The 1,061,916-nt window shown below is 39.9% G+C and overlaps 4 protein-coding genes, 1 long non-coding RNA gene and 2 pseudogenes across 9 annotated transcripts; 1 reads left to right on the top strand and 6 right to left on the bottom strand.

Annotated features, from left to right (window-relative positions):
* Positions 1-91,900: 91,900 nt before the first annotated feature.
* CHSY1 (chondroitin sulfate synthase 1) lies at positions 91,901-171,703 on the bottom strand. Its single transcript, XM_082385154.1, has 3 exons — positions 170,848-171,703; positions 156,579-157,074; positions 91,901-94,921 (listed from the first exon to the last, which is right to left on the bottom strand). The coding sequence occupies exons 1-3, from the start codon at positions 171,168-171,170 to the stop codon at positions 93,329-93,331; spliced, it is 2,412 nt and encodes an 803-aa protein (XP_082241280.1). The 5' UTR covers positions 171,171-171,703; the 3' UTR covers positions 91,901-93,328.
* A 35,560-nt stretch (positions 171,704-207,263) lies between these two features.
* On the bottom strand, positions 207,264-216,934 carry SELENOS (selenoprotein S). 3 transcript variants are annotated; one of them, XM_082385170.1, is made up of 7 exons: positions 216,666-216,934; positions 215,842-215,976; positions 213,453-213,559; positions 210,124-210,213; positions 209,976-210,020; positions 209,607-209,685; positions 207,264-207,870 (listed from the first exon to the last, which is right to left on the bottom strand). In XM_082385170.1, the coding sequence occupies exons 1-7, from the start codon at positions 216,739-216,741 to the stop codon at positions 207,791-207,793; spliced, it is 612 nt and encodes a 203-aa protein (XP_082241296.1). In that variant the 5' UTR covers positions 216,742-216,934; the 3' UTR covers positions 207,264-207,790. The 3 variants fall into 3 exon arrangements, with proteins under 3 accessions (XP_082241296.1, XP_082241298.1, XP_082241297.1); XM_082385172.1 differs by having other exon boundaries at positions 216,601-216,737; XM_082385171.1 differs by lacking the exon at positions 209,976-210,020 and having other exon boundaries at positions 216,666-216,905.
* A 33,540-nt stretch (positions 216,935-250,474) lies between these two features.
* LOC309625533 (E3 ISG15--protein ligase HERC5 pseudogene) lies at positions 250,475-257,347 on the top strand (annotated as a pseudogene). The gene has a single exon. The product of its transcript is annotated as an E3 ISG15--protein ligase HERC5 pseudogene (transcript).
* Positions 257,348-299,151: 41,804 nt separating this feature from the next.
* Positions 299,152-871,317, bottom strand: GABRG3 (gamma-aminobutyric acid type A receptor subunit gamma3). The gene is made up of 9 exons (XM_082385169.1): positions 871,311-871,317; positions 815,195-815,262; positions 423,517-423,737; positions 421,402-421,484; positions 322,228-322,365; positions 308,161-308,313; positions 305,389-305,585; positions 305,043-305,102; positions 299,152-302,227 (listed from the first exon to the last, which is right to left on the bottom strand). The coding sequence occupies exons 2-9, from the start codon at positions 815,195-815,197 to the stop codon at positions 301,946-301,948; spliced, it is 1,137 nt and encodes a 378-aa protein (XP_082241295.1). The 5' UTR covers positions 815,198-815,262; positions 871,311-871,317; the 3' UTR covers positions 299,152-301,945.
* Positions 616,686-633,805, bottom strand: LOC309625550. The gene is made up of 2 exons (XR_014242589.1): positions 631,764-633,805; positions 616,686-617,135 (listed from the first exon to the last, which is right to left on the bottom strand). It is a non-coding gene; the product is annotated as an uncharacterized lncRNA (long non-coding RNA).
* LOC309625544 (glutaredoxin-related protein 5, mitochondrial pseudogene) lies at positions 754,431-761,266 on the bottom strand (annotated as a pseudogene). Its single transcript has one exon. The product of its transcript is annotated as a glutaredoxin-related protein 5, mitochondrial pseudogene (transcript).
* Positions 871,318-887,776: 16,459 nt separating the features above from the next.
* GABRA5 (gamma-aminobutyric acid type A receptor subunit alpha5) lies at positions 887,777-989,494 on the bottom strand. The gene is made up of 12 exons (XM_082385155.1): positions 989,220-989,494; positions 987,556-987,615; positions 987,022-987,181; positions 973,716-973,837; positions 972,829-972,896; positions 972,503-972,723; positions 929,585-929,667; positions 910,971-911,114; positions 908,247-908,399; positions 905,327-905,538; positions 889,296-895,102; positions 887,777-888,975 (listed from the first exon to the last, which is right to left on the bottom strand). Exons 3-11 carry the CDS (start codon positions 987,105-987,107, stop codon positions 894,803-894,805), a joined length of 1,389 nt encoding a protein of 462 aa, XP_082241281.1. The 5' UTR covers positions 987,108-987,181; positions 987,556-987,615; positions 989,220-989,494; the 3' UTR covers positions 887,777-888,975; positions 889,296-894,802.
* Between the last annotated feature and the right edge of the window lie 72,422 nt (positions 989,495-1,061,916).

Raw genomic sequence — 1,061,916 nt, 5'->3', positions numbered from 1 at the left:
AGGGACCCTACCTCAACATAAAAAAGGCCATATACGGCAAACCCACAACCAACATCATTCTCAATGGTGAAAAATTGAAAGCATTTCCTCTAAGATCAGGAACAAGACAAGGATGTCCACTCTCACCGCTCTTATTCAACATAGTTTTGGAAGTCCTAGACACAGCAATCAGAGAAGAAAAAGAAATGAAAGGAATCCAAATTAGAAAAGAAGTAAAACTGTCACTGTTTGCAGATGACATGATACTATACATAGAAAAGAAGATGCCACCAGAAAACTACTAGAGCTAATCAGTGAATTTGGTAAAGTTGCAGGATACAAAATTAATGCACAGAAAACTCTCACATTCTTATACACTAACAACAAAAGATCAGAAACAGGAATTAATGAAACAATCCCATTTACTATTGCAACAAAAAAATAAAATATCTAGGAATAAACCTACCTAAGGTGGCAAAAGACCTGTACTCAGAAAACTGTAAAACACTGATGAAAAAAAATCAAAGATGACACAAACAGATGGAGAAATATACCATGTTCTTGGATTGGAAGAATCAACATTGTGAAAATGACTCTACTACCCAAAGCAATCTACAGATTCAATGCAATCACTATCAAATTACCAATGGCATTCTTCACAGAATTAGAACAAAAATTTTACAATTTGTATGGAAACACAAAAGACCCTGACTAGCCAAAGCAATCTTGAGAAAGAAAAATGGAGCTGGAGGAATCAGGCTCCCTGACTTCAGACTATACTACAAAGCTCAGTAATCAAGATAGTATGATACTAGCACAAAGACAGAAATACAGATCAGTGGAACAGGATAGAAAGCCCACAGATAAACCCACACACCTATGGTCACCTAATCTGTGACAAAGGAAGCAAAAATATACATGGAGAAAGGACAGCCTCTTCAATAAGCAGTGCTGGAAAAACTGGACAGCTACATGTAGAAGAATGAAATTAGAACACTCCCTAACACCATACACAAAAATAAACTCAAAATGGATTAAGGACCTAAATGTAAGTCTGGACACTATAAAACTCTTAGAGGAAAACATAGGCAGAACACTCTTTGACATAAACCACAGCAAAATCTTTTTTGACCCACCTCCTAGAGTAATGAAAATAAAAACAATAATAAACAAATGGGACCTAATTAAACTTAAAAGCTTTTTGCACAGCAAAGGAAACCATAAACAAGACAAAAAGACAATGCTCAGAATGGGAGAAAATATTTGCAAATGAAGCAACAGACAAATGATTAATCTGCAAAATATACAAACAGCTCATGGAGCTGAATATCAAAAAAACAAATAACCCAATCAAAAAATGGGTGGAAGACCTAAAAAGACATTTCTCCAAAGAAGACATACAGGTGGCCAAGAGGCACATTAAAAGTTGTTCAACATCACTAATTATTAGAGAAATGCAAATCAAAACTACAATGAGGTATCACCTCACACCAGTCTGAATGGCGATCATCAAAAAATCTACAAACAATAAATGCTGGAGAAGATGTGAAGAAAAGGGAACACTCTTGCACTGTTGGTGGGAATGTAAGTTGATACAGCCACTGTGGAGAACAGTATGGAGGTTCCTTAAAAAACTAAAAATAGAACTACCATATGACCCAGCAATCCCACTACTGGGCATATACCCTGAGAAAACCATAATTCAAAAAGACACATGCACCTCAATGTTCATTGCAGCACTATTTACAATAGCCAGGTCATGGAAACAACCTAAATGTCCAACAACAGATGAATGGATAAAGAAGATGTGGTATATATATACAATGGAATATTACTTAGCCATTAAAAGGAAAAAAACTGGGTCATTTGTAGAGATGTGGATGGACCTAGAGTCTGTCATACAGAGTGAAGTAAGTCAGAAAGAGAAAAACAAATATTGTATATTAACGCATATATGTGGAATCTAGAAAAAAATGGTACAGATGAACCTATTTCCAGGGCAGGAATAGAGACACAGATGTAGAGAGTGGACATGTGGACACAGAGGGGGAAGGGGAGGGTGGGACGAATTGGGAGATTAGGATAGACATATATACACTACCATGTTTAAAATAGCTAGTGGGAATCTGCTGTATAGCACAGGGAGCTCAGCTCAGTGCTCTGTGATGAGTTAGATGGGTGGGAAGGGGGCAGGGGTGCTGGAAGGAGGTCCAGGAGGGAGGGGATATATGTATACATATAGCTGATTCACTTCGTTGTACAGCAGAAACTAACACAACATTGTAAAGCAATTATACTTCAATTTAAAAAAAAGATAAAAGAAATAAGCCAGATGCAGAAAGACAAATACTGCATGATCTCACTTACTTATGGAATCTAAAAAAGTCAAACTCATAGCAACAGAGCATAGAATGGTAGTTAACCGGTGCTGGGAGTGGGGAGGGGGAAATGGGGAGTTGTTGGTCAAAAGATACAAATTTCCAGTTATAAGATGAATAAGTTCTGGAGACCTAATGTACAGCATGGTGACTACAGTTAGTAAGAATGTATTGTGTACTTGAAATTTGCTAAGAGATCTTAAGTGTTCTCACCACACCAAAAAAAGTGGTAACTGTATGAGGTGATGGCTATGTTAATTAGCTTCTGTTAATCGTTTCATAATATACACATGTATCCAAACACCATGTTGTACACCTAAATATGTACAATTTTTGTCAATCCCACTTCAATAAAGCTGGGAAGAAAAATAACATGGATGTGGCAGGGCAGGGCATGTTTCAAATCCAGGAGGTGCTTCTCCGAGTGCCCTGGAGAGCCTTGTCTTGCCTCTGGCCTGCAAGCACACACAGGTCCCTTATGAGAATCCTAAACAACTCTGCACGGTGGCCTGGTTTCCACTGCACAGGGACACAGGGACGAGGAGCTAGCTTCTCACTTCCTCTGTGCTACACAGAACAAGGTGACATCTTTCCCACCCACCTAGAACAGATCCTCATCTTCAAGTCCAGGGCTGGTGTGAGACTAGGAACTAGTTCCTTCCTTCTAGAAGGAACTAGAAAAGACCTCCACCTCTGAAATAGCTGGGTCAGGTCACTGAAGCTTCAAACCAAGTGCAGCTGGAAAAGTGAAAATAAATTAGCCTTTAATCTGGATTGTATTTATAACAATGGCTTAAATTTGATCCAACATAACAATGGCTTAAATTTGATCCAACGTACACTACATGTTTGCCGCCTTCAGTGGAGCCTGGAGAGCAGAAAATGGGCTCAAACTCAACCTACTCCTCAGTGAGGGTGACGTTCCTCCCCAGGAGGCTGCTGGGTGGGGACCTAGGGCCTTTGCCATCTCAGGAACCAGGGGCTGGACCCCTTCCAGCAGCCAGTATGCCCATCCCCCAACCTCCTGCCCTTTAAGCTTAGAACTAGCAGTTTCCTTTTCATTCACTTTCATTTCCTGGGATTGGAACTGAGAGAACATTGAACTAGTGCGATGTGGTGAGCAGCAGCTAGGGCGAGAGTCAGAAAACCAACCAGGCCTTCTACCACCTTATGGCAGGGTGGCCCCCACAGCCCCTCTCCTGGGACCTCCAACCACTCCATCCTGCCCACCTCCCCAGTACTAACAAAGAACCCATGGCATGTGCTCAGTAAAACACTGAGCCCAGCATGAGGAGGCTAGAGGGGTCCTTAGGACAGAAAGACCACCCCCTGAGCACAGGGCAGGGGTGGCCAAGAACAGGGTCTCTGCCTGGCCCTAAGGTCGGCCTCTCTAAACCCCAAAAGCCAATGCCCAGGGCTTTCATCCCAAACCTCCCTTTCAGGGTTGCTGAGGACTAAGGGGGTCTCTGTTCCCCAGTGTGGTGGCTACGGTGGGTCTGGAGATGCAGGGAGACCCAGGTTCAAATCCCGCTTCTGCTGACTGCCCTGATAGCCCAGCGTGGGCTTCTCAGGCTCTTAGGTCCTGCGTCCTCCTTCACAGAGGGCAGTGACTTAGTTCTAGGCTCACAACAGGGGTAGGTTAAAGGGAAGGTCTCTGTGTCCCAGCAGTGTGTGTGTGTGTGTGTGTGTGTGTGTGTGTGTGTGTGTGTGTGTGTGTGTGTTCTGGGCAGTGTTCACACAGGCCTGGAACAGCAGGTTGTAAGGATGTGTCCGTAGGCTGACCTTCTGCTGTGGAGAGGACAGCATGGGAGTGAAAACCCTCAGGAGACAACACCCCTCGAGGATGGGGTTAGGGGAGGTGCCGCAGGCCCCACCCTGGTCCCAGTGCGCAGGCCAGGTGCCAGCTGGAGGCCTCTGAGCCTTTCCTGTTGATGCTTCTTGGGTGACATCCACAGAACATAGCTGAAAATCCCTATCTCTTTCTCTCTCACACACACACACACACACACACACACACACTCGCGCATGAGCTTGTACACCTTTCCTCATGTTGGCACCACTGGGGCCAAGGGTGGTGTCAGTCTCTGGTGGGAAAGCCTGTCTGTCTTTCTGTCTACTTCTGCTCATGCCAGGGAGGAGACCGGGCGCAGAGACATGGCTGTGGGTATGCTCCTCTTCAGCTCCTGCCCATGGCTGTCCATGATACAGGGATGAGAGCTGAGGGGCCCAGTTCTCCAGGCAACAAGGCCCTAAAGAAGAATTCCAATCGCTTGAAGCAGGGCAGGCTGTATACAAAATCATGACAGGGCATCCCCTTCCTCATCCCCTCCTGGTCCTCAGGAACGGGTTACATCAAGGTCAGCAGCTGCGCTTGGAGGACCTACGTTATGGGGAGACAGCTGGGTAAACCCTGAGCCAGGGGAACATGGAGGTTGAGGTACAGATATCCCTCTCGGAAAGCCACTCCTCTCCAGCCATCTTTAGTCCCTGGATGGAGATTGTGGCACCCTTGGGTAAGGCCCAGGGCTGGGCCCTGCCTCTCCCACAGTGGAGAAAGAACTTGGCCAACCATGGTAGCCAGCAGCCTGGGGCTTGGCCAAAAAGACATGCGGTTTCCCAAAATACAAGAACTCCTCTCCCTGTCTGAGCCCAGGAAAGGAGGGGAGTTGCAGAGGGTCTCTCCAGTGTCCTGCAATTTCACTAGATTGGCAGGAGAAGTTCCCTGACCCATGGCCAGAGGGCGCCCCGCTCCAACAGACCCAGCCCCTGCCCTCCTGCACGTCTGCCTGCCTGGCCCAGCCTCCATGGGCTGCAGAGAAATGGATGGCCCGCTGAGAAGAGTTTGTGGGCTTGATGAGTTTACTTTACCAAGTATTCCCAAGTATGATCCCATCTGGGGAAGAAGGAACCCTTGTGGCTGTGTGTGGACGTATGTAAATACAGACACTGAAGCTGCTGGGGCAGGCAGAGGCCCAAAGGAGCCCTGGTGTGCCTGGGGGGCCAGCTGGAGGGGAGTCAGGGCAAACTTTCTTCTCTGAACTTCTTGGAACTTTCTAATCGACATTTTGCGTTCCTTGTGTTCTAGAAAAATTTTTAAATGTAACTTGGCTTTTCTGCATATGCCACAGGCTTGTGAAGAGTATTTCCTGTGTGTGTGTATGTGTGGGTGTGGGTGGTATGTGTGTGGTGTGGGTATGTATGGTGTCAGTGTGCATGTGCATGTGGGAATGTGTGTGTGTGTGTGTGTGCATGTGGCTGGGTAGGTGTGGGGGCATATGTGGCGTGTGGTATGGCTATGTGTGTGGGTGCCTGTGTATGCATGGGGTGGGGTGGTGTGCACGTGTGTGTGTGGTGTGGGGGTGTGGTATGTGTCGTGTGGGTTTGTATGTGTGAGTGTGCTCATATGCTTTGCTTTCATTTCTAGCATGTGGCCCAGGTGCAGGCCCAAGTAGGGCCCTGTGTCCACTCTGGGGATTTGCACGGGGTGAGGGTCAGCAGCACATCAGGAGCAGGCCAAAGAGTGGAGGGGAAGTCTGGAAACCCAAAATCTTTTCCTGTGAGAGTCTCTCGATACAAGCAGCTTCTGGAACTGTGAAGTCACAGCCCTCACAGCTGGGACCTACTAATCCTTGCACTATTCTCAGCTAAACATCTCAGAGCTTCTCAGCCACCAAAAGGCTGCAGGGAGCACATCTGCAGTTCACCCCCACAAACACAGTTCCATAAAGAACAGCCTGCCCCCTACATGACAGCCACCGAGGAATCTCGGGGCCACTGGGGGCTCTTGGGACCCCAGGCTCTGCTTGGCTTCCCTCATGCCAGAGCTGTAGGTTGAGAGCCAAGAAACACAAGACCCAAAGCCATATGAATTGCTGTGGATTCTGAGGGAGGCAGGTAGGTGCAGGCAGCCAGGGATCCTCCATAGAACCAACTGGCCCTCTGAACTCCACTTAACCCTGAACGCACCTCTTTAGCCCAGCCACAGTGGGAAAGGCAGGGGCCTCCCCATGCCATGTGGTCTGGCCCACTGGTGGGCCTGTGAGGACCTGCCCCACAGAAGTGAGGAAAGGAAGAAGGCACTGGAGAGGCCTGGCCAAGGCTGTCTGCATAGTTAGACTGTGGCTGGGACAGAGTGGGAAGGAAAGCCAATGAGTGGTGTGTCCCACTGTGTTTTCCAAAGATCGACGGTATCTCCCATCTCTGTGCTTTACTGCAATTGGCCTTGACATTCTTCTTATCAAGGTGGGGTGGGGTATGCCCAACTCCCTTGAATCTGGGGAGCCTGTGACTTGCTTGTAACCAATGGGATGATATCGTGTGACCTCCAAATCTCACAGTGTGAAGCTGCGCATTCACCTCTGGAGCCCTGAGCCACCAGGTAAGCGTCTGGCTATGATGCGTCCACCTTGTTGTAAGGAAGCCCAAGCCCCACGGAGATGCCATGTGTATGCTCTCTGACCAACAGCCCCAGCCAAGGTCCCAGTCAACAATCAGCATCATGTGAGGGAAACAAGAGGGAGGTTGCCTTCAGATGATTCCAGCTGTCTGGTCATCCTCAGTCGTCACCTGAGGCCTCAGACATTACAGGGTGGAGGCAAGCCAGCCTGCTGTGCCCTGTCCAAATTCTGGACCATAGAACTATGAGTATAGGAAGCTGGTTGTATGCTACTAAGTGTGGGGTGACTTGGTATGCAACAATAGAAACAATACAGTTGGCCAAGGAAAGTGTCCTGAAAGCTGTGTCAACCACCCCTCCTCCCCTTTCCCTTTCACGGATGCTGCCAGGACCTGAGAGGCCACCAGTCCTTTGGAGAGCTGGCCCCTCTTTAGCAGATAATGACCCAGGCTCAGGGCCATGAGAGCTGCCTCCTACAGGGCAGCTTTACTGTGAGTGCCCATGGCCCAGGGAACCAGAGTGAGCAGGCCCTGCCAGGCAGAGCTGGCCTGCATCTTCCCAAGCCCAAGGAAGGCACTGGTGGCTGAGAGCTGGCTGTTCCCACTGGCTGAGTTCCAGGACTGGATTTGCTGGCCTGTGCTCAGTGTTTCTGAGCCTGATGCATGAATGGAGCTCAAGTCACAAGTTACTGCAGCAACCAAGTCCTCAGGATGGGTGGGAGCAAATCACTGCTGCTGTGGAAAGGTGAAGTGGGAGGGGGAGCAGGCATTCTCTTTGCCCCTTGTTCCTGGCCTGGGCTCGGCTCTCCTCTCCAGACTGCTTGGGAGTGGATGGATGGGCGGAGGTTTCCAGGAAATTGTAGGACAGCAGGTCCCTGTGGTTGTAGAGGTGGGACTGGGCAGCAGGCTGGACAGCCTGGACAAGCACTCTTAGGCCCGGCGGCCAAGGGGTCAGCAGCAAACAGGGCCCTGGGCGGTCAGCAGCCACCATCGTTTGCCATCAGATGATCTGCTCCCAGGCAAGAGGCCCTGGGAATCCTGCAACACAGATGGCTCTATTCTTCCTGCTGTAATGCCCGCCAGGGGGCTAAGAGCAAGAGAGAGGCCCTGAGGTATGGGTTTGGCCTCCCAGAAAGTGCAGCCGGAAACAAGTTTGACCTTCTCCAACCCCATTGTGCACCTGGGAAACAAAGACCCAGAGGAGCGGCCAACCCAAAATGTGTTGTCACCAGGGGCAACCTGGCCACAGTTCTCCCAAGCCTGAGAAAAGTTGTTGTTCATCACAGTGGGGGTCGGTGTTTGTTTTGTTTTGATTTTTTTAAAGCCTGAACCAAATCAGCTTTTTAAAATGCTGCTCCAGGACTCAGCGCTACTTAGAGACGGCCTGAAGGGGCAGCTCTAGGCAGAGTCGACAGCATTCTGGCAGAAACCCTTGTAGCTGTCCAGACACCCTTCCCGAGACCAAGGCATTCTGTGGGTATTTGTCTATTTTGTTCAATCAGCAACTCTCATGGAGGAATGAAGCTAAAAGATCAGGTTTTTTGCCCATGATGTGACGTAGTTCTCCTCTCTGAAAAGTTAGAAATCTTAACATGGAGGGGGTCATTTTTCATGATTTCATGTTGTCACACACATTCAATTAATTGTCACATTAGACCAAAAAGCAACACTAATCCAGCTATGTGGGACATGATTCCAGACTTCTTTGTAAGGAATGGAGATAATTATGGCAGAATTCCAGCCTCCCTTATTTCAAAATAATCAAGCCAGCAGAGGCTTGGCCGGAGGTTCCTTCCACTCATTAGTCCTGAGCATCTAGATGGGGCAAACCAACCAGGGATTACCACCTTCTTTTAACTCCCGAGTGCCCACTGTGGCACTGGGCATAGGCAGCTATCTCCCCAGGCCCTCACCCACCCTCAGGGGGCTGCACTGCCTTCCTCAGACCCCACGTTTCTTCCTGTTGCATATTGTGCAAACAAGAAAACTGAAGCCCACAGAACACTCTGTGACATAAATCACAGCAATATTTTTCTGAATCTGTCTCCTAGAGTAATGGAAATAAAAATAAAAATAAAAACAAAAATAAACAAATGGGACCTAATTAAACTTAAAAGCTTTTGCACAGCAAAGGTAACCATGAACAAAACGAAAACACAACCTATGGACTGGGAGAAAATATTTGCAAATGATGCTACCAACAAGAAATTAATTTCCAAAATATAAAAACAGCTCATTCAGCTTAATATTAAAAAATAAGCAACCCACTCAAAAAATGGGCAGAAGACCTAAGTATACATTTCTCCAAAGAACACATACAGATGGCCAATAGGCACATGAAAAGATGCTCAATATCACTAATTATTAGATAAATACAAATCAAAACTACAATGAGGTATCACCTCACACCAGTCAGAATGGCCATTACTAAAAAGTCTACAAATAATAAATGCTGGAGAGGGTGTGGAGAAAAGGGAAACCTCATGCACTGTTGCTGAGAATGTAAATTGGTGCAGCCACGATGGAGAACAGTATCTCCATACTCCTTAAAAAACTAAAAATAGAGTTACCATGTGATGCTACAATCCCACTCCTGGGCGTGTATCCAGAGGAAACGCTAATGCAAAAAGATACATGCACCCCAATGTTCATAGCAGCACTATTTACAATAGCCAAGACATGGAAGCAACCTAAATGTCCATCAACAGATGAACGGATAAAGAAGCTGTGGTGTGTGTGTGTGTGTGTGTATATATATATATATGTATATATACATACATATACACACAATGGAATACTACTCGGCCATAAAAAAGAGTGAAATAATGCCATTTGCAGCAACGTGGATGGATGTAGAGATTATCATATTAAGTGAAATAAGTCAGACATAAAAAGACAAATATCATATGATATCTCTTATTTGTCCAATCTAAAAAAATTATACAAATGATCTTATTTACAAAACAAATATACTCACAGACATAGAAAACAAACTTATGGTTACCAAAGGTGTGGGGTAAACAACAAGGACATACTGTATAGCACAGGGAACTATACTCAATATCTTATAATAGCCTATAATGTAAAAGAATCTGAAAAAGAATATGTGTGTATGTATATGTATAACTGAATCACTTTGCTGTACATTTGAAACTAACACAACATTGTAAATTAACTACACTTCAGTTAAAAAATAAAGTAAATAAAAGAAAGAAAGAAAGAATGCCAAAGCCCAGAGAGGTTGGGTGGCTTGCCTGTGATCACACAAGGAGTGGTAGGCTCCAAGTCCAGGCCTCTCTCCAAATTCTGCTGGAAGAGAATCCACATGAGAACAGGAATCCTACATTCAGGGCTGAAGGCAAAGGGTCTTTCTCTTGGGATTCAGTGAAGTGATTCAATAAACCTGATTTGGCTGGAACTTCCAAGAAGAAAACTAGCCTCTTTCTCCCAGTCATGCGGATCCCTGACTGTGCGAAGACCCTTTCTAAGAGGATGTCATCAGAAACTGCAGACTCTCCCTCAGCTGGGACTTGGCATGGCTTCCCCTGCTGGGCAGAGAGAGCAGCTGGGCAGCTGGAAAACTTAGCCACTCTTGGGTCGGGACGCCACTGTCCCCTCAGACTAAACGGTCACACTTCTCAAGAGGACAGCCGGGGTCCACTCGACTTGCACTGGGGCTGACATAGGCTCCGAGGGTGTGGGTGGTTGTCGCAGCCTCTCCTCACCAGGGGAAGCTGTCTGGCATGGACCAAGGCTCCTGGCTCAGCTGGGTCACACCACCAAGGCTGGCTCTGGAGCTCGGCTCCATCCTGATGGCCACGGGCCTCAGTGCCAAAGGGAAGTGGGACAGATGCAAACCCTCAGGTCCTCAGGAGTGGGGCCAGAATTGGCAGCTGCCCTGAGATGAGTATTTATGGGATGCGAGCTCATTCATTCCAGGGCAGGGTACTGCTGAGGCACAAGGGCAGAAAGTGGGATCAGGAAGTGCTCTGGGGGCCCCTCCTCCTGCTCCCAGACTGCCCAGAACTGGCCTGCTCCAGCTGGAACAGCTCTTGGTTGAAGTGCTGAGAGCCCAGTCCATCTGAATATTGCACACATTTCCTCTGAAGCACATAGATTCTACATTTCAGCTGAAGCTCTGAAGGCACCTAAACTCACCCACACTGCGGTTGTAAAGTATCAGAGGTAGCTGGGATGCAGAGAATTTTGGAAAGAGCCACTGATGTCCTTTGAGTCTTCTCTCTACTCCCCAAAGGGGAAGAAGAGCAGAGGGTGCTTCACCCTTCACCTCAAATCTCATGAGCAGAGCCCTGAGAGGACCCAGTAGAATCTTCTTATTGTCCCCCTGCAATGTAGAGCATACAGTGAGTCAGTGTCCACGTGATAGGACCAGCACGTTGCTCTGATGGCAGAGTGAGGGCCAGCACAGACTGCACTCCAAAGCCACTCCAAAGGTTAAGTACCGTGGGCCAAAATGCTAGAGAAAAGCTGGAGGTTCCAGCCCTCTGGAAATGTGCTCACCCAGGTCAAGAGCCCTCAGCAGAGCCTTCCCCAGTGAATGTGGGGTGGGGTCCCTGAAGAACTCAGTGCCCAGAAAAAAGAGTCCTTTAAAAAATGCTGCCTTTTTTTTTTTTTCTTAGATTCCATATATATGTGTTAGCATACGGTATTTGTTTTTCTCTTTCTGACTTACTTCACTCTGTATGACAGACTCTGACTCCATCCACCTCACTACAAATAACTCAATTTCGTTTCTTTTTATGGCTGAGTAATATTCCATTGTATATATGTGCCACATCTTCTTTATCCATTCATCCGATGACGGACACTTAGGTTGCTTCCATGTCCTGGCTATTGTCAATAGAGCTGCAATGAACATTTTGGTATATGACTCTTTTTGAATTATGGTTTTCTCAGGGTATATGCCCAGTAGTGGGATTGCTGGTCATGAAGAACCTAGTGGCAAGATGAGAATAAAGAAGCAGACCTACTAGAGAATGGACTTGAGGATATGGGGAGGGGGAAGGGTAAGTTGTGACAAAGTGAGAGAGTGGCATGGACATATATACACTACCAAACGTAAAATAGATAGCTAGTGGGAAGCAACCGCATAGCACAGGGAGATCAGCTCGGTGCTTTGTGACCACCCAGAGGGGTGGGATTGGGAGGGTGGGAGGGAGGGAGATGCAAGAGGGAAGAGATATGGGAACATATGTATATGTATAACTGATTCACTTTGTTATAAAGCAGAAACTAACACACCATTGTAAAGCAATTATACTCCAATAAAGATGTTAAAAAAAAAAAATGCTGCCCATGTGAGATCACAATGGTGGTATGTCCAAGCAATATCTTCGTGGCTGCCCTGCCCTCTTCTCCCTCTCTGCTCTTGGACCAGGAACTCAGGGCCTGAGCAAGTTCGGGGGGAGGGGAGAGAAAACACCAATGACACCCCTTCCTCTGCTCTGGGTTTCCTGTGAACACCACCAGGAACAGGTGATGCATCACCCAACGCAGAGAGAGAGGGAGACACCTGGGACGACCAAGGACATCTGGGCAGAGGACGTGGAAAGGGCTGAGGGCTTGGCTCGTGTCAGGACTTTGGGTGTCCAAGGAAGTGGGACTCTGCTCTAGATGGGGGTTATCAGGAAGCGGGAACCATTCTGCAACTGGGTGTCTGAGAAATGATAAATGCTGTGTGCAGGGGTGCAGCCTAGATGGAGGTGAGGAAGCAGCAGTCGCTGATTTGAACCCAGAGAGAAGGACATGTGCTGTTCTGTGGTTTGCAGCTCAACTTTGTGTCTATGCTTAGACAAGATTTTCAAGTGGCCTCAGTCTGTTACACTTCATCATGGCCTCGGGGACATCTCGCCTGGTGTTGGTGCCCCATGAGGTTGTTTGTGTCTGTGGGACACCTGGACCAAGCTGGAGCAACAGGCCAGCTCCCACCAACACTCCAAGGGCCAGACCAGCTCCTGGACTCCAGGTGCTATGTTTCTCTTTCTTGGTGAAGACATCAGTTCTCAGCACCGTCTGCACTGATATAGCTCATCTCTGCTCCAGCCACACCGACCTTCCTGTGCCTTGGACACACCTCCCCCCTCCCCGCCTACCTATCTTCCACAACTCAGTTGTCACTCCTCCAAGTCTCCAGGATAAGTTGTCCAACACCATGCCTGTCTCCTACCACTGGTGCCACTGTGCATTTATTCCTGTGGGCCTCTCACCATACCTGTCCCCTCTTAGACTATAAACTCCACCAGAGATGGAACTTTTTCTCTTTTGCTTCACCATTGTATTCCCAGCACTATGTCAGTGCCTGGCACTTAGTAACTCCTGGAGCCATCATCTTCAAACCATAAAGCCCAGAACATTCTTCCCAGTAGGACACAGAGAAGCTGGACTCCAGAGTGATATTCCCCATCCCCACAAGTTATGTTTGAACATTTGAAAGATCCTCTGATAAATTTAAAGCATGCACTGCCATTATTTTACAAAAGAGGTTTGAAATTGAAAATCCAGGCCAATTATGCCAGAACAGGAGGTTTTGCTTGGAAATGGCTGTCTGCTTTGAACACTAATTAGGATATTGATTTCTTGGCCAGCATTAAGGAATTGTTTAAGCTCTATTCAAAGCCCCACATGCTAATAGGAACTGAGGAGACATGCTCAATCAATTCCAAATTAAAGGCAGCTTCACTTTCAATCCCTTTTGGGGTTGCCAACAAATATCAAAACCCAGTGAGCAAGTGGCAACATGGCAACACTCCACCCCTTAGCACATGTACTTGCAAGGGTGGCTCCCTTTCAAGGTTTCAGGAAACCAACATTGTAGTTATCATAAAAGTAGAAGAGGATGTGCAGATATCCCAACCTTTTGAAAACATGTAGTTTTTTCCTATTATAATCCAGAAGGCCTGGGTTATCCATCCGTATTCTGGCTTTATTTCCAGAATCTGTGCCTGCAGAGTAGCCTTGTGTACAAGCTCAGGACTCACTCCCTCAATACCCAGAATCAAATAGCAGTCCCTGGTGGAGTGGCACACATCTCCCTACCAGAGCCGGTTGAGCAGGCATCCAAGCTTCAAAGGGAAAAACCCTCCTCTGAGGTGGCCTCCACCACCCCGTTCTCAGACGCCTAGTTGTGGAAACTCTTTTAAAGCTCCAGATACACCAGAAAGTATCCCTTAAGACCCACTCCAAAGATCAGACAGATACCCCAGGGGGCAACCAAGCATCCTGAGAGAAGAGCTGTGACATTCGGGCTTGGGTGATAAGGTACATTTCCTCATGGGCAGAGTCTCTCCTGGAGAGCACCCCTTACCACACAAACCCCTAAAGAGTCAACTGCCACCACCTTTGACCTTCACTAGGTGGGGCCCCTCCCCTGAGGGTAGCTGACAGACCCTCCTGCCAGAGGCTGGCTGGTTGGTGGTTTGCCTGAAGCCAGGTGGCTTGTGCCAAAGTATCCCACTCTTGAGCAACTAATGTTTGTTGTCTATCATCTGATTCCACTTTGATGAAAGTCAGCAAGGGGCGGTGACACTTGCTGTTTTCACCAGGAAGCCCTAGAGTAGCATTCCACAGAAATGTCCCATGTTCTTGGCTGGCTCAGCATCGTGTTCATATGTCACAGCTGGACGACTCGGGGAAGCCAACTCATGTAATCACAGATTCATGAACTGCCAAATGATTCCTTCACACTGAGGGGTGCTCTTTTCAAGGGGTTGAAATTAGTTGATTCCCCAGAAGGATTTCTGGCTGGAATTCCCAGAAAGCCAAGTCATAGGAATGGCGCCTGGTGTGCATGTGTGCTGTGAGCACAGGGGTGGGGAGTCGTGAGGGGTCCTGCCTCCAGACAAAGGTAGGGCCCTGAGAAGGTTGGGGCCCAATCAAGCAACACCCCCTTGGACCTGATGGATAAATCCAGACAAGTACTCACTCCCTCCACTTCCTCCTTCCAAGTTTGTGTTTGGTACTGACCCTCCCCCTTAAATAAAATATGATATATAACAATAATACATACAACAGACAAAAGCAGTGGTTTCTAGGTATAAATGTATTTTATGTATTTAGATGTATAACTGTGATGAGACAGGATGAAAATTATTAACCCCCCAGGGGTTGCACAACATTTATGCTCCCCAACTTTCACACAAGGGCCAAATCCAAGAAGGTAGATTTTCAAAATAGAAGAAAAAGAAAGCAATGAGGGTGGGAGGATGTGCTCCACAGAGGATGCCACTTGTCAGGGGACCTTGATGTGGCCGGAGTTCACAGTGAAGGGAGAGATAGGGAAGGGACCGAGGTGGGGGCATGAGGAGCTGGGAAAGCAGGAGTTTCCCTGGGATCTCAGAGTGTTAGCAAGTGAGAATGCTTGTGGAAATTTGAGCCAAAATCACCATGGACCAAATACTTAAATGTTTTGGAAAGATGTAAATAACATTGGATATTACCAAATGCATTGTGTTTCTTAAAGTATGACACAGCTTTGGGCCTGGATGCAGTTAAAAACTGAAGGTTATGGTTGATGGTTTTTTAGGGGATTTTTTTCGGATTATATAGACTATTAAGGAAATTCTGATTCACAAAGACAATTAGTTGCAAATGGTGATCGACATTAATAAGTGGGTCACAAGAGATGAGAAAAGTTTTACTTTAAGGTTTACACTAAATCAAGTTAGCCTACCAGCACAGTCAATGTGTTGGTGGGCACTGATGTGTAAGCAGTTGGTCATATTGAATAAATGTGTGTGAGTGTGTGATGAAGAGAGAGAGAGAGGTGGGAGGTTTTCAGGACAATTTGCAAATAGCTAGAAATAAATGAAATTCCAGTCAAACATTTGGGAACTCTCTCACAGATCTTCATACCTGCAACCATGTCTCGCAGGCTGCTGCTCCTTCCACCAAACCTTCACCTCCTCCTCCTAACTCATCATCCTTTCCCCATATTGCCTCCTGCAGCTGAAACGGCTGATCTCAAACTGATAGACAAAGCTGGAGTTCACATCAATTTAATCACCCACACCTGGTTTGCAGATTTTAATAATACAATTTTCAAGGACTGTATTAATTTCCTGGGGCTGCCACAATAATTGCTACAATAAAGCTGGATAGCTTAAAACAGTAGGAATTTATTCTGTCAGTTCCGGAGCCAGAAGTCCCACCTCGAGGGGTTGCAGGGCCATGTTCACCTCTGGAGGTTCTAGGGGAGATCTTGTTCCTTGCCTCTTCCCGTTCTGGTGGCTTCATGGCCCCCATCTCTACCTCCATGACCATGTGAGCTTCTCCTCTGTGTGTCTGGGTCTCCTTTTCTGTCTCTTATATGGACACTTGTCATTGATTTAGGGCCTGTCCAGGTAATCCAGGATGATTTCATCTCAAGATCCTTAACCTAATTACATCTACGAAGACCTTTTTCCCAAATAAGACAACACTCATAGGTTTCTAGGGATTTGGATGTGGACATATATTTGGGGAGCCACCATTCAACTCAGTACAGGGGACAACCTTTCTCCCCTTCATTACCACATGTGTGAGAAGCAATTCACACATTTCCTGGCACTCAAGAAGTACTCAATCAAAAGTGGCTAATATTAGGGAGGGTGGGAGGGAGGGAGATGCAAGAGGGAAGAGATATGGGGACATATATATATGTATAACTGATTCACTTTGTTATAAAGCAGAAACTAACAAACACACCATTGTAAAGCTATTATACTCCAATAAAGATGTTAAAAAAAAAAAAAGTGGCTAATATTACTTGTACCCCCAGCACCCCATCCCCCACCACCTCCACCCCTCCTCCCACCACCCTCACCCCACCCTAACCCCTCCCCAGTGTTGCTTTACTCTCACTCCTTCATATCTTCAACATGGGCCAAAACGTATTCAGGAAGTTGATTGCCTTCTGGTTGGCTGACTACACTTTAGCACATGGCTATTTTTCAAGACCAGTCTCATCACTTAATGTCAATTGCCAGCTGGCTAATTGCTAAATATCAATATTAGCCAAATGACATTGTCATTGTCCATTTGCAGACACTCGGTCTGACATCTCAACATCAGAACTCCCTTCCCTCGATACACATCAGACTTGTGCCAGAACCAGACTCGGGAGCCATGAACCTATCGTGCTGCCTTTTCTGACTCTGCCCCTTTGGAAATGCTGGGCCCCTGCTGGGGCAGCATGACTGGAGGAAACAGCTTGGAGGCTGGGCACGGAACCTCCTCCCTGGCCTTCTCAAGGCCTCTCCTCCTCTGATACTAGGAAGGAAAATATTCATGACATAACTTTTTTTTTAAGATTTTTTGATGACAATTTTTTAAAGTCTTCATTGAATTTGTTAAAATATTGCTTCCGTTTTATGTTTTGGTTTTTTGGCCGTCAGGCATGTGGGATCCCAGCTCCCTGACCAGAGATTGAACCCTCACCCCTTGCATTGGAAGGTGAAGTCTTAAACACTGGACCACCAGGGAAGTCCCATGACATATTTTTTTACAAGAAAGAAGCACACCCATGTTCACAGCAGCATTATTCACAATAGCTAAAAAGTAGAAACAATCCAAGTGTCCATTGACAAATGAAAGAATAAAAAAATGTAATATATTCGTACAATGGAATATGATTCAGTCTTAAAAAGGAAGGAAATGCTGACACATGCTGCAACATGGATGAACCCCATCCCCCTCTCCTCTCATAGACAACAGGCTCAGAACACAGAGGAATCCCCTCAGATCTGACCCATCCAAGAGAAAGTAGCAAAGATGAAGCTGGGGCCCCAGATGTGCTGCCAAGATGGAGGCCCCAAACCCTGCTCCCAACCTCTGGTCCAGCACCAGCCTCTGGTCCTCTTTCCCTGCCCCTGCTGCCAGTGGACCCTGACGCCCACCCTTACTAGATGTTGCACTGCCCTCCCTCCCAGCCCCCACAGGTATAGGAGCTATACACCCTGCACAGGGCTCTGACTTCACAACTGGGAGCTGAAAGAAGCTTCTTCACTTCCCCCAGAGCAAGAAGCCTGTGAGGAAGTATCCACCATACCCCAAGGGATGTGGGTGCCCTGTCTCTGTGAGTTCCAGGGAACTGAGCCAATTCAGAGGAGGCCCCTGGGATGTTTGTTTATATTCCAGGCTCCAGCCAACCATCAGTGACCTGCAGTAGGGACTAAAGGCAGTGTGGGGACAGCCAGGCCTGTCCTGGAAGAGAAGCCCACTGTGCCCTGTTTGTGGGGACTGCTCAGACTTTCTTCCAGTTGGGACAAAAGTGTATGGGCAGGGCTTCCCTGGTGGCACAGTGGTTGAGAGTCTGCCTGCCAATGCAGGGGACACGGGTTCGAGCCCTGGTCTGGGAGGATCCCACATGCCGTGGGGCAACTGGGCCCGTGGGCAACAACTACTGAGCCTGTGTGTCTGGAGCCTGTGCTCCACAACAAGAGAGGCCGCACACTGCGATGAAGAGTGGCCCCCGCTTGCCACAACTAGAGAAAGCCCTCGCACAGAAACGAAGACCCAACACAGCCAAAAAATAAATAATAAATAAAATTAAAAAAAAAAAAGTGTATGGGCCCAGGGGAAGAGCCCACCTAAAGCCCTGGCCCCAGGGCCCAGAATCCCCATCCAACTATCAAGGGTCTGCACAAGCCTCTTGCTGGCCCGTCCTCTCTAGGGAGGCCACACCACTGATGGTGTATGCTCAGGGCACACACAGGAGCTGGACTGATCCTGATCCTATAGACTCGGGGCTGCTCACAGTGTCAGGTGGAACCTGGGGTATAAGGAGAGCAGGACAGGCTAGAGCTGGGCAGCAGGGCTCTCCTCACCACCACATTCTCCTGCAGAACTTATAATGCAGTAAAATTCTTAATTTGAACCAACCCTTTCATGTCATTGCAAAAATATATTTACTAAGGTAAGAGGGGAAAAAATGTTAGAAATAGCATAAGTTACAATTTGTAAATATTTTTGCATATCTTTTGTGGGTGTCCCTTTCTGCCCTTGCCTTGGGGTCCAAATATATTAGGGGCAGGCTCAGGGGAGCCCAGGTCACCGGGGGGAGGACGCAATGTGGAGTGAGCATCTCACTGCAGAACCAGCTCCAACTTTGTTCTGGTGACCGTGGGCATGTCATCAACACTCTTGGTGGCTCAGGTTTGTCATCTGGAGATCTTCAAGGCTGTTGGGAGAACTCAGTGGGATAAAACAAATTCAAGAGTCATTTATTCAGAGCCATGGGGTGAGATGGTAGAGAGAGAGGCAAAGGGCTGGGGGCCTGAGTGGCAGGCTGGCCATCATTCCAGGAAGTGGTGGGGGGCTACAGAGAAAGGGTAGGGGTGTCAGCTGAATCTGGAGACAGTGGGTTTGTAGAGGCCAGACAAGGGCAGTTGGAAAATAAACGGTGGTGATCTGCTCAAAAGTCATATGGGCAGTAAGGAGGGCCAGAGATAAAGGAGGCTAGACCACAGGGGTCTGGGCAGAGAGGGAGCCTGGAGGGAAAAATGAGAGCAGGAGGGGGCCTGGGGACACTGCTCTTGTACAGGATTAACGCAGTGGCTCCAGGGGCTTTTGCTGTGGAGCAAAGTGGCCTCATGGGGGGGGGGGGTCCAACAAGGCTTTACAACAAGCTGCCCTCTACTCCCCTTTCCCCCATCCCCGACTGGGATCCCAGGCCCTACCTTCCTGCCTGGGTCCATTCAGGAGGCATTGATCTGGCTGCAGGGCCCCAGATCTACCTTCCCTCCCTTCCTTCCACCTCTACCTCTGCAGCTCTGGAAAGATCACTCTGTGACCTTTGTTGTCTTCAAGAGTCCCTGGCAAGGCAGATGTGGAGGAAGTGGAGCCTCCCAAGCCTTCTGGGAAGAGGCAGAGGGGAGCCTGGGCCTGCTTAAGGCCCAGACTGACGCCATCAGGTGTCTGCAAAATTCTAAACAAGATCCCTGGAAGCCTGTGGATTGCCCAATCTAATCTATTTTACAAGCAAGTGCTTCTGGCCCTTAGGGTCCTGCACAGCACCTGACGTGGGTACCATATTTGGAGCAATTCCCAACTTGGGTGAACTCGCTGGGGCATTTTCCCTTCTAAGTAATGAATCCTGCTGGGGCAGCTGCGGGGTGTGCAGCCTGGTGCTGTCTTGGAAGGATGGAGGGAAAAAAGGGGTGTGCACCCCACGGTGGGATCCTGCCCCTCCCCAAGCCCATCCTCTCACGGGCTGTCATTATGGAGTTCATCAGCATCCCCATGACCCACACTCTAATTCTGAAGAAAAGAGAATTTCAGCCTGTCCAGCTGTGAGGGCTGGGGGTAAGTTTCCCACTTCAAACTTTCAAATATCCCCTGCATTCCTTGCAATATTTCCAGTTTTTGTTCATGTCATATTATTCTTTGTGTGGTTTTCTTGACTGAATAACAAACCATACTTTAATTTGGTGCCTTTATGAAACTTTTCATATTAATATATCAATTCACAAATCAGAAAAAATGCTTTGTCAGATAAGGATGTCATTTATTTGTTCTGAAAACTTGACCTCTTTTCTCCTCTCTCTCTCTCCATACACACACACACACACAAACACACACACACACACACATTTACACATGATGAGTGTGGTAAGTTATCCTGCCTCCATTTTAAATTCTGATCTGGGGTTTTCTGTTACCCACAATACTTCTCTCCCATCCATTCCCCCAAAAGAGATTGATCCCAGCTAGTGAGTGCTGAAAGAATGGAACCACTCCAGCAAGAGCCTGCATGAGCTGACAAAGGACAGTATCCTCTCTGGGGGAGTTAGTGAGTTGGACAGAGGGAGGGGCCTGGCAGCGGCACAGCCTGGGCAGAGAAAGGCACAGAGGTGTGGCTGACTTAGAGCACCCTGCACATGAGTGTGTGTGTGTGTTGATGTGGGGAGGGATTACAAGCTCTTTGGTGTTATTAGAGAGTAAAATGTAAGAAATAACTAGTGGAAAATGAGCAACTAATTGCTAGAAGTCAGGCCACGCCAGGGCACATGGACGTCCTCTTGAAGTGCTGCTGTCACCATCATTCTGCACACAGATCACCTGGGGAGTGAGGCCAAGATGTCAGTCCCCAGGCCCGGCTCTCAGACCCAGAGTGACACAGGAGTGTGCTTGTTTAAAAGCACCCAGATGACTCTGAAACAGAGGTCTGGCTGGAGGCAGGAGGCCAGGTGCTGGAGGCTTCTAGATCAGGGTCTAACCAAACTATTGGTTGGAGTTGAAAGTTGGGGTGGATTCAGACTGGGTTTTTTTAAATTAACTTTTTGTTAAATTGAGGTAAAACATGCATATAGTAAAATGCATATATGGAAATAGAAGACACATTTGCAAGGTCTTGGTGAGGGATTTGGGTACATGTATGTTGGGGAGTTGGTGGGGTGATTGAGAAGCTAACTTCCAGGTTGAATGCTGGAACTACTGGAGTCTGAACAGACTCTGGGTGAAGACATGGTTCCCTCTGATTGGGGCAATTTGAGTTTGAGATGCCTGGGGGTCACTGGAGTGAAGATAGCCAGTCGTCCCCATCTCAGTGAGGGGTGCACACTGCCTTATGGTTTGGTCCATTCCAGAACCTGCTGGACTCCAAAGTACCTTCCTAGAGCATCTGCACCAGCGTTGTGCAAGGCCTGCCTGCTGGTGTGAATCAAGTTTGGGATACAATTCTTGAATAAAATATTATAGGAAGAAGACGGTCCTCAGTGCTGTATGCTGGGTAGAGGCCACTCAGCATTGTGCTTAAGAAGCCCTGAAAATGTCTTTTCTGCTTTACCCAGTGACTCCAGTCTAAGAAGTTCATCATAAGGAAATACTCCAGATTTTTTTAAAAAGTCACATGCAGGGAGAGGTTCACTGGAGTGTTATCTATGCCAGGCAAAACTGGAAACCATGAAATGTCTAGCAACAATAGATAGTAAAGTAAACATGATGTATCAGTTTGAGGTCACAATGAGGAAAAGCACAAAATGGAAGCATAGAAAAATGGAAACAGTGGTATGGGAATATTGGTATTACGGTTGCTTTTTTTCCTTCTTTCAATGTTTACTGAACAAGTGTCATTATGACAAAGACAAAAATGTTTGAGTCACTTATTATCTTCATGACACACTGTGACATTGCTTATGGAATTTTTAGAAATTGTTGCAGTGCTTTCAGCCAGAGAAAGTCAGGAGTCAAGACACTAGTTGCCTTAGTCCCAGAAAATAGTATTGGTGGTAACAACACAGGACCTATTGCTTCATAAAATAGCAAGAAGAGTCCAACCACCTGCTGAAAAGCATGTTGGAAATCACAGTGACAACACACCAACATCTAAGGAGGCTTGAAGAGAGTTTTTGTTTGTTTGTTTGTTTTTTATAAATTTAATTAATTAATTTTTTTGGCTGCATTGGGTCTTCATTGCTGCACATGGACTTTTTCTAGTTGCTGCAAGCAGGAGCTACTCTTCATTGCGGTACACGGGGTTCTCACTGCAGTGGCTTCTCTTGTCGCAGAGCACAGGCTCTAGGCGTGCAGTCTTCAGTAGTTGTGGCACATGGGTTCAGTAGCTGTGGCTTGCAGGCTCCAGACAGCAGGCTCAGTAGTTGTGGCGCACATGCCCAGTTGCTCCACGGCATGTGGGATCCTCCCAGACCAGGGCTCGAACCCCTGCACTGGCAGGCGGACTCTTAACCACTGCGCCACCAGGGAAGTCCCACTGGAGACAGTTTTAAACTTGCCCTTCCTTCCTTCCTTCCTCCCTCCCTTCCTCCCTCCCTCCTTCCCTCTCTCTCTCTCTCTTTCTTTCTTTTTCTTCTCTCATTTTCTCTCTGCCTCCCTCCTTCCCTTCCTTCCTCCCTTCTTTCATTTTTTCTTTCCTTCTAACCAGGACTTTCCAAAATTCCTCTCACAAAAATAATCCACCGAGACCTTCAAGATGGCAGAGGAGTAAGACATGGATCACCTTCCTCCCCATAAATACATCAAAAATACGTCTACATGTGGAACAACTCCTACAGAACACCTACTATGCTGGCAGAAGATCTCAGACTTCCCAAAAGGCAAGAAAATCCCCATGTACCTGGGTAGGGCAAAAGAAAAAAGAAAAAACAGAGACAAAAGAATAGGGATGGGACCTGCACCTCTGGAAGGGAGCTGTGAAGGAGGAAAAGTTTTCACACACTAGGAAGCCCCTTCACTGGCGGAGATGGGAGGTGGGCAGGAGGGAAGCTTCAGAGCCACGAAGGAGAGCACAGCAACAGGGGTGCAGAGGGCAAAGCAGCGAGATTCCTGCACAGAGGATCAGTGCCAACCATCACTCACCAGCCTGAGACACTTGTCTGCTCACCCACCAGGACACGGGTGGGGGCTGGGAGCTGAGGCTCAGGCTTCAGTGGTCAGACCCCAGGGAGAGGACTGGGGTTGGCTGGGTGAACACAGCCTGAAGGGGGCTAGTGTGCCACAGCTAGCCGGGAGAGAGTCCGGGAAAAAGTCTGGACCGGCTGGAGAGGCAAGAGACCTTTGTTTTGGGGTGCATGAGGAGAGGGGATTCCTTCCCAGTGTGCCCACAGAAGGCAGAGCACCACCCAAGTGAGCTCCAGAGACAGGCATGAGCCACAGCTATCAGCTCAGACACCAGAGGCGGGCATGAAGCGCTAACGCTGCGGCCGCTGCCACCAAGAATCCTGTGTGCAAGCACAGGTCACTATCCACACCCCACCCCGGGAGCCTGTACAGCATGCCACTGCCAGGATCCTGTGATCCAGGAACAACTTCCCCGGGAGAACACACGGCACACCTAGGCTGTTGCAACGTTATGCCAGCCTCTGCCACTGCAGGCTCGCCCCACATTCCAATTATGACAACTGTACCCCTCCTTCCCCCCCGCCTGAGTGAGCAAGAGAGCCCTGATCAGCTGCTGCTTTAACCCCCTCCTGTCTGGGTGGGGAACATACTCCTGAGGGCGGCCTACACACAGAGGCAGGGCCAAAACCAAAGCTGAAACCCAGGAGCTGTGTGAACAAAGAAGAGAAAGGGAAATTTCTCCATGCAGCCTCAAGAACAGCAGATTAAATCCCCACAATCAACTTGATAAATCCTGCATCTGAAGAATACCTGAATAGACAATGAATGTTCCCAAAATTGAGGCAGTGGACTTTGGGAGCAACTGTAGACTTGGGGTTTGCTTTCTGCATCTAATTTGTTTCTGGTTTTATGTTTATCTTAGTTTAGTATTTAGAACTTATTATCACTGGTGGATTTGTTTATTGGTTTGGTTGCTTTCTTCCTTCATATATATATAAATATATATATAAATAAATAAATATATATATATATATACATATATATATATATACTTTTTTTTTTCCTTTTTCTCTTTTTGTAAGTGTGTATGTGTAGGCTTCTTGGTGTGATATTGTCTGTATAGGTTTACTTTTACCATTTGTCCTAGAGTTTTGTCCTAGAGTTTTGTCTCTCCTTTTTTTTTTTTTTTTCCTTAATTTTTCTTCCTTTTCTTCTGAGCCATGTGGCTGACAGGGTCTTGGTGCTCCGGCTGGGTGTTGGGCCTGAGCCTCCGAGGTGGGAGAGCTGAATCCAGGACATTGGATCACCAGAGACCTCCCGGCCCCACGTAATATCAATCAGCGAGAGGTCTCCCAAAGATTTCCGTCTCAACACTAAGACCCAGCTCCACCCAATGGCCAGCAAGCTCCAGTGCTGTAAGTCCCATGCCAAACAACTAGCAAGACAGGAACACAACCCCACCCACTAGCAGAGAGGCTGTTTAAAGTCATACTAAGTTCACTGACACTCCAAAACACACCACCCGACATGGCCCTGCCCACCAGAAAGACAAGATACAGCCCCACCCACCAGAACACAGGCACCAGTCCCCTCCACCAGGAAGTCTACACAAGCCACTGCACCAACCTCACCCACAGGGGCCAGACACCAAAAATAATGGGAACTACGAACCTGCAGTCTGCGAAAAGGAGACCCCAAACACAGTAATTTAAACAAAATGAGAAGACAGAGAAATATGCAGCAGATGATGGAGCAAGGTAAGAACCCACCAGATCAAACAAATGAAGAGGAAACAGGCAGTCTACCTGAAAAACAATTCAAAGTAATGATAGTAAAAATGATCCAAAATCTTGAAATAAAATGGAGAAAATACAAGAAACGTTTAACAAGGACCTAGAGGAACTAAAGAGCAAACAAACAATGATGAACAACACAATAAATGAAATTAAAAATTCTCTAGAAGGAATCAATAGCAGAATAACTGAGGTAGAAGAACGGGCAAGTGACCTGGAAGATAAAATTGTGGAAATAAGTGCCACAGAGCAGAATAAAGAGAAAAGAATGAGAAGAATTGAGGACAGTCTCAGAGACCTCTGGGACAACATTAAACACACCAACATTCGAATTATAGGGGTCCCAGAAGAAGAAGAGAAAAAGAAAAGGACAGAGAAAATATTTGAAGCGATTAGAGTTGAAAACTTCCCTAACATGGGAAAGGAAATAGTGAATCAAGTCCAGGGAGCACAGAGAGTCCCATACAGGATAAATCCAAGGAGAAACATGTCAAGACAAATATTAGTCAAACTATCAAAAGTTAAATTCAAAGAAAAAGTATTAAAAGCAGCAGGGGAAAAGCAACAAATAACATACAAGGGAATCCCCATAAGGTTAACAGCTGATCATTCAGCAGAAACTCTGCAAGCCAGAAGGGAGTGGCAGGACATATTTAAAGTAATGAAAGGGGAAAACCTACAACCAAGATTACTCAGCAAGGATCTCATTCACGTTCAATGGCGAAATTAAAACTTTACAGGCAAGGAAAAGTTAAGAGAATTCAGCACCACCAAACCAGCTTTACAACAAATGCTAAAGGAAATTCTCAAGGCAGGAAACACAAGAGAAGGAAAAGATCTACAACAACAAACCCAAAACAATTAAGAAAATGGTAATAGGAACATGCATATCGATAATTACCTTTAATGTAAACGGATTAAATGCTCCAAACAAAAGACACAGATTGGCTGAATGGGTACAAAAACAAGACCCATATATATGCTGTCTACAAGAGACCCACTTCAGACCTAGGAACACATACAGACTGAAAGTGAGAGGATGGAAAAAGATATTCCACGCAAATGGAAATCAAAAGAAAGCTGGAGTAACAATTCTCATATCAGACAAAATAGACTTTAAAATAAAGACTGTTACAAGAGATAAGGAAGGCCACTACAAAATGATCAAAGGATCAATCCAAGAAGAAGGTGTCACAAAAAAAGAAAACTAAAGGCCAATATCACTGATGAACATAGATGTGAAAATCCTCAACAAAATACTAGCAAACAGAATCCAACAGCACATTAAAAGGATCGTACACCATGATCAAGTGGGGTTTATCCCAGGAATGCAAGGATTCTTCAATATACACAAATCAACCAATGTGATATATCATATTAGCAAATTGAAGGATAACAACCATATGATAAACTCAATAGATGCAGAAAAAACTTTTGACAAAATTCAACACTCATTTATGATAAAAGCTCTCAAGAAAGTGGGCATAGAGGGCAACTACCTAAACATAAAAAGGCCATATATGACAAAACCCACAGCCAACATCATTCTCAATGGTGAAAAATTGAAACCATTTCCTCTAAGATCAGGAACAAGACAAGGTTGCCCACTCTCACGGTTATTATTCAATTAGTTTTGGACGTTTTAGCTACAGCAATCAGAGAAGAAAAAGAAATAAAAGGAATCCAAATCAGAAAAGAAGAAGTAAAACTGTAACTGTTTGCAGATGACATGATACTATACATAGAGATTCCTAAAGATGCTACCAGAAAACTACTAGAGCTAAACAATGAATTTGGTAAAGTAGCAGGATACAAAATTAATGCACAGAAATCTCTTGCATTCTTATACACGAACAACAAAAAATCTGAAAGAGAAATTAAGGAAACACTCCCTTTTACCATTGCAACAAAAAGAATAAAATACCTAGGAATAAACCTACCTAAGGAGGTAAAAGACCTGTTCTCAGAAAACTATAAGACACTGATGAAAGAAATTAAAGATGATACAAACAGATGGAGAGATATACCATGTTCTTGGATTGGAAGAATCAACATTGTGAAAATGACTCTACTACCCAAAGCAATCTACAGATTCAATGCAATCCCTATCAAACTACCAATGGCATTTTTTACAAAACTAGAACAAATCATCTTAAAATTTGTATGGAGACACAAAAGACCCCGAATAGCCAAAGCAGTCTTGAGGGAAAAAAACAGAGCTGGAGGAATCAGACTCCCTGACTTCAGACTATACTACAAAGCTACAGTAATCAAGACAATATGGTACTGGCACCAAAACAGAAACATAGATCAATGGAACAAGATAGAAAGCCCAGAGATAAACCCACACACCTATGGTCACCTAATCTATGACAAAGGAGGCAAGAATATACAATGGAGAAAAGACAGCCTCTTCAATAAGAGGTGCTGGAAAAACTGGACAGCTACATGTAAAAGAATGAAATTAGAACACTCCCTAACACTATATGCAAAAATAAACTCAAAATGGATTAAATACCTAAATGTAAGGCCAGACACTATAAAACTCTTAGAGGAAAACATAGGCAGAACAAGCTATGACATAAATCACAGCAAGATCCTTTTTGACCCACCTCCTAGAGAAATGAAAATAAAAACAAAAATAAACAAATGAGACCTAATGAAACTTAAAAGCTTTTGCGCAGCAAAGGAAACCTAAACAAGACAAAAAAGACAACCCTCAGAATGGGAGAAAACATTTGCAAATGAAGCAACTGACAAAGGGTTAATCTCCAAAATATACAAGTGGCTCCTGCACCTCAATATCAAAAAAACAAACAACCCAATCCAAAAATGGGCAGAAGACCTAAATAGACATTTCACCAAAGAAGACATACAGATTGCCAACAAACACATGAAAGGATGCTCAACATCACTAATCATTAGGGAAATGTAAATCAAAACCACAATGAGGTATCACCTCACACCAGTCAGAATGGCCATCATCAAAAAATCTAGAGACAATAAATACTGGAGAGGGTGTGGAGAAAAGGGAACCCTCTTGCAGTGCTGGTGGGAATGTAAGTTGATACAGCCACTATGGAGAACAGTATGGAGGTTCCTTAAAAAACTAAAAATAGAACTACCATACAACCCAGCAATCCCACTACTGGGCATATACCCTAAGAAAACCATAATTCAAAAAGAGTCATGTACCAAAATGTTCATTACAGCTCTATTTACAATAGCCAGGACATGGAAGCAACCTAAGTGTCCATTGACAGATGAATGGATAAAGAAGATGTGGCACATATGTACAATGGAATATTAATCACCCATAAAAATAAACGAAATTGAGTTATTTGTAGTGAGGTGGATGGACCTAGAGACTGTCATACAGAGTGAAGTCAGAAAGAGAAAAACAAATACCATATGCTAACACATATATATGGAATCTAAGAAAAAAAAAAAGATTCTGACAGGAATAAAGACACAGACGTAGAGAATGGGCTTGAGGACACAGGGAGGGGGAAGGGTAAGCTGGGACGAAATGAGAGAGTGGCATTGACATATATACACTACCAAATGTAAAATAGCTAGTGGGAAGCAGCTGCAACGCACAGGGAGATAGCTCAGGGCTTTGTGATCACCTAGAGGGGTGGGGTAGGGAGGGTGGGAGGGAGGTTCAAGAGGGAGGGTATATGGGGATATATGTATACATATAGCTGATTCATGTTGTTGTACAGCAGAAATTAACACAACATTGTAAAGCAATTATACTCCAGTAAAGATGTTTAAAAAAAACCCAAAAAAACCATGTGGGTCATGACACTTGGTGTGAATAGCACAGGGCTGCAGGACACAGGGGTGCCTGGAAGCAGCTGACATCAACTGGGTGGTCAGGAGACTGGAGGAAGTGGAATAAACCCAGCATGTTTACTGGAAAAGTTGGGATTTTACTTGGAGCAGACGCCCCAAATCCAAGGAGGACTATCCAAGGAGGCCAAGACTTAGCCAGGCCAGACTCCCTACTTTCAGGGTGTCCAAGGGCGGGCCTGCTCTCCTGGGTAGGTCAAGGCTGCCCAAAGAAGGCCCAGGAGACACATAGGAACAGCTAAGAAAAGTTTTAGGGGAGACAGCACATGAAGGCAGCAGAGCCCTGCAGGAAGGGAGTGGGCGAGGCCTTGGGGTCAAATAAGCCTGAGTTGTAATCCTGGCTCACTCAGCACAAGTTAACTCAACCTCTGTGACCCTCAGTTTCTTATCTGTAAAATGAATGGGTGGAGACTTGGTCCAGACTTGTCTCGAGGATTGAATGAGATAATGTAGGTAAAATGCCTGGCATAGTGCCTGCTCCCTGTGACGCAGTGTAAATGTGTTTCACACCTTATCACACAGTAAAGACAGCCCAGGATTGGAGCCAGCAGACACTGGCATGACCTGCAGCCCAACTCCTAACCCCTCCTGGTTTGGGGAACCTCGGTTTCCCTGTCTGTAAAATGAGGAGATGCATGATCTAACCTCTGTGGTGGATCAGAGCATCCCCCAGACCGGGCCTGCCTCCCACAGTGTGTTGAGTCTGGGGCTGGATAGGGCCCCATGGTCGCAGAGAAAACCTGCATCCCCACTGGTGGTCTTTTTGTTGACAAGAAAGCCGTTATTGCAGAAATAACACTTTCATGCCCAACGGTGTGAGTGCAGAGGCCACCCCAAGACGTGGTTTTAGCAGAGTGCCTCTAGCCTGAATTTCTCCAGGGTCCTGATGTCTCAACTCCCAGAGCCAATGTTTATCAGTGAACTCAACAGCCAGCAGCAGCAGTGACGGTGAGGTGACTGAGGGAAGCAGTCTGGCAACCGCAGGAAGTAACATTTCTGAAAAGCCCTCAACCCTGGGGGGCGTCCATGTCAACCTCCATGGGGGCCTGGCTTCTGCTCTGCCTGCAACACTCTGAGATCAGTGCTCTAGAGAGACCTGGAATCCTGGAGTCAGGTGGGGAGGACCTCCGATAGACTTGCCCTCTCCTTCTAGTTTGCACAAAGCTCACACAGGGGCCCTCTCCTCTCCATATGCTCTCTCTACTCCCAGAGCATCTCACAAGAAGAGCCTCATCTCTTTGGAGGGCCAGAGGGAGAGCGGCAGGTTGTGCTCTTCCAAAGCCCCTCCCACTCCCACCCTCAGTGCCCTGCCCTGCCCTGCCCCAGCAGGGCCCTAGAGCCACACAAACACATCATAGGCTTCCCAAATGAGGCTCTGGCTCCTTGCAAAGGCGAGGACAGGTGTCCCTCAGTCTCACTCCAACCGCCCCCTCCCCAGGATGGAGAAGAGTCCCATTGTGGGAATAGGTGGCTGGGACACACCTCTTCCCCTACCCAACCCCCAAATGCCTAAGTTATCTCATTGCTAGAATGAAAGCTGGAAGGTTGGGGCTCTGGGGTCTGGTGGCCAGGCATGCAGGGCTCCACTGGGGAAGGAAGAAGAGGCCAGACACCAGGGAGTGGGTCTGGGGGGGCAGCCTAGGCCAAGGGCCATAGGCTTGAGGACTCCCAACCAGGCACGAATCCTGAAACAACTTTGTGGCCAAGGAAGCTGGGCCAAGGGCCTCTGCTGGCCTGCTGTGTACTGGGCCCCCAACAAGGCTGGCAACCAAGGTCCCTGTGGGTTGCTCCCCATGGAGGCCATCATGGCAAAGGGAGGTCCCACTGAGCTGAGGTTCTGGAGGTGCTGCCTGCTCAATGTTTCATCCAGGATGCTGAGAATGGGTCCCCCATTGCAGGGTTCCCTAGGGTAAGAGCCAGAGTCACAGACCTGGGCCCAAGGTGCTGAACCCCTACCAGTCCTGCTGTCAGTGAGGGTCATGGGCCATGCCACAGGGGTGGGGGCACTTCACACAAACTCTCCGACCCATTCAAGGCCAGGTAGTCTTCCAGTGGGGCAGTCACAGACTCTGCACCTCTGAGCACGTGGTCCCCCAGCCCTCTGCTCAGAGCCTCTCAGGCAGCTGTCTTCTACTTCCCAGAGGGACATAAGAAGCCCACAAAAGCTAGCCACCCTGATAGCTGCACAGGATCCCAGGCTCTGAGCCTCCACCATCTCCTGGGTCCCAGGCCTTCAAGTTCATCCAGGTCAGCCTTTTGCAAACTTTCAATGAAAACACTTTTTCCTTAAAATCTGACCTGCACATTGAATCAATCAGTCAAACATTAGGAAGGGCAAGAGTGGGCTTGGTGCCCCAAGCCCTGCCCATCCTGTTCTGAGACCTTCACCCTCAGCAGAGTCCCAGAGGTCTGAGGAAGGGAAGGAAACCCTCTGATTTAGTTTTAGTCCAGAGTACAGGTGCCCGGCCCTACGAGTGAGGAAACTGAGGCCACGGAGGCAGAGTATGTGGCGAGGCTGCTCAGCAGAGAGGCAGACGTGGGCTGTCCCCCCACTGTCTACCCCCCACTCTCTGGCTCACCCACTTCTGCAGCCTGCAGACCGCACTCTCCCTGGCTCCTACTGGAACCTTGATGCATCCCATGTTTCTGGTCTGACAGCCAGTAAAACTCAGCCTTCCTTCTTGTAATCGCCAATTCATTTCCCGTTGGAGGAGCTGACTTTGAACTTGCAGAGAACAAAGACCCCTTTGTGAGTTGCTTTTGGGAAGGGAAATGGGGGAGAATTGCATAAATAATATGAGAAGCAGCAATCCCAATTATACTTTGTAACCTCTCTGGTGAATATGAAATAAAAACCACTTTATCTGGAAAGCTACAGTGGAGCCAACTTTCTCCAGCCTGGACATGGAGGCCCAGGGCCCAGGGCTGGCCAGCGGGGCAATCGCGGTACTATCGCAGGCAGCCAGGCCAGCCTGTCCCTGCTCAGTCCAGGCATCATACAACATGGCATTAATATACTTTTTTCCAGCTGCAGGAAGTCCAGCTTGTGCAGGAGGAAAGTCATTTCTTTACCATTTGGAGCTGGAAAGAAAATGGCTTTATCCCCTCCTTTCCCCGCTGCTCTCAACCATGCGTGTCTTCCCAAGTTTCCCTGCAGTATCTTCCTGCCAACACTCCAGGCAGGGACAGAGTGAGAAGGTCTAGCCCTGGGGCCCCTGCAGGGGCCTGGGTCGGGGCTGCAGCTGTCTCCCAGCCACTCCCGCCCTCCCCCTGCACAGGGAAGGCAGGGCTGCCAGCTCCTTGCTTGCGGTTTCTTCACACACTCCATATTCTGTCAGCTGCTTGGCCTGTGCCCACATGCTCTCTTCTCTCTCAAACAAAACCCTGTCCTTCCCTCAAGTTCAAGGCACATGCCACCTCCTCTGGGAAGCCCTCTCTGAGTTAGTTGCTCCCCTAATCAAACTTCTCCTAATACTCAGCACAGGGCAGCTTGGATTTGTCTCAAGTCTGCCCCCTCAGTTGGCTGAGGCCCTAACGGAGGATGTAATTTATCCTGGTGCCCCCAGCGCCGGTCCCAGGGCCTGACACAGCCATAGCCTGTGAATGGATGGATGAGCATGTCCACGTGCTTCTTAATCCATAATGGTACTTAGAGTGGTTAAGATGCTTTCACCTGGAAACCACCTTCTGTAAGAAAAATGAGGGGGTGGTGCTAGTGGGAAGCGAGGTTCATGTAACTGAGATGTCTGGGTGGATGACTTCAGGCAGAGCTTGATCCAGGGTCTTTGTCTTCATCTCTCCATCTCTGCCTTATCACAGGCAGGCCTCCCCATTGTGAGGGGAGATAGAAATATACATCCCAACTTAGCAACCTCCTAGAAGGATAGACCCTCTGTCCTCATGGCTTGGCAAAATAAATGCTCTGTTCCCATCAAGCACAGGGGTTCTGAAGACAGGCTCTTTCCTCAGAAAGTAAAAGCTCTGGAAGCTCCTGTAAAGCAGAGATTTGAAGGTTCAGGTTCAGGAGACATGGGATACTGTACCCCACAGCTCACTGTGTTGCCCAGGATGACACTGGGCATGAAAAGGCTAGTAGAATATTTTGTATCTCTTTTATTAATAATTGACACATCATTTACTTCCAAAAGAGACCTGAGGCCACAGTGTAACTTTGGCCTTCCTTTGGCCTTCCAAACGGCTTTCATGTAGCCATAGCTTCCACTGGGTACCCTCTGTGAGGCACTGAGACCAGGAGAAGTGGTCTGGTGGACTGGTTGAGGGCCACCAACAAGTGGGACCTCCTGACTGAGCTGTACCATCCCTTGACCAGGAGACACCTCCTAAAGTCCAAGAGCAGCTTTTCTTTCAGTGCTCCCAGATGAAACCAGAGCATGTGGAATGAAAGTGCGTCTGCACTCTGCCAGGCTTCCTGCCCATGACTGCGCTCTCCAGCACACTCCCTACTGGAGTCACAGACTCTGGTCTTCCGGTGAGGCAAGTCCTGGTGCCCCAGGCACCTGGAGAGAAGCTCGTGGTTATTATTGTTGCTGTTGTTTTCAGCTTGCTCATAAAATTATATCTACATCCATACACACATGTATATATGCATATACATATATATGACAGATCCATGAAGGTGGGCTAGAATCTAATGCAGAGGATCCATTTCATCTCGTGGAATCCACACATGGACGCATTTCACAGATTAGGAGATAGTTCCCCAAGAGGTCAATTGACAAACCCAAAGACAATCAGCTAGTAAATGGAGAGGCTGTGAATAGAAGGCCCGAGAGAAAAGGGTCTCACACTTCCTAGTAGCCCCTTTCAGTCTGAGAGGAGGCTGGACATGGCAACCAAGAACAGAGACCAAGCAAGTTCCATCCCTTGGTGTGAGGCTCATCCCTGAAAGTCAGCATCCTAACCTGTCAGTCATTCTTGGGTTGGGGCTGGGAAGCCCTTCCCTGTCTGGCAGTCCTTTCTTAGAGCCTGGAACCCTGCTGTCCTGACCTTCATTCTCAGAGGCCCAGGGGCTGGTCAGGGACATTGAGGACCTAGCAGGACCTCCAAGACTGGTAGCAGCCAGTGGCACGGCTCACCCACTCCCAGGGGTCCAGGCCAGGCAATGCCCATGGGGAACCTGCAGAGCAGGCTTGGGTGCTGCTCTTCCCTGGGACAAAGGACAGGGGTGTCATTCTAACTTCACCCACTCACATGTGGCTGCAGGTTAGAGGCCACAAGATTTTCCTGTCACCTTCATTCTGGGCAAAGGATTTCCTGGCCTCTCTCCTGCTCCAAGCCCAGGACTCCCCATTCCACTCAGGCACCGACCCCTGCTCCAGTGCTGCCCCCACACCTCCCTGACCAGCACCCTATGCCTTTGGGGCTCTGCTTAGCAACCAGGACACAGGCCCTGACTTCACCCCAGTGTTCCATCTTGTGGATTGGGTCAGGGTGGGTGAGTACTTTCATGTCCTCAATATGTGGGGGCCCAAATGACACCACCGTGTGACATGCACCAAACAGGCCTCATAGGTCAAGTAAAGACAGTGGGTAGACCCTGCAACCCCAGTGGGCTCTGAAGCAGTCACACTCTTAGAGCAAGGGGGACTCACATCAGCAAAACTGTGTCACCCTCCTCACAAGGTTAAGGCTGTTCATTGGAATCTCTTTCTTCTTGTTTTATTTGTAATTTGTGAATGGTCTTGGTGGTATGGTTCTGTAACAGCTATAAACATAGGGGGTTATGCCTACTTTCATGTTTTTATGTACTTAAGTGACATTATAATGAAAATAAATTGTCAATACTAGGGAATCAAGACAATTTTTCCCTCCAAAATGGGTATTTAAGAAACACTGTGATAAAATAATCAATCCTCTCTGAGGTGTTAAATAGCCAATAAATGACTTAAGGAAGAGGTGGCCCGGAAGAGGGTCAAAAACTCAGACAGTCTGGATTTGAACCCACATTCCGTTATGAACTCAGACCTGGGGAAAGGGTCTTAGAATCTCTGAGCCAGTTTTCACATCTGAAAGGCAGAAGCCCAGTAATGGTTAGTAGGTCTCTCTCCTCCGGGCATCATCCTTCCCAAGATGGGCCTCCTGTACTCAAACTCCCATGCAGCAGAACCTTCAGCCAAGAAAAGCCCTTCTCCAGTGGGAATGCCAGGCCACTGACATGCAGGATAGGAAAGGGTTTGGCTGAGACCTGAGGGGCAGTGACCTCTAAGACCTAGCAGGGCCAGCTGCCCTCCACTGTGGGGCAAGGATCCCACTGCCCGGCTCTCTCAAATCCAAACCAAAGGGTAAACTCAGCATCACCCACACCCTCCAACACTAGTAGGAAGAGGAGCTGTGGCCCCTCACCCCTGGGGCTAGCTTGGAACAAGCAGGAAGGCTCAGCAGGTGTGTCTCCTAGAGCAGCCGGGACTTCCTGACCTGGGCTGAGGGCAGGGAGGTCAGCAGTGCCCACATGAGACCCAGGCCCCCAGTCTTGGCCAACAGCTTGCCGGCCTCTGAAGGGCCCAGCTTGAGGCAGGTGAGCTGGGCCAGGTCCCGGAGGCCAGGGTAGATGGGCTGCAGTCTTCTCAGTGAGGACCTGTGGTCACCCACCAGCCTGGCTCCCTTCAGGGCCCCCCAGTTCACTGGCGTTGCTGCTCACCCTGGACATTTGGGGCCCTGCGTCCAGGGTCCACCTTGCAGGGGCTGGTAAGCTTGACTGACAAGGCCAGGATCTGATTATTTTTTCTTTTCAGGGTTGCCCCCACCAAAATGAAGCCCTCTGTTTAACCAGTGGCCACTAAAAATAAATATTTAAACACCACCTTTGTGCAACTGAGCCAGGTCACGCCTTAGAGACACGCCATCTCCCTCAGTTGCCCAGGCCCAATGACACCCTCGTGCTTCCAGTGCTGGCCCAGTAGGAAGACAAACTCTGTGATGTCCATACACATCCATATTCCCCAGTGTCTGGGAGAGCAGTAACTGGTTAGAGAAGGTCAGAAGGAGGCCAAGAAAGGGAGCCCCTCTCCAGAGCATTCTCCCCACACTGGGATGTGAGCAGCCCCCAAGAAACACCCTGACCTTCCACAGTGTCCTGGGTTTGCTCCAGCCATGCAGGTCCCACCAGGACACCAGATACTACTGCCCTGGCTGCAGCTCAAGGCCAGAAACTACACATGGCATGTGGTCCTGGGGCAGGGACTGCTGGGCCCTCCAGGTGGGAGAGAACCAGCCTGGAGAGAAGAAAGTCCCCATCCCGCCAGTGACCTTCTGCTTTTTACCAGCCCTGAGACGTTCAACTGCAGCTTTACTGCTAGGAGGTCAGGCAGTGGGAGTGGGAAGGCCCCATTTTAGCATCTGGAGTAATAGAGAGAGAGAATCAGGAGAGAAACAAAGAGACAGAGAGAAGGGAGATGAAGAAAAACACAGAGAGCAGAAAGAGAGACAGAGGTAGAAAGAGATGAGAGAGAGGAGAACTCTCTGATTTCTCTCAAATGGGATGAGGGTAGCTGGGGAGCAGAGCAAGGTAACCCGCTGGGCCCCGGAGCTGCCCTCCTGCAGGATGGGCTCCCCCGACCCCGGCCCATGAGGGAACAGAGCTACCAAAGCCCCACTTCCCTTGGCTGACCGTGCTCAGTAGGGCTTGCTGGGGGACCTTCTCTCCAAATGAAGTTGGACCTAGATGGTGGGATGGAAAGAAGCTGCTGCTTGCCAGGTACCTGTAACCTTGGGTTGCACCATGAAATAGGTTTTCAGTAGGTCCGTGTTGTAAATAGCACAAATTATTTCCACTGTATTCTTGTGGATTAAATCACTCTCACTTTGTGAATACGTTGAAAATACATCTCAATACTTGCAATCATGTTTTGTCTGTCTCCTATTTCTTTTCTTTTACTTTTTCTTTTTTTTTTTCCTCATATATTTAAAGTCTCAAAAAATAAAGTGGCCAGGAATTGCCCACCTGAGGTCACCTCGTGGGCTAGTATAGCTCTGTAAGTGCTCGGGCTCAGAGCATGACAGGGTTCCTGTGGACCTTGGCACAGGCCTCAGGACCAAGAGCAGCCTCGGGGGCAAGTCCTGCACCCCTCAATGCTCAGACCCTCAAATCCTCTTGCCCCTTAGGAGTCACTGCAACTAAGACCCTGAAAACCAGGGTGACCTGGGGGAGCCAGCTGGCTATGGCACTTGGGAGGACCACATACCTGGGGCTGAGCAGCCAGGAAGAAATGGGCTCAGCCCACCTGGGAGGACTGGCCCAGGCTCCCGAGGCAGCACCAACTTTGGGCAGCAGGTGTTTGTAGTGGTGAGACTTAGTGGGGATGTGGCATCCCTAAGGCTTGTCCCTGCCCCTGACTTAGCTGGGTGTTATTACTGAAGGGGTTTCTTTTTTGTCTTCTCCCACCCTCTAGAAACACCTTGAAAGAATCACAGTGATGAAAAATAATAGTTCACCTTGTTATCATCCCATAATATAACATATTGACATATTTTATCCCACCTGACGTTCACAACAGCCCCACCTTCTCTCCCATCACACTTTTCTCTGTGCTGTTCTTCAAACACACAAAACACTTTTCTGCCCCAGGCCTTTGCACATGCTTTTCTTCCTGCTTTAAATATTCTTCCCCATGCTGCATCCCTTCACTTCATTCAGGTCTCTATCAAATTTTCCCTCCTCTGTAAAGACTTACTTCACAATCTTGTGTAATCCATGTGTAATCCAGGAGAATTTTCTTTTTCTTAAGAGATATACACTGGTGTGTTTAGAGATTGTTGTGAATTTAAAATGGCAGATTTTTAAAGATTCTTTGCAGTTCTTCCATCAAAAGTTATAATCTATTTCCTCACCCTTCTGCTCTGGGCCAACTTGTGACTTGCTTTGACCAATACAGTGTGGTACAGTGATGCCGTCTGACTCAAAGCTAGAACTCAAGAGACCTTGCAGCTTCCACTCTCATTCCTTTGGAACACAGGTGCTTGTGAGGAAACCCAAGCCAGTCTGCTGGAGAGGCATATGGAGGAGAACCAAGGTGCCAGACCAACAGCCCCACCAGAGGTAGTGAGTGAGACCACCCGGTGGCTTGTTAGGAATATCTAACTAAAACAAGAGGGAAGAGTCAAGGTTTGCAACTTAAATTTTTTGAAATAAGAAATTATTTTTAAATTTTTCAAAATAAGAAAGGAAGGACAAACAGAAATAAAATATCAGATAGCTACATCTCTGGTCAATTGATTTTCACCAAAGGTGCCAAGAGAAGTCGATAGAGGAAAGGATAGTCTTTTCCAAAAAATGATGTTGGAACAACTGGATATGCACCAACAGAAGAATGAAATTGGACCCCTAACTCCCACCATATAAAAAATTAACTCAAAATGGATCAAAGACCCAAATGTGAAAGATATAACTGAAATATTCTTAGAAGCAAACATAGGCATAAATCTTCTTGATCTTGCATTAGGCAGTGATTTCTTAGATATGATACCACAAGCAATAAAAGAAAAAATAAATCAATTGGTCATCGTAAAAATTAAACACTTTTGTGTTTCAAAAGAAAGCGAAAAGACAGCACAAAGAATGGGAAAAATATTTGCAGATCATATGTCTGATAAGAGATTCACTTCTAGAATATATAAAGAATTCTAAAAACTCAGTAATAATGCAAATAGCTTGATTTTAAAATGGGCAAAGTATTTAATAGACATTTCTCCAAAGAAGATGACCAATGAGCATTTGTATGAAAAGATGTACAAAAAGATGCTAAACATGATTAGTGATTAGGGAAATGAAAATCAAAACCACAATGAGATTCCACTTCATAAACAGTAGAATTACTATAATAATTTTTTAAAAGGCAGACAATAAGTATTGACAATGATGTGAAAAAATGGGAACACTTATACACTGCTGGTGGGAATGTAAAAATATTCAACCACTTTGGAAAACTGTTTGGTGGTTCCTCAGTAAGTTAAACATAAAGTTACCATATGATCCAAAAATCCCACTCCTAGGTATATATCCAAGAATTAAAAACATATGTTCATACAAAATCTTGTGCATGAATCTTTACAGCAGCATTATTCATAATAGCCATAATAGCCAAAAGGTAGAAACAACCCAAATATCCACCAATTAATGAATGGATAAACAAAGTGTGTTATATCCATAGGTGGAAAATTATCCAGCCATAAAAAGGAGGAAAGTACTGTTAAATGCTACAACATGGATCGCTCTTGAATATATTTTGGTAAGTGAAAGAAGTCAGACACAAAAAGTCACATATTATATGATTCTATTTATATAAAATGCCCCAAATAGGCAAAACCATAGACACATAGATTAATGGTTTTCAGGGACTCGGGAGAGGGGGGAAATGAGAAGTGACTGCTAATGATATGCAGTTTATTTTTCCAGTAATAAAAATGTTCTAGAATTAGATAACGGTGATGGTTATACAAACTTGTCAATATACTATCACTGAATTTTATACTTCAAAATGCTGAACTTGGGCTTCCCTGGTGGTGCAGTGGTTAAGAATCTGCCTGCCAATGCAGGGGACATGGGTTTGAGCCCTGATCTGGGAAGATCCCACATCCTGCAGAGCAGCTAAGCCCGTGTGCCACAACTACTGAGCCTGCACTCTAGAGCCCACGAGCCACAACTACTGAAGCCCACACACCTAGAGCCCATGCTCTGCAACGAGAAGCCACTACAATGAGAAGCCTGTGCACCACTATGAAGAGTATCCCCCACTCACAGCAACTAGAGAAAGCCCATGTGCAGCAACAAATACACAACGCAGCCAAAAATAAATAAATAAATAAATAAATTTTTTTAATGGTGAACTTTATGGTATGTGAGTTAAAAAACCCAAAACGTCTGAAAAAGATAAAACTTGGGCAACTACTAAAATTTCTGTAAATTTAATTTTCTTGATTTGTTCTTTGGTTTTATTTCTTCCTTCCCAAACTGTATACATTTTATTTCCTTTTCTTGTGTTGTTGCATTAGCTAGTACTTCCCATATGATGTTGAAAAAGTGTGGTGAACACACCTACAGTCAATTAATCTTCAACAAAGGAGGCAAGAATATACAATGGGAAAAAGACAGTCTCTTCAGCAAAGGGTGTTGGGAAAGTTGGACAGCCACATGTAAATCAATGAAGTTAGAACACACCCTCACACCATACATAAAAATAAACTCAAAATGGATTAAAGACTTAAACGTAAGACATGACACCGTAAAACTCCTAGAAGAGAACATAGGCAAAACATTCTCTGACATAAATTGTACCAATGTTTTCTTAGGTCAGTCTCCCAAGGCAATAGAAACAAAAGCAGAAATAAACAAAACTGAGGTCTAATCAAGTTACAAACTTTTGCAACAGCAAAGGAAACTATAAACAAAACTAAAAGACCACCTACAGACTGGGAGAAAATATTTGCAAATGATGTGACTGACAAGCGCTTAACTTCCAAAGTATACAAACAGCTCTTGCAACTCAACGACAAAAAAACAAACAACCTAATTGAAAACTGGGCAGAAGAACTAAATAGACATTCTCCAAAGAAGACATACAGATGGGCAACAGGCACATGAAAAGATACTCAACATCACTATTTATTAGAGAAATGCAAATCAAAACTACAGTGTGATACCACCTCACACCAGTCAGAATGGCCATCATTAAGAAGTCTACAAATAACAAATGCTGGAGAGGATGTGAAGAAAAGGAAACCCTCCTATGCTATTGGTGTGAATGTAAGTTGGTGCAGCCTCTGTGGGAGAAAAGCATGGAGATTCCTCAAAAAGCTAAAAATAGAGTTGCCATATGACCTAGCAATCCCACTCCTGGGCATATACCTGGACAAAAATATGATTTAAAAAGATACATGCACCCCAATATTCATAGCAGTACTATTCACAGTAGCCAAGGCATGGAAGCAACCTAAATGTCCATAGACAGATGAATAGATAAAGAAGATGTGTTACATATATACAATGGAATACTACTCAACCATAAAAAAGAACAAAATAATGCCATTTGTGGCAACATGGATGGACCTAGAGATTATCATACTAAGTGAAATAAGTCAGAAAGAGAAAGACAAATACCATATGATGTAACTTATATGTGAAATCTAAAATATGACACAAATGAACTTTTATGAAACAGAAACAGACTCACAGACATAGAGAACAGACTTGTGGTTGCCAAGTGGGATGGAGTTGGGAGAGGGATGTAGTGCTAGTTTGGGGTTAGCAGATACAAACTATTATATATTGATAAAATGGATAAACAACAAGGTCCTACTATATAGCATAGGGAACTATATTCAATATTCTGTGATTAAACCATAATGGAAAAGAATATTAAAAAATGAAGACTGTATATATATATATACACATCTGAATCACTTTGCTGTACAGCAGAAATAACACAACATTGTAAATCAACTATATTTCAATAAAATTTTTTTTTAAAAAAGGAAAAGTGTGGTGAGAGGGGACTTCCTTGCCTTGTTCCTGATCTTAGTGGGAAAGATTCTAGTTTCTCACCATTAAGTATAATGTTACTGTGGGGTTTTTGTAGATTTTTTTTATCAAGGTGAGGAAGTTCCCTTCTATTCATGTTTACTGAGAGTTTTTATCATGAATGGAAATTTTATCAAATGCTTTTTCTGCACTTACTGATATGATCAAGTAATTTTCCTTTTTAACCTGTTGGCATGATTACATTAACTGATTCTTTTAATATTGAACCAGCCTTGCATACCTGGGATAAATCCCACTTGGTCATGCTGTATAATTCTTTTTATACATTGTTGGGTTAATTTGCTAATATTTTGTTGAAGATTTTTGTATCTCTATTCATGAGACATATTGGTCTGTAGTTTTCTTTCTTGTGCTTGATGGGCTTGGTTTTAGGGTAATGCTGGTCTCATAGAATGAACTAGGAAGTATTTCCTCTGCTTCCATCCTCTGAAAGAGATTATAGAGAATTGATGTAATTTCTTCCTTACATGTTTGGTTGACTTCATCAGTGAACTCAGGCCACTTGCTTTCTGTTTTAGAAGATTATTAATTATTGATTCATTTTCTCTAATAGGTATGCCTATGCCTATTCAGCTTATCTATTTCTTCTTGTGTGAGTTTTGGCAAATTATGTCTTTCAAGAAATTGGTGCATTTCATCTAAGTTCTTATACCAAATTTACAGGCATAGAGTTGTTCAAAGTATTCCTTTATTATCCTTTTAATGTCCATAGGACTTGTAGTGATGTCCACTCTTTCATTTATTAGTAGTCCCTTCTATTTTTTTCTTAATTAACCTGGCTAGACACATGAATTTTATTGATCATTTCAAAGAACCAGATTTTGATTCCATTTATTTTTTCTATTAATTTCCTGTTTTCAGTTTCATAGATTTCTGCTCTAGTTCTTATTATTTCTTTTCTTCTGATTAGATTTAGTTTACTCTTCCTAGTTTCTTAAGATGAAAACTTAGACTATTGATTTTAGATCTTTCTTCTTTTCTTGTATAAGCATTCAATGCTATAAATTTCCCTCTGAGCACTGCTTTTGCTGTATCCCACAAATTTTGATAAGTTCTGTTTTCATTTTCATTTAGTTCAAAACGATTTTTAAATTTCTCTTGAGATTTCTTATCTGACCCATGTGATATTTAGGAGTATATCATTTAATCTTCAAATATTTTAGGAGTTTCCAGTTATTTTTCAGTTATTGATTTCTAGTTTAATTCAATTGTAGTCTAAGAGCAGACATTGCATGATTTCTACTTTCAAATGTGTTAAGATGTGTTTTATTGCCCAGAATGTGGTCTGCCTTGGTGAATGTTCCATGTGAACTTGAGAAGAATGTGTATTCTGTTGTTGTTGGACAAAGTGAGCATACAGACATTGATTATATTCAGTTGATTGATGGTTGATTATATTCAGTTGGTTGATTATATTCAGTTGGTTGCTGAGTTCAACTATGTCCTTCCTGATTTTCTGCCTGCTGGATCTGTCCTTATCTGATAGAGGGATGTTCCAACTACCATAGTGGAATCATCTATTTCTCCTTGCAGTGCTATTAGTTTTTGTCTCACATGGTTTGATGCTCTGTGGTTAGGAGCATACACATTAAGAATTGTTGTTTTCTAGGAGAACTGATCCCTTTATTATTATGTAATGCCCTTCTTTCTTCCTAATAATTTTCCTTCATTTGAAGTATTCTCTGTCTCTAATTAATATAACTACTCCTGCTATCTTTTGATTAGTGTTAGCATGGTGTATTTTTTCCATTCATTTACTTTTTACCTTTAAGAGTTTTTACATTTAAAGTGGGCTTCGTTAGACAACATAAAGTTGGGTCTTGTTTTTTGATCCACTCTTACAATCTCTGTCTTTTAATTGGTACATTTAGACCATTGATATTCAAGGTGATTATTGATAAAGTTGGATAAATATCTACCATATTTGTTACACTTTCTGTTTGTAGTCTTTATTCTTTGTATTTTTGTCTGCCTTTTGTGGTTTTAACTCTTTTTCTGCTTTTTGTGGTTTTCACTGAATATTTTATATGATTTTATTTTATTTATCAGTTATACTTCTTTTCTTCTTTTTTTGCTTTTTAAAGTGGTTACCCTAAATTTGCAATATACATTTACAGCTATTCCAAGTCCATTTTAAAATAACACTATACCACTTCACAGGTAGTCAGTACCTCCTAATAACAATCTTAGTTCCTTTTTCCTGTCCCTTGTATCATTGCTGTCGTTCATTGAACTTATGTATAAGCTTACATAAATAATTTATTTTTATAATTTAAATTTTTTAATTAAAAAATTTATAATTTTTATACTTATAATACAAATATATAACACACTCAAGTATACATAATCGAACATATTGTTGGTATTATTATCTTGAACAAACTGTTATCTGTTAAATCAATTAAAAATAAGAAAAATAAAAATTTTTATTTTACCTTCACTTACTTCTTCTTCAATGCTCTTCCCTGCTTTATGTAGCTCTGAGTTTCTAACCTATATAATTTTTCTTCTCTTAAGAAATTCTTATACATTTCTTATAAGGCTGATCTAATGGCAACAAATTCCCTCAAATTTTGTTTATCTAAGAAAGTCAAACATTCTCCTTCACTCCTTATTTGTCCTTCAGTTTTGAAGGATCATTATGCAGAGTACAGAATTCTAGGCTGTAGAATATTTTCCCCTTAATACTTTAAATATTTCACTCACTCTCTTCTTACTTACATGGTTTCTGAGGAGAAGTTGGATATAATTCTTATCTTTGTTCCTCTATAGGTATGTTGGGTTTTTTTTTCCTCTGACTTCTTTTAGAATTTTATTCTTTATCTTTGATTTTCTGTAGTTTGAAAATGATATGCCGTAGGTGTAGTTTTTTTGTTTGGTTGGTTGGGTTTTTTGACATTTATCCTGCTTGGTGTTCTCTGAACTTCCTGGATCTGTGGTTTGATGTCTGACATTCATTTGGGGAAATTCTCAGTCATTATTATTTCAAATATTTCTTCCTTTCCTTTCTCTCTTGCTTCTCCTTCTGGTATTCTCATCACATGTATATTACATCTTGTGTAGCTGTCCCACAGTGTTTGGATATTCTGTTTTCATTTTTTTTTAAGTCTTTGTTCTCTTTGCTTTTCAGGTTTCAAGGTTTCTACTGATATATTCTAGAGTTCAGAGGTTCTTCCCTCAGTCATGCAGTCTACTAGTAAGCCCTTCAAAGGCAGTCTGCTACAGTGTTTTTGATCTCCAGCACTTCCTTTTGGTCTTTCCTTAGTATTTCCATCCCTCTGCTTACATTGCTCATTTGTTTTTGCGTACTGTCTACTTTATCCATTAGAGCCCTTAGTATATTATTCATAGTTGTTTTAAATTCCTTGTCTGATTATTCCAACACCCCTGTAATGTCTGGTTCTGATGTTTGCTCTGTCTCTCCAAATTGTATTTTTTGTCTTTTAGTATGCCTTGTAATTTTTCTTGATAGCTGGGCATGATGTATTGGGTAAAAGGAACTGCTGTAAACATGCCTTAGTAACGTGGTGGTGAGGTGTTGGGGGAGGGGAAGCGTTCTAAGTCCTATGATCAGATCTCGGCTTTTTAGTGGGCCTGTGCCTCTGGACTGTGAACTTCACAAGTGTTTCTCAGTTTTTTTCTCCCCCTTTTGGTGGGACAGGATGGCTGAAGTGGCCTGGAGTTGGGTATTTCCCTTCCCCTGGGTCAGTTAGGCTCTAATAATACCCCCAGCAGGCTAGCCTCTGGTTAACTAGTTTCCCCTGAAGGCAGGTTTTGTTAAGAAGAACACAATGCTCTGGGCATATTTCAGAATGGTTCCTTTCCCCCTCCCCCTGTCAGAAGTATGAGGGGTTTTTTCTCCTCTGATACTTACTGTGAGAACCTGGTCAACTCCTGGAGGTCAGTCTCAGTACCATGGGGGCCCCTGTATGATGGGTCTGCTGGAGTTATTAATTCTCAGACTTGTCCACACTGGGCCTCCAGCAATTCATCAGTTACAGCTCAGATTTTCTACCCTGGCGCTGGACATGGTGGTTTCTGGCCGTGAGTCTCTGCCCTGGGAAGCTGTGGCTCCATGTGTTCACCTCTGTCTCTCCAATCTTGGGGGCAGCAGTTGGCCTTATGTCTTCCCCTCTCTTACAAATCCAAGAAGAGTTGTTGACTTTTCAGTTTGCTCAGCTTTTTACTTGTTAGGACAGAGTGGCAACTTCCAAACTCCTGACTTGTGGAACCCTATTAGTTTCCAATTAATAATTTTAAAAGAATATGTTCCAATATTAAAGATGTTATTCGAATTTAGTAAAGTATTTTGTATATGAACTAAAAATTGCACTCACCTTGCAGTTTGTGCTGTTATACTGCTTTAAATTTTAAAAGCAAATAAAAACTTCAGTGGTCACATAGAATGGCAGAATTGAAGTAAATCAAATTCTGGATCTTCATCTTTCCAATCACTGTATTATTGTCATTTTGTTAAATCTGCAGTTTAAATGAAGGAATTCACAGTACCCCAGGGTTAGAGACAAGAGTCATGCCCCAAATGGCTTCTGATCTCTGACAACTTACTTTGGACAGCACATTTCTGGGCCAACTGTATACATGGGAATCCTCCAAATTAACTTTCATGTAGAATACAAAGTTTATTAAAGGATAAGAAATAAAATCATGCTACTCTGTAGCATATATATATATATATATATATATATATATATATATATATATACATACTCACAGTAACCCTAGCAACTGTTTAAAATTTAGACCAACAAAATATTTTCCCAAGAGGAGTAGAGTATTTTATCACACAAAGTGATTAAAAAAAACAACAACACAAAACAGCAGTCTGACTTGGCAGATTTCACTATTGTTCATTTCTCTACAGACTGCACCCTTTTATTGCCCAAACCCAGGAAGACGGCTCCCAACACCCTGTCCTTGGTTCACCACCTATACTTTCTGTTCCCCTAATGCTTTGTAGTTTTTATTTTAGTCAGTTCTCAGGAGAATCTTATGAGGTTAGAGATTATAATGCTTATTTTACAAATGAGGAAAGAGGCCCAGAGAGGTGAATGGCTTGTCCAAGGGCTAGTCAGAGGGGACAGAGCTTAAAAGCAAGGTCTGCTAGACCCCAGTTCTCAGCTACTTTGGTTCAGGGCCCAGCTCCCCACCCATGGGACCCCATCTAGACTGGCCTCTCTTAATAGTGCCATGGGTCGACCCCCTACCACCTTCCTGCTGACAGGTTCACCCCAGCCATGCTCCCAGGAAACTGTCCTCAGCCCAGTGACTACTGTCAGCCTAGAAAAAACCTGGAAATTCATGCACACTAAGGTGCCCAGAGCTGATACAGGTCCCTTTCTCAGGAGGTATTTGCATCAGGCCTCCTCACTAGGCTGCCAGGATCATCTGTACATACCTCCCTCTTTCTCCACATCACCTCAGGAGTAGTTTGCTCCCCAAAGACGAATCCTGCTTGAGGGTGAATCAAGAGAGAGACCCCAAAGTCAAGTCAGCCTCAAAGTGCATTTAGAGTAACAATTAAATTACTCATTCTCTTGACTTGTGTCTGGTTATAAGAAGCTAAGAAAATCTAGCTTGTCCCCAAGTGGTACTGCATCCAACAGCTTAGCCTCTGCCTCAGGAGTGCAGACAGCCTCAGCAGGGCTTGGAAGAAGATGCTGTGAGATGGCAGAATCTCACAAACTCTAGAAGTGGGTCTTGTCCTTCTCAGTGTATTCAGATGCTTCCCTCCAGAGTTACTGGATTTACCAAGCTTAATAAGGGCCAATGTAATCATTTTTGTCCTCCAGGACCTCACAACTCATTAAAATCCTTCTGCACAAACAGATTAGGGAACAGGCCTGAGAAAAATGTATATCTGCTTTAAGAAAAAAATTGTTCAGATTCCAATTTATATCAGCCAGGATCTAGTTACAGGAAACAGAAACCACTCTAACAATTTTAAGCAAAAAGGGGTTTAGACAGGAAATTAGGGGCTTTCGATTTTACTGAGAGGACTAGAGGAGAAGACGTGGACAAGGTCTATTGGATTGACGCCCAGGACAATGTCTGGGGACCAGCTGCCTCAGCCCCACCAGCCAGGTGGAGGTCAGGGGATCACTGCTGCTGTCGCTACACCTGCCTCTCAACTACACAAAGGAACTGAACGGACATTGGAATGCCACTGCAGGAGAAACAACTACCACAACTTTGCTTGCCTGCAGGAACAGCCAAATGCAGCAGGAGGATGCTGTTGACCTCAAATCATAGTGACATGCAACTAACTGGCAGAACTGGGCATGTGCTGGAGCCAGCTCACCCCAGCTCCACATTCAGTGACATCATGTAAATATCCTGAAATTGACCGTGGTGTGAGTACTTATACCAGGGAAATCAGTAGACACTACAAGCCAGGGTGCACTATTTTTTTCAGTTGGAGAGCTGGTTGTTAAATATTTACCAGCACACCACTGGGCAGAACCCAGTTCACATCTAGAACTCTAGCTTCAAGGGAAGCAGGAAATTTATTTGTTCACCTTCCAGCCTTTGAAGGAACACTAAAAGGAAGGTGAAAAGGATGCTAGATGCCAAACCACCAACCATTACACACACTTCTGGGAACGTATCCTACAGTAAATTTACATTTGTGTAAAATGATGTATGACTGATGATGTTGCAGGGTTATTAGTAATTGTGTTGAAGCAAAATTTCTTAACACAAATTTCTCTTGAGCTTATGTTGAAGTTTATTAACCCTCCAGCAAGGGAATTGGCAAGGTGACAAAATAGTATATTGGTTCAAAGAGGGTTTGGAAGTTGTTGATGTGTATGTACAGCGGGGAAAGAATGCTTGCATAAGCAGCTCATTTAAAAAAGAGGCCGATAATAAGGTCAAGATTACGGTTTCATTTAACATGGTCATTAAAACATCATTTCTGTTTCCGTTTCAACAAATGAGTTTTTAGGCACAAAAATCTTGGAGACAATTTCTGGAGAGGCCAACTAACTGTTCAGCAGAAATAACAAGAAACACATCCAAGACACGCTACATCTGTGGCTATTAATTAGACATACAAAGTTACACTGTTTGATGTCCCAGCAGAGCTGGACAAGGGCCAGTCAGCCCCAAGGCAGCAAGTGTGTCAAGTGAAGGTCAGACCAGAGAGCCAAGCAACCAGGTCCTGCTTTGTCTCCATGGCCAGAATGAGCTTCTGGTTGAAAGGTGCTAAATCCTTGGTCACCAAATCCTTGGCTTTGTTTTTTATTTAACAATAGGCTAAAGTGGAAATGAGATGTTACATACTGAATTGTGTTCCCCCCAAAATTCTTATGTTAAAATTCTAACCCCCATTGTGACTGTATGAGGAGATGGGGCCTTTAAGGAAGTAATTATGGTTAAAAGAGGTCATAAGGGTGAGACCCTCATCATAGGACTAGTGTCCTTTTAAGAAGAAAAGACAAACTCATTCTATGAGGCCACCATCACTCTGATACCAAAACCAGACAAAAATGTCACAAAGACAGAAAACTACAGGCCAATATCACTGATGAACATAGATGCAAAAATCCTCAACAAAATACTAGCAAACAGAATCCAACAGCACATTAAAAGGATCATACATTATGATCAAGTGAGGTTTATCCAAGGAATGCAAGGATTCTTCAGTATATGCAAATAAATCAATGTGATACACCATATTAACAAACTGAAGGAGAAAAACCATATTATCATCTCAATAGATGCAGAGAAAGCTTTCGACAAAATTCAACACCAATTTATGATAAAAACCCTCTGGAAAGTAGGCATAGAGGGAACTTTCCTCAACATAATAAAGGCCATATATGACAAACCCACAGCCAACATCATCCTCAATGGTGAAAAACTGAAACCATTTCCACTAAGATCAGGAACAAGACAAGGTTGCCCACTCTCACCACTATTATTCAACATAGTTTTGGAAGTTTTAGCCACAGCAATCAGAGAAGAAAAAGAAATAAAAGGAAGCCAAATTGGAAAAGAAGAAGTAAAACTGTCACTGTTTGCAGATGACATGATACTATACATAGAGAATCCTAAAGATGCTACCAGAAAACTATTAGAGTTAATCAACGAATTTGGTAAAGTAGCAGGATACAAAATTAATGCACAGAAATCTCTTGCATTCCTCTACACTAATGATGAAAAATCTGAAAGTGAAATTAAGAAAACACTCCCATTTGCCATTGCAACAGAAAGAGTAAAATATCTAGGAATAAACCTACCTAAGGAGACAAAAGACCTGTATGCAGAAAATTATAAGACACTGATGAAAGAAATTAAAGATGATACAAATAGATGGAGAGATATACCATGTTCTTGGATTGGAAGAATCAACATTGTGAAAATGACTCTACTACCCAAAGCAATCTACAGATTCAATGCAATCCCTGTCAAACAACCACTGGCATTTTTCACAGAACTAGAACAAAAAATTTCACAATTTGTATGGAAACACAAAAGACCCTGAATAGCCAAAGCAATCTTGAGAAAGAAAAACGGAGCTGGAGGAATCAGTCTCTCTGACTTCTGACTATACTACAAAGCTACAGTAATCAAGACAGTATGGTACTGGCACAAAAACAGAAATATAGATCGATGGAACAGGATAGAAAGCCCAGAGATAAACCCACGCACATATGGTGACCTTATCTTTGATAAAGGAGGCAAGCATATAGAGTGGAGAAAAGACAGCCTCTTCAATAAGTGGTGCTGGGAAAACTGGACAGCTACATGTAAAAGAATGAAATTAGAACACTCCCTAACACCATACACAAAAATAAACTCAAAATGGATTAAGGACCTAAATGTAAAGCCAGACACCATCAAACTCTTAGAGGAAAACATAGGCAGAACACTCTATGACACAAATCACAGCAAGATCATTTTTGACCCACTTCCTAGGGAAATAGCAATAAAAACAAAAATAAACAAATGGGACCTAATGGAACTTAAAAGCTTTTGCACAGCAAAGGAAACCATAAACAAGACGAAAAGACAACCCTCAGAATGTGAGAAAATATTTGCAAATGAAGCAACTGACAAAGGATTAATCTCCAAAATTTACAAGCAACTCATGCAGCTCAATATCAAAAAAACAAACAACCTAATCCAAAGATGGGCAGAAGACCTAAATAGACATTTCTCCAAAGAAGATATACAGATTGCCAACAAACACAGGAAAGAATGCTCCACATCCTTAATCATTAAAGAAATGCAAATCAAAACTGCAATGAGATATCATCTCATACCGGTCAGAATGGCCAACATCAAAAAATCTACAAACAATAAATGCTGGAGAGGGTGTGGAGAAAAGGGAACCCTCTTGCACTGTTGGTGGGAATGTAAATTGATACAGCCACTATGGAGAACAGTATGGAGGTTCCTTAAAATCTAAAAATAGAACTACCATACGACCCAGCAATCCCACTACTGGGCATATACCCTGAGAAAACCATAATTCAAAAACAGTCATGTACCAAAATGTTCATTGCAGCTCTATTTACAATAGCCAGGACATGGAAGCAACCTAAGTGTCCATTGACAGATGAATGGATAAAGAAGATGTGGCACATATATACAATGGAATATTACTCAGCCATAAAAAGGAATGAAAGTGAGTTATTTGTAGTGAGGTGGATGGACCTAGAGACTGTCATACAGAGTGAAGTAAGTCAGAAAGAGAAAAACAAATACCATATGCTAATACATATATACGGAATTTAAAAAAGAAAAAAGAAAATGGTCAGAAGAACCTAGGGGCAAGATGGGAATAAAGATGCAGACCTACTAGAGAATGGACTTGAGGATATGGGGAGGGGGAAGGGTAAGCTGAGACAAAGTGAGAGAGTGGCATGGACATATATACACTACCAAACGTAAAATAGCTAGTGGGAAGGAGCCACATAGCACAGGGAGATCAGCTCGGTGCATTGTGACCACCCAGAGGGGTGGGATAGAGAGGGTGGGAGGGAGGGAGATGCAAGAGGGATGAGATATGGGGACATATGTATATGTATAACTGATTCACTTTGTTATAAAGCAGAAACTGACTCACCACTGTAAAGCAATTATACTCTAATAAAGATGTTTAAAAAAAAAAAAAAAAAAGAGAGAAAGAGATGTAGAGCTTGCTTACTCTCTCTGCCATGTGAAGAAGACCCAGCAAGAAGGCAGCTGTCTGTAAGCCAGGAAGAGAGCTCTCATAAGAAACCACCCCTGAGGGCACCTTGATCTCAGGCTTTTAGCCTCCAGAACTGTGAGAAAATAAGTGTCTGTTGTTTAAGCCACCCAGTCTGTGGCATTTTGTTATGGCAGCCTGAGCTGGCTGCACAAGCTACATGTCCCTTAATAGTGTTAACTGGTTAAATAAATTATAGTATAACTATTCAGGGCCACGTCAAATACCACATGAGAGGTACCCCAGAGTTATTCAAACAGCAATGTGGACTCCTACAACGAAATGCAGTGCAACCATTAAAACGAAAGAGGTAGCTCAAATAAGCACAAAGAATAACCTCCATAGTACGTTAAATGAAAAAAAGGAAGGTACAAATCTATATATATAGTATGCTGTTCTACAGGCTAAAAATGATCAAAGGAATCTTTACAGATGTATTTGCTCAACTAAATAAAACTATCTCTAGAAAGATACCCGAGAAAATGGTAGTCTCCAGAGAAGAGTAGCTGGAAGCAGGGGTAGGGAAGAAGATTTTTACCATATGCCTTTTTGCGCATTCTGAATTTTGTACCAGTGTGCAATTAGTGGCAATTCAAAAATGTTTAATTTAAAAAAAAAAATGTTTGCAGGAATAATACTACACTGTTCATGGAAATGTGGTGCTTGGCCCTGGAAGAGCAAGGATTGGGCTGGAGGAATCAGAACACCGCCTTAAGTGCCTGCTTTCCTGCAGGAGCTAACCCTGGACTTCACAGGGGGTTGGGGCCCTGGTCTGACCTTGGGCAAGTCACTCACCCCTGTGGCCTCAGTATCTTCATAAAAGACCGCCCTTCCTGGGAGACAGACATCACCTATGCTTGTCTACACAAACCAGGTGTGAGGTGAGTTCTTTTCCTATGTGGGGCGGGGTTTCATTCAGGGATTCATTGCTATGTAGCCCAGATCAGACCCCAAACCAGACACATCTATTAAACCCTGACCCCAGGCATCCACAAGAAGGCCACTTCCATGTTCAGTGTGGAGGAGGACAATCGGGCCAGTGGTACCAGTGGTCAATAAGAATGGTGGCAAATGTGGGCTCTGGAATCCCTGCCTGGCCTGCGTCCTGGCCCATCCCTCATTACCCTGCCCACATCTAACCTTGACCTGAGAGACAGCCCTGGTCCACTCTGAGTGGTGCTGTGGGGACTGGAGGGAACATGGCCTGTGGTGTGAGTGGCATGGGTTACACAGAGAGACTTGTAAATGCTGCCCAGGGCTATTTCCTCAGGTCGAGCTCTGGCCAGGAGAGGCTATCACAGCTGCTTCCTGTGACTAAAACATACAAACCTAAAGACTTGTTCAAAGGAATAGATGGCTTAACAACGAGGTGTGGGCAGGTTCTCTTTGAAGTGTATATGTAGATGCCCTTGGCTGGCCCTCCTGGGCCCAGTTATGGAAGCAGGCCAGGCCAGCCCACCCCTGCCTGTCCCTCCCCAGCACCAGGGCAAGCCGTGGTTGGCCAGCAGCAATTCTTCATTTATTCATGAAACGGTCTCCATTTTCTCTTGAAAAAGTCTCTGTGCTCATTGACATTTCTCTCCCTGACCTCTGACCCTCCTCTTCCCCAGCCCCAAGCTCCTGCATTAGGGTTCAGAGCTTGGCAGGACCCCAGCATCCCAGGGCCTGGATCTGACCCGGCCACAGCTGCCGGCTACCTCTGACACCCCCCCTTTCTGCCAGGGCCCCTCAGCTGTGTGTTTCTAATTCCCTGATGCTCAGGCTGAGAGGTGGGAGGGGGCAAACTGTCGGATCCCAGGCAGCCTTGATGGGCATGGGGAGGGGCTGCCCACTCAGGCCTGGCCTGCCCTGGGACCTCCAGATGCCAAGGTGTCAGAGACGCGCAGAGAGCAGGGAGTTGCCAGGTGGGCCAGGCTGAAAGGGGACGCTCTAGCCTGGATGTTTCTGGAATCTGGCCTTGAAGGTCCCGACAGAATTTTTCCTCAGAGATGGACTTTCTTGGGGTTCCTTTAAGCAAATCAAAATGACAAGGTAATTTCCCAGGAGCCTGGGAGATAGAACCAGGCCCAGGGGCTCAGCATTTAACCTGGGCTCCTTTGTGAGTGTAATTCTTTCCTTCTTTGCTCTCACCTGCAGCCTCCTCGATCCGCGGTATCTGTACAAAAGATGGTTATCGACTGGCACAGCCTGACAGGTGATCAAATGGCAAGCTGTGCCCTTCAGGTTGAATTATTTCTTAATCGATTTATTGAGGTAAAGTCACCTGTTCACCTCTTCCAGGAAGAGCTCACTCTCACTCTCATTCCTCTGAACCCCTAGGGCCAACATCTCCTGAACAGTGACGGTGGGCAATGATTGTGGGGGCAGAGACCAAGGCCGGGGCATCTGGGGAGTAGCGAGCAGCTATCTTGGCTGGCAGCAGGCAGAGCGAATAGGAATGCTCTCAGGAGAGAGGAGATGGAGTGGGAAGGACTGCGCTGCCCGGACGACCTGAGTTCATTCTGGGCCAGTTGAGAGGTGTTGAAGGTCAAGAACGAGAGGTGATGTGATCAGGGATCTGGGCAGCAGTGCAGGGGCTGGGCGAAGGGATCAAGGTGTGGAAGGAATGTGGGTTCAGGAGAAGCTGCTCTCGGCCATTGTACCTTAGACAAGTCCCCAGGGCTCTCTGAGCCTCATTTTTCTTCTCTGTGAGTTGAGCTGATAGTAACAAGCCTGCCTGCGACTGAGGAGAGCTGGGGGTCAAGTGGCCCATGGGTATGATGTGCTGTGTAACCAGGTCATCACAATTGCACTAGTGGGTGTGGAAGGGGACACAGCAACACCGAGGCAGCTCCATGGCTTCCTGAACGGGAATGTGATGGGGCCTGATCAGGGCAGACATCTGACATCCTGGTGTCTTCATATGCCTCCCCACCAGCCACACCTGTCTGAATAGACTAAGTGATGGGATTGCAAAAAGTACCAAAAAATACCCAAACAGAAATACCTCAATATGTTGAAGTACTATTCTGCTACAAACAGAAATAGCTCCCTGTGTATTGAAAACAACCCTTATCCTTATTTTGTTAATGAGGTAGAAACTTCTTGGCCAAAAGATATTTGGATCCCATGGGGGACAGGTGGGAAGGGCACCTCTGCAGTGGGGTGAGCCCAGCTCGAAGGCGGTAGTCCCTTTGATGTCTTTTAGGGCTTACTCCTCAAAACAGAAGCCAGCTTGAGCCATGCCCCCACCCCCACCCCCGTGCACACTCCACCTACTGACATTCTTGGTTGGCTTGATGTTTTCACTCACTCCCTTTCAAGTCTGTCAAAGAATAACATTTCCATTTGTCCCTTGTTGGGCCCTGGAGGCTATGCGGGTTACAAGAGAAAGGGGAGCACATGGATTTCTTCATTGACCATCATGAGTTCAATGTATTGTGGCCATAAAAGCTGGGGTTCTGTATGTAGCTGCAGGAGCCCCATGGAGGTCTTGGAGGGTGCAGGGAGTGATGTATTTTTTCCCTAGAGCAGTGGGTATGCAGGGGGCTGGGGCTGCCAGATTGTGACACACATTTGTGAGGTAGTGCCCAGACCTAGACAGTCCCCAAAGTCGGTGTAGGTCCTTCCCCATTCAGGGTGGCCCCTCCCTCCAACCTCAGGGTCCAGGCACTTCAGGGCTATGTCTGTTAGTGGAATCTGTCTTGGGAACACCTGAACCCTTAAAGTGAACTCCTCAGGGTACTAGTTCTTAGCTATCTAAGAGATCTAAATCTTGACATATAGGAATGAATGGTGGAATTTTAGGCATCACTAGTGGGTGGGCAGCTAAGGACGCTGACAAGGCCTCCCTTGGGCAAACCATGGGCTTCAGGACATACACATACACCTAGAAATGACCTACGTGGAAACTTCCCCCACTCCAAAGAGCCTGAGCAGAGAGCTGGGAGTCTTGGAGTTCAGTCTCCATTCTGCCACAGACCAAACAGGCAAGCACACACACACACAACCACCACCACCACCACTACCACACCACCACCCCCTGCTCCCTCCCCACCAGCAGTAGCTGAGTAGGCTTCATCCTTCCTGTTCTTCTATGCTTAGCATACAAATGCTTAGCACCCAGAGTGGGGTGTGTGCTTGTGTGTGTATGTGTGAATGGTTTCTTAGCACATGTGCTTATCCAACTTGTTTTTGTCACTTAGCACCAGGACTTGGGGGGACCTCACTCCCACCGGCCATCAGAAAGTCTTCCGTGGGCAGTGCTGAATGTCACAGAGCCACCAGCTGCTAAGCGGTGTTTGGGTTATCTTGGACCTCACTCAAGACAAAGAAATGCTGGGGGAAAATAGAGACAGATTTCGGAAGTGTGTTTATTTCATAAGCTCTCCAGAGTTGACAGGGATGTTGTTCCAGGTGAGGAGACCGAGAGGCCCAGAGGCCGCCCCAAGGCCACCTCCCAACCCGACCCCGAGGACAGAGTCAGACCGCCAGGGACCTGCCCGGTGCCCCCGAGAGAAGCATCTCTGCTCAGAGGAAGGTGTCTCTCAGGGATCCGGTCCCAATGACCTGGATTGCTCCTGCCCACTCCCACCCCTGGCCATATGAGTGACCAGACTCACTGCCCTCCACTCCTGAGACCAAGAGAGGGGCCTGGAAGGCTGGGGCAGAAAGAGTGCTAGATCTCTCCCCAAAGGGCTTTTCTAACTCTTGCAATAGCCAAGTTATCCGAAGGGTGATGCTTCATGCCCTGTGAATATCCCAGCCCCCAGGAACCTGGGGTTTTATCCTCCATGATGGTCCTGGCCTGAATCAGTCCCTCACTGAGGGCTGCAGATCAGTGGCTTCTGATTCTCTCCTTCTTTCCACATTGACATTCTTCTGTGAAGAAGAGCTTCCCTCACCCCCTGGGATGAACAAGTACTTCTACAAAGATGTCATGCTTACCTACAATGGTGGGAAATGGGCTTCTCTCTCTCTTTCTCTTTCTTTCTTCCTTTCTTTCCTTTTTTTTCATTCTTTGTCTTTTTCTTTTCTTTTTTTGATGATCACAATGAGCCATGGATTTGTATGTATTGTTCTTTGTGCTCAATTATAGTCATTATGCTCTTTAATGCTCCAGTTGTCCCAGAAACCTTTGAGCACTTCTTTCTTTCTGGCACAAGATGTCCCAGGCCCACCTTATTCTGTTCCTGCCCCAGACTTAGGACCAGTCAGTCTCCCAGAAAACCATGGGTCCTTGGCATGGGAATGGGATTTAGAACCCAGGATCTGGCTCTCAGGGTATTTACTGCCACAGAGGTGATCCACTACCTTGTGCAGAAGAAAGATCTGACACCAGAGAGTGGCTGGGGATCAGCCAGGTCCCCTAGGCACCTGTGGCAGAATGGAGACTGAACTCCAAGACTCCCAGCTCTCTGCTCAGGCTCTTTGGAGTGGGGGAAGTTTCCACGTAGGTCATTTCTAGGTGTATGTGTATGTCCTGAAGCCCATGGTTTGCCCAAGGGAGGCCTTGTCAGCGTCCTTAGCTGCCCACCCACTAGTGATGCCTAAAATTCCACCATTCATTCCTATATGTCAAGATTTAGATCTCTTAGATAGCTAAGAACTAGTACCCTGAGGAGTTCACTTTAAGGGTTCAGGTGTTCCCAAGACAGATTCCACTAACAGACATAGCCCTGAAGTGCCTGGACCCTGAGGTTGGAGGGAGGGGCCACCCTGAATGGGGAAGGACCTACACCGACTTTGGGGACTGTCTAGGCCTGGGCACTACCTCACAAATGTGTGTCACAATCTGGCAGCCCCAGCCCCCTGCATACCCACTGCTCTAGGGAAAAAATACATCACTCCCTGCACCCTCCAAGACCTCCATGGGGCTCCTGCAGCTACATACAGAACCCCAGCTTTTATGGCCACAATACATTGAACTCATGATGGTCAATGAAGAAATCCATGTGCTCCCCTTTCTCTTGTAACCCGCATAGCCTCCAGGGCCCAACAAGGGACAAATGGAAATGTTATTCTTTGACAGACTTGAAAGGGAGTGAGTGAAAACATCAAGCCAACCAAGAATGTCAGTAGGTGGAGTGTGCACGGGGGTGGGGGTGGGGGCATGGCTCAAGCTGGCTTCTGTTTTGAGGAGTAAGCCCTAAAAGACATCAAAGGGACTACCGCCTTCGAGCTGGGCTCACCCCACTGCAGAGGTGCCCTTCCCACCTGTCCCCCATGGGATCCAAATATCTTTTGGCCAAGAAGTTTCTACCTCATTAACAAAATAAGGATAAGGGTTGTTTTCAATACACAGGGAGCTATTTCTGTTTGTAGCAGAATAGTACTTCAACATTTTGAGGTATTTCTGTTTGGGTATTTTTTGGTACTTTTTGCAATCCCATCACTTAGTCCATTCAGACAGGGGGTTATTTTAGACTGGCTGACCTCAGGGTTGGGTCACCCAGTGGGGAACAGAGCACACACATGCAGGATTTTGACTTCCAATGCAGGCTGCTGAGACTTGGGGAAGAGAAGGATGGTAGGAACCAAGGCTTCACATTGCAAAAGCCAGGTTCTTCAAAAGAGAAAGTTTTGGTTTTGTGTTTTGGTTTTGGTCCTCAAAGGCCCAGAGGGCAATAGACAGCAAGGTAAAAAAAAGGATGTGTGCAGAACCAGTGCTCCACTCGAGGAAATGGAGGGTGTCCAGGACGGTGAGCGGTGGGGAGAGGGGGTGGGCGTGGCCTCAGCCCTGGCCAAGACCGTGCAAACGTGGAAGAACATCAGAGCCTGATGGAGTCCAGGAGAGGACAGTTATGTAAGCCTCTTCCACCAGGGTTTCTCACCATGGTAGGTGAGATAGTTATGCTTAAACGTGGTGCCCAGGCCACCTCCAGCTTTCCCTTCTGCTGTCCCTGGGGTGTTCTTGGTCCTCAGGACTAGAGATGAAGCTTTAGCCATCATATCCATGCTTCATGCAGCAGGATGGAGGAAAGGGGAAGGAGGGCAAAGGCCGTCCCGCAGACCTGTCTTCAAGTTATTTCCCATTTGCCGTACTTCTGCCTTTTGGTCAGAACAAATAACAGCTGGCCCAGCCTGCCAGAGCAGTGCTGCTCCCAACAGTCATCCAATACTCATCTGTGGCTGTTGAAATATAAATTTAAATTAATAAAATTATTATTTGGTGCTTAACATCACTAATCATCAGGGAAATGCAAGTCAAAACCCCAATGAGATATCATCTCACACCTATTAGAATGGCTATCATCAAAAAAGAAAGAGATAACAAGTGATGATGAGGATGTGGAGAAAAGGGACCCCTGTAAACTGTTGGTGGGAATGTGAATTGGTGCAACCACTGTGGAAAACAGTATGGAGGTTCCCAAAAAAATTAACAATAGAACTACCATATTTTCCAACAATTCCACTTCTGAGTATATATCTTAGTGTGTGTGTGTGTATGTGTGTGTGTGTGTGTGAGTGTATATATATATATATATATATATATATATATACTGACTTGAAAAGTTATCTGCACACCCTGCCATGTTCACTTCAGCATTATTTACAATGGCCAAGACATGGAAGCAACCTGTGTCCACTGATGAATGAATGTATTTTTTTAAAATGTGGTGTATATATACAATGGATATTAAGGAAATCTTGTCATTTGCAACAATATTGATGGAACATAAGGGCATTCTGTAGAGTGAAATAAGTCAGACAGAGAAAGACAAATATCATATGATCTTATATGCGGAATCTAAAAAACAAAATATTAAACTCATAGAACAGAACAGATTGGTACTTGCCAGAGGGGAGGAGATTGGGTGTGGGCAAAAAGGATGAAGGCGGTCAAAAGGTACAAACTCCCAGCTATAAAATAAGTCCTGGGGCTGTAATGTACAGTGTGGTGACTATAGTTCATAATACTGTGCTGTATATATTTGAAAGTCGCTAAGAGAATAGATCTTAGAAGTTCTCATTGCAAGAAAACAAAATTTGTAACTATGTGTGGTAAAGGATGTTAACTACACTTATTGTGCTGATCGTTTCACAATATATACAAATATCGAATCATTACTTTGTACACCCAAAGTTAACAGTTATGTGTCAATTATATCTCAATAAAAATAAATAACAACAAAAAAATAAAAGTCAGCTCCTCTGTCACACTAGCATTTTAACATTTTAAGTGTTTGATAGCCACATTGGAGCTAGTGCCTACCATACTGGACAGCACAGACATAGAACAGTCATGGAAGAAAGTTCTCTTGGCAACACTGCCCAGAGGGGTGAAGGACTAGAGTCTACAAACTTCCACTTTTGGGTCCCTTTCAGTGCTCCTGCTTCTTCCCTCACCACAATCCCTACCTCTGGTGACCAGTGCCACATACTGGCCTCATCATACCGACCAATGCCTGATGCCAGGCCCCAAAGGCCAGCCAAGTCAAGTGGTCTCAGTATGGGAGGAGAGACCAAAAGGGACAAGAAGGAAGATGAGGAACTTAGGGCAAGGAGGACTGGGGTGCTGTCAGCCCATGTGGCAGCTGACTGGGCAAATGGAGGCAAAACTCCTCCCTCAACTTTCTCATCCATCCACTCACCCATCTACCCACCCACCATCTATCCACCCACCCACCCACTCATCCACCTATCCATCCATCCATCCATCTACCCATCTATCCATCTATTCTGCACTCTTGCTTTCCAGGAATTGTGGGTACAAAACAAATGAGCCACAATCTCCCACCTCAATAGGAAGACAACTAGCATAGTAATAATAATAATATCAGCAACAGCAGCAGCAATACCAATCAGCATAGTGGTGTGATAGATGCGCTGACAAATGTGGAGGGATGCCTGCTGGAGACACAGTTAACGGTAAATACTGACTAAATGCTGAGGAGCTGTCCAAGCCTCCTCCCCCTCTAAGGAGCCCATGCTTCCCAAGGTGGGCTAAGGCTGTCAGTCCACATGCCGGCACCTACCCAAACTCCTTGAGGGAGGATTGTAGGGTGTTGAGTGACCCCCCACCCAGGACCTGTTCTGGCCAGGCCACTCAGCCAAGGTGGGGTCCAGGCCAGCCCCCTACCTGCCCGCCCTGTGGCCCCACATTCCTAGGCTGCCAAGTCTCTGCTCCTGCAAGATGAACAAACCCAGGAACCCCCAAAGTGTGGCCTTGCCTGCAGAGGATCCCGGCTGAAGCTGCCTTTGTGACTTTGGCTTCCTTTCAGAAGAGTTGGAAAATGTGCTCTCAGAGCCTGGCCATGGTCCCAGCTCTTCTGCCCTGGAGCTGTGTGGCTGCTCAGAGCTTTGGGGGCCCTGTCTGTAACACGCAGACCCATTCATCTTGCAGAGTTGTATGAGGATTGGAGACAATGTGAATAAAGGCCTAGCTGGGGGCTGTCATACAGCTGGTGCCTAATAAATGTTACACATGGTTACAAGGTGAGGAGGGTTCCCTTCCCACTCTCACAAACTCTAATGCTATAAACTAGAGATTTCAGGCACACAGCATTATTCCTATAAGTTCACAAGCCTGAACAAAACCATCCTGTGCATGGGCTCTGGTTTGTACTCAAAGGGAAAGGACAACAGGCCATAAATCAAAACACCTTGACCTGTCTGGGGAATCTACTACCCTGCACACTTCACCTGAGTCTTTGGAGAATTTTCATCACGTATGTCAACATGCCGGCCAGCCAGGAGGTCTGAGGCCTCCAGGGAACTACCTTTTACAAGCATGCACAGGGCCACAGAGCCTGGATTCATGGCAGGTGGTCAACAGGGCATTGCATACCTGAGGGTGAGCTGGTTGGCTGCATTTCACTGGTGGTTATGAAAAAGTTCAAGATCAGATCAATTAGTTGTAAATGCAGCTTTAGAGCTGAGTGGGCCATGGGTTTACAAAACTATTTCTCCCCCACAGGAACATATCCTACAGGCAATATTTGCCTGAGTGTTCAAGAGAGATGAAGCAACAAAGATTTTTGGAACACGAGGTGTTGGGGTATGTTTGAGGGAGAGACAGATAAGTCATTCAAACAACATTTATTTATTTAGTGCCTACTCTTCAGGTACTCTGCTAGTCAGTGAATAAGACAAGGTGGTCCCTGCCTTCATGGGCCTGGTATTCAAGTTGAGGAGCAGATAAGGAAATAGTCAAACAAAATGATTACAATTGTTCAAGTGCTGTGAAGAAAATAAAGGACTGAGATAATAATAACAATGGATGATCAGAGCCCTCCTTGATAGCATGACATTTAAACTGAGATCAGAAGGATGGAGAATGAGCCAGTCATGGGGAGAGTGCAAGGAAAAACATTACAAACAGGGAGTAGTATGTACAAATGCCCTGGGGCCATGCTCAACCCTCTGAAAGACTGAAGCAAAGTCAGGGAGGCAGGAACAGAATGACATGGACCACATAAGCCATAATAGAGAGTATGAATTTTATTTTTTTAGTTAAATGTAGAGCTATTGGAAATTGCCCCAGAAAAGCTATGTGCTTAAGAAATACCACTCTTCTGTTGCTGCATGGAGAACAGACTAGAAGAAACTAAAAGTGGAGGCAGAGAGATCTATTAGCAGGCCTTGGAGCAATCCAGGTGAAAACTGATGATTACTTGAATGAGAGTAATGGTAGTAGGACAGGGAAAAGTGGGGAGAATTCAAAATATATTTTGGATATAGAACCCGCTACAACTTGCTGCTAGGTTGGATTTCAGGTTGGAAGGAAAGAAGGAGAATCAAGAGTATCTCATGTATTCCTGGCTTTAAAATGCTGGTACCAGATGCTGAGATTAGTACACTGATTGAGGGTGGGTAGATATATTAAAAAGGGAAATCAGGAGTTCTGTGTTGGACCTATGATGTTTAAGATGCCTATGGAACTACCAAATACGAGTGATCTAAGGGCATTAGGAACTCAGAGGAGATATCTGACCTAGAGATAGAAATGTGAGGCCATCAATTCACAGATGAAATCACCTAGGTGGAGCAGGACTCCTCAGACTTAGAAGCTTGGAAGAGGAGGAAGAGTAAGCTGAGAAGACACAGAAGGGGCACAGGAGGAGGAGGAGGAAACCTAGGAGAAAGTGGGGCTGTGGAAAGCAAGAGAGAAGTCTTTTAAGAAGAAGGAAGTCAACATGTCATCTGCTGAAAAGTTAGATGAGCACCAAGACCTGCCTGGGGATGGCTGGGGAGGCCACTGGGGACTGACCAGAGCAGATCCATTGTGGCTGTGGAACAGGAGGCAGTGGGTGTGGAATGAAAAATGAAGGAGAGATGAGAAAGTGGAAATTGCAGGTGGGGTTACACCTGTCATGTTTGCTGGCTGCCCCACAGCATGAGAACACTCTGGCTCTGTTTGGGGGCCCTTCCCACCTTGAGAGTCCTGTGTCCCTGAACAGAATGGAGAAAACTCTCTTCCTGGTCTCCTTTGCACCCAGGGCTCAGGCATGTGACCTAGGATCCTCCAATCAGATTCAACCTCATGAGACATCAAAATCCCTTCCCAGCCTCCTTTGCAGCCAAGGCACAGGCTCCACCAATCAGATTCAATCTCATGAGATGTCAACCCCTTTTTTTTATTTCCCAGCTTCTTTTGTAGCCAGGGCTTAGGCATGTGACCTGACCCCGCCAATCAGATTTGCCTCATAAGGCATCTATCCAGGGGGAAGCTTCAGAGGGTAGGAGTGGCTGAGCTCCAAGCACTAGAGGGACACTGGTGGTGGCAGCAGTGCCATGGCAGTGAGGTCAAACTCCAGGCAACAGACCCACTGTAGCATCTGGTGCTCCATGGGGCAATGGCAGTGGTTTCCTCTCTGGCTAGTCCTGTGATGTTATAGTGTGGGAAGTTGATCCTTGGGACTTTTAGTTTCCAGCTTGCTACTTCAGCCTTCCCCAAAATTCCTTTTAATAAACTCGTCTTTTGTTTAATCTTCTTGACACAACTTCTGTTGCACAAATGAAGAACTGTGCCTGATTTAGTATGATAGAAAAAACAGAAAAAGCAGAACAGGAAACAAGGAAGAGCCTGAGTGCCCTGAAACCCCTGGATGCTGGACCAGCCCAGGACTACCTCAGACTTCCTGTTGTATGAGACCAATAAATCCCTCCCCATTATTCAGATTTTCTTGCAGCCAAGTGCACTCCTAACTGAGCCAAAATCTGGTGGCTGGCAGTGGAGCACTGCAGGAATGTGCTGAGGGAGGAGGAAGGGGCAGATAATGAGAAACCCAACTTTGCAGAACAGCCATGCAGTGGCAAAACATTTAGCCAAATGGTCCCCTGCTTCATGGTGGGACACAGATCATACACCAACTGAGGCTGTAGAGTTAGGGAAATGTTAGGAAAAATCCAGAGCAGAGCTGTTATTGGCTACTTTGGACAATGTTCTACAAGAGAGGAATGGATTGAGACCAGAGACAGCCAGATGTCAGGCAGTGATGGGAGGGAATGTGACGGTTCTGAGAGAAGCTTCCTCTCTCAGTGGCCTGCAAGCTGAATGGAGTGAAATTTCCAGAAAGTTCCAGAAAAGTCTTGCAGGATTTTGCACACACACACACACACACACACAGTTTCTTTACCCCAGACTGAAATTCTTGCTTGCAAATGACAGCCATAGTAGGAGATAAAATTGGGACACAAGGTCTTTCTCCAGAATCTTCTCTTAAGAATTCCATCTAACAGAGAGGCCCCCAGGAAAGAGTGTATGAAGGGGCATCTCCCACGAGGCCATTGTTTTGAATGCAGTAACAAATCAGTTAGGATGAGGGCAAGTAGGTAAATCATTGGAATTGTTGTGTAAGACAGGCTAGGGGAGATCTCTGGCTACGGTTCCTCTCAAACGGAATGACCCCACACACACACACACACACACACACACACACAAAAGACCAAAAGCCTACCAAGTTTTTGAGTAAAATTATTACCTGAAATAATTCAATGGGTAACTGCCAATCCCCGACCCTTAGGACCCCAAATTCACTCCAACTGGAAGCTGTGTGGCCCCAGGGATGGCATGCCCCCTACAGCCTGCTTCATGTGTGGCCATGGAGAGTAATGGACAGGGAGGACCTCTGCGGAGGGCAGAACCAAGTCCACAGCGGGCAATGGCTACAGCAGATGCTCCCAGGAACAGAGCAGGGAGCCAGATGGCCACGCAACAAACAGGGTGTCCTCATAGGGCAGGACCTTTCCTGCATGTACCAGTGACTGCTGCCTATGTTGGAGCAGTAGTTTAAAGGTCGTAGGACCACAAGGAGCGTTATGGAGAAGACTGGCCTGGGTGTAGAGATATGAGACTTCCACTGTCTACTGTGGGAGACAGTGACATTTCCTGCGTGTGGGGGAAGGGTGGGATGAGTGCTGGACAGCAGAGAGGCAGACTGTGCACAGTTACTGCCTGCTGCCTGTTCAGTATCCACCCCTCCTTTCTTCTTTACTAACAGAGGCCTGGTTTGGGAGGGGGTATATAAGTGCCCTTCTAAAATGCTCATCTTCTCAGTCACATGGGAACAGTGCCATCAGTGATATTCATTCTCCCAATCTCTTTAAGTGGAGTCAAAAAATAATACTGAAATCTAAATCAGCATTAAATTTTTATGGTATTAATAAATATTTCAGTCTTGCTTTGGCCAGTTGGCTGACTTTCCAATAGAATAGGGAGGTCAAGAAGAGTATGTTCGCAGACGGGCCTTTTTGGGATTCAGAGGTGAATATGGAAGGAGAATCTGATGACTGAATGGGGGCATGTGCCCCAGGCTTACAGACTGGCTAGTCACCAAGGGCCATCCAATGGAAGGATGGAACAGAGAGCAGGACATCAGGCAGCTAAACCACAGATCCTTCTGGTTGTCAGGAAAGTGTTGGGAAAGCATAGTTTCACAGTTTCTTAGAGGCCATCCACAGAGCGTGGCCTTGTGTGGTGAAGCCTTACATTGCATACATTTGTCTCTTCCTAGAGCTCTGTGTGGCAGGATGCATAGACTCATCACTGAGTGTAGATGCTGACCCTGCACCCAGGACAGTTAGGGGACCTTTGGAGACCATATAAAAAGGAAGAGAACTTGGCCAGGAGCCCACATTTCCTAGGTATCTACCAAGGCTATGGTGCTGTACATATACAGAGATGTGATCTCATTTTAATCCTCACAGCCCCCCTGTGAAGTAGGGATTATACTCCCATTTTACAGATAAAGTAACTGAGGATAAGAGAAATTGGGTAATTAGCCAAAGTTGCCTAGTTGGAAGCCACGGTGCTGGAATGCAGCCCAGGTCTGTGCTTGGAGTTGTAGCTCTGCCCCCAGATCCAGTTGCTGGCAGTTTCTTTAGATGCGTGAGCATTTGTTATCTTGCAACACTGAAGAGCCATACAGTGCAGTGAGTAAACTCACAGGCTCCACAGCCAGACAGCCTTGGTTTGATTCCCAATTCCCCTACTCACTGGCTGTGTGACCCAGGGCAAGTTTCCTAAACGCTCTGTGCTTCAGTTTCTGCATCTGTAAAATGGGAATAATGAGAGCAGCATCTACCACATAGTTAGACCATGTAAAACCCTTAGAATAGTAGCTGGCACATGAGAAGCCCCGAGTAAGTATCAGCTATCATTATTTTATTGTTGTTGTTGATGATGACACTGGCATGGGTGAAGGAGCCTGTGAAACTGCATGGCTGAGGTAGTAATGCGGGAAGGAGTCCTGAACTCCACCGACGCTGAAAGCCCCAAAAGTCCACTTCAGCAGTGGCAGGCGTGGAGGATGGGCTCCAACTGCCTGGCACTGCCCCCACCAAGAAGTGGTTTTGGTTTTGTCTGTTTGGTCTGAGTGTTCAGACTCAGGTCTCCTTGGATTTCTGTCCCCACAGAGCTTCCCACCCTACTGACCGAGTAAACATGCCCATGGTCATGTCCTGGGCAGACCCCTTCCAAGGCCTTGGGCTCCCTCAGGGGTGGTCAGAAGAGTGGGCTTGCATTCCCAACAGGCGCCTGTGGAAAGGTCAGACACTTCTGCTGGAGGATGCATGCAAGTCTGTGGCCCAGCCAGTATGGGGACACTTGCCCATCATTTCTGAGCCATGGGTCCTTGTCTGTCCCTGGGAAGGCCCAGCGTCCAGAGGGGAAAGCTTTGGCTGGAAGGCAGGGGCATCCCTGTACCACTTATCTGTTCTCTGGGCATTAATGCTGCCTGGACCCTTCTACTGGTACCCAGGGGGCCCTACTCTGCCTGAACTGAGCCCAGCACAGCTCTAACCCTCAGGGCCCAGCCACCCTACCTGGGCCGCTGGCCTGAGGGCCCAGACCCTCTCAGGGTACTCTGGGCCTGGCCAAAATCACCCAGGCCTTTACCTTCTTGAGAGGGCAATGCAAGAGCACTGGGTAAGCAAGTCTGCCTGACCCTGTTTGGTAATCCCCTCAGATGTGTCACTCCCCACCTAAAGTGTGAGCTTTGAAAGGGTGAGAATGGAGTCTCTACAAACAGAGCCTGTCACCCCTCACCAGGTTCCCCAGGCTGGAACCCTACACAGCAGGTACTTAAACTGGCTGCAAACAGTCCCCAAATACCTTTATCAGTCCAGATAGCCATAAAGCTTCCTGAGTGCTGCAACCTGATCTCACAAAAATAGAGCTGCTGATTAGAACCTTACAGAAACACTAAAGCCAGAGTCCTCCAAGGTACTGGAGGAACATTCTGGTGAGCTTTTCCTGCCCCATTTTACCTTTGAAAAATTGCAAGAAATTTATTTTGGGTTTTACAAATTAGCACAACATCTTTGAAAAGATATCTACCACTATCTTTAAAAAGCAATAAAAATATCCATCCCCTTTTACCCAGAAATCTCATTTCTGAGAATGTAGCTTAAGGAAATAATTGAAAGGAAGAAAAAGGAAATAATGGTTAAAGCTTCCCACTACAGGTTTGTCTAAAACATCTAAGCTGACTCTGGAAATGGCCTCATGTCTGTCCAACATCGGAAGGATGGCTATGTTCGTGCACGTCTATCAACTCAATGGTGTCCTGTACGGCTGTTTAAAATTATGTCTGTTTCACAAGGATAAACATATAAGTGACAAAGAAATAGTAAGTGCACCAACTGACATGTGCCTGCATGTGACCAGAAGGAGGTGTGTGGGGGGCATTGAGATTGTGGATGACCCTCCCTTCCTCCTTCCTTCCTTCCTTTCTTCTTTTCTTTCACTCTCTCTTCCTTCCTTTAACTGAGGCCATGGGGTTTACTCTTCAAGACACGAGGATGAGAGCCCCCAGGAGAGAGGAAGAAGTGCCCTCAGACTGCTTTCCAGCTTTCCTTGTTGAATCCAAATCTTTATTCTTCTTCTCAGGCCCTGTGGAATCCAAATAGCAACAAAATAGCATCATTATCACCATTGTCATTGTCATCAAAAGAAGAGTCACACTAAACACCCTCCCTGATGAATCCACATTTTCCCTGAAGTCCCTGCCTTGACACTCCAGCTCCAGAGAGATCTGCCCTGGAAGGCGCCAGGTGGCAGTCCCTTCGTACATGCGTCCTGGAGCCCTAATGTCCTGAGGACAAGTCATACGCAAGCATTCCAGCCAGTCCTGCTATGGGGAAGCGCGTTAGGTGGAATAATAAAATTCCAGGCCTGAAGGTGGAGCAGATGACAGTGTGTGAGGGTGGTTAGCAGGCTGGACCTGAGGGATCCTGGGCAGCATCAGAGCCCAGGTGTCTTTGGGCTCACTCTGGCCTTGGGAGACCAAACTTGTGTGGGCAAATCCTTAAGAGGAGCCGACTGGGCTGGAACCTGGGCACCAGGTTACCAAAGCATCTGAAGCACTGTCTGCTCCTGTGTAGAGCAGGGATGGAGACCTCAGCCTAAGAAGCCTTCCAAGCAAGAAACAAAAAAGTACCAACCATATGGGAAAAATTGATTCATTAGACCATTATGTTTCATTATGAATCATTATCAAAAGACATAATGAGGAAAGTAAAGACAAGTCACACACAGACAGTATTTGCAACATTTATAACCAACAAAGAGTTAGTATTCAAAGTATGAAAGAACTCCTCCAATCTGACATGGAAAAGATAAGCAGTCCAATGGAAAAATGAGCAAAAGACACACAGAGGCATTTGTAAACAAGGAATCTCAAATTACAAAGAAAGGAAATGTTACTTAACCTCAAATGCACAAGAAAGCCAAGGTAAAAATGTGTAGCCATGGGAACCATTTGCTTATGGGAGTGTGATTCGGCACAACCGCTCTGGGAGCATCTAATGAGGGACCTGGCAGCACCTAATGAGGGGATATGTACCTGCCCTATAACAGAGCAAAGCCACTGTTTGTTAGGTGTAAGTCAGCGAGGAAACTCGTGCACAGGCAGTCTAGGGGCCAGGCAATAGTCACACCCCATCCTCCAAAACACAGAACCCTGGCAACAGTGCAAATAACCCTCAAAAGTAGACTACTTACTATTTAAATATGGTCTATTCATTTATTAACCACATAAATCTCAAAATCATGTTTTGAGCAAAACTTGGGAGAGTCACAGAATTTAAAAAGAATATCTTTGATCTTATTTCTAGAAAGTACAAAAATAAGGAAAACTATCAAATACGTTAATTTGAGATGCACACATACAAAGGTGCTAACGTTACCGAACCAAGCTCAGGTCTGCTCACCTGTGTGTGGTAAAGATAATCTACTGACACCTGGTTGTAGCAAAGGAAAAGCAGTGTTTATTGCAGGAGCCAAGCAAGGAGTCCAGGCAGCTAGTGCTCAAAAGACCTGAACCCTCCAAAGGCTTTCAGGGAAAGGTTTCTAAAGACAGGCTGAGGGAAGGGGATTGTGGGGTGTGTGATCAGCTCGTGGACATTCTCCTGATTGGTTAGTGATGAGGTAATTGGGAGTCAACATCATCAACCTTCTGGTTCCAACCAGTCTGGGGTCTACGTGCTTGTGGGCAGCATACAGTTAACTTCTTCCACCAGGTAGGGGTTTCAGTATCCGCAAAACAGCTCAAAGGACCTGGCTCAGAATATTCTCTATAGCCCTTGAGGAGGAACTAAAGTTCCTTGACTTTGTTTAATGGCTAAACTATCAAATATTATTTTGTCTTGCTTGACTGTTTTCATTTCTTTTGTATTTTCTCACTACTCTGATTAAATTTATTCTTTGACTAAAGTTTTTCTACAGACAAAAGGCAGGTGGAGGACACTGTTGGGGGGGTTCTGTTCTGGGAAGGCCCCATAGGGTCCTGCTCGGTTACACTAAGAGCCTAAGACTTCATTTTACTACTGCTATCTACTTAAGATGTACCTAAAATGACATTTGTACAATATGATTCATTGCACTGCTGTTTGTAACAGCAAAAGATTGAAACAACTCGTGTCCATCAGTAGGGACTGGTTCAATAGATTAAGGTTCACCAAGTGTCACTGTGCAAAAAAACACCTAAAGCAGGCTGTCTGTATAACCAGATCACTGTGATATATTGCTAAGTGGGAGAAATAAAGCCAAGGTATAGAACAAGCTGTGGGCATGCCTTCCTTTTGTGTAGAAAATGAAAAAAAAATAAGAAAACATTTTTGTTTGTTTGTCTTCGCCTGCTCTTGCTCACAAAAACCAGGTGACCATCTGTTCCCATCCTAGTTTGTGCCTGCTGTTCTGGCATAATTTAATCACAGCTTTCCCCATTGGTAAGGCCCTGGTTTGACCAAGAAGTTACCTGTGTCACCCTAATCCAAATTCATTTCTTCTTTTTCCTGAGAACAAAGCTAGACTACATTTCTCAGTCTCTCCCACCATTAGGTTTGGCCGTGAGAGTGAGTTCTAGGAAGTGGAATTTAAGTGGAAGTTAAGTCATGACTTTCAGGTCTGGCCTGTAAAACTGCCATGTGAGATCATTTTCCTTCCAGCTAGCTGGGTGTCAATGTCAAGGGCAACCTCAGAAACCCTGAGCTGAAGCTAGAGCAGCCCCTGGCAGCCTGGATCCCTGAGTGACCATGTGGAGAACAGCTGCCCACCCTCCTCTCCCTGCCTCTTTTGCCCTGCTCTGGTGAGTAGAAAGAAACTTCCATGGGTTTTAGTCATTAGGCATTTGAGGGTTTATTTGTTACAGTAGTCACCCTAACTAAGGCAATTAATTTCTTATTAAAAAGCAAAATAAGTGTACAAATATACATTACATGCTTCTTTATTTGTAGGATATATTTTACAGGGAAACATATTTAAAATAGAGATCCTTAACCTACAGGATTACTATGAAGATTAAAAAAATAATGTATATAAAGCCTTCCTCAGTGACTAAACCAGAGTTGGTGCTCTAAAATGTGTAACATCCATTAATTATCTCTTTACCAATTGTTAAATTGAGGCCATTGTCAGGGCTGAACACTGACTGTCCCATCACCAAGGCTGTTCCCTCTCTCTTTTCTGGATGAAGAGGCCCCACCCTCCTGGTGGCACCTCCAGCAGGTACCTGAGCTTACTTAGCTCTGCAGGAAGCGTTGGCAAACCTCTCGGGGTCAGGACTGGAAGGTCAGTGAGGGCCTTCCCTGTTCCTGGGAGCACAACTGCTCCTCACCTCCAACCACCCAGGCCCTCGGTGGGAGGAGGAGGACTCTGGGCAATTAACTCCATATTCCCTCACTTTTTATCTTCTTTTAAATTCTTAAAGTGCCCTTCTCTCCCCCTCCAATCATGAAAGTAATAAGTGTTCTTTGTAGGGAATTGGGAAAACATATTAAGGCTCAAGGAAGAACATTAAGATGTCCATAGTCCCACTCACCAGAAATAATCTGGGGGCTTCCTGGTGAGATGAAGCACTGAGGAGCAGGGCCAAGCTCAAAGTGTGTGTGTGTGTGTGTGTGTGTGTGTGTATGAAACTATACATACACAAAATTTATCACCATTTTCAAGTGCACAGTTCAGTGGAATAAGTACATTCACATTATTGTACAACCATTACCACCTTTCATCTCCAGAACTTTTCCATCTTCCTAAAGTGAAACTCTATACCTATTAAACAATAACTCCCCTTTCTCCCCTCCCCCAGCCCCTGGCAACCACCATTCTAATTTCTGTCTCTATGAATTTGACTCCACTCATGTAAGTGGGATCATACAAGATTTGTCCTTTTTGTGACTGGCTTATTTCACTCAGCATAATGTCCTCAATGTTCATCCCTGTTGTACCATGTGTCAGAATATCCTTCCTTTTTAAGGCTGAATAATATTACATTGTATGGATAGACCACATTTGTTTATCCATTTGCCCAAATGCAGAGGTCTCGTCTGAGTGTTCTGTGAACTCTCCTCCCCTCTAATACTTACTGGGACCTGGAAGGCCATTTTCCCCTCTCAGTTCACAACAAAGTCTCAAAGAAGGTGCAAGAGCAGATTCAGATTATGGGCCTGTGGGGCCAGGAAAGCAGGGACTCTGAGACCAGGAGAAGGGAGAGGCGAAGGTCAGCTAGAATCATTGGGGGAGAGGGTGGAGGTGGACAGGGCACTCTCCTGTGACCTGGGCCTGCTGCCCAACAGTCCTGGACCCTTAGGGGCCTGGGGCTAAGGAAAAGACCCTGCCCCTAACAAGGGGACAGGAGCTGAACCACAGAATGTCTCAGGAATCTTCCTAAGAAAGACAGTGGTGGACATATGACCTCTCTTCAATTTGCACAGATCTACGGCCGAAACCCTCCTACTGGCTGTGAGTGGGTTAATTGAAAAAGACGGTTAATGTGGGCAGTCATGAAGTAAAACCACTCACAATTTAAAGCTTCTAACCGAAAACATACTTAATAACTACACTTTTTTTAATATAAATTTATTTATTTATTTATGGCTGCATTGGGTTTTCATTGCTGCGCACAGGCTTTCTCTAGTAGCAGCGAGTGGGGGCTACTCTTTGTTGCGGTGCGTGGGCTTCTCACTGCAGTGGCTTCTCTTGTTGTGGAGCACAGGCTCTAGGCTCATGGGCTTCAGTAGTTGCAGCAGCAGGCTCAGTAGTTGTGGCTCGTGGGCTCTAGAGCTCAGGCTCAGTAGTTGTGGTGCCGGGCTTAGTTGCTCGGCGGCATGTAGGATCTTCCCAGACCAGGGCTCAAACCCGTGTCCCCTGCCCTGGCAGGTGGATTCTTAACCACTGCGCCACCAGGGAAGTCCGGCTTCACCACTTTTGAGTATTTCTCACCAGCTGTGAGCAACTCACACAGCAGAAGCAGGACTCTAAGAGTACAACTGGGGAAATGAACTTGGTGTGAGCATAAAACAATCCTTCCAAACAGCACTAGCAAAATTAGTGCAAGGCACACGTGATCCATGGACATGATAATGTATAGCACAGAACTTGCTCCACAATACCTGGGTTCAAGAAACATTTCTTTATTTTTCAAATAAAAATTTCTAAACAAACAAACAAAAAGTTGTCTTTGAGCAAGTCGCCCCAGAACACATTCCAGAGGTGCAAGCCCAGCACCAGGCACCAGCCTCTACCCCAGTCCCTCCAAGGTCCAGCTCTGGGCCCCAGGACTGAACCATAAGACCAGAGGCTCCCTGTGGGGATGGTCCAGCCATTTCCAACACCTGGGGGCAGTTTCCCCTTCCTGGTCTGGTGGGTGGGAAACCCTCCAGGGAGAACACAGCTGCAAAAAGAAAAAGCCACACACTCAAAACCCACAACAAGGAGACACATGGTCATGTTTTCAGCAATTACTCACCTTTCACACCCTCCCTCCCTATGTCCCTGCAGACCCTGTGTTCCTCTGTTCCTAGGCTGGGGCTGAACTTCTGCCCAAGGCTGCCCCAAGGTGTGGGTGGGGGAGGTGGGGATGCTGGATGTTTCCCTCGCAAGCCCACACCAGCCACCACAGGATTATTTTTCTCATAAAGACTCACCCTGTTACACAAGTTACAGACAGTGATTGTATAATGAGAAGGTCTTAAGGGACAGGGCAGGCAGAGGGTTGGAAAGCAGAACACTTGGAAAGCTGTCTCCCCACTCACTGACTACCGGAGATCCCTAGAGGGAACAGCCCTTCCGGCCAGGCATAAAAGGCAGAAGAGTGGGTAGATGGATGCATGGAGGGACAGATAAAAGAACTGGGAAGTGGGGAGGTGGGGGTTACATTAGTCAGAACTTCTTCCGTTACCAGTGACAGAAACTGAATTCAGGCCAGCTTAGGCAAAAGGGAATCTATTGGCTTATGTACCTGAAATATCCAGGGGGGGATCTACTTTTAGATATGGATGGATCCAGGGACTCAAACAATAATATCATTCTCTCTTCACTTTCCTTGTCTTGACTCATTTTACATTTGTGTGTTGACCTTTTCTTTCTCCCTGCAGATGGGCTATGCTGTCAAGGAAGAAGCCAGTAGCCCAGGCTTATATCATCCCAGCTTGGCAAGCCAACCAGAAAGAGACATTCTCTAATAGCCACATAGATTGGCTTGGATCGCATGTCCACCCCTGAGCCAATCCCTGATACCATGGTGATGGGAGCACTAGGATTGGGCAGGCCTGGGTCATGCGCAATCAATGTGTCCAAGACAGGGTGGGGACATAGTCCACCAGAACTATTTTGATAGAAGATGGAGGAGGGTGGTCCTTGTGTAGATAAGAAAAAGCCTTTCTGCTACAGCTGTGTACGTTGTTGGAAGGGTATAAATAAAGGCCAGAACATGGGAACATAGAGCTAGGAAAAAATCATTGTGGGAGAAGCAGAAAATGAGATGGAAGGTGGGTCAGGACCCCCTCACAGAGGGCCCTTGACACCCCATGAAGGGCTCATCTTCTCAATCCATTTTGCCGTCTATCAAAACTACCTGTGGATACAACTCAACAAAAAAACAACCCAATTTAAAAATGAGCAAAGGACTTGAACAGACATTCGAAGAAGTTATATGAATGGCCAATAAGCACATGAAAAGTTGTTCAGCATCACTCATTAGAGAAATACAAATCAAAACCACAGTCACCTCACACCCATTAGGATGGCTACTACTGGAAAAAAAACACAGAAAATAACAATGTTGGTGAGGATATGGAGAAACTGGAACCCTTGTGCACTGTTGGTAGGAATGTAAAATGGCACAGTCACTGTGGAAAACAATATGGCAGCTCCTGAAAAAATTAAAAATAGAATTACCAAATGATCCAGCCATTCCATTTCTGGGTTATACCCAAAAGAATTGCAGACAAGGTCTCAAAGAGATCTCTGTAAGTTCATAGTAGCATGATTCACAATAGCCAAAATGTAGAAACAACCCAAGTGTCCATTGACAGATGAATGGATAAACAAAATGTGGCCTATATATGTACAATGGAATATTATTCCATTAAAAAGGAAAGAGATTCTGACACATGCTACAACACGGATGAATCTTGAGGACATTATGTTGAGTGAAATAAGCCAGACACAACAGGACAAATAGTATATGATTGCCCTTACATGACATACCTAGAATAGTCAAGTTCAGAGAGACAGAAAGTAGAATGGGGGTTTCCAGGGGCTGGGGAAGGGGGAATGGGGAGTTAGTGTTTAATGGATGCAGAGTTTGAGTTTGGGAAGACAAAGAGCTCTGTGGATGGATGGTGGTGATGGCTGCAAAACAATGTGAGTGTACCTGTCAGTTGGCTCAGGCTACTATAACAGAATACCACAGGCTTGGTGGCTTAAACAACAGACATTTATTTTCTCACAGTTCTGGAGGCTGGAAGCCCAAGATCATGGTGTCAGCCTGGTCAGGTTCTAATGAGAGCCCTCTTCCTTGCTGCGCACTCATATATCCTTTACTCAGAGGGTGCTCATGGAGAGAGGGATCTCTCTTCCTCTTCTTATAAGGGCACAAATTCCATCATGAGATCCCCACCCTTATGACCTTATCTAAACCTGATCACCTCTCAAAGACCCACCTCTATATATCATCAAAATAGAGATTGGGGCTTCAACATATGGACTTGGGTGGGAGGACACAAAAATTCAGTCCATAATAGTACTTAGTGCCACTGAACTGTATACTTAAAAATGGTTAAAATGGTAAATTTTATGTTATATGTATTTTACTACAATATATTTTTAAAATTATACTAGTAAAAAAAATCTTGTGTAGTGAGTTAAAGACTCTGGTCTTTGGGCACCACCACAGATGATCTGATTGCTGGAGCTGTGATGGGACCCAGGAAGCACTGATCTTTTGTGAGCTACAGGCACATCTGAGGCACACCACAGTTTGAGGAGCACCAATCTAGGTGATAAGGAGCCATGAAATATTTCAGAGCAGGGTTGTGCAGAATGCAAGTGGAAGGTTAGGTCCCAGTGTGCAGAAAGAAGTTCCAGAGCCATCCTGCACTTATGGATAAGGGGGGAAGTAGGAAGGGAGGGAGAGGAGCAAAGCCGTGAGGAGACAAGATGAATAATCTCCAGAACAGGGTGAATGATCTCCAAAGTACTGAACATACTGAACAGAAAACACTGACCACATGGCCATTTCCAGCCTGGCCAGTAGCCCCTCTCAAAGGAAGGGTAACTTCCACTCCCTGCAGCTCCCTCTCCCAGAGCCGCCTGACCGAGGTGGCTTGCAATGGGACCGTCGGCAGACACAGAAAGAGCAGCTTCTTCCACTGGAAGAAACCAGCCAGCATCTCTGGGGCCTCGCCAGGGACAGAATCCAAGCTCCGGAGCGACGCAGGGACAAAGGCATCTGTGCTGTCCTGGCCAACACCTGCCAGGAGAGAAATGCGAAACCCTTGCTGGGAGCCCAGAGGCTCAGCTTCGACTTGACGCTTTGGCCACAGACGACCGCTTATCGTTCAAGGGGACAATCCTGGCGTGGAGATAGTCCTGAGGCCAACCTCGCACTGGCCATTTCCGCTGCCACTGGAGCAGAGAGGCCCTTCTTGTTTGGAGACACTGCAGCAGCTGGAGGAGGATGGCTGAGATGAGGTCTTTGCCAGGCAAGATCAGCAATGCACTGCTCACAGTGCCTCTTTCTGCTCTCCCAGGGCTTTTCAAGGCCCAAACCCAGCTCTACCCAGAATAACAGAGAGGTGTGGGAACCCCGAGCCCCAAGCATTGGTTCCTTCCTTCCCCTCCAAGGGCGGTCCAGCCAAGTGGCCATGGGATTTCACCAGAGAAAGGTCAAGCAGGAGGGGGACAAGGTGAGGGTCTTCCTCTGTCCCACAAAAGAAGACCCCTTGGTAGTGCAAGGGGCAAATGGGTTTTTTATGTTAGTTCTTAGATCCTGCTGCTAACAAAGTGATCACTTGGAAGAATATTTTCAGAAGGTCACTGTCCCTGCACTTGGTGCTGATTTTTGGCCTCAGACGTGCTCCCCTGGGTCACAGCCTCCAGAAGGCCTTTCCCAGCACAGCACATTGTCAGAGTTTTTATGATTTATCTTGCAGAGAATCTCAGATTTCCTTCCACCCCATACCGCCCCCACCACCACCAATTATACATATTTTTTGTGTGTGAAAACTTAAACAATAATGTATGGGTTGAATGATATCCCCTCCCCTAAAATTCATTTGATGGGAGTCCTAACCCCCAGTACCTCAGAAAGTGACCATATTTGGAAATGGGTCACTGCAGGTTTAAGTTAGGATAAGCTCATACTGGAGTAGGGTGGCCGCTAATCCAGTATGACCATGGCCGCTAATCCAGTATGACCAATGTCCTTATAAAAGGGGAAATTTGGACACAGAGATACATACACAGAGGGAAGACCACATGAAGACACAGGGAGAAAGCTACCTACAAACCAAGGAGAGAGGCCTGGAACAGATCTTTCCCGCCTAGCCCTCAGAAGGAACTGACCCTTCTGATGCCTTGATCTTGCCTCCAGAGTTGTGAAACAATATATTTCTGTTGTTTAAACCACCCAGCCTATAGTATTTTGCTACAGCAGCCCTAGCATTAAATACAGAAAGGTGTAAAGTACAAAGGGAAAGCTGACTCTCACAGGCACCTCCCTTCCAATCCCCCTCCAGAGTAACCCCCATGGGTGGCGTGCTGGGGCCACAATGTTCTTAACTCCATTCACCCGATTTTGTACACCTGGGTTCTGCACATGAATTAGTTTCACCAGTGAGAGACATTCATATGTAATTTGGAAAGTGGGATTGAGGGAGAAGCCAGCCTGTGCCTGCTCCTCCTGCTGGTGTGGGGCTGTGGCTGTCTGTGGCCCACGTCAACATATCACAGCATCTCAAGATGTTTCACAGGTGTGAGAGGTGTGTATGGCAGTGGCAGCTGGGGCAGCAATGACCTCTGAATCAAAGCCACATGGTGTACCCTCCCACAAATCAGCCTCTGGCTCCCCTAGCCTTCCAACAGCACAGCAGGCACCTATTCCCCTCTATTAAATGCCTTTCCTGGAAATGCCTTGAGAGGCTCCCATTTCCCACAATGGATCCTGATAGATAGAAATTATTTGATAAGTCTTCTTATTCCAGACTTTTCTGCAGAGAATTTTATAACATTTATTGATGTCCTAATGAAAACTAGAAAATTAACATCTATTCGTTAAAACTTTGGAATTACTTAAGAGTATACAAGAGAAAAGAATCACTTTTAACATTTTTGAAGTTTTTCCATTCAATCTTTTCACTGTGAATATGTCCGTTCCCCTCTAACCTGGGCATATAATGTGCATACAGTTTTGTAACTTGCTTTTTCTTTTTTTTTTTTTTTTAATTTTAGCTATTGCATAAAAATGTTTTTAATACAGAAGACATTAACTCATTAGATGGGGCCAAAAATGAAACATGGATAAAGTTAAATATCATACATTTCACATAATATCTTACATTTTAATTTAAAAAAACAAAAACAAAAAAACCCGGTCTCTAAACAGCCAGTGAGGGCCATCTCCTCCAGGAAGCTGATTAAGTGAACTATAATTATTTATTCTCCATGCAATGAACAAAACAATAAAAACAATTTTAAAAACTGAGTCCAATAAAACTCTTAAATACCACAAAATGGGGAGGGTGGAGGATGACTTCTTATCTCTAATTTCACACTACTAGAGAGGGGGCCTCTTAAGATTTTCAGGACCATACCTGGCATAGAGAAGAAATTAACTAAAAGTCACAAAGATAATAATCTCAGATTTTTATCAGATCGAAGGACCTAGTGAATATCATGGGGCCTTCCTCTTTTCACATTCTTCTATCTCCTAAGTCATCTGAAAGTGAACATGCCTTCTCAGAGTCAAAGGGAATAATAATTTTAAACACCAGATTTTATCACTGTATTCCTCCTTCCTCAGTGATGTAACTTGCTTTTTATTCTTATTAATATGTGGACAATTTCCCATGTTGCACAGTTGTCATCAGGAAGATGAGTTTTAATGGAAATATAGGGCCATTTTTTGTTTTAACTCACTTCTCTTGTGAGATAACTACTAAATATAAAAGAGGCCATTAACATATACAGTTTAAATAGTAATTATAACATGAACACTCAGGTAAGGAAACAGAACATTTACTGTACCCCAGAAACCCTTCCCCTACCACTATCCTGACTTTATGATAATTTTTTCCCTGCTTTCTTAGTAGTAGTTTTACTGTTTTTGGATTCATCTCTAGACAACATTGTTTAGTTTGGCTGTTTTTTAATGGAAACTTACAATGTCTTCTGCTGGCTTCTTTTTTTGTCTGTAGATTCATCTATTGTTGCATGTAACAATAATTTGTTATTTTTCATTGCTATATAGTATTTCTTGTATAAATATATGCTTACCTTTATTTATTCATCCACTTATGTTGTTTGTGGACCTTTGGGTTGTTTCCAATGTTTTATCATGAACAATGCTATTAGGAACATACTTTTATATGAATCCTAGTGTTCATGCCATGCATTTCTGCTGGGTAAACACTCATGAGTGGAATTGCTCCTAAGACAAACTATATGTGGCATCAACCTGATTAGGTAATGACGAACTTGTTTCCAACGTGTCTACACCAGTACACATTTCCATCAACAGTGGATGAGTTCTCATTTCTCTACAACCTCAGCAACACTAGGGACCATCAGACTTTAACATTTTTACTAGTCAAGTGGTATGTGAGCATATTTCATTGTGGTTTTAATTTTCATGCTCCTGATGACTAATAAAATTGAGTATCCTTTCATGTCGATTGGCCATTTTGAGTTCCATCATTGTGGAATTCTTGTTGAGATCTTTTGCCTTTTGCCAAGACAGAAAGTCTTTTCCTATGGGCCATCTCTCTTGTTCTTATTGGCTTATAGGAATGCTTTATATATTCTAAATATAAGTCCTTTGTCAGATGTATGTGCTGCAAATATTTCCTCCTGATCTATTGCTTGTCTTTTTGTTCCCTTTATACATTTTGATGTGCATGAATTTATTACTCTTTGCCTTTATAGTTAGTACACTTTTGGGGTTTAATTTAAGAAACCCTTCCTGGACTTCCTTGGTGATGCAATGGTTAAGAATCCGCCTACCAATGCAGGGGACACGGGTTCGGGCCCTGGTCTGGGAAGATCCCACATGCCGCAGAACAACTAAGCCCGTGTGCCACAATTACTGAGCCTGTGCTCTAGAGCCCACACACCACAACTACTGAAGCCCACATGCTGCAACTACTGAAGCCTGGGCACCTAGAGCCCACTCTCTGCAACAAAGAGAAGCCACCGCAATGAGAAGCCAGCACACCACAATGAAGTGTAGCCCCCACTTGCCACAACTAGAGAAAGCCCACGCGCAGCAACGAAGACCCAACGCAGCCAAAAATTAAAATTAAAGTTAAAAAAATAATAATAAATAAAAAAGAAAGGTAATATAATTCTATTTTAAAAAAAAGAAAAGAAAAAAAAAAACCCTTCCTAACCCCAAGATCAAGAAGGTATTCTATTATGTTCCTTTCTGAAAGTTGTATTGTCTTGTCTTTAACATTCAGGTCTTTAATCCGCCTGTTTATTTATTTATTTATTGGTATAAGGTAGTGACCTAATTCTCCCCACTTGTCCCAGCACCATTATTGAAAAGTCAATCCTCTCCCACAGATCTGTAACATTTGGTATCCACGTATGCACAGACCTGTTTTTGAACTCTCTAGTCTGTCCCATGGGTCTGTTTCTCTGCCTGCTCCAGTATTTATTTAAGAGACCCTTATTACAGAACTGTGTGGCAGAATCACCTTTTGAAAACAAATGTTTCTTCCACCCCACAACTTCCATGTTGTCCCCTCATTCACCCAGCTGGCCTATTTCTTATTTCCATTTCCTCAGGGATGATTGTTGTAGCAGAACACAGATAGTAAATAGGCAAGTTCTTGACTTTTGAATTTCAAAAAGATACAGATAAGTCAGAGCTAGTATCTTACATAAGATGAGATAAAGATCCCTTGGATGAAGAGGAGGAGAAGCAAGGGGCAGAGAGGACTTGGGGCAGGTTTTCTGTCTCTGGGCCATCTCTCTTGATGCCTCGGGTTATTGGAAATCTAAAAGCAGAAGGAACAGGTGCTCTCAACCTGAGTAGGACTGGGGATATTAACAAAACTCCAGATCTACCCTTGTGCCTGGCAGTGTTGGAGCAGCAAAGCAGAAGAGACCCAGAAGGTGACAAATGTTTCCTGAATGTCAAGGGACACTACTGAAACTGAGAAAGGGTGCCCCTGTAGAGAGGTTTTGCGATGGAGTAGGAGGAGATGAACGTAACCTGTGGGGCCCGTGGACAGAGTCCTACATCCAGGACACCTCAGCAGACACTCCCCTCTGCATACCAATGCTGAATGAAACAGTGAATCCTTGTTTCCAAGGGTGGGGTAAAGTGCTCAATACTTCATCATTAAGCATAATGCCAGCACTCAGGTTATTCTGTAAATGGCCTTTATCAGACTGAAGAAGTTCCCTCTATTCCTAGTTTGCTGAATTGATATCATGGATAAGTGTTGAATTTTTTTTTTTTTTTTATAGCTACTTTTATTTTTATTTATTTATTTATTTTTGGCTGTGCTGGGTCTTCGGTTCGTGTGAGGGCTTTCTCTAGTTGCGGCAAGTGGGGGCCACTCTTCATCGCGGTGCGGGGACCGCTCTTCATCGCGGTGCGCGGGCCTTTCACTATCGCGGCCCCTCCCGTTGCGGGGCACAGGCTCCAGACACGCAGGCTCAGTAGTTGTGGCTCACGGGCCCAGCTGCTCCGTGGCATGTGGGCTCTTCCCAGACCAGGGCTCGAACCCGTGTCCCCTGCATTAGCAGGCAGATTCTCAACCACTGCGCCACCAGGGAAGCCCTAAGTGTTGAATTTTATCAAGTACTTTTTCGGCATATATAAGATGATTATATGGTTTTCTACTTTATTCTATAATGTGATCAATTCTAGTGACTGATCTTTGAATGCTATAACAGCCCTACATTCCCTACACAACCACCACACGTTGCTTGACTCAGTTTGCTAATAAATATTTTGTAAAGGATCTTTGTGTTGATAAGAGATATTGGTCTTTTCCTGTGATATCTTTCTCAGGTTTTGTACTGGGGTTATGCTGGCCTTAAAAATGAAATTGAGATGTGTTCCCTCCTCCTCCATTTCATAACAGAGTTTCTATGAAATTGATATCATTTCTTCATTAAATATTGATATAATTAACCAGTGAAGCCATCTGGGTCTGGAGTTTTTTTCTCTGGCCAGGTTTTTCTTTACAAATTTAATTTTTTATTATATGTAGGGCTATTCAGATTATCTGTTTCACCTTGCATCAATTTTGTTAAGTCGTGTTTTTAAATGTGCCCATTTCATCTTTGTTATTGAAGTCATTGGCATAAAGTTATCTTATTACTCTTTTAATAGCTTCAAGATCTGTAGTGATATCCTCTTTTTTAATTCTGATATTCGTAATTTGTGTTTTGTCTTTTGTTCCCCTTGATCAATCTTTGCAGGGTTTTGCTAATTTCTTTCATCTTTAAGCAAAAAAAAAAAAGACTTTTTTGAACTTTTCAATATGCCATTAAGTCCATCTAGTGAATTTTTCATTTCAGATATTGTATTTTTCAGAATACAAATGAAGTCCTCTTTATTATTTTCTATTTCTCTTAAAGATTCCCCAGATAGTCACTTCTTGGCTATTTTATAATAGCTATTTCAAATACCTTGCCTGAAAATTTGAACTCCTGACTCATCTCAAGATCTGTTTCTATTGCCTGAATTTTCTCTTGACTATAGGTCAATTTCCCTGTATCTTCACATGTCTACTAATCAAAAATTACTAGTCTGGTGTGGCAGCCAATCACAGATCTTGACAAGAAGCCCCCATGTAAGTGCTAGAATTTAACAGGGCATAGTGCAAAGAGGGTCCAGGATCAGAATGGGGAGCCAGGAGTAAAACTCTGCTCAAAGCACTAAGAAAGGCTTGGCTGAGGAGGAAATTCTGGATATCTGTTTTACAAACTATGGATTCTGTTATCTTCCTCTGAAAGGTGTTGATTTTTGTGAAATTTCTGACCGTTAAATTCCTGGCTGATCATCTCGATTTTATGGAGTCTTGTTTTTCACACTTATTAGAGGAAGTCTGTTTGGATTTTGCCATTGGTTTTAAGATAAATCTGAGACATAGTCTTTTCTCCTAATATGTAGCCCATTTGGAGTTTCAATGGACATCCCAAGGTGTTTGGGAAGCTCCTCTAACCTAGTAGTATTCTAAACTCCAAACTCTGACTTCCCTGCAATGGGAAGCAGCTGAAATTTTGGACTAGCTTTTTCAGTTATTTCTTTCCACTATGTTCCTATGAGTCTCCCCCATGCAACCACAGTTCAGGAGTAACTGAAGTAGGAAGGGAGTTGATATGCAGATTTTGAAGTTCCCCGCCTCCATGTCTCCCTGCTTCCTAGGATTTCCCTTTTTCATTTCCAGCTCAGCTCTAAATTCCATCCTCAGATGCCTCAAGCCAATAATAATGGAACTTTCGTAGTCCTAATCCCCCAGTGCTCTGTGGCCTGGAGAGTGGCCTCCAGGAAAGAGCTAGGTAACTAATATGCATGATTATAATAATATGCAGTTCTCTTTTTCAAGGGTCAAATCTCCCCCAGCATCTGCCTGATTTTGGTCACTCTCCAGTGTTTCAAATAATTTTTTTCTTTTGGTGGTTTTTTTTTGCTACTTTGTCCATTAAAGTTTATTGTCGCTATCTGTGGGAGGGTTAGTCTGATACAGGATACTCCACTGTTACAGGAACTAAAACTCTTCTCAGTGCTGTGTGTTTTTTAAAAAAAGTTTTTACTGCATCTATATTGAATTGCATGTTTTGGAATCTTAAAAAATTATTCCGCCTTTTAAAAAGGTAGAAAAATTTTAAATGATAGTATTTATGAGTTCTGCCATTCTCCTCTGGTTATGAAAACATCCCGTTCAGTGGGCTCCCATTTTCTGGTAATCTGTGAGCGTTTTAAAATTGAGCACCTAAATCTCCCTGACAAGTAGATGTACCGTTTTCCCCCCACCCCGCCCCAACATGAATTTTGGAAAAAGGCTGATCTGGTGTGAATTTTGGATTTGCCATTTATTAGCTCTGTGACTTTAACCATGTCACCTAAGCTCTCTGAGCTTCCATTCCTCCCCTGTAAACTGAGGTCAAGCATACTGATCCCACAGGGATTAAGTAAATGAAGTAACATATAAAGTGCCTGGCACTTAGTAACTATTCCATAAATGTTAGTTTCATGATTCTAGAGAGAAAGCATTTCATGTCTCTGAAGTAAGATTCTTGTTCTTACACAGAAAACTATTTGATTATTTTCAACTTAAAACTGGATGTCCCAGTCTGTCTGTATAGATATATTTTATCTTAGTTGTTATTTTCCCTTGGCAAATAACCCACCAAGACCCTAGAATAGAAGTAAAGAGAAACTAACATTGGCTGCACACCATGACCTGCCAGGCCTCTGGTGGGTGACAAAGGTGAGTGAGCCTTAGTCAGGGCCAGTCTGGTGTAGTGGCCAGGGACCCAGCAAATGAAGGCAAGAAACCTCCAGTGAGGAGCTGAAACTTACAAGGGCGAGTGGAAAGGGGCCTGGTTGGGGTGAGGAGGCTTGACAAAACTCCATCTAAGTGCCCAGGAAGGCCAGAGTGAAGGGGTAATATGCCATAGAATCTGCATGTTTGCTCAGGGAGAGAGGAGGTGGGCATTCCAGGGCCAGGATGCTATGTGGACCAAAGCTTGGAGTTTTAAGAGAGATTTCCTGTCTCTTAGTGGGGAGGTGTGGTGATGGGGGCAGGGGTTAGAGCTCAGAGTCTGGAAAAGGCAGGTGGAGGTGGGGCCAAGCAGAGCCTTAGGGCAGTCAGGCCACGACTTCTGGGCTTGAACGGTGTCCTGTCCAAGCAGAAGAGTCCAGATAAGGTTTGCTTCTTTAGGAAGAAGAGTGTGAAGACCCAGAAGAGGCTGACCTGCAGGAGCAGGAAATGGGCAGGATATTTCCTGTACATCAGATTTGTGGGGAGACATTGGGGTAGGAGGAGGGGCCATCCTGGTGACTGCATCCAGGAGGGGTTTGAGAGATTTGATGACTCACTGGATATGAGTCTAGAAGGAGTCTTGAGCAACTGAGATGTCTAGGTGGGGAGGTGGTGTGGGGGTGACACATTAACTGAAACAGTGACAGGAGGCACACCAGGTCCTATGAATTCTCTCATCAGTCTTGGGAGGTAATCATAACTGTGCCCACTTCAGGGGAGGAAGTCGAGCTCTGCTGAAGGTAACTCATCCGAGGTCACACAGCTGGACTGGCACAGGGCCTGTCCCATCGTCTGTGGAGTTGATCCAAACTAGTGCAAACCAGTGCTGTGCTGGTAAATCCAATCCCCACCCCCCAAAAAAAGCCTGATTTGAAGCATTTGCCATTTCCTGTGGTGTAAATATTCCTCCCACCTCGGCCAATTTCAGGCCACCAGCGTGATGTCACTGAACATGGAGTTTGGAAGGGCTGTGCACAAGCCATCGTGAGTGGGTACTAGCCAGTACTAACTGGTACTAGCCAGCTCACCACTGACACAACCCAGGTCTGCCTGGTACTTGAGGCCCCTTCTCCCTCCACAGTGACAAACCAAACACCTCACAGCTAACTCAGATCTTTGTATTTTCAGTCACTGTCCTTCACCCCGACCTCTCCTGGGTTTATCTCCCCACAGATTGGTGTAGCGAATGGGTTATAGGGAAATACCTATCACTGAGCTAGGTCACTCTCCCCCATTCTGTGCCCAGCCTCCCGGCCCTGCGGTTTCAGGATGTCCAGCGTAGTGAATTCTCCTGGAGTTGTATTCCAGCGGCAAATCTCACACAGGGCCTTTCTGCTGAGTGCGCGCAGGAAGCATTCCAGCTGGCACACGGCTTGTGTCTGGAGGACATGGAGGAGCCAGGCAGCACTCCTGGACCAGCAGGATCGGATATCTGATCACCATTCAGAACTCAACAGAGTGGTTTCCTGTCCCAAGTAGGAATGGTGCTTCTGGTGTCACAATCTGAAAGTGGATTCAATTTGCACAGCAACTGTCTTCAGAGTTGACAACGCTACATCCTCATGGACAATTCACTTTAAAAGAATCTGCAGCATTTTAGTACCAAACCTATGAAGATCCTCTCGTGTCACATTTTCTCTCCAATCTTGTTGTTTGTGGATATTTTCCTTCTAACTTGGGACTGACTGCTATGCAAGCCGAAGAAAGGAAAACACGCCAAGCAAGGAATTAGGGCAAGTGGAACCCCACTGACTGTGCACGTCTGTGGGTGAAGAAGGGATGGGGATTTAGGTGAAACAACGTGATTCTGTGATGGACTCATCTCCCAAAGCAACTTGGGGGCAGCAGGCTGTTGCAGTAGCCACTCTGAGGTAAAGGGCAGTGTCAAGCCCTCAGCCGGGAGGCGAAGGTAATGGCACTGCAAGGCCTGAGCTAACGGGAGGTCCCCAGGGGGTGAAGTGGTGTCACGTGTCCTCCCAGCTTGGGGGACACCTGGCAGCCAAGCCCCAGGCCCTGGGCAGGCACAGTGGCCAGGCCGCCCCCTGACTCCCTGCAGAACCGTGGGCCCCTGGCTGGGGCTGGACAGGGCTTCCTATCCCTCTGAGCTGGCCAGCACAAGCGTCACATCCTCCCGGGTACACGGCTCATGGGGGACTGCTGACAATCTGCCTCAGAGAGACTGGGCCTGGTGAGCTTTTGCTGGAAGGCACGTCATTTGGAAGAAGGAAAGGCCCATGCCCAAATCTAATTTTAAAGGCCTGTGAATCATAACCCAAACTGCTCATTACCCAGGGACTGCGTGGTGACTGACTTGGACCTTCAGCTCCAGCACAGAAGTCGGGAAGGCACCCGTTAACCATGGTTCTCCTGATCCCAAGACTCCCTCAGAGACCTCCAGCTCATCGAGGTCCAACAGGGGTCTCTAGATGCCCTTTTCTAGCACAAGACGCCCTGTATCTTCCCGTCACAGCTGCTCCTATTGAAAAAGGATCATTCCCAGAGGCCCCAAAGCCCCACGCTCCAAATACTGCTTTGAAATCTAGTCACGGGCTTTAGCTCCCAGGTAGCGCAGAAGCCAAGTAACAGTAAATTGTAATTAATATATATTTTATATGATATTATCTAAGATATATAATGAAACCTCAAAACCTGCCTACAACATAAGTAAGGGGTCAGTGGTTTCATCTCTGAAGACTGAAACTAATTCCCATTTGTGTTCAAATGTACACTTTTCTCTCTGGAAAATGCACTCGCTTCTGGTTGCATGGAGCCTGGTGTCTCTGGGCATGTCCACACCCTCCCAGACATCCACCACCTCTCAAAGTCTGGGAAGCGCCCCTCTTATCTTGAGCTGCCACTTCTGTACCTCGCCCTGTGCTTTGATCTGGGACAAATATCTGTGACCTGGGAGTGGAGAAATGTACCTCATTCCCAAACAAGCCATCTGTCTGCAACTTGCCTCTCCTCAACCCTTGAGTCATCAGTAAATCTTTCTGACTTTTTTCTCACTTTGCAGTGACTCAAGTTTTGCAGCAACAGAGTTGGGTTTGTGGTTTCCATTTCCACAGGATGATGTAACCAGGACACTGGGTGCAATATTCCCATAGTATTTCTTGAAGGTCATTTAGTTGTTCAGGTTTATTTTTAAAAGGTTTTATTAGAATGGCTAGTAGGTACAAAATGCCAACGTTGACCGAGTAAAATACCAAATGACTTAACGTTAGGTCAGAAACGGCCAAACACTAAGGCCCCTAGAAGTGGATGACCTACTTCTGGAAATCTATCCAATGATCCAAAGTATGAAGAGGGCTTTGTGCAAAAGACTTCATCTGTGCTGTTATCCAAGATGGAACAGGACACTCAAGGTGGCCAACAGCAGGGAAATTCTCAACTCTAAGAGACACGAGGGCCTTTAAAGACAATTTTAGAGAATTAATGTATTTTAAGTGGGGGAGGGGGAGCAAGATGCCAAATTGTATATACGCGTACATCAAACTATAAAGACGTTACAAAAACCCCAGAGGAAGTTACCAAAGTGGGAACAGGGTGGTGCAAGAGGAAGGTACTGTAGGTCATTCCTTTTCCTTCTCTACTTCCCAATAAATCTATGTTTGCATTGTGATGACAATGTTATTTACAATGGAAGAGACATGCTTCATCTAAAAATCCGAAGTGTTTCCTTCACAGCACGAATGTGATCACTTGAACGTGCAGTTTTAGAAACAGTACATTTCTAGTTTGCATTTTGAGCACGTGAATGAGATCTCTCCTTTAGTTATGTAACAGGAAGTGTTTGCCCAAAGAAAGACCTAAACTTAATTCAGAATTAATAAATTTGAAGGTCATTCTGAGGTTTGACTAGAAGTGCTTTCTTTTCTGCAATGGGAATGTGTACTGAGCTAGGCATGCGGGGGGCTGGGGCCTGACATGGGGTGATGGGTTGAGGCAAATGAGTAAAAGGATAGAGGAGGTAGCAGCCCAGAGACATCACTGACTTAACTGTGGTAGACTGCTTAATGGAGAGAAATTCAATATAGATGCATCAGCTTTGTTTAAGCAGATTCCAGATATGGCCTGATTTGCACTATTAAAAGAGTTAATCAATTTATTATATTTTCTCATTAGAAATCAGCCAGGCATAATGGATAACTCTTACCATTTTAAAGGAAATGTAGTTAGAATATTCATAAAGGAAAAAATTTTGTTTTTGTCTACAATAGTAAAAAAAGAAGACCCTCATAACTGGAATATAATGAATGGTAAATTGAATGCATTAAAAAAATATCTGACAACAGGGCCTTAAGTGGTTTAACTGCACTGATGACAAGCCAGCCCCAAATCTGGTTGGTCCTGTGGTTTCCTGTGAACATCTTACACCCATCCCCTCTTCCACACATACATCCCTGTAGAAAAAACAAACAAAACCCTGAAGCATAGCAACACTAACATGAGTTTTTGGTTTTTTCCTACTGAAAGTCACACAAAATGAGTTGCTGTTATTTGATCCATTGCGTTGTAACATTTACATTTTCATTGTATTTATAACAAATAAGACTAAGCAGATTTGGTGTGAGCTGCCTTTTCCTTCAAGCAGAACAGGGACAACCTTCGAGGGCTTGGAAAGCACAGTGGGACCCATCGAGGCAGGTACAGCCATGTACAGCCACTTCAACAGACAGATCCCTCGCTGGCCCCCAGTCACTGTGGCAATAAGCTCCTTTGCAGCTGAGATTACATGCAGTAATGCAGCCTAACCCCCCCAGGGAGGGCTGGCACCTGCTTCCTTCCATGACAAGGAAGCACAAGGGGAGACCTTGGAAGTCTGGGGCCAGGGCGTAGCCCCTCAGCCACCGGCAAGCCGTCCAGTGGGTAGGCAGCCCCAAAGGTGTGTCATCTTCCTGGAGAACAGGAAGTTTCTGTAAGGCAAGAAAAGCTTCTGTAAATCCACTGTTCTCTTAACCTGACCACTATCCTTGGGAGGTGGTGTGCAGACTGTGGCTCAACTGGCACCCCACGGCACATATCCTACCCCATGGACACACTGAGTAGTGAACAGAGATGACTGCAGATAACACCTGAACCTCCAGGTGACCCTTCAAAGCCCAAGGATTGAGGCAAAAAGTGACTGTCACTTAGCCTGGTCACACATCAAGGAGGCGAGGACAGACTCGCCTGTGGAGATCAAGAATCTGACTGGCTGAACTGATGGTGTTTGGGGCAGTGGGACAAAGACCAGCTGGGAGGGTCAGAGCTCCTTCTGTGTCTGGGCTCGGGAAGGGCCCCGCCGAGAGCTCACCAGCACCACCCAGCCCTTCTGCTCTCAGACTCTGAAACGGATGGCAACGCCCTCACACCAAGAGGACCATCACATGACCTACATTGTGTGACACGTGGCCTGTCTCCAACCATCAAAGTCCCACACGCTCGGGTCTCTGTGTGTGTTCTCACGCTGGCCCAGAGTTAAGTGTTCAGAAAGTGATGCCACCTTCAAGAAGTGAGGTGCCTGCGCTGTCTGCCCTGCGAGACAAGGCTCTCCAGCCTCCACTTGGGCAGGGCTCCCACACATGCAACCACAATGCCTAGGAAGCCCACCCGGCCTGCTCTCAGAACACAAGTCCGTAAGTCTGTCCTGTGGCAACAAAGGCTGGCACAGATCCATGTGCCCAAGCAAGCACGTACCCCCTCATCTGTGTAAATGAATTTTTTAAATGCTACTGATGCTAGCCTATATACAATTCATCCCACCTTCCACACCAGAACCCCACAAACCTGGTGGTTCTTTGCAGGAAGGGCCTGAGGGCTGGATGGTTGGAGGAAGGAGAGGTCATTCACACCTTTGTGCATTGTGATTCCCACCCCCCTTCACCACCTTCACATATTATCCTTAATTTTTAATTATTAACAGGAGTTATCTGGCTTGGGGGTTATGGGCCATCTCGTTTTCTTAATACTTTTCTGTAAAGTAATGAAAGCTAAGAGAAAGTCTAAAGTAACAAACGAAGCAAAGAGGTCTAACCAGAAAGCATTCCAAGTTTAAGGGAAGAAGGAATCATCTTAGGTCAGGAGTGTGGGGGCCACAGGGTCACAGGCCATGCAGTTCCCGGTGGGAGCAGTGGGCAGGTAGGACGGAGGGCATTCTGCTGGGAGGAGCGCATGGCGGGGAACGGAGCACTGATGGAGGGGCCGGGGTAGCGTGAGGCACTGCCGGCCGTTCCAGACACGAGGGCCCAGCATGCTGGATCACCACCCAGAAAAGAGACCCAGGCCTGCAGTCCAATGAGACTGTCCACTTGTGTCACATCCACACTGGAAGGGTCTGAAATGACACCAGGGTGGACCATGGGGGAGTTTCAACGGGCTCCTGGAAGATGAGTCCAGGTGGCCAGTGGAGTGAGGTGGTGAGAGAGCTCCAGACAGAGGGAAAGCACAGGCAGGAGAGAGACTGATGTCCTCACAAACGAAGAGCCCAGTTCGGCTGGTAGCGGTACGCTGAAGGGTGTCCTACAGAATCCACTCTCTGGGCAGCAGGAGGGCACCAGAGCTGCTGATTTGGAGAGGTGCTTTAGGAAGAGGGAGTGGCCAGGTGGAGAATGAGCCCACAGGCCAGTGGGCACAGAATCCAGGCATGGCACTACCAGGGGAGAGGGCCAGAGTGAAGGGGTCCAACGGCATTTCTGGAGATGGAGTCTTGATGAAGGGAGGTCGACACCTCCATCAACATTAACAGTGATGTCAGGGAAAAGGAAGAGACATGGGCAAGAGTGGGATTAGGGAAGGAAATGGCCAGTGTTAACAAAGTGTCACCAGGACATCTGATGGAAGTTGAAGCTCAATAAAGTAATTGCTCACACCCTGTCCTACAGTTCCTTATTACGGTAAAGAGAGACAATTTAAGTGACTTTGTCATCAAGATGTATATTATGTTCTTCCTTACTGAGGAATAAAAATGTCTTTGTTCTTTTCCAAGGAAAAACTAAACACTCCCACAAAGCAAATGGCAATTAAGATGAATGACAGCAATTCGTACTGTGAGCACAGTGTCATTATACTGGATCTTCACTGTCATTACATGGTAAATACCTGTCCTGGGAGTGTAATTCGCATCCACAAAGCTCGCTACCTTGGCATTAAGATCTTACTTTTTTGATTCTTGGATTATATGCCAACTGTAGGCAACTTATCCTGTAGCTAGATCCATCCTAAAACCCTAAGCACATTCGTGCACACAGGATCACGTGGGCACTTATTAAAATGCAGATTTTAACTGGCCTGGCAGGTGCACTAAGGGGGCCTGGAAGGTACATTTGTACCAAGAAGCCAGATGGGGCTTGGACCTGGTTTGAAGACCTTTGTTCTATAAAACACAAGATTCAGCAAGTTCTTTAAGAGGAAACAAAAGATGACAAGTACATTCTAAGGAAAAAATAGAGGAAGAGGCACTTGAAAGTTTCATTTCATTCCCGAACTGCACACAAATATTCCCCTCAAATAACTTGAAAAACCTTATGAATCAGTGTTTAAGTTTTTTACTCTCCAAATGTAATACAATTCTTCAGCTAAAACAGGAGTAATGAGACAAAATGGTTCTGAAAAATACAATAGAAAAATACTGTCCACTGGTTTATTTTTCCAAATGAGCAATAGGCTATTTACAAATAAGCAGATCTCCAATGATGTATATTAAAATGGCAAATCTATTACTGTTTGAAATCTAAATGAAAAAAAATTTAAGGCACGTTTGTTCTGTGAATTTAAAACAAACTTTCTGCTTTAATGACAGATTCATTTCACTTTTGTCCCCAAAACACATGAGCACCAAGATTATCAAAGAACACTTAATATTTAGTAAAACAGTAAGGAATGTAAAAATTAAGGAGGGGGAAAAGAGTTTTCAAAAGGAAATCTTTGGAGATCAGTTTACTGCAAATAAAATATACTAAACATTCCTAATACACATAAATACTAATAACTAACAGGTACTTGGGAAATGGCAGAGTTCTAAACAATGGATATTAAATAAATTAAAGGTATTTCAGATACAAAGGATAAAACAAAACAGTAATTAAAGAATGAGACACCCATCTCCACCAACATAACACGGACAGGATGAAGTGAACAAAATCAGATACATTTCCCCCCAATGCTTTCATTAGGGTTGGGTTTTTTTGTTTGTTTTTGTCTTTGTCTTTTAGTTTGCATACATTAGATTTATGACAATAATTCTTATTTGCCATTCTAAATATTAATATTTTACCCTTTAAAAAGAAGGGTCTGGAGAAGAGAAAATGCCAGACCCCTCTTGAAATGTAATGCCAGATCCATTAGGCCACACTAATTACAACAAGAACAGCCATCTATCTTTTACTGTGCTTTCCCTGCTCCCCTTGCTTTGAAAAACCTTCAAAAATGAGACAAGATTGGGGGAAACAATCACCTTTGGAAAGCTCTCTTGAAGATGATGATACAGCTACTATCACATTTCCTTATTTGACAACGGCAACATAAAATGGCTTAAAAAAATTGCTGTAAAAAAAAGACAAAAGGTAGAATCTGTGCAAAGTTAACAGTTACAACAAAACATTTACCAGAGTTACAGTGTTTTGTTACAATAATACTTTGCAGGAACGTTCATGTTTTCTGCCATAGGACTATAGCAAAGAGGTCTGAAAAAAATATTAAAAAAAAAGAAAGTTTTGTTCATCACGTACATTTCAAGTCATAATTTAGCAGGTCTGCTACATAACGTTCAGCAAGAAAATGTGTTCAAAAGGCAAACATGATCGCATTTTTGTTCAAAAAACTCAATCTTCAAGGAGTCCTTTGTAAGAAAATCATGTGTAAAATATATCCTTGTATGGACTTCAAAAACTGATCATACAAAAAAATTTTGAAAAATAAATTAGGTAATTAAAAATGTCTTTTCCAGCAAAGCTGGACATTAGGCTGTCCTCACTGAACCATTATTATTGCTGCTTTTACTGTAATTTGGGTCATTTTTTTCTAGCCACATTTCAGCCAACTGCTGTGTGGACCCATATGTTGATGCTTTGGACCCCAAGCACATTTTGTACTGTTTGGGATCAAGGTTGGGATCACAAAAGACAGGATGGTGGACGTGGACTACTCCTACTTCTTGGCTCCTAAATGTCTTCAAACCTGCCTGGACAACCTTGTTGAAAAGGTCGACATCCTCGAGCCCCCAGCCTTGGATAGAAACATCAAAGCCACCTACTTGGACGAGATCTCCCTTATAAATACAAGTAATGCCAAACCCATAGTTTCTCCAGAAGCCAGTTTTTTGAGTAAAGGCAAAATGATTGTCACTGGGAACCTTCCCACTATAAACAATCTTAGGATCGTACTGGCTAAAGATGATTGGAAAATATATTTGTTGGCCCAGAATTGTATTTGCTCGACATCGCTGAAGAAATTCTGTAGTAAATACAAGGTCAACGTCACAGAAGAAGAGCAAAGATTCATTATTAAATTGGGAAGATCCCACTTCTAGGGCCAGAGCTCTTGAAAATTCTCCAGACACGGGCAAAATCTGCATGTCAGCTTTCGGGTACTTAATGCGGTAATCTCTCATGAGTTCAACTTGCTTGGCCTTGTCGGGGTTGGAGTCAGAATTGAAGAGCAGAACAACGAGCCTGACATTCTGATTTGGAATGAGACACGTCTTCTCAAAGTTCCCCATGAATCTCACAAACATGTCAAAACGTCCAGACAAAGGAATCAATATATTGATCTTTTTCTCTTTGGGTTCTTTGTGCTCATCCTTGGACCCAGGGAGCTGAAAGGGAACAAGCTTCTTCAGGGAATTCGAGAGAAAGGACAAGGATCCGGATTCTTGATTGATTTTTTTGGCCAGTTCCTTTGCATCCAGCTCCTCGTGTTCCACAAACTGGATCTTGCTGAAGGTCTGCTGTAAATACGCATGCCTCCGCACAGGCACTGTCATTTTCTTTCCTTTGTGTTTTTTGTACAGAAGCAGCAGGTCCAGAATGTACTCGGCCCCGTACATGGGATTCACTCGGCGATAGCCATACTGTATCTCCTTAAAATCAATAATGCGCCCTCTGGTCTTGGCGTTGGCATTGATCATTTCCATGACCTGCATGACAATGTCATCCAAGGCCTCCCTCTGCGCGGAGTCCATCCCTCTTCGAGGGGGCTGGCTGTCAGCAGCCGAATACAAATATTTCCCAGTCAGAAACTCCCACTCCAGAATCTCCTCTCGCTGGCGGGGCTGAAACCTCATGAAGGAAGGAGGAATTCCCAGCTGGAGGTCTTCTTTATGAATCTCGGTGTTGCTATATTTGCTCATCAGGACAATCTCTCGGTGCAGCTGGATGGTGCGGTGTCGAAGCTCAGCAATCTTGCGGCTGAGCATGTAGCTGTGGAGCCTATACTGGTAGGGTGGGTTTTTGTTAGGGTGCAGTGTGATGGCTCGGTGAATTTTACTGTTATGGAGATCTCTAATGTACCCCTTCTTGTTCTGTTCATAATTCTCATAAAAAAGCTGCTGCATCTGTTAAGAAACAAAAAAAAGATTGCTATTAGTGTTACATGACTGAGTGTCCCTCTATTCCTATATTTCCTTATAGACCTGCATACTCTAAAAAAAAAAAAAAATCTAAATATTAGAAATCTTTCTAAATGAGTCAGAGCATATCTAAGGTCCTAGGTAAAGCCCGATCTACAGCAGTCCAATGAGAGCAGAAGAATTATAAACCACTTAAAGAAACAAGACTTCATCAATAACCAGAGTTCGCCAATACAATTCTGTAGGCAAACAGAATTATGAAAAGGTTTTCCCATGAAGTAAAAGTGTAATCCTGAGCTCAGAGCACACCAACTCAGCATACCTGGAAGAGAATGCCACTGCTGGTCCCCACCAAGCCGGTGAAGGGGACCTAAGAGCCAAGGTCCCCTCCCTGAAGACTGGCACCCAAAAGGAGCTGCCATCTGAACAGGAATAAACTGCATCAGTGGAGTGAAAAGGAGAACTCCAGGAGGATGACCTGAGCACAGGATTAATGCTGCTTCCAGGGAGCTGAACAGAAGGAAAGCCATCCAGCCACATGCAGGAAGAGGCCTGCCACTGGGAAGGGCATGCTGTAGGTAAAACCAAGGGTCTGTGAGGTTACTGGGAGCACATTTGGAGAATCCTTTAAACATCTCTGTGTTCCTGTGCAGGCAGGAACGGGCCTGCTTGCTAAGCGCCAAGTCTCAACCACCAGCAGAGGCAGCGCATGGGGGCTCAGAGTGTGGAGCTGAAGGGCAGGAAAGGCAAGGGGACTCATTATCCCACCCCACTCTCCCTCTGTTCTAGGACACTGACTGGGAGAAACAAAAGTTTGAGGTCCATCAGCCAAAACTGGGTCTGTTCCCTCAAGCTAGATAGGGAATATACTTAATTCTCCAGTACATTCAAGCAACAGGATGATGAGCTCTACAAAGCCTTCTAGAGTAAAGAATAAAAATTTGCAAAAAAAGTTTAGTAAAAATAACACTTGTGGGAATTCCCTGGCAGTCCAGTGGTTGGGACTTTGCCTTCCAATGCAGGGGGTGCAGGTTCGATCCCTGGTAGGGGAGTTGGGATCCCACATGCCTAGCTGCCAAAAACCCAAAACACAAAACAGAAGCAATACTGTAACAAATTCAATAAAGACTTTAAAAATGGTCCATGTCAAAAAAAATCTCAAAAAAACCCCCAAAAATAACATTTGCGGTCGGTATCTGATAAACTAGTCCTATTTTATTTGTGGCTCAACTTTGTTTTTTTTGTTCATATTATTAAATACTAACTCTTGATAAGGGTGCATGGATTTGAATCAAGTAGGCCTTTGGACAGTCGTATTTTTGACTTTTTTTTCCCTTGAGCCACTAAAGTTATAATAATAGAAAAATACAGATTAGCATTTTTACACTCCATTTTCTTTTTCTATACAATTACTACAAGCTACCAATAAATGAAGCTAATAAGAGCAAAAAGAAGGGAAATGCTTCCGAAGAATGGCTTAAAAGAAAAAAAAAGAGCACACAAGTAATGCTGCCGGTGCTGAGCAGGGGCTGCATGTGCACCCACTCACTCACTCAATTCCCTGGAGCCGTGGGTCTGCTGAACGCTGACCACCTGTGTTTTGTCCTCAGAGGAGCAACTAGCCTGGAACTGCAACACCTCCTCGCAAGTGCCCTCACCATTTCCGACTTTGCTTTGCACATCATCTACAATCAACAAACGAGGTATGTGCATACACAGAATTATCCGCTGAAATGATTTCCAAAAGTTACAATTACTTAGATAAGACAGTCAAGTAAAAAAGAAAGAAAGAAAAGGAAAGGAAAGGAAGCAGAGTGTCTCTAACCTCGGAGAGAGCACCACCTTTCTCAAGCGTGCAGCGGGCACCCCCCACACGCGTGCAAGTGTCCGCTCACTGTTTCTCTCAGCACGAGCGGCACTTAGTTAACTCAAATTCTCGACTTAATACATGGACCAAAAAAAAGCAGTTTGGGATTTGCTGAGAGAGGGCTTGAAGCAACTGATGCCCGAACTCCTCCAACCCTGGATAGACAGGCCACAGAATGATGACCAAGAAAAATGACAAGGTAATCAAATCATAAGGACCATAAGAATTTATCTTTCTTTTAATTTCACTCCTCAGATGGGTCACAACAAAAGAGGTTTAATGAAAATCCTATCGAAAGTGTTTTCACTGTTCATTTTCTAGCTGGGTTGATTCCTGGGTACAAACTGCATGGCTGCAAGGTGACAAGTGAGTGTCATCTGAGGATTCAAGACCATGAAGAAACACTGAGGAAAATTCTTTGCAGGTGCTAAAACAAATGCTGTCATTTCCTTCCTCTGACCCTTACCCCTGTATGCCCCAACAACTTGAGGCCATTTTTCCAGTTTTAACGTTAGCCTTTACAACATGCATCAAATAGCTGGGCAAGCCACCTGACTCCATGACTCCATCTGAGGACACCACTATGTAAGGAGAGCCACTCAAAGGTTGGCAACATGCCCACCACAGCAAAGAACTCAGCAACAACCCAATGCTCCATGGTCGGGGACTACTACAGTCACTACCGTAAGCTATATGATGGAAGGCTTCCTAACAATTCTGGCAGAGATTTTAAATATTTGTTATAATTACACATTACTTCCATTTTGTCTGCTTATAATTTCAAAATTTTTAACAATGAGCATGAAAAACAATGACTTTTTTTGAAAGGTCCCTTTATGTTTCCAAGAATGCAGGCACACTGAGCCATCAGTCTGGCCTTATAAGCTGCTTTCCAAAACTAAGAGTACTCTGAAGCAGGTGGTGCTCCTTCCTCTCCCCGTGCTGCCAATCCCATCTCCCCGGGTATTTCAGACCCCGCTCTGCTCCTGTCCTGCTGGGTGATGTCTCAGTCTCCCAATGGGTCTCCTTGCAGAACTGTTCTTTCCTCAATTCTGCATAGTAGCAAAACCAGTCTTCTTAAGAATATGAGTGGTAGAACCCACATGATTCTCTCTTCCCAAATACTCTTAAAAGAGAATAAAGAATGCAAAAGGAATAAACCCGTAAGGACCAAGAGAATGGGGGAGGAGACACAGACACAGTAGAGAAGAGATGTCCCAAAATTCTAAGAAAATGGAGAGTGAAGGAAGATGAAACCCAACAGACTGCTCTGAAGAGTAAGCCAATTTATTTAATCCTGAGAACCCTGAGGAAAGATACCAGTGTTGCAAGGCGGGTGGAGGCTGGGGCTGAACACAGAGAGATTGGAGGAACTGGAAATATGGAGCAGTGAGAGCCCCACAGTTCCTCCCCACATACCACCATGGTGGGTGGTGGGGAGAGAAGGAGGGTGGTGGGAGATGCCCAGCAACTTCAAAAACACGCTCCCAGTTATTCCGGCATTTAGATGATGGGTCTGTTGCCAGAATTCACGTAGGGTTGCCTATCAATTGTTGCAACTAAACTAGGACTGGTGAGTAGTAAATATTGGCGGTTTCTTGACACATTCATCTTTTTTAAAAAAATAATTAATTAATATGGGGCTGTGTTGAGTCTTCACTGCTGCGTGCGGGCCCTCTCTAGCTGCAGCGAGTGTGGGCCGCTCCTTGCTGCAGTGCACGGGCTTCCCATTGCGGTGGCTTCTCCTGTTGCAAAGCACGGGCTCTAGGCGCGCGGGCTTCAGCAGTTGCAGCACGCAGGCTCAGTAGTTGTGGCTCACAGGCTCCAGAGCGCAGGCTCAGTAGTTGTGGCATGCGGGCTCACTTGCTCTGCGGCACGTGGGATCTTCCCGGACTAGGGCTCGAACCCGTGTCCCCTGCCTTGGCAGGCAGATTCTTAACCACTGTGCCACCAGGGAAGCCCCAACACATTCATCATTTACAGTAGTTATTCCTGAATGTCACTGTCTATAGGTTATTTTCCCTTACTCCTCTGGGTTTACTTCATTGATAAGCACATAAGCCTGAAGTTCAATCTGTCCGCAAATGAAATCTGAACACCTAGAGAGGGATGCGTTCAAGGCTGACAGTAGAGGGGAAATGAAAGTCTAAACAGTAGGACTCCCCCCCAGTCCTCTTCTCCCAAATGGCTCTCAGAACACTGGTCCCCCACTTCTCATTCCAAGTAGGAGGCTGGAAGCATCTTTTCTGTATCAACTAAATAGCCCCATAGGTATCTACAGTCCTCCAACAAAAAACATCACCCAAAAGTTGATCACTACAGCAAGGATACTAGTTTAAAAAAATCTTGCCTATAGAGCTTCCAGTTAGTTTTTCAATGCTTCAGGCTTAAATGACAATTGACAGCCAAGGATCATCAGGCAGTTGAACGAGGGTTCCAATGGGAAAGATGGAGACAAAACAAAGAAACAAAAAGCTTGGTGGAAATAGAAACAATGCAGTGACTAGAAGAAAAACTCAACAACAAAAAAAACAAAAATTATAAGGTATTCAAAGAGAAGCTACTGTATCTGTGCAACAAAAATGGAATACTATAAAAAAGATAATCAGAAAACAAAAAAAGCTCTTGAAATTAAACATAAAATAGCAAAACAAAAAGAGTAGAGATCGAAGATAAAGTTGAAGAATATTCCAGAAAATAGAAAAACAACAAAAATACACAACAGGAGAGAAGAGTATTCATTCCAGAAAGAGAAAGCACATGGGGAAGAAAATACAAAAAATGGGTCCAAAATTACTCAGGTGCCTGGATTGAACCCTAAGTGCCCAGAATAAAGAGTACAAATTGGGAACACTACAGATAAAACTATTAAAAACTTGCATAGAGGAGAAAAAAGGCCATATACAAATAATTCAGAAATTGCAGTGGCACTAAACACAGACAAAACTATAGAACAATACATTCAAAAGTGGGAGGAGTGAAAATTATTCTCCACATAGAATTCTCTTCCCAACCAAACTATCCATCAAGTAAAAGGGGAGAACAAACAGCTTCAGATATTCAAGGACTCAAATTTTACCTTGCATTCATTCTTTCCCAGGAAGCTATTAGAGGATGTGCCCATCTAGAATGAGGGGTTAAATCTGGAAAGATGACATAGGATCCCAGAAACAAGGGGTACAACACAGAAGGAAGAAAAGAGAGCCCCAGAATGACAGTGCAAGGAAATCCTACAAAAACAGTACTATGGACTGCGTATTTGTGTCTCCCCAGATTCGTGTGTTGAAAAACTCTAATCCCCAATGTGGCAGTATTAGGAGGTGGGGCCTTTGGGAGGTGACTGAGTTTAGATGAGGCCACGAGTGTGGGGCCCCCATGATGAGATCGGGGCCCTTATAAGGGGATGAAGCACCAGAGTGCTGTCTCCCCACCATGAGAGGACACAGCAGGAAAGCAACCATCTGTAAACCAGGCAGAGAGTCCTACCTGAACCCTACCATGCTGACACTTTGATCTTGGACTTCCAGCCTCCTGAGTGTTTAAGCCACTCAGTCTACAGTATTTTTGTTCTAGCAGCTGGAACAGACTACGACAAAGAGCTTTGCAGCAGGGAACCAGTGCACACGGTAAAAGGCACAGATGTTCACTGCTTGCATCTCCAGAATCCAGATCAGTGCCTGACACAATGCAAGATACTCAACAAAGAGCTGATGAATTAATGATTAACAGCAGTCTTAATGCATACTAAGTATCAAGAAACTGGAAGATCTCAGTGCAGAACACGGCTGATGTGGATAGACACAATACAATATACTTGTGTTCCTGTGACCAGGATACATGTTAAAATGTAAAAATCAGCAGCACATTTTGAAAAAGAATACACACCCTTCCACCAAAGGATATAGCTGTCATTTGTTTTTTACTCCCCAGAACACCAGTATATAAGTGTACATTTTATTCTTAGCTATCAAAACCCTGCACGAGGGGAGCGAGGTCCATCGGGAGTCCTCTATGAAAGCAGGTCTTCCGTGCATGACTGATTATTTCTTACAGACTCGATAGGACAACATGCCCCCAAACATTTTCAGGAATACATTTCTCAAAACATTTTAGAAGCTGCCTGTGGTCATTAGTTTCATAGTGACTGAAGTCTAGGTAAGCTTTATCTGAAACACAGAGTGTGTGTGCTAAAGGCATAAATACAGAGAAGAGAAAAATATTGACTGGCAGGCTTCTGAAAGGCTTAAAATCCCCTGGAACCACTGTAGACTGAGAATTTTAAGCTACAGTAAAGTTGTTGTAGGCACCTTCTGGCTAAAGTCTGGCTGAAAGGAATGTTGTGTGACATTCTTTTTCTCTTTTTAGAAAGAAGAAATCTGTTGCAAGACAAAAGTGTGTGTGCATGTGTGTGTGTTTGGGGGAGGCAGCACTTATTTTATTAAAAATAAGGCCAACTTGGGGCTTCCCTGGTGGCGCAGTGGTTGAGAGTCTGCCTGCCAATGCAGGGAACATGGGTTCGAGCCCTGGTCTGGGAGGATCCCACATGCCGCGGAGCGGCTGGGCCCGTGAGCCACAGTTACTGAGCCTGCGCGTCTGGAGCCTGTGCTCCGCAACAAGAGAGGCCGCGATAATGAGAGGCCCAGCGCACCGCGATGAAGAGTGGCCCTCACTTGCCGCAACTGGAGAAAGCCCTCACACAGAAACGAAGACCCCACACAGCCATAAATAAATAAATAAAATAAATAAAATAGTGTTTAAAAAAAAAAAAATAAGGCCAACTCTATGTCCAGATTAGCTGGTGCCCCCTCATGTCACCCCAAAAGATTTAGTCTACTAATATTGCTACAAAATAAATGTTTTAGACAAAGAAGCCACTCACTTGGCAGACTAGATGGAGTACATACCTGCAATGATCTTTAGAAAAATCTAAATAAATGCCAGTGAAATAGTTCCCCTTCTAAAAGGGCAAATGAGGGTATAAGTACTTCACAGATGATTAGATAGAATGTAACAGGTGAGGACATGCACTTCCACATAAGGATATTAATGGTAATACTCAGACCCTGCCCAAATCGGCTTCCAGTGGCACCTTTTGGTCCTTTAGCACATTTAGCAATCTCCCTCAACTTCTATACAAAGTCTTATTATAAATGACTTTGGTGTAGAGGTAAGGAACCATTTTCTTTTCACCCTCAATGTGTTGCAATAGGAGAGGAAGAGGGAAAATTCAGATTTCAGGGAAACTTTTTCGGAGAAGAGAAATACATGTTACAAATCAACTTCAAAATTAAGAACAGGAATATAAAGTATAATTCAAAGTAAAAATTTCAATGAGATATTAAGGCCAGGTTAGGGAAGAACGATCCAGAAATCATCTGTAATCCTGAAAAGGAGCCGGGCGGCTGGAGGGAAGTACTGGAGAAGCAACCCAGTGCTTAGGCTCTGCCCTCTCCCAACCCCACCTGCCCAGACCTCCAGGGCCAGCCCCCGGCTGAGTGCACAGCGCCCCACCCACTGTCATCTACCAGCTTTGCACTTTAATCCCAGGTCACACTGTCCACTGTTCACATGAAGCCATCTTAGTACTCTCGGGTCTCATTTTTGCCTTTGTAGTATTTCTGGCATTTGCATTTGATTTTGGAATCCCTGGCAAAGTTCTCAAGTTATCTTTGTTTTCACCTTGACTAGTTTCTCTGCTGTTATTTGGGTTTTTCCTACCTTTTGTTTTTCTTTGAAGGTGCCTGGTTGCATTTAAGAAGGCATGCCGTGGGTGGGATGAAATTGAACCATTTTGCTCTTAGGCACTTGAATGAGAAATAGTTGGATCGTTCAGCTGAACATCTATATCTTCTATCCATTGTCCCTCTTTCCCTCATGTTATAGCTAATTCCGCTGCTTACTACAATGTTCCCCATTAAGCAGTGTCTAAGAGGAATAATCATATGACTAAGGGAAGTGTTTAGCAATTTTCTAGTAACAGAAATGAAACTATTATTTATCTGGAAGAAAGTTTAGAATATAACAATTTAAAGAACAAAGGTTAAGATATAAGGCTGCATAGAGACATTTACTGCTTTTATGCTACCAATAAGTTATAAGACTTGGACAAGTCATTTGAATTTGTTGGGTCTCAAGTTTTCTCATTTATAAAATGACGGTATAGAGGTTCCTTCTAGGTGAAGAATTCTAAGATCTTATGTGCTAATTTTAGAAGCAGTCTCATATAATTCTAAAGTCATGCCCTGATGTTCTTCAACCCATCCATCCTGATATGGTTTAAGGTGTAACATCAGAATGTTACAGGATTCTACCTTCACCGAATCAAACTGTATTAAAGGGTAACAACACATCCCAATGAACTGTTTCCATCCCATAAAAACAAACCTCCAATTCTGCTACAAATGAAAATAGTTAAGAATATGAGATTCTTAACAGTTCATTTTAGTAACTCTAGGGGTAACAAATATGTAACTTTTTGGTAATAAAGAATATGTATTTTGAATAGTACCAAATTTAGAACAAGGACTTTGTTACTAAAAAGTATTTCAATAATCTATTACTTGGCACAGTCTTTGGAAGAATATTATAAAATGGAAAGTTAAAAAGTACTGCAGAAGAAAACACAAATCAATGCACATAGGTTATTTAATAATCACAAGGAATACCTTGTTTCAAACACACTAAAGAAGCCTTTTTAAGATGCATGGAATACCACTGATGGTTTAATTTCCAGTGTCCATAAAACAGCCCTTAATCTTTGTTCTAAAAAGTACCCCCATAATCTTGGGTTCCAGCAAACCCATCTCCCTTACTGTGAGGTGTTTCAGGACTCTGAGCCAGTCTACAGTAAATCTGAAAGGGGCTAATAAATATCAAGGTCACGCAATTCCCAGGAACTTCTAGCCAGCTGGGAATAACCATTAACTACCCATGCCTAATCTTCAGTTAACAAATACCTCTAGGGTCTTCATTAGCAAATGTCCTTCTTCTCCTCTGCAATGAAGGCCAACATTCTCATTAAGTTAAGGCTCTTCCCATTAACTGTTTACATTAATGTCACCATAAAGTACATATTTCAGCCATATCAACAGACTGTCACTGTTCCAGATGGATAGCTATTTCTAATTCTGATTTATACAGTGTTTTAATTCACTGCAGAGAATTTGTTTTCTTACCCTTTTGTTCTGAGAATTGATTCAAAGAAAATATGGGTTGTCTAAATGTCAGGAGACCATAACTGGTGGTAGTTTCAAAATAACCATATTCACAATTTTTAAATATTTAAATTAACAATGTCATATACCTGCAGGTTTCCAGATAATTTATTGTCTGAAGCAGGATCTTCGGAGATGAAAGAGGAAATCTGTTAATAATTAGGCCAAGATCACTGGTATAAACTGGGCCTGTCCCCAGCTCTCAAGACATATGGTTACCCTACATGTCCCTATTAGGTCTCCTCTAATTAGTTGTGTGTAGGCTTTGCCAATTTTCATCCAATTAAGTTCAAGTATTAGGTGCTTAGTATTTTAAAGACTCTATTCAAGAAAGTAAGTTTTTCATGGGAATTAAGCTGGGTCTCTAATGGTAAAAAACGAGAACTATGTGTGTGTGTGTGTGTGTGTGTCTTGAATGGTTACTGTCAAATTCTGAAATCTAAATAGCTTTTAAAGAAGCCTGACACATTTCAAAATAGTTGAGAATTAAGCTTGGCAAAGTAAACAAAAACTGTTGGTAGTAATTTAAGACTTCTACTGATACATAAAACAATATAAGTGATCAAGAGCTGAAATCAATAGAGTTTGCAAGTGAACATTCCATGGTCTGAATAGTCAGCACGGACAGTGGACAGGGGAGAGAGCCCTTATCTGCAGTCAGAACACTGTATCTAAACTTACAGCTCAGGTCTTTACTCATGTCTGACCTTGTGGGAGTCACTTAAAGCTTTTCAAGCATCACCTTTTTTTTTCCATAAAGCAGCAAACTTGGCAGGATTATGCAGAATGAATGTATGCAGAACTACCTTTAAATGACCAAAGTCTTATGCAAATGCAGAACCAAATACTTAACTAAACATTCACATTAAAGGCATTGTACCAGGCAAGGAAATCGTCACAAGGCCACATACAAAGAAAGGATAAGTGTGTGCGTACACACACACATACACACACGTGTGCGCACACGTATGCGAGACAGAGCACGGCACTGGGCAGACTGACACGGGACATCAACGAAGGGCTCGCTCTAAAACTCAACTCACAGCTGGTACTTGGGTCCAGTCTCGACTGGCCTCTGCTGACACATCACTCACAAGGCTGTTCACTAACTCCAGTCAACATGTGACACACCAGCTCTCACACTTGACCAAAAGTCTGTATGATAAACTGAGTTAACTAAGCTGTGGTCTAGGGGATCACCAAAAAACAAACCAAAACAAAAATAAAACTAAAGACACACAGGGGCAACGTGAGAGAAGTGCACCAGGCTGGGGAGTCAGGAGAGCAGGACATACAGGAATACAGCGCAGTGAGGTCCAATTTTTAAAGAGAAGTTAGAAATCTGGCTATTTTGTGTAGAGTCTCCTAACTTTTAAAAGTCAGCAACCAGAGCTCTACCCACCACCAGTCCTTCCCATCAAGCCTCTTAGATAGCCTCATCCACCAGAGGGCAGACAGCAGAAGCAAGAAGAACTACAATCCTGCAGCCTGTGGAACAAAAACCACATTCACAGAAAGATAGACAAGATGAAAAGGCAGAGGGCTACATACCAGATGAAGGAACAAGATAAAACCCCAGAAAAACAACTAAATGAAGTAGAGATAGGCAACCTGCCAGAAAAAGAATTCAGAATAATGATAGTGAAGATGATCCAGGACCTCGGAAAAAGAATGGAGGCAAAGATCAAGAAGATGCAAGAAATGTTTAACAAAGACCTAGAAGAATGAAAGAACAACAAACAGAGAGGAACAATACAATAACTGAAATGAAAACTACACCAGAAGGAATCAATAGCAGAATAACTGAGGCAGAAGAACGGATAAGTGACCTGGAAGACAGAATGGTGGAATTCACTGCTGCGGAACAGACTAAAGAAAAAAGAATGAAAAGAAATGAAGACAGCCTAAGAGACCTCTGGGACAGCATTAAATGCAACAACATTCGCATTATAGGGGTTCCAGAAGGAGAAGAGAGAGAGAAAGGACCAGAGAAAATATTTGAAGAGATTATAGTCAAAAATTTCCCTAACATGGGAAAGGAAATAGCCACCTAAGTCCAGGAAGCGCAGCGAGTCCCATACAGGATAAACCTGAGGAGAAACACGCCAAGACATACAGCAATCAAATTGGCAAAAATTAAAGACAAAGAAAAATTATTGAAAGCAGTGAGGGAAAAATGACAAATAACATACAAGGGAACTCCCATAAGGTTAACAGCTGATTTCTCAGCAGAAACTCTACAAGCCAGAAGGGAGTGGCATGATATACTTAAAGTGATGAAACGGAAGAACCTACAAACAAGATTACTCTACCAGGTAAGGATCTCATTCAGATTTGGTGGAGAAATCAAAAGCTTTACAGACAAGCAAAAGCTAAGAGAATTCAGCACCGCCAAACCAGCTCTACAACAAATGCTAAAGGAACTTTTCTAAGTGGGAAACACAAAAGACCTACAAAAACAAACCCAAAACAATTCAGAAAATGGTCATAGGAACATACATATCGATAATTACCTTAAACGTGAATGGATTAAATACTCCAACCAAAAGACACAGGCTTGCTGAATGGATACAAAAACAAGACCCATATATATGCTGTCTACAAGAGACCCACTTCAGACCTAGGGACACATACAGACTGAAAGTGAGGGGATGGAAAAAGATATTCCATGCAAATGGTAATCAAAAGAAAGCTGGAGTAGCTATACTCATATCAGATAAAATAGACTTTAAAATAAAGAATGTTACAAGAGACAAGGAAGGACACTACATAATGATCAAGGGATCAATCCAAGAAGAAGATATAACCATTATAAATATATATGCACCCAACACAGGAGCACCTCAATACATAAGGCAACTGCTAACAGCTATAAAAGAGGAAATCGACAGTAACACAATAATAGTGGAGGGGGCTTCCCTGGTGGTGCAGCGGTTGAGAATCTGCCTGCTAATGCAGGGAACACGGTTTCGAGCCCTGGTCTGGGAAGATCCCACATGTTGCAGAGCGACTAGGCCCGTGAGCCGCAACTACTGAGCCTGCGCGTCAGGAGCCTGTGCTCCCAACAAGAGAGGCCGCGACAGTGAGAGGCCCACGCACTGCGATGAAGAGTGGCCGCTCACCGCAACTAGAGAAAGCCCACGCATAGAAACGAAGACCCAACACAGCCAAAAATTTAAAAAAAAGATGGGAAAATTAATAATAATAATAATAATAATAATAGTGGGGGACTTTAACACCTCACTTACACCAATGGACAGATCATCCAAAATGAAAATAAATAAGGAAACAGAAGTTTTAAATGACACAATAGACCAGATAGATTTAATTGATATATATAGGACATTCCATCCAAAAACAGCAGATTACAGTTTCTTCTCAAGTGCGCACGGAACATTCTCCAGGATAGATCACATCTTGGGTCACAAATCAAGCCTCAGTAAACTTAAGAAAATTGAAATCATATCAAGCATCTTTTCTGACCACAACGCTATGAGATTAGAAATGAATTACAGGGAAAAAACCGTAAAAAACACAAACACATGGAGGCTAAACAATATGTCACTAAATAACCAAGAGATCACTGAAGAAATCAAAGAGGAAATCAAAAAATACCTAGAGACAAATGACAATGAAAACACGACGATCCAAAACCTATGGGATGCAGCAAAAGCAGTTCTAAGAGGGAAGTTTATAGCTATACACGCCTACCTCAAGAAACAAGAAAAATCTCAAGTAAACAATCTAACCTTACACCTAAAGGAACTAGAGAAAGAAGAACAAACGAAACCCAAAGTTAGCAGAAGGAAAGAAATCATAAAGATCAGAGCAGACATAAATGAAATAGAAACAAAACAATAACAAAGATCAATAAAACTAAAAGCTGGTTCTTTGAGAAGATAAACAAGATTGATAAACCATTAGCTAGACTCATCAAGAAAAAGAAGGAGAGGACTCAAATCAATAAAATTAGAAATGAAAAAGGAGAAGTTACAACAGACACCACAGAAATACAAAGCATCCTAAGAGACTACTACAAGCAAGTCTATGCCAATAAAATGGACAACCTGGAAGAAATGGACAAATTCTTAGAAAGGTATAGCCTTCCAAGACTGAACCAGGAAGAAACAGAAAATATGAACAGACCAATCACAAGTAATGAAATTGAAACTGTGATTAAAAATCTTCCAACAAACAAAGTCCAGGACCAGATGGCTTCACAGGTGAATTGTATCAAACATTTAGAGAAGAGCTAACACCCATCCTTCTCAAACTCTTCCAAAAAATTGCAGAGGAAGGAACACTCCCAAACTCATTCTATGAGGCCACCACCACCCTGATACCAAAACCAACAAAGATACTACAAAAATAGAAAATTACAGACCAATATCACTGATGAATATAGATGCAAAAATCCTCAACAAAATACTAGCAAACAGAATCCAACAACACATTAAAAGGATCATACACCACGATCAAGTGGGATTTATCCCAGGGATGCAAGGATTCTTCAATATACGCAAATCAATCAATGTGATACACCATATTAACAAATTGAAGAAGAAAAACCATATGATCATCTCAATAGATGCAGAAAAAGCTTTTGACAAAATTCAACACCCATTTATGATAAAAACTCTCCAGAAAGTGGGCATAGAGGGAACCTACCTCAACATAATAAAGGCCATATATGACAAACCCATAGCAAACATCATTCTCAATGGTGAGAAACTGAAAGCATTTCCTCTAAGATCAGGAACGAGACAAGGATGTCCACTCTCACCACTATTATTCAACATAGCTTTGGAAGTCCTAGCCATGGCATTCAGAGAAGAAAAAGAAATAAAAGGAATACAAACTGGAAAAGAAGAAGTAAAATTGTCACTGTTTGCAGATGACATGATACTATACATAGAGAATCCTAAAACTGCCACCAGAAAACTAGGAGAGCTAATCAATGAATTTGGTAAAGTTGCAGGATACAAAATTAATGCACAGAAATCTCTTGAATTCCTATACACTAATGATGAAAAATCTGAAAGTGAAACTATGGAAACACTCCCATTTACCACTGCAACAAAAAGAATAAAATACCTAGGAATAAACCTACCTAAGGAGACAAAAGACCTGTAGGCAGAAAACTATGACATTGATGAAAGAAATTAAAGATGATACCAACAGATGGAGAGATATACCATGTTCTTGGATTGGAAGAATCAATACTGTGAAAATGACTCTACTACCCAAAGCAATCTACAGATTCAATGCAATCCCTATCAAATTACCAATGGCATTTTTTGCGGAACTAGAACAAATCATCTTAAAATTTGTATGGAGACACAAAAGACCCCGAATAGGCAAAGCAGTCTTGAGGCAAAAAAATGGAGCTGGAGGAATCAGACTCCCTGACTTCAGACTATACTACAAAGCTACAGTAATCAAGACAATATGGTACTGGCACAAAAACAGAAACATAGATCAGTGGAACAAGATTGAAAGCCCAGAGATAAACCCATGCACCTATGGTCAACTAATCTATGACAAAGGAGGCAAAGATATACAATGGAGAAAAGACAGTCTCTTCAATACGTGGTGCTGGGAAAACTGGACAGCTACATGTAAAAGAATGAAATTAGAACACTCTCTAACACCATACACAAAAATAAACTCAAAATGGATTCGAGACCTAAATGTAAGACTGGACACTATAAAACTCTTGGAGGAAAACATAGAAGAACACTCTTTGACATAAATCACAGCAAGATCTTTTTTGATCCACCTCCTAGAGTAATGGAAATAAAAACAAAAATAAACAAATGGGACCTAATGAAACTTCAAAGCTTTTGCACAGCAAAGGAAACCATAAACAAGACAAAAAGACAACCCTCAGAATGGGAGAAAATATTTGCAAACGAATCAACGGACAAAGGATTAATCTCCAAAATATATAAACAGCTCATGCAGCTCAATATTAAAGAAACAAACAACCCAATCCAAAAATGGGCAGAAGACCTAAATAGACATTTCTCCAAAGAAGATATACAGATTGCCAAGAAGCACATGAAAAGCTGCTCAGAATCACTAATTATTAGAGAAATGCAAATCAAAACTACAATGAGTTGTCACCTCACACCAGTTAGAACGGGCATCATCAGAAAATCTACAAACAACAAATGCTGGAGAGGGTGTGGAGAAAAGGGAACCCTCTTGCACTGTTGGTGGGAATGTAAATTGATACAGCCACTATGGAGAACAGTATGGAGGTTCCTTAAAAAACTAAAAATAGAATTACCATATGATCCAGCAATCCCACTACTGGGCATATACCCAGAGAAAACCATAATTCAAAAAGACACATGCACCCCAATGTTCATTGCAGCACTATTTACAATAGCCAGGTCATGGAAGCAACCTAAATGCCCATCGACAGACAAATGGATAAAGAAGTTGTGGTACATACATACAATGGAATATTACTCAGCCATAAAAAGGAACGAAATTGAGTCATTTGTTGAGACGCGGATGGATCTAGAGACTGTCATACAGAGTGAAGTAAGTCAGAAAGAGAAAAGCAAATATCATATATTAACGCATGTATGTGGAACCTAGAAAAATGGTACAGATGAACCGGTTTGCAGGGCAGAAGTTGAGACACAGATGTAGAGAACAAACGTAGGGACACCAAGGGGGGAAAACCGCGGTGGGGTGGGGATGGTGGTGTGCTGAATTGGGCGATTGGGATTGACATGTATACACTGATCTGTACAAAATTGATAACTAATAAGAACCTGCAGTCTATTAAAAAAAAAAAGTCAGCAACCAGTTTAAATTAGAAAAAGACAGAGAGAGAAACACAAAATGAGTCTGTGGGTCAAATATGGCCTACAAGTTCATTTCCTTCTAGGATTTTTTAAAAATCTCTTCCTGATTTGTTATGGAATCTCACTCTATCTAAAGACATTTTGTACCATTTTAACTTACCATATTTATCAAGTAATATCTTACCGAAACCCCCCTAAAGATTCAAGTAGCCTTTAAATGATGAAAGCCTAATCAGTGACGGGAGTTGCTGTCACAAGACAAGGCCACCAGGAGAAGGCAGCAAGCAAACTGGGGGTTGGGGAGAAGAGCACAGCTCAACTACCCTGCACTCAAGTCTTGTAAAGCACAGCTACCACTTTAGAACCCAATGGTGCGTATCACAGCTTTGTTTCACACATTAAAGTCAGTATTTCAGCCAGGTACACAGCGCTGAGGAATCTACAGTGGGGGTGGGGGATAAACAGCAGGTTTGGGATGCCCAGGCTTAATGAACTCTGTGGGGTTAAGGCAACCTGTGTAAATCTGAGAAGGGATTTCTCACTACACAACTATCACACAAAGCCCTGAGTTCTTAAAGTTTTCTTTCACAAAAGATCATAAGAAAACTTTGCTGGAGAGGAGAATGAGAAGGAAAGGGAGTGTTTCTGCGGGAGAGAGAAAGGCTATTAAAGCTTTAAATCCCACAGTGTCAAATTTCTAGAGAAGTGATACAAATAAACATTTTCAAAACACAGGCAACCAACAAAAGAGCAAAAGGCAATACAATGGAGCAAAGATAAGTCTTTTCAAAAAATGGTGCTGAACAGCTGGACATCCACATGCGAAAAAAAAACAACAACAACCTGGACGCAGACTTTAAACTCTTCATAAAAATTAACTCCAAGTAGATCACAGACCTAAATGTAAAACACAAAACTATAAAACTTCTGGAAAATAATAAGAGAAAACCCAGACAACCTTGGGTATGGAGACAACTTTTTAGCTATAAAACCAAAGGCACAATCCATGAAAGAGATAACTGATAAGCTGAACTTCATTAAAATTAAAAACTTCTACTCTATGAAAGACAATGTCAAGAAAATGAGAAGATAAATCACAGAGAGGGAGAAAATATTTCTAAAAGACACATTTAATAAAGGTCTATTAAAACTCAACTATAAGAAAATGAACAACCTGATTTAAAAAGGGGCAAAGACCTTATATACCTCACCAAAGAAGAAATACAGGTGGCAAATAAGCACATGAAAAGACATCCAACATCATATGCCATTAGAGAAATGCAAATTAAAGCAATGAGATACCACTACACACATATTAAAATGTCCAAAATACAAAATACTGAAAACACCAATCACTGGTCAGGATGTAGAGTAATAGGAACTCTCATTTGTTGCTGGTAGGAATGCAAAATGGTACAGCCACTTTGGAAGACATTCTGGCAATTTCTTACAAAATACATTCTTACTGCAAGATCTAACAATTGCACTTCTTGGTATTTACCAAACTGAACTGAAAACTTGTGTCTACACAAAAACCTGCACGTGAATGATTATAACAGTTTTATTCATAATTGCCAAAACTTGGAATCAGTAGGTGAATGGATAGACTGTGGTACGTCCAGAAAATGGAATATTATTCAGAACTAAAAAGAAATGAGCGGGAATTCCCTGGTGGTCCAGTGGTTAAGAATCCACCTTCCAATGCAGGGGACGTGGGTTCGATCCCTGGTGGGGGAACTAAGATCCCACATGCCACAGGGCAACTAAGCCTGTGCGCCACAACTACTGAGCCTGTGCGCCACAACTAGAGACCCGATGTGCCGGAGCCTGCACACCACAACTAGAGTGAAGCCCTCATGATGCACTAAGACCCGACACAGCCATACATATATACATACGTACATATTTTTTGAAAAAAAAAGAAAAAAAAAGAAATGAGCTATCAAGCCATGAAAAAACATGGAGGAACTTTAAATGTATATTATTAAGCGAAAGAAGCCAACCTGAAAAAGCTACATACTATACAATTCCAACTATGTCACATTCTGGAAAAGGCAAAACTATGGAGACAATAAAAAGATCAGTGGTTGCTAGGGGTAGGAGAGAAGGATGAACAGGTCAAGCACAGAGGATTTTAGGGCAGTGAAACTACTCTGAATGATACTACAATGGTAGATACATGACATTATGCACTTTTCAAAACCCAGGGACTATTCCCAAGAGGGAACCCTAATGTGAACTACGGACTTTGGGTAATTATGATGTGTCAATGTAGGTTCATAGATTGTAATAAATGTACCACTTTGTGAGGGATGTTGACAGTGGGGGTGGTTTTGTGTGGCAGGTGGCGGGGGGAGGGCTGGGGTATATGGGAACTCTGCACATTTTGCTTTGAACCTGAAACTACAAAAAAACAGAGTTTATTAATTTAAAAAAAACCACACAGGCCACCCATTAGGAAAAAAATCCTCGAAATATTTATGTTAATTAGATTCTAGGAAAACAGTAAATCTTTTTCTCTGGCTTGTTATTTATAATCAAGTCTTTCATTCTTTCCTTCATTCATCCATCCACTCACTGCTCTAGGCAAAACAAAACCTTTAGATAAATATATAAAATACTCTAAACTTCAGATCCTTTGTGGAAAGAGGTAGGTGAAAATAAAATGCAAGCGATTAACTATACACAATGAGTACAATCTTTTGTTCTTGAAGACAGTAATTTAAACTAAAAAGACTTTACAGAAGGAGAACTATTTTTTGAGTGAGAAGCCAAGCTTTTCTCCCTCTGATTCTCTCCACAAACGCACATTCTTCACAACGCACAACCCCTTGAGGGAAAAACCTATTTTTATTCATAAGTCATTGCCCAATCAATACTTGCTGAATAAATGAACAGGATTATTTCTCCCATTTTACAAATGAGGACAGAAAGACTGATCACTGAACAATAAGTGGCTCCAGACAATATTTAAACATAACAAGGAAAGAGCAGGACCAGGCTCTTCAACAGAGGGGCTAACCCTTAGAAAAGAAAACATGCATTCAGACCACCACATCTGCCTGCCTCACCTCCCCTCACAGACCCCAGACAGCCTGTGGGGGTGTGGTAGGCAGACCAGTCAAAGGCAAGACATTGGCACCCTGTCGACCTCCATTCCCTCCCCAACTCCCAACAGATATGGCAACAAGAGCTGAGAGGACAGGACTGTAAAATATGGATAATCCGTGTCACCAGCAAAATGCCAGAGGAAAAGAAAAGCATCCTTAAAAGAGGATCAGTTAGAATTCTCACAAATTACACTAACTATCCCTATTTGTTCCACTAGACTAAGGTCCCTTGAAGGCAGGCCTCAACTGTTATTTCTGTGCCCCAGCATGTCGCTGAGCCTGGCATATAACAGATTCCCTTAAGAAACATTTACCCAAAGGATAAAATGCTAATAACTGAGAGTTTCAGTGCACTAAGCAGAGCATGATCTACTCAATGTCCCTAATTATCAGAGAAATGCAAATCAAAACTACAATGAGGTATCATCTCACACCAGTCAGATAAATGCTGGAGAGGGTGTGGAGAAAAGGGAACCCTCCTACACTGTTGGTGGGAATGTAAATTGGTGCAGCCACTATATAGAATAGTATGGAGGTTCCTTAAAAAACTAAAAATAAAGTTACCATATGATCCAGCAATCCCACTCCTGAGCATATATCTGGAGAGTACTCTAATTTGAAAAGATACATGCACCCCAATGTTCACAGGAGCACTATTTACAATAGCCAGGACATGGAAGCAACCTAAATGTCCATCAACAGAGGAGTGGATAAAGAAGATGTGGTGTGTGTACACACACACACACACACACACACACACACACACACACACACACACACAGTGGAGTATTACTCAGCCACCAAAAAGAATAAAATAATGCCATTTGGAGCAACATGGATGGACCTAGAGACTATCATACTAAGTGAAGTCCGAGAAAGACAAATATCATATGATATCACTTATATGTGCAATCTAAAATATGATACAAATGAACTTATTTACAAAACAGAAACAGACTCACAGAGAGAGAACAAACTTATGGTTACCAAAGGGGAAAGTGGTGGGTGGGGGGGGGATGAATAAATTAGGAGTTTGGGATTAAAAGATACAAACTATTATATATAAAATAAACAACAAGGACCTACTGTGTAAGCGCAGGAAACTACATTTAATATCTTGTAATAACCTATAAAGGAAAAAAAGATGAAAAAGAATATATATACACATATATAAATAACTGAATCTCTTTGCTGTACACCAAAAACTAACACAACATTGTAAGTCAACTATACTTCAATAAAGTAAATTAAAAAAAAACAAAAAAAACCCCAGCATCATCCTACACTTCCAGAACAACCTACCTCCCTCATACAACCATCCAACAGAACCCTCTGTTAGTTACATGTAAGAATGCAGGGCTTTTCCTTTGAAAAGTTCTTCAGAGGCACTGGACTTTATAACAAAGGTTTATTTACCCGCAGTCCGTAATGGAAGGTAAGCACTAATAAGTGGCATCTCTGGGAGGCTCTGCGGAGCACTCAGCATGGGCTCACTCATGGAAGGCTATGACAGGTCCTGCTGCTCGGCACATCTCACACACCAGGGGCTGGAGCTGGCGATCAGCAGCTGCTCCGGGCTCCCAGGGCGGAGCGGCCCCTGCTCTCAGGGAGCTCACCGTCCAGGGCCAGGACAGGCAGTTTACAAAGACCAGGTGAAACAGGAGACAGAGAAACAGAAAGCAGGGAGACCAGAGAGAGGGGAGCTTTGCAGACTCAGGAAGGGAAGGGGGAAATCTGAGCCAAGACCTGACAGAAGCAATTGGGGAGGGAAGTGTTCCCGAAGGCACCACAGGTCAGACTAGAGAAGATGCTATACTCCCCAGAACTGTCTGTCATCTCTTCTGCGAATCCGCTCACCTACTCTGTGCCAGGAGCAGGCCTGAGGCTGGACCCCCTGAGCACCATGGCCAAAGCAGCCATCCTCCTTCCAGCCCACACGTCCTACTACAGTCCCTCCAGGCCAGCTCATGGCGAGGCTCATTCACATGTGCAGTGGGGCCAATGATGAGCTGGGGTTAGATAATGGAGTGTGTGTGTATGTTTCTGTGTAGGGAGAGAGAGAATTTTAACAGCATAATCAATATGAAAGGTTTAAAAACTGGAAATGACTTCCCCAAACTTTCTGAATAAGTGTATATATGTATAAACCGTGGGATCAAATTTTGGTCAGACACAGCAGAAGAAGTGGAGAAGCCCCTTTTTAATGTGTGCACAACACAAACATTCCTGGCACCGAGGAAGAAGATGTGGGGCCAGCACCAATCTCCCACACTGCGGGAATCGGAACCATCACCCTCTCGGCGATGGGGAGCACAGTGGGATCATTCTCACTGGTGAGCAGGTGGGGGCACTGAGTCTCAACAATTGGGTGGGGGTGCTGGGAGAGGAAGGGCCACTCTAGGGACAGTGCCACTTGCACCCAGCACAGATCCTCACACCTCCCTCTCCACCCACTTCTTTCTTCCTCACAATTGCTTACAGGCAGCCACAACCGCCAGCCCTGGCCCAACACCAGAACCAAGTGGGATCCAAGGGCCAGCCCAGTTGTCTTTTAAAGTAGAAGTGACTCAAAAGTATTGAGCAACTTTCCCCCAGTGCCCTCTGGATGGAGTGACTGAGTCTTGGGCAGAAAGCCATTACTAGTAATAGTAGTTAAGTAATCTTTAAATTAGAAACATGAAAAGAAAACTGATCCTAAAAATAAGAATGGGTAACTTCTATTTTATCACTAACATTTATTTACACATGGGCCTCGAGTACTCTAAACTGAAAGGAAACAGAATGAAAAAGTTCATTCCTGGTAAAGTTATCTCCACTAGTTAAAAGGGTCTACCCTCCTGTTTCTTAGCCTGTTCACACACCAACACATTTTACATGGGGACCTCAGCTGAGAAACAGTTAAGCAGGCTAGGTAACACTTTAAAGTATTTCAAAATGATATGTTTTAATGACTGCATTTTAAATGATAACTTCTAAATTAATTTTCCTCTGAATTCTGCGGCCAATGCAACTCTCTAGCCATCAATTTTGCCCTCATGTCCCTGTTTCCTAATTAATATTCTGCACCTTTAAATATAACTAATAATCAAGCACTAGAAAAAGAATGGGAGAACTGCTTCTAAACACCAAATGCAGTAGTATTTAATCACACCCAGAACTTTCTGCTCCTACAATAGAACCACTGCACATACATGGTCTCCAAGTCCCTGCACACCCTACTTTCTAATCTTGCCTCTATTTCTAAATTACATCACAATCTCCGACAGCGTGTGTGCATGTGTTTGGTTGAGGGAAAGGGGAGACAGTGAGAGCCATGAAGGGAGGGCTGGGAGGATAACCACTGGGGTCTTTAAAAAGTCAAAATTCAATTTCAAGAGTATACTTCTGAAAAGAGGCCAAAAAAATACATCATCTACTTCTTTGCCCAAAGTTTTGAACAGATTCCACAATGCGTGTCTTATTAAAGACCGACTACAATGAAATAAAGGGGGATTTCATGAATGAAGTGTAGTCTTACACAGCATTTCAAAAACCTGCACTGTAAGCCAGGTGATTCTTAAAATGCCATCTTGTAGAAATACTTAACTCACTTATGATTACTGACTATTTTTAAACCTTTTAAAATTATTATTAATATACATCCATTACTAAATACAGAAAACCACTTATCCTACTCCACTGACATTTGAAATATATTCATTTTAATACACACATATGAATATCTTTATTCACGTATAAGGTAATGACACCGAGCAGCGGGGGCTCCTGGGCACCAAAGCCTTTCTGTGTCCCCCATTCCTTTGATTACAGGAAATAGGCTTCACTCGGCCTCCATGACCTGCCCTGAGTTCCAACAGGCAGATTCAAGCAGTTGTTAATTAGGGAAGGGAGGGGATGTAAGACAAGGGAGAAACAAACAGTCAAGAAAAGCAATAGTGCAACCTTGGGGCAAGGTCCTGGTTCTCCATCAAGGGATACACACAACAATATCTTTGAGCTGTTTTGCAGATACTGAAACCCCCACCAGATGGGAGAAGTTAACGGTTAACCATGGTATGCTGCCCACAAGCATGCAGACCTCAGATGGTGGGAATCAGAAGGTCGATGATGCTGACTCCCACTTACCTCACCACCAGCCAATCAGAAGAATGTCCCTGAACTGATCACGCCCTCTTTGAACCATTACTATAAAACTTCTCACTACCCCCTCCAAGGCGGGGGTGGGGTGCGTGTGGGAAGCAGGGAGACACACAGTTTTGAGGGCATAAATAAGCCTGCTATGGCCCCCTTTGCCTGGCAAAGCAATAAAGCTATTCTTTCCTACTTCACCCAAAACTCTGTCTCCGAGATTTAATTTGGTGTCGGGTACAGAAGCCGAATTCGGCTTCAGTAACGAAACCAAATTATACTTGGTACACTATACAGTGCGTATATAAGTATACCATACCTGCGTAAAAATTCTACTTTTGACCATCTTATTTTCCTGAAATAGTTAACAACACTGACTGCTAAATAAAATCAAGCTATCAGGACTTTAACTAAAGAAAGAGATACTAAAATTATAAGCTACAAGAAGAGCAAAAATTTCATAGAAGTGAGAAAGCTTAAAGGCTAAAAGTGAAGGAATAAGTCATATGTCAAGCAAAGGCTAGAAGTACAAATTTCTTTCATAAAAAAAACTTCGAGGCTGGGGGGGAAGGGGAGGGGGGAGTACCAAGAGAAGAGAATTTCATATAGATTTAGAATCAAATTCAAGTTACATATTATCTTGACCCAAGTTAGTCAACACAAATTATATATAAATATACAAAGTAGATGTATATGTAAAATAAGCATACTCTAATTAAACAATGTAATACCCATAAAACTCATAAATATGAGTTTTACTAGAAGAAATGAAAACCTCTTTCCCAGCCTCTTGGCCAGGCATTTTCTTGAGTCCCATACTGATGTTAAGTCCAAGTGTCAGATGGTACTGTGTCATTCCAAAAAAAAAAAAAGGAGAGAGGAGAGGTTTATTATACAAAACCCATGTTCACTGGCAGAAACCAAGAAAACTCAGAGAGGTAAAAAGAAACATGAGCTCTATTCTTACTACCCAGCAATAACCAATGTTACTGTCTTAGAGTCCAACTAATATCAAAATAACTGAGAAAAGCCACAAGACCAAAATGTTACCAAGTAGTATTACATGCTGAGATCCATGACTATGACTGGAAACTATAGAACAATTAGCCAATGTGAGCAGTAAAAGCCGTAATTTAAATGTGAATACTCTGGTTTCTTTTCAAATGCATTAGTCTAAAGTGCTAAAATGTTACACTGAGTGTATGTGAGCCTAGCAATTCACAATGAACTACAGGCATATTCCTAGAATACAAAGGAGCAATGCACATTTAGTTTTAATTACTTTAGTCTTTGTTTTACCTTACTCACAAGTACAATATATCTACGCAAATACTTAAGAATCACAGACTTTGCTTTATTGCTCCCCAAAGGTGGTGTTAATTCAATTTATTTTCCCTCAAATTATTGATAAATTTGACTGCAAGCCCATTAATTATATTCTTTCTTTAAACATCAGATTAAGCTTTGATAATAATAATAAAGCATTTCCATGCTCCCCAAATGCAAGTTTAATCACAAATGCATTCATTCCCAGTCTCACTGCTATGGTAGGGGTAAAGTTAAAAGCCACATAATATAAATTTAAAAGGAGACACCCTAAGAGAAACTTTCTCATCTGGACTGATTTGCTAGTTTCATACTATGTTTTGAGAATATTCCTAAGTCTTTATATTATATCCTACTATTACAGCCAGAATGTTTTTCCATGAGAGAAAAATTTGGGTGAAGTATCTAAGGACACCCTAAATTATGGTATTTATATAAAGTTAAATTTTAAGTAGATCATACAATACAGCAAACATAAAACCAAAACTACAAATGAAACCGAGTCCCCCTAGAACCTAGTTCCCCTACCAAGTTTATGATTAACCTTTCTATCCGAAACTGTATTCCCTTTCCTGTCCCTCCCCTGTTCCCCTCAGGACTGAGGAGTATCAAAGAAAAGGGGGTACTGAAACCAAGCAGGACCCTGCCAAGCCCTCCCTGGTACAAAAGCCCCTCCAGGTCCCCTGTTTCTTGTTTGTAGAAAAAAGTCTTTAGTCTCCTAAGGCCTTCCCTGACTTACAGAGAGCAGACTCAATCAGTAAGTAGTTAGGAAAGTGAGAGACTGCAGAAAACAAAGGAAAAGCAGTCAAGCAAGAAAAGTAATGATAGCTTAAACAATAGTTAGTGATAACACAGAGTCCTCAAGGGATATACAGAACAATCTGATGCAAATCTTTGAGTTGTTCTGCAGAAACTAAAACCCCCCCCACCCAGGTGGACGATGGTGACTATACCTTACCACAAAAGCTATAGGATTAGAAATCCATTACAGGGAAAAAATGTAAAAAATACAAACACATGGAGGCTAAACAATACGTTACTAAATAACCAAGAGATCACTGAAGAAATCAAAGAGGAAATCAAAAAATACCTAGAGACAAATGACAATGAAAACACAACGACCCAAAACCTATGGGATGCAGCAAAAGCAGTTCTAAGAGGGAAGTTTATAGCTATACAAGCCTACCTAAAGAAATAAGAAAAAGCTCAAGTAAACAATCTAACCTTACACTTAAAGAAACTAGAGAAAGAATAACAAACAAAACCCAAAGTTAGCAGAAGGAAAGAAATCATAAAGATCAGAGCGGAAATAAATGAAATAGAAACAAAGAAAACAATAGCAAAGATCAATAAAACTAAAAGTTGGTTCTTTGAGAAGATAAACAAAATTGAGAAGCCATTAGCCAGACTCATCAAGAAAAAGAGGGAGAGGACTCAAATCAATAAAATCAGAAATGAAAAAGGAGAAGTTACAACAGACACTGCAGAAATACAAAGCATCCTAAGAGACTACTACAAGCAACTTTATGCCAATAAAATGGACAACCTGGAAGAAATGGACAAATTCTTAGAAAGGTATAACCTTCCAAGACTGAACCAGGAAGAAATAGAAAATATGAACAGACCAATCACAAGTAATGAAATTGAAACTGTGATTAAAAATCTTCCAACAAACAAAAGTCCAGGACCAGATGGCTTCACAGGTGAATTCTATCAAACATTTAGAGAAGAGCTAACACCCATCCTTCTCAAACTCTTCCAAAAAATTGCAGAGGAAGGAACACTCCCAAACTCATTCTATGAGGCCACCATCACCCTGATACCAAAACCAGACAAAGACACTACAAAAAAAGAAAATTACAGACCAATATCACTGATGAATATAGATGCAAAAATCCTCAACAAAATACTAGCAAACAGAATCCAACAACACATTAAAAGGATCATACACCACGATCAAGTGGGATTTATCCCAGGGATGCAAGGATTCTTCAATATACGCAAATCAATCAATGTGATACACCATATTAACAAATTGAAGAAGAAAAACCATATGATCATCTCAATAGATGCAGAAAAAGCTTTTGACAAAATTCAACACCCATTTATGATAAAAACTCTCCAGAAAGTGGGCATAGAGGGAACCTACCTCAACATAATAAAGGCCATATATGACAAACCCACAGCAAACATCATTCTCAATGGTGAAAAACTGAAAGCATTTCCTCTAAGATCAGGAATGAGACAAGGATGTCCACTCTCACCACTATTATTCAACATAGTTCTGGAAGTCCTAGCCACGGCAATCAGAGAAGAAAAAGAAATAAAAGGAATACAAATTGGAAAAGAAGAAGTAAAACTGTCACTGTTTGCGGATGACATGATACTATACATAGAGAATCCTAAAACTGCCACCAGAAAACTGCTAGAGCTAATGAATGAATATGGTAAAGTTGCAGGATACAAAATGAATGCACAGAAATCTCTTGCATTCCTATACACTAATGATGAAAAATCTGAAAGAGAAATTATGGAAACACTCCCATTTACCATTGCAACAAAAAGAATAAAACACCTAGGAATAAACCTACCTAGGGAGACAAAAGACCTGTATGCAGAAAACTATAAGACACTGATGAAACAAATTAAAGATGATACCAACAGATGGAGAGATATACCATGTTCTTGGATTGGAAGAATCAACGTTGTGAAAATGACTCTACTACCCAAAGCAATCTACAGATTCAATGCAATCCCTATCAAATTACCAATGGCATTTTTTACGGAGCTAGAACAAATCATCTTAAAATTTGTATGGAGACACAAAAGACCCCGAATAGGCAAAGCAGTCTTGAGGCAAAAAAATGGAGCTGGAGGAATCAGACTCCCTGACTTCAGACTATACTACAAAGCTACAGTAATCAAGACAATATGGTACTGGCACAAAAACAGAAACATAGATCAATGGAACAAGATAGAAAGCCCAGACATTAACCCACGCACCTATGGTCAACTAATCTATGACAAAGGAGGCAAAGATATACAATGCAGAAAAGACAGTCTCTTCAATAAGTGGTGCTGGGAAAACTGGACAGCTACATGTAAAAGAATGAAATTAGAATACTCCCTAACACCATACACAAAAATAAACTCAAAATGGATTAGAGACCTAAATATAAGACTGGACACTATAAAACTCTTAGAGGAAAACATAGGAAGAACACTCTTTGACATAAATCACAGCAAGATCTTTTTTGATCCACCTCCTAGAGTAATGGAAATAAAAACAAAAATAAACAAGTGGGACCTAATGAAACTTCAAAGCTTTTGCACAGCAAAGGAAACCATAAACAAGACGAAAAGACAACCCGCAGAATGGGAGAAAATATTTGCAAATGAATCAACGGACAAAGGATTAATCTCCAAAATATATAAACAGCTCATTCAGCTCAATATCAAAGAAACAAACACCCCAATCCAAAAATGGGCAGAAGACCTAAATAGACATTTCTCCAAAGAAGACATACAGATGGCCACGAAGCACATGAAAAGATGCTCAACATCACTAATTATTAGAGAAATGCAAATCAAAACTACAATGAGGTATCACCTCACACCAGTTAGAATGGGCATCATCAGAAAATCTACAAACAACAAATGCTGGAGAGGGTGTGGTGAAAAGGGAACCCTCTTGCACTGTTGGTGGGAATGTAAATTGATACAGCCACTATGGAGAACAATATGGAGGTTCCTTAGAAAACTAAAAATAGAATTACCATATGACCCAGCAATCCCACTACTGGGCATATACCCAGAGAAAACCGTAATTCAAAAAGACACATGCACCCGAATGTTCATTGCAGCACTATTTACAATAGCCAGGTCATGGAAGCAACCTAAATGCCCATCAACAGACGAATGGATAAAGAAGATGTGGTACATATATACAATGGAATATTACTCAACCATAAAAAGGAACGAAATTGAGTCATTTGTTGAGACGTGGATGGATCTAGAGACTGTCATACAGAGTGAAGTAAGTCAGAAAGAGAAAAACAAGTATCGTATATTAACGCATGTATGCGGAACCTAGAAAAATGGTACAGATGAGCCAGTTTGCAGGGCAGAAGTTGAGACACAGATGTAGAGAATGGACATATGGACACCAAGGGGGAAAAACTGCGGTGGGGTGGGGATGGTGGTGTGCTGAATTGGGCGATTGGGATTGACATGTATACACTGATGTGTATAAAACTGATGCCTAATAAGAACCTGCAGTATAAAAAAACAAACAAAACAACTAATACTAAACTTTCATTGGGTTATTTGTATGGAAATATGTTAATATAAATGTTTCAGACATTACATGAAATTTCTAAAAATCTTATATTTGTATTTGTATGGAAATATGTATGGAAATATGTTAATATAAATGTTTCAGACATTACATGAAATTTCTAAAAATCATATTTGTATTTGTATGGAAATATGTATGGAAATATGTTAATATAAATGTTTCAGACATTACATGAAATTTCTAAAAATCTTATAGTTGTACTTGTATGGAAATATGTATGGAAATATGTTAATATAAATGTTTCAGACATTACATGAAATTTCTAAAAATCTTATATGTTCTGGTATAATGTTATAAGTAATAATCCTAGTTATTACTTTAAAATGTATATCTCAGAAATAACTAATTTTCTTGTCAACTGCATTATTATGAACTGTCATCAAATCTTTAACCGTGGTCATTTTTAAGTCTTTTGTCATTTACAGACAGTTCTGGGTGTACTCTGATGATTTTGCAAATATGTTCCTATAAAAGGGTTTCATCTTCAAGAAATACATGGAAAAGACTCTGATAAGTACAGGTTTCTGGTAACGGACTGTACTGCTGAACTGAATGAATAAGCATTTTCAGAACTCTAATGAAAAACTGATGAACTCATAAAAGTGCTAACAAAAGATCAAGATGAAAAAAAAAAAATTAATTACATGGGACTGAGTGAACTGATGAGGATGAGTATAATTTTTGTGACTTTCTGTCTGAATTAAAAAAAAAAAAAAATTCCACAAGGACTCAGAGGCAAAGAATATACAAATCAATTTTCACTGCAAAGTAAAGGAGCTGTTACAGTGGAGGATTACTGGACTGAATGTCAATACTATGACATAGTATGAGTGTGTTTCATGTTTGGTAATTGCAATCATTGTTGCTTTTGTTGTGGTCATCCATGTACAATGCTTGGTGTCAGTCGATTTATCTCTTGTAAAAATAAAATACAGTGTGTGTGTGTGAAAAAAAAAAAAAAAAAAAAAAAGACCCCAGACTGGTTGGAACCAGAAGGTTCATGATTAAGATTACCAAAACACCACCCTGTTACCTCACCACCAACCCATCAGAAGAAATTCATGCCCCCTGCACCTCTCACTCCAAATGCTGCCTTTAAAAGCCCTTCCCTGAAAGCCATCGGGGAGTTCGGGTCTTTTGAGTTCCCCTTGCTTGGCACCCTGCAAATAAATGCTGCACTTTTCTTCATCACAACCTGGTGTCAGTAGATTGGGTTTGCCACTCATGGACCCAAGTTTGGTTCAGTAACAGAACTACAATAAACTGATGATCAGTTCCTAACAGGCAATGATTCTTGCCAATGGGAAATGCTTGATAGAAACCTATTTCCTATTTGGATTTCATATTAGGAGCTTTTTAACCTTTTAAAGTAAATTAAATGACATTGTGCTATTGTACTTCTTAAACATCTGACCTTGGTACACTGCCATGATTTCCAAAAGTGATACCCAGATGCCTTACACTTGCAACTGAGAAACAAAAATCCAATCCCCCAAAGAGAGGAAACGCTGCTCTGGATTCACTACAGGATGTAACGATTTCTTTGGGTCATGTGGCACAGACCTGAGGTCCGAGAATCTGTCCTCCCTTCCTCCATGGTAAGACTGGGCCTGGCTCTGGCTGCCTGCCCCCCATTCAGTTAGCTGTGACCACACACGCCAAGTTCTCCCCAGTGAGCTGGGAGTGGAAGTGATGTGCTCCCCTGCCGGCCGGTGTCTCCTCAAGGCCTGGCTCTGATCACCTCCTATGGCTATAGCCAGAGCACCATAACCACGCGGCTGAGGACGAGGCCACAGGCAATGCAGAGAAACAAAACTACATTTATTTAGTCTAACTACATTTAGAAATTAACGTCCATCTCCACTGCATTCCTCAGGTGGCTGGTATGGTGTTTAGCCCTCTTCTAAGTCACATGTGTTATATATTTGCCTACTATATTAAACATGTGAGGCAATGAATAGATTACAATTTAAATGCAACTTTGAGGATGACACCTCACAAAAATTACAGCAGCAACTATTTTCTGAGCAGCATTTTACATATTTCATATAATCTCATACCAGCCCTAGGGACTATTCCCATTTAATAGAAGAGGACAAAAAGAGCTTCGAGAAACTGGCTAAGTTGACAAGGAAACAGTGAGTAATGGCAGAGTCAAGACCTAAACCACTCACGTCTTTAACTAGAGCAGACGCCAGCAAACTGTGGCCCACGGGCTGAAATCCGAAATCGGCCTGCTGTTTGTGAAAAGTTCTGCTGGAACACAGCCATGGTCGTTTGTTTAGCTGTTGTCTATGGCTGCTTTTCTTGGGACACAGAAGTTATGGCCCACAAAGCCTAAAATATTTACTGTCTGGCCCTTGACAGAAAAAGCCCACTGACCCCTGATCTAGAGCCACACACCATCACAGTGCCTCTGTTCACCGGATGCAAGCGAGGCACGTACAGACTGTGCCCAATGTGGTATTCTCCCCATATGGCTCACCTTCCCATCTACAGCCCATGTCTTCTTGCTCTCTGTTCCTGCCCCTGAACCCACCACCACTCTTGACCAGTACCAGGTTGCGTCCCCCTCACACAAGACACACTGTTACATCCACAGAAGTCACATCTCTGGCTTCCTACCTTCTCAGTGCTACATAGCTCCTTCAAAAAGGATTCAAACTAAATTAAAAACCTGAAAGCAATAACACCAGAAGCAGAAAACACAATGCATCAAATTCTGCATACCTTATACTTTGTGGTATACATTTATTCTACTTCGGTTTTGTGCATAAAAGGCAGTTTCAAGACACAAAAAACTAACATAACACTCCCCGAAATAGAACCCTCAAAGACCACGAACAGCCGAGTTATGTTCATTTTATCCCTGTTTCTAACCAGCATTAGAGCTGCATGATCAACTGGATATGAGTGAGTCACAAAAGCTCTCAGAAGAATCATTCTGAATAAGGTACAAGAAAAAAGGCCTTCCTTTACACAATTCATTTCACAACAAATGAAAATATTTGTTTTCCACAACAAATATTTTCTGAATACCCAATATATGCCAGGCACAGCTGTACAGGCACCTAATACTCTACAGCATGAAGTAAATATTTTTTAATTACAAGTACTCATCATCTAGGTGACAATCTAGATTGAATAAGATAACATCCAATCACCATCTATAGTCATTTCATGAGCCAGTTTACTTCTAGAATTTTATTTTCATTTTTATGAGTTTCAAGGTAAAAAATAAGCGTTTTTACCCCCCCCACCCCACCCCAAATTACCAGCTATGAACAAAATTATTAGGGTTTGCTGTGCTGTAACATCTAATATGACTGGTACATATGCTGCAAAGAGGAGGCTGAGATGCCGGAGCCTGTTTTGCTTCTCATAGGCTATGTGTCCTCAAACAAGTCTCAGTTTAATTGTGAAATAAGGGGGCTAAACATGAAAGTCCCTTCCAGGGTTACAATTCAGGGCAAATTAATAGTATGAACAAGATTAGGGGGATCATTCGAAGACTGCTCTCCAGGACAATAAAAACAGGCACTGACAAGGATGCCTGGCTTCCCCCTGCCTCCCACCTGCACCCCCTAAATTGGTCAGTCACCAAACTGGGCAATACAGTCCAAGTCTTTCCAACATGTCCCCTCTTCTGCATGCAGCCCACCAGCAAGTGTCCCGGTTAGCTCTGACCCTCGTCATTTCTCACCTGGCTGCAGCAGAAACCTCTTCTGTCTTCCCTGCCCTCAGCCTTACCTTCCTCTAAACCTGTCAGGATGATCTTTCAAATATGTAGCTGGTCATGCTGCTGGCTTGCTGGGAATAATCAAATCTGCCCAAAAGAACTACTCCACATAATCCCTAGGTCCCCTCACATTCCAGCCACCTCCACCAGGCCCAATTCTGAGGCAGCTCTGTGGCTGGGCTGGCAGCCTCCCCCTCTCCATATGTGTCAATCTCCTGGCTTGGTGGGACTCCTGGGTAAACCCTGTCCACTTGGGACTCAGTCCTTTCCTGAGCCAAAATCTGTGGGTCCAGCGGACTTGGGCACACGACATCTCACTGCCTGTTTCTCAGCTCTCCCTTACAGGATCTCCCAGGGTGTGCCCACAGGTGTGTGAGTGTGTGTATGTGGGGGCGGGGGGTGGGGCTTGAGGAGAGACAGAAGGTAAATCTCCTTTAATTCTTCTTACAGAGCAGTGATTCTCCATAAGAAGCACATGGCAGAATCATCTGAGATTCTGATGCATGTCTTTGGCAAAACTCACTCCGTAAAGAATATAACGAGGCTGGTGTTTAGAGAAAGGAACCCCAGAAAGGGTTGCCTATTACCCCACATGTGCTCCTTTCATGAATATCAACATGAAGACACTCTGGCAGGAAGGATCATCTCTCAAATCCTATGGAACAAGCTGAGGGACAAATGAGTAAGCTAGAAAAGATTTCATAAGAAAGATGCCAAAAAAAAGGGTAGGACGTTGGTTAGCAATCCCCATCTCACTCCTCTGTGTCTTCATGGGGCTAATCTGCTGCATTTAATGGGTGGAGTTGTGGGCTCTTCTTCCAGCAGGATGCTGGGCAGGCAGGCAGAAGGCACCAAGTCAAAGGAGCTAAATCTTAAATGAGGACTGCAGCTGTGAGTCACTGAATGGAGAGGTGACAAGAAGTTAGAAGTGGCAGGGAAGAAATGCAGACAGGCGTTCCCTGGCAGCTCTGGTGGCCCTGGGCTGGTAGGGGCTGCCCTCCTATTTTTATTCCAGGGATGTGTTCTCAGGGAGACCAGGCTAACCAGAAGGAAGGAAAGATTGTCACCTTCCACCTTTCCTGAATTAAGCCCAAGAGAGCACTGGAGGCTGCCTTCATGCCCTCCCAGCAGTGACAGGACGGGTTAGAAGTGATCTCCAGTCAGCAGCACATGAGCCAGGGCCATCACCATAGCTGGAGACAACCCTCAGCCCTCTGCACCATAGCTTTCAATCTGAGCTAATGTGATGGGTCAGACTGCATTCCATGAGCTTTAGCAACTTCAGAGGCTGCTGTGACAAGCTCTCATCCTACCCAGACTGCCAGGGAGGGAGGAGGGGGCAGGGCTGGAAGGGGATCTGGGGCTTAGGAACAAAGTACATTGGAGGACCAGGGCATTTGTGACAGCTGGCAGCACTCACTGGTAGGACAAGGTGACCCCAATTTAGGGTGTTGGTTTTTTTCTTTTTCTTTACTTTAAAAAGGCTGACTTATAAATAGTTTGCATGTTTAGAAATTTTGGAAAGGTGGTTAAGACTGAAGGATAAAGATCACAAGGAAAATACACAAGGAAAAAAAAGCCCCAAATATTGGTGAGATAAATTGTTTTTGTGTTTTAGATGGATTTTTCCCTACCAGCCTGAACCAACTATAATCTGGGGGGAAATGCCATGATCTTTGGGCTTATATCATATGTAGACCCAGATTCCTTTTTTTTTTTTTTTCCAAATCGATTTTGCCCTGCTATAGAAAGGTCACTTGTTTCTAGAAGAAAACATTAATAGCATCAGTTAACATATATTTTTTTTAAATGCGATAACAGGATTCAGTAACAGCTATCTCCAATTAAATGAAACAAGACCACCACAGATCATTTTTATTAAGAATTGTTTACACCTAAAACCAAGTTTTAAAGTGGAATATGCTGGGTTCCAGAAGCCACAATCCTCTGAAAGGTGAAGTGAGGGGATGTAGAATACATAAGACAGTGCAGGCCCCCAGAAAGCACTCAGTAGGTCCTGTCCAGAATCCTCACAGGCCACACACTTTCTCCCTTTGGGCCACCCACTGCACAAGTCAAGGCTAACATCCAAGAGTACAAGATGACAGAGGACACTATTTAATTTCAACACAAAGACTTCCCATATTTAGTCACTCAAACTACTTCTAAGAATGTAAACAACTACCAAAAAGCCCTGTTATAAAGCTGCCAGGCATAAAAATCAGCATCTGGTAGAGTTAAGAATATCATCATTTGACAAACATCAGAGTAATTAATTAATTCAGATAAGAATCATGAACAGATGCTAAAATTAGTAAATGGCAGTAGAGGAGGAATAGGATAGCTCATGGTCTCAAAACATTTCCGTATAAAATAAGTTTGTATTACGAAGGGAAAAACAGTAATTTTACAGTGGAGACTTGGCAACCAATCAGAATTAACCCTGCCCGTTGGGGGTCACATTGACATCATGTGCCCCCATTATGTCCTTGTTCTTAGAAAATACATTTAGGGGCGAAAAAGAATATTACGTCTGCAACTTACTCTCAAATGGTTCAGGAAAAAATATATACATATAGAGAATGATAAAGGTGATGTGGTAAACATTAACCACCAGGGAATCTGGATGAAGGCGATATGAGAGTTCCTTTGCACTATTCTTGAAATTGTTCTAAGTCTAAAATTACTTCAAAATTTAAAAAATTTACCAAAAAGAAAGGTTAAAAACAACAGTGATTTTTTTTTTTGTAATACTCCATTCATCAACAAAGAAATCATGAATGATAGGTAAGATCTTTCTAAAAGGTTCTTCAGCTGTTCAAAGAGCTTTTCAGAAGTATAAAGCAAGACGCTTTTGATCTGTAATTGGTTTTATTAAACCTAAGGTTTCAATATTTTATCTTTTGGATCTTTTTTTCTCTTTTTCTTTTCTTTTCTTTTTTTTTAAGTAATCAACATGGCAATACCTCCTTATATTCTTTGTGGTTTCCTGGACAAAAACCTGTTACTATTTCTGTCTCTAATTCATCCTTTTTGCCTGCTGTGCTGTGGGCATGACATCGACTTATTATAACCAATAATTTACAGTGCCTCCTAGTCACTAAATTACCACCATACACACTGATGATTCAGAGAACCAGCATATTCATCAGTTAAGAAAAAGCTTGGTCTTTATATTCCCTTAACTTAAACAAAGTAGCCATCAATCTGTATAGATTCTACAGAACTTGCTGATAACTAGAGAAGATATGCAGCTCTACCAGATTTTTACAGCGACTTGCTGAAAGATACATACTCAAACCTAAATGGTATTATAACAAAACTATTATGAATCCAACATTTCAACTGATGACTATTAGTACTAGCCATTCTGACATTTAGACACACAAACCCACACACACTTATACGGCTCAAAGTGGAAAACATTAATTTTGAAGATGGTTTAATAATTTGCTCTACCTCCCATGCTCCTGGTATGGTACGGTTTTCTATTTCAAGTGTCTATAGTTAGTGAAACATTCCATCCTTAAAATAATAGGATTTAAGGGGATTTGAGTTTTGATGAATGTTACATAGTGTTTGTATGACTAAATGAGAAGTTTAATTTCAAACCCAAACCCAAGCCTGCACTCCTTTCTCTTCCTGCCAGAGCAGTCTGAGCAAAGAGGTAGGATCTAGGAAACAGACTGAGGCCACATGGGCATGATCAGGCTCTCGAGCTAGGTGTGAGGTTACACAAAGCAGCAGGAGAACCAATTCCCAAGTGTTCGTTTTTAAAGAGTCATATGATCCATTAAAGAAAGCAACTAAGCCTCTGAGACAGGGTTGGGGACAGGGAGAAGCAGCTCATCAGCTGGTTTATGAATTCAAGGGGCTCTGAAGATGGCAGTATGCTACAGTCACAGTCGAGATTTGTTTCTTGTGAAAGTGGTTTGGAACAGAAGCATTTATGTGGGCTAACTTCATACAAGTTAACACTTGAGAAAATAAACAAACAGATATCAAATTATTCATTGAAAGAATACGGTGATCTATAGAAAGTTAGTAAACTGGGGAAGCTAGAAAAGAGAGCGCTGTTAGACAACAATAAATTGGTTACAGAAAAGAAGGGGTAAAGAGACTATATAACCTATGAGAAAACAAATTTTTTTTTCATTTTTTTGCACACACAAGTATCTTAATGGCAGAGAAGAATGGATGAGTATTCTTGCAGTTTGGGGGGCATAGCCTAAAGCAGTCCTCCAATAAATATTAAATTCTTTTCTCACTTTCAATCTTAAACATTCACACAAATTTGCTTTATACTCTATGATATCCATGTTTGTATCATTGTAAAAATGTCTCTCCCTCTCCCAAACCTGATATAAAATTAACATTCTGGGAACTTAAGCCATGGTTATCCTCTGGCTACTCAGTACCCCCCTAACATATCAGCACACACCTGGAAACCCTTTTGGAGAAATCCGGTTCTAAAACTAAAATTTTATTTAAGAGAAACAAGACCAGACAAAAGAAAACAAAACCAACAGCAAAGAAACAAAACTTAAAGGGGGAAAATCCTAGTGGGATATCTGAAACATATCTTGTTTAGTCAGAAATAGTCTGCTCATGACAAATGTTTTTTATATTAACATAGCATTTACAGTCAAAAAAAGAAAAAAGAAGAAAGAAAAGAAAAAGAAACCACTCAGTACCTAAAATGGGAATAAAAAGGCTTTTCTTCTATACCTCATTTTTGGAAACAAAAGATCTTTGGCTAAGAGGAAAGAGTTACACCCATATAAAACTTCAGCATGGGAAGAATTAGTATCACCAAGTGCTTCTCAACTTTGCCAACCAACAAACGTATTTTAAAAATTATTCATTCCAATTTTCAGAGTACAACTCATGATGCTGGCTGGCTGTCAACAGCTGTATACTCTAGTACTTTATATAATATTTTATTTCAATGTTAACAGACCATTTTTCTTAAATCTCAAGGTACCTTTATCATATTCCCTATATATGCTAATTTATCAAACACATAAAGTGCCTCATATGTTAGCCTCTAAGAGGAATACATAAATGGTTAAGACAATGCCCAATTTACCAGGAAAAAAAACAAAGTCAGAAACTTGACACAGTCACACCCAGAGAAAGTAGATCAAAAGAACATGCTATCAAAACAAATACTGTTTTGCTGAATTTACCAATAGGATCTTGAGAGGAGGGCTATGTTGCTATGTGACGTGGTCAGGTATTACCTAGAATCAAGTAACTAAAATTACAAAAGCCTATTTCAAGATGGATTTAGGCTTCCTGTTCACCCTACACCTTTTTCCTGAAGTAAAGCCACCAATGAGGTCAAGCAAGGTAAGGTCCCTAACAGGAGACAGACGGCACCCAGGGTGGGGAGTCAGAGCCTGAGCAGAGTAAGAAAGGTATCTATACAATGGTGTTGCAGCAATAGGAGATTAATCACATACAATGGAAATTTACCCAGTAAATAAGTATATGTGAGGATAATGGGAGCTAGATTCCTCAACTGTCAGAGAAAGGAGATACAAATATGGAAAGGGAAAAAATGAGAATGAATCCTTTAGTGTTGAAATGGGATTCTGGGTACCAATGTAAACTCATGGATACAACACACACACACACACACACACACACACACACACACACACACACACACACACACACACACACACACACACACACAGTGGTTCAGTTCACTGAACGGGCCTGAGAGTAGCAATACCCCAATAGCAATGAGCACATCTAGAGCCTTGATCTTGGCTTCTAAATATTTCCCATTAAAATGAACCAGTGTCTCTTTGAAATATGGCAGATTGCAGAGCTGCAGCAGGGAAAAAAATAAGAGCCTGGAACATCTTGTGCCAGAAAGCAAGAAACTACTCAAAGAATGACAGACACAAGTCAAAAAGACACAGAAGCCAGCAAGAAAGGGCTGCCACTGGACAAATCTGGGATGATTTAAACACAGAAAAATATAATAGTAAAAGATTAGGGACTTCCCTGGTGGCGCAGTGGATAAGAATCCGCCTGCCAATGCAGGGGACACAGGTTCAAGTCCTGGTCCAGGAAGATCCCACATGCCGCAAAATAACTAAGCCCATGTGCCACAACTACTGAGCCTCCGCTCTAGAGCCGCAAGCCACAACTACTGAGCCTGCGTGCCACAACTACTGAAGCCCGCACACCTAGAGCCTGTGCTCCGCAACAAGAGAAGCCACCGCAATGAGAAGCCCACAGACCACAATGAGGAGCAGTCCCCACTCGCCACAACTGGAGAAAGTCCACGCGCAGCAACGAACACCCAATGCAGCCAAAAATAAATAAAATAAAATAAAAAAAAGATTATCACCCACTGAATAAAACAAATAGAAGAGTCCATCCTCATACAATCACATACATGAATAAATAGATGGGAAAAACAAGCTTTACCCTACTTTTAACTAATCAAGGTAGAACGAATGATTGGAATTAGAAAAACACCATTTGGCAATCATCTGTAATAATTTATTCAGCCAAAAAACATCGATGGCTGCTAAAACTAGTGGATATGAGTTTCAAAAGGAACAGGATATTTACAGAGCCCGAAACTACCTCTCCACAATGACACTTATTAATTATAAAGAGTCATGCACCCCAATGTTCATAGTGGTACTATTTACAGTAACCAAGACATGGATGCAACCTATGTATCCATCGACAGATGAATGGATAAAGATGCGGTGTATATATAAATATCTATATATACACACAATGGAATATTACTCAGCTATAAAAAAATGAAATAATGTCATTTGCAGCAACAAGGATAGACCTAGAGATTATGATACTGAGTGAAGTCAGACAGAGAAAGACAAATATATGATATCACTTATATGTGGAATCTAAAAAATAATACAAACAAACTTATTTACAAAACAGAAACAGACTTACAGGCATAGAAAACAAACTTATGGTTACCAAAGGCGAAAGGCGTCGGTGGGGGGATAAATTAGGAGTATGGGATTAGCAGATACACACTACTATATATAAAATAAACAACAAGGATTTACTGGGTAGCACAGGAAATTATATTCAATATCTTGTAATAACCTATAATGGAAAAGAATCTGAAAAAGAAGGTCTATGTATCTATATATAACTGAATCACTTTGCTATGCACCTGAAACTAACACAATATTGTAAAGCAACTATGCTTCAATAAAAAAAAATTTTTTTAATTAAAAAAAGAGAGTAACTTTACAGTGAACAACACCTTGATCAAGTGATCAATGTTAATACCTCCAATAACAGAACAAATCAAAACCATGCACTATTAGAATACAAGAACACAGCATCGATTCTGTCATATTCCTGTCCCAAATGCATAACTTTAATCAAATCAGGAGGAAACAGCAAGTCCAAACTGATGAACATTTCACCAGCCTATAATCTCCAAAAGCATCAAGGTCTAAAAATCAAGGAAAGACTGAGGACCTATTTCAGACTGAAGGGACACAACACTCAGAGCATTTAAAATGCTACCCATTTTAGGACTTGAGGACGCAGGGAGGGGGAAGGGTAAGCTGGGACGAAGTGAGAGAGTGGCAGGGACATATATACACTACTAAACGTAAAACAGATACCTAGTGGGAAGCAGCCGCATAGCACAGGGAGATAAGCTCGGTGCTTTGTGACCACCTAGAGGGGTGGGATAGGGAGGATGGGAGGGAGACGCAAGAGGGAGGCGATATGTGGATATATGTATATGTATAGCTGATTCACTTTGTTATAAAGCAGAAACTAACACACCATTGTAAAGCAATTACACTCCAATAAAAATGTTAAAAAAAATGCTACCCATTTTAATAAAATTTCAATTTATACAGATTTACAGAAAAATGACAAAGAGATGTATACCTGTATGCCATGAACTTTTTCTGTTTTAAGGAAAAAGGGTTAAGTAAAAACCTTTATCACTGATACGTAAGAGTGGAAACTGTTATACAAATTCAAAGTTCCATAGGAAAAAAAACCTGCTAAACAAAAATCACAGTCAGTTGCTATGCAGCAATAATGAGGTATGTTTGCATGAAGTCAACAAAGGAGGAGAAAAGGCAGTAAAAATGAATCTTTCTGTATTTTCTATGTTAAATTTCCAGTATAGGATACACAAACAGTCAAGTCAGAAACTGCTCCCATAGAGGTATTCGCTTAGGCATGCTTCAGTTTATTGGGAGGGAGTGGCTATAACAGTATGTTAAAGACAAGTCTACTGGCATGTGATTGACCTATATTAAAAGATAATTAAAATAGCAAGTTCAATATAGAAAGTATAAAAACTGCCTCCAACTTTGTAATTTAGACCCTTTAAGATCATTACAGAGTACTGTTAAAATACCGATCAAAATTCTCCAAGTCCTTGTCTTCGACTTTCAGTCCAGTATCTCTCTTACCACCTACTCACTAACCCTGGTAAAACTTTCCGAATGCTTCAAGTAAAAAGCATGGAAAGGAAAAAAATAAAGCTCAAAAGATCTCTTTTTAACCTTGGTACAAGATTTGATTGTAATTTACTCATTGCACAGTTTGAGATTAGATAGTACCTTAAAATTGGTCAGGTTTTTTACACACTTGGCCACAGGAAGTTAAGGTTAAGAGGTAGAGTTTATGATCCTCCTGTCTTGGAGCAGAAGTAGCTCAGTAAACATCTTCAATAAGACAACAAGCTTTTCAACTACACTAAAACACACTTTATTCTGCACCGACTTCGCCCACATAGTTTTGTAACTGTCAGGATCATGAGGAAAATTTAGAGTCCTTCCTTCTGTCACACCGTGGGATGATATGATTTGCACAAGTTCCCTTGGATGTATCAGGCAATGTAAACTCGGCATGTACAGCTCCCTTTGAATAAATAAACTGTGGAAATCTTTAATCTCTTCATTGTAATTACTTTATTTGTTACACAAAGCTCAGCTTTTCCATACAAAGGTCTGTTAGTTTACTTGTTAGCTAATCAGGTAAAAGATTTTTTTGTTGAAATATCAAGGCAGTCGGCAAAGAACAGGCTGCATGTTGGATACCCTTACCCCCTAAAATAAAATCTAACCACTTTAGCTCATCCATCTTTCCAGTCTAATTTCCTACCACTCCAATCATACTAAGCCACATGTAGTTTTCACAGCAGGTCAGACTATCCCATATCCTTCATACTTACTGCTCCCTTTGACAGGATGCCCCACCCCTGTGACTGGGTAACAGTTCTGCCCATGTGAACTTCTCCCTGCCACCCAACTCCTCCACCCCGAACAGTCAGTTTCTGGTTTCCTAGAACACCCCGTTCCTAGCTCTGTCAGCACTCCCCACTGAGATGTGTGATTATATGATCTCTCCCCTGCAGGACCACAGGCTCCTTGAAAGCAGGATTCTGTCTTACTCATCTTTAAACCTCCGCCTGGCTAAAATGAAGGATGATCCTTATATCAGTCTGTACTATTTCTATCAGACAGCAAAAATATCATCTAAAAAAATCCAGTCTCTACAAGACGTGCATTCAGTTATATCACTGGCACTTTATTTGCCTGTGAGGGGAAGGGAATGGGATGTGAAGCATAAAAACCATCTCTGTTGGGGGAAAATATCAAAAAGAGAGTTGATTCATGTACATTCCCTGGCTCTATCATGTGACTACCCTCAACCTGGCCACCTTCCAATTGGTTACATGGCTCACCTCACCCCCTCCCCACCTGAATCTGGGGAACTTGTACTCACCCTTTAGACACCTCTCCCAGAGCCCCATCAGGTATGCCTGCCCCACATGCACACAGCTCTCTCTCTGTACTGTCTGCACAGGGGCACCATCATTGCAGTTAATCAAATAGAGCCCTCGCAAAGATGCATACTCCAGAGGACAGGACCTCCGGGATACCACAGGGGTAACTGTGCCTCACTGAGTGCCAGGAGCATAGCAAACACACAAATATTTTAAAGTGTCAATTGTGCTGAGTATTGAATGAATCACAAAAGTTTATATATCATCTGTCTCTACCATTAGAAAAATTCCGCAACAACAAGGATGGGTACATATTTACTCCCCTCAGAACCCCTGCCAGTCGTACAGCACCACTATCTCTTGGTTGGCATTTAATGATTACTGCTGAATGAACAAATAATGAACAACTCCTGTATGTCTCTTCAAAATCGCTCTCACCTTATTAACAGTTACCCAGGTATGAAACATGGAATGTGATTATCTCCTGTAAGTTGCTCAGACTTGTTCTAAAAACTTTTGCCCATTACCATTAAGGTTAAGTGCTCTGTATTAATATTCTAAATGCCTAAGGCACATGAACAAACAGTGAAAAAAGGGGGGGGGGAAATCAAACCCAACCTCAGAGATCAATTCAACAATCTTCCATATCCTCATTAAAGTCATGCATAAACCTGTCCAACCTTAATATTATAAAAGTACAAAAATGGAAAGAGCTACTTGCCCAAATTACAAACAGAAATACAGTACCAAACAAAAGCACATCAGCCTGGACTAATCCATAAATAGGGTACTAAAAATTTCTTCTGAAACAACGGTGAGACATTGTGACACACCTAAACTCCAAATCACTGACAATACCAACTGCTGGAGAGGAAGAGAGCAACAGGAACTCTCCTTCATTGTTGGTGAGAATGAAAAATGGGCCAGCCACTTTGGAAGACAGTTTGGCAGTTTCTTACAAAGCTAAACATATTCTTACCATAGAATCCAGCAATCACACTTCTAGATATTTACCCAACTGATTTAAGAACTTATGTCTACACAAAGTCATGCACACAAAAGTTTTAGAGCCACTTTGTTCATAATCGCCCAAACTAAAAGCAATCAAAATGTCCTTCAATAGATGGCTAGATTAACTATGGTACATCCAGACAATGAAATATTACTCAGCAATAAAAAGAAATGAAAAAATAAAAAATAAAAAAAATAGAAAGAAATGAGCTATCAAGCCACAAAAAGACATGGATGAATCTTAAATACATACTCCAAAGTGAAGAAGCCAGTGTGAAAAAGCTACACAACAGTATATGATTCCAATTATATGACATTCTGGAAAAAGTAAAACTATACAGTTGGTAAAAAGATCAGTGGTTGCCAAGGGCTTAGAGGGTGCAGGGAGGGAGGGAGGAGCATTGGACAGGTGAAGCACAGGGATTTTTGAGGGCAGGGAAACTACTCTATATGGTAATATGATACTGTAATGATGGACACATGACACTACGTATCTGTCAAAACCCATGGAACTTTACAGCATTTAAAGTCATTTAAGAGGTCAAGGGAGGGAACTGAGCAATTAAGCAAAGGGATGGTGGATGGTGAGAGCCAGGTTTCTCACTGCTGTAGTGGGAAGGTTACAGTTAAGCAGAGAGAGGAGGCTAGAGTGATTCATGTGGTGCTGATTCCAGCTGGAGATATCAGTATCAACTCATGTTTAGTTTAATATAGATACAGGTTGTTACATACAGAAATATTTATAGACATGTGTATGTACATGTGGGTCAGTATATACACATAGATATCCTTGCTCTGTCTGTATGAAGGGAGGGCCTAGGAGCAAATGATACCCCAACAGCAACAAGCACACCCAGCATCCAGATCTTGGTTTCTAACACCATTCCCCAATAGAAGGAGCCTAGGCTCCCTGAAGAAATGGCTGATTCTAAGGCTGGGACAGAAAATTTACAAGATGAGCCTGCAGCATCTTCTAGTGCCAGAAAGTAAGAAAGTACTTGGGAGATAGGCAGGGAATCCAATTGAAAGAACTCCCAATGGCCAAACCTGGAACAATTTTAGCAACCAAATCAAGTAGTATATAACCCAAAATATAAATATCCATGAGTCCTTAGGGGATAAAAAAAATAACTGAATAAATAAATGGGAGAAAAGAGACAAATCTGTGCAGAATTCTAAATAATATATGTAGATACTCCAAGCTCAGGACGGGGGGAGCATAACCCCTCACTCCTTAAGAGTGGGGCTGTGCTTACTGACTTCCTTCCAAAGAGCACAGTGTGGAAATGGGAGAAAAGAATTTTTACAGTGGAAAAACCTAACACTCTGTCAGCCAGGTGATCAAGGTCAACATCGACTGTGATAAATCATGTGATGATATGTGATGAGAGTGGCACTTTACCTCCGTGGTCTTCCTTTAAATAACTCCAGGACTTCCCTGGTGGCGCAGTGGTTAAGAATCCGACTGCCAATGCAGGGGATACACGTTCGAGCCCTGGTCTTTGAAGATCCCACATGCCGCAAAACAACTAAGCCCGTGCGCCACAACTACTGAGCCTCCACTCTAGAGCCCACAAACCACAACTACTGAGCCCGTGTGCCACAACTACTGAAGCCCGCGCACCTAGAGCCCATGCTCCGCAACAAGAGAAGCCACTGCAATGAGAAGCCCGCACACCACAACAAAGAGTAGCCCCCGCTCGCCACAACAAGAGAAACCCCACAACGAAGACCCAATGCAGCCAAAAATAAAATATAAAATAAATAAATTAATTAAAAAACAAAAACAAAAAACAAAAAAGCAAAACTCTAACTTCAGCCTAATCATGAGAAAAACATCAGATATATTCTAATCGAGGGGCATTTTCAAAATATCTGACTCAAAACTGTCAAGATCAAAAAGGAAGGCTTGAGAAACTGCCATAGAGCAGAGGAGTATAAGGAGAGATGATGACAGAAAAAAGACAATAAGTAAAAAACTAGGACATCTGAATAAAGTATGGCATTTTCTTTGTAATTTTCCTGTAAATCCAAAACTGTCCTAAAGTCAAAAACTTATTTTAAAACAAAATGAAACAAACAAACAAAAATCTTTCTACTCACACCAAACCTTACACCAGTGGTTGTCAAAGTGTGGTCCCTGGACCAGCAGCATCAGAATCACCTGGAAACTTGTTAGAAATGTGAATTCTCCTGCCCCACCCTAGCTAGGCCTGCTGATTCCGGTCAGGGGATGGGGTTCAGCAATTTAAAATAGCCCCTCAGGTGACTCTGATACACACTAAAGTTTGCACGGTGGCTCTGATTTCTGATACAGGAAGTGGGTGGGACTTGAGAACCAGGTGATGCTCAGGCTGCTGGTCTGGGGACCCCATTTTTGAAAATCTCTGCTTTACAAAAACCAAGCAATACGAGTGGCCATTACTGTGTGCAAGTACTTACCACAACACACCTGTGAGAAAGGTTTCATCACACCCACATTAGAGAAAGACAGTGCTTCTCCTTGGCCACACAGTCACATGATGGTACTGTGGAGCCTTTGTCCTGCCCTCTCCAGGGGCAGCATTTCTGGGCAACACACTGCATTGGTCTCCTAGGCTGCTGTAACAAATGACCACAAACTGGGTAGCTTAACACAACAAGGACAGTTCTGGAGGCTAGAAGTCCAAAATTTAGCAGGGCTGTGCACCCTCTGGGGAAGACTCTGCCCTTACCTCTTCTGGCTTCTGGTGGCTGCTGGAATTCTGGGCTCCTGGCCACACGGTTCCAATCTCTGCCTGTCTTCTCTATGTGTCTGTGTTATTTCCCTTTGCTTCTTTCCTATAAAAACACTTGTGATGGCATTTAGGACCCACCTGGATAATCCAGGGTAATCTCCTTATCTCAAAATCCTTAGCTTAAATACATCTGCAAAGACCCTTTTTCCAAATAAGGTAATATTTACCAATTTGAGGGATTGGGACTTGATGCCTTTGGGTGGCCTACTACACATATTGTAAATCAGGATGCTAATCTAATGGATTCTCCTACAAAATTATAGCAGAGAATGAAGATTTCTTACCAAGGATCTGTCAGCTTTTTTCTTTCTATAGGGATGACCACAGTATACCATACAAATTCAACTGCAAATGCGAAATATTGCCATCTTTTAAACTTTCTAAAATTCAACTTACAGTTAATAAACACCTTCATCAAGGCCACAGAATTCAGAGGACTTGTTTTGGAAGATCCTGACCAGCATCTTTAAAGAGACTTTTGAGAAATTTTAGGACTATCTTAAAGATTTCTCAAGAAACTGATCCAGGAATGTTTGCTCTGCTGCTTTTACATTGAAAATTTCCTAAGAATAAATCTAGGGATTGGAAATCAAACTCCTCTTTAGTTTGTTCTTATGTTGAGGTCCGCCACTTTAAACCCATTACACCACTGCTTTAAACCATTTACACTGGCTTGGCAAGAGTCTCAAAGAAAAGTAACAGAGTACTCTGAGGTCTAACTGCTATCCATTAAACATTGTTTTAGTATTACATGAGTATACTAAAAATATCCTACCAATTAAAGAAATGTAAGAACCACAAAAATTTTCCCCTTGTCTAAGATACCTGACAACTGAACTTTATTGGTTCTTTTCAAATGAATACTGGCAATACTTACAATAAAAAGGTAAAGTGCAGTGCATTATACAGAAAAAGAAAACGTAATTCCATCCGAGTTAGAAATGCAGGATCTGCAGTTAGACTGCCTGGATTCAAATTCTGAATTGAGCACTTTACCATCTGTATGACCCTGGATGAGTTAACTAACCCTGTTTCACTGACGAGGAAACAGTCTTGGAGACCAGAGTTTAAAGCATAAAATATCCTTTAAACCTCACTCCCCTCCAAAAACAAATTATTTATTACAGTGGCTTAACTGAATCAATGTTCAATTAAAACTCTCTCCTGAAATTAATAGTGATTTCTGCCTTATAAGTTAAGTGCCCACTAGGAAACATTACTGATCTACCATAACTATTACAACTTAGATCACTTGGTGATCATCCAGCTTTCCATTGATTAGCAAGTTTTATTAGCCAAAAATTATAACAGAAAGGCTGAGCCCCTAATTGATTTCTCTATCAATTAGCAAAGGTTGTGCAGAGATTCCCTGATGATGCATGCAATACTATGGAGTGGATTATCTTTTTAAAAATAAGCAAAACCATGCAGTTTTAAATCAATGTAAGTGAATGTCAAATTTCATGATAAATAAAACCTCTGTAACATAGGGACACAAGCCCCAGAGCTTACTACTCCAAGCAAACAATGCTCTGGCTTCTGTCCGGGTGTTGACCACCAGCCATCTGTGATCCACTGGTTCTCAGGCTGCCCCTGAGGTTTATTAGTTTCAAGAAGTATTCCCGCACATCAGTCACCAGCTGATAAAAAAGTTCCTCATCGTTGTGCCAGCACACCTCCCATATCAGGAAATTCTCTTTTTAAAGAAGACAATGTTCACTTTTGATAAAAACCTCCCATATCACCACCTTTCAAGCCAACTATAACAAGTACCTAAATGGTGGGTGTTCAAACATTGCAGGTTCAAACTAAGTAAACATCAATCAAAGGTAAGATTTTCCTCTTATTTCACTGGCCTCCCCTGCTCAGTCTCCTTTGCTGGATCCTCTCCATCTCTGACTGCTAACCCCTGGCAACCCCAGGGCTCAGCCCTAGGGCCCTTCTTCTATCTCCACTAACTCCCTAGGAGATGTCATTTGTCCTCTGGCTTTAAATAATGGCTAGATGCAAATGACTCACATTGGTATTTCTAGCTTGAACTTCTCCAGTCTTTCCCATCACCTTAACTCTATCCCTCCACCTGCTCAGGCAACTATTTTCTCTCCCCACATCTCATCCCTCAACAAGTCCTATCAGTGCTACCTTCAAAAATTCATCCACAATCTAACCACTTCTCCCCACTCCTACTGCTACCACCCTGGGCCAAGCTATCCTTCCCTCTTCTCTGGGTTGCCAGACATGCCTGCTCACCAATCTCCCTGCTCCCACTCTTGCTGCCCACAAACCAGGAGTTCTTTCGAAACATTAACTCCTTGCACTCCTCTGCCCCCACCCCTCAGTGCCTTCCCAGATCACTCAGTATGGAACCCAGAGCCCTAAACATGGACAGGCCTTACAGGATCTGGTCCTTCTCACTCATGCGCTCCAGCCACCTGGCCCCCTTGTCCTAATCACACACACATTCTCTGCCCCAGGGCTTTGCATGACCCATTCCTTTGCATGCCCCATTCCTTCTACTGAAGATGACCCTCCCTGGATATAACAAGGTTCGCTTCTTACGTTCTCAGCTGGACTAGCATTCTCCTGCCCCTCCATCACTCTATCCCCTTATCGTGCTTGTATTTCTTCAGAGGGCTTAGCACGACCTGACAGTATACATCTGTCTCCTTATTCGCTGATGTCCCCAAAGAGAAGTAAATGTGTCACGAGAGCACGCTTTACTATACTCATTGCTGCATCCCCATCATCTAGAACAGGGCCTGCCACATAGAAGGCATGTAGATACTTTTTTCAATGAATTAACCATTAAGAAAAATTTAAGTATGCTTGCATCATCTGGGATCTCATACCCACCTGACCCTAATAAAACAACCAGAATTCTAAATTATTACAGAATCAATTTATAAAAACCTAAAAAGCAAACAAGTGTTCCTTCCATGGTAAAAAAGAATTAAGAATGGACTCATCTTTCTGTCTTAAATAAACCACATTGTTGTAAATAAAAATAGCCTCATGTCTTTAAACAAGTGTTCCTGTTGAAGAGAAATGCACAGATGTTAACATATACGAAAGGAAAAGTAGTACCTACAGTATTTTTCAAAAGAAAAATTGTTTGAAAATAAATGCCAGACATCAAAGAAAATAACTGTACTGATTTATCCCTGCAAGGGTTCACAAAGAGAAAACACAGACACAGAACACTACAGGGTTAACCATGATGATATAAGCAAGGATGCTAGCATTAAATTGCTGAGTGAATGCTGAAAGATTCTTTTTAGCCAGGGAAAATTTTTGCTGTAATGGTACCATTACAAATTTCTTACAGTAATAACACGGTACATTATAAGCTTGCTCAAATGATAAGCTCTTTATGAGGGTTAAAAGTCTGCAGCCCTCTCAAACAAAGGCCTTTCTGTCTTGGATTTCCTAGAAGTCAATAAGCTAAAAATCACATCCTGCACGATATTCACTTAGACTCACAGAAGATCTAGTCTTCTATGGCTTCACCCTGTTCCCCAGGGCACTGAGCAGTCAATGCGACACAGTGGCAGAGATGGCAACCTCACTTCTGTGTCCAATTAGATCATCTCTGGGTTCAAACTGCTTTTGATTTTGAAATAATTTCAGAATTACAGCAGAGTTGTAAAGGCAGTAGAGAGAGTTCCCATCTCTTCACCCTGCTTCCTCTAATGTTAGCATCCTATATAACTATGCAACACATATCAAAATGAAGAAAGTAACATTAATACAACCCTATTAACTAAACTATAGGCCTTATTCAGATTTCATTCGTTTTTCCACCAATGTGGAAGAGAAAAGGTCTTCCAAGACCTTCCTTCCTTTCTCTTCCAACCCAGGACCCCACAATGCATTCAGTCATCATGTCTCCTTGGTCCCTTCCATTTTGGGACAGCTCTTCAGTCTTTCCTTGCTTTTCACAACCATGGCACTTTTGAAGATATTTTTACAGGTATTTTACAGTATGTCTCTCAACTTGGTCTGTCTGATGTTTTCTCCTGACTAGACTGGAGGTATGGCTTTAGGGGAGGACTAAGGTAGAGGTGAAGAGCCTTCTCATCCCATCCCATCCCTGGTGTCTGCCAGGTTTTTCTACTATAAAGTTACTATTTTTCCCATTCCCCTACTCCATTCATTTAAAAATGAGTCACCAAGTCCAGCCCACATTCAAGGGGAGGGAAATTAAGCTCCACTACCAGGAGGGAAGATTATCATATAATTTGTGACTGTTAAAACCACCACAGTGATTAATAAATACTTTGCAACTACTTTTTTCAAACTGAAATTTGTCTGATAAACAAACCTCAAGTTATGGTTCATGGCAACTAACAAAAGTTGTGGCTTAAAATAGAAAAAAAAAGAAGAAGAAGAAGAAAAAAGAAAGCTGAGGCTTGAGAAAGATTTATAACCAGAACACATAAACAGACATTTGTGAAATCAGCAATTGCAGAGACAAAAAATGATATTTTAAAATATCATTTACTTTTAGCTTTAAAGTGTTTGTCAGTTTAATCTCTGGCCAAAAGTTCTTTGTTTTCATCATTGCATCTAATAGAGCTTTCTTCCCTTTCATTACTCAGGATTTACTGCTGACCAGCACTCATCATCATTGACTTTTATCTGGCTACACAAATTGCAATTAACATGGCTTAGAGAGGGGAAGAAGGGAAAAATATACATAAAGCATTAGCCTGCCAAACATAAATGATGAGGGGATACTATGTGCCAAGTTTGGCTTCCCTACCAACTGGACTCTAAGTTCCTTACTGGTAAGACAAAGGTCTAAACTCCTTTTCTGTGTTCTCCACTACCCAGGATGAAGCTCTGCACAGGACAGGGGCTAAATGTGATGATGCCAATTAACTAAAACAACTGTGGTCTCTACTTAGTTCCAAAACATGGATCATGAGAAATGTTTTAAGGGTAAATAAATGGCACTGATGGTTCTTAAACATGAGCAAGGAGAAGAATCACCAGAGAAGCCTGTAAACAGTGCAGATCATCAGGCCACACCAGCAAGAGGCTGTTTCTGGGTTTGGGCCTGGAAATGTGCTTTGTAACAAACACCTCAAGTGATTCTCTTGTAGATGGCTTCTCTTTAAGAAAGAGCAACCTGATATAAGAACTACACGCAATGCTACTGCTTGAAGCACACACACACACACAACACACATGCATGCACACACACACATGCACACAGACTCACATGTGTGTGCGTGCAGACACACACACAGACACACATATGAACATAAACATGCAGAGATCCAGAATTTTCCCACTGAAAAAAGGTCCCACTTCACTCAAGTTTGAGAAAGACTGATCTACAACATAGTCCTAAACCTTAGCAGCTGCACCTCTGACATCAGGCTCATTCTTGCCTTTGTTCATCACTTGTCACTTTTTGGAGACCAGAAAGTCTCATCAGTTCGAAAAGATAATATTGGAATTAAAAACTTCAAAAAGCTTTGCTGTTGCCATCCTGAGACCTCATACAAATGTGACAGGACACTATCCTGATTGTTCATAACAGTCTAGAAATCCAGCCACCTTTAGAAAAGGAGGTGACCCAGACAACACAAGCTTCCTCCACACTGACCCCCAATTCATCCTGCCCCGCTCTAACTGTTCCACAGGCCCTCCACACTTTCCTGTATAGCTTATATTATTTTGCCCTGGTTTATTGTTGGTTTACTATTATTAGGTAGTGAGGTATTTTTCATATAGATTAGTCCATTTTCACATAGTGATAGTAAGTTTTAGAGCTCATTTTATTCTTGTTATCTCAAAATGGTTTGTACAGCACTTTGAATACTTAGATACGACTTAGACAGTAGATTGTTGGTTTATTACAGAATTGGGGTGATGACATCTGTGATCTCAATCTTCTCAACTATACAGGAAATGTTCTTCTGCTATATTTTAAGATAAAGAAAAGGATATATGGATCCCATCTCCTGATAATGTGGCTAAGAGCCCTTTTCTGTCAACTAAACATAAGTTAAATATGCCTCATTATGAGCTTCCAGTAAGAAAGGTGGTTAATATATAAAGCCTAGAATATCTTTAAGATATTCCTACCCAACTTGAACATAATGAAGACGTATCTATTTGCCTTTAGATCCACACCTCACAACCACAAGACTCTGATATATTAAACAGTGAAACCGTTTCAGAGGTGTTTATGTACCTATGGAAGGTTTTGTCTTGCCACTAAAATAATTACAGGTCCAAAGCAACTGACTTCTCCATTTCAGGTAAACTTTGATTTGTTCTGTCAGAATAGTCTTCTCAGAACTGTAAAAGCAAACAGAGATTCCAAGACCACACTGTTACTACAAATCATATTCAAGTATTTGTTGATATAGGTCAAAATCTATGCAAAGTGCTCAGGGAATGAGTTCTGAAAGGCTTAGTTTTTCAGACACTTGAGGATATCCCCCAATAGCATTTCCCGAGCCTTCCCTCTGTGCCAAAGCACTACCTATGATAATATGCATCATCTCAATTAATCCTTGAAACTATCTTACATGGTAGGCAATTTCTTATCCCATTTTTAAAGGAAATTAAGGTCCAGTGAAGGCAGGGAACCCGCTGTCCAAGATCATGCACCTGGCGAAGAATGAAGCCAAATCAATTGTGATTCAAACGTAGGCCTCTTGTGCCCTAAAAAATGTCCTCAACACTCACTACCTTGTTTCCCCCAGCACTTGTGCCACTTGGCCTCATCCTTCACCTCTTTCCTCTTGCTTACGCCATTGGGGCAACAGCGGTCCCCTCGCTCGTCTTAAACACGCCATACACACTCTGGCCCTCACCGTCTCTCTCTCTACACCTGGTGCAGCCCACTAGAACGGAAGAGAGCAGGGCCTTCGCCTTCTGCACTGCTGCCTCCATCAAGAACAGTCTCTTGGTCATAGCAGGCGTTCAAACTTAATCTGAAAAATGAATGTGTGTGAATACTGTAACTGATGGGTTGGAAGTCTTCCTAATTTTTAGGATACAATTTCCTGACTTCTTCAGTGAGGGTAAGAGGATACTCAGTGATTTATCTGATTGTGAACAAGCAAAATTTAAGCTGTGAAGCTAAGGCCCCATAATGAACAGTCTTAGGTGACATCAATGAAAGTGGTGGAGTAAAGAACTCCAAAACTTCTCTCCTTTACAAAAGCAAAGACATCATGGGCAAAAATTGTTTCAGGCAACCTTTTCAGGACTCTGGATATTAGTCAAAGGTAATCCAGGAAGCATTTATGCAAGAATAACAGCGAAATTTTGGTAAGAACCGTGAGTTTTGTGACATTTTAACTTGCCCTATTTCCATTCCCAGATCCCTAGCAATGTGGTAAGTTTGAAAATCAACAGTCCACAGTCACGGTGGAAACCAGCAGCCATGGAAGGGAGCAGAATGGGGCTGGTGATCCTTCAAAACCCCACTCCCAGAGAACTGTCATTATCTGATCTGTCTAGTGGTTCCCTAGAAGACCTCACTTGCAAGGCTGTCTTTATTTGACCTGACCCAGAGTTCTCCCATTGCAAACAGCCTCTTGGTGGGGAAGGGGGGAGATATTTGTTAAAAACAATCACAGGTAATTGTTGAACATCATGCTGCCTGAGGAAGTGGCTAACAGGACAAAACAGGCTAACCAAAAAGCTTAAAGAGAAAAGCTGGGGTATGAGATGTCCATAAGGGGCTTTGAAAAGCTTTAACATATTTCTGGGAATCCAGAAGGCCATGCACATGCATGGGGCTGTGTGCATGCCCAGGGAAGACCTGAGAAGGCCCTAAGCACTCATCTCTGGTTGACCTTGAGGTTCTGCACAAGCAGGAAGCAGCTAAGGAAGAGCTGAAAACTGTCAGGTGAGTGTTGAAGGCAAACATGAACAGATACACAGAACCCCTGAGCAAAGACTGGGAAACTTATTCGTTCCAGCGCCTAAGGAAATCTCCATGCAATCAGTAGCTGACCACTAAGCAAACCAAGCAGAGATTTTAGTGGCCACAAACACAAAAAGAATACAGACCTTACAGAATAAGTTCTAAAAAGTCACTAAACAAACAACAGCAACATCATCAAACCATGGAGAGAGGGCAGAATCTGATTTCCAAAGTGGTTTATATTATTTAAAAGATCCAATTTCCAACTAGAAATTATGAGACATGCATAGAAACAAGGAAGTATTGCTCATAAAAAGGGGGAAAAGGCAGCCAATAAAGAAAGAGAAATTATAAAAAAGAGTCAAACAGAAATTCTGTAGTTGGAAAGTATAATAACTGGAATGAAAAATTCACAACAGATTTGAACAGGTAAAAGAAGGAATCAGCAAACTTGAAGGTAAATCAATTGAGATTATCCAATCTGAGGAGTAGAAAGAAAAAAGAATAAAGAAAAATAAACAGAGCCTGAGCATATGCATAATGGCAGTCCCAGAAAAGAGCAGGAAAGAGAAAGGGGCAGAAAGATTACTGGAAGAAATAATGGCTGAAAACTTCCCAAATTTGATGAAAAACAATCCACACACCCAAGAAACTCAATAAACTCCAAGTATGGTAAACTCAGAAAGAGCCACATGCAGACAAATAATCAAACTCCTGAAAACCAGAGGGAATCTCAAAGCGACTTATGACATAGGAAGGATCCTCAGTAAGATTAACAACTGATTTCTCATCAGAAACCATGGATACCGGAAAGCCTCCATTCAGAATGTTGAGAAAGACTCAACCAAGAATTCTGTATCAACAGAAGCATCTTTCAAAAGTGAAGGAGAAATTAGGACATTCCCAGACAAACAAAAACTGAGAGAATTTGTCACTAGCAAACCTGCCACATGAGAAATATTGAAGTCTTTCAAACTAAAATGAAAAGACACTAGGCAGTAACTCAAATACACAGGAATAAAAAGTCCAATAAGAGTAACTATACAGGTAAAAAGACAATTTATATTGTCTTTTGTAAAAAGACAATATAAATGTATTTTTTAAATTTGTATTGATAAGTCTTTTTTTCTCTAATCTGGTTTAAAAGACAACCTCATAAAGCACTAATTATAAATCTACGTTGATTGGCATACAATGTAGAAAGATATAATCTGTATGACAATAACAGCATTAAGGACTGAGGGGAGAATTAGCTATACAGGAGCAAAGATTTCATATACTATTGTTATTAAGTTGGTATTAATTTGAACTAGGTTGTTATCAGTTAATATGTTAATTGTAATACTCAGGGTGACCTCTAAGAAAATAACAAAAAATAAAGTAAAAGAAATGACAAGAGAGTGAAAATGTATAGAGAATATGTATTTAACACAAAAGAAAGCAACATGGAGGAACAAAAAAGACATGACATAGAAAACACATAGCAAAATGAGAGACATAAATCCTACCCTATCAGTAATGATATTAAATGTAAATAGATTAAACATTCCAATTAAAAGGCAGAACTGGCAGAATGGATTAAAAATGATCCAACTATATGCTTTCTACAAGAGACACACTTTAGATTCAAAGACACAAATAGGCTGAAAGTGAAAGGATGGAAAAAGACATGCCATGCCAACAGTAACCAAAAGAGAACTGGAGTGGTTGTACTAATATCAGACAAAATTGACTTTAAGACAAAAATTGTTACTAAAGATGAAAGAAGAAATTTTGTAATGATAAAAGGAGTCAGCCATCAGGAAGATCTAACAGTTATAAGCATATATGCACCTAACAACAGAGCCCCAAAATGTATGAAGCAAAAACAGATATAATAAAATGGAGAAATAGACAATTCAACAATAATATTGGAGATTTCAATATCCAACTTTTAATAATGGATAGAACAACTAGCCAGACAAACAAGGAAAGAGAAGACTTGATCAACATAAAAATCAACTAGACTTAGACAACAGTCCACACAACAAGAGCACAATACACACTCTTCTCCAGTACATATGGAACATTCTCCAGGGTACACCATATGTGATGCCATAAAAAAGACTCAATAAATTTTTAAAAATTGGAAATAATACAAAGTATGTTCTCCAACCATATGGAATGAAATTAGATAGAAATCAGTAACACAGTGATTGGTCTTAGACTGCTGTGCTGTTCACAGCCGCCTTACTTTCTCTTATTTTTCACTTCCCTTCATGCCTTTCCCACTCACTGCTGACACAGTCCTTACATAGTAGCCTCCTTTTGGGGGTGCTAATTTGCCCTTCTAATCTATCAGGGGCTTGGAAATTGAACCACCAAACTGCCAGAACAAAAGAATAAGGCTCAGTATAAGACCATGAAGGGCTCTGCCTCGAAGAAACAGGCTGCATTAGTGCTCAGTACTTGAGCATCTATTCTAGCCATTTAGAGGCCTGCCTGGTTCTTGGCCAGGTAAGGTTAATGGGCAGCCTAAAGGAATGAGGAAGGCACCCCTATAACACAAACCAGCTCTAAGACAACTAGCAGTTAAGAAACATTATTTCTTCTATGATTAAAGAAAAAAATCTCAGGCTTCTGATGTAAGGATGTTCAGTATTCCTTTAAAAGCCAGTCAGACTAATAAGGAAGAACTTCTCTTTTCACATATTTTGCTCTAAACTCCAATTCCCCTTGGTGATATGCCTTCCTATAAAAAGAACATCATAGGGACATCACTGGTGGCACAGTGGTTAAGAATCCGTCTGCCAGTGCAGGGGACATGTGTTCCAGCCCTGGTCCGGGAAGATCCCACATGCCGCGGAGCAACTAAGCCTGTGCACCACAACTACTGAGCCTGTTCTCTAGAGCCTCTGAGCCACAACTACTGAGCCCACGCGCCACAACTACTGAAGCCCGCGCACCTTAGAGCCCATGCTCCGCAACAAGAGAAACCACTGCAATGAGAAGCACGCACACAGCAACAAAGAGTAGCCCCCACAATTAGAGAAAGCCTGTGCGCACAGAAAAGACACAATGCAGCTAAAAAATAAATAAATTTTAAAAAAAAAGAGCATCATAGATCTTACCCTTCTGTTTTATATTTAAAATCAGCATCACAAGGTTTTACACCTTTAAGTTTTTTTTCAACTATTTCATGAACATATATGTTTTTGTCTCCTCAACTTGACTAAAGCCTTTGAGGGAGAAAAAGGCCATTCATCTTTCATTCTTCTTTTGCAATTTCCTACCAGTTTGGAGGGCAGTACTGGGGCCATTAATGACCCCTTAATAAATACTAACTGGTTAACTCAGACATCACAACTGGTGTGTCTTGGTGTACTGGTGTATCCCAAACAGTTCTAGATGTGCCAAATAACAATCCCTTTGGGTCTGCAGAGGGCGGGTAGAGTGGTTAGGGGATGGGGTAGCAGGAGCCCTCTCGAAGCAGTTGCCTCAACATGTGTGCCATGATGTAAAAAAGACTGGGAAACATTAGGATAAATGACTGGTTAGAAACACTGCTGAATAGAACTGGAAATAGCCTGAATATCCATTAAAAAAAGATGAAGCTCTTTATGTACCGAAAGGAAAATCTTCCAAGACATGTAAGTGAAAACCAGCAAGATGTGCATAGTATATAAAACATGCTAACATTCATATAAAAGGGGAAAGATATACAAACTTAATTGCTTATATACACATAGGGTGTATCTGTAAAGGTGCACTATGGTGGCTGACTCACGAGGGGAACCCAGTGGTTGGAGATAGAGGTGGGAGGACTTATCCTTGTAAACCCTTTGCACTTTTGAATTCTGAACCATGTGACAGCATTAGCTATTAAAAAGATAAACTTTTTTTTAAGTTGCCAAATCTATCTATGCTTGTTGCAAACTTTCATTAGTAATGATTATTTTCTACCTAGTCAAACATTGAGTTAAAATAATAAAAGCAAGATCTGGATGCTGGTTACATAGCTGTGTCCAGTTTGTGAAAATCCATTGAGCTCTATACTAATTTATGATCTGTGCACTTTTCCAAAGGTATGATATATATATACTTCAGTAAGAAAAGAAAAATAAAGTGAATAGATTACTTAGGTCAACTTTCTTTTTGTCCCCTCCTATTAAAAGAGTAGTATAATATTTCATAGATTTGCCTAAATAAAATAAATTACTGTTTCAAATTGTTCAATAATGTTTCTCAAAAAAAGAAAAAAACTGGTATAACTTGAGTTAGTGATGTTGACCCCATGTGACAAAGGGGAGTCAGGCCTGCCAGCTCCTCCTACCTGTTTTCCACCAGTATTAACAGTCTCAAGGCCCACACTCTCTCTGCTGCTGGGTCCTCACAGTGGGAGATTTTAATAAGCCTTGACAAGCATTACTAAAAACCACCTAATGGGTTACCATATTGCAGTCCCATTTTTTCATTATGAAAATGAAATTTTTAAAGTCACTTATCAAAAATGCCAAGGTCATAAAAGACAAAGAAAGAGGCTGTGCAAACATCCTAGATTAAAGAGACATGACAATCAAATGCAAGACCCCAGGCTAGAGCCTGTAATGGAGAAGGAAGAGCTGTTACCAGGACTTTACTGAGTCTAGAGACAACATTATGTTAAATTTACTTAAGCTGTACTGTAGTGGTATAAGAGAATTTCTCTATTTGTACTCAAAATACATTGACATTATTTAAAGTAAAGGGCCACAAAGAAAGCTACCCATAAATGGTGGTTAGGTAAGTCTATGTCTCTGTACTGGAAGAGGGTGGAGGGGCAGTCAAGCAAATGACAGCACAAATGGAGTAAAACGATAACAGGTTACTCTGGGTATAGGTATATGGATGTTCCTTGTACTTTTTTTTTTCCTGTAATGTTCCTGTGAAATGAAAATGATTTCCAAATAAAGTTTTTAAAGTCATGTATTTATAATTAGCCACCAATAATAGTCAAAACAGGCACTTCCCTGGTGGTCCAGTGGTTAAGACTGTGCTTCAAATGCAGGGGGCATAGGTTTAATCCCTGGTTGGGGAACTAGGATCCCACATGATGTGTGGTGCGGCCAAAAACAAAAAAAATAGTCAAAACAAGCTTAGAAATGAATCTGGATTTTGATTATGACAGTTGTTCCTGAGGAGCCACTTTAATTATGTAAGTGTAATCCCAAGACATTATCTGGGACTTGCAAAAAAAAAAATTACACCTTCTAGCTAGGTTTATAATAGAGTTAAATAAGTACCTTCCAAGACCCAAAGCTTAACATAATTGTCTTTAACATAAGATTCCACCTCAATAATTTCTCATAATGTGAGCCTTAATGGAGAAACTACATTTACAGAAAGTTTAATAAAAGTTCCTCAACCACATGAGGGTATTAATCTCGCCTGAGTGGTGAACACAATGATAAATCCTAATGATGACTTAGGTTAGAACCTCTTAAGCCTTTTTTGTTAGAACAAAAAAGGAAACGGAAAAGAAATCAAAGGTCTAATAAAATGATAAATGTCCCAATAGAATTCTTAAAAATGATAAGGATGAACTCCATGTGAAAGGCAAAACTAAATTTATAGAAAAATGTATAGAAAGTTCCTGTGACCCAAGGAAGGGAAGAATTTCTTAAGACATGAAAAGCACAAACCACACAGGAAAAGAATGATAAATTAGACTACACTTAAACTCACAATTTGCATATAATAAAAATACCACATTTGCAAGCCACACTCTGGGAAAAGATATTCTCCCACAAGAGGAGAGTCATCTGGTACAAGCCCTGTGGAGATCAAGCCAGCAGTATCTAGAAAAAACTGTGTCATCAGGCATTTAGAGAAATGCAAAGCAGTAGCGACAGCATCTGAAGCTGACTCAGGAGATCCTGGGCAAGGACAGGGAGTGACCCAGGGAAGGAGCTTCCTCCCCCACCAGATCCTTTTAGCTAATAAGGTCATTTACCAGATGCGTCAAGTCTAACCGGCAGTTCCAAGTGTACAGACAGGATGATTCCCAGCACCCTCACTTCAGGCCTTAGAAAACTTTGGCGATTACATCATAATAAAGGGAAATAGCCCCAAAACTGTCTCCCAACCCCTACACCCTCAGGACAATACTTTCTCACTCTATCTTGGCACTAATGTTAGGTCAGAGTTCTTGATAAACTCAAGGTACTGACTCTGTTGGCGTCCATCTATCAGCGTGTAAGATCTAACAGCATGACAACACTAAAACAGATTTTTAAAAATTCTCTCTCAAAGGTAGGCCTATCCTCTGCAGTTCTAGCAGGAAGGCTAGCTTCTCAGAGATCAGGGGCAGCATAAAGCACTCCAAAATACACAAGGCATTACACATTTTAAGAATAATGAAACTTGTTAAGGTTATAACTACTTAATTAAGGATGGGAAAAATGCAGGAATACTGCCAGCTGTATCGTGCTTAAAACTGCACGAAATCTCCAAACAGCTTTCCTAGCAGCAAAAATCCATGAAAACAGAATCCCCCTAGATCCAGTGAGCAATGGCCCATGCATGGGGAGGCGGGGGAGGTACACAAAGAGATTAGAGTGTTCACTCAGATCACATTTGGGATTTAAAATGTTTCTTTTATAACTGGAAACTATATGAAGACTACTTCCTGTATACTCGAAAATGTCCACTTCCCTAGAAGTTCAAACTAAAGAAATAGTGTGATTAGGAGACATTTAAAAAGAAGTCTAGGAGAAAGGCAAGTACAGGCAAGAATACCATTTCTTCACACAAGCACTTTAGAAAATTAACTCAGAAGACAAGCTAACAGTTTACATCTGAAAATGCATTTCTTTTTCTTGGGCAAAGGTCTAGCAATTCCCTTTGCTCCTCACAACTATCAATAGTGTATCAATCTAAACACAACACAACCTAAATCATTTTTTCCATTCTGACTAATATCACATCCTGCAACTGTAGGCAAGAGGTGCACATCTGCCAATAAAAACAAAGAAAAGTCAAAAGCTAACTCATATTCTCCAGAACTATTAAAGAGAAAACATCCCCAAGTAGGTTTCCTTCAAAAAATTGCACCGATGTATCAATATAAGTTGGAAACTGCCTATTCTGAAAGGAACAACTATATTGCAAACTCACAGATCATAACAACTGTAAAAAAGTCAAGGTTTAATATAAATGCAAAGCCAAATACTATTGGCTGTTTTACATCATTACTCATTTTATGAATTTAAAACATGTAAGTTTCTAAACTGTGTCGGTCAACGTGACCTGATGAGAGAAGTCAGACCTTTGGGAGAAAAGGGACACTCTTATAATCACATCTGCAAAATCAGAAGTCAGATTAGATAAATCTTCTGGAAAATCATGAAAGTATCACTGTGACCTGTATTAACCCTTTTCTTTGGGTCCCAAATGCCATTATTAACTAAGATTTTAGGACAAAAGTACATAAGGTATGTTCTAAAAACCAAGAGAAAAAGTAATAAGAGAGAATTCAAATTAAAAGAACTAAGGTAAAAATGTATAACTTAATATGAATTTTTAAGCCTTAAAGAGGACATTATCACTAATAGTTTCCTATGACTGGTCCAGAACTAGTAACAAAATCAACAGATTTTCTTCTGTTCTTACCTCATAAGACCAGACGCACTGCACCCCTGCAAACCTCCGGACACACCTTCCCACCTCAACATCCTCGTGGGTTGTGTACATTTCCCGGAGGCACTTGCCGATGTGTGGTACCATTCTCCGGAGAACTTCCCGGCTCATGATCACACCAGGGCCCCCCATGCAGAAGTTCTCACCAGGTTCCAGAGCAAGTTTCCCCATTTCTTCCGTGGTGCCCAGTCCTGTCTGCCCAAGAAAGAGGGGTTCACTACTATTCAAACTCCTCAGAAAATTCTCCAGACGGTCTCCTTTGATGTAAACATCATCGTCTGCTCTCATAAACCATTCATACTTGTCCAAGTAGTGGTCATGCATGTACTTGAGCATCATAAAAGACTTCTTCTGGGGTGGGTAGGAGTCGTCCACTCCCCGTAGTGGCACTATTGGAACTGGGATCGATGTGTCTGAACCCTCACTAGAGAAGAATTCGACTTTCCCAGGAATTGTCTTGGACCATGTTCTGGAATTAAAATAAACATCAGTGAGGGAACAGTTTATTCCAGGCTTCCCATTTCCATAAATTCCCATATCTTGATTCATGTTGAATCACTTTGAATGTACATTCAAAAGGATGATAAAAAGCTTCCCCTTAACGGAAGCCCACACTACCGGATATTGCAAAGTCCTAACTCATTTTCAAAAGAATCCCAATGAAAAAGAATGATGAAGTATTAAAATATTTCCCGGATAACTATGTTTTAGCTATGGCTGAAAACCAAATTGCCAAGGCACCAAGTCTAGATATTCAGGTTAATTCTCTGATACTACCAACTCCCTACCTACAAACTCCTCCGCCCTCTAAAACAAAAAATTTAAAAAAAAAAAAATTGTTCATTCAACACATTTTCTTGGAATGCTCATCAAGTGCCAAGTATGCATCAGGCCACAGGGATGCAGCGGTGAGCAAAACACAGACCCTGCAGCTGATGTGGAGTCGACATGAGGCCAGACGTACATTTATCCAAGAAAGGTGAGCAAACAAAGGACACCAACCACACACGGAGCGGGGAATGCTTCCCTGAGGCTGGTGACATCAAGGATGAGAAGCAGACCCAGAGTGTGTGTGGGGGGGGGGGGGGCTGTCTTGATGGGGGAAAACTGCAAGGCCTAGCAACCCTCCAGAGATGTGGGCCTTTATGCTTTAAAGCAGCAGGAAGCCACTGCAGGAGCAAGTCTATCGGCGCCATTTTTCCAACAGCATTTGCTCACTTCATGTCTCTGTCACAATTTTAACTCTCACAATATTTCAAACTTTTCATTACTACTATGTCTGTTATGGTGATCTTTGATGTTCCTACTGCAAAAAGAGGCTGATGGTAGGCTCTGTAGGCTCAGCTAATGGTTAGTATTTTTAGAAATAAACTTTTTTTTTTTTTTTTTTTTGGTGGCTCGCTTTTCCCTGTTCTCTGGATACTAACCGAGCCGGAGTCCCCCCAACCCGCCAGGATCAGGTGACCACGAAGGTCTCAGCTTCTCTTAGGGAGCGGGAGCCACGTTCTCCATACCCAGCCGGGAGCGCCTCGCTGCCTTCCCATTGGCCCAGCAGATCCTAGCACCTTCTGCCATTGGTTGCCGGTTCCTTGATCCCCATTGGCCAGTGCTCACTGTGACCTCACGGACCCATGTGGGAGCGCCACAGGCAGATTGGCTGCTGCACCCAGCCAACCACCACGGAGAAAGGAATTTCCAGAGTAGCTGGGGTCGTGAGGCTGACTTAAGGTGGTCTGAGCAATCCCGGGTCCCAGGTCTGCTTCTCAGCTTTTTCCTGGTTTCAGGACTTAATGAAACTCAGGTTCTTGACGTCTCATCGCAGAAAGAATTCAGTGAGAGACAAAGTGATAGGTAGGAAGTGAATTTATTTAGAGAGAAACACACTCCACAGACAGAATGTGGGCCATCTCAGAAGGTGAGAAAGGTCTAGAAATAAAGTATTTTAAAATTAACATATGTACATTGCTTTTTAAACATAATGCTATTGCACCTTAACAGACCACAGTCTGTTAAGCATAAACATAATTTTAATATACACTGGGAAGCCAAAAAAAAAATTGTGACTCGCTTTATTGGGATATTTGCTTCATTGCAGCACTCTGGAACTTCCACAGTATCTCCGAGGTATGCCTGTATAGCCAATCATAATCACATGATGAGAGCAACTGTAAAATGCATCCTCACTTCAGAGATGTTAAAATGTGAAAAAAAAAAGTGCATCTTAGAATGGATGTAATACAGTAGTTGTAATTTTTTTTTCCTTAATGCCTATGGATTTTAAATGGACCTACATGTCTTATGCCATTTACAGAACCCTTAACAAAGAATTCGGCATAATGAAACCTGATGGGACTACAGATGCTATACCAGGTACTGTACTTCATTTTTACAAAGGATTTGCTCCTGAAAAAAAGGATGTAAACATAGTAGGAACGAGGCAATTAATTTAAAGAGAAATCAACCCCTCCTGTAAAGAGAAAAGTCCATTTTAAAATGGGAATGAACCCCAACCTACATAAAATATAACTTAAATGCACTCTTCTGACATAGCACCATCATCAGGAGGGAGACAATTTCCCAGTCTGGGGAAGTCAGTGATAACGAAGTTATACCAAGAAGATCCCCCATCCAAGTCAAGAAGCCCCTTATTCCTCCCTTCATGTAGAAATGATTTTTGTTTGGCAGAACAATTCTTCAAAAACATAAATAATTTCAGTCCTTGGCATGTAATAGAGTTCAATAAATACTGCTCACTCGTGTGAAATAAGGGACTTAAAGATGCCGTGCATATATATGAGCGTGCGCACGCAAAAGGGCAAGAAACCAGTTGTCTCTTATCTTTGAGAAATTTCCAGGTGAGGCACACTAACATTCCTACGTGCAGAAAGAAAGCAACTTAATCAAAACACAACCAGAATATAATTATTAAGAGGTAAAATCCACAGACATGCTGGAGTTGAAATATACTACCGTTCATGGTACTTCTGAAATAATTGTAAACAAAATAGTCTGTAGTATCTTACAACTGATTTTAAAAGGGTAGTGAATAAAATCAACTTAGCTTTAGCTTCTACCCAACTGCTTCTGTGATTAATAATACATACCACATTCAAAGTAGTACTAAAGTAAGTCAACTCCAGAAGCCATTAAAATCCTAAAGCATCATGGGGTTATTTGGAATACGGGGTCGGTAAGACAATGCTTACATTCAGAGGAAAAACCTGTTCTTGACACACAATACAGTGTGTGATGGTTAAGAGCATGGACTCTGGAATCAGGCTATTGGGGTGAAAATCCTGGCTTCACTTTGGGCAAGTTACTCTGTGACTCACTTTCCTTATCTGTAAACTGGGGATAATAATAGTACCTGCCTTATAGGGTTGTGGTGAGGGTTAAATGGATTATTACATCTAAAAGTGCTTAGAAGTCAGCCTGGCATGAGGTAAGCATTACATAAGTGTGACTTATTAGGGAAGACAAGAGTTTGCAAATAAAATAAGGTACTGAAAGAAAAATGAGGGAGACAGGAAAGTGTGGGCTGAACTTGGAATAGTCAGTCTCAAGATCACACACCAGAGTGAAGGCATTGTGAAGAATGCTGCTTCTCTTATTTCTGGCTAAAAACCTGACACTCAAGCTATATAACAGAGTTCTATCATACTATCAATCTCAAGACAATGTCAGGGTAGAAGTCTAAAAAGACTTTAAACTTTAAAAGCGTTCTCACTTAAAACACCAGAATCTTTCATATTAGACTGAGGATCAAAATTCATTTTGTCTGGCTCTGCTTCCTATATGCCACCCCAGATAGAATATAGCGATGGAAGCACTAGCAGTACAACCATCAGTGATGTGATTAATACTTGAACTATAACTTGAAATGGTGTAATTTGTCCAGGAAGAGCAACCAGTTAATTTTAAAAACAGACAATCTAACCTCAAACCATCTTTAAAAGCCTCTCTACAATTTTAAGGTAACTCCACTGATTATTATCTTTTCCTTTTCAGGTAACCCAAGGAAAAACCTCATGTTGCCTTTTTCTGTTCTTAAATGACTGCTGATTTGAGGGAAGTCTCTTAATATGGAGCTTTTGTAAATCCTTCAATCTTGACAAATTATGATCTTTTTACTTAGGGTACCTTTAGCTTAAATAGCTCCATAAACAGTTCTGGAACATAAATCATGATTCACCACCCTGGGGAAGCCAGGGGGAGGACATCAATAATTTCAAATAAATGAGGGAACTGGTACTGAAGAAGCAAACTGGCCCCCCTTCTGAGACAGAACAGGTCAGCCTCCTTAATTTTCATAAGCAAATGTCAACTTTGCCATCAACACGTTTACAACTGGGAGCAAAGAGCTCTCACTTAATTGAAACCACAGAACATTTGCAAGGGCCCCTGCCGGAAAGCTCACTTTTCAATGGACTGATAACCAACTCTTGCTAAAGCACAGATAAAAACAACTGAAATCTGAGAGCGCCAAGCTAATAACCTTCCTTTCCTCCAGGCTTCTAAACACTGACCCTATACCAAGCTAAATCACAGTTAAGTCATGCAGCTGGACATGAGCTTCGCTGAGGATTGCCTTTGCTGAGTTAGGATTTAATAACAGTCTCCATTTCTATTCATGTCATTTTAAGAAAAACTACATAAAATACATTTCTGTACGAAACCACATCTACAGCATGACTGTTGTCCTGGGTACACATTCATAATATACAGGTAAATTTTAAAGGCAGACAATAGAATACTTGTGATATGGATTAATAAGGGAACAAAAGTACACATACAAAATAAAATAAAGTACAACTCTACACCAAAGTGTTTACTATGGTTATTTTTGGATAGAGGATCAGAAGGGATTTACTTTTCTTCATGTTTTCTACAACAAATAGAGTTAGGGAAAAAAAAATTTTTTAATCCAGGAGAAAGGTTTAAACTAAAAACCATCCAAAGAAATAAAAATATTTAACAGATAATTTTACTTGTGTAATAAAAATATTTTTTTTACTCTAATCAATGGAAAAAACTAAAAGAAAAATGGAGTAAGATTGAGTACTTTCTTTCACATTTTCTAAACTTTAATAGTTACAATAAGCTTTATAAATAAGAAGGGGAGATTTTCTGTGAGTCCCCTCAAATCACTATTACATATGTGGTCTGATGGTTACAGTGGTTAAGTTTGAAAAGACTCATATGATCAAATCACCTCAGAATTTGTAGTCAAGGAAGGAAGGGAGAATATAGTTTTCCCCTGCAGAACTGATAGATAACAGAAATTAAATGTATACATTTATATTATTCCCTATTACAGAAAGGATTTAAGACAACTTAACCAAAATGCACACAGGATGAAAAGAATAAACAAGAAAATTAAGCGAAAGAAAAACAAAAGTTGGAAAGTTGGAGCAAGGCATGAAGGTGGTGCCTGTAGCAGGGAGGGCAAAATCAGGGTAGGGGCTGCCCACCCACCTCTACACCCACGGCCAGGCAGAGCCAGTGAGCTGGGGGACGGCGGGGGGGGGGGGGGGAACCTATCTGTTGTCACGTGGCCTCTATGTCTGTTAACACGGGGCCAAATTCAGTTATAAGCCTTCCAGCAGACAACCAAGAGAAGTCACAAGACTGTGTCTCACTGTTCAGGGTTAAGTGACATAATGATTCCAGATACTAAGACCTCAGGGAAGTTTCTCCCCTGCATCTGTGGTAGAGAAACGGAGCAAATGTATTGAGTACCCTTATAGGAGGCACCATGTGACGGAGCAGTAATCTTAGCTCATCCTCCCAAAAAAGTACACGCAGGACAGTTCTATACTGCCAGTCAGAGCAGCCACGGGCCTGGGAGAACTGAGGTCTTCCCAGACAGTCTACCCAGTGAGGACTCAAGGCCTTTCCTGGAACTGAAGGAATGCCCCCGGCAGGATATACAAGCCTTATTCAGCCCATTAGCTCCAGGAGCACTGCAGTCAGGGTACTTAGCTGCAGGTTCCCCCTTCCGTGTATGTGGTTTCCGGATATGTGGCTTCCTCTTTTAAAATTTTTAACTGTCTCACTGGATATGACCTTATGATATGAGCAATCTCAAATTCTTTTTAGAAGTAGGTGGGGAAATATATAACGGGGATCATAAATGTTGGGAAAAATCAAATTAGACTCCTTACCATTAATCCTGAAAACTAGACTTAACGTAAAAGCAAGCATTAAAGAGCCTTCCTGCCCCCTTCCCCCAGTAAAGATGTTGGAGGGTGGATTACAGCTTCCCACCTCAACAACGGCCTGGGCACTAGCCCAGGAGGCAGTTCCAAGGTATTAACAGCTAAGAGCAACCTGCCCTTTGAGCCTAGGTTCACAGCAAACAATAGAAATACTCATCAACAAAGAGACCACAAATACGCTCTCTTTGAAACACAAGAATTAAAATTTGGAGCGTTAGCGGCAGAAGGCAAATTCTGATCTTGTGGTCCATTTCCAAAGCTTCAAGTCTTAGAGAGCTACTTTGCATACACTGATAGTTTATATTTTGCTGCTGTACACTTAAAAGCGTAAATACACAACTAATTCTTAATCATGCATAAACAAAATTAGTTTTCAAATATAATTCTAAGAAAAAAAAATCAGTGTTGTTTAATGTAAACAATAAAACCACCCTGAACCCACACAGCCAACTCCTGTGCAAGCCAGTCTTCTTCCTCTGTTGAGGTGTTCCCTGGCATCAAGGCAGCTTCCCAATCACCAACACCCAAAAGGAGTCATGGCGTGCAGGGCAGTGTGTTGAGGGCATCAGACTCAACCTTATGACAACTCCACAAGGTGTGAGAGGCACCGATACCCACGTTTTACAGATAAGAAGACTGAGGCTCAGAGCCAGGTAAGTAATTTGCCCGAGATCACAAGGCTAACAGATGTGGAAACCAGGACGCAAGTGGGGTCTGACTCCAACACCTCCACTGGCCAGCCTACTGGCTTGTTCATCCCCACACCTGTCTGCCCACATTTGTTCTGCAGTCCCACCTCTACTGCTAAGGCTGAGAAAACAGTCGTCAGAGATAATAAGAGAAGGCTTACACCCACTTCAGCCACCTCCTCCCACTCTGTCTGCCTGGCTGAGACCTGCCTGTCAAGGACACCTTCAGAGTTTGGGCTGGTTTCGAAGGCCAGAAGACTTCATTCAAACGTTACTTTCTGAAACCCTCATTCCATGTGTGGGTCCCTCTGCCACTCTAAATCCTGCCCAATTATTTTCTGGTATTAGGTTGGAAACACACAGAACAAAGTTTAACAGAAAATCAGCACCTAGGTTCAATTTACAAGACAATCATTTTAATGGCATTAGTATCTACATTTTCAATAATTCTCGGGTTTTGCAAGCCCAGAGTTCACATCAAATCAGAGCAGTCTACACCTTATTTTTAATCATTCACAGAAAAATGTACTCAACTACAGAAAAAATATAGCAGCCCTGAACGCTTCAGGAAATGACACTGAATTAAGGTGAGACGAACAGTTTCACTACTTTTACACTGTAACTTAGTTTCTTGTTCCTCCAATTCTATCCAGAACCAGAAGCCAAAAAGACACTGACAATAATAGATGAAGGCACTGAATACTTATATGAATATACAAAAATCCTCACATTAAAAACGCTGTCGGGCTTCCCTGGTGGCACAGTGGTTGAGAATCTGCCTGCCAATGCAGGGGACGCGGGTTCGAGCCCTGGTCTGGGAGGATCCCACATGCCGCGGAGCGACAGGGCCCGTGAGCCACAACTACTGAGCCTGCGCGTCTGGAGCCTGTGCTCTGCGGCAACAGGGGCTGCGACAGTGAGAGGCCCGTGCACCGCGATGGAGAGTGGCCCCCGCTTGCCACAGCTGGAGAGGGCCCTCGCACAGAAACGAAGACCCAACACAGCCATAAATAAATAAATAAATTAATTAAAAAAAAAAAAAACAAAACGCTGTCACCTGATTCTCCCAAGTATCATCTGGAAGGGTGAAGTTACAGTAACTGAGGAAATACAGTTACAATAACCAAATACATGTGTTAACCCTACATTTTGGGGCAGGAGTAACTGTCATTTACTGAAACAAGAATGACCGTGACTTGAAACCCCAGGGAACCCAGGGCCAACATGCCATCTATGCTCAGCAGTCTTGCAGGTACTTACAATTTAACACGCTCAAAACTTCACTCACATTTCCTCCCAAGAGCTGTCACCTCCTTTTTCTTTTTTAACTGTAGTTATGTAGCTTTATTACAAAGCGTTCACTGTAGAAAAACTCAAAAATACAAGAAAGTGCCAATATGAAAAATCATTCAGCATCGTGGTATGTATATTCTTTTACATTTTCTTTTCTATGTCACACAAACACAAACATTTATTTCATTTGATTTTTAAAATGGTCTCATACTGGGCATACAATTTTAAAACCTACTCTCACTTGGATATGTTATGAACCTCCCTTCATTCCAATAAACACATTTCAGCCACATCTTTTTTTTTTTCCTCTTTTTTTTTAATATTGGAGTATAGTTGCTTTACAGTGTTGTGGCCACATCATTTTTTAAGGTTAGAGAAGTAGATCACAGTATGGACAAATTAGTGAAATCAACTATGGTCCATAGCTCCTAATGCAGGACACCAAAGACACTTGCAATTTCCACTTCATAACATACATCCTTGAACACATCTTTAAATTCCTTTGGAAAAGTTTCTAATGGAATTACTAGCTCTCAGATCCCAGCCCTTTCTCATCATCCCTTCACTACTTCCTGCTATTCCACATTTCCAGGAACCTGTTGTCATCTCTGCCTCAAAAACTCCTGCTCATCCTTCAAGACTATGCAAGGGAAGAGGGGTAAGAATGTGAGTGAGACCCACCTCGATCCCCTTCACAAGTCAGTGCAGGCCTCTTTCTTCTGTACCCACACAGTAATTAGTCCAGGCACCCTGTGAGCCCTATCACTCAATAGTATTGTTTGTTTCCTTCCCTAGATGATGAACTCTGCAGGAATGGAATTATTAATCTATTTTCAAAAACTGCAGCTTAATTAATGGATGGGGAAAAGTGAAATTGCCAATGCAATAAAAACACAATCATGTATACTCTTCTATTGACAACTACAACTATCCTTGGAATACTCTGTTTGAGACCATCAGGATCTGGAACCATGACATATAATACTAAAGTCATTTTCAGGACCACAATTTTCACCAGTTTTCTTATACAGGTAATTTATAACATGAAATGGGTTGTGCCCCAAAAGTTCACTTACAGGTTGATTATTTGGATTATAGAAGCCTTTCAGTAATTTTTTTGCCAACCTGAATTCTATCTGAGAAAGCAAGCCTTGCTCTAAACTGGTTCAAGATAAACATGGTTTACTGAGTTCAAGAAAGAAGGAACTCTGAGATCTGCTCATTAAGGTTGGTAAAAGGAACAGTCTACCTTTATTTAAAGCATTAGGAAGAGGCCATTAACTGATAAAAACAACATTTTGCAATAAGATTCCTATATCTAAAGCTAGTGTTTCTCAAATTTTCTTCCCACAGTTCCCTATAGACTGATGCTAATCTTTAATAGCGCCCTTTATCACTCCTGGGGCAAAGAAGGGGAACCATCACCTCTTTCTCCTGAGAAAGAACAAAACAGTTTCCCGTCTTCAGCGCAAGGGAAGCGAGAATCAAGATAAATAAAAGGTGTTGGATTAGCTTAGTGTTCTGGGCACAAAAATGGACTAAAGAGCTAAATATGAATGCTTTTTCTTTTTTATCAAACCATTAATTTAAAAAAAAAAATCTAGCACCAAAACTCTCCTAGCAAGAACAGGTAAGTATAGCCAAGAAATGTTTGAAACAGAAGAGTAACAAAGGAGAACTTGTGTACCGGATATTAAAATATTATTCAACCTCCAATAACTTCAACAGGTAGTACTGGCACAAGAAAAGACAGAAAGATCAATGAAACAAAAGAGCAGGTCCAAAAACATACCCAGGAATTTTGAGTATGATGAAGATGGCATTTCAAATTGGTAGGGAAATGGGAGCTTATTCAACAGATGGTGCTGAGACAATGTAACATTTGGGGTAAAAATGAGGTTGAGGTGATTTGTACCCCTTCTAGAATCAGAAACATGTTACTTAAAAAAAAAAACTTCTCCAGGGCAATAAACTATCTGAGCTTATGGGGAGAACAACCCTAAAACCAGAAAGGAAAAGACTGAACTACATGGACATCTAACTTCTGTATATCAAACGATGTAACTAAGAAAAAAGAAAAAATATGGAAAAAATACAAATTGCAGCTAATAACAAAAGACACAAGGAACCCAGCCAGGGATTCTGATGAACTTGTCATTAACCAGCATAATAACTTTGGAGGAATCACTGTACCATTTTAAAGTGAAATTACCTAGAACACAAATACTTTGTGGATGAGTTAAAAAAAAAAAATCTTATATGTTTATTTGTAGAACACCACCCTACCCAGAACCCTAAGGGAATTTTAGTTTAAGACAATCTCAGAGCTCCCACACTGTAATCACTTCAGATATAAATCTTTTCTCAATTCTTTTTAAAATTCATTGCATTTATAAAGCTAAGGATACATCCACCTGTTCCTGTGCAAAACCAGATCTCTGCTGACTTAACCTCTTTCCCCCTAAATCTATTCCTCCTCTAGTTTTTCCCATCTCAGTAAATGACACCAACACCCACCCTTTCTTTCAAGGCAAAATCCTAGAAGTCATCCTTGATTCCTCTCTGCCTCAACCCTCACAAGCATTCTGTGAACACATCTTCAACTCTGGCTCCAGCATATATCCTGGAACCATCCTCTTCTCTCCATCCCCATTAATACCACTCTAGGCCCAACCATGCTCATCTCCACCTGGACCATCTCCTAACATCTCCTTACTCCCCTACAATCTATTCTCCACACAATAGCAAGAATTAACTTTTCAGAATATAATGCAAGCCCTCCCTTTCCCATCTAAATCCTCCAAAGCATTTCTAATTCACTTAGAGTAAAATTCCATAAGACCAGACACTATCGGCCTCATCCTCTTTTTATTGACCTTCTTCAAGTTCCTTTCCAAACTGGTTCCTGCCTTGTAATTTACCAACTCTTCCCTCTGCCTAGCACGCTCATCAATGACATTCCCACAAAGGCTCCTCATTATCAGATCTTGGCCCAAACACCACACTCTCGGAGGCCTTCCCCAACAACCTAACAGAGAGAGACACCACCCCACCCTGCCCTTACCCTGCTCTATTTTCTTCACAGCACCCATCACTAGCTGAAACCCTCTTTTTAGTGTCTGTCCCTCCCACTAGAGCAGAAGCTCCATGAGAACAAGCATCTTCACTCTTGTGTTTCCCAACACTCAGAGTCCAGACCCAAGGGGCCATGCATGTATTTGCTGAACAAAGGGACAAACCCTAAGTGTATGGGAACATTCTGATGAACCAGGATCACTCCTGTCAATTTAACAGCTATGGTATCTGCTCAGTGCCTATGAGAGAGTTACCCTTGGCCTGTCTCTGATGGGCTACACTTTGAGTTTTGTTTTGCCTGCTTGTTAAAATCTGTTTCTTGCCTGCTTTCAGCTGTCACTGCGCTGCTAACATCTCTTGGTGATCCCTCTCCCCCACTGTAAGCATATGGCAGGTCTAAAAAGTAAAAGTCAGTAATGATGGGGCTCTTCGATCATTAAAGTGCACCAACTTTAGTGCAGACAAGTGTATCTCCTTGAATTTTTCGAAGGCTTTAGCTCCTTTCTGGATCTCAGACAGTTTCTAGTCCCTAGATCTGAATTCTGACATTTTCAATATCCTAGCATAAAAGTACATCATAGTACCATCTTACTAAAAACACTGCCATCCCCTTCAACCCACAAGCCAAACAATAATTTAACTTTAATAAACAAAAACAAAAAACACTGAGGTTTTTTTCTAAGCTAAAGAATGAATTTGCCTTTCAGGGGAGATGTAAAACTCAGTGCCAAACTAGAGATCTACCTTGTGCTAGAAGATTCAAGCCAATTTGTATACTGCATGAAATTACCAATTTAAGAGCTGAGTGTGGACTTTTTGGCCCAGGCTGCAAAGCACAGCGAAGCCATAATCATAAGTTACATCCTATAACCTCCATCCCAATTCTGGCCTTCCCCAAAAGTTCCTGAAGTCTAAAATTGTCTTGTGCCATCCCTGCAGCCAGTCTAAACACAGGGTTGACAGGCTGAGAAGCAGAGGACCTTAACCAGCAAAGCAGGTCCACCCCCAGGCTCCAACTAATATGACTCCTTAAGATCAGAGAGATACAGGAAAAGGTATGCAGGAAAGCTGACAGAATTACTAAATAGTATACACCATTTCCTGGTAAGGGTTTTATCAAAAAGGCAGAGTTGCCACAAAGAAGGGTCAGAGGGCAAATTGTGTTTCTACTTTTCCCTAACTGCCTTAAAGAAAATAAACAATGAGATAAAATCCTACCTCCAAAAAAGATGAGGTAGGAGATTTGGAAAGGAGGCCAAGAGTAGAGCCTCAAGCATGGGCTTTGGGAAAAGATCATCCCGAGGTGTTAAATAGTAAGTCCAGTTTGCCATACATTTTCTGAGTATTGCTGGTGTACCAGGACCCCTACTAGTCTGTATATATTGATTTGGTATCTATGAACATGTATTTGTTTGGGGGGCAGGGAATCACACCGTTTACTATCTGAACAAACTACTTTGGTAACTGTCCCAAAGTTGTGATTTCAAAGGACTTGTCACCAAACTGGAGTCATGTAGATTTACTTTCAAAATCATGCTGTCAACAGCTCATCCTCATTTTCTGATGTAGACATTTCTTTTTTCAAAAAGCACATGTACACCTGAAACACTGTAAAACAACTATACTTCAATGCAAAAAAAACAAAAAAAACACAATTCGTATAAAATTCCAGATAATTCATGATAGATCTGGGAGAAAACCTTGATCTGCGGGTTCCCAAATCACGATCTTAGTCAAATTTATGCTACCTTTTCAGGCACTCAGGACCCTCGCTGGCAGAACCTGGGCTCTGAACTTAAACAAGATCCTAATGGAAACACACAGGAATGAGGAATCAATGCACTGAAAGGGCAGACATTCTCTACTGCTCTTTCATCTTCCTTTTCAGTCCTTTACTTCCCCCCTTAAAGGAAGGGAGATCCATATATGCTTTTCCCCTCACAACATCTAATGCCCGAAAATTTAGACCAGAACTAGAGTTAAAAGCTGAAGTTATAAAGAAGATATTGGTTATAAATTAAGAACCAACAGCAACCAGCTTGGCCTTGCTCAGCAATGACTGCTCTAAGAGTCCATTCCCAGATGACCTCCCGCGCATTGGTTTGCTCTGTGGCTGGATGAATCCCAAATCTTATCTGTAGAGTAAGCATTTCTGTACTTCACACATATAAGGTTTCCATTAAATCCCTTTATTGAATCTACATCCCTCTTCTACCTCAAGTTCATTCCAATACAAATCTGCCATTCCAAAATCATCTCTCTTTCTCGCTTCTAAAGATTACTTTGGCTAATCCCTTTGTTAATCCTGAACGTGATTCCAGCCACTTTTCTGACTCATATGGCCAACCAGAGCCCAGATACCGGATAACACACACATCACTCAACTGGGCTAGTTAACACCAAATCTACCATGGGCCAGTAACTGCTTTTCCCAAAGGTTCTCTTTCCAATTATTCAACAGACTGGTGGGGTTGAGAGTGCAATGGGTACCCGCTTCCATTTACCGAAATGATTCCAACAGTGAAACCTACAAGTGGAAGGACTCTAACTAGATTCATTTAACATCGGCTCTAGTTCTACAAAGCTAAAGGTGAAGATTTCAAAGGCTCAAATAGTAATCCCCACTGCCATCACTATCACAAGAACTGTGCTAAGTTTTCCCAACAACCTTACGAGGGAAATGTTCATTCGGGCTCATTTAACAAAGGCGAGGACTCGGACAAGAAAAGATGAAGTCCCTTGCAGAAAGTCAGGGTGAGGACCACACCCAGAGGGGCCACCCTGGTCCGTCTGACCCCAAAGCCCTTCCTTCTGAGCGTTGCGCTCACCATCCCGCCTCTGACCTCTGCTGCCAATGCCCGACATCGCCCGCGGGGCACCCCGATCCCACGGGCCACAGGTGGACCCGCTGGGCAGTCCGCTGGGATGCTGGATGCAGGAGGCGGTGCCCGGAGACCAGGGGCTCACCTGTAGGCAGCCACCGCGCGGGTCTGCAGGTATTTCTGGGCGGTCATGACTCCCACGAAGAGAAAGTTGCTGTCGTGCGGGCCGCCATCCTGGGCCCTGCCGTGCGGCCAGAGCTGCTCCCCGCGCGCATCCCCGCGCGCCCCGCCGGCATGGGAAGCCGCGGCCGCCTGCCCAGGTCGGCAGCCCTCGGGACTGGCGCGGAGCCGTGGGCCCGCTCGCTTCAACTCGGAGGCGCGGGGCAGGACGAGCCGCGAGGCCAGCACGAAACCCAGCACGAGCCCGAGCAGCACGCTGAGCCAGGCGCGCCGGCCGCGCACTGCCATGCCCGCGCCGCTCCGCCCGCCGGGCCGCCGCCGCCGCCGCCGCCGCCGCCGCAGGCTCCGCGCGCCCTCAGCCCGCCGCCCCCGCCCGCAGAGGCCAGCCCGCCCTAGCGCCTCGAGGCCCGGCCCGGGCAGCGCCGAGGCCGCCGCGGGCCCGCCGTGCCCATCGCAGCCCTCGAGCAGCCCGCAGGCCCCGCGCCGGCGCTTTGTTCCGCACGCCCACCCCCACAGCCGCGGCCTGTGCCTTTAAGAAGGGACCATGCCCGGCGCGCGCCGGCGGCGGCTCGGGCGCGAGACGGCGGCGGCTCCTCCCGCTCGCGCTCCGGGTCAAGTGGCCAGCGCGACGGCGACAGCAGTGGCAGCCGAGTCCAGGCCCCCGTCCCGCCCAGCCCTCGTCCCCCAGCTGGTTCGGCTCCGCTGGCGCTGCGCCCGCCCCGGTCCTCTTCGTGGCCGGCGCCTCCGCAGCACATCCTCCGGCTTAGCTCGCCATTGCAACAGGAGTGCCTCACGTCACGCACGGCGCGTTATGAAGCGGCCCCGGCGGCGGCGGAGCCTGGCCCCTCTCGGGATCCGTCCGCGTCGCCCGATTGGCGCAAAAGTGAATGGAGGGCGGTTCACGTGGCCAAAGTTTGACCAAAAAAAAAAAAAAATCAACCCTTTGGGCGGGCGCGGAGCCCGCGCCGCGGCGCGCCGCCCCGCCCCGCCCGGCCGCGCCCGCGCGGTCTGCGGCCAGGCCGCCCGGGTGGAGGGGGCGTGGGGCCGGGTTCGGCGCCGGCGGGGGCTTGGACCGCGGCGCCCGGCAGCCCGTTAGCCTCTCGGCGACCACACAGCCGCCGGCCAGCTCTCGGACTCCCAGCAGCGGCGCCCAGCACCGGCCCGAGGGTATCCCCTCGGAGGGGCCGTGCCTGCCGGCTGTCCCGTTCTGCAAGATGCCTCGGTAGCGTGAATCTTAGGAGGGATTTTTAAGAAGGGACTTCTTGGTCCGCAAACTCTCCACGAACCACTCGTTCCTCCTGCATAGACTGTCTTCAGATAAACCCCACTCCCCATGCCCAGCCCTCAGCCAGGCGGACCTCACCGGCTACCTTGCCTGCGTCTGCCCAATTCACACTGTATCTTTGTTCGCGCCGCTGTGTGGGTAGGAGCGAGCACGTATAGAATAAACAGTTCAGGAGCCGTTTGAGACGTGCACGCTTGGAGAATGAACCGTGAATTCAGTTACCTTGTTCCCTGCCACTAGTTTCTAACCTGAAAAAAAAGCTATACTTAATGTCCAAGCTCCTAACACTACCCGCATTTAATGTATGTTGAAGAAATAGTAGGTAATGTTAATGCTCTTGTATTTACAGTCTATGTGGACAGTCAGTATCTCTAATCTGAATCTTTGTCAATATTTTAACATAGTCTGTCCGTAAAAGTGCCATGGATTTCTAAAGACAGGTTTTGAGAACCGGATTCTCTATGATGGATTTTAAATTTTACACATATCCTCTTATTTTTAAAAATAAATTTATTTATTTTATTTATTTTTGGCTGCGTTGGGTCTTCTTTGCTGCCGGGCGGGCTTTCTCTAGTTGCGGCGAGTGGGGGCTACTCTTCGATGCGGTGTGTGGGCGCTACTCTTCTTTGTGGCGTGCGGGCTTCTCAGTGCGATGGCTTCTCTTGTTGTGGAGCACGGGCTCTAGGCGCTTGGGCTTCAGTAGTTGTGGCTCGCGGGCTCTAGAGCACAGGTTCAGTAGTTGCGGTGCATGGGCTTAGTTGCTCCCTGGCACGTGGGATCTTCCCAGGGCTTGAATCTGTGTCCCTTGCACTGGCAGGCGGATTCTTAACCACTGCGCCACCAGGGAAGCTCCACATTTCCTCTTTAAAAAACAAAAACAAACAAAACGCAGCTAAGGTAACAAAAGCTGATGAAGTGCCCATACAACAAATGTTTGTGTAAATATTAGTGTTATTACTTTGTCACCAGTGTATTGGGGTTTTTTAATGAAACTCCCAGAGAGCAAAGTATTTTCCTGGGCCTGACAGCTTCCCTTCATTTAATCAAATGAACCCATGAATTAGGGACAGAAAATAAGCATGCTTGGGGTAAACTTTGGATCTTTCTTCATTGCTAAGATGACCAAAAGATTGAAATATTACACAATTTAAAGTGCCACCTTGTGAGAGAGATATCATCTCTGCAATTGAATGGTGGTCACTCTTGTTTATTCTTTGGATATCAGCACTTTCTTTGGCACTTGTGATTTATGTCAGAAATAGTTCATTACCCACGTTCCCACAGGCTCCCTCCCTAGGAGGTGATCCACATCTAAAAATAAAATACTCGTTATTCAGTGAACACAGGATTCCAACAGTGGTCTTGAGAAAAATACAGAACACGTAACCATTAATTACAGACTTGAAAATCACCCAAAGAGGTTTCCAGTAAGACCATAAGCCACAAATGCCGAATAGTCACCAGATCCCCCAAATTCAGCAACAGCTCCATAATTCACAGTGATTTCTATAAAGCACAAATCTAGCAAGATACAGATGTTCAATTTCATGACATAATGATTTCAATATTTGCTAACCTGCTTTAAACTTCTCTATTTCCTCATCTAGACTAAAATCTAATAAAAAGTACATAAATGTGTGATGGCAATTAAATGTTTTGTCCTCCTCCATTTCCTGGCTCCTAGGTGTCCCTCAGTTCCTAGGTCAGCAGCCTCACCTGCATACCTGCAGTCTCAGTGGGAGTGTGTCTTTCATAATGTAGAGAGGATACCCTATTTTCCATAATGACTGGACCTGAAGGTTTAGAGCACCTGGGTCAAGGAGACTATGACACAGGTGAAGTCATCCCATGAAAAGTAGGGGATGTCAGGCTAGGGGAGGGCAAGAGGAGAAGAGGGAGGGCAGGGTCCTGTAGAAGTTGGCCAGGGGCTCCAGGAGCCTTCACAATGGGGCTGGGGCAGCTTCCCAAGTACAGCGTGGGGAGATGGAGGGGAAATTCCTGCACAGCTGGATGGTCTAGCTGAGGCAGTTCTCCTGGAGAGGGATCCACAAGCGTCCCAGCAAGGGCCCCCTCAGAGGCCTGGATCAGGAGGCAGAACTCTCCTACATGGGGGGATTTCACAGCTGGAGGCAAATGCCCAGAACCAAGGACTTCGGTGACAGCCAGAGGCCCAAAGGGCCAGACAAGAAAGCCCAGCGTGGAGGTCCATCCAGAGGCCGGCCCCACCTGCCCAGACACAGCTAACACCAGCAAGGATCTGGGAAGAGGGCGTGCATCTGAGACCCCTGCCTCCAGTGCACACACACATGCACCCTCCCCAGAACCCCCTCAAGGCCGAGGCAGGTCCTCACTCCCCATGTCTTCCTCTCCTTTATTTATTTGTAAAGGTGAGAAGTCTGGTTGATCAGATTCTATAGGCATTTCACCTGAGGAAACTGAGGAAAGAACTTTCCTCCATGGAGCCCTCTCTGTTAAGTTGAGGGAGTCATTAACCATCTTTCTCATTTAAAAAAGGAGTGGTGTTAACCATAATCAGATAGAGTTATTCAATGAGGAAGACTCCTAAAGGCACACCCCCCCCAGGGGGCCTGGGCTGGATCAGGGACTCCCACCAAGTGTGGGATCTGGGCTTCCTTCTGCACTGAGGGAGTCCTCCCTGGACAAGCTGCAGACCCCTCAGGGTCTTAGTTTCCTTGTCTCTAAATGGGTCTTTCCACTAGATCAGCGGCCCCCAACATTTTTGGCACCAGGGACCAGTTTTGTGGAAGACAATTTTTCCACAGATGGCAGGGGGTGTGGGGGGTTCAGACAGTAATGTGAGCGATGGGGAGCGATGGGGAGCGGCAGATGAAGCTTCGCTCGCCCGCCGCTCACCTCCTGCTGTGCAGCCTGGTTCCTAACAGGCTGCAGACAGGTACCGGTCCGTGGCCCAGGGTTTGGGGACCCCTGCACTATATCATGCTAGAAGTTTCTCCTCAGTGATTCTAGACAGATGATGAGAAATTTGGCCAGAAGTGCCACATCATCTAACTTCCTTTCTGTTTTCATGCATGAACCTACATTACTGAACACTTTCTCGCAAATTGCAACTCTGCTCCCACATGAGTTACATTTTTTTTTCCTGTTCTTAATATATTGAACGCCTGTTACAGGTATAACATTTCATATAATTTGCAGCAATTTCTTGGAAACCCTTGGTAAATACCTCAATTGTTTGTTGGCAGCAAGCCTTGAACAACTGACAGAGTTCCCTGTAAGGGCTTCTTTAAAGACACAGCTCCTGGACTCCTGCCTTAAACAGGGGGCCCTGCAAAAAATGTTCACAATTTTTAAAAACCTTTAGAAATGGCTCTTTTAAGAATCAGTGAATGCGGAGGAGGGAGTTATAATCCATGCTTTCAGAGGGCTCTGTTCATTGCCTGCAAAGAAGAAAATCTATAATGACCATTTTACTAATATTACCACTTAACCTCTATTAACCCAATAAAATTTTACTTTATTATTAATGCTGCTATTAAACTGACATTTAAGGTCCTCATTAGCTAATGAATTTTGCTCAATGTTTCCTTCTATTTGCAGCATTTCCAGCCAGATGCAGGAAAGGGCAAGTGATATGGCTTATGTTCTGGCTTCCAGACACTAGTAGATGTGACGCTGGTTGTGCTAGAATGTTCTTCATGCTTCCTTGGTCTGCTTATCAGCTCTGTCCATTCTTTCTGTCAGATATTGAGTCAGTATGTGTGTGTTTCTCACACAAGTGCATGTGTTTCTGTGTATGGGAGAGAGACACAGAGAAGAAATTTAGCACCACTCTGTGTGCTGGCCGGATGGGATGTAATCTTACTAACTAGAAAACGTTGGCTGCCGCCAGCACGGGCACTATTGGGAAACTGCCTGAATGTTCTCTGGGAGATAACCTCACTGCAGAGGCTGGGGACAGTTTGCTTCTAGTCTAACACTTAATCCTTGTGTAGCAGAGAAGTTTGTCTTTCCCATCCGTTGCCAAGAAATGCCATTAATCTTTAAGGCGGTGTCAGAGTTTCCACAGCTGGAGCATTTGCACAAAGACAAAGCTTCCATTTCTCAGGAGGGAAGGAGTGCCCCCCCCACCACCACCAGGCGCTGGTCAGCTAGCCCGCAGCATTGCCACCTGAGGGCTGCACACAGTGGTGATCAGGCCTGGGGGCCTCGTGGAAATGCTCCAGAGGTGCAACTCAAACTCTCTTTGTTTTACTCGCAGTCTAGTTAGTGAAGCATAAAATTGCATGGGGGGAAAATTCAAGCTGCAGAAGAAGGTTTAAGCTATAAACTGAGGCAGCAGAAATTCAGATCCATAAACACATAAAGTGCAATGCAAGGATCAGAAAACATTAACACCATAAAACCTGATAAATGACCCCACTACATTAATCATTCACACACCTTGTTATTACGCTATCACGCCTGGGCTAGGGTCATAAACACTTCTATCACCTAGTGATGGGTGATAAGGATTGTTATCAGACACGGTAGTAAGGCCTCCACAGGAGTTTAAAATAAACACAGTGGGATGAGACATTCTCCTGGGGAGTCTGGAGAAAGAGGCTCTGAAACAGGCTGGGAGGAGAGCCAAGTCCTGCAACCTGTTTGGAGGGCAATTTCATCACAATTGCAACTTACAAATGCATTTACTTTTGACCCAGCAACCCCACTTCTGAGAATTTTTCCTCCAGTCATACCAGTACAGAATGACACTTGTACTGGGTTATTCTCTGCCACATTGTTTGTGATAGTAAAAGATTAGACCTGTGTCCATTTAGAGGGGAGTGGAGAAGTAAACAACGCTGTATCCATCAGAGAATGAGATACTCTGCAGATGTAAAACAGGGCGAGGAAACCCTCTCCCTTCTGAGATGGAGAGAGTGCCACTAGGTGTAGGACAGAAAGCAGAGAGAATAAGAATTTTGCTAGTTTTGTTTTTGTTTTTTTAATAACAAAACACTAGAAGAATGCACAAGAAATAAAAGTGAAACCTGGGGGGTGGGGGTGGGGTCTGGTTGAAAGGAGAGACATGAGCCAGAGTTCCCAATGGACACTTTTGAATATCTACCTGATTTTTTATTATGTGACTGTATTATCTATCTAACCCTCCAAAAAAGCTACCAATTTCCCACAAGTTGAAGCCCTAAAATGCTATTAGTAGGGCATTGACCGCTAAGACCATAGATTCTCCCTGACAGCTTATTTGGTGCAACTGCTCTTGTTTAATGGAAGTGGAAACTGGAGCCCATTAACCACATCGTGAGTGTTGCCACCAAGCCAATTAGCCAACATCCTGGCCCAGAATGTCTCGGACTGTAAGCAAGAATCCACCAAGTATTTTCTTTCAACTGGTTAAAATGAAAATTTCCAAGTTCTAATTGAACTTTTACTTCCAGTTTCCTTAGCATATCATTATAAATGTTCTTCCAACATGGAAATATTAAGAGCCTTCTCAAAGCATCAAAATAGACATGCCTATATTCCTTTCAGAATCTCTTTCTCCACTTGTTTTGTACTGGCTCCTCCTTGAACTTAATTTTTGGATCTTCCATAATCTTAGGGCCTCGTGCCATGTCTTTCCCCCCACCCCAAACATATTTTTTTAAAAATCATTCTTTCAAAATTTTCTTAGGCTATTATAGCACCAAACAAGAAAACCAAGAGCAGCTCTAGAACTTTGTGACAATGGCGCCCTCTTGTGATATGGAGTTATTTCTGTTACCTGAAAGTCTATAATCTTGGACTCAAAAGAGAATAATGGTCAGATATTTTATTTTATGGTAACACTTTTACCAGCATTTTCCAAAGTGATATCCTGGCCTTTGATTTGTGGCTAACTAGCTGGTGACACTGTAAAATGATAGGAATTGAACTAAATGGTCAGCTAGAATCTACCCCTTGCATTTTGAAACTGAGTGAGATACTCTGGGGGAATGTAGGTTTAGCCCCACTTTCCCCCTCATGATTCTGATACCCAAACAGTTTTGAGATCCATGGATATCTGCTTTCTTGCGGGAAATTGGTCAATTTCCCCAACAGATGAAAAGTATCAGCCAGTGTAAATTGATTGTATATGGGAGTAGATGTCCTCCTTCATCTGCCCAGGTTCACAGCTGCAGAGGGGTTCACACTGGAGAGGCTGTCTGCAGACCCTGGAGGTCCAAATGTTTTCTTTGCAATTCTCCTCAAAAAGCCACCTTCAATCCTTTTGCACACATATGAACTGTTGGTGGTGTGGTCATCTGCACACGTTTGCCTTGGTTGTGTCCCCCCAAGAAAGGTTCCCACCTACCCCTGAATTCAGAGGGTGCTCTGAAGGTGTGGCCTCCTGCCTAGCAAATGCAACAGAAATTTCATAGATAACGTTCTTTCATTACCAAAACTGAAAGTGACCTTCAGCTACAATTGGCCCTGCTGCAGGACATTTCAATGATGTTGAAGTTAACAGAAGGAAATTAACTGAACTAGTATAATTTGTTTTCTGCTGTATATTTTCTGGGTTTTGTGACATTTTCCAATCAATGCTTCATTTGGTTTAATGAGAAATGAACATTTATGCCATTGCAAATACACTTTATTTCTAAATATTTCGTTGTAATGAAGCCAAGTTTCAAGAGGGTAAACATCAGAAGCAAGGATGAGAAGATGTGTTACTTAGGCTCAGACATGGGAGCTGTGCATGACACTTGCCTGGAACATACGCCAGGCCCAAACCACCTCTGCTTTACTCCTTTGTCAAATTTTGTGATGTCAAGAAAGCAAAACTGAAAAAGACTCAAAGATCCCACAGAGAGCTCTGATCCCTTACCAGAACCACCTGTGCCATCAGGGTCTAGTCAGGGGACAGAAACCTTGCCAGTCATTTGAACAGAGAGAATTTTTTTTTTAAGTTTTATTGAGATCTAATTGATATACAATAAACTGCATGTGTTTCAAATGTACAATTTGTTAAGTTTTTATACACCTATGAAAACACCACCACTGCTGTGATCTGAATGTTTGTGTCCCCCGCCAAATCCTTATGGTAAAATCCTAACCTCCAAGGTGAAGGTATTAGGAGGTAGGACCTTCGGGAGGTTATTCAGTCATGATGGTGGAGCCCTTGTGAATGGGACCCCATAGAACTCCCTAGCCCCTTCCACCAGGTGAGGACGCAATGAGAAGTCTGAGACTCGGAAGATGGCCCTCACCCAACCATGCTGACACCCTGATCTCAGACTTCCAGACTGCAGAACTGTGAGAAATACATTTCTGTTGTTTATAAGCCACCTGTCTGTGGTATTTTGTTATAGCAATCTGAACAGAGACAACCATGATCAAGATAGTGAACTTATCTGTCATTCCCAAAAGTTACTCCTTCCCTGCCCCCAACCTCCATCTCAGGCAGCCACTGATCACTATAGATTAGTGTGCATTTTCTATAGTTTTGTATAAATGGAATCATACAGTATGTACTTTTTAAAATCTGGTTTCTTTCATGCACATTAAATTATTTTGAAGTCCACCCACGTTGTTGCATGGATCAATAGTTCATTCCACTTTACTGCTGAGTAGCACTGCATTCTGTGAACATACCAGCATTTATCCATTCACCTGCTGATGGACATTTGCACTGATTTTGACTTAGGCTGTTACCTGCAAAGCTGCTATGAACATTCATGTGGAAGTCTTTATATGGACACATGCTTTCATTCCCCTTAGGCAAATACCTATGAGAGGAACAACAGGATCATACAGTAGTGTGATTTAACTTTTTAAGGAACTGCCAAACCTTTTCCCATTTTTTCTCCTACTAGCAGTGTGTGAGAATTCCACCTCTTTCACATCCTCACCAGCAACTGGAATAGTGAGTCATTTTAGCCTTTTTAATAAGTATGTAGCAGAACCTCATGGTAGTTTTAATTTGCTTTTTCCTAATGACTAATGATGCTGAGGATCTTTTCATTGTATACCCATCTACATGTCTTCCTGGTAAACTATCTGTTCAATGCTTTCGCCCACTTAAAAAAAATAGAACCATAATGGAAAAGAATATATATAAAAAAAGAATGTATATATGTATAACTGAGTCACTTTGCTGTACAGCAGGAATTAACACAGCATTATAAATCAACTATACTTCAATTTTTAAAGAAAGGTAGGAAATCCTGTCACAGGCTACAGTACAGATGAACCTTGAGGAACCTTGCTAAGTGAAATGAGCCAGTCACAAAAGGACAAAAACTGTGTGATTCCACTTATATGAGGTTCCTAGAGTAGTCACATTCATAGAGGCAGAAAGTAGAAGGGTGGGTGCCAGCAGGTGGGGGAGAGGAATGGAAAATAGTTGTTGAATGGATAGAGTTTCTGTTTTGAAAGACAAAATAGTTCTAGAGATCTGTTGTACAACAATGTGAATATACTTAACACTGCTGAATTGTACACTCAAAAATAAGGTGGTTAAAAAAAAAGAAAAATATAAATCATGTGAAGTGTTAAGGTGTAAATAATTAAAGACTTTTAAAAATTAAAAAATGGGTTGTTTATTTTCTTATTCTTGAATTTTGAGAGTTCTTTATATAATCCGAATAAAAGTCCTTTACCATATATATGATTTACAAATATAGTCTCTCAGTCTGTGGATTTTCCTTTTATCCCCTTAAGCAGTATCTTTCAAAGTGCAGAAATTTATAGATTGTGCTTTTCGTGTTGCAGCTAAGAAATCTTTGCCTAACTCAAGATTTACAAAGATTTTTCTTTCCCATTTTCTTCCAGAAGTTTTATAGTTTTAAGGTTTGTATTTAAGTCTATGAACTATTTTGAGTTAATTTTTATATGAGATCTGGACCAAAGTTTATTTTTCCCCCATACAGATATCAAGTTTTCCCAGTACCATTTATTGAAAAAAGACCATCTTTTCTCCACTGAATTGCAGATTTTTTCTAGATTTTTTTACTCTGTTCCATTGATCTGTTTATTCATCTTGAGGCCAATTACACTGTCTTGGTTAATGTAGCTTTATAAGTCTTGAAATCAGGTAATGTTAAACCTCCAACTTAGTTCTTTTTTGAAGTTGACTATTCTGAATACTTTACACATCCTATGTGAATTTTAGAATCACCTTGTCAAATTCTACGAAAATGCCTGCTGAAATTCTGATTGATACTGCATGGACTCTTTAGATCAATTTGGGGGAAAATGTTGTCTTAATATGAAATCTTCTGACCCATGAACATAAACTATCTATCTATTTATGTCTTGTTTAATTTCCCTCAGCAAAGTTTTATAGTTTTCAACATACAGATCTTTTACATATTTTTTCAGATTTAAATATTTCTTGGCTTTGGTGATAATGAGAATATCATTTTAAAATTTCAGTTTCCTGTTGTTTATAGCTAGTATATAGAAATACAATTGAAATCTGCATACTGATCAATCATGCAACCATGCTAAATTCAAAAATTCTAATAACATTTTGTAAATTCCATCAGATTTTCTACATAGATGATCAGATCATCTGCACATAATGACAGTTTTACTTCTTCCTTCCCTATATGGATACAATTGATTTCCTATACTTGTTTCATTGCACTGGTTAGAACCTCCAGTACAGCGTTGAGTGGGAATGTCTGATCTTGGAGGGAAAGCTTTCAATCTTTTTCCATTAAGTATGGTGTTAGCTGTTGGTTTTTGGTAGATGCCTTTTATCAAGCTGAAGAAGTTCCTTTCTATTCCTAGTTTACCGAGTTTTATTAGGAACTGGTGTTAAGTTTTGTTAAGTGCTTTTTCTCTGCCTATTGAGAAGATCATATGGTTTTTCTTTCTTAGTTTTTTAATGTGGTGAATTATACTGACTGGTTTTCAATGTGAAACAACCCACACTTGGTCATTATGTCATGGACTCTCTATTCTTTTCATAAATTATAGGACTTTGTAAAGCTCAACTTCATAAAATTTCATTTAGAATTTCTGCATCTATGTTCATGGGGGATATCTTGGGGAATGTTAATTTATAGTTTCTTTTTTTGTAATATGTTTGTGTGATTTTCATATCAGGGTAATGCTATCCTTACAGAATGAGTTGGAAAGTTACCTCCTCTTCGATTTTCTGCAAGAGTTTGTGTAGAATTTGTATTATTTCTTTCTTACATGTTTGGTAGAATGTACCAGGGAAGCCATCTGAGACTGGAATTTTCCTTGTGGGAAAGTTTTAAACTATGGATTCAATTTCCTTAATAGATGTAGGGCTATTCGGGTTATCTATTTCTTCTTGAATAATCTTTGGTAGTTTGTGTCTTCCAAGAAATTTATTCATTTCCTCTAAATTGTCAACTTTATTGGCATAAAGTTGTTTATAATATTTCCCCTTTATCCTTTTAATATCTACAGAATGTATAGTGATATTATCTTCCTCATTCCTGATATTGATAATTAATTTCTTTTTCCCCCATATTAGTCTAGTTAGAGATTTTTCAATTTTATTGATTTTTTCAAAGAAACAGCTTTTGGTTTTATTGATTTTCTCTATTGTTTTCTTTTTCAGTAATTTCTACTCTGATCATTATTAATGGGTTGGCCAAAAAGTTCGTTCAGGTTAATGGACAAACCTGAACAAACTTTTTGGCCAACCCAATAATTCCTTTGTTCTAGATACTTTGGTGTAATCTGCTCTTATTTTTCTAGTTTTTTGAGATAGGAGAAGAGGTAACTGATTTGAGACCTTTTTCTTTTCTAATACAGGTGTTTAATGCTATAAATTTTCCAACAAGTACTATGTTAGCAGTACCCCACAATTTGAATGTTGTATTTTTATATTCATTTAGTTGAAAATGCTGTCTAATTTCCCCTTTGGTTTATTTTTTGACTCATGGATTATTTAGATGTTTCCAAATATCTGAGAAATGGATTTTCCCAATATCTTTCTCTTATTGATTTCTAATTTAATTCCATGGCAGTCAGAAAATATGTTCTATGACTTGAATCTTTAAACATTTTCTGAGACTTATCTTATGGCCAGAATATTGTCTACCTTGGGAAATGTTCTATGTGCACATCTATGTGTGTGTGAGAAAAGAATGTATATTCTGCTGATTTAGGGTGGAGTGTTCTGTAAGTGTCAGATCAAGTTGATTGATAGTGCTGTCTAAAATATCCTTACTGATTTTACTTTTTCTATCAGTATTGAGAGAGGAGTATTGACAGCTATGATTACAGTTATGAATTTGTCCATTTCTCTTTGCAATTCTATCAGGTTCCAGTAAAACTTTGTTATTAGGTACATAAACAATCATAAATGACTGTTGCGTCCTCTTGATGAACTGACCCCTTTACACTTTTGCTTTGTTTATGACAATAAACCTACTGTCGTCCCTGTTCTTTTGTATGTACTGTCTTTTTTTTCTCTGGCTGCTTTAAAGATTTTCCCTTTTTATTTTATCTTTATCACTGGCTTTCAGCAATTTGTTTATGATGTGTGTCTGTATAGTTTTCTTTATGTTTCTTGAAAGATATGTGACTTTTACAGTCTTCATAAAATTTTAGAAAATTTTGGCAATTATTCCTTCAAATCTTTTTTCTCCACCTCCTCCTCCACTCCACCACCCCTGGACTCCAATTGTCCATATTAATATTGCTACTCTAAGTTGCCCTACAGCTCTGATGCCATTTTCTTTTCTTTTCTTTTTTTTTTAATTCTTTTCTTCTCTCTGGGTTTCATTTTAGATTGTTTCTATGGCCCTGCCTTCAAGTTCACTAGCTTTTCTTCTGCAATGTCTAATCCCATGCAGTGTTAATGCCACCCAGTATATGTTTCTACTCAGACATTGTGGTTTTCATCTCTAGAAGTTCTATTTGAGCCTTTTAAAAATATATCTTCCATGTCTCTACTTAACTTTATGAACATATGAAATACAGTTATAATAACTGTTTCGATGTTCTTCTCTGCTAATTCTAACATCTCTGTCAATTGTGAATCAGTTTCAACTGTTTCCACCTCATTATGGGTCATATTTTTGTGTCTTTTTGCATGTCTGGTAATCTTTGGATGCCAGAGATTATTAATTTTACCTCATTTGGTGCTGGATATTCTGTATTCCTTTGAATCTTGAGTTTTGGTCTGGGATGCAGTTAATTTCCCAGGAAGCAGTTTAATCCTTTTGGGTCTTGCTTTTACAGTTTGTTAGGCAGGGCTAGGGTGGTGCTCAGTGCAGGACCAATTATCCTGTCACTGAGGTAAGACTTTCCTGCGTACTTTACCCAACATCCTGTTAATTACTAGGCTTTCCAGTCTGGCTGGTGGGAACAGGAACTATTCCTAGACCTATGTGAGTGCCAGATACTGTTGCTTCAAGTTCTTTTGGGGGTTCTTTTCCCAGCCTCACATAACTTTCTCACATGCATCTGTGGAGAGTACTTTGCTAATGTTTGAAGGGGACCCTCTGCAGTTCTCCAGAGTTCTGTCTATAGTTCTTTTTTTTCTGGTACTCTGTCTTGCAAACTCTAGCCACCTGGGTCTCTCCCAACTTTCAGCTCTGTCTTTTCAGTGCTGGGAGTGAGGTTCCACTGGAGTTTACTCTTCCTATACCGTGTCCTGGAAACTCTTTGAAGGCAGTAAACTGGAGCAACAATGTAGCCACTGTGCTTATCCCCCTCTTTCTAGGATCACTGTCTTTCATTATCTGATGACTAGTATGTTGAAACTCTTATCTATTTTATTTGGTTGTTTCAGGTGGGTGGGTAAAACCAGTCACAGCTATCCTATCTTGGCTGGAAGTGGAAATCCAAAAAGAGAGGACTTAATATAAAGAATTGTTGGGAGTTCCCTAGTGGTCTAGTGGTTAGAATTTGGTGCTTTCACTGTGGTGGCCCAGGTTCAATCCCTGGTTGGGGAACTGAGATCCCGCAAGCCACGTGGTGCAGCCAAAAATAAAAAATAAAATAAATAAATAAGATTTTAAAATCAGGTGACTTCCCTGGTGGCGCAGTGGTTAAAAATCCACTTGCCAATGCAGGGGACATGGGTTCAATCCCTAGCCCAGGAAGATCCTACATGCCGTGGAGCAACAAAGCCCATGTGTCACAACTACTGAGCCAGTGCTCTAGAGCCCACGTGCCACAACTACTGAAGCCCAAGCACCTAGAGCCCCTGCTCCGCAACAACAGAAGCCACTGCAATGAGAAGCCCGTGCACTGCATTGAAGAGTAGCCCCCGCTCACGACAACTAGAGAAAGCCCACACGCAGCAACGAAGACCTAGCACAGCCAAAAATTAAAAAGAAATAATTTAAAAAAAATTTTTTAAGTTAAAAAGAATTGTTAACTAGTTAACTAAAGAGAAAACACTAAGATATCATGGAAGTTCCCACCCTTGGCAGGCCCCAGATTCAGACAATGTTCTCTAGTCTTGAGGGGCCAGCCTCTCAGACATCTCTTATAGACTGACAAATGTCCCAGGACAAAAAAAGATACTAGAGTTTTGTACATCTTTCTATGTTCCCATACTTTCTTCCCACATCTAGGCCTAATAAATGCATGATGTAAAAAAAATGTTCAGGGCTTCCCTGGTGGCGCAGTGGTTGAGAATCTGCCTGCCAGTGCAGGGAACACGGGTTCGAGCCTTGGTCTGGGAGGATCCCACATGCCGCGGAGCGGCTAAGCCTGTGAGCCACAACTACTGAGCCTGCGCGACTGGAGCCTGTGCTTCACAACAAGAGAGGCCGCGATAGTGAGAGGCCTGCGCACCGCGATGAAGAATGGCCCCTGCTTGCCACAACTAGAGAAAGCCCTCGCACAGAAACGAGGACCCAACACAGCCAGAAATAAATAAATAAATAAATAAAAATTTTAAAAAAAAATCTATAAAAAAAAAATGTTCAAACTATCTTGTACAGCTTTGAGAAGTTCTTTTCAGAAAGAAAGCTAGCCTGAATTACCCAGTCTTCTATTACAGGAACATGTAGGAAAAGACAGAGGATGACCAAACTGCCAGACTCTCGTCTCAGGATCCCCGCCCCCCACTTGAGGGTCACAGCAGCAGATGTCAGTTGTGAGGCTTGTACAATGTAAAATTTTTTTTCTTTCTTTGAATTTTGTTCTGCCACTTATGAGCAAGCAACTTTGCTTTTCTGAATCTCAGTTTTCTCATGGATCATATGGGGGGAGTAATCTATTTCACAGGGCTAAACCACATGAGGGATGTAAAATCACTTTGTGAGTTGTGAGGTACTAGATGTTAGTTTTTACTTACTGGTGCAGATAGAACAAGAGTAACAAGGTCATTCCTAGGTCTCCTCCTTTTGTCTCCTCTCTGTGGTTTTACCCCAGCCCACCTGGGGCAGCAGGGTTCAGGGAAGCCTGTTGGCATGCCAGCATTCTTCTCCCTTAGGGCAAATCCCCTTTCCTTCTAGAACCAGTTTCCTCATTTGTCAAATGGGTGTAATAATTCTGACCCTGTCTCTCTCTCTGGGCCAGTAAATGAAAGGCTGTGAAGTGCTCTGAAATCTATGAAGCACCTGACAAATGCAAAGGCTTCCTGTTATGATCATTAATATTATTTTGGCATTTTCCAAAAGTAGTTTTGTCTTTCACTAGTAATAGCCAAGCTCTAGAAGTTTGTAAGTGGTTGAAACATATTTTTCAAATAAATATGTTTACTAATAATACTCAAGCTCTTGAAATTTGTGAATGGGTTAAATCTATATTTAAAATATTGTTTAAGGGACTTCCCTGGTGGTCCAGTGGTTAAGACTCCATGCTCCCAATGCAGGGGGCCCGGGTTCAATCCCTGATCAGGGAACTAGATCCCACATGCATGCCACAACTAAGAGTTCACATGCCACAACAGAAGATCCTGCACGCGACAACAAAGATCTGCATGCCGCAACTAAGACCCAGCACAACCAAATAAATAAATATTAAAAACTAAAATAAAATAAAAAATAAACTGAATAATGTTGAAAATCTAATGTAAAAGATAAAAAAAACCCAAAATATTGTTTGGGGCCCTTGGTTACTTGGATGTAATCACCTTGTGAAAATTCATTGAGCTGCACACTTATTATGTGTGCACCTTTCTGTATGTATTTTTATATTTCAATAAGGTGTTTAAAAACTAAAAATTTACATTTTTTGTTTAAATGGGTAATGTATGCACATGGGGATAAAATTAAAAAGATAGAAAGGATGAAAAGGGTGAAAAGGTAGAAAGGGGTGGAAATGTTGTCTTTCTTCTCATTCTGCTCTTCAACCTTTCAGCTTTCTTCCCCAGAAGCACACACCTCAGTCGGTTTCCTTTGTACTGATCTAGAGATTAGTCTATGCGTATCCAAACACATGTGTGTATGTGTGTGTGTGTATCCCCCCTTTTAAACTCAATGTCAGCATCCTATACAAACTGTTTTGCAACCCACTTTCTTCACTTAATATAACGCTTTCTATGGCCATACTTAGCTCATTCACAGTCACAGGTACTTAGCACTCTGCTGTACAGATATTCCATGATTGTATAATGATATTAGGTATAGCAATCTTTTGTACTATGTACCCAAGAATATTCTTTTACACACCTTCTGTGTGAATGCATTCATCTTAGGATACGTTTCTAGAAGAAGAAATAATGAGTTAAAGAGTTTAAAATTCTGATATATTCAATTTGCTTTCTGTACAGGTTGTACTAACATGCACTCTCATCAACAATGTATGAGATTTAAGAGTGTCTGGTTTCCCACACCCTTGCCAATATATATTATTAAACTTTTTTTACATTTTCCAGTTTGATAGGGGGAAAAAAGGAATTTCAAAGATATCTCATTGTTTTCCATTTATATATGGGTAAGGTTGAACATCATTTCATATCTTTAGAAACCATTTGAATTTTCTTTTCCATGAAGCACACTATTTGTGTTCTTAATATATTTTTCTATTGACTTGTTAGTCTTCTTTTTTATTGGTTCATGATTTGCCAATTTGTTGTTCAACTTTGTGGTTGTTGTGGTCAGGCAGAAATGTTTTATTCTTATGTGGTCATATTTATCAATTATGCCCTTAGACATAAAGAGTTTATAGTATAAAAATGCTGATTCTCACAGAATTACTTTTAAAAGGTCAATATAAATGCAATAAAAATATTAATGGTATTTCTTGGGGGGAAAACTAGACAAGCTGTTCCTAAAGATCATACAGAAAAATAAAAAATAAACAAATAATTAGAAAAATTCCATAAAAGAGCAATGAAGGATGACAGTCCCCATTTCACACTAAAGAATATTAAAACCTCATTAATTAATTAAAATTAAGGTATGGTGTTGATTCATTTTATTAGTTTTCTAAGGCTTCCATAACAAACTGGGTGTCTTAAAACCAGATAAATTTCTCCTCTCCCAGTTGTGCAGGCTAGAAGTCTAAAATCAAGGTCCCTCTGAGACACTGTGTGGAATCCTTCCCTGCCTCCTCCTAGCTTCTCGGTGGTGACCATCAATCCTTGGCTTGCAGCTGCGTCACTCCAACCTCCACCTATTTTCACATGGGGCTCTCCCTGTGTGTCTCGTGTCTGTATCCAAATTTCTCTCTTATGAGGACACCTGTCATTTGGATTAGGGCCCACCCTACTCCAGTATGACCCCATCTTAACTAACAAACACCCTATTTCTAAATAAGCTCACATTCTGAGGTTCTGGGGGTTACAACTCTAACATACCTTTGGGTGGGGACACAATGCATGCATATATAGAGATCAATACAACAGAATAGAGACCAAAGTAAATCTAAATATATCTGGAGATTTGGTATAAAAGTGAAGGAAAGATGAACAACTGTGTGGCAATTGGGAAAAAAACAAGTTAGATCTCTTTTTCATCTTTATATCAAAGTAACTTCCAGAGGGATCAAAAGTTTCAACAACTAGGTACTGGTAGAATGGGATAATCTTGGAGTAGACAAAGCCTTTATAAACATGACATAAAACACAGAACCTATAAATTTACTTACTTGTAAAAATGTAAATTAAAATAGATATGAGGTTATCCCTACTGTGACATCACTTCCATTCACTTGTGGTTTCTGCGAGTGGAGAAAGTGTGTAGTTATAGCCACTCTGCTGGGAACTGTGGGTAAACCTGGGGATTTTCATGGACATAGGGAGAGATATGCTGAAGTGAGGGCAGGAGTGATTGAAAATCTCTGTATAAAAGGGTAAGCTATCCATCCACTCTGTTGGGTAGCATAGATTCTTTCCTAAGCTGAATTTGATCACTGGCCCATGTCAGCTTGCCCAGGGCTGGGTTATTTCCTCTATGCATATCTCCACACCCCAGTCCACTGGTTGTGGTAGCATCTAATCATTGTCCTCTGAACCAGGCAATTCTCCACACACAACTCCAGCAGCTACTACCTATCAATAAGATGAAGCCTACTGGTTGTCCTATCCAGTTATGACCAATCACAAATATTGTCTCCACTGCAGTGTACATTCAAGTTACATCTTCACAAGAAAGACCAGCGTTCTTGGTTCGTTTGTATTGAAAACCATGTTTGAATTTGCCATAAACCTGTTCTTGAGGACACTGACTATTCTTTCTAGCATCTGTTTCTCTTCATTTAAATTTTTATGTCTGAAATTTGTTTTAAAATTTAATACCAGAATAAACTTTCTTCCAGCAAAGGGTGTGACATCTTTCTTTTTTTTAGTAATGAGAAGCAAAAAATTTGTGTTTCCCTTTTGGCCTTGGCTGCTAAGAAACTCGGAAGCATGTTAAATACTCATTAACAGGAGCTGCCTGAGGCCTTTGCCCTCCTTTCTTTGCCCTCAGTATACATTGCTCTTGTATTAATACCATTTAGTGTAAGCCACCCCAAGGCAGAGCATTTGTAGGACGTGGTACAGTGCTCTGTGATCCCTCTGCTCAGGGCTCCAGTTCTACTCGCCCCATTGCTGCCTCTGGCCTAGTGGTGGTAATGTCTCCCTCAGGTTGCCGGCTACCACACCCTCCCTTCTTCACATCCCAACACCCTGCCCACTCCTTTGTAAGCAGTCCCTTTATTAGGATCTTCTCAATTACCCAGTTTGTGTGTGCCATCTGTTTCTACCCAGGACCCCATCTCATACATACAAAGGATGTGCCAGGAGTGGGCCTTGGAAACAGACCCTCAAAATGGGATTCGGGAACTGGTTGCTCACATATCTAAGGAGTGAGCAGTGGGACATTGGTAACCCACCATAGGCGTTCACTGGTGATGGCACAGGAGGGGAGAGCAAGGCAATGGGAGAGCAAAGGGCTGTAAGACAGTCACAAGGGCAACGAGAGGGATTAGAAAGACTGTGGGGTCAGCAGGCTGCTTCTGATGGCCCTTGAGTGCATACCCAGAGAAAAGGACAAATTGAAGGCAGTTACAGTCAATGCAGAGCCCAGCTGGAAATCAGAACGCTCTGATGGAATCCCCCATCCTCTGTAGCTGCAGGAGAGAAATGGTGGAAGCCAGTCCAGGGCCTGACTGCAAAGGCTGCAGAGCTGCATTGCCAATTAAATGCATAGCCCTGTCTGGTCTCTTATGCTGAGGGAACTGATGGGAGAGAAGGGGACCCTGAGATGTGGGTTGACAAAAGGCTGCGAATTTTGTCTTTCCCTGCACCCCAGCCCCTAGCCAGCCTCCCCTGCATCTATATCTTTCAATGAACACTCCTGGGGGAGTGCCTCTCTGGCTGATGCCTATTACCCTCAGGATTTGCTCCCATCACCCCTCAGTGCCTCCAGGCCCATAGGACGAGTTTGATTCCAACATGTCTCAGATGAACAAATATGAGGTCTGCCATGGAGAGCAGAGCTAAACACTGAAAGTGAAGCAGGGTGCTCGCTTCGGCAGCACATATACTAAAATTGGAACTATACAGAGATTAGCACGGCCCCTCTGCAAGGATGACACGCAAATTCGTGAAGCGTTCCATATTTTTTTGTTATAAAGCAGAAACTAACACACCATTGTAAAGCAATTATACTCCAATAAAGATGTTAAAAAAAAAAAAAAGTGAAGCAGGGCCTCAGGCATCTGTGCTGGCAGGAGTCTGGAAGAACCATGGTAGTGGACTCCAAGGATATCAGAAGAAGGCTTGAGGGAGCTAAATTTCTCAAAATGAAATTCAGGGTTTAATGTGTTGGCTGGAGCACCTGGGAATGATGTTCAACTCTATTAGACTTCTTACTCGAAGCCTGTAGTCAAGTGGCCTAGAGTCTACACTCCCAGAGGTTAGCTTGAATAAACTAAATATATGAGCTGTCTGTAGCTTGTACAGGTCAGCCTCTTGGGGCAAGAATGGGGTGGAGAGTGGATATTGAAGGGCAAATGAAAAATATCCACTATTCTCGAGTCCTTTTGAACACCACCAGTGCAATTCAAGAATGCTGGTGCTCCCCCCTTAACAGCACCTTTTTTAATGCTTTGATGGTGGATCTTCTGGGCCACCGCTGGAGGGTATCATTAGGGTGTGCACAGAGTAGATCCACACAACATTTGTGTCTCTTGAAACATCCTCTGTTAAATGTCTGGGAAATTCCAACATTTCGACCATGTTGACTATGGCTTCCTTTGGCTGCTATAACAAGTTAGAACAAACTGGATGGCCTACAACAACAGAATTTTTTTCTCTCATGGTTCTAGAGGCTAGAAGTCCAAAATTCAGGTGCTGGCACAGACATGTTCCCTCTGAAGCCTCTAGGGGAGGATCTTTCCTTGCCTTTTTCAGCTTCTGGTAGCTCCAGGTATCCCCTGGTTTGTGGCTAAATCACTCGGTCTCTGCCTCCGTCTTCACATGGCTTTCTTCTCTCTGAGTCTGTGTCTCTTCTCCTCTTCTTATAAGGATGCCAACTATTATGAGCTGAACTGTGTTCCCCCCAAATTTATATGCTGAAGCCTTAACCTCTAGTACCTCAGAATGTGACTGCATTTGGAGATAGGGTCTTTATAGATAGAGGTAATTATTTTAAAATGAGGCCTTTAGGGAGGGCTTTGATCCAATTTGACAGGTATTCTTAGAAAAGGAGATTAGGACACACAGAAACAAGACAGATGAGCGCCCACAGAAAAAAGACCATGTGAAGAGGCAGCAAGAGGGCGGCTGTCTTGCAATCCAAGGGGTGAGGCCTCAGAGGAGAGCAAGCCTGCTGACGCCATCTTCAACTTCCAGTCTCCAGAACTGAGAGAGAATACAACTCTGTGGCTTAAGCAACCTTATCTGGGGTACTTTGTTACGGCTGCCCTAGCAGACTAACACACTAGTCACATTGGATTAGGGCCCACCCCAATCCTAAACATGACCTTGTATGACCTCATCTTAACTTGGTCATAACTGCAAAGACCCTATTTCCAAATAAGGTCACACATTCCCAGGGTTAGGACTTCAGCATACCTTTTGGGGGTACACAATTTAACTACTAACAGCCACCTTGAGTCCGATCATCAGTAAACCAGCTTAGCAGATATTAACGCCATCCCCAGGGGCTCCAGCTCAGCTAAGGAGAGGCACTGGTGGGTGAGAGAAGAGTGGGGTCACAGTATGTATTCCAGCTCCTTCTGGCTGGGTCACTGCGAGTTGACTGTCTGTGCAGATTCTGGTAACTGTTCTCTTTGCAGACCTTTGGTTTGCTAGGTGGGGAGAGGGCAAAGGAGAGGAGACTATCAATGGCTCCCCAGTGTTGCTAGCTGTGCCCATCCCTTGTTGGTTTTGTAAGCAGATTAGGTAGAAAGAAAGAGAACCAGGCATGGCTTTCTTAACATCAGAAGCCATTTTTGACCTAAGCCATTTTGTGATCTAAGCCTGGCCACAAAGCTCGCCCTTGAACGTGTCTCAGTAATTAATGATCTTAAGAGAACAAAAGAACGCAGAAACGACTGTTATCAGGCAAGAGAAGTAACAACAGCAAAGATAATATATCAGGTGTAAACACTCCCAGTTCTGTTTCAATGGTAAAGATTAGCCTGAAGTACTCAACCACCAGATCAACTGGAGCCTAAGGGATGATGATGTTGATGTTTTCTGACTTCAAACAGCTAAAGCTTGGACTCTGTCAACTGCCCAAACCTCTTCATGAATATGCAGGTATGCTTAGCTTAAAACTTCCCCAGTTTTGCTATTCTAGGAGACACCACTTCGGGGATGATCCCCAGTGTTCTCCTTACTTGCTGCAAGTAATAAATCCTTCCTTCTCCTGATCTTTGGCTTGGTTGTATCTTTTGGTTCGACACCTACCAAGAGTTGAAGCCAGTTTTTGGGTAAGTTTCTCTAAACCCCATCCACACATTTGCAAATAGCTCCTTTATTGACCACTCCTCAGTCACCCAGTCTGAATGTGCCATGTTCCCTGCTGGAGCCCTGACTCATGCAGGCCATCATCTAGGCTCCTTTTGGGATTGGGGTGTGTACTTGTCAGAGCAGGATTCTTCATGTGTGCTAAACAATTCTCTTGATTGTAAATCTTGGGAATGGTCCTCAAGGACTGGGTTGGGGCAGCTTTGCTCCAGACTGGAGAAATTTCAGAGACTAAAATGTGGATGTTACAAGACCCATGAGGATTTACACCACTATTGCAAAGGGCTAGTTTCTTCCCCTTGCTGCATCTCTACCCTTGCACAGTGGCTTGATGGCTCCTCCCATCAAGAGGTGGAGTCTTCCCCCATCCTTTGCAACAGAACTAGCCTTAAAATTGCTTTGGTCAAGGAGATGGTAGCAACATGTGAAGCAAACGGAAACTTGAAATGCTTTGGCACTGCTCTTGGAATTGAACCACAATGTGGACAAGCCCGAGTAGCCTGCTAGAGATCAAGAAACACCTGTTGCTCCAGCAGATAGCTAGCCAACTGCCAGACATGAGTGAGGCCATTTGGGTCCAGCTAGTCTCTAGCTGACCCACAAGCTGACCCACAGATGCATAGTGAGTGCAGCCAAGATCAACTGCGCCAAGCCCAGCAGAATCGTAGGGATATGTGGTTGTTTCAACTCACCAAGTCCAGAGTGGTTTGGGACACTGAAGAAGCTAAGGACTACATCTTCCAAATCAGAGGTTGCACTGGCAAGCTCGCTTCTCTTGCATTTTTTTAATTACAAGTCCTATTTTTATCATGGGGTTTACAAATTGTTTTGATTATGGTGAGGAGAGGTCTGGAATAAACTGAAAGGAGGTTTGGAATAAATATTTTAAAATGAAGGGGGCTTACCCTATATCAACATTTGCAGAAATTTACTCCTGAAGCTGGTCTCATGGTATTGTATTACTTCCTCCTGTGATGCTAAAAAGGCAGTGAGGGGCCAATAAATTTCCCTAAGACATTTGTTAAGGTCTGTGTTTTCACATTACCATTAGATCCCCAAGGAGGACTTTCTACTGAGAAGCAGGTCAGGAACAAGTACTAACACTGAAAACTAGAAAGACTCTCCTGGTTTGCGGTGAAGTTATTTCATCTCTAAATTACTTCCTAATGTTTGCAACTCTTACATTTCACAAAAGTGGAATCCGTGGCTACAGAGTATAGGTAAGTTAGGCCCCCCCAAGTCAGATCATTTCTCATTGTGATATGTATTTTCCATTTGTAGCCCTCATCACAGTACAGTCTTTTTTTTTTTACTTTTATTTTATATTGGAGCATAATTGATTAATAATGTTCTGTTAGTTTCAGGTGTACATCAAAGTGATTCAGTTATGCCTGTACACATATCTATTCTTTTTCAACTTCTTTTCCCATTTAGATTATTACAGAATATTGAGCAGAGTTCCCTGTGTCTGGCATGCAGACTCCTAGTTGCGGCATGTGAACTCTTAGTTGTGGCAGGCATGCAGGATCTAGTTCCCTGACCAGGAATTGAACCAGGGCCCCCTGCATTGGGAGCATGGAGTCTTAACCCACTGGACCATCAGGGAAGTTCCGGTCGGGTTTTGATATCAGGGTATTGGTGGCCTCATAGAATGAGTTTGGGAGTATTCCTTCCTCTGCAATTCTTTGGAATAGTTTGAGGATAGGTGTTACCTCTTCTCTAATGTTTGATAGAATTCACCTGTGAAGCCATCTGGTCCTGGACTTTTGTTTGGTGGGAGTTTTTAATCACAGTTTCAATTTCAGTACTTGGGATTATTCTGTTCATATTTTCTATTTCTTCCTGATTCAGTCTTGGGAGATTGCACCTTTCTAAGAATTTGTCCATTTCTTCCAGGTTGTCCATTTTTTTGGCATATAGTTGTCTGTAGTGATCTCTTATGATCCTTTGTATTTCTGTGATGTAGGTGTAACTTCTCCTTTTTCATTTTTAATTTTATTGACTTTAGCCCTCTCCCTTTTTTACATGATGAGTCTGGCTAAAGGTTTATCAATTTTGTTTATCTTTTCAAAGAACCAGCTTTGGTGGGGACCTCGATGCCCAAGGAGATGGGAGGACCCCCAAGTGAACTGCCACCCCACATGGCTTGCAGGATCTTGGTTCACGAGCCAGGGGTTGGGCCAAAGCTCCTGCAGTGGGACCCCTGAGTCTGAACCACTGAACTAACAGAGAACCTCAGACCCCAGGTAATATTCATCAGAGTGAGGTCTCCTGGAGGTCCTCATCTCAGCACCAAGACCCAGCTCTACCCAACAGCCTACAAACTCCAGTGTTGGAAGCCTCATGCCAAACAACCAGTAAGACAGGAGGAACACAATCCCACCCATCAAAAAAAAAAAAAATGAGACGGCAAAAAAATATGTCACAGATGAAGGAGCAAGGTAAAAACCTATAACACCAAATAAATGAAGAGGAAATAGGCAACCTACCTGAAAGAGAATTCAGAGTAATGATAGTAAAGATGATTCAGAATCTCGGAAACAGAATGGAGGCACGGATTGAGAAAATACAAGAAATGTTTAACAAAGATATAGAAGAACTAAATAACAAACCGAGATGAACAACAAAACAATAACTGAAATGACAAACACACTACAAGGAATCAATAAGAGAATAACTGAGGCAGAAGAACGAATAAGTGAGCTGGAAGACAGAAAGGTGGAAATAACTACCGAGGAGCAGAATAAAGAAAAATGAATGAAAAGAACTGAAGACAGGGACTTCCCTGGTGGCGCAGTGGTTGAGAATCTGCCTGCCAATGCAGGGGACACGGGTTCGAGCCCTGGTCTGGGAGGATCCCACATGCCGTGGAGCAACTAGGCCCGTGAGCCACAAGTACTGAGCCTGCGCGTTTGGAGCCTGTGCTCTGCAATGAGAGAGGCTGCGACAATGAGAGGCCCGTGCACCACGATGAAGAGTGGCCCCCACTGGCCGCAGCTAGAGAAAGCCCTCACGCAGAAATGAAGACCCAACACAGCCATAAATAAATAAATAAAGTGCAAAAATTTTTTAAAAAAAAGAACTGAAGACAACCTCAGAGACCTCTGTGACAACAACGCACCAACATTCAAATTATAGGTGTCCCAGAAGAAGAAGAGAAAAAGTAAGGGTCTGAGAAAATATTTGAAGAAATTATAGTCAAAAACTTCCCTAAAGTGGGAAAGGAAATAGTCACGCAAGTCCAGGAAGTGCAGAGTCCTGAGGGATAAACCCTAGGAGAAAAACACCAAGACACGTACTAATCAAACTAACAAAAACTAAATTCAAAGAAAAAATACTAAAAGCAGCAAGGGAAAAATAAAAAATAACATACAAAGGAATCCCCATAAAGTTATCAGCTGATTGTTCAGCAGAAACTCTTCAGGCCAGAAGGGAGTGGCAGGATATACTTAAAGTGATGAAAGAGAAAAACCTACAACCAAGATTACTCTACCCAGCAAGGATCTCATTCAGATTCGACAGAGAAATCAAAAGCTTTTCAGACAAGCGAAAGCAAAGAGAATTCAGCACCACCAAACCAGCTTTACAACAAATGCTAAAGAAACTTTTCTAGGCAGAAAACACAAGAGAAGGAAAAGACCCACAATAACAAACCCAAAACAACTAAGAAAAAGGTAACAGGAACATGCATATCGATAATAACCTTGAATGTGAATGTATTAAATGCCCCAACCAAAAGACACAGACTGGCTGAATGGATACAAAAACAAGATCCATATATATGCTGTCTACAAGAGACCCTCTTCAGACCTAGGGACACATACAGACTGAAAGTGAAGAGATGGAAGAAGATATTCCATGAAAATGGAAATCAAAAGAAAGCTGGAGTAGCAATATTTGTATCAGACAAAATAGACTTTAAAATAAAGACTGTTACAAGAGATAAGGACACTATAAAACGATCAAGGGATCAATCCAAGAAGATATAACAATCATAAATATTTATGCACCCAACATAGGAGCACCTCAATACATAAGGCAAATGCTAACAACCATGAAAGGGGAAATCAACAGTAACACAATAGTAGGGGGCTTTAACACCCCACTTACACCAATGGACAGACCATCCAAACAGGAAATAAATAAGGAAAAACAAACTTTAAATGACACAATAGACCAGATAGATTTAATTGTTATTTATAGAACATTCCACCCTAAAGCAGCAGAATACACTTTCTTCTCAAGTGCACACCGAAACATTCTCCAGGATAGATCACATCTTGGGTCACAAATCAAGCCTTGGAAAATTTAAGAAAATTGAAATCCTATCAAGCATCTTTTCTGACCACAACGCTATGAGATTGGAAATCAATTACAGGGAAAAAACTGTAAAAAACACAAATACATGGAGGCTAAACATTGTGCTACTAAATAACCAAGAGGTCACTGAAGAAATCAAAGAAGAAATTTAAAAATACATAGAAACAAATGACAATGAAAACACGATATCCCAAAACCTATGGGATGCAGGAAAAGCAGTTCTAAGAGGGAAGTTTATAGCAATTCAATCTCACCTCAAGAAACAAGAAAAATCTCAAATAAACAATCTAATGCTACACCTAAGGCAACTAGAGAAAGAACAAAGAAAACCCAAAGTCAGTAGAAGGAAAGAAATCATAAAGATCAGAGCAGAAATAAATGAAATAGAAATGAGGAAAACAATAGCAAAGATCAATAAACCTAAAAGCTGGTCCTTTGAGAAGATAAAAAAAAATTGATAAACCCTTAGCCAGACTCATCAAGAAAAAAAGGGAGAGGACGCAAATCAATAAAATTAGAAATGAAAGAGGAGAAATCACAACTGACACCACAGAAATACAAAGGATTATAAGAGACTACTACAAACAACTATATGCCAATAAAATGGACAACCACAATGAAATGGACAAATTGTTGGAAAGGTACAATTTTCCAAGACTGAACCAGGAAGAATTAGAAAATATAAACAGACCTATCACAAGTAATGAAACTGAAAGTGTAATTAAAAAGCCTCCAACAAACAGAAGTCCAGGACCACATGGCTTCACAGGCGAATTCTATCAAACATTTAGAGAAGAGCTAACACCTATCCTTCTCAAACTCTTCCAAAAAATCGCAGAGGGAGGAACACTCCCAAGTTCATTGTACAAAGCCACCATCACCCTGATAGCAAAACAAGAAAAAGATATCACAAAAAAAGAAAAGTATAGACCAATATCACTGATGAACATAGATGCAAAAATCCTCAACAAAATACTAGCAAACGGAATCCAACAACATATTAAAAGGATCATACGCCATGACCAAGTGGGATTTATCCCAGGGATGCAAGGATTCTTCAATATACGCAAATCAATCAATGTGACACACCATATTAACAAATTAAGGAATAAAAACCATATGATCATCTCAATAGATGCAGAAAAAGTTTTTGATAAAATTCAACACAATTTATGATAAAAACTCTCCAGAAAATGGGCATAGAGGGAACCTACCTCAACATAATAAAGGCCATGTATGACAAATCCACAGCAAACATCATTCTCAATGGTGAAAAACTGAAAGCATTTCCACTAAGATCAGGAACAAGACAAGGACGTCCACTCTTGCCACTCTTATTCAACATAGTTTTGGAAGTCCTAGCCACAGCAATCAGAGAAGAAAAAGAAACAAAAGGAATACAAATTGGAAAAGAAGAAGTAAAACTGTCACTGTTTTCAGATGACATGATACTATACATAGAAAATCCTAAAGATGCCACCAGAAAACTACTAGAACACTACCTAACACCATACACAAAAGTAAACTCAAAATGGATTAAAGACCTAAATGTAAGACCAGACACTATAAAACTCTTAGAGAAAAACATAGGAAAAACACTCTTTGACATAAACCACAGCAAGATCTTTTTTGACCCACCTCCTAGAGTAATGAAAATAAAAACAAAAATAAACAAATGGGACCTAATTAAACTGAAAAGCTTTTGCATAACAAAGGAAACCATAAGCAAGATAAAAAGACAACATTCAGAATGGGAGAAAATATTTGTACATGAAACAACAGACAAAGGATTAATCTCCAAAATATACAAACAGTTCATGGAGCTCAATATCAAAAAAACAAAAAACCCAATTAAAAAATGGGTGGAAGACCTAAATAGACATTTCACCAAAGAAGACATACAGATGGCCAACAAACACATGAAAAGATGCTCAACATTACTAATTATTAGAGAAATGCAAATCAAAACTACAATGAGGTATTACCTCACATGGGTCAGAATGGCCATTATCAAAAAATCTAGGAACAATAATTGCTGGAAAGGGTGTGGGGAAAAGGGAACCCTCCTGCTTGTTGGTGGGAATGTAAATTGATACAACCACTATGGAGAACAGTATGGAGGTTCCTTAAAAAACTAAAAATAGAACTACTATATGACTTAGCCATCCCACTACTGGGCATATACCCTAAGAAAACCATAATTCAAAAAGAGATATGTGCTACAATGTTCATTGCAGCACTATTTACAATAGCCAGGACATAGAAACAACCTAAATGTCCATTGACAGATGAATGGATAAAAAAGATGTGGCACATATATACAATGGAATATTACTCAGCCATAAAAAGAAATGAAACTGAGTTATTTGTAGTGAGGTGGATGTACCTAGAGTCTGTCATACAGAGTGAAGTAAGTCAGAAAGAGAAAAACAAATACCATAGGCTAATGCATGTATATGGAATCTAAAAAAAAAAAAAAAAAAAGGTACTGATGAACTTAGTGGCAGGGCAGGAATAAAGATGTAGACGTTGAGAATGGACTTGAGGACACGGGGTGGGGAGGGGGAACCTGGGGTGAAGTGAGAGTAGCATCCACATATATACACTACCAAATGTAAAATAGATAGCTAGTGGGAAGCAGCAGCATAGCACAGGGAGATCAGCTCGGTACTTTGTGACAACCTAGAGGGGTGGGATAAGGAGGGTGGGAGGGTGATTCAAGAGGGAGGGATACGGGGATATATGTATTCACTTTGTTGTACAACAGAAACTAACACAGCATTGTGAAGCAATTATACTCCAATAAAGATGTGTTAAATAAAACAAACAAACAAACAAAAACCCCAAAAAACAAAGAACCAGCTTTTAGTTTCATTGATATTTTCTATTGTTTTCTTCATTTCTATTTCATTTATTTCTACTCTGATCTTTATGCTCTCTTTCCTTCTACTAACTTAGGGTTTTGTTTGTTCTTCTTTCTCTAGTTGCTTGAGGTATAAGGTTATTTGTGATTTTTGTTTCCTGAGGTAAGATTTTATTGCTATAAAATTCCCTCTTAGAACTGCTTTTGCCACGTCCCATAGGTTTTGGATCGTGTGCTTTCATTTTCATGTCTCTAGGTATTTTTTGATTTCCTCTTTGATTTCTTCAGTGATCCATTGGTTGTTTAGTAGGATATTGTTTAGCCTCCATGTGTTTGTGTTTTTTACAGTTTTTTTCTTGTAACTGATTTCTAACCTCATAGCATTGTGGTTGGAAAAGATGCTTAATATGATTTCAATTTTCTTAAATTTACTGAGGCTCATTTTGTGCCCAGCATGCAGTCAATCCTGGAGAATGTTCCGTGTGCACTTGAGAAGAATGTGTATTCTGCTGCTTTTGGATGGAATGCTCTATAAATATCAATTAAGTCTATCTGGTCTAATGTGTCATTTAAGGCCTGTGTTTCCTTATCAACCTTCTGTCTGGATGATCTGTCCAGTGATGAAAGTGGGGTGTTGAAAGTCCCCACTATTATTTTGTTACTGTTGATTTCTCCTTTTATGGCTGTTAGTATTTGCCTTATATATTGGGGGTCCTCTTATGTTGGATGCATATATATTTACAATTGATATATCTTCTTCTTGGTTTGATCCCTTTATCATTATGTAGTGTCCTTCCTTATCTCTTTTAACAGTCTATTTTAAAGTCGATTTTGTTGGGACTTCCCTGGTGGCGCAGTGGTTCAGGATCCAGGGGGCACGGGTCAAGCGCTGGTCTGGGAGGATCCCACATGCCGTGGAGCAACTAAGCCCATGCGTCACAACTACTGAGCCTGTGCTCTGGAGCCCAGGAGCCACAACTACTGAAGCCCGCGTGCCTGGAGTCTGTGCTCCACAACGAGAGAAGGCATCATAATGAGAGGCCCACGCACCACAACAAAAAGTAGCCCCCGCTCTCCAAACTAGGGAAAGCCAGCGCACAGCAACAAAGACCCAACACAGCCAAAAATAAAAAAATAAATAAATTTAAACATTTATAAAAAAAAATAAAGTCTATTTTATCTGATATGAGTATTGCCACTCCAGCTTTCTCTTGGTTTCCATTTGCATGGAATACCTTTTTCCATCCCCTCACTTTGTCTGTATGTGTCCCTCAATCTGAAGTGGGTCTCTTGTAGATAGCATATATATGGGTCTTATTTTTGTATCCATTCAGCCAGTCTGTGTCTTTTGGTTGGAGCCTTTAATCCATTTACATTTAAGGTAGTTATCAATATGTATGTTCCTATTTTCATTTTCTTAACTGTTTTGGATTTGGTTTTGTAGGTCTTTTATCTTCCTTTCCTCTTTTGTTCTATTCTCTTGTGATTTGATGACTAACTTTGGTGTTGTGTTTGGATTCGTTTGTGTGTGTGTATCTATTGTAGTTTTTTGGTTTGCAGTTACCATGAGGGTTTGATATAGCAGTCTATATATAAACAAGATTGTTTTAAGTTGCTGGTCTTTTAATTTCAAACACATTTCCAATATCCTGCATTTGTGCTCTCCTCTTCTCACAATTGCTGGTTTTGATATTTATGTGCAGATGATTTCCTACACTTACTTTATGTTTGTCTTTACTTGTGAACTTTTCCATTTGTACTTTTGTTTCTAGTAGTGGCCTTTTCTTTTCTGCTTAGAGAAATTCCTTTAGCATTTGTTGCAAAGCTGGTCTGGTGGTGCTGAATTCTCTTAGCTTTTGCTTGTCTGTAAAGCTTTTGATTTTTCCATGGAATCTGACTGAGAGCCTTGCTGGGGAGAGTTTTCTTGGCTGTAGGTTCTTCCCTTTCATCTCTTTAAATATATCATGCCACTCCCTTCTGGCCTGCAGAGTTTCTGCTGAGAAATCAGCTGAAAACCTTATGGGAGTTCCCTTGTATGTTATTTGTTGCTTTTCATATTTTTTTGTCTTTAATTTTTGTCAACTTGATTACCATGTGTCTCAGCATGTTCCTCGTTGGGTTTATCTTGCCTGGAACTCTCTGTGCTTCCTGGACTTGGGTAACCATTTCCTTTCCAGTGTTAGGGAAGTTTTCAGCTATTATCTCTTCAAATATTTCCTCAGGTCCTTTCTCTCTCTTCTCCTTCTGGGACCCCTAACATGCAATAGTTGGTGTGTTTAACGTTGTCCCAGAGGTCTCTTAGACTGTCTTTATTTCTTTTCATTCTTTTTTCTTTATTCTGTTCCATGGCAGTGATTTCCATCATTCTGTCTTCCAGGTCACGTATCCATTCTTCTGCCTCAGTTACTCTGCTATTCATTCCTTCTAGTGTAGTTTTTACTTGTTATTGTATTGTTCACCTCTGTTTGTTCTTTATTTCTTCTAGGTCTTTGTTGAACATTTCTTGTATCTTCTCAATCTGTGCCTCCAATTCTTTTTCTGAGATCTTGGATCATCTTCACTATCATTACTCTGAATTCTTTTTCCAGTAGATTGCCTATCTCCACTTCACTGAGTTGTTCTTCTGGGGTTTTATCTTGTTCCTTCACCTGGGACATATTCCTCTGCCGTCTCATCTTGTCTAACTTTCTGTGATTGTGGTTTCTGATCTACAGGCTTGCAGGGTTGCATTTCTACTTGATTCTGCTGTCTGCCCTCTGGTGGATGAGGCAGGCTAAGAGGGCTTGTGCAGGCTTCCTGGTGGGAGGGCCTGGTTCCTGCCCTATGGTGGGTGGAGCTGGGTCTTGTCCCTTTGGTGGGCAGGGCTATGCTCAGAAAGACTTCAAGCAGCCTGTCTCCTGATGGGTGGGGCTGTGCTCCAGCCCTGTTGGTTGTTTGGCTTGAGGAGCCTGGAGACTGTTAGGTGGGGCTAGGTCTTGGGGGGGAAATGGCAGCCTCCTGGAGGGTTCACACCAATGAGTACTCACCAGAGCTGCCACTGCCAATGTCTTTGTCGCCACAGCCGTCCCCTACCTCTGCTGGAGACCCTCCAATACTATCAGGTAGGTCTAGCCCAGTCTCTTATGCAGTCACTGCTTTTTCCCCTAGGTCCTGGTGTGCACTAAACCTTGTGTGTGCCCTCCAAGAGTGGAGTTTGTTTCCCCCAGTCCTATGGAATTCCTGAGATCACACCCCACTGACCTTCAAAAGTCAGATTCTCTGGGGGTTCCTCCTCCCATTGCCAGACCCCCAGGTTAGTGGGGTTCAGGACTTTCACTCCTGTGGGAGAACTTCTGTATTATAATTATTTTCCAACTTGTGGGTTGTCCACCTGGTGGGTATGGGATTTGATTTTATTGCGATTGTGCCCCTCCTACCATCTCGTTGTGGCTTCTTCTTTGTCTTTGGGTATAGGGTATCTTTTTTTGGTAAGTTCCAGCATTTTTTTTTTGTTGATGGTTGCTCAGCAGTTAGTTGTGATTTCAGTGTAAAGAAGGGATGAGCTCACGCCTTTCTACTCTGCCACCCTTTGCTATCTCCAGTCATTTATTTTTGTTAACTGTGTGATACTCATCTTCCCCAAACACATCACATGGCCCACGAGGGCAGGGCACGTGTCTGTGCTGTTTACAGCATCTTCTTCATCACCAGACTGACTCTGAGTCTTCAGTTTCCCAGAGCACAGCATCATTTTCTAAGTTCTTTTGAGATACAGTATTTGAATTGGGGTACAATATGCTGACATTTTACTTCAAGGTGCATATACCAATTTGCCTCATCACGACATCATACATTTGTGGTTTCTCCAATGCCACTCACATCGAGTGGCATTACAGTGATGCTTATACCTTTTTGCCTTTTCTAACTCCTTTTGTAACTTTCTTTAACTTCAGCATTTACAGGTCAGGAAGATCAGGAAAAGCAGCAAGAGACTGATCAGAAAGGCAGGAGAAAACCAGACAAGTGCAGAGTCCCAGAAGTCAAGAGAATAGTGTTTTTCAAGGAGTGCTCAATTACTGCAAATGATGAGTGCCGAGAATGAGCCATCAGACACATCAACTTAAGAAGAGCTTTTGTGGAACAGATATAACAGCAAATGGAGGAAGAGAAATTGGAGAGAGAATACAGGAACTTGTTCAAGAAGACTAGAAGCGCTGGGCAGGGCAGGCACAGGAGAGAGGTGTGGGCTGTCTTGGGAGTAAAGACCCAGAGTGTGGTGTTATGGAAGGCAAGAGAAGGGAGCGCTGCAAGGAGGGTCAAGTGCTGGCAGGTCAAATAAGACGAAACCGAAAACTCCACTGGGGCGTGAAAGAGAATTATCCAGGAAGAGCATCTTCAGCATTAAGCAGCATTAATCTGTTCCTGATGAGTGGAGACAACTCAAAGCTCACTCTAGAGCACCAGAGGGAACCAGGGCTTTGGGTATGTGATGTGGCTTTGTTCTTATGAGAAAGACTTGATGGCATGGTGGAGAGGAGGAAGCGAGGGATGAGTGGTCCTTGAGAAGGAGGGAATAGTTCCTTTCTCCTCCTGCAGAGGCAGGTGCATTTGGCCAAGGACACAACTCTAGCAACCAGAAAGTTTCAGCTGAAGGTCTGTGCATATTTTGCCCCACATTTACTAATGTTGCTCCATGACCAGGATGGACTGGGTCACGCATTCATCATTTAAACCTTAATAGCTCTCAAGTGTCTACTGCATCAGTTTCAAGCTGCTGGCAGTCTATACTGGGTTTATGCTGTGAATCCAGCTGCAGCCCCTCCATTGAAGCATGAGGCAGTGTTCTGCCGGTTTGACACAGCTCTGACCCATCCCTTCTTCCCCATGGGCCTCAGGTTCTAGCCCCACTTCCTCATTCTTTCAATATCAGCAGAGGACCTATCTCTTCTGGAAAGAGATATCTCCTACCTCTTCTGGTCCACCCTTCTGGAATGCTTACTGCCCTAGACTTGTAGCACACAATTTTCACCCAAGTATTCACTATTCCACATGGTAACTGTTTCATTAGCTAAATCAAGCTCCCATCTTGGTTATCTATGGCCCTTGGCTATTAGGAACACAAGGACAAAGTAGACTATAGTGATCAGGGCCTTGGACCAGTTGACCCTCTAAGCTTCAGTTTCTGAAAACCAAGGTTAATTAGAAGTACCTACCTCACAGGATTGTAGTGAGGATTAACTATAAATGTATGTGCCTGGCACACAGCCAGTGCTCTTCAAATGCTAACTATTACACAAATTAGTTTCCTTCTCCCCTTTATTATCTCCCAATCAATTCTCCACATTGCACCACCCCCTCCACCACCACCTCATGGTGCCAGATTCAAGGTGGGTACACAGAGCTCATTGTTTCTTCCTATGTGTCCCTGACTTGATAATTCCTAAATTTATGGGAACAAAATGAGGTTTGAGGGAAAAGTCACAGCTAATAGTGTACTGAAACATGCCCTTCCACTTCTAAAATGAATAGTTGAGAGCTGCTTAACATAAGTTTTCAGCTACAGAAAATATATTAAAGGAAGAATTCTTTAAAAGTTCCTTTAAATCCTACAGGGAATCTCTCTATATGTAAATAACAAACCTGGGTAAAATATTTTAACCCAAGTCTAAAACTTCCCATGTTGTGAGTCTTCCATGCTGGTGGAAAGCCAATCTGGGTAAAAACTGGTAATTCAGATAAAGATTCAAGGGCTTTCCTAACCCTCAGGAGACCCACCCTGGTTTTCAATGACCCTCTCTTCTGCCAGGAACTCCCACATTCCTCCACTCAAAATTTCACTCAAATGTCTCCAGACCCAAACACTTGATTTTGACTACTCCAGCCCATTTGTTTGCAATCACACTGTCTTCAAAGTCCTGTTTTCACTCCCTCCAGCCTTCCCCAAGAGATTTTAAGCCCCCTAAGACCAGACTATATTTTTCCTTTATATATATCAAGAGACAACTACAGAGTATTTCACATACTCAACATATGTTGATTAATTTATATGAGACCTTTCTGGAATACTTTCCCAGCTAATCATCACTATTCTGCAGGTTAATTTTGTTCCTTCTTACAATCTTGACGTAAAGCAGGGATCAGCAAACTATAGCAGGCAGGACAAATCCAACCCAGGAGCTAAGAATTTTTAAATGTTTTTAACAATCCTTTAAAAATGTAAAAAAATAAAGACTATGCAACTGCAAAGTCTAAAATATTTACTATCAGGCCCTTTATAGCATACTTGACAGAGGTTCTAGACAGGGACATAAGAAATGAGTGCAAGAGGGATGACCCACAGGGCTCCAAGAAACCTCATTGGCCCCTGAGGTACCTCTAGGCAAGATGTTTCTTTATCCTCTTAATTCAGAAACTCAACTCCAAGTGCCTGATTTTGTGGATAAACCCAAGGAGCCTGCCAACTCTGAAAATCACTACAGCTGTCTGCCACTTGCCATGCTCATTGCAGGTGAGGAATGAGAAGGGAAAATAAGTAATATTAGTGGGAGGTTATGAATAACAAAAAGCTGTGTAATATTAGATAGACAAATTCAAGTTCATAATGAAATCTCCTTAAATTTGATAAAGATGCTGAAAATGTTCCTTGCAATCATTTTTTTTTAATATTTACAGTTTTGTTTTTTTTTTTTTTTAACAAAGCTCTGTACATAAAAATAAATATACAGAAACAACCCCATCAACTCTCTACATCAGTAATCCTCGCTGGTGGGCTCACCATTTACAAGGAAGACATCATTCAATGCAACCTGTCACAGAGACTGTCCTACCAGCAAGGACCTGTTAACTTTAAGGATCATTGCCAGGTCTCTTTTATCAAGATCGCCAATCACTTGGAGGCCTTTAGCTATCAACTAGCAATGACCCATGAAATCAGTGAACACAGTCACTGGCTTCAGTGCAGTGTGACCAACTGCAACTACTGCCTAGTGGCCACATCCACACTCCATGCTGCCTTCAACCCTTGAAGACACAGGTGCAGTTAAGAACAGAAAGAAAGCCCCCTCCCCCTGGGTAGTCACTGTGAAAAGCGTGCATAAGGCAATTGAGTCGAGGGTTAAGGATTCATCTTGCTAGTGTCAAAAGCAACACTAACAAGATTCTTAGCCTCATCCACCAGGCGATGGACCTCTGCGTTCAGGTCTCCAGGAGCAGGTTCCACCTCCTTCACCAGACAAAGGGTTGTAACCTGTGAAAAGAGAAAGGAAGCAGAACAGTGCTGGAAATGTTCTGTATCAAACATAAAATTGTGAGCCTGATGTGCAAAGCACTGCAAAGATATGGATTCTAGTCTCACAACATTTTCATAAAACTTTCAGCTACCATTATGACAAAAAAAGTTTACATAGTCATTGCAGTTTGAACTGACTTTCTGGTGGGAATAAAACAAGCCATTCAGCTTCTCTGTTTTAACTCTCCAAACACGAAAAACTACCCAAAACACACAAAAAAATTTGCCCAAAAAACCTCTCAAGATGGCTGGATTTAAGTATATAAAGGCTTCTAACTGCAGTGCTTAATAAAATGTATACACTGAAATAAGAACTGCTCAACCTACAGAAAATGAATTTAAAAAAACAAAATCAAAAAGAATGGAACTTGTTACTTCCACCAGTCAGAACTGGATAATCCACATGCCCCAGTCCCCAACCCCATCCCTGCCCACTCATTAGCTTCCTAAAGTTAATGGACATTTAGCAACCAGGTTGACTGATCAGGCTTTAGCGCCAGCAAGACGTTAAATGGGGTGGCTTTGCTCCTTACTTACTATAGAATCTTTGGTCACTAACTCCCTGTGCCTCAGTTTCCTTATTTGTAAAGCCAGGCCAGACAAAGCCCCTAGCCCCAGATGCATTCCATTTTCTACAATTCTCCCCTAAATACCACCACTCTTTGCTCTGAAAAATAGTCTTGGAAGACTATTCCTTGCTTGGAACAAGAAAAAGATTTAAAAGAGCATTTCCTTTTCAGACACACCATTTCCCTACAGCAAGCCAGCTTTGGGTTTCGTCGGAGCCCAGCCTTGATGGGCAGCCCAGCTTGTGTCCAGTCTGCACAGAGCCCAGGTTCCAGACTCCTGACAGTCCTCCAATAGGCCAGCCAGGCTTCCACACCTCTGCCTCTGCAGCACCTCCCCACAGAAAACCCCTCTCCCGGACGGAGGATAGTCTTTGGCCTAAAACTGGTTCCTACACAAAGTATTTTAATGCCTTTGCCCTCCCCTCTCTCAGGATTAACGGGGAACTCCTGGCAGATCACAAAGGTTACTTATTTTCATTTGTGTGGGAGTCCTGTCTTCCCAAAAGGACGTGTAAGTCCTTAAGGATGGGGTAAGGACAGACTGCTATGGTTAGAGGGCTCAAGGATGTTGCATGCAGCAGCTCTCTGAATGAACATCTGTCCATGCCTCCTTGAGAAAGTTATTTGTAAGAAACAAGGCGGCCCTGGTTGGAAAGACCAAAACCCCTGTCTCCTAGCCCCTTGACAAACTTATTTGCAATATGTGCAAACTATTCCTCGCCCCACTTACCACTCCCCTTACAGGACTGTGTGGGATCAAGTGAGAATACTAAAATACAAATGCAACCATCCCAATTATTCCCTGAGGGCCTTGAGTGACCTCCTTTTTCAACTGCCAATCAAATGCTGACTTCTGTGAGGCCAAGGAGGTTATAGGCCTCCTGGAAACAGGACTTGAGCCCACATCACTGCCCAAGGCCCACTGGGCAACAGCAGGGCTCAGCAGGTTGGTGACTTCCAGCCACTGAGGGTTGCTCTGCATCTGTTTCTTTTATTTAATCTTCATAATCCTAAACTTAGGAATTAGTCTCAATTTATGGACAATGAAACAAGGAAAAAGAATCTTGTTTTTAAAGGTAAGTGTATCCTGTAATTGTTCAGAATGCTTTGATGTTTGGTACTTACCTCCTCGCCGCAAGGGCTTTCTGTCAGATTTTCGTTTTGGGATGACTGATGAAGTAGAAGGCCCAGGACTGTCTTCTTCCTGTGTGAACATACACAGGCTTAAGAATCTAGTTAAAAACATTCTACTCCAGGGACTTCCTTGGTGGTGCAGTAGTTAAGAATCCACCTGCCAATGAAGGGGACACGGGTTTGAGCCCTGGTCCAGGAAGATCCCACATGCCGTGGAGCAACAAAGCCCACGAGCTACAACTACTGAGCCCACGTGCCACAACTACTGAAACCCATGCGTCTAGAGCCCGTGCTCCACAACAAGAGAAGCCACTGCAATGAGAAGCCCACACACCGCAACGAAGAGTAGCCCCAGCTCACCGCAACCAGAGAAAGCCCGCGCGCAGCAACAAAGACCCAACGCAGCTAAAAATAAACGGATAGATTTATTAAAAAAAAAAAACAAAATACGTTCTACTCCAGGAATCTTCTACTTGAAAAAAATCCACTAGGCCGAAGGCTACATCACCTGAGGCTTTCTTGTATTTCCTTTGTAACTTTTTCCTTCTTGCATGCTATCCCACATTTCAATCTTCTGTCTCCTTTTTTCTTCTTCAAGCTGAGGAAGAATCACACGTTGTACAGAATGAATTCATAAGCTACCATCTTTCTCAAAGAAAATGTAATTTTAATAATTTTTAATTTAAACGTCCTTCAAAACACACCTTCACCTGCACTTTCTTCAGTTAATAAAACAGTTGTCATCTAGTGGTGTGAGTTTAACTCACCAACAGAACCTTTTGTTTTTGTACACTATTAAAGAAAGCAAAAACTGTCACGGAGAAAAGAATACCGACTCTTCTTCTAAACTGGACATTTTTGGTAACGTAGAATAACGCTGACCTGGAAAGGGTGAACGTGGCTGGCAGGCCTGCTTTGTTGCTACCTGGTTGTGTCACCTGAGGAAAGTCACTTAACCCCTCTACTTCAAAGGCTATGAGGATCCAATGAGAGCAGATCTGAAAGTTCTTTGAAAGTCAAATACTACGGAAGCGTAAGGGAAAACTAATCTCAGCAGAAAACTATGTCCAACAATGAGCACCTGAGAAAGCTTATACAGTAATTATGCAGTAAGCAGGAGGGAAACACAGTGCCCTGGGTCTTTGAACTCTGCTTCCTCCTCCTTGAAGAAGAACTGGGTACTGCAACTTACACAAAAGTCACTAACTCTCTCATTCCCAGTAGAATCCAGACCCAAACTTTAGTTCATTCTGGTTCCAATTAAACTGTGATATCGCAAAGATATGCAAGAAGATGCCTTAGAAAGCACATATTCAGAAATTTCTTGATGGATTTCAGGGTTCATCACTGCTAAATCCACATGTCTGTCCCTTCATGCTTCCACTGTCTGCAAGTACAGGAGGTCAAAGAGGAAACAGTCTCTTGATCTGAAGGTTGTTTTATGCTCATAGCTAACATGGAAAACACCAGAATGGAACACTGCTGACAAATCCTGAGACCACAAACAAGACAGCTGACTGAACTGTGAGTCAGGCAGATTCTGTTTGTTAAGTTTGTTAAATACACAGAACCACAACTTTAAAACTGAACATAGGCTTCTATCCTCTCCAATTTTAGGAGGCGCACATTACAATTTTTAAAAATAATCTTTTAGGGTTTCCCTGGTGGTGCAGTGGTTGAGAATCTGCCTGCCAATGCAGGGGACACGGGTTCGAGCCCTGGTCCGGGAAGATCCCACATGCCGTGGAGCAACTAGGCCCGTGAGCCACAACTACTGAGCCTGCGCGTCTGGAGCCTGTGCTCCGCAACAAGAGAGGCCACGACAGTGAAAGGCCCACGCACCGCGATGAAGACTGGCCCCCGCTTGCCGCGACTAGAGAAAGCCCTCGCACAGAAACGAAGACCCAACGCAGCCAAAAATAAAGTAATTAATTAATTAATTTTTTAAAAAATCTTTTAAAAGCTTTTTTTCAGAGCTACATCAACAAATTGGATAAATGATCAGGCTGTTTTACTTATGCAAAAAACTCAGACCCTCAAGTCATTAATTTTGACATGTAGAAGGAATTCAACTTACTCTATGGCTCCAGAAACAAAACAAATGGTTGGAAATCAGCAAAGGAAAAAACTAAAATAAAACTGCTTAAAAATGGCATCTATGTATACTATGCTGCCATTTCTATGTAAAAATGATACATGTATGTGTTTATATATGGATAAAATGTTTCTGGAAAAATATCTAAAAAGCTTACCATGGAATGCTTGGGCAGCAGTAGGTAGGGGAGCAAGGAAGGCAGAGACTTAATTTTCATAGTACAGATTTTTGTATCATGAATTTGTTTTAACGTCATGTGATTTAGAAAACTACATAAATAATAGCAATGTGCTAATACATTTTAGGTTAGTGACTATTTAAGTGGAAGATGGGCAACCCACTGAACACTGAAGAAGGCTGCTGAGAAAGGTGACCAAGAGGGCCGAATGTGTGTAGTAGGTGTTGTCTTATTCTGTCCTTTCCCTCTGGGCTCCAGCCAAGCTGTGGAGACCAGCCATGTATTGGATGACCATGCAGACCCAGCACTGGCAGAAAGGCACTCCATACTGGAAACACCAGAGACACATGCCAAGACCAGGAGGAAGACCAACTTCTCTGGCTTCCTTCTGAGGAGAAAAAGAGGGTCCCAGAAACATCTGCACTGAAACTAGAAAGCAGAGACTACACTTAGTTGTTTCACTTACAGAGAATGGGTCCAACCTGGTGGGTGACCTTACTCCTGTGAAGAGCAGCACAACCCACCTGGCTGCTCACATCACTTCAATAGCAGCCTTTGGTTCTTCCTCCCCCCGCCCCCCAAAACCTTTTACCACCCCTACAACCAAACCATGTGTCTTTAAACAAATCTTTCAAAACTCCATCTCCTGCTCTCCATCTTGACCCTGGGTTGAGCCCATCGCCACCCTCCCCTGGCTCTCCTTCAATCCACTGAAGAGCGGCCCCACCAAGCCAGGTCATATGACATGCACGGCTTGAAACCAACCATGGAGCAAGAGGCTGAATGTGTGTTCTGTGTGTCTGGTGGTACAGCTCCTGTACACAGCAAACAGTTTTGTTGGGTGAAATGCTGCTGTGAGGGAACCACTTAAAAGTAAAAACATAAATACAAGACACCTTTCTTTAAGAGTATTTCCCCCCTAGGACGTCCCTGGTGGTGCAGTGGTTGAGAATCTGCCTGCCAATGCAGGGGACATGGGTTCGAGCCCTGGTCTGGGAAGATCCCACATGCCGTGGAGCAACTAGGCCCGTGAGCCACAACTACTGAGCCTGCGCGTCAAAAGAGGCCGCGAGGGGCTTCCCTGGTGGCGCAGTGGTTGAGAGTCTGCCTGCCAATGCAGGGGACAGGGGTTCGAGCCCTGGTCTGGGAGGATCCCACATGCCGCGGGGCGACTAGGCCCGTGAGCCACAATTGCTGAGCCTGCGCGTCTGGAGCCTTGTGCTCCGCTACAAGAGAGGCCGCGATAGTGAGAGGCCCGTGCACCGCGATGAAGAGTGGCCCCCGCTCGCCGCAACTGGAGAAAGCCCTCGCACAGAAACGAAGACCCAACACAGCCAAAAATAAATAAATAAATAAATAATTTTTTTAAAAAAAAGGTATTTCCCCCCTAAACAGTAAGAAATTGCACAAGGAAAACATGCTGAGCAATACTTAGCTAAGTGGAAATGATTCGGCCTGAAATAGTTATTCTCTGTATCCACCCTAATGCGCAGGCACACGCGCACACACACTTTTACCCACTAAACCTCAAATACCACGTATTCAAACTAAAACCAGTTCATACCTGTCTTAGTTTCTCCTTATGCTTTTCAACTTGTGCATTTAATTCATCTTGCATTTTCAAACGAGCAGCTGCTAAAGCCTCCTGTCGTTTAACAACAATATCAGGTTCTAAAATGTCAGAAAAAATTTGGGATAAAGCACCTTGTGTAATATAAAATGGAAACTCTTGAGGTCTATATTATTAGAAGTGTACAGAAGTCAGGCAATGCAAGAATATACTTTTACATGAATAAGTCTATTCTTCTGCATATATTTTACTGCTTGGGGGGGGGGCAGCGGACTATCCCATCGCCACAGTTCATAGGCCTTGTTAAATATCCAAAGCATCAGAAATCTCTGTTCAAAACAGATTTCTGGGCTCCCTGAGCAATTCCAATTCAGAGAGTCTGGCATGGGCTCCGAGACTGAAATATAAGTGGTCTGACAGCCAGTGAGATTCCATTCCACAACCTGGATACCTCCTAACACCCAGTCTCTAGGTTGACCAGAACTCTAGAAGACAACCAACGAAAGATAAAGTTTTCTGATCATTAGCCATCACCTAATTAGCCCAGGTCTATACCAGAAAAAGGTAAAGATCTTTAGGTATTTTATCCTTGTTTTTACAGGAAAAAAAAAAAGAGAAAAATCCTTCCAGCTAGCATTAATAGAAATGACCACCCCAGGTATCTGTTTTTATCTGGCTTAGAAAACAAAGCAAATTATATAAATACACAATCAAGTTCTCTATTTTACTCAGACCACTGTGTTTAAGGAGCACTAACGGGAACTATGCAGTGCTTTGACTAATTTTGTAAACAAGGAAACAAACTAGAACTTATATGTTCACATCAGTATCATCCAAAGGATATGCGATCATCATTACTTACAGATAGTTAGCAGTGGAAACAGGTCACCTAACTGAATCCACATAAAACAGGGGCCAAAATAGCACAGGGGTGTGTCTGTGATGACAGAGATGACTAGACCTTTATCTTTAAAAACAAAATTATAGGGGCTTCCCTGGTGGCGCAGTGGTTGAGAATCTGCCTGCCAATGCAGGGGACACGGGTTCGAGCCCTGGTCTGGGAGGATCCCACATGCCGTGGAGCAACTGGGCCCATGAGCCACAATTACTGAGCCTGCGCGTCTGGAGCCTGTGCTCCGCAACGGGAGAGGCCGCAATAATGAGAGGCCCGCGCACTGCGATGAAGAGTGGCCCCCACTTGCCACAACTGGAGAAAGCCCTCGCACAGAAACGAAGACCCAAGACAGCCATAAATTACTTACTTAATTAATTAATTAATTTAAAAACTTTAAAAAAAAAATTATAGTTCCACTTTATAGAAATGTGAATTGTGGTAACATTTGGAACTGTTGGATCATTCTTACAATAAAATTAATGTGTGGATTTTTTTAACCTAATTTTTCTAACAAAATTGTACAACACAAGGTAACACCTTTCACTGCACATATACTTTTTGCAGTGCTTCATTAGAACAAACTCCTCTTCTGAGATGCCCATCCCATTATCTTATAAATCTACTCTTCAGTTGTCGGCAGGTCTCACAGAGCCAGGGATGGCTGTACCAAGTGACTGTTCCCTAACACCAGTCATCCACTTCACAAAATCCTGGAACTTAAGCAAGATTTACTTTGTACTTTGTAGTTTTTATTGGATATATACAGCCAACAACCAAAAATGCTGAGATAATGGCAGGACCACAGGGTTTCATGGGAGAGGAGAGTGAAGGAATTTTCTAAGTCTTTCTGCTAATGACTACTTTTGTGTTATGTTTGCTTTCCTCCCCAGCCTCAGTAACTGTGGTGGCTCAGATGACTAATGATTTGTATTTATTTAATTATACTGCTATTCTCAAGACACTTAACATTTCTTTTAGATATGTCCTCAGAAACTGGAGCTTCTAACTAGTTAAAAAGCTACTGTTTTAGAGGGAATGAGTTTTTGAAACAGCCAGGCGTAATCTGATATCAGGTCTGATGAGTAAGTTGTGAAAATTAAAATGCGGTGGATGTGAAGAACTAAGGCTGAGTTTGTCATTCACGATGGTTCTAGAGATAAATGAGACTTAGTAGGCAGACCCACAAGTATGGAGCAGCTGTGAAGTCTTCATTTTAATCTCTCCTGTAAATGAAAAACCATGCAACACGATATGCAGTGAGTGCTCTACACACCATCAAGCAGGTTTTTCATCCCATCAAAAACTCTGAAATTAAAACAAAACAAAACAACACTATTGCAAATCACCAAAACCAACTTCCTAAACATAAAATAGTTTTCTTCCCACACAGATCAGAAACGTACTTCTTACTCTTAACAACAGACTAACTTTTAAATACTAAAACAAGTAGGCGTAAAGCCATGCCTTCATTTGTTATCAGGCACTAACCCAGAGCAGCGGCAGCTCGATCCAGCTGCCTCTGCCTCAAGGCCCTCAGCCGGGTGGAGAGCTTCTGAAAGACCACGTAGAGAAGAATGCAGCTGAAGACGATGTACCAGCCATAGGTAGCCAGCAGGGAGCCCACTGAAAAGAAGAAAATAGTTTTCAAGAAACTAAAAATGATACTACACTGGACTTTTCTATAAAATTAAACAAAAGCAAAATAAGCGTAGCTCCTGTCCTCAAAACCTTCACGGTGTAGCTGAAGACCTAAGTAGGCAGTTAAAATAGCGAGAAATACAACAATTCAGGGATCACTGAGAAGGGGCTTCTCAGCTACCTGGGGAATAGGAGGGGCAAGTCCGGAGGACGTGGGGCACGCCAGCTGGGTTTTGAGGGGTGAAGGGAAGTGTATCCGACTCAGGAGGGCAAAGGCCTTTCAGATCCAGACTACGTATAGAAAGGGGTGCCCATGGAGGGCTGATACAGCGCCGGATTTTGGGGGCGTGCGTGGGGGTACGGAGTCGAGGGGCTGAGGCTTGAAGGCAAACGCCAAGGGCGGAGTGACCCCAGTAACCGCAAACCCGGAAGGCTTGCTTCGCATAAAGTAAAGGACTCGCGCAAAAAAGGGCCGACCGCAACGTCCGAGGAAGCACCGCTCTGGGAGGGCCTCCACGCGCGCTTCGGGACACCGCCCGGGCCTGCGTGCAGCGCCAACATCCGGCTCTCGGCCAGGTCCGGCCCAGAGGGCAGAGGAGAACGACTCACCGAACATGGCGGCGCGCCGAAGGTGGCGGCGCAAACCCGCTACCCTGCGGCCCGCGCCGACTCACCCGTGACGTGAAGGAAGCGCAGCCCCTCGGTCTCTAGGGCTGGCCGCGTGGACAGCTGATCCCCGTCCCGCTCCATGGTCGCCGTCGCCTGGCCTGGCCCGGCCAAACCCGGCTGCGTCAGCTCCAGCCTTAGCCTTCCGGCCGGCCCTTACGTACACGTGGCACGTCTGGGGCCGGCGTCCCGTCGTCCCGGCCAATCGCGTCGCGACCCGGCCCAGATACTCGGCCTATCGCCGCGAGGGCGTGGCCGAAAGGGGGGGCAGTGAGCGATCCGGGAAGGGCAGGGCGAGCTGTGCCCTGAGGGGAGCCCCACCGCCCGCTGCGCACTGGGTGGTCTGGCGGCTACCTGACTGACTTCCCAGCCGACTCCGAATCGAATGTTTACCTTTGCACTGATTGCACACCGAGGTCGCAGGAGGTTGGGGCCGCCGAGAAATAGGATTTGCGCCCAGGCCCTTGCTCCGGGCACATTGGGCAACAGAACTCGGCCGATTGGCGATTCCCAGCAGTTGGGGGTTGCAGCCAAGGTCTGCCCCACCAAGCTGTAAAGAGCCTTCTCCTGCCGCTGCCGGTGTTACCTTTCAGGCTAAGAAAGTCCCCGCCGACCCCCGCGGTTCTCTCCTCGGGAATCAAAACCTCTTGGGAAAGAATTATCATAACAATGGCTCCAACACGCACTGAATCTTACTGAGTAGTATCACAAGACGTCACAGTTATTTATAATAATGTCCTGGCTGTTTTCCCTGCCTGCGATGCCCTCCTCTACCCCCTTCCACTCCTCACCCGTCAACGCCTCTCTGAGCCCTACCTTAACCACCCTATTTGAAATTTGACCTTGAGGCATTTTTGGAGAAGGATTTAAAGTGAACATACCCAGCTGTGTCTCAAAAGAAGGGCTGAGAATTAGGAAGAGAAAATAATGAGCAGGCGATGACTTCAGAGCGCGCCGCCATCGCCACCGCCTTCACGAGCACCAACGCGACGCTGAGGTACCACTGGGGCTTCCACCGCCGGTTTGCCTAGAAGTTCTTCAAAGGGATCAGCTCCTGGAACCGCACAACGACATCTTCAGCGGTGTGTCAGAAAGCAATAAAAGAGGAGATTCTTATAGAAGGTCTTGCGTTCATGGGCCATGGCAAATAGAAGACTGAAAGCTCTTCTTCATCTTGAAAATGGGCTTCTCAAATCGGGATTGAGGACTCTGGATTTTATCAATTAAGACTGAAGACCCATTGATTTGATGAGTTTAGAAGGAGGAATTTTATTCCTCCACCACCACCCACACCCCCACCCCCAAGTTTCTGAAGATGATGAACTCTTTGCTTTGAGGTGGCTTCTCACTTGCCCTGGCATCTTGCAGGAACTCAATGTGCTAAAACTGAACGACTTCTTGGGATTACAGTTGCAATACTGGATCTGGGATCAGCTTAAAATATACCTTGTATGTAAATACTGATGAACTACTCAGGATGACTAGGGTTACCTGACCTCGTTGTTTATACTCTGGACAGTAGGTACACTGTACTGGGGTCACTGTTCATGGAAACAGCTGGTTAGGACCTCTCTATCAGGGAGTGAGTGCTCAGAAAAAGGATCTGGCACAACAGTTTCAGTCAATGCTTGGAGTGTCAACTAAAAAATTATTCACAACCTGGAAGTTGAGAATTATGTTTTATTTGGTGGAAATTTTTTAGGACTTCAAGCCAGGGAGGCAGCATTTCAAGTAACCCTGAGGAGGTGAGGGGGGAGCTTAGGATATATAGGAGTTTGCAACAAAGGGCAGGTAGTCGGAACATCAAAGATTACTGTTAACTAAAGAAAACAAGAAATCCCAAATTAAGGAGTTTAGCGCTTTCCTCTGCATGGGAAGATGCAAGAGGCTGGGCTCACTGAAATCATTCCTTTGATATGAACCTAAGCTATCTGGGGCCAGTATCCAGTGTTTTCACATCCTGAGTTTCCTCAGGGCTCACCTTAGGGAGTGGCTGCAGTCTGATGGCTGCTAAATGGCAGATATTCTTTGTTTCCCTCCTGAGTTCCCTCAGGGGTCATCAGCTCACCTTCCTTGGTGGCCCCTTGGCTGCAATCACTGATGACTGTGACATCCTTTGTTTACTGATATGGCAGGCAATATTCCATTTATTAGGAGCAGTTTACTTTTATATAGTAACTTAGTGGTTAAGATTGCTGGTGGTCGGGCTTCCCTGGTGGCGCAGTGGTTGAGAGTCTGCCTGCCAATGCAGGGGACACGGGTTCGAGTCCTGGTCTGGGAGGATCCCACATGCCGCGGAGCAACTGGGCCCGTGAGCCACAATTACTGAGCCTGCGCGTCTGGAGCCTGTGCTCCGCAACAAGAGAGGCCGCGATGAAGAGTGGCCCCCACTTGCCGCAACTAGAGAAAGCCCTCGCACAGAAACGAAGACCCAGCACAGCCATAAATAAATAAATAAAAAGCCAGACCCTTAGGAAAAAAAAAAAAAAGATTGCTGGTGCCTTGGGTTAGCTAAGAAGACAGTCTTTAAGACAGTTCCCTGCCTTAATAAGAGGTGTCAGATTAAGATGTGAAAGCTTCAAGAGTGTTTCAGTGAATATCATTTCTGAGTTCACAGTGTAGTTCAGGAATTAACTTGGAGTAGCTATAGAGGAAGATCCCACATTTCAAAGTTTGCTGTTGCTGGATTTCAAAATAAGTCAATGAGCCATCAATGAATTAAGACAACCTGCATATCATAAAAATGTCAAAATGCTGCATCTGGTTAAATAGGAGAAAAGAGATTGCTTTATTTGCCTTGTTTACCCACCTTGCCTGTAATGTTTGTAATCATGAAGATGGAATAAATTTGTAACATTTAGTTTCTACCATATAAACAAAAATAGTGAACAATTCCTGTCACTCAGGACTTTGTGATATAAAATAGAAACCAGCACAACACTCATGAAAATAATGTACACTTTAAACATATACAAAGTATACTATTGTAAACTTCAGTGTATTTGTGTGTATACATATGTATACATGTATAATGATGAGGAGCATATTCAACAGAAATTTAAGAAATTTTGAATGATTTTAGGACATGGATGATTGGCTTTCATTTCAGTTCCTAGCACATTGCTGTTCTTGTGGTCTCACTGATAGAGGTTACTCATTCTTCCTAGCCAGGCTTATGTGTTAATCTTTGTCCCTTTAATCAGTGTATAATCTCACCTAGCTTGTCTAGAACCATAAAGTTATTTCAGCAAACACTTTGCTCAATATAACTGCTCAGGTGTTATTAGCAAAAACAGGGCAAAGGTAGTATCCAGGACTCCCTACTAGTCACTGACAATGGTAGACTAAATGATTGACCCCAATCCATTACTCCTTCTTGCAACTATACCCTTGCCATAGTCTCAAGGTGGGAGGAGTGTATTTCCCCATCCTTTGACTTTGAACTTGGTTAGGCTGCTTGCTTTGGTTAATGAAAGTTAGTGCAAGTTCATGTGCCCAAGGCACAATGAGGCCAAACACACCAAAACGGAGTTTGGAGCAGAGAAATGTTTATTGCAGGGCCACACAAGGAGACAGGTGGCGTATGCCCTAAAAAGCCCTGAGCTCCTGGAAGGGTTTCGGCAAAGTATTTTTAAAAGCCACGTACAATCTCACTACGGGGCATATACCCTGAGAAAACTGTAATTCAAAAAGATACAGGTACCACAGTGTTCACTGTAGCACTATTTACAATAGCCAGGACATGGAAGCAACCTAAATGACCATCGACAAATGAATGGATAAAGAAGATATGTCACATATATACAATGGAATATTACTCAACCAGAAAAAGGAATGAAATTGAGTTATTTGTAGTGAGGTGGTTGGACCTAGAGTCTGTCATACAGAGCGAAGTAAGTCAGAGAAAAACAAATACCTTATGCTAACACATATATATGGAATCTAAAAAAATGGTACTGATAAACCTAGTGGCAGGGGAGGAATAAAGATGCAGACGTAGAGAATGGACTTGAGGACACGGGGGGAAGGGGAAGCTGGGATGAAATGAGAGAGTAGCATCGACATATATACACTACCAAATGTAAAATAGATAGCTAGTGGGAAGCTGCTGCATAGCACAAGGAGATCAGGTCGATGCTTTGTGATGACCTAGAGGGGTGGGATAGGGAGAGTGGGAGGGAGGCTCAAGAGGGAGGGGATATGGGGATATATGTATACATATAGCTGATTCACTTTGTTGTACAGCAGAAACTAACACAACATTGTAAAGCAAGTATACTCCAATAAAGATGTTAAAAAGAAAAAAAAAGCCAGGTGAAGGAGGGGGGGTTGCAGGGTATGTGATCAGCTCGTGCATAATTTTCTGATTGGCTGATGGTGAGGTAACAGGGTGGTGTCACAGGGGTTAACATTATCAGTCCTTAGGCTCCAGGAGGTCTGGGACTATGTGCTCATGGTCATCAAGTAGTTAACATCTTCCATTTCGTGGTGGTTGTTGGGGGGGGGCGGTTCACATCTGTAAAACAACTTAGGAAATGTGCATCAAATACTGTTATCCAGGTACTTCAGAGAGGAGCTAAAGCAGATGATTATGGGGGAAGTACTGTCCCAGGAAGGCCCCATAGGGTCCTGCTTGGTTACAGTAGCATTGTGTCAGTTTTGAGTGTAGGCCTTAAGAAGATTCTACTGTTTCCTTTTTGTGCCTTTGCCTGGTTAACTGACTTGTCCAAGGAGAATGAAATACGTAAAACTGAGCCACCCTAGTTAATCTATAGACCTGAAGTGAAAAACAGAGCCAGCTATGAGAATAAATGGTGACTGTTGCTTAAAATAAGTTTTGGGGTGGTTTGCTATGCAGCATTTGTAAAAAAATTTATTTTATTGAGGTATAGTTGATTTACAATGTTGTGTTAATTTCTGCTGTACAACAAAGTGATTCAGATATACATATATATACATATATATATATACATATATATATATATATATGTATATATATATATACATCTTTTTCATATTCTTTTCCATTATGGTTTATTACAGGATATCGAATATAATTCCCTGTGCTATACAGTAGGACCTTGTTGTTTCTCCATTCTATATATAATAGTTTGCATCTGCTAATCCCCAACTCCCAATCCATCCCTCCTCTACCCGCACCCCATCCACCGCAACCACAAGTCTGTTCTGTATATCTACGAGTCTGTTTCTATTTCATAGATAAGTTCATTTGTGTCATATTTTAGATTGCACATATAAGAGATATCATATGATATTTGTCTTTCTCTTTCTGATTTACTTGAATTGGTATGATAACCTCTAGGTTGCTGCAAATGGCATTATTTCATTCTATTTTTTATGGCTGAGTAGTATTCCATTGTATATATATATATATACCACATCTTCTTTATCCATTCATCTGTTGATGGACATTTAGCTTGTTTCCATGTCTTGGCTACTATAAATAGTGCTGCTATGAACATAGGGGTATGCAACATTATTGTGGCAATAGCTAACTGGTAAATTGCCAAACCTCAGCTTTTCACAAAAGTGTATGCAGCAAAACAGGATTAAAGGTATTTGTAACTAAGGAGATTACAGAGACAGCAATCAAACAATGGTGTTTCTCGGAGATAGGTTCAAGATGGCAGAGTACAAGGACGTGCTCTCACTCCCTCTTGCAAGAACACCAGAATCACAACTAACTGCTGAACGATCATTGACAGGAAGACACTAGAGCTCACCAAAAAAGATACCCCACATCCAAAGACAAAGGAGAAGCCACAAAAAGATGGTAGGAGGGGCGCAATCACAATAAAATCAAATCCCATAACTGCTGGGTGGGTGACCCACAAACTGCAGAACACTTATACCACAGAAGTCCGCCCACTGGAGTGCAGCTTCTGAGTCCCATGTCAGGCTTCCAAACCTAGGGGTCCGGCAACGGGAGGAGGAATTCCTAGAGAATCAGACTTTGAAGGCTAGCAGGATTTGACAGGACTGGGGGAAACAGAGACTCCAATCTTGGAGGGCACACACAAAATAGTGTGCACATCGGGACCCAGGGGAAGGAGCAGTGACCCCATAGAGACTGAACATCTTTATTGGAGTATACTTGCTTTACAATGTTGTGTTAGTTTCTGCTGTACAACAAAGTGAATCAGCTATATGTATACATATATCCCCATATCCCCTCCCTCTTGAGCCTCCCTCCCACTCTCCCTATCCCACCCCTCTAGGTCATACCTGCTAGTGTTGGAGGGTCTCCTGCAGAGGTGGGGGTGGCTCTGTCTCACCATGAAGACAAGGACACTGGCAGCAGAAGTTCTGGGAAGTACTCCTTGGCATGAGCCCTCCCAGAGTCCAACATTAGCCCCATCAAAGAGCCCGGGTAGGCTCCAGTGTTGGCTCGCCTCAGGCCAAACAACCAACAGGGAGGGGACCCAACCCCACCATCAGCAGACAAGTGAATGAAAGTTTTACTGAGCTCTGCCCACCAGAGCAACAGCCAGCTCTACCCACCACCAGTCCTTCCCATCAGGAAACTTGCACAAGCCTCTTAGATAGCCTCATCCACCAGAGGGCAGACAGCAGAAGCAAGAAGAACTACAATCCTGCAGCCTGTGGAACAAAACCACATTCACAGAAAGATAGACAAGATGTAAAGGCAGAGGGCTATGTACCAGATGAAGGAACAAGATAAAACCCCAGAAAAACAACTAAATGAAGTGGAGATAGGCAACCTGCCAGAAAAAGAATTCAGAATAATGATAGTGAAGATGATCCAGGACCTCGGGGAAAGAATGGAGGCAAAGATCGAGAAGATGCAAGAAATGTTTAACAAAGACCTAGAAGAATGAAAGAACAACAAACAGAGATGAACCATACAATAACTGAAATGAAAACTATACTAGAAGGAATCAATAGCAGAATAACTGAGGCAGAAGAACGGATAAGTGACCTGGAAGACAGAATGGTGGAATTCACTGCTGCGGAACAGACTAAAGAAAAAAGAATGAAAAGAAATGAAGACAGCCTAAGAGATCTCTGGGACAACATTAAACACAACAACATTTGCATTATAGGGGTCCCAGAAGCAGAAGAGAGAGAGAAAGGACCAGAGAAAATATTTGAAGAGATTATAGTCGAAAACTTCCCTAACATGGGAAAGGAAATAGCCACCCAAGTCCAGGAAGCTCAGAGAGTCCCATACAGGATAAACTCAAGGAGAAACATGCCGAGACACATAGTAATCAAAGTGGCAAAAATTAAAGACAAAGAAAAATTATTGAAAGCAGCAAGGGAAAAACGACAAATAACATACAAGGGAACTCCCATAAGGTTAACAGCTGATTTCTCAGCAGAAACTCTACAAGCCAGAAGGGAGTGGCATGATATACTTAAAGTGATGGAAGGGAAGGACTTACAACCAAGATTACTCTACCAGGCAAGGATCTCATTTAGATTTGATGGAGAAATCAGAAGCTTTACAGACAAGCAAAAGCTAAGAGAATTCAGCACCACCAAACCACCTCTACAAAAACTCCTAATGGAACTTCTCTAAGTGGGAAACACAAGAGAAGAAAAGGACCTACAAAAATAAACCCAAAACAATTAAGAAAATGGTCATAGGAACATACATATCGATAATTACCTTAAACATGAATGGATTAAATGCTCCAACCAAAAGACACAGGCTTGCTGAATGGATACAAAAACAAGACCCATATATATGCTGTCTACCAGAGACCCACTTTAGACCTAGGGACACATACACACTGAAAGTGAGGGGATGGAAAAAGATATTACATGCAAATGGAAATCAAAAGAAAGCTGGAGTAGCTATACTCATATCAGATAAAATAGACTTTAAAATAAAGAATGTTACAAGAGACAAGGAAGGACACTACATAATGATCAAGGGATCAATCCAAGAAGAAGATATAACCATTATAAATATATATGCACCCAACATAGGAGCACCTCAATACATAAGGCAACTGCTAACAGCTATAAAAGAGGAAATTGACAGTAACACAGTCATAGTGGGGGACTTTAACACCTCACTTACACCAAAGGACAGATCATCCAAAATGAAAATAAATAAGGAAACAGAAGCGTTAAATGACACAATAGACCAGATAGATTTAATTGATATTTATACGACATTCCATCCCAAAACAGCAGATTACACGTTCTTCTCAAGTGCGCACGGAACATTCTCCAGGATAGATCACATCTTGGGTCACAAATCAAGCCTCAGTAAATTTAAGAAAATTGAAATCATATCAAGCATCTTTTCTCACCACAATGCTATGAGATTAGAAATGAATTACAGGGAAAAAAACGTAAAAAACACAAACACATGGAGGCTAAACAATACGTTACTAAATAACGAAGAGATCACTGAAGAAATCAAAGAGGAAATCAAAAAATACCTAGAGACAAATGACAATGAAAACACGATGACCCAAAACCTATGGGATGCAGCAAAAGCAGTTCTAAGAGGGAAGTTTATAGCTATACAAGCCTACCTAAAGAAACAAGAAAAATCTCAAGTAAACAATCTAACCTTACACCTAAAGAAACTAGAGAAAGAATAACAAACAAAACCCAAAGTTAGTAGAAGGAAAGAAATCATAAAGATCAGAGCGGAAATAAATGAAATAGAAACAAAGAAAACAATAGCAAAGATCAACAAAACTAAAAGTTGGTTCTTTGAGAAGATAAACAAAATTGAGAAGCCATTAGCCAGACTCATCAAGAAAAAGAGGGAGAGGACTCAAATCAATAAAATCAGAAATGAAAAAGGAGAAGTTACAACAGACACCGCAGAAATACAAAGCATCCTAAGAGACTACTACAAGCAACTTTATGCCAATGAAATGGACAACCTGGAAGAAATGGACAAATTCTTAGAAAGGTATAACCTTCCAAGACTGAACCAGGAAGAAACAGAAAATATGAACAGACCAATCACAAGTAATGAAATTGAAACTGTGATTAAAAATCTTCCAACAAACAAAAGTCCAGGACCAGATGGCTTCACAGGTGAATTGTATCAAACATTTAGAGAAGAGCTAACACCTATCCTTCTCAAAACTCTTCCAAAAAATTACAGAGGAAGGAACACTCCCAAACTCATTCTATGAGACCACCATCACCCTGACACCAAAACCAGACAAAGACACTACAAAAAAAGAAAATTACAGACCAATATCACTGATGAATATAGATGCAAAAATCCTCAACAAAATACAAACAAACAGAATCCAACAATACATTAAAAGGATCATACACCATGGTCAAGTGGGATTTATCCCAGGGATGCAAGGATTCTTCAATATATGCAAATCAATCAATGTGATACACCATATTAACAAATTGAAAAATAAAAACCTTGTGATCATCTCAATAGATGCAGAAAAAGCTTTTGCCAAAATTCAACACCCATTTATGATAAAAACTCTCCAGAAAGTGGGCATAGAGGGAACCTACCTCAACATAATAAAGGCCATATATGACAAACCCACAGCAAACATCATTCTCAATGGTGAAAAACTGAAAGCATTTCCTCTAAGATCAGGAACGAGACAAGGATGTCCACTCTCACCACTATTATTCAACATAGTTCTGGAAGTCCTAGCCACAGCAATCAGAGAAGAAAAAGAAATAAAAGGAATACAAGTTGGAAAAGAAGAAGTAAAACTGTCACTGTTTGCAGATGACATGATACTATACATAGAGAATCCTAAAACTGCCACCAGAAAACTGCTAGAGCTAATCAATGAATTTGGTAAAGTTGCAGGATACAAAATTAATGCACAGAAATCTCTTGCATTCCTATACACTAATGATGAAATATCTGAAAGAGAAATTAAGGAAAAAATCCCATTTACCATTGCAACAAAAAGAATAAAATACCTAGGAATAAACCTATCTAGGTAGAAAAAAGACCTGTATGCTGAAAACTATAAGACACTGATGAAAGAAATTAAAGATGATACAAACAGGTGGAGAGATATACCGTGTTCTTGTATTGGAAGAATCAATATTGTGAAAATGACTATATTACCCAAAGCAATCTACATATTCAATGCAATCCCTATCAAGTTACCAACGGCATTTTTTACAGAACTAGAACAAAAAACTCTTAAATTTGTATGGAGACACAAAAGACCCTGAATAGCCAAAGCAGTCTTGAAGGAAAAAAACGGAGCTGGAGAAATCAGACTCCCTGACTTCAGACTATACTACAAAGCTACAGTAATCAAGACAACATGGTACTTGCACAAAAACAGAAATATAGATCAATGGAACAGGATAGAAAGCCCAGTGATAAACCCACACACCTATGGTCAACTAAGATATGACAAAGGAGGCAAGGACATACAATGGAGAAAAGACAGCCTCTTCAATAAATGGTTCTGGGAAAACTGGACAACGACATGTAAAAGAATGAAATTAGAACACTCCCTAACACCATAAACAAAAATAAACTCAAAATGGATTAGAGACATAAATGTAAGAGAAGACACTGCAAAACTCTTAGAGGAAAACATAGAGAGAACACTCTTTGACATAAATCACAGCAAGATCTTTTTTGATCCACCTCCTAGAGTAATGGAAATAAAAACAAAAATAAACAAATGGGACTTAATGAAACTTCAAAGCTTTTACACAGCAAAGGAAACCATAAACAAGACGAAAAGACAACCCTCAAAATGGGAGAAAATACTTGCAAACGAATCAACGGACAAAAGATCAATATATATATCTCCAAAATATAAAAACAGCTCATGCAGCTCAATATTAAAAAACCAAAAACCCAATCCAAAAATGGGCAGAAGACCCAACTAGACATTTCTCCAAAGAAGACATACAGATGGCCACTACTACAAGCAACTTTATGCCAATGAAATGGACAACCTGGAAGAAATGGACAAATTCTTAGAAAGGTATAACCTTCCAAGACTGAACCAGGAAGAAACAGAAAATATGAACAGACCAATCACAAAGCAAAATGAAAATCTGCTCTACATCACTAGTTATTAGAGAAATGCAAATCAACACTACAATAAGGTATCACCTCACACCAGTTAGAATGGGCATCATCAGAAAATCTACAAACAACAAATGCTGGAGAAGGTGTGGAGAAAAAGGAACCCTCTTGCACTGTTGGTGGGAATGTAAATTGATACAGCCACTATGGAGAACAATATGGAGGTTCCTTAAAAAACTAAAAATAGAATTACCATATGACCCAGCAATCCCACTACTGGGCATATACCCAGAGAAAACCATAATTTAAAAAGACACATGCACCCCAATGTTCATTGCAGCACTATTTACAATAGCCAGGTCATGGAAGCAACCTAAATGCCCATCGACAGATGAATGGATAATGAAGATGTGGTACATATAGACAATGGAATATTAGCCACAAAAAGGAACAAAATTGGGTCATTTGTAGAGACGTGGATGGATCTAGAGACTGTCATACAGAGTGAAGTAAGTCAGAAAGAGAAAAACAAATGTCGTATATTAATGCATGTATGTGGAACCTCGAAAAATGGTACAGATAAACCGGTTTACAGAGCAGAAATTGAAACAGATGTAGAGAACAAACGTATGTACACCAAGTGGGAAAAGCGGTGGGGGATGGGGGTGGTGGTGTGGTGAATTCGGAGATTGGTATTGACATGTATACACTAATGTGTATAAAATGGATAACTAATAAGAACCTGCTGTATAAAAAAATAAAATTCAAAAATTCAAAAAAACCTTAACAACAAAAAACCAATCTGATTCAAAATGAGCATAAGACTTGAATAGATATTTCTCCAAAGAAGAGATACAAATGGCCAATAAGCACCTGAAAAGATGCTCAACATCACCAATCAGTAGGGAAATGCAAATCAAAACTGCAACGAGATACCACCTTACACCCATTAGGATGGCTACTATCAAAAAAATAGAATATGAGTGTTTGCAAGGACATGGAGAAATTGGGACCCTGGTGTACTACTGGTGGAAATTGTTACAGTCACTATGGAAAACAGTATGGTGTTACCTCAAGTAATTAAAGATAGAATTACTATATGATCCAGCAATTCCACTTCTGCACATATACCCCAAAGAATTGAAAGTAAAATCTCAAAGAGATATTTGTACACCCATGTTCATAGCAGCATTATTCGTAATAACTAAACCATGGAAGCAACTCAAGTGTTCATCAGTGGATGAACAGATAAGCAAAATGTGGATACACATGCAATGGAATATTGTTCAGTCTTAAAAAGAAAGGAGATTCTGCAGTATGTTTACAACATGGATGAACCTTGGGGACATTATGCTAAATGAAATTAGCCCGTCAGAGAAAGATACATACTGTATGATCCCACTTATATGAAGTACTTAGAATAGTCAAAATCATAAAGACAGAAAGTAGATTGCTGGTTACCAGGGGCTGGGGGCAAGGAATAACGGGGGATGATTGTTTAACGGGTATAGAGCTTCAGTTTCACAAGATGAAAACAGTTATGGGGGTGGACAGAGGTGATTTTTGCACAACGATGTGAACGTATTTGATACCGCTGAACTGTACACTTAAAAAATGGTTAAGATGGAAAAAAATTGTTTATCATGAAGTATATCAAATACAAAGTGTAAATAAAATACGTATGTACAATTTAAAGAATAAAAAAAGAAACAATAGTGTTTCTCAAACTTGAATAATACAAAGACCTCTTTCAATGACATTCTTGTAGATCCTCAAATGTGGCCTTTAAATTATGTTAAATATGTACATATATAAAACTGGATATATATCTCTTAAAGTTATATTTCTTACACCCTCAAAACCAGGGCAGTTACTGATTGTATACAAATACTACAAAGCTAATATTAAAATCAACATTTTAATGTAGTTCCACAGAAGCAAACTTCTTTTGAGTGTTGCATGACTTTGTCACTGGTATAAAAGTTTCCACTAGAACATGATTCCAGTTAACCTGAATGAACCCCATGTTCTGAAAAATTGCACACTGAAAATACTGGGCTTCTGGGAAAAAATGGGTTCAAGGTAAGCCGTAGGTCCCAAGACACAGTGATGGAGGTTGAGCTCTGAGCACAGGAGCCCTCACTTTCCTCTGGTCAAATTGATGCAAAAACTTCATCTGGGACAATAGCATAAATAATGTTACAAGGTCCCCTTTTTGCTTTTTTCTTACCAGCCCTCAAATTATCAATCATGTGTCATTAAACTGATACCGAAGTAATCCTGTTCAGTCCAGATCAATTCAGGGAATGAACTCATGTTATTGTTAAGTGCTGCACAACGGTCAAAGCCAGAACCCAAAGAAAGCTACTCCTTAGAGGTAAGGAAAGTGATCAGAAAAAAGTTAACAGTTAACTGCAGCTAACTTGTTATTTCTGAGGCTATTGACCAGAGCCCCAGAGTTCCACTCAATGAGGTGGCTCACAATTGATGGGAGCAGGAAGCCTCTTGAATATGGTGGAGATAGCATCTCTGGATCTTAAATGTGGAAAAGAAAACCTGAACCATTTTAGCTGTCCTATCAGAAGCAGAAGCAACAGGTAAACGTGCATTAACAGGAAGGCTGTATGAAAGTAGAAAAGGCAGCCTCACTGGTGTGTGTCGTGAAAGAAGTGGGAGCTAAATTCTAATCCAGCCCCAAAGAAATAGATCTTAAGACACCTCCCCACCCCCCAGTCCTGTTCTGACTTATGCTCACGTAGCAACATTATAATCCCAATGGGAACCTTGGTGAGGGGATGGGTAGAGCCTGCATTGCAGACACTGAAGAAGTTACTTCCCCTGAAATTAAATTAATATTAAGATTTAAGTTTATAAACCCATGTTTGGTTTACTTCCTGGGTGTCTAAATATCTAAGGACTCTATGTAAAAAAGCATCCAGGGCTAATCTGAACTAGGAGGAAGGCCAGGGTGTCTAGATTAAGAATACATGTAGTAACTCATTTTATCCTCAAAAGAATTTTGGGTGTGCTTGTATTTGGGTGTTGCAAGGTTGCTTTTAAAAATTTTTATTGGAGTATAGTTGCTTTACAATATTGTGTTAGTTTCTACTCTACAGCAAAGTGAATCAGAAATATGTATACATATATCCCCTCTTTTTGGATTTCCTTCCCATTTAGGTCACACAGAGCATCGAGTAGAGTTCCCTGTGCCATACAATAGCTTCTCATTAGTTATCTATTTTGTATATAGTATCAATAGTGTATATATGTCAATCCCAATTTCCCATTCCATCGCCCCCTTCCCCCTTGGTATCCATATGTTTGTTCTCTAGGTCTGTGTCTCTATATCTGCCTTGTAAATAAGATCGTCTATACCAATTTTTTTCAGAATCCACATATATGCGTCAATATACAATATTTGTTTTTCTCTTTCTGAGTTCACCCTGTATGACAATCTCTAGGTCAATCCATGTCTCTACAAATGACCCAATTTTGTTTCTTTTTATGGCTGAGTAATATTCCATTATATATATGTACCACATCTTTACCCATTCCTCTGTTGATGGACATTTAGGTTGCTTCCGTGTCCTGGCTATTGTAAATAGTGCTGCAATGAACACTGAGGTGCATGTGTCTTTTTGAATTATGGTTTTCTCAGGGTATATGTCCAGTAGTGGGATTGATGGGTCATATGGTAGTTCTATTTTTAGTTTTTTAAGGAATCTCCACACTGTTCTCCATAGTGGCTGTATCAATTTACATTCCCATCAACAATGCATGAGGGTTCCCTTTTCTCCACACGCTCTTCAGCATTTATTGTTTGTGGATTGTTTGATGATGGCCCTTCTGATCGGTGTGAGGTGATACCTCATTGTAGTTTTGATTTGCATTTCTCTAGTAATTGATGATGTTGGCATCTTTTCATGTGTTTGTTGGCCATCTGTATGTCTTCTTTGCAGAATGTCTATTAGGTCTTCTGCCCATTTTTCGTTTGGGTTGTTTGTTGTTTTGATGTTGAGCTGCATGAGCTGCTTGTACATTTTGGAGATTAATCCTTTGTCAGTTGCTTCATTTGCAAATATTTTCTCCCATTCTGAGTGTTGTCTTTTTGTCTTGTTTATGGTTTCCTTTGCTGTGCAAAAGCTTTTTTTGTTTTGTTTTGTTTATTCAAGACCCATTTATTCTCTAGTTCTGCCCACATGGAGACACCCTCCTTGAAAAGGGGTTGAATCCTTCTGTTCACTTTAACACCCTGTGCTGAAAACATGTCTTCCGAGGTTTCAACTATGAGATCCACATTCTTAAAGCACTAATTCTTAAATCTCACCTAGATTTCTCCCCTTGGATGGGGGGAGATGACCCAAACACAGCGAAGAACAGCTCAGGACTGTGGGCTCTGCTCGCCCAGAAGACCTTGCAGCTCCCCTGACCAGCCGGCTGGAGCCAGGATTAGGACCCTGAGATGAGGGGCACCTGCTGGGCTGCCCCCCTCCCCCCGCGCCTAACTCCTGTCCTCTTCACTAGGCTGGCTGTCACCTTTAGTTTCCCTGGAGTCTGGGGATTCCAGTCGGTCTCTGCTCACACTTCTTCTGTATCACGCCTGCTGCCTCAGCACTGCTGATCCACACCAAGGGGGAAAAGTATACAGAACTGCTTTTCAACACACCAACGTTCCACACAAAAGTTATTTTATAATCCCGCAGGTTCTTTTTCATCAGAGGACATTCCCAAGGCCATGATTTCCCCCGGCTCCCCACTACCCTTGCCAGCAGACTGGATGTGCGTGGCCACCGTGCTGAGTCAGGCACACCCCTCTGGCTCCACTCCGGGGCACTCTCCTGGAGGACTGAGGACAGTGCCCTGGGCTCATCAGCAGGATCTGCAGACAGAAAACCGAGATGACCCACTAGCTGCGCCTCCCAGTGCTGGACGGACTGGACCACAGTCAAGCCTCCTTAGCAGAGCTACTGGCGTCTGTCCTGAAGCCAGTCCTAGAGTGACAAGAGCCATACCTGCAGGTCTATTCCACTGACCAGACGCACAGGACCAACTGGGCCCACGGACCTTGGTCTGGACTCTGTCGGCTGGTCATTCTTGCCTAGGTTCACAGGCCAACAGCCGCTGTCCTTCCTTTCCTGTTCATCACTGCACCAGCGGGTCACTCCTACCTGCTGCCATCACACACCTGGCAACCTCGTGTTCCGGGGCCAGCCAAGAACTGAGACCCCAGCAGGCCCCTATTTCCCAGCAGGCAAACTCCCCATTAGACTACTGCTGCCTAGCCGTGTTCTCGAGGCTTCAGAGCCGGGAAAGTGCAGAGAGCATAGCAATCCGCGGCGCCCCCAGCTCTGCGAAGGCGCCAGAACCTCACCGCACCCACCCCCACCAACACAAGGGACCTCTGCGCCCGCCTGACCCGCGGACCCGGGCGCACATCCGACCACCGTGACCCACAATGGAGACGTCGGGGGCAGGGCTCGGCCGGCGGCGGGCGCTGGGGCGGGCGGGGACCCGGGCTCTGGCCCCGAGGCCGCGCGGACCCAGCAGGCCGCCCTCCCTCCCTGCCGCCCGGAAAGCTGTGCAAAAGCTTTTAAGTTTAATTAGGTCCCATTTGTTTATTTTTGTTTTTATTCTCATTACTCTAGGAGGTGGGTCAAAAAAGATCTCACTGCAATTTATGTCCAAGAGTGTTCTGCCTATGTTTTCCTCTAAGAGTTTTATAGTATCTGGCCTTATATTTAGGGCTTTAATCCGTTTTGAGTTTATTTTTGTGTGTGGTGTTAGGGAGTGTTCTAATTTCAGTCTTTTACATGTAAGACTCCAAGCTTCCAATGCAGGGGGCATGAGTTCAGTCCCTGGTAAGGGAAGTAAGATCCCACATCCTGCGTGGCCAATAAATAAATAAATAAATAAATAAATAAATAAATAAATAAATATAAAATAAAATAAAATATTTTCCTTAATAAGGAAGGGAAAGCAAAGAAGGGCAAAGTAATTTGTCCATTGTCACAAAACTAGAACTTGGTGATACGGGGATCCCACCACTCTGAGTCCCATGTTCCTCAGTTTCTAACAGCAGAATGACAAACCTTAGTTGTGGAGGTTATATCAAGGGGTTAAGTCTGGCAAACATAGCAATACGACCAGGTTTTCAGTGAAGTGCTCAATAAGGATGGCTGAATTTCAATGGACCTGGGACTCATGAGGTGGATGGGACTTCCCTCACCCTATTGGTAGGTCCTCATAGCTCTTGCACAGGCTTCATGAGTGACTTTGAATTGCCAGACTTTAATAGATTTCAGGCCATCAGAGACTTTATGACTGAGAATGAAGAATTTGGTGAAGTACTGGGCCCTCTGCAAAAAAAGTCCAAGTCTCCCAGCCTGATACCTGGCTGTTTGGAATGGCCTATCCAGCTCCCAATACCCTGCACCCCATGCACCAGATGGCTTACCCTCCGCCAACATGCCTGAGCTTTACTGTTCCCACATTTCACCCTTCTTGCCCCCCATCTAGAATGCCTGTCTGCCCCATTTCTGTCTCCTCAGACAGAGAGCTTACCTAGGTGACCCCACACTTGTTAGAGAGAAGCTGTGTGTCTACTTTGTGATGAAGTCCCAGGTCAGTTCTGATCTGTTCCTCATCCCAGTGCTCATGAGAGGGAGAGACTCAGTGTGTGCCTGTTTGCCCTACTAGATTAGAGGCTGGGATCATGAATTTTTTCTGTCCTACACACTGTCAGCTCTGAAAGGAGGAAGCAATGAGAATCTTGCTTGAGGCCATTTTTAAAAAAAAATTTTTTTGATGTGGACCATTTTTTTAAAGTCTTTATTGAGTTTGTTACAATATTGCTTCTGTTTTTTATGTTTTGGTTTTTTGGCCACGAGGCATGTGGGATCTAGCTCCCTGACCAGGGATCAAACCTGCACCCCCTGCATTGGAAGGAGAGGTCTTAACCACTGGACCACCCGGGAAGTGCTGAGGCCATAATTTCTTTTAGAAAAAAGAGTCACACTGTTAAACAGTCCTGATGTAGAAACTTTACCACCTTTGTCAGTAACACAAAGTTTTGTTCTTTAGTCAAACTAAGTGCTTCTTAATATACAACTCCCCAGGGCTGCTCCTAACCATGGATAGTGAAATCATAATTGAGTAAAGTTTGATCAACAGAACTTTTAATCAATATTAGTTTTGGTCTTTTTCCCAGGGAAGTGAAATAGACTTGAGACTTCATTGCTCAGCCCAGGTACCATGCCATGAGTAGACAGTGGATTGCCATCCTATCACATTGCAGGGGACAAGTGTTGGGTAGTTTGGGGCTTCTCTTCAGGGGACAGGCATGCTGGAAAGGCCTTGGAACAGATGTTGGAGGCCAGTGTCAGCTCTCCACACATGTCTGCAGACTCTGGGTAAACTCCGATTAACCATGACCTGGTTTTAATATTTTGAGCATGACGAGTCTGGAGTTGTTGATCAGGGCCTGCAGCAGAAGCTATCTAGACCTGGCCCAGCTAAGATGCAGGAAAGTAGGATAGAATTAGAGCAGATGGACTTGCAGGAAGGGACAGCTTGTTTCTTTTATTTTCATAGGCTGTTGAAAAGCTTCCCGGAAGATATGAATTGTGGAAGAAAGGAACTGGACCAAGACTTCTGAGAACATGAGGGTGGCTGGAAGGATATAAAGTTGTCTCCCAGAGCTGGGAAACTACAGTGTTTGGAACAGAGATGAACACAGTCCAGACCAGTGCTCAATGTCCATGGACAAATCATGGCTAACTGGTAAGCTTCCCAGCAGAAGGTAGAGAAGAGTAATAGTGGTGGGAGGGAGGGATTAGACAGTATAGGCCCTTAAGGGGAAGGAGTTGGTGGCACAGAAAGCTTGTGGTGAGCAATGGGCAGATTAAGCAAAACTAAACCCTACCTTGGAGGGCATAGGGCCTGCAGACTGAGATAGTGACGGTGTCTCAAATGGGAAATGGAGGCCTCAGCTAGCAGAACTAGAGTTTGTTTTCAGGAAAAATAGAGGCATCCAGTTAGAAGGAGAAGGACACAAGGGTTTGGATGTCCCATAGCCAGGCTGGTGGGGGATGGAGGTATGCCTCTTGTTCTCCTGGACAGAAGCACTCCCAAGGTATGGAATGTGGAGGAAGGGAGAGAATAGGAAAGGGGAAACCTGAGACATCTTAGGGAACACAGGGAAACCTTAGGGTACTTTGTTCTGATGTTCAGCCGCAGGGTAGATTCAAACAGGATACTTTATTTGTTGACTGGTTTAGGCACTAGTTTTGATGGTCTGCAGCAGCTTCCTCTCCTGTGGCTTGTGATCATGATGTGAGAAAAGGTGATGAGCACAAGGTTGGTGTGATGATCCACACAGAGAATGAATCCTAAAATTCAGAGAGCAAGTCAGGCCAGGCAGCACATTCCAAGATGCCCACTGTGTAGTCTTTATGACATAAATACAGTGTCAGTTTGTTTCTAAATGGTGATGTGTCTTTTTTAATAACATTTAAAAATTTATTTATTTATTTATTTATTTATTTATTTATTTATTTTGGTTGTGCCGGGTCTTAGCTGCAGCATGCAGGATCTTCGTTGCAGCATTTGGACTTCTTAGCTGAAACATGCAGACTCTTAGTTGCAGCATGCAAGTAGGTTTTAGTTTCCCAATCAGGGATCGAACCAGGGCCCCCTGCGTTGAGTGCACAGAGTCTTACACACTGGACCACCTGGGAAGTCCCAGTGCCTGTGTCTTGACTTGAGAATCTAGAAAATGATGTACAAATATCTGGAAGCTTTCTTAGAGATCCCAATCTCCACTTAAATTCTCTCTCTCTCTTTTTTTAGGCAACCTGCATGGCATGCAGGATCCCCAACCAGGGATCGAACCCATACCCCTTGCATTGGGAGTGTGGAGTCTTAACTACTGGACCGCCAGGGAAGTCCTGAGATCACAATCTAATTTGCCCATTTTATGGAGAATTTGAAGCTCAAAGCCACCGTGGCTAATATGGAGAAGACATTAGTCATACAATGAACGGAGGAATGAATGAATAAGGGTCAGAAATGGGACACAAACTACATTTCCTCTGTGGAAATGGTTTTGATTTTGGAGTACTTTAACTGAAGAGACTGTTTTCTTAAGCTAATGTTTCAAACTAACAACACCATTAATTCTGAGATGTCTACTTTCTCAAAATTTTCAGTGCCATGCTATCATAAACTAAACTTATAATTGTTCAGATAGAATCCCATTACACATTACTGCCCTCAATTGTATCTCACAATGGTTGGTCGAATGTACAGGTATTTAATAGCCTTGAATTCCCTTCTGATCACTGAGCTGCATGGGTTATTTCTACCTAAATATATAGCACCAATGGAAAGATAAGCTCTGAGCCTAAGTGAAGAGTGTGAACTCTGGGCCTCTGATACCTGACATCCAGGTATTGTAGACTTGCACTTACACACGTGTATGACAAGCTCTCCCCAGTTGTGTGGCCATCAGGGGTTTGCTCATGTCTGCTCCCTCAGAGCTTTCTACATGGTGGCTGACCCTATCCCTAACCCTAACCCTAACCCTGACCTTAACCCTAACCCTAATTCCAACTTTAACCCTAATCCCATAATTAAGGAATAGAATATTATACTCGATAGCTTTTGTATTTAACTATCTACATCAATTATTTAGGATTATAATTGAGAAAAACTTTTCTTTCCACAGTATTTTTCTATTAATTCATTTATGAATCCAGCAAATTATGAAATAGTTAATACATTTATGAAATAACGTTCCATTCCATATGCTCAGAGAGATGCTGGATCTTCACATCTGTGCCTAGTATGGTGTCTGATGCCCAGTAAATTTGTGAATGAATATGACCTAAAATATATGCTATGAAGGAGGGCGTACACAGTGAGCACAAGTGGCAGAAGAGATTTCAGGCAGAGGAAAGAGCAAGGTAAAATGTCACAAGGAAGGAACATGCTTGGCTTGTTTGAGGAGAGTTGGGAATGCTGTTTGGTTGAAGTGAGCAAGGGAGAGAACCCTGGGGGATGTGAACAGATTTGTCAGTCGTGGACTTTGGCTTTAACTCTGTGTGAAATGAAGAGCCAGGGGAGGGTTTTAAGAAGTGGAGGGACGTTATTTTACTTACTCTGGTTGCTGTGCTACAAATTGACTGAAGGGGCAAGGACAGAAGCAGGGAGGTCAGTTAAGAGATGACTGTAGTTACCTAGGTGGTAGCTCAGGCCTGGTTACTAAGAGTGGAGATGGAACAAGTGGTCAGATATTAGATGTGTTTTTGCATATAGAACCAAGAACTGCTTCACAGATGTGATATCAGAAAAGGTCCTTCACTTAGAAAAACCCATGTTTGGTTTCTTGCTCTGCTATAGCCATCTTGAAATAATTTTTCCCAGCTTTATTGAGGTGTAATTGATATAACTTTAAGTTTAAGGTGTGTGATGATTTGAAGGACATATATATTGTGAAATAAATACAACAGTGAGTTTAGTTACACCTCCATGATCTCACATAATTACCACTTTTTCTTTGTGGTGAGAACATTTCAGTTCCACTCTCTTTGCATCTTTCAATTATATAATGCAGTATTGTTAACTATAATCACATGCTGTACATTAGATTCCCTAGAACTTATTACCTTATAACTGGAAGTTTTCTTCTTTTGACCAAAATCTCATATCCTGGCAAGCATCATCCTACTTTGTTTCTATGATTTTTTTTAGATATCATATAAAAATGTGGAATTTTTATTTCAGCTTTTTTAGATTCCACATGTAAGTGATATCATAAAATATTTGTCAGCTTTGTCTGGTTATCTCATAAGCATAGCATCCTCAAGGTCCATCCTTATTGTCACAAACGTCAGGATTTCCTTGTTTATTATGGCTGAATAATTATATAATATGTAAATATATATTATATAATCTTTTTTGTCCATTAATCTATTGATGGACACTTAAGCTGTTTCCATGTTTTGGCTATTGTGAATAATGCTGCTATGAACATGAGAGTGCAGATATCTCTTTAATATCATGCCATCAATTTTTTTGGTATATACCCAAAATGGGATTGCTAGATTTTATGGTAGTTCTGCTTTTAATTTTTTAAGGTGTACAATGTGTTGATTCATTAATTTTTATATCACAATATGATTACCACCATAGTTTTAACTAATATCTCCATCTTGCCACATTTTTTGTTGTTGTTGTTGTGAGATCTAAACTCAACAATTTTGAAGTATTATAATTTTGTCTATAATCAGGGTGCTGTGCATTAGATCTCCAGAACATATTCATTTTCTAGCTGACAATATGTACCCTGTAATGACATCTCCCCAATTCCCCCACCCCGCAGTCCCTGGGAATCACCATTGTATTCTCTCTTTCTACAAGTTAGCTTTTCTAGATTTTGGTTATAACAATATCATACAATATTTGTATTTCTCTGTCTAGCTTATTTCACTAAGCATAATGCCCTCAAGGTCCAACTTCTCTCTCTCTCTCTATGTATATGTATATGTATGTGTGTGTGTGTGTGTGTGTGTGTGTGTATACACACACACACACAGACATACTACCCCTGCTTTATTGATTCATCCATTTGTGGACAAGTACATTGTTTTCATATCTTGGCAATTGTCAATAATGCTGCAATAAACATGTGGATGCAGATATCTTTTTCATGTTTTGTTTTCATTGACTTTGGCTATATAACAGGAAATGGGATTACTGGAGCATATGGCAGTTCTATTTTTACATTATTTGCAGAGCCTCACATTGTTTTCCATAGTGGCTGACTCAATTTACATCCACATCAACAGTGTACAAAGTTTGCTTTTTCTCCACATACTTGCCAACACTTATATCTTGTCTTCTTGATGATAGCCAACCTAACAAGTGGAAGGTAATATATCACATTGTGGCTTTGATGTGTATTTCTCTAATGATTTTGAGCATATTTTCATGTACTTGTTGGCCATTGTATGTCTTTTAGGAAAAAAAGTTTATCCAATCCTTCAGCCCATATTTTAATCAGATAGTTTGGGGTTGTTTGCTATTGAGTTGTATGAGTTCTGTATATGTTTTATATATTAAACCCTTATCGAATACATAGTTTACAGATATTTCCTCCCATTCCATAGACTGCCTTTACATTTTGATTGTTTCTTTTGCTGTACAGAATCTTTCTATGTTGATGTAGTCTCAACTGTAGATTTTTAAATTTTTTTTATTTTATTTTATATAAAAAACCATTTATTTATTTGTTTATTTATTTTTGGCTGTGTTGGGTCTTAGTTGTGGCTTGCAGGATCTTTTGTTGCAGTGCACAGGCTTCTCTCTAGTTGTGGCGGGAGGGCTCCAGAGCACATGGGCTCTGTGGTTGCAGCACACAGGCTCTCTAGTTGTGGCATGTGGGCATAGTTGCCTCGTGGCATGTGGGATCTTAGTTCCCCACCCAGAGATTGAACCCACATCCCCTGCATTGGAAGGCGGATTCTTAACCACTGTACCACCAGGGAAGTCCTCCAGTTGTCGATTTTTGCATTTGTAGATTATGCTTTTGGTAGTATAGCCAAAAAAAATTATTGCCAATACTGATGTCAAGGAGTTTGTTTTCTTCAAGGAGTTTTACTATATGATATGTTTAATTCTTTAATCCATTTTGAGGTAATTTTTGTAATAAGTTAGGGGTCCGATTTCATTTTCCTGCAAGTGGTTAACCAATTTTTCCGCCACCATTTGTTGAAAATGGTAGCCTTTTCCCATTCAGAGTAACACCACAACAATAAAATACTTATAAACAAATTTGACCAAGAGAGGGAAGGAACTGCACAATGAAAAATATAAGACTTTGATGAAAGAAATTAGGACAAAATAAATGGAAAGATCTTCTCTGTTCATGGATCAGAATAATTAATGTTCAAATGTCCCTGCTACCCAAAGCAATCCATAGATTCAATGCAATCTCTATCAAAATCCAATGGCAGTTTTTACACATATAGAAAAAAACCTAAAATTTGCATGGAATCACAAACAACCAGGAATAGCCAAAGTTATTCTGAGAAAAACAAATCTGGAGACATCACAGTTTCTAATTTCAAACTATATTACAAAGCTATTATACTTAAGACAATATGGTACTGGAATAAAAATAGACACAGGTACCAATGGAACAGAATAGAGAGGTTAGAATTAAACCCTGCAAATAAGGTCAACTAATATTTGGGAAGGGAGCCAAGAACACTTGATGGGGAAAGAATTGTCACATCAGCAAATGGTGCTGGGACAACTGGATAACTCCTTTTAATTTTTTGAGGAACTGCTGTACTAGCCACATAGTGGCTGTAATAATTTACATTCCCACCAACAGTGCACAAGGATTTTCATTTCTTTACATCCTTGCCAACACTTATCTGTTGTCTTATCAACTCAGATTACATGTTTTTATGCTACTAAATTTATGGATTATTTATATACTTTGGTAATTATCCCTTATCAGAAGATGGTTTGCTAATATTTTCTCTCATTCTGTATGTTGCTTTTTTATTGTTTCTTTTGCTGTGCAGAAAGTTTTTAGATCGATATAGTCCCACTTGTTTATTTTTACTTTTATTGCCTATGTTTTTGGGATCATATCTAAAAAAATCATTGCCAGGACTTCCCTCGTGGTACAGTGGTTAAGAATCTGCCTGCCAGTGCAGGGGACATGGGTTTGATCCCTGGTTGGGGAAAATCCCATATGCCAGAGAGCAACTAAAAGTCCGTGCACCACAACTAACGAGCCTGCGTTCTAGAGCTCATGAGCAACAACTACTGAGCCCACACGCCACAACTACTGAAGTCCATGCTCACTCTACGGCTTGCGTGCCACAACTACTGAGCCCGTGCTCTGCAACAAGAGAAACCACCGCAATGAGAAACCCAGACACTGCAACAAAGAGTAGCCCCCACTCGCTGCAACTAGAGAAAGCCCATGCACAGCAACGAAGACTCAACACAGTCAAAAAAAAAAATTTTCCATGACCAACGTCCAGGAGATTTTCCTCTGTTTTCTTTTAAGAGTGTTATGGTTTCCAGTCATTCATTTAAGTTCTTAATTCACTTTGAGTTTATTTTTGTGACTGGTGTAAGATAGGGGTCCAATTTAATTGTTTTGCATGTTATTATTCAGTTTTCTCAACACCATTTATTTATTTATTTTTAATCAGTCATCAATTTTATACACATCAGTGTATACATGTCAATCCCAATCGCCCAATTCAGCACACCACCATCCCCACGCCACCGTGGTTTTCCCCCCTTGGTGTCCATACGTTTGTTCTCTACATCTGTGTCTCAACTTCTGCCCTGCAAACCAGTTCATCTGTACCATTTTTCTAGGTTCCACGTACATGCGTTAATATATGATATTTGCTTTTATCTTTCTGACTTACTTCACTCTGTATGACAGTCTCTACATCCATCCACGTCTCAACAAATGACTCAATTTCGTTCCTTTTTATGGCTGAGTAATATTCCATTGTATATATGACCCACAACTTCTTTCTCCATTCGTCTGTCGATGGGCATTTAGGTTGTTTCCATGATCTGCCTATTGTAAATAGTGCTGCAATGAACATTGGGGTGCATGTGTCTTTTTAAATTATGGTTTTTCTGGGTATATGCCCAGTAGTGGGATTGCTGGGTCATATGGTAATTCTATTTTTAGTTTTTTAAGGAACCTCCATATTGTTCTCCATAGTGGCTGTATCAATTTACATTCCCACCAACAGTGCAAGAGGGTTCCCTTTTCTCCACACCGTCTCCAACATTTGTTGTTTGTAGATTTTCTGATGATGCCCATTCTAACTGGTGTGAGGTGATACCTCATTGTAGTTTGGAATTACATTTCTCTAATAATTAGTGATGTTGAGCATCTTTTCTTGTGCTTCTTGGCCATCTGTATGTCTTCTTTGGAGAAATGTCTAGGTCTTCTGCCCATTTTTGGATTGGGTTTTTGGTTTTTTAATATTGAGCTGCATGAGCTGTTTATGGATTTTGGAGATTAATCCTTTGTCCGTTGATTCATTTGCAAATATTTTCTCCCATTCTGAGGGTTGTCTTTTCGTCTTGTTTATGGTTTCCTTTGTTGTGCAAAACCTTTGAAGTTTCATTAGGTCCCATTTGTTTATTTTTGTTTTTATTTCCATTACTCTAGGAGGTGGCTGTGATTTATGTCAAAGTGTGTGATTTATGTCAAAGTGTGTTCTTCCTATGTTTTCCTCTAGGAGTTTTATAGTGTCCGGTATTATATTTAGGTCTTGAATTCATTTTGAGTTTATTTTAGTGTATGGTGTTATGAAGTATTCTAATTTCATTTTTCTACATGTAGCTGTCCAGTTTTCTCAGCACCACTTATTGAAAAGACTGTCTTTTCTCCATTGTATATACTTGCCTCCTTTGTCATAGATTAGTTGACCATAGGTGCGTGGGTTTATCTCTGGGCTTTCTATCTTGTTGCACTGATCTATGTTTCTGTTTTTGTGCCAACACCATATTGTCCTGATTACTGTAGCTTTGTAGTATAGTCTGAAGTCAGGGAGTCTGATTTCTCCAGCTCCGTTTTTTTCCTTCAAGACTGCTTTGGCTATTCAGGGTCTTTTGTGTCTCCATACAAATTTTAAGATGATTTGTTCTAGTTCTGTAAAAAATGCCATTGTTAATTTGATAGGGATTGCATTGAATCTGTAGATTGCTTTGGGTAGTATAGTCATTTTCACAATATTGATTCTTCCAATACAAGAACATGGTATATCTCTCCATCTGTTGGTATCACCTTTAATTTCTTTCATCAGTGTCTTATAATTTTCTGCATACAGGTCTTTTGTCACCTTAGGTAGGTTTACTCCTAGATATTTTATTCTTTTTGTTGCAATGGTAAACGGGAGTGTTTTCTTATTTTCACTTTCAGATTTTTCATCATTAGTGTATAGGAATGCAAGAGATTTCTGTGCATTAATTTTGTATCCTGCTACTTTACCAGATTCATTGATTAGCTCTAGTAGTTTCCTGGTGACATCTTTAGGATACTCTATATAGAGTATCATGTCATCTGCAAACAGTGACACTTTTACTTCTTCTTTTCCAGTATGTATTCCTTTTATTTCTTTTTCTTCTCTGATTGCTGTGGCTAGGACTTCCAAAATTATGTTGAATAATAATGGTGAGAGAGGATATCCTTGTCTTGTTCCTGATCTTAGAGGAAATGCTTTCAGTTTTTCACCTTTGAGAATGACGTTTCCTGTGGGTTTGTCAAATATGGCCTTTATTATATTGAGGTAGGTTCCCTCTATGCCCACTTTCTGGAGAGTTTTTATCATAAATGGGTGTTGAATTTTGGCAAAAGCTTTTTCTGCATCTATTGAGATGATCATATGGTTTTTATTCTTCAATTTGTTAATATGGTGTATCACATTGATTGATTTGTGTATATTGAAGAATCCTTGCATCCCTGGGATAAATCCCACTTGATCATGGTGTATGATCCTTTTAATGTGTTGTTGGATTTTGTTTGCTAGTATTTTGTTGAGGATTTTTGCATCTATATTCATCAATGATCTTGGTCTGTAATTTTCTTTTTTTGTAGTATCTTTTTCTCGTTTTGGCACAGGGTGATGGTGGCCTCATAGAATGAGTTTGGGAGTGTTCCTTCCTCTGCAATTTTTTGGAAGAGTTTGAGAAGGATGGGTGTTAGCTCTTCTCTAAATATTTGATACAATTCACCCGTGAAGCCATCTGGTCCTGGACTTTTGTTTGTTGGAAGATTTTTTAATCACAGTTTCAATTTCATTACTTGTGATTGGTCTGTTCATATTTTCTGTTTCTTCCTGGTTCAGTCTTGGAAGGCTATACCTTTCTAAGAATTTGTCCATTTCTTCCAGGTTCTCCATTTTATTGGCATAGAGTTGCTTGTAGTAGTCTCCTAGGATGCTTTGTATATCTGTGGTGTCTGTTGTAACTTCCCCTTTTTCATTTCTGATTTTATTGATTTGATTCCTCTCCATCTTTTTCTTGATGAGTCTGGCTAATGGCTTGTCAATTTTGTTTATCTTCTCAAAAACCAGCTTTTAGTTTTGTTGATCTTTGCTATTGTTTTCTTTGTTTCTATTTCATTTATTTCTGCTCTGATCTTTATGATTTCTTTCTTTCTGCTAACTTTGGGTTTTGTTTGTTCTTCTTTCTCTAATTCCTTTAGGTGTAAGGTTAGAGCATTTGAAATTTTTCTTGTTTCTTGAGGTATGCTTGTATAGCTATAAACTTCCCTCTTAGAACTGCTTTTGCTGCATCCCATAGGTTTTGATCATCGTGTTTTCATTGTCATTTGTTTCTAGGTATTTTTTGATTTCCTCTTTGATTTCTTCAGTGATCTCTTGATTATTGAGTAACGTATTGTTTAGCCTCCATGTGTTTGTGTTTCTTACGTTTTATTCTCTGTAATTGATTTCTAATCTCATAGCATTGTGGTCGGAAAAGATGCTGGATATGATTTCAATTTTCTTAAATTTACTGAGGCTTGATTTGTGACCCAAGATATAATCTGTCCTGGAGAATGTTCTGTGCACACTTGAGAAGAAAGTGTAATCTGCTCTTTTGGATGGAATGTCCTATAAATATCAATTAAATGTATCTGGTCTATTGTGTCATTTAAAGCTTCTGTTTTCTTATTTATTTTTATTTTGGATGATCTGTCCTTTGGTGTAAGTGAGTTGTTAAAGTCCCCCACTATTATTATGTTACTGTCGCTTTCCTCTTTTATAGCTGTTAGCAGTTGACTTATGTATTGAGGTGCTCCTATGTTGGGTGCACATATATTTATAATTGTTATATCTTCTTCTTGGATTGATCCTTTGATCATTATGTAGTGTCCTTCCTTGTCTCCTGTAACAGTCTTTAAAGTCTATTTTATCTGATAGATATATATATATATAGCTACTACAGCTCTCTTTTGATTTCCATTTGCATGGAATATCTTTTTCCATCCCCTCACTTTCAGTCTTTCAGTCTGTATGTGTCCCTAGGTCTGAAGTGGGTCTCTTGTAGACAGCATATATATGGGTCTTGTTTTTGTATCCATTCAGCAAGCCTGTGTCTTTTGGTTGGAGCATTTAATCCATTCACGTTTAAGGTAATTATCGATATGTATGTTCCTATGACCATTTTCTTAATGTTTTGGGTTTGTTTTTGTAGGTCCTTTTCTTCTCTTGTGTTTCTCACTTAGAGAAGTTCCTTTAGCGTTTGTTGTAGAGCTGGTTTGGTGGTGCTGAATTCTCTTCGCTTTTGCTTGTCTGTAAAGCTTTTGATTTCTCCATCAAATCTAAATGAGATCCTTGCCTGGTAGAGTAATCTTGGTTGTATGTTCTTCCCTTTCATCACTTTAAGTATATCATGCCACTCCCTTCTGTCTTGTAGAGTTTCTGCTGAGAAATCAGCTGTTAACCTTATGGGAGTTCCCTTGTATGTTATTTGTCGTTTTTCCCTTGCTGCTTTCAATAATTTTTCGTCTTTAATTTTGACAATTTGATTACTATGTGTCTCAGCGTGTTTCTCCTTGGGTTTATCTTGTGTGGGACTCTCTGAGCTTCCTGGATTTGGGTGGCTATTCCTTTCCCATGTTAGAAACTTTTTCGACTATAATCTCTTCAAATATTTTCTCTGGTCCTTTCTCTCTCTCTTCTGCTTCTGGGACCCCTATAATGCAAATGTTGTTGTGTTTAATGTTGTCCCAGAGGTCTCTTAGGCTGTCTTCATTTCTTTTCATTCTTTTTTCTTTATTCTTTTCTGCAGCAGTGAATTCCACCATTCTGTCTTCCAGGTCACTTATCCATTCTTCTGCCTCAGTTATTCTGCTATTGTGTCCTTCTAGTGTAGTTTTCACTTCAGTTATTGTGTTCATCTCTGTTTGTTCTTTAATTCTGCTAGGTCTTTGTTAAACATTTCTTGCATCTTCTCGATCTTTGCCTCCATTCTTTTTCTGAGGTCCTGGATCATCTTCTCTATCATTATTTTGAATTCTTTTTTTGGAATGTTGCTTATCTCCACTTCATTTATTTGTTTTTCTGGGGTTTCATCTTGTTCATTCATCTGGTATATAGCCCTCTGCCTTTTCATCTTGTCTATCTTTCTGTGAATGTGGTTTTTGTCCCACAGGCTGCAGGATTATAGTTCCTCTTGCTTCTTCTGTCTGCACTCTGGTGGTTGAGGCTATCTAACACCATTTATTATCTTTCCCATAAAGTAGTATTCTTGGCGCCCTGTGAAAGATTAGTTCACCGTGTATTTGTGGGTTTGGTTATGAGCTCTCAGTTGTATTCCATGTATCTCTGTTGGTCCATGTGCCTGTTTTTTTGCCAGTACAATGCTATTTTTTTAAACTGAAGTATAATTGACTTAAAATATATTAGTTTCAAGTATACTACATAGTGATTCAAAAGGTTTATGCCTTAACAGAAAGGTAACTATGATTAGTCTTGTTACCATCTTTCACCATATAAAGTTATTACAATATTAATGACTATATTTCTTATGCTATTCATTACATCCCCATGATTTATTTATGCTATAGCTGAACGTTTGTACCTCTTAAGCTTCTTAACCTAGTTTCTTTATCCCTTCACCACCCCCCCCATATCTCTGCCAACCACCAGTTTGTTTTCTGTATATATGAGTCTGTTTTTCTTTTGTTATGTTTGTTCATTTGTTTTAGTTTTTAGATTCCATATATAAGTGAAATTGCATGGTATTTGTCTTTCTTTCTTTGACTTATTTTACTTAGCATAATACCCCCTAGGTCCATTGGTGTTGTCACAAAAGATTTCATTATTTTTATGCCTGAGTAATATTCTGTGTGTGTGTATAGTCTTCTTTATCCATTCGTCTATTTATGGGCACTGAGGTTGCTTGCTTTCATATAGTTGTTACTGTAAATAGATCCCTAATGAATATAAGGTTACATATCCCTTTTTTTGAATTAGTGATTTTTTTCTTTATATAAATACTGGATCAATCATATGGCAGTGCTATTTCTAATTTTTTGAGGAACCTCTATACTGTTTTCCATAATGGCTGTACCAATTTACATTCCCACCAACCGTGCTTTAAAAGATTCACTTTTTCCCCACATTCTCACCAACACTTATTTGCTATGTTTTTTAAAAAATTTTTTATTGGAGTATACTTGATTTATAATGTTGTGCTAGTTTTTGGTGTACAGCAAAGTGAATCAATTATACATATACATATATCCATTCTTTTTTATATATTTTTTTAAAAATAAATTTATTGATTTATTTATTTTTGGCTGTGTTGGGTCTTCGCTGCTGCGTGTGGGCTTTCTTTAGTTGCGGCAAGAGGGGGCTACTCTTTGTTGCGGTGGGCGAACTTCTCATTGTGGTGGTTTCTCTTGTTGCACAGCATGGGCTCTAAGCATGCGGGCTTCAGTAGTTGTGGCTCACGGGCTCTAGGGTGCAGGCTCAGTAGTTGTGGTGCACGGGCTTAGTTGCTCCATGGCATATGGGGTCTTCCTGGAGCAGGGCTTGAATCTGTGTCCCCTGCATTGGCAGGTGGATTCTTAACCACTGCACCACCAGGGAAGCCCTCTTTTTTAGATTCTTTTCCCATTAGGTCATTACAGAGTAGAGTTCCCTGTGCTATACTATTTTCTGTCTTTTGATGAGAGTCATTCTGACAGGTGTGAGGTGGTATCTCATTGTTTTGATTTTCATTTCTCTGATTATTAGTGATGGTACATGGGCTTCAGTAGTTGTGGCACGTGGGCTCAGTAGTTGTGGCTCACATGCTCTAGAGTGTACGTTCAGTAGTTGTGGTACACGGGCTTAGTTTCTCTGTGGCATGTGGGATATTCCTGGTCCAGGGCTTGAACCTGTGTCCCCTGCATGGGCAGGCAGATTCTTAACCACTGCACCACGAATGAAGTCCCTTATTTTATTCATTTATTAGTTCTAATATTTTGGGTGGTATCTTTAGGATTTTCTATATATAGTATCATGTCATCTTCAAGCAGTGAAAGTTTTCCTTCTTCCTTTCCAGTTTTGATTCCTTTTATTTCTTTTTCTTGTCTGATTGCTGTAGCTAGGACTCCCAATACTATGTTGAATAAAAGTGGCTAGAGTGGTCAATGAGTATTTCTCAGACATTAAAAAAATATATTGCCATTTGCAACTTCACAGATTGTCCTAGAGGTTATTATGCTGTGTTATAAATCAGACAGAAAAAGACAAATACTGTATTATTTCATTATTATATGTGGAGTCTAAAAAACAAAAGGAAAAAGACTAATAAAAGAGAAACACAATCATATATACAGAGAACCAACAAGTGGCTGCCAGAGGGGAGGGGCTGGAGAGAAGAGAGAAATAGATGAGGGAGATTAAGAGGCACTAAATTTCAGATACAAAATAACTGTTCAGTATGACATGTACAGTGTGTGGAATATAGTCAATAATTATATAATATTTTGTGTGGTGACCGATTGTAACTTGACTTATGGTGATCATGTTGTGTACCAGGAACTAAACATAGTGTTGTAGGTCAATTATATTTCAAAAACAAACAAACAAAACAAACTCATTGAAAATGAGATATTTCTGGTTACCAAAGGTGGGGGTTCGGGAGAGGGAGAATTAGATAAAGGTAGTCAAAGGTACAAACTTCCAGATATAAAACAAATAAGAACTATGGATATAATGTACACCATGATAAATACAATGAACTCTGCTCTGGGTTATATATAAAAGTTGCTAAGAGAGTAAATTCTAAGACTTCTCATCACACACAAAAAATGTTAAAATATATTTTTCTATTTCTTTAATGAGATGATAAATGTCACTAAAATTATTGTGATAATCATTTCATGATATTCATAAGTTAAATTGTTATGCTGTACACCTTAAACTTATACAGTGCTGTGTGTTAATTATATCTCAATAAAATTTGAAGAAAGCATAAAAAATAAATTAAAAAAAGTAATACAGTGAGGGCTGTTTTGCCGGAGGGTTTTTCTCAATGTTTCCTCCACTCACATCTTTAGAACTTCCTTTAATACGTTCATCCCAGAGAGTTCTCTCTCCATGTCCTTGTCCCTCTGCCAACAGTAGACTGCCATCACTTGTTGGCAAGCGAGTCTACTACGCGATGCTAGTTAGGTTGGTTGGAGAAAAGTGCATTCTGTGTTCTAATACAGCTGTACTTTTAGGCAGATTCTGTGTACAGGGGTCTTTGAGGGGTGGGCCTCTAAGAGATTCTGCCTCCATCTGAGCTATGAAAGACCTCTAGTTGTCTAGGCTTAGAACCCATATCTGATTCTCCCCCAGGTTAGAGGGTGTCTTTCTGTTTCCTTTTCCAAGATGAAATGGGTCTTGACCAGTGTCCTAAAGATAACAAGGTTTCTGACCTCTCAGCAGCTTTAGGCTTTTGTTCCATAGAGGAGATAGAAAAGAGCTTCATGACTGTCCCATAGTGTTTGTTGCACACTTGGCAGAAAGCTTTGTCATTCTCCTGGAGCACAGGGAAATGGGACGCTTATTGTTAGGAGCTGCTATGAGAATACTTTTCACTCCCCTGAGAAAATTCTCATCATCTTCTGTTTTCTGATGAGTAATGAGGTTTTCAGTCCAGCTTCCTTCATATTAGAGCTACAGAATGTAAAACTGCTTAACCATAGCCTAGAATTGACAAAAGGAACAGGGTGCCCCTCGCTCACATTGCACTCAACAGCCCCTGTGGTCTTCTTGTAGGTTTTGTTAACTGAAAAAAAGGGCACAAGATGAGAGTGGCAAGTTAAGTTTTGTTTGGGCAAAATGAGCACTATAGCCAGGGAGACAGCATTTCAGATAGCTTTGAGAAACTACTCCAAAGAGGTAGGGGGGAAGGACAGTGTTATATAAGATTTTAGTGAAGAAGGTACATGCAGTCAAACACACATTTTGCAAAGGCTTGCTGCTAGTCATGAGGGGCAGATATTACCGTTAATGATTTTAAGGCTTTTATAGATATGAGATGTAAGAATTAGGCTCATAAAATCTTCTGAAAATATCTATCTGAAGCCCTGTTCTGCCAGTTTTTTATGAGCACAGAGTGTCTCATTCCTCATGTCCACCCTGAACTCCTTTCAGAGGTTGTTAAACATCAGCAGCTTCAGCACCTCATGATTTAATCTTTGTAGAGGTAGATGGCAAGTGCCAATTTGTAGTTGGCACAGCTCTCTCATGGTCACAAATTTGACCAAGGTTTGGGAGGCATTTCATGACAATTTTGTCTCACCAGAGCTATGAATTCTCATTCCCAGGTCAGGTGAGGATTTTGTTAGGTGACTCAATGTGCTATTACTGGACTAAGCCTTATTAACAGTAGCCAAAAGTCTCTGGACCACCTGTTTTACTAGTCTGTTATGGTAATTTCATTTAGAATAAAATTCTTAAGGGACAACCAATTAGAGCCTGTATGGAGAAATATACCAAACTAACCCAGAAGAACTAGACACAGCTAATTGGCCACAACCCCACAATTGGAATGATTTTTAAAACCAGCATGGAAAGATTTGATTGCCTGTTAGTAAATGTATGTGTTTGTCACAGCTACAGGAAAGAACTTTCAGGAAATGTTTTCTTTCCAAGGAACTTACCATAAGTGGTTGAAGTGGGTAGCGTTTCTCTCACAGACAGATGACAACGGTGATTGTATAGCAAACTTCATTGTGTCTTTAAAGCGGTACCCAGCCGACAGTACAAAAACAGCCCATTTAACCCCGATAGTATTAACCTAAAGATTTTTACCACTTTCTGAAAAAGTAGTTTTCCTCATAGTGATATTTTTCTGGAAGGGAAGCTATATCTTGCATGTGATCTGACTAGTGAAGTTTTCCAGAATCTTGTTAAACAAGCCTGTGTATTCTGATGTGCTGTTGAGCTACTAAAGGTGTTCATAAGGCACTTAGAAGTAAAGCCTTTCACAAGCAACAGTTCTAAGGCACCACGTGGCCCATGACATCTTATGGGAAGACACAATCAGCCCTGTTTCTCAAGAGGGCGGAAGATACCCTGGAAGTGTCAGGAATGTAGGTGGTTATTTACCACCCCCATAAAGCTGTGCAGTGAAGAAGAGCTTCAAACCTTCCCTGCCTTCTCTGTTCCAAGGGGAATCAAAGGAGATGGCTTTCCCTGGTCAGCTATGTCTTGTAATGACAAGCTGAGGGAAGGTCTGCTTTCAACAGAGAGAATCAGGCGAGTACGTTCTTTGCACTGCTCGGAACAGCTCCTTTCCCTTGAGTAAACTTGTGCATTTCTAGCAAGTTTCAGGAAAGCACATTTAGGCAGTGGGTTTTTGAGATAAACGTAGGTGTGCAGGCAGCGTTTTATAAAACAGATTCATCACGCAAGCGTGTGTGAAGGCCAACTCCCCTGAGTCTGCCAACAGATACTTAGGTGCCAGTGGAAACAAGGGCCGTTTCCTTCCCATACACAGTGAAGTTTCCCATACTAACCGGAAAAATCTTTCCACCAAGCCCTCGTCAGGAAATTGCCCTTTCTCGGGGAAGGGAATTATACCGTGTGTGTGAGCTGAGAAGGCAACCCCTGTGGAATCTTGGAACCCTGGCAAGGGTGTTTCTAGACCTTATGGAGCTAGATAAGCTGTGTTTAAGCCCATGGAGATAAAAACTCTCGCAAGCCTTCCCAGTTGAAGGTACTTCTCCGGAAGGAGTGCAGCCAATTGGTTCTTATGGAGAAAATAACACCTCTGCGGCCGTGTGTTCTTTCAGTGAGTGAAAGACGCCTTTAAAGTGTGGGGCAGGCAGTGTCTTGTTTAAGATCCCGGTGTTGCCACTCTAATCCAAAGGTGATAAAGTGGCCATGCAGTCGGTGTTTGAAGACTGATTGGGAAAGGATGCCTCTGTGTTGTAGGCTAATTGCTTCTCTCCATAGAGAGGGAAATACGAACCTGATTCGTACGACCCAGATGAATGAACAATTTTTGCGAGTGTACAGTCAAGGTCGCAACACTGATCCTTAGCGAGCTTTTGGGCAATGCGTTTGTTCCCAAGTGCCTGAAGCACCGAGACTTTTCTATCACAAACAGGTAACGAGACTTTTTTATAGGCTAAATTGGTCGAGTCCTTTATGCAGAGACCTAGCGATTCTTAGAGAGAAAGTGCCCATTGTCTCCCATACACAAGAGAGGGTTTCCCACCCTAACTGCGATAGCTTTTTCGAGGCTGCCGACAGGAAATGCTGTTCAGAGCCGTTTTTTTCAAGGAAGAGAATTCCTGCCTGTTATCTTAGCAATGCATTACTGTAGATACCCGTAGAACTCAGCAAGTGCCTTAATATGTGTTGTGGAGCCAGAAAAGCTATGCCTATGACTCTTGAGGGAAAAGCCTTTCCCAAAGCACCGTTCAACATACTCTGCACGGGAGGTAGGGAGGCCGTGGTTCCTCGATGCCGCAGCGCGTTCCGCCCTCTCCGGCTCTGCCCCTCGACGGTCGGGGGCAGTTAGCGTTCTCTGAGCGGCCGTCTCCCTCTCTCCTTGCCTCGCCGCAACTCGGCCTCTTCCGCAGGTCCGGAGAGCTGAGGCAGGCCGTGGAGCCCGTGAAAAAGGCGATGGAGCGTAGGTCACAGAAGAGGTCACGGAGCGGCACGTGCTTGGTCCCTGTGTCCCGGCCCGCGGAGCCGCGTGGCGCAGAGCTCTGGCTCTTCCCCCATCGCCTCCGGGCTCCGCAGCGCGCTGTCCCGGAGGACCAAGGCAACGCGCCGGAGGTGCTGCATGCGCAACTCCTGGCGGTGCTGGAGCGCGATGGGGCCGACGTCGAGGCCCACTAGCTGCCAGTGGGGAGCGATGGAGCCGGGAAGCCGAAGTGCATTGTTAGGGAAAAAAATGATGATACATTCTGTGGATCATAATGCAGAGCACATGCTGGCTGTATCCTCAGATGGAAAACCATATAGAACCCTGTTCTATAGCATAGAACATGCAAGGTTTCAGTGCATTTTACAAGAAAAAAATATAATTCAGATCACATGTGGAGATTATCATCCTCTTGTACTTTCAAAACGTGGTGAGCTTTTTGCATGAGGACAGAACTTAGACCGTCAGCTTGGAGTTGGAAGAATATTTGCTTCAACCCCCACACCACAGATTGTGGAGCACCTCTAATGGTCCCCTTGGTTCAGATTTCTGCAGGAGAAGCCCATAGCATGGCCTTATCCATTACTGGAAACGTTTACTCATGGGGAAAAATATTATTGTGGACAGCTGGGCCTGGGCCACAAATACAATAAAGATTCTCCTTCCCATATTGAAGTGTTGGACAATCAGAACGTTGAATTCCTCGCTTGTGGAGGCTCTCACACTGCCCTGCTCACAAAGAGTTTACTTTTGGTGATGGAAAGTATGGGCAGCTCGGTCACAATTCAACACAGAATGAGTTAAGGCCCTCTTTGGTAACTGGGCTCTTTGGGACTAGAGTGACCCAGATAGCATATGGAAGGCAGCACACACTTGCTTATGTTTCTGATTTGGGGAAGGTCTTTCTTTTGGTTCTGGAAAAGAGGGACAACTGGGAAACGGTGGAACACATAATCAACTGCTACCATGTCCCATGAAATTGCCATCAAATGAAGAACTCAAATTTGAAAGCCGTACCTCAGAAAAGGAGTTAATGATTGCTGGAGGGGATCAAAGCATTTTGCTTTGAATGGAAAAAAAGAATTCCTATGATGTTAATCTGAGGAGGAAAATTCCTACCTTGAATGAAGGCACTACATGTAAAGAGGTGGATTGCTGATGTGGGGACTAAACAGTGGCAAAATACAAAAAGGGAAATTAGAGTAATATTTTCATCTCTTTCATGTCTGGCTGGAAGTTTTTTAAGCTAACGAATAGCTGGAGAAACGATGTCTATTCATTTGGACTTAAATACAGCAAGGGACACCTTTAAGGAGTTAACCCAAAAGGACTGGATTACTAACATGATAACCACGTCTCAGGGTTACTCTGCTCAAAAATCTTCCATTTCATTCTCCATATCAGGAAGCTTTAGAAATTTTCTTCCTTCTCCCAGAATGTCCTGTGATGCATGATTATAACTGGGACAGTTTGGTGGTTCCGTTTGCAGAAGCTGTTTATAAAATAAGTGACCAGTCATCAGAGGTTCTGGAGGAATACTGGGCATCTCTGTAAGAATCTGCTTTCATCAAATTGGTCCAGGTGTAAAACAGCCATCGTTTCTCAACTGAATTATTGGACTGGATGTACTGAGCATAACTATCACATTAAAACTCTCCTAGAAATGTTGGAAAAGCTGCACAGGGTAAACCAGACTACATGTCAACTGCCTGAAAATATCTTCAAAGTAAATGAACTCACACGCTTGATTTTTATGAAGATGCATACAGAGGTCCTCCTGGAAAATGAACTCAGACACTTCAATGGACATCCAGTATCCTGTCATATTCAGTAATTTTCCATTTATCTCTAATATTCTGTCGAAAATTAATCTACATTATGCAGTCTCACTTTTAAAAATACAGAAGAAATTTTGAGCTTCTATGCGGATGGCTTGCATTGTGGCACAAGAAGTGTCTGAATTAGCTTTACGGCTCACCTTGAGTCTAACAGTCAGAAGGAGTCACTTGGTTGAGGATGTTTTGAATCAGCTAAATCAATATGAGATTGAAGATCTGAGGAAAGAGTTACTGGTTTCATTTAGTGGAGAAATTGGATATGACTTTGGAGGAGTCAGGGCAGTTTTTCCAGTTTCTCTTGGAAGAAATGACCCGGCTGGAATATGGGATGTTCACATATCCTGAAGAGGTTTCCTACATGTGGTTTCTTGTTAAGCCTAAATTTGAGAAGTTATTTCTTCTTTGGGGTTCTGTGTGGATTCAATTGCAATGTTGCTTACATCCCTTTCCCACACTCTCTCTTTAAGAAACTTTTGGACCAAATGCCATCATTAGAAGACTTGATAGAACTCAATCCTGTTTTGGCAAAGAGTTTGCCAACACTTCTAGATGATGAAGGTGATGACTTTGGAGAAGTATTTCACATCCATTTTAATGTGCGTTGGGACAAAAATGATGTAGACAATTCTTAACGGAAGTCACGTAACTGACCACCAGACTAACAAGAGAGACTATGTTTCTAAATATGTCAATTAGATCCTCAACATCTCTGTAAAGGCGGTTTATGAAGAGTTTCAGAGAGGATTTCACAAAGTGTGTGACAAGGAGATTATTGAATTTTTCCATCTTGAAGAACTCAAGGATGTGATTATTGGAAAATTACGACTGGGAAATATTTGAAAGAATGCACATTATGAACAAGGATACGACAATTCACATCCCACCAAAGGTTTATACAAATTGACTTTGGAGGAAAAGAAAAAATTCCTCTTGTTTCTTACACTTGTAGGAACTGACAGAATTCAAGTGAAAGGTTTAAAGAACATGAAAATAACATTTCGCTGTACTGAAAATTTGAATGAAAAAGATCCCATAAGAACACAGACATGTTTTGGTGTCCTCTACCACCCTAAATATTCTACCTTTAGAATTCTATTCTTTACCACTTTTGGTAAATATTTTCAAAAATAAAATTAACTCAAAAACAAAACAAAACCATACTCTGCACAGCACCTTGTGGCCCACGATGTCTTACGGGAGGAGACAATCGGCCCTGTGTTTCCATGAGGGCTGAAGATACCCTGGAATTGTCAGGTGTTTAAGATCTCCGTTATGCTGTCCAGTGAAGAAGAGCTTAAAAACTTTCCTGCCATCTGTGTTGCAAAGGGGAATCAGAGGAGATGGCTTTCCATGGTCGTATACGTCTTGTTTCCCTTTGTAATGATGTAGCTCTGTCTTAAAAGCTAGGACATCGGTCTTTGAATAACTGTATTCAACCAGGGCATTGAATATTTTTCCAGCGTTTGGAGAAGATAAGGCAAAGGGAGAGAAACATCAACCCCTCCTGGTGATTACCTCGAATAACAAGTTGAGGGGATATCGGCTTTCAACGGAATCAGGCGAGTACGTTCTTTGCAAAGCTCGCAGCAGCTCATTTCCCTGTGAGTAACCGTGGGCGTTTCTACCACGTTCGTGGAAAGCACCTTTCGACAGTGGGTTCTTGTTGGGAATAAACGTAGCTGAACAGGTAGGGTTTTCCATCACAGACCGGTCACCCGTGTGTATATATTTAGGCAGGATGCCTCACTGCTTCAGGCTAATTGCTTCTTCCTAAAGAGACGGAAACATGAACCACATTATAGTTTTAATTTGTGTTTTTCTAATAATTAGCAATAATGAGCATCTTTTCATGTACCTGATGGACATTTGTCTTCTCTGGAGAAATGTCTTTTTAGGTCTTCTTTCCTTTTTTGATTGGTTTGTTGGTTTTTTTTGATTTTGAGCTATTTGTATATTTTGGAAATTAATCCATTTTCTTTTCCATCATTTGTAAATGACTTACAAAACTATGTCTGTTGAATGAAAATGACGAGAGTGGACATTCTTGTTTTTATCCTGATCTTCATCATTGATAGTGGCATGTAATTTTCTTTTTTGTGTGATATCTTTGTGTGGCTTTGGTGGCATCACCACCAAATGATGATGGTGGCATCATCACCATTCATGATGGTGGCATCATGGAATTAATTGGAAAGTGTTCTTTCTTCTGCAAGTTTTTGGAATGGTTTCAGAATGGTAGGTAATAATTCTTCTCTGAATGTTTGGTAGAATTCACCTGTGAAGCCATCTGGTCTTGGACTTTTCGCTTTTTGGAAATTTTTAAATTACTGATTTTATTTCTATACTGGTAATTGGTCTGTTCATATTTTCTATTTCTTCCTGCTGAAGCAGGTACAATCTCTTTGGAGATTGTACCTTTCTAAAAAATTTTTCCATTTCTTCTAAGTTGTCCATTTTTTTTGGTGTATGGGCTCTACATTTATTTCCTTGTTTCTTCTCTTCCTAAACCAGGGTGACTATGTCACCCCAGTCAAACAAATATTTTCAATTTGTCTCTTACTTGTCATTTCTTCTTAATCCTATAAAGGCTTCTTGCCTTCCTTCCTGTTTGGCACTACTCCAAAAGAACACTATCTGCTTCATGAAGTGAAAAAGTTTGAAAAGTTTGAAAAAGTTATTACCTTAAACAGCTGTAGGGAAGTTAAAATTAATTGAAATCCTTGCTAAATTCTGGTAGATACCAAGTCTACACTTTCTACTTTAAACACACTCACTCCAGAGCTTGAAAAAAGGTTGCTAGGAAAACTGGCAGAAGCCAGCAAAGGCTGAGAAATCTTACCAGAGTCAGCTCTGCGGTGAACTGGAACAAGAAAGAAAGGTAAAATCTCATGCTGTCTCGCCCTTTTCAAGTACAGAATCTTGTGAATTTGGTTTTGGGAGTACCCATTGGCTGGATACCTTTCAATCCTTTCTCTCCCAGCAACACCTATAGCCTCTTGTTTGTCTCATTTGTGTCCTGAAAACTTGGCTTGGCTTCTGCCTGCTTGGGACATGAAGGTTGTCAGTTTTCTTGATGCAGAAAACTCAGTCATCATGTTCTGAGCCCCAAAATATGGCTGGACAGAAATGTGGGTTGCACTCTATTTGCAGCGGAGGTTCTACTTACTTTTGACAGCTCTCAGAGGAACTGTCTGTCTTTATTTCTTTTGGCTATGTTTGGGGGTGGTTCTGAATCTTGGGAGTGTAGTACTCTTGTCACCGTCCTTGGGGCCTCTTGTGTCTATGGGGTCATTTAATATCACTGGGAATATTTACCGTCTCAACTAAAGAATGTCACGTCATCGAGCCCTACAAGGATTGAGTCATTAATCACTGCAGTTGCTGACCTTCAACACACCCTGAAATCAGTTCAGAGTGCAGATCAGAATGAAGCACACTGTGCTCTAGGAAAAAGGCTTTCAGACAGTTATTTTCAGAAGAAAATTTTATGCATCCAAATTTTTGTATTTTTTTCCCCATGCTTAAAAAGACTAAAATCAAATGTATCTGTTTTCCATTACTAACAGCAACTTTTTACTGAGACGTGTTGTTGATTGCAGGTATCATTTTGCCAAATTCACATATATACTGACCTCCTTCATTACTGTTTTGGAAGAGTTCCTCAGAGCTATCTGCGAGGCTGTCTCCAGGGATACAGTCCTCACTAAGGCACTGAAAAAAAACTTGACTCACAGCTCTTACATTGTGCATTTTTTCCCCTGTCAACAGTTTTGGTGACCCATGAAGGTACCACAGGGAAGACTTCCTTCTTCTTCCTGAGCTCTATGAGGGTCTGGAGCCGTGGTGTCAGTTAAGGGCCCCCTGTGCCCACCCACCTCCTTGATGAGTCCAGATGAATTCGGCCGAGTTTCTCATGGTACAGCATATCTAACTCTTGATTGAAGATCCTGAGTTTATTCAGAAGCTGTTAAATTCCTCTTTATGAATAGGCTATCACTGAACTTAGGTTCAAGAAAAGGTGCCTGTATTTGCTCAGTTGAGAGACACTGAGGTTACCTCCAGTTGAGAAAGAGCTGGATAATTTTGTTTAGATTGGATGATTACGTAGGAGACTGACCTGATGTCAACTTGGCTGTCTTAACTGAATTTTTTTTTAGGATAAGACCAAAAGTATCACAAAAGAGCTCAGCTTTGAAGGAAAGGGAGATGTGCCCTCCCAGTCAGTTACAGATCTCTGAGGCAACTGAGAAATTTACAGGAATGGTGGAGGGAGAGTCCTCACACTGTGCAGCAGCCACATAGGGAAAGTTATTAATTAATTAAAAACTTGCTGCTCCAGGGACCACATGTAAGAGCGGCTGCTCAGTGTTCTGAGTACCCATGGCAGTTTTAGACTGCCTGGGGAGAAACCAAGACCTATAAAAAGAGCTGAAATGATTTTGGGGTGACATTTAGAGTAGTTAAGCTCACAAGGAGCACACCAGCCCACTGTGCAATTTTATTAATAAATTTTATCCCAAATAAATTCAACTTGAAATTGGGAGATAGGATTTCTAAGAAAGATAAATGAAGGGTGTCAGAAAGTGAATCTTTAACACCAAAGCCAGATTCATGTACAATACATATGGCACTTATATTTGCAAGTACCTACTTAACTGAGGAAATTATACTAAAAGAGATCTCAACCCTAAATGGCCAAATTAGGGTTCTTTTGATACTCCAAAATTGATGTTTTTTGCATATGCAACTAGAAAAAGCTGGCCATAAGATCAAAACAGACTGAATAGAATGTTTACTTTTGTATCTAGAAGCCTCTAAAAGAAGAAATGATAAAATAACTTCTTTGCAGGCAACCAAGAAGAAATTGCTTGAACTCTATCAAAATTTTAAAATGCTGCTAGCACTGACACTGTCTCTTTCACTGCTCCTCCATGAGATCATCTTCTATTTGAACAGCTGCTTCAGAAGCTATCTCTCTTTCTCATCCTTTTCTCTGCCTCTTGCTGCACCCTCTCCTCTGGTAAAGGAATCAGAGGTAGTTATGTCCCTTTTCAGGAGAAACTTATTACAGGAATAGGCTAACCAACCTTGGTGCATTCTTGGACCCAAGCAGAACTTAGAGTTTTAGGTAAGGATTTTCCCTGTCCTAGTCAAGACCCATTGGGATTTGTTAAGGAATTTAACTATCCGAGTTTATGAGTCTAGATTATCAGACCTGTATCAACTGATACAGCTGTTTCTGAATTATTCATAATTCTCCAACCACTGAAATGATCCTTACTTAACTTTGCCTTTTTAGAAGAAGAACTGGCTACTCTAATCAAATTAAGTTGGTCCACATTACAGGCAAACACTCTTATCAAACTGGTCAACCATCTTTTCAAAACCATTAAAAAGAAAGAAAAACCTATACTTATAAAAATTACAAACCTTTAATTGTAGCAATTTACTGTCAGCTGAGAGTTAACCAACCTCCACAATGACAGGAAAATATGGATTTTTTTCTTTTACTGTGGAGAGCCCGAACATTAAAATTGTTTGTATTTAGAAAGTAATCTAAAAGGTAAACTGGATTTTACACATGAATTTCAAGTTAAATAACAATAAGGCTGCTCTGAGGGAACACTAAGACACTTTCATCTTTTCTTCACCAACACCATGGGAGAAGTAGAAATGATTATACAAGGAGAAACAAAGGCCTAATAGATACAGGAGCCACCTTTTCAATCTTACCAAAATTAAAGCCTCCCTCCCTCAGAGTAATACTTCAACGCAAATGATGGTGGTTTCTAAAGCACCTCTTAAAGCTCTTGAATCATTACCTTTAGAATTTTACTTAGAAGAACTTAAAGGAAGGCATTCCTTTTCCCTAGTAGCAAGTGCTCCGATTCACCTGATAGGTAGAGATATATTAGAAGTCTATGAAGCCCACATTTTTTTCACTCATAAAGGGGGAATTTTTCATACCAGAAGGATTAATCAGACTTCCTTCACATATCATGTTTGTGACCCATGATGAAAGTGATGCTGAACAAGTTACTACATTTAGTACCTAAAGAAGTATGAGCATTTGAACCTCTTTGCTGGGGAATAGAATATTCTGAAGCTATAAAAGACCCTTAAATATCTCCTGGCTTAGACATTGCGGCATTGGGGTACATGTAATTTACCATTCTCCCTCTTTGTTCATGTAAACAAGGGGACTGCAATAAGAGTATAATTCAGCAGTATGTCCCTTACTACTAGACAGTCGGATATTATAGCCAACAGATATTATAGCCAACAGATTCAGTAGATTCAGTCTTCCCCCTTGTTTCTGGGTTATCACAGCAATAGCTGGGCTGTAGAAGAGAAAATCATATCACCCTCTCACTTTCTTTGTTCCCCACTCTGTGAAAGCCTTACTAATCTCTCATCACACACAACATTACTCAGCAGGCCCATTAATCGCCCATGAAATTACATTTCTTTCACCAAATATAACTCTTCACAGGTGTAATAAGCTTAATCCAGATACCCTACTACCAGAGGAAACAGAAGTCAATGATGAAAAACATGACGGCATTGTTTTAACTGACAATCATATCTCCCAGGAGATTTCACAAAAGCCCTATGGATAACCCTGATTTTATATTATTCACTCACAGTTCATACCTGTGAGGACATCATGGAAAATACCAGGCTGGTTTTGCCATCATTTGTCCACTGCCAATCTTTGAAAATGCTGCCTTACCTAATATCTCCTCTGCAAAACATGAATGAATAGCACTAAAAAGAGCCTGCCAGTTGGCAACAGAAAATCCGCTAATATTTACAGAGTCACTATGCTTTTGGGGTGGTGCATGATTTTGGTATGCTTTGGACTCAAAAGGGATATTTAACAACCTCAGGACAGCCTATTAAAATTGGGAAACAAGTAGCAGAATTATTTGATGCTATTCCGCTGCTAAGTGCATTACCTTTTATTAAGGTATCGAGTCATGCAAAGGCTGGCATTGCAGAAGCAAAAGGGAGCTCTTTACCTGATCGTCTTGCCAAGACAGCAGCTCTGCAAAATGAAAACAACTAATGGCACTATTTCTTTTCATCCTCCCAGGAACGTTACTGACACCTTGTTAAAATTTCAGGGATTGGTGCCAGAGAGACAAAACGACATGTGGAAACAAAGAGGAGGGAGATTCAACTCCGATAAAGGGCTCTGGATAGGCCCAAAGGGGAAATCTATCCTTCCCATTGGGGCTCAATATCCTATTTTACAATATATTTATGAGCTAACTCGTTTGAATTCAAATAAGAAGGTATTGTGGGACAAACACTATTTTTGGAAGTCTTCCTTTATTACAGTTCAGAGGTTTACTCAAGGTGCACCAATTGCCCAAAATATAACCCAGGGAAACAATTACACTGTTCTCAAGGATATTTTTCCATTGCTTTCATGTCCCTTTAAAGTTTGGCTGATTGTTTTTAACCAAATGCTTCCTTCTCAAGGTTACCAAAACATGCTTCTTATGATTTGTATGTTTTCACATTGGATTGAAGCATTCCCCTGCAGAAGTGCCACTTCACAATCAGTAGGAACATTGATTTTTAAAGAGGGTGATCCCCATTTGAGGAGTTTCCTCAGAAATACACAGTGATAGAAGAACTTATTTTACTGGATAAATATAGCAATGTGCAAGATTTGGTTGATTATCCAGCATTTCCATTGTGTTTATCACCCCCAGTCTTCTGGCTTAGTAGGAAGACCAAATGGAACAATTAAAATCCAACTGGCTAAAATACTTATTCCTTAGCCTGACCAAAAGCCTTTCCATTGGCACTCCTTAACCTCAGATCTACCCCTTTTGGCAAACGTCATTTGTCTACCTCTGAAATTATCACGGGAAGCCAACATGAACCAATATAGGTTAAAAGGGGATATGTCACATTATTGCAAAAATTTCAGTTACTAAAATGAAATTCTAGGGCTTCCTTGGTGGTGCAGTTGTTAAGAATCTGCCTGCCAATGTAGGGGACAGGTGTTCAATCCCTGTCCTGGGAAGAATCCACATACCGCGGAGCAACTAAGCCAATGCTCCACAACTACTGAATCTGTGCTCTAGAGCCCATGAGCCACAACTACTGTGTGCCACAACTACTGAATCCCGTGCACCTAGAGCCCATGCTCTGCAAAAAAAGAAGCCAGGACAATGAGAAACCCGCGCATTGCAATGAAGAGTAGCCGCCGCTTGCCGCAACTAGAGAAGGCTTGCACACAGCAACGAAGGCCAACACAGCCAACAAATAAATACATAAATAAATTTCTTTTAAAAAAATGACATTCTAAGCTTGTTTCTGAAGCTTATCACAGTGATCTACTTTTGAGTGAAGATCAGCTTTGGTGAGGATCATGACCTAGAAGCAGGAGATTATGTATACTGGAAAAGATATCATTTGAAGGACTTTCTTCAACCTAGATGCAAAAGCTCTTACCAGGTACGACTAACTACTCATGTGCAGCAAAACTAAAGGGACTGACACTTGGATTCATATTTCCCTCTTAAAAAGGGACCCCCACCAGTCTTGTCTATGGAGAGGATTGCTGATCTCAAAATCACCTTAAAACAATGCTCAAATGGTGAAGAAAAGACACCATCACCAAGAAAAAAAGAAGACATCAGGAGTAAACAGCTGTCCCAGGATGCCAGATCTGACGCGTATGATCATTTATAGTGTTTTCTTAATTTACTGGACTTCTGCATATGAATCAAATGTTTTTCTATCATGGGTATGATCTTATGCAGATTTTAGAAATCAATCCAATTGTTGGGTTTGTGGTCAATTACCTACATCCAATACTTCTGGTTTACCTTCGTGGATTTCTCCCCTCCAAGGCTCTAATTGAGGGGCTCTCAGAAATTTCATTTTAGAAGAAAGAAGTTATAGTTCTATTAAGGCCACTATTTTTATTACTAGATGGGACTTGGTAAATCAAAAATACCTCTTCTGACCCTAACCATAAACATAAATTTTACTGAAAGTTTACTCATGCTCAATCAAACAATGAACTAAATATCAGTCAAAAACCATAACTTCCACTTTGTAGGAGGAAACCTCCTGCAATCATGGAATGGATTTATAAGGTTAACCAAATTATAGTCATTTAAATTTAACAGCCCTCAATTAAACCATAATAAGAATAATTATTATTCTTATAATGGGCTCAGTGCCTTTTGAAAAAAGTCAGTATATCATTAACCTTAAAGATAGTGATTGGTATGGGACAGATTGGGTTAGGTGACTGAAGATATTCTGGGTAACTCCTTTTATTTTTTTAAATAAATAAATTAATTAATTAACTTATTTTTGGCTGTGTTGGGTGTCTGTTGCTGTGCGTGGGCTTTCTCTAGTTGAGGTGAGCAGGGGTTATTCTTCGTTGTAGTGTGTGGGCTCTAGGTGTGTGGCCTTCAGTAGTTGCGGCACGTGAGCTCAGTAGTTGTGGCCCGCGGGCTCTAGAGCACAGGCTTAGTAGTTGTGGCACAGCGGCTTAGTTGCTCTGAGGCATGTGGAATCTTCCAGTACCAGCCAGGGCTTGAGTCCGTGTGCCCTGCATTGGCAGGTGGATTCTTTACCACTGCGCCACCAGGGAAGCCCTATACTGGGTCACTCCTAATGTAACTCAGTGGATTTGTGGTACCAATTTTTGGCCTTAGATTCTTCCACGATGAATAAGGAAGATGGATTTCCTTAGACCAAATTAGATATAGCTTTCACAAATTTATCATTGGTATGAGCCTGATGGGTCAATAGATCAGTATTTCATTGGTATGACCATTTGGCAGACATTTTTGCATCTTCAGTAGGATTGGAAAATGTAACTCACCATATTGAAGCCTTAACAAAATTCATTCAATGGGTTTTTAAAATATTACTTACTTAATTAATTTATTTTTGGCTGTGTTGGGTCTGCGTTTCTGTGCGAGGGCTTTCTCAAGTTGTGGCGAGCAGGGGCCACTCTTCATCGCGGTGCGTGGGCCTTTCACTGTCGCGGCCTCTCTTGTTGTGGAGCACAGGCTCCAGACGCGCAGGCTCAGTAGTCGTGGCTCACGGGCCCAGTTGCTCCGTGGCATGTGGGATCCTCCCATACCAGGGCTCGAACCTGTGTCCCCTACATTGGCAGGCAGATAACCACTGCACCACCAGGGAAGCGCCATTCAATGGGTTTTAAATGACAGTAATCAAGCTATTAGCTTACTGAATTCTGAGGTCTCTGTGATGAAAAACGCAGTATTACAATAATCACATGGCCCTTAATAACCTTACTGCATCTCGGGAAGGCACCTGTAGCATAATTCAAACTGAATGCTACATTTTCATACCAGATGAATCCTCTAATATAACACATTTAATGACCCACATAAAAAGTCAGATTTCTGCCCTAAGCAATCCACTCCGCAGTGTTGGTGACCTCTTAAAAAAATGATTTGGTGCTGGAATCTCTTGGCTTAAATATTTACTTGTCACCTTCTTAATGCTTCTAGCTCTATTGCTTGTAGTCTGCCTATTTTACAAAATTATTGTTTCTTGCATCACCAAATGTGTGACTAAGACTCTGATAAAAATCTTAATGACTAGGTGACTTGAAACACTTGACCAAATATAGTTCTGTATGAAGTCAGTGATTGTAATAGTTTAACTGTAGATATGGGAAGAAGAAACAAGAGAGAATATTTTCCTGGATCAAAAGAGAACAGTAAGACAGATTGTCAGAGACTTTTGGCTACTGGTAATAGGGCCTAATCTAGTTATAGCACATTGGCCTATCAACAAAATTCTGGCCTGACCTAAAAATGAGCATTCCTGGCACCATGGGACAAAATGGTCATGAAATGCCTCCCAAATCTTAGTCAAATTTATGACCATGAGGGGGCACTGTTAACAAAGAATATCTCTCACTATCTGGCTCTACAAGAATTGAGTCTTTAGCCACTGTAGTTGTTGACATTTAAACACCCCCTGAAAGAAATTTAGGGTGGACATCAGGAACAAAGCACCCTGAGCTCTGAGAAAACTGGCACAACAGGCTTACAGATAGATATTTTCAGGAAAAAAATTTATGCACCCAAATTCTTGCATCTTCCCATACTTAATAACTAAAATCATTAACTAAGATATCTGTTTCTCATTCCTAGCATCAACCGTCTACTGAGATGTGTGTCAGATTAAAAGTATCCCTTTGTCAAACTCACATATGTATGGAACTCCTCCCTTATTTCTTTGGAACAGTTTCTCAGAGCTATCTGAGGGGCTGTCTCCGGGGATAAGTCCTCAGTAAGACACAGAATAAACAATTCATAGCTTTTACATCATTGTGTGCTTTTTTTTTCCTGTCAACAAATGTTTGCCCTGGGTGAACCCTGACAAGATAGTTGAAAAGATTACTTTTTAAAGTAGCTTTGTGGGCAGAAGTTGGCCAAATTGAAAGCTGATATTCAGAGCCTGATTGATTGATAGAAAACTTTTTATTTAGCCCTTCATCCTTAAAGTAAACTTGTACCCAAAAGGAAAGAAATACCTTTCAAAGACAAACAGATCTACATCTAGAATGTAGGAATCTTTTGATTTGTATTTTTTAAAGGTCCTTTTTTGTATATAGAAGTAAGGCAGGAGATAGATGGGCTGCAGGCTAGACATTTACAACTAGCTTCCTGTTTACACCTCCGGATAGAAATAACAACAGGAACAACACCCCATAATAGGTGATGCCAGGCCTCACACAGACCTCTGGGCTGGAATCCGTCTTGGAAAAAAAATGTGCACGCATATTGGGGAGTCTCCTAGGGCGGGTCAGGTGTGGGAAAGAAACCAAGATAATTCGCCAAGGTAAAGAAAGACCCAGAAAAAATGCCTTATATAAATGATGTCACTCCCTCTTTACTGCGCTCCTCTTTATTAGGGAGGATGCCCACACCCTTTTATCTGTGGATGTGTATCTTTGCCTTACTTCTTCTCTCTTATATTAAAAAAAAAATGTTTCTCTGTGTGCACTTCCAATTATTGTGCTATGTCTCTAATAATAAATTTAGTACTGGTTTTTACAGTTTTTGCCTCTTTGAAACTTTCTTCTTTTCAAGAGGGGCAAGAGACGGGGAAACTTTGCTTCTATCCTCTAGCCTTTGGTGGACATAAGCCACCCACGTTCAATTCTTGAGCAGGGAACTAGGATCTTGCTTCAAGCCACTGCTCACTGCTTGTCGCCTCAAGATCAGAAGCAAAATGAAGATAATGTAGTTGTATGGGTGGGTTAGTGCCTTGATATATTCAGGTTGAAACTCTTTGAAGAATTAAAAACAACTTTCCTACAAATTAATGACAATTTGTACAGTTTGACTTATGAATTTTTTACACAAACAGAAAAAGATCACCTATTATTTTTTACCAAACCCCAAACCTCCCTATTCATCTTAAAAGGCTTGCAGGTATTGTAAATACTCTGGTCTAAGGAAACAAAAGTTCTACGTGCAGGAATTTGCATTCTTTCTCTATGCTTTTGGGATGTAAAAGTTCTCCTTGGTCTCTAGAAACCCAAGTAATTCTTATCAGAAGGAAAGAAAGAAAGAAAGAATATTTGAAAACTAAGCAAAATTAAAATCTCAAAACTTCGTCCCCTTCACAAATATTAATGAAAAGTTTAAGCCATCCGGGTAGGCAAACTATTCTGCCAGGAAAACAATTTGGATTCTAATATTCTTTTATAAACTAGTGGGTTTTGCATTATCATACTCAGGCTAAATTTTTAAAACAAAGGCATAAGATCTCCATGTCCGTTTTTGTATGTCTATGTACGTATGTTTTATATGTGTGAGATGCTGTCTACCTCCAGACAGCAATGCCAAAATTAGCATATAAATAGCTCTATTTAATTGACTTAAAGAAAATTAAACATTTCTATAAATCAAGTTACTACCTTAGGAAACAAAAAAAAGAAGGGCAAATTAATTCCAAGAAACCAAAAAAAAAAAAGAAATAATAAGAATTAGAGCCGAAATCAATGAAACTGAAAACAAGAAGTCAGCAAAGAAAATCAATGAAACCAAAAACTAGTTGTCTGACAGACTGATTAAAAAGGATTAACCTCTACCCATGCTGACTTAAGAATAAAGTGAGAAGACAAAAATTACTTATATCAGAAATGAAAGAGGGGATATCACCATAGATATTAAAGGTTAATATTGGATAGTATGAACAGGATTATGCCTACAAATTAGATAACGTAGATGATATAGACCCATTCCTTCAAGGACACAACTACTAAAACTCACACAAGACTAAGTAGACTGTCTGAATAGGCCCAAATATATTACAGACTTTGAACTTATGGTAAATAATATTTCAAAACAAAAAGCACCTAACCCAGATGAGTCCACGGGTGAATTCACCAAACATTTAAGGAAGTATTAAAGTATTATGCCTATTCACTACAATTTATTTTAGAAGTTAGAAGCAGAGGAAATACTGTATAACTTACAAAGCCAGCTTTACCATAATAACCAAATCAGACAAAGATATAACAGGGGAACAAAAGCTATGTACCACTATCTAGCTCTCATGAAGATAGATACAAAAATCTTCATGAAAATATTTAGAAATGGAATCCAACAATGTGTAAAAATAATTATAGACCACAACAAAGTATGGTTTATCTCAGGTATGTAGCATTAAAAAAATCAATTAATGTTTTTCATCACATCAATAGGCTGAAAATATATGATTTCGCCAATGATGCAAGAAAGAGTATTTGACAAAATTCTACACTGATTTATGATAAAATTCCTTAGTAAAATAAAAATAGAGAAGTTTCTCAACTTAAATAATATCTACAAAAAACTACAGCTGAGGGGAGGGGCAAAATAAGGTAGGAGATTAAGAGATACAAAATACTATGTTTTAAATATATAAGCTACAAGGATACAGGGACCATAACAAAAATTTTATAATAACTTAAAATTTTTGATTCATTCAAACTACCTGGAAACTGACATAAGGACTCCTCAAAGCTGTAATAAATATATACACGTTTTTGAGTATGAAGGGAAGATGATAAGTGATCAGGTTGGGACTGGTGCTTTTGGAAAAGGACTCAGAGGAAAAGGGAGATTGCACCAGTGGCAGGTGCCTTGGGGAGTGAGCAGGATAAGCCCTAGACTGCGTATCGTAGTATGAGTTCTGTGTGGAGCAGATGTCCCCCCTTGCCTGGTTAGAGGACCACTGGGACAGATAGAAAGGCTGAAGAAACCTGAACTCCACTCAGGAAAGGAACACACGCACTGGCTATCCCGGAAAGCAGGGAGGAGGGAGGTCCACCTTAGCAGCTGCTGGATTTCCCACTATTGCCTTGTGAGTCTCAGATGGACCCAATGAATGCTCTGGCCCTGCTCACTTCATACCACAACAGGGCACTGGATATGGAGAAAAGAATAGAGCTTAGAATGCAGAGGTGACTCCCAAAGCTACTCAGATTTGTGGTAGTAGCCTTCTCTCCACTGTTAACTACCCCCATACACGAAGAGAAAGCAAATGGGCCCTGCTTCCCCTGTGGAGTGGTTCCATAATAGGGTGGAAGTGTCAGAGGTTGCGGTTAGTAACCAGCTTGAGAGACAAAGCTTCTTGACCTCAGGCAGGTCAGAGAAAGGTCTGCTCTAGTGACTGCCAAGTTTCCTGTAACCACTTTGCCACGTGCCACACCAAAGCCAAGCAAGCACTCCAGCCCCACTCAGTCTGTGCCACTAGATATGGGGCAGACATGGCTTGGGAAAGGGCTGGATAATGAGTGGCATCTGAGTGGACCCACAGACACATACACAGGCAGTGTATTGGACCACTGTATGTGCACAGACCCCACTTGCTTCAGCTCTCCCCACCTCTGGGGGAAAAGTCTCTGAGTCGGGAGAGGGAAAAACACACACTCAGAAGGAATGGGACCAACTTGAGCCTGAGCCACAGGGCTTCTGCTCAAGAACTTGGGATCAAACCCCACCCCTGACAGGGTGGTGACGACCACTGAGCAGAGAGGAAAGACCTGCCTCACACCTGGTGCTGGCTGTTACTCCTCCATCTCTATTCTCACTCTCTATTAAGGTGAGAGGAGCCAGCACACCCTGAAGAAAGACATGACTGGCATCCACATCATATCCAGCCCTGCCATTAAGGACATTGGGTACACACAGTCTGCATAAGGCTCTCACATAAGAACACACCTTCAAGACCATAATACATAACAGTTATGCCTAAATTCAAGGAAACAAAGTTAAGCATAATGCAAAAGCAGAGAAACTACGTTCCATTGGAAGAGCAAGAGATCTTCTGCCCATTTATTGATTTGGTTATTTGATATTGAGTGGTATGAGCTGTTGTATTGTTTGCATTTTCTCCAATTCCATAATTTATCTTTTCATTTTTTTTAATGGTTTCCTTTGTGGTGCAAAACCTTTTAAGTTTAATGAGGTCCCATTAGTTTATTTTTATTATTTCCATTACTCTAGGAGATGGAGCCGAAACAATATTGCTGTGATTTGTGTCAAAGAATGTTCTGCTTTTTTACTCTAGGAATTCTATAGTATCTGATCTTACATTTAGGTATTTAATGCATTTTGAGTTTATTTTTGAATTATGGTGTTACAGAATGTTCTAATTTCTTTCTTTTACATGTAGCTGTCAACTCTTCCCACAACCTCTTATGGAAGAGACTTTTTGTCCATTGTATATTCTTGCCACATTTGTCATAGATTAATCACAAATGTATGGATTTATTTTTAGGCTTTCTATGCTGTTCCATTTATCTATGTATTTGTTTTTGTGCCAGTGCCATAAATGGGAGAGGTTAAAGAATTTTAGGGAAAGAATTCTAAAGGCAGCAAGAGAAAAACAGAAGTCATATACAGGACTTCCCTGGTGGTGCAGTGATTAGGACTCCACCTGCCAATGCAGTGGACACAGGTTTGAGCCTTGGTGTGGGAAGATCCTACGTGTTGCGGAGCAACTAAGCCCATGCGCCACAACCACTGAAACCCACGTGCCTAGAGCCCATGCTCTGCAACAAGAGAAACCACTGCATTGACAAACCCACACACCGTGATGAAGAGTAGCCCCACTCCCCGCCACTAGAGAAAGCCCACGCACACCAATGAAGACCCAATGCAGCCAGAAATAAATATATATTAATTTTTAAAAAGTCATATACAAAGAATAAGCTATCAGCTGATTGCAGGAATTTTACAGGCTAGAAAAGAGTAACATAATATATTCAGAGTCCTGAAAGGGAAAAACCTTCAACCTAAGATACACTACCAGCAAGATTAACATTTAGAAGGAGAGATAAAAAAGACAAACAAAAACTAAAAGAATTCATCAATACCAAACATAACCTAAAAGAAATGTTAAAGGGTCTTCTCTAAATGGAAAAAGGGGAAAAGGAAAAGGAAACGAAAAAGAAGAAAGGGAAAGGGAAAGGAGGAAAGGAAAAATCCCATTAGGAAAAGTAAATATATAGTAAGTATTGAAGATCACTTAAATAATTCAGTACATAGATTAAAAGACAAAAAATAGTGTAAAATCAAAACTGCAATAAACATTTAAGGGATTAGCATGAAATCACAAACACAAAGTATGGGGAAGGGAAGTAAATTATGTAGATATTTCAGAAAGTGTTTGAACTGTAAATGACTACCAGTTTAAAACAAGTAAAAATAGTCATAGGTCAATACATAACCCCATGGTAACTACAATTCAAAAAACTACAATAGATACACAAAAACTAAAAGGAAAGGAAAAGAAACATACTACTAAAGAAAATCATCAAACCACAAGGGAAAGAAAAGAAGAAATGAAAAGAGAACTACAAGAGCAAACAGGTGATTAAATGGCAATAAGTCCACACTTATCAATAATTATTGTAAAGGTCAATGGAATAAATGCTCCAGTCAAAAGACAGAGGATGACTTATTGGAATAAAAAACAATACCCTTCAATATGCTGCCTGCAGTAGACTCACTTAAGGCTAAAAATACACACAACCTGAAAGTGAGAGGATGGAAAAGATATTTCTTGCAAACAGAAATGACTAGTAAGTGGGGGGTAGCATACTCAGACAAAATAGACTTTAAAACAAATGCTCTAAAAACTTTAAAACTAACAACAAAGAAGGGTATTATATAATGATAAAGGGGATATAACAGTCATTAACATTTAAACACCCAATATGATGGCAACAAAGTATATAAAGCAAATAGAGAGAAATTGGAGATGATACAATAGAGGTGGGGTCTTTAACATTCCATGCTACCCAAACCAATCTACAGAGTTAATGCCTTCCCTATCAAAATACCTGTGACATTTTCCACAGATCTAGAACAAATGATTCTAAAATTTGTATGGAACTACAAAGACCCCAAGTAGCCAAAGCAATGTTGAGAAATAATAACAAAGTTGGAGGTTTCATGTATTGTGACTTCAGACTATTCTACAATGCTACAGTAATCAAAAGAGCATGGTACTGGCACAGAAGCACATAGATCGATGGAACAGAATAGAAAGCCCAGAAAAAAATCCACACTCTTATGGTCAATTAATCTGAGACAAATGAGGCAAAAGAATACAATCGAAAAAGTCTCTTCAAGTGGTGTTGGGAAAACTGAACCGCTACATGTAAAACAATGAGATTACAACATTACCTGTGAAAAAAGAAAACGCTAATTCTGAAAGATACATGCATACCAATGTTCATAGCAGCACTATTTATAATGGTCAAGATGTGGAAGCAACCCAAATACCCATCAACACACAAATGGATAAAGAACATATGAAATATATATTACTCAGCCATAGAAAGAATGAAATTCTGTCATTTGCACCAATGTGGATAACCTAGAGAATATTATGCTTAGTGACATGTCAGAGAAAGGTAAATACTATACAACTACGTGGATGTGGAGCAACAGTAAGTCTCATTCATTGCTGTTGGGAATGCGGAATGATCCAGCCACTTCGAAAAACAGTTCAGTTGTTTCCTACAAAGTTAAACATATTCTTACAAAGCTAAACATATTCATACAAATCTGAAATTGCACTTCTTTGTATTTACCCAGATGAATTACAAATGTTTGTCCACAAAACAAAGCGGCTTACAAGTATTTATTTTCAGCTTTATTCATAATTTCCAAAACTTAGAAGCAACCAAGATGTCCTTGAGTAGGTAAATGGATAAATAGAGGCACAGCCATACACTGGAATATTTTTGTGTGAAATGAAGAATGAGCAATTAAGCCATGAAAAGATTTAGAAGGACCTTAAATGCATATTACTATTGAAAAAAGACAGTCTTGAAAGTCTACCTAATATATAACTCCAAACATATGTGATTTTGAAAAAGGCAAAACTATAGAATAGCCAAGAGTGATTTCCAACTTTCGATCAGAGGATGAAGGTGCAGCACAGCAACTTTTAAGGCAATGAAACTACTCTGTATGATACTGAAATTGTGGACACATGTTTTTATACTTTTGCCAAATCCCACAAGAGTGCACAAAACCAAGTGTATTGTAAACTGTGGAACTTTTCTCTTCCCTGGTTCTCTGCTCCAGACTTGTTTTTCACTGTCATTGTTACCAACCCTTTCAAGTCGAGCCCAAAATGGACCCACCTGCCCAATGTCATTTGGGTCAATAGAACGACTGACCTTGATTCAGAATAAAAGAAAGTTTTATTCTTTGATCAAAGAATAGAAAGGTTGCACTTTAAAGTACATGCTCTCCCCTACAGGCTGTCAGATGGGCAGTGGGCTTTGCTGGTGACATCATGGGAGTGATATTCTCGCATCCATTTGTATTAAATGAGAATTTTTTATGTGCTGAGAACCATGGTAGGCTCTAAAGATACTCCTGGTTAGGAGGTCAGTGAGTGTGGGAGAAATTGGCAAATTTGGCATTTGGGCCTGTAGTGGTCCTGGGCTTTAGGAACAATATAAGTTAAGCAACTGTTTTCTATATTGTCAATTCCACCTGGCCAGAAGTCTATCTTGAAATACGTTAGTAATGAAGTCTGCCTTTGTCATCTCTTTTTCTATATTTTCCTTAAAAGTTTCGAAAAAGTGTACAAGTATCCTGCATTTGCTTTGCAAATAGAATCACACACATTCATCCTCAGCAAATGCCATGATAAAAAAGTTCTGATGGAGCCATAATCCAAGAATAAGTTATCATCCAAGACGTACTTTGCCTTTCATTTTTTCTTTAATGGTGTCAATAACAGAAGTGTGTCCTGGATCCTATCTTAGACAACATTCTGGGAATTCTCTCCAATAGACAAACATCCATTCTGATATGCCCTTTGCAAATCAGAGCTAAAAATAAAACTAATTACCAGAAATTGACAGTTATAGCCGAGAAGAGTTTGAGGGTTTCAGTGGTTTCATAATCATTGTTAAATATTTAAAATTCTGTTTTGATAATAAATTCTTCTAATCAAAGAAAGCAGTGTGTTCCCAGATTGTTTTATTTATTTGAGTCTTGCATTATCAAAAACATGTAACAGTCGGTGAGGGGTTAGTAAGGACTTTGCTAAAGTTTTGTAATATCGTTGTAAAAGACTTGATATCCAGTCCCAGCTTCTGAGACCTCAGTGTGTGCATTATATTTTATTCTCTGTATAAAATTTGGTTAAAAGATAATAAAATAATTGTTAAACGACTACATGTATGTAAATACAGGAAAGAGAGGAAAATACTGTGGTCACACAGCCCCAAATGAATGCATTTCTCTGTCAATTATTGTCTAGAACTTTGTTATAGTGGAGAAAATAGATTCCCTTTCTAGTCAAGATTTCTCCTAATCAACTGATTGGTGTGAAGTTTTATTAGGATTTTGATAAGAAAAATATGTTGCACCATTAAAGGGCTCGTAGCTAAGGAGACATACAATGCAGTTTATTAAGAGGGCTTGACCTTGTGATTTGGATTGAGGGATTTTTCTCTGCATAAAACTCTAAGGGCATCTACTACCATTTCTAGCTAAAACATGCTTAACCACGCTACTCAAAGATATTACTACTAGCTCATTCAGAGCCATGAGATTTAAGTAAAGGAATAGAGTTCAACTTGGTTTTAAAGGAAGGTAAAGCTCCATGGGAACAAAGAAAGAGAACTACTTGTTTTTCTAACGATAAACGATCTTACTGTCACGTAGATGTAAAATATCTCACTATTAACCAAATGGCAATAAGAATACACATATTAATAATTACTTTAAATGTAAACAGACGAAATGCTCCAACCAAAACATATAGACTTGCTGAATGGATAGAAAAACAAAACCTGTATATATGTTGCCCACAAGAGATCCACTTCAGATCTAGGGACACATAGAGACCGAAATTGAAGGGATGGAAAAAGGTACTCCAATGCAATGGAAAATCAAAAGAAAGCTGGAGTAGCAATACTCATATAAGACAAAAGAGACTTTAAAATAAAGACAGTTACCAGAGACAAGGACACTACATAAAGATCAATAATGATCAATCCAAGAAAAAGATATAACAATTATAAATACATATGCACCCAACATAGGAGCACATTAAAACATAAGGCAAATGTTAACAGTTATAAAAGAGGAAATCAACAGTAACACAATATTAGAGGGGGACTTAATCACCTCACTTACACCAATGGACAAATCATCCAGACAGATCATTAATAAGGAAAAAAGCTTAAAATGACTCAATAGACCAGACAGATTAAATTTTTGTAGGACATTCCATTCAAAACAGCAGATTACAATTTCTTCTCAAGTGCACATGGAACATTCTACAGGATAGATCACATCTTGGGTCACAAACCAAGCCTTGGAATATTGAAATGACACCAAGCATCCTTTCTGACCAGAAAGCTATGAGATTAGAAATAGATTACAAGGGGAAAAAAGTAAATAACACAAGCACATGGAGGCTAAACAATACGTTACTAAATAACCAGGAGATCACTGAAGAAATCAGAGGAAATCAAAAAACTACTAGAGAAAAATGACAACGAAAACACGACAATCCAAAACTTACAGGAAGCAGTAAAAGCAGTTATAAGATGGAACTATACAGCAATACAATACTATCTCAAGAAACAAGAAAAATCTCAAATAAACAATTTGACTTTACACCTAAAGGAACTACAGAAAGAACAAACAAAACCAAAAAGTAGTAGAAGGAAAGAAATCATAAAGACCAGAGCAGAAATAAATGAAATAGAAACAGAACATTAGCAAAGATCAATACAACTAAAAGCTGGTTGAGAAGATAAACAAAACTGATATACCAGATTCATCAAGATTCAATCAAGAAAAAGAGGGAGAGGACTCAAATCAATAAAATTAGAAATGAAAAAGAAGTTACAATGGACACCATAGAAATACAAAGCATCCTGAGACTACTACAAGCAACTCTATGCCAGTAAAATGGACAATCTGCAAGAAATGGACACATTAGAAAGGAATAACCTTCTAAGACTGAACTAGGAAGAAATAGAAAAAGAAATAGAAAATCCAAGTAATGAAATTGAAACTGTGATTAAAATTTTCCAACAAAAAAAGCCCAGGACCAGATGACTTCACACGTGAATTTTATCAAACATTTAGAGAGGAGCCAACACCCGTCCTTCTCAAACTCTTCCAAAAAATTGCAGAGAAAGGAATACTCCCAAACTCATTATATGAGGCCACCATCACCCTGATACCAAAACCAGACAAAGATACTAAAAAAGAAGAAAATTACACACCAATATCACTGATGAATAGAGATGCAAAAGTCCTCAACAAAATACTAGCAAACAGAATCCAACAACACATTAAAAGGATCATACACCATGACCAAGTGGGATTTATCCCAGAGAGGCAAGGATTCTTCAATATACTCAATCAATCAATGTGATACACCATATTAACAAATTGCAGAATAAAAACCATATGATCATCTCAATAGATGCAGAAAAATGCAAAATTCAACACTCATTTATGATAAAAACTCTCCAGAAAGTGGGCATAGATGGAACGTACCTCAACATAATAAAGGCCATATATGACAAACCCACAGCAAACATCATTCTCAATGGTGAAAATCTGAAAACATTTCATCATATCAGGAAGAAGACAGGTATATCTACACCCCGCCACTATTATTCAACATAGTTTTGGAAGTTCTAGCTACGACAGAGAAGAAAAAAAATAAAAGGAATCCAAACTGGAAAAGATTTTAAACTATCACTTTTTGCTGATGAACTGATACTATACATAGAGAATCCTAAAGATGCCACCTCATACATGCTAGCGCTAATCAATGATTTTGTTAAAGTCACAGGATACAAAATTAATATGCAGAAACCTGATGCACTTCTATACACTAATAATGAAACATCTGAAAGAGAAATTTAGGAAAGAGTCCCATTTACCATCATAAAAAAGATAAAATACCTAGACATAAACTTACCTAAGGAGGTAAAAGACCTGTACTCAGAAAACTACATGATACTGACGAGAGAGGCTTGTCTGCTCACCCGCCGGGACGGGCGTGGGCTGGGAGCTGAAGCTCGGGCTTCGGTCGAATCGCAGGGAGAGGACTGAGGTTGGCGACATAAACACAGCCGGAAGGGATTAGTGCAGCACAGCTAGCCAGGAGGGAGTACAGGAAAAGGCCTGGACCTGCCGAAGAGGCAGGAGACTTTTTCTTGCCTCTTTGTTTCCTGGTGCGCGAGGAGAGGGGATGAAGAGCGCTGCTTCATGGGGCTCCAGACACGGGCGCGAGTCGCGGCTATCAGCATGGTCCCCAGAGACGGGCATGAGACGCTAAGGCTGCTGCTGCCGCCACCAAGAAAATTGTGTGCAAGCACAGGTCACTATCCACACCGCCCCTCCCGGGAGCCTGTGAAGCCCGCCACTGCCAGGGTCTCGTGATCCAGGAACAACTTGCCGGGAAGAATGCACGGTGCACCTCAGGCTGGTGCAATGTCACGCTGGGCTCTGCCACTGCAGGCACGCCACGCATGCGTACCCCTCCCTCCCACCGGCCTGAGTGAACCAGAGCCCCCAAAGCAGCTGCACCTTTAACCGCATACTGTCTGAGGGAAGAACAGACGCCCTCAGGTGACCTACAGGCAGAGGCGGGTCCTATTCCAAAGCTGAACCCCAGGAGCTGTGCGAACAAAGAAGAGAAAGGGAAATTTCTCCCAGCAGCCTCAGAAGCAGCGGATTAAAGCTCCACAATCAATTTGATGTACCTGCACCTGGGGAATACGTGAATAGACAAGGAATCATCCCAAATTGAGGAGGTGGACTTTGGGAGCAAGATATTTTATTTTTTCCCATTCTCCTACTTTTGTGAGTGTGTATGTGTATGCTTCTGTGTGAGATTTTGTCTGTATAGCTTTGCTTTCACCATTTGTCCTAGGGGTCTGTCCTTCCGTTTTCTTTTTACTTAAAAATTTTTTTCTTAATAATTATTTTTTTATTTTAATAAATATCTTATCTCACTTTATTTTTTTTATCCTCTTTCATTTTTTCTCCCTTTATTTCTGAGCCATATGGATGAAAAACTCTTGGTGCTCCAGCCAGGCAACAAGGTTGAGCCTCTGAGGAGGGGGTGACAACTTCAGGACACTGGTCCACAAGAGACCTCCCAGCTCCACGTAATACCAAACGGCGAAAATCTCACAGAGATCTCCATCTCCACAACAAGACCCAGCTTCACTCGACAACCAGAAAGCTACAGCGCTGGACACCCTATGGCAAACGACTGGCAAGACAGGAACACAGCCACATCCATTAGCAGAGAGGCTGCCTAAAATCATAGTAAGGCCACAGACACTCCAAAACACACCACCAGACGTGGACCTGCCCACCAGAAAGACAAGATCCAGCCTCATCTACCAGAATCCAGGTACTAGTCCCCTCCACCAGGAAGCCTACACAACCCACTGAACCAACTTTAGCCCCTGGGGACAGACACCAAAAACAACGAGAACTACGAACCTGTGAAAAGGAGACCCCAAACACAGTCAGATAAGCAAAATGAGAAGACAGGAAAACACACAGCAGATGAAGGAGCAAGGTAAAAACACACCAGACCTAACAAATGAAGAGGAAAGAGACAGTCTACCTGAAAAAGAACTCAGAATAATGATAGTAGAGATGATCCAAAATCGTGGAAATAGAATAGACAAAATGCAAGAAACATTTAACATCGACCTAGAAGAACTAAAGAGCAAACAAGCAATGATGAACAACACAATAATGAAATTTAAAATACTTTAGAAGGGCGCAGTAGCAGAATAACAGAGGCAGAAGAACGGATAAGTGACCTGGAAGATAAAATAGTGGAAATAACTACTGCAGAGCAGAATAAAGAAAAAAAAGAACGAAAAGAACTGAGGACAGTCTCAGAGACCTCTGGGACAACATTAAACGCACCAACGTACTAATTATAAGGGTCCAGAAGAAGAAGAGAAAAAGAAAGGGAATGAGAAAATATTTGAAGAGATTACAGTTGAAAACTTCCCTAATATGGGACAAGAAATGTTAAGTCCTGGAAGCACAGAGAGTCCCATACAGGATAAATCCAAGAAGAAACACGCCACGACACATATTAATAAAACTATCAAAAATTAAATACAAAGAAAATATATTAAAAGCAGCAAGGGCAAAACAACAAATAACACACAAGGGAATCCCCATAAGGTTAACAGCTGATCTTTCAGCAGAAACTCTGCAAGCCAGAAGGGAGTGGCAAGGCATATTTAAAGTGACGAAGGAGAAAAACCTACAACCAAGATTACTCTACCCAGCAAGGAAAGAAATGAAAGACGATACAAATATTTGGAGAGATATACGATGTTCTTGTATTGGAAGTAGCAACATTGTGAAAAAGACTCTACTACACAAAGCAATCTACAGAATCCATGCAATCACTATCAAACTACGACTGGCATTTTAAACAGAACTAAAACAAAAATTCCACAGTTTGTTAGGAAACACAAAATACCCTGAATAGCCAAAGCAATCTTGAGAACGAAAAATGGAGCTGGAGGATTCAGGCTCCCGAACTTCAGACTGTACTACTAAGGTACAGTGTGGTACTGGCACAAAAACAGAAACATAGATCAATGGAACAGGATAGAAAGCTCAGAGATAGACCCACGCATATATGGTCACCTTATCTTTGATAAAAGAGTCAAGCATATACAGTCGAGAAAAGACAGCCTTTTCAATAAGTGGTGCTGGGAAAACTGGACAGCGACATGTAAAAGTATGAAATTAGAACACTCCCTGACACCATACACAAAAATAAACTCAAAATGGATTAAAGACCTAAATGTAAGGCCAGACACTATCAAACTCTTAGAAGAAAACATGAGCAGAACACTTTATGATATAAATCACAGTAAGATCCTTTTTGACCAGCTCCTAGAGAAATGGAAATAAAAAGAAAAATAAACAAATGGGACCTAATGAAACTTAAAAGCTTTTGTACAGCAAGGAAACCATAAACAAGACCAAAAGGCCACCCTCAGAATGGGAGAAAATATTTGCAAATGAAGCAACTGACAAAGGATTAATCTCCTAAATTTACAAGCAGCTCATGCAGCTCAATAAAAAAACAAACAACCCAATCCAAAAATGGGCAGAAGACCTAAATACACATTTCTCCAATAAGATATACAAATTGCCAACAAACACATGAAAGAATGCTCAACATCATTAATCATTAGAGAAATGCAAATCAAAACTACAATGAGATATCATCTCACACCGGTCAGAATTGTCATAATCAAAAAATCTAGAAACAATAAATGCTGGAGAGGGTGTGGAGAAATGGGAACACTGTTGCACTGTTGGTGGGAATGTAAATTGATACAGCCACTATGGAGAACAGTATTGAGGTTCCTTAAAAAACTAAAAATAGAACTACCATACGACCCAGAAATCCCACTACTGAGCATATATCCTGAGAAAACCATAATTGAAAAAGAGTCATGTACCAAAATATTCATTGCAGCTCTATTTACAATAGACAGGACATGGAAGCAACCTGTGTCCATCATCGGATGAATGGATAAAGAAGATGTGGCACATACATACAATGGAATATTAGCCATAAAAAGAAACGAAATTTAGTTATTTGTAGTAAAGTGGATGGAGATAGAGTCTGTCATACAGAGTGAAGTAAGTCAGAAAGAGAAAAACAAATACAGTATGCTAACACATATATATGGTATCTAAGGGCAAAAAAAAGGTCATGAAGAACCTAGTGGTAAGACGAAAATAATGAAAGAGACATACTAGAGAATGGACTTGAGGATATGGGGAGGGGAAGGTAAGCTGGGACTTAGTGAGAGAGTGGCATGGACATATATACACTATCAAACGTAAAATAGATAGCTAGTGGTAAGCTGCCACATAGCACAGGGAGATCAGCTCGGTGCTTTGTGATCACCTAGAGGGATGGGTTAGGGAGGGTGGGAGGGAGGGAGATGCAAGAGGCAAGAGATATGGGAACATATTTATATGTATAACTGATTCACTTTGTTATAAAGGAGAAACTAACACACCATTGTAAAGCTATACTCCAATCAAGATGTTAAAAAAAAAAAGACACTAATGAAAGAAATCAAAGTTGACACAAACGGATTGATTTACCATGTTCATGGATTGGACGAATCTATAATGTGCAAATGACCCAAAGCAAAGTACAGATTCGATGCAATACCTTTCAAATTACCAATGGCATTCTTTTCAGAACTAGAACAAAAAATCTTAAAATTTGCATGGAGACAGAAAAGACCCCAAAGAGCCCCAGCAATCTTCAGGGAAGAAAAGAGCAGTAGGAATCAGACTCCCTGACTTCACACTATACTGCAAAGCTACAGTCATCAAAACATTTTGGCACAGGCTCAGAAACAGACATAGAGATCTATGGAACAAGATTGAAAGCCCAGAGATAAACCCACGCACCTATGGTCAACTAATCTTTGACAAAAGAGGCAAGGATATACAATGGAGAAAAGACAGTTTCAATAAGTGGTGTTGGGAAAACTGGACAGGTACATGTAAAAGTATGAAATCAAAATACTTCCTAACACCATACACAGAAATAAACTCAAAATGGATTAATAACCTAAATGTAAGGCCAGACACTATGAAACTCTTTGAGCCAAACATAGGCAGAACACTCTTTGACATAAATCACAGCAAGATCTTTTTTGACCCACCTCCTACAGTGGGTCATATAAAAACTAAAAATAAAAACCAAAATAAACAAATGAGAGGTAAAGAAATTTAAAAGCTTTTGCACAGCAAGAGAAACTTTAAACAAGACGAAAAGACTACCCTCAAAAATGGTAGAAAGTAAGAATCAAAGGACAAAGCATTAATCTACAAAATATATAAACAGCTCATGCAGCTCATTATTAAAAAAACAAACAACCCAATCAGAAAACGGGCTGAAGAACTAAATAGACTTTTCTCCACAGAAGGCATACAGATGGCCAAGAGGCACATGGAAGGATGCTTTACATCACTAATCATTAGAGAAATGCAAATAAAAACTACAAAATGAAGTATCACCTCACAATGGTCAGAATGGCCATCATCAAAAAATGTAGAAACAATAAATGCTGGGAAGGGTGTGGAGAAAAAGCAACCCCCTTGCACTGTTGGTGGGAATGTAAATTGGTATATCCAGTATGGGGAACAGTAAGGAGGTTCTTGAAAAACCTAAAATATGGAAATAGTTTACACGCCAACAATCCCACTCTTCAATATATATCTGGATAAAGCCTTATTTACAAAAGATACATGCACACCCATATTAATTCAGCAGTATTAACAATAGGCAAGAGATGGAAGATATCTGAAAACCAATCAACCGAGTAAAGGACAGATAAGATTGGGCAAATATTGATTTTTAATTTTTATTGGAGTATAGTTGACCTACCATGTTGTGTTAGTTTCTGCTGTACAACAGTGAATCAGTTACACATATACTTATATAAATTGTTTTTTAGATTCTTTTCCAATGTAATTTATTTCACAGTATTGAGTCGAGTTCCTTTTGCAATAAAGTCTTTATTACTTTTCTATTTTACATATAGCAGTGTGTATATGTCAATCACAATCTCCCAATTTATCCTTCCCCCATATTTCCCTTAAGCATGTTTGTTTTCTATGTGACCCTATTTCTGTTTTGTAAATAAGTACATTTGTACAAGTTTTTAAGAGTCCACATATAAGATATTGCTGCGAATTATGTTAGAGTGTTCTCCCTTTTTTCTGTTTATTGTACCCTGCCTTACATTTAGGGCTTTGATCTAATTTGTGTTTATTTTTGTGTAGGATGGTAGAGAGTGTTCTAATTTCATTCCTTTACATGTAGCTGTCCAGTCTTCCCAGTAGCAGTTTTTGACAATACTGTCTTTTCTCCATTGTGTATTCTTGGCCCCTTGACTAGAGATTAGTTGACATTAGTTATTTAGTAACTTTGTTTATGCGTTTGGGTTTTTTTTTACAGCTTTCCCCTGTCATTTATATCTAATCTCTTAGTGCTGTGGTCAGAAAAGATACTAGATATGATTTCAATTTTCATAACTTTACTGAGGCTTGATTTGTGTCCCAAGCTATCTATCTTGGAGAATGTTCCATGTGCACTTGAGAAGAAAGTGTATTCTGCTGCTTTCAGATGGAATGCCCTATAAATATCAATTAAGTTCGTCTGGTCTAATGTGTCATTTAAGGCTGTTTTCTTATTGTTTTTCTGTTCGGGTGTTTTGTCCTCTGGTTTATGTTAACTTCCCTGGCTGTTATTGTGTTACTATCGATTTCCTTTTTTATGGCTTTTAGTATTTGTCTTATATATTGAGGTGTTTCTATGTTGAGTGCATATATATTTACAATTGTTTTATTTTCTTCTTGGATTTATCCCTTGAACATTTTGTTGTGTCTTTCCTCGTCTCTTATAAAAGTCATTATTTAAAGTATATTTTGTTTGATATTAGTATTGTTACTCCAGCTTTCTTTTCATTTCCATTTGCATGGAATATCTGTTTCCATATCTTCATTTTAGTCTGTGTGTATATCCCTAGGTCTAAAGTGGGTCTGTTGTAGACAGCATATGTATGGGTCCTCTTTTTGTGTCCATTCAGGCAGTTTATGTATTTTGGTTGGAGCATTTAATCTATTTACAATTAATGTTATTATGATGTATGTTCCTATTGCTGTTCTCTTAATTGTTTTGGATTTGTTTGTAGCAGTCTTCTTTCTTGTTATGTTCTCTTCTTGTGGTTTGATGACTATCCTTAGTGTTGTGTTTGAGTTGCTTTTTCTTTTTTGGGTATGTATCTATTGTAGACATTTGGTCTGTAGTTCCCATGAGGTTTTGAGATAACAGTCTGTATACGTACAATGTTGTTTTATGTTGCTGGTCTTTTAATTTCAAATAAAATTCTCATTTCCTGTACGCTCCTCACGGTTGTTGGTTTTGATATCGTATTTGTTTTTGGATTTTTTTCCTACTACTAGTTTATATTTGCCTTGACCAGTGTGTTAGCCACTTGTGATTTTCTTGTTTGTAGTTGTGACCTTTTTTCTTTTTTCCGTCCTCTTAGAGAAGTATTTGTCATAAGGCTGGTTTGTTGGTGCTGAATTCTCTTAGCTCCCTGTGCTATGTGGCTGCTTCCCACTAGCTATTTTAAGTTTGGTATTGTATATAAGTCAATGTCACTCTCTCACTTTGTCTGTTTACCTTTCCGCCTCCCCGTGTCCTCAAGTCCATTCTCTACATCTGCGTCTTTTTTCCTGTCCTTTCCCTAGGTTCTTCAGAACTTTTTTTTTTGAGATTCCATATACATATGGTAGCATACGTACGGTATTAGTTTTTCTCTTTCTGACCACTCCGTATGACTATCCCTAGGTCCATCCACCTCACTACAAATGACCCAATTTCATTCCTTTTTATGGCTGAATAATAATTCATTGTATATATGTGCCACATCGTCTTTATCCATTCATCTGTCAAGGGACACTAGGCTGCTTCCATGTCGTGCCTATTGTAAATAGTGCTTCAATGAACATTGTGGTACATGATTATTTTAGAATTATGGTTTTCCCCAGGAGTGGGAGTGGGATTGCTCTATCATATGGTACTGCTATTTTTAACTTTTAAGGACCTTCCACACAGTTCTCCACAGTGTTTTGTCCAATTTACCCTCCACCAACAGTGCAAGAGGGTTCCCTTTTCGCTCCACTGTCCTCAGCATTTATTGCTTGTAGATTTTTTGATGATAGCAATTCTGACAGGTGTGAGTTGATACATCACTGTACTTTAATTTTCATTTCTCTAATGATGAGTGATGTTGAGCATCTTTTCATGAGTTTATATCTTATATAAATTTGTATATCTGTAGGCAAACTGTATATCTTTGTAGAAATGTCTGTTGAAGTCTTCTGCCCATTTTGGATTGGGTTGATTGTTTTTTTTGATATTGAGCTGCATGCTCTGCTTGTGTATTTTGGAGATTAATACTTTGTCAGTTCCTTCGTTTGCAAATATTTTCTCCAAATCTGAGGGCTGTCTTTTGATCTTGTTTATGGATTCCTTTGTGGTGCAAAAGCTTTCAAATTTCATTAGGTCCCATAATTTTTTTGTTTTTATTTCCATTTCTTAGGAGGCAGGTCAAAAAGGATCTTGCTGTGATTTCTCTCAGAGAGTGTTTTATGTTTACCTCTAAGAGTTGTATAATGTCTGGCTTTACATTTGGGTCTTTAATCCATTTCGACTATATTTTTGTGTATGGTGTTAGGGAGTGTTCTAATTTCATTCTTTTACGTGTAGCCGAACAGTTTTCCTAACACCAGTTAATTAAGAGGCTGTCTTTTCTCCATTGTGTATCTTGCCTCCTTTATCAAAGATAAGGTGACGACATGTGCATGGGTTTATCTCTGGGCTTTCTATCCTGTTCCATTGATCTATATTTCTGTTTTTGTGCCAGTACAATACTGTCTTGATTACTGTAGCTTTGTAGTATAGTCTGAAGGAGTCTGATCCTCCAGCTCCGTTTTTTTTTCTGAAGATTGCTTTGGCTATCCGGGGTCTTTTGTGTTTCCATAAAAATTGTGAAATTTTTTGTTCTAGTTCTGGGAAAAATGCCAGTGGGAGTTTGATAAGGATTGCATTGAACTGTAGATTGCTTTGGGTAGTATAGTCATTTTCACAATGTTGATTCTCCAATCTAAGAACATGATATATCTCTCCGTTTGTATCATTTTAATTTCTTTCCTCTTTGTCTACAGTTTTCTGCTACGTCTTGTGTCTCCTTAGGTAGGTTTATTCCTAGGCATTTTATTGTTTTTGTTGCAATGGTAAATGGGAGGTTTCCTTAATTTCTCTTTCTGATTTTTCCTCATTAGTGTATAGGAATGCAAGAGATTTATGAGCCTTAACTGTGTATCCTGCTACTTTACCAAATTCATTGATAAGCTCTAGTAGTTTTCTGGTAGCATCGTAGGAATCTCTATGTATAGCATCATGTCATCGGCAACCAGTGAAAGTTTTACTTATTTCTCTATTTGGATTTTTAAAATTTCTTCTTCCTCTCTGATTGCTGTGGCTAAAACTTCCAAAATATTTTGAATAACAGTGGTGAGAGAGGACTACCTTGTCTTGTTCCTGATCTTAGTGGAAATGCTTTCAGTTTTTCACCAAGTACGTGGGTATTTTCTTGCCTTTTGGGAAGACTGAGGTCTTCTGCCAGCGTTCAGTAGGTGTTTTGCAGGAGTTGTTCCGCATGTAGATATATTTTTCATGTATTTGTAGGGAGGAAGGTAATCTCCCTGTCTACTCCTCCACCATCTTGAAGATCCTCTTCAAATGGTGTTTTAAATGTACTTGTGAGTTGAGTTTGCTTAAAGTGCCATAACATATCTATATAAACGTGTTTTACTCCTTGATTTTTCAATTTTATAATTTGGAGGCAAAAAGAATAGGTTTGAGCCTTGATCCTACTACTGTTTGAACATGCCTGGGCAAGCGATGCACAAAAATGAGAGTCATCATGGATTCAACACATATTTTTGGGGCCAAACCTGCAAGAAAGAATGTGGGAGGTCCTCAGGGGACAGTAGACGCACAAGAAATAATTGTGCTCCCAAGCACTTAGCCTATAGAACAGTGAATGCAGGGTGACAGCACTCAACACTTCGTTGGGTGCGCAGAGGTCTAGGTGGACACTGGTTGAGAGAAGACTGACTTCTGACCACACTTAAAGCAGAGGAAACAGTGTCAGGACTGAGGCAATGTGTGCTGCTCCCTGCCCTTGAGGAAGAATCGTGCTTTTAGGAGAGCTGCATGAAGATGAGAGAGATATTTCGTCCTTGCTTTCTAACCTAATCCAAGTTGGTGTGTGGAACAAACAAGCAGGGAAGAATTTTTGGGTTTTTTGCCTTTTAAAAAAATGCAATAAAATATAAGTAACATAAAATTTACCATTTTTATGTGTACAGTTCACGACTATTAATATATTCACACTGTTGTGCTCCTGCTTTCTTATAATTGACAGGTGTTGCCAACCTCTCCTTCCCTTTTTGCAGTGTGATTATCTCCATGCTTGGCCCCCAACTCTCCCTAGCTGTCCACCTCCTTTCACCAAGCTGCACAGGTGTCCGTGGACCCACCCTGACCATATCTTTCTCTATGAGCAGAGTCCTCCTCAGAAGGCTTCTCAATCCTAAATCTTCATACCAGGTTTTACAAAAGAAAAATGTTGCCTGCTATGTCTGTAAACAAGGTATGCTGCAGCCAGCAAGCCATCACTTTACAGTGCCCCCCAATGGTGCAACCAAAGGGGACTCAAAATGGATGAAAACAGGATACTGGCCCCAGATAGCTGAGGTGCCTATCAAAGGAATGATTTCAATGAACCCAGATGCTTGCATCTTCCCATAAATAGAAAGTGCTAAATTCCTTAACTTGAGATGTCTTGTTTTCTTTAATTAACAGTAATCTTTTAATATTCTGACTAATCATTGTTGCAAACACTGCTATATATCCTGGCTGTTCACTTACGTCTTGGGAGCGGTAAGCCTCACAGGTATCTTACAGGATTTCTCGAAGTCCTCAGAAAGTCTACAGAAAAAACATAACTAAATCTCAACTTTTAGTTGTGCTTTGTTTTTCAGTTGACACTTCTCAGAGAAACAGAATCCTGATAGCCTGAGACCAAATAGTTTCCAAGTTTCAAAGACATTACACACTGTCTTTAAAGGGTTACTTATCAGCTTTTAAAAAGGAACATATCTGACTAAATTGTCAGATATTACATAGAAAATATGTATTGCTGCACAAATTCTACATTGTTTTTCTGGCCAGTGAGAAGCCTCTGGAATTGTATCCTGTACAATAAGATAGTTTATTTTAGACACACTAGGATTAAAACTAACTTTTTTCAAGTCCAGTAAACACAGTTCTTTTGTAAGAACAGACTTTAATTTTTTCTAATTTTATTTCCATTTTAAAACAAGATTTGTTTCAATATGAAAATTGTCTAGAGCAAAAAGTTGAAATATGACACATTAGTGATGATTTTAAGTTAGATTTGTCAAAGACAAACACTAGCTAAGGCAGGGAGTATAGACTTCATGATAACTACTGCAGAAGGGAAGAAAGTCCATCATGAACTGAACGCCAATTTACTGAAACAAAGCCAGAAGACTTTCTAAGGCTGAAGTGTGCTGAGAATTACTGAGAGGTGTGAAGGAGGCTTTTGGTCCATGTGCGTTAATTAATTACAGGTTAATTAGGGTTTATTAATTGATATTTATCCAGAGGATAAGCAAAATTCTCTTATCTTTATGAAGGGAGGCAGTAGTTCAGGTTGAGGCAGAGGGCTAGCTAAGTTAGTCCCTTATCCTCTTCCAGGGGTTGGGAGCCAAAAAAAAGAACCTTCTGGAATGTTCAAAGACAGCTCTCAGGTCCTTGAGGGTTCAGTTCTGTGTAGGGGAAATTTACATCTCAAAAGGCAGAGAAGGGATTTACAACTTCAAGCCTTCTAAACTAACTGCTCTAAGGGGGGTACTGGGGCCTATTACCAGGTTTTGGCGTGTACAAATATATTTGGCTAAATCAAATAAATTCTGGCAGTGTTAAGCTTTCTCAGGTAGGCATTTTAGGTGGTGCTGGGATCATCCTAAGGACATGGCCTTAAACCTCCAGAAGCCATGCTAGATTTTGGTCAAATCTCTTAGTTCAGGGATTGGAGTCATTACATGCCCAGAGCTCTTTTGCAGTTCTCATGTTTCACTTGTTTGCATTCTCCCGCTGAGTCAAGTTGAAAGCAAAAAGAAAAAAGATTTCTTCCTAAGCCTAGAGGCTGGATGTGTATGTGTGCTTGCGTATACCCCTCACATGCCCAAGCATACACGTACGTAATTGTATACCTGCGTGTGTGTTTTCTTTTACAGGACTTTATAGAATATCTCAGTGAGTGAATGAATTCTGTATTTCCAAATTCTTGGTCTGGTAATTTTACCTAGTTGTCTTAGTTTGGTCCAATCTTTAAATTTGGAGAAAAAAATGAAATGAATGTTTTACAACAGTCTATAGTACCAAGGGCCTCCATATATGCCCCTTGCAGCCATACTATTGGAAGAAGGTGCCTTTTCTCTAGAATGCTGCATAGTAGCATGGACACAAATTCCACACTCAGCGTGAGGCCCTGTTCTACGGACTCGACACTCATTACCTCATTCCATCTGGGGAATTTACTGTGTTACCTTCTCCATTCATCACATTGGTAAACTGAGGGATACAGGCAGACTCAGGTTTTCACACAGTGTTTTTTTGCGTTTTCCAATCTTAAAGGAAACCTGATGTGCAAAACCTTCTCAGAGCCTCTCTGGCTGAGGTGACTGGCTCAGAAGCCAGATTCCCTGCTGCTCCCCCCCACACTCCCAGGACTTGACGGAGCACAGTTTGGAAAATAGAAAACTTAATTCTTGGCATCATTTCATCCTTTATATATTATATGTCTAATTATCTATGCCTATTTATTAGAGAAATCCTAATCTCTTGTTTACACAAAGTGGAGCTAAAATTTCACCAGTGATATAGCCATTATAAAGTCATTCTGCGGGAAACCTCTCCCGTCCCCTCCAATAAAACTGAACCATAATTAAAGGAAAATGATCCAAAGGGGCATGTGCCTCTATGTACATGGCTTTTGTAATGTCTCAGTTGAGATTAGTGAATCTGCTTCTCATTGCCAATGTAGCACCCATGCTAAGGTGACATATTTGAGCTCAATAATATGGCATGTTAGGTGTATTCTAAATGCAATAGGATTTTTGCTCATATTTCTAGAGAACTTGGAAGCATATTTGAAATCCCCAAGTCTAAGTCTTTTGCTTTGTTGAGGCCCTTGGATTTCTAATATGGGTTTCCATTCTTTTCCTACTTACGTGTTCATTTTCCTGGTATTTTACAAAGTAAGAAGAAAGCACTGAGAATCATAAAAATAAGTATATTAAAATGGGTAATAAAGCTGAAAATTATTCTTACCTGTCGTACCTACATGTTCACTGCCCTTGTGGGACTTCTCTCTACCCTGTTTTTGAAGGGCGAATGACAATATCCAAAGTAGTGAAATTTCGTTTTATTTAGAGAACGTTTGTACTTTAAGACCAATATAACCTGTTTGGGGAAAGCATTTGAAGTACCAAAATATCTTTCTGTTATCTTCTGGGATGATTCCTCCACTATTCCTCCTGTGGAATAGGTTCCTCTGTGGAACCCCCAATCTTTGCCTTGTACTTGTGGCAGAGTTTGCCAGTGATCTTTTCATTGGACAGATGGAAGGGATTTTGTCTAAAAATACAGAATGCTGTCAACGGCCACCCAGCAGTGAAAGATCACATCCTCTCTCACAAGTGTTCAGATCTTTCTGTAACCCTGGGCTTTTGTCCAGTGGCTCATCAATGTAGCAGTTGTTGCTTGGTGTGGGTGTTGTTATTGGTGTGGGTGAATGAAGTGCTGGTAATTGATCTGAATTTTATCTAACATGGTCTCAAATATCTATAGATTAGGGCCATTTTGTGTGAATTCTGATGTTTAAGTACCTTGGTGAACTTATACGACTTTAAAGATAATTCTTAGGACTCAGAACTCTAGAAATATATAAGAATGAACACGTTTGAATTTGAAAGGTGTATCCTGACACACACGAAACAATTATTTTAATTGCTGTTTAATTTGAGATGATGTGCGTGGCGATATCTGAGAAAGTTTAATTGAATTGAATTTCTCATTTCCAAGTTATCTTAAAGTTACTATAAGATTAAACTATTTGGAGACAATTTTGAATTGGCAAGAGCAGCCAGTGTGTCCCATAGTTTAAAGTGCGTTTAAATGCAGATTTATTTCAGTATGTCTGTGATGGACACTACGCAGTCTGCGTTTCTAAATAATCGTCCCAGTGCTGTGGCTGCTGCTGGCCATGCGGAACCACGTACTGCACTTGCTCGTCAGCCACAGGGCTGCTTTCTGACATTTGAACCACAAGGGTTCCCGTTTTTGCTCCTGTTCACTTGGCTCTCCTTCAGTAATATCCATGTTCCCGTTCATCTTCATGGACACTTCCTAGCCGCCTGTGCATTCAGATAGGAGTTGCCATGCTCCTTGGCTATGCCTAACAGAATGCGTGCTGCTTTAACATCTTCTACCTATGAGACTCACTCTCTCTTATCCATCTGCTGGAAAAGTGGAAAAGAAGAGTTAGAGCCACGCAAGAGAAAAATGTTGGGTGGAGCTAGAGCCCGCTGCTCACTTTTCCAGGCTGGGATGTGAGAAAGTTCTGATTATGAGAAACAGCTGAGAGTTTAGAGTTTTTTGTATTAGTCTCCTTTGGTGAATACAGCATCTGAAACCAAACTGCTTAATTCCAGGACCATTTTGCTTGCAGAGAAGATTTGCTACTTTAGTTTCAAAATAGCTGCAAAAGTTATGGAAATGAGAAATTTGGCAAAATAGGCTTTGAGATGGAAGAAAGCATGGTTGGAAGATGACCTTTTTTTTTAAACCTTCCATCCTTAACAAGGCCTTTATTTTGTGGGAAATTATTCTCCTCAGCCTTGGATTTTTCTGCCTTGTTTGGTTTATTCTTTTCACCAGAGAAAAATGTGTAGAAGTTAAATTCTTTTAGAATTACTTTCTGTCAGCAGGTGATCTGTACTATTTTGCATCTTGCTTTTAAAATGGCAAATGCTGCTTCTCAGGTCAGGTGTATGCAGTTTGCTGATGGCCCATGTTTACCGATTCACCCAGTTGTGTGGTTTTTCTGTTATGTATTGTATCTGTAAGGTAAGGAGATTTAGTCTTTATTCAAAGTGTGGCTGAAGAACTTGAGACTGACAAATCAAAGATGAGTGTCCAGCCTTCTTTTTCATGCTCAATTATTATTTGTTTTTTTCCTCTTTTATTTCTATTCCATTGGTCCTCAATGAATTAGAGCCAGACATTTTTAAAATGTGACTTATCTGGCTGGAGTCTTGTGAGGTGTTTGCACACCATTGATTATATCATACTATTATACCACTACTATTAAAACATTCACCACCAATAAAAAGCACTGATTTCTAGACCATTAAAATCTATGAGACTTTCTGAAGTTCTGGCAAGTTGAATTGGCCTGAAAAGCAGAGGTAATATTGTGTGAGCCATCATGGCAATGATTAAGGAATGTAATATGAATGGCCATGCTGACAGGAAATGCAAATGGACATCTGAAAACTTATATATTCCAAAGAAGAGGAAGAACACACGCTGCCAACTCAAGGATGCAAGGCTTTGCAGTAATGAACCTGTCAGTATCCCTAAGGAAATGGTGGCACATTGAGAAATAGAGTTGGCTCCCTTTGGTAGCAGATGGGTGCTCATTAGTGGCAAATCAGTTTTGGTGAGGGAAAGTCCACTTTGTTGAGCTCATGGATGTCCTGTATCTGTGCTGTTATGGTTATTTTGCATGTGGACTTGATGCCATGAAAATCTGCATCCCTTACTCATGCAAAAGCTTATAATTTTCAGCCCTACTCAGGCTTGGTGTATAGAATCTCCATTCATGATGGATATATCAGGCCACATCTCTTTAATAGCAACCCACAATCTATAGGCACAGTAGGACGCCAAGAATCTATGAGACTGGAGAATGGTTGTGAACACATGTTTCTGTTTCAAAACTCAGGATGTCTGCTTGGGTATTCTCCCACTACAACTTGTCAGAGAAGCCATCCCTATTTGAACAGATACTTTAAGTACCATTGGCTCTGCTGGGTCACATTGCACTTCAGGCTCTGTAATAAAGCACCTAAGGTGCTTACTTCTGCCACGCAGAAGAACTAACCCAATGCCCCACAGGCTATCAAGATGATTAGAGTCCCTCCAGGCTAGATATATTATGACAGAAAACACATGAGTTTACCGAATCCAGGTATGAGTCAAAGAGAAATCCAATTAGTCTTTTGCGTTCCTGGAAGACGAACATAGGTAAACAGACTCTTACTCCCTGACTTCCATATCTCCCTCTGACCTTAGACCCTGTCATTTGTGTATCCAGGGAATTTTGAAAATTCTAGCCAGAATGGAATTACTCCAGAAATTTTGATTATTTTCCTTTCCTCTGGGCACAGTCACCATGGTGAATAGCTCCTTTCCTCTGGGAAAGACGGAGGGAGAATTGCAGTATAGACAAGGCCATGATGCTGGGCTTCTTTCAAAGGGACCTGCTCAACAAAGGGGCTATGAATCTATGTACTCTTAAACCTGTGGCCAAAATAAGAGTCCATAAGCCCCCATTATGTCAACATGTACTACAACACTCTGGCCCTAGTTCTTCCCCGAATTATATAATCTGGTATATATTACCAAGCAGAGCCTTCATAGGCTTTGCATCTGTGTCATTGTTACAGACCTTGGGATCAATTAGCCTTTTTCTCAGATGCTGTGGATCAAATTGCTCTGATTTATCTTCCATTCCTAGGGCTTACCGTGGCCATGGAACCTACTGCCTTAGTAAGTTAAGTTATGCCACTTGGCCATGATACTCCTAGAGTTAAGGTCCTTTGCGGCATCTCCCACCATTGTTTGCAGTCTCCACTGAGTTTCCATAGATGCTGGAAGTCTGTCACTGAGACTTTTCTAGTCTCTTGGTGAGGGCAATATCCTTGAGCGTCCCTGCTTGTGGCTAGATGGTGAATGGATTAGTTACACATGGACCCATTCCAACATTTCCACCTCTTAAATATTTGGGCCTTTCTGGTTTATCAGGGAAGTGCCAGCATCTCAATGTCTTTGGCTGAAGACTAGTATGAATCCAGATTTCAAGTCATTTTACTCAAATAGTTTCATTGTTAAGCTTTATAACAAATTTCTCGTACTGTTTAATCCATTTATAAATTGCAGTCAGCCCAGTCTTTGTAGGTCCTTTCTGGTTCTAATAGCCTTAAAGTAATCCCCTGAAAGCTTCACAGACTCCTGTGACTACAAATGTTCAAGTAGCTGCAGTCTTTCAAGTGCAAACTCACTGAAGTTCTCCTTCTGGGCTGTGCTTGGATGTGACTTTGTATTGGGCACGAAACAATGAGAAAAGCATCACTAGAGGGTCTACTGGCCCAGGCTGAGTCTTTGAGCAGTTTTTAGAGAAGAGAAGCTAGTTTGCTCTGAGGTTGGAGATTCAAACATGCCACTCCAAGCCTTAGGGTCCCAAATCACGAGACTTTATGAAGGTTCTCTTTTACTTAGAATTCCCGCTCTGTAGCCAGTACATTCAGGGTCTGTGCATAAACTCTGTTTTTAATTTACAAGTAACTCCTAGTCTATCCCTCTACCCCACCTTTCACCACAGTAACAATAAATTCATTCTCGAAGTCTGTGATTCTGCTTCTGTTTAGTAAATAAATTCATTTGTATTATTTTTTTAGATTTCACATATAAGCAATATCATATGATAGTGGTATTTGTCTGGTTTACTTCACTTAGTACGATAATCTCCTGATCTATCGCTATTGCTGCAAATGTCATTATTGCATTCTTCTTAATGGCTTATTCCCTTTATATATGTACCACATCTTTATCCATTTATCTGTTGATGGACATTAGAGTTGTTTCCATGTCTTGGTTATTGTAAACAGTGCTGAAATGAACATTGGGGTGCATGTATCCTTTTGAACCATTTTTCGCCAGATATATTACCAGGAGTGGGATTGCTGGATCATATGTTAGCTCTTAGTTTCTTAAGGAAACTAAAAGTTCTCTATAGTAGCTGTACCAATGTACATTCCATGACCTCCTGCAAAAAATATTCTTTTCCAAACAAAAGTATGTTTAAATTAATAAAAAGTAAATGTAGGCCATAGTAAAAATAATTGTCTCAAAAATTCACTCCATAGGGTCAAGGTTTTCAAGACACTGGCGAAAGTAGTGGCTAAGCACACAAGTTCTGAAGTGTTTAAAGCCATATTTCCAGCATTTAAAATATTTTTCTTCATTATTCCTAGATCTCTAACATTGGACAAGCCTCAGCTTTCTTATCAGTAAAAAGGCGACAAAAGTACCTCCTTCACAGAGAAGTATTGACTGATACAGCACACGCAAAGTTCTTAGCACTTAGTCCTCCATAAAGGACAGCTGCTATTGTAATTTATCTGCGACGGGGCCTGCAACTTTGGTGATAGACCAGGGAAAACTTGACAATTCTGGTAAGAGGAAGGGATTAATGAACTTGAAATGTTTACCGGCATTCAAGCATACATCGAAGTAATCCAAGAAGTAATTGTTGAGAGTATCAAAACAGATACTTCTGAGCAGTCCAATTGACATCTGAAAACCTAATGCAAAGTTCAGAAGCCTACGTTAAGTCTTGGAGCAGAAGTAGAAGCTGGCAGAGGTAGAAGAATACGTCTCATAGCCGACCCTACCCATCATTCCTCCAGTACCTATCCAGGAGCAAACGGTTTGCCTTGTTGAAGTCATAATAGATTAGCTAGGGAAACTGATGTTTGTTTTCAATAAAATGTTCTCAGTTCAAATTGACCTAAGCAGAATATAAAATCTGTCTGTCCTTGGTAGTAGCAGTTGCCATTGGTACGCAGTCCAGTTGGCGAAGGCAGGCTTTTACTTTAGTGTGGGGCTGCAGTCCTTTCTGAGAGCGGCTATTCAGACTTTGCAGGTAGTCAGTTCTCCCTTCCCCTTCCATGGATGGTGTAGGAGCAGTGAACGGGAACGCTGCCCACACTCTAACCCACGCCTGAACTGCAGGTGAAGCCCTGGAGGCTGGCACCTCCTTCCTTGGCTTGGCTGGAGTAGGATTTCATGCTTTCTATGGGTGCGGGAGGGGTGGCTTGTTCGGAGTGGGGTGTCTATTTCTGGGCTCTAGCAGGAGTGGAGGAGAAGAGCACCTACCTTGGACATAAGCCACTTGCACCATTCCCTCTCTTAACCTTTGCAGAATCTTCCTCTGGGTAGGGCTAGCACAGGGGTGAGCCTCTGAGAGGGGCAGTTGGTGTTATAACGCACCTGGTGTGCAGGGCCCTCCATGTGGACCTGAAAGGGTCTTAACAGTCCCTTTTCCAGGCCTCCTGTTTGGTAACCCACAACCAGAAAGACATCTACTTCTGGCTCAAATATTTCTGCCAACATGTACATTTATTTGTATTAGAAGTACAAATGTAGGAATCCAAATACAAATACAGAGGGCGGCCCAGCCTGCCCAGAGCAGGGCACAGCGGGGATCAGACCGGTGAAGCGGGAGGCAGCGCCGCCTGTGTCGCCAAGGCACATTAGGCACAGTGTGCCTTCTTTTCACTAGGACACCACGAGCTGCGCATTTAACAGGGAGTCACCTCCTTGATAGAGAGGAGGAGGACAGAAGGACCCGGGACCAAGAGTTAAAACCTCCAGTTCCTCACAGGACGACAGTAGAGCAAGGACCGTTGGAAGCCACTTGATGAGGGCGGGGACCCTGGCCTGGCCCTCAGCCCACTTGCCTAGAAAGGGACCAGCACACATTTGTACAGGACGGCTCCCCTCCCTGGGCCAGGCTCCTCTATACTGAGCACTCAATGCAGATTCCTAGAGGTTCAGATTCAGAAATCCATCTTCTTTACCTGCCACTTGGAGGAGATGAATTCACTAGCAGGAAGGATTCCATCCAGGCAGAGAGCAGACGTGCATCTTCTCTTCCTTTCTGCCCGAGGCATCTCCTAGGGCCCTTGACCATTTTCCATTAAACACAAGATTCAAAATAGAAGACTGTACACTATGGCTCTTACACGTAGAACAGTTCACCCTAGACCTGGTGCTTTTTCACATTATACGTGAAAGCTGTGTCCTAAACAAGCGCTACAGTGGCTATATGCAACCTACATCTCGAAGAACTACTTTTGGCTACTCAGTATAGACCACAATGCACAAATGACCAAAGAATCACTCAGGTGCACCCTAGTGAAAAAGTGATGATCTGATCCTCTCAGTAGGAGGCAGATTTGTTTGGACTCCAAAACAACTTTTGATCAGGCATTAAACTTGATTTTCTTTTTAAAGAAAAATGTGGTCCCACTCTTCCAAAAAATCTGTTGTCAGTTCCTCTGTCTCTCTTTTTTCCTTAAAATGGTTAAGAAGCTAATATGCTATTATTAGGAAACTGTGCTCCTCTTTGTTTCAACTATATTTGGGGTCATACAATTAAAGTGATACACATGCTAAGAAGTTGTTCCAGTTTTATCACTGTAATGGGGACACAAATACACACATCACTGCATTTAAACACAAGGTGGCCTCTTACTCTTCACAAAACAACCAGGGCCAATCCCTAAAATTGTTGCTGTCTTAGAATCTTCCAGAGAGAATGCATTTGTGAAGAATGAATATTTCATTTAATCCAGGAGTTGCTTGTAAAGAAAAACATATCATGTAGTTGCACATACATATATGTGTAAACATTGTTCACTAGTACAAAATTAGTCATTTTGAAGATCAAGAATGAAAGTATCCTTTTAAATGTTTTAAGAGTTATTCTAAACAGCCAAAGTATAATAAACCCTGAAAATTTCATCAATATATTTTACCTGTGTCTAATTCTATCCAAAAGTAAAAATCCCAAGACATATATCAGAAAGGTTGGACCTAAACTGTGTAATAAGAAGCATATTGATATTACTCTTGGGCTAACAAAATCTGAGGTGTACACAGGAGCATTTTTTCTAGGGAAAAGAGCTCTCAGGCAATTTAAATTTAACTTCATGAGAACAATTAAAAAGGCAAATGCAGTAAAAGCAGCAACAAAAAACAAAACAAAAAAGCCCAAAAGCAACCAAAAAACAATTAAGTGGAATATATTCTTGAGGAAAAATTTTAAATTCTGATTGAGGCAGTGTAGACAGTGCTTCTAGGACAAAGAGACTCTCAGGAAATGTTATAGGCGAGCAAAAATTTGAACTATGATCTGCATATTTTATATTTAGGGTGAAATCAAACTTTTCCATTTTTAAGTTATAATTTGGTTATTGTTTAGAAAAGACATTAAATCTTTCTGTTGAATGAATAGTTAAGACTAGCATGGAACATGAAAAAGGACATAGATGATGATGTTGATGGTGTTGGTTGTGGTGGTGGTGATGATTATGATGATAATGCTGATGTAGCATATATTTCTTCTAAAATCCTATCATATTCTGCTGTCAACTTTAAAATGTAGTCAGCAAAATTATATATTTTCTTTCAATATTTATCTTTTAATTACATTGGCAGTGGCTTCAAACTGAAGCTTTTTCTCTTTTCTTTTTTTTAAAGTCTCTGTAAGCTTCGCGGGCCAGCCTTCTCTACCCAGGGCACGGACTCAATGAATGGGGCAAGTTAGCTGATTGGTGGACGGGTTGACTGTTACTGTTAAGTGATAGGGTGGTCTGATCCCATCGAAGTGACTGAAGTGCAGTTCTGTGTATTGAGGGTCTTTCCTGTCCCATTACCTGAATGGTACATTCATATAGTGTGGCTTTATTTCTGTGAGTGTGTATGCTTCTGTCTTTTGTCTTCCTAATTATTTTCTTGTTCATGTTCCTGTATAATACAATTTTAAAAACCAACTTGGTTAACTCAGAACATTGAAGATTTAGTGGGTGTTCAGCTACTTTCTTAGCACTGATATAAAAATATTTTGTGCTTATGTGAGCAGAGTAATAAGATGTTTTATTGACATTAAAAAACAAAGCATCATTTAACTAGAGGATATTTTGAAAAAAAGTAGGAAACATTCTCCGTTTCGACCTGAATAGAACTATGTCAGGCATATATCCTGGAATTGCTAACGCAATCACAAGATATTGTAAAAGGAGTGGAAATGCCCTAATGTCTAGTCTTCAAAGATTATCAGACATTTTATTAAAACCCATAGTTTTATATTTCCAGAACTATGACTGGCTGAGGTGTTTCCTTATTTTCTCAACATATACATGTTTTCTCCCCATAGTAATAGAAAACTTTTTTTGTAGTAAAACATAAATCACCAAGGAATATAAGAAGGGTTCTGTCATTTAGCCCGAACTCTTATTTTTTTGGCTCTTCGGATGTTATTATTCAATGCAGTGGTATTGCTAAACTGTGTGAACCTGAAGGTCTCCTACAGGCAAATTTGAGAAAAACATGTACAGATTACACACTTCCTCAGTTTTGGGCAATGAGAAGTGGGCTTCAATAGAAAATTGTGAATTTTACATTTACAGTGTGTTCAAAATCTGGTACTTTCCCTCTTATTTACATACACTTTCCTGAATATTTCTAATGTAATCAGGTTCTCCAGTCTAATGGTAAACATTTCCATGTACATTTACATCCAATTATGCTTATCCTAAGTCATTCACTTTTTTTTTTTACAGAAAGAAATTGAAGATGAAATGTCATACGTATATATGTATATAAACACTAGATTGAAAGTTTTCATAATTGTTAGAAGTTATAAATTGGGAACTGTGTTTGAAGAACAGCCTTGGGCTGTCCTCCTTGAGTGGAACACCTCCAGAGACCCTCCCTGTGGGTGAGTATGAGGTTGAAGTATTAGGGACGGAGTGAGACTGCTAGCAGGTGAAATTCTCCAATTGAGGAGAAATTTCATTTAGACCAATAGGTTCAAAGTGTTTCTCTACAAATACTCATTGTTATTTTATGTTTTAAATTGGATTCTCTAAATAAAAGCCAATTGGCTTGTGGCCTATGTAGCAACTAAAAACTCAAATGACAGGAAGGAAGTTGACGGGAAGAAACTCATTATCTCACATTATATATATATATCCTTGAAAACTGCGTGATAAAGATCAGTATATCTGCATTCACTTGATACTAAGAGTAATATATCCAAATACATAAAATAAAATGTGATTTCCAATAAAACAAATACAATTTCCGGGTGAGAAAGATGAAAAACACAATTAGTGCGAAAATTTTAATAATGCTAACAGATGTTTACCTGTTAACTTACCGGTAGGACTTTTTCTTTTCCTATCAACGGTGGAAAGCTTCTGAAGAGTAATGTGAAGTACATAATAGCATCCTGTTATAACAAAAAACTAACATCAAGAAGCAAGTTGGTTTTGTGTTATAAAAATATCAAAAGAGTAATAATTTCAAGGTTTTTCTTTCTTTGGAAACTTGCTACATATCCATATTTCAAAGTATAAAATATAATTTTTTCTTCAAAATATACCATTGATGATAGCCATTACCCATGTTTTTTGCATCTAAAGTTGATTTGACTTGAAAGTTAATATTCACTAAGAAAGTTTTGTAAAAATTCTATCTATATTTCTTTCACACTCTAGAAAACAATTTCAAAACAACGGCTTGTGAATGCTGTATACCCATCTTTGCAAGATAATGATTGAACCCGTAATAGCATATACTCTGGGGTTCACCTTGGTTTAGTAAAACAGAATTCAAGATAAAATGTTGAACTACTGGTGTTTAAAGATAATAAACATCTTTGACTTTAACCACATGAGAATTTTGAAAATTAGAATTTTTTTCCTCTACTGAAAACTTGTGGATGATGCATATACACCATTCCCAAGCCTTAGGGTGAGGTTATTAGATAAAAGAATGCAAACCAGTGAAGGTGGCACCAGAGCAAAGAGGCCACAGAGAGAGGAAACTGGGTGGTAACTCACTGCAGTTCACACTTGAACTCAGACTGCCTGGGCGCTGAGATCAGTAGAGTGTATCTTGGCCAGCAGTGACTTCGCATAGCTGGACACTGGTGCTGCCAAGCGTTGCAAGTAAAAGATACAGAAAGGGTCGGGGCCTTAATAGAGCTTCTCAGATATTTACTTGTAGGTTTCACAGATTTCTTCACAAGGAAATTGGCATCTGCTTCCAATATCCAAAAAATATATCACCACGTTACAGATTCAGTAAAGATTAGCAAGACTATCACTTTAAAACTGAATTAACCTGTTTGTGTGCTCTCATGTGTGTGGGAGTCTGAAATACATAATAGAAATATTTGCCACATACTCCTACGTTGCTCAAAGGTATTACATAATTTCAGATAAACTGAGTAGTATCTTTCCTTGTTACTCCAATTGATAACTATTGGTCTGGGTAGGGCCAAATTTTAGAAGGAAACCTAACACTCTTCACTTATCACCAGGAGGAATACTTAGAGATACAGGTATCCCACCCAATAGACCAAGTTGAAGAGCAGGAACGATGTAGGGAAAAAGACCCGAGAATATGAGTCCAGTTCCAAGATGTCTATGTGAATACGCCCTTTTCTCCAAGATCCTGATTTGCATTCTTCATAGCAGCAGAAGAAGCTCTGACAGTCTTTGCCATCCAGACACTCATAGACACAGGTATCTTCAAATTCCTGCCAGTATATGGAATTGTTTAGGGTAACCATTGCCGGTGGTGGTGGACTCATATCAAGGAGAGAATAGTTCTGCTGGCAACAAGAACAAACCAAAAATCATCATGAGATGAATCAAGAACAGCCCGAGGTGAATCAAGCAATAAGTACAGTTTATGTCTGTTCACTAAATAAAGAGGACAGTGCCCTGCCCTATGCCCACCCCCATTCCTGCTCTGAAGAGTTCAAATCTTTGCCAATCTAATGAGAGAAAAAGTACAGTGCAATTTGCAATTCTTGTATTTCTTGAGTTAATGATAAGGGAGAATAAGCGTATTTTCAAATGTGTATTTGCCATTTCAAGTCACTGTTCTGCCTACTACTCTTCTGATTTGGGTATATATACACACATATATATATAATTCCTCAAATATTAAAAAATACATATAATAAAGTGTGGAGTGGTAAAAAGTTCTTTCTTTTTCTATTTATTAAACAGTTTTTTTTTTAAAGTGTATAGGGATGATGAGAGAATATCTCTGTTCCATGCAATTCAGGTGAAAAATGAGTTTTCAATGTGTGGATACCAGACATTGCTTGTCCTCTCTAGATAGCCAGACAATATGGTACTGGCACAAAAACAAAACCAGATCAATGGAACAGTATAGAAATCTCAAAGATGAACTCATGCCCACGTGGTCACCTTATCTTTGATAAAGGAGGCAAGAATATACAATGGAGAAAAGACAGCCTCTTAAGTGGTGCTGAGAAAACTAGACAGCTACAAGTAAAAGAATGAAATTAGAGCACTTCTTAACAACATACACAAAAATAAACTCAAAATCGATTATAGACATAAATATAAGGCTTGACACTATAAAATTCTTAGAGGAAAATAAAAGAGATATTTTAATTAACGAGTCTCCAAAGTCATCTTCTGCCCAGCCTGGTTCTTTCCCAACTCACTCCTGTTTCACCTCTTTGTATATTGCATCAATGTGACTTCCTCAGATCCGCTGTGCTTCCTGGCCGCATGTACTACTGCACTCTCAAAGTGGACTAGCCTTGCAGATTATGGGTTGGGAAACCGAGGCACAGAGTTGTTTGGACAACTTGTCTCTAAGCAATGTATGGTCATCGGTAGAGTCAGCTGCTGACCTTCAAAGCCGAGAGGCTGCTCATCTCTGCGTTTCCTTTTTGGAGATAGTGGCCACTGAACTCTAACATGTGGATCTTTCAGAATAGAGTTGAAGACATTATCATCCAACTCCCCCTTCCTCTTTCTTCTGAACTTCTGTTGACGTTCTCTCTGTGTCTTTGCACATGGCCTGGAGCTCTTTACCTATGTGAATTGTTTTCCTATGTACTTCAGAGTCATTTCACTTTCCGCTTAAGAAAAATAAATTCTTCTAGCTTCGTAGCTATTCCTTTCGTCAGTATCATTTCTACACCAATGATGTCAATATTTCTTTCTCCACTCCCAGCACTATGTGAAGGCTGAGAGTGGCGGAAGATATAATGTGCTCTCCAGCCTCAGGCTATTCGTTCTGATTTGTGTCTGTTATTCAGCATCACCCACTCCCACCCGTTCGCATTACCTTTCAGTGCGTTGTTATTTGGCAGCATTTGCTGGCCGAAACTATAAGTTCACTGTGTAAAAATGGCCTCATCTTCTGTCAGAACTACAATGATACACACTTGAAGAGGATGTATAACTACAGTTCCTGATGAAAATTGGTTGAAATGCACTGAACATAAGGTGCTGATCAGCAGTTAGAAAACAACCTGTGGTGTACGGGTGGGCATATATTATTCATTCAATTTGTGAGTTCACATGTGTAAAAGAATACAGTTATATGTAAAAATTGTTATATGATAAAAGCGATAGCTCACTTTAATAATTTAAAGACATATTTTTCCATTTTTCAATAAATTCTTACATTTCATACACTCAAAATTCAAGCACATTAATAATTAAATATAACAATTTTTTTAAAAAAAAATCGTGGTCTTAATCAATATTTAACAGGCCTTGGGTTTTCAACGTCTCGGCGTCCTTTCAGTAGAATGGGAGTTGTGAGGATAAATGAGTTGAAATATGAACTGGTGGAATGCATTTTGGCAAAACCTATGCAATCTTTGGTCTAGCCCTTCTGTTTCTAGGAATTTATACTAAGTAAATAATTACAAGTATGTACAGAACTGTAATGATAAAAATATGTTTGAAAGTGAAAAGGTGTGGATTAGCCCCGTGTCCTGCCAAGATTGTGCATCAATCATGAACATATGATGCAATTATTAAAATGATCCTATAAATTAATATTTTGACCCAGAAATGTATTCATAATTAATTTTCTTTTTTTAAAAAATTATTTATTTATTTATATTTTTGGCTGTGTTGGGTCTTCGTTTCTGTGCGAGGGCTTTCTCTAGTTGTGGCGAGTGGGGGCCACTCTTCATCACGGTGCGCGGGCCTCTCACTGTCACGGCCTCTCTTGTTGCGGAGCACAAGCTCCAGACGCGCAGGCTCAGTACTTGTGGCTCACGGGCCCAGTCGCTCCGCGGCATGTGGGATCCTCCCAGACCAGGGCTCGAACCCGTGTCCCCTGCATTGGCAGGCAGATTCTCAACCACTGCACCACCAGGGAAGCCCCATAATTAATTTTCTGTTACAGAAATATATACGCTATACATTTTTACCCAGGGGTGGGTAGAAGGAGTGCTTCTTTTCCTTTTATTTTCCAAATGTTCTGAATTGGACATATTTTAAAGAATTAAATAACTTTTGGAAGGGAGTACATGCATTATTCATTGGCCTCCAACAGGTGCATATGTAAACAATAGTATTTTTCAATTGTAGTTTATTCAGAGTTCTCAGAAATATTTGCACTTGCAATACTATACGTACGGAGGGGACTTGTAGGTTTATGCGTTCTTGAATCCATCTTGAGGAATCTGGATATAGTAACTACAAGGAAATCGGAAAAAGAATTTAGAAAACTACTATGGAAATCTGCATCAGAAATCACTGGTAAAGAGTAATCTTTAAGGTATGATTACATCAGTCCATGCCACTGGTAGGTGAAGCTGAAGAGTGCTTGAATGTCACATTCATATCTTCGGAATACCCGTGTTGTTTTTTAAAAAGACTTCTTAAACTATATCATGTTGTATAAGATATTATGAATAAGAATCATTTACCTCAAATTATCCTCCCACTACCCTCCCAGAACATCGTTGCTACTGGATCTCACCGATGTCTTTTTCTTAGTGGTAGCTGGTTTTCTACAACTTGAATAGTAGTTGAGGGTAGCATACTCCATCAAAGCAGCAAAGACAAATAAGAAGCAAACGGTCACGAAGAGGTCCATGGCTGTCACATAGGAAACACGAGGCAAGGACTTCCTGGCTATGGTGCTGAGTGTGGTCATGGTCAGCACTGTGGTTATGCCTGCACAGGAGACACATACCAAGTTGTGAAAGGGACCTCACAGAATCCCTCCATTCCAACACAGTGTTTTATTTTTATGTGATTACTTCTTGACATTGCATAAAGAGAATATATTTAAATGTAATTGTTTAATTTTGTAAGCAATATTTCCATAAAATTATTACAGTCTTCACAGTAACGTAAAAATATCTGAATTAATTTGCTATCTTTCAGTTTATTCAGTTATTCTCCTACTGTTTGACATTTTGCCTCTTAAATATATTTTTAATGAAAATACAGTTTGCAGTCACCTATACTTTCCATCAATTTCCCATCTCACACTTTTCTTCTGCCCAGGTAAACCATTTTCTGTCTTACTTCTCCTTCTCTATGCAATTTGTAAACTCTTTTTCTTGAAGACTCAGCTGTATACCACTTTTTCTGAGGCAAACGGCTTTGTAGTACCCCAGGCAGATGTGATAAGATGTACAGCTTCATTATTCCTGTACCTTCTATGTACCTCACTTTTTTGCTTTTCACAGAGAATTGCATATGTCTTTGCAGTCTGTCTCCCTGAACAGACTGTGTGATCTTTAAGAGAAAGACTGTATCTTGCTCATCTTGCTTGCCTATTACCTAACATTGTGCCTAGCACTCTAGGCATTTCAATAAGTGCTTTGCATAAGTTTATTGATTCGTTGATTAATCAGTTAACTAATCACACTCGATTTAATCTATTTCATATATGTCGGCCAACACTAAAAATTTAATCAAAGACTGTGGGGAAAAAATTAGGAGTCATACATGTGACGGATAGTTTAGAAAGAAATACAAGAAAAGGGAATGGAGTCTACTAAAATAAAGAGTGAAATGACTGGATGATTATCATGTTAAAAATTTAAGGCTATCTCTCCCCTAGATGAGCCCGCAGGAAATTAGAACATGCTAGTGCTGTCACACAGGCAGGAAGTACTATAAAATACCTGCCCAGCAATACTAATCAGGGATCAGGTATAAGTGACAGATGCACATATATTAGGTACCACCTTTGCAGTTTGCATCCCAGCTCCAGTTTAGTGCCTCCCTGGCTTGGCAATCAGCAAGGGCCAGTTGTAGAATGAGTCAAACAGCACAGCATAAACAGCTTGACCAGGTGGACAGGATAATGAACTAGAAATCAACGCCTTGCTCCGTGCCTTCTCAACATTTGGTCATATGAAGTTACCTCGTTTGTATCAGTTTCTTTGATCGGTTCAGTGAAAATAGAATGCCAGGCTCTCCTTTTTGTAGGTGAGCAATTTGTGATACTTTTTGTAAAAATGCATTGTAAATTTGAAAAGTCTACACTATTGACAAGTTTTTTTATGAAAGAAGATTTTGTAATATATCTCCAATTTAACTTTTTTAAAAAAGTGATGACCATGTCATGTTTACAGAATCTGTAGATAGGTATTTTTCACTAAATTTGGGTACTTTTCCCTAATTTCTTCAAAACTTCTTAAATCTCATTTTTTCATTTTGGAACACCAGTTGCAGTTGTGTTATACATCTTCATATTGTCCCAAAGATCACTGAGGCTCTGTTCATTCTTTTGAATCTTTGTAATCCCTCTCTTCTTCTATTAGATAAATTTTATATGATGGTCTTCAGTTATCCATGACCATTTTTCCCCTGCCATTTTCAATCTGCTCTTAAGCTCATCTAGTGATTTTTTTCCAATTCAACTACTATACATTTTATTCTAGAATTTCTTTTTTAATCTATTACATCGGCTCTTATCCATCTGGTCATCTGGTAATTCATTATTTTATTTTAAATCCTTGAACATTGTAATCATAGAGACTTTAAAGCCCATGTCTGCTGATTCAACATCAGAGTTGCATTTTGATGGTGACTTTTTTCTTTGATCGAGTCACATTTACCTAATTCTTAGAAAGTCTAGTAATTTTTTTACTGTATACACAATATTGTAAATGATACATTATAGAGAGCATTGACAGTTATCTTTTTAAAAAGAACGTTGAATGCTTTCTTATATTTGATTTACTGGTGGTTCTCTTTGATCTTGTCATAGGATGATTTAAGCTTTATCTAAAGTAGGCACAGCCATTCTGCTGTATCTTTGTCCTCTTAATGCCACAATGGCGACACTTTGAAAGGACATTCATAGTCTCAAGTTGTGAGCTAATCATTAAAGTCATTCTCAGTATGACACCCGAATTTGTAATTGTAAGGTCATAACCTCAAGAATAGTTACTAAATTTGTGCTATGCTTTTGCCAGCTGATTTACCAATTCTATCATGTATTTTCTGATCAGCATGCAAAACTAATATTGGCAGAGGATACTAAAGGCTAATTTTTTTCAAAAAGTACTTTGTTGTTAAACAAAGATTTTTAAAAACCAACAGAAAATGTTCAATGTAATATAGGAGACAGGAGAACAGTCTAACTTGTCTACCTAAAAGCTAGCATGAATCAAGTAGCCTTCAAAGTAGATCAGTTACATTTGAGCTAGGCCTTTTATTGAAAGTGTTTTAATGAATACTTCTAAGTTAAAATTAAACAATATGGTAGCAAAGGTGTTTTGGAACTCACCTAATGCTGTTCTTGCTGGTGTAGCATCTTTTTTGATCCAAAATGATACCCAGGATAAAACCACAGTCAGTATACAAGGAATGTACGTTTGAATAGTGAAGTATCCCATTCTTCTACTCAATTCAAAATATATAGTCATGACAACATAATCACCTGTAATAAAGTATTGTCAAAATTAACACAACTATTGTGTGTTAAAATAATTCAAAGAAATAATTATTATAGCTTATTTCGTTAAATGAATAACGGATAAATTTATTCAAGTACAACATTCGTCAAACGGGAAAGAGTCAAAATTCTGGTGTTCTTAAACTTAATTTTTAATATATCCATGGTCGTGTGAGGCGTTTTACTGTAAAAGGCGCAAAAGATACATATTAATTAGAGGTGATAGATATGCACATTTATTCAACAGATCATTATCCAATATTCAGCTGTATGTTGCATGCTTAAAACCAAGGGGAAGAAAAATCTCAACCCTCAAGTAAATCCACTGTCATTTTGCTTTTTCAATAGTAACAGAGTTATACATAAACTTTCAAATCTAAACTCCTGTAACAAATTTATATTTTTATTTTTGTAGTATGAATTGAAGCTTATGAATCTTTATGTTTAATATTTTTATATTTATCTTATGCTTTCATGACTAGGTACTTGGGCTGTGCCAACACAGAAATACAGAAGAAATCCATTTATGACATTCCTCTCTAGTCTTACTGAAGCAAAGCCACAATATGAAAAGGTTGGGATCAATAGAAATGTTATTAGAAATTTCATAAGTTTCCATGAGGGATTGAGAAAGGGTGCATGTTTAATACATCATACATTTTATTCCAACGTCGTCTATATTCATATCTTTTCTAAGTGACCTGCTGAAATTGTGTCTTCCCCCCTCCTCCAACTTGACTTCCGTCCTTCAGCCCGCTGGATTCAACCTTCCGGCAACTGAAATTCATGATGATCATAGTGAACTATCATCATTTCTGTCACACCGATACCTTCTTTTAATTTAGGTCCTCCTTTCACGTATTCAAGTTGAGAACCCAGAAACCATCTCTGACTCCTTTTTTTCTTCTTCTTCCTGCATCAAGTGCTCTTCTTCTTAGCCCAGGTACTATCATAGCCCCCAGCTTCTCTTCTAACAACCTTCTCCACTCCAGACCATTATATGTCCTGCCTACAAAAGGATATTTCTAGAACACAGCATCTTGCTACCCCTGTAAATTTTCAAAACTTTATTATGGTCTATTTGGGACCCAGGGTAGGCCACACAAAAATGTGTCTCAATGGCATATTGATTATTTCGAATTAAAGTTAAGAAATGCCAACACAAGAGGGACACTCTGACCCTCCTCTCTGTCTCTGAAAGCAGGAAAAAATCTCTCATGTGAAAGGGGTAAGACTTCCTAATCACAAAGAAGCCTGTATAAACAAACCTTGTCACGTGTCATTTTTGCTGTTAGTCCAGCCACAAGTACTCAAGAGAGGTAGAGGGGGGAATTTCTCCTTCCCCAACAGTCTACACCATTCTGCATGAAATGCCGCTTGCGCCCATTTTCTTTGCACTCCTGGAATCCCCAGGTCTTCAGATTTGCCAAGATCCTTCCCCAATTGTTGCTGCATCCCTTCCTTACTGCCTAGGATGCTTCTCTTTTCCTATCACGTGCATCCAGATAGTTCTAAGTCAACTTTGAAACACAGCTTAGAAATCATTTAGTCCACCAGGAAGCACTCCCTACCTGCTCCTAACAACTGCAATAAAGTTATTTCTATAATTACTGATAAAAACAATCTTGCCTTAAAAACAGTAAATTAGTTGGGTTATAGAATATATGTCTTGTTACTTGGTAAGCAATCAACTGGTATTTGTTTAATGAAGAGATCATACTGAAAGTCCCATTTTTACTAAAAAATATTGACAGGGAGACCATATTAAGCCCGTATAAATTTATTCCTCTCAATAAATTAGAATATTTATTGAGGGATGTGTTGTTCTGTTATAGCAACATTCAAGATGGCTGATAGAACACCAATTTTGAGATCATTTCCCAAGAAACATTTAAATTTTTTAGTGAATTAGCATTCCAGTATAAAGGAATCAGAATGATTAACCTGAAGTGATTTAAAAAAAACCCACAAAAATATTTTTCTAAGTAATATGAAAGTCAAGTTACATTATTTCCTTGGGAAATATTATTGAATTATATATGATATATAAATGTTTATTAATTTACAGAAAACAAACAGTAGACAAAAAGCAAAACCTAATAAATCACTCTAACACTTTTGAACACAACCCAAGTGGAATATACAAAGAGTTGAATCATTTCTTCAACCACCATTGCCATTTCCTCAGTAAGATAAACAAAAGGACAACTCCCGAGTAGCACATAATTCATTTTAGCAAATACCTTCACTTTGCCCCAACCTGAATTGAACAGGGACCCCAAATCTTGGGTTTGGAAGTCTTTGTCTAACTCAGAGGTCTGCCTGAAAGTCCCACTGTCAGGTGTGAAACTGAGAAGGGACTTGTCAGGGCTAAATTTTTGGAACCAGATACTTTTTTTAAAAAATAACTTCTTCTTTCTTCTTTCTTTCTCTTTCTTCCTTTCTTTCTCTTCTTTCTCTTTCTTCTTTTTTCTTCTCTTCCTTTCTCTTTCTTTTTTTCTTTCTTTTTCTTTCTTTCTTTTTCTTTCTTCTTTCATTTTTGGCTGTGTTGGGTCTTAATTGCTTCACGCATGCTTTCTCTAGTTGCAGCGAGCGGTTGCTACATTTCATTGCAGTGCACGGACTTCTCATTGTGGTGTCTTCTCTTGTTGTGGAGCACTGCAACTAGGTGTGCGGGTTTCAGTAGTTGTGGCAATGCAGGCTAAGTAATTGTGGATCACTCTCTAGAACACAGGCTCAGTAGTTGTGGACCACAGGCTTGGTTGCTCCACAGCATGTGGAATCTTCCTTGACCATGGCTCAAACCCGTGTCTCCTGCATTTTCAGGAGGATTCTTAACTATTACATCAAAAGGGAAGTCTTGGCTCTTGGTGAGGTTCTGGGACACACCACAGAGAGTTGTTCCAGAGAACCCAGGTTTCCTATTTTCCAGCTTCGACTTGGAGAAGAGGGGGAAGAAGGAATTGTGATTTCCAACTTCACTGTCCCCTACAAGAAGACCAACACAAAGCCAACGTGCCACTCATTCCAAATTGGAAGGAAGAGGCCACGGGATTTTCATTCATATCATCATATTTTTCTATACATATTTAACATGGTTATGTAAGCCTGAGGTAAAACGTCTTCATAGGAGGCAAAACCTCTTCCTTTGCTTCTGAAAACATGTGCATGGAAAGTTTCTCAGGCCAGATACATTCGTAGCTACATTTGCTATTAGTTCTAGGACTCGATGAAAAAGAGATGTTCCTTCTATGTGCGTCCCCTTCTGCAAATGTACACATACCTGCACAACCTCCATATATAAGCAAGCTCATGGCTCAGCCCTGGGATTTGTCTTCTATTTTATTTTCCAGAGGATGTCATCTAATTTCAGAGGTTTAAATATTATCAATGTTTCACACAGACTTGGCCATTTTCTGGAACCACTGATATCTTATCCTAATATCAACTCAATATGGTCACACAAATGTCTAAGTGGCATTTAAAACCATGACTCCTTCTTCCCTTGTGTCCTACTCTGGAACAAGGGGCTCTGTCCATAGTAGATCCAGATCAGCAACGGTCAACTCTCAGATTTAAAACTTGAGTCACCCTTGATCCTTCTCTTCACATCACACTATATATTCAAGCCACTAAGAAAATCATTAATATATATTCAGTTTCCAACCACACCTTACCAACAAATGCATATGACTATCCCACCTGATTATTATAATAGCTGCCCAATTTGCCACTCTGCAGACTCCTTCCAGCAGCCAACGCAATTCTTTTACAATAGGGAGCATACTGAACCTTGGCCAAGTTCCAACGAGTAACTTCCCATCTCATCCAGATTTAGACTAAGATCTTGGATTAGATAACAAAGTCCTCCATAGTTGGAGCTCCGTCTCTATTACTGACCCCCCAACTCCTGCCACACTGACCCTCATGCTATTTTTAAACACTCCAATTTTGTCCCTCTAGTCTTGCATTTCCAGTTCCCAAATCATTCTTCTCACAGATCTCTGTATTGCTTACCTTCTCACTACCTTCAGATTTTGCCCAAATAATATTAGATCCCTATTAGCCTGTATAAAATAAGAACGGTTTGCCACAAACTATAGAAATCCATTTTCTTCTTGTTTTATTTCTTTCTCTAGCTTTTATCACTATCAAGTGTATGAGATTTGTTTATTTGTTTACCATCTATTTGCCTTGGCACCTAGAGTGCAAGTTCCATGAGAACAAACACTGCCCCTTTTCTTTGCTTTCTGAGACTGTGTAGGCTCTCAATGAATTCTTATTGAATGAGCAATCAATCTTTTCACCATTGTGCATTGCCTGATTTTTCACTGAGCAGGATATTAGTGGGGACTTTAAAAAGATCTTTGTAAGACATAGGGCTAGGGCCAATGATTTAGAGTTTTCTTTTCCATGATTAGTAACAGCATGGATGATCTATATTTTTACTTACATGGCAATTGTCTGTCCCATGGAACTGTATCTGTCTCTATGATGCATTCTTCAGCGTCACCTCCTCTCTCACTCTCAGTGTAGACCTTATTCAGTGGTTCTCCTCTAGATTGCTACCCCCTCACCCAAACAGCATTGGGCCAAGTCAGAAGTTTCTGGAAGGGTCAATTTTTGCAAAACTCTGGAAATTCTTAGAAAAGAATTGTAGATATGCTTTCCACGTTTTCTTTTAATTTCATAACTATTTCACTATAGCTTCTTTTCTTAGTGGTACCAGCAGATTTCACATTACATCTTTCTTTTGATGATTTTTTCTTTTTTTTGTTTTTTGCATTCCATTGATTCCAAAGAGGACTATATAGTAAAAATATTTTTAATCTCTCACACTATGTCATTTTTAAAAGGAAAATCACAAACATATTTCTATTTAAATAAATACTTGTGTTCATATCCATATCCTTACCATCCAGTATTTATATCACAAAAATAAAATGTCTCTATTACATATTTTACCACAGAAATGTGATTTTTAATTAGATCAGATTTTACTTCATGTCCTTAGGCAATGTTTAATTATAAAGTCATGGACATTTTTTTAGAACAAGCAAGTTTTGGGAAATATGGTGTATACTAATTCTGTGAAAAGTTAGTTAATATAACTGTAAATGAAGGGCTAGAGGGACCTTATGGTCTATATATGGTCCTAATCATATATGCATGATTATTTTAAGTTCTTGAAACCTTAATGTGAATGAAATGCAAGAACCCTGATATTTATTCTCTCCCCCAGTTACTGTTTTTTTACATTATATTTTACACATTTTTCTTTTGTGTATCCGTTAGGTACTTAGGGCGGATACAGAGGAATTACTACCTTTATATTTGCCTTTACCAATGAGATTTTTCATATTTCTAGTCGTGATTTTTTTTCCCTTCTAGAAGGCCCATTAACATTTCTTATAAAGCTGATTTGGTGGTTCTGAACAAGTAGCTTCTTGTTCTCTGTAATATTTTCAATATCCGCATCAAATCTGAATGAAAGCATTACTGAGTGGAGTATTGTTAGTTGTAAGTTTTCCCTTTAATCACTTAAAATATATCAGGCAACTCCCTTTTTGGTGCAGAGTTTCTGCTTAAAAGTAAGCTAATACACTTATGGGAGTTCCCTTTTACATAACTTGTTCCTTTTCCTTTATTTCTTTTCATTTTCCCTAGATTTCATTTTCGCCATTTTCATTACAATGGTGTGGTCTTTGGGTGATCCTGTTTAGGACTTTCTATGCTTCCTGGTCCTAGATGTAGCACATGATAACTAGGCAGGCCAGCCAATAAATGAATAAATATCCACTTTCCGCTTTAGGCTAAACCAAATGGATTACTAGGTAAAGGAAGATATTACACAGGTAGGAATTTCAGTGGGCTCACTCTTCTGGTCATAGTCTCAACACCTGCCAATTTTCTGATATGCTTTGTAGACTCAAATACAATAGTTTTATTCTCTGTGCTTATCAGAATTGCTGGCATATTTCTCATCCATTATCAGAACTCTTATTTTGTAAAGAAGCAGAATAGCACAATATTTAAGGGCACAGCTGTAGAAACTGTACTATCTGTATTTCACCTCGGGTGGTTCATCTTTTTGTGCCTATCTTCCTCATCTGAAACAAGAATAATACTGACATTTATCAATAAGTATCCATATAGATGTAGATATATAGATATATCTTCTGGTTGTTGAGAAGATTAAACAAATTAATAAACGTAAAACCCTCAGAACAAATGCTAGCAGAAGAAGGCTGTCAGCACGTCAGCTGTGTTTAAAGCATGCTAACGTTGTAGATACTATGTGCATCTTTGGTGTTTTTAGGAATGACAGAGATTCATAGTTTGTATTTAATTTCTTAAATAAGAGTTACAAGCTAAATTAATGTTTATGCTCATAGTTTATCAAATATTTTCCAAAGCCTTATTACTTCTTATATGGAAAATAAACATTTCCATTAAAACAATAGCTATATATCAAAGGGAATTGGTTTTTGAATCATAATAGAGTTGAATATTTTTCTATCTGACTGTAACTCTCATTAATGACTGGGTTGTTTACAGCCAGGAATTTGACTCTAGATTTATAACTATTGTTTCAGTAATGGAGGATTTTAATGGGAAAAAATGGGCATTCAGAAGCCAATCTCCTCTGTGGACTATATCTTTTTCCTGAGACTCCTGGGTAATTTTCTGCCTGAAATCAACTAGTGATTAGCAACCATTTCATCAAATCTGGGTTTTAAATATTCTGGAGTCATCTTACATCTTTTTATAAAATTAAATCCTGAAAATTCTAAGAACTGTGATAATGTGCAACTGTAAATATGAAAAAGTATAACTGGAGCAATATGAGTTAGTTACCTTGGGATGGTGAAAGCATTGTGTACCACTTTTACCAACCAGGTTTATTTGATAAGAAAGTCCTAATGGGCGGATATCTTTTTCCTAAATTATAACCAAAAGCTAGACTAAGCCCAGCCATAGCTCAGAAAAGTGTAGCTTATCATATTAGTCAGTAGTCAAGCCATGTAGAAATTCACAGTGATTACCATGAACATTGTAAAGCTTCCGTCTTTCAGATTTGGCATATGTTTTCAAGGGGAAAGTATTGGCCTCAAATTTCTCTAAACAACAGTCAGTGATAAAAGAAAATAGAACAATGTGTACAAAGTTCTGAAGGAAAGAAATTGTGACTCAGCCAAGATACAATGAAAGAATAAAGAGACTATTCTTAAATCACGTGAAAGAAATCAGTGAATACAGCACTCTTGGATCGTTCATGAAAGAAAGAACTTTCTGTCATGAATTGTTGGCTCAAATTAAGAACTCAAAGAGTAAGGGAATATTACATCAGGAAGCCTGGAAACCATGGAATCCACTCCTATATCAAACTAATGCAAAACAAATTTGGAAGATACCATTCAAGGAAGTACTTTGAAATTTATAGGATCTAACAATGTAAAAAAAAAATCACAAAGGATATTAATGAAAGGATGTGTTAGAATAATGGTGTCTCTTAGAAAGGGAAGCAACAGTGATATCGGGGCCTGGCCTAATACTACTGGCCAAGGCTCTGTGTTGCTGGGTGTGGGCTTGACATTCACAGATAAGCAGGTAGTAGCAACCAAAATCAGAACGAAGAAGCAGAACACAGTCACTATTCTCTCCAACAGGAAGACTACACAACCCACGGAACCAAACTTAGCTACTGGGACAGACACCAAAAACAACGGGAACAACCAACCTGTAGCCTGCGAAAAGGAGACCACAAACACAGTAAGTTAAGCAAAATGAGAAAACAGAGAAACACACAGCAGATGAAGGAGAAAGGCAAAGACCTAGAAGATGTAACAAATGAGGAGGAAATAGGCAGTCTACCTGAAAAAAATTCAGAATAATGAGAGTAAAGATGATCCAAAATCCGACAAATAGAATGGAGAAAATACAAGAAACGTTTAACAAAGAAATAGTAGAACCAAAATGCAAAAAAAGTGATGAATAACACAATATATGAAATTTAAAATACTCTAGAAGCGATCAATAGCAGAATAACTGAGGCAGAAAAACGGATAATTTACCTGGAAGATAAAACAGTGGAAATAACTAGAACAGAGCAGAATAAAGAAAAAAGAATAAAAAGAATTGAGGACAGTCTCAGGGACATCTGAGACAACATTAAACGCACCAACATTCGAATTATAAGGGTCCCAGAAGAAGAAAAGAAAAAGAAAGGGACTGAGAAAATATTTAATGGGATTATAGCTGAAAACTTCCTTAATATGGGAAAGGAAATACTTAAATCCAGGAAGAACAGAGAGTCCGTTACAGGATAAATCCAAGGAGAAACACAAGACACATATTAATCAAACTATCAAAAGTAATAAAAAAAAACATTAGAAGCAGAGAGGGAAAAACAACAAATAACACACAAGGGAATCCCCATAAGATTAACAGCTGATCTTTCAGCATAAACATTGCAAGCCAGAAGGGAGTGGCAGCACTTATTTAAAGTGATGGAAGCGAAAAACCTACAAACAAGATTACCCTACCAAGCATGGATCTCATTCAGATTTGCCAGAGAAAAAACTTTACAGAAAAGCAAAAGCTAAGAGAATTCAGCACCACCAAAAGAGCTTTACCACAAATGCTAAGGAACGTCTCTAGGCAGGAAACACAAATGAAGGAAAAGAATACTATAAGAAACCCAAACAATTAAGAAAATGGGAATAGGAACATACATATCGATAATTACCTTAAAAGTAAATGGATTAAATGCTCCAACCAAAAGACATAGACTGGCTGAATGGATACAAATACAAGACCCATATGTATGCTGTGAACAAAGGACCCACTTCAGACCTAGGGATACTAAAGAATGAAAGAGAGGGGATGAAAAAAAAAAAAAAGGCGATGGAAAAGATACTCCATGCAAATGGAAATCAAAAGGCACCTGGAGAAGAAATTCTCACACAAAATAGGTTTTAAAACAAAGACTTTTACAAGAAATAAGAAGACCATTACATAATGATCAAGGGATCAATCCAAGAAGAAGATATAAAAATGGTAAATATATATGTATGTAACATAGGAGCACCTTAATAAATAAGGCAAATACTAACAGCCATAAAAGGGGAAATCAACAGTAACAAATCATAATAGGGGACATCAACACCCCAATATCACGAATGGACAAATCAGTAAAAATGAAAATTAATAAGGAAACACAAGCTTTAAGATACATTAAACAAGGTGGAATTAATAGATAATTATAGGACTTTCCATAAAAAACAACAGAACACATTCCTTTCTAGTGCTCATGCAACATTCTCCAGGAGAGATCATATCTTCAGTCACAAATCAAGCCTTGGTAAATTTAAGAAAACTGAAATCGTATCAAGTATCTTTTCCGACCACAACGCTATGACACTAAATATAAATTACAGGGAAAAATCTGTAAAAAATACAAATGCATGGAAGCTAAACAATACAATACTTAATAACCAAGAGAACACTGAGGAAAAAATCTAAAAGGAAATAAAAAAATACCTAGAAACAAATGAGAATGAAAATTAGACGACTCAAAACTTATGGGATGCTGCAAAAGCAGTTCTAAAGGGAAGTTTTTAGCAATACAATCCTAATTAAGAAACAAGAAACGTCTAAAATAAACATTCTAACTTTACACCTAAAGCTATTAGAGAAAGAAGAACAAAATAACCCCAAAGTTAGCAGAAGGAAAGAAATCATACAAATCAGATCAGAAAGAAATGAAGGAAACGAGAGCAAAGCTCAATAAAACTAAAAGCTAGTTCTTCGAGAAGATAAACAAAATTGATAAACCCTTAGCCATATCATCAAGATAAAAAGGGAGGACACAAATCAATAGAATTAGAAATCAATAAGGAGAAGTAACAACTGACATTGCAGAAATACAAAGGCTCATGAGCGATTACTACAAGCAAATATGTCAATAAAAAGGACAACGTGGAAAAAATGGACAAATTCTTAGAAATGCACAACCTACTGAGACTTAACAAGGAAGAAATAGAAAATACCTATCCTTCTCAAACTCTTCCAAAATACAGCAGAAAGGGTGACACACCCCAAACTCATTCTACATGGCCACCACCACCCTGATACCAAAAACTGATAAAGATGTCACAAAGAAAGGAACTGACAAGCCAATATCACTGATGAACATAGATGCAAAACTCCTCAACAAAATACTAGCAAACAGAATCCAACAGCACATTAAAAGGATCATATGCAAGAATGCAAGAATTCTTCAATATACGCGTCATACACCATACTAACAAGGGGAAGGAGGAAAAACCATAGGATCATCTCAATAGTTGCAGAGAAAGCTTTCGACAAAATTCAACACCCATTTTTGATAAAAGCCCTGCGGAAAGTAGGCATAGAGGGAACTTTCCTCAACATAATAAAGGCCATATATGACAAACCCGCAGCCAACATTGTCTTCGATGGTGAAAAACTGAAACCATTTCCACTAATATCAGGAACAAGACAAGTTTGCCCACTTTCACCACTATTATTCAACATAGTTTTGGAAGCGTTAGCCACAGCAAACAAAGAAAAAGAAATAAAAGGAATCCAAATCGGAAAAGAAGAAGTAAAGCTCTCACTATTTGCAGATGATATGATACTAAACATAGGGAATCCTAAAGATGCTACCAGAAAACTCCTAGAGCTAATCAATGAATTTGGTAAAGTAGCAAGATGCAAAAATAATGCACAGAAATCTCTGGCATTCATATATACTAATGATGAAAAATCTGAAAGTGAAATTTAAAAATACTCCCATTTACCATTACAACAAAAAGAATAAAATATCTACGAATATACCTACCTAAGGAGGCAAAAGACCTTTATGAAGAAAATTATGACACTGATCAAAGAAATTAAAGATGATACAAATAGATGGAGATATATTCCATGTTCTTGTATTGGAAGAATAAACATTATGAAAATGACTCTACTACCCAAAGCAATCTACAGATTCAATGCAATCCGTATCAAACTACCACTGGCATTTTTCACAGAACTAGAACAAAATATTTCACAATTTGTATGGAAACACAAAAGTCCCCGAATAGCCAAAGCGATCTTGAGAACGACAAATGGAGCTGGAGGAATCAGGCTCACTGATTTCACACAAAGTTACAGTACAAAGTTACAGTAATCAAGACGGTATGGTACTGGCACAAAAACAGAAATATAAATCAATGGAACAGGAAAGAAAGCCCAGAGATAAACCCACGCACATATGGTCACCTTATCTTTGATAAAAGAAGCAAGAATATACAATGGAGAAAAGACAGCCTCTTCAATAAGTGGTGCTGGGAAAACTGGACAAGTACATGTAAAAGTGTGAAATTAGAACACTCCCTAACACCATACACAAAAATAAACTCAAAATGGAATAAAGACCTAAATGTAAGGCCAGAAACTATCGAAGTCTTCGAGGAAAACAGGCAGAACACTCTATGACATAAATCACAGCCGGATCGTTTTTGACACCCGTCTTAGAGAAATGGAAATAAAAACAAAAATAAATGGGACGTAATGAATCTTAAAAGCTTTTGCACAGCAATGGAAACCATAAACAAGGTGAAAAGACAAACCCTCAGAATAAATCAAAAAAACAAACATTCCAATCCAAATATGGGCAGAAGACCTAAATAGACATTTCTCCAAAGAAGATATACAGATTGCCAACAAACCCATGATAGAATGCTCAATATCATTTATCATTAGAGAAATGCAAATCAAAACTACGATGAGATATCATCCTACACCTTTCGGAATGGCCATTATATAAACATCTACAGACAATAAATGCTGGAGAGGGTGTGGAGAAAAGGGAACCCTCCTGCACGGTTGCTGGGAATAAAAATTGGTACCGCCACTATGGAGAAGAGTATGGAGGTTCCTTAAAGAAATAACAATAGAACTACCATACGACTCAGCAGTCCCTCTACTGGGCATATACCCTGAGAAAACCATAATTCAAAAAGAATTATATACCAAAATATTTTTTGCAACTCTAATACAATAGCCCGGACATGGAAGAAACCTAAGTGCCCATCAACCGATGAATGGATAAAGAAGATTTGGCACACATATAGAATGGTATATTACTCACCCATACAAAGTAACGAAATTGAGTTATTTGTAGTGGGGTGGATGGAGTTAGAGTCTGTCACAGAGAGTGAAATAAGTCAGAAAGAGAAAAACAAATACCATATGCTTACACACATATATGGAATTTTAAAAGTTCTGAAGAACCTAGGGACAAGAGGCGAATAAAGACAAAGACCTACTAGAGAATGGACTTGAGGATACGGGGAGGGGGAAGGGTAAGCTGAGACAAAGTGAGAAGTTGGCATGGATATATATACACTACCAAATGAAAAATAGCTAGGGGTAAGCAACAGCATAGCACAGGGAAACCAGCTCAGTGATTGTGACTACCTAGAGGAGTGGGATAAGGAGGGTGGAGTGAGGGAGATCAAGAGAGGAGAGATATGGGGATATATGTGTATGTATACATAAATAGGAGAAAGCTAGCTAAGAGTACCAGATGGAGAACATCCTTTTATCAATGCCAATACATTCTATTGACTTCATGCAATGACTCGCTTTGCCATGAGTGAGAAAAAGAATTTCAGGGAGACATTTCCTATTCATAAATAACTAAAAAATTTTAAAAAGACATTTCCTACTCATAATAAAGAATTTCAAGAAGACATTTCCTATTCATAAAAAACTGTCCTAGAATTTCCCTGGTTGGGCAGGGGTTCGGAATCCTCCTGCCAATGCAGGGGAAACGTGTTCGAGCCCTGGTGCTGTTTAAACTGTGTTGTTCAGGGGTCAACTATTTACATGGCATTCATATTTTATTTACAAGTATTTAGCATTTACTTTGTATTAGGTATTATAAGTAATTTAGAGATGATTTAAAGTATACAGGAGGATGTAAGTTAAATGTAAATACTATGCCATTTTATGTAATCAGCTTGAGCAACCGGGGTTTTGATATCTTTAGGGGTCCTGGAACGAATCCCCATGGATATCAAGGGGCAACAGTAGTTCTCTATTTAGAATTCTATCAAGAATTCAGACTGCTCTTTAAAGATAGTTACACTAATTATTAAAATTTACACTTAACGTAGTCGCATGGTGCAAAATATTATGGAGTTTTAAAAGGCAATAAATTATTCATATTAACAAATAACTAGATCAGCCGAAAGGCCGACTTGAAACCAATCTACTTCCCAAGCCCTGTCAGAAAAAAACTAATTACAAAATAGTGGACCATAGATTCCTATTGTGGAAATTACCAAAAACCAACCAAACAAAAGCCATAAAACAAAAATATATTTAAAGATATTAATAATTAAAACATCTCTTTATATCTATTTACATGTGTTATAGCACATCACTTAATAAGATCAGATTTATGGATATAGTTCAATATATTTAAAGAGAAAGTTTAAGACACTGTTTAAAGGAAAGGGAGAAGCTAGAAATTAAAACTGAAGGACATTTCACACTAACTTCTTTTATTTGTGCATTATAATACCTGCTGTTTATTTTGTATATGTTAAGTTGTAGAACTCTCTTAGGAAATTGGTTTATATAAATCTGGTCAGGGATGAGAATCTTAGGCTTATGGACATAAAGTCAACATAGTCTCGATTTAAAGATATAAGACAATCTGGTCACCCTTTCCCCAATCCCAGTTAAAACATTATTTTTGAGTTTTGAATCAGCTGTTTTGCCTCAGATATCACTTAGGAATAATGGTTGTCCGAATAGAATTAGTTTAAAACATACACAGGAAGAAATTCTACATGAAAGGGAAAGGGAAACTCCTACCTGCAGATGTTTTCACAATTTCTGTGGTGTTTCTGAGGCCCATGAAGTCAAACTGATAAAGCCGCCAAGATTTCTGATCAGCTGCCTCAACCGAATTTTTTCTCCATCTATAAATCATTTCTTCTTTGGGGTAGCCATCTGAAAATGCAGAAAAAAATGTTAACACTTGAAGATGTAGGTTTGTAAAGCACTAATGTCAAAATTATTATTCTGAACATTTAATAGGAGTTGAAATTTTAGTCATTTAATCTCTAAATTTTCCTATGTATTGAAACTCCAAAAATGAATGGGCAAAGACCACCTAACTCTGAAGGTTTCTCATGTAGATCTTTACAATCAGCTAGATGTTCCCAGCCACAAGACTTTCCATCGTCTGTATGGACATAACATACATCTTTCACTGTGGAAGGCTTGATTATAGATGACCTTCAAAGAATGGACTTGAAAGAACTGGTCAGAGTCTCATTAGTTCCTAAACAGTAGGATCTAACAACCTGGCCAACACCCACCCGACCTTCCACTATTTTCCTGAACTTTGTCCAGATCTCAGGAAAGGTGAATCTAATTTTTTCTTTATAAACTTTTATTATAAATAGCTTTTATTATTTCTAACAGATTTATTTTTTATTATTGAAGTGTAGTTGATCTACAATATGTCATAAGTGTACAGTATAATGGTTCACAATTTTTAAATGTGATAGTTATAAGCTACATTTACAGTTATAAGATACTGGCTATATTTCCTGTGCTGTACAATATATCCTTGTAACATGTACAAAACAGTTTATACCATTTGATTCCCTAACTTCTAGTGCCCTCATTTCTTTCTCCCCACTGGTAACCACTAGTGTGTTCTCTAATCTGTGTCTGCTTCTCTTCTGTTCTATTCACTAGTTTGTTGTATTTTTTAAATTCCACACTTAAGTGATATCTTTCATGCACTGTTTGTCTTTCTCTCTCTGACTTATTTCACTTAGCATAATACCTTTAAGAAAGACAAAGTTAATAAGGATTTGAGAGCTCCACTGACTCTTAGTTATGCTCTGATTTGAGTCTCAAGTTCTGATCAGTTTATTTTCCTGAGACCATTACCCAACTTGTTAGTTACTCCAGAAAGCAAGATGTTTTGGTGCTCTAGGCTCACTGTGGGCAAAATGCCCAGAACTGTGTGTCTTGGATAAGGGTTCTACTCCATTTTTACTGGTACAGTTACCAGGGGTCTCCTTGCTCCCTAAGCCCAAGCCAGAGATTGGCCCGATGCCATTTTTCAACTCCTAGATCCCCTTTCTGATCAGCACTTGGGACCACACCTTTAATTCTCTGGAACTCTCTGGTGTAATAGAGCACAAGTATGCTTCCTGCTTTCTAATTGTGGATTGCTCTGTGAAATTATTGTCAACATTGCAAGGATACTTGCTTGCTCTCCCCTAATGGGACAAAGCTGACATCAAGGCACTTAGCCTGAAGTAAGCAAACATTTTACTTGGTCATTAGCCACTGTCTCAATAGCTTTATCTCCTCATTAAACTATCAAATTATAAAAAGTATTTTATGGTATAATTCTTTCTTTTTTGCTTTGTTTGGTTAAACAGCTTTATTGAACTATAAAACACACATTTAACATACAAGTTCGGTGTTTTTTAGTATACTCTCAGAGTGGTGCAACTGTCATATTAATCTAAATTTAGACTATTTTTGTCATCCCAAAATGTAACCCTAGTCATTAGCATTCACTCCTCTCTCCACCTCCTTACACATACGCATCTCATCCAGACTAGACAACCACTAATACATATTCTGTCCATAGGTTTGTCTATTCTGGGCATTTCATATAAATTGTGTCATACAACATGTTATCTTTTATACCTTTACTTAACATAATGTATTAAAAGTTCCCTCACATCGTAGCACATGTCAGTACTTCATTCCTATTTATTGTTCAATATATTCTGCTGTATGGATATGCAATTTTTAAATTTGTCATGCTGTTAGGAACATTGTGTACAAGATTTTGTGTCAATATGTTTTGTTTTCTTCAGTATATACCTAAGAGTGGAACTGTTGGTCATGGGTTAAAACTATATTTAATATTTCTCCAACAGTCATAGAGGTGTCAGGTTGTCACTTATTGTTTAATTTGCATTTCCCAAATGACTGTTGTTATTGAGGATCTTTCCATGGATTTATTGGTCATATGTTTGCCGGGTTATGTTCAATTCTTTTGCTCATTTTAAAATTGGGTTACTGCGAAGTTTGGAAAAATATAGACTACTCTGGGTATAGAGTTCTTAACAGTGTCCTGAAAGAGGTCCATTAGTTATGTTCACTCTGAGCATGCAGCCCTTTCACAGATACCATGGCACTGAGCTGGGAAGAAAAAAACCTAATAACCCAAGTTGACATGCACAGGCTTCATTGTCTTTCTGAGGGTCAGAAGTTTTCCTTAGGCAGGTCTTTTTGATGATAGCCATTTGACTGGTGTGAGGTGTCTCATTGTGGTTTTGATTTGCACTTCTCTGCTGATTAGCTACGTTGAACGTCTTCTCGTGAGACTGTTGGCCATCTTTGCCTGTGTGTCTTCTTTGGAAAAATATTCATGTCTATTTTCCACTTTTAATCATGCTGTAGGATTTTTCACTTCGAGTTCTATGAGTTATTTTTTTGGATATTGATCCCTTATCCATCAAGTCATATCACTTACAAATAAGTTCTCCAGTATGCTGTCTTTTCATTTTTTTAATAGGTTCCTTTGCTGTACAAAAGGTTACTAGTTTAATTAGATCCAATTTATATTTGCTTTTGCTTTATTTGCCTTAGGGGACAGATCTGAAGAAATATTGCTGCAATTTTTGGCAGTGTTCTGCCTGTGTATTTTCCTAGGAGTTTTATGGTTTCCCATCTGCAATTTGGATCTTTATTGCATTTTGAGTTTATTTTTGAATGTGGTGTGAGAATATATTCTAATTTCATTTTTTTCCTTGTAGCTGTCCTGTCCTCCCAGCACTACTTATTGAAGAAACTTTTTCTCCGTTATAGATTATTACTTCTTTTGTTGTCAATTAATTGACCATAAGCTCATACGTGTATTTCTGGACTCTCTATTCTGTTCCATTAATCTTGTGTCGGTCTTTGTGCCAATACCATCCTGTTTTGATTACTGCAGCTTTGTAGTATAGTCTGAAGTCACAGATCATGAAACCTTTAGCTCAGTAATTCTTTCGCAAGAATGTTTTGCTTATTCAGCTTCTTTTCAGTTTCCATACAATTTTCAAAGTTGTTTGTTCCAGTTCTGTGAAAAATGCCATTGCTATTTTGTAAGGATTTCATTGAATCTGTAGATTGCCTTGGCTAGTAAAGTCATATTAAAGTATAAATACTTCTAATCCATGAACACGGTGCATCTTTCCATTTTTTTGTGTCATCATCAAATTTTTTAATTAGTTTACGGAGTACAGATCATTTACTTCTTTAGTTAGATCTATCTTAGGTATTTTATTCCTTATTATGCAAGTGTCAATGTGATTTTAAACTTCTCTTTCTGAGTTCATTGTTAGTGTACAATAGATTTCTGCATACTAATTTTGTATCCTGCAACTTTACCAAATCCACTGATGAGAACTCGTAGTCTTTTGGTGCTGTATTTAGAATTTTCGATGTATAGTATCATATCACCTGCAAACACTGTTTTACTAGTTTATTTCCATTTTTGATGCCTTTTATTTCTTTTTTCTCTCTGATTACCATGGGTAAATCTTCCAAAAAATTTATTGTAGAAAAATGGTGAGAGTAGTACTCCTTGTCATCTTCCTGATCTTAGAGGAAATGCTTTCAGGTTTTCACTGTTGAATATGAGGTGAGCTTGTCATATATTACCTTATTATGTTGTGATATGCATTCCCTCTCTACCAACTTTGATGAGATTTTCTATTATGAATGGAGGTTGAATTTTGTCAAACACTTTTTCTGCATCTATTGAGATGATCTTATGATTTTTATTCTTCAGTTTGTTAATGTGGTGTATAACATTGATTAACTTGCAGATATTGAACCATCCCTGCGTGCCTGGGATAAATTTCACTAGATCATGGTGTATGATCCTTTTAGTGTATCACTAGATTTACTTATGGTGGGTTTTTTTGCTTTTTTAAATATTTTGAATATATATTTACACAGAATGTACATACGTATGTATACATATTTCTGTTATATTTGTTACTTTTTAAAACATATTTATTGTATTATAATTGCTTTACATTGTTTTGTTAGTTTCTGCTGTATAACAAACTCAATCAGCGATATGTATACATATATCCACATATCCACTGCCTCTCGCGTCTTCCTCCCACCCTCACTAACCCACCCGTCTGGTTTGTCACCAAACACAGAGCTGATCTCCTTGTGCTATGTGGCTTCTTCTCACTAGCTATATAATTTATATTTGATAGTGTATATATGTCAAAGTACTCTCTCACTTAACTCCAGCTTACACTTCTCTCTCCACGTGTCCTCAAGTGCATCATCTATGACTGCGTCTTCATTCCTGCCTTGGCCCTACGTTCTTCAGAAATATTTTCTTTATTCCATATATGTGTGTTAGCATATGGCATTTGTTTTGCTCTTTCTGATTTACTTCCCTCTGTATGACAGACTAGGTCTCTCCACCTCACTACAGATAACTCAGTTTCTTTTGTTTTTATGGCTAATATTCCATTGCATGTATGTGCCCCATCTTCTTTATCCAATCATCCGTTGATGGACATTTAGATTGCTTCCATGTTCTGGTTATTGTAAATAGTGCTACAATGAACATTGTGGTAAGTGTACCTATCAGAATTCTGGTTTTCTCAGGGTATATGCCAGGAGTGGGATAGCTGTTCATATCGTAGTTTTATTATTAGTTTTTTAAGGAACCTCCTTATTGTTCTCCATAGTGGCTGTATCAATTTACATTCCCACCAACAGTAGGTTTCCCTTTTCTCCATGCCCTCGCCAGCATTTTTGTGTGTAGATTTTTTGATGATGGCCATTCTGCATGGTGTGAGGTAATTTCTCCCATTCTGAAAGTTCTTTTTCACCTTGTTTAATATTTCCTTTGCTGTGCAAAGCTTCTGAGTTTCATTAGTTTCCATTTTTTATTTTTCTTTTCATTTCCATTTCCCTAGGGGGTGGGTCAAAAAGTGTTTGCTGTGATTTATATCATAGAGTGTTCTGCCTATGTTTTCCTCTAAGAGTTTGATAGTGTCTGGCCTTACATTTAGGTCTTTAATACATTTTGAGTTTAATTTTGTGTATAGTATTAGGGAGTGTTCTAATTTCTTTCTTTTACTTGTAGCTGACCAGTATTACCTGCACCATTTGTTGAAGATGTCTTTTCTATATTGTATATTCTTGCCTCCTTATCAAAGATAACGTGACCATATGTGCCTGGATTTATCTCTGGGCCTTCTATCCTGTTCCATTCATCTGTATTTTTGTTTTTGTGCCAGTATCATACTGGCTTAATTACTGTAGCTTTGTAGTATAGTCTAAAGTTCGGGAGCCTGATTCCTCCAGCTCCGTTTTTCTTTTTCAAGATTGTTTTGGCTAGTCGAGGTTTTTAGTGTTTACAAATTGTGAAATTTTTTTTGTTCCTATTCTGTGAAAAATGACTTTGGTAGTTTGATTGGGATTGCATTGAATCTGTAGATTGCTTTGGTAGTATAGTCATTTTTACAATGTTGGTTCTTCATTTCCAAGAATATCCTATAGCTCTCCATCTGTTTGTATCATCTTTAATTTCTTTTATCGGTGTCATACTTTTCTGCATACAGGTCTTCTGTCTCCTTAGGTAGGTATTTTATTCTTTTTGTTGCTATGGTAAATGGGAGTGTTTCCTTAATTTCTCTTAAGATTTTTCATTATTAGTTTATAGGAATGCAAGAGATTGCTGTGCATTAATTTTGTACCTTGGTACCTTATCAAATTCATTGTTTAGCTGTAGTAGTTTCTGGTAACATCTTTAGGTTTCTCTATGTATAGTATCATGTCACCTGCAAACAGTGACAGCTTTATTTCTTCTTTTCCGATTTGGATTATTTTTATTTCTTTTTCTTCTCTGATTGCTGTGGCTAAAACTTCTAAATCTATGTTGACGAATAGTGGTGAGAGTCGGCAACCTTGTCTTGCTCTTGATCTTAGTGAAATAGTTTCAGTTTTTCACCTTTGAGAATGATGTTAGCTGTTGGTTTGTCATATATGGCCTTTATTATGTTGAGGTTAGTTCCCACTATGCTTAATTTCTGAGGCGTTTTCTCTCCAGAGATACAGCTTTTCTAAGAATTTGTCTATTTCTTCCAGGTTGCCCATTTTATTGGCATAAAGTTGATCGTAGTAGTCTCTCATTATCCTTTGTATTTTTCAGTGTCAGTTGTTACTTCTTTTTCCTTTCTAATTCTGTTGACGTAAGCCTTCTCCCTTTTTTTCTTGATGAATTTGTCTAATGATTTATCAGTTGTGTTTATCTTCTCAAAGTACCAGGTTTTAGCTACATTGATCTTTGCTGCCATTTTCTTCATTTCTTTTTCATTTATTTCTGATCTGATCTTTATGAATTCTTTCCTTCTGCTAACTTGAGTGTTTATTTTGTTCTTTCTAATTGCTTCAGGTATAAGATTAGGTTGTGAGATTTTTCATGTTTCTTGAGGTAGGATTGTATTGCTATAAGCGTCCCTCCTAGAACTGATTTTGCTACTTACCATAAGTTTTGGGCAGTCGAGTTTTCATTGTCATTTGTTTCTAGATAATTTTTGTTTCCTCTATTTTTCAGCGATCTCCTGGTTACTTAGTAGTGTATTGTTTAGCCTTGATGTGTTTGGAGGATTATTTTACCGTTTTTTTCCTGTTGTGGTTTGAAAAGATACTTGATGCAATTTCAGTTTACTTAAATGTACCAAGACTTGAACTGTGCCCCAAGATATGTTCTACCCTGACGAATGTTCCATGTACACTTGAGAAGAAAGTGTATTATGTTGTTTTTTGGAATGACCCACAAATATCATTTAAGTACAACTTGTTTAATGTGTCAAATAAGCTGTGTTTCCTTATTTATTTTAAGTTCATCAGGCTATTGTTGAAAGTAGCGGGTTAAAGTCCCCTACTATTATTGTGCTACAGTCGATTTCCCCTTTTATGGCTGTTAGCATTAGCTATATTAATTGAGGTACATAGATATTTACCATTGTTATATCTTCTTCTTGGATTGATCCCTTGATCATTATGGAGTGTCCTTCTTTGTCTCTTGTAATAGTTTTTATTTCAAAGTCTAGTTTGTCTGAAATGAGAATTCCTACTCCAGCTTTCTTTTGAGTACTATATGCATGGAATATCTTTTTCCATCCCCTCACTTTCAGTATGTATGTGCCCCTAGGTCTGAAGTGGGTCTCTTGTAGACAGCATATATATGGGTTCGTTTTTATATTTATTCAGCCAGTCTCTGTCTTTTGGTTGGAGCATTTAATCCATTTACATTTAAGGTAATTATCTATATGTATATTCCTATTACCATTTCCTAAATTGTTTTGGGTTTCTTATTGTAGGTCTATTCCTTCTCTTGTGTTTCCTGCTTAGAGAATTCCTTTACCATTTGTTGTAAAGATGGTTTGGTGGTGCTGAACTCGCCTACCTTTTGCTTGTCTGTAAAGATTTTTTACTTCTCTGTAAATCTGAATGAGATCCTTGCTGGGTAAGATAATCTTTTTCTGTAGGTTGTTCTCTTTCATAACTTTAAATATGTTCTACCACACCCTTGTGACTGACAGAGCTTCTGCTGAAAAATCAGCTGTTGACCTTATGGGGATTCCATTGTATGTTATTTGTGGCTTTTCCCTTGCTGCTTTTAATATTTTCTATTTCTATTTAATTTTTGATAGTTTGATTAATATGTGTCTTGGCGTGTTTCTCCTAGGGTTTATCCTGTATGGGACTCTCTGTGCTTCCTGGAGTTGATTATTTCCTTTCCCATATTAGTGAAGTTTTCAACTATAATTTCTTCAAGTATTTTCTCAGTCCTTTTTCTCTGCTTATTCAGGGACCCTATAATTGGAAAGTTAGTGTGTTTAATGTTGTCCCAGAAGTCTCTGAGAGTGTCCTTAAATCTTTTATTTCTTTTTTCTTTATTCTGCTCTGTGGTAATTTCCACTATTTTATTTTCCAGGTCACTTATCCTTTCTTCTGCCTCAGTTATTTGGGTATTTATTCCTTCTGGAGAATTTTTACTTTCATTTATCGTGTTTTTCATCATTGTTTGCTCTTATTTCTTCTAGGTCCTTGTTAAACGTTTCTTGCATTTTCTCCATTCTATTTTTTCCAAGATTTTGTATTATCTTTAATATCATTACTCTGAATTCTTTTTCTGATAGACTACCTATTTCCTCTTCATTAGTTTGGTCTGGTGGGTTTTTACCATGCTCCTTCATCTGCTTTTTGTTTCTCTGTGTTCTCATTTTACTCAACTTTACAGTGTTAGGGGTCTCCTTTTTGCATGCTGCAGATTCGTAGTTCCCATCGTTTTTGGTATCTGCCCCCAGTGGGTAAGATTGGTTCCGTGGGTTGTGTAGGCTTCCTGTTGGATGGGAGTGTTGCCTGTGTTCTGGTGGATGAGGCTGGATCTTGTCTTTCTGGTGAGCAGGACTGCGTTCAGTGGTGTGTTTTGGGGTGTCTGTGGTCTTATGGTTTTTGGCAGCCTCTCTGCTGCCAAAACTGTGGGACTGTGTTCCTGTTATGCTAGTTTTTGGCATAGGGTTTCCAGCACTCTAGGTTGCTAGTCATTAAGTGGAGCTGGGTCTTTGTGTTGAGATAAAAAATTCCCGGGAGACCTCTAGCCAATTGATTTTATGTGGGGCCTAGAATTCTCTGGTGGTCCAATGTCCTGAACTCGGCTCTCCCACTTCCAAGGGTATGGCCTGACTGACACCTGGCAGGAGCACCAAGACCCTGTCAGCCACATGGCTCAGAAGAAAAGGGAGAACAAGAAAGAAAGAAAAATAAATTAAAATAAATAAAATAAAAATAGTAATTAAAAAAAAGAAGGGAAAAAACCAAACCAATAAACAAATTCACCAATGATAGCAACAGCTAAAAACTAAACTAAGATAAACACATAAATCAAGAACTGGTCAATCGCATTCAGAAAACCTCAATCTACAGTTCCTGCCAAAGTCCTAGCCTCAATTTTGAGAGGATTTGTTTTCTATTTAAGTATTACACTGATGCAGGATACAAGTTGATTGTAGAGATTTAATCTGCTGCTCCTGAGGCTGCAGGGAGAAATTTCCTTCTTTTCTTTGCACAGCCCCTGGGTTTCAGCTTTGGATTTGTCCCGGCCTCTGCGTGTTGTTTGCCCTCTGGCGTCTGACAGGAGGTGGCTATGGCTCACTCAGCCCGAGGGGATGGAATGGTACAGAATGAGGAGTGAGCCTGCGGCGGCAGAAGCCAGTTTGATCTTACCATGTGTTCTCTCAGAAAAGTGGTCACTGGATCATGGGACCCTGGCAGTGGTGTGTTACACAGGCACCCAGGAGGGGCGGAGTGGACGGTAACCTGTGCTTGCACACAGGAGTCTTGTTGGCTGCAGTAGCAGCCTTGGCATTTCATGCCTGTCTCTTCAGTTCACACTGATAGCCGTGGTTCGTACCAATATCTGAAGGTCATTTAGGCAGTGCTCTGAATCCCTTCTCATCACCCACCCCAAACAATTGTCTCTTGTCTCAGGCAGGTCTAGACTTTTCCCTGGACTCCCTCCCAGGTAGCTGTGGCGAACTATCCCCCTTCAGGCTATGTTCACACAGTCAACCCCAGTCATCTTCCTGGGGTCTGAACTCCAATTCCTGAGCCTCAGTTCCCAGCCCCCACCTGCTCCTGCGCTTGAACAGACAAGCCTCTCAGGCTGGTGAGCGCTGGTCAGCACCGACCGTCTGTGTGGGAATCTCTCCGCTTTGCCTTCTGCACACCTGTTGCTGAGCTCTCCTCTGTGGCTCCCAAGAATACTCCTGCTCACACTCTGTCTCCACCAGTGAAAGGGCTTCCTAGTGTGTGGAAACGTTTCCTCCTTCAGAGCTCCCTCCCTGAGGTGCAGGTGTCATCCTATCCTTTTGTCTCTGTTTTCTTTTTCTTTTGCCCTACCCAGGTACATGGGGATTTTATTGCCTTTTGGGAATTCTGAGGTCTTCTGTCAGCATTCGGTAGGTGTACTGTAGGAGTTGTTTCACTTGTAGATGTATATTTGATGTATTTGTGGGGAGGAAGGTGATCTCTATGTCTTACACTTCCGCCAACTTGAAGGTCCTCCTGGATTTAGTTTGGTAATATTTTATTGAGGACTTTTGCATCTATGTTCATCAGTGATATCCGCCTGTAATTTTCTATTGTTTTGTATCGTTCTCTGGTTTTGTTTTCAAGGTGACGCTGGCCACATAGAATGAGTTTGGGAGCAATCCTTCCTCTGCAAATTGTTTTTAATAATTTCAGAAGGATTTCTGTTAACTCCTCTCTAAATATTTGGTAATATTCACCTAATAATCCATGTAGTACTGGACTTTTGTTTGTTGGAGTTTTTAAATTACTGATTCAATTTCATTACTGGTCCTTTCAAACTTTTTGTTTTTTGCTGGTGCATTCTTGGGAGATTGTAGATCGCTAAGAATTTGTGTCTTTCTGCTAGGTTCTCCATTTTATTGGAGTATAGTTTTTCAATGTAGTCTTATTATCTTTGTTATTTCTGTGGTGTCGGTTGTAACTTCTTCATTTCTGATTTTATTGACTTGGGTCCCGTCTCTCTTTTCTCGATGAGTCTAGCTAAAGGTTTTCTGTTTTTTAAAAAATCTTTTCCAAAACCTACAAGTAGTTTCGTTGAGCTTTTCTATTTTTCTAGTCTCTATTTCATATATTTCTGCTCTAATCTTTATGATTTCATTTATTTTACTACTTTCGTGTTTCCTTTGTGTTAGGTTGTTTATTTGAGATTTTTCTTATTTCCAGGGGTAAACTTGTATAAATAAATTTTCAGTTTTTTCTTTTCTTGTAGTTGATTTCTAGTCTCATAGTGTTGTGTTTCGAAAAGATGAGATATATATATGTAGCAACGCATTATAAAAAATATCGTAACACCCAGTGACAAAGTGGGGGAAAAGAGGCCACTTGCACACTCTTAATTCATATTAAATCATGGCATGAAATGTGACACTATTTGTTGAAGTAATAAATGTTCATAAATTTTGACTTGTGAATTTGACAGAAATACAGTGCAAGCAAAAAATAAAAATAATAGTAATAAATAAAAACAAAATAGGCACACATAAATGTTTATTGACATGCCATCTTTAGACAACTTGAATAGTAGAAGTTATTATAGGTCATCTGCATTCTTTATTACTACACAACCATTAAAAAATTGAAGTAGCACTATATGTATTGCATTGGAAGGATCCCTACAGCCCTTTAAAAATGCAAGATTCTGAATGACATGTTGAGTATGAGTTTATCTTAGTTAAAAAACAAAACGTGTACCTGTGTATATGTGTGTACTTATGTTTGCCCTAGCAAACATAAATGTATTGGACAAGTACAACGTGTGCCCCCCTGGCTCAGCATTGAGCAAGGATGTAGGTGCCATGAGGAGGAGTTTATTGCTTTTCCTTTACTCTAGACATTTTTTTAGATTATTGCAGCATGCAACTTATCACCAAAAAGTCACCTCGAAATACTGTTTTTGTCTGTCTAATATGAAAAACTAGAAACTAAAAATACATAAAATGAAACGTTCTGAGGAAACTGTGGGCAAAATATTAGCAAAGGTAATATATTTAAGACTTTATTGATTATACTAATATTACAGTATATAATACTCAAATTTATCCAATACTATTATAATAACTAAATTAGCCGAAAAGTCAGTGTTTAGGGCTTCCCTGGTGGTGCAGTGGTTGAGAATCTGCCTGCTGATGCAGGGGACACGGGTTCGAGCCCTGGTCTGGGAAGATCCCACATGCCGAGGAGCTACTGGGCCCCTGAGCCACAACTACTGAGCCTGCGCGTCTGGAGCCTGTGCTCCGCTACAAGAGAGGCCGCGATAGTGAGAGGCCCACTCACCGCGATGAAGAGTGGCCCCCGCTTGCCACAACTAGAGAAAGCCCTCGCACAGAAACGAAGACCCAACACAGCCAAAAATAAATAAATAAATACATAATCTAACCTAGCCCATTTCTGCTGTCTTAAAAAAAAAGTCAGTGTTTAGTTAGTAAGCTCAAATCTTCTTGTATATAGCTGCCACTCCACAGGTATGGTCTCTATTAAGTGATTTTGGGGATCCTTGAGATTCAGCCAGCCGTAGTCATATTTCTGTCACTCCCCACAAATCAGAAATAGCCAATTAGAAATAAATGTAGAAACATGCAAGTGTTTTGTTGTCAGTCTTTGATAATGAAAAATTACACTTACATAGCACGAAATGAGAGAGAAAAACTGAAAAAAGAAAATGCATATGAGTCTGAGAAATTTAATGTTAAATTCAGGGAACATTAATTCTATGCAATTGCAAAGGACTTCCAGAGAGCAATGTTCAAACCATCACCTTAAGTTTTCAAGTTTTATTAAGCTAATTGTAATTTGTTTTATAGTTTCTTTTTTGGAGGATGAAATCTTTTGTTTGACAACACTTTTTGAAGGGGTTTTCCCTTCTTTTTGGAAAGCCCCCACGTTGTCACATGTGTTACATGAAGCACACAGTCTGTCCTTGGCTCACAGATCACATGTGCTCACTTTGATGTTCCAGGAATTCAGCAGATATGACGTTGTGAGACTGGGGCAAAAGGAGAGCAGCCGCTACTCTTTGCGGACTGGCTCTGAAAGTGTCTTTGTCTCACTGAGAGAACAGTATTTTCTGAAAGAAAATGGTTCCCTTTCATATTTTCATATTGATACATTTTCAAAGGCCAATCCATATTACATCTAAAAATTGTTGAAACAGAGAGTAAGGAACAAGAACTTTTGAGGTTCATGAATGTGTGCTTAGAAGGGTGTATGATTGGCACAGAAGGAAAAGAAGCTTTATAGGAGTGGATATGGGTGGACTCGAGCAACGAGAGTGTGGAGAGGATGATATGGGCAATGGGACCAGAAGGGAGGGATAGAAACATTGCGGAGATGGGAGAGTCAAACAAAACGAAGTTCTGGGAAGGTGACACTCACTGCTCTTTCCTGGAGAGCCACTGTCCCATGCTTGAGTGTCTCATGAATCAAAAGCTCCTCTAAAAGACTGTGGGCAGCCTAGATTCTCATCATTGCATACTCTGCTATAGGTTGTATGCAATAATTTGCATCCATTTAACTCACATAGAAATACCTTCTGAGAAAAACAAATACCATATGATCTCACTTACATGTGGAATCTGAAAAACAGAACAAAACCTAGCTAATAGATACAGAGAATGGATTGGTGGCTGCCAGAGGCAGAGAGTAAAGAGTGGAAGAAATGGGTGAAGGGGGTCAAAAACTAAGAAGAAAAAAAAAGAAAGAACTTTTAGGAAATAAGGAAATAAGCTTGGATTATTTTTCTTTTGGTAATTTTTTTTTTTGTCAGATCATAAGAGAGACAGTCCTGCTCAGTTCACACGGACTCCCCTGAGAGGCACATTTTATTGCCACCCTACTTCTGATGTTGATTGCTTCTCAGTCAGATAATGAGATGGTGTTTGCATTTTCTCAAATCATGAGACAGCTGTGAACATCTCTCAAGTCTTGATAAGGATGTGAATGGGAATACAATTTCAGGGAAAGATGATTACATTCCCAGTAACCAAGGCTGTATTAAATCAATTTCCACAATTTCCATTTCAATCAGGGTGAGAATTGGTTACACAAATGCATGTCACTGTCGAAAAGTACTATTATTAAGTGGCCCTGTTGTGCTTTCCTCCAAATTGTAATGGAGATAAACAGCATGAATGTCAATGTGATTCAGGAGGATGAAATATGATCAAATTATGGGCCATTTAGTTGCATTTGAAGAATCGGAGAGGCATCTTTCTTAAAAGCTGCCTTCCAGCGGACTGGCCATGATCTGCATTTTTTTGTCCTTAGGATGATGTCTAGGTCATGTAGACACTTCGGGTACCTCAAGCCAGTGTCTAGCATTTGCCAGCAAAAGATCTGTGACGAAGCACCCATGCTCTTGGAAGTCATTGGTCTTGATGGATACTGGAATGACTTTTTGAAGACTCAGGTGCTCTGCCAGTAGGTAGGTGGCAATACTTTTCAGGGTTAAAGCAAGGTTCTCCAGGAGGTTGCATATACTTTGAATCATCATCCAGAGAGTACGGTGTTTCTCTGATGGTGAGGATTTATAGCTTCAGGAATCAAAGGATGGAGATGGGAGTGGTACCTCATTATTACCCTTAGTTACCCACTAGTGAAATTTTTGCTTCTCATGACTTTATGTTCTGCAGGCCTAGAGATCTTAGTTCTACCAGGAGACACCTATGATTTCATTGAATTGGAGGTTTAGATTAGCCACCCAGCCACTTTGTGTTACCCATGCTTCTGAATCAACAGGCAAGGGAGGAGTTACTGTGGTGGCTGGAGTAATTGATTCTGACTCCTGAGGGGATATTGGATGATATCACTTCAAAGCAGAGTTAAGGAAGTGTATGACGGGAATACAAGACTATGTATGTCAGATCCCTTAGGACATCTCAGTAGTACCATGGTCTGTGGTAGAAGTCAATGGAAAACTGAAACAATCCAACTTAGGTAGGGCTACTAATGTCCCACACACTTCAAGAGAGAAGTCTTGGGTAACCCCACCATCTAAAGAACAGTAACCATATTAAGTACTTGCTGATGGCCGAGGGTATGTGGAATATGCAGTGGAAGAAGGTAGTTATAAATATCAGCTGTCATTACAATTACAGAAAAGAGGGCTGTAATTGTCATGAATATTCGTCCTTATTTTGTTATGTTTGTGTGTGTGAAGCAAATATTTTTCCTTCTCTTATTCCCTTATGTAACATAAGATATATTAACTTTATATCATAGTATTTAAGAGTTAGTAATTTTACATTATAGTACTTAAGTTACCGGACCTCAAGGAGAAGAGTAAAATTATTCAAGGATTTTCTTCGGGGGAAGGAATTATTGTGTTTTCTGTTGTACACAGGATAGTTTTTTCATCTTAGGCAGAATTCTGCCCTTATTATTTTCTTTATTTGGAGATAGTATGTTGAAAGTGGTATGTATATTTCTCAAGTTGTCAAGGGGAAGATTTGTGATGGTTAATATTATGTCAACTTGACTGGGCTAATGCAGGCCCAGAAAGTTGATAAAACATTTCTGGGTGTGTTTATGTTTTTAGATGAGAGAATTTGAATCAGTGGACTCAGTAAAGAAGGTTGCCTTCCTAATAGTGGTGGACAATATCCAATCCCATGAGAGAATGAATAAAATCAAAAAGCAGAGGAAAGCGGAATTTGTTCTTTTTGTGCCTCACTGAATGATCTAGGACATGTCATCTCACCTTCTCCTGCCCTTAAACCAGTTTTGCATCATCAGCTCACCTGGTTCTCAGGCCTTGACTCAGGCTGAATTACACCACCAGTTTTCCTCGATCTTCAACTTGCAGATGGCAGATCATAGGACTTTGCAGCCTCCATAATCACATGAGCTAATATCTATAATAAGTCTCCCTTTTTTTCAATTGACTCTGTTTTCCTAGAGAATTCTGCTTAATACAGACAGAGACTGAGATATAGAGATGTATCATGCGGCAAGAACACTGAAGTGGGGATTTGGGTATAGTTTCTGCACTTTTTTTGCAAGTTCATGAGAGAGGAAAAAGTACCTTGTCACCAGCCTTGCTCCTGCCTCCTCTACCAGGCTGCAACCAATAATGTCGCATGAAGGAGCCCCAGAGCCCCAAATCTTGAAAGCTTTGTGTAATGGTGTAGAATCAAGTTACAGAGCACCTTCAGATTAGGTTAATAGGCACACTCACGCACACGCAGACATACACTGTGCACACTCTCATAGGTGTACCACCCATCCATACACACACACACACACACACCAGATACATACTCTCAAGCATACACAACACATATACATAAAAGAATCTGCTGTAGCTACTTACACTGATTTACTTCTCTAGACTGTCAGCTCTTCATTCTGCCAGCCCAGATAATGGTGATAAACAAAAATATTAGCAGCTTATCACCTATAAGGCCTTTAAAATTAAAATTCTTGTAAGGAAGAATAGCTCCAATGAAAAGCAAATTCTCTTTAGACAGTCTCAGGCTTCAGGCAGAGAGCATTAGTAAATTGATAAAGGAAAATATTTACTGAGCAACCTTAAGATGCTGCAGTAAATGGGAATGATGTCTATGTTTATTGAAGTTAAAGAAGGCACATAAGGGCTAGCTGCTTGCAGGGAGAAAGGAAAGATAAATAATGACCATGTAACATTGCAGGTATTATGGTTTATGTAAGATGTAATATAGAACTGGGTGAACTCATTATTGCTTCCTGCAGGGGTTACTTTTTGCAATTATCCACTTCATCAATATATGTATATGTTTATACCAAAGTTGTTTTGCAAGGACAAAAATGCACGTTTCCAAATGTAAACAAAGATGGTTTGCTAACGACTGACTCACATAAATAGAGGCATGTAATACAGATTGTAACATGACAACCCCTTTGCCACCATGGTCTGAGTGCTCCAGATAAATTAATAACAGAGTCAGAAGTGCGGGTTTCACCTTTCTGTGTTTCCCAACATGAAAGATACACATTTACATCAGCAGCACTGGGTCTTTGCATGGAGGTATCATTATTGAGCCACCAGTAACCTCGTACCCTTGGATCATGTCATTCCCTCTGCTTGAGAAATATTAACACGACTATCACCAATGTGATCAATTACCATTCCACAAAATTCTTCACTTTAAAAGCAAAGTTATTAGAAATACATTACTCAAATATTCTGTATCTTAATACCTGGTATAAACATCCCCAGGAAAGCGTTGCAAATATCTAGGTAAGGCATGTGCTTATGATGCAACATGATATTTCTCTCATTTCTGTACAGGCACAGGGACATATCACAGAATATGTTTATGTGCATGTCATCCCACACATACTAACTTTTCCAAAGTGGTGTGTCATTCTAGTGAAAACATTAAAGGCATAGCCAAAATCCCATCTTAAAGAGAAACACACACTGGAGCTGCATAAGCTAAGGTACATGCCCAAATTGACCCTGTGCAGAATCTTTTTCTTCACACTTGTGTATGAGCTTGTTCATAATGGCAGAGCCACTGTGGAACTATCACTTTCAATGTAGACTTTGAAACAGACTGAAGAACTCGAGCCTAACACAGGACTACAGAGGATAGCACATAGACATATGCAAGAAACAGATGGCACAGTGTAGAAGGAAGAATAGAAAAAAACAGGGATGCAGGCCAAGGGAAGGTGTGGGAAAGGCTAAGGATAAGATCGGTGTTTTTCAAAAAAGGAAATCCAATTTTGTGCTAGAAACGCTTTCTGAAAGTGCTGGATTCGAGAGCTATGAACCCATTAAACTAGAATAAATGCAAAGGAAAAGGGAAAAAGAGTCCCTGGAACTGAAGCCAAAATATCTTCAAGGCTTGCCTGTACACTATTTAATGAGTTTGGACATAAGCAAACACTTGTGAAAGTTATCATCATGATCAAGATGGTGGAGTAGAAAGACATGAGCTCAACTCCTCTCATGAAAACACAGGATCACAATTAACTACTGAACAACTGTTGACCAAAAAGATGCCAAGACCTGGACCACCCAACAGCCCGTAGGCTCCAATGCTGGGACACCTCAGGCCAAACAACCAACAGGGTAAGAACCCAGCCCCACCCATCAGCAGACAGGATATTTAAAGCCTTCCTGAGCCCAAAGCTCCCTCTAAACACAGCCTTTGACACGATCAGACACACGAGAGGGATAAGACCCAGCTCCACTCAACAGTGGGCAGACACCAGTCCCACCAACAAGGAAGACTGCACAAGCCTCTTAGACCAGCTTCGCCTACTGCGGAGCAGAGTTCTACAGCACTACAGCCTGCAGAAAGGAAAACACACAGAAGTTTAGACAAAATGACGTGGCAGAGCTATATGTCTCAGATGAAGGAACAAGATAAAACTCCAGAAGAACAACTAAGTGAAGTGGAGATAGGGAATCTACCTGAAAAAGAATTCAGAGTAATGATAGTAAATATGATCCAAGATCTCGAAAAAAGAATGGAGGCACAGAATGAGATGATACAAGAAATATTTACGATATAGAACTAAAGAACAGAGATGAACAATACAATAAATGAAATGACAGATACACTGGAAGGAATCAATAGAAGAATAACTGAACAGAGGAACTGGTAAGTGACCGGGAAGACAGAATGGTGGAAATCACTGCCACAGAACAGAATAAAGAAAAAATATAATGAAAAGGAGTGACGATAGATTAAGAGACCTCTGGGAAAACATTAAATGCACCAACATTAACATTATAGTGGTTCCAGAAGGAGAAAACAAAGTGAAAGGACCTGAGAAAATATTTGAAGAGATAATAGCTGAAAACTTCCCTAACATGGGAAAGGAAACAGTCACCCAAGTCATGTTCAGACAGTCCCAGGCACATAGTAATCACACTGACAAAAATTAGACACAAGGAAAAAATATTAAAAGCAAAAAGGGAAAAGCAACAAATAACATACAAAGGAATCACCATGAGGTGATCAGCTGATTTCTCAGCAGAAACTCCTCAGGCCAGAAGGGAGTGGCACTACATATTTAAAGTGATGAAAGGGAGAACTTACTTACAAGCAAGAACACTCTACCCAGCATATGTCTCATTCAGATTTGACAGAGAAATCAAGTCTTTACAGACAGGCAAAAGCATAAAGAATTCAGCACCACTGGACCAGCTTTGCCGCAACGGCTGAAGGAATATGTATAGGTGAAAAAGCCCACAACTAGAAATAAAATTATGAATGGAAAAGCTTAGCAGTAAAGGCAAACATACAGTAAAAGTACGAAATAATCTGCACACAAATGATATCAAAACAAGCAATTGTGAGATAAGGAGAAGACAAATGTAGGATATTGGAAAAGCATCTGAAATTAAAAGACCAGCAACTTAAAACCATATATTTTGTTTACAGACTGCTATATCAAAACCTCATGGTAACCACAAACCAAAACTCTACAATAGATACACACACAAAAAAGAAAAAGGAACCCAAACACAACACTAAAGTTAGTTATCAAGTCACAGAAGAACAAAAGAGGGAGGGAAGAAAAACCACCTGCAAATACAAATCCAAAACAATTAAACTAGCAAGAAGAACATACATATTGATAATTACCTTAAATGAAAATGGATTAAATATCCAACCAAAAGATGGCTGAATGGATACAAAAACAAGACCCATATAAATTTTGCCAACAAGAGACCCAATTCCTATCTAGGGAAGAATACAGACTGAAAGATAGGGGACGGAAAATATTCCATGCAAATTAAAATTAAAAAAATCTGTAGTAGCAATACTCACAAAATAAACTTTAAAATAAAGACTGTTACAAAAGACAATGAAGAACATTACATAATGATCAAGGGATCAATACAAGAAGATAAAACAATTGTGAATATATCTTCACCGAAAAAGAGCACCTCAATATATAAAGCAAAATGTAACAGCAATAAAAGAAGAAATCGACAGTAACACAACAGTAGTAGGGGACTTTAACAACCCACACTCATCAATGGACAGATCATCCAGACAGAAAATCAATAAGGAAACACAGGCCGTAAATGACACATTAGACCAGATGGACTTTATTGATATCGTAAAGCATTCCATCTGAAAGAAGCAGAATACACATTGTTTTCAAATGCATTTGGAACATTCTCGGATAAATCACATGCTGTGCCATTAAGAAAGCCTCACTAAATTTAAGAAAACTGAAATCATATCAAGCATCTTTTCCAACCATACTGCTGTGAGAATAGACATTAACTACAAGAAAAAAACCTGTAAAAAACAAACCAATCAGATGGAGACTAAACAATAGGCTAGAAAATAACAAATGGATCACTGAAGAAATCAAATAGGAAATCCAAAAATACCTAAAGATAAATAAAAACGATAATACAGTGATCCAAAACCTATGGGACGGAGCAAAAACAGTTTTAAGAGAGAAGTTTATAGCAATACAGTGTTAGGAAACAAGAAAACTCCCAAGTAATCAAGCTAACCTTATACCTAAAGCAACTACAGAAAGAACAAAAGAAACCCAGAGTTAGCTGAAAGAAATAATTCATAAGGATCAGAGCCGAAATAAATGAAATAGAGACAAAGCAAACAATAGAAATGGCAAAGGAAGCTAAAAGTTGGTTCTTTGAAAAAAACAAAATTGAACTATACCTCAATATAATAAGGGCCATATATGAAAAACCCACTGGTAACATCACAATCAAAAGTGAAAAGCTGAAAGCATTACCTCTAAAATCAGGAACAAACAAGGAACAGATCTCCAATCTGGCCACTATAATTCAACACAGTTTTTGAAGTCCTAGCCATGGCTATCAGAAAAGAAAAAGAAAGGTGATCATCTTGGAAAAGAAGTAAAACTGTCACTTTTTGCAGATAACATGATATTATACATAGAAAATACTAAAGATGCTAACAGGAAATTACTAGAGCGCATCGATGAATTCGGTAAAGTTGTAGGATTCAAAATTAATACACAGAAATCTGTTGCATATCTATACATTTACACTGAAAGAGCAGTAATAAAAAGTAAGAAACCAATTTCATTTACCATAACATCAAAAAGAATAAAATATCTAGGAATATCCTACCTAAGGAGAAAAAAAGACCTGTACTCCAAAAACGATGACACTAATGAAACTGGAGATGACACAGATGGAAAAATATACCACGTTCTTGGATTGGAAGAATCAATATTGTCAAAATGAGTATACTACCCAAGGTAATCTTCAGAATCAGTGCATTCCTTATCAAATTACCAAAGGCATTTTTTTTTTGCAGATCAAGAAGAAACAAACAAAATCCTAAAATTTGTATGGAAACACAAAAGACCTGAATAACCAAAGCACTCTTGAGAAAGAAATATGGAGTGGGAGGTATTAGGTTCTCTGACTTCAAATTACACTATAAAGCTACAGTAATCAAAATAGTATGGTACTGGCACAAAGACAGAGCTATAGATCAGTGGAGCAATATAGAAAGCAGAGATATAAACCCACACACCTATGGTCAATTAATCAATGACAAAAGTGACAAGATAAAATGGAGAAAAGACAATCTCTTCAATAAATGGTGCAGCTACATGTAAGAAAATAAAATTAACTTTCTTTAACACCATACATAAAAATAAATTCAAAATGGATTTAAGACCTGAATATAAGACGAGATACTATAAAATTCCTAGAGGAAAACATAATCATAGCATTCTGACATAAATCACAGCAACATCTTCTGGGCTCCACCTCCTAAAGTAATGAAAATAACATCAAAAATAAACAAATCGGACCTAATTAAACTTAAAAGCTTTTGCACAGCAAAGGAAACCACAAACAAAACTAGAAGACAACACACAGAATGGGAGAAAATACTTGCAAATGATGAAACCAACTAGGGATTAATCTCCAAAATACACAAACAGCTCTTGTAGCTCAATATCAAAAAAAGAAAATAATCCAGTCAAAAACTGGGCAGAAGATCTATAAAGATTTCTCTAAAGAAGACATACAGATGGCCAACAAGCACATGAAAAGTTGCTCAATATGTTAATTATTAGAGAAAAGCAAATCAAACTAAAATGAGGTATCACCTTACACCGGTCAGAATGGCCATTATTAAAAAGTCTACAAAAAGATGATAAAAGAGGGTGTGGAGAAAAGGGAACCTTTCTACACTGTTCATGATAAATGTAATTGCTACAACCAATATGGAGAACAGTATGGAAGTTCCTTTAGAAACTAAAAATAGTGTTGCCATATGATCCAGCAATCCCAGTCTCGGGCATATATTGAGAGAAAGAAAACCATAATTAGAAAAGATACATGGACCCCAATACATATTGCAGCATTATTTACAATTGTCAAGATATGGAAGTAACCTCCATCAACAGAAAACTGGATAAAAAGTCTGTGGTATATATATTTATACAATGGAATACAACTCAGCCATACAAGAATTGAAATTGTGCCACTAGCAACAACATGGATGGACTTGGAGGGCATTATGCTACGAGAAATAAGCCAGATAAAGACAAATATTGTATGATATTACTTACATGTAGAATATAAAAAAGTCAAATTCATAGATGCAAGAGTAGAATGGTGGTTACTAGAGGCTGTTTGGTGGAAATGAGGAGGTTTTGGTCAAAGTGTACAAATTTGCAAAAATAAAAAATTTTGCATCTAAAATGGTTTGAATAATTTTGTGAAATTTCAAACGTTACTGATACGATTATCTATGTTCTACTCTGATGTAAATGAGTAACATACATTTTAATATTTTGAGGCAGTATTATGCAGTGGATTAAAAATTAAGAGAATAACAGGACAGAAAGTTGCAAAAGATACGTTTTTAGTCCAATCTATGAAAATACACTCCCAAATGTATTTGCCAGGAAATAACATGTTCTTGTAGAATAGGTAGAATTTTTCCAGACTCTCCGTTTATGAACCAGCTATCCATTCAGGTTATCTCCACCGGAAAATGCCTGACAGCAGCTTGCAAAATCATGTTTCAAATGTTTTGAGTATTTTAAAGAGACTACATGCAGATAAAGAAAATTACCAAATCATAGCCACCAGCACCTTAAACACGTCAGGAGAGCACCTCACTTTCTACTAAAAGAATCTGGCCAACCTTTGAGGGCATTCAATTCTTTGAACTTTACACAAACTTCAACTTGAGTTGATGATTACAAAGTGACTCCACTAATGCAGGTGTTAAATATTCTGAGTCAACCCCTATATTCATAACCCATGAGACATCGTGTTAGGGGACCTTTTCCCTTACAACTCACACAAATAACCTATCCTCCTAAAGTAGGAGCCCATATAATCCATTATATATATCTCATTTTGTTGTTCAACATTTTAAACCACATAATCTGATTCACCTTGGGGAAAATATAGGAAGCTCAATATAACAAAATTATTTTCTTTCTATCTAAAAACCAGAAAATGTAAACATTTCTAAATTTTTCTATTTTCATGCGATTTACTGTCTTAACTTTTAAAAATTTAATTTTTTAAAAAATACTTTAGATTTCATTATTAAAACCTTGTAGGATGTCTTGGTCCAAATGGGATAAAGTGATAAAGACGTCTTCTGCAGAGCTGCGCTTTATTGCTTGAATTCTGTGTGTTCCTCTAGCTCTCCCCTGAATTACCTGAGGTAAGGAAAGATGCTGAGGAGGTGCCTGGAAGCAGGAGGAGGGCTCCTGCCCCCGAGGTTGAGCATGTCTGGAAGCTGTAGTATTTCCATACGTCTGCAAAGGCAGAGCTTTGTTTGAAAATTAGAGCTCACCACTTGCAGGAGTTCAGGATGAAGCTGAGAGATTAGCATGAAAAGGAAGACGACTGCGTGTCTCACAGATATATTTTGGACAGGGTTCACGTTCCCGCCCTCTTAGAGATGATGACTATATTAGAGGCTCTAAAAGATTAGTATGAAACAAAAGTACTGGATTTTGTTATTCAGGGGTTTCCTGAGTCTATTTGAATTATGAAATAAACATAATTTGAGAAACTGCTGGCCTAAACCTTACATCAGAGTAGCTTCTTTAAGAGAATTCTTATTTGTTTTCTAATAACTTTGTAAGAGTGTGTGCATGAGTACACGTGTGTGTGTGTGTTAGTGTGTGTGTGTGTGTGTGTGTGTGTGTGTGTGTGTGTGTGTGCAGGCACAGGATGCCTATAAGAAGTCTTACCTTTTCTGAAGTTCTGCAGGCTCTTTGAGGTAAATAATTTCAAACAACTAGTGTTTTCTAAATACCACAGTAGAAATTGACCACAGAATAAGAAATGAGAAGAAAAAACTCACATGGAGACTGAACAACATGCTACTAAAAAACGGGTCAAAAATAAAATCAAATTAAAAATTTAAAAAATACTTTGAGGCAAATGACAATGAAAGCACAACCATACAAAGTCTATAAAAATGCAGCAAATCCAGCTCTGAGAGGGACGTTCATAGCAATACAGGCCTTCCTTAAGAAACTAAAAAAAATCTCAAATAAACAACTTAACACACCACTTAAAATAATTAGAATAATAAACAAAACCTAAAGTCAGCAGAAGGAAGAAGATAAACGATCAGAAAAGAAACAAATAAAATAGAGTTAAAAAATTAGGGAAAAAAATCAATGAAACCAATAGCTTGTTCTTTGAAAGGGTAAACAAAATTGACAAACCTGTGGCCAGGTTCAGCAAGTAGAAAATACAGAAGACCCAAATAAATAAAACAAGAAATGAAAGAGAACTCATAACTGACACAGCAGAAATACAAAAAACCGTAAGAGAATACGGTGAACAATTATATGCTAACTAATTTGACCACGTAGAAGAAATGAACAACTTTCTAGAAACACACAGCCCATGAAAACTGAATCAAAATAAAATCTTGAATAGACTGATCAGTAGAAGTGAAATAGAATCTGTAATTAAAGAGAAAAAGAAACAAAAAAACTCCTTACAAACAAAAGTCCAGGGCTGATGGCTTCACAGGCAAATTTTACCAAACATACAAAAAAGAACTTATATCGATCCTTCTGAAACTCTTTCAAAAGACTAAAGAAGAAGGAACACTCCCAAAGTCATTCTATGAAGCCACCATCACCCTGATACTAAAACCAGACAAAGGTACTACCAGAAAAGAAAATTACAGGCCAATATCTTTGATGAATACAGATGTAGAAATTCTCAACAAAATACTAGCAAACTGAATCCAACACATAAAAAAAGAATCATACACCACTACCAATTGGATTCATCCCAGGGTGACGAGGATGGTTCAACATACACAAATCAATCGATGTGTTAAAACACATCCACAAAAAAAAAAAGACAAAAACGACATGATCACATCTCAATAGATGCAGAAAAAGCATTCAATAAAATTCAACATCCATTCATGAAAAAAACGATTACCAAGGTGGGTATAGATAGAACATATCTCAACATAATAAAAGCTATTTATGACAAATGCATAGCCAACACAGCACTCAATGGTGAAAAGCTGAAACACTTCCAGTCAAAATCTGGAATAAGACAAGGATGCCCACTCTCACTACTTCTTCTCAACATACTGGAAGTCCTAGCCACAGCAATCAGACAAGAAAAGGAAATAAAGTGTATTCAAATTGGTAGGGAAGAGGTAAAATTGTATTATATGCAGATGACATGATACTATATATATAGAAAACCCTAAAGACTACAGACGCAAAATACTAGAACTGATAAATGAATGCAGCAAGGCAGAATGAAATAATATTATCATATAGATATTAGTTGTATTCCTCTACAATTACAATGAAATATAAGTAAGGGAAAGTAAACAAAAATCACATAAAAAATAGAATTCTTAAGAATTAACCTGACCAAGGAGGTGAAAGATTTATATTCTGAGAACTACAAAACATTAATAGAGGAAACTGAAGATGATTCAAAGAAATGGAAAGATATCCTAAGCTCTTGGATTGGAAGAATTCCTATTGTTAAAATGGCCATATTACCCAAAGCACCTACATATTTAATGCGATCCTTATCAAATTATCCATGACATTTTCCACAGAACTAGAACAAATAATCCTAAAATTTGTATGGAACCATGAAAGACCCAGAATTGCCAAAGTAATCCTTAGGAAAAAGAACAAAGCAGGAGGCATAACCCTCCCAGACTTCAGACAATACTACAAAGCTACAATAATAAAAACAGCGTGGTATTGGCACAAAAACAGACATATGGTTCAGTGGAACAGAATAGAGAGCCCTGAAATAAACCCCAAATCCTATGATCAATTAATATTCAACAAAGGAGGTGAGAATATGCAATGGGTAAAAGGCAGTCTCTTCAAAAATGGGTGCTGGAGAAGTTAGAGAGCTGCATGTAAATCAATGACGTTAGAACACACCCTCACACCATACACAAAAATAAACTCAAAGTGACTTTAAGACTTAAATATAAGGCATGAAAACTCCTAGAAAAGGACATAAGCAAACCATTCTCTGACATAAATTGTACCAATATTTTCTTAGGTCAGTCTCCCAAGGCAATAGAAATAAAGGCAAAAATAAATGAATGGTACCTAGTCAAACTTATAAGCTTTTGCACAGCAAAGGAAATGAGAAACAAAATGAAAATTCAACCTACGGGCTGGGAGAAAATATTTGCAAATCATGCGACTGACAAGGGCTTACTTTCCAAAATATACGAAGAACTCACAACTCAACAAAAAGACAGACAAACCAATTGGAAAACGGGCAGAAGGCCTAAATAAACATTTCTTCAAAGAAGTCATACAGATGGCCAATAAGTACATGAAAAGATACTCATCATTGCTAATTATTAGAGAAAAGCGAAACAAAATTACAAGGAGGTACGATCTCACACAAACCAGAATGACCATCATGGTCTACAAACAATAAATGTTGGAGAGAAAAGGTAACTCTCCTACACTGTTGGTTGGAATGTAAATTGGTGCAGCCACTATGGAAAAGAGTACGAATTTTCCTGAAAAAACTAAAAATAAACTTACCATATGATCTAGAAATGCCACTCTTATGCATATACCCAGATAAAGCGATAATTTAAAAAGATGCATACCTCCCGATGAGCAAAGCAGCACTATTTACAATAGTAAACAGGCCTGGAAGAGCCTAACAGTCCATTTAGAGATGAAGATAGATATCTAATCTGATATCAGTTTAAACTGAAAGCAGTTTAGATGGATATCTAAACTGTCCATTTAGATAAAGAAGATATGATACACACACACACACACACACACACACACACACACACACACACACACACACACACAAACAAACACAATGGAATATTACTCAGCCATGAAAAATAATGAAATAACACCATCTGCAGCAACATGATGGACCTAGAGATTAACATACTATGTGAAGTAAGTCAAAACGAGGAAGACAAATGCCATATGACATCACTTATATGTGGAATCTAAACTATGACACAAATAAAAATACCTATGAAACAGAAACTGACCGACATAGAAAACAGTCTTTTGGTTGCCAAGGGGGAAGGGGGTGGGGAAGGGAATGATTGGGAGTCTGGGATTAACAAACGAAAACTACTTTATCCATCCATAGGATGGATAAACAACAAGATCCTACTGTATAGCACAGGGAACTATATTCAATATCCTGTGATAAACCATAACCGAAAAGAATATGAAAAAGAATATATATATATAAACTGAATCACTTTGCTGTATAGCAGAACATAACACAACTTTGTAAGTCAACTACAATAAAATATTTTTGAAATTAAAATAAAAGGACTTCCCAATCATGAGGAGAGGCTTGGCTATTCAAGTTCATGAAACTATAAATCGCCTTAAAATTTCAATCCAAAATAGTCTTCTCTTAGATAAATTATAAAAACACAGAGTATTTTAAAAGGAGTAGAAAATAAACATCCTTTTATACAAGGGAAACTCCATAAGGCTGTCAGTGGCTATCTCAGCAGAAAACTTGAAGGCCAGGAGAGAGTGATGAAAGAAAAAACTGCCAACCAAGAATACTTTAACTGACAAAGTTGTCCTTCAGAAATGGTGATATACTTTCCTAAACCAACCGAAGGGAGTTCATCACTGCTAGACCTGCCTTACAAGACATGGTGAAAGTTTTTCGAGCTGAAACGAAAGGACACTAATTAGTAACATAAAAATATACAACACACTGGTAATACTCTAGAATAATACTGGAAATGGTGGTGTGTTAACTATTTAATTCTAGTGTAAAGTTTAAAGGACAAAAGTATTAAAATAGATATAGATACAATAATTTGTTAATGAATAAACAATATAAAAGAAATAAATTGTGACCTGAAAAACATAAAATATGGGGGGATAAAAGTTGTTATCAGCTTATAATTGACTGTTATATGTATATGATATTTTAGTAAACCTCAATGTAACCTCAAAGCAAAAACCTAAGTAGATACATAGAAGAGATAGGGAAGAGAATCATATTATACCACTAAGTGCTCCAATAAAACGGCACAGAGTTGAGTGGATTAAAAAATACCCAGTGATATGCCAACTAGAACAGACTCATTTCGGTGTCAAGGACACACATAGACACAAAGTGAAGTGATGGGGAAACGTACTGCATGCAAATGGAACCAAAGGAGATCATGGGTAGCTACCTATATCAGATAAAATAGACTTTAAGTCAAAACTGTACTAAGAGACAAGAAAGGTCAATTCATCAAAGTGATATAAAAATTGTGAATATACACGTACCCAAAATGGAGCACCTAAATATATTGACCAAACACCGTCCTGATTCAAACTATATAACAGAGCGAACATAATCAAAATATTATGATGCTGGTATAAAAACAAACACATAGAACAATGAAATAGATTACAAAGAATAGAGTGAACTAATATTTGATAAGAGAGCCAAGAATACTCAATGTTTGGAAAAAATTGACCCGTAAATAAGTGGTGCTGGGGAAAATAAGTGGTGTTGCAACAAAAAAAAAATGTAACTTGGCCCCTATCTTATATCACTCACAAAAATTTAATTTACAATTGATTCAGGACTTAAATGTAAGACGTGTAACCATAAAACGCTTAGAAAGTAACTTAAGGAAAAAATCTCTTTGACATGGGTCTTGGCAATGATTTTTTGGCTGTGACACCAAAAGCACAAATGCCAAAAGCAAAAATCAACGTGTGACTATATCAAACTAGAAGCTTCTCTACAGCAAAAGAAATACTCTAGAAAATTAAAAGCAGCCTATGGAATGGGAGAAAATATTTGCAAGCCCTCTATCTGACAAGGGGTTAATATCCAAACTGTATAAAACTCATACAACTTAATGACAATAAATTCCCTGATAATATGACTAAAATTGGGTAAAACATGCACTTATGGTCTATTTGTGACAAGGAGGCAAAAATGCACAATGGAGAAAAGACAGTATCTTTGGTGTTTGGAAAACTGCACAGCAGCATGGAAAAGAATGAAATTAGAAAAATCTTTAACACCATATACAAAAAATAAACTCAAAATGGACTAAAACCAAATGTAAGACCTGAAACCATAAAACTCCTAGAAGAAAACATAGGTAGATCACACTTTTACGTAAATCATGGCAATATTGGTTTTGGATCAGTCCCTTAAAGCAAAGGAAATAAAAGTAAAAAGAAACAAATGAGACGTAATTAAACTTAGTAGATTTTGCACAGCAAAGGAAACTATCGACAAGACGAAAGGACAACCTACTGAATGGGAGAAGATATTTGCAAATGACATGACGGATAAGCGGTTAATATCCAAAATATATAAAGAGCTAATATAACTCAACATTAAAAAAAAAACCTCATTTTAGAAAGGCAGAAGACCTGAATAGACATTTTTACAAAGAAGACATACAGCTGGCTAACAGGCACATGAAAAGATGCTCAACATCATTAATCATTAGAGACATGCAAATTAAAAACACAAGGAGATGTTACCTCACACCCATCAGAATGGTTATCATTAAAATGACCACAAATAACAAGGGATGGCGAAGATGTGGAGAAAAGGGTACTCTTGTACTCTGTTGGTAGGAATTGTTAGTTGGTGGGACCACTGTGGAAACGTGGAGGTTTCTCAAAAAACTAAAAATAGATCTACCATATACCACAGCAATTTGACTCTTGGGTATATCTCTTAAAAAATAAAATAATAATTCAAAGAGATACATGCACTTCAATGTTCATAGCAGCACTATTTACATAAGCCATGATAGGAAAGCAACCTAAATGTCCATCAACAGATGAATAGATAAAGAAGTGTTGGTATATCTGTATATACATATATATGTGTGTATATATAAATATATATAATATATATTTATATAAAATACTACTCAAACATAAAAACAAATTTTGCCATTTGCAACAACATGGATGAACTTGGACGCTATTATGCTAAGTGAAATAAGTCAGACAGAAAAAGACAGATACTGTATGATCTCATTTATATGTGTAATTTGAAAATAAACAGAGATTAAACTGATATTTACAAGGCAGGGTGGGGGAAGTGGGGAGATGTTGATCAAAGAGTACAAACTTTCTGATATAAGATGAATTAATTTTGGGAAGCTGAAGTACAGTATGCTGATTATAGGTCACAATACTGTGTTACATACTTGAAATCCTGTGAATGTAGATTTTAAATGTTCTCACAATAAGAAAAAAAATGGTAATTATGTGAAGGATGTGTCACCTAACCTTATTATGGAAGCATTTTGCAATATATACATTGTATAACTTAAACTTACAAAATACTATATGTTAATTACATTTCAATTAAGGTAGGAAATGAAGTTTGAGAAACTTGCTCCAGGGTTAATAAATACTACCCATGCACACATCACACAGACCTTTTACCCTAACATTCCTCTTGGTTGTGTACCCAAATACACTAATGAGTATGATAAGAAGCTAATCCTAGAGAACACAGCTTTGCTCACATGATGAGACACTTCACAGATCATACCTTGCCACCCAAGAATTTTCATATGAAACACTTGGTGATTTGCAACAACTGGTGATATGTGGAAAGCAGTAATCTTCTGCTCCCAGCAGGGCTGCTTTCACTCACTGGCAAAATCTGTAACTCACACGTAATTATTTTAGGGGCACCAAGAGGTATGCCCCTTTCCTCTACCCCAAATCTTCCTTCAAAAAAAAAGTTCTTTACACTAAGACAGAAATAACTAATCTCAGGCCCTCACTATGGTAAAATCTATTATTTACTCCAAAGTTATACTATTAACATTGTCACTTATCTTCCATTTTTGATAGCTTCAAGTAATTGGATAGTTAGATAAATCAGATTATTATGGTCTATTTTTAACCATGTTAGATTTATATTTCCTTTAAGGAGTAATTCTAGGTCCACCTCTTGGACAAAATGATAACTCTCATCTCTGCTTCCTTAACGGTAAAATGGAGACTAAATATTAAAAATACCTACTTATTGTGTCTGGTGTGTTGTGTGCTTTATAGTGTCTGGCACAGGAAAAGCTCTGACCAACATCAGTTTTTTTTTTTTAAAGTCTTACTCATATTTATATTTTATTTATTTATTTATTTTAAACATCTTTATTGAAGTATAATTGCCTTACAATGGTGTGTTAGCGTCTGCTTTATAACAAAGTGAATCAGTTATACATATACAATATGTTCCCATTTCTCTTCCCTCTTGCATCTCCTTCCCTCCCACCCTCCCCATCCCACCCCTCTAGGTGGTCACAAAGCACCGAGCTGATCTCCCTGTGCTATGCGGCTGCTTCCCACTAGTTATCTATTTTACATTTGGTAGTGTATATATGTCCATGACACTCTCTTACCCTGTCACATCTCACCCCACCCCCTCCCCATATCCTCAAGTCCATTCTCTAGTAGGTCTGTGTCTTTATTCCCGTCTTGCCACTAGGTTCTTCATGGCCTTTTTTTTTTCAACATCAATTTTTATATTAACACAGATTAACCTGGGTTGTTAATATGCAGCAAAGAGAAGTGACACCGGCAGGTGGATTTTGATACTCCTGATGGAATCAAGTACCTTACAGTGCAAGTGGCATAGCTAGGGATGAGTATTGCTGAAAAGGAATCATTTTTTAGCCAGAAGGCAAGAACTGTTCACCAATATTTCCAGCTTGGTGGAGAAAAAATCCATGCACTAATGAAAACCTCAAAAGTACACACGTGAATACCAGAGGCCATAAAAATATTGCCTAGACAGGTACAGATTCTTGAAAACAAAGGACCAAAATGGCTGAAAAATATCTTCCACTACTTATTTATTGCTATTTATAATGCTGAAAGGTGTTTCGGGCTTCGTTTTTCAGAAGAGACATTGTATTACCCTTCCAGGGAAAGCCAAAAGATCTTGAGAGATTGTAGGACATGGGAAAAAGGATGGGCAGAGCAAGTGTCTGAAAAGAACTGCAGTTTGAAGCACTACAGCATGCCGATGACCAGGATGGGGTGAGGATTCTGAGAAAAGTGCAGGGAGGAGACACTTCAGTTACAAAGTTCACTATTTAGTGATGTGCACACAGACCACAGACATGGGTAATTCATATATAGCCAAAATTTCACATGTATGCTATCACCACACAGGGGGAAATGTAAAAATGTGGGATATGAAATAAGGTCCCTGGTGTCAATTGTTATCAATTTGGAAATAAGATTATGCCCTGGTCGTTAAACCGGTGCAATGTACACCTAAATGATGAGATTTATCTCCTGAAGAAATAACCCAGTGATCAGTCTGTAACTAATAACTAAGAGACTCCGACCCAGACTGCAATCTGGGAGAAGAATGGAATGGGATGGCAACTATGGAGCCTGAGAACGTGTTGTGTGTTGCCTACTCGTTTAGGAAGACAAGCTGAAACTTTACAGTCGGTGGAAGGTCTGGGTCCTAGATCCTCTGCCTTTGCCCACTCAGCACTGCCCAGCCTCTGAGATAATCATAAGCCACAAGTCTGAGCATCTAGCTCAGCGGTAATCACCATTTTATCATAAAAACACATTATTCTGGTATACACAGACCAGAAATACTGTCTGGAATGCTGTGAGAGTAGTGTTTGGCTCAGTGGGAGAGGTTATATACTTCAATTTGTAGTTAGATGATCTACATTTGAATTTCTTATTTCAAACTGTACATCATCTACTGGAAAACAACAGTGTATTCTTTAGCCAAATTTAATCACATAACAGTGTTTTCAATCATACTTTACCACCACCAACCTGCCCTCATCTGTTCCTTGTCTAGCTTTACTTAACTACAAATGCAATTTTCTTCTGACTGTCACGAGCCTGTCCTCTCTATCCGCTTCACACCCTGCGGACCCTGATAAGAACAGGATTTTGCTTCATCCATCCCCTATTTGAATGCACCTGTGTTAGAACCTAGATCAGTTGAGAGGAAATGGAAACAGCAATGGCTGGTACTGACCGTGGAGGAGGCCACTTTATTGGGTGGTGCTGGGAAGAGGAGAGAGTTGATAAGTATAAATGAAGCTTTTCGTGTTTGCCTTCTCCTCCAGTGTGTTTGATCTTCCAGGGTGTCCTGTCACTTCCTCAATGTGTCCTGGGCACTCAGCTGGCGACTGCAGTGTGGGTGGCCACCAGAGAGAAGACACAGGAATGCTGCTGGGTGAACTGAGCTATCTAGAAGCCTTGTTGTGTGTCATGGTCGACTAGTTATAGAAAACTAACAGGATAATGATAATTTTTAAAGTTCCGTAGTGAATATCTTGAAGATATATGTAAGTTTCTGCATTCTATGGTGATTCATCTTCTGAATGTTGCTCATCAGGCAGTAAAATGTATTTCCAAGGCACCGGACCACTTGGAGTGAGCAGGAGATGGCTCCTTTGGTAGACTCCTGCTCCAAGGATGACTTTCTTGTGTAAGGAGACGTGTCTTCACGAATGTGGACCTTGGGCAGGCGGTGGTGCTCCATGTGCATTCTACCAGAGGCGCAGGGTGATTGCTCCAAAGTTGAACACATTTCATTGGATTCCCTTGTACTTTGAAGTAGGCAATGCCAGCCTTAAACATTGTCTTTAGAAAGTAAGTTCCAGACTTCAAAGTATTGTTTTATAAAACGTCTTCATATAAATGTGAAATACAATTAATATTATTAAAAAGCAGCTTTACATTTAGCTAAGCTATTGAGTGCATAGTTCTCTGGTGAGTGAATAATAAGGAAATGAAATAACGTTTACTAAAAGTAAACACTCAAATGTCACTTAAACAACCACACCATTATCTTCAGGTCATAGAATCTGGATAGCTTTTGAACTAAGGTACTGAGGGCAAAATGTCCTTTTAGTGCATGAGGGTTGTCTCCTTCAGCTGTCCATCTTGGATCCACGGAACTACTCCCTCCTTGCTCCTCTGACCCAGTGGACACGCCCACCGCAGACACATCAGCACTCAGACTTATTTCCTGCTCTTCTCTCAGATTGTGCCACTTCCAAAGAGACATCCCCTAAGGCCAATTTCCTAAGGCAGAGCCTCAGTTTGAATGTAGCATGTGCACCCTGCTCTGTTAGGCATGCATACCGTTTTCATTTCTGTTTTCCCTTCAGGACAGCAAGCTTCACTGGGAGTCAGCCACATCTGCTTTTCTTCACTGCATGTCAAGTTTTTGTTAAGGGCTTAGACAGAGTGGGTGCTCTATATGTATTAGGAGAACGATTGAATGAGTGGAAGAAAATACCTACACTCGAGTTAAATCTAGGTTGGAATAGAGGGCAGTTGAAAGTAGGAAAAGATAGGCAAAAAAAGCCACTTTTCCATTCTTGGTCAGGTAGAATTCAAACTAAATTATTTCCCAGATAATAAATAAAATTTCTGTTTCTGCTAAAACTCCAATATGAAACACATTCAGTTATATTCCTTTTATTAACCAAAAACACAGAGTTTCTCTGTTCAGTAACTCTAAAACAAAATGTTTCGCCTTATATGCTGCATAAAATACACCCTGTTGGAAGATCAGCCTGAAGAATTTTGATCCTTTTTTCATTCTTCCTAAGCAGCTGCAATTTTTAGATCTGTCTGGCATGTGTGTGACAAATTAAAAATGTTTGATGATAATAAGAATTATAAGCAAATACAAAGTGGAAATGAATAAGTATCATTGCTAATGTTTTGTGAGGTTGTGGGCTGCTCCCTGACTTTTCCTTGCAACTCCCTGGGTGATCTCCATTTGCTTTGCATTTCTTTTCCCTTTCTAGCCAGTAAATGCTAGGAACCCAGCCCTCCATCCTGAACCCTAATATCTACACTTTTTCTCTAGGTGGCTGTATTCAGTACCATGGTGTTAAATACCAAGGACCTGTGAAGGACTGTCATATTTTTATCTCTCATCTAGACTTTACTGTCCTAAAATCACATCTTCCAAGTGAGTTACTCAGAATCTCCACTTGTAAGTCTAACAGGAATCATAATCACATCGTTCCATCTCCAACATACTTCAGATAGCCCTCAAACCTATTCCCTATATCAGTGAATGGTAAACTTACTGGCCCAGCGTTTTAGGTATTTTATACCTAGAAACAATGACAATGAAAGCACTACGACTCAAAACTTTTGGGATGCAAGAAAAGCAGTTCTAAAGTGACGTTTATAACAATACAATCCTAACTCAAGAAACAAGAAACATCAATCTTACACCTAAAGCAGAGAAAAAAAGAAGACCCAAAAATCCACCACAGTTAGCAAAAGGGAAGAAACCATAAAGATCAGATCAGAAGTAAATGATAAAGAAATAATAGCAAAGATCATTAAAACGAAAAGCTGAATCTTTGAGAAGATAAACAAAATTGGTAAACCCTTAGCCAGACTCATCAAGAAAAAATGGAGAAAACTCAAATCAATAGACTTCGAAATGAAAAAGGAGAAATAACAGCTGACCCTTCAGAAATACAAAGGATCATGAGAGATAAATACGAGCAGCTATACGCTAATAAAATGGGCAACTGGGAAGAAATGGGCAAATTCTTAGAAAAGCACAACCGTCTGAGTCTGAACCAGGTAGAAATAAAAAATATAAACAGACCAATTGCAGGCACTGAAATTGAGACTGTGATTAAAAATTTTCCAACACACAGAAACCCAAGACCAGATGGCATCACAGGAGAATTCTATCAAACATTTACAGAAGTCCTAACCTAACCTTCTCAAACTCTTCCAAACTCTAGCAGACGAAGGAACACTCTGAAACTCATTCCACGAGGCCACCGTCACCCTGATACGAAAACCAGACAAAGATGTCACAAAGAAAGAAAACTACAGGCCAGTATCACTGAAGAACATAGATGCAAAAATCCTGAACAAAATACTAGTAAAACAGAATCAAACAGCACATTAAAAGGATGATAAACCATGATCAAGTGGGGTTTACCTCAGGAATGCAAGGATTCTTCAATATATGCAAATCAATCAATCAATGGAATAAACCATACAAACAAATTAGAGAAAATATGAAAAATCTCAATAGATGCCAAAAAAGTTTTTAACAAAATTCAACACCCATTTATGATACTACCCAGAAAGTGGGCATAGAGGGAACTTACCTCAACATAATAAAGGCCATACATGACAAACCCACAACCAGTATGATAATGGTGAAAAACTGAAAGCATTTCTTCTAAGATCAGGAACAAGAAAAGGATACCCACTCTTGCCACTCTTATTCAACATAATTTTGGAATTTTTAGCCACAGCAATCAGAAAAGAAAAAGAAATAAAAGGAATACAAAGTGTAAAGAAGACATAAAACTGTCACTGTTTGCAGATGATATGATACCATACATAGAAAATCCTAAAGATGCCACCAGAAAACTACTAACTAATCAATGAATTTGATATGGTTGCAGGATTCAAAAATGAATGGAATTCTCTGGAATTCCTATACATCAACAACGAAAAATCAGGAAGAGAAATTAAGATAACACGCATTCACCACTGCAACAAAAAGAGTAAAATACCTAAGAATAAATCTGGCTAAGGAGTTGAAAGGGTACTCAAAAAGCTATAAAATACCGATGAAAGAACTCTAAGATGATATACACAGGTGCAGAAATATACCATATTCTTTGATTGGAAGAATCAATATTGTGAAAACGACTACACTACCCAAAGCAATCTACAGATAAAAAGCAATCCATATTAATTACCAATGGCATTCTTCACATAATTAGGACAAAATATTTAAATATTCATATGGGAACACAAAAGACCCTGAATAGCCAAAGCAATCTTGAGAAAGAAAAACGGAGTTGGAGGAATCAAGCTGGGATAACTGGACAGTTACATGTGAAAGAAAGAAATTAGAACACTCCCTAACACCATACACAAAAATAAACTCTAAATGGATTAAACACTTAAATGTAAGATCAGACAATGTAAAATTCTTTCTTTTTATAGAAAAACATAGGAAAAACACTCTTTGACATAAACCACAGCAAGATCCTTTTTGACCACCTCCTAGAGTAACGGAAATATAACAAGTATAAACCAAAGGGAACTAATTAAACTTAAAAGCTTTTGCACAACAAAGGAAACCATAAACATGACAAAAAGACAACATTCAGAATGGGAGAAAATATTTGCACATGAAACAACAGAGGACTAATCTCCAAAATATACAAACAGCTAATGGAGTACAATATCAAAAAAGCAAATAATCTAGTTAAAAAAATGGGCAGAAGACCTAAATAGACATTTCACTAAAGATGACATACAGATGACAAAGAGGCACGTGAAAAGATGCTCAACAGCACAAATTATCACAGAAGTGAATTCAAAACTACAATGAGGTGTCACCTCACACCAGTCAGAATGGCCATCATCAGAAAATGTACAAACAATAAATGCTGGAGAAGGTGTGGAGAAAAGGGAACCCTCTTGCACTGTTGGTGGGAATGCAAATTGGTACAACCAATATGGAAAACAGTATGGAAGTTCCTTAAAAAACTAAAACTAGACCCACCATACGACCCAGCAATCCCACTACTGGGCATATACTGTGAGAATCATGTACCACAATATACACTGCAGCACTAGTACAATAACCAGTACATGGAACCAACCTAAATGTCCATCGACAGACGAACGGATAAAGAATATTTGGCAAATATATACAGTGGAATATTACTCAGCCATAGAAAGAAACGAAATTGAGTTATTTGTAGTGAGATGGATGGACCTAGTGTCTGTCATACAGAGTGAAGTAAGTCAGAAAGAAAAAACAAATACAGTATGCTAACATATATATATGGAATCTAAAAAAAAAATGTACTGATGAACGTAGGGGCAGGACAGGAATAAAGACGAAGACGTTTAGAACGGCTTTGGGGACACAGGGAGGGGCAAGGGTAAGCTGGGACAAAGTGAGAGAGTAGCATTGACATATATACTCTACCAAATATAAAATAGCTTGTGGGAAGGAGCCACATAGCACACAGACATCAGCTTGGTGCTTTGTGACCTTCTGGAGGGGTGGGATAAGGAAGGTGGGAGGGAGACACAAGAGGGATGAGATACGGGGATATGGGGATATATGTATATGTATAGCTGATTCACTTTATTATACAGCAGAAAACAACACAACATTGTAAAGCAATTATACGTCAATAAAAATGTTTATATATATATAGCTCATACAATTTAATATCAAAAAAATTATTATTTATTTTTGACTGTGTTGGGTCTTCGTTTCTGTGCGAGGGCTTTCTCTAGTTGTGGCAAGCGGGGGCCACTCTTCATCGCGGTGCGCGGGCCTCTCACTGTCGCGGCCTCTCTTGTTGCGGAGCACAGGCTCCAGATGCGCAGGCTCAGTAGTTGTGGCTCATGGGTCTAGTTGCTCCGCGGCATGTGGGATCTTCCCAGACCAGGGCTCGAACCCGTGTCCCCTGCATTAGCAGGCAGATTCTCAACCACTGCGCCACCAGGGAAGCCCGGAAAAAAACATAATTTTTTTAAATGAGCAGAAGACCTGAATAGAAGTTTTTACCAAGAAGAGATACAGATAACGAGCATAAGAAAATGCTCAACATCACTAATCATCAGAGAAATGCAAATGAAAAACCACAGTGAGATATCATCTGACAGCTGCCACAATGGCTATTACCAAAAAGATCACAAATAAATTTTGGTGAGTATGTGGAGTAAAGGGAACACTTGTACACTATTGTTAGGAATGTAAATTGGTGCAGTCACTGTGGAAAACAGTAGACCGTTTCTTCAAAAAACTAAAAATAGAACTACCATATATCCAGCAATTCCATTATTGAGCATATATTCAAAGAAAATTAAAACAATAGTTCTAGAAGAAACATGCACTCCAAGGGCGACATGTTCACATTTAGAGTGGAAACTGGGAGACAGCAAACAGAGCAGGGTATTGAAATACAGAATTGAGTCCACCTATTGGTTGACAGAACATTGTCCATCACAGCTTAGCAAAGATCATAATACCAACTAGGGATCATTGATTGCTGCCATTCCTGAGGTCACTATTGTATTTCAAAATTGAGGAAGACGTTAACCTGCTCTGACAACATTTGGAGAGGAAGGGTTATGGCACCAGAAGACAATGGCAGACAGCCTTCAAACCATGATAACCTCGTCACATTACCAAGGTAGCTAGGTCAAAGGGCATAGTTTTAAAGTTGGGGTAAAAGTCACAGAATTGTGGAGTTTGTAGCTATCATAAGGTAATCTAAAATATGGAAGTAAAAAATCAGATTAACAAATTATTTGCTTGTAATACAGGTTTATTTGTTTTTAATTTGTCTTGACTCAATTTTAGCTAGAGGCTCGTCAGTTCCTTCTCTTGAGCAGCTGATTAAGTCCATACTACAACTCGCTTATCAGAATCTCACACTCAGAGCACTATGCACCAGCCGTCATTGTCCTCAGGTACCAGACAACTGAGGACAGCGTCTATGAGAGCAGAAGTAATTACTCAGCCAATCTACAGGGAGCCCATGATACCAAGCTAACCCCAGCCCACTTGCCATGCGCAAGCTGCCCCCTAGAGCTCCAGCTTGCTGTGACCCTGCCCCAGTTGTAACCCCTCATTTGAGCATGCGAGGCAGCCTTCTCTTGTCTGGGACTGCAAGTTATAAAAATGTTCTCTCTTCCTACTGTCACTGTGCTGCGTCCCACAATCAAAAGAATCTTTAAAACTATAAAATGTGGGCAATAATTGAAAACATGATGGGGGCTCTTCAAGAGTGTTCACACTTAAGGAGAGAAGAGCCCCCAGCTGGGGCACCAGCAGCTCCAGGAGAGGAAGAGAAAGAAGCTAAGAAGGATACACTGAAGCAGTACGTGCAGTGGGTGACAGACAACACAGAGAGTTGATCTGGAAGCCAAGAAAAAAAAATTAGAAGATGGGGAGAGTGAATTTTGCCTGATGTTGCAGACAGAAAGAATGTTTGGGGAGGCTGATTTGGAAAAGTTCTTATTTTGTGGAAATTCATTTAATTGTCTTAATATTTTAAAAGTGGTTTCTGAAAAGCTGTATAACATATTGCACAAGACGATTTATGGAACCTTAAAATATATTAAAACTTGACCATGGGGGGAAAAATCATTGCACAACTCAAGGTCTCAAAGTGCATTACCAAAACAAGTTAAAAAGAAAACAATGATTCCAACTGCCTGTTTGAGTTGAGTATCTTATTCTATGTGGAGGTAAATAGACTTCATGACATCTGAAAGTCAGAAAGCAATTAGAGCCCAGCAGGTACTATGATGAGGAGAAATGCCCTCTGCAGCCATCCGGGAGTAGAATAACACCATACCGGAATTGTAGGAAACAGTAAAATATGTGGCAAGCACTGTGGCTTTCACAGCTGTGACTGCTTCATTTTGTACCTTCCCATCTGCCTTGGCTAAATCTTTGGTCCAACACCAAAGATTGGTCCAATTATCAATTCTGCAGTTACTTAGCCAGCCCTGAGATCAAATACATCGTCTCCGCTTACTGCTTACAAAACACAACTTCTCTACAATAAATGCACATTGAACAAACCGTAGAATGAAGTAAAAGACAATACTATCGAAATTTAGGGAAAAAGTTTTCTTTAAGCCAGATGGTTTCTTCTCAGTCTTATAAGCTCATCTTGGACTTGGAACACTCCAAGTGCAACTATTTTGAAAGAGAACAAAATCTGCACATTCTTATCTAATGTTGAGGAATAATGGCGTTATAAAGTTACTTAGAATTCTGGATTTGTTTGACCCACATTGTTTAGTTCTAGGAAAATCAAGTGCTTCCTTAATTAACATTTAAAACAAGTAAACCAACATGTGAATGGAAGGAAAATAAAGTGAAAGGAACTAATCAATTATTATTATACAAAAATATAAAATATATTATCTCAGCAATGTATAAGGAAGGCAACATTATTTGTTACTTTAAGACAGTATTTTAAAGGAGACAAATTAATTGGAAAAAATCCTAAATCATTGCAGAATATTTGGCGAAAAAAAATACAAATGGGAAGTATGTTAAAAAATCTTAAATAGGAAAATCAAAATAAACGTATGTGTTTCCATTATATAGTTTAAGGCGGAAGATCTGAATTTTTAAAAAAATATGATGAGACATATTTGCTTTTAAAAATTGTTTGATGACAAAATGGTAAATTATCTAAATTTATTTGTAACTTTGAAAATATGAAATAAAAATAAAAATAAGCATGCAATAAACATAGGTTTTAATTATGTATACTATAATATATATGTAACTGCTTAAACTTCACCTGGAAGCAAGACCAAATATTTCTCTTCTTTGCATGAGTACTCAAAGTGCATGTTAGCAAAATGGAGATATTTAACTTCTGACTCAGCTCTGACCTTTTCTGTCTTTGTGTGAAGATCTGGGTCTACTGTCATCTCTCAGGAAATAACTTTAATAGTCTTGAGGCAGAAAATTGAAGACATTTTAACAAAATGGACTAGACTCTCAGAGTCAGCTATTCAAGTAACAAGCACATATGTTTTAAGTTGAATCTAAAATAAAATACTCTCCCCCACTAAGGGTCCTGAGGTCAAGCACAGGAGTGAGTCTCTAGAAAAAATACTTCCAAGTCAAAGGTTTTTACAAATGTCATAACTTAAGCCTTTTGATATACTAATTGAAAATGCCCTAGGGTTAGAACAAAGGTTACTAGGTATGTCTAGGGGAAGAAAAGGGATTACAAAGAAACCGTTGCTCTGTAGCTAAATAAGAAACTTGAATATTGATAACTGCAGGATTGGAAGCCATCATTAAACATCTTAAGCACAGGTTTGAGTACAGCAAAAGAGCATTTTTTTCCACCCAGGCAGCAATTAGAGGGCCCTTTCTCTCCTGTTTCAATGTACAGTACTGACACCCTGTTCATAGGTCCATTTTTGGCCTAAACCTACTCACAATGCAGAAAACAGATTCCTGCCCTGCCTCCCTGTGTCCAAACGTGCCCCACACTTGCATTCTAACCACATTTTTATTTTGTATTATATACAATGGTCCTTCAAGATAATTGGTTCCAGGACCCTTCGCAGATACCAAAATTCATGGATGCTCTAGTCCCTTACATAAAATGGCCTAAGGGACCATTTTGGCCATCTGTATCTGCAAATGTGGGAATCCGCCGATATCGAGGGCAGACTCTACTACTTTCCCTGCTTGAATTGCCTTTCCTGTGTACAGATAAAATACAGATTTTATCTGTAGTTCAAGGACTACTTTGTTCTATCATCTGAAAAAATATCATTATATAGTTGGGTCCTTGCTGGCTTCTCAGCAAGACTTTTTCTGAACTCAAGATGATTTAGTTATACAATGCCTTCCATTGTGTTGTGATCAGGTTTTGTGTGTGTGTGTGTGTGTGTGTGTGTGTGTGTGTGTGTGTGTGTGTGTGGTGTGTGTGTGTGAATATTTTTCATTTCCTAGAAGTGGGAATGCTCATAATAATGTGGTAGGTGCATGTATAGCTTTATGTAAACCAATAAACTTTTCTAAGGGAGCTGTAACCATGTTGTTTTCCAGAGGAAATGCATGTGTTCTCGTTGCTCTACATTCTCACCAGCACTTTGTATGTCATTTTATAAAACGATAATTTACAAGATACGTAACCATATTTCAATGTAATTTTAATTTAAAATTTTCTAAAGATTAATGATGTAGAACATCTTTCACATGCATATTTGAAGCATATACCTTTATAAGGTGAAGTGTTTGTTTTAAATACTTTACTTATTTTTATTGGGTTTTTTGTTTTCCTATTGTTGACTTTTGAGTGTTCTTCATACATTCTGGATATCAACCCTTTGTTCAGATGTAATTTGAAAATATTTTCTCTCCGTTTGTGGCTTGTCTTACTCTCTTAGCAGTGTCCAAGTGCAGAGTAAAATGTTTTAAATTTAATAATTCAAATTTGTCAAATTTAAAAAATTTTACAGGTTATGTTTTTGATGTAATAGCTAAGAAACTCTTGGCTAACCCCAAATAAAGGAAAAGTTCTCCATGTTTTCTTTTAGAAATACTCAAATTTTATATTTTACATTTATGTCAGTAACCTATTTTAGTTACTTTTTGTGTAAGGTGTTAGGTGTGTGTCTAGGTTCATCTTCTTGCCTATGGATGACCAATTTTTCCAGCACTATTTATTGAAAATATTAGTTTTTCTCTTATACTTTTGTCAAAATTCAGTTGGCTATGTTAATGTGGGTTTATTTCTAGAGTGTCAATTATGTAGATCTGTGTAGATATTTCTCACAATAGCATTGTTGGCTGCTTTAACTTTATAGTCACGTATGATATGAGGTAACGTAAGTTTTCAAACTTTTCTTTTTTTCCAAAATGGTTTAGATATTATTGTTACTTTCCTTTCCCATCTAAATTTTAAAATTAGCTTATAAATATCTACAATCCCTTAAGTTTCACCAAATATAGAATAACAATAAAGGAATGGAAATTACATATACGAACCAAGTAAACGTTCTGGGATAGAAAAGTACAATAAGTAAAACAAAAAATATACAAAGCGTGTTCAACAGCAGGTTTGAGCTGAAAAAGGAAAGAGCCAGGAAACTTTAGGATAGGTCAATTGAGATTATTCAGTCTGAGGAGCTGAAAAGAAAAAGAATGAAGAGAAATGAACAGAGCCTCAGAGATGATATGCCATCAGTGTGTCAATATTTGTGTAATGGAAGCTCCAGAAGGAAAGGGGAGAGAGAAAGGAACAAAAAGCTAATTTGAAGAAATACTTTCCGCAGATTCCCCAAATATAATGTAAAATATTAAGCTCTCTATATAAGAAGCTCAATAAATTCCAAGCAGACTAAACAATGATTTTCCACACCTAAATTCATCATAGTCAAACGTACAAGGGATCAACAAGAGTAAAGCTGACTTCTCATGAGAATTAATGGACGTCAGAACGCACTGGGACGACATATTTGACATTGTCATAGGAAATATATTGTCAACCAACAACTCTATAGTAAGCAAAACTCTCCTTCAAGAATTAAGAAGAAACAAAGATATTCCAAGATTTTAAAAATTGAGAGGATCAGTCATTAGCACACCTACCTCTCAGGAAATTCCAAAGGGCTTTCAGGCTGAAATGAAAAGACAAAGTAACAACAAGCCAAACAAACAAGTAAAGCGCCATGGTAAATGTAACTATATAGGTAAATGTAAATGAGAATATCAATGTATTTTCATAAAATCTGTCAACTCCCTTATGATTTGAAAAAGAGCTACATAAATCAAAAGTTATTAAATTGTGTTCATGAGCTTATAATGAATAAAGATGACAATAATTATATAATAATAATAATGAGGGGGAAAGAAAGGAGCTTTATATTACAGAAACTGCGATGTAAAATTTCTGTAAAGGATTTAAATTAAGTTAGTATTAATTTAAACTAGATTGTTAGTTAAGATGCTAACTGTATAATAATTTCCAGGAAAACACTAACATTTAACACTGCCTTTTAAAATGCAGAAAAGAGGGGAATTAGAGTGATACACTAGAATATGCATATTTAAAACAAAAGATGGCAGTATGGAGAAACAGGAAAAAAATGACATTATATGTATAGGAAAAAAGTAGAAAATGCCAGTTGTAAATCTTACCAAATTTACCTTATTTAATTACATTATTAAAACTGTACCTTATTTAATTACATCAAATGTAAAATCAATTAAAGTTCCAGTTAAAAGGCAAATATTGGCAGAATGAGAGAGGGGGAAAATAATCCAACAATTTGCTGTCTATAAGAGTCACACGGGTTTCACTGGGCTGAAATCAAGGTATGGCTAGGGCTCTATCTATTCCATCTTCCTAGACAGAAGACCTCCTACCTCGATGTATACCCAACAGAAAAAAATGCATTTATGAACAAAAGGATATTCAAGAAGGTGATGTAGCTTTATTGGTAATATCCATAAGTTGGAAATAATTCAACTGTACATAAAAATATAGTGAATTAAAATATTATAGTATATTTACATTGTAATCTTTAACAGCAATAAAAAAATGAACAACTTGTACACAATGGATGAATCTCATACACAAAATGGTGAATGAGACCAAATATCAGAAACGGTTACATACAAAAATGACACAATTTATAGGAACTTTAAAAAGAAGTAAAGGGGGCTTCCCTGGTGGCGCAGTGGTTGAGAATCTGCCTGCTAATGCAGGGGACACGGGTTCGAGCCCTGGTCTGGGAAGATCCCACATGCCGCGGAGCAACTGGGCCCGTGAGCCACAATTACTGAGCCTGCGCATCTGGAGCCTGTGCTCCGCAACGAGAGGCCACGATGGTGAGAGGCCCGCGCACCGCGATGAAGAGTGGCCCCCGCTTGCCACAACTAGAGAAAGCCCTCGCACAGAAACGAAGACCCAACACAGCCATAAATAAATAAAAATAAATAAATTAAAAAAAAAAAAGAAGTAAAAATAATCAGCAAAAATAGAATTCAGAGGGCCAGTTACTTTTGTTTGAAGGTTGGTGTGCAAATGGACAGCATTGACTGGAAAAGGTACAATGGAGCCCTCTGGAATGCTGGAAGGGCTTTACATGTTGATCTGAGTGGCAGTTACGTGGGTGAATATATGATGGAAATTCATTAACTTTTCACTTTACTGTATTGTGCCTCAATATAACATTTTAATATTAAAAAATGTACTCAGACTCTCATCTATTCTTTCACTTTTAGTGAATCAAATGTGGTTTCGGTTTGCTTTGTTAATAACTGCCTTAGGGCTTCCCTGGTGGTGCAGTGGTTAAGAATCCGCCTGCCAGTGCAGGGGACATGGGTTCAATCCCTGCTCCGGGCAGATCCCACATGCCGCGGAGCAACTAAGCTCGTGTGCCACAACTACTGAGCCTGTGCTCTATAGCCCGTGAGCCACAACTACTGAGCCCGCGTGCCGCAACTACTGAAGCCCACGCGCCTAGAGCCCATGCTCCACAATGAGAGAAGCCACTGCAATGAGAAGCCCACACACCACAACGAAGAGTAGCCCCAGCTCGCCGCAACTAGAGAAAGCCCGCGTGCAGCAACGAACACCCAACACAGCCAAAAATAAATAAATAAATTAAATAATTTTTTTTTAAAAAAGCGCTAAATTCTTAAAAAGAAAAAAAAACTGCCTTACATTCACATCTCTTCATCAGTGTTGAATTTTTATTTCAAAAACACACAAAAAGAAAGCTACTGAGCGGAGTAAGTTAAAATTATCCTTCTTATAGTAGCTGGCGTTAGTCAAGGAAGAGTCCTAGGAATCCAGACCAAGCCTGTATGCTATAGAAGTGGATCTTGTAAAATTAAAAAATCTGCATACTATTTTAGAAAACATTCTTTCTGTTTCCATGAAAATGGCTGATATAATATTTGGAAAACTATTTGGCAACAGATTAAAATACATTCATTGGTCAGTATATGTTGCTTTACTTAGGAAACATTGCCCAAGGTTTTGAGAAACAGTTATTAGAACAAATTTCTCTGTGGGAGCTTTGCCCCGCAGTTGCATGATAATACAGCTTTCAGCTCATGATATTTTCAAGCTATTTTTTGAGAACCACAAAATAAAATGGGCATCTGAGAAGAAATGTACTCAGCAAATTACATTCTTATCATAAGGAAAATTTGATACAATTTCTACATGGCGTTACATGTAGTATAACATGGGAAATTCATTTGTACAACAGTTTTAAAAGTTGTTGAAGCCACAGTTATACAAAGTATTAGAAGAAGTCAACTCTGTGGTTAGCCCTCTGAAACTTAAACAGTAATAGAAATTTAAAATACTTGCATTGAGATGAAAGGTAAACAGTAAAACCCTGATTTTTTAATGTGTTGTACATTTTTATTGAAACAAAAGACATTCCTTGGATCACATTTGTATGCTATCTAAAAGATCTTTCCAGTGAATACTACTTGTTCATACATTACTTTCTGAAGTTATTTAACTTTTTATAATTTGCATAATCAGTACACACTTTTTTGTGTCTGGCTTCTTAATGACTTAATGTCTGAGAGCTTCATCATGTTGGTGCATATGTCAATAGTTTAGTCTTTGTTTTATTTCTGAGAGGTATTTAATTATATAAAGGTAACACAGTTGATGGACATTTGGGAATTTTATAAGCCAAGCTGCAGTGCATATCCTTGAACTTTCTTGGTGAGTATTTGCATTCATTTCTCTTGAATATATGCCACGAGTGAAATTGCTGGATGATAGGGTAGTTTTATATTTAAATTTAGGAGATTGTGTCAGTTTCCTAATATAGTTGAGATATTCAGTTGTATTAGAGCCACTGACAGCAAAACTAAAATTCAAATTGTTCAAATGAATTTTAGGCCAAACATAGGAAACTTAAATGCTTTCAATAAAACTCCTCAGTTGGTACGCTCCAGAAGTATGGTTAATGAACATGAAAGTCAGCACAACTTCAATCCAGCCCAGTGATATATTCTGAAGCCTAAGCAAGAGTTTCTCCCTGTCTCTTAATTTTATATCTCAACAAATCTATGTATCTCTATCCTTAATTTTGGAGAATTATAATCATGCATGCCGAAAATAATGTTTTCCTGTATTAATTTACGTTAATTCTTCTAAATAGTTTATCAGTTTTGGTTTTTGCTGTTGTTGTTTGATACACAGTAATGCAAAATTCTTCAGACCTAAAGAGGCATGTCAAACAGTACTCCTTGTAAAACTAATGTCATCGTTCCAGGAAGACAAGTCATGTTATAAGAGTGGTTTAGGGCATTTTATGTGTGGAACCCCATTACCTTTTTTATTGACAAACAAAACACGATAGTTACAAACCTAAAATATTTCATTAAACATTAGGTTCTCCCTTGGGTGATTAGTTTTTTGATCCTGTGCCCCACCACAGCCCCCGCCCCTGCAATACATCCCCCAACTCTAGAGATCCCAGAAATTTAGACAGAAAAATCACACGACAGGGGTGTCATATGCTGGGGATAACATCTTCCCAGAGAAAAGTAAGAAAATCCAGGCCACTCATTGCTTCATTTTACCCTATGGTGTATTCTCCATAGACATATCCATATGTCTAGACGTCTCCATAGTCCATATCCATGGACTAATAAAATAGTTTTCTCCTTAAAAAATAGAAAGAAATGAAACAAACACATCTGGTTATGGTCCTAAACACACATATAATAGAAGAAATCTGCAGTTTTGTCGCATTTGAAACAATATTCACATTTGAAACACACTATCATGCTAGCTTCTATTTTTCTGACTGAATATCATTGAATTGTTTTTAACTCTCTGTTTTTAATAAGTGTAAAAATATGAAAAATAAAAATCAAGGCTATCTTTCTGTAGGAAAGTCCCATCAAAGTTTAGTCTTTTTATTTACTCTGAGCAACACTTTTTTTTCTGTGTAAAACTATTAGGGGTATTTGAGGTGTGTGTGATGGGAGAGAATATAGAGAAAAGTTTCAGTTGCTTGGAGAGCAGCAAAAGGACATCTCCATCTCACTCTCTGCCCAGCCACATTTCCCCAGTTAAAAGGCCAGCCCATTAAATGCCCCATCTGAAGAAGGGCTGTGTCTACAATTGCCCATCTCAGGGACCTTCTTATAGTGGCTGGTGTCCACATTCTTACCCAGGGTTAGCACAAGAAATGTGCACATCTCCCTCCCCCTTTACATACCCATGGAGACGAAGTGTCTTTTGGGAATGTGAATATATTCTGGCCAAATATATTAATGTACTAATATGAAAATTCATTCCAGGCATCTTTGTTTTAAACATGATGGCTCTGGGTTTAATCAAACTAGGAGGTATGTACCAAGTCACTGTTTAAAACATGTCTTTTCTAAACACCACCTCCCTATCAGACACCTAAAATGATACAGGTTAAAGTCCTTCTTATTGGCCCGGCTAATGAAAGGAGCATGTTTAATCATGTATCTCCTTTTATCTTGTCTTTTGATTGATGCACAGTATTCATGCAGAAAATGAATGCAGTGTTATCTTCTGTCATCTATTTGTTGGTGGTGGTCATTAACATGCCTGTCCTCATCCAGCTGTGGAGCATGCAGTTTAGAGGCAGTTTGCATGGGGATTGAGAGTAAAGACCCTAGAGCTATATAAATACAATTTTTACTTCAAAAACAAACCCTGTAACATAAGGAAATTACTTTACCTTAAATATTAAGGGTTGTGCTCCAATATATAAAGAACTTGTAATTTTTCACTTCAGGTCATACAACAGGAAAAAGCAGGACTAACTGAAAAATGTTTGGATTCATGCAAGGACTAAAATTGCTAGGCAAACCACCACCCTGAAATCTGGAGAGACAGGTACATCCAGGATAAACAGCTAAGTTTACCTGGAGCAGAAGTTGCTAGAACCATAGGTGGTAGGAACACTTAAATAGGTGATTTTGATGAAGTGCTGGAAGCTGAGTCTAGATTATAATGAGTCATGGAGCCGACCATAAGGGGATTCCCACACTTTGTAGGGTTTACCTAAATGACCCTGCAAGCTTTTCACAAGTGAAGATCCAAGAAAGGTCCCCTCTAGGCTTTGGGACAGAGAGTATGGAGTCAGGGGTAAAGTAGTGTGTAGTAATGACTGTGAAATTTGCTCAGTCTTCTTCATAACAAAAAGACCAACTCTACAGGGCAAAAGGTGTTGCCAGAGCCTTATCCTGGTTGGGGAAAGGGAATACCTCCCACTCTAGCTACCTCTAGCTCTCTTGTCAGAAGACATGGAAGACAGTCAACAAGGTCAGGGCTTCAGGGAGTAGATGGGGAACACTGTTGCTGAGGAGGGAATGTGATGAGATGGCAAAAAGTCTATTCCAACATTTGTGAATGTCACAGTCCTGAGTCACAGACCCACTGAAATGCCAAGATTTAGTCAGAAGAGTATGAAGCCTTCTTCACCCACATTGTGCCACCTCACAAAAATAACTCTAGTGTAACAAGAGTGGATTCAGCTGCAAGAAACAGACTGTCTCTCAGGAGCAGTAATTAGGGGAGCCCAGAGTCAATACAAGGGGTAAATAAGACTGATTCAGGGATTTGCTTCTGGCCCCTGTAGCTACAATAGCACTAAACACAGCCCAGCTTGTAGTGGGAGTAACAAAGAAGTCATACCAAAGCATAGTTAGCCCTGTGCCTATGAGCCCATACAACATGTTCGGCGTTCCAAAAAAATTTTACAAGGCAAGCCAAAGGGCAAGAAAGAAAGAAAATCTGAAGAGAAAAAGAGCATCTCAACCAGATTCAGATATGACAGATGTTGGAATCATCAGACATGAAATTTAAAGTAACTATAATTAATATGTTAAGGCATCTAACTTTTAAAAACTAGAAAACATGTAAGAACAGATGGGTAATATTAGTAAAGAGATGGAAACCCTAAGAAAGTATCCAAAGGAATGCTAGAAGTCAAAACCATTGTAACATAAATGAAGAATGCCTTCTTTGTGTTCATCAGTAAAAAAAGAATCAGTAAGCTTGAAGGTAAGTCAATAGACACTTGTCAAACTGAAATGCAAAGAGCAAAAAGAATTTAAATATAAACATAAGAGAACATCCAAGAGCTATGAGACAATTTCAAAAGGTCTTAGATGTAACTGCAGTATACTAGGAAAAGATGAGAGGACAAAGCAGAAGATATACTTGAAGTGATAATGGCTGAGAACTTTCTATTTATTGAGAGATAAAAAAACAATAGATTCAGGAAACTCAGACGATATAGTGGAGGATAAATATTGTAAAAATCAAAAACAGAAAGGAAACCCCACCATATTCAAACTGCAGATAATCAAAGTAAGAGAGAAAATCTTGAAAGAAGCTTGGGGTGTGGGGACATTTTACCTACAGAGGAACAAGGAGAATATTTACAGCAGATAAGCTATGCAAACAATGACAGTGGAGAAAAATAAACTATTAGAAGAAAAAGCAACTTAGAATTCTATGTACAGAGAAATTATCTCTCATAATTGAAGAATAAATGAAGATTTTTCTCAGATGAACAAAAACCAAGGGATTTCATCACCATAAGACCTGGTTTGCAAGAAATATATTTTAAAAGTTCTTCAGGGAGAAGGAAACTCGGTAGAGGTCAGAAACATGGATCTACAAAGTGGAAAAGAAGAGCATTTGTGTAAGAATAAATGAAAGTAATATAAAATATTTTTTTCCTTATTCTTAACATTCTAAAAGTTTGTACAGTAATAATAGTAACTATTCACTGGGTGGTTATAATGTATAGATAAGTGAGGTGAATGAGAGCCATCTCAAACGGATGAAACTGTAACACGCGCTTGAAACAGTGTACGTTTATTTGAAGGTGTATTTAGTTTAGTTAAAATTGTACATTGCCATTAGAATTTTTAGAGGTATAATGGTATACAAAGAGAACAGATTAATATGGACTCATATAAATTGCTAAATTAAAGCCAGAAGTAGAAAATGAGGATGGGAGAGTAAAAAAAATACATGCATTGAAAACAGAACTGTTACAATGTTTTAAATATTAATCAAACTATATCAATAATCACTTTATCAGTGAGTGGTCTAAATGCATCAAATATAGAGACTGTCAGAGTAGAAAAAGAAACGTACTTTGAATATAAAGATTCAGGTTAAAAGCAAAGGGATGCGGCAATATATAACATGATAAGAGTAACAAAAAAAAGAGTAACAAAAAAAATATATTTATATTTACTGATATCAGAAAAATCATATTTCAGAAGAAATTGACAGCAATAGAGAGGCTTTACATAGTGATAAAGAGATGAATTCTCCAATAAAACATGAGTATCCTAAACATGATGCACCTTCAAAGAGAGCATCAAGTTACACGAGGCAAAAACTGCTGGAAATGAAAGAAGAAATAGAAATATCTTCTAATATATTTGGTGACTTTAAAACCCCCTCTATTAGTAATTGATAGATCAGGCATGCTACCAGCACTTAAACTTTTATAGCAGCTTAATCATAATTGCCCCAAACTGGAAACAACCAAGATATCTTTCAGTAGTTTAATCATTAAAAAATGGTACATCCATACTGTAGAATATTTTCAGTGACAGAATGAACTATCAAGCCTCAAAAAGGCATAGATGAATCTTAAATGCATACTGCTAAATCAAAGCTCATCTAAAAAAAAGGTAACTTACTGAGAAATTCCATTTTATAAGACATTCCGGAAAAAGAACAGACTATAGAGATGTAAAGAGGTTCAGTGATTGCCAAATGTTCAGGGGGAATGAGGAGTTAAATAAGTGAAGGGCAGGTTATTATCCTGGGAGGTGAAACTATCCTGTATGATACTGTAGAATCGATACATAATAATATGTGTCTGATAACCCATAGAACTTTATAATTATAAATAAACCTTAACGTCTACAAATTTTTTAAACTTAGGAAGTTAGGGGATCCCAGAAAAGAACATAGAATGTGACAAAAGAATCTGTCTTACAAGTGTATAAAATAACCTCACTGAAGGGGATGGGGGATAAATGTGTTGACTTAAGAAACATTTGAAATGATTGGAGTCTGTAAGTCTAAAAGAAAAAGGAACTGCACGTGAGTACTGTACTCTAGTTAATAAAGTTTCCATGTAGGTATAAGTTATCAATTCTGAAACCACTATACCTGTGCACTGGAATTGAATAATTAAGCAGCTGAATGGTGGATTAATTAAACAAATAGAAGCCAGGATTTTAACTACTGAAATGAGAGTTTACAGATAAGCAAGGGGAAAATGCTAGAATGATGCATGTTTTAATTGATTAGAACTGGAGACGTCAATAAGGACTCTTGTTTAGCCATGTACATTTACAGTTACATAGTTATATATATATAAATATGCATAGATATGTGTATTACATTCTCCAGAGTGTCATAAAATGGAATCACAAAATTTGTAGATGAACTTCACAGACTTAGTAATATGCATTTGAAATGCATCTAATCATCTGATTATCATACATACTTTTTTTGTTTTGTTTTGTCATCTGAGAGGACTTAGAAATGACACTTTAGTAGAAATGACTGTACCTCATACCCAGATCTTGATTTCTCTAATGAAAGTGGAACAATGGTTAGTTCTAGGACTGGGGCAATAAATATACAAAATGAGCCTGGACTATCTTGTAGTATCAGAGAGTAAGAAAGAGTTTTAAAAAAATAATAATATTGCATATGTCAAAGGGACAAAAGAGATAACTGAAAGAAATCTCAATGGCCAAAGCTTGAAAAATTTAAGTAGCAAAGTAAAGTAGATTTGGGTAATAAACCAAAGTATAAAATAAATATTCATAAATTTATGCTGATGTAAATGAATTAATAAATATCAGGAAGAATAGACAAATATCCATTTAGGAGAATTCCAGATAATTTACATAGATACTCTGCCCTCAAGGAAGTATAGCTTAACTTCATACTCTTTATGTGTGAGCTGTACACGGTGACTTCCTCCCAGAGAACAAGGTACTGTATAAAAAGTGGGTAAAATAACTTCACAATGGAGAACGTTACCTACAGTGGAGGGCCCCACCTCAGCCAGGTGATCAAGGTTAACATTAACAGTGAAAAGCCATGTTGAAAATATGATGATGATGGGAATTGTACTTTACCTCTGTGGTCTTACTCTTAAAAACCCATAATCCCAGTCTAATTGTGAGAAAAACATACAGTTCCCAAATGAGAACATTCAAAAAAATAACCAATACTCCTCCAAAATGTAAAGATCATCAAAAACAAAGTCTGAGAAATCTGTCATAGCCGAGAGGAACTTAAGGAGACATGACAACTATATGTAATATGGTGTTCTAGATGGACTCATAGAACAGAGCGAATAGTAGGTGGGTAAAAACTAAGGAAATGTTGAGTAAAGCTTGGACATTAGTTAATAAAAATATATCAATATTGGTTTGTTAATTTTGATATATGTGTAATGTTAATAGTAGGGACACTGGGGGCTGGGTATGTGGGGACTCTACTATTTTATTTTCACAATTTTTCCTATAAATATTAAGCTATCTCAAAATAAGAAGCTTATTTTAAAGAAATCAAAAGACAATGGTTACTGCTTATGCAGTGGTACTGGAAATTAATTGTTATACCAGATTTCAACATATATTTTCATCTGAGCTTCTATTGTTATGTGGATCAAATACTTGGACAATGTTTGTCCCTTGCCTGTTCTTTACTTGGGTTCGTTCTGGTCTAGCTACATGGTTAATGAACAACACAGCCAAGTGAATGGGCTGAGATTGTATCAACACATTTTAAACAAAGATTTTAAAACAATGCCTGTGTGCATGAAAAGGGGCCCATTTTTCTCTTTTTCAAAGGCTCCTGAGAAGACGTGTAACTATTTGGTCTCCACTCTGTGTTAAGTGTAGTTTGCTACCTGAGGAAGAATACCGAGAAGTGGTCAGAGTATCCCTCAAACAGACACTAAAGTCCTGACAAAAGATTTCTTTCACAATTCTTCTTGGCTTAGCTAGAGTGGACCACTAGTTGTGACCAGACTCACTGTGGGACACCAACAGTGATGAGCAGGGACAGAGTACAGACACAGGTGTCTCTGGGTCACCAGGGCTCACTGAGGCCAGCACAAGACCATGAGGAGGAGACTCCTCTCCTTAGCTGGTCCATGAACTTTATTTGTATTTGGGGCCCTGTGGATTTATTTGGACACTGTAGTGTGTAACATGCTAATAAATACTAATCTAGTAAACTCATGTTTATGACATCAAAACAAGTAAAATCATGAAAACAGTTTGAAGTCTAGTCTTTCAAAAGAGAAAAACTACCAATTTTACTTTTTGGTTTGTTCATTCTTAACTTGTATCAATAGATTATAAATTACAACGTGTTCACAGTTTCTAATCAATTTCTAGTCAAGTCAGATCTAATTTTCACAGAGCAAGTAATGGGAACAATACACAATAGTGGGTTTTTCTCCCAGTTTCAGTGGGGTAGCATATCAAAGAAATGAAACCAACTTGAGGTTTTATTAAAGAATTTACTGCTCAAGTTTTCTACCTGATTTTACCACAAAGTATATTTGATTTTTTAAAGGTTAAAGCATAAAAATAGCAAAAACCTCATTTGGAAAATTATCTGAAATTTATAGCTCTAACATTGACATTTACATTTTTATACATTCTTTAGCTGATTTCCAGCACACAATTAGCATAAGACGAGCGATAGGTTACATTATTTGTATTTGACTATTATCTATTTCCTTAACTTTATGAACATTTTTGCACCCTCCTAGCAGGAAGATACATTACAACATGTTCTTTAAGTTTCTTAAAATGTTTGCTAAAGGAAAAGAGGGAAACTAAATATTTGTTTGTTAAGCATTTTAGCAAAGTAAATTTGATTTTTTTAGCTTGAGAGATCATTTGAACAACTTGCTCTGTGTAGGTGTGATTGGTAAGTTTTCTATAGTTTGCCATTATAATCCGTATATTTTACCAATCAGAGTTAGATTGTGCGCTGGATTGCAAGCAAGAAGACATCACTTTAAAAGGTTAGAAATATCTGTTAAGTGATGAAATGTAGGCAGTGGACACCACTGTTCTGAGGAAAAAAATTACACCAACACTACATATTATTTATCAATATTATCCACGTGTCTTGAAACCATTTGACCTCAGTTAGTGTTTTCACTGGCAAAAATTTAGCTGAATGAGCTTTTAACTTATATGAGCATCTGTTCTGTTCTCTGTGGTACAAGGAGTATTCTCCCACTTAGAAGTGAGATTGCAGGTTTAAATAAAACTTGCATTGAATGCCAAGTTACTTTCAAGATGACTGTGTTGATTTGTGTTATTATAAAACTGCCTGTTTCCACACACTGGTGGACACTTTCAAGGGTTTAATTTTTGCTAATCTCATAGTTTAAACTGGTAACACATTGTTTTCATTTATACTTTCTCTTTTAGTGATATGGAACTTATTTTTGTGTTAAATTTCTATTTCCAACTTTTTTCTGTATGAATTTCCTTTTTGTATTATAGGCAAATCTTCCTGTTGCTTGTGTGTTTTATTTATTTATCTGAAAAAAATCTTTGCTGGAGTATAATTGCTTTATAATATTGTGTTAGTTTCTGCGGTGAAACACAGTGAATCAGCTATATGCATATGTATATCCCCATCCCCTCCGTCTTGTGTATCCTTCCCACAGTCCTTATCCTACCCCTATAGGTGGTCGCAAACAACCGAGCTGATCTCCCTGTGCTATGCGGCTTTTTCCCACTAGCTACCAATTTTACATTTTACCTATTTTACATTTAGTAGTGTATATATGTCAAAGTTACTCTCTCACTTTGTCCCAGCTTACCCTTCCCTTTCCCTGTGTCCTCTCTACCTCTGTGCATTTATTCCTTTCCTGCCCCCAATTCATCAGAACCATGTTTTAAATTCCATATATATGTGTTAGCATATGGTACTTGTTTTTCTCTTTCTGACTTACTTCACTCTGTATGACAGTCTCTAAGTCCATCCACTTCACTACACATAAATCAATTTCTTTTCTTTTTATGTCTGAGTAATATTCCATTGTATATATATGCCCCATCTTCTTTATCCATTCATCTGCTGTTGGACAGTTAGGTTGATTCCATCTCCTGGCTATTGTAAATAGAGCTGCAGTGACTATTGTGGTACATGACTCTTTTTGAATTATAATTTTCTCAGGGTATCTGCCTAGTAGTGGAACTGCTGGGCCATATGGCAGTTCTATTTATAGTTTTTTAAGCAACCTCCATACTGTTCTCCATAGTGGCCGTATCAATTTACATTCCCACCAACAGTGCAAGAGGGTTCCCTTTTCTCCACACCCTCTCTAGCATTTATTGTTTGTAGATTTTTGGATGATGGCCATTCTGAGTGGTGTGAGGGGATACCTCATTGTAACGTTGATTTGCATTTCCCTAATGATTAGTGATGCTGAACATCTTTTCATGTGTTTGTTGGCAATCTGCGTATCTACTTTCGAGAAATGTCCATTTAGGTATCCTGCTCGTTTTTAGATTGAGTTTTTTGGTTTTTTTTGATACCGAGCTGCATGAGCTCTTTGTGTATTTTGGAGATTAATCCTTTGTCAGTTGCTTCATTTGCAAATATTTTCTCCCATTCTGAGGGTTGTCTTTTACTCTTGTTTATGGTTTCCTTTGCTGTGCAAAAGCTTTTCAGTTTAATTAGGTTCCATTTATATATTTTTGTTCTTAATTCCATTTCTCTAGGAGGTGGGTCAAAAAGGATCTTGCTCTGATTTATGTCATAGAATGTTCTGTCTGTTATCCTGTAAGAATTTAACAGTGTCTGGCCTTACATTTACGTGTTTAATCCATTTTGAGTTTATTTTTGTGTATGGTGTCAGGGAATGTTCTAAATTCGTTCTTTTACATGTACCTGTCCAGTTTTCCCAGAACCACTTATAAACAGGCTGCTACTTCTCTATTGCATACTCTTGTCTCCTTTATCAAAGCCAAGGTGACCATATTTGCATGGGTTAATATCGGGGCTTTCTATCCTGTTCCATTTATCTATATTTCTGTTTTTGTGCCAGTACCATACTGACTTGATCACTGTAGCTTTGTAATATAGTCTGAAGTTAGGGAGCCCGATTCCCCCAGCTGCATTTTTCGTTCTCAAGATTGCTTTGGCTATTCGAGGTCTTTTGTGTTTCCATACAAATTGTGAAATTTTTTGTTCTAGTTCTGTGAAAAATGCCAGTGGTAGTTTGATAGGGATTGCATTGAATCTGTACATTGCTTTGGGTAGTATAATCTTTTCACAATGTTGATTCCTGCAATCCAAGACCATGGTATATCTCTCTGTTTGTATCATCTTTAATTTCTTTCATCAGTGTGTCATAGTTTTCTGCATATAGGTCTTTTGTCTCCCTAGGTAGATTTATTCCTATTTTATTCTTTTCGTTGCAATGGTAAATGGGGGTGTTTCCTTAATTTCACTTTCAGTTTTTCATCATTGGTGTATAAGAATGCAAGAGATTTCTGTGCATTAATTTTGTATCCGGTTACTTTACCAAATTAATTGATTAGTTCTAGTAGTTTTCAGGTGGCATCTTTATGATTCTCTATGAATAGTATCATGTCTTCTGCAAATAGTGACTGCTTTACTTCTTTTCCAATTTAGATTCCTTTTATTTCTTATTCTTCTCTGATTGCTGTGGCTAAAACTTCCAGAACTATGTAGAAAAATAGTGGTGAGAGTGGACAACCTTGTCTTGTTCCGGATCTTGGTGGAAATGCTTTCAGTTTTTCACCATTGAGGATGATGTTGGCTATGGGTTTGTCATATATGGCCTTTATTATGTTGAGGTAAGTTCCCTCTAACCCTACTTTCTGGGAGGTTTTTATCATAAATGGGTGTTGGATTTTGTGAAAAGCTTTTTCTGCATCTACTGAGATGATCATATGGTTTTTCTCCTTCAATTTGTTAATATCATTTATCACATTGATTGATTTGCATAAATGAAGAATCCTTGCATTCCTGGGAGAAACCTCACTTGATCATAATGTATGATCCTTTTAACGTGCTGTTGGATTCTGTTTGCTAGCATTTTGTTGAAGATTTTTGCATCTATGTTCATCACTGATATTGGCCTAAAGTTTTCTTTCTCTGTGACATCTTTTACTGGTTTTGGTATCAGGGTGATGGTGGCCTTGTAGAATGAGTTTGGGAGTTTTCCTCCCTCTGCAATATTTTGGAAGGGTCTGAAAAGGGTAGGTTTCAGCTTTCTTTAAATGTTTGAGAGAATTCACCTGTGAATCCATCTAATCCTGGGCTTTGTTCATGGAAGGTGTTTAATCACAGTTTCAATTTCAGTGCTTGTGATTGGTCTGATTATATTTTCTATTTTTCCTGGTTCAGTCTCTGAAGGTTGTGCTTTTCTTAGTATTTGTCCATTTCTTGCAGGTTGTCCATTGTATTGGCATATAGTTGCCTGTAGTAATGTCTCATGATCCTTTGTATTTCTGCAGTGTCAGTCGTTACTTCTCCTTTTTCATTTCTAATTCTATTGATCTGAGTCTTCTCCCTTTTTTTCTTGATGAGTTTGGCAAATGGTTTACCAATTATGTTTATCTTCTCAACGAAGCAGCTGTTAGTTTTATTGATCTTTGCTATTGTTTTCTTCATTACTTTTTCCTTTATTTCTGATCTGTTCTTTATGATTTCTTTCCTTCTGCTAACTTTGGGGTTTTTTAGTTCCTCTTTCTCTAATTGTTTAGGTGTAAGTTTAGGTTGTTTATTTGAGATGTTTCTTGTTTCCTGAGGTAGGATTGTATTGCTATAAACGTCCCTCTTAGAACTGCTTTTCCTCCATCTCATAGGTTTTGCGTCATCGTGTTTCATTGTTATTTGTTTCTAGGTATTATTTGATTTCCTCTTTGATTTCTTCAGTGAGCTCTTGCTTGTTTACTAGTGTATTCTTCAGCTTGGGTGTGTTTTTATTTATTTTCCTGTAATTGATATATAGTTTCATAATATTGTCGTCGGAAAAGATACGTTATGTGATTTCAATTTTCTGAAATTTACCAAGGCTTGATTTGTGACCCAAGTTATAATCTATCCTGGAGAATATTCCATGAGCACTTGATAATAAAGTACATTCTCTTGTTTTGCGTGGAATATCCTATCTATCAACATCTTATCTAATGGGTCATTTAAAGCTTGTGTTTCCTCATTTATTTTCATTTTGGATGCTCTGTCCTTGGGTGAAAGTGGGGTGTCAAAGTCCCCTATCATGATTGTGTTACTGTCGATTTTCCCTTTAATGGCTGTTAGCATTTGCCTTATGTATTGAGGTACTCCTATGTTGGGTGCATAAATATTTACAACTGTTATATCTTCTTCTTGGATTGATCCTTGATCATTACGTAGTGTCCTTCTTTGTTTCTTGTAATAGTCTTTACAGTCTATTTTGTCTGATATGAGAATTGTCACTCCCGCTTTATTTTGATTTCCATTTGCATGCAATATCTTTTTCCATCCCCTCACTTTCAGTCTGTATATGTCCCTAGGTCTGAAGTTGGGCTCCTGTAGACAGCATATATATGGGTCTTTTTTTTGTATCCATTCGGCTACTCTAAGTCTTTTGGTTGGTGTGCTTAATCCATTTATATTTAATGTAATTATTGATATGTATATTCCTATTACCATTTTCTTCATTGTTTTGTGTTGGGTGTAGTAGTTGTTTTCCTTCTCTTGTCTTTCCTGCCTAGATAATTTCCTTTAGCATTTGTTGTAAAGCTCTTTTGGTTATGCTGAATTCTCCTAGCTTTTGATTGTCTGTAAACCTTTGGACTTCTCCATCGAAACTTCATGAGATCCTTGCTGGGTAATCTTGGTTGTAGTGTTTTCCCTTTCATCACTTAAATATGTCCTGCCTCTCCCTTCTGGCTTGTAGAGTTTCTGCTGCAAGATCAGCTGTTTACCTTATGGGGATTCCCTTGAATGGTATTTGTTGCTTTTCCTTTGTTGCTTTTAATATTTTTCTTTGTGTTTAATTTTTGATAGTTTGATTAATATGTGTTTTGGCATGTTTCTCTTTGGATTTATGCAGTATGGGACTCTCTGCACTTCCTGGACTTGATTATTTCCTTTTCCATATTAGTGAAGTTTTCAACTATAATGTCTTCAAATATTTTCTCAGGGCCTTTCTTTTTCTCTTCTTCTGGGACCCCTATAATTCGAATGTTGATGCATTTACAATTGTCCCAGAGGTGTCTAACACTGTCCTCAATTATTTTCTTCTTTTTTATTCTCTGCAGTAGTTACGTCCACTATTTTGCCTTCAGTGTCACATATCCGTTCTTCTGCCTCAATTATTCTGCTATTGATTCCTTGTAGAGAATTTTAAATTTCATTTTTGTGTTGTTCATTATTGTTTGTTTGCTCTTTAATTCTTCTAGGTCCTTTTTAAATGTTTCTTGTATTTTTTCCATTCTATTTCAAAGATTTTGTATCATCTTTACTATCATTACTCTGAATTCTCTTTAGGTAAACTACCTATTTCCTCTTCATTTGTTAGGTCTGGTGGGTTTTTACCTTGCTCCTTCAACTGCTGTATTGTCCTCTGTCTTCTCATTTTGCTTAACTTAATGTGTTTGGGGTCTCCTTTTCACAGGCTGCAAGTTCGTAGTTCCCCTTGTTTTTGGTATCTGCCCCCAGTGACTAAGGTTGGTTCAGTGGGTTGTGTAGGTTTCCTGGTGGAGGAGACTGGTGCCTGTGTTCTGGTGGATGTGGCTGGATCTTGTCTTTCTGGTGGCAGGACCGCATCCAGTGTTGTGTATCGGGGTGTCTGTGACTTTTTATGATTTTAGGCAACCTCTCTGCTAATGCGTGGGGTTGTGTTCCTGTTTTGCTAGTTGTTTGGCATAGGGTGTCCAGGACTGTATCTTACTGGTTGTTCAGTGGAGCTGGATCTTATTGTTGATATGGAGATATCTGGGAGAGCTTTTGTCGTTTGATGTTACATGGATCCAGGAGATCTCTGATGGACCAGTATCCTGAATTCGGCCTTCCCACCTTAGAAGCACAGGCCTGACCCCCGGCCGGAGCACTAAAACCCTATCAGCCACACGGCTCAGAAGAAAAGGGAGAAGAAAAGGAAAGAAAAAATAAAATAATTACAGTAAAAAATAATTATTAACATAAAAATATAAAAAGTTAAAAAAAGGAAAAAAAGAAAAAGAGAAACCGAACTAGAAAACACCTCTTGATGTCTATTCAAGAATGAAGGGTACATGTCCCTCCCTTCCCTGCTTTTTCTTTGACTATAAAAGTGTAGCCCACTAAGTTCTTGGGTGGTAAACCTTTGCCCACTTACTTTCGTCCTATTCTAATCACTTCTTATCTATCACTTTGCCTCTGGCTAATTCTTTCTGCACTGAACCATAAAGAACCTGAGCTTCTCAGAGCCTCCTGAGACACATTTCTGCAGTTTCACTTTTACCATTGTTACCTTGCTGAACACACTTGGGTTATCTAGAATTTTCTGCTAATTGCTACTCTTCACTTCTAGTGTAATGCTGCCTGATGTGAGATAAAATGACCTCTGAGGCTTTATAAAATTTAGAAAACCTTTGAATCATCAATATAAAGTTAAGTTGTTCAGTGCACTTTTAGTATTATGCAAAAGTAAGGTAAAATACAATTAAAATACAAAAATACTACAGGGGCTATCAAACTTATTAAACCTTTCAAAATAATGAAAGAAAAAAATGTGAATTAAAGTCAAGTCTTAGAAAACGTAAATAATTTATTATCTGAACCTTGCAAACCTATTCAAGATCATTTCAAGATGTTGGGCTCCTTCAACTTTGCACTTCATCAGTAGAGACCTTAGTTCCCCAAATATCAAGGCTTTCCTTCGTGCTGGCTTTGGTAATGTCCTTCTTTCCCTTCCTTTTCCCCTACTGCCTTTCCTCTGTTGACTGAAAAAAATGCACAACCTAAAAGTTGAGAATAATGTTTAATCAGCAGACTGAGGACTTAAACCCAGGAGGCAGCCTCTCAGATAGCTCTGAGGGACTGCCCTGAAGAGGTAAGGAAGGAGGTAGGATTATATGAGTTTTGGAAAACAAACAAGCAAAAACAGCTGGTCGGAACATCAAAACATTAATGTTAATTAAAGAAAAATCAGATATCTCAAGTTATTGACTTCAGCACTTTTCTTTGTATGGGAAGATGCAACAGTCTGGGCAGTCTCCCTCCTGAATCCCCTCAGGGTACACCACTGTGGCTGCTGGCTTGATGGCTGGAATATCCTTTGTTTACTGAAATGACAGGCAGCATTCTTCGTCCACACCTCCTGTAACCTTCAAGTCTCCATTTACTGTGTCTCTACTGTCTCTCAGACTCCTAAGCAGATGTATATGTTCCTTCTCCAGTGTTTCTATTCCTCATTTTCAGTAACTGAGTGGGTATGTGTCAGTTTCAGAGTGTGCCTGAGTTTAACCCCCTATGTCCTGCGGTGAGTAACTGTACATCCTGAGTTACAGCCTACATGCCTGCCTTGGCATCCTGTAAAATTGGAGGTATTGATAACAGAATTGATAACATATGTGCTGTGAGTGGTAAATGAGGCACTGTGGTACAGCATGAAGGCAGTGACCTCAGGACAGTGTCAGTGACACTATGCACATCAGGTAAGATTACTATTATTGTTATTGATATATGTGTTTTCCAGGAGAGACAGTAGGTAGTATGAGGTCACTCCCATGTCCTTTTTCTTATTCTTCATATCTAGACCTAACATATGCCAACATTTTTGACCAACTACCTTAGCATAATGTCTGTGTTGTGTGTGTGTGTGTGTGTGTGTGTGTGTGTGTGTGTGTGTGTGTGTGTGTGTGTGTGCGCGTGTGTGTGTATTTGTCCATGAACTTTGGCCCTCACAGCTCCATAAGGTTTTCTGGTGGTAAGTCCTAAGAATGAGTTTACAACCTAGACCAAAATGTTTGTCCTGGTCTCAGTTCCTTGAAACTCACAATATAGTCTTAGGCATTAAATTTTGAACTTCTTCCACTGTGGAAAGAACTAAAAGAAGAAAAGAAAGAGTACTTCTCTCAAAGACCTAAAGCTGAGTTGTCTATCCCATTTCTGACCATTCCAGAGCCTCATGAGGTGGTAGGGTTCCCAATCTAAAAGTACCCACATGACAGCAGAAATGACAGCATGCTCAGAAAAGGGATAGAGAGACATCTAAGAGAAGGACCTGCATTCTCCCTGATCTCTTTCCACTTCTTCTGTGAAAACTTTCCTTATTACATGGGTCTGATTCTGCTTATCCTACACCTGGAATCCTTTTCCTGGGTAAACAAAAAGTAGGGCAACCCATGAAGGTTAATCAGTGAGGAGAGTATGGCATAGAGTAGGTATTGCAATTAATGCATGATCAGGTGACTAAATACACTTTTCCCTTCAATTTATGCTTTCTATCATAGTAGACTGTAATTTGTCATGATACCTGTTTCTGTACCCCCAGCAGAATATATGACTTGGAAAAGTTACACAGCTTCTGAGCCTCTGATTTTTTATTTTTAATGAGAGTAAGAATTTCATCCTCACAGAAATATTTTGCAGACAGCCTACATAGGAATAATTAATTACGGAGAGAAAAATAGCTTTATAGCAAGCAAATCTGGTGACCTGTCTTAAAAAGTAATCAAAGTGAACCTAACTAGTTAGGGACAGGGGACACAATGCCAACGCCTCTTTTGTGGTGCACCTGCCCAAATGCATAACACAACTTTAACCACAAAGAGCACACATACCCCAATGAACGGAGGTTCTGCAAAATGACTTGTCCACCTGTTACAGTAATGCCACTGTCTTAAGAAGGCTGAATAACCAGCCCAGATTAAAGGAGACTAAAATGACAAAAAGGGAAAATACAGCTTGTTATCATAGACTGAGTCTTGAACTGCGAGGAAGGAAGGTTAGTGTGTGTGTGTGTGTGTGTGTGTGTGTGTGTGTGTGTGTGTGTGTGTGTGTGTGTGTGTTCTTTAGCTATAAATATCATTATTAGGAGAACTGATGAAATTTAAACAAAGTTTGTAAATTAGATAGTAGTATTGTATCAATGCAATGCCCTGATTATTATAAATGTAATCTGATTATATAAAAGTATATCTCGGTGTTTAGGAACTACATTTTAACTTATTTAGGGGTAAAAAGGCAATATACCTGTAACTAGATCTCAAATGGATCGGCAAAAGAAAACAAAACAAAACAAAACAAAAAGTTGTCTGTGTTTATAGAAAAAGAGACAGAATAAATAAATGTGGTAAATTTTCAACATTTGGGGAATGTAACTGAAGAGTATCAAAAATTATTTTTCCAATTCTTGCAACTTTCCTGTAATACTGAAATTATTTCAAAATAAAAAGGCAAAGAAGGTGATAATATATATGTAATTTGTAGCAATACTGCATATCATATTTCATGCTATTTGCATTACTATGTAATGGTTACCTTCAAGTAGATTGGTAAAGAGTCTGGATATGTGCTACAAGATCATGATGTAGCCAAGTTATAAAGAAGTTTTTTTTTTTTTTAACAATGTTTTCTAAGCCGATCATACTCCAGGAAAACTGACAAAAAAAATAGTTCTGGGAAAGGCCATACTCTCCTCCCATCCACTGCTGTCTGGGAACTTCTAAGGAAAGAATTTTCAGTGTCACTGTAGAACAGCACGCTCATCTACTCACAGCAGTAATGTGTGTGCACCTTTCTCTTAGCTAAGCCAGGCCTCTCCAATGATACTTGGACAGTATCTCCATTGACAGCCACATCACAAGGTGCCACACCTGCTAGATCCTCCATGAACAAACACTTTTTCCTCCTGTGATTGAAGCACTTTGTAGGGTCGCAAAACTTGCCACCCCAAAATGTCTCTGGCATTTGAATTATTTTAAACTGAAAGCAATGAAGTCCTAAACACTCAGGAAAAACCAACGAGCCTCCCTGTAACTGCCTGGAGAATTTAGATAGAGAGCCTCTTACAAGAATAGAGTGATTAACAGAGATGTCTGCAAAGAATATGGGCTATACTGGCAGGGAAACTCTCTGAGATCAGAGTCCACTCTGTGTCCCACTGTCTCTGCTGGCCCAGCAAACATTTATTTACCAAACATTTGCTTTTCTATCTTCATCTGAATTGCCTGACTTCCCTTTGAAGTCCCAAACCTCTATTCCCAATATCTTCTTTTGTCTTTAGCTGAATTAAGGTGAGGATTTCAGCCATTTGGGGAGTTACTCTGTTTTGCTGGGTCTTGCTCATGCATACATGCTATTAAACTTTGTTTGATTTTCTTCTGCTAATCTGTTTCATGTCATTTGAATTCTTAGACCAGCCAGAAGAAGTTGGAAGGGTAGAGGAACATTTTTTCCTCCCAGACAACCTGTTGTCCAGGCAACATCATAGTTCCCATTATTACTCAGATGCAAACTGTGGCTGCCTCCAGACATATAGAGGTACAACCTGCCTTAGGAGATCATATCAATACCCAAAAAGGCACATCCACATGGTGCCTGCATATAATTGAGCCATGTGACTGCCACACAAACTGAATACTAGAGACAACAGCAGATCCCTATAATTAGAAGCAGACTATTTAGTTTTTCTCTTGAAATGTATAAAACCAAAAGGAGCTTTTCATAATACAAACAATGTAATGACAGAAATCCAGTTCTTTAAATGTTTCCTGAGGTCCCTCTGAATATGGTTTTCATACACACTGATGTGCCCACACCAAGGTACCTGTGCTTAGGTAGTGACCATTCTGTGTCATTACTCCTTTCTTTTTGGTACAAACATTAGTTCCTTGCTCTTCTAAAGGAAGGTTCATTTTGGTCATTTAGACCCAATACATGTACACATCAGATCCCACAGCCATGTGCCCAAATAGAAAGGCTCCAGAACACAGGCTGACCATCGGGTCAGCCCATGTGGTCAGTCTTCTGGTGAGATTTTCAGTCACCATGGCAGCCATGTTGGCCTCCTCTCCATTTTCTCTCATCTGAAACTTCACAGGTTGTTCAAATCCTTTCATGTAAGTCTAAGTCAGAGCTTTTTTTTTTTTTTTAATTAATTAATTTATTTATTTATTTTTGGCTCTGTTGGGTCTTCATTTCTGTGTGAGGGCTTTCTCTAGTTGGGGCGAGCGGGGTCCACTCTTCATCGCGATGCATGGGCCTCTCACTATCGCGGCCTCTCTTGTTGCGGGGTACAGGCTCCAAGACGTGCAGGCTCAGTAGTTATGGCTCACGAGCCTTGTTGCTCCGCGGCAAGTGAGATCTTCCCAGACCAGGGCTCGAACCCGTGTTCCCTGCATGGCAGGCAGACTCTCAACCACTGCGCCACCAGAGAAGGCCCTAAGTCAGAGCTTTAATAGCTGAAATCCTTTACAAGAACGAATGATAACACATATTGTAACTGGTTTGATTGTTGGCTAAGTCCATAAATGGCAGAGGGGGAGGAGTAAATGCCCGTCATTGTGGGAAATCAGTGGAGAAAAGGAAAATGCAATGCTTCACTGATCGATTGTGGGGGTAAGTCAGACAGAGAAGGAGGTTGCCACTGATCATGAACTTGTCCTCAAAAGACACAGTCCCTATTGTGTGGCCAGGCTCTAACTGATGTGTCCAGCAATGAGAGGCAGTCTCGCTTCAGGGAAGAGAGGCAGGTGTATGCCTTCCTCACCTTGGCACAGAGGAGGCAGCTGCCCTCTAATGGACGACAGACACTGGCTCAGACTTCTGAAAGAACAAACTCAAGTCTTCAGACCTGTTTAGGTCTCCAAGACCAAGTCCTGGAGGGTCAGAAAATGATGTAAAAAATTATTTTACTTCTGATGTGCATCTTGTCTCCAGAGCCCTCCCCCTCTCCAGGCTTTCATGAAATGTCATTTTGGCTTCCTTACTACCTCCCTCGGGTCTCAATCCCCACTCGATACTGCCCTCACAGCATTGTTGCAGAAAACCTCGTTGGCTAGAAAAATGCCCACTAGCGTTACGTTTCCAATTCTTCTTCATTACTGAACAAACTGCAAAAAGAGCACATGACACATCATTGCTTTAGTGATGCCCAACCTCACATTTGCAACCCCAGCCTTTTTTTTTTTTGTCCCTTTGTCTCTAGAGTAAGCCCATAACCTACTTCTCTCCTTGTTTGGGTATCTCTGCTTTTATCCTACAACTTCTTCAAAGTACCGTCCTCATCTGCACCTTAAGTGTCTGCAGTCATTCTCAAAGATACACATTAAAGGCTTCCTAAAATCCCAGATGGAGACTGGGTCCTTATGGGACCCCCCCCGTGAGTAACAATGCTGGCTGCCCTTGGCCATCTTTGATCCAGTTTCCTCCCCTGATTAGACCATCTGCTTCCTCAGAGCCAGTGCCCATAAGGAAAATGGTCCTCCCCCAGGCCCCATCCCAGTCATTACCTTTTGGATCAGCTGATATAGATAAGTAGTCATAGGCCCTAAGAGCAAAGAATGAGCAAGACCTGTGAGTGGCCATCCCTCTCGCACAGACCTGCTTAAGATAAAGGAAATTATATGTGGTGGTACCCAGAGTAAGAACCTAGATCCATCAGTTTAGAGAACATTTATCCCAATTTTACTTGGCTAGTGAGTTTTTTCCTCAGGCAGAACTAGCTCCCTTAAGGTCACCCAACAACTGAGCCAATGATCCTCCATCCAGTGACCTGACAATTTGTCCTATCTCGTCCAGCCCTATAATCTGGAACACTCATCCCCGCGTCTTCACAGAGGTCTTGCTTTCCTAACTCTCAGGTCAGCTCACTTGTCACCCCTCAAAGAAGGCTCCCCTGATTACCAAGTCTTGCACACGCCCACAGAAGACACTATCTAAATTTCTTCAGAAAATTTTTCCTGAAATTTTAATTTTTCTAAACCAATTTTCTCCTGTTTGTCTGATTTCTGGAAGTCTGCCTCCCCTCCCTGGACGGCTGTGATGGTGAGATCACGTTCTGCATCAGCCACACTCACCTCAGCTCCCCCTTGCTGAGAACCTCGATGAATGCATAGCCAGCACTTAACTTTTGTGTGCAGAGAGAGTCCACCCATGTCCTTCATACTGTCTCATCACAGCTTCCACAGTAGATACTTTGTTGCTCCATCCTAGAGCTCTTCAGGATAGATCCACAGGAAGTTCAGCTGCTGAGAATGTCAGATCACAGTTATGCCCCCTCCTCGGGGTCTCCATAGCCAAGACTTGGCCACGTTGCCTCAACTTTGGACCCTTCTGAAGGGCTGTTACAACTCCAGAGTTCACAGTGGCAAACCCAGTATGAGTCAGGTTTTCCCTCCTCCTAATCCCGCTTTCTCTCTTCTTTAAGGGCTAACTGCAGAGAGCATTCCTCAGTTGCTTTTTGTATGGAACTCCCCAGCTCTGACTATTTTCAGGGAACTCAGTGTAACGCAACCCTTTCCCTTTGGTGTACGCTCTTTTTTGCTTCTATTTTTGATCCTGGTAAGTTCTATTTGTCTTATACTCTAGTTTTAAGATTTGGGTGATGTCTTGTGCTCAGCTGGACCTGGAATCCTATTGGGGAGGACTTCCTGGTGGAGGGGACCAGCTTTCCTCCACATTTTCACCTCTTAATATATAGAAATCTTATCAAAGTATATACCAGGAGAAATTCAGGGTACTCTTGCTGATTTCATCGTGCAGGAGGAGGAGATTCCTTCATGCTAGATTGAAATGTGAAGGAAGTCGGAAATGTGGAGATGTGGGGTCCTCTTCCCTCAAATAGAGACAGCCTATGGTGGTTGCCAGAAAGAGTATAAAAAAACTGAAAAGAACACAAAATTTAATGAATTATGTACTAGTTTAGAAGCCATTAAAACTGGAGTTGCTGCAAATGTTTTTATATCTGTAGTAATATACAATTTCATATTATTTTCATAAGGTGAAGCTTATCAAAAATAATTACTTGTTTTACTCTTATGTACTTGCTAGTCCCTGGAAATACAGAAGAACAAAGTGTTATGTTTGGCAGTTTAACAGCTTCTGACACATGATTATTTTGGAGAGATGGTCATTTGAAATACCAATATCTGGCTCTCACATCTGAGATAGAATGGTTAGCCCAAGCTAATTGGAACAGCAACAACAACCTGGAGAAGAACATGATGTTGACATTAATGAAAGTCATCTACTTGAATGTCAAGGCATACAGAGCAATATCCTTTTGTTAAAACTTCCATTTCCTTTACATGGTGAAATCACACAAAGGGAAATATGCTCACCATGAGTCTATTTTTTGTACTTGAAAATAATGGATATAAATGCTGCATCAAAAGGCTCTTAATGTATATTGAAAAATAAAACGACAAAAATGTGACAATTGAAATAGGTATTATTCAGTTTTTACTACTTCTTTGCGAAAACCCAGTCCTTTGAAAACCTCTACTTTTACAGTTATAAGGTCACAACATTTTTAATTTTCATTCTTGATTTCTTTCAGAGAACACCTCAAACTTAAACACCATCTTTAATTTTATGATTTAAACTCATGGATAAATCCTGTTGGGGCACGGGCTGTGTGCAAAAATTCTCTCTTGATGGAACTCACCATCTAGATTTTACATTTTAACCTAATTCTCTCACTGAAGTGAAACCAGCTCGTGGTATTCTTGATAAAGAGCAAGACAGAAAGGTGATAGTAAAAGGTGTCAGTTTGCCACTTATGCTCCTGTGCTTTTTAATATTCTATAAGTACTTTTAATTGAGCCAATCTGAACTCTTCAAAGAAATTCAATAGCTTGGAAGAGCAGCCAATCTAACACTAAATACATGTGATCAAAGAGCAAATCATTTTGCATGATTAACATCTGTGGTCATCATCATTAAATACAAGGAGTCCAAAGCTAGGAAAATGATCTAAGTGTGTGTGTGTCTGTGTGTGTGTAAAATACACATGTGTATATTAATTTTTTAACTTGGTATTTTCTCAAAAGTTAATAAAGTGGGGGTTATAGGAATATCCTCAAAGGGGCTACTGAACGTCAGCTAAATAAATCCTAGTCTTTAAGATGCAAGATAACAATCATTTTGGAAATGTTGAAATAACAGATTGAATGCGAAATTTTGTAATTTGACTTAATTGACACATCGTCTTCAGTTACCGGTCTCCGGCTGATAGCTAGTTTCAGAAACATGACAGAAAGCAAGTAACATTTATATAAGAACAGATTAGCCCGGAAGAGCTGACCTCCCTCTCATCCTTACAGTCTGTTGACCCCTCACACTCATTAAAGGCTAGTGTGCTATGGGAAAATCCCCGCGGACTCTCCACGGGAAGGAGAGGTCTCCTGTCTTCTCCTGCATGAGAGTTAATGAGGGTGAAAAGCAAACCAAACAACTCAGTCCTCTGGTGGTCGCTAAATTCAATTTCATGGAAGTTTACCCAAGGTGCTGAAGGGCAAAGCTTTTCTCATGAAATAGCATTTTTACTTGTAAGAACAACTGGCAGAAAAATGGTGACTTGAGTGTTTGGTACATATTTTCTTGAAAATGATTGAACGGAGTCTGTCACTTCTAGGAAAACAATTGACAATATTTGTTTACAGTACTAAAATTTGAGATTTCAAAGTGGACATTTGAATTTTGGAAAACTTGTATCCAACATCATGAGCCTGACAGTTTCCCAATACTTAAAATAGTATTCTAATGAGATTGGTGAGACTATTAACACAAGTGATCTGTGGGATATTGTGTCAACATTTGGATGATCTGCATAACTCTGTGAACGAATATTTCCCAAAGGACCAATGCATGATGTACAAAAGCACACATGGGTAAAATGTATATTCCAAGTACAATATAGGACTTCTGAATGCAAGGGTAATTTTTACATTGGAGAATATCTCTGTGGAATCCCTTTGAAGTCTAGAAAACTGGATTAATGTTCCACTCTTGAGGATAATTTACTTTTTATAACCTTATGAAAATTTCAAATGTACAAAAAAGTTGACAATATTTTATAATGAATACCCATATATCCATCTAGATTCTACAATTAACATAGCCCTATACTTGCTTATAGACCAATGGAGTGCAAGGTAACAGAGTATGAATAGTTCATTGATACAGTATCAGTTTCCACATTATATTGAAACTCTAATAAATTACAACATGTTAAATTTTATGTGATATCAAAGAAGAATATCCATGATTATCTGAAAAGTCTAACAAAATATTGATCTATTTTTGAACTACAAATCGGTCTTAGCTGGATTATTTTCAATCAGATTTACATGTGACAAAAGATTGAATGCAGGAGCAGATATAAAAATCATCTGCCTTTCATTAAGCCAAACATTATAGAGATTTGCAAAAGTGTAAATCTGTGTCCCTAAATTTCACAAAATCCTTGAATTTTGAATAATATAGATTTTTTAAAATTTGACAATATTTTATAATGAATACCCATATATCCATTAAGATTCTACAATTAACATAGCCTTATACTTGCTTTCACACTTATCTGTATAGATCAAATAAATCCACGTGTTTATAAGGGCTCTGCTGTGGTCCAACTGCATTTCTCAGTCAATAATATATTAGGAAATTCCTTCCACGTCAGTGAATATAAATCCTCAGTATCATGTTCAAACTCTGCAGCCTGTTCTTATATGGACATAACGGAATTTATTTATCTCAGATTATTGAATATCGGGGTTGATTAGACCCTACCTATTTGAGAAAAGTTGAAATGGACACGTTTTTCTATAACAATGATCCTTACTTCCTTTGATAAAGTCCAAGAATTAGTATTCTTCAGTGAATGAACATACACTATTCCAGGGTTTATTGTGTGTATTGTGGCAAGTTATGTCAACATGATTTTTGTTTTGCAAGTTGAGTCCATACACAGATGTTGAAGAAAAGGTAGAGTTTAGTTCGAAGACAAGAAGGATTGAGGGAGCAACTCTAGGTCCTTTCAGATATCCTGCCTCATAGTAGATCCTCAATAAATGGCAAAGAAATGAATAACTAAATGATGAAGCACATTGGGAGCAGATTTATCTCTGGAATCTCTGACTGGAAGAATGAGAATCACAGATAGAGCTGCCGAGAGGTCAAATTTAGTTGCATATTGGGACTTCCCTCCCCACTTCTACTCCCCCACCTAAGTCTTCCCTACTCTCCAGCTACGGACATCTTTTTCAAATTGTCACAGAAATCAAAAGTAAAATATAATTTATTATATAACCGTAAAATTCATTATGGTTAATACTGTTTATAAATCACCGAAATTCTTTTTTAAAAAAACTAACAGCTTTATCAAGCTAAAATTCATATAACATAAAGATTATCCTTTAAGAGTGGACGATTCAGTGGTTTTTAGTATATTCACAAATTGATTACCAATGCATTGGTTATCAATATCTAATTCTAGATCATTTTTTTCACTCCAGTAAGAAACACCTTCTATGCTTTTCAGCTATCACGCATCATTCCTCCCTACCCCCAGCCCCTGGCGTTCACTAAGATACTTTTTGTATCCATGAATTTGTCTATTCTAGGTAATTCATATAAGTGGAATCATACAAATATTTGTCTTTTGTTCCTAGTTTCACTTAGTAAAATGTTTTCGTTTCATTCATATTGTATCGATAGCATACCTCTAGTACTCCATTCCATTTTATTGCTGAATAATAGTCCATTGTGTGGATAAACACATCTTTTATCATCCATTCATCAGTTGGTGAATATTTGGTTTTTTTTCACTTTTTGTATATTATGGATAACTGCTATGAGCATTCATGTGTAAATTTTTGGGTGAACATATATTTTCATTTCTCTTGGATATATACTTAGGAATGGAAATGATGAATCATTTGGTGACTCTATGTTTAGCTGTTTGAGGAACTGCCATACTGTTTTGCAGAGCAGATGCACCATTTTACCTTCTCACCAGCAATGTACAAGGGTTCTAATTTCTCTATATCATTACCAACAGTTGTTATGATATCTTTTGTGATATAGCCACCCTGGTGGGTATGAGGTGGTATCTCATTGTGGTTTTGATTTGCAGTTCCCTAATGATATTAAGCATGTTTTCCTGTACTGATTGGCTATTCGTATATCTTCTGTAGAGAAATGTTTATTCTGTTCCTTTGCTCATCTTTAATTGACCAATTTGTCTTTTAATTGTTGAGTTGTACATGCTCCTAGTCTCATGGTCTTTTCCTTTACACACAGGACACAGACACTACCCCAGGTTACAGACTGACGTTCACTAAGTAGCTGCCATCTGGGGGCAGATTTTGAGACACAAAGAGAGTAGGAGACAAATATGCTAAAACTCACAATGGACATTAATGGAGAGAGATATTCCTTGTTGAAATGGAACCCTGAATACCCTGAATTTTCCTGGCACAGCACAATTCAGTCTTGTTTTTCTCTCAGAATTATCAACAATGCCCTTTCCCTCCCCAAACTGTTCCCATTAGAACAAATCACATAACATACAAGTCTTGGGTATGAACAGAGCTATCAATCAGCAAAAGTGCATTTTAAAAACTCTGTAATATGGGTTGTGCATTACTCGAGCTGCATGCAAGACATGTGGTACTGAAAATATCAGGTGCAGCCACTGACTTCTGGGAGTTTTTATCTAGTCAAAGTCTTCCATAACACCTTGGTAGATATTGAGATTGTGGGAATGGAATCATGTTTAATTTTTTGTGTGTGAGTCAATATTTTTATAGACTGCACTCCACTTAAAGTTGTTACATAATAGTGGCTATATTTCCCTATGCTGCACAATATAGTATAACCTTGCTACATATCTATTTCATGCACAGTAGTTTGTCCCTCTTACTCCCCTTCCCCTGTACTGCCCCTCTCTCCATCACTCTCCCCACTGGTAACCACTAGTTTGTTCTCTCTGTGAGTCTGCTTCTATTTTGTTATATTCATTCGTTTTATTTTTTTAGATTCCACATGTAAGTGATAACATAGACTATTTGTCATTGTCTGACTTACTTCACTAAGCATAATACTCTCTAGGTCCATGCACGTTGTTGTAAATGGCATTATTTCATTCTTTTTTGTAGCTGAGTAATCATGTTTTAAATACATGTGAGACACCCATGTAATGGAACTCTGCAGTGAACCTTAATTAAATGTGAAGTTTCTACAGTAGATTCTTTGGTGGGGCATACTGCTACCATAACCCACAAAATATGAGAAAGTACATCAGCGTTCCTGAAAGTGTCCTCCTGGTGCTTCCCCGCACAGCTAACATCCCTTCCTTCCTCTGGCCTTTGACGAGAGCTGGGCTCTCAGGAACCCCATCCACACACAGGCAGCACCACCCATCGTTAAAGAGTTCTTATCAGGAGTGGGAGGTGTCATCGTGGTTCCACCGAAGTGTGAGGTGTGGCCCAAGACACAATCATTAATCTCAGCCAAAATACTGGAGAAGGATACGCTACTGTTAATTAGAAAAAATTCATGGTCATGGTGATGGTGGCCCTCCACTGAAGTCTAGCCTGCTCTTCTGGGAAGGATGCCAACAGGGACTTGTAAGATTCCTGGGGTGAATAAACTGCAAATGATAACTGGCACCTGCTGTCAGTTTTGTTGTCGCTAGGAGCTAGGCTCACCATTCTACACAAGCTACCTAATTTATCCTCCTATTATTACCTTAATTTTTTGGGCTATGAAACTAAAACTTAGAAATACACAGTAATTGTCCTACATCATCCAGATTAACAGTGCATACTTGGATTTGAGCCAAAATGATCTGACTGCAGAGCTAGCCAGCTACCTCACTTACCATTTCTTCCTTCTTTCCAAAGCACTTTGAGCCCTTCCAAGTACCAGGCACTGACCTAGGACCTAGAGGTGCAGGAGGAGAGACAACAAACTCCTGTGCTCACGGAGTTCACTGAGGTGGGAGAGGCAGTGGACACAGAAACAGGGACACACACATGGTATCTCCGAGAAAATGAAGAGAATTTGAGAGTGTGGCCCTGTTCTGTTATACACGGGGGAATCTGGGAAGGCTCCTTGAATGCAGTGAGCTTTCATACCAACAGCTGAAGAAAGTGAGAAGAAAGTATGCACATGTGTGTGGGCAGAGGCTTCTGCTCGGAGAGAAGAGCTGACGCAGGGCTCTGAGGCGGGCGTGCCCAGTGTTTGCAGGACACAGGTATCTGTTACGGCTGAGCTCCCAGGGCGGCCAGCAGAGTGGCTGGCTGGGAAGTGGAGGAGCTGGGAGCATGGGGAAGACTTGGCCCTTATTCTGAGTGAGGGAGACAGCGAATGCTAGGACACAGCTGACACTTGTGGCTGCTCTGATGAGATGGAGTGTCAGTGCCCAGGTGGTGGCAAGAATCATCTGCCAGTGTCCACAGAGAGACCACCACTGAGCCGGGTGGAAGCTGAGAGTGGATGTAGACACATGGAGGCTGCAGCAGCTGGGTGACAGGGTGAGACAGAATTCAAGGACAACTCTGAGGAATGCAAAGACAGAGTTTTAATTTAATAAATAGGGAAAAGAACTGAAAGGGACACATTGAGGGTGGTTTGTAGATGTTACATTCAGATACCTGAGGGACACCCAACCAGCAGAACACCCACCCCCTTTCAATGCCTCTTTGTCAACAATAGCAAAATTAAACAAGATAATACAGATATCAGTTACTTAATGATCATGTGTGGGGCCCTTCCTGGGTGCGTTACAGAAGAGGTTTCCTTTATTTCATCCCCATGATCCTGTGGGTGAGTTGTTGCTATCTCCATGACTTCTTTGGGCATGGTACTCCACCTGCTTCCATGTCAAGCCTGGGCCAGCAGAGAGGCACAGAGATTTTGCTTGGCCTTGACCCTCAAGCTCAACTATAATGATTAAGGGTTGAAAGCCGATGCTAATGTGTGGCCTTTGGCCTTGAGCAAGTCGCCCTCATCACCTGCTTCCCTGTTGGCCATGCGGAATGACATGACCTCTTGCTTCAGCTCAGTGAAAATAACGTCGGACAGTTCCTGGCCCACAGTGTGCTGTCACTTGTATTCTCCTTCTTAGACTTGTATGTATGACAATATTTTTAGTTCTAATTTGAAGAATATCAATCTGCTCAATTTGTCTTGGATTTATGTCTTGTGCGATTCCCTGGGCCATTTTTTCTAGTTTCAGGAAATGTACAAGAGAAATTAGTACCTCCCCCTTTGAAGTGTATGAGACTAACCACACTCTTCCCTGGTCCTCTCCGCTCACTATCTGGATCGATTTAGAAGGTGAGGGGTGACAGCGAGATGGAGATTAAATGGCTGAGTGGTTTGGCAGAGTCTCCATATGCCATGTAGTCTTAAAAGGATCTAAGATGAAGGAAAGAGCAAAAAAAAAAAAAAACTCACAAGGAAGGACACCTGACTTGTCTAGACCTGTGCATTTCAGCTGCAGAGAAATGTGCAGACGGGTCCTGTGGAAACCTGTTGGGCTCCTGTGTCTTCTCTCTCACTACTCACAAGAGCCCAGCCCAGTTTGTCTGCCAGCTCTAAGGCTCACTTTCTCTACCAACAGGGCTTCTGGGGCTTCCTCCCTGGGCTTTCCTCCCTCTGCTGGGTGGTCACCCCTAGGCTGTCCCTAGTGGTCTGAGCAAACGCCCCAAAACAGGGTAATGTTTTACGTATTTTCATGTCAACCTATATTTAATATTTCTATTTTTATTTATCAATCACTTAGTTTTCAAAAAAGACAAATGCAGGTTGTTGAACTAATTTTGGACTTTACCTCTTGTAATTCGTCCCAACACTGTGTAAAGAAAAGACCACTAGACTAGAAGTCAGAAGCCGTGGTTTCCCATCTTGTATCCACTAAAGGCCAACTGTGCCTGTCAGAAGCACAGCTAATCTCTCTGGGCCTTGTTTCCTCATGAATGGAATGGAAGTCTCAGATGGGATTATCTGTAAAATACCTTCAAGCTGGAAATTTTAAATGCCTCTAATGTAAATGCCTCTAGGATTTCTGGAGAGAAACAGCTGGGTATGTGACTCAGAGAGAAGAAACAACTTGTGACAAGAGTGGTGATTTCTCCAGAGTTTGTTGTTTGTACAAAGGGGAAAATTGCAAACCCAACACACTAACCCTCTGGCTATTGCTTAAATTGCCAAAATTAAGTACTGAAGGGAAATGATTTTTGTTATTGTCACTAAAAGTAAAAAAATTCAAGCAGTAAAGGATGCAGTCAGGTAAGAAGAAAAGAATAAACATGGTCTGTAAGTCATTAGGAAGCCTGAAATTGTATTTCTAGGAGAAAGAATGCAGCTCAGTCTTCCCATTAAAATTCTTTTTACCCCAAAAAGCACCAAGTTCTAAAGGTCTCGCTGTTCTCTCCTCTAATAATCTGATAAATTGTTGGCTGTGGAAAACTTTTCACAAGGATCAGAAAGTGGGAAATATTTTGTTACTCCAGTCAAACGGTAAAGAAATACCCTTAGAAGGGCTGCAAGGAGAGAAAAACAGACCCAGTGTTTGGTCGACGTTTTCCAAAGCTGGAAGATTTCAAAGGTTAACCTCGACAATTTTGTGATGTCCTAGTGGGAGTGGAAGGTGAGGACACAATCCTTTGTTATTTCTACTGTTCCCTTTGAGTTAAATTCTCCTTAGATATTATACTTAATAGAAGTATGTCTCTTCCGAAGAAATGACAGAGCCCTCTTCTGAGGGAGTTACCACAGACAAAACTCCCCTTTTTTCTCTGGCTATTAGAAAATTCGCCCCGCGAACGTTCAAGCCCAGATAATTATAACAACCCAGAAAGCTGGAGTATTTGAGGGATTCTCCTCTAATGGCTCCAATTTCACTTAAAATTCATATTTTCACATATATTACATATATGTGTGTGTATGTGTGTATATATATATATAATATATATATGCACATATATATAAAATTTGGTGTTTAGCAAACTATGGCATCACTATCGAGGTACACAAATGTCAAATGCTAGAGTCATTTCTGATTCCTCCCTTTCCCTGACTGCACACCCCAAACCTCAGGCATCCTCATCAGTCCTGACATTCTGCCCCTTCCCACCTCACAACGCTGCATCCCTTCCCTCTCTCTTCAGCTCTCCCTGTTCTCTGCTACACATTGATTTTCTTCAAACACCTGGGTGACCCTGTCATTTGTTTAATTCAAAAGCTCTAATTCAGAAAACAGTTCAGGACTTCCCTGGTAGTGCAGTGGCTAAGAATCCACCTGCTAATGCAGGGGACACGGATTCGAGCCTTTGTCTGGGAAGATCCTACATGCCAAAGAGCAACAAATCCCGTGCATCACAACTACTAAGCTCTAGAGCCCGTGAGCTACAACTACTAAGCCCAAATGCCATAACTACTGAAGTCTATGTGCCTAGAGCCCCTGTTCCACAACAAGAGACCACCGCAATGGGAAGCCCACACATCGCAACGAAGAGTAGCCCCTGCTCGCTGCAACTAGGGAAAGCCTGCGTGCAGCAATGAAGACCCAACGCAGCCAAATATAAATAAATAAACAAATTTATTTTTAAAAAAAAGAAAGAAGAGTTCAGCTCTCCCAGTCTGATGTTTCATTCCAGGCATCTGTCCCTCTTTTTCACGGAACATTGTTTATGAGTCCCTGGGCCTGACCACCATTTTTTCTGTACCCCAAACTTCTCCTACCACAAGAGCTTGTTAAATCTTAACTTTAACAACTTAAAATGATAACTCTTCCCTGATTTCCTATGGAGGAGTAAGTCCCCTAACTCTGCTACCATGAAATGTCAGAGGAAATTTTACTGCCCTTATTACTGTTTGCCTTATTATGAATTCGTATCAGTATATTATCTGCATATAATTGTTACAGAGAGGTAAAGCACAGTGGTTAAGAGCATGAGATCTGGGGCTTGTTTAAGACTCTTGAGTCATGTGAATTTGAGCAAGTTACTTAAGCATCTTGGGCCTCAGTGTCCTTATCTGGAAAATGAGGAGAACAATGGTATGTATCACATTGGGTTTTCTTAGGGGTTTAATTAATTAATTAATATAGGAATATAGCCGTTAAAACAGTATCTCATACATAGTAGGTGCTCAGTAAATGCTAGCTACTATTTATATCTCCTGGTTAGATACATAACTCTCTCAACATCCTTGAAGACAAGGACCAAGAACACTGAATGCTTCAAGGCAGCAGCATTGAGATTCTCACTGATTCCAACAGTAAATGGAACATATGACATTTATTTAGCTTTGCAATCTTTCATTTCAAATTTCAAAGAGCATATGAAGGGATTCTCAGATTCAGTTCCAACATGAAAAGAGTTTGGAAGTCGTCACATCCATCTTTACCATGAGAAAAGCCTGGACTAACTGAAAGTCACTGACTAGTCTTGGCCCCATTAGAGAACTGATGTCTCAGGGCAATCACCACCCAGAAATCTGCAGAGACAAGGAAACATGGAGAGTCAAGGTGGAGACTGTTTATCTGGAGAAGTTGCTGAAGCCCAAAACTGGCAAAAACACTTAAATAATAAATTTGGTTATTGCTGAAGGCTGTACGAGCTAATATGAGACCAAAAAAACTTGGGCGGCAACTACCTCAAGGGGCCTCCAACACTTTCATGGGCTTTAACCTCCATGAGTCCTGTAAGGCGGTCAAAGTGAAGATCCAAAAAAATCTCTTTTTTTCTCTGGCAGGGGAAGACTAATCATTGTGAAATACACGCTAACATTTGCTAAAACAAAGATCTACTCTAGAAGGGAAAGACTTTACCAGAGCCTTATCCCGTAAGAGAGAAGGGCATCCTTGCACTCCAACCCTCTAGTCTTCCTGTCTCACCTCAGGGGGTAGGACAGAGTCAAGAGGGACTAGCACTTCAAGGAAATAGATTAGGAGAACGGCAGCGGGGCAGGGACTAGGAGTTAGAAGAATACCTATTCCACTGGAGAAAAACTTGGGAACTCACAGCGCAGAAACACAGGTCCACATGAAGACTGAGGTATAATCATAAGTTTATAGAAAGCTCCCCATCCACAACACCTCACTCCAAACCAACAGGGCTCCAGTATAAGAACAGTGAGTTACAGCCAAAGAGCTACAAGACCCAGACCCTCTCCGAGGAGGCATACTCAGGAAGCCCAAATCAAAAAAGAGAAGCAAATGCAAGCCCACTGCAGGAATTTTTAGCCTCTAGAACCTACAACTGCAGCAAACATTACACACAACCCAACTCCAAGCCAGATTAACATAAAGTCTCATTAGAAAAGTGTATTTACAAGAACCTATTAACCAATACAACTGGCCTGGATTTCAACAAAAAAAGCGTAAGGCATGCCAAAAGGCAACAAACAAACACAAAACCATTTGGAGAGGCAAAGTCCTCAAAAGAACTATACTCACAGATGCCACAGATGTTGGAATTACCACACAAGAATTTTTAAATGACTATGATTAATATGTTCATGGTTCTAATGGAAAAAGTGCCACTTTACCTCAATTAACTTCCTTGTTCTCAGGCCAGCTCTGTCTGAAGTTAAATACCTATTCTTTCCTTTGATTAGTGTTAGTATATCTTTCTTCATTCCTTTGATATTAACTTGTGTAAGTCTTTATATTTAAAGTGGGTTTCTCGTAGATGACATACGGGTCTTTTTTAATCCATGCTGACATGTACAGGCGTTAATTCCGCAAGAAGACGAAGCAATCCTAGATCAGTATGTACCTAACAAAAAACATCAGAATATATGAGGAAAGACTACAAGAACTGAAAAATAAATCCACAATTATAGTTAGGGACCTCAACACCCCTTAGTAAATAAAGAAATTTACTTAGCTATTAAATGGCAGATGTAAGAACCAAAATCTAAATAAAAAATGTTTTATCAATTGGTAATTTCTCAATAAATAAACCTATGATCAAAGAAAGCACCAGTTTGTGGCTTGATATTTCCTAATAAATGTTTATGGAATTTTATATAGTGTTCAAAATAAAAATGGTATTGTCTTTCAAAGATCAACAGTATTTAATTCAGCTAAATTGAGAAACTGTTTCAGATACTCAATTCTCTCCTATATTAGCTTTTCACAATGGGGCTTCTTTAACGAAACTTCTTTAGAAAGACCAGTAATGGAATGAGAGCTGTAAGAGAAACACTAAATAGCAAAGCACATCTGTATTGATGCTCAAGGTCTGCATCAGACTTATAAGAATTAAAAGCAAAGCACCACTTCACATTAAGGTATTAAGAAGACTAAGATTTGAAATCCCTCATCTAAACCAGACCTGAGAGTCGGCCCCCATGGCTCCATTACCCCAAGTACACTAACACAAAAATATGCATTATATCAGAACAAGCCTAACAGGTGGAGAGCAGAGTGATGTTCCTCTTTCCCAGTACCCTCCGAATAGATCACATGTTTACAGGTGATGACCTAAAATCCCAGCACGCTAAGTTCAGGGGAAATATGCCACTTGATGTAAGCTATGTGTCAAAAAAAGAACCCTGAAAAGAGGTACTTCCCATTCTCCACAACTATTTTCCTAATTCAAGTTCAAAAAATATGCATTGTCCTCAAAGCTACAAACTCTGCCTGGCTGGCATGGCTCCAATAAAAGGGAAGAAATATATAGTTATCCGATTTTCTCCAGCTCTTAGTCATCCAAGGAGAGGAAATGTATCTAAAAGTAAAGAATGAAAGTCACCTGGCACATTTTAACATTACCCAAGTCGCTCTTTCATGTTTCCACAAAGAATAACTGGATTGTTTTGGCTCTGTTCCCAGATAATGAAAATCAATTAAGAATGTACCAGAACTTTCCTTCCTTCCTTCCTTCCTTCCTTCCTTCCTTCCTTCCTCCTTCCCTCCCTCCCTCTTTCTCCGCCTTCTGATGAGGTGCCACACACCTGCTCCAACAAGCTCCTGTTGTAAATCTTGGGAAGAGGCACTGCTTCCACTTTGCTTCTTCGTTGGAGACTCTCCCTCGGCCCTTGGTTGTTTATATACAGACGTTATTTTTTGGAACAGTTTTAGGTTCACAGCAAAATTGAGCAGAAATTATAGAGATTTCCCATGCCTCTTTTTCTTTGATGGTGTGACTTTGTTGATGGACAAAGTTTTTGACTAGGAACAGCATATGTTCTCATTAATGAACTAATCACCTACTTAGTCAAATGGCATCCCCCAAATGAGGAATTACATGGGCTGCATCATCCTGAGCTATTAACACACATGGTTTGTCTTGGGCAGTCACCTACACAGAATAAAGATCTATTAAGCACCTAATGTGAACAGGTGTGAATAGCTCATAGAAGACATGCTCCCTAAACTACAAAAATCAACAAAACCGAACTTTTTTGAAAATATTGACGAAGTGTATGGAAAGAACACCTTATAACCAAAATGCATTGATAGACTTTCTCTCCAGTTACATTATGGCTTCCCTGGTTCAGCAGGAGAAATTATTTGGTTTACAGATTTCTTTCATCTTTTCCTGCTGTTAAAGCCACAATAAAGCACATATCCCAGACACTTCTGGTTTCATCACTGAAGACAATGATTTTCCTAATAAACAGGTACATCGGTAGACAAGTGGGATGAAGCACAGGCATCTTCTCATAAATATTGGAAAAGCTAAGCTCTCAGACCCCATTTCTCCCTCCTTTTTCATATCAGATAAGCCAGTTACACCAAGCAATACTGCTGTTGGGCAGCTGAGAGGGACAGGGGAGCTCAAAGGGGAAAAGAGACAACTTTTACAGTAGACAAGCAGGGTCTTCAAAATACTTTTGGTAGAAATTCTATGTTCACAGACAATTATTTGTGGTTTATCTATTCGGTGGTTGCTTGTTGAGTGCACCCACATGGACATTGCTCAAATAGTCCTGGAATGGTTCCCACACTCTTGCTGAGATGTGCTCTAACCCTGAATAGAGTGGGGAAAAACGTGAAGCTTCCTAAGAGCCCAGATGACAGGCCAGAAGCAGATGAGTCAGGAGAGTTGTTCTATGTCCAGGGCTTACCTGATTCAGGCAGAAGCCTCTGAATCAGGATCCAGGAGGCAGTCTCCCCTCTCTTGCTTGGTTCACTTAGTGGAAAGGGCAAAGCACTGGGGAGAGATGCTCCAAGAATTCCTAGCATTATATACTAAGCTGGCTCTGAACATGTCCACAATGCTTTGATAAAGAATGTGCCAGGTTTTCTCCCCTGAAAGATGGATGCTTCCCTTAGGAATCCCCCGAGAATTGTAATTTCCATATTCTTTTTGGGGGAGGGAAGCATTAGCTCTGTCATGTCTTGCATGCAGGTACATGTTTTTCAATCATTGATCGAGGAGGCAGTGGTCAGAATACAGATGGAAGTGATATAGAAAAAATATTTCTAGAATGCCGTACAGGGGTTCATTTGCTTTGACATTGGGTCTCTTTAGCTAATAACAGCCCAGATAAAGCCTGGTGTGGTAGAGAAGACCCTGGACTTTTGGAGAAGCAAAAGTGCACCAGTTGTGTGAACTTACACTGCAATCTTTCTCTAAGACTCAGTTTTCTCATCTGTGAAAGGGGCAGGTGGGAATGGAGGGCAGAATGTGCTACATTGCACATTGACAGGAAACACAATCATAAAAGAGAGATGTCACTGTTCTCTGGCCACCCTTCGTGCATCAGCCAGAGAGAATACCAGATGTGTCCTTGGGACTGCTATAACTATGTGGGGGCAGGGTCAACATACGCTGACACAAAGATTTGCTATTATGTTGGGAAAAAGGAGCATTGCCTTTTAAAACCCTGAAAATCAACCAACTTTCTCGGATATTCCAGCATCACTGTAATAGCACAGACATTTTCCTAATAATTTCTCTAGCTCAAGTACAGTTACAGCTGGCACGGGTGTCAAAGATAAAGCGCATAAACGTGGGGGAGCACGTGGCAGAGGAGTAAGACTTCCTCCCCATAAATACATCAAAAATACATCTACACGTGGAACAACTCCTACAGAACACCTACTGAACGCTGGCAGAAGACACAGACTTCCCAAAAGGCAAGAAACTCCCCACGTACCTGGGTAGGGCAAAAGAAAAAAGTAAACACAGAGACAAAAGAATAGGGACGGGAACTGCACCTCTGGGAGGGAGCTATGAAGGAGGAAAAGTTTCCACACACTAGGAAGCCACTTCACTAGAGGAGAGAGGGGTGGGTGGTGGGGGAATCTTTGGAGTGATGGAAATGCAGCAACAGGGGTGGAGAAGACAAAGCGGAGAGATTCCCACACAGAGTATCAGTGCCAACCAGCACTCACCAGCCTGAGAGAATTGTCTGCTCACCCGCCTGGGTGGGTGGGCGCTGGGAGCCGAGGCATGGGCTTCGGAGCTCAGATCCCAGGGAGAGGACTGGGGTTGGCTACGTGAGCACAGCCTGAAGGGGGCTAGTGTGCCACAGCTAGCGAGGAGGGAGTCCGGAAAATAGTCTGGAACTGCCTAAGAGGCAAGAGACCATTGTTTCAGGGTGTGTAAGGAGAGGAGATTCAGAGCAATGCCTAAACGAGTACCAGAGACTGGCATGAGCTGCAGCTGTCATTGCAGATACCAGAGACGGGCATGAAATGCTAAGGCTGCTGCTGCAGCGATCAAGAAGCCTGTGTGCAAGCACAGGTCACTATCCACACCTCCCGTCCTGGGAGCCTGTTCCGCCTGCCACTGCCAGGGTCCCTGATCCAGGGACATCGTCCCCAGAAAAACACATGGCACGCCTCAGGCTGTAGCAATATCAGGCTGGTCTCTGCCTGCAATGTTCACCCTGCATTCTGTACTCCTCCCTCCCACCAGCCTGAGTGAGCCAGAGTCCACAATCAGCAACTCCTTTAACCCCCTCTTGTCTGGGTGAAGAGCAGATGCCAGAGGGCAACCTACACGCACAGGCAGAGCCAAATCCAAAGCTGAACCCCAGGATCTGTGCGCACAAAGACGAGAAAGGGAAATTTCTCCATGTGGCCTCAGGAGAACTGGATTAAATCTCCACAATGAACTGTACCATGTACCGTGCATCTGTGGAATACTTGAATAGACAATGAATCATCCCAAAATTGAGGTGGTGGTTTTTGGAGCAACTGTAGACTTAGGGTTTGCTGTATCTGACTAGTTTCTGATTTTCATGTGTGTCTTAGTATAGTTTTTAGCGCCAGTTGTCATTGGTGGATTTGTTTATTGGTTTGGTTGCTCTCTTCTATTTTTTTATTACATTTTCAATATTTCTATTTTAATAATATTTTTACTTTTTATTTTAATAACTTTGTATTTTACTTTATTTTGTTACTTTTTTTTTCTCCTTTTCTCTGAGCCGTGTGGCTGACAGGGTCTTGGTGCTCCAGCCTGGTGTCAGGTCTGAGCGTCTGGGGTGGGAGAGCTGAGTTCAAGGCATTGGACCATCAGAGGACTCCTGGACACAAGTAATATCAATCAGCGAAAGATCTACCAGAGAACTATGTCTCAATGCAAAGACCCAGCTCTAATCAACGACCAGTAAACTCTAGTGCTTGACACCCTATGCCAAACAACTAGCAAGACAGGAACACAACAATGCTCATTAGCAGAGAGGCTACCTAAAATCATAATAAGGTCACAGATACCCCAAAACGCACCACTGGACGTGGTCCTGTCCCCCAGAAAGACATGATCCAGCCTCATTGACTAGAACACTGGCAGCAGTCCCTCCACCAGGGAGCCTACATAATGCACAGAGGCAACCTTATCCAGTGGGAGCAGACACCAAAAACAACGGGAACTACGAACCAGCAGACTGTGAAAAGGAGACACCAAACACAGCAAGTTAAGCAAATTGAAGACAGAGAAATATGCAGTAGATGAAGGAGTAAAGTAAAAACCCACCAGACCTTACAAATGAAGAGGAAATAGGCAGTCTACCTGAAAAAGAATTCAGAGTAATGATAGTAAACATGATCCCAAATCTTGGAAATAGAATGGAAAAAAAGAAGACAAGAAAAAAAGGACCTAGAAGAACTAAAGAGCAAAAAAAGAATGAGGAACAACAAAATAAATGAAATTTAAAATTCTCGAGAAGGAATCAATAGCAGAAGAACAGAGGCAGAAGAACTAGATAAGTGACCTGGAAGATAAAATAGTGGAACTAACTACCACAGAGCAGAATAAAGAAAAAAAAAAGGAGGACAGTCTCAGAGACATCTAGGGACAAGATTAAACGCACCAACATTCTAATTATAGGGGTCCCAGAAGAAGAGAAAAAGAAAGGGTCTGAGAAAATATTTGAAGAGATTTTAGTTGAAAATTTCCCTAACACGGGAAAGGAAATAGTCAAGTCCATGAAAGGCAGAGGTCCCGTACAGGATAAATCAAAGGAGAAAGAAACTACAGAAGCTACAGCCAAAATTACTTTACCCAGCAAGGATTTCACTTAGATTCACAGAGAAGTTAAAAGGTTTACAGACAAGAAAAAGGTAAGAGAATTCAGCAAAACCAAACCAGCTTTACAACAAATGCTAAAGGGACTTCTCTAGGCAGGAAACAAAAGAGAAGGAAAAGACCTACAAAAAAATCAAAATAATTAAGAAAATGGTAATAGGAACATACATATCGATAATTACCTTAAATGTAAATGGATCAACTGCTCAAACCAAAAAACATAGACTGGCTAAGAGGATACAAAAAAAAACCTGTATATACGCTGTCTACAACAGATGCACTTCAGACCTAGGGACACATAGAGACTGAAAGTGAGGGGATGGAAAAAGATATTCCATGCAAATGGAAATCAAAAGAAAGCTGGAGTAGCAATTCTCATATCAGACAAAATAGACTTTAAAATAAAGACTATTACAAGAGACAAAGAAGGACACTGTATAATGATCAAGGGATAAATCCAAGAAGAAGAAATAACAATTGTAAATATTTATGCACCCAACATAGGAGCACCTCAATACATAAGGCAAATACTAACAGCCATAAAAGGGGAAATCAATGGTATCACAATCATAGTAGGAGAATTTAACACCCCACTTTCACCAAAGGACAGATATCCAAAATGAAAATAAATAAGGAAATACAAGCTTTAAATGATACATTAAACAAGAGGGACTTAAATGATATTTATAAGACATCCCATCCAAAAACAACAGAATAAACTTTCTTCTCATGGAACATTCACCAGGTTTGATCATATCTTGGGTAACAAATCGGGCTTTGTTAAATTTAAGAAAATTGAAATTGTATCAAGTATCTTTTCTGACCACAATGCTATGAGACTACATATTAATTACAGGAAAAAAATGTATAAAATACAAACACATGGAGGGTAAACAACACACTACTAAATGACCAAGAGATCACTGAAGAAATCAAAGAGGAAATCAAAAAATACCAAGAAACGAATGACAATGAAAACACGATGTCCCAAAACCTATGGGATGCAGCAAAAGCAGTCCTAAGAGAGAAGTGTATAGCAATACATTCCTACCTCAAGAAACAAGAAAAACCTCAAATAAACAACCTAACCTTACACTTAAACAATTAGACAAAGAAGAACAAAACCCCCCTAAAGTTAGCAGAAGGAAAGAAATCATAAAGATCAGAAATAAATGAAAAAGAAATGAAGGAAATATCAATAAAACTAAAAGCTGGTTCTTTGAGAAGAGAAACAAAATTGATAAAACAGCCAGACAAATAAGAGAAAAAGGGAGAAGACTCAAATCAACAGAATTAGAAATGAAAAAGGAGAGGTAACAACTGACACTGCAGAAATACAAAGGATCATGAGACATTACTACAAGCAACTATATGCCAATAAAATAGACAACCTGGAAGAAATGGGAATATTCTTAGAAAAGCACAACCTTGCGAGACTGAACCAGGAAGAAATAGAAAATATAAACAGACCAATCACAACCACTGAAATTTAAACTGTGATTAAAAAATCTTCCAACAAACAAAGTCCAGGATAAGATGGATTCACAGGTGAATTCTATCAAACTTTTAGAGACGAGTTAACACCTATCATTCTCAAACTCTTTCAAAATATAGCAGAGTGAAGAACACTCCCAAACTAGTTCTAGGGGGGAACAATAAACCAGATACCAAAGCAGACATAGATGCCAGAAAAAAAGAAAACCATAGGCCAATATCTCTGATGAACATAGATGCCAAAATCCTCAAAAAAATTCTAGTGAACAGAATCTAACAGAACATTAAAAATATCATACACCATGACCAAGTGGGGTTAATCCCAGGAATGCCAGGATTCTCCAATATACGCAAATCAATCAACGTGATAAACCATATTAACAAATTGAGGGAGAAAAACCATATGATCATCTCAATAGATGCGAAAAGGCTTTCGAAAAAATTCAACACCCATTTATGATGAAAACCCTCCAGAAAGTTGGCATAGAGAGAACTTACTTCAACATAATAAAGGCCATATATGACAAACCCAGAGCCAATATCGTCCTCAATGGTGAAAAACTGAAACAATCTCCTCTAAGATCAGGAACAAGACAAGGTTGCCCACTCTCACCACTATTATTCAACATAGTTTTGGAAGTTTTAGCCACAGCAATCAGAGAAGAAAAAGAAACAAAAGGAATCCAAATCTGAAAAGAAGTAAAGCTGTCACTGTTTGCAGATGACATGATACTATACATAGAGAAACATAAAGATGCTACCAGAAAACTACTACAGATAATAAATGAATTTGGTAAATTTGCAGGATACAAAATTAATGCACAGAAATCTCGTTTCCCACACACTAATGATGAAAAATCTGGACGAGAAATTAAGGAAACACTCCCATTTACCATTGCAACAGAAAGAATAAAATACCTAGGAATAAACCTACCTAAGGAGACAAGAGACCTGTATGCGGAAAACTATGACACTGAAGAAAGAAATTAAAGAGGATACAAATAGATGGAGAGATATACTGTGTTCTTGGATTGGAAGAATCAACTTTGTGAAAATGACTCTACTACCCAAAGCAATCTGCAGATTCAATGTAATCCCTATGAAACTACCAATGGCATTTTTCACAGAACTAAAATAATTTCACAATTTGTATGGAAACAGAAAAGAACCCCAATAGCCAATTGTAAGGAAACACAAAAGAGCCCCAATAGCCAAAGCAATCTTTTCCTTTTTATTTTTAAACATCTTTCTTGGCCTATAATTGCTTTACAATGGTGTGTTAGTTTCTTCTTTATAACAAAGTGAATCAGCTGTACATGTACATATATCTCATTATCTCCTCCCTTTTATGTCTCTCTCCCACCCTAGCTATCCCAACCCTCTAAGGGCTCACAGAGCACTGAGCTGATCTCCCGGTTCTATGTGAGTACTTTCCACTATCTATTTTACATTTGGTAGTGTATATATGTCCATTCCCCTCTCTCAAGTCGTCCCAACTTACTTTCCCCTCCCCGTGTCCTCAAGTCCATTCTCTACATGTACATATTTATTCTTGTCGTGGCCCTAGGTTCTTCAGAACATTTTTTTTATTCCATATATATGTGTTAGCGTACGGTATTTGTTTTTCTCTTTCTGACTTATTTCACTGTTTGACAGACTCTAGGTCCACCCACCTCACTACAAGTAATTTCATTTCTTTTAATGGCTGAATAATATTCCAAAGCATATATGTGCCACATCTTCTGTATTCATTCATCCATCGATGAAAACTTAGATTGCCTACATCTCCTGGCTTTGTAAATAGAGCTGCAATGAATATCGTGAAACATGACTCTTTTTGAATTATGGTTTTCTCAGGGTATACGCCCAGTAGTGGGATTGCTGGGTTGTATGGTAGTTTTATATTTAGTTTGAAGAAACCTCCATACTGTTCTCCATAGTGGCTGTATCAACTGACATTCCCACCAACAGTGGAACACGGTTCACTTTTCTCCACACCCTATCAAGCATTTATTGTTTGTAGAGTTTTTGATGATATGGCCATTCGGACTAGTGTGAGGTGATACCACTTTTTCTTTTGATATGATTTTCTCTAATGATTAGTGATGTTCAGAATCCTTTCACGTGTTTGTTGGCAATATGTATATCTTCCTTGGAGAAATGTCTGTTTAGGTCTTCTGCCCATTTTTGGATAGGGTTGTTTGTTTCTTTGATATTGAGCTGCATGAGCTGCTTGTAAATTTTGGAGATTAATCCTTTGTCAGTTGCTTCCTTTGCAAATATTTTCTCCCATTCTGAGGGTTGTCTTTTCGTCCTGTTTATTGTTTCCTTTGTTGTACAAAAGCTTTTAACTTTCGTTAGGTCCCATTTGTTTATTTTTGTTTTTATTTCCATTTCTCTAGGAGGTGGGTCAAAAAGGATCTTGCTGTGATTTATGTCATAGAGTGTTCTGCATATGTTTTCCTCAAGAGTTTTATAGTTTCCTCGAGTTTTATAGTTTCCCAGAAGTCTGAGACTCTCTTCCATTCTTTTCATTTTCTTTTTCTTTATTCTGCTCGGTTATTTCCACTATTTTATCTGCCAGGTCACTTATCCATTCTTCTGCCTGTTATTCTGCTATTGAGTCTTTCTAGAGCATATTTAATTTCATTTATTTTGTTGTTCATCATTGTTTGCTCTTTAGTTCTTCCTCGTCCTTGTTAAACGTTTCTTGTATTTTCTCCATTCTATTTAGAAGATTTGGATCATCTTTACTATCAGTACTCTGAATTCTGTTTCAGGTAGACTGCCTATTATCTTTTCATTTGTTTGTTCTGGCGGGTTTTTACCTTGCTCCTTCATTTGCTCTGTGTTTCTCTGTCTTATTTTGCTCAGCTTACTGTTTTTGCGGTGTCCTTTTCACATGCTGCAGGTTCGTAGTTCTCGTTGTTTTTTGTGTCTGCCCTTAGTGTGTAAGCTTGGTTTAGTGAGTTGTGTAGGCTCTCTGTTGGAGGGAACTGGTGCTTAGTTCTGGTGGATGAGGTTGGATCATGGCTTTCTGGCAGAACTGTGTCAGTGGTTCTTTTTGGGGGTGTCTGTGACCTTATTATGATTTTATGCAGCCTCTCTGCTAATGGGTTGGGTTGTGTTCCTGTTCTGCCAGTTTTTTGGCATAGGGTGTCCAGCACTGTAACTTGCAGGTCTTTGAGTGGAGTTTGGTCTTAGCATTGAGATTGAGATCTATGGGTGAGCTTTCACTGTTTGATATTATTTTGAGCCAGGAAGTCTCTGGTGGACCACTGTCCTGAACTCAGCTCTCCTACCTTAGAGGTACATGCCTGAAACATGGCCAGAGTACTAAGACTGTCAGCCACACAACGCAAACTTAGAGAAAGAAAATATTATAAATTTAATTTATTAAAATAAAATTTTAAAATAATTATTAAGAAAAAAATTTTTAAATAATAAAAAAGTTAAAGAAAGAAGAGAGCAGGGCTTCCCTGGTGGCGCAGTGGTTGAGAATCTGCCTGCCAATGCAGGGGACAAGGGTTCGAGCCCTGGTCTGGGAAGATCCCACATGCCACGGAGCAACTGGGCCCGTGAGCCACAATTACTGAGCCTGCGCGTCTGGAGCCTGTGCTCCGCAACAAGAGAGGCCGCGATGGTGAGAGGCCCGCGCACCGCGATGAAGAGTGGTCCCCACTTGCCGCAACTAGAGAAAGCCCTCACGCAGAAACGAAGACTCAACACAGCCATAAATAAATAAATAAAAGAACGTGAATTTCTTAAAAAAAAAAAAGGAACAACCAAACCAAAAAACCAATCCACCTATGATAACATGCACTAAAATATATACTAAAAAACACAAAACTAAACGAAAAGAACGGACAGACAGAACCCTAGGACAAATGGCAAAAGCAAAGCTATAGAGACAAAATCACACAAAGAAGCATACCCTTATACACTCACAAGAAGAGAAAGAGGAAATAAAAAAATATCTTTTGGGAAGTCTGAGGTCTTTGCCAGCATTCAGTAGTGTTCTGTAGGAGTTGTTCCATATGTAGATGTATTTCTGATGTAATTGTGGTGAGGAAGGTGATTTCCACGTCTGAGTCCTCCACCATCTTGAAGTTTTCTTTATTAAAAAATTGTTACTCTTAAGACCTAGCCATGATTCTTCAAGTCAGTCTCCTCTGCTGAAAAGGCTTTGTGCAAATGATCGAAGTAATGAGTATATAAAAAAATAATGAAAAGGCTATAATCATATTAATGAAACGAAGAAAGGAGGATTTAGCCAGAACGTCGCCCAGGTTTTGAGTAACCACCCAGTGTCATTAACACTAACTCCCAAAGCAATCTTGAGAAAGAAAAACACACAAAAAACAGAAATATAGATCAATGGAACAGTATAGAAAGCCCAGAGATAAACCCATGCACATATGGTGACCTTATATTTGATAAAGGAGACAAGAATATACAATGGAGAAAAAGCCTCTTCAATAAGTTGTGCTGCTAAAACTAGGCCACTACATGTAAAAGAATGAAATTAAAACACTCCCTAGCACCATACAGAAAAATAAACTCAAAATTGATTAAAGACCTAAATGTAAGGCCAGACACTATAAAACTGTTAGAGGAAAACATAAGCAGAACACTCTATGACATAAATCACAGAAAGGTCTTTTTTGACCCACCTCCTAGAGAAATGGAAATAAAAACAAATATAACAAATGGGACCTAATGACACTTAAAAGCTTTTGTACAGCAAAGGAAACAATAAACAAGATGAAAAGACAACCCCCAGAATAGGAAAAAATATTTGCAAATGAAGAAACTGACAAAGGATTTATCTCCAAAATTTACAAGCAGCTCAATATAAAAAACAAGAAACCCGTCCAAGAATAGGCAGAAAACCGAAACAGACATTTCTCCAAGGAAGATATACAGATTGCCAACAAACACATGAAAGGATTCTCAACATCACTAATCATTAGAGAAATACAAATAGAAACTACAGTGAGGTATCTCCTCATACCAGGCAGAATGGCCATCATCAAGAAACTACAAACAAATGCTGGAGAGGGTGTGGAGAAAAGGTTATTCTGTTGCACTTTTGGTAGGAATGTAAATTGATACAAGCACTATGGAGAACAGTATGGAGGTTCTTTAAAAAACTATGACTAGAACTACCATATGACCAGCAATGCCATTACTGGGCCTATACCCTGAGAAAACCATAGTTCAGAAAGAGTCATGTACCACAATGTTCATTGCAGCACTATTTACAATAGCCAGGACATGGAACCAACCTAAGTGTTCATTGACAGAAGAATGAGTTAAGATGTGCAACATATATACAATGGAATATGACTCAGCCATAAAATTAAAAGAAATGGAGTTATTTGTAGTGAGGTGGATGGACCTAGAGTCTGTCATACAGAGTGAAGTAAGTCAGAAAGAGAAAAACAAATACCATTTGCTAACCCATATATATGGAATCTAAAAAATAATGGTTCTGAAGAACATAGGGGCAGGACAGGCATAAGACGCAGACGTAGAGAATGGTGTTGAGGACACGGAGAGGGGAAAGGGTAAGCTGGGATGAAGTGATAGTGTGGCATTGACATATATACTCTACCAAATGTAAAATAGATAGCTAGTGGAAAGCAGCTGCATAGCACAGGGAGATCAGCTTCATGCTTTGTGACTACCTAAAAGGGTGGATAGGGAGTGTGGGAGGGAGACGCAAGAGGGATGGAATATGAGATATATGTATACGTATAGCTGATTCACTTTGTTGTACAGCAGAAACTAACACAACATTGTAAAGCAGTTATACTCCAATAAAGATGTTAAAAGAAAGAGTATAAGTGTGCTTGCTCTGTTGGTTTTCTCACCCTAAATTTTTACTGGGGATAGAGCAAAATTCGTCTCATACCTTGAGGTCTATCTCATTTTGCTCCATCTGCCCTCTTGCAATAGCAATAAAAGTAATAGTGATAGCGCAGACTCAATAGCCATTCTAATTCATTCAAACCCAATTGCCCTTGCTCTCCAAGGGGATGCGGGCAGATGACTTCACTGCCCCATGCTGGGTTTACTTGACTGTGGAAGGCATTGAGAAAAAAAGGGCCTCCCAGGGTCATTATATGTATCAAATGAGCTGATGATTGTAGTTGCTCAGAGCAGTGCCCGGAGCGTAGTAAATGAACCTACTCAAGTTAGAGGGAAAGTGAGGATTCCCAGTTTCCAGCATCAAGCTCTGTGCTCAACACTGAGCCCGATGCCCCCATGCCAGCCTGTAAGTCCAAGCAGGCTGGAGGCTGGCCCAGAGCTTCCTTGACACTCAGTATGGTTCACATGTTTATCATCTTTCAAAAAGCTTTTTAAATTTTATTTTTGTGAATACATGCCTCATATAAAACAGCAGAAACACCAGAGATGCTAGAGATTTCATTATTACTCCCTAAATAATGTTTACTATCAAGACTTTGAGTGGGGGAAACTTTTTAAAGGCAAATAAGATTTTTTTCACGAAATAATGAAAGTGACCATTAAATGTCTCCCCCCATCCCCACCCTATTACTAAGATTAAATTTCCTCTGCAAAGCCACATATAAAAACAGAAACCCTGATCTGTACAGTAAATAGTCAATAGAGTTGTTAACCTAGGCAGTATTTCAGTAAATTAAGCTATTGTTTAGGCATTTTAAAGCTTTCCTCTTCCTTTCTCAATAAAGTGTTCCAGCCATTCTGCTCCCTTTTCCCTTCAAAAACACATCCCAGAGCAGAAATGTTTATATCTCTGAGTCCTCTGAGTCTGTTCCTATGAACTAATTTTCAAAATGAAAATACTGCACAAAGATATGTAACAGAACTATGAAAGACGTAGGGACGGACTCTTCATAGCTAAGGTAGTCTTTGCTTTGCATTGTTTCTTTTGTATACTCTTCAGGGTTTGTATGTCTGCTGCATGAGTAAAACGACACGTGTGGGATTATGTTGGGAAGGGGCACCCTCCTTCCCCCCCAAGGTGTGAGTGTCTACAGCAGTGAGATGGCAGGGACAAGGAAGAGCTGGAGAGGCCAGAGATCCAGGAACATGTGGGAAGATGACCTGGCTAGCAGGGGAAGGGCGAGCACTTAAAGGAGAATGGGGCAGGCAAAGAGACAAGATGGCAAAATCCCCCTCACCCCCTGCACTGGTCTGTCTGGCATGGTCCCTGATCCAGAACCTGCTTCCCAGGGCACTGCCTTGATTCTCACTCTCAGCTCCAGGCTGCTGGACTTTGCCATGTCTCCTGGACATGCCAAAAAACTCCCTTTGGTTACATCCAAAGCAGGTGAACTCAAGTGAAAACAGGAATATTTTGGGAACTTTGGAGTCCACATATTTTTTAGGCTGGAAGTGTGGGAACTTCCCTCCCTGTATTAGGGTTCCCCAAAGAAGCAGAACCAAGAGGATAAATGTTGATGCAGGGATAGATAGAGATAAATATATAAGAGGACATATATTACAGAAATTTGTTCATCAGATTATGGAAGACAAGAAGTTCTACAATCTGTCATCTGCAAGCTGAAGACCCAGGAAAGCTGGTGGTGTAATTCAGTCTGAGTCCAAAGGCCTGAGAATTAAGAGACTGAGGTTTTAAGTCCTGGTCCAAGTCTGAGGCCTGGGAACAAGGAGCATTGATATCTGAGAGCAGAAGATGCACATCCCAGTTCAATCAAAGAGCAAATTCCACCTTTTCTTCTACAGGCAGACCTTGGAGTTATTGCAGCTTCAGTTCCAGTCCATCACAATAAAGCAAACATCAAACAAAGCAAGTCACACAAATTTTTTGGTTTCCCAGAGCATATAAATGTTATGCTTACTCTATGCTACAGCCTATTATTGATAAGTATGCAGTAGCATTACATCTAAAAAACAATGTAAATACCTTAACTAAAAAACAATGCTGTTTGGGAAGGGATGCCATAACTCTCAATTTGTAAAACAAAATGCAGTATCTGTGAAGCACAATAAAGTGAGAGAAGATAAAAGGAAGTATGCCTGTATTTTGTCCCTCAAAAGACTGGATGACGCCCACACACCTTGGTGAGAGCGATCTTCCTTATTCAGGCTACTGACTCAAATGCTGATCTCTCCTGTAGACACCCTCACAGAAACATTCAAAAGTAATGTTTTACGAGCTATCCAGGCATTCCTTAGACCAGGGGCCCCCAACCCCCGGGCCGCGGACTGGTATTGGACCGTGGCCTGTTAGGAACTAGGCCGCACAGCAAGAGGTGAGTAGCAGGTAAGCCAGCCAGCGAAGCTTCATCTTCCTCTCCCCATCGCTTCCATTACCGCCTGAACCCTCTCTCCCCACCCTCTTCCATGGAAAAATTGTCTTCCACGAAACCAGGCCCTGGTGCCAAAAAGTTTGGGGACCTCTGCCTTAGACCAGTCAAGTGATACATAAAATGAACAGTTGCTCTCCCTTTGGAAGAAGGGCTTCCTTTTGGAAGTTTTGTACCTGAGCATTTGCTTCAAAGGACACAGGACCACTGCTGGCATTTCACAGCATCTGCTATTTGGTGATTAACTCATCCAAAAGAGAAAGGACTTTAAAGGAGCTGTGTGTTTTCTTTCCTGCCAAAGCAAAGGTCCCACTTGCCAGGACAGTCCACCTGGCAGAGGGTCCACCTCTTTAATGCACCCGGGAAGCAGGGAGGGAATGGGCAATTTTGTCTCAGTTTATTTTGACACACACCAGTTATGCAGCATTTGGATGAGCCATGAATACTTGGTTCCCTCTTCAGGTCTAAACCCAAGAAGGGTTTAGAATGAAATACATTTGGCTGCAATCTGCATGCTGCACACGGGAAGAAAGGAGGTATTTGTGGCTTCTAAAAATAAACCTTTCTGGTTTGTTCTTCTGCAAGTCCAATCAGATGCTGCTGGAGCTTGATAATGATGAGGCTGAGCTCAGCCTATCTTTCCTACTCAGCCTGCCCTCCTGCCTTAAGGGGATAAAACAACTGACCAAGAGATGCAGATGGTGCCCTCCTTCTAGTCGTATACCTTTTTGAGTTAATGTTTTCATTTTCTTTGGATAAATACACGAAAGTAGAATCGCTGGATCATAAGACAATATTATTTTAAATTTTTTGAGGAATCTCCATATTTTTTTACACAATGGCTGCACCAATTTACATTCCCACCAACAGTTCCAAAGGTTTTCCTTTTCTCCACATCCTCATAAATATTTGTTGTCTTTTGATGACAGCCATTCTGACAGGTGTGAGATGATATCTCATTGTTGTTTTGATTTGCATTTCCCCGATGACTAATGATGTTTAACATCTTTCCATCTACCTGTTGGCCATCTGCATGTCTTCTTTGGAAAAAATATCTTTTTAGATCTTCTGACCATTTTATAATCAAAAAAATTTATCCCTAGGTGAAATTTTGCTTTCTATCTTGTCTTTATTTGAATTTAAAATGAACTGTAAAATGTGTTTATCCAATTTTTCATTTTTGTCTTTTCACTCTAATGTATAGTGAAGAAAGCCACAAAACCTTCTGCCTGAGACTTCATCACATTTGTCATATCCATATGCAATTTTAAAGATAGTCAATGAAGTTAGTTGAATTCTTATGAGTCATACTTAAGTAGTTGTGGTCAATATATTTTAAATGAACCATCATAAATTCTACAGATATATTTCTATATTGACCTTTACTTTAAAACTTTATAAGCAAATAAATTTGATATTTCCTTTTATTTGTAGCCTTGTACTTAGCATTAGATATTATCTTTAAGAATTTGTAAATGATTACTTGTTAGCTCTAGTATCAATCCTATGTAAAATATTGGAAAATGAAATACTATGAAAAATTACATCCTATTATAGTGTAATGAGACAAATATAAATATATTTAAGTAAAAAGTTTATCTTTTTATTATGTAAACAGATCACCTGACTTGAAGATGATCTTAAGCATAAAATTATTGCAAATGAATTCTGTATATGTCCAAATAATTAGCATAAGTGTCTTTGGTAAGTCAACTGTTCATCAATTTCTGTGTTCTTTAATATTATAACAAAATGGTTAAGTTGTTCAAGGATTTATCAAAGCTACCTATTTTATAACATGGGTCATATGTAACAAAGTCTGGAGTGACTATACCCAGGTGGCCAAGACCAAAACCGTTATCCATTTTCTCTGGTTGTATAGTGATGCTATAATCGATCATGTGACTCTTTGCTAGAAATCAGCATAGGCTAGACATTTACACAACAGTTATACCCCAAGTCAGTACTCACAGCTGGAGAATATCAGCGGGCAGGAGTGCTCATCCATGGGGAAGTTGTGCAGCTGCAGCTGGCATTCTGCATTTATGGTGAGCCTGTGGGGGAGCCAAGCATCACTCTTGTGGCCAGCCAGCGACAATCCAACAAAGGCCCTAAGCAAGGGCAGGGGCTGTCACGTTACTACCATGTGGGGAGGAGGGGCTTGGAGTGGCCACATGGAGCTCACTCTTAGTAGGGGACCATCCTTTCAGTATACCATTTGGGTTTTTTTGTGTTGTGTTACTTTGTTTTACTAACTATCAGAAGCAGAGGAAGTTTCCATAAGTAAAATTCCTGACTGTGTCAAGAAATATAAGCCAAGTAAGAGAGGAAACAAATCAAAACAATATGTCCTTGTTTTCATAGGTCTTTGTTTCTTATGTCCTGGTTTTTAATCTGTTTGACTGAATTAATTCTTTCCTCCATTTTTAAAATGGTATATTTGCCTAAATAGGTATAATACCAAGTTCATCCACTTGTAGGGAAGAGTTCATATTTGGCCAACTCCCCTACTTGACTAGGCAGGTGGTGGCTGCACTAAATGTGTGTATTGCATCTTTTCAAAGCAGACATTCCTTGGGTCAGAGTTTCTATAAAGGATCGCAGGACTGGCCATGTCTCTATGCTGGTTTGCTGAAGCTCACCTTCATTTCAGAGTCTCATTTATATTCCTTTAAGAATTGATGAGGAAATAGCTATTACAAACTCCTGTTCTCCAAATGTAACTAACTCATCAGCAGAGTTCCCTGTTGTGGCTTTTATTGTTGTTGCTGTTCCCAAGCTGTCATTATTATTTCCATGAAACTTTAAAATCTTTCATCTTCTGCTTATTTTGATATTAATCTGTGCCTTTGTGCTAAAAATACGTGTTTACCATATGAATTACAGATTTCTCCTTATGGGCACAAATCATTTGCAATTAAAAGCTCCTGATACTGGATGTGGGAGGAGGCAGGTGTGTTCAGGGGCTGGCGGTGGTATTCACTGAGCCAGGAGGACACAGGGGCCTGGTCAGAGGTATTAGAGAAATGACATTCCCCTGCAGCATGCTGAATCAAAATGCCTTTTAGGCTTTCAGGAGGAGATACACACAGTCAGGTGGCTCCTAGAATCTGGTGCCCAGAAGGGAAGTTTGGGGTTGGAAATGAATGTGGGAATGAATCCTCAGCGTGTATATGGCTTTTAAAGTCTTAGGAATGGATGAGCTAAGTCAGCAGGAAAGTGGAAAGAGGGTAAAGTGAGGGGGAATTCCTAAGGCAGGAGGAGCAGAATGAGGACAGGCTGTGTCAGGAGGTGGACAGGAGGTGCAGGAAGCAGCTGTAAAGCAGCAAAGCCAATGAGACAGAGATAATCAGCACAAGGCACTCAGTCCAGTGTTCTGGAGAGGGTTCAGATGCTGGGAGAGCAGGGTCCAGACGTCACTGTCCTGATCCCAACGCTGGGTGGGCAGAAAGACTGGCTTAGGTGGAGGGCTTTCTATGGAATGTTTCAACCATGTGTTCAGTTAGACTCAGATCACCCTAGCGGAGAGACTCTTGAGAGATACAGACCCAGGTTCAAACCCGGGTAACACTAGTTCCCGATGGAGACTTTGGGCAGGCAGGTCTATTCACATCTTTCAAACGCAGCCCCTCTTACTTTGCTGGGTTTCTGTGAGGACAGCCTGGCCCCCAGGAGGACTCATTACAAGGTAGCTGCCTCTTCCATTAGGGATGCATTAGGGAACACCCTCTGTACTCTTTTGTTCCTTGTGGTCTCAAATTTGGCTATAATTACATTTGTCAATTAGTACACCAAGACATCTTTATTTTCTTAGCTGAATGGTCCTGTAGGTTAAACATATTAAAGATAATTTCCACAGCCCACTTACAGCGGAAATGGATTCTGATGAAGGAAGGATTTTATATTCATTGCAGATCATTTGTATTTCTTTATTTTTACACAACATGGGATTAGGAAAAACTTCTTCAAGACCCAGTAGCATGTTGAACATGAGAAGTGATAGAATTTAGCAATGAAAAATAGGGTCCCATTCCTACAGTGATCTAAATTAAAGCCCCCAATATCAGATCATCAGTAGCATCTCACCTTAAAGTGTAAAGGATTTTCCCATCATTCCAAATTCTGAGGAGCTGATTGGGGGTGGTGATCCAGTGAGCCTCTGCAGTTTTGGAATTGCGGAATATCGTATCTGGAATCCATATTAACCCCACCATGTTGCTGTTCAGAGTAAGAATTTTCATTGTGCTGTTGAATCGAAGGCGACTGTCGGTCCAGGTCTGGGCAAAAAATATATCAATTTGGTATTCCTGAAACAGAGCAAAAGGAGGGGCAAGACATTTCTATTAGTGGCTTTTCTGCAGGCTTTGTTTTCTTTCTCAGGAGTATAGTTCTCCTTATGTGTGCATCCTCACCTGCCCACACCTTTCTGTTAGTGCCTAACACTGTGTCTGGATCAACGTGATGGACATTCAATAAAGGTAACTGATATTATTTGTCAACAGTGTGATAACATATGTGAAAATATTCTGTAAATAATAAATTGTAATAAACACATAGAGTGTGGTGCGGGGCCAAGAGGTAGTAGAATACAATTCAGAACATAGATGCAGACCCTCCTATATTCTTAAGCCAAGCTCTGGAAGGTAGCAAAATCTACCATTCTCTAATCTGTAAAGTGAGTAGAATAATAGCGCCTACATCCTAAAGGGGCTATAAGGAAGGAAATAAATAGTTAAATAAAAAGCTCTACTGCCTTCTCAAATAACACAACACAAATCAAAAAGTAAAAAATAAGCAATAACAACAAAAAAAATAGAGCTGATAGACACCCAAGCCGAATGCTGATTCCAAAAAGAGGGCTGATGGCACTCAAATTACTTCTGTAACTGGAAGCAACCCCAGTATTCACAGCATTTAGATACAGGATGAGGCTGATGTCACTGTGAGACGAGAAATGTCTCGAGCCTGGACCACCGCAGAGGCTCCTCCCATAATCACAGTTTAAAGGATTAGTTTTAGGTCCATAGTAAGGAGGATCTAGAGGCAGATTGTTAGTGATTTTAATATCTTTCATAGTTTCTTTACATATTAGATATTAAAAAATGAATTACTTTTACACAGTTCAGTAATTCTCAACAAATCCCATATTTATCCTTTTCACTGAGTTTCTGGTTTAAAGAACTTTTCTGACACAGGTACTTCAACAGACCATATCCAGCCTTTTATTAACTTATCCCCTCATTCATCATCTCTTTGTTGCACAGACTATGTCAGGCCCTGAAAACCATCGAAGGGCCAGAAGTGTGCCAACAGGAAAAACCCATGCCTTCACGGGGCTTATATTCCAGTCAGGGAAAACAGGCCTTAAACAGACAATTAAGGTGAAAAAAACATGACATGTCTGACGTATTGAGTGCTAGTGACTATGCTTGGTAAGTTAACACAAGAAAGAAATTATCTCAGAGGATAATTGGCCAGTTTGAAAGCAGTTATGAAAGTATGAACAGGGACTGTTGCCTGCCATTCCAGTAAGCAAAGAATGTTGCCCCAATTTCCAGTTCTACAAGGACCAAGCCATCAACCCCTGCAGTGGTGTGCCCTGAGGGGAATTCAGGATGGAGAAAAACAGGAAGTATTTTGTGCTTTGGAAACTGACCCTAGATAGTTAAAATGCATATCTAAGGAATAATGTCAATGAACCTAGATTCTTACATACTTAGAAACGCACCAAAATCATTAACTTGAGATATCTGTTCTGTGTAACTAACAGCGATCTTTTGATGTTTGACTACATTTTTTCCAGCAAAAATCTGTGTATCCTGGCTTCTCCCTTAACTCTTCAGAGCAGTTCATCAGAGCTATCTGAGAGGCTGTCTCCCAGGCTTAAGTCCTCAGTAAGATTCCCAAATAATAACTTGCAACTTTTAGTTTGTGTGTTTTTCTTTAGTTGACAAAAGAGAAAGATAAAACAAACACTGATTCTTGTAGGAATGGAAGAAGCAAATGCTTCTCACCCTATCAGTAAATCAAAGACTCAAGAAATGCTTTGACTGTTAAAAGCCTATTGAAACTCACCTTTGCAGAAATAATCTGACCCATTGCTTAAAACCTCTAAATGGGTTGTCATGATGCAAAATCTTTGTGCAAATATGGCTCCAAGGACAAGCGACTAATATATGACTCTTCCACTGAAGACTGATGGGACCAAGGTGTCTGTACTTAATTTAAGAGAAAAAGTAAAGGTGAGAGTGAAAGCAAAGGGTTGGGTAGAGGCAGTGGCATTAAAAACAAAGACATATCATGGATCTTGGAATCGTGTTGACACACGATCTATGCACCTGTTAAACTGGCCTATAAGGTAAGAGGCTGGCTAGGTTTTGAGGGAGTTCTACTGCCAAAGGAACCTCGTCAGGAAAAAATGTCTGTGACTATTTGAGACTTAGATATACTCTTGCATTTCTTTCTGTAATGGGTAGATCGTGGCCTGGAAAAGCTGACTGGACCCCAAAGGAGGCTTATTCTCCAATGTTAACTTTCCCATGGCCAGAACAGTTAATGGAAAAGGAAAACTCCCAGACAATGGAGTCAAGAGCCAACGAGGAGTCCTTGGGAGCCCAACTCTGGGAGGAGAATTAAAACTTAAAAACACTCTCTTCCCAGGGAAAAGAGCCCACTCAGGATCTGCCCACTGGGGTCTCAGAATTGCTGCAAACTAGTGGGTTGATTTTGATTATCCTGGGCTTCTTCATCCTTGTAGCTATACTGTATATGTGGGTGTGGGTTAGACAGCTTTTCTTTTCAGTTTAGAGGTTGGTGGATCAAGGAAAACCATGTGCAAACGATGTGAAGACTAATACACATACAGGTAACCATGACGTAGGGGATGGGACGCGGTGGACCTTTGGGGTTACCTCAATTGAAGAAGTGAGGAGTGTGTCTGTCCTGATGAGGGAGAGACAAACAAAACATTTGGCAGCTAAAGACAGATCATGATGGTCATTGGTACTATTCACCAAGTATTGCAGCATCCCTCCTTGTGGGCACATGATAGATTCACATGCTCCCTTTTTGGGACCTGAGAAACTGTGCCCACATGATCAGTGTCCACATGATTCACACCAGACATGTATTGTAGGTGCAAAAGGTAGAGAGAGTGGGATGCAGGGGCGGGGGCTGCGATCCTCACTGAGAAGGTGACTTAGAACAAGACCTCAGTGAGGTACAAGAGTGAGCTGGGCAGATAGCTGCCTCCCTTGCCAGGGTCCTGAACACAGGAAGTAGGAATGTCAAAGACACTCTTGAGAAGCAGGAACAATGCTGTGGTACAGAGTCAGCCGAATGGGGCAGGGGAGCAGACCCCTCACCTCCTTGGAGGCAAGATTTTAGCCAGTGATGAATGCTGACTATGAAAAAAACTATATTTGCACAGAGAACATGAGAACACACTCAAAACTTTAAATAAATTCAAGATGCGAGAACAGCCGGGACGGCACATATAAGTACCCTTACGAATTACTTCCTTTTTCCCTTTAACATGGTTTACTGGGTAAAGGAATAAGGAGAGAAGATAAAGATGTTCTCCTCAACAGGGTCAAGGCCCACCAATCATGTGGGCAATGATAGCCAGTAAAGACTGTTCTTTGTAAAGGCCCCAAGTGTATTTTGGAAAGATTCTAAAGCCAACCAGATTTTTAAAATCCCTTTATTATATCAGGGATATTGAAACTCAGAAAACTTCAAAAATTTTGCCAAAGTTACCAAAGGACTCCAAGTAAAAATTTCCAAGTGGGTCTTTTTATTGTTTAAAAATGACAAATCAAAAAGTCTCCTGATGACCAAATAGTCCTCCTCTTTACACCCTTTCCCTACTTATCTTCTCTGCTTTCCATCCCCATTTATGTCCCTTCACAGTACGTTTTAAAATGCAGCTCTGAGATGGGTAAATCGTATAGCAAGCTAGGCAGCATTACCTAAAGTCACTCGCACGAGGCACAGATGTTTTTGTACCCACCAGGCACTGACTATTGAGACAGTGGTAATAATGATTTTCTGCTAGGGGGTAAAATAAGGCCTGAGAACTTAAGTAACTTTCATCAAGTCACACAGCTGCTAAGTACCAATTGTGCCAAACTATATAGTCAAAATCTTCTTCCCAGGAAAAAAGGGAATCCTCCTACACTGTTGGTGGGTATGTAAATTGGTGCAGCCACTATGGGGAACAGTATGGAGATTCGTTAAAAATATAAAAATAGAACTACCATTTGATCCAGCAATCCCACTCCTGGGCATGTATCTGGAGAAAACCATAATTCAAAAAGATACATACACCCCAGTGTTCACTGCAGCACTATTTACAATAGACAAGACGTGGAAATAACTTATATATCCAGTGACAAGAGAATGGATAAAGAAGATGTGATGTATGTATACACACACACACACACACACACACACACACACACACACACACACACACACACAAAATGGAATATTACTCAGCCATAAAAAAGAATGAAATAATGCCATTTACAGTAACATAGATGGACCTAGAAACTATCACACTAAGTGAAATAAGCCAGACAGAGAAACACAAATATCATATCATAGCACTTATATGTGGAACCCAAAATGGATACAAATGAACTTATTTACAAAGCAGAAGAGACTCACAGACATAGTGAACAAACATGGTTACCAAAGCAGGCGTGGGGAAGGGATAAATTAGGAGGTTGAGATTAACGTACACACACTACTACATATAAAATAATAAAAAACAAGGACCTACTTTATAACACAGGGAATTATACTCAATATCTTGTAATAACCAATAATGGAAGAGAATGTAAAAAAGAGCATATATATATACACACACATATATATATATACATATATATGTAGCCAAATCACTTTGCCGTACATCTGAAACTAACACAACACTGTCAAAAAAGTTTTTAAAAATCTGCTTTCCTTGATGTGAGTGAGAACAGCTGCAGCAGCTGCAATCTACTTATCAGATATAGGAACCAACACCAGGACGTGCAGAAAGAACCCCAGTGTGGGCATCCAATCCACTTTTGCCCTGTTTACCAACTGTGTGAGATTATTCATCTTCCTTGGCCTTTGATTCTTCCTCTGTAAAATGGGAGAGTTGGGTTAAGTTAAATATAAGAACGCTTCCACCACTAACATTTTATATTTCCGCATCCTTGCTTGGAGTTAGCTTTTCAGTGCTGAAAGTAATTTTTCTGTAAGGGAACTATTTTTCTGTAAGGAAAGGGATCACACCATGATGCCCTGAGGAAGGGTCTGCAGGGTTTGGAGGGATTATCTCTTTATTCTGAAGTCCTGCCAGAAACTCCAACTCAAGAGGGCAGAATGCGGATGGTGCGCGTGGTGCCTGGTGTGGATGTTTTATTGTGTCTACATTTGAGTAAATGTTGGAGAAACACTTCCCACCCACAAAGTAATATTTTTATGTCTCTCATAAACTTTCTTTGTAACTGCATTAATCATCTTTCCTGCAGAGGAAAAAAAATTCATTCTTACAATGTCTATCTAAAACAACATATTATATAATTCATAAATAGCTGTGAAATTAATGTGTCTGAAATACTAATAAATGCAACAGTGAAAAATGTGCAACATTCCCAACTTCATGTTGTGGAGAGCCTATGCCGATAATTTGTTTTAATAATTGGAGGGCTCGATGATTCCTAAAAAGGCCAGCAGCATGTGGAGTATTTTAACAAAACAAAAGAAAAATTATGATTCTTCATTCTATCCCTCCGTAATTTCTAAAACATTAGAAAGTTATTTTCTAAGACTTTTCTCCTTTCCTTTACTAAAGAAGATGGCCATGTGGAAAGATGATAGATTAATAAAGGACAGGGACTTGGAGCCAGGTGGATACAGGAGACAAACACTCCGGGGCACAGGCACTCTCCCTCTGTCCCAGCACGTCAGGACATCGCCTGGAACGTGACAGAAAAATCTTTTAGTATCAGAAGTCACTGGCAGTTTTCTTTATAAAATGGAAATTACAGACCCATGCCGATTAGACTTTGTTCAAATGCGTTAGTTAAAAATGTATAATATGTAATGATAATTAGAATAAAATGATTTTTATTTCTTCATGATCTGGTATAGAAGCATAACAAATATATATTTTTGGTGTTACTTCCTCAAATTCATCATAGGAAACAAGGCTTTACAGCTGGCCTCCATTTCTCCCCCAGAAACCTGCTCTAGCCCTCCCTCAGATCTGCAGTCTCCAGGGGCTGCACCTGCCCTTTTTGCACCCCTGAGTTCCCTGAACATCCTTCCCACCAACCCCAGGCTCCTCCAGTCTTTAGAAGCCTTTCACCGACTCCAACATGTAAGCCCTACTCTGTGCTGGGTATGAGGCTAGGTTTATATAAAGCCAGATGCAATATCCTTGCCTGCAGGAGCTTGGGCCCACAGACTGTGGAGACGGTGTGATGCCCCACCTGGCACCCAGGCAATATGAGCGCAGCTTCCAGGAAGCCAGAGAGGCCCACCCGGGTGGTGCAGAGGGCTCTGCAGGGACCAGGCCTCCCATCTGGTCCTGGAACCACTGGGCAGTATCCATCAGGGAGGACTGTATCAAACCTGAGAGGAGTGAGACCAGTTCAGATAGGGTGGGTTGTGAAAAGTATTTGTTACAAGGATCACACGTAGGAACATCAGAAAACCAGGTAACCTCAAGATGCAAGAGGGAAACATGGTGCCCTCCTGAGCAGGTGCAGGACTTGTCACCTGATACTAATGTAACCTAGGGCCCTTTTTAAGAAAAGGATATATAAATATAAATATAATATTAAATAAAATATATACATTTATTTTGAATGAGAAAATACATAAATACTCAAAAATCGCAAATGCCACAAAAATAACAAAATATGGGAAAAATAGATTTTATTTTTATTTGCTAACTGGCCCACTTTCATCATACAAGTCATATATCTTTTGCTTGCTTGCTCTCTGGTCAAACATTTCTATGACAATGTTTTGTGATGTTAGTTTTTTAGAACGAGAGAATAAAAATTATTACTTACTCTGGTATAATGAAACAAAATGTTTTATTATTAATAGCTTTTTAAAAGTTTACTTCAACTCACAATTCATTATTGGAAATATCATGTGCATATTTGGGATTCTACTAAATGGGGAAAAGCCTCAAGTTTCTTTTATATAAAGTTTGGGGATTCTGCCTTTGAACTTGGGCTCTAGGATTTTCCTCCAAGCCACCCATACTTCGGGAGTCTTGGACTTTGAGAAACAATCACTCTGGGATAGAACTTGGGTCTTGCTCATCCCGTGAACATCACAGTATATGGAAGTTGCAGGGAACCCTAACCCATTAAACACAGCTTGAAAGCTTCCCCAGCCCCACCTCCCCTTAGGGACCACAAGTACCTGCACCCAACAAGAGGAATTTGTAATGGGGGAATCAGAGGAGAAAGAGATAGCAGTATTTAAAATGCTTTGCATTTGCAAATATCACACACTACTATGACCTTCCCTGGGGCCTGGGAAGGAGCTTCTGCAAGGGAGGAGCTCTGCAGCTTAAATTTTGCAAGCATGATGCAAGTTGGGAAGACCCAATGGACCACATGGTGTTCATGGATCTTGGCCAGGATTCGCTTGTGGATGTCAGATGGACACAATCCAGGATGAGCAAGGGTATGGAGGAGACACAGCTGCTGTTGGAGATGATGCTAGCAGTCAAAAGAATAGGAGGGAAATCTCCCTCCCTTCTGTCCTTATCTCCCAAGTGTCTCAGGTTGGCTGAACCCAGCAGGAGGCCAGGTGAACAGGGACCTGGAAAGGCAGGCTTTGGAGTCAGCCCCCTGTGATGGGGAGCAGTGCAGGGGACAGTGGGAAATGGATGGAAGACTAGCAGGGGCATAAGTGGGGTGGAAAGGGCACCCATCGGGAAGCAGGCTTTCCTCTTACACCCTGTGGACATTTTCCACATCCGCCTGCTCGCCTTTTCAACATTCCCTCTCTTGAATAGCTGTCCTTCCTCTGGAATTCAGCTATATATTTACTGCTTTCAGATTAAACTTGTCTTTCAGATTAAAGCATTCCATTGGATGTTATATTCTCCAACTACCACTGCTACTCAAAAGCATACAATGGCTACTCTAAGTCTAAGAATTGAGTTTAAACTCCTTTGCATGATACTTAGGGCTCTTTTCTTTATAACCCAAGCTGACCATCTGATTCCTTGTAAACACACCGCTTACCATAGACATCTGTTCCCGATGTGACGAGATACTCTGCACACACCCTCATCTTCCCCGTTCCACCCGTGCTGTCCCCAAACCTGGAAGCCCTCATCTCATCTCTCCGTCCTCCCATTTCCCAACTCCCTGAGGCATGGCTCCTTAGCTTTATACGTTTGGCTGTAGCCTGCCTTTCTTCATAATATTACTTTCTTCTCCTGATGTGAATGCCTTGTTTCTTTGATTGGAATAGCTCACAGTTGTCTGCATGTTGAGCACATAACACTGTCACGTGGTCCCTCGATCCTTGTCCATAGCACCAAAACTCCCTCCCCGCACCGAGAAAGCAGTATCATTTAAGAGCACTTTCTTGACTACCAGAGAGTTCCACCAATCAGCAAAGATCCGAGGCCTTAATTATAAAGCTGCCAGTTGAAACATGACTATAATTCTGTAGTCTGGGCTCGGAGCTACTGCCACTCACCACATGGAAGAGTGATGTGCTGCCTGCCTGCTGTGTGCTTTTAAGTATGATGTGGTGACTTGTATCTGGGGGCTCAGCCTCCAAATGCCTGTACCCTTTCAGTGAGTGTCCATTCCAAGGGAACCTAGTGGGTTCCCAAATAGAGAAAGGGCCCTGCTCTCCCTCCCCTCTCCAGGGTGGCCACAAAGCACTGCCTGACCAACGTGCCCCAGGACACCTGCTGAGCATATCCTTCTCAGCAGACCAGGTCACACCCAGCCCCTGAGACACAGCAGTCTCCCGGGACCCCATTCCTTCTCTGCTCCAGCCGATGTGCCCACTTTGGATAGCAAATCTTCTTGTCCTCCCTCCTCTGCAGGGTAGGAGGCAACAGAGAACATTATTTCTGCTTCACCCACACTGTTGAAGTCTAGGTCCTTGTGTGCTCACTCATTCTAAGGGAAAAACCCATGTTCCTGGTTCCTTTCCAAAAAGGCAGGAGCCCATCACAGAGGTGTGTGAAGAGGTGGCTTTAGAAAATTCAAGGAGACTATTATGGGCTGAATTGTGTTCCCGTCAAATCTGTGTATTAAAGTCCTAACCCCCAGTGCCCCAGAATATGACTGTACTTGGACACAGGGCCTTTCAAGAGATGATTACATTAAAATGAGGCAATATGGGTGGGCCCTAATCCAATTTGACTGGTGTATTTTTGAGAAGAGAGAGACACACAGAAGGAAAATTATGTGGGGATAAAGGGAGAAGGCGGCCGTCTGCCAGCCAAGGAGAGGGCCTCAAGATAAACCAACCTGCCAACACCTGGATCTTAGACTTTTAGCCCCCAGACAATGAGAATATATATTTCTTTTCTTTAAGCCACTGGGTCTGTGGTACTTTTTCTTATAAACATCTTTACTGGAGTATATTTGCATTACAATGTTGTGTTACTTTCTGCTGTATAACAAAGTGAATCTGCTATATGCATACATATATCCCCATATCTCCCCCCTCTTGCGTCTCCCTCCCACCCTCCCTAACACACCCCTCTAGGTGGTCACAAAGCACGGAGCCGATCTCCCAGTAATATGCGGCTGCTTCCCACTAGCTATCTATTTTACATTTGGTAAAGTATATGTGTCAATGCCAGTCTCTCATTTCGTCCCAGCTTACCCTTCGCCCTCCCTGTGTCCTCAAGTCAATTCTCTACATCTACGTCTTTATTCCTGTCTTGCCCCTAGGTTCTTTAGAACCATTTTTTTTCTCCATATATTTGTTAGCATACGGTATCTGTTTTTCTCTTTCTGACTTACTTCACTCTGTATGACACACTCTAGATCCATCTATCTCAATACATACAACTCAATTTTGTTTCTTTTTATGGCTAATATTCCATTGTGTATATGTGCCACATCTTCTTTACCCATTCATCTGTCGATGGACACTTAGGTTGCTTCCATGTCCTGGCTATTGTAAATAGTGCTTCAATGAACATTGTGGTACATAACTCTTTTTGAATTATGGTTTTCTCAGGGTATAGGCCCAGTAGTGGGCTTGCTGGGTCGTATGGTAGTTCTAGTTTTAGTTTTCTAAGGAACCTCCATACTGTTCTCCATAGTGGCTGTATCAACTTACATTCCCACCAACACTGCAACAGGGTTCCGTTTTCTCCAGACTCTCTCCAGCATTTATTTTTTGTAGATTTTTTTTTATTGATATGGCCATTCTGAGTGGTGTGAGGTGATACCACATTGCAGTTTTGATTTGCATTTCTCTAATGATTAGTAATGTTCAACATCTTTTCATGTGTTTGTTGGCAATCTGTATATCTTCTTTGGAGAAATGTCTATTTACGTCTTCTGCCCATTTTTGGATTGCACTGTTTGGATTTTGATATTGAGCTGCATGAACTGCTTGTATATTTTGGAGATTAATCCTTTGTCAGTTGCTTCCTTTGCAAATATTTTCTCCCATTCTGAAGGTTGTCTTTTCGTCTTGTTTATAGTTTCCTTTGTTGTGCAGAAGCTTTTGTTTCCTTAGGTCCCATTTTTAAAATTTTCTTATTTCCATTTCTCTGGGAAGTGGGTCAAAAAGGATCTTTCTGTGATTTACGTCATAGAGTGTTCTGCTTATGTTTTCCTCTAAGAGTTTTATAATGTCTGGCCTTACATTTAAGTCTTTAATCCAGTTTGTGTTATTTTTGTGTATGGTGTTAGAGACCGTTCTAATTTCATTCTTTTAAATGTAGCTGTCCAGTTTTCCCAGCACCACATATTGAAGAGGCTGTCTTTTCTCCATTGTATATTCTTGCCTCTTTTATCACAAATAAAGTGACCATATGTACGTGGGTTTATCTCTGGGCTTTCTGTCCTTTTCCATTGATCTATAGTTCTGTTTTTTTGTCAGTACCATACTGTCTTGATTACTGTGGCTTTGTAGTATAGTCTGAAGTCTGGGAGCCTGGTTCCTCCAGGTCCATTTTTCTTTCTCAAGATTGCTTTTGCTATTCGGGGTCATTTGTGTTTCCATATAAATTGTGAATTTTTTTGTTCTAGTTCTGTGAAAAATTCCAGTGGTAGTTTGATAGGGATTGCATTGAATCTGTAGATTGCTTTTGGTCATATAGTCATTTTCACAATGTTGATTCTTCCAATCCAAGAAATTGTATATCTCTCTCACTGATTGTATGGTCCTTAATTACTCTCATCAGTGTCTTATAGTTTTCTGCATACAGGTTTCTGTCTCTGTACGTAGGTTTTTTTCTTAGGTATTTTATTCTTTTTGTTACAACGGTAAAAGGGAAAGTTTCCTTAGTTTCTCTTTCAGATTTTTCATCATTAGTGTGTAGGAAGCCATTGATTTCTGTGCATTAATTTTGTATCCTGCTACTTTACAAAATTCTTTTATGAGCTCTAGTAGTTTTCCGATAGCATCTTTAGGATTCACTATGTATAGTATCATGTCATGTGCAAACAGTGACAGCTTTACTTCTTCTTTTCTGATTTGGGTTCCTTTTATTTCTTTTTCTTCTCTGATTGTTGTGGCTAAAACTTCCAAAACTATGTTGAAAAACAGTGGTGAGAGTGGACAGTCTTGTCAGTTCCTGATCTTATGGAAAAGGTTCCAGTTTTTCACCATTGAGAACAATGTTGGCTGTTGGTTTGTCATATATTGCCTTTATTATGTTGAGGTAAGTTCCCTCTCTACCTACTTTCTGGGTGTTGAATTTTGTCAAAAGCTTTTTCTGCATCTTTTGAGATGATCTTAGGTTTTTTTCTCCATCAGTTTGTTAACATGGTGTATCACGTTGATTGATTTGCGTATACTGAAGAATCCTTGCATTCCTGTGAAAAACCCTACTTGATCATGGTGTATGATCCTTTTAATGTGTTGTTGGATTCTGTTTGCTAGTATTTTGTTGAGGATTTTTACATCTATTTTCACCAGTGATATTGGCCTGCATTTTTCTTTGTTACATCTTTGTCTGGTTTTGGTACAGGGTGATGGTGCCTTCACAGAATGAGTTTGGGTGTGTTCCTCCCTCTGCTATATTTTGGAAAAGTTTGAGAATGATAGGTGTTAGCTCGTCTCTAAATGATTGATAGAATTCGCCTGTGAAGCCATATGATCCTGGGCTTTTGTTTGTGTGAAGATTTTTAATCACAGTCTCAATTTCAGTGCGTGTGATTGGCCTGTTTATATTTTCTCTTTCTTCCTTGTTCAGTCTTGGAAGGTTGTGCTTTTCTAAGAGTTTTTCAATTTCTTCCATGGTGTCCTTTAACTGGCATAGAGTTGCTTGTAGTAATCTCATGATCTTTTGTATTTCTGCAGTGTCAGTGGTTACTTCTCCTTTTTCATTTCTAATTCTATTGATTTCAGTCTTCTCCCTTATTTTCTTGATGAGTGTGGCTAATGGTTTATCACTTTTGTTTATCTTCTCAAAGAACCAGCTTTTAGTTTTATTAAGATTTTTGCTATTGTTTCCTTCACTACTTTTTCATTTATTTCTGATCTGATCCCTATGATTTCTTTCCTGTGTTAACTTTGGCTTTTTTCTTCTTCTTCTTTCTCTAATTGCTTTTGGTGTAAGGTCACATTGTTTATTTGAGATGCGTCTTGTTTCTTGAGGTAGGCTTGTATTGCTATAAACTTTCATCTTAGAACTGCTTTTGCTGCATCCCATAGGTTTTGCATCACTGTGTTTTCATTGTCATTTGTTTCTAGGTATTTTTGATTTCCTCTTAGTTATTAAGTAGGGTATTGTTTAGCCTCCATGTGTTTGTATTTTTTACAGATTTTTTTCCTGAAATTGATATCTAGTCTCAAAGCATTGTGGTCAGAAAGCATACTTGATATGATTGCAATTTTCTTAAGTTTACCAAATCTTGATTTGTGACCCAAGATATGATCTATCCTGGAGAATGTTACATGAGAGAGGAAGCACAGCCTCAGAGGAACAGGGATGCTTTCTGGCTGTGTCATCTTCTCTCTCCATTGTTGAATGTTACATGAGCACTTGAGAAGCAAGTGTATTCTGTTGTTTTGGATGGGATGTCTTATCCATCCAAAACTTATCGAGTCCATCTTGTTTAATGTATCATTTAAAGCTTGTGTTTGCTTATTTATTTTCATTTTGTAGGTTCTGTCTATTGGTGAAAGTGGGGTGTTAAAATTCCCTACTATTATTGTGTTACTGTCAATTTCCCCTTTTATGGTTGTTAACATTTGCCTTATGTATTGAGGTACTCCTGTGTTGGTTGCATAAATATTTACAATTGTTATATCTTCTTCTTCCCTTGGTCCTTATGTAGTGTCGTTCTTTGTCTCTTGTAATTGTCTTTATTTTAAAGTCTATTTTTTCTGAATGAGAATTGCTACTCTATGTTTCTTTTAATTTCCATGTCTTTTGGTTGTAGCATTTATCCATTTACATTTAATGTTCTTATCAATATGTATGTTCCTATTACCATTTTCTTAATTGTTTTGGGTTTGTTATTGTAGGTCTTTTCCTTCTCCTGTGTTTCCTGCCTAGAGAAGTTCCTTTGGCATTTGTTGTAAAGCTGGTTTTGTGGTGCTGATTTCTCTTACCTTTTGCTTGTATGTAAAGGTTTTGATTTCTTTGTCGAATCTGAACGAGATCCTTTCTGGGTAGAGTAATCGTGGTTGTAGGTTTTCCCTTTCATCACTTTAAATATGTTCTGCCACTCGCTTCTGGCTTACAGAGTTTCTGCTGAAGTATCAGCTGTTAACCTTAAGGGGATTCCCTTGGATGTTATTTGGTTTTTTTCCCTTGCTGCTTTTAATATTTTTTTCCTTGTATTTAATTTTTGATAGTTTGATTAATAAGTGTCTTTGTGTATTTCTCCTTGGATTTATCCTGTATGGGACACTCTGTGCTTCCTGACTTGATTGACAATTTCCTTTCCCATATTAGGGAAGTTTTCAACTGTAATCTCTTCAAATATTTCTCAGTCCCTTTCTTTTCTCTTCTTCTGGGACCCCTATAATTCAAATGTTTGTGTGTTTAATATTGTCCCAGATGTCTCTAAGACTGTTCTCAATTTTTTTCATTCTTTTTTCTTCCTTCTGCTCTGCAGTAGTTATTTCCACTATTTTATATTCCACGACCCATATCCGTTCTTCTGCCTCAGTTATTCTGCTATTGATTCCTTCTAGAGAATTTTTAATTTCATTTATTTTGTTGTTCATTATTGTTTGCTCTTTAGTTCTTGTAGGTCCTTGTTAAATGTTTCTTGCATTTTTCTCCATTCTATTTCCAAGATTATGGATCATCGTTACTATCATTATTCTCAATTCTTTTTCAGGTAGACTGCCTATTTCCTCCTCATTTGTTTGGTCTGGTGGGTTTTTACCGTGCTCCTTCATCTGCTGCATATTTCTGTCTTCTCCTTTTGTTTAACTTTCTGTGTTTACGGTCTCCTTTTTGCAATCTGCAGGTTCGTAGTTTCTGGTTTCTTTTGGTGTCTTCCCCCACTGCGTAAGGTTGGTTCAATGTGTTGCATAGAGTTCCTGGTGGAGGGGACTGGTGTTCCTGTGTTCTGGTGGATGAGGTTGGATATCTTCTTTCTGGTGAGCAAGACTGAGCCTGGTGGTGTCTTTTGGGGTTTCTGTGAACTTCTTATTATGATTTTAGACAGCCTCTCTGCTAATGGGTGGGGTTGTGTTCCGGTCTTGCTGGTTGTTTGGAATTGGGAATCCAGCACTGGAGCTTGCTGGTAGTTGGGTGGAGCTGTGTCTTAGCGTTGAGACAGAGATCTCTGGAAGAGCTGTCACTGATTTATATTATGTGGGCCTGGGAGGTTCTTGGTGGTCCAATGTCCTGAGGCTCTCCCACCTCAGAGGCTCAGGCCTGACACCAGGCCAGAGCACCAAGACACTGTTAGCCACACCGCCAGGTACCTGGTTCTTGCCTTTTGGGAAGTCTGGGGTCCTCTGCCAGCATTCAGCAGGTGCTCTGTAAGAGTTATTTTTGACGTATTTGTGAGAAGGAAGGTGATCTCCACGTCTTACTCCTCTGCCATCTTGAAGGTCCCCTATGGTATTTTCTTATGACAGCCCTAGGAAACTAATGTACAGACCAAATGAAGTCTAAGAAAATAAGTACTCACTTTGAGATAAAAGGCCTTAAATGAGTTGAAAGTGTCCAAGGTAAAAAACAATTATCCAAATGTGTTTTTAGCATTTGCTCTTAAATAGTTTCTGCCACTTGCAAGTTTTTCACTTAAAATACACCTATTTCCTATTTTTTCACTGTCTGAATAGTCACTTTAAAAGTTCACAACCATTTTTATCCAAATTTACTATCAAGTGGAAAACCTGCTACAGTAAGTCCCCTATCTACAAATGAATTCCATTCTGAGAACACGTTCATAAGTCCAATTTATTCATAAGTCCAACAAAGTTAGCCCAGGTACCCACCTAACACAATCGGCTATATAGTACTGTACTGTAGTAAGTTTATAATATTTTCACACATAAAATACATTAAAAAAAGAAAACATTTTTAATCTTGAAAAGTACAACACCTGGCATACAAGGGCTGGCATCGAGTGAACAGGTAAGAAGAATTACTGAGTGGAGGAGGGAGAGGAGGTGGGAGATGGTAGAGCTGAAGGATTATCAGCAGCAGGAGACAGAGGGCAAGCTGCAATTTCACTCACACCTGATGTTTATGGCACAGGTTCTGGTTCCTTGCTGGATTCAATTCTATCTACCCTCTTGAAAAAACGATCCAGTGATGTCTGGGTAATATCTCTTTTTTTCTCATCATAGATGACACGGTAGCACTGGATTGCATTCTGAACAGCTTCTGCAACTTTTGTGCACAGTTCTACATTTGAGTCCTGTGCCTCAAAAACTAACAGTGCCTCCTCAAAAAGAAAATCCCCTTGCTATTTCCTGCATCGTGAATCTCTTCTTAGCAGTACCAGCTACATCACAACTGCTTTTACGCTTGCTTCCAGACATGCTGGGATTGAAATAAAGATACTGTACTACTGTATGCTATACAGTACTGTACAGTAAAGTACACAAAATCACAATCATTTAGAGTATGCAAGCAAGTGAGAAGGTACGCCAGACACATGAACTAACTTACTTGTTTGGATATGCAAATGCACGTTTGCATCATTGAAAGTTCAAAACTCCTCTTACTTTGTCCATGGCGATGGCCAGCGCCTCCCACACTGATTCTGGACTTGGCCATGTGTCTTACAGCAAATGTAGTAGCAGCAGAGACATGGAAAAAGCTTGAGTGCAGAGGCTGGCCTGTCTTGCTGCTTTTTGGGAACCCTGAAACAACCATCAAATGGATGAGACCAGGCCAGCCTGCTGGGAATTATATAAATGCCAGGCTCACAGCCCCAGCTCACGTCAAGCCAACCACCTCAGAGGTAAGGGACACCATCCTCATCTCACCAGCGCCAGACCACTATCCCATGGAAGAACCATGAGGAACACAGGCATATCTGCTTTCATAGAGCTTCACTTGATTGTTCTTTTACAGACTGAAAGTCTGTGGCACCCCTGCATTTTCAATTGATGGTTAGCATTTTTAGCAATAAACTACTTTTAGTTAAATTTACACATTGCTTTTTTTCGACATAATGTTATTTTAAACTTACTAGACTACAATATGGTACAAACATGAACTAGAAAACCAAGAAGTTCATATAGCTGGCTTTATTTCAATATTTGCTTCATTGTGGTGGCCTGGAACTGAACCTTCAGTATCTCCCAAGTACATCTGTATGAAAAAACACTAGATTTGGGATGGTTTGTTTTACAGCAAGCTTACTGGTAGGTACTTATTTTACACTTGTGTGTCATGATTATCATCTTCCCCTCCCTTTCTTGGAGGGTTTAGCCCCTAATGGTTTGTGAATTTTACTTCTTCAAACCTGTCAAACATTGCAAAACTGGGTCCAATATTATTTTATATTTTTATTATTTTTTTAGACTCTGTTTTTAAATGTTATTAATTATTTTTGGCTGCATTGGGTCTTTGTTGCTGCGTGCCAGCTTTCTCTAGTCGTGGTGAGGGGGGCTGCTCTTTGTTGTGGTGCACGGGCTTCTCATTGCAGTGGCTTTTCTTGTTGTGGAGCACGGGCTCTAGGCACGTGGACCTCAGTAGTTGTGGCACACCGGCTTGGTTGCTCCGTGGCATGTGGGATCTTCCTGGACCAGGGTTCGAACCCATGTCCCCTGCATTGGCAGGTGAATTCTTAACCACTGCTCCACCAGGGAAGTCCAAAACTGGCTCTAAGTTTAGATGGTATCTTTAACATCTTTTAAACATTACATCATTATTCATTTACATTGTAACATGTTTTCTTTGCAGTGTGGAAGGAAGTTATAATTCATAACCAGTATAGTACTCAGATATCCTTGTCGGGTTGTTATATAGGAGTTTAAGAGTATTTTGTTGGCATTTGGGGAAATTGTTTGGAATTTCTATCTGGACTGGAAATACATCAATAGTTATTCCCATTTGAAAATGGAATATAGGCTTCCATATCCAAAAATTGCTATTCATTTTTTTCAGGAAATTATATTCAAATGATGAAAATAGCATTGTAGTAGAATCCAAGGTGGAGAAGTTGGAGATATGGTGAAAACAGGGCTAAAAGAACCCCAGTCCCAAGTGAAAATTATAAATATATCTTCACTGAATAAAACACAGACATCCTATAAAAAGAATACCAAAGTCATTTTGCACATCTTAAATAAGAGAGATTGTTGCACAGTTTCCATTTACCATTTGTTGATGACTAGATACCTATCAGAAACTCTTATCTTTGAGACTTTAAAAATGCTTTACAAATTTTATTTTATTCCATTATATATAATACAAGAAATGTGTGTTAATAATTATCATAGTTTTGTGACTCTAGTCCTCAAAAGGAGTATTGAATGCCTTCCCAGTGGGACCACTGGGCGTTTCTCTGAGATCTCACTGAGCCTGGAGACACAGGACAATTTGAAAGTGGAGAAGGTACCTTTCAAAGCTGCTTCCCTGTCTATACACAGGTTTCTAAAAGTTTGGGCTCATCCCAAGCAATTTCATGATTAGGAACGCCAGGAACCAGGAGAGATCCTGGCCCAGGTCTAGTCTTCGACATAAGAGTTATGTATTTGTTCCTAAAGTAAGAGCTGCAAAGCCCACTGCACTTGTCTCTCCTTCCACTTCTAATCCCAGTGTGTCATGAGGGAAGCACAGCCTGGAGCTAAGCTGCCTGGGTTTAAATCCCAACTCACCACTCATGGGCCATGAAAATTTGGGCAAGTTTTAAAACCTCTTTACACCAAAGAAAATTGGGAAAATAATTATTCATATATCACTTCTAATTTCCCTGTGAAATATATTGTTTACACTCAAGACTTTAGGGCCATCTATTCTTAAGAAATTATTTATTCATCTTCAAATAATTTAAAGAACTACTTGAGAGGTTATTACATGTATGTGTATACATACATACACATATATGTGGATATATATCTGTATTATACAAATGTATATTAAATATATGTAACGATTAAACGTAGTAAAGAATTATATCTATATACTAACTTATGGAAAAGCATGAGTGGCCATGGATGGAGTGAGAATGTGAAGTAATACCATCTTTTACAAATATCATATTAGCATGGCTCTCGTTCACCGCATTGTACATCAGCAAAGACTCATAAAAACTCATGCAAATATAGAGAATATTGAGAGGCGGAAAGTAGTCACAATGCTGCAAGCTAGTCTCTATTTCATTAGTGCTTTGCAATTTAGCAAGGCAAGTTTTATTGTCCATTTTGAAAAGTAATGTAAATGATACGCTTTCTCGCTGTAAGGTACCCTTCACAGACAGATGTGTAAAGAACAGCAGGGTGAGTGCAGGTGACTTGGATGCTTGGCCCAGGTTCTGAGGCAGCCCGGAAAGCCCCTGCATTAGATGGCTGCAAATACTTAATCTGTGTTCTTCACCCTTTAACATTAGTGCCCATGGGACTCGAGGCAGGACCTTTCAGGGGTGACTTCACAGCCTCTTGGAACTGCCTCAACCTTCAGGAAAGTCAGAGAAGGCTAAGAATGGCTTTGTTAATTGTTTAAATATCAAAGTTCGGAAAGATTTCACCTTTAATGTATGGTTTCACACCTTCTATAAGAAGGTTCTGCACACGACTTTCTTTTTTATTAATGTCAGATGACTTTGTTCAATATTCTGTAATAACCTATATGGGAAAAGAATCTGAAAAAGAACGAATATGTGTATATGTATAACTGAATCACTTTGCTGAACACCTGAAACTAACACAACATGGTAGATCAACTATACTCCAATAAAATTTTTTTAAAAGTGACTCTGTTAACATGAATTTCTTCTAGAAAAACTGTTCATCACTTTCCTAGTGTATCTTCTTTCCAGATAAAACCCTTTCTTGGGGCTTCCCTGGTGGCGCAGTGGTTGAGAATCTGCCTGCCAATGCAGGGCACACGGGTTCGAGCCCTGGTCTGGGAAGATCCCACATGCCGCGGAGCAACTAGGCCCGTGAGCCACAGCTACTGAGCCTGCGCGACTGGAGCCTGTGCTCCGCAACAAGAGAGGCCGCTATAGTGAGAGACCCGCGCACCGCGATGAAGAGAGTGGCCCCCCGCTTGCCACAACTAGAGAAAGCCCTCGCACAGAAACGAAGACCCAACACAGCCAATAAATAAATAAATAAATAAATAAATAAATAAATAAATAAATAATAAAAGTGTTTTTTAAAAAAAACCCTTTCTTGTGCTATTATTTGTAATGAAATATGAGTTTTAGGAAGTTCTAGGAAGTTAAATGTCAGTAGCAAATGATATTTCTATTTTCTTCTCTCCAATCAAAAGGCTGGACATCACTTATTCCCCAAAGAGTCATGAATATTCCTCTGGAAGGGTTTCTTCCAGCGGTGCTGTCTCATCTACACAGGGATAACTTCCCAGTGCAGAAAGTTGTCAGCATTCACTAATGCCAGGACAGGTCTGACAGGTCCCTGCCATAGTGAAGACAGACGTCATCACCATGTTGCCTGTGTCCGAAGAAAGTGGGTTCTGTCCTACTAATATACTGACACTGGCTACAAATTGCTAGGACTCCGTTCATGTCTAAGGGGCCGGGGAGTAATCCACCCAATCAGTGACCGAGCTTTGCTGAAGCCCACGTTGGTTTCAAATGTTTTTTTCACAACTGCGCTCAGCAATAATGAGAGGCACACTTCAGGCTCCCAGACCCTCAGACAGGAGGCTGGAGGTGGGACGTGTGCTTTTGGTGTTGGCTCCCATTCCAGTAAGTTATTTTCCGACAGGCAAGCTAAATTCGTGATGAAAGGATACATTCAACAGATCTGAAGTCCCTCTCGGTAAATTAACATTAAATGAACTGAATCACAATTTGACTTGACAGTCAGCAGCATTCCCCAGGCATCATCATGGAAGGGACCAACAGGAATTTCTGACCTGAATAAGAAGAAACCTTCTTAGCTCCTGAGACCTCATCCATGATTTAGAGAATCCACATAATGTTCCAGGTAGCTGCCCAAAAAGGAGGTGGGGCTTACAGCATTTTTCCTCTCTTTTCCAGCAGAGTACATCTGTTACCCTAGGGGACCTTCAGCATTAAAGATGAGTTTAAAGAAGTAAATCTCCTTTTTGGGACATTTCTTTACAAGAGGCTCTATAAGCTGACAGTGGAAGGTGAAAAAAAGTAATGTGGCTTTCCTGTGCCTGAAGAAAACTATTGAAATTCTGTACTGAGTTACATTTAAAATTAAATATTTTAGAAGACAGGTGTCCAGGAGACCCCTGCTTTGCGTTTTCTCTCAGAATAATAGACTACTTTCCATTTAAGCATTGCTCAGAAGTACTTGCCACCACCCAAAAGGGAATCACGAGAATGTTAGAATGTAAAATGGTTTAGTAATACTTTGCAGTGGAGGCTGTATCAGGTGCTTATGTAAGCAAAGGTTTTATTTTGTGTTATTTGGTTTTTACCTTTGAAGAACTGGCTTGGGCTGTTTATCCTATCAGAAACCTTAAAAATAAGGATGCCAGATTTCATAGTGTTTTTTTACATTGTATGAGCAAAGGGTGTGGTGAAGCCTCTTTTCCCCTCAGACTTATTGAGATACAATTGACATGCAACATTGTATAAGTTTAAGGTGTACAATGTGTTGATTTGTTGTATTTACATATTGTAAATGATCACCACCATAACATCAGCTGACACCCCCATTCCATCACATAATTACCGTTTCATTTTGTGGTAAGAACATTTAATTCCTTTCTTGTCTTAGTCTTTAATTCAGGAAAAAGATGCCGTATCTGCTATTTAATGAAGAGACTTCTTAGGTTTTTTTTTCTTTTTGGCTCAAAAATGATCTTTTCACGAGAAAATGATTTAAATTTATACAATATGCTTTGCCATATGACCGATCTCAGCCTGAAGCTGGTACAATTGGTGACCATTCCTGGTCCAAGTTTACTGCCAAATCACATTCTATCTTCAGACTGTTTTCCTTTCTTAATTTTTAGGCAGACAATAACAAGTCCTTAGTGCTGCCAGACCTCTAATACCCTTGTGCTTGGTTCCCTCCAGGATCACACAGCATCTGTGAAGGAAACCCGGAGGAGTCTGGACTAACAAAGAAACTGAGAGGCATGGCATCCGAAACAGAAAAGGATAAGAGTGGACTCTCACTTTGGTGTCCGCCGAGGCCAGTGTTGGCCTGAGCTAGTCATCCAGGTGAGGAGCTTCTGCTGACACCCCTTCCAGATCAGAAGAGGCCCTCACAGTGGGACTGGAGGGCAGCACAGAAGCTCACAAGCATGCTGACAGAAGCTCCTCGGACACCACGGGGAGAGGGGCAGAGGTGCCAAGTTACAACCCAGTGCAGAGGGTAGACCCAGGAAGAATGTGAGGTTGCACTCACTGAGAGGAAGAAGGAATGCAAAATACAAGAAAGGACCTGGAAAACAGTCATAAAGGTGGAGAGGCTCTGAAACTTGCCAGAATTTAGAATCTCTGGCCTAGAAAGATGAAGTATACCAAGAGAGCACAAACTTTATCAATTCAAGGATTAGGGTTCACAGAGGAGAGAATGTCTTTCTAGATAGAGAGTACTTTGTGACACTAAAAGAAGAAATTTCCGAGACCTTGGTAATCTAAGTTAAAAATATCATATTCCCCACAAATATTTAAATAGGGCCTTAATTTGGAGACTAGGATGAAAAAAAAATAGTATGTTGGAATTCACCACTTTCTCATATGAAACTGGTAGAGATGGAGTCTTGCCTCATAACACTCTCTACTAGCTTGAGGGCTACAGCCCTGATGGAAATCCGACATGATGGAAAGTCTATCCTGAAAAGTGAACTAAATTCCTCATCATTCGGGGGAATTTCTCTCGCGTGAGAAATATACATAAATTAAAAATATTAAGTAAAACATTGGATTAAAATCTCACGCATTCTAAAGCATCAGTGAGCAGTTCAGTTCGCTAGCTATGTGCCAGGCATTATCATCATTTGACAAATATTATTTCTTTAATCTGCCCAAAATGAGGTAGAGTTCATGACTTCTTCCATTTTCTATCCAAAGACGGTGTCAACAAAAAGATGTACTTTCTTTTCAACTAGAAGGCAGTCGAACCATTTTCACATTTCTTTTGCTGAAAATAGCAATGGATTAGAAAGCAGAATAAGTGAATATAATTTATCATTACAAGGAAAATATCATTCAAAGTTGTCAAGGTGCAGTAGACAAACATTTTCAAAAAGAAATCATCATAGGTAATGTTGAGTTAAAATAATTAAATTAAATTAAAATTTCTCTAACCTTTGTGTATGTGTGTGTGCGTGTATATGTGGTATATATATATATATATTCACAAGAATAGGTTTATACTATAAATATACATTTTAGTAAGCTTCCCCTGCCCTCGACTAAATATTTGGCTATGGCCTGCCTTCCTTCCATGTCAACAAATTGGAAGTACAGTTATGATTTTTATTGATTGCAGCATATCCAATTGTTTGAAATTACTATATAGTTTACTTCACCAATCTTTTACTGGGGGACAGGTTATTTCTGGGTTATTTTCTCTGGCATAAACAACCACAATAAACATCTTCGGAAATCAAGTGAAGTAGTCTGAACTACAAAAACAGGAGTGGATACTGAAAAACTTCAGAAGTCAAATGAAATATACACTTATATAGTCTACTTATAGACTTCATTGGAAATTGTCAGATAGATCTAAGATCCTTTTAATTATTTGAAAAATTTTAACATTTGTGTAATGAATGCGCTTTATAAAAATGGTCAGTATTTCCAAGGTTATTTTAAAGCACGAAATTTCATAGGATAAACGGATTTCTGTGCATAAAAGTAATATTGCTTATATCTGTCACTATAAAAGGAAGAGAAAGAATGCTTTTGATGAGAATGAGGAACTGGATTTTATTAAAATTAAGAATGTCTTATAAAAAAGAATTAAGAAGGTAAAAGCAAACTACAGAGTAAGCGAAGTTATATGCAACATCTGTGACTAACAGAAATCAGCATGCCAGAGGAAACAAATTAATAAACTATTTCAAAATAGTGCCAAGTGCTTACTTTACAATGTCTAGATGAATCTTCAGTACCTTTAGCACAAAGAGAAGTCAGAACACTTCTGAACAGGTTAAAGTATATCTTTTGAGTACAGAACTACAGACCTGGGAGACTCATTGCTGTTTTTGAAGTATTTTTCATGCACAAGTAACTACTGCTGTAAGACAATCTGGGTCTAAAATATATTGGTGTGTTTGGAGACATTTCAGAAAAATTTATTACACAGAGCTATTCCTATTAGTGGTCTAGTCTTGGGTGACAGGTAAATTGTAACAGTCTCATCAAAACACATGTATGTATTTGTTTAATTATCAACATAATCAGGACACAGAACAGTTCCATCACCTCCGCCCCAAACTTTTCTTCTATCCTTTTGTAGTCACCTTCTCCCCACTCATAACTCCTGATCAGTTCTCCATCCCTGTAATTTTGTTCTGCTGAGAATGTCATATAAATGGAATCATACAGTATGTAACCTTTTGAGTCCAGCTTCCTTCACTTTAAGCATAGTGTCTTTCACAAAGTTGTTACGTGATTCAAAAGTTCATTCCTTCCTATAAATATTTTTCCATCGTAGAAATGTACCATAGTTTGTTTATCCATTCCTCAACTAAAAGACATTTGGGTAGTTTCTAGTTTTTAACAACTACGAATAAAACTGCTATAACTATTAATGTACAGGTTTTTATGTGAAAATAATAAAATTTCACCACTCTAGCATGAATATCCAGAAGTCATCTGCTGGGTCATATTATATGAACATGTTTAAATTTATAAGAAACTGCTAAACTTTCCTAAAATTGCTGTACAATTTTGCATTTCCACCAGCAGTTTCCAAAGGTTCCTATTGCTTCACATTCTCCACAGTCCTTACTATGTTAAGCATTTTTAAAATATAACCATTCTATAGTTAAAATAGTTTAAAAAGGTTTGTAGCAGTATCTTATCATGGTTTTAATTTAATTTACCTAGTACTTAACGATGATGAACATCTTTTAATGCATCTATTTGCCATCTTTATATCCTCTTTGGTGAAGTGTCAGTTCACATTTTTACCCATTAAAAAAATATTTTTCTTACTCTTGAGTTTGAAGAATTCTTTACACACAGTGAGTACAAGTCTTTTGTCAGGTGGGTGATTTGCAAATACTCTCTCCCAGCCTGTAGCTTGTTTTTTCATTTGTTCTTTTATGTGCCATACTTCGGGTACCATGTTTAACAACTCAGCTCCAAACCCTAGACCTTGTAGGTTTTCTCTTGTATTTTCTTTAAAAGTTTTATAGTTTTTGTTTCACATGATGATCTATGACCCAATTTGCGCTATTTTATGTTTATATTTGTTTCAACGTCCACCTTTTGTTTATGAATATGTAGTTGTTCCAACACCACTATTCTTTCTCCATCAAATTGCTCTTGCACACTTGACGATAAACATTTGGCCACATTTGCGTAAACTGTATGCTGTTCCTTGGAACCCTTTCTCTATCCCTTTGCTACTGCCACACTACACTGATTAGTATTGTAGTAAGCCTTAAAATTAGGTAATCTGAGTACTGAAACTTTATCTGTCTTTTTCATAGTTGTTTTGGATAGTCTATTTCCTCTGCCTTTCCAAATAAATTGTAGAATCACTTGTCCATGTCTACAAAAATACCTCTGGTTTTTGTGCCAGTACCATACTGTCTTGATTACTGTAGCTTCATAGTATAGTCTGAAGTCAGGGAGCCTGATTCCTCCAGCTCTGTTTTCCTTCTCAAGATTGCTTTGGCTATTTGGGGTCTTTTGTGTTTCCATACAAATTCTAAAATTTTTTGTTCTAATTCTGAGAAAAATGTCATTGGTAATTTGATAGGGATTGCACTGAATCTGTGGATTGCTTTGGGTGGTATAGTCACTTTCACAATATTGATTCTTCCAAAACAAGAACATGGTACGTCTCTCTCCATCTGTTTGTGTCGTCCTTGATTTCTTTCATCAGTATCCTATAGTTTCCTGAGTGCAGGTCTTTAGTCTCCTTAGGTATGTTTATTCCTAGGTATTTTATTCTTTTTGTTGCAGTGATAAATGGGATTGTTTCCTTAATTTCTCTTTATGATACAGAGCATTGAGTAAAGTTCCCTGTGCTACACAGAAAGTTCTCATTGATTATTCATTTTATACATAGTGGTGTATATGTCAATCCGAATCTCCCAATTTCCAGCCCACTCCCCCTCCTTCCCACTTGGTTTCAATTAATCTGATTTCTACACACGTGTCTCTATTTCTGCTTTGCAAATAAGTTCATCTGTACCATTTTTCTAGATTCCACATATAAATGATATATACGATATTTGTTTTCCTCTTTCTGACTTACTTCACTCTGTATGACAGTCTCTAGGTCTAGCCAGGTCTCTGCAAATGGCACTATTTCATTCCTTTTTTATGGCTGAGTGATATTCCATTGTCTATATGTACCACATCTTCTTTATCCATTCCTCTGTTGATGGACATTACTGATTCATTTTGCTGTACAGCAGAAATTAACACAACATTGTAAAGCAACTGTACTTCAATAAAAATTAATTTTAAAAAATACCTCTGGGATTTGAATTTGTTTGCATTAAATCTATGTAGCAATTTTTGGAGCCTTTACATGTTTACTTATTTGAATCTTCCACTCCGTGAACACAGTGTGACTTTCCATTTCTTTATACCCTTTTGATTTCTTTTATCAAGATTTTTAGTTTTCTACAAACTGACACTGTACATATTTTACTACTTTTATTTCTAAGTATTTCAAATTTTGGAGTTATTTTAAACGGTTTTTTTTTAAACTTTTCTCTTTTCCAATGTACATTTATATGAAATGTATATATAGAAATACACTTGATTCATATGCGTTGTTCTTGTATCCTGTTATTTTCTGACACTGCTTCCCACTTCTAGGAGAAATTTTCGTAGAGTCCTCGTGATTTTTATGTAGACTATCAAGTGTTCTGCAAGTGGAGTATTTTATTTCTTCCACTCCAACGTTCATGCTTTTAGCTTTTTTCTTGCCTTTTGCACTGACTAAAGCTTCTTACTATGGTGTTCAACAGAAGTGTTGAAAGCTTGTTCCTAAGCTCAAGGAGAAGGCATTCAGTCTTTCACAATTAAGTATGATCCCACCTGTAGATTTTTCCTAGGTGCCATTTTCTGAGTTAAGGAAGTTCCCTTCTATCAATCATAGTTTGCTGTGAGTTTTTACCATGAATGGAGGCTGTATTTTCTCAAATCTTTTTCTGCATGAATTGCTATGATCATGTAGCTTTTCTTCTTTAGATCATTAATATGGTTATGTCAATTAATTTCAGAATATTAAACCAGTCTTGCATTTGTAGTGTAACTATTACTTGATGCTTTATATTATTCTTTTTATATATTGCTGGAATCAATTTTCTAATATTTCAGTATTTTTTATATATGTCTATAAATGATAATATGTGGTTTTCTTTTTTTGCCACGTTTTGGTATTGGATTAATGCTGGTTTCATAAAGTGAGTTACTTCAATTTTCTGGCAGACATTGTACAGAATGAGTATAATTTCTTCTTAAATGTTTGGTAGAATTCACCAGTTAAAACATTTAGGCTTAGAGATTTCTTATTTATTTATTTATTTTTTGCATTAAAAAAAAACCTATGAAATCAATTTCTTTAATGGATATAAGACAACTCTTGTTTCACCTTGGGTAAGTTTTGATAGTTTGTGTTTTTAGAAGAATTAGTCCATTACATCTAAGTTGTTAAAGTTATAACCATAGTACTGTTTCTAATATTCACTTATTCTCCAGGGCGCAAATGCAGTCCCCATTTCAATTCCTGATATTGGTAATTTGTGTCTTCACTCATTTTTACTTTGTTATTCTTGCTGAAGTTTTGTGAATTTTAATAATGTCTTCAAAGAATCAGCATTGATTTTATTGATTTATTTTCTGTTTTCTGTTGTCAGTTTTGTTGATTACTCTTACCTTTATCATTTCCTTCATTTGGCTTTATTTGGGTGTGTTTTGCTCTTTGCTTTCTTGTTCTTAAAATGGAAGCTTAGGTAATGATTTGATACATTTCTTCTTTTCTAATATAAATAATATAAAGCTATAAATGTCCCTCTAAACATTGTTTTAGCTGATCCCCCAAATTTTGATATGTTGTATTTTTATTTTTACTCAGATTAAAAATTTCTTATTTCTCTTGAGACTTTCTTTTTCGTCTGTTGCATATTTAAAGGTATTCTGTTTAATTTCCGAAACTTTGGGAGATTTTCCTGTTATCTTTCTAGTTTATTGCATTATAATCTGAGAAGATACTTTGAATAATTCAAAAGTTTTAAACTATTGCTCTTCCTTTATTCTTGATATTTCAAGTTTCCTTCTGGTATAATTCCCTTTCCATCTTAACAGTCTCTTTTAGTAACTTTTTAAAGAGAAATTCTGTTGGCAACAAATTCTTAGTTTTCCTTCATCTAAAAATGTCTTTATTTCTGAAGGATATTCTCACTGGATGTAGAATTCTAGCTTGACAATACTTTTCTTTCAACACTTGAAAAATAAATGTCAGCCTCCTTTGGTGTCCTCCATGGTTTCTGATTAGAAACTCACTGACATTAAATCACTGTTCCCCTATAGGTAATATCTTATTTTTATCTGTATGCTTTGTATTTGTCTTTAATGTTTAGCAGTTTGATATTGATGTAGTTGCATGAATTTCTTTGGTGATACCCAGTTAAGGTTTGGTCAGCTTCTTAAATCTTCAGGTTTATATCATTTGTCAAAGTTTGGAAGTTTTTAGCCATTATTTCTTCAATTAAAAAAAATTATTTATTTATTTATTTGGCTGCACCTGGTCTTAGTTGCAGTACATAGGATCTTCTTTGCTACGTGCAGGATCTTCGCTGAGGCATATGGACTCTTAGTTGCAGCATGCTGGATATAGTTCCCTGACCAGGCCCCCTGCTTGGGAACACGGAGTCTTAAACACTGGACCACTAGGGAAGTCTCTCCTCAATTGTTTATTTATTTATTTGAATTTTATTTTACTTTTTTTTTATACAGCAGGTTCTTATTAGTTATCTATTTTATACATATTAGTGTATACATGACAGTCCCAATCGCTCCCAATCTCCCAATTCATCCCACCCCCTACCTCCACCCCGCTTTCGCCCTTGCTGTCCATACATTTGTTCTCAACATCTGTGTCTCTATTTCTGCCTTGCAAGCCAGTTCATCTGTACCATTTTTCTAGATTCCACATATGTGCTTTAATATACGATATTTGTTTTTCTCTCTCTGACTTACTTCACTCTGTATGATAGTCTCTAGATCCATCCACATCTCTACAAATGACCCAATTTCGTTCCTTTTTATGGCTGAGTAATATTCTATTGTATATATGTACCACCTCTTCTTTATCCATTTGTCTGTTGATGGACATTTAGATTGCTTCCATGACCTGGCTATTGAAAATAGTGCGGCAATGAACATTGGGGTGCATGTGTCTTTTTTTTTTTAAACATTGCTTTACAATGTTGTGTTAGTTTCTGCTGTATAACAAAGTGAATCAACTATATGTATACATATGTTCCCATATCTCTTCCTTCTTGCATCTCCCTCCCTCCCATCCTCCCTATCTCACCCCTCTAGGTGGTCACAAAGCACCAAGCTGATCTCCCAGTAATATGCGGCTGCTTCCCACTAGCTATCTATTTTACATTTGGTAGTGTATATATGTCCATGCCACTCTCTCACCCTGTCACATCTTACTCCTCCCCCTCCCCATATCCTCAAGTCCATTCGCTAGTAGGTCTGTGTCTTTATTCCCGTCTTACCACTAGGTTCTTCATGACCTTTTTTATTTCCCCCTTAGATTCCATATATATGTGTTAGCATACTGTATTTGTTTTTCCCTTTCTGACTTACTTCACTCTGTATGACAGACTCTAACTCCATCCACCTCATTACAAATACCTCCATTTCATTTCTTTTTATGGCTGAGTAATATTCCATTGTATATATGTGCCACATCTTCTTTATCCATTCATCCGATGATGGACACTTAGGTTGCTTCCATGTCCTGGCTATTGTAAATAGAGCTGCAATGAACATTTTGGTACAGGACTCTTTTTGAATTATGGTTTTCTCAGGGTATATGCCCAGTAGTGGGATTGCTGGGTCGTATGGTAGTTCTATTTTTAGTTTTTTAAGGAACATCCATACTGTTCTCCATAGTGGCTGTATCAATTTACATTCCCACCAACAGTGCAAGAGGGTTCCCTTTTCTCCACACCCTCTCCAGCATTAATTGTTTGTAGATTTTTTGATGATGGCCATTCTGACTGGTGTGAGGTGATAGCTCACCGTAGTTTTGACTTGCATTTCTTTAATAATGAGTGATGTTGAGCATCTTTACATGTGTTTGTTCAGCCCTTGCTTCTCCACACCCTCTCCAGCATTTATTGTTTGCAGATTTTTTGATGATTTACAATGCAATTACAATGTAATTACAATGTAATTGACACAGATTATTATCTAGGACAATCCGTAATGACATACTCCAAAATAGTATCTGACATATAGTAGAGGCACATGAATAAATAAATATGCACATGAATGAATGCCTTTTAACACTTTATTTGCAAATTGAGCATGCATAACCCTAAAGTGCCTTACAGCACTCCAGTCTCTCTCCTTTTACTCCCAGTGAGCACACTCTGGTTGCTGCATCAATTGTACTTCTCTTTTTTATCAGATCTTTGTTATGAAATGTTGCAAGTTTTTTCAGATTCCCTTCACACATTCTAAATCTAATTCCAATTATATCACTTCTCTAATGTCAACTTATTCTATATCTTGCATCCATCCCCCTGACACAGTCTTTAGTACAAATAGATTAAAAGAATTTTCTCTGAATTTTGCAGCAAAAAAAAAAAAAAAAGGTAACATTAGTAGCAGTCAGTAATCCCTTCACCTCAGTAAGTGTCAGCCATCCAATTCACAGCATTACCTCTGGACCTTAGTGACATTTTCAATGAATGTAGTTTCCATGTCTTGTGCTTTAAACCATTAGTCCAGGATCAGAGTTTGCTGTTTGTACTCCTGTAAAGTTATTAATGACTACTGTCAACATTATTAGCTAGAAAAAAATATAATCCACCTACATCAGTAAATCTCTCTGTTGCTATGGAAGTAGCCCCGATTTCTTTTCCCTTGCTCCCTTGTCTGAAAGCACTTCTGTTTGCTGCTGTTATAGAAAAAGCCTGCATCCTGGTAGCTATAGTAACAGCTTGCAGAAAGTTGATTTTCACATTGTTGCTTCTCTCCAGTCTCTGCACACCAGGACACAGTCCTTAATTCAGCTAATTGACGTGGATTATTATCTAGGAAACAATTAGGGTCAGATAACCTATCCTAATATCAGTGTACAAATACCTCAAAGACATTTGAAGTGTCAGATACATGGGGAGGCACTACCACACCAATCTCTTTCTCCATCTCACATACTTACAAGGAGGACCAATGCAAAAGGAAGAGTGTGGGTTCTTCTCTCTAACGGAAGACTGCCCCTCAGTGCATGGATACATTTGCGTGTAGTAGAATGAACTCAGGTCACAATTTCAACTCTGCCCCCAGACATACATTTGTTTGTTCTTCAATTCACCTTAAGAGAGTTCAATAATTTTGACAAAATTTGGAATACTACAAAAGGACACAATAGTCTTTTTCTACAGAATGTTTTCATTAACTAAAAAACTTCTGGAATGAACTGCATAATTCAATTTTTTATCTTGTAGTTAAATGAAAACTGATAATTTAAAATGAGCCCATCTGCTGCCATGTTGATTGGTTTCACTAGGATTCAATTATATTGTAGAAATCATAGAAGGGAATGATTTTAATGATTGATCTTGAACACAAAAGCCAAGATTAAGCTAATATATCATCCAGTCATAGCACAAATATTAATATACAAAGCGTTAAGATTCATAAATACATATAGTAAAGTTAACATAACATCCTAAAAATATGAATAATGTCTAAAGTTACTTGGAAAGCCTTATTTATCCTGGAATCCAAAGCTATTAGCCATCGACCTGCTTTCATAAGACTGGGTTATGTCTAACTTTAGAATAGTCAGAATGCTGTTACAGGAGGTTGCCAAAAATCCTGGGAATTTTAGTACAAACAGCTTGGCAACAAATACAGAACACACAAACACACATGTGTGTGTGCATGTGTGTATATATATTTCTGGAACATGTATAAAATTTTCTTAATAATTACTATATTTACTGAGAAAGGTGCTATAAGAAAATGGAACTTCTGTTGTTATTGGGGCACCTATAATTCATTGTGCAATTCAACAAACTGTAAATATATTTTCTCATTTTTCTTAATAAGGTTTAAGGGCAGTTTTAGATTTACTAAAAAATTGCAAAGGTAGTACAGTGTTCTCATACGCTCCTTACTCGGTTTTTCTTATTATTAACATCTTACATTAGTATGACATATTAGTTACAATTAATGGACCAAGAGTGATACTTTATTGTTTTGTTTTTTTTTTAATTTTTAATTTTTATTTATTTTATTTATGGCTCTGTTGGGTCTTCGTTTCTGTGCGAGGGCTTTCTCTAATTGCGGCAAGTGTGGGCCACTCTTCATCGCGGTGCGCGGGCCTCTCACTATCGCGGCCTCCCGCTGCGGAGCACAGGCTCCAGACGCGCAGGCTCAGCAATTGTGGCTCACGGGCCCACTTGCTCCGAGGCATGTGGGATCCTCCCAGACCAGGGCCCGAACCCGTGTCGCCTGCACTGGCAGGCAGACTCTCAACCACTGCGCCACCAGGGAAGCCCCGATACTTTATTGTTGACTAAAGTCCATATTTGATTCATCTTTCCTTAGTTTTTCCCTAGTATCCTTTTCTTATTCCAGGATCCCACCCAGGGTACTACATCACTTTTAGTTGTCATGCTTTCTTAGACTCCTCTTGGTTTTGATAGTTTCAGACTTCCTTTGCTTCTGGTGACCCTGACATTTTTGAGGAGTACTAGTTAGGAATGGTGTAGAATATCCTACAATTGTGATTTGTCTTTTGTTTTTCTCATGACTAGATTTGGGTTATGGTTTTGGGGAGGAAGACCACAGAGGTATAATGCCATGCTCAATATATCATATCAAAGCATATGCTATCAACATGACTTACCACTGCTGATGTTGACCTTGGTCACCTGGATGAGGTCATGTTTGTCAGGTCTCTCCACTGTAAAGTTATTTTTTTTGCCCTCTTTCACTATTCTATTTTTTGGAAGAAAGTCATTAAGCCTATTTCACACTCAAGTAGGAGGAGAAGTGTTAAGCTCTACCCCCTATTGAGGAGTATCTCCGTAAATTATTTGGAATTCTTCTGAAAGAAATATTTGCCTTTTCTCCATATTTATTTTATACTTTGGTTTATAATCCAATTCTACTGTATCAGGTTTTTGCTCAAATTCTTCCAGCACTGGCCATGGGGAGCGCTTTCATTTGGCTCATGTGCGCTATGATGCTATGACATACCTCCATCAATGTGTGATATTTCTTAAGAACTTCCTTGTTTTCTGATACTACAAAGTATTCCAGACTCATTTTATATATTTCCTTATCCAGTCCTAGAATCAGCCATTTCTTTAAGAAACCCTGGTTTAGAGTCCTTTCATTAGAGATTGGTATTAGAAACCAATATCTGAGTACCAGTTACTCTCATTGCTACATCATTTCTTCTAGGCACTCTTAGTTGAAAGAACGAGGAAATATATGTATATGTATTCTATTCTAGGTATACACACTTATTTACAAATATTCCTATATGTAACCATCGGTATCTATGCAAAACTAAACATTAGTTCATACTGAGCTAAATCATCACCACCGTATATCATTCTAGCTTCCTCCTCTTGCTTCTCTGTAAATTGTCATTCCGACCATGAGACACTTGACTCCCACCATTTGTTATCCACTTACTTAACTGTTCAATTCTATTATCATATATAGTGGTATCAAAATTTTAAACCATACCCATTTAAGACACAATTTTGCCAACTAGAGCACAGTGCTTATGTATTTTTTTGTCTTCAGTTTTTGTTTTCTTTTTTTTTTGTCTTACAGACTCCACTCGTTTAGAAAGTTAGTTAGGTGAGTATGTTTTCCCCTGCACCTTTTGTTTCATATATTTGTAATAGTTAGAATATTTTTCATATTCTTCATTCAATATGGAATAATATAAAGGACAGAAGAAAGTAACAGTGAACTCAAATACAGTTATCCAGATTGAAGTATAAATAAATAAAAATTAAAATGTACAAAGACTTAGGGACTTGTTAGATTGCAACATTTTTGCAATTGAAGTCTCAGAAAAAAAAAAGAAAAGAGAGGTAGGATGGGCAGAAAAATATTTGAAGAAATAATGTTCAGGTAGTCAAACTAGACAAAAGAAAAAATTATATATTTAAGATGCACGGGAATCTCCAAGCATAATAAACATAAAGGTTTTGTCTAGGTACCTTGGAATCAAACCAGTAAAAGCTAGAGATGAAGAAAAAATCTTGAACACACAGAAAAAAATAAAAGGCATATTATATACAGCAGAATGATTTCACTGAATGCTGATTTCACCTCAAAACTATGGAAGTAAGAGGATAGTGAAACATATTTCAAGTGCTGAAACACAACTATTGACTAAGAATTCTATGTAAAAGAATGTATTCTTAATTAATTAATGTAAAATAAAGACATTTTAAACAAAGAAACCTAAAAGGGTTCACTGCCAAAATACTGGCACTAAAATAAATGGTAATAGACATTCTTCAGGTGCAAGAGAAATCATATTATATGAAAACTTGGAAGAGGATAACAATTTTTTTATCTATGTGAATAAAAATACTGATGTTTTGCATTTTCCTCTTAATTTCTTTATAAAATATATGACAGTTTGAGCAAAAATTATACCTTCCCATGTATAGTACACATACATATAACAACTGTAGCATAAAGTACAGGGGAGAGGTGTAAATGACTTATACAATTTTAAGATTTCTACATTTTGTGTGAAGTAGTATAATATTAATTATAAATAGATTGTGAAAACTTAAGGATTTTTAATTCCTAGAACAAACACTAAAATACACTTCAAAATACTATACATGAAACAACTTTAAAAATAAAGTTGTCTAATACTATAATTAAGACAATCAAAAAAATGTAGGAAAGGAGGAACAAAGTCAGAAGGAGTAACAAGAAAAAAGTAATACAACTGTAGACCCGGGCTTCCCTGGTGGGGAAGTGGTTAGGAGTCTGCCTGCCAATGCAGGGGACACGGGTTCACGCCCTGGTCAGGGAATATCCCACATGCCGCGGAGCAGCTGGGCCCGTGTGCCACAACTACTGGGCCTGTGCTCTGGAGACCGCAAGCCACAACTGCTGAAGCCCGTGCGCCTAGAGCCCATGCCCTGAAACGGGAGAGGCCACTGCGGTGAGAGGGCCACGCATTGTGGTGGGGAGCAGCCCCAGTTCGTCACAACTGGAGAGGGCCCGTGCGCAGCAACAAAGACCCAACGCAGCCCAAAATAAATAAATTAATTAAACAACAACAATAACAACAAAAAACCCTGTAGACCCAAATTCAATCCTATCCATGATCTTCAAAGTCACTATCATCAGGGAAGATGAAAGCCAAACTACTTACTAGAACAGCTACAATTAACAAGACTGACAAGGATAAGTGTTGCTGAAAATGCAGAGCACCTAGAAACCTTCTGTATTGCTGGAAGGAATCCATAATGGCGTAGTCACTTTGAAAAATAACTTGTTAGTATCTTATAAACTTAGGCATACACTTACCATCCAAATCAAGCAGGCTTATTCCTTGGAATTTACCACAAAGAAATGAAGACATATGTCTACATAAAGACTTGTATGTAAATGTTCAGAGTGGCATTATTCATAATATCCAAAAGTGGAAACAACCCAAATGTACATCAAGTGGTGAATGGATAAACAAATTATAGTATGCCTACACTATAAAATATTAATTAGAACAAGAAAGAAAAAACTATTGACATACACAACAACATGGATGAATCTTGAAAACATGACATAAAGTAAAAGCTGTCAACTATAAACGAGTACTTATTGTATCATTCCATTTCTATAAAATTCCAGGCTAGGCAAAACCGTTGTGACAAAAAGCACATCAGTGACTGGGGCTAGGGATCAATGGAGAAGATGGATTGCAGGGGAGCACAAGGAAACTTTCTGGGGTTATGAAAATTTCAATATCTTGCTTGGTGACTATGTACAATTGTTAAATATGATTAAACTGAATACCAAAATTAGCAAAGTTTATTGTATGTAAGTTATACCTGAATAAAGCTAGGGAAAAAGGGACACGACAAAAATTAAAACAGAACCTGGATAAAACTGAAATAACTTCGAGAGGACTGATTTAAAAAGAAAAACAGAGCAAGAATAAAAAATACTAGAAAAAGGAAGTGTGTTATATGTTTTAAAAATAACAAAAGAAGGGACTTCTTTGGCAGTCCAGTGATTAAAGACTTCGCCTTCCAATGCAGGGGGTGTGGGTTCAATCCCTGGTTGGGGAACTAAGACCCACATTCCTCAAAAAACCAAAACATAAAACACAAGCAATATTGTAACAAATTCAATTAAGACTTTAAAAATGGTCCACGTTGAAAAAAAATCTTAAAAAAAAATAACAAAAGAATACTACAAACAAACTAGTGTGAGTAAATTAAAATTTTAGATGAAACAGAAAATTATAAACTTTTCAACTATCAAAATTGACATAAGAATAAACTGAAAACATGAAGTCACCATTTGCAAATAAGGGCACCAAAATTGTTGGAAAACATTTTGCCCATTTCTTCCCCCAATCTTCATCTAAACAATAAACACACGTGGTCCAGGTAGTTTCAAAGACATTCTTTATCAAATTTTGAAAGAATGGATGGTTTCTATCTCTTATCAAACTGATTCAGAGAATAAAAATCTCAGGAAGCTATTTAGCTGGTTTTATGAAGCAAATATAACTTTGGCAACAAACAAAGCAAATACAAGAAAAATACCAATTACAATTTAAGATACTGTATTCGTTTCTTATTGCCGGTGTAGCAAATTACCACAAACATAGTGGTACAAACTACACATCGTACAGTTCAAGTGGTTAGAAATCTAAAATTGGTGGGTAGAGCTGCATCCCTTTGTGGAGGCTCTAGGGAGAATCTTCCTTGTTTTTCCAGTTTCTAGAGGCTGCAGCATTCATTGGCTCTTGTCTGGCATCACTTTGATCACTGCTTCCTTGTCAAGTCTCCTTCTTTGACTCTGGTGTTCCCTCTTGTGAGAACACTTGTGATTAGATTGGCCATACTAGATACCAGAATAATCTCCCATCTCAAAATCCTTAACTATCACAACTACAAAGTCCCTTTTTAAAATGTAAGGTAACACATTCACAGGTTCTGGGGATTCTGATGTGGACATCTTTGGGGCGACATTATTCTGCCAACCCCAAACGAAGATACAAAAATTCTAAATAAAATACTTACATCAAAACTAACAGTGTATAAACAACAACATTCATCTTGAACAAATAGATGTCATGCCAGAAACATGAGGTTGACTCAACATCAGAAATTATATTGTAAAGGAGAAAAGTTGTAGGATTGCCTCAATAATCGAAGGAACACCTTTCAGTCATAGTAAATACTAATAGTCAATCATAACAGAAAATGTTTTAATAGTTGAGAGGTATAATTGTAAATGTGTAAAGTGTAAATATTAGTTCATTCCAAAATTATTAACTACTATCAAATTATTCTCCAAAGTAATTTACCAATTTTAACTTTCTTCAGGTAGATACAGGCATTCCTATTTTTTTACATAATCGTCAAAATTTGGTATTGTCAGATTCTTTAAGATTTGTAGTCTAATGAATGCAAATATTATTTCACTGTTTACCTTCCAGTATTCCTGTTTACTAATGGATTTTTCTTCCTTTTGCTTTCTCTTTACTCGTTTTGTAAATTAGTAATTACTGAATCAAGTATCTGTACGCCAAATTTCCCGTCAATAACCTTGTTCTATTTTTCTACTGTGTTGTCCTTTCATTTCCTTAGTTGACTTACAGGAAGTCTTTGTGTTTTCTGAATAATAATCCTGCATTCTATAAATTGTATGTGAATTCTCTAGAAAACATCTCAGACATGAGAACAGAAAACATGGATGAGATTGTTCACTGCTGCATTATTTTAATCCTGAAAATGGAAAGTTCAAAACTACTTAATTGAACTGAGATTCAGGCAAACAACAGAACACTGCACAGCAGCAATATGAATGAAGGAGTCCTCTACATATCAAGACAGCTAGCTTTCAAAAACATAAAGTTGAGTGTGACAGTTGTAAATTAAAAGACCTCATGGACTATCATATGATTTGTGTAAATTTGAAGATATGCCAAGCAATACTATAGATTTTATAGATAACAGAGCTAATTAATGGAAGTAAAAATATAGTGGTTGGAAGAATGCACACCAAATTCATGCGAGTGATTCGTTCTGGCCAGAACAATGTAGATAGATAGGAAGTAAAAGGAAAACAAGGGTGATTTTAGTTTTATCTCAAGTATTCTATTTCTTTTTGTTTAAAGAAAATCTAAATTGAACAAAAAACACTCTCTCCCCTTTATTAATAACTTAAAATGGCTTAAGTGACTGACTTAAAATTTACTTTTGAAAGATCGTTCCAAGAAGAAAATAAAATTTTCATAATTAACCAAATAAAAAACCTAAGGAAATAGCCTTTAGGGACTTTCCTGGCAGTCCAGTGGTTAAGACTTCACCTTCCAATGCAAGGGATGTGGGTTCGATCCCTGGTCAGGGAGCTAAGATCCCACATGCCTCGTGGCCAAAAAAAGCAAAACATAAAACAGAAGCAATTTTGTAAAAAATTCAAGAAAGACTTTAAAAATGGTCCACATCAAAAAAAAAATCTTTAAAAAAAATAGCCTTTGCCTCAGAGTATTCTATTTTTAATGGTTGCATAATAAACGCATTTTTGCAAACATTTCTCGTACATATTACCTAACCAAAGACTTTCACTCCATTCTTAACATTGATAAATCTCCCAAGAGAGGTGACTTGTAATTGATCAGTGTATTCCAGAGGCAGAATTAAAATATTTCCTGTTACTTGTAGAAAGAAGTTATTCTAATTCTTAAATTCAAGAGATCTACTCATTAAATAGTATGGATGTCCTTACAGGAAACAGCTCTGTGTTCAGTTACTGATAGAACAACTCAAAAGCTGTTTATTGATAGACTGTGTGCAATCTAATCTATTACCTTTCAAATAAATTTTTAGCTTCAGGATTAAAAGTCAAACTTCTCATTTCAAAGCTCTTATAAGTGCTATTTTAAAAATGGTTTTGCTAGTTCAAATTTTATCATTTATTATCTCTTGTTGGTGGTAATATTTTTAAAAACTTTTCAAGGGGGAAAAATAAAACTTAAGTCTTTTATCCTCCTAATAACTTTTTCAATATACTCTTTTAGAATTCAGATCTTTCTATTCCTTTCTATCAATTCATTTTTCACAGTTTCTCAGTCTACAGAATGGCAAATTACATCACATTATTAAAAATATTACTTTAAAGAGATAACAAAAATAAAATAAAAGGAAATGAAGTTTATCCTTGTATTTTTCCCAGGAGACATTTTTCAGGGCTAAGATGTCCTGGTCCATCTGCCCCTTCCTAGTCAGCTCCCCTCGCTGGGCACCAGCTCTACCTCTATAAAATTAAGGGCTGAACAAGTCAATCTCAAAGATTCCTTCTAGGCCTATCATTCTCTAATTGATTATCCCAAGATAATTATCTATGACGTGACAGTCACTTATCTTACTACTTTTAGTAACAACAATATACAATATAGAATATAACATGATGAATTTATCTTGATTTCCTGAAGGCAGAGTAAATTCATTAGCTTTTAATCCATTAAATACTGAATGAATTTTTCTTGAAGCACTGATGCAAAACCAAAAAGTGCAATTACTAAACTGAACAAAATATGAACTTTATTAAATTAAAACTTCATGTCTAAAAGTCAAGCTTGAGCTCCTAATTTATATAAGAGATCTGTTTGTTTGCTTATTGGTCAAATTGATAAAATCAATTTTACCCATGGTTTTACATCAAAGCTTTTGATGTTTTTGAAAATATAACTACCAGAGATGTCATAGAGTCCTCAAGGAGGATGACTGTGTAAAGCAAGAAAAAAAAGCAATTGTGTATTACTTAGTTGCTCACTCAGTCTATATTTCTTCAGGCCACACGAGGCCAGGATTTAAATTACTGTCACTAAGAAAAATGTCTCATGTTTCTTTCTTATTTGTCCAACTCCAGCAAGATTTCCAGCTCCTTGCAAGATCCCCTCCTCTGTACCGTCTCTTTCTAGGGTGAGGGGACCTTGTGGGTAAAAGTAGCAGGTACTGTCAGTCATTTTGTGACACCAACTTTCTTTTCCTCCTCTCTTGGGTCAACACACTAACTACAAAGGCCTCCCTGAGTGCAGGACAGAGCCATTACACCTTCCTGAAGGATGCAAAAACAGAACTGCTTATCCCAGCGAACCAGAGAGATTTAGAGAGAATCATTCCTTAATAACTGATAAAATAAGACTTCAGAGCAAAGATAATTATCAGGAACAAAGAAAGATATTATATAATGATTAAAAGCGGTCAATCCACCAGAAGACAGTGATCCTAAGTACACTTGCAACAAACAACAGAGCTGCAAAATATACACAACTAAAAGGGCTGAAAAAATAAGTAGACAAATCCACAATTATGGTTGGGGGCTTCATGACCCCACTCTCAAAAATATTCATAGACCTAAAAGACAGAAAAATGATGAAGATATCGAATAACTGAACAGTATCATCAGCCAACAAGATGTAATTGACATTTATAGGTGCTCCTCCCAACAACTGCAGAATACAATGCAATGGAGTTCTGTTTCATGGAGCCACTGATCATTTAGCTGCATATACACGCCGAGTTCTAGAATGACCGTGAGAAACGATCCAATGGGAAGAAGCACAGCAGCTCTCAGGCCAGGAGCTACTTATCTAGGGAAAAGATGAGGAGAGACGGAATTAAGACAGTGGAGTGAGGATCAGCCTGCAAAGGAAGGAATACTCGATCCACGGATTAAAACACATCACAGCATATTTGTTCTTTATCAAGGAATTTCTTATAATATTTCTCTACTTGATGCGGGTTTCATATATATGAGTAGTCACTTAGGAAGATATTTTCTAAATGCACTTGAGCTCTCTGGATTCCTTGAATTATTGAGGTTTCTTTTTTATTTTTTCAAACACTGAAAATACAAACTGTACCATTTCTATCTAAAGTAATTTCTACCAGATTCTTCTAATTATTGATTTCAAAAAACAGTGCTTTCACCTCACAGTTAGCAGACTTACCTTTGTCTCCATCGCTACCTCAGGCATATCCTCAAGGAGCACATCCCAAAATTGACCCTTGTAGGAAGACTATGAAGCTGTTCAAAGCTTCCCAAATAGGAAGTAGAAGAGACAAACCAGTCAGCATCAGAGAAAGAAAATGGTCCAGACATTAGGAGCTTCAACCAGGCTGAACCATCACCAGGTTCAGGCTTGGGAGGAAAGCCTATTTCATTTGACTTTGTACAGTCTAAAGGAAAAATAACAGTACACCACATATAAGAGGTAGATGCTCCATGCATAACAGGTTGATTCAGTGGAAGATTTTAGGAAATGCTTGATAAGTGAATGAAAGTTTAATGCAAAGCTCATTTTGTTTGCACTTTCACCTGACTTGATTTAGAACTTCTAGTTCTGAACAAGATGCAATAGACTTCTTAGAGATCTGATCTCTCTCTCCTCTCTCTCTCTCTCTCTCTCTCTCTCTCTCTCTCGCTCTGCCGTTTATACTACATAGTCTGTGGATCACAGAGGAAGTCACAAGAGAAATCAAATATACAGTCAACTGAATGAAAAATTATATATATGTAAATTTGTAAGATGTAGATAAAGCACTTCTGAGAGGGAAATTTACAGTACAAAATGTTTACATTAAAAAAGAGGAAAGGTTTCAAATTATCTAAGCTCTCACCTTAAGAAGTTTGAAAAATGATAGCAAAATATTCCCAAAGATAGCAGAAGAAAAGAAAAAGTAAAAATAACAGCAGAAACTAATGAAATTAAAAGAGAAAATTGATGAACAAAAAAACCTAGTTTTTTGACAAGATCAACAAAGTGACAAATGCCTAGGAAGACTGACAGAGAGAAGAAGGAAGGCACAAATGACCAATATTAGGAATGAAACAATGAATATAATTACAAATCCTGCAGGTATTAAGGCCATAGTAATGGACTACTATAAACAACTCTACACACAAATTCAACAACTTAAATAAAATGGACCACTTCCTCCAAAAGCACAAAATACCAAAAAATTAACTAATATTAAATAGATGACATAAATTAAATAGATGATGTAAAGCCTTACAACTATTAAAGATATTAAATTTATAGTTTAAAGATTCCTAAGGAAAAATATCTCCAAGTCTGTGTGATTGCAGTGGGAAATTTTACCAAATATTCAAAGAATTAAGATCAATTCTACCCAATCTCTTCCAGATAGTAGAAGAGTATAGAACACTTCCCAAATCATGTATTATCTCATACAAAACCAGACAAAAAGTACAAAAAAAGGAAAAAATACTAATATCCTTCATGATCATAAGTACAATAATCCTCAACAAAATACTAGCAAATTAAATCCAGCAATATATAAAAATAATTCTATATCACAACCAAGAAAAATTTATTTCAGAAATGCAGTGTAAATTAAAAACACATTGCAATTTATAATCACTAAAAATGAAGTACATAGGTACAGATCTAATAAAATCTACATAGCACTTGTACACTGAAAACTACAAAACACCAATGAAAGAAATCAAAGTTCTGAATAAAAGGAGGCCATACTGCATTCATGGATAGAAGCTTCAATATTTTCAGATGCCAATTCTCTCCAAATTGATCTGTAAGTTTAATATATTTATTAAAGTCCTATAGCTATAGAAAAGTTTATTCTGATATATATGGAAAGGCAAATAATAAAGAATAGTTAAAGCGTTTTTAAAAATAGAGAATAATTAGAGAAATTATTTTACCTTGATTTGAAAACTTACTCTACAACTACAGTAACAGTACTCAAGACAATGTGGTACTGGCAGAAGAACAGAAATACAGGTCAAAGGAACAGAATAGAGAACCTACAAATAAACCCCCAAATGTATGACCAATTGACTTTGTACAAAAATGCAAAGGCAATTCATTTGAGAAAGGATAATCTTTTCAATTTATGGTGCTGGAGCAATGGATATCCATAGGGGGAAAAAATGAGCCTAAAGCAAAATCTCACACTTTACACAAAAATTAATTTGAAGTTGATCATGGATTTAAAAGCAAAATGTAAAGCTACATAAGAAAGAATCTTCAAGACCTATATAGAAAGATGAGGAGTTCTTATAGATGACACCAAAAGCACAATCCATAAAAGAAAAAAAATCCAAAAATTGCATATTACCAAAATTTAAAACTTTTGTTCTGCAAAACCTTATTAAGAGAATGGAAAGATGATCTACAAACTTATAGAAAGAGAAAATATTTGTAAACCACATATCTGACAAAAGACCTCTATCTAGAATATATGAAGAACTCTCAAAAGTACAAAACAATCCAATTAGAAAATGGGCAAAAGACACTAACAGACATGTCACTAAAGAGGAGATATAGATGACAAATAAGCACATGAAAAGAAGTTCAGCATCATTAACCACTAGGAAAAGGCAAATTAAGGCCATGATGAGATAGCAACACACCTATTAAAATAGCTGATATTGAAAAAAAAAAAAAGTAAAACACCAAATGCTGCAGAGGATGCAGAGAAACTAGATTTCTTATACACTGATGGTGGGGATGTAAAATGGTACAACTACTCTGGGAAATAGTTTGATGGTTTCTTTAAAAAAATTTTTTTTTAAACTAAATATAACCTTACTATATTATGCAGAAATAACACTCCTGGGTTTTTATCTGAGAGGAATGAAAATTTAGGCTCACATTAAAACCTGTACAAAAATGTTCATAGCAGCTTTCTTTCTTATATAGTAAAAAACTGGAAATAATCCAAATATGCTCCAACGAGTGAAAAGTTTAACCAACTGTTGTACTTTCATAGCATGAAATACCAGTCAGGAATAAAAAAAGAACAAACTATTGATATAAACAAGCTGGTGAGTCTCAAGAGAATTATGCTGAGTGGAAAAACAGGAAAGCAGCAAAGATTACATTTTGTATGATTCAATGCATAAAACATTCTTAGAGAACAGATTAGTGGTCTCCAGAAGTTGTAGATGGCGGAGGAGATGGGTGGGGTTACCAAGGAAGAGCAGAGGAGATCTCCTGAGATCTTTGCCCTGATGGAACAGTCCTGTGTCTTCCCTGTAACGGTAGTTACAGGCACCTACACATGTAACAAAATTGCATGGAGCCATAAAAATACACACAAGTGAGTGAATGTAGAAGAGGTGAAATCTGAATAAGGTCTGTGGATTGCACCAATGTCAATGTTTTTGCTGTTGTTGTATAGTTATGTAAGTTTAAAAAATTTAAGTTTAAAAAATTAAAATAATGGCTCCAGTGATTCTAAATTTCTTTTTTACTGTTTAACAATAGTAAATTTAGATTGCAATTATACAGAATTATAGTAGTTTGAGTTAAGATGGAAGTCTTTCATAATCTTCATTACTAGTGTTGTAAAGAAGAAATGAGGGGAAAAAACAGACAACACGGCTAAATGCATTACAGAAACCAACGTCAAGTTATCAATATATCATTATATAGTTATGAGTTTATATGTCCTGAAGCAATGAAAGTCTAGGAATATTTTTGTACTGATCCCTCTAATTATGCTATCAAACTCCTCCAGTTAGGCACCCGGACTGATTCTCAAAAGTCATCAAGGAATTTCTGGTGAATAATTTTAACCTGTGTCTTAATAATTATACTATATGAACTAGTTTATACTCAAATGTCCATACACTGCAATATTACATAGTGATTAGAAAGAAAATTAAAACAATGCATAACGTGGATAAGGGTAAGAAAGTTTTAAAACAACAGGTGGTCATTTGTCATACTTTTACATAACCAACTCATAGACATCCTCTTCTGTAAGCATTTCACTTACTATGCCTCCTCAAATAACTGCCTTTCTGGACTTCACCAAGGAAAAAAAGAAATTGCAGTTCATCCCTGATTTCTTACTGGTGTGAACCTGGACCCGCCATCCTCAACAAGAGAAGTAGCCTCCTTCCCTGGGACAGATGGTGACATCAGCCCTAGGCCTTAGAGACTTGCCTCACCCTGGCTTTCCTTTCTTGAGCATCTTAGTAGTTGCCAAAATCTGACTTTTCCCTCCCTTCTCTTTCATCTAAACGAAGTACAAACTTCTCCCAGATAGCCGGTCAACCAAACAAACTTCTGTTTCTATTTTAGCTGGGGGAAAAAATGGTATAGAACAGAAACATAAGTACAACCCCAGTAAAACATGTGCTTCCGACGACATGGACTGACAGCAGTAGGATGATGTATAAAATATGTGTCTCCTGATCTGAGTTCACAGCCCGCTTCATCTAAGCTTTGTCAAAAGATTTTTCTTACACTTTAATCCACTTTGTGGAAGAGGCATTTCCTGTTCTGAGGTGCTACAACCAAGATGGCAACGCAGGCCTGCATCACATCACTCTTAGTCCCTTTAATCAATTCTGCATCATACTGCAGAACAAAATTCCTAAAACAAAACTTTCATCATTCCCATACTCAAGTCTCTGGTAATTAACCCCAGGCTTGTTTATTTCTTAATAGTTTAAAATTATAATGTGATCCATTGAAGCTTGACCATGCATGAGGCGCTGTGCCAGGTACTTAGTGACATCTCATTCAATCCATGGAATAGCCCCTCTGAAAGACTGAACATACAGATGGACAATGACCAGACCACATATGACAATGGAACTCTGCATCACAACCTCTGAAGCCAGTAGCCCAGGGAGCTAAACCATAACCTCTGCAGCTGAGAATGGTCAGGACTTGATGGATGACTGACAGCTTTCTTAAAATTTCACCCTCATTTCAAACTCAGGATCAACCAAAGAAAGCCAAATATGCACCCTTAACCAATCACATACGATGCTCCAGCTTCCCTGTGCAAACAACCTCCAATCATGGTACACCTGGAGCCATCCCTTTCTTCCACTATAAAGCTTTCCCATTCCTCTGCCTGCTTTTGAGTCTTTGCCAAAGGTAAGTGATGCTGGCTGACTCTCTTGATATAGTAAGCTCTGAATAAACAGCCTCTGCCTGCTCTTATTTATTTCCACAAGTCCTGAAATCCAGCAAGATCATTTGCATGGTTTGCAGATGTAGAGAACTGTAATCTGGGGTGGACAGAAGTTTGATGAAGGTCATTAGCATCTAGTTTAAAGTCTCTACCACTCCAGTCTCAGACCTCCTACTTCTTCTGCCATCTCTGTGCTCACATTTATCTGCTCTTATTATTAAAGGATACCACGAGCCTCCTTGTCAGCCCTGCGATCGCAGAAATTAGTGGTTAATAAAATAACTGCACTTCTACTGATGAACTAATTTAAATGTTCAGGGTTTTTCTACTTGTCATAAGAAAAGTGATACCAAAACCTGGTAGAGCCAGTAAGAAGATACCTTTTATTTTATGTTTCAACAGGCAGGGGAGGAAAGATGAGCATTGAGAATTGTCAGATATTCAACAGTATCACAGTGGGAACAGACTTGGCTGGTCTAGTTGGTGTAGTGTGAGGCAGGTATCCCAACAGGGGGATGTACTTTCTTGAACATTGCTCATAAAACACAATTTTCTCCATGCAGTTCATAAAAGGTTCTCTGACTCAGTAGGACCAATTAAAAGCTCCATCTCAAGACAATGTTTAAGATAATAAAAATCTTATTATTTTTGGATATTTAAAATATTCATTATATGCTAAGTTGTTCTTATCACCCAGATGAGGGAAATCTGCACGTATAGTTCAAAAGGATAATAGGGAGATTTAGAAAGAACCATGAGATTTTGAACAGTAACACTCAAGTAAAAATCAAAAGATCAAGGTTACCTGCAAACAACCTGGGGACTCTTAAAATGCATAAACTGCAAATATGTCTAATGTCTTTAATTGTAGCATGCATGGTTTAGTTCTCCAATGCACTCATAGAGGGTACAATCCTTATGTTCTTCAGCTGTCACATCCCAGAGGTCACAGATAAACAGATTCACCGTGCTAATACAACATTCTGTGGCTCTAGCTCAAGAAACATTGGGTTTATTGCAGCTCTTATTCTATCCTCTTGCCCTTGTTAGACTTTAATTCATAACATGGCATTTCTATGATTTTTGACTTCATATCTACCACAAATATTTTAGTAATTCAAGGACTTGTGGAAAGTATCATATTTTGATAAAAGGATGGGGCCTTTAACACTAATTTATTCTTTAATGAAAATATTACCTATGATTAATTGCAGTGTTATTTTAGGTAGGATGGTATGTAAACAAAACACTATGCATATATAAGATTTGTGTTATAAAAAGAAAGATGGTAAGAAGAAAGAAGAAAGATGAAGGTAGAAGGAAGGATGGTAAATAAGGTGAGGATGGAAATGGTCGACTGGAAGAGTAGGTGAGTCTTTGAGGACCAGCGCCACATTCTTTGGGTAGCTAATCAGAATGACAAGTAGATGTAAAGCACATGAATTCTCACTTTAGGGAATTATTGTATACTTGACATTATACACAGTGGGAGCTGTGTCCTCCCAGAGTGTTTATGTCTCTTTCTCCAAGCAGCATTTCTCTGAAGTTTTCACTGTGAAATAATTTCTATGAAATGTTAACAGGTTCCATGAAAATGGTGTGCTAATAACTTTGGGGTTCAATGCCCACTATATGCTGCAATTCTGCTGAGATTCACAAGGAACTTTAGTACATTGAAGACTCCAAGAACTCCTGAGATAACAAAGCAAACAAAAAGTTTAACTTCAGTGTTTGACAAATAGTCCTACATGCAAACTTTTCTCATCAGCCACATGTTTAACTCACTGCCTGGCACTAGCAAGTCTCAGGTGTTCTATACTTGATGCCAATGTATGCTGTGTGGAGCCTTTTGACACAGAACTAGAGAAGTAGGTAAACACCAAAACACCAAAATGGTCCCCAGTGAGCCTTGGTTTTTGTTTTTTTTTTTTTACTCACAGCTTTGTGTAGTCCCTTCCTGCATTTTATCAGAGCTGGTCTGTGTGACCAACCAAATATGGCAGAAGTGCTCTATTATAAACATCTGTGGCTCCCATCTGGGCCTTGCTCTTTCCTGGGTCTCTTGCTCTGTGGCAAGCTGGCTGCCATGTTAAGAAGAAGCTCAGGCATCCTATGGAGGGCCCAGTCAATGAGGAGCTGAGGCCTCATGCCAACAGCCACGTGAGTGAACTTGAAAGATTATCCTCACTCAGTGTGACCTTCAGAAGACTGCTTGGATGCAACCTCTTGAGAGACCTTGAGCCAGAATAACCAAGCTAAGCCCCTCATAGATTCCTGATCCTCAGAAGTTGTGAGATACTAAATGTTTGGTTTTTTTAAGCTGCTAAGTTTGGGGGCAATTTGTTATGCAGCAATAGGTAACTAATATAGTTGATAATTAAGAAAGCCTGGGGAGTATGACATTTAGGGTTGTACCAGAGGAACACCCTCAATCATTCAATCCAACATATGAATTATGCTGATATTATGAGCCAGATACTGAGATACAGCAGCGAATTAAACATGCAATCCCTTCCTCTACGTTATATTCAACTGTTCATTAGTTGTCCTTCAGAATCTCTCATGTTTACAGTGACTTGTAGCTGATTCCAGGCCAACCCCACTTCCCAGTATCCTGTGCAACACAGTGTGGAAGGGGTACCAATTTCTCACCAATGGACTGGAAGCAGCTCATGCAACTTCTGTGTCTAGGGCCATCAGCTCCCTCCTCTACGCTTCCTTTTTTCTTGCTACCAGCTTAAACTTAAACAGACAGTGGCCTAGCTCTGACCATGTAAAACATAATACCCTTAGATTTGATGAATCAAACATGGAAGGAAGCTGGGTCCCTGAGTGATTGCACAGAGAGGGTCACCCCATTGACCTGATGGCTCAAGACAAGGCATTACATGAAAGAGGAATAAAAATAAACTTCTGGACTTCTCTGGTGGCTCAGTGGTTAAGAATCTGCCTTCCAATACAGGGCATATGGGTTCGAGCCCTGGTCTGGGAAGATCCCACATGCTGTGGAGCAACTAAGCCCATGAGCCACAACTACTGAAGCTCTCGTGCCTAGAGCCCGTGCTCCGTAGCAAGAAAGCCACTGCAATGAGAAACCCACACACTGCAACAAAGAGTAGCCCCTGCTCGCCACAAATAGAGAAAGCCCATGCACAGCTACAATGACCCAATGCTGCCTAAATAAATAAAAATTTCTAAAAAGTTAAAAAAAAAACTTCTATTTTTTTTTTTTAACTCTCCACTTTTGCTTTTCTTTGTTACAGCAGTATAGACTGGACCTTATTTGTGCAATTTATAATAACAAAGCACAGTGTATTAAACACATAATTGAGCTAAAATATTCATAGTTACTCCCCGCACAAAAAGAAGAAAAGAAATGTCTTCTAAGTATCAAAAAGCATCCAAGATAGTGTTATTTTGGGTTTAGGAGACACATTTCTCTTCCTGTTACCCTCTGTTGCTTGCTCTTTTTTTCTATTTTTTATCACTGTAAACCAAGGGTCAAGGGTCAGCAAACAATGACCTGTGTGCTAAATCTAGACCAACCCCTGTTTCTGTAAATAAAGTGTTATTGGGGTACAGCCACACCCATACAGTTACAAACAGTCTGGCTGCTTTTGAAACTACAGCTTCAGAAGTGAATGGTTGTGACAGACCATCTGACCCAGAGGCCCAAGATATTTACCATCTGGTGCTTTATACCAAAATCCTTTCAACCTTTGTTGTAGAGGACATGTTTCAGTTAAATACTTTGTCAAACACACTTTACTACTGGCTCATTATTAAAAACCACAATGTCTAAAAATTCACTTGCCCTGATTCTAGTTCAGATCTCCAAGCAGGGAGTTTCTTCTGTTACTTTACTGAGGGAGAAAAAGAAAATGTAAAGTCTTTTTTTTTTTTTTTTTTTTTAGAGTATAGTTGATTTACAATGTTGTGTTATTTTCAAGTGTACAGCAAAGTGAATCAGTTATACATATACATATATCCATTCTTTTTTAATATTCTTTTTCCATATAGGTTATTACAGAATATTGAGTAGAGTTCCCTGTGCTATACAGTAAGTAAGTCCTTATTAGTTATCTATTATATATATAGTAGAGTGTGTATATTGATCCCAATCTCTTAATTAAATCTCCCGGCCTTTCACCTCTGGTAACCATAAGTTTGTTTTCTGTGTCTGTGAGTCTATTTCTGTGTTGTAAATACGTTCATTTGTACCACTTTTTTGGATTCCACATATAAGCAATATCATACAACATTTGTCCTTCTCTGTCTGGCTTACTTCACTTAGTATGATAATCTCTAGGTCCTTCCATGTTGCTACAAATGGCATTATTTCATTCTTTTTTATGGCTGTGTAATATTCCATTGTATATATGTACCACATCTTCTTTATCCATTCCTCTGTTGATGGACATTTAGGTTGCTTCCATGTCCTGGCTATTGTAAATAGTGTTGCTATGAACACTGAGGTGCATGTATCTTTTTGAATTATAGCTTCTCCAGATATATGCTGAGGAGTGGAGTTGCTGGAGTAGGTGCTGGTAGTTCTATTTATAGTTTTTTAAGGAAGCTCCATACTGTTCTTCATAATGGCTGTGCCAATTGACATTCCCATCAGCAGTGTAGGAGGGTTCCTTTTTCTCCACACCCTCCCCAGCATTTATTGTTTATACATTTTTGGATGATGGCTATTCTGAGTGGTGTGAGGTGATACCTCATTGTAGTTTTGATTTGCATTTCTCTAAAAATTAGTGATGTTGAGCATCTTTTCATGTGCTTTTTGGCCATCTGTATGTCTTCTTTAGAGAGATGTCTATTTAGACCTGCCCATTTTTTGATTGGGTTGTTTGTTTTTTTCATACTGAGCTGCATGAGTTGTTTGTATATTTTGGATCCCTTGTTAGTCGCTTTGTTTGCAAATATTTTCTTCCATTCTGTGGGTTGTCTTTTTGTTTTGTTTATGGTTTCCTTTGATGTACAAAAGCTTTTAAGTTTAACTTGGTCCCGTTTGTTTATTTTTGTTTTTATTTCAATTACTCTAAGAGGTGGATCAAAAAACCTGTACTCAGAAAAGTATAACATGCTTATGAAAGAAATCAAAGATGACACAAACAGATTCAATGCAATCCCTATCAAATTACCAGTGGCATTTCTCACAGAATTAGAACAAAAAATTTTGCAAATTGTATGGAAACACAAAAGACCCCGAATAGCTATAGCAATCTTGAGAAAGTAAAATGGAGCTACAGGAGTCAGGCTCCCTGACTTCAGACTATACTACAAAGCTACAGTCATCAAAACAGTATGGTACTGGCACAAAAACAGATATATAGATCCACGGAACAGGATAGAAAATCCAGAGATAATCTCATGCACCTATGATCACCTAATATATGACCAAGGAGGCAAGAATATACAATGAAGAAAGACAGGGTCTTCAGTAAGTGGTCTGGGAAAACTGGACAGCTAAATGTAGAAGGATGAAAGTAGAACACTCTCTAACATCATACACACAAAAAAACTCAAAAGGGTTAAAGACTTAAATGTAAGACCAGATACTATAAAACTCTTAGCAGAAAACATAGGCAGAACACTCTTTGACATAAATCGCAGTAATATCTTTTTTGTATGGTCTTTTTTGGATGCACACTTGCTCCTGAAGTGTACCCCCTTGCAGGCTCAGCTACTGACAAAGAGGTGGCTGGAAATTGCACCGTGGGCCACAGTTGCTCTAGTTGGTCTCCTCCCTGCCTTGGGTGCATGATTCAGCCCTGATTCAAACAAAAAATTCTTTTGAAGAGCTCAGAGCAGACACAATCATAGACATATCTTTCTTGCCAAGGTCTTTGAAAACATACACAGGGAATCCTTATGCAAACTGAAACATACCTGTTGAGGTTAATAGAAACTTCAAACCTAATTACTGTGATGAAAAGGCAGGCTTTATTGACAAAGCTTTCATGCATACATTTCCTCAAGATGTCCCTGCAGCCTGTACATATGTCCTCTGCCCTCTCTCTCTTTGTACTTGATCCCCTGAGATGCAGCAGCTGGTTTCACTCAGGTGGGTTCCCCAGCCACCTACACACTCCCACTCTGACATGCAGTTTCTAGCAGATGATTACAGAGGGTGTCTTATTTTCTTACCATGTTTGTGACTGGTGCATAACACAACAGCCACATTCCTCCCCACTCCCCTCAACCATCTTGGTGGTGGCCTCCCTGAGGGCAAGGCCTGGGCCTCCTTTACCTACATCTCCAGTGCTTGACACATAGCATGACCCAGGCAAGCAGCAAGCCTGGGAGCCTGAGTGATGGCAGCAAGAGGCACACACAGGGAGGCATTTCTGCCGCAGGAGCCAAGCACATCTCCAAAGCCTGCCCACCTAGCTGGAAGACCAGGTAGAGATGTGAGCACAAACAAGCTCAGGGAGCAGGGCAAGCAAGGAAGCACTAACTGTGTAGAGGAGCTTTTCCTGTCCTCTCATCCAGCCCTGACATCTGGAAGACCTGCAGCAGAGAACGAGGGACAGAGCTAAACTCCTGCAGGTTCAGTGCTTCCCCTCTCTGCTCAGGCTCTATCTCAGTATTCACAGCATGTAAAATTATAATAAAATAACAACAAATAACGATCCTCACCACCCAGGACCTTGAATTCACCCCTTGGAGTTCCTCCGCCGATTCATTCTGGGATAGCTCTTGGCCAGCCATCTCCCCCAAAGATTAGCTGAGTTAAACCATTCCCCTCACATGTTTTGGTATTGGATAGTGAGTGCAAGGTACATCATCTATAAATGACATTTTTCCTCTCAATCCACCTAGTTATGATTTCTGTGTTGAACAAGTAGGGCTGCATGACCAGGTGCCAACAGACTCTGCAAAACAAAACTGGGACGGCCAAACTCCACTCCCACACCAGTGTTCTGTGGCTTAGAGATAGAAGAAAAAATTCCATTGCTAGGCATCTGCATACCTCCTCTTCATGGCCTTTCCCTCTTGTCAGAGAGAGGTTTCTGTACCTTAAGCCCAAACACAGATCATTCATAATATTAGCAGAGAGAAAATTGATTCATTTTTAAAAAATTTTTCTACCTTCCTTAGATTATTTATTTATTAGGCCACACCACGTGGCATGTGGGATCTTCATTCCCTGAGCAGGGATTGGAACCTGGGCCAACGGCAGTGAAAGTGCCTAGTCCTAACTACTGGACCACCAGGGAATTCCCTGTTTCATTTTTCTAAGAGTGTTTTTTTAAATTTTCATCCGTTTTTATACTGCTCTACATCATTTCTATTTTGGATTCTATTTGAATATTCATTATCTTATTCTGGCTATAGCATCCATTCAGGTAATTTCCTTTGAATTTCTATGAATCTTTGGTAGTAAGAATCTCCCACTATAAAGAGGTAATAGTGAAAGTATTCAAAGTTAGATGCTTCAAAACAAGTTTTCATTGCCTTTGGGGTCATAGTTAATATTAGTAATATATTTTCCAAGATCTTAAAATAGTCACATATATTTATAACGGATATATGTCAATCAGAAAATAAACAACAAAAGATCATTAAATTGCCCATTACTAGTCCTCCAGATCTTCAGTGATGTCTTATGATACATCATCCTCAGGCTGATTTCATGTTGAATTATTCTTTCAGTCTATAAGCGCATCCACCACCTTTTAGTGTCAGGACTAGGCAAGGACTGGGACATAAAAGATAAGCTATGAATGGCAGAGCTCTGTCTTCAAGAGCTTTAGAGTCTTGTAGTAAGACAGATAATGAAAAAGTTTATGTAAAATATAATGCTTGCTGGGAGTGAGGTTGTAACAATGCAGTAGAAGTGTGGGAGGGAGAATGCCCAAGTCAGCAGAGGTGGGGTGATTAGATACAACTTTAAGCTGATGCTTGAAAGCCTGCTCTGAAATTTTCCGGAGAGAAAATTTCCGGAGAGAAATTTTCCGGAGAGACCTAGAGACAGAAGGCGTGTCAGGAAAAAGACAGCATATGAAAGAGAAGAGGGTTATAAGAACTCCAGGTGGTTTAGAATTGTTGGATCTGGCAATGGTGTGCCAGGAAAGGGGGTCTGAGAGAGGACCAGGAAGATCAAAGAAGGTCTCCACTCCAAATTAAAGATGTTTTAGATTTTCCATTGAAGTCATGGAGGAGACCACTGAGGAATTCTTGGTGGGGGAAGCTGCTGTGGCAGAATGGGAAAGACTGGTTCATTTTGGGGCATGCGGGGTAGGGCAGAAGAACAGGCATTGCAGTAGCCAGTTCAGAGACCATGAGTGATGGAAGGTGATAGAAGGGAAGACACTTTTACACGTCTAGTGTTTGCAAGACACTGGGCATCTGTGAATGATTCCTGAGAAAAGGGAATCAAAAGAGGGGACCCCAGTGGTTGTCCTGGCTTAATCACCTTAGCAGAGTTTCCTCGGGGCAACAAAGGAAAACCTTGAGTGTGAGTTGAAGAGAGGAAGCTGAGTGTCAGGGAGACCTAGCTGGTCAGAATCTGCAGGGCAGAGCACTAGGAGAGAGAACTACACAGGGAGAAAATATTTCAAATGAATAAAAATGAAAACATGACATAGCAAAACATGTGGGAAGCATCTAAAGCAGAGCAGGCTTTTATTATTGATTGCACTAAATTTATTTTATTGCACCAAAGGCAATAAAAGAGAGATCTCAAATCAATCATCTTAGCTTCCACCTTAAGAAACTGGTAAAAGGAGAGCAAATTGATATCTTCACCCCCATCAAAAAAAAAAAAAAATAGAAGAAAAGAAATATAAAGTTTAGGGTGGAAATCAGTGAAATAGAAGAGAAACAATAGAGAAAATCAATTAAACCAAAGCTGATTCTTGGAGAAGATTAATAAAATTGACACACCTGTAGTCAGACTGATCAGGAGAGATGACATAAATTAGCTGTATCAAAAATGAGAGAGGTGACATCATCACAGATTCTATTTATATTAAAAGGAAAATAAGGGAAGATTACAAACAACTTTATGTCAATATATTGACATCTGAGAAGAAACAGTTAAGTTCCTTAAAAGACACAAAGTGCCAAATTTCAATGAAGAAGAGATAATGTGAATATCCCTGTAACTATTTTAAAATTGAATTTTTAGTTAAAATCATTCCAATTAAAAAAAAAAAAAACTTCAAGCCCAGATGTCTTCACTGGTGAACTCAACATATAAGTAAAAAATAAAACCAAATCTATAGAATTGGTTTTATACCAATTATATACATCCGTTCCAGAAAACTGCAAAGGAGGGAATACTTCTCAATTCATTATATGAGGCCAGGATTATCCTGATATCAAAACCAGAAAAAGACAATACAAGAAAAGAAAATTACACAGCAATATTCCTTATGGAAATAGATGTAAAAATTTTAAAACCACACGTTTAGCATATTGAATCCAACAATACAAAATGCAGCATGACCAAGTAGTGTTTAATCCAGAATGTAAAGTTAGTTTAACATCCAAAAGTCAATTAGTGCAATTCACTATATTAATAAACTAAAAAAAAAAAAATCATATCAATAGATTCAGAAAAATAACTTGTTAAAATCCACTTATTCCTGATTAAAAAAGAAACTCTCAGTAAACTAAAAATAAAAGCGAACTTCCATAATCTGTTAAATGGCATCTTTAAAGATTCTTGAGCTAACATCATAATTATGAAAGACTGAATGCTTCCCCCTAAGATCATAAACAGCATAAGGATATCTGCTTTCACCATTTCTATTAAACTTTTCACTGATGATTTTTGCCAGAGCAGTAACACACTCAAAGAAGTAAAGAAATGGAAGACATATGAATTGAACAAGAAGAAGTAAAAGTGTAGTTATTTGTAGATGACATAACTATCTATGGAAGGGGTAAAAAAGCAGATTGTCAAGGTTGCAGGATATAAGATCAATGTACAAAAATAAATTGTACTTTTTGTATACTAGCAACAATAATTGGAAATTCAAATTTAAAACAATGCTGTTTAAAATACTATCAAAAATTGAAATAAGTGAGCATAAATTTGACAAACGATGTGAAATACATGTAAACTGAAAACTACAAAACATTGTTGGGAGAAATTAAAGGAGACCTGAACACATGAAAAAATATACTGTGTTTATACCTCAGAAGACTCAACATTAAGATGTTAATTCTCCCAACTGATCTTTTTGGTGCAGAGTTATTTACACATTCCTAATAAAAATACAGTAGGATTTTTTTTGTAGAAACTGACAAACTATTTCTAAAATTCATATGGGACTGCAAAGCACCCATAGTAGCCAGTGCAACTTTGAAAGAGAAGAACAAAGGTGCAGGATTACAGATCTGATTTCAAGGTTTAGTTTAAAGATACAGTAATCCAGATAGTGTGATAAAGACAAATAAATTGATCAATGGTTAGAACTGAGTCCAGATATAAACTCAGGCACATAAGGATAGCTGATTTTTGACAAAGGTAAGAAGATAACACAGAGGATGACCTTTTCAACAAATGGTGTGGGAAGATTAGATACCCATATGGAAAAAAAGAATTCTGTTCCCTGTTTCACACTGCATACAATTATTACCTCAAAATGGGCTGTTGATCTAAATGTAAAAGTTAAAACTTAAAAATTTCTAGTAGAAAACATAGGAGAAAACCTGGGGTTTGGTGATGAGTTTTAGATAAAACATCAAAAGTATGATCCATGAAAGAAAAAAATAGATAACTGAACTTCAAAATTAAAAATATCTGTTTTTCAAAAGACACTGTTAAGAAAATGAAAGACAAGTACAGAGGAGGAGAAAACATTTTCAATGCACATATTTGATAAAGGGCATCTACCTAGAATAAAACTACTCACTTTGGTTCCCTGAAATCTTTTCTCCTAAGCTGGGCAAAGATGGTCCTTAAAATGCATATCCAGGGAGACCTTCGATATGGTGGGGGAGTAAGGCGTGGAGATCACCTTCCTCCCCACAAATATATCAGAAATACATCTACATCTGGAACAACTCCTACAGAACACCTACTGAATGCTGGCAGAAGACCTCAGACTTCCCAAAAGGCAAGAAACTTCCCATATACCTGGGTAAGGCAAAAGAAAAAAGAAAAAACAGAGACAAAAGAATAGGGATGGGACCTGCACCTATGGGAGGGAGCTATGAAGGAGGAAAAGTTTCCTAGGAAGCCCCTTCACTGGTGGAGATGGAGGGTTGCGGGGTGGGGGGGAAGCTTCAGAGCCACAGAGGAGAGCGCAGCAACAGGGGTGTGGAGGGCAAAGTGGAGAGATTGCTGCACAGAGGATTGGTGCCATCCAGCACTCACCAGCCCGAGAGGCTTGTCTGCTCACTTGCTGGGAAGGGTGGGGGCCGGGAGCTGAGGCTCTGGCTTTGGAGTTCAGATCCCAGGGAAAGGACTGGAGTTGGTTGCATGAACACAGTCTGAAGGGGGCTAGTGCACCACAGCTAGCCTGGAGGGAGTCCAGGAAAATGTCTGGACCTACACAAGAGGCAAGAGACCATTGTTTCAGGGTGCGCGAGGGGAAGGGATTCAGAGCACCGCCTATACAAGCTCCAGAGACGGGCGCAACCTGCGGCTATCAACGTGGACACCAGAGACGGGCATGAAATGCTAAGGCTGCTGCTGCAGCCATCAAGAAGCCTGTGTGCAAGCACAGGTCACCATCCACACCTCTTCACCTGGGAGCCAGTGCAGCCGCCACTGTCAGGGTCCCGTGATCCAAGGACAACTTCCCTGGGAGAACACACAGCACGTCTCAGGCTGGTGCAACATTATGCTGGCTTCTGCTGCTGCAGGCTTGCCCCGCATTCTGTACCCCTCTTTCCCCTGGTCTGAGTGAGCCAGAGCCCCCTAATCAGCTGCTACTTTAACCCCATCCTGTCTGAGTGAAGAACAGACACCCTCAGGTGGCCTACATGCAGAGGTGGGGCCAAATACAAAGCTGAACCCCAGGAGCTGTGCGAACAAAGAAGAGAAAGGGAAATTTCTCCCAACAGCTTCAGGAGCAGTGGAATAAGTCTCCACAATCAACCTGATGGACCCTGCATCTGTGGAATACCTGCATAGACAACGAATCATCCCAAAATTGAGGCGGTGGATTTTGGGAGCAACTGTAGACTTGGGGTTTGCTTTCTGCATCTAATTTGTTTCTACTTTTATGTTTATCTTAGTTTAGTATTTAAAGTTTATTATCATTGGTAGATTTCTTTATTGATTTGGTTGCTCTCTTCCTCCTTTTTTTAATATATACATATATATATATCTTTCCTTCTTCTTATCCTGTGTGTTTATGTGTATGCTTCTTTGTGTGATTTTGTCTGTATAGCTTTGCTTTTACCATTTGTCCTAGGGTTCTGTCTGTCCGTTTTTTTGTTTTTTTGTTTTTTTAGTATAGTTTTTAGCACTTGTTATCATTGGTGGATCTGTTTTTTGGTTTGGTTGCTCTCTTCTTTCTTTCTTTCTTTCTTTTTCTTTCCTTTTTTAAATTACTTTTAATTTTTTAATTTTTAATAATTATCATTTAACAACTTTATTTTATTTTTCTCTTTCTTTTTTTTCCTTCCTTCCTTCCTCCCTTCCTCCCTTTCTCCCTTTCTTTCTTTCTTTCCTTCTTTCCTTCCTTCTCTCTTTCTCTCTTTCTTTTCTCCCTTTTATTCTGAACCATGTGGCTTAAAGTGTCTTGGTGCTCCGGCCAGGTGTCAGGCCTGTGCCTCTGAGGCGTAAGAGGTGGGAGTTCAGGACATTGGTCCACCAGAGACCTCCTGGCTCCACATAATAGCAAATGGAGAAACCCCTCCCAGAGATCTCCATCTCAGCACTAAGACCGAGCGCCACTCAATGACCAGCAAGTTACAGTGCTGGACACCCTATGGCAAACAACTAACATGACAGGAACACAACACCATGCGTTAGCAGAGAGGCTGCCTAAAATCATAATAAGGTCACAGACACCCCCAAAACACACCACTGGACGGGACCATGCCTTCCCAAAAGACAAGATCCAGCCTCATCCACCAGAACACAGGCACTAGTCCCCTCCATCAGGAAGCCTACACAACCCACTGAAACAACCTTAGCAACTGGGGGCAGGAACCAAAAACAACAGGAACTATGAACCAGCAGCCTGTGAAAAGGAGAACTTAAACACAGTAACTTAAGCAAAATGAGAAGACAGAGAAACACACAACAGATGAAAGAGCAAGGTAAAAACCCACCAGACGAAACAAATGAGGAGGAAATAAGCAGTCTACCTGAAAAAGAACTCAGAGTAATGATAGTAAAGATGATCCAAAATCTTGGAAATAGAATGGAGAAAATACAAGAAACGTTTAACAAGAAACAAGAAGAGCTAAAGAGCAAACAAACAATGATGAACAACAAAATAAATGAAATTTAAAATTCTTTAGAAGGAATCAATAGCAGAATAACTGAGGCAGAAGAACGGATAAATGACCTGGAAGATAAAATAGTGGAAATAACTACTGCAGAGCAGAATAAAGAAAAAAGAATGAAAAGAATTGAGGACAGTCTTAGAGACCTCTGGGACAACATTTAACACACCAACATTTGAATTATGGGGGTCCCAGAAGAAGAAGAGAAAAAGAAAGGGACTGAGAAAATATTTGAAGAGATTATAGTTGAAAACTTCCCTAATATGAGAAAGGAAATAATCAAGTCCAGGAAGCGCAGAGAGTCCCATACAGGATAAATCCAAGTAGAAACATGCAAAGACACATATTAATCAAATTATCAAAAATTAAATACAAAGAAAAAATATTAAAAGCAGCAAGGGAAAAACAACAAATAACACACAAGGGAATCCCCATAAGGTTAACAGCTGATCTTTCAGCAGAAACTCTGTAAGCCAGAAGGGACTGGCAGGACATATTTAAAGTGATGACAGGGAAAATCTACAACCAAGATTACCCAGCAAGGATCTCATTCAGATTCAACAGAGAAATCAAAACCTTTACAGACAAGCAAAAGCTAAGAGAATTCAGCACCACCAAACCAGCTTTACAACAAATGCTAAAGGAACTTCTCTAGGCAGGATACACAAGAGAAGGAAAAGACCTACAATAACAAATGCAAAACAATTAGGAAAATGGTAATAGGAACATACATATTGATAAGTACCTTAAATGTAAAAGAATGAAATGTTCCAACCAAAAGACATAGACTGGCTGAATGGCTACAAAAACAAAACCTGTATATATGCCATCTACAAGAGACCCATTTCACACCTAGGGACACATACAGACTGAAAGTGAGGGGATGGAAAACATATTTCATGCAAATGGAAATCAAAAGAAAGCTGGAGTAGAAATTCTCATATCAGACAAAATAGACTTTAAAATAAAGACTATTACAAGAGACAAAGAACGACACTACATAATGATCAAGGGATCAATCCAAGAAGAAGAAATAACAATAGTAAATATTTATGCAACCAGCATAGCAGCACCTCAATACATAAGGCAAATGCTAACAGCCATAAATGGGGAAATCAACAGTAACACAATCATAGTAGGGGACTTTAACATCCCACTTTCACCAAAGGACAGATCATCCAAAATAAAAATAATTAAGGAAACACAAGCTTTAAATGATACATTAAACAAGATGGACTTAATTGATATTTATAGGACATTCCATACAAAAACAACAGAATACACTTTCTTCTCAAGTGCTCAAGGAACGGTCTCCAAGATAGGTCATATCTTGGGTCACAAATCAAGCCTTGGTAAATTTAAGAAAATTGAAATCGTATCAAGTATCTTTTCTGACCACATTGCTATGAGACTAGATATCAGTTACAGGAAAAAGTCTGTTAAAATACAAACACATGGAGGCTAAAAAATAAAATTAATAACCAAGATATCACTGAAGACATCAAAGAGGAAATCAAAAAATACCTAGAAGCAAATGACAATGAAAACATGACGACTCAAAACCTATGGGATGCAGCAAAACAGTTCTAAGAGGGAAGTGAATAGCAATACAATTCTACCTCAAGAAGCAAGAAACATCTCAAATAAACAACCTAACCTTACACCTAAAGCAACAAGAGAAAGAACAAAAAACCCCCAAAATTAGCAGAAGGAAAGAAATCATAAATATCAGGTCAGAAATAAATGAAAAAGAAATGAAGGAAATGATAGCAAAGATCAATAAAACTAAAAGCTGGTTCTTTGAGAAGATAAACAAAATCAATAAACCATTAGCCAGACTCATCAAGAAAAAAAAGGAGAAGACTCAAAGCAATAGAATTAGAAATGAAAAAGGAGAAGTAACAACTGACACTGCAGAAATGCAGAGGATCATGAGAGATTACTACAAGCAACTCTATGCCAATTGAATGGACAACCTGCAAGAAATGGACAAATTCTTAGAAAAGCACAACCTTCTGAGACTGAATCAGGAAGTAATAGAAAATATAAGCAGACCACTCATAAGCACTGAAATTGAAACTTTGTTTAAGAATCTTCCAACAAAAAAGCCCAGGACCAGATGGCTTCACAGGCAAATTCTATCAAACATTTAGAGAAGAGCTAACACCAATCTTCTCAAACTCTTCCAAAATATACCAGAGGGTTGAACACGCCCAAACTCATTCTACAAGGCCACCATCACCCTGACACCAAAACCAGACGAAGATGTCACAAAGAAATAAAACTACAGGCCAATATCACTGATGAACATAGATGCAAAAAGCCTCAAAAAATACTAGCAAACAGAATCCAACAGCACATTAAAAGGATCATACACCATGATCAAGTGGGGTTTATCCCAGGAATGCAAGGATTCTTCAATATTCACAAATCAATCAATGTGATAAACCATATTAACAAATTGAAGGATAAAAACCATACGATCATCTCAGTAGATGCAGAAAAAGCTTTTGACAAAATTCAACACCCATTTATGAAAAAAACCCTCCAGTAAGTAGGCATAGACGGAACTTACCTGAACATAATAAGGGCCATATATGACAAACCCACAGCCAACATCGTTCTCAATGGTGAAAAACTATTTCCACTAAGATCAGGAACAAGACAAGGTTATCCACTCTCACCACTATTTTTCAACAAAGTTTTGGAAGTTTTAGCCACAGCAATCAGACAAGAAAAAGAAATAAAAGGAATCCAAATTGGAAAAGAAGAAGTAAAGCTGTCACTGTTTGCAGATGACATGATATTATACATAGAGAATCCTAAAGATGCTACCAGAAAAATACTAGAGCTAATCAATGAATTTTGTAAAGTAGCAGGATACAAAATTAATGCACAGAAATCTCTTGCTTCCCACACACTAATGATGAAAAATCTGAAAGAGAAATTAAGGAAACACTCACATTTACCATTGCAACAAAAAGAATAAAATACCTAGGAATCAACCTCCCTAAGGAGACAAAAGACCTGTATGTGGAAAACTATAAGACACTGATGAAAGAAATTAAAGATGATACAAACAGATGGAGAATACACCAGGTTCTTGGATTGGAAGAATCAACATTGTGAAAATGACCTTACCACCTAAAGCAATCTACAGATTCAATGCAATCCCTATCAAACTACCAATGGCATTATTCACAGAACTAGAACAAAATTTTCACAATTTGTATGGAAACACAAAAGACCCCGGATAGCCAAAGCAATCTTGAGAAAGAAAAACAGAGCTGGAGGAATCAGACTCCCGGACTTCCGACTATCCTACAAAGCTACAGTAATCAAGACAGTATGGTACTGGCACAGAAACAGAAATATAGACCAATGGAACAGGATAGAAAGCCCAGAGATAAACCCACACACATATGGTCACCTTATCTTTGATAAAGGAGGCAAGCATATACAGTGGAGAAAAGACAGCCTCTTCAATAAATGGTGCTGGGAAAACTGGACAGCTACTATAAAAGACTGAAATTAGAACAGTCCTTAACACCATACACAAAAATAAACTCAAAATGGATTAAAGACCTAAATGTAAGGCCAGACACTATCAAACTCTTAGAGGAAAACATAAGCAGAACACTCTATGACATAAATCACAGCAAGATCCTTTTTGACCCACCTCCTAGAGAAATGGAAATAAAAACAAAAATAAACAAATGGGACCTAATGAAACTTAAAAGTTTTTGCACCGCAAAGGAAACCATAAACAAGACGAAAAGACAACCATCAGAATGGGAGAAAATATTTGCAAATGAAGCAACAGACAAAGGATTAATCTCCAAAATTTAAAAGCAGCACATGTAGCTCAATATCAAAAAAACAAACAACCCAATCCAAAAATGGGCAGAAGACCTAAATAGACATTTCTACAAAGAAGATATACAGATTGCCAACAAACACATGAATGGATGCTCAACGTCACTAATCATTAGAGAAAATCATACCAAAATTACAATGAGGTATCACCTCACACCAGTCAGAATGGCCATCATCAAAAAATCTACAAGCAATAAATGCTGTAAAGTGTGTGGAGAAAAGGGAACATTGTTGCACTTTTGGTGGGAATGTAAATTGATACAGCCCCTATGGAGAACAGTATGGAGGTTCCTTAAAAATCTAAAAATAGAATTACCATATGACCCAGCAATCCCACTACTGGGCATATATCCAGAGAAAACCATAATTCTAAAAGACACATGCACCCCAATGTTCATTGCAGCACTATTTACAATAGCCAGGTCATGGAAGCTACCTAAATTCCCATCGACAGATGAATGGATAAAGAAGATGTGGTACATATATACAGTGGGAAATTATCCATGAAAAGAAACAAAATTGAGTTGTTTGTAGTGTGGTGGATGGACCTAGAGTTTGTCATACAGAGTTAAGTAAGTCAGAAAGAGAAAAATACCACATGCTAACACATATATGGAATCTAAAAAAAACAATGGTTCTGAAGAACCTAGGGGCAGGACAGGAATAAAGACGCAGACGTAAAGAATGGACTTGGGGACCTGGGGAGGGGGAAGGGTAAGTTGGGATGAAGTGAGAGAGTGGCATGGACTTATATATACTACCAACAGTAAAATAGATAGCTAGTGGGAAGCTGCCACATAGCACAGGGAGATCGATCAGCTCGGCGCTTTGTAACCACAAAGGGGTGGGATAAGGAGGGTGGGAGGGAGATGCAGAAGGAATAGTTATGGGGATACATGTATATGTATCCTGATTCACTTTGTTATAAAGCAGAAACTAACACACCATTGTAAAGCAATTATACTCCAATAAAGATGCTAAAAAAATAAAATATAATAAAATGCATATCCATTCACCTAACACCCCTGCCTAAAGCCTCCAACAGGTCCCTCTGCTCTGGGAATGAAGCTGAGACTCCTGGGTGGTCCCCAAGCCCTGGGTGCCTCGGTCATCCCTGATCTGTTTTTCCTGCTATTTCTCAGGCCTGAGAACTTTAGGCTTGCTGGCCTTCCTCAGTTCCTCCAGAGGCACCTGTGTCTATGTTTCTCCATACCTTTAGGTCCTCCCTCTGCTGTTACCTTCAAATAGGATACTTCCCCACCTGTGTGCCCCTCCCTTGCCCAACAGTGTCTTGCTCACCTCTCAGTTGTCAGCTCACACCTTATTCCCCACAAGAGACCCTTCTTGATCCTCCAGGAGACCGGGTCATGTGTTTTCCCAGAATCCCGTGCTTCTCTTTCTCAGCACGAGTTACCATTGTGATTTATTAAAAGCAGTAGTCTGTTCAATGTTTGTCTCCTCAACACGGGGACTATGCCCATTGTCTCAGCAAGTGGCATGGCCCAACATATAAAAACATTTACAAATATTTGTTTGAAGAATCATAAGTGAACACAACTGACTTGGCAGAATGAATCCTAGGCATAGAATTTTTGGTTTATAAATTTAAAACAAAAATGATTCCCACAGATGGAAAGAAAATGAATGTTCTAAATATTTTGGTTCCTATCTGTGCATTAGGCATTCCAATCTGCTCCTAAAACACCTAATAACAGGCTTCATTTGCTTGTTTGAAAAAGTGTTTGACAAGTTCAAATCTCTTAATGTGGGGACATATCCAAGTATCAGCCACAGCATCATTTCTGTCATACACTGAATGGTTACAGGAATCAGGACCTGGTAACTTGAGCAAAACAGAGTCACATATTTCAGGTGAATTTTCTTGGGACTCTATACAGCTTACAGATGATTGACCTCTAAGGTTGAGATTGATGTATCACTAAACTCCGGAAAGAGAATTTCTGGCTATGACACTGCATTTCAGTGCTGAATTTAAATCACCACTAATTTCTCCATTATAAGTCCTAGTGGTACACTGATACTCTTTCAGGGAAGTTTATGGTCTCTGTCAATCTGGATGCACCCCTGACATTCTGCACTGTCTGTGATGGCCTCTGGCTTTGATGCAAGTGGGCTCCGATGATTCCATTTCTAAAGTGGAATTCACTTAACAGGTATCTTTGGCTATGATGGAAATGAGAGCGCAGGTGATTCAATACTAGTGGCTCTGTGTTTCTTTTGTGTTGAAAATAGCACTAGGCTTAGTGAAGGGAGAAAAAACATAGTTTACTTGACTTTATTTTCTCAAAATTATTTGCTAATTAAAAAAAAATTCATTAAATTGACTTCTTGGTAAGTCATTTAACTGTCTTTTGGTTTTACATATGCATCCTTAGAAAGTTCTTAAATTGTTGAAGGCGGTACTTAAATCAGGTAAGGACATTTGTCTCACCACAAACAGTTAAGAATGACAAACATCTGAGTATAACTTATAAACTTCCTCAAAACTCCAGTGGGAATTCAGTGTAGAAGACAGAGCAGGGCAAGGAAGGGTCACCTCCCTGATAAGGTAGAACTAGAGCCTAAAAAGAAATCATTCATTTAATAGGAGATGTGGAGATCTAAAAAAGAACTGCTAAGACCCATTATAGATCAACGCACCCTGTTGCATCCCTGCTTTGAAAATTGCATTCTTACAAGCAAGCATTACAGAGATGGCTCTGGTTAAAGGCATCCAGCATTACTGGGCAGAAAAATCCAGCAACAAACTCCAACTTTGATCACAAAAGAGAAAACAGATGACAACTAACAAAAGGGTCCCTCTAAACCCTGAGATGATCTGCTCTCTCACAAGGCATACAGTGTATTTTCCCTCCCTCGAAAGACACACAGGTCTCTTGTCCCTGCCTAAGTATGATGCACAAATATCGATCATTGCCTTCTATTCTAATATAAGATGTTCGGAAAGAAAAGAATTTGAGAGAGAATGGGTGGTCTCAAAAATGAGCTCTGATTTGTTATATACTCAGAATAGAAAGGTAAGTTGGACTCTGCTCAGAGATCTGTTGGAAAGGAGGGAGAAAGCAACAATAAAGAGCAAATCCATTTTGTAAAGAGACGTTGGGAATAAGACACAGTAGAGGTGGGATCCAGTGATGCACAGGGAAAAATAAGGGAAGAAGTTATATTATTGGCCTCAATTCTCAATACATAAATTTAGAGAATGAAAAAAGTAGACCATAAAAGGTAGTAACTCATAGAATGGAGGCTTTTTTTTTAGATGAAAATTTGGAAATTTAATAGCATACCTTGTTGAAGTGAAATAAGCTTTTCAAGAATTTTTCAAGTTAAGAAGTTACTCCCCACAGACAGAAATATGCACCAGAGAAGGTTTATATGACGTGGAAAGGAAAGGAAGAGGTAGTTTCTACTTATAAGTCTCTGCCAACTAAAATGTCAATGTGATAAACATCACGTATATTTAATTACATGCATTTGATATATTATTTAATTATATATATATATATATATATATATATATATATATATATATATATATATGAAAAAATAGAATGGAGGGTATGTGATGGGGAGTGAGAGCTCCCTGCCCATCTCACCAACCCAAATCCCTCTACCCTGAGCAGAGGCAAGTGGTGGGGGAGGTTAGTTCTTTCAACTCTTTCTCACTCTGACGGTTAATTTCAGCTCTCTAGATAGTGCTTTGCCACTGAAACATATATTGTTTTTCCAGTTTTAGACTCCAGTATATGAAAATCGACTCTCTCAATATGGCTCTAAGACTGGTTCCCATATTGGTTACCTTTGCAACTTTAAATCATCTGCTTCCAACTGTTTCCTTCTTCTAGAGTCAAATCTTGATTCACAGTGTCACACAATAAGCTGAACTTTCCTCCCATCTCTCACTTTTAATTTCATTTATAAACACAATTAAGTTTTCATGTTGATTCCAGAAGCTGAAAATTTTGAATTATCATTATTATCACAGAGATAGGTAACCGGGGCCAGGGAATGAATGTGCAGTTCCCAACCTGCCCCAGAGAAAGAGACTTGCTGACTAGTTGCCCCAGAAGGCAGAAGAGAGTCTCTGAACTTATCCCTTTGAGGGGCTGGGGGCTTGGTGAGAGTGGACCACGCTGTCTTAGAACTCAGGAGAGTAAAGAGGAGTCTTTGTGGTGTAGGCAGGCATATTCCAAGGCTTTGGAACACTACGAGACGCTGGAGAGTTAACAACTGACTATAATAAATATAAAAAAACAAGGCTTTGCAGAAAGCTGTCTGCTTCGTTCATGATATCCAATGACATCGTGGAATATAGAAGAAAGGAGCATCAGAGAAGGGGGAGGGGAGAGAGAGAGAAAGAAATAGAGAAGAGAAGGAAGGAGCATCAAAACCATACCAGGGGCTTGGTAGGAGAGTGGGAAGTGAGAAGTGTTAGGAAGCCAAAACCTCTTAGGAGACTGAGATGTTCAGGAATGCTAAGTAAAAAGAAGGGAAAAGAAAGGGGTATCCTTCTGGCTGGGCGCCAGCCAGCCTGGGGCAGAGCCAGCCTCGCTGTGTGCGGGGGATTGGCGACCCCCGAGATGGCCAGCAGGAGGCGCCCGACCTCCCCCAGGGCGCAGGGCCTCCAGAACATTGTCTAGTGCTGCTGGGGGTCGTTCAGAGTTTGGGGCTATAAATGAGACAGCTCTCAGGCTGTGGACATAGTGATTCAGGATATTGGAGAGAGAAAGAGGTGGGTGGTGCAACCAGTTTTTTAAATGTCATAATTTGATAGACATTTAGGTAGTTTCCATATCCTGGCTATTGTGAATGCTGCTTTAATAAATGTGGGAGTGCAGATACCTCTCCTGTAACCTGTTTTCATTTCCTTTGGTTCAAGGGATGAATGGATAAAGAGAATGTTTTATATATATATATATATGTAAATAAATATACATGTTTGTGTCTATATATGAGTATATATAGACACACACACACACACATATATGTATTATTCAGACATGAGGAAGAAGGAAATCCTGCCATTTGCAGCAACTTGGATGGACCTTGAAGATCTTATGCTAAGTAAGTCAGACAGAGAAAGCCAAATACTGAATGATCTCACTTATACGTGGAATCTAAAATAGCCAGCTCATAGTAAAAGAGAGTAGAATGGAGGTTACCAGGTGCTGGGAGGGGTGAGGGAATTGAGGAGATGGTGGTCAAAGGGTACAAACCTGCAACTAGAAGATGAATAAGTTCTGGGGATCTAATGCACAGCATAGTGATTACAGTCAACAAACTGTGTTACGAACTTCAAAGTTGCTAAGTGGCTAGATCTTAATTGTTTTCACCACAATAAAGAAATGATAATTATGTGAAGTGATGGAGGTTAGCTAATGCTACAGTGGCAATGGTATTGCAATAGGTAAATGTACCAAATCAGCATGGTGTACACCCTAAACTTACACAATGTTATGTGTCAATTACATCTCAATACAAAAATCATGTGTTCGTTTTTAAGATTTGCACTGGGCATTACAAGTATTATGATACTGAAATAAGGTATATCTTTTTATGTCTAATCCTATGTACACCTAAGTCCAACATGCGTCTGTTAAATCACCTCCTGCGCTCAGAAAGCCCTCAGAAACTCAACTTTTTCTTTGTCTTCCTTTGCAGACAACCTCTCTCCTGAGGGACTGGCCACCCTAGGCCCACCGAGCCAAGGACAAAAGGGCATTTGAAAACTTCCTGTGTAGGGCATACAGTACGAGTCTGTTATTTAAACAGTTAACAATAACTTGTTATAAAATATAATTAGCATTTTTCCCTTTGAACTGTGAAATCTTTTTTACTTTATTGACTGAATTAAGAAAGCCATCAGTGTTCTGAACCGAATTGCTTATAGATAGATGGACGGATACCCTAGTGTTTCACATGCTATTCTAAATGTTCTTCTGCAGGAAGAAAAATCTATGAAAACAATACAATCTGGCCAATTGAAAATATGATTTTGTAAAAAGATCTAATCTAGAAAAAACATTGGCTCGTATTCATTTCTTATTCATTTGACAAATTACTCCAAATTTGGCTTAAGACAACACAGATTTATTATCTGTAGGTCAGAGGTTTCAAATGGGTCTACAGGTCTGCCTTCCTTCTGGAAGATCCAGTAGAGAATCTGTTTCTGGCCTTTCCCAGCTTCTAGAGGAACCTGCATTCCTTGGCTGGTGGCCCTGTATCTCTCCCACCTCTGTTTCCACCCTCACATCTCCTTCTCTGACCCCCCTGCCTCCATCTTATAAGAACGCTTGTGACTACATGGGGCCACCTGGATAATCCAGTATCACCTCCCATCTCAAGGTCCCTAACTTATCACATCTGCAAAGTCCTTTCTGCCATGTAACATAATATATTCACAGGTTGCAAGCATTAGGATATGGACATCTTTGGTGGAAGGAGGGGGCCCATCACTCTGCCTTCCACACTCACTAACAACCCATAAAAAGTAACCAAATATTTTTTATTTTCTGTGGAATTCTGGCATCTTCAGAGCCAATTTAGAAGAAAGGATGTTATGCAGCCCTGAACCTCTTCACTTGGAAGGCTCCAGACCTGGATCCCAGCCTGGATCTGCCCCTCAGCACCTGTTTGCTCTGTCAACACCCCCTCTCAAGGTCTTGGAGGACTAATGCAAGAAACATGCAAGCTTCTTCAAGGGGCTTAATTCATGGTACTCAGTACTACTAATTATAACAGAATTCAAAAGAGTGGGGTTAAATAAAAGACCATTAATACACTTCCAAAAATACAAAGATGAAAATGAAATATAAGTTTCAGGCTGAAAGGACTCTATGTCCTTCCCTGTACCTAAAGATATGGTCTGAAATGAAACGGTAACACACGGGAGCAGGAGGCAGGCCAAAACCCACTTCATTCAGTTTTATACACAAGTAACCCAAGAGGCTGTTAGAGTAAAAAACAAAATGCAGACCAAACTTGAAAAAATTCCCTGAGCAGACAAAACCGTATAAGGCACATAACAAAACTAAATCTAGTTTATTTCGTGAATGTAAGTGAACAGGTTATTTCTTATAAATGCGTCTGATAACTATAAAAGAAACTTCAGTCATCTTCCTAAAAATGGTATGAGCTGGTCACTTTTAACCAATCTCCTGCTATCTGAAAACCCCCCTTATAAAGGGGGTGCAACCCCCACTGTAAAGGCTAAAGGGCTTCCTCATTTTCCCTTGATAAGCCACCCTACAATGTCATGCCTCTGAGCTTCATACCAGCTTTGGATTTGAAACCTCCCAGTTCACAAACTGTTTTTATGTGCACAATAAACTCTTACTAATTACTATTTTATTGGTCTGGTGGTTTTAATTTTGCTATTTCTGGATTTTTGACAATCCAAACAAGGTTTGAGTAGCCCGATGACTCTGAACTGATCATTGCCCGTGGTCCGGCTTCCCCAAAGCATCACACTGCAAAGTTTCCACAGGCTACCGTCTGTCTATTGGAGAAAGTAACCTGAGGGGACAGGGATGGGAGAGACAAAGGGTTCCCATGAAGACTGCCAGCCCACGCTGGTGTCTGGAGCTCCTGGCTCTTGATTTCACAGAACATTTCCAAGGGGGAAGCCCAGCCCCTAGGGAATGAGGTGCAAGCCTCTGCTCCTGCCTGTACAGAGGACCAGCCTTGGGGCAGAATGCACCCTGTGGAGATCAGCATCACCCATGAAGCCAGGCAGGATGTGGGAACTGTGGGCTGTCACCACCAAAGGACAGAGCAGGGGGGTTGGAGGCCTGGAGTGGCCCTGGATGGTGTCTGGCCAGGTGGGACAAGGGCCAGTTCTGTGTATTCCTCCAGCTCAGGGTCAGAGTGCAGCCAGGCATCTCCTCCTCATCCCACCACTTTCCTCTCATCTCTCTCTCCAAGATTGTGGGATTACTTCTCCTTGCAGCCTGGGTTCTGCTCCCGCCCTGCCCTACTGACCTCATGTAGAGAAGTGGCCATAGAGAAGATCCTTAAATCCAAACCAGACAGTGCAATTTCCTTGGTTAAAATGACATAGAAACTTAGAAGAACATTCAAGAACCCTCCCCTGCGATGTGCTCCCTCTTATAGTGTGTCTCCACTGTGCTCCTGTTGCCCTGCCTTCTTGATGATCCCATATGTCCTGAGCTCCTTCCTGCTCTGGGCCCCTGGCCCTTGCTCTGCCCTCCTTCACGTGGTCTCTGCTTGAATGTAGCCTTTCAGAGAAACCCTCCCCAACGTCACCCTGCCTCGCTCACTCTCAAACTCCCTCACCCTGGTCCTTCCCTCCCCAGCCTTTATCCCCACCTGACACTATTTCCCTGGGTACTGGTTAGTGTGTTGAGTAGCTAGAAGCCAGGGAATTGCATGGTCACCTGTGAGTTCTAGGGGCAGGGTCTCTGCAGTTATTAGAAGAATTGGAAAACTGCAGAAAAACAAATTCTCCAGGGAAACCCAAAGATTCTTTGAAGCAAAGTGATTATAGTCAGTAATCTGCAAAATTAACTTCAAGCATTAGATTAAATCACTTCTCTCATTAGAGGGGGAAAAAAGTCGATTAGAGAACGACACAACCTTTCAGAATGACCCTGTTTAAAGCAGGAGATTTAAAATATCACTAGCAGGACCTCCCTGGCAGTCCAGTCGTTAAGACTTTGCCTTCTAATGCAGGGGATGCGGTTCAATCCCTGGTCAGGGAGCTAAGATCCCACATGCCTCGTGGCCATAAAACAGAAGCAATATTGTAACAGATTCAATAAAGACTTTAAAAATGATCCACATCAAAAAAATCTTAAAAAAAAAAAAAATCACTAGCCAGTCATTTATTCCTCTCCTCAAAGAGAAACTGAGCTATCTAGAGAAGCTGGAAATAAAGGAACCAAAACTTAGCTCAAGGTAGGATGGGAATTATCCTTCCCATTCCATTATATCACAAAAGACAACCCCAATAGCGCAGGGCAGATTAAGTCCTGAACACAGCAAGATCAGAGAGAGAGTTTCTGCCTTTCTTGCCAGAGGTAAGCTCCTGGGCTTACTGAACCTCACAGGGCCACTGTCCTGCTCTGTGTCCCCTGAGGCTCTGAACACCAATGCCAGGGGCCAGGGTCCTTTATGGTCTTCCCAGAAGAAATTTACACCAGAGGGTGACTCCTGCCTTTAAAAACACATTTTTCTAACAAAAGGAATCAATGCACACAGGGGCAGGAACCCCTTGGGAAAACACATGACAGGTTAACATAAAGCAGGTGCCAGAGACAAACAATTTCAGATTAAAATTTTAAATGGCTAGGCAGCGTGCTATGCTATTATTTATAACAAAATCCTCTGAACATGGACATTTCAGATCCTGAATTTCTTTATTCACATGGTGATGTGGTTGGATTACCTCAGAAAACTCTTCCAGGTTTAATATTCTGCCTGCAGTGCCTAGTGTCAGGTCTGTGGTGGGGCTGGGGGAAGGGGGTTCCTCTCTCAGGGAGTCAAATTCTCTCATCCCACAGATCCTGACCCACACTGTCCTGCCAGTGTTTTTAATTTCCACCACTGCACAGAGTCTCAGATTGAAGGAAGTCCTACAGATTCCTCAGAGGCCTAACAAGTTTGTCCAAGAAGCAGATGACACCATTCTCCCCTGGCTGAGGGAGGGATGGAGGCAGTTAAGTTCCAGCTGACTGGGGCAATCTCATCTGTGTTGAGCACCCAGTACCTACAAAACAAGGCTCCTCAACTAGGGTCCACACACAGGATAAGATGACTCCACTGTGAGCCAGGAAAGTAGTGTCATATTGACACAGAATGACTGCCCAGCCCAAGGTCTGGGGCTGGTGAGGACCCAGGAGAGCCAGGCCTGGGCCAGTCGGTCCTGGGGGACCCAGTTCTGAGAGGTCCTAGAGCCACTGGCCGGAACAATGAAAACCCAAGGTACAAAGGAGGGACAGGCAGAGGAGAGCAAGAAAGTCTGTCCCTGCAGCCACTCTCTGACCCCTCACCAACCCTCTCCCATCCACCGACTGAGCAAATAGCCACATCCCCACATCAGATGATTAGTGACGGGGCACTAGAGGAGAGAGGAAGATGGCGAGTCTCACTTTAGTAATCACTCATTTCCTCAGTACACGTCTTTCTCAAGGAGGCTCATCTGTACTGGGTTTGCAGGTGTCACTTCAACCCTCAGAACTGTGGCGGGTGCAGTGGCGCTAAGCTCTCAGGGGCCCACACTGAGCAGTCTTGCGCGGGAAGCCACATCTGTCCGTCACATGGACCCAGGCCCCAGGCCAGCAGGGTGTCAATGGCAGAGTGGGGTGGTGAGACACAGCAAAGAAAAGCCTGCAGCCAATTCTGTCCCCGCCAGCTTTGCTTTTTATCTGGACTGCCCTCTGGAGAATCACCTCTATTTGTGGACTAGAGAAAGGGAATCTACAGTTACTTTCTGAGAATAAATCAAAACCTCACACTAATGTTCAAGTTATGAAAAAAGCCCATTCAAATGATCTTAAATAATATTTAATTTATAAATATTAATATTACAATACTTCATATTTAATACTTTATTAGGATTTATTTTAAAAACTAATTTATACATAGGTGTCAAATAGAAAAATTACTACTTTTTTGTTATTTGGATTTTTAAATTCTCTTTTTAAATACTATACAGTGAAAAATAAATATACCTTCTCATCCACCAGACAAGTTTGGTCCTCCCTTTCCTGAGGGACCTTGTCACCTCCCCATATATGCACTCCTGGTTCTACTCCAAAACCTCCCCAACGTCTCCCACCCACTTATACCCTTACCATCCCCACCTTCCACAGTGATGAGGCCCCAGAAATGGGAGTACAGCATGGAGGAAGGAGAGCAGGGGAGCCCCACTGAACTGTCAAATCTGGGTGGGTCAAGGAACACCCTTGCCAACAAGTGGAGAAGGGGGTGTCCAGAGAGAGTAGGAGGGATGGAAGTTAAGGAGTCATTTGGAATTCTGGAACTCCAGGAAGAGCTTGGTCATACCCTTCTGACCCCAGGGAGGATGAAGTGACTCAGATGCATTCATACTTAATAATTTAACCTCATGTCTCAGACTGTCCACCAGAAAGTAGGGCAGGAAGAAATGTGGTTACTTACATTGATTAGGAATAGCATTTTTCTAATCAAGCGACCAATGAAAGAAAACAAACAAAGACACAAAAAGATTTTACTTTCCAAATATTCCAACTTTTCCAAGTTTCCCTTATTCCCTAAGCTTGCAGAAGGGTGGGGGGTGGGGGTGGCACTGTTTCTGAAGGAGCGCCTCCCTTCTTTTAACTTGTCTAGGGGAACCCTCACTGCTTGTTACCTGGGCAATCAGAAACACAAATATGTTCAGAGCACAATTTCCTGTAATGTAAAACATGTGACGAATTAGCACTTGAAAACAGCTACAGGAGAGAGTTTACCTTTCCGATACCTAGCCTACTGGTGAAAGAATATAGGGAATAGGCAAGGCTTGTCAACCACTTCAGAACTCTTCCCCTGCAGGAGTGAACCACATTGTGAGGCTGTGGTCTCTGGTTTGTGAACTGTGCCTAAGGACTCGGTGTTCCCCGGACCTCCTGAAGGCAAGACAGGGAAATCAGGAATGATGGCCAGGGAAGGCATGGAGTCCCTGGGCCCTGGCTCTGGGGCCTGCTGAGAGGCACAGTGCTGGTGGCCGGCTGCATCCCGCAGCCGCCCTGCACTTTCCTGCACTCTGAGCAACTTGGCATTTGTATTCTTCCCACCTATAAACTTACTCACTAGACTAGGAAATGTGATGGAATTACATTTCATCATGTAGCTCTTGTCATGGACACTGTCTAAAGAACTTTCTGCAATGCTAGAAGTGTTCCTATAAAAAGTGTGACAATTCAGCACTTAAAATGTGGTTAGTGCCACTGAGGAAGTGAATTTTTAACTTTATTTACTTTTCACTAATTTAAATGTCAACAGCCTTCTATGACCAGTGGCAATGGTACTGGACAGCAAGGGTCTGTAGGTAATCAGAGCTTCCGCTGCAAGCCTAGGAGCAGACCCACTTCCAGGGGAAAAGTAGACAGATGTTCCTCCATGGGATGAAGTTGGGGGAGTGTCACTGGGTACCCGAGAGACACCCTGTGGCCAGTGACACAGGCACCCCTGTTCTTAAACTCAGAGCAGCCAACCAGGCCAGCCCAGCAGAGGTGAGGCAGATGTGGTGGGGGGCGGGAGGGTCGAACAGGTGTGAAAAGACCAGAGGGAGGATGCAGAGGGACAGAAAGGAGAGGAAACGAAGTATGTACTGATGACACCCTCACCACTCGGGCAACCTGTACCAGGCTGTTGCCCACTCCCACCTGGCAGTATCATCATTTCCCTGAGCTGAGGATCAGATATGAGGCTCCCAGCCCCCCCATCCTTCAACGCTCAATCTGCTCAGCTTCCACAAATTATGAAAATGTCATAATTTAATGCACCAAATAGAATTATGCAGAAACTTCTTTCTGGATGGCTTACTAAATGAAGCATCATTTCTTTTTCTTTCTTTCTTTTTTTTTTGCCACTCTTACCTTACAGTGTCTGGTAAAAGGTTTTGTAGCTTGGTTTGAAAGAGTTGGAATGATTAATCATGTAATATCCTTTAAAGTCACGTTATTTAACCAATGCACGAACTCCTCATCTAACCTGTGTGGTTGAGCTTACGCTGCCACATGGTTGAAGGTGCTGGGGACACAGCAGTTCCTGCTTAATTCCACTGGGAGCAGAGACAGTAAGGAAGACTGTAGAGTGTCCTGTGGTGTAAGAGCCGCCAAACCATGGCAAAATCAAGCAGGACAATGCCTCAGTGGGGTGGCCAGGAAAGGCCTCTCTGATGAGAGGACACTTCAGCAGAGCCCACAGGAAGAGGGGAGGGATCCAGGGAGGGTAAACAGGCCCTGAGGTGGACATGAGGCTTGGGACCGAGGTGGGGCAGGTCAGGCACCCGTGTCATCCACGCAACACACAGGATATTAACAAAATGTGCTTTGGAGGCTGCGAGTACCTTTCACAAGGCAAGTCTACCGACCTGCAGGCATCCAAGTGTGTGCTGCTTCCAGAGAGCCTGATGCCCTGAGACATGGGGTTGAGCACCTCCCAGTCAACCTTAGATGACAGTCAAAGCAGAAGTCCACCCAATGCTCTATCTGTGTGTTTAGTACTGAAACTTAACTAATCTTAAGATTTCAAGAAAGTGTCAAGCACCTTTCAAGAGATTTCAAGCATCTCTCCTTACCTTCTCCCCAAATGTGTCTATTTGGAGACTTTGGTGGTCACTGTCACTTTTACAGCCCACCTCACATCTGCCATGTGTCCCAAATACTCTTCCTTCTGTGTTGTCTCTAGTTATTTCAACTCTGTAATTTCCATTCTACTTTGTCACTCCTTGAAGGCAAGCCACACATGTCTATCGATAGATATACCACCCAGATCATAGACTATCTGTCCATCTTCAAAGTTGCAAAGGTTCACTCTTTCAGTGATGTGATCCTTGATGGTAAAGACAAGGGCCCCTGAGGTTCCAACGGCCCTTACTTTCTGCAGGATCTAGAGAAGACATTCTCCTTTGTATCTTCCTTCACTCTTAAAACTCCTTCATTTTTATGTGTCTTGATTGGGATCATCAAAAACACTTTACTGATCACTGCTCTGAATATGGCCTTGAACCTGTTCTTAGCGCTGGCATTGCCACAAGAACCACATGCCAAACCTGTATGTGGCAGTACAGCTCAGGTACAGACATTGAGACAGCATTAACTGTGTACTCATATTGGATGTTGGGTAATACTCCAGTTTTCTTTCTTGGTTTTGTGTGCTGTTTGCTGGAATTATACTTCAGTTCTTGGTCTTGCCTTTTGATATCAGTAGGATGAGTGATAACCCATTCACTGCACAGCATGGACTTAGCTCTGACCCTGTGACAGACAATACTGGATGGGAACAGCAGGCCGCTGGTCCATCTCCCTAGAGATAACACCAGACTGGCTGGTGATCCAACAGAGAAGGACAGCAGGAGTCCACCAAGACTGGCCTGTGGGACCTGTTCCTGGTGGACAGGATGTTTTATAGCAGTGAGACTGAAAGAGAATTTGGAGCAGTGGCTTTGCCTGATAAGGGCAGCTTCAGGTGGTGAGGCAGGACAGAGAAGACGCCTGTCTGGAGACCTTCAATGATGATGACCGAGAGTCAGAAAACAAGGAGGCGGAAACAGGTTTTCCAAGTACATGAAGTTAATGGGAGGAAAAATAAATAGAAACACATACAAATGACAGTGGGGTCACTCTTGTCTGTGTTCTGTGTATGTTTCAGACTCTGTTTAGAAATCACCTGCTTACATGTAACCACGTATCAGTCTGCAGTGGGGGGGGTGGGTTCTTTTCTCTTAAAATACATAACCTTTTCTTCCATGTCAGGGTTGGGATAATACGTTACGAAGACCTTTCAAAATAAGAATCAAAGTCAGAGGTTTTCAGTATCAGAAGGCATCAGAAATGTTACAGAGGATGGTAAGGCTGAGTCCACACCAGGTCAAGATCATGTTCTTAAAGGTTCTGAGAGAGAAAAGCAGTCAATGGTGGTAGCCTGTGTGCTCGAGGAAGTAAGTCTGGAGAGGGGATGGGTCAGCTGAAGGAAGTGACAGAAACAGTAGGACTGAGAATTCGAGGAGGAAAGGGCTCATGAGGAAAAGATTGGTAAACATGAGATAATTTAAAAGACAGGATTATGTATGTGTATACATTTACTTGCATAGAAGTACACACACACAAAAACAATCATCAAACAAAAGAAACATTTCTAAATCACAATGCTACTTAACAACATCTTATATTCAGGTCTGTTTTTGATAGATACTGTTTTTGATAGATACAGTACTGACTTTAAATATTTATAAAACCAGAAGAAAGGTTATTTCATGGCAGGTCTTTGCAAATTGCTGCTTAACAATCAGATCATGATAACCACAATATTTATCTAATTAGGTCTGTCAGTGTTTTAATTCAAGGCAACTAATGATGCTAGATTCAGCATCCTAGTGCTTTGAGATTTATGCCTTAATTAGAGCTTTTGCCCAAACTTAATATTACTTAGAGCCAATTTAACAATAAAACGCTAAGAAAGCCTTGCTAGAGACAAGATTGTCCACTCTCACCACTATTATTCAACATAGTTTTGGAAGTTTTAACCACAGCAATCAGAAAAGAAAAAAATAAATAAAAGGAATCCAAATCGGAAAAGAAGAAGTAAAGCTGTCACTGTTTGCAGATGACATGATACTATACAAAGAGAATCCTAAAGGTGCTACCAGAAAACTCCTAGAGCTAATCAGTGAATTTGGTAAAGTAGCAGGATACAAAATTAATGCACAGAAATCTCTTGCATTCCTATACACTACTGATGAAAATTCTGAAAGAGAAATTAAGGAAACACTCCCATTTACCATTGCAACAAAAAGAATAAAATACCTAGGAATAAATCTACCTAGGGAGACAAAAGACCTGTATGCAGAAAACTATAAGACACTGATGAAAGAAATTAAAGATGATACAAACAAATGGAGAGACATACCATCTTCTTGGATTTGAAGAATCAACATTATGAAAATGACTATACTACACAAAGAAATCTACAGATTGAATGCAATCCCTATCACACTATCAATGGCATTCTTCACAGAACTAGAACAAAAAATTGCACAATATGTATGGAAACAAAAGACTCCGAATAGCCAAAGCAATCTTGAGAAAAGAAAATAGAGCTGGCGGAATCAGGCTCCCGGACTTTAGACTATACTACAAAGCTACTGTAATCAAGACAATATGGTACTGGCACAAAAACAGAAATATAGATCAACGGAACAGGATAGAAAGCCTAGAGGTAAACCCACACACATATGGTCACCTTATTTTTGATAAAGGAGACAAGAATATACAATGGAGAAGACAGTCTCTTCAATAAGTGGTGCTGGGAAAACTGGACAGCTACAAGTTAAAGAATGAAATTAGAACAGTCCTTAACACCACACATAAAAATAAACTCAAAATGGATTAAAGACCTAAATGTAAGGCCAGACACTATAAAACTCTTAGAGGAAAACATAAGCAGAACACTCTATGACATAAATCACAGCAAGATCCTTTTTGACCCACCTCCTAGAGAAATGGAAATAAAAACAAAAATAAACAAATGGGACCTAATGAAACTTAAAAGCTTTTGCACCGCAAAGGAAACCATAAACAAGACGAAAAGACAACCATCAGAATGGGAGAAAATATTTGCAAATGAAGCAACAGACAAAGGATTAATCTCCAAAATTTAAAAGCAGCACATGTAGCTCAATATCAAAAAAACAAACAACCCAATCCAAAAATGGGCAGAAGACCTAAATAGACATTTCTACAAAGAAGATATACAGATTGCCAACAAACACATGAAAGAATGCTCAACTTCAATAATCATTAGAGGAAAGCAAATCAAAACTACAATGATATATCATGTCACACCGGTCAGAATGGCCATGATCAAAAAATCTACAAACAATAAATGCTGGAGAGGGTGTGGAAAAAGGGAACCCTCTTGCACTGTTGGTGGGAATGTAAATTGATACAACCACTATGGCGAACAGTATGGAGGGTCCCTACAAAACTAAAAATAGAACTACCATATGACCCAGCAATCCCATTACTGGGCATATACCCTGAGAAAACCATAATTCAAAAAGAGTCATATACCAAAATATTCATTGCAGCTCTATTTACAATAGCTAGGACATGGAAGCAACCTAAGTGTCCATTGACAGATGAATGGATAAAGAAGACGTGGCACATATATACAATGGAATATTACTCAGCCATAAAAAGAAACGAAATTGAGTTATTTGTAGCTAGGTGGATGACCTAGAGTCTGTTATACAGAGTGAAGTAAGTCAGAAAGAGAAAAATAAATACCGTATGCTAACACATATGTATGGAAACTAAAAAAAAAAAGGTTCTGAAGAACCTAGGGGCAGGACAGGAATAAAGATGCAGACGTAGAGCATGGACTTGAAGACACGGGGAGGGGGAAGGGTAAATTGGGACGAAGTGAGAGAGTGACATGAACTTATATATACTAACAGAGGTAAAATAGATAGCTAGTGGCAAGCAGCCACATAGCACAGGGACATCAGCTCGGTGCTTTGTGACCATCTAGAGGGGTGGGGTAGGGAAGGTAGGAGGGAGACGCAAGAGGTAGGAGATATGTGGATATATGTATATGTATAGCTGATTCACTTTGTTACAAAGCAGAAACTAACACACCATTATAAAGCAATTATACTCCAATAAAGATGTTAAAAAAAAAAGCCTTGCTAGGTAGTTTCCTTAAAAGAAAAGTTTTATAGATAATATTTTATTATATTAATGGCTTCTATATTTGTAACCAAGTGATACTCAACATTTGGAAAATGACAACTACCTTAGCCTAGATGTATCTGTTTATCTTTGCACATTGATCTCCATTTGTAAATGGAACAAATATATACGTAGAAAGTACTTATTCATAAAAGGATTACATGGTTCAGGTATATGCATCTATCCTAACTCATTTTATCCACATAAAGATTATGCCATACCATCTTGGAATTAAAGTGTCCTAAATATATTGACATTGATATATTTATTTTAGAGAAAAAGAGAGAGAAAAACTACATCTATGCTGCATCAGGTTCTTGGATATCCAAGACATATTTGGCAGCCTTAATTTGAAGATAGCTTGTAGAAAAGCTAATTTTTAGCTAAATGATTCTCAATATTTCAACAACTCATTAAGATATTTGCTTACATATAAGTAATATCATTCATTGAGAGTTAATTAAGCTCTAGACAATTGGGTTACAATATTATCAGTGTTATTTTATCCACACTGTCCTATGGGTCTTTCACAAGTGAGGATACAGGCTCTTGAGAAATATGACATTTCCAAATTGTTGGGCATTTTCAATCAGATTAAGAGATGATGCCTTTTATTTCCCCTGAATTTCTCCACAGTGGCCAGAAACCAGCCCTCACATATTTCATACTCAATCAATTTTAAATGCTTCACAATTTCCTTAGCTTCAGATTCCACAAAGCCAAAATAAATAAACAAATAGAGACAACAAATAAACACCATGTTGCAACCTTGTTTTCCCGGAAATCCCACTGCATAATTGGGTTATCTTTATTTATGGATTCTATGGTCCCAAACATTAATGTACTTGAAGAGTAATCTCCCGTGTGTATTTACTGAAATCCACTTGACAACTTCTGGAATACATGCCCTAAGAACACATATGTAAGATTCTGAAAACTTCCATTTATTTGTAAAATCAAGATTTGGGATCTTTTTTTCCTTAGAATGTTCTGTCATGATATTTAGGAGAATGGCCATTAAGCCTTATTAGTATTAACTGAGGTTTAATTGGTATTAATGGACTGAACATGCAAATGACGATGGGCAGAGAACACATGAAGACAAAACTCTGACCACAGCCTTTGCAGTGACCAGCCCTGGAAGCCAAACCACAAAAACCAGAGAAAATCCTCCCCTAACCAAACAGAGAGGATGTCTCACTTCTAGTGATCCCAACTGCAGACTCCCTAGGCCAATAGCCTCCAACCAAGACACCGCTGAAGCTTTCCCTTTTTTCCACTACAAAGGTCTCCCACTCCCTTGCCTGCTTTTGAGTCGCTGCCAAGTGCAAGTGATTGTTATAGCCAGCTCCAGAAAAACCCTACCCTTTGTTTGTCTTCTTTTGGGTGGTCTTGAAAGCAGCTCTTTTGCCCCCTTTCCTGTTTGCCCATTTCTGTTCCCCTCTAACCTTGAAAGAACCTAAATATATGAATAACATCCTGACTTATGCTCTTCTGAATGCACACCATGCCTTACCTAAGCTGCTAATTCTTTTCCTAGATTAAAAGAAGAATGAAGAATTAAGTACTTAAAGAATGACTAACTCTCTACCCACAACAGCCCCCTTAGCAATCCTGCGGGCAGATCACATGGGCAAGATAACATCTGGAGAGAGAGTCAGCCAGCCTGCCCACAATGGAGAATGATGCACAACCCAGCCTCCTGCCTCCGTGATTCACTGGGATTCTTGCCCCACTTTTTCCCTTTAAAAACTGTCATGGTTGAGCAGAATTTTTGAAGTTGGTCTCTGGACATCAGTCTACCTTCTCCCAGATTGCCAGCTATTCTGATTAAAGCACCTATCCTCTCTATCGACACTTGCCTCTCAAATTATTGGCTTTTGAGTGGCATACAGCGAACCTGAATTTGGCAACAGTCTTGTTTATTTCCACACTACGTTGCAGTGTCTTCTTGCACCTGAATGGAAAACACGCACTCTGCTTCTATTGTATTTATTTGTCTAGTGACTATAAGAAGAGAATTGTATTATGAATATTCCTTATCAGAAAGCATTTGGGAAAATGACATGACTGGCCACAAAAGTCCATAATCCCTGCAGAGTTCAAAATACTAGGACCATAATAATTTATTGTGAGTCTCACTATCTTGTCTCCTCCTCGGATTCATGCAGCTGCAATGTCTGTTATTTCCTAATAAACTTTGAAGAATAAATAGGAAAATAGTTTTAAATAAATTAAAAATCAATCTTAAGTGCCTCTCTTCATTCATTTACTTTCTCACTAATATTTATTATATAACTAATATTTATGTGTCAAGCTATCTGAGAGATGTGAAATAAGATTGCTCATTTTTAATTATTGAGAATAATCTGATAGTTATCAAGCAGCAAGTCACCCCAAATTAAATAGTCACTGTCCATGCATCTTTCTGTTGAGGCTTTTTCTGTGGTCATTAGCAAAGCTGCCCACACTGCAGCTGCTGTTAGTCCTGTCCTGTCAAATTAAGACCTAACATACACTAACTCTCTGTTTCAACTGAACCGAAGGAAGTGGAGCATTGATTTGATAAATACATTGAATTCTTGAAGTGTCTTTGTCTTAATTGGGAATTATTAGCAACAACACCTTAAGGAAATGAGATGTAAACCTCATTTTTTAAACAAAGTAATGTGAGTAAATTTTGATTTCTTTGTGAATTAGAGACCACTCAAGCAAGACCTAATGGAATTGTCCCTAGCTAATTAATAATTTGGGAAGGGACAACCTGTCAATCACAAATATTCAAAGATTTTAAAAACAACAATTCTAAGCTCAAAGCAATTAAACTAAAGTCACAGTATCATAGAGATACATAGTTGCCTCTCATTAACCCCTTGTTCCCCACCTTCCCTATAAGAGGACCCTAGGAAATATGCCCCAGCTTCAAGAACATTTCCTAGCCTCCCATGTAGCTTGGTGTAGTCACAAATCTAAGTTTTAGCTTAAAAGATTCCATGTCATGTAAGACTTCTACAAGTAATTCTCTCACCCTTCTTATTCCTGCTGCCTAAAATGCTGGAGCAGCAGGTGATCCAGGTAGCCAGCCATTCTTTGCCTGAAGGGTTGGAGCAGCCTAGGATGGAGCAGTGCCAAGAGGGAAGAGACTGAGTCCCTGAGGAGTTTATGATTTATGATTTTATGAAGCCACCACATCAGCTTTGGACTATGTACCTCCAGACTCCCTCTGGGAGAATAATCCCTTGTACCGTTAAGATACTGACATCTACTCTCTGTTACCATTAGTCAAACTGAATTTCTAACTCATAGGATTGCTGGTGCAATATTGAATCTAGTTTTATAGCTCTTGTCAAAAGTAGACCTTTTATGAAGAAAAACTAAGAAAAAAATTCAAAATGTTTATGCCATTCACTTTAGAGGAAGGGACATATCAAGAGAAGCTATCTGGCTTAACTTGATTAATCATTTGGAAGAGACAAAGGTTCGATTTAATTTAGAATGCTCATGGACTTGCTAACTGTGCACTAGGACAAGGATCAATGTGTTTCTAGAATCAAATAGTGTGTGAATGAGAACATTTAAATGGAGATTTGAGTGTTATTTTTTAGATGCAGTATCCAAACATTCTCAATTACAACATGGTCCTATCCATCACCAAATATCCAGTATACCTGTCAAATGGAAGGATGTGCTGGGCACCAGAAAGTCCCATTTGCTGCCCTAGGAGGGATGACACTTGCAGTCACAGAAATAGCAAACTTCTTAAAAAGTTATCCTATTTCTTTACCTAAAATTAGGATGGAAATAAGGTCATTATCACTGTAAATCATTAACTACTTTCCATAACATTTCTGGCAAGGGTTGCTAAATGTCTAAACTTGGCAAATTAAGGTAGTAAGCATATAGGAGGAAGCAAAGGTGGTAGTGCTGTCACTGACTTTCATTCTATGTATGGATCAAGATTTCGCATTCAAAAGCCTTGTAAGGAATGACCTGATACAACCTCAGATATCTTTTAACCTGCATTAAATCACTGATCTTGAAAATACATTAAGAAGAAAAATTCATATTTTCCTCTCCAGGAAAATCAAATCTAGCTATTTCAGTGTGTGTGAAAACATTTCCTGTGATGATTGGGATAGCTGGAGTTACTGCTGGGGCTATGTGGGGTGGTGGGAAGGGAGGCGGGGGGATGGGGATGAAAGGGCTTAATCTTGCCCTGACTTCAGTAAGAGACTCTCAGATTTTATCAGGATTCCACATAAAATTTTATTTGAGTTTCAAGGTATAAAATAAATGGATAAAGAAAATCCAGTATATATGAAGGAATATTATTCAGCCATATAAAAGAAGAAAATTTTGCCATTTGGGACAGCATGGATGGGCATTGAGGGCATTATGCCAAGTGAAATAAATCAGAGAAAGACAGATACTATATGATGCCACTCATAAGTAGAATCTAAAAAAAAATGAACTCATAGATACAGAGAAGAGATTGGTGGTTGCCAGAGGTGATGGGTGGGGGATGGGTAAAATGGCTAAAGATGGTTAAAAAATACAAACTTCCAGATATAAGATAAATAAGTCTTGGGATATAATGTACAGCATGGTGTCTAAAGTTAACAATATTGTATTGTACACTTGAAAGTTGCAAGAGACTAGATCTTAAAAGTTTTCATCACAAGAAAAAAAATTTGTAACTATGTAAGGTGATAGATGTTAACTAAACTTATTATGGTGATTGTTTTGCAAAATAAACATACATTGAATCATTATGCTGTATACCTAAAATGAAAACAATATTTCACACCAATTATATCTTTTTTTTTTGTATTTGTCATCATAATTTTTTTTTAAACATCTTTATTGAAGTATAATTGCCTTACAATGGTATGTTAGCTTCTGCTTTATAACCAAGCGAATCAGTTATACATATACAATATGTTCCCATATCTCTTCCCTCTTGCATCTCCCTCCCTCCCACCCTCCCCATCCCACCCCTCTAGGTGGTCACAAAGCACCAAGCTGATCTCCCTGTGCTATGCGGCTGCTTCCCACTAGCTATCTATTTTACATTTGGTAGTGTATATATGTCCATGACACTCTCTCACCCTGTCACATCTCACCCCAACCCCTCCCCATATCCTCAAGTCCATTTTCTAGTAGGTCTGTGTCTTTATTCCCGTCTTGCCACTAGGTTCTTCATGGCCTTTTTTTTTTTCTTAGATTCCGTATATATGTGTTAGCATACGGTATTTGTTTTTCTCTTTCTGACTTACTTCGCTCTGTATGACAGACTCTAACTCCATCCACCTCATTACAAATACCTCCATTTCATTTCTTTTTATGGCTGAGTAATATTCCATTGTATATATGTGCCACATCTTCTTTATCCATTCATCTGTCGATGGACATTTAGGTTGCTTCCATGTCCTGGCTATTGTAAATAGAGCTGCAATGAACATTTTGGTACATGACTCTTTTTGAACTATGGTTTTCTCAGGGTATATGCCCAGTAGTGGGATTGCTGGGTCGTATGGTAGTTCTATTTGTAGTTTTTTATGGAACCTCCATACTGTTCTCCATATTGGCTGTATCAATTTACATTCCCACCAACAGTGCAAGAGTGTTCCCTTTCCTCCACACCCTCTCCAGCATTTATTGTTTGTAGATTTTTTGATGATGGCCATTCTGACCGGTGTGAGATGATATCTCATTGTAGTTTTGATTTGCATGTCTCTAATGATTAAGGATGTTGAGCATTCTTTCATGTGTCTGTTGGCAATCTGTATATCTTCTTTGGAGAAATGTCTATTTAGGTCTTCTGCCCATTTTTGGATTGGGTTGTTCGTTTTTTTGTTATTGAGCTGCATGAGCTGCTTGTAAATCTTGGAGATTAATCCTTTGTCAGTTGCTTCATTTGCATATATTTTGTCCCATTCTGATGGTTGTCTTTTGGTCTTGTTTATGGTTTCCTTTGCTGTGCAAAAGCTTTTAAGTTTCATTAGGTCCCATTTGTTTGTGTTCTTATTTCCATTTCTCTGGGAGCTGGGTCAAAAAGAATCTTGCGTGATGTATGTCATAGAGTGTTCTGCCTATGTTTTCCTCTAAGAGTTTGATAGTGTCTGGCCTTACACTTAGGTCTTTAATCCATATTGAGTTTATTTTTGTGCATGGTGTCAGGGAGTGTTCTAATTTCATACTTTTACATGTATCTGTCCAATTTCCCCAGCACCTCTTATTGAAGAGGCTGTCTTTTCTCCACTGTATATGCTTGCCTCCTTTATCAAAGATAAGGTGACCATATGTGTGTGGGTTTATCTCTGGGCTTTCTATCCTGTTCCATTGATCTATATTTCTGTTTTTGTGCCAGTACCAAACTGTCTTGATTACTGTAACCAATTATATCTTAATTAAAAAGAGTCTATATAAAGCTTAAAATGAATAAAATTAGTATTCTTAATTTTTATATTTCTGCCATTGCTCTTACATTTGGATGGGTCTCTAGTTGTCCAGAGAAGAAATAAGCACCATGGTTCACACAAACATGTTATCAACCTTCTGCAGTAGTGCCACCCTATGACTTCTTCCCTAAACAAAATTAGTCTTTAAAAACAATTTTAATTAAGGATAAAGTAAATGAATAAAAAAACAAAAACACCCTGCCACTATCCTGGGTATATGCAGTGATATTAAAATGTCATCTAACATGTTCAGTGCAGCATTGAAATCAATTTTTAATATTTTAATGTTATTTTATCATGACAACAGAAAATATAAATATGCTCAAGTCTCTATAAAACTCATTTGTCACACCTAAAAGAAAAATTAAAAATATCAGGGCTCTATTTGAAAATATCTGTTACCTGAGCTTAGACTCATCTTAATGCCCTTAAATAGGCGTTTTGTTCTTCCATCAATACAGTTTAGTCATAATTCCCATTTACTTTTAAGAATATTAAGAATATTGTCATGAATATTAGAAATTATTTGCTTAGATAATCCAGAGGGAAGCAAAAACATTTAATTATCTTGTGCACATTTTTTGAAATGGTGTAAGATTTTTAATGTATTAGCTAATTATGAAGTAACTGCCCCAAATTATGCAATTCATCATGGATGGAAATCATCCAGGAGAACTCAATGCCCTCCCTATTGAGGAAACAAGTCTCCTGCATTCTATAATGAGTCTTCCCAGCTTTCTGATAGAGGTTTTCTCAGCATCTACACGTCAGCTAGTTCTGATCTTTGCTCTAAGGGCCAAGCTGTCTGCTTTCATCACCTTGCTAGCAAGATAATTAGCTGTGTCTAACCCATTTTTAAAAATTATAGAATGATCCTATATTTAACAAAATGTAGGGGCCCAAAAGAGAAACAAAGATGACAATATCATAGAGCAAGTAGGAGATCCCAGTGGGTTTGTAAGGGCTGCCATTCTGACATTTAAATTTCAGAAAAATCACTAAGTAATTGATAACACTATTCACTAGGAGTTTTCATAAAGGTTTCAAAGCATCAGTACTAAATGACTGAATTTGATGTCAACTGCATAACTAATCATTATTAGTATTATAATAAGGATATGACAATTTATCACAATATAATTAGCTGAAAGTCCATGCATATAAATTAGTACTACTACTTATAATGTTACAGAATCTTAGATAACAGCTGTGAATGCTTGGGGAAATGAAAATTCTTATATAAGAGCAATTTATGAATGACTAAAGACTACCATTTAGTTTTGAAGATATCTGAGAAAACTTTTTCAGACAACCTAAAGGAAAAAAATCAATATATTTAAGTAGTTGGGGAAACCGTTCAACCTAGGCAAAATTTTCATTAATAAGATACATGAGACTTAAGGTTTTGAGAAGCCTTGATCTAGCAGATGTTGGTCCTTTGAGAAAAGACCCGGAAGACAGGAATGCTTCTCTACCAAGCACAAAACCAAAGGAAGTGAGCTAAAACGCAGGGATCATAGTGAGAGGTAGATGAGCAAACTGGCCAGAGCACCATAAGACAGAAGGAGAAAGGAAAACCAGATTGGAGGGCCTCCATGATTCTTCTCCAAGGTATTTCTAAATGGGCTTAGGAGATTAGCATGTTTCATTTCCAGAATGTTTCTGCAGTGATTCAGAGTTTATTGTGTAAAGACCATTGAGGAGGACCAGAGGGCAGACAGCAGAAGCAAGAAGAACTACAATCCTGCAGCCTGTGGAACAAAAACCACATTCACAGAAAGATAGACAAGATGGAAAGGCAGAGGGCTATGTACCAGATGAAGGAACAATATAAAACCCTAGAAAAACAACTAAATGAAGTGGAGATAGGCAACCTTCCAGAAAAAGAATTCAGAATAATGACAGTGAGGATGATCCAGGACCTCAGAAGAAGAATGGAGGCAAATATCAAGAAGATGCAACATGTTTAACAAAGACCTAGAAGAATTAAAGAACAAACAAACAGAGATGAACAATACAATAACTGAAATGAAAACTACACTAGAAGGAATCAATAGCAGAATAACTGAGGTAGAAGAACGGATAACTGACCTGGAAGACAGAATGGTGGAATTCACTGCTGTGGAACAGAATGAAGAAAAAAGAATGAAAAGAAATGAAGACAGCCTAAGAGACCTCTGGGAGAACATTAAATGCAGCAACATTCGCATTATAGGGGTCCCAGGATGAGAAGAGAGAGAGAGAAAGGACACGAAAAAATATTTGAAGAGATTGTAGTCAAAAACTTCCCTAACAAACATGGGAAAGGAAATATCCACCCAGGTCCAGGAAGTGCAGAGAGTCCCATACAGGATAAACTCAAGGAGAAACACGCTGAGACACATAGTAATCAAATTGGCAAAAATCAAAGACAAAGAAAAATTATTAAAAGCAGCAAGGGAGGGCTTCCCTGGTGGCACAGTGGTTGAGAATCTGCCTGCCAATGCAGGGGACACGGGTTCAAGCCCTGGTCTGGGAAGATCCCACATGCCGAGGAGCAACTAGGCCCGTGAGCCACAATTACTGAGCCTGCGCTTCTGGAGCCTGTGCTCTGCAACAAGAGAGGCCGCGATAATGAGAGGCCTGTGCACCGTGATGAAGAGTTGTCCCCACTTGCCGGAACTAGAGAAAGCCCTCGCACAGAAACGAAGACCCAACACAGCCATAAATAAATAAATTAAAAAAAAAAAAGAAATACAACCAAATTAATTAAAAAAAAAAAAGAAAGCAGCAAGGGAAAAATGACAAATAACTTACAAGGGAACTCCCATAAGGTAAAGAGCTGATTTCTCAGCAGAAACTCTATAAGCCAGAGGGAGTGGCATGATATACTTAAAGTGATGAAAAGGAAGAACCTGCCACCAAGATTACTCTACCCTGCAAGGATCTCATTCAGATTCGATGGAGAAATCAAAAGCTTTACAGACAAGCAAAAGCTAAGAGAATTCAGCACCAACAAACCAGCTCTACAACAAATGATAAAGGAACTTCTCTAAGTGGGAAACACAAGAGAAAAGGACCTACAAAAACAAACCCAAAACAATTAAGAAAATGGTAATAGCAACATACATATCGATAATTACCTTAAACGTGACTGGCTTAAATGCTCCAACCAAAAGACACAGGCTCGCTGAATGGATACAAAAACAAGACCCATATATATGCTGTCTACAAGAGACCCACTTCAGACCTAGGGACACATACAGACTGAAAGTGAGGGGTTGGAAAAAGATATTCCATGCAAATGGAAATCAAAAGAAAGCTGGAGTAGCTATACTCATAACAGATAAAATAGACTTTAAAATAAAGAATGTTACAAGAGACAAGGAAGGACACTACATATTGATCAGGGGATCAATCCAAGAAGATATAACAATTATAAATATATGTGCACCCAACATAGGAGTGCCTCAATACAAAAGGCAACTATTAACAGCTATAAAAGAGGAAATCAACAGTAATGCAATAATAGTGGGGGACTTTAACACCTCACTTACACCAATGGACAGATCATCCAAAATGAAAATAAATAAGGAAACAAAAGCTTTAAATGCTAGACCAGATAGATTTAATTGATATTTATAGGACATTCCATCCTAAAACAGCAGATTACACTTTCTTCTCAAGTGCGCACAGAACATTCTCCAGGATAGATCACATCTTGGGTCACAAATCAAGCCTCAGTAAAATTAAGAAAATTGAAATCATATCAAGCATCTTTTCTGACCACAATGTTATGAGATTAGACATCAATTACAGGGAAAAAAACGTAAAAAACACAAACACATGGAGGCTAAACAATACGTTACTAAATAACCAAGAGATCACTGGAGAAATCAAAGAGGAAATCAAAAAATACCTAGAGACAAATGACAATGAAAACATGACAATCCAAAACCTATGGGATGTAGCAAAAGCAGTTCTGAGAGGGAATTTTATAGCTATACAAGCCCACCTCAAGAAACAAGAAAAATCTCATATAAACAATCTAATCTTACATCTTAAGGAACTAGAGAAAGAAGAACAAACAAAACCCAAAGTTAGCAGAAGGAAAGAAATCATAAAGATCAGAGCAGAAATAAATGAAATAGAAACAAAGAAAACAATAGCAAAGATCAATAAAACTAAAAGCTGGTTCTTTGAGAGGCTAAACAAAATTGATAAACCATTAGCTAGACTCATCAAGAAAAAGAAGGAGAGGACTCAAATCAATAAAATTAGAAATGAAAAAGGAGAAGTTACAACAGACACCGCAGAAATACAAAGCATCCTAAGAGACTACTACAAGCAACTCTATGCCAATAAAATGGAGAATTGGAAGAAATGGACAAATTCTTAGAAAGGTATAACCTTCCAAGACTGAACCAGGAAGAAATAGAAAATATGAACAGACCAATTACAAGTAATAAAATTGAAACTGTGATTAAAAATCTTCCAAGAAACAAAAGTCCAGGACCAGATGGCTTCACAGATGAATTCTATCAAACATTTAGAGAAGAGCTAACACCAATCTTTCTCAAACTCTTTCAAAATATTGCAGAGGAAGGAACACTCCCAAACTCATTCTATGAGGCCACCATCACCCTGATAGCAAAACGAGAAAAAGATACTACAAAAAAAGAAAATTACAGACCAATATCACTGATGAATATTGATGCAAAAATCCTCAACAAAATACTAGCAAACAGAATCCAACAACACATTAAGAGGATCATACACCATGATCAAGTGGGATTTATCCCAGGGATGCAAGGATTCTTCAATATATGCAAATCAGTCAATGTGATACACCACATTAACAAATTGAAGAATAAAAACCATATGATCATCTCAATAGATGCAGAAAAAGCTTTTGACAAAATTCAAAACCCACTCGTAAAAACTCTGCAGAAAGTGGGCATAGAGGGAACCTACAGCAACATAATAAAGGCCATATACGACAAACCCACAGCAAACATCATTCTCAATGGTGAAAATCTGAAAGCATTTCCTCTAAGATCAGGAATGAGACAAGGATGTCCACTCTCACCACTATTATTCAACCTAGTTTTGGTAGTCCTAGCCACAGCAATCAGAGAAGAAAAAGAAATACAAATTGGAAAAGAAGAAGTAAAACTGTCACTGATTGCAGATGACATGATACTATACATAGAGAATACTACAGATGCCACCAGAAAACTACTAGAGCTAATCAATGAATTTGGTAAAGTTGCAGGATACAAAATTAATGCACAGAAATCTCTTGCATTCCCATACATGAATGATGAAAAATCTGAAAGAGAAATTAAGGAAACACTCCCATTTACCATTGCAACAAAACGAATAAAATACCTAGGAATAAACCTACCTAGGGAGACAAAAGACCTGTATGCAGAAAACTATGACACTGATGAAAGAAATTAAAGATGATACCAACAGATGGAGAGATATACGGTGTTCTTGGATTGGAAGAATCAATATTGTGAGAATGACTATACCACCCAAAGCAATCTACAGATTCAATGCAATCCTTATCAAATTACCAATGGCATTTTTTATGGAACTAGAACAAAAAAAATCTTAAAATTTGTATGGAGACACAAAAGACCCCGAATAGCCAAAGCAGTCTTAAGGGAAAAAATGGAGCTGGAGGAATCAGACTCCCTGACTTCAGACTATACTCTAAAGCTACAGTAATGAAGACAATATGGTACTGGCACAACAACAGAAACATAGATCAAGGGAGCAAGGTAGAAAGCCCAGAGATAAACCCACGCACCTATTGTCAACTAATCTATGACAAAGGAGACAAGAATATACAATGGAGAAAGGACAGTCTCTTCAATAAGTGGTGCTGGGAAAACTGGACAGCTGCATGTAAAAGAATGAAATTAGAACAGTCCCTAACACCATACACAAAAATAAACCCAAAAGGGATTAGAGACCTAAATTTAAGACCGGACACTATAAAACTCTTAGAGGAAAACATAGGAAGAACACTCTTTGACATAAATCACAGAAAGATCTTTTTTGATATACCTCCTAGAGTAGTGGAAATAAAAAAAAATAAACAAATGGAACCTAATGAAATTTCAAAGCTTTTGCACAGCAAAGGAAACCATAAACAAGACGAAAAGACAACCCTCAGAATGGGAGAAAATATTTGCAAACGAATCAATGAAAAAATGATTAATCTCCAAAATATATAAACAGGTCATGCAGCTCAATATTAAAAAAAGAAACAACCTAATCCAAAAATGGGCAGAAGACCTAAATAGACATTTCTCCAAAGAAGACATACAGATGGCCAAGAAACACATGAAGAGCTGCTCAACATCACTAGTTATTAGAGAAATGCAAATCAAAACTACAATGAGGTATCACCTCACACTAGTTAGAATGGACATCATTAGAAGATCTACAAACAACAAATGTTGGAGATGGTGTGGAGAAAAGGGAACCCTCTTGCACTGTTGGTGGGAATGTAAATTGATACAGCCAATATGGAGAACAGTATGGAGGTTCCTTAAAAAACTAAAAATAGAATTACTATATGATCCAGCAATCCCACTACTGGGCATATACCCAGAGAAAACCATAATTCAAAAAGACACATGCACCCCAATGTTCATTGCAGTACTATTTACAATAGCCAGGTCATGGAAGCAACCTAGATGTCCATCGACAGATGAATGGATAAAGAAGATGTGGCACATATATACAATGGAATATTACTCAGCCATAAAAAGGAATGAAATTGGGTCATCTGTTGAGACGTGGATGGATCTAGAGACTGTCATACAGAGTGAAGTAAGTCAGAAAGAGAAAAACGAATATTGTATATTAACGCATATATGTGGAACCTAGAAAAATGGTACAGATGAACCGGTTTGCAGGGCAGAAATTGAGACACAGATGTAGAGAACAAACGTATGGACACCAAGGGGGGAAAGTGGTGGGGTGATGGGGCTGGTGGTGTGCTGAATTGGGTGATTGGGATTGACATGTATACACCGATGTGTATAAAATTGATGACTAATAAGAACCTGCTGTATAAAAAAATAAATAAAATAAAATTCAAAAATTAAGAAAAAGATACATGATTTCTGAAGAATCATATGAACTTTTAGTATGCATTTATCAATTACACAAATGCTATAAATTTAAATAAATATTAAAAATTAGCCTATAAATTTCAAGCACAATATATAAATGTTTAGACATATAAGGTTAGAAAATGAGATGGTAATCTTAAACTTTATATAAAGTAATTTTATTTCTAAGAGCTTTTTCTGCTTTTGAAAGAATCAATATTTAACAATATTCTAAATTCAGAATTTTAGTTTTTGTTTGTTTGACTACTGGATACTAACAATCTTGACAGATATAGAAGAATTTGAAGCAATTCTAACCTCTCTAGGGTAGTATAGTACAGTAATGATGCTGACTGTTCTTTCAAACTTCAGGTGGATTAAATCCATATTTGTTGAACATCTCTTACTTTTACAGAATTCTACTTGGCCTTGTCCTGGGAAACAAGCTCTTTAAGTGATTAAATACTCAAAAAAATCCCCAACTCATTTGCAAACAAGAAATAGACAGGGAATACATAATTATTCAGGGTCAATTATGTATCATACATGGAGATTGGGGCTTTAATCTATGCTATTTTCCTCATATTACAGATTGGAGAAGGAAGGAAATGGCAAAATAGTTTAATAAAATTCTCATCCAGATTTCTGTAACTTCATGATGTCATTTCATGTTTTCCCGTGTTGCCATCCCAATGTAAAATGAGTTTGATGGTGAAATATGACCCCCACACGTTCCCCCAGGAAGCACTGAGTGGGAAGATGGGGTGTGGGGGTGGTGGGAGAGTGGCAAACAGGCAGAAGCTTCACTCTCCCTGCCAGTGGGTATCCTGATGACCCGTGTTACAGAATATTGTCTCTCCCAGATTTTATTAATTTAAACACATTAAACAAATATGTTTGGTTACTGCTTCTTTATGAAGCATAAATTCTGAGATTCCTGTGGTCTCATTTATCACATATCTAATAAGGAACAAAAAGAAAAAAGAAAAAAATAAGTGGCAAATCCACCACCACTGCCATTTTCTGGATGTGTAGCCCGGGATGATTCTGTCATATTATGTCCAGTACAAAGGACCAAGTGCTTCATCTCCTAAGTGTGGAATTGATACAGGGTCTGAGTTAACCCTTCTCTTCCTCCCTTCCTCTATCCCTCCCTCCCTCTGAAGGTAATAACAATGTCTCAGTGTTCACAGTCTATGTACAGCAGGTGGAAATGGAATTAAATACAAACAGACTCACATAACTCACCTAGTCCTCACAGAGACCCTCTAAATTTGCTGCATTGTTATCTTCACTTTACAGATGAAGAATCTACTTACTTGGCTGAAAATTCAGTTGAATGGACAATGGTGTCTTTCCATTCAGGCTGCTATAACAAAATACCAGAGACTGGGTGGCCTGTAAACAATAGACACTTATTTCTCCAGTTCTGGAGGCTAAAGGTCCAAGATCAGGTGCCAGGCTGGTCGGATTCTGGTGAGAACCCTCTTCCTGGCTTGCAGACACCCCCTTCTCATTGTGTCCTCACATGCATTTCTTTGGTGCCTATGTGCAGACAGAAGGAGATCCCTCTGTCCTTTTCTTAAAGGCCATCAGTCCTCTCCAATTATGACCCTCACCTTATGACCTCATTTAACCTTAATTACTTCCTAAAAGCCCTATTTCCAAATGCAGTCTCTTCAACTTGGAATTGTTGTGGATGAGGGGAAGACAAAATGCAGTCAGCAGCACACCTCCCATGGAAACATGAGAGCATCAACTAGACATTAACTAGTCCTGAGAAGGATGACCTCATTCCTGCAGCTCTGAGTACACTGGAGTCCCCACAGGAATTAGTGAGCTTGCTAGATGTAGCTTACGAAAAAGTGTTCTGAGTCTTTGCCAGGGATCTTCATAAAACATGCTACAATGCCGCTCTTCAGGTGATCAAACCGTCATGATCCAGCACAGGGAAGGCATGGTATTCACCTGAATGCTGCCACTTGACACTCAGCTCTGTGATTAGGAAGTTGTCAGCACTGGGCCTGCCACTATTTACTTCCCATTCATTTCATAGACTCAGTTTCATCTGAGTGTATCATTAACTTTCATGAATTATGTTAGTTTCTAACTCTTCATAATAGTCTGGAAAAATCATTTAATTCAGCAATCATCCTAATAAGTATTTTTCAAGTACCTCTGGTATGCTTAGAAGCTAGTTGTGCTAAAATCTGTTAAACAACACAAATATTTGATCAAATGTCAGCTCTCACTGGGTTTATAATTTTAACAGGAAGACATGATAGGAAAAACCAATAAGAATGAAATGGAGCAAGACCCTGTGGGGCCCTCTCAGGTATAAATCCATTCCATATCCCCTGTTTCTTGTTTGTAAGAAATAGGCTTAATTCAGCCTCCTTGACCTCCCCTGAGTTTAAAAGAGCAGATTCAAACAGTTGCTAATCAGGAAAGGGAGAGAATGAAGAAACAAAGGAGGAGCAGTCAAGAAACAATAGTGCAGCCATGGGGCAGGGTCCTGGTTCCTCCTCAAGAGTTATACATATCTTTGAATTTTTCTATAGGAACTAAGGCCCCCACCCAGGTGAAGGATGGTAACTTTAGGCTGAGCACAAGATTCCTGGAGCACTGTTCTGTTACCTCACCACCAACCAATCAGAAGAAAGTCACACGCCCTGCAGCCTTCACCCCAAATTATGCCTATAAAAAAATTCCCCCCAAAACCATCAGAGAGTGTGGGATCTCTGAGCACAAGCCACCCATTCTCCTTGCTTGGCCCTTCAATAAACCTTTCTCTACTCGAAATTTTGATATTTCAGTTTGTTTGGCCTCACTGTGCATCGGGCATATAAACTTGTGTTCAGTAACAAGAACATGTTCTCTTTGCAAAGAGGAGCTTCTTTCATTCTCCCTTGGTAAAAATTACTTGTAAGGGAAGAGGGGTAGGAGAGAAACAGTGCACCCCTGAGTGGGGCAAAACAGAGTAGGGATTAATTGACAGCCTCTGAGGGTCCCAGCGGACCCCAGAAACAATGTTATAGAATCAGTGACTGTAGCCATTAACATTTTAGGAAGCTCTGAAATAATCATTTGATTTAAAACTATTTGTCTATCCTCTTTTATAAATATTATGATTACACAATGAAATGGGGGAGGGGATTCTCTATGTTTCCTTATGGATATTTGAATTAGAATACATCAAATGAACTGGTTGATTTTCACCAACAGAAATATATGGGCACAGTCGTTGGGACTCAATGATTTTATGAGGGTTTTTTAGTTAGTTTACATTTAATATGGTGTGACTCTTGCAAATCACCGACCAGTTCACAAGGAGACCATTCCAAATGCAGAGCATGTAGAAATAACAGAACAGTGGTAAAGCCTGGAGGGCTGCCTGAACACTAGAGTAGAGTGGTACCTGATTGTAAAAGAATTCAGTTTCTTGAATTGTTTTAGTAAAAATTAAAATAACAAAAATTTAAGCTGTAAATCCCAACAACCTAAAACATTTAAATCCTTGCATTTTTGTTTTAAGATTGAGCTGTAGCCAAGGAGAGAAGCAGGTGCCAGGTGGTTTTCCCACTTATTGTAATGCAAACATTCAGCCTGTGAACTCAGTCTCCTCTTAAATTCCTTCTCCTCACAATGGACTTTCACATCCCCTCTTATCAACCATTTGCCTGTTAATAGAAGTAATTTGCCAAAAGCCAGAGCTCTAATTCCTGACCTCTGAGTTCTCCCTTGAAAAGAAAACACAGCCCCAGGCACTCTGGAAGAGCCCAGGAAGAGAGGAGGGCAGATTAACTGCTTTTCATCTAATCTTAGTCTTTTGCTGCTAAACAGTTGAAGAGGTGGCTGTGTTATTGGCAAACATGAGAACGTTCCTACGGAAAACGCTGTGTTCAGAAGAATGGAGAGAACATGTCCAGAATGTGAGCGTGTTACCAAACGCAAGTTCATGTGCCCAACGCACAGTGAAGCCAAATAAACTGAAATGTCAGAGTTTGGAGCAGAGAAAGGTTTATTGCAGGACCAAGCAAGGAGAATGGGTGACTTGTGCTCAAAGATCCCCAAACTCTCTGATGGTTTTCTAGGAAAAGTTTGTATATGCACAATTTGGGATGAGGACTACAGGGTGTGTGATTTTCTTCTGATTGGTTCATGGTGAGGTAACAGGGTGGTGCTCCAGGAATCTTATGCTTAGGCTGAAGTTATCATCTCCACCTGGATGAGGGCCTTAAGTTCCTACAGAACAACTCAGAGATACAGTTATGTATATTTCTTCAGGAGGAACCAGGACCCTGCTCCAAGGCTGCACTATTGTTTCTTGACTGCTCCTCCCTTGTCTCTGCATCCCCTCCCTTCCTTGATTAGCAACCGTTTGAATCTGCTCTTTGGAACTCAGGGAAGGTCAAGGAAGCTGAGTTAAGCCTATTTCCTACAAACAAGAAACAGAGGACACGGAAAGGATTTGTACCTGGGAGGGTCCCACATGGTCCTGCTCAGTTTCAAGTGCTCCCTGCTGGTCTCAATGAGCATCCTGAAATACACATAAAATGGGATCACCTTTCAAATGTCCTTCACCTTGGGAAGCATTTGGTGAATTGCAACGATTTTGAAAGTCAAATACACAGTAATTGGGAAGAAGAAAACAAATGTAAGAGGTGTTGGGGGAGAGAAAGAGGGCTGGGGAAGGGATTAACCCTCCCTTACATGAAAGGTTTGCTTTAAACATTAGTTTCTCAACATTAGATAGCAGAATTTTTTTTTCAGCAAAAATCTTAAATAACATCCATTGGGCCTCTGCCTGAGTACCTCCACCCTTTTTAAAAATCAAAAGTGAAATAGAATTTTAAAACAAAATAAAGCCAAAAATAAATAAATCACTCAAATGCATCCTCTTCCTCCCTTGCATTTACTCACTTACTATGCTACAAGGTGGTACAGGGATCAATAGCCCACACATGAATTTCCCCTAAACCTTTGAAATCTGTGTCTGTGTCCCACTAAATCTCAAAAACTAGATAAATAGAACTCTACTCTGCACTTTCCTACTGCATTTCCAGTCTCCTAGAATCCTGTGCTCTTATTTGCACATAATTCATGTTAAGGGAACATTAGTTCTACTTCTTACATGCTCTGCTCCAACTTCCTCCTTTCTAAACCTCTAGTACAGTTCTTCAAAATGCTTACAGACTCTCTGGTGGAAACATCACAAACATGACACCTTAGGTTAGTACAAGTGACATAGATTCTCTCCTCAACCAAACTTTAGCCAGGCTCCTCTAAGTCCCCTTCTCCACTAGCAAGAATTCTTTTTTTCTTTTTTAAAATTATTTACTTATTTATTTTTGGGTGGGCTGGGTCTTTGTTGCTGTGTGCAAGCTTTCTCTAGTTGCATCGAGCAGGGGCTATTCTTCATTGCAGTGCGTGGGCTTCTCATTACAGTGTCTTCTCTTGTTGAGGAGCATGGGTTCTAGGTGTTCAGGCTTCAGTAGTTGTGACACGTGGGCTCAGTAGTTGTTGCACATGGGCTCAGTTGCTCTGCAGCATGTGGGTTCTTCCTGAACCAGGGATCAAGCCCATGTCTCCTGCATTGGCAGGCAGATTCTTAATCACTGTGCCACCAGGGAAGTCCCTCCACTAGCAAGAATTCTAAGTCAGTTATTCAATGATCCACGCCCCCTGTACCCTTCTTATCTTGATATCTGCTCAAGATCCTCATCCCCACCTGTGATGTAGATCTCCTGACCTGCTATCAGCAAGAATCCCTCCACCCTTGATACCTAACCAATTTCCTCTTAGTAAGTTTCTATATACTGACCCTTTCACTCTGCCCACTAGCTTAAATCCTGAACTTAAGTTCAGTCTCTCTCCCCTACTGCAATCATCTTTGATGCTGAAAACTTGGCCTCTGTGCACCGGTGCTGAATTAAATCTCAGAGACAGAGTTTTGGGTGAAATAGAAAAGAATAGCTTTACTGCTTTGCCAGGCAAAGGGGGACACAGCAGACTTGTGCCTGTCAAAACTGTGTGTCCCAACCAGGGAGGATCTGGTGAGGAGTTTTATGGCAATGGTTCAAGGGTGGGGTTGCTGATAAGGATCAGGGTGTGTGCAGGGCCTGTACTCCTTTAATCTGGCCTCAGATAGTCTCTTAAGAACTTCTCTGGTTCCTTTAATCTGGAATAAAGAATGCTAACATCTTCCATTTGTTGGGGGTTTTAGTCTTGTAAAGAGCTTAAAGATGTTATGTGTATCCATTGAGGCAGAACCAGGCCCCTGCCCCAGGGCTGCACTATTGTTTCTTGACTGCTCCTCCCTTTGTCTCTGCATTCTCTCCCTCCCCTGATTAGAAACTGTTCGAATCTGCCTTTTGTAACTCAGGGAAGATCATGAAGGCTGGAGTCTACTCCCTATGAGAAATGGGGGACACAGAAAAGTTTCTGTGCCCAGGAGCACCACAGGGTCCTGCTCAGTTTCATACTGAATAAAATCTGAATAAAGTTTTTTTGTTGAAAAAACTTTAACAAGTGCCTGGTTGTTACAAAACTCAGATTCAGCTGCTCACCATTCAAAAGCCAATACTCGAGAGACAAGTACGGATAGGAATGGGGAGCTTTCTTTATTCAGGAGGCCAACAACCTGGGGAGATGGTAGACTCATGTCCAAAAACCAACTCCAAAGATTCTGCTCCACCATGAGCCTGAAATCTTACCTTTGATGTGTTTCTAGGACCATATATATGCAAAGATCTATACATAGGTCTATTTCTGCTCCTGTGGTTTTCCTTTGTATTTCTACACCAGTCTTACACACCATAATTACTAAAGCTTGATAACAAGTCTTGATAAATGTCAGGCCAAGGGCACCCAATAATTTTTCATCAGAGTTTTGACTATTTTTTTTTCTTCAGCAGAATAATTCTACAAAATTATTACACTAAATCCATGTAAGATTTAGAGTCAGTGTCTGCTTGAAACATAAAAACTCATTGAGATTTCCTGAGTAATGCATTGTATAATTCTCTATGTTAGGATTTGTCACATCTTCTTTAGATTTATTCCAAGGTACCTTATATATCTTTGATCCACTTGCAAATGGTGTCTTGTATATAATTCCTTCTGCTGTTTCTTATAGGCACATAGAAATAAATTTGTTTTTCATTACCATCATTTGTACACATGAAACATGAGCTTCATGGTTTAATCGATACTATATTAGCAGATTAAAAGAAAGTAATCATAAGACCATAGTAATTGATGGGAAAAATTCATAACAAAAGTTCTTAGCAAAGAATATAAGGAATCTTCTTTAACATAAGTAATTGAAAAAAATGGTAGCAAAAAATCATAATGAATGATGAAAGTGCCGGGTTGTTACCAGCTTTCTTTTTGAAAAGAGAGAAAAGACAACGATGTCTACTAACAATAATCCTGAGAGTTGTACTAGATGCCCCAGCCAGAGTATTTAGGCAAGAAAGAAAATTACAAGGTATGAGGATTGGAATGGAGAACACAAACCATTCTTAGATAATGAGATTTTGCATATTAAAAACTCAGAATAACCCACAGATTAGTTTGCACGTTACTCTATAAATGTGCAACCAATCTATGAACTTTCTTTCATTATGGTTATAAAATTTATATTAAATATAATTCAGTTTGTAAAGAATATTTTTTGTTAGAGTAACACTAATGATTGTAGTGAATAACTTCATTAATTAGCTGAATTAAGAACTGATATAAAATGTTTTCTAACTCAAGCATAAATATTGTCACTTTGTTGAATGGACAATGGAATATGCCTTCCAGAAGTGTGTCAAAAATCTACTGTGTGACAAAACATGTCCACATGTAGGCTTAAAGCAACAACCAGGTACTATTTTTATTGATTTCATGGGTTGAAAGAGGAGAGGTTCTGTTGCTCTTACGTGAGCTCACTTCGTGCCTACACTGGGCTGCAGGCTGGGGTAACTGGACAATTCCCTCTGTGCAGTCTTAAGTCTCAAGAAGTTTAGCCCAGATTCTTGGCATGGTGGCAACATTCCACGCACAGCAGATATCAAAGCTCTTCCCATGTCAGGTTTGCTTAGGATCCAGTGACCACGGTTGAAACCCAGCAGAGCCCCAAAGGACCTTCCCAGTCAGGAAAGCCCTTCCATGTCCCCCATTTCTTGTTTGTAGGAAAAAGGTTTCAGCCTCCTAGACCTTCCCTGAGTTCCAAAGGGCAGATTCACACAGTTATTATTTAGAGGTGTGAGGGAATCCAGAAACAAAGGAAAGGCAGTCAAGAAGCAATAATGCAGTGATGGGTAGCATCCTGGTTCCTCCTCAAGAGATATACATAACAAGCTGATACAAATCTCTGAGTTCTTCTACAGAAACTAAGGCTCCCACCCAGGTGGAGGACGGTAATTTCAGGCTGAGCACAAACACTGGACCCTAGACTGGTTGGAGCAAGAAGGCTGATGACTGACATTCCTGTTACCTACCCACCCCAATCAATCAGAGGAAGGTCACACACCCTGCAGACCTCCCCCCAAATTTTGCCTATAAAAACTGTTCTCGGAAAACGGTCAGAGAGAGTTTGGGTTTTTTGAGCATTAATTGCCTTGGACTCCTTGTCTGGTGCCTTTCATTAAATGCTGCACTTTCCTTCACCGCAACCTGGTGTCAGTAGACTGGCTTTACTGTGCACGAGTGAGGGGACCCAAGTTTGCTTCCATAACAAAGTGACCACATGACCGAGTCCAGCATCAACACAGAAGGGGCTGCACAACCATGAACTCTTGAGAGCCATTGTTGTAACCACCACAGCAAGTGCACACAGAGTGCTCTGCAGGGCAGAGTGGATATTTCAAACCGTTTTCCATCAGAAACCAATAACAGAGTTCAGGCAACCCCTGTGGTAATAAAATCAGAGGCACTTCCCCTGGTAAAAAGAAGTTCTGGATTCACGACAGATCAGCAGGGACTCGCTGAGCGATTTAGGTCAAGGAGCTTCCTGTTTCAGAGCTTTTCATTCACCACTCTTTGACTTGCAATCTACAGTGTTAACCTTGCAGAGGAGTGAAACTTTAAAGACGATGTGAGAAGTGCCAGGCTGACATGAATTGTAGATAGATAGAAAAGCAAAGCTAAGAAAAATATATAGTAATTACAAATACTTCCAAGACTTGTATTTATAGGGTTTTCACAAAGAAGAATGTTCCACTAGTGGCACCTGCAGGTTAAATATGACTGTCTTGGTTTCATCACCTCACTACCGGGTGAGAGACATTTGACCATGCTGGAGATTAGAGGACGGAGCCCAGGGACAGTGCTGTTTGTGGAATGAGCCCCTGTGAATTCTAGGCAGCAGGCATTGACCTGTGAGGCATGACCAGCAGCCTCTCACTCCCACTGGCCACTTCCAACAGCCTGAAGGACCACACCAGTGTGTCTGCATGGTATGTACTTCATGAAATCTATCTTAGTTCTCTTAAAGCGGAAGCAAATTTCATAAGTTCCATGCTTGACACAACCTGGATCCCACCCTGAATCTAGGAAATGTCTTTATGGTCCAAAGGAAGTTGAAAGTGATTCACAACAAATCTGAACCTGGAGTGAGAGACACAAGGAAAAATAATGCAAAGAAGCATCATGGGAGGATGTGACTGCCACCACATTTTCCACCTAATTCCAGGGGGAGCTCTTACTTCAGTAGAAATACAACAACATTAGACGATGTAAGAAGTGGCAATTGCCTGTAGAAATTAGTTTTCAAAGGGATCAAATATCCAAACATCAAGTACTATCTCCACGTGCCAAATAAAAACCAAGGGAAGGAGTTTGTCTTCTCCGTGACATTTTTAAAAGATCTTTATTGGAGTATAATTGCTTTACAATGTTGTGTTAGTTTCTGCTGTGTAACAAAGTGAATCAACTATATGTATACATATATCCCCATATCCCCTCCCTCTTGCTTCTCCCTCCCACCCTCCCTATCCCACCCTTCTAGGTGGTCACAAAGCACTGAGCTGCTCTCCCCGTGCGATCTCCTTTACTTTTTATCTTAATCTGAATTAACACAGAAATGATAAATATCTCCCCTCTGTCCTATGCTTTTGCCATACAGAATTCATTTACTATGTCAATATAAGAAAGATAAAATTGTTTTTGTATTTTTTTTCTAAATCCAGCCCCAGGAAGATAAAATTCCTACCCACAACTCAGCTTATAAGTCTAAATTGAACTATGATTTATAAGGATAAGTACCTAATCCCAGAAATATTCTGAGTCATGTGGAGTAAATGCCAGAGTTACTGAGAGATAACCCAGGAATCAGGCCCAGGCATCTAAGGGAACCCGCAGAAGTGATGGGCAGTGAGGTGTGGGCTGTGAAGGGCTCTCCATTCCTATCTCTCAAAGACAAACCCCATCAGCTGTGCTGGGACAGGTACAAATAACTAGACCTGTTTCTGGAGCACCAATCTTGCAAAGATTTGGGGAACATTTATTTCTTTCAACAAATGTGAAAGCAGTTTAAATTAGAATTAAAAATTTTGATAAGTTTCTAAGATAAAACAAAAACAAAAACAAAAAACTTCAAGAATATCTAGAGCTTCCAGAGGGGGCCTCTCTGAGTAATAACTAGACTCCCAACGTGTACGAAGCCCACTTTTTCTGCCACTGTATGAGGAGAGAGGGAACCAGAACACGCTCCCTACCAAGTGAACAGGCCAAAAACTTGGCTGCTTGAAGAGTGCATCAGACCACAGCAGGACTGAAAAGATGATTAAAAAATCATCTCCCTGCCGACCCAACAGCGTCCCCCTCTCCCTCATGCTGGTCACCTTGGCACTTCCTGGGGAGATTACCCCCAAGGGCTGAGTTTATGACTGCTCTCAAAAAGAGGTTGCGATTCCAGTGGCTGGAGCCCAGGTCACCTCCCTCAGGGTCCTGGAAGCAGGCATTAATGACCCAAGCATTCTTTGGAATGGGTTACTGTGTTTCCTCGTGGTCACGTTACTCACAAGGGAGTTCCACTGTACACGGGTCAGAATTTTTACTCCTCAATAACATAAGCTGAAAAGCCTCAATATAAAGACTCCACAATTGACCAAGTGAAAAATTCTCTGAAAGAGACACCAACTTAGTAACCAGAAGATGATTAACCCAGAGCACTTCCTCCCAGCACTGCTGGCTCAGAACACTGCTGTCCCAGACCCAAGGGTGCATCCTCTCCTTCCTCAGGTTAATGCTCCCGGAAGAGGAGGATACAGACCCACCCACATGACCTGCTTGTTACTGAGCAAGCAGGAGCTAGGCTTTAAAGGCACTAACACATCTATTCCTCATAGCAACCTTGGGGAGAAGGTATTTCCATTTTACAAGTGAGAAGACTGAGTCCCAGAGAAGCTAACACATGTCCATAGGTCACACAGCAAGGATATGGCAGGTCTGGGATGGGGGTTCCGGGCCACACCCTTGCTGTGCTACAGCGTGAGGCTGGGCTTGGAGAGAATGTGGCACTGGTTCCAGGGAGATTCCACTGTGGGATCCAGGGAGCTTGTTTTTGTTTTTTTGCATAATTATAAGCTTTCTCAGTACAGTATTCCATCAACCAAATATCACAGGACTAGACACAATAGAACAGAATGGAATTAGACAGAAGTAGCTGGTACTAAATAATCTTTTGTTTCCTTTTTGACATAATTATTTCTTATTTTTCATCTTCTCAGACTAGTGGGGAAAAAATGGAAAGAAAGATATAAGGATATTCGTCTCTAAAGCTCTGTGGTCTGGAGGGGTTTCTCTGGATTACAAATGCTTGGTTCATAATATATAAAGAAGGGTGGAAAAGTGATATTGTAAATTTAAAAAAATTATTGAAGTATACCTGATGTACAATATTATATGTTACAGGTGTACAATATAGTGATTTACAATTTTTAAGGATTATAGTCCATTTATAGCTATTATAAAATATTGGCTGTATTCCTCATGTCGTACAATATAAATACCTTAAATTGAAATAAATTTACTCATTTAACTGGGTATACAAAATAACAATTTACACAGAATGCATATTTTCACATTTTGTCTAACAGCTTCACAATTTATACGAAACATAAAAACCCTGAATGGGGCCAACATTTAACCCCATTTTCTGTCAACGTTCTGAGTCAGGCTCCCTAGTGATTGTATAGGTGTCTGGTGAATTTTGTAGAAAAATGTTCATGGCACGGGTTCACTTATGCATGTGTACCACTATGGACCAAATGATCATGTTCTCCCCAAAGTCATATGTTGAAACTATAATTCCTAATATGATGGTATTTGGAAGTGGGGCCTTTGAGATATAATTAGGGTTATATGAGGTCATGAGGGTGAGATTAGCTTCCAAGATGAGATTAGTGCCCTTATGTAAAGGGGAAGAGACATGAGATCTCTCTCTACTATGGGAGGACAGAGTGAGAAGGTGGCCATCTATAAACAAGGGAAAGGGCCCTCACCAGAACCTGACCATGCTGGCACCCTGATCTCGTACTTCCAGCCTCCAGAACTGTGAGAAATAAATGTGAAAGCCTATGGTATCTTGTTACAGCAGACTGAGCTGACTGTAACATACACCCTATTCCACTTCTCTGTGCTTGCTCTTAAGATTCAGCTAAATAAAAACAACCAGGACATTTTTTTTTAATGGAAGCCTAACAAACAGGTGTGTGTGTATAAAGCAAAAAATAAACACAGTCCCCAGTCCTCTACACAGTCAGAGATGAAAGGCTCTCACACTTCCAGGCAAGCCAACATACCTCACTGCTTCTCCTCAGCCCAGGCTCCCATCCTTCCCACTCCAGGGGCAAGAGGAGCTGCTGCAGCACCAGGCATCACTCACGTGGACTGATGCTCGAAGAGGGCTGTCTGCTTCCTGCTGTGCTTTTTCTGTAGTCCTGCCCAGGTGAGCAGGGCCCTTTGAGACTAACACAGCACCCCACTCCACCTCCAGTGCATCAGAAGGGAGATAGCAGGCTTCTCATCAATTCACTACTTCTAGGATGTAGGGAGAGAGAGTGAGCTTAACCACCATGGACCTAACTATTCTCTTCAATAGTTTATTCAGCAAGGAATATTTAATACATTGTATCCTTTTTTCACTGAAATTGTTTATTAGTAGAGAATAATTTAGACTCATAATATATTGTGTCAAAATATATTCATCAAACAAGAGAGAATGGCCTTTTCTCTTTTCATCTATGTCCCCTTGCCTCCTGCCTCCAAGTCAAGGTTGAATGGTCATAAACAGAATTTTTAGGAATATTCTCTATAGTCTCAGCACTTAGAACGTGGCCCGACAAAACAGTTGCCACAATTCATGTCCAAGGCACAGAGTCACCACTGGTGCACCCTGGGTCTCGCCCTTGGTCCACCACACTGCCCAGCTGTCCTTTTATTCCCCAGCCACAGTCCAGAAAGATCATGATCCCATCCAGTAAGTGGCCATGTACAAATGTACAGGAAGACCTTGGTTCTTGCATAAGGCAGGAAGGAGGCCCCTGATGGATTCAGATGAAATGACAGCTGCTTGGACCACATTCCACTGCATATCAGGCCAGAGGCATGAAAAGAATTGATTATTTAAGTACCTATTGAATTTAACATAAATCAAATTCATTCTCTATTATTTTAGAGAGTTATTTTAAGTTTGAAGAATCTGCCCTCAATCCTATTCCAGGCGGTTGAACACCATTTCCAAGCTCAAAGTTAGACTGAATTATGACATACAGAGTTTCCTGCAACGAAACTGGATTTTACTCCATTTAACACAGCAACAGTTATTATCATAAAGCATGTGTCCATTTTCCCTGAGAAAATTAATCTAAAATTGTTTCACTTCTTACAGTTCATTTTCACTTTAAACTTATTTTTTCCTCAGTTGTAAGAGGCCCACTACGATTTATAGTGTAGTCAGCTTTATTATTTATTGACATAAAAATTGAATTTTTGTATGAGAAACTCTTGCAAACCTCAGGTATACAAGAGTAGTATTAAAGTTTTCCCATCTATTATTTAGATCAGTTGATGAAGCAGAAAGAAACTTTGCTAAGATAAAATTTTTTAAATATGTTTTGCAAAGCTTAGATAATTGGATTATTCTTTCCTTCATACAGCTGTGGAAGAGTCAATACAATTTAGATATTCTCTGTCTACTGAGCAAAACATGAAGTGTTACCATATCAAGCAAATGAATTATTTTAAGAGAAGATGACAATAAGCTTGAAACTCTTATTTTCATGTCCACATCCAGGATATTAAGGAGGGTTCTAGGATGGCAACCTTGACCAGCCGCTGTCTTTCTTTGCCAAAAGATTTTTTTAAGTAACAAAATTGGGTTTTCAAGCTCACATTCATGAAATATAGCAATGGCATTTAGAAATTCACAACTGATTTCATTAAAGTCTAACATCTCCTTGGAATAGGACCACGCCCTCCTCTTCTGCCTCTAAAGTCCTTTTCCCCTTCCCATTTCATAATACCTTTAGCAGGTGAACTTAATGGAATGTTCTGAAATCAAAGGAAAATACAGTCAGCCCTCCATATCCACGGGTTTTCACATCCACAGATTCAACCATCCAATGGATGGAAAATGTTAGTAAAAAAATCCATACAGTTCCAAAAAGCAAAACTCAAATTTGTCCCATGCTGGCAATTATTTACATAATATTTACATTGTATTTACAACTATTTACATAGCATTTACATTGTATTAGGCATTCTAAGTAATCTAGAGATGATTTGAAGTATATGGGAGGATTGTGTAGGTTATGTGCAAATACTACGCCATTTTATATGAGACTTATGCACCCTCAGATGTTGGCATCCACAGGAGGTGGGGTCCAGGAACTAATCTCCCACAGATACTGAGGGATAACTGTATACTGCTCAAGTAGCCTCCAAATTTATCAAGAAAGGATATGGTCTCATGGCTCCATAAGTCCTTTTTTTTGAATCTAGTTATTATTAGTTTAACTATGATTATGTTGTTCTCTTGAGCATATAGTATTGAACATACAGGATTTTTTTTCCATATAGGATTTTAAAAAATTTAGATGTTTGGAAAAATATTTAAAGTATAAAGGTTACTTTAAAAGTTCTTAGTTTATTCATTCAAATACATGTAGCACTGGTGTGTATATAACATGGAAACATGGGTATGAGACTTGGATATTTGATATTTCATGTAGAATGTTTAGGTATATTAAAGGCTTTTCGATTTTCTTGAATTCCCTTTAATAGTAAGAATAAAACACACACACACACACTCACAGAGATGTTTTAATGTTTTAAATTTGGTCCAATCACTTAAAATAAAGTTTTAAAACTGCATTCACTATGCAAAGGACCAAAACAATGACCTAGAATTGAGCTCTACTGCTCCCTGCACAGCACTTTATAGTTGTTAATGACAGACTACAACAGCATGGTTAGGTTCAGGTCTGTAATTTGTAAAATGTATTTTTAGGATACACAAAAAATACAGTGCTAAGTCATTTAATGGCTTAAAACCAAAAGTAAAAATAAATAAATAAGACCACAATAGAAGTATTTCTTATTTTCAAATGGCAGCTTCCAAAGAGGGCTGGGATAATTATTCTTCACTATTAGAGAGTGAAATGAGGCAGAAGATACCTATTCACAAGAAACAAAAACAAACACAAACAAACAAAACACACAAAAAACCCACCACCAACAACCAAACAAAAAAATAGCAAATAGTTTAGAAAAAAACATAGCTAAACTATACAAACACACAAATTATAAAAGCCTATGCTTCATTTTGCATGGGGAACAAGTATTTCTAGGGGAAAAAATCTGCAATTAAAAAAAGTCATAGTGAGAGGAGTAACATCTAGAACAAAGTAAGGAGAATGACTATGGATAACCATCCATTCCAGACTTTGGGCACATACACACCTCTCGAGTGTAGCACGACATTCTGACAGGTAGAAGACAGTCAATACATGTGGAAAAAAACTAAATAATACAAAATCTAGTTCGTTTGATCTGTAGTTCTTGTTCAGCAATTATCATCATAATGTATCTCAGATTCATTCTATAGAGTTGATGTGTAGTAAGTTCAGAATTCTGTATTATGGTGTATATTAATTGGTGCTAAAATGTTTTGTTTATTTGTGATAACATAGTAAACATTATAGTTAATCTATTTGAGCATTTAAAATTGTAAAAATGTGTAACAATTAAAAGCATTTATTCCTAATTATACTTTTATAAATGAAAGTTTCATATGGCATATAAGATCATGAAGAAAAACATAACTGGTAGGCTGGAATTATTAAATAATTGTCTCAATATCTATATTATTTTTCAAGCACAGATATGGTACAAGGTTTCTTTAACAAATATTTGTTGTGAGGGACTGTATACCCCATCCCTTGGCATCCCTTGACGCCCCATTTTCCCAGGGGATAAAACAAGGTATAAGGGGAGATGCTGGCTATGAATAAATGGTCAAGGTGCCCAGCATAAATCTGGTGAGCATTCTTCTGTCCTCATCTCCCCAAGGGTAAAGGGAACATGACTGCTGGTCAGGAGAGGTATAGCAGCCTTGGAGCTCCATGAACTTGAAAGGCTTCCCTGGTAGAATACATTAGCTAAAAATGGAAGCAAACTCCCCTGCACAGCACCCCTATGCAGGGGAATTCACCATCTGGAGCTCCGAGTGTCCAGATGGCAGCCCATTAGCACGCCGTGCAGGGTGGCACAAGTTGGGACAAGAGCTGTGCACTTACCAGCGTGTCCTCATGCACAAGTCCAGCCAGCTTGCTTGTTCACTGTCAGCATGGGCGGCGCCACCCGTCAGGCTGGCCGCAAACTTGGTGAGCTCCCCACCTCCTGCCCCGAGCAGCAAGGTCTTGCTGTGGCCGCAACAAAGCGCAAGGCTCAAGTCGTCCTCTCCCGGCGTGCTCAGTCCCTGAAAGCGCATCCACCTCGGCTCTTGACATCCCTGGACCCTGTTCCTCAAATCCCTAAGGGTCGTAGTGAGCAGCTCACACATGCACCCTGACTCACGCCTCCTGCAACATCCCCAAGGCCCGAGCCTCCAAACCTTGGAGCACCCTGTCCTCTTCCCTGGCTCTCTTTCCACGCCCTCCACCAGCTCAGGCCGCTGCAGCTGTTACTTCAGCCCCTCTCTGCTAGGGCCTTCACCCCCGCTGCCCGATTTTTCAGGATTCCACCTGTCAGCACATTCCCAGCGTTGTATGCATCCACACTGCCCTCTCTGTGCCTGTGTCTGCCTGCTGGCCTCTTCTAAACAAAATAAATTCTCAAAAGTGGACATAATCACCCAGTGGAGCACCAAATCAGCCAGTAGCCTTAGGCACAGGCTCTGGGTCCCACTCCTTTCCTCTGGGCTCTGCTTTGTCCCCTTGAAGCTCCAGCGACCTGGATTCTCTTGCTTCAGACCTCCCTCTCCACTCACAGCACTCCACAGGTATCCTGTGAATCCCAGTACCCTCTCAGAACTACATTCTGATGGAGGGCTTCTCTAGGACCCAGAGCAGATAAAGCACACAAGTTAGACTGCAATGGGTAATTCCAGGTGCATTTTACCAGACAGGCTGCAAAGTCCATCATGCTGCTTCTGGAGCATTAGGGTTGGAACATGGCAGTCCTCCACAAAGTGGTGTTAGTTGGAAGATTGAAGGTTACCATGTTTTAATCTTCATCTCTCTGGATGGGACAAAGACGGTTACAAAGGTGGAGAGAATCTTGACAACTCACAAGCCCAGCATTTGATTTAGATTTTTATTCCTCAGGCAGGAATGAAAAACAAATTTTACAATGAATCTTCATCTACAAGCAAATATATTTAGATTTTAGAAGTAAAGTCTTAGACTGAAGCATTGGGCAGTGGGGAAAGGTGGACTCCCACAAGCCCAGAGAAATGCTTGGAGTCCACTTTGAAAACTCTCCTAGTGGGGGCTGTGATTCTACAACCTGCAGGGCAGTGTCCCAGAAGCCAGAGGCCCCGTGTTGTAAGATATGGGCACTGTCATAGGAAAGACAGGAGGGGACTTTCAAAATTCTAATTTTTGTTTCTAATTCAAAATATTTTTATATTAGCCTGTAAGCTAAGACATGATTATTTTAAGACAATGGAATTAAGATGATAGAAACAGGAAGAATAAAACATTTGATTCTGAGTGACTAGATAAATGTGCTGGTGAGCATACCCTGAAGGATGAAAGAAAAAGCCTTATTAGCCTTTGTGAAAGAAGGGAGAGGGGTGAGGGTTTCCAGCGGTGGGAGAATGGCTGCCCTGGTCCCCACACAGGGAGTTCACGCTGTGTCCAGATGGCCATTTCCAATTACTGAAAGAAAATGTTTCTCTCCTCTATAAAGGAAACTTATCATCATATTGAATAATGCTTCCTCCAGAGACGGCTATGAAATGCTGTGCTTTCTGAATGGAAAAGGAGCTGCATTAAGCTCATGAATAGCACTGCTAAAATGATATATGGAATCCACTAAAATCACTCCTAAATCCACAGCATGAGCAAATGTTACACTTTGTAGGGACTTTTAGAAATAATCTCATCTGTTACTTCTCAGCCTTTTCTTTCCATCTTAAATACCTTGGAGATGGAATACTTTCTCATCATCACAGAGTAAAGTGGTTGTCAGGGGCTGGGTGTTGGGGGGAATGGGAGATGGTCAAAGGGTACAAACTTCCAGATATAAGATGAATAAGTTCTGGGGATCTAACATAGGGCATGGTGACTATAGTTAACAATATTTTATTATTGGGTTGGCCAAAAAATTCATTCGGGTTTTTCGTAACATCTTATGGAAAAACCCGAACAAACTTTTGGGCCAATCCAACGTATACTTGAATCTTGCTAAAAGAATAGATCTTAAATGTCCTCACCACAAAAAAAGAAATGGTAACTATGTGATGATATGGGGGTGTTGGCTAACGCTTTGGTGATCATTTTGTAACGTGTAAGCATATCAAATCACACTGTATACCTTAAACTTACACAATGTTATGTCATTTTTATCTCAATAAAACTGTGAAAAAATACATTCTCATCATCAATCACTTTGTGGCGATTCTTTGCTAGGGCAGGGAAGGGCGCTGCAATAACTGTTCATGTCTAGTCTACTCGCATTCAGGTGAGGAAACCGAGGCACAGAGGGAGGCAGGTCCTTGCTGGGTTACCCTGGGCTTTAACACAAACAACTGGATGCTGTCCCATCGGCTGGCACTGCCAGTCTGGGTCAGAGAAAAATCAGGCTCAGGTGAGTACCCACTTCCTAGGGAGGCTTAGGGTAGGTAAAACTATGCACTATTGAGGTTCTCGAAAAACTACTTCCTAAGCAGCTGGTTAGGTGGGTTAACACAACTCAATATTTCAGGGTTTCTAAGAAAATGATTCTGTATGTAGAGACACCAAAATCCAGCTTTCAATTTAACAGTTTAGCTGAAAGCTTCTTTTTTCTGTGTTTTATTTCTCTCAGTGCTGGCAAAGTGAGGATGCAAACATGGGACACTACCGAACCCCTTCCCTCAGCAAGACTCACTTTAACCATTAACCGTTCACCCTGGGGGATGGGGGACCAGCAGTGGGAGCGCAGGGGGCACTCTGAGCTCTGACTCTACTTGAACCCCACCCTCGATGCCCAGCCCCAGCTCCAGCAGGGAGTAAGCTAATAAAGTTGAAGCAGATTTAAAGTTTTAAGAAATATCCAATCTTAAACCGTGGTAAGTTCTGGAAATGTATCTAAAGGAAACAGTTCTAAACATAGAAGAGATTGTATATTGGAGTGTTCTGTCACATGAAAAGAAGAGTAATCAGCATGTCCTGCAATGAGGAAGTGAGCCAGCAGATTTGGGGGCAGTCCCTCCCTGAACTTGACTGAGCATCATTCTGCAGGGCAGGACTGTGGGGCCTCCTGAGTGCAGTGTCGGGCGTGGACAATGTGTCTAATATCCTTTTACATCTATCTATCTAGCTATCAATATGGTGTGTGTGTGTGTGTGTGTAAATATAAATATATATATATATATATACACAAGTACACACATATAAAGATTTTAACATCCATTTCTATCATCTATCTACCTATCTAGTTTTTTTTTAACATCTTTATTGGAGTATAATTGCTTTATAATGGTGTGTTAGTTTCTGCTTTATAACAAAGTGAATCAGCTATACATATACATATATCCCCATATCTCCTCCCTCTTGTGTCTCCCTCCAACCTTCCCTATCCCACCCCTCTAGGTGGACACAAAGCACCGAGCTGATCTCCCACTGCTATGCGGCTGCTTCCCACTAGCTATTTTACATTTGGTAGTATATACAAGTCCATGCCACTCTCTCACTTCGTCCCAGTTTACCCTTCCCCCTCCCCGTGTCCTCAAGTCCATTCTCTATGTCTGCGTCTTTATTCCTGTCTTGCCCCTAGGTTCTTCAGAAACATTTTTTTTTAGATTCCATATATATGTGTTAGCATATGGTATTTATTTTCCTCATTCTGACTTACTTCACTCTGTATGACAGACTCTAGGTTCATCCACCTCACTACAAATAACTCAATTTCATTTCCTTTTATGGCTGAGTAATATTCCATTGTATATATGTGCCACATCTTCTTTATCCATTCATCTGTCGATGGACACTTAGGTTGCTTCCATGTCCTGGCTATTGTAAATAGAGCTGCAATTATCTAGTATTTTAAACATTAAAAAAAAACCTACCAAAACGTTAAAGGTGGCTGTGTTAGGGTAGTAGGATTGTGGATATTTAAAAAATTTTTTTCTTCCTATTCCAATGTTTTGAAATGCATTTCTATCACTTTAGTAAGAAAAAAAATCTTTTAATTATAAACTGCTGTCAAATTTCAGCACAATAAAAATATATATGTTTTAGTTGTTTATAAAAGAATTTCTTCAGGGCCCGTCACATCAATGTTGGATTGAAAAGAAAAGAAATGCTGTAAAGATACAAATGGATGTTACATCTTTAAATTATTCATTGTCCCACTTTTTGTGCTTTTACAAAGAATGTCAAGAATTTCAATTACTTCAAATCAAGAAAGTAAATAAGAATCAACCAGAAGAGGTAAACAAATGGAGAAAAGTGCAATAATCTCTTGAGCTTGGCAGGATTGTTTTAACTTTGCTCTGGGTCCTGGGTTCCCAAGTGCAGCAGGGAATCTAAAGCGAGACTGAATGTGAGGCCCCCTCTCTGTGCCCTTTGGCTGTAATATTCCAGGATGGCTTAGCCACTGTCAAGGGCCTGACTTCAGCCGAGGTCAGGCTCTGATTTTTAAGGGATCACGGAGGTCATCTAACTGAATACAAGAATTCACTCCAAATACTTCTCAAGGGCCTGAAGACCTTGAACACATTCAGGGTTGGGGAGCTCCTATCTCTTGGGTTAGCGAATTATATCATTTGACACCTTTAATTCTTAGATCACTGTTTACACTGAGAAACTCTGTGTTCCTGCCATATGCACTCATATGGCACTCAAGTACTCCCGGATCCCAAAATCCATGACCTCCACTAATTCAACTTAGAAAATTAAGACTTTGCTTTTTAGATCTTTGGCTTGGAAGTTCCAGAAAGAAATTCAAGGAAAGAGGTAAGTCTGAAGGTATCACGTCAGTAACAACCTCAGCTGACACCCTCTTTGGCATGAATTTTCTCTTTGGTGCTCTTCTACACACTTTGCATGTGACTCTCAAACATTCCTGAGGCAGATTCTTCTATGGCCCCCATTTTACATGTGGGGGCGCCCTGCCTTGAGGTGACACTGCCAGGAAACTAGGGAGCCAGTATCCAAACTTGCCACCCCTGGCTGGACCTCTCATGCTACTGACTCTCAATGTTGAACTGGTTTCATTCCAACTTGGGGGGGCAGCACTCAAAAAGCATGGGAACCTTCTGTTGAAGAATGTGCTGCAGCCTTAGAATTAGCTCAGATTCCCCAGGAAGAGAATGAGAAGGGAAAAGAGTTGAGGCCAAAACTATAGGGAAATCTACATTTGGAATGCAGAAAGAATATATTTAAAAGGGTTTAAAAAAAGAATATGGAGCCAGCTCAGGAAAACCAAAAGCACCTGCTATCCTCAAGCTAAGTGGATTTCAATCATGTAACCCAATTGGGGGCAATCATAAAAACGCCTAGTGCATGGCTTTACTCAAAAAAAAAAAAAAAAAAAAGATAAAACAGCATCTACATCATCTTTACTTGCCATCTGGACAGGGAAGGTCAGTTTGCTGACCTCAAATTTTGAGTAGCTGAAAAACAAGAGGGAAGCAACATTTTATGAAGCTAAAACAAGCTACATTTACCCAGACACACACAGCAGATTGAGGGCCATTTAGACATTCCATAAAACAGCTTCTTGTTTGTAATAAGGCAAAAAATTACAGAGGCATCTGGAAATGTAATTTAAGTCAAAGGTGTGATGTTAGCCTGCGGGGTCCCCTGCAACCTGTGTACGAATAGGAGAGAGAGAGAGAGAGAGAGAGAGAGAGAGAGAGAGAGAGAGAGAGAGAGAGAGAGAGAGAGAGAGAGAGACTCTCTAGGTCCCATGGGGCCTTCTGAGAGGGCACCTACAAAATAATGTCACTTACAAAAGACTCCTTTTCTGGGTACTTTAAAAAATTAGCATCCACTCAGTCACTCTGCCTTAATCTTGGTTTTGTTTGTTTGTTTTTGCTTATTTGTTTTTGTTTTATAACTCCTTAACTCTTTTTCAAACCATGTGGCCATTGATTTTTTGATTTAAGGATGTAAAGTGCAGTAACATAAACTAATATTGTACCAGGAATTACACCAGTGGTCTTCAGATTCTTCTCCAAGCAAATGGGAAGAGAAGGAGGCTTCTCTGCATAGCGTGCAAAAATAAAGGTCACTGAAGAAAGGAGACGAATCAAATTTCTGTATCCCTCAGGGGACAATCTCCCTTGTGTCATATAGACTTTAACCATCTATTTAATAAAAGATCTCATCTACTTATAGCATGCACCGATCTCTCTTAATTATTCCTTGTAAACCTGAGCAGTTCTCTTCACTGAATGTAACTCAGGACATGCACCTCAATATTTGATGAGTGAAAGGAAAAGAAAAGAAAAATAAACAATTTCACGATCAACCGACCGAAAGGTTAAATAATGTTTGGCGTATAAAGTATTGTCAATTTTAAAAACTGAAATCAACTCCTGATCTATGATTTTTGATAATAGATTAATGACAAGAAGAAACATCCCGTACTAAGTAAGTAGTAAAATGACCACTTTCCGCTATTGCTGGTGAGCATATAATTGGCAAAGTTCTTGGGGAAAACTTGCACAAGTCATGGCAAAAACAGACTTTGACCCAGTGATTATATTTCTAAAAATCTGTGTTAAGTAAATCATATTAATTGAAGGCCATGTTTTACCTCAGAGAGAGGAGGGGGCAGGCATTAAGTTTCCCTGAGGCTGTGCTCTTCAGCTCTGGAGCTCCTGGAGCCACGCACAGCAGTGGACAGCCAGCACGAAGCTGGGGATGCAGTCTGCAGGTGGGTGCTATTGGCCTGCTGGGCACAGAGCTGCTGGACAGAGGCCAGGAAGAGAGGAGTGGAGGGCTGTGGTCCCACATTCAGGCCTCCAGGCCATGGAATCCACAGACAGGAGCACATCCATCATCCTGCCCTGTCCTGCAGTATCCTGTCACCTGCTGTGGGAGCTGGGGGCAGGGCCAGAGCCATGGAATGTGCTCTCAGCTTCACAATTTAGGATGGAGCTTCTCTCATGCAGACCTTATGTAACTAATACTGGGGAAGGGGTTTCACCCAAATTGGACCCTTTCCTATTCCTTGGGGTGATGCTATATGGCCTGGAAGAAGAACCAGCCATTGTCCCAAACTGAAACCCATGCCCACTCCAAGGTCAGGAGTGCTGCACAGACAAAACTGGTAGTTGTGCCCATGTGTAGAGCAATGCCATCCACTGGAAACAGCAAAAGATATGGCACATGGTCCCCTTCAGCCCCTATGGTCCCTGGAGGGACTTAAAATCTAGGAAGGAGAAATGATAAAAAACCAGTGAAGGGGAAGCTACAGCAAGGATTCCAGAATGTCAGGGGAGGGAGTTAGCACTTGGGCTGTAGTCAAAAGGAGAAGGCCCAGGTTAGAGCAGGGCATGGGTAAACTGAGAGCGTGGCCAGCGTCCTCAGGGAGAAAGGAAGTTGCAGGGTTTGTGTTCATTACTCATCATTCTGAGAAGCAGAATAACAGTAGCTGCTTTCTCTCTCTGTGTTGATGTGGATGCACACAGATCCTTTATCTTACTGTGCAGGTAGAGAAATAAAGACTCACTGAAGTTGACCTTGCCAAGGTCACCACGTGTTAGCGTCAGTCCCAGTGGTTCAGAACCAGTAATGTCTGATTCCCGGGTCCTGTTTTTAACCCTGCTCCCTTCTGTGAAACACACAGGCTATAAGATTTGCACTGAAGGTCGGAATGAGACATGAAAATCATCCTCATAGCTTGGTCTTAGGGTTGATAGAGTGGAAAGAGGAGACATTCGGGCAGGACTGCCATGCTCGACCAAGTCAGATAGACAGGAGCTGAGTGGGGATGTGGGGGAGCCTGAAATACAGGGAGGGGGGCCCTGGATGGAGTGTTCATCACTGCTGAGTGAGGGGAGCAGACATGTCACCCAAAAGTATGCCACTTTGGCTATGGAGTATTTTGAGCTGAAGGCCATTGAGAATTAACAGATGCAGAAAGATGCTTTCTCAGAGCTTCTCCCATCTGACTAAGCGCAGAAACTTCTGAGAAACGAGCACTGCCATAAACCCCCTCTCCAGGAAGAAGAGGGAAATCCAGCACCAAGACGGACACAAACCTCACTAAATAACCTTTATCTTCCATTAGTGTCCCATATATTTACCTGCTCAACATTTACTATCCTAGACGCTCAAAACCCTTTTCCTTTGTCTCGGTATTTCTCCACAAATTTATTGCCTCCAGGTCTGACTGCCTCTTTGGGGTTTTCATTTTGTTTCTGTGAGGCTGGCCATCTGCATATGAAATAAACATTTTCCTCCTGTTAATCGGTTCTTCTGTCAGTTCAATTTGCAGGGCTCCAGTCACTGAACCTAAGAAGGTCCCCTCTTGCAGGAAGAAGAAGTGGGGCTACAACTCTGCATGCCCAATGCCAGGAAGACAGAGAACCCCCTGTCTTAAGACAGGAAGCTCCCAAGGACAGTGAGGCTACCTCAGAGCACCAGGAGACCCGCCCTGGCTCCTGTCTTCCTTCCCCACCCTGTCCCCCTCCCCCTCAGTGCCCACCTTGGGGGTGAGGCTCTGCCTCCTGGGAGGCAGTGTCAGGCCTGCCAGGGAAGCCCCGAGATCACCCTGGAAGGAGAGAATGGCCCAGGCCCTCTTCTGGGGTTATGTGTGTCTATCTCTAGAGCAGAATGCTTCGCCCCACTCTGTGTCCCTCTGAGGAGCATGACACACTGAATGTCAAATGCGAGTGAGATGTGATCGCTAACATGCCTCACAGTTTACAAAACACTCCCCATGCACAAGCTCCAGGTGCTGCAGGGAGGGGTGAGATACAACCATTTAACAGCCAGTGTGGGTCCTGGAGGCTCCTGCTAGTAGGGGCAGAGTCTTTCATTTCTGGAGCCTGGGGTAGAGCCAGGAAGGCCATTCTGAGGGTCCCGGGGTAGGGCTGGGAGGCCCTCAGGGCCGTGGCATCACTCAGCTGTGTGGCCATCTCTCAGAACCAGGACACCCGTGGCTGACAAGGAGCTGACAGACATGGAGCTCTGGGCCATAGCATAAAGCTGTGACAGCTGGGCCTTCACTTCTAGTTCACTGACAATATTACTAGCAGCCACAGCAGATACTAAAACGTCTCTTAATTGGAAAGAACTGGTCAAATACAATGGCCAGTTTAAAGCTGGGAAGATTGATCACACCTGCAGAAACAGTCACAGCATGAGCCCCACTTGGAGTCCTGCTGAGCACTGGGGTCTAATAATTCAACCCTAAGAGCAGGTTTGGAAAATGTGTGGTGGAGACTCCTTGGAAACACATTGATGGAGGTCAGACTTGGTGATCTTGAGTCATGAAGCAGCTTCTGCCTCCGGGATGGTACTGAGTGCAGTGGTTGCCGTGTGGCTCTGGCTGCTGAGGAGCTGCCTTGTGCTCCCAGGTGGCAGGGCTGAGCTGGTGGCCTCTGTCTAGTTTTCACCGTTTCCAAAGGTTTCTGCTTGTTGCAGACCCTCCCTTTTTCCCTTTCAATTCTAGGTAAACTTAATCTTTGTACATCTAATTGTCACTGACTCCACAGCTCATCTGTGTTTCCAGTCCGAGCGTGCAGGATCTGCATCCATGTCTGGTCTGCAGTGCTCTTGACGCAGCCTCTGCTTCCCTAGTTCTTGCCAGCCACAGGACGGCCAGCCCCTGGCCATCTTATTCCTATCACGCTGCGAATGAGCAAATGCCACATTAGGACATCAGTAGAGCAGAAATCTGTGGATAATCTCCTCGATGCAATGCAGGCTTATCCTCACCAAGTCCCTCAGTTCATCATGCTGCATGTAAATGTGACCAGGACACACTTCCATCTCTTCTGGGGCTAGAAAGTTCAGCTCAGGAAAACACATATACCTAAAAATTATTTTTAATTTGCACTGTAATCCTAGGTAAGCAAATGAAGATATTAACCAGCTCCAGAAGACGAACGAGGAGAGGGAGACCATGACCCAGCCGAAACATCCCCAGGACTAGAAAAGCCATGTGCCACATGGCCTCACAGAGGGTCACTGCCCACGATCATCCATCATGGACCAGTCGTTACACATGCTCACTCCTGACCCAAGTGACTCAGAACGCCAGGGTCTTTACCTGTGACTCATGCCTGAGAAGTGGACACCAACTCTCCCACAAAGGTTTTACAAATGTGTTCAATAATAGAGGATCAGATAAGAGAGGCAAACTGAGCCTTTGCCAGTTAATAATAAAAAGGGTTCTAAGATCCTTGCTATGTGTGGGAGGAGATTAGAAGAATCTATTAAGATTAGACTTAGGACCTCAAAGGGGTCAAAGCTTGCAGAATGTTGAACTGCAGGGAAACACAGGAAAGGTTAAATGGCAACAGTGAGGTGCATCCAGGAGGGCCACGTCCCTCCTAACCATGGCCCCTAGGAAACAGGGTGTAGAGTGCATGAGAAGGACTTATCTTTAAGAGGCTGAGCAGGAGGGGGAGAAAGAGTAAAGAAGAAGGAGCATCCTTCCGACCTTTCGGACCTTCTGCCCAGGGTGTGTGCAGCCCCTCCCCACAGTGCTTTCTGGAATCCAACACCGGGTGGGGCACATCTCACATTCCCAACATTCTGAGTTGTGTCAGGCCTTGTCTAGGGTGCCTAGGGAGCTGCAGCACCTTTCTGAGAACAGCAAAGTCAGACAAAGGGCCCAGAAATGAGCTAGAGAAAGAAAGAGAAGCTGGGGAGCGAGGCCACCTGGAGCCTGCGGGGTCCCAAGCTATCTGCCAAGTAGCCATGCTGATTCCTCTTCCTCCTTCTAGATTCCTAACTTCTCCCTTCAAGGAGTTATCTACAAATGCTGGCTGCTTGTTTTTAAAGGAATATTGGTGTTGACTAAATCTAACATAGCTTAAGCGTTAGCAAGGAGAAGACCGGCAGACTTATCTAGGACAGAAAAATGAATCAAATGGGAAGAGATGCAAAACACAAATCTGAGACCTGACCCCAACCAATGTGCATGTATTTCCAGATATCAGTGATGTAAGGAATGGCTACAGTTAAATACAACTCATTCTGATATCTGACCACAGCATTTGGACTTTTTGCTTTTTTTTGTTTGCTTTTAGAAAAGGCAGCAGGCAGAGAGGGTACTTCAGTCCCCCCTGAAGCTCTCCCAACTGCCCACCCCCACTTCCTCAGAAGGAAGGTGGGGGCCTGCATACCAGTGACCAGGGTTTTCAAAGGCTATTTGATAAAACAAGGCAGGTGTTTTCCACTGAAAAATGTGAGTGTAAATGTTTCAGATGGAGTCAATGTTAAATCTGTTTGGGAAATTTTGGAATAAATGAAGCTCTTTTAAAGGCTGAAGAGCCTGAGTTTCATCTTCTAACTCATTTACCTAGAAAGTAGACAATATTCTTTTTTTAAATTAATATTTTATGTATATATTTTTAGAGCAGTTTAAGGCTCACAGCAAAACTGAGAGGAAGGTACAGAGATTTCCCATACACCCCCTGCCCGCCCGACATGCACAGCCTCCCCCAATATAAACACCTCCTACCAAAGCGGTGCATTTGTTACAACTGATGAACCCACATTGAGGCATCGTCATCATCATCCAAAGTCTGTAGTTTACATGAGGATTCACTCTTGGTGTTATATAGTCTATGGTTTTGGACTAAGATATGATGACATGTATTCACCATTATGTTATTACACAGAATAGTTTCAGTACTCTAAAGCTCCTCTGCCTGTTCATTCCTCCCTATCCTTCCCTAAACCCTAGCAACCACTGATCTTTCTACTGTCTAAATAGTTTTGCCTTTCCCTTCTATCATATAGTTGGAAACAGATAGCATGTAGCCTCTTCAGATTGACTTGTTTCACTTAGTAATAAGCATTTAAGGTTCCTCTATATCTTTTCATGGTTTGAGAGCTCTTTTCTTTTTAGTGCTGAATAGTATTTCATTTAGATGATCCACAGTTTGTTTATCCATTCACCTACTGAGGGTTTTTTTTTTTAACAACTTTATTGGAGTATAATTGCTTTACAATGGTGTGTTGGTTTCTGCTTTATAACAAAGTGAATCAGCTATACATATACATACATCCCCAAATCTCCTCCCTCTTGTGTCTCCCTCCCACTCTCCTTATCCCACCCCTCTAGGTGGTCACAAAGCACTGAGCTGATCTCCCTGTGCTATGTGGCTGCTTCCCACTGCTATTTCTTTTACATTTGGTAGTGTATGTATGTCCATGCCACTCTCTCACTTCATCCCAACTTACCATTCCCCCTCCCTGTGTCCTCAAGTCCATTCTCTACATCTATGTCTTTATTCCTGTCCTGCTCCTAGGTTCTTCAGAACCACTTTTTTTTTCTTTAGATTCCATATATATGTGTTAGCATATGGTATTTGTTTTTCTCTTTCTGACTTACTTCACTCTGTATGACAGACACTAGGTCCATCCACCTCACTACAAATAACTCCATTTCCTTTCTTTTTATGGCTGAGTAATATTCCATTGTATATATGTGCCACATCTTCTTTATCCATTCATCTGTCAATGGACACTTAGTTTGTTTCCATGTCCTGGTTATTGTAAAAAGAGCGGCAATGAACATTGTGGTACATGACTCTTTTTGAATTATGGTTTTCTGAGGGTATATGCCCAGGAGTGGGATTGCTGGGTGGTATGGTAGTTCTATTTTTAGTTTTGTAGGGAACTTCCATACTGTTCTCCATAGTGGCTGTATCAATTTACACTCTCACTGACAGTGCAAGAGGGTTCTCTTTTCTCCACACCCTCTCCAGCATTTATTGTTTGTAGATTTTTTGATGATGGCCATTCTGACCGGTGTGAGGTGATACCTCATTGTAGTTTTGATTTGCCTTTCTTTAATGCTTAGTGATGTTGAGCATCCTTTCATGTGTTTGTTGGTGATCTGCATATCTTCTTTGGAGAAATGTCTATGTAAGTCTTGTGCCCAGCTTTGGATTTGGGTTGTTTGTTTTTTTGATATTGAGCTGCATGAGCTGCTTCTAAATTTTGGAGATTAATACTTTGTCAGTTGCTTCATTTGCAAATATTTTCTCCCATTAGGAGGGTTGTCTTTTCATCTTATTTATGTTTTCCTTTGCTGTGCAAAAGCTTTTAAATTTCATTTGTTTATTTTTGCTTTTACTTCCATAACTCTAGGAGGTGGGTCAAAAAGGATCTTGCTGTGATTTATGTCATAGAGTGTTCTGCCTATGTTTTCCTCTAAGAGTTTGATAGTGTCTGGCCTTACATTTAGGTCTTTAATCCATTTTTAGTTTGTTTTTGTGTATGGTGTTAGGGAGTGTTCTAATTTCATTCTTTTACATGTAGCTGTCCAGTTTTCCCAGTACCACTTATTGAAGAGGCTGTCTTTTCTCCATTGTATATTCTTGCCACCTTTATCAAAAATAATGTGACCATATATGACTGGCTTTATCTCTGGACTTTCTATCCTGTTCCACTGATCTATATTTCTATTTTTGTGCCAGTACCATTCTGTCCTGATTACTGTAGCTTTGTAATATAATCTGAAGTCTGGGAGCCTGATTCCTCTAGCTCCGTTTTTCTTTCACAAGATTGCTTTTGCTATTCGGGGTCTTTTGTGTTTCCATACAAATTGTGAATTTTTTTGTTCTAGTTCTGTGAAAAATGCCATTGGTAGTTTGATAGGGATTGCATTGAATCTGTAGATTGCTTAGGGTAGTAGAGTCATTTTCACAGTGTTGATTCTTCCAATCCAAGAACATGGTATATCTCTCCATCTGTTTGTATCATCTTTAATTTCTTTCATCAGTGTCTTATACTTTCCACATACAGATCTTCTGTCTCCTTAGGTAGGTTTACTCCTAGGTATTTTATTCTTTTTGTTGCAGTGGTAAATGGGAGTGTTTCCTTAATTTCTCTTTCAGATTTTTCATCATTAGTGTATAGGGATGCAAGAGATTTCTGTGCATTAATTTTGTATTCATTGACTAGCTCTAGTAGTTTTCTAGTAGCATCTTTAGGATTCTTTATGTATAGTATCATGTCATCTGCCAACAGTGACAGCTTTGTTTCTTCTTTTCTGATTAGGATTCCTTTTATTTCTTTTTCTTCTCTGTTTGCTGTGGCTAAAACTTCCAAAACTATGTTGAATAATAGTGGTGAGAGTGGACAACACTGTCTTGTTCCTGATATTAGAGGAAATGGTTTCAGTTTTTCACCATTGAGAGTGATGTTGGTTGTGGGTCTGTAATACATGGCCCTTATTATGTTGAGGTAAGTTCCCTCTATGCCTACTTTCTGAAGGGTTTTTATCATAAATGGTGTAGAATTTTGTCAAAAGCTTTTCCTGCATCTATTGAGATGATTGTATGGTTTTTCTCCTTCAATTTGTTAATATGGTCTATCACACTGATTTATTTGCATATTTTGAAGAATCCTTGCATTCCTGGGATAAACCCCACTTGATTGTGGTGTGTGATCCTTTTCATGTGCTGTTGGATTCTGTTTGCTAGTATTTTGTTGAGGATTTTTGCATCTAGGTTCATCATTGATATTGGCCTGTAGTTTTCTTTCCTTGTGACATCTTTGTCTGGTTTTAGTATCAGGCTGATGGTGGCCTCGTAGAATGAGTTTGGGAGTGTTCCTCCCTCTGCTATATTTTGGAAGAGTTTGAGAAGGATAGGTGTTCGCTCATCTCTAAATGTTTGATAGAATTTGCCTGTGAAGCCATCTGGTCCTGGGCTATTGTTTGCTGGAAGATTTTTAATCACAGTTTCAATTTCATTGCTTGTGATTGGTCTGTTTATATTTTCTATATTTCTTCCTGGATCAGTCTCGGAAGATTGTGCTTTTCTAAGAATTTGTCCATTTCTTCCAGGTTGTCCATTTTATTGGCATAGAGTTGCTTGTAGTAATCGCTCATGATCCTTTGTATTTCTGCAGTGTCAGTTGTTACTTCCCTTTTTTCATTTCTAATTCTATTGATTTGAGTCTTCTCCCTTTTTTTCTTGATAAATCTGGTTAATGGTTTATCAATTTTGTTTATCTTCACAGAGAACCAGCTTTTAGCTTTATTGATCTTTGTTATTGTTTCCTTCATTTCATTTTCATTTATTTCTTCTCTAATCTTTATGACTTGTTTCCTTCTGCTAACTTTGGGGTGTTTTTTGTTCTTCTTTCTCTAATTGCTTTAGGTGTAAGGTTAGGTTGTTTATTTGAGATTTTTCTTGTTTCTTGAGGTAGGATTGTATTGCTATAAACTTCCTTCTTAGAACTGCTTTTGTTGCATCCCATAGGTTTTGGGTCATCGTGTTTTCATTGTCATTTGTTTCTAGGCATTTTTTGATATCCTCTTTGATTTCTTCAGTGATCTCTTGGTTATTTAGTAGTGTATTGTTTAGCCTCCATGTGTTTGTATTTTTTATAGATTTTCACCTGTAATTGATACCTAGTCTCATAACGTTGTGGTCAGAAAAGATACTTGATACAATTTCAATTTTCTTAAATTTACCAAGGCTTGATTTGTTACCCAGGATATGATAAATCCTGGAGAATATTCCATGAACACTTGAGAAGAAAGTGTATTCTGTTGTTTTTGGATGGAATGTCCTATAAATATCAATTAAGTCCATCTCGTTTAATGTATCATTTAAAGCTTGTTTTTCCTTATTTATTTTCATTTTGGATGATGTGTCTTTTGGTGAAAATATGTGTTAAAGTCCCCTACTATGATTGTGTTACTGTCAATTTCCCCTTTTATGGCTGTTAGCATTTGCCTTATGTATTGAGGTGCTCCTATGTTGGGTACATAAATATTTACAACTGTTGTATCTTCTTCTTTGTTTGATCCCTTGATCATTATGTAGTGTCCTTCTTTGTCTCTTGTAATAGTCTTTATTTTAAAGTCTATTTTGTCTGATATGAGAATTGCTACTGCAGCTTTCTTTTGATTTCCATTTGCATGGAATATCTTTTTCCATCCCCTCACTTTCAGTCTGTATGTGTCCCTAGGTCTGAAGTGGGTCTCTTGTAGACAGCATATATACGGGTCTTGTTTTTGTATCCATTCAGGCAGTCTATGTCTTTTGGTTGGAGCATTTAATCCATTTACATTAAAGGTAATTATCGATATGCATGTTCCTATTACCATTTTCTTAATTGTTTTGGGTTTGTTTTTGTAGGTCTTTTCCTTCTCTTGTGTTTCCTGCCTAGAGAAGTTCCTTTAGTATTTGTTGTAAAGCTGGTTTGGTGGTGCTGAATTCTCTTAGCTTTTGCTTGTCTGTAAAGGTTTTAATTTCTCCATCGAATCTGAATGAGATCCTTGCTGGGTAGAGTAATCTCATTGTAGGTTTTTCCCTTTCATCACTTTAAGTATGTCTTGCCACTCCCTTCTGGCTTGCAGAGTTTCTGCTGAAAGATCAGCTGTTAACCTTATGGGGATTCCCTTGTATGTTATTTGTTGCCTAACCCTTGCTGCTTTTAATATTTTTTCTTTGTATTTAATTTTTGATAGTTTGATTAATATGTGTCTTGGCGTGTTTCTCCTTGGATTTATCCTGTATGGAACTCTCTGTTCTTCCTGGACTGGATTGACTATTTCTGTTCCCATGTTAGGGAAGTTTTCGACTATAATCTCTTCAAATATTTTCTCAGTCTCTTTCTTTTTCTCTTCTTCTTCTGGGACCCCTATAATTCAAATGTTGGTGTGCTTAATGTTGTCCCAGAGGTCTCTGAGACTGTCCTCAATTCTTTTCATTCTTTTTTCTTTATTTTTCTCTGCAGTAGTTATTTCCACTATTTTATCTTCCAGGTCACTTATCCGTTCTCTACCTCAGTTATTCTTCTATTGATTCCTTGTAGAGAATTTTAAATTTCATTTATGCTGTTGTTGTTCATTGTTTGTTTGCTCTTTAGTTCTTCTAGGTCTTTTTTCAACGTTTCTTGTACTTTCTCCATTCTATTTCTAAGATTTTGGATCAGGTTTACTATCATTACTCTGAATTCTTTTTCAGGTAGATTGCCTATTTCCTCTTCATTTGTTTGGTCTGGTGGGTTTTTACCTTGCTCCTTCATCTGCTGTGTGTTTCTCTGTCTTCTCATTTTGCTTACCGTACTGTGTTTGGGGTCTCCTTTTCACAGGCTGCAGGTTCGTAGTTCCCGTTGTTTTTGATGTCTGCCTTCAGTGGCTAAGTTTGGTTCAGTGGGTTGTGTAGGCTTCCAGGTGGAGGGGACTGGTGCCTATGTTCTGGTGGATGAGGCTGGATCCTGTTTTTCTCGTAGGCAGGACCACATCTGGTGGTGTGTTTTGGGGTGCCTGTGGCCTTATTATGATTTTAGGCTGTCTCTCTGCTAATGGGTGGGGTTGTGTTCCTGTCTTGCTAGTTGTTTGGCATAGGGCGCCCAGCACTGTATCTTGCTGGTCATTGAGTGGAGCTGGGTCTTAGCGTTGAAACGGAGGTCTCTGGGAGAGCTTTCATGGTTTGATATTACATGGAGCCGGGAGGTCTTTGGTGGACCAATGTCCTGAACTCAGCTCTCCCACCTCAGAGGCACAGGCCTGACACCCTGCTGGTGCACCAAGACCCTGTCAGCCACACGTATCAGAAGAAAAGGGAGGAAAACAAAGAAAAAAATAATAAAATAAAATAGTTATTAAAATAAAAATAATTATTAAAAATAATAAAAACATTAAATTGTGATTTTAAAAAAAAGACGAGAGCAACCAAACCAAAAAACAAATCCACCAATGATAACAAGCACTAAACACTATACTAAAAAAACAAAACCTAAAAAACCAAAAAAACAGACAGACAGAACCCTAGGACAAATGGTCAAAGCAAAGCTATACAGACAAAATCACACAAAGAAGCATACACATACGCACTCACAGAAAGAGAAAAAGGAAAAAAAAATCTATATATTAAAAAAAAAAGGAGGAAGAGAGCAACCAAATCAATAAACAAATCTACCAACGATAATAAACTCTAAATACTAAACTAAGATAAACATAAAACCAGAAACATATTAGATGCAGAAAGCAAACGCCAAGTCTATAGCTGCTCCCAAAGTCCACCGCCTCAATTTTGGGATGATTTGTTGTCTATTCAGGTATCCCACAGATGCAGGGTACATCAAGTTGATTGTGGAGATTTAATCCACTGCTCCTGAGGCTGCTGGGAGAAATTTCCCTTTCTCTTCTTTGTTTGCACAGCTCCTGGGGTTCACCTTTGGATTTGGTCCCACCTCTGCATGTAGGTCACCTGAGGGTGTCTGTTCTTCACTCAGACAGGATGGGGTTAAAGTAGCAGCTGATTAGGGGGCTCTGGCTCACTCAGGCCAGGGGGAGGGAGAGGTACAGAATGCAGGGCAAGTCTGCGGTGGCAGAGACCAGTGTGACGTTGCAATAGCATGAGGCATGCTGTGTGTTCTCCCAGGGAAGTTGTCCCTGGATAACGGGACCCTTGCAGTGGGGGGATGCACAGGCTCCCAGGAGGGGAGGTGTGGATAGTGACCTGTGCTTGCACACAGGCTTCTTGGTTACTGCAGCAGAAGCCTTAGCATCTCATTTCCGTCTCTGGTGTCCGCGCTGATAGCCGTGTCTTGCGCCTCTCTCTGGAGCTCGTTTAGGTGGTCCTCTGAATCCCCTCTCCTCGTGCACCCCAAAACAATGGTCTCCTGCCTCTTAGGCAGTTCCAGACTTTCTCCCAGACTCCCTCCTGGCTAGCTGTGGCACACTAGCCCCCTTCAAGTTGTGTTCACGCAGCCAACCCCAGTCCTCTCCTTGGGATCTGACCTCAGAAGCCTGAGCCTTGGCTCCCAGCACCCACCCGCCTCGGTGGGTAGCAGACAAGCCTCTCAGGCTGCTGAGTGCTGGTTGGCACTGATCCTCTGTGCCGGAATCTCTCCGCTTTGCCCTCTGCATCCCTGTTGCTGTGCTCTCCTCCGTGGCTCCGAAGCTTCCCCCCCCACCCCATCCCCCCAGTCTCCACCAGTGAAGGGGTTTCCTAGTGTGTGGAAACTTTTCCTCCTTTACAGCTCCCTCCCAAATGTGCAGGTTCTGCACAGTTTCTTTTGCCCTACCCAGGTATGTGGGGATTTTCTTGCCTTTTGGGAAATCTGAGGTCTTCTGCCAGTGATCAGGAGGTGTTCTATAGGAGTTGTTCCACAGGTAGATGTATTTCTGATGTATCTGTGGGGAGGAAGGTGATCTCCACGTCTTACTCCTCTGCCATCTTTAAGGTCTCCCCTCTGAAGGACATCTTCATTGCTTACAAGTTTTGGCAATTATGAATAGAACTGCTATAAACATCTGTGTGCGGGTTTTCTTGTGGACATAAGTTTTCAGATCCTTTGGGTAAATACTAAAGGAGCACAATTACTGAACCATATGGTAAGAGTATGTTCCGTTTTGTAAGAAACTGCCCAGATGTCTCTCAAAGTGGCTGTACCATTTTGCATTCCCACCAGCAGTGAGTGAGTGTTCCCATTGCACCACATCATCACCAGCATTTAGTATTGTCAGTGTTCTTAATTTTGGCCATTTTAATAAGTGTATAGTGGTGTTTCATTGTTTTAATTTGCATTTCCCTGATCACCTATGATGTGGAGCATATTTTCATATGCTTACTCACCATCTTCTTTGGTGAGGTGTCTGTTAAGGTCTTTGGCCCATTTTTCAATCAAGCTGTTTTCTTACTGATGATTTTTAAGAGTTTTTCATATATTTTGGAAAACAGTCCTTTATCAGTTGTGTCTTTTACAAATATTTTCTTCCAGTTTGTTGCTTACCTTCTCATTGTTTTGACATTATCCTTCACAGAGCACAAGCTTTCAATTTTAATGAAGCCAGCTTATCAATTATTTCTTTCATGGATCTTGCCTTTGGTGTTGTATCTAAAAAGTCATTGCCATATCCAAGGTCATTTCAGTTTTCTCCTATGTTATCTTTTAGGAGTTTTATAGTTTTTCATTGTACATTTATGTCTGATCCACTTTGAATTAAGTTTTATGAACTGTGTAAGGTGTATGTCTAGATTAATTGTTTTGCATGTGGCTGTCTGTCCAGTTGTTTCAGTATATTTGTTGAAAAGACTTTCTTTGTTTCATTGTATTTCTTTTGCTCCTTTGTCAAAGATTAGTTGAATATATACATTTTTTTTCTGGGATCTCTTTTCTGTTCTATTGATCTATTTGTCTCGGCTTTCATCAGTACCACACTGTCTTGATTACTGCAGCTTTATAGTAAGTCTTGAAGAGTCAGGAGTCAGGTAGCCTTAGTCCTCCAGCTTTGTTCTTCTCCTTCAATATTGTTTTGGCTATTTTGCCTCTCCATATAAACTTTAAAATCAGTTTTTGTCAATAGCCACAAAATAACTTGCTTGGATTTTGACTGGATTGCATCCAAATCTTCAGATTAAGTTGGAAAGAACTGACATCTTGACGGTATTGTCTTTTTATCCATGAAAATGAAATATCTCTCCATTTATTTATTTAATTCATGAGAGTTTTGTAATTTTCTTCATATAGGTCTTTTACATACTTTGTTAGATTTATACCTAAGTATTTCATTTGGTGGGAGGAGTGTTAATGTAAATGGCATTGTATATTTAATTTCAAATTCCACTTGTTCCTTGCTGGTAGATAGGAAAGGGATTGATTTTTGTATATTAACTTTGTATCCTGCAATCTTGCTATAATCACTTATTAGTTCTAGAAGGTTTTGGTCAATTTCTTCAGACTTTCAAGATGCTCTTTTTAAATGATGAGATTCAGCTTTTTTCCTAATATGTAGTTTTCCTGAAACTAAAAAGTTAAGTGCAGTAACACCCGAACATCAACACTCTTGAATTTTGAAAATTTAAAGGTAAACTTTACTTTCAGAAAAGGAAGCCAAGTCTCATCCTGTCCCCAGCATGCTTTATGCCTTATCACGGCTACCTATGGGCATCTCCATTGGGATTATCATGGCCACTAGTTAAGTGAGTAATCCCGAACATGCACCTCTCATTTAATGAGAACATTCTTAGATCAATTATCAGTTCACATTCCACAGTTTGCAGTACTGCCCACTATGGCTAGTATCACTTGATACCTAGCACTTTCCCCTTGTTTTACAAGCAATAACAATGCATCTATCTTCACAGAAACTTTATAGGGTGGGTATTTAATTAATTAATTAATTAATATTTGGCTGTGTTGTGTCTTCGTTTCTGTGCGAGAGCTTTCTCTCGTTGTGGCAAGTGGGGGCCACTCTTCATCGCAGTGCGTGGGCCTCTCACTATCGCGGCCTCTCTTGTTGCGGATCACAGGCTCCAGACGCGCAGGCTCAGTAGTTGTGGCTCATGGGCCTAGTTGCTCCGCGGCATGTGGGATCTTCCCAGACAAGGGCTCGAAACCGTGTCCCCTGCATTAGCAGGCTGATTCTCAACCACTGTGCCACCAGGGAAGCCCTAGGGTGGGTATTTAGCCCACAGGAGAGAGTTGGCTCTGAGAGGTCAGTGAGCAAGTGGTAGACTGATTCAAATACACATCTTAGTGACACCAAAGTCCACATTAATGGATTAAAAACACTCTAAAAATGCTCTATATCACTGAATAAATGGCCAGTAACAGACTGTCTCCTTGGTGGGCCATCAGTAAGCACTCAATCAACTGTGGAATAAACTGTGGAAACTTTGAGGTTCCACCTTAGCTGAAACTGTCTTCCATCCCTACCTTAAAAGCAAATAAACAAACACACCCACATCCCCCCAGTGCTCACAGTTTGCACCGTAAGTGCAGAATTTTCTACTTGCAGTGACTGAGCTTGAAGATGGGCACTGCTGTGATATATTATAACTTTATGGAACTGATTTTCTTTAAGAAGTTGTGTTCATAACCAAGAAGATATACCTCAATGAAAAGTTAAAACTATGTGATGCCTCTTACTTGGCTGATCAACACTGAGTTATCCTTCTGCTCATCCCTCCCTTGGGTGAGTAGGTTTGGAAGCCTCCCCCTGTGGTGGCTTGCAAGTTACAGAACTGGGCTGGGTCCCTGGTCTGCGCTAACCACTTACATGACCGTGGACAAGTTCATTAAACTCTTTAAGCCTCAGTTTTCTTGTCTTTAGAATGGGAAGACAGAAATTCCAGCACCACAGAGTTGTTACCTGTATTTAATGAGATAATTCATGCAAACTCATGAATATACAGTAAGTCTTTCAAACAAGCTCAAAGGCAAATCTTAAATGGGAGGGGAGGAGAGACAGAGGGTGGATTTGAGTGTGTCTAAGTTCTATCACTCAGCACAGAAAGTGTGGGGATATTTAACTGACCTGTCTCACTAGTCTCAAAAAAAAAAAAAAAAAGCTGCTGTCATTCTAAATTGTACTCTCAACTCAATGATAAGGGGAAAAACATTTTAGCACAAGCTCTCAGCCATTTTTCAACATGTCTGTGTACAGTTACAGAGCAATAACTTTCAGACTTAATTGAACATGACTACACTATAAAAAGATACACTTTAAAAAACTGGATTCTAGCTTCAGAGAATCTAAACTCTCTGGAATGTGTTTGTTTTTAGGACAGGAGGTCTCCATGCTTCATGTATTATTTGTTTCCTAAGCAGCATTTCTCTCTTACATCAAAAGTCTGGTTTATCACAAGGTAAATACTTTTCCAGCTATTGTTGAAGTGACTAATGTTTATGTTAATTTTTCATAGGTTGTTAAATAATGAATCATGTCACTGTTTCTCTGATCTAGTCACCGAGTGGCAAAGAGCAGGTATCTAGAGGCAGATTCACTCCTGGGAGGCCCTGGGTCTCTCTCAGGCACACTGAACCTGTTTTCTCCTCTGCAAGAATAGTCTCCTAATAGTTCCTCCCTTGAAGGGCCTGAGAGGGTCGCACATGGGGTCGCTGTGGACCTCAACTAACGTAGCTCTCATCATTATATCCAGCACAGACAAAAGGTGCACCCATGTAAATGTCTGAGGGGCCAGGTCTAAGCTGGACTTTCTGTGAACTTAAATTCCTCAAGTTCTGGTTTACTTTAAGATTTGTTTTCTGCGTTTCAAGTTGCTGGAAGCTGAGAAATACCAGTAAGAAATGGAGGGAATTGCAATAGACATTCTGCTGACAGCATCCAAATGTTATTAGAGTGTCAAAGCAGGGGAGAGACAAGATGAAATGAAAGCAAACAGACGCAAGACGTCAGACAGCTCTGGCCTGGGCCCGTGGCCAGCACCGCAGCCATTGGAGGACCTGTTGGGCACCAAGGGTCACTGCTTAGCCCCAGCCGGCCCTTTGGTCAAAGACCACAGAGCAGTTTATATTTGATCAACTGTCTTTGAGAAGGCAGAATTGCAAAATATGTTTTAGAAAGAGTGCTACCAAAAGGTGCAATTAAATCTCTCAATGTAGCTTGGGGATAATGTGTATTTACACGTGCTGACTTGTTCCTTGTGATTCTGGACACAGGGAGCATTCGCTGGATTCCTGGGGAAGGCTCCCTGTTGCACAGATCTGGTGAAGAGATGATGGAAGGAAGGCAAAGCGCTGCCCCCATCCAGGAGCCCTGCCCACAGGTGGCCAACCTGTCAGCAGTGGTGGCACTGGGACACCACAGCTGGGCCTCTCGGGGTTCACATGCAGGCCCATGTGACTACAAGGCCTTGGCCTGGTGTCCCCTCATTGGCTCACTTCCTTCGGTGTCTTTTTTCCTCTGGCTCCCCAAATAACAAAAATATATTCCCTGACAGGCTCAAAGATGGCCTGTGGTATTTCTCCAACCCTTCTTTTACTTCTACTTTCTGATAAGAAAATGGTCCTTAAGGAGTCACCTTAATCATGGATCCTCTAGGGAATTTGGAAAGATCGGTGTGAGAGAAAATGGAGAGTATGTTCCCAGGAACCTAGTCTCTGTCTGCTCAGACGAATGACCCTCCTTCAGCAAAGCGCTCAGGCCAGTGCTGTTCCCACTCTGCTCCCCTCTGCATCCCTGGGGGCATGCTCAGGATCTACTGGGCTCTGGGGACAGGAACACTGCTCCTCCTACTCTGCTGGCACTTGATTTCTAAAATGTCAGTATTTAAATGTTCAAATCAAACCACGGTTTGCTGTCACCATATTCCCTAGTGCTCTCAAGTACTAAGTGTTTGTAATATTCTCTATCGCACTTAGCCGTCACCAAGAGAAACATAAGAGTGTAAACTCATAGCTGGCAATTCTCTGCACCAGTTTAGATGGTGAGTGGAGGGTGCGCTTGTGCGTGCCCGTGTCTGTGTGTGCACGTGAGTGCATGTGGTGGAGGAAGGATGCACAGGCGTCAGGCGGACCACAGCTGGGAGGCCCTGATGGAGAGGGGCAGAGGAGGGACAGAGGGATGCGCCACTGACATGACGGGACCCAGAAAGTTGAACATCTCCCCTGTGGGGGAAAAAATGTGCATGAATACTCTTCTTGCTGAACTCATTTTTTTTTTTTTTTGGCTGTCATAAAAGAGAGACCATCTGTGTGGTCTGCAATGGGGAGAGGTAAATTCAGGAGGAATTACAGGTGTTTCTGGAGGCTGAGGAGAGAGGAAGGGATCCTGTCCTCAATTCTGCCCTCTTCCTGGGCTCAGAAGCCTGGCTCCAGTGGTCTCAGTGAGGGGTCTTCTGTGCAGAGCTGGGCTGTCCTTGGGCACCCAGGCCTGATGCCGGAGCCCAGGGAAGAACCTGGCCCCTGACGGAGCCCATGGACATGTGCTGGGCATTTTCCCCATCCTATGTGTTAGCTCTGACCCATGCCTCCAGGCCCCAAGGATTCTGTTACTCCTATGGACCAAAACTGTGGAGAAGCTGTTCCTAGTATTTAAAAACACCGTTGCCCAATAGGGTGTTTGAAAACACCCTAGGGCAGGCGGCCATCTGCTTGTTGCTCAGAATGACTGTTCTTTTTGCTTGGCCTAAATTCCTCTCTCCCTCCCTCCCTCCTTCCTTCTCCCCAATATCTTTCTCTCTCTCTCTCTTTCTGTATTCCTTCCTCCCTGTCTCTCCCCACCCACCTTCCACACAAACACACACACACAAACACACACACACACACACGCCCCAGGTGGTTAGATGCTGGTTCCCTGTCCTCCAGTGACATTCTATCTGAGCTCTGTTGGCTGACCTCACAGCACTCCACTCTGCTGGGTATCTGCTTGTCTGACCTTCCTCCTGACCTGTCCACAGTTAAGGGATAGAAGCCACACCCTGCAGCTGCATATCCAAAGGACACAACACATTGCCAGGTACTCAGCAGAAACCAATTTCTTTTTAATCTCTTTTTTAGAATTCAAGCCAGTTGCTGTTAGTCAAGCAGTGCACAGGGGCTAAAGACAAATATTCTGCTCTTTCTCTCCCCTCCATTTTATATTTGTTTGGATTAGTGGGGATTATTCCAGGGGAAGTGTGTAGAGATGGCTGGGTATCTATACAGAATGTGGGAGATGCTGTTTTCCATGTTTCTTAAAGTATGGATGAGCTAGAAAGCTGGAGTTAGATAAAAAGAGTCGAGAATGTAGGCAATGTCAATAAAAAATTTTAATAAAGTAAATCTCAAGGCCCTAAGTAAGGACTTTTGTGGGGAGTGATAAATATAGACCAAGGGTAATACTAGCTCTCTTGGGTCAAGTCCACCGAGGACTGTTTCTGTAAATAAAGTTTCACTGGGACACAGCCATGCCCACCATTCACATATGGTCTATGGCTGAGTTCACTACAAGGGCACAGGTGAGTGTGGGAAGAGAGGCTCAAGGTCCACAAAGCCTGAAGCATTTACTATCTGGCCCTTTTCAGGAAAACTTTTCTGACCTCCTCCTCTAAGAGGTAAAAAGTGTCACTCCTTTACTTTCTCATGCCAGAAGGTAAGCTCCTTGAAGGAGGGTCTGTATCTGCTGTGTTCAGTGATGCATCTCGAGCCGGGGAAGTGATACCACATATGAAACACCTGACACACTGCAGAAACAACCCTAAACACTTATTAACATGCTGATCTCTGGAAATACATATGTGACTTTCTCATTTTATTTCATGTAAAATTCCCAAAAGGGAGCATGTATTTTAAGAGTGAGGAGTGATGAAACAGTATTTCAAGTATGGCTCATAGAATTCAACATCATAGTATAGTCAGATGGTTCACAGTAAGACAGAAAGACAGACCTGCCTCATATCTACTAAATTTAAACACAACATTTAAATTTACGTGAACTGTCACTCAGATGGGGTCTGGAGGAGGGACATCAGGAACAGAAGGGCTCTGGCCTGAGAAGGGGAAGAAAGGCTTTGGCAATAACGCAGACATTAAAGACCTTTACAACTGGTATGGAGAATAGAACACTATTTAAAGAAGAAGAAAATCAGACAGGAGAGCTGACCAAGAAGGAGTATGCAGGTCTAGGAGAGAGCTGAAATCCCACTCCAGCCATCTGCAATGAGGCATTTGGGTCAGCACCCCGCTTTTGCCAGGGCAGTGTTGGTGGGACCAAAGGGAAGTTGAATACACTCAATCACCTGGCCTTTGCACTACACCTCCACAGGCAGATGCCTGCTAAAAGAAATTCAATAGAACCCAGAGTCTCATAATGTCCAAAATTCCCAAAAACCAGAAAATCACAAGATATATGAGAGAAGATGCTGACACTGAAGTGAATCAGATGCTGAAATTATCAAACAAGGATTTTAAAGAAGCCATATTAAAAATCCTTCAACAAGCAATTATAAATTCTCTTAAAAGAAAAATTTAAAAAACAAAAATCTCAGTGAATAACTAAATGGAAATTATAGTAAATATAGTAAACACAATTAAAAAAATTTTTATTGGAGTATAGTTGATTTACAATGTTGTGTTAATTTCAGGTGTACAGTAAAGTGAGTCCATTTTACATATACATATACCCACTCGTTTTTAGATTATTTTCCCATATGGGTCATTATAGATTATTGAAGAGAGTTCCCTGTGCTATACAATAGGTCTTTATTAGTTATCTATTTTACATATAGTAGTGTGTATATGTCAAGCCCAATCTCCCATTTTATCTCCCGCTCCTTTCCCCCCAAGTAAGCACAATTTTTAAAATTCACTGACTGGTCTCAATAGTAGTGGGGAGACGGCAGAAGATGGACTCTGTATAAGTGGTGACAGATGAAAAAAATTTCTCAAGCTAAATAACAGAGAGAAAATGGACTGTAAACTGCAGAAACAAACATAAACAACACAAAGAAGAGTCTCAGAGAACTATATGAGAATTAAAAAGCAGTTAGTATTCACATTATCAAAGTCTCAAAAGAAGAGAGTGGACTGAAAAAGTATTAGAAGAAATAGTGGCTGAAAACTTCTACAATTTGAAGAAAGACATGCATCTCCAGATTCAAGAGGCTGAGCAAACCCCAAAGAAAACAAACTCAAATAATCCATGTCTATATACATCATCATAAAATTAATGAAAATGAAGATAAAGAGAAAAAAGCAGCCAGAGAGAAATAACATATTACATATAGGTGGATGCCAATGCAAACAACAACACACTTCTCATCTGAAACCACAGATGCCAGAACATGACACAGCACACTTCAAGTGCTAAAAGAAAATAACTCTCACAGTGACTGTTCTACTCATCCAGTGAAAATACCTCCCCCTCCATATGAAGAGGACAGAAAAAACATTCTCAAAGAAAAATTCAGCAAATCTGTCACTAGTAAGTCTCTCTTAAAGAATGGCAAAAGGAAGCTCTCTAAACAGAAAGAAAATGATAATAAAAGAAGTCTTGGAACTTCAGAAAGGAAAAGAGAGCTTGGGAATGAGTAAGAGTAGGGATAAAATACAATAGACAATTCTTCTCATGAGTTTCTTAAATAATATTTGTTGTTTGAATCGTAACACTATCTGATAGGGTGCTCAATGTATGTATAGGAAATCCCTAAGGCAATTATATCTAAAAAGTAAAGAGTATAGGAAACTAAATGGAAGTAGGTTTTCTATACTTCATTCAGTGTCATAAAACAATAAGACTATTATAAATCAATAATGTATATTGTGATTCTAAGAGCAGCCATGAAGAAAACCATATAGAGCAATATAGTCAAGAACATTGCAACTAAATCAGGGTAGAATCCTAAAAAATGTTCAAGTAACCCAAATAAAGATAACTAAAGAGAAATAGAGAAATGATTTCAAAAAATGAAATGAAGGGAAAACAAATATGACAATATGTCAGACTTAAATGTTAATATCTTATAATATATCAATAATTACCTTGGGCTTCCCTGGTAGAGCAGTGGTTAAGAATCCACTTGCCAATGCAGGGGACACAGGTTCAAGCCCTGGGCCAGGAAGATCCTACATGCCGTGGAGCAACTAAGACTGTGCACCACAACTACTGAGCCTGCGTTCTAGAGCCCGCAAGCCACAACTACTGAGTCTGTGTGCCACAACTATTGAAGCCTGCATGCCTAGAGTCCATGCTCCACAACAAGAGAAGCCACTGCAATGAGAAGCCTGCACACCACAACGAAGAGTAGCCCCCACTCACCACAACTAGAGAAAGGCCATGTGCAGCAATGAAGACCCAACGCAGCCAGAAATAAATAAATTAATTAATTAAAAAAAATTATCTTAAATGTAAATGACTTGGACACAGCAATTAAAATACAGAAATTGACAGAGTTGATTAAAAAAACATGATCCAGGGGCTTCCCTTGTGGTGCAGTTGTTGAGACTCTACCTGCCAATGCAGGGGATATGGGTTCAATTCCTGGTCTGGGAAGACCCTGCATGCCATGGAGCAACTAAGCCTGTGTGCCACAACTACTGAGCCTGTGCTCTAGAGCTTGGGAACCACAACTACTGAGCCCGCGTGCTGCTACTACTGATGCCTGCGCACCTAGAGCCTATGCTCCACAATGAGAGAAGCCACCACAATGAGAAGCCTGTGCACTGCAACAAAGAGTAGCCCCCACTTGCTGCAACTAGAGGAAGCCTGCATGCAGCAACGAAGACCCAACACAGCGAAAAATGAATAAATAAAATAAATAAATTTATTAAAAAATTAAAATAAAATAAAAAAACATGATCCAACTATATTCTGTCTATAAGAAAGTCACTTCGAATTCAACAATATAAGTAGAGTGAAAGTAAAAATATGGAAAAAGATATACCATAAAAATATTAATTTTAAGAAAAAGCAGGAGTAGCTATAGCAATATAGGGCTGGCCAAAAAGTTCGTTCGGGTTTTTCCCTAAGATGTTATGGGAAAACCCGAATGAACCTTTTGGCCAACCCAATATCTCATGAAGCAGACTTCAGAGAAAAGAAAACTGCTAGTGACACAAAGAGACATTACATAATGATAAAAAGAACATCTCATCAAGAACACATAACAATATGTTATGTGCAATATGTTATGAACATCAAATATATATGAACCAAACAGAAATATGCTATGAGCATCAAAATACATGAAGCAAAAACTGTTACATCTGAAGGAGAAATACACAAAATTCACAGCTATCACTGGGGACTTAAAACCTCACTCAAGCCATTGATTGTACTATTAGACATAAAATCAGCAAGGACATAGAAGAACTGAACAAATCAATCTGCAAACAGAACCTAATTCTCATAAATAGAAAAACTCCACCCTAAAACAGAAGAATACACATTTTTTAATCCAACAGCTGTGAAGCATTTACTAGGATAGACCATATCCTAGGCCATACAGTAAACTTCAAGAAATTGAAAGTAATTGGAAACATCCAGAGTTTGTTCTCTGACAACAATGAAATCAAAATTGAAATAAAAAAGAGAAAGACAACAGGAAAATCTCCAATCATGTGGAAATTAAATAACATACTTCTAAATAATTTATGGGTGAAGTTTTTATGTCAAAGAAAAAATTTTAAATGCATAGAACTGAATGAAAGTGAAAATACAACATATTAAAATATGTGGAATGCAGCTAAAGCAATGCTGAAAGGGAAATTTACAGCGCTGAATGCTTACATTAGAAAAGAGAAAAGATCACAGTTCAGTAATCCAAATTACTAGCTCAAAAGACTTTGAAAAAAAGAACAAAATAAACCCAAAGCAAGCTAAAGGAATGAAATAATAAAGATAAGAGCAGAAATTAATGGAATTGAAAATAGGAAAACAATATAGAAAAACCAAAGAAACAAAAAGCCAGTTTTCAAGTCAATAAAAGTGATAAACCTCTAAGAAGAAAGACGAAGAAAAGCAGAGAAAAGACACAAATCACCAATATCAGTAGTGAGACAGTGGATATCCCTACAGACCTTGCAGCCCTTAAGAAGATACAGTGGAGACTATGAACAACATTACACTCAAATTTGGTAATTAAGAAAAAATGGACCAATTCTTCAAAATCTACAACCTGTCAAAATTCATCTTAGATCCAACAGACAACCTGAATACTCTTATTACCATTTAATAAATTATATTTGTAATTAAAAAACTCCCACCAAATAAATCTTCAGACCCAGATGGTTTCACTGCAGAATTTTACTCACATTTCAAAATTAATTAACACCAATTTTATATGATTCTTTCCATTACTTGTGTTTGGTGTTTCCTTTTTTTAAAAAATTCTGTTTCTTATACTGGGGTATAAGCTCCCTGAGAGCAAGAACCATATCTGTATTTTTAGTAACCAGCAAAGCAGCTGGCATAAAGTAAGTGATTAATAAACAGTGAGGTGAATGAATAACCACACAGAGGAAAATCACTCAGAGAACACTGTAGACTAATAGGTGTGTATATGTACATATAAAATACATATATTAAACATGCATTAAAGTCATCTGATTGATACATCTTCAAATTATTAACTGAGCTTGCCCCTAGGAACAATAGCAGGATTATGTGGTGACTGGTCAGGTAATTCCTTTCTGCATAATATACTTCTCTAATCTATACACTTATTTTTCAGTTCGGAGCATATGTTCATGCATTGCTTTTGGAAAGCAAACATTTGTTTTTTTAAGTAAACCAAAGAAGAAAACAATGCATGTTTCAATAGTCAAATAAAACATATTTCAACAGTTTTTTAAGGAGAAAAGGGAACCCTCTTGCACTGTTGGTGGGAATGTAAATTGGCACAGCCACTATGGAGAACAGTACAGAGATTCCTTAGAAAATTAAAAATAGAGCTATCATATTATCCAGCAATTCCATTCCTGGGTATATATGTGAAAGAAATAAAGAAGAAGGACATCTTGCCATTTGCAACAACATGTATGAACCCTAAGGGCATTATGCTAAGTGAGATTAAGTCAGACAGAGAAATGTACTGCATGATCTCACTTATATGTGGAATCTGAAAGAGCCAAACTCATAGATACAGAGAAGAGCTTGGGGTTGCCAGAGGTGGGGGTGGGGGAGTGGGGAAAATGGGTGAAGTTGGTCAAAAGAGACAAATTTCCAGTTATAAAATCAATAAGATCTGAGGGTGTAATGTATAGCATGATTTGACATTAACAATTAACAATCTTGATTGTATATTTGGAAGTTTGTAAGAGAGTAGATCTTAAAAGTTCTCATCATAAGAAAAAACATTGTAACTGTATGAGGTGATGTTTATTAGATGTTAACTAAATTTATTGCAGTGATTATTTTGCAATATATACATATATCAAATCATCATGCTGTACACCTAAAACTAATACAATTTATATGTGAATTATGTCTCGATAAAACTGGGAAAAAAAAACATACTTTGACAGTTTTTCAAGGCCCAGAGCCATTTCAGTCACCTCCTCACCCCCTTCAAAATAACATTTCTGTTACTTAAATGTACAGTGTGTTGGATAAAATCAGGGAGTTGGGATCTAAAGTGCTGGCTTTGTACCAGCCTCTCCCCTCTCCTTAGAGGTGCAGCCTGGGCACCTGCTTCCTTACTAGGTTCTCACTGTCACCATCTCACAGCCGGGAGCTAAAAGACGGGTGCAAAGTCCAGCCTAATGTTTTGGGTTTTTTTCTTCTTTCTAGTCTTCTTATGGCCCCAGGTGGAAAATAAGTTTATTTACACCTTATCATTCAGAAATATGGCAACATAATCAGATACTATTAGAAAGAAAATGAAGCAGGTTTGTCATCCATTTAAAACTCCAGCTGATCATTTCACGGCTCATCAGCAGAAAAAAGCTGGAAAAGAAAAAGCAAACCCTTGTCATCTGTAAAATAGTATTTCACAAAGTAGAAATCAAGGATTTAAAGAAACCGACCACCTAAGTCTCTTCTAAGATGAACTGATCATTCCTCATTGAAAATTAAAAATAAATCATAGAAGCACAAGTTTTTCTTGTTGTTTTTGCTCTATTTAACTTGACATCACCCTAAGACTGCATCCTTGGTTATCAGAGGATGTTTTTTGTAGGTTTCCTGTAAGCATCAGCTGTCCATCAGCTGCCTGAACCAGCAGTGGCTCATTGCTGTCAAATGGGCATCCTGTTAATGAGGCTGGTGAGCATGCACACCACCCGGCCTCCCAGCAGGACCACTCTGATGCCCAGCAGTTGCAAATCCACATGCACAGCTGGATGTTCAGTGGGGTCACTCGACTTCAGCACAAATGTCTTTGGCTGGCAGCTGTGAGGGAAGGTCTTTCTCTACCCCAGCCTCTCAGCTAGGTGCTCTCCTCACATCAACTCTTTCAACTCTCAGGATCACACTGGGAAGTGGGAAACATTACCTCCATTGTGGAGTGGAAGCCCAGGGGTCTCCAGGTACCAGGTCACGCAGCTCTTATGTGGTGACTCCAGATTCAGAGCGCAGTCTCTTTGATTCCTAAGCACATCCTCTTAAATATCATATATGAAAAACAATATTGTTGCCCAGTGAAATGTGTACTATTCATGGATTTGACTACTCAAAGTCTTGAGTATTTGAGAATAACTTCTCTGGTCCATGGCATTTTATAGTCTGTAATTTTGAATAAATACACATTTGAATAATAAGCCTATTAAGACTAGTTGTGGGAGTGAATTGCTTAGGTTCCAGCCATCCCTGCTTTACAGGCTCCAGTCTGCATTCCAGCATAGAGCTTGCAGTCCAAAAACCAGCAAGATAATCTGTAGAAAGTACATGTAGTGAGGGACTATCCCCAGAGCTGATGTACAAGGTGCCTCAAAATCTGCAGTTTTACTGGCTTCTCTGTGTTATTCTAATGTTTGTGTCTACATTCAATTTTGTTGCTTTCTACTTCCTACTAACACTCAGTAGGAGTCCCATATATTTTTCAATTACATTCAACTTCATGTCACAGTGGAAATGCTATGCTACAATGGCATTTGGTAGATTGGGGAATTCACTATGCTTTCTCATGTGCAGAACTGGATGAATAAGACTGCTAAGTATCTGGTATAGTTTGGTAGGAAAAAAGTGAAGAAATATCTTAACTGGGACCTTAGGATCTGAATATAACCAGAGCTCATCACTTTTGAGTGCTGAGGTCTTTGGTTTACTGCTGCTTACCCAGCACTTCGAGGAGTGCTTACATAATTATGATGCTCAACATGTATGTATAAGTGAATGAATAATCATTTGCCATTGGTGTATCACATAACAGAAAAAAGGGAAAACTGCCTCCAGAATGATGTGGTGAGGATGCACATGTGTGGTCAGATGGTGTACACATGACAGTGCATCGGCATAGAACCGAGAGAATTAGAAATTCATTCAGACAGAAATCATGGAATCTGTGTTTCTAGCCCCAATCTCGGCCTGATCCTTTCAGTGGATGCTGTGAGTGGCCACACATCTGTAACACAGCTTCCCTCATTGTTGCATCCTCAGGTATTTGTGTTAGGATACACCTGTTACACAAATCTGGCCTAAAATGAGAGTCTAGATAAGACTTCTAGTAAACAAGGGTGTGTATGCTCAAGAGGCCTGCCTTCTGTTTTTCCCTCCCTGATGGATAAAGTGTAGAATGAAGAACTCTGGGGGTCTGACATGGGGCAGCACCAGTGTGCTGACTTGAGATCTCCTGCTGACAATACCCTCCAAATTGCCCATGTTGTGTGGGTGGCTCTCAGTGACCCTTACCCTGGGGCACGGCACAGAGGCTGCTCTTAACAAAACATCCTCCTGCCAGGTGCCTGCTTGCAATTCTCCACCCTGAAATGCTGGGAGCCAGGTAGATTTGATGGTGAGATATTTATTTAATTCTGGCCCTTCAGTTCCTCAGACCCTTATTACAATGCTCCATGTCATGAAGTTTGAAACTGGGGCTCTTGTAAGTGGAGTCAGTACAATCTAGCAGCTGAAAGCAACATCTGAAGCAAGAGAGGAATTTCCAACCCTGCTATGGACTGAATTGTGTCCCTCCAAACTCATATGTTGAAGCCCTAACCCCCATTGTGACCACATTTAGAGATTAGGACATTATAGAAGTAATTAAGGCTAAATGAGGTCATAGGTAGGGCCTTGGTGAGATAAGATTCGTGTCCTTATATTATTAGTGTCCACCATGTACACAGAGGATGTGCCATCTGCAAGCCAGGAAGCAGGTTCTTACCAGACACCAGATAGATCTCGGATTTGTAGCTTCCAAAGCTGTGAGAAATAAATTTCTGTTGTTTAAGCCACCCAGTCTACAGTATTTTGTTAGAACAGACTAAAACAAACCCTAAAATACTAAGCCAAAACAACTTTGTGTATTAGGTTGGTTAGTCCAAGTCTTGAGCCCTAAGTATGTACAAGATAGACAATTTTCAGTGGCCATCAGGAGTGCTAACAGTGACAAGAGGTGAATGGTAAGAGCATTTGCCAGTTGATTTGTGGCCAGAAAGGACTAAGGAAAAAATAAAAGAACAATAAAAGAAAACAATGCTGGTGGTTGTGGTGTTTTTCAATTATCCCTGGAACTGACCTTAGCTGCACACACACACACACACACACACACACACACACACACACACACACACACACACACACTCACACATGGTGTATAGACTTTAGAAAAGGGATCCAAGCTGGAGTAAAGTTAATGGTGTAAGTGATGTCATGGTTGCAGCTCTGCAGGAAGCGTGAGGGGGTATGAGAGGAACAGAGGCTGGCTCAGGGGAGTGGGGTGATGGTGAACCATGGAAAGTGAATGCAGGCTATGAGAACAAGGAATGTCTACTGCACCACCAGGGAGGCACTGAGCCACTTGTGGATGGAAACACACCACCAAAAAGTGACTGAAAATAAGAGATCTGGAAGAATTTTATGGCTGTTCTCTTGTCAGTGTCATTTTTTTTCCTTTCACTCAAGCCATTCACCCACCTATTCACAGTTGCTCTTGAAGGATATAAATCTATTCCGTCTTCTCAACCAATGGTTCTCAAGCCTTTACGTACTTAATGCTAATAAGGTTCTTCAGAAACAGTGTGTGTTCACGGTGGACATGCCCGATTTATCTCTATTGTCCAAGGTGCTAACCAACACCTTCGTGAGTGCTGTGATATGGAAAACAAGTGCCTTGATCCCAGCGTTTCCTGGGGAAAGCTGAGGATTCACGAATGTTCATCGGGGAGTCTGCATTCCACACAAATGACCAGCATGCAAAATGCACTACGAGACAGAACTCCTTGGACTCCTCGGAGCCGCCTTCAGTCATATCTAAGAGGTGATGAACTTACTGTGAACCAGGAGAACAATTTGGTAACAGGGAGGAAAGACAGAGGTGCTGTCTTAAGGCATTCAAGGTTGAAGAGGTGATTCTCCCCTTCCTCACCTCAGATCACTCCTTTTCCAAACACCCAGTGCTTCTTCTGGCCTCCAATTACTATGCGTTTGAAATTCATACCATTAAAAAATAAATAAAAGATGACAAGAAATCGGGAATCAAACTAAACTTCTGAACACTCAAAGTCTTCAGAAATTTAGTTCTACTGACAGGACAGTAGAACCCTAGGGTGTTCTGTTTCTTTGTATAGGAATGGATGAATTCTAAACATTTTGAAACCGGAAACTGCTCACTTGGGTAGTTCCTGCTTAAAGTTTTCATGCTATAACACAGGGAAAAATGATAAATTTTGTAGAGTCAGACTAAGCATAAAGCCATCAGAATTTCATCCCCCAAATCAAAGGAATCTGTTAAACAAAGAAGTTATAGACTGAAAGTAAGTAATTACAAAACTGGAGGCTCTGTTATCAACAAAAATGGAAAATGTACAATGCACCTTGTTTTGAATATAGCTAATGCACTATTATCTTGGACACATAAGATGAATGCACAGTGACACTGTATATTGTATTTCATGAGACATGGGACAATGCATGGGGCATTGTTTTGCAGCACACTCTTGGAGGGCTGACAATACTGCATCACTAAATTGCTAAATTGGACATGTTTTAAAATGGTAAATCATGACCCTTCATTGATGTTATTATTTTCATTTAAAAATAAGTCATATGTCTGATTCTGGCATTGATTTGAACTTCTGAAAAAGAATTTCACAATTTCTGACTTTTAGGCTTGTGCGAATTTTGGTTTTTTACCACAAGCAAGTATTAAACAAGTCAATAATACTCATCAACACTTGGAACATCTGTGAGAAGCTGGTTTGTTTAAGGTAGTACTCTGGGCAGCCCTGCAAAGTTTTTAAGAGATTGAAGTGCATGTTGGAGCAGTTTAGGAGCATTCCCCTGCTAAACCACAGATACGAAACACACCCAGGTAGGTGTGACACACACAAGCCAAACCACCAACTCTTTCCCCATTAATCAGAGAGTCATAACTTCGGCACTGTCACTGATGCTCTTTGCTACTTTCTTTATAATCAGGCATTGAGTTCAGCATCTCATCTCCAGCATTTTCCAAGCTCTCCTTTCAGTAGAAAAGCACACAATGGTAACTTAATGCAACCAGTCTGGAAATTTCCAACTCTTTCAACTCTCCACCTTGCAAGTTCCCAGACTTGAATCCTCTTCTGAGAAGCCTTCCTGACTTTTCAGGGCAGAGTCAATCACTAGTGTTAAAATAATTAAACAAGGAGGCCATTAGATCAAAGTTGCTCTAATGCCTTGGTAGCTACCTGCATAAGCAAACCAAAACCTAAACCAAAGTCAATTCCTGTGAATGCACTGGTATCCCAGAAAATGAAATTTAAGAACAACCCATCATACGCAGCCAACTAGGTTTTCCCAAGTAAGAAAACTGCTTAAGCTCTAACCAATCAAATAATTTTCTTGCTTTGCTTCCCTGTTTGCTCTATCAAAGCCTTACCCCTAGCTCCTGTTTGGTGGAGTGCTCCTAACCACTTCTGGTTTGGTGCTGCCCAACTCAAATTGATGTTGCTCAGATAAACTCTTGAAAAATTTTAAGATGCTTCAGTTTATCTCTTAACACTAGAAATGTTTAAAGTAACAACTGAACTATTCTTAGGACAGAGATCACTTGCTCCTTTACTTACAGCTCCTCATGCTCCACAACTGCTGTACTCGAGACATCTTGTTAGAACGATTTATTAACCCCCTTCTCTCCTTGAGAGCAGGAAGGTAAGTGTAGGTCCTCTGGCATAACTAGCATGACCTAGAATAACACAAAGCTATTCTGTAAACACTGTTCATGAATGAGTGGTTAAAGAGTGAATATTATTACCTTTCCTAAGCTCACAGTAGTTTTTTGGCACTAGTAAGCACTATAGCCCCTGTAGCGCCCATTCTATAGCGCTACAGGGGCTATAGAGAGTGTCCCTTGAGAGCACAGGTTTAGAACAAGATGGAATAGAACTGTTAGAATATAGGAATAAATGGGCTGGACAGTCATGTAAGCTTGGGAAATGCTGACTATTGGCTCTTTCTTTAAGAAATTCACTATTATATGTATGCATATTAGCATGCTGAAGGCTGTGTTGATCTCTTAAAGTTAAAAAAAAAAAAACGGCAAAGGTTTAATTTTCCCCAGCAGTCAAATTGGAGCTGCAGAAAGTATATTTTGCTTATTTGTTATTTCTTCAGCATTCCTTTTTATGTAGGCCAGAAGAAATTTCCCAATACCAGCTTTATGCTCCACACCTTTTTTTAATACAAGGTTGCTAAGAACTGACTCTCTTAGGCTTTTTATGGTACATGACTTGCCCCAGGCCATTCTGCGGAGGTGATTCTGCAGGTGTGCTTAGAGAAAGGGACATCAAGGCTCCTTCTTCCCTTGTAACCAGCAATTAGAGGTGAACTGGAAATGTTTGAAGCAACAACTGAATTATTCTTAGCACAAAGGTCAGAATGTATTGTGAGAAAAAGAAAATAAAGGCTTCCTTTCTTTAGAATGATCCTGAAGGATGTCTGACCCACCCAGGGCCCGTCTGTCATGCTTTCTGGCATTTATCTTCTCCACCTGGAACATGCCTATAAATGTGTCCATGAGAGGCATCTGTCTAGGTCACGTCTAATCATAAACTAATTCTAATTTAAAACATTATTGGGAAGTGGAATCAGGATGGCTGCATAGTTTCTGAATTTCCCCAAATCCTCAATGCAAGCCAAACAGATCATTGAGGATGAGGATAACATATGAAAAACCCCTGGACGATATCTTTAAAACAGACAAACAAACAAACAAACAAACAGGTGTCAGGGAATAGCCCTGAGCACCAAAATACTGGTAGGTGGCCACAGTGGTAGGTGGGGTTGGCATCAGGGTGGTGGATGATGCAAGGGGGCACCTGAAGCCTACAGGCTGTCCCAAAACACCCATCCCCCCCAAAAGAGGATCTGGTCCCAGGCAGAAACCAGGGCAATGGGTCGGCAAAACTGGGAGAAGTCCTTGCAGGCCCTAAGCTGCAGGTGTGTGAAGAAAGTGCAGCTGGCAGAGGGATTGAGGGTCACAGACCACCAGGGAGCTCGTGCTGGTCACAAACACTGAGGAAGCTGTAGAAGCAGAATGTGCCCCGAGCAGGGCAGGAGCCCTGGGCAGTAGAGACAGAAAGTCCCCCTGGGGTGAGGGGTGCAGAGAAGCAGATCCCAGAGAGAAGTAGGGACAATGAAACCCACCATTCCCAGGGGAAGGCCAGCAAACATGGGGCTTGTCCTTGGTCCTGATCACTTTCTTTAAACACTATGTTACTTCCTAGCTCTGAATGATGGATGGTTCTAGAAACTGTGACAACCTGATAGCAGTGCCCCTAGGTGCCACATGGTATTTTCTAAATGTCATTCCCCACTGAGTGGGGACAGAGCCCCGTAGAAGAATGACTAATTACAGGGTTTGGGAAAGAAATATACAAAGAGATCCTGGGACATCGTGTGACACCTGAGGAGGGTCATGTCAAAAGTCACAGAAGCCAATTTTCAGGGGCTTCCATTCAACAAAGACAGGAAAATGTGAGACTCAGAAAAGTAACTACTATAAAAGATACATGCACCCCAGTGCTCACAGCAGCACTATTTACAGTAGCCAAGACATGGAATCAACCTAAATGTTCATCAACATATGAATGGATAAAGAAGATGTCGTACATATATACAATGGAATACTAATCAGCCATAAAAAAAGAATGAAATTTCTATTTGCAGCAACCATTTGCAGATGGACCTAGAGATTATCATACTAAGCAAAGTAAGTCAGACAGAGGTTATTCATATGTGGAATCTAAAAAAATGATACAAATGAACTTTTTTTAGAAAACAAAACAGAAATAGACTCACAGACATAGAAAACAAATTTATGGTCACCAAAGGGGATATGGGGGGCATAAATTAGGAGCTTGGGATTAACATACACACACTACTATATATAAAATAGGCAAACAACAATAACCTACTACCTACTATATAGCACCAGAAACTATATTGAATATCTTGTAATAACCTATAATAAAAAAGAATCTGAAAAAGAATATATATATGTATATATTTATGTATAACTGAATCACTTTGCTGTACACCTGAAACACTGTAAATCAACTATACTTCAATTAAAAAAATGTACTGAATATGTAAGGATGTATGAGCCTATAACGATATTCAATAAAGTGTGTGTGAGAGTGAGGGAAGGGAGTGGAGGGGAGGAGATGGGAGGGGAGGGAAGGGGGTGGGGAGGGAACAGTCACTGGTCAGCACTGGGGATGCATAGAGCACTGCCCACTCTGCCAACTGGCAATTAAAGGGAAAGATTTCAGCATTCATCCTCCTTTTCCTGTACAGTAGTGTGCCTGGGTAACCAAATAGCCCTTAATTGTTGAAGGACAGTGGTTTTGTACTTTTGGACTCTATTAAAGTGGAAGAAACAGTGCCTGATGCAATACAACATATGAAATGCAGGAAATGTGGGTAGTAGGTTACGTAGCTCCAGAAGAAAGAAAGCAGCCAAATTTCTTCAACACATCAATGCATGGAAAAGCAAGCAGATGGATGTTCTGCTGGAGAAGGAAGGACACTCATCAGACACGTGGATGCGACCAAGTGTGGCATGGATGGCCAGATGCTGCTCTAACAAGGCAGCCACACGAATACGACTGGTTGTGGTCTGCACATTACAGGATGCCAGGGAAGCAATGGGGATTTTGTTGGCAGTATAACAGTATTGTTCGGTTTTAAAAGTCCATATGTTTTAGCAAAGTATTCTCGGGTATGTAGGGGCAAAATGATGAGAGGCCTAGGTTTGAATTAAATTATTTCACCATCAAAAATAAAAAGTGTGGGGAAATCTTGATAATTATTGAATCAGATTATGAGCATACAGGGTAACAATGTACTATTCTCTCTGGTTTTGTATGTTTCATAAATAAATTTTCCTACAAATATTATTGTGAGGGAAATGTCACCTAAATATACATATTTATAATTAACTATTAGTAAAAGATAAAGTATTTGGAGCAAGAAATGCTATTCAGAATCTCCCCACTAGGTTCCTCCCTGCCCCTCCCCTTCCTCTTACCCCTCTCCCTCCATTCTCCCTCCTTCTCACTCATAAAACCACACCAATCTGCATCCAGATGGCTTGGAATTGTTAACCAAAGGAGCAGACTAATGGGCATGTGTGTGGGTTATCATCTCAGAACTGCCAAAGCAGCCAACTCCCTGCTGAACTGCTAATGGTTCCCTAACTGCAAACCCATTTCCCTACATCAATGAAGAGGATCATATCCAGAACATTTACAAACGAAGCAGGTAGCTAAAATGCAACAAGAAGAAAGCCCTGACATTTCAAATTTAGAGCTAGCAAATGATTATAGACTTTCAGAACAGAGTGTTATACGCCTCTGTCACAAGAGATGAGGCCAACTGTTTGATGGGGTGTTGCTCTCCTAGTCCCAGAGTGAGGCTTGCAAGCAGGAGCATTTCTTTAGGTGCATTCACAGATGGATGAGTGGAATTCAGGGCACTCTGATGATGACAGAGTACAAATTGCTGCTGGCAGCCTGAGAGAACCCTCATCTGCGTGGTGCACTCAGGGCAGCTGGACAGTTTGCCCAGGGTTTTTAGACTCACCAGCTAATCCTGAGACCACAGTTTGCCCAACAGGAATGAGCCTGTGCCTTCCAGGTGCAGAGACTTGGACTGTTAAGGCTGTCTTGGCACTGCAGGCCCTGTTCTGAGGTCTGAATACCATGGGATTCCCTGGATCCCTGGAGGGGGAGGAAGGTTCTGGGTCAGTATGACTGGAATTAAACTGGGTGATGGGGCTTGCAGTCATAGTTGGCGAAAAGGATTCAAGGAACATTTCTGGCTCATAGAGGTCTGAGGCTGCAGGTGCACATGTGCTGCATGCATTTACTAGATGAAGTGATATTGCAAGAGGTCAATGTCCAGGTCTGCCTATCCTGCTAAACCTCAGGGTTGGAGAAGGATAGAGTGGATTCTGGGAAAGTAGTAAGGAGGGTGTCAGAGAGGAGTTCAACATGCAGAAGTGCAGGATAATAACTTGGGTATAAATAATCTAAGTCTCAGAAATGTCATGGCTCTGAGCTACAGGTTTCAAAGGAGGAAAGCGGAGTGAGGGTGAGACTCAGTGGAGAACCCAGCCCTGATGATCCCCAGGGAAACTCTACAGTCAAGGAAGTCACCATGCTGAGGACTAAAGAATCTTCCAGGACTTCCCAGGGACAACTCCATGGACTCCAGGGAAGTTTCACTTCTCAGAGCCAACACTTCCTCCCACACACCTGGCCATGCTGTCCTATCCCTGCCACTCTATAATTTTTGCTCTGCCTACACACATTTCTCCTTTGGGCACCTTGGAAGCTAAGATCACCCTTATTCACATCTCTTCACTGAGCCCAGAACAACAGTGTCTGACACAAGCATGGGTTTTGGTTGGCCTAGAACCTGTGTAACACACCACAGAATGTGCACAAATACTAAACCGAAACACTAAGACTGTTGTTCTAGGTGGCAAGGGAGGAATAATTTTCTTCCTTGTTATGATTTTCCTAATTGATGGTATACTACTTCTCTCTCTTTCTCTGCCTCTGTCTCTGTCTTCATATACTAAACACACACACACACAATTTGCGGCAAAGAGCAAAGGAATGGCAGGAACCTTTGGGCACTCCCACAAGGAGTAATAACTTGAGGAGAACATCTCTGTGAACCAGTGTTCCTTTATTTCTAGCTTTTACATTGGTAGCCCAAGGGAAAGAAAAATAATTTTTATTTAATATTAAAAGACATAGTTAAGTAAAGTGAAGGGGTTTCATGATTTAAGATCTGATGCGGATTCTCAAAGCTATAATTTATTTCTTAATTTGAGAGCATGGATTCTAATGGACTGTATTTTTAGGAGAAATGTTTGATGATCTGGCTCTAACATCCAACTCACCCAGCCAGGTGCGAGCAGTGTAACCCATGATGAGCACTCCCAGATGCTGGTGCCCTGTTCTGCCCGCTTCCTCCTCGCCCAACACCAGACCAGGCCCAGCTCCTGCTTTTCTGTCACCGTCTGATGAATAGTCTGAGTCATCTGCAGAGCGAGAGCTAAAAGCCCAATCTGGAAGGGACAGACTTGAAAGTAGTAATTATATATTTTCAATTTGAATTTGCTTGAGTTGAGAGATTCAAAATCTATTTGGGGAATGAATAATAATATACTGATAATTGGCACATTTTTACATCAGCCTTCCCCTTTTAAACACTCATTTGGGACAACTAGCAAGAAAATGCTAACGAAATAAAAATATCTTATTTCTTGCACACATCTTATTTGTCACATTCATCATATAATTCTACTGTCATGATTTCAAAATAATCAAGAGCACTAATACTGTGATCAAAAAACTGATATATTGGGTTATTAATTGGAGTATTTGGTACATTTATATTTGAGGTGATTATTGATATGTTTCTGCTTGCCTTCCGTCTTGCAATTTGTTTTCTACTTGTTGCATCTGTCCTTTGTTCCTTGTATTTTTCTTTTATGTCTTTTGGATCAACTAAAATGTGTTTTAGTATTCCACTGTATCTCCTTTATTTGTTTTAAGCTATACTTCTTTGTGTTATTTTTAATGGTGGCTCTATAGTTTACAATATGTATCTTTTAATTTATCAACATCTATGATAATTTAATATTATATTATTTACCTATCATATAAGAAACTTACAAGAGTATCTACTTTCAATTCCTCCTCTCCTTTGTGCTATTATTGTCGAATGTTCTTTCCACATATAAACTTGACTACACATTGTTATTATTTTTGCTTTAAATGGCTAATTGTCTTTTGAAGAAATTAAGAAATGAGAAAAAGTGCTTTAAATTTACTTACATATTTCCATTTATCTGAGCTCCTCAATCCTTCAGTAGACCCAAGTTTCCATTTGGTATAATTGTCCTTCAGCCTGAAGAAAGGTTTTTAATGTTTCTTGTAGCACACCTCTGCTGGTGATGAATTCTCTCACTCATTAATCATATATATATATATATATATATATCTTAAAATATTTATTTATTTGGTTGTGCAGGCTCTTAGTTGTGGGAGGTGGGCTCCTTACTTGTGGCTCTCTGGCTCCTTAGTTGTGGCATGTGAACTCTTAGTTGTGGCGTGCATGTGGGATCTAGTTCCCTGACCAGGGATCGAACCAGGGCCCCCTGCGTTGGGAGCACGGAGTCTTAACCACTGCGCCACCAGGGAAGTCCCCCAATCATATATTTTTTAACATACATTTTGAAGGATATTTCCCTTGGATATATAATTTTTTACTAGATTGATCTCTCTCTCTCTCCTTTAAAGATGTTATTCCACTGTTATTTTTAGTTTGCATTATTTCAGATGTGAGGTCAGACTATTTTGATCAACATTCTCCTCTGTAATATGTCACTTTTCCCTCTGGTTGCTTAAAAATGTTTTTCTTTATCTTTTTTTTCGTTTTTTGTTTCAGCAATTTAATTATGATTTTCCTAGGTATGAATTTTCTGCCTAGGGTTGGTTAAGTTTCTTTGTCCTGAGGATTTATATTTTTCAGTTAAACTTGGTAAATATTCAGTCGTTATTTCTCTATATATCTTCCCCCAATTCCTCTCCTTCTGGGGCTGCTAGTACACATACTTGAGACCACTTGACCACTTGACATTGTCTCAGAGGTCACTCAGGCTCTGATCATTCTTTTAGCCCTTTTCCTTCAGTAGTTCAGCTTAGATAGTTTCTATCAAAGATAGAAAGTTCACTGATCTTTTCTTCTGCAATATATGCAATATTAAATTTCCTGTTAAGTCTGTATATTATTTTTTAATTTTAGATATTGCCTTTTTGAGGTCTAGAATTTTGATTCTTTTCATAGTTTTCAGTCTCTACTGAGATTCCCCATCTCTTCTTTCATTATCTTCCTGTTTCCCTTTAAACCTTAATAATATTTATAATAGTCTTTTAATGTCCTTGTCTGTTATGTCCACCATTACTATCCTTTCTGAGTTTTTTCTGTGAAGACTGAATTTTCTCTTGATTATTGCCACACTTTCCTGCTTCTTTGCATATCTAATAATTTTTAATTGTATTATGGACACTGGATGCAACACTATTAATGCCTAGATTTTGTTGTCTTTTTTCAAGTACATTGAATTTTGTTCCGGTAATTAGTTAATTCAGCTTGTTTCTTTTGAAGTTTGTTTTTAATCTTTTTTGAGTACCTATAGAACTTAAACTTCTTACTTTTGGGTTAGACTAGCCCTATTTCTAAAACATTGGCTTCCTTGAGTTTCAAATAAATGCTAGTGTCTCTCCACTTTGGCTGGTCTGAATTCTAATGTCTCTGAGCTCTGTACAATTTCCAAAGCTGCCATTCAACACAGAGCTTCCCAGTAATTGTTCCCTGTCAGGTCTTGTGAGCACTGCCTCACAGCTTATTATTTTGGTCAGATTTCTGAACCTCTTCTTCTGCACAGTTCCCTCTTCTCTGATATTCATCCTGCATCTCCAGCCACGTCAGCATCACAGAACTCTGATCTCCATCTCCTCAGCTCAGTGAGGCCAACATGCTCTGTTTGGGCTCCATCTTCTTGCACCAGGACTGGAGAGCACATCTAGGCAGAAAGCCAGGTGATGGCGAGGCTCACCTTATGAGCTTTCCTGCTCTCCAAGAACATGGTCCCATGCTTCCTCCTGCCCAACATCCAAAAACAATCATTTCATATATTTTGTTCAATTACATAGTTATTTATGGTGGGAAGGCCAGCCTGACACATAACTTCTGCATGGCCAAAACAGCAAGTCAGTACAGATTTTTGAAAATCAAGACCACAAATTGTAGGAATAAATGTGGTCAAGGCAGTCCTACCAAGGCACAGAACGAAAACCATGGTTGCATCCTTTCCTCAGAAAGTAGAGCAGTAAAGGTAGCAGAATGCCCCTGATAGCTGTGAGAAAGCCTGAGACTGAATTGAGTTGTGTGGATTGTGGTTTGGGCTTGGGGAAGAAGACAGACCAAATTAGTGATGGAAGGGTAAAATGAAGAGTGAATTGTAGGAGTTCAGCTTTTGCTGCATCTCATCTCTGAGACATCTGTGTTGACCACACCTGAAGCAACCTGGACCTTGGCCCAGGTGTCTTCAGTCATCATAACTGAGAAAAACAGATGCGGACTAACTAACAAGGCTTTTTTCCCCACTCCAAACTGAAGCGAAACCAGATGGGCAAATGAATTACAATCCTATGGTCTCCTCCCAAAGGAGGAAAAGATGAGGTCTGAATTGTTTGGCTGGGTGAGGGGTAATTGGTAGTTTTCTGAGGCCTGGGGTCTCTGTCCGAAAGTTCATCTTACAAACCCCAATCCACCCTTGTGCATACTTTGAGGCTGTCATATAACGGGATTCGGCCCCCCACACAGACATCCCTTGAAAAAGTCATGCATACACATAAAGGAGTATTACCTAATAGGCCAAAATAATAACATACTGGATGACAGACTCTATAAGCAGACGTATTCAAATAAATTAATTTAAAATTTTATATTGGCCTGATAAACACACTAAAATCTAAGGAAATATAGTAGCAATATTTGATATGAGAAACATTAAAATAAATAAGATATTAAATGGGGTGACTAACTGAATGGATATAGCGGAGGAAAAACTTAACAAAACTCGAAGACTAGATTGAGCAAATGCCAATGGATAAGAAAAGACAAAGTCACATGAAATATAAAAGGAAAGTTAAGATATATGCAAGACACAGGCTGAAGTGCCATTGTCCAGATAATAGAAGTCCTGAAAAGAGACAAACATTAAAATGGGTTGTGAGAAATACGTAAAGAGTGAAGCTAAAGAATTTTTAAAATTTAAGGAAAAACAGATTGAAATGGCCTACAGAGAACCAAATAGGATATTTCAGGTGTCTGCCCCCAGTTCCTGAAATAGGGCTCCTGAAACCCTTGTAAATAGAGGTGCTAAGAAAACATTTGTACTAATATTTAGTCTTTGACCCCAGTTCCCAGCACAGAGCTCATGAAACCCTTGAAAATTCCTAAGTGGTAAAAGCACTAGGAACATCTTTTGTTCTAATATTTGGTCTTTGACCCTGGTTCTTGACACAGAGCTCCTAAATTCCTTGGAACTTCCTGGGTGATAGGAGTGTCTTTGCTCTAATGAGTTGACTGGGTGGGCACCTGCATGGCTCCTGGATGGGGGCTGGTCACCAGGAAGACCAAGCCATTATCAAAACTTGGAACTTTCAGCCCCACCTCCCATTCTCTAGAGAAGGAAGAGGGGCTGGAAACAGTGTTACTAATCATACCTATATGGTGAAGCCTCTGTAAAAACCCCAACAGTATGGGACTCAGGAAGTTTCCAGGTTGATGAACACATCCACATACCAGAGTGTGATGCACCTCAACTCCACGGAGACAGAAGCTCCTGCACTCAGGACCTTCCTAGACCTCCCCTGATGTATCCCTTCATCTGGCTGTTCATCCACATCCTTTAATATCCTTTAATAAGCTAGTAAAGGTAACTGTTTCACTGAGTTCTGTGAGCTATTCTAGCAAAAATAATTGAATCCCAGGAGGAAGAAGTCATGGGAACCTCTGATTTGTAGCCAAATCAAACAGAAGTTGTGGGTAACCCGGGGACCTACTACTTGCAACTGGCACTGAAGTTGGGGGGGACAGTCTTGTGGGACTGAGCCCTTAACCTGTGGGATCTGACACTAACTCCAGGTAACACTGTCAAAACAGAGTTAAATTGTAGGACACCCACCTGGTGATGAGGAATTGTGTGGTATGGGGAATAACCCCCCAACATCTTACTGTGAGAGTAAAGAAGAAATACAAAAGGAACACTGAATTTTTTGCAACACTGAGAAAAATGCCAGTGCACATACAAAGGAAATGAATCAAAATGACATTACATTGGATACAAAATGATATTTGGGTAGTATTTTCAATATATGTTTAAAAGTAACTTAGAGTTTAGAATTTTATATCCAGCTAAACTCTCAGTCAAGTAAGAGGGCATGAAAAATGATTCTTAGTCACACAATATCCTCATAAGATGTGCCACAAAAGACCCATACTAATGGTCGTGTTTAGATGAAGTGCTTAGATACTTAGATAAGTACTTAGAAAAGGTGGAAAGACAATCTGGGGGTTGCCATGTAAGATACATGACCAAATAGTAATCAAAAGCTTCAACAGTTTGCTGTGTTATAAATAGAAAAAGAGAAATATATCTACAATATAATTAAAATATAGGTAATATCTACATGATAGGAGTGGAAGGGATAACAAAAGATGCAAAAACTTGAAAAATTCTTCCCTTTTTTTAGTCTTTAAAATCCAAGTAATTAGTGAAATTAATACAGATTCTTCATCTTTCTTTAGTTAGTATTTTTCCTGCTATTTTCTGCTTTCCCTGATGCTTTGATTTGTGTCAATCTTGAACAGCAAGTATTTGTATTTGGTTTTTCCAAATTGTTTTCTTCTACTGGGAGAGTTTTATCTATTTACATTTTAAACTTATTTATGTTTGGAACTATTTCTCCCTTCTTATCTGATTAATTTATCCTTCATTATCTGTACTTCTTTTTAGTCATGTCTTATCTTCCTTTTTGTAACTGACAGATCTATCAGTTCTGTAGAAAACAAAGATTTAGAATACTCTCACAATTGTCAGTGAACCCTAGTCTATGAATGAGGCCCTGCTCTAGGTACTGGAGATAGAAGAGTAAAATAGACATAGTATCTATCCTCAAGACAGTGGAGGGGAGAAAATCAGTCTCCACATTTCTGGGATAAAAGATGCCTCTAGCTAACTGATAAACATTAGTCTCTTTATAACAATTTTTAAAAAGGAAAAGAAAAAATAATAATTGGTACACTGATGGAAGGAAACAAAAGAATGCCATATAATATAAAAAATATATAACAGTGGTTATTGAACTTGGTCTTTTAAGCAATGTTTCACAAAAGTATATGAAGCAACGTGGCAAAGATGTAACTATAAAAAATGACGATTGAAAATTTCTATGTTTATTCATTTGAGTTCCTTCTGAATTATAACTGCTGCCATGTCTAATTGAGGTTGAAAACTGACTTCCCAAATAGTGAGGGAACCGCTGAAGAGCTTCTGATCCATTTCTCTTCCAAAGATAATGACTCACAGCTTATTCATAAACAGGAAAAAATAATATAGAATGTTGGTATTTTCCCCCCTCAGTCTTAAGAAAAGCTTGGGAATCTGGGTTCCTGTTAGTAACTTTCGACTTCTGGTTCCCATCAAGTCACTTCACTTGCCTCTTTTTCAGTTTCAGAATCATGTGTGAGGAACCCCCAGAATAACATCTGTGAAACTATTCTGAAAAACATAAATTCTTACACCCCTTTAATTTATGGAATGGAAGACATTCTGAACAGGGAAACAATGTAAGTCCTTTACCCCTCTACCCGGCACTATGTCTATTCCTGTCACCAAGGAAGGCTGGCCCCCTTCTGAAGGGGCGGTATGTTACAAAGCAGAAGTGCTTGAACATTGTCACTCTTTCAAAGAGCAAAACAGGCATTTCTAAGATCCAGGGTCACATTTAAAACAATCCTATTAGAAAATTGGTTGAAGAAATGAGATTTTCACCATAGAAGATATTTGGATGGCAAATAAGCATGCAAAAAAGATGTTCAGCATCACAGGTCATTAAGGAAATGCAAATTAAAATCAAAGTGAGCAGTCACTACACACCAATCAGAATGGCTAAAGTAAAAACAGCTGAGCTCTGCCAACTCTCAGTCTGGTACTTCCCAAGTAATAATCTCTCTAAGCCTCAGTTTCCTCACCTGAAAAACAAGTGTTTTTCACGTTTCTTCCTGTGTTTGAAGGGTCATTTTCAGACTTGCATATGATAAATGCAGCACCTATGACAGTCTCTGACCTCTAGTGGGGCTCACAAGAAGTAGCTACGAACACATATAGTAGGTATACAGCGATATGAATGTGTATAGTTACTTAAAATCTTACACAACCTCATATAACGAGAAACATTGTTTTCAGGGTAAAATATCATTTTCTATTCTCTCAAAAATGAAAATTGCTAAACAAAAGGAAAAAAAAAACCTCACGTATCACAGAGAAGTAAAAAGTAAGAAAGGATTGTGAATTCACTTGGTTTTTTTAAAGAGGCATATGAAAATCTTCCTCAATGCATAAAACATTTAAAATAATATGCAAATTTATATATTAATAATTAAAAGCAAGAGGAGAGGTGGAAAATACATAGAGAAAGAAGAATTAAAGATGTACTCAGAGATGCAAAGAGTTTCTGAGAGAAAAATAAGAATGAGGGTGAAAATACCTGTGGAAGAAAGGAAAGGGGATGGGAGAGGTAAGGTGAGGTGTAAAGATTTAGTATAATAATAAAGATAAAGAGGAATTATTGAGACATCAAGAAAATTCTAAAAATCTTGAAAAAAAGTCCTTGTCACATTGCTGCCTCTCTCAGGACAATGGTCTTAGAAGCTTTCAACTCATTTTATTGCTCTCTGAAATGCCCAGTGAGCTGTCTAACCATTTCTCATGGCTCTTCATCTGTGTTCTAAAAGGTGGCAGAAGATCCACCTAGTAGGAGAGTCATCACAAGGGAAAAATGTTCTCTAGTCTCTAATAGTAACCTAAGAAATACCCTCCATGCACATACACACACACACACACACACACACACACACACACACACACACACGGTGAAATAAAGCCAAAATTCCGAATATGACCATCCCTGATTTAATTCCAGCCTTGGAAACAGCTGAAAAGAATTACCTGTCTCTAATCAGTCATTGGATTCCCACTTACCTGAGTTTAATGCTATTTCAAATATTATCTATATCTTTTCTATCAAAATGAATGATTTTGGACTTGAAAAGGGTAGAGTGATGAGAAAAATGATGATGATGACTAACAGAAATCATTTACTGAGTGTTTAGCACACACCAACTCTGCTAGGGACATTATGTATACTGCTCCATTTAATTATTAGTTATAGTAATGTACTAACAATCATTAGCATTTATTGAGAGGCAAATAAATTTCAGCATGCTGCTTTATTATCATGCATTGTTTTCTTTGATCCTTACACTTTTATGTGAGGCAAGTGAAGTTGAAAAGGGTCAAATTCATTGAAGTAGAACGTGATAGTGCTATGTCTGATTCATTTTTCTTAGACCATTGCCCATTGTCAGGATTCCATTTATTCAATCATTCTTTTTTTAACTGTCTACCAGCTATCAGGCTAAGAGGATGCGTGGTAACCTGCCCCCATAACTAACTGTAAATAACTTTCCTTGGGTCATAGAGTGAGTAGGTGGCTGAGCTGAGCCTCAAACCCAAATTTGTCTAACGGCAAAGCCTTGTTCTTTGTCCTCATGACACTGCCTTCAAATGCGCCTTGAGACATAAGATTTAGGAAATTTTTGATAAAGGGCAGAACTTATCAGTTTTGGAGGGCTGAATAAATAAAATTAATATGTCCTAAAGCCCATGTACCACTTCAGTTTTCTCTCTTCTTTTCAATGAGATAACTGAAGCTCACTGGAGTTGTTATAGCACTGTACTTAAAAAAACTGATCCATCAGTCTCCTAAACCAGGCATTCATTATGCAGTAAATGTTTGCCACATTCTGGGCACTGTTATCAGGACTCACAGCCACTCTTTACAATCCTACTAATATTTGATAATAGATACTTCTATTATCAAATTTTGATGAGGAAAATGTGTTTGAGGGAGGCGTCTGGGCTGAGTCGAACCCAAGCTCCTTGCTGCCTCGCTCTCTTAGGCTTTCCCAGCATGGCTCAGCTTCTGGATGGAGGCAATAAGCAAGGCTGACCAGTAGAATTGACAGCAGCAGAATAAAGGCCATAACTGAATCAAGTCATAAACATCAGTCTAACTGACACCTAAGGAATGTGAAGTGGCTGGTAGAATGAAGATTTCCACACCGATGTAACACACTTTGGCCAATAAGGGGAAAGAAAATAAGGCTTGATTTAATAGGAAATGCAGAGTTTTTGAAAAGGAAGATACCAGGATGAAATCTGTGTTTCAACAAACCAGATCTGATGCGGCATATGGGAATAGATGCAAGGGGCAGGGTCTGGAGACTCTGGGACTGCCGCAGGCAAGAGGATTAGAGAACTTGACCCTGGGTTTTAAAAGGAGGGTACAGCGACTTGCTTGGTTATAAAAACAGAGTTAAAGATAGCAATAAAGGTTAATGCTAAGAGGAGCCCAGAAAAGCTATGGGGGGGGGGTCACTCTATAGAGGGAGGAGAATTTTGGAACAGAGATGGTGCTCTTGTCAACAGGGAATGTTGCCCAACATTCCAGTTCTACATGGATCAAGCCACCAGCCACTGCAGCTGCCCCCACCACCAATGATGCGCCCTGAGGGGAATTTAGGCTGGATCAAAACAGGAAGTGTTCTGTGCTTCTTAAGATGTATACCTAAGGAATAATTTCAGTAAGCCCAGGCTCTTGCATCTTCCCACACACAGAAAAGCACTAAAATCATTAACTTGAGACATTTGTTTTTTGTGATTAGCAGTAATCTTTTGATGGTCAATTACATGTTTGTTTTTTTTTTTTTTTCCCAGCAAAAAATCCCTATATATCCTGGCTCTTCCCTTAACTCTTCTGAGCAGTTCCTCAGAGCTATCTGAGAGGCTGTCTCCTGAGCTATAGTCCTCCGTAAGGTCCCCAAATAAAACTTAACTCGCAACTTTTAGGTTTTGTATTTTTCTTCAGTCAACACTCTCCAGTAAGATTTAGATATAATAAAAGATCCAGGGGGCACTAATAGCAGGTAAATGGAAGTACTAAAATAGTCTTCCAGGAGGCTTGATCTGAGAAAGGTGGCATTTACTTGTTACAATTTAAAGTTTCAGGTTCACGAGAACTGCCTCCTATATAGATGTAACTGCAAACCACAGGGAGGGCAGAGAACACAGTGGTTATGGAATTGTGGAAACTGGCCCATGCTGTTATGATTTTCATAAGAGGGAAATGGTAGGTTTAGGACAAACTGGTAAATCTAACAATCTCTCTTCAAAGGCAAGAATAAATAATTATCAGGTAGTTGTTAAGCCTTTAGAAAAGGATACTCTAATCACTAGGAGCTAAAATGGAATCACTGAAAAAAAAAGTCATGGCAAACAATGCCGCATCATTTCAAGACAGAGCTACTAGAATTGCAGGTCAGAGAAATTCCAAAGTTACCGGCCATGTGCCTTGATTTTCAGCAGGTGTTTGTGGACACCAAATGTTGCAGTGAACACAGAAATATATGCTGAGCAGTGGAACAGGTTTAAGAAGGCGTGAAGAGCCATGCTCAGAGAATGGCCAAGAGCATAATTTTCAGCATCATGAAGGTTTGTTCACCTTTGAAAATTTTGTTGAAGACACAGGAGACGTCATAACATCATGAGCTGCCTAGCTGAGCATTCTGTGTGAAAAATGGAATATTTCCTGCCATATCAGTAGACAAAGGATGTCACAGTCATCAGTGATTACAACCACTGCCAACCGGTGTGCTGGTGAGCCCTGAGGGATCTCAGGAAGGAAACAAAGAATACTTGCCATCTAGCAGCCATCAGACGGCAGCCACTCCCTATGGTGAGCTCTGAGGAAACTCAGGATGTGAAAATACAGGACACTGACCCCAGATAGCTGAGGTGCATATCAAAGGAATGATTTCAGTGAACCCAGACTCTTGCATCTTCCCATACATAGAAAAGTGCTAAATTCTTTAACTTGACATATGTGGTTTTCTTTAATTAACATCTTTTGATGTTCTGACTACCTGCCCTTTGTTGCAAAACTCCTGTATATTCTAGCTTCCCGCCTTGTCTCCTCCGAGCAGTTCTCCCAGGGTTAATTTGAGATGCTGCCTCCCAGTCTTGAAGTCCTAAAAATTCCTGCAGAATAAAACATAACTCTCAACTTTTAGGTTGTCAATATTTTTTTAGTCAATATGTGCAATGAGGGGAATATGTCAGATAACATTAATACACAAAATATTCTTTCCAGGTTATGGTGATCAATTTAAACCAAAAAGAACTTTAAAGGGAAAAAGTAAAAATTAAGCGTATAAGAACTGAATAAGGAGAGAGAATTTAGCCGGAATTCATCTGAGAAGAAGCCTCGGAGTTTGGGTTGCAAACAAAGTCTAAGCTAGCAAAAAAGTGCTACTACAACCTTATGCTGTGTAATAGTAGTCTTCTACTCCTACTAAGGGCAGAAAAGGCGGCCCAGCACCGGGCACTGAATTGACTACATCTGGAGTCAATGCATGGTTGGGAAACATATTTTTAGGGCCCTTATGAGGACTGACAAAAAAAAAAAAAAAAAAAAGAAGTTCACCACTGAACCAGAGAATTTCCAATAGAAATCAGCAGAGTTGAATATTCTGAGGCATGAGATGGATAATAACACTTAGGTCTAACCAGGCTGGTGAAGGGAATCTCAGGAGAAGAGAATAAGGAATTTTTAACCTTGAAAATGGAACTTAATTGTATAGAATTATATTCTCAAATACCCAAAGGGCCTTGATAATCAAAGGTTTCAGTTATTCTGTGTAATGCCAAGAAGTAGAATTAGGAGCACTGGTTTGAGAGATGTTAATGAGTGTCTAGGAATATTCTCATGTAGGAAAGGATTGAGCAAGAAGTATGACTCAGATGGTCTAAGACCCTTCAGGCAGAAACATACCCAGTCTTGGACATGCTGGCAAATGTCAAGACCAAAATAACACGATTTATTCCACAAGTATTTATTAAGCTTTACTGTAACCCCCACACTGAGTTTGAGGCTACAGATGCATTAGTAAACAAGAGAGACAGTCCTTTACCCTTAAGTATGGGGCTGGTCATAGTGGGGACTTAGGCAGGACTTTCCCATGAAGGTAACCTCTGGGGAGCAAGTGCTAGTTAAGACTCTGAACTCCTGAGACAAGAGCTAGCTTGTAACCAAGAAAGAGGAAAGATAGAGTAGGCGGTGGAAGCAGGGAGGCTGGGTGTTTGGTTAACCAATATCGCAATCAGATAAACTGAAGCAAAGTTATTTTGCTGTAAGTCCTTTTCACAGAGGGTTGCTGGTCTTATCTTTTTTTAAGAAGGTGTTGCTCTGAGTATAAATGAGTTTACATATGTAAAACACCTAGAAGAGTCCCAGGCACATAGAAAGTGCTATATAAAGGTTGGCCATTATTGTTATTGTTGTTGTTGGCCTTTGTCCTGATGGTCCCAGAGGGGCTGCATTATGGACTGAATGTGTCTCCCCAAAATTCCTACGTTGAAGCTCTAACCATCCCCCCACAATGTGATGATATTTGGAGGCAGGGTCCCTGGGAGGTGACTAGGGTTAGATGAGGTCATGAGAGCGGACCTCTCATGATGGGGTTAGCTTTAAGAGGAAGAGAGACCAGACTTTCTTTCTCAGCACCATGTAATAGCACAGCAAGAATGTAGCTATCTGCAAGCCAGGAAGAGGGCCTTCATCTGACAACTGCATTGGTTGGCAACTTGATCTTGGACTTCCAGCCTTCAGAACTGTGAGAAAATAAATGTCTGTTGTTTAAACCATGTAGTCTACTGTATGCTGTCATGATGGCTTGAGCTAAGACAAAGAGGGAGGGGGTGCTGTTATGAGAGGAGGCCGAACCCTCTCACTGGGCTTGCAGCATATGCTATTCTTGGTCACCAGCTGTATCTCCTCTCAGGCAGGAACCCTCAAGTAAAAGGGATTTGGCACACAATTTTGATCACGTTCCCATCACCACATCCTCCCTGCTGCTGGCTTTCTACAGCTCTCAACCCTTAGGAACTCTGGACGAGCTATCCTCAGCCCACCTTTTCAGGGTCATCTGGCAACATGCTCCTCTTCATTATCCTCCTCACACTCACTGGCCTTTGATCAGCTCCTTCAATGGGCCATGCTTCCTTTGGCCTCATGCCCTTGTCTGCCATTTCCTCTTCATGACATGCTCATCCAGTCCTTCCACATCAGCATGTGTCCAGTAAAGTCTGAATTTCCTAATCAGATAAATTTCCCCATTGTACAGTACACCTTAGCACTTACCAACATCTGTAAATATGTTTTCTGTGAATATGAAACTAATGGCTTCCCCCTCACTCTTTTCCCCATGCTCCACCAGGACAGAGGCCCCATGTCTAGTGCTCACCATCTCACCCCAGCCCTCAGCACAGTACCTGGCATACATCTATATGCACTGAACATGTCTGTTTTAATGAACACATTGATAAAGAGCAATAATGACTTGAACCCACCACACACATTAGGTCATGCCTCCGGCCTGGGTCTAAATTCTCTGCACATACCTTGACTCCAGGGACCTTGAGGAAAAACAGAAGGAGAAGATTTTAAACCATGCATGTTTTGCCTCTCACAGAGGAAGCTGCTTAATCATTGTGTGTGTCAGTCATATGTGGGGTGACCACCTTCTGGGGAGTTGTGACAGTTCATTTTATGTGTCAACTTGACTGGGCTAAGGGATGCTCAGATAGCTGATAAACCATTATTTCTGGGTATGTTTGTGAGGATGTTAGTAGACTGAAGAAAGAAGGTCACTCTGCCCAGTGTGGGCAGGCACCACCCAATGCTCTGAGGGCAGAGGAAGGAGGAAAAGGGCCCTGGGACGCTGTGCCAGTGGGAGGCACAGTGGCCTTGCAGATGGGCTCCCTGCTCGTTCCTGGAACCATCTGTCCAAAGCCAACAGGCCTGAAGCACGCAGGCTGAGCCTTGCACTGTGCGGGAGCTGGGGACACAAAATGAAGAGACGATAGCCCCTGCTCTGCATGGGCACAGAGTGCAGTAGGCCAGGGTGGTAGTTTAGAGAAGCCTAAAGTCAGAAAGCTGAGCAAAAATAGTCATACTGAAACTTCCATAAGGCTATCAGTGGATTTATCAGCCAAAACCTTACAGAACAAGAGAGAGTGGAATAGTATATTCATTGTGCTGAAAGAAAAAAATGCCAATCAAGAATACTTAACCAGCTAAGTTACCTTTCAGAAATGACAGTGAGATAAAGACTTTCCCAAACAAACAAGAGAGTTCATCATCACTAGACCAGCCTTACAAGAAATGCTAGAAAGAGTTCTTCAAGCTGAAATGAATGGTGATATTCTGTTTGCAATCAGCTGAAGTGCTATAAGAAAAATTAAGGTGTAAGAGAAAGGAGAATATAGTTATTTCTATATTTCTTTCCTGTTTGGTATTTCTGAACATTAATTAAGAAGTTGGGGTTTCCCTGGTGGCGCAGTGGTTGAGAATCTGCCTGCCAATGCAGGGGACATGGGTTTGAGCCCTGGTTTGGGAAGGTCCCACATGCCGTGGAGCAACTAGGCCCGTGAGCCACAACTACTGAGCCTGAGCATCTGGAGCCTGTGCTCTGCAACAAGAGAGGTCGTGATAGTGAGAGGCCCGCACACTGTGATGAAGAGTGGCCCACACTTGCCACAACTAGAGAAAGCCCTCGCACAGAAACGAAGACCCAACACAGCCAAAAATAAATTAATTAATTAATTAATTAAAAAAAAAAAGAAGTTGCTCTATGTCATAGACAGATATTTTCTGTCGGACATCCTTCAAATGTTGCTAGTAAATATACTTAGAAGCACATTTGCCATCCTGGATCTCTTGGAGAAGACTTCTAAGAAGAGTTTGGAGAAAACTCTGATCCAAGACTAATTACTCATTTGCTTTTGGAACTGAACTTCTAAACACTTCAAAATAAAACCAATTTGATGTGAGACATCACTTTCCATTACAAAGAGGAGGTTCACATGTGTTAATTTTGTTGGGAGCTAATATATGCATGCCAATTATTATGCAAAGACTCCCTTTCACAACAGCAGTAAATGTAATACTTAATATTTGATGTTTAAATTAAAAGTATTCCACCAATGAGATATTATTTGCCGAAAATGTTCAATGTAAATTTAATCATGATGGAGGAATCAGATATACCAGAATGTGGGACCTGATACTGTTATCAGATAACTAACCTACAATCTTCAGGAAAAAAAAATGCTACAATAAACACAACAAATCAGAAAGGAGGGTGCCAGTCTAGATCAGAAGAGATTGAAGAGATATGGTTAGTAAGTATCAAGGGTGAACTTGATTCTTAGATCAAAATAACATAGTCATGAAAGACATTTCAGATGCAACTTGGAAATTTGGGCCTATAGATTAGATACTAAATGATAACTTTGATTTAATGGTATTATGGGTATGTAGGAGAATGCTTTCTATCTTAGGTGGTGCATGTAAAATATTAAGGGGTGGTGAATTGTGATGTCTGCACTTTACCTTCAAATAATTTGCTAAAGAGAAGTGTGTGTGTGTCTGTGTATGTGTGTGTGTGTGTGTGTGTGTGTGTTTAGAGAGAGAGAGAATAAATGTGCAAAAACTCAGTTAATCTAGGTCAAGGATTAATAGGCATCTATTGTACTGCTCTTTCAGCTTTGCTTTACATTTGAAAATTTTCAAAATTAAAGTAGGAAAATATTTTATGTTAAACGTTCTAATTTCTTCTATGTGCCATGACAGTAACATTTGCTCAGGGACATGGAGATGGTTCACTCTGATATCTCCTTCTTCCAGCCCCTCCACCAGCTGAACTGAATAGGAGTCCACTCCAAAGAAGGCACTGTTGAGCGACAGTGAGGCGAGCACTGTCAACAATGGGGTCGGCCCCACCACACATGGCCCTTATACAGCCCCTGCAGGGGAGACACTTAGAAGGCCTGGACACTTCCTGCCCCCACAGAATGTTCACCTTTTGGCGGGGCTAAGGCAAGCAACTCTGTATACACGTGGTAGAAAGCAATGCTTGCATTAGGAAAGATAGCAATGGAGCTTACAAAAGCTTTGGAAAATCTCAAGATGTTTGGAAAATTGGTTTGACAACAGAATAAAAGAGAAATGAGAGGTAAAGAAGAAGGGTGCATGGCTGTCAGGCTTAGGAGTTTATTTGTAATTTTGGGGGCAGTGGGGAGTCTCCAAGGGTGTCAAAACATGGTAAGAGCTGTGTTTCAGCAGAATTTGTCCGCGAGTGGTATTGGTCAGACAGGTCAGGATTGCTGAAAGGGACTAGGGTGAGAATCCATGTGGGGACAGTGAGGCTGGAGAGGATAAGAGGCAATGAAGAGAAATTGACACCCAAAGACCCAGTCTCTAGTGGACCTGGATCACCTACTAACATTGTAGGCAAATCTCAACCTCCATGTGACCCCTACTACTTTTTTACCTTAAGAAAAATAGCTGCAATCTCTTGGGTTGTTAAGAGGATCAAATAGGTAAGAGATCTTAAATATTTTAAATTCTAACAATAATGTTGCCTTACATTTATGGGTTAAATGTAGTTTTTTGCTGGTCCCTCATCCTAGCTGCTAACTTGGGACCACTGTGCTTCCCCCTCTCCTGATAATAATCTGTATCTGGGAGCATCAAAGTGATGCTCCACACAATCACCATAGGATACCCACCTCCTTTCCTCTGATACATTTTCTAAAATGAAAATGCTGGGTATGCTCTTTCATGTTTGGCATGCTTTGGTTACCATCTTCATTATTGCTGGGTACTGCCACCTGACCCAGCACCAGATGTGTCTAAAAGCTGCCACAACCATTTCCACTTAGCCCTCTGGCCCTGTACTCTCAGAAGACCAAAGCTGCACAGTGGGCAGTGGCACAGTGAGGAGGAATTAACTTCACCTTTTTTGTGTAGATCCTTGTCTAAGAAGTCCTAAAGTAGGGCTGCTTGAGGCCCAATGTCTTACCACGGTTTCAGTGAAACATGAAACATAAGTTCTTCCTTTCCCCCTCCCCCAGGTTCCCTGGAGAAAAGGGAGTACCAGGTACCAACACTATCAGCATGATCCCTTCTGTTGACCAAAGCTTTGTTAATGAGTCAAGTTTGCCTTTCCTGGGCGATCCCTGTCTTGGATTGAGTTCTCTCCTAGGGAGTTCCTTATCATGAAATGAAAAACAATTCTTTTAAGCCCCCAATTTTCTTTAGGCATGCCCAAATATTTTGGAGCAAATGTGACAACTGCATTATTAATATTCATATACCCAAGGAGCTGTAGGGGGTCTTAAAGAAACATGTTATCAGTTTTATTGTATAACTTTTTCTCCATTTTTATAAATAAAATAATAGTATATTTGTTAGGCTTATTTCTATCTATATGTTTATAAACTCCTTGAAGACAGGGAAGATATCTTTTATTTCTTTGTTTCCCTTGAATAGCCTAATCATCATCCGGTAAACACAATAAAGGCAGCTGTATTTGGTTTCACATCCTTTCATTTACAGAAGCAATAATATATTAAAGCACAGTAACACTCTCCCACTCTTTAGGGTTCTATGCACTCTTTCAGATGGTTTTTCCATTATGTGGTCTTGTAGCAACTGAATATCATTTTGGGGGGAAAATAAGCCTTGGCTTCTAGCTCATACTATGGACAAAAATTAACCTGAGGTGGATTACAGACCTAAATTTGAATGCTAAAACATTCAAATCTTAAGAAGAAAACAAATAAAAAATATGTTCATAAGCTTGAGTTAGACAAATATCTCTTAAATGAGACATAAAAAGCATTAAGCATAAAAGAAAAAACAAATTGACAAACTTAACTTCTTTAAGATTCTTCATCAAAAACATTAAAAATGTGTACAGACATTAGAAAAGATTGGAGTTTCCTAAATTCAGTGTTCCTCAGCGATGGTACAAACCCTTGGCTATTTCACATTTGCCCCACAGAACTTGAGGGCAAGGAGCGTAGATACAAACATGGAGCTCAGGCTGCCTGCTGTGTCCTGAGTAAGAAAGTCCTTGTCTTTGACCCAGGCATCTCCTGTCTTCTGCCAGCATCCATAAAACTGCAGTAACTTGTTAGCTTGTAAGTAAAGTAATATCTCAGACTGTCACAGCTCTTGACAGGGAGAACCCTGAAGCATCTCAGGAGTTGGAACTTGTCCAAAATAGAAAGCCGAGTTAGAACGCCAGATCACCAAGGCACAGAACCAGTGACCATCTCTCCCCACCCCAACAGAAGATGGGGTTCTCTGTACATGGAGGTTGAGTCAAAGAGACCCAAGATTTGGTGACAGAGAAATAACAGGTGAGCAAAACTGCCATTTCCCTGATTGGCTGGCTCACAGAATTTTGTCCACAGGTTTACAACTTCCAAGGCAACAGATTTTAAAATAAATAAATAAATAACAAAAATGTAAAAACTCTTCCAGTTTATGAAATTAACAAACTGAAGTAAAAAGGCCTAGAAATACTAATTAGCAGCACCTCCCCCAAATTCTAAGTCTTCACCCCAAAGTGAGGCCCACAGAGAGCTTCCAATCAGCCATGAGTGCTTCATTTCTAAATATTGAAAGGCCAGTAAGAAAATGCTTTATCATGACAAATATACTCCAGAACAAACAGAAAAGTAGGATTTCAGAGGTAACAGAAGTAATGTGGGACCAGAAGAAAACTTCAAAGACACCATGGTTAATGTTCTCAGAGAGAGAAGTTACCAAGCCACTGAAAAAACAGCAGGATGCTGTAAAAAAGGAATATTTCAAGAACAAGAAAGATCCTTTGGAAATCAAAAAAAAAAAAAAATCCATAGATGTTAGATAAATTTGGAGGAATTTCCCAAAAACTATTTCAAAAAATGATATATAAATAAAAATAATAGAACATAAAATAATATGTAATATATAATTGTAGTATAAAAGAGAAAATTAATTACATCAAAGAAATAATTTATCAAAGAATTAATACAAGACAAAATTTCCAAATCAAAAGACTTGACTTCCCAGATAGTTAAGACTTGCCTAGTGCATGGTACAGTAAAAGAAAAGAAAGTAGGCAATACCCATATTTAAAATATATCATCAGAAATTCCAGAATACAAGGGGGAAAAGAAACTTGCTGTTTGGGGCAAGAAGCAATCACAATCAAATGAGCACCCATAAGGACAGGGTAGAACTCATCCATAGCAATTCAGCAATCAAGCCAGCTTGCACAACTCTGAGGGGAAATTATTTCCAACCCAGGAGAGTGAGGGTAAAGATATCCAAGGTTTCCAACATGCAACGTTCCTCAGGAAGTTCCTGGAGAATGTACTCCACCAAAATAAGGAAACAGAATGACCAAGATCAGGAAGATCTGATTTGGAGATGAGGAAGTCAACACAGGAAACAAAGGAAGGGGTTTTGTGGGATGATGGTGCAGGGGGGCTCCAGGTCCACAGATGAGGGACAACAATCAGAGAAATATGGCCAATAAGGGCTGTCTGAAGCATTCAAACCTATGGAGAGGATCTTATGGTTCCATCAGAGTTGCTGATAAAACACTGCAGTGCTAGGATAAAAACACTAAATTTTTTTAAAAGGAAGAAATTATCTCCCGGACAAACAGAATTTATGCCCCCCTCAACTCTGCAAAAAAGTAAGTAAATCACACTAGAACATTCTGCAGAGTTCAGTACTTCTATATTTATAACATTGGAAGCAGGGAATAAGCATTTCATCAAATTGTATTTTGTAATTGTTTGGGGAGGATGAGGGCAGGGAAGGACACGTAGAGGAGGGCTGTTAGTAGAAGAGAACTAAATTCTAGTTTTCGCCAGTAGGCATCACTATGTATTGTCTTCCACTAACTAATCCAAAAGTTTTCATACCAGGATATTACAAAGAACATGAAGGTAAGTAACAGAAGGAACTCCTCAAAGAATGAACAGTGGACTCAAGTCAGACAGGGTGGAGCATGAGGCAAATACATTTTTCTTTTTTAAGTCTTTTAGTAGTATTTTACTCTTTAAGGTATGAAAATTAAATTCCATTAATGAACATAAATTTTAAAGTAATGAAGACGATAAAGAGGAAGAAGTGGGGGAGAAGAGATAGTGAAGGGGGAGGGTGGAAGGGGAGGAGAGGGTGGGAGGGAGATGCAAAGGGCGAGAAGGGGAAAAGGGAAATAAAAAAGAAAGTCCTTGGTTGTTGCATAAACAAAGTGAGTTTGGAGAGATAACTTCACATGACTTCATTACTAAAATGACCTATATAATAAAATAGGCATTTTGATGGGAATAGGATGGCAGTGAGCATTGAGGAGGGACATGCAGGTTATAAGGACGATGTCTTTCAAACCAGAGAGAAATGAAAGAACATTATCAGAATAAATTAATATTTAGGTGGCATTTCTACATATGAGACATTTTAGCAGTAAAATATTTTCATCTAATAAAGGAGGTATTCCCCAAGTGACATGGTTTATAAGGGAAATAATGGAGGTTTTATTTTCCTTTTTTTGGCACATATCTGACAAGAATGCCATTTACTTGTTATTAAATTTTTAATAGATAAACAGTAGTTTATTCTAACCTCTGGCACATTATTTAAAGGGGAATTCAGTGCAGGTCCACAGCTAGGAAAAAATAATATATAACACTCAGAATCCATATGGAAATAAGTATGAGTAGCATAATTTCATTTTATTACTTTTTATTTATAAGTAGATAAAATGATTAATACAAAGCAAATTTAAACAGTATTTGTAGGTATAATTTGAAAGTAAATGAAAAACCCCATTGAGGAGAGCATGGAATAAGGGGAAATAAGAAGTCTTTACTAGAATTATTCCTTCAAGGACTCCTAGGTGCAGGATCTGTTGAGCTCTGATGAATATGTGCTCAGCACCAAATGACAGGAACGTCATGTCCACTGTCCCTGGGAGTTGTGTTTCCACTGCTGTCCTGCTTCCTTCAGTGGCTAATTCATGATTTTAAATATATCTTCTTTCTATCTCCCTCTTCTCCTGTAATTTACCCCAAACTAACACTCGACTTTCCATATGAACCTCTAAGCCAGGTCTTATTCCTCACAGCTATATTTCCCATTCCCCCTGCATTCCAGAAGCTCCTGTGACCTGCAAATCTCACCTGGCCCAACAGGACAGAGGGAAAGGCCCATGGGTCTCGCTCACTGTATTATCCCCTGCTGGCACAAAGGAGATGCTCAGTTAATACTTGTCAGCTAAGAACATATGAACTCCACTCCCTTTGTTCAGGAAAGTAGTAGGAATTCCACGCAGTGTGGGCAAATGCAGATGAAGGAAGCAGGTAGTGATTTATATTCAGCAAGAGTGTTCTATGCACAGGAAATCTGAGGAGCCATGATGAGAAATTCTGACACTGCACACATGGTCTTACACATTCTGCCCTGTACACAGTGATATCTCACTATAGTTATAATTACAATGGTGAGCACATGGATACCTAATATTAGAATATACTGATATAAGAATTATTACTATTACAAGGCAAGTAATATTATCCCCAGTTTACAGATAAGGAAATAGAAATGCAGGAAGATTAATAACTTACCCAGTGTCACATAGGCAGTAATGGCCAAACTAGAATTTGAACCCAGGTCTGTCTGCCCACATTCTAAGTTTGGGATTTACCTGAACACAGGAGTAAGTATCTCAAGTACCTTCAAAGTTCAGATTTATAATAACAACGTGAGAACCAGAGGTATACACAAGAGTGAACACAGCAGTTGTGATGAACCAGGAAGTTCAGGATGAGCCTAAGGGAATTCAGATCCATTATTTTTAAATCCACTGTGTTTTCAAATGAAACACTACTGCTGGTTTTTTTGTTTTTTCAGTCAGTTTATGGTCCCTGTGTTCAAATCTTGAAATGTTTGCATTTCTTTTGTTACATTTGAGGCAAACTATCACATTGGAATAAAAATTTTAGTGCCATAAAGGTGAGGGTTTTTTTTAACCCTGTTTAAATCATATAATTTTGCAAAGCATAATTCTTGAAAAGTATTTATAATCTTTTTTCCTCCAAAATATTTCCATCTTCCACTCCAAGCATGCAGTAATTGAATTCTAATTATCATATTTCTGAAGTGGAACAGAAGCATATATTACAGAAAACAGACTGGAAAAAAATCATTTTTTTTACAGTGCAGTATTACCTAACCAAAAGTGCAAGTAATTTTGCCAATAATATATGCTTCTGTTCCACATCAGAAACACGATTCTTTCTCCATTGAAGTGGAGAATAAGGAAGTTGAGACTCTGTCATCTCCTATAGCTTCTGCATTTGGAAAAGAATGTCCTTACATGTACATTATACACTTAGATAAGAGGTAGGTAGGAAAATGGTGGGATGGAATTACTTGTCAAGTGTGGACTTTTTTTTAATGGACAAACTACTACAAACTACAAACTACTACAAACTACTTAAACCTATAATAGAAAATAAAACACTCCAAAACATTTAATTTTATCTGTAGCCCACAGCTCCAAATGTATATAGCCTTATCCTTGCACAAAAATGTGGTCACTTAGAGTGAAAACAGGAAAACAAACCCATCTTCTACTAAAACCAAAACTTGCCTTGACGGGAAAAGGGTGAGCTGGGGGAAAAAATCCATCTCTGGGAAGAAGCAAGAGACATACTTACACATATTTCTCTAGAAATCCCTGGATATTATCTATAAAACAAACATGAGAAGACTGTGAAAAGTAGAGAGAAGAAGGCAGACCCCCCCCCCCCAGGGCATCAGGACACAAGGAAAGGCCCAGTGGTTAATTCATTGGGGTGACGTAGCCTAGACTTGGAGCTGAAGAAGCCAGCAACTCAAAAACATCATAAACACCACAAAAGTCTGTTCTTTCTAGCTAAAGAACCAGTAAAGGGGCAGCTAGAATACTTTTAAACAATAATTGCTCTATTTTACCCAAACACAAGAGAAAAACTGTGGAATTAGCCTGACCCATGCCAACAAAGATGAGTGGGGAGACTTGACATCCAACCTTGCCAGGCTATCATAATATGCCCCAAACCTCAACCCCGTGACTACGGTAATGTCAGGGAAGGCTGAGTAGAGAGACAGGACTTTCATTCCCATCATACATTGGGAGCTTCCCCTCCCAATGGTATGACTGGAGATGACATGGCAAGGAGACACTTCTATGCCTCCAGCCAGTTAGGTATCAGTAGCAGTCAAGTGGGAATTCAGGACATCCAACTCTACCCGGCAGTAATTAGAAGGCTCAGCCTTCTGGTGTCAAGGGATGCCAAGTAAGAAACCAGGACTTCTACAACTCGGAATTAATGAGGTGACACCCTAACCCCTCCTCTGCTGGAGTGGTGTTGGGGAAAAATAGCTAAAACAAAAAGGTTAATTACACAGTTTCATAACATAGTACCTAAAATGCCCAGGTTTCAGTTAAGAAACACTCATCATACCAAAACCAGGAAGATCTCAAACTGAAAGAAAAAAAACAACCAATAGATGCCAAAACTGAGAAGACAGATGTTAGAATTATCTGACAAAGATTTTGTCAGGTGAAAGCAGTCATCATAAAAATGCTTCATTGAGCAATTATCTATATACCTGAGACAAGTGAAAAAATAAAAAGCATAAGCAAAGAAATGGAGAGACTCATAGAAAATATAAAGAAGACAAATGAATGTCAGAACTGAAAGATGAAATATCTAAAATTAAAAAGAAAACTCATTGATGGGTGCAACAACAGAATGGAGGGGACAGGGGAAAGAATCATGAAACAGAATACAGAACAACAGACATTACACAGTCTGAAAAATCAGAGAGAAAACAGACTGGAAAAAATGATCAGATTTTCAGGGACCTGTGAGACTATAATAAAAGATCTAGTGTTCATGTCATTGGAGTCTGGGAAGCAGAGGAGAAACAGAGTGGTGACGAAAAATTACTTAAAAAATATAGGCTGATAACTTCTTAAGTTGTCAAAAGACATAAGCCTACATAATAAGCTAGGCAAACCAAAAGCAGAATAAGTGCAAAAAAATGTAAACTACAACCAAAAATATGTACTATGACACATCATAGTAAAATTTCTGACAAATAAAATTTTTAAAATCTTAAAAACAGTGAAAAGGATACTTTATCTATGGGGAAAAAACAATTTGAGTGACAGTGAATTTCTCATCAGAAATCAATGTGGTCACATGCAAGAAGTACAAATTTTTCAAATACTGAATAAAAAGAACTCTATAACCTTATATTCAGCAAAAGTAACCTTTAGGAATGAAAAGGGAATAAAGACATTTTGGACAAAGAAAATCTAAGAAATTTTGTCACCAGCAGATCTATCTTAAAAGAATGGCTAAAGGAACATATCTAAACAGGAAGAAAACTATTGAAAATGAAATCTTAGAACATCAGGAAGAAAGGAAGCACACAGTTAGTAAAAAACATAAAAAATACAATTGATTTTCCTTTTTCTCTTTGGTTTTCTGTCTGATGGTGGATGCAGAAAATATGATTCTTTCTTATGTATGTTCATAAAATATTAAGACAATTTTATTATAAACTAGGGAGGATAAAAGGATGTAAAGGAGGTACAGTGTCTATATTCCACTTAAATTGGTAAAATTATGACACGAGTAAACTGTGATAAGTTTACATATTTAATATAAGATTTAGAGCAACCACTGAATGCATACAAAAATCAATACACATAAACACTATAGATAAACAAAAATGGAATTCTACAAAAGCTCAAATAACCTGCAGAAAGGCAGAAAATGGAAAACAAAAAACAGGAAGAGCAAACAGAAAACAAAACACAAATGGTAGACAAATCTTAACAAATTGAAAATAACATGAAATGCAAATGGTCTAATAACATCAATTCAAAGATAAGATTGGCAGAGTGGATTAAAAAACATGAACCAATTACGGTTCACTTAAAACAATTCAACAACATAGGTACGTTAAAAAAGGATAGAAAAGGTATATCATGCAAAAGATAATAAATAAAATGCTGGAATGTCTACATTAACATCAGATAGAGTGGACTTCAGTGTAGATTTTCATAATGGTGAAAGTTTCAATCCACCAAGAAGACATAACAATTGAAAATATGAATGCACCAAACAACAGAGCTATAAAATATGTGAAGTAAAAATGATAGAACTGAAAGGAAAAATAAATAAACTCACTATTACACTTGATGACTTCAATATCCCTCTCTCAACATCTGAGGAAACAACTAGGCAGGACATCAGCAAGGATACAGACAAACTCACCAATGTCATCAGCTAACAGGATCTAATCAACATTATGGAATAAGCCACCCAACACAAAAAGAATATACATTCTTTTCAAGTACCCACAGAATATATACCAAGAGAGACCATATGCTGTTTGATAAACTCAACAAAGATAAAAGTATAGAAATCATATAGAGTACTTTCTATAATCACAATAGAATTAAACTAGAAATCAATAACAGATAGAGCTCCCAACAATACACATCTAAGTGGTCCAGGGGACAAAGAGGAAGCCTGAAGTGAAATTTTAAAAATACACATATATGCAAATAAAAATAAAAATACAACATCAAAACCTGTGGGATGAAGTTAAAACAGGTCTGAGAGGAAATTTATAGAATTAAATGCATACATTAGAAAAAAGAGTAAAAAAATAAATTATCTACAATTCCAAATTTAAAACCTAGAAAGAGAGGAAAAATAAGCACACAATGTTTAAAAGGAAGAAAACAAGAAAAACAGCAGAAATCAATGAAACAGAACACACACATGAGAAAAATAGATAAAATCAGTTGAAATAAAGAACTCTGAAAAGATAAGGAAAGTAACAACTTTGATTTAAAAAAGAAAAAAAAGAAAATACAGATTACAAAAATGGGGATTTTCACTACAGACCCTGCAGACACAAAAATATAATAAGACAATACTATGAACACTTCATATAAATACTTGACAAATTAGATAAATGGATGAATTGTTTAAAACCAAAATACACACTACTACAACTAGCCCAATAAGAAATAGATAAATTGAACAGCTCTGTAATTATTAAGGACATTGGATTCTTAATTTTAAAATTTCCAAAAAAGAAAACTGCAGGGCCAGATGGTTTCACAGGAAATTCTACCAAATATTTTAAAACAATCAATATCAATTACAGACAAGGCTTTTGAGAAAATAGAAAAGGAATACTTCTAAATTAATTTTATGAAGAGCAAGCATTACTCTGATACCAAAACCAGACAGAAAATTAAAAAAAAGAAAATTATAAACCAATATTCCTCATGAGTATACGTGCATAAAACTTAAAAACGTGTAAGCAAACAGAAATAAGCAATACACAAAAAGAATTATAGACTAAGAGCAAATCCCAAGGATGCAAGGCTGGTTTAATATTTGAAAATCAAGTAACGTAATCTAGCATATTAACAAGCTAAAGAAAGAAAATCATATGATCACATCAATCGGTGCAGAACAGGTATTTGACAAAATACAATACTCTTTCTTAGTATAACCTCTCAGCCTAAGTTTTCTTCTAGGAGTTTCATGGTCTCTGGGCTTAAATTTAAGTCTTTAATCCATTTTGAGTTTATTTTTGTATATGGTGTGAGAAAATGTTTTAATCTCATTCTTTTACACGTAGCTGTCCAGTTTTCCCAGCATCACTTATTGAGGAGACTGTCTTCCCTCCACTGTATATTCTTGAGAATGCTTCCACATGCCATTGTGCAGATTCCCAAACTCCATGAGAACAGAGGCTCATTTGTTTGGGACTTCACCCTATGTATCTCTTCATCTGGCTGTTGGAAAACTATTGTCAGGCAAGGAGTCTCTTCCATTCTGCCTTATTGCAATCGACCAAAAATCTATTTCACGCAAGTAGTGTAAAGCACTTCACTACCTGGAAGGTCTGCAAAGAAGCTATGTTGGGGAGTGAAGTAGGAGAATTGGCTTCCTCAGTCTTCAATTCATTATTCCTAGGAGAGCTATGAAAAAGAGAGAACCTTGCATGTAAAAGTCATGTTTAGGGCAGAGCGCAGTGATGGAGACAAGATGGCAGAGTAAAGAACGTGAGCTCACCTCTTCTTATGAAAACACCAAAAGCACAACTAACTGTTGAACAACCATTGACAAAAAAAGCAATGGAACCTACCAAAAAAGATAGCCTACATTGAAAGACAAAGAAGAAGCCACAACAAGGTGGGGCGCAACTGCAATAAAATCAAATCCCATACCCACCTGGTGGGTGACCCACAAACTGACAAATAATTATACCACAGAAGCTCTCCCACAGGAGTGAAAGTTCTGGGCCCCACGTCAGACTCCCCAGCCTGGGGGTCTGGAAATGGGAGGAGGAGCCCCAGAGAATCTGGCTTTGAAGGCCAGTGGGGTTTGATCACAGGAATTCCACAGGACTGGGGGAAACAGAAACTACACTCATGGAGGGTGCACAAAAGGTCTTGTGCACATCAGGATCCAGGGAAAAAATCAGTGACTTCATAAAAGCCTGGGTCAGACCTACCTGCTGGTATTGGAGGGTCTCTTGTGGAGGTGGGGGGCAGCTCACTGTGGGGACAAAGACACTGGCAGTAGTAGTTCTGGGGAGTACTCATTGGCATGAGTCCTCCCGGAAGCTGCCATTTTCTCACCAAGACCTGGCTCCACCCAACAGCCTGTAGGCTCCAGTGCTGGGGCACCTCAGGCTAAACAACCAACAGGGTGGGAACACAGCCCCACCCAACAGCAGACAGGCTGCTTAAAGTCTTCCTGAGCACACAGCTGCCCACTAAACACACCCCTTGAGCTGGCCCTGCCCACCAATGGGACAAGACCCAACTCCACCCACCAGTGGGCAGGAACCAGTCCCTCCCACCAGGAAGCCTGCACAAGCCTCCTAGATAGCCTCACCTGCCAGGGGGCAGATAGCGGAACTACAACTGTGCAGCCTGTGGAACAGAAACCGCCATCACAGAAGGTTAGACAAAATGAGACAGCACAGAAACATGTCCCAGAGGAAGGAACAAGATAAAACCCCAGAAGAACAACTAAATGAATTTGAGATAGGCAATCTATATGAAAAGTAATTCAGAATAATAATAGTAAAGATGATCCAAGATCTCAGAAAAAGAGTGGAAGCACAGATCGAGAAGATACAAGAAATGTTTAATAAAAACCTAGAAGAACTAAAGAACAAAAAAACAGAGATGAACAATACAATAACTGAAATAAAAAATACACTAGAAGGAATCAATAGCAGAATAACTGAGGCAGAAGAATGGAAAAGTGAGCTGGAAGAAAGAATGGTGGAAATCACTACTGTGGAACAGAATAAAGAAAAAAGAATGAAAAGAAACGAGGACAGCCAAAGAGACCACTGGGACAACAATAAACACACCAACGTTCACATTATATGGGTCCCAGAAGGAGAAGAGAGAGAGAAAGGACCTGAGAAAATATTGGAAGAGATAATAGCTGAAAATTTCCCTAACATGGGAAAGGAAATAGTCACCCAAGTCCAGGAAGTGCAGAGAGTCCCAGGCAGGATAAACCCAAGGAGGAACAAGCCAAGACACATAGTAATCAAACTGAGAAAAATTAAAAGACAATTTGTGAATGTACCATACTGTTTTGATTACTGTAGCTTTATAGCATATTCTGAAGTCTGAGAGCATGATACCTCCAGCTCTCTTCTTTTGTCTCAAGATTGCTTTGGTTATTCAAGTTCTTTTGTGGCTCCATATAATTTTAGAATTATTTTTTCTATTTCTGTGAAAAAATGTCATGGGTATTTTGATATGGATTGTATTAAATCTGTAGATTGCTCTGGATACTATGGACATTTAACAATATTAATTCTTCCAATCCCTGAACATGGGATATCTTTCCATTTATTTGTATCATCTTCAAGTTCCTTCATCAATGTCCCATAGTTTTCAGAGTATAAGTCTTTCACCTCCTTGGTTAACTTTATTCCTAGGTATTTAAAACTCCTAGAAGAAAACACAGGCAGAACACTCTTTAATATAAATCATAGCAATATTTTTTGGATTTGTCTCTTATAGCAAAAACAAACAAAACAAACAAAACAAAAACAAATAGAACCTAATTAAATGTAAAAAGCTTTTGCACAGCAAAAAACAAACAAGCAAAAAAATCAACAAAACAAAAAGACATCTACTGAATAAGAGAAAATATTTGCAAATAATATGACCACTAAAGAGTTAATATCCAAAATATATAAACAGCTCATACAACTCAATACCAAAAAACAAACAACTCCTTTAAAAAATGGGAAGACCTGAGTAGACATTTTTCCAAAGAAGGAATACAGATGGTAAACAGTTACATGAAAAGATGCTCAACATTGCTAATCATCAGGGAAATGCAAATCAAAACCTCACATCTGTCAGAATAACTATCATCAAAAAGAACACTATCTGCTATTTCCAAATGTTGGTGAGGATGTGGAGAAAAGGGGACCCTAGTACACTGTCTGTGGGAATGTAAATTGGTATATCCACTATGGAAAACAGTATGGATGTTCCTCCAAAAATTAAAAATAGATCTGCCATATATTATCCAGCAACTCCACTCCTGGGTATATATCCAAAGAAAACAAATATACTGATTTGAAAAGTACATGCACCCAATATTCAAAGCAGTACTATTTATAATAGCCAAGATATGAAAGCAACCTAAGTGTCCATCAACAGATGAATGGACAAAGATGTGGTATATATATATATACACACATATATATATGTATATATATATGTATATATATGTATATATATATATATACACACACATACATACACACACACACACATATATATGATTATTACTGAGCCACAAAAAAGAATTAAATATGCCATTTGCAACAATATGGATGAACTTGGAGGGATTATGCTTAGTGAAATAAGTCCAACAAAGACAAATAATATATGTTATCACTCATATGTGGAATCTAAAAAATAAAACAAATGAGTGAATATAACACAACAGAAACAGTCTTACAAACGTACAGAACAAACTAGTGGTTACCAGTGAAGAGAAGGAAGAGGAGGGCAATATAGGGAAAGGGGATTAAGAGGTACAAAATACTATGTTAAAGTAAGCTATAAAGATATATGGAGAAATACAGCCATTATTTTATAATAACTTTAAATGTAGTAATGTAGCATAACCTATAAAAATACTGAATTACTATGTTGTATACCTGAATCTCATATAATAATATTAACTAAATATATTTCAATAAATAACCTCTCAGAAAACTAGAACTTGCTCAACTTGATAAACAACATCTACAAAATACTTATAGCTACTATTACTTAATAATGAACAGCTAAATCCTTTCCCCATAAAATCAGCAGCAAAGCATGTCCACTCTCACCACACATATTCAACATACTAGTGAAAGTTCTAGCCAATGCAACAAGGTAAGTAAAGGAAATAAAGGGTATACACATTGGAAAGTAATAAATAAAACTGTCCTGATTTGCAGATGATATGATTGTCTACATATGATGGAAATCCCGAAGAATGGACAAAAAAAACTCCTTATAAAATAATGAGTGAGTTTAGCAAGGTCTCAGGATACCAGATGACTACACACACAAAAAAATTATATCTACATGCAAACAAAGAACATGTGGAAACCAAAATTAAAAATACAACAGCATTTATAATCCTTCTTTTATAAAACAAAATATTTTGGATTCCAGTTTTACTTCTAACATATAAAAAGCTTGAAAGTCCTCACTGGTCCTTGCAACAAGAATAAAGCCCAACAACTAGAATCAATGACTTCTCTTGGAGCCATTGGATAACGGAGATTGTAAGACTCCAAAAGTGAGGTTGCAGCCACCCCAAAGTCTGAAGATACAGGTGAACACAGATAATTAGAGCTGATGAGTAACTTACCTAGAGTAGAAGCCACTGAGCCAGAAATTGGTAGGAACACAAAGTTGGAAGCTGAGTGTGGACTAGTATGTAAATGAGACATTCCTGGGGGCTGCAGTCTTAAAAGAACCATCACACTCTCATGGGTCTTACAAAACTTCAGGAACCTCCCCAGGATCTCATGGCGATGTATTAAAAAAATGTCCCTCTGTCTCTGGCAGTGGTAAGGGAAAAGAAATCATTGTGAAATACGACGAGAGTGTTCTCCACAACCAAGGCCTACTTTCCAGAAGAAAAGACTTTACCAGAGCCTTATCCCCACTATGGGAAAGGTCAATTACCCAACTCCTGCCCTGTGTACTTTTCCTCTCTTACCTCCTAAAGGAGTTGGTGGGAGGTAAGAAACAATTATGAATATCACAGCCTAGTGACACAGGGCCACTAAAGACAGATTAATCATAAGATAATAGAACACTTTCCCTTTCTCTCACCTTACTAACACCTCCAACGTGGCTTCAATATAATAACATTGGATTGCAGCTGAAAGTGTTGCAAGGCACTAAGTCTACCTTTGGAAGGCCAAAGACAGAAAGGGAGACCAATACAGAATTTGGAGTCCCTGTTACCTATAGCTACAGTAAATATTAAATAAACTCAGTCCAACTACTAGCCAGATTAACATAAAACCTCACTCTGAAAGCTCATTTGCCCTCAGTGCCTATTACCCAATAAATGTCTGCATTTCAACTAAAAATTACAAGTTGTACTAACAGACAAGATAAAACACAATCTGAGAAGCAAAGGAAGTATGAGAAGTAATTCAGATATGCCACAGGTTTTGGAATTATTGAAGAGGGAATTTAAAATAATTATGATTAACATAAAGGGCTGTAAAGGAAAAAGTAGATTATATGGGTAATGTAAGCAAACTTCAGAAAACTAAAGTAAACAAAATATTGACAGAAGCCAGAGAGCAGAAAAAATTAAATATGTAGGTGTAAGTCTAATACAACATGTACAGGATTTTTATGTTGAAAACATACAACATATATTTCATCAAGTCTATGAAAGAAATTAAAGATCTAAATAAATAGAAAGACATATCATGTTTATGGATTAGAAGAGTCAACATAGTAAAGATGTCTTCTTTCCAAACTGATACACAAGTTTAACACAATTCCCATAAAAATCTCTACAAGATAATTTCATATACATAAATACACTTATTCTAAAAATTATATGTAAAGTCAATGAAACTAAAACAGATCTGATAATGAAGAATAAAGTAGGAGGAACCACTCTACATAATATTATGGCTACTATATATAGCTACTCTAACCAAGACCATATGGCATTGCCAAAGTGTAGACATAGATCAATGTAACAGAATAGAGAATCTACAATAGAAGGAGCCCACATATACAGTCAACTGAGTTTTGACAATGGTACAAATGCAATTCAATGAAAATAAGGGAGCATTTCCAACAAAGACTCATGGAATAATTAAATATTCATAGGCAAAAAAAGAACCTCAAATTAAACTTCAAACCTTATACAATATAACCCCCCAAAGATCATAGATTTAAAGGAAAAAATTTAAAAATTTTTATAATTTAAAAAATTATAAAAGGAAAATTGAATTGTATGGTATTTAGTTGGTATCAGAGAATTGCTGGAAAACATCGACAGAGAAATTATTTCTAGAATATATAAAGAACTCTTATAATTCACTGCTTTAAAAAAAAATCCAATTAGAAAATGGATGAAAGACACAAAGAGACATTTAACACTGATGAAAGAAATCAAAGAAGATCTAAAAACATGGAATGACACACAATTTTTATGAATTGAATGACTCAACATAATGTGTGTGACAACAGATGTGATTCTCTCCAATTTGATACACAAGTTTAATAAAATTCATATCAAAATTTCAGGCAAGATCTTTGTAGGAACAAAGATTATTATAACATTTATATGAAGAGTCAAAGAAACTAGAATAGCTAAAACACTTTTAAAAAAACAGAATAAAGTTAGAGGAATTAACCTACCTGATTTGAAGACTTATTTCATAACTATTGTAAACAAGACTGTGTGGTATTGGTGAAGTGATAGACAAATGGAACAGAACAGTGAATCCAGAAACACACCCACATGTACACACATATGTCTAATTTTTTTGAACATCTTTATTGGAGTATAACTGCTTTACAATATTGTGTTAGTTTCTGCTGTTTAACAAAGTGAATCAGCTATATGTATACATATATCCCCATAACCCCTCCTTCTTGTGCCTCCCTCCCACCCTCCCTATCCCACCCCTCTAGGTGGTCACAAAGCACTGATCTGATCTCCCTGTGCTATGCAGCTACTTCCCACTAGCTATCTATTTTACATTTGGTAGTGTATATATGTCAATGCTACTCTCTCACTTCATCCCAGCTTACCCTTCCCCCTCCCCATGTCCTCAAGTCCATTCTCTACTTCTGCATCTTTACTCCCATCCTGCCCCTTGGATCATCAGAACCATGTTTTTCTTTTAGATTGCATATCTATGTGTTAGCATACAGTATTTGTTTTTCTCTTTCTGACTTACTTCACTCTGTACGACAGACTCTAGGTCCATCCACCTCACTACAAATAACTCAATTTCATTTCCTTTTATGGCTGAATAATATTCCATTGCATATATGTGCCACACCTTCTTTATCCATTCATCTGTTGATGGACACTTAGGTTGGTTCCATGTCCTGGCTATTGTAAATAGTGCTGCAATGAACATTGTGGTACATGTCTCTTTTTGAATTATGGTTTTCTCAGGGTATATGCCCAGTAGTGGGATTGCTGGGTCATATGGTAGTTCTATTTTAGCTTTTTAAGGAACCTCCATACTGTTCTCCATAGTGGCTGTATCAATTTACATTCCCACCAACAGTGTAAGAGGGTTCCCTTTTCTCCACACCTTCTCCAGCATTTATTGTTTGTAGATTTTTTTGATGATGGGGCCATTCTGACCAGTGTGAGGTGATACCTCATTGTGGTTCTGATTTGCATTTCTCTAATGCTTAGTGATGTTGAGCATCCTTTCATGGGTTTGTTGGCAATCTGTGTATCTTCTTTGGAGAAATGTCTATTTAGGTCTTCCGCCCGTTTTTTGATTGGGTTGTTTTTTTGATATTGAGCTGCATGAGTTGCTTGTATATTTTGGAGATTAATCCTTTATCAGTTGCTTTGTTTGCAAATATTTTCTCCCATTCTGAGGGTTGCCTTTTCATCTTACTTATGGTTTCCTTTGCTGTAAAAAAGCTTTTAAGTTTCATGAGGTCCCATTTTTTTAGCTTTGTTTTTATTTCCATTTCTCTAGGAGGTGGGTCAAAAGGATCTTGCTGTGATTTATGTCATAGAGTGCTCTGCCTATGTTTTCCTCTAAGAGTTTTATAGTGTCTGGCCTTACATTTAGGTCTTCAATCCATTTTGAGTTTATTTTTGTGTATGGTGTTAGGAAGTGTTCCAATTTCATTCTTTTACATGTAGCTGTCCAGTTTTCCCAGCACCACTTATTGAAGGGACCATCTTTTCTCCATTGTATATTCTTGCCTCCTTTTCATGGATTAAGTGACCATAGGTACGTGGGTTTATCTCTGGGCTTTCTATCCTGTTCCATTGATCTATATTTCTTTTTTTGTGCCAGTACCATGCTGTCTTGATTACTGTAGCTTTGTAGTATAGTCTGAAGTCAGGGAGCCTGATTCCTCCAGCTCCGTTTTTCTTTCTCAAGATTGCTTTGGCTATTTGGGGTGGTGGTATAAGAATGCTTAACATGAGATCCACCCTCTTAAGTTTTTGAGTTCACAACACAGTATTGTAAACTATAGTTTCGATGTTGTATAGCAGATCTCTAAAACTTATTCTATCTTGTATAACTTTATACCTATTGAACAACATTTCCCTATTTCCCCCTCCCCCATCCCTTACAACCACCCCTGAAATTCTTAAGATACTAAATGAAAAAATCCATTTCTAGTCACATAGTAAGATTTCAGAGCACCAGGAATAAAAGAAATTTCTCAAAGCCTCCAGAAAGAAGAAAAACATTACAAAGAATAATTATTCAGAATGATATTGGAATTTTTAATAAACAAAACTGAAAAACTATGGAACAATGCCTTCATAATCCTGAGTAAAAATGATTTTCAGTCCTACATTGGAGCTTAACCAAGGATTAGGAAGGCCAGGGTAAAGGGGGTCCAATGCCAGAGGGAAGTGAAATTCTTTAGATGATATTCAAGGAAGACCCTTTTATGACAGGTGTTCATCAGGGTTACAGCTCTCCCAGGTCTATAAAAAGTGCCACGTTGCGGGGCCAGGAGTGGGAGATGAGTAAATCACCAGACAGAACTGACTGTGTGGAAAACTCTTCTGAGAGATATATTACAAACTGCTAAGAGTACAGGAACTTTTAGTGATATACTCCAAGGAAATCGAGTCTACAGTAGAAAAAAAAAGTCAATTTTTGACTCCAAGGAAAAACAAAGTGTTTGATGAGAAATGACACTAGCCTAAGAGTGAACAGAATTTACATGGTCAAAAGAATGAAAACTCTTATTATGTGTTTACCCAATTGATATGCATTTACACGGGGAGGGGCAAGGTTGTGGACAGGGGCTGTGAGGTCCCCACAGTCCTCAGCAACCATTACAAAAAGTCAATCATCTGCATCTAAAATTAAATCAAAGAAGTAGAATATGCAGATTATTCTGAACTAGAGAGATAGATATCAGAGAAAATAAAGCTGAAAAAGGTGAAAGTGGTTGCCTCTGGAAAACAGGATTGAGAAAAGAGACGTGATTTTTTGTTATGTTTTAAAGTATTTACAAATAATATAAGGATATGAATAGCAAGTTAAATGAACACAAAATGAAATTTAGGAAAGTAAAGACATTTTCAAAGTGCTGTTGCATTGTCTCCATTTATGGGGGCACAAGATATTATGTCAAATCCTGATAAAGCGCTTTGCCACAGACTCTAGAGCTGTAGACCAATAAGAAGAAAGCAAAAAAAGTTATTTATCTTAAAGATAAAAGCAACCTTCCCCACCCCCACCCCCACCAAAAAAGGAGAGAAAGACAAGATGAAAAAGTAACATGAACACAGTTTCATTTGTCACAGAATACCCATGGTTTTATAAAAGGGAAACCAAATATGCCCCAGAAGTAGTCACAAAGTCCTCCAAATAGAGATGATAAAGTCCTGTAAACTCTGAAAAAAGAGAAAAATAGGGCGTCTGTATTACAAAATAGTCACAGATGTCTCAGCTGTGTTGGCCCCAGTATATTATACATTAGGCTTGGTTGTCCAGAAAGAATGTGCCCAGTGTTTGGAACATCTAATATTAAATGGACATTGCTGTAGATATTACGTCAAAAGAAAAAAACCACATGACCTTGCTCTTACATAAGTAAGGGTTTCAACAATTATGACAGCATAATATGTTTCTTCAGCCATATTTCTTTTTTCAGGACTAGGGAACCACAAGCAAAAACAATAGAGCAATAATGTTATTGAACTACTGTTTCTACTTTAACCTTCAGTCTTGTATTCATCTTCCCTTAAACCACCCAGAATTTGATTTGGAGTTAATTGAGTGAAACTTAGCTTTAATATTCCAAAATTTGTGCTCCCTAGCTTATGAACGGGAATCTTTTCAGTCCAGAGCCCTTGGCTTTCCTCTCACCTATACTGCAGTGACCTGCCTGCTCCTCTTCCCAGGATACTCCATTCCATACGGTTCTTCCTGAATTCATTTGAACATTTTGGTCTTGGTCTTTATTTGAAGACTTTTTCATCAATTGGTTTGCTTTCTCACAATTCTCTCACAAGTTTCCTCAAGCTCTCTGGGAAAGGATCATTCATTTATCCACGAACCTTTGCTTAGCACACACTGTGCTAGGCAACATGCCATTGACTGGAGACGGCTGTAAGAATGAATCTGCAGGGTTATGGTCTAGTGCAGGATGGGGCAAAAACAACTACTACAAGACAGATTAATACATGATACGAAAGATTTGTTAAGGACTAACCTTGGGGGTGTGGGGCCAGAACTCAGAAGAGGCTTTCCTGGGACGTCGATTACTGAATCTAGGAGGTCACAGGCAGGAAGGCCACCCAGACAGAAGTCCAAGGTGTTAAGCCAGAGGAGACCCTTTACAGTCTTGAGTTTGCTGCAGTGAGCAATGCTTAGGGGAAAGTAGTGAAGCTGAGGCTGGATTCAGGTAATGCAGCATCTTGCACATTCCAGGAGGGCATCAGGCCTTTTTTATAGAGAACAGGCAAGTAAGAATCATCACAGTATTTTAATCAGAGGACTGACCTGGAGGAAGGGGAGTCTGAAGGCAGCCCCATCAGCAGCCACCCAAAAGAGAAGGCAAGGGCCTGAGATGCGGGGAGGAAGGAGGAGTGGGGAGGGTGGTCTGCACTTGAGAGAATACGGGTGGGGTAATTGTGATCTACTGACTGAGTTGCCTGATGGGGGGAACCTAAGATTAATTCACATTTTCTAGCCTGGGGAATAAATTTAGAATGTTATATCTAAGAAAATATAAATGAAAAATGCCATCTAAAAAAATTTAAAGAATTGATATCCATTTCCACATAATAAGAACAAGAGGCAGCTAAACCATGATCACATTACAAGAGATCATTTGACTGAGAAATTATGTCTATTATACATGACTAATTCATTTAACATTATCACCTCCTAGTAAAACACAAGGAAAGACGTGCATTCACACAGTCACATTCTAACCCCTAAAGTTAAAACCTATCCATTATCTGAAATTATTTTCAATTATATTCAGATATAATTCAGAAGCATTAGAACATGCAGTCAAAAAACTTGCTCCTGAAAATCACTCTCTCAAAGCTTATATATGTCAATTTCACATTCCATATCAGCCATTATAAAATTCAATCCAAATTTTTACTCTTTGAAGATCTAAATGATTCCCTAACGCAGAAGTCATTTTGTCAAATATTACTTTGCAAGGCCTTAAAAAGAATAAAATCCTTAATCATTGTGTTCATATTTAATGATCACAGCATCTTTTTGACATACGAGGCATGGCTTGAGCTTAAAGGATGGAGCCTGCCATTTCTTTCGCTTCAGGACATTGTGTGGCTATGGACGCCACACTCTCCACTCCCCATGGTGTAGTCAGCTCTTCACAGCTCCCAGTTAGAGGGAAGCAAGGAACAGGCTTACTGAGCATCAACTCAGGGCACAACACTGCACTTTTTCTCCTTTAGCAGCGCAAGAGACCTAATGTCAGTGCTGGATTCACAAAACTTGCCCTGGGTCACACAACATGCTTGAGACATGGTTTACCTGGTCCATCAAAAAGATCCTCCTTGAATGTCTAGACCAATTACTGGACCACTGGAGCTACTGGGAAGTAGCTGCTGAACAAATTAGGATGGTGTACAGAATTTCCCTTGCTGCTTACAAGAACAGACTGTCTTCAAGTACGGAAGAACAGCCACTTAGGAAAATAGCCATTATCCATTCATTCAAAGAAGCTCTACCTGGCCACTCATCCTGTTACTCTCAAAGTTATTTAATGTTTTCCCTAATTAAGATCGGTTGTTAGTTTATTGTTTATTTGTATAGGAACACACACACACACATCTTAATCATATTTACCTAAACTAGTGGAATTTACAATGATAAAAAAGAATCATCTCTGCCTACATAGCAACTGATTATTTCTCGTCACTATAGTTAAAAACACACATTTATTTATCAGTATAGATTTTAGAATACAAATTTTTAGAGGAAATTACTGACTTTGCTTTGTGTGATGTCTGAAAGTCCCATTTTATCACTCATGGTGCTAATTGTTCTTATGACACTTTGGAAAATCGATTCTAATTTGGTGAACACCATTAATGAATCCCTGGAAATTTGTATCTTTTTTTAATCAGTTGAGGACCAGCCCTATGAGGTTCTGAAGCAAAACACAGACACTTCAGAAATGATCTCTATCTTAAGGAAGTTCTGAGTTTCTTACAGAGGAAATTGTTTTCCCATTGGCATCTACTTTGGAAAAAATGTTAAATTACACAATGTTGACTATGAGTGCAGGAGAATCTCTGTGGAGGGTGAGACCAACACGAGCAGAAGTCCAGGAAGGCTTCTTGGATCAGGGGCTTTGAGAGAGGGCTCTGGAACCAGGATAATTTGTACCTCTGGTTATTCTGAAGAAGACAATGCACAGTTGGAAGGGGGGGGGGGTGTTGAAAGAATAAGCCAGGCATGAGTGTGAATAAACCAGAGGCTAGTGTGGTAACCACCAGGGCTTCAGAAGATGGAGTGGACAGTGGGCATCTGGGTAGACAGGTGGGGTGTCACGTGGCACAGCCCACAGAAGCCAAGCAGAGGAGGTTAACGTTGAACTGAGCAGATGATCACTTTGCTGGTGGTCTTACACAGAAGGGTGGTACCAACAAAGACTGCTTCAGGGGCACCCCTCACAGAGAGCTGTAGAGGGGATGCCCTTTCAATACAGTGAGTGGGGGACTTCCCTGGTGGCACAATGGTTAAGAATCTGCCTGCCAATGCAGGGGACACGGGTTTGATCCCTGGTCCGGGAAGATCCCACATGTTGCGGAGAAACTCAGCCCGTGCACCACAACTACTGAGCCTGTGCTCTAGAGCCCACAAGCCACAACTACTGAAGCCTGAATGCCTAGAGCCTGTGCCCCACAGCAAGAGAAGCCACTGCAATGAGAAGCCCGGGCACCACAATGAAGAGTAGCCCTTGCTTGCCACAACTGGAGAAAGCCTGTGCGCAGCAACAAAGACCCAATGCAGTCAAAAAAAAAAACCATACAGTGAGGGGAAGGGATGGCAGCAAACTGAAACACCTCAAGGACAAGGGCTGCGGCATCTCTTGGATAAATCTGTACTTAGCACATGATACCTACTCTAATTTACATGTATATTTAAGCTGATGGCATACATTTGCAAATCTGGTCTCAGGCCAATCATTATGGTCACAGCCAAGGCCATTTCTTACATTAGCAATTCCCTAGGAATGAGATAAATGAGGTGTAAGACAATTTTTTCTGATGTCTATGGACAAGCTCAGAGATGTGAAATTGGCTTTTCCTTAGGTGATGGGAGGTAAGCAGTAAAGCATTTAATTTCAGGGAGGCCTTAAGAATTAGAACAAATGGCGTCATAATTCCCTTGGTTCATGAGTAACGTTGATTTTCTGCTCAAAGAAGTCCAGACGTTTGGTATTCTGTGAGAACTTTATAAACAACTGAGATGTATGGATCTTGTTGAAATGTGAAATCTGGTAAATGTGTAATATAAGATGAACCTAGGTATTTACATTGACAAAAATCATTTATCACGCTCAAGTTAACAGCTCCACTGCATTTGCAGCTTTAACAATTTGCTATCTAACTTTGCAGGTGGCAAATCCAAATAACTCATCAGGAATTTCCTGATAGAGAAAAACTCCATTGTCATAAGAATTAATAAAAAGCTCTCTCAGAGGGGTTTGTGTTTGGATTCCAGAAAGCAAATTATATTCTCAGAAACAGAGCAAATAGCCTTTGTTGATAGGAAAGCATTTCATTAGGAGTCTGTTCCAAGATGGGAAGGCAGTGAGAGGAGGAGAACTCACAGCTCAGAACCAAGACACAAGAGATCCACAGGTGCCCCAAGGGCCCCTTGTGCCTTGGCTACAGAAAGTGATCCCAGGCTCTGAAACTGAGGCCCAACATCCCCCCAGGGACAGGAGTTTCCATGAATAATAAATACTGAATGAGAAAAGGAGTCTGGCAATGGAAAACCTGGGAATTTGTAGGCATTGATTGGGGACACATGGTAAAAAAATTATGAACCCATTAGTTTAAAACATCTTAATTTCTCAACAGGCGTGCATCAAGGGTAGCATTTCCTGACAGAAAGCCAGTTTTATGTTAATATTAAAGCATGACCATATTCACTTTTCTGTTCTCTACTGATGGGCGAAGAAATCACAACTGCAATGAAAGTAGAAATAAAAAACAGAACGAAAATGAAAATTCACAAACATATAGAAATTAAACAACACTCTTAAATAAACATAGGTCAAAAGAGAAATCACAAGGGGAATTTGAAATATCTTAAGAGTAATGAAAATGAAAAAGTCACATACAAAAACTTACAGAATGCAGCAAAAGCTGGGTTAAGAGGGAATTAACAGTTGAAAATGCTTACATTAAAAAAGGAGAGGTGTTTCCCTGGTGGTGCAGTGGTTGAGAGTCTGCCTGCCAATGCAGGAGACATGGGTTCGAGCCCTGGTCTGGGAGGATCCCACATGCCACAGAGCAACTGGGCCCGTGCATCACAACTGCTGAGCCTGTGCTCTGGAGCCCGTGAGCCACGACTACTGAAGCCTGCGTGCCTAGAGCCTGTGCTCCACGACAGGAGAAGTCACCACAATGAGAGGCCTGTGCACTGCAACGAAGAGTGGCTCCCATTCGCTGCAACTGGAGAGGGCCTGTGCACAGCAGCGAAGACCCAACATAGCCAAAAATAAAATAAATAAAGAAATAAATTTATTAAATACAAAAAAAGAAGAAAGATTCCAAATCTACAACCTAACTTTACATTTTAAGAAACTAGTAAAATAAGAACAAACTAAACCCTAAGCTAGCAGAAGAAAGGAAATAAGAATTAGAACAGAGGTAAATGGAATAGAGAATAGAAAAATAAAGAAAATCAACAAAACCAGGAGTTGGTTCTTTGAAAAGATCAACAAAATTGACAAATCTTTAAGTTAAATTGACTAAGAAAAAAAATAAACTCAAATAACTAAAATAAAGAATGAAAGAGGGGACATTATGACCTAATGTTACCAAAATAAAAAGGATTATAAGAAAAAACTATGAAAAAGTGTACACCAACAAGTCAGATAACTAAAATGAAATGGAAAAATTCCAAGAAGTACATCCAATCAAGACTAAATAATGAAGAAATAGGAAATCTGAACAAATGTATAACTACTAAGGAGACTGAATCAATAATCTAAAACCTCCCAATAAAGAAAAGCCCAGGACCACATGACTTCACTGGTGAATTCTACCAAACACTTAATGAAGAATTAACATTAATCCTCCTCAGTCTTTTCCAAAAGAATTGAAGAGGAGGGAACACTTTCAAACTCATTCTATGAGGCCAGCATTATCCTGATAGCAAAAACAGACAAAGACATTAGAAGAAAAGAAAACTAGACACCAATATCCCTTATAAATATTGATACAAAAGTCCTCAATGACATATTATCAAACAAAATTCAACAGCATATTAAGAGGATTATACATCATGACCAAGTGGGATTTATTCCTGAACAGCAAGGATGGTTCAACATGTGAAAATCAATGCAATGAACTATATTAACAGAATGAAGAAAAAAAAGACATGATCTTTGCAACCGATTGAGAGAAAGCATTTGATAAAACTCAACACCCTTGCATGACAAAAACACTCAACAGACTAGGAATAGAAGGAAACAACCTAAACATAATAAAGGCCATATGTGAAAAGCCCACAGCTAATATTGTACTCAACAATGAATGACTAAAAGTTTTTTGTCTAAGATCAGGAACAAGACAAGGATGCCCAATTTACCACCTCTGTTCAATGCAGTACTGGCAGTCCTAGCCAGAGCAATTAGGAATAAAAAAGAAATTAAAAGGTAGCGAAATTTGAACAAAAAAAGTAAAATTATCTTTGTTCACAGATAATGTGAACATATATGTAGAAAACCCTAAAGATTACACACACACACACAATCTACTGGAACTATAAACAAATTCAGCAAAGCTACAGGATACAAAACCAATACTCCAAAATCAGCTGTGTTTCTATACACTAGCAGTGAACAATCCAAAAAGGAAATTAAGAAAATGACTCTATTTACAATAGTATCAAAAAGAATAAAATACTTGAAACTAAACCAAAGAGGCCAAAAAAAACAAAAACAAAAACAAAAACTTAGATACTGAAAACTACAAAATGTTGCTGTAAGAAATTAAAGAAAACACCAATAAGTGGAAAGACACTCCATGTTCATGGATTGAGAGACAATATTGTTAAGACATCAACATTACCTAAAGTTATCTACAGATTCAATGCAATCTCTATCAAATTCCCAACAATGTTTTTTTGCAGAAATAGAAAAAAAAAATCCTCAAATTCATATGGGATTTCAAAAGATCTCAAGTAGTCAAAACAATCTTGAGAAGAGGAAAGCTGGAGGTCTCACACTTCCTAATTTAAAAATTTACTACGAAGTCCAGTAATCAAAATAGTGCAGTACTAGTATAAAAACAGACGTATCGACCAGACAAATAGAAAAGATAGTCCCAAATAAACCCAGACATATATTGTCAGATGATTTTCAACAAGACTAACAAGACTATTAAATGGGGGAAAGGACAGTCTTTTCAATGAATGTTCGGAAAACTGGATCTCCACATGTCAAAGAATGAAGTCAGATACTTACCATGCACCATATACAAAAATAAACTCAACATTTATTAAAGACCTAAATGTAAGAGCTAAAACTATAAAACTCTGAGAAGAAAACATAGGGGAAAAGCTTCATGACATTGGATTTGGCAATGATTTCTTGGATATGACGCCACAGCACAGTCATTAAAAGAAAAAAATAGACAAATTGGACTCCATCAAAATTAAAACCGTTTGTGCAACAAAGGGAACTATAAACAGAGTGAAAAGTCAACCTACAGAATTGGGGGAAAGGTTTGCAAATCATACACTTGAGAAAGAAATATAATCCAGCATAAAAAATACAAACAGCCTGATTTAAAAGTGGGCAAATAATGTGAATAGATATTTCTCAAAGAAGATATATAAAGGGCCAATAAACACATGTAAAGATGCTCAACAGCACTAATCATAAAGGAACTGCAAAGAGACACCACTTCATACCCCCATAGGATGGCTTTAGTAAAAAAAAATATTTTTTAACAGAAAATAACAAGTGTTAGTGAGGATGTAAAGAAATTGGAATGTTTGTGCACTGCTGACGGGAATGTAAAATGGTGAAGTTGCCATGGAAGACAATATGATGGTTCCTCAAAAAGTTAAAAATGGAATTATCATATGATCCAACAATTACACTTCTGAGTATATACTCAAAAGAACTGAAAGCAGGGACTCAGATATATATTAGTGCACACATGTTCACAGCAGCATTATTCATAACAGTCAAAGATGGAACTAATTCAAGTAACCATTGACAGATAAATGGATAAATAAATGTGGTATCTGTCAATACATACAAAAGAATATTATTCAGCCTTAAAAAGAAAGGAATTTCTGACACATGGCACATATGAATCTTGAAGACAATATGCTAAGTGAAATAAGCCAGTCACGAAAGGACGAAGACTGTATGATTCCACTTATACGAGATACCTACAGCAGTCAAATTCATAGTGACAGAGTGTGGTTGCCAGGGTTTAGGGGCACAGAATTGGATGAATTATTGTTTAACGGGTACAGAATTTTAGTTTTAGAAGATGATAAAAATTCTTTGGATAGATGGTGGTAATTGTAGCATGATTTGAATGTACTCAATGACACTGAACTGTACACGTAGTTAAAATGATAAATTTTATATTATGTATATTTTAACACAAGTAAAAAAATGCCTCTCTCCTGAATTTTTTCAAACTCCTAATAGTGACTTAAGTTACTTTAATTTTAATTTTACTTAAATAGGTGGGAACTTAAAAGTAGATATAAATTCCATATCTTCTAATTCTCACACAGCTGTAAATTAAATTTTATAAACAAAGTACAAAACTCAAAATCAATTAAAAATATCAAATCAACCTCATTAAAATAATGAGATACATGGTACTGTTCCAGTGACAGTTAATTATAGCTGCTGTAGTCTCCTCCATTGGACATGGATAACACATACCATAATCATAATAAATCCGATTTAAAGGATGAAAGGGGAGTTTCCCTCTATACGTCACCAGATGTGTGTTAATGTCATTGTCTTTCATATCCAAGTCTCACCTGTTGTTTCTCTGTTCACAGTTTCTTATCCACAGATACACTCCTTAACTGGCCTCTACTGGACCAGCTCACAGGATGGAGCAGCCCCTCCATGCTCATCCCTGCCCTTCATCTGCCCACTAGCTGAGGGGTCTATTCTTAGTGACAGTTGTGTGCTATCCAAATAAGCCAAGGCCAAATTTTTATTGTTATCACATGTACTGTTATTTAAAATACACATGAAATATGAATTAGTAAAAAAATGGTTATTTCCTTGAAAACTAAGTTGACAACTTAGGGAAAAGTCCAATGATGGTGTCACTAAACAAACATTGCCTAAACTCATGTTGGCCAGGCGAGTGGAGAGGACTAGGGGTCTGGCACTCTGTGCACCAGTGTCTAAATTCTCACTCCACCTTAAAAGGTGAAGATTAACATGTATAGAAGAAGCTGTGAATAAAACTCTTAGAAGAAAACATACGCAGAACATAAATCGCAGCAAGATCTTTTTTGACTCACCTCCTAGAGTAATGAAAATAAAAACAAAAATAAACAAATGGGACCTAATGAAACTTAAAAGCTTTTGTACAGCAAAGGAGCCCATAAACAAGACGAAATGACAAGCCTCAGAATGGGAGAAAATATTTGCAAATGAAGCAACTGACAAAGGATTAATCTCCAAAATATACAAACAGCTCATGCAGCTCAATATCAAAAAAACAAACAACCCAATCAAAAAATGGGCAGAAGACCTAAACAGACATTTCTCCAAAGAAGACATTCAGATGGCCAACAAACACATGAAAAGATGCTCAATGTCACTAATTATTAGAGAAATGCAATCAAAACTACAATGAGATATCACCTCACACCAGTCAGAATGGCCATCATCACAAAATCTACAAACAATAAATGCTGGAGAGGGTGTGGAGAAAAGGGAACCCTCTTGCATTGTTGGTGGGAATGTAAATTGATGCAGCCACTATGGAGAACAGTATGGAGGTTCCTTAAAAACTAAAATAGAACTACCATGTGACCCAGCAATCCTACTACTGGGTATATATCCAGAGAAAACCATAATTCTAAAAGACACATGCACCCAAATGTTCATTGCAGCACTATTTACAATAGCCCAGACATGGAAACAACCTAAATGTCCATCAACAGAGGAATGGATAAAGAAGATGTGGTACATATATACAAATGGAATATTACTCAGCCATAAAAAGGAACGAAATAGGGTCATTTGTAGAGACGTGGATGGACCTAGAGACTGTCATACAGAGTGAAGTAAGTCAGAAAGAGAAGAACAAATGTCGTATATTAACGCATACATGTGGAATCTAGAAAAATGGTACAGATGAACTTATTTGCAAAGCAGAAGTAGAGACACAGACATAGAGAACAAGTGTATGGATACCAAGGGAAAAGGGCAGGGTGGGAGGAATTGGGAGATTGGGATTGACATATATACACTATTGATACTATGTATAAAATAGATAACTAATGAGAACCTACTGTATAGCACAGGGAACTCTACTCGATGCTCTGTGGTGACCTAAATGGGAAGGAAATCCAAAAAAGAGGGGATATGTGTACACGTATTGCTGATTCACTTTGTTGTACAGTAGAAACTAACACAACATTGTAGAGCAACTATACTCCAATAAAAACTAATTTAAAAAAAGAAGAAGCTGTGATGTCTGTAAAAAAAGAAATCACAAACTCTAACAAACCCTGATTCATGGACCAGCCTTGGTGCAGGATTCCCCTCCGGGGGCGGGGGGGATGGCCATGGTCTTCACCTCAGTGGCCTCAGTGGCCAACCCAGGTGTCTCCTACTGTTGCTCCTGGGTTACCAGGGCTGCCAACACCTCGCTCTCTGGGGACCAGGCTGCTGGAATCACACAGCTTGAGTGTTGCCTCCTAGATCAGAGGAAAAGTGAATCCTAAGGAGTCTCAAACTGACCATTAAATGTGAAAGTGATATCATTCTTGGTGTGAACTAGTACCCTGTCCCTAACCAACTATAGGGGTCTAGGAAACCAAATCCTACCGTGTACTGAGAAAGCGGGGGCAACAATATTTTATGAAAGGCAATCCAGTTACACAGTATTTGGCCTCCTCTCCTTCCTGCAAGAAAAATACTCGTCCCTCCATCACAGGGGGACAACCCACAGGCCTTTCTATTCATGGCATCCAGCTCAAAGCTCCAGCATTTCTGTGTAATGTGCAGGAGTCGCTCTGTCAAGACCCTGCTGCAGTTCTTCTCTATCCGGAGACTCAGAGCTAAAAGAACAAGTTACTTGTCTTGTCTCCAACCCACTGGGTAACTGCAATAAATGTGGGAAGGTGGCAATAAAGGTCCATGCCTGTGCCGTGAGGGCCGTCAGCTCTAGGAAGTGTCCGTGCTGGTCTCAGAGAGTGTCTCACCAATTCATTGTGCCAAGTGGCCTTGGGAATGAGCTTTCTTTTCTGTTATCTTCCTTGGGTCCTTCTGAATTAGACACTGGAGAATATCCCTCCATAAGGGCTGAGCAGATTTCTTAGTCTGGCTCATAGACATTTAATGGGTTGTTTTCAGTTGCAAACTTAGTTTGGGTTCATGTGTTCAGGTTTGTGTGTTGGTGTCTATTTTGGCAGTGTGACTCTGCTGAGATCCAGGAGGCTTATCCCAGCAGCTCGATGCCAGCAGCACGAGTCCACAGCTGTGCCGGGGCTTTTTCTTGACACACTGTTTATGTGTGTCCTGTTTCTTTGCCTCTCCCCCATGCCTTTAATCTCTTCTTTTTCTCCAGCATTTCCTCTCTGCTCTGGGTACTTTCGGTGTAGGTGCTTTGGCCTGTCATGCTCCAGTGGGAGGACCACATCTGTGGTTCTTTCTCTGGGCCTCCATGCCCTGTTGGAAGGTTTACTGGGTGCCAGTTTTAGCAGTGAGTGCAACGGCCACACTCTTGATTCGATGATGGCTGCCGGCTTATTGTAATCTGACTTTGTTCATCAAGATGAGTCTAGATTTTATCCTTTTGAGTTTGGAATTGAGAATTGCCTTTTCCCACCCATTTAAGTCCCTGAATTTGTGAATCCATTTAGTGTCTAATATTCCTGCTTGCGAACAACCATTTGTTTTGGGGGAATCATCTTTTTCTCTTAATGCCTTGTCAAATGCAATCAATATCAAGAAAGATGTACCACTGAAAATTTGTTTTCCAATCTGTCTCCTGGCCACGAGATCTGTAGGACCTTCTAAGTTGCTGCCTATCAAAACCAAACATTATATCACTGCCTAACACAGATGCTGTCAGCCCTGGAGAACGGCTCCCCTGCTACGCAGTCAGCCCCAAAATCAATGCTGCATATTTTAGGCTTTTGGTTATTATGTCATCCATTCCTAGTACCAATTTCTGATTCCATTATGATGGGCTATATTAAACTATCACAAAAGACAACCCCACAATTTCGGTGGCCTGGAGCAACAAACGTTCCTTCTCTTGCTCTGCAGTGTCCATAGCAGGTTGGTGGGCATAGTGCTGTGTCATCCTCATGCTGGACTTGCTTCACTAAGGGTCTGACTCACCCACAGGTGAGGGGAGAGAGAGCTCAGAAGGGCCTTGCACCAGCCATTCGATGCTCAGGTCTAGAACTGACACCCATTGCTTCTGTGGAAAATCCATGACCTTACCCATTACCAAGCCCCTCTGACCTCCCAGTTTTCTCATTTGTAAACTGGAACAATATTTACCTCTAGAATATCTGTGAGGCTTCAAAAGGATAATGTATGTAAAGTGTTTAGTAAAGAGAGTGTAAAATGAAAAACACTTTCCTCTCGCAACTTGCTGCCCACTGGTCTTCTGTTGTGCCCCTGGCTGCCGTAGCAGCATGAGGTTCTGCTTCTCCCAGTGGATTTAGCCTAAGAAGAAGCACCTTTCATTCCACTGTGATCAGTGACAACCGTCTCTAATCACCTCTGCTGCGTCACTTAGGAAGGTCCTTTCTTTTACTGTAACATGCCATTTTAAAGCTCCTAATACACATTATTATCTGCCTTCAATTCTATTAAGGGGTTTTCAACACAAAGCTGGATCTGGTGTTGCATTTGCTGTTGATGACATTCCCAAGCAGGCTCTGGGACACCTGAACACAATCCACATGGCCCAACCACGTGGGGAATGCAGGTCAGCTGCCGGTCACCATGTTTTACTTTGAGAGCCCGTCTCCTTCTCCGGAACAGAGCACTCCAGCTAACAACGCTATTTCTTTACCTATCTTTCATTGCACAACAGTGGTTGCTGAATCTATCCATCAGTGATAGATTTCAGGTTTTTTTTCCCTCAAAAAAAACCAAAAAAAGTCCTTTGGCATATAGTCACACTGAATCTCTTCGGGATGAAAAGAGGTAATATAATTAAATGAAGATGCTTTGGAAATGCAACTGGCAGTTGTCATTAAAAGCTAATGTCTAATGAACATTTGGGGGAAAACAAGCCCACAATGACTAGTAAGCAAGCCTTAAGAATCATATTGGAAGGAATTGAATTTTTTAGAAAGCAGTAGCTATAATTAGAGCAAAAATGTAATTATGAGGCATCAAACAGGTAGTCTCAACATTTCTGAAAGAGAAAAAGCAAAGGCAGGGCAAGCTTTCAACGTGTATTTTTTATCCCAGTGGAACTAGAACAGCTCCTCCAGGATCCTGCGAGTATGGAGAGAAGCTGGAGCCGCTGTGCCCAAGGCAAGGGGCTGGCACGCGTTGTGCTGAGCTCACTCAGAGACCCACAGCTGCTCCCACCAGAGGGTTTTCTGTGTCTCTCTCCACTCCTCTCCTCCCCTTCGAGAGCTGTTATCCAAAATGCGGTGTTTATTCACACACTGAAGGATGGATACACTGCCACATTTCTGGGAATGGTTTCCCTTTAATGAGAGACAAAACCAACAAAATCCATGGAAATTAATCAAGGATGACAGTTCAGCGATGACCATGGTCAAGGCTCTAGCACGGGCATTTCTCCCTCTGCTCCCCCATCACACCATAGAGCAATGCCATTTGTCTGGTCTATACGGAAAAATGATAGAGACAGGATAGCTCAGCCATGTTCAGCCTAGGCCACTGGGCTTTTGGTTTGGTTTAGTCCAATCTACAGTCAAAGCTCCATTTCCTTACCTGTTAAGTGGGTGAGACCTCACAGGGCTGCCATGAGAGCAGAAGATAAAGTGCCGGTGAACTAGACACAAATGGGATAAGTATGGTTTCTTACCACAGTTGTTTCAACGATCCCATTCTACAAGTTGTGTTTAACAGGTAAACCTTAGTTTTACAACAACCAAAACTATATATAACTATCTCATTAGAAATTTTCGACCTGGCAATTTATTCCCAGGCCCTAAGAAGATACAAACACAGGCCATTCCACTATGATTTTATGAGAGTCAAACTGCTCTAAAGGTTCCTCCTCACTGCTGCCCTCCAAATAATCCAGACAATCCAGATTTTAATTTAATCTGTATTTTAATTCACCCACTAAAACACAAGCTTCCCAGGCAGGTCTATGCTAGCAGAAAGGGATCCAGCCAAGTGGGTTTTAAGCAAACATCTGGTGGATGGATGGATAGATAGGATAAGATGGACGGATGGATGGATGCGTGGATGGATGGATGGATTGTAACCTCTTCAGTGATCTCAGTCACTCCACAGTGACCTTGCCTTCCTCTTATTCCTACATTCACTCTTTTGGGTCGTGTTCAAACTCTAAGTTATCATTTTTGTGGATGTATTTCTCCCCAACCAGACACTAAGCTGTTTGAGAGCAGAGGTTGGGTATAAGTTATCTTTATTTCTCCCACTGTACTAATCATTCAAGAGTACATGGATGGTGCTTAATAAATAATTGCTGTCTCACTGTAGGCTATGGCAAAGAAAATGTGCCAAGATGTTCAACCAGGCAAAAGATATTTGACATGTAAAAGGATGAAAATCCACCTTTTTTCATGAACACATTAGCATACCTATTTTATTCATTAGAATATTCCAACTCTCAATAAAATCTTCACTCACAAAGAAACAAAAAGGAAGATTTCATAGATGCCTTATTAGGCAAAATCAACATGTGGTGTTAAGATGGTTCTTAGAATTTTGGAAGGTAGAGAGACAGGAACTCCAAATTATCGCTGTGAGCCAGGCCCATCTGTGCCCAACATCTTATTAGAATTGGGCTAGACTGACATTTGGGACCACTCTGACACTACTGAAACAATTCCCCAGCTTTCTTTCAATGGTAAACATAGTCTTCCAAATACCAAAATGAATTATAAAGGGGGATGAATGAAACTACTTAGGTGCAGAAGGTATAGTGCTTCACTGAACTTCAAGCATAATCATCAGCTTATTATCTATTTTGTTTGACTGTATATCTCTTGCTAAACAGTCACCTCTTAGCACACAGGCTTATCGGCACTGTTGATGTAGGGCTGGGGGACCAGGCCAGTGGTATGTGCAGTGGCACCTTCTCCAGGGCACAGGTTGTCTGTACCTACACATGGTAGCAGAGGGTTACTCTGAAATGATGCTGCTTTGGCTTTCTCTTCCTTTTGCTTTCCATTTTTATTTTTATTTTTTTACCAAATTCAGAGCAGGGCCACACAAATAAATTAATTCCTCTACACACTCAATAATAATTTCTTAAAAATGCAGACACTGGCTTTGAATCCACTTCTAGCTGTGGGACTTCGAACAAGTTACCTTTCTGTGCCTCAGTTTCTTCATGTGGGAAAGAAGATAATAATAACAATATGTCTTATTTCACAGTGTTGTTCTAATAATCATATAGAGTACTGTATATGAAGCACTTAGTACAGTGTCTGGCACATAAACATTTTTATCTATATTATCTAGCCAAAGCAGATTTTATATACCATGCATCAGTAGTGAGATCAGACTGCCTGAGTTCATATCCTGCCTCAATTATTTTCTAGTTTTTGTGACCTTGGGCAAATTATATAACTTTTCTAAGTAAAGTGCTTAGAACAGTAGGCAGCACAGAATTTACCCCAGTGCCCAGTATTACCGTTGTGGTGGAAGGCTGGGCAGCTCCATGCTGGAGCTTCTACAAAAGCCTCTCTTAGTCACATTGGCTGCACAGCCCTGGGATCCCTGTAGCTGTCAATTGAATAAACTGGATGCCAGCTGCTCAAAGGAAAATTAGAGATGATGGAACAAGGATGGGTATTACCAAACGGAAACTGAGCTAGTCTCTAAGATTCTGACTCCCTGAAGCTGTGACGTGAAAATCTGAGTCCTCTCCAGAGGCAAAGGCATCAGTAGCCTATGAATGTCTGCTTTAAAGTGATCATAAATTCTCAAACACTAAACCAAAATGCAAGCTCCATTTTACTGCTGAGAAAGTTAAAAAGCTTCCAAAATAAGTAGACATTTAATTCCTTATATAGTTGACATCATAGAGCTGATGTTTGCAGTGTACCAGAGCCATAAGATACTCTGTAAGAATGCCATCCTCTTGTTGCTTATAAGAATTGGACTAAGTAGACACAATAAGGCAAGGGAGATTGGTTCAAGATGGTGGAGTAGAAGGACGTGCGCTCACTCCTTCTTGTGAGAGCACTGAAATCACAACTAACTGCTGAACAATGATCGACAGGAGGACACTGGAACTCACCAAAAAAGATACCCCACATCCAAAGACAAAGGAGAAGCCACAGTGAGATGGCAGGAGTGACGCAATCACAATAAAATCAAATCCCATAACCGCTGGGTGGGTGACTCACAAACTGGAGAACAATTATACCACAGAAGTCCACCCACTAGTGTGAGGGTTCTGAGCCCCACATCAGGCTTCCCAACCTGGGGGTCCAGCAACATGAGGAGGAATTCCCAGAGAATCAGACTTTGAAGGCTAGCGGGATTTCATTGCAGGACTTTGACAGGACCGGGGGAAACAGATACTCCACTCTTGGAGGGCACACACAAAGTAGTGTGCACATCAGGATCCAGGGGGAAGGAGCAGTGACCCCATAGGAGACTAAACCAGACACACCTGCTAGTGTTGAAAGGTCTCCTGCAGAGGCAGGGGGTGGCTGTGGCTCACCATGGGGACAAGGACACTGGCAGCAGAAGTTCTGGGAAGTACTCCTTGGTCTGAGCCCTCCTGGAGTCCACTGTTAGCCACACCAAAGAGCCTGTAGGCTCCAGTGCTGGGTCGCCTCAGGCAAAACAAGCAACAGAGAGGGAATTCAGCCCCACCCATCAGCAGACAAGTGGATTAAAGTTTTACTGAGCTCTGCCCACCAGAGCAACAGCCAGCTCTACCCACCACCAGTCACTCCCATCAGGAAGCTTGCACAAACCTCTTAGATAGCCTCATCCACCATAGGGCAGACAGCAGAAGCAAGAAGAACTACAATCCTGCAGCCTGTGGAACGAAAACAACATTCACGGAAAGATAGACAAAATGAAAAGGCAGAGGACTATGTACCAGATGAAGGAACAAGGTAAAACCCCAGAAAAACAATTAAATGAAGTGGAGATAAGCAACCTTACAGAAAAAGAATTCAGAATAATGATAGTGAGGATGATCCAGGACCTCAGAAAAAGAATGGAGGCAAAGATTGAGAAGATGCAAGAAATGTTAACAAAGACCTAGAAGAATTAAAGAACAAACAAACAAAGATGAACCATACAATAACTGAAATGAAAAATACACTAGAAGGAATCATTAGCAGAATAACTGAGGCAGAAGAATGGATAAGTGACCTGGAAGACAGAATGGTGGAATTCACTGCCATGGAACAGAATAAAGAAAAAAGAATGAAAACAAATGAAGACAGCATAAGACACCTCTGGGACAATATTAAATGCAACAACATTCACATTATAGGGGTCCCAGAAGGAGAAGGGAGAGAGAAAGGACCTGAGAAAATATTTGAAGAGCTTATAGTTGAAAACTTCCCTAACATGGGAAAGGAAATAGCCACCCAAGTCCAGGAAGCGCAGAGAGTTCCAGGCAGGAAAAACCCAAGGAGAACAATGCTGAGACACATAGTAATCAAATTGATAAAAAGTAAAAACAAAGAAAAATTATTAAAAGCAACAAGGGAAAAACAACAAATAACACACAAGGGAACTCCCATAAGGTTAACAGCTGATGTCTCAGCAGAAACTCTATAAGCCAGAAGGGAGTGGCATGATCTATTTAAAGTGATGAAAGGGAAGAACCTACAACCAAGATTACTCTACCGGGCAAGGAGCTCATTCAGATTTGACAGAGAAATCAAAAGCTTTACAGACAAGCAAAAGCTAAGAGAATACAGCACCACCAAACCAGCTCTACAACAAATGCTAAAGGAACGTCTCTAAGTGGGAAACACAAGAGAAGAAAAGGACCTAAAAAACAAACCAAAAACAAAGCAGTGGTAATAGGAACATACATATTGATAATTACCTTAAATATGAATGGATTAAACACTTCAACCAAAAGACACAGTCTGACTGAATGGATACAAAAACAAGACCCGTATATATGCTGTCTACAAGAGACCCACTTCATTTCTAGAGACACATACAGACTGAAAGTGTTGGGATGGAAACAGATATTCCATGCAAATGGAAATCAAAAGAAAGCTGGAGTAGCAATTTTCATATCAGACAAAATAGACTTTAAAATAAAGACTCTTACAAAAGACAAAGAGCGACACTACATAATGATCAAGGGATCAATCCAAGATATAATAATTATAAATACATATGCACCTGACATAGGAGCACCTCAATACATAACTCAAATGCTAACAGCTATAAAAAAGGAAATCAACAGTAACACAATAATAGTGGGGGACTTTAACACCTCTCTTACACCACTGGACAGATCATCCAGAGAGAAAATTAATAAGGAAGCAAAAGCTTTAAATGACACAACAGACCAGATAGATTTAATTGATATTTATAGGACATTCCATTCAAAAACAGCAAATTACACTTTCTTCTCAAGTGCACATGGAACATACTCCGGGACAGATCACATCTTGGGTCACATATCAAGCCTCGGTGAATTTAAGAAAGTTGAAATCATACCAACCATCTTTTCTGACCACAATGCTATGAGATTAGAAATAAATTACAGGGAAAAAACTGCAAAGAACACAAACACATGGAGGCTAAACTACACGTTACTAAATAACCAAGAGATCACTGAAGAAATCAAAGAGGAAATAAAAAAATACCTAGAGAAAAATGACAATGAAAACACAGTGATCCAAAACCTATGGGATGCATCAAAAGCAGTTCTAAGAGGGAAGTTTATAGCAATACAATCTACCTCAAGAAACAAGAAAAATCTCAAATAAACAACCTAACCTTACACCTAAAGGAAGTAGAGAAAGAAGGACAAACAAAACCCTAAGTTAATAGAAGGAAAGAAATCATAAAGGTCAGAGCAGAAATAAATGAACTAGAAACAAAGAGAACATTAGCAAATATCAATAAAACTAAAATCTGGTTCTTTGATAAGATAAACAAAACTGATAAACCTTTAGCCAGAATCATCAAGAAAAAGAGGGAGAGGACTCAAATCAGTAAAATTAGAAATGAAAAAGGAGAAGTTACAACAGACACCACAGAAATACAAAGCATCCTAAGAGACCACTACAAGCAACTCTATGCCAATAAAATGGACAACCTGGAAGAAATGGACAAATTCTTACAAAGGTATAACCTTCCAAGACAGAACTAGGAAGATATAGAAAATATGTACAGACCAATCACAAGTAATGAAATTCAAACTGTGATTAAAAATCTTCCAACAAACAAAAGTCCAGGACCAGATGGCTTCACAGGTGAATTCCATCAAATATTTAGAGAAGAGCTAACACCCATCCTTCTCAAACTCTTCCAAAAAATTGTAGAGGAAGGAACACTCCCAAACTCATTCTACGAGGCCACCATCACCCTGATACCAAAACCAGACAAAGACACTACAAAAAAAGAAAATTACAGACCAATATCACTGATGAATATAGATGCAAAAATCCTCAACAAAATACTAGCAAACAGAATCCAACAACACATTAAAAGGATCATACACCATGATCAAGTGGGATTTATCCCAGGGATGCAAGCATATATCTTCAATATATGCAAATCAATCAATGTGATACACCATATTAACAAATTGAAGAATAAAAACTATATGATCATCTCAATAGTTGCAGAAAAAGATTTTAACAAAATTCAACACTTATTTATGATAAAAACTCTCCAGAAAGTGGACATAGAGGGAACCTACCTCAACATAATAAAGGCCATATATGACAAACCCACAGCAAACATCATTCTCAACGGTGAAAAACTGAAAGCATTTCCTCTAAGATCAGGAATGAGACAAGGATGTCCACTCTCACCACTATTATTCAACATAGTTCTGGAAGTCCTAGCCACAGCAATCAGAGTAGAAAAAGAAATAAAAGGAATACAAATTGGAAAAGAAGAAGTAAAACTGTCACTGTTTGCAGATGACATGATACTATACATAGAGAATCCTAAAACTGCCACCAGAAAACTGCTAGAGCTAATTAATGAATATGGTAAAGTTGCAGGATACAAAATTAATGCACAGAAATCTCTTGCATTCCTATACACTAATGATGAAAAATCTGAAAGAGAAATTATGGAAACACTCCCATTTACCATTGCAACAAAAAGAATAAAATACCTAGGAATAAACCTACCTAGGGAGACAAAATACCTGTATGCAGAAAACTATAAGACACTGATGAAAGAAATTAAAGATGATACAAACAGATGGAGAGATATACCATGTTCTTGGATTGGAAGAATCAACATTGTGAAAATGACTATACTACCCAAAGCAATCTACAGATTCAATGCAATCCCTATCAAATTACCAATGGCATTTTTTACGGAGCTAGAACAAATCATCTTAAAATTTGTATGGAGACACAAAAGACCCCGAATAGCCAAAGCAGTCTTGAGGGAAAAAAACGGAGCTGGAGGAATCAGACTCCCTGACTTCAGACTATACTACAAAGCTACAGTAATCAAGACAATATGGTACTGGCACAAAAACAGAAACATAGATCAATGGAACAAGATAGAAAGCCCAGAGAAAAACCCACGCACCTATGGTCAACTAATCTATGACAAAGGAGGCAAAGATATACAATGGAGAAAAGACAGTCTCTTCAATAAGTGGTGCTGGGAAAACTTGACAGCTACATGTAAAAGAAAGAAATTAGAATACTCCCTAACACCATACACAAAAATAAACTCAAAATAAATTAGAGACCTAAATGTAAGACTGGACACTATAAAACTCTTAGAGGAAAACATAGGAAGAACACTCTTTGACATAAATCACAGCAAGATCTTTTTTGATCCATCTCCTAGAGTAATGGAAATAAAAACAAAAATAAACAAGTGGGACCTAATGAAACTTCAAAGCTTTTGCACAGCAAAGGAAACCATAAACAAGACGAAAAGACAACCCTCAGAATGGGAGAAAATATTTGCAAATGAATCAATGGACAAAGGATTAATCTCCAACATATATAAACAGCTCATTCAGCTCAATATTAAAGAAACAAACACCTCCATCCAAAAATGGGTAGAAGACCTAAATAGACATTTCTCCAAAGAAGACATAGAGACGGCCATGAAGCACATGAAAAGATGCTCAACATCACTAATTATTAGAGAAATGCAAATCAAAACTACAATGAGGTATCACCTCACACCAGTTAGAATGGGCATCATCAGTAAATCTACAGACAACAAATGCTGGAGAGGGTGTGGAGAAAAGGGAACCCTCTTGCACTGTTGGTGGGAATGTAAATTGATACAGCCACTATGGAGAACAGTATGGAGGTTCCTTAAAAAACTAAAAATAGAATTACCATATGACCCAGCAATCCCACTACTGGGCATATACCCAGAGAAAACCGTAATTCAAAAAGACACATGCACCCGAATGTTCATTGCAGCACTATTTACAGTAGCCAGGTCATGGAAGCAACCTAAATGCCCATCAACAGACGAATGGATAAAGAAGTTGTGGTACATATATACAATGGAATATTACTCAGCCATAAAAAGGAATGAAATTGAGTCATTTGTTGAGACGTGGATGGATCTAGAGACTGTCATACAGAGTGAAGTAAGTCAGAAAGAGAAAAACAAATATCGTATATTAACACATGTATGTGGAACCTAGAAAAATGGTACAGATGAGCTGGTTTGCAGGGCAGAAGTTGAGACACAGATGTAGAGAACAAACGTATGAACACCAAGTGGGGAAAACCGCAGTGGGGTGGGGATGGTGCTGTGCTGAATTGGGTGATTGGGATTGACATGTATACACTGATGTGTATAAAACTGATGACTATTAAGAAACTGCAGTATAAAAAAACAAACAAACAAAACAACTAATACTAAACTTTCATTGGGTTATTTGTATGGAAATATGTTCATATAAATGTTTCAGACATTACATAAAATTTCTAAAAATCTTACATGTTCTAGTATAATGTTATAAGTCATAATCCTAGTTATTACTTTAAAATGTATATCTCAGAAATAACTAATTTTCTTGTCAACTGCATTATTATGAACTTTCATCAAATCTTTAACCATGGTCATTTTTAAGTCTTTTGTCATTTACAGACAGTTCTGTGTGTACTCTGATGCTTTTGCAAATATGTTCCTATAAAAGGGTTTCATCTTCAAGAAATTCATGGAAAAGACTGACAAGTACAGGTTTCTGGTATCTGACTGTACTGCTGAACTGAATGAATAAGCATTTTCAGAACTCTAATGAAAAACTGGGCTGGAGAGAAGATGGCGGAAGAGTAAGACGTGGAGATCACCTTCCTTCCCACAGATACAGTAGAAATACATCTACACGTGGAACTGCTCCTACAGAACACCCACTGAACGCTGGCAGAAAACGTCAGACCTCCCAAAAGGCAAGAAACTCCCCACGTACTTGGGTAGGGCAAAAGAAAAAAGAAATAACAGAGACAAAAGAATAGGGACGGGACCTGCACCAGTGGGAGGGAGCCGTGAAGGAGGAAAGGTTTCCACGCGCTAGGAAGCCCCTTCGTGGGCGGAGACTGCGGGTAGCAGAGGGGGAAAGCTTCAGAGCCACGGAGGAGAGCACAGCCACAGGGGTGCTGAAGGCAAAGCAGAGAGACTTCCGCACAGAGGCTCAGCGCGAGCAGCACACAGCAGCCCGAGAGGCTTGTCTGCTCACACGCCGGGGCGGGTGGGGCTGGGAGCTGAGGCTCGGGCTTCGGTAGGATCGCAGGGAGAGGACTGGGGTTGGCGGCGTGAACACAGCCTGAAGGGGTTAGTGCACCACAGCTGGCTGGGAGGGAGACCGGGAAAAAGTCTGCAGCTGCTGAAGAGGCAAGAGACTTTTTCTTGCCTCTTTGTTTTGCGGCACGCAAGGAGAGGGGATTCAGAGCGCCGCCTAAATGAACTCCAGAGATGGGCGCGAGCCGCGGCGATCAGCACGAGCCCCAGAGATGGGCGTGAGATGCTAAGGCTGCTGCTGCCGCCACCAAAAAGCCTGTGTGCGAGCACAGGTCACTCTCCACACCGCCCCTCCCAGGAGCCAGTGCAGCCCGCCACTGCCAGGGTCCCGTGATCCGGGGACAACTTTCCCGGGAGAACGCACGGCGCACCTCAGGCTGGTGCAATGTCATGCAAGCCTCTGCCGCTGCAGGCTCTCCCTGCCTCCTCTGTACCCCTCCCTCCCCCCGGCCTGAGTGAGCCAGAGCCCCCAAAGCAGCTGATCCTTTAACCCCGTTCTGTCTGGGTGGGGAACAGACGCCCTCAGGTGACCTACATGCAGAGGTGGGTCCAAATACAAAGCTGAACCCCGGGAGCTGTGCGAACAAAGAAGAGAAAGGGAAATCTCTCCCAGCAGCCTCAGAAGCAGTGGATTAAAACTCCACAAACAACTTGATGTGCCTGCATCTGTTGAATACCTGAATAGACAACGAATCATCCCAAATTCAGGAGGTGGACTTTGGGAGTAGGATATATTAATTTTTCCCCTTTTCCTTTTTTTGTGAGTGTATATGTATATGCTTCTGGGTGAGATTTTGTCTGTATAGCTTTGCTTTATAATAGCTTTATTTTACTTCACTATATTATATCCTCTTTCTTTCTTTCTTTCTTTCTTTCTTTCTTTCTTTCTTTCTTTCTTTCTTTCTTTCATTTTTTCTCCCTTTTACTCTGAGCCATGTGGATGAAAGGCTCTTGGTGCTCCAGCCAGGCATCAGGGCCGTGCCTCTGAGGTGGGAGAGCCAACTTCAGGACACTGGTCCACAAGAGACCTCCCAGCTCCACATAATACCAAATGGCAAAAATCTCTCAGAGATCTCCATCTCAACATCAAGAACCAGCTTCACTCAACGACCAGCAAGCTACAGTGCTGGACACCCTATGCCAAACAACTAGCAAGACAGGAACACAGCCCCATCCATTAGCAGAGAGGCTGCCTAAAATCATAATAAGGCCACAGACACCCCAAAATACACCACCAGACGTGGACGTGCCCACCAGAAAGACAAGATCCAGCCTCATCCACCAGAACACAGGCACTAGTCCCCTCCACCAGGAAGCCTACACAACCCACTGAACCAACCTTAGCCACTGGGGACAGATGCCAAAAACAACGGGAATTACGAACCTGCAGCCTGCAAAAAGGAGACCCCAAACACAGTAAGATAAGCAAAATGAGACGACAGAAAAACACACAGCAGATGAAGGAGCAGGGTCAAAACACACCAGACCTAACAAATGAAGAGGAAATAGGTAGTCTACCTGTAAAAGAATTCAGAATAATGACAGTAAAGATGATCCAAAATCTTGGAAATAGAATAGACAAAATGCAAGAAACATTTAACAAGGACGTAGAAGAACTAAAGAGGAACCAAGCAATGATGAAAAACACAATAAATGAAATTAAAAATACTCTAGATGGGATCAATAGCAGAATAACTGAGGCAGAAGAACGGATAAGTGACCTGGAAGATAAAATGGTGGAAATAACTACTGCAGAGCAGGATAAAGGAAAAAGAATGAAAAGAACTGAGGACAGTCTCAGAGACCTCTGGGACAACATTAAATGCACCAACATTCGAATTATAGGGGTCCCAGAAGAAGAAGAGAAAAAGAAAGAGACTGAGAAATTATTTGAAGAGATTATAGTTGAAAACTTCCCTAATATGGGAAAGGAAATAGTTAATCAAGTCCTGGAAGCACAGAGAGTCCCATACAGGATAAATCCAAGGAGGAACACACCAAGACCCATATTAATCAAACTGTCAAAAATTAAATATAAAGAAAACATATTAAAAGCAGCAAGGGAAAAACAATGAATAACACACAAGGGAATCCCCATAAGGTTAACATCTGATCTTTCAGCAGAAACTCTGCAAGCCAGAAGGGAGTGGCAGGATATACTTAAAGTCATGAAGGAGGAAAATCTACAAGCAAGATTACTCTATCCAGCAAGGATCTCATTCAGATTTGATGGAGAAATTAAAAGCTTTACAGACAAGCAAAAGCTGAGAGAGTTCAGCACCACCAAACCAGCTTTACAACAAATGCTAAAGGAACTTCTCTAGGCAAGAAACACAAGAGAAGGAAAACACCTACAATAACAAACCCAAAACATTTAAGAAAATGGGAATAGGAACATACATATCAATAATTACCTTAAATGTAAATGGATTAAATGCTCCCACCAAAAGACACAGGCTGGCTGAATGGATACAAAAACAAGACCCATATATATGCTGTCTACAAGAGACCCACTTCAGACCTAGAGACACATACAGACTGAAAGTGAGGGGATGGAAAAAGATATTCCATGCAAATGGAAATCAAAAGAAAGCTGGAGTAGCAATTCTCATATCAGACAAAATAGACTTTAAAATAAAGACTATTACAAGAGACAAAGAAGGACACTATATAATGATCAAGGGATCGATCCAAGAGGAAGGTATAACAATTGTAAATATTTATGCACCCAACATAGGAGCACCTCAATACATAAGGCAAATACTAACAGCCATGAAAGGGGAAATCGACAGCAACACAATCATAGTAGGGGACTTTAACACCCCACTTTCACCAATGGACAGATCATCCAAAATGAAAATAAATAAGGAAACACAAGCTTTAAATGATACATTAAACAAGATGGACTTAATTGATATTTATAGGACATTCCACCCAAAAACAACAGAATACACATTTTTCTCAAGTGCTCATGGAACATTCTCCAGGATAGATCATATCTTGGGTCACAAATCAAGCCTTGGTAAATTTAAGAAAATTGAAATAGTATCAAGTGTCTTTTCCGACCACAACGCTATGAGACTAGATATCAATTACAGGAAAAGATCTGTAAAAAATACAAACACATGGAGGCTACACAATACACTACTTAATAACGAAGTGATCACTGAAGCAATCAAAGGGGAAATCAAAAAATACCTAGAAACAAATGACAATGGAGACACGACGGCTGAAAACCTATGGGACGCAGCAAAAGCAGTGCTATGTGGGAAGTTTATAGTAATACAAGCCTACCTCAAGAAATAGGAAACATCTCAAATAAACAACCTAACCTTGCACCTGAAGCAATTAGAGAAAGAAGAACAAAAAAACCCCAAAGCTAGCAGAAGGAAAGAAATCATAAAGATCAGATCAGAAATAAATGAAAAAGAAATGAAGGAAACAATAGCAAAAATCAATGAAACTAAAAGCTGGTTCTTTGAGAAGATAAACAAAATTGATAAACCATTAGCCAGACTCATCAAGAGAAAAAGGGAGAAGACTCAAATCGATAGAATTAGAAATGAAAAAGGAGAAGTAACCACTGACACTGCAGAAATACAAAAGATCATGAGCGATTACTACAAGCAACTCTATGCCAATAAAATGGACAACCTGGAAGAAATGGACAGATTCTTAGAAATGCACAACCTGCCGAGACTGAACAAGGAAGAAATAGAAAACATGAACAGACCAATCACAAGCACTGAAATTGAAACTGTGATTAAAAATCTTCCAACAAACAAAAGCCCAGGACCAGATGGCTTCACAGAAGAATTCTATCAAACATTTAGAGAAGAGCTAACACCTATCCTTCTCAAACTCTTCCAAAATATTGCAGAGGGAGGAACACTCCCAAACTCATTCTACGAGGCCACCATCACCCTGATACCAAAACCAGACAAAGATGTCACAAAGAAAGAAAACTACAGGCCAATATCACTGATGAACATAGATGCAAAAATCCTCAACAAAATACTAGCAAACAGAATCCAACAGCAGAGTAAAAGGATCATACACCATGATCAAGTAGGGTTTATCCCAGGAATGCAAGGATTCTTCAATATACGCAAATCAATCAACGTGATACACCATATTAACAAATTGAAGGAGAAAAACCATATGATCATCTCAATAGATGCAGAGAAAGCTTTCGACAAAATTCAACACCCATTTATGATAAAAGCCCTGCAGAAAGTAGGCATAGAGGGAACTTTCCTCAACATAATAAAGGCCATATATGACAAACCTACAGCCAACATTGTCCTCAATGGTGAAAAACTGAAACCATTTCCACTAAGATCAGGAACAAGACAAGGTTGCCCACTCTTACCACTATTACTGAACATAGTTTTGGAAGTGTTAGCCACAGCAATCAGAGAAGAAAAAGAAATAAAAGGAATCCAAATCGGAATAGAAGAAGTAAAGCTGTCACTGTTTGCAGATGACATGATACTATACATAGAGAATCCTAAAGATTCTACCAGAAAATTCCTAGAGCTAATCAATGAATTTGGCAAAGTAGCAGGATACAAAATTAATGCACAGAAATCTCTTGCATTCCTATACACTAATGATGAAAAATCTGATAGTGAAATTAAGAAAGCACTCTCATTTACCATCGCAACAAAAAGAATAAAATATCTAGGAATAAACCTACCTAAGGAGACAAAAGATCTGTATGCAGAAAATTATAAGACACTGATTAAAGAAATTAAAGATGATACAAACAGATGGAGAGATATACCATATTCTTGGATTGGAGGAATCAACACTGTGAAAATGAATCTACTACCCAAAACAATCTACAGATTCAATGCAATCCCTATCAAACTACCACTGGCATTTTTCACAGAACTAGAACAAAAAAATTCAAAATTTGTATGGAAACACAAAAGACTCCGAATAGCCAAAGCAATCTTGAGAATGAAAAATGGAGCTGGGGGAATCAGGCTCCCTGACTTCAGACTATATTACAAAGCTACAGTAATCAAGACAGTTTGGTACTGACACAAAAACAGAAATATAGATCAATGGAACAGGATAGAAAGCCCAGAGATAAACCCACGCACATATGGTCACCTTATCTTTGATAAAGGAGGCAAGCATATACAGTGGAGAAAAGATAGCCTCTTCAATAAGTGGTGCTGGATAAATTGGACAGATACATGTAAAAGTATGAAATTAGAACACTCCCTGACACCATGCACAAAAATAAACTCAAAATGGATTAAAGGCCTAAGTGTAAGGCCAGGCACTATCAAACTCTTAGAGGAAAACATAGGCAGAACACTCTATGACATACATCACAGCAAGATTCTTTTTGACCCAGCTCCTAGAGAAATGGAAATAAGAACACAAATAAACAAATGGGACCTAATGAAACTTAAAAGCTTTTGCACAGCAAAGGAAACCATAAACAAGACCAAAAGACAACCAACAGAATGGGACAAAATATTTGCAAATGAAGCAACTGACAAAGGATTAATCTCCAAGATTTACAAGCAGCTCATGCAGCTCAATAACAAAAAAACGAACAACCCAATCCAAAAATAGATAGAAGACCTAAATAGACATTTCTCCAAAGAAGATATACAGATTGCCAACAGACACATGAAAGAACGCTCAACATCATTAATCATTAGAGAAATGCAAATCAAAACTACAATGAGATATCATCTCACACTGGTCAGAATGGCCATCATCAAAAAATCTAGAAACAATACATGCTGGAGAGGGTGTGGAGGAAAGGGAACACTCTTGTACAGTTGGTGGGAATGTAAATTGATACAGCCACTATGGAGAACAGTATGGAGGTTCCTTAAAAATCTACAAATAGAACTACCATATGACCCAGCAATCCCACTACTGGGCATATACCCTGAGAAAACCATAGTTCAAAAAGAGTCATGTACCAAAATGATCATTGCAGCTCTATTTACAATAGCCAGGACATGGAAACAACCTAAGTGTCCATTGACAGATGAATGGATAAAGAAGATGTGGCAGATATATACAATGGAATATTACTCAGCCATAAAAAGAAATGAAATGGAGGTATTTGTAATGAGGTGGATGGAGTTAGAGTCTGTCATACAGAGTGAAGTAAGTCAGAAAGAGAAAAACAAATACAGTATGCTAACAAATATATATGGAATCTAAGGAGAAAAAAAAAAAAGGCCATGAAGAACCTAGTGGCAAGACGGGAATAAAGACACAGACTTACTAGAGAATGGACTTGAGGATATGGGGAGGGGGAGCGGTGAGATGTGACAGGGTGTGAGAGTGTCATGGACATATATACACTACCAAATGTAAAATAGATAGCTGGTGGGAAGCAGCTGCATAGCACAGGGAGATCAGCTCGGTGCTTTGTGACCACCTAGAAGGGTGGGATGGGGAGGGTAGGAGGGAGGGAGATGCAAGAGGGAAGAGATATGGGAACATATGTATGTGTATAACTGATTCACTTTGTTATAAAGCAGAAGCTAACACACTATTGTGGAGCAATTATACTTCAATAAATATGTTTAAAAAAAAACGGATGAACTCATAAAAGTGCTAACAAAAGATCAAGATGAAAAAAAATTAATTACATGGGACTGAGTGAACTGATGAGGATGAGTATAATTTTTGTGACTTTCTGTTTGAATAATAATTAAAAAAATCTTCCAACAAACAAAAGTCCAGGACCAGATGGCTTCACAGGTGAATTGTGTCAAATATTTAGAGAAGAGCTGACACCCATCCTTCTCAAACTCTTCCAAAAAATTGCAGAGGAAGGAACACTCCCAAACTCATTCTATGAGGCCACCATCACCCTGATACCAAAACCAGATGAACATACTATAAAAAAAGAAAATTACAGACCAATATCACTGATGAATATAGATGCAAAAATCCTCAACAAAATACTAGCAAACAGAAACCAACAACACATTAAAAGAATCATACAGCATGATCAAGTGGGATTTATCCCAGGGGTGCAAGGATTCTTCAATATATGCAAATCAATCAATGTGATACACCATATTAATAAATTAAAATATAAAAACTATATGATCATCTCAATAGATGCAGAAAAAGCTTTTAACAAAATTCAACACTTATTTATGATAAAAACTCTCCAGAAAGTGGGCATAGAGGGAACCTACCTCAACATAATAAAGGTCATATACGACAAACCCACAGCAGACATCGTTCTCAATGGTGAAAAACTGAAAGCGTTTCCTCTTAGATCAGGAAGAAGACAAGGATATCCACTCTCACCACTATTATTCAACATAGTTTTGGAAGTCCTAGACACGGCAATCAGAGAGGAAGAAGAAATAAAAGTAATCCAAATTGGAAAAGAAGTAAAACTGTCACTGTTTGCAGATGACATGATACTATACATAGAGAATCTTAAGGAAGCCAACAGAAAACTTCTAGAGCTAATCAATGAATTTGGTAAAGTCGCAGGATACAAAATTAATATACAGAAATCCGATGCATTTCTATATGCTAACAATGAAATATCAGAAAGAGAAATTAAGGAAACAGCCCCACTTAGCATCACATAAAAGATAATAAAACACCTAGGCATAAACCTACCTAAGGAGGTAAAAGACCTGTACTCAGAAAACTACAAGACACTACAAAACTACAAGATGAAAGAAATCAAAGATGACAGAAACAAATGGAGGGATATACCATGTTCATGGATTGTAAGAATCAACATTGTGAAAATGACTATGATACCCAAAGCAATCTACAGATTCAATGCAATCCCTATGAAATTACCAATGACATTTTTTTACAGAACTAGAAGAGAAGCCACCGCGATGAGAAGCCCGCACAGCAACGAAGTGCAGCCCCCACTCTCTGCAACTAGAGAAAGCCCGCGCATAGCGACAAAGACCCAACACAGCCATAAATAAATAAATTAAATAAATAAATAAATAAATAACAAAACAAGGAAGTTAGAGATTTTAAGAAGTTTCTTACAAGTCAACATTCTGACAACAACAAGATGTGCCTTCAGGATTTGGTCTCAGCAAAGAGATTTAGTTAGCAGTTACAACCAGCAGTCTGGGTACTGGGAGCCTGGTCAGAGAACACCAACTGACAAGCACAGGGCCCCTCAATGATTAGACATTTCAGTGGCCAAAGATAGAATATTCCCTACCATCTTTGGCACAAAATAATGGCCAGAATTTCACAAGCGGTGAGAGCAAAGAGAGCATGTACCTCTAAGGAAAAGAAAGAGGTAACATCACATATCTAGGCCAGAAGTTATAAAAACTTAAATGCCAACAGAGGCCAGCCAGGTAACACAAATAATTGAAGTGCCTAGATGTAAGAAAAACAACTATGCATGCATGACAGTGAAGGGCAACATACAATAAGGAGAAGCAGGCACGGGGTTGCAAGAAGGAGCAACTGACCTGTTGAAAGGGAGCAGCTATTCTCAGTTCACAGCAAAGTTGCCATATAAAAACACACCTAGTTTATCAGGCTTTTTAAAATCTGGTAACACCTGGTTTTTAACATATAATTTCATAACATTTAAACAGTAGCAATGAATTTAGTTGTTTAAACATCATGTGTCATGGACAGACTTGAGAGTGGTCCTCCATCAGTGGTCCCCAACCTTTTTGGCACCAGAGACCAGTTTCGCAGAAGACAATTTTTCCACGGACCGGGGATGGGGGATGGTTTTGGGATGATTCAAGCCCATTACATTTATTGTACACTTTATTCCTATTATTATTACATTGTAATATATAATGAAATAATTATACAACTGACCATAATGCAGAATCAGTGGGAGCCCTGAGCTTGTTTTCCTGCAACTAGATGGTCCCATCTGGGGGTGATGGGAGACAGTGACACCCGAGGTGTGTTGCTTATGTCCAGTCTACTCCATAATCTCATTTTGGTTGCTGTCACTGCAGAAAACCCTGCTTCACAAAGATAGGATGCTGGAAATGGAAGCAGGTTTTTCAGTGCTTTTGTGGCAATCTCAGGATATTCCGCTTTGACTTTAATCCAGAACGTATGGAGATTTGAAGTTGTCTCAAACATACTTTTCAGGCCACTGTCATTTGCGATCTCAAGAAGTTGATCCTCTTCTAGCACGGACAAAGTCGATTCACCTGGCTTATTCATAAATGGGTCGTGGATCCATTCCTTCCCAGTTCGGGGGTCTTTTGTGGTTGGGAAGTAATGCTCAAACTCTTTTGAAAGCCAAGATAGGTGATCATGCACCAGCTGGGAGAAAGAAGACCCTGGCTCAGTCTCTTTCAAAATCTCTGCTAATGTTTGAAACATGTCAAAAATCCCAATGTTCACTCATTGCCCCCGTAATTCCAGTTTGGCTTTGAATGCGGCCACTTTATCAGCCAACTTAAACACAGTTGTCATTCTCTCCTGAAGTGACAGGCTGTCATTGAGCAGGTTGAATATGTCATACAAGTAAGCAAGTTTTGCGACCCATTCTGTGTCACTGAAATGTGCTGCCAGCGGTGACTGTTATTCTAAAAGAAATCTCTGGAGCGGCTCTCACAACTCAAGAACTCTGGCTAGTGATCTACCTTTAGAAAGCCATCTCACTTCTGTGTATAAGAGAAGACATGTGTGCTCTGCATCTATCTCCTCACAGAGTTGCATGAACAGACGTGAGTTAAGGGCATGTACTTTAATGTGGTTGATAATTTTAATCACATCCTGCAAAATGTTGTTAAGTTCAAGTGACATTTTTCGGCTAGCCAGTATTTCTCTATGGATGACTCACATTCAGAAGTGACCTCTTTGACCTGAGCAGTGAACCCACAAAGCCGTCCAGTTATGGCAGCCACTCTATCCATGCATATACCGACACAAAATGACCAATTCAGTTTTCCTGGTATGTAATCATTCAAAGACTTGAATAGTTCTGCAGCTGTGGTGTTGGTTGGCAACAAAAGTGCACATAACATATTCTCATGCACATCCTCCTGAAAAATATATCGCACAAAAACAAGCATTGTTGCCTTGTTGTCAACATCGGTAGACTTAACCTGGACTGCATATCATGGTGACTCATTAATCCTCCCTAACAATTGTGCCTCAATATCCTCTGCTATTTCATCAATTCGTCTAGTTATGGTGTTAGCCAAAAGAGGAACACATGCCACCTTTTGAACTGCAGCCTCTCCCAAAAGTTCATGACAAATGTCCTTAGCAGCAGGCAGGATCAACTCTTTACCAGTATTAAAGAGCTTCTTACCTTTAGCAACGTGGCTAGCCGCTAAGAATGATGCTCTCAGTGCAGACACATTTGATGAAGTGGTGGCCTTCAATAATTGCTTCTGTTCTTCATGTTCAGGTTTTTTCTTTTGAAAAACTCCAAAGGCTTGTCTTTTAATGTAGAGTGCTTGGTCTCCATGTGGCAAAGCAGTTTTGAAGGTTTCATGGCTTCGTTGGATAGCCAGTTGCCACATATTATACAAAGCGGGCTTGGAGAATGTGTATCACCTGTTACAATGAAGCCGTAATTTAAGTAGGACTCTTGATATTTTCTTTTAACTGCAGTTTTCTTTTTGTTGGCAGTCTTAGAGTCTTCTGCTGTCTCATCATTAGGTCTTTCCCCCCTTTTCAAAGAAGTTTTCCAGCAACATTTGTTTTTTACTCATTTTGGCTAGGATTAGCTTGTGGGCTACCAAAACTGTGACTGAGACAAGTGCACAGTGTGGGAAAGAGGCGAGGACAGAAGTGGTAAATAAAATAATGGGTGGGCCACGCACAGACTAAAATAAGTGTCAGATTCTGACTTAAAGCCTGCCACCAGATGCAGCTGTACAGTTGCATCAACTCACTTGCCACTATAAAGCCTGCTGCCAGATGCAGCTTAATTGTCACTTGCCACTCACTGACAGGGTTTTGATATGAGTCTGCAAGCAATTGATTTATTATGGTCTCTGTGCAGTCAAACCTCTCTGCTAATGATAATCTGTATTTGCAGCTGCTCCCCAGTGCTAGCATCACCACCTCAGCTCTACCTCAGATGATCAGGCATAAGATTCTCATAAGGAGGGCACGACCTAGATCCCTTGCATGTGCAGTTCACAGTAGGGTTCATGCTCCTATGAGAATCTAATGTCACTGCTGATCTGACAGGAGGTGGAGCTCAGGCAGTAATGTGAGTGATGGGGAGCGGCTGTAAATACAGATGAAGCTTCACTGGCTCACCTGCTGCTCACCTCCTGCTGTGTGGCCCAGTTCCTAACAGGCCACAGACCACTATCAGTCCATGGCTCAGGGGTTTTTGACCCCTGTCCTCCATGATGCCCACCTCCTGGTGTTCACATTTTTGTTTAATCTCATCTTCTTGAGTGTGAGCAGAACCTGTGACTTGCTTATAGCCAAGAAAACATGGAGAGGTGATAGGGCATCATTCCCATGACTCTGTGACATTATATAAGAGTCTAGAGATTCTCATTGTGGATGGATGAAGTAAGCAGCCAAGTAGAGACAGCCCATATGCCAAGACGCTGAGGGTTCCCCTAGGGTGGTCTCCAGGAGCTGAGGGTGACCTCTAGGAACTGTGGTTCCTCTGGGGTGTTCTCCAGGAACTGAGGGTGGTCTCGAGGAGCTGTGGTTCCCCTGGGGTTGTCTCCAGGAACTGAGGGTGACCTCTAGGAACTGTGGTTCCCCTGGATGTTCTCCAGGAACTGAGGGTGGTCTCGAGGAGTTGTGTTTCCCCTAGGATAGTCTCCAGGAGCTGAGGGTGGCCTCTAGGAGCTGTGGTTCCCTTGGGGTGGTCTCCAGGAGCTGAGGGTGGCCTTTAGGAGCTGTAGGCAGTTTATAGCTGACATTCACCAGGAATCCAAGGCCTTCAGTCCTACAGGCACATGGATATGAACTCTATAAACAACATGAGTGATCGTAGAAGCAGATTCTTAGCCAACTGATCCTCCAGAACACAGTCAGAAGACACTTGGATTACAGACTCGTTAGACCCTAAGCAGAGGACCCAGTTAAGCCTTATCTAGACTTCTGACCCACAGAAACTATGAAATAATAAATGTGTGCTTTTTTAAGCCACTAGTTTGTGCTCATTTGCTACATAGCTGTATGTAACTAATTAATAAATACACTATGCAAAAGGAACAAATCACATCTAAAGGACATAATTAAAGGATGTATTTTGGACATATTTTGCCATGGACAACTAATAACATCTGCTGTATTTCATTAAACCTGGCATCAATATTTGCCAAAATTATAAGATGATCTAGGTTGAGAGTTCAAAGCATTTAGAGGACACAGATGAGCCTTAAGTGTCATCATACTACATGCAGGGTACGTTTTTTTCTACTTCATTTCCTCAATAGTCAATCAGGACGATGATTGAGACATAACCCTGGATTTTACTTTCACAAAGTCTTGTGATCATTTTTACTGAAACTGTGGCCTAGATAATAACACAATTAGCTTTAGAGGTGGATTCTTTAGGGATTGGGTGACTCACCAAATGACATTTAGGGCAGAACTAGATGCACAATAAGTATATATTAAATGAATACACGAATGACATTTAAATATCAGGTGCTACCCTGGCATACCTCAGGTGCCAGCGCTTGTGCTGTTCTTCTACAACATCAGAATTAGTAACTAAAAACAAAACAGAGGGTATGGATACCAAATTTATGAGTGACATAGTTCTTTGAAGGGAAAGCAAGTAAGTTGAAAAATAGAACAATATAGACTCAAAAGTTCAGAATAATGCACCAACTCTAATGACATATAAATTAACAACTCTCAATTGAGGCTGAAAAGCATAAACTACACACACATAAAATGGGTTATATATGGTAGCATAAGTGGAAAGGCTTAGTTCTTGGGCTACATGCCCATTCTTTGTGAACTGAAAGAAATATCATATTAGTTAATGCCACTATTGTTACTGCATTTATTGTATAATAAACATACACATGAGTCAGGCCACTGGCATTTCCTTCCATCTCAATTCCAGGCCTTGGAGAACCATGTTTAATTTTGACAAGTATCACCAACTAGAGACCATTTAGTGGAGTCAAACCAGCACTGTGGCATGGCGCCTGGCACATGGTTGACATTCAACAAATGTCTACTGAATTACTACATTATGGATTGAGTGACAGTAATCTTTAAACTAAACCCTTGAGAAAAAAATTTGAAAAAAATGAAGTGTTCTAACTAGTAGGACACTACGTTGTGGTGCTTACAGTTTGTGATTATGGCATGCTGGTGACAGGGTTCAGGACACACAACCCTAAAATATGGCACCTTGGCATATTGAATATTTCAAGCTGAAGGAATTTGAGAAATGGCATGTGCAAGAAAGACTTTCTGATCTTCCCTAGAAGCAAGTCATAAACCCTCCTATGAGAGATGCCCTTCCTATACCAGCAAGAAAGGAGCATCCTTATCCCCAAAGACAGAGGGACACAGAGCAGAATCTGAAGGAACAGGCCTTGCTAACTTTCTACAGTTCACTACCTTTAGCTCACGTCCTTTGTGCTATCACATCTTTCCACGGCTTTCCACTCTTCATCAAAACTAGCACAAAACCACTCAGTTTTAACCATTTCTTTAGGTCTTCATTTCCTTATGAAGCTCCATGTCACATAAATCTTATACTAAATAATTTTGTATGCTTTTCTCCTGTTAATCTGTCTTGTCAGTTTATTTTTCAGACCAGACAGGGACCCTATGAGAGTAAAGGAAAACTTTTTCCTCCCCTACACTGGTTTGGTACACAGACACAGGAGACAGACGATTCAGGTTCAAATCCAGCTCCTACACCTGCATTTAATGTCACTTACCCCCTTTATACTTAAGTTTTCTTATTTGTAAAATAAAGAATATTAGAATACCAGAACCCATCTCAAGAGGGTTTTCATGAAGAAAAAGCATGTTAGCACATTTACCAAGTTTAGAAAAAAGTACGGCACATAGTAAGTAGCACTTAGTAAGCATTATGATTAGTATTATTATCATTAATAATAACATTATTCTTGTATTAGCTAAAAGGCTAGTTAGAAGTAGGCCTACTCTGAGTCATTCCAGGGGTCAAAAATAGGATTAGTGGATAGAAGTTACAGGGAAGTAGACCAGTTCTCCACAAAGAACTTTCTGGTTATCTGAGCAGTCTCAAAACAGAAATAAACTTTTAGAAGCAAAGAACGCCTCACTCCTGGAAATTTGCAAATAATTCTTTATGATTTTTAAGAGAGAGTTCATGTTAAAACATCTTTAATTTCTTTCAGTCACTCAACAATTCAAGCGATCCCTTTGACCCAACTGCACTCCAAAATGGAAAAGGAGTACCACTTTTTGTTTGTTTGGAAGAAAGCAAGTGTATGACTTATTCAGAATACTGAGAGAGAAAGCATTTCTCTGTGGTCTGTTAATATTTGCATCTGTGAAATCCCGAGTATTGCTTTGATTCAGGGAAGAAGACTCCAAACTGAAATCCAGGCCTCAATTCAGGGGTATGAGAGAAAAAATTACATATGTAAGACTTTCAGGGAAAGTAAAGTTTTAAGGGAAATACTTCAGTGAAATGAGACTTAAAGGGAGTTTAAACAAAGACTGTGCTCTAAAGCCAAAATATCTAGGCTTAAATTCTGTCTCCATCCCTTATTAGCTTCGTGACTTTCAGCTAGTGCTTAACTTCCTTCTGCCTTGATTTATTTTATCTAAAAACCAAGACAGCAATATTACCTACCTCACTGAGTTGTGAGGATTGAATGGATTAGTATATGTAAGGTATTTAGAAGGGCTTTACACATAAATGGTAGCTATATTTCTCCTCTCCTCCTCCTTCTTTTCTTAGAAGCAGTAGTAGCAGAAATAGTAGCACTAGAAGCGGCAGTATTTATATTATTTTACTAGAATCTTTCTTTAATCACAGTATTGTGCCTTGGATAGTATAAGTAAACAGTAAATATTTCAAGGTTTTTTGGTTGTTGGTTTTTTTTTTTGCTATTAAGGAACTCAAGATAGAGTAGCAGGAGTATTATATATCCCAGGCATGTAAGTGGGTGAAAAAATCATCAACAGGAAAACTGTAGAGGCTGATAAAGTTAATTCACGTATCAGAACTTACAAAATGGAGGCCACCCAGTGGCTGGGCAAACATCACAGATATGAACCTAATTCACCCCACAGTCACAGGAAACACACCTAACTCAGCTTTAGCTATCCTACTTTGCCCTAGAAAAGAAGACCTGCTGGCCTTAAAGGAAATCCCCAGCCTCCTAGCAAATCATGCCCTGTTAACACATTTGCTGCCTTGCTCTTGACCCAAATCCCCTGGGAAGAGTGCTATACTGCTTGTGAGGCACTGGACTCCCCCAGTACATGAATTGTTTTCCCTTAAATAAAGGGCATCAAACTCATTATTGAATTGTCTCAGTTTTGCCATTTGACAAAGGCTATTATTGTTTTCTGCAAAGTGGTTAAACGAAGGACAGATCACCATCAAATCCTATTTTCAACATTTGTATGTAACTGCCTTGATTTAGAAACTGGGAACTTTGAATGTTTTACTCTGAAAGGATTTGGAAATGCTGATTAAAAATAAATGTTTATTTAGCATATATGTAGGAATATTATTAAATTCAAAGGTATGCTGTGAGGAGCTGTTGCACTAAAATAAGAAATGTACTTGCATCAGACTGACACACTGGGCATGAAACATAGTAACTGACAGTGCTGATGATAAGCACAGATCTGAGGAGTTTGGGAGATGGCAACTTTTCAGCATGGTTTACTGATAACAGTGAGACTGATGAATCATATGTGGTAAAGGTGAGAACGCTACAATGGGGATGGTGGTGCATGCAACCAGCAGAATATAGCATATCCTGACCAAGACTTAATTTGGGGTGTCTGGACCCAAGGTGTTTGGTGCACATGTCAGTGATTCCTGGTCTGAGAGAATGAGTGTTTCGATATGGTGCCTGGTCTCTCCAGACCTGTGAGGGGGCCTTTGACTGGCATGTATCTCCTTTCTTCCACATTGCTACTATACTGCATCCTTTTCCTGCAAAAAACTATAGCTTTATGGCCATCATCACTGTGGGTTCTGTGAGGTGTCTTAGCAGTCGAACCCTGTCTAAATGCCACCAGTAGTAAAAAGTGTAGCCAACCTACAAAAAAAAAAATTGTGTTCGGGTAGGTCACTCTTTCTATTTATTTCCTTTTTTTAAGTATGTTCTGATTGTGATAATATGAAAGAAAACTAAGGACACGTTTTAACTTAAGAAAGATATCAATATCTATCTAAAAATTTGTATTTCCAGAATTCAAAGGACCAATAACATCTGCTTAGAGACTTATTCCATCTAATAAAGATAATAAATTTCTTTGCAATGAAGCCTGCAAATGTTAATTAGACCTGTGAGTTCAGTGTTATAGTACATTTCCATGGGTAAATAAATAATCCTTTTGGGTAAATAGTCCCTTATTCCATCAGTAAATCTGTACTTTATATAATCTAGTCAATTAACTTTGTCTCCCACTTTCCATTTTAAATCATTATCTTCATTCATCAACTAAACTATACTGGAAACTCATAGCAGAATATTTATTCATGCTCACTCAGCTAGTTTCATGACATATTTTTAAAATCAAAACTTATTTTTTGAAAAGAGTGCAGCAAGGGACCTATAAAGCAATACATCTTAGTGTTGGTATTGTTACTCTGGGACTGTTAGCTGTGTGTTGCAGAACAAAGCAAATGAAGAATTAAGTCAGGGAACTGGGATTTTCAACCATAAGAGAGAGAATATACAGTTATAAAATGGATGAAGTTAAATAAAATCATGTAGTCCTAAATTTCAATTAAGTGTATCAGCTCAGGCTATATCTTAGCTTAACATATTTCCTAGATTGCTCCACTGAAAAAGCCTAGAAACAGTATCAGATCTAGTAGCAATGAGTACCCTAGATTCCAGATAGTAGCCTATAAATACTAGTTAGCAGTAAAGGGAACCAGGGTTCCTTGAAGAAATGGTCATTCTAGGTTTGATGCAGGAAATATATAAGATAAGCACAGAATATCTTGTTATAACAGGATGCAAATAATCTATTAAAGACTATTAAACGTTTTTCCAAAGAAGCCAGGAGGAAATCTCAGTATCTTTCCACTGGCTAAAGATAAGAAAATTTGAGTTTCAGTAAGAATAAGTGCAATAGATTGAAAATATATCAGATATGTTTACCTCATGTCTTCAGAGAGTTTTTAAAAATTGATTGGTTGGGCTTCCCTGGTGGCGCAATGGTTGAGAATCTGCCTGCCAATGCAGGGGACACGGGTCCAAGCCCTGGTCTGGGAGGATCCCACATGTTGCGGAGCAACTGGGCCCGTGAGCCACAACTACTGAGCCTGCGCGTCTGGAGCCTGTGCTCCACAACAAGAGAGGCCACGACAGTGAGAGGCTTGTGCACCGCGATGAAGAGTGGCCCCCGCTTGCCGCAACTAGAGAAAGCCCTCACACAGAAACGAAGACCCAACATAGCCAAAAATAAATAAATAAATAAATAAATTTAAAAAAAATTGATTGGTCATCTTTGCAAAATAATGAGCTGGTGCCCTAGCATCCTCTAAACCAGTAAATAAAGGCAGAAAAAAAATCAAGCATTTATCTAGGCTTTTCTGTACAAACTGCACCTTAGGGTATCCAGGCTATTCAATCAAATAGTTGATAAGAAGAGGCTTATCTTTATAGAGTATTATATTCCCTGTTGTTGTTAAACCTATTTCACTCATATATAAGGTTATATTCTAAATCAGAGTTTTTATTTTAATGAAATTGGTGTCTCTTGGAAGTGAATAATCAAAGAAACCTATTTCTAAAGGGAGAAAACATGAATCCCTAGGACTAAGGCTCAAAGGATTGATCAATTAAGAAGCCAGGAGCACATGTCTCTGCCAAAAATGTATTAGAATTGCAATTGTCTAGCCAACCTATGTCTCACAGGTCTTAAAACTCAAGAGTATACCACATGCATCAGTCCCCCACCAGGTCACAACCAGTACATCCCCCATCCTACTGCTATGTGATCCAGTGATAGGCACTAACCTGTGGTTACTCCATTATTCTCCCAATCACTCACTACCTACATACTAGGCAATGAAATGTCTTGGATTCACTAGTCACATGATAACCTAATTTATGAGCAGACAAATGAGGATCAATGGAGATTAAAAAAAATTAACTAACAGGAGGAGATCAAGATGGTGGAGTATGAAGACCACCCCCAAGAACACATCAAAAATACATCTACATGTGGAGCAGTTCTCACTGAAAACAACCTGGAGACAGGCAGAAAGACTCCAGTGCAACCAAGGCTTGTAAAGAAAGATCCACATGGAGTCAGGTACGAAGAGAAGCAAAGCGATCAGGTCGGAACCAGTGTCCCTAGGTGAGGACACAGAAGAAGAGGGGGATTACACAGGCACAAAGATCCTCCCAGGGGAACGGCTGGTTCGAACCACATATTGGGTGCCCCAGCCCTCGCCTGGCACTGGAAAGACAAGTCCCCTAGCCGGTTTGAAAATCAGGAGGGCTGTAGGAAACCTAGACTCTGCTAGTGAAGAGCTCACACATATTTGTTACTCTCGGGAACAAGGCAGAGGAAGCAGACTGAAGCTGCCTAGGATGCTGGCTGGTTTCCCATAAACACCCCAGCACACCCTGGCCCACACACAGCACTCACTCTGGCCCCTATGGCTCTGGTGCAGCTCCACACTATGGCAAAGGCTGTTGATGCAGTTGTGTGGACAAAGCTGGCTCAAAGCTGGCATGGCATACAAATGAGGCAAAGGTGGCCATTACAGGCATTCATGGAGGCAAAGATCAGGAGCAGTCTGGAGTTCTGACTGGTATGCCAGGACTGCCCCAGCACCTGCCCCAGCCTTCACCAGGTGACCATTCTAGGCAGGTACTCTAGAGCTGCTGTCCTCTGGGTCAAAGGTGCCTTTGCTGGGAGAGGGCAAAGCACACACACACAAGGAATGGAACCAGCTGGGACTCAACCCATAGGGCTTCTGCTCCAGCACCCTGGAACCTGCCTCTGCTCCTGATAGGGTGGTGATGGCCACTGAGCATAGGGGAAGCTCAGTTCACATCTGGCAGTGGCTCTGGGTGCTCCATCTCCAGCCCTACTTCCCACCGAGGTGACAGTGGCCAGCACACCCAAAGGGAAAACATGACCCATGATCATGTCAGATCCAGATCTCCCACCAAAGCCACAGGGCACTGCATAGGGACATTCCCACAAAAGGGCACCACTTTGGGACTAAGATAGGTGACTATTTCACCTAATTTCATAGAGACAAAGAAAGTTAAACAAAGTGAGAAGACAGAGGAATTTGTTCCAAATGAAAGAACAAGGAAAAAAACCTGAAAAAGCAACTATTGAAACAGAGATGAAAATTTACCACATAAAGAGTTCAGAGCATTATTAATAAGAATGCTAATTGAACACAGGAAAAGAATAAATGAACACAGTGTATAGTTTAATAAGAAAGTAGAAAATATAAAAATCACCAGTCAGAGCTTAAGAATGCAATAACTGAAATGAACAACACTCTAGAAGGAATTAACAGCAGACTAGGTGAAACGTAAGAATCCATAAGTGATCTGGAAGATAGAATAATGGAAATTGCCACATCAGAAAAGCAAAAAAAAAAAATTTTTTTTAAATGAGAACAGTTTAAGGGATCTCTGGAAAACCCCCAAGCATACTAACATTTGCACTGTAGGGGTTCCAGAAGGTGAAGACACAGAAAAAACTGTTGAAAATGTTGAAATTATGGCTGAAAACTTCCTAAACCTTAAGAAGGAAACAGATATCCAAGACAGGAAGCACAGAGGGTTCCAAACAAGATGAACCCCAAAAGACCCACATCAAGACATTAAAATGGTAAAAATTAAAGATAAAGAGAGTTTTAAAGGTGGCAAGAGAAAAACAAAAAGTCATATACAAGGGAACCCCAACAAGGCTCTCAGCTGATTTTTCTGCAGAAAATTTGTAGGCCTGAAGTGAGTGGCATGAGTCACATAAAATGCTGAAAGGGAAAAACCTACCACCTACAATACTCTACACAGCAAGACTGTCATTTAGAACTGAAGGAAAGATAAAGAGACAAGCAAAAACTGAAAGAGTTCATCAATACAAAAGTGAACATAAAAGAAATGCTAACGGACTTTCACAAAGTGGAAGAGAAAAGGCTGCAACAAGAAATAAGAATCCATAGGAAAGGAAAAAATCCCACCACTAGAGGCAAATATATAGGAAAGGCTGAGGATCAATCACTTAAATATGTATACTTAAAGACAAAAAAATGTATGAATATCAAAAGACAAAAAATGTAAAATAAACTATAACTACAATAAACAATAAAGGGATAAATATGAAGGTGTAAAATATGACATCAAAAACACAAAATGTGGGAATCTAAAATGTTTACCTTCTAGAATGTGTTTGAATTTAAGTGACTCTCAGCTTAGAACTTGTAGAAATATTATAGATCAATATATAAGAACCCTGTGATAACCACAAATAAAAACTCTACAATAGATACACAAAAACTAGAGAGAAAGGAGCACAAGCATACCACTAAAGACAATCATCAAACTGCAAGGGAAGAAACTAAAAGAAGAAGAAAAGAACAGAAAAGAACTACCAAAAAAAAACTCCACAGAAAACAAGTAATAAAATGGCAGTAAGTACATAGCTATCAATAACCACTTTCAATATCAATGGAGTAAAAGCAACAATCAAAAAACATAGGGTGGGGGCTCGAGGTCAAGATGGTAGAATAGGAGGACCTGGGGTTCACTGCTCCCCACAAGTACATCAAAAATACATCTACAAGTGGAACAATTTGCACAGAGCACCTGCTGAACACTAGCAGAGGACCTCAGACACCTAAAGGACAAGAAAAGATCACTGCATAACCAGGTGGGATGAAGGAGAGAAAGGGAAGAAAAAGAAAAGAGGAAATGGGATGGGAACCACATCCCTGGGGGGAGCTGAAGGAGATGAGAGGTTACTGTACCCAGGGAGGCCCCCTCACAGGTGGCAAAATACACTGAAATAGAGGGGGAGCTTTGGGGTCTATCAGAAGAAAGTGCAGTGGCCAGTCTGTGGCAGGCAGGAGAGAGCACAACTTCCACCGACAGTTTGCGCCACAGCCCTGTGCATCCCAGCATGAGATGGGTGCCCGCCCATGCTGGCAGGGACTGGGTGCTGAAGTGTGGGGATAGGACAGTGGATCTGGAGAGAGGACTGCTGTTGGCTGCAAGGAGATGACCTGAAGGGATGAGAGTGAGGAGCTCACCTGCACGGAGAGAGACTGAGGGGATGGGCGTGAGGAGCTCCGTGGCTGGCAATGCTCCTGGAGGGAGCAGGGTCTGCCTTGGAAGCGAGGAGCCATTGTTGAGTAGTGCACAAGGGGTGGGGCCGCCATCATGGACTCTCTACACACATGTCAGCCCCTGCCTCCATGGGCACTGGGAGGGACACCCACCAGAGCAAGCATGCGCACCCGTCTGTTGCCAACTCTTGATGGCCCCTGCCTCCACGGGCACTAGAGGGGGATCCCACTGGAGCAAGCACACACGCCCCAGTCATGGCCGCCTTAACCCTCTCCTGCCTGAGCGAGCACACGTCTCTGTCACTGCCTCCTGCTGGCCGCTGACACTGCGGGTACTAGAGAAGGATCCCATCAAAGTGAGCACACATGCCCCAGTCGTGGCACTCTTCTCCCTCTCCCGCCTAAGTGAGCCCCCACACCCCAGTTGATTGCTGCCTCTTGCCCCTCCCACCTAAGTGAGCAAGTATACCTCAGTCACTGCCTTCACCACCTCTTGCCTCGGTGGGGAACAGACACCTGAGGGTGGCCTACACACAGAGGTGGAGCCAAAAACAAAGCTGAGACCCAGGGGCTGTGCAACTAAGAAAGAGGAACTGAAATCTATCTCTCTGTGCAGCTCCACAAGCCATGGATTAACCCCCATGATTGGCTTGGTAAGCCCAGAGTCTGCAGAACATCTGAATGGAAACATCTCCTACAACTGAGACCAGTCTAGCTTTAGCAGCTCTGGACTATGGGAGCACATACACACATGAGCTGGGCCAGGTCAGAGTCTGAGCTGTCCCCACAGTGCCCACAAATGGTCTAGAGACCTACCTAGAGGTTGTGGAGGGCCTTCTGGGGAGGAAGGGGTTGACTGTGGCATGGTGGGGGCAATGACACTGATAGCGGAGGCCACAGGGAATTTTTTGTTTTGTTGTTGTTTAATTTTTTAATATATTTTTCATTTTTCTACTTTTATTTTTTCTTTGTTTTTTGTTTGTTTTTGTTGTTTCTTATTTTGTTTTCTGCTCTTTTCATTTTTGTTTTTCTGTTTGTTTTGCTGGTTTTTCTGTCATTTTTGTGTTTTTTTTTTGTTTCTTTGCTTTTTTTCTTTGTTTTTGTTTTTATTGTTTGTTTTGGTTTTTGTCTGAGATTTTTGTTTTTCTCTTTTTTCTTTTTTCTCGTTTTTGTGTTTTTGTTTACTTTGACTTTTTTGTGTTTTTGTTTTTCTTTTGTTACATTTGCTTTTATTGTTTGCTTTGCTTTTTGAGGTTTTTTGTTTGATTGATTTTTTCTCTTGTTTTTTCTTTATTTAGTTTTTTGATCATTTTCATTTGCTTGGTTTTGTTTCTATTTTTGTCTTAGTTTTTGTCTGCGGTTTTTGTTTTGTTTTTCTCTTCTCTGTTTTTTCTGACACTTGTGTGTTTGTTTTTTGTTTACTTTGACTTTTTTGTTTTTTGTTAGATTTGCTTTGGCTTTTGAGATTTTTTGTTTGGTTTGTTGTTTTCTTTGTTTGTTGGTTTGTTTTTGTTTGTTTGGTTTGGTTTTTGTTGTTTGTCTTAATTTTTTTTCTGCTTGTTCTTTATTTGTGTTTTTGTTCCTTTTGGACATGCCACACAACTTGCAGGGTCGTGGTTCCCCAGCAGGGGTTCAAACCTGAGCCCCCGTGGTAGGAGTGCCAAGTCCTGGCTGCTGGACTGCCAGAGAATTCCCCAGCACCTGAGAATATTAATCAGCATGAGCTCTGCCAGAGGTCCGATCTTGGCACCATGACCCAGCTCCGCCCAACACCGTGCAAGATGCAGTGATGGATGCCTCAGGCCAAACGAGCAAGTGAGGAACACAGCTCTGCACATCAACAGACAGGCTACCTAAAGACGCACTAAGCTCACAGACACCCCAAAACACACACCCTGACACAGCCCTGCCCACCAGAGTGACAAAACCCAGCTCCACCCACCAGAGTGCAGGCAACAGGACGCCTACACAAGCCCCTGGACCAACCTCACCCACCAGGGGGCAGACACAAGAAGCAAGAGGAACTACGACCCTGCACCCTGCAGAAAGGAGACTACAAACACAGTAAATTAGATAAAATGAGATGAAACAGAAATATGTTGCAGAAGAAGGAGCAAGGTAAAAACCTCTAAGACCAAATAAATGAAGAGCAAATAGGCAATCTAACTAAAAAAGAATTAAGAGTAATGATAGTAAAGATGATCCAAGATCTTGGAAATAGAATGGAGATGTGGATCGAGAAGAGACAAGAAATGTTTAAAAAGGACGTAGATGAACAATACAATAAATGCAATGAAAAATACACTAGAAAGAATCAATAGCAGAATGACAGAGGGAAAAGAAGGGGTAAGTGAGCTAGAAGATAGAATGGTGAAAATAACTGCTGCAAAACAGAATGAAGAAAAAAGAATGAAAAGAAATGAGGACAGTCTCAGAGACCTCTGGGAGAACAATAAACACACCAACATTTGAATTATAAGGAGTCCCAGATGAAGAAGAGAAAGAGAAAGGGTCTGAGAAAATATTTGAAGAGATTATAGTCAAAAACTTCCCTAACATAGGAAAGGAAATAGTCACCCAAGTCCAGGAAGTGCAGAGTCCCTTATAGGATAAAACCAAAGAGAAACACACTGAGACACATATTAATCAAACCAACAAAAATTAAATAAAAAGAAAAAATATTAAAGGTAGCAAGAGGAAAGCAACAAGTAACATACAAGGGATTCCCCATAAGATTATCTGCTGATTTTTCAGCAGAAACTCTGCAGGCCAGAAGGGATTGGCACAATGTATTTAAACTGATGAAAGGGAAAAACCTACAACCAAGAATACTCTAACCAGCAAGGCTCTCATTCAGATTCAATGGAGAAATCAAAAGCTTTACAGACAAGCAAAAGCTAAGCTACTACAGCACCACCAAACCAGCTTTACAACAAATGCTAAAGGAACTTCCTCAGGTGGGAAACACAAGAGAAGAAAAAGACCTACCAAAACAAACCCAAAACAATTAAGAAAATGGTAATAGAAACATACATATCAATAATTACTTATGATACAAATGGATTAAATGCTCCAGTCAAAAGACACAGACTGGATGAATGGAGAGAGAAACAAGACCTGTATATATGCTGTCTACAAGAGACCCATTTCAGACCTAGGGACACATATGGACTGAAAGTGAAGGGATAGAAAAAGATATTCCACACAAATAGAAATCAAATGAAAGCTGGAGTAGGAATACCCATATCAGATAAACTAGACCTTAAAATAAAGACTATTACAGGAGACAAGGAAGGACACTACATAATGATCAAGGGATCAATCCAAGAAGAAGAAATAACAATTGTAAATGTTTATACACCCAACATAGGAGCACCTCAATACATAAGGCAAATACTAACAGCCATAAAAGGGGAAATCGACAGTAACACAATGATAGTGGAGGCCTTTAACACCCCACTTACACTAATGGATAGATCATCTCGACAGAAAATGAGTAAGGAAACACAAACCTTAATGACACATCAGACCAAATAGACTTAATTGATATTTATCAGACTTTCAATCTGAAAGCAGAAGAATACACTTTCTTCTCAAGTGCACATGGGACATTCTCCAGGATAGATTGTATCTTGGGTCACAAATCAAGCCTTGGTAAATTTAAGAAAACTGAAATCATATCAAGCATCTTTTCTGACCACAACACTATGAGATTAGAAATCAATTACAAGGAAAAAAAACTGTAAAAAACACAAACACATCGAGATTAAATAATATGTTACTAAATAATCAACAGATAACTGAAGAAATCAAAGAAGGAATGAAAAAATACCTACAGACAAATGACAATGAATACATGAGAATCCAAAAACCTATGGGACACAGCAAAAGCAGTTCTAAGAGGGATGTTTATAGCAATAAAATCTTACCTCAGGAAACAAGAAAAATCTCAAATAAACAACCTAACATTACACCTAAAGCATCTAGAGAAAGAAGAACAAACAAAACATAAATTTAGTAGAAGGAAAGGAATCATAAAGATAAGAGAAGAAATAAATGAAATAGAAACGAATGAAACAATAGCAAAGGTCAATGAAACTAAAACCTGGTTCTTTGAGAAGATAAAAAAAAAATTGATAAACCTTTACCACACTCATCAAGAAAAAAAAGGGAGAATATTCAAATCAATAAAATTAGAAATGAAAAAGGAGAAATTACAATGGACATGGCAGAAATACAAAGGATCACAAGAGAATACTACAAGCCACTATATGACAATAAAATGGACAACCTGGAAGGAATGGACAAATTCTTAGGAAGGTACAACTTTCCAAGACTAAACCAGGAAGAAATAGAAGATATAAACAGACCAATCACAAGTAATGAAATTGAAAATGTAATTAAAAATCTTCCAACAAGCAAAAGTCCAGGACCAGATGGCTTCATAGGCAAATTCTATCAAACATTTAGAGAAGAGCTAACACCCATCATTGTCAAACTCTTTCAAAAAATTGCAGAGAAAGGAACACTCCTAAGCTCATTTTACGAGGCCACCATCACTCTGATACAAAAACCAGAAAAAGATATCACAAAAAAAGAGAAAATTACAGACCAATATCACTGATAAACATAGAGGCAAAAATCCTCAACAAAATACTAGCAAACAGAATCCAACATTAAAAGGATCATGCCCAAGATCAAGTGGGATTTACCCCAGGGATTCAAGGATTTTTTTCAATATATGCAAATCAATCAATGTGATACACCATACTAACAAATTAAAGAATAAAAACCATATGATCATCTTAACAGATGCAGAAAAAGCTTTTGACAAATCTCAACACTCATTTATGATAAAAACTCTCCAGAAAATGGGCATAGAGGGGACCTACCTCAACATAATAAAGGCCATATACAACAAACCCACAGCAAACATCATTCTCAATGGTGAAAAACTGAAAGCATTTTCTCTAAGATCAGGAACAAGACAAGGATTTGCACTCTCACCACTATTATTCAACATAGTTTTGAAAGTTCTAGCCACAGAAATCAGAGAAAAAAAGAAATAAAAGTAATCCAAATTGGAAAAGAGGTAAAACGGTCAGTTTGCAGATTACATGATGCTACACATAGAAAATCCTAAAAATGTTACCAGAAATCTACTAGAGCTAATCAATGAATTTGGTAAAGCTGCAGGATACAAAATTAATGCACAGAAATCTCTTGCATTCCTATATACTAACAATGAAAGATAGAAAGAGAAATTAAGGAAACAATCCTATTTATCACTGCAAAAGGAATTAAATATCTAGGAATAAACCTACCTAAGGAGGCAAAAATCCTGTACTCAGAAAACTACAAGATACTGATGAATGAAATCAAAATGGCACAAACAGATGGAGAAGATATATCATGTTCTTGGATTGGAAGAGTCAATATTGTGAAAATGACTATAATTCCCAAAGCAATCAACAAATTCAATGCAATCCCTATCAAATTACCAATGGAATTTTTCACAGAATTAAAACAAAAAATTTTACAATTTGTATGGAAACACAAAAGACCCCAAATAGCCAAAGCAATCTTGAGAAAGGAAAATGGAGCTGGAGGAATCAGGCCCCCTGACTTCAGACTGTACTACAGGGCTACAGTATTTAAGACAGTATGGTACTAGCACAAAAACAGAAATATAGATCAATGGAACAGGATGGAAAGCACAGAGATAAACTCACGCACCTATGGTCACCTAATCTATGACAAAGGAGGCAAGAATATACAATGGAGAAAAGACAGCCTCTTCAATAAGTGGTGCTGGGGAAACTGGACAGCTACATGCAGAAGAATGAAATAAGAAAACTTGCTGACACCATACACAAAAATAAACTCAAAATGGATTAAAGACCTAAATGTAAGGCCGGACACTATAAAACTCTTAGAGGAAAACGTTTGAAGAACACTCTTTGACATAAATCACAACATCTTTTTTGACCCACCTCCTAGAGTGATAAAAATAAAAACAAAAACAAACAAATGGGATCTAATTAAACAAAATCTTTTGCTCAGCAAAGAAAACCATAAATGAGATGAAAAAACAACCCTCAGAATGGGAGAAAATATTTGCAAATGAAGCAACTGAAAAGGGATTAATCTCCAAAATATACAAACAGCAAAATATACATGCAGCTCAATACCAAAAAAACAAACAACCCAATCAACAATGCATGGAAGACCTAAATAGACATTTCTCCAAAGACATACACATGGCCAACAAACACATGAATAGATGCCCAACATCATTAATTATTAGACAAATGCTGATCAAAACTACGATGAGATATCACCTCATACCTGTCAGAATGGCCATCATCAGAAAGTCTACAAACAATAAACACTGGAGAGGGTGTCTAGAAAAGGGAATCATCCTGCACTGTTGGTGGGAATATAAATTGATACAACCACTATGGGGAACAGTATGGAGCTTCCTTAAAAAACTAAAAATGGAACCCCCATATGACCCAGCAATCTCACTACTGGGCATATACCCCGAGAAATCCATAATTCAAAAACACACATGCACTCCAATGTTCACTGCAGCACTATTTGCAATAGCCAGGACATGGAAGCAACCTAAATGTCCATCGACAGATGAATGGATAAAGAAAATGTGGTACATATATGCAATGGAATATTACTCAGCCATTTCAAAAATGAAATTGTTTCAGTTTTGTAGAGACGTGCATGGGCCTAGAGTCTGTCATACAGAGTGAAGTAAGTCAGAAAGAGAAAAACAAATATCGTATATTAATGCATATATGTGGAATCTAGAAAAATGGTACAGATGAGCCTATTTGCAGGGCAGGAATACAGACACAGATGTAGAGAATGAACATGTGGACTCAGGGAGGGGAAAGGGGGGTCAGATGCATTGGGAGATTGGGATTGACATATATACACAACCGTGTGTAAAACAGATAGCTAGTGGGAACCTGCTGTAGAGCACAGGGAGCTCAGCTTGGCGCTCTGTGGTGACCTAGATGGGTAGGATGGGGGTTGGAGGTGGGAGGGAGATTCAAGAGGTACGGGATATATGTATACATATAGCTGATTCACTTCATTGTATAGCAGAAACTAACACAATATTGTAAAGAAACTACCCCAATAATAAAAAATGGCATGATCATATCAATAGGTGCAGAAAAAGTATTTGACAAAATTCAACATCTATTCATGATAAAAATGCTCACTAAAGTTGGTATAGAGAGACATATCTCAACATAATAAAGCCATATATGCCAAACCCACAGTTTACATCACACTCAGTGGTGGAAAGCTAATAGCCTTTCCTCTAAAATCAGGAACAAGACAAGAATATTGTCTGTTGCCACATTATTCAACACTGTAGTGGAGGTCTGAGCCATAGCAATCAAACAGAAAAAGAAACAAAAGTCATCCAAACTGGAAGGGAAGAAGTAATACTGTCACTCTTTGTAGATGACATGATATTATATAGAGAGAATCCTAACGTCACCGCCAAAATACTTTAGAACTATTAAATGAATTAATTAAAGTTGCAGAATACAAGATTAATATATAGAAATCTGTTGCTTTTCTATATGCTAATAATGAGCTATCAGGAAGAGAATGCAAGAAAACAATCCCAATTAAAATTGCACCAAAAAGAATTAAATACTAGGAAAAAAACTTAACCTAGGAGGTGAAAGACCTATACCTTGAAAACTATAAGAAATTGATGAAAGAAATTAAAGTTGATACAAAAAAATGGAAAGATGTACCATGTTCATGGATTGTAAGAATTAATATTGTTAGTTACATACTGCCCAAAGAAATCTACAGATTTAATGCATTCCCTATCAAAATACCCTTGACATTTTCCACAGAATTAGAAAAAATAATCCTAAAATTTATATGGAACCAGAAATGGCCTCGAATGGTCAAAGCAATATTGAGGGAAAAGAACAAAATTACCAGTATCACCCTCTCTGACTTCAGACTACACTACAAAGTTGCAGTAAAAACAGTATGATATTGGCCAAAAAAAGACACATAGATCAATGAATCAATGAAACAAAATAGAGAGCTCAGAAATAAAACCATGAACTTATGGTCAATTAACCTACAACAAAGGAGGCAAGAATATACAGTGGTGATAAGACAGTCTCTTCAATAAGTGGTGCTGGAAAAACAGAACAGCTACATGTAAAAGAATGAAATTAGAATATTCTCTAACACCACATAAAAAAATAATGTCAAAATGAATTAAAGATCTAAATGTAAGACCTGAATCATAAATCTCCTGGATTAAAACATGTGAAGAACACCCTTTGACATAAATCATAACAATATTTTTATGTCTTCTAAACCAAAGGAAACAAAAGCAAAAATAAACGGATGGGATCTAAATAAATTTAAAAGCTTTTGCACAGCAAAGGAAATCATCAACAAAATAAATTGATGATATAGGTACATGAAAAGATGTTCAACATTGCTAATCATCAGAGAAATGAACATCAAAACCACAATGAGATTATCACATCACACCTGTCAGAATGACCATCATCAAAATGATCACAATAACAAGTAACAAATGTTGGCAAAGATATTGAGAAAATGTACCCCTAGTACACAGTTGGTGGGAATGTAAATTGGTGCAGCCACTATGAAAAACAGTATGGAGGTTCCTCAAAAACTAAAAATAGATTTACCATATCCATAACTTCCACTCCTAGGGTATATCTGAAGAAAATGAAAACAGTAATCTGAAAAAATACATACATCCAACAGTTCATAGCAGTATTATTTACAATAGTCAGATATGAAAGCAACCTAAGTGTTCACGAATAGATGAATGGGTAAAGATGTCTGCAAACAAATCAATGTGATAAACCACATTAATAAATTGAAGAATAAAAACCATAGGACCATCTCAATAAATAAAGAAAAACTTTTGCTAAAGTTCAACCTCCATTTATGATAAAAACTCTTCAAAAAGTAGGCATAGAGAGAACATACCTCAACATAATAAAGGCTATATATGACAAAGCCATAGCTAACATCACACTCAAAGGTGAAAAGCTGAAAGCATTTCCTCTAAGATCAGGAACAAGACAAGGATGCCAACTCTCATGGCTTTTATTCAACGTAGTTTGGGAAGTCCTAGCCACAGAAATCAGAGGAAAAAAAAGGAATCTAAATTGGAATGGAAGAAGGAAAACTGTCACTGTTTGCAGATGACATGATACCATACATAGAAAATCCTCAAGACACTACCAGAAAACTACTAGAGCTCATCAATGAATTCAGTAAAGTTCCTGGATACAAAATTAATACAGAAATATGTTGCATTTCTATACACTAATAACAAAATATCAGAAAGAGAAATTAAGGAAACAATCCCATTTACCATCACATCAAAAAGAATAAAATACCTAGGAATAAACCTACCTAAGGAGGACAAAAAACCTGTTCTCTGAAAACTATAAGATGGTGATGAAAGAAAGTGAAGATGACACAAACAGATGGAAAGATATACCGTGTTCTTAGATTGGAAGAGTCAATATTGTTAAAATGACCATACTGTCCAAAGCAATCTACAGATTCAGTGCAATCCCCATCAAACTACCAATGGCATTTTTCACAGAACTGGAACAAAATATTTTTAATTTGTATGGAAACACAAAAGACCCTGAATAGCCAAAACAATCTTGAGAAAGAAGAATGGAGCTGGAGGAATCATGCTCCCTGACTTCAGACTATACTACAAAGCTACAATCATCAAAACAGTATGGCACTGGCACATAAACCAACATATAGATCACTGGAACAGGATAGAAAGCCCAGAAATAAAAGTATGCACTAATGGCCAATTAATCTACAACAAAGGAGACAAGAATATACAATGGAGAAAAGACAATCTCTTCAATAAGTGGCACTGGGAAAACTGGACAACTACTTGTAAAAGAATGAAATTAGAATGTCTCCTCACAACATTTACAAAAATAAGCTCAAAATGGATTAAAGACCTAAATTTTAAGACCAGATACCTTCAAACTCCTAGAGGAAAACATAGGCAGAACACTCTGACATAAATTGCAGCAATATTTTCTTGGATCTGTCTCCTAGAGTAATGGAAATAAAAAAAAAAATGGGACCTAGTTAAACTTAAAAGCTTTTGCACAGCAAGACAAAAAGACAACCCTCAGAATGGGAGAAAATATTTGCAAATGATGAGACTGACAAGGGCTTAATTTCCAAAATATACAAACAGCTCATACAGCTTAATATTAACAAAAAACAAAAGCAAAAAAAAAACCCCAATCCTGCAATTCCACTCCTGGGCATACATCTGGAGAAAACTCTAATTTGAAAGATACATGTACCACAATATTCACAGCAGCAATCCTTACAACAGCAAAGACATGGAAGCAATTTAAGTGTCCAATGACAGATAAAGAAGATGTGATATATATATGTATACACACATACAATGGAATATTGCTCAGCCATAAAAGGAATAAAATAATGCAATCTGCAGCAACATGGATGGACCCAGAGATTATCATACTAAGTCAAGTAAGTCAAAGACAAATATCATATATCACTTACTTGTGGAATCTATAAAAATGATAAAAATGAACTTATTTACAAAACAGAAACAGATTCAAAGACAAAGAAAACAAACTTATGGTTACCAAAGGAGAAAGGGGGTCAGGAATAAATTAGGAATTTGTTTTTAACAGATACACATCACTGTACATAAAACAGATAAACAACAAGGACCTACTGTACAGCACAGGGAACTACATTCAATGTCTTGTAATAACCTATATGATATAATGGAAAAGAATCTGAAAAAGAATATATATATGTCTCTATATATATATGTATGTATAACTGAATCACTTTGCTATACACTTGAAACTAACATAACATTGTAAATTAACTATGTTTCAATTAAAAAGAAGATGTGGTGTATGGAATGGAATATTCCTCAGTTATACAATGGAATATTACTCAGCCATACAAAAGAATGAAATTCTGCCATTTGCAATAACATGGATGGACTTGGAGGGTATTATGCTTAGTGAAATAAGTCAGACAGAGAAAGACAAATACTGTATGTTATCACTCATATGTGAAACATTAAATATAAAAAAAGAATGACTATATAAAAACAAAATCAGACTCCCAGATATAGAGAACAAACTAGTGATTACCAGTGGGGAGACAGAAGGGGGAATGGTAAAACAGGGGTAGGGGATTAAAAGATACAAACTACTATGTATAAAATAAATAAGCTACAAGTGTACATTGTACAGCACAGAGAATATAGCCATTATTTTATAATAACTTTAAATGGAGTATAATCTATAAAATAAATATATATATATATATTTTTTGGCTGCTTTGGGTCTTCATTGCTGCACATGGTCTTTCTCTAGTTGTGGCGAGTGCTGGCTACTCTTTGCTGTGGTGCGTGGACTTCTCATTGCGGTGGATTCTCTTGTTGCAGAGCAGGGGCTCTAGGCATGCAGGCTTCAGTAGTTGCAGCACATGGGCTCAGTAGTTGAGGCATGCGGGCCCTAGAGCACACGGGCTTCAGTAGTTGTGGTGTGTGGGCTCAGTAGTTGTGGTGCGCAGGGTCTAGGGGGCATGGGATTCAGTAGTTGTGGTGCGTGGGTCCAGTAGTTGTGGTGAGCAGGCTCTGGGGCACGTGGGCTTCAGTAGTTGTGGTGTGCAAGCTCAGTAGTTGTGGGTCACGGGCTCCAGAGAGCAGGCTCAGTAGCTGTGGAGCACAGGCTTAGTTGCTCTGCAGCATGTGGGATCTTCCCGGACCAGGGATCAAACCCGTGTCCCTTGCACTGGCAGGCGGATTCTTAACCACTGAGCCACCAGAGAAGTCCCTAATCAATCACTATGTTGTATACCTGAAACTAATGCAGTACTGTAAATCAGCTAAACTTCACTTTAAAGATAATTAATTAATATAAAGCACAGAAATCAAAACAAACAGGAATAAAAAAGAAACTTGGAACCGCATGAATAGAATGCCAGCTAACATCCAGGTTTCAGCAGGTGAAGATGAGCTGAAACTAATTTGCCCTCGCCTCCTCTGGATCTTCTGAACCTTCAAGGGAAGAATCAATCCCAACTTAGCGCCTACTCACAACAACCTACTGGGTGCAAGCCTATTTGTGGTCTCCTGGATTAGCACTGCATTTGGCCTATGAAAAAGCAGAAATTGATGAATCATACAACATATTAACTTTGTGTGATGCTTTTCTTCTTCATTTGGAAACAAATGTCCAATTGATCTATAGGAAGCTTCTCCTTTTCCCTTTTCTCTTCAATTCATCAATTCACATGGTTCATTTGGGGTTGCTGGTACCTCATGTCCCTCTCCGAATGCACAACCCACCCCCAACAACAGGACTTTTGCTGAAACTATTGAGAAAGGTGGTTTATCCTCCTGAGACAGAAGGTGGTAAAGACTATGGGGACCTGGACCTGGTGGGGTCCAGAGAATGAAGCTCACACAGAGGAGACAGATTCTTTAAAGCATAATCTGAACACTGGGACTCAGCCATGCCTGAAGCTAGGAATACCCTTGGACTTATCAGTTACCTAAGCCAAAATGTTCCCCTAAGCCAGTATCTAGAAAAGAGTTCTGAAGAATACAACAGTTAGCTCTGGATGGTGAGATTTTAGGAGATATTTTCTGCTTTTGTACTTTTCTGTCTTGTTTGCAGTTTTTACAATAAATATGTACAATAAATAAATTTTACAATAAAATACAAACAATATTATAACACAACAAGACAGCAGTATTTGGGGCATCACTCTATGTAAACAATTAACTGCAATCTGTGGATCTCTTAGATAAAGTCAAAATTATAGACAGGATCCTAAAGCCATCTTGTTTATACTAATATACCAGACAACAGAACCTGTTCCATGTTGAAACCTCATCAGAGAGGGAATCTCTGTAATTCCCCTCAACTACCCATAATTTCCAAATCTTGTCATTTACCATTAGGAAAGTCTTCCTTAGCTTTAATTCTGAACACTCTTGGCTCATGTCCTGTTATTCTTTTCTTGGTCCAGAGGCACAGTGTTCATCCAGCCATATTTCCACTGGGACTCTTTCCCTTCTTTTCCTATTTGGCCCTTAAAAAACAAGCTGCTACATGAGATATCCAAAAGAAGGGGTCAGGCCTTTATATTGTGCATAGAAAGAAGTAAGGACAAGGCGAGCTGCTTTGAGATTTTAAAATAACAACTTCCGTCTTGAGCCTTCCTGAATGGTGAAGTCCTTTTCCTGTCAGTTGGAGCCGCCTGAGGGAACTTTATTCCTATCCAAACGGTGGCATGGTTCCAGGTTATAAACAGACTGTTCTTGCCACTGATCCTAGACCAATGTCTGATTTCTGGACACTCCCACCTTCTGTGACTGTCTGCTGGTATGGCCCTACAATCCCAAACAACTGTCTAAATATTTCTAAGGTACCTGTCACTGTCATCTCAAAGCAGCCAAAACACCACATGCATTTCCAACCGCAGAATGACTCTACCTTCTGAATCATCAAAAAGAGATTAAGCGTTCAATATAGTTTTTGTGTTTAATGTTGAATCAGCGGTTATCCTCCCATTTTCCTGAATCACATCTTCAGATTTTTCTGAAACCTCGGCAAGAAGCATCCGCAGCAATTTGTAGATTGTTCAGATGTATGGGGAAAAGAGGGTGGGGAGGTATGCAATCTAGGCAAGAACAACTTTGTCTTTGAAGTGAGGACCTATGTCAATGGTTATAGGCAGTTTCACTGAGAAATAAAATGAAATACTAAAGCAAACTTGGAACAAGTAAAACTTATTACCTATGGCTTCAAGCAGCAACTACTTTAAAAAAAAAAACATGGCTCATGCATGGGAGCATTCTATAGCTTCTCAATATAGACAGGTCATGTAGTATTGTAGAAAAAGATGAACATGCTAGGAATCAAAACACTTGGGTTTGATCAATGATACTATTTATTTTACAGGGATAATAGTTATAAAAACTGAACATTAATTTTTTCATTTGGAAAACAAGGAAAATAATGCCTGCTCTCCTACATTACAAGGTTATTATAGAAAAATTTTGTAAACTCAAATTATCAGTGTACATTAATTTAAGAAGAACTTTGAGGAAGCAGAAACAATGCACAGAGAAATTGCATAAAATAAACTGTTATTAATAACCTCAGAGAGATAAATAAAGTATTGCATCCAGGAGACTAAGAAAGACATTCACAAAACAAAAAGAGCTCTTTGAAAAAAATAATGCATTCCAAATAGAAGAAATAAAAGATAAAGTTGAGGAAATCTGTGACCAAAGATTAGAAAAACAAAAAAATAAAAAACAATAGAGAAAGTATATGCAAAATAGCAGAGGATCCCTCCAGAAGTCATCTGAACTGAAGGAATTCTAAAAATTAGAACAAGAGAATATGTATTAGAGGAAATTAGTGAAGAAATATTTCGAGACTTTATTCGTGGACCTTCAGGGCAGAGTTTCCACATTGGAAAGGATTACTGACTGTAACTAAAGTAAAATAAATGAAAAAAGTCCTGAAATAAATCACAGTGCTATGAACCAGCAAACTATTTAACTAATTTTATATAATTACTAATAAGGTATTAGTTGACTAATTAGGAGCACATCCATACAATGGAAATGAAAACAACACAAAATTGTGTTTTCTGAAAACATTTAATGACATAAGAAAATGTAGGTAGAAGTTGAAATGGGATTTTTTTTTTTTAATAGGACATATGGATTCAGTTCCTACAGAGAGCTTGGAAGTTCTGCTTTATGTTCTGCTTTAAGTCACTTCTGCTTTATGACAAGAATAAGCTGGACAAACTAAAAATCAACAATCTTTCTGGGAACCATCAAAGAACTAAAGTCATAGAGCAAACTGCCACCGGAAAATGGGCACATTTTGAGAGATAAGCAATGGAGATCTTCTTGCTTGGGGCAGAAGTCACAGGAGCCATAAAATAATAGGAACAATGAAATGCTGATTCACTGGAGGCTGAGTGAAGACCAGCATGACAGTGAGAAAACCCTGTGGGCCCAGCATAAGCAACACCCCAATGCTCTCCTGGATTTTCTTTTAGGAACCCCCCCTCCCAGATTCTGTGATATTGTTATTTATAATACGAAATGTATATTTGGTGTTCATCCCCATTTCTGGCACAGAGCTCCTAAAACTCTGGGAACCCTTGTTGGAGAGCAACAAAATAGTCTTTTGTTATGTGAATGAGGTAACTTTTGAACCACATTGAAGGATGGGGCCTGGTTGCAAGGAGAACCAACCATGTGACTAGAGGGTTGGAACTTTCAGTCCCACATTCCCTGACATCAGATCTCTGGGGATGCGAGAAGGGCTGGGGGTTGAATCAATCGCTAATGGTCCATAATTTAATCAATCATGACTAAGTAATGCAACCCCCATAAAAATCCAAAAGGCTGGTGTTTGCAGAGCTTCCAGGTTGGTGAACATGTGGAGATGCAGGAAAAGTGGCATGCCCAGAGAAGGCAGGGAAGCCATATGCCTTTTCCACACCTCTCACTGTGCATCTCTTCCATCTGGCTGTTCATCAGTATAGAGAGCTCAGAAACAAACCCACACACCTATGGTCAATTAATCTTCGACAAAGAAGGCAAGAATAAACAATGGAGAAAAGACAGTCTCTTCAGCAAGTGGTGTTGGGAAAGCTGGACAGCCACATGTAAATCAATGAAGTTAGAACATTCCCTCATACCATACACAAAAATAAACTGAAAATGGCTTAAAGACTTAAAAAAAGACATGATACCATAAAACTCCTAGAAGAGAAAGAACATAGGCAAAACATTCTCTGACATAAATCATATCAATGCATTCTTAGGTCAGTCTACCAAGGCAATAGATATAAAAGCAAAAATAAACAAATGGGACCTAATCCCATTTGACCCAATCAAACTTATAAGCTTTTTGCACAGCAAAGGAAACAAAGACAACCTAAAGACTGGAAGAAAATATTTGCAAATGATGTGACCGAGAGGGGATTAATTTCCAAAATATACAAACAGCTCATGCAACTTAATAACAAAAAACAAACAACCTAATCAAGAAATAGGCAGAAGATCTAAATAGACATTTCTCCAAAGAAGACATACAGATGGCCCACAGGCACATGAAAATAGGCTCAACATCATTAATTATTACAGAAATGCAAATCAAATGTACAGTGAGGTACTACTGCACACCAGTCAGAAGGACTATCATTAAAATGTCTACAAATAAAAAATGCTGGAGAGGGTGTGGAGAAAAAGGAACCCTCCTACACTGTTGGTGGGAATGTAAATTGCTGCAGCCACTATGGAAAACAGTATTAAAGTTCCTCAAAAAACTAAGAAAGAGTTGCCATATGATCTAGCAATCCCACTCCTGGGCATATATCTGGACAAAACTCTAATTCGAAAAGATACATGCACCCCAATGTTCATAACATCACTATTTACAATAGCCCAAACATGGAAACAACCTAAATGTCCATCAACAGATGAATGGATGAAGGAGATGTGGTACACATATACAATGGAATATTACTCAGCCATAAAAATAAGAATGAAATAATGCCATTTGCAGATACATGGATGGACCTAGAGATTATCATACTAAGCAAAGTAAGTCAGAGAGAGAAAGACAAATACCATCTGGCTATTCCCAAGTTATATCCTTTTATATAAACTGGTAATCTAATAAGTAAAATGTTTCCCTGAGTTCTTGTGAGCCACTCAAGCTGGTCAATCAAACCCAAGAAGGGGATCCTTGGAATCTCTGATCTATAGCCAGTTGGTCAGAAGCACAGGTGACAAACTGAACTTTCAATTGATGTTTGAAGTGGGGGTTCAGGCAGTCTTGTGGGACTGAACCCTTATCCTGTGGCATCTGATGCTATCTCCAGGCAGATAGTGTCAGAACTGAGTTGAATTCTAGGACACCTAGTCAGTGTCATAAAATTGCTTCTTGGTATGGAACCACACACATACACACACACACACACACACACACACATATTAGAACTGATAATCAGAATCCTTATATTCTCATGGTGAAGGTCCAAAATAGATCCCATAATGGTCCTAGTAGGAGAAGAGGGAGAGAAATTATTGTGAAACATTCACAGAACCTTCTCAATAACAAAGGCCTACTCTCCAGGGGAAATGACTTTGCAAGGGCAAAATTCTGAAACTTGATTCCAGATGGGGGAAATGGTGTAGAAAGAAATTCTAACCACTGGAGTATGTACAGCAATACTCATGAAGCCCACAGCCCTGAGACATAGGTCCACTGAAAGACTGAGACTAATACAGAAAAGTATAGAATGTCCCCCACCACCTCACATACACCTACCACAACAAGGAAGCTCCAGTATAACTGGGTTACAGCTTAAACAGCTACAAGACAGAGACTCTGGAAGACAGCTGATTCTAGGACTAGGGAGGGAATATACAGGATGAACCTGGAGAATCCTGCAGTGCCAGAAAGTAAGAAAAAACAAAAAATAAACAGATAAGCAAACAAATAACAACAAAAAACCCACAATGGAGACATGACAACTAAATATTATGTGATATCCTAAATGGGATCCTGGAACAGGAAAATGACATAGAACTCACTGTTTTATATATTCTATAGGGAAATATTAAAAAAAAGTATGGGCTTCAGCCAATGGTATGTATAAATACTGGCTCATCACTTGTGACAAACATACCATGTGGATGTAAGATGTTATCAAAAGTGGAAACTAGGTGCAGGATATATGAGAACTCACTGTGCTATCTTCATGACTTTCCTGTAAATCTAAAACTACTCTAAAATTAAAAACTTATTTATTTTAAATGGCATAAAAATTGGAGATAATATGACCCTACTACTATTTTGTATAAGATATTATATAAAGTTGAAGAGATTGTATGAAGTCATCCAAAGAAACCATCTGTGCCAGGAGATTTCTTTTTGGGGAAATTTATAATTACAAATTCAATTTCTGTAGTAGTGTAGGGATATTCAGATTGCCTATTTAATCCTGGTTGAGCTTTGGTAGTTTGTAGTTTTCGAGGAATTAGTCCATTTCTTAAAGTTGTTGAAATTATGAGCATAAAGTTGTTCAAAATACTTCCTTATTACCTATTTAATAGCTGCAAGATTTGTGGTGCTACCTCTAATCTCATTCCTAATAACAGTGATTTGCATCATTTCTCTTTTTATTTTTGTCAGTTTGCTTATCAATTTTATTGCTTTTTTTGAAAAAACAATTTTTCTTTTACTGTTTTCTCCATTGTTTTCCAATTTCACCTTGAAATGATTTCTGATCTTATCATTGTCTGCATTGTCTTGTCTTGCCTTCCTTCTGTTTGCTTTGGGTTTATTTTGCTTTTCCTTTTTAAATTTCTTGTAGTGGGAATTTAAATTTCAGATTTGAGATAAACAACAAGGTCCTACTGTATAGCATAGGGAACTATATTCAGTATCCTGGGATAAACCATAATGGAAAAGAATATGAAAAGAATATATATATGTATAATTGAATCACTTTGCTATACAGCAGAAATTAAACATTGTAAATCAACTATACTTCAATAAAAATTTTTTTAAAATTACTGATTTGAAATCTACCCTCATTTCTAATATATTTTGTCCTATGAATTTCCCTCTCAGCACTGCTTTAGCTTTATCCCACATATTTTGAAATGTTTTTATTTTTATTCAGTTTATGTATTTTTTTTTAATTTGAAAGTTTTCAAATTTTTTGATGCATGGATTATTTAGAAGTGTGTTGTTCATTTCCATTTGCTTAGAGATTTTCTTGTTGTCTTTCTGTTATTTATTTCTAGTTTGCCTTATGGTCACAGAACAAACTCTGTACGATTTAAATTCTCTTAAACTTGTAGAGGTTTGCATAAATCATCTCTCTTGGCAAATGTTTTACAAGCACTTGAAAAAAAATGTGTATTCTGCTCTTGTTGGTGGAATGTTCAATACATGTCAATTAGATCCTATTGCTTGATTTTGCTGATTGGACCTCTTACATACTTCCCAAGTATAACTGTGGATTTATATATTTCTTCTTTCAGCTTTGTAAGTTTTTGCTTCATGTATTTAGAAGCTCTATTCACTGATGCACACATTTAGGATCATTATATCTTCCTGGTGGATTGATCCTTTTATCATTATGTAAAGTCCCTCTTTATCTCTAGTAGTTTTCTTTGTTCTGAATTCTACTTCATCAGATATTAACATATCTCTCCTGCTTTTTAAATTTTAATTTAACATTTGCATGGTACAAATTTTCCATTCTTTTACTTTCAACCTACCTATATTGTTGAATTTGAAGTGAACTTCTTTTAAGCAGCATATAGTTGAATCATTTACATTAAAAAAAATTTTAATCTACTCTGCCTATCTCTGTAGGAGAGAGTGAGTGAGTGTGAGTTAAGTTTTATTTGGGGAAAAATGAGGACTGCAGCCCGGGAGACAGCGTTTCAGATAGCTCTGAGAAACTGCTCAGAGGAGGTGTTGGGGGGGGGGAGCCAGGATATACAGGGTTTTGTATAAAGGGCAGGTAGTTGGGACATCAATTTATTGTTATTTAAAGAAAACCAGACATCTTAAGTTAAGGAGTTTAGTGTTTTACTATGGGAAGATGCAAGAGTCTGGGCTCACTGAAATCATTCCTTTGATATGCACCTCAGCTCTCTGGGGCCAGTATCCTGTGTTTTCACATCCTGAGTTTCCTCAGGGCTCACCGCAGGGAGTGGCTGCAGTCTGTTGGCTGCTAGATGGCAGGTATACTTTTCAGCCCTGAGTTTCCTCAGGGCTCACCTGTTCACCTCACGTTGGAGGGCTGCAATCGTTGATGACTGTGACATTCTTTGTTTACTGATATGGCAGGAAATATTCCATATATAAGTATTCCATTCCATTTATAAATATTCCATTTATCATGACTGTTTACATTTTAAGATCATTATTGATATATTAGAGCATAAGTCTGTCATTTAATATTAAATTTTCTATTTGTTTCCTCTGGCTCCCCTAATTCTACTTTTAAATTTTAAAAATTTATACTTACACATAGATAACATTGGCAAGAAATGATGCAATATGTTACAATGATTTTCTCTTTATGATTCTAGTTACTTGTATTTCAGTATATTACATTTTCTATTTCCTATTCAAATGAGAAGATGGAGAGCACCTGGGCTTTTCTTCCTATCCAGGCAGACTAACCCAGTGATGAGAAAAAAGCTACGGCAAAATGCCCACTGAGGTTAGTTTAACATCTCACAGGAAACATAAGTCACGCCTAACTGGTGTCTGTATAACAAATGCATAAAACAGCACCAGCTATCTGGGTAGCCCTCAGTGAGTAAATTTGTAAGTGACAGAAAAGGTTTAATACAGCCCATAAACAAAACTACAACAAACAAGCCAGCTGGCAAACATTAAAATACTCTGAAAATTCACATCTCACTAAGACTGAGTAAGCAGCACCCACATTCATCCTCAAAAGCCAGGACATCTTGGCTATTAGTGGGCCATGCTTGTGACCCTACAAAAGTCTCTGGAAAGCAAGAGCACTCAGCCAGTTTGAATTAGTCTATCTTTGCTTATACATATGATTCAGTCAAGTGCCATGGGCAAAAAATTAGAAAAGATATCATAGAGAGAAAATTACTGAAATCATTGTTTTGAAGTAGAACAAATAGCTGAACATTCTACAAATAGTAGTTAACAAGGGTTATTTTTCACATTTCACTAGGAGTAGGGTTTTTCTTTTCCCAAACACAATAAGGCAAGGGACGTTCATTCCCTGTGACTGCTATATGCATGTATATTGCAGTGCGACTGCTTCAACTTGGTAATTTACACATACTGAGCTGCGCATTTCCATAGGGTTCTGGCTGAGCTAGCCTTTTGTTCATGAAAACAAGTGCTTATTTATTTCCTCACTAACCATTAAAGAAAGCCTTAACCATGAAAGGCAGCTATGTCAAAGGATCATTTAAAAGGCAGTCATTTAAAAGGCATATATTTTATATTTGAATGCTTTTATAGAAGCCAGGAGAAAACTGTGGGCAGACATACTCCACGCTATTGATGTTGGTCACTTCAGGTAGGTGGGAAAGAACAGAGAACAGAAAAGAGAGTTAACTGTTTTCAACACATTGTTGTACTGTACGCTTATTACAATGGATATGTAAAACTTTTGTAATTTACAAGAGGGAATGAATAAAGACTTAAAGGGAAAGGGGAAGCAATTCCTTTTGCCTTTCTCTTCTCTGGGCTCCCTGCCCATACTTTGGTGTTTGTAAATACTGGTCTGTTTTCTTCTGATTCCCTCCCCTGCAGGGCATCCCTGTCTCATCCCAGTGGGCCCTGCTGTGAGCCACCCAGGGGGGCAGGAGCTCCCACATTAACTATGTCTGAGTGGAGATCTTTGGCAGCAAAGGAGTTAAATTTTAAGCATTAAACAGAGCTAATGTGACTTTATTAACACCTGAAGGAAAGGGGATCAGTTCCAAGGAGTGACTTTTCAGTGCAGACAAATGTGGGTATAGACTGATATGCCAGAGAAGAGGCAAGGACTCCAGGAGACCTGGAATCTCCTGAGACTGGTTGTGAGGTGTCACCGAGGGTATCACTGTATGATGAAGACAGCACACAAACACTTATTAAATCTTCCACATTCATTTCAAGGTGAGAAAGATTATGAATATGACTATGAAATAATAAAATAATATATATATTGGTCTCTGTCCCCGGTTCCTGGAACAAAGCTGCTAAAACCTTGTAATTTCCTAAGTGATAAGAGCATTAGGAACATCTTTTGTTCTAATATTTGATCTTTGACCCGACTTCCTGACACAGAGCTCCTAAATCCCTTGGAATTTCCTGGATGATACCAATGTCTTTTGTACTACTGACGCAACTCTTGGTCAGCACCTGACAGATTCAGGATGAGGGCTGGTCACCAGAAAGGCAAAGCCATGACTAGAATATTAGAATTTTCAGGCACAGCCCCCACCCCATCCTCCAGGAAGGAGAGACGGGTGGAAATGGAGTTAATCACCAATTATACTTGTATGATGAAGCCTCCAGAAGAATCCCACTAGTATGGGGCTCGGAGAGCTTCCAAGTGGGGGAACATATCCCTGTGCCAGAAGGGCGGTACACCCCAACTCCATGGGGACAGAAGCTGCCACGGTTGGGACCCTTCCAGACCTCACCCTATGTATCTCTTCATCTGGCTGTTCATCCATATGCTTTATGGTAGCCTTTATTATATAATGAGCCAGTAAACATAAGTGTTTCCCTGAGTTCCGTGAGCTAACCTAGCAAATTATCCAACCCAGAAGGGGTCATGGAGACCCTTGTTTATAGCTGATTGGTCAGAAGTACAGGTGACAACCTGGGACTTGCGATTGGCGTCTAAGGTGGGGACTGTCTTGTGGGACTGAGCCCTTCACGTGTGGGATCTGAAGCTCTCTCCAGGCAGTCAGGATTGAGTTAAACTGCAGGACACTCAGCTGGTGTCACAGAATTGTTTAGTGTGGGAAAAGTCCCCACATCTGGTGTCAGAAATGGTGTGAGTGTGGGAGAGTAAAGAAGAAACACAAGAGTGTTTTTCTTGTCCAATGACTAATACTTATTTCATAATTCATCAATCTGAATGCTTGGCACAATCAAGGTTTTTAACTTTTGAAAGAATAATAATCCGAAAATAATTATAGGAAATATTAGCTAGAAATCGTGCTGCATCATTTCTATCAGTGGCAGTTTTACTTGTTCTTCCTGGGATTTTCAATATTTGACACATGGTTATTTTTAATATAGATAGTACCCTTGAGAAGACTGTGGAAGAAAAAATATAAACACGCACACAGATCACATATTTATGTTGAGAAATCAGATATTAGCAAACACACATACTAAATTTGAATATTAAAATGTATTCCCTGTCAGCACTTTTTTTTTTTTTTAAATTTTATTTATTTATTTATTTTTGGCCGTGTTGGGTCTTCGTTTCTGTGTGAGGGCTTTCTCTAGTTGCGGCAAGCAGGGGCCACTCTTCATCACGGTGTGCAGGCCTCTCACTATCGTGGCCTCTCTTGTTGTGGAGCACAGGCTCCAGACGCGCAAGCTCAGTAATTGTGGCTCACGGGCCCAGTTGCTCCGTGGCATGTGGGATCTTCCCAGACCAGGGCTTGAACCCATGTCCCCTGCATTAGCAGGCAGATTCTCAACCACTGCGCCACCAGGGAAGCCCCCTGTCAGCACTTTTATTGGGAGAAGTGAGCTCATTAGTTAGTGTGGGGGCAATTCTGTGATTTAATTCATAGCATCACATCCCTGAAACACACATTACAGAAAAAAACTTGTTCATGGTTATATGACCATAGAACTGTCTTCAGCCAAAGATTCCATAAATTGATCAAAAGACTTTTTGAATAACAATGCTCCCCACCATGTGAAATCCCCTTCTCCTAGAAAGCCTATTATTATTATTATTATTTTGGAGCCAGGCCATTTATCTGATAACATACCAGGGGAAGGAATATGCCTTGAAATCATTTTTTAGAGCCAAGTTTGAGTTTCTATCTCCTCGGTGGAATTTCTGATTAGTTATTCCAAAATCCTCAAATAACCAGACCAAGGAATAAACAGGCAAGTCATAATAAAACACAAAGACTTTCATTTCCAAAACTGTGTGGAAAATGGCAGTTTTCAGGATTTTATATTTTTAACATTAAAATGAATTAAGTGGCTCCATGAGCTTATAATATTGACAGCAGCTAACATATTTAACTGGACATATGGCCCTTGCTAAGCCGAGCCCAGGAGGTAGACCCACTTTTGAAGAGCTCTGACACCAGGAGGTCTTGTTCACACTTGAGTGGCCTGCAGCAAGGCTGTGTGGGTTCTCAAATTACATACTCAGCCGTACCTGCTGTGAAGAGCCTCCCTAAGACCAGAATTCATGGACACTCCAAAGTCTTCACTGGATACAATTATGTTCAAATTGTTCTTAACACATCCAGATACATACATGCAAAAAGCATGCTCTCTCTGATAGGCGTTTTAACTTTCTTTTTGAGATCACTGTTGTAGGTTCACATTCAGTTTTAAGAAATAATGCAGACAGTACCCATGTACCCTTCGCCTGGTTTTCCCCAATGGTAACATCTTGCAAAACTATATTATCAATTCACAAACAGGATTCATTGACTTTACTGGGATTGTACCAGTTTGCCTGCACTCATTATGTGTATGTGTGTGAATTTAGTTCTATGCTATTGTATCATGTGTAGATTCATGTCACCTCCATCACAGTAAAGACAGAGCTGCTCCATTACAAGGATCTCTCATGCAACTCTTTTATATAATCATCTTCTTTTGCCCGCAACACCTGGCAGTCACTAAACTGGTCTCTGTTGCTGTAATTTCATCATTTCAATGTTATATAAATGCAATCGAAGTATATAATCTTCTGAGTAGCTGTTTTTCATTCAGAATAATTCCCTTGAGAACCATCCAAATTATTCTGTGTATCAATAGTTCCTTCTTTTTCATAGCTGAGGAGTATTCCATGGTAGAATGTATCACAGGTTGTTTAACCATTCTTGTCAACTGAAAAAGATTTGGCTATTTCCAGATTCGGAATTACAACTACAATTGTTATTTGGAATAACAAAATAAACCTGCTATGAACAGGTTTGTACATGCTCTTGTGCAGACATGAGTTTTCATCTCTTAGGGACAAATGTCCAAGAATGCAATGGGTTAGATTATAAACACATGCTGAGCTTTGTAAGAAACTGCCAAACTATTTTCCCAGGTAACTGTTCCATTTTGCATTCTTACCAGAAACATATGTGTTCCGATTTCTCCACAATCTAGCTCCAAATACCAGCATTTGGAATTATCACTATTCTTTCGTTTTTGTCATTCTGATAGGTCTGCAGCGATACCTTTTTGTGGTTTTAATTTGTATTTTTCTAATGACTAACGATGTTAAACATCTTTTATTTGCCATCTGTTTATCTTCTTTGGTGAAATGTCTCTTCATGCTTTTTGCCCATATTCTAATTGGATTGTTTGGTTGGTTCATTTTTTACAGTTAAGTTTTGAGATTCCTTTATAAGTTCTAGATATCAGTGTTTTGTTGGGTATGTGGTTTGCAAATATTTTCTCTCAATCTGTAAGTTGTCATTTCATCCTCTTTAAAAGGTCTTTGGCAGGGTCTTAATTGTAATGAGGTCAGCTTATTGGTTTTTCTTTTTATGAATCTGGATCAAGTCTAAAAATTATTTTTACTAGCCCCACATCCTCAGAATTTCTCCATTTTAAAAATAAAAGCTTATAGTTTTACATTTTATTTTGAGTTAGTTTTTCACATAAAGTATGAAGTGAACGTTGAACTTTCTGTGGGTTTTTTGATTTTTTGTTTGTTTGCCTGTGTCACAAATCAGTTGAACATAATTGTGTGGGTCTATTTCTGCATTCTCCATACTGTTTCACTAAGTTATCTGTCTATTCCTCTACCAGACTACATTTTCTTTATTAGTATAGCTATATAAAAAGTCCTGAAATCAGGAAGACTAATTCCTCCAACTTTATTCTTCTTTTCAAAATTGTTCCAGCTATTCTTGGTCCTATACCATTCCATATAAATTTTAAATAAGCCTGTCTTATATTCACCAAAACCTTGATACTATTTTGATAGGAATTACATTAAATAGATCAAGTAGGAGAAAAGTGACATCTTTATTTTGTTGAGTTTTACAATCCAGGAGTAAAATATTTTTCTATTTACTTAGGGCTTCTCTGATCTCTTTCATCAGCATCTTGTAATTTTCAGCATATAGAATTTGTACATATTTTGTTAGATATATCTCTAAGAATTTCATGTTTGGAGCAATCGTAAATGCTATTTGTTTTTAATTTTGACTTCCACATGTTCTTTGTTATTATATACAAATGTGACTAAATTTGTTTGGAGATCTTTTATCCTAAGACCTTGCTGAATTCATTAGTTCTAGGTGTATTTTGTAGATTCCTTGTGATCTTTACATAGACAATCAGGTTACCTGTAAACTGACAGACTTTTATTTTACTCTTTCCAATCTGTATGCCTTTTATTTCTTATTCTTGCCATATTGCTGTGGCCTGAACCTCCAGTACTATGTTGAATAAGACTTGTGAAAGCATACATCCTTGTCTTGTTTCGATTTTCAGTCTTTCACCATTAAGTCTAATGTTAGCTGTAAGTTGTTTTGTTTGTTTGAATATTTTAGATGCTTTCCATATCAACTTGAAGACGTTTCCCTTTATTCCTAGTTTGCTGAGTTTTTATCATAAATAGGTATTGGGTTTTATCAAATACATTTTATGCATCAAATGATATGATCACATGATTTTTTTCTTTAGCCCATTGATTTAGTGGATTGCACTGATTGATTCTGAAAGTAAGTTGAACCAGCCTTCCATACCTAGTATAAATCTCACTTGGTCATGGTGTATAATTCTTTTATACTTTGCTAGATTCTGTTTGCTAATATTTGTAGAAGATCTTTGCATCTAAGTTCATAAAAGAATCTAATCTGTAGTTTAGTACATTGCCTTTATCTGGTTTTGCTATCAGATAACAACTAGCTTCATAAAAACAGTGGAAGGGTGTTCCCTCCTTTCCTATTTTCTGGAAGAGGCTGTGTGAAATTGCTATTAATACTTCTCTAACTGTTTGACAAAATTCTCTAGTAAAACTATACGGAACTCAAGACTTCTCTGGGGGAACTTTTAATTACTAATTACTTAATGGTTATAAAAATATACAATTTTTCTATTTCATTGTAGTTTTGTTTTTCTGGTCAGTAAATTTTTTGATGGTTCATTTATGCTAATTCATAGAATAATGTTGAATTTATAAGTTTAAAATTGATTATAGTATTATCTTATTAACCCTTTAATTACTGTAGGGTCTACAGTGGTACACTTTGTTTCATTCCTAATATTGGTGATTTGTGGGTTTTTTCCTAGTTTTTATTTTTCCTCTGTTTCACAATCTTCTATTTCTCTCATCTCTCTAGGGGTTCTTGAGCAATTTTAAGAATTCTTGCTTATCTTATAGTGGGTTTTTGGTATATTATCTGTATAGTTTTCTCTGTGGTTACTCTAGATATTACAATAAGCATATGTAACTGTAATGGGCTAAATTATGTCCCACCTAAAATTCATATATTGAAGTCCTAACCCTCTGTACTTCAGAATGTGACTGTGGTTGGAGATAGGGTCTTTAAAGAGGTAACTAAGTTATTAAAAAGACGTCATTAGGGTTTGACCTAATCCATTATAACTGGTGTCCTTCTAAGAAGGTGAATAGGACACAGACATGCACAGAAAGAAGACCACATGAAGACACAGGGAGAAGACAGCCATCTATAAGCCAAGGAGAGAGACCTCAGGAGAAACCAAACCTGCAGACACCTTGATCTTGGCCTTCTAGCCTCCATAACTAAGCAAATAAATTTGTTGTTTAAGCCACCCAATCTGTGGTACTTTGTTAATGGCAGCCCTACCAAACTAATGCAGTAAGTAACACATTACTTACTGCATTACTGTAAGTAACACATTACTGTAAGTATCACAGTCTACAGTCTACTGGTACTGACATGTTATCACTTTGAGGGAAGCATAGAGAAGTTTTTCCATTTAGGTCCTTTTACCTTCCCCACTTTCAAAATATAATTGTCTAAGTATTTCCCCTCTATACTACATTCTCATTTATCTTGTTGTTGGCATCTGTTCATTTTCTCTTCTCATTCACGTTGTGATTTTCCTGTTTCATTGTATGAGGAATGAGTTTTGGTTGTATCCGTGGCATTTGGGATATCATATTATGGCACTGGGGCTAACTCACTGCTGTCTTATTCCTTGTTCTAAGGTCCCTAGGCAGTTTGCCTTCTTCTTACCACCTTTCAGTATTCCTACACTGGACTGTTTTATTATGTCCAGCGATTTTTAGAAGGACGTGAGAACAATGAGGATGCTTCACCTTGACTGGAATCTCAACATTTTTAAACATTCTGTCTGGTACAATGAGTGTTTCTATCTTTTTGGTCATTTCTTATTGTCATTTTCTTATGGAAATTTGCCATATCTGAATTTTATAAGATTTTCTGATTTACTTTCATGAATAGAGAGACTCTGCTTATCCTATCAGACTTGGGAGACTTCTAGTTCTAAATCTTGGAAACAGACTTGGGAAAGGCTCAAATTATTTAAAGAATAATCTAAATGATAATTATATCAAATGTCTTATTTAAAAACTAACAAAGTACCTCCTCTCCCTGATGTCCAAGTCAGGTTGGTTTAAAAAAAAAAAAAGAGGGTATTTTCTAAGTTAGGCCCTGTGACATTAACATTCAGTATTATTAAATGTTCAATATTCTCTTCTTGTGTTCTCAGGGCATATTTACAAAAATTCAACATTCTAAAATTGTGACAACTCCAAATTATTAAGTCTTAACACTGTGTGTTACCCTTACCCAGGAATTCACTGTTATTGTTTTTTTTTAAATTTCACCATGTCTTCTTGTAACATCTCTGATAGAAAAGAAAAATAGAGTTAAAGAAAAAAGAAATTTTAGCTAATAATGACAATAGGTTTGGAATATAATCATGATGTTCTTTATCCTAGATATCCTGATTCTCTAGTGTAGAGTTTCTCAAAATCTTTACACTATTGACATTTGAGCCAGATAATTCTATATTGGGGGTACGGTTCCTGTGCATTGCAGGATATTTAAGGCATGCCTGGCCTCTACCTACTCAATGCCAAAAGCACAACCCCTACACACTGCATCAAAAGCATCTTCAAACATTGCCAACTGTCCTCTGGTGTGTATTTGTTGGGGGAGGGGTGGCAAAATTGCCCTGGTTGATTATCACTGTTCTAGAATGAACAGATAATTTAGAGAATATCATAATTAAAGCTGGAGCACTGAAAAAAGAAAGATTTGAGAAGGGGAGAAGAAAGAGGGGGAAGAAGGGAGGAGAGGAAAGAGGGAGGGAAGCGGGGAAGGAGGGAGGGAGGGAAAGGAGAGGTAAAAATAACTGGAAAAAAATCTCCATGCCTTGGGAAAAATTGTGAATGAGGCGAGCTGTGTCTATAGGAAAGATGTTCTTTCTTCCTAACCCTTTCCACCCATGTGGCTATGCCCCAGGTAAATAGGTCCTAAGCTTCATGCACCCAAGACTCCCACTAGTCCATACCCCTTGCTTCAAACCACTTTGTGCCACTCATCCCAGGCTTTCCCTGTGCAGCTTCCCACATCATTCACACTTCTTATGTGCCAGGCAGTGGGCAGAGTCTCCAAGCACCTGCTTGCCAGAGCTCAGAACCTAGTAGAAGGGAGTGAGACGAATAACACATCAGCATGTGTTTTATGTAGAGAAGGACATGGTACAGCAACAGAAAAACAAAAGGGAGGTGGGCAGAATCTAAACCTTGTCCTCTTCCTGACTCAGTTCAAATTTATTTACTATTTAGGAAGTGGTCCCAGATTTGAAAAGTAAGTTTACAGAAAGATTAGTGTCTCATGGTTATTTGTCCTTCTCAGAAAACATACAAATAAAATGTATGCACAGAGCAATTGACAACTGAATGCAAATGCCAGTTCTAAGTTCACGCTTTGTTTAGAATTGCCTATTTTTGACTAGAGAGTCTTGTCTTAACAAGTGCCCTGCAGCTCTGCCTTAAAAGTCCAAAGATGCAAGAACCATTAGCACAAAGGTGAGCCACCAATCCATCGTCTCTCTGCTGAAAGATCCAGTTTTTCCTGACTTCCCAAACACAACAGAGACACGCTTCATCTAGTTTACCAGATGTCTGCATGTAGATTTTAGCCACTCATCAGATTAGATACTCCTGAAGGGCAAGATTTTCTCTGACCAACCTCAGTACCCTCAGCAACACTGAGCCCAGGGCCTCTATACAGTTGTTCTCAATAAATATTTGTTAAGTTGAATGATAAACATGAGTAAAAAACACATGGAAACTAGAACCCTGCTTTGTGTGATGGCATCTACTGTGAATCCGTGGAAGAACAATTTGTCATGATTTAGTATGAGCTGATTGCCTATATTTTTCTGGGAACAGTGTGTGATGAATTGGAGCACTTCTGAATGTAAGAATCTACAGCCTCCCAGGCTGACAATATGGTGGCTGTTTATCAGATGTGATAATCCAGGTCAAACTGAACTGCTGGAAACTGAAGAGCTGTCATGGGGACATAGGAGGGGAAAGTGGACCCCCAGGAAATTCTGCTGCCAGGAGGAATTTGGTCTCAGAACTCAGGAAGACATTGATTGGGCACCCATGTCCAAAGACTAGAGTGGTGTGAAGAGAGAAGCCAGAGAGTAGAGAGAGACAGGGGGGCTGTGTGCCCTCTCTGGCTTCCAGTTAAGGACCAGAAGGCAGAGGGTGGGTAGACACAAGGGTCTGGGCTCTCTCCTCATGGTAGGCCCTAGAGGCTCCTCTCCGAAGAGGCTAAATTCCCAAACACTTGCTCCACAGAACACAGCATCCCAAGGGAAACACCTAAATTTAGTTAAAGATGGGGGAGCAGGTGACACTTATCTCCATTCTCCAGCTTTGGTATCATTCTCTGCTAGCAAATGATTAGTACAACCTCGAATGTGAGAACTCTAGGGAGGTTTTGTGAACTATAATGGGAAACACCCATATGTGATTCTAGAAGGAAGGGATTCCACTTCCTTCTCCAGCACATCACCAAATATCTAAAGGGATACAGAGGTCTAGCCAAAGAAGATCATTTCAAATGAGAAAGCTTATATTCCCCACATCTGTGGTAGGAAAGTGACAGGAAAGAAGCTGAGGCAGAGCTTGCAGATGTGATTATGGGCTGAGTCTTGATTCCAAGAACTCTCCCTTGCCATTATGGAAAGTGTGTGTGTGTGTGTGCACGTGTGTGTGTGTGTCTGCATATTTGTCCTATGAAGTTCAATAAAATCCATGCCCATTAGCCAAAACAACTGCATTGATGACCTCATTCAACAGAGTTGCAGACACCCAGCTACAAAGAGGTGTGAGCCAGACACTCTTGATTATGATGGTGAAAAGACAGGCTAACTCTGGTCCAGGTGGAACTTGTTAACTGACATTTCATTTCTTTTTTTGACATTTCATTTTTGTTTTTTAATTTACAATGGGAGACATCGACATGACAGAAAAGCCAGTATTATATTGCTTGTTTGCAGAGATCCCTGCCTCTCGGCTGAGACTGTGTTAAGGTCCTATATAGAGGTCAAAAAGTTGACTCATGGCTGTAAGAAGCCATGGTGTAGAAGTTAATGACACAGGTATTTATGATGTGTTTTTGTAAAAAGCAGGCTGTAAAATGCTATTTTCAATATAAGTTGTGCATGTATGTGTGTGTGTATGTGTTGTCATCATGTATATATTTGGAAAACTATATTCTAAAATGTAAATATTTAGGATTTTTTTCTTCTCTGTGATTTTCTATATTTTCGAATTTCAACAGTAAATATCTAATACTTTTGTGATCAGAGAAAAATCCTCATGGTAGATTTTTTCCAAATTACCTTTTGAGTGTATAATAAACACAAGGAATAGAAATGTTCTTAGGCCCTACTGCATCAAGATAACAAGGCATCTGTCACTCCCTTCTCAACTACTGCAAAACTACTGCCACCTACCTAGGTGATCTGGTACCCAGAATCTGGGCATCCTCTCCTCATGGCCAGAGGCTTTTCTTAGAACCCAGGAAGGGCAATCACATATGACTACAACCCAATCTCTATTTTCCTTGGTTGAGATTGGGAGACACTGCTTTCTGGACTAAGCAAGTTACAAATATCAGGGCAAACAACTTTTCAAGAAGGCGATGTGGTGCTATGAAAAGCTTTGGAGTCTGACAGTCCTCATTTGGAATCCTCTACCCCCCTACATGCTTTGAGCAATGCTCTCAGTTTCTGTGAGTCCTGGTTTCCAAAGGAACAACAAGGAAACAGCAGTAACCCTTGCAGCCTCTGAATAATTGATAACCCAGTTGAAATGGGAAGGGCAAGTGCCTGAGTGCTTGGCTCAGAGTCCAGGGTGGGGCACATGAAAACAACCTGCTTAACAAAGGTCTGCGGACTGTACTCAGTAAATATCTGCCACCACTAATGCTAATTGTATATGTTTACTATGTGCCAGGCACTTTGCTATGTGATTTGCATTCATGAAACCCACTGTAGTTGTCAGAACATTGTAGGAGGAATGTATTGTTATCTTCACTTTTTAAATGAGGCATGTTTTAAATGAGCAAGTCTACACACTTGTTCATAATTCCATGGAGTTAGCCTTGGAACCAAGTAATGTGACCAAATTTGAGTCACTATATTCTCTCCCCTCCCCACATAAAATAAGAGATTAACAAACTCACTAACACACTGAGGGGACCTCCACCTTCAAAAGGTACAGTAGTGTCAATACCTGTTGGAGTTCCTTCTTAGGGCTCTTCATGCTCTGACATTTTGAGTTTCTATAATATGGAAAATTGGGTTTCTAAACTGAGTGCCCAAGCACTGTGCCAAAATTCTCCAACCTGGTATCTTTTTTAAATTTAAAAAATTAAAAATTCTAAAGGAATTTCTTCTCAAAAAAACATCCTGGGTGTGTAATCTTTCTGTACATCTAATAGAGGAGTCAACAGTAGAGCTAAAGGGAAGGCACCCAGTACTGGAATGTGTGCACACTGAAAAGCAGAATCCCCAAACCTGCCAGGGAGCTGCAGCATTCAACACAGGCTCATGTAAGGCAATTATAAAGCAATCACAGCTCACAATCAAGATACTTAATCTACCGTCTTAAGTGCTTCATACATTTTTCTCATTAATCCTTTCTATTACTTATTATTCCCATTGTACCAATGGGGAAACTGAGGTGCAACTCATGTGGGTGTTCTGCCCAAAGTCACACACTAGTAGCGGCAAAGCCAGGATGTGACCTGAGTCGGCCTGGTCGCGCTCCTCCCACTTGATCACTGCTCTTCTGCTTCTGGCTCACCAACCTGGCTGTGCTTGCCTTTGGTTTGTTCCCTCTTTATTTGTGCAGTCCCATCCTCTCCTGCTTCAGGCCTCAGTGCCAGGGCCTTGTACTCAGGCACTGATGCACTGGGTCAGCCACCCCTCCTGAGGACATACCCTCATTCACATGGACCACTCCAGGACTGGGGAAAGATATGAGGAAACATGCTAGGAGGGGAGGTACTTTCTCAGTTGCCTTTAAATTGTACCACGCAGGAATCTGAAATTCCAGCTACCAGACAGGCCTAGCAATAACCCATGGAGAAGGACCCTCTAGATACAGTCATGAACAACTGTGTGGTACAGCAGCGGGTACACTCTGGAGGGGAGGGTTCTGCTAGCTGATGAACTTTTGTGAATTCTTTCCCTAATCTGTAAAATGAGGACACTGAACAGATCATTTCAAAGGTCACTTTCTGTTCTGAAAATTCTGTAATTCAACCTGCAGGCAAGGGAAACAAATATTTAATGAGCACATCTCTCTTTTGATGGCAGCCCTGTCTGTTGTTCTCGCCAGCATTAAATCTTTGGAGACTGAGTACAACCAGCCCACGTGGACTGGGATGCACTATTCTGAGCCTCCAGAACACCAGCTGGTTTCTGGTGAGACAAGAAAAACCATGAAGTGAGAGTGTCATGAATCCTTACACAGTGGTTATAGGTTAGTAACAGTTGCCAAAGGCAGGCATGTCAGGGCAGAAAAAGGTCTCAGAAACTGGAAGGGGAAAGCAGAAGACATGTACACTGATGCTCCAGGATCTTGTGAAAATATGATAATAGAGAAATCAAGTGAGAAAGACATTCTGTGCCACATCTGCACATATACTGAAAACTTGCACACACAAAAGCATCCTTAATAAGGCTCAAATCTGAGGGACAGATTTCCCTAAAGTAAAGTGTCCCCATTTCTATCATAAAAGAAATGAAAAGCTGGTAAACCAAGTCATGAAGATATAATGGCTGGTTTTTTAGTTGATATAGTGTGACCCTGACAGAAGCCATGGGTTAATGAATGTAGTAGAGGGCTTTACATAAGACAGAAAAATGATGAGAATGTTTAAAATTCCAGATTAAAAGAACTAATGTTTGAGAAAACGTGACTATGCATCAAAAGTTTATTGACAGTATTGACATCACCAAAAATGGCAGAGTACAGACTGTTGGAGCATCTTTTCAAAAAAACATAGAAAAACTTGCCCAAAATTGCCAGAATCAACCTTATCAAAATTCTCAAAGGTGGTGAAAGGTTTGCAGTAACCAAGTGAGCCAGGAGAAAGTCCATAGAAATAGGGCAGGAGAGCGTTGTGGCATTTTAACTTATCTAGGCCAACCCTCCCACCCAGTGCACCATCAGTCTTGAAGACAGTAGCCCATGTTCCCCTTATGGATACCTGGTTCTGGAGAGAGCAGAGCAGACCTTGTTCCCAGGAAATTGTGTTTGTTGGTTTCGACCTGACAGGAGCTGTTACAAGGGACTGATTCACAAAGGAAGTTAGAAAATGTGAATAGACTCATAACAAGTAAAGAGGTTGAATCAACAGTCAAAACCTTCCAGCAAAGAAAACCATGAGCAGATGGTTTCACTGGCGAATTCCACCAAATATTTAAAGAATTAACATCACTCTTTTTCAAGCTTTTCCAAAAATAAAAGAGGAGGGGATACTTACTTCCTAACTCATTCTATAAGGTCTTCATTACAAAGTCAGACAAAGACATCACAGGAAAATAAAACTATAGAACAATATCCCTTATGAATATATGGGCAAAAATCCTTAACAAAATACTAGAAGACTGAATGCAATAGCATATTAAAGGGATTATATCTCATGACCAAGTGGGATTTATCACAGGAATGCAATGGAAGTTCAACATACAAAACTTAGTGTAATATACCAGATTGGGAGAAAAAAATCTACACAAGCATCTCAGTGCAGCAAAAGCAATTGCCAAAATGCAGTAGCTTTTAATAATAAAACCACTCAATAAACTACAAATAGAAGAGACTTTCCTCAAAATTATAAAAGGCATATATGAAAAACCCACAGCTAACATCAAATTGAATGACAAAACACTGAAAGCTTGCTCCCTAAGATCAGGAACCCACTAAGATCAAGGATGCCCAATTTTGCCACTTCAATCAATACTGTAATGGAAGTTCTAGTTAGACCAATTAAGCAACAAAATAAGTAAAAGGCACCCAGATTAGAAAGAAAGAAGTAAAACTATCTCTATTTACAGATGACCTGATTTTACATGTAGAAAATTCTAAAGAATACACACACACACACACACACACACACACACACACACACACACACAATGTTAGAGCTAATAAACAATTTCAAAAACAATGTTTCAGAATATGAGACCAACTCAGGAAAAATTAGTGTATTTCTCTACACTAGCAATAAACAATCTGAAGAGGAAATTAAAAAGAGAATTCCACTTGATAGCATAAAAATAAAATACTTAGGAGTAAATTTAACCAAGGAGATGCAAGTATTGTATACTGAAAACTACAAAACATTGCTGAAATAAATTAAAGACACAAGAAATGGAAAGGCATCCTATGTGCATGTATTGAAACACTAAATATTGTTACGATGGCAATATTATCCAAAACAATCTACAGAGTCAATGCAATCCTTACCAAAATCCCAAGAGCTTTTTCTGCAAAAATACAAAATGTGACCCAGAAATACATATGAAATTTCAAGGGATCCCAAATAGCCAAAACAATCTTGTAAAAGAAGAACAAATTTGGAGGTCTCACACTTCCTGATTTGAAAACTTACTACAAAGTACAGTAATTTAAAGAGTGTATATGCCAGTATCCTTATTGGCATAAGGATAGACATACAGATCAACAGAATAGAACTGAGAGTTCGGAAGTAAACCCATATATCTATGGTCAATTGGTTTTAAACAAGTGTGCCAAGACCATTCAATGGGGAAAGAACAGTCTTCAACAAATGGTGCTAAGATGACTGGATACACAGGTGAAAGAATGAAGCTTTACCCCTACCTCAAACCACATATAAAAATTAACTCAAAAATGAATCAAATTCTAAATTTAAGATCCATAACTATCAAACTTTTAGAAGAAAATATAGAAGTATATTTTCATGACCTTGGATTCAGCAATAGATTCTTAAATATAATATCAAAAGCACAAGCAAGAAAAGAAAAATATATAAATCTGGCTTTATCAAATGAAAAACTTTTGTGCATCAAAGGACATTTACCAAGAGAGTTAAAAGAAAAGACACAGAATGGAAGAAAATATTTTCAAATCATGATTTTGATAAGGGTCTAGTATCCAGAATATATATATTAAAAAAAAACCTCTCACAATTCAAAGACAGTCCAATTTTTAAAATGGTCAAAGAATTTAAATAGATATTTCTCCAAAGAAGATAGATGAATAGACAAAAAGCACATGAAAAGATGCTCAGTATCATTAGTCATTAAGAAAATACCAGTAGAAAACACAATAAGAGTGAGAAGGGATTTCCCTGGTGGTCCAGTGCGTAAGACTCCATGCTCCCAATGCAGGGAGCCCGGGTTCGATCCCTGGTTGGGGAACTAGATCCTACATGCATGCCGCAACTAAGAGTTCACATGCCGCAACTAAGAAGTCCGTGTGCTGCAACTAAGAAGAAGTCTGCATACTGCAACTAAGAGTCCACATGCCACAACTAAGAAGTCCACGTGCTACAACTAAGAAGTCCACACGACACAAGGAAGATCCCACGTGTCACAACTAAGACCCAGCACAGCCTAAATAAATAAATAAAACTGTAAGAGCAAGGATTCTGGGAAGATGGCAGAGTAGGAAGCAATAGGAATCTTTCCTCAGCTAGAAAACAACTGCACTGTCAGAATCTGTCTGATGTAATTATTTTGGAACTCTAGGGTCTACTAATGATTTGCAACTTCCAAGCAAAGACTTGGATGCTAACTTGCAGTTCGTTTCAGTCAACTTCTGCTCTTAGCACAGGAGCAGCTACACATCCTCTACCCCAGCCTCATGGCAGGCAGTTGTGCACATGTTTCTGGAGCAGCCTGCATGTAGCTGGTTGGAGCCAGGATGGGCAAAAAGGACTCTGTCCTCCAAATATTGGGGATCTGTGCTCTGATCACTGATTGCTGCTTCTGACCACAGACGTACAGAGGAAAAGGTGGGCAGGCATTGTTGTTGTACTTCCCCTCACTGTTGCAAGCTCCCCCCCTCTGGCTGAAATGCTTTCAAGGGGACTGAAAGGGCCAGCAACCTTTTATTTCCAACTTTTATTTTTCTCTTTTTCCCCTTGTGGGAGCCAGACATTAAAACCTAGAACATTCAAAAACAACTGCATGTATGAGGGAAATTAGAAAGTGACTGTGCATACCCAGGGTAAAGAATGAGAAAAGAACAGAGACGACCTTACATTTACACATCAAACTGATCCCCAGCATACAGTTTGATGCCTACAACAATTGACAACAAATAATACCAATAACAAAAGCAGCAAACCCTGGGGAAAGAGAAGAATCTGATTTCCAGAGTAACTATATTATTATATTCAAACGTCCAGTCCTCAACAACCAAGAAATTGTTACTGAACCAAACTTGGGTCCACTCACCTGACACACAGCAAAGCCAATCTAGTGACACCAGGTAGTGGTCAAGGAAAGTACAGCATTTATTGCAGGGCCAAGCAAGGCAAATGATCAGGTCACACTCAAAAGATCCAAACTCCCTGATGGCTTTCAGGAAAGGTTTTTTAAAGGCAGTGTGAAGGATGGGGCTGCAGGGTGTATGAGTAGCTTGTGCACAATTCTCAGATTGGCTGGCATCAAGGTGAAGTTCTGAGTATCACTGATCTTCTGGCTTCAACTGGTCTGGGGTCTATGTGCTTGCAGTCAGCAGTTTCATCTGGTGGGGGACTGCTTCCTATAAAGACAACTTAGGAATGTGTGTCAGGCCTTTATCTATATCTTTCAGGGAACTGGGGTTTGGTGACTCTGCTATGTGGCAGATTTATAGCCTAAATTGTTACCAGATTCCAGGCCCAACAGCTGTTCTTTGTTTCTACATCTTCATGTTTTGTAATCATTAACTCTTGAGTCAGCCTTTTGAGAATTAGGGGAGGCCTGGAAGACTAAAGCAAAAACCTTATACTTCAAAGGACAGGGACACAGGGGCTTGTATACAGTTTCAGAATCAAAAGGCATACAAAGAAACAGGAAACTATGGTCCATTCAAAGGAAAAAAGTTAATCAACAGAAACTGTCCCTGAAAGACCTATGGCAGATATACTAGACAAAAGCTTTAAAATAACTGTCATAAAGATGCTCAAAAAACTAAAGGAAAATGTGGAGAAAGTCAAGAAAACAATATGTGAGCAAGGTGGAAATATCAATAAAGAGATAGAAAACCTAAACAGAATCCAAAATGAACTCTGGAGCCAAAAAGTACATTAACTGAAATAAAATATTTAATAGAGAGAGTGAAAGGCAAATTTAAACAAGCAGAAGAAAGAATCAGGAAAATTGAAGATAGAACAGTAGAAATTATTAAGTCTGAGCAACAGAAAGAAAAATTTGCAAAAAAACGTGAACAGAGCCTAAATGACCTTTCAACACCATTTACCAGAAGAAGAAGAGAGACAGAGAGGGGCAGAGAGAATATATGAAGAAATAATCGTTGAAACCTCCCAAATTTGATGAAAGACATGAATCTAAACTTCCAAGAAACTCAGCGAATTCCAAGTAAGGTGAACTCAAAGAGACCCACACTGAGACACATTATAATGAAACTTTCAAAAGACAAAGACAAAAAGAGAATATTGAAAGCAGCAAGAGAGAAGTGTGTATCATCACATACAAGGCATCCTATATGAGATTATCAGAAGATTTCTTATCAGAAACTTTGGAGGCCAGAGGCAGTGTGCTAATACAGTCAAAGTGCTAAAAGAAAAAAAAAAAACAAAAAACTGTCAACAAAGAATTCTATAACCAGCAAAATTGTCTCTCAAAATTGAAGGAGAATACACTTAAAACTAATACAATGTTATATGTCAGTTATATCTCAATAAACTGGGAAGGGAAGGTGAGGGAGAAATTAAAACATTCCCAAATAAACAAAAGTTGAGGGAGTTTGTTACCTCTAGACCCGGCTACAGGAAATGCTCAAGGGAGTCCCACAGGTGAAATGAAAAGACAGTACACAGTAACTTGAAGCTGTATGAAGAAATAAAGATCTCAATAAAGGTAAATATATGGGCAATTATAGAAGCTAGTGTTATCTTAACAATGGTTTGTAACTGCACTTTTGTTTTATACATAATTTAATAGGTTAATACATTTAAGGAAAATAACAATTATTAGTCTAAAAGTTAGTATCACTGTACATTTGATCTGTAACTCTAAATCTTGTTTCCTGCATAACTTAAGAGAATAAAGTATTTTTAAAAATTAATAGTTTATGTTTTGGAGGACACAATGTATAAAGAGGTAATTTTGTGATATAAAGAATAAAAGTGTTGGGAACAAAACTGTAAAGGAGGAGAGTTTTTGTATATTATTGAAGGTAAGCAGATACAAATTCAAGTTAGTGTTATAATATTAGGAGTTAAATGTAATCACCAGGGTAACTGTATAGAAAATAGTTATAGAATATACACAAAAGGAGAAGAGAAAGTAATTTAAACATGTCACTACAAAAAAATCAACTAAAAACACAGAAGAAGACAGTAATGAAGGAAATGAGGGACAAAAGAGTTGTAAAGCATACAGAAAACAAGAGGTGAAGTGACAGAAGTAAGTTCCTCCTATCAGTAATTACTTTAAATGCAAATGGTTAAACTCAATCAAAAGACAGAGATTGAGAGAATGAGTAAACACATGACTCAACTATACACTGTCTATAAGAGATGCACTTGCACAAAGGCACAAATAGATTGAAAGTGAAAAGAAAGAAAAAGATATTCTGTACAAATAATAAACAAAAGAGAGTAGAAGTGGCTATTCTAATATCAGAGCAGACTTTAAATCAAAAAAGATTATGAGAGGCAAAGAAGGACATTATATATTAACAAAAATTTTAATAAAGCAAGACGATATAACCATTTATGCACCTAAGGACAGACCATGAAAATACATAAAACAAAAACTGATAGAACTAAAGAGAGAAATAGAGTTTTAAAATAATAGTTGTAGACTTCAACCCCACTCACAGTAATGGATAGAACAACCAGAGAGAAGATAAGCAAGGAAACAGAATAGAGGACTTAAGAAACACATTAATCCACCTAGATCTAACAGACATATACAGAACACTATACACAATGATAACAACAGCATACACATTCTTGTCAAGAGCACATAGGACATTTCCAAGAATAAACTTGATGTTAGGCCACAAATGAAGTATCAGTAGATTTTAAAAGATAGATATCATATGATACTTTTATCATCTCCAACCACAATGGGATGAAATTAGAAATCAATAACAGAAAGAAAACTGAAAAATAAACAAAATTGTGGAAATTAAACAACACACTTTTAAACAACCAATAGATCAAAAGGAAACCACAAGGGATGTTAGAAAATACTTAGGGACAAATGAAAACAAAAACACAACATACCAAAACTTATGGGACACTGAAAGCAGTGTTAGGAGGAAATTTTATAGCTATAAACACTTACATTCAAAACCAAGAGAGATCTCAAATCAACAACCTAACTTTACAACTTGAGAAAGTAGAAAAAGAACAACCTACAACCAAAGCTAACAGAAGGAAGGTAACAATAAAAATTACAGCAGAGAGAAATAAAATAGAGAATAAAAACACAATAGAGGAAAGTCACTGAAATGAAGAGTTGGTCCTTTGAAAGGACAGATATCTAAAATCAGAAATCAAAGTGGTGACATTATTACTGATTCTACAGAAATAAAATGTATTATAAGAGAATACTATGAACAACTCTACCGCAACAAATTGGATAACCTAAATAAGATGGAAAAATTCCTAGAACTACAAAACCTACAAAGACTAAATCAAAAAGAAACAGAAAACCTGAATAGACCTAAAACTAGTAAAGAGATTGAATCAGTAATCAAAAAATCTCCTGACCAACCCCCCCCACAAAAAAAAGAGCATAGGCCTGATGGCTTCATTGGTGAATTTTATCAAAGATTAAAAAAATTAACACCAATCCTTCTTATATATTTCCCCAAAACTGAAGAGGCGGGACACTTCCTAACTCATTTTATAAGGCCAGCATTATCCTGATACCAAACCCAGACAAAGATATTACAAGAAAAAAAAAATTACAGACCAATATCCCTTATGAACATTAGTGTGAAACTCCTCAACAAAATACTAACAAAACAAATTCAGAAGCAGAGTAAAAGGTTTATACATCATTACCAAGTGGGATTTATTCCTGGAATGCAAAGATGGTTGAATGTAAGAAAATTGATCAATGTAATATACCACATTAAGAGAATGAAGAGGGGGAAAATATGATCATCTCAATTCATGCAGAAAAAGCATTTGACAAAATTCAACACCTTTTCATGGCAAAAAAAACAAAAAACAAAACTCCAAAACTAGGACTAGAAGGAAACCATCTCAACATAATAAGAGCCATATATGAAAAACCCACAGCAAACATCATACTCAATGGTGAAAAACAGAAAACTTTTCCTCTAATATCAGGAACAAGGCAAGGATGCCTGCTTTCACTACCTCCACTGAACATAGTACTTGAAGTTCTAGCCAGAGTACTTAGGCAAGAAAAAGAAGCAAAAGGCATCCAAATTGGAGAGGAGGAAGTAAAATTATTTCTACTTGCAGGTGATATGATCTGATTATACATAGAAAACCTTAAAGATTTCCCAAAAAGTTAGAATTAATAAATGAATTCAGCAAAGTAGCAGAATACAAAGTCAGACAAACATCAGTTGCATCTCTACACAACAATGAACAATCTGTAAAGGAAATTAAGCAAACAAAACTACTTTCAGTAGAATCAAAAAGAATAAAACACTTAGTAATTACTTAACCAACGAGGTGAAAGACTTCAACACTGACAACTACAAAACACTGCTGAAAGAAATCAAAGAAGATGTAAATAAATGGAAACTCAACCCATGTTCATGGAGTGGAAGATAGTCTCTTGTTAAAATGTCCACACTACCCAAAGTGTGCTATATATATATATAGACTCAATGCAATCACTCTCAAAATCTCAATGACTTTTTTTTTTTTGCAGAAATAGAAAAACTCATTCTAAGACTCATATGGAATCTCAAGGGACCCTGAAGAGCCAAAACCTTGAAAGAGAAGAACAAATTTGGAGGTTTCACATTCCTGATTTCCAAACATACTACAAAGTTACAGTAAGCAAAAACAGTAGGGTATGGGCATGAAGACTAATGGAATAGACACAGAGACAGACATATAGACAACAGACACACAGACTAATGGAATAGAATAGAGAACTTAGAAATAAACCCACATATATTTTGTCAAATTATTTTTGACAAGGGTGCCAAGACCATAAGTGCGGAAAGGACAGTCAACCAGGCTGAGACACCCCACAAACCCTCTAGTCTGCTCATTGGCCTTTACTGCCTCAGACCCGCCACGACCTCATTTCCCTCCCAGTGCAGTGGAATTTGGTGCCCCTTCCCTTGCGTTCTCATTAACCACCTGAACCCCCTTCATCCTGTACTGCTGAATACAACAATGTCTGTTCCTCTCCTGCCCTGCACACTGCACCCCGCATGGCCAGAGGAAAACCCTTCAGTCAGCAGAACCCCCACCTGCCTGCCCACAGAACATCTTTCCTCCTAGATGGTGCACACTGTCTCTTCTCCCAAGTCTTCACCAGGGCCCTGGAGGCCCCAGGATGAGGGTGGCTCCTCTAACCATGTCTATCCTGTTCCCTTGCTCCTCTCCTCCATGTGCATGAGTCCCCTTGCTGTTCTAGAAGTCTCCAGAGTGCTCCTGCCCCAGAAACCTGTTCCCAACTGGAATGTCATTTCTCCAGAGTCACACAGCTGTCCCTCAGCCACTTCAAGTCTCTCCATTCACACACACACACACAGACACAGGCACACACACACATATACTCACAAACACACGCACGAACAAACACAATCACACACAGATACACCAGACCCTCCTTATTCCCTTTCCCTGCTTTACTTTTCCACACAGAATTTATCACCATTTGTCAGATTACACATTTGTTTTTCTTTAGAAATGTCTCATCCCACACCTTAGAATGTAAGATCTGGAAGCACAAGGAGAACCAAAAGTACCCCAACATGTATGTAAGAGTGAATGTATAAATAAACTTATTTCCAACTAATTTGTTTAGAGAAAAACTAGGGACACCATCACCTGCATACTGGTTAAAAAACAGGCCATGGGGAGCTTCAAGATGTTGGAAGAGTAAGACGCAGAGATCAACTTCCTCCCCACAAATACATCAGAAATACATCTACATGTGGAACAACTCCTACAGAACACCTACTGAACGCTGGCAAAAGACGTCAGACCTCCCAAAAAGCAAGAAACTCCCCACGTACCTGGGTAGGGCAAAAGAAAAATGAAAAAACAAAGACAAAAGAATAGGGACGGGACCTGCACCAGTGGGAGGGAGCTGTGAAGGAGGAAAGGTTTCCACACACTAGGAAGCCCCTTCACAGGCGGAGATTGCGGGTGGTGGAGGGGTGAAGCTTCGGGGCTAAGGAGGAGAGCGCAGCAACAGGGGTCCGCAGGGCAAGGCGGAGAGATTCCCGCACAAAGGATCGGTGACGACCGGGTCACCAGCCTGAGAGGCTTGTCTGCTTACACGCTGGGGCGGGTGAGGGCTGGGAGCTGAGGCTCGGGCATCGGAGGTCAGATCCCAGGGAGAGAACTGGGGTTGGGTGCGTGAACACAGCCTGAAGGGGTTAGTGTGCCACAGCTAGCCGGGAGGGAGTCTGGGAAAAAGTCTGGAGCTGCCGAAGAGGCAAGAGACTTCTTGCCTCTTTGTTTCCTGGTGCGAAAGGAGAGGAGATTAAGAGCGCTGCTTAAAGGAGCTCCAGAGACAGGCGCAAGACACAGCTATCAGCGCGGACACCAGAGACGGGCATGGGATGCTAAGGCTGCTGTTGCAGCCACCAAGAAGCCTGTATGCAAGCACAGGTCACTATGCACACCTCCCTGCCCGGGAGCCTGTGCAGCCCGCCACTGCCAGGGTCCTGTGATACAGGGACAATTTCCCCGGGAGAACACACAGCACACCTCAGGCTGTTGCAATGTCATGCTGGCCTCTGCTGCCGCAGCCTCGCCCCGCATATTGTATCCCTCCCTCCCCCCAGGCTGAGTGAGCCAGAGCCCCCGAATCAGCTGCTACTTTAACCCCGTCCTGTCTGAGTGAAGAACAGACGCCCTCAGGTGACCTACACACAGAGGCGGGTCCAAATCCAAAGCTGAACCCCGGGAGCTGTGTGAACAAAGAAGAGAAAGGGAAATGTCTCCCAACAGCCTCAGGAGCAGCTAATTAAATCTCCACAATCAACTTGCTGTACCCTGCATCTGTGGAATACCTGAATAGACAACGAATCATCCCAAATTGAGGAGGTGGACTTTGGGACCAAAGATATATATATATATTTCCCCTTTTTCTCTTTTTCTGAGTGTGTATGGGTATGCTTCTGTGTGTGACTTTATCTGTATAGCTTTGCTTTTACCATTTGTCCTAGGGTTCTGTCTGGTTTTTTTGGTTTTTTAAATTACTTTTCAAAAAATTTTTCTTAATAATTATTTTTGATTTTAATAACTTTATTTTATTTAATCTTCTTTCTTTCTTTCTTTCTTTTCTCCCTTTTATGCTGAGCCGTGTGGATGACAGGCTCTTGGTGCTCGAGCCAGGTGTCAGGGCTGTGCCTCTGAGGTGGGAGAGCCATCTTCAGGACACTGGTCCACAAGAGACCTCCCAGCTCCATTTGTAATATCAAATGGCGAAAATCTCCCAGAGATCTCCATCTCAATGCCAAGACCCAGCTTCACTCAACGACCAGCAAGCTACAGTGCTGGACACCCTACGCCAAACAACTAGCACGACAAGAACACAACCCCACCCATTAGCAGAGAGGCTGCCTAAAATCATAACAAGGCCACAGACACCCCAAAACACACCACCAGACGTGGACCTGCCCACCAGAAAGACAAGATCCAGCCTCATCCACCAGAACACAGGCACTAGTCCCCTCCACCAGGAAGCCTACACAACCCACTGAACCAATCTTAGCCACTGGGGACAGACACCAAAAACAACGGGAACTATGAACCTGCAGCCTGCAAAAAAGAGACCCTAAACACAGTAAGTTAAGCAAAATGAGAAGACAGAGAAACACACAGCAGATGAAGGAGCAAGGCAAAAAACCACCAGACCTAACAAATGAAGAGGAAATAGGCAGTCTACCTGAAAAACAATTCAGAATAATGATAGTAAAGATGATCCAAAATCTTGGAAATAGAATGGAGAAAATACAAGAAACGTTTAACAAGGACCAAGAAGAATTAAAGAGCAAACAAACAGTGATGAACAACACAATAAATGAAATTTAAAATTCTCTAGAAGGGAACAATGGCAGAATAACTGAGGCAGAAGAATGGTTAAGTGATCTGGAAGTTAAAATAGTGGAAATTACTACTGCAGAGCAGAATAAAGAAAAAAGAATGAAAAGAATTGAGGACAGTCTCAGAGACCTCTGGTACGCTAAATGCACCAATGTTCAAATTATAGGGGTCCCAGAAGAAGAAGAGAAAAAGAAAGGGACTGAGAAAATATTTGAAGAGATTATAGTTGCAAACTTCCCTAATATGGGAAAGGAAATAGTTAATCAAGTACAGGAAGCACAGAGAGTCCCATACAGGATAAATCCAAGGAGAAACATGCCAAGACACATATTAATCAAACTATCAAAAATTAAATGCTAAGAAAAGTTATTAAAAGCAGCAAGTGAAAAACAAAAAATAACACACAAGGGAATCCCCATAAGGACAACAGCTGATCTTTCAGCAGAAACTCTGTAAGCCAGAAGGGAGTGGCAGGATATACTTAAAGTGATGAAGGAGAAAAACCTACAACCAAGATTACTCTACCCAGCAAGGATTTCATTCAGATTTGGCGGAGAAATTAAAACCTTTACAGACAAGCAAAAGCTAAGAGAATGCAGCACCACCAAACCAGCTTTACAACAAATGCTAAAGGGACTTCTCTAGGCAGGAAACACAAGAGAAAGAAAACACCTACAATAACAAACCCAAAACAATTAAGAAAATGGTAATAGGAACATACATATCGATAATTACCTTAAATGTAAATGAATTAAATGCTCCAACCAAAAGACATAGACTGCCTGAATGGATACAAAAACAAGACCCATATATATGCTGTCTACAAGAGACCCACTTCAGACCTAGGGACACATACAGACTGAAAGTGAGGGGATGGAAAAAGATATTCCACGCAAATGGAAATCAAAAGAAGGCTGGAGTAGCAATTCTCATATCAGAAAAAATAGACTTTAAAATAAAGACTATTACAAGAGATAAAGAAGGACACTATATAATGATCAAGGGATCGATCCAAGAAGAAGATATGACAATTGTAAATATTTATGCACCCAACACAGGAGCACCTCAATACATAAGGGAAAAGCTAACAGCCATAAAAGGGGAAAATGACAGTAACACAATCATAGTAGGGGACTTTAACACCCCACTTTCACCAATGGACAGATCATCCAAAATGAAAATAAATAAGGAAACACAAGCTTTAAATGATACATTAAACAAGATGGACTTAATTGATATTTATAGGACATACCATCCAAAAACAACAGAATACACATTCCTCTCAAGTGCTCATGGAACATTCTGCAGGATAGATCATATCTTGGGTGACAAATCAAGCCCTGGTAAACTTAAGAAAATTGAAATCGTATCAAGTATCTTTTCGGACCACAACGCTATGAGACTAGATATCAATTACAGGAAAAAATCTGTAAAAAAAACAAACACATGGAGGCTAAACAATACACTACTTAACCAGGAGATCACTGAAGAAATCAAAGAGGAAATAAAAAAAAATACCTAGAAACAAATGACAATGAAAACAGGACAACACAAAACCTATGGGATGCAGCAAAAGCAGTTCTAAGAGGGAAGTTTATAGCAATACAATTCTACCTCAAGAAACAAGAAACATCTCAAATAAACAACCTAATCTTACACCTAAAGCAATAAGAGAAAGAAGAACAAAAAACCCCCAGAGTTAGAAGAAGGAAAGAAATCATAAAGATCAGGTCAGAAATAAATGAAAAAGAAATGAAGGAAATGATAGCAAAGATCAGTAAAACTAAAAGCTGGTTCTTTGAGAAGATAAACAAAATTGATAAGCCATTAGCCAGACTCATCAAGAAAAAAAAGGAGAAGACTGAAATCAATAGAATTAGAAATGAAAAAGGAGAAGTAACAACTGACATTGCAGAAATACAAAGGATCATGAGAGATTATTACAAGCAACTATATGCCAATAAAATGGACAACCTGGAAGAAATGGAATTCTTAGAAATTCACAACCTTCTGAGAATGAACCAGGAAGAAACAGAAAATATGAAGAGACCAATCACAAGCACTGAAATTGAAACGGTGATTAAAAATCTTCCAACAAACAAAAGTCCAGGACCAGATGGCTTCACAGGTGAATTCTATCAAACATTTAGAGAAGAGCTAACACCTACCCTTCTCAAACTCTTCCAAAATATAGTAGAGGGAGGAACACTCCCAAACTCATTCTACGAGGCCACCATCACCCTGATATCAAAACCAGACAAAGATGTCACAAAGAAAGGAAACTACAGGCCAATATCACTGACAAACATAGATGCAAAATCCTCAACAAAATACTAGCAAACAGAATCCAACAGCATATTAAAAGGATCATACACCATGATCAAGTGGGGTTTATACCAGGAATGCAAGGATTCTTCAATATATGCAAATCAATCAATGTGATACACCATATTAACAAATTGAAGGAGAAAAACCATATGATCATCTCAATAGATGCAGAGAAACCTTTCAACAAAATTCAACACCAATTTATGGTAAAAACCCTCCAGAAAGTAGGCATACAGGGAACTTACCTCAACATAATAAAGGCCATATATGACAAACCCACAGCCAACATCATCCTCAATGGTGAAAAACTGAAACCATTTCCACTAAGATCAGGAACAAGACAAGGTTGTCCACTCTCACCACTCTTATTCAACATAGTTTTGGAAGTTTTAGCCACAGCAATCAGAGAAGAAAGAGAGATAAAAGGAGTCTAAATCAGAAAAGAAGAAGTAAAGATGTCACTGTTGCAGATGACATGATACTATACATAGAGAATCCTAAAGATGCTACCAGAAAACTACTAGAGCTAATCAATGAATTTGGTAAAGTAGCAGGATACAAAATTAATGCACAGAAATCTCTTGCATTCCTATACACTAATGATGAAAAATCTGAAAGTGAAATTAAGAAAGCACTCTCATTTACCATCGCAACAAAAAGAATAAAATATCTAGGAATAAACCTACCTAAGGAGACAAAAGACCTGTATGCAGAAAATTATAAGACACTGATTAAAGAAATTAAAGATGATACAAACAGATGGAGAGATATACCATGTTCTTGGATTGGAAGAATCAACACTGTGAAAATGACTCTACTACCCAAAGCAATCTACAGATTCAATTCAATCCCTATGAAACTACCACTGGCATTTCTCATAGAACTAGAACAAAAAATTTCACAATTTGTATGGAAACACAAAAGACCCCGAATAGCAAAAGCAATCTTGAGAAAGAAAAACAGAGCTGGAGGAATCAGGCTCTCTGACTTCTCACTATACTACAAAGCTACAGTAATCAAGACAGTATGGTACTAGCACAAAAACAGAAATATAGATCAATGGAACAGGATAGAAAGTCCAGAGATAAACCCACGCACATATGGTCACCTTATCTTTGATAAAGGAGGCAAGCATATACAGTGGAGAAAAGACAGCCTCTTCAATAAGTGGCAGTGGGAAAACTGGACTGCTACATGTAAAGTATGAAATTAGAACACTCCCTAACACCATACACAAAAAGTAACTCAAAATGGATTAAAGACCTAAATGTAAGGCCAGACACTATAAAACTCTTAGAGGAAAACATAGGCAGAACACTCTATGACATAAATCACAGCAAGATCCTTTTTGACCCACCTCCTAGAGAAATGGAAATAAAAACAAAAATAAACAAATGGGACCTAATAAAACTTCAAAGCTTTTGCACAGCAAAGGAAAACATAAACAAGACAAAAAGACAACCATCAGAATGGGAGAAAATATTTGTCAATGAAAAAACTGACAAAGGATTAATCTCCAAAATTTACAAGCAGCTCATGCAGCTCAATATCAAAAAACAAACAACCCAATCCAAAAATGGGCAGAAGACCTAAATAGACATTTCTCCAAAGAAGATATACAGATTGTCAACAAACACATGAAAGAATGCTCAACATCATTAATCATTAGAGAAATGTAAATCAAACCTACAATGAGATATCACCTCATACCGGTCAGAATGGCCATCATCAAAAAATCTAGAAACAATAAATGCTGGAGAAGATGTGGAGAAAAGGGAACCCTGTTGCACTGTTGGTGGGAATGTAAATTGATACAGCCAGTATGGAGAACAGTATGGAGGTTCCTTAAAAACTAAAAATAGAAGTACCATACGACCCAGCAATCCCACTCCTGGGCATATACCCTGAGAAAACCATAATTCAAAAAGAGTCATGTACCAAAATGTTCATTGCAGCTCTATTTACAATAGCCAGGACATGGAAGCAACCTAACTGTCCATCAACAGATGAATGGATAAAGAAGATGTGGCACATATATACAATGGAATATTACTCAGCCATAAAAAGAAACAAAATTGAGTTATTTGTAGTGAGGTGGCTGCACCTAGAGTCTGTCATACAGAGTGAAGTAAGTCAGAAAGAGAAAAACAAATACCGTATGCTAACACATATATATGGAATCTAAAAAAAAAAAAAAAAAGGTCATGAAGAACCTAGGGTCAAGACGGGAATAAAGAGACAGACCTACTAGGGAATGGACTTGAGGATACGGGGAGGGGGAAGGGTAAGCTGGGACAAAGTGAGAGAGTGGCATGGACATATATACATTACCAAATGTAAAATAGATAGCTCGTGGGAAGCAGCCGTGTAGCACAGTGAGATCAGCTCATGCTTTGTGACCACCTAGAGGGGTGGGATAAGGAAGGTGGGAGGGAGGGGGATGCAAGAGGGAAGAGATATGGGGACATATGTATAACTGATTCACTTTGTTATAAAGCAGAAACTGACACACCATTGTAAAGCAATTATACTCCAATAAAGATGTTAAAAAAAAAAAACAAACAAAAAAAAACAGGCCATGGAGCCACACTGCAGAATACTTTTCACCAATTAAATAGAATGGAGAATATCTATTAACTTTATGTAAAAGGTGATCTAATTGTTTTCAGAACCAAATGAGCCTTAAAAATTACTTGGTGCAAAAAATATACAGAAAACAAAATTACAGCCTAGAGGTGTGGCATCCCACTCATCTCCAACTTTTCCTTCAGGATTCTCAGAATCATGTGATACCAACCACTCAAATCAGCCTGGAAATAAAGTCTTTATTTGCCCTCTCATGCAGTGTGTCCTGCTCTCATTCAAAAATGCACCTATAAAGTATGCAATAACCTTGAAGTAGTTCTCAACATACAGCACTTCTGTGAATTGCTGAGATTAGAGACACCCTTTCCTGTGAAAGAGGCCCAAGTGCTGAGTAGTCAGACAGACAATTAGAAAACACCAACATCAAAGCAAGAATCATATTTTACAGTGATCGTATCTGCTCAGGAAGCAAAGGAAGGAGCTCTTCAGAGTGGGGCCCTCTCCTTGAAGATGCTCAGGCTTCATGATTTCACCAGTGATGGATAGAGCTGCTTATAGTGTCTGTTCCATAAAACTGAGGGTTTTTGGCCCATGTGTATCCAAATTTGTTAACTAATTCTTTGACTTCCATGGTATAAAACAAACCCAGTAAACGGATTGACTGATAAGCATTTATCAGTATACCTTAAACTTCCCAGAAGTCTCCCTGACTCTGGCACCCCCAGCCCCAGGCTAACCTAAAGGGCCTGTGTTCACCTTCACTGTTGTACTGGGGTTCTGTCTTCTAAGTGTCTCCTAATTTTTCTCACTACAAAAGCTCCTTGGGTTAAAGATGGTAGTAATCTCTATTACATGCCAATGTCCTATGCCAGTGCCAGGGCAGAACAGACATGGTTTCCCATTCTGAAGGGACTGTAGAAGGCATCCTACTGGGTGCAGTGGAGACACAGACATTCAGGGTTTTTCCCTGAATTTTGTGTTATCTAGAGAGAGAATGAGAAACGTTCATGGGGAACTAAGAAAAAAAAAAAGAGGTTGCAACAAATGGTCTAGGAGAGACACAAAGGACTGCATGAATCGAGAGACATCTGGGATAATGCAGACAGGCTCAAGGACAAAATAGGATATGCATTTGGACGAAAGAATGAGCATATTCAGGGAGACTGGTTTGCTTGGATGAGTTTTGGAGGGAGCATCAATAGAGTGGTTGAGGTAAGGCAGAGTGGGTTAGGTAAAACGTGGTCCTAATGGGATCCAGGGTCCTCAGGGGCTTGGGGGTAGAAGCTGAGTCTCTCCACTGTTCCCCCAGCCCAGAAATCAAGTCAGGCTCCCCCGCAGCCTCTTTGCCTGTGGACAGTGTAATGTACAAACCATTAGTAAGTGGACTTGTGATGGTGTAGACAGAAAAATGTCAGCAGTTTACTTTCACCCATGTTTTTAAAAAATTAGGCTTGTTGAATAAATACAATGAAAAAGAAGTCTGGAAAGCAAACATTTACTTAAACTCCATTTATGGAGCTTTAAAGCACCCATGCTCCACATATACAATAAAATGATACTGCAGACAGGGCCTGGGGCTTTGTGATGTCATTTGGAAAAAATCCATATGTAGGCTTTGACATGTGTTGGGGAGAGACTCACCCTTGCTGAGGCCATGTTTGTTTGCGCTTGCATTTAACTGAAAGCATTTGGAAGTGAAAAAAGTTTCTTAAAAAAATAGTCAATAGCTCTTTCTTTCAGTCATCAAATTTTGCCATCAGTCAGTTCAGATGACTAAAATTTTTATATAGCTTGCTTTGTGAATAAAAGTCGGAAAAAAATGATGTTAGCCTTTGTTGATGGGAGTTAGCTTGCTTGCCTGCAAGTGCTATTTTAGTAATGAGAACTGTCTTTTATTTTTCCCTGCCTCATTTATGTCATGCTAACAAGCCCAGCTTGTAAGTTCCCATTAAAAACATGAAAAATATATTTTATATAATTTCAATTCATTTGACCATTTCCTTATATTATAAAGTATAATGATAAAACCTAAATTACACTACACATATACACAAACGCTTTCTCAAGCATAGAAAATGGTTAATGGAGAAAACTTGCAGCACTGAGAACCCTGCAGGAGGCGCAGAGATTCAGGGCGCTCAGTGGGACTCTGGCTGATGAGGAGGCAGGGAGTGCTGGCAGCCAGTGCTGCCAACGGTGGGGCTCCACCGAGCTCACTGCAGTCCCTACTGGTCTTCATTCACCAAGCCAGGGATCTACAGCAGCTTTTATTTCAGGGGACTTTAAAAGGCATCTTGTGGTTTCTGACAGTTATTCCTCATCCTCCTGTTTGCAAGCTAAGTAAGCTTTCTTTATCCTTTCCACATGAATCACATTTTCTGCCAACTGTCTAATGATGCTGTGGTTTCCTGTGATCTTAAATTCTCTGTGCCATCCTTCTTCAGTTGCAGGAATGAGAGGCAGGCCTAGTCCTTGAGTTAGTGATTCTGAATCAGGTTCCGTTGAATGCAGTGCACCTATTATCTGAATTCCTCCAAAAACAATATTTCTGATCTGAAACCTGCTGACAGAAGTTTTCTGTTCTATTATTTTGAAAATTCAATTAAGAATCTGATGAATGTCATACAAGCTCATGTATTCCCCCAGATAAATAAAAGGTTATACATTCAAGGTGTTTGGGTTCATTCTTCTATGGCTATCATTATACCTGCATCTTCATTTCCTTTGACTAAACCAGAATAGTGGCTTAGACCTCCTTAGAGAACTGTGCAGGTTGCCAGATCAGAAGCCAAATGCTCTGTAACTTACTTTTCAGAAGTCTTTTCATGCCTGATACCATTGACCATTGTAAGGGAATAGACGGATTGCTTCTGTCATTCTGGGGGAGAAAACAGCAGCAGGTGTAAGGATCATATCCGAATTCAGCCAGAATTGGCCACAGAGAATCTTCGTAATGAGAGGAAAAACAGAGCTTCTCATGATGACAGCTAGGTATTTTATTTATAATTTGATGTGACTGTTTGCCTTGCCACACAACTAAAAATTCATCAGGATGTGTTCACATAAAGGCTATAACTTAAGCAAATTCTGGGTTCCCAAGAGAACTCTCACTGAGGATTAAAACTCAATTCAAGCAAATGTGCCCAGTTAATATCCACTAGAGGGATCTGACACACAAGCAAATATAGCTCCAAAGGCCTTTTATAATATTAAAACTCTATTTAATACTCATGCTGTCAAGCCATGAACATTTGAAGTATGTCTCCCCCAGTGAGTGGGATCGGCCATAAGCAGATGGGCTCAGTTACAGGCTATTAGACACTGACTCTGGGAAGCATGAGCTACTTATACATATATACTCATTTATATACTCATATAGGATGGCAGAGGCCTCAGTTCTGCCCAATCACTGAGCATTCGCAACCCGTTCCTTCCCTCCCTGTTCACAGAGCCAAGGAATGCTTCACACAATGTATTCCAGCACCTACTTGGGGACCAGCCCCCTCTGGTCCACACATGCTCTGAGGGTCCATACAAGGCATGACTGTGGGGGTGAAGAATGCTAGTAAATGTATTTCTTGATTACTGATTATACTTTTATTTTTATTTTAGAATCAGCAAATGAGTGAATATTTAATGAATTCTACATGATTTTTTAAATAAAAGTGCGATAGTTAAACAAACCAACAGCTCCACCAGAATGTTTGTTACAATTTATCCCAAGCCCAAAGTTTCCCAACCCAAAGCAGTCTGATTAAGTAGGAAAAGCCCTCGACCTAACATCAGAATAAGTAGACCCTGGTTCTGTCACTATGCATCCAGAATTCTTCAGGACCTCAGTTTTCTAATTTGCACACTAAATGTCAGGGTTAGCACCTATAACTGTTAGCCTTCACCATAACCAATACTTAGTGGCTTAAAACAACAATCATTCATTGTTGCTCATGAGTCTGTAAGTCAACTGGGTGGTCCTGGTGAGTTGGGCCAAGCTTGGCTCATTTTGGCCGAGCTCACTGGTGTGGGTGCCATGAGCCCCCACTAGGAGGTGTCTTACCTAAGACGCCCTCAGCTGGAATGGCCCATCTCTACTCTATGCAGCCTGGCCTTCCTGGCAAGCATACCTGGTTTCCATGGTGGCTGGGAAAGGGCTCAAGCAAATAAGTGGGAACAACAAGGCCTCTTGCCTCACAGGCTTGGAACTGAGAGGTAACTCCTATCTCCTTCTATTGTTCAAAGCAAGTCCAGGCCTGATACAAAGAACAGAGAAAGAGACTCCTACTTTGAATGGCAGCAATTAAAATGTCACACTGCAGATGCAAAGGGATGTGGACACAGAGAGGGGCATAACTAGAACCACTGCTTGTAAGCAGTTGTTCAAGATATCTTTTGAACTTTAAATCACTATCATGTATCACTCATTCCCCAGGGGGCTTCCTAGAGATTATCCTCGGCTAAAAGCCAGCCCCTAAGAAATCAATCTCTGCATGCAGAAAGTGAACTGGGAATTATTTGGAGAGGACACAGTTCTGCTAGGAATATAATCAAGAGAAGAGTAAGCCTGAGAAGGTGAGAGTCGATTTTTATTTAATTCTCCCCCAACCTATCCTTTCCCATTAAAGGTTTGGATGATGCTATGTCTGGGGCTGGCATGGACCAGTTCTCAGAGCTGTTTAGGACTGTGTTGGAGGCTGTATGTTCAATTTACCTTACTTTCAAGCAAGGTGATGGAAATGTTTGTTATTTTTAAAATAATGTTTATTAACAGCAGGCCAATAGGCAAAGAAAACAAGTTTGCTGCCAACTCCCACAAGGCCTCTTCATGAGACTGCTGTACTGCCATTTTGTCCCCTTTTATCCCAGCCACTTGATAGATTGTTAGCCCTTGCCAAGACTTAAATCCATCTTTGGGTGAAATCTCACCCACTCACAATATACACACACTATGCAGCATTTTCTGAATTTATTCTATTTCTAGCTTTTGTACTTAAATCATAATGAAGGTGTTTCTCCGAACACCTTCCCTGCTCACGTTCAATTTTAAATTGCACTTAATTTTTTAAAAGTATCATTCTAACTTCCAACAGTTCTTCAACTCTGTAAAAGAACAGGGTTTTTTGTGTGCCTTTTCCTGTTGCCTCTCTACCTTTGCCTTTGCATTTTCTTTTAGCAATTGCCAGTTCTTTGATGGGGGATATTAATGACTGTCCTTACTGTTCACCACGCCAATCTCAAAAGTGCCATGGCTGTGCTCACTCCTGATCTTGCCTACGGTCCAATATCAAGGTGCTGGCTGGCCATGCTCTTTCTGAGGGCCCTAGTGGAGAATCAGTCCATGAATTTCACAGCTTCCAGTGTTGCTAACAACCTTGGTGCTTCTTGGCTTATAGACACATCACTCCAGTCTCTGCTTCCATCATCACATGGCCTTCTCCCTTTATGTCTCTATCTCTGTGTCTCTCCTCTTGCTATAAAAGGCCCCAGTCATATTGGATTAGGGCCCACTCTACTATGCCAGTATGACCACATCTTAACTAGCTACATCTGCTACAATCCTATTTCCAAATAAGGTCACATTCTGAGGTTCTAGGAAGGATATGAATCTTGGGGAGACACTATCCAACCCAGTACAGGCTTCTTTATTAGATCAGTTGATGTTTATTGAACCTGTATTAAGGTCATCATGCAAAAGACATTTCATCCTGACAATTACAGTCTCAGGGCGAGACTATGCTTATCCCTGGACTATTTCTGTAGCAAGAAGGGACCCTGTGGCTTTGGGGGGCTTGGGATGACTCAAAGAGGATACGTCTTTCCTAGGAACATACCTTTCTTCCAAATAGGTTTGACTCCTTTGAAATGTGACATATTGCCTCACATTTCACCTGATCTAGAGATTATCCTTAGCTCCAGATGAGGAGACCCTGGACAATGACCCAGTGATGCTGGTGCCAAGTTACATCCTCCAGAAGAGGTACTTTCCCTTTTGTCACATCAATATCCCACACATGGCCCATGTTCCAATTTCTCTACTGTAGTTTTTTTTACTTCTACAGATTTCTTAATGTGTTTTGATCAAAGCATATTTTTCCTTTTCTAAATATGGGTTTTTTCCCACAGCATAAAGAGCTAAGAACTTGGTTTTCCCAAGTTAGAAATATTGTGAGAAGAACTGAGTAAATGATCAAAACACCAAATGATAAGATGAAACAAGGTGTTTTCGTCAGAGTTCTCCGAAGACACAGAACCAATAGGATGTATACATAGTGAGATTTGTTAAAAGGAAATGGCTCATGGGATAATGGAGGCTGGTAAGTCGCAAGATCTGGGGGGTGAGTAGGCAAGGTGCCGACCCAGGAGGGCCAGTGGTGCAGCTCCAGTCCATGTCTGAAGGCCTGAACATCAGAAGAATCAATGGTGTCATTCTCATTTGAAGGTTGCAGACTCAAGGCATCAAGACTCTGTGTTTCAGTTTGAATAAAAAAGCAGAAAAATGCTGATGTTCCCGTTTGAAGGCCACCAGGTAGGACGAAGTCTCTCTTACTCAGGGAGGGTCAGCCTTTTTGTTTGATTTAGGCCTTCAAGTGATTGGGTGAAGCCCACCCACATTAGGGAGGACAATCTGCTTTTACTCTGTCTACCTATTTAAATGTTAATCTCATCCAAAAATACCCTCATAGACACACCTAGAATAAAGTTTGACCAAATGTCTGTGCACCTTCTGGCTCACTCAAGTTGATGTATAAAATTAACCATCACCCAAGGAAAACCCACATTCTGTGTGTTCAGCATCTCTGAGAGCCTGGGGAAATAGTAAAATGTTTAAGTCCTTGATGTGACCTGACCTGAAATCCCTGCTATGTGGGCCAGGGCACAGTACAAGTGTGTGCTGGGCTGTGGTGATGCTCAAAACTGTGCTGCAGGGAAGATCCAACCTTAGAGCTTGCCTTACCTCTGACAGGCCTCAGCCTTAAACACTGTGTAGGACTAGAGAGAAAAAGCCCTTCCTTTGGTTTCCAGAGCCACCTTCAGCTGAGCAAGAGAAGAGATCAGCTGATCACAACAAAGCCTGGAAAATCACTGGCCATCTCAGGAAGCCATTTCTTTCATCTTTACCCAATTTCTTCAAAGTATTCAGGAAGCTGACAAGGCTACAGGGAGGAGGCCTTGTGGAGAAGGCAAGGAAGATGCTCGTGTTCCTCTGGCTGCCACTTGCCCGCAAAGGTCAGCGCAGGAAACAATCCATTGAGCCATAAGGGGCATCTGCAAATTAGTCCCTATTTGTCTTCGCATTTCTAAAATTAATGCACCCCAGAATAGAACAGAATAGAAGAAAAATGAGAGAATGAGAGAGCAGCTGCCCTGGAAAATCCAGCAGGGCTCGAAGGAGTTTAAAGAGCTGGCGTGTGGCTGTGCAAGCCCTTGGGAACATATGGGTCTTTTCATCCCAATTCCCATTAGAAGAAAGCCCTTGTGAAATAGCACAATACTCGCACAATTGGAACTGCATGGCTGATGAAACGTGTACCATAAACACAGCGGCAACACAGCAACTGCCCTGTGAGGCTGGAAATGCATAGTGCTTTCGCGAAACCGCATCTCTCAGGCGAGGCTGTTTCACTAACAGCCGGCCACCATCCGGCTAAAACTGCCAGTGCTCAGCCTCATTGGATAGTCTGTTCTGGAAAATGGCAGAGGAAGACAAATACCACAGGTATAAAACCCTGGCAGAATTTCAGAATACAAACTCTACATAAGGGCTACCCATGGGGGCAGGTCATCTGAACACACTGAAATCAATTTTGTCATTTGTCAATAAGGAAGCTTCTTGTGGCTGACTTAACAAAATACCACAAACTTGGTGGCTTAAAGCAGCAGAAATTTTTTCTCTCACAGTTTTGGAGGTCAGAAGTCTGAAATCCAGGTGTTGGCAGGGCCTCACTCGCTCCAGAGGCTCTAGGGGAGAATCCTTCCTTGCCTCTTCCAGCTTCTGGTAGCTGCCACATTCCATGGCTTGTGGCCACAACACCTCAATCTCTGCTTCCCTCTTCACACCATCTTCTCCCTCTGTCTGTCTCAAACCTCCCTCTGCTTCTCTTTTATAAGGACACTTCTCATTGGATTTAGGAGCCCCCCCGATAATCCAGGATGACCTCATCTCAGGATTGATAAATTAATCCCATAGCCACAGGCCCTTTTACAAATAAGGTGACATTCACAGGACCCAGGGATTGGATGTGGATATCTTTTGTGGAGCTGTTCTTCAGTCTCCCACGGAAGGGCTAGGTGAGATCACCTACAAGACCCATCCAATGCTAACACTCTGAACCAATAAATGCAAAGCGCTGTGGTGCCAGCATCCCTGTGAAACCAAAACAGAAGGAAACATGTACAGGGCCCACAAGAAGGCATCCAGGGTTTAAGACTAGCAAGCTCAGGACTGGGAAGAAGCCCTTAAAAATAAAAATGCCCATGACATTCAGTGCAGAAACTCTACATGCTAAATAAACACTAAAAGACTCTGAGTTTCATTTCGTTCTTGAAGGGACTGGAAGATGGTAGATGAGACACACATGTATCTGGGTGACAATCACCTGCATCAGGACCTTCACACTATGGTTCCCCTAGACTGGAATCCTTTGCATCTCTCACTGTCTGACAGACAAAGTACTTATCTTTCCAGCACAAATATCACCTCCACCAGGAAGCCAACCTGGCTCTCTCATAGAAAATTAAGGTCAACAAAATGACTTGTAAATTCTTTGAATAGCAAAGATCACATTTCCCTATCATGTGACTTTAAAAAATTATTCTAACTATATAACTTTGAACATCGCTACCAGCTTACCCTCTGCATTTTGAATCGTTTGACTCTTTCATCTGCAATGAATTACTCAAGAGGGTAGAAGGGATTTCTTGTACAAACACCATAGTAAGAACTCTCCACTGGCTGCCCAAAGCTGTCATCTCCTAGGAGCTGCCTTCACTTTTGCACTTGGTTGAGGATGAATTATATAACTCAATTTTTTCTAAAAGTCAGCACTGAGCTCCTACTCTGTGGTGGGCACTATCCTTGGGGCTGGGCAGTCAAAAAAACAAAATTCAGTTTCTTTCCTCAGGAATCTATAATGCAGCTCAATCAAGGCAAAATCCATGTACTTACGTTTGCAAGTAAAATGTTTTCAAAGTTGAATATGCCTTTAAAGTAACATAACCTATCCCACTAAATACTTCTAAGATATTTTGCTCAATAAGAGAAGGTAGTCTTTCTGTTAAATAATTTTCACATAACCTGAAGTGCTACTAGTAGCTAGTGTTATTACTCTAAACAAATGAGAAGAAATGATAATCAAAATAGGCAACCAAAGTTTCAAAAATTATTTTAAAAATTATGTTTGATTTAACTTGAAGTCGATAATTTAAGATTCACACACTGGTATCAGTAAAATTATCTTTTCCTAATATCAACTTTGAGCATAAGCTGTTAGGTATGATATGATTATTACTGAAAACGACTTGAAGGGTGCAGATAGCCTTTCAGACTTTCAAACACAACAGCTCCTCCTGGAACTTCAGAATGAAGCATCAGTGTGACATTCATGTCCTTTACCAACCACTTCCAACCCATCTCTTCAGCTCTACCTTCTAGTCTCTTCCACCTTCCACCTGTCCCTTCCATTTACCCACCCACCCACCCCCACAAGCACACATGTATACACACACACAACACTAAGTGTGTTACACACTAAATTTCATCCCTTGCTGTACCACTTAGTATCAGGTTACTAATTGATCTGAATTTCAACAGGTGCCTTAAGCTTTGTTGTACAGAGTAAGTGTTACATTCACAAATGGAAGATTCTCAATAGAGACTCTAGGATGGCCCAAAATTATCTCACTTCCTAGTCTCAAGCCCTTGTGTAATCCCTTGTCCCAGAGTATAAGCAGCATCTGTGACTTGCTTCTAACAAAGAACATACAGTAAAGTGACTAGATATCACTCCCGTAATGTACATCTTGCTAAGACTCTCTCCTTTACTGGCTCTGATGGAGCAAACAGCCACACTGGATGGGTCCTTTGCAGCAGGGGCTGACGGCAGTCTCCGGCCACCGTAACAAACTGAGGCCCTCAGTTCAACTGCGTATGAACTATAACCACAAGAGCTTGGAAGTGGAGCCTTCCTCATTCAGGACAAGATAAGAAAGCCCTGCAGACAGCCCAGCCAAGTCATGCCTGGACGCCTGTCCCTCAGAGTATATAATATAAAAAAATTTTTTTAAATATATATATATATATTGTTCTTCATAACTGAGTGTGTGCTAATACAATTATACAGTGAACTAATTGACGAGGTATAAGAACAAACTGAGCTCAGTCAAATATTAACTTGTGCAAAACCAGAAATAAATGGTAGAAAGAAAGAATCCAGAAATTTAGAGCCTTTATGGAGATGAAATTGACAGCTTCTGAAGTCAATAATATGAAATAAAACCATAAAAGATGTTGAACAACAAAATTCCATTCAGAATTCTCAGCCCCTGGGGATGGAAGGTACAGCAAGGTGACTATAGTTAACAGTATCGTATATTTGAAAGTTGATTAGAGAGTAGATCTTAAAGGTTCTCATTGCAAGAAAAAAAAATTGTAACTATGTGTGGTGACAAATGCTAGTTAGACTTACTGTGGTGGTCATTACACAATATATACAAATATCAAATCATCATGTTGTACACCTGAAACTAATAAAATGTTATATGTCAATTATATCTCAATTAAAAAGCTATCAAGAAATAATATTAGTTGGAAGACCCTGAGCTCACCTCCTCCCACAGGCACATCAAAATTATAGCTATTAACAGAGAACAACCTGAACACTAGCAGAAAAGACTTTCCACAACTAAAGATACATAGAATGAACCACAACAAGACAGGTAGGGGAGTGGAATCGGGGTATAATCAAGACTCATACCCCCAGGTGGGTGACCCACAAACAGAAGGATAATCACAATTGCAGAGGTTCTCCCCAAGAAGTGAGGGGTCCAAGCCCCACATGGGGCTCCCCAGCCTGGGGTCCTATGCCAGGAAGACAAGCCCCCAGAGCATTAGGCTTTGAAGGCCAGAGGGGCTTAACTTCAGAAGAGCCAGAGGGCTGTGGGAAATAAAGACTCACTCTTAAAGGGTGCACACAAAGTCTCACTTGCCCTAGGACCTAGGGTAGAGCAGTAATTTGAAAGAAGCCTAGGTCAGACCCACCTGCTGATCTTGCAGAATCTCCAGGAGAGGCAGGAGGCAACTGGAGCTTATCCTGGGGACATAGACACTGGTGACAGCTACTGTGGGGAGATCGTTCTACCACATGGACACTGATGTTGGCAAGTGCCATTTTGGAATCCTCCCTCTAGCTTATTAGTGCTGGTAGCCAGCACCACCCACCAGCCTCTCAGCACAAGTACTGGGATGCCTCAGGCCAAGCAACTAGTGGGGCAGAGCCACAGCCCCACCCATCAGCAGGCCTGCTGCCCTAAGACCCCCTGAGCCCACAAGCTGCCTCAGGGCCTGGCCCTGCCCACCAGAGGGCCCAGGAACTGGCCCCACACAGCAGTGTGTCAGCACTAGCCCTAGGACCAGTCTTAAACACCAGCAAGCCAGCACCAGCCCTAGGACCTCCTGGGCAACGGCCCCACCCACCAGCAGGCCAACAGCAGCTCTAAGACCAACCATACTGGGATCCAGCAGCACCCAGCAGCAGGCTGTCACAGGCAGGACAGCCAGGGCACTATAGCCAGAGACCCCAGGACCCAGCTACGCCCAGGAATGAACCAGGGACATGCTCTAAATAAAGAAACAAGAAAAAAAAAATCCAGCAGAAAAACTAAGTGAAGTGGAGATAGGCAATCCACCCAAGAAAGGGTTCAAGGTAATGACTGTAAAGATGATCAAAGAACTTGGGTGAAGAATGGATGAAGTCAGAAATTTTTAACAAAGAGTTAGAAAATATAAAGGAGAACCAAACAGAGCTGAAGAATACAATAACTAAAATGAGAAATATACCAGAAGAAATCAACAATAGATTAAATGATACAGAGGAATGGACCTGTGAGCTGGAAGTCAGAGTAGTGGAAATCACTCAAGCTGAACAGAAAGAGGAAAAAAGAATAAAAATAAATGAGGACAGTTTAAGAAACCTCCAGGACAACATCAAGTGTACTATCATTCACATTATAGGGGTCCCAGAAGGAAAAGAGAGAGAGAGAGGGGAAGGGGCAAAGAACACATTTGAAGACATAATAGCTGAAAACTTCCTTACACTGGTAAAGGAAACAGACATCCAGATCCAGGAAGCACAGAGAGTCTCAAACAGGATCAACCCAAAGAGGACCACACCAAGACACAGAGTAATTAAAATGACAAAAATTAAAGATAAAGAGAGAATATTAAAAGCAGCAATGGAAATTACATACAAGGAAACTCCCATAAGGCTATAAGTTGATTTTTCAGCAGAAACTCTGCAAACCAGAAGGGAGTGGCATGATATATTTAAAGTGATGAAAAGGAAGAACCTACAACCAAGAATACTCTACCTGGCAAGGCTTTCATTCAGATTTGATGGAGAAATCAAAAGTTTTACAGACAAACAAAAGCTAAAAGAGTTCGGTACCACCTAACAAGCTTTACAAGACATGTTAAAGGGACGTCGCTATGCAAAAAAGAAAAGGCCACAACAAGAAATATGAAAACTACAAAAGTAAGAATCTCATTGGTAAAAGCAAATAAACAGTAAAGGTAGTAAATCCGCCATTTATAAAGCTAGTAGGAAGGTTAAAAGGGAAAAGCAGCAAAATCATCTATGTCCACAATAAGTAGTTAAGGGAAACACAAAACAAAAGATGTAAAATATGATGTCAAAAACAGTAAACATGGGAAGGCAGAAAAAAAGGCAGTGTTATTAAAATGCATTGGAACTTAGAGACCAGCAACTTAAAATAATCACATATACATAGATTGCTATGTATGTACTGTGTGGGGAACATAGTAACTATATAATACCTTTGTATGATGACATAACTAGACGTATCATGATGAGCATTATTAAACGTACAGAAATATCAAATCACTATGTTGTGTAACAGGAACGAACATAGTGTTGTAGGTCAGTTATACTCCAAAGAAACAAACAAACAAACTCATAGAATAAAAGATCAGATTAGTAGTTACCAGATGCAGGGGATGGGAGAGAGGGAATTGGATAAAGGTGATCAAAAGATACAAACTTCCAATTATAAGAAAAAATAACTACTAGTGATGTAATATGCAACATAAATATAATTAGCACTGCTGTATGTTTTACATGAAAGTTTCTAAGAGAGTTCTCATCACAAGGAAACATTTTTTTCTATTTCTTTGTTTTGAATCTCAATGAGATGATGGATGTTCACTAACCTTACTGTGATAATCATTTCATGATGTATGTAAGTCAAATCATTATGCAGTACACCTTAAATTTATGCAGTGCTGTAGGTCAATTACATCTTAATAAAAGCAGATGAAAAAAATTTAATAAATAAATAAATAAAACCTTTTCACTTCTTTTTCCCTTTAAAAAAAAATAATAAATTTCAGTCAAACATGGGGACTCAGGACTTCACAGATGATCAGGTGACACTGTTGTCTTTAAAGTAAGCTTAACAACCAAGTTTGTTTCATATGGTCAATGTAGCCACCATGTAGCAAAAACACATGCCGTACTACCCTCAAGGAAGGCACCCTGCTGATATCCACCTGGCTTGAGGCCTTGGTGGACCATGGACAAGGCAGAATGTCAGAAGGCAGAACAGATGTCACGGGCTTCCTCCTTTGCCAGGGCAGAGATTCTGCATCTTCCTGGTGGGACCTCTTGAGGCTGGATTCTTGAAGGTTGTGTGGGTTGTGTGCACCCTTTCTTCTCTTCTCCTGAAGCAGGTTTTTATGAGATGGTTCTGTCTCTGCTTCTCAACCATGTATGGATGGCTGTGTGCAGGGACACTGCAGGGCTCATAAATCTCTGGACCCAAGGAGTCACACCAGACTAGACAAACTGCCCAAACACCTCGCATGTTAAGCTGGATGCGGTCCTTGACAGGAATGTGGTTGTCTGATTAGGACAGTGGTGAATGTGTTTGTTCTATTTCAAAAATTATTTGGTGACTAGAGGGGTGGATTGTTGCAGAGATGGCTAACCACCCACCAGAAGTCCACATTTTCCACTCCACAGGGTAAAACTCTCCCTGGGAATTGACAAGCATGTCCCCTGAGAGAGGTGATACTTTGGTCTATTCTGAGTGCCTTGTAGAATACTAAAATAAGATGAATCACTAGCTGGCTGTGAATGAGTTTTCTAGAATACTAACGGTGCTTCAAGAGAAGGTGATAAGATGCTGAAGACAAACTTAATCTACTTCACAATATTAGAAAATGGATTGGGGAAAGGAATCCCATTTATAAAATGAAAAACAAATAATGCATTTTCTTACAGATAAGAGTCTTCAGGTCACGAGAAGGCTTACAAGGAAAGTATCTAGCTTTCCAGGACATAAACAAGGAGAGTTTTTCTGTCATTGCAAACAGAAAAACTAGAGACAGGGTGCTGTAATAGGCTCTCAATTCTAAGGGTAGGATGAGAAAAGCAAGGTTGTATTAACTGAGATCCAGCTTTGCATATGGCTTAAATATTGTCCTGATATTAGATGTCACCCGATTTCTTGTCTGTGCCCTGAGGCTGGCCAATGGGCAGAGAAAACTCTGTGAGGTTTTATTTGAATGAATTGGTACAGCTTGAGAGGTGTCAAGACTATTTTTCCTTATTCCCACAACTTTGAAAGAGAAAAGTAATTGCAGTTCACCAGAAAACTTATTCTAGGGACTTCTCTGGTGGTCAAGTGGGTAAGACTGTGCTCTCAATGCAGGGTGCCCAGGTTCAAACCCTGGTTGAGGAACTAGATCCTGCATGCATGCCACAACTTAAAAAAAAAAGATCCCACATGCCACAACTAAAGATCTCACATGCTGCAACGAAGATCCTGCGTGCCACAACTAAGACCCAGCACAGCCAAAATAAATAAATAAATAAATATTTAAAAAAAAAAACCAACTTATTCTAGAGCTCCTGAATAGAATGTTCAAGCTCTAAGATAGACTTTAACATGGTGACACCTTAACAACTAAAATTCAGAGTAAATATCCATATCTGACTACAAATCTAATTTTGACATCTCCAGAAAACAGGTCTTCAGCATATTTAGAATGGGTACTGCTTTACTGCTGAGAGGAAGAACCCACTCTCACCACACTAAACCCAGAAAGAGAGAGATCCCAGTGACGTGTAATATGTTTGTCCTGGCACTCCCAGTTAGCACACTGCCTGGTATCAACTACAAACTGGCACTTGCCATTGGCACTTGCCATCTACCTCTACAAGGATTAAATCATGTGCTACTGCAGCTGCTGACTTTCAACATCCCCCTGAAAGGAGTTCAGATGGAGAGCAGAAATGAGGCACTCTGTGCTCTGGAAAAAACTGGCAGAACAGGCCTTCAGATAGTGAGATATTTTCAGGAGCTGATTTTATGAGCCCAATTCTTGTATCTCCTCATATCTAGAAAAGCACTAAAATCCTTCATGGTGACATCTGCTCCTCATGACTAGCAGTAACCTTCACAAGACTAGCAGAAACCTTCCGCAAAAAATATGTGCTTGATTGCAGGTACTCCCCCTTCACCAAAATCACATATATACTGACCTCCCCCACTACCTCTTTGGAGCAGTTTCTCAGAGCTATCTGAAATGCTGTCTCCTGGACTATAGTCCTCATTTTGCCCCAAATAAAACTTAACTCGCAACTCTCATGTTGTGCATTTTTTTTAAGTTGACACCGGTAAATGAAGAGCAATCATGTTTCTGGACATGGTGCTGAAAATCAGAGATTTATCAAGCTACAGCACAAAATCAGGACTGGTAAACAGGCTTCCCTAAGAACAATCAAGTTTGCAGCATCATCAGTGCATTCACCAGCAAAGATAAAAAGCAGGACTGGGCCATGTATTAGTAACTGTATAATTAGCACTGTCCCTCCTCATTCCTCGCCTCTCCACAATTCTGTCCAAGCAGACTGAACTAAGAGAAAAGAGGCCAGGGAAGGTGCAGGTGGTAAAAGCACAGACCTGTTCCCTACCTGGCCTCTAAACCCAAGGCAGTGCCACCAAATGCCACTGCTAATGGCAGCTTTGACCCAAAGGGTCAAAACGACAAAACCAAAATACTTACTACTAGTTGGGAGTAGGGATTGTGACAAAAATACACAAGCAGCCTCTTACTTTGGAGTACCTCTGCTCTAAATGGTTGCCTAGGATACAAGGGAGCCCAGATTTTGAAAAACAACACAGACACTGAATGCAAGATCAGACATCTTTCAAGTTAGTCAGATGAAGAAAAATTAGAACGTAGCAGCCAAGCGGATTCTCCAGTGCCTCCGGAGGTCCTTAGGTGGGAAAGGGCCTTGCAGCCTCCATTTGCATTTGCAAAGTGAAGCTGGTCTCAGCCAGTGGGAGACTGAGCAACTATCTGAACACAAAGAAACCTTAATTGGGTAGTTCTCTTTTTCTAAACTCAGGATAAAATATGGCCATTTATCATTGAGACATTTACTTCACTGCTTTATTTCAAAGATTCCTATTTACTAAATAAACAGATCCTGCCAGTTCACTCCATCCCTGGCTTCCCAGGATGATGCTAGGGTCACAGCTGGTTCAGGGCCAACCAGAAACAGGTTTCAGCTTCTTCCTTTATACCAATTATCATGAGCCTTAAAATTTCATCAAATCCGCTACTTTCATCTCTAAGACAAGAAAGGACAAGGATATGAACTGACCAAAAACTCTTCAGACTGTTGGTAAGTACAATTCCATTCCCAAAGATGCAGTAGAAGACATTTTGTTGATGCAAAACTTATATTCACAAGACTTTTCTTTTAAAACCGGTGTCACTCACCATGAAGGATGCAGTCTAATGGAACAGAAGAGGGAAGGACGACACAGGTGATATGGGGCCACAGTCACTCTCAATGATGAAAAATAGATATTTACAACTAGACAGATGGTCGTAACTACTCGATACTGTCCCAGAACGCCTCCGTGCCACATCAAATGCAGCGATGAATTACCAAAGGGAAGCAACACCCCAAATTGATTTTCTGCCTCTTTTTATGTTGGCACAGAAGACAAAAAGCAAGGTTTAAACTGCATTCAGGATGTTGAAAAATGTTTTGTTTTGCAGAGGAGGTGGTATAAGTGTAAACTGGACACCGCACTCCTCAAATAGGGGATGATTTACCCCCAGGGGGTCTGGATATCCAGCCTTTGCCTCTTAGCTTTCTTGCTTCCCCAACACACTTGGAAACCTCTTCCTCTTCTAACCCGCCCCCTTCCCTCTTCTTCTGGAAAGGGCAGCTTCAATCGTCTTTGAGTAATAAAATTACCAACGTAATCAGAGACAGTTGAGGGTGTTTGAAAATAGCTTCTATTTTCCCGGCAGACAGAAGAGCACTGCAAGAAAGCACAGACCCACAGAATGCAAGCTCTGTGCGCTCATTCCTTCAGTGAGTATGGGTTGCAGAGGCAGTCTATTTTTGCATGTGTGTAACACGGGTATATGTCCTCTACAAAATGATGAGGTGAATATTACTTCTTTTTTGTTTTTTTTAACATCTTTATTGGAGTATAATTGCTTTACAATGGTGTTAGTTTCCGCTGTATAACAAAGTGAATCAGCCATACATATACATATATCCCCATATCCCCTCCCTCTTGCGTCTCCCTCTCACCCTCCTTATCCCACCCCTCTAGGTGGTCACAAAGCACCGAGCTGATCTCCCTGTGCTCTGTGGCTGCTTCCCACTAGCTATCTATTTTACATTTGGTAGTGTATATATGTCCATGCCACTCTGTCACTTCGTCCTAGCTTACCCTTCCCCCTCCCCATGTCCTCAAGTCCATGCTCTACGTCTGCATCTTTATTCCTGTCCTGCCCCTAGGTTCTTCAGAACCTTTTTTTTTTTTTGGTTCCATATATATGTGTTAGCATATGGTATTTGTTTTTCTCTTTCTGACTTACTTCACTCTGTATGACAGACTCTAAGTCCATCCACCTCACTACAAATAACACCATTTCACTTCTTTTTATGGCTGAGTAATATTCCATTGTATATATGTGCCACATCTTCTTTATCCATTCATCTGTTGATGGACACTTAGGTTGTTTCCATGTCCTGGCTATTGTAAATAGAGCTGCAATGAACATTTTGGTACATGACTCTTTTTGAATTATGGTTTTCTCAGGGTATATGCCCAGTAGTGGGATTGCTGGGTCATATGGTAGTTCTATTTTTAGTTTTTTAGGGAACCTCCATACTGTTCTCCATAGTGGCTGTATCAATTTACATTCCCACCAACTGTACAAGAGTGTTCCCTTTCCTCCACACCCTCTCCAGCATGTATTGTTTCTAGATTTTTTGATGATGGCCATTCTGACCAGTGTGAGATGATATCTCATTGTAGTTTTGATATGCATTTCTCTAATGATTAATGATGTTGAGCGTTCTTTCATGTGTCTGTTGGCAATCTGTATATCTTCTTTGGAGAAATGTCTATTTAGGTCTTCTGCCCATTTTTGGATTGGGTTGTTTGTTTTTTTTGTTATTGAGCTGCATGAGCTGCTTGTAAATTTTGGAGATTAATCCTTTGTCAGTTGCTTCATTTGCAAATATTTTCTCCCATTCTGAGGGCTGTCTTTTTGTCTTGTTTATGGTTTCCTTTGCTGTGCAAAAGCTTTTAAGTTTCATTAGGTCCCATTTGTTTATTTTTGTTTTTATTTCCATTTCTCTAGGAGGTGGGTCAAAAAGGATCTTGCTGTGATTTATGTCATAGAGTGTTCTGCCTATGTTTTCCTCTAAGAGTTTTATAGTGTCTGGCCTTACATTTAGATCTTTAATCCATTTTGAGTTTATTTTTGTGTATGGTATTAGGGAGTGTTCTAATTTCATTCTTTTACATGTAGCTGTCCAGTTTTCCCAGCACCACTTGTTGAAGAGGCTATATTACTTCTAATAACATTTATTTTTCCCAATTATAAGTGTGATACATTCAGATTGTGCAGCATTTTGAAGACTTGGTAAAGTATGCAGAAGAAAATTTAAATTATCCATAATCCTACCTCCTGGAATAACTATGGTGAACATTTTCATCTATACCCTATCAATTTTTCCCCCACATATTTACATATAAACACACTCAGACACACATATAAGCATAGAGAGAAGTGAAAGGGAAAACATGGTTGTGTGTACACTTTTGGTTCCTGCATGAGTCTGTCTAACAGAGTACAAATCTTTAATACACAGTAGAACTGTAGAAATACATGATATTAAGAGCTTTTTGATATAACTCATTCATTTGATGGATGCAGCAACTGACACAGGCACTCTGAGAGGATTTTCCCAGTGACCCAGCTACCTCAGGAGAGAAGCAGTCTGCCTCTGAGTGCAGTGATCTCTCCACTATGCCCTGAAAGTCTAGGACAAGTGTCTCCTAACAACTTGACACTAGACCTTGGGAAGATCACAAATACAAAAATCCACAAGTATGACACATTGCTAAAAAGCCTGGAGCTGCTTAAGGATTCTATGAGCAGACCTATGGCTCAAGGGAACACTATCCATACAGCTGTTCCTGTGACACCCAAGGTATGGGACTGCAAGCTTGTAAGAAGAGGAACAAAAACAAAATAATTTGACCCACAGAGTGTGCATGCCTCCTCTCAGACACTGCTTTAACTTGGGATTGGGAATCCCATTTGCCAGGGGGAAAGCAATGTCCTTTTGAAAGTGGGGAGTTTCTGCAATAATGCCTGAGTTGTGTTCTTGCTGGAAAAGAGTGAGATATTGTAATTGGGAAGAAACTTTTGTATTCTATTACAAGTTAGTCACTAAAGGGATGTTGCCTATAAGCTTAAATTATACATAATGGTCCATCTCTGGGAACCCTGCCTCCCAGGTAATGACCATTAAGCTAAAATACCTTTGTTTAGTTCACAGGAAACATCCTGACCAGGCCCACCTGTGAATGACTACAGGGAGGAAGAAATTCACACCTCCCCTCTGAAGGCTGATGGCAACCAGGATGTGTTTGACTTTACTCTCTCCTCTTTTGGTATGAAAGGAGCCTGAATTCTAACTTAGGCAAGATGGCTCTTTGGGACATGAGCTCACCATCATCTCAATTAGCTGGTTTTCCAAATAAAGCCATTATTCCTTGCCCCAACAACTCATCTCTCCATTATTGGCCTGTCATGTGGCAAGCAGTACAAGCTTAGACTCAGTAACAAATTTTGGTGAACTAGCCAGGAGCATTGCTGCTCATGGCCAGGCAGCCCCAGTTGGGGAATTTTCAGGTAAGGCACCAGGAGCTGCCAGGACCATTTGTCCTGAGGATTTGCCCTCCAAAATTCCCTGAAGTGGCACTGGCTGCCCCAGTGCTTGGCAGTTGGAGCAAGGAATCAACTTTTGGGAGCCAACAGGCTCCATATAGTACGGTAAGTCACTCCAGTGTGAACAGCCAGGAACTTTATTTCCTCTCCATCTGGGGCCTTTTCTACAGAATAAGCCAATTTGTTTTGTATTTGAGTGGGGTACCCTGTTGGAGAGCAGAAAGAGTTGTTGGACTTCCACCCAATTTGTGAACCAGTTTGTTTGTTTCTTTGGATGCTAGCATTTCTTTGTGTTTTGTTTGTCTTGAAAAAGGGAGAATGTTTCAACTACCCCTAAAGAAAGTCCTCTGAGGTGCATTTTGGATAAGGGATCTGATTATAGCTCTGAACCCATGGGTGAGAGAAAGATGATATCTTATTGTAACAATATGTGGCCAGAGTACCTGTTAAGATCTCCACAGGGGGTTTAGAAAGGGTTATCTTGGGACCCTGTGCATTGTGCGCTGCTACTCTTGCTGTGTTAATTACATTGTCTATGGTCTCCTGTGTTGTTGGTATATGTAAAACCCCAAGACCAAACTTGAAGGTTTATTTAGCATTTTCTGTTTGTTCTTTGGGTTTTTTGTTTCATTTTGTGTGGTACAGTTCTCCATTTACAGCCAAATCAGTTTTGTGATACTTAAAACTTTTACTGATATCAAATGGAGGAAAGGAACAGGAAAAAAACAATCTGTTCTTATCCAAGGAAGAGAAAGGTTCCATTTGGTTCCTAAAATCACCAAAAGCTACAAATAGAAATAGAAGAGTCTTTTCCATATACATTGGTATAAGGATTTAGCTATGTAGACAGGTGACCTTGATTTGTCCCATCTGCCAGGAGCCCAATTTGAATCCAACCTCTTTTCTAACTGATGGGTTTTATATTGTCGTACCTGACTCATGTCTAAAATTTTGGAATAGGAACTATGAGGTTCCTGTGTTTGTTTGTGTGTTTGTACATGTGTTATAGATGTGTGGCATTGCCAAAATTAAAAGAGCTCTATTTAATTGGCTTAAGGAAATTGCTCATATAAATACTCAAATATAAAAGAAACTGGCTGGATTTCAGGTTCACATGATTTAGGAAAAACGCAGTATTGAATTAATACCTGGTGTTAGTTAACTTAAGCTTGTGGGTTTGATACAGATAGATCTTTAGAGTCAACAACTTTAAGTATAATACTTTCATTGTACCTGGGTTTACTAGAAATCAAATAACACCTTATACTTGTTACAAAGTTTGTTATCAAGGAAAATAACAATGTGACAAGGCTTTTAGGTAAATAAAATAGAGGTAAATAAAGTAAAGAGTTTTGGGGTAACCTCTATGGGAATAATGTTTTGGGAATGTCTACCTAGAATAGTCTCTCCAGATTTTCATAACTCGAAACTAAACTAAGTTTTAAGATAAGACTGAACTTAATTAAGAAAATAAATCTTAAAGGTAAAGTGATATAAAACCTGAATTTGGTTCTATAAGAGGATAAAGTTTTCTTAAAATATTGAACTGCTTTTGGTAACAGATTGTGAGGTTCTTTGATTAAGTGATCTCTATTTGCCACTGAGATCTTTCATTATCACTGGTTAAAACTTTTTGATATTTTTGACAAACTTCCCAAAGATCAAGTTCAAAGTGGGGTTCATTTGAACTCTGGCTAACTTTGGGGTTTTCCAGAGGGTCCTGGAACACCTCAAATTATTTGTTTTCTCTCCATCTCAGAGAGGAATATTAAACTAATTGGGCTTATTTGGTGGAGGCATTGTCAAATGAGTGATGATAAATCTTCTTAGATTGTGTCACAGGGGTAAACCTTATTAATACACATATTCTACAGAACTCCTAAAATTCTGGTATATCTTGGTAAATGGTATCAGGCATAATTTTAGTAATTATCTTAAACTGTTTGTCACAGCAGTAATCAAGTTTCTATTCAACTGCATCATAATCCCAGTTGATTGATGCCAAAGCAAAAAGGCATCCTTTTAATGGTTAGATGATCAATTGTTATCTATGGTTTTACAGTGGCTTTTGAATGACTCTATAACTATTCTGTGAAAAAAGCAGGGAAGAATGATGAAATCCTTTACATGCAAGCATTTGTACTATTATCAGAGAAAATAAGAAAAGGAAAAGAATGAGAGTGAGGATATGTTGCTTCAAATTTTAACTCCTCTGGCTGAGCCAGCTGTCCCAGCCACTCTGGCCATAATGCCAATATATCCACCCTTCCACCTTCCATTCTTATCCAGCCCCAATTCCTGACACTGCGGCTCAGGACTTCCCCTGCTTATAGGGATCAATTAGAGAATCCTGCGTTAGTTTCTGGAGCACAGGGTCTGGTCTGGTGTTGCCATCTGAGACCCAACAGGGCACCCAATTTTGGCCAGGAGCCACTTCAGGGACAGGGCAATTTCCTTTATGCCATTATCTTGTAGGGGGCCTAAGTGCAAATATACAGCTGGCTAGGTTTCTCAGACTTCTTTAATTGGAAAGATGGCAACCCACCTTATAGGGAGGATCCTCTACACCTGAAGCCCACTTGACAGCATCTACAGCTGAACCAAATTGGGGCCCCAGTGAGAGAAGAAGGCCCTTAATAGAGCACTGCTTATTAGTGCATCTTGGCAGGGCCTTGAAAAGGGAAACCAAAGCAAAAGCGTTTGAACAAAATTCAAGAAATTCAGCAAAACAAATGAAGACCTCTCTGAATTTTTGGAAAGGATTTATCAGACCTACAGACATCATACTAATGCAGGTCCCTAGGCCCCTGAAAATATTAGAATGGTAGTTTTGACCTTTGGGAGCAAAGTGCCTCAGATATCAGGAGAAAGTTGAAAAAATTAGATGGTACATTTGGAATGAACCCTTCTCAATTGGTAGATTTTGTTTTTAAAGTATTCAACAGGGAACAACAACAGAAAAAAGAAAATGCAAAATGAAACACCACTTTTTTGGCAGAGGCATAGGATTCTCAGACGGCAAGTAACTCGAAGAGAGGTAAGCCCCCATTGGGGAAGGAGCAACGTGCTTACTGAAAGGAGGAGGAACATTGGAAAACGGATTGCCCTGGGCTAAAACAGAAGAAGAACAATAAAAGACAAGAGAGAGAGGAACACTCTGAATGAAGAGGTCCACGGGCTCCCTTGGACCTGAGGTACCTAATTCCCCACAGGAGCCCCGGGTAAAACTGACAGCAGGAAATGAGCTGACTAACTTTCCGATAGACCACACCCTGAAGTTTTTCACGGAATTTCTTGACATCAGTCCCACCAGAGTGCCGTAAGCCTACAGATGGCACTCACGAAAATCCCAGAAAAGGAGACACAGCTCCTTCCCCCAAGGTCTTAAAAATAACCCAAAGACTGCTGTCAGACCTCCCCAGATGGGGAATCAAACAGAGGAAACTGCCCCACCAAGGACTGAAAAATACCTCTCTTTTTAAAAAAAATTTTATTGGAATATAGTTGCTTTACAATGTTGTGTTAGTTTCTACTGTACAGCAAAGTGAATCAGCGATACTTATACGTATATCCCCTCTTTTTTGGATTTCCTTCCCATTTAAGTCACCACAGAGCATTGAGTAGGGTTCCCTGTGCTATACAGTAGGTTCTCATTAGTTATCTATTTTTCACATAGTATCAATAGTATATATATGTCATTCCCAGTCTCCCAATTTATCCCACTCTCCCCTTTCCCCCTTAGTATCCAAACTTTTGTTCTCTATGTCTGTGTCTTTATTTCTGCTTTGTAAATAAGATCATCTATACCAATTTTTTTCAGATTCCACATATACACGTTAATGTACGATATTTGTTTTTCTCCTTCTGACTTACTTCACTCTGTATGACAGTCTCTAAGTCCAGCCACGTCTCTGCAAATGACCCAGTTTTGTCCCTTTTTATGGCTGAATAATATTCCATTGTTTATACGTACCACATCTTCTTTATCCATTCCTCTGTTGATGGACATTTAAGTTGTTTCCATGTCTGGGCTATTGTAAATAGTGCTGCAATGAACATTGGGATGCATGTATCTTTTTGAATTATGGTTTTCTCTGGGTATATGCCCAGGAGTGGGATTGCTGGGTCATATGGGAATTCTATTTTTAGTTTTTTAAGGTACCTCCATACTGTTCCCCATAGTGTCTGTATCAATTTACATACCCACCAACAGTGTAAGAGGGTTACCTTTTCTCCACACCCTCTCCAGCATTTATTGTTTGTACATTTTGTGGTGATGGCCATTCTGAATGGTGTCAAGTGATACCTCATTGTAGTTTTGATTTGCATTTCTCTAACAATTAGTGACGTTGAGCATCTTTTCATGTGTTTGATGGCCATCTGTATGTCTTCTTTGGAGAAATGTCTATTTAGGTCTTCCACCCAGTTTTTGACTGGGTTGTTTGGGTTTTTTGATATTGACCTGCATGAGCATGTATATTATGGAGATTAACCCTTTTTCTGTTGCTTCATTTGCAAATAATTTCTCCCATTCTGAGGGTTGTCTTTTCGTCTTGTTTATGGTTTCTTTTGCTGTGCAAAAGCTTTTAAGTTTAATTAGGTCCCATTTGTTTATTTTTGTTTTTATTCTCATTACTCTAGGAAGTGGATCAAAAATGATATTGTTGCAATTTATGTCAAAGAATGTTCTGCCTATGTTTTCCTCTAAGAGTTTGATAGTGTCTGGCCTTACATTTAGATCTTTAATCCATTTTAAGTTTATTTCTGTGTATGGTGTTAGGGAGTGTTCTAATTTCATTCTTCTACATGTAGCTGTCCAGTTTCCAGCACCACTTATTGAAGAGGCTGTCTTTGCTCCATTGCATAGTCTAGCCTCCTTTGTCATAGATTAGGTGACCATAGGTGTGTGGGTTTATCTCTGGGCTTTCTATCCTGTTCCATTGATCTACATTTCTGTTTTTGTGCCAGTGCCATACCATCTTGATTACTGTAGCCCTGTAGTATAGTCTGAAGTCAGGGAGCCTGATTCCTCCAGCTTCATTTTGTTTTTCTCAAGATTACTTTTGCTACCCAAGGTCCTTTGTGTTTCCATACAAATTGTAAAATTTTTTGTTCTAGTTTGGTGAAAAATGTCATTGGTAATTTGACAGGGATTGCATTGAATCTATAAATTGCTTTGGGTAGTATAGCCATTTTCACAATATTGATTCTTCCCATCCAAGAACATGGTATATCTCTCCATCTGTTTGTGTCGTCTTTGATTTCTTTCATCAGTATCTTATAGTTTTCTGCGTACAGGTCTTTGGCCTCCATAGGTAGGATTATTCCTAGGTATTTTATTCTTTTTGTTGCAATGGTAAATGGGATTGTTTCCTTAATTTCTCTTTTTGATTTTTCATTATTAGTGTATAGGAATGCAAGAGATTTATGTGTATTAATTTTGTATCCTGTAACTTTACTAAATTCATTGATTAGCTCTAGTAGTTTTCTGGGGACATCGTTAGGATTTTCTATGCATAGTGTCATGTCATCTGCCAAAAGTGACAGTTTTACTTTTCTTTACAAATTTGGATTCCTTTTATTTCTTTTTCTTCTTTGATTGCCATGGCTAGGGCTTACAAAACTATGTTGAATAATAGTGGCAAAAGTGGGCACCATTTTCTTGTTCCTGATTTTAAAGGAAATGCTTTCAGTTATTCACCACTGAGAATAATGTTTGCTGTGTGTTTGTCATATATGGATTTTATTATATTGAGGTAAGTTCCCTCTATGCCCACTTTCTGGAGAGTGTTAATCTTAAATGGGTGTTGAATTTTGTCAAGCTTTTTCTGCATCTATTGAGATTATCATATGGTTTTTCTCCTTCAATTTGTTAATATGGTATATCACATTGATCGATTTACATGTATAGGACAATCCTTGCATCCTTGGGATAAATTCCAGTTGGCCATGGTGTATGATGCTTTTAATGTGTTGTTGGATTCAGTTTGCTAGTATTTTGTTGAGGATTTTTGCATCTATGTTCATCAGTGATATTGGCCTGTAATTTTCTTTTTTCGTGATACCTTTGTCTGGTTTTGGTATCAGGGTGATGGTGGCCTTGTAGAATGAGTTTGGGAGTGTTCCTCCCTTGCAAATTTTTGGAAGAGTTTGAGAAGGATAGTTGTTAGCTCTTCTCTAATTGTTTGCTACAATTCGTCTGTGAAGCCATCTGGTCCTGACTTTTGTTTGTTGGAAGATTTTAAATTGCTGTTTCAATTTCATTACTTGTGATTGGTCTGTTTATATATTCTATTTCTTCCTGGTTCAGTCTTGGAAGTTTGTACCTTCCTAAGAATTTGTCCATTTTGTCCAGGTTGTCCATTTTATTAGCATATAGTTGCTTGTAGTAGTTTCTTTTGATCCTTTGTACTTCTGCAGTGTCTGTTGTAACTTCTCCTTTTTCATTTCTAATTCTATTGATTTGAGTCCTCTCCCATTTTTTCTTAGTGAGTCTGGCTAAAAGTGTATCAATTTTGTGTATCTTCTCAAAGAATCAGCTTTTAGTTTTATTGATCTCTGCTATTGTTTTTTTTTCCTTCTTTCTTTCTATTTCATTTATTTCTGCTCTGATCTTTGATTTCTTTCCTTCTACTAACTTTGGGTTTTGTTTCTTCTTTCTCTAGCTGCTTTAGGTGTAAGGTTAGGTTGATTATTTGAGCTTCTTGTTTCTTGAGGTAGGACTGTATTGCTATAAACTTCCCTCTTAGAACTGCTTTTGCTGAATCCCATAGGTTTTGGGTCATCGTGTTTTCATTGTCATTTTTTCTAGGAATTTTTCAGTTCACCTTTGGTTTACTCTGTGATTTCTTGGTTATTTAGTAGCATATTGTTTAGCCTCCATGTTAGTGTTTTTTACAATTTTTTTCCTGTAATTGATTTTGAATCTCATAGCATTATAGTTGGAAAAGATGCTTGAAACAATTTCAATTTTCATAAATTTCTGAGGCTAGATTTGTGACCCAAGATGTGATCTATCCTGGAGAATGTTCCATGTGCACTTTAGAAGAAACTGTATTCTGCTGCTTTCAGGTGGAATGTCCTATAAATATCAATTAAGTCTATCTGATCTAATGTGTCATTTAAGGCTTGTGTTTCCTTATTAATTTTCTGTCTGGATGATCTATGTTTTGGTGTAAGTGGAGTGTTAAAGTCCCCCACTATTATTGTGTTACTATCAATTTCCCCTTTTATGGCTGTTAACATTTGCCTTATGTATTGAGATGCTCCTATGTTGGGTGCATAAATATTTACAATTGTTATTATGTTCTTCTTGGATTGATCCCTTGATCATTATTTAGTGTCCTTCCTTATCTCTTGTAACAATCTTTAAAGTCTATTTTATCTGATACGAGTATTGCTACTCCAGCTTTCTTTTGATTTCCATTTGCATGGAATATCTTTTTCCATCCCTTCACTTTCAGGCTATACGTGTCCCTAGGTCTGAAGTGGTTCTCTTGAGGACAACATATATATGGGTCTTGTTTTTGTATCCATTCAGCCAGTCTGTGTCTTTAGGTTGGAGAATTTAATCCATTTGTATTGAAGGTAATAATCGATGACATATATTCCTATTACCATTTTCTTAATTGTTTTGGGTTTGTTTTTGTACATCTTTTTCTTCTCTTGGGTTTCCTGCCTAGAGAAATCCTTTCAACATTTGTTGCAAAGCTGGTCTGGTGGTGCTGAATTCTCTTAGCTTTTGCTTGTCCATAAAGCTTTTGATTTCTCCTTCAAATGTGAATGAGAGCCTTGCCAGGTAGAGTATTCTTGGTTGTAGGTTTTTCCCTTTCATCACTTTAAATATATCCTGCCACTCCCTTCTGGCCTGCAGAGTTTCTGCTGAAAGATCAACTGATAACCTTATGGGGATTCCCTAGTATGTTATTTGTTGCTTTCCCCTTGCTACTTTTAATATTTTTTCTTTGAATTTAATTTTCGTTAGGTTGATTAATATGTGTCTCAGCATGTTTCTCCTTGGGTTTATCCTGTATGGGACTCTCTGCACTTCCTGGACTTGATTGACTATTTCCTTTCCCACGTTAGGGAAGTTTTCAACTATAATCTCTTCAAATATTTTCTCAGGCCATTTCTCCTTCTCTTCTTCTTCTGGGACCCCTATAATTCAAATTTTGGTGTGTTTAATGTTGTCCCAGTGGTCTCTGAGACTGTCCTCAGTTCTTTTCATTCTTTTTTCTTTATTCTGCTCTGAGGTAGTTATTTCCACTATTTTATCTTCTAGGTCAGTTATCCGTTCTTCTGCCTCAGTTATTCTGCTGTTGATTCCTTCTAGTGTATTTTTAATTTCAGTTATTCTGTTTTTCAATCACTGTTTGTTTGTTCTTTAGTTCTTCTAGTTACTTGTTAAACGTTTCTTGTATTTTCTCCATTCTATTTCTGACATTTTGGATAACCTTTACTATCATTACTCTAAATTCTTTTTCAGGTAGTTTGCCTATTTCCTCTTCATTTATTTAGTCTCATGGGTTTTTACCTTGCTCCTTCATCTGCAACATATTTCTCTGTCTTCTCATTTTGTCTAACTTACTGTGTTTGAGGTCTTCTTTCCACAGGCTGCAGGGTTGTAGTTCCTCTTGCTTCTGGTGTCTGCCCCCAGTGGGTGAGGCTGGTCCAGTGGCTTGTGTTGGCTTGCTGGTGGGAGGGACTGGTGCCTGCATTCTGGTGGGTGGAGCTGGATTCTTTTACCTCTGATGGGCAACGGCTGATGTGTTTTGAGGTGTCTGTGTGCTTAGTACGACTTTAGGCAGCCTGTCTACTGATGGGTGGGTTTGTATTCCTGTCTTTCCTGTTGTATGGCGTGGGGTGTTCAGCACTGGAGCCTGCTGGCAGTTGCATGTATCCAGGTCTTGGAGTTGAGATGGAGACCTCCAAGAGAGCTCTCACCTAATAATATTTCCTGGGGCCAGGAATTCTCTGGCGTTCTAGCATCCTGGACTTGGCACTGCCATCCCAGAGGCTCAGGCCCAACCTGCGGCCTGGGAACCAAGACCCCGCAAGCCACATGGCTCGGCAAAAAGGAAAAAAAAAAAGAAAACAGAAAAAATTGGTAGAGAAGAAAACAAATGAAAACAAACAAACAAAACCCCAGGCAAATGGTAAAAGCAAAACCAAACAAAAACAAACACACAGACACATACAAAATAAGAAACAAAAACAGAAATACAAAAATCAAGAGAACCAGATAATCCCAAAACGAAATCAAACCATTAAAAACCAAACTAACAAAAACAAAAATAAAAACAAAAATAGATTGCAAACTGAAAGAAAAGGCAAAGAAAACAAAACACACAAAAATGATAAAATAACATAAAAACAAAATAGAACAAAGGAAAGAAAAAAACAAGGAAAAAACACAGAACATAAAAGTAACACAGAAATATAAAAAATTTTAAAAACTAAATAAAAATAAAAACAAATATTAATAAAAAACAACAGAACATAACATAAAAAATTGTAAAAATTATATTTCCCTGGGGACTCAGCTGTCAGTGTCTTTGCCCCCTCCATGAGTCACAGCCAACCTCCATCTCCCCAGGAAGCCCTCCAAAACCTCTAGGTAGGTCTCTGGTCCTTCTTTGACACTGTGGGGGCAGCTCAGACTCTGACCTGGCCCAACTCCCACATGTACTAGTCCCCAAAGTCCACAGCTGCTAGAGCTAGAGTGGTTTCAGTTGTGGGAACACTTGTCCATTCAGATATTGCATAGATGAAGGGTTTACCAAGCCAGTCTCAGGGATTTAATCTGTGGTTTGTGCAGCTGCATGGCAATATTTCTGTTCTTCTTCCTTAGTCGCCATGCCCCTGGGGCTCAGCTGTGGTTTTAGCTCCACTTCTGTGTGTGGGCCACCCACAGGAGTATGTTCCCACAGCTGCCATAGAGCACTCAGGTCTGCCCCAGTGAGGACAGGGCATGGAGATGGCATGACAGCCTGGGTCACAGGGGCCCCAGCGGTGACAGGTGCACAGTGAAAGTCACGGGTGCATGAGATCCGGCCCTAGTGGGAACCGGCACGAGGTCAGCCCTGGTAGGGGCTTTTCCTAGTGCCTGGCAGGGCAGGGGGCCATTGCGTGGGGGGAGAGAGGCTGCAGTGGCAGCTCCACCCCCTGCACATCACTCAACAGTGGTACCTTTCTTCTATGGCAGTCTGGATTTCCTCCACAAGCATTCCTGTTTGCGGATTTCCTCCCTCCCGTCCCCTCAGGCTGTCTCCTCACAGGCAATGGCAGTCCTCTCCCCTGGTTTGCTCTCCAATCCCAACGTTCCAGCTCTTAGCCCTGTGTGCACCGGCAGACACACGTCACAGTCTGGGGCATGCAGGACTGTGGCATGGACCATCTGTGTAGGTCTCACTCTGGCCTGTCTGCCACAGACTGGCTGTTTCACCCTCCTCTGACAGCCTAAGATGCTCCCCTTCTGTCCCAACTGATTTCCCCATTGGTGAGGGCGCTTCCCCAGATGCGGGAAACTCTTCTCTGCTTCAGCTCCCCCTAAGGGGCACAGATCCCATCCCACTTCCTCTCCTCTTTTTTTCCCTTCTTTCTTTTGTCCTACCCAGTTATGTGGGGATCTTTCTTGTCCTTACTGGTGTCCAAGGTCTTCTGCTAGTGTTCAGCCAGTGTTCTGTGAGAATTCTTCCATCTGGGGATGTATTCTTGATTCATTTGTGGAGAGAGATCAACTCCACGTCTCCTACTCCTCCACCATCTTGGTTTCCCCAGGACTGAAAAATAGACTTTACTCAAATGCCTCAAGCTGCAAAAATGTCAGATAACCTGCTAGTGTTTGTGTGGACACTTTTTCAGGATATCCCGCCTGGATAGAAAATCTCTGAAATGGTTAAAGCCCTCCTTAGGGAAATTATCCCCTGATTTGGATTAAGGCATTAAAACAACATTCATCCTGGAGACCACAATCAACAGGAAAAAACAAGAAAATGAATCACATATTAAAAAGGAATGGTGTTAAAAAGTCAAGAGACATTAAACTTGGGATAAGGCCTTGCCAGTTGTCCTGCTATGGATCCGTGGCTCCCAGAAGCAGGCTTAAACTAAGCCCCTTTAAAATATTGTATGGTAGGCCATTCCAGATGTCTACCCAGGTAGGAGAATCTATAAATGTTAAAAGACCTAGCAATTGCCAATTATATTAAAACTTTGGGCACTATACTATTCATGAGTTTGCCTCCAATAGGTCTGCCTATCCAACTGAAACAGATGGTAATTCCATTGTAGCTGGAGAAGGGGCAGCCAATTTGTTTAATTTTGTCCAAATAAATAGCACAGGAATTTAGTATATGTATTGGGAACTCGAACCAAAACCCCAAATGCAATTACGAATTAGACAACAACAAATTGCTAAGAGGTTTCACTGGGTTCAAATAGTTGTGGATAAAAAGGACTAACTAAAGATTCTAAGGAATATTTGTCACCTTAGTTCAGCAGAATGGTCTTCATTCTTTTACCACAAGGTTGTGGAATGGATGTTGACAGTGGGGAATTGTAATAGGGAAATACCTTTTGTATCCTGTTACAAGTTAATCACTAAACGGATGTTGCCTATAAGCTTAAATTACACATAATGGTCCATCTCTGGGAACCCTGCCTCCCAGGTAATGACCATTAAGCTAAAATACCTTTGTTTAGCTCACAAGAAACATCCTGACCAGGCTCACCTGTGAATGACTACAGGGAGGAAGAAATTCACACCTCCCCTCTGGAGGCTGATGGGAACCAGGAAGTTTTTGACTTTACTTCCTCCTCTTTTAGTATAAAAAAAGCCTGACTTCTTACTCAGGCAAGATGGTTCTTTGGGGCATGAACCCACCATCTTCTTGGTTAGCTGGCTTTCCAAATAAAGTTGTTATTCTTTGCCCCAACAACTTGTCTCTCGATTATTGGCCTGTCGTGTGGTGAACAGTACAAGCTTGGACTCAGTAACAATATGGCAGTCAGACCCCAAGTGCTGTCCATCTCAGAAGATTCAGAAAGCCTAGTAGAGTGAGAGATCAGGGGCTCTGATTAGATCAAAGCCTTCACTACAGCTCTGGGCAATGTTTTTCAGGTTCCATTTTGAAAGGGTTACAATTCATCCTGTTCAGTGTCCCACCCTTTTGCAATTCCACTGTGTACTTATCATACACTCCCTATCCTATCTGTGACCAGGAAAGAGCTCCTGCTAATGCATCACATGAGGAAATGAGGCACTGTGCCAGTTATCAATGTACTGCCTCTCAGCTCTGAATTTCTCCTTCATTGCCTGATGCATGAAAATAGATCTAGGTCCTATAAATATGATTCCTTGGCCAATTGGCAGTAAGTTTTGTCAGCAGGGGGTGCTGGAGAGACACTGTGAAGGCTTTGCTGCTGGGTTCTGGAGTGCTCTCTGAGCGGGCTGCTGCAGTGTGGCCATGTCTCCAGGGCCCAGCTGCTTCAGTGAACTCGGCCCTTCCAGCTCCAGGCTCCAGTGGAAAGGCTGTCCCCCACCCTGTGCCCACCCCCAACCATGCCCGGCTCCTGCAGCACCTGGCTCCTCAGTGCACAGAACTCAGTGGTACCCAGTGGCCAGCAGCTGCACAGCACCCTCCCTGGTTTTGTAGTAGAATGACTCCTTGGGTAAACGGATTTCCCCAGCAACTTGGAAGGTGGATTTCTGGCAAGTTCCACTGGTGCAGGACCACAGCTGACTCCTCTGTTGTCCAGCAAGCCATGGCCACAGCCCCTTTGACAATGTCTGCATCTCAGACCAGGGCCCCTTCCTTGGGTAGCTATCTCCTTCTGTATGCTATGCCTGTATTTTTCAGTGTTCTCTTTACTTCTTACTATCCCATCCCCCTTTACTTCAATCCTCTGTTATAGTTATAGCAATTCTTTATACTATACTTTCCCAGTTCAAACCACTCTGTAGCTTCTCTCTCCTGAGCTGATACTGACAGACACAGGCATCAAGCTGTCAGAGCTCTGTGCCTGCAAACTATATACACTGACTCAACTGAGAACAGAAGAGAGTTTAGTGTGGGATGTCCAGCAGTTCACAGAATGAAGGGGAGGTGCGGAGGCCAGGCTTGGAAAGGAGAGCAACCTTGGCACGTCGAGGGTTCTAGGTGCCAAAGCCAACGGGAAGGACCTGACTGGGCCAGCCTCCCTGAAAGTCGAGCCTGGAAGGTGCTGTGGGCCGGTCACATACGGAGGGAGTGCCCAGGAGCAGGACAGGCAGGGAAGCAGGTCAGGGCAGCAGGGAAAGTCAAGCGGGGTCTTAGCTGGAGGCAAGCTGGCCCCATGGGGGCACTCTGGAGCACAGACACAACTACAGAATTACTCCACTGTGGCAAAGGGGCCAGCCTCTTGTGCCAGCTGTCTGTCATTTGCTGTCCCCGCTCCAGGCACAGTGGCTCCATTCAGCCAAGGGATGTTCTCTGGAAAGTTGCTCAGCTGGCAACACAACAGCAGCCTCCTCCATAAGACATCGTAAGAGAAGGAAAGAAACAGGAACCTCAAGTGGACACAGGGAATTAACCTCTGAGTGGGGACAAACTTTACCACAACTGCCACAGCAGCCTTGAAACACAAGAGTGAGACGGCAGGAAAATGCAAACAGCAGAAGCACTTCCAAGCCTTCTTTGTTGTTTTCATCTAAATGAATCCTCCTAATTCCTTCCATCTGATTCCAAAACATGTCTTATGTCACTAAGCTGCAGACCCTCTTGCTTGGGAGGACTGGAGCAGAGCACATTATAAAATGCTCCCTTGACTGGGAAAGAAGAGCAGAAGAGGGGAAGGCAGTGGGGGTTGTAAGATGTTTTGATGTGTTTGGGGAATTTAAAAACCTAGCAATATTCATGCACATGTCAATGCTTTCATTTTGCTTGGAAGCTGCTAGTAGTCAAATTAGCTCCCTGCATCCCCCAAAGTCATACTCACATTGAAGAGGTCTGTGTGTTTCTTCATTGCTTGTTTTTGATTTTGCTTCATTTACCCTTGACATGCTACTTCCCAACATTTCAGCACACAGCATAAGTTTAGCTATGCAATATTTTAAATAAATGTTATCAATTCCTTCACTCCTAGAACTTGAAGTGTAAAATTAACAGGATAAAGTCAGAAGAGGGATTATTTTCGAAGCATGCACATGAAAATGGTGCTATTTTCCAAGACAAGGGGGAGTGGGAATCCAGAAAAAGTGATCCAGGAGCAACCTCCTGAGTCCTGAGCAGGCCCTCCCTCTCCCCACCCCAGCAGCTGCTCCTCCATCTGCGATAACTACCATACCTGCTCTGAGGTTAAAGGGTCTTTCCTTTTTTTTCCAATAAGGATTTGTTTCACTGTGTTTTCTACATAGATAGAAATAAGGCTTTTTTGATGAAAAAAAAAAGTCTTTACAAAAACAATCTATAATTAAATCAGTAACAAAATTTAACTTTAAATGAGTCAAGTATTCTACATTTGAAATTCAATTTCACAGACATTCAAGATTAGTGAATTTTGGTAAGAAAAAAAGACTACCAGAAAGGAAAAAGACACCTTTTCAACTGATGATAAGTTATAAACTTTTTAAAAAATTGCTTTGGGAAAACACACAGTATAGTTATTTAAGAAAAGTCATCTAAGGAAGACTTAAGTGCTTCAGGTTGAGTGAGCTTTAGACTGAAAACTATTTTAAAATTTTCCAAGAAACTGAAGCTTTTCCATGCAAGTGTGGGCAACACTAGTCTTTCCTGAAAGTCCTTCAAGTGGCCTGGAGTCTACTTCTAAATGTGTCCCTTCTGGTGGCACCTCTTCTTTTTTTTCCACGAGGAATATTTGAATCATAGCACAAAACACATATCAGCATTTCATTAAAAGCAGTACCAATTATTCCAAAAGGTTAGTGAGATGCTTTTTCTTGACTAAAGTTTGAGCCCATGGGTCTTCCAGACCACTCAGCAGCAAGGTTTATTAAGCACTACTGTATCTCCAAAAACCAGAGACACAGAATAAAAGGGCACCATGATTTCAGGAATATTTAGAAAAGAATGGAATAAATAAAACAGATTACATCTTTTATGTTCCAAAGATATATGGTTAGTATTAAGCAAGATTTCTGTGAATATATGTATATCACAGTAAGAACTGCTAGGTCTATCAGGGGTTAGGAAAAAAAGGGAAATCTAAAATATCATAAGTAAATGACCAAAGGATTTTTCTAGAAACCTAATCTTTAGTTTTTGCAAACAGCCAGTACCACTTTAGTTCATTTATTTCAGCTATTATTGAGCAATATCATAGAAGTATGATCATGCAAAACTGGTAATTTTCTGGGAATGTATGTAGCAGGGAAATGCCACCTTTCCACAGAGAATGCTTTCCCCTTTAAAAGTATAAATCCAAGTTGACATATCTAACTTGACCAGGATTTTACCTGTATGAAAGGAGAAGTCCACACGATGCTATAGCTGTCTAGTTAAATTCTCCACAGAGGATTCCAGTGGAGATAAAACTCCAAGTACACTGAGGTTCTTTTTCTACTGTTTCTCAAAAAAAGCACATAAACTGCTGAGATCTATCAGGCTGTATTTTGGCCCCAGCGATTGCCTGATCATAGCTCAGCAGACTAAGCTAAGTTCTGTTTGGTCCTCTTCTCTTTTCTCAATACTTCCCTAGAAAAGAAAAGATTTTCTACCACATCTCAAAGCAACAAAAAACACCAAAAGATAATTTGACTCTCCAAATCCATGGGATGTCACAAATGGAAGGAACAGAGACCCACATGTTCTACAGAGTATATTTTGGGGGATCTACAGGAAGGAGGGAAGTTGGCCCCCACATTCTTACCACTAATAAACATCACTGACCTACCAGAGGAAAACTCACATATTCCTGAAACTCTGCCTCCAATATCTTCCTATTGTAATGAAACAACTTGATATCATTTCAAGTTTTCAGAAGTAGAGATATATGTCTAGGAGCATGTTTTCTATGAATTCAATTCCCACCATATTAACATCCTGTCATTGCAATGACATAAACATTGACAACAACTAAATATGAAACTTTTTTTAAGTTCCCATTTTTCCAGGGTTCCAACTTTGCCTTTGCCTTGCAACAGTTTAGCCAGGCTTAGGCACGTGAGAAATTAAAATACAGTATAGACCTCACCCCTTGAGCTTGTCCTTCATTAGGGAGAAAAGTAATGCGCCATCTGCTGTTTACATTATGCAGTGCAAAATGCAACTCCTCATGAGACTGAACTGTAATGTATCGATTTCTTTTATATGTAAGTCATCAGCGAGTATTAGAGTTGAAAGGGATCTCAGATATAATTCAGCTGAATCCACTTATTTTACAAATAAGACAGTAATTTGTTAATTTCTTTTTTTAGTGTTTATTGTTTCTTTAAAAAGTCCTTTTTGAGTTCAATAAACATTAATTAAGCATTAACTACTAAATATTAACTAAACATATCTGGTCCACAGGGGGCCTACCAACGAGTATAAACTATCTAAACTATTTATCCAAATCTAGTCAAGAATATGTATTCCTACTCTCAAGCTAAAGACTGAACTATTTCCAGTGTTTTAAAAGCAGCCAGGCTCAGGCTTCCCTGGTGGTGCAGTGGTTGAGAATCCGCCTGCCAATACAGGGGACATGGGTTCGAGCCCTGCTCTGGGAAGATCCCATGTGCCACGGAGCAACTAAGCCCGTGCACCACAACTACTGAGCCCACGAGCCACAACTACTGAAGCCTGCATGCCTAGAGCCCATGCTCCGCAACAAGAGAAGCTACCACAATGAGAAGTCCGCACACTGCAACAAAGAGTAGCCCCCGCTCACCACAACTAGAGAAAAGCCCGCGCACAGCAACAAAGACCCAGCGCAGACAAAAATAATTAAATAACTATTTAAAAAAATAAATTAAAAAAATAAAAGCAGCCAGGCTCAATGACAGACACCCCCATGAACACAAGCCCACAAACGTCCAGAGAAGGCAGTTGGGTGGTGGGGTCGGAAACCCCAGTACGTGGTGAGGGTCTGGGGTGGCTGAGCATGCACACGTGGAAGCACAGTGACAGACTTCAGTGTTTAAAAGCAGCCATGGGTGATAGATTAGACTTGTTCTGTAAGACACCAGAAGGCAAATACAGGGTTAGAGGACAGAAGTAAAGGGGGCAGATTGTAGCTGCATGAGATGAATTTTTCCGTAATTAGAATTGTTCAAAAATGGAAGTGCCTCCCAGTGAAAATGCTAAAGCAGGGGGTAGGTAGATCTTCTCAGACATTTTGTGCCCTGGGAGGAGAAGTGATTCCCCAGCCCCCACCAGGTCCCAGTTACCTTTTTAAAGTGGGCTTGCTTCTGGAAAGCAATTTACTTGAGGTTATCAACTAAGCCGGGGTCAGAGTTGGAGTTTTAGTTTGCAGGAGAAATAGTTCTCTTTTCCTTTTTCCTTTTTTAAATTTTTTGGTGGGAGTGCAAGGTGGGAAGATAGAAGATAGGAGGCTGGCTCCATAAATCAATCCTAGCATTTTCTTTGGAACTGGTACTGATGATAAATCTTTAGCTGCATCTGACTGGCACATACAGATATCAATAAGCACATGATTTAAACTTGGGAGAGATGTGATTATTCTAGAGAGTTGTTATACAGCTGAAAGTTTTTATGCAGATGAACAGTGTTTTCTAGTTACATGGTAAAATCTGATGTTTAATTTTAACAACAACAAAAAGAATAGTTACCTCAATCGAATACTGTTTTATCATAGACTTATTAAAAACGCTACTCAGACAGCCGGAGTTCAGAATGCACCCAGCCCAGTATAAGGTATGAGACCAAACTGTGTGGCTTAACCACACGGGGGCCTCCTTGAAGGACCCACGAAGCTGGGGAGTTTACTGCACCAGAAATATAAGAACATATGTTTGGTGAAAGCTCCCATCATCATTAAAAGTACCCAATAACATCTCCATAATGTGGCCTTTCATTTCCTGCCAGCATGGACACACTTGTCTGTAAGTTATTAACCTTTAACGGAAAACAAAATATTAAACCCAGGAGAGCAATAGCAAGTTGCCTCATTCCTAATATATTCCTACTTTGTATTATGACCTTCCCGTCTATTAAACTCAAAATGCTTTATTTATGGCTTCATTCATTTGAACTGTATTGAGGCACTGCCACCTAAAGTAAACTACAGAATATTTACCAGCATTTAGTGGCTTCCTTAGAAATGCGAAGTCCTACTAGGACTACACAGATGAAACAATGGAACTAGAGTCAGAACTTCTAGAAGACAGAAGAACTGAAGAGAGAAATACAAAAACCAGACCTAAGGTCTCAGTCCTTTTACAGAGAGGAGGGAGCTTGGGGGCTATCAGTTCAATATAGTTTCAAGTGCACAAAGTAATCAGTGAGCTTGGCAGAGTGGAGTTGACAAAGGAAGACAGTGACTCGGTCCTCAAGACCCCACAGCCTGGCACGTGTGATTCTATTCAGCATGGCTCTGTGCTCCCATCATCTGATGCTCCTCTGGGGCAGGAACTCACCAGGAATGGCCTCTGTACCATGCTCACTCCACCTAACACTTAACACAGTAATTCCACAGAGTTCAGTGAACTGCATTGCTCGTTGACACACTTTTATCCTGACATTCTAGAAATCTCAGGGACCTTCTGAAGCTGAGTTGAGTCCTGTGGGCAAGGACTATTTGACAACAGGTGGCAATGACACAGTCTGTTAGTTCTAAGAGCCTGGGAGCTGCCAGCTGTTTGCTGGAGAGCTGTTTCTCAGAGCAGCATGCCATGACCTTGTAGGACCAGCCAAGTGGGGCTTCAGCCCTGCCCAGAGGCCCAGTCAGCCAATGGGGAAGCACAATGACAGGCCATGAGATGCTCCAAGTAGGTAACCACCCTGCCTCTTCCGGAATGAAGAAGGTTTATGTTTGAACAAGGTTCTCCTCTCATGAAAGTTCATGACCACAAGTAGTTCAATACTGGAAATTTTAAAAACCACTAGGATTTTAGATTCTCCGTAATGTCATGTAAATTAAAGTACATATTTTAAAATCATATAGTTTCCACTGTTCTTCATCTCTTGGTTTATAACCACAATGCATTGCCCATATTCTAAGCATTTAATTTTATAACATTGATAAAAAGTTGTAATTAATGACAGTATCTGTTCATACATATTTTAGGGAAAAAACTAGAAGGGGGAACATGGTTCATTCTTCAGTAACTTTTGGCCACACAGAGGTTCTAGGACCAAGTTCTGCTGCTACGAAATACAGATACTTAAGCAAAGAACAAACTTTTTCACCTGGTGATTGGTACAGATACTTATGTTCTCTGTGGTGCCACCTAGTGGTTCAATCATCTAAACTGCATCTTTTTTTCCCACAGTTTACAGACTTTTTATTGAAAACTTTACATTGAATAGCCCCAAAGAGAGAGAAAAAAAAAGACTGACCTAAACAGGAAATCTGTTTCATTTATATCCGGTATTCCTGTGTAGATACAAACATTGAACTGCTTTTTCCATATTTTGTTTTTACCACCATCACTTTACATACCACCAATGACAACAAGTAACCTATCTGCAACGAAACTGCAGATTTTTCACACAGTGTTCTTACCATTGGCTTGAATTCAAAATTTTGAACTATCTCCACAGAAGCTGAGAAGTATAATACTTTACGATTTTATTAAATGTTTGTAAGCATCCTACAGGCTTGCTTGCTAATCCTTGTCTTTGGCAAGTCCCTTTTGACTAGAGATTTTTAGCACTAGCAAAGGGAATGAAGGCAGCAAAGATACTAATACATGCGTTTGGTCTTCCTTTTATGGTTTCTTGTTTTATCTTTTCTTGATGGACAAAAGTGTTTTAGAAGTGAGAAATTTATATTGAAGGGTAATTTTTTTTTAAACAAATGATGCTGGTTCAATTGATTTAAATAAATTTTTTTTCTAAAATTTTGGTTATGTTGGGTATCATTTTGATATTACTTTTCTCAACATTAGGGTATCTGAAGTAACAGAGACCTGAAGCTATAAGTTTTTCTGTATAAAAACTAGACTAGAAATAAACTGCATCTTTTAAAAAAATTTTTTAATTTTTATTGCAATATAGTTGCTTTACAGTGTTGTGTTAGTTTCTGCTGTACGGCAAAGTGAATGAGCTATTCGTATACATATATCCCCTCTTTTTTGGATTTCTTTCCCATTTAGGTCACCACAGAGCATTGAGTTCCCTGTGCTAATACAGTAGGTTCTCATTAGTTATCTATTTTATACATAGTAGTGTATGTATAGTAGTGTCAATCCCAATCTCCCAATTCATCCCACCCTCACTTCTCCCCTTGGTATCCATATGTTTGTTCTATAAACAGACTATCTGAAGGCATTATCATCAGGCTGGTGAAAGCTATACACATGGTTGCAAATCCTTTTGCTTTGCATAATTTACCTTCATACCATCTCAATACAGTCTCGGAACACATGTCTCCTCTCTGGGACATTTAAGTTAGAAATGAAAAAGAATATTTGCCAAACTTCAGGTTTCTTGACAGGGTGAGAGAAGAATGTAGTTGGTATCCAAATAACTGATTGATGGTCAATAGAAATGAAAAGGGCTCAGTCCTTCCAGGTGAGTCCATCCTGTGCACTGTCACTACACAGTGGCGACAATGCCATCATGAGCATAGACAGTAAAAGAAACACTACTGGGAGTCTGGGTTTAGAAATTGTTACAAAACAGTAATAAAGACTCGATTTGGAAATATATCCTTGACTCCATATTTATTGAACCATATTTTCAAACTGGAATAAAGGTTACAGTTAACTATCCCAGTTATCAGTAGAAACTTAGAAATTACAGGTCAACATACTGTTCTTGTAACTTGGATTTAGCCTATAAACTAAACCAATAGAAGTAGAGACTACTTGTTATTTGCCCACCAAAATCCATTCTCCCAATTTTCAGTAAGAACAGGGTTGCACGTGGGAAGAGAGTGCCAGACAAGAACCCATTTCACAGACCCCCCTGCAGCTGGCTGTAGCCCCAGAACTTAGTTCTCCCCAAGGGACTTGTGAACAGAGTAGGGAGTACCCTCCAGGCTTTGCAGTCACATGCTGGAAAAGATGGAGCACTCATTGTCAGCCTGCTTCCCTGAATGCCCGAGGGGCCAGAGCAGCCTACCAGCCTGAAATGTTCCTCGGAATTCCTAATAAGAAATTTCTATACTCTTCAAATCATTGAATTACTTGGATTTTCTTGTTACAGCAGCTTAGTGTTCCCTAACCAACAAATGGAGGCCTAAAATTATTTTAATAGTGGATATTGGATCCAAAATTCATTTGAGTGTAGACTTTACAAATGGTTTTACTGGTGACAGTGGTTGCATTTAGCCTAAGAGCTTTCCAAAAAAAACATTAAATGGTAAATATGTGATGGGATGGAGGTGGAAGCAAATATTATGGTGGTAATCAGTTTGCAATTTATAAATGTATCAAGTCAACCCATTGTAAACCTTAAACTTACACAGTTATGTGTCAATTATATCTCAATAAAGCTGGAAAAAGAAAAAAGAAAATACATACTCTAGCAATACAAAAGCAGTTAAAAATCAATTTTATTTTAGACAAAGTGGCACAGTTTCAGACTTAGTGCTAATCACTTATCAATTTTGATCAAGTCAAAGAACATACTGGAATCTAATGGACTAAATTAGTCTTCAGGACTACAAGGATGAATCCAGACAGCACATCTCTACAGTTACTCTGACTATTTATGAGATGGTAGCTCTTAGTTTCCATTATGGCCATTTGTTTTTTTGAAGTACTTTGACAAATAGCAACAGATCAAAACAATGACCAGAACTGGATGTGTAGCCAGAAAGTTTGGGATACATAAATTAATTTCCCAAATTCAAAGATACTGTGACTTTTGGGTGAGCATAACATAGCTCACTTACTGTTCAGTACGTTTCTCAGAATTTAGTCAAATTGAGAAATCAAATGATTCAGACTTGCCGAGTTCTTCACCCCACAGGGTGCATCTAAAACTTAAAATGAAAAGCATACACAAAAATCGTTACCCTTATCCACAACTACTCAGTAAGACTCTGCCACTTATTAATTACACCAAACTCTGCTGAGAGAGCTGGGTATAAACTCTTGTCACCATCTGCTCCATTCTCAGATGCATGGTAAACCTGAACCCGCTGTCTTATTATGAGTCACCATGGGAATTCAGTAAGATAGGACTTTAAATTCAAAGGCTGTCTTTGCAGATAGAGCAGATTAGCACACTCTTCAGTAAAAGTCCATGGCTTCTCCAAGCAACTGTTTGTAAAATTCTGCAATGGAAATATCCCAAAGATTCACTGTGACATGAGTAAATAAACAGCTTCCCAGTTGAGCCCACATACTCTCATGTCATGCAACAAGCCTGGCTGCACAGGGCAGGGCAAAAGCCCTCCTGGTACTGCAACAGAAGCTGGATGTAATGACTTTCTGTCTGTATGTACATGGACACTGTCTGCATGTACGCAGTCACTTCTTTTTTATTTCTTTGTCCCTGGGACTTCTTTTAGGCAAGTAAATTTGGTCTTTCTGTTTTTAGACTAAATGGAAAATGTTCTGAACTATGTTGTCTTACACCTACCAATCAGGATGGTAACTTTCCAAAGAATAAGTACATGGGACAATCCCTTTAAAACAACACCACACTTCACATATGGAACTAATGAAGGGCATGCAGAGGGAGCCCTAAGGATAACCTGGTGACCAAGACTCACTTTCTCCATCACCAGGGCCCTCTGCTGCCCAATCTTTCCAGGCAGCACAGAGGCATCCTTTAGGACTGTGCAGCCCTATAGATGTGTAAGGCACAGAAAACGGAGCAAAACTCAAATGACTCCAAGACACAACCTCTGGAATCCTTTGGTTTTAATAAATCTCAGACACTCTAGTTGTTTATCATTTGCCATTCTCTCTTAAAAACCAAAAGCATAAATGACCATAGACGTTGAAGACTTGTTAATTGGATTCAAAAAACATTCTCTACTGGAACTACAAAAGCAAAAGTGGTTTAATCCCATAAAAACTGTGTGTGTGATGACTTGTCCTGACCCAGCTTGTGCAAAGAACCCAATTGGAAAATGTCTTTTTTTGAAGTTCTCGGTTACTTCGGGACACGGAAAGGTGAAGCATTTCTTGCAGATCAGCTCACGTCCATGTGCTCCCAGGTAAGAAGGAGGAAGTGCCCTTGGGGTTTTCAGAAGCTGAAAATCTGGAGGCCAAAAAACTGGAATCAAGTACTGAATGTTTCAAAGCAGGGCCAGGGTTATGGTCTTCGGGCCACATGCTGGAGGGTCTTGTTTTTCCATCTGGACAACGGATACAGAAGAACTGTCTACTCTAGACTCTGTCTTTGTATCCTCAACCCTCTGAAATAAGAAAGAGTACAGAGTCTGGAAAAAAGGGAGAAATGGACCACGTTTTAATGACGTGCTTCTCTGATGAAGGTTCCAGCACTTGTATACACCTGAACTGGGTGATCTGTTGCTTTTTCCTGATCAAAGTCTGGGGTCTTAGGAAGAGTCAGTGCAGGAATACAGAGGAATGTGCTAGAATCATCCTTGAAAGTTCACTGTACAACTGAGTTTCATTTATTGCAGAACAAATATGACAAATATAATTTTAAAAACCTCATTTGCCATCTGGCACAGGTACTGGTTTTCTGTTTGCAGTGGATGCTGCTGTGGTGGGAGCTCAGGGGTTTCCATCCAGCCATGCGAGATGGGCTAGCAGATGTGACGTGACAGGCTTCCAGGCAGGGCTTCTCAAAAAAGCTCTCCACAAACCCCAGTTTTATTCTCTCACCAACACTGGATGATACCTCTCACCTCTTCCCACAGCCCTTCCCAGCACTGTGAGAATGTCTCTGCCAATTCCCAGGGTGAATCTTTGGTGTTAAATTTGATTTCAGGACCTAAAACAATGCCTGATCCAAAGAAGATGCTCATGTATATTTATTAAATGAGTGACTTTCTTTGATTACTGATTTAATCATTGTTTTGTGTCTTTATTTTCTCTTCGTGATTCTTCTCTTGTGCTTTTTTAAAAATATTTTTTCTAGTACTTCTGGGGAAATGGTGGATTTTTTTTCTTATTCATTTTTGAGAACACTTTTATCTTTGCTCTCAAACCTTTAGTAATCTCTATCATGTTCTAACTTTTTCATTGTCTCCTTTCAGTCTCCTAAATATATAATCATATCATTAGCAAACAACTTTAGAACTAATAACCCCAAGTTATGCCTCCTCTAAGTTCACGGTACTCAGTATTGGTTGATCTTAAAAATCAAAAAACTGTTACACAGGGCTATCTTGTTTTATTGCACTTTGCTTTCTTGTGCTTTGCCCATTGAAGGTTTGTGGCAACCCTGCATTGAGCAAGTCTATCGGTGTCATTTTTCCAACAGAATTTGCTTCCTTTGCATCTCTGTGTCACATTTTGGTAATTCTCACAATATTTCAAACTTTTTCATCATTCTTACATTTGTTACAGTGATCTGTGATTAGTGATCTTTGATGTTACCACTACGAGCATTTTTTAGCAATAAAGTATTTCTTTTTTTTTTTTTCCCTGGGTTGGCAGTTTATTTTAAAAAACACCCCGGTTATCTTATTTTCTTCCTTGTCCATCATTTTTTCTTAACAGAACAAGTTACAAAAAATTGGGGAGGGGGGGTATATTATCTTTGCAGACTGACATATTTTCAGAGGACTCATGAATAATAATGAGGATTCAAAAGCTCCTAGGTTTACTCCTGAATCAAGCAAAGAGCAAAGGACAACATAAGAAGGAATTGTGTTTACAGCAATCTCGTCGTACAACATTGATTATGACGGTGCAGTGGTTACAATTATGTTCACGATAGGATATTCCTTGCTCAAACACCAGACATGCTAAAATCACCAGGCTGCTTACAAACTGGAGGAATCAGTGCAAACAGTCATCTGAAGAGCAAAAACTAGAATCGGGAAGGCTTTTCTGGCAGTGAGATTCTGACACCAGCAGCTTCCTTGTGTGGCCACCCTCACTTTGAGTCTTGATCTTTCTTTTCATCTAAGAGGGTGGAGCGGATCCCCAGCTTTTTCAGTTCTTCCACCAGGTCCCCATTCTGGTGCATCTGCAGAAGAATGTCACAGTCCCCCACGAACTCGCTGTTGAGGTACACTTGCGGGATGGTGGGCCAGTTGGAATAGGCTTTAATGCCTTGCCGGAGCTGGGGGTCGTCCAGCACGTTGTAGACTGCGTAGTCACGGATGCTGTGCAGCCGCAGGATCTGCACCACGGTGTTGCTGAAGCCGCACTGGGGCTGCTCCGGCGTCCCCTTTAGGAAGACCACCACCCTGTCCTTCTTCACCAGCATGTCCAGGTGCTCCGACGAGCCACTGCCGCCCGAGCTCGCCACCCGCACGCCCAGGCCCCGCAGGCCGCCGCCCGCGCTGTGCCCCCAGCAGAGCAGAGCCGCTGCCGCCCGGCCCAGGGACCCGCTCATCCCCGCACGCTGGCCGGAGCTCTCGATGGCCAGGGCCCTGGGCTAGCCAGCCGAAGCCTTCCCCCAATAAACTATTTCTTAACTAAGGTATGTATATTGTTTTTTCAGACACAATGCTATTGCACACATCATAGACTACAGTATAATATAAACGTAACTTTCCACACACTGGGAAACAAAAGAATATTCATGTGACTCACTTTATTGTGATATCTGTTTTATCACGGTGGTCTGGAATTGAACACACAATATCTTCTTGGTGTGCCTGTAAAAGCAGAAAGCTGGGGTGCCTCTAGAGCAGGTGTTGGTGAACTTTCTTCTATGAAGAGCTAGGGAGAAAATATTTCAGGCTTTATGGAACAGAGTCTCACACATTCTTCTTTTGTTTCTTGGGATTTGCTGTTGCTGTCATTGTTGCTGGTTTCTTACAATACTTTAAAAGTGTACAGATTTTTCTTAGTTAACCAGCAATTTTTAAGAAAGAAAAGCAGGTCTTGGTCCCATCTGGCCCATGGGCTGTAAATTACTGAACCTTGACCAGTTTCATGCCCAGATCTGATGCTCTTGCTTTAAGGCCCACACTCATTCCAGAAGGTGTCCGTCTCAAGGTCCCCTGCAGAACGGGGACAGCAGTTGATCTCAGTGATTACAAGCATTTCCTTCTTGGTCTCAAAGCTGTGATGTTTACACAGCTGCACCTCCTCCTTCAATGTGAAACCACCTTACACCCTGTCAAGGAGTCTCCAGAGGGAGAGATCAAGGTGGCAGAGTAGGAGGACATGGATCTCACCTCCCCCAAAAACACCTTAAAAATGGATCTACACGTGGAACAGTTCTCACTGAAAACTAACAGGAGACGGGCAGAAAGACTCCATTGTGACCAAGACTGTAAGAAAGACCCACACGGAATCAAGTAGGAAGGGAGGAGAAGTGATCAGGTCAGAACCTGTGCCTCTGGGAAGGGCTCAGAGGAAAGGGGGATTACATGGGCGGAGATCCTCCCTGAGGAGTGAGGGGTTTGAACCACATATTGGGCCCCAGCCTGGGGGCCCAACACCTGGAAGATGAGTCCCCTAGCTGGTTTGAAAACCAGTAAAACTAACAGGAGGGCTGAGAAAACCTAGACTCCACTCATGAGGCATGCGCAGATGCTTGCTTGCTCCCAAAACAAGACAGAGGAAGCAGACTGAAACTGTCTGGGACTTTGTCTAGCTTCCCGTGACTGCTCCAGTGCACCCTGGCCCAGGCTGAGCACCCGCTGAGCACTTCTGGCTCCAATGCAGCTCCACACTAGGGTGGAGGCTGCTCCTGCCAAGGAAGGTGCACAGTTGGAGGGACGGAGTGGGATCAGACCCAGCACTGCATTTGAAAGGGGCGAGAGTGGCTATTACTGGCATTTGCAGAGACTTAGCTCTGACTGGTGCCAGGACCACCCAGTGTGCATGCTGGCCCATACCTGGTGCACACTCCAGACCCTCTTGCTCCAGTGCTACTCCACTCTGGGGTGTAGGTGCCATTGCTGGGAGAGGGCAGAGCACACATTTACAGGGAATGGAATCAGCTCAGACCCAACACTCAGGGCTTCTGCTCCAGCAACTTGGGAGCAGAAGTTGCTGACCCACCCCACATAGGGCAGTGACAGCCACTGAACAAAGGAGAAGCTCAGCTCATATCTGGCACTGGCTCTGGCTGCTTCATCTCCAGCCCCACCTCCCACCATGGTGATAGCTGCTAGCACACGCTCAAATCCGGCTCTCCCATCAAAGCTACTCAACACAAACTGCATAGGGACATTCCCACACAAGGACACCCCTTCAAGACTGGAATAGGTGACCATTTCACCTAATTTCATAAAGACAGAGAAAGTTAAACAAAATGAGAAGACAGAGGAAATTGTTACAAATGAAAGAACAAGTGGGAAAGAAACCTGAAAGAAAGAAAAAAATAAACAACTACTGAAACAGAGATAATTTACCAGATGAAGAGTTCACAGCGTTAGTAATAAGAATGCTAACTGAACTTGAGAAAAGAATAGATGAACACGTGAGAAGTTTAACAAGGAACTAAAAAATATAAAAAGAACCAGTCAGAACTGAAGAATACAGTAAATGAAATGAATGGCACACTGGAAGGAATTAACAGCAGTCAAACAGAAGAACACATAAGTGCTCTGGAAGATAGAATAATGGAGATCACCCAATCAGAATAGCAAAAAAAAAAAAAAAAAAATTAAAAAAATGAGAACAGTTTAAGGGATGTCTTGGACAACACCAAGCACACTAACATTTGCATTATAGGGGTTCCAGAAGGAGAAGACAAAGAGAAAACAGTTGAAAATGCATTTGATAAAATTATGGTTGTAAAATTCCTAAACCTGAAGAAAGAAACAGATAGCCAAAGCAGGATGCACAGAGGGTCCCAAACGAGATGAACCAAATGAGACCCACACCAAGACATATCGTAATTAAAATGGCAAAAGTTAAAGAAATAGAACTCTAAAAGCAAAAAGAGAAAAACAAAGAGTCACATACAAAGGAAGGGAATCCCCCATAAGTCTATCAGCTGATTTTTCTGCAGAAACTTTGCAGGCCAGAAGAAAGTGGCATGATTTATGTAAAGTGGTGAAAGGGAAATACCTACAACTGAGAATACCCTACAGCAAGACTGTCATTTAGAATTGGAGGAGAGATAAAGAACTTCTCAGATAAGCCAAAAACTAAGAGTTCATCAACACTAAATGGACACTGGGGCTTCCCTGGTGGCGCAGTGGTTAAGAATCTGTCTGCCAATGCAGGGGACATGGGTTCCAGCCCTGGTCTTGGAATTAATAGATAACTACAGGACATTCCATCCAAAAACAGCAGAATAACATTCTATTCAAGTGCACATGGAATGTCCTCCATGTAGATCACATGCTAGGCCACAGAACAAGTCTCAACAAATTTAAGAGGATAAAAATTATATCACGCTTTTTTTCTGAACACAATGGTATGAACTAGAAGTCAATCATAAACAAAAATGGAAAAAAAATACAAACACATGGAAACTAAACAACACACTACTAAAAACACACACAAAAAACAAGAAAAACCAATGGGTCAATGAAGAAATCAAAGATGAAATCAGAAAATACCTCAAGACAAATGAAAATAAAAACACAACTTTCTAAATCCTTGGGATGCAGCAAAAGCAGTTCTAAGAGGGAAGTTAATATTGATACACGACTACTTTTAAGAAACAAGAAAAAATCAAATAAACAACCTAACCTACCACTTAAATAAAATATAAAAAGAAGAAGAAACAAAGCTCAAAGTCAGCAGGAGAAAGAAAAAATAAAAATCAGAGAGAAAAATAAAATACACACCAAAAAAAAAAAAAAAATAGAAAAGATCAATGAAGCCCAGAGCTAGCTTTTTGAAAAGATAAACAAAATCTATAAGCCTGTAACCAGGCTCGCCAAGGAGAAAAGTGAGAGGACCCAAATAAAGAAAATAAGAAATGAAAAAGGAGAAATAACAACTGATACCACAGAAATACAAAAAATCATAAGAGAATACTATGAACAGTTATATGCCAACAAACTGGACAACCTAGTAGAAATGGATAAATTTCTAGAAACATACAATCTTCCAAGGCTGGATTAGGAAGAAATAGACAATCTGAACAGACCAATCACCAGTACTGAAATTGAATTAGTAATCCAAAAAATTCCAGTAAATAAAAGTCCATGAACAGACAACTTCACAAGGTTTTCTACCAAACACATAAATGAGAGCTAATATCTATCCTTCTCAAACTATTCCAAAAAACTGAAGAGAAGGGAACATTCCCAAATTCATTTTACAACCACCATTACCCTGATATCAAAACCAGACAAAGACACTGTAAAAAAGAAAACTACAGGCAAATAACTCTGATGGATATAGATTCAAAAATCATCACCAAAATATAAGCAAACTGAATCTGACAATATATAAAAAAGATCATACATCATGATCAAGTGTGATTTATACAAGGGATGCAAATCAATCAATGTGATATACGATACTAACAAAAGGAAGGATGATCATCTCAATAGATGCAGAAAAAGCATTTGACAAAACTGAACAACGATTACGATAAAAAACTCTCATCGAAGTTGGTAAGAAGGAACAAATCCCTACATGATAAAGGCCATTTCTGAAAACTGACAGCTAACATACTCAGTGCTGAAAAGCTGAAAGCTTTCCCTCTAAAATCATGAAAAAGACAGAGCTCCCCACTCTGGACACATCTATTTAACACAGTATAGGAAGTCCTACTTAGAGCAATCTGACAAGAAAAAGAATGAAAAGTCATCCATATTGGAAAGGAAGAAATAAAACTGTCACTATTGGCAAATGATGTAATATTATATAGAGAGAAACATAAAGGCTCCACCAAAAAAAGTATTAGAACTGATAAATGAATTCAGTAAAGTTTTAGGATACAAGATTAATAAACAGAAATCTGCAGCATTTCTATACACTAACAATGAACTATCAAAAAGAGGTAAGTAACACAATCCCATTTAAAATCACATCTAAAAGAATAACGTATTTAGGAATAAACTTAACCAAGGAGGTGAAAGACCTATACTCTGAAAACTATAAGACACTGATGAAGGAAACTGAAGATGATACAAAGGAACAGAAAGATATCCTGTGGTCATGGATTGGAAGAATTAATATTGTTAAAATATTTGTACTGTCCAAAGCAATCTACAGACTTAATGTAATCCCTATCAAAATACCCGTGACATTTTTCACAGAACTAGAATAAACAATCCTAAAATTTATTTGGAACCACATGACCATGAGTAGCCAAAGCAATGTTGAGAAAAAAAAACAGAGCTGGAGGTATCACACTCTCAGACTTCAGACTGTACTACAAAGCTACAGAAATGAAAACAGCATGTTACTGGCACAAAAAGAGACACAGAGATCAATGGGTTCTCCCCAGAAATAAATCCAGGCACTTATGATCAATTAATCTACAACAAAAGAGACAAGAATATATAATGGAGAAAAGACAGTCTCTTCAATAAGTGGCACTGGGAAGACTGGACAGCTAGATGTAAAAGAATGAAATTAAATATCCCACAACATTTACAAAAATAAACTCAAAATGGATTAAAGACCTACATGTTTAAGAACAGAAACCATAAAACTCCAAGAAGAAAACATAGGCAGAACACTCTTTGACATAAATCTTAGCAATAGTTTTTGGATCTCTCTCCTAAGGCAAAGGAAATACAAGCAAAAATAAACAAATGGGACCTAATTAAACTTAAAAGTTTCGAACAGCAAAGGAAACCATTAACAAAATGGAAAGACAACCTATGGAATGGGAGAAAATACTTGTAAATGATGTGACATATAAGGAGTTAATATCCAAAACATATAAATAGCTCATACAATTCAGTATCAAAAAAAATTGAACCCAATCAAAAAATGGGCAGAAGACCTGAGTAGTCCGTTTTTTCAAAGAGGACACGCAGATGGCTAACAGGCACATGAAAAGATGCTCATCATGGATAATCATCAAAACCACAATGAGAGGGGGTCTGGGCAAGATGGCAGAAGAGTAAGACGTGGAGATCACCTTCCTTCCCACAGATACATTAGAAATACATCTACATGTGGAACTGCTCCTACAGAACACCCACTGAAAGCTGGCAGAAGACGTCAGACATCCCAAAAGGCAAGAAACTCCCCACGTACTTGGGTAGGGCAAAAGAAAAAAGAAATAACAGAGACAAAAGAATAGGGATGGGACCTGCACCAGTGGGAGGGAGCTGTGAAGGAGGAAAGGTTTCCACACACTAGGAAGCCCCTTCATGGGCTGAGGCTGTGGGGGGCAGAGGGGGGAAGCTTTGGAGCCACGGAGGAGAGCGCAGCAACAGGGGTGCGGAGGGCAAAGCGGAGGGATTTCCGCACAGAGGATCGGTGCCAACCAGCACTCACCAGCCCGAGAGGCTTATCTGCTCACCGGCTGGGGCAGGCGGGGGCTGGGAGCTGAGGCTTGGGGCTTCAGTCGGATTGCAGGGAGAGGACTGGGGTTGGCTGCGTGAACACAGCCTGAAGGGGTTAGCGCACCACAGCTAGCCAGGAGGGAGTCCGGGAAAAAGTCTGCAGCTGCCAAAGAGGCAAGAGACTTTTTCTTGCCTCTTTGTTTTGCGGTGCGGAAGGAGAGGGGATTCAGAGCGCCGCCTAAACAAGCTCCAGAGATGGGTGCAAGCTATCAGCACGGACCCCAGAGATGTGCATGAGACGCTAAGGCTGCTGCTGCCACCACCAAGAAGTCTGGGTGTGAGCACAGGTCACTATCCACACTGCCCCTCCCGGGAGCCTGTGCAGCCTGCCACTGCCAGGCTCCTGTGATCCAGGGACAACTTTCCCGGGAGAACGAATGGCGCACCTCAGGCTGCTGCAACGTCATGTCGGCCTCTGCCGCCGCAGGCTTGCCCTGTATCCGTACCCTTCCCTCCCCCAGGCTTGAGTGAGCCAGAGCCCCCGAATCAGCTGCTCCTTTAACCCCGTCCTGTGTGAGCGAAGAACAGACGCCCTCAGGCGACCTACACGCAGAGGCGGGTACAAATCCAAAGCTGAGCCCTGGGAGCTGTGCGAACAAAGAAGAGAAAGGGAAATTTCTCCCAGCAGCCTCAGAAGGAGCGGATTAAAGCTCCACAAACAACTTGATGTACCTGCATCTGTTGAATACCTGAATAGACAACGAATCATCCCAAATTCAGGAGGTGGACTTTGGGAGCAGGATATATTAATTTTTCCCCTTTTCCTTTTTTTGTGAGTGTATATGTGTATGCTTCTGGGTGAGATTTTGTCTGTATAGCTTTGCTTTCACCATTTGTCCTAGGGTTCGGTCCATCTGTTTTTGTATTTTTTTTTTTTTTTTTTTACTTAAAACCTTTTTTTCTTAATAAATTTTTTCTTAATAATTTTGTCCGCATTTTTTATTTTAAAAAATTAAAAAATTTTTCTTAAAAATTCTTTTCTTATTTTTTATTTAAAAAAAATTAAAAAAAAATTTTCTTAATATATTTTTTCTTAATAATTTTTTCTTACTTTTTATTATAAAAAATTAATAAATGTATTTTAAAAAATTAAAAAAAATTTTTTCTTAATAATATTTTCTTAATAATTTTTTTCTTATTTTTTTATTATAATAGCTTTATTTTATTTTATTTTATTTTATCCTCTTTCTATTTTTTCTCCCTTTTATTCTGAGCCGTGTGGATGAAAGGCTCTTGGTGCTCCAGCCAGGCATCAGGGCTGTGCCTCTGAGGTGGGAGAGCCAACTTCAGGACACTGGTCCACAAGAGACCTCCCAGCTCCACAATACCAAATACTCCCAATACTCCCAGCTTGTAATACCAAATGGCAAAAATCTCTCAGAGATCTCCATCTCAACATTAAGACCCAGCTTCACTCAACGACCAGCAAGCTACAGTGCTGGTCACCCTATGCCAAACAACTAGCAAGACAGGAACACAGCCCCATCCATTAGCAGAGAAGCTGCCTAAAATCATAATAAGGCCACAGACACCCCAAAACACACCACCAGACGTGGACATGCCCACCAGAAAGACAAGATCCAGCCTCATCCACCAGAACACAGGCACTAGTTCCCTCCACCAGGAAGCCTACACAACCCACTGAACCAACCTTAGCCACTGGGGACAGATACCAAAAACAACAGGAGCAACGAACCTGCAGCCTGCGAAAAGGAGACCCCAAACACAGTAAGATAAGCAAAATGAGAAGACAGAAAAACACACAGCAGAGGAAGGAGCAAGGTGAAAACACACCAGACCTAACAAATGAAGAGGAAATAGGCGGTCTACCTGAAAAAGAATTCAGAATAATGATAGTAAAGATGATCCAAAATCTTGGAAATAGAATAGACAAAATGCAAGAAACATTTAACAAGGACGTAGAAGAACTAAAGAGGAACCAAGCAATGATGAAAAACACAATTAATAAAATTAAAAATACTCTAGAAGGGATCAATAGCAGAATAACTGAGGCAGAAGAACGGATAAGTGACCTGGAAGATAAAATAGTGGAAATAACTACTGCAGAGCAGGATAAAGAAAAAAGAATGAAAAGAACTGAGGACAGTCTCAGAGACCTCTGGGATAACATTAAACGCACCAACATTCGGATTATAGGGGTCCCAGAAGAAGAAGAGAAAAAGAAAGGGACTGAGAAAATATTTGAAGAGATTACAGTTGAAAACTTCCCTAATATGGGAAAGGAAATTGTTAATCAAGTCCTGGAAGCACAGAGAGTCCCATACAAGATAAATCCAAGGAGAAACACGCCAAGACACATATTAATCAAACTATCAAAAATTAAATATAAACATATTAAAAGCAGCAAGGGAAAAACAACAAATAACACACAAGGGAATCCCCATAAGGTCAACAGCTGATCTTTCAGCAGAAACTCTGCAAGCCAGAAGGGAGTGGCAGGATATACTTAAAGTGATGAACGAGAAAAACCTACAACCAAGATTACTCTACCCAGCAATAATCTCATTCAGATTTGATGGAGAAATTAAAAGCTTTACAGACAAGCAAAAGCTGAGAGAGTTCAGCACCACCAAACCAGCTTTACAGCAAATGCTAAAGGAACTTCTCTAGGCAAGAAACACAAGAGAAGGAAAACACCTACAATAACAAACTCAAAACATTTAAGAAAATGGGAATAGGAACATACATATCGATAATTACCTTAAATGTAAATGGATTAAATGCTCTCACCAAAAGACACAAACTGCCTGAATGGATACAAAAACCAGACCCATATATATGCTGTCTACAAGAGACCCACTTCAGACCTAGGGACACATACAGACTGAAAGTGAGGGGATGGAAAAAGATATTCCATGCAAATGGAAATCAAAAGAAAGCTGGAGTAGCAATTCTCATATCAGACAAAATAGACTTTAAAATAAAGACTATTACAAGAGACAGAGGACACTATATAATGATCAAGGGATCGATCCAAGAAGAAGGTATTACAATTGTAAATATTTATGCACCCAACATAGGAGCACCTCAATACATAAGGCAAATACTAACAGCCATAAAAGGGGAAATCGACAGCAACACAATCATAGTAGGGGACTTTAACACCCCACTTTCACCAACGGACAGATCATCCAAAATGAAAATAAATAAGGAAACACAAGCTTTAAATGATACATTAAACAAGATGGACTTAATTGATATTTATAGGACATTCCACCCAATAACAACAGAATAAACATTTTTCTCAAGTGCTCATGGAACATTCTCCAGGATAGATCATATCTTGGGTCACAAATCAAGCCTTGGTAAATTTAAGAAAATTGAAATCGTATCAAGTATCTTTTCCGACCACAATGCTATGAGACTAGATATCAATTACAGGAAAAGGTCTGTAAAAAATACAAACACGTGGAGGTTACACAATACACTACTTAATAAAGAAGTGATCACTGAAGAAATCAAAAGGGAAATCAAAAAATACCTAGAAACAAATGAAAATGGGGACACGATGACCCGAAAGCTATGGGATGCAGCAAAAGCAGTTCTAAGAGGGAAGTTTATAGCAATACCAGCCTACATCAAGAAAGAGGAAACATCTCGAATAAACAACCTAACGTTGCACCTAAAACAATTAGAGAAAGAAGAACAAAAAAACCCCAAAGCTAGCAGAAGGAAAGAAATCATAAAGATCAGATCAGAAATAAATGAAAAAGACATTAACCAAGATGGCAGAGTAGAAGGACATGCTCCCACTCCCTCTTCCGAGAACACCAGAATCACAACTGGCTGCTGGACAGTCATCGACAGGAAGACACTAGAATTCACCAAAGAGGATACCCCACGTCCAAGGACAGAGGAGAAGCCACAGTGAGACGGTAGGAGGGGCGCAATCAGAGTAAAATCAAATCCCATAACTGCTGGGTGGGTGACTCACAGACTGGCGAACACTTATACCACAGAAGTCCACCCACTGGAGTGAAGGTTCTGAGCCTCACATCAGGCTTTCCAACCTGGGGGTCCGGCAACGGGAGGAGGAATTCCTAGAGAATCAGGCTTGGAAGCCTAGTGGAAATTGATTGCAGGACTTTGACAGGACTGGGGGAAACAGAGACCCCACTCTTGGAGGGCACACACAAAGTAGTGTGTGCATCGGGACCCAGGGGAAGGAGCAATGACCCTGGGGGAGACTGAACCAGACCTACCTGCTGGTGTTGTGGGGTCTCCTGCAGAGGCGGGGGGTGGCTCTGTTTCACCGTGGGGACAAGGACACTGGCAGCGGAGGTTCTGGGAAGTGCTCCTTGGCGTGAGCCCTCCCAGAGTCTGCCATTAGCCCCACCAAAGAGCCCAGGTAGGCTCCAGTGTTGGGTTGCCTCAGGCAAAACAATCAACAGGGAGGGATCCCAGCCCCACCCATCAACAGTCAAGTGGATTAAAGTTTTACAGAGCTCTGACCGCCACAGCAACAGTCAGCTCTACCCACCACCAGAGCCTCCCATCAAGCCTCTTAGATAGCCTCAACCACCAGAGGGCAGACAGCAGAAGCAAGAAAAACTACAATCCTGCATCCTGGGGAACAAAAACCACATTTACAGAAAGACAGACAAGATGAAAAGGCAGAGGGCTATATACCAGATGAAGGAACAAGAAAAAACCCCAGAAAAACAACTAAATGAAGTGGAGATAGGCAACCTTCCAGAAAAAGAATTAAGAATAATGATAGTGAAGATGATCCAGTACCTCGGAATAAGAATGGAGGCAAAGATTGAGAAGATGCAAGAAATGATTAACAAAGACCTAGAAGAATTAAAGAACAAACAAACAGATGACCAAAACAATAACTGAAATGAAAACTACACTAGAAGGAATCAATAGCAGAATAACTGAGGCAGAAGAACAGATAAGTGACCGGGAAGACAGAATGGTGGAATTCACTGCTGCGGAACAGACTAAAGAAAAAAGAATGAAAAGAAATGAAGACAGCCTAAGAGACCTTTGGGACAACATTAAACGCAACAACATTCGCATTATAGGGGTCCCAGAAGGAGAAGAGAGAGAGAAAGGACCAGAGAAAATATTTAAAGAGATTATAGTCGAAAACTTCCCTAACATGGGACAGGAAATAGCCACCCAAGTCCAGTAAGCGCAGAGAGTCCCATACAGGATAAACCCAAGGAGAAACACGCTGAGACACATAGTATTTAAACTGGCAAAAATTAAAGACGAAGAAAAATTACTGAAAGCAGCAAGGGAAAAATGACAAATAACATACAAGGGAACTCCCATAAGGTTAACAGCTGATTTCTCAGCAGAAACTCTACAAGCCAGAAGGAAGTGGCATGATATTTAAAGTGATGAAAGGGAAGAACCTACAACCAAGATTACTCTACTCGGCAAGGATCTCATTTAGATTTGATGGAGAAATCAAAAGCTTTACAGACAAGCAAAAGCTAAGAGAATTCAGCACCACCAAACCAGCTCTACAACAAATGCTAAAGGAACTTCTCTAAGTGAGAAACACAAGAGAAGAAAAGGACCTACAAAAGCAAACCCAAAACAATTATGAAAATGGTCATAGGAACATTACATATCGATAATTACCTTAAACGTGAATGGATTAAATGCTCCAACCAAAAGACACAGGCTTGCTGAACGGATACAAAAACAAGACCCATATATATGCTGTCTACAAGAGACCCACTTTAGACCTAGGGACACATACAGACTGAAAGTGAGGGGATGGAAAAAGATATTCCATGCAAATGGAAATCAAAAGAAAGCTGGAGTAGCTATACTCATATCAGATAAAATAGACTTTAAAATAAAGAATGTTACAAGAGACAAGGAAGGACACTACATAATGATCAAGGGATCAATCCAAGAAGAAGATATAACCATTATAAATATATATGCACCCAACATAGGAGCACCTCAATACATAAGGCAACCGCTAACAGCTATAAAAGAGGAAATTGACAGTAACACAATCATAGTGGGGGACTTTAACACCTCACTTACACCAATGGACAGATCATCCAAACACAAAATTAATAAGGAAACAGAAGCTTTAAATGACACAATAGACCAGATAGATTTAATTGATGTTTATAGGACATTCCATCCCAAAACAGATTACACGTTCTTCTCAAGTGCGCACGGAACATTCTCCAGGACAGATCACATCTTGGGTCACAAATCAAGCCTCAGTAAATTTAAGAAAATTGAAATCATATCAAGCATCTTTTCTGACCACAACGCTATGAGATTAGAAATGAATCACAGGGAAAAAAACGTAAAAAACACAAACACATGGAGGCTAAACAATACGTTACTAAGTAACCAAGAGATCACTGAAGAATTCACAGAGGAAATCAAAAAATACCTAGAGACAAATGACAATGAAAACACGATGACCCAAAACCTATGGGATGCAGCAAAAGCAGTTCTAAGAGGGAAGTTTATAGCTATACAAGCCCACCTCAAGAAACAAGAAAAATCTCAAGTAAACAATCTAACCTTACACCTAAAGAAACTAGAGAAAGAAGAACAAACAAAACCCAAAGTTAGCAGAAGGAAAGAAATCATAAAGATCAGAGCGGAAATAAATGAAATAGAAACAAAGAAAACAATAGCAAAGATCAATAAAACTAAAAGCTGGTTCTTTGAGAGGCTAAACAAAATTGATAAACCATTAGCTAGACTCATCAAGAAAAAGAAGGAGAGGACTCAAATCAATAAAATTAGAAATGAAAAAGGAGAAGTTACAACAGACACCGCAGAAATACAAAGCATCCTTAGAGACTACTACAAGCAACTCTATGCCAATAAAATGGACAATTGGAAGAAATGGACAAATTCTTAGAAAGGTATAACCTTCCAAGACTGAACCAGGAAGAAATAGAAAATATGAACAGACCAATTACAAGTAATAAAATTGAAACTGTGATTAAAAATCTTCCAAGAAACAAAAGTCCAGGACCAGATGGCTTCACAGGTGAATTCTATCAAACATTTAGAGAAGAGCTAACACCAATCTTTCTCAAACTCTTCCAAAATATTGCAGAGGAAGGAACACTCCCAAACTCATTCTATGAGGCCACCATCACCCTGTACCAAAACGAGAAAAAGATACTACAAAAAAAGAAAATTACAGACCAAGATCATTGATGAATATAGATGCAAAAATCCTCAACAAAATACTAGCAAACAGAATCCAACAGCACAGTAAAAGGATCATACACCATGATCAAGTGGGGTTTATCCCAGGGATGCAAGAAGGATTCTTCAATGTATGCAAATCAATCAACGTGATACACCATATTAACAAATTGAAGGAGAAAAACTATATGATCATCTCAATAGATGCAGAGAAAGCTTTCGACAAAATTCAACACCCATTTATGATAAAAGCCCTGCAGAAAGTAGGCATAGAGGGAACTTTCCTCAACATAATAAAGGCCATATATGACAAACCCACAGCCAACATTGTCCTCAATGGTGAAAAACTGAAACCATTTCCTCTAAGATCAGGAATGAGACAAGGATGTCCACTCTCACCACTATTATTCAACATAGTTCTGGAAGTCTTAGCCATGGCAATCAGAGAAGAAAAAGAAATAAAAGGAATACAAATTGGAAAAGAAGAAGTAAAACTGTCACTGTTTGCAGATGACATGATACTATACATAGAGAATCCTAAAACTGCCACCAGAAAACTGCTAGAGCTAATTAATGAATATGGTAAAGTTGCAGGATACAATATTAATGCACAGAAATCTCTTGCATTCCTATACACTAATGATGAAAAATCTGAAAGTGAAAGTAAGAAAACACTCCCGTGTACCATTGCAAGAAAAAGAATAAAATATCTAGGAATAAACCTACCTAAGGAGACAAAAGACCTGTATGCAGAAAATTATAAGACACTGATGAAAGAAATTAAAGATGATACAAATAGATGGAGAGATATACCATGTTCTTGGATTAGAAGAATCAACATTGTGAAAATGACTCTACTACCCAAAGCAATCTACAGATTCAATGCAACCCCTTGAATCCCAACCCATTTTTCACAGAGCTAGCACAAAAAGTTTAACAATTTGTATGGAAACGCCTCTTCAATAAGTGGTGCTGGGAAAACTGGACAGGTACATGTAAAAGTATGAAATTAGAACACTCCCTGACACCATGCACAAAAATAAACTCAAAATGGATTAAAGACCTAAATGTAAGGCCAGACACTATAAAACTCTTAGAGGAAAACATAGGCAGAACACTCTATGACATAAATCACAGCAAGATCCTTTTTGAGCTAACTCCTAGAGAAATGGAAATAAAAACACAAATAAGCAAATGGGACCTAATGAAACTTAAAAGCTTTTGCAAAGCAAAGGAAACCATAAACAAGACCAAAAGACAACTCTCAGAATGGGAGAAAATATTTGCAAATGAAGCAACTGACAAAGGATTAATCTCCAAGATTTACAAGCAGCTCATGCAGCTCAATAACAAAAAAACAAACAACCCAATCCAAAAATGGGCCGAAGACCTAAATAGACATTTCTCCAAAGAAGATATACAGATTGCCAACAGACACATGAAAGAATGCTCAACATCATTAATCATTAGAGAAATGCAAATCAAAACTACAATGAGATATCATCTCACACCGGTCAGTATGGCCAACATCAAAAAATCTAGAAACAATCAATGCTGGAGAGGGTGTAGAGAAAAGGGAACACTCTTGCACTGTTGGTGGGAATGTAAATTGATACAGCCAGTATGGAGAACAGTATGGATGTTCCTTAAAAAACTAAAAATAGAACTACCATATGACCCAGCAATCCCACTACTGGGCATATACCCTGAAAAAACCATAATTTAAAAAGAGTCATGTACCAAAATGTTCATTGCAGCTCTATTTACAATAGCCAGGACATGGAAGCAACCTAAGTGTCCATCATCGGATGAATGGATAAAGAAGATGTGGCACATATATACAATGGAATATTACTCAGCCATAAAAAGAAATGAAATGGAGGTATATGTAGTGAGGTGGATGGAGTTAGAGTCTGTCATACAGAGTGAAGTAAGTCAGAAAGAGAAAAACAAATACAGTATGCTAACACATATATATGGAATCTAAGAAAAAAAAAAAAAAGGTCATGAAGAACCTAGTGGCAAGACGGGAATAAAGACACAGACCTACTAGAGAATGGACTTGAGGATATGGGGAGGGGGGGGGTAAGATGTGACAGGGTGAGAGAGTGTCATGGACATATATACACTACCAAATGTAAAATAGATAGCTAGTGGGAAGCAGCCGCATAGCACAAGGAGATCAGCTCAGTGCTTTGTGACCACCTAGAGGGGTGGGATAGGGAGAGTGGGAGGGAAGGAGACGCAAGAGGGAAGAGATATGGGAACATATGTATATGTATAACTGATTCACTTTGTTATAAAGCAGAAACTAACACACCATTGTAAAGCAATTATACTCCAATAAAGATGTTAAAAAAAAACCCACAATGAGATACCTGTCAGAATAGCTATCATCAAAAAGACCATAAAAAACAAATATTGGTGAGGATGTGGAGAAAAGAGAACTCTTGTGCTCTTTTGGTGGGAATCAAAATTGGTGCAGCCACTATGGAAAACAGTATGGGGGTCCTTCAAAAAACTAAAAGGAGAACTACCATATGATCCAGCAATTCCACTCCTGGATATATATCTGAAGCAAACAAAACACTAATTTCAAAAGATACATGCATGCCAATGTTCACTGCAGCATTATTTACAACAGCCAAGATACTGAAGCAACAGAAGTGTCCATCAACAGTTGAATGGATAAAGAAGATGTGGTACATATATACAGTGAAATACTACTCAGCCATAAAAAATAATGAAATACTGCAATTTGCAACAATATACATGGACTTAGAGGGTATTATGCTTTGTGAAATAAGTCAGAAAAAGAAAGACAGACAGTTATACTTCAATAAAGATGTTAAAAAAAAAGAAAGAAAGAGACATACTGTATGTTTCCACTTCTTGTGGAATCTAAAAAATAAAACAAATACACATAAAACAGAAACAGACTCACAAATACAGAGAACAAACTAGTGGTTACCAGTGAGGAGAGAGAAAAGGGAGGGGCAAGATAGGGTAGGGGATTAAGACATACAAACTACTAGGTATAATAAAATAAGATACAAGGATACAGCACAGGGAAATATTGTCAATATTTTATAATACGATTTTTTATAATAACTTTATATGAAGGATAATCTATAAAAATACTGCATCACTATGTTGTACACCTGAAACTAATATTGTTTATCAACTATACTTCAATAAAAAAAGAAGTCCCTGGGATCCACAGAAAATCCTTTCAATATAATATGGAGTTTCCTCTGCAAGCATTGCTGTTTGCATTAAGATTCAGCTAGATTCATTATATTCAACTGATCTGCAGCACTCTTTTATCCTTACTAGCTTTCTGGATTAGAGTCAAGGAAGCACCATAAAATGAACATTTTATTACAAGGAGGGTGCATTTTCACCTTCCTTATACTGCCCAGTCAAGTTTTATAGTTTGTGGAATACTGATTCTGAGAAAATCTGAAAAACAAGAATTTGGCCCTGACATCTTGTTTGGAGGAAATTCTTTGACAATTTTTACAATTGTTTTCAATGCTATTTGTTCCCTTCTTTGGTTCACACTTTACAATTTATCTTTTCTGCAAGTTATTCATTTTATCTAGATTTTTTAAAGACTGTACATTAAATATTTTGAAATTATTGGCTAGTCTGTTAAATCTTTTTGCCCATTCATTTTGTTAGTTAACATTTGATTTCTTGTCTTCCAGAAGAAGTGAAAGGGAAGTGGTCTGCCATCATGGAGACTTCATGGGCATTGGGATGATTTATTAAGGTGCTATCAGAGGGATGACATTTATATTACAATATCTTTGTATGGTGACAGATGCTAATGAGACATATCATGTTGATCATTTTGTAATGTATAGAAATATCGAATCACTATGTTGTGCACCTGGAACCAATGTAGTGTTGCAGGTCAATTACACTTCAATTAAAAATAGACACTAGGAGGAATCGCAAAAAAATTTAAAAATTAAATGAAAAAGAATATCAAGCCACAGACACCAGTAGAAATGAGTAAAGGTGGTTAAAAGGTACAACTTCTAGTTATAAAATAAATGTCTTGGGGATGTAATGCACAGCATGGTGACTATAGTTAATAATACCATATTGCATATTTGAAAGTTGCTAAGAGAGTAGGTCTTAAAAGCTCTCATCATAAGGAAAAATATTTAACTCTGTATGGAGATTGATGTTAACTAGACATAATTGTGGTGGTCATTTCAAAATATACAGAAATATCAAATCATGTTGTATGCCTGAAACTAATATTATATGTCAATGTATCTCAATAAAAAAACATATCTTATCCTATAAAGAATAAAGTAAAAGCAAACTGTTTAAAATACGAATTCATAAACTTTTATAAATATTTCTTCATCATGTTCTCCTGGAGGTAATAGTACAGACTGTAGAATCATAAGTGTGACTTTTGAGCTCATTAATTACCAATTTAAGACTCTCTATATTCACCCAAGGCTCTCTATATGCTCCTTGAATATTCTGAAACAACTCAAGAGTCCCAAAACAAACAATGGCATCAGAGCATTAAACCCATGGGGGCCTTGTGATTGCGGGGCCCCACGTGGCTGCCTGGACATTTGCCCTTGCAGCCACCCTGCTGAAGGCGGCTGTGCATTTCCTCATCAGTCTCTGACCTCAGAGCTGCTCCCTTTCTCTGGTGTCTGAGTGCAGACTTCCTCCACCAGGTCGTGTGCCCCGAGGAGGCACACATACAGAGCCCCTGCGGTGGTCAGCAAGGGGTGCAGGTGGCCCAGGGACTCCTGGAGGAGAGTTAGGGACTGGCTGCACTGGAAGGAAGCATCTCAAGTGTCTTAAAGTAAAATAGAGAGGGAGGGAGATGGGGGTCAGGGAAGGCCTCGCATTAGGGGCCATTTCAACAAAGATCTTCAGAAGGTGATGATACAAACCTTGTACATATTCTGGAGGACCAATCCAGGCAGAGGGACAGGAACAAGTCCTGAGGTGCCTGGCTGTGGCAGAGCAGAGCCTGGGGAGGGGACGGGGTAGGTTTACAATCAGCGAAGGCGGCGTTGGGGAACAGAAAGAGCACCCTGGGCCTATCTCAGGCCTCAAGCTTCCACCTGGCTAGAGGATTCTGAGCCCACAGGAACCACAACCTGGCTGAGCATACAAGTCACATCATGGTGACAGTATTCAACCCCTCACATCTCTGGGGAAAGATTTCAAAGGTGACTTTCAGATGGTTGTTTAAGAGGAAGACATCTTTCTTTTTAAAGGAGAATTATGAGGCTAGCTCTGAGGGAGCTGACTGATGGTATGATTTTATGATTTTATTCTGTTAGCATAAATGGCAGTCCCAGGATACTGAAATCTAAATGTTTTTCTCAAACAGCTAAAATTCAGGTGTTACTACCACTGTGATTGGGTGCAGGAGCAGACTGGGTGCAGCCTAGGCCCTGGGCACCCTGCCTGCTGTCCCTGTGGAGGGGCTGTGCTCCTCACTCTCCTGTGCACATCCCCAGGGCTCCGATGCCAAGGGCCAGATCAACTCCCTGTGGCCTTTCTAAACACACCCTGTCTAGGTGTCTGCTTATGACATCATCTGTGGGCCTGGCACCTGGAATGTACAAGGGTTTTCCTGGAGATTCTGACATTTTCCTGGTCCAAGTCCAAAAGCTCTGGATCAGAGGGTGGCCTGGCCCAGAAACAGTGTCGACAGTCCTTCTCAGGAACAGAGAGAGAGACTGGGCCTCCAGGCCCTCAGCAGAGGAATGAGCACATGAGAGGCACAACCCGACTTCCAGGGGCAGTGGGGATGCAGCGCTCATGAGGGGAGCATGAGGCCCTTCTGCCCTGTCCCCTGCAGGGTCCTTTGCCAGAGCCTCCTCCAAGGCTGAAGCAGGATCCCCCTTTGTCCCCAGATGCAGCCCCTCCGTCCATCCCCTCCCTGAGGCACAGAAGCCCTTCCAGGGTGTCGTCTTGCCCCTCCCTCAGTTTACTAAATATAAATGAGCTATTCTCAATTTCTTTACTTGAACCCCTGTTCATATGATTCTCTTTTTTCTGTAATTCAGTTGTTTCACAGATTAAATTCTTATTTGGGTTCAAAACATTTAGCAAAATGACCTTGATTAAAACCTAATAGATCCAAATAAAGATAAAGTGTACAATTAAATATTGTCTCCTAGACTGATCTCATCCATCTTGCCTCCATTTTTAGCCCACAAACAGATTCACACTGCCTCTCCCAGATCACCAAAGTAGGTAGCAGCAGCTTGACAGCAAATATAATATTATTTCCAATTTGTTTCTTTTAAAACAGAGCCTGACCGAGATTCTCAGAAGCTAAAAACAAGGATGCCTGAAAAGTATAAATTAAAAAAATTTTAAACTGTGCATTGCCAAATACGTCTCAAGTATTGAAAATTCCTTTTTCCTTTTCAATAAATGGAACGTTGATACAAAGGGAACTACTCTTGTCTTTTAGCTGAACTTTTTCACATGCAACAGATATATGAGAACTGAGAATCGTGAATGCATACTGAAGCCGCATACAAGCCCCTGTGTCCCTGTCCTTTGAAGTAAAAGGCTTTTGCTTTAGTCTCCCAGGCCTCTTCTGAGTCTCAAAAGACTGGTTCAGGAGTTAATGATTAGGAAATGTGAAGATGTAGAAACTAAGAATAGCTGTTGGGCTGGAATCTGGTAACAATTCAGACCACACATGGCAGAATCACTCAACTCCCAGTTCCCTGAAAGCTACAGATAAAGGCCTGACACACATTCCTAAGTTGTTTTTATAGGAAGCAGACCTCCACCAGATGAAACTGCTGACTGCAAGCATGTAGACCCTAGACTGGTTGAAACCAAAAGGCTGATGATGATTAAAACCTCACCTTGATGCCAGCCATCCGAGAATTGAACACAAGCTGATCACACACCCCACAAGTCCTCTCCTTCACACTGCCTTTAAAACCCCTTCCCTGAAAGCCATGGGGGAGTTTGGGTCTTCTGAGCATGAGATGGCTGTTCTCCTTGCTTGGTGCCCTACACTAAAGGCTATGCTTTGCTTCACCACAAACCTGGTCTCAGTAGATTGGCTTTACTGTGCACAGGTGAGCAGACCCAAACTTGGTTCAGTAACAACATCTGATTTGTACAGTTAATTATGATAGGCTTTTAGGGCTCCAGGCCATGGTTGTGACAGTCGTGCCTAAGACCTAAAGTGTCAGTGCTGGGCCCCACTGTTCTCCAATGAGTCTACACACAACTGTAATGACCTATGAGAGGTGTGGACCCCTTACCCAACTCAAGATAGTGTGCACTCCTGGACTTTTTATTCCTCAATAATGCCAATGATGTAAGAACCACAAGACTGGAAGGTCCCACTAAGGACAAGACAACTTGACCAGAGTGTTCCTTCAGAGCACAACCACCTAACGATGCCCAACATGTTGGATTTTAATATGGTGGTTTATCTCTGGAAAGGAAGCAAGCATGAAAAATTATGCAACGACTAGCTGAGTAAGCAACTGACACCATATGTCCCACTGCAAACAGTACCTTATGTCATCTCTCACAACCTCAGAGTATCAAAGGGAAGAGACACTAAGGAAAGATTTTAAATAAATAACAATATATGTAAAACAAGAAAGACAAGAGGTGTAGCCATGAGAGCAGTTGCATTTGGCTACAATTTTTCCCAAAGACATCAAATTATTCTGTTTGTGAGTTGCAGATGTGCCTGATTATATTGTAAACCCAAAAGGAGAAAAGCTGGAAGACTAAACTGTAATGAGTGTTCTCTTCCACTCCCAGGCTGGGATAATATTTTAAAAGCATGTGCCTATTTTGAGACCTCCAAAAAACACGCCTCCCATATGCAAGAGCAAAGAAACATGAACATGAGATGACTTTGAAACTGGAGTTCAAAGAACTTCCTATCACTATTTTAAAGAGCAAAATAAGTATGAAGGACCAGTTCTTCCCATAACATGGAGCTGCAGATCAAAGAACAAAGAGGAACTAGGGCATGCATAAGACTACAGGACCACACAGAGCACGTGGCGACCTGAAACACAGCAGCTTTCATGCTGCTGGAGAACACAGTAATGAGCCAGGAACACTGAGGAAGAAGAAATGATTTAAAGAAATGTGTAAGGGCCTGCCTGCTCCCTCTCATTTCTCTGACCTCTGAACTCTCTGCAGTTCTCAAGTCAAGCTAACATCCACCACCTGCTCTGACACAGCAAATGTAATTAACACCATCATTTGCAGATGGAGAGACAGAAACTGCTCCAAAGTCAGCCAGAGTTTCTCTGTGGATCTAGAATTAACTGGCTGGTTGGTAGGAATTCGGTTTTGCTGCAAAGTGAAGAGGAGGCCACCCTGCAGAGCACATAGTGCCTCTGGGATGGACCGCCCTGGGCACGGGTCTCAGGCCACGTCTAACTACACTTAGTTCCTTGTCCGTAAAGACACTGGGAATACTGAATTCATAAGGTTCTGTAAGGACTGAGATAACATGGGTAAATTCTTTGGCGGGTGCTGGGAACTCAGTAGAAGTTAATTCTGTAACAGGGAAGAGCCAAATCTGACCACATGTTGGATCTGTTTCTTTTACTTTAACCTTTGCTTTCCACTGCTTTTGTTCACTAAAAGGATACTGTCTATACATAATGGCATACCTCGGGGAACCCTGCCTCTCTGCCTGAATGTTAAACCAAAGTACCTTTGTTCAGGCAAACATCTGGACCCTGTCCACCTGTGGATGGCTACAAGAAAGAAGAAATTAACACAACTCCTCCCCTAGGCTGGCCATTCCAGGCGGTATTTGCAAAACTTATGGCCTTTTTACTTTACTTCCTCATCTCCTCCCCCTCTCTGTGCTATAAAAGAAACTGGCATCCAAACCCCGATAAGATGGTTATTTTGAGACTTTAGTCTGCCATCTTCTTGGTCTGCCAGCTTTCCGAGTAAAGTCATATTTCTTGCCTCAACACCTCGTCTCCAATTTATTGGCCTGTCGTGCGGTGAGCAGAGAGCAAGCTTGGACTCAGTAACAATTCCTTTTTTTCTCCTTCACTGAATGCACACATGCTTTTTTTAAAAAATTTTTATTTATTTTTGGCTTCGTTGCTGCTCACGGGCTTTCCCTAGTTGCTGCGAGCGGGGGCTACCCTTCACTGTAGTGTGCGGGCTTCTCATTACAGTGGCTTCTCTTGTTACGGAGCATGGGCTCTAGGTGCACAGGCTTCAGTAGTTGTGGCACGTGGGCTCAGTAGTTGTGGCTTGCAGGCTCTAGAGCGCAGGCTCAGTAGTTGTGGTGCCCTGGCTTAGTTGCTTTGCAACATGTGGGATCTTCCTGGACCAGGGCTCAAACCCATGTCCCCTGTATTGGCAGGAGGATTCTTAACCACTGCGCCATCAGGGAAGTCCCACACATGCTTCTGATAGAGCAAAGTAGTGCAGTTGCTAATGTCCCTTGATATCCAGTAATTTCAGCAGATTTGTTGTTTTGTGCTCTAGCTGAAAGCTGCTTAAATTAATTGCTGCCAAACATGTATCATTTCATTCATTTTAGAGAGTTTATCTTGTAGGAGACACTAGGTACATCCAGAAAGAGGAAACAGATGAAGAGACGATGGGCAAATCAATAAGGATGGGGCATAAGGCACTGACCTTCTAAAGTTTGTTTCCTGGTCAGAGCTGCTGGGATTTGCCCTCTCCTGCATGTCTAGGACTATATAATATACGTGCTGTGCAGCACTCAACACGAGGTCTTTGCACTTGTCGTTACCTCATATTCAGGATGCCCCAACGCCACCCTGAGCCTTCTGCCATCCCCTGATGGGTTAGCTTCAACTCACCCCCTTAGCTTCACAAATGCCCGAAGGAATCCTCTGATGATCTCTGATCCAGGCCGAGCTCTGTCATAACATCACTCCAAAGCTGCTCATTCCATTTCTTCAAATAATTCACCTCAGCTTGTATAGTAATACATTTTGGTGGTTATGTGAATTAATGACAATTTGATATTCCAGGTTTTATCACCTTGATTTCAGAAACTACGTCTTATTTGGCATAAAGAAGGTGTATGGTTGTAAACTTCTAAATGGCTGCCAAATATCTCCCCCACCTGGTATTCCAGCCCTTGAGGAGATTCTCTTTCCTGTGGGTTGGACCCAGTGATGTGCTCCTGACAAGTAGAACACAGCAGAAGTGACAAGGCATCTATTCCAGATTACGTTATAAAACCTTGCCCCTTAGGCCTCCCCTCCCCCCCTTCTCCCTCCGTCTGTCTGTCTCTGGCCTCTCTCTAATACAACCAGTTGCCCTCTGGAGAGGCCTGTGTGGCAGGAACTGAGAGAGGCTCCAGGCAAAGGCCAGCAAGGAACCAAGACCCTCAGCCCAACAGCCAGTGAGGAAATGAGTCCTGCCAATATCACATGAGGATCCTGGAATCGGACTCTCCCCAGTCAAGCTGTGAGATGACTGCAGGCCCAGCCTCATCTGCAGCCTGTGAGAGTCCTTGGAGAAGAGGTGCCAGCTCAGCCACACCCAGATTTCTGACCATGCAAACTGGGAGATAAGAAATGTGTCACTTTACACTTGTATGTGGAATCTAAAAAATGATAAAAATGAACTTATTTACAAAACAGAAATAGACTCACAGACATAGAAGACAATTTTATGGTTAATAAAGGGGAAAGTGGTGGGGGGAGGGGTAAATTAGGAGTTTGGGATTAACAGATACACACTACTATGTATAAAATAAACAACAAGGATTTACTGTATAGCACAGGGAACTATATTCAATATCCTATAATAACCTATAATTGAAAAGAATCTGGAAAAGAAAATATATATATACACACACACACACACACACACACACATAACTGAATCACTGTGCTGTACACCTAAAACTAACACAACATTGTAAATTGAATATACATCAATTATTTTAATGGTTAAAAATAAAATAAAATAAAATATTTTAAAAAAAGAAGTGTGTCACTTCAAGCCCCTGAGTGTTGGGATAATAGATAACTAACCTATACTTCACTGCACACTCCTAACCTGATGGAGAAACACATATTTCACAGCCAAACAACAGGGAAAAAGATGAGGCATTTTTCTGAGTTGTAGAAAGAGAAATGTCCCACCAAATTCAATTCAATCAGCAATTCTGCCTGGGCTTTGATACAGAAAGCTTTACTGAAGAGGCTGTAGATATGAGAGTTGGGGACAGAAAGTCCACCCAGTGGGGAGGAGTATGCAGAAGCTAATCAGATGCAGATGGAGCAAGAGACAGTTACTGAGCAAGGATCAGGCACAAATCAGGGCCACCACGCCCCCCCCACTGGATGGCTGTGACTGAGAACGACACATAGACCTACAGAGAGAAAATCAACAATGATATCTGATAAGTGTCTAACACACAAGGAAAAGGCCTCTGCCCAGCCTGCAGTGAGGGCAGGAAACTTCTCAGGAGTAGAAGGACAGTAAAAATTATACAAACAAAAGGAGCTGAGCATTCCCAGTAGAGGCAATGGCACCAGCCAAGGGACAAAGTCCCAAATACCTTGTGGACAGCCTGACATCCAAGGCAAGAAGTCTGGATCTGAGCCCGGAAGCTGTGAGAAGCATTGGCAGTGTGTGAACAGGTGGCCAGGAGGAGGGGCTGGGAGCCCCCATGCCGAGGAAACTTCCACAGCACCACGCCAGCAACACGTGGTGATACAGTGGGCCTGGAGGAGGGGAAGGGGAGGGGCAGGGACAGTGCCAAGGAAGGGGAGCTGCATCATCACACAGCCACATGAAAGGGGCAAGGGGGCTTCCTCAAAAGTTGTTCAAAAACCTATCCTTTTGAAACTATTCCAAAAAACTTCAGAGGAGGGAACACTTCCAAATTCATTCCATGAGGCCACCATCACCCTGATACCAAAACCAGACAAAGATACCACAAAAAAACAAAATTACAGGCCGTATCATTGATGAACATAGACATAAAAATCCTCAACAAAATCCTAGCAAACTGAATCCAACAACACATTAAAAGGATTATACACCATGCTCAAGTGGGATTTATCCCAGGAATGCAAGGATTTTTCAATATTTACAAATCAACCAGTGTGGTACATCATATTAACAAATCAAAGAATAAAAACCATATGATCATTTCCATAGATGCAGAAAACGCCTTTGACAAAATTCAACATCCATTTATGATAAAAAACTCTCCAGAAAATGGGCTAGAGGGAAAATACCTCAACATAATAAAGGCCATATATGACAAACCCACAACTAACATCATACTCAATGGTGAAAAGCTGAAAACATTCCCTCTAAGATGAGGAACAAGACAAGGATGCCCACTCTCACCACTCTCATTCAACATAGTTTGGAAGTTCTAGCCACAGCAATCAGAGAAGAAAAACGAATAAAAGAAATCCAAATTAGGATGGAAGAAGTAAAACTGTCACTGCAAATGACTTGATACTAAGAAAATCCTAAAGATGCCACCAGAAAACTGGAGCTCATCAATGAATCTGGTAAAGTCACAGGATACAAAATTAATATACAGGAATCTGTTGCATTTCTATACACTAACAACGAACAGAAAGAGAAATTAAAGAAACAGTCTCGTTAACCAACACAAAAAAGAGAATAAAATACCTAGGAATAAACCTACCTAAGGAGGTCAAAGACCTGTACTCCAAAAACTATAAGATGCTGATGAAAGAAATCAAAGACAACACAAACAGATGGAAAGATATACCATGTTCTTGGATTGGAAGAATCAATATTGATAAAATGACCATACTACCCAAGGCAATCTACAGATTCAATGCAATCCCTATCAAATTACCAAGGCATTTTTCTTGGAACTGAAACAAAAAATTTTAAAATTTGTATGGAAACATAAAAGACCCGGAACAGCCAAAACAAGCTTGAGAAAAAATAACTCAGCTGGAGGAATTACACTCCCTGACTTCAGACTATACTACAGAGCTACAGTAATCAAGACAGTATGGTATTGGCACAAAGACAATCTTATAGATCAATGGAACATGATAGAAAGTCCAGAAATAAACCCACGCACCTATGGTCAATTAATCTACAACAAAGAAGGCAACAATATACAATGGAGAAAAGACAGCCTCTTCAATAAGTGGTGCTCGAGAAACTGAACATGTAAAAGATATAAGTATGTAAAAGAATGAAGTTAGAACATTCTCTAACAGCATATATAAAAATAAACTCGAAGTGAATTAAAGACCTAAATGTAAGACCAGATAAAATTCTTAGAGGAAAACATAGGCAGAACACTCTTTGACATAAACTGTAGCAATATTTTTTGGATCATCTCCTAGAGTAATGAAAACAAAAGCAAAAATAAACAAATGGGCCCTAATTAAGCTTAAAAGCTCTTGCACAGCAAAGGAAACCATAAACAAAAAGACAACCTATGGACTGGGAGAAAATATTTACAAACAATGCAACTGACAAGGGATTAATCTCCAAACTATACAAACAGCTCATACAGCTCAATAGAAAAAAAACAAACAATCCAATCAAGAAATGGGCAGGAGACCTAAATAGACGTTTCTCCTAAGAAGACATACAGATGGCCAGAAAGCACATGAAAAGATGCTCAACACTGCAAATCAAAACTGCAATGAGGTATCACTTCACACCCATCAGAATGGCCATCATCAAAAAGTCTACAAATAATAAATGTTGGAGAGGGTGTGGAGAAAAGGGAACCCTTCTACACTGTTGATGGTAATGTTAACTGGTGCAGCCACTATGGAAAACAATATGGAGCCTCCTTAAAAAAACTAAAAATAGAGCTACCATATATGATCCAGCAATCCCACTCCTGGGCATATATCTGGAAAAGACAAAAACTCTAATTTGAAAAGATACATGCACCCAAATGTTCACAGCAGCACTATTCACAATAGCCAAGACATGGAAGTAAACTAAATGTCCATCAACAGATGAATGGATAAAGAAGATGTGGTATATATATATATATATATATATATATATATATATATATATATATATATATATATATATATATATATATTACAATGGAATACTACTCAGCCATAAAAAGAATGAAATAATGCCACTTGCAGCAACATGGATGGACCTATAGATTATCATAATAAGTGAAGTAAGTCAGACAGAGTAAGACAAATATCATATGATATCACTTATATGTGGATAAAAAAATAACACAAATGAACTTATTTACAAAACAAAAATAGAATCAGAGGAAAAAAAATTTTTCAGCAGAGGGCTGGCTGGCTCACTTTGCCCAGATGAAAATCAATGAACAATGAGGTCTTCCATCAGCAGGTGAGAGTTGGGACACCGAGGGGACCCAGAAGGGAAGTCCTTTGCATCAAGTGAGGCCATTAGGGTGCTATGTCCTCATACACAGATCTGGTCTCAAGAATCTCATTCACTGAGGTCAGCTTTGGTGCTCTGCCTTAGTTTCCTCTAAAGAAATCAAACACCACAAATTTAGACCCCCAAACAGGAGGCCTGCCTTGCAGGTATTCCTTCTACCATCCATATGAAGACCTATTGGAAGAGTTCCTGTACCACTTCAGGGTGCAGGACAGTCTACCAGAGGGACTGTGGCATGCAAGTCCTGGGGCAGACAGCACTGGTCCTCCTGCCATGTCCTCCTGCAGGTGCAGAGGTAAGCATGGAGCTCAAACTCCACTGTGCTAGAATCAGCTGGCCAGCATACCTCGGGGCAAGACACAGATCAAGTAAAAAGTAAAAGACACAGATCAAAGATGATTCTGACTGTCTGTAGGGTTGTTTTGATTGGCTTATTTTGTCAATGAATATGTTGCTACCTTTATGGAAACCAAGAAGGGGAGGTTTGGATGGCCAACTAGGATGTTCAGATAAGAACTAGCCAAGTGAGGAGTAGGAACTGGATAGCCTACACAAGATCTAGGAAAACATCAGAAATCATGTCTTCAGCTTAGGGTAAAAAAAAAAACTAAGAAGAGGCTCAAATTACAGAATTTTCAAATAAGGAACATCATGTATGGTGCATATAACATGTACAGTTCTCTCTTCAGTGGCTTTTAGTCTGTCCAACACTGCTAGAGAGCAAGGGAGTGAAAGATTTTCAGTAAATAGTCTATAAACGCTGTTTGAATGCTGCGTACTGGAAGAGTTTTCAACCACCAGGGCACCTCACAGAAAGGCCAGCTCCTCACAGAGAAGGGGTTTTGCCGGTCAATTTCAACAAGACAGAGTGACTCAGAGAAGGCTGGACAATTTCAGAAGGAGAAAGGGGAACTGAATTCAAAGGGTCATATTTTTTTATCTCATGTAAATTCCTTTCAAATGCTTAAACCTTAATTGCTTTTCTCACTCAATGTCTTTCTCGAAATATCTAACTTGTAACTTTGAAGCCAAAAAAAAGAAGAAAAAATAGGAAAACAGTATTTTACTGTTTTCTTTGATTCCAGTTCATTTTCATTTCTTTGCATAGCTCAAGGACAAGTTTATCTTTAGACTTCAGTATAATGAAAGAGAAGGATGGGCAGATTAGAGCGTCTAGAAACAAAAGGTGACTGCAAATCTTGCAAGTCATTGGCAAAATTAATTGTTCATACGAAATTTTAAAAGAGTTTCTTCAGTTTTATAAAAACAAATTTCCCTGTTGTGTCCTAAAATTATAGGACATTTGCTCTGGAAGAGACGAGAGAGGCCACTGTGTGCAGTTTTTTCTCCCCGAGAACGTCCCACGCCCCCAGGACCTTGGTGTCCATGGGGCACCTCAGTAACCTGGGAGCAGGAGAGTCTGCCCTACAGAAGCAAAGGTGAAACGTGCCTGCCTCCAAGGCCCAGCCATTTGTTTTGTTCCAGTCCTGTCCTCTTGCAGAACTTTACCTGTTCTTCAGTGGACAAAGCAGTGGGCAGTGCGGTTTGTGCAGACTGAAGTGTGTCTCGGGACCTCCCAGCCTGGGTGCCTGGCAGCCAGAGGAGTAAACACAGCAGACCAGCAGACAGTGGTGGATCAGCGGGACTTGCATCCCACCAGCACACACACCCAGCCCTGCTCTGCTGTTGTGAACAACGGGACAACACAAGTGCAGGGACGTGAGTGGGGCAGCTGACCCACCAAAGCAAAGGCAAGGATGTGGCAGAAGCAAGCGAAGGAGAACCAAGCTGGACAAAGTGAGGATGCAGAGGAGAAGCAGGGAGGACGGTGTCTAATGAGGAGGGACTTCCCAGGGAGATAAAACAAGAAGCAGAATATCACAGGTGAGTGGCTAAGTGCAAGGGAACCCCACAGCTAGATTTCAGGGCTGGCTTAAACTGCAGTGGCAGCATCACTGGACCACCACGCATCATCAATGGTGGCCCCTGGGAGATGTGTGTGAAGGTCGGCACTCCTTCACACTCATGAGGTCTGATAATTATTTTGAAACAGGCCTCAGGAATATGGTTCTGACAAAAGAAAAATCTGTTATTTCCTGACAGATGCAACGAACTATTAAATGTTGGGCCTTGCTTACAGTTGAGCTATAAAACTGATTTGGGTGTGGAAGAACCAAACTCAGTGCTATGAAGGGCTCCTTTTGACGTCTTCATACCACGGTCATCCCTGTGGGCTGGGATCAGGTTCCCACCTGGTGCAGTGGTCCCTCACAGTTAACTGCTGAGCAGCAAGAAGCACCTGGGGCCCCTCCGTGGTGCTGGCCGGCAAGGAGTGGCTGGACTGTCAGGTGCATCTTTACACTGAGGGCTATCTGCCCTCCTGCACCTTCCTCTGTTATTCAACACAAGAACTTCAACATTTCTATAACAGGTAAGCCCTTTGGTCAAGCTCCTGTCCTCAGTGTTTTCTCTCCAACAAGAGGAGCATTGCAGAGCCCATGCTGACTTCTGAGACCACTCCCTTCCAATCTATGGATCATGAAGCAGCTACCAAATTATATAAGAAGCATCAGTGAGAGTCGGCAAACTTTGATTTCTCTTACTGACTTCTCTCTCCTTTTTGAAAAGCAAGGCGATATTTACTTATCCTCATCCAGATTTTCCATAATTTATCAAACATCATGGATACTGGCTTTGTGCTCACACTGACAAACTTTTTCAGGACCCTAGAATCATGACTGGTCTGAAGTAGGACTCATATTTAAAAATAAACAACTCCAGAGTTGAATTAATTCTTAATATTTATTAAATCCTTTCCAGTTTGAAAATTATTTTCTTTCAACTGAATTTCGCCAACTTCTTCTATGTGCACAGAACCCCTGGAAATCGTGGCAGGAAACAAAAAGAGCACAGCTCCTCAGGAGCTGGACTTCAGCCCATTTCCCCCCTCAGAAAACTGCCTGGTTTTCTTGTCTCTGGAGCTTTCTGTTTCCATCCCACATTCTTCTTCTAAATAGGCACACCATCCCTCCCCATCCCAACCCCCTCCCCCCAAAAAAGAAAAAAGAAAACCGTAGTCCTTGGTTTTCTCTACTTTTCCTTCTATCCATAGGAGGACAGAAGTCTGTCTCAGGAGGATCTCAGAAATGCTTTTAGGGTTTTACAGAATTGTATCTTCTCATCCCTTCAAATGTTTTATCTTTTTTTTGTAAATAAAAAAAAGTACAATGTTAAATAAAAAAGAGCACAGCTCCTGAGCAGTGACCTCCAGGAGCAGTTTAAAATGTTTGGGGTCTGACATACTTTAAACTAATAGGAATGTGGAGAATATGAAGTGTGTGCCACCACTGAGGGGTTTTATTTGTCATGTCTGTTTTTATTGCAACATTAGCTGAAAAAAGGCATCAACTGAATGGTGGTGGTGTGCTATGGAGTGAGGGAAAGTGTCAATGTGAGCCTTGAAAAATGAGTATAATCTTTACAGAAAGAAAAACTGGACAGTCATCCCAAGAGAGGATCAGGAAGAGCAGAGGCATGGAATATAAGGGAACGTAGGGGCAGGGCTGTTAGTCCAGCATACCCAAAGCATCACGTTTCTGAGAGCACAGTGGGTATGCGAGGCTGAAAGAGGCTGGAGACAAGCCTTGGAAGACCCATAGTGCTAGCTGGGGAGCCTTGTTCTACAGGCACCTGGGACCCACACAAGGTTTTTGAGCAGAAGAGCAATGAACTCAGACCCACTTCCAGGAAGACAGTTGTGGTACCTGTGTGAAGGCGATATGAGAGAGAGAATATTTTACACAAGAAAGCCAATTAGGAAATTATGAAGCAGATCAGGCAAAATATTGTGCAAGCCTGAAGAGAGGGCAGAAAAAATTAAAGATACAAATAAAGAGAATAGCTCCTGGAGCAAAGTTCCCAGGGAGCAGAGGACAAGCATCAGTGCAGAAGGGAAAAGAACAGGGGGCAGCTGAGGGACTCACGAGACCCCTCCACCAGGGTAGGCTGGTTGGAAGGAGGAGGGCTGGAAGACAGAGGCCAAGCACACAGAGGCTGTGGAGCCCGGGATGCACCTGGGAGCATGAGTCGCCAACAGCCCCCACAAGAACAAGGTGCTCTCTAGTGCCACCCACAGTCCTGGAAGCATAGAGGGAGAACGTGCATCTCCCCTGAAGGCCTGCCTCCTCACTGTTCACAGATGAGAGACAGAATATACATGCACCTTTCACTCTTGCTCTTGAATGATCATTGTTTCCCTTTCTCATTCCTTGCCAACATACCTGTGCCAGCCTCCAGCCTTCCTGAGGTCGCTCTGACATTTCTAGTCCCCCTTCTGCACCTGTGCTCAGCCCTTTAGAGGGTGAGGCCACACACACGCCTGAATGGTCAGCTGCATTGCTCATACTCCAAAATGGGGAAAGCACAGTGTTCATTCCCAAAATGGGAAAGTTACAGGTAGGTTTCATACAGCTTCTGTGATCCCAGCCATTCCACCTACCTTACCACAGGGACCAGGGGAAACTGGTGGTGTCAAAAGCTCAAGGAAAGAGGGAGAGTGGTGATGCAGAACCATGGGATGGTCGAGGAGGGCTCTTACTCCTGGTACTCCTTCCTCGCAAACCTCGTCTCGATTTGGGGAGTGATGAGGCCTTGGTGAAGAACTCCATGACGGAGGGATGCCCTGAGCAAGTGCTGTGCTACTGACAATGTGCCTCATGGTTTCTCTGACCTGGGAACTCCCAGACACTGAAGCCTAAGTTACTTCCATTGTAGTTGATTTGAAATGATGTTTGTGATCATTTCCATGAAAATAAATTGTCAAAAGATCAGACATTGGTGTAGGTAAATAATCCCCACTTACAGTGTTGCAGCTCTAAAGAAAACAGTGTTTAACTAACATGCTTTTGAATTGCTGTATCTTTTCCAAAAACCTAAGTCATTCCAGCAGTATGAACTGACTGAATAGCAACTGGACAGAGCTACAGATTAACACATTTCTTTTCATTCTTTCTATATTATGCATGTTGTTGATTCGTCACATCTAACTTGTTCAGTGAGGCAAGGCACATACATATCTTCCTGGTTAAAAAGACCTAATACAGACTGGAGTAGCCTAGATGGAGGAGTAGGAAGACACTGAGCTCACCTCCTCCCATGGGCACACCAAAATTACAACTATTTACAGAGCAACTGTCTATGAGAATGACCTGAAGACCAGCAGAAAAGATTTTCTAGAACTAAAGATATAAAGAAGGAACCACAATGAGATAGGTAGGAGAGACAGAGACGTGGTAGAGTCGAGACCCACACCGCCAGGTGGGCAACCCACACAGGAGAATAATTACATTGCAGAGTTTTTCCCCAAGAAGCAAGGGGACCAAGCCCCATATCCAGGGTCCTGCACCAGGAAGACGAACCCCCAGAACGTTTGGCTTTGAAGACCAGCGGGGCTTAACTTCAGAAGGGCTGTGGGAAATAAAGACTCACTCTTAAAGAGCGCACATAGAATCTCACATGCTCTGGGACCCAGGGCAGAAGCAGTAATTTGAAAGAAGACTGGGTCAGATCCACCTGCTGATCTTGGAGAGTCTCCTGGAGAGGCAGAGGCAACTGGAGCTTATCCTGGGGACACAGACACTGGCAGCAGCCATTTGGGGAGCTCGTTTCACCACGTGGACACTGGTGCTGGAAAATGCCCTTTTGGAATCCTCCCTCTAGCTTATTAACACTGGGGGCTTACCCACCCAACAGCAGGCTGGCACCAGTCCTGAGACCCCCGAGCCAAGCAGTCAGCTGTGTAGGGACCCATTCCCACCCACCAGGGGGCTGGCACCAGCCATAGGACCCTCCAATCACCCCCCAAGCTGCCTCAGGATCTGAACCCATCCAACAGTGGATCGCCAGGACCCAGCCTTGCCCACTAGCAGGTTGACACCACCCCTGGGGCCCCAGGCCCTACAGCCAGCCATGCCAAGACCCAGCCCCACCTATCAGTGGCTGGCAGCCTCCACACAAGGCAAGGCCTGGCAGTCAACCAGGCCAGGGGCCAGCACCACCTACAGCCACAGCCAGAGCAGTCGGCCCTGCCACAAAGAAAGGCTCACGCAGCCCACATACAGGGTATCCTTAGATCACACAGCTCTTAGAACCAGAGGGGAGTGTGCTGCTGGGCCCTACAGGCTATCTCCTACATAAGGCCACTTTTACCAGATTGGGAAATGTAACTGACATACCTAATACACACAAATAAAGTCACAGAATTAGGCAAAATGAGGCAACAAAGGAATACGTTCAAAACAAAGAAACAAGATAAAACCCCAGAAGAACTAAGTGAAATAGAGATAAGCAATCCACCTGGTAAAAAGTTCAAGGTAATAATCATAAAGATGCTCAATGAATTTGGGAGAAGAATGGATGAACACAATGAGACATTTAACAGAGTTAGAAAATACAAAGAAAACCAAACAGAGTGAAAGAATACAATAATTGCAATAAGAATACACTAGAAGGAATCAAGAGGTCCTTGGATGACACAGAGGAACATATCAGCGAGAAATCACTAATGCTGAATAGAATAAAGAATTTATAAACTTAGGACAGTTTAAGAGACCTCTGGGACAACATCAAGTGTACTAACATTACATTACAGAGGACCAAAAAGAACAAGAGAGAGAAAGGGGAAAAGAACATATTTGAAGACATAATAGCTGAAAACTTCCCTAACCTGGAAAAGGAAACAGTCACCCAAGTCCAGGAAGTGAAGAGAGTCCCATACAGGATTAAGCCAAAGAGGAGCACACCAAGACACAATGAAATTAAAATGGCAAAAATTAAAGATAAGGAGAAAAAATTAAAATCAGCAAGGGAAAAGCAACAGAGAACTCCCATAAGACTGTCAGCTGACTTTTCAGTAGAAACTCTACAGGCCAGAAGAGAGTATCACAATATATTTAAAGTGATGAAAGGAAAAAAATCTACAACCAAAAATACTCCATGGGGCGGAGTCAATATGGCGGCATGGGAAGATGTGGCATTTGCGCCTCCCCACAATTAGGGCACCTGCCAGATGCTGGTGGGGGACTCGACATCCAAGGAGATGGGAGGAAACCCCAAGCGACCAGGTAGGACATGGGGGGACTGAGGGGGGAGGAGAAGTGGAGGCTGGACAGGACCAGAGCAACTGAGGGGTGGCTGGGAAGGGGGAGGGGTTCCCATACCTTGGGGGGACCCTCAGGGGCTTGGATCGGGGGGAACGCACCTAGCATTTCCCCTGCCCAATCGGCCTGGGAAGCCTGCCCAGCTCCCAGGCTGGGTCCGATGCCCTCAGAGGCCCCCTCCGGGCCCTGCTGGTTCTAGGGTTGTAGGAGGAAGGGAGGAGGGGGGAAGAACAGGAGAGGCGGACAGTAGGAGGGGAGCCCTCCAGGACCACATGACTGGGGAAGGTGTGGTGGGCATTTTCCCCACCCACTCAGCCCTGGGGAGCCTGCCTGAGCTCCCAGGCCAGTCCCCCGCCCTCCAAAGCCCCATTCGGGTTGCAATGGCCCTGGGGGCACAGGAGGGAGGCCAGGGGAGAATGGGAGAGGCAGGCAGGACAGGCCCTCCAGGACCACAGGAGCAGGAGAGGATTGGAGGGCATTTGCCCAGCCTACTCGGGCCCAGGAAGCCTGCTGGGCTCCCAGGCTGGGTTGCCCACCCTTCAAGACCAGAGGCACCCCTGGGCCTTTCTGTCATGTTGAGCCTAAGCCCCATGCCCCGAGGGTCTTTTCCAGACCTGTGGGTCCTAAGCATAGGTCCCGGCCACCACCTAAACCTCACCCCTGCCTAAGCCGCATGCCCCACAGCTGAGGCCTTTTCCACCTTTTTTTGTTTTTCCTACTCCTCTTTTTTACTATTGTGGTTCTATTTTACCTTCCAGTTATTGTTTCATCTATATTTTTATTTTTATATTCTTTCCAAGATATCTGTTAGTTTCGTAGTCTAATTTTATTTTTTACTCTTTGTTGTTGTTCTGCTCCTTTTTACTTTTATTTTTTTTTTTTTTTGCCACCCTGTGCAGCTTGTGGGATCTTGGTTCATGAGCCAGGCGTCAGGCCAAAGCTCCTCTGGTGGGAGCTCCAAGTCTGAACCACTAGACTAACAGAGAACCTCACACCCCAGAGAATATTCATCAGAGTGAGGTCTACCAGAGGTCCTCATCTTGGCACCAAGACACAGCTCTACCCAACAGCCTACAAACTCCAGTGCTGGAAGCCTCAGGCCAAACAACAAGTAAGACAGGAACACAATCCCAGCCATCAAAAAAAATAACAGTAAAAAAAGTGAGACAGCAAAAAAATATGTCTCAGATGAAGGAGCAAGGTAAAAACGTGTAAGACCAAATAAATGAAGAGGAAATAGGCAATCTACCTGAAAAAGAATTCAGAGTAATGATAGTAAAGATGATCCAGGATCTCGGAAATAGAATGGAGGCATGGATCAAGAAAATACAATAAATGATTAACAAAGATCTAGAAGAACTAAAGAACAAACAAACAGAGATGAACAACACAGTAACTGAAATAGAAAATACACTAGAAGGAATCAATAACAGGATAACTGAGGCAGAAGAAGAAATAAGTGAGCTGGAAGACAGAATGGTGGAAATAACTGCCAAGGAGCAGAATAAAGAAAAAAGAATGAAAAGAATTGAAGACAATCTCAGAGACCTCTGGGACAACACTAAATGCAACAACATTCGAATTATAGGGGTCCCAAAAGAAGAAGAAAAAAGAAAGGGTCTGAGAAAATATTTGAAGAGATTATAGTGGAAAACTTCCTTAACATGGGAAAGCAAATAGTCACCCACGTCCAGGAAGCTCAGAGAGTCCCATACAGGATAAACCCTAGGAGAAACACACCAAGACATATATTAAGCAAACTAACAAAAAATAATTCAAAGAAAAAATATTAAAAGCAGCAAGTGAAAAGCGACAAATAACATACAAAGGAGTCCGCTAAGGTTATCAGCTGATCTTTCAGCAGCAACTTTGCAGGCAAGAAGGGAATGGCACAATATATTTAAAGTGATGGAAGAAAAAAACCTACAACCAAGATTACTCTACCCAGCAAGGATCTCATTCAGATTCGATGGAGAAATCAAAAGCTTTTCAGGCAAGCAAAAGTTAAGAGAATTCAACACCACCAAACCAGCTTTATAACAAATGCTAAAGGAACTTCTCTAGGCAGGAAACACAAGAGTAGGAAAACACCCACAAAAGCAAACCCAAAACATATTAGAAAATGGTAATAGGAACATACATATCAACAAAAACCTTGCATGTAAGAGAATAAAATGCCGCAACCAAAAGACAGACTGGCTGAGTGGATACAAAAACAAGACCATATATATGCTGTCAACAAGAGACCCACTTCAGACCTAGGGACACATACAGACTGAAAGTGAAGGGATGGAAAAAGATATTCCATGCAAATGGAAATCAGAAGAAAGCTGCAGTAGCAATACTCGTATCAGATAAAATAGACTTCAAAATAAAGACTGTTACAAGAGATAAGGAAGGACACTAAATAATGATCAAGGGATCAATCCAAGAAAATAGAACAATTATAAATGTTTATGCACCCAACATAGGAGCACCTCAATACATAAGGCAAATGCTAACAACCATGAAAGGGGAAACTGACAGTAACACAATAGTAGGGGACTTTAACACCCCACTTACACCAATGGACAGATCATCCAAACAGAAAATAAATAAGGAAACACAAGTTTTAAATGACCCAATAGACCAGATAGATTTGACTGATATTTATAGAAAATTCCACCCGAAAGTGGCAGAATACACTTTCTTCTCAAGTGCATGCTGAACATTCTCCAGGATAGATCACATCTTGGGTCACAAATCAAACCTTGGAAAATTTAAGAAAATTGAAATCGTATCAAGTATCTTTTCTGACCACAACGCTATGAGATTGGAAATCAATTACAAGAAAAAAACTGTAAAAAACACAAATACATGGAGGCTAAACAGTGTGCTACTAAATAACCAAGACATAACTGAAGGAATCAAAGAAATAAAAAATATACATAGAAACAAATGACAATGAAAACACAACGACCTAAAACCTATGGGATGCAGCAAAAGCAGTTCTAAGAGGGAAGTTTATAGCAATTCAATCTCACCTCAAGACAAGAAAAGTCTCAAAGAAATAATCCAACCCTACACCTAAAGTAACTAGAGAAAGAAAAACAAAGAAAACCCACAGTCAGTAGAAGGAAAGAAATAATAAAGATCAGAGGAGAAATAAATGAAATAGAAACAAAGAAAACAATAGCAAAGCTCAATAAAATTAAAAGTCAGTTGTTTGAGAAGATAAACAAAATTGATAAACCCTTAGCCAGACTCATCAAGAAAAAAAAAGGAGAGGATGCAAATCAATAAAATTAGAAATGAAAAAGGAGAAATGACAACTGACACTGCAGAAATACAAAGGATTATAAGAGACTACTACAAACAACTGTATGCCAAAAAAATGGACAACCACGAAGAAATGGACAAATGCATGGAAAGGTACAATTTTCCAAGACTGAAACATGAAGAATTAGAAAATATAAACAGACCTATCACAAGTAATGAAATTGAAACTGTAATTAAAAATCTTCCAACAAACAAAAGTCCAGGACCAGATGGTTTCACAGGCGAATTCTTTCAAACATTTAGGGAAGAGCTAAGCTAACACTGATACTTCTCAAACTCTTCCAAAAAATTGCAGAGGGAGGAACACTCCCAAATTTGTTCTATGAGGCCACCATCACCCTGATACCAAAACCAGACAAAGATACTACAAAAAAAGAAAATTATAGACCAATATCACTGATAAAAATAGATGCAAAAATCCTGAAGAAAATACTAGCAAAAAGAATCCAACAACATATTAAAAGGATCATACACCATGATTAAGTGGGATTTGTCCTGGAATGCAAGGGTTCTTCAATATAGGCAAACCAATCAACATGATACACCATATTAAGAAATTAAGGAAAAAAATCAAATTATCATCTCAATAGACACAGAAAAAGCTTTTGACAAAATTCAACATCATTTATGATAAAAACTCTCCAGAAAATGGGCATAGAGGGAACCTACCCCAACATCAAAGGCCATATATGACAAATCCACCGGAAACATCATACTCAATGGTGAAAAACTGAAAGCATATCCACTAAGATCAGGAACAAGACAAGGATGTCCACTCTTGCCACTCTTATTCAACATAGTTTTGGAAGTCCTAGTCACAGCAATCAGAGAAGAAAAAGAAATAAAAGGAATACAAATTGGAAAAGAAGTAAAATTGTCACTGTTTGCAAATGACATGATACTCTACATAGAAAATCCTAACGATGCCACCAGAAAACTACTAGAACTAATTGATGAATTTGGTAAGGTTGCAGGGTACAAAATTAATGCACAGAAATCTCTGTCATTCCAATACACTAACAACAAAAAATCAGAAAGAGAAATTAAGGAAACAATTTCATTTACCATTGCAACAAAAAGAATAAAATATGTAGGAATAAATCTACCTCAGGAGGTGAAAGATTTGTACCAAAAAACTATAAAACACTGATGACAGAAATCAAAGATGACATAAACAGATGGAGAAATATACCATGTTCTTGGATTGGAAGAATCTATATTGTGAAAATGACTATACTTCCCAAAGCCATCTACATTCAATGCAATCCCTATCAAACTACCAATGGTATTCTTCACAGAATTAGAACAAAACATTTTACAATTTGTATGGAAACACAAAAGACCCTGAATAGCCAAAGCAATCTTGAGAAAGGAAAATGGAGCTGGAGGAATCAGGCTCCCTGACTTCAAACTATACTACAAAGCTACAGTAATCAAGACAGTATGGTACTGGCACAAATACAGAAACACAGATCAATGGTACAGGATAGAAAGCCGAGAGATAAACCCACGTACATATGGTCACTTAATTTATGACAAAGGAGGCAAGAACATATAATGGAGAAAACACAGCCTCTTCAAAATGTGGTGCTGGGAAAACTAGACAGCTACATGTAAAGGGATGAAATTAGAACACTACCTAACACCATACACAAAAATAAACTCCAAGTGGATTAAAGACCTAAATATAAGACTGGACACTCTGAAACTCTTAGAGGGAAACATAGGAAAAACACTCTTTGACATAAACCACAGCAAGATCTTTTTTGACCGACATCCTAGAGTAATGAAAATAAAAACAAAAATAAACAAATTGGGCCTAATTAAACTTAGAAGCTTTTCACAGCAAAGGAAACCATAAATAAGATGAAGACAACCCTCAGAATGAAAATTTCTGCAAATGAAACAACCAACAAAGGATTAATCTCCAAAATATACAAACAACACATGGAGCTCAATACCAAAAGAAAACACAACCCAATTAAAAAATGGTCAGAAGACCTAAATAGACACTTCACCAGAGAAGACAGACAGACGGCCAAGAGGCACATGAAAAGATGCTCAACATCACTAATTATTAGAGAAATGCAAATCAAAACTACAATGAGGTATCACCCTAGACCAGTCAGAATGGCCATTATCAAAAAATCTAGAAACAGTAAATGCTGGAGAGGGTGCGGTGAAAAGGGAACCCTCCTGCACTGTTGGTGGGAATCTAAATTGATACAGCCACTATGGAGAACAGTATGGAGGTTCCTTAGAAAACTAAAAATAGAACTACCATACAACCCAGCAATCCCACTTCTGGGCACATACCCTGAGAAAACCATAATTCAAAAAGAGACATGTGCCACAATGTTCACTGCAGCACTATTTACAATAGCCAGGGCATGGAAGCAACCTAAATGTCCATCTACTGATGAATGGATAAAGAAGATGTGTCACATATATACAACGGACTATTACCCCATAAAAAGAAACGAAATTGAGTTATTTGTAGTGAGGTGGATGGATGTAGAGTCCATCATACAGAGGGAAGTAAGTCAGAAAAAGAAAAACAAATACTGTATGCTAATGCATATATATGGAATCTTAAAAAAAAATGGTACTTATGAACCTAGTGGCAGGGCAGGAATAAAGACACAGACATAGAGAATGGACTTGAGGACATGGGGGCGTTGGGGGGAAAGCAGAAGCTGGGGCAAAGTGAGAGTAGCATTGACATATATACACTACTAAACGTAAAACAGATAGCTAGTGGGAAGCAGCTGCGTAGCACAGGGAGATCAGCTTTGTGCTTTGTGGTGACCTAGAGGGGTGGGATAGGGAGGGTGGGAGGGAGGCTCAAGAGGGAGGGGATATGGCGATATATGTATGCATATGGCTGATTCACTTTGTTGTACAACAGAAACTAGCACAGCATTGTGAAGGAATTATACTCCAATAAAGATATATTTAAAAAAATACTGTACATGGCAAGGCTACCGTTCAGATATGAAGAAGAGGTAAAGAGTTTTACAGACAAGCAAAAGCTAAGAGAGTGCAGCATTACCAAACCAGCTTCATGAGAAATGTTAAAGGGAATTCTCTAAGTGGAAAAGAAAAGAACACAACTAGAAATATGAAAGGAAAAACTTATCAAAGGAAAAAATCAAATACACAGTAAAGGTAGTTAATCAACCACTTGTACAGCTACTAGGAGGGGTAAGAGACAAAAGTAGTAAAATCATCTATATCCACAATAAGTAGTTAAGGGTTATGCAAAACAAAAAGATATAAAATATGATGTCAAAAACAGTAAATGGGGGGAGTAAAAATGCAGGATTGTTAGAATGCATTTTAACTTAAGGGATCATCAACTTGAAATGATGATGTATATATATAATTGCCATATATGAACTTCATGGTAACCAGAAACCAAAAATTTATACATACACATACGAATGAAAAAGGAATCGAAACATAACACTAAAGATAGCCATCAAATCACAAGGGAAGAGATCAAAAGAAAAAGAAATGAACAAAAAAGGAATACAAAAACAACCTGAAAAAATTTCACAAAACAGCAATAAGTATATCTCTATTAATAATTACTTGAAATGTAAATGGACTAAATGTTCCAAATAAACTCATGGAGAGGCTGAATGGATTAAAAAAAAACAAAACCCATATATATGCTGTCTATAAAAGACTCAACTCAGATCTAAAGACACACACAGACTGAACGTGAAGAGATGGAAAAAATTATTCCATGCAAACAGAAATGAAAAGAAAGTTGGGGTAGCTATATAAGACCACATAGACTTTAAAACAGACATATCAGACCAAATAGACCTTAAAATAAAGACTGTCACAAGAGACAAAGAAGGTCATTACATAATAATAAAGGGATTGATCCAACAAGAAGATATAATAATTGTAAATATATATATATGTACAACCCTACCCAACACCTAAATACATAAAAGCAAATATTAAAAGACAAAAAGGAAGAAATTCACAGTAACACAATCATAGCAGGGGAATTTAACACCCCACTTACATCAATGGACAGATTATCCAGACAAAAAATCAATAAGGAAACCCTGGCCTTAAACAACACATTAGGTCAGATAGATTTAATAGATATAAATAGAGCATTCCATCCAAAAACAGCAAAATACACATTCTTTTCAAGCACACATGGAACATTCTACAGGATAGATCACATGCCAGCCCACAAAACAAGTCTCAATAAATTGAAAAAGACTGAACCATATCAAGCATTTTTTCTGACCACAACAGTATAAGATTAGAAACCAACTATAAGGAAAAAACTGCAAAAAAATAAACACAGGAGGCAAAAAAAATGCTACTAAACAACCATGGGTCACTGAAGAGATCAAGAGGAAATTTTAAAATACTTGGAATTTAATGAAAACAGAAACACCATCTATGGGATGCAGCAAAAGCAGTTCTAAAAGGGAAGTTTACAGCAATGCGAGCACGTCAGAAAATACAAAAAATCTCAAACAAACAATCTAAACTTACACCTAAAGGAACTAGGAAAAGAAGAACAAAGAAAAACCAAAGTTAGTAAAAGGAAAGAAATCATAAATATCAGAGCAGAAATAAATGAAAGAGAGACTAAAAAGCAATACAGAAGATCAATGAAATTAAGAGCTGACTTTTGAAAAGATGACCAAAATTGATAATTTTGATAAACAAAGTTGATATTAGCTAGACTCATCAAGAAAAAAAGTGGTCCAAATCAATAAAATCAAAATAAAAAAGAAGTTAAAACTGACACCACAGAAATACAAAGGATCATAAGAAATTACTACAAACAATTATATGCCAATAAAATGGACAACCTAGGAAAAATTGGATAAATTCCCAGAAATGTACAATCACCCAAGACTGAATAGCAAGAAATAGAAAATATAAACAGACCAATTACCAGTAATGATATTGAATCAGTAATTAAAAACACTCCCAACAAACTAAAGTCCAGGACCAGATGGCTTCACAGGTAAATTCTACCAAATATTTCAAGAAGAGTTAACAGCTTTCTCAAACTATTCCACAAAATTTAAGAGGAAGGAACACTTCCAAACTCCTTCTATGAGACATGCCATCACCATGATACCAAAACAGACAAAGAACCACAAAAAGAAAATTACAGGCCAATATTGCTGATGAACATACGCAAAAATCCTCAACAAAATATTAGCAAACCCAATTCAGCATTACTTTAAAGGGATCACAGACCATGATCAAGTGGGATTAACCCCCTGGAGACAACATCCTTAAATCAAACAATGTAACACACCACACTAACAAACTGAAGAATAAAAATCATATGATCATCTCAATAGATGGAGGAAAAGCATTTGACAAAATTCAACACCCATTCACCATAAAACTCCCAACAATGTGGGTATAGAGGGAACATACCTCAACATAATAAAGGTCTATATAACAAACCTACAGCCAACATTGTACTCAAGAGTGAAAAGCTGAAAATATTTCCTCTAAGATTAGGAACAAGACGAGGATGCCCAGTCTCACACTTCTATTCAATGTAGTACTGGAAGTCCTAGCCACAACAATCAGACGGGAAAAAGAAATGAAAGGAATCCAAATTGGAAAGGAAGAAGTAAAACTGTCACTGTTTGAAGAGGACATGATACTATATACTGAAAATCCTAAAGACATCACCAAAAAACTATTAAAATTCAACAATGAATTCAGTAAATGGCAGTATACAGAAATCTGTCATGTTTCTATACACTAACAACAATCTATCAGAAAGAGAAATTAAGAAAACAATCCCATTTACAACTGCATCAAAAAGAATAAAGTATCTAGGAAAAAATATAACCAAGGAGGTAGAAGACCTGTACTTGGAAAACTATGAGACACTGATTTAAAAAACTGAAGATGACACAAAATAATAAAAAGATATACCATGTTCATGGATTGGAAGAATTAGTATTTCTAAAATGACTATACTACCCAAGGCAATCTACAGATTCAATGCAATCACTATTAAAATACCAATGGCATTGTTCACAGAACTAGAACAAATGATTCTACAATTTGTATGGAAACACAAAACCCCAAATAACCTTATTTCTCTTATTCTAAAAAGAATGAAATCTTGCCATTTGTGACAGCATGGATGGACTTAGAAGATATTATGCTAAATGAAATAAGTCAAAGAGAGAAAGACAAATATGATTTCACTTATATGTGGAATTCAAAAAGCAAAGGAAATGAACTAACATAACAAAACAGAAGCAGAGTCATAGACACAGAGAGCAAACAGGTGGTTACCAGAGGGGAGGGGGTTGGGGGGATGAGGGAAATAGGTGAGGGAGATTGAGAGGTACAAACTTCCACTTACAAGATAAATGAATCACAGGGATGAAATGTACAGTGTGGGGAATATAGTCAATAATAATTTAATTCTTATGTATTGTGACAGTAACTAGACTTATCGTGGTGATCATTTTGTAAGGTATAGAAATATCAAATCACTAGGTTGTATAATAGGAACTAACATAGTATTGTAAGTCAATTATACTTCAAAAAGAAACAAACAAACTCATAGAAAAGAGATCAGATCTCTGGTTACTAGAGGTGGGGGGTGGGGAAAGGGAGAATTGGATCAAAGGTACAAACTTCCAGTTATAAGTAAGTATTAGCGATGTAATGTACAACATGATTAATATAATTAACACTGCTGTAAGTTATATATGAAAGTTGCTGAGAAACTACATTCTAAGAGTTCTCATCACAGGAAAACCTTTTTGTTTCTTTTCCTTTAATGTTGTATGTGTATGAGAAGATGGATGTTCACTAAACTTACTGTCATAAACATTCCATGATGTACATAAGTCAAATCATTATGTTGTACACCTTACACTTATACAGTGCTGTATGTCAATTATATCTCAACAAAACTGGAAGGAAAAATAGGCACAAAAGTGAGAAAGCATCCTATGACTCTGGGCCTCTCAAACCTGAATCAAAGAATAAAAGTGTGCATGTCCAGTCAACACGGGCATGTAATGTTCTGTGCCCAGCACTGTTCAGTCACTAGGATGTGGTAGAGAACAAGATATTAAAGGCCCTGCCCCCCAGGATCCCCATCCCTAAATATTCCCCACCCAATTCTGTTAAGCTGCTTCTCAGATTTCTCCATTCCCTCCCCATTTGTCCTCACCACCCCAGGCCTTGACTGGAAGCCTGCTCTGAGTCATACATCTGTGGTAGGTCGGGGGATGAGAGAACACAGAGCTGTGCCCTCAGGGACTTACGAGTCTCACTGGGGAGACAGATCTGAAAACAAGTGGTTATCACTCATGAGGAGGTGTCCCAGCCACAGCAGTTATGGGGGTGCCATAATATGTGGCGCTCATCTTTTTTTTAATTTGTTTTATTGAGGTATAGTTGATTTACATTGTGTTAATTTCTGCTGTACAGCAAAATGATTCATATATATATATTCTTTTTCATATTCTTTTTCATTATGGTTTATTACAGGATATTGAATATATTTCCCTGTGCTACACAGTAGGACCCTGTTGTTTATCCATTCTATATATAATAGTTTGCATCTGCTAACTCCAAACTCCCAATTCAACCCTCCCCATCCCCCCTCCGCCTTGGCAACCACAAGTCTGTTCTTTATGTCTGTGAGTCTATTTCTGTTTCGTAGATAAGTTCTTTTTTGTCATATTTTAGATTCCACATGTAAGTGATATCATATGGTATTTGTCTTTCTCTTTCTGACTTCACTTAGTATGATAATCTCTAGGTCCACCCATGTTGCTGTAAATGGCATTACTTCATTCTTTTTTTATGGCTGAGTAATATTCCATTGTATATATGTACCACATCTTCTTTATCCATTCATCTGTCGACAGACATCTGTTGCTTCCATGTCTTGGCTCTTGTAAATGGGGCTGCTATGAACATAGAGGTGCATGTATTTTTTTGAATTAGAGTTTTGTCTGGATATATGCCCAAGAGTGAGATTGCTGGATCATATGGCAACTCTACTTTTAGTTTTTTGAGGAACCTCTATACTGTTCTCCATAGTGGCTATACCAATATACATTCCTACCAACAGTGTAGGAGTGTTCCCTTTTCTCCACACCCTCTCCAGCATTTGTTATTTGTAGACTTTTTAATGATGGTCATTCTGACTGGTGTGAGGTGATACCTCATTGTAGTTTTGATTTAAATTTCTCTAATAATTAGTGATGATGACCCATCTTTTTATGCACGTGGTGCTCATCTTGCTTTGGGATTCACAACCCGTGGTCATGACATGAGGTGCACTAGTCAGAAGGACATGACCCAGTGGGTGCCTGCTGGGAGGGAGCACCCCTTTCTCTTCTGCATTAGGCCTTCCCAGCCCTGGGTCCTGTCCACTGTCCCCCCTTGACACCCTCCCATACCCACTTAGGGAGCCTCACTGTCCAGGAGCTGAGAACAGCTGCCAGCCTGGTTACAGGATCCAGCTTGGCCCTTTCAGAACAAGTAAATAGTGGGGGAAATTCATAAAGCAGCGCTCACACCCCTGGGAATCAGACTTGGATTCAAGTTCTGCTTCCATTCACTCTCTGTGAGTGGGTTTCATGTTCTCGCTTTCAAGCAGAACAGGAATCCCTCAGTTGTCAGGGTGTTCTGAGACTAGTGAGACAGTGTGAAACATAACCTAACTAGCAGAGCAGCTGGATGAAGAGGGAGTGAGTCCCCAACCTGCATGCAGAGCCTGCTATGCCACTGAGTCCTGAGAAAAGGCAAGCATGGTAGGGTGAATTGCATCCAGCATCAGGTCAGGGTCACATGAAAAGTGACAATAAATAAATGACCAGAACCTGCAAAGTAGGGGACAGGCCCTATGTTAGGTTGCTAGGGTTATCATAATGAAGTACCCCAAACCGGGTGGTGCAAACAACAGAAATGTATTATCTCACAGCCTGGAGGCTGGAAGCTAAACATTAAGATGTCAGCAGGGTTGGCTCCATCTGAGGGCCATGAGGGAGAATCTAGTCCTGGCCTCTCTCCCAACTGCTGCTGGTGTGCTGGCCATCTTTGGCATTTCTTGACTTGTAGATCTCTGCCTTCATCTTCACATGGTGTTCTCCTTGTGTACATGTCTGCCTCCAAACTTGCCCTTTTCATAAAGACACCAGTCATATCAGATTAGGGCCACCCTCTCCAGTATGACCTCATCTTAACTAATTACACTGCCATGACTCTATTTCCAAATAAGTTCACATTCTAATGTACTGGGGAAAATACTTCAACATATGAATTTGAGTTGGCAGGGGCAGGGAGCCCTCCCTTTCAGAAAATGTTTTTACACTAAACTTAAAGACAGTGCTCTTTTCAGAGGTCCATAATGTAGCCCATACTCTGAAGAATGAGGGATATCAATTGGGAAATAACCAACAGAAATGGAAAAGTTTAAAATGAAAAGAAAAATAAGCTACTCATACATTTGAAGGAGTTGGTGTGCAAGATCACAGCTGACAAAGGAGAGAAGTTTTATTACTAGAGATGACTCACTGTTCTTAAATTGCTGAAAAGTTCATATCCATTCGCAAAGGGACATGAATGCCCCATCCTACCAGTCAGCATATCTAATGACATTTTGTATAAAGTAGTGAAAAGCTTCAAGACACAGGAGGACAAAGAAAAGAGGACATATGGTATAAGTTTAAAATGCACTGGTTTTGGGAGGGACCTTCAAGATGGCAGAGGAGTAAGACATGGAGATCACCTTCCTCCCCACAAATACATCAGAAATACATCTACATGTGGAACAACTCCTACAGAACACCTACTGAATGCTGGCAGAAGACCTCAGACTTCCCAAAAGGCAAGAAACTCCCCACGTTCCAGGGTAGGGCAAAAGAAAAAAGAAAAAACAGAGACAAAAGAATAGGGACAGGACCTGCACCTCTGGGAGGGAGCTGTGAAGGAGAAAAAGTTTCCACACACTAGGAAGCCCCTTCACTGGTGGAGACGGGGGGTGCGTTGGGGGAAGCTTCAGAGCCACGGAGGACAGCGCAGCAAAAGGGGTGCAGAGGGCAAAGTGGAGAGATTCCCACACAGAGGATCAGTGCCAACCAGCAATCACCAGCCTGAGAGGCTTGTCAACTGAGCAGCTAGGGCAGGTGGGGGCTGGGAGCTGAGGGTCGGGCTTCAGAGGTCAGACCCCAGGGAGAGGACTGGGGTTGGCTGCGTGAAGACAGCCTGAAGGGGGCTAGCGTGCCACAGCTAGCTGGGAGGGAGTCCGGGAAAAAGTCTGGAACTGCCTAAGAGGCAAGAGACCATCATTTTGGGGTGTGCAAGGAGAGGGGATTCAGAGCACCGCCTAAATGAGCTCCAGAGATGGGCACGAGCCACGGCTATCAGTGCAGACCCCAAAGACGGGCATGAAATGCTAAGGCTGCTGCTGCAGCCACCAGAAGCCTGTGTGCAAGCACAGGTCACTATTCACACTGCCCTTCCTGGGATCCTGTGCAGCCCGCCACTGCCAGGTTCCCGTGATCCAGGGACAACTTCCCCGCGAGAACACACGATGCACCTCAGGGCATTCCAATGTTATGCTGGCCTCTGCCGCCGCAGGGTCGCCCCACATTCCATACCCCTCCCTCCCCCTGGCCTGAGTGAGCCAGAGCCCCCTAATCAGCTGCTATTTTATCCCAGTCCTGGCTAAGTGAAGAACAGACACCTTCAGGCGACCTACACACAGAGGTGGGGCCAAATCCAAAGCTGAACCCCAGGAGCTGTGCAAACAAAGAGGAGAAAGGGAAATCTCTCCCAGCAGCCTCAGGAGCAGCGGAGTAAAACTCCACAATCAACTTCATGTACCCTGCAACTCTGGAATACTTGAATAGACAAAGAATCATCCCAAAATTGAGGCAGTGGACTTTGGGAGCAACTGTAGGGTTCGGGTTTGCTTTCTGTATCTAATTTATTTCTGCTTTTATGTTTATCTTAGTTGAGTATTTAGAGTTTATCATTGGTAGATTTGTTTATTGATTTGGTTGCTCTCTTCCTTTTTTTTATATATAGATATATATATATTATTTTCCTTTTTCTCTTTTTGTGAGTGTGTATGTGTATGCTTCGTTGTGTGATTTTGTCTGTGTAGCTTTGCTTTTACCATTTATCCTAGGGTTCTCTCTGTCCTTTTTTTTTTCTTCTTTTAAGTATAGTTTTTAGTGCTTGTTATCACTGGTGGATTTGGTTTTAGCTTTGGTTGCTCTCTTCTTTCTTTCTTTTTAAAAATTTTTTATTACTTTTTAATTTTTTTATTTTTAATAATTTTTAAAAATTTCCTATTTTAATAACTTTTATTTTATTATTATTATTATTTCTTTCTTTCTTTTTTTTCCTCCCTTTTCTTCTGAGCCTTGTGGCTGAGAGAGTCTTGAAACTCCAGCCAGGCATCAGGCCTGTGCCTCTGAGGTGGGAGGGCCGAGTTCAGGACATTGGTCACCAGAGACCTACCAGCTCCACGTAATATCAAACAGCGAAAGCTCTCCCAGAGATCTCCATCTCAATGCTATGACCCAGCTCAACTCAATGACCAGCAAGCTACACTGCTGGACACTATAGGCCAAACAACTAGCAAGACAGGAACATAACCCCACCCATTAGAAAAGAAGCTGCCTAAAATCATAATAAGGTCACAGACACCCCAAAACACATCACCGGATGCGGTCCTGCCCACCAGAAAGACAAGATCCAGCCTCATCCACCAGAACACAGGGACCAGTCCCCTCCACCAGGAAGCATAAACAACCCACTGAACCAACCTTAGCCACTGGGGGCTGACCCCAAAAACAATGGGAACTACGAACTTGCAGCAGGCAAAACAGAGACCCCCAAAAACAGTAAGATGAGCAAAATGAGAAAACAGAGAAACACACAGCAGATGAAGGAGCAAGGAAAAAACCCACTAGACAAAACAAATGAAGAGGAAATAGGCAGTCTCCCAGAAAAAGAATTCAGAGTAATGATAGTAAAGATGATCCAAAATCTTGGAAATAGAATGGAGAAAATACAAGAAATGTTTAACAAGGACCTAGAAGAACTAAAGAGCAAACAAACAGTGATGAACAACACAATAAATGAAATTTAAAATTCTCTAGAAGGGATCAATAGCAGAATAACTGAGGCAGAAGAACGGATAAGTGACCTGGAAGATAAAATAGTGGAAATAACTACTACAGAGCAGAATAAAGAAAAAAGAATGAAAAGAATTGAGGACAGTCTCAGAGACTTCTGGTACAACATTAAACACAACAATATTCGAATTCTAGGGGTCCCAGAAGAAGAAGAGAAAAAGAAAGGGACTGAGAAAATATTTGAAGACATTATAGTTGAAAACTTCCCTAATATGGGAACAGAAATAGTTAAAGACCAGGAAGCACAGAGAGTCCCATACAGGATAAATCCAAGGAGAAACACGCCAAGAAACATATTAATGAAACTATCAAAAATTAAATACAAAGAAAAAATATTAAAAGCAGCAAGGGAAAAACAACAAATAACATACAAGGGAATCCCCATAAGGTTAACAGCTGACCTTTCAGCAGAAACTCTGCAAGCCAGAAGGGAGTGGCAGGACACATTTAAAGTGATGAAAGGGAAAATCCTACAACCACGATTACTCTACCCAGCAAAGATCTCATTCAGATTTGACAGAGAAATTAAAACCTTTACAGACCAGCAGAAGTTAAGAGAGTTCAGCACCACCAAACCAGCTTTATAACAAATGCTAAAGGAACTTCTCTAGGCAAGAAACACAAGAGAAGGAAAACACCTACAATAACAAACCCAAAACATTTAAGAAAATGGGAATAGGAACATACATATCGATAATTACCTTAAATGTAAATGGATTAAATGCTCCCACCAAAAGACACAGACTGCCTGAATGGGTACAAAAACAAGACCCATATATATGCTGTCTACAAGAGACCCACTTCAGACCTAGGGACACATACAGACTGAAAGTGAGGGGATGGAAAAAGATATTCCATGCAAATGGAAATCAAAAGAAAGCTGGAGTAGCAATTCTCATATCAGACAAAATAGACTTTAAAGTAAAGACTATTACAAGAGACAAAGAAGGACACTCCATAATGATCAAGGGATCAATCCAAGAAGAAGATATGACAATTGTAAATATTTATGCACCCAACATAGGAGCACCTCAGCACATAAGGCAAGCACATATGCTAACAGCCATAAAAGTGGAAATTAACAGTAACACAATCATAGTAGGGGACTTTAACACCCTTTTTCACCAAAGACAGATCATCCAAAATGAAAATATATAAGGAAACACAAGCTTTAAATGATACATTAAACAAGATGGACTTAATTAATATTTATAGAACATTCCATCCCAAAACAACAGAATACACTTTCTTCTCATGTGCTCATGGAACATTCTCCAGGATAGATCATATCTTGGGTCACAAATCAAACCTCGGTTAATTTAAGAAAATTGAAATTGTATCAAGTATCTTTTCCGACCACAATGCTATGATACTAAATATCAATTACAGGATAAAAACTGTAAAAGATACAAACACATGGAGGCTAAACAATACACTACTAAATAACCAAGAGATCATTGAAGAAATCAAAGAGGAAATCAAAAAATACCTAGAATCAAATGACAATGAAAACACGATGACCCAAAATCTATGGCATGCAGCAAAAGTAGTTGTAAGAGGGAAGTTTATAGCAATACAATCCTACCTCAAGAAACAAGAAACATCTCAAATAAACAACCTAACCTTACACCTAAAGCAATAAGAGAAAGAAGAACAAAAAACCCCAAAGTTAGCAGAAGGAAAGAAATCATAAAGATCAGATCAGAAATAAATGAAAAAGAAATGAAGGAAACAATAGCAAAGATCAATAAAACTAAAAGCTGGTTATTTGAGAAGATAAATAAAATTGATAAACCATTATCCAGGCTCATCAGAGAAAAAGAGAGAAGACTCAAATCAATAGAATTAGAAATGAAAAAGGAGAAGTAACAACTGACACTGCAGAAATACAAAGGATCATGAGAGATTATTACAAGCAACTGCACACCAATAAAATGGACAACTTGGAAGAAATGGACAAATTCTTAGAAAAGCACCTCCTTCCGAGACTGAACCAGGAAGAAATAGAAAATATAAACAGACCAACCACAAGCACTGAAATTGAAACTGTGATTAAAAATCTTCCAAGAAACAAAAGTCGAGGACCAGATGGCTTCACAGGTGAATTCTATCAAACATTTAGAGGTGAGCTAACACCTATCCTTCTCAAACTCTTCCAAAATATAGCAGAGGGAGGAACACTCCCTAACTCATTCTATGAGGCCACCATCAGCCTGATACCAAAACCAGACAAAGATGTCACAAAGAAAACTACAGGCCAATATCACTGATGAACATAGATGCAAAAATCCTCAACAAAATACTAGCAAAGTATGGCCTTTAAATGCCATCTTCTTTCTCATTCTTGGAGATTTTTTTTAAATTCCAGAAATCTTTCCCATTTATGCCATGTGGCTCTTCCAATATTCTATTGATTTATTTAATAATATGTATATTTTATATACCATCATTATTATTTCTACTGTTGTTACACTGGAAAGGGCTTTATGTCTAGTGATGAACCAAATGTCAAACACACACGCTTTATAAATATATATAAATATAAATATTGTTTTTCATTTCTTAAAAGGATATTAAAACTACGTACAAGACCATCCTCTTAAACAACCAACAACAAACAGACCATGGCTCTGTTCCTCTAAAGCTAATGCTGCCAGAAGAAATACATCATTAATTCCCTTTAATTTCCCTCAAAGAGTCATTATTTATATGAAAACCTGGACAGAATGGACTTCAGAAAGCCCTCCCTTCTCACTAATCTGAAGACATCTGGGAAGGTTACTGAAGCAAGAAGAAAATCGCACAGTAAAGTTTCATAGGGCTTAACTCTTGGCTCCAAATTATTTCCTTGCCAACTGTTAGAAATCAAACTTATTCTGCCTAAACTTAAAATTTTAAATCAAAGGTGTGTGGCTATGATGGGAAAGCTTGTCCTAGATCAACACTCTCACTAAGAACAAATAGAAAACCTGGATAAAATACACATTTAAAAACTGATTTAAGAGGCCCAACACCAAGAAGGCAGGGTCAGCAGGTAGACTGCACTTCGCACATGCCCTCTCTCCCCAGAACTTACCTCCTGTTGGCCTCCATGTGCAGGAGCTAGTGGGGAGTGGCTGCTAGGAGTGAGGGACCTGGCAGAGCCGAGGCATAACCAGAGTCTGGGGCAGCCAAGGAGCCCTACCATGAGGGGTGAGGCTTTAGAGAGACAGAATGATGAGGAAATGAGCCAGACAGCACACAGTTTTTCCCTCAACACATTTACAGACTAATCTGCACAGGGAAGAGGTGATAAAGCAGTCATAAAAATGGCTTTAAAAAGAGCAGAATTTTCAGCCATTTTATGCTGTCCGAAATATAAAAATTAGAGTTTTGGACCACTTTGGAGTTGCCTTGGGAAGCATCTCAAGCCCTCAGGTGGGACTCCTGCGGAGCTATCCCCAAGACTGGGGTGGTGGGGACCAGAGCCCAGCTGAGCCTCAGCAAGACAGCAGAGCAGCCCCTACACCAGCTCTGACCTCCAGACACGAGAGGGAATGTTGCGTGAAGCCTCTACAACTTTCGCACATAATCAAAATTACCAGGCAGACAACTACAGAGCCCACGCACCCTGGAGCCTGTGTGCCACAACTAGAGTGAGAAAACTTGCATGCCACAACAAGAGAGAAGCCCGCACACCGCGATGAAGAGACCACGTGCCACAATGAAAGATCCCACATGCCTCAACGAAGATCCCACATGCCGCAATTAAGAACCGATGCAGCCAAAAAAAAAAAAAAATGTGACCAAATAGTTCTAAAAAAAAAAAAAAATTACCAGGCAGACCAAAACATGGGGCCAAGCAACAAAGGAGACAATAGAAATGATACCACAGATGGCCAGATACTGCAGCTATCAGCCTAGAAATGAATGATTAACGTGTTCAAAAAAAGACTGCAAGATGGAGAATGTCACCAGAGACACTACATCTATTAGAAACTGTCAAATTAAAATAGTAGAAATGAAAACTACATTAACTGAAATGAAGAATTCAGCAGATGGCTGGGACTTCCCAGGTGGTCCTGTGGCTAAGACTCTGCACTCCCAATGCAGGGGGCCTGGGTTCAATCCCTGGTCAGGGAACTAGATCCCATATGCTGCAACTAAAAAGATCCCACATGCCACAACTAAAAAAAGATCCCGCAAGCCTCAACTAAGACCCAGCACAGCCAAATAAATAAATAATATTTTTTAAAATAAATAAAATAAATATTTTTTTTTAAAAAAGAATTCAACAGATGGCTTTAACAGATAACAGACACATGAGCAGCAACTTAGGATGCTACAAAGTAGGTTGGAAGGTTTCCACTGATTGAAGCATGGAGAGCAAAGGGATGTAAATAAAACTACAAGCATAAGGGACAAATGGGACTTGGGAGAAGTGTTTAACATTCACAGGATTGGACTCCTAGGACGTGAAAAGAGAGAGAGAATGGTGCAGAGCAATATTTAAAAAATAATGACCAATATTATTGCTAAACTGTTGAAGGATATCAAACTGTAGATGCAAAAACTGTGATGAATCTTAAGCAGCATAAATGCAAAGAAGACCAAAACAAGGGTGGCACTGCGGTGCTCCAGCCTTCACTTCTTTTGGACTTTCCTGAGCTTAGGTGCCTTCAGAAAAGTTTTACAAAGCAATGGACATCCTCCAGCAGTAATAGATTTCTTGGAATGGAATTTACTTTCTTCCCTCCTGACCTTCTGTGATTCCACATGGTCGTTGACTTCATGTCTCAAAACTGCAGCCAAAAGTGAGAGGAGCAGGGATGAGGTTCACAGATGTCACAGCGAGCTTCACGGGCCCCCATGTTCCCCCATGCCCCTCCTGGCTGCATGCCATACTACAAGTTTTATACTTTTGGCTATGGATCATATAATGGAGCATATACTAATGATTTTTAACCCGTCTCTATGATCTACACAGCTGCCCCCTTAATTTCTGGGTAACACAGCATCACAACCAGCTGTTACAGTCACATCGTGTTGACTCAATCACTGCAAGTGTTAGATATCCTCAGATGACTTATACCAGTTCTTTTAAAAGCAAAGGGAAAGAAGCCAGTCTTAGAAGGCTACATACTGAGGATTCCAAATATGACTTTCTAGAAAAGACAAAACTATGAAGACAGTGAAAAGATCAGTGGTTGCCAGGGCTTGGAGGGTAGGGATGAAGAGGTAAAGCACAGAGGATTTTTAGGGCAGTGAAAATACTCTGTATGATAAAATAATGGTGAGTACATTATACATGTCAAAATATATTTGTGAAAACCCATAGAATGTACAACACCAAAAGTAAACCCTAATGTAAACTATAAACTTCAGCTAATAATAATGTGTCAATATCCGTTCATCACTCATAACGAATGTACCACACTAATGCAAGATGTTAATAATACGAGGAGAGAGAGAAAGAGAGAGAGAGAGAGAGTGTGTGTGGGTGTGTGTTTAGAGGTATATGATAACTCTGTGATTTCTACTCACTTTTTCTGTAAATTTAAAATTATGCTATATTAAATAAGTCAGAAAGAGTAAGACAAATACTGTATGATCTTACTTACATGTAGAATCTTAAAAACCAGAAATCACAGGAACAGAGTAGATTGGTGGTTTCCAGGGAGGGGGGGCAGGGGTACTTATGCATAAATGTTAGTCAAAGGGTACAAATTTCTAGTATTAAGATAAATAAGTTCCAGGGATATAATGTACAGCATGGTGACTATAGTTAACAATACAGTATTATATACTTGATAGTTGCTAAGTGAGTAGGTCTTAAAAGTTCTCAACACCCACACAAAAAAGGACTATGTAGGGCAATGAAAGTGTTAACTAACCCTATTGTTTTAATCATTTCGCAGTATACTGGATATATATATCCAATCACCTTAAACTTACATAATGTTATATGCCAACTGTATCTCAACAAAGCTGGGAAAAAATTTTAAACTGCTCTAAAAAGTAAAGTTTATTAATTTTTTTTAATAAAAGGAAAACGATCCTAGCATTAGACTCACCCTTGAGCCCTTTTCATCTCAAGTTCCAAGTAAGAGCTATAGCTCTATAGGTGCTGCTGCTGCGTGCTCCTGATGACCACAGAAATGCAGTGGGCTAGAGTCAGAACCACTGCTCTGGGGTCTCCATCCCCATCAGCTCAAGCTCACTCCTCACAAATAAGTGGGAAAGGCAGTATCTTCTCTACCATGATCTCATGAAGATCAAATGAGACAGACTGATAGCAGAGAATAGGTAACAAAGCATTAGTTTTCTTTGTTCCATTACTAAAAGGTTTCTTACAGTGAATATTCTCAAAAATAAACTCTCAAGCTCCCTTGTATGCAGCTTCCATACAAGGCCTGAAACAAATGATGGGTAATTTCTGTGAGGAACTGTGCACATTTAGATATGTTATAATGACAAAGACAGAGTATGTGATTGAGGCTTTGTAAAAAAAGATTCTCTTCAACCCATCTGAACCATTTCTAATCTCCTCTATAACTAGAAAAAGCACAAACAACTCCAAGAGAGACAAGACAATGAAAATCAATCTATTAAACAAGAGATTGAAATGCATCTTCATTTTATTTTTCAGGGAGAATGTCTGAAACTGAAACTTCAGTATGAATAATCTCAATAAAAGAAGCAGAAAAGTGGGAGGGAGGAGAGGAGGGGGATGAGGAAATTGTGGTTTTCTCTCTTTCCTTGATTGTTAAATGAATATTTAGGGGGGAAAAGCCATAACTTTATCAGGCTTTAGCTTATCATCAAAACCGCAATAAAAATTTACATCCTTAAATCCTGTACACATCTCTAAATTGTGCCTTTCTCCCATAATGTTTTTTAATTTGATTGTTTTAGTCTCTCATTTTTTAAATTATTATTGCTGACTCAATCTTCAATTCCCACTTAAACACTCAGTTCTCTACTTTTGAATTGCTTTTTTTTCATGCGGTCCACTTTAGAGCCCTTTACAATTCTTTTGAAACTGTGTCATTTGGTTTCATAGATATAGTGGGTATGTGTGATGTACTCAGCAATGGGAGAAGAAGACCTTTATCATTCTGACTTCCAAGCAAAGTGCTAGGAACACAAAGGCTGGAACTACTCATCCTTCAGGAAGCAGACACAGAGAGAATTTTTAGGGCAGTGGAACTACTCTGTATGATTCTGTAATGGTTGAAACACGTCGTTATATATTTGTCCAAATCCACAGATGTACAACACCAAGAGTGAATCCTAGTGCAAACTGTGGACTTTGGGTGACGATGACATGTCAACATGGGTTCACTGACTATAACAAATGTTCCCCTCTGGAGGCAATGTTGATAGTTGGGGAGGCCATGCATGAGTCGGGGCATGGAGTATATGAGGAATGTCTGTACCTTCCTCTGACTTTTGCTGTGAACCTAAAAAAAATGTTTTTACAAATAAACATTTAAATTAAAAAAAAAGCAACTCGGAAGCCCTTGACACCCTGAGGCCTCTGAAACCTCTCTCACGAGTGCTGCACATTCCCTCCTCCGGGAACATGAATCTACCTTTGCTCTGGCTCTCTGGGTACCATGATGGTTTATTTATGAATCTGGATGTGAACTAATCTCTCGTGAAGTCGGACCTTGACATACTCAGATGGAAGGGTCTGCACACTCCCCAGAGCAGGGTCTGTCTGGGGCAGAGCTGAGGGTGAAGCTGACTCTTCACCACACATGGCCTCAGAGCCTCAGTCTCTGCAGGTCCACAGTGCCCCCAGCCCCGCCCACCCACATGGTCTTCAAACAGCACATCAGACCCTCAGTCCCCAGTTGTGTCACATACCTGCCATCCTGCCTTTTACTGGGGACCTTCCTACCTGTCCCACCTGGCAGACCCCTGCCTATCGGCCTCATCCCAGACTGAGAAGACGTCATCAGAGAAATCTATCCCAACTGCAGTGGGCTTTCCTGAGGGGGTGCCAGCCATTAGCAGAGTCCTTATCACCCTGTGGGGACTGTTACTTACTTTTAGCCTCCTCTGCAGCCTATGATTTTCACGCAGAAAAGTCTATCAATTCCAACAGCAAAACCTAATCCTGGGCACAAAGGAGATCTCAAGGTTACAGGAGTTCATGATAATCCCTAGATATGCAGATACAAGCAACTGTTCCGAAAACAATTTTGTGACTATGTATCTATGGAGGCACTTCTGTTTTAGTGTGAGACATAAATCAGTGTCTGAATAAAGTATGGTGGAACTAGTGTAAGAAAATAAAACTCCAAAATAAGAAACAAACTGAGAAATGACTACTCAGTGCGGTCAACTGAATAATTATTTATCAGGGAAAGAGAGTATTACAGTCACAGTCTACATTTCACAATCTGCAGCCCATAGGTTGTGTGGGGTGAATCCTCTTTTATTCACTTCACCTCTTTGCTAGTGGCCCATCTCCAGTGTATGGATGACATAGGGGATTTTTTTTAAAGTGAGTGATCCATAAATTTTAGCCCCACATGGAACCTTTATACCATCAACGAAAAGATGAACACTTTAATATCTGGCAATGAAAAGAAAGGATTTTGCTATTAATTTTGGAAGGATTATTTCCATCCACAGAACTTTGCAATGAAAGGAAGGCTTCTTAAGTTGGCATTTTGCAAATCCCCCTCAGCCTCAAGCATCCCCCAAATCCAGGAGCCGTTGTGCAGCAGGGAAACACAAAGAAGTCCCCAGCATTAGGGGTTCCTGCATCACTGGGCCCGCAAAGCAAGTGCCTGCTCCTGGAATCCTCCACATTCTGCTCAGGGAGGCCCACCCCGGCCTGAGGCGCCCGTGAGAAGACCCTGACACTGGTGGATGCCAACATACCAGCACCTTCCTAAGAGCTAAGCACTTTGTACAGGGAAGGCCTTCTTCTACACTAGAAATAGTTACTACTGGAGCTCACTTTGCTTGTAAGTCTGTGAAAACACCTTCCTCTATTAGGAGAAATCACACATATACTTGATCCCATACTTTCTCCCCTGTTTAAAAAAAAGGCAGGATATTTACCCTCAGGGAAACAGAAGTATAAACTAGGTAATCTCAGATCCTTTCCTGAGAAATGCTGAAAGGCAGGTCTTTTGGATCTTGAAAAATTAACTAAAGTAAAAAAGCTGTCATTTATATTCATCCCTAGTATAAATGAGGTCAGACATAGCCAATGACTGCACAGCTGCAAATAACATCATCTGGAAATCTACGCACAGTAAACACACTTGTGGACAAGATGGGGATGAGATACTTTTTAATCATTAGAGCAACATCTCACTGCTGGTGTCACAATCTCTACTCCTTGAGTTTTACCATTTTCAGTGTTTAAACTTCCAATAAATACTACATATTTAAGAAGTCAATTTTGAGTTTAAACTTGCATGATAAATCTCGGGCAGAAACCCACAACGAGAATGTAAGCAAGAACTGATGCAAAGACTGTGAGATCAGAAAAGAAAATAGCTTCTTACCATGTTTATTGATGACACAGGACCAATGCTGTTAACATAGATGTCAACATCAATTACGGTAGGTTTTACTGTGGAGAAAACACATGAGTGTTAATACACTGTGCCAGAGAGACCGAGGAAAGCGCTACTCAACTTCCTCTGAGTCACACACCAACAGCTCAATGGCATGTGGGAAAGGGGTGTATTTTTCTTTGGGACTTGCCAGGTAGTTACAATTCTCAAAGTATTAAAGATTCTTACTCATATTTAATAAATTCTAAAAAAACAGGATATTTATACACTGCAAGTTGCCAGTGATAGATGACCATAAAGATACTCTATAACATTTGTTTAGCTGATTATATGGCAGAGAAAACATAAAATGATAAAACATAAGACACTGCATAAGAAATTTAATGTCAAAGTTATGCTAAGAAATCAAACCCAAGTAATGAGTAATATCAGGGACAATTCAAGTTATTTATCCATTACCTGGTTGCAACTCAAAGCAAAGATCTGGAGAGTACATACACTAAAGGAGATTAAGAAATACTGATTATTGGTGTCATTATTACCTAAAGAAACACACACACACATATCACAGACTTCAAATCATACAACTCAAAAAAGAATAACACTTTAGTAAGTCAAGAAATTACCGTTCCAACTATAAGGGAGTAAAATTCATATAACAAGAAACTGTAATACCTAACATCGTGCATCAGAGGTAAAATTGGCTCATTTAACCTTAAAGAAAATCATTTTCCCTTTCCTTGGCAGAAATGGAACTTGGGAGACAAGTAATGAGATTCCTGAGACAGCCACCTCTGAGTCAGGGGTCCGTGCCAGTGAAAAGGAGGCGTCTCTCTTTCCCCAGTACTCAGCAACTGATAAAGGGGAGAAGAACACCAATTTCAGAATATTTCTGCCCCAGAGGAAGATGAACAAGACTCCTGAACCTTTGCACATAAACACAGAGTGTTTCTATGGAAACAAGGGTGTTCGCATCTGCAATTATTTCGAGCTTCCTCCAGTTTTGCTAACTAATCATTCACAAGTGGACTTCTGCACTCTACTTTTGGAACTATGAGTGGCACCTGTAAGCTCACAGTCTGTTGTTCAATTATGTAACCAGCAGTCTGCAGCCTGAGCCATGTTGTCTGGACCTCCAAGAAAATGAAAATAATGACAATGAACTGGAGCCAACTACTCTGACATCTGTCAGCGCAACCAAGCCACGTTAGCTTCAAAGAGCTGCTGGCATTTTGGAAAACACCACAATACAATTCTAAGTACTATGTATCTAGTGCTTAAATTTCATAAAAGGACTATTCTTCATTTTAGGCTGAGCTTTGCTAACTACTCTGAACAGTAAGTAGCATCTTTCTTCAACTTAATTGGGTTCAGTAAGTGTTCTGTCTCCAAACGTTGTGCTGCATAACCTTTGGTAATGTTATACAAAGGCTGTGTTAAGTCAATCAGTTGAGGACCTACTTTTTGCAAGAGATTTTTCTGGTTGTTTCATGGTATTTATTAGACTTTAGGCTTCCAGGGATTTTAATCTCATTAAATAAAAAGGACCTACAGATGTAAAGCCTTAACAACTTGAAGTGGGAAGTGTCAAATGAGTATTAAGTGCAATAGTATAATAAAGGTTTTAAGAGAAGAGTCTGGAAAACACAAACACATATACACACACACACACACACAAAACTTGGGGGAAATAAACTGTTTTAAGTAAATTCTCGTTTAAGCATCGTCATGCTAAAGTAAAAGGAGCCTTTAGGAAAGTGGCTCTGACAGTGGTACCCAGGAAAGAGATTGGCCACAGGAGACTCAAGGTTTACAGTTCAAAGATTACAGATTAAGCCCGGACAAATGATCTTCAATAAGGATGCCAAGACCATTCAAAGGGGAAAAAGTATTTTCAACAAATGGTGTTAGGTAAACTGGATACCCACAAGCAAAAAACTGAAGTTGAACCCTTACACAATATTCAAAAATTAACTCAAAATGGATCAGAAACCTAAAGGTAAGATTTGAAACTACAAAACTCTTAGAAGAAAACATAGGAGAAAAGCTTCATGACACTGGATTTGGAAATGATTTCTTGTATATGACACCAAAAGCATAGGCAATAAAAGAAAAAAATAAATAAACTGGACTACCTCAAAATTAAAAACTTCTGTGCATCAAAGGACACAATTAACAGAGTGGAAAGGCAACCCACATTATGGGAGAAAACATCTGTAAATCATATGTCTGATAAGTGGTTAATATCCAAAAAATAAAAAGAACTCCCACAACTCAACAACAGATAAGCAAAACAACCTGATTTAAAAATGGGTAAAGGACTTAGACATTTCTCTAAAGAGACATACAAATAACCAATAAGCACATGAAACGACATTTAACATTATTAGTCATTAGGGAAATGCAAATCAAAACCACTTCACATCCATTATGATGGCTACTATTGAAAAAAAACAGAAAAAAAACAAGTGTTGGCAATGACATGGAGAAAATGAAAACCTTGTACACTGCTGGTGGGAATGTAAAATAATGCAGGCAATATGGAAAACAGTATGGTGGTTCCTCAAAGAAACAAAAAATAGAACTACCCTATAATCCAGCAATTCCACTTCTGGTTATATACCCAAAAGAATTAAAATCAGGGACTCAAACATATATTTGTACACACATGTTCACAGCAGCATTATTCACAACAGCCAAAAGGAGGAAGCAAGCCAAGTGCACATGGAGGGATAAATGGGTAAACCAAACATAGTATATACATATGGAATATTACTCAGCCTTTTTGTATTTGTTTATGTGATGGTCAGTCAGGTGCAGCCACAAGAGGAGAGGCTCAGGAAAACAAAATTGATTTACTCACAGGTCCTAAAGACAGGAGGTATGGCACGCTTTGCCCGACTACATGGGAAAGACATAAGGGTGGTCAGGAGACAGAAGACAGGGCAAGGGAGGGGGTGCTTAGGCCGTGATCTGAATTGGGGTCTCTGAAGGAAAGGCAGAGCAGGGAAGGGTAAACAGCTCGGGTTGGCTAGTTTGGCTAGCTTGAATAATTCCTGTGGGCTTTCAGCTATACAGGTGGTCTCCAGTGGCCTGGTACCAGGCCCTGGGATGATTAAAACAGAAGACTATTGCCTGCTGGGGTGTAAGGGCTGTAAAGAGGAGGTATGACTCTGGATTGAACAGTCTGTATGTTCAAAGGCCTGCTCCAGGCTGGGGCCCTTGCCATCTCTAAGAACTGGCTAACCCTGGAAGAGGCAGTTTCTGCCCAATCGGGAAGTGTTTTTAAGATATCAAAACATCATAATATACAGAAAAATTTAAATATATATAGAAACCCCGTCATGGTAAAAAGTAAATAAATTATATTTTAATGGAAAAAATTCTTGATGTCAATATCTTTGGGGCTAGACATTCAAAACCACATTTAACATAGTACAAAATTCCTTTTAAACTTCAGCCCCTCTTGTGAAAAAAAAAACCAATTTTTATTTCCAAAATGCCCAACAAGTTACCTGGTAAGGGGTCCCATTTGGGTGTCATAAAGGGGTACTTCCTAGCACATGTCTAAAATGCCAACCCTGAATAAAACAGGTACTAAAAACATTTCTTAGAAGTTTGATTAGGTCCTCTTTGCTTATTTTTGCTTTTATTTCTTTTGCTTTGAGAGACTGACCAAAGAAAACATTGGTTCGATTCATGTCAGAGAATGTTTTGTGGTGACATGTCTTACACTTAAGTCTTTAAGCCATTTTGAGTTTATTTTTGGGTATGGTGTGAGGGTGTGTTCTAACTTCATTGGTTTTCATGTGGCTGTCCAGCTTTCCCAACAGCACTTGCTGAAGGGACTGTCTTTTCCCCATTGTATATTCTTGCCTCCTTTGTCGAAGATTAATTGACCAAGGTGTGTGGGTTTATTTCTTAGCTCTCTGTTCTATTCCATTGATCCATATGTCTGTTTTTGTGACAATACCACATTGTTTTGATTACTGTAGCTTTGTAGTATAGTCTGAAGTCTGGGTGGGTTATGCTGCCAGCATTGTTCTTTCTCTTCAGAATTGCTTTGGCAATTCTCGGTCTTTTGTGGCTCCATATAAGTTTTAGGATTTTATTTGTTCTAGTTCTGTGAAAAATGTCATAGATAATTTGATAAGGATTGCACTAAGTCTGCAGATTGCTTTGTGCAGTATGGCCATTTTAACAATATTAATTTTTCCAATCCAAGAGCATGGGATATCTTTCCATTTCCTTGAATCATCTTTGATTTCCTTTATTAATGTTTCATAGTTTAGAGCGTATAGGTCTTTCACCTCCTTGGTTAGGTTTATTCTAGGTATTTTATCTTTTTTGATGCAATTTTAAACAGAATTATTTTTTTACTTTCTCTTTCAGATATTTTGTTGTAAAAGAAATGCAACAGGTTTCTGTATGTTTATCTTGTATCCTGCTACCTTGCTGAATTCATTTATCAGTTCTAGTAGTTTTTGTGTGGAGACTTTAAGGTTTTCTATATATTATATCATGTACTCTATATGTAGAAAATTATGGTTTTGAGTTATTATAGTTACTTGGACTTTACATGTTAAAATTTCACATGAGATTAAATACTGCAACAGGAGGAATAATTTTTTAAGGTTCCCTGGAACCTGCTGGTGACTACAGGCTGACTCAAGTGGTCAAATAGGCAAAGAGCTGATTAAGAGATTGTCCAAGACAAGGATACTCCTGAAAATAGGCATCTGTTACAACAGAAATTATACTAACTCCCTGAGAGAAGAAAAAACTGAAGGTGACATTAGGTGAACAAATGAAACCATTTCTATTCACTCATAAGTAAGCAAGAAATAGACAATGACAGACACACAGATTAGAATAAATGGAATATAGGGCTGGTAAGTGTTGACAGGGACAGAACTGTGGAGTGGAGTGACTGTAGTTGTCCACAGAAGGCAGTCCTAACAAGCTGCCCCAGACTGGCAGCAGTAGGGATGAGGAATGGAGACCCCAAAGAATGCTGAGTAGATGTGCTACATGGGCAACAGCCAAGGGAGCATGTTGCCTGGCCGCCAGGCTGCAAAGAGTGGCTCTGTCCTCACCAGTTCTGTAATACTGAAAAGTTTCTTAACATCTCTGTGCCTTAGACCCCCTACGTCTAAGATGAGCCCATAACAGAACCTAATTCACGATGGGGGCTGAGAGGGGTTAGTTGGACTGTTGTGAAGTAAATAGTAGGTACTCAGTAACTTTTTTTGCTATGGCTTCTGAGGCCCCTGGAATTAGACACATAAAAGGATGCCAAAATCTTGCATTTGTCATTCTTTCAAATAATATTTATGCCTAAAAGTCACCCTGGTCACTTAAAGTTTTATTTTTTCATGAAAAGTTTAAATATACTGATAGAAATATTTACATAGCAACAAATGAATAGAAAAAAGAGAAATAAATAATACCAACTCTCATGCCCATGAGGGTTAAATAGAAGGGCTCTTCCCATAACTGGGAACCTCCCTTCCAATCTTCCCTGCCTTTGAGGAAAGGGAGTGAGGGCTCATCTGCTGTTGGCCTCTCCAGCTTATTGCTCCCTTACTTTACCTGAACTAAGAGTGCCCCTGGGCAAGGTGATGCATGAGGTAGACCAACTCCCCTATTCCATCACCAACTTCCATTTAAGTATTTTTTCCCATCTTTCTGCTAATGCCCACAGACAAAAGTATTGTTAATGTATATTAAATAGCATTGTAATAAGCATGTTGCATTTAATTAGTATGTAATACCATTTTCATTTCCATTTAAGGATAGGAAGTTAAAACACGATTGAGGAGGTGACTTATCTAGGATTCTGCAGCCTCACAGAAGCAAACCCCCAGAGTTCCACCCTCAACCTCCCAGAGACTTAACTTTGGCAATGAAGCTTAAAGGGATTCTGGGGAACAATGACTTCAGTGGGAGTTTACCACCACCATCACCATCATCACCACAAATAATCTTTCCAGCCTCTTCTTAAAGTGAAAATACTCTGTCTCTGAGGCTTATATTAACTTCTTCTATATGATCTCAATGGAGATGTGCTTTCAAAAGTTTTTCTCTAGCTTGGAGAATATTAGGTTAGTGGGGTGGGTGGATGAAGAGATTTGGGTAAGAGGTACATAGAATGGGCAAACTTAGTTAATATTACAGTTCTGCCAAGATCCTAGGTCCATGCAAAAATGTTTGCAATAGCTTAGTGCTAGATCATTTAGATGATGAAGTCACTGTTATGGGTCCCATTTCAGGTTTAGGGTTCCTATATGGTCAGTTCTGACTTGATTATAATGTTAGAGCTAATCCCATCTCCACTAGTCCCAGAACTATGGATTCAACTCTAAAGTTCTCACTTCTCTTCAATCATCCTTTAGGCATATGATCTCAAGTGGGCCAAGAAGAGTTTACAAAGATCAAGATAAAACTGCCATCACCTCAGATCTGGGTCAGACCTGATAGTAATATGGAAAAGTAATATGGAATATTACTTTTCCATAATAATATGGAAAAAGGTAAATGGTGAGATTCCACGTTTGTATACACTCAAATAAAATGTTTTACTAAAGTAGACAACTTGAGAATTCACATTCTCAGAAGAATGAAAAGAGCACTGGGGTTAAAGTTCAGAACCACAAATTCTTCAAAGTTCCAGTGGGTAGATGCTCTGAAGCTCATATAAGGAAAGAGAAAAGTGGAACATACATCCAATGTTCTAATTTTTGGAAGGAACACCCAAGAGACTGGTTTCTGTCTTGCCTGAATTTAAGCACTGACAGGAAGGGGACACGAGGTTGGGGACTACTGAGAACAAAAGCCATCAATAGGTTTGGCCTGTCAGCAGAGTCTGCAGTACAGCAGACAGACCCCAAAGGGAGATCCTGGGTAGAAACTGGCAAACATCTTCAATTAGATTACACACAAAAGCCCAGGGAGGATGCATTCCCAGACAAGGCTTGAGAGATCACCAGCCTCTCTAGTCAGAAAACTGCTGAAAGTCCTTCATATACAAAACCAGATCGCAAAGACAGGGAGAAGTGGCTGATTTCTTTAAATGCCTAAATCCCACAGAAGGTAACAAGGCATACAAAGAAACAGAGAAACATGGTCCAATCAAAGGAGCACATTAAATCTCTGGGAGATGAAACAGAAATATATGAATTACCAGATAAAGAATTCAAAATAACCATCATAAGGATGCTCAATGAATGAAAAGAGAGCACATATGGACAACTAAATGAAATCAAGAAAACAATGCATGAGCAGAATAAGAATATCAAAAAGAGAGAGAGATAGAAATTATAAAGAAGAACCAAACAGAAATTCTGGAGCTGAAGAATACAATAACTGAATTGAAAAATTAACTAGAGGGACTCAGCATCAGACTTGACTGAGCAGAAGAAAGAATCAGTGAACTCAAAGGTAGGACATTCGAAATTACCAAGATAGAAGAGCTAAAAGAAAAAAGAATGAAGAAAAGTGAAGACAGCTTAAGGGACCTATGGTATAAGGTTCATCAAGAAGAACAACATATGCATATGGGAGTTCCAGAAGCGAACTAAGAGAGAAAAGGGCAGCAAGCCTATTTGAAGAAATAATGGTCCCAAATGTCCAATCTGGAGAAGAGAAATGGAGATACAAATTCAGGAAGTATAAAAAATTACAAGTAGGATAAGTCTAAAGATATCTACACAGAAGTACATCATAATCAGGTTGTGGAAAATCAAAGACAAATAAAGGATCTTGAAAACAAAAAAGAAATGTGATTCATCACATATAAGGGAGCTCCTATTAGTTCATCATTGGATCTCTCAGCAGAAACTTTGAAGGCTAGACAAAAATAAAATGATATACGCAAAGTGCCAATGAAGAATACTGTATCCAGCAAAACTGTCCTTTGAAAATAAAGGAGAAATTAAGACTTTCTCAGCTGAATAAAAGATGAGGGAGTTCATCAACACTAGACCTGTCTACAAGAAATGCTGAAGTTAATCCTTCAAATTGAAGTGAACAACAATAAACAGCAACACAAAACCATACAAAAATGTAAAACTCAGAACTTCCCTGGTGGCGCAGTGGTTAAGAATCCACCTGCCAATGCAGGGGACACGGGTTCAAACCCTGGGCTGGGAAGATCCCACATGCCGTAGAACAACTAAGCTTGTGTGCCACAACTACTGAGCCTGCACTCTAGAGCCCACAAGCCACAACTGCTGAGCCCACACACCACAACTACTGAAGCCCGCGTGCCTAGAGCCTGTGTTCCACAACAAGAGAAGCCACCACAATGAGAAGCCTGTACACTGCAAAGAAAAGTAGCACCAGCTCACCACAACTAGAGAAAATTCTGTGCAGCAATGAAGACCCAATGCAGCCAAAAATAAAAGTTAATTAATTTAAAAAATGCTTTTAAAAATGTAAAACTCCCAGGTAAAAATATATAAACAAATATAGAATCCTATAGAATCATAATGTATGTACATAAAACAATTATGGTACAAAATTTTTAAAAAATCAAAAGCATAAAAAGTTATTTTAAATCTGTGTTAATGGATACACAATGTAAAAAGGAATAATTTGTGTCATCAATAGCATAAAGTTTACAAGGGGTAAAGAGATGTAAAGAAGTGGAGTTTTATATGCAATGGAAGTTAACATATCAGTTTATCATAGATTGCTGTAACTTTATTTTTTTAATATCTTTATTGGAGTATAATTGCTTTACAATGTTGTTAGTTTTTGCTGCTGCACAACAAAGTGAATCAGCTTTATGTATACATATATCCTCATATCCCCTCCCTCTTGAGCCTCCCTCCTACCCTCCCTATCCCCCTGCCCAGGTCTTCACAAAGCATCAAGCTGATCTCCCTGTGCTATGCAGCAGCTCCCACTAGCCATCCATTTTACATTTGGTAGTGTATATATGTCAATCCTACTCTCTCACTTCGTCCCAGCTTCCCTTTCTCCCCTGTGTCCTCAAGTTGGTTCTCTATGTCTGCATCTTTATTCCTGCCAGGCAACTAGGTTCATCATACCATTTTTTTAGATTCCACATATGTGTGTCAGCATATGGTATTTGTTTTTCTCTTTCTGACTTACTTCACTCTGTATGACAGACTCTAGGTCTATCCACCTCATTACAAATAACTCCATTTCTTTCCTTTTTATGGTTGAGTAATATTCCATTGTATATATGTGCCACATCTTCTTTATCCATTCACCTGTCGATGGACATTTAGGTTGCTTCCAAGTCCTGGCTACTGTAAATAGTGCTGCAGTGAACACTGGGGTACATGTATCTTTTTCAATTATGGTTTTCTCAGGGTATATGCCCAGTAGTGGGATTGCTGGGTCATACGGTAGTTCTATTTTTAGTTTTTTTAAGAAACCCCCATACTGTTCTCCATAGAGGCTGTATCAATTTACATTCCCACCAACAGTGCAGGAGGGTTCCCTTTTCTCTGCACTCTCTCCAGCACTTATTGTTTCTAGATTTTTTGATGGTGGCCATTCTGACCACTGTGAGGTGATACCTCATTGTGGTTTTCATTATCATTTCTCTAATGATTAGTGATATTGAGCATCCTTTCATGTGTTTGTTGGCAATTTGCATATCTTCTTTGGAGAAATGTCTATTTAGGTCTTCTGCCCATTTTTGGATTGGGTTGTTTGGATTTTTGGTATTGAGCTGCATGAGCTGCTTGTATATTTTGGAGATTAATCCTTTGTCCATTGCTTAATTTGCAAATATTTTCTCCCATTCTGAGGGCTGTCTTTTTGTCTTGTTTATGGTTTCCTTTGCTGTGCAAAAGCTTTTTCATTAGGTCCCATGTGTTTATTTTTGTTTTTCTTTCCATTTCTCTAGGAGGTGGGTCAAAAAGGATTTTGCTGTGATTTACGTCATAAAGTGTTCTGCCTAAGTTTTCCTCTGAGAGTTTTACAGTGTCTGGCCTTACATTTGGGTCTTTAATCCATTTTGAGTTTATTTTTGTGTATGGTGTTAGGAAGTGTTCTAATTTCATTCTTTTGCATATAGCTGTCCAGTTTTCCCAGTACCACTTATTGAAGAGGCTGTCTTTTCTCCATTGTATATTCTTGCCTCCTTTATCAAAGAACATATGTGCATTGGTTTATCTCTGGGCTTTCTATCCTGTTCTACTGACCTATATTTCTGTTTTTGTGCCAATACCATACTGTCTTGATTACTGTAGCTTTGTAGTATAGTTTGAAGTCAGGGAGCCTGATTCCTCCAGCTCCATTTTTCTTTCCCAAGATTGCCTTGGCTATTTGGGGTCTTTTGTGTTTCCACACAAATTGTAAAATTTTTTATTCTAATTCTGTGAAAAATGCCATTGGTAATTTGATAGGGATTGCATTGTATCTGTAGATTGCATTGGGTAGTAGAGTCATTTTCGCAATATTGATTCTTCCCATCCAAGAACATGGTATACCTCTCCATCTGTTTGTATCATCTTTAATTTCTTTCATCAGTGTCTTATAGTTTTCTGCATACAGGTCTTTTGCCTCCTTAGGTAGGTTTATTCCTAGGTATTTTATTCTTTTTCTTGCAATGATAAATGGGAGTGTTTCCTTAATTTCTGATTTTTCATTGTTAGTGTATAGAAATGCAAGAGATTTCTGTGCATTAATTTTGTACCCTGCTACTTTACCAAATTCTCTGATTAGCTCTAGTAGTCTTCTGGTGGCATCTTTAGGATTTTCTATGTATCGTATCATGTCATCTGCAAACTGACAGTTTTACTTCTTTTCCAATTTGGATTCCTTTTATTTCTTTTTCTTCTCTAATTGCCGTGGTTAAACTTCTAAAACTATGTTGAATAACAGTGGTGAGGGTGGGCATCCCTGTCTTTTTCCTGATCTTACAGGAAATGCTTTCAGTTTTTCAACATTGAGAATGATGTTGGCTGTGGGTTTGTCATATATGGCTTTTATTATGTTGAAGTAGGTTCCTTCTATGCCCATTTTCTGGGGAGTTTCTATCATAAATCAGGGTTGAATTTTGTCAAAAGCTTTTTCTTCATCTATTGAGATTATCATATGGTTTTTATCCTTCAATTTGTTAATATGGTTGATTGATCTGCGTATACTGAAGAATCATTGCATTCCTGGGATAAACCCCACTTGATCATGGTGTATGATCCTTTTAATGTGCTGTTGGATTCTGTTTGCTAGTATTTTGTTGAGGATTTTTTCATCTATGTTCATCAATGATGCTGGCCTGTAGTTTTCTTTTTTTGTGACATCTTTGTCTGGTTTTGGTATCAGATTGCTGTAACTTTGAAATGTTTAAAATACTTGCATTGGTAACCACAAAGAAAATATCTGATAGACTATAAACAAAGGTGAATGAGAAGGGAATCAAAATATGTCACTACAAAAAAACAAATGGGGACTTCCCTGGAGGTGCAGTGGTTAAGAATCCACCTGCCAATGCAGGGGACACGGGTTCAAGCCCTGGTCTGGGAAGATCCCACATGCCACAGAGCAACTAAGCCCATGTGCCACAGCTACTGAGCCTGCGCTCTAGAGCCCGCAAGCCACAACTATTGAGCCCACGTGCCACAACCAGTGAAGCCCGCGTGCCTAGAGCCCATGCTCCGCAACAAGAGAAGCCACTGCAATGAGAAGCCCGTGCACTGCAATGAAGAGTAGTCCCCGCTTGATGCAACTAGAGAAAAGCCCACACGCGTGCACAGTAACAAAGACCCAACACAACCAAAAATAAATAAATATTTTTAAAAAATGAAAATAAAAGAATGCAACAAGAGAAGAGGGACAAAAAAGGCTGCAAGACAGAAAACAATTAATAAAATGAAAATAGTAAGTCTTTCCTTATCAATAATTACTTTAAATGTAAACGGATTAAATGCCCCAATTAAAAAACATAGATTGGCTCAATGAATAAAAACACAAGGTCCAAACTATATGCTGTCTACAAGAAACTCAACTTAGATCTAAGGACACACACAAGCTAAAAGTGAAAAGATAGAAGAGGATATTTTATGCACATGGGAACCTAAAAAGAGCAGGAGTGGCGAATTATCAGACAAAAGAGACTTTAAGACAAATACTGTCACAAGAGACAAAGAAGGTCATTATGTAATGATAAAAAGGCCAATTCACCAGGATGATATAACAATTATATATGCTCCTGATACTTCCCTGGTGGTCTAGTGGTTAAGAATCCACCTTCCAAGGCATGGGAGGGAAGTTTGATCCCTGGTCAGGGAACTAAGATCCCACATGCTGTGGGGCAACTAAGCCCATGCGCTCTAGAGCCCACGTGCCACAACTAGAGAGCCCACACGCCACAATTACTGAGCCCATGTGTTCTGGAGCCCACATGCCACAACTAGACAGAAGCCCACATGCCACAATGAACAGCCCGTGTGCCACAATGAAAGATCCTGTGTGCTGCAACTAAGACCCAACACAACCAAATAAATAAATATTTAAAAAAATATATATATATATATGCTCCTAACATTAGAGCCCCCAAACACATGTAGCAAAAAATGACAGTACTGAAGGAAAAAACAGATAGCAACACATTAACAGAGGTCAATACCCCCTTTCAGTTATAGATATAACAATGAGACAGATCAATAAGGAGCCAGAGGATGTGGAAACACTACAGACCAACTGCACCTAACAGACATTAAAAAAAAAAGCTCCGATACAACAGCAGAATACACATTCTTATCAAATGCCATAGAACATTCCTCAAGATAGGCTGCATATTTTACCATTAAAAAAATGTTAACAAATTTACACAGATTGAAATCATACATACAAAGTATCTTACCTGACTACAATGGAATGACACTAGAAATAAATATGAGAAGGAAAACAGGATAATGCACATATATGTTGAAATTAACTCATTCTTAAACCAATGGATCAAAGAAGAAATCACAAGGGAATTTTAAAATATCTGGGAAAAAAAGAAAACAAAAACACAACATACTAAAACTTATGAGACACAGTGAAAGTCATACTAAGGAGGAAGTTGATACCAAGTAAACACATTTAAAAAAAGAAAGATCTTAAATCAACAACCTAACTTTACATCTCAAGGAACTAGAAAAAGGACAACCTAAACCTAAAGTTGGCAAAAGGAAGGAAATAATAATGATTATGTCAGGAATAAACATAATAGAAAACAGAAAAACAGTAGAAAAAAATCAACAAAACCAAGAATTGATTCTTCAAAAATTTCAACGAAATTGATAAACCCTGAACTAGACTAACTCAGAGAAAAAGAGAGAAGACTCATATAACTAAAATTGTAAATGAAAGGGGGACATTAAAACTGATGTCACAAAAATAAAAAGGATAACAGACTAATATGAACAATTATATACCAACAAATTGGATAACCTGGAATAAGTGGATAAATTCATAGAAACATACAACTTACTAAGACTGAAGCATGAAGAAATAAAAATCTGAACAATTAACTAGAAAGGAGACCACATTAGTAATAAAAACCTAACACAGAAGAGCCCAGGACCAGACAGCTTCACTGATGATTTCTACCAAAAGAAGAATTAACAACAATCCTCCCCTAACTCTTCCGAAAATCAAAGAGGAAGAAACACTTCCAAACTCATTCTATGAGGTCAGCATCACTATTCTCATACTAACACTAGACAAAGACACAAAAAGAAAAGTATAGACCAATAACATCTCTGATGAATTCTAATGAAAAATCCTCAACAAAATATTAGCAAACAGAATTCAACAGCAAATTAAAAGTATTATACATCATGACCAAGTAGGATTTACTCTTGGAATGCAAGATGGTTCTACACATTAAAATCAATTAATATAATACACAACAGTAACAGAATTAAGAAAAAAACCCACATGATTATCTCAATTGACTCGAAAAAACCATTTGACAGAATTTAACACCGTCATAATGAAAAACATTCAACAAACTAGCAACAGAGGGAAACTACCTCACCATAATAAAGGCCATAAAAGAAGAGCCCACAGCTTACCTGAAAAGAAATAAAAGGCATCTAAATTGCAAATTATGGATTTATAGAAGAAAAGTATCATTTACAAAAATATTATCTTATAAGTAGAGAACTCCAAAGATTCTCCACACAAACACACACATGCAGTGTTATCACTAATAAAAAAATTCATCAAAGTTTTGGGATATAGAGTCATGAAAATTCGTTGTGTTTCTACACATTAACAATGAACAATCTGTAAAAGAAATTAAAGGAAAAGTTCCATTTACGATAGAATCAGAAAAAATAGAATACTTAGAAATAAGTTCATCTAAGGGGGCAAAGGACTTGTACACTGAAAACTACATAACATTGCTGACTGAAATTAAAGAAGACATCAATAAATGAAAAGACATCTTGGGTTCATGGAGGGGAGGACCTAATATTTTTAAGTTGTCAATACTACCCAAAATGGTCTACAGATTCAATGCAATCCCTATCAAAATACCAAGGGCATTTTTGGCAGAAACAGAAAAACCCATCCTGGAGTTGACATGGCATCTGAAGGAACCTTGAGGAGGAAAAATATCTTCTAAAAAAAGAATAGAATTACTAGTCTCACACTTCTCAACTTTGAAACAACTACAAAGCAACAGTAACCAAGACAGCAGGGTACAAGCATAAAGACAGATATACAAACCAATGGAACAGAATAAAGAACCCAGAAATAAACCCCTGTGTACATGGTCAAATGATTTTTTACAAGAGTGCCAAGATTACATCATTATCATTCCATTGGGGAAGGACAGTCTCTTCAACAAATAATGTTGGGAAAAATGGATATCTACATGCAAAAGAATGAAGCTAGACTCTTACCTAACCTCATTTAGAGAAATTGACTCAAAATGTATCAAAGATCTTAATGTAAGACAAAACTTTAAGACGCCTAGTCTTAAAACTATGTGGGGGATGGAGAGGAGAAGATGGAGGAAGAGTAAGATGCGGAGATCACCTTCCTCCCCACAGATACATCAGAAATACATCTACACGTGGAACTGCTCCTATAGAACACCCACTGAACGCTGGCAGAAGATGTCAGACCTCCCAAAGGGCAAGAAACTCCCCACGTACCTGGGTAGGGCAAAAGAAAAAAGAAACAACAGAGACAAAAGAATAGGGACAGGACCTGCACCAGTGGGAGGAAGCTGTGAAGGAGGAAAGGTTTCCACACACTAGGAAGCCCCTTCGCGGGGGGAGACTGCGAGTGGCAGAGGGGGAAAGCTTCAGAGCCACGGAGGAGAGTGCACCAACAGGGGTGCGGAGGGCAAAGTGGAGAGATTCCCGCACAGAAGAGCAGTGCTGACCAGCACTCACCAGCCCGCGAGGCTTCTCTGCTCCCCCGCCGTGACGGGCGGGGGCTGGAAGCTGAGGTTCGGGCTTCAGTCGGATTGCAGGGAGAGGACTGGGGTTGGTGGCATGAACACAGCCTGAAGGGGTTAGCGCACCACAGCTAGCCGGGAGGGAGTTCGGCAAAAGCTGCCGAACAGGCAAGAGACTTATTCTTGCCTTTTGTTTCCTGGTGCGCGAGGAGAGGGGATTCAAAGCGCCGCCTAAATGAGCTCCAGAGACGGGCGCGAGCCGCGGCTATCAGCGCAGACCCCAGAGACGGGCATGAAACGCTAAGGTTGCTGCTGCCGCCACCAAGAAGCCTGTGTGCGAGCACAGGTCACTATCCACACCGCCCCTCCTGGGAGCCTGTGCAGCCCGCCACTGCCAGGCTCCCGTGATCCAGGGACAACTTCCCCGGGAGAACGCACGGTGCTCCTCAGGCTGCTGCAACGTCACGCAGGCCTCTGCCGCTGCAGGCTTGCCCCACATCCGGACCCCTCCCTACCCATGGCCTGAGTGAGGCAGAGCCCCAGAAGCAGCTGCTCCTTTAACCCCGTCCTGTGTGAGCGAAGAACAGACGCCCTCAGGCGACCTACACGCAGAGGCGGGTACAAATCCAAAGCTGAAACCCGGGAGCTGTGCGAACACAGAAGAAAACGGGAAATTTCTCCCAGCAGCCTCAGAAGCAGCAGATTAAAGCTCCACAAACAACTTGATGTACCTGCATCTGTGGAATACCTGAATAGACAACGAATCATCCCAAATTGAGGAGGTGAACTTTGGGAGCAAGATATATTACTTTTTCCCCTTTTCCTCTTTTTGTGAGTGTGTATGTGTATGCTTCTGTGTGAGATTTTGTCTGTATAGCTTTGCTTTCACCATTTGTCCTAGGGTTCTCACCGTGTGTTTTTGTGTTTTTTCTTTTTTTACTTTAAAAATTTTTTTATTTCTTTTTTTTCTTAATAATTATTTTTTATTTTTTTATTTTAATAACTTTATTTTGTTTTATCTTACTTTATTTTATTTTATCCTCTTTCTTTTTTTTCTTTCTATTTTTTCTCCCTTTTATTCTGAGCCGTGTGGATGAAAGGCTCTTGGTGCTCCAGCCAGGCATCAGGGCTGTGCCTCTGAGGTGGTAGAGCAAACTTCAGGAAACTGGTCCACAAGAGACCTCCCAGCTCCACGAAATACCAAACGGTGAAAATCTCCCAGATATCTCCATCTCAACACCAAGACCCAGCTTCACTCAACGACCAGCAAGCTAGAGTGCTGGACACCCTATGCCAAACAACTAGCAAGACAGGAACACATCCCCTTCCATTAGCAGAGAGGCTACCTAAAATCATAATAAGGCCACAGACACCCCAAAACACACCACCAGACGTGGACGTGCCCACCAGAAAGGCAAGATCCAGCCTCATCCACCAGAACACAGGCACTAGTCCCCTCCACCAGGAAGCCTACATAACCCACTGAACGAACCTTAGCCACTGGGGACAGACACCAAAAACAACAGGAGCAATGAACCTGCAGCCTGCGAAAAGGAGACCCCAAACACAGTAAGATAAGCAAAATGAGAAGACAGAAAAACACACAGCAGATGAAGGAGCAAGGTAAAAACACACCAGACCTAAAAAATGAAGAGGAAATAGGCAGTCTACCTGAAAAAGAATTCAGAATAATGATAGTAAAGATGATCCAAAATCCTGGAAATAAAATAGACAAAATGCAAGAAACATTTAACAAGGACCTAGAAGAACTAAAGAGCAAACAAACAGTGATGAACAACACAATAAATGAAATTAAAAATACTCTAGATGGGATCAATAGCAGAATAACTGAGGCAGAAGAACGGATAAGTGACCTGGAAGATAAAATAGTGGAAATAACTACTGCAGAGCAGAATAAAGAAAAAAGAATGAAAAGAACTGAGGACAGTCTCAGAGACCTCTGGGACAACATTAAACGCACCAACATTCGAATTATAGGGGTCCCAGAAGAAGAAGAGAAAAAGAAAGGGACTGAGAAAATATTTGAAGAGATTACAGTTGAAAACTTCCTTAATATGGGAAAGGAAATAGTTAATCAAGTCTTGGAAGCACAGAGAGTCCCATACAGGATAAATCCAAGGAGAAACATGCCAAGACACTTATAAATCAAACTATCAAAAATTAAATATAAAGAAAACATATTAAAAGCAGCAAGGGAAAAACAACAAATAACATACAAGGGAATCCCCATAAGGTTAACAGCTGATCTTTCAGCAGAAACTCTGCAAGCCAGAAGGGAGTGGCAGGACATATTTAAAGTGATGAAGGAGAAAAATCTACAACCAAGATTACTCTACCCAGCAAGGGTCTCATTCAGATTTGATGGAGAAATTAAAACCTTTACAGACAAGCAAAAGCTGAGAGAGTTCAGCACCACAAAACCATCTTTACAACAAATGCTAAAGGAACTTCTCTAGGCAAGAAACGCAAGAGAAGGAAAACACCTACAATAACAAACCCAAAACATTTAAGAAAATGGGAATAGGAACATACATATTGATAATTACCTTAAATGTAAATGGATTAAATGCTCCCACCAAAAGACACAGACTGCCTGAATGGATGCAAAAACAGGACCTGTATATCTCCTGTCTACAAGAGACCCACTTCAAACCTAGGGACACATACAGACAGAAAGTGAGGGGATGGAAAAAGATATTCCATGCAAATAGAAATCAAAAGAAAGCTGGAGTAGCAATTCTCATATCAGAAAAAATAGACTTTAAAATAAAGACTATTACAAGAGACAAAGAAGGACACTACATAATGATCAAGGGATCAATTCAAAAAGAAGATATAACAACTGTAAATATTTATGCACCCAACATAGGAGCACCTCAATACATAAGGCAAATACTAACAGCCATAAAAGGGGAAATCGACAGCAACACAATCATAGTAGGGGACTTTAACACCCCACTTTCACCAATGGACAGATCATCCAAAATGAAAATAAATAAGGAAACACAAGCTTTAAATGATATATTAAACAAGATGGACTTAATTGATATTTATAGGACATTCCACCCAAAAACAAAAGAATAAACATTTTTCTCAAGTGCTCATGGAACATTCTCCAGGATAGATCATATCTTGGGTCACAAATCAAGCCTTGGTAAATTTAAGAAAATTGAAATCGTATCAAGTATCTTTTCCGACCACAATGCTATGAGACTAGATATCAATTACAGGAAAAGATCTGTAAAAAACACAAACACATGGAGGCTACACAATACACTACTTAATAACGAAGTGATCAGTGAAGAAATCAAAGGGGAAATAAAAAAATACCTAGAAACAAATGACAATGGAGACACAACGACCGAAAACCTATGGGATGCAGCAAAAGCAGTTCTAAGAGGGAAGTTTATAGCAATACAAGCCTATCTGAAGAAACAGGAAACATCTCGAATAAACAACCTAACCTTGCACCTAAAGCAATTAGAGAAAGAAGAACAAAAAAACCCCAAAGTTTGCAGAAGGAAAGAAATAAATATCAGATCAGAAATAAATGAAAAAGAAATGAAGGAAACAATAGCAAAGATCAATAAGACTAAAAGCTGGTTCTTTGAGAAGATAAACAAATTTGATAAACAATTAGCCACACTCATCAAGAAAAAAAGGGAGAAGACTCAAATCAATAGAATTAGAAATGAAAAAGGAGAAGTAACGACTGACACTGCAGAAATACAAAGGATCATGAGAGATTACTACAAGCAACTCTATGCCAATAAAATGGACAACCTGGAAGAAATGGACAGATTCTTAGAAATGCACAACCTGCTGAGACTGAACCAGGAAGAAATAGAAAATATGAACAGACCAACCACAAGCACTGAAATTGAAACTGTGATTAAAAATCTTCCAACAAACAAAAGCCCAGGACCAGATGGCCTCACAGGCAAATTGTATCAAACATTTAGAGAAGAGCTAACACCTATCCTTCTCAAACTCTTCCAAAATATTGCTGAGGGAGGATCACTCCCCAACTCATTCTACGAGGCCACCATCACCCTGATACCAAAACCAGACAAAGATGAACTACACAAAGAAAGAAAGAAAGAAAACTACAGGCCAATATCACTGATGAACATAGATGCAAAAATCCTCAACAGAATACTAGCAAACAGAATCCAACAACACATTAAAAGGATCATACACCATGATCAAGTGGAGTTTATTCTAGGAATGCAAGGATTCTTCAATATATGCAAATCAATCAACATGATACACCATATTAACAAATTGAAGGAGAAAAACTATATGATCATCTCAATAGATGCAGAGAAAGCTTTTGACAAAATTCAACACCCATTTATGATAAAAGCCCTGCAGAAAGTAGGCATAGAGGGAACTTTCCTCAACATAATAAAGGCCATATATGACAAACCCACAGCTAACATCGTCCTCAATGGTGAAAAACTGAAACCATTTCCACTAAGATCAGGAACAAGACAAGGTTGCCCACTCTCACCATTATTATTCAACATAGTTTTGGAAGTTTTAGCCACAGCAATCAGAGAAGAAAAAGAAATAAAAGGAATCCAAATCAGAAAAGAAGAAGTAAAGCTGCCACTGTTTGCAGATGACATGATAGTATACATAGAGAATCCTAAAGATGCTATCAGAAAACTACTAGAGCTAATCAATGAATTTGATAAAGTGGCAGGATACAAAATTAATGCACAGAAATCTCTTGCATTCCTATATACTAATGATGAAATATCTGAAAGTGAAATTAAGAAAACACTCCCATTTACCATTGCAACAAAAAGAATAAAATACCTAGGAATAAACCTACCTAAGGAGGCAAAAGACCTGTATGCAGAAAACTATAAGACACTGATGAAAGAATTTAAAGATGCTACAAACAGATGGAGAGGTACACCATGTTCTTGGATTGGAAGAATCAATATTGTGAAAATGACTCTACTACCCAAAGCAATCTACAGATTCAATGCAATCCCTATCAAACTACCACTGGCATTTTTCACAGAAGTAGAACAAAAAATTTCACAATTTGTATGGAAACACAAAAGACCCCGAATAGCCAAAGCAATCTTGAGAACGAAAAATGGAGCTGGAGGAATTAGGCTCCCTGACTTCAGACTATACTACAAAGCTACAGTAATCAGACAGTATGGTACTGGCACAAAAACAGAAACATAGATCAATGGAACAGGATAGAAAGCCCAGAGATAAACCCATGCACACATCGTCACCTTATCTTTGATAAAGGAGGCAAGCATATACAGTGGAGAAAAGACAGCCTCTTCAATAAGTGGTGCTGGGAAAACTGGACAGGTACATGTAAAAGTACGAAATTAGAACACTCCCTAACACCATACACAAAAATAAACTCAAAATGGATTAAAGACCTAAATGTAAGGCCAGACACTATCAAACTCTTAGAGGAAAACATAGGCAGAACACTCCATGACATAAATCACAGCAAGATCCTTTTTGACCCAGCTCCTAGAGAAATGGAAAGAAAAACAAAAATAAACAAATGAGACCTAATGAAACTTAAAAGCTTTTGCACCGCAAAGGAAACCATAAACAAGACCAAAAGACAACCTTCAGAATGGGAGAAAATATTTGCAAATGAAGCAACTGACAAAGGATTAATCTCCAAGATTTACAAGCAGCTCAATAACAAAAAAACAAACAACGCAATCCAAAAATGGGCAGAAGACCTAAATAGACATTTCTCCAAAGAAGATATACAGATTGCCAACAAACACATGAAAGAATGCTCAACATCATTAATCATTAGAGAAATGCATATCAAAACGACAATGAGATATCCTCTCACTCCGGTCAGAATGGCCATCATCAAAAAAATCTAGAAACAATAAATGCTGGAGAGGCCGTGGAGAAAAGGGAACACTCTTCCACTGTTGGTGGGAATGTAAATTGATACAGCCACTATGGAGAACAGTATGGAGGTTCCTTCAAAACTAAAAATAGAACTACCATATGACCCAGCAATCCCACTACTGGGCATATACCCTGAGAAAACCATAATTCAAAAAGAGTCATATACCAAAATGTTCATTGCAGCTCTATTTACAATAGCCAGGACATGGAAGCAACCTAAGTGTCCATCATCGGATGAATGGATAAAGAAGATGTGGCACATATATACAATGGAATATTACTCAGCCATAAAAAGAAACGAAATGGAGTTATTTGTAGTGAGGTGGATGGAGTTAGAGTCTGTCATACAGAGTGAAGTAAGTCAGAAAGAGAAAAACAAATACAGTATGCTAACACATATATATGGATCTAAGGAAAAAAAAAAAAAGGTCATGAAGAACCTAGTGGCAAGACAGGAATAAAGACACAGACCTACTAGAGAATGGACTTGAGGATATGGGGAGGGGGGAAGGGTAAGCTGTGACAAAGTGAGAGACTGGCATGGACATATATACACTACCAAACATAAAATAGATAGCTAGTGGGAAGCAACCGCATAGCACACGGAGATCAGCTCTGTGCTTTGTGACCACCTAGAGGGGTGGGATAGGGAGGGTGGGAGGGAGGGAGATGCAAGAGGGAAGAGATATGGGAACATATGTATATGTATAACTGATTTACTTTCTTATAATGCAGAAACTAACACACCATTGTAAAGCAAATATACTCCAATAAAGATGTTAAAAAAAAAACTATGTGGGGAAAGTTTCATAACATTGGATTTGGCAATAATTTCTTGGATGTGATAGCAACAATGGCAAAGATAGACAAATGGGATTACATTAAACTTAAAAAAACTTCTGCAAAACACACTAGCCAAGAGGTGGAAGTTACCTAAATGTCCATCAACTTATGGACATTAGATGTGCATTAGATCTTTCTTTATTCAGCAAGAGTGAATAAAGAAAATGTGGTATACACATACAATGGAATATTACTCAGTCTTAGAAAAGAAGGAAATTCTGTCATATACTACAATACGGCTGAACCTTGATGACATTATGTTAAATGAAATAAGCCAGTCACAAAAGGACAAATACTATATGATTCCACTAATATGAAGTGTCTAAAGTTGTCAAAAGCCAGCAGTGAAATTCTCTGATTTCATTACAATTGATTAAGCCTAAATAGTACAAAACATTTTTCACTGAAGCATTTTGAATTTATTTCACTTTCCTTTGTAAAAGTAAATCTACTTTTACAATTCATTTTTCCAGTATTACAATTAAAGCGTTTTTTTTAATACTTACCTGTTACCTATCTTTGCCTTCCTAGTTACCTTTATTCATTCAACAAACAATCAGCAGGTGATTACCAAGCTGGATAGGGTTCTAGGAGCTGAGAACAGACCATAATCAAGACATAAAGCTCCTCCCTTCATACAGTTTAAATCCTAGTGGGTCAGACAGATAAGAAACAAGTAAACTGATCCATAAACCAAATATTTTGATAGTGGTGAGTACAATGGAGGGAATAAACCTAGGCACTGAGAAAGAGTGACTGTGATGTGGGGACAGGAGCCCACCTTAGATACAGTGGCTCACTCCCCTTAGAGCCATTACACTCTATGCAGTTCATGTAGCCTTGCCTGTATAGGCAAGTTTTGGATAAGCAGACAGCCAAATTACATCCAATGAGTTGTAAATATAAACATTTAGAGTCCCAGAAACGGGGAAGAAAAAAATTTTGAAGAGATTTTAGTCAAGAAATTTCCAAAACCTGATGAAAGACTTCAAATCACAGATCTAAGCAATTCATCAAACCCCAAGAATCTTAAATATAAAGAAAACTATACCTAAACATGTCATTAGCAAACTGCTGAGTGGTCATTAAAGAAAAATAATCTTAAGAGCAGACAAATAAAGGTAAGTTATATAGAGAATGAAAATGATGGCTGTTACATCATAAGAAATAACAGAGGACAGAAAACAATGGTACAAGATTTTTAAAGTACTGAAAGAAAAAAATGTTAACCTATAATTCTATACACAAAAAAACATCCTTTGAAAATAAAGGGTAAGTACACATATCTTCAGCCAGACAAAATCTGAGAGAATTCATCCACAGGAGATGTGCAGTATAAAAAATATTAAAAGAACTTCCTCATACAATTAAATAAACTATAGTATCTGCAAGAAGGAATAAGGAGCACCAGAAAAAGCTGGTAACATCGTTATCAGACAATTTAATTCAATCTAAATTTGTTATGGTCCTACTATGACAAAATGTTACACCAAGGGGAACATAAAGACAAATTAGATGAACTGCCTTAGAAACTCTTACAGTGAAGTAAAGAAAATAAGATATACATGTCTGAGTAGAGAACAAAGTTGAAAGTAATATATTGTATAAAAATTACATGTGTATTGTAGAGTTTACTGTGGTTTGCAAAGAAAGCTCAATGGACAAAGTGACCTTTTGAAGTTAGGCTACACTAATAGAAACAGGTAACCTAGGCAGTCAGAATAGCAGGAACGGCTGCAGAAAAATCACTAAATACATACTGGGATCATTAGATAATTCCCTTATCTTTAACTGGTATTTAGCATGCATGAAAGAAGGGAAAATATGTTGGAAGAAAGGTTTACTATAAAAATTATTATAAAAGTTTGTTGTCTGAATAAGAAGTTTAACATTCATGTTGAAGAATTTTAACAAGGAAAGGTTCTGCATCATAGCTGACTTTATCCAGATGGTTCTGGCAACAGTGGAAAGCTATAAGAATGAGGTGTGTAACTGCCAGGCCAGTTGGGACTGATTTTAAAAGCTTCTGTACATGTGAAGTTAAAGAGTCTGCCAGAACAGCATGCACCTCAAATAACCAGAAGTAAACTGCAAATGTAGACCTAAGTCATAATGGTCCAGGCCAAAGTAACAGATTTGAGAAAATATGTATTAATACATGGGGATGGTGGCTGAAGCCACAAATGTCGACGTTACTATCAAATTAAAGATGATTTAAAAGAGAAAGAGAAGAGAACAAAAGATAACTTATTGAAGATACAGAGGTCTGGGTGACAGTAGGAGGGAGAGATGCCAGAAAGGGGCTAGTAAGATAGGGGCTGCCCATTCTAATCTAGTTCCAACTTTGGATGGATGGATGTTTGCAACACTGGACCTCAGAAGGCTCTGCCTTGAGGATAAGAACTATCTTAACTGTAAGAACAATACTAGTTAGCATTTACTGAGCATTTATAACACCATCAGTCTTAGCAGTAAGCTCATTAAGTAAAACCTAGGGCAAGTGAATACATATCAGAGGTTGAAGAACATTTGGCAAGATTCCCCTGCCTTCCTCAAATTTCTTCCTTACCTGGTTAGAAGCTATTTTTAGTTTTATTTATCTTCCTACCTCTGTTGATATGTATGTATGTGTATATGTATGTATTTATTTATTGGAACCTAACAGTTTTTCAATCTATATGTATCACCCAATAAAACACAAATATGCTGGTAGGATTAGCACGTTCCAATTTGCATAACCAGCTTGGTATAGGAAAGTCAGGACAAAACTGAGAGGAAAAGTAAGAAGACTCCAAAGACCAAACCACCCAATTTCAACATTGATGGACTGTTCCCTATGGGTTGCTATCAATATGCAAGCTGTATCAATGGGATTCTTTATGCCACCTAGAGGAGGCCCCATTAACCCAGTGTGTGTCTGAGGAGCTTTGGTAGATGCCCAAAGCAGCTGGAGAGGAAGCTGTGGACAAAGCCTGGGTCAGAGTCCAAGCAGTCTTGCTCAGAGTCTTGCTTCACATCTTTCCCGCTCCCAGACCCTGTCCTCACCCTCTCTTAACTATCTCCTCTGAGAATGCTCCTCACACCATGGGACTCCAGCTGTACTGAAAAAGGGAGCAGATTCTGAATCTTCCTCTGACCTAGCCTATAGCTATGTACTGTGGAGAAGGCCCAGGGAAACTCCTTCATCTCACCAGCTGAGCTTCACCCCCGAACAGAAATGCAGAAGTTTCACCTCATGGCAACTCCTGAAAGCAAGCAAGAGGCTAGTCTGCTGGTGCCATTTATCACACTAATATTGTCCCCATTCCTTTGCTTCCAACTTAAAAAAATTACGTGTGTCTCTTTGCAATGGGTTAGTAGGAAGCGGTAAAGGAAGAATGTTTTATTTGAAAAAGTTGCTGGCACCCAGTATTTAAGCAAGCAATTTGAGAATTGAACAAAACAGGCAGACAAAGTATGTAGTTTTATTTACAGAGGCCACACAGGCCTGTCAGCTTCTATGAGAGCAGAATTCAGGACACTGTACCCCAGATTCTATTCTTGACTGAATCTTTGAGTGATTATTGCTCAAAAGGTTCCTATCCCATCTATACTTGGAAGAACAACTGTTCACCATAATTTCAGAATTAAAATTAAGGGCATGTGCACAGTCACCTGAAGTGCAAACCAATGTTCAGAATGTGAAACTATTAAAGAGTTGGTCACTGTTTTCATCCATTTAGGTTTATTGTCAACCTTCTACAATAACAGTAAACACTAATGTTAAATATTCAGTGACTATGTTCTAATAGATTTTAGTAGATTAATATATACGTGTTTTCAACACTGATTCCAGATGTGAATTTTTCTGTTACATTTTAAAATAATGCACCTGAAATAATTATTTCACTGAATTACTTTTAAATGACCCATACCCGGGGCAAATTGTGGCTAATCTTAATTCACTACCAGTTTCATATGTAACAGTATCTGTAATATGTTTAGTGATAGCTTGTATTATTCTCTAGAAATGAAAGATGGACAGTGGATAACATTTATTGAGGAAACTTTTTCCAAAATTTTGCATTTGCAAAATGTATGCCTAGATAAAGCCCAAAGCATTGGTCCAAACAGGAATCAATAACTATTTAGGAGATCAAATAAAGGTATTCCCTTTCACCATTTCTCTTATTAATGCTGCTCAAAGCTTTGATCTAAAAGTGGAAAAATGATGGCTAGTTTTTTGGAGATGGTTACTCACCTCCATGCCCTGCTGTTAGAAGTATGCATCAAGGCAGCTCTTCTGGAAAATTTGTATCCTTCAGCCAACTAGTTCTGATTCTATAAATTCAAATTAGGGAAAAGCTATCACGGTAGATAGAAAATAGCCAAAAACTCTACCAGCAAGGTTAGAGCCTACTTATTCTAGGCTAACCTTGTGATTCACTTTGACTACATAACCCAATTCTTGTCCCATCCAAATTCCAATTGCTCCTTTGGAAACAAGCCCAGACTAGCCACCTGGAGGAAGAGAGATGATATGGAGACTGACCACATGGAGCAAGAGGTCCAGGTATCCTAGCCATTCCAATCATCCCATCAGAAGCCCAGGCAGGTCAAGGAGGCCACGAGGCACCAGCCAGCCCCTGGCTGACCCTCCAACTAAGCCCACCCCAGCTAATTCCTGTCATACTGCCAAATCACAGAATAATACATTTTAAGACACTAAAACCTAGAGTGGTTTATTTTATACTAATGTCAAATGTGGATAAGAATTGATGTACCGGTGTTATTTACAATATGAAAAAATGTAAACCAAATAAATGTCCAACAAAAGAAAAATAGAAACCTATCAAATTACAGTTTTAAAATACTTCATGACACTCAATTACCAAGTATATAATGTTATGTGGAAAAAGTGAGACTACTAAACTCTCTAACTTCACTATACTTAAACTTTTAATAGAAGCTGGAAAGACGTATGCCAAAATATTCACATGTGATAACTTTTGAGTAAGAAGGTGAGTTGTTTTTATTTTTTACATTATTTCACACATCCCCTTTTTACAAAACAATGTCTTTTTAACTTAAAAATAAAAATAATAACCAAAGGAAAAATGAAATGTTGAATTCAATGCAAATAACTTCATTAAGATACTTAGCAATTTAAATGTTGAGGGAAATGTTAAACAATTTTAACAAATACTGCCATAATCTTGTTGTGAATATTCTAAAGTTTATTAAATCAGAATGATTTACTTAGAGAGGAATTGTTATCCATGAAGACTGGCCTGCTGCCAGGGGGATGGAGATGGATTCAGACACTAAATAGGCTCTACCCTGGATGACACTGAAAACTCTCCCCGGGGAACAGTGAGCCCTCACGACAGTATGTCATCAGGCTGTGAGTCCAGGCAGCGCCTTCAACAAACTGCATCACAGTTATGGTTTCAGTGATGTAAAAGCAGGGAGGTTTTCAATATTTGAGTAAACTACTGATTACTTTTAAAACTTGTTTATTGTTGGAAGAAAAATAAATTTACTGGTGGGAATACTTTAAAAGTTTCAGCTTTTCCACTGTTGTGGTTGACATAGGTAAAAGTAAGTGGTTTCCTATGTAATCACTGTAAAAACATATATAAAACCCCAGACACAGTAGTTATCCTACAATATTTGCCATTAGCTGATAATACCCAAACACTCCCTAAAGAGTCCATTTGTCCCTGACCAGAGTCTAAAAAGCTGGAAAATGGGCATCTCCCTTTAGGAGAAACCCTCTTCTTCCACCTGTTCCTAAGCCAGGCAATAGTCAACTGATTCATCCAGATTCAGGGACTGACTCAGAGAAAACAGACCACTAGGATATGGATATATGACCTCATCTTCCCCATTCTTCCCATGACCTACTATAGACTAGTATGGGAACAGAGTGTGGTGTATATAAAACCAGTATGAGTATGTGAACTACGAATGTCACCTGCCATATCAGTAAACAAAGGATGTTGCAGCCATCAGCCATTACAGCCGCCCCCAATGGTGAGCCATGAGGGAACTGAGGACGGAAACAGGATGCCTAACATCAAGCCATCAGACACTGCGGTCACCCCCTCCCCCAACAGTGTACCCTGAGGGGACTCAGGATGAGAAAGCACAGGACACTGGCCCCAGATAGCTGAGGTACATATCAAAGGAATGATTTCAATGAGCCCTGATTTTTGCATCTTCCCATACATAGAAAAGAGGTAGATTCCTTAATTGGAGATGTCTGGTTTACTTCAACTAACAGCAATCTTTTGATGTTCTAACTACTTTATTTTTGTTGCAAAAACTGCTGTATATCCTGGCTCCTCCCTTACCTCTTCGGAGCCATCCCTCAGAGCGACCTGAGAGTCCTGTCTCCCGGGCTTGAAGTCCTCAAAATGTCCACCAAATAAAACATAACTTTCAACTTTTAGGTTGTGCATTTTTTTCAGACAACAAGTATAACTACTAACTACTGCACATATCTGCCTTGTGACAAACTTGACTTAATAAGGAGCATCCCAGTAAGAAACTGGCTAAAAATAAGCACATTACCCCTCCTGCCTTGCCCAATTTAAGCAGGAGCTCCTCAAATCAAGCAGACAGAAGAAATTCAAGGTCCACAAATGTTAGCGTGCAGAGAAGTAAGAGGCTTGCAATATTAAACTCAGCCAGGAAGATAAGATATACTTCTATTTCCACTCAAGATGGAGTAATAGGAACTGGATTTACTCTTTTACTTGAAACAGTAAAAAAATCAGACAAAATATATGAAACAATGGTTTTCAAGACACTGGACATCAGGCAATGAAGGCCAGTGGTCAATGAGACTGGAAACAAGCAAGTTAACCTTACAACTGCCCCAGCTTAGTGCCCGGAAAGAGTTCCCAGGTTGTGGCTCATGGCAAAGCCCCCAGGCAAAGCTCAATGGATTCCCTGAGTTGAGATGACCCTAAGAGTCTCAGGAGCCCAAGGCGATTAGAGTTCACAGGACACAACCCAGAAGAAGAAAGGGCTATGCAGAAAGTATCTATATTATCAGTGCATGTGTGTGAGGAAAACCACCTGGAACCAGTATAAGAACCAGCCATAAGAATTAGAGAACAATTTCCTGTGTTTCCACATGACTGGGAACAATGCCTGTTCTCAAAAGCCAGAGAGGAAAAATAAGAAATTCATCGGTTTTTGGTAGAGTACTCAGTGAAGTCCTGACTCAATACTGGAGAATAACTAGCTCTAAACCTGCCAGAGCACTTCTCCAGATCTGCCTAACAAATCAAAAAAGCAAGATTTTTTTTTTTTTTAAATTTTATTTATTTATTTATTTATGGCTGTGTTGGGTCTTCGTTTCTGTGCGAGGGCTTTCTCTAGTCGCGGCAAGCGGGGGCCACTTTTCATCGCGGTGCGCAGGCCTCTCACTATCGTGGTCTCCCCCGTTGCGGAGCACAGGCTCCAGACGCGCAGGCTCAGCAATTGTGGCTCACGGGCTTAGTCGCTCCGCGGCATGTGGGATCTTCCCAGACCAGGGCTCAAACCCGTGTCTCCTGCATTGGCAGGCAGACTCTCAACCACTGCGCCACCAGGGAAGCCCAAAAAAGCAAGATTTTAAAGGATCAAACTGTTTCCAAGTAACTTAACTGCATCCCAGAATGACACTCAGGAATATTTATAGGAGTACAAAAATATCCAGCAGTCAACAAGGTAAAAGTCACAATGTCTGAAATGCCAAACAAGATTGACAGGCACACAAAGAAGCTAGAAAACACAACCCACGATGACGAGAATAATCAGTCAGTAGGAACTGACACAGACTGATACAAATGCTAGAATTAGAAGCAAAAATGTTAAAACAGTTATTAATTGTATTCCAAATATTCAAAAAGCAGGGATGTTCAAAAATTTAAGTAGAGACATGGAAGACATAAATACGACATAAATCGAACTCCTAGAGGTGATGATTATGATATCTGAGATGAAAAATACACAAGAAAAGGTTAATGGTGGGTTAGACATGGCAGTAGAAAGGAATAGTGAACTTGAAGCAATAGAAACTATCTAAAATGAAACTTACAAAAAGAAAATATGTTAATGGAAAGAGCATCAGTGAGTTATGGAATAACTTCAAGCAGCCTAAAATATGTGTAATTAGAGTCTTTGAAGAGGAGGGAGATGGGAGAACTAGAAAAATACATTCTTGTAGAAATAATACCTGAAATTTTCAAAATTTAATAAAAAGTATAAGTCCACAAGTCCAAGAAGCCCAAGGAGACTCAAGCATGAGAAAATGCCACAAGGCAAATTATAATCAAATTGTTCAGATGTAGTAATAAAGAGAAAATCTTAAAAGAATCTATAGGGGAAAACATATTAAATACAGAGGAATAACGATGAGTATGACAGCACATTAGTCATCAGAAAAAGGCAAGTGTCTTTTTGAGTACTAAAAAGGGAATAAATAAACAAACAAATAAAAATGTCTATTAACCCAGAATCCTGTATCAAAAATGAAGGCAAGAGACAGGACTTCCGGAATGTCAGAAAGAAGCACTTAGAAGACCCACTCCCATAGAAAGTAGTCATTTAACTGGTTAAAATTATTAGGACAAAAGGTATAACATAGTGACTATAGTTGATAACACAGTATTGAATAACTGAAATTTTCTAAGACAGTAGAATTTAAATGTTCCCCCCCAAATATACATATAAATATGTGGGATGATGGATGTGTTCATTAACTAGATGTATATGTACATCAACTCATCATGATATACAAATTAAATACCTTACAATTTTATTTGTCAATTATACCTCAAAAAAGCTGGAAAAAGAAGAATTTAAAGACCATGGAAATTGTCCCAAGGGCATACAGCAAATAGAGAAATATTCACTTAAGAAACTCTACTAAGTATCAGCAAGAACAGTGAGAGTCTAAGGCATTTTAGTCATGAAATGCTCCCTCTGCCCCACCCCCAGACCCATTCAACAGAAACTCTATTCTGGCACTCTATGCTGAGTGGGTTTGACCAAGACAGCATCAGCTCCACACCTCCAGGCTCTGAGTCTAGGGTTATGGTTTCACCCTGGGAGAGGCAAGTCATCTCACTCACCCCAGCCTCATTTTTAAGAAGTTTTATTTCAGGTAGGAATGGTCCAGAGGAATGATGTTCCCTTTCTCCACTGTGGCCTTCCTCATGGGGAGTGAAGCTTATTCCAGATGCCCATGTCTTGTTCACTTGTATGGTGGAGGTTACACGCTGGAAAGAGCAAGCCAAGTAGACCAGGGTTACCAACCTTCCTACCCCACATGCCTGGACAGCAAAGATGTCACTCTGGGAGTAGCAGGCTGCTGTCCCAGTCCCCAACAAATTTCAGTGGCACAGAGATTCTTTCCAGGAGAAGAGGAAGGCCACAAGTATGAAGCACTCTGCAGATCTGCATAAGGAGGATGACATTATTTGACGCAAAGTGAGAAAATTCCATGCCTAAGGGTGTTGTTGAAAACAATGGAGATCTTGGTAGAGAACTATTAAGAGGGTGCTCTTAGCTTTATGATACTGGTTAAAAAAAAAAGCAAAACAGAAGAGCAACCAGAAGTTTAACATAGAGAACCAGAGAAAGAGACGTCTATAAAGAGTGTTCCTGGAATCACAGTCAATCCTGAGTGTCAGAAATTCTGTATATATGCCTTAAACTATATCCACTCAGAAGCAATCAGAGCAAGATATGAAGTACACTGAAAATATTCTCAAGACATAAAAACAGATACATCAATAAAGACTGGAAGCCTTAGGAGCACAAAAGCTTAAACACAACCACTGGCCAAACACTGGCTGAACAATAAACTACTATGACCCATGGACAATTCCTAAGGAACTCAGGTTTTAAATAAAATAATTTGCATGTCTGGAAGTCTGCAACACTGTGCATGACAAAGGCTGCAAAATCTCAGTAGTGGTTAGGGTTAGGGTTAGGAATATCCAAGTTACTAGTCCTTAACTGAACATGGTGTAAAATGTAAAATTTCTAAACTGTGATAGCAGCCTCCAAGTTGCACAAACATCTGTTGATAAAAAAATCTAACTGGTTAAGGGGACATAGGACAACAATTGGCCAATAAGTAGATGCACTAACCCAGGCAAGAGGCAACCACTAAGTAGCTAGGTTAAAGATGAAAATAAGGCAGAAAATAATATGAGCAGGGATATCAGAGGTTGCCTACTCTGGGGGAAATAGATTTCTCCGTATTAGTACAGGTAAAATCTAAACAAATAAACAAACAACTAAATAACTAAACAAATAAACCAAGCAAACAAAAAAACATCAATGCCTAAGTGATGGAGGATTAGTATCCAGAGTTGCTACAATACAGTATTTAAAGTGTCAAGTTTTCAAAAAATGTATAATACATGCAAATAAACAGGAAAGTGTGACCAATACCCAGGGTGGAGGGGAGCATACAATAGAAACTACTTTTGAGAGGTTCCAGGGGTTGGACTTAACAAAGACTTCAAAGAGCTATTACACATTAAATACATTCAAAGAATTCAAGAAAATCATACCTAAAGAATCAAAGGAAAGTATGATAACCAAGTCTCACGGAAGAGAGAATATCAATAAAGAAACATAAATAGTAGCAAAGAACCAAATGAAAATTCCAAACTAAAAAAGTATAATAACCAAAATAAAAAATTCACTGGAGAGACTCAACAGTAGGTTTGAACTGGTAGAAGAAAGAATTGCCATACTTGAGGATAACTTAATAGAATGAATTTGAAGAACAAAAAGAGAAAAAGAGTGAAAAAAAATTAACAGAGATTCAGAGAAATGCAGGATACCACTGAATACATCAATACATCTTGGAAATATCAGAAGGAGAAAGGCGAAGGGGCAGAGTATACAGTCAGAGAAATACAATTTAAAATCTTCCCAAATTAGATGAGAAACAATAATCTACACACCTAAGAAACTTAACCCCAAGAAAGATATACACAAAGAAATCCACATTTATACACATCACAGTCAAGATGTTGAAACCTCAAAATACAGAGAAAATCCTTAAAGCAGAAAGAGAAAAATAACTCATCACATACAAGGAAGCTCAATTAGATTAAAAATCAACTTATCATCAGAAACAATGAAGGGCAGAAGGCAGTGGGATGACATATTCTAAGTGTTGTGTATAAAAAACTGTCTTTCAAAACACAGTTGACCCTTGAACAACTCAGGACTTGGGGGCACCAACCCTCCACGAGGTCAAAAAATCAGCCTATAACTACATGGCTCCTCCATATCTGCAGTTCCACATCTGCGGATTCAACCAACCACAGACTGTCTGTACTGTAGTATTTACAACTGAAAAAAATCCACATATAAATGGACCTTTGCAGTTCAAACCCATGACATTCAAGGGTCAACTGTAAAGGCAAAATACAGATATTCCCAGATAAACAAAAAACTGAGAGAATCTGTTGCTAGCAGACCTGCCCTACAAGAAACACTAAGGGAGTTCTTCAGGTGGAAAGCAAATGACTCCAGACAGTAATTCGAATCTAAACAAAAAAACAGAACCCAGATAAAGATAACTATGTAGATTATTACACAAAAAAAAGCATAATTGCATATACCTTCTCCTTTTTCTTCTTAACTAAGTTAAAAAGCAATTGCAAAAAGCAATATGCATATAATTTTATTGTTAGGCCTATAACAAGCAACATATTTATAAATAAAATACATAACAAATATATTTGTTAACAAATATATTTAATAAAATACATTTAACAATAACAAAAAGACAAGTAATATATTTAACAATAAGAGCACAGAGAAGGTGGGTGGGAACACAGCTGATTGAAATAGGTAATGACCCCACATGACAACTTTAACCCCTAGGAAGAAATGACAAGAATCAGAAATGATAAATAACTATAGCATTTAAATGGTAAATATACTTTAAAAAAACATAAGATTATCTAAAATAATAATTATAAAAATAAATTATTCCATTTATAATATATAGAGATATAGTATGTATAACAACACAAAAATGTGTGTGTGAATGGGGCTATTAGAGCAAGTTCCTATATTTAATTCAAATTAAGTTAATATAATCTAAGGTAGATATTGTTAAGAGTAGCAAAGATTTTGATAAGATGTATACTGTGATAGGCTTACAAATACTGAGAAAATAATTCAAAAAATATAATTTAAAAATCATTAATCCACACAAAAAACCTGGCCAGAGGTACTTATAGCAGTTTTTTTGTTGGTTTTTTTTTTCTTAAATAATTCTTTATTTATTTATTATTTATTTTTGGTTGTGTTGGGTCTTCGTTTCTGTGCGAAAGCTTTCTCCAGTTGTGGCAAGCGGGGGCCACTCTTCATCGTGGTGCGTGGGCCTCTCACTATCGTGGCCTCTCTTGTTGTGGAGCACAGGCTCCAGATGCGCAGGCTCAGTAGTTGTGGCTCACGGGCCTAGTTGCTCCGAGGCATGTGGGATTTTCCCAGACCAGGGCTCGAACCCGTGTCCCCTGCATTGGCAGGCAGATTCTCAACCACTGCACCACCAGGGAAGCCCCTTATAGCAGTTTTATTAACAAGTGCCAAAACTTGCAAGCAACCAAGATGTCCTTCAGTAGGTGAATGAATAAACTGTGCAATATCTGGACCATAAGACATTATTAGCATAAAAGAAATAAGCTATCAAGCCATGAAAAGAAGTGGAGGAGTCTTAAATGCATATTACTAAGTGAAAGAAGCCAATCTGAAAAGGCTACATTCCAGCTATATGACACTCTGGAAAAGGCAAAATATGGACACAGTAAAAAGATCAGTAGTTGCCAGGGTGGGGGAGATGAGTAAACAGAGCACTGAGCACAGGGGATTCTCAAGGCAGTGAAATACTCTGTATGATATTACAATGATGGATACATGTCATTATACATTTGTCCAAACCTGTAGAATGTGTAACAACAAGAGTGATCCATAAGGTAAACTACAGACTTTGTGAGATCATGATGCATCAGTGTAGGTTTATCCTTGGAAAAATACATTATTCTTGTGGTGATGTTGATAAAAGGCAAGGTTATGCATGTGTAGGGATGGGGGTATACAGGAAATCTCCATACCTTCCTCTCAATTTTATTGTAAACATAAAACTGCTCTAAAAAATAAAGATTTTTTAAAAAATCATTAAAGAAACTAAAATGTTGTAACAGGAAATATTCATTTAATACAAAATAAAGCATTAAGGGAGGAATAGAGAAACAAAAGAAGACTTGAGACATAGAAAACAAAAAGAAAATGTCAGATATAAGTCTAGCCACATTAATAACATCATTAAATGTAAACTAAAAACACAATCCAAATAAATATAAAAACAAAATCAAACACTTTGTTGTTTTCAGGAGACACATTCTAGATTCAAAGATACAAATAGTTTGAAATCAAAAAGATGGAAAAGGATGTATGATGCAACTACTAACCAAAGAAACTGAAATAACTATATTAATATTAGACAGAATATATTTTAAATTTTAAAAACACTATTAGAGATAAAGAGGAATCTTTCATAATGATAAAAGTTAATATGTTGGCAAATAACAGTAAATATAAATATTAACACAGCTCAAAATTACATAAAGAAAAAACCTGATATAATTGAAAGAAGTAACAGATAATTCAACATATACTTGAAGACTTCAAGTCTCTACTTTCAACAACAGAACTAAGCATAAGATCTACAGGGAGGTAGAGGACTTGAACAACACTATAAAATCACAAGACTTAACACACTTCTATAGAACATTCTACCCAACAGTAGAATACACATTTTTCTTAAGTGGACAAAGAACATTCTAGATGATAGAGCATGAGCTAGACCATAAAACAAGCTTTGACAAATGTAAAAGGACTGAAGTCATTGAAAGTATGTTTTACAACCATAATGGAAATATATTAGAGATAACAGAAGGAATCTTGATAAATATACAAATACGTGGAGAATAAACAACACACTTCTAAATAAACAATGGTTCCAAAAAGAAATCACCCAGCAATTCAACTCCTGCATTTATCATCTGTGAGAAATCAAAATATATGTCCACACAAAATACACACATAGTCATACCAATATTATTCAGACCAGCCAAAAGTGAAAACAATCAAAATGCCTTACTGAACTTTATTATTATTAATTAATAAAGAGATGAACAAAATATGGCATAGCCATACAACAGAATATTATTCAGCAATAGAAAGAATGAAATACTGATATATTCTATCATATAAATGAAGCTTAAAAACATTATTCTAAGTAAGAGAAGTCAGAGACAGAAGTCCACATATTCTATGATTCCATTTATATGCAAAGTCCAGAATGGACAAATCCATTCTGGTGGTTGTAGGAACAATGGGTGGTTGTAGGAACAATGGGGAGTAACTGCTAATAGGTACTTATCTCCTTTTAGGAGTAATTAAAAGGTCATGGTTACATAACTTTGTGAACATCTAAAGACCACTGAATTGTACACTTTAATTGGATGAATCTTGTGGTATAAGGACTATATCCCAATAAGATGTTAAGAAAAGAAGGTAAACTAAAAATATTTTCAGGCATACAAATACTGAAAGAACTCATCACCAACAGACTCATACTAATAGAAAAGTTAAAGAAAGTCCTTTAAGTAGATGGAAAATGATAAAAGACAGAAATATCTATTTACACACAGGAAGGAAAAGAACCAGAAATAGGAATGACATGAGTGTGTAATTAATATATAATTTAATCTATTTAAGAGATAAATGTGTATTTAAATAAAAATAATAACAATGTATTATAGGGTTCATAACATATGTTTAAGTGAAAGAATGACCACAACAGCATAAAGTCAGGGAGGGAAGAGACAGAAATATACTACCACAATGTTTTTATATTATGTGTGAAATAGTTTAATATCACCTGAAGGTAGACTATGATTAAGTTAAAGATGTATACTACAAATCTTTAACACAATTACTAAAATAGCAAAATAAAGGGTTATAGCTAATAATAAAGCGAATAAAATGGAATCATAAAAAGAGGAGAAAAGGAACAACAGACACAGGATCTACAAAAAACCAACAAGAAGATGACAGACAAATCTAATCACATCAATAATCACATTAAATGTAAATGGTCTAAAGACTCCAATTAAAATGCAAATATTGTCAGATTGGATTAAAAAAGCAAGACCTACCTATATGGTGCCTACAAGAAGCACATATTTAACCTAATGACAAATACAGGTTAAAAGTAAAAGGGTGGAAAGACCTATACTATACTAACACTACTCAAAAGAGAGCTGAATGTCTACTTTATCATCAAAGTAGATTTCACAGCAAACAATATTGCCAGGTATAAAGATATTCATTTTCTAATGATAAACTGGTCAATTAATCAAGAGGACATAAAAATTCTAAATGCTTTTACCCCTAATAACAGTGTTTCAAAATTATTGATTCAAACACTTATAGAACTATAAAGAGAAATCAACATTTATTAATCAACATATTAATCAACATTTATTTATTAATCAACATCCACATTTATTGCCAGAGATTTCAATCCTCTACTCTCAATGATTGATAAAAATAGGTTTCAAAAGTCAGCAAGTAGACTTTTACAAAAGTATGTACCAGCTTCACTTAATTGAAATAACTTAAAGAACACTCCACCTAACAATAGCATAATACACACTTTCCAAGTGTATATAATATAAATCATATTCTAGGCCATAAAACAAGTCTCAAATTTAAAAGAATTCAAGTTATACAATGTATGTTCACTGACCACAGTGGAAATACATTATAAATCAATAGCCAAAGGTATCTGGAATAATCTCAAATGTTTGGAAAATGAATACCACACATCTAAATGAAGCACACATTGGTCAAGAAAAAAAGGAAATTAGTAGGTATTTTTTTATTGAATGTAAATGAAATCAAATACTGAAATCTGGGACTTCCCTGGTGGCCCAGTGGTTAAGACTCCGTGCTCCCAATGCAGGGGCCTGGATATGATCCCTGGTCAGAGAACTAGATCCCACATGCATGCCGCAACTAAGAGCACGCATGCCACAACTAAAAGATCCCGCATGCCACAACTAAGACCTAGCGCAGCCAAATAAATAAATAAATATTTTTAAAAAAATTTTGAAATCTGTGAGATGCTGCTGTAGTCATATTTAGGAGGAAATTTATAGCACTAAACATTAAAATTGAAGAGGATCTCAAATCAATGACATCATCTTCCATTTTAAGAAACGAAAAACAGAGCAAATCAGGAGTTACATCAGCATCATAGTATAGTGAGATGTCCTCTTTGTCTCTCCCCTTCAACCTACAACCAGTAAAACACCCATACTTTATCAAAGGTACGTGTGTCCAACACACTGGGACGCCAGAGAATTCCACACATCTGCACATCTAAAGGTGGGTGGACTGGAACACACAGAGGAGGTGGAACCAGGGGAACAATGGAGGTGGTGCCTGCAATCCTTGTCCCCCAGCCCCAGAGAACCTGGAAGCAGCAAAGGAGGCAGCTCACATGACTCCAATCTCCCAGCCACAGTGACACCTGTGGCCATAGCTAACTGGGCAGCAGTGGCAGTAAGACCTGGGACCCTGTCCCTCCAGACACCAGAGTTGTGAAAGCCTCCTGCCCCCACCCCCTGTCCCCAGTGCAATGGGGGAGCCCATAAACCTGAGAACACCAGACATGGCAGAGGCACGTTCAACCCCAGCTCCTCCCACCCCCAACAAGCCTGTGACTCAGGAGATCCCATATACAGCAGAAAAGCCCACCATTCCAGTGCCCCAGGCAGTGAGGCCAGTGACACCAGCAGCAAGGCACCAATGACTCCAGAGGCAGGAGCAATGGATAACAAGGGCGCTGGGTAACACCTCTGACAAAGGCGGTGAAGGGTGAAAAGTGCCAATTTTCAAATACAACCAGGGGTGGCTCAGGTAAGAAAAACCAAAACTTGTCCTATAGCGCCACCTACTGGAAAACAAAAGAAAGGCCTGTAATTTCTAACCTGTTGAATCGTCAGAATGAAGTGAAAAAAAAGCCTTACCTAAAGAAAGGTGTTCGCTAAAATGCGTTGGCAGAGAAACAACTCATGAAGGACTGTGAAGAATCATAGTAACACTGTACTACAAAAAGAAAACAATAATTCTCCAGAAACCAAACTTAAAGTCATGGAATACTGCAACCAAACTGATTGAGAATTCAAAACAGCTGTCATGAAGAAACTCAATTAGCTACAAGAAAACTCAGAAAGGCAGTTCAATGACCTCAGAAATAAAATTAATGAACATAAGGAAAACTTTACCAAAGAGATTGAAACTCGAAAAGAACCAAACAAATCCTGTAGCTGAAGAACTCAATAAACAAAATGAAGAATGCATTAGAAAGCATTGGAAATAGAGTAGACCATATGGAAGAGAGAATTAGTGAACTCAAAGGTAGAAATTAGAAATGATGCAAGTTGAAGAGAAAGAGAATTGACATCTGAAAAAATGAGGAAATTCTGAGAGCTATTCAGTTCTTTTAGGAAGGGCAACATTAGGATAATGAGTAACCCAGAAGGAGAAGAGAGCGAAAAGGGAGCAGAGAGCTTATTTGATCAGCTCGGTGCTTTGTGACCACCTAGAGGGGTGGAATAGGAAGGGCAGGAGGGAGACACAAGAGGGAGGGGATAGGGGGATATATGCATACATTTAGCTGATTCACTTGTTATACAGCAGAAACTAACACAACATTGTAAAGCAATTATACTCCAATAAAGATGTTAAAAAAGAAAGAAAGAAAGAAAGAAACAATAGCTGAGAACTTCCCAAACCTGCAGAAGGAACTGGATATACAAGTCTATGAAGCTAAGAGAACACCTAACTACCTGAATGCAAAAAGACCTTCTCCAAGGCACACTATATTAAAACTGTCAAAAGTCAGTGACAAAGAAATAATTTTAAAGGCAGCCAGAGGAAAAAAAGGATGGTAACCTACAAAGGTACCCCCATTAGGCTACCAGCAGACTTCTCAGCAGAAATCCTATAGGCCAGGCAGGAGGGGAATGACATTCTCAAAATACTAAAAGATAAAACCTTTCATCCAAGAACACTCTATCCAGCAAAGCTGTCACTCAGATATGAAGGAGAAGTAAAGAAAAACAAAAGTTGAGGAAGTTCATCAACACTAGACTTGACGTATAAGAAAAGTTGAAAGAAACTTTTCTACCAGAATCAAAAAGACAAAAAGCACACAAAACTTTGACTAAGGTGATAAATAGAGAGAATCAGAAAATTGCAATTGTATATCAGAATAGGTTTTTAAACATTTAATTATAGCATAAAGCTTAAAGAGAATAAAAGGGAGAAAAAAATAACGATAGCTATTTCAATTTGTTAACCAACTCACAACATAAAAATGAATAATTTGAGACAACAAAAAATGGGGGAAGAGGAAAAGTACAAAACCCATACAGGTAAATGGAGATAAGATGCTATCAGCAGACAACGGACTATTTCATCTATGAGATGTTTTATAAAAACCTCATGGTAACCACAAAACATAAATCTAGAGCAGAGACAACAAACATAAAAAAGAGAAAACTGAGAAAAACATCATAGAAAACCACCACACCAAATGACAGGCAGAAGCACAAGGAAAAAGAAACTGGATATATAAAGCAACCACAAAACAAAAGAAAAAATGGTAATACTAACTTCACATCTATCAATAATTACTGTAAAGGCAAATGGATTGAATTCACCAATTAAAAGACACGCAGTGGCTGGATGGATTCCAAAAACAAGCCCCAACTATATGCTGCCTCCAGGAGAATCATCTCAGCTCTGAAGACAAATATAGCCTCAAAGTGAAGGGATGTAAAATGATACTCCAAGTAAATGACAGCCAAAAGCAAGTGGTACTCGTATCAGACAAAGTAGACTTCAAGCCAAAAAAGCTAACAAGAGACAAAGATGTACAGTATATAATGATAAAGAGAACAATTCATCAAAGAAGACATAACAGTTATTAATATAAATGCAATTAACATAGGAGCACCAAAATATATAAAGCAGTTACTAATAGACCTAAAGGGAGAAAATGACAGCAACACAATAACTTTAACAGCCCATGTACAATAATGGATAGATCATCCAGACAGTCAACAAGGAAACAGTGGCCTGAAATGAAACATAGGGCAGATGGATTTGATAGATTTGTACAAAAAATTCCATCCAAAAGCAAAAGAACACACATTCTTCTCAACTTCACATGGAACTTTCTCAAGAACAAACCATATATGTTGAGACACCAAACAAGTCTCAGTAAATTTAAGAAGAATGAAATCATTTCAAGCATCTTTTCTAATCACAGCGGTATGAAACTAAAAATCAACTACAAGAAGAAAGCTGGAAAAATCACAAATATGTGGAGAATGAACAACATACTACTGAACAACTACTGGGTCAATGAAGAAATCAAAGGAGAAATTTTAAAATACTGGAAGACAAATGAAAATGAAAACACAACATACATGCTATAGGATGCAACAAAAGAGTATTAAAAGGGAGGTTTATGGCAATACAGACCTATCTCAAGTAATAAGAAAAACCTCAAATAATCTCACCTTTCACCTAAAGGAGCTAGAAAAATAAGAATAAACGAAGCCCAAAGTGAGCAGAAGGAAGGAAACAATAAAGATCAGAGCAGAAATAAATGAAATACAGACTAAAAAGACAATAGAAAAGATCTATGAAACTAAGAGCTGATTCTTTGAAAAGATAAACAAAATTGACAAACCTTTATCTGAACTCACTGACAAAAAAAGAGATTAGGCTCTAATAAATAAAACCAGAAATGAAAGAGGAGAAATAATAATGGATACCACAGAAATACAAAGGATTATAAAAGAACATTATGAACAGCTTTATGCCAACAAATTGAACAACTTAGAAGAAATGGAAAAATTCTTAGAATCACACAACCTTCTAAGACTGAATCACAAAGAAACAAAAAACCTGAATAGACTGATCACTAGCAAAGAGATTGAAACAGTTATCAAAAACCTCCCCCAAAAGCAAAACCATAGGCTTCACAGGTGAATTCTAAAAAACATTCAAGGAAGATTTAATACCTATCATTCTCAAACTCTTCCCAAAAATTGAAGAGAAGGGAATACTTGCTAATTCATTTTACAAAGCCAATATTATCCTGATACCAAAACCAGACACAAACAACAACTAAAAAAGAAAATTACAAGCCAGTATCTCTGATGAACATAGATGTAAAAATTCTTAATAAAATATTAACAGAATACAACAATGCATTAAAATGATCATACACCATGATCAAGTGAAATTTATTCCAGGAATGCAAGGATGGTTCAATATCCATATATCAATGTGATATGTCACATTAACAAAATGAAGGATAAAAACCAGATGATCATCTCCATAGATGCAGAAAAGCATTTGAAAAAATTCGACATCCATTTATGATAAAAACTTTCAATAAAATGGGTATGAAAGGAATCAACCTCAACATAGTAAAAGCCATACAATGACAAACCCACAGCTAACATCATACTCAATGGTGAAAAACTGAAAGCTATCCCTCTGAAATCAGAAACAAGACAAAGATGTCCACTCTTGCCACTCTTTTCAACATAATGTAAGTCATAGTCAGAAAAACTAGGCAAGGAAAAGAAAAAAAGGCATCCAAATTGGAAAGGTAAAACAGTAAAACTGTCACTATTCGTGGATGACACAATTTTATATATAGAAAACCTTAAAGACTCCACCAAAAAACTCTTAGAAATAATAAACAAATACAGTGAAGTTGCAGGGTACAAAATCTGTTTTGTTTCTATATTCTAACAATGAGCTAACAGAAGGAGAAATTAAGAAAACAATCCCATTTACAATCACTAACAAAAAGAATAAAATATCGAAGAAGAAATTTAACCAAGGAGGTGAAAGACATATACACTGAAAGCTAAAACACTAGTTAATGAAAGTGAAGACAACACAAATAAATGGAGAGATACTTCATGCTCATGGATTGGAAGAATTAACATTATTAAAATGTCCATACTATCTAAAGTTATCTACAGACATAATGCAATTCCTATCAAAATACCAATGGCATTTTTCACAGAACTAGAACAAATAATTCTAAAATTGTATGGAAATACAAGAGACCCTGAATAACCAAAGCAATTGTGAGAAAAAAAAGAATAAAGCTGGAGGTATCACACTACCTGTTTTCAAAATATTCAATATACTACAAAGCTATCATAATCAAAACAGCATGGTATTGGCAGGAATACAGATAAATAGATCAATAGAACAGAATTGAGAGCCCAGAAATAACCCATGCACATATGGACAACTAATTTATGACAAAGTAGCAAAGAACATACACTGGAGAAAGCATAATCTCTTCAATAAATGGTGTTGGGAAATCTGGAGAGCTATATGCAAAAAAATGGACCTTGACCTCTATCTCACACCATACACAGAAATCAACTCAAAATGAATTAAAGACTTGAAAGGAAGACCTGAAACCATAAAACTAGAAGAAAACATAGGCGTTACACTCTTTGACATCAGTCACAGCAATATCTTTCAAGATATGTCTCCTCAAGCAACACAGGAAACAAAGGCAAAAATAAACAAATGGGACTACACCAAACTAAAAAGGACGGCACAGGAAACGATCAACAAAACAAAAAGACAACTGAATGGGAGAATATATTTCCAAATCATATAACTAATAAGGGGTTAATATCTAAAATAGATAAAGAACTCATACAATTCAACAACATCAACAACAAAATAACTTGATTAAAAAAATAAGCAGAGGAACTGAATAGACATTTTTCCAAAAAAAGACATACAGGTGGCCAACAGGCACATGAAAAGATTTTCAACATCACTAAAATGCAAATCAAAACCACAGGGAGATACCACCTCATGCTGGTTAGAAGGACTATTATCATTAGGCAAGAAGTAACAAATGTTGGCAAGGATGTGGAGAAAAGGGAGCCCTCATACACTGTTGGTGGGAATGTATAGTGGTGCACCCACTATGGAAAACAGTATGGAAATTCCTCAAAAAATTAAGAATAGAACTACCATATGATCCAGATATCCCACTCCTAGGTACATATACAAAGAATACAAGAAAACACTAACTGAAAAAGATATATGCATTATGTTCACTGCAGCATTATTTATAATAGCCAAGATATGGAAACAACTTAAGGGCCCATCAACAGATGAATGGATAAAGAAGATATAATATGCATATACAGATGTTTATATACATATATACACATACATATACACAATGGAATACTACTCAGCCATAAAAAAAGATGAAATCTGGGATTTCCCTGGTGGTCCAGTGGTTAGGACTCTGTGCCCTCACTGCCAAGAGCAGGGGTTCAATCCCTGGTCAGGGAACTAAAAATCCCACAAGCCACATAGCGCAGCCAAAAAAGCCATGAAATCTTTCCATGTGTGACACCATGGATGGACCTTGAGGGTATTCTGCTTAGTGAAATGAGTCAGACAGAAAGACAAATACTGTATGATTTCACTCATATGTGCAATATAAAAAACAAACACCAGAAATAAACCCACATCTACAGTCAATTAATCTTTGACAAAGAAGGCAAGAATATACAATGGAGAAAAAGACAGGCTCTTCAGGAAGTGGTGTTAGGAAAGCTTGAAAGCCACATGTAAATCAATGAAGTTAGAACACTCCCTCATACAATACACAAAAATAAACTCAAAATGGCTTAAAGGCTTAAATATAAGACATGACACCATAAAACTCCTGGAAGAGAACATAGGCAAAACATTCTCTGACATAAATCGTAGCAATGTTTTCTTAGGTCAGTCTCCCAAGGCAATGGAAATAGAAGCAAAATAAACAAATGGAAACCTAATTAAATGCATAAGCTTTTACACAGCAAAGGAAACCATAAAGAAAATGATAAGACAACCAGAATGGGAAAAAAAAATGTGCAAACAACATGACCACCAAGGGATTAATTTCCAAAATATACAAAGAGCTCATACAATCAATAACAAAAAAACAACCCAATCAAAAAATGGGCAGAACATCTAAATAGATATTTCTCAAGAAAGACATACAGATGACCAACAGGCCCATGAAAAGATGTTCAACATTGCTTATTATTAGAAAAATGTAAATCAAAACTACAATGGTGTATCCCCTCACATCTGTCAGAATGGCCATCATCAAAAAGTCTACAAATAATAAATGCTGGAGAGGGTGTGGAGAAAAGGGAATCCTCCTACACTGTTGGTGGGAATGTAAATTGGTACAGCCACTGTGAAAAACAATATAGAGATAACTTCAAAAACTAAAAATAGAGTTGCCACATGACCCAGCAATCCCAATCCTGGGCACATATCTGAAGAAAACACTAATTCAAAAAGATACATGCACCCCAATGTTCACAGCAGCACTATTTACAATAGCCAAGACATGGAAGCAACCTAAATGTCCATCAACAGATGAATGGATAAAGAAGATGTGGTACATATATATAATGGAATATTACTCAGCCATAAAAAAGAATGAAATAATGCCATTTGCAGCAACATGGATGGACCTGGAGATTATCATACTAAGGGAAGTAAGTCAGACAGAGAAAGACAAATATCATATGATACCACTTATATGTGGAATCTAAAATATGATACAAATGAACTTATTTACAAAACAGAAATAGACTCACAGACGTAGAAAACAAACTTATGGTCACCAAAGAGGAAAGGGGGTGGGGAGTTTGAGATTAGCAGATAAATACTACTGTATATAAAATAGAAAAAACAAGGTCCTACAGTATAGAACAGGGAACTATATTCAGTATCCTGTAATAAGCCATAATGGAAAAGAAAAAACAAACAAAATAAATCATCAAACCAAACAACACAAAACAAACACATAGATACAGAGAACAGAGTAGTGGTTATCAGAGGGAAAGGGGCAGGGCAACAGGAGGGTGAAATGGGTAAAGGTCATCAACTTGAAAACTATGATTATTACATCTGCATTCGTCCCTCAAATGTGAATTAGTAGGATAACAACCTAATCAGCATGGGCTCAGTACAACTTTATAAAAGTATCTGTGAGATATTTTAGATCAGGATATTAATTACAGACTGATGAAATGCTGACAGCTCAACAGAAGTCTCAATTTAAGACACAGTTTTCATGACAGTGGAGCTGAGGGCTCTATTCCACTGCACATAAACCAAGCTGAAACCACACCACAAGTGTGCCAGTCTGGGAACACAGGGGACACAAGGCACCTGCCACTTTCTGTCCTCTCTATGGGCCAGGTGTTATAGTCTATAACTCTTACAACAGGACTTGGATGTCATTTTAATTATTCCATTTAGAGATGGAAACCTCCATCAGTGAGGTCAGGGAATCTGCTGGTAACTGGTAGAAGAACCCATTATGTGAGTCCAGATTTGTTCTCACTCAAACACTCTCTAATCCACATGAAGCTAATTTGCTCAATTCCTACAGTAGTAATGAATAAACATAAGAAATAGATCATTTGTTATTCTATAAACTGAACTGCATATTCAAATCAAGTGCAGTCATTAGATTATTCCTAGGGACATGTGACCTGAGTTATTTACCAAATTACATATAAGAAAAAATAAAATACTTATATATTGAACCCCCATTATATTCTTTCTCTACAAGAAATAATAGCCTAGTAAAAAGTATTTTTAATGAACTGAACTGCATGCATAAGCTATAATATGGCCTTGTCTTACACAGAATGGTGCCTTAGGTAAGCGTGCCATGGGACTAAGGTATGTGTGTGAAAGGTGGGGAATACGCAGGGAAGGGTCACCTGCCAACATGTGTTGAGCTGAGGTAATGGCTCTTCACTCAGAATCCTCTGGATACCTAATTAGTTTCTCCTGGAGATGACAGGTATAATTTCTCCACAAAATTTGTTCTCCACCTCCCCTATGCATTTGAATTAACTTTGTGAGATAAACAGCTAAGTCTACAGGAATAGCTCTTACTTCAAGCACAGCAATTAAGAGTGCCTGTTTCCTCTCCTCCTACATCTGTTCTGAGAGTGCAGTGAATACATCTGAATTATTATCTGGATATACAGTAATTGCCCAGGAATGACAACTCACCTGTCTGTAGAGTAGGCTGTGCTTTTTAGGTGAGGAATAGCCAGGCTAACCTAAATGTTCAGTTGAAACAGTCATCTGCTGTGCAGTAAGAATGGAAAAAATAGTTTGACTTGAGTTAGTCAGAGCGGTCATCCAAAAATCTGTGCCCAGATGAGGCAGCTAGATTGTGTGCTTTAGGGACCCCAAAATATCCTCCATCTTACCTCCAACTCCCTCTTCCTCTGACATACAAGCACCTGCACTTCAACCTTTATACTTCATTCTTTTTAATTAAAACCTCGTGTCTCTTATTTTTTCTTAAAATATGAAACCCATCAGGATGGACAATTCTATAGAACCAATATAAATCATAATATATCTAAATATTTAATTCTTTGTACAGCCCTTCACACATTTCAAAATTCTCTCAAATTCAGCGATCCAACTTGAACTCTCAAAACCCTGGCAGGGCTTGGCAGGAGCTGTCACATTTATACACCCCAGGAACCAGGTGAGGAAGATGTGGGAACTTCCTCTGGCTTTCCATGGGCTGAGCCAGGCCTCTCTCAGAGATATCACATCTGTGACCAAAAGTCTATAAGCATTCATTTCACAGTTCTATGGTAACTCAATTATGCTCATAATTTTTCACTGAAAGATATTAAAGAGCAGCATGATAAGGCTTGCTTTAAAAATTATACTTTAAGGCCCACTTATTATTTCTTTTACTTTTTTAACATCTATTTTCTGCAACAGAGCTAACTCCTGTCCCATTGGGGATCACATTCCCACTATTTACTCATTTTCCCTCTTCCTACCTCATCGGGAACACAACCCTGGCAAGGGCAGGAGTTCCTCCTGCAGTATCCCACAGGGTCTGTCTGGGTCACATCAGTACCTGAGTCAGTGCTGGGCTACCAAGGCCTCTCCACAAGCCTGAAGGAAAGAAGGGGCAGTGGCATCTCCTCTCAGGCTCTGACTCTGGTGGGGCCGGTGGGCACCCCCTACTGGGAGGAGCTGGGGGCCTGTCTTCTGCCACCGAGGCACCTCCTCACCACCCACATCATCAGCTTCCTCTCACACTGGATGTTCCTAATTCCACATTTAGAAGAAATTCTAATTAAACTTGGAAAATAAGCTTTAGGAAAGCCAGGAAAAGAAATCCAGATATGCAAACACCTGAGGAAGAGGAACAGAAAATTAACCCCTCTGGCTACAGACACAGCCAAGAGGAGGCTTTTCAGATGTTCTGCCTGAATTAAATGAGCCCATGGGTCATCTCTACGCATTGTGCATGTCTTCACCATGTTCATTCACCTTTAAAAGCCAATTTTATTTTTCCCAACACTGATTGCATTTGGCGTAGACTGGCCAGATTATGGACAGGGAGGGAATTTGTATTCTGTAATAATCTATTTTCAGGAGAGTGCTTCAAATTTCTTGAAACCCCGAAGGGAGAAAAACTCACTCAGGTCATTTCCCTTCCTTTTCACAATTATCTTATTAAAAGGTTTATCCTCCTCCAGCATTTTTGAGCCCACACGACAAGATATGTTGCCGAGATAAATGACACCCTGCATAGCCCTGAACTAGCAAGGGACACAGCTGAAGTATTACTTAGAATGACGGATAGTTAAAGATGGGGAACTAAAACAGATACATCCATAATTCAGAAGTTAGCTGAGGAGAGACAATAGCTGGGAAAATAGTGAGTATTTTTAAAACACAATGATCACAATTTGTATTCGGAAAACTAATTAGAGTAACGTGTGGACATGTTACTTCTATGCAACATAAATGAGTCTGTTCGATTCTACTTACTGTTGACAATAACAGTGATGAGCCATTTAATTTATTTCCTGATGTTGGATCTTTGTGGATTCAGTTGTACTACGTATGTCGGGAGATGCCAACGTAAACCGATGCATCTAAAGTTAGGAATTAGGAACTGTGTCCTAGTGGACAGTTCTCAGCTGAAAACTTGTAAAAAGTATACAAAAATGTTGCAGAAACTGTTTCATGGTTACACCACATTATGCCATCCTCAAGACAGTCCTTCAGAATTTATTAATCCCATGGGAAAGATGAAAAATTGATGCTAGAAGAAATCAGGGGAGAGACACTTGATCCAGCCCAGCAGGGAGGTGAGGGAGTGCAGGCCATGGAAGAAAACATTGAGGCTGGAAGGGAGGCAGGAATGAGCTCCGTGAGGGAAATGGGAGAGGGGTTAAGAGGATCACAGACTGGAAAGAGATAACAGCAAGGATGCAGTTGAAGAAGACAGGAGGCTGGGTGTTCCTAGATGGTGTGACACATAAAAAAAGTAGGCAAGGGCCAGAGAGCACTTACCTCTCTCTGTCATCTGAAGGGGCTTGGACTTTATCCTAGAAGCAAGTGGAGTTTTCAAGGAGTTTAAGCCAGGGAGAGCCTTAACAGGCCTGCTTTACTCCAAAGTGGGAATAGCATTAGCAAATCCTAGATGCTACCTGCAGACCCCTTCCCCTTCCCCTTCCCCTCCCCTCAGAAGAACCCAAGCGTAGGCAGTGTCAGGCAGCTCCCCACCTGTCCACAGCCCAGGGCTGGATGCAGAGGGGATGCTCAGTAAATATGGGCCAACTGGCTGAGAGAGGATGGGACTGATAATGGAGGGGAGCAAATAAACTGGTAATTACAACAAACGACTGATAAATCCATGCACATCAGTGTATTACGTAAATATAAGTTGACTGCACCTTGATGAGGAAGCACAATGGTTACAACAAATAAAATATTGCTACGTGTGAAAAAAAGTAGTGAGAAAAGAAATTCAGATACTTATAGTAAATTATCCCTTAAAGCAGAGCCCTCTAAACCATGAACAAAAATGGTGTCTAATTCAGTATCTTTTACCAGGAGAGCTGTCCTTGGGCAGTTACTCTGAACATCAGTGAGTTGCTGGATTCTGCCACTCAGACATTATTTAGCATTTAAGTGAGACAGGAAGAGGAGTCCTAAGATACCCAGTGACCCTGGGGCGCTTTATCAGATCACTCTGCTGCCCCAGGACCATGACAATGTGCATGGTGGAACTTTCAAGTCATGAAACCAAAGAGGAGCATACTACTATATGGTTTTATATTTAGTTGTCTTTTAAATCTCTTTCACTCAAAAACCACAGAGCTCTTCTGATATATGAAAATGACTTCTGAGGACCAAATGACATGAGGCTTTAGAAGAGCTGCCTTCTAAGAAAGAAGCATTTGTTCTTTGTATTATGCTGTTTCATTTGGAAAATTCACAATTCCTTATTTTTCCTTAAAGGAAAAATAAAATCTTTAGAATTGTGAATTCTGCTTGCCTGTTGCACATGACAAAGCCTTAGAACATCCCCTCCCAAGTGTTGTGTCATGTGAGTATGTAAGAGGGGCCCCCTGATTTTGAATGGGCTTGCCTTGCATTTTCTATAAATAGTGCAGTGATCTAGCTAGAGTCAGAGATTTGGGCTGGAAGCCAAGCTTACCCACTTTCTACCCATTTTCACCCACTTTCTTCCAATTTTCCCCCTCAGAGGATGAATGTGGTGCTGAATAATATTTCCAATGGCACCATGTATGGAAGGCGCTTTGCTGTGTTCTAGCACAAGATAAACAAAGGACCAATTGGACTAAACTTACCCAGAAGGGCAAAGAGCGAGTCTTATTTATCTTTGCTCTAAGGTCAAGCACAATGTCTGACAATTAATGAGGAAATTAGTAACATTTTCTCAATCTTCTCTCTCCATGTAAATGCAGAATTGCTGCACACTTTTCATACTGGGTAGACTCTTTATGTAATTATGATGGGAAAACTGTGGTGACAATTGAATTTATGAACCTTGTGCAATGGTAATTTAGATGTATTGCTCAGTGAATAAATACCTTAAAGCAAGAAGGAAGTTTAAGAGTAATTTGTTCCCCTCCTTCATCGTATGAAAGAGGCAACTAAGACACAGAAAGATGATAAGACTGCTCCAATACTGCACAGGACATGCATCTCCAAACCCTCTGCACACTACACCACAAGGATTTTGAAATTCTATGCCTACTGGGACCAGTGTAATTCTATGTCTTGATACAGATAAATTGGAGAATGAGCCTCAAACTTGGAAAAACAGAGGGACGGGGCAGCTGGGGTAGTGTGAGGGTTGGCAAGCTGCAGGGCTCTAAATGAAACTGAGCCCCATGGAGAAGAGGAAACAAGCCATAGACTAGGTGCATCCTATCAGAAATGTGTCTGCAACAATCCCCATGTTCTCTGACCATCACCATGAATAGGTATGCATTTCTCTCCTCGCCAAGAACACTACCCTTGTCTTGGTCTTTTTTAATCTATCAATTGTCAATCTATCAAAACAATTGATAGAAAAACTAGATAGAAAATCAGCAAAGATACAGAAGAACTCAACAAAACCATCAAACAACAGGATCCAATTCATCCAGTAACAGCAGAATACACATTCTTTTCAAGTACCCATGGAACGTTCACCAAAACAAAACATATACTGGGCCATAAGTTAAATAGTAACAAATTTAAAAGAATTTTGAACTCATACGGAATATGTTCTCTGATCACAATGGAATCAAACTAGAAATTAGCAACAGATAACAGGAAGACTTCCAAACATTTGGAAACTAAAAACACACTTCTAAATAATCCATGAGGGGGCTTCCCTGGGGGCTTCCCTGGGGGCTTCCCTGGTGGCACAGTGGTTAAGGATCCGCTTGCCAATGCAGGGGCCATGGGTTCGAGCCCTGGTCCAGGAAGATCCTTTATGCCATGAAGCAACTAAGCCCGTGTGCCACAACTACTGAGCCTACGCTCTAGAGCCCGCAAGCCACAACTACTGAGTCCGCATGCCACAACTACTGAAGCCCATGCACCTATAGCCCGTGCTCTGCAACAAGAGAAGTCACCGCAGTGAGAAGCCTGTGCACCGCAATGAAGAGTAGCCCCTGCTCACCTCAACTAGAGAAAGCCCGCATGCGGCAATGAAGACCCAACACAGACAAAAAAAAAAAATGAATAATTTTTTTTAAATATTAAAAAATAAATAAATAAATAATCCATGAGTTAAAGGGGGAAAAAATCTCAGGGAAAGTAAAAAATACATTGAACTGAATGAAAATGAAAATACAAAATATCAAAATCTGTGAGATACAGCTAAAACAGTGCAGAGAGGGCAATTTAGAGCATTAAATGCTTACATTAGAAAAGAATAGTCTCAAGTCGAGACTCTAAATGCTACCTCAAAAAAGAAGAGCAAAATAAACCCAAAGCAAACAGAAGAAAGTAAATAATAAAGATAAAAAGCAAAATATAATAAAACTGAAAATAGAAAAGCAATACAGAAAAATAATGAAACAAAAAGTTGGTTCTTCAAAAAGGTCAATGGGGGTTTCCCTGGTGGCGCAGTGCCTGATAATGCAGGGGACAGGGGTTCGAGCCCTGGTCTGGGAAGATCCCACATGCCGCGGAGCAACTAGGCCCGTGAGCCACAACTACTGAGCCTGTGCATCTGGAGCCTGTGCTCCCCAACAAGAGAGGCCACGATAGTGAGAGGCCCATGCACCACGATGAAGAGTGGCCCCCGCTTGCCGCAGCTAGAGAAAGCCCTAGCACAGAAACGAAGACCCAACATAGCAATCAATCAATCAATCAATCAATCAATAAATAAAGGTCAATGGAACCAACCTCTAGCAAGATGACAAAGAAAAAAAGAATGTTGACACAAATTACCAATATCAGAAATGAAGAAAGGAATATTATTATAGGCCCCACTGATATTAAAAGGTTTATAAAGGATTAGCAAATAGAATACAGCAATATATTAAAAGTTTTCAAAAAAGAGTATTATTAAACATGATAAGTAAGTGTGGTTTATCCTGGGGATGCAAAGCTGGTTCAGTATTTGAAAATCAACCATGTAATTCACCGTATTAGCTGTCTAAAAAAAAAAAAAATCACATGATCATATTAACTGATCCAGAAAATGTATTTGGCAAAGTTCAACACCCATTCATGACAAAAAAAAAATATTCTCTCAGAAAACTAGAAATAGAGGGAAATTTCTCAACTTGGTGAAGAATATATATAAAATATCTCTAGCTAACATTACACTTAATTGTGAAAGACTGAATGCTTTTCCTCTAAGATCTAGAACAAAGCAAGATGTCCACTCACACTACTACTGTTCATGTAGCAGTGGAAGTTCTAGCCAGTGCAACAAGGTAAGAAAAAAAATAATAAAAGGTATACAGATGGGAAAGCAAGAAATAAAAGTCTCAATTGCAGGAGACCTGATGATGTACACAGAAAATCCCAAGGAACCTATCAAAAGCAAACAAACAAACAAAACTTCCTAAAACTACTGAGCTTGGCAAGTCAGAGGACACAACATTAACTTACAAAAATTAACCATATTTCTGTATACTAGCAATGAACACAGGGAGAAGGAAATTTTAAAATACAGTACCATTTACAAGCACTCCAAACCCGTGAAATACTTAGGTGCAAATCTAACAAAATATATTCAGAACGTGTATACTAAAAACTGTAAAACACTGAATGTAAGGTATTGAAGAAGATCTTAATAAATGAAAAGACATACTCTGTCTATGGATCAAAATACTCAACATAGTAAAGATGTCAATTCTTCCCAAATTGATATAAAGATTTAACACAAGATTTTTTGTAGATACAGACAAGATAATTCTAGAATTCATATGAAAAATATGTATTATAAGAGCTAAAATAATTTTGAAAAATAAAGAGGTTGAGGACTTCCCTGGTGGCACAGTGGTTAAGAATCCACCTGCCAATGCATGGGACATGGTTTCGAGCCCTGGTCCAGGAAGATCTCACGTGCTGCGGAGTAACTAAGCTCGTGAGCCACAACTACTGAGCCTGCACTCTAGAGCCCACGAGCCACAATTACTGAGCCCACATGCTGCAACTACTGAAGCCTGCGTGCCTAGAGCCCATGCTCCGCAACAAGAGAAGCCACAATGAGAAGCCCGCACACCACAACGAAGAGTAGCCCCCCGCAACTAGAGAAAGCCTGCACGTAGCAATGAAGACCCAATGCAGCCAAAAATAAATAAATAAATAAAATATTAAAAATAAATAAATAAAGAAGTTGAATTACTTCCACCCAATTCCAAGGCATATTACATAGCTGTAACAATCAAGACTGTGGGTACTGACACAGTGATAGACACATAGATAAATGGAAGAAAATAGATATCCCAGAAACAACCCACAGAAGTTGAGCCAACTGACTTTCAACAAATGTGCAAACATAATTCAAAGAGGAAGGATAGTTTTTTCAACAAATGGTAATAAGGTAACCAGATATCCATGAGCAAAAGAAAAAGAAACTTAGCTCTAAACCTCACACCTTGATTTTTTATAACAACTAACTCAAAACTGATAATGAATTAAATGTAAAACCTAAAATTATAAAACGTTTAGAAGAAAAAAGGAGAAAATCTTCAGGAACTAGGGCTTCATGAAGAGTTCTTAGACATTACTCCAAAAGTATGTTCCATAAAACAGTTAACAATCAATAACTTGGACTTCCTCAATGTTAAAACCTTTTCCTCTTTGAAAGATCTTGTTAAAAGGATGAAAAGAAAAGCCACATGAGGGAAAAAATTTGAAAACTACATCTGGCCAAGGAATCATATCTAGACTACAGGAAGAACTCTTAACAAAGCAGGAGAAAAATAAATAAAACAAAATAATCCAATTTTTAAAGGGGCAACTAATATGAGGAGACATTTTGATGAAGAGGATATATTATTGGCAAATAAGCACATAAAGAAAATTTAATACCACTAACAATTAGGAAAATGTAGATTAAGACCACAATGAGATATCAACCTATTGGACATACACCTATTAGAGGAGCTAAAACAAAAAATAGTGACAATACCAATTGCTGGTGAAGATCTCTCACATAGTGATGGTGGGATAGAAAATGGTACAGAAACTTTGGAGAAGAGTTTGACGGTTTCTTAAAAATAATTAAACCAACATTTATCATAGGACCTAGCAATCGTACTCCTGGGCATTTATCCCAGAGAATAAAATCTTACGTCCACGCAAATTACCTGCAAACAAATGCACATAGTCATTTATTTGTAATAGTCAAAACCTGGAAACAACCAAAATGTTCCTCAATAAACATTAATCAAACTTTTGTCTATCCATACCATGGAAGATTGCTTAGCAATAAGAAAAACAAACTATTGACACAGGCAACAACTTGAATGGATCCCAAAATCATTTTGCTGAGGGAAGAAAAGCCAATCTCAAAAGGTCACATACTGAATGAGTGTACATACGCAACATTCTCAAAATGACAAAAATACGGAAATAGAGACCAAATTAGTGGCTGACGAGTTAGAAATTTTGGAGGAGGGATAGCAGGAGGGGAATCTTCATGGTGATAAAACAGTTCTGCGTCTCAGTTACAGTGGTCATTACACAGATCCACACATGAAAAGATGATGTGGAGCCACGTACACACACTGTACCAATGTCAGCTCCTGGTTTGATACCCACGAATTGTGTGACTCTGCACTACCTTTGCAACTTCCTGTGACTTTACAATTATTTAAAATAAAAACTTTAAAAATATATTACAGTATGTTTCCTACTGGAATAACAAACATCAACACTCACTTCCAATATCAGGCCTCAGCTTCTTATCATATTCTCTTAGCAACTTGTTGAGAATAAGAGTCACATCTGTATCTTGGGATTTTGGAGCCAAGACCCACTTTTGGTTTGATGAAGAATCTTCATATTCATCCTCTTCCACCTTTCTGGATCTGTAATTATGGCACAAAGTATGACATATAAGTTGTAGCAATGGCTCCAGGAAGTGTCAAGCTTTGGCTCACCAAGCACCACGGAAATAGGTAGAAAGGCCCTAGTACACTCATCCTAACCAATAGATTATCTCTAAAATTAAAAAAGTAAAACAAAACACAAATAAGAAAGAATCCAACAAGAATGACAGTACTATTAACATAGCATGATGTTTTCATTAAATGTCACAAAATGATTCTATGTCCATGTTAAACCATAGACATCATAATAACTCAATGCATGAAGGCCAACCAGCAGACAGTCAGCCTTCCTTGGATCAACCTTGAGAACCTCTGAAGGTCAAGGCACAAACATCTTGCCGTTTCCACTCCCCACTGCCAAGAACTCATTTTAGTTGAAGGTAAGAACAGCTTCTTCAGAATGCATTCACTGAAAATAGTTGAGTCTGACTCTGTGCTTCTCATGGAGACTAGCACCTTTGGTCTAGGCAGACACAGGGATACGATGAGGTGGTATGCTTGGCCAGCACCCATGTGGGGTGCCAAGGAACAGTGATATTGGTTGGTAAACACCCTCTGGTGATTTTACATGCCTCCTACCACACAAACTGATTCATCTCTTACAGAGCAGGCTAATACAGACATTAAAAATTAAAACCTTTCTAATATGTCCTTACCATTTGGCCCTTTAATAAATGTGTCCAAATGAATGCTGAGCATATCTGAGTCTCTCCTGAGCAGGGCTGAGCCTGACAGGCACCTCTCCTGGGTGATACATGCTCACAGGAGTACTTGAATGGAGACGTCTCAAAACAACAAGCTAGCTTCCTTAGTGAGAGAGGCCATCTCAGCAACACAGCCATTCAGGCCTGAAAAGAGCAGAGTCTTCTCTTCAAAGTAGCACTTCCAGGGGGCCTGCCATTTACCGGGGAAAAAAAGCTCATCACACAAACAAACAAGCAACCTTCTTCCTTTATGGCTTGTCAGTGGTTGCACTGTAATGACTTTTTTTCTTCACAAAAGAGAACAAAATATAGAATAGAAAATTGCATTGAGGTTTATTTGTCCTGAGTATGAGCTCATTTCTGTTTAGCTTCCCAGATGGGAGCCAAAATTGCAACAACATCTCAGGGCAGTTGTGTTCTGGGATGTGTGTCTTTAAGTTAGTTTTTAGAATGGTCTAAATTATCTGTAATGAGAATGAAATAAATGAAAAAAATAAACTTTTTAAAGTTTATTATCTCTACTTTGTTTAAAGCCTCAGAATCATATATATATACTTACATAATATAATATTATAACATGTAACTATAATATATAACATCTGTATAATCTTATGTACGTGTCATATGTACATGAGTCTTTTTGAGTGTTAACTAGCCTTAACATAGATCAGAACAGTGCCAATCTAGTCCTATATGAATATATACACTTACATGAGGTTTTGATAATAAGTATATGGCATATGTCTCAAAGATTGACATCTTTTAATTTTTTCCTTGGCTGATATTAAACTATAATTCTGTTTCTTGACTGGAAGTTTAGAATAAATCATCCATAGGAACTATAAGTTGCCGTGGATTTTTTTCACACTGAATATTCACCATCAATAGGAAGTTGTAAAATTTGGGACACGTATTCAAGAACTGATATGCTTCATTTCATTATTTGTAAACCTGATGTTTTACAAATAACACTACAGAATTTTAAATGCAGAATATTTTATTTTATCAGGAATATCGTCAGGAATATTAATTTTATCATCTTAAAAAAAAGTGGGTGGAAGCAGGTTCTGCAGGACATGGATTGCTGGGAGCCAACCATTGCCCACAGGACCTGGCAATTCAGTCCACAGCAAAAGCACTTGGGAGACTATGGACAGAGGGACAGATCACCTGGGCAGGATCACATACAGCATCCTCAGGACTCCTTCCAACTCACCCACAGTGCGGTCCTCTCTTCCTCTGCTGTCTGTCTCTTCCCCTCCCCTCTCCTCCCCTCCCTCATCCCCAGAGACAGCTCACCAGCACAGACCAGATCATGCTCTCCATGCTCTGTATCTTCTCTTGCCCCAACACTCATATGTTCACAGAAGGAGCACACTAACACTTCATCAGTTCTCTGCATACACAGCCTTAGTTTCTGAAAAATACTTTGAGCTATGTCAATAACAGGTATTATAATGAGACTAGTTCTGCCTCTAGCAGTGAAGTGGTGATGAGAGGGTTTTCCTGAAATTGCATAAGCTCCTTAGCTCAGTGTAGGTGAAGGGGGAGACAAAGAAAGGAACAGCAGCAGCATCCTCTCCTGCCCTTTCCCCTTCGGGAGGTAAAAATGGGACACTCGCGGCTCTGTGGCTGGGTTGGGGGGGACAGCAGGCAGCACACAGGCAGCGATGTTCTGGGCCGACACTGGTCTCCTCCCAATCTTGATGCCATGTCAGTTTGCTGCAGGACTTCAGAGAATGAAATCGAAGCTTCCCAGTGCTAGTGCCAGACCACCAGCCCAAAGGAAAATCCTCCCTTTGACGAAAACCCAATCTCAGGGACTCACTAGAATGTGAATAAAACAAAAATGTTCTGTTTTTCTAAATTCTAAGTGGGTTATATATAATCTTCATCAGTGTTCTGTTATCAGGATTGTTGGATCCTGAACACCATCATTACCTTTTTCTTAAAAACAAATTGGTGATGTACTGACAGCTCAGCCCTCATATGGTATTTTCATGTCTTACACATTCTCTTCAACTACAAGGGCAGAGACAAAGTTGGATGCATCTATAAACATAAAAAGGAGCTCCTAAACCTCAGAAAGCAGTTAGCCATCCGCTTATGGTATCACCAAGGTCCAGGTGGGACTTAATGTGTTTTAATGTAGAATAAGCTCCTCCATAGGTGTCAGAATGGGTTATTTTCTCTCCATGGAGCTGCCAAGCCATCACCATGGAGGACAACTGTCAGAGCCTTCTCTAGGGCTCTTCAACACCAGGGAGGCATGCCAGAGTGCAAATGAGAACCCTCTCAGAATTAATAACAGTTTTGAAAGGTGATGCTGGACATCAGATTACTTTACATGTCTGTAAAACCCATTCAAAGAGCAAAGACACTTTCAAAGGAGAGGTATACAGCAATAAAATTTGGATTTAAAACTTGGATTTTTTCCAACTGATATGCAACCTCTATTATCAAGGCCATGGAATCAACCCAGACATATTAAAGTTGTTACACCTGCCTTGGCAAAATGAAAGGATGAAGAATCCCCAGAGATTGTATGTGTGTTTGGGAATCCCTAGACACCTGAGCGCTTCAAGTTAGACACCCAGATACCTTCCTACTAAGCACATAAAGTAATGAAGACAATAGCGGGTTTCCTTCTAACATGTATCTATAGATCTAAACAGCTGATTATCTAACCCTAAACTGCAGGTCACTTCATCCAGTCGGTGGCAGTAGGAAGGTTGATTCGATATAACCTCAGATCTGTATACGGCCTGGGACCTCTACATTGTGCCTGGTGTTGTCTGCTTCTAAACAGAGATACATCCAGGCATGCTCAGCCTCAGAGAGCGCACTTCCATCTCCCTTCCCAGCTCGCTCCTTAGACAGGAAGAAACTTCAGTTGAAGGCCCAAGGAGTGTGCGGCCTGATTGGAAGAGCTGCCATGAGTCTGCCTTCCCCAGCACACACAATCTGCCTTTCTCACTCTCAACTCTTAGCAAAGACCAGCAGTGTGCGGTAGGGAGGGCCAGGACTTTCTTCCTCAGGGTCTGTCAAAGGTAGGGAGGGAGAACTATGACCCATTCACATTCACATCTTGTAGGATTTGTTAATGCACCTTCCTAGTTCTTTAGTACTTCACAAATGTGAATGAACACGCAAGACCTCCAGGTATTGCCTGCTAACAACTGCAGGGATTATAGCCCACAGGAAGGCTCTCTAGTTTTCTACCTCCCAGATCTAGGAAACGAAGATGTGTCAAAACAAAAGTGTTTTGGGGGTAGGGATGCCCTGAGATTCCTGGGGTGGTGAGCGGGATGGGAGGAAGGGAGCTGCTCTAATTTGTAAAGCACAGGGCAGTCTTCAAGTTCTGGGCCAGAGATCTAGCCCGAGACAGAATTAAAGGAACCAAACCCAGAATCTCCAGTTATATTCACAGCAACAGTGTTTAACCCCTCTAGTCCAACTGTCTTCCCACCCTCATGAGCCATCTTCATCTCTTCCTGGAGCATTTCTAAGCTCCCATTAGGTGGTTGGTGTCCTGGGAGGAAGGTTGGGGTATCTATGGTGAGGTAATTTCTTACAGTTACTAGGTAGAAAACATTATCAATTTCAACATGCTTGCTTTATAGGGGTAGGTTTGTGCATGCTCCCGTGTGTGAAAGTGGCTCATGTAGAAGGGGTGCATATGTGTACTGTGCGTGTGCTCGCAGGACCTGGGAAGGAAATCCTTTCTGAGAAGCAGGGCTCTCAGCTGTCCACCTTGCCCCAGTCCTCCTCCACCTGCCTCCAGTCCGGCTGCTCCTCACAAAGACCGGTTTAAACTGGGCAGGTAGGAAACCGTAACTCCTGGGTCCTGGGAAATTTCAGTGATGGAAATGATACAGAATGTTGCTGTGTGTGTGTGTGTGTGTGTGTGTGTGTGTGTGTGTGTGCGTGCGCGCGCGCGCGCACAGCGCTGAAACACTTGGGGGAGGGGTAGGAGGTAGATAAGGAGGTAGACACAGGCTTTCCCCTATGATGTTGGTTTTCAAAACCTCTTAAAACCACCAGATCCTAAAAGCTTCAGGAGAAGAGCCCATTAATCTCAGAGTCCCCATGTTTCAGGCTGCAGAGAAGGCTGCAGTCGCCCAGCCCTGAGAGGCAGATGGCCATGTCCGGGGTAGATGGGACAGGTAGGGTGCCGGCCGACTTCCCGTCTCCTCCCCGCGGCCCTGGCAGGATATGCCGCAGCCCAGACGAAGGACGGCGGGGCGCGCCGGCGACTCGGGGCCGGGGGACAGCGCCCCCCGCCGCCCTCCCTCCAGTCTCGGAGCCTCCGGAGATGCGGAGCCCGGGCGCCACTTACCGTGCGTGCAAGCCCGAAAACAGGCAGAGGAGCAACAGCAGCTTCGTGGCCATGGTGTCGCGGAACGTGGGGCGCAGGGTCCGAGGCCTCGGGCCGCGCGCGGCTTCCTCCGGGGCGCGGGCCTCGCCTCTGCCGGTTCTCCGCGCCCTCGCTGCCTCCGATGTCGCCAACCGTGGCGCGACTCGGGCGCCGGGCCCCCGCGGCGGGACAGGTGCGAGCTCTGGCGGCCGGCCGCGCCCCCGACGGCCGGCGGGTCTGCTCGCGGCTCCGCCTGGCTCACGCGGGACACCCGGCCCCCGCGGCGCACCACCCCCGCCCGCGCAGCGGCGCCGGGTCCGCGCAGCCAGCAGGCTGGAGCAGGTGGGCGCGGGCGGTCCCTGGCCCAGAAGACCTGCGGCCCCACAGCAGCCCACCCCGCCCTGAGCCGCGAGCCGCGCCGCGCGCCGCTGCCAGGGCGGTGGGCTATGCGCGCGCTGTGCGGCCGCCGTGTGCTCCGGGGTGGGGGCGGAGAGGCGGCCGCTACTCTGGCAGCGACTCCGAGGAGGCCCCGGTTGGGTGGAGTTCCCCCAATTACACGTTTGACAATGCGCGAGGCGAAGAAAGCTAGGTTGAAAGGACCCGTAGTTTGAGCCAGGAAGGGGGCGGGGCCCGGCGGGGGCGGGGGCGGGGAGGCTCAGGGATCCGGCTGGAATCCTGAGGGAGGGCCCTGGGATAGGCACTCGATAGTCCGAAAAGAGCCTTCGAGCCCGACGGGATGCCCTCCTCCCCGCAATTCAACACTAGGTAGCGGTTCTCCGCGCTCCCTGACCTCCCAGAGCGTCCCTACCTAGGCGCCCTGGCGAAGGAGCGAGACGGTCTGCTGAGAAGCCCTTCCTTCGCACACGTCGTGCTAAATCGACTGAACCTCTTCCGCACACTGCTGAGATTCTGCGAGGAAAAGTGGCTTGCTGGGGAGTATTTGGAAAAAAGCACCCCCGATGTGTACCTTTCGCACACAGAGAGCCTAATACATACCAATAAACAGCAGTGGTGAAAAAGGGTGTTGAAGGTAGGAGACAAAGATCCCTACCTAGATAAAAGAGCAAAAGACGTTCCATGTGGTTGAACTATGAAACGCACTTCATTCAATAGCTTTTCAAAGACTCACAGACTGAAAATTGCATTTATGTTTTCATTAGTAATAATCATTAAGAATGTTAGTCTTTCACCATATAAGAATTACAGTGTCAGAGTACCTTAGAATACATCCACTAAGAAGTTGGCTTTTATGTTGGAGAAAAAAAGATAGTTCTTAGAAAGTATTTTTTTATTTTGAACTACTATTCATAGAATTATAAAGGTGTGATGTTTCTTTAATATATTGTCAAACAGCTTTGTTCACAGGATATATGCAAGGGTAAGTTGAAAATTGCCTGGTGTTTCCCTCTTATTTCTGGGTTCACCAACATGAACGTGGTCATGAAGTAGACTGAAGTTGTTAGTGATGAGGATATATATATACATATATATATATATATATGTATATATATATATACACACACACACACACACACATTAACAGTGGAGCTGTGGCCTTCTTTGCATTGCCATCTTCCTGTCTCTATCTGTCTCTGTGTCACCTTGAGCTTGCTCCAGCTCATCCCTTCCCAGGACTCCTTCTGACATCCTCCCCTGCCTTCCACATCTCTCTCACTCAGGTCCTGACACTAAGAAGCCTTCCAACATTCCTACATTCTGCCACTTTCAACACCTTTAACACTTCTCCCAGCTTCAGGGGAGTATAAGCCTTTATCATACTCTGTCCTAATCTTTCATTTTCTCTATCACACACTGCAATTGAGCACTTTAAAAATCAGTTAGATGGAGACTTCCCTGGTGGTGCAGTGGTTAAGAATCCGCCTGCCAATGCAGGGGACACTGGTTCCGAGCCCTGGTTGGGGAAGATCCCCCATGCTGCGGAGCAACTAAACCTGTGTGCCACAACTACTGAGCCCGCATGCCACAACTACTGAGCCCACATGCCACAACTACTGAAGCCCGCACACCTAGAGCCCATGCTCTGCAACAAGAAAAGCCACCGCAATGAGAAGCCCGCGCACTGCAACAAAGAGTGGCCCCCACTCACTGCAACTAGAGAAAGCCCAAGCGCAGCAATGAAGACCCAATGCAGCCAAAAATAAATAAATAAATTTATTTTTAAAAAAATCAGTTAGATAATGACATCATTCGTTAATTGCTTATGGAAATATGTCAAGTCTCCACATACTTCTTATGTGCGCTGCAAGAAAACTGCATGTAAAAAGAAACAATTCATCTATGCCTCAATTTTAAACACAGTAATAGGAACTTGGGTAAAATAACAGACATTGATAACATAATAGGGGCCCAGGGCAAATGTGAAAGTTTTATATAAATGAACTAATTTTAACTCTCACAATACTATTCCCATTTCAAAGATGGAGAAAACACACAGAGAATTTAAGTCATTTCCCTAAGGTCACACAGCTAGGAGGTTGAGGACTGGGAGTTAACACCCAGGTAGCAGGCTCCAACATCTCTTAATCACTATGCCATACTACTTCTCAGATGAATAGGAGCTCAGTAAACATTTGTTGTTTGGTTCTTCAAGCAAAGTTTCAGATTCCTTGCTGTATTCTTTATTATTTGAGCATGAGTACAAATGCTTACAAGTTGTTTGTAATAGAACAGACTGATACTTGAATGTTTTTGCAAATTATCCATATAATGAGAAGTGTCCAATGAAGTTTTTACAACACAAACAGTGGGAAAGAAAATGTGATGCTCTTTTTACATCCCTTTGTTGTTTAGTCTTTTCCTTTCTTGCATATTTTCAATCTGTTGTTACCCTGAATGAGTGTAGCATGATCTCTTCTGGCACTTGGCCCCATTTATTAGACTTAGTGGGTCAACTTGATAGAGTTGAACATTTTACCATAGAAAGCCCCCCCTTCCCATGGTGCTGCCTGGAACAAGATTTTTTTTTTTTTTTTTAAAGCTAAATGAGTTGAGGAAAGGCAAATTCAAAGCAAGCTTTCTGGGCAGAAGTGTGAAAGCAAAATTCAAGGTCAAGAATCTAGAATCTTCAAAAGAAAAGCTTTCTGGCTTATTTTCCTGCCTGGCCCAGCTTGACCGAGGGAGGGTGGGGGGAGCAAATAGAGAGGGAGGGAGGGAAGGAGGAGGGGGAAAAGAAATGCTTTACGGAGCATGCGCAGTGCTCACTCTTTTTTTTTTTGCCTCTGTCCTCTCCATCTTCAGCAGTAGAGAAGCTGACAGTTCGGTTCCACTTGGCGCCCGGCATTTGCATTCCATTCCCCAAGTTCTCAGGAAAGGGTAAATAAAAAGTAACCTAAGAAAGAGGTAAGGGTTGGAGCACATGCACTTCTGTGAATATCGAACATCCTCTAGCTATGCTTGCTGTTTGTTTAGAGTACTGGCATCTGATTCAGACTCAAGGTTTCCTGGGAAGACCTGGGCTGGCTGCTGCGTCTGTCAGGAGGAGGGAGCCCGAGAGGGCGGCGAGACTGACTGCCTGGACTAGGGATCCTCTTGGCGGCTTCTTCAAGAAATACCTCTCAGAATTCCTTGCCTGGCCTCACTTCACCTCCTACAGGCGCGAAGGAACTAGCGAGCTGTGGTGCTGAATAAAACTGAACTGCTGCATCAGTTGATCTTATTCTTTATTGCTTCTGGGTTTTCTGTTTGAATAAAATCTCTTCCACTCTCAAAACTTTACTTCTGAATTGTGTAGTGATGTTTCGTGGTTAAAAAAAAAAAAAAAAACTTCTCAACTTTTAAATAATTTTATTATCAAGGGGTAATACACATACAACAAAATGCACTTGTCTGAAAAGGATGGCTCAGTGAATTTTTACGTATGTATATACCACATGTATAAGAATAACATGTGTCTATTGTCCAGATTAAGATACAGAACATTTTTCCGGTGCCCCCTCCCGGGCGCTGAGCTAGCTTCACTGCCACCACCGACCCTGGTAACCACTATTCCATGTTCCATCACAACAGACTGGTTTTGCTTGCTCTTGAATCTCACATAGACTCATGTAGTGTGTTCTATGTAACCTCTGGCTCTCATCCTACGTAATGTGTTCCGGATGCATCCATGTTGCCGCAGGTAGCAGGCATCCATTACTTCTTATTCTGCCATGGTATTTCACTGTGGTATTCAGTATAGCACACAATATTTAGCTGACATGAACATATTCGTACATGTCTTTTGGAGGGCATATGTGCTGATTTCTCTTGGTTATCTGACAAAAAAATTTTTTTAGATCACAGGGAAGGTGTATGTTTAGTGATCATAAACATTACTAAAGAGATTTCCAAAGTAGCTGTATCCATTACCACCTATCGGCTCTGTATGAGCTCCATACATAGCCGTGAAATGTGGCCTTGTCATTCTTCTTGATTATAGCCATTCTGATATTTCATTCTGTTTTAATTTCATTGAGCTCCTTTCAAAGTCTTGCTAGCCATTAAAATATCTTCTTTTACGAAGTATCATTCAAGTCTCTTCCCCATTTTTAAACTAGGCTGTTTGTCTTCTTTTTGTTTACAGAAGTTTCTTGTATTCTTGATATGAGTCCTTTAATGTGTGTGATGAATAGCTTCTCTCAGTTGATGGTTTGCCTTTACTTTCTGCAAATAGTCTTTTATTAACATTATTGCTTTGCATCCTATTTAACAAATCATTGCCTACCCAGAGGTTATAAAAATAGTCTACTATGTTTTCTTCTAAAAGCTTTAATAAGAAAGCTCCTTTTAGGTCTAGGTTTCATTTCTAATTAATTTTAGTGTCTGATTTTATTTATGAGTCAATGTTTATTTACTTCCATACTGATATAACCAATTTCTCTAGCATGATTTATTTAAAACACCATCTTTTACCACTCAACTTGTATAAATCAGGTGACCATATATGAATGCATTTTTTTCTGAGCTCTGTTCTCTTGATCTATTTGTCTAAACTTGCATCATTACCATGTTTTTTTATTTCTATAGCTTTAAAATTGTTCTTAATATCTATTTCTTAGTACTCTGAATTTATTCTTTTGGCTGTTCTAGGCTCTTTGCAGTTCCATATGTCAGCTTGTAAAGTTTCCCCAATCTTCGAAAACTATTTAATATGAAATATTCACAAGTTTAAAAAGAAATGTATAAGAATAATACAAAAATTTCCATATAGTATAATCTACAGTCCAGAGTCTAATTTTGTTAATTGCTCCAATTACATCTTTAGTATTTCCCCCACATAGTCCAAGATTCTATTCAGATGACACAATTATTGTCAGTTATTGTGCCCTTTTAGTGTGACTTTAATCTAGAGCAGTTCCTTGGCCTTTCATGATCTTTCATAACATCATGACAATTTCCGTAGCGGCAAGTGATTTTGTAGAATGCAGCTCAGTTTGAGTCTATCTGCTGTTTCTTCCTGATCAGATTCAGGTTATGTATTTTTGGCAGAGATACAATGTAAGTAATGTTGCTTTTCTCAGAACATCACATCCGGGGCACATAATGCTGGTTTGTCCTACTATGGGTCATGTTGATCCCTTGGTTAAGTTGGTATCTGCCAACCTTCTCACCTGTGAAGTTGCTTTTTTTCGTTTTATATTGTTAAATATTCTTTGGAGGGAACTCTTTAAGAATATTTAAACATTTTAGTTTTAGCTTTCATTGGTGATTCTTGCCTGCTGGTTGTAAAAAGGAGATTTGCTAACTTGATTGTTTCTTCTGCATTTATGAGTTTGTATTATATTGTGAGGAAGCGCTTTCCCTCCTCCTCTCTTACTATTTTTAGTATGGACTCATGACTTCTTGTCTTACTTAATACATTTTAGTCCATTACTGTTCTTATTTACTGTTATTCTCAAGTTATCCAAGATTTAGACAGTAGGGGCCTCTTCAAGCTGACACCTGACTCCTTTTAGCATATCTCCAATGTATTGTTGAGCATGTCCTTACTTTCTTGTACAAGAAGATTTTCCAGGCTCACTCATAATTTCCTTTTCTCAGCCCTTGAATCCATACTTTCTCCCTGGTTCTTTTAATTAAAAATAATATTTAAAAAACATGATCTAACTGTTATTAAAATATCATTGCTTTGAACTGAGGTGAGAAATGGTATCTCAACATAGTTCTAATTTGCATTTTTCCTGTTATGAGTAGTATTGAACATTTTAAAATGTTTATGGCCATTTTAAATTTTAGCAAGTTATCTTTTCATGCCCTTTGTACATTTTTCTATAAGATTTCTTCATATCTTGTCCTCAAATTTTGAGAATTTATATTTTCCCGTGGTATATGTTGCAAATAGTTTCTTCCCACTTGTCATTTTTCATTTGATTTGCTTGTATCTTTTGCATCATGCAAATTAAAAAATTTTTTCTGTAGTAAAATTTATCAGTATTTTATTGCATCTCAATTTAAATACATAGTTGGAAACCTTCCCCCTACACTCAAGTTATAAAAGAATTCACTCATGATTAATTCTGATCATTTTTTACACTTATATCTCTAATCCATTTGGAGTACATTCTTGTGTGTTACGTGACGCATGATGCTATTTTGACATTTTCCAGATGGTTATCCAGATCTACCCACACTACTTATTCAAAAGTTCAACTTTGCTGTACTGATTTAAATACTTTATCATATACTAAGTTTCTATATGTACCTAGATCTGGTTTTGAATTTTCATTTAATTCCAGTGGCTGCTTTACTACTAATATGTATCACCATTTTAATTATAAACACTTTGTACTATGTGTTAATATCTGTTTGGACCAGTGTTAGCTCTTAGTTTTCTTGGTCAGTATTTTCAAGTATTCTCACATATTAATTTTTCCAGATTAACATTATTCTCAACTTGTATAGCCTCAGAAAAAAAAAAACTTTTTTCATGTTTTATTGGAGTTCTATTACATGGATAAATTAACTTAAGGAGAATCGACATCTTTATGATGTTCAGTTGTCCTTTACAATAACAAGAAATATTTTTTCTATTTGTTCATGAGTACTTCATATAAGGTTTTCATATTTCTTGTTAAGTTTATTTGTAAGAACTTTATCTTTTTATTTCTATGGTAAATGGTGTTTTCTCTTCCACAGTGTCCTCTAATTGGTTATTATTCATGCATATAAACGTTTCTGTTATTTTTATATTATTTTTATATCCTGCTTGCTTTCTGAATTCCCTTGATGTTTGAGTTAATTGATCATTGATTCTCCAGTGTTTTCCAGTTTTATTATCACATTATCTACAAATAGAGGTAGATTTATTTTAATGTCCTCCAGTTTTATGCCTCCAGTATGCCTCCTTTGTCTAATTCCAGTAGCTAATACTTTAAGTATGATGATAAAGAATAGAGGAGGGCTTCCCTGGTGGTGCAGTGGTTAAGAATCCACCTGCCAACGCAGGGGACATGGGTTCGAGCCCTGGTCCGGGAAGATCCCACATGCTGCAGAGCAACTAAGCCCATGCACCACAGCTACTGAGCCTGCGTGCCGCAAGTACTGAAGCCCGTGCGCCCTACAGCCCATGCTCCACAACAAGAGAAGCCACCACAATGAGAGGCCTGCACACCCCAATGAAGAGTAGCCCCCGCTCGCTGCAACTAGGGAAAGCTCGTGCACAACAACAAAGACCCAATGCAGCCAAAGATTAATTAATTAATTAATTAATTAATAAAAGAATAGAGGAAGTAGTGGAGGAAATTTCTTATTCCAAATTACAGTAGAAAGTTCTCTAGGGTCTCTTAATGAGAGAGAGACAGATAAACAGAAGGAGGAGAAAGGAGATACCCATAAATAATTATTCTGAAGTTTTTTTTCAAACAAATCAGAAATGGGTATTGAAATTTATCATATTTGCAGCAACAATGGAGTTTCTCAAATGATTTTCCCCATAGGTGATTAATAACTGAATTATATTATTGAGTTTCCTCATATTGAACAGTTCTTACACAGTTGAAAATAAACTTGGAAGTTTTTCTTCATTTTCTATATTTTGAAACAGTTTACTTAAACTGGGATTCTAAGGTCTCCAAAAGTTTAGAATTCCCCTGTGAAGACATCTGGGCTGTTTGATCCTTATCACCTACCCCAGACTGCGAGCCCCACCTATAAGTCTTCTCCTAATTCCCCAGGGAAGGGGGGTACATTTCTTGAGGTGCTAGCTGGCTGTGTTCCCTCTTTGCCTGGCAAAGAATAAAGCTACTCTTTTTCTTTTTCCTCCAAAACTCTGTCTCTGTATTTCTATTCAGCATTAGTGCACAGAGAGCCAAGATTTTGGCATCAACAATACCTAGAAAGATTTTGGTTCCTAATTCTCCTTGACCTTAGACTCTGCTGGTCTAGAGGTCTCAGTTCCAAAGGGAGGAATGCTTCTACCTGGGGACATGACAAGGATTCCATTGAAAACAGAGATAAGACTGGCAACCAGCCATTTGGGACTCAGGCCTCTGAATCAACAAGCCAGGAAAGAGACTGACTGTGCTGGCTGGGTGATTAACCCTAATGACCATGGGGAAATTGGACTGCTGCTCCACAAGAGACATTAGGAAAAGTATGCCTAAAATACAGGAGATCTGTTAAGGAATCTTTTAGTATTTTCATATCCTGTGATTAAAGCCAATGGAAAACTTCAACAACACAGTTCAGCAGAAACCCACCAGGAATGAATCTGGGTCAGCCTATCAGGCAAAACACCATGACCAATTGAAATGCTTGGTGAGGGTAAAGTGAATATGAAACACTTAGTGGAAGGAAGTGTTTGTAAATACCAGCTATAACCATAGGGCCAGTTTCAAAAAAGAGGAGTCTAACAGTTACGAATATTTCTTCTTTATTTTGGTGTGAATATGTTTTTGTATGTATACAAATATTGTTGTTTTCTTCCCTCTATTATCCCCTTATCTAATATAAAGGATGTTAATAATAGTTAATTTTATATCTCATTATTTAAGTTATAAGATATCAAAAGATGAGTGTACAGCACCAAAAGACTTTGTGTTCTCTTCTGCGGAAAGTGTTAGCATGTTTTGGGTTGTAGTTACGTTAGTTGTATCATTTTAAGCAGAAATATAACTTTGTTACTGTCTTTATTTGGAGATTAAATATGATTTAAGAGATGTGTATGGGTGCCAAGTTGACAAGGGGAAGACTGTGGTGGCATTTTGATTTGTCAACTTGGTTAGGCTACTGTCCCCAATTATTCAATCAAATATAAATCTAGGTGCTGTTGTGAAGGAATTTGTAGATGTAATTAGAATCCCTAATCAGTTGACTTTAAGTTTAGGACATTTTCCTCAGTGGGCCTGACCTAATCAGATGTAAAGCCTTAAAAACTGGCTTGAGACTTTCTGGAGAGAGACAGAGAGACATACGGAGAAAGAGAAAAGATTCCCACCTGTGGGCAAACATCTTTGGCCTGTGCCCCTGGAGTTCCAGACTGCTCCCGATGGTCCCTTCCTACTGGCCTGCACTGTAGACTTTGAACTTGCCTGGCCAGCTCCCATAGTGTATGAGCAATACATATGTATGTCTATCACATATATCTATATATTTACAGATCTATATCTATATCTCCTACTGGTTTGCTTCTCTGCTTTACTGCTGAAGAATATAAAATCATTAACTATTAAACATTTGGAGGTACAGAGGTATACTGTTAGTTTCAGTAGCAAGATAAAAGGGTCACAAAAATATTCAAACTACTTTCTCTCACAGACAATGCTCAGGAAGTCAGAAGAAGAGTGGTTTTGAATGACTACATTTACATTGCCTTTGACCCTGTCATGCCCAGATACTTCAGTTAGAATACTTCTTTTTTTTTTTTTTATGGTCCTTCATTGCATTTTTTTAAAGCATGCAATTTTATTTATGTATTTCTCAACTTTTAATTTTTTTCTAATAGAGCATGTTCTTATTAGTTATCTATTTTATACATATTAGTGTATATATGTCAATCCCAATCTCCCAATTCATCCCAATTAGAATACTTCTGCTAAGAAACTCCCCTCCATACAATCACGCTCCATTGGCTCACTCCTGTAAGCAAAAACAATAGGTGAGAAAAGTGGAAATTTCTTTTCCCCTGTCTTATTTACCTTGTGAAGATTTTAGGATGTTTGAGATTTGGCATGGTATACATTTCTAGTAAAGCATGGAACTTCCAGAAAGATCTTATGATTAGAAATTAACCATTTTAAAATGTCAAGTATTCCCAAGGCCAAGACAAGGGCAGTAGCTGTATGCAACAAAAGGGTAAAGCCAAGCTCTTCTTAAAAAGTTCCCATAGCCCAGCTTTTGTCATGTGGGTTTAATAAAAAAATGTAAAAGTCCTGATGTAATCTATGTTTTTAAAATGGCTTAAAATAGGGATGGGGCATAGTGGAATTTAAAATTAATTCATTTGAAAATAAAGTGCATGTTTTCTGAAATGCCCCAGTTTAAACTGGTCTAAAAAAGGTGCTGCAGACTCAAAGTTCACAGGATGAGTTAGGTTTCACTCTGGAGATGACTGAAGCAGAGGGAGCGGGAACTATGGGGAACTGTATAGTGGATTCCTAGCCAAAGGCAGAATGAACACAAGCCTTGAATTCGCTCAAGTCAGTTTTGATTTATGCCTGTTTTCCTAGTGTAATTATCAGTCTTGAGTCCTCTTAAAAGTGTCCTGGTTTAAACAATAAATTCCTAATTTAATTCCATTATGTTTTGAGAACATACTTTATATGATTTTAATCTCTTTTAGTGTATTTAGACTTGTTTTATGATACAGAAAATGCTCTATCCTGGAGAAAAGTACAGGTGCACTTGTAAAGAAGGTGTATATATTCTGCCATTGCTGAGAGAGTGTTCTATTAATGTCAGCTAAGTCAAGTTGGTTGATAGTGCTGTTCTTGTCTTCTGGCTCCTTGCTGATTTTCTGTCCAATTGTCCTATCAATTATTGAGAGTGGAGAATTGATGTTTTCAACTATTATTGTTGAAATGTCTATTTCTCCTTACAGTTCTGTCAGTTTTTGCTTCATATGTTTTGGGACTCTGTTGTTAGGTGTGTATCTGCTTTGAATTGTTATATATTCCTGATGAATTGACTGTTTTATTGCTATAAAATGTCCCTTTTGTCTCTAGTAATCTTTTTATATTAAAGTTATTTTTCTGATAATGGTATAATCTTTCCAGCAGTCTTTTGGTTACTGTATGCATGCAGTACTTTCAACCTATTTGTGTCTTTGAATCTGAAATCTGTCTCTTATTGACAGCATATAGTGGGATCTTTTTTTAAAATTTAGTCTGATAATCTCTACCTTTTGATTGGAATACCAAATACATTTTTTAACACAATTAACATAATTATTGATATGATTGAATTACACCTCCTGTTTTGCTTTTTGTTTTCTTGTATCCTCTTTGTTCCTGTGTTACTCCTTTTCTGCCTTCTTTGGTGTTAGATATTTTCTAGTGCACCATTTTAATTCCTTTGATGGATTATTTACACTTTTTTTTCTTTTACTTATTTTCCTAGTGGTTGCTCTGGGGAGTATTGTTCTTAAAACAATATAGTTCAGATTATTACTAATTTAGTTTCAATAGTATACAGAAATTTTGTTCCAATATAGGGCCCTGTCATCCCCTCATTGTGATATTATTATCCTACAAATTACTGCTAATAAAGTCAACAATACAGTTTTATAATTATTATTTCCAATAACTACCTTTTAAAATCAGTTAACAGAAGAAAGAGTAAAAACTATATTTATATTTCCTATTATATTTACCTATGTAATTACTTTTACTGGTTTTCTTTCTTTCTTTGTATGGATTCAAGTTACCATCTAATATCATTTATTTTCAAGCTGAAATACTTCTTTCGATATTTCTTGTAGGGTAGGTCTGTTATAGATTAATTTACTCCATTTTTATTTACCCAGAGATGTCTTTATTTCAATTGCCTTTTTGAAGGATAACTTTGCTTGATATAGAACTTTTGACCATTATTTCTTCAATAATTTTCTTCTTTATCTCTCCTCTCTCCTTCTAGGACTCATTTCATACACGTGGTCTATTTGATGGTGTTCCACAGGTGTCTCAGGCTCTGTTCATTTTATTCTCCGTATTTTCTTTCTGTTCCTCAGACAGAATACTATCTATTCACTTACATTCAAGGTTGCTGGTTCTTTCCTCTGCCTGCTAAAACCCAATATAGAGGCCGACTTCTGAATATTTCATTTCAGTTACTGTACTTTTTAGCTACAGAATTTTTAGTTGGTTCTTTTTAAAAGTGATTTCTGTCTCTTTATTGCTATTATCTAGTTGGTGAAACATTGTTGTCCTACTTTTCTTTAATTTTTTAAACATGGTGTCCTTTAATTCTTTGAACATATTTATAAAAGCTGATTTAAAGTCTGCCTACTAGGGACTTCCCTGGTGGCGCAGTGGTTGAGAGTCTGCCTGCAAATGCAGGGGACACGGGTTCGAGCCCTGGTCAGGAAAGATCCCACATGCCGCGGAGCGGCTGGGCCCGTGAGCCACAACTACTGAGCCTGCGCGTCCGGAGCCTGTGCTCCTCAACGGGGGAGGCCGCAATAGTGGGGGGCCCGTGCACCGCGATGAAGAGTGGCCCCCGCTCGCCGCAACTAGAGAAAGCCCTCGCACAGAAACGAAGACCCAACACGGCCAAAAATAAATAAATAAATAAATTTTTAAAAAAATAAATAAATAAAGTCTGCCTACTAAGTTGAACATCTGAGTATCCTCAGGGTTAGTTTCTTTGGATTGTTTTGTTTTCTGTATAGAGGCTATATTTCCCTGCTTCTTTGCATATCTCATAGTACTTGTTGAAAACTGGACATACTAGACATATAGTTCAGTAACTTTGAAATCCAGTCATTCTTCCCTTCCTACTTACTGTTTGTTGTTGTACTTTTTTTGTTGTTGGAGGTTAGATTTTTTGTTGTTGTTTAGTAACTTTCCTGGACCAGTTCTGCAGTGTTTGTGTTTCCTAGAGTATGAAATCTCTGTTTTAATTTCATTTAATTTGTAGTCGTCTTTCTAAGTGTCATTTCTGGATCAGCATAGCTCTCTGTGCTCATTCTTGACTGTTCACACAGCCCTGAACATGCAAACAGCCTTCCAGATCTAGGAATATGTCAGAGGTTTTCATAGTTCACTGTGGACATGTGAGTCCCTACATTATCTTTTAAAATTTTTGGCTGGACTCTTTTTAGCCCCAGATTATATCACAGCCCTAGGAACCTATACTATTTACCTTCCCTGACTGCTATTGACTTCTGTTATCAACAATGCCCTGGGAATAAAGCTTTTCCTTGGAGCTCCAAGTCAGGTCGAATCATGGCAAAGCCTTGGGGACAGGGCTTTTTCTGGAGTTCCAAATCAAGTTAGCCCACTTTGTGGCAGCAAAGCTGCTGGTCTTTATGGGACCATGCCAAGAAGCTGGTAGGAAGATGGGAATATCCCTAAGTTAAAGAGTCATAGACCCCACTTTTCTAATTGAGGCTCAGTAGTTTTCTTCAATAAATACTTTTAATTTGTTGTGTGCCTTTATCTAAATTTCCAGAGTTCTGAAATGGTTGCTTTTGATAAACTTGCCAGAGTTGTTGTTGCTTTTTGAAGGGAGAAGATTTACTGAGGTACTCTCTCCACCATCTAGTAGTCTCACCTCTGAATAGTAAATTATATGGCCACTCTACCTAAAGCAGGAGTCCCCAACCCCTGGGCCGTGGACCAGTACCGGGCCGCACAGCAGGAGGTGAGCGGCGGCAGGCTATCGAGCGAAGCTTCATCTGCTGCTGCTGCCTATCACTTGCATTATGGTCTGAACCAGTGCTGGCATTACTGCCTGAACCATCCTTCCCATTGCTCGCATTACAGCCTGAACCACCTCCCCCTGCCCCACCCCCCGCGTCCATGGAAAAATTGTCTTCCACGAAATCGGTCCCTGGTGCCAAGAATGTTGGAGACCACTGACCTAAAGGGTCAGCCTGCTACTCAGGCCAAGCCAGTTGTCACCATGTGTGGGTTGTGTTCCCAATGTTGTTATGTGGAATATGGATAGGTTTGTAAAAATCCCGAAATTTTTATTTTATAAACTCTTAAAGACATATTTTCTTTGGGTGGGATACAACTGCCCCTACCCAAAGAGGTTTCATCACATCCAGGCCACCCACTTTCCTGTATTCATTCCCTCCATCAATTTAGATTCACTGAGCACCTGTCACTGGCCTGGAATAGCGTTGGCTGCTAGGGAGACAGTGGTAGCAACATGAAGAATGTATAATAAATTAGGCTTAACTTAGTATATTGAGTCAATTAAACCTCATTTCAAATTCTCCTTTTAAGGCCATGCATTGAAAAATATAGTATCTGATCTTTGGTTTTACTTGTCTTTCGATCTGAACTCAGAAAAACTAAGGGAAACCCATTTCTTCAGACTTTTATATTAGGGAAATTCTAAGCAGTAAATATTTTTCAATCACAAGTTTCCATAAAGAACCCATGCTCATTTTAAAATAAGCTACAGAGCCACTAAGACTGGAGTTGAGATAGTCTATTGAAAAGGACATTGACAAACAGATAATCATGCAAACCTTTGATGAAAGGAACTTTTTGCACACTTCAAAAGCATTACCTTACATCACTGCAAACCTGACAAGTAATTGCAATGATCAGAGTAGTAATTCATATTCAAATCCTCACCATGTTTGCGTATGGCATTGATTGTCCCAGATGTGCTAGTATTGTAAAAAAGACATTAAGACTAATTTTTAAATATTTAAACTACTGTTTTCACTGAGAGAACTATGGCATTTCCAATTTTTTTTTAAAAAGTTCTTTTTGATTTGAAGCTAGTTCTTACAATACAGGCTAACATTGATTGAAGACTCTGTGCCATCGTAGTTATGCTTTCCCCTTGATGTAGACTCCCTGCTCCTTGCAGTCACCGTAATCATTTACGTGGGTGCTCTGAAAGGAGCAATCGCATCCAAAGACGGGGTTCTAGTCAATCAGTGCTTCTCTCTCTCTTCCCTCCCTGCATCCTTGCTCCCTCCTCTCTCTCTCTCTCTGTCTCTCTCTCAGATGGGGAGAGTGCTACTGTGACAGGTCCATTCTATCAAGAGAAGTTTCTAGGATCACAGAAGCACAAAAATCTTATATAAGAAGGAACAGACTTAAAGGTCACGTTTTCAGTGTAAAAAATGTTCTCTAGGGCAATCTTATCATTCAACCAGTGCTTAAAGCAAGATTTTCCATTTTAGGTTACATTTTTGTTCTAAATCAACTGCCATCTGGAAGAAACTACATGGTGTTGTGAACCCAGATTTAGAAACTATGAGAACTGAAATCTATTTTCTCCTAATGATTTGAACCAATAGATTAACCTCTTTGGGTTTCGGTATCCTTATTTGTAAAATAGAGATTTCTCATTTACCTTACCTAATTCCCTTAACTTATCACAAAGGAGACATACAGCATTATTCCTAAAGCATTAACATAACAAATAGATTAGAAGATTTACAACTTCCTTGTCAATATTCAATGCAGGGTGTTGTTGTACCATTTTAGCTTTGATAGTGACTCTCAAAATACCTGAACCCAATTGTTGCATATAAACATTTAGGTCAACTTTCACCATAGCCTGCCCTAAATAGACCCATCGCTTCCTAAGTAATAGAGAAGAAATACTGATTGCTGACTTATTAGAATATTCTATTTATGTTGATGTCAAAAGAGATACATTTAAATACTCTGGTTCTAAAAGTAGAGCACTGTAATTTATAATTATTTTCAAAAAATTTTATTTCTTGCCTTGTTGTCATTTTTCCCAAGGTGATTCTTCATTATGTCCTCATTAAAAATAACAAACACTGAAATATCTATAATACAAAATCAGCAGAAAACTGATATGACCTTTTTCACTAAATATTCATCAGATTTAAGGCTGAGCAGCATGTAAATGCAGTAGTTATATCTTCAAACTGGAATTCACCTAGCAGGGCTCCCAGGGTTTCCTGTAACAAAAGCTAGAACTTGTCAAGAAAATTATTGCAACCTGATATGGAAGATATCATTTCCCGTTAGGATTGAGATGTTTAAAGTGAGCATTTGTATGTGTAGCCTTTTAGCTCTAACCTATAGTATATTTTCCTCCAAACTACAGTGCAAGGCTAAACTGTAAAGAATGTAAGAGAAGTATAAATAAACAGTAAATGAAAACAGAAGCTTCATAGTCAGCTTCACGTCTGCCTTTGGTTTTGGTCGATTTTATGCTGTGGTATAATGGAAAGCACAAACATCATTCTACAAATATAGCACCATTTGAAATAGAGAAATGCTTCTTGTATGAAGTTTTAAGAGCACCCCTTTTGTTGACCTTTACCTTTCTATTATGAGAGCCTGAGTAGCGGCAATGGAACCTCTGTGTATTTAATGAATGAGGGATGCCAAAAATGGGCACCAGTCTTTTTGAAAAATGTCGTAGTTCTGTGCATCTCTCATACTACTCTGATAAAATGTAATACCTGATCTTGAATCCTGTGAAAAGGTTTTTCAGGATAAGTACTTGGAGTTTTCAGTGAATGGATGCTATAGGCATTTATCTGGTTATTTAAGATGAAAGACTTCGGAATATCTGCCTATATGTGTGTCCATGGCCATGACCATGTCTGTGTCCACCAAACATGGTGAGGTGGATGGGTTTTTAAGAATTAGGTACCATGAAGTAATCAATTTAGGCAGGCTTAATTTTGATACCATTTGCTAATGGTCATAATTTCCCTTTTATAAGTCATAGAGGAGACAGAAACTGTTCCTTTTATACATGTTGTTCCTGGATACTTCTTCTAACAGTAAGTAGCTGGTCCACATGCAGTTCTTTGTATCACTCTTTACAAACAGCAAAAGGAAAGCCATGGAGAATTGAGCAGTCACTTTGCCCACAGCAAGCACCCACCTTGGGAACACCTTCAGGTAGAGCTCTATCAGGCAGAGACCTGTAGGGCACTGCACCCTGGAGTTGTATGTGATGGAAAGAACTTCCAATTCTACCTATTCACCTCACGGTGGTTGAAGTCAGCTTTCTCTCTACATACTACCCAGAAGAATTAGATTGGAACAGAGGTGAGCAGCCAAGTGAGACACTTTTTCCCAAGCAATTTCATGATGGGTTTCCTTTACATCATTTTTATAAAATGAGTCAATCCACCCACCAAAATATGAAATATTTTTCAAAATATGACATTTATCCACAAGATCAGTTTATTTTTTATTTTTTAATGAACATTTAAGGTTCATATACAAAAGCTACAGAGCAATAAGTCAATCATGAAATAACATACAGGGAAATAAAATGGAAAATAACTCATTTACAATTTCTCACCACTGAAGCACTACACACTGGCTACAGTGAGGTGTGGTCAGTGTTTCAGACAGTGGATGCTCAGGCCAAATGCCAAGACTGTCATCACACTACTTTTTGTTTTAAGATCTTTTCTTTCTTGGTCATTGTTCAGTTAGTGGGGGGAGTTGGAGGGAGAGAAGTAAGTTTCATTCCCACCTCCCCCCCAAAAAATATTTTTTAAGCAGTTAAATTTTTCCTTGGGGAAACATTGTATCTGTTAATCTAACATACCATATATTTCTGTTATTAAATGTCTGCATAAATATTTGTTTATTCTATTTCTTAACATAAGAGCATGCAGTACTTTTAATTTCAGAACAGTAAGAATTATCAAAGGCAATTAGTTTTGTACATAAATGCCCACAGTTTCTTTTTCAATGAAAAATGTGCTCTTTGCGATATTTGTTTCTTGTGAGAGTTGGTCAAGTAATAATCATGGAGTATTTCCTAAAATATTTATTTGCTGGGAAAATTTGTATGAAATGACATTCAAAGTATAAAAAACATTGTTAGGTAACACTTGGAACAGTTAAAAATATACTTGTTTGTAAACTATCAATGTAAGATACTGAGCATCTGAGTGTCAGAGCCATTGTCTCCTGTTTTTCTAGAAAGTGGCTTGATTTATCAATGTGACATCTTTGAAACATCTGACATTATATATAGAAACATCAAGGCAATATTATTTGTACATATTATTAAACATGCAAAAATTTCCTGAAAGATAGTGCCCAAATAAGGGAGGTCCCCCAAGCTCAACCTCTCCTTGGTGCCCGTCACTGAACGTATGGCTGTCTTGGAGTTTGGGAGCATGGCACCTCATTTTGGAGAGGTAGCCCCTTTAATCACTGGCTCCCTATTCAAATATGTTGCCCAGTAAACTAGGTTGAAAGTGCCAAACAGGACTGGGAATATAATTCGGGACATTTTGTCGATCTTGCTGATGCTGTTGTAAGTCTTTTTGTTTTCAGAAGTCTTGTCTTCAGGTTTTACTGAGGCTGAAGAGGCATTTGAGGTCCCTGCAGGGGTCTGCTCCTTTGGGATGTTTGGGGGGTGGGTCATCTTCCCAGTAGTATAAGCATTTGTTGATTTATTTAGTGTAAGTTCACGCTCCTTTTTCTGCAAAATATAAAAAATTTAAGGGCATGACATTTGCAGGCAGCTGTCAGTTCACTTCTAAAGGTTCTGAAGGTTTATCTCTCAAAAGAGAGAGACAGAGACAGGCATAAAGACAGAGACAGAGACAGAGACAGAGAGGGGTATCAGCTTAGCTCTGGCAGAGGGCAGCCTTCCACAGACTTCTAAGCCTAGAACCCCACATGGCCAGTCTTGGGTGTGAAATTTTAGAACAGGCAAAATACTTTATGGTAGAAAAATTCGGAATAGTGGTTACCTTTGTTGTTGTGGGGACAGGAATGGACTGGGAAGGGGCATGGTGACCTTTCTGGAGTGCTGGCAATGTTCTCTATCTTGATAGGGATTTGGGTTATACAGGTGAACGTGTTCATCAAACCTCAGCAAAAGTACCCTTAACATTTGTGCATTTTATACCATGTAAATTTTGCTTCAAAAGAATCAAACAGTAAACAAATATTGAACTCTAGTTAGTGATATTCTTACTGAAGTATTTAGTGGGAAATGTACTATTTACTTTGAAATACATCAAAAAATAAGATGTATTGACAGATGGATTGAGGATGGGTGGATGGATGAATGGATAGACATATTTTAGGTAACATAGATAGATAGATAAATGATAGATGGGTGGTGATGACACAAGCTCAGTAAAATGTTAATAGACAGGTTTTCGTTTTGTAGTTCTTCAACATTTCTTAGGTTTGAAATTTTGCACGATAGAATGTTGGGAAAAATTCTGTTCCTTTACCAAAGTAACATAATCTCATTAAATTAAATTTGGAAAACATAAGAATAATTAAAGAAGATATATCACTATCTGAAAAAGATATCTGCATCCCCTTGTTCATAGCAACATTATTCACAATAGCAAAAATATGGTAACAACGTAAGTGTCTGCCAATAGATGGTTAAACAAAATGTGGGGTGTGTGTGTGTGTGTGTGTGTATATATATACATACACACAATAGAATACACATTGGAACACAATGGAATACTATTCAGCCATAAAAAAGGAAGAAAATCCTGCCATTTACAACAGGGATGGACCTTGAGAGCATTGTGCTAAGTGAAATAAGTCAGACAGAGAAAGACAAATATCATATGATTTCTCTTATATGTGGAATCTAAACAAAACAAACAAACAAACAAAAAGCTGAAATCATAGATACAGAGAGCAGATTGGTGATCACCAGAGGTCGGGGGGCAGGGAGCAAAATGGGTGAAGGTGGTCAAAAGGTACAAACCTCCAGTTGTAAGATAAATAAGATCAGGAAATGTAATGCACAGCCTGGTGACTATGGTTTTTTTAAAAAAAGAAAGAAAATATATTAACCATCAAAAATATGTGGGAGGGAGCTTCAAGATGGCGGAAGAGTAAGACATGGAGATCACCTTCCTCCCCACAAATACATCAGAAATACATCTACATGTGGAACAACTCCTACAGGACACCTACTGAACACTGGCAGAAGACCGCAGACCTCCCAAAAGGCAAGAAACTCCCCACGTACCTGGGTAGGGCAAAAGAAAAAAGAAAAAACAGCAACAAAAGAATAGGGATGGGACCTGCACCAATGGGAGGAAGCCATGAAGGAGGAAAGGTTTCCACACACTAGGAAGCCCCTTCGCGGGCAGAGACTGCGGGTGGCAGAGGGGGAAAGCTTCGGAGCCACGGAGGAGAGCACATCAACAAGAGTGCAGAGGGCAAAGTGGAGAGATTCCCACATAGAGGATCGGTGTTGACCAGCACTCACCAGCCCGAGAGGTTTGTCTGCTCACCCGCCGGGGCAGGTGGGGGCTGGGAGCTGAGGCTCTGGCTTCGGAGGTCAGATCGCAGGGAGAGGACTGGGATTGGTTGTGTGAACACAGCCCGAAGGGGGCTAGTGCACCACAGCTAGCTGGGAGTGAGTCCGGGAAAAAGTCTGGAGCTGCCAAAGAGGCAAGAGACCATTTTTCCAGGGTGCGCGAGGAGAGGGGATTAAGAGCGCCACTTAAAGGAGCTCCAGAGACGGGTGCGAACTGCAGCTATCAGCGCGGACCCCCAAGACGGGCATGAGATGCTAAGGCTGCTGCTGCAGCCACCAAAAAGCCTGTGTGCAAGCACAGGTCACTATCCACACCTCCCATCCCAGGAGCCTGTGCAGCCTGCCACTGTCAGGGTCCTGTGATCCAGGGACAACTTCCCCAGGAGAACACACAGTGCACCTCAGGCTGGTGCAACGTCACGCTGGCCTCTGCCACTGCAGGCTTGCCCAACATTCTGTACCCCTCCCTCCCCCCGGCCTGAATGAGCCAGAGCCCCCTAATCAGCTGCTCCTTTAATCCCATCCTGTCTGGGAGGGGGGGTGGACACCCTCAGGCAACCTACAAGCAGAGGCAGGGCCAAATCCAAAGCTGAACCCCAGGAACTGTGCGAACAAAGAAGAGAAAGGGAAATCTCTTTCAGCAGCCTCAGGAGCAGCGGATTATATCTCCACAATCAACTTGATGTGCTCTGCATCTGTGGAATACCTGAATACACAACGAATCATCCCAAATTGAAGAGGTGGACATTGGGAGCAATGATGCAGATATTTTTTTTCCCTTTTTCTCTTTTTGTGAATGTGTATGTGTATGCTTCTGTGTGTGATTATGTCCGTATAGCTTTGCTTTTACCATTTGTCCTAGGGTTTTGTCTGTCCGGTTTTTTTTTTTTTAGTATAGTTTTTAGCACTTGTTATCATTGGTGGATTTGTTTTTTTGATTTCGTTGCTCTCCTTCTTTCTCTCTCTCTCTTTTTAAATTACTTAAAAAAATTTTTTTTAATAATTATTTTTTATTTTAATAATTTTTTATTTTATTTTATTTTATTTTATCTTCTTCTTTCTTTCTTTCTTTTTTGTCTCCCTTTTACTCTGAGCCATGTGGTTGACAGGCTCTTGGTGCTGCTGACAGGCTCTTGGTGCTCCAACCAGGCACCAGGGCTGTGCCTCTGAGGTGGGAGAGCTAAGTTCAGGATATTGGTCCACAACAGAACTCCCAGCTCCACGAAATATCAAATGGCAAAAACCTCCCAGAGATCTCCATCTCAACGCCGAGAACCAGCTCCACTCAATGACCAGCAAACTACAGTGCTGGACACCATATGCCAAACAACTAACAAGACAGGAACACAGCCCCATCCATTAGCAGAGAGGCCGCCTAAAATCATAATAAGGCCACAGACATCCCAAAACACACCACCAGTCATGGACCTGCCCACCAGAAAGACAAGATCCAGCCTCATCCACCAGAACACAGGCACCAGTCCCCTCCACCAGGAAGCCTACACAACCCACTGAACCAACCTTAGCCACTAGGGAAAGACACCAAAAACAACGGGAGCTATGAACCTGCAGCGTGCAAAAAGGAGACCCCAAACACAGTAAGTTAAGCAAAATGAGAAGACAGAGAAACACAGCAAATGAAGGAGCAAGGCAAAAACCCACCAGACCTAACAAATTAAGAGGAAATAGGCAGGCTACCTGAAAAAGAATTCAGAATGTATAGTAAAGATGATCCAAAATCTTGGAAATAGAATGGAGAAAATACAAGAAATGTTTAACAAGGACCTAGAAGAACTAAAGAGCAAACAAACAGTGATGAACAACACAATAAATGAAATTTAAAATTCTCTAGAAGGGATCAATAGCAGAATAACTGAGGCAGAAGAACGGATAAGTGACCTGGAAGATAAAATACTGGAAATAACTACTGCAGAGCAGAATAAAGAAAAAAGAATGAAAAGAATTGAGGACAGTCTCAGAGACCTCTGGGACAACATTAAATGCACCAATATTTGAATTATAGGGGTCCCAGAAGAAGAAGAGAAAAAGGAAGGGACTGAGAAAATATTTGAAGACATTATAGTTGAAAACTTCCCTAATATGGGAACGGAAATAGTTAAAGACCAGGAAGCACAGAGAGTCCCATACAGGATAAATCCAAGGAGAAACATGCCAAGACACATATTAATCAAACTATCAAAAATTAACTACAAAGAAAAAATATTAAAAGCAGCAAGGGAAAAACAACAAATAACATCCAAGAGAATCCCCATAAGGTTAACAGCTGATCTTTCAGCAGAAACTCTGCAAGCCAGAAGGGAGTGGCAGGACATATTTAAAGTAATGAAGGGGAAAAACCTACAACCAAGATTACTCTACCCAGCAAGGATCTCATTCAGATTTGACAGAGAAATTAAAACCTTTACAGACAAGCAAAAGTTGAAAGAATTCAGCACCACCAAAACAGCTTTACAACAAATGCTAAAGCTACTTCTCTAGGCAGGAAACACAAGAGAAGGAAAAGACCTACAAAAAAAACCCCAGAACAATTAAGAAAATGGTAATAGGAACATACATATCGAGAATTACCTTAAATGTAAATGGATTAAATGCTCCCACCAAAAGACACAGACTGGCTGAATGGATGCAAAAACAGGACCTGTATATCTCCTGTCTACAAGAGACCCACTTCAGACCTAGGGACACATACAGACTGAAAGTGAGGGCTTGGAAAAAGATATTCCATGCAAATGGAAATCAAAAGAAAGCTGGAGTAGAAATTCTCATATCAGACAAAATAGACTTTAAAATAAAGACTATTACAAGAGACAAAGAAGGACACTCCATAATGATCAAGGGATCAATCCAAGAAGAAGAAATAACAATAGTAAATATTTATGCACCCAACATAGGAGCACCGCAGTACATAAGGCAAATGCTGACAGCCATAAAAGGGGAAATCAACACTAACACAACCATAGGAGGGGAAGTTAACACCCCACTTTGACCAAAGGACAGATCATCCAAAATGAAAATAAATAAGGAAACACAAGCTTTAAATGATACATTAAACAAGATGGACTTAATTGATATTTATAGGACATTACAGCCCAAAACAACAGAATGCACTTTCTTCTCAAGTGTTCTTGGAACATTCTCCAGGATAGATCTTATATTGGGTCACAAATCAAGCCTCAGTAAATTTAAGAAAATTAAAATCGTATCAAGTATCTTTTCCAACCACAACACTATGAGACGCTAAGAGATATCAATTACAGGAAAAAAATCTGTAAAAAGTACAAACACATGGATGCTAAACAATACACTACTTAATAAACAAAAGATCACTGAAGAAATCAAAAAGGAAATCAAAAAATACCTAGAAACAAATGACAATGAAAACACAACGACCCAAAACCTATGGGATGCAGCAAAAGCAGTTTTAAGGGAGGTTTATAGCAATACAATCCTACCTTAAGAAACAAGAAACATCTCAAATAAACAACCTAACCTTACACCTAAAGCAATTAGAGAAAGAAGAACAAAAAAAACCCCAAAGTTAGCAGAAGGAAAGAAATCATAAAGATCAGATCAGAAATAAATGAAAAAGAAATGAAGGAGACAATAGCAAAGATCAATAAAACTAAAAGCTGGTTCTTTGAGAAGATAAACAAAATTGATAAACCAAATAAAAAAAGGAAGAAGACTCAAATCAATAGAATTAGAAATGAAAAAGGAGAAGTAACAACTGAAACTGCAGAAATACAAAGGATCATGAGAGATTACTACAAGCAACTATATGCCAATAAAATGGACAACCTGGAAGATATGGACAAATTCTTAGAAATGCACAACCTTCCGAGACTGAACCAGGAAGAAATAGAAAATATGAACAGACCAATCACAAGCACTGAAATTGAAACTGTGATTTAAAATCTTCCAACAAACAAAAGCCCAGGACCAGATGGCTTCACAAGCAAATTCTATCAAACACTTAGAGAAGATCTAACACCCAACCTTCTCAAACTCTTCCAAAATATAGCAGAGGGACGAACACTCCCCAACTCATTCTACGAGGCCACCATCACTCTGATACCAAAACCAGACAAAGATGTCACAAAGAAAGAAAACTACAGGCCAATATCACTGATGAACATAGATGCAAAAATCCTCAACAAAATGCTAGCAAACAGAATCCAACAGCACATTAAAAGGAGCATACACCATGATCATCTGGGGTTTATCCCAGGAATGCAAGGATTCTTCAATATTCACAAATCAATCAATGTGATACACCATGTTAACAAATTGAAGGAGAAAAACCATATGATCATCTCAATAGATGCAGAGAAAGCTTTTGACAAAATTCAACACCTATTTATGATAAAAACCTTCCAGAACATAAGCATAGAGGGAACTTACCTCAACATAATAAAGGTCATATATGACAAACCCACAGCCAACATCGTCCTCAAAGGTGAAGAACTGAAACCATTTCCACTAAGAGCAGGAACAAGACCAGGTTTTCCACTCTCACCACTATTATTCAACATAGTTTTGGAAGTTTTAGCCACAGCAATCAGAGAAGAAAAAGAAATAAAAGGAATCCAAATTGGAAAAGAAGAAGTAAAGCTGTCACTGTTTGCAGATGACATGATACTATACATAGAGAATCCTAAAGATGCTACCAGAAAACTCCTAGAGCTAATCAATGAATTTGGTAAAGTAGCAGGATACAAAATTAATGCACAGAAATCTCTTGTATTCTTATACACTAATGATGAAAAATCTGAAAGAGAAATTAAGGAAACACTCCCATTTACCATTGCAACCAAAAGAATAAAATACCTAGGAATAAACCTTCCTAAGGAGAAAAAAGACCTGTATGCAAAAAACTATAAGACATTGATGAAAGAAATTAAAGATGATACAAACAGATGGAGAGATATACCATGTTCTTGGATTGGAAGAATCAACATTGTGAAAATGACTATACTCAATATCAAAAAAACAAACAACCCAATCCAAAAATAGGCAGAAGGCCTAAATAGACAGTTCTGCAAAGAAGATATACAGATTTTCAACAAACACATGAAAGAATGCTCAACATCATTAATCATTAGAGAAATGAAAATCAAAACTACAATGAGATATCATCTCACACTGGTCAGAATGGCCATCATCAAAAAATCTACAAACAGTAAATGCTGGAGAGGGTGTGGAGAAAAGGGAACCCTCTTGCACTGTTGGTGGGAATGTAAACTGATACAGCTACTATGGAGAACAGTATGCAGGTTCCTTAAAAAAGTAAAACTAGAACTACCATATGACCCAGCAATCCCACTACTGGGCATATACCCTGAGAAAACCATAATTCAAAAAAAGTCATGTACCACAATGTTCATTGCAGCTCTATTTACAATAGCCAGGACATGGAAGCAACCTAAGTGTCAATTAACAGATGAATGGATAAAGAAGATGTGGCACATATATACAATGGAATATTACTCTGCTATAAAAAGAAATGAAATTGAGTTATTTGTTGTGAGGTGGATGGACCTAGAGTCTGTCATACAGAGTGAAGTAAGTCAGAAAGAGAAAAACAAGTACCGTATGCTAACACATATATATGGAATCTAAAAAAAGGAAAATGGTCATGAAGAACCTAGGGGCAAGACAGGAATAAAGGCGCAGACCTACTGGAGAATGGACTTGAGGATACGGGGAGGGGGAAGGGTAAGCTGGGATAAGGTGAGAGAGTGGCATGGACATATATACAGTACCAAATGTAAAATAGATAGCTAGTGTGAAGCAGCCACATAGCACAGGGAGATCAGCTCGGTGCTTTGTGACCACCTAGCGGGGTGGGATAGGGAGGGTGGGAGGGAGCGAGACGCGAGAGGGAAGAGATATGGGGATACATGAATATGTATAACTGATTCACTTTGTTATAAAGCAGAAACTAACACACCATTGTAAAGAAATTATACTCCAATAAGGATGTTAAAAAAAAATATGTGAAAGATGAAAAGCAGAGAGGAAGTGCATGGAGAAGGAGCAAGAAGAAGCAGTGAAAAGTGAGGTGGAATAAGAGTGCATATGTACCCAGATGCAGGGAGCACAACGACCCCGGGGCCAGTGAGGGTGACCACAGCGTCAGAGCAGAGCAGGGCCTGTGGGCCACTCCTCAGAAATGGTACGGTTCTTTGCAGCCCCCGTGGTGCCATGCACACACACCTATTGGGCTGCCAGAAGAAGCCCATCAGCATGATGGACTAGCTACCTCAATGGTTTGCACGACCTTTGTCTCTGGGTGTAACCAGGACAGAGCAGACACTGGAGGAGAGAATGATGGGTCTCGGAAGTGGGTGTTTCAAACAGGACCCAGGATGGCCACAGTGGTCCAGAGACGGGCCTCTGTCCTCCTTCCGGGACAACTTGCTGCCCAGCTGAGGGCAGACAGCTCCCTACATGGTCAACTTCAACTTCTTCCTGTGTCCTTTCACAGGTGTTCACCCCTAAAAACCACCTTGCACCCCCAACTCTGAAGACCCCAACAGGTAACGATGGTGAACACAGTCCAGTGTTCAAATTTTCTCCATTTCTAAGTAAAAGCCAGTAACGCTATACTTACTTATTCATGCTCACCACCGTGTGTAACAGTATGACTTGCCTGCCGGGATACCTGCAGATGCCCTGATGCCTCCACTGGCCTAAGGGATGGGATCCCCAGCACCACAGCCTTGGGGGACAACACCTAGTCTTCTAGAAGAGCAGTGCTAATCTGGGATTAGATGAGTCAGTTACCTCCATGCCCTCCTCTCCCTCCAGGTCTGCATTCAGGTCTGTGATGAGTAATAAGGACAGTGAGGCTGAGTGTGAGCAAGCGAGGTGGCTGACGATGATGACAGCCCATTCGACAACCTTCAAGGACTCTTCATTGCCTCCGGGTTCCACCTTCCTCCTAGACTCACAGACACCAGCCTGATGGCCTCAATTCCTGCAGCACCTCCCAGGCGGTTGCCCCGCTCAGGCTCAGGGAGGCCGTTTCCAGGCCCGTAGCAAACATTTACTTCCTGGCAACACAGTGTTTGGGGTTGGGAAGCCCCTCTCCCCAGACTCCATGTCCCCCAACAAACATCCTCCATGGTTCTGTCTGTTGGGACACTTCAGTCCAGAATTCCCACAGTCTGAAGACGCCCTGCCTCTGCCATGTTTTCTCAGCTCCCCACAAATTGCCTGCTGTGGTCAGCTCACTCCTGTCCCCCATCATTCCCCAAAACACACCCCCTCGTGAGATTCCTGTTTGTCAAGGCCCTTCCCAGGCATCTCCCCGCTTCCCTTCTTCCCTGAGGGGCCTGGAATGGGTCCCACTAGGCTTTCCTCCCTCCGGGTGAGCTACGCCTGGAAGTGGGTTTTTCTTCCGTGACTGAAACCCAGGAATGGGAGTGGACTCATGGCGCTTGGAGGTGGGAAGAATCCGATAGGCCAGGTCAAGTGAGAACTTCTGACTTTTCACAAGAAAGGAACAACAGCATTGAATGCAAAAAGCAGGTGTGGGGCCGTGGGTGCGCACAACTGAGTGCCCTCAGCAGCAGCAGAGTATCCTGGTGCCATCACGGGTTTGGGGCACAGTCTCCTGTAGGGCCTTCTAGACTCCCTTCATGATGATTTCCAAAGGACAGATGAAGTTTCACTTTCAAGTCTACCCTGATAACTCCAGCCTGTTCCTCTCTCAGAGCAAAGGACTTGTTTGTTTTAAATGTGGCATAATTAGCACTTTACCATGTGCTATTTATTTTCTATTCCATGTATATTATTTTCTTTTCACCAAGGACCTGGTTCAGGTTGGAATGTCGTACAACCTTTTTTCTTCAAATATTTTTTAGATTCAGGCACCGACCTCCCTCTAAATACTCAGCACTTAATTGCTTTGAATAGAGAATTGCTTCCCACAATAACTCACGTGCATCGTTTAAGCAAGACAAATCATCTAGTCAGTGGAATTAGGTATGTTTGCCTGTTGTGTCACTCCCAATAATTCGAATGCTCCCTTCATGACCTTCAAGCCACCTTGCAGAAGACACGCTGCATGGTGAAGTGGCAAGAGTGAGCAGAAGAATTGACTGTACCATTCAAAACTGGATAAATAGTCCCTGAACAGACAGAAGGTACTTTAGCAAAATAGGCCTGACATCAGACCTTTCCCTTGAATAAAGCTGGTGATTCAAAACAAAGGTAAAACAAGACCTGTTATAAGACTTTGTAAGGACCTTGAGTATAAGGGAAGAAATCATTTTTCAGGGGGAGGGATGTAGGGAAAAGAAACACCTGGTCTTATATTTGGACATAAAATCAGGCACATTTTCTCTGGAGTACGGAGGAAAATGAAGTCAGTACCTTGATCTTGGCTGCTTCCAAGGCTTTTTTGCCGTCCCAGGCCCAGCCTCTCTTTGTGAAATAGTTGACAGTGGCAAACTCGATCAGCGCAGAGAACACAAAAGCGTAGCACACGGCTATGAACCAGTCCATGGCCGTCGCATAAGCCACTTTGGGCAGAGAGTTCCGGGCACTGATGCTGAGGGTCGTCATGGTCAGCACCGTCGTCACCCCTGTGGTTGTCAATGACAGGGGTGGGGACAATGGGAACAAGGATTAGCACCAGCACTAGACCCCAGTATAACACCCCTGAATATGACAAAGAAAGAAAGGAGCTATCACTTTAATCCCCAGCCCAGGTCTCCCTCTCCCTCTACGATTTTCACAGCACAACACATTCATAGAATTTAAAACACTGCTTAGTTTATTTACCTTGTCAATCGTCTCCTTCTTCTAGAACATAAATCGAGGTGGGCAGGGATTTGGGTCTGATTCATACACATACCCTAACTGTGTCCCCGTTGTCCTGACCTGACCCTGCAGAGAGCTGGTGCTCAACAAGGATGGGTCAGAGGAGTGGGGCATCTTAGTGGCCCCAAGGCAAGTCCAGCTGAGAAGGGCAAGAACGTTCCCACCGCTCTAACAACGTGCTTCACAAAGACTCACTGTGCACCTTACAAGTCTTGGGCTCCAGAAAGCTGATGAGACAGGCTTGCTTTCACATGGACTAACGCAGCCTGCAGACTCTGAAGACCGGAGTACAACAGAAACACCACATCTGAATCTGGGTCTTGGCACTTCACTGCCTCTAAGAAGGATCTGGGCCACCTCAGTGCTGCCATGCAAGATGCCTGTAGCCATCTGTCTTGTCTTCTGGGGAAATTTGCAGTGACCATAAAGGAAGTCTGGATCCTCGGAAGGGGACGACGAGCCTCTAACGGGCGTCTACTAAGGGCCAGACTCGGATCTAAGCTACATTCTGGATGGGTGTCATTATCCCCATTTTGCAAGTGAGGAGCTTAAAGATTTAAAAATAGTAATGTACCCAAATTTGCCAGCTGGCAAATGAGAACCTGTACTGGGACCCAGGTCTGCTGAACCCTTACCGCCCATGTAGTTTCCACATGCTCTGTGTCTTTCTTCTTACTACAGTTTTGTTTGCAAAAAGGTGCACATATGTGTATCGGGTGGGGGTGCAACACACCTGTTATGAGTAGAACTGTGCACCCCCCCAAATGCATAGGTTGAATTCCTAATCTCCAGAACCTCAGATTTACTTTCCAGACCTTGCTTGGAAATATGGTCTTTACAGAAGTAATCAAGTTAAAATGAGGTCATTAGGGTAGGCCTTAATCCAATATGACTGGTATCTCTCTCTCTCACACACACACACAGGGAGAACAGCACGTGAAGACTGGAATTATGCTGCCACAAGCCAAGGAAGTACCAGAAACTGGGAGAGAGGCCAGAAACAGAGCCTTCCCTCACAGCCCTCAGAAGAAACGAACTCTGCTGATTTTGGACTTGTAGCCTCCAGAACTGTGAGACAGTTAATTTCTATTGCTTAAGCCCTCAGTGTGTGGTACTTTGTTAGGGCAGCCTCAGGAAAGAGCACCAAAAGAGTGTCATGTTGCGGGTGGTCATAGCAGCTTAGTCTTCATTCAGTGTCATCCTTCAGAGGTATTTATATACCCTCACTGAACATGGTACTGTGCATGGAATTACCGCTAAATGAGAAATCAGTAGTCATCTTTGATTTTTCTTAGAAATCCAGTTAATCATTGTGCTGGAGAGAAGTGTTCTGTGTGTGACCTTGAACAGGCTTCTTGTGTCTCCTTGAGTCCTTTAACATCCTAATGTGCTTTGAGAATCTCTAAGAGGAAGCAGACTGGAACATAGGGCATTCTCCAAACTAAATTTTTTTCCTTGCCCTCCTACTAATGCTCCCCTAAAGAGCTGGGGGAGCACTGCCTGGCCACAAACCAACCTCCACACCTTCCTGAAGCTAAATCAGGTGAGGCAGGTGAAGCTGGGTATGTGGCTCGAGGTAGAGAGATGGTCGGACAGGAGCAATCCTGGGCCCTCACTGGAAATCCCGAGCCCCCCCAGCTTCCTCCACCAACAGGAGCGTTGGCGGGAAACGCAGGGCACCCTTTCCTTCTTTGGAAGGGACAGTGCAATAGGAAAAGCTGAGGCGGGAATAGTACTTTACAGTTTAGAAAGATGTGAGCATCCATTACAACTGACCCACAAAATTACTTCTAATATTGATTTTGATGAAATGAGCTTCCACGTAAAAGTCAAACACTCAACCATGTCTGCTGTGCTAAGGTACCTCCTGAGCTAGATCTTGCTAAACTTGATTTATGTCTCAGGGATGTCAGATAATGTTCTAAATTCTTATCATATATATGTATACATATATACATGTATCATACATACATATGTATATCTCATATATATTATATTTATATATACATAAGGTAATATATATTATATTTTATATACATTTAATCTATTACTATCATATCATATGTAACATATTGACTGCCACTTGGAAGTTAATTTTAAAGTGGCATGCACATTTCAAAGAAAACTGCCTGATAACACAGAAAACAGTACTTTATGAGACTTATGAAAATACCGTAGCAAAATCCCACATAAGACAGATTGCTGGCAATTTCAAACCTCAAAAAAAAAAAAAAAAAAGGCTACCAGTGAAAGACTTCAAAAGGGAAACAGTGATCGAATTGCTCTGAACCCTGGTTCAGAGAGCAGCCCTAAATCTAGTCTTTAACACTGCATTCATAACTAATTGGTCCATTTATTTTCCAGGTCACAGAATAGACAGGCAGCACTAGGGACTTTGAGGCTGCTGTCTTTGGGGTGGTTAGAGGCAGTCACAGAACACAGTCTGCAGGCCTGGCTTGGGGACACTCACCAAACACTGTCCTGGCTGGGACTGATTCTCGGTTCAGCCAAAAGGACACTTGTGACAAGATCACAGTCATTATGCAGGGGAGATAGGTCTGGATGACAAAGTACCCGATCTTCCTCTTCAGATGGAAATGAGCCGTCATGATTGTGTATTCACCTGCAAATGAGCAAATTAGTGCAGTCAGCCACCTAAATGAAACCCTACAGTCTTGCCCTGTGGTTCCTGCCCCTGGTCAGAGCCCGGGGGCCTCCCTTCTCTCCACCCTCCCTTTGGACAAGCATTTATTTGTATTGTTTGCGTGAAGGAGAGGCTGAAAGATGCATGGATTTCTTAACAGTCATTTTATAAGTAAGTCTTTTGACCCCCAGCCTCTGAAGAGCCTCTGCTGGTGGATGCTTTGCTGGGGAAAATCAGATTTGTGTGTTTTCCTAATCCCTGGTCACAATCTGTGCCACTCTCCACCTGCCCCCCTCACTGCTACTGCCATCAGGATTTCAGGATTTAGCCTCTCCAGATATAACTCAGGACATCACAGAGCCCTGTCGTGGGCGGAGGGTTTTCTCCTCATTTCCCAGCCAGGGAGGGCTGGAAGGAGTGGGGGGCTACCACTTCCCCACAGGCTCTGTGCCCCCTCACCCAGCTTGGGGGTGAGGAGCAACAGCCTCAGGAGGCCACGGGTGCTGGCCGCTCTGAGATTCCGCTGGTCCACAGGGAGAGTGAGGGCATTTCCTTGGCGATGCCCCAGTGCCTTCTCTGGATCTGCCTGGCTGTGTGGGAGGCGAGTGCAGACCTCCCCTTCATTGTGGAGAACGATGCTGCCCTGATGGTGAACTGGTAAGGAGCCAAGGCAGCTGCGGTGGGAGGGTGTGTTAGACAGAGTCTCCTTTGCTGTGTGAATTTGCATTTCCCTGGGGAGATGGGAAGGATGCTTTGAGAAGTGGAGGCAGAGCTGAGTTGATCTGAGGACAAGAGTTCTTCAGCTGAATTGCAAGAAGTAGATGGTGTGGCCAGGGAGCCTGGTGGAACTGTGAATGTGGGGGGAAGGGCCTGGGGTCTCTGCTAAGGTAGACCCCCGGGGGCCATCTGTTCGAGGGTGGTCGGCTGGCTGCATAGGCAGAATGTTGAGACGTTTGAGACTGATTACATAGCTCGGACGCTTGCTGTTGGATTCAAAGCCCAGTGCTCAGCAAGGCCAGCTGTGGATGTGTCCCTACGTGCCTTTTCTCACAGCATGAGTTAAGATCATATGTGGCAAACTCTACCCTCTTACAGAAGAGGAGACCAAAATTCCCTCAGGGCCAAGATGCACCACGCCCTCCCCACAGCCCGAGGCAGATGAGAGCAGGTGAGAGGAGGGGAATAGGCTCAGGCCTAGCAGAAGGAGACAGAGACAGAGAGAAGGGGGGCAAGATATGTTTAGTAGCAAAGACATCTTTATCATGATCCGATATTGCCTCTCAATGCTTGAGAAGAGGGAAAATGCCATTCTGTTTCTTTGCATTAGGATTTGAAGTTACTCTCCTACTTATAATTCTTTTGTTGTGGTGGTTCTTTTCATTCTATTTTTGAGTTGAGGATAGCAATATAAGATAACGTTCAAAAAAAGACCATTTTTTTGGAATGCAAATAGGAGCAGAAACCCATTTATAAATTTTTAAAGAAGGACATGAAATGACTCCCAACGGTAGCACCCTCCATTAGCATTGCAATTCTTAACCCCAAACCTCTGCCGTGCCACCTTTTCACTTGTTCCCATAAAATCAGGACTGCTTCCTCTTCCCTTGCCTTTAACATGGTAACCACATGGCACAGCAGCCTCCTCCCAGCCCTGCCAGGCCCTTTCCCCAGGATGCCAGCCCACACCAGTGGATGGGCACTGAGTACCTGTGTGAGAGGAGGCATGCACTGCACATCCCCGTGCTTCCAGCCAGCTCCAAGGGGTGGTGATGCTGACAGAGTGACGCTGACCAGGGTAACATTTGAGGTTTAGAACTCATGCTGCAAGCATGCTGCAAGGACTTACTCCATCCCTGTTCCACATTTCTCCTGCCATGAGAAACCCTGCAGGACCCTCCTCTGCTCACAGCCAACCTCGTGACCGTGACCTCTAGGGCTGGGCCTCCTGTGGCCAGGAGGTGTCTGAGGACACCCCTTGCAGGTGCAAGAAGGGAACGCATTGTGTTCCTTTGGACACCCTGTCCACTTTGTGTCAGGTGAAGCCCAGCTTGTGCTGCCCTGCGGGCTCAGGCCAGCCCTGTGCCTGTGGGTGTGACAGCACCTGCTAAGGCCTCAGCTATTTCTATGCTGCCCGGTTGTGCTTTCCCAAATTCAACCCCAGGAAAACCTCTGAAATGTTCAAAGTGGGGAGATAGTAGAACAGGTAAATGAGAGTATTTACAGGAAGCGCTCTACCTTTCCTGCAGAGGCTGCTGCCCTCGTGTCTCAGTGCTTGGGCAGGACTATGTTATATAAGTAGGTCCATGAGGCCTCCGGGCAGGGCCTGCGGTCACCAGGGCTGCTCACACAGAGGCAAATGCACCTCGGATTAATGCCTCTCATGACCCTTAATGCCAGGATGCCACAGCTGATGCCTCCATGTGCGGCTGGAGGGAGGGGACCCGATGTGGAAGGCTTCTTGTGGCCAGCACAGAACGACAGGCCCGGGTGGCTAAGGAGAGTCCTGGGCTCTCCCAGGGTGTGCGACCCTGAATGGGGGGCGAGGCTTACCTGTGCTTGTGCTGATGTTCTCTGTGCCCACTGTCTGCCCCATCAGGTGGTATTGGTTCAGTCTGGAGCCATCTTCTGCCACCACCACCGACTTGGTTGTGCCGTTGGTCCAGACATAGACAACTTCGGAATTAGGATATGCATCTGTATGGGGGAGAAAAAAAGTGGTGTAAACATGGAATCATTTGCAGCGTGGCACAACCAAAGATGTTTATAAAAGTAGTAAGAGAGATGATTGGAAAGTCAAAGTTAAATGACCTAAAGAAAGTACAGGCAGTCAGACCAGGGCAGACAGCAACACGGTTCAGGCCCTTCTCATTTCTAAAGGGCAGAGTGCTCAGAAGCCAGGCCCAGTGCTTCCTGTGGGGTATCTTCTCTTCAGGGTGCACTGTCACACGGGCCTGAGACCACAGGGCCTGGGGCTCTCCCAGCTCCATGGTCTTGGGAAAATCCCATGCTCTGTGCCTCAGTTCTTCCTTCTGAGAATGGGGTGATAACAGCGCCTGCTTCTTAGGGCTCCTGTTGTCATTACAAGAGCTCTGTAAGGATGTAACGCATAGAGTACCTTGTCAACAGTTCATAAACAGTCAAAGTAAGAACAATGAATCACCCAAGAAGCAATGAATACACACCAAAAAGACAGTTTGGAAACCGGCAGCACTCAAACCAAAACATGGATTGAGGCTCAGGGGTACACTGTTATAAAGCATCTTGTACAGTGGGAAAGTGGTGATGGTTTGTTTATTCTTCACAGTGTTGGTTACAGTATTAGAATTTTCTTAAATGATAGGGAAATGGTCAGTGTTTACCTCATATCAACCTTGGGAAACAGTTTAAGTTTTGCTTATGATTCTCAGAGGCATAAGGAAGAAATGACCCAGGTCAAGTTAGCCTTAAAAAATAAGCTAAATTAAGCTTTGTTTGTAGGACTAAACTGGTTGTCTGCTCAGGGAATTTTCAAGTCTGGTCTCTGTTTTTGTTTTTTTTTTTAATTAATTAATTATTTATTTATTTTTGGTTGCGTTGGGTCTTCGTTGCTGCGCGTGGGCTTTCTCTAGTTGCGGCGAGGGGGGGCTACTCTTCGTTGCGGTGCGCAGGCTTCTCATTGCGGTGGCTTCTCTTGTTGCAGAGCATGGGCTTTCGTATGCAGGCTTCTGCGGCATGTGGGATCTTCCCGGACCAGGGACTAAACCCGTGTCCCCTGCATTGGCAGGCAGATCCTTAACCACCATGCCACCAGGGAATTCCTTCTGTTTGTTTTTGATTCTAACAACTTGGAGCAGCATCTGACCACATCAGCTACTATAAAGGTCTCTCTTTTCAGAAGGCATTTGTTGCCCTGTTGTCCATGCTGTCCTGGTGGGAGGGTGGTGCAGAAGGCAGAAACTTTACCCCTGGTGTCACACCTGTGACTGTTACCTTATACAGCAAAAGGCACCGTGCAAAATGGAATTAAAGCTATGGGCTTAAAATCAGGAGATTATCCTAGATGATCCCAGTGGACGCCGTATAATCACTTGAGCCCTTAAAAACAGAGAACTTTCTCCAGCTGGGGCCAGTCAGAGAGACCCAGCTCAGAGAGATTTGAAGCAGAAAGAAAGGAATCGACTGCCATTGCTGGTTTTGAAGGTGGAGGAAGGGGTCATGAGCCAAGGCATGTGGGCAGCCCATAGAAGGCAAGAATGACTCCCTCAGGTGACAGCCAGCAGGAAACAGGGACCTCAACCTACAACCAATTCAGTACCCATGGAACTGAATCCTGCCAACAGCCTGAGAGAGGCTGGATGTGGATTTGCCCCCAGAGCCTCCAGAAGGGAAAGCAGCCCTGCTGACACCATGATCCTGGCCATGGGAGACCCAGAGCTGAAACACCAGGCAAATCCATTGTATTCTGACCTACAGAACTGTAAGATAATACAGGTTTTTGATTATTGAGATATAATTAACATGTATCATTGTATAAGTTTAAAGTGTACAACATCATGATTTTATACATGTATTGATACATATTGCAAAATGATCACTACAATAAGGTTACTTAATAAATGTGTTGCTTCAATTAAATCGCTAAGTTTGTGATAATTTGTCATGGCAGTAGAAAACTGGAACAGGTAGATGGACTGATAAACAGACAGAAGACTCTCTCCCAGAGGAGGGAGACAAATATACATAAGACATGTTACATGTGAGGTGGTAGTAAGTGCTATGGAGAAATATAAGCTATGAAGAGGAAAGAGGTGCTATTTTAAATAAGGTAATCTGGGAAGGCATAACTTTAGAGACCCAAGGGCTGTGCAGGAGCCTGCCACATGGTTGTCAGAAGGACATGTATCCCAGAAAAGGGCACTGCAGGTGTACATGTCCTGGGGCAAGAGTGTGCCTACAATGCCTGAGGAGAAGGCAGGTGGGCAGTGTGGCTGGACAGGGTAGACAGCAGAGGGCAGAGGAAAAGACGAGATAAACGTTGCCTCAAGGCTATTTAAGGCCTTTGCCTTTTACTCTGCGCTAGCCAGGAAGACGGGGGAGGGGATAAGCAAGTAAGTGACATAGTCTAGTTCATGCTGTAAAAGGACCCATCTGGGTGAGATAGGAGACTAGAATGCAGTGGGGGAAAGAACAGAAACAGGAGAGTGCTTAGGGCAATATTAAAATAATTCAGGTGAAAGATGATAGTGGCTGGAAGTGGTAAAAAGAGGAGAAAATAGGGATACATTTTAAAGGAAAGGGTCATCCAATCAGCTAACAAATCAGATGTGAGCTGTGAGAGGAAGAGGGTGACCAAACCAGGCATCTGGACACGTCATTTGCACTCTAGGATGGCAAAGATTCTGGAACAACCCAGCTTCTGAGGAAAGAGCAGCATTCAGGTGCTGACATTTCATAGTTGAGAGGCCTATGAGAGGTCTCCTCGGGATGCTAAGCAGACAGTGGGCCACACAAGTCAGGAGTTCATGGGAGTGGTCCCTGGTGAGGATGTGACTTCTTGATGCATTGGCACACAGATGTCACTTGAAGCAGGGGCTGGTGACAGGGTCACCTGCAGAGTGAATGTTGGTGGAGGGGAGGGCACTGCAGGGCCTAGAGGTTGGGAAGGTGAGGAGGGAGCTGCAGAGCCACTGGCGCAGCGGCCACTGCAGTGGGAGGACATAGGGAGTGTGCTTCCCAGGGGCTTGTGTCACAGGCTTCAGAGGACAGCCGAGAAGTGGCCTCAGGGCCTCGTGGCATCTGTTCACCTCAGCAAGAGCACTTCCAGAGGAGCAGTTGGCTTTAAGGAACAGGGGAGCTCAAGTGTTCCCCATGGCTCTTGAGGCCCCTGAAGGTAAACCCGCACACCCGCTCTGTAGTACAAACCTGTGCATCTTCCCAGCTGCCACACACAGCACCCAATGCCTTCTGGACAAGGCTGTGTGCTTGGCTCACAGCCTGACGCCAACTCCAGATGCGACAGAACCCATGCACCCTCACAGGGAGGCCTCTGCAGACGTCTCAGGAGATGGGCTGGGCTGGCAGGGAAGGCATCCCTAAGCAGGACAGTAGGCTCCGGGACTCCACCAGGCAGGGCTGGTGCCCGGCACTGTGAATGGGTTACTGGTGTGGCCATTGCTGGGGCAGGCAAGCAGGGCTACACGCGTGATCAGAGGTCTCCACAGAAGGAGCCAGAAGAGGTCATGTTAGTAATGAGCAGTGTTCCCACTAAGTGTGGGAGTTTCTTTGCTAGTGCACATCACTTCCTTATTCTTGCTTTATGTGCAAAAGAGTATACGTAACACTTGGAAAATAATAAAACAAGCATGTATGTAGCAAACACTGAGCTTAACACAGTGGAAAACGTCAGAACCTTCTAGGCCCTCCGCCCACGACTCACCAAAGGCTCACTTTCTCCCCACAGGTTGTATTCTGAACTTTATGATAATCATTGCATTGTTTGCTTTGTAGTTTTACCTTCTGGGCAGACATCACTAAACAAAGGGGCTTTTTTTGCCTTGCCTATGTTTTCTTTGTGAAATCTGTTTTGTGTTTTTTACCCATTTGATTCATGGTATCTTTATATATTCTGATATACATACTTTTTTGCTCCATGTGTTGCAAATGTCTTCTTCAAGTTTGTGGCTTTTTCACTTTGTTCATTTTTTTAAAAATTTTTTGATAAATGGTATGTTAGGTTAGTCAAATTTATCAACCTTTTAATCTTTCTGCATCTTATTTCGGAGGCCTTCCTGATGTTACACATGTAGTATCAAAGCTGGAATGTTCCATCTTTAACCATTAGGGCCTTGATCACAGAGTTGACTTCTGTATATATTTTCCTACATAAGCATCCAATCAGATCTTCTCCTTGTGGTTTTTGGTGCTGCCACCGAAATCATTAAGCCGTCCCTCCCACCCAGGTACTTGCAGGGCCTGTTCTGACAAGTAAGATCTCCATCAGGCATGGGTTCTCTCTTGCGGAATTCTCTGTTCTGCTCCTTTTTTCTACCCCAATTTCAATCTCCCCTGTCTTAACTACGCAGACTTTAGAATTCTAGACAAGAACAGCTTGGGGGGCGAGGTGCCCCCTTTTCTTCTTCACGGGGCCCTGGCTGTTCTTGGTCCTCTGCTCATCCATATACATGTTAGAATCCACTCATCAGGCTTTCCCAAAAATACTGATGAAATTTATGTTGGACATGAATTGGATCTATAGATTACAGATTGGGGAGACATGACATCTTATGGTATTGAGTCTTTTTATCACAGACTTGATGTGTATTTAGGTCTTTGGAGTGAAAGTGCCTGACAGTAAGCCTTTCTGATTGTAATGTAAGTGCCTGGCATTAAGCTTTCCATTGCCGAGGCAACTATTTAAAAGGCATTCACCTCACATAGGCATATTCCCAGCTACACTACTAGATAAAGGGCAAGTCCACCCATGCAGTTCCCCTTCTAGAAAGCCCAAGGTGACCTAGATAACTGGTCATTTGATGACCCCACTTCTCCCCAGTTAGAGTGCCTAATTCCTGTTCTTATATTTTAAATTTGCCAATGAAGATTGAACTGGTGAAACCCTAAGCACCCCACCCTGGACCCCAATAAGGGTAGAGTCCTGGGTCTGTGCTCTTTCTCTCTCCCTTACCCATGACTGTGCTGTGTGGCCCTGGGCATGTTGTGTACCTTCTGAGAACTTTGAGTAATAAGCCTTGTTTTTTCAAAGTTCCCTGGTGGTTGTTGCTGAGAATGCCTTGCAATCGTAATAGGAACCGCAAAGGCCAGTCCAGCCTCAGCGTTTGCTCTGGCCAGGGAATGTCTGAGGGGCCACCATGGGTAGTATGGGCATCCCAGGCATTCCCAGTCACAGAGCATTTCTGACTGCTAATGTATGAGCTGAGAGCAACATAAAGTAGTCTTCTAGGTTGAAATATCTTTCAGTGAAGTTGTATCACTTTCTTTCTTTTGCTAGACATTCTCCCTCCAGATGTGTGTTACTCAATATGGTTCCAATAACCAGTGTATCCTGTCTCTGAGTAAAGCCATATGGGATCCCAACTTAACAGAAGGCTGCTCGGCGAGGGGGTGGGCAGAACCCTGAGAATTAGTGACATGATTCCAATGTTCATCTGCATATTAGTAAGACATGAAATAGAAGGACGTAAATAGAGTAGACCAGCTACAGCAGTCAATGGAATAACATGGATGCTACACTTGACTTACACAGCAGGTGGAGGTTGAGTGCTCTTGTCATGTTTTTTTTTAATTAGCATGACCTTCCATTTCCAAGTTTCAGGTATTACAGAAATGTTGATTTCACATGGACAGCACTGGAGCTTCCCAACACAGTGCATTCTGCAGTAATTTCCCTTCTCTACTGGGGGAACATGGCTGGGGATGAGGGAGGTGAGGCCTGACGATGTGCTCCACCCTGGCAAGCTGCTTTCTAAGTGTCTGGTCACAGACACCACCAGGCATATGCTGAGTCTTGGATGGTGCCCTGAGTTCCCCATAAAAGACATGAGATTTCTATCTTCCTATTATTTAGATGCTACAGGACCCTGAATATTGAAGGGCCGTGGCACTGAGACATGGACTTGAGCAGAGTGGCCACACTGGATTCTAGCTGGGGCTGTGAGTATGGAGTGGATGGTACACAGTGATGAGGCAGCATCTCCTGGCAGTCCCCAGACTGGCTCAGGCAGCTTGTGCTCCTGTTGTCCTGTGCCACTGTCCAGCATCTTCCCCCAGCTCCTCTGTCTCATAGCAGGCAGAGCTGCTGCACTGTGAAGATGGCCTCCCCCTTCCCGGCTACATTTGCAGTGAGGAGGGCTGCCAATGTCCCACTAACAACCCCCACTCCAGTCCCAATCCACACGTGGGTTGTGAGTCTGTCCCCTGGCCAAAAGAGTTAAGGGGGTCCCCATGACCCCTGGAAGATGTGAATGGGTTGGGAAATGTGAATCCCGAAGCTCAAAAAGAAAAAGAAGCTCAAACCTTGGGGCAATAGGTCTCAGTGACCAGGGCAGTTCTGAGAGTCAGGAAAGACTGGGAGCACAGACATGTATCTAAAGAGAGTACAGAGCACAGAAAACTATGCTTCCCCTCCCCTGCTCCCCCTCCCCCATGGAGCTACCTACTCAGTGCCCAGCATCCTCAAGTAAGAGGGGAAAGAGGGCAAAGAGTTGGCAACACACTGAAGAGGGAGGACATTCGGGACGAATGAGGCATTTGGCAGAGTGGGGCAGGTGTCCCCTCGGGTGGCCTGGAGGGACGTCGACTGAGAATGTGGGGATGCAGGTGGGACCTGTGGGGTGGTGGAGGCACAGAGGTGGGCATGCAGACTGGACTGCTGGGGACACGGTCCTGACTGCAGGCTGGGCATCACTCTCCTCACTGGGACTGGGGGTGGCTGTCCTTGAGCTCTGGGGCTAAGAAGCGCACTGACCAGGGAAGCGTGTCTGTCCTGCAGGGATCAGTGGCTGGGGAGAGGTTGGCTCTGTTACCTGCAGGCTCGCTGGGCACCAGTCCTCCAAGCCTCTTTCTCCATTGTTGGTGGGGGGTGGGGTGGGGGTGGATTATAATACTTATAATACAATAAGGACCCAATAAAATAATAATTATAACTAGATAAAAGTTACTTGAAATCACAGAGTGATGTATGAATGTCACCTACAATGTATATTAATAATTTATATCCTCTTGTTTTTCAAACTGTAAATATTAAATGGCCTATTGATATTGATGATGTTAATGGCATTAATAACAGCAGCAACGAGAGGCAGCGCGGCCTCTGGCATGTCAGTTCAACACCATGAGTTCTGCTCTCGCCATCAAATTAAGGATGGGAATAAATGAGGCACTCGTGTGCCTTTCTGCTTGGGCATTTAGCAACACTAAATTCTTCTCTGTGTGTCAGAGGTGTGGCAGCCCATCTCTTATCTGGGGACGACAGTAAACGAGGCCATCATTTGCCATGCTGCCATCATCTATCATGATTTAGAGCTTCAGAAACATAATGCTTGCCTTCCTCCAACCACACATCAGCGGAGCCAGGCAAGAAGATTTGAAACATTTTCATCCACAACTAACTTGGGAATTCATCACTGCTTTCAGAGCAGCTCTGTCCCTGGGTTGACACTTCCTCTCTGTCCTCTTCTGGCACTGCAAATCCTGAATAAAAGGCCACAATGGCACATCAACCCCTTATTTCCAAGGCCTTTTAGAAGTGATGAGTTTTTGCCTAACTATGAGACAAACATGTCTGACCTTCACCATGGGATGATCTTCGACAACCTCTTTACGCTCAAAGCTCTATTTCCTCATCTGCAGACTGAGGGAAACAACGTAGCGGTGCTTAAGGGTAAAGTGTATTCATGAATGTCAAGTATTTAGCACATGCCTGACACACAGTTATAAATAAATAGTAGCTATAAGAAACATAGCCCTAAGTTGGAAAGAAGTTTTGCTTGGTGTCAAATCCAGTCTTATGAGAAGATTTTTCTACATGAATTCACTTTCTAAATGTCTGTCAAAAGCAAACCCAGTATGTGAGGGCCACTGGTTAGTCTTATCTGACAGGCTGCATGGACACCCAGGAACTGCCAGTAACCAGTGAGGAAACCTCTTTTACTCTGTGCATTCACTGCCTTTGGCATTAGAAGAAATGCAGGTTAGGATGTAATTGGAATTTTGGCGATTTGCAAAACGTACAGGATTTGAGTTCTCTGACACCCATGTCCTCAGCCTTCCTCCCTCTTCTAAAACTGGAGGTGGAAACGGGCAGAGTACCTGCCCCAGGTGACCTCACCACCCATCACCTGCGTGACCTGCCTATCCTCAACGTTCCCGAGTCTCAGTCTCTTGAGCTGAAAACCAAGTCAATACCTGACACATCGATTCCATAATCTAAATTAGAAAATTTGTAAAATATAAATGTCTGTGGTTACATTATTTCTAATGGCCTATTGCACAACCAATATCCCTGCTTTCAATTAAGCAGGTAACAATTAGATCAGTGGGGCTTTGCCAGGCCACTTTCCTTGCCCAGAATCAACTGGGAAGTGAGTGCAGCTCTCTGCAGATGGAGATGAACAGATAACACTGCTGCCCTGTTACCCAGGAAGCGACACTGGAAGCCTGAGATTTGCTAGTCACATGGCCCATCACCACCCCACAGTCAGGTCCTTGTAAAATTACTTGGGGTCACTGTCCTGGCTGGTCTGAGGGAGAGTCAAGAGACCATGCTCTCTGTGTCTATAGACTTAAATGGGACCAAATCAGGAAAGAAGGACAAAGGACTGTCACCCTCCCAGCAGAAAAGCTGCTTCCTTTGTGAAGAAGAGTGAGAGGCAGGTAAAAGGCCGGGAGTATGAGGAGGAAATCCCTCCACATACTTTCTTACCCTCTCATAAACTGATTAGCTTTTTATACACTCAAATCAGCAGCTCCTTCCAATTACTTCCAATTTCTAATAGAAAATAGTATTTTCCAAGTCACCTGGTCTTAAAATCATGATGCCATCTTTGACTCTTACACACGCGCCCAGAGTCCATCTCAAAATCCACTTGTCACACCGGCCACCAACCTGCTCTCAGCTCTCATCACTTCTACTGCTTCATGGCATTCCAAGAGCTTGGTTTCACTTCCAAAATAGTGATTTCAGCACATCCTCCCCTTACTCCACAACATCATTGTTCTGCCTACTACTTTTACACTTTGGGATTTAAGGCCCATCTTATCTGGGTTGTAACACTGTCCTGTCACTTCCCCAAAGGGTGTCCTCCACTAACTGATCACCTGTCATTTGTGCTTTGTCCTATTTCCATTATGCCTTCTTCTATCCAAATCCTTCCAGGCTCAGTTCAAAATATGACCCTCATGAGGAGGTTCCCCAAATGGCCTTCAGTTTCACAAGGGTTTTAACCTGATTATCTAACGTGTCCATCATCTGCTCCTTGAGCACCGGTCATGCTTCTTTTTCTCACTGCACCTAGCAGAGTGCTGAGTGCAGAGCACACCCGACTATCTAACACCTGTTAGATAGTAATCAAGGTTAACTAACGCACAACACAGACAAAACTTCAATGTATTTCTAAGACCTCACATCAGGCACTCCGAAACCTGCGCTCTAGACCACTGACAGGTGAGCTGAGTCGCTCCGTATTGGGCATGACCAAGGCAGCAGCGGAGTTGTAATCCCACATGTCTGAATGCGCTGACAGCTCACCCCCATGACATTTACCCCCGTCGGTCTGAAATTCTCTCTACTGGAGATCCACCGAAACAGGGTCCATGTCTAATATAGAATATATTTTCATGAATCCAGATGTTTTCTCATGACTTAATCTAATACTTAAGGCACCATTTCACAAATAAAATGAACAAAATTTTTTTTTTTCTTTTCTAAATGCTCTTGATTTGTTTAAGCATTTGCTTCTAAATGTAAGCCATACCACTATATTTAAGGAATTTCCTTATGTACTGGGAAGTATCCCTCTATAAGCCAGGGCTAATTTCAACAACTGTTTGAATTCTTGAGAGAAGAGATAGCAATAACAGAAATGTCTGTTAATCCAGCTCTGCATTAGAGAAGCCAGAGCATGTGGCTCGTTAGAATAATGACGACTGTTTGCATTGCTTTGTCTCCTAATAGCAGAGAACTGTTGGATTGGGTAATTTGAAACTCATTATACTATCACATTTAGCCCCTGCAGGCTCCAATGCTGATGGTAGAAGTGAACTACTTGGCCAAGCAGCTATTTTTAGTAAATCCAAAAGATGAAAGACAAGTAAGAAAAACACTTCATTGAATAGCATTTCTTCTCTTAAACCTACTAAGTCCTGAGCTGAAACCATACAAGCTGAGGAAAGGTGAAGTTTATGCAGTTTTCTAGCTCTTGGTCAATTGTATGCAAACATGATGATATATGAGGAAAACCTATTAAACTGCCTTGTATATCATAGTAATGATAATAAGAGCAAATATAAATAAGTGATCTCATCTATTTCAAACCAGTCTTCAAATATCAGGCAGATAAAAAGAAATTTGGCATGAGAGTTCAATATCTCTACTGAGTTGAAGAAATGGTTATATTGGTTTTGTCTCTCTATGGAGTTCAAGAAATATATATATATATATATATATATATATATATATATATATATATATATATATATAAATTGATCTTGTTTGGTTGAATGTTGAAAGGAAAAGATCCTATCAGATGCATATTTTAGCTTTGAATATGATAAATGATACAACTGCAGCTGGTGAGTCGTTGAATATGAGATGATATGAAGAAGGGTTAAAAGCTCACATACTTTTTTTCACCAAAAATTGCTTTGTGTTCCTGCCCTGCACACCATTGCCATTAAATCCGAATATCACATTGACTTGAATTTATTTAACTAATGATGAAAAAATAACAATCTTTGACTTTTAGTGTTTTTACCTTTGATCAAATGAAGAGCATAATTTTCAGGTACAAAGAGTAGCATAATTTTAAGTTATATAACTCATTTTCCTCTTAGAGACATGAATCAGTGATTCCCAAGTGAGGTGCCCTAGGGATCTTTTGAAGGCTTTGTCCCAGCTACTGATGTGCACAGCTATCCGATGGCAGTAAGTGGTTTAAATAAATCCTAGTGAGAGTCCCTTTCCATTATACTACTTCCCCCAAATAAATGTATGTTTTATCTCTCCATGGCGTTTGAAGATCATAGTTTGAAAAAAATGAATTATTCCCATCCAACTTAATTTTTGGCTCATCACACATACTTATTTCTCCTAATCTCCCAAATCCCTTTGGAATTATAGAAGCAATATAAAAGGAAACCCTCAGAATCGAAGGAAGTTCCCTGCCAGTAATGGCAGAGTTGCTGTTAGTAGGTAACAACTATTAACTCTGGACACCACATGAAAAATAACTCCCTGAAGGCACTGGAGAGTGAACAAGAGCAGGAGGGCTCCGGAGAGGAGCTGGCACTTGGACGCAGGGAATGGCTTTTCTCTTAAAAAGCTGTGAGTCAGAGCCATGAGGCAGCTGTGGTTCAGAGGGATCCCTCAGACTTATTGGCTTGAAGAACCAAAAGGAAGTGTCTGGAGCTATCAGAGCAGCACAGCTGGAAAGTGAGGTATAAAATCCTGGAAAGGAAAGAGCCACGGAGAGGGAGCCCCACATTGATGTAAACAGATGTATGCAAACTCTAACCAGATACCTAATTCAAGGCTGAATTACACATATGGAGCATAATCCTACCAGCCCAACTAAGTACAAGACCCTCCAGACATTTCAGGTGGTACCACAGGAAGGACAGAGTCTGGAGTTGGAGCTCAGTCAAGTTATCTGGCAACCACCCCTCACCCTCACCAAGACACACACACACACACACACACACACACACACACACACACATGCTCTAAATTTGACAGAATCCAGAGTCCTTGCGATATAACACTGACTGAAATGTCCAGGAAACAATTCAAAACTGTTTGTTAAATGTAAAAGAAACAGGAAAACATGACCTTTGTTCAACAGAAAATACAATCAATGCAGAATGACACCAAGAAGATTGAGATGTTCGATTTCGCATAGAAGGATTTTAAAGCAGCTATCATGGCTATGCTTTAGGGTGTAAAGGAAAAAATGTAATGTTTTGTGATGAAAAATTGTTGTAATGAAAAAACTAAGAGTAAATCTGAGCAGAGGCATTGAAACTATTTAAAAGAACCAAGTACAAATTCTAAACCTGTCAAATACACTGAATAAAAAGCATTTACTGTGTGAGCTTAACAGCAGATCAGAAATGACAGAAGAGTGGAAATGCTGAAGGCAGAGCAATAGAAATTATCCAATATAAAGAATAGAAGTGAAAACAAGTTTTTTAAAAAGTAAACAGACCCCTAGGGATCTGAGGTATTAATATCAAAAATTACAATACCTACAATTAGAGCTCCAGAGGAAAAAGAGAGGATGAGAAAGAAAATTTGTTAGAAGTAATGATGGTAAAAATGCCTCAAATTTGGTGAAAGACATAAATTTAGAGATTCGAGAGGCTCAGCAAACTCCAGAAAGTGTAAATAATAGTAAAAACACATCTAGGGGGACTTTTGCTTCCAGGAGAATGAAGATGTGTTTTCTCCTACTCATCCTACTAAGTACAACTGGAAACCCTGGATATTACATATACAATTAATGTGGGAAGAATCTGAAAGGTACAGAGAGTAAGGCAGACAGGTCTTGGGACCCAAGGGATGACACAGTAGTGAGTTCTTTAGTTTTCTTCTTATCCTTTACATTCCAGACTTAGAACTAAAGAAGGTGGCAACCTGGAAATGCCAATGGGCACAGACTAAAAACAGTAACAACAACAGAAGCCTGCTCTCTCTACCCAAAGGATCAGGAAAGGGTCAGCCTATAAAGACAGAAAATATCACTCGAGTCCAGTCAAATACCACAGAAAAGATGTTGCCCTACCCCACCCCAGGCCAGCAAAGAGAGTGGAGAGCCTAGGCTTTCACACTCAGCAGGTATCAGAGAAGCTCCAACACGAGGGAGTAGGGCTTTCATCCTTGCTGGGCAGCAATGATGACAATTCTCCGTAGTGGGCTAGAGGCCAAGTGGGGAGCCTGCACTCCCACCCTAATCAGCAGGAGCATATCCTCCTGCTCCTTGCTGGGGCTGCATCACAGGAAGCTTAGTGGAGGCTCAGACTCCTGCCACCCCAAGGCCACCCTACCCCACATGGTGTCAGTGAAGACCTGTATATAGCTCAGAGTCCTGTGTCCACCCAGCAAGAGCAAGAGCCCAGTCACCCCTGTGTCAGTGGAGGCTGAAGGGAAGCCCACTTGGCGGTAATGAGGCCATGCTGCACCTTTCCCTGCCAGAGCAGTGGTTTTAAAAATCTAGCTAAAACAGAAGGTTTCAATAAAATCCAGATTGTCATAACATAATACACAAAATGTCCAATAAAAAAACGTGTCCTAACAACAACCAGGAAGATCAAACTGAATTTTTAAAAAATCAATAGATGCCAAAGAAAATATGACAGAGATGTCAGAATTACCTTTTAAAAAATTACTTTTTAAAAATCCTTTTAAAAAAAGAATTTTTGAAGCAGCCACCATAAAATGTTGCAACAACCAATTACAAACATGCTTGAAACAAGTGATAAAATAGAGTCTCAGCAAAGAAACAGAAGAGAGAAAGAAATACCAAAGAGAAGTTTTAGCACTTGTGTTGGTCTGCTTGGGCTACCATAACAAAATACCATAGACTGATTGGCTTAAACAATCAAAATTTATTTTCTCACAGTTCTGGAGGCTGGAAAGTCCAAGATCAAGATGTTAGCAGATTCAATTTCTGGTGAGGACTCTTGTCCTGGCTTACAGAGGGCTGCCTCCTCGCTGTGTTCTCACATGGCCTTTCTTCGTTGCATGCATGTGGAGACAGAGAGAGATTTCTCTCTTCCTTTGTTTATAAAGGCATCAATCCTATCAGATGAGGGTTCTACCTTTATGACTTCAATTAACTTTAATTACAAAGGCTCTATGTTCAAATACAGTAACATTAGAGATTAGGGTTTCAAAATATGAATTTTGGGGGGACATAATTCAGTCCATAGTGTTCTACCACTGGCCCCACAAAATTTATGTCCTTCTCACATGCAAAATACATTCATTTCATCCCAGTATCCCCAAAGTCTTAACTCATTCCAAGCATCAACTCTAACATCTAAGGTCAAAAGTCTCATCTAAATATCATCTAGACTGAATTCATCCTGAGGCAAAATTCCTCTCCAGCTGTGAACTTGTGAAACAAGTTATTTGCTTCCAAAATACAATGGTGGGATGGGTATAGGATAAACATTCCTGTTCCAAAAGGGAGAACATGGAAGGAAATAAGGAATGACAAGTCCCAAGCAAGTCCAAAACCTAGCAGGGCAAGTTCCATTAGATCTTAAGGCTTGAGAATAATTCTCCTTGGTTCAGTGCTCTGAGGCAGCAGCCTCATGCCCATTGCCCTGCAAGGCGTGGCACCCAGGGCTCTGCTGGGTGGCAGCCCTGCCCTTTGAAGACCAAGTGGAGGCCGTCTGGCCCCCTGGGCCTGTGCACTCTGCAGCTGGGGTGGGACTGGCAGCCCTGATGGTCTCTGAATTGCCTTTGGGGTCTTTCTTCCAGCCTTCTGTTGAGATGGCCAATAACACCATGGGTAAACTTTTTATTTGGTGTTCTCTCCTGAAGAAACTTCCTCTTTTTTTGCAATATGAGTATGAGAATTTTCCAAATCTTTAAGTTCTGTTTTTTTTTTTTTCATTTTTTGTTTTGGCTTAACAATTCCTTCTTTAATTTATCTCTTGCCTTTCACATTTTACTATTAAGCTGTCAAGAGGAACCAAGCCACTCTTCCAGCACTTTCCTTAGAAATCTTCTCAACTAAATAACCAGTTTCATTGTTCACAAGGTCTACCTTCCACAAAACACTGGATCACAATGTAGTCAAGTGCTTTGCCAGTTCATAACAAGCAGTATCTTTCCTCCACTTTCCAATAACCTGTCCCACATTTCTGTCTGAGAGCTCACCAGAAGACCTTTAACATCCAAGTTTCAACCAGCATTCTGTTCATGATTACTTGGGTATTCTCTAAGAAGAAGAAAGGTTTCTCTTTAGCTGTCTTTTTTCTTTCTGAGCCCTTACCAGTATCTTCTTTAACATCCATGTTTCACCCAACAGTCCCTTCATAGCAATCTTGGCTTTTTCTAACATGCACCACAAAACTCTCCAGCCTCTATCCATTACCCAGTTCTAAAGCCACATCCACATTTCCAGGTATTTGCTACAGTAGCACCCACGTCTCATAACCAAAATCTGTATTAGTCAGGGTTCTCCAGAGAAACAGAAACAATAGGTATATACACATATATGTGTGTGTGTGTGTGTCTCTCTCTATATAGACATATATACATATACATATATTTACATATATATATATATATAGACACACACACACACATACATACATGGTTTATTATAAGGTATTGCCTCATGCAATAACGGGAGCTGAGAAGTCCCAGGATCTGCAATCAGCAAGCTGAAGAACCAGGAGAACTGATGGTGTAGTTCCATCAGAATTGTTAGGCTGGAGACCCAAGAAGAGCTGTTTCAGTTTGCATGGAAGGAAAAGACCAACATTCTTGCTCAAGGCAATCGGCAGGAGGAGTTTCCTCTTACCCATGGGAAGGTCAGCCCTTCTGTTCTATTCAGGTCTTCAACTGATTGAACGAGGCCCATCCACATTAGGGAGGGCAATCTGCTTTACTCAGTCAACTGATTTAAATGCTAATCTTATCAAAAAATATCTTCACATGCATGCCTACAATAAAGTTTGACCAAATATCTGGGCATCCTGTGGCCCAGTCAAGTTGACACATAAAATTAAAGAAAACAATAACCATAATAAGAAGCTCAGTGAATGAGTTCCTCAGAAAGATGGAGGGGGCAAAAGAAAGAATCAGTAAAATTAAAGATAGAACAATAAAAATTAAGTTATCTGAAAAACAGATTGTTGGGCTGCACCCTGCAGGTCTACAAAGGCCTCTACTTGCCCATCCTTAAGACTGAAGAAAGAGCCAGTGACAGAAACATCAACGGTTTAATGGATGGGGGAGCTTACACCTCTGAAGCAAGGTCCTGGAGTGACACCCCACCATGTTTGGCAGATGGCGGGCAGGACATGTGGCCATCTTTGCTCCTGGGGCGGAAGGAGAGATTGCCAGTTATAGGGGGAAATTATATCAGGTTACCTCATTGGTTACCAGGGAAACCAGCAGAGGAGTCTGTCCCTCACCACCCCTTTGATAAGCAGAGTGGAGAGTTCTTATCTAAAGCTAGAACAGTCATTAGCTGTGGCCTGGGGCAAGTATGTAGGTCAGTCATATGAGTAGGGTGTAGGTGAAGCAGGCACTGGTCAGGCAAGGGATATACAGAGAACAAGGGAACAGCCATCTGGAGGAGCCTGTGACCATACACAGATGTAATAGAAAAAAAAGTGAAAAGAGCCTCAGTACTTGTAAGAATACAACAAAAGATCTAACATTCATGTCATTTGAGTCAGGAAAGAAGAAGAGAAAGAGGATGGGGCAGAAAAAGTATTCAAAGTAATAACTGGTCAAACGTCCTAAATTTGACCAAAATCTATAGATGCAAGAAGTGGAGTAAATCCCAAATCAGTAAACCCAAAGAAATCCACACTAATACACATCATAGTCAAACTTCTGAAACTAAAGTCAAAGAAAAAAACTTGAAAGCAACAAGAGAGAAAAGATATCTCACCTATAAAGAAAATATGGTTTGAATTACAGCAGATTCCTCAACAGAAACCATGGAGGCAACAGCAAAGTAGCACATTTTTCAAATGCCACAAGAACTGTCAGAACAGGATCTTATATTCACTAAAAATGTTCTTCAGGTATGAAGGGAGAAATTAAGGTATTTTCAGATGAAGAAAAACTCAGAGAATTTATTGCCAGCAGTCTACCCTAAAAGAATGGCTAGGGACTTCCCTGGTGGTCCAGTGGTAAAGAATCTGTTACAATGCAGGGGATGTGGGTTTGATCCCTGGTCAGGGAACTAAGATCCCACATGTCACGGGGCAACTAAGCCCGTGCACCACAACTACTGAAGCCTGTGCACCTAGAGCCCATGGTCCACAACAAGAGAAGCCACTGCAATAAACCCATGCACCACAACAAAGAGTAGCCCCCACTTGCCGCAACTAGAGAAAAGCCCACATGCAGCAACAAAGACCCAACACAGACAAAAATAAATAAATAAAATTAAAATAAAAGATGTACAAGAAGATATACACAAAAACACTATAAATAAATAAAAATGGAATCATAATAAATGTTCAGCTAACCCACAGGGAGTCAGGAAAAAGAAAATAGAGAAATGGAAAACATAGAGAACGGAAAACCAAAAAATCAAATAAAATGGCAGACTTAAGTCCTAACATATCAATAGTTCGATAAAATGTAAATTATGAAAATACACCAATTGAAAATAAAGACTGGCAAAGTGAATTAAAAAATATGACCTAACTATACACCATCTGCAAGAAGCTCATTTTAATGTAATGATGCTTAGAGTAAACATATGGAAATATATACATCATTCAAATATTAATCAAAAGAAAGAGTGGCCATATGGATTTCAGGTAAAGTAGAATTCAAAGCAAAGAAAATTACCAGAGACAGAGATGAACATTATGCAATCATAAAGGGTTAATTCATCCACAAGAAAGTATAATCCTGAATGTGTATACACCAAAACAGCTGAGAAATACATGAAACAAAAAACTTACTGAATTGAAAGTGGAAATAGTCAACTGCACAATTACAGTCAAAGACTTCAGCACCTCTTTCTCAACAATTGATGTAGACAGAAAATCAGCAAACAATATAGAACTCACAACACCATAATCAACAGGATCTAATCAATACTTGTAGAGCATTCTACCAAGCAACTGCAAAGTACACATGACTTTCAAGTGTTCACAGAACAAATATCAAAATGAATCCTATTCTGAGTCATGAAATAAACCCCCATAAATGTAAGAAAAGTTGAAACCATACAGAGGGTGTCCTCTGACTATAATGGAATTAAACTAAAATCAGTAACAGAAAGATAACTGGAAAATCCCCAAACTGTTTAAAAATTAAATAACCCACATATAAATAATCAAATGTTCATATGGAACATCTGAGAAGAAGTGACTCAACATAGCAATAACTACCATGCAATAAGGAGTTATCAGGTGGGTAACTGAAATTGGGTCATTAAGGGCTGTTGGAGGAGGTGACCTGCAATCTGAGAAGTGAAGACAAGAAAGAATTGCCTGGTGCAGGTCTAAGGGTAGGGAACTGCTTCCTGAGGAGCATACCCTAATGGGCAAGTGCCTCCACTTGCATTCTCAGTTACAAGCAAGGAAAACAGCCTGGTGTGTGCCCCACCATACTCTCCAGCCTTCCCAAGCAGACTGCAGGTCATCTCATGCTTATTCACATATAGAACCTAAATGCTTCTCTGTCTTTGGGGGACATAACCCCCAAAATATATCCATGGTTCTTACTTGTGAAAATAACTTACAGCTGCCAAATTTCAGAGGGCAGGCATGGGCATCCATCGGGAAGTCTTCAAGTTGCATTGGGCATTCTGCCGAGATGGTCAAGCTGAAAAACAAGAGATGGGGACCTTTCAATGACTCACCGACTCTGGCTATTTACTGGACACCACGTTCCAGAAAGCCATATTAAGTACTCCACTCATTATTTTAATTACTATCTTTTATGAAATTGTCTAAACTGTCCCACCAAATTACATAGGATTGCATTGTAGATGAATATCATTTAGAAATAAGGTTTAAATCAAATCTACTCAGGAGTTCTGTGGCTTGCTGAGTGTCTGTACATACATTACAGCTTGTAAAGCAATTTGAGATGCCTTTAAAGATAATTTATTCTTTTATTCTCCCATCACTTACCCACAGTAATCTAAAAAACTTCCCTTGACAAGGCTGAAAATATATGTATGTTCTAAAATAATTTATACGCTCAAAAATATAAATGTGGAATAAATACACAGTCCAAGTTTTGACCAGAAGCTGGCTATAATTATTGTGTACTGGGTTGATGTCATGAAACTATAGAGTAAGCGAAATTGTGTTATGATAGCAACTTTCTTATTGTTTTTAATCCAAGTCTGGTCTTCCAAATAATAATACCACCATCCACTACCACTGTCACCAATGACTAAAACAGTGCTGATCATAAGAGTTGCTGGTCTGGGCTAGGGACTGTGTTAAGTGCTTCACCTGCATTAACATATCTAATTAGAATAGCACAATGTATTGCTATTATCACCCCAGTTTCAAGGTAAGAAAGTGAGGCATGGATATTAAGGGATCTGGACAAGAATGCAGAGCCCCTAATGGCACGTGCCCCACAGGCTGTGTGACCCAAAGCTCTGTTTGTACTTGCAGAGTCATCATGCTGTAGTGCTTTTATTTCTCTACAGATTTACTAATTAAGTAGTAAATCTAAATTTCTTTAATGAGTTAGTCTTCTGTCCTTAGTGTTTAATTCTATTATTTAAAATGAAATGTAATTGCATTAAATAAAATCAAATTGCACAATTTTCAACTTTAAACAGACGTTACAATTCTATTTTGTTATATTAAGTCTGGATCTTGCCCACGTGCCTGGGGTGAGAATCAAAATGTAAAAACAATCATTTTTGCCTTTACTGCTTCCTTCTTTTAAGATAGCTTAACTTTTTTGCTATTAAATTGGGCATGTAATTCACACTTGACGATTGCAGTTGGAGTAGTCAATTCATGTATTCTCTGAATGAAGCTAAAACGTGTCAGTGGAAGGAAGGTGTGTGCCCATCACGGAGAGGAAATCTGCTGCCTCTGCCTGGGGGTACCACTCTCCCCAAAATGGAGTGATTTCCAGAGGGTGTGAGTGCACATGGATGAGAATATACCACAAAAGTCTCATATTCAGGTGGGGAGATGATACCTAAAATTATATGCCACCTATGTTCGTAGAAGAATATGGAAAATACAGAAAAGTTATAAAGAAGAAAATTACAAATACATATCATTTCACTTATAATTTCACCTGGTACACTTTGTCCAGATTTCTTCACAGCTACAGATGCTTTCTTTTTGTTCTTGGTTTATAAAATTCAGTCTTCTGTTTACCTAACATTAGAGCAGGGGTATTTCCCACATCTTTAAAATCTCTGCATAATCATGACTTTGAAAGGTAAAATATTTAATTCTAGCATGCAGATGTGTGTTTGTGTAATATATATATACATATATCTGTATATGTGTGGACATCTTCAAGCATAAACTGTGTAAAAGGATTATTATTAGAGACTACAAAATGGGGAAGGTAAAGGAATATTTCCTTATTAGAATTAAGAAAACAGGACTTAAAAACCACAGCCTGTGAGGAGGACAACATAAAGGAAAACAGTGTTTTAATTTATCTTGTTAGTAAACTTAAGCCATTTGTTAAACAAAGCAATAGTGGGGCAGAAAACTTAAGTGAGTCAAATATGTTCTAGAGAATAAAATCACAATGACTCAGTAAATCTAGAATTTCTTTGAGAAGCAAATTTATAGTAGGGACATAAAAAGTATATATAAAGCTGCAGTGCCAGGTACAAAGCAATAAATGTGAAAATAAGCACATGAAGAAATGGTGATGTGGGAGAACAGAGAACGCTTCCAATTAGAAAAGTACATCTCAGTGCTGGTCTATGGCCTCTGCTCCAACAGTTGATGGCCTTGGTGTACGGAAGAGGCTGGGCTCAGCCAGTGGGAACAGTATGAGGGGGTGCAGGGTGCTTCAGGTGGTCCTGACTGTCCAAGCCCTGCTGTATGCACAGCAGACTTCAACCAGCAGACCCAGTGCTGCAGTCTTCAAGTTGCCCGCAATAATATCAACAACTATGGGCTGGACTCCCACCAGCAGGGTGACGTGGAGATGGTCCTTCCATGGCAGAATCTTCTCTCCAGACACTGCCATGTCTTGGAGCTCACATAACTGGGCTTCTGTCTCCCAGAAAACACTCTAGGGCCCACTGGGTCTGGAGGCTGCCTTGAAGCCAGATCTGTTGGCTGAATTCTTGACAATGTGGTGAATCACAGTTAACTCCTCTCCCCGCTGCTTGGTGCTGGGGTGCTTTGATCCCCGGGGTCACTGGAGGCACTGCCACCTGCATTCCTGTTGCTTGCCCTTACTTGTCAGAGTAGACCCCTCAGGGAGACTTGACCTCCCACCTCTGGCACTCTGCCCACTCCTGGCTTTTCCTCCTTTTCCTCATGTACTCCTCTTTCTTGGCCAACACCGTGTGTTTATAAGAGAGGTGAGGAGCCATTCTTTCTGTCACTGTGGTCTCAGCATCTGCTGTCTTGTTTTATTCTAGCTGTTTGGTCCTGAGATCTATGCCAAAACCACTGCACTGACAACATTTAATGATGGCAAGGAATGTACACCAAGGAGTCTGCTTTTAGCATATAACAGGAGGAGAGAGGGTGGGTAGAGACAGGTGGACAGAATTTAGCTGGATGGAAAAAGAAAACCCTTTTGAAGAAAAAAATAATTCCAGTGAAAACATAAAAAAGATAATTCTACAATTACCGTCTTGATAAATGCTAACATTAGAGCCTCACAGATTGTTCCCCCATTTTAATAGACTTCTTTAGAATTTGAATTCCAAACATCAGAAAAATATACTTCATCTATGATAGTGTCTCTCCTCTAAGGAGTGAATGTATTATTCAGATAAATTCCCCAATAGCATATGTTTCACCCTTAGTAAGAGAACAACACTTAAAATTTTGATCCTTTAAGCATTTCAAAAAAGGCCTATGCTTTTATAGTACTCAAATAATATCTCTAGATAAGAGGGACCCTTCCATTCATGGGGTTCTTAAAATGCAGTGTCCCTTGATGTACAACCAACCTCCTTCACACAGAATTGAGATCAGAGCACTCCATGGAATGTGGACTGTCAGAGCTCAAAGGAGCCAGCCAGGCCACCTCCTAGAAGCCCTTACTTTTCTCAAAAGGTTAAGGAATGTGCCTATGGAAAAACTTACTGAATTACTGGTAGATCCAAGGATCCAGCTTTTTTTCCCAAAGGTCAAATTTCTGTTTCTAAAGACATTCAAGCATTAACTTATTGGAACATAATATCCCATTTTTGAACATCTTAATTTTAGGGTAAGAAAAAGGGCATTTTGTGAGTTAAGCTGTTTGCTTCAACTTGGATGTAAACTCGCTAGAGAGCTCTCTGCTTGCCCAGGGGCAGCCCGCAGTGGCATGTGCTTCAGATGTTAAAACAGCCAAATTCTAGAGTAGCTTTGCCATTAATGAATTGTGCAACCTTTGTAAAACTGCCTAACTTCTCTGGTCCAGCCTTTCCATTTGAAAAAGAGAAATAATAACAGCTCCTTTATTCTCTGAAAAAAAAGAGAAGAGTTAATAGGTGTGAAAAGAGATTTCTACCCAATATGCTCTCCAGATCTGAGCTTTCTTCATTTACATGAGAATACTTCAGTGCAATAGAAGGTGTGGTGGTAGGCAGAATAATGGTCCTGCAAAGATATCCATGTCTTAATCCCCCAAACGTCATGACTTGTGAATATGTTACCTTAAATAGCAAAAGGGCTGTGCAGGCGTGATTAAGTTAAGGCCCTTGGGAGAGGGGAGTTTATCTTGGATTATCCAGATGGGCCCAGGAGAATCACAGCAGTCCTTATGAGAGGAAGGCAGGAGTGTCAGAGTCAGAGGCGATATGATGACAAAAGCAGAGGTCATGGGATTGTGGTCATGAACCCAGGGATGCAGGCAGCCTCTAGAAGCTGGAAGAGGCAAGGAAAGGATTCTCCCCTAGAGAACCCAGAAGGAATGCAATCCTGCTGCCTACAGCTTGACTTTAGCCTCATAAGACCTTTTTGGACTTTTGACCTCCAGAACTGTAAGATAATAAATTGGTTGTGTTTTAGCCAATAAATTCGTGATAATTTGTTACAACATCAATAGGAAAATAATACAAAATTTGGTACTTGGAAGTGGGATGCTACTGTAACAAATACCTAAAAAAGTGGAAATGATTTGGAATTGGGCAGTGGGAAGAGGCTGGAAGAATTTTGAGATTCATTATAGAAAAAGCCTAGACTACGTTGAACAGACTGTTAATTGAAATGTGAATGTTAATGATTCTGTAATGAGAACTTGCAGTGAGAAACATGGTAGAGAAGACCTACATTATATGGTCATACTGTTATATACACACACTGTTGGTAGCAATATGGACATCAAAGGCCCTAATGGTGAGGTCACAGAAGGAAATGAGGAAACTGGAACTTGGAGGAAAGGAGATTCTCACTGTATAGTGACAGAAAGCTTAGGTGGAAAGCGGAACTTGTAAAAGATTACAGTAGGCTAAATAATGCCCCTCAAAGATAAAAGGTCCTAATTCCTGGAAGTTGTAAACATTACCTTATATGGGAAAAGGGTCTTTACAAATGTGATTAAGGGTCTTGAGATGGGGAGATTAACCAGGTGGGCACTAAATGCAATCACAAAGATCCTTATAAGGGAGAGGCAAAGGAAAGTGCACATAGATAAAAGAAAGAAGGTGATGTGATGAAAGCACAGATGCTTGAAGATGCTGTGCTGCTGGCTTTGAAGATGTAGGAAGGTGCCCTGAGCCAAGGAATGCACGCATGACGCTCTAGATACTGGAAAAGGCAAGTAAACGGATTTTGTCCTAGAACCTCCAGAGGGAGTACAGCCCGGCCAAAACCTTGATTTTGCCCCAGTGTCACTGATTTCAGACTCATGGTCTCCAGAAATGTAAGACAGTAAATGTGTTTTAAGTCACCAAGTTTGTGGTAATTTGTTACAGTAGCCACAGGAAACTGATACAATGATGAAATTGGACCCTTAGATGAGGAGAGTCCAAGCTAAGTGTTAAAGTTGTGGCCTGTTTTTTCTTCCTGTTGCTTATAGTAAAATGTGAGAAGAAGGAGACAGATTAAGGTAAGGACTGCCAACAAAAAAGGGACCAAGACTTGATTTGGGAAATTCTCAGTTTATCCAGGTTGCAAAAGACGCTATAATTAGGAGATTCATTGTCAGGAAAACATACTCTTAAGGGAAAGCCAAGGGTGTGGTTGGATCTTTTGCTACTGCCTCAGACTCTTTGAGGAAATTAGATGTGTGACTCATGGGTCCTCTCAGCCATGTAAGCAAAAGTCATTAGAGAACGAATTATCCATGAAAGATTTATGAAGGAGGTCTAGTAGTGTAAATTCTTGAGACATACACAGGAGACGTAAATGATTCTTAAACATTTTATACCAGCAGAAACACTGTCAGTTTGGGCTGAATGGGACAGATAGAGGCCAAAATGAAAGAAGGCTGTCAGAACACCAACATTCCACAGGCAGGAAATAGGTTGAAAGAAACTACTCAACTGCAAACATGTGCTACCCTTCATGAAAAAGGAAGGATGACTCTAAGGGCAGAGGCTTAATCATGGAGGATTAGCCCCAGGCCTTGAAACCTACTGTTGTTTGCCTAACCGGATTTAGAAATTTGGGGGGGAATAGTGCTTCCTTTTCTCCTACTATTTTCTCTACTTTCAAATGGGAATATCTTTAACTGTTATCCTATGCTTGTCCCACCATTGTATTTTGTGGGTAATTAACTTGTTTCTTGAGTTCTACAAATTCACAGATGAGGATTGTGCCTCAGGGTAGATCATACCCAAATCCTCACACATAGCTGATTTAGATGATTCAGATGATGAGATTTGGAACTTTGGAGTTGATGAGATTTAGTTGAGACTATGGACTTTGATGCCGTAATGAGTTGAGACTTTGGGGGATATTGGAATGAGATTAATATTTTTTGCACATGGGACACACATGAATTTGGGGGGCAGAAGACAGATTGTGGTAAGCAAAATAATGATTCCCTAAAGATGTTCATGTCCTAATACTTCCTACTTATGAACGTGATACCTACCATGGCCAAAGGGACTTTTCAGATGAGATTAAATTAAGGATTTGGGGGTGGGGAGACTACCCCAATTATTGGACAGGCCCAATGTAAGCACAAGCCTACTTATAAGGAGACAGGAGTGTCTGAGTTGAAGTGGGAGATGTGACGCTGGAAGCAGTGATAGTGGAAGGAGTGATGCAGGGCCATGAACGAAGGAATGCAGGCAGCCTCCAGAAGCTGGGGAAGGTGAGGAAATAATTCTCCGCTAGAGAATCCAGAAGAGACACAATCCTGGCAACATAAGACCTGTTTCAGACTTCTGGTCTCCAGAGCAGTAAGATAATAAATTTGTATAGTTTTAAAGCCACTAAGTCTGTGGTAATTTGTTACAGCAACAATAGAAAACTAGCACAGTAGTTTCCATAAAATAAAATAATAATAATATTAATAATCCAATAACCAATTGTTAAATAATTTTCACAAAGTTGAGAAAGAAATTTGATTTGGTCAACTTATAAATAACTCACAAAGTATTCACTGTCATGAAAATCACAGGCTTGATAATGAAATGGACCAGACACCTCATGCAAGGTGGCCTGGCTTGGTCAGTGACTGAGCTGCAGGCTGCATCTCCACTGTTTTTTTTTTCTCTCCCCTACCCCTCCCCCTTGGCAACCACAAGTCTGTTCTCTTACCTGTTTGTGTTTCTTAGATATGTTCATTTGTGTTACATTTTAGATTCCACATATAAGTGATATCATGATAGTCTTTCTCTGTCTGACTTACTTCACTCAGTATGGCAATCTCTAGGTCCATCCATGTTGCTGCAAATGGCATTATTTCATTCTTTTTTATGGCTGAGTAATATGCCTCCACTGGTCATTCAGTGGAAACATCACCTTCCTATCAAGACTCTCAGGCAATATATGAAATATATCTGGGGACTCTTGAAATTCAATACTAACATAGCACCTAATGATTGGTGTTATGGGAAAGAGGTGAGGCTTAATTTGGCTGATACTTTTCCAAGTGAGTCTTTGTAAGGAACATAAGAATATTTAATGTACATAACTTTCTGTTTACTATGGTTGCACCCATCTGAAGGGCTGCCAGCTTTGGAGATGGAGGAAAGCTGGCACTCTCAGCTGGCTCTTTGTAGGCAACATCTTTATTTTTCTGTAGGCTCATTGTGCTGCCTCTGGCTTATTCCCACCTGGATGGGGCTGTGCAGGGCTACTTCAACACTCTGGAGAGTCTTCCTTGCTCTACACCTGAGTCACATCCTCAGAGATGAAGAAGCTATAGAGTAATATCTGCACGAGGAGCACCTTTTGTGCTGGGTCGTCAGGGGGAAGGTCTCTGAGAGGAAGCCCAGCTCTGAGGGTTATATGCTTGTTTTCCTTATATTTGATTTACCTCTAGATTGGCAAATAAGAGAAGTTTACTCAGGTACTACAAAGAATTGGTCTTTTTATTAATATAACATGTCTACTCATATGTATTTATTGAGTCACTAGTGCTAGGAATAGAGATAGCCCTGCTTCTCCTTCAGAAACTTCCCCAAGAGCTCTGCCTGATGTCAAAATTCTGTTTACTGGAGCATTCTCTCCTATACTCCTGTGCTCAGGAAGAACTGCAAACTTATTCATTCAATAAAAAAATGCATGAATGCATTTCTCTTCCTGTAAACAATCACTATTCCGTGTATCGTGATAAATAGTGATATGCCATGTTTATTATTTGTCAGTTAGGCATCGCTGGTTTTCCTTGAAACTAACTACAATTCATAATAATGTTTTGAGGAAAACATTCTAAAGCTCAGCTATGTAAAAACTGAACTTTTTAAATCTAAACATTGACAAGTTGGGAACAATGTGTGTTGGAACCCAGAGGTCATTGTCAGGTTCAGCCACTCCCACCCCATCTTTTTACTAACTAACCTGTGCATACTGGTCCCTTTGGTGGCAGTTGTACACCTATTGTAATTAAGTTTGATCCAAACCAGAACTGCAAGCCTAGTTTCCTTCAGGGCCTGGCCATGGTGCTTATCCTGGTTAGTCGCCCTCCTGAGGGATCTCCGTCTTAGCACTAACCCTGACCCTACCCAAAGCTAAAGCAGGGCCTTTGCCTGTGATAAAGATGAGATGAGATACCAAGTTCAGCAGGTACAGCCCAGGTTGGGGTGGGCAGCAGCCAATGGAGAGCAGAAGAATAAAGGGTGCAGTGACTTGTTTAAAAGGCAATAGAATTTAAATTCATTGAAAGGCAACCTTGCAGAAAGCAGAACTTTGGGCATTATCTGAAAGTTCCAATAAGACTATACTAAAATGATGCATGTTTTGGTTTATACAATTGTAAAGTTCCATACTTAAAAAAACACACAAAACTGTTATTGAGATAGCATAATGAACCTCTTCCTTTTAGCAATGAAACCAAATTCTACAATTTACTTCCAGCTTGAGTTACACATTTCATAAGTCATTCTAAATCTAATTGATTCATTTTGTACTCTTCAATGTAATAGGGATGTACAAGGGAGCAACCATCAGAATTATTCTGGCTGAAAATCCTCTCTGAACTTGCACTATTTATTAGGATTCTCATTCCTCTTCAGCTGTTGGAAAGAAGATGTCAGGAATTCTATATTTTGGGAAAACTAGTAGATGTATGATAATTTTACAAACTTAGCCATATTTCTTATCCAAAAGGCATATAAACTTTATTGATTTATTTTGATTAACATGGCTATTTCTTTTTTAATGCTTGTGTTCCTCAGGAAGGCACTGTAATGATTGATGTGAGAGCAGAAACATTTTGGTTAATTTTTTATGTGTATCCACACACCCAGCAATAAACCTTCTTAATAAATCAAATGTAGGAAAATAAACACAAGCTTGGTCAATAAAAAGACTGCTGCAAAAAAGGAGCAGCAAAATTATGCAAAGACATTCCTTTCTCAAAGTGAAATTCAAGTACATCTCTAATTATAAAGCACAATGCAATCAACAGTGTTGTGGGTTACAGAGAAGATGGAATAGACAGTGAAATCAAACAGACCCAGCCCCAATGCTCAGCTCAGTCTCCATGTGCCCACATTTCCCTATAAAGGGGATTATATAAAGCTTATCTTACAGTGTTAGGTCCTGACATACCAAATACCAATACAGATATGTAGTACAATGCCTGACACACAGTAAATGCTTTAAAAGTCCTAAAGGAGAAGTAAAGGTGACATCAGTAGAAGTGGGGGACTAGGGAACATCCACAAAAGCAGTGAATAAGCTGCAAAAACAGTCATCAACTTTTTATGGAACTCTGGAATCTGATAAAAAACTTACAACAGCCAGAGAAAACTTAACAAGAAAAAAAATGTCTGAAAACCAGTAAGCAGGTTCTGTAGCATTTTAACTTACCCTGTTACCAGCCCCCACTCTCTAGCTCTGCAGTGGGCATGAAAATGGGAACTCACAATACTTGTGCAGGTTGCTGGTAACAGGAATGATATGGACCTTATTCTCAAAGAATGTTAGTTGTTTGCTTTGATCTGTCTGGTGGGTCCCTGAAGGATTGGCTCAAGGGTCTGTCTTTGTTTCAGCTGACTCAGAGGTGTCTTCCTAGGGTGTTATTTGTTGAAAACATTTAAAGGCAAATGTATTCACCACAGTCACAGAGGAAATGGATACAGTTGGGGCAATCAACAGACAGACTGAAAGCCTAGGAAGGAGAGGCTGAGGAAGGAGTTACTTGGGGAAATAAGGGCTGAAAAGCTCCCACATATTCCAGAGAATCTAGAAGGCCATGTGCATGCTCAGGACTGGACACATGCTCAGAAAAGACCCAAGAAGGCCCTAAGTTCTCATCTCCAGCTGACTCTCAGGATCTGTACAGGCAGGAAGTGAAAGCTATGGCAAAGTTGTAAACTGGTTAAACTTTAAAGAGCATTCCAACATACACAGAGAGTCTATCTGCAAAGACTAAGAGAGCTTTTATTTTCTGTTTTTTTGTTCCAAGTTATTAAGGAATCTGTATCAAATCACTAGCTGGCCATTAAGCTAATGAGACTGACCACACATGACAAAGAATACAGACTTTTAAAAGTTGTTGAGAAAACTCACTAAACAAACAACAATACCACAAAAAGCAAAACAGGAAACTCTATGGATGGAGGAGGATCTGATTTCTCTAGTTACCATATTATGATAATCAAAACATCCAGTTTTCAACAAAAAATTGAGGCATACAAAAAAAAGAACCCCACAAAAATAGATATTCCATTCACAGGGGAAAAAAGAAATTAACAGAATCTGTCTCTGAGGAAGCAAAGACATTGGATTTACTAGAAAACACTTTAAATCAATTGCCTTAAATATCAAGGAGCTAAAGAAAACAATGGACAAAGAAATTAAGGAAACCTAGAGAACAATATCTCAACAAATATAAAATATCAATAAAGAGATAGAAGGTATAAAAAGAACCAAATAGAAATTCTACAGGTGAAAAAAAAATAACTGAAATGAAAAATTCACTAGAGAGTTTCAACAGCATATCTGAGAAGATGGAAGAATCAGCAAACTTGAAGATAAGTCAAATGAAATTATCCAGTTTGAGGATAGAGAGAAAAAAATGAATAAAAATGAACAAAGCCTAAGAGACCTCTGGGATACCATCAAGAATACCAAAACATACATAATGGGAGTCCCACAACTAGTGAAAAAGGAGAAAGGGGCAGAAAGAATATTTGAAGAAATAATGGCCAAAAATGTCTTCATTTTAATGAGAAATATTAATCTAACATCAAAGTTCAAAAAACTCCAAGTAGGATAAACTTAAAGAGATCCACACTGAGACATATTATAATCCACACTGAGACACATTATAATTATAATCTCATGAACAAGAGATCCTAAATAAGATTAACAACAGATTTCCATCAGAAACCATGGAAGCCAGAGGCAGTAAAGTGACATATTCAAAGTGCTGGAAGAAAAAAGTATCCTTCAAAAATGAAGGAGAAATTAAGATATTCCAGATAAACAAAAAACTGAGGGCATTCATTGTGATAGGCTTGTCCTATTATAAACACTAAAGGCAGTCCTTTAAGTGGAAACAAAAGAGCACTAGCAGTAACTGGAAGTTACATGAAGAAATGAAGAATGCCAGTACTGGTAAAGACATAGGTAAATACAAAAGCCAGTATTATTTTTATTTTTGGTTCATAAACTTCTCTATTATCTTATATGATTTTAAAGACAAATGCATAAAGTGGTGATTATAAATCTATGTTACTGGGCACACTATGTATAAAGATGTAATTTTTGACAATAACAACATAAGAGGGGGAACAGAACTATAGAAGCAAAGTTTTCATATACTATTGAAACTAAGTTGGCATTAATTCAAACTAATTGTCATACATGTAGATATTAATTTAAATCCCCAGAGTGACCATTAAGAAAATAACTAAAAATGTTTGCAGTATGAGAAGTGAGATGAGAGTTTAAATAGTGCACTAGAAAAAATAATCAATTAAATACCAAAGAAGGCAATAATTTAAGAGTTGAGGAACCAAAAAATGAATAAAGCATATAGAAAGCAAATAGACTTAATCATCTCTTTAAAGACCTATCCCCAAACACAGTCACATTCTGAGGTACTGGGGGTTAGGATTTCAACATACGAATTTGGAGGGACACAGTTTGGCCCATAAAAACACCCCTTACTACATTATCTTTAATCCTTCCTTGTCAGTAGTTATATTAAATCTAAATGAAACAAACACTTCAATTAAAAGGCAGAGACTGGTAGAATCAATAAAAAAATATGAACTAACTATATACTATCCACAAGGGATTCACTTTAGTTCCAAATATACAAATACGTTGAAAGTGAATGGATGGAAAAAAGCATTCCACCCAAACATAACAAAAAGAGAGCTAAAGATAAAATTTGTTACAAGAGACAAAAAAGGACACTATATAATGACAAAAGACTCAATCCAGTAAAAATATATAGAAATTATAAACATATATGAACCTCACAACAGAGCCTCAAAAATATATGAGGCAAAAACTGACAAAACTCAGGAAAAATAGACAGTTTTACAATAATAGTTGGAGACCTCAATATCCCACTTTCGATAATGGTTAGAAAAACCAGAGAATAATGACAAGGAAATAGAAGATTTAAACTACACTGTAACCCAGCTAGACCTAGCAGAGGTATATAGAGAACTTCATCCAACAATAGCTCTCTTTTCAAGGGCACATACAACACTGTCCCAGATAGACCATATGAACAGCCACAAAACAAGTCTCAATAAATTTCCAAATATTGAAAGCATACACAGCATCTCCCCTGACCACAATGGAATGAAATTAGAAATCAATAACAGAAGGAAAATGGAAAATTTCACAAATATGTGGAAATTAAACAACACAATCCTAAATAACAAATGGGTCAAAGAATAAATCACAAAAGAAATGAGAAAAAAACTTTGAGATGGATGGAAACAAAAATATAGCATATGAAAACCTATGGGATGCATCAAAAGCAGTGCTCAGAGTGAAATTCAGAGCTGTCAATGTCTGCATTAAAAAAGAAGAAAGGGGCTTCCCTGGTGGCGCAGTGGTTAAGAATCCACCTGCCAATGCAGGGGACACGGGTTCAAGCCCTGGTCTGGGAAGATCCCACATACCATGGAACAACTAAGCCCGTGTGCCACAACTACTGAAGCCCGCGTGCCTAAAGCCCGTGTTCTGCAACAAGAGAAGCCACCGCAATGAGAAGCCCGCACACCGCAATGAAGAGTAGCCCCCACTAGCTGCAACTAGAGAAAGCCCGTGTGCAGCAACAAAGACCCAATGCAGCTAAAAATAAATAAATAAAATAAACAAATTTATAAAAATAAAAAAAGAAGAAAAGTTTCAAATCAATAACCCAATTTTACATATTAAGGAACCAGAAAAAGAAGAGCAAACTAGACCCAAAACTAACTGAAGGAAGGAAATAATAAAGACTGGGTAAGTGAAATAGTGAATAGAAAAACCTCAGCCTCTCTCACAGAGAAGCCAGAGGGCATGCTGCCCAGTGACCTAAAGCCCACAGGGTCTGCAGCCCCAGTGCAAGACTTCCACACCACAGATGCTGCAGTTTTCCATCCCTGAATCCCTTCTTCCAGAATTCTGAATGCTGTGGATAATGGACAACTAGAGCAGGATTTATAATGTTATTTAACATATTTTAACAACCCAGAATCTTTCAAATGATGACCACATCCTTCTTTTGGAGAGCTGATAGAAAGGGTGGTGTTGGAGCATTTGGGTGAGTAGACAGACACTTGCTGTACTGGGTGATGCTAGAGGGCTGAGCCCCAACTGAGTGGCAGCTGCATCTTCCATAATGCAAGGACTTGGGTTAAATTTTCTGTTGGCTTCACTGGACAGTGGGGATTTCTTTGCCCAAACTCAGAAACTCAGTGATTTTCTACCTAGAACTGCCCCTCAGTGTCACTCCTCTTGATTTCCATGACTGTGGTCTGACCATCAATCTCCTCTTTCCACTTCACATTTCAGAATCCTCTATTTTCTACTCTAGCAACTCATTTTGTGACAGTCTATCATTTTCATTAAGTGGCCAGACAAATATTTTGGAACTTTATTGAGTTTCTGTGAATCAGGAAGGGTTTCTCTCACCATTGGTTAAATTACTGAGCTCAAGGCTACCAGTCTCCAAATGTCATCGACTTAGGAAAATTGCATTATTTTTAGAAAACAGCATAATAAAATGTGCCCTAAAAAGTCCCTTTCTGGGTTGGTTTTACCCCCAGCACAGTGAATACCCTACGAGTAGTGTTGACTGGTCTTCACAATGCAAGTTCGTAGAGCAGAGGATCAGATACTTGTAGTAGAGGAGCTGAGCATAAAACAGGAAAACCGACAAGAGGATTTGGGTTCCACTCTCCTTATCATTAGTAGACATAAACGACATATGAATTCTGAAACTTTAGATTTTAACAATGAGCAACTTGTACTTCTCCAAGTTCGTAAGGAATTGAGTGTGCAGGTGAGACAGCTGTGCAGAGTGTGTTGGGATGGTTTGTATGGCATTGTAGCTTTTCATTGATGTCTGTGTGAGTTCACTAGGACGACCAAAACAAAGTGTCATAGACTCAGTGGCTAAAACAACAGAAATGAATTTTTTCACAGATCTGGAGGCTGGAAGTCTGAGATCAATGCAGGGCTGGTGTCTCCTGAGGCCTATCTCCTTGGCTTACAGACGGCCGCCTTCTGTCCTCACACGGTCTCCCTTTGTGCCTGTGTGTATCCTGATCTCCTCTTCTTATAAAGACACCAGTCGTAGTGGATTAGGACCTACTCTAAAGACCTCTGTTTAACGTAATTACCCCTTTAAAGGACCTATCTCCAAATATAGTCACATTCTGAGGAACCTGGGCTTAGCTTTAATGTGTGAATTTGGGGGGACACCATTCAGCCCATGACAATAGCCAACTCATGTGTTTCTTACCTGCAGCTCCCCCCACCTTTCTGACTTGACAAATGGTGGCATACAGACTGAAACAGACAATGAGGAAATCTACCTGAATTGGTTAAACCTGGACTGTTGACACGTGACTTTAAAAAGGGGGTGAAAACTTTTGAATTTGTGAGACATTATGTTCCATTTCATATGCCTTTTATGAGATCTTTTGAACAGCTCTTTTATGGTTGCTTTGCTGAGACAGCAAGAAATCTTTGGTTCATCTGGGGGCAACATTGGCGCACACACCAAGTGACACCTCATAGCCCTTAAAAAGAAAGGCAATGTATTCCAAATAGTCTTTACACCCCTGTGTGATACAGAGTGAAGGAGCAGCCAGAGGTGCTGGGCTCCAAAACAATTCAAGGTTGGGGAATGGCCGAGGGTGGGAAGGATTTAAACTGATGACTCTGGAGGAAAAACAAAAGGGAGGTTCATCCCTTCATTGGAAAGCCTGAGTGGGGTCTGCCCGGCTCTCATGGAGGCTTTGACCCAGCCTGGCTGACAATAACTAAATGGGTTTCTCCTCTGGTCCGTGTGCTGTGAAAAGGCTCTTTTCACTTATATTTACAAAAACCCTAGAACACGGGTACTATTTTTATACCCATCTTACAAATGAAGTTATAAAACTTCTCCCACATCACACATTTAGTGGCACAGTTAGGATTCCAACCCAAGTGGAATCATTCCAGAGCCTGCACACAAGTGGTGTCAGGTCAAGAACTTGCAAGTTAGTTAACAAGCTCTGCATCCCTAACAAGGGAAACTCAGACTGTGTTTTAAATTGTCTTGGTTTCTGTATTCAGAATGAATAATTCAGAATGGCTCCCCAAGAGCCAGGAGTCAGCCAAGTGCAACATTCCCGGCGGAGGTGAAGGGCCTGAGTGGCCTGGCAGGCAGGACAGAACTTGAGGGATAGGCGGCCCCTGGTAGCCAGGGCTGGAAAAAAGGGCCAGTGCCACATAACAGAGAAAGAATGAAAAGGAACCATTTGGTCAACCAAAAACTAGGGAAGCAGTTGCTATCTGGGAAGAACTCTGGGCCACATTTCAGACCTCGGCAGATGTGCATGAGGGGGTGTCCTAAAGGCCACTGGGAACCCAGGACCACACAAGATGAAATAAGGGCTTGTGTTTTACAGCATATAAGTAAATAGACAGGTTGGGCCATGGAAACAGAAGAATTTTCAGAGAAGAAACACGGGAGTGAGACGAGAAGGCAAAACACTGGAGGGCTTGATGTTCTGTTGGCCCAGCTGTGCCTCTGGGTCTGTGTGGCTTTGAAAGGGTCCCAAGTCTCAGTTCAACCCCCTACAGAATAGGGAAAAATATATGTCCAATCTCCCCAAGGGAGAGTACACCATGCACCTCAAGAGGCTAAAATAACAGGTATTAGCGTCTTCCTAATGTGAGAGGAAAGGAAGGGTCTGGTGAGAGAAGAGCACAGGAAAACACAGGTTTATATAGTGAAGGACGGTGAACACTTGTAGAGGGAGTTCATGCCCCAGTGTTCAGAGACCAAGGGATTAAGATGAAGGACAATGAGGGGAAGTGGGTCTGACCCGGCTGATCCTTGACAATCAGGGACCAGCTTTTACAAACAGGTAACAGAGACAGTGCAACAGCCTGAAGCCATGAGCCCCACGTGCTGCTGACCTGCCACAGAGAACAGTGATCCCTACTCCAAGACATTTGAGAAGGAAAGGAGAAGGGTGGCCAGTCAGGGGGTCAGGAAAGTTTCTGCTCCTTGCTCTAGAATTTCCCAGTGGCCCAAAACAGAAGTAACTAGTCCTGAATACAGGGACCTTTTAAATCTGTCCTTGCCCACCTTTTAGGTCTATTCTCCTGAGATATCATCACACATTTTTTATACTATTTCATTCTGACTCCTATTTTCGTATTTTTGCACATTTTTGTCCCTATATCTAGAACATCCTTGCAACTCCCCCTCACCCCGCTAGCCACACCTCCTCAAGACCCAGCTCAGACAGCCCTCCATCACTCCTTCTGTTAACCCTGTCCCCTGCCCACCAGCCTAAGAAGACAGGCCCCCACTGTCGTATTCCTTAATATGCCTGCCTCCATTTCCATGACATCCGGGTCCATGGATGGTGTTTATGCACCATCTAAAGTTCTTTCAGGTAACTGTAAATTGATGAAGGGATGGAGCAAGTGGGGAGAAAAAGATGGTTAAGTGAAGGGCTGAGGGGGGAAGGGCAGGAGGTTGTCATCCTGGCTGACAGGTCTGCTCCCATGATCACTGCTTAGTTATTTAAATTAACACACAGGGAGATGAGCCAAACAGATCTTCGTCTTGCCTCCCCCTCCCCTGTTTAATAACATTCTTTCAGTTGGAAGATTAAGGTTCATCCCCTCACCACCACCCCCACACACCTGCACAGGCTTACATGTTGCTCCGACTCTGGCACTGACATCCTTTGTAATGTCCTTCCACAGCTCAATACTGCACTAGGAAAACAGAGAGCAGGGAGGGAGGAGGAGTACGTTCTCCAGACGTCTGCACAATTGTCTGTTTTCCAGGCAGGGCCAAGCACAGCTTGTGCACTTAGGGGCTGATGGAGCACTCCTGGTGCAGGTGACCACAGGGGCGGGGAGGCCGGCAGAACCCCATCAGGACAGCTCTGTCATCTGCTGTTCCCTCAAGCCCACTGTTCAGGGCTTGGCCTCTGCCATTTGGCACCCAGGGAAAGGGTTTAGCAATGTGCTGAAAGTCAAACCAAAATGTCGAGTGTGATTGCGTCTTTGTCTGCACTTAGCAACCTCAGGGCTGCACAGTCTGAGCATAGTTAAAATGGAATTCAGCCTTCCTCTGACCCTTTCAGGAAACCCTGGTGCCCTTCAGGTGTCCCCATGCATTCATTCCTTCAAACTATTATCTACGGAACAGCACTGCTTTGCAAGACAGATCTGGGAATCGTTTTTGACACTTCTCACACACATATCTCTCCATTTCAATTCTACCAGCAAGTTCTGGCAGTTCTCCCTCCAAAATGAGTCTGCCCATTTTGTTCTTTGGTTTTGCCTCCAGCAGATCTGGCCTTGTCTCCTGCCTAGATGTGGCACGGTCCTCTTAGGAGTCCTTAGGTGCCCCTAAGAGCACCGTGATCCCAGTCAGAAGCCTGATTCCTCCAAGCCCTGTTTTTTTCAGAAGGCAGCAGATACCTAATCTTAAACTTGTGCACTTCACTCCCCACATCAGCCCTTCCTCTGTTCCTTAAAATGCTGGCTCAGGACACCCAGCCAGTACCACCTTTTCCTTCTGGCCACAGTTGCAAAGTGACTTAGAGACGTCTTTCCTGGGCCCATGCCCAACCTAAAGGGCCCTTCCTATTATTCTCTCCCATGTTCTTTTTCTTCTCTGTGTTTTAATGCTAATAGAAAATAACATTTCCTCTGTTTATATTTAAAGGTTTGTTTATTGACCTTATTAACATTGTCTGAAGCACTATGGGAAAGAAATTAGATTCAACTGGAAAAAAATACATTCAATAATAAAAATTAGATTAGCAATGTTTATTAGTTTTTGTTGGATGTCTTTAAAAATAGTTAGTCTAGGGCTTCCCTGGTGGCGCAGTGGTTGAGAATCTGCCTGCCAATGCAGGGGACAGGGGTTCGAGCCCTGGTCTGGGAAGATCCCACATGCCGCGGAGCGACTAGGCCCGTATGCCACAATTACTGAGCCTGCGCGTCTGGAGCCTGTGCTCCGCAACAAGAGAGGCTGCGATAGTGAGAGGCCCACGCACCGCGATGAAGAGTGGCCCCCACTTGCCGCAACTAGAGAAAGCCCTCACACAGAAACGAAGACCCAACACAGCCATAAATAAATAAATAATTTAAAAAAATAGTCTATTTGATCATTAATACGTTTAAAATGTTTTTTTTTAAATCATTTAAAGATTTAAAAAAATTTTAAAATCTTTTTTAAAAAAAGATTGTAGGGGAGTGACATCATCATTTTGAAGACGCCAATCTCCTTCCCCTCACAAAGATCAACAATTAAATTGCTATTCATGAATAAAAACAGCTCTGGGAGATCTAGAGCCCACTTTCCACTTCCAGGAAAGGAAGAGCTGGGTGAGCGATCAGGTTCCCCAGCTATTCTGGGCACCGTGCAAAGGTACTGCTTCACTTATACCCAACCAAGACTGGCAAAGCTGATGTACAGACATGGTTAGAAACAGAAAGAAAAGCAGGGGCTACTAGGAGCAGCCAGACAGCAGAGTGATAGTGCCCTGCTCTGTAGACAAAACCAGCAGATGTTGCCACTGATGAAACCAAAGGTGGCACTGCCACCATCAAACCCCTGTAGATTTCTCCAGCTTTCACCCCATAGGTATTTCACTGACTCCAGCCACCTGGGTCTTTCCTCGGTCCCTCCCCTGTGCCCCTGCCAGAGCCCAGGCACCACACCAGCAGCCATCCCAGGCTTCTATGGCTGCATGAGTTCCAGCCTAGACACCCACCACTGATGCTCACCACCATGCACGCACTGGAGGCCAGCCCCTCCAGTGGGGTTGTGCACGTTGCCAGCCTCCACTACAGTGTGCACACTCAGGGGAGACTGTGTAGCCATACGAGAGCACACGAGAGCCAAGGCCACCACAACTGCTGGTGGGCTCAAATTGGGCCCTGTCTCTGTCACTGACCTGCACCACTGTGCTCCCTGCAGCTGGCCCCTCTCCTCCAGCCGTGCACCAGCAAGCCCCCAGCCAGACCCATCATCTGTCTCCCTGCTGCACCCATGGCATGATCCAGCAACCCCTAGTGCACACAGACAGCCAGAACCCTCACAGTTGACCCTGCCCCTGCTGCTTGTCCTGGCCTCCACCACTACATGTGTGTATGCAACTGACCCCTGCAGCTGAGTGTGTGCACACCACTGGCTCTGGCAACCACCACAATCATAAGTCCTTATCCAACCAAATTACTTGATGTAAATGTAAATGGATTGAATTCTCCAATCAAAGATAGAGAGTAGGTAGATGGATTGAAAAACAGGCTCCAATCATATGTAGCCTACAAGAGACTCACATTAACTTTAAGGACACACACTGGCTCAAAGTGAGGGGATAGAAAAAGATATTCTACGAAAATGGAAACCAAAAGAAAGCAGAGATAACTGTATTTACACCAGAAAAATAGATTTTAAACCAAATCTGTAATAAAAGACAGACAAGGTCATTATATAATGATAACAGGTCAATTCATCAAGATGATATAACAATCCTAAATATATATGCACCCAACATCAGAACACCTAAATGCATTAAGCAAATACTAACATATCTGAAGGGAGAAATAGACAGTACAATAATAGTAGGGTATTCAATACCCTACTTTCAACAATATACACACATCCAGACAGGAAATGTATAAGTAAAGTTGGACTAGAACCATACTTTAGACCAATGGCCCTAACATGCACGTACAGAACACACCACCCAAGAGCAGCAGAACACACATTCTTCCCAAGTGCACATGGAACATTCTCCAGGATAAATCATGTGATAGGACACAAAAAGTCTTAGCAAACTTAAGAAGAGTGAAATCATACCAAGTGTCTTTTCTGACCACAATGGTATGAAACTAGAAATCAATGACAGGAAGAAAACTGAAAAATTCATGAATATCTAGAAATTAAATAACACTCTCTTGAATGACCAATAGGTCAAAGAAGAAATCTAAAGGGGAATCAAAAAATATCTTGAAGCAAATGAAAATGGAAATACAACATACAAAATCCTATGTGATGCTGCAAAAGCAATGCTAAGAGGGAATAAGAGGGAAGTTTATAGACAAATGCATAGACTAAAAAAAAAAAAAATCTCAAATAAACACCCTAACTCTACACCTCAAGGAACTAGAAAAAGAACAAACTAAGCCCAAAGTTAACAGAAGAATGAAATAACAAAGATCAGAGCAGAAATTTTAGAAAGAGAGACCAGGAAAAAACAAAGATTAACAAAACTAAGAACTGGGTTTTTTTTTTTATAAAGATAATCAAAACTGACAAACCTTTAGCTAGACTAAGAATAAAAGAGAGAAGACAAATAAATAAAATCAGAAATGAAAGAGGAAATGTTACAACTATCACAAAATACAAAGAATCATAAAAGACTACTATGAACAACTATATGCCAACAAATTTAATAACCTAGAAGAGATGGATAAATTCCCAGAAACATACAACCTACCAAGACTGAAATAGGAAGAAATAGAAAGTATGAACAGATGAAAAATGAGCAAGGAAATTTAATCATTATCAAAAACCTCCCAACAAAGGAAAGCCTAGGACCAGATGGCTTCACTGATGAATTCTACCAAAACATAAAAAGAACAATGAACACCAATCTTTCTCAAACTCTTCCAAAAAACTGAAGAGGAGAGAACACTCCCAAATTCATTTTACAAGGTCAGCATCATCCTGATACCAAAGCCAGGTAAGGACATTATAAGAAAACTACAGACCAATATCCCGGATGAACTTAGATGCAAAAATTCCTAACAAACATTAGCAAACCAAATTCAACAGCATATTAAAAAGATCATACACCATGATCAAGTGGGATTTATTCCAGTGATGCAAGGAATCAATAAATATGATGCATCACATAAATAGAACAAAAGATAAGAATCATATGTTCATCTCAACAGAAGTATTCATTGAAAATGAATTCATCCTTTCATGATAAAAACATATAACAATTTCAGTATAAAACATGCCTCAACATAATAAAGGCAATATATGACAGGACCACCACTAACATCATACTCAACAGTGAAAGTCTGAAAGCTTTTCCTCTAATATCAGGAACAAGACAAGAGTGCTCACTGTGACCACTCCTATTTGACATAGTTACCAGATGTCCTATCCAGAGCAATCTGGCAAGAAAAAGAAATAAAAGGCACCCACATTGGAAAGAACTAAAATTGACTTTTTTGTAGATATGATCTTATATATAGAAAATCCTAAAAACTCCATCAAAAACTTGTTAGAACTAATCAGTGAATTCAATAAAGTTGCAAGATACAAAATCACATACAGAAATCAGCTGCATTTCTATATACTAATAAAAAAAATCTGAATAATAAATAAAGAAAAAAATCTCATTTTCAATAGCACAAAAAACAATAAAGTACTTAGGAATAAATTTATCCAAGGAGGAGAAAGATCTGTTCACTGAAAAGAACATGATTTTGATGAAAGAAATTGAAAAAGACACAAACAAATGGAAAAAAACCCACGTTCATGGATCAGAAGAATCAATATTGTTAAAATGTCCATGTTATCCAAGGTTGTCTGTATATTCAATGTGATCCTTATCAAAATTCGAAAGGCATTTTTCACAGAGATAGAAAAACAATACTAAAATTTGTATGGAACAATGAAAGACTGAATAGCTAAAGCAATCCTGAAAAAGATGAACAAAGCTAGAGGTGTCACACTTCCAGATTTCAACCAAATTACAAAGCTATAGTAATCAAAGCAGTATGGCATTGGCTTAAAAATAGAAACACAGACCAATGGAACAGAATTGAGAGTCCAGAAATAAACCCTCAAATATACAGTAAATTAATATTTCATAGGGGAGCCAAGAATACTCATTGGGAAAAGAACAGTCTCTTCAATACTTGGTGTGGGGAAAGCTGGACAACCACATGCATAAGAATGAAATCAGATCCCTATCTTACATGATTCACAAAAATTAACTCAAAGTAGATCAAAGATTTAAATATAAAACTGCTAGAAGAAAACATAGGGGAAAAGCTCCTTGACATTGGTCTTGGCAACCATTTTTTGGATATAACAACAAAAGCAAAAATTAATAAGGGGGACTCCACGAACTAAAATGCTTCTGCACATCAAAAGAAATAATTATCAAAATGAAAAGGCAATCTATGAAATGGGAGAAAATATTTGCAAATCATATATCTGATAGAGTTTATTTTCCAAAATATATAAAAAGCTCATACAACTCAATAGCAAAAAACAAACAACCCAATTTTTAAAATGGGCAGAAGAACTGAAAAGACATTCTCCCAAAGAAGACATACAGATGTCCAACAGGTACATGAAAAGATGCTCAACATCACTAGTTATTAGGGAAATGTAAATCAAAACAACCATGAGATACCACCTTACACCTGTCAGAATGGCTATCATCAAAAAGACAAGAGATAACAAGTGTTAGAGAGGATGTGAAGAAAAGCAAGCCCTCCTACACTGTTAGTAGGAATGTAAGTTGGTGCAGCCACTACAGGAAACAAAGTATGGAGGTTCCTCAAAAAATTAAAAATAGAACTACAATATGATCCAGCAATCCCACTTTGGAATATTTCCAAAGGAAGTGCAAACTAGCTCCAAGAGATATCTGCATGCCCATGTACATTGCAGGGTTTTTTCACAATAGACAAGATATAAAAACAACCTAAGTGCCCTTTTCTGGATGACTGGATAAAGAGGATGTGATATATATACATACATGTACGTTCAACAGAAAATTATTCAGTCATGAGAAAGAAGATAATTCTGTCATTTGCAACAACTCGGATGAACCTTGAGGGCATTATGTCAGACAGAGAAAGACAAATGTTACATGGCTAAAAAAGCCAAACTTATAGAAACGAGAGTAGACTTGTGATTATCAGGGGCTGGGAGATGGGTGAAATGGGGGAGATGTTGGTAAAAAGGTACAAACTTTTAGTTAAAAATGAATAAGTTCTAGCTATCTAATGTGGAAGCACGGTGATTATATTTATAATACTGCATTACATGCTTGGAAGTTGCTAACAGAGTAGACCTAAAACGTTCTCACCACAAAAAAAGATATGGTAATTACGTGAGTGATGGAGGTGTTACCTAATATGATGGTGGTCATCATTTTGCAACACATAAGGTGTCAAAATCAACAAATTGTACACCTTAATCTTATACAACGTTATATGTCAATTACCCTAATAAAACTAGAAAACAAATATACAAAAAACATTGTATCATAAACGCTTTAACTTTTTTCAAAGCTATTCTAAAATTTTACTGAAATCCGAGGATACCTGGTATCCTCTGACTGTCATCCCTTCTTTGTATGTGTTACAGCAAAAAGCTGGCTACTGCTGGTCTATGTGCTGTGTGTGCAACTATGATCAGGGCCAATAGAAAAATATGACCCTTAAGAAACATTTCTCCTTCTGTTGGATTAGGCTGGGTTTCCAACGGAACTTTCTGTGATGATATGAATGTCCTGTATCTGTGCTGTCAGATACTGCAGCCCTTCTTTAACTAGCTATTGACCACTTAAAATGTGGCCAGTATGACTGAGAAACTGAATTTTAAATTTTACTTAACATTAAGTTCAATGTTTTATTTAATCTGAAGTTTAATGTTAAGATACAGTACACTGTATCTTAACATTAGAGATAGCACAGATTATAGGAAAAACAAAACCCAAAACTCATGATTCCATGCCACTTGGGAAATATTTTAAGCACTGATGACTTGGTGCCCTCATTCTTCATAAGTATCAGCATAATCATTTTCAGGGTAAATACAGAAATCCTCAGGGCATTAGCCACATAACTGAGAGACAGTGACCTCTCTGAATTTTATATTATGCAAGGTACTTGTCTGACATTTATGGATTATCTCAAAGCGTGGACAGATGATTATGCATGAGCTGAGACCACCAATTTCAGCAACCTAGAAGGACCCTTCACGTTTCCCCAGGTGAGGAGGCGGGAGGACTTCTTCAGCAGCCTTTCGGCACTGAGTCAGCACCCAGGTGTCCCAATGGCTTGGTGGTAGGTACAGGCCAGTTGCATGCGGGTGAGGGTGCGGAGCTAAGGACGGATTTCCTGGCTCTGAGAAACCTCAGGTCAGTTGCAGACACGCTAAGTGTGTCTCATGGGAAAACTCTCCAGAAACGCAGCACTTTGCTTTCACTGAAAAGTGTTTCGGTGAAACCAGAGTTTCCTTGGGTCTGATACAAGGCACTCCTGAGCCCATTCCCCCTAAATATAAGTGGATGGGGGCGCCACCTGGTGGTAACTGTTTTCACCCATGTTGGCTGAATAGAGTGCATAGCTGACGGCTGTACGTTTCTTAGATATTATGTTAAAGTAGGTATAGGCAGGTGAGTTGGGCATTTGGGCTTTATTGACGGACTAATTCCTGCATATTCATTTTCACCTGCTTCATTTGCCTCATCTATGAACAGGGATAATGATGGTATCAACCTCTTAGGGTGTTTTGAGGGTTATATGAGTTTATACTGCTAAAGTATCTGGCAAGTAATAAAGGCTATATACCTTTTTGAAAAGCAATTAGCAGCCCAGGTCAAGAGATTTTTTCCATTTGACATTACTGAGGGCCTGGACCTTACCTTTGTGAGGTTGGGAATGGGGTCTGGAACCAAGTCTCCAGCCAGCAGCTGCCTGGGACTTTCCACCAACTGCCTCCAAGGAGAGGTTACTAGAGATTCCTCGACATTGTGTGAGCTGTGGCCCTGAGCTTGCAGGTGGCTCCTTTTCAAGAAAGTCCCTGCCTGGACAGGGAAGCCTGAGACTCCAGCCCAGGAGAGCACGGTGCCAGTAGCCTAGGACTGAGTGTCTGACAACCTTTGTGGGGTCAGAACCTAAAAAGACAAAAATGTGCTGGAGTTGCCCATTTGCAAAGGATGATGTGGTCCAATCTAATGGTCCAAAAGTCTAGACTAACTGGAGTGAACTGACCCAGGATAATTCCAGTCATGTTTTCAAACCAAATAGGCAAGAAACCTGTATTAAAATGTCCTCATGTGTATCCCCAAAGTACAATTTGTTAGCCAAACATAAACTTGAATCAATATAAAACTGGCAGAAACCTAAGCACTGAGCATGTTTGTGGAAGAGAAATTTTCTAGATCTCCCTTCCAAATCCCTGAAGCTAAGGGCTAAGCAGGGAAATGACCTAGATTAAGGAATGTGGTCTGTTCATTACCGTATACTCCTTCACAAACGTGCAGTAAATTCCTCTTGAGGGCCAGCCCAGGAGCCAGGCACCCAGAGTCCACGGAGTGTATGAAATTACACAGAATCATGCATGATCAAGACATGGGCCCTTCCCCAAGCTGCTCAGAAGTTCAACCGGGATATCAGATGCAGGTGGCCAACACTCCAGACAAGATGACTTGGGGCTGCGACCGGAGGACCCTGAGCTGAGCTGGGTGCCAGTGGGCTGGCAGAGCAGGAAGCTTCAGGGAGCTGTCTGGGGAAGTCTGGGTGCCCATGCCCGAGGAAACTGAGAGAGGGCGAGGAGGCACACCTGATGGGGAGATGGAGGTCAGGGCTGTGCTGTACAGCCAGGTGCCCAGGCCCCCCATTTAGGAGCAAAGGTCATCTTCAGTCAACTCAGCTCACAAGCTGTTCTGTGAGACTCGTTTCACAGAACAGCTTGTGAGCTGGTGTGACTATAAATCTCAGGCTGAGTAACTGTTACACATAGACTTTTCTACTGTTGATCACATCTCATGTAGCAAAATGGGCTGATGCTTCATTTTCAGTTTCACAGATAAAGTGCCAGTGAGGAAGTAACACAGACCATCCCTCTTCCCCCTGTTGGAGGGAGGGGAATTGGTACAGTTTTTCTAGAGAGCAACGTGGAAATACATATTGAAAGGCTTATCTTTTGGCCAATTCCTGGAATTTATCCAAAGGGTAGAATTGTATGCTTGCATGGCAATGTTTATCACCGAGGAGAAAAATGGAAATGACATGAATTTTTTTAGAGACTATATAATGACAGGATACTCACCTGATGGAATTTGATGGATCACAATACTTGAGAACAATGTTTAATGACAGGAAAAAGATATTCAATATACTTCAAATTATAAAGCTATTTATAAAACAATTTTCAGAGAATGAGACCACTCAAAAACTACAGGAGAGTATGTGTGGACACACACAGATATACACATGTGTATGCAGGTGTGCCCACACACACAGACACACATACATGACACACACCAAACCATTAACATTGATTTTCTTTGGTCTGGGTGCCATAACTGTATTCCATATTTGGTGATTTTCCATGTTTTACAAATATTTAAATAATACACTGATTCTTGTCATTAACATAAATGTTATCTTAAACATTTCAAGATTTGGCCAATATATCTGTTGGTGTCATGAAAGACTTTCTAAAATTATTATTATTATTTATTTATTATTTATGTTTGGCTGCCTTGGGTCTGTTGCTGTGTGTGGGCTTTCTCTAGTTGCGGCAAGTGAGGACTACTCTTCATTGCGGTTCATGGGCTTCTCATTACCGTGACTTGTTGTGTTGTGGAGAACAGGCTCTAGGCGAGCAGGCTTCAGTAGTTGTGGTATGTAGGCTCAGTAGTTGTGGCTCATGGGCTCTGGAACACAGGCTCAGTAGTTGTGGTGCGCGGGTTTAGTTGCTCCACAGCATGTGGGATCTTCCCAGACCAGGGCTCGAACCTGTGTCCCCCGCATTGGCAGGTGGATTCTTAACCACTGTGCCACCATGAAAGACATTTTTAACCAGACACTGGTGTTATATGTAGGGGTGTAGACACTCTCATACACATACCAGTGTTTAGTTAAAAACTTCTACTTACATATGTATAACTTTCTTCAAATATATTACCCACAAATCAAACATGTAACATGTATATAATTTCCTTCAAGTAAGTTACTTATACTATAACTTCATGGTGCTGTCAGCCAATCGCTATGCAAACATGTGACTGTGCTGCCTCCCAGTGGCCATTTCAGGAATAGCTGTATATACAATCACGTTTTCAAACTGACATTCTCAGACCCTGCAGCTACACTGCATTGAAAGAAAGTTAATAAACAAACAAGGACCTTCAAGATGGTGGAGGAGTAAGACTTGGAGATCACATTCCTCCCCACAAATACATCAAAAATACATCTACATTTGGAACAACTCCTGCAGAACACATACTGAACACTAGCAGAAGACCTCAGACTTCCCAAAAGGCAAGAAAATCCCCATGTACCTGGCCGTGTGGCTGACAGGGTCTTGGTGCTCTGGCCTGGTGTCAGGCCTGAGCCTCTGAGGTGGGAGAGCCGAGTTCAGGACATTGGACCACCAGAGACCTCCCAGTCACACATAATATCAATCAGCAGGAGATCGCCCAGAGATCTCCATCTCAAGGCTAAGACCCAGCTCCACCCAACGGTCAGCAAGCTCCAGTGCTGGATGCCCCATGCCAAACAACTAGCAAGACAGGAACACAACCCCATCCATTAGCAGAGAGGCTGCCTAAAATCAAACTAAGTTCACAGACACCCCAAAACACACCACCAGATGCGGCCCTTCCCACCAGAAAGACAAGATCCAGCCCCATCCACCAGAGCACAGGCATCAGTGCCCTCCACCAGGAAGCCTACACAAGCCACTGAACCAACCTCACCCACTGGGGGCAGACACCAAAAGCAACAGGAACTACAAACCTACAGCCTGTGAAAAGGAGACCCCAAACACAGTAAGTTAAACAAAGTGGGAAGACAGAGAAATATGCAGCAGATGAATGAGCAGGGTCAAAACCCACCAGACCAAACAAATGAAGAGGAAATAAGCAGTCTACCTGAAAAAGAATTCAGAGTAATGATAGTATAGATGATCCAAAATCTTGGAAATAGAATGGAGAAAATGCAAGAAACGTTTAAACAAGGGCCTACAACAACTAAAGAGCAAACAATGATGAACAACACAACAAATGAAATTAAGAATTCTCTAGAAGGAATCAATAGCAGAATAATGGAGGCAGAAGAACGGATAAGTGAGTTGGAAGATAAAATAGTGGAAATAACTACCGCAGAGCAGAATAAAGAAAAAAGAATCAAAAGAACTGAGGACAGTCTCAGAGACCTCTGGGACATTAAACACACAAACATTCGAATTATAAGGGGTCTCAGAAGAAGAAGAGAAAAAGAAAGGGTCTAAGAAAATATTTGAAGAGATTAGAGTTGAAAACTTCCCTAATATGGGAAAGGAAAGAGTCAATCAAGTCCAGGAAGCACAGAGAGTCCCATACAGGATAAATACAAAGAGAAACATGCCAAGACACATATTAATCAAACTATCAAAAATTAAATACAAACAAAAAATATTTAAAGCAGTAAGGGAAGATCAGGAAACTTCCATAAGCCTCTTAGATAGCCTCATCCACCACAGGGCAGACAGCAGAAGCAAGAAGAACTACAATCCTGCAGCCTGTGGAATAAAAAGCACATTCACAGAAAGACAGACATGATGAAAAGGCAGAGGGCTATGTACAAGATGAAGGAAAAAGATAAAACCCCAGAAAAATGACTAAATGAAACAGAGATAAGAAATCTTCCAGAAAAAGAATTCAGAATAATGATAGTGAAGATAATCCAGGACCTCGGAAAAAGCATGGAGGCAAAGATCGAGGAGATGCAAGAAATGTTTAACAAAGATCTAGAAGAATTAAAGGACAAACAGAGATGAACAATACAATAACTGAAATGAAAATTACACTAGAAGGAATCAATAGCAGAATAACTGAGGCAGAAGAACGGATAAAAGTGACCTGGAAGACAGAATGGTGGAATTCACTGCTGCAGAACAGAATAAAGAAAAAAGAATGAAAAGAAATGAAGACAGCCTAAGAGACCTCTGGGACAACATTAAACGCAACAACATTCGCGTTATAGGGGTCCCAGAAGGAGAACAGAGAGAGAAAGGACCCGAGAAAATATTTGAAGAGATTAGAGTAGAAAACTTCCCTAACATGGGAAAGGAAATAGCCACCTAAGTCCAGGAAGTGCAGAGAGTCCCATACAGGATAAACCCAAGGAGAAACATGCCGAGACATACAGTAATAAAATTGGCAAAAATTAAAGACAAAGAAGAAGTATTGAAAGCAGAAAGGAAAAACGACAAATAACATACAAGGGAACTCCCATAAGGTTAACAGCTGATTCCTCAGCAGAAACTCTACAAGCCAGAAGGGAGTGCCAGGATATACTTAAAGTGATGAAAGGGAAGAACCTACAACCAAGATTACTCTACCCAGCAAGGATCTCATTCAGATTCGAAGGAGAAATTAAAACCAGTACAGACAAGCAAAAGAAAAGAGAATTCAGCACCACCAAACCAGCTTTACAACAAATGCTAAAAGAACTTCTCTACGCAGGAAACACAAGAGAAGGAAAAGGCCTACAATAACAAACCCAAAACAATTAAGAAAATGGTAATAGGAACATACATATCAATAATTACCTTGAATGTAAATGGATTAAATGTTCCAACCAAAAGATATAGACTGGTTGAATGGATACAAAAACAAGACCCATATATATGCTGTCTACAAGAGACCCACTTCAGACCTAGGGACACATACAGACTGAAAGTGAGGGGAAGGAAAAAGATATTCCATGCATAATAGAAATCAAAAGAAAGCTGGAGTAGCAATTCTCATATCAGAAAAAATAGACTTTAAAATAAAGACTATTATAAGAGACAAAGAAGGACACTACATAATGATCAAGGGATCAATCCAAGAAGAAGATATAACAATTGTAAATATTTATGCACCCAACATAGGAGCACCTCAACACATAAGGCAACTGCTAATAGCTCTAAAAGAGGAAATCAACAGTAACACAATAATAGTGGGGGACTTTAACACCTCACTTACACCAATGGACAGATCATCCAAACACAAAATTAATAAGGAAACACAAGCTTTAAATGACACAATAGACCAGATAGATATAATTGATATTTATAGGACATTCCATCCTAAAACAGCAGATTATACTTTCTTCTCAAGTGCACACGGAACATTCTCCAGGATAGGTCATATCTCGGGTAACAAATCAAGCCTCAGTAAATTTAAGAAAACTGAAATCATGTCAAGCATCTTTTCTGACCACAATGCGATGAGATTAGAAATCAATTACAGGAGAAAAAATGTAAAAAACACAAACACATGGAGGCTAAACAACACGTTACTAAATAAACAAGCGATCACTGAAGAAATCAAAGAGGAAATCAAAAAATACCTAGAGACAAATGACAATGAAAACACAACGACCCAAAACCTATGGGATGCACCAAAAGCAGTTCTAAGAGGGAAGTTTATAGCTATACAAACCTACCTCAATAAACAAGAAAAATCTCAAATAAACAATCTAACTTTACACCTAAAAGAACTAGAGAAAGAAGAACAAACAAAACCCAAAGTTAGCAGAAGGAAAGAAATCATAAAGATCAGAGCAGAAATAAATGAAATAGAAACAAAGAAAACAATAGCAAAGATCAATAAAACTAAAAAGCTGGTTCTTTGAGAACATAAACAAAATTGATAAACCATTAGCCAGACTCATCAAGAAAAAGAGGGAGAGGACTCAAATCTATAAAATTAGAAATGAAAAAGGAGAAGTTACAAGAGACACCACAGAAATACAAAGCATCCTAAGAGACTACTACAAGCAACTCTATGCCAATGAATTGGACAACCTGGAAGAAATGAACAAATTCTTAGAAAGGTATAACCTTCCAAGACTGAACCAGGAAGAAACAGAAAATATGAACAGACCAATCACAAGTAATGAAATTGAAACTGTGATTAAAATCTTCCAACAAACAAAAGTCCAGGACCATACGGCTTCACATGTGAATTCTATCAAACATTTAGGGAAGAGCTAACACCCACCCTTCTCAAGCTCTTCCAAAAAATTGCAGAGGAAGGAAAACTCCCAAACTCATTCCATGAGGCCACCATCACGCTGATACCAAAACCAGGCAAAGATATGACAAAAAAAGAAAATTACAGACCAATATCACTGATGAATATAGATGCAATAATCCTCAACAAAATACTAACAAACAGAATCCAACAACACACTAAAAGGATCATACACCATGATCAAATGGAATTTACCCCAGAGATGCAAGATTTCTTCAATATATGCAAATCAATCAATATGACACATCACATTAACAAATTGAAGAATAAAAACCATATGATCATCTCAATAAATGCAGAACAAGCTTTTGACAAAATTCAACACCCATTTATGATAAAAAAAAACTCTCCAGAAAGTGCGAATAGAGGGAACCTACTTCAACATATTAAAGGCCATATACGACAAACCCACAGCAAACATCACTCTCAATGGTGAAAAACTGAAAGCACTTCCTCTAAGATCAGGAACAAGACAAGGATGTCCACTCACCACTATTATTCAACATAGTTTTGGAAGTCCTAGCCACAGCAATCAGAGAAGAACAAGAAATAAAAGGAATCCAAATTGGAAAAGAAGAAGTAAAACTGTCACTGTTTGCAGATGACATGATACTATACATAGATAATCCTAAACATGCCACCAGAAAACTACTAGAGCTAATCAATGAATTTGGTAAAGTTGCAGGAGACAAAATTAATGCACAGAAATCTGTTGCATTCCTATACACTAATGATGAAAAATCTAAAAGAGAAATTAAGGAAACACTCCCATTTACCATTGCCACCAAAAGAATAAAATACCTAAGAATAAACCTACCTAGGGAGACAAAAGACCTGTATGCAGAAAACTATAAGACACTGATGAAAGAAATTAAAGATAATACCAACAGATGGAGAGATATACCATCTTCTTGGATTGGAAGAATCAATATTGTGAAAATAACTATACTACCCAAAGCAATCTACAGATTCAGTGCAGTCCCTATCAAATTACCAATGGCATTTTTTACAGAACTAGAAAAAATTTTTCACAATTTGTATGGAGACCCAAAAGACCCCAAATAGCCAAAGCAGTCTTGAGGGAAAAAAAACGGAGCTGGAGGAATCAGACTCCCTGACTTCAGACTATACTACAAAGCTACAGTAATGAAGACAATATGGTACTGGCACAGAAACAGAAATATAGATCAATGGAACAGGATAGAAAGCCCAGAGATAAACCCATGCACCTATGGTCAACTAATCTATGACAAAGGAGACAAAGATATACAATGGAGAAAAGACAGTCTCTTCAATAAGTGGTGCTGAGAAAAGTGGACAGCTACATGTAAAAGAATGAAATTAGAACACTCCCTAACACCATACACAAAAATAAACTCAAAATGGATTAGAGACCTAAATGTAAGACCGGGCACTATAAAACTCTTAGAGGGAAACTAGGAAGAACACTATTTGACATAAATCACAGCAAGATATTTTTTGATCCATCTCCTAGAGTAATGGAAATAAAAATAAAAATAAACAAATGGGACCTAATGAAACTTCAAAGCTTTTGCACAACAAAGGAAACCATAAACAAGACAAAAAGACAAACCTCAGAATGGGAGAAAATATTTGCAAACGAATCATTGGACAAAGGATTAACCTCCAAAATCTATAAACAGCTCATGCAGCTCAATATTAAAAAAACAAACAACCTAATCCAAAAATGGGCAGAAGACCTAAATAGACATTTCTCCAAAGGAGACATACAGATGGCCAAGAAGCACATGAAAAGCTGTTCAACATCACTAATTATTAGAGAAATGCAAATCAAAACTCCAATGAGGTATCACCTCACACCAGTCAGAATGGGTATCATCAGAAAATCTACAAACAACAAATGCTGGAGAGGGGTTGTAGAAAAGGGAACCCTCTTGCACTGTTGGTGGGAATGTAAATTGATACAGCTACTATGGAGAATAGTATGGAGGTTCTGTAAAGAACTAAAACTAGAACTACCATATGACCCAGCAATCCCACTACTGGGCATATACCCAGAGAAAACCATAATTCAAAAAGACACATGCACCGTAATGTTCATTGAAGCACTGTTTACAATAGCCAGGTCATGGAAGCAGCCTAAATGCCCATTGACAGGTGAATGGATAAAGAAGATGTGGTACATATATACAATGGAATATTACTCAGCCATAAAAAGGAACAAAATTGGGTCATTTGTAGAAACGTGTATGCATCTAGAGACTGTCATACAGAATGAAGTAAGTCAGAAAGAAAAAAACAAATATCGTATATTAACACATATATGTAGAACCTAGAAAATGGTACAGATGAACCGGTTTGCAGAGCAGAAATTGAGACACAGAAGTAGAGAAAAAATGTATGGACACCAAGGGGGGAAAGCAGCTTGGGGGTGGTGGTGGTGGTGGTGGTGTGACGAATTGGGAGATTGGGATTGACATGTATACACTAATGTGTATAAAATGGATGACTAATCAGAACCTGCTGTATAAAAATATAAATTAATTTAAATTAAAAAAAAAAGTAGCAAGGGAAAAGCAACAAATAACATCCAAGGGAATCCCCATAAGGTTAACAGCTGATCTTTCATCAGAAGCTCTGCAAGCCAGAAGGGAGTGGCAGGACATATTTAAAGTGATGAAGGGGAAAAACCTACAGCCAAGATTACTCTACCCAGCAAGGATCTCATTCAGATTTGACAGAGAAATTAAAACCTTTACAGACAAGCAAAAGTTAAGAGAATTCAGCACCACCAAACCAGCATTACAACAAATGCTAAAGGAATTTCTCTAGGCAGGAAACACAAGAGAAGAAAAGGGCCTACAAAAACAAACCCAAAACAATTAAGAAAATGGTAATAGGAATATACATATCGATAATTACCTTAAATGTGAATGGATTAAATGCTCCAACCAAAAAACAGGCTCACTGAATGGATACCAAAACAACACCTGTATATATGCTTTCTACAAGAGATGCACTTCAGACCTAGGGACACATACAGACTGAAAGTGAGGGGATGGAAAAAGATATTCCATGCAAATGGAAATCAAAAGAAAGCTGGAGTAGAAATTCTCATATCAGACAAAATAGACTTTAAAATAAAGACTATTACAAGAGACAAAGAAGGACACTCCATAATGATCAAAGGATCAATCCAAGAAGAAGATATAACAATTGTAAATATTTATGTACACAACATAGGAGCACCTCAATACATAAGACAAATGCTAACAGACATAAAAGGGGAAATCAACAGTAATACAATCATAGTAGGGGACTTTAAAACCCCACCTTCACCAATGGATAGATCATCCAAAATGAAAATAAATAAGGAAACACAAGCTTTAAATGATACATTAAACAAGATGGACTTAATTGATATTTATAGGACATTCCATCCAAAAACAACAGAATACACTTTCTTCTCAAGTGCTCATGGAACATTCTCCAGGATAGATCATATCTTGGGTCACAAATCAAGCCATAGGAAATTTAAGAAACTTAAAATAGTATCACGTATCTTTTCTGACCAGAACGCTATGAGACTAGATATAAATTACAGAAAAAAACGGTAAAAAATACAAACAGATGTAGGCTAAAAAATATGCTACCAAATAACCAAGAGATCACTGAAGGAATCAAAGAGGAAATCAAAAAATACCTAGAAACAAATGAAAATGAAAACACGACGACCCAAAACCTATGGAATGCAGCAAAAGCAGTTCTAAGAGGGAAGTTTATAGCAAAATATAGTCCTACCTCAAGAAACAAGAAAAATGTCAAGTAAACAACCTAACCTTACACCTAAAGCAATTAGAGAAGGCAGAACAGAAAAACCCCAAAGTTAGCAGGAGGAAAGAAATCATAAAAATCAGAGCAGAAATAAAGGAAAAAGAAATGAAGGAAACAATAGCAAAGATCAATAAAACTAAAAGCTGGTTCTTTGAGAAGATAAACAAAATTGATAAGCCATTAGTCAGACTCATCAAGAAAAAAAGGGAGAAGACTCAAATCAACAGAATTAGAAATGAAAAAGGAGAAATAACAACTGACACTGCAGAAATACAAAGGATCATGAGAGATTACTACAAGCAACTATATGCCAATAAAACGGACAACCTGGAAGAAATGGACAAATTCTTAGAAAAGTACAACCTTCCGAGACTGAACCAGGAAGAAATAGAAAATATAAACAGACCAATCACAAGCACTGAAATTAAAACTGTAATTAAAAATCTTCCAACAAACAAAAGCCCAGGACCAGATGGCTTCACAGGCAAATTCTATCAAACATTTAGAGAAGAGCTAACACCTATCCTTTTCAAACTCTTCCAAAATATAGAAGAGGAAGGAACACTCCCAGACTCATTCTATGAGGCTACCATCATCCTGATACCAAAACCAGACAAAGATGTCACAAAGAAAGAAAACTACAGGCTTATATCACTGATGAACATAGACGCAAAAATCCTCAACAAAATAGTAGCAAACAGAATCCAACAGCACATTAAAAGGAGCATACACCATGATCATCTGGGGTTTATCCCAGGAATGCAAGGATTCTTCAATGTATGCAAATCAATCAATGTGATATACCATATTAAAAAACTGAAGAATAAAAACCATATGATCATCTCAATAGATGCAGAAAAAGCTTTCAACAAAATTCAACACCCATTTATGATAAAAACCCTCTAGAAAGTAGGCATAGATGGAACTTACCTCAACATAATAAAGGCCATATACAAGAAACCCACAGGCAACATTGTTCTCAATGGTGAAAAACTGAAACCATTTCCTCTAAGATCAGGAAACAAGACAAGGTTGCCCATTCTCATTGCTGTTATTCAACATAGTTTTGGAAATTTTAGCCACGGCAATCAGAGAAGAAAAAGAAATAAAAGGAATACAAATTGGAAAAGAAGAAGTAAAACTGTCACTGTTTGCAGATGACATGATATTATACTTAGAGAATCGTAACCATGCTACCAGAAAACTAATAGAGCTAATCAGTGAATTTGGTAAAGTAGCAGGATACAAAATTATTGCACAGAGATCTCTTGCATTCCTATACACTAATGATGAAAAATCTGAAAGAGAAATTAAGGAAACACTCCCATTTACCATTCAACAAAAAGAATAAAATACCTAGGAATAAACCTACCTACGGAGGCAAAAGACCTTTATGCAGAAAACTATAAGACACTGATGAAAGACATTAAAGATGACACAAATAGATGATGAGCTATATCATGTTCTTGGATTGGAAGAATCAATATTGTAAAAATGACCATATCACCCAAAGCAATGTACAGATTAAATGCAATCCCTATCAAACTACCAATGGCATTTTTCACAGAACTAGAACAGAAAAATTCACCATTTGTATGGAGACACAAAAGACCCCAAATAGCCAAAGCAATCTTGAGAAAGAAAAATGGAGCTGGAGGAATCAGGCTCCCTGACTTCACATTATACTGCAAAGCTACAGCAATCAAGACAGTATGGTACTGGCACAAAAATAGAAATATAGATCAATGGAACAGGATAGAAAGCCCAGAGATAAACCCACGTACATATGGTCACCTTATCTTTGATAAAGGAGGCAAGAAATACAATGTAGAAAAGACAGCCTCTTCAATGAGTGGTGCTGGGGAAAATGGACAGTTACATGTAAAAGAATGAAATTAGAACACTCCCTAACACTGTATACAAAAATAAACTCAAAATGGGTTAAAGACCTAAATGTAAGGCCAGACACTATAAAACACTTAGAGGGAAACATAGGCAGAACACTCCGTGACATAAATCACAGCAAGATCCTTTTTGACCCACCTCCTAGAGTAATGGAAATAAAAACAAAAATAAACAAATGGGACCTAATGAAACTTCAAAGCTTTTGCACAACAAAGGAAAACATAAACAAGACAAAAAGAAAACCCACAGTATGGGAGAAAATATTTGCCAATGAAGCAACTGACAAAGGATTAATCTCCAAAATATACAAGCAGCTCATGCAGCTCAATATCCAAAAAACAAACAACCTAATCCAAAAATGGGCAGAAGACCTAAATAGACATTTCTCCAAAGAAGATATACAGATTGCCAACAAACACTTGAAAGGATGCTCAACATCATTAATCATTAGAGAAATGCAGATCAAAACTACAATGAGGTATCACCTCACACCAGTCAGAACGGCCATCATCAAAAAAACTACAAACAATAAATGCTGGAGAGGGTGTGGAGAAAAGGGAACCCTCTTGCACTGTTGGTGGGAATGTAAATTGATACAGCCACTATGGAGAACAGTATGGAGGTTCCTTAAAGAACTAAAACTAGAACTACCATATGACCCAGCAATCCCACTACTGGGCATATACCCTGAGAAAACCATAATTCAAAAGAGTCATGTGCCACAATGTTCATTGCAGCACTATTTACAATAGCCAGGCCATGGAAGCAGCCTAAGTGTCCATTGACAGATGAATGGATAAAGAAGATGTGGCACATATATACAATGGAATATTATTCAACCACATAAAGAAAGGAAATTGAGTTATTTGTAGTGAGGTGGATGGACCTAGAGTCTGTCATACAGAGTGAAGTAAGTCAGAAAGAGAAAACCAAATACCATATGCTTACACACATATATGGAATCTAAAAAAAAGAAAAGGTTCTGATGAACCTAGGGGCAGGACAGAAATAAAGACACAGACGTATAGAATGGACTTGAGGACACGGGGAGTGGGAAGGGTGAGCTGGAACGAAGTGTGAGAGTAGCATTGACATATATACACTACGAAATATAAAATAGATGGCTAGTGGGAAGCAGCCGCAGAGCACAGGGAGATCAGCTCGGTGTTTTGTGACCACCTAGAGGGGTAGGATAGGGAGGGTGGGAGGGAGATGCAAGAGTGAGGGAATATGGGGATATATGTATACATGTAGCTGATTCACTTTGTTATACAGCATAAACTAACACAACATTGTAAAGCAATTATACTCCAACAAATATGTTAAAAAAAAAGAAACAAACAATAACAAATAGTGGTTCTAAGAGATTAAAGTAAAGCAACAAAGTACTCATGACTGCTCTATGACAAAGTCCAGACTCGAACTTAAGTGAGCCTAACTCCAAAATCCATGCTCTTTTCTCTTCCTATCACCCCAATTCAAAGCAGTGTTTTTCACTAATAATGAAAATCTAAATGGGGTGTAAACAATCATAAAATATGCCTTTCTCAAAATAAAAATAGCATGGGGGAATTCATAGTGTGCCAGAGTGACAATGCAGAGTGACCCCACTCTGTCCAGTGTTCTTTTCCCAAGTGCAGGGCATTCTATTATCCATGATGGCACAGTCGCCGGCACTCTCAAATGTCTGCCCACAGGCGTGGACATGGTGATCCTGGGTGGAACAGCAGCCAGGTTTTCTGATACTGTGTTGTACTAGCAGAGCCTGCCTTCTAGTAATTCCTTTCTTGCCTGTTGTGGTTTCCTACACCAGAAACTAAGTAAGAGAGACTGGCTCTTCTGCCAGGGACCCAAAGGCCAGGGGAATAAGCCCTAAGGTGGTCCTCACAAGAGTCTGCACCTTCCAAGGGTGTGGAGGAAATGGAGATGAGAGCTGGTCACTATCTCCCAGCTCACTTGTTATAAAGAAAATGTGTCATGAGATTTGGCATGTGCCCTGAGAGATGTGGTCACCCAGGACTGCCTGGGCTTGCTGGGAGTGAAATCAGAACTTGCTGCTACTCAATGATGACCTAAAGTTCTACCCAGCAAAAAACACAAACAATTAGCAAGCCTGGCCAGAAAGACAGTCATTCAGTCCTTGGGTGGACTGAAGTCAGGCTCTGGGTTCTGTGCCTCTTCCTTCTCCAGCTCTGCCGAGGATGACCAAGGGAGACTGCTGTGCTGAGGGTCCCCTTGAGGATGCCTGGCCACCAGCCTGACATCCGAAGCACAACTCTGGGGATGGTTCTATAAAACATATCATTTTGTTTGCTACAAGAACATCCTGGAAGAAACTGCTTGGTACTTTATGTGTCCTCTGCTTGACAGTCCAACAGGAAATGTCTGTCGCTTTCTTTGGGCTTACCCTGAACAGCTAGTGACTTTTATCATTAGATCCTGTAAACAGATTACACACGGGTGGTAGAAAGTTCTTCAGAACTGAAATTGTAGATCACTTCCAGGCAAGCACCTAATAAGGCTTTTTAGAAAAGACATTTTGGGAGCAAATGGCATCAATGGCTTATGTTCCCTTGGCTTTTTCGGAATCACCTATTTAAAGAATTCCATCCATCTGAATTGTGTGTGTTTTTGAATATTACCTTAAATGATTTCTGGAGCATGGTGGAGATTTTACATAAATGAATCCCTCCCATGTACCATAATCGCTATAGAGTTACTTTTTAGAAGTTGCTAACAGTACTTTTCCAGACATTTCTCAACATTTGTCTCAGGTTAAAAGTGCATCACGTGAACCCTAGTTTGTTCTTCATGTTCATGTTCCATCTTTTTAGGTAGGTCCAAAGTCTGAATAAAAATTTTTAAATATAATTTTAGTTGAAGAATGTATGGAATTTTTATATTTTTTCCAATGTTTGGTATCATAAGCCATATGACAATAGAAACCTTTGTGCATAAAGCTTAGTCCTTATTCCTAATTATTTCCTTAAGATGGACATTACGTAGAAATTACTGGGTCAAAGTATATCACTGCTTTTATAAAGCTTGACAGGAGTGACCCAAGTGCTAAACAGAAAGGCTGTACCTCTGGACGCTCAGTGACAGGGTGGGGCCTGGATGGGGCTGTGTGTGTGATCCGTCCTATCACCAGTTAATTCCTATTGCCATTTTGTTGTCTTTGCTAAATCAGTAGATTAAAATGCTATCAAATTACAGCTATAGCTCCATCATATTAAAATTCCTAACACTTTCAAGTGGAACTATTTCCACTTTCCAAATGTTTTATAAGACTGAAAAAGAAAATTGGTCATCAACTTTGCAACTCATTAGCAGCAGGCTTCCTCTACATAAACAGGGACAAATTACTGCTGACAAGTTGCTCTGTGTCTCACCATCTTCCACATGACACTTTAACAAAGGTAAGACAAAGGCCATTATATGTCTAATAATGTTGCATCCCTCCAATTTTCAAATGTGGTGGATTAAACAAGGAAATTGCTCATACCCGAACTCAAATTCCTGCTGCCCCCCTCTCTAGTTGTGTGACCTTGGGCTGATTACCAAACATCTCTGAGCCTCAAGCTGTTTGTTGGTTAATGGAAATGGTGTCCCCTAGCTGGCTGGGCTGTCTGAGGACTGAAGGGCTGTCTGTGTTTGTGAAGTTGCCTGGTACACAGACACTCATTAAGAGGCCCCTCTGCTGCCTCTTCTCCTTCTAGACCAGGGGTTTATCTCACCATCCTGTCCAAGCAATTGTGCATGGGATGAAAGCATCCCATTGTCTTAGGCGATGGACCTAACTGATCTCTGCAGGATAGGAACCAGGTGTGAATCAAGGGCAATAATCCATGGGGACCGGGGGTATTTTTATTCTATGAACGGAACGGAGAACGGTAGGCCCACACAGTGCCCCCACTGTGGTGACCCCCAGCATCCTCCAGGATGTGGAACTCATTTCCATACCTGCTCTCTGCTCACAGGGCTGAACAAAGTGTTCTTCATTTCATTGCCCAGGCTTCCTTTTCCATAGATGATGACAAAGGACTAACTGTTGACCCTAAAGACATTTCTCAGCTTTTCACATACTCTCTGCATGGAGAAGGCACTGTCTCGGACACTGATGTGATGTTCACAACTCCTGTCTCCATCTATGTGTGAAACACCTTCCAGATCAATGTAGGGAAAAGGGAAGAGTGAGTACTGGAACAAAATGCCAAGGTGTGTGCACAGATCACTGATCAGAATCCTTATTGGGTTGTTATAAATCGAGACCTGTTGTCAAACAGGTTTGGGACACAATGTGCCAAAGCGTTCCTCAAAATTATGTTAGGACATGAAGCCTCTGAAGATGACTGTATCAATATTATTTTCCACTATGATTATTCTTTTAAATATAAGGTTTATTGTGAAGAATTGTAACTAAGATAGAGAAATTCCAATAACAGCTACATAAATGCATGTGCTTTTTTTTTTTTTAAACTTGGCTTTAGTGCCTTTTTTCTTTCTTTCTTTCTTTTTTGGTAATTTAAAAAATATTTTCTAAAGTCTACTTAGGCCCACCATGGAACCTGAAAAGCTATAAAGGAGTCTCTCTGACTGGTCAATTTATTGATTTACTCAGATGTAATGAATAATTCAGAATTTTTTTTAAAAAATGACTAATGATCATTTTAAATGAGAAATACTAAATTTTAACCTCAGCATTTGAAATGTTATCAAACCATAAAAGAAACAGACTTTTAAAACGTCAAAATCATTGCACAATTGCAACAAAAAAGTATTCTCCTTAGATTTTTAAAATAAAATTTCTTTTAAAATAAAATTTCCCTAACTTACATTATCTGGGTCACTCTTCCAAAGATGCCCTTGATCTGTACTTCCCCGGCGGTGCAGTGGTTAAGAATCCGCCTGCCAATGCAGGGGACAGGGGTTCGATTCCTGGTCCGGGAAGATCCCACATGCTGCAGGGCAACTAAGCTGGTGGGCCAGAACTACTGAGCCCGCTGTCTAGAGCCCGTGAGCTGCAACTGCTGAGCCTGCACGCTTCATCTACTGATCCTGCATGCTACAACTACTGAAGCCCAAGCGCCTAGAGCCTGGACTCTGCAACAAGAGAGGCCACAACAATGAGAAGCCTGTGCACCACAACGAAGAGTAGCCCCACTCACGGCAACTAGAGAAAGCCCGCGTGCAGCAACAAAGACCCAGCGCAGCCAGAAAAAAAACCCACAAAGATGCCCTTGATCTTGAATCAAAAAACAAATATAGATAAATACTATGAACCCATAGCAGCCCAAAGAAATAAGCTACATGGACATCAGTATAGGTAGGTCAAAAGGTAAAAAATACCCATCACACACACGACAGAATCCTCAAACCAGCCCATCTCCTCTCGGCCCCGCCCACCCCCACCCTTGCCCCGCAGCCCAGGGCACGACTCAGTATGCTCACCGCATGGTGTAGAGCAGAGTGCCATCATCCTCCAGCCGCAGCAGCTTGTTGGGCGTGGTCATGTTGTGGGCGATGGACTTTTTCCCATTGTGGAAGAAGGTGTCTGGAGTCCAGATTTTGCTGGCAAGGAGGTTGTTGAGAGGGAGGCGCTGCATGGGCCCTTTAAACCGAAGCCTTTCGTCTTTCCAGCTTTGTCGGAAAAACACGTCTATGGTGTATTCCTAGTGCAAAGGGAGGCAACCAGGTGATAACTCAAGGAGAGGAGGCCCTGGGCCAGTGCCTTCAGGGTTTAGAGTGGTCTGGGTGGGGCCGCGCCTCGCACCTACCATTTCCGTGTCAGACACCGGGCCGAAACTGGTGACGTAGATGTCCGTTCTCACCTGAGTGATACGCTCTGAAACACAGACACAGGTTCCTCACCAGGGCCCCAGCTCACAATTCAGACATAACTCAGGGTCGAGTAAAACGGTGTCAAGGAGCCTATGTGGACTTGTCTTGCCAAAAAGGCAGAGGAAGTCAAATCATGCTTTAAGTAAATGTCCCTGTTAAAAATGCAAATAATGGAGAAGGACTAAACATATCCCTTTGGGAATGTATTTGCTAGAAGGTCCCTCCTTACCTAATGGAGCAGGTTCAAATGTACCACATCTAAATCAGTTAGAGCCAAGGGCACCGCACATGGGTGAAACGACACGTGCTTCTCAGCACAAAATTAAGCCAGTTGTACCCTGAAAGCATATTTTACTATCCATTTAGTTTTATCAACTTTATAGGGTCAAAGTAAAAACTGTGATTATGGCTCTAGTGAAAAATTAAACCTGTAACATGTAACGGTGTGATGAGCACTTGCACGGAATAGTGGATTTCTGAAAAGGACTCACATAGATGGGAGGGTATGACATTGATTATAAAGTATTTCCTAACATAGGGTAATCTCCGCTTCAGTAACACCTAAGAAGTGGTTCCTCCTGAAGTGGACCAGAATGGCCTTACCATTATCTGGGGAGAAAAGGGAGTTTGGAGGGAGACCACTTCCCCTGGCTTCTTGCATCTGGAAAATGATAATGTGCAGAAGCCTTAGCAACACCACCAATTCAAACTCCTAGCAGGGAAGCTCTTTGAGGAATTGTTTGAATCACCGGAAACATGAGCTGGATTTAAGCAAAAATTTCCCTTGGGCCTCGAGGGCCTCAGCCAAGGAGCATACACCAACCTCCGAGCCCAGGCCTCAGTCTGTTGTCATAGCCATCCAGGAGCCCATCCAAGATCCTGGTGAATATTGTGATGTTGTCATTGGTTTCATCTTTTACAGAACTGGTTGGCATTTGTGAAAAGCTTTTTAATGGAGAAACAAAAGAAAGAGTTCAAACTTGTATTAATTATTTCTTACAAATTCTTCTCAAAGTATAGAAACCAGGGAATAATATGGTGACTTGTCTTGAAGGGATGGCATCTGAGAATGATTTCCTGTACTACCCAGGTTATTGTTTTGCATACATAAGCCTTATTCTTGAATATCTTGAATAACCCTAATTCTTGAATAGCCAGCCAGAGAATGCTGGCTCTGGGCTGGTCACCCATCTACCTTACATGATGCTCAAAATCCATCCCTCCCAGATTCTGAAGAGCTGTTTGTGTCAATAGTGTAGCCATTTTTAAGACATATTAGTCACTGCACATAGGCTAGCAGAGCCTAACCCACTCACAGGGGATTTCAGAAGTTTGGTTTAAAAACAGAAAAACTGAGTCTTCATTTTGTTAGTGAGTCAACTGCAATGGGCTATGGGGTGTCGGGGGGGGACATTAAAAGCTTTACCCAATTGGAAAGTAAGATTGGTGTGCCCAAATTTCCCTGTATCCTTAATTGGGAGCATTTGTGCTGTGAGCATTATGCCAGGACTGGAGCATATGGTGAAGGGACGACAGAGTCTGTGGGCTTCTGTACCATCAGCACTGCCAGCTGCCAGCACACTCGGCTCCAGCCAAAGCACAGGATGCAGGGAGCAGGAATTGTGAAGCCCAGGCTGAAAACCCTGGCTTTACGTGATGTCGCCTCAGAGCAGAGACTCAGGGAGCACAGTGTTCTATATGACCCAACATGTCAACTTACGATAAAACCCTGAGAAGACGGGCAGAACCTTCTAGGAGGTTCACAGGAAGAACAGTCTAGTTTGTACAATTCAGTGAAGTTATCCAGGCCTCAAAAGTGTATGTCGATGGAGCAGCTGGAAATGAGAAATGGCCCTGAGCAGATTTGGGCAAACCGAGGAAGTTATCTGGAGGGAAAGAAAGTCACAAGTCTAGAAGATGGTAACACACCTGAACATCATGGGTTCCACCTCAGGCAACCATCGCTGCTTTTTCAGAAGTGCAAATAGCAAGATATGTGTTATTACCAAGAACCTGACCTGCACATCTGGCTTGGCTTCAAGGGGAACTCAACCCAGCTAAGAGCCAGCTGTGGTCCCGAGAAGTCAGCACCCTTGGTACTTGGGAGAAGAAGAGAGGGCTCCTGGGACCTCCCTGTAGTGCCTGACTGTGGGGCCCCACTCTGCTCATGCGCTTTCTCGTCCGTGAAGTGGCTGGAATGGACACTGAGCCCTGCCATCAGCAGGTGGATCTGAGGGCAGCACTGATGTGTACCTGCCCCACCCACTTCTCAAAAATTGGTCATTTTCACTGACTGCATCTAAACAGATCAACTATCTAATGGCCTAAAGTGACTCCCTTTTGAATGAGACACTATAAAGTTCTTTGGATCTAATTTTCCCATCACCATTAAAATGCATATTGTTGAAGCTCTAACAACCTAAAATTCAGTCCTGTTAGTATGGAGCCCACAGACACATAATTTTTTACTCTGTGACTTAGTATTTAAAAATATTGAATTCCCTTTTCTCTGACATCTATTGTAGTTTCACACTTTAGAAAGACAAAGCACTCAGCCTTGAAGACCTAATGTCAGGATGACGGGGCTTAACACTGTCCTCCAAGTTTATGAAAGAAAGTCTGTGCACACGCCCAGTTGAACAACTATTGCTCAAACTAAATCTGACCTCAATGTCCACTTCGCATGGTGATCATAACTCTCACCAGTTTGGTTATTCAATTCTGGGCTTGGTCCAAGTGTCCAATTTTTGGAAGGTCCCCGTTGGCTCTTTAACTTAGAAGAGAGATGAGAGCATGCACACCAGTAGAAAAGGCTTATCACTTGTATGTGGAATCTGAAAAAGCCAACTCGTAGAAACAGAGTAGAATGGTGGTAACCAGGGGCTGAGGGTGATGGAATTGGAGAGATGTTACTTAAGGTTACAAACCTGCAACTAGAAGGTAAATAAGTTCTGGGGATCTAATGCACAGCATAGTAATTATACTTAACAATACTGTGTTATAAACTTCAAAATTACTAAGAGGCTAGATCTTAAGTGTTTCCATCACAAAAAGGAAATGATAATTATGCGACATGATAGAGGTGTCAGCTAATGCTAAGGTGGTGATCATATTGCAATATATAAATGTATCAAATCAACACACCCTAAACTTACACAATGTAATACATCAATTATATCTCAATAAAAAACGTAAAATAAAGTCACAATGAGAAAAAATAAAAGAAAAAGCATACTTTAATGTTTCAAGCACATTTTTAAAAACTATTACATCTGTTGTGAAAATGTTCTTAAATTATATTTGCTCTGAATAGCCTTGACTGTCCGGAGATAGAGACCATGGAGATGCCCACAGACCATGCAGTCCCAGTGCCTGTCTCCAGGAGAACTGCCTCCTGGACATCCTGGTACACTGCTCCACCACTGACTCAGACAAACACCATCCCACATGGCTCTGAATCCTGCTTCACAAATACCCAAATCATTGCCAAAAGCAATGGGATAGCATGCAATGTCTAAGACTTCCAAAGCTCTTCTTCTACTTTTTGGCTAAAATTTTAAAAAGAGTTCAAATATATCTACACCCATTTACACATAATTACACTTTTCTTGCAGGAATTTCAATATCTGCCATCTTTTGCTGTAACTGCTTCTTATATTTATCTGTGGACTTTTTTTTTTTTTTTAGAGAGGCCATGGCTGGGGATTTGCAGTGATTTCTTCTCTATTTTTACTGAAGGTAGGCCCTAAGAGGTAGGAAACGGTTTCTAAAAAAGTCCTGAAAATGCCTGTCGGGGCAGGAGTAGAGGTTCCTCTCATGAAAAACTGGGAAGTCCTCCTCAGTCCATAGATCCTCCTCAGAAACCATTCATCTGCAGCTCGTTGTTACAAAATGCACCATCTTCACTGCTACAGAGAGGAAGGCCCTTCCCCTACCACTGAAAGCAAATGACGTGCCAGCATACAGGAGACTCTCAGAGGGGTCTGGTGAACTTGCTCATGCATATCAAGTTGTATAATCTTTATAGACTGCTTCTAATATACAGAGTGACTTCAGCTTGCTTTGTTCCATTTGGGCTAGGAAAACAAAATAACACACAAAGAGTGGGCTGTGCCTTCGGTGAGCAATTCCATGCAGTGAGCAAATCCACTAGTCCTCCAGGTGGAAACACAAGATGCCCTCAGCCCTCTAAGGTGCAGAAAGCAGGCTCCATCTTGCATCTTCACTGTTCTGAGTAAAACCAAAGAGCTCTGCCGGCCCTCAGGTAAGCTGTGAGTACACAGCTGCTTCCAGGATAAGCTGAAGGCTCTGATCTCAGGGGGAGCAGATTTTGTGAGCTGAGACTAGATCCGTTATTTCTGAGAATGACCTTAGATAAAGTAGAAATGCTTGAAAAATTTGATTTCCCCTTCAGTATCAGGATTAATGAACTAGTTTCTCAGAAAATATGAACTATTTCCTTATAGTTACTGCCTGTTTTCTACAAACACATGTCACATTTAGACTATGAAACAGTTGCAACATTTTCAGATTGATGTTCCAGAAAAGGGATCATAAAGGAAATGTAGACCTAACCACGCATGTTAAAACATCCTCATTTTTTATATCTTCCTACCCAGGTACAGGTCTATACAAAAGGCACAAGGACTTGATCCCTAAACTTGAACTCTGAGCCCCATATTCCAAACTGAGGAAGGAAGGTGGTGGTTGTGACATGGGCAGTGATACGGGTAGGACAAGATGCTCAGGGGGTGTAAGGGCTTCCTAAAAAGCTATGAGTGGCCCCTGCCAGGCTTGAGGTTCTGGGCCTTTCAGAGACTTCTGATGAGGTGGAGTGGGAAACAGACAGCCATGAAACGTGGTCCACTAATGGGTTTATTTCACCAGCAGAGTTTTCAGAACAATAAATGTGACTGACTTTAGAAAGGGTCAACTCTAGCAATTGTGCAAATTTCCCACCTGTCCCTGTGGTCTTACATCTGGTCTCTTCAAGGCGTTTGATTCTGTGACTTCTGCATTAGCCTCTTCCGGGTTTCTAGGCCCTAGAGACTTGGCTTTAATTCACCCAGGAGGAATGGGCACTGGTATTTTTTAATGTCCCCAAGTGATCTTCTTGTGCAGCCATGGGGGAGAGGGACTGTTCTAAGCCTGTCTAGATTGGAAACAGAAAGGTTGCTCTCTGAGCCAACTGCCAGAGTGACTCCAAATGACCCCAGAGAGCGTCTCTTCTCTGTCACGTCTTCAGAGAGGCTGTCGGGTTGGGCCCAGTGCTTATCTCAGCAGCTCAGCTCAACAAAGGTATTGTGGACATCAACCATGTGCCTGGCATTGTGGTGAGGACTGGTGGTGTCAATGAGAAAGGTGGCATCCCCAACCTTGGGAACATGACTGCATCTAAAAGAATAGGCCATGTTCCCAGAGGATTTCTGTAGAACATGGTTGGTGCAGGAATCTTTGCAATATGCAGGGCATTCTACGTACCCAAAGGGGAGGGATCAAGCTTTGTATGGGGTCAGAGGAGAGGAAAGCAGACCTAAGCCTTCAAGCATGAAGATCAGGTCTCAAGCCAAAGGAAGGGGTTGTGAGCAGTGGCACTAAGAAACTGGGAGATTGGTATTGACATATACACACTATTATATATAAAACAGATAACTAATAAGGACCTACTGTATAGAACAGGGAACTCTACTCAATACTCTGTAATGAACTATATGGGAAAAGAATCGAAAAGAGTGGATATATGTATATTTATAACTGATTCACTTTGTTGTACAGCAGAAACTAACACAACATTGTAAATCAACTATACTCCAATAAAAATTTTAAAAAAGAAAAGAAAAGAAATACTGACATTTGCAGAGGGCACGTTGAACTCTGGTGAGAAGAGCCACGTGTGTGGCTCAAATCATGGCGCATTCATGTGACAAGCTCCACCTCTAGGATCTAGCCTGAAGGTGGTGGGAAATTCAGAGTATCTTAACAGGGTCATTTTCATTCCTTGTGGCCCCTGGGCACCTTGGGGATGATGGACTTAGAAGAGGCAAGACTGGAGGCGTAGAGACCCATTGCTCAGGTGATGACAGAGGGTAGAGGCGGGATGGATGAGGCCATCAGCAGGGTTTCTGATGGAGAGTCGGGGAGGAATGGGGAGGGAGGAGTCTGAATACAGCAGGGCAGGGATCCCAAGAGAACTGTCTCCAAAATCAGTTACGAACACAGGGTGAAACCTGCAGTAGAATCCATGCATTACTCTGAAAGAGGAGTGAGCAAAGAGTTATACTGGTAGTCAAATCTAAGAGTCTTTTTCTTTTTGAGGAAATTTTACTCCAATGTATCTTTTCTATCAGTATTACAATCTCTACTAGTAATAATAACACTATGAGGTAGAGTCCATCTTTAAAGGTGCTTCATTTTACCAAGTGATGCCTGATGACGTCTCCTTATTTCAGTAATTTAAAGGGTTCAAGTTCAAGTTCAAGTTATGTCATCATTTCTGGGGAAGAAAAATCTTTTGTCTCGTACCACGAATGGTGCTATTGATGGTAATGTGTGATGCATTTCTTGTGATGTTATCTCTGCTTATGCTGACAGCCATTTTTTGATTTCCATAAAATAGGATAGGTAATTGTATCTGCAGACCAGCTTTAACCTGAACTTACTTTGGGAGTAGAACAGAATTGCTGTTAAGCAGCAGCTTATCTGTTTTCTTGAATAGCATTTCTTTCTGCATTTTTTCTTCAGTATTTAATTACTTCTGAGAAATGTATCTTCAGTTTATTTGCTTGTTACTTTAAGCTCACTAAATAAGTACCTCTAAATGGCACAGTTTTGTGAAGTTTTCCTCAAATTTCCATTGCATGCCACTTTAGCTAACCATGTTAAAAAATATGCAAAATTAAAAAAAAAAAAAAACAAAAACATGGTGGATATAGCCAGACATGAAAGTCAACCCCGAGTTTCCAAATAAGAGTTTTTCCCTCTTATGGTGGAAAACATGGATTGACATGTGTGCTTTATATGGATAAAGTCATGGCCATAAAACATTATGCCAGAACTCTTAGATGGCACCCCTATCAAAGGTGTCCCTGGTCTTGCCTGTCAGCTCCCTAGACAGTGCTCAAGTCCACCCTACCCCTGTCTGCCACCCTCCATGTAGATGCTCCACTCCTGTCCCCAACCACTGCAGCCTGGTTCAGAATCCTACCTCCTGCAAGGTGCAACCCAGCTCCTGGTCTTGCAGGCCACACCCCCTTCATCTGACTCTGCCCACTTCCCTAGACTCAGCCCCTTCTCTTCCCCCAGCCACACTGGGTGCCCCACATACATGATTATAAAACACATGAATCATACTGGTGCTTATCACACACGGGTCTCCCTCCCCCCAACCATTCCTATCAGTAATTACATCAGGTCTTTAAAAAGTCTTTCATTCACCCTATATCCCCTCCCAGCTATTGTTCCATCCTTAGCCTCTCTTCTCATCAAAACTCACTGGAGTTTTCTGCTCAAAGGTCTCTGCTGTCTCTCTGCCCTTCTCTTGCCCCGCTCCACTCGGGCTTTGCCCAACTGCTTCCCAGTGAAAGCTCTCTTCTGGCCGCTCCTCCACACTGCCAAACCCAAAGGTCCAGTCTCAGCCCTCAGCTGACCCCTTCTTACAACACTTCTCCGCTCAGTCGCAGGACATGACTCTCTTTCTTCTTCTTATCTTCACTGGCCTCTTCTCCTCAGTCTTGCTTGCCCGCTTCTTACCTTCCTGACCTTAAACACTGGAGTGTTCCAGGGCTGTCCAGGGACCCTTTTTCAGTCTACACTCAATCTCTGATTGATCTCATTCAATCTATGGCTTTAAATGTCTCTCTCAAGTTCATGTCTCCATCCCCAATCTCTTTCTCTCTGACTCCGGACCTGTATGTCCAACAGCCTGCCTGGCCACTTGGATATCTAACAAGCATCTCACAGGTCCAAGACTGCACTCATGATTCTCTACAGCCTCTTCTCCTACTGTCCCCACCAGCTCAACAACAGCCAATTGAACCCATCATGTTTTCAGGTCAAGCACTGGGGAGATCATTCCTGACTCCTCTTCTTTCACATTCACATCAGCCCATCAACAGATCCTGCTGGCTGAAATGCCCCTCCCCTGGGTTGTTGCATTTGCCTCTTAACTTCCTCCCTGGTCCCTCCTTTACTAAGCCTCCCCACCTTAGACTCTTAGTGTATTCTCCACTCGGCAGCCAGAGTTAGCTTTAACGTTTGTCATTCTACGGTCACATCTCAATGGGCTCATATTTCACCCTTCAACAGCCAACTGCTCGTCCTGATACTACCTAGCATGGCCTACAAGGTCCTTCATGATCTGACAGTCCCAACTGCTTCTCTGGTCCTGCCTCCCACCAACCTTCCCCTTCCTCACGCTGCTTCCTCATCACCCTGCATCTGCTGCTTCTCTCACCTGTCCAGTCATCTCCATGAAGGGCACTGCTCACATGCTCACTTTCTTTAGACATCTGCTTGAGCACTTCTCTCCAGCACACTCACTACCTCCTACTCTGATCACTCTTCTCAGCAAACCTTGTGACCCAACTGACAAGTACATGTTTACTGCACACTAGAAGGAGCCCTCCTGGAAGGCAGGCTCTACTCTGCCCACCACAGAGTCTCAGCACCTAGAACAGTGCCTGGCACGTAGGAAGGACTCAATAAACACTGATGCAGCCACAGGGCACCATACTGCAGGATGCCCACATCCTGATCCCCAGAACCTGTGACTGTGAATGTGCTCCTTCACATGGCAAGGGAGACTCTGCTGACATGACTTTGCCGTGCCCACCCCATGGGTCTAGTAAACCTCAGGGTCTCCTGGTCACAACACCCAGGACAGTTAGCCTGGACTTAGCACTCCCTTCCTACCTGGCCATGTTTCAGCATTTAGCACTCATTCAGCAATTTATCCTTCTCATCAACCCTGTGACATAGGATCCATTATTAACTCCACCTGGAGATTAGGAAACTGAGTTGCAGGCAGGCTTAGTAATTCTGCTGCCACACAGAGCAGCTTCACTGTCCTCTGTCAAAATGACACCTACATCCCTGAAATAGGAACCAAATTGATTATGGAGTGATGGCCCAATTTTTTGTGTTGTTGTTAAAACTGAAAATGAACTGGTCCTGGGTTTCATTTATTTTTAGGTTTGCCTTTTGACCTTGAAATAAATTGTTAAATAAATACAAATAAAACAGAATTTTCAATGAACTGCTAAAGCCAGTTTCATAGTATATCTTAATTTTCCTATAATATGGTTCCCTCTCTGCAACATTATATTTCATAGTACATATTTTGTATTTGATTTTATTCAGGCTATGATAAACCAACTATCTTTAGAGCAGTGTTATTTGAGTTCTAGGTTAGGACATTTCAAAGTATAGATTTTCCCCCATTCTATCCCTTTTCATTGCACCTTAAATATCCAGACATTCTGGAAAAGGTCCTGCATGGAGGGTGCTAGCCCAGGCCCTGAGCCTGGAGATGGATCCTGACTTTTCCACTTTCCAATGATGAAACTTAGACGTGTTTCTCTGTGTTCTATCACTTGAACTCTTTACACCTACAAAGTGAGGGTTTTGTGAAAATTAAACAGTACATTTTTTTGAAAATGCATTCTGGAAATGAAGGAGAAATACTCATGTAAACACTGATAATTATTGTTGCTGCCACCATAGTTCTATGATAAGATTTTTCTACTTTTGATTCTAATATTTTCCTTTGAAATTTCACACCAATTAAAATATGCATGTTATGCAATTGCACCTTTGTAAAAAACCAAAAGCCCACATTCTCCTTCTCCCCTTGAACCAAGCCAGTGACTCATCTTGGAACTGATGGCCAGACAGGGCCAGCTGGGTCGACTCTGGCTGACTGTCCTTCTAAGCTTTGTCTTAGCTCACTGCCTGTTGGCATGATAAACCTGCTAAGAGTTTCTTCTACAAAGTGTGTAATTTGGAAGTATTTTCTTTTGGTGCCTTAAAAAATATTGGGCATTACTCTGTAGCAGGATCTTAGTCACCTAAAATGTTTACTATATGTGAGATCTCTGGCCATCTCTACAGCCTCCACTTAGACGCCCTCTCACCTGTGTGTGTCCTAACTGCTTCACAGCACTTCTCTGTGTTTTTACAATTGTTACGATGACTTTCTGTCCTGGGTCTTGTGAACCAGCAGCTACAGGCAGGAAGAACTTGCCATCTGGGGATTCACAAGAGAGAACTTGCCATTTAAAAAGACATTGTGAGTACTTAAATGACTCAGAGAGAGTATACTTTCTGCTCTAGTTAAAAGAAGAGAACTGTCCTTGAGAACGTGTATGAACAAGCCCTCTTCATGAAACCAAAGGTCCCGGTTAGCACACTTGTGTAGGCAGATAAAGAAGAACCTTATCTGTTCCTGTTCTTAAGCTACTTCTACAAGAATCTGCCTATAATTGCCAATTATAAAATACTTTTCCAAAGTCTATTTGAATTGTAGCTCCCATGTGATAAAATTCTAATGCATTTTTAATTTTCCAATAGATAAACCTCTAAAAAATGTTTAATACTATTAAATGAATCGAATCAGATTTTACCTTATCATTGAGTTGATAATCCTCAAATTTATCTTACAATTATCACTGGTCAATCAAGTCTGATAAAGTATGATTTTTCAAATGATGATAAACTAATTCCAGATTAAATTTAATATTATGTATTTTGACATTACATTGATTCAGACTGTTTCTGTGCTAGTTTTTTTTTTACCATGTACATTTGATTACTGGTCTCATTAAAATAATTATAATACCTCAAATTATAATGTCTCTACACGTGACATTGCATAAGGCTGACAGTCAAATAGGCCTCTGTTCTGTTATACACTTGACTCATGCTCTGTTATATAACTTAAAACGGAAGAATTACAAAGGTTACTGAAAATGAGCTACTGGTGGCTCTGATCAAATTTAGAAAACAAAAGGGAGAAGGAGAAGAAATGAGACTCATATATTTTCAAAGCAATTTCACATTATCTTATATAATCACCAAATACATTTTACTTATCACATTTATAAATTTCCTGATTGCCAAATCCACATGCTTTTCACAAACACTGGGTATAACTTTGTACTGCACAAAAGCACACATGTACTTGCCTCTTTCCTTCTGCTCCCTGACTGGTTTCCTCTCACCCTCCTAACCCTCCACCAGTTGTCTGGTTTCCTTTACGTATTTACAGGCATCAGCATTTCTCTTGTCCCACAATGTTCAGGTTAAGGCCTTACATGCTTCCCCGTTCACCTTTCTTTAGAACCAAATCACATAAACTCTTTCTTTGGGGGAAATAACAGAGCTTACCCAAACTCTTTTTTTCCTGTAATTTCAGAACGGAAAACTCTCTCTACTCCAATGCAGAGAATACCTTTCAAAATTATGTCCCCTTCCTCTATAGATCAGTCTGACTTAGACCTTCCCTGCAAACCACGTGAAATCAAGAGAGGAGCCTCAGGACCACCCGGCAGGTTCACTCTGAGGAGGGCTGAGGACGGAACTCCAGCATGACCAGCTTGGCGAACTTCCCCAGTTAGCCATCCTTTACTCTTGCCTTCCTGACCATAAGACAGGGCTAATGATGCTTAGCTCATAAGGCTCCTCCTAGGGTTTATCTAAAACAGACAACATAACAAATAGGCACTCCATATTGTGATAGCTATTATTTTGTCAAGATTTTAAGCCAAATAAGTGTTCTGAAACTTTCTTTGCAATTTGACAAAATTATTCTTAAGTTCATTTATAGTAATAAGCAAGTGAAAGGAGCCTTGTATAAGAAGGGAAATAAATAGGGACTTGTGCCCCCAGATGTCAAGATGTCTTCTGTTGAAAACCACACCCTGCTGGGCTTCCTGCTTTGCTGCAGATCCTGGTCCTCAGAATCAACTGGACATGTAGGACCAAGAGCTAAAAGTACTCAGGGGAGCTGACGTAAAATCGCACTTACAGGAAGATCTTCTAATAGAAATGATCTCAAATACTTAAAACAATTGTAAGCCAAATATGTTCACTGTAGGAAAATGCAATAACAGCACAATCGGAAACAATGTAAACACCCCAAATTAGGGAAGTAGCCCATGATGAAGCATTTATGAACTGTAATAATATTCATCCATTTTAAATCACACATTTCAAAGAGTTTGTAGTAACAAAGTATTGGCTTGAAGAAAGCACAAAAATACAAAACTGAAGGCACAGTATGATCTCAACTGTATAAAGCTAGGCATAGAAGCAAGGGGAAGAAAACACACCAAAATATGAAGAATGATTGTTTCTGTGTGGTGGAATTAAGGATGTTTTCTTTTTCACATACTATTCCGTGTCTCACGCATTTTCTGCAGTCAGTAGGTATCATTTTGGGATGCACTATTGACCTTATATCTAACAGATTCAAAACTTCTCCAACAGCTAATTCTCTAGGGAGATTGAGGGGTATTCTACCACTTGCTCTGTATTAGCTTCCAGAAACTAACAGATATATCTCTGTTTTGAAGATGACCTCAGAAAGCCATCAAATTAAATAAGAAATAAAGTATAGCTGCTTCTAATGGCTAAACTCGGTATGCACATTCCTTCATATTTCAGACTTTCATACACCAGAGAGTATAATACCTTCGTGACTACAGAATGCAGATTCACAAAAATATATCTGACCAAAATCTTAGGAAAAAATACATGTTCTCAATCCTAGCCTATTTCTTACCTCTGAAATACTGCTAAATATATGCGATATATATAGTAAGCAAATTGACTACCTAATGTATTAACTTGGAAATTTAAATATTGTGTATGATTTCACTTCTAAACACACTTCTCATGCAGAGATATGTAGGAACATCATGGTTAAATCCTACAAGGTTTAGCAGCAGGGAGAGCCCTTGGAAAGGAAGACATTCACTGAACAGATAAGGAAACCAAAGGCACAGGTAGGGAAATACACACTCAAGACAAGCAGCAAGGCAAGAATAACAACTAATGCTCTTTCCCAAGGGAATACACTGAATGGCTAAGAGGCACGTCCCACAGGCATGGTTAGTGTGCACATTCTTCACGGTGCTGAGGGCTGGACTAGTCCCTGACGGACCTGGTACACAGCTCCACTGCCGTCATGTACCAGCCACACACCTGTGGATGGTCACAAGCCTCTCTCTCTCTCTGTTTCCTCCTCTGTACACACCTGGGAATGTCAAAAGAACAGAAAATGTCCAGAGGACAAAGAGAGAAGGTCATGGACTTGGAAGGGTCCTCCTTCCTGCCAACTAGTAGGGATCTGTTGCAGATTCACTCTGCCCTGAAGATCCCTCCATGTTTCACACAAGTGCAACCTCCACAGCTGATTTTCACAGAAGGGGTGCTTGGCGACTTTTGTTCTAAAATTTAACTTCTTAATTATACTCCACCAACTTCAAGTGACAATCCTTTTGATCAGCCAGAACAATTTGGGGAAGAAGAGGAAAGGAATTGATAACGCCAAATGCCTGGGTGTCCTGCAGATCTTCAGGCACATGTAGTTTCTGGTATCTGCCTCTGCATTCAGATGGCCACAGTTCAAGGCCTATGGCTCAAGCCAGGACCACTGCAAGTCCTTGTCAGTGCCGCTTAGTGTGGGCCTGGCTTTAAAGGCAAATTCCTTTGCATAATGGCACCAAGGAGGGCAATCAGAATGTTGATCATTGCCTTGTCTAACAAGCAATAAATGTCCTTTATGCAGGTCAACTTCTGAATCGTGCTTTAACCTGAGTGGAAGGAAACACAGCCGACTCTGAAACCATCTTCTCCTTCCACTTTTGAAAACATAATCTGCCTCTTTTCTCTGACTCACTTCAGAGACCCCACACTTGGAATAAAGGAATAAAGTGCCTTTAGTCCAAGTGCCTTGCTCAGGAATAAAGTGTGGGGTAGGGCAAGGACTCTTTTATTTATTTACAACAAGTTCAAGGGTGTGGGACTGTAAAGGTGGCCAGCGAGGGTTTGCTAATATACTGCTCAGCAAAGTTTCTGAAAGGCACTTGTGCCCCGAAAATCGTAAAATCAAAGCATAGATGATAACTTACCCAAAGTGACTGGCTAAGTTCATGGAAATACAAAACAGAAGGAGGTTTTTGATCATGATAAAGCTAGAGAACATTCCATTGTCCATTCCCAATAAGAATAATAGCTGAAGCTGATGAATTTGGAAGAATAACTGTTCCTTTCTCAACCTTGATCTTGAAGCTGAAAGGGGGAAAAATATATAAACATGAATGTTTCTGTGACGCAGTTCCTGGAATCAAATCACACTGCTAACACACACAGTTCAGAAAGAAAGGAGCCTGGCTGTCCTTGTCCAGCACGGCTCCACATCAGGAGTTATCTGTGTTCACTGGCCTTTTTATTGGGGCATAAAAAGAAATTACAGTAGGCTTAATTTTCACTTTTACTCAAGGTGCAGAACCATTCCCCTAATTTATTTTTTCCCATGCCTCAAATACTTTGTTTTATTTTTACCATGTTATCAAATGACCCATTAGTCCTATTATTAGATTCAGTGCCTGAAGTTACCTAACTGTATTTTGCATCTGTCAAATCCACAAGTGGAATACTTTTACCTTTCTGAAATATTTGCCACGCATTCAAAGTCAGCAAGCTACTCCTTGTTCTGCAAGGTGCTGAGAGAAAGTATGTGGAAAGAGGGGGGAAAAGGCACATTTAAGAAACAAGTCTTCTACAAGATTACGATAATATAAGAACTGCTTATAAGGGAGGGTTGCCACTTTCTCAGCAATCTGTCCCCATGACTGAAGAACTTAATAATCACTGCATTTGGGAAAGTCTCTTGGCTCTGGGCTCTGTGCTGGGCCCTAATTAATGCATTTGAAATCCAAGCAGGCACAATCCCTGGGCTCTGCAACTAACCTTAGCGAAGGCATATATTTCTCAATATGCGCATAACGCAAATAGATGCGTATCCTATAGGAGCACCGCGTGTTCAAAAGAAACATTTTCCCGAGGCGACCCCAGGCCAACTCCGGAAAAGGGAAGTACACAACAGGTACTTCCACCTCAGAAGCCAAGGCCTTCGAGTCGAGAAAGGCAGGGCGGGGGTCGCCTGGGCGCGTCCCGGGGCTTGTCGCCAAACCCGGGCCAGAGTCCCGGCGGCGAGCAGGCGGCGCTGCATGCGGGAAACTGGGGCGGCGCCTCCTGCTGCCCTCAGCCTGGAGCCGGGACCCCCAAAGGGAGGCTGCGCTCCCACGGTCCCGGGACCGCCGCGGGGGCTCGCGGGAGCTGGTGGGCGCGGGGGTGGCACTGCGGAGGCGAAGCCTCCGCCGGCTTGGTGCTCGCGGCCCGGCAGGGTCGGCCTCCTGCCCGGTCCGCAGCGGCGCGCCCAGCGCCAAACGCTCGCCGACCCTCCCCGGCTAGCTTCTGGCCCCAGCAGACCTGCCCGGCTCCTGCCAGGGGTCCGAGCTGAGCGTCCTGCCGGGCGGCGCTTTCTTTCTCGGAGAAGAGCGCGCGGTGCAGTGCCGGCTTGGTGTCCCTCGGCCTCTAGCAGCCCGCGCGACCCGCCCGCGCCCCCCGCCGCCAAGCCAGCGCCCACCCTGCAGGAAGCTCCTGGACGCCGCGCGCCTCGAAGGCCTGGGGCCGGCGGGGCCCTCCGGATCGGCGATCTCGCCCGTCGGCTCCAGTGACGGCGGCGTTTGCCGCACGCCCCAATTCCTACCGGCGAGCCCGTGGGCACTGAGCCCTGGTGCCCCGTCCCGCGGGGCTGCGCCGCTCTGGACCCCCCTGACCTCCCGCGCTGGCTATGCCTCCGCAGTCGCCGGGGGAAAGTTTGCGCTCCCGGCCTCCCGTGGCTCCCCGCCTGTCTTCACCTGCCTCCCCAAGCCAGGCAGCCCCGAGGATAGGGGTGCGGACCGAGCCTGGGCCGCCCGTCCTCTCGCCCTCGCCCGCAGCTTCTTACCCCACTTCCCCGGTCCCGCGCGCCCGGGCTTACCCTGCGCGCCGGCCCGGGAAGGCAAGCCGTCGGCGAGGGTGCATCCTCCTCCTCCTCCGCCTGCTCTCAACCGGCTGGCAGGAGCGGAAGGCCAGTGCGGCGTCACCGCCCCATGCCGCCAGCGCGAACTTCCCCAGTCCTCCCGGGCCGAAAGGCTCCGGTGCCCCCTGCGCTCCCGCCGCCGCCCTGCGGCTCCGCTCCGCGACCGAGGCCGCGCTCTGCCCTGCTGCAGATTCCGCCCCCCCACCTGCGTCCCCAGTGCACTCGCGCGCTCGCTCTCACCTCGCCCGAGCGCCACATGTCGTCTCCGGCTTTGGGGAACGTTCCTCTGCAGAGGCGCTCCGGTAGAGGCCGCCAGACTCTCACCAAATGCGCCCTCGCCTCGGGCCGGCTCAGCGGAGGGGGAGGGCTCCGAGCCCGCGGCTGGGCCAGGTTTGGGATAGGCCACATTTCCGATGAAGTTTCTTGGTAGCCTGCGGGAGAATATCGATGCCTCCTGTAATAAGCACCGGTCCCTCTTTTCAGAGCTGAGATGGAAAGGGAGTGTCAGCAGGCAGCCGCCGGAGGCCGTTTCTCTGAGAGCTTTCCTGCTCCAGGGCCAGCCCTGAGCACCTTACTGGCCTGGCCTCAGTCTTCCCTCAGTCCTTCACTCAGGCCTCTGTGTCCGCATCTGCTCCTCGCTTTAGAAAGAAGCTAGCTTGTGAGGCTACTTTTTAAAATCTGTAATTCATTGCTACGGGAAGGAAAGTCAGAGTAAAATTGGATTAATTAGAATTAAACACTTACCTAATTGCAGTATACATTTGGGCGTTTTAGGAAGTTCCCTTTCTGGACAAGAAGCCGCCTTGTCAGTAGCAAGGGGCCCTGGGGTCTGCAGACCTGAGAACGGGTCTGGGGCGCGGACACTGGTGCAGGGCACTGCCTCCTGCACCCACGCACATGTGAGATTTCATTATTGGGATCGTGTCTGTCTCTGCCGCAGTGTGCCCACTCCGAGAGGTGAGGCTGGCACTAATGACGCCTGGGCGGAATAGGGGTGCAAAAGCAAGCACAGTCCTGGTTTTAAGATGGCAGCATCTGGTTTCCTCAGGAGGCGGCTGCCTCTTGGCTATGAGAACACCCAGGGGGAGATGTTCAAGATTTAAAGTAAAACCAGCAAGAACGTGATGGACACTGTACTATTAGTTCCACATCTTTTGTGACACTGAGTTGTTTACAATCACTTTTAACAGAATAATTGTCAGAAAGGTAAATTTCTAACTCTCCCTCAGAAAATATCTTTAATCTTTCAGTGTGTGAAGTCACTCTATTCTTCAGTTATGTTTAATGCCATGTATTCCAAATCTAACCTAACTGCTGGCACTTTTGCACTTTCCAAAAATTCTAAGATTTTCCAAAAATAACAACTTGTAAATATATTTAAGGAACAGGACATAAAAATACATAAATGTTGCAAATATAAGGAAGTGTTATTCTGAATACAGTTAGTCGCAGTATTAAATAACTCAGATTCTAGTGGTTCTGTATGAAATATAAATTAGGTAAGACGCTCATTTGAAAGGCTTTTCTGATTCTAAAGTGAATAAATTGAACACAGGCATTTCTTTATTTTATAATTTCTCAAAAGTCATATCACTAAGATAAAGTTCATTGACAGTCAAAATCATTAAATTAAAAACAATCAGAATCAATATAATTTACCCTACTAAGTGTTAGAATTCTAGGTTTGGAGATACCAGTGACAGCTACTCTTTTCCCAGGATTAAACAACATAAGGCAAATCAACGAGTTCAAATAATTAGTGAATTTAAAGCTTTAAAGATTACCAAAGTCATTCAGTAATTTTTGCAAAAAAAAAATAATGTGGATAAACCAGGGATTATTTTGGATTAATGAGAGTTACAGATATTAAATTTTAACAATATTATTTTAATCAATGAAATCAGCTGTAGGAGAATTTATGTTCTTTTGATGAATTATTTTTTAAATTTCCATGTTTTTCCTATTAGTTTAATTTCAGTGCATATTACTGAACATAACGGAAACTATGTTTGCAAAGAGCTAATCTTTAAAATTGTATTTAAGCATGTGGCTTAAATACTTACCTTCTCCCTGAGATGAAATGGTAACCCAGTCTCTCCATATTTATGAACATATAACAGAGCCTTAGGTCAGATGGACCTGAAAGGATAGTGAAATAATAAGGCATATCATAACCTTATAGAAATTCACATTTTAGAAGATTATATATTACCATTTCATAATGTTTGTTTTAATATGGAATTCAATGTTTGCCCTGAAAAATAATGGTCTATCAGCTGAATTCCCATTTGTTCCTTTAGAATTTTCCCTTGTATTGAATGACAGAAAGCAAAGTAGTTATAGTTCTGGAAAGCAGTAGAGGGCACCGCAGTTCCACATAACCTTAGGGTTGGCCCAGTCTCCACAATAGTTTCCAGTGTGAGAGCCTAAAATAGCTGAACTTGGGGAAGCTGGGAGATGGGTGGACACTTTCTACCCCATCCAGAGCAGAGACAGCACAGGGAGGCTGTGTTTGTCGAGGTAGGTGGAGTAGAGATGGCTAAATGAGAAAACAGAGTCTCCATGAAGAAGAAGAGCTTGGTGAGAAGTTGAATGGAGGGTGTTCTAAGCTGAGATGTCCACCTGTGTAAACTAAGGCATTTTCATGGAACTGTATGTAATTTTGTGTTTAGGAAAATTCAAGTACAGGGTAAAGATAGCAAGAGGTAAGATGAGACAGGTGCCAGAAGACAAGAAATGTGGTGCCAAGCAGTTAACTTCCTTCTGCAGGCAAGAAGGAGTCATTGAATAGTTTTGTTGGTGGGGGAGGTACATGTTCCAGAACAGATTTCCCGTAGCAGCTGTATACACAAAAAGTGTTGGGAAGAGGCAAACCTAGGCTAAAAGCATGAATGAATATCACAGGACCAGCCTTTGGTGGGTGGGAGTTTAATAAATGTTTGAGTCTTTTCATTAATGGAATCATAACTTCATTGATTCACAAGTACTCAAAGTGGATTTATTAGTGCTTTGCCCGAACAGAAACAAGAGGGTCTTGGTTGTTAAGGAAACAGAAACGTCAGTTCTGACTGGAAGAAGAAGAAAGATTCCTAGGAAAAGATGGCAGTTGATTTGGACTCTGAAAAAGAATTTGTACAGAAGATATCAGAAAAGGTAAAAGAAAGAGCAGGAACAAAGGTAGGAAAGTACAGGGCACATTAAGTGATAAAAGCTCAATTCACAGAACGACCCACTAATTTTGGAGTCTCCTGGAGAGGCAGGAGGCAACTGCATCTCACTCTGGGGACATAGACACTGGTGGCAGCTATTTTGGGGAGCTGCTCTACCATGTGGACACTGATGCAGGCAAGTGCCATTTTGGAAGCCTCCCTTTAGCTTTTTACCCTTGGGACACTGCCCTGCCCCCACCCACCAGCCTGTAGGCACCAGTACTGGGACGCCTCAGGCCCAGCAACTAGCTGGGTGGGGATACAGCCCCACCCACCAATTACAGGCTGTCTTAACATCCACTAAGCCCCCAGCCATTCCTGGACATGGCCTTGTACACCAGAAGGCCCAGGACACTGCCCCACACACCAGTGTGTAGGCACCAGAACTGGGACCCCCAGGGCTCTACAGCCAGAAGCCTTGGGACCTAACTTCACCTACCAGGGGGCAAGCACTAGCCACAGAGCCCCCTGGGCCCCACCCACCCACTAGAAGGCAGAAAGCAGTTCTGAGATCACCAGAGCCCTACCCCTGGCTTGTCAGGGCCTAGCAATACACCAGGAAGCTGGCGCCAGCCCCAGAGCTCATTGGGCCCCAGTCCTGCCAACCAGCAGGCCAACACAGGCCAACACCTTGAACCCTTCAATCAGCCACTCCAGGATCTGGCCACTCTTACCAGAGAGCTGACACAAGCTTCAGGACAACGCATACCCCACAGATGGCCTCACCCACAAGAAGAAGTCTAACGCCAGCTCTGGAGCCCCTGGGCCCTTCTTCTAACAAGAAGTCTAATGCCACCTCTGGAGCCCCTGGGCCCTGAAGTCAGAGACCCCAGTACTGTGTTCTGTCTGCCAGTGAGCCAGCATAGCCCCAGGACCCAGCTTCACACACTAGTGGGTGGACACCAACCCCAGGATCTCCTGGACCCTGAACCTACATACCAGTGGTTGGACACCAGCCCCAAGACCACTGCAGCCCTACCCCCTGTCTTGTCAGGACACAGCCAACACATCAGCAGGCCTGTAACAGCCCCAGGACCCACTGGGCCATAGCCCCACTCACCAGCAGTTCAGCACCAGCTTTAGGACACCCCAGAACGCACAGCCAGCCATGTCAAGAACTGGCCACACCCACCAGCAGGATGACACTAGATTCAGGAACTCCAGCCCTGCAACCACCCACCCCAGAACCTGACTCTGCCCACAACTGAGCCAGCACCAGCTCTAGGACCCCCCAGGGTTCCACAGACAGCCACCCCATGACCCAGCCTCACCAACCAGCAGCTGGCAGCCTCTGCACAAGGCAGGGCCTGGCAACCAACTGGACTTAGGGCCAGCCATGCTTACCAAACTACTCACAGTTGTCAGCCTGCCACAACAGAAGGACCCACACACCCTCATAGGGGACAACCCTAGAGCATATAACACTGGTAATCAGAGGGGAGTGTGTTGCTGGGATGCATAGGATGTCTCCTACAAAAAACGACTTATCAAAGGTTAGGAAACATAACCAACCTACCAGAGACATAAAAATAAAAACATCAAATTAGGCAAAATGAGGCAACAGAGGAATATGTTTCAAATGAAGGAACAAGATAAAACCCTAGAACTAAGTGAAGTGGAGTGAGGCAGTCTACCTAATGAAATGTTCAAGGTGATGATTGTAAAGATGATCAAAGAGCTTAGAGAAGAATGGATGAACAGAGTGAGAGTGTAAATCACTGAAACTGAACAGAAAAAAGAAAAAAAAAATGAGGACAGTTTAAGAGACTTCTGAGAAAACATGAAGTATACTAATATTCACATTATAGGGGTCCCAGAAGGAGAAGAGAGAGAGAAAGAGGCAGAGAACATATATGAAGGCATAACATCTGAAAGCTTCCCTAACTTGGGAAAAGAAAGAGACATCCAGGGGCTTCCCTGGTGGCGCAGTGGTTGAGAGTCTGCCTGCCAATGCAGGGGACACAGGTTCGAGCCCTGGTCTGGGAAGATCCCACATGCCGCGGAGCAACTGGGCCCGTGAGCCCCAACTACTGAGCCTGTGCATCTGGAGCCTGTGCTCCGCAACAAGAGAGGCCGCGACAGTGAGAGGCCCATGCACCGCGATGAAGAGTGACCCCCGCTAGCTGCAACTAGAGAAAGCCCTCGCACAGAAACGAAGACCCAACACACCCAAAAATAAATTAATTAATTAATTTTAAAAAAAAGAAAGAGACATCCAAGTCCAGGAAACATAGAGTCCCAAACAGGATCAACCCAAAGAGGAAAACACTAAGACACATTGTAATTCAAATGGCAAAAATGAAAGATAAAGAGAGAATATTAAAAGTAGCAAGGGAAAAGCAACAGGTTACATACAAGGGAACTCCCATAAGGCTATCAGCTGGCTTTTCAGCAGAAACTCTGCAGTCCAGAAGGAATAGCACGACCTATTTCAAATGATGAAAGGGAAAAACCTACAACCAAGAATACTCTACTTGGCAAGTCTTTCATTCAGATTTAATGGAAAAATCGAAAGTTTTACAAAGAAGGGAAGACTAAAAGAGTTCCACACCATCAATCCAACTTTACAAGAAATGTTAAAGGGACTTCTCTAAGCAAAAAAAAATTCACAACTAAAAACATGAAAGTTACAAAAGGAAAAAGTTCATTGGTAAAGGCAAATATACAGTAAAAGTAGTAAATCAGCCATGTACAAAACTAATAGGAAGGTTAAAAGACAAAAGTAGTAAAATCAGCTATATCTGCATAAGTAGTTAAGGGATACACAAAATAAAAGAGTTTAAAATATAAAGTCAAAAACAGTAATTCTTGGGGGCTAGAAAGTAAAAAGCTGGGTTGTTAAAAAGTGTTTGAAATTAAGAAATCAGCAATTTTAAATAGTCATATATATATAATATATATATATATTATATATATATGTATAAGTATAAACCTCAAAGGTAAGCACAGACCAAAAACCCATAATAGATACACACAAAAAACCAGAAAGGAATCCAAACACAACACTAAAGATAGCCATCAAATTACAAGGGAAAAGAATATAAGAATAAGAAAGGGAAAAAAAGAGCTAAAAAAACAAAAACCCAAACAATTAACAAAATGGCAATAAGTACACACCTATCAAAAATTACTTTCAATGTAAATGGACTATATGGTCCAATCAAAAGACATAGGGTGGCTGAATGGACACAAAAACAAGACCATTATATCAGCTGCCTACAAAAGACTCACTTCAGATCTAAAGACACACACAGACTGAAAGTGAGGGGATGGAAAAGGGTATCCCATGCAAATGGAAATCAGAAGAAAGGCAGGGTAGCAATATTTCTATCAGACAAAATAAACCTTAAAGCAAAGACAGTAAAAAGAGACAAGTAAGACATTACATAATGATCAAAGAATCAATCCAAGAAGAAGATATAACAATTGCAAATATATATGCACCCAGCATAGTAGCACCTAAATACATACAGCAAATATTAACAGACATAAAGGGAAAAATTGACAGTAACACAATAATAATGGGGGACTTTTACACCTCACTCCATCAATGGACACATCATCCAGACATAAAATCAGTAAGAAAACACTGGCTTTAAATAACACATCAGAGCAAATGGACTTAATACAGAGAGCATTGTATTCCCAAATAGCAGAGCACACATAGTTTTCAAGTGCCCATGGAATATTCTCCAGGATAGATCACATGCTAGGCCACAAAACAAGCCTTGGTAAATTAAAAAAATAAAATAAAATCATATCAAGCAGCTTTTCTGATCACAACGCTATGAGACTAGAAAAGAACCACAAGAAAGAAAACTGGAAAAAAACACAAATACATGGAGGCTAAATAATATGCTACTGAACAACCAATAGATCAAAGAAAACATTTTAAAAATACCTGGAGAAAATTGAAAAGGAAAACACAGCAATCCAACATCTATGGACACAGCAAAAGCAGTTCTAAGAGGGAAGGTTATAGTGATACAATCTTACCTCAGGAAATGAGAAAAATCTCAAACAACCTAACCTTACACCTAAAGGAATTAGAAAAAGAGCAAACAAAATCCAAAGTTGATACAAGGAAAGAAATCATAAAGATCAGGGCAGAAATAAATGAAATAGAGACTTAAAAACATAGAAAGACCAATGAAACTAGAGCTGGTTCTTTCAAAAGATAAATAAAATCAATAAACCTTTAAGCATACTAATCAAGTATAAAAGAGACATGGCCCAAATCAATAAATTCAGAAATAAAAAAGGAGAAGTTACAACCAACACCACTGAAATAAAAGAATCATAAGAGATTACCACAAACAACTATACACCAGTAAAATTGACAACCTAGAAGAAATAGGCAAATACCTGACTGAAGACTGAATCAGGAAGAAATAGAAAGTATGAACAGACCAATTACTGGTAATGAAATTGAATCAGTAATTAAAAACTCCTAATTAAAAACAAACCTAAGTCCAGGACCAGATGGCTTCACAGCTGAATTCTACCAAGCAAGGAAGAGTTAACACCTATCCTTCTCAAACCATTCCAAAAAACTGCAGATGAAAGAACACTTCCAAACTCATTCTATGAGGCCAACATCACTCTGATATAAACCAGACAAAAATATCACCAAAAAAGAAAATTATAGGCCTCTATCACTAATGAACATAGATTCCAAATGCTCAACAAAATATTAGCAATCCAAATCCAACAATATATTAAAAGGATTATACACCATGATGATGTGGGATTTATCCTAGAGATGTAAGGATTTTTCAATATCTGCAAATCCATCAGTGTGATTCACCACATTAGCAAATTAAAGAATAAAAATCATATGATCACCTCAATAGATGCAAAAAAAGTTTGGACAAAATTCAACATCCAATTATTTATTCATTTTTTAAAAATTATTTTTTAATTAAAGTATAGTTGATTTACAATGTTGTGTTAATTTCTGCTGTACAGCAAAGTGATTCAGTTATACATATATATACATTCTTTTTTATACTCTTTTCCATTATGATTTATCATAGGATATTGAATATAATTCCCTGTGCTATACAGTAGGACCTTGTAATTTATCCATTCTGTATATAAGATTTTGCATCTGCTAACCCCAAGCTCCCAACCCATCCCTCCCCCACTCCCCATCCCCTTGGCAACCACAAGTCTGTTCTTTATGTCTGTGAGTCTTTTCTGTTTCATGGATAGGTTCATTTGTTTCATATTTTAGATTCCAAATATGTGATATTATATATTTGTCTTTTTCTAACTTACTTCACTTAGTGTGATAATCTCTAAGTCCATCCATGTTGCTACAAATGGCATTATTTCATTCTTTTAATGACTGAGTAGTATTCACTGTGTGTGTGTGTGTGTGTGTGTGTGTATATATATCGCATCTTCTTTATCTGTCAATGGACAGGTTGTTTCCATGTCTTGGCTACTGTGAATAGTGCTGCTATGAACATAAGGGTGTATGTATCTTTTTGAATTATAGTTTTGTCCGATTATATGCCCAGGAGCGGGATTGCTGGATCATATGGCAACTCTATTTTTAGTTCTCTGAGGAGCCTCCATACTGTTTTCTGTAGTGGTTGCACCAACTTACATTCCCACCAATAGTGTAGGAGGATTCCCTTTTCTCCACACCCTCTCCAGCATTTGTTATTTGTAGGCTTTTTAATGATGGCCATTCCTACCAGTGTGAGGTGGTACCTCACTGTTGTTTTGATTTGCATTTCTCTAATAATTAGTGATGTTGGTATCTTTTCATGTGAGTTGGTCATCTGTATCTACATCCATTTATGATTAAAAAAACTCTCAATGAAGTGGGTATAGAGGGAACATACCTCAACAAAATAAAGGCCATATAATGTAGGCCCCCAGCTAGCATGATACTCAACAGTGAAAAGCTGAAGGCATTTCCTCTAAGATCAGGAACAAGACAAGGATGCCCAGTCTCACCACTTTTATTCAACATAGAACTGGAAGTCCTAGGTCCTAGGTACAGCAATCATACAAGAAAATGGAATAAAAGGGATCCAGGTTGGAAAGGAAGAAGTAAAACTGTCACTGTTTGCACGTGGCATGATACTATACATAGAAAATCCTCATGATGCCACCAAAAAACTATTAGAGCTCATCAATGAACTGGATAAAGTTGCAAGATATGAAATTAATACACAGGATGTTCATATCAGCATTATTTACAATAGCCAAGATATGGAAACAACCTAAATACCCATCAAGAGATGAACAGATAAAGAAGATGTGGATTATATGTACAATAGAATATTACTCAGCCATAAAAAAGAAGGAAATTTCACCATTTGCAACAACATGGATGGACCTGGAGGGTATTACGCTTAGTGAGATAAATCAGACAGAGAACGTCAAATACTGCATGTTATCTCTTATATGTGGAATCGAAAAAATAAAACAAAAGAATGAATGTAACAAAACAGAAACAGTTGTATAGAGAATGAATTAGTGATTATCAGTGGGGGAGGGAAGAAGGAAGGGCATGATAGGGGATTAAGAGGTACAAACTACTATGTATAAAATAAATAAGCTACAAGAATATATTGTACAGCATGGGGAATATAGCTAATACTTTATAATAACTTTTAATGGAGTAATAATCTATAAAAATTTTGAATCACTATGTTGTATACCTGAAAGTAATATAATATTGTAAATGAACTATACCTCAATTTTAAAAAACAGGACACTGGACATGTGTAGAAGCTATCCTCTGGGATATACTGGTGCTCTGGAGCACGGTGGAGGGAGAGGGTGAAGATGGCTCTCACTAGCTAGAGTGAGGCAGAGGAGGAGTGCAAAGATGGTACCTGCTGAATAAAGGAAAAGAAAAAAAAAGAAAATTTAAAAAAGAAGAAGGAAGAAGGGAAATAAAATGAAAAAAAAGACAGTGCCCACTGATTTTAGCACAGGGAGAGCAGGAAGATGGTACCTGCCAGCTTCCAACCCAGGGGAGTATCCGAGCAGGTCCCTGACCCTCAGACCAATGCTTTAAAGTTAGGAAATGAGTCTCTTTCACATAAAGTCTGGGAGCTTTTCAAGGGCTGCTTCTGCACTGGGCCCTGGGCTCAGTTTACCACAACCCTGCAGATCTCATGGGCATGAACCGTGTTGGTCTTCAAAGATAGGTGTTTTGGGGGGGCTCTTCTCTCAGGTGTCTGACTTAAGAGCTGGGGTGCCTGTTGTGGGGTACAAACCCTTGGCTCCTCAGGGAGAAGTGTCAGATTTTGGGTTCCCTCCTGATTATGGGTTGCATTGCTGTGGGTGAGCTTTATGGTGAGATTGTGTCTCAGCCTTTCCCACATACTTTGACGTGATTTCCCTCTTGTTTGCCTGATGTGAAGGGGTAGCTCTGCCGATTTTTAGGGTTTTTTTCAGAAGAAATTGTTCTACATTTAGCTGTAGGTTCTGTGTCTCCATGGGAGGAGGTGAGTTCAGGACATTCTCATATCACCATCTTGAACCAGAATCACCAATGGTAATATAAATAGTAAGATATCAACACAACGAGAGAAAACAAATGCGAACAGAGATATACAACCTCCTGGGATATGACAAAGAGGTACTGCGGTGTAGTGGAGAAAGGGTGGTCTTTTAAAATGAATGGTGCTAGTTCAATTTGACATTCATATTGAAAGAAACTTGCTCCCAACTTCACACCACTCAAAAATCAATTCCACATGAATCGTACATGAAAAGGCACAAAGAAAAAGACTGATAGATTAAACTATATTAAAATTTAGAACTTTTGTTTATGAAAAACCAGAGTGGGAAAAATATTTGCAAAAATTTTATCTGTCAAAGGCCTTATGTTAAAAAAAATAACATATCTTAAAAATCAATAGGAAAAAATCAGCAACAGTTTTAAACAGGTGTTTCACCATAGATGGAATCCAAATGGGCAGTAAAGGTTTGATAAGATTCTTTGTGGCACTTGTCATCAGGGAAATAAACATGAAACCACCATGAGAGACTACTCTATAGCCTGAGAATGGCTTAAATTGAAAAGACTGGCAATTTCAAGCATTGTTAAGGATGTGAATCAATTGGAACTCTTATATATTTATTGGAGTGTAAGTTAATGTAACTGCTTTGAGAAACTGCTTGATATTATCTACTAAAATTGAAGATCCATATACTCTATGACCCAATACTTTCAATACTAGGTACATACTCAGTAAAAATGGGTGCACTTGTGCCCCAAAAGACAGGTACAAGTATATTCCTAACAGCATTATTCATAATAGACAAAATCTGGTGACAAATATCCATCCATAATAGGTCAAATATATAAATTATTGTATATTCATACCATCAAATACCATACAGTAATGAATGATCCCTCCATGTAATAGCATGCAAAAATCTCCTAAACAAATGCCAGGCACAAAACTGTATTCATTGTGTGATGCCATTTTTTAAAAAGTTCAAAAACAGGCAAAAGTAACACACAATTTTAGAAGTGACCATAGTGGCTTATTCCTAGAAATAAAATGCATATTTTGTGAATTCATCATGTTGCGTAATAAATTAAGGTAGCATTTCTATTATACCTAGTCTGAAAAAGTCACTTAGAATGAGGCACTAGGGAGAGCACTCAATTTGCAGAGAAAAATTTAGGTTTTAGTATAGACTTTTCTTCCATAATTAACCTCAGAAACTTGAACACATTACTTACTTTCTCTATATTTTCACTACCTCCTCTGTAAAAATGAAAGGCATACCTGTCCTACAGCTTGCTAGAGGATCAAATGCAATGTTATATATGACACATATAAAGCAAAATATAAATGTGAAGACATTACTATGAAACTCAGAGCACTCATTCATATTCATAGACCATTTTATCTTAGATTATTTAGTGATTTTCATAGCTAAAACTTTGGGGTTTTAGTATTCAAAATGATGAAATATATTTGATATAGAATATGGGTCATCAAGAGTGTCTTCTGTTCATGCATAATTTTGCATGTTGTCCAATCACCAAAAAGTCACAGTCATGTTTAGCAAGGAAAGACCAGCCCTGGCATGGACCCTCTTTGAAGGGCTCTGAACATCTGGGTTCTTCTGTTGTAACCCTGAAGACTTGCTCTCATGTGTCCAACATGTCACAATTCTATCACCGTCCATGGGCTACACCACTTATGCTAATTTAAATCAGGGAAAAGGAAGGAAAAAAACCCTATATTTTTATTTTTCACAGAAACCAACATTTTATTTGGAGTTATTCTCAGTTGTAAAATGTCAATTCTATCAAGTAATCATCCAGGAGTTAGTAATATTTTGAGTCTGACTGGAGCTCATTCTCCACCTGTATATAGTATAACTACAATTCTGAACCCTCAATATAAATGCCACAAAAATGACTAAATGGGTTATAAAATATTTATCTTATGAATGAAAATACATATTTTATTTAATGACTACTTCTGTAAAATTTATACTACTTCCTGTATGATAAATATTTAAATAAATATAAACAAATGTTTAAATAAATATATTTATTTGATAAATATTTAAATAAAATTTAAAATACATATTTAAATAATTTTTTTTAAATCTGGGAGAAATTTGCAAATTCCCAAACACATTATAGATATTCAAGAAATACTAAAAATAGGAGAAAATAAAGGACTTGGGAAAGTTTTGATCAGATCCAAAGCAGCAGCTTGGTTTTCTATGTGTGCTTTTAGTATATATTTGGTCACATTTCTCAGAAGTTTGCATCTTTTAAAATGTGAATAAAAGATGCCTGTATTGATCTGTTTATGTTACTCATCTATTTAAAGGAGAAGCATTCTTGGCTTTCAAATACTCATTTGTTGGAATTGGACAAACACGTAGGTCAATTAAGAATTGTGATGAAAGTGATGCACAGTATATAGATGAAATCTTACTTCTGGAGTAAAGATGATCAATATTAAATGAGAATTTGTATGAGAATTTGGAGCCTACCTCAATATTTTTGGTGGAACAGAGAAGGTATAAAAATAAATAAACAAATAAATGCAACAAAGGCATAAAGCCAACAATGAAATAAAGCACCCATGGACTTTATTTAGTTTCTCACTGGAAACATGTTTAAGTGGTCAGAATAAGGCAGGAGTCTCTAAGTAAAACTTCTTATAGATCACCCTACTGTATTATTTTATTATATCGCTTTATGGAAGTAAGCTGGTGCTGGATCTTAAAGTCTACTAGCAGGGATATTTGTAAATGCTTCCCTTCCTCCCAAAATTCTACATAAGCCCACTGATGTAAAGCTGCATTTAAAAAATAATGTTATTTGTAATATCTGTAAATTCTTAATTTTTCAGACACTACACATATGTGGGCAACGGCTCATTCCTTGGCAGGCACAAGAGGACAAGATTCACGTGACGAAGAGTGGTTGCATCCATGTTCTAACTCATGGCTCTTTTTGCTTGGAGAGTCTATCTTTGATGTTCCTTCAAAAAACCAGCCATTTGTTTACTTCTTATTGGAAATAATTATACATATCTATAATCATGTAGAAGCCATGAAGTACTCCGCTAGAAATTGTAGTGATTTCCACGAAATTGTAAATGTGTGGGTTTTAGTAGCAAGTGTCTTAAATGTGCGTTTGCTGGTCAGTCCCCTGCTGAACTGAAGGACATCACCAACCCCATGCTGTAAAGGAAGTATAGTTCTGAAATTAGGATCGGTTTAGTACTAAGGAACAGATTTGGAGGAATTAACACAACAATATACCAATTAGAATTTCATTCTTCTCTTAGCACTTGATTAAGCTTCCAGTTACTAATTCATTTTCTCTTGGGGGACTTTCATGCACTCTCCTCCATTACTGAGAATAGTAATGCCTTTTTTTTTTTTTAAAAAACCCACCCCATTGCCTTTATTCTTTTTTTTTTTTTTTTTAAACTTTGGGTTTATTTATTTATTTATTTTTATGGCTGTGTTGGGTCTTCCTTTCTGTGCGAGGGCTTTCTCTAGCTGCGGCAAGCGGGGACCACTCTTCATCGCGGTGCGCGGGCCCCTCACCATCGCGGCCTCTCTTGTTGCGGAGCACAGGCTCCAGACGCGCAGGCTCAGCAATTGTGGCTCACGGGCCCAGCCGCTCCGAGGCATATGGGATCTTCCCAGACCAGGGCTCGAACCCGTATCCTCCGCATCGGCGGGCAGACTCTCAACCACTGCGCCACCAGGGAAGCCCAGTAATGCCTTTTGATTAAAAAAAGATGTTGTACAAGGAATTAGCTGAGAGGAATGTCTACATTAAGTCATCAAATTACTTTCTGAGACATTATTTGAGGAGTAAAAACTTATAATGTGCAAATAAAAATAATACAGTTTGGGAGAAAGCAGGCTGCCGCCCACATTTCCACGGGCTACTCCTGTCCTGAGTCAAAACAGTGTCCTTGGATCAGTTCCCAAGTCTTTCCTTGGCTCTGGCTCTGACCACAAGCACCAGTGCCCATATCTGGGGCATAATCGATACGATTATTTTTTAGCCATGAGTCTTTACAATTCTAAGACCACCTACCTCCTTAGATCCTTTGTTTTGGGGGGTAAAGGAGGAGAAGCAGCAACAAAGTCAAGTAGGAAGAGGCAGTGGAGGACTGAGGGCCTTTCTCCACCTTATGTCATCCGAAAACACTTGCTGTGACAGAGCTTTGTCCTGGTGTTGCTCAGCTAAGACTGACATTGCCCCATCTACAGCAGAGTTCAGATTTTTGCTTCCTGGAAATTGTTCTATACCTTATTTTTAATTTAGTTTCATTTTGGAAGAAAATCATTTTAGTCTGATTCACAGCCTTATTTTTTCTGTTGAAAATTGTGTTGTTCAAAAGTTGTACAGAGTAGTCTTATCCCTATCAAAACAAAAAATTCTGGGGCTTCCCTGGTGGCGAAATGGTTGAGAATCTGCCTGCTAATGCAGGGGACACAGGTTCGAGATAGCTCAAATCAATAAAAACAGAAATAAAAAAGGCGAAGTTACAACCGACACCACAGAAATACAAAGGATCATGAGACTACTATGAACAACTACATGCCAAAAAAATGGACAACCTGTAAGAAATGGACAAAATCTTAGAAATGTACAAATTCCCAAGACTGAAACAGAAAAAAATAGAAAATATGAACAGTCTAGTTGCCAGTAATGAAATTGAATCAGTAAGTTAAAAACTCCCAAGAAACAAAAGTCTAGGACTAGATGGCTTCACAGGTGAATTCTACCAAATGTTTAGAAAAGAGTTAACATCTATCCTTCTCAAAGTATTCCAAAAAATTGCAGAGGAAGGAATGCTTCCAAACACATTCTACAAGGTCAGTATCACCATGATACCAAAACCAGACAAATATATTACAAAAATGGAAAGTTATAGGCCAATAACACAGATGAACATAGATGCAATAATCCTTAACAAAATATTAGCAATCCAAATCCAACAACACATTAAAAGGATCATACACTATGATCAAGTGGGATTTATCCCAGGGATGCAAGGATTTTTCAATATGCACAAATCAATCAATGTGACACACCACATTAACAAGTTGTAGAATAAAAACCATACCTTTATCTAAATAGATGGAGAAAAAGCTTTCAACAAAATTCAACAACAATTTATGACAAAAAAAGCCTCTACAAAGTGAGCATAAAGGGAGCATACCCCAACATAATAAAGGTCGTATATGGCAAACTCACAGCTAACATCATACAAAATGGAGAAAAGCTGAAAGCATTTGCTTTAAGATTAAGAACAAGACAATGATGCTCACTCCCACCACTTTTTTATTCAACATGGTATTGGAAGTCCTGGCCACAGCAATCAGACTAGAAAAAGAAATAAAAAGAATCCAGTTCAAAAATGATGAAGTAGAACTGTCGCTGTTTGAAGATGACAAGATATTATGCATAGAAAATCCTAAAGAAAACTACTAGAGCTCATCAATGAATTTGGTAAAGTTCAGGATACAAAATTAATACACAGAAATCTGTTGCATTTCTACACACTAACATTGAGCTATCAGAAAGAGAAATTAAAGAAACAGTCCCATTTCCAATTGTATCAAAAAGAATAAAATTCCTGGGAATAAATCTAACAAGGAGATAAAAGACTTGCACTCAGAAAACTATAAGACCTTGATGAAAAAACCTGAAGATAACACAAGCAAAAGGAAAGATATACCATGCTCATGGATTAGAAAAATTAACCTTGTTAAAATGACCTTATTACTCTAGACAATCTACAGATTCAAGGCAATCTCTATCAAACACTCAGTGGCATTTTTCACAGAATAGGAACAAATAATTCTAAAATTTGTATGAAAAAACAAAGACCACAAATAGCCAAAACAATTTGAGAAGAAGCACAAAGCTGGAGGTATCATTCTCCCTGATTTTAAACTATACTACAAAGCTACAGTAATTAAAACAGTATGATACTGGCACAAAAAAGACACATTTATCAATGGAGCAGAATAAAGAGCCCAGAAATGAATCGACACTTATTGGTCAATTAATCTATGACAAAGGAAGCAAGAATATACAATGGAGAAAAGACAGCCTTTTCAATAAATGGTGTTGGGAAAACTGGTCAGCTACATGCAAAAGAATCAAACTGAACTGCTTTCTTATACCACATATAAAAAATATACTCAAAATGAACTAATGACTTAAATGTAAGACCTGAAACCATAAAACTCCCAGAAGAAAACATAAGCAATATGCTCTTTGGCATTGGTCTTAACAATATTTTTTTTGTTATGTATTCTCAGACAAGGGAAACAAAAGCAAAAACAAACAAAGAGGGCAATATCAAACTAAAAAGCTTATGCACAGTGAGGGAAATTATTAGCAAAACCAAAAGGCAGCCAACAAATGGGAGAAGATATTTGCAAACAGTATCTCTGACAAGTGGTTAATATCTAAAATATACAAAGAACTCGTACAACTCAGCATCAAAGAAACAAACAACACAATGAAAAAATAGGCAGAGGACCTGAATAGACATTTTTTCCAAAGACAGACAGATGGCCAATAGACAAGAAAAACGATGCTCAACATCACTAATCATCAGGGAAATTCAAATCAACACCACAATGAGATACCACCTCATGCTTATTGTTGACTGAAAAAAAAAATGCAACCTAAAAGTAGAGAATTATGTTTTATTTGGCAGAAATTTTTAGGACTTCAAGCCCGGGAGGCAGCATCTCAAGTAGCCCTGAGAAAACTGCTCTGAGGAGGTGAGGGGGGAAGCTAGCATATATAGGAGTTTGGCAACCAATGGCAGGTGGTAGGAATAAAAGGCCACTGTAAATTTTAAAAAAACTAGATATCTCAAGTTAAGGAATTTAGCACTTTTCTGTGTATGGGAAGAGGCAAGAGTCTGGGCTCACTGAAATCTTTCATTTTATATGCACCTTAGCTATCTGGGGCCAGTATCCTGTGTTTTCACATCCTGAGTTTCTTCAGGGCTCACCATTAGGAGTGGCTGAAGTCTGGTGGCTGCTAGATGGCAGGTGTTCTTTGTTTCCTTCCTGAGTTCCCTCAGGGCTCACTGGCTCACTGTTGGAGGGCTGCAATCGCTGATGACTGTGACATCCTTTGTTTACTGATATGGTAGGCAATATTTTATTTCTCACTATCATAATAAAGACAACAAATAACAAGTGTTTGTGAGTTGTATAGAAAAAGAAATCCTTGTGCACTGTTGGTGCAATTGTAAATTGGTGCAGCCACTATGTAAAACAATATGGAGGTTCCTCAAAAATTAAACTGTCATAAAATCCAGAAATTTCACATTTGGGTATTTTCCAGAAGAAAACAAAAACACTAATTTGAAAAATGTGTTCACTCCAATGTTCATTGCACCATTATTTACAATAGCCAAGATATGGAAGCAACCTAAGTGTCCATGGAGACACAAATGGGTAAAGAAGAATATATATATATATCACATGATGGAATATTGAAGCCAAATCCAGCCTCTGTACCCCAACACCAAATTAAATCTCAGAAACAGAGGTTGGGTAAAGTAGAAAAGAATAGCTTTATTGCTTTGCCAGGCAAAGGGGGCCACGGTGGGCTAATGCTGTCAAAACTGTGTCCCAACCAGGGGAGCAGGGGGAGTTGTGAGGAGTCTTGTAGTCCAGGAGCAGGGTTGCTGATAAGGATCAGGGTGCTTGCATGGCTTGTATTCCTTCAATCTAGAGATCATCTGGTGTCAGGTGGTGATGGGCAAACTGTGACCTCAGGAATGAAGAGTGCTTCATCAAGTAGTTGCTTCATCAAGTAGTTAACATCTTCTATTTGGGTGGGGGTTTTAGTTCTGCAGAAGAGCTCAAAGATATTGTTATGAATATACCTTGAGGGGGAACCAGGACCTGCCCCAGGGCTGCACTATTGTTTCTTGACTGCTCCTCCCTTGTCTCCACATCCCCTCCCTTCCCTGATTAGTAACTGTTTGAACCTGACCTTTGGAACTCAGAGAAGGGAACATAGAAAGACTTCTGTGCCCAAGAGCCCCATAGGGTCCTGCTCAGTTTCAATATTACTCAGCCTTTAAAGAGGTGAAATCCTCCCATTTGCAACAATGTGAATGGATCTAGAGGGTATTATGCTAAGTGAAATATGTCAGGCAGAGAAAGACAAATACCGCACAATCTCCTTTACATGTGGAATCTAAGTACCAAAACAAACCAAACAAACAAACCAAACCAAACAAAAACAGTCTCATGATATAGAGAACAAAAGGGTGTTTGCTAGAAAGGAGTGGGGTGGGGGATGGGCGAAATACATTAGACTTCATCAAAATGAAAAACTTTTGTGCATCGAAGTACACTACCAAGAAAGTGAAAAGGCAACCCATTGAAAGGGAGAAAATATCTGCATATCAGATACCTGGTAAGGGTCTAGCATCCAGAATATATAAAGAACATTTAAAACTCAACAATAAAAAGATGAATAACCCAGTTTTTTAAATGGGCTAAGGATTTGAATAGGTATTTCCCCAAAGAATTTATACAAATGCCAACAAACACATGAAAGGCTGCTCAACATTATTAGTCTTTAGGGAAATGAAATCAAAACTACAATAATGTACCACTTCACAGCCACTGAGGTATCTATAGTAACATAAAAAAGACAACAAGTCCTGGTTAGGATATAGAGAAACTGGAACCCTTACAACAATGTAAAATGGTATAGCCACTGTGGAAAACGTTTGGCAGTTCCTCAAAAAGTTAAAAATAGAGTGACCATATGACCTAGCAACAGATACATATTTTGTATATCTTAGAATACCACTTCTAGATATTTATGCAAGTGGAAGGAAAACTTATATTCACACAAAACCTTGTACATGAATGTTTATAGCAGCTTTATCCTTGCTTGCCAAAGATGGAAACAACCCTTTTACTTCACCCAAACTCTGTTTCCGAGATTTAATTTGGTGTTGGGATACAGAGGCTGGATTTGGCTTCAATATTCCATTGTATGATATTTATATATATGTATGTATCACACTATACATATATATATATTCTTCTTTATCCATTTGTGTCTCCATGGACACTTAGGTTGCTTCCATATCTTGGCTATTGTAAATAATGGTGCAATGAATATTGGAGTGCACACATTTTTCAATCTTTCAGCAGGTGAATGGATAAACAGCCTGTGGTACATCCACAAAATGTAACATTACTCCATTATAAAGAGCTCTGGGGACTTCCCTGGTGGCCCAGGGGTTAAGACTTCACCTTCCAATGCAGGGAGTGAGGGCTCGATCCCTGGTCAGGGAGCTAAGATCCCACATGCCTCCTGGCCAAAAACCAAAACATAAAACAGAAGCAATATTGTAACAAATTCAATAAAGACTTAAAAAAAATAGTCCACATCAAAAAAATCTTTAAAAAAAAAAAAGAGCAATGATGTTTTGATTCATACAACATGGATGAATCCTTAGTGAATTTTGTGAAGTGAAAGAAACCAAACCTAAAAGACTATATATATTGTTTCTTTTAATTTAAATGACGTTTTGGAAGAGGCAGTACTGTAGCATCAGGGAACAGATCTGTGGTTGCCTGGGGTTGGAGGTGGGGGAAGGGTTGACAACAACAAATTTTGGGGGGCAATTTAACTGTTCTATATGGTATTTTGTTAGTGGATATTACGCATCTGCAAAAAACCATAGAATTATACACCATAAAGAGTGGATTTTTATTTTATTCCAAAATTTAAAAATCAGCCAGGATGTTGATGAAAGCCAAGACTGAATGTACACCATAGCAAATGAATCTACCTCCATTATAAATAAATGACATAATCACACTGAAAGTGGTGGGAAAGAAAGGAACATATTCCCTCACTGGCTGCATTGATTGACTCAGGTGTGAGGACTCTCTGAATGAATGAGACTTTCTTAGTCTCCTTCAGGATGGGAAGATGTATGTATGTGAAGCCTGAGGTACTTCATTCACTTTGCTCCCAGGAGGACAGTTAGCTTGAAAAGAGAAACATCTGAATGAGGATGGAATATAGGGTCCCAGAGTGCCTGCACCAGGGTCCTGATCAAATGTGTCTTCCACCCACCCTACTTACATACTTTTTAGGTAAATAATTATTAAAGTCTCCTTTTTTCCTCAAACATATTTTGCTAATAGTAATCCAAACCATCCTATCAGAAACACCTCTCATATGCCAATTTGAGGAATTTACTCGAGTGTGTGCTTCTGTAAAATTGGTGAGTAAAGCAAGAAAAAAAGAAGCCTGAGGTTCAGGAAAGTGTGTGTAACCCAAGAATTCATGACAGAAAATCCTGTGATCACAGCTTTGTAGCAGGCATGGAATGCAGCCAGTCCAGGCTGGAGCAAGCGGGAGCCATCAGGGCAAGGTGGGATGTTATGGATTAGATACACCTCAGGATTTCAGAATGGTTAAAAATATGCAGAATAAGGACAAGATTATATTTACTAGGAGACGAACATTTTGCAGAAGATGCCTAAAAACCTTCTCATGAGGTTGCACTGGCAAAGGCCTTCACCGAAACCAGCCCCAGGCAAGGGGATTCAATTCCTAAAGAGAAGACTACCTCCTTTGAATTTATGGGCATTTGAAGACCCTGAAACATCTAGCTTCTGTCATCAAGTGGAGGGAGCACTGTTTTGTCATCAGTCAACATTCTGCTGCAGCCTATGAGAAAGGACTGTCACCTTGGGCCCAGGACCCTACACCCCCAGATATAAAGTTGCTTCAGGACCCAGGAGAGAGAGGAAGCAGCCCACTCATAACCAAGTGTGTTCACATCCTGAACTGGAAGTTGTGAAATGGCTGAGGGGATTACATGGATACTATGGATTGTCTGCATTAGGCAGACTGGGACTTGGGATGGGAAATTAATTTGTATTACATAGATAAAACTACATGTTTGCACCCCAGAATTTTCTGTGACTGTAAAATTCATATGGACTACACCTGTAATAGACGCAAACTAATTTTATAATAAGAAAAGATATAAAGACCATTAAAAGAGGGGGGGTGCATAAGAGGTAGAGCTGGAAATGAGGGTAACTACTTTTCACAGATGAAGGCAGTGATCACGTGCTTCTGTCAAATGTGTTGTGAGAAGGGCTACGTGCACTTGATCAGTCACGGAAATTTCCTTGGCAGTAAGTTGTAGTTAGATTTTATAGCACATATTTCCATACCAAAATTGATTCTGTAGCTTCTTTGGTGGTGTATTACTCGCTGTGCTAGACTTTTCCAAATAGCAGCCTCCACTCACATTGGAATTGATGGCATTAAAAGCACTTCATTTTGCAGAGAAACAATTTGCTAGCCATTTACTCCAAAGATATTTTTCTTAGCTAAATAAATAAATAAATAATACATAAATAAAGTTTTTCATCCCTGAGAAGATTAAGAAAGTTTCAGGCCCTCAGGAGAAAATGTCAAGTGAAGCAGGACAAAGAATCAGAAACTTCATTATTGAAGAGCAGTTCTGAACCAGTCTCTGAGGCCTTATTTTTCCCTAATCACTATTGGTTGACATTGCTAAGGACTCCACTGGCATTGAGAAAAATAAACAGCAGCATGACTGCTAACATACTTGGTTAGGCTACAATCATTTTTTTATACAATTGTTATATAACTTATGTCCTCCTAATTGTTTTAGTTTTCTGAATTTTGTTAAAAAGGCAGGAGATTTTTCAAATTTTCTGAAAGACATTTTCTTGTAATAGCTTCAATTTTTTCATTTATCTGTAATTTATAGTTACTTCTTTATTATGAAATGGTATATGCATTTGGAAACTACAGAGAACTAAAAAATTAACTCATTATTCCAACAGTCAGTGTTGTTCATTGTTTAAGTTTTGATCTATTTACTAAGCAAACACATGTAAGATTTTGTATTATGATGTCCCTTACTGTCACATCATGAGAATTTTCTTATGTCATTAAAGATTATTCAAGTAGATATTATGCCTGCTTTCTATTCTTTTTTTAAGGCTGTTACCATATTTTATTTAATAATTTCTGTACTGTTGGACACAGACTATTTCCAATATTTTACTAGTAAAAGTATTTAGATTAATACAATTGGCAAACTAGCCTTTTGTGTAACCAGAAATTAGCTGAGGCTATTTCCTAAGGACAGATTCCCACATTTGTAATTACTGGTTCAGAGTGCATGAAATTTCTTGAGCCTCAAGTAGACATATGAAAATTAATAGCATTTATCGCCAGAATGCATTAGAATGCTTGTTTTACAGAACGCTTGACAACATTAATTTTCTTTTTCAAATTAGTTCAAAAATGTTATCTCATTATTTTAATTCATATTTGCATCAAAATGTACTTATAACATTCTTTGTCATATTCAGCTTTTAAAACTTTGTGGAACATTTATTACTCATTTATTTTGTAATTTCTATTGCGTTTTTTTCTCAAAAGATATTTTTCCACTTCAAAACTCAAATAATAGTTAACAAATTTTCTTCTAAAATGTTTATGGTTTAACTTTTTAAAATAAACTTTTTGTTTGAGATAAATTTGCATTCACAAGTGGCTGTAAGAATACAGGGAAATCCCATGTACTCTTTACCCAATTCCCCTCAAAGGTAATACCTTGAAAAATTATACTATAGTATCACAACCAGAATAGTGACATTGACATGGTCAAGACACAACATTTGCTTCACCACAAGGGTCCCTCATTTTCCCCACTTGAACTCATGTGTTGCATAGCCAATCTCCCACCCCAACCTCTCCTTAAGCTCTGGAAACCACCACTCTGTTCTATCATTTTGTCATTTCAACAACCTTATATAAATGGAATAATCCAGTATGTATTCTTTTGGGATGAGATTTTTTCACCCAGTATATTTCTCCAGAGTTTCATCAGATGGCATGTATCAATAGTTCATCCTTTTCCATGGCTGAGCAGTATTCCATGACATGGATTAACAAAATGTTCATTTATTGAAGGGCATCTGGGCCATTCCATATGGGCCCCCATGAACAAAGCTGCTACATACAATTTTGCACGGACCCCTGTGTAAACATAAACTTTGATTTCTCTGAAATAAATGACAGGAATACAATTGGCAGGTAGTATGGTACTTGCATGCTTAGATTTTCTTGAAACTGTTTCCTAGAGTGACCACATTTTAGTCAGCAATTGGTAAGTGATCGAGTTTCTCTGCATCCTTGCCAGTATTCGATGTTGTTCAATTTTTAAAATTTTACTTCATAAGAAATTCCGTGCTCCCTGCAGTGGAAGCGCCAAATCTTAACCACCAGACCGCCAAGGAAGTCCCATTACTGATTTTTAAAAAAATTTTAGAGTTTCTAATTGTTGTTTAATATAATCATAATATGGTTTTAATTTGCACTTCTCTAATGGTTAATTTTGTTGCACACCTCTTCACATACCGTCTGAATATCCTATTTGCTGAAGTGACTGTCTTTTGCTCAGTTTAAATCGAGTTGTTTGATTTCTTATGTAATAATTTTGAGAGTATATTCTGAATTGAAATGCTTTGGTGTACATGTGATTGACAAATATTTTCTGCAAATTTGTAAAGTCTTTTCACTTACTTAAACATTTTATTTCTTAAACTAATGCTTAAATTTTTATTAAGCACAATTTGTCATTTTATAATGGACTGTGCTTTTGGTGCCATGCCTAACACCTCTTTGCCTAATCTCAGGTCATGAAGATTATTTCTTATATTTTTTTCCTAAGTTTCTAAAAGAGGCAATTTTAGATATATGAAAATTTAGATATATGATTCATTTTGAGATAGTTTTTGTTTTCGTGTAAGGTATGAAGTTTAGATTGAAGTTTAATTTTACATATGAATGCCCAGTTATTCAAACACTATTTGCTGAAAAGCTTGTCTTTGGTAATTTGACCAGATTGTTTAATATATATTTCTGGACTTTCTATTCTGTTCAATTGATCTATGTGTCTATACCTTCACCAGTAAAATATTGTCTAGATTAGATTACTGTGGCTTTATAATCATCCTAAAAATGCAATGGAACTTCTCTTATTTAATCTAAAATATTTCTTATTTAATTCTTGGAAATTTGTTCTCATTTAATCAAATAATTTATTTCCTGGTCTTATTTTTTCTCTTTTTCTGGTACCTCCTGTTATACAGAGGTTGGTGCCTGTACTTATGTATTCTATTTATGTTTGCTATTCTTTTACATCGCTATCTCCTTATCTTTAAATCCTGCCTTTGAAAGTCCTTCCATACAATCTTCCAGCTCACTAATTTTTTTCTTCACCCATTTAAATTTTATTTATCCCTTTAAACATGTTCTTTCTTAAAACAGTTATATGCTTCATAACTAACAATTTACCAAATCTTTTTTTCATCTTGTTCCTTTTCCATGAAACTAATGTTCTCTTGCCTCTTTGAGATTTTTATTTTGCTTATTTTATTTTCTTGCTCCTTTTTTTTTTTTTTTTTTTTTTGCTTTACAATTTTCCATCTTTTTCAATAATTTCACTTCATGTGGAACTTGCTGCCCTGCTTTCTCTTCTTAATTCTGGATGTATTTCTTGAATGTACAGTAGTTTTGTCTGCTGAGCTGACAGGTGACCAGGCTGGTGAGAGGCAATGGGAAAGGCTCATCCTTCCACTTCACTGACATGTACTTTTTCAATGTCAGTTACAATTCTGCTGCCTTGCATTTTGTTTTTACCTCCATTGGTTTACTTCAATTATTTTTGTTTTCAGTGACTCTTTCAGCATGTGAAATACAGTGCATTTTACATAGCAATCAATATATAACTATTATTTTATATTGCTTCTGTTTTCCTGCAAATGTCATGGTTAACTTCCTCCATGATTCATATTTCAACTGAAAATTCATTTCCTCAAAGAAGGTTTTCTTGCCATCTTTTGTAATATGGCTTCTCTCACGTCATTTTCTGTTATATTACTTTGTTTTATTTTTATCACAGCACACACCAGTATTTGAAATTATGTTATTTTTTTATTGTTTGTTTTCTGTCTTCACTAAAATTTAAACAGTGGTTTGGTAACCATTTAAGCTTATCTAATGTAATGTATATTGCTTTTAAAATGTGTGCACATTTCTTAGTATTATTTCTTGAAATTCACCAAAAAACTAGTGAAGGTATTTCATCACCAAGTAGATACAGTCTGACAACATGCTTATTGAAGGAATTTCAGATCTTAGCAATAAATTTGAAGCTTATATTTTATCCTTCTTTTATTTTTTTTTCAGGAATGCAGTCAAAGAACACAGAAAACTTTACAGCATTTATGAAACCAGGTGAGTTCATGATATCTTCCATTTATCTATTAAAGGCTTCCACTTTTCACCAGTGATACAAGTATTAATAATCATTGCAATAAGCCATGACTTATCTTGCTCTATGTATTTTGTGTGTGAAACATCTACCAGAGTTATTGTAAAGCATACAAAGAAACTAAATAATAATAATAAAAACAATAATAATAGTAAAATAGCATCACCTTAATTTATCTTATGTAATTTTCCTATAATTTTAAATAAAATTTTCATTGTATTTTAATAAGGCACCTAGTCCCCTAGGGATTTTAGCAATAAGTACATCCAGGTTTAAAAATAGAGTGTTTTAGCACTGGAAGGAGCTTCAAATATCATCATTTTACATATTTGGAAAGGTAGCCCAGATAGGTTAGACTTGCCTAAGATCACACAGCTATTCAGAAGCAGAATTAGGAAAATAAAATATATTGCTTACTTTCATTACAATGCTTTTCGATTGCTCCATACTGCCTGGGGAAAATAATCCCTAACAATTTGGTGTGAATAAAAGTGTGTTCTCCAAGAAATTAAAGATGATACAAACAGATGGAGAGATATACCATGTTCTTGGATTGGAAGAATCAACATTGTGAAAATGACTATACTACCCAAAGCAATCTACAGATTCAGTGCAATCCCTATCAAACTACCAATGGCATTTTTCACAGAACTAGAACAAAAAACTTCACAATTTGTATGGAAACACAAAGACCCCGAATAGCCAAAGCAAACTTGAGAAAGAAAAATGGAGTTGGAGGAATCAGGCTCCCTGACTTCAGACTATACTACAATGCTACAGTAATCAAGAAAGTATGGTACTGGCACAAAAACAAAAATATAGATCAATGGAACAAGATAGAAAGCCCAGAGATAAACCCACGCACATATGGTCACCTTATCTTTGATAAAGGAGGCAAGAATATACGGTGGAGAAAAGACAGCCTCTTCAATAAGTGGTGCAAAACTGGACAGTTACATGTAAAAGAATGAAATTAGAACACTCCCTAACACCATACACAATAATAAACTCAAAGTGGATTAAACACCTAAATGTAAGGCCAGACACTGTAAAACTCTTAGAGGAAAACATAGGCAGAACACACTATGACATAAATCACAGCAAGATCCTTTTTGACCCACCTCCTAGAGAAATGAAAATAAAAACAAAAAGAAACAAATGGGACCTAATAAAACTTAAAAGCTTTTGCACAGCAAAGGAAACCATAAACAAGACAAAAAGACAACCATCAGAATGGGAGAAAATATTTGCAAATGAAGCAACTGACAAAGGATTAATCTCCAAAATTTACAAGCAGCTCATGCAGCTCAATGTCAAAAACACAAACAACCCAATCCAAAAATGGGCAGAAGACCTAAATAGACATTTCTCCAAAGAAGATATACAGATTGCCAACAAATACATGAAAGGATGCTCAACATCAATCATCATTAGAGAAATGCAAATCAAAATAAGGTATCACCTCACACCAGTCAGAATGGCCATCATCAAAAAAATCTAGAAACAATAAATGCTGGAGAGGATGTGGAGAAAAGGGAACCCTCTTGCACTGTTGGTGGGAATGTAAATTGATACAGCCACTATGGAGAACAGTATGGAGGTTCCTTAAAAACTTAAAATAGAGCTACCATACGACCCAGAAATCCTACTACTGGGCATATACCTCGAGAAAACCATAATTCACAAAAGGTCATGTACCACAATGTTCATTGCAGCTCTATTTACAATAGCCAGGACATGGAAGCAGCCTAAGTGTCCATCGACAGATGAATGGATAAAGAAGATGTGGCACATATATACAATGGAATATTACTCAGCCATAAAAAGAAACGAAATTGAGTTATTTGTAGTGAGGTGGATGGACCTAGAGTCTGTCATACAGAGTGAAGTAAGTCAGAAAGAGAAAAACAAATACCATATGCTAACACATATATATGGAATCTAAAAAAAAAAATCGTTCTGAAAAACCTAGGTGCAGGACAGGAATAAAGATGCAGACACAGAGAATGGACTTGACACAGGGAGTGGGAAGGGTAAGCTGGGATGAAGCGAGAGAGTGGCATGGACATATATACACTACCAAATGTAAAATAGATAGCTAATCGGAAGCAGCCTCATAGCACAGGGAGGTCAGCTCGGTGCTTTGTGACCACCTAGAGAGGTGGGATAGGGAGGGTGGGCGGGAGATGCAAGAGGGAGGAGATAAGGTGTTATATGTGTATGTATAGCTGATACACTTTGTTATAGAGCAGAAACTAGCACACCATTGTGAAGCAATTATACTCCAATAAAGATGTTAAAAAAAAAAAAGTGTGTTCTCCAGCTTATAGTCTCTTGGAAAGAAATGGGCTCTGACAACAAAATTTTTTAGCAAATCTTTTGAAGACAGATAATTAATGGAAACTAATCATCTGGTGAATTCTTGTTTATCTTTAAAAATTCAGCTACCACATAACTTCACAGTTAAAACTTCTCTGGTTATCAACCACCCCCAACCTCCAAACTCAATCAGCATTCCAGGCAAAGTTCTTCCTCTTCTGGGCCCACTATTTGTTAATGTTTAAAGCTTTGCTGTGTAAGCAGCTAATAAATCCTTCCTTCCTCCTTTCCTTCCTTCCTACCTCCTCCTTCCCTCCCTCCCCCTTCCTTCTTTTTTTCCTTCCTTCCATGTATCCAGATTCTAAGTACTGTCATTTGAACTATGGTAGTTGTTCAATATTTTTGGTAGAAGTAATAATTTCTTATTAAACATCATTTCAGTTTATTATTTATCATGTACATATAATTTTTTAACACAACAAAGGTTTATTTCTGACTTATGCAAAAGTAGGTGAGGTGGTCCTCCCCCATCAGTCTCCTAACTCTCTGTAATTTTTCCATAGCAGTTATCATACTTTGTAATTATCTATTTAATTATATGATTATTGGATCAATTTCTATTGCTATACCTAGGGTGTGTGCTCCTTGATGGCAGGGCCTGTATCTGGCTTGCTATGTATCCCTAGACCTAGTAACTACCATTAATGCCTTAAAATAACATATTATACTATTGGTTTTGAACATTATGTAAATAGTGTCACTCTGTAGTTAATCTGGTGATTTGCATTTGTTGTTCAACATGTTTGTGAGATTTATCTTTGTAGAATTACATAGTTGGGGTTCATTTTTACTGTCATAATTTTCCATTGATTGAGTATAATACAATTAATTTATTCTCCTGTTGATGGGCACTTGAGTTATTATCAGGTTTTTGCAATTATAATTTGTACTCCTGTGAATTTTCTTGTGCAGGTCTCTGTGCAAGTGTGCAAAGAATTCCTCTAGGTGTACATATAATTTTATTTATTCATCCAAATATTTTCTTAGGACAAATACTTAAAAGCAGAATCGTATGATGAAACAGCAGGCACACTTAAAACTTTCAATTTTTGTATAAGTTTGTACAGAAGTTTGATAAATTGTAAGTATAGAACATAAGTATTCACAAGTAAACACACCCATGTAACCACCAATCAGATTGGGGAATATTAGAACATTAGAGTCATTAGGTTGTACACTTGAAACTAATTCCTTTTCTGTATTCTTCCTCTTCATGGTATGGGTCAATTGCCCTGCCAATATGGCAACTTCTTTTTTAGGCAGTTAATTTACTGGCAAGAGGATACCAAAGTGATTAGGCAGCAACCATAGCTTTATGTTTAATGAAGTTCCTACTATATCCACTTGTGGAAGTGTCTCTGGAAACAAGGACATGTAGATGCTCAATGCTGATCCACTTTATTATAAACTATTAACAAAAGTCCACGGTTTATATTATAGTTTACTGTTGGTGCTATAAATTCTATGGGTTTTGACAAACCTATAATGACATGTATCCACCATTACAGTATCATACAGAGGAGTTTCACTGCCCTAAAAATCCCCCATTTTCCACCTATTTATCCCTCCCTACCTTATGGATCATTTGGTAAGAGCATGTTTAGATTCGTAAGAAACCATCAAACTGTCTTCCAAAGTAGCTGTACCATTTTGCACTCTAACCTGCAAGGAAGGAGAATTCCTGTTGCTTCACATTCTTTCTAGCATTTGCTGTTGTCAGTGTTTTGGATTTTAGACATTCTAATAGTTACAATAGTTCTAATAGTGGTGCCTCATTGTTGTTTTAATTAATTTCATCAATTCCCTGATGACATATGATTTTGAGTATCTTTCTGTATGCTTATTTGTCATCTGCATATCTTCTGTAGTTAAGTGTCTGTTCAAATCTTTGCTTATTTTTTAATCAGGTTGTTTGTTTTCTTATTGTTGAGTTTTAAGTGTTCTTTGTGTAATTGGATACCAGTACTTTATCAAACATGTGTTTTGCCAGTCAGTGGCTTGTCTTTTCATTTTCTTAACAGTGTTTTTTTGTAGGGCAGAAGTTATTAATTTTAATCAAGTCCAATTTTTTTCTTTCATGAATTATGCTTTTTGTATTGTATCTAAAAAGTAAACACTCAAGGTTACTTAGGTTTCCTCCTATGCTATGTTGTACAGTTTTTTAACTTTACATTTCACATTTAACTCTGTGATCCATTTCAAGTTAATGTTTGTGAAAGGTGTAAAACCTTTATATTTTTTGGCATTATAGATACCAAATTGTTTCAGCATTTTTTGTTGAAAAGATCATCCTTTTTTTCATTGAATTGCCTTTGCTCTTTTGTCCAAGAGAGTTGATTACATTTATGTGAGTATTTCTGAATTCTCTATTCTGTTCCATAGATCTGTACATCCATTCTTCCACCAGTTCCACACCGTCTTCATTACTGTAGCTTTATATTTAGTCTTGAAGTCAGGTAGTGTTTGTTCTCTGACTTTATTCTTCTCCTTCAATACTGTGTTGGCTATTCTGGGACTTCTACCTTACTATATAAGCTTTAAAATCAGTTTTTCAATATCTACAAAGTAATTTTCTGAGATTTTGATTGGGATTGCATTGACTCCATAGATCAATTTGGGAAGAACTGACATCTTGACAATATGGAGTTTTGCTATGCATGCACATGGACTATCTTTCCATTTATTTAGATCTTTTGATTTCCTTCATCAGAGTTGTAGTTTTGTAGTTTCCCTCATCCAGATCTTGTACATATTTTGTTAGATTTATCCTTAAGTATCTCAATTTTTATGCTAATTACCTGATAGTTTTTTAGGTATGCTATTCTTTTTGGTTACCATAGAAATTGCAATAGGCATTCTTTCATTAGTGTCTAACATGAATTATTATTTTCCACATCACAGACAATTATTGTTATCCTCAATTTAAACATCATATACATTTTAACCCCACAAGTTATTATTATATTACTATTAGTATAAGCAGTATGTTTTATGCATTCAATATTAATTCATATTTACTTACATATTTACCACTAATGTAGCTCTTTGTTCCTTACTACCTTGCCATGTTTCTTTAGCAATTATGTTCTATCTACTGGAGGGACTCCTTTTAGTATATATCCCTCAGTGCAAGTGTGCTGGCACCAATTTCTCTAAGTTTTTTTTGTCTTATATTTCTTTATTTTTCCTTCAAAAGTGAAGAATGTTTACAATGAGTATAGAATTCTTTGTTGGCAACTATTTTCTTTCATCACTTTAAAATGTCATTAATTGTCTTATTTGTTTTCTGGTTTCTATTAAGAAATCTACTCTCAGTCTTACTGTTTTTTGAAGTTGATTTTTACAATTTTGGACAAGCATTTAAGATATCTTTCTCTGATTCTAATATCTAAAAGTTTTATTATGATGTATTTAAGTGCAGTTTTCTTTTTGTTTATCTCATTTTGGTTTCATAGTTTTTGTGAATATGTGGCTTAATCTCTTTTTACCAATTTTAGAAATATCTCAGCCATAATCTCTACAAATATTACTTCCACACCATTATATCTATTGCCTCCTTCCATAACTTTTATTACTATTATGTTACACCTTTCTACTGTTCTTTGATTTCTTTTACTCTCTTTTCTGCCTTTCCCATGCTTGTGCTTTGGTCTGGTTCTTTTCAAATGACATATCTTCCAGGTAATGATTCATCTCTTTGGTTGTACCTCCTCTGCTGTTTTACTCGTTCTTTTTTCTTTTCTTTTCTTTTTTTTTTTTTAACATCTTTATTGGAGTATAATTGCTTTACACTGGTGCGTTAGTTTCTGCTTTATAACAAAGTGAATCAGTTATACATATACATATGTTCCCATATCTCTTCCCTCTTGCATCTCCCTCCCTCCCACCCTCCCTATCCCATCCCTTTAGGTGGTCACAAAGCACAGACCTGATCTCCCTGTGCTATGCAGTTGCTTCCCACTAGCTATCTATTTTACGTTTGGTAGTGTATATATGTCCATGACACTCTCTCACTTTGTCACATATTACCCTTCCCCCTCTGAATATCCTCAAGTCCATTCCCTAGTAGGTCTGTGTCTTTATTCCCGTCTTGCCACTAGGTTCTTCATGGCCTTTTTTTTTTCCCCTTAGATTCCATATATATGTGTTAGCATACTGTATTTGTTTATCTCTTTCTGACTTACTTCACTCTGTATGACAGTCTCTAACTCCATCCACCTCACTACAAATAACTCCATTTCGTTTCTTTTTATGGCTGAGTAATATTCCATTGTATATATGTGCCACATCTTCTTTATCCATTCATCTGTTGATGGACACTTAGGTTGATTCCATGTCCTGGCAATTGTAAATAGAGCTGCAATGAACATTTTGGTACATGACTCTTTTTGAACTATGGTTTTCTCAGGGTGTATGCCCAGTAGTGGGATTGCTGGGTCGTATGGTAGTTCTATTTGTAGATTTTAAGGAACCTCCATACTGTTCTCCATAGTGGCTGTATCAATTTACATTCCCACCAACAGTGCAAGAGGGTTCCCTTTTCTCCACATCCTCTCCAGCATTTATTGTTTCTAGATTTTTTGATGATGGCCATTCTGACTGATGATATCTCATTGTAGTTTTGATTTGCATTTCTCTAATGATTAATGATGTTGAGCATTCTTTCATCTCTTTGTTGGCAATCTGTATATCTTCTTTGGAGAAATGTCTATTTAGGTCTCCTGCCCATTTTTGGATTGGGTTGTTTGTGTTTTTGACATTGAGCTGCATGGGCTGCTTGTAAATTTTGGAGATTAATCCTTTGTCAGTTGCTTCATTTGCAAATATTTTCTCCCATTCTGATGGTTGTCTTTTGGTCTTGTTTATGGTTTCCTTTGCAGTGCAAAAGCTTTTAAGTTTCATTAGGTCCCATTTGTTTCTTTTTGTTTTTATTTCCATTTCTCTAGGAGGTGGGTCAAAAAGGATCTTGCTGTGATTTATGTCATACAGCGTTCTGCCTATGTTTTCCTCTAAGAGTTTGATAGTGTCTGGCCTTACATTTAGGTTTTTAATCCATTTTGAGTTTATTTTTGTGTATGGTGTCAGGGAGTGTTCTAATTTCATACTTTTACATGTACCTGTCCAGTTTTCCCAGCACCACTCATTGAAGAGGCTGCCTTTTCTCCACTGTATATGCTTGCCTCCTTTATCAACGGTAAGATGACCATATGTGCGTGGGCTTATCTCTGGGCTTTCTATCCTGTTCCATTGATCTATGTTTCTGTTTTTGTGCCAGTACCATACTGTCTTGATAACTGTAGCTTTGTAGTATAGTCTGAAGTCAGGGAGCCTGATTCCTCCAGCTCCATTTTTCGTTCTCAAGACTGCTTTGGCTATTTGGGGTCTTTTGTGTTTCCATACAAATTTTGAAATTTTTTGGTCTAGTTCTGAGAAAAATGCCAGTGGTAGTTTGATAGGGGTTGCATTGAATCTGTAGATTGCTTTGGGTAGTAGAGTCATTTTCGCAATGTTGATTCTTCCAATCCAAGAATATGGTATGTCTCTCTATCTATTTGTGTCATCTTTAATTTCTTTCATCAGTGTCTTATAATTTTCTGCATACAGGTCTTTTGTCTCCTTAGGTAAGTTTATTCCTAGATATTTTATTCATTTTGTTGCAATGGTAAATGGGAGTATTTTCTTAATTTCACTTTCAGATTTTTCATCATTAGTGTATAGGAATGCAAGAGATTTCTGTGCATTAATTTTGTATCCTGCTACTTTACCAAGTCCATTGATTAGCTCTAGGAGTTTTCTGGTAGCATCTTTAGGATTCTCTATGTATAGTATCATGTCATCTGCAAACAGTGACAGCTTTACTTCTTCTTTTCCAATTTGGATTCCTTTTATTTCTTTTTCTTCTCTGATTGCTGTAGCTAAAACTTCCAAAACTATGTTGAATAATAGTGGTGAGAGTGGGCAACCTTGTCTTGTTCCTGATCTTAGTGGAAATGGTTTCAGTTTTTCACCATTGAGGACAATGTTGGCTGTGGGTTTGTCATATATGGCCTTTATCCTGTTGAGGAAAGTTCCCTCTATGCCTACTTTCTGCAGGGCTTTTTCAGAAATGGGTGTTGAATTTTGTCAAAAGCTTTCTCTGCATCTATTGAGATGATCATATGGTTTTTCTCCTTCAATTTGTTAATATGGTGTATCACATTGATTGATTTGCGTATATTGAAGAATCCTTGCATCCCTGGAATAAACCCCACTTGATCATGGTGTTTGATCCTTTTAATGTGCTGTTAGATTCTGTTTGCTAGTATTTTGTTGAGGATTTTTGCATCTACGTTCATCAGTGATATTGGCCTGTAGTTTTCTTTCTTTGTGACATCTTTGTCTGGTTTTGGTATCAGGGTGATGGTGGCCTCGTAGAATGAGTTTGGAAGTGTTCCTCCCTCTGCAATATTTTGGAAGAGTTTGAGAAGGATAGGTGTTCCCTCTTCTCTAAATGTTTGATAGAATTCGCCTGTGAAGCCATGTGGTCCTGGGCTTTTGTTTGTTGGAAGATTTTTAATCACAGTTTCAATTTCAGTGCTTGTGATTGGTCTGTTCATAGTTTCTATTTCTTCCTGGTTCAGTCTCGGCAGGTTGTGCATTTCTAAGAATCTGTCCATTTCTTCCAGGTTGTCCATTTTATTGGCATAGAGTTGCTTGTAGTAATCTCTCATGATCCTTTGTATTTCTGCAGTGCCAGTTGTTACTTCTCCTTTTTCATTTCTAATTCTATTGACTTGAGTCTTCTCCCTTTTTTTCTTGATGAGTCTGGCTAATGGTTTATCAATTTTGTTTATCTTCTCAAAGAACCAACTTTTAGTTTCATTGATCTTTGCTATTGTTTCCTTCATTTCTTTTTCATTTATTTCTGATCTGATCTTTATGATTTCTTTCCTTCTGCTAACTTTGGGGTTTTTTTGTTCTTCTTTCTCTAATTGCTTTAGGTGCAAGTTTAGGTTGTTTATTCGAGATATTTCCTGTTTCCTGAGGTAGGCTTGTATTGCTATAAACTTCCCTCTTAGAACTGCTTTTGCTGCATCCCATAGGTTTTGTGTCATCGTGTCTCCATTGTCAGTTTTTCCTAGGTATTTTTTGATTTCCCCTTTGATATCTTCAGTGATCACTTCATTATTAAGTAATGTATTGTGTAGCCTCCATGTGTTTGTATTTTTTACAGATCTTTTCCTGTAATTGATAACTAGTCTCATAGCATTGTGTTCGGAAAAGATACTTGATACGATTTCAATTTTCTTAAATTTACCAAGGCTTGATTTGCGACTCAAGATATGATCTATCCTGGAGAATGTTCCATGGGCACTTGAGAAAAAAGTGTATTCTCTTGTTTTTGGGTGGAATGTCCTAAAAATATCAATTAAGTCCATCTCGTTTAATGTATCATTTAAAGCTTGTGTTTCCTTATTTATTTTCATTTTGGATGATCTGTCCATTGGTGAAAGCGGGGTGTTAAAGTCCCCTACTATGATTGTTTTGCTGTCGATTTCCCCTTTTATGGCTGTTAGTATTTGCCTTATGGATTGAGGCGCTCCTATGTTGGGTGCATAAATATTTACAATTGTTATACCTTCCTCTTGGATCAATCCCTTGATCATTATATAGTGCCCTTGTCTCTTGTAATAGTGTTTATTTTAAAGTCTATTTTGTCTGTTATGAGAATTGTTACTCCAGCTTTCTTTTGATTTCCAATTGCATGGAATATCTTTTTCCATCCCCTCACTTTCAGTTTGTATGTGTCTCTAGGTCTGAAGTGGGTCTCTTGTAGACAGCATATATAAGGGTCTTGTTTTTGTATCCATTCAGCCTGTCTGCGTCTTTTGGTGGGAGCATTTAATCCATTTACATTTAAGGTAATTATCGATATGTATGTTCCTATTCTCATTTTCTTAAACGTTTTGGGTTTGTTATTGTAGGTGTTTTCCTTCTCTTGTGTTTCTTGCCTAGAGAAGTTCCTTTAGCATTTGTTGTAAAGCTGGTTTGGTGGTGCTGAACTCTCTCAGCTTTTGCTTGTCTGTGAAGGTTTTAATTTCTCCATCAAATCTGAATGAGATCCTTGCTGGGTAGATTAATCTTGGTTGTAGGTTTTTCTCCTTCATCACTTTAAATATGTTCTACCACTCCCTTCTGGCTTGCAGAGTTTCTGCTGACAGATCAGCTGTTAACCTTATGGGGATTCCCTTGTGTGTTATTTGTTGTTTTTCCTTTGCTCCTTTTAATATGTTTTCTTTATATTTAATTTTTGAGATTTTGATTAATATGTGTCTTGGCGTGTTTCTCCTTGGATGTATCCTGTATGGGACTCTCTGTGCTTCCAGGACTTGATTAACTATTTCCTTTCCCATATTAGGGAAGTTTTCAACTATAATCTCTTCAAATATTTTCTCAGTCCCTTTCTTTTTCTCTTCTTCTTCTGGGACCCCTATAATTCGAATGTTGGTGCATTTAATGTTTTCCCAGAGGTCTCTGAGACTGTCCTCAGTTCTTTTCATTCTTTTTTCTTTATTCTTCTCTGCAGTAGTTATTTCCACTATTTTATCTTCCAGGTCACTTATCCATTCTTCTGCCTCCGTTATTCTGCTATTGATCCCTTTTAGAGTTTTTAAATTTCATTTATTGTGTTTCTCATCATTGCTTGGTCCCTCTTTAGTTCTTCTAGGTCCTTGTTAAATGTTTCTTGCATTTTTTCTATTCTATTTCCAAGATTTTGGATCATCTTTACTTTCATTATTCTGAATTCTTTTTCAGGTAGACTGCCTATTTCCTCTTCATTTGTTAGGTCTGGTGGGTTTTTACCTTGCTCCTTCATCTGCTGTGTGTTTTTCTGTCTTCTCATTTTGCTTATCTTACTGTGTTTGGAGTCTCCTTTTTGCAGGCTGCAGGTTCATAGTTCCTGTTGTTTTTGGTATCTGTCGCCAGTGGCTAAGGTTGTTTCAGTGGGTTGTGTAGGTTTCCTGGTGGAGGGGACTAGTGCCTGTTTCTGGTGGGTGAGGCTGGATCTTGTCTTTCTGGTGGGCACATCCACGTCTGGTGGTGTGTTTTGGGGTGTCTGTGGCCTTATTATGTTTTTAGGCAGCCTCTCTGCTAATGGATGGGGCTGTGTTCCTGTCCTGCTAGTTGTTTGGCATAGGGTGTCCAGCACTGTAGCTTGCTGGTTGTTGAGTGAAGTTGGGTCTTGGTGTTGAGATGGAGATCTCTGGAAGATTTTTATCATTTGATATTACGTGGAGCTGGGAGGTGTCTTGTGGACCAGTGTCCTGGAGTTGGTTCTCCCACCCCTGAGACACAGCCCTGATGCCTGGCTGGAACACCAAGAGCCTTTCATCCACAAGGCTCAGAATAAAAGGGAGACAAAATAGAAAGAAAAGAAAGAAAGAGGGTAAAATAAAATAAAGTAATTAAAATAAAAAAATAAAAAATAATTATTAAGAAAAAAAGAATAAAAATTTTAAGTAAAAAAAAACAAAACAAAAAATGGACGGACAGAACCCTAGGACAAATGGTGAAAGCAAAGCTATACAGATAAAATCTCACACAGAAGCATACACATACACACTCACAAAAAGAGGAAAAGGGGAAAAAATAATATATCTTGTTCCCAAAGTCCACCTCCTCAATTTGGGATGATTCGTTGTCTATTCAGGTATTCCACAGATGCAGGTACATCAAGTTGTTTGTGGAGCTTTAATCCGCTGCTTCTGAGGCTGCTGGGAGAAATTTCCCTTTCTCTTCTTTGTTCGCACAGCTCCCGGGTTTCAGCTTTGGATTTGGACCCGCCTCTGCATTTAGGTCGCCTGAGGGCATCTGTTCTTCGCTCAGACAGGACAGGGTTAAAGGAACAGCTGCTTTGGGGGCTCTGGCTCACTCAGGCTGGGGGGAGGGAAGGGTACGGATGCGGGGCAAGCCTGCAGCGGCAGAGGCCAGCGTGATGTTGCACCAGCCTTAGGCGTGCCGTGCGTTCTCCCAGGGAAGTTGTCCCTGGATCACAGGACCCTGCCAGTGACGGGCTGCACAGCCTACCGGGAGGGGCGGTGTGGATAGTGACCTGTGCTCGCACACAGGCTTCTTGGTGGCGGCAGCAGCAACCTTAGCGTTTCATGCCTGTCTCTGGGGTCTGCGCTGATAGCCGGCTCGCGCCCGTCTCTGGAGCTCGTTTAGGCGGCACTCTGAATCCCCTCTCCTCGTGCACCAGGAAATAAAGAGGCAAGAAAAAGTCTCTTGCCTCTTCGGCAGCTCCAGACCTTTTCCCGGACTCCTTCCCGGCTAGCTGTGGTGCGCTAACTCCTTCAGGCTGTGTTCACGCCGCCAACCCCAGTCCTCTCCCTGCAATCCGACTGAAGCCTGAGCCTCAGCTCCCAGCCCCCGCCCGCCCCGGCGGGTGAGCAGACAAGCCTCTCTGGTGAGTGCTGGTCAGCACCGCTCCTCTGTGTGGGAATCTCTCCGCTTTGCCCTCCACACCCCTGTTGCTGCGCTCTCCTCCGTGGCTCCCAAGTTTCCCCCCTCTGCCACTCACAGTCTCCGCCCACGAAGGGGCTTCCTAATGTGTGGAAACCTTTCCTCCTTCACAGCTCCCTCCCACTGGTGCAGGTCCCGTCCTTATTCTTTTGTCTCTGTTGTTTCTTTTTTCTTTTGCCCTACCCAGGTACATGGGGAGTTTCTTGCCTTTTGGGAGATCTGACGTCTTCTGCCAGCGTTCAGTGGGTGTTCTATAGGAGCAGTTCCACGTGTAGATATATTTCTGATGTATCTGTGGGAAGGAAGGTGATCTCCCCGCCTTACTCTTCTGCCATCTTCTCCTAAAGTCGTGACTCGTTCTTAATACGTCATTATATTTTTCAGTTCTAGAATTTCCATTTAATTCTCTTATATTGATTTCGATTCTTTGAAGTATTTCTCTATCTTGTCATCTATTTCTTAAGCATATGATAGCTCCAATATCTGGATCACTATGCCTATATTTTTATTGTTTGTTTTTTGTTGGTTCTAGATCTTGATATGCCTTTCAAATTTGATTAAATGCCAGACGTGTTTTAAAATGTAAAAGCTCTGCATCAGCAGTGTTCAATAGAACTTTCTGTGAATATGGAAATATTTTATATGTGTACTGTGCAGTATGATTGCTGCTAGTCACATGCAGTTTCTGAGCACTTGAAATAGGACTAGTGTGACTGACGAAGTAATATGTTACTTTAATTATTTTTAATAAATGTAAATAGCCACATGTGGCTTGTGACTAACATATTGAACAGCACAGTTCTGGATAAAGTTTCTTGCCTGGCACTGTGTATTCAATGTTGCAAGTTCTCTATCTGATATTTCTTCCACTTGATATTTCTTCTTCAGCTCCTTGTGAGTAGCTAGAGTAGAAGGAGATCACTTTAATGCAATCAGGCATAAGGCCATGTGCCACTAAGTTGTTGCTCTATTTCTGGTTCACCCTTCCTTTTAGTTTGCAGTTCTCAAGTGTCACAAATGAGAGTCTAGTGTATTTACCTGGGCCTCTCCATCTTGACTGGCTCTGAGTTCCAATTTTTGTCTCCTCAGACCAGGGAGAGTGCTGGTAGTTCTCCTTCTCTTTCCAACCTGCTATGACCTACTTTCTGCTCAGCTCCTCTGCCTCTTGCTTCTCCTGTGCTAAGGAATTGGTGAATGCCTTAGGACAATAGCAGGTCAAACTCTTGGGATCACTTTTCTGTGTTTCTCTTTTTTCCAGGAACCATTCATGTCCAGACTCTTTGGTAGCTCTGAACCTCAATTTTTACCTCATTAGCCTTGTGAGATGTCTGAAATCTCTTTTCAGTTTCTCTGCCTCATAGCAGCTGATTTCTGTTCAACTTCACAGCTTCTGCTCGCACAGAGTTTATGAATCATTAATTGGGTTGCCTTAGAATCAGACCCTGAGATAAGTGTTAGAGTAAAAGTGAGTTATTTGGGGAGTTCAGGGGACACTATTAGTGCCATGGGGAAGTGATAAAGAGAAAGGAAAGCAGCAAATAAAAGTCAAGTTATTAAGCCGGTTACCATACTAGGCAACTGGGTCTGAATCCTTCAGGGAAAGCCTCGAAAACTTGCAAAACACATATCTCAGATATACTGACCCAGCAGTTGAGAGCTCTGAAATGTTTTTATACCAACTCCCAAGGGCTGCTCTGGGAGGGAGGCAGAGTCAGTAACACCTCCTCCCCACAGTATATAGCCTGACACCTTTTGGAGCAGCATTCTGAGCTTCCAGACAAAAAACAGGTTCTCAGACTTTGAAATGCACACTGGCAATTGGATGTCTGCTGTGGAAAATGAAACGGCTGATGAACAGAGCAGAACAAACATGACATAGAAGGTCACATTCACTTCAGTGAATTTGTTTTCTTTCCAGGATTTTGGCCCCTCAAATTCTGGCTACCTTAATAGCCTTTTAATACCACCTCATATATTTTTTTCTATTTTTATCCATTTTTTCCTGCTTGTTCTAAGTAGGGGGATTGGTCTCCCAAAAGCTAGTCAATCATAGCTGACAGTGAAAAATCTAGGCTATTATGTTTTGGATGCTAAAAAGTATTATACTGAATGATTTATGAGTCTTGTCACTAAAATATCTTTTTATTGATTTGGGAGGTGGATAACTGTTATTCAATTTGTACCAGTTAAATTGAGGTATTTTTTAAAAAGTCAAACAATTTTCAACAAACATGGATCTAGTGGCAACTCATTTCCTTATTTGAGTGATATATTGAATGTATGTTCTTTCCAGTTAAAATGATCTTGTTCTATATTTGCTTGTTATTTTTCATAAGTGATTATACATGAAAGATTAAAGAGAGTAAGCTTCTTCTTCAATATCATCTTTCCACACGATTCATTGATAGAATTACTTTGAAAACAAAATGGAAAATGCTAAGTAAGAGGAAGGTTTTCCCCTCATCTGTATTGTTTATGTTTGCAGAATTCTAATGTTCCCAGGCTTGATTCCAGACCACAGTAGTGCCCTGTTGTTGAAGGATCCTGGCCTCTAACTTGCTGAGAGTTCACTTTCTCTTTCTGGTACTGCTTTTGGTGTCAGTTCTTATGCTCCATGAAGCATTTCCTCATCATGGCTGAGTTTTGCCAGTGAGTGACAAGTGTCAAGGTACATCTTCACTTGTCACTGACTCTTGCCACTCAGCTACTTCCCTGTTCCCCAGGAAAGCTGCTCACCACCTGACACAATGCTAGCAGCACAGAGCATGCCCAGCAATAGGATGCCAATCAGGGACTCAAAACAGAGTTTCTGTGGACTGTTAAGGGCTAGCATGCAGCCAGATGAGCAGCTATCATGGCAAGTTCAGAGAATGTGGATTAAGGATGGAGTTTTCACCATGCATTTCTGATCACACATACTAACAGTAAAAATAATTCAGTACAGCCCATATATACATTAAGCTCTTTATAAAATGTATTAATGCAGATGAGTTTTTTTTTTAATGTCAGTGAAACCCTATAATTCCCTTCCTGCAGTGGAGCATCTTGTTGACTTCCTGTGGAACCATTAATATGGACAAGAAGAAAACCAGGTACCAGGAAACCTGAAGACACTGTAACTAAAAGAGTGCCATTGCAAGGGCAGCCCAAGGTCAGTCCTTGGGTAAAAGTGACAACAAGCAGAGACCATTGTGTGCCAAATTCCATAGGATACGATCATTGATTCTGTCCTAGCTTCCCCCGGGACAGAATCCAATTTCAGAGGAGCTTAACTAAGGCCTGTAAGCAGAATACTTAATGAGTAGCTTTGAACTGAAGTGGAATATTTAGAGAATTAGTATAGTTTCCAGTGAGCAAATCCAAAGAAATCCTGAGCTTGTACTGAGAGTTTCTTTGCCTTCAAAACTTTACATGCAATATATCTTTGGCTCTGCAGAGGTATTTGTATGTGTTGTACAACACCCAACAACGTAAGGGTGAATTTTCTATCTGCTGTGATGCAATTCAATCTAATTTTACTTAGAGCAGAAATGAGGTATGATATGACTTCAGATCACATTGTTCAGACTGGGTGAGTCAAAATCTGATATAGACTTTTGCAGTTAATGTTACATTGGAAGAAAAATAAAACTATTGATGGTAGTTATAACTACTATCTCAGATTTCCAAAGGAAGTTTGTTTTTAAGCTTCTCCTATCCAGTTCTCATATGATCCACGTTAGCATCAATAGTAACAACAGGACTAATACTGTGAAGGAGCCACCAAGTCCTTTTGACCACATGCAGAATCCAGTGAGGATCCCCTGTATTTACCAAAGATCCTTGTAAATATCTATGAAGATGAGAAGCACAGTGGTGCACTCTTTTCTCATTAAATGAATGGAGAGCTCCAGGTAGCTTCTGACTCATTTATCTTTATTGTTGGTGCTTATCTATTAATACCTTACTCCTGATAATTTGATATCACCAAGACATCCTAGACTCATCCTAGAATGAGAACACTTACAGTTATCCTCAAACAAGGGTGCCGGGACATTGAGAAAATAACCTCAGCTCCATTCCAGGCTTTTGTGTGTTTAAAAAAACACGACAAGTTTCAGGTGAATGTCTGGTCTCAAACTTAGAGGTCTGTATTTTATCCTAAGATGTTTGCTTATTCCTAACTTGAAAGTTTACATGTGATTGTTGTTCAGATTAAGCAAAAAAGTTTGTAATTACCCTCATTTTCTTAGCTGGCTTTTCCCCATTACCTGTCCAACTGTAAATTTTGCACCAAAAAGTTTGAAAATAAAAGTTCTGTTTAGGTCATATATCAAGAACATTAGGAAACTAGTCACAAAGATGTAAGGTGTTTTGTGGTCTCATAGTCAGTCTCCCCTAATCACCTGGTCTGTATCATCTCAGGAATGTATGGGAACAATGGAGGGAGAGCTTCCCACACAGTGGCAGCCAGGGCTGTGTGAATAGCAATTTGTCTGTACATTCCACCCAAGGGCTTTAATGGGCTCAGAGGTGAGATCCCTCAGAGAAGAAGCAAACAAGGGGGCACCTATCATCACCCAAGTTTCTGCCTGCAGGTGATTTCCAGACCTTTGTGTAGGAAAGGATAATCCAAAGAGAGTCTGACAGGCTTGCTGAGATGAGGAACAGGAATTGGAATTCTGAGAGGCTAAGGTGACTGTAACTGTGAGCTTTAATTTCTTTCTATTATCTTATTGTGGTGGTTAGGAATTCTAGTATTCTATTAAATACTAATGCTGATAAGAGGTATTAATTACTTAATGGGAATGTGTCTAATGCTTCACTATTAACTGTGATAACTGAGATAAGAGTCTCAGAGCAGAGGCAGGTACATAGAAAAAGGGCTTCAGAGATGTGGATAGGGGTACATCTGAATCTTTGGTTGAACATCATTCTGCATATTCATAGGGTAAAACTCCTCATGGCCGGGCAAAGAAAAATTTGCAGAAAAGATTAATTACTCAAACAATCCTCAGAGATCACACACGGTCAAGAATCATTTGAATCCCCAGTATCCAGAGTGGAGAAAACTCCTTGAATACACAAGATATTCAGTAGACTCCAAAAAGATAATGTCTTAGTTATTGAGCTAAATTGAAGCTAGGAGAAATTCTACCCTAGATCCATCATTTAAAAGTTTAAAAGCAAGTCTTGAAAGCATCAAATATATACACTGAAGCCAGCCAGAACAAAGTACAGCAATATTTATTGGAATATAACAAAGCTAGAACTCAAAAATGAAAAATTCACAATGTGGTATTTTGCTGTGTGTAAATTATACCTCAATAAAAACTGACTTTAAGAAAGAAGTAAAGTCTTTCTTTATATTTTTCTCAACAGATAAAAAAAATTGTGAAATTTAATACTAGCTGATTAAAAAAAAATTAGCAATCTGGTAATAGGAGATAGATAGCTTCCTAAACTTGATAATGGATCATATATTTCTACCAACATCACAGTTAATAATGAAGCATTAGACACATTCCCATTAAGTAATTAATACCTCCTATCAGCATTCGTATTGAATAGAATACTAGAATTCCTAACCACCACAGTAAGATAATAGAAAGAAATTAAAGCTCACAGGATATAAGACAAAAAATTAAAACTCTTGTTTTTCACCCATAATCACTGTGCATGTGTAAAGTCACACATTAGTAATAGCAAATCAGGGATTCAAACTTGAGAGTCTGACTCCAGAGTATTTAAATTCTGTAGCAACAGTTTATTAGGAAATATAATTTTTTTAAAGCTACAATTTATAGTAACCAAAACCCCACCAAGTTTTGTGCTGAGGAAGTACTGAGGAATACATTTTATTAAGCAAACATGAAAATCTTGAGGAAAAAGTTAAAATTTTACTAAAAGGCTTAAAGGAAGACCTAAACAAATGGGAAGATATGCTCATAGTTGGCAATATGAAACTGGCATTTCTCCTCAAAATGATGTATAAGTTCAACATAATTCAGATACTTAACAGGGATCTTTATGAAACTTGACCTGGCAATACTAAAGTTTATATGGAGAAGTTCAGAACCAGGAGAAGATAACTGAAGAAGAAGAGTAATAAGGAAGGACCCGTCCTACCCTATACCAGGTGTTACAGCAAAACTATGGTAAATAAAAATGTGGTACAGGGAAGGCAGATCAGTCAATGGACCAGGCTGGAAATACTAAAAATGAAGGAACAAGAATATATGAATATGGAACCAGAGAGAAGTGGTATTACAAATCAGAGAGGAAAATTTGGACTTATTAACACACGATGCTAGAGACAACTGGCTATACATTTGGAAAACAATAAAGCTAGATCTTTATCTCACACCTAATTCAAAATTAGTGTCGGATGAACTAAAGACAGAAAAATGAGGAAAAAATTTTACTTAAATCTTAAGTAGAACAAATTCAGGAGACTCTCTTGATGATAGTGGTGGAAGATATGAATTTGTTAAACTAGACACACACAAAAAGCACAAATTATAAGAAATGGATAAATTTGAATTTATTTTAATTGAATGAATATTAATTAATTTACTATTAATTTAAACTTAATAGTAAAACATTAAATGAAAACATTATAACAAATGCAAAAGGCAAGCCCTAAATTGGAAGAAGAAATGTGCAACCTTTACTAAAACATAAATAATAGTATCCAGCATACATTAAAAAAAACTCCTTTATACTAAAATGGGCAATGGATATGTATGACAAGTCCATGAATTTAAGAAAACATCCTAATAGCTAAAAAGCAAATAAAAATAATTAAAATTTCATAATAATAGTAAGTACAAATTGAGCAGTAATGTATTATAAATTCATACACATTATATTTTTAGAAATTAATAACTCTTATATGCCAAGAATGATAATGATGTGGGGAAATGAGATATCTTATATAGAGCTGGTGAGAGTATAAATAAATAAATTTAGAGATACACGCACTCAGTGATTCCATTTCTAAAGAAATTTATATATAGTTTATTTCAGCAATATTTAATAGTGAAAGTAGTGAATAAATTTTCTTTAAAAAACTTAACCTTTCTTTTGTAAGGAAATGGATAAATAAACTATGGGGGAAAATTAACATCTTTATATTATTGAATCTTCCTAGACAGGAATATTACATGTCATTTTATTTCCTTTCTTTTAGCTTTTCCCTTATATAAGTTTAAAAATTGTAGTTAGTTTTATTCCAAGGAATTTTATAGTTTTCATAGTTATAGTTAGTGACATTGTTTTCTATTACACTTTCTAAAGGTATATAGGAATAATTTTTTAGGTTGACTTTTTTTGTTGGAGTATAGTTGCTTTACACTGCTGTGTCAGTTTCTGCTGTACAACAGAGTGAATCAGCCATACGTATATATATATCCCCTCTTTTTTGGATTTCCTTCCCATTTAGGTCACCACAAAGCACCGAGTAGAGTTCCCCCTGCAATATAGTAGGTTCTCATTAGTTATCTATTTTATACATAGTAGTGTATATGTCAATCTCAATCTCCAATTCATCCCACCCTGTCACCTTGGTATCTATACATTTGTTCACTAAGTCTGTGTCTCAATTTCTTCTTTGCAAATAAGATCATCTTCATCATTTTTCTAGATTCCACATATATGCGTTAATATACAATATTTGTTTTTCTCTTTCTGCTTAATTTACTCTGTATGACAGACTCTAAGTTCATCCACATCACTACAAATGACCCGATTTTGTTCCTTTTTATAGCTGAGTAATATTCCATTATATATATGTACCATATCTTCTTTATCTATTCTTCTGTTGGTGGACATTTCAGCTGCTTCCATGTCCTGGATATTGTAAAAAGTGCTGCAATGGAAATTGGGGTGCATGTATCTTTTTGAATTGTGGTTTTCTCTGGTTATAAGCCCAGTAGTGGGATTGATGGGTCATAATGTAGTTCAATTTTTAGTTTTCTAAGGAACCTCCATACTGTTCTCCATAGTGGCTCTACCAATTTACATTCACACCAACAGTGTAGGAGGGTTCCCTTTTCTCCACAGCCTCTCAAGAATTTATGGTTTGTAGATTTTTTAATGATAGCCATTCTGACTGGTGTGAGGTGGTACTTCATTGTAGTTTTGATTTGCATTTCTCTAATAATTAGTGATGATGAGCATCTTGTCATGTATTTGTTGGCCATCTGTGTATCTTCTTTGGAGAAATGTCTGTTTAGGTCTTCCACCAATTTTTTGATTGGGTTGTTTGGGGTTTTTTTGATATTGAGCTGCATGAGCTGTTTGTATATTTTGGAGATTAATCCTTTGTCAGTTGCTTTGTTTGCAAATATTTTCTTCCATTCTGAGGGTTGTCTTTTCATCTTGTTTATGGTTTTCTTTGCTGTACAACAACTTTTAAATTTCATTAGATCCCATTTGTTTATTTTTGTCTTTATTTTCATTACCCTAGGAGATGAATCAAAAAAGATCTTGCTGCAATTTATGTCAAAGAGTGTTCTGCCTATGTTTTCTTCTAAGTGTTTTATAGTGTCTGGCCTTACATTTAGGTCTTTAAACCATTTTGAGTTTATTTTTGTGTATGGTATTAGGGAGTGTTCTACTTTCATTCTTTTACATGTAGCTGTCCACTTTTCCCAACACCACTTATTGAAGAGACAACATTTTCTCCACTGTATATTCTTCCCTCCTTTGTCAAGCATTAGGTGACTATAGGTGTATGGGTTTGTCTCTGGGCTTTCTATCCTGTTGCATTGATCTATATTTCTGTTTTTGTGCCATTACCATACTGTCTTGATTACTGTAGCTTTGTAGTATAGTCTGAAGTCAGGGAGCCTGCTTCCTCCAGCTCCATTTTTCTTTCTCAAAATTACTTTGGCTCTTCAGGGTCTTTTGTGTTTCCACACAAATTGTAAAAATTTTTGTTCTAATTCTGTGAAAAATGCCATTGGAAATTTTATAGAGATTTCATTGAATATGTAGATTGCTTTGGGTAGTATAGCCATTTTCACAATATTGATTCTTCCTATCCAGGAACATGGTATATCTCTCCATCTATTTGTGTCGTCTTTTATTTCTTTCATTACTACCTTATAGTTTTCTGCATACAGGTCTTTTGCATCTGTAAGTAGGTTTATTCCTAGGTATTTTATTGTTTTTTTTGCAATGGTAAATGGGAGTGTTTCCTTAATTTCTCTTTCAGATTTTTCATCATTAGTGTATAGGAATGCAAGAGATTTCTGTGCATTAATTTTGTATCCTGCAACTTTACCAAATTCATTGATTAGCTCTAGTAGTTTTCTGGTGGCATCTTTAGGATTTTCTACATAGAGTATAATGTCATCTGCAAACAGTGACAGCTTTACTTCTTTTCCAATTTGGATTCGTTTTATTTCCTTTTCTTCTCTGTTTGCTATGGCCAGGACTTCCAAAACTATGTTGAATAATAGTGGTGACAGTGGACACCCTTATCTTGCTCCTGATTTTAAAGGAAATGCTTCAGTTTTTCACCATTGAGAATGATGTTTGCTGTGGGTTTGTCATATATGACCTATATTATGTTGAGGTAGGTTCCCTCTGTGCCCACTTTCTGGAGAGTTTTTATCATAAATCAGTGTTGAATTTTCTCAAAGGCTTTTTCTGCATCTATTGAGATGATCATATGGTTTTTATTCTTCAATTTGTTAATACGGTGTATCACATTGGTTGATTTGCGTATATTAAAGAACCCTTGCATTACTGGGGTAAATCCCACTTGATCATGGTGTATGATCCCTTTAATGTGTTGCTGGATTCTGTTTGCTAGTATTTTGTTGAGGATTTTTACATGTATGTTCATCAGTGCTATTGGCCTGTAATTTTATTTTTTGTGATATCTTTGTCTGGTTTTGGTATCAGGGTGATTGTGGCCTCATAGAATGAGCTTCAGAGTGCTCCTCCCTCTGCAACTTTTTGGAAGCTTTTGTAAAGGATAGGTGTTCCCTCTTCTCTAAATGTTTGATAGAATTCGCCTGTGAAGCCATATGGTCCTGGGCTTTTGTTTGTTGGAAGATTTTTAATCACAGTTTCAATTTCATTACTTGTGATTGCTCTGTTCACATTTTCTATTTCTTCCTGGTTCAGTCTTGGAAGGTTGTACTTTTTCTAAGAATTTGTCCATTTCTTCCAGGTTGTCCATTTTATTGGCATAGAGTTGCTTGTAGTAGTCTTTTATGATCCTTTGTATTTCTGCAGTGTCAGTTGTAACTTCTCCTTTTCCATTTCTAATTTTATTGATTTGAGTCCTCTCCCTTTTTTTCTTGAAGCGTCTGGCTAAGAGTTTATCAATTTTGTTTATCTTTGCTAAGAACCAGCTTTTAGTTTCATTGATCTTTGCTATTGTTTTCTTCATTTCTATTTCATTTATTTCTGCTCTGATCTTTATGATTTCTTTCCTTCCAGTAACTGGGTTTTTCTTGTTCTTCTTTCTCTAGTGGCTTTAGGTGTAAGGTTAGGCTGTTTATATGAGATTTTTCTTCTTTCTTGAGGTAGGGTTGTTTTGCTATAAACTTCCCTCTTAGAACTGCTTTTGCTGCATCCCATAGGTTTTGGGGTGTTGTTTTTTTGTTGTCATTTGTTTCTAGGTATTTTTTGATTTCCTCTTTGATTTCTTTCGTGATCTCTTGGTTATTTAGTAGCATATTGTGCAGCCTCCACGTGTTTGTGTTTTTTACAGTTTCTTTCCTATAACTGATTTCTAATCTCATAACATTGTGGTCGGAAAAGATGCTTAATATGATTTAAATTTTCTTAAATTTACGGACGTTTGATTTGTGACCCAAGATGTGATCTCTCCTGGAGAATGTTTCGTGTGCACTTGAGAAGAAAGTGTATTCTGCTGCTTTCGGATGGAATGTCCTATAAACATCAATTAAGTCTATATTTTCTAATGTGTCATTTAAGACTTGTGTTTTCTTATTAATTTTCTGTCTGGATGATCTATTCATTTGTGTAAGTGGAGTGTTAAAGTCCCCCACTATTATTGTGTTACTATCAATTTCCCATTTTATGGCTGTTAGCATTTGCCTTATATATTGCAGCGCTCCTATGTTGGGTGCATAAATATTTACAATTGTTGTGTCTTCTTCTAAGATTGATCCCTTGATCATTATGTAATGTCCTTTTCTGTCTCTTGTAATAGTCTTTTTTAAAGTCTATTTTGTCTGATATGAGTATTGCTACTCCTGCTTCTTTTCCTTTCAATTTGCATAGAATATCTTTGTCTACTCCCTCACTTTCAGTTTGTATGTGTCCATAGGTCTGAAGTGAGACTCTTGTAGACAGCATATATATGGGTCCTCTTTATGTGTCTATTCAGCTGGTCTGTGTCTTTTTGTTGGAATATAATCCATTTACATTTAAGGTAATTATTGATATGTATGTTCCTATTACCATTTTCTTAATTGTTTTGGGTTTGTTTTTGTGAGTCTTTTTCTTCTCTTGTGCTTCCCGTGTAGAGAAGTTCCTTTAGCATTTGTTGTAAAGCTGATTTGGTGGTACTGAATTCTCTTAACTTTTGCTTATCTGTAAAGCTTTTGATTTGTCCATCGAATCTGAATGAGTTCCTTGCTGGGTAGAGTAATCTTGGTTGTAAGTTTTTCCTTTTCATCACTGTACATGTATCCTGACACTCCCTTCTGGCCTGCAGACTTTCTGCTGAAAAATCAGCTGATAACGTTATGGGGATTCCCTTATATGTTATTTGTTGCTTTTCCCTTCTTACTTTTTTTTTTTCTTAAACATCTTTATTGAAGTATAATTGCTTTACAATGGTGTGTTAGTTTCTGCTTTATAACAAAGTGAATCAGTTATACATATACATATGTTCCCATATCTCTTCCCTCTTGCATCTCCCTCCCTCCCACCCTCCCCATCCCACCCCTCTAGGTGGTCACAAAGCACTGAGTTGATCTCCCTGTGCTATGTGGCTGCTTCCCACTAGCTATCTATTTTACATTTGGTAGTGTATATATGTCCATGACACTCTCTCACCCTGTCACATCTCACCCCACCCCCTCCCCATATCCTCAAGTCCATTCTCTAGTAGGTCTGTGTCTTTATTCCCGTCTTGCCACTAGGTTCTTCATGGCCTTTTTTTTTTCCCCTTAGATTCCATATATATGTGTTAGCATACTGTATTTGTTTTTCTCTTTCTGACTTACTTCACTCTGTATGACAGACTCTAACTCCATCCACCTCATTACAAATACCTCCATTTCATTTCTTTTTATGGCTGAGTAATATTCCATTGTACATATGTGCCACATCTTCTTTATCCATTCATCTGAAGATGGACACTTAGGTTGCTTCCATATCCTGGCTATTGTAAATAGAGCTGCAATGAACATTTTGGTACATGACTCTTTTTTTTTTTTTTTTTTTTAACTTTTTTGTTTTAGACACCAATTGTACTTGAACATTTGTTATTTTATTTATTTTATTTTTTTAAAATTTATTTATTTATTTCTGGCTGTGCTGGGTCTTCGCCTCTGTGCGAGGGCCCCCTCCAGCCGCGGCAAGCGGGGACCACTCCTCACCGTGGAGCGCGGGCCTCCCACTATCGCAGCCTCTCCCGTTGCAGAGCACAGGCTCCAGACGCGCAGGCTCAGTAGTTGTGGCTCACGGGCCCAGCCGCTCCACGGCATGCGGGATCCTCCCAGACCAGGGCTGGAACCCGTGTCCCCCGCATTGGCAGGCAGACTCTCAACCACTGCGCCACCAGGGAAGCCCGTACATGACTCTTTTTGAACTATGGTTTTCTCAGGGTATATGCCCAGTAGTGGGATTGCAGGGTCGTATGGTATTTCTATTTGTAGTTTTTTAAGGAACCTCCATACTGTTCTCCATAGTGGCTGTATCAATTCCCACCAACAGTGCAAGAGTGTTCCCTTTCCTCCACACCCTCTCCAGCATTTATTATTTCTAGATTTTTTGATGATGGTCATTCTGGCCGGTGTGAGATGATATCTCATTGTAGTTTTGATTTGCATTTCTCTAATGATTAATGACGTTGAGCATTCTTTCATCTGTCTGTTGGCAATCTGTATATCTTCTTTGGAGAAATGTCTATTTAGGTCTTCTGCCCATTTTTGGATTGGGTTGTTTGTGTTTTTGACATTGAGCTGCATGGGCTGCTTGTAAATTTTGGAGATTAATCCTTTGTCAGTTGCTTCATTTGCAAATATTTTCTCCCATTCTGATGGTTGTCTTTTGGTCTTGTTTATGGTTTCCTTTGCAGTGCAAAAGCTTTTAAGTTTCATTAGGTCCCATTTGTTTCTTTTTGTTTTTATTTCCATTTCTCTAGGAGCTAGGTCAAAAAGAATCTTGCTGTGATTTATGTCATAGAGTGTTCTGCCTATGTTTTCCTCTAAGAGTTTGATAGTGTCTGGCCTTACACTTAGGTCTTTAATCCATTTTGAGTTTATTTTGGTGTATGGTGTCAGGGAGTGTTCTAATTTCATACTTTTACATGTATCTGTCCAATTTTCCCAGCACCACTTATTGAAGAGGCTGTCTTTTCTCCACTGTATATGCTTGCCTCCTTTATCAAAGATAAGGTGACCATATGTGCGTGGGTTTATCTCTGTGCTTTCTATCCTGTTCCATTGATCTATATTTCTGTTATTGTGCCAGTACCAAACTATCTTGATTACTGTAGCTTTGTAATATAGTCTGAAGTCAGGGAACCTGATTCCTCCAGCTCCATTTTTTGTTCTCAAGATTGCTTTGGCTATTCGGGGTCTTTTGTGTTTCCATACAAATGGTGAAATTTTTTGTTCTAGTTCTGTGAAAAATGCCAGTGGTAGTTTGATAGGGCTTGCATTGAATCTGTAGATTGCTTTGAGTAATAGAGTCATTTTCACAATGTTGATTGTTCCAATCCAAGAACATGGTATATCTCTCCATCTGTTTGTATCATCTTTAATTTCTTTCATCAGTGTCTTATAGTTTTCTGCATACAGGTCTTTTGTCTCCTTAGGTAAGTTTATTCCTAGATATTTTATTCTTTTTTGTTGCAATGGTAAACGGGAAAGTTTTCTTAATTTCACTTTCAGATTTTTCATCATTAGTGTATAGGAATGCAAGAGATTTCTGTGCATTAATTTTGTATCCTGCTACTTTACCAAATTCATTGATTAGCTCCACTAGTTTTCGGGTAGCATCTTTAGGATTCTTTATGTATAGTATCATGTCATCTGCAAACAGTGACAGCTTTACTTCTTCTTTTCCGATTTGGATTCCTTTTATTTCTTTGTCTTCTCTGATTGCTGTGGCTAACACTTCCAAAACTATGTTGAATAATAGTGGTGAAAGTGGGCAATCTTGTCTTGTTCCTGATCTTAGTGGAAATGGTTTCAGTTTTTCACCACTGAGGACAATGTTGGCTGTGGGTTTGTCGTATATGGCCTTTATTATGTTGAGGAAAGTTCCCTCTATGCCTACTTTCTGCAGGGCTTTTTCAGAAATGGGTGTTGAATTTTGTCGAAAGCTTTCTCTGCATCTATTGAGATGATCATATGGTTTTTCTCCTTCAATTTGTTAATATGATGTATCACGTTGATTGATTTGCGTATATTGAAGAATCCTTGCATTCCTGGAATAAACCCCACTTGATCATGGTGTATGATCCTTTTAATGTGCTGTTGGATTCTGTTTGCTAGTATTTTGTTGAGGATTTTTGCATCTATGTTCATCAGTGATATTGGCCTGTAGTTTTCTTTCTTTGTGACATCTTTGTCTGGTTTTGGTATCAGGGTGATGGTGGCCTCGTAGAATGAGTTTGGGAGTGTTCCTCCCTCTGCAGTATTTTGGAAGAGTTTGAGAAGGATAGGTGTTAGCTCTTCTCTAAACGTTTGATAGAATTCACCTGTGAAGCCATCTGGTCCTGGGGTTTTGTTTGTTGGAAGATTTTTAATCACAGTTTCAATTTCAGTGCTTGTGAGTGGTCTGTTCATATTTTCTATTTCTTCCTGGTTCAGTCTCGGCAGGTTGTGCATTTCTAAGAATCTGTCCATTTCTTCCAGGTTGTCCATTTTATTAGCATAGAGTTGCTTGTAGTAATCTCTCATGATCGTTTGTATTTCTGCAGTGTCAGTGGTTACTTCTCCTTTTTCATTTCTAATTCTATTGACTTGAGTCTTCTCCCTTTTTTTCTTGATGAGTCTGGCTAATGGTTTATCAATTTTGTTTTTCTTCTCGAAGAACCAGGTTTTAGTTTCATTGATTTTTGCTATTGTTTCCTTCATTTCTTTTTCATTTATTTCTGATCTGACCTTTATGATTTCTTTCCTTCTGCTAGCTTTGGGGCTTTTTTGTTCTTCTTTCTCTAATTGCTTTAGGTGCAAGGTTAGGGTGTTTATTCGAGATGTTTCCTGTTTTTTGATGTAGGCTTGTATTGCTATAAACTTCCCTCTTAGCACTGCTTTTGCTGCATCCCATAGGTTTTGGGTCGTTGTGTCTCCATTGTCATTTGTTTCTAGGTATTTTTTTGATTTCCCCTTTGATTTCTTCAGTGATCACTTCGTTATTAAGTAGTGTATTGTGTAGCCTCCATGTGTTTGTATTTTTTACAGATCTTTTCCTGTAATTGATATCTAGTCTCATAGCGTTGTGGTCGGAAAAGATACTTGATATGATTTCAATTTTCTTAAATTTACCAAGGCTTGATATGTGACCCAAGATATGATCTATCCTGGAGAATGTTCCACGGGCACTTGAGAAAAATGTGTATTCTGTTGTTTTTGGGTGGAATGTCCTATAAATATCAATTAAGTCCATCTTGTTTAATGTATCATTTAAAGCTTGTGTTTCCTTATTTATTTTCATTTTGGATGATCTGTCCATTGGTGAAAGTGGGGTGTTAAAGTCCCCTACTATGATTGTTTTGCTGTCGATTTCCCCTTTTATGGCTGTTAGTGTTTGCCTTATGGATTGAGGCGCTCCTATGTTGGGTGCATAAATATTTACAATTGTTATACCTTCCTCTTGGATCAATCCCTTGATCATTATATAGTGTCCTTCTTTGTCTCTTGTAATAGTCTTTATTTTAAAGTCTATTTTGTCTGATATGAGAATTGCTACTCCAGCTTTCTTTTGATTTCCATTTGCATGGAATATCTTTTTCCATCCCCTCACTTTCAGTCTGTATGTGTCTCTAGGTCTGAAGTGGGTCTCTTGTAGACAGCATATATAAGGGTCTTGTTTTTGTATCCATTCAGCCTCTCTGTGTCTTTTGGTGGGAGCATTTAATCCATTTATATTTAAGGTAATTATCGATATGTATGTTCCTATTCCCATTTTCTCAAATGTTTTGGGTTTGTTATTGTAGGTGTTTTCCTTCTCTTGTGTTTCTTGCCTAGAGAAGTTCCTTTAGCATTTGTTGTAAAGCTGGTTTGGTGGTGCTGAACTCTCTCAGCTTTTGCTTGTCTGTAAAGGTTTTAATTTCTCCATCAAATCTGAATGAGATCCTTGTTGGGTAGATTAATCTTGGTTGTAGGTTTTTCTCCTTCATGACTTTAAGTATATCCTGCCATTCCCTTCTGGCTTGCAGAGTTTCTGCTGAAAGATCAGCTGCTAACCTTATGGGGATTCTCTTGTGTGTTATTTGTTGTTTTTCCCTTGCTGCTTTTAATATGTTTTCTTTATATTTAATTTTTGATAGTTTGATTAATATGTGTCTTGGCGTGTTTCTCCTTGGATTTATCCTGTATGGGACTCTCTGTGCTTCCAGGACTTGGTTAACTATTTCCTTTCCCATATTAGGGAAGTTTTCAACTCTAATCTCTTCAAATATTTTCTCAGTCCCTTTCTTTTTCTCTTCTTCTTCTGGGACCCCTATAATTCGAATGTTGGTGCGTTTAATGTTGTCCCAGAGGTCTCTGAGACTGTCCTCAGTTCTTTTCATTGTTTTTTCTTTATCCCGCTCTGCAGTAGTTATTTCCACTATTTTATCTTCCAGGTCACTTATCCGTTCTTCTGCCTCAGTTATTCTGCTGTTGATCCCATCTAGAGTTTTTTTAATTTCATTTACTGTGTTTTTCATCGTTGCTTGGTTCCTTTTTAGTTCTTCTACGTCCTTGTTAAATGTTTCTTGCATTTTGTGTATTCTATTTCTAAGATTTTGGATCATCCTTACTATCATTATTTTGAATTCTTTTTCAGGTAGACCACCTTTTTCCTCTTCATTTGTTAGGTCTGGTGTGTTTTGACCCTGCTCCTTCATCTGCTGTGTGCTTTTCTGTCATCTCATTTTGCTTATCTTACTGTGTTTGGGGTCTCCTTTTCACAGGCTGCAGGTTCGTAATTCCCATTGTTTTTGGTATCTGGCCCCAGTGGCTAAGGTTGGTTCAGTGGGTTGTGTAGGTTTCCTGGTGGTCCCTTGCTGCTTTTAATATTTTTTTCTTTACATTTAATTTTTGTTAGTTTGATTAATATGTGTCTCAGCATGTTTCTCCTTTGATTTATCCTGTATGGGACTCTGCATTTCCTGGACTTGTTTGACTATTTCCTTTCCCATGTTAGGGAAAGTTTTGACTATCGTCTCTTCAAATATTTTCTCAGACCAATTCTCTTTCTCGTCCTCTTCTGGGAACCCCTATAAGTCAAATGTTGGTGCATTTAATATTGTCCCAGGTCTCTATGACAGTCTTCATTTCTTTTCATTCTTTTTTCTTTATTGTGCTCCACAGCCAGTATTTCCACCATTCTATCTTCCAGCTCAGTTACCCATTCTTCTGCCTCAGTTATTCTGCTATTGATTCCTTCAAGGGTATTTTTCATTTCAGGTATCGTTTTGTTCATGACTGTTGGTTTGTTCTTCAGTTCTTCTAGGTCCTTGTTAAACATTTCTTGTATCTTCTTGATCTGTGCCTCCATTCTATGTCCAAGATCTTGGATTATCTTTATTATCATTACTCTGAACTCTTTTTCAGGTAGATTGCCTATTTCCTCTTCATTTATTTGGTCTTGTGAATTTTTCCTTTGCTCCTTCATCCACAATATATTTCTCTGTTGTCTCATTTTGCCTGACTTACTGTGTTTATGGTCTCCTTTCTGCAGGCTACAGGGTCACAGTTTTTCTTGCTTCTGCTGTCTGCCCCCTGGTGAGTGGGGTTGGTCCAGGGGCTTGTGTAAGCTTCCTGGTGAGAAGGACTGGTGCCTGCACTCTGGTGGGTGGGGCTGAGTCTCTTCCCTCTGATGAGTAGGGCTGCATCAAGTGGTGTGTTTGGGGGTGTCTGTGAACCTAGTATGACTTTAGGCAGTCTGTCTGCTGATGGGTGTGGTGGTGTTCCTGTCTTGCTGGTTGTTTGGCATGAGGTGTCCAGCACTGGAACTTGCAGGCAGTTCACTGGAGCAAGGTCTTGGTGTTGAGATGGATACCTCTGGGTGTGCACATGCTGATTAATATTCCCTTAGCCAAGGAATTATTTGGCACTCCAGCAGACTGGATTTCATGCTCCCACCCTGGAGGCCCAGGCCTGATCCCTTGCCAGGGAAACAAAAGCCTCCAAGCCATGCAGCACAGCCAGAAAAAAAAAAGGAGGAAGAAAGAAAACAGACAAACCAAATCCAAGACAAACGATAAAAACAAAATCAAACAGAAACAAAGAAGCAGTTAGAAAGGAAAGAAAAAAAAAACAATGAAAACAAAAAACAAGAGAACAAAGAACACAGAAATGAAAACAATCAATAAGGACTAAACTAACAAAAACAAGAAATGAAAAACAAAACAAAAACAGAAAGCAAACTAAGAAAAAAAAGAGTAAAGAAAACAAAGACATTAAATTATTAAAAAAAACAAGAAAAAAACACAAAACAAAAAAGTAAAGTAAAAAAAGAAAATATATTTTAAAAATAAAAACAAAAACAGCAACAACTGAACAAAATTAAACAAACAAAAAGGATAATAGTAATAAGAATCTTTTCCTGGGGCCTCATCTGTCAGTATCCTTGATCCCATAGTGAGCCAGAGCCAACCCCTGCCTCCCCAGGAGGCCCTTCAGTACCTCTAGGTAGGTCTCTGAACCTGCTGTGGGCACTGTAGGGCCAACTCAGACTCTGACCTGGCCCAAGTCCTACATGTACTTGCCCCTAAAGTCCACAGCTGCTAAACTTAGACCAGTCTCAGTTGTGGGAACACTTGTTGTCTATTCAGATATTCCACATATGCAGGATTTACCAAGCCAATCATGGGGATTTAATATGCAGCTTATGCAGCTGCACAGAGAGATTTCCATTCCTCTTCCTTAGTCACACTGCCCCTGGGGCTCAGCTTTGGTTTTGGCCCCACCTCTGTGTGTGTGCCACCCTCAAGCATCTGTTCCCTGCCCAGGCGAGAGAGAGACTAAGCAGCAGTTGATTGGGGCACACTTACTCACTCAAGCCAGGGAGGGGTACAGTGGCCCAACTGGGGTGTGCATGAAGGTGGAGGAAACCAGCAGGGAGTTGCAACAGACTGGGGTGCACTCACTCTGGTGGGAGTCCCTCCCAGTGCCTGCGGAGGCAGGGGCTGGCATGTGGGGGTGGTGGCAGCCCTGTCCCTCACACACCACTCAACAATGGTGCCTCCTTTCCTAGACAGATCCTGCTTCCTCTAGGAGCATTCCTGGCCATGGAGCCCCTCACTCCCATCCCTTCTGTTGTACCCGTGCAGCCAACAGCAGTCCTCTCCCTGGATCTGCTCTTTTAACCCCACACTTTAGCACCCAGCCCCCACCAGCATTGGCAGATTCCTGTCTCAGGCAGGGGGGCCCAGGGTTGATACCTGAGGAGGCTTTGGGATGGGTGGCACTCAGGACCCCGGAGCCTACAGGGCAGGAGGAGGCTTTAGCTTGAGGCACCAGTGAGCCTGCTCAGATGGGTGCCCTTCCCAGTGCCTGTGGAGGCCAAAGTCTGTGGGTGGGGTAGAGGGTTACAATGGTGGCCCCACCCCTTGTGCACCACTCAAAAATGATGCCTTGCTTCTATGGTGTCCTGGGCTTTTTCTGCAAACTTTCCCAGTCGTGGAGCTCCTTACTCCTGTCCCTTCAGGCTGTCTTTTTACAGCCAACATGTGTCCCCTCCCTGGGTCCATGCTCCAAACCCCACTTTCCAGCACCCAGCTCCCCTCTGCAACAGGAGACACACGACTCAGCCTGGGGTCCGCAGGGCGGTGGCACAGACCATGCACAGTTCTTACTTTGTCCTGCTTTCCACAGACCATCTGCTGCATTCTCCTTTGATCCCCCGAAGGTCCCTTTCTGTCCCAGCTGATTTCCCCACCATGAGGGGGTTTTTCTGATTGCGGGAACCTCTCTTCACCTTCAGTTTTGCACAAGGGTTGCTGGTCCCTTTATTGATTCCTCTTTTCTTTTTTTCTTTCTTTCATCCTACCCAGTGGTGAGGGTATTTTTCTTATCTTTTTAGGTGTCTGAAGTCTTTCACTAATGTTCAGCAGGTGCTCTTTGAGAATTGTTCCATTCGTTGATGTATTCTTGATGCACTTGTGAGGAGAGACAAATTCCACGTCCTCCTATTCTATCTTGACTACTCCCCCTCAATTGACTTTTTAATGTAACTATTTTCCTTCTTTTTTCCTTCCTTCCTTCCACCTCATTTAGTTTAGTTTTATTGTTCTTTTAAAAAAATTACTGACTTGAATATTTAGTTCCCAAATTTTATTCTTTCTTTATTCTGATAAATTGATTTAAGGCAACAACTTCTATATAAGTGGGAAAGTTTTGGAAGGCATAATTTTGTGATATTCTCATGTTTCTAAATACATGGTTATTTTAGTTTTAATTTCTCCTAGTGATTTAATATTTACGTGAAGAGATATTTTGATTTTAGTTTGTAATTTGGAATTTTATTACACTGTTTGCTGCATACTGATTTCCACTTTTAAACATTTTCTTGACATTTTCCTTTTACATAATCAATTTCTGTGACTGGTCTGTATGTGTTTGCAAAGATTATGTTAGTTATGCATACATATATGCATATATTATGTTGTATTTTCTCCAATATACTTAAATTTGTCATTCAAATCTCTTATATTATATTTATTCTGAGAGAACTGTGTTAATGTCTCCCACTAATTTTGTGGATTTGTCCATTTTTCCTTGCATCTCTATCTTTCTTTATTATTTGTTTTATACACACACTATAGTAACATCATTAGAGAAATAAAAGAGAAAATAGAATCTATTTTACAAGAGCATGCTGCAAATTACTCATTTCCAAGATATATCTACATCTATATCTGTATCTATATCTATCTATCTATAAAGAGAGAGCTTATTTTTTAGACAAACTCTTAGTGATCTTGGAAACAAGGCATCAATTATCCAAATTTAAAAAGTATTAAAATTTATAAATAGACCATGAAGCAGAATGGTCACAACTAAAAGAGTGAAATATATGTGCGTGTGTGAGTGTGTGTGTGTATGTGTGTGTGTGTGTGTATATATATATATATAGAGAGAGAGAGAGAGAGAGAGAGTTAGCAAAATTTCATAGACTACTTTTACTTTTCATAAATGTTAAAAATTTACTTTTCTCCAGACAAATAGCACAAAGAGAACATGCATATAAGTAGTTAAGATATTGACTATCAGAGGAGAAGATGTAATTTGTTGATTAGAAGAGCCAGTCTGGGTACCGAGTGGTTGCACTGGAAGCATTCACCTCTTTAAAACTGTTTCTTCACATGTACTGTGGTATTATAAATGCAGCCCCTTTATACATTATTAGAAGGTTTATGTGAGATGGGAGACTGCATGAAGAGCATTATCTCAGTTCTGGACAAAAGGAAGCACTTAAGTGTTAATCATCAACCCCATAAACTATGTAAAGCATTTATGATAAAGATTTAATTGTCTTAAAATTTAATTGTCTTTAATTGTCTTCTTACAAATCAATTAAAAATATACAAACACATCAAAGAAAAATGAGCAAATGAATGACAATTCAAAAATGAAGGACATTGAGTATAAGCATATGGAGAAATGTGTACATAATAAACATGTAATAACAAATAAATAAGTGAATAAACAAATAAATAATGTTACAACAAAAAAATTAAAACTACAATTAAAGTCAAGAGAACTCAAATCTCCATGACATTTTAATTCAGAAAAAGTGAATCTTGGTTTTTATTTTATCCTCTGAAACACAGAAATCTTGGCTTCTTTGGCAGAGTTTCGTATTTGGGTTGGGGGGGTAATTAGGTTAGCTTAACCATAAACTAAACTAGAAGGAAAAATAGTTTATATACTTTTTACTTCGATGGCAACTCTAATCAATATTAAGTTCCACACATTTATAAGGAAGTCCTACTTTCTGTCCCTTGGTGCTAAAATACCTCCTAATATATTCTTTGACAGGCAGCTTGAGACTTCTAGGTGTCTAAACTGATGTGAAAATGGAATAACATGCACTTTTGCTCCTTTTCATGTATTGTATTAAAAATAATTCAAGAAGGTGTTTGAGACTACTTGGGCAACAACAACAAACAGTCTACAAAGTAAAGCCTTATTCTTCATATACATGACTTCTTCCTCTCCTGTGCCTCTATACTCTCATCATCTCTGCAAAAGCAGACTTTCCCAGATAAGAAATGGTCCACAGGAAGTGTCTGGGGCCTCTTGTTGGGTTCAAAGATGTGGTGGCCAGAATTCATGTGGATGACAAAGATAGGAGACTGAGGTTAAAATGCTTTAAGAGACAGCAGCATATTTAAATATTATATATTCTTTTCTTGTGTTGGGAATAAGGGCAATTTTGTATTCTTTTTTTTCCTACAGTGATATTTATTATTTGTATAATTTTAAAAAGACTAAATAAGGAAAAGATTATATAAAAGGATAGGGGAGGGGCTTCCCTGGTGGCGCAGTGGTTAAGAATCTGCCTGCCAATGCAGGGGACACGGGTTCGAGCCCTGGTCCAGGAAGATCTCACATGCTGCGGAACAACTAAGCTCGTGAACCACAACTACTGAGCCTGCGCTCTAGAGCCTGCAAGCCACAACTACTGAAGCCCACGCACCTAGAGTCTGTGCTCCACAACAAGAGAAGCAACCGCATGAGAAGTTCACACACCACAACAAAGAGTAGCCCCTGCTTGCTGCAACTAGAGAAAGCCTGCATACAGCAATGAAGACACAACACAGCTAAAAATAAAATAAATAAATTTATATATAAAAAAAAGAAGCTGCAGTTTCAAAGCCCATCTTTAAAAGTCTAAAAAAAAAAAAAGATAGGGGATCTGTACACATTGTTAATTATTGGTTTCAATATACAATATTTGTATTTCATTACTTGTCTTTCAATTATCAGCAAAATGATACATGTTTTAAATTTTTATCATGCTTAGGTCACTGGCATAAAATGCATGATGACTACTACAGTAACACCAAATTGTCATATTGTTGTAAAAATATTTGGATAGGAGGAGGGGCAAGATGGCAGAAGAGTAAGATGCGGAGATCACCTTCCTTCCCACATATACAGTAGAAATACATCTACACGTGGAACTGCTCCTACAGAACACCCACTGAACGCTGGCAGAAGACGTCAGACCTCCCAAAAGGAGAGGGGATTCAGAGCGCCACCTAAACGAACTCCAGAGATGGGTGTGAGCCGCGGCTATCAGCGCGGACCCCAGAGATGGGCAGGAGACACTAAGGCTGCTGCTGCCGCCACCAAGAAGCCTGTGTGTGAGCACAGGTCACTCTCCCCACCGCCCCTCCCGGGAGCCTGTGCAGCTCGCCACTGCCAGGGTCCCGTGATCCAGGGACAACTTCCCTGGGAGAACACACTGCGCACCTCAGGCTGCTGCAATGTCACACCAGCCTCTGCCGCCGCAGGCTCGCCCCACCTCCTCTGTACCCCTCCCTCCCCCCAGCCTGAGTAAGCCGGAGCCCCTGAAGCAGCTGCTCCTTTAACCCCGTTCTGTCTGGGTGGGGAACAGACGCCCTCAGGCGACCTACATGCAGAGGCGGGTACAAATCCAAAGCTGAACCCCAGGAGCTGTACGAACAAAGAAGAGAAAGGGAAATCTCTCCCAGCAGCCTCAGAAGCAGCGGATTAAAGCTCCACAAACAACTTGATGTGCCTGCATCTGTTGAATACCTGAATAGACAACGGATCACCCCAAATTCAAGAGGTAGACTTTGGGAGCAGGATATGTTCATTTTTCCCCCTTTTCCTTTTTTTGTGAGTGTATATGTGTATGCTTCTGGGTGAGATTTTGGCTGTATAGCTTTGCTTTCACCATTAGTCCTAGGGTTAGGTCCGTCCATTTTGTTGGGTTTTTTTGTTTTGTTTTGTTTTGTTTTTTTTACTTAAAAAATTTTTTTTCCTAATAAATATTTTCTTAATAATTTTTTCCTTATTTTCTATTTTTAGAAATTAAAAAAAAATTTTAATAAGTTTTTTCATAATTTTTAATTTAAAAAATTAAAAAAATTTTTTTCTTAATAAATTTTTTCTTAATAATTTTTTTCTTATTTTTTACTATAAAAAATTAATAAATCTATTTTTAAAAATTAAAAAAAAACTTTTTTTCTGAATACATTTATTCTTAATAATTTTTTTCTTATTTTTTATTATAATAGCTTTATTTTATTTTATTTTATCCTCTTTCTTTCTTTCTTCCTATTTTTTTCTCCCTTTTATTCTGAGCTGTGTGGATGAAAGGCTCTTGGTGCTCCAGCCAGGCATCAGGGCTGTGCCTCTGAGGTGGGAGAGCCAACTTCAGGACACTGGTCCACAAGAGACCTCCCAGCTCCACGTAATACCAAATGGCAAAAATCTCTCAGATATCTCCATCTCAACATCAAGACCCAGCTTCATTCAACAACCAACAAGCTACAGTGCTGGACACCCTACGCCAAACAACTAGCAAGACAGGAACACAGCCCCATCCATTAGCAGAGAGGCTGCCTAAAAACATAATAAGGCCACAGACACCCCAAAACACACCACCAGACGTGGATGTGCCCACCAGAAAGACAAGATCCAGCCTCATCCACCAGAGCACAGGCACTAGTCCTCTCCACCAGGAAGCCTACACAACCCACTGAACCAACCTTAGCCACTGGGGACAGATACCAAAAACAACGGGAATTACGAACCTGCAGACTGTGAAAAGGAGACCCCAAACACAGTAAGATAAGCAAAATGAGAAGACAAAAAACCACACAGCAGGTGAAGGAGCAGGGTCAAAACACAACAGACCTAACAAATGAAGAGGAAATAGGCAGTCTACCTGAAAAAGAATTCAGAATAATGAAAGTAAAGATGATCCACAATCTTGGAAATAGAATAAACAAAATGCAAGAAACATTTAACAAGGATGTAGAAGAACTAAAGAGGAACCAAGCAATGATGAAAAACACAATAAATGAAATTAAAAATACTCTAGAGGGGATCAATAGCAGAATAACTGAGGCAGAAGAACGGATAAGTGACCTGGAAGACAGAAAGGTGGAATTCACTGCTGCGGAACAGAATTAAGAAAAAAGAATGAAAAGAACTGAGGACAGTCTCAGAGACCTCTGGGACAACATTAAACGCACCAACATTCGAATTATAGTGGTCCCAGAAGAAGAAGAGAAAAAGAAAGGGACTGAGAAAATATTTGAAGACATTAGAGTTGAAAACTTCCCTAATATGGGAAAGAAAATAGTTAACCAAGTCCTGGAAGCACAGAGTCCCATACAGGATAAATCCAAGGAGAAACACGCCAAGACACATATTAATCAAACTATCAAAAACTAAATATAAAGAAAACATATTAAAAGCAGCAAGGGAAAAACAACAAATAACACACAAGAGAATCCCCATAAGGTTAACAGCTGATCTTTCAGCAGAAACTCTGCAAGCCAGAAGGGAGTGGCAGGATATACTTAAAGTCATGAAGGAGAAAAACCTACAACCAAGGTTACTCTACCCAGCAAGGATCTCATTCAGATTTGATGAAGAAATTAAAACCTTTACAGACAAGCAAAAGCTGAGAGAGTTCAGCACCACCAAACCAGCTTTACAACAAATGCTAAAGGAACTTCTCTAGGCAAGAAACACAAGAGATGGATAACAAACCCAAAATATTTAAGAATATTTAATATTTAAGAAAATGGGAATAGGAACATACATATCGATAATTACCTGAAATGTAAATGGATTAAATGCTCCCACCAAAAGACACAGACTGCCTGAATGGATACAAAAACAAGACCCATATATATGCTGTCTACAAGAGACCCACTTCAGACCTAGAGACACATACAGACTGAAAGTGAGGGGATGGAAAAAGATATTCCATGCAAATGGAAATCAAAAGAAAGCTGGAGTAGCAATTCTCATATCAGACAAAATAGACTTTAAAATAAAGACTATTACAAGAGACAAAGAGGACACTATATAATGATCAAGGGATCGATCCAAGAGGAAGGTATAACAATTGTAAATATTTATGCACCCAACATAGGAGCACTTCAATACATAAGGCAAATACTAACAGCCATAAAAGGGGAAATAGAGAGTAACACAATCATAGTAGGGGACTTTAACACCCCACTTTCACCAATGGACAGATCATCCAAAATGAAAATAAATAAGGAAATACAAGCTTTAAATGATACATTAAACAAGATGGACTTAATTGATATTTATAGGACATTCCACCCAAAACCAACAGAATACACATTTTTCTCCAGTGCTCATGGAACATTCTCCAGGATAGATCATGTCTTGGGTCGCAAATCAAGCCTTGGTAAATTTAAGAAAATTGAAATCATATCAAGTATCTTTTCCGACCACAACGCTATGAGACTAGATATCAATTACAGGAAAAGATCTGTAAAAAATACAAACACATGGAGGCTACACAATACACTACTTAATAACGAAGTGATCACTGAAGAAATCAAAGGGGAAATGAAAAAATACCTAGAAACAAATGACAATGGAGACAGGAGGACCCAAAACCTATGGGCTGCAACAAAAGCAGCGTTAAGAGGGAAGTTTATAGCAATACAAGCCTACATCAAGAAACAGGAAACATCTCGAATAAACAACCTAACCTTGCACCTAAAGCAATTAGAGAAAGAAGAGCAAAAAAATCCCAAAGCTAGCAGAAGGAGAGAAATCATAAAGATCAGATCAGAAATAAATGAAAAAGAAATGAAGGAAACAATAGCAAAAATCAATGAAACTAAAAGCTTGTTCTTCGAGAAGACAAATAAAATTGATAAACCATTAGCCAGACTCATCAAGAGAAAAAGGGAGAAGACTCAAATCAATAGAATTAGAAATGAAAAAGGAGAAGTAACCACTGACACTGCAGAAATACAAACGATCATGAGAGATTACTACTAGCAACTCTATGCCAATAAAATGGACAACCTGGAAGAAATGGACAGATTCTTAGAAATGCACAACCTACCGAGACTGAACCAGGAAGAAATAGAAACTATGAACAGACCAATCACAAGCACTGAAATTGAAACTGTGATTAAAAATCTTCCAACAAACAAAAGCCCAGGACCACATGGCTTCACAGGCGAATTCTATCAAACATTTAGAGAAGAGCTAACACCTATCCTTCTCAAACTCTTCCAAAATACTGCAGAGGGAGGAACACTCCCCAACTCATACTACGAGGCCACCATCACCCTGATACCAAAACCAGACAAAGATGTCACAAAGAAGGAAAACTACAGGCCAATATCACTGATGAACATAGATGCAGAAATCCTCAACAAAATACTAGCAAACAGAATCCATAGCACATTAAAAGGATCAAACACCATGATCAAGTGGGGTTTATCCCAGGAATGCAAGGATTCTTCAATATACGCAAATCAATCAACGTGATACATCATATTAACAAATTGAAGGAGAAAAACCATATGATCATCTCAATAGATGCAGAGAAAGCTTTCGACAAAATTCAACACCCATTTATGATAAAAGCCCTGCAGAAAGTAGGCATAGAGGGAACTTTCCTCAACAGAATAAAGGCCATATATGACAAACCCACAGCCAACATTGTCCTCAATGGTGAAAAACTGAAACCATTTCCACTAAGACCAGGAACAAGACAAGGTTGCCCACTCTCACCACTATTATTCAACATAGTTTTGGAAGTGTTAGCCACAGCAATCAGAGAAGAAAAAGAAATAAAAGGAATCCAAATAGGAAAAGAAGACGGAAAGCTGTCACTGTTTGCAGATGACATGATACTATACATAGAGAATCCTAAAACTGCTACCAGAAAACTACTAGAGCTAATCAATGAATTTGGTAAAGTAGCAGGATACAAAATTAATGCACAGAAATCTCTTGCATTCCTATATACTAATGATGAAAAATCGGAAAGTGAAATTATGAAAACACTCCCGTTTACCATTGCAACAAAAAGAAAAAAGTATCTAGGAATAAACCTACCTAAGGAGACAAAAGACCTGTATGCAGAAAATTATAGGACACTGATGAAAGAAATTAAAGATGATACAAATAGATGGAGAGATATATCATATTCTTGGATTGGAAGAATCAACATTGTGAAAATGACTCTACTACCCAAAGCAATCTACAGATTCAATGCAATCCCTATCAAACTACCACTGGCATTTTTCACAGAACTAGAACAAAAAATTTCACCATTTGTATGGAGACACAAAAGACCCCAAATAGCCAAAGCAATCTTGAGAACGAAAAATGGAGCTGGAGGAATCAGGCTCCCTGACTTCAGACTATATTACAAAGCTACAGTAATCAAGACAGTTTGGTACTGGCACAAAAACAGAAATATAGATCAATGGAACAGGATAGAAAGCCCAGAGATAAGCCCACGCACATATGGTCATCTTATCTTTGATAAAGGAGGCAAGCATATACAGTGGAGAAAAGACAGCCTCTTCAATAAGTGGTGCTGGGAAAATTGGACAGATACATGTAAAAGTATGAAATTAGAACACTCCCCGACACCATACACAAAAATAAACTCAAAATGGATTAAAGACCTAAGTGTAAGGCCAGACACTATCAAACTCTTAGAGGAAAACATAGGCAGAACACTCTATGACAGACATCACAGCAAGATCCTTTTTGACCCACCTCCTAGAGAAATGAAAATAAAAACAAAACAACACAAAAAACAAATGGGACCTAATGAAACTTAAAAGCTTTTGCACAGCAAAGGAAACCATAAACAAGACCAAAAGACAACCATCAGAATGGGAGAAAATATTTGCAAATGAAGCAACTGACAAAGGATTAATCTCCAAGGTTTACAAGCAGCTAATGCAGGTCAATAACAAAAAAACAAACAACCCTATCCAAAAATGGGCAGAAGACCTAAATAGACATTTCTCCAAAGAAGATATACAGATGGCCAACAGACACATGAAAGAATGCTCAACATCATTAATCATTAGAGAAATGCAAATCAAAACTACAATGAGGTATCATCTCACACCGGTCAGAATGGCCATCATCAAAAAATCTACAAACAATAAATGCTGGAGAGGGTGTGGAGAAAAGGGAACCCTCTTGCACTGTTGGTGGGAATGTAAATTGATACAACCACTATGGAGAACAGTATGGAGGTTCCTTAAAAAACTAAAAATAGAACTACCATACACCCTGCAATCCCACTACTGGGCATATACCCTGAGAAAACCATAATTCAAAAAGAATCATGTACCAAAATGTTCATTGCAGCTCTATTTACAATAGCCAGGACATGGAAGCAACCTAAGTGTCCATCATCAGATGAATGGATAAAGAAGATGTGGCACATCTATACAGTGGAATATTACTCAGCTATAAAAAGAAATGAAATGGAGGTATTTGTAATGAGGTGGATGGAGTTAGAGTCTGTCATACAGAGTGAAGTAAGTCAGAAAGAGAAAAACAAATACAGTATGCTAACACATATATATGGAATCTAAGGAAAAAAAAAAAGGTCATGAAGAACCTAGTGGCAAGATGGGAATAAAGACACAGACCTACTAGAGAATGGACTTGAGGATATGGGGAGGGGGTGGGGTGAGATGTGACAGGGTGAGAGAGTGTCATGGACATATATACACTACCAAATGTAAAATAGATAGCTAGTGGGAAGCAGCCACATAGCACAGGGAGATCAGCTCGGTGCTTTGTGACCGCCTCGGGGTGTTGGATGGGGAGGGTGGGAGGGAGGGAGATGCGGGAGGGAGGAGATATGGGAACGTGTGTATATGTGTAGCTGATTCACTTTGTTATAAAGCAGAAACTAACACACCATTGTGAAGCAATTATACTTCAATAAAGATGTTTAAAAAAAAATTTTGGATAGTTCATTCTTGATTACCATTCCCCAAAACATAATGATCAACATCAGTGGATTAATGTCTTATATTAATAATACATGATTTAAGGACCTCACTTGGAATTATACTAATATATAAAAATGTGGGGAGGGAATTCCCTGGCAGTCCAGTGGTTAGGATTCTGGGCTTTCATGGCTGGGGTCCCAGGTTCGATCCCTGGTCAGGGAACTAGGATCCTGAAAGCTATACAGCTTGGCCAAAAAAAAAAAAAGAAAGAAAAAGTGGGAAGGATATCTTTAGACATATAAGCAAATTTGCTTATATACTTTTGCTTTTAATTAAAAAATGTCAGACTTCTGATTTCAGCCCTGACATGTAAAGGAGCTTGGAAGTAGTCACTGCCATCCTGACAAGAAGAAAAATCTGAACAAAGTGAAAGTTAACAGCTTCTTTTGGACACATCAGAGAACTGAGGTCACAGGACAAACCACCCCAAAGTCTGGAGATACAGAAGAATGTGGAGAGAAATACCTGAGTTATACTTTCAATAGCATAAGCTGCTGGAGCCATAAACTGGTCAGAACACTCAAAGGGTAATTTTGACAAATTGCTGGAGGCTGAGTGTGGAATAGCTTGAAATCAAGGGACTGTTGAGGGAGATGCCGTCTTGAAGTGACTCATACTTTTGTACATTTTACCTCCAGAAACATCACCTGGTATTCACGATAAAGATCTGAGAAAGATTCCCTAGAGGTTCTAGTGGAAGTTCTGTTTGGGGGTATTAATTGTGATCAATTACTCCCAGAGTCCTCTCTCTGACAAAGGAAGGGCTACTCTCCAAGGAAGATTTTACCTGGGCCTTATCCTAGCTGGTGAAAAGTGTTCCTCCCACGGTAGATCCCTCTAGCCTTCCTGTATCACAGTAATGGGGTTGAAAACAACAACAAAACAAACAAACAAAATAAAACAGTCTTTGTCATTGGAAAAAAAAAAAAGACAACTGTGCAGATCATAGCCCAGAGACATGGTAAAACACTGAGATTTAATCATGATATCATAAAATGCTTCCCTTCCCCATACCTGACCACTACACCAATAAGGCCTCTGTAGAACAACAGTGAATTACAGTGGAAAAATCTGAAAAACAGACTCTTGGAAGAATCTTAAACAGGAAGCCCAAAATCAAGAGAGGAGACAAAACCAAGGACACTAGAGGAATTTGAAACCCTTGACCCCCCCACTGGCAAGAGCACACATTAAATACTGGCCAACTTCCATCCAGTTTAATATAAATTCTCACACCCAAGGCCTAGCTACCTCAGCTCCTATTACCTGACACAAGTCTAGCTTTCAACAAAAAAGTACAAGGAATGCCAAAAGGCAGGAATAAAAGCAACAGACACAGGCTCAGGTATGACACAGATGTTGGAATTATCAGAGAGGGCATTTAAAATAACTATGATTAATATGTTTAAGGGCTCTAATGGAAAAAGTAGAAACATGCAAGCCCAGATGGACCGTAAGCAGAAAGATGGAATTTCTAAGAAAGAATCAAAAGGAAATGCTAGAAATCTAAAAATAAGAACAAAATTGAAGAGCACTTTTAATGGGTTTATTAGCACCCTAGACATGGTCAAGGAAAGGATCAGTGAGCTTGAAAAGAGGACAACAGAAGCCTCCCAAACTGAAATGTAAATAAACAGTGGAACCATTTCAAAAAGTGTAACATATACATAATTGAATTACCAGAAAGAGAAGGAAGAGAACACAGAGCAGAAGAAATATCTGAAGTGAGAATGTCTGAGAAGTTTCCAACATTAATGAAAGACATAACACATAACAGATCCAGGAAGCTCAGAGAACACCAAGAAGGATAAACACTGAAAAACCAAAGGCAAACTGTATGTGGGCATATCAAATTCAAGTTGCAGCAAAAACAAACAAACAAACAAAGAGAAAAATCTTGAAAGAAGGCAGAGGAAGAGAAAAACCCTTTCCCACAGAGGAACAAGGATACTTCTGTCAGAAATCATGTAAGCAAGAAGAGAGTGGAGTGAACTATTTAACACTCTGAGAGGAGAAAACTCATTACCCTGGAATTCTACATGCAGTGAAATTATCATTCAAATGTGAAGGAGAAATAAAATGCTTTTGAGCTAAACAAAAACTGAGGAAATTTATCAGCAACAGGCTTGCCATGCCAGAAATGTTAAACAAAGTTCTTTAGGGAAAAGGAAAATTATATAGGTCAGAAATTTGGAGTGACAAGAAGAAAAGAAGAGCATCAAAGAAGTTATAAGTGAAGATAAAATATTTTATTTTTCTTATCCTTAATTGATCTAAAAGATAACTATTTCTTTAAAGTAATAACAGTAGCAATGTATTGAATGATTATAGCATGTGGATAAATGAAGTGGATGATAGCAATGTCATAAGGAAATTAGAAATATTAAGTTATAAGGTACCTGCATTATTTGTGAAGCAATATATTGATATTTGAAGATGAATTTATTTATAATAGTCAAAATATATATTAAACTTTAAAGAAAACCTTAAAAACATTTTAAAAGAAGTATAATTGATATGCTAAGAAAGGAGACAAATGGAATTATATAAAATGCTCAAAGCACAAAAGGCAGAAGAGAAAAAAAAAAGAAACAAAGAACAAATGCAATGAACAGAAAATAGTTACAAAGATCATAGATATTAATCCAAATATGTCAATAATCACTTTAAATGGGAATAGTATAAATATACCAAGTAAAAGACAAGGAAAAACAGGTTGGATTAAAAAGCAATACACATTTCTCCAAAGAAGATATACAGACAGCCAATAAACACATGAAAGAATGCTCAACATCACTAATCATTAGAGAATGGCCATCATCAAAAAGTCTACAAACAATAAATGCTGGAGAGGGTGTGGAGAAAAGGGAACCCTCTTGCACTGTTGGTGGGAATGTAAATTGATACAGCCACTATGGAGAACAGTATGGAGGTTCCTTAAAAAACTAAAAATAGAACTACCATACGACCCAGCAATCCCAGTACTGGACCTATACCCTGAGAAAACCATAATTCATAAAGAGTCATGTACCACAATGTTCATTGCAGCTCTATTTACAATAGCCAGGACATGGAAGCAACCTAAGTGTCCATCGACAGATGAATGGATAAAGAAGGTGTGGCACATATATACAATGGAATATTACTCAGCCATAAAAAGAAATGAAATTGAGCTATTTGTAGTGAGGTGGATGGACCTAGAGTCTGTCATACAGAGTGAAGTAAGTCAGAAAGAGAAAAACAAATATCGTATGCTAACACATATATATGGAATCTAAAAAAAAAATGGTTATGAAGAACCTAAGGGCTGGACAGGAATAATGATGTGGATGTAGAGAATGGACTTGAGGACATGGGGAGGGAGAAGGGCAAGCTGTGACAAAGTGAGAGAGTGGCATGGACTAATATATACTACCAAATGTAAAATAGATAGCTAGTGGGAAGCAGCTGCATAGCATAGGGAGATCAGCTCAGTGATTTGTGACCACCTAGAGGGGTGGGATAGGGAGGGTGGGAGGGAGATGTAAGAGGGAGGGGATATATGTATATGTATAGCTGAT

Source organism: Balaenoptera borealis, assembly GCF_965194805.1.
Source record: "Balaenoptera borealis genome assembly, chromosome: 3".
Classification (NCBI taxonomy): Eukaryota; Metazoa; Chordata; class Mammalia; order Artiodactyla; family Balaenopteridae; genus Balaenoptera; species Balaenoptera borealis.
Note: the sequence above shows the minus strand (reverse complement) of the source record. Positions and strands in the feature narration are given on the sequence as shown.

Bases quoted from the DNA above. Each gene is read 5' to 3' on its own strand.
- CHSY1 (XM_082385154.1), bottom strand. From the start codon at position 171,170: ATGGCAGTGCGCGGCCGGCGCGCCTGGCTCAGCGTGCTGCTCGGGCTC. The intron at 157,075-170,847 runs GTGAGCCCCTGG...TTTTAATTCCAG, and splicing joins CGCGCGGTGGCTGCCTACAG to AACATGGTCCAAGACAATTC. The intron at 94,922-156,578 runs GTAAGAACAGAA...GTTTCTTAACAG, and splicing joins AGTGCGTCTGGTCTTATGAG to ATGCAGCAGCTTTTTTATGA.
- SELENOS (XM_082385170.1), bottom strand. From the start codon at position 216,741: ATGGAGCGGGACGGGGATCAGCTGTCCACGCGGCCAGCCCTAGAGACC. The intron at 215,977-216,665 runs GTGAGTCGGCGC...TCTTCTTTTCAG, and splicing joins GCGCTTCCTTCACGTCACGG to TGGGCTCCCTGCTGGCTACC. The intron at 207,871-209,606 runs GTAAGTACCAAA...CTCTTTTCACAG, and splicing joins AAAGCCCTTGCGGCGAGGAG to GTTACAACCCTTTGTCTGGT.
- GABRG3 (XM_082385169.1), bottom strand. The intron at 305,586-308,160 runs GTGAGTTCCAAA...TCTCCTGTGCAG, and splicing joins ACCAGCAAGAACAGCATTAG to GCATAACCACAGTGCTGACC. The intron at 305,103-305,388 runs GTGAGATCCAGT...ATTTCCTTGTAG, and splicing joins CCACTAAGAAAAAGACATCG to TTACTATATCCAGATTCCTC.
- GABRA5 (XM_082385155.1), bottom strand. From the start codon at position 987,107: ATGGACAATGGAATGTTCTCTAGCTTTATCATGATCAAAAACCTCCTT. The intron at 973,838-987,021 runs GTAAGTTATCAT...TCCATTAAAAAG, and splicing joins AACTTAGCCAGTCACTTTGG to CTTTTCACAAATGCCAACCA. The intron at 911,115-929,584 runs GTAAGTTATTTT...TCCCCCATACAG, and splicing joins CCCTCTGAAATTTGGCAGCT to ATGCATATCCTAATTCCGAA.